At 38.6% G+C, this 1,153,433-nt stretch overlaps 2 protein-coding genes and 1 long non-coding RNA gene across 10 annotated transcripts; 2 read left to right on the forward strand and 1 right to left on the reverse strand.

Annotated features, from left to right (window-relative positions):
• Positions 1-177,086: 177,086 nt before the first annotated feature.
• RBMS3 (RNA binding motif single stranded interacting protein 3) lies at positions 177,087-879,355 on the forward strand. Of its 8 annotated transcripts, none has more exons than XM_042955148.1 (15): positions 177,087-177,663; positions 321,657-321,829; positions 377,898-377,956; positions 462,739-462,830; positions 615,395-615,552; positions 630,300-630,379; positions 732,564-732,670; positions 752,663-752,709; positions 766,564-766,660; positions 768,905-768,955; positions 811,925-812,035; positions 819,599-819,646; positions 860,779-860,859; positions 863,979-864,106; positions 879,195-879,355. In XM_042955148.1, exons 1-15 carry the CDS (start codon positions 177,589-177,591, stop codon positions 879,199-879,201), a joined length of 1,314 nt encoding a protein of 437 aa, XP_042811082.1. In that variant the 5' UTR covers positions 177,087-177,588; the 3' UTR covers positions 879,202-879,355. The 8 variants fall into 8 exon arrangements, with proteins under 8 accessions (XP_042811082.1, XP_042811084.1, XP_042811086.1 ...); XM_042955150.1 differs by having other exon boundaries at positions 321,660-321,829; XM_042955152.1 differs by lacking the exon at positions 819,599-819,646.
• A 12,429-nt stretch (positions 879,356-891,784) lies between these two features.
• On the reverse strand, positions 891,785-892,984 carry BMP15 (bone morphogenetic protein 15). The gene is given in 8 exon segments (XM_042954385.1): positions 891,785-892,116; positions 892,119-892,207; positions 892,209-892,267; positions 892,270-892,318; positions 892,320-892,460; positions 892,462-892,499; positions 892,501-892,831; positions 892,833-892,984. Coding segments are annotated over 8 exon segments (1,191 nt in total).
• A 211,254-nt stretch (positions 892,985-1,104,238) lies between these two features.
• LOC122230125 lies at positions 1,104,239-1,125,786 on the forward strand. The gene is made up of 3 exons (XR_006207292.1): positions 1,104,239-1,104,323; positions 1,107,647-1,107,864; positions 1,125,718-1,125,786. It is a non-coding gene; the product is annotated as an uncharacterized LOC122230125 (long non-coding RNA).
• The last annotated feature ends 27,647 nt before the right edge of the window (positions 1,125,787-1,153,433 follow it).

Below are 1,153,433 nucleotides of genomic sequence, written 5' to 3' on the forward strand. Positions count from 1 at the left end.
ACAGCAATGACTAAAATGTTAAAACAAAATAAAATAAAACACACCGTCCTAAGGGAGAGTTTAAGGAACTTGCCCAAAGTTACACAGTTCCAAAATGATAGTGCTGGGATTTGAATTAGCCATCTGACTTACAGCCCATGCTATTAACTACTAAGTTTGGGTGCCTTCTTAATTTTTTAAATTAATGGATTAGAGCAATTTTAGGTTGACAGATAAAATTGAACAAAAAGTATAGAGATTTCTAATATACTCTCCCTCCACCCCATCAAAAAAAAAGAAAAAAAAAGATTGTTGATTTTTGATGGAGAAAACAATGGAAAATGAATCTAACAGTAGCGTACCTAATGTATTTCCCTTCTCCTTTCTCTGTAATTGCATTACGGTAGAGGTAACTGAAAATGTTCCTAGTCCTAAATTATTCATTTATTCTTTCGAGAGATAATTCTAGAACCTCTTCCATGTATTATACTCAAACAGAGTGATGAATACACTGACACTGTTCCTGCCCTTATGGAGTTTATGGTAGAGTGTGAGCCCTGACATAAATAATATCAAAAATGAGTATATAAGATTACCAAAGACAGAGACTTCACAAGAAACATGGCAGACATTTTTTTGACTGGGAATTTATACAAGCCTTGTGTGAGGCCATAATACTTAAATGACACCTAAAGGGTGAATAAAAGTTTCTCTCACAGAGAAGAAGAGAGGGTGAGGGAAGGAGATCAAAATGCAGGGTTACTGACAAGGCAAAGAATTGGGAGCTTTCAAATATGAAGGAGCTGGGTTGGTAAAGGAAATGGAAAATGGCCAGAGAGATAGGAGAAAAGCCAGGGTACTTTGTTGTCAAAGTAGTCAAGAGAAAGTATAGTCATGTCAGGTCAAGTGAGTTTAAGATTTTTAAAAAAAGGCTATTAATTGGAGGCTGTTTGTTAGCATTTTTGATATCAGCATTAACAAAAGGTTTATTTTAAATGATTTAAAATTGTTTTCAAGTGCATGTTTTCTTATCAAGAGCAATGTTCTTAGGTTTGAAGTACTGTACTGCCTTTGAAGGAAGTTGGTTACTTAACAGAAGGTGAGAAAACAGTAATAGTGTGTACAGATAATGTGATGAGCAGCGTGTGTAGAAGAAGAGAGAACAGTAGCTAGAAAGAGAGGTGGCATGGAGGGTGTTGTTTTTTCAGTCTGACACCAATTGGAGCAAGTTAAAATGTTGATTTCAGAGAACTAGGAAAGAGGGCAGTGGGGAGGGAGAAGGAGAGGCTGAAAATGCAATTAGGAGGGGAAAACTGAGGTGGCAGAAAGGAAGAATCTGGGCACCCATAGAGGGATTGGCCTTTGTTAGCAGGAGCCTCACTTCCTTCAAAGTTATTGGAAAGAAAAAAGGAAAAGAAGAGTAAGGATTTAGTCAGTAGCTTTGACAGCAATATTAATAGTATTTAAGAAGTATGAGGCAAGAAATTAGTGTGGAGATGGGGAAGAAGGCAGTGAATGGTGGTTATGGAGTGTGAGAGAGATAACTTCTTAGAAAAATGATGTTAAGTTTGCCAAGTAGTGTTGAGTAACCACCTGAACTGGTGACCAAGAATTTATAGTGATGTCAGCAAGTTGGAATCTAATTTCGGTGGACCTAGACATAAAATGATAAAGCTTATATAAGCTTTCTCTCTCAAATTACTTGGTCTCCAGTTGAGACTGATAGTGTTTCTGCAGACCTCTTCTGTTTGGTATGCCATCTTCTCTCTCATGTGACTTCCATTTTCTGGTCCAAGATGGTATTCCATTTCAACCAGCAGGAAGGGGGAAAGGGACAAAAAGGCTACATCCATCCATTCCCCCTTTAAACTTACTGTTAGAGAGAATGGACTGATTGAACTAATGACTTTGGAGACTGAGCAGTTTCAAGTGTTGGAAGTCCAGGATCTCACTGTGGGGATGCAGTGGCTGAGGCGATAGGAGGAAAACAGTCACTGGAGATGAGAAAGTCAAGAATCAAAGGAGCCATATTAGATGGGTCATTTACATGGACTCCGATATCTAGATGGATGGCAGAAATGGAGGAATAAAGACAAAGAGAGAACCCAGGACCCTCACGTCTTTGAGGAATAGAGGAGAAACCATGAAGACAGTAGAAAGCCACAGGGGAATTGGGAGCAATTAGAAGTTACTGAATGTAACAATCATGTATGGGCTCTAAACTACATAAGGATGCAAATGAAGGTAGGAATGGCCTGATGGCTGGAAAGAAAGATGAAATATTAATGGATTGAGGATGTTAGATGGGGATAGTAGATCAAATGATTGAGAAAATAGGAAACGTCACAAAAGAAGCTTGGTTTTTATTAGAAAGAGATGGAATATGATTGTTATCCAACAAGACACCCAGGAATAATTTTCTTCATGTCAGCACACCTTGAGACTTGTCAACTTTCACAATATTTTTCTAAGATACACATGTGTAATAACGGGTGCCTGGGTGGCTCAGTCAGTTAAGCATCTGACTTTGGCTCAGGTCATGATCTGGCAGTTTGTGAGTTCAAGCCCCACATCAGGCTCTGTACTGACAGGTCAGAGCCTGGAGCCTGCTTCAGATTCTGTGTCTTCCTCTCTCTCTCTCTCTCTCTCTCTCCCCTGCTTGCTCATAGTCTCTCTCTCTCTCTCTCCCCCATTCTCTCAAAAATGATAAATAAACATTAAAAAAAGTATAACAAAACATTTTGGGATTTTTTTTATCATCTGTGTTAATAAATCTGTGTTGACGCTTGAGTTAACACAGATTTGAACTGTGCTGGTCTGCTTACACATTAATTTTTCTTATATATACAGTTTAGTGCTGGAAATGTATTTTCTCTTTCTTAATAACGTTCTTTTCTCTAGCTTTATTGTAAGAATACAATATATAATGCATATAAGATACAAAATATGTGTTAATCGACTATGTTATTGGTAAGGCTTCCAGTCAACAGTAGGCTATTAATAATAAAGTTTTGGGGAAGCTGGAAGTTATAGATGAATTTTAGACTGAGGGTAGGAAGTTGGCACCTATAACCCCTGTGTTGATTAAGCGTCAACTGTATTGTTGGCTGCCCAAACATAACAAAATTTAATTTTTTTTTTTACATCTTTATGATATATATCCTAATCATGTTGTTTTTTGGTCTTTACAGTTTCAAATATCTAAATCTTGCTCTGGTTATCCTCACAAATATGGCTTTGATTTTACTTCACTGCTTTATTTAAGTTATAAAATAAGGCATGTACATAGTATAAAAATATTTCAACAACACAAAGTTAAAAAATTAAAAGCCAAAAAGTTTTCCTCTGTTGAATTTCTACTTCTACTGTCACTCCTTAGAGACCATTGTCTTTATTTTTTATTCAAGTATAATGAACATACAGGATTATGTTAGTTTCAGGTGTACAATATGATTCAATAATTGTTTACGTTTCTCAGTGTTCATCAAGTTAAGTGTACTCTTAATCCACTTCACCTCTTTCACCCTACCGACCTCCCCTCAGGTAACCACCAGTTCTCTGTATTTAAGCCTCTTTTTCTGTTTGTCTTATTTTTTCTTTGTTCATTTGTTTCCTAAATACTACACATGAGTGAAATCATATGGTATTTGTCTTTCTCTGACTGACGTTTTCCACTTAGCATTACACCTTCTTGTTTCATCCATGTTGCAGATGGCAAGATTCCATTCTTTATGTGACTAATATCCCATTGTATTTGTTATCCATTCATTTATTAATGGACAATTGGGTTGTTTGCATTTCTTGGCTATTTTAAATAACACCGCAAGACACCGCAACACCGTGGTCTTGAAGTATTTCCAGAGCCTTCTTGGTGGTTAGTCCAGTCATTTAAAATAAATGTATTAATTCATATGCTTTTGGTATTTTTTTTTTTTAGCAAAGTATAATTGATACACATTGACTTACTGTGTTTGTAGAGTATTATGTACTGAAAGTTTGTGTCTTCCAAAAATTCATATGTTGAAGGTCGAAGTGGGGCCTTTGGGAGGTAATTGAGTTTAGATGAAGTCATGAGGGTAGTCTCTCCACGATCGGATTTGTGCCTTGTAAGAAGACGAAAAGACACTAGAACATCCTGTGTTATGTGAGGGTGCACTGAGAAGGCAGCTTTCCTCAAGCCAGGAAAAAAGACCAAGAACTGCATCTGCTGGCACCTTGATCTTGAATCTCCCAGCCTCCAGAATTGTGAGAAACTTCTGTTGTTTATGTCACCCAGTATATGATGTTTTGTCATAGCATCTTAAACTGATAAAGACATATAGTTTCTGTTGACTGCCTGACAAGAAAAATTAGGAATGTTAGCAATTTTAATTCTGATATCCTCCCCTACTCCTACTTTCTGTTTTTATTAATATTATTTTAACAATTGTACTTAATATACTTAGCTCTCTATTAACAACTGTACTTAATATACTTAACCCAGTGTTTCTTTATCCTACACTCTGGACTGTCCTACTAAGTAATATAAAGAAGTATTGTAAGGAAGTGTCTCCCTGTCCTGTCTTTTCTCCTCCCCCCCCCCCCCTTTCTCCTCCTCCTCCTCCTCTTTCTACCAATCTTAACATGTCAGAACTACATCTTTTACATCTCATTTTATGATCATAATTAATTCTTCAATGTTTACCCTTAGTTGATATAAAACTTTGAAAATTTTATACATAGAATTTTAAACATTCTGATTATATTAATATTATTAATTTTAGGATAAAAAATAAAAAAAAGTTTGATCTCAAGAGGATGTGTCAAATGCATATTCTTCATTCTTATACATGACTGGTTACACAAGATGACACCCCATATTTGCTCCATATTTAGAACATGACTTGAAAGGTTTTTTTGCCTAGTTTCTGATAGTCTTGCTATTGTAGTTGATGGAGAACACATAGCTTCATCTTACTATCACATCCATGGAGTGGAGGCTCTTCCTGAAGACATTCTTTACCCAAACCCCCACATGCCTCCTGACTGCCATTCTTTGATTCTTTATCGTTGTTGTTATTTTTCACTTTACTTCTAAAGTTGTTCCATTGTGTCTAAGATGCCATGATTTCTCTCTGTTGGATTCCTCTTCTGGCTGAAAGAGATTTTCAAGTTTGTTTATTTTTGTTTTGCTTTTGTTTTTAGAAAGAATTCTTCCATGTCACTTTTAATTGATGCTTATTATCGTTCTGTTTTTTTCCTAATATGAAATGTTGATGATGAGAAAGAATGTTGATGCCATTTTGGTTCTTATTCTTTTACAGCTGACATGCTTTCTTTTGGGGATGATTTAAAATACTCTTTCAGTGGAGTGCCGAAATATCATCAAAATCTGTATGCCTGAAATTTTTTCATCAGTTCTGAAGACTTGAGATAAATTTTCTTCTATTTGATTATTTTCTCCCTTTATTGTCCTTGTTCTCTTATCTTTGGTTTTTAGATTAGGTTTGGACATTCTATATCTATCCCCTATGTATCTTAACATTCCTCTAATATTTCCCATTTGTTTATCCTTTGGACCATGATCTAGGGATTTTCCTTGAATTTATATGTACTTACTATAAATATGTCCTATATCTGTTCGCATTCTGTTATTAGTCTCTTTAGTCTACATTTTATTTTGCAACCATTTTATTCATTTCCTGGATCTCTTTCTTGCTGTCTAATTGATCGTTTTTTACAGTGCTTGTCTTATTACAGATGGTTCGTTCTTCAAATTTCGAAGAGGAAAATAAATAGTGTTTTTAAAAAAGCATTAGAAAGCACATTATATCTGTACCCTGTGGGTGCATGCTTCTCTCGTCCACTTTGATCTCCCTCTTTGAAGGTGGGAATTTTCCTCCAATACCAAGTGAACCTTGGTTGACTATTCATATTTACCAATGAAGAACTATATTGACGGTGTGCTATGTGGCCCGCATTTCTTTAGTGGTTGTCAAGCAAAGTCTCCTACTCTTAGAAGGCTGAATCTGTGTAGGGGTAAGAACCTGTCCTGGTACAGAGTTTGCTTTAGGGGTATGTGGACAGGAAGCCTATAGCCAGGCTCAGGGCTACCACTGGCACCAAGCTAAAGAACATTTCATTTCAAGGTTTTATTTGCTGGAATTCTTAGGTGAAGAACACAGAATCCACTTCAGTTAGTTTAATTTAGAAGGGATTTATTAAGAGATATTAAATAACTCAGCTAATTGTTGAAGAGAGTTGGAGGGTCAGTTTCTAGGAGAAACCCTTAGAAACAAACAAACAAACAAACAAACAATTGGAAGAACCTCACTGAAGGAAGCCTAATTGGGGAACAGCTGTCACCTGCACTGTAGAGCCCAAATTCACGCCCTATGCCCAACTCGCTTCTTTGTGTAGTCACGCCCAAATCGGAGTCTTGTACAGATACAACTGATTGGGGAACTAGTCACATATCTACATTCTAGTTGCAATGTAGGGTAGAGAATAAGGGCTTTAAAAATTGTACCCCGGGAAGCAGTATTCACAATATAGGGGACCATGAAAAGTAGAGAAAGTGCTTGAGAGATTCCGAGCAGTCATAAATGTCCAATATCCCCTACATGGGGAAACATCCCATCTCCCGATCCAGCTGCCTTTCCTTTTCTACCCCAGTGGTCCAGTGACATTATACTTGTTTTATATCTCTCTCTAGTCCTAACATACACGCTAATGGACCCTTGAGAGATGAATCTTTCTTATAAGAAAGACCTACTTGAGGCTTAAAAAGGGATTTATTGGTGCAGCCAGCTGAACAGAATAGGACATTGAAGGGGGAGACTAACCCTAGCCGTGCATAGTAAGTCCTTTTTTTTTTTTTTTTTAAATCTTCATTCATTTTTGAGAGAGACAGAGTATGAGCAGGGGAGGAGCAGAGAGAGAGGGAGACACAGAATCTGAAGCAGGCTCTGGGCCCTGAGCCATCAGCACAGAGCCCGACGCAGGGCTTGAACCCACAAACCGGGAAATCATGACCTGAGCCGAAGTTGGACGCTCAAGCGACTGAGCCACCCAGATGCCCCCCCATAATAAGTCCTTTAAGTAATTATTCTAATTCCTGCTCCAAGTTTGCTTGCACTCCCTCTATCTGCTGGGCCTCTGGGGGACTCCACCAGGAAGCATTGTGCCTACCTCCACTGCAGGCTCTTTTGTCTCTTAGCTAGTCTAACTTTTACATCACTAAGACCCATCTAACTGCTGTCTTGCAGAAATTTGTCGAAGTTTCTGGCTTGCTGATTACATACTTCCTCTTTCTCTGCTATTATGGGTGGATTATTCTTGCGTATCTCTACTAACATTTCACTAGGACTTTGGAAGGAATTGGAGGTAAATGTGGGGGGTTTAGACAACTATTTTTTACAAACTTTAGTCCATATTTTAGAAAAAGAAAAAGTCTCATAGCCAGTACTCTGTCTTCTTTCCCATGTTTCCCCTCTATATTGTCTACCTAGGTGTTGGTAGAGTTTTTCTGTAAAGAGTCCATAGTGAATATTTCAGGAATTATTAGCTCTATGGTATAGATTACAACTTCTCAAACCTGTGATTATAGTGTAAATGCAGCCATAGACAAAACATTAAGAAATAGGCACAGCCGTATTCCAGTAAAACTTTATTTTCAAAAAAAGATGTGGCCAATAGACCATAGCTTGCCTACCCCTCTTCCACGTGAAAGGTCCTGACAGTTTCAGTGTTGGACAAGAAATGAAGTATTCGAGGATGCACCTGTCTTTCTTATTGGATTAATCCAGTTAAACCAATTAACTGCCTAAAATTCACATCGTCCATAGATATTTAAGGTATGTTAGCTGGAAAAAAAATGTAGCTTTAAGAATATATCATTCTACCCACAAAATACTTTGTTTTACTGTTTTCTTATGCCGGTGAATGACGTAATTTCCAGCAGACTTCTTTGTGACATTGCTGTTTGCAATATGAATGCAGCATTTTAAAAGACTCTTTTTTTTTTTTTGGCGTCTAGCACCCTGATATCACAAATAGTTTCCTCAGAAATTAACATATTTACATGTAGAGGAGAAGAAAGGGTACGTCTCCAAAATGAACACGAGGAGCCCAGCACTGTAAGGTTGCACGCACACCTGGGAAATTAGCATATGAGGGGGCACAGCAGCAAAACACTATTCACTATTGTTTTCACCTGACTTTAAACTTCACTGGGAAACCTACTAAAGTTTGGAGGCAGGAGAAGGGCAGACATGTGGAGAGTAGCTATAATGTAAAGTGTTTTGAAGTTTAAATAGATCAGAAAGTTGCTGAAAACCTCTTTTCCCCACACTTTTACTAAGGTGGATTTGTGGACAGAAGCAGATTATATTTCCCTCTTTCATTTAATCTGTGCAATGCTTCAACACCAATAAAAATCCCTTTAACTTAGATGTTCAGCTTGACATTTGTATAAGCAAACCGAAGAGAGAAAATTTAGCTGTGAGGTTGTGTTGGAAAGAGGAGTGAACCTTAGGGGGTTAGGGCGTTAATCCTCCAGGTGAGGGAAAATGTTCCCGTTCAGCAGAACAGATTCTCTTGCTTTGTCAGTTGCTTGTCTTGCTGTGGACACCGAGGGTGCTCTTTGGGAGCTGCTTTTGAATGAGAAGTCTGTGCTCCTCACTTCCTAGGCAGCGTCACCCCCATGCTTTGCACTGGGACTTTCACCTGCACCCCCCTCTTGAACATCACTAACTTCCTAACCGGCAACTTCAATGGACTGGACTTTATCTTTTTTTTGATGAACAAGTGGCTTGTGATCTTTTCCTTTATGAACTCGAATATTTCTTAAACCCTTCTGTTTCTGGTTTTCTTCATAAATCTTTCCTTACCCTAGCAATTAGAATACTTGTCCTATGCTTCTGTCCTTAAATATAAGAGGTTTTGGGGTGCCTGGGTGGCTCAGTCGGTTAAGCGACCAACTTCGGATCAGGTCACAATCTCGCAGTTCTTGGGTTCGAGTTCTGTGTTGACAGCTTGGAGCCTAGAGCCTGCTTCGCATTTTGTGTCTCCCTCTGTCTCTCTGCCCCTTCCCTGCTCACACTTTGTCTCTGTCTCTCAAAAATAAAGAAAATGTTAAAACTTTTTTTTTTTAAACATAAGAGTTTTTACCAAAATTTAGTGCCCTGATAATAGTGAGAGACTATATTGCGTAGTGATTCTGAGCATTGATACCCAAGCGAGATGGTGTGGCTTCAGATCCCAGCTTGGGCATTTACGAGCTAACGATCGTGAGCAAATCCCTTAACCCCAACGTACCTCAGTTTTTTTCATCTTTAGAATGAAGCCAGTTATAATATTTACCTCAATGGATTTATGTAGATTTACTGAGGAAAAACTGTGTAATGGGGCACCTGGGTGGCTCGGTTGAGCGTCCAACTTCGGCTCAGGTCATGATCTCATGGTTGGTGAGTTAAAGCCCCATTTTGGGCTCACTGTTGTCAGCACAGAGCCTGCTACAGATCCTCTGTTCCCTTCTCTCTCTGCCCCTCCCCCTGCTGATGTGCATGTGCCTGCTTTGTCTCTCCAAAATAGAACAAAACTGCATAATGTGGTGTTTCTAATACTATAACATATGTACCATCAAATGGGAATCTTGATGAAATGTAGATTCTGATTCAGTCATTTCACATGGCACCAGAAAGTTTGTATTTCTTTTTTTTTTTTTAATGATTTTATTTAATTAGAGAGTGTGCCCAAGTGGGGGAGGGGCAGAAAGAGAAGGAGAGAGAGAGAATCCCAAGCGAGCTCCTCGCTGTCCAGCTGGGAGCCCAGCACGGGGCTAGATCCCAGGAATCGTGACATCATGACCTGAGCCAAAATGAAGAGTGGGAGGTTTAACTTACTGAGCCACCAAGACGCCCCCAGAAAGTTTGTATTTCTGACAGACTCCCAGGTGATATAGGTGTGGCTGGTTTGCAGACACATCTGAGTAGTAAGGGGAAGAAATGCTTAAAACCAAGTCTGACACTATAGAAATGTTGCTATCATCATTGTCTTCAGTATCACATTCCTCTTACTTGGAAACGTTATCTCTGGGTCTCTCTCTCCCTCTGTGTTTCTCTCTCTTTTAATCTCATTTATGGCCTTCATCCTATAAGAATGAAAGCTTTGTAAGTGCAGAGATCTTATTCACCTTATTAGATCTACAAGTCCAGTAAATATTTGTTGGAGAAAAAGAAGCAAAGGAGGGAAAGAAGGACAGTAGAATAATATTCCATGTGAATAACTCAGCGGTTATCCCCAGATCTGACTTCTTTCCAGAATTCCACTGCCACACTACTGACTCTGTTACATGCCTCCATCTGGAAGTGCCCCAGGCCCCTCTTATTCAGTCCTTAACCAAATTTACTGATTATTCATTCCAGTTTTCTCCTTCCATCCCTCTTTTCTCCAAATACATGACTCTGGTATATTTTCTGTTTCTCTTTATGGTGCTTCCACATTTTAAACATTTCTTTTGTTACTGCCATTTTCTCTAAAAGGAGAGTCCTGAGCCCATCTCTACCTGTCACAGCAGTAGATACTCTTGATGGCTCATTGCACACCCCTCCTCCCTCAAGGAACCTTCCAGGGGGCCCCAATAGATGTATACTCTCCACCAATCATACTGCAGATGGTTCCTTTTTTATGGCCCAAATCTAATTGTATAATAGGCCATACACGTAACCCCACTTTAGTCACGCACGTACTGCTTTTATGATTCTTGACATATCCCCATACTATCTTGATTATTATGGTCACATTTAGTTCTCTAAATGTTCTTTTTATATCATCCAGTCATTGATTCATAAATGAAATATTTCCTATTCTCTCTCAGAAGATACTAATATTTTTGAAGTTGTTTCCTCTGTGCCTCATCTCTGTTTTGTCCCGATTGTTTTTCTGTTTTCGTTGTTGTTTTGTGTATTTTTGTGTTGTTTTGTTTTTGTTTGTTTCCAAAACATCTGATTATCCTTTTCTGTCTGTTCAAACTTAACGATGTGGTACCAAACGTGGTTGGAAATTCTTACACGCAGATGATAACTTTCAAATGTGGGTTGGCCGGGCGTCTTTATTAGGGAACCCCAGGATCATTACATTTAGCCAGGTTGGTCAAAATCACCAAGGAAGAATTTTCCAGTCTTTTGTAATCTTATCATTCATATGTAAGCCTTCACTTATTCCCTGTTTTTCTAAAGTATCTCTGCCTTTATCTTTGCCCTACAGCTCATAGACATGTTCATTCGTTTTTCTTTCTTTCTTTCTTTCTTTCTTTCTTTCTTTCTTTCATTCATTCATTCATTCATTCATTCATTCATTCATTTTTGGACCTGAATCCTCCTGTCTTTTGCAGAGGTGTGTCCTTAGCAGTTGCCTGGCTATGTAAAGTATAAGAAAGAATCTGGACATCAAAGTTCTTTTTGAGCAAAGTTGCAATGCAATCTTCAGGTGTTGTTTTTTTTTTTTTTCCACTGTCTCTTCCCCTGCTAGAAGTTTCTATACTACCAACTCCTGATCTGTGTGAGTTCTGTGGTGAAGAGTGAGTTGTTCCTTAGCTTCCTCAGTGTGCTGCCACCAGACTCAGCTTCCCAGGACTGAGTACACAAGCTTTGCCTAGTCTTTCCGATTTCGAATCCTCAGTTATGTTGCTATTGCTCTTTCTTCTCTTCCTTCATCCTTGGAGATTTGTTCTTGTAAAACATCTATTTGCCATCATTTTATTGGAGATTTAGGATGGAGCGCATCTAAGTGAACTTGTCTGATCCCCCCCCCCCCGCGACGTTTTTAAAAAACTTATATTCCTACTTTCACTTTATCTTAAGCGATATTTATGAAATTATGGTTTTTCTGAGCAGTTTTTTTCTTATGCACTGCAAATAAATGCGCAACATGTTTTTCATTGCTTACACAATGTCTAAGGTTATTTTATGAACTTTTAAGCATAACATTTTGAGAAGTACTTTGCAGTATTACTAAGCATGTAGGTGACGGTCCTTAGACATTTGGTGACTTGAAGAATTAACAGTCCCTGGGCATTCTTTAGAAGAATTGTTTTTAATAGTGTATTACACAAAATGTGTTCTTGTGTGAAGGGTGTGTGTGTGTGTGTATGTGTGTGTGTGTGTGTGTGTTTGTGTGTGTGTGTGTGTGTATGTGTTTAGCAGCTGATCACTCAGCCACTTAATGGAAGCAACACTACAGATTGTCTGTGTACCCCCAGGAACAATTCCCCACTGCTGAGTTACCATATCACTCAGCAGGGTTGAGACCCTGGCAGTGGTGTAAGTATTATCATTATTTTCCAGAATATTACCATCTGCTCATTTGATCCATTAACCTCCTATTGTACCTCATAAAAGAAACGTCCAGCTATGGAAGCAGATAGACTATAGAACTAAGCAAGGGAAAATATGTTTGACGCACACTTTGCTTTGGGAAAGGGGGTCAATACTTCTCTTATTTTCTTTCTCTTTCCTAAATTCATTAACTTTCCCAGAGGGAGATGTAGATTATCCACATAAATGAAATGATCCTGGTCTAGTTTGTTTATTTATTGCTGGTAGCAGGTTAAGAGAAATCAATTAACCTTTAAAATTGTCATTTCTTTGTGTCCACCCAGGGCAGAAGAAATAACTGAGCTCATAGCTGGTTAAATTCATGTACAGTTTCTCTCATCTCCCGCAGCCACACAAGTTGGCTTTTTTAGCCAATCACTGTAGTACCTTGATATTATGTAATTTCTACATTGATCATATTAATATGAGGTTGTAAAGTCTGAAAACTTAGGTGACTTGGTGGTTTTACCTGAATTATTTATGCAGGTACTTTAGTCCCCCTCATTTAATAGTAATAGTAATACTCTTACAATATATGCTATATTGTAGACATCGTTTTGAGAACTATGTATAGTAACTGATTTAATCCTTTTGAAGTAGATATTATTTCACTTAACTAGAGCATTAAATAACTTTCCCAGTCACATAGCTAGTAAGCAGTAGGACAAGGGTGAAACCATGCCCACTGGCTCCAGAGCCAGCCTTTCAGCATCGCACTGTACCACCACCTTAACTCCTAAGATAATGTAGGTCCATCTTGACTGCAGTAGTGAATGTCCTTGACTAAGGAGTGAACAGAAGTATTTTGACCTGAAGTTATGCTTATGATAAAGATGTATAGGAGTACAGGGTCTACAAAAGGTACTCATTATAAGCCCATTGCTTTTCCTTATTAAATTATGACTTCTGTTAGTTTATTAATTTTAATTGTGTTTAAATCTGACCTAAAATTAAGATAATGTGAGTTTAGCAGACTTCTAAAGAAGTCATTAAATTAACAAATAAAATTTAAGTGATGTGAATTCTGAACTCTTAAATTTTTGAAAAGTTGTAAAGAGCAAGCAAAATAAAAGCCTCTTACATGTAAAGTGGACCACTATGAAGATTAAAAATGGAGCTTTGAACCTGATAAAGTATATTTACAAAAAACTTCCAAAATCATCACTTGATTGTGAAAAACTTCTCTTTAAGATCAGATATAAGGCAAGGATCTTTTCTCCCACCACTTTTCAACATTATATTGGAAATTCTAGCTAATCCGATAAAACACGTAAAGAAAATAAAAAAGAATATAGATTGAAAAGGAAAAAGAGAACTGTCTATGCTCACAGATGACATGATCATCCATGTAGAAAACCTGAAAGAACCAGCAGCAAGAACTGGAAATAATAAGCAATGATAGCCAGGTTACAGGATATAAGGTTAATATACAAAGTCAACCACTTTCCTTAATATATACTACCAATTAAAAAGTGGGGTTTGAAATTAAACACACATTACACGTATATTTGTTCTTCCCCAAATGAAATAGTTAGGTATAAATCTAACAAAATATGTACAAGGAAAACAACAAAACTTTAACCAAAGAAATTGAGGAACTAATCAATGGAGACCTATTTCAAGGTCATGGATAGGAAGACTCAATATTGTCACAAGGTCTGTTCTTCCCAACTTATTTATTGATTATAATCAATATAATCTTAGTCAAAATCCAGCAAGTTATTTTGTGGATATCAACAAACTGATTCTGAAATTTATGGAGAGGCAAAAGACCCACAAAAGCCTGCACGGTATTAAAGGAAAAAACAAAACAAAAACACCAATGTTAGAGGAGAGATACTACCCAAATTCAAGATTTACTATGAGACTGCAGTAATCAAGATAGTACATTGGCAAAATAAAAGAGAATACATCAGTGCAACAGAATAGCCCAGAAATAAACCTGCATAAATAAAGCCAAATGGATCTTCAACAAAGGAGCAAACACAATACAATGGAACAAAAATAGTATTTTCAATAATTGGTGTTGGAACAACTGGACCAATGACATGCAAAAAAAAAAAAAGTGAATATAGACACTTTATACCCTTCACAAAAATCATCTCAAAATAGATCATAGACTGAAATCTAAAATGCAAGACTGTAAACTTCCTAGGAAACAACTTAGAAAAACTGGATGATCTAGGTTGTGGCAATGCCTTTTGACATATGAAAGGCACAGTCTTTTTTATTAAAAAAAAATTTTTTTTTAATGTTTATTTTTGAGAGAGAGAGAGAGCATGAACGGTTGAGGGTCAGAGAGAGAGAGACACAGAATCTGAAACAGGCTCCAGGCTCTGAGCTGTCAGCACAGAGCCCGACGTGGGGCTTGAACTCACGGACCACGAGATCATGACCTGAGCCGAAGTTGGCCACCTAACCGACTGAGCCACCCAGGCGCCCCAGAAAGGCACAGTCTTTGAAAGAAAGAATTAATAAGATAGACTTTATTAAAATTAAAAAATTCTCTGCAAAAAACAAGGTCAGGAGAGTAAGACAAGCCACAGACTGGAAGAAAATATTCCAAAAAACATCTGATAAAGGACTATTATCTAAAATATACAAAGAACTCTTAAAATTAACAAGAAAAACCACTGCTTCTATTAGGCCAAAGACCTTAACAGGCACCTCACCGTAGAAGATATACAGATGACAAATAAGCATATGTAAATATGTCCCATATCTTACGTCATCAGGTAAATGAACATTAAAGAAACAGATATCACTGTACATCTATTAGAATGGGCAAAAGTCAGAATACTGACAACACCAAGTGGTAGTGAGGGTACAGAGGAACAAGAACTCTTATTCTTTGCTGGTAGAATTCAAAATGATACAATCATTTTGGAAGATGGGTTGGCAGTTTTTTATAAAGCAAAACATACTTTTACCATGAATCCAACAGTCACGTTCCTTGACACTTACCCAAAGATTTGTAAACTATGTCCATGTAAAAACCTGCACATGGGTGTTTCTAGCAGTTTTGTTTGTAATTGTCAAAACTTGGAAGCAACCAAGATGTCCTCAGTAGGTGAGTGTATAAAAAAACTGTGGTGTATGCAGACTGTGGAATATTATTTAGCACTAAAAAGAAATTAGCTATTAAGTCATGAGAGACCTGGAAGTAATTGAATACGTATTACTAAAAGAAAGAAGCCAGTCTGAGAAGTCTACATGACATTCTGGGAAAGATAAAACTATGGAGACAGTAAAAGGATCAATGGTTGCCAGGGTTCAGAATAGGAGAGGAATTAATAGGCAGAGCATAGAGGATTTTTAGGGCAGTGAATATACCCTTTATGATACTATAATGATAGATACATGCCCTTATACATTTGTCCAAACATGTAGAATGTACAACACCAAGAATGAACCCTAATGTAAACTATGGACTTTGGGTGATTATGATGTGTTGATGTGGGTTTATCGATTGTAACAAATATACTGTTCTGGTGGGAGATGTTGATAATAGGGGAGGGCCATGTGTAGGGGCAGGAGGCACATGGGAGATCTCTGTACCTTCCCCATAGTTTTGCTGTGAACCTAATACTGGTCTAAAAAAGAAATAAGTCATGAAAAATGGAACTTTATGTTCCATGCTTATAATTTAATTTTCCATTGTTAAATTTATTGTCTAAGTTCTTTAAATACATGGTTGTTTCCAAATGTATAAGTTCGTTGAATATGCCACTACATTAGTAAAAATTATGAAAGTCAGTGACCCTCACTTATATACCCCTTTGGGAGGTAAAGCCCTCAGCAGAAAATAAAAGGCAATTACAAAATAAAATTGATGCATTCCTTTTCATCCACCTCTATTTCTGTGACTTTTTTTTTTTAATATTGTATTTTCTATACTTTTGTAACTTCATTACCACCTTGTTCCCAAAACTGTCCCCATTATCTGAGTTAAATTAGTTCTGTTATTTCATAGCTCGTTGATGAGGTAATCTCCTTTTTATTCTTGACAAAGGACTGTTTTACATCTTTATTTGGCCTCAGAGCTGAAACTATTCTCATAGAGAATTAAAAATGGGGTTTGAATAGGAAGCTAAAATGGCTTGATGTATATGTTCGAATGACTCAACATAGAAATGTTGAAATAATCTAGTCGGCCAATTTTCTAAAAAAAAAATCATGACTTTAAGGCTTTAGAAAGAAAGAAATAAGGAAAGATAATATAGGCTTTTCCCTCACAGTCAAATAGTATTATCATTTTAAGGATAGTTCATGTGAAAATTTTACATGAATATAACTTAAAATGTTGAAAGAATAAGTGCTAAATATAGACTAATATACCGATAACATGGATAACTCCATGTATATGAAATATCTACATATCTACATGAAAATATATTTATACATATTTTTAAATCTATACACATATACTTAGGTTCACATTGTAGTAGATTTGACTTTAATAAATCTAGACTATATCTGGTGACTCTGTTTCTCTAAGACTGGTCTTCAGATTACCTTTCTTTGTCTAGATGTATCTTTTTGACATAAGATCAGATTAGTATTTAATATGAGACAAATGTGCTTAACATTAAAACAACTTATTCTTACACTATTTCATGTCAAGGCGGACCATGGAAGAGGCTTGGTAAAGTATACTAGAGAAACAGTGAGCTTACTGAATTAGTAAGTATCTTGGTGTTCCAAGGTATAGGGAAATTATATCAGTGTCCCCAGAAACCTCAGGTGTTTTCAAACCAAAGGAATTTAATACAGGTAATGGTTACAAAAGTGGGGGAAGTACGGGAGCAAAGACAGAAGTATCTCAGAGTTTAATTACTAATGCCACTGTTCAATACACTTATGTGTGGAAGAGAAGAAGGAACAGTGTCCCCTGGAATTTGTAGAGCCAGCTGGAGCATCTACTGAGGCCATCGTTGCTAATGTGCAAGTCATTTCTTCCTTCATTCTGCAGGAAGGCTGCACTCCCACTGCATTGCCAGTTATCTATATATACCTATATCTATAGATCTATATTTATATCTATTTAATTTTGTTTCCTAATTGTTCATTGCTAGTGTAGAGTTTTGCAAGAAAACTTGATTTTTCAGTCTTTGGTTTACTTCTTAGGATAGAGGGGTGATTTCCAGTTTTCCAGAACTGGAAACTGGAAGTCAAAGATGCTCATTTCTCTTTAAATTATTATTGTGGAATTTTTTTAAATTTCAGGATGGATTTTTTTTTCCCCAGAAAGATGTTTTACTTGTCTCTGTCATTTTCCTGGAAGCACTGAGAGTTTCTGACCAGTTAACCATTATGAGCGAGGGTATACTCTTCAGCTTCTAAATTGTATATAGTATCTCCTATTACCTGTCTCACTGAGAGAAGGCCCTGGATTTTGTCTTCTGTAGATGGTCAGATTCATAGTTTGGAAAAATTCTCATAAGGTATGGACCAGATGTCTTAGTTCAGGCTGCTATAACAAAAATACCATAAATTGGGTGGCCTAAATAACAGAATTTTACTTCTTAAAGTTTGGGAGGCATGGAAGACAAGGATCAAGGTTCTGGCCAATCCAGTTCCTGTTGAGAGCCCTCTTCCTGGTTGGCAGATGGACACCTTCTTGCTGTACCCCCTTATGGCTAAGAGATATCATCTCTTTTGGGTTACTTCTTATAAAGGCACTAATCCCATTCATAAGGGCTTCACTCTCATGACCTGCCTCCAAAAGTCTCCATCCCCAAATACCATCTCACTGAGGATTGAGTTTCAATGTATGAATTCTGGGGGGACCCAGACATAAAGTCCACGGCACAAGATTAAACTTTGCTTCTAACCTCAGTGTGGTATTACTTACTTTATTGGCAGATCATCAATGCATTCAAGAACATGTTAGCACCATGTTATCAAATGTTTTTAATTGTTTTCACTAGGGTGTACTTTGTGCCAATGTTGGAAGATAGAATGCATAACAGTAAAATGGTTCATAACAGTTGAAGTTAGGAAAGAATCTAAATTTCAACCAACCGACAGTGGGACCAATAAATAGGCAAATTCTAAGACATCCATCCTGGCTCACAAGATACTCAACAGCTTTTCAAACAATTTGTTAGTATCCATGTATACTGTAATGTAAAATTGTTTTGCATTTTTTGAGACAAGGCAGAATAACATGAGCGAGATAACACAGACAGACACAGATTATATACATAATATAAATAGCTTAATATTCTGCATGGATGCATTTAAATGGTTACCACCAACTCCATGAAGAGAGGATGGGGAGGTCACTATTGGAATTGAGAATTGAAAAACGAGTTATACTTGTTAATATGTAGATAGACATCTTCTGAAATGTTTACATTTTTAGGAAGTAAATGTTCATGTATGAAATTTTTAAAAATTTTCAGGAAGCTTGATAAAAGATAGGCTCATTACTATTACATTCTTTATGAATGAATTTAGTCTTCTGAATATAATGGCATTTATTTTGTGATACCTATTGATACCTTTATTAATTTAAAAAGATTTTGCTGAAGCAAAAAGCTCTGTAAAAGTCATTTATAGGGGGGCCTGGGTGGCTCAGTCGGTTGAGCGTCTGACTTCGTCTCAGGTCATGATCTTGCGGTTCATGGATTCAAGCTCCACATCGGGCTCTGTGCTGACAGCTCAGAGCCTGGAGCTTGCTTTGGATTCTGTGTCTCCCTCTCTCTTTCTCTTTAAAAGAGAAAACTCTTTTAAATCAAGCTTTGATTTAAAAGAGTTTTATATGTATGTATATATCTTTTATATATATGTGTATATATGTATATATCTTTTATATATATGTATATATATGTGTGTGTATGTATATGTATATAGTCTATTCGTCACCTTGATCTGGCATTGTTTGAATCATCAAGTACATTTTGTGAATTCCATCTTCTTCACTGCTGGAATTTATGTTCTATTAGGGCTAACTCTATTAAATATGATATCCTAGATTTGTGCTTTGAATAAGTTTAATTTTAATTCATAGCTAGAGCTTTCTTCTGGAGACACGTGTAAGATTTGTTAAAAATAAATTGCCAAATATCACATTTCAGAAAAAAAGTTTTATTTCTGTCATAGTAGTTTGTGATAACTACTTTAGCAGTCTTGAAGATAATTTGATTTCTCAAATATTTTAGTGATTTTATTTAAGGCAGTAATTACATCAGTAATGATCTTGAGGAGGCCCAAATTTTTCTCTAACACCTTCATGGTATACTTTTCACTATTTGAATTATTGGCCTGGAAGATAAATATGAGAAGCTATTTAAGGATTTTTGCTTAATCGGTTGTCATGAGGACTGCCTGCTAAAATAAAATGTGCATATCAGAACGATAACTCTGTAGCCCCAGTCTGCAGAAAATACATTCAAAATGTTATCGTATTCATGGTCATTTTTGTTTGCAAATGAAATAACCACTTTAATGTCTGGAACAAATACAACTGGAAACTCTCACATTATAAACCTCACATCACTATGGCCCAATGTAAAGCACTACTCCAGTGGCTTCCTTTTTACCACTGGTAGTGTGATAAATGATATTTGAAGCATATTGAGGTGCTTGCCAGCCAGCAAGGGAGGTATTCAAAGAGAAAGCAGCACGAATAAAGGCTTCACGGTCTGAAAGCAGATAGCTCCAAATGCTACAAGTGAGGCTGGTATATGGCTGGAGCCTAGGGTGCTAGAAGCAGGAGAATCATATGCCTGAAGAAGGAAGTAGGAGTGAGGTCACACCATGTAGGACTGTTTATACCCCTTCATGATTTACTAGATAGGTTGATAAAGACAGGGAGATGAATAGATGGATAGAGGTATATAGATGAAAAGGTATGACTGTATGTTGTAGATCACATAAAATTATATATATAATATAATAGTACCCTCATTTTGACTTAAGAAAATTTAATAGCTTTGCATATATGAAATTATTTGTGCATTTCCACATGTAATCACATTTATCAACTCCTTTTGCTTGTTAGATGCCTCACATCTCTACATTTGAAAACCATATGAACTACTACAGCATTGTTTGCCAGAACAAGACGGAAGTTCCACAAAATCCCTGTCAGTTCAGAAAACACTTGAATGAATTTCTAATGAGGATTTGGGTTATTAATTAGGCACGTTCACTAACATTTATTAAGGAGACATGATAACAGGCCTACCAGTTTAAACTCATCTTTCTGACCTCATCCTTCATTTATTCTTGTGCATACCCATTAGGGTCCTGCAAAATTAATCTGATGGACCAAATCATTAAGTGTTAATTATGCGGCATGTATTATCAGTGATGCAGAAATGTAAAGGTACGAGAGCTGCTGCCCTTGAGATAGTTTAGAAGTTTTAAACAAGTTAAAACCTCTGTATTCTGTGATGTCAGAACGGATGTTCTGACACAGATGTCAGAAGAGTGTTGTTAATGGGCAAAGACACTTATCAGAATGCTTTTCGTCCATATCTAGTATGCATCTTGGAATCTAAACACAGGCCGAGTCCCTCACGTATGCTCATTTTGGACAGTGCCCTGATCTGTGTGTCATATACATTGTCCTGTTATTCCAAATGGGTGTTCTTCCTTTTATAAATGCCGTATAGCGTTGTTCAGGAACTAGTGTTTCTTTGCAGAAGGTTTAAAAGGAGGGAAATATCTCTTTCATAGGCATTCTGCAAAAAAATGCAGCAAAGCCTCTCCACCCTAAAGCCCTTCCTTATTCTGTTTTCATTGGCTCTTCCCAGTTCCACATTTTTCAGTGTTTTTATAGGTCAAGGATGAGGGGAGAGAGTCTTTCCTTTTAACTGGCTTCTATTTTGTGTGCCCTTAGTAATACATGATTATATTTTACTCAGGCTAAATATTGTTTATATTATTAGTGATTGCTGTTTTGATCCCTTAGGACACCATTGTTGCTCTTTTTGTTCAGAATAACAAAGCCTAGAGATCAGTTTTGCTAATAATACTTGGAGTATCTTGTGATACATTATTGTGTTATGATTGATATATAATTTAATATGTAAACACTATATATTATTACATATTAATCTATAAATCCTGAGAATGTCAGAGAAATGTGCTATTGTGAATAGCTTAATTTGAGGGTTACTTTATTTCACTGATTCTAAGGTGCATGTCTTCACATTCTAACCTCTCTGAAATTGGACTGAGCCTTAAAAACCATGACCCCCTGCGATCTCTCTTTGTCAGGCCATTCCTTGGCATAATGGGTATTGCCTGCTCAAGCACATACTTGGTTGGGATCCGTAGTGACACGTCTATATTACTTGAGCTCTCAGTGTTTGATTCTGCACACACTGTCTGAGGAGGACCAATTGAGCATCTGAATTCTGCTTGTTGCCTTAAAACTTTCTAATAACACCTTCTGTTAAGATTTAGAAAGAGTCAGCACCACAACTGGCAGACTCGGTGTCAGAATCTTGGACGAAAAGCTCAGAGACACTAGTGGAACACTGTCTTAAGAAAACCTGCATCACTAACCCTCTTGTCAGTTTGGATAATGAGATCTGTGCAGAAACATGGGCAGCAACATCTCTGAGTTGAAAAGCGATACAGAAAATTCAGACTCGGGGTGTGATAGAATATTACGAGGCCTTTTAGTTCACTTACATTTTCCTTTTTATGATAGCATAAGAGTGATAGAGTTAAAATTGTATCTTAGTAAATCTAACGGACCTCTTTCAACAAGTATAAAGATTCCAAATGATAATAAAACCTTGCACTATTTTTAATTGGCAGCTTTTTAACTCTTTTCATATAATTTATAAAATGTGTATCATGCAATTATTGGCACCTTAGAATTGATGGAGAACTGCAATTGGCTTCTTTTCCATAGTAAGTATAGCAGATATTATTAAAACTTTTTTTATTAGGTTTTTTTGTGGGATCATCTTTATAAAGGTCATTTCAGACTGTGCATGTTGCCTATTAAGTTATAAAAATTATAGAACATAGGACTATATACAATGCAACATTAAGGCCCAAAATTTTTCTTTTTACATCCCTAATATTAGCTTTTATTTTGGGGGAGGGACTGACGTTTACTTGCAGGGGAAAACTCAACTAATGCAAAAACCTTCATTTATATAAGTTTTATTTTAATCAGAATCTTAGCATTTTATTTTTGCTACATACTTCATAAACCCAGAAACCTACCACAGACCATATGTGACCTAATACTCTTGTGATCTCCTTTAACAATTTATAGGAAATTCACGGGTCCTGAGAAAAACAATTTAATGGAGATCAATAGGTGACATCTAATATCTAAGTTTTCCTACCTTAACATTTCATTCCCATAAACCTTTTTGTTACTTAAACCAGCAATGGGAAAAATACCTTTCGATGAAAGCCTTGGTATGATAATTTATTATATGCATTTTAAAATGTATTTCGTCACAATAGAGAAGAGAAAATGTAGATACCAGGCCCAAGTATAATAATACTTTCTCTGTTTACAATTAATGATTTTAGTTGACTAAAATTTAATTTAGTTTACCAGAGTATCTGTTTTCCTAGATTTCAGAAATTAAGCAGCTTACTGAGACTTAACAAACGCAGTTTTTCTTTAAAATATTAGAAACGTGGGGGCGCCTGGGTGGCTCAGTTGGTTAAGTGTCCGACTTCGGCTCAGGTCACGATCTCGCGGTATGTGAGTTCGAGCCCCGCATCAGGCTCTGTGCTGACTGCTCAGAGCCTGGAGCCCGTTTCAGATTCTGTGTCTCCTTCTCTCTCTGACCCTCCCCCGTTCATGCTCTGTCTCTCTCTGTCTCAAAAATAAATAAATGTTAAAAAAAAATTTTTTTAAATATTAGAAACGTGGGAGGGATTCCAGCACTGTTTCCATTATCTAGATAATTAGGAAGCACTTTGTACAGACAACTCTTAGCATTGATCTCACCATAGACTTATTATTTACAGGCAAGGCTACTGACTGAACCTAACCATGTGCCTTTTGGCAACAGGGATCTTTTGTTCCATCTTTAATATTTAATAAATATTCCATATTATCCAAATATTATCCAATATATCCAAATATATTATCCAAATATATCCAAATAAATATTCCATATTATCCACATATTCCATAATATTTAATAAATGTTCCATCTTTAATATTTGTTCCATCTTTAAATCCATACTACCTAGTGCCTTGTCTAGCTCATGGCTGATTGTAAGTGCTCAATAAAGTATAGCAAATGGAAAATAAGCTATATGAGGTTAAGGACCTAATCTGCCTTGTTTTGTTTTGTTTTGTTTTTGTCCAGTAGGTGCCTAGGAAACATCTTAACAAATCAGTGAGGAGAAAAGATTATTGAACGTTCTCTGAAATTATGAGCCATTTTGAAGCTAATGACAGCATAGAAAAGAAACACTTTTGGCTGTATTTGTGTACCTGACCTTTGAGAAACCGCCAAGTCACCCCTACTGTCACAGACCTCCCTCCCTTCAAAGCCCTCCTGTCCTGTTCAGCTGCAGACAAGAGCTGGCTGACAGGAAGGAAGGCATGCCTCCCTGACCCTGCTCCCACAGACTCCCCGGCCAGCTGCAGGCCTGGGACAATCAGGTTTTCAGTACATCTGCCAAGAAGGTTCATTTGCCTTAAATGAATATTTATATACATATCATTAAAAAGGTTCTAATTCAATGTTTCCTAATTGTTTCTCTCTGACCGAGTCCACTCTGAGGTTAGGATTGCAGGTTATGAAACGAAAAGCACTTTTTTTTTGGTCGGGTGTTCATATCCTTAAGTCTGACTACACATTTGACACTTGCTATTGAGAACCGTGTCTTTGGCTGCAGATGAATATAGCTGAAATTTTACCTAGAATTATGAGTTCAAGAGCTGAATATAAATTGTGTCTCCATGATATCGGTGATGTCAGAGACGTGGCTGTCTTCACTTGGAGCAAGATGGTGTTTTATCGAGGGTAAAATTTATTTTTAAAACTTCAGCCCCTGACTCCACACTCTGGTACTTCTATAATTTTGTCTCTTTTATAAGTGATTCCATGACTTACCCCCTGCCTTTTGCACATGTTTTTCTCTCTTTTCAAGCCCTCAGATCTTTCTTTCATCCCTATAGCTCAACAGTGTGAATTTTAAAATAATTTCTATTCCAAAGGTTTGGGGAGGTGATTATTTTAAGAAAGAAGAGGCTTAGAAAATTAAGCACTTCCAGGGAACACCGCTATGTAAAATAACAAAAGTTGAGACTTCTAAAAAAAATACCTTCTTTTCAGTAATCTCTGGGTGGCAATCTCCTGTCAGTAACATGACTAGAGTCAGTTATTCTAACAGATGTTTCTGTAGATTATTGCCAGTGAGAAAGCATTCCCTCTTTTCAGTTGATACCTCAGATAGCAACATGCATTATAAGAACAGAATAAACAGGATTTATCTTAAGCAACAATTGAAAAGAGACAGGGTTGAAACAAAAGGAAAAAAAAATGAGAAAAACTCATTGACAGCTAAATTGCTCACTTTCATTATTTCTCTCTCTCTGTCTCTCCCTTTTCCTCTTTAAAGACCGATAGAACTATAGAAAAACACTCAAATGTGAAATTTAGAAAGTCAAAACTGAAGAGGTTTTTGTGAGGCACAAAAAAGGGCAAGTGGCTGGGGTGGGGGTGCGGGGTAAGGGGAAGATGGTACCCAAATGGGACCCTCCCAGAATGATGGCAGCTGGTGAAATTAAACATTTAGGTGGAGGAAGCGAGGAAAAGTCATTTATAATTTGAGCACCGGTTGCACTAGTCAATAAAGTCAATATTTTAACCTAGGTTTAATTCTCACAACTTTATAAACTAGACATTATTATGTTCACTCTTACAGGTGAGGAAATTTAGACTCAATAGTTAAGTAGTTCATCCAAGATGTTACAGTTTGTAAGCACCATTAATGAACTGGGAACTCAAGTCTGTTACTCCAAACAGAAGACAACGAAGAATGTTGGCCAATAGCTAAGGAATCTGTAAGGCTGAAGTATCAAACAAGGAACATAAAGATAATAATGATGGGAATGATAACGTACGGAAGTAAGAGCTCGGTATATGTGCGGCTGAAGCGAGCACCGGAAGTAAGAGCTTGGAATAGAGACGAAGGGTTGGACAGAACGTGAGCTTGGGTTTGATTGCAAAAATGGGAAGCCAAATACATGCTTTTAGGTACTTTTATATACTTCAACATTTCAAACGTTTCCACTCTTGTTGAATAGTGGGAAAATTATTTTTTAAATTAAAAATTTATCTACTTTCCAATGTGCTGACTTTGTAAGGTTCATCTGAGTAACATATTGATTTGAAGGAAGACCTCTAGGGCCCATGAATTGGAGGGTGAGGTCGGACACTCTCTCCATGGGTGTTTGGACACCTGTATTCAGAGCTTAACTGTCACAAATCACTTTAGCTCTTGAGAGCTTTGATGCATTATTTATAGTAGAGGCAGTTGGACAAAATGGAATTTTCTTTTTCCATTAGTACTCTGGTTCTGTGATCCTTGATCAATGGTACACAATTAAAATCCTTGTGTGATTGTATCCGTCAGTATTATTTTTCAATTCTTTTCATTCTTCTCTAATTTATCAAGTTATGAGATTTTTGTTGTTGGGTTTTGCTTCCTTACAGACTCATTTTTTAAGTTTTTAAACAATATGTTGTACAGAAGCTGTGCATTATTGATTTGTGCCTTAAACAGTGTTTAATCTCCATGTGCCTTTGTTTACTCATCTTTTAAGTGGGGATAATGAAGTAACAATGTGTACCTCTTAGATTTGATAGGTCATTGGGATAGTTTAAAGCTCTTAATGTACTATTTGTCACATGGTAAATTCTCAATAAATGACAGCCCCTCTTACTTTTCTAAACTAAATATCGATTACTTGCTTTTCAGAGCCTGCAGGCTATCTCCCCAGAAATTAAATGCAGCGTTACCTATTTCATTTTATGGAGAAGTCCTACTCCTTTCCATAGCTTTTCAAATTGTGGCTTCAGAAATTACACTTCAGAATATCTCATTTCTTTCATATGAATAAACATTTTTATTTTAGTTGTATTCTGAGTCAGCCATTACTCTAGTAAATCTAGTGCTAGTTTAAAGAAAGGTTAATGATGCACGATATTCCTGACTGACTATAGGTAACATTTTGTAGTTATTTACTTAAAGGTACTTTCTCATAATAATGTTAAGTTGACAAAAGCACTAAAGTCACCGTATTAATATCCTCGACTGCTTCAGTTTTGCTCACAGCCATCTTTGCATTGCTGCTGAATAGGTTTCGCACACAAATTGTGTCTGTACAGGACAAAAGAATGTACTATTTTCAAAAGTAATGTTCATAAGAATCACCCAAGGAGCATGGTAACAATTTTGATTTTTTGGCCCTGGACCCCCCCAGAAATTCTGATTCCATGGGTATGTAATGCGGTTCAACAATCTCATGATCGATGAGCACCCCACTGGTACCACCCATCACACATTCGTTGCTGTAAAGTAGAGACCAATTTAGAACCTTAATTTGGATTTCACACATAGTAGCTACTCAATGGATTCTTGAATGCATGGATCAATTAGTGAACAAGTGACTGTATCATCTTATGAATGTACACTCTATATCATCAATTCATGGTTTATAAATGTTCCTATTGAAAATATATATTTATTTATTTTGAGAGAGAGAGAGAGAGAGAGAACATGTGCAAGTGGAGAGGGGCAGAGAGAGAGGGAGAAAGAAAGTTGCAAGCAGAGAATCCCACTGCAGGGGCTCCTGAGATCATGAAATTCGGCTCCTGAGCCGAAATCAAGAGTCAGATGCTTAACTGACTTAACTGAGCCACCCAGGTGCCCCTATAAATGTTCCTTTTTACTACTGGTAGGTACGGAAGTAGAGATCTATTTGTTTTTAAGGGACTGTACTTGGATTAATGGGGCCTATATATCACACATGGTTGTTCCTGATTGATGTAGACCTGAATTCCTGAGATTTAGCATTTTCTCTTTCTTGCGCAACATTAAATCATAGCTATATGCAGCAAATTCGACATTAAATAATTCCTTTATCATGTCATAATAATTTCTCCTCTTCCCATTGTTCCTTCTTGTATTTTTGCCATCAATTTTTAAGAATACTAGCCACACCCTGTTCACCACTCCACACAATTTAATAATCACATTGCATTTTACTAGAAAGAATTTGTAACAAGAAAAGGATGAGTGAAACTTGCATTCATTTACATTTTTTATTCCAAGTTCATAGGTTTGGCCTTGAATGGTTTAATTATATTATACTAATTTTGCTATACCTTGGGGTCAGTAGCTAATAATGAGGAGATAAGTTGGTGGAGGCCAGAATTGAGATTATTAGAAATATACATCAAACTATAAGGAATCTGTTGAAAGGACTCAACCCCAAATTATGAAATGTAGAAGTTGGTTAAAAATAAAGGGAGGAGTATATCATTCTTACTATTTATAAGCAAAAGTTCTATCTTGAGTTCTATTGTAGAAATTATTTTTCTTTTAAGTAATTGTTAGAAAATTTGAGGGAAGTTAAAAAATGCATAACAAAGCAATAGCACATTATTCACAATCCCATTGCTTAGTTGTAACAACAATGAATCCTTTGGTGTAATATCTGTTATTTTCAGAAATTTAAGTGTATATAAAGCATATGTTTTACACCTGCTTTTCCCACTAAGTATTCCAAGTTTTCATTTCCATTAGAATTGTTAGAAAGCATTATAGTTGCTGCATATTACTCTGTCCTATAAATGTACCAAACTTTATTTATTTTGACTTTATTGTCATATATTTAGGTTAACTTTTCCTAATACAAAGACAGATATTCACATGAATTATTGGATGTGCGTCCAATTATTTAATTAAAAAAGTTCAAAGAAGTGGAATTTCTGGGTTATATTAACTAATTGATCTGCACAAAACTTTTATCTATTTATATCCTTCCCAGAATTGTTTGAAACCACCCATCCTCCCATAGTATCATCAACTTAGGACAGATGCAAAATTGTATCTCGTTGATTCATTTTCCTTTTTTCTGTTTGATTAGTAATAAGGTTGGAATAAATGCAAGCTTTAATGTCCCCTTCTATATATAAATATATATATATATATATTTTTTTTTTTCATTAGTTGGGAAGGGGTTAGGGAGAAAAAAATAACTTTAATGGAAACATCTACCCCATGTAAGCTTTCCATAGAGTTTAAAAATGACCAGATCAACAATGGGATTGCTGAAAAATGTGAGAGGTTCAAAAGCAATTATCACCTTACCTCATGATATTGATCAGAGAGTACTGAGAAAAACAAGAAATTATGAAGGCAAAAATGAGTCTGTCCAGTAAATATCTTAAAAGTTCAATTTATTTGAGACCACCAAAAATCAGACTACAACAGATAAGACCATGGGTTTGAGAATCCTGTTGTGAGTTGAAATTCCCACTCTGCCATTTGTTTAGTTGGCTGGTTTTGACCAAATTATGTTTCTTCACCATAAAGTGAGAGTAACAGGGCTGTTTCATAGAATTGCAGTGAACATGAAATAAAATTTTAAAATTCATATCCCAACTCTGAAAAGAAAAGGCACTTAAAAAAAAAAAAGAGCAGTACTGTGACTGCTCTTATTCTTATGCAGGGCAGCTTGACATGTGACCTTTGTGAGCCTACCTGCCAGGGTTGGGAAAACTCTGTGAACTTATTCCTCTAAAAACACCCCTGCTCCCACCTCAGCAACCCAGCACCAGCCATTAGTACCTGAAATTCTTCCTTAAGAGATTTGCCCTCTTAACTTAAATATTTTATATTTTAGGTTAGAAAAATCTAGAAAGACCTAGAAAAATCTAGCAAGATGTATATACTATTATAGTTGAGTGTGAATTAGTTGATAGGATTTTGAGTGCAGCTTTTAATAAGAGAAACTTGAGAGTTCTGCATGCCTGAGGGGGGCAGTGGAAAATTATATGTTGGGGTATCCCTGATTTGGAAAAGTGACAACCTATTGACAGTAATGTATGTATAAGAATAGTTAGGAAAGAAACTTACTGTATTCAAGTACAGAATCTATCAGTTAAGAGCTGAGTACAGTGAGTGTATTTAGTAAATGGTTTACAGAGAGAAATGTACATTGTGTTGTGTATTCATTTGGTAGAAATGAAATGCGTTCTTTAATTCACTGAATTCAGGAGAGTAGATAACGTGTGAAAACAGACAAGATAACTGGAGTGAGGCAGGAATACCAATGGAGCTCAAGATAATGAATCAGAGGTATTGGCGGCATCTGGACTTGTTCATTTCCTATCATTGGTCCTGAAACTCCCTCTTGATAATGTTATTTTAATAATAAGAGCTACATGGAAGCACATATTGGGTGGCAACCAACATGTGGTCTGGGAAACACTGAAAGGCAATTGTATTATAGGCCAAGGGTGAGACAAGCAGTATGTGAATCTGGCTTGCGATAAAATACGTTTTTATGAGACAGCAAGATCCAGAACTTCTTGGGGATGTTGAAAACAAGTTGTTCCTACCTTTTTTATGGTCAAAGTCAATGAAAATAAATTAGTCAGATGTACTGTGTCTCCACCGTGTTTCACCTGCTTTACTGCAGGGTACCACTCAGAATCTCTGAAAAAGGAGGCACAGAGACACAGGTTTGTGTTTTTGGTCATGTCATATCCTGTTTCAATAACTGTTTCCCATTAACTTGCCACCACCATGGAAGTGGTGACATGCCCAATAAGGTTGGGATTTTCAGAAATGGAGACCACAGTAAGGATTCCTCCAGAAGGATGGTGGAAACTTTCTGTCACTCTGGCCAGCCACCCTGTAGGGTCCATTTTACTCTCACAGGAGTACCTTGTTCTACAATTGCCGAAATTGAACTTAGAAGATTGTATTTGGTGACTATTCAAATACCTAATTAGACTCACTGCCTCTTTTTGTAATAGGAAGTTGGGGAAAATAGAAATAGCAAGTAAGAAACGGTGCTTTGAGGAATCAGGTCACAATTTGATCCTCTGTAAGACTGATCGTAGTCTAGCTGCCTTCTTTTTTGCAATGAATAATTATGACCCAAATACCGTTATTCTGATTTCTTCCTGCACTGATAACTTTTAGAGGTCTCAAACTAAAATCTCAAGATTTGTTATTAGTGAGAAAGCTTAGTCGTAAAACTTAGCCACCTCTTGATTACCCAAGAACTCATTATCGTGCTTTCTTAGTGGTTTTTTCCAACCCTCTGTTTCTCCCCAGTCCCTCAGACTGCTTGCCTCAAGCTATTTCATTCCTGATTTGCACTTTCTCTAGAAGATGGATCTGTAGAGAAATTGAATTCAAATGATTCATTTTTATTGCTTATAGAGGGAAAGTTGATAGGAAGGAAGTTGAAATGACAGAAATGAGATTTTAAATCTCTTGTATAGATTTCATTTATTCTATCCATGTTTATTGATTGTCTACTGTGTAATAGGTACAGTAGGGAATAGAGACAGCATAAAGCTTGGCCCCTGCCCTCCAAATTTTGAGATTTTAATCTCAGAAAAGAGAAGTGCTATATACAAATTGTGCTTTTGTAAACCCCTCATTGAGTAAGGCTGGTATAAATAAACATATACACATTTAAAAAGAGCCTCACTGCTAGGAAGTTACGAGCATCGTGTAGATAGCATAGAAAATAAGTGGTGGAAAAATTCAGTTTAGAGAGTGGCAAGTTTAGAGGGTATATTTGATCAGGGCGAAATGTATTGAAGAGCTGACATTTGTCATAAGTTAGATTTGTAAGAACATAATACCTGTGGTTCTTTGAAGTTCTGAAAGTATTATATATTGATTATATGAAATTGGAAAGTACAGAAAAGCATACGGAGAAAAAATAAAAATTACTCATAATACCACCACCTTGTGAGATGCCCATTGCTGGCTGTTGGCGGTATATTATTGTAAGATTTCTATCCCTTTTATGAGTGAGGATGTTTGTATTGGTGTTGTGTTAGTCAAGGTCCTGATGGGAAACAGATGGCATGGTCAAATTATATGGGTGGGTAAACATAGAGGAAGCACAGGGGTGGTGCAGTAACCTGGGGCTAGTAATAGTGAAGGAGCTGTTACTAACTCCAGGCCTGTTAATGAAGGGATAAAGGGAGGCTGCAATTACTGGAACCTGGAAGGAGAGAGAATAGAGAAAAACTTCCTACCTTGAGAGCAGCGCTGTCCTTCATTCAAGACACTTAGCCAGCTCCAGTAACTTCACAGGGAGAGAATCTAGAAAATAAACACCCTGATCTCCTTTCCCCCCCATGTGTCAGATATTGGGCCAGAGCTGCCTACTGGTTGAACCCAATTGGAAGTAGAGATCAAAAGGGCCCGCTGAACGGTGCATACAAACCAGTTTTCTGGCACAAAGAGCAGCATAGAGAGGATCGCGAGTAAATCTGGACGGGCCGATCAGCATATCTTCCAAAATTGGATCAATCTGTACATACTGTTTTATAACCTGTACATTGTGACTGTTATTGGCATGGACATGAATACATTGAAAATTCAGCTGTTTCCAATTCTTCCACTATTAATATTGCTACAATATGTGTGTTCTTGTTTGTTTATTTAGCTCCATGCATACATCTTTATCTTCTTAAGATTAATCCCAGGAAATGGGGTTGTTAAGTCAAAGGATATGTTTATGTTCAAGAGTTTTGGTGTATATTTCAAAATTATCTTTCCAAAAGACCATAGCAATGTCTGATCTCTAATAGTAATGTCTCATAGCAATGTCTAAATCTCTAATGGTTAAGGTTTTTGTAGATAGAGATGGATGGACATTCATAGATGGAAAATTTAGAAGGCTGTCCAAGTGAGCACTATGAAAATGGAATGAGACTGAAAAGGCACATGTTGTATTCAGCAATGGATAGCTCATCCTACTTGACCTGAATAGAATTAGTAACAGGGTGTAATTGTCTGTTCATACTCATAGTGTTGGAAAGCCTCAGTTACTGAGATGCCCCGGAACTATTAGAGAAGGCAGCCATGATCAGCAGAGCTTCAGGAGTAGCATCCTGGATATCTCCAAGTAGGTTTAAGATTGATACTGGTAAAATGGGGACAAGCTTAAACTCAAAGTACAGAAGATTACCTGATAGAATCATACTCAGCGAATGCAAGGCAGCTTATTAGCACAAGAGAAAAAGCCTAGGGGGCTATTTGACCAATTGTGGTTCAAATTGCTTTTCTTTTATTTATCAGCTGTGTGACTTTGTTGAAACAACATAGTTTTTGGTTTGAGGGTTATAGACTTCTGTTGCAAGTACTTAGCACAGATCCAGTATATGGAGGAGCTTGGTGACTGGTCACTACTAAGGCATGAGTCAAGGAGAATAGTGATTGTGTCTTGTAGTCTCTTTTGTTTGACATTGGCCCAGTTGGTGGGAGAAGGGCAATACATTGACAGACCAGTATTGAAGGCATTGAACAACATTCTTCTTAATGTATAACAAACTGGATAGAGGTATTCAGCTAGGAAAATAAAAAAAAAAAATAGATCATTAATGCAAATTTACAGAGAAGTATAATTTTTCAAATTTAAACTTGATTCCATACTTTTAAAAAATGATTTGGAATCTGTGACCACGTATTTACCTTTGAGTACTAGGAGAGGAATACCACTCACATGTTAGCAACAAATCTCTCAAATATTCCACTGTGAATTAGTGTGTGTTTTTTATTATGCCTGTCCAGATTCCATGTACTAATTTTAGGGTAAAATTAGCACATTTTCCCTCCGAAAGGCTTCAGTTTTTCAGTTTATGAGATTTACATGGACCTCAAAGAGGGAGATTGGTAATTCAGGCCTGACTATTCTGAGCCCAGGACTTCCCTAACCTCAGTGATTAGTTCAGTGGTTATGTGACCCAGGTCAGTCCAATCATAGTGAAACCTGGGATTTTATGGAGCTTTTGCTAAGAGTTTTTTCTCCTTTGGATTTAGGTTTGTAAGGGTAAAATACTGAAGCTACTGATAGCTATCTTGCCGTCATGAGGTTGCTTGATGGAGAAGCCTAAATATGGATATGGACTTCAGTGAACTGAGTTGAGAGATGGAGAGATAAACCAGCTTGTATCACTCCCTGAGACCATGGATCAAACTGTGCCTGAGGTTAGATTTCCTCTTGGACTCTACATTTACAAGAGACAATAATTTCTCTTTTCTCTGTCAGTTAGTTTTGGGGTTTTCTCTCATATGCAGCTAAAATAGAACTGGCTAACATGTACACTTGGTTCAGAAGTTTATTTTTCATGGAATGTGAGGTCATGGTTAGGATCTCAATTCTTCCCAGTTCCCATGATGGGACAAAAAATTAAATTTCATGCTATCCAACAGGGTTTGAGAACTAATAAGCTAAAACATGCTGGAGGTCATGTCTTTTATGCAATAGACACTTCAGCCAAAAGTCCTCCTGTCGCAACATATACACACACATAGCAAACACGTGAGGAATCTGGTGGAATCTGTCCATTTCATCAAAATAGAATCTTCTGAGAGGAGGGAAACATACACTTGTTGGGCTTTTTTATTTTTTTTTTTCCTTTCAAAGTCAGGATTGTCTGGCTCAGTGTACAATAAATCATTTGTATCTCTCTCTGTAGTCTCCTCATTCAGGATAAAAGCGACACATATAACTGCCAGCCCCAGTCCACTCACTGCAGACTGATTTCCTTGCTGCTTTCATCTCAGCAGTTGCTAATGTCACAAATAGGCAGGCTTTGAAGTCAGAGCGAGGGGACAGGAGCAGCACCATTCCTCCCCCATCATACAGCAACCAGACAACATCTTCGGAAACTGCGGTTTCAGTGTCAAATCCAGCTTGGAAGCTCTTGCTTGAGGCAGTAGGGGTAATCCCTGACAAGCAACATCTAAGACCATCTTGTTCCTCTTTCCCTTAGTCCCAGGTGTGAGTGGAAACCTTGTCCCTGGGTATTCTTAGAACGAAGCCCAAGAGAATCTGGACTCTTGGAGACGTGCCGCCCTTGTGCTGGGATTATCAGTGCATCCCCTTGGTGTGGCTTTAGGGTTTGAAGAAAGGCAGAAACTAAATGGTGCTCGAACTAGAGAAGCAAGGAGGACACCTTGGTTTTGGTCTTCCTTCGTGTTCTTTTTTTTTTTTTTTTTTTTTTTGAAAGTAGAGAGAGGGTTGCGGGGAGATAGAGACGGGGAGAGGAAATCCCAAGCAGGCTCCATGCCGGGCGTGGATCCCTACCTCACAACTGTGAGCTCATAACCTGAGCCAAGATCAAGAGTCAGGTGCTTAACTGATTGAGCCACCCAGGCACCCCCTTCCCTTGAGTTCTTTTTCCTTTTATGTCACACTTTAGACATTGGGTATGAGCAGACATTTGAGTGACATGTGGGTTGCTTGAACTCTGGGTAAAGCGCTTGTACATGGATCCTGCATTTTTGTTTGTTTCCTCTACACTGGATGCTGGGAGGAAACCCAAAACCACTGGCGTGGGGTAAGGAGAGGGAAGCAGAGGCCTAAGAAATGAATTACCATAGGCCTTCCCCTACCTCTCTCAGTCCTATTTTTCTGTGCTTTAAAGAGCATTCCATCTTGGAGTAGGAAATGTGGAGAATTTCCTTTAAAAGTGCCATTGTCCCCCCACACTGAGGACTCCACTGCATGACCTCTCACCCCATAGTTCATGATCTTCCTCCTTTGCTCCCTTGCTACAGCTGTGTGTTTAAAGTTTCCATCTCCCTCTCTTGCTTCTCTGTTTCTCTCATTCTGTCCTTCAGCTGTTCAAGCTTACCTCCAAACAGCTTTATATAATCCCTTTCCTCCCTTCTCTGTTCCTCCATATATTTACTTCTCGCTTCCCTCTTTATTTTTTTTTTTTTATTTTTTATTTTTTTTAAAGACTGAGGCCATTCTTGTGCAGGCCTTCTGTATTTTTTTTTTTAAATTTTTTTTTCAACGTTTTTAATTTTATTTTTGGGACAGAGAGAGACAGAGCATGAATGGGGGAGGGGCAGAGAGAGAGGGAGACACAGAATCGGAAACAGGCTCCAGGCTCCGAGCCATCAGCCCAGAGCCTGACGCGGGGCTCGAACTCACGGACAGCCCAGAGCCTGACGCGGGGCTCGAACTCACGGACCGCGAGATCGTGACCTGGCTGAAGTCGGACGCTTAACCGACTGCACCACCCAGGCGCCCCTCGCTTCCCTCTTTAGAAGCCTTTGCTTTCTGAGTGCCTTCTGAGTCCTGAGGCTCTGGGCAAAGCTTGCCCCGGGTGCCTGTAAAGTTTCTTCGAGGAAAAGCCTTGGAAACTTTAATGGGACAGTAACATTCCAATCTCGACATGAATGGTTGACAATCCCCAGTTCTCCCTGGCATGAGATTTTTCCAGAATCTGGTCCATCATGCATGCACGCCAGAACTTGGGATTTCCATATGTGATATTAGAGCTCTGGGCAGTCTGTTTGCCTATGCAAGCAAATCTGAACCTTGGTTTCTCATGATTATTGAAAAAAAAAAAAATCCCATGACTTTCTCTCTGTCTCTCTTATTTTATTTTTTAACTTTTATTCTAATGCATCACTTGGAGTTGCTCACATTTTGACAAATAAATATCAAGGCACTGGCAGTATATTTATTTCACAGTGGTTAAGATGATAGGCACCACAGTTATATGCAGCATCCATTCCTTCTGCCACAGAGGCTCATATTTACTCTTTGTGCCTTTTTAAAATATGCAGATGTCATTTAAAGTTTATTTGCATATTCATGAAAAAGTTATTTCCCTTCCTATCTCCTAATTCCCAACATGGCTAGATATGATTTGAGAATTTCTTTCAGTCCTGGGGAGCATGGGCGGCTCAGTCAGTTGAGCATCTGACTCTTGATTTCGGCTCAGGTCATAATCTCACAGGTCGTGAGATTGAGCCCCATGTCAGGCTCCATGCTGATAGCGCAGAACCTGTTTGGGATTCTCTTTTTCCCTCTCTCTCTGCCTCAACCCCTCTCATGCTCTCTCTCTCAAAATGAGTAAATAAATAAACTTAAAAGAACAAAAAACCAGCATTTCTCACAGTCCTGGGGAGGGTCTGGTCAGTTTGTTACGGTAAGTAGTAATCAGGGAAAGACACTGTTAGGAACAGAAACTCCAGTGTAGAGAATGCTGCCAGGCAGCCTTCTGGAATGTGACACCACACATCATGCCCTGATGCTGGTGGTGGTATGACATAATGGGGGAGGGTGAGATGCCAATCCCAGCCCTGCCAACTTCCAGCTCCAAGATCCTTAGAAGGTTCCTGATAGAATCGGAACCTCAGTTCTTCATCTGTAAAAAAATCATCTAGGGAACAATGTTATCTTGCAGATTTGTTGATGGGATGTGATAAAATAATGTTTGTAAAATACCCAACATGTTTGTATTTAGACGACATGAAATTCTATACCAGACAGGGTTTTAAATGCTCTGCAAATACTTACTCCTCCGTCCCTCATAAAAATCTTGTGAGACAGCCCTACGTTTATTATCATCCCCATTTTCCAGAGGAGGAAAAATGAGCTGCCGAAAAGTTAACTGACTTGGTCAGGGTCACACACGGCTAGTGAGGGAACTGGGATTCCAACCTCAGCATCTGTCATCAAAGCCCTGCCCCTAGCCACAGGGTGGCACTTTCCACACAACATGTTACTCCATGAACAACAGCACTCATTCCTGTCTACTGCCCATTATGTTCTCATGATTCTTTGGCATATCTATGAGTCTCGTGATGTGGACATGGCTACTTTACCTGTAACGTGACTGCCTTAACATCCCTTAACATTTGGCTTCTTCTGTGAATGCTACTATGTTCTTAACTGCCTCTTTGCCCATGACCCCACCACTCATCTACAGTGAATGTTCCCCAGTCCTCCAACAACTTTCTGCCCTGCCGAGTCACCGCGTATTTTATAATGCATTTATAATGCAACACGTATAAGGTTCATCTTTAAGGCACTTTTCCCCAAATTTACAAGGCTTAAATAGAACTCAGTAAATTACTAGAGCATAAGTTATAGCCCATATGAAATGCAGCCCACATCACATATAGGCGAAGTTGTGTTTTGTTTTACATGTCCTATTTTCCACAGCTATACTCTTCACCTGATCTGTAAATGACCTAATTTACGGTGAAATGTTTCCATGGCTTGGTAGTGAAGGCAGGTAACTCTACTCTGCCCTGCCTGCTGCTGGATGCTAGTCTTCCTAACCTCACTCAGTTACCCCAGTGTCCATTTTGGAACACAAAATGGTAGGTAAATTCACCTGCTAGCGTATAGTGTCAGATACGTTTTTGAAAAATGGAATGAGAATCTCAGTCTCTCTGGAGTTGGCTAGAGGCCCCACCACTCCCTTTTTTTTTTTTTTCCCTTACTCTCTGCCACTAGATGCTGCTTACAGGTTGCCACCTTGGCCCTGCAGTCACCAGAGTTGATGATGAATGCTTCGGCATTTCATTTCTAGATATCTAGAGGTAACTCAGATTAAGGATCTACACCAGCAATAGCTTCAAGAGTCCTCTATTTTTTTAATGTTTGTTTATTTTTTTTGAGAGAGAGAGAGACAGAGAGCGAGCGAACATGAGCGGGAGAGAGAGGGAGACACAGAATCCAAAGCAGGCTCCTGGCTCTGCGCTGTCAGCGAAAAGTCCGGCGTGGGGCTTGAACTCGTGAACCGTGAGATGATGACCTGAGCCGAAGTTGGATGCTTAACCAACTGAGCCGTGTAGGTGCCCCAAGAATCCCCTGTTAAATGTTGCTCTCTTTGTGCTTTAGAATAGGTCGTGCACACACTCCCTCTTAAGCATTACATTAATTTCTGTTACTTCCAGAGTGTGACGTAGGGTATTTTTGTAGAAGCACCCCTGTTTTTTCCTTCGGTCTGTTTACTGCATCTATGGGGAAGCTGGCCAAGTGCCCCATTTTGGGGCTTTGGCTGAGCCCTGACGCATGAAACTTATATAAAATAAGTTGGTAGTCTAGCACCAGCCTCACCATGTTCAGCTCTCCTGGGGAATGTATGTAAATTGCAAAAAGAAACTGGAGCTGCACACTAATGTTAGAATTCTGGCTATGAATCCTGACAAAGAGTGGCCTATAAGGCTTAGTCATTATCTGGTATCTAACCTGACATATGCCACACATTTTCAAGAGGTCCCTCCTCAATAAATACACCGTGTTCTCAGCTGACTGGACATTGTGGCTAGTAAAGACGTTTCACCCTAGTGCCCAAAAGACGGGTCTTTAATGGCCGCCACTTCTGTTTCAAGCTGCAGACAGTAGGGGTAGATAGAAGTACACATCTGAAAGACATCTGATGGTTTTCCTCCCACACCAGACGCTTCACTGCTGGAATAGGGCCAGATCAGAGCTGTCTGGATTCTTTGTGAGCCTGCCCCAAACTAACATATTTATTATCAAGGAGGAAAACTTGCCTGATGTTAGATTGCTGATGTTTTCCACGCAGTGTTTTCTTGCAAGAAAGTGATTGAAATGATGGTGGTGAGGAAGGTAACTTTTTCAAGGGCAAAGTCCTGAACATATCCTTGCAGATTGGGAAAACTGGCTATTTGCTTGTTACTCCATTTTCATAAGATGTATGATGCATCTAAAAAGAGAAACCGTGACAATATATGAGGGGCCAATGGTATTGTGTCCAGGGTTGGCAGGTTCTTACTGCATGTGTTCTATTTTTTGGGTTATAAAGATGGGGATTTATTTATAAATGATTATTTGGCCCGATGCTTATAAAATGTCTGCATTCTGTTGGTACAACACACAAATCTTTTGTGGTGGTTTTGAGAAAACCCCAGACTTTTCAAGTCTGGGAACAGATGGAGCTCTAAATTCAACTGCATTTCACAACCGGGGCATGTGTTACTATCTGCCAGTCTGTTTTCACTTTATGTGAGATGTCTTCTCTCTAGTTAGCAGAGTTATTACACTTCTTTGGGTATCCAAGCCTTTGAAATGGATGTGCTGTATGCTTACAGAATTCAGGGAAACTCAGACCTAGTTATGCCCTTTAATAGTTGTTGGTAATTCTTAATACTTTGGGAAAGTATAACCATTTAAATATGTTTTATGGAATGGGCTCTGTAGCATTTTGGTCACGAGGTATTAATATGCATAAGTCTACAAGAACTGCAAGTCAAATGCTTTGAAAACCTCAAGATAACATTCATTTAAATTTAAAAATTTCCCATTCCCCCGTAGCCGGCTAACCTTCACTAAATAACTAGTTGGTTGGTACTTGTGCTACAATATAGATATTGTGTGTGTTTAACAGCCTTCACTGGTTTTCATGAATTCCTCAGCTTTTGTTTGTGTAGTTATTTATGCTAAACGTTCACAGAGCAGTCTCATAGTAAGGAATTTAAAATCGCCTACCATTTAAAGAGAAAATGAATATTCTTTCTCTCCTTCCCTTCTTTTCCTTCCCTCTTTCTCCTTTCCTTTGGTCTTTCCCTGTTTTGTGTTGTTGTTATTGTTGTTGTTTTCTTCCCCCCACTTCCCTCAAGTGATAGAAATAATAGGGGCTAAATTTCATGAAAGCAAAGGTTGATTATGCACCACAGAGCATAAAATTGTTGCGCCGCAATTTCTCACATGCTGAGTTTGCTACATCAAACCTAAAGTTACCAATGTTAAATAAAGAGTTAAATTATTTAACTTCAAATTATTCAGCTCAATTAAAAGACTTATTGCATATGCTTCCTATAGCAGTGACACTTACTACATGTAAAATGATTCAACTTATCTATACACAATTAACTAAGAATGTTCTTCGAATGTATCTTTTCTATGAGACTATGCTTCTTATTAACTAGTCCTCAGATATTGACTGGATAAAGGAATCATTCTTTGAGATGGTACTTTGTAGGTGGAACACCATTGTAAATAATTACTAACATAAAATAAAATTGGGGATATTCCTCCCTGGGTGTATCAGAACCAATAGGGAAGGTAGTATTTGCAATAGCTACATGTTGGTGTAATGCTTTGGTATGTTCAAGGTCTTGATGAGCTTGTTGCATTTCACATTCTCAGAATTACAATCTCAGAATCAAGCTTTCTAAATTGTGTCATTATGTCTCTGTGTTTCTTTCCACTGCCTATGGAACACTCTGAAGTGCCAGCTGCGATCTGGAATAGCTTTGTGTGTGTGTTTGTTTTCATTGAATTTGTAGCACTAAGAGTTGAGGGACCTAGGTAGAATCTTAGCCTTTAGCCATTGGCCGAATAAATACTCCTCTCCATGTAATTTTATTTCACAGGACTTAGATGAACTGGATGCTTTGTATCTTTTCTTGAATAGACTGGGTCATGACAAAACTTGACTGTATTGTTGGTAGCTAATTACACAGAAGTCTTATAGAAGGTACTAATTAAGCGTAATGTAAAAATGTTCATGTTCAGAGATGGCAGACTAAGAGTTAGGTTATTGAAGTGGGTCTTTGGTGGCTTTCTTCTATTTGTATGAAAGGACAACAGAGATGGCTTTAGACCTGTGGTTGTCATAGTGGGATCCCTGGGCCGGCAGCAGGAGCATCACCTAGGAACTTGGTAGAAAAGCAAATTAAGGGGCCCTTCCCTGAATGATTTTAATGGGAGAGGGACAAGTGTTTGAGGTCTTCATGCAAGTCGGACTTGAGTAACCCGTAAATAGTAAATTACAAGTTGCCATTTCGTTCATCTACTCAGCAGGTTGTCTGGGATGGAAGAAATCTTATCAAGTAGTATCTCTGCTGTTCGCTGGGTATGGAAGGACTATATGTCCATGTAGACATCTAGTTGGAGATAATCCTACTTTCAAAGAGTCTTGAGCTTTTGAAATAATTGACTCAAGATTTAATCTCGTTCTTCGTCTGGAAGTTTATCCTATGGCTTAATTAAGTGAAACCATTCTCTTATCCTGTTTTTAGAGCATTAAAAAAAAAAAAAAAAAAAAGGAAAGTAACAGTGTAACGTCCTCTTCCTTTTCTTTGGAATTTGGAAAATGTTTTTTATTTGTAAAAAAATTTTTTTCTGATGTTTATTTATTTTTGAGACAGAGAGAGACAGAGCATGAATGGGGGAGGGTCAGAGAGAGAGGGAGACACAGAATCCGAAGCCGGCTCCAGGCTCTGAGCTGTCAGCACAGAGCCCGACGCAGGGCTTGAACTCACGGACCGTGAGATCATGACCTGAGCGGAAGTCGGACGCTTAACCGACCAAGCCACCCAGGCACCCCGGAAAATGTTTTTTAAAGAGGTTATTTGCCTTTTATACTTCATACTTCTTCATGTAATTCAGTTTTCTCAGTTTATTCTTTCAGGACTTGTTTCCCTACACACATAACTATATAAGCATTAACCTAGTTCTCCGATTGGAAACGTGTTGAAGCAGAGTCTCCCTTTTGCATGGGGATAGAAAATGACAGTCCTTTGGGTACAAAATTAGTTTCTCTTAATCCTCCCCCAAGGTGTACCACTTTGTGCTCCAACTTGTATGGCCTGTAAACCTTGAGGAATTTTATTGTCTTTGAACATCATCCAGCAGATCTCCTCTAATTAATTTAATCCCTACAGACATATGCTTGTTGATCGGTATAAATCGAGGCCAAAAATATCAGTACTGTTTGAAAAGCGCTGCTTCTGACAAGAAGAATCTTGATCTGAGTTGTTTAGAGCTCATGCAGCAAAGTTACTTGGGAGACGTTTACCCCATCCCACCCCTATTTTATGGGGACAACCAGCAGACACCGTAATCTTCACTGTATGTGCTCATCCCTCTCCTTTCCTTCTCCAACTGCTATTGAAAATTACTAACATTTTTTGGGCACCTGGGTGGCTCAATCGGTTAAGTGTCCAACTTCGGCTCAGGTCATGATCTCAAGGTCTGTGAGTTCGAGTCCCATATCGGACTCCCTGCTGACAACTGAGAGCCTGGAGCCTGCTTCGGATTCTGTGTATCGCTCTCTCTCGGCCCTTCCCCTGTCCACACATTCTCTCTCTCTCTCTCTCTCAAAAAGAAATACTCTCAAAAAGAAATAAACATAAAATTTTTTTTGAAGAAAATTAACATTTTTAGATTTGCAGGAATAGCCTTAGAATAATCAGAAGTCCAAGTATCGAAGAGGTCACTTAATATAGCTTATTTACTTAAGCCAATTTTTTAAAAAGTTTGTATTATGTATGTATGTCATCTCTGCTCCCAACATGGGGCTCGAATTCACGACTCTAAGAGTTATACTGTCCTCCAACTGACCAGCCAGGTGCCACAAGTCCATTTTTTTCCCTAAAGGATAGAATGGATGAATGTCTTTTTTCGTTTTTGTTTTTTCCAGGACTTGAAGACTTCAAGAACCAATTGTCTTTCTAGGTAACTCAGATCCATGTGAACAAAATGCTTTGCCAGAAAAGTCTCCCTAATGCATAAGCTCAGTGCCTTTTATTATAGGTCATGATCATTGTCTCTGCTTTGCTTTCCTTAAGCCTCAAAGGCTAGTAGTAAATTGCCCCATGGTTTTATTCTCTCGTCAGTGAATTATCCTGATTTATTTAATGTTTTTCCATTTAGTTTCTAAATTTCTTCATTACTCTTATTTCTTTCTTAATTCTTTCTAAACTTGATTATGTAAACCACACTTAGTATTTTTTAGTAGGATCAGGACAATGCTGATCTGAGTGGATAAATGGATTATCTGGTGATTCTTGGGTATATTTTTATTCTTATACCCCAGAGTCATACTACAAAATCATAGACTACTGTGATGCCTTTATTCCTTCGTCCCATGTACTTGCATGTAGATTTAGATATAGCCTCTCTTATTCTGACCTATTTTACATGTTGGTAGACAAATGGAAAAACCTCTTATTGGTTGTTTTTAGCAGTATAGAATTCGAAGTTACAGTGTGCACACATAATGCTTTTCTCAGGCCAGTTATATCTGAGGTTGATAAATCTTTTCTTTGAAGGGCCAGATAGTAAAAATTTTAGGCTCCGTGGGCCATAAGGTCTCTGTTACAACTACTCAGCTCTGCTGTTCTAGCATGAAAGAAGCCACAGACAGTAGACAAGTGAATGGGCCTGGTGGTACTCCACTAAAATTTTAGTATGAACAGCAGTGATACTTGAATTCATATTATTTTCACGTCAGAGAATATTACTATTCTTTTTATTTTTTTCCCAACATTAAAAAAAAAATGTTTCCAAAACACCTTTTTAGCTTGTGAGTAGTGTAAAAACAGGCAGCCCTCTGGATTTGGTCCTCAAGCTGTATGTGGTTTGCTGACCCCTGAGTTATATGAAAAGGAGGTTTAGTGAGGTACTGAAAATATTTATTAAGCTGCAACATAGCTCTTTGTCCCAGAGTAGTTGTTTTGGTCCCTTGAGTCTATATTTGCTGCTGCAGTTTTTTATGAATCAGATTAATTTCCACTGTTTTCTAATATTTTTTCTGGTCTGAGTTTAATGCCACTACACTGCTCTCGTCCTGTTCAAATACCTGGCAGGTGTTCAAATGATGTTGAGTGAGTGAATGAATGAGAACAGAGGTGGGGGGAGAGGAAGAAAGAGAGACTGCCCAAAATAGAGACAGTTTTATAATTGGTAAAGAGGAAAAATAACTACAAGTAAGCTCTTTGAAAGAAGGGATCATCTATTTGCTCCCATCTCAGGACTTCTGTATTTGCAAGAAAGAAAAAAAAAATTGAACTGAATGTAATTTTGTTGCACCCCTCCTTTTCCTTTGGTACTGTCTCAGATTTGAGGGCAAGTTTCAATTTTGTGGCCATTTTAGCATACAAACACCTATGCTATTAAAAATATATACGTGTATTTGGGTCATCTGGTTGGCTCAGTCTGTTAAGTGTCTGACTTTGGCTCAGGTCATGATCTCACGGTTCGTGATTTTGAGCCACGCATCAGGCTCTGTGCTGACAGCTCAGAGTCTGGAGCCTGCTTTGGATTCTGTGTCTCCTTCCCTCTCTGCTCCTCCCCAACTTGTGCTCTGTCTCTCAAAACAAACAAACAAACAAACAAACAAACAAAAAAACATTAAAAACATTTTTTAAATATATATAAGTATATTTCAGATATATACTATCTAGTATAATTTTGGGGCCATATTGGAATACAAACACCTATGCTATTAAAATAAATACATGTTTATTTTATTATACATATATTATATATATTAAAATATATATATATTTAGATATATACTATCTAGTGTAATGAGGTTATATTCTTATATGTGGCTGATTCACTCAGTCAGTAAGAATCTTATTTTAGGGGCACCTGGGTGCCTCAGTAGGTTAGGCATCCAACCCTTGGTTTCAGCTCAGGTCATGATCTCATGGTTTGTGGTTTGAGCCCCGCATCAGGCTCTGTGCTGACAGTGCAGAGCCTGCCTGTGATTCTCATTCTCTCTCTCTCTCTCTCTCTCTCCCCCCACCCCGTCTCTGCCTCTCCCCTGCTCATGTTGTCTTTGTCTCTCTCAAAATAAATAAATAAAAACTTAGAAAAAAAAAAAGAATCTTACTTTAAGTAAAATGAGGTTATTGGATTTACCAATGGATTCAAATTTACCATGGATCAACTTCTTCAACAGCAATAGACCTAATATTGAAATGTGAACAGCAGCCATGCAAATGCTTACTCTTGGTAAGATCAGGGAAAGAATGTGAGTGAATCTAAATAAGTCCTTCCCTATAGTTGAGCTATCATAGAAGTGAAGGACAGCACACTTAGAAAAAATAGTATGATTTACTCAGTCTCATATGGGGTTAAAAATCCATCCTACTCAATAAAAATCCTCTTTTTTGTGAATTAACCTTTTTTAAACACTGTCTCATTGCACCTGTACTTATACTTTTCTAGATATTTATATAAACTTCCCTGGTCTTTTTGACTTTGGAAGAACAGTCCTATTTTGAAGGCCATAATAATACGTATCCTTGTGTTTTCTGTGGCTTCACCCCTTTAAGTATATACAGAGCAATACATTGGAAATGTTTCCTTAAACAAGAAAGAACATAGAAAACCCACCAGTTCAGCAATGCCTAGGGTGTTTTGTATTTCATAGAATGTGACCATTTGGTTGTTAAAGAGTAAGAGAAATATCCAATCCATATCCATTAGAACAACCCAATGAACTGCATTTCCAAGGGCTTGACTTGGTCCAGTTAAATGAGAGACAAGGCAGCTCTCCATCAGATGAGCCAGTTAAGACCACGGCTTTTATTCCATGTGGAGGGAAATTTCATTGGGAAGAGAACAGGTTTATCATTCCAGCACTTTTAAACTATGCTGTTTGGAATTGTAGTTCCATAAAATGGAACCAAATAAAGAGTTTTATGGTGGAAGTCCTTTAGGAAACCCTATGGGATACAGTGTACCGCTAGAGATCCATAGGGCTCATTAGCATATTAAGGGCTCTACCAGTCCTGCAGGAGATAGATGACATTGGGTAGCTGCTTGCTGGTCCTTGGCTGTCCACTGTAGTGCACTTTATAAGGCTAAAAAGAAGTAGCACTTTGTTAACCTAATATGTTACTTTACCCCCAGACTTTGAGATGTGGAAAATTCCCCAAGAAGATAAGATCAAAGTTAAAGAATGTTTTACCTTTTTAAAATACCCTTTCTCTGCTTAGAGATGAAAAACTGTATTATTTCTGACTTTGACTATGATCTTATATATTCTAAACTTGAATTTTTTTAAGGCTTTTGAGGAACTGGCAGTGGCATGCGAAATAAAATATCGTCCCTCCAAATGTTTTGAGAAGGGCCAAAATGTCTCCATTTAACTGGGTCACCTCTGAGATAGGATCATTAATCTACAGCCTTACTTATGCAACACCCAGTGGGAACTCCAGTTATATTAAGGGGTGTTGCGGAAATAGTAAAAAGAAAATTAATTTTTGTTTGCTTCCATTTATAGGATGAATCCATGCTACTTAGCAAGAACACTTCTTGAAATAATAGAGTATGGCAACTCTCAAAAGATGATGGATCCTGGGACTAGTACAGGGTTTCTCGACCTCAGCACTATTGACATTTTAGGGCAGACAGGCCCTTTGTTGTGTTGGGGCTGTCGTGTGCGTGGTGGGGTATTCAGCAACATCCCTTGCTACAGTCTACTCAATGCCAGCAGCATTCCCCATCCCCTTTCTGGTAGTGGCTATCACAGATGTCTTTAGGCATGGCCAAATGTCCCCTTGGAGGCAAACTCATCCCCAGTTGAGAAGCACTGGCTGACGGCTTCGCTGTGGGCCCCTCTGTTAGGTTATTACCTGATTGCTTTTTTATTTCTACAGGCTTTATGAGCTGGGCCTTAAATCCTCCTAGCACCTGATTGATTTATCTGGAAGTGAACTCCAAATACAACTTGTGAGTCATGAGCTTCCTGCTCATGTTCTTGCCACATTGTTTTAAAAATAAGTTCATATTTGGGGGCGCCTGAATAGCTCAGTCAGTTAAGCGTCTAGCTCTTGATATCGGCTCAGGTTCATGATCTCACGGTTCCTGGGTTTGAGCCCCACATTGGGCTGTGTACTGACAGCGCGGATCCTGCTTGGGATTCTCTCTTTCCCTCTCTCTCTCTCGCTCTCGCTCTTGCTCTCGCTCTCTGCCCCTCCCTTGCTCGTGCTCACTCTCTCTTTCTCAAGATAAACTTAAAGTATTTTTAAAATAAATTCATATTTGGTTGAGACCTTTCTCATTCTTATAAAATGTATATTGTGTATAAGGCCTCAGTTTCTGCTCTTCCTAGGGGAGAGCTTGAAATAAGAACGATTTAGATGCCATCACTTCTAATATAGTAATTAAATTATAGGAAAATGCCTTCTAGAATTTTAGATGGATAAGACCAATGGGATGAAATATGAAAAGCATTTTTGAGAAGTGTCTGAATTCTTTGTTTAAATATGTGATTTTATAAGTAAATATTTATTTGGGTGAAAAGAAACAAATAGAATTCACTTTTTTCAAAAAGCTAATTCTTGGTCAGACTAAGGAAAACTGGTCTCTAAGCACACGAGGAGTAGTGACAAATAAGATATTTTTAACACTGAACTTTTCACCCCAGATTCTTGGGCCCGCATCTTTATTTTAACTGAAAGGGATTCAGATAATTTAAAAAAATAAATAAAAAATGTGGACCAGCAGGAACAAGTTATAAAGTTAATGTTGTGAATCTCTGAACTTGGAGAGATCATGTGTATGTTCCTGAATTGCTTGCAAGGCACTCCTTCAATGTAATTTTTAAGAATTTATCAAATTGCTGTTATATTAATAATGACATATATAGTATTTAAATTACCTTTGTCCATATTTTGACATTTTACTCTCTTCCTCTCCTGGTTATTTCCACCTTTCAACTTTATCTCATATTATTCAGATCAGCACACGACGAGAATGGAACTATTCACAAATAACTGCACTGGGCAAGCATTGTTTTTTCACATAAACATGTGCTTGTGCACACAGAAGATAAAGAAAAACAGAAAGAAGGGAAGGGAGAGAGAATCTCCTTTAAGGAGTTGCTAAAAGTATTTGCAACTGCAAGTATAGCTTTTAGTACAGTCTTTTTACAGTTCAGTCTATGAGAACATAGTAAAAAAAAAAAAAAAGGAAACGAGAACACTAAGCTTTAAGGGGAAAAGTTGCAAGAAACCAAAGTCTACTGCCCTTAATGAAGCCAGACATTGGAATGATGTGTGGTGAGAAACTCTTGGTTTTCTGCAAACTTGGGTGGTAGGAGCATGGAAACTCTTTCTTCCTTTTGCAGGAGAAGCTGTACAATGCCAAGCATAGCTGGTCTCTGGGTAGGAGGCATACAAAGTGTGGGCACATGGCACCCATCACTTGGGATTTGATTCCTCTTCTGAATCATCAGGACTAGCCCAAGGATGATACAGTGAAGAGTCACAGGTCTTGAGAAGCAGACCCATATTTTATCATTCATTCACTCTGAGACCTCGGGCATCTCTTTTTGTTGACTCGATGTTGTGTAAAATGCTGTGGGAAGTACAAAGATGCTCAGCTCATAGTTCCTGTTCTTTAGGAGCTTTTAATCCATTAAGCCCTCTGGTATAAAAAGTCAACAAAGAGCCATCTCTTCTTGAAAGCTGTGTTCAGGTGAATATTTATTCCTCTTTGCATTTAGAGCTTTCGGTCTTACTAATGTTCAGGCAGAGAACAAAGAATGATGAAAAGCATTATTCTAATGCATATCTTTAATTCATTTATTTTGTGCACCTGCTTCCTAGTTAGGGAGGAAATTATTAATGACAGGATTACAATTTATAAACCTTTTCTTAGGTTTTAATGTATTATTTTGAAATGATCTGAGAAAATTATGTTCAATATATTAAAATGATCTGTTGAATATATATTCAGCATATTGAAATCTCTTCTCCTCTACTAAACTATTAACTTATCAAGGGCAGAGTATATGCCGTATTCATATTTGGAACCATAGTGTCCTCACATATGGTAGGAAATTAGCAAAGGCTGAACTGAACAGGGCTTAAGAAATGTGATGTGTGATCCTAAGATCAGGAGAATGCATGATGATAATTGCTTGTGATTTTAAAATGTCAGGTTAAATAAGTTTATAAAAAATCACATCCCCACTGTCTAAGAGGTGACCAAGGTGGCTCTTAGGAGATTATCTAAGAAGTTAGCTTTCTAGGATTGCAAAGGAATAAGTATTATTTTTCCCTTGAACAGTTCTTTTTGTGCCTGGAGAGAATAGGGTTGGCTTGCCCACTCATCTTTGATTCTGGCATGCAAGAGAATATCCATATATACAGAGGACCTCAGTGTTCTTATTTATTTGTTTGTTTTTACCTGATCTTATCTCCAAAAGGATAGGAGTTGGAAAAACTCCAGTAAGAATTACATACCTAGTCACCATGCTGGCCCGAGTCTTCTGGTCCCCTTGCCTGGTCTTTTCTTAAGAAATCATATCCTGAGCTGGTTTCCAACCCCAGTTGCTAACAACATGTCAGGTAAATAATAAATGAGGCAACATATGCATTTCTTATGTGCCATGGAAGGCTTGCTCTGAGTAAATAAGAAAGCATTCAGAGGATAGTGAGAGGTTATGAAGGATTGTTTCCATCAAGCTTTCCAGCCCATCTGGTCTATAACAGATTTCACCCAAGCAATTTCTTTTGTCACCAGGAATTGTTCTTCCTCACCCCTGGGTGGGAGGAATCGTGAGAGTAAAATGTGATTTCTACCAGTAGGTTCGGAAAATGCTGACAAATGGCAGGAAATTCAAGGAGACGGAATCAAAAACACGATTACTCTTTAAGCGTTGCATTGTATTGCTTAAAAACTTTCTTCCGTTTGTGCCTCTTCGGATGAAGCAGACTGTAAAAGATTTCACTTGACTAAATTCTGCAATTTCTCACACTTTGAATTCTCCATTTCACCTCCTTAATACTATATATGTTTGTGTAGGTGGTTAATTAATATATTTAAGTGCAATGAAGCCACATGTAGCTTAATTCAACTAAATAATTGAACTTTGTTTATAATAAGGATATTTTTCTAAAGCAGGGGCCAGCAATTTTGTCTCTAAAGGGTCAAGTAGGAAATATTTTTGGTTGTGTGCATCTCTCTTGTCTAATATACATGATAATACGAAAACGAACAGACATGGTGTGTTCCAATAAACCTTTACTTACAAAAACAGGTAGCAGGCTGAATGTGGCCCACAGGCCTGCACTTTACTGACCCTTGTCCAACAAAATGCGCAGTGGGAAGGAAGCCAACTGTCTAGACAGCACCCAGCAATCTTTGTGTAAACACGTTTATAAGCAAGTTCAGCTTAAAGAAATATTTAAATTCCTTGAGCACTAGATCTTTTTTGTTCCCCCAGGCCACATATGAATCAATTGTCATTACCAAATAAGAAAATAATGTCTTTGTCACCATGAAACACTGCCCCCCCCCCCCCCCCCCATTATTCCCCTTAGCATCTCTCTCTTTTGCTCAACTGCTTGGTGATAAACCTTACTGGTGAGAAGGGCCAGAGATTTACTGCCAGAATGACTTAGCATCCTCAAACCCCTGCCTTGCAGCTCTTGAGAAAGCTTCCAAGCTCAGCTGGCCGCCTGGGCTGGCGCTCTGTTACTGTGGGTTAGAGTGGGTATCACATTTCTAATGGATTAGCTGACTACTGGGAATGCAGAAAGGGTTTTGAAGTCTCTTAACTTCTAAATGCAGCACATAAATGGAGTTCTATGAATATTTAATTTGAGTGCAAGACCTGAAGTTCTTTGCAATTAGTTTAACTGTTGCTTTCAAGAGGGAGAGAGGGAGGGAGGGAGGGAGGGAGAGAGAGAGAGAGGGAGGGAGGGAGGGAGGGAGGGAATATCCTTAGCATTTTAGGATTCACAGTGCCCTCTTTGTTTCCTTTAGTTTGGAACTTTGTGTGAGCTGGGTCATGGCCACTTTTGTAAGACGTTCAGACTCCATTCCTTTATTGGGTACATCTAGTGCATGTCTTCTCTCGGCTGTTAGGAAATAGCTGGAGTTTTCAAGTACGATATCTCTTACATCTTCCATTAGCAATCGTCTTGGTGGATCTCAGCACAACCCAGGGAGTCAGGCTTGCTTAATGGACTGGCAGCGTCTGCTACAGATTTCAGCTGCTTACCTTTCCAATGAGATGAGCAGCTTATTAGAAGAACAATTTGGCTTGAAAACCCAGTTGATTTCCTTGTGTCCTTTGATACAGAAATGCTAGAAAAATGTGCCGGTAGGTAGCAGGCTCTCAAAAAATGCTTGACCAAATCAATTCCAAGGTCCTAATCTTAGTTCTTTCTCTAACAGTATATTTTTAAGTAGGACTAAATCTTTCTGAGTGTTTCCTCATTTATGGCACAGGAGAATTTCATAAGGTGATTTTAGGTTCCTTGTGGCTCTTAATTTGGATACTTCTCTGAGCTCACCAATTTGCTAGGTACCAAAATGCTTGTAAATTATTATAACTCACTGACCTCTAGAAAGTATATCATTAATTAGGAAAGAAACAGAAACACATAAAATAGGAAAAATAAAATGCATTATATAATCAAGAATGACTAATTTTGTTTTCAGAAGAGATTTATTCACTGTGAATGAATGTGGGAAGAGCTGATGGAAAAAGGAGAATCCAAGGCGGGGGGTGCGGGTCACTCATAGAGAAATCAGGCTGTTAAAAAAAAGGGAAAGGAGAAATTTCCAGGAGAGTCATTAAGATACAGAAACCAGGAAAGAAAATGGTGTCTACCAAGGAAGATGGGAGATTTGATAATCCCAAATTTAACCCTTTGTTGACACTGGAATTGCTATGCCATGGACATGCTCTTTTCTTCTTTAGTGACTCTTTTCTCCTTCCTTTTGTCTCGTATCTCCTTTATTTTGAAGTGTACATGGTAGACGTATCCTTCAGATTATTGTCGTCACCAAATCTTCTTGAGACCAACTAGGTGCGTGAACTCAGGCTTTAATCTGTTGCTTGCTTTGACCATTGCAGGAGTTTCTATTTATTTATTCGTTTGTTTGCTTATTTTCATTTACTTTTTAAAATTTATATCCAAGTTAGCATATAGTGCAACAATGATTTCAGGAGTAGATTCCTTAATGCCCCTTACCCATTTAGCCCATTCCCCCTCCCACACCCCCTCTGGTAACCCTCAGTTTGTTCTCCATATTTATGAGTCTCTTATGTTTTATCCCCCTCCCTGTTTTTATATTTTTGCTTCCCTTTCCTTGTGTTCATTTGTTCTGTGTCTCAAAGTCCTCATATGAGTGAAGTCATATGATATTTGTCTTTCTCTAATTTTGCTTAGTATAATACCCTCTAGTTCCATCCATGTAGTTGCAAATGGCAAGATCTCATTCTTTTTGATTGCTGAGTAATACTCCATTGTGTGTGTGTGTGTATATACATATATATATATATATATATATATATATACATATATATATACATATATATGTATATACACACTACATCTTCTTTATCCATTCATTCATTGATGGACATTTGGGCTCTTTCCATACTTTGGTTATTGTTGCTAGTGCTGCTATAAACATTGGGATGCATGTGCCCCTTCGAAACAGCATACCTGTATCCCTTGGATAGATACCTAGTAGTGCAATTGCTGGGTCATAGGGTAGTTCTATTTTCAATTTTTAGAGGAACCTCCATACTGTTTTCCAGAGTGGCTGCACCAGTTTGCATTCCCACCGGCAGTTATTGAAGGAGTTTCTTAACTGGGCTCTCCAACTTCAGCTCAGCTGTCTTCCATCTTTCTACATCACCAGGCCAGAGAACATTTCCAATGCAAGTCTCACCGTGTCACTGCAGTTGCTTCCCGACATCTGAGGACACTGGGCAGGCACTTTTCATTAGTATTACCAGCCCTTCAAACTTGGCTCCAGCTACCTACTCAGGTCCCCATGGCTCCCTCTTCCTTGTCCATCAGTAAAGGCTGGTTTCTCCCAGTTTCCTAAACCCTCGTGATTGATCCCCACACAGTCAACAAAGCCTATAGCATTTCTTCCCTTATTTCCTCCTCTCCCCAACAGAGTTAATTATTCCCAGTCTGGGCCACTTTTTCTACCTTACTTATTCGGTAATATTCTATTCATCACACACTGGTATTATTTAGTTGCAACAGCTAGATGGTAATTCCATAAGAGAGAAATGTAAACCTTTTCATTTTTGAATTTCAGGTACCCCACACAATCTTTGACACATAGCAGGTATACAATGAAGGTTGAATAAATCTCCAGCCTTCTACACTGAGGTAGAGTTTGAGAAAGAACCTCAATTCTTTATAAATTAAAGCTTCCTATATTTTCACAAAGTCTTGGCCTGGCTTTACTGATCTATCATGCCAGTTGGCTTTCCATCTCATTTCAATCTCATTTCGAGCGTACATTTTTTTCTCTTGTCTATCTGCTAATGTCTGTCTAGCTCCATTATTAGTCTTATGAATAAATGTTGTAATGTATTCAACAAATGATGTCTTAACAATTTTCTGCAATTTGTACCATCACCATCTGCTATCTTATGGTGGTAGATTCTGGAAAATATTGTGGGTTGCCATTTGTGGGAGAGTTTTTATGGATCAAAGCAAAGCTGTACTTCTCTTTCATAATGTACTCGCCACACAACAGGACAACATAAGATCTTCCATGGCAACATCTGTAGAGAAATGAATCCTTTTGTGTGTGGAAACATCTGTTTCCCACGTATCTCTAAATGGTTAGGGCATGTATTTCCTAGTATCTTTGTTTGTTTACCACAAATAAATCCATTTTTCAAAGGACAGTTGAAGATACGTGAATATACCATTTATATCTGCACTCCCCATACACTTTAAACGTGAATAGATACTAAAGGCACTTTGCCTCCATGATTTATTCCAAGTTATGCCCATTTGCGGCACTTCGATAAGAGTTTGATATCAATAAAATGCATATTTCACCTCTTGACTATTTTTATTTTAAATTATTTTATTTCAGGGCTCCTGGGTGGCTCAGTCGGGTTGGTTAAGCCTCCCAACTCTTGATTTCGGCCCAGGTTGTCATCTTGTAGTTTGTGACATCGAGCCCTGCATCGGGCTCTGTGCTGATAAGAGAGCCTGCTTGGGATTCATTCTGTCTCTCCCTCCCTCTCCCTGCCTCTCTTTCTCCCCCTCTCTGCTCCTACCCTGCTTGCTCTCTATCTCCCTCTCAATAAATAAATAAATAAAAATAAACTTATAAAAATGAATAATTTTATTTCACTTAACTTTTTAGTTACTTGCTTTTAGTTGTACAAGCAATCATAATCGCAATGACTAGATCCTCACGTGTACCTTCATCTCCAACTTGGTCCAGGTCCCCAGACATCATCAGTATCAGTTACCACTTTGGTGTGTATGCTTTCAAGACCTTTCGCTAAGAATTTATGTAGATGCAGATATATAGGCATATACACATTCGTAAGTGTTTTCCTAATATATACATATATTATGTGTGTATATATAGTGCTTTTAACAATATATCAGTAAATACAGATTTATAGGATTCCCTTTAAAAGTACTGCATAGTAGGGGCACCTGGGTGGCTCAGTCAGTTAAGCATCTGACTTCGGCTCAGGTCATGATCTCACAGTTCGTGGGTTTGAGCCCTGTGTCAGGATGTGTGCTGACGGCTTGGAGCTTGGAGCCTGTTTCAGATTCTGTGTCTCCCTCCCTCTCTACACCTCCCTGCTTGTACTATGTCTCTCTCTCTCTCAAAATAAATAACGTGTGTGTGTGTGCGCGTGCACGTACACACACACACTGCTTGGTATTCCATCGTATTTTTTTTAATGTTTGTTTATTTTTCGGAGGCGGGGAGAGAGAGAGAGAGAGCATGCGCACGAGGGTCCACATGTGCAGGGCAATGGCAGAGAGAGGGGGACAGAGGATCTGAAGTGGGCTCTGTGCTGACGACAATGAGCCTGATGTGGGGCTTGAACTCACAAACTGGGAGATCTTGACCTGAGCTGAAGTTGGTCGCTTCAACCTACTGAGCCACCCAGGCACCCCTCCATAGTATGTTTAATGGAGACCTCTGACAGAGAGTGACAGAACTCCTCTATCTGTGGCTTAAACCATATAGACATCTGCTATTTCACTTAGAAGAAAACTAAAGGTAGGTATTCCTAGGGTTGCATTAAAAGGTCAGCAATATTATTCAGGGGCACAGGTTCTTTTATCTTTCTTTAAAAAAAATTTTTTTTAAATGATTATTTTTGAGAGAGACAGAGTTTGATTGGGGGAGAGGCAGAGAGAGGAGACACAGGATCTGAAGTAGGCTGCAGGCTCCAAGCTGTGAGCACAGAGCCCACTGTGGGGCTTGAACTCAAGAGCTGTGAGATCTTGACCTGAGCCAAAGCTGGCACTCAACCGACTGAGCCACCCAGGCTCCCCTTTTTATCTTCCTTAACCATCCTCACACATCAGCCTCGTTCCTTATACATTTTGTCTACTTCTGTCTAGGCATCTGTTCATATAAAAGAGTAAGAGGGCTAGGACAAAATAGCTTTCCTTTTTATCAGAGGCCTCGTACCCTCAGCAAACGTCCCACCACATCTTAGCCACCAGCACTGGGTCACGTCCACACCAGCTGCAAAGGGAGGATGGGAACATGAGTGTCCAGCAAAGGGGAGCCGGATGGTTATCACAGCTTAGATTTTTAATGATCTCTCGTTCAGACTTCACATATCACTGCAAATAAAACTGTTCTGGTTATAAGGAAGAAGAAAGGGACGGCTGATGGATGGGCAGCTAACACAGTCTGCTGTAGAATGTAATTATTTAATTTTCCATGTTCATTAACATTTAGATGATATCTAATCTTTGCTATTAAAAATAGTTCTGCAGTCAAAATTATTGTACATGCTTCCTGTTCATTTGTGGGTTTGTTTCTCTTATGGAAATATAATGGAAAGAAATTGATGCCATAGAATATGAAATATTTTAATTTAAACTGCCAAACTGTTCTCTGAAATGGATGTAACATTTTAAACTCCTCCCAGCAATGTACGGCAATATCTGTTTCACATACCAAACTAGACTTACTAAGTGATGATTGTCCAAGTCCCCTTCCTTGTTCTTAGTGGCTCCCAGTAGGTGAGGGTGGGCCACGATTCATTTCTGCGTAGGTATTTTCTCGTTTGTCCAATATGTGGGAGTCACTGATTGGTTTCTGCATTTCTGCAGAGCTGTAGATTTGGTGTTTCCTTGGGAGGTGAATTCAGGAGACTTCCACGTCCTCATCTCAGACCAGAACTCAAAAAGAATTTTCAGTCATGGAGGCTGAGTGCTAGCAGCCAACACTTAAGGATTGTTCTTACTTTGGATGCAGAGGCCAATTCTTCAACTTTATTTTCTTAAAGTTTTGTGTTTACACACAAAATTTAGTTCTTTAATCCATGAGGTTTTGGGGGTGTATGTGTATTTAATGGAAAGTATAATCCTATTTTAATTGTTTTTCACAACAATATAGACAATTGTCTTTAGACTAGTTGTTCAATACTAAATTATTTTCTCCAGGATTTGAAATACCATCTGTGTCATAATCTCGATTATTATGCACACATAGGCTTTTTCAAGTTCCTCTGTTCCTGTATAATCTATTTACCTACTTTTGTGTCTATATCATATAATTTTTAAAAATTGGTCACCCTTTACACTATCATCTTACATTTCTAGGAGAAGTGTCCACTCATTGTTTTTTTCTAATATTGTTTGAATATTCTTCTATTTTTTTCTCTTCTATTTATTATCAGTTTGTTAAGATCTATTTAAAGTATCTTAGTTTTGTCTTATAAACTCATTGCATACTTGCTGATGGATTTATTGCTTGGGATTTTCTTTTTTCTTTCTTTTTTATTTTGTATTGTGATTAGATTCTTTTTCTGAGTAAGTTTTCTAATCAGATATAGTGAATATAGATTCACCATCAAGGAAACTATTAATTTATGCAATTTGATTCTGAATCCATCCACCTTGCTAAAATCTCTTCATATGCCTATAATTTTAAAATTAACCCCTATGGAGATGGGCATGTTATCTTGACATAAAGACAGTTTTTTTTTTAATTTATGACCTTTTTTCTTATGTTAATGGATTAGTTAGCGTATCAAGTCTACTAATGAACAAGTAGCAGAATCATTATCTAGTTGCTAAATAAAATAGGATCATTTCTAATATTTAACCATAATATATGACATTTCTTTTAGTGTTATAATAGATATCACTATTAGGCAAAGTACGTTTCCTATGAATTGTAATTTGTTGAGAGTTTTCACTGATAAAAATGCTACATTGTTATTCAGCTATTGATGTAATGCTAATAACAAACAACGACAATAACAAAAACTAACTAACAATCATTGAGTTCTTTATGCCGGATGCTGTTCCGGGTGCTATACATTCTTTCATTCATTTCCTGAACAACCATTTACTTGTGGAGAAACTGTGACACAAAATGGTCATATGACTTGCTCAAAGTCACGCAATTGGTAAGTAGCAATAGATAGATTGTGATGGGCTCATTCAGTTATTCTGAAACCTCTATTTTATCTTGATGTGCTCAAGATAGAACAGAAAGAGTATAGCTGGATTAATTTGTTTACAGGTACTTTAGTAATTTTGAGTTCATGTTTGTAAGTGAGTTAGATTTCAGCTGCCTATCCAACCAACCTGTATAAATATTCTGGGTAGTTTTCTTTTTTCTTCTATCTTTTGTTGGATTATGTATATCTATGAATATAATCGTATGTGTGAGAGATAGATGACATGTTTATTAAAAGTGTGACACCTGGGGTCTCGGGGCTCAGTCATTTAAGTGTCTGACTTCGGCTCAGGTTATTATCTCACCATTTGTGGGCTTGAGTCCTGTATCGGGCTCTGTGCTGACAACTCAGAGCCTGGAGCATGCTTCGGATTCTGTGTCTCCCTCTCTCTCTGCCTTGAAATTAAATAAACATTAAAAAAAATTTAAAAAAAAAAGTGTGACAACCCACCCCTAAATCTATTTGGATCTAGTGACACTTTTAGAGGTAGAGATTATCTTCCTTCCATTTTCCTTTGTGAGCCAATAATAGTAGACATAATATATAATACCTATTTCCCAATAATATATGGACTTAAACATAACTTTTCTTTCCTTCCTTTTCTTACCTTTCTTTTATTTCCTATTCAAATCATTCTCCATTTCTTGCTAGTTACTTGCTCCCTTCTCCACCACCTGCCAATGTTGGTTTCTTTGTGCTTTTTTTTTTTTTTTTTTTTTTTGGTCAAGTTGATTTCTTTTACCTTCTTTCTTTTTTTGAAAGATCTTAATTTCACATGTGTATTTTTCCTTCTGTATTTTACTGAGCTTTATAGAAACTGACTTCCAGTTTCATTAAATTCTAGTTTTTATTGGTTGTGTGAGTCATAATTTTCATTAAGTCTTTCATTCTATTCTATTTAATTTTATTTCATTGATTTTTGGAGGAGAGGAGGGAGATGTTTTTGTGTTAATTTCCACTTTCTTTCCATTGTGACCCCTGAGAATGATTTATAGGATCTCTTCTTTTTGGTATTTTAAGACATAGTCCATTTTAGTCAATGAATTATACGACTTATAAGAAAATCTATATTCTAGTTTTAGGGCGCCAAGTATTATAGATGTGTGTGTGTATATATATGTGTTTTTTAGTCTGGTTTCTTATTATATTTAAATTCTCTATAGCATTGCAATTTTTTTGATCTATTTGATCTGTCAGGTACTTAAAAAGACAAGTTAAATTTTCTAACGCTAGCTGTACATTTGTCTACTTTTCCTTGCACTGTCTTTTTGCTTTTAAAAATTCATTTTAGTTATACTGTATGCTTGAGGTTTTTAAGGTTTCATCTTTGGGGTGAATTATTCCCTAATATATATGAAATATCCGTTTTTCCCCTTTTATTGGTTTTAACCTTGAATTCCCTCTCTGCATTGATTCCCAGGGTGTACGTTCTTCTATTTTTTGAATTTTAAGTGTCATTCTAGCTGCTGACTTTTCAAAAATATTTAATGACTTATAGAGGGTGTCCCCCTTTTAAAAAATTATGGCAAAATACACATAACATTTACTATATTATCCATAAGTGTACAGTTCAGGGGTATTAAATATGTTCATGTTATTGCGATTAGCTTATTTCTTCTAGTGTGTTGTCAAGGTACATTTGTATCACAGGATATGTCAGACTTCCCTTACTTTTTAAGGCCAAATAATATTTCGTTGTATGTATAAACCACATTTTACTTATTCATTCATCTGTCAATAGATACTTGGCTGTTTCCACATTTTAGCTATTCTGAGTAATGCAGGATGAATGTGCACATATTTCTTTGAGATTGTGTTTTCAGTGATTTTGAGTATGTACCCAAATGTGGAATTGCTGTATCATTTGGTGATTCTATTTTTAATTTTCTGAGGAACCACCATACTGTTTTCCATAGCACTATACCATTTTACATTCCCAACAACAGTGTATAAGTGTTTTAATTTCTTTTTTGATTAAAAAATTTTTTTTAATGTTTTATTTATTTTTGAGAGGGAGAGAGAGAGAAAAAGCAGGGAGAGGGACACACAGAGAGAGGGAGACACAGAATCCGAAGACAGGCTCCAGGCTCTGAGCTAGCTGTCAGCACATTGCCTGACATGGGGCTCAAACCCACAAACCGCGACATCATGACCTGAGCTGAAGTCGGACGCTTAACCGACTGAGCCACCCAGGCACCCTGTTTTAATTTCTTTATATCCTCGTCAGCAATTATTTTCTGTTTGTTTTTGTTGTTTTTTTAATTCATTTTTAATTTTTTTTTACATTTATTTATTTTGGAGAGACAGAGAGCACAAGTCGGGGAGAGGCAGAGAGAGAGGGAGACACAGAATCCAAAGCAGGCTCCAGGCTCTGAGCTGTCAGCACACAGCCCAATGTAGGGCATGAACTCATGAACTTCAAGATCATGACCTGAGCTGAAGTCGGACACGTAACCGACTGAGCCACCCAGGTGCCCTTGTGTGTGTGTGTGTGTGTGTGTGTGTGTGTGTGTGTGTGTGTGTTTTCTTTAATAGCAGTCATAATGTGTATGAAATAGTATCTTCTCATAGTTTTAATTTGCATTTCAGTTGGGAGTTCATTTTGGTTCTTGAGATTTCCTAGGAGTCCTTTGGCATATGCAGCATTTGCTTCCTGGCACCTGCTTTAGAGATAATAGGCGAGTCTTCTTGCTGAGAAGGGTACACTTCATCTTATTTCCAAGGGCAGTGGGAGACGAGGGAAGACGCTAAAAAGGGTAATGGGACAAGAACCAATGCCTTGGGAAGGGGCCCTTCCACTCTTTCAGTGCCATCAGACACTAGGTTCCCCTTTGCCTTTTTTTCGAAGCAAGCATCCACCCTCTTCAAATACAAAGTTTCCTTCCTTCATTCAATAAATATTCAGTAAGAGCCCATTATGTTGTAGACACTGTTTTAGGAGGTAGTGAACAACATTGATAAAGTCCATGGCTTCGTGGAGCTTATATTCTAGTGAAGAGAAATAGATAATAAATAAAGAGAAAAAGTAAATATATAATATGCCTGTTGGAGATCAGTGCTTTGAAGAAAATGAAAAGATAGTATTTGCTCTCCATTTCTGTCTAGCAAATTACCACTAACCTAACAACTTGAAATAGGACAAATTTATCCCACAGTTTCCTTTGGTCAGGAATCCCGCATGGCATACCTAGCTTTTCTGCTTGGGGTCTCACATGGTTGAATCAAGATGGCTCCCAGGGCTGCTACCACGTCTAAGTTGTGGGGTCTTCGTATAAGCCCATTAAGATGATTGGATGAATTTAGCTCCTTGGATTTATAGGACTAAGATCCCTTTTTAAGTCTAGTGTCTAACAATAGGCTGTTCTTAGCTCCTAGAAGCCACCCAGCTTTTCCTGCCACGTGATCCTGTTCACAAGATGGCAGTTGTTCCCTCAATATCAGCAACATCAGCAGGATCAGCAGGTCCTCCTGCTGTGAAGCTCTGACTTTCTCTATCTGGGACCTGTGGACCCAGATTTAAAGGACTCGAGTGATTAGGTCAGGCCTACCCAGATAATCTTCCTTTGGTAAAATCAACTGTGCCATATAACATTACCTAATTAGGGATAAAAAAATCCATTTTCACAGTTCTGGGAACTATGCAAGGCATGTGAACCAGGAGGTGGGGATCTTGAAGACCATCTTAGAATTCTGCCTACCACATAGGATGAGGGAGGGGATAAACATTCCAGGAGAGGGATGAGCACGGTGCCATTTTATATAGGATGGTTGGGGTAGCATCTCTGGCAAGTGACATTTAAACACACCTATGAGATTTGGTGGGCGGGGGTGGGGGGGTGGGGAGAAGTTTTTTCCAGGATGAAGGAATAACAGGTACCAAGTCTCTGGGGAATGAGCATGCCAGGTGTGTGTTAGTGACAGCGGGGAGGCACAGAAGCAGGGTGATTAAAGGGTTGAATGGGAAGAAAGATCAGTGGTGGACGTTCAGGTCCAGGTAGGGCCTTAAAAGCCCTAACAACAGCTGTGGTGATTACCCCCAAACTGTTGTTTCTTTGTGTAAAATCACAAGTTAAAATGAAGAATTAAAAAAAAAACAACAATACCTATGAAGTTGAAATGCATTTAGAAAAACATATGTGAACACCAAACCTGAGTGCTGGTTGCTGGTGGATCGGAATGATTGAGCTCATAGTTGTTGTTGGAAGTGCAGATCAAGTAGGCGTGGGCAGTGAGGAAGTACACAAGCTCAGAGTTTCAAAAGTATTCACAAAAATTGTCTATGTTCCTGTGTGAAGCTTCTAGAGGGAATAAAATTGTCTGGAGATTTACACAATAATATTCACGTTAGTGATATTTTCAGTGAGACTAAAATATATGCCACTTAATTTAAAGACTTTTATTTTTAACTTAAGTGTGAAGGACTTGCCTAATCTTAACCATGATATGCTGAAGATATAATATTACAGATATATATATTAATTTATGGATTTTATCCTACAAAGTTGGGACTTCCAATGTGACAGGAAATGTGATGTTAGCTTCTTTAATGGAGCCACAGGGTTCCTTTTATGCCTACAAAACCCAAACTGCTGTATTTATGCAGGCATCCCAAAGACGAAGAAAAAAAAAAAAAAGTGAAATCTCCAAAGTCCATTTAGCAAATCAAGGCTTTTGCCTGAAAGGGTTACTGAGGTGCAAGTTGCAAACCCTTTTGCAGCATTGGCAGTTTCTGACTGTGGAAATACAGATAATCCCCATCCATCTTTCCTAGTCACCACGGCAACTTTAAAAGTAAGGTGCTGAATTTCCAGGTGTTTCTCAGACACTTACCTGGATGTCTCAGAGCTGCTTCAAGATCTGACAACTCCTCTTTTTCTTAGAGCTTCTTTTCTGCTAAACCCCCTCCTTGCCGACAGAGACCCCATCTGCTACATGCTTAGTGACAGGCATCACTGAAACTCCTCTTTCGATTCTATTCCAACATTTAGACAATAGCTAATTTCTTTCTGAAGCAGCTTGCCACCACTAAAGCTCCTCACTCAAGCTCCCATTTTCCCTCCTGTTAATATCTGCAACCTCCAGGCAGGTATTCTAGACTTTCATTGACTTGGCTTCCATTGGCCTTTGCTGTGCTTGCAGAGGGAATGACCTTTAGGCCAGATACCTTCCTCATCGCGTCAGTAGACATTATAGGGATTGCCAATGAGAACGGATTAGTGAGAGGTCAGAGCATTAGAAAACAATGGCTCCTCGACAGGCTTCTCAAGAGTCTCAGTTGTTTCACAGACAGCAGCTTGTTCCCTCACACAGTGTGTCCTCAAAGGGAAACAGGACATTCAAGGGCCCCTTTCCCATAAATTGTCTTTTATGTCTCTTTCTCTCGTTTATTTCAAGTATTTTGGGGTTTTTGTTTTGTTTTTTTTTTGGGGGGGGAGCGGGAGAGAGGAACCCTTTTGTTACTTCTGCTTCTGAGATTTATCCATTGAGTAGAGGGCAGTGTAGCAAAGATGATGAAGAACATGTGTTTGGGGGTTGGAAGTGTCTTTGTTTTGAAACTTAGTTTTCACCATTTACTTGTTCCGGCCCCAGAGTCCTCAGTGATGACTTCACACATCGTTGTTGTGGAGATGAATTAAATAATGTGCACAAAGTTCTGGGCAATGATGGGTGTTGTCTCTGGATCTCTCTCTCATTCACTCTGTGTATATGTATGTGGTATTTGTAACACACACATACACACGCACAAATTAAACTGTGTTTCTCTGAAAGGTTACTTGAACCTTTCCCTGATAATCTTCTTTAAAAAAAAAAAATTAGGGGCTCCTGCGTGGCTCGGCCAGTTAAGTGTCTGCCTTCGGCTCAGGTCATGATCTCACAGTTCGTGGGTTCAAGCCCCGAATCAGGCTGTGTGCTGACAGCTCAGAGCCTGGAGCCTGCTTCAGATTCTGTGTCTCCCTCGGTCTCTGTCCCTTCCCCACTTGTGCTGTCTCTCTTCTCTGTGTCAAAATAAATAAATAACATTAAAAAAATTTTTTTAAGTGTTTATTTTTTTGAGAGAGAGAGAGCACAAGCAGAAAGGGGCAGAGAGAGCGCGTGCGCAAGAGAAAATCCTAAGCAGGCCCCTTGCTACCAGTGCAGAGCCCGATGCAGGGCTTGATCTCACAACTTTGAGACCATGGCCTGAGCCAAAATCAAGTGTCGGATGCTTATCCTACTGAGCCACTGAGGCACCCCTCCCTGATACTCTTCTAAGAAGCTACTCATTCCTCCCTTATTCTAGGAAGCTACATAGACTACTGAGCACACTCTTGCTAGATTATGTCTAAAGGAAGAGAAGAGATGAAGAAAACTGCTCTGATGTACAGCTCTAGGTGAATCATACCTATTTTATAATCACAAAGAAATGTCTATCTGCACATATACAATGTATTATGTATTTACACATATATAGGATTTTACATGTATACACCTGAATCCTTTAAGCACATTTCTCATATTTGTGAATGTTACCACTAGAGTGAATTGGATTAGTGGCAGCATTGGAGAAAAAGAAACAGAAACTTAGAAAGTTCTTTGTTTAGGATTATAGAGTGAGATATGGTTGCAGAACACTTGTAAAAAGATGATTATCCTCCATTAGTGATATTTCCTTAAAGGTGAATTTGCTAGTTCGTATTAACTAACCAGCATTCTCTTCTGTCCCTGCATTAATCTTCTCAAGCTACCATAGCAATAGTATATCATAGACAGGGTGACTTAAAACAAAAGGAATTTATTTCCAACAGTCTTACAGACTGAGAAGTCCAAGATCAAGGTGCGGGCCAATTCACTTCCCTGGGGAGGCTGCTCTTTGTGGCTTTTAAATGGCTGCCTTACAGTTTCCTTACATGATGGAGAGAGTAAGAGGAAGTAAGCTCTCTGGTGTCACTTATAAGGATTACAATACCATCATGAGGGCCCACCTCATGATCTCATCTATCTAATCACCTCCCAAAGGCCTCATCTCCAAAAACTACCACGTTGGAGATTAGGGCCTCAAAAATTTGAATTTGGGAAATGGGGATAATGCAATCCATAATAGTCCCATACTTGAAAATAGACGTTTCCCTATATATGACCTCAGGTCTTTCTTCTTAGCCTTCTGATTCTTTTTATTTACTTATTTATCTTTTTCCTTGGTGCCTTGGGAATACCGTCTTTTAAAATAATTTCAGCTATTTTGCTTTTGTCTTGGAGCATGGTCAAAAATATGCTTTGCTAGCCTGTAATTCTCTAACTCTATATTTAGAGCCATTCATCTTTGTTTCTGTTGGATAATTCCAACTGGATATTCTGTAGGTATATGGAACAAAATACTGATATGTTAATTTTTCTACCCAAACACGTTTTTCTTTTTCCCCATCAGTCTCATCAATGTGCAGATTCATCATCTTGGTGAGCTTTTCCTCCCTTGGAATTTCAAAATTGATTGTTTTCTATAATCATATAAAGAAATACATAAATTGATTCAAAGCCTTTCCTTTCAGTGTTTAATGTAATAGCATTTTGGTAGTTGTTTGGGAAAGTACAAAGGTTTAAAAAAAAATTCACAGTCTAGAACAGGGTTCAGTAAAGTATGTCAAGCCATATCCAGCTCACCGTTTATCTCTGCAAATGAAATTTTATTGTGACTTAGTTATACCCATTGTTTTACATACTATCTATGGCTGCTTTTACCCTACCCAGAGTTTTCTAATTGCTACTAAAATTTCATGGCCCACAAATCTAAAATATGTATGATTTGTCCCTTTACCAGAGAAAGTTTGCCAACCCCTGATTTAAAAGACTGAAATGTGTGTGTGTGTGCATGTGGGTGGGTGTGTGTCTGTGTGTGAGAGATAGGGTAGGCTATAAATATATACATAAACACATATTCTAACACTTTTATTATATTTGTTTTTTTTTTTTAATTTAATGTTTCTTTTTTAGGGAGAGAGAGAGAGAGAGCGCGTGCGTGGGAGGGGGGAAGGGCAGAGAGAGGGCGACACAGAATCTGAAGCAGGCTCCACACTCTGAGCTGTCAACATAGAGCCCAACATGGGGCTCAAACTCACAAACCGTGAGATCATGACCTGAGCCGAAATCAGTGCCCCCTAAAACTTTGAAATTTAGATAGACCTGCCTCCCACAGATAAACATAAGTTCCAAAGTGATGTGATAACAAGGATTAGGGAGCAATTATCTGCTCAAGGAGTACACGTTAGGTAAGACTTCACAGAGTACCTCAAATTTCAGTAGAACGTTTGAAAGTGATTTTGATAACAAGAGCTGAGCAGGGGCAGTTCTTTCAATAATGATTTATTGAGTATCTGTTGATACATTCAAATGGATGGAAAGTTTACTCAGGGTGACAGTCTGTCACTTCCTTGTGCTTTCTGCAGGACCTGGCATGATGCCTTGCCTACATTAACAATAAATACCTGTGATTTAATTAGCTGATGGAATAGTGCGTAACAAATACCTGTTAACATCCTATAGTATAAACCAACAATGTTAAGGAGACATAACTTCTGGCAGTATTTTTTGGAGAGGATGCATTGGAGGGGTATTGTAAATGAAATTGTGTGCTTGGTAGGACAATTCTTGAGTAATGATTACCATTAAAATAATAATAATAAACAAAAAACAAACCAAGATTCATTTGTGACTCTAGCCTTCTCTGAGTCCTTGTCCAGTTTTGCTTTGTTTTGTTGTTTTTCAATCTGTGTTGATTTTCATGGAGTGCATTGTTTGCTTTAGAATGAAAACTCCCATCATCTGTGTCCCTTGAAGTAGGAACTCAGTAAAAGGTACTATATTAGAATGAGCTTGATGCCAAGGGCAAACTATTCCTGGTCCTTTGCCGTACTTTGCAGCATGGAAGCAGTAATCTTAGAGAATTTTCCACTAATAAGCCATTCCTTACATCTTAGGCCAATGGGAATTAATTTTTTAGATACTGGGCTTAATTGAATTAGCTCATCACCTAAAGCTTATACCAATAGCTTTGGCGAAAGCCTTAAGCTTTTTGCTGCCTCAACTCAGTTCACTTGCATGGTTTTAGTTACTGATAGACTTCTAAGTCTCCACCCTAGAACTTTCTGGTGAACTCTAGACCCATGGTTCTCTACGCTGTAGACACATAGATATCTCAACATCATCATGTTCAGAATTGAATTTATGACCTTTGAACATGATCTTTGACCCTACTTCCCTAGGATGATCACCTTAGTTTGCTCCCTGAGTATCATCTGTATCATCTCTCACCTGGGAATCACCTGTGATTCTTCACACCTGTCCCCCACTACTCATCTCAAAAAGTCCTAATTACAGCCTCTACTAAATATATCTCATGTCCACCTTGATTCAGGCCACTGTCGCCTGTTGTCTGCACCTGCTGAATGCCCTTCCTAATCCAGCCCCACCCTTTGGTCTGACTCTACCCCCATCCAGTTTCCATAGACCCCAGACAATTTGCTTTTAAATGCAAATCCAATCATTCACCCATCTTAGTAAGATATTTCACTAGTTACCCTTTGTTCTTGGGTCAAAAGTTAAACTCCTAAGAGTGCCTAGGTGGCTCAGTCAGTTGAGCATGTGGCTCTTGATTTCGGCTCAGGTCCTGATGGTTCATGAGTTCAAGCCCTGCAATGGGCTCCTTGCAGACAGTGCAAAGTCTGCTTGGGATTCTGTCTGTCTGTCTTTCTCTCTCTCTGTCACTCCTCTGTTGCTGCTTTCTCTCTCTTTCTCTCTCTCTCTCTCAAAATAAACAAAATAAATTTTAAATGTTAAAATTAAACTCCTAAAATCCTTCTGGACTTGTGCCTTCCCTCTCTAGGATCTTTCTTTCTTTTCTTTTTTTTTTTTTTTTTCCTTTTCCAGATCCTGGAGCCTTTCCCCAGAACAGCCTCAGGGCATGCTGTTCTTTCTCTTAACTCCTGACCCACTGAACTTCCCACATTAACCCTGCTCTTTCTTGCTTTAAACCTTCACACAGTCAGTGCCATTGTTTCACTACCTCCATCTTTTCATCTGAACAGTCCTCTCTATCTTTCAGATACTATTTTATTTTATTTTTTTAAGGTTTTTTTTTTTTGTTGTTGTTGTTGTTGTTTTTATATTTTAGAGACAGAGACAGAGCATGAGTAAAGGAGAGGCAGAGAGACAAAATCTGAAGCAGGCTCCAGGCTCTGAGCTGACAGCAGAGAGCCCGACGTGGGGCTGGAACTCAGGAACTGTGAGATCATGACCTGAGCCAAAGTCGGACGCTTAATCAACTGACCCACCCAGGTGTCCCCAGATGCTATTTTCAATATCACTTCTTACAGTTCACACCCAGCAGTACACACACCTTCTCTTACATCCTCTTCTGTTGCCACATTATTGTTGGGACCCCTGTGGGATATTTTCTTCGTTTTCACTGCCCACTTCCTCCATTAAAACAATTCTATCACTGTTTGCATGTTTATGCAAATATTTGTCTCCCTTGCTAATTATTCATTTCTAGTGATTTCTTTCTCATGGTTGTAGTCCCAGCCTCTACACAATACTTGGCCCATTGTAGGCCTTCATTAAATAAGTGTTTAATGAGTGAATGGATGGATGATTCATGTGGAACATCTGTAGGGTGCTAGCCATGGTAGAGATAAGATGATTAGCTTCTGCCCCAGCGTCACTCATGCTCTAGCATTGAAATTCCTCTTAAAACAGATGAACTCGCTTACCTCTTGACGTGTAAGCTATTAAAAGACTTGTAAGAATCGTTTTCCATTTATCTTATTGTCATTTTTATAGGCTAATTTCGTTTTGGGGCATCAGCCCATTCCAGTCGCAGTCACTGTGGGGCCGTGGGACTGTCCCCCAGAGATGTTCTTTGTGACTTTAACTTCCGGCACACTCAGGCAGAAGTAATACTGCTGTTGGGCTCATTGAATGTGCACTGAGCCAGGAATTAGTTGTAAAGTGACTTTTAGTGTGGAGAAGAAAAATAAGTATTGGAATCAATTATTCAGTTATGAAGAAATTAGCCTTTGCTAGGTGGATTTTTCTATTTTGTTTTGTTTTGTTTAGTTTTGTTTTGTTTTGATCTCACTGTGTTATGGAACCTGATCTGGATCACTGGGCAGAAGAACCAAGCAGCACTCGGAGATCTCTGAAGGCAGGAGGCTTATTTCACACCGGCAGGCTCAGAGGACATCACTCTCCTGAGGTCTGAGTCCTTAGCGCAAGTATGGGGACACTTTCTAGTCTGTTACTTCTGCATTAGTGGTAATTTGGCGCGCAGCAAGCAGGGTAGGAAGAAGAACCCAGAAGGGGAGTCTTCGGGTGGGGACTGGAATCTCCCTATCAGTCCTGTCAGCCATCTTATAATTTTTCCCTATCGTTCCCTCCTTCGATACCCCTTTAAACAGATCTAGGCTGTATTAGAGGGCATCATCTTCATTTATTATGGGCTGTTTCTTTCAGTTCCCTGACTTTGGTTGTGACTATTCCTGACTGGTTTACACAGTAACAGCATTCTTCTCCGAGGAAGATGCAGGTTCCCCCTTTCTCGGCAGTGAGGAGGTAGAGTGCCCCTCTGTTCTGGAGGGCAACTCCTGCCAGGAAGCTCAGTCCCACAGAAGAGCCGGTGCCTCCTATGCCAGTCCCTATCCCCGTGGCTGTTTCTGCCCCTGGGAGGATGGGTAGCAACACTGCTGTTTTGCCTGGGCCTTAGGGCTGAAGGTTTACAAATGGGCCCAGATTAGAGGCAACCAATACCAACAAAACATCCTACGCATAAGAGTAAGGTGAGTGTGAACAGGAACCTCTCAGTTTCCCCAGCTATTTGGGGCAGCCTCTGCCAATCCGATGGCAAGGAGTTAAGTTATCAGATGGGCAGTTCCTCAAGCTTCTGCCTTGTGTAGAGTAGCCAGCTTCTGGGGTGTGGCTGGGCAGGGCTGAAGATCCTAAGAATCTAGGACTCTCCGGAAGGTCCATTGGAGTGGGTTCGTCGCACTTGGGTCAGTCTTCCAAGTCTGGGGCTCCTCAGGATTGGCCCTCTTGACTCTGGAGTGGTGGTCCCATGGAGTGATGTCTGTGACCTTGAGGGCATCAGGGGTGGGCAGAATAATGGTAGGAGGCCCAGTCCGGTGTTTTGAGAGGGTCTTGTTTCCAGTCTTTGACCCAGACTGAGTCTCCTGGTGAGAAGGGGTGTATGGGGATGCTAAAGAGAATGGGGCCCTCTCTATTGTTGTGACTCGGTTAGGATGGCCCCTAAAGCTTGAGGTTGTTCTCTTATTCCCTTATGTCCTATCTGGTGTAGGTTCCCTGGGAGACTCCCTAGACATGGAGGGGGCCTCCCATATATTAGTTTAAAAGGGGAGAAACCTTGAGTTCCTCGTGTGCAACGGACACACAGGAGGGCCAGGGGCATCGGGTCTGGCCACGGGAGGTTTGTTACCTGACATAACTTGGCTAAGATTCCCTTGAGGGTGCGATTCATCTGCTCTATTTTCCCTGAACTTTGAGGCTGGTAAGCAGTGTGAAGCTTAATAGCGTTTTTTGAGGAGGGCCTCTAATGCAGTTTTTCCTAGATGGACACATTGATGGTATTCGCCGACTAGTGCCGCTGAGACAAAGATGCGCCCGTCTAGCGGTTTCCACCAGACTTCTTTGGTCTGGGTGGCCCCCTCAATTTTAGCCCATTTATTTTCTTCTTTAGTATATTTTGGTAGAGGGGTCTCCATTAGGGGTGTCAGGGCTATACTAAGGGAGGGAACATTGTCTGCCTCCCAGTTGGCTGCTACTTACCCGCCATGCGAATTCCTGGTGCTTTAGGGTTGTCTCCTTTTTGGCGTCCTTTGCAGTGTAGAACTGCAACTTTTTTGGGGGACCAGATGACCTCGAGGAGTTTTAGTATTTTTTCCTTATTTTTGATGGCTTTTCCTTCTGCAGTGAGGAGACCCCTGTCCTTGTATATTGCCCCATGTAGGTACACAGTGGCAAAGGCGTACTAGGAGTCCGTGTAGGTGTTGCCTCGCTTGTCTTTGCTAATGCTGAGGGCTTGGATTAAGGCATGTAATTCAACCCGTTGTGCTGACCATCCCACAGGTAGGACATTGGCCTCTAGGACTTCATCTGTGGTTGTCACTGCATATCCTGCCTTTTGAACGCCCTCTGTAATGAAACTGCTACCATCACTGAACAAGGTGTGGTCTGGGTTCTATGGGGCCTGGTCATGCAGATCTGGGTGGCTTAGGAATACTTCATTGGTTACCTCAGAACAGTCATGATCTGGTCCCTTTCTCAGAAGGCAGGAAAGTTGTAGGGTTCAGCATCTACACTGTTTCAAGAGTAACCTGTGGATTCTCACAGAGGAGCCTCTGGTGTTGAGCTAGCCGAGAGTTGAGCTAGCTAGAGAGGAAGCAGTGTCTTTGAGTGTTCATGAGAGACATGACAGCATGAGGGCCGTTGACATTTAGTTCTTGTCCCAGGGTGAGTTCATTTGCCTCCTTAAAGAGCAGAACTGTGGCCGCTAGTGCCCTAAGGCACAGGGGCCATCCTGCCACCTCTGGGTCCAGCCTCTTTGACAGGTATGCTACTGGCCATTGCCAAGGACCAGCTGTCTGTGTGAGAACCCCGAGGATGACCTTTTACTTCTCATGCAGAAAGAGATTAGAAGGCTTTTCTATATACAGCAGGCCAAGGGCTGTGCCTGCCTCAAGGCAGCCTTTATCTCTAAGAAGACTGCTTCAGCCTCCTCTGTCTAGACAAGGGGTTCTGGACAGGGCCCTACCGAGAGATTATAGAGGGGTCTTGCTATTGCTGAGAATCCAGGAATCCAGATTTGGCAGAATCCCACAGCCCCCAGGAATCTTCGTAGCCCCCTATTTCTTTGGGGCTGGGGTGGAGAGGTGATGACCTTCTTTCTCTCTGGCCCTCATGCTCTTTTTCCTTGGGTGAGGAGGAAGCCTAAGTATTGGGCTTGATGTTGGCAGATCTGTGCCTTTCTCCATGAGACGCGACACCCTGAGTCCGGAAGGAGTTGGAGGACGGCCCTTGTGCCCTCTGTACAATTGTCTCGGATGTTGCTGGCAAGGAGGAGGTCATCCACATACTGGAGAAGGGTGCTGTGTGTGGCCTCCCTTGGAAAGCCAGTGAGTTCTCTGGCCAGTCCCTCCCCAAAGATGGTACGCCAGTTTTTAAACCCCTGTGGGAGGTGCGTCCAAGTCACTTGCATCTGATGCCCTGTATCTAGTTTGGTCCATTCAAAGGCAAAGAAGGGTTGGCTCTGGAGGGCCAAACGGAGGCAGAAGAAGGCATCCTTTAAGTCTAGGCAGGTAAGCCAGCTGGCAGAGCCTAGGGTCTGGCTGAGGAGGGTGTATGGGTTTGGGCCCACCGGGTGCAAGGAGACAGTCATTTTGTTGATAGCTCATAGGTCTTGAACTGGTTGGTACCCTCCTCGCAGCTTCTTGACTGGCAAGAGCAGGGTGTTCCAGGGTGATTGGCATTCAACCAGAATGCCAACTTCTTGGATGCCTGCCCTTGCTTCTTGTGGGAGGGGGTATTGCCGCTGTCTCTGCAATTGAGCCCCTGGGATTAAGTCTACAATGACAGGGGCCCGGTTGTGGACAAGTCTCGGCTGGGGGGGGTGGGCATTGTGCTTGGCCCATACGGTGGAGAAGGCAGTCCTGAATTCAGGTGGGCCGCTCAGTTGGGCCGGGGTGCAGAATAGCCACCATTCTTCCTCTCTTGGTGTAGTGATTGCCATTATAAGGGGGCCTGATTCTTCTTGTCTTGAATCCAGTCGGAGGTGGGTGCATCCCCCTGGCTCAAAGGTTATTTGGGCCCCCAGCTTTGAGTGTATATCCCAGACGAGGAGAGAGATAGGGCTCCCAGATATGTAGAGGAACTCATACCGCATGGTGTGGCCCCCCAAGTTCACATTGACAGGTTTGGCAGAAGGGTTGTTGCATTGCCCATTTCCCTGTGGTCCCAAGGATGGTTGTGGTCTTCTCGCTAAAGGGGGCCACGGGGGAAGGTGACCACAGAATGTTCAGCCCCAGTGTCGACCATAGAAGTCATAGTTTGGCCCCCTACTTTCATTTTGACCGTGGGCTCATGGGGGCCAAGAAGAAGTGGTCCCGGTCGCCCTCAATCTGAATCTTTTTCTGTTAGGCCCCTGAGGTCTTTTCCGCAGAGTTCTTCTGCATATCAACTGGGTTTCTGGGACTTTCCCTGATTGGGACATTCATTCTTCCAATCCCCTTTCTCCTTGCAGTAGGTGCATTGATCCCTTGCTAAGGCGGTTCTGGGCTCCCCCCCTTTTTTTGGCTGGAGCTCCTCTGTCCTTTTGTCATCTTTTTCCTTCAGAGCAGTGGTGAGGAGGCTGACCTTTTTTCTCATCTTTTTCTCAGCTTCCCTCTCAGCAGTGACCTCCCTGTTCATGTAGACCTTGTTAGCAACCTCGATTAACTGGGTGATGAAACCCTCAAATTTTTGGAGCTTCCTTCTGATATCTGGGGGTCTTGGGCCACAAAAGAGGTGTTTACCATCTGTTGGCTTTCTTGTGCCTTGGGATCAAATGGGGTATAAATGCGGTAGGCCTCGCATAGCCTCTCATGATAATCCCCGGCGGATTCCCCTTGCTGCTGGGTGATTGAGGATACCTTGGTCATATTCATGGGCTTTTTAGCCCCTGCTCGGATCCACCAGAGGAGAGCCTCTTAGTACCGGTGGATGTGGACTTGTTGTCTGTAGTGAAGTCCTATGTAGGACATTCTGAAAGAGGGACTCCATTAAGTCTATCGTTGCCTGTGGTTTTTCAGAATATGATGGTGTGTTATGTTTCTAATTGAGGAGATGAGTAGTGGAGAAGGGCTGGTAATATATCTGCCAAGTCCAGAGGTGGTGGGGAGACCGAAGGTGGCGAGTATTGGAACGAGGGTGGGGTGGGGGGTTGGTGTTGATGGTCTCTGGGGAGCATATGGCAGGGGCAAGATTGGTTCTTCCTTTGGATCACTGGCGAGAATTTGTGGAGGTTGGGACTTCTGTTGACCTTCCTTGGGCCACTTTGTTGAGGCAAATAAGACCCTAGCCTGTCCCTGTTCATTGCACCTAAGTCACAACCAAGGGGGAGGGGGTTGGGCAATCCCTAACCAAGAGTCCATATATGGGAACTGATCAGGGTGACCTGGGTCTCTGCTGACATAATGCCTGACACAGAGGAACATGGGACATCTAAGGTTCCCTCCAAGGGCCATCCTACACCAAAAGTGAGCCACTCCAAGTCTCATAGCGTCCTTAACTTGTGGGGGTCATCTTAATTCCATAGTGTCCCCAAAACTCCTTTTTTGAAGTTCTTGATCATAGTTTTGAGAACTGTGGGTTTGCTCTGTCTGACCCCATAATGTTCCCATGAGATGGAGTCGCAAAGACAGAGGGGTAGGGATGCCCCTCTAATGAGGAGACCAGTCAGATGCCTGTCTGGCCATGTCCCAAAAGAACTTAGCTTAGCTGTAGCGGTCTCAGTTTTATGACTTAATGATTGGCAACTATTCCAATACCGCCACAGACTGTATGCCATTCGCCATGGAATTGCAGACGGGCCCACTCATACTCTATGGGCTTTTGGGGACCTTTAAAGGTGCCCGCCTGTGGAGCCGCACATTCAGTCCCAACTGGAGGACCAGGTTGGCCTGCACATTCACTCACACACTCAGACCAGAGGTTAATACATTCCCTCCCTGGGAATCCCTTCCTGCGAGACCTCTAAAAGGTCTCTGGGAGGTGATCAGGGTCCCCCTTCCTCCCCAACAGGTGAGTCTGACTGGGTCAGGGACCCCGGGCCTTACTATTATCTGACGTCAGGCCCAGATCCTCACCTACAAAGTCTGGAGTCCAGCGGGAACAGCGGATCGGGGCCAGCCTGAGGCGACTGAGTGGGAGACTGCCAAGTATCAGGCAGGGCGCACCTTCTCTGTTGTGATTCCTCATTCCTTCATGGCCTCACCATTTTCCCAAATCGGTGTCAACAATGGGCCAGTGTGGTTGGTTTCCTGGTCAGGGAACTAAATATGTTATGGAGCCTGGTCTGGATCACCCGGTGGAAGAACGAAGCAGCACTCGGAGATCTTGGAAGGCATGTTTATTTCACACCAACGGGCTCAGAGGATATCACTCTCCAGAGGTCTGAGCCCTGAGCACAAGTAAGGGGGACAATTTCTAGTCTGTTACTTCCACATTAGTAGTAATTTGGCATGCAGCAAGTGGGGTGGGAAGAATAATCCAGAAGGGGAGTCTTTGGGTGGGGACTGGAATCTCCCTATCAGTCCTGCCATCTTAGAACATAATTTTTCCCTATCAATTTAGGAAGAAAGAGAGGAAGGCTAAAAGGAAGGGAGGGAAGGAGGAAATGAGAGAAAGGGGAAATAAAAAGGGAGAGAGGGAAGGAAAGAAGGCTTTTAGGGGTAACTGGTGGCCCAGTCAGCTAAACATCTGACTTTGATTTCAGCTCAGGTCATGACCTCACGGTTCATCAGATCGAGCCCTGTGTTCAGGGCTCCATGTTGACAGTGTGGAGCCTGCTTGGGATTCTCTGTCTCCCTCTCTGTCTCTGCCCCTCCCCAACTCACCCTCTCCCTCTCCCTCCATCTCTCTCTCTCAAGTAAATAAATAAACTTAAAAAAAAGAAGTCTTTTATAAATTCTAGTCCCTAAGGTTATGTATTTTTATTGTTTTTTTAAACAAATAACTAGTAGCATTTTAATTCCGTAATAATTAGTGGTAACATCTATCTAGTCATGGCTTGGTCTTTCTGGTGACCCACCCCAATCCAGGGGTTCTCCAAGAGTTGCCTCTTAGAGAACAAAATATCCAGCCATCACCCAGGAAATCCCTAGAGAAGGAGGAGTTCTGTCTCAGGAACCAAGGTCAAAGAGCAAATATCAGGACAAAAGATGCACCTGGTTCTCTAATCATTATGAAATTACAAGGGTTTTATGGGATCTGTGCTAGGAACCAGGGACAGAAACCAAGGTATATATTTTCCATTATTTCATATCCCACCCCAAATCTCTGGCCACAGACTCCTCACAGCATGCTCAAAAGATAGTGGCATGTGGTCAGAATTGCATGTAGTCATTAATAATTCATCCAGTTCATCATCACCTGATAGGAAGAGTGTCTCCGTGCGCAAGGCCACTCGGGGTTCCATTTGGCCTTGTCGGGTTCCCCAAGGCAGGAGTGGTCTCAGCAAACCCATGGCCTCACCCTTTCAGGCATCTGTTACCATTGAGCTGAGACAATACTATCTCTTGCTCTCAGCCTCCTTCCACATGTGAACGTAATCTTGGATTTCCCTCTTGGCACAGGCACTTATTCGCTCTTACCTAAGCTACTGCTCCCTTCTGCTCGGCATTTTTACGCAAACGGTTCCACCTTTGGGAGGCACTTCGGGTTCCTAGGTTCCGTGCTGGTCTAGATTGCAGGCAATGCTGGTCTGGTGCTGAGTCTAGCAGCAGTCCGCTCCTGGGCAGAGCGTGTAAGTTGGCAAAGGTGCAGGACTCGTGGGCTATTTTTGCCACCAGGCAACACAGCCGCCTTCGCCGTCGACTCCAGCTGTGCCAGGTGGGGTAAAGGCACATCCTGTTCCATCAGGCCCTTAGAAATTGCGACACAAATGTTTAAAACATTTATTTGCTTTGGGGAGAGCGCAAGCAGGGGAGGCGCACAGGGAGGAGGACAGTGAATCTGAAGAGGGTCGTGCACGGACAGTCTGAGGGCAGTGAGCCCGACGTGGGGCTCGAACTCACAAACCGGGAAGTCACGACCTGAGCCGAAGTCAGACGCTCAACCGAGGGAGACACCCAAGTGCCCCCTGACATAAATGTTTAAAAACATAGTAACAACGGCCGGCTTAGGAACCAGTCCTGTCTCTGGCATCTACAGCTGCAGCCCAGTCCTGTGGCCACTCCCATCAGGCACGGGGGGGGGAAATAAAAGTTGAGGTGATCTGGGGAAGAAAGAAGGGAAAAAAAAAATAAAATCATTATCCCAGCAATCTCTCCTCTTAGCAAGAACTACATGGCATTGCCAGTCACCCTGAGGGTATGGGAACTTCCCAAAGGTAAAAAGCTGGGAGAGAGCAGACTTAGCTGATGTCCTGTGACTTACCTGATTCCTTTCCTCAATTCCTTTCCTCACTTCCTTTTCTCCTGCTTTCCTCCGTGAAAGCAGCGGGGAGGATGTGAAATTGCCTCTCCGTGTCCGTTCATGCCAGGAACCCTGCTTCCAACCTCCAAAGGACTGAGTCCTTGGAATAATCAGTCCTTAATAGCGGTCAGGGCTTTTTCTTACTCTCGGCCAGTAGAGGTTCACTAGTCACCGAGTGGAGGTTCCTGGTGTCTAGGAGAACGTCTGACCTGTGGGGATGGGTCTGGTGACTCCCGGGTCTAATCAGATGTCAGGGAGCGGAGGAGTCGCCTGGTCTGACCTGCTGCTCTCAGGACAGCCTTCAGCTGGGGCTGGGATCCCACCAGAGCGGCAAGAGCCCTCAAATGTGTCTGCAGAGGATACAGAATGTTCTGTCACATTCCATCCTTTGAAGTTTCGAAGCCAGACAATAACAATAGAATGAAGTGCCAGAAAGCACCCTGTTCTGTGATCATTTTATAAAAAGGGCCTCTGGTAAGCAGAGCAAATCACTCAGATACTTTATATTTACAAGTCATGGAAGAGGCGATGTTGGAAAAATAAAGACGGTCCCCGTGTCAGGGAAGCAACAATAACAACACCAGAAACGCCTCGTTTTCCTCAGAGACAAGCAAATCTGTGGAGACAGAGGGAGAGACTCATCTTTGAGGAATGTTACAAAAGATAATCCGTCAGAGAAGAGAAAACTTTTTTCTGTTCCTGGGGTGGGTGGGGTGGGGGAAGGGGTGTGAAGACTTAGAAGTTGCTACCCAATTGCTTGTGTAGCCTCCTTCCTTTTGAGTGTCACAATTTAGATCCATTTAAAAGGATTTATTTGAAAGGAGCTTCTTATACCATAGGGGCAGTTTCTCCCTCTCTCTCTCTCCCAGCCTTTGTAAATGAACAAAGTAGCCACTTGTCCCCACACGGGGTGCAAAGAGAGGCTTGGTGTGGGTTTTACTGTCCATTCAGGCTCTGTTTTCAGCTGGCTGTAAGTGAAATCTTTAGAAACCTCACAGCGGGAATCCTTTGCTTGGGGCAGGGGCTGGGAGGGAACTTTGAAAAACCTATTGAAACTCGGAGAGCCTTTGGGTAGAAACTGTTCTTTTTAGACTTCCTCAGGGGCAGTGCAGGGAAATAAACACACACAGGAAGTCATTTAGCCTCTCTGTGAACTTCATGTTGACATTTGCTTACTAAAAAGTTCATCTTGGGTCCTTAAGAAATGTATGTATGTGTATGGATATATAGGAGTTTGTATGTATGCACACATACGTATATGTGTGCATGAACTTTTTTCTCATTCTCTCTTAGTTCAATGTTGGTGACGTGATGCTAAAAATAAAATGAACAATTGGGGGAAGAAAAGAATTACAAAAAATATAGGTGTGGATCCCATTTCTAGCCCTGTTTTAGGAGTCGAAGCTAGATATAGGTTTTAAATATATATATTTTAGGGTTTTTTTAATGTTTATTTTTGAGAGAGAAACAGAGCATGAGTGGGGGAGGGGCAGAGAGAGAGGGAAACAGAATCTGAAGCAGCTCCAGGCTCTGAGCTGTCGGCACAGAGCCTGACAGGTGGCCTGAACCCACGAACCGTGAGATCATGACCTGAGCCAAAGCCGGACGCTCAACCGACTGAGCCACCCAGGCGCCCCTGTAGCTTATATTTCTGAGTAAGTTTTTAACAGTTTGCCGATCGCCATCTCTCACACATACTTTGTCATGTTCTCTGCTAACTGGTTGACCCCAAATACCTTTTTTTATGTGTAATACTTGGTTCATGCTTTTTATGTTTACTTATATGATGCCTGCTATGGAATCTTCAGTGAAGTGTCACTGAATCCCTAATATCAACCGGAAATGCTGAGTTAAAAAGGCAAAGGAGAAGAACAATAAGTACACTTTACGGGTGAAAATGAAGGTACAGGGACAGAGAGAAAGAATACTGATGTCTAAAAAGTGAGGATTTTGTTGTTAGGAAGGGAAATCCATTCCAACGAGTGAAGACAAATGGGGAGTCCCTGGCATGTTTTACAAGATTTCCATGAAACATGGTACAGGCCTGAAGCCCTTGGCCTCTCTCCGCATCCAAATCACATGGTCTCAAACCTACTTCTTTCTGCACATCTGTTCCTTCCACGTCCCACAGTCAGTGGCCATTTAATTGCAAGTTCTTCTCAAGATCGCCTAAGCAGGAAGGAGGGATTTAATATCTGGATATGGTAATATCTTATGGAACTCAGGATCAGGAGTACAGCCAAGTGTTGCAAGAGACTAGAGCCAAAAACTACAAAAGTCATCCAGAACTGAAATATTTCTTTCATCTCCTTTAAGCAAGAGTGTCACTTACCTCTCGTCTCTGTTACTATGCGTAGGTTCTTTTTCTCCCCTGCCCCCCTCACTCACCCTCAGACAGGCTTTGTTTGTTTCTACATTCACACAACCAAACCCCATTTCTTCCTTTACATCACTTCCCAGTTCACATGTCCAGTGGAGATTTATAAGTCATTGAATTTCAAAATTATTCATTATAAAGAACAGAAGTTCTCCTTGAGATAACCATAGCAGTACTTTTAGGTTACCATTGGAACATACTTAAAGAAATTTCAATCTAAATTTATTGACTGTATCTCTAGAATTACCTTATAATTTCTTCCTGCTGAGGAGGCCATCCACTAATGGACACAGAGCAACTTTGAAAGGAGGCGTATGTGGGCAGTTGGAGTGGGCTCTCGTGTCATCACTGATTATTGAACTTAAGTTACCTTTAGAGCATTACCATGTGATGATTTTACCAACAGAGAGAGGTGTTTTTGCAGAATAGTGAGTGGTGCGCCTGCCCGCATCTCACAACAGCTTTGTGTTCTTTTGGATCGTTGACTTTATATATTTACGTCAACTTTTACCTATAATGGTTTCTGTCTTAATCTCTGTTTCAGAGTGGTGTATGTGCTTCACTCCTAAGCCTTATTTCTTGGAGAGGACAATTTATTAATCACGTAATCAACCATAGTTCTGTATCCTTTCAATCTTCACTTCTTAGCTTTGTATCTTTATTAGCTGTGTGTCTTTAGGCAAGTTGCCTGAACTCTGTGTGCCCCTCTTTCTTCAGCAAAAGGTGGATAATAACGCCTCGGCCATTGGCTTATGCTGAGGATTCAGAGAGACTGTGTATAAAACACACATAGCCTCAAGTGCTCTATAAACATTGCTGCAGTGGTTACTACCATTGTGCTTTACTTTCAGAGAGGTGGACAGGTGGCTGCAGAGGCTGCCACTGGTCACCACATCACATTCTCCCAACCCCATGTCTGGCTCATCTTTGATTTCAACTCAAACCCAGCGGTGATGGAGAGTTTTTATCCACCAAGCACTGACAGCATCCCACCTGAATTTACCTGTGGGTCTCTCCACTCTCTGCCCCAGGCCCTCCTTTGATGCCAAGAGAGTTTATTCTCTCATGTCCAAACATAGCTTGAAAGGGCTGGGCATGATCATTTCCTGGAGGGCCACCCTTACTGAGTGTGGGACAGAAGCGAGTCTACCAGTATTCTAGCCTCTCAGCTTTCAGTGGTTGATTCTGGGTGACATTTTGAACACTTCTCAGAGGTCTCAGCAGAATCCACTGCTTTTTACTTTATAGCATAGATCCCAAGAGCGTACACTTAATAGTTTGTCCTCGTTTTTTGAGCCCGTCTCACTGTTCCTCTCCTCCTGAATTTGGTAATTATCACCCCCCGCCCCAAACCAAACCAAACCAAACCAAACCAAACCAAACCAAACCAGTCCTTCCTTGCCTTACAATCTGTTTTAGAGATCATCCAAACTAAGATGGTGTAAGGGTAGAATAGCTGTGAACAGGACCCTCCCTGGATCTGAATCCACTCAACTTCTTAGTAGTTCTGTATTCTTACATTTTTGAATTATCTCATTTTTTTCTGCATCATTTTATTTGCCTATAAAATGTAGGTGAGAACAGTAGCTACCTTATAGTGTTGTTATGAGTACACATGAGTTGTCAGAGTGTAAATATAAAACATTTAGAGCAGTGTCTGATAAGTAGTAAATTGCATATAAATGCATTATCTTAATATCCCCTTGTAGGACACATTCAGTTGTGTCCAGAAATCTTAGTACTAGCCGTTCCCTTCTTCCTCATTGCGTTTCTTTCTTTTCTTTTCTTTTCTTTTTTTTCCTCTGAGTGCAGCTTCCTTCTGCCCCTCCCTTTATCTTCCTTTTGTTTGCTAGTGCTGACTGAGTAGAGAGAACAGCAAGTGTTCCCTGGAGCTTTGTAATTTCTGGAAACATGTAAGAGGGCCCTTCTTTTGTGCTGTGCTCCATTTTTTCTTGCTCCAACAGCCCTGACCCCTGATCTATTGGCAGACACCAGATGATGCTGCCAGCTCTTGGTTATTCAGAGGTTCTTTATCCAGACTCTTTGCTCTTCTCTCTGGCTGCCTGCCTTTTGGCTGTTAGATACTCCCTGGCATTGCTCTCACAGAGTACACCAAGAAGGGGAAAGAGAGCGAACTCAGACGAGCCAATTATGGGGTCTAGAAAATTAGGACTTTTAGATCACGGGACTTCATGTGTAGCCTCCATATCCATGGGAAATTCAGAATCAGCCTTTTGCAGTGGCAGTGTATTTTTCTTTGAGATGGAAGTAAGGCATAAAATGCACACGTCTCAAGGGTTCAGTTTGATGAGTTTTGCTAAATGTATGCATTCATGTAATGACCACCCAAAATCAGATGGCTAACATTTCCATTACCCTAGAAGATTACATTATTCCCCTTTCTAATCAATCCCCTTTCACTCCCCCAGCAACCACTTTCTGATTTCTATTATTATATGTTTTCCTCAGCTTGCACTTCCTATAAATGAAATCATACATGCCTGTTCTTCTATTCCTGGTCTTTTTTTATTTGGCACAATCTGGAGATTCATCCATGTAGTTGTGTATATCAGACATTTGTTCTATTTTATTGCTGAGTAGTATTCCATTATATGAGTGTACTTTTTTTTTTTTTTTTTTTTTTTAACCATTCTCCTGTTGATAGATATTTCAATAGGTTTCAGATTGGGACTATTATGAACAAGACTGCTGTGTACATTCTTATAAAGGTATTTTGTATAAATCTATTTTCATCCGGGGTATATAACTAGGGATAGAATTGCTGGGTCATAAGTAGAAATATGCTTACTTTTTAAAAATGTTTAATTTTTGAGAGAGAGAGTGCACATGGGGGACAGGCAGAGAGAGGCGGGGACACAGGCCCCAAGTGGGCCCTGTGCCGACAGCATAGAACCTGATGTGGAGCTCAGACTCAAGAGCCATGAGATATGGCCTGAGCTGATGGACGCTAAACCAACTGAGCCACCCAGGTGCTCCTAGAGGTATGCTTAATTTTCTATGAAACTACCAAAACAGAGGCCATTCCATTTTAACCTGACAACGTTTCATTTCCTCAATAACCTTACCAACATTTAGTGTTTTCAGTGGTTTTAGTTTTAGCCATTTGCCTGGGTATAAACTGGTACCTTATTTATATTTTCCTGATGACTCCTGATTTTGAGCACCTCTTCACTGTGCTCACCAGCCATCCCAATATCTTCTTTTGTGTGTTTTTCTTTCAAGTCCTTAATGGTAGTGTAATTAAGCCAATTTGACCAATATTTTTGAGCCCCTGCTATCAGTCATGCGAAAGGAAAATGCAAATGTCTGGGGTTTTATAGCAGATGCAAAGAATTTCAAGGAGTTATCTACCTAGCATGAATGCTATTGAGGCTCTGTCCATACTTTCTTGGCACTTACTTTCTCAGAGCATTTCCACAATCTCATGGGACTCTCTACATGAGAACTTCCTTTTGGCTTGTGTGTAGGGCAGGCCAGGTATGCTGGGTGATAATGCTCCCCGGAACAGCCCTTAGCCAACGATGAATGGCAATCAAAGGTTAAGTACTCCAGCTTCCTTCCCCTTTCAGTAAGATAACTCTGAAACGTAGCCTACACTGTCTCCCAATGCCTCCCACTGGAACAGAATTCTTAACAGTAAAGACTGATTCAATGATGCAAATGGATTGTCACATTTCCTATTCTCCTACTGATTTTCTCTAGAATCACTTCCCAAATGAATTACTTACACTCAAGTTCTTGCATTGTGATCTCCTTCCGAAGAAACACAATCAACACACCTATCCCCAAAGATGTATGTTGGGACGTATGAACTGTCATATGAGAGACAAATTAGGGTATTTGGTGAATTATACTGATGAAGTCATGACATTCATTTTCTGGGTACCACACAAATCAAAGAGCTAGATGAATATGGCAGAAAATCAGTAATGTCAGTGCCCTTTAGAAGCAAAAGTCCCTATGGGTTGGTGGCCAAGGGTTGAAATAGGTTTTTCAGAAAAGGTGGAGTCTGCTAGGGTCATGTGAACTGAAAGAAGGGGAGGCCATTCTAGGAAGGAGATAGGTGTGACAGACACACACATGTTGTTTGAAGTAGCAATCTATCCAGAGCTTGAGATTATATAGAAAGGAGCAAAAAATAAACCTCACATTGTTGGCTAGGATCAAATTAGAAAGAATGTGCAATGGGACTAGGAATTTTGGATTTCGTCTTATAGGGCATGGAGAACCGCTGACCATTTTCCATGAGGGAGTAACACCATAAAATCAGGTTTCTGGGAAAACTAATCTAGTATCATTGTAGAGGGTTAAATGAAACTTAAGGTAAAAGGTTATTGTAGTTTTAGTGACTCTGATATAAACTGATAAAATCCTAGAACTCTTATTTGTAATAGGAATGGAAAGGACAACATCAATTCAAGACCTACTGAAGAGATTCAATAGAATTGGGTGGCAATGATAATGGGCTGGAGGACAAATAAATGAGTCACAGTCCTTCTAAAGGGTGAAAGCAGTTGGTTTCAAAATAATGCCATAATATTCACAGAAATAAAGAACTTGTGGGGTGGTGAAATTTTAGAATAAAATAATAAATTCATTTAATTTTATACACAGTAATTTAAACTTTGGTTCCATTTGTGGTGATTGATAGTTATACATACATATCCAGAAGATATTTTAAGATTTGGGACTAGGATTTGGGAGAGAGTTTATACTATTAAATTACATCAGAGAGTCGTCTTCTAAGAAGTAATACTTAAAGCTTTGACCATGAATAAGATCACAAAGGAGAAAAGTTAATAGAATGAATAGCACAGAACTGAAAATTACCCCCTGGCCAAAAGAAAAAAAAAAAAAAAAAAACAACCCACCAAAAACCAAAAAACCTAATTTAGGGAGAGCAAATAGAAAGATAAGGAATCAGGTGAGACAGGAAGGTACAGTCAGAAGGGTCAAGGAGTCAAAGGAAAAGATGATTGCAGTGATCAGGAGATTAACACTATTAGAGCCTTCCAAGGTCAAGGAAGATGAAGACTCCTTGAGCTGCCAAAAAGGCAGTATTCATGATCTTGACCTCATTAGACTCTCAACCAGGTTGGAGAGCTGAAATTTACATATAGAGGGAACAATACAAAACAACATAATCACATGCTAATGTGTGTGAGCCACACTGTGAGGGTTGTGTGAGAGCCAGAAGGCAAGGACAGTAAGCTAGAGGCATCTACAATGGAACCAAGTACAAGCTGTAACTTGAGTGTGAGTTTTGTAAAGGAGGGAGAACAAAGGATTTGCAGGAGGAAGACCACCATGGATAAAATCCTTGAACAGAGACAGATGTTATGTTGGACCATAATTAAACTAAGAGATGAGAGTATTTATAAACTTATGTATACACAATTTCCAAGAATTTTAAGGTCCCTGAGCTGATCTTAATGTGAAAACAGGTAACGGAACTGACCATATTTAGCCTTGAAGGAGTTACCCATACAATCAACTAAGCTAGTCAGAGTGATTAATGTTAGTGACCATAGATGCAGAGCAGAAACCAAGACACCTTTGGGTCCAAAGGTAGTTTTGTAGGTGAGTTCATGTAGTCTTTGAAGGGTAGTATATATCATATAAATAACATATTTTCTTTTTTTTTTAATTTTTAAAAGTTTATTTATTATTGAGAGGCAGAGCATGAGTGGGGGAGGGGCAGAGAGAGACGGAGACACAGAATCCAAAGCAGGCTCCAGGCTCTGAGCTGTCAGCACAGAGCCCGATGCGGGGCCCAAACTCACGAGGTGCGAGATTGTGACCTGAGCCGAAGTCGGACGCTTAACCAACTGAGCCACCCAGGTGCCCCTAAATAACATGTTTTCTAATGCAAATACAGAGTGTTCATACTTAAGACCACATAAGAAAATCCTAATTTTATAGCAGTCCGTTATTGCTTCCCCAACAGGTTTTTACCCCAAGGAGGTATACAGCAGTGTATAAACATTGCATTGCTGTACCTGTACATCTCATTGAACTATTGAACACCTGGATAGTGTACATGGTCAGGCTGAGAAAGAGAGTGGAGACAGATAGTCAAATAAACTTGTCTACCTCAACAAGGGTACATTCTCCAGGTTTGGGTTTAAATATTTTAAATTGTTTACCAGTAAATCATTGCTTTCAGTTTTCTTTTCACTTTCCAGATATCTTGAGGCTCTTGTGAAACAGCCCTGCCTAGTGCCTTCCAGTTGCCAAGGTCTTTCCTTTCTTTCAGTTACTCCAAGATGCCCAAACTTGTCTTCAGAAAAGTCATTCCTCTAAGTCTCTAGTGGTATCGAAATCCAGCCTAATGGGAAAACACAATTGCGGATAGAAGTTTCTTCCCACTAGGTTTCCTGAATATAATGGCAATGAGATTAGCACATTTTCCCAGTGATTGAGTTGGCATGTGCCCATGGATTTATAAATAGAATTTAGTGCACAAGTTACTTTGCTACTGGGGTAACTAGCTATGGCAATTTGATGATAGAAAGCGTTCTGTGAAAAGAAACTACTGTATCCCTTATATGCTCTGGTAGTTTGAGGACAAAGAAAGAAGATACAAGTGTGTTTTGTGTTCAGTTCATTGTACCCTATATATAATTATGAGAAACCACATATATTTAACATTTGGCATTTTGATGGAAAGTTTCCTATTTCTGTGTTTTTAATTACATTGATATGGCTGGTTGGGGGCAAATGACAATTTCAAGTCCTTCATTTTCCTGCCTTTAGGTAGTGCAGTGGTGACATGTTGGAATATTGTGCATATTTGTGCTGATGCCTCCCACAGGAAAGTGATAGATTCGTGGCATTTGAAGACCATTTAGAGTTAGGGACCAATATGTCTCCATCCAGTCCTCGTCAACCAAGATTTTTGTTTACTGCATTTGGGTAAGGTGAGCAGTGAATTTCTAAGGTGAATGCTGTGATAAAAGGACATTTATGTAATTGACAGTGTCCTTGCTGCCATTGCCGCTAAAACACATCTCGTTGCTGACCGATGGAGCTGCATGTCGCCACGAGGGGAAAAAATCCTGTTTTCGCTAATCCAGTTAAAATTCGTGATCCAGTTAAAATTAACAGTGAGAAAATACTTGTATCCTAGTCAGAACAATATGTAATGCCTCCTCTTAAGAATTCAGCCATTTCCTGGGGCGCCTGGGTGGCGCAGTCGGTTGAGCGTCCGACTTCAGCCAGGTCACGATCTCGCCGTCCGTGAGTTCGAGCCCCGCGTCGGGCTCTGGGCTGATGGCTCGGAGCCTGGAGCCTGTTTCCGATTCTGTGTCTCCCTCTCTCTCTGCTCCTCCCCCGTTCATGCTCTGTCTCTCTCTGTCCCAAAATAAATAAAAAACGTTGAAAAAAAAAAAAAAGAATTCAGCCATTTCCTGAGGCACCTGGGTGGCTCAGTTGGTTAAGCATCTGACTTCAGCACAGGTGGTGGTCTGTGAGTTCGAGCCCCGCGTCAGGCTTTGTGCTGACAGCTCGGGGCCTGGAGCCTGCTTTGGATTCCATGTCTTCCTCTCTCTCTGTTTTTCCCCCACTTGCGCGCGTGTGCGCTCTCTCTCACTCTCGCTCTCTCTCAAAAGTAAAGATTAACAGATAAATAAATAATTCAGCCATTTCCTTAACCAGTGGAGACCTGTGCTGCGGTCATACCAGAGTGCATGCCGCTATATATAGTAGACTTGGGTTCTATGCAGAGCTGTCTTTACATTGCCTTTCTTTCTTCTTGATAGTCTAGCTCCACGGTGAGAGCCTATCAAACTAGTAAGTCACGCGTGACCATGAGCCCTGGCTTCAGCTCTCAGTGGAACAGCAGCCAACCAGCCTGGAATACATACTCCTTTCCAAGAGCAAGCTTGCACTATCAGTCCCATGCCAGCTACACCTATTGTACTGGACACCCTGCTGTAAGTACCCCGTTTTTCTGTGTTTAGCAAATTGGATGCTTTATGCAGGTACATTTGGAACCCAGACTTGGTATCTGGCTATTAATTGGGCAATTTCTCCAATGCTGTGACCCTTGTAAGGCAAGAATATGCTGCTGTTGAGTAAGAGATGAACAACAGAGAACATCTTAAGTTCAAATGACATGTGTTTGAATGATGCTGGCTGAACTTTGATGTTGCATTTAAAGGTATTTCTAGGTGAAATAGGTTGGCAGACCTTTTGGAGTGCGTTGGTGTGGAGGCTGAATATATGTATGACACTGGATTTGTTTTCTGGCTTCCTTCTGGCTGTTGCCTATGACTTTAGTTGGCTGATTTTGCACTGGGAGAGGATGTCTTTCAAAATGGCCTGGAGGAGTCACTGGCGTCTGTATGTCCCCACTTCTGTCAATGGCCTTGTTGATATGGTTTAAATAGGTATGAACATAGAGATATAAATCCATCAGTAGAGTAATTCCCAGTTACTGCTACACAGAATCTGAGCTGGTTGGCATAGATGACTCAAAGGGCAGGATGGATAAGCCTTTAGCGGGGAGGAGTAAACTCATGGGATTTGAGACCCTTTTAGAATAAGGTACCTGTTTCTGCCATTGTGTTTTCCTGCAGCTCAATCCAGTCCTCATAAACTAAGATTTTTGTTATCACAAATTATAGTTGTGTAACTGGAAGAGATTATGAGGCATGTGATAAGTGAACCTCTGTTTACTGCTAAAAATTCCAACATAAGACTTGAGTAGTGAGAGACCTTCAGAAGGGAGTCACGTATGCTTCTCATAGTAGCCCCTTTCCTTGTCAGTAACTAGAGGTGCGGTTTCTCCAGCCATCCCAAAGGGCCGCCGTAGACGCCTGCTCTTGGGCTATCCTTTTGGCATTTCAAGGTTATGGAATTATAGAGTGTCCTGAGCTTCAAAATGAGAGAATGTATCTTAAATATCGTGTCATAAAGTCACTTTAAAGAAGATTCAAAGAATCTACTCAAAATGTAAATTGGTATAACTTTGTTAAAAGGTGATTTGGAAATAACGATCAAAATTTAAATTGCATATACCTTTGACTCAGTAATTAAACTTTTGGCACTTGATTGGACATGTACAAGGATGTATGTGCAAGGACAATGTAGCAACATTTTTGAAATTACATGGAAAAGGGACCTAAATAACCCTCATTAACTTTCAACAAAAATGTATTTAACATTATCAGGCATTTATTATATTTTGGCATCCTCCTAGGTGAAGGAGGCCCAGGAGTGAACAAAACCAAGTCTTGCTGTCCAGGAGCTTCCATCCTAGGAAACCGAGAAGCTAGCAATTACCTAAGTAAACATATGAATAAATAAAAATAAGCAAACAAATGAGAAAAAAATGTACAGTGCTGTTAGATGCTACACAAAGGCTCAGAATTGGTTGAAATGATGAAAGAATGACTGAATGCTTACATGAGCTGTATAGTCAGCCATGTCCTGAGTTGGGAGGACAGGTTTTATCGGTGATCTGAATAAAAAAGAGACAGAGCTATGCAGAGTTCAGGAGGAAGAGCATTCCAGGCTGAGGGGGCAGTATGAAGGTCCTGAGGCGGGAATAAGCCTGAATGTTCATTGTATACACAGAGGGAACACCGGTGTTTCTGGAGCTTAGCTGAAATAGAACGAGATAAAGTTAGAAAGAAAGACAGGGGTGAGAGCTGGTAGTACTTTGTTATCCAGAGTAACGAGTTTGTATTTTATTTAAGTACACTGGGCCATTGGAGTATGTTAAGCAAGGAAATTATATGACATAATTTAATTGTTTTAGGACTCCCTCAGGCCTCTGGGTGAAGAAATCCTGATAGAGGAACAAGAAGGAAATCCAGGAGTCAAATTACGAGAGTATTTTACACACATACACGCACACACACACACATGCACATGCACATTGTGCATATACGTATGTGGTTACTTCTGTAGAATACAATTGAAGTTCTGCGGTAAGAGGAAGATTAGCTTTTTCATGTATATCCTTTAGTCTATTTTATGTTCAAAATATATGCAACATGGTTTTTATTATGAAAGCACAATAAAAATAGTTATGAAATATGTTTTTCATAATAAAAAACAAGTTGCATATATTTGGCAATAAAATTTCCTTTGGTAACCAGTTCCACGTCTAAAACATCTCATTATCTTTTCAGTCATTATTTGTCAAGCCAGATTATGACAAACATATTTTAATGAAATATTTCAAGTCATGTTCATATTGGCCTCAAGGTCATGTAAAGGTAGCTGATATTTATTGAGCACTTAATATTTTCTAAGCTCCATACTAAGCACCTTTATAGGTATTATATAGGTATATATATTCAAAATGGCCCTAGGTGGTAGGTACTATTATTGTTATTTCAAAGATTAATGAAGTGAAGCTCAGAAAATCGAGAACCTTGCTCAGAGTTGTACACCTAGTAGTGGGACCTGAGAGTCAAACGTTGGCCGTTTAGCCTCCAACAAGTAGTCTTATCCACTGCATTAAATACAATATATTTATACTCCTTGCCATTGAGTCCCTTTGTCTTTATTCACATGCTGAGGACAGTGATTTTACCCCTGATAGAGCTCTTTGTAATTATTTAATTTTAAATGTACATGTTGCTCCTCAGAGAAGTACTTGTATGTATAAAACTCGATTTCAGTGCTGGGGGTAGGAATAACGAATAGTGCTGTCCTATCTTGGAAACCATTAGGATAATTACAGGATGTCTAGGTATTTTTTGTGCTTTAAAATCCAGAAGCTGATACTTTCTTTTGTCATCCTGCTGAGAGTAAAGTGTGGAAAGTAGAAGGAAAAGACTAGAAAATTCTTTAAAAAAAAATAGTCATGGGTGTTGTACTTCTTAATTTTAAGGCCTACTTGACATTCTTCCATTATTCCAACATTTAAACTTTTCCTTCAAATTTTCCTCCCATGCCTGATCAGATAGCATTAAACTCTTGACTCCAGGACCAGGCCCATTTAGCTCTCCTACCATCTTGGAAAAGGAATCGTATCCTTTGAAAATGAACCAGAAGTTGTGTACAGGTTCACCAAAAGCTGGGTTATACTGACAACATCCAGAGATGTTGGCCACCTTGTAATTTTCACTAAGGTCCCTATTGCAAGCCAAATAACCAGAGAAATATTTTGGGATCCAAAATGTGAGAGTAGATTCCATAGTTGACATGCAGCCATAAGATCCACAGAGGTTTTGTGGTTAAAACCACAAAAACATTTCTTGTCTGAATAGATTGCCAGTGATTTTCTTGAGTCATAAAATTTAGTAGCCTTTAATGAAGCTATAAATGCTCAGCCTGCCTCGTGAGATTCTGGCCCTTTCTTCTGAGTTACTAGTTTGAGGATTTCTGGGCTCCTAACCCATTTCCTGGGGCTAAAGGAAGTCAGCCAGTGTGTTGTTTGTGTAGTCAATAGATATGACTCAAGGAGCTCCCTTTCTCTCTCCCTTTCTCTTCCCTGCTACTGAGGAATGCTGATACCTTCCTGGTTAGTTAACTCGAAATTGGCAACCTATAGAATTTTAGAAAACATTCGGCCTCTCCCTGACCAAGTAAGGATTTTCTCAGAGCCCTGTGATACATCACTGTATTAGTTTCCTATGGCTGCTGAAACGAATCACCACAATCTTGGGGGGCTTAATACTCATTTACTCTTCTGCAGTCTGGAGTTTGGAACTGGGTGAAATCAAGATGTTGAAGGAGCTTCTAGTTGAGAATTTGTTTCTTGCCTTTTCCAGCTTCTAGAGATACCTCCCTTGCATACTTTGGCTCATGGGCCCTTCTTTCATCTTGAAGGTCACCAGCAAAACATCTTCAAATCTAATTCTGCCTTTTCTTCACACTGTCCTCTCTACCTGTACCCACCTCTCTCTCTGCCTCTCTTACAAGAACACTGTGGTTCCATTTAAGGACCTGCCCACATAGTCCAGGAGCATCTCCATACCTAAAGATCCCTAACTTGATGACATTTGCTGAGTTCCTTTTGCCATATAAAGTAACACTCACAGGTTCCTGGGATTAGGCTGTGGACATCTGGGTGGACTGTTGTTCAGCCTACCACAGTCATAATACAGTGTCAAATGGCTAATTTCTTAACCATTAGGTAATTATTTAGAGTTTCCAGAAATGGATGAACCTTCTCACTAAGGGAAATCATGTCAGAAGGGTTTTTTTTTTTTGTTTTTTTTTGTGACAAAGGACAGAAATGGATACCCTATAGCAATTCAGAATTAGTCACATTCACTAACATGTTTGATTTTTCTGAAATCCACTGTTTTTCCCCTTCCAAAATGAGGTGATAAGTATCCCCTTGAGAACCCCTCCAATACATATGTTAAAAGAAAATGTGAATACAAGGTTATTAAACCTCTACTCGTGTTTAACCCACTGCTCTAGTAAATGAAGAAACCACATCCAGGCATCTAGGATGGTCTCTTCAACATGGGATATAAAATGGTAAAATGCAATGTTCAAAATATTCCAGCAGTGCAGCAGTATAACTGATAATATAAGTCAAATATTATATGTATCATACTCTTTATTGTCTAAGGAAACGAATGATATATCATGTGAATTTCTTACCTAGTCATATTACTTGTAATATGTTTCATTCATAAAATCATTCTAATAACTTCCCAGTAGTATACTTACTGATGTGCTGCTTTTGATCTTTCATTTGATACTTTTGTCAGCAGCTAAATGATAATTCTGTTTGCTTCCTTGACTTGATGTAGGGAATCACATCACATTTCCCACAACGTGTGAATCCTTAGCCATGAAGTAATCATGTGAATCACAAAAGAAGGGGACTCATTGGGCTGCCTTGTGTACTAGTTGTCTACTCCCCCTGCATTTGCTCCCCACTTGGGCCTTTTTCTTCTCACCTGAAATGATATTATCATGTGGGTAATTCCACAGAGACGGAGAGAGGGACGGAGGAAGTGGGAAAAGAGGAAAAGTAGATGGCAGTGATCTGATATCCACTACTGAGGTCAGGAGCCTGCGTATTGGTTTCTTTTTCTCTGATGAGGAGACACAACATGCCGCTACACCCTCCTTGAGGCGAAGCAGGAGACCACTTGGGCCAACCACCAGCCAGTGACCAGGTAGAGCCCGGTTCATACTGGAGACAAAGCAGAAAGGGCTAAAGAAAAGCAGAGCGGAAGAACCTAAAAAAGTAGTAGGAGTATGCTCAGAGGTTGATGCTGCCTGGAGGTAGTGGAAGCTTCTAGATCCTGTCTCTCTTTCACGAAAAGAGTGGTCAGGTAAAGGAAGAAGGGTGTGCAGCCTGGTGCAAGACAGAGGGTGGAGACACAGCACCGTCCTGCTAGAGGACTCTCTTTTTTAGTCATTGAATAGGTTTCCAGGAGATTCCCTTCCTGGAAACTTGTTTACGAAGCACAGGGCCAACTCTCTTTCTTCATAAGGTAAATTGTTAAATAAAACACAGGTCTCACAAACCTGTCAGAGGGGACATTATCCCACAGTGAAGGCGTTTGCTGTCTATATCCATGACAACTGTGTGTCCATGGCTGTCAGTAACCCTACTATCAGCTTCTGGACCCAGACCCTACTTCTCCCCATGGGGAATGACAAACGTTTCTTTTGGAAGCTTAAAGAAGACATTGGGAGAAGTTGCAAGTCTCATTTCTGCTATATAAGGATATTTATGCCTCCGTGCTGCCCACCAACTTTGGAAATAAATAGCAAGTCCTCTGTAAGAGATTCCCGAGCTCCGTGTCCAGTAGCCATGCCACCAGGTTGTCTTGGAATCACAGTTTACTTGTGTGTGGTTTTTGAAATGAAACACAAATGCTCAGATTTGGATTATTGATTATTTTTGTTGGTTATTCCAATTACTGTTCCTCTGTTGAATAATGTGTATGGCAGGGTTTCAATAGTTTAGCGACTGGTATGGCTGGATGCTAGCTTAATAATAGATCTATACAAACTTTTGGGGCTATGGAAAACTTTTCAAAGAGTACAGAAAATGGATAATTATCAGTGAGATAATGACCAGATATTCAGCTTCCAGGAATACTCTTTTGTAAACTGATTTGCCTGATAGCTTCCTAGTGTTCTCATAGCGAGGGTCATCATATATCCCCATTTTCCTGGTTTATGCTTTTTTTTTTTTTTTTTAAATTTTTTTTTTTCAACGTTTTTTATTTATTTTTGGGACAGAGAGAGACAGAGCATGAACGGGGGAGGGGCAGAGAGAGAGGGAGACACAGAATCGGAAACAGGCTCCAGGCTCCGAGCCATCAGCCCAGAGCCCGACGCGGGGCTCGAACTCACGGACGGCGAGATCGTGACCTGGCTGAAGTCGGACGCTTAACCGACTGCGCCACCCAGGCGCCCCTATGCTTATTTTTTAGAGTAGTTAATAGTGTCCTTTTCATTGTCAAAAATGGTCAGGATTGGAAAATACATTATATGGTCTCCGTACCATAGCGCTTTACAAAAGAAAGTATATTTCTTGCACATAAATCTTATTTTGGTCTGTTGCTTCGAGGTATAAAAACTTCCCAGGGGGGGCACCAACAAAGGAGACACCTCATGTAATGATTAATCAGGCACCATAAACCATGGGGCGTCCAGTCTTTCCAAGCTGTACATATATCTCTGTGCTGAGAGAAAAGAATAGTGTATCATGGTCTGGAACTTACATCCTTTGTCATTATTTAAACTCATAATAAAACTTTTAGATAACCAGAGATGGGAAAGAGGGTATGTGATTTTTCAAAATTGTTATAGGAATATGTGAACAGTTTGAAGTTTACTACTCGATAGTATTTTTTTCCTAAACTTTTTTTTTGTGGGGGGGGGGGTCTGCTTATAGTGAAAGAAGCTTCCCACAGCTCAGAACTCCGGTTGCCCCAATTCTTGCTCAGATTCTCCAAAGGCCAGAAGATTATGTATCTCTGCACATCTGTATCTCTTTCACATTATGTCAGTTCTAAGGCTATCACTCATCTCTACCCCACCATGTACACACACACCATTTCCTATAAGACTACATATACAAAGCAGATAATAACATTACCGTTTTGAAGTTGGGTTAAGGAATATTATTGCTTGGGATTCTTTTGCTGCAGAAACCATAATATCCAACGAGCAATAGCTTCAAAAAGGTAGGTGAATGTTAACTGTCTTGATAAAAAGTCTAAGTGTAGAGGTGCACATTTCTATTTGCCAATATGGCTGCAGTAATTTCTGCAGTGTGACGTTGCTGTTCTCCCACCCTCTTCTTTCAGTCGGCCTAATTTTGTGACTCACTTCAATCCCATGTAAATATGGTGGAAGGGGTGCTGCAGCACCTTGCAGATCAAGGTCAGAAAAGCTCATGTAGCTTCTATCTGGCTCTTTTGAAGAGCTTAGTTTCTGAATGCTGTCAGAACACTACCTTTCTGAACCCGGCTACCATGTGGTGAGGAGACCCAACCACAATGGAGAGGCTTTGTGGAGGTACTCTGGTCAATAGTCTCGGCTGAGCCCAGCTTTTGAGTCTTCTCAGCCCCCCTGCCTGAATTGTCAGTGAAGAAGCTTCCGGATGACTCTACTCTCTAGCTGCTTGAGGTACTTCCAGGTATTTGTGCCTTCCCATCTAAACCATGGGAAACAAACTGTGTTCTGTCCAAATTCCTGACCCTCAGAACCATAAGCATAGGAAATGGTTGTGGTATTAAGTCACTAAACCTGGGATAGTTTCTTACTAAGCAGTGGTAACTGGAACAGTAGGTATTTCCAAGTTTGATGCTGCTATAGATCAGCATTGTCAGGGAGATAGGCTCTGTCTTTTCTCTTTAAAGTAGGAACATGATAAGGTACTTCCTGAGGTCATTGTGAAAAGTTAATGAGATAATGCATATAAAGCTGTTTAGCACAAGTTTATCCTTTATAAATCAGTTAATAGATAGAAGCTATATTAAAATAGGAAAAAATGGGGCACCCAGATGGTTCAGTCTTTTGAGCACCTGACTTCGACTCAGGCCATGATCTCACAGTTTGTGAGTTCGAGCCCCGCGTTGGGCTCTATACTGACAGCTCAGAGCCTGGAGCCTGCTTCAAATTCTGTGTCTCCCCTCCCCCCCCGCCCCCCCCCCCCAGTCTCTTTCTCTCTCAAAAAGAAATAAACATTAAAAAAATATTTTTAAATAGGAAAAAAATCAATTTTTATTTGTATCATTAGAAAAGGCTTACAGACAGACTCCCAATTTGCACTATTTGGAATGGATTTTTATTTTAGACCCTGGGACTCAAGATTCAAATTATTGAAAGCCCCTCAGGTACATGAAGACTTATTTATGTCTCCCTGGAAATTTCAACTTTGCTCTGTACTTCGCTGTTAAGCATGTATGCTTTAGTGGACCAAGACTGATAAGACATTACAAGTTTGCCCAGAGTTGGTCATTTGTAGTGAAGCCTAAGATCACAGTGTTTGTTTCATGTGGTTTTTCTCCCCAAAGGCAATGTTTCCATATAAAATGGAGTATACTGTTCTGCTTCTCTCTCCTCACCTTTATTTTTCGCGCATGGTTGGAAGAGCTGGAGTTTCCTCTGGCACATTTCATGTGGTTCCTAGCCATGATGGTCTCTTTCCTGTTTTCTGATAGTCCCTTGCCTCGTCTCAATAATGCATGACTTGACATTACTTAATTCTAAGTATCCAGAACAGGTGTTTTGGGGAATAGATTCCACCATCCATCCCGGCTTAGTCCATACCTCTTGCATAGAAATTCGGGTTTTGTAACATATGCTTGGAGCTGCAGTCAGGATCTCCCTCTGCTCAGTCCTAACCCTGACCGCTCTTGTAAGCTTGACTTGTAAAAATCCTCTGACTCGATAATTTTTAAAAATTAACATGAAAATTGATTAAATGCACCATAACATTTAATTTTAAAATCATTGATAAAATATTACCTTATAGAAATAAATTATTTTCAAAGACTTTAGTAGGCAGCACGAGATCTTGCCACATTTACAGTTTGGTTATAACCACTGGGGTGAAATTAACCTTTCTTTAAACAAGGAATCTGATATATGAGAAGTAAGTGCTTAGAGGGGATGAGCGTGGAAGGAAGTGGCATCATTGGTGCAAAAGACACACAAGAAGAAAAGGTTTTGGCTTATTTTCGGTGCTGTTCCAAGTGCTAAGGCTGAACAAAAATTACCAGATTTGTCTTTTATCTGTTATCTATGTCAGTGAAGACTCCTAAACATAAACTTATTGAGTCTTTGGCGGGGGAGGGGGGAGGCAAAAATATGCTTCCGTTGTAATGAATCCCTTTTGAAAAGAAAAAAAAAAGTTTTAAGCTGATAACCAAAAATGCTTCTGATGAGGTCCCCTCACCATTTTACGGAAGGCAAATTTTATCAATCACTTTTTGAAGGGACTTTCAATGCTGCCTCCTAATGCCAAGCTTTGCGGTGACTGCAGGCAGTGACCTTGGTTGACATCAGGGTACCTGCTTGGCTCACCGGGGCGGCTCCATAATCATTGGTGCGCAAAGACCCATTAAGGCTGGGGCTTTTCCTTGCAATTACAGAATTAGTGTGCCTTCTTTTGGGATAAACATTCAAACTTCTTTAAAAATTTTTTTTAATGTTTTATTTTATTTTTGAGAGAGAGAGAGAGAGAGAGAGAGAGAGAGAGAGAAAGAGAAAGTGCGAGTAGGGGAGGGGCAGAGAGCGAGGGAGAAACAATTCCAAGCAGGCTCCAGGCTCTGAGCTGTCAGCACAGAGCCCATTACGGGGCTTGAACCCAGAAGACATAAGATCATGACCTGAGTGGAAGTAGGACGCTCAATCGACTGAGCCACCAGCATCCCTAAACATCCAAACTTTTTGAATACACATTAAAGTGAAAGTTCCAGTTTCCTTCTTTCCTAGGCTCAGAGAGTAGCCGTTTATCCTTCCAGATACTTTTTGGTGGTGGATGCTTACTGTCCTTCAGTAGCTCTTCAGCTTAGATGTGTATGTAAATACAAACAGTAGGGAAATAATAACAAAAAATTCTAACAAAATATGCACCTTTGGACACAACATGTAGCTTTAGAAACAGGACTTTACAGATAGTTTTGCAGCTCCCACATGTCCTTTAATATGAGTCTCCTTCTCAACTCCCTGAGGGAACCATAATCCAGGATTTCATGTTTAGCATTTCCTTGCTTTTCTTCATAGCTTTGCCATATATAGGTACTTAAACATCATCAAAATGAAAAACACACTATATGTATTTTGGAAATTTGTATTTTGGTTTTGTTCAACATTGTGTTTTTGAGATGCATCCCTTGTAGTGTGATTAGCTGTAGTTCATTAAGTTTTACTGTTGTATTGTGAAATTTGAGCGTACCACAGTTGATTTATCCATTTTAGGGTTGATGACTTTGGGGCTGTTTCTTGTTTTTGCTACAATGAGCAAAGCTGCTGAGTTCCTGATGCCCGGGACACATGTTGCTTATGGCCAGGAGTGGAATGACTGGGTGGTATGGTGTGGTGTATTCAAGTTGTCTAGGCAATGCTGGGTTGTGGTTGTAGCGCAACTTATGGTTGACCAGAAGTGTCTCTTATTTCCACTTCTGCAGAATGCCTGTCCTACCTTCTCTTCATTTCTCTTGTAAGATATTTGTCTTTTCCTTTATTATTTATAGAGTTGCTTTATATAGCCAGTTAAAGATTTTTGCAGCTCTGCCTTGTTTCTTACATTTCATATTTTCTTGATTTCTTTTGATGAAAAATACTCCTTTAAAAAGGTTTTTAGGGGTATCTGTGTGGCTCAGTCAGTTAAGCATCTGTCTTCAGCTCAGGTCATGGTCTCGTGACGGTTCATGGGTTCGAGCCCTGCGCCAGGCTCTGTGCCTGGAGCCTGCTTCAGATTCTGTGTCTCCCCCTCCGCCCCTCCCCCACTCACACGCTGTCTCTTGCAAAAGTCAATAAACATTAAGTTTTTAAATTTTTTTTTAAAATTCAAGTATAATTAATATACAGAGTTATATTAGTTTTAGGTGTGCAATATAGCGATTCAATAATTCTATACATTACTCAGTGCTCATCATGGAGAAGTGTATTCTTTAGTCCCTCTCCTCTATTTCACCTATCCCTCTGCCCCCTCCTATAACCATGTTTGTTCTCTGTAGTTAAGAGGCTGTCTCTTTTTTTCCTTTGTTCATTTGCTTTATTTCTTAAATTCCACTTATGGCTGAAATCATATGGTATTAGTCTTTCTCTGACTCATTTCACTTAGCATAATCCCTGTAGATCCATTCATGTTGCTGCAAATGGCAACATTTCATTCTCTTTTATAGCTGAGTAAGATTCTGTTGTGTGTGTGTGTGTGTGTGTGTGTGTGTGTGTGTGTGTGTATTACACACCACAACTTTATCCATTAATTTATTGATGGATACTTTGGTTGTTTCCATAATTTGGCTATTGTAAACAATGTTGCAATAAACATGGCAGTGCATGTGTCTTTTCAAATTAGTGTTTTCATATTTGTTTGGTAAATACCCAGTAGTGGAAATATTGGATCAGATGGTAATTCCATTTTTAATTTTTTGAGGAAGCTGCCTACTGTTTTCCAGAGTGGCTGCACCAGTTTGCATTCCCACCAGCAGTGCACTAGGGTTCCTTTCTCCGTAGGTCCTCACCAACACTTGTTACTTCCTGTGTTTTTGATTTCAGCCATTCTGATAGGTACAAGGTAATATCTCATTGTGGTTTTGATTTGCATTTCCCTAATGACTAGTGATGTTGAGTGTCTTTTCATTGTCTGTTGTGTCCATCTGTATGTCTTCTTTGGAGAAATGTTGGATGAACAGTATCTTAATAGGAACGTAGCAAAAGTAATCAGTCTTTTTTTTTTAATGGATAGTGCTTTTTGCGTGTTGATAAATTTCTTCTTTTACCACAAGGCTGTGGCTTCCCCAGAAGGATTATGGCCGTGTCTCTTCTTTTCTGTCCCTTTCTTGTACGACTAAAACAAAGAGGACTTTTTTTTTCGTTTTTTTTTTCTTTTTATAAGAAACTTACCCTCAATAATTCTTTTAAGATTTTTTGCAATGGAAATTTGAGCATGATTAAGAGGGGTTATACATTCGATGTGGGATATTGCCATGTATCCCATCTATCTTCCTGTTCCTCTCTTCTTTGTCTGCATGACCTATGGAGCCACCAAGAAGTTCTCTGGGAAAGAATAATGCCTAATTTATTCAGGTCCCTTTGGGACTTCAGATTCTACCCCAGCCAAGTGTATCAAGGAATTTCTTTGGAACGAATACAATGTTACCCCTGAAAGAATCTGGTTGAGGCCAAAGAATTTGGTTGAGGCCAAGTGGAAGTCCATTATGCTCACTCTTGTGGAACTTCCTTTTATTCACTTTGCAATGTATCATGAGCATCCCATCCTCACTAGAAATACGGAAATCTATCTTCCTTTTATGTACTGCATAAAATATAATAATATGGCTTTATAATGAAGAATGTAACTCTTCCCTTATTGAGGACTATTTAGATAATCTCCAATTATTCTTTATTATAATGATAGAATACATATGTGTACAATGTGTATATATATGTGTGTGTGTTTCTGTGTACATATGTATATATATCCTTATATATTGGTGAGATTGTGTTTTTAGTACTGTTTCAGGAAAACACAATTGTTCGACTAGTGATATTTTATCTAAAAAGATAACAATAGTTGCAAGGTTGCCCTCCTGCCAATGTTGATAAAGGTATGTTCTACCACAGTCCAGTCTATATTGGATACTATCAGCCATTTAGATTTTTGTTAACCTGGGTGCAAATGGTATCTGTTGCTTTAATTTGTATTTCTCTCATCACTGCTGAAGCCAACAATCTCCTCAAGTGTTTATGAACAATTTATAATTTTTTTTAAGAATTAACACCTTCCTTGAATAAAAGTAGAATGAAAATATAAAGCAGTGTAACTGAAGAAGTGTTTGCCATTTCACTGCATTGCATTTCATCATAAAAGCGATAAACTTACGTTCATATCAGCTGAAGATGGATATTTTTGTGTCGATTTGTACTTAACCTGAAATAATCACAAACATAACCATGCTAAAAATGAATGGATTTGTCTGGGTTTGTTGCCTGAAATCTTTTAGATTTGGTGTTTTAAAGTAAGAAGAGATTTTCAAAACATTTTCCCCAGTGTTATATTTTCTGATCCATTACATGTTAGACAGTCTTAATTCAACAGATGTAAACTAGACAAAATAAAATACAACAAAATGCTTATTAGTTTATGATGGCAAAAATTCTTTTAACAGCTGTTATATATTTAGGATTCTAATCCCAATTCCAGAGAACAGGCATTTAGCAAAAATACGCTTAAATGTTAGTGACAGAATGTTAAAAAAAAATCATAAGTGGAACCCAAGAAACTTAGAAAATTCAGGATAAGAAGGAACATTTGGGATGGTGCATTGGCACCTCCACTCTGCTGGGAGTATTCCATTTGTGAACCTGGGTGATGTGGGTGCAGGTGTATGTGTGTATACACACACACACACACACACACACACACACACACACACAGTATTTCTTAAAAATTAAAACCTCTGTACTTGCCTCTTTCTAATACTCCAGTTATAAAGGATTACTGCCCTAAAGCTTAATAATCACATCTGAGGGGTTCAAATGCCACGATATTTGGCAGTGACTCAATGCAGGGATTATGGAGCCAGTTCACCAACTCTGAATGGCCTGGGTGCCTGTATTCCACCTGCAGAGGCAAACACTCCACTGGATGGCAATTGCTAGAATCCTTTGAGCCCATACGGTACTACAAATAATGAAAGTTCTTAAAGGCATCTGCAGAAAAGGATGAAAACAGAGATGGTACACGACTCAAGAAATCTACTCAAAACCACTCTTGTGAAACACTTTTTAACGTAATTGATGGTTCTCCTTGATTTTTAGTTTGCCTGCCTTCTAATATAGAGCTGAATTCACAGTCGTCGTCTTCTTAAATCGAGATGATGAGTCCCTTTAAATCTCCCAAAAGGTGATGTTATCAAGGCCTAAGGGTATGATGGACTTCATGCGGTCACATACTTGGACATGTGGCTCATTTTGAAAGGTCGTAGATTGAAGGCTAATAATTGTCATTTGGGGATTTAAAAATTAAGATGCATAGGAATGTTTTATGAAGCAGTCTCTTCAGGATGTGAAGCGCGCTGTCTTATTTAAACAAATACAACTTTGTGTTGGCCAAGCTTTTTTCCTAACAGACGTGCATAAGAATATAACCTTGGTCGGCGGGGGGGGCATAGTTAACGGCACATCCTGGGACCTGACATCGGCTTTGGTTTCACCCCCAGGTAGTGGGGGTTCCCTGTGGTTGTACTGCATTTGAGGAGCGCTCAACACTGTTACCAGTGGCAGTTAACATTTATGGCACAATTCATTTAGGGTTTTATGAGTCCTTCATATTCCCTTTACGATCCCAAACAGGAAATGTCAGTGCAGGGAATGAGTAACACTGTACACCACAATCACTTTATTTTCTCTTTCTGTTAATATTCACGAAAACTTCTGCGCCCGGGAGGTGTCATTTCCTCAACCTCTAACAATATGTACACCTTGGAGATCTTCAAGCAACATCTGAATAGAATTGCTTCCCACAGAGAATGATTTCTTCTTCAACCTACTTTGAGCGAATATAGTTTAGCGACAGAGACTTGATATAGGAGGGTACATAATGCCATTAATTTAAATATTGTGCTATTTAGCCAATATTTATTACATATTTATTGAGTACCTACTGCCTTTGCCAGCATAGTCAGCTATAATAAAATACTATAGACTGGTTTAAACAACAGAAATTTGTTACAGCTCTGGAGGCCGGAAGTCTGATACCAGGGTGCCAGCGTGGTGGGGTTCTGTGTGCTCACATGGCCTTTCCTCAGTGCCTTCTCAGGGAGGGAGAGAAGGAGAGTGGGTGGGCAGACATCTCTTTTCCTCCCCCCACTCCTTTTTTTTTTTTTTTTCAGAAAAAAATTTTTAAATATTTGTTTTGAGAGAGAGAGAGAGAGTTAAGGTGTGTGCAAGTGGGGGAGGGGCAGAGAGAAAGAGAGAGACAGAGAATCCCAAGCAGGCTCCATGCTGTCAGCACAGAGCCTGATGTGGGGCTTGATCCCACGAACCATGAGATCATGACCTGACCTGAGGAAGAGTCAGACACTTAACTGACTGAGCCACCCAAACACCTCTCTTCCTCTTGTTATAAGGACATGAATCCCATCATAAAGGTCCTACCCTCATGACTTAATTACCTAATTACTTCCCTAACTCCCCATCGCCAAATACCATCACTTTGGGGACTAGGGATTTAATGTAGGAATTTCTGAGGGGACTCAGAAATTCATTTCTTAACACCTACTATGTGTCAGGCAGTTTTCCATGTCCTGTAGTATGTTTGCTGAGGTATTCCTATGGCTGGTTACTGTAACAAAGAAATGCCCAAATCTCAGTGGCTAAAGGACAGAGAAACTGTTTTCTTACTCATGTGAAGCTTTTCCAAGCTGATTAGAGTTCTAGTTTCATTATACCTCCCAACTTTGCAAGATGCTAGAGCCTTGGAGCCATCTCCAGGATCTTCTTCATCCAACCTGGAAGACAGGAGGAAAGAATAGAGAATGACAATTGGGAGGTCTTTGGGGTTCCAACCTCGAAGGGGCTCACATCACTGCCACCACATTCCATTAACTGGGACTCAGCCATGTGGTCGTGCTGTTGCAAGGAATGCTGGGAAATGTGGCCATGATTCTTGGAAAAGAGAAAACATGTTTGGTGAGCATGAAGCCAGCCTCTCCCAAGTGTGCTGCAGTACTAGACAAGACAGATGAAGTATCCATTCTGCTAGAGAATCATGGACAACGCTCATGAAAACAGACATATTAATAAAAATTAGAGGTAGTGATGGGTGCAGTAGAGAAAACTAAGGCAAATGGGATTCAAGGTGAATAGCAGAGGGAAGGGGGCTCTTCTAAGGAACATGAGGAGAGAAAGAATCTTCTTTTGAGATGAAAGTCCATTGAGACCTGAATGAAGGAAAAGAGTCAGCTATGCAAAGATCTAGGAAACAAACAAAAAAAGATTTCCAGAAAGAGAGCAAAAACCAGGGTCAGAACAGGTTTAGCATGTTCAGAGCTCAGGACAAAGGCGAGTGTGGCTCAAGCTTATGGACTGAGATTGGGAGTGGGATGGGTGAAGAGAGTGGAGAGAGGAGAGTACCTTAGGCGGGTCCTGGATGTCTTTCCTTATTTAATGTACAGAGGTTTCAGATAAGCATTTTGGATACGTAATCTCATCTATCCTTTCAACAAATCTGGGAAATGAATATAATTTTTTCCTTAAAAGAAATGAGGAAATGAACTCTCAAGGAGTTCAAGTAACTTTTACAGGATCCTGTAGCTTTTGAAAATCAGGGTCAGATTTACACCTGAGTCTGACTCCACAGGCATACTTTTAATCAAGTTCTTCGTTGATACTGAGAACTTATTTTCTACTGAATGCATGAAATGATGCAAAAAGATGTACTCTGCCATCTTCAAATTTCTGACAACTCGAAAACTTTGAGACTGTCCCAAAGCCAATGTGTATTTCATAAAGAAACATTCAAATATTTTCCACTTAAGTTTTCTAGAATAAATGTACTTTGCTCTTATACTAAGAATTTTAGTCACAGTTATTGTTGTCAATTACGAAATTATTGTGATGTAAGGAAACTTGTGAAAATTAATGCAGATCATTTCCTACAGAAATACTGCTCTCAAATACTCCACTCTGCTGAAATGTATAGCAACCATATTCCACATTTAACACATGGCATTATTCAGTACACCTATTGGTAACCATTGCCTTTTTGTTCTAACATCTAGACTTCTATTTTTAGAGTTTATATTTGTTCAATGTGCCCCTACCTTAAGTTTAGCCATTTTATTTGGATTTTAATCTGAAGCATAGATTAATAGTTGAAATTGCGGGGCGCCTGGGTGGCTCAGTTGCTTAAGCCTCCGACTTCGGCTCAGGTCATGATCTTACGGTTTGTGGGTTCGAGCCCTGCATCAGGCTCTGTGCTGACAGCTCAGAGCCTGGAACCTGCTTTGGATTCTGTGTGTGTGTCTCTCTCTGCTCCTCCCTCGCTCGTGCTCTCTCTCTCTCTCAAAAACAAACAAACATTAAAAGAAAATAGGTGAAATCACTGCCACTCTGTGTTTCCCTGAAAACCTAGACCACTGGAAATCCTCAACCAATTAAGGATGGAAGATAGCATAGAATTCTGTTCTAACCCTATTGTTCACTTTTCTTTCAATGCCTTCCTTTTCCTTTCATTTTCTTTTTTACTCATGGCATCTTTTGTCTGTCTAAAGAGGACAGAGATAAGTTCATTCTCAAACCCTGGGGTATAAAAGTAATTCTACCTGAGGCATGTGGGGAAGAGTTGTGCACTGATTCACGTTCCATAAATGATGTGGGATTGCCAAAGAACAAGGAACCCTGCAGTGTGTTGCTGTGTGTGGAAAATTTCTACTGTGGAAACTTGGTAGAATTTTGAAATTGTCACATGACATGTACACCTCAGGATAGAAAGTCTCCCTTCTCTTCCTGTTTCTTTTACTCATGTGTGAAAAATTCAAAAGATTAGGAAAAAAGGTTTTGTTTAATTTCATTAAGGATAGGGAAAACTCTAATTATTTTCATGGGAGATTCAACAGATGTAAATACTCCATATGGCTGAAAGAAGTTGAGTAATATTTTAAGAAGAAAACTAAAGGCATTAAGACCACATAATCTCTGCTGATACCCCACTATCCTCTCTGTAGCATCCTCCTTTCTTACTTTCTCTTGTAAGGATGACAGTGTACAATGAGCTGAGACTATAGTGTCAGAAGACCTAAATGTGTGTCTGTCCTTGCCATTTATTTGTTGGCTGCCTCTGGGCAAATCATTTATAAATGCTGACTCGGGGCGGGGTGGGGGGGTGTCTGGATGGCTCAGTTGGTTCAATGTCCCACTTTGGCTCGGGTCAAGACCTCGTGGTTTGTGGGTTTGAGCCTCATGTTGGGCTCTGTGCTGACAGCTTAGAGACTGGGGCCTGCTTCAGATTCTTTGTCTCCCTCTCTCTTTGTCCCTCCCCCACTCATGCTCTGTCTCTCTCTCGATAATAAATAAACATTAAAAAAAATTAAAGAAGAGGTTAAAAAAATGCTGTCTTGGTATTCTTGCATGCAAAGTATGATAACAGGTGAAATCACTTAGTAAATATTCCCATTATATTAATGGGAAAACATTAATATTCTTAGAATCCAATCTTTATGATTCAACCTAGTATCCTGACTGTAAAGGTTCCCTCGTTCTCTTTGTGAATGTCCTTTCTATTCTTTCTTTTTTTTTTTTAAGTTTTTTTTAACGTTTATTCATTTTTGAGAGAGAGAGAGAGAGACAGACAGAGCATGAGTGGGGGGGCAGAGAGTGAGGGAGACACAGAATCCCAAGCAGGCTCCAGGCTCTGAGCAGTCAGCACAGAACCTGATGAGGAGTCTGAACTCATGGACCTTAAGACCATGACCTGAGCTGAAGTCAGACGCTTAACTGACTGAGCCACCCAGGCGCCCCTAATGTCCCTTCTGTTCTGAGTTCTCCATCACGCCTGGGCCATCCTAGGTTCTACACTGTCTCTCGTTTTGCTTCATTCAAAATTCTCCCTATAACTCTTCTACAATCAAGGGAGCACCTTCAAGTGTAGACCGAATCAGAGCTACATTCATTCGTGCATTCTTGGATCATGCAGCTACTCCCATCCTTCCTCCTCCATCTCTGTCATTACTCTTCCATTCTCCCCGGGCCTGTTCATCCCCACTGTTGTTCCCTTCTTCCAGACAGTGCATTCTTAATTATATCACATTTTGATTCATTATAGCAAGAGCTGAGATCAGTTACTGATGTTTGTTACGATGAGGAGAAGGAAGTGGAGGTGGGAGCATCCCTTTGTTTTCCTCTTAGAGATTAAATTTAGTAAATTACCCAAAACCTTATTAAAATAAAAAGTTGAAGAAATGAATTTAAAAAGGAAAATACCCCCCCTCCCCCAAATCAGAGTGCTGTCTTACCAATATTCACATTATTAAGGATAAAAAGCCTCAACTTCAATGCTTTGTTCTTTTAACAACTAGTTCAATGTTTGTGAACAAAAAGGCGATTCTGTGTTTGGGGGATGCGGACGGGAAGCTTAGTTTAAGCTACCTTGGACACATTAGATTTCCTCTGCTCTCCTAACAGCCTGTTGTCCATTATGACACCCCTCTGATGTGTCTCCCTCATTGCAGTATATACTGTATCGGCAGGAACCACGGGGCCAGTATGTTGAGCCCTGCATTCTCAGCAGCTACACAGAAGGTATTCAATATGTGGTTGCTACGCAGGAAGTTTTCAGTATATACCTGCTGCCTGAGTGTTGACTGAAAAATGAAAAGTTCCCTGGGATAGTTTGTCCAACTTTTCAAGGTGGGGAAACAAAGTTTGACATCTGCAGATCATAAACACGATGGGAGAGAATGTCAGATACTCAACAGAAGCTGACAGTGCATTGAGGAGTGGAATTTAGAAGTGATGTTATTTCAGAAATAAAACTTTATGAATCTTGCATATAGCTAAATGACAACCTGGCTTTTCATTTACACAATAGAAATGAATATTAAAGTATTCATAAAGACCAGTAGAGAAATAAAAAGTTATCCTGATGGCGTGAAGTTTTAAATGCAAAGAATGAATATATTTTATAGACTTATCTCAGCGTGTAACAGAGTTTGATGAATACAATGTAGACCATGGGTACAGAATTCATTTATGTAGAATCTTAGGACACAGCCCATTTACAATTCTTGAAATACATTTAGCTCGTGTTTAATAAAATCTCTAAAACTTTACAATTTTCCTTTGTGGCTCTGTCTTTCCATTTTCTCTCAATTTGTACAAGACAGGCTACTTCTAGTGTTGGGTGTAACTTTGAGAGAAATTTTGTTGTTCATTAAATTGTTTGGAGAAATGTTTCAATTCTAGGAAGTACTTCCTTCCATAATCTTTTCAAATTAGAGAACCAGTTTCTGCCCTCATGAAGGCAACAAAACTCCCACTTAAGCTAACACTATAGATTAAAATATTGATTATAAAAATCCCTGTGAATGTGGAATCTTCAACTTAAATGCTTATTAATTATAAAGTCAGTCTCTTCATCTGCGACAAATTAGTTTGAATCATATTGCGATTGCTTTTCAGAAAATCCTCTCTTTTTTTTTTCTCTATCACAAGTCTAGTATTTCAGAGAAACACAATGTGTGACTTAGTAAGGAAGCTCTCCTGGGATGTCCTGCTATATGAAGTTATAATGATGGCCTTTTATCACGTCTAGCCATAAACACCTTTGGTTGAGTTCAAGGCTGGCTTCATTCTGAATTCAAGTATAGAAATGGTTTTGTTATTTGAGTATTGCTCAAATACGCAAACCTATCTATTGGAACAAAATTTTATCGGTAACCTGAATAAAAACGACAATGATTACACCTTCCAGAATACCTTTTTCAATGTTTTGCCAATTTTCTTTAGCTAATCTGGTGTTAGACCTTTGAGAGTTCAAGGCAGAATCCGTTAATGTTCAAAAAGAACATAGATCTTGCTCAACTTATGATGAGGTTACATCTCAATTAACCCATCGTAAATTGAAAATATTTTAAGTCGAAAATGCGTTTAATGCATCTAACCTCCTGAACACCGCAGCTTAGCCCAGCCTACCTGAAACGTGCTCAAAACACTTATGTTAACCTATAGTTTGGCAAAATCATCTTACACAAAGCCTGTTTTATAATAAAGTGTTAAGTATTTCATGCAATTAATTAATAGTGCAGAAAGTGAAAACCAGAGGGTATGTGTACCGGAGGGTTGTAGGCATATCTGGTTGTTTATCCTCATGATCCTGTGGCTGACCGGGAACTGTGGCTGCACCACACAAGCATCAGAGGGGATCCATCGCACGGCTCCAGTCTGGGAAAGATACAAATTCTACTGAATGGCATCATGTTTGCACAACATAAAATAAAACACTTGTAAGTTGAACCATCATAAGACAGGGACCACCTGAAATGTGAAAGATTGCTAGAGAGAAAGGATTAACATGAAAAGATGTGAATAACTGAGCAACTCATTTTCTAATACTTCTTTTTGTTCCGGAATTTATCTGGAACATTATGTGATAGAGATAAGGAGGTTCCTGAACTTGGCTCTCTTTGAGGAGTTTCATTGATAGTGGGTTGATTGTATTTCTTTAAGATGAGAATCTTAAGTGTTTTTTGAAAATGCTAAAATGGTGTAGATGTCTACTTGCCCATGAAATTCACATGATTAAATATAACAAGGGTTTTTTCCTCCACAGAGTAAATAACCTCCTTCCCATGTGTATATTGATATAAACTCTCAGTGCATTTGTTTTATGATTTAGCACAGATGGTTTCTCCCTTGTTTGGGGCTGAAAAATGGATTTCCTTTTGGCTTCCCTGGAGTTCTTTTTCTTTGATGGTTAGAGAGTAGGTGTTAGCTTTTCCTGAAAATCACGCATAAAGAAAACTATTGCTATGCCTTTAATTTTTTTTATTTGTGTATATTTCAAAAAGAAATGCACCATAGTTGTATCTGTTGTTAACAGACATTAGAATTTATGTTCTCATGATAAGAACAATTCCCAAAGAGCCAAAGAAAGCCAGCAATTTTAAGAAAAATCACACGAAAACCTATTATATTAAAACAGGTGCTTGGCATTTATTGCACTGTTTATTTCACATATTTTGTTAGTGTCAGTATAAACTTCAAAAGCATATTATTTTATCTGTTTATCATGTTTAGATAGAGATAATAAAATTAAGCAGAATAAGTAGGCTGTAATCTGAAGATCTTTAGCAATATGATGAAGATTTAAATAATTCTTTCTTTTTTTTTTCTAAGCTATTCATAATTGCTAAATATGTTTCTAGGTCTGTATCATTTAGTCGGGCATAAATAGTTGGTATTTTCGAAACTATTTAAAGTCGTTACTTCGTAATTAGTAAAACAATACCGTCAAGTACATAGCGTTATGTTCTATAGCATCATAGATACCAAGATACAGGAGGTTGAAGTGGCTGGTCCGAGATGATTCAGGATTTGGGGGAAGGGAATTAAGTAAATATTAGTTCATTTTGTGTGTGTGTGTGTGTGTGTGTGTGTGTGTGTGTGTGTGTGTGTATGGGCGGGGGGTGACAGGTGGGCAGCAATTCTGGGTTTTGAGGCATGCACTTGAGCAGATCTCCTCATTTTTATATTGTATCTTTCCAAATGGGAGCATTCTCTCCTTGGGCACATTGTGTCTGAGGTGAACCTTATGATAATAGCAGGAGCACAGCTAACATTTCTTGAGTGCTAATTATGTTTGGCAGTGGACAAAACTCTTTCAACATTACTTCATTTAATTCTATTAATTACCTGTGAGACAGAGGCTGTGGTAATCATCCTATAGATGAGGAAACTTAGGTTTAAAGACTAGAAACCGACCCAGTGTCAGGAAGCTGATAGATATTACAAGCAAGATCAGATGTTATGCTTTTCATGAGAATAATTTGGCTGAACAGGAAAACCAGAGCAAACGCCATCATTAATCAGGATATTGTAAAGCCCTGTTCTAGTTCTTCAAATTACACTTGGACAAATATAATTAGGCTTCAAAAGTAACTGATCAGATTAACATCCTACATTATAATTTAATCGTTTTGAGTTTTGGTATTGTTGTAAGCACCGATTTGTTTTAAAAAAATATGGGGCCTCACAAATCAGCAAATTAGTGGTTCTGGTTTGGTAATCGTTTATCTACCAATGTGAGCTAAGCAAACAAAAAAATCTGACTTTTGTATATGGATTGTGGCCAATCTCTTTTCTTCCTGGTGCTGTTGGGTTTACAGATGTCCTCTTCTTAGGTCATGGGCTAATTTTCCTTCATGCTTCCGCACCTGTTCCTATTAATCCTTCCTACCCTACTCACCACCAGCTCCTATTCTTTCCTTTTTCATATGTTCATTGTCCCTAAAGAGCCTTGCACATCTTTAACGATTCCAAACACAACTGGTGAGTGATTGGGGCAGAGTCTATGGAGTCAGTAAGAATTTTAAAACTAACTTTAGAAATGCTGTATTTAAGTGGCAGTGGTGAGTGAGTTGTTATAAATGAAAAGCCCTCCTGCAGATTAAAAGTAAATCAATATATGCTAACTGATCAGATGTCTGTATTCTTCATGCAGCTTTGTCAACCGCCTTTGTCCTTTGTGTCTGCTGACATCTTCCATACATTTGCTGCTCACGTATCTGAGACTGTCTCCACCACCTTAAAATTTTGGCTTTGCCATACCTCTGCCCATTTTATTGAGCAAAACAGCTTTGCAAAGAAATGCCATCCATCAACAGAAACAAATGAAATTTTTCTGTGCCTACTACAGTGGGACTTGCTTTCCCCACAAGTTGCTCATAAGGCACACATACTGTCCTTTCCAAGTTGAGTTGAATTTTATTTGCATTTACTCTGCCACAAGTGAACTCTATCAGATTTTAAAATCAAAGGCCCCAAACGGACTCCCTGTGTAAGTATATTAAAAAATAAAATGCAATGCTTCAAAATGAGGATAGTGAAAAAAACAGGGTTAGTGTACTTGATAATTATTGAATTGACAGCCTCCATTGGTTTTATTTGGAGTTGGCAGGGACAGGGGCCCAAGAAGTCAGATTTCTTCATTCACAGAAGAGCTCACTGCCCTGGAATTTTGTTTTACCCTTCCTATTGTTTCCTTCCTTGTGAACATTCCCACTACCCGCATGTAAACTAATGGATTGATCTGCGTGTAATTACACATAATGGTTATAAAGTTGGAAATACAAGACGTTAACCAAACGCTAATTGGTCAAAATATGCTGATTCCTTGAAAAGTCAGTGTTGCTGAGAGATTGTTGTTCTCATCATCTACCCATCCTTTAAATGTTTCCTACAAATTTCTCACCTTCCCCACTCCCAGATGACTAGTATATATTCCAGTATTTTTTTTTAAAGCAAGATTTCCATTGTTCTTAAAATACTGCGTAAATAAAGAGAACCTGGAAAGCTCATGGAACTATAAGGTCATGATCTATGTAGGAGATGATATAGTATAGAAATTAAAGATTTCCCCCATTTGGGGTTCTAAGATACTTAAACTGTTCTTACTGATACATATAATAAAATACTGTTAACTACATAAATAGTAGATATTTTGAATAAAATCAATGCGCTTCTCACTAAACCACACCTGCCTTTTAAGAAGTGATTAGCCATTGACATTTTTGATTGACAGAATGTAGGCAAGCCATTACTATCATCGCAATAGGCACATGACGGAATACTTGCAGTTTTTCTGTCTTGCAGATATCATCACTCATCACAGATGGCTGTATCTACCATCATTTCCTCTTTATTCATGAATAGAAAAGTGGCTAAAAGCCATTATTTTATTTCATTCATTCAATAAACACTTGCATTCTTTGTAAGATATTAGGTTGTAGAAATAAATAAAACACAGTCCCCACCACTAGGAATTCACATTCTAATATTGGAGCAAAGTGTATTAAAAAAAAGGGGGCGCCTGGGTGGCTCGGTTGGGTGTCCGACTTCGGCACAGGTCATGATCTCACAGTTCGTGGGTTAGAACCCCACATTGAGCTCTGTGCTGACAGCTCAGAATCTGGAGCCTGCTTCGGATTCTGTGTCTCCCTCTCCCACTCGTGCTCTCTCTCTGTCTCTCTCTCTCTCTCGCTCGCTCTCTCAAAATGAAACATACATTAAAAACATTTTAAAAATAAAAACAGCAACACTCAGTACAATATCATAGCTGATAGAAAAGAAGTATGTCAATGGTACAATGGAAACTCCAGGGAGAATGTGGTCCATTTTTCTGGGATGAAGATGGTAGGAAGGCAATGGGCGTCTGCAAGCAAAGATCTACCTGAACTTGATTGCCCATGTCCAAGCATTGTGAGAACCTAAAGATTACCTTAGACTGTTTGCTAACAAATTTCAAATTTTTTTCATTATTACAAGTAACTCCCTTCTTGCACAGATTGTTTCATCCCATGTCATGTTTTTATTTCACTCTGTATCACGTTTCATCATATGTTTCTCCTCATAGGAGAATCTCAGCTCCATCATTAATTTCCTAACAAATGTGTAATTGTACTGTTTCTCTGACCTTGAGTAAGTTCACCGAGTATCTTGGGACTCTACAGGGGGGATAACAGATTTTGCAGTCTCCCACCAATTTCCTAGCTTGCACCATTCTTTTTTCCTACACCCCTGGCATCAAAGAAATGTCACTCCTGGCTCTCTGCAGAGTAATCAAATATTTTCTTTAAGTTTATTTATTTTGAGGAAGGGAGAGAGAGAGAGAGAGAGACAGAGACAGAGACAGAGACAGAGAGAGACAATGAATCCCAAGCAGGCTCCATGCTGTCAGTGCAGACCCCAATGTGGGGCTCGATCTCACAGATTGTGAGATCATGAGCTGAGCAGAAATCAAGAGTCAGATGCTTACCTGTCTGAGCCACCCAGGCTCCCCAATATATATATATTTTTTTAAAATCTGGCAGCAGCCTCCATTCATTCCTCCTCAACCAACTTGCGTAGCCCGACTGGGCTTTTAAGAAAATTTTCTTAGCAAAGGCTGTTCTCTGTCAAGCGGGAATCGTCATACCACATGCTAAGAGACTGGAATTTGTGAAACACAAGGAAAGCGTCGCTGAGATGATGAGAACTTGGCGGAAGGAATGATGACCTTGAGCCATTTCTAAATAAATAAGATTAGGTGCTGCTTATGGAGTGTCAGGCTCTGTTTTAAACATGTTAAGGATGGTAGCTCATCGCATTTAGCAGCAAATCTAGTGATGGCACTAGTACTGTTCAGATTTCACTGAAAGCGTGAAGAGGTTAAGTGTAGAGAGGTAAAGTCAGTTGACCAAAGTTCCACAGGCAAAAAATAGTGACTAGGACTCAATCCCACAGGGTCACTCAAACCTGTGCCCTTTTGTGTTTTTTTAACTTTATTTATTTTGCAAGAGAGTATGTATTTGTCCATGCGTGGGCCCCAGAGGGGCAGAGAGACGGGCAGAGAAAATCCCAAGCAGGCTCCACGTTCAGCACAGAGCCCTCTGTGGGGCTTGATCCCACGACCCTGGGATCATTAGCTGAGCCGAAATCAAGGGTCAGATGCTCAACGGACTGAGCCACCCAGGCGTCCCAAGCCTGTGCTCTTAAAGATTCTCCGGTAGAGGTGCCCAGGTGGATTAGTCAGTTAAGTGTCTGACCTAGGCTCAGGTCATGATCTCATGGAGTTCCAGACCCGCGTTGGTCTCTGTGCTGACAGCTCGGAGCCTGGAGCCTGCTTCAGATTCTTTGTCTCCCTCTCTCTCTGCCCCTACCCTGCTCACACTCTGTCTCTCTTTCAAAAATAAATAAACAATAAAAAAAAAAAGATTCTACTGTATTATACAGAAGTGGGTAATGAACAACGTGTTGAGTCCGCGGGGCATTCTAGGTATATGGGATACAAGTTTGAAAGTTGTAACAGACACCTAATATGATAGCAATTTAAGCAATTTATGAATCTATTCCATCACCTAAAATGTCAAGGGATAACTCAGAAGTTGGTGTGTCACATCTCACAGCCATTGGCTAGCACTTAGTCCCATGGCAGCATTTTCCTGCAAAAGAGAGGCTGAAAAGTCAGATTTTTATATTGATGGCCACGCGTCCACAAAATTCCAATACATTGTGAAAAGAAAAGATAGGAGGGACAACCAGCAACCTGTGCTGGTGTATAAATCACCTTCTCATAAATCTGAGAATTTATCCTCAAATTCTTTCAAAGTCCATTCCTTCTCTAAATTGTTTACGTTAGACTGGAGTTACAAAAGAACTTTGATAGTTGTCAGATACAGCAGGTGCATCCTTATTAGGCCTCTGAAGAACATGCACATGTGGAATCACTGCGGTAAAATCTTTAATGATGTGTCGGCATCTTTTTTTTATTGAAAACAATATTACAAGAAAGCAGATGTACCCACAGCGCTCACATGTATCACCTCATTCTGTGACAACAACTAGCCTGCGATTTCGCTCAAGTCAGGGATAGAAGCACAGGATGGCACGTTTTCTGAGGGAAGTTAAAACATAGACCAGAGGGTTGACGACCTGATCATCCCGACAGGAAATCGTCGGCCTTTCAATACTGATGGGAAACTAGTAGTTCATCCCTTTCCATTGGCTTCTGATCCCAGAGTTATCGAGTAAATAGTCTGAAGACGTTAAAAAAAAAAGTCATCAAGGGTTCCATTTGACACTGTAGGAGAGGCATTGCCTTGATAAAGCGTGTGTCACTAGTTGAATGCTGGATCCAGAGCTGTATTGATACTGTGTTCATTTACCAAGGTCAGATATATTGAGGAGCTGAACATATGGCAACAGTGAATCCCCTGATTGCTTCAAAAATGAATATAGGGTTCGTGGATGGTGCTAGATAAGAAAGCATCTTCTCATGTACTATATCCCAGACCTTATATCTAACCTCTTTTCCTCTGTGTATCTTCCATTCTGGATAGGGGAGAAGAAAAATACATGAATGCATGCATACGTGTATACATACCTAAGAAACCAATAAAATTAAATATTAGAATAGATTTAGTAAATATTAAATAATATTTTAAAGAAAATATTTTAAAAATCTCAACAAATAGGTAATAAAGGTTTGATACGTCACATGGTGGTGGTGCATGCTAAGAAAAATATCGTAGGGTAAGGGTTACAGAGAAGTGACATGGGGATGTTCACAGTGAGTGCTCAGGAAAGGCCCTTGAGTGAGAGGACTTTTCAGTAGAGACTAACTACATTGAAATTGAAGAGTAGATCAAGTGGAGATCCCAGACGTGCAGTGGCTCTGCGCTGGGATGGTGCTCAGGTGTTCTGGGAACATTGAGCATAGTCTGATGGTGGGAGAGGGGTAAGAGATGAGGTCTGCTATGTTTCTGGGGAACAGATCTGGTAGAGACCAACAAGCCAGGGTAAAGGCTTTGCGTTTCATTTGGGGTAAGGCTGTTGATGTCTGTAACTTCCTCTGTAACTTCTGTCTTTAAGAACTAAGCTGGATTGGAGCGGGCAGGGATCCTACAACAATCTATTTCCAGTTGCTTTCACTCTACCATGCCACAAGCCAAACCCGACCTGTTATCCTCAAACTTTTCATAAGAACTTCCCTTGAAGCCTTAAATCTATATTGAGCAGCGGGAGGCAATGCAACAGGAGTAGGCACTCTCTAAATTACTTGGTCACACGACTTGTTTCTTCCTTCAGGGCCTGCTCCAGATCATCAAGTGGACAGTATCTGTGGGAGCCCAATGGCAACTTAGGATTTCTTTCTCAGAAAGAGAATCGTTATCTGTAGAATAGGATAAACCTTTGCTGTGAAACCTTAGAGTAGAAGTCTACACTGTTATTGTTCTATTGAAGGTTACCAGCAGATCTATGAAACACACAGACTGGCTATAAGCACTGTAAACCCCACTGGACTTGCCAGGACATAAGTCTCCAAAGGCAGAGCACCTTTCACTGCAGCAGAAGCTACCCTTGTCCTGTGCCCCACTCAAAATTAGAAACCTTAAAGTTATCCTTTAAATGGTATGGAGCAGCACCCTGAAATGAGATACGTTTTGCCTGGAAATTGCAGACACCAAAGTATTATGTTCCTTTCTTAATTCTAGGTAGTGCTAGTTGCTGCATTTTGTCTTCCACTTTGGAAGAAGTATCTCAGACCGTTGGAGTCCCAGAAAGCTCACAGACGTAGTGGTTCTCTCATTTCTGTGTTTTTGTTCCTACGCTCTGGCATTTATTCATGTGTCTTAGGAAGGCTTCTAAGCTTCTTGCTACTTTCTGTTCTCCAGGTCCAATCAGCATGTTGCCATCCATATAGTGGACCAGTGAGGTGATCTATAGACTTTTCAGACAAATGAGGTCTATCCCTATGGACTAGATTGTGAGAGAGGGAAACAGAGCTGGTATAGCTCTAATGCAAGACAGTGACAGCATTGTGTGGTCCCTGCCAGTTGAAAAGTTAATAACCACTTAGGACAACAATAGTATTTAAAATCATGAGGCTGGATAAGTTCACTGAGCATGTAAGTGTAGAAAGAGAGGAGAAGTTTAACAGGAAAAGAGGTCTGCTGAATGAACCTAGGGTCTCTCTAATGTTTAGAAATCAGAAAAATGAGGCTAAGACCAATCAGAATGACCAAGAAGAAATGTCCAAGGAGCTAGGATGAAAACCAGGAAAGACTGATAACCCAGAATTCAGGTGAAGAAAGTTACAAACAAAGGTATTCATAGATCTGTAAATTTTACTGAAAGTTTGGGGCAAATAAGGCTTGAAAATTGAATGTCATATTTAGTAACATGAGGGGTTTTTGGTGGCTTGAAAAGAGCTTTTTCAGTGGTGTGGGGAACAGGGGCCATAAAGCCTGATTGGAATGGATTCAAGGGACAATGGAAGAGGGAAAATGAAGAGGGCAAACATAGAAAGGTCTTTCAATGGTGTTATTGTAAAGATAATGAAAGAAATTAGTGTAAACCAGAGGTAGTTAATACAGCATGCTTGTGTGCTAAAGGAAATGATCTAAGAGAAATGGGGGAAAAATGTTTCAGGAAAGAGGGGAAACAATGACATGAATAAAGAGTGATGCAAGAATTAGACGAGGGTTCTATAGTTAGAACCCAAAGGTGATCTGCAGTCAGGACTTCTAAAAGGGAGGAAGGGGGTTAACAGTTTGGACTTAGTATATTTGGTTATTCTTCTAGAGCTGGGCTCAGAATGGTTCTCCTTTTCCTTAGCCTTACACACACACACACACACACACACACACACCATGTAGACACAAATACATTAGCACTGAAGCATGGAAAACTTGAAGGCCAGGTGGAGATTCTCATAAATATTCATCAGAACATCATATTGGTGTTTCCTGGCATTCTGTCCTCAAATATCACTGTTATGTTTTATAACCAAATATTTTTATCATTAGATTTCAAATTATCTCAGGACCCAGAGGAGCCTCTGTGCAATTTTAAAATAACAATGTATATTTCATGATTTAGCAAGATAAATACAAAATCATTTAAAAACACAGATGCTCTGGGCGACTTGTAGGGACTGTGGCTGTAACATTATCAAGTTAGGAAGAAGAACATCTTGTGTTTGTATGTTACAGGGTCAGACATTTTTGACCTGGAATCATATATATGCTTTACCTATATTTTTGACATTAGGGTTGGGCAAACATTTTTGGAAAGGGACAGGTAGTAAAGATTTTAGGTTTGTGGCCAATATGGCCTCTGCCACAATGACTCCATTCTGCCTTTGCAATGCAGAAACAGCCATGGGTGTGTTCCAGTAAAACTTTATTTACAGAAACAGGTGGAAGGTAATATTTGACCTGCAGGCTCTGGTTTTCCCATCACTGTTTTACATAAATTTGGAAAATAAAAATCTATTTATGTGGCCGTGGTTCTCCAAGCCATTCCAGTATTCAACAGAAAAGAGCTGCCCAATATAGTGTCCTGACATGTTTTGGCCTGTCATGGTTAGCCCTCCAAAGAACCCTATGCAGCCTTGTGAATTGTTGGCTTTTTTTTGTGTATACCTAAGTTGCCTGGCTCATTAAAATATGATTAGGAAGAAGGCAGTTCTTTAAAAAAAAAATCTCATTATAAAGAAGAAGGAGGACTCCTCCCAAATTAACTAGGGGCTATGGCATTTAGCTGGGATAAAATGTCCCATACCATACAGATGCAGTATTTCCAAGGATTTTCATTTCTATTTTTTTTAAGTGGAAATAAATAAGTTAACTCCTAAAATGCTTAGTTTGCTTGACCTGGTCAAAATTAAGTATTTTCATATTGTAAAAATTACATTCCTGTCAATCATACTGTTGCTGACATTCCTACTTTTGATAAATACATCTCAGTATTGTCTTGGCACTATTTTAAGGTCTAACCAATGAACAGCAATTCATCTTGACAGGAAGAACTTGACTATCTAGAATGTCTCCCTTGTCTATTTATAAATTACAGTGTAAGAGAAATGTCCACTTGCAGTGGATGTTAACTGTTCTTTTTCTGCAGCATCCATTCCTTCCCCTTCCCGCACTTTGGACGACTACCCCGTCATTACTTTTGCCTGTGTATTTCAGGTAGACTTGATCCCATTCCTTGTCGTCATAGTTGGCAGGACGCCCAGGTCAGGCTGACCAGAACTCGGCACAACGCAGAAGTAGGCGTAGAGCATAAACAGAACCAGGCAGTCTTGAGTGCAGGCGTTTTCAGGACTTTTCCTTGAGCCCCTGACAAAGGGGCATTTCTTTTTGCTCCGGGTGGCTCATAAAGTAGAATGTGATCCAAGAGCCTTTGGCAGACATCTTGCCTCTGTGAGAGTTGAACGTGTCGGAGAGGGAGATGCTTCAGAAGGAAGCAGAGCTGAAAGACAGAGATCATGATGATTTTGTTTCAACTCCCATTTAATGTCACAGTCATAAGAGCCAATGATCCCCTTTTGCCCAGCCAGTTTCAGTTACATGGTGTCTTCCTAGCAATTTGTTCACCACTATTTGGGCTGGTCATTGTGACAAGCACCTGCTATAATATCTTGATTTCACGCCACAGTAAATCTCTGAGGTGGGCTTTACAATTGCCATTTTACAAATGAAGAAGCCAAGGTGATATAATATCATAGAGCCTCTGTTCCTCCATTTATGAAACAAGTCACCCAGCATTCAAAATGAGGTCTTTAGGCCATTAAAGCTCTTAACATCCACCCTCCCCTCTCTCCCAAGGGAAGATGGCATGGCAGGAGGGACAGACTCTTGTTTTTTCCTCCATCTTCTTCAGCCTGTGCCACTTACTGCTTTGCTTTGAAAACCAATCTATTCCCTGGCAGGAGAACATGCCAGAAACATAAGAATGTCAAAACTAAAAGCAAATGTAAGTAATGGAATTGAGTAACCTATAAATTATTATATCCTATATCTGTATCTACTTTATAGTTGACCATATTAATGTGCCATTTTCTTATATGAAGAAGTGAATTCCTCCAGTCACTGGTAAGACAGCATAGCCTGGTGGATAAAAACATATTTTTCAGGTTAAGTGTAAGTCAGGCTTCTTAGACTTAAATCGCAGATCTGTTATTTACTAGCTGTGTGACCTTGGCAAAATTATATGCCACTCTGTGTCTCAGTTTTTTCATTTGTTAAAAAAAAAAAAAAAGGAATATATATATATATATATTATATATGCACGCATAATGTCTCGTAATTTTTGTGCAAATTAAATATGTTCACATATGCAGAATGCTTAGAACTGAATCTGAGAAAATACTCTCTCAGCCAATGTTGGCTATTTTTATTATAATCACTGATAATTTTAGTAGAGTCTGCCACATTCTCTCAGAGGTTTTTGGTTTGGGGTTATTTTTGTAGTACTACAATTAGAATAGAGTTTAAGTTTTCTCATTCTTTAGCATATGTGGCCTTGTTAGGTTAGCATGAAGATCTTATCAAGCAAATGGGTCCAGATGCCTAGTATTCCTCCCTCTCTCCCTTCTTCCCTTCCTCTCTCCTTTCTTTCTTTCTTTCTCCCCCCACCCTTTAAAGAGGTTGATGGGGCTAGGGTTGGCTAGAATACTTGGATAAGCTGGATTTTTACTATAGTAATAAATATTCCTGAAACCTCAGTGGCTTCATGCAAAAAAAGATTTATTTATTGCTAGTACTACTTTTCTTAATTGGCAGTGAACAGTGTTCTAAATAATATCTCAGGGAATTAAGCTAATAGAAGGTCTCCCATTATAACATGGTATCAGTGTTCAGAGCAACAGGAGAGAGAGCTCTGATTATTTCCTTTTCTTTTCATATTTCTGTATTTTCCAAAACTAAACATTTTAGAAAAAGTTTTTAGTGAAAATCAAATAATCTTATTTTGAAAAGAAATAAGCCTCAATTATAGCAAACTGTGACTCAAACCAAACCAGGATAAAACAAAACAAAACAAAACAAAACAAAACAAAACAAAACAAAACAAAACAAAACCAGAAACCCTCACAATGCCTAAGGAAGAAAGGAACTTATTTAACTCATGTTAATTTAGAAGCAAAATTATTTCTTCTTTACAATAACTGCAGTCCTTTTATTTCATAGTTGAGCACGGAAGTCAAGAAATTGAGTAGCAATTTTTAAAAATCATATAGTACAATTATATTGTGGCTAAAATGTTGAGTTTATTGATGATTTAAATAAACCTAGAGGTGATAAAATGTCCCTGATCACTAATAATATATAAATAGATGAAATAATGGTAGCCTGTCATACCAGTAAAATTAAAATTTAGTAACACATAAATACTTGTGAACTTAAGAAATTTTTGAAAGTGTCATTTCCCTCATCAAAGGTGGTAAAATGATGCAAAATAATGAGATCTTTAATGCTGTTTCATTTTTAATAATGCTTGGTGGCCATTAAGAATTATTTTTAATTCAGCAATAATCCCTTCTCCCATTATTTTCACTAAGCACTTCCTGGCTTGTGGAAGAATATATTATCCTTACTTCCACTCAAATAACTGCCATTAATTTTAGTGAGAGTTTTTGCTAAGAATGGAAAATGAATGGGAAAACAGCTGTGAAGAATGAACAAACTCTTGATCTTTTCCCCTTAAGAATATTAATTGTACATCTGAGCAGATAGTTTATTAATTTTATATCATTCTTAGAATGCCAAAGACATAAGTCTTTGAATTTCTCCTTTCACTTTCTTTATGACAGAAGCTTAACTATTGACTAATATTTGTGACTTCAAGTTTAGTTGTTAAGGGTATTTTTCTTTCTTCTTTAAAGTCCAATTTTTATTATAGTTATTCATGTTCTTAGCTAATCCAGTATTTCTAAAAAGAAAATGAGGGAAAATAGCAGGTGCCTGCTCTGTCCTTGCTTCCTGCCTCCACAGACCACTACTTGGAAGTCTTCCTGTGGTTTCCTTGAATCTTTATCTCAACAGCTCTCAATAATGTGACCATCTTTCTATATCTTGATATTTTTGATTTTGGATATTATCCACCATTTTTCCACTAGAGACATTGACGCTTCAACTCCGTTTCTCACACTCCCATTCATATCCACATCTTCTCTAATAGAGCAATATTTTAACATTTAGTTATATGAATATTAAGTGTTCATATTATTATAGCACATCTGAGCAATTTTTTGTACTAAAATTGTACTTTCTTTTTTGTATGATTTTTTATGTACTCTGAAGTTAGTAAAGCTTCTGTTGCTGTTTGGGTAGGTCCCCTGTCCTGATTTGCCTAGTGGCTCTCTAGACCAATACAGAACTGGCTTCCTCTGATCTCCTTGCACACTAGTCTTTTGGATCCCCTTCCTCTCTCTTCTGCATTGGATCCACGGCCTTATGTCTCCAGTTTGGCTTTCTGTTTGTTCTCTCATTGTGGTGGTGTATATTTTCCAATCGTTTCCCATAAAGGACTATGGGGGACGTTAATGTGGCTTCATTTTTTGTTCACATTTGGTTGACAGTTTGGTTGGATATAGAATTCCAAGCTAGAAATCATTTTTCTTAGAATATTGAGTGCATTTCTCCATTGTTTCCTACCTTTGAGTGTTGATGTTCAGAAATCAGATGACATTGCATTCCCAATGCTGCATACACATCTGAAATTCTACGGTGATGTGGTTTGGTGTGGATGTTCTTCATCCATTTATCTAGGGACCCGGTAAGCTTTCTTTAATTGAGAAAATCATATTTTCATTCTGGGAAATTTCTTGAATATATTTTGATAAATTTCTAAGTAGAGCCTTGTGGGCCTTGATAAAGAATTTGATTTTATTTTGGTTGCAGGAGGAAGCAGTCGGAAAAGCCACAGGGAGTGATGTGATAGAGCAAGTTCATAAGTCAAACCCATCATATTAATAATGTTTTATGTAATATCTGAATATTAAAAGCTTTTTTCATAAATTCATCATAGTAAAACAATACACCAAAAATTAAAATTTAATTTTTAAGTAATTATCACATTATCATGGTTCAAAATCAAGACAATATATGAAGGTATATTGTGATGCCATACTCCTGTCTTTTTCTCCTGTTGCCCATTTTTTAACATCTAACATAAAGTGATCCCTTTTTGTTATTTGTGTGTGCCGTGTCTTTTATGCAAAGATAGGCAGATAAGAGTAAGTATTCTCATTTTCCATCATTTTTATGCAAACTGTGCATAAAAGTTCACCTTACTTTTAAAAACTTGTCTTTAAAATCTTTATATGTTAGAGAGTTTCTCCTTTTACACTACTGCCTGGTATTCCATTGTCTATATAGAATAATCTATTTGCCCAGCCCGCTGTTAGTGGACATCATATTTATTTGCAAATATTTGCTATGAATAAGGAATGATCGGATACGTATGCCCTTTTGAGGTGTGCAAGTATTCATAAAAGGTAACTGTCCAAGACTGAACTTGTTAGGTCAAAAGGTTAATGTGTATGTAATTTGGATGGATGTAGGCTACTTTTTTAAAGTGTGGTCTAATTTATCAATTAAGACTTTGGGTTCTAGAATCAAACTGACATGGGTTCAAATCTCAGCTTCACCAGTGCTACCTGTGTAAAAGGAGCAGTTCACCTACCTCACAGTGCCCTAGCTAGAGCTGTTTCTATTAATGGGGGTTAGAATCCAGTGTCAAGTGAATTAAGGACATGGATATTGAACATGAAGCCAACTGTTGTGGAAAGTTTGTCTATTAAATGAAAGAGAATATGAAGAGTTTGGGATAATGAATTAAGGGACTCTTTCAAAGTGGGAGAGACATGAACATATTTAAATTTTGATGGGCATGATCGGTTGAGAAAAATTTGGACCCACAGAAGAAAGGAAGCACACAAGTTCCTGGGGAGGAAGAGGAAGACAGGAATGGAAGAAATAACTGGGCTCCCTGAGCTTAAATGACAGGAAGGCCCCCTCTACAGTAACATGAGGGATTTTGCAGGTCAAAGAAAAAGGAAGCCGTACCATTTATAGTTTATTAGAAGGTAGCTGAGGTCTTTTCCCTCTTTCACTTTGACTTTTTTCACTAAAGTAGAAGGCCAAGTCATCTTCTCAGATTAAGGGGGAAAGGAAGAGTGAGACGGTTAGAAGTTGGATCTTTGAGAAGAATAGAAAAGATTGAAGTTGTGGCTGCAGATAATGGAAAAGTTGACTTGACCAAAGAAATGGACTATGATTGCCAGCCAGTGCTGTGCTTGCATTTGAGTTCGGTCATCATAAATTTATAGTGGAACCCAACTGTCTTTCTGTGGGACTTTGCCTGAGCTCAGCTACTCAGGGGTGTGTGTGTGTGTGTGTGTGTGTGTGTGTGTGTGTGTGTATACCACATGTAAATGTACATATGGAGGTTTTTTGCTTAGTTTTCTAGATGCAAGGGTGTGGCGTGGAGGGTTATGGCTTGCCATGTGCATTAAAATTTTTTTTAATGTTTATTTTTGAAGGAGAGAGAGACAGAGTGTGAGTGGGGGAGGGGCAGAGAGAGAGGGAGACACAGAATCCAAAGCAGGCTCCAGGCTCTGAGCTGTCAGCACAGAGTCCGACGTGGGGCTCAGACTCATGAACCATGAGATCATGACCTGAGCTGAAGTAAGACACTTAACTGACTGAAGCACCCAGGCACCCTGCCATGTGCATTTTTTTTTTAATTTTTTTTTTTAATGTTTATTTATTTTTGAGACAGAGAGAGACAGAGCATGAACGGGGGAGGGTCAGAGAGAGAGGGAGACACAGAATCTGAAGCAGGCTCCAGGCTCTGAGCTGTCAGCACAGAACCCGACGCGGGGCTTGAACTCACATACTGTGAGATCGTGACCTGAGCTGAAGTTGGAGGCTTAACCGACAGAGCCACCCAGGTGCCCCATGTGCATTTTTAAAATAATGAACTATGAGATCGAGGTGAATAAAAAATGAAGAAAACAATGGCTTGGGAAAAAGTACAGGGTTCAGTAGGATGGCAGTAGTTTAATAAACAAATAGGAATGAGAAATTAGAAATAATAGTTGTTTTCAGTATTAAATAATACAGCAGACACAAATCGTTTAGTGCCATCCCTAGAACATAGTTAGTGCTCAGTAAATGTTAGGTGCTGTGATCATTGTGAATCGAATTGTATTCTACATTTATCCAACCTAAAGCTTGTCTTTGAGTCCAAAGAGTACACGAATCTTTAAACAGAAAAAGTAGAAGAGAGAGCCTTGGAGCAGGCGGCTTATTTCAAAGGTGTAAAATCAATCCACTTTTTTAATCTGACAAGCCAACGGGGCAGTTCATTTTTGTTTTCCTTATTTCTATTGCAAACACGTTGCACCAGCTTTGAGAGTGATAAAAGTACACGACAAATGAAATTTGACCTGGTCAAATCGAGCATTTCTGTGATAGCTTTCAGAAGCTGCCACAAATTGGATATCTGATTTAAAGAAGGCATCATTCCCTTCCTCTCACCTCCTCATCTTTGATGAGGTTGGGTTGTGGGATTGGACACAGGAAAGGTGGAAGAGGGTGAACACATCTAGGTCATTTGATGTTACCAGAACCGGAATATGTATTGATCCGTTTTGGTTACTTAATCCTCTTGTAATTCTGTTATTCTAATACAATGAGCCTGTGAGTCTCCAAGAGCAAGCTGTTTTGCTAGGGGTTCTCTTGTTTACTGAAGAGTAGATGGAGGGAGTGGGAGAGCAAATATACACAGCTGAATTCAAACAACGAAAATAACACAATGGAAATCATCTAATTTATTATCTATATGAATGTGGAAGCATGGGAGAGAACAGAATTTTTAGTAGTCCTGGATGAAAGATTAAAATAATTCAGAGTGATTTGTTGCAAACTCTGTGACAGGTCAGCACATTTGAATCTCATTTGAATTCAACAACGATCATAAGATGAGGTATAAGCAGAATATCTTTGGTTTGTTTTGCGTGCATTTTACTGGCAATGTGAAAAATAAAACTCTTTAGCGGTGCATAGGTACAGAGCTGAAACCAGACTGCTGTTAGGTGCTCCAAGCTTGCCAGCGGACGTATTTATCTTCTCTCTTTGTTCCTTTCTTATTTTGTTTGTTTTGTGTTTCTTATTGTCTCTCTACCCCTTTAGAGAGCATGACCTACGTCTGTTTGGCTCCAGTTCCTAGAATAGTCCCTGGAATATATTATTAGGTGCTCAGTAGACGTTAGTCAAATGGATTAATGAATGAATAATGAAGTAATGTCGAAATTGCACTTTTACCATATACATAAATTCTTTTCTTTCAAGAAAACATTTGATTGAAACCATGCATAAGAATTTAATATTTTTAAATCACCTGCACAGAGGATCACTTTGAGGAGATCTAGTGAGTATCAGAGGATGTGAACTGCTTTTGGTTATATAAAATGTCTATCGTATGAGCCGGGGCTGACTAACATAATGTCATGTCCCAAAGGAAGTTACGGTTTGCTTGATCAGTGTGTAGGGTGACACTTTGTTGGAAATGTCTTCAAGTGAAAGAATTTGGAAGAAAAAAAAACTCCAACATCTGTCCAGAGAAGCCTTCCACTAATTGAATATGAACCGACAAAACACCAGGGTTTTTTTTTTTCTTTAAATATAGAACTCATGGCAAATTGTGATTTTAGACATCATGGTTATACAATATGCAAGTTGCTTCAAGAGCATTTATAAATAGTGTGGCTTAGAAAGAGGAGCCTCTTGGTATTTTTTCCTTACACTTTCCTTTCTTTTTCCAGTGAGCTCTTAATGTTAAATATGACATCCTTGTTTCCTGTTACGAGAAGCAAATATATTCCTGGATCTTGTTTTTTTGCTTATTTATGAATATAACATTTATATTACACATAGAGCATAATTCTTTCTGTATGACTCCTTTGAAAACTGAGTAATCCATGCTTATAAATGACTTGGAAAATCCAATAAAAATAGGAGAGGATTGCAGGATAATGGTTACCTTTCAAGCAGAGATGAAGCTTTTCGATTACACAGAGTTGCCTTTCTCTGTTTAAGAATACTTTGTCCTTTATCCTTGTACCTCATCTTCTGTTTGCGGTGATCCTGTATATAATGAGGTGTGGCATGCACAGTGTCAGAGAAGGGTTCAGATAAGGAAAAGAGCATGATCAGATAGCTCTTGTCTAACATACAGTCTTTCTCTCCATTACCCTTATCTTCTTTACTATACTTCCCTTACTATACCTTCTCCAGTTTCAAAACCAGTGTGCAACTATGGAGTTCTTAGACAGCAATAATATGTTTTATCAGCGAGATTCACAGACAGTAGTTCATTATCTGTTCGTGTGTAATCCATACATTAAAGAACAGAAGAGTTTTCATTGAATTATCTAAATAAATTTCCAAGATTTAGAATAAATTGATTTGTAGGGACATTTGCCTCCTTATCTTACTTTAGGTCACGTTCAAAGTCTTACTATGACTTGTATTTATATCTCTTTTTTCATTTTTCCAAACTCCCTAGCATTTGCTTCCTAAATTTTACTCCTAGAATTGCTCAATTATTTTAATAATAGTACTTTGTTATTTAGGAGAATAATTTTCCTAGTAGATTTGTTGTGTCCCTGTGTTGAACACATTCATGGAAGGGCTAGATTTGAAGATGAATAATTATTAGTTATTGTATTAAGGTCACTTACATACAGTAGGAATCATATTTTTAAAGTTTTTAAATGTTTGTATATTTTTAAGAGAGACAAAGTACAAGTGGGGGAGGGGCAGAGACAGGGGGAGACACAGAATCCAAAGCAGGCTCCAGGCTCTGAGCTATCAGCACAGAGTCTGACATGTGGCTGGAACCCATGAACCGTGAGATCATGACCCGAGCCGAAGTTGGATGCTTAACTAACTGAGCCACCCATGTGCCCCTAAGAGTCATCTTTTTATTTTACAGTTTGGTGAGTTTTGACAAAAATAGAGTCATATAATCATCACCACCTCCAAATTCTCCATGTTCGTCTGTACTCAAACCTTCTTCCCACTTCCTGTCCCTGGTAGGATTGTTTCTTTTGTGTTTACAGTTTTGTCTTCTACAGAATTTTATATAAGTGAAATGATACCATATGTGGGATTTTATATATGGATTTTTTCACTTACCATAATGAATTTGAAATTTATCCTTTTTATTGCATATATCAGTGGTTCATTTCTTTTCATGGCTGACTACTATTCTATAGTGTGGATATACCACAGTTTCCCAGCAAAGGGCCCTTTGGGTTGTTGCCAGTTTTTTGCAACTCTGAGTAAGGCTGCTATAAAAATGTTTGTACAGTTGTTGTTGTTTTTAATGTAAACCGAATCCCTTATGTAAATGCCTAGGAACAGGATTGCTAGATTATATGGCTAAAAGTATATTTGACTTTATAAGAAACTGCCAGCTTTCCATAGTAACTGTAGCATTCAGCATTGTCACCAGTAATGTGCTCCGCTTCCTCACCAACAATTAATATTGTTATTTGTCTTTTATTTCTCTTCCTTTCTTTCTTTCCTTCTTTCCCCTTCCTTCCTTCCTTCCTACCTCCCTCCTTCCCTCTCCCCCTCCCCCTTCCTTCCTTTCCTTCTCTTCCTTTACTTCATTTCTTTCTTTTCTTTTCTTCTTTTTTCTCTCTCTTTCTCTTTCTCTCTCTCTCTCTCTCTCTCTCTCTCTCACTCTAACAATGTATAATGGTATTATTGTGGGGTTTTTCACATTAATGTTTCCCTAATGACAAATGATACTGAAAAGCTATTCAGGAGCTTATTCGTATGCTAATGCCATCTATATATGTCTTTGGTGAAGTGTCTGTCCAAAATTGTTTTTATATTATTTATATATTGTAAAAGTTTTAAAACTCTTTATATATTCCACATGTAGGTCCTTTAGCACATATGTGATTTATGAATATTTTCTCTCAAATTATGAATTGTCTTTTCATTCTTTTAACCTTGTCTTTCAAAAAATAGTTTTTTAAAGCAATTTTTAATTTTTTTAAGTTTATTTGTTCTGAAAGAGAGAGAGCACAAGTCAGGAAGGGTCAGAGAGAGAGAATCCCAAGCAGGCTCCACACTGTCAGCAAAGATCCTGATGCAGGGGTCAAACTCCTGAACCATGAGATCATGACCTGAGCTGAAACCAAGAGTTGGACGCTTAACCATTTGAGCCACTGAAGCGCCCCTAGTTGTTAATTTTGGTGAAGACCATTCATGATTTTTTTCTTTTATGTGTTGTGCTTTTGGTGTTGTATCTAAGCAATTTTGTCACAAGAATTATCTCCCATGTACTTATTTTTATATTTATTGCTGTTTTATTGAGGTATATTTGACAAAATTTATAAATATTTAAGGTGCACAATTTGATTATTTGTTATACATGTGCCAACTTTGTAGACTGAGGTTTTACATTTGCAGTTAATTTTTGTATAGAGTCCAAAGTAAGGGTCAAGGTTCTTTTTTTGCTTGTGTATGTACCATTTTTTGAAAAGACTATCCTTTCTCCATTTATTTGCCTTTAACCTTAGTCCAAAATCAATTGACCCATGTATATGTGGCTCTATTTCTGGACTCTTTATTATGCTTTATTTATGTATATGTTTTTCCTTTATCCAATACTACATTATCTTGATTGTTGTAACTTTATAGTAGGTCTTGAAATCTGTAGCATGATTCATCCAACTTTGTTTCTCTTTTTCAAAATTGTTTTTTTTAAGTTCCTTTGCATTTTCATATACATTTTAGATCCAGCTTGTTGATTTCTACTTTAAAATCCCGATGAAATTTTAATTCAATTTATATTGAACTAGATCAGTATGGAATAAAATGTCAGCTTCATAATATTGAATCTGATAATGCACAAACATGGTATGCCATTCTATTTAGGTCATCTTTGACTTTTTTATTAGTGTTTTTTTTTTTTTAACTTATCACTTATTATGGCCTCAGTTTTCTTTTCTTGGCATTACATTTTTGGAATACCAATATCACAGAAATATATATATGGTTTTCTAAGATTAAATGACAGTAGATAACATGGATCAGTTTCTTTTGAGGAAAAAATCTCAGTAGATAGTGAGATTTTTGAGGCTACTGATGATCCTTTCACTCTCTTACCCCTTTCTAGTGTTTAATATGTGAAATATCTCAGTCTCCAGAAAATTCCACTAGTTGATAATATGCTCTGATGTAGAAAGTAGAAAGTGATCTGGGTGAATCTCATATCATGTTCCAAGCATATAGGAAGTAAGGTCTGGGAAAAGTTGCGGTGTGAAATCTGATGGATTCTTCCTCTCAGGCGTTTCATTTGAAAAAATTACAAATTTTTTTTAATTACATTACAAATTAGTTCTTTTATGAAAAAAGGGACAATTTCACTTTATTTCCAAGGAGCATAAGAAGTATATCTTCATATCTTCTTTAATAGCTTTCCACGTATTCCAGAGTCATGATGTAGTCATTGACATGTGGCTATTTCAGAAGGGGGCCCTTGAGGTCAAAGAAGTAAACCTTCTTGCTTGCTAAAAATTAATTTTGAAGTCCATTATTCTATAATTATTTCCCCCATTTTATTTAGTAGTGGAGTCAAAACCAGAGAAATTACAATTCTGGATGTTGCCATGAAATTTATTTCAAATATCTAATCAAGCCTGAGTTTGAAGAATTACCTGAAAATGATATACTTTATTAAAGCTGAATGATATATTTCATTTCAAAAGTTCTGAAGCATGCTCTGTGACTCATTACACATTTTACCTCTTTCCTCCATCTGAATAGAGAGAATTAGTTATCTAATACTTTAACCTGCCTAGATCATGCCGCAGCAACAAACCCACACACTCAGTGGCTAAACACACAAGGCTTGACATGGCTTATCATAGCTCCTATGCAGATTCAAACTCACCCATTCTTACACTGTTACACCTTAACAACCGAAATCATAAACAAATACTTACCAAGGAATCATGTGAAAAGACATTTCTAATAATTGTCATCATTCTCTTTTGTAAAAATTATTGGTGACTATTACCTCTTACCAGATTTCAATTAAAAAAAAAAAAAAGCGGAAATAAAGGAACTTACACCTGAAACCTATCTGATGCTTATTACAGCTCTCTCATTTCACAGATGAAAAAATTAAAGCCTGGATGAAATAACTTGCCCAAAACCTCACAACTAGTAAGCAGAACCATAACGAATCCCATGCCTCTTGGTCCAGAGTTCTTGCCCTTCAATATTCCTTGAGTGTTTAATACATTATATTTAAAAATTAAACCTAATTTCCTGAGTAAGAATGAATTAAATGTATTGTGTAATCCGTGTCAGTAGTGTTTTTCGCTCTTCCTTGCCTGCTACTTCTTGTCAATGATCCCTCAGTTTATCTGACTCTTTTTGGGGGTTACTGTAAAATATTGATCTAAAACGCAATAGAAGGTATATTATTGGAATCACTCAGGAAGGCTTATCAGCACGACATTAAGACTTGACAGCAAATATGTGTAAAAAATCGTAATTGTTATATTCCCGTTCTGTGTGGCCTCCTGCAAACACTACCATAACAACAGAGACTGTTATTTGGTGATTATATATGCATCAATTTAAATTCTATCAATTTATATCGTGAGTGTTTTTGACTCTTCCTGGAAAACTGCCTACAAATTTTATGTATCTTCTTCCTGGGTCTTCTACAATAGCCATCACCAAACTTTTTCCCTTGAAGCAGGAATGCCATGAGATTTTTAATAGGATTTTTATGGAAAATATGGGTCTGTGATCAATTAAATTTGAAAAAGAATTAGATTAAGTAGAAAATGTAATCTTTACAGAGGGCTTCTGCAAGCCTTTAATTGTCTAAAAGTCTAGCAGGCTGCATGTATTCTAGGGACTTGGAATATGCAGTAACAGAGTGGTTTCAGATGTCATGGTGTTTATACACTGGTTGGGAGAGATGGGCTTCAAAAAATAAAGTAAGAAGTAAAATATATGTTGAATTGGAAAGGGGCAGGTGCCGAGAAAAAAGAAAAGTAGGATAAAGAAAGGAGATTGGGCAAGGACGGAGGATGAAGGAGGGCGGATGTTGACGGGTAAACCTTCATTGAGGATGGGGCTTGTTGAGAATGTGATGATCAGGTTTTAGGGGCAGTCAGGATCATGAGCACAGAGGGGAAGAACATTCTGGGCAGAAACAGCCAATGAAAGGCACTGATCTAGGAGTGTGAGGAGTATTTGAAAAACAACAAGAGACCTTGTGGCTGAAGGGAATGTGAAGGCAATTTGAAGAGTGAGTGAGGCAGAGAGAAATGGTTATGGTCAGAGAGGTCACTGGGTGGGGCATATATGCCATCAGGAAGACTCTGGCTTTACTTTGAATGCAATAGGAAAACAGTTGACTTTAAACTAAAAGTTGTATAATGTGACTCTATCTTAGAAAGGCCATTGTGACTGCTTTTGGAGAATGGATTTTAGGGGAACATGGGTAGAAACAGGGATACTATTTGAGGTTCATGTAGCAATTTAGGTGGAAGGAAAGTTGGATCAAACTAATGCATTAGCGGTACAGGCAGGGTAAGTGGGCAGATATTGGATATTTTTGATGATAGATGTGACAAGATTTATTGCTATATTGGATGTGATATGTGGAAGAAATTATTGAAGATTACTTCAAAGTATATGACCTAAGAAGCTGGAAATGTCGAGTCATCGTTTATAGTAATGGAGAAGACCGGGTTTGGAGCAAGTTGTGGGGTAAAGGCCAGGGGTTCAGTGTTAGAGCTGTTAAGTTGGAGGTGACTGTTAGACAACTGAATGGAATTTCCAGGAACACAAATGGAGATGGAGGTAAGATCTTGAACCAGCCTGTCTGCCTGTTCAACATACTGGCTGGCTGTATTATTTTGAAAATACTATTCTACCTCTTTGTGCTTATTATTATTATTATTATTATTATTATTTTAAGTTAATGTATTTTTGAGAGAGAGAGACAGAGCATGCAAGCAGGGGAGGGGCAGAGAGAGAATCCCAAGCAGGCTCCACACTGTCAGCACGGAGTCTGATATGGGGCTCGAACTCACAAACCATGATATCATGACCTGAGCTGAAACGAAGAGTTGGATGCTTAACCGACAGAGCTACCCAGGTGCCCCAATCTCTTTGTGCTTCTAATTCCAGTCTTTAAAATGATGATAATAATAGTATCTACCTCCACATATATACAATGGAATATTACTTGGCAATCAAAAATAATGAAATCTTGCTATTTGCAACAACGTGGATGGAACTAGAGTGTTTTATGCTAAGGGAAATAAGTCAGAGATAGACAAATATCATATGATTTCACTCATGTATGGAATTTAAGAAACAAAGCAGAGGAACATAGGGGAAGGGAAGGAAAAATAAGACAAAAACAGAGAGAGAGAGACAAACCATAAGAGACTCTTAAATACAGAGAACAAACTGAGCATTGCTGATGTGGTGTTGGGTGGGAGATGGGCTAAATGGGTGATGGTCATTAAGGAGGGCACTTGTTGGGATGAGCACTGGGCATTATATGTAAGTGATGAATCACTAAATTCTGTTCCTGAAATCATTATTACACTATGTGTGTGTATACACACACATACACATACAAACACATAAAACCAAGTATATTAATCACTAAATACTTATAGCTGTTCCCACCATTGTCATTTAAGTCTGGAATTGAGGGGAGGTCTGGGCAGTAAATGAAAAATTTAGAAGTCATCAACTTACAGATATTATTTAAAGCCATAGGACTGAGTCCTATCTCGTGTGGATATAGATATTGTAAATTGTACATGCTTCATTTTCCTAACTTCCTTGTCCAGGGTTTCTTCCTCTTAAAGCAGTTTTTCCTATCAAATATTTTATGGAAAAATGTATTGAAAGGCCCTGAATGGATGCTCAGTGAAAACTTTTGAGTTAGAAAAGAATACCTCAAAAATATCAGGAACAAATATTATAATTTGCCCTAAGAAAGTCAGTTAAGTATCTCTTGGAAAAAAAGACCAGAGGTCTCTGGGTCAGGGAGCAAAGGCAGTGGAAACAAATCATGGACTCATAGTAGAGGATATACATAGCTGCTCAGCAGATATACCATTTTTTTCATTGTTCCTGTCTATCACAGATGCATGTGGGATACACAGCCACAGTAATACAGTCTCCAACAGATGGGAAACTATGCAAATGAGTTTGTTTTATCAGCAGTTATAAGCAGTTCTCTTACTGGTCACTGGCCAGATGCCTCAATTTTTTTTGGGTGGGGTTGGTGGGAGAAAATTAAAGGCAGCAGCTCTGTTGTGCAATCCATATACCTTCTTGAGCTATTTCCTTCCTTGTCAAACTTTTCCAGCCGGCCATTTCTAGAGTCTCCCGAGTTTTCCCTGGGCACAAGAAATTGTGTTCTTGATGAATAGCGATATAACTGACCCATAGTGAGGAAGTCATAGCTTGAATCGTTTCTCTGGACTTGATAGATGGATTTGTAGTGGTCCTTTCATGTGTTCACAGCTGTTCTTACTTGTGGCCAGAGACTAGAATTAACAGAGGGTTGGCTTGAGCTAAGGGTTTGGCCACTGACCATGGCCCAAATTGAAATTGACTGACTCCTGTGAGGCTCCATCAAGCCCCCATATTCTTGTCAGAATGATGTTCTAACCAGCCTCATGCAGTGCCGGGATAGCAATGATTTTTGTGGAATCCAGGATTTTCCGTAAGAGTGCTTATCAAATTGGTAAGAGATAATGAACTCTACAATCATTTCATAGACTCTCTACAGATGCAAATTTTAAGATATTACTATTTTTTCTTCTCTACATATTTTTTCCTATATATTATGTCGCCTCTCAGAGAATGCTATGACATTCTGCTTATTATCCCATTTTCCTGATGAGGCAACCAGACACCCTCAGAGGATTACAATATTTCATAGGGTCGTGGCTAGGCAAAGATTGGATTGACATGTTTCCACAGCTCTCCTACCTCAAAGCCCTTGCTCTTTTGTCGGTGTTTGTAACAACTCCTGTAACCTGCTATTTCAAGTCAGGGGCCCAGAAATATGGCCCTCGGTCAAATTAGAGTATTTCATTACTGATTTTTGATGACTGTTACGTTACTCACAGATATGACACGAACCATCTCTGGACAGCATTCTCCCATTAGATGGATTTTCCCACTTGGAGGTGTCTGGCTGGTGTTTTCCAGTATCTGCTCTAAAACAGTCCTTATTTTTACAGGAGTCCCTGAGGCTTTTTCTTCATATGCCCCTTCTGTTAGGAAATCAGTGTGTTGTGTCTATTCTGTCCTGTTAGGAAGCTGGGAAGACAGGAGCTACAGATTTAAGTTTGGGGGCCTTTCATCATTGAGGGCTGTCTTTGTGAAATGATATTTGGCTTTGATTCTTTTACACACACATGCATCCACACATGTATCTATGCATAAATACAGGTGTGTGTTTGTGTGTGTGTATGTGTGTGTAATGGACAAAAAAATTTTTTTCCCTTTCCCTTCTCTGGCTGGTCTGCTAATAGAATGAACATGATACAGATTAATAGCAGAAAATCAAATGAAATTTCGTACCTATGAGGGGCCCAAGGATATGAGGCTCCAGGGCAAGTCAGGCAATTGGGGCTTATATACCATCCTGAACTAAGGAATGAGGCAGGGGCCTGGGTCTTCAAAAGGGAGGAGGATAATTCAGTGGTCTATAAGAAGAGTAGCTATTTAGTAATTAGAAGTTTGCCCTGCCATGCAGATAGGTCTTTCAGATAAAAAGTTACCTCTGGTAATAGATTTTATTCTGGTCCCGGCCCCCTGTATAAATTCTTTTAGGTAGTTAAGGGAGAGGTAAAACTGTTTCCACAGTCAGCTGGGTCCTGATTGCCTTCGGCTCGTAATAATCCACGTGCCAAAGTAGCATATTTTGGGGTGGCGTATTCAGCTCCCTTTCATATGTATTTCATTTTATGTGTATATAAGCACAACCTTATATATATCTACAACTTGATGAATTTTTAAATGTTACTACCCCCCCGTACCAAGATATTGAACATTTCCATCTTCTCCGTGAAGCTCCCCCATCCCTTTTCTAGTCCAGAACAGACCCCCTCATATTATATATATATATATTATACATATGTATATGTATACATATTATAATGTATAATACATATTATGTCTAATGTATATATATATGTATATGTGTGTATACACAGACACACACACACACACACACTTACAGTTAACCATGCGTCTTCTATCCATAGGTTAGTTTTCTCTGCTCTTAAACTTCATGGAGGTGGAATCAGATGGAATGCATTCCTCATAGTCTGACTTCTTTAACGCAGTATGTTTTTGAGGTCATCCATGTTCTTTTTTCATTTAGTATTTGTTTTTCATTTTCATAACTTTGCAGTAGTATTCATTGCCTGGATGTCTTCCAAACTGTCTATCTGTTTTCTTCTGTTGACAGATCCTGGGATTAAGGCTTCTAAGAGCATTCTTGTCATAATCTTTGTATGCACACAGGGTTTATTCTTCTTGAGTATGTACCTGTGAATGGGATTGTTGAGTCATGGGGTCAGGCTTATATTTTCAAAAAGCAATTTGGAATGCCGTTCAGAGTGAAGGACGGCAAATCAAACGATTAAAATGAAGGTAAATAGTACTTCTGATTGGAGAACAAGGTATTGGGGGTACTCAGCCTGGAAGATTTGGCTAAGAGGTGATTTCCTAAGTCTCTTTAAGTATAAAAGGGTAATTTTAAGGAAGAAAAGAACACACTATCAATTTATACAAAGTACAAGATGAGAGAAAATGGGATTAAATTTCAACAAAAGAGTGCTTAGGCAGAGTATTATCATAATTAACATAGAAATAGGTTATCGTCCCCAGGGTGTCTTCAAACGTAGTGTTTTCTCCTTGGGTAAAAGGTAGATAAGTATGGAAGCAAACTTTTCTTGCTATCTCAGGAGTCCTTCTTAGGCTTGATTTGTCTTCTGGAACATCCGATGTTCTTGCTTATGTGTAGGGTGACTACATTTTTCTGTTGTTGAAGCTAGAATAGTTTAGTACAAATGCTAAACTGGATGATATGCCAGGACAAAGGCTTAAATCTGGAGCCTCAGAGGAAAATTGGAGTATATGGTAGGGCTATATATGATCAGCATTTTTGGGCAAACCAGACATCTGGACACATTTGACAAAAGTAAAGCTTGTGAGGAATTTTGCTTCCAGTATGACAGAGAAACTCCTATTAGACCAAGCTTTCTCTAGATAACAAATATAAACTCTGGGCAAAATATAAAGAACAACTAACTGAAAGCATTGAAGAGAGACCAAAGCAGGGAGATTCTGGAGGGGAGTCCACAGTTTGAGGACAGAAATGGTTCCGGGTGAATTTTTTATTTTCATGCCTTCTAGATTGAGCATAAGGTGTAGTATGCACCGTAGTGAGTACCTAAAACTCCCCCAATTATCTTTTGTTTCTTTTTGGGACAGAACTATGAGAAATAAGGGAGATGATTCCTTTTCAGAAAGACCAAATAAAAGCTGTGCTGTCTAATTAACAATAGATACAATACAACCTATTGGAGATATGTATGACCCCCTCCCCTCCCTGACAACAGTGGAGTCCCAAACCCTTAGACCTTTCACTTCCTGGTTCTTCTGCCCCTCTCCATTTCTTGGGCTTATTTTCACAGCCTTTGCAATGAGCATGAGGGGGAAGAACAAAAGGAGGAGGGACTGAAAGTCTCCGAGTTAACGCAAAGGGATGGACATTTGTTCCAGTCAGACCACTCTTTGCCTTACATGAACGTAGGCGAGTCCAGGTAAGGCTGTAACCTCTGTAGTGCTCAGCCAATGAAGAGCCAGGGATGGGGCTTGTGTGCTAGGATATAAATTGTCTGCTGTGACTGCCCCATCAGACACACTGTGTGCCTCTCCTTGCAAGAACATTAATTAAAGCCTTGTGTCACTGTGCTCCGAATCTCTGTGACCCTCCTTCGACTGAGTCATTGGACTTATTTCTAACAGAGCCTTATAACCCTCCACTTTCATTTGCTCCTGTAACACTTGTAAATCCAGATCTTAGCCTCTTTTTATTTTATTATTATTTTTTTTAATCTGGCTACAATAACATGAACAGTAAACAGATATGCCCGGTGTTTTTAGGCTGAGCCAGAGCCACCGTTCACATACGTGATACCATTGTAAGAATTAGAAAATACCACCCTTCTTGGGGAAAGCAGCCTTCCTGGAGAATTCTTGGCAGGAACACTACGAAAAGATGTTCAAGATCAGCATAGCACAACTTCCCAGCACAACTTCCCAGATGTGCTGGGCATCATCTGGTTGGCACTAAGGTGTTGCTGTCCAGGGGCCCTTGTGCTGAGAAGTCACTGCCCCGTGCCAAGGCACATGGCTTTGTGAGCAGAATGTGGCCTGACTTTTAGCCACAACCTGCCCATTGTGTGGAGGACAATCTACATGGATGCAAATGACAGCCTTGTGCCAACTTGTGCTTTCATAGCTAAGGAAATTTCCTTTTCAGTTGATACCCTTGGGCTTCCTTACTTTCAAAGGGCCATTCTTGGACCGTTGTTTGTGTTTTTTTCTTGGGGCTTTCTGGACTGAGAGGAACATTGTAACTCAAAACTCTAACTGATGTCAAAGTTAGCTTTCAAGGGGTATAAAAGTTTGAAAGCACATTCCAAAGGTTACATGTGTATAGCTTTTTTCAGAGTACAGTTCGAAGTCCTAAGGCTATTTCTGATGATCCAATTAGTCATTATCATTTTGGAAAATGATTTTACCAAAATTCCGCTACTGAAAAACCCTTTTGTTTTATCTGGAAACGTAGCTAATTTTCTGTGTCTGTGTTCTTTGTCATAACATGTTGAGGTTGTACTGTCGTAATTTTGAGGATAGTTATTTTCTGTTTGGTCATGGGGACCCATGTCAGAGTTTCACTTTGGCTGATCTTTTGAGATTTGCGACTTCTGCAAATTGTCACAAACTTAATGGTTGAAAACAACACAAATTTATTCTTTTACAGTTTTGTGAGGTCAGAAGTCTGATAAGTGTCTAACCAGGTTAAAAGAGAAAAGTTGGGAGGTTTGCATTCTTTCCTGGAGGCTCCATTTCCTTATTTGAGTTTCTGGCAGAATTTAGTTCCTTGCAATTGTGGGTCTGAAGTCCCTATTTTCTTGTTGACCATCAGCTGAGAGCTCTTCCCACTTTGAGAGATCTTCACATTCCTTGGCTCTTATTTATTTCTCTTGTTCCATCTTCAAAGCCAGCAATGCCCAGACGACTTGTTCTCAATTTATATATCTCTGATTCCTTTTTCTTCTTCATGCGATTAGACTGGGTCCATCTGGATCATCTAGTATAATCTTCCCATCTCCAGGTGCTTAACCTTGATCACATCTGCAAATGTGTTCCCTTGTCATGTAATGTGACGTAGTCACAGGTTCCTAAAGTCAGGATCTGGACATGTTTGGGGGCCATTATTTGCCTACCACAACCTTCAGACATTCAGCTTTAATTACATTCTTAGATTAATTTATTTAATAAACATTAAATGAATCCTTAGTTTGCAAAAGAAAGAGATTAATGGACTATGACTGTGCTGCTTAAGTATACTAATCACCATAGAAATCAGACTCTTAGTCACAGATGCACGCTGAAGTCATCATCCATGGAAATTTACCTGGCCAATTCCTTAAAAATAGACATAATGACTTTCATTGCTGGATTCGCAATGCCAGGCTTCTATGTAGCATGTAAAAAGTACTCAGCAAGTATTGCTGAACTCATTAATTTAAAAAAAAGAAAAATCTTAAGGAGCGTCTGGGTGGCTCAGTCGGTTAAGTGTCCGACTTTGGCTCAGGTCGTGATCTCATGGTTTATGAGTTCGAGCCCCGCGTCGGCCTCTGGGCTGCCAACGCGGAGCCCACTTCAGGTCTTCTATCTCCTTCTCTCTCTGCCCCTCCCCCGCTTGTTCTCATTCTCTCTCAAAAATAAAGAAACATTAAAAAACTTAAAAAAAAAATCTTAAGCATCTACCTAATGCCTGGCCTAGATGCTTAATAAACATTAGTGAATGAAACAAGGGAACCATACCTTGTGGAGCTTCCATTTTAGTGGGCCAACGGGTATTTTAGCAGGGCACTTTGGTTGTATTGCGAATGATTAAATAAGCACACAGATGAATGAGGTTGAGTAATGAAATTGGCAACAGGTTATCAGAGATTTTGAAGGCCACGTTAGAGTGTCTGACTTTTTTTTTTTTCCCATAGGTAGTGAGGAAACAAGGAAGGTTCTTAAGCAGAGGTGGATTGGCAAGATGTATTTCTTAGAAACACCTAATGGTAGAGGATGGATTATGGGATTGGAAGTAAACAATGACTTGCCAAAGGCTTGAACCCAAACAGTGATAGTTAGAATATTCTGACAGCAAGAGGGCTCGTCGAGCAATATCTATAAGACCAAAATCTGGAGAAGGGAAAAAGTTAGGAAAACGGGCCTCGTATGTGAGAGGCTGGTCACCACAAAGGACATACGTTTATAATCTACTTGAATATAGGCGTGGTTACTGTCTTTAAATTAGACACTTGCTTAATGGGAAACATTTACTTCCTTTTCTCATATTAAAATGTACATACACAGAGACACCTCAGAGTAAAATATTTTAGCATTTTGTACCATGCTCCTAACATGACTGATAACGTATTTAACATCTGTCAAACATATAGTTTCCTTCAATATTCAAACGAGGAATTTAAACAATTACTCTTTTTGAAAGCAATAGAATTTATGTGCAGAACCATCAGAACTGAAAGCCTGACATCTGAAATTTAGCAGTTGAACTGCAACCAAGAACACATCAGAGGTGACCTACATAAAGAAACTTAGTACGAATGATTCCTCCTTTGGGGAATCTACTTTTGTTCTTTCTTGTTCAACTGGGGAGAGAAAAAAATCCTGTCTATAAAAATGCTGAGAAAGGAACTAAGATGGAGAATTGTTTTAGAGGGCCCATTTGCATTGTGTCAGTGAGATTTTCCTACGGTTAGGTGTTAGAATTGACTCCTTCCATCTGAATATGTTTCTTTCTTTGATGGCTTTTCTGTGATGGCTTTCTTGGGACTCTCAGGCCACTGTCCTGTGGGTGTGAAACCATTGATCAGGAAATACTCCAGCAACAGAAAGGATGTGGAGGCATCCAGAACATCCAGTGGAATCATTGAAATAGCAACCTTTCTCCAGTTCCCTCCACTGACAGTTCAAAATCTTTTTATACTTAGCACAAAATTCATCGGAAACCACAAGGTAGGAAACGACCACCTTTGACCTTATATTTGCTGAGATAAACATATACACATAGACTCAGACATATCAGTAAAATCCCAACACAGCCCTGTAAGTGGGGTCCAAAACTTCAGAAGCACAGAATGTTTACTCATATTAATGATAGCTTAATGAAATACTTGAGGTGAACTAGCTCAGCCAGTTGACAGAATTTTAGGGTCTAAGAGGCAGTTGCCAATAGTCTTATGTCCAAATTAACGTTATTGCAAGATATGAGATGGGAGGTTTTTTGCTGTTTTCTGTATAAGGGTACCCCACCCCCCGACACAGGTTAAGAAATAAATGTATAGAAAGCAGTCTAAGTATTGTTTTGAAAATTAAAGATGTGTTGGATAGAGATCCTCTCTACCCAGAACCTTGTGCAATGGGCTATGAGAAAAACAGTTCTGTAAACTTTCCAATTATGGGGATGTGAAATCTTAGAGCTGGAAAGGGGTTAGTACAACCCCTTCATTTATAGAGGCATAAAGAGTACCAGAGAATTTTCCAAATTCATAGAAGTAGATAGTTTCAGAACCAAATTAGAACCCAAACATCTTGTCTTTTCCTGAAAGATATCCACTCCATGTTCTTGTATTTTTTTTCAATTGTTATTAATATTTAAAAGGGGCTAAAAGGAGTGGAATTCAGTAACTTAAAGTTCAGAATGAAGGGAAATTCAGGAATGTATTAATTTTTCTCTCTGTCTTTGTCTCTTATTCTCTCATGCTGTCATTCTATTATGTCACTCTGGGGAGTTTTATTCAAATGTTCTGCATACCTGGGTTTTATCCTTCTTGAATATCAAAACCCCTGGCCTTTTGCTTATCAAATGAGATATTGTGATAACTGGAGAGCCAATATTTTAAAGAATTAGAGATCCTTGAGGGAAAATTCTGATATTTTAAAATTAAATACTTAATATTTTATAAACATTTTATCTCTTCACTGATCTTAATGCTTTAAGGAATATAAACAGTCAAAATAAGCAAAATCAAAGGACTCTCAAGCAGATAATTTCCTAACATTGAAAGGTTAGGAAACTTGAAGTACAAGGGTCAATGTTTTTTCTTTGCCTAAAGGCTGTTATTGTTGCATTCATCAGGAGGTAATACTCTGGGCATGCTAGAAAGTGATATAAAAAACAAACAAACAAACAAACAAACTGATTGCACTAAGAAAATATTTATTCATCTCATTTATCTATTCCAAGGCTTTCACTTTTACCACTGTTTAGAAGGCATAGTTCCTGCAGAAGTTGAGGATGATTAAAGAAATGAAGTAATGTGACAGATTGGAGGAACTTTGAGGCTCAATGCAGTGTGTTTAAAGAAACTTTGTTGAAATAGTTCTTGCTATTATTTCCAGATCAAAAAGTTAAGGGCTAAACAGAATTTAGGGCACTTAAGGATAAGAGCCTTATCTTATTCAATCCCACTTCCTCTCAGGATTTTTACATTGACCACTCAGTGGTTACTATTATCCTCCACAGTAAATGATGTATAGTTCCGTTGCAGTAATTGCAAAGAATTGTGTATCTACTATTCTGGCCAATTTTTCCATTGCCCTCAATTATATAGACCAATTTTCTATAGACCTTCTTCACCATAAATCAATCAGTGTCTTTGGATTGAAGTACACAGTGCTGAGACTTTAAATGAACTTAATAATACCAACCAGCCATCAAGGATTGCTTACATGGGTTAAAAATTATCGGAAAGAATTTTACAGAGAGAGCTATGAAAAATTCCTTAAAAGTAACACTTACAATCATTATATAACTTCATTGTAACTTATATTGAGATTTTTAACCACAGTGTTATATTTCCAATTCTCATTGGAATGCATTATTTTTTTCCATAAGGTATTATAGGTTATTATTTTATTTATTTTACCCACATTTATTTATTTAAAAATTCTTTTATTTCCCATAAGGTAATTTTATTTATTTTTATTATTTATTTTTTATTATTTTCCCTTAAGGTATTATAGTTGAAAGGAAGAAAAATCTTCTTTTCCCATTTTCCCTTCATTTATGAGAAAAACAAAGTGTTTGTTTATGCTAATTTGTTTCTTCATCTGTTCCCATTCCTTTTCATGATTATAATCAAGGAAAAGTATGATGACTTTACAAGTCTGAAGTGTGAACCTTCAAAACTTGGCTGGAAAGTACATGTATTTTAGAGTAACGTTGGTAATGATTCCAATGGCAAATTGGCATATGTTAACTTTGAGAATTAATTTTGAGAATTAAATTTGAGGATTTAACCTTTAAAGAAACCTTAAACCTTTCTTTTTTTTTTATTAAAAATTTTTTTTAATTTTTATTTTTTTAATTTTTTTTTTTTTTTATTTTGTGACAGAGAGAGACAGAGCATGCGTAGGGGAGGGGCAGAGAGAGAGGGAGACACAGAATCCAAAGCAGGCTCCAGGCTCTGAGCTGTCAGCACAGAGCCCGACGCAGGGCTCGAACTCACAGACCTTGAGATCACGGCCTGAGCCAAAGTTGGACGCTTAACCGACTGAACCACCCAGGCGCCCCTAGAGAACCTTTCTGAATCTTTATTACATGTATGAAAAAGCAAGGTTTTTCCTGAGGATTAATTGTGAAGACAAGGGGAAGACTATCCAGTATATTGTTGGCATAGATATTTGCATAAATTTTCTTTCATGGAATTAGCCTGTGGCACTTATTCCAAGCAAATTATTGGCATAATGCATGGAGGAACTCACTTTCGGTGATCATTTATAGATCTGCATATCATCTTCTACTCATACTATGTTCTAACTTTTCTCCCAAGAGTTACTGCTAATAGAAACTAGCTACAGCTGCTTGTTTAAGATGGGTGACACACATATGGCCTTCTTTCACTATTGCTGTTGCTACTTTTCCTCTATTTCCAGAGAGCCATCCACCTTTACGAGGGTGGACATTTTTATGCACATTCTATACAGTGGCTGTTCTCATATTTTAAATAGCAAAGAGAAATTTCTCTAATGAGTTGGATAAGGATTGTAACAGGTGGTAAGGGCTATTAAAACTGTATTGGTTGGGGCGCCTGGGTGGCTCAATTGGTTAAGCGTCTGACTTTGGCTCAGGTCATGGTCTCACGGTTCTTGGGTTTGATCCCCACATCGGGCTCTGTGCTGACAGCTCAGAGCCTGGAGCCTGCTTCCGATTCTGTGTCTCCCTCTGTCTCTGCCCCTCCCCCGCTTGCACTCTGTCTCTCAAAAATAAAGAAATATTAAAAAACAAAAACAAAAAGAATGGTACTCATTAAAACCAAAAAGTCACCATCCTAACCCAGTGATCAAACTTATCTGACCCATAATTGGACCATAATAGCATGTGTCTCCTGGCTGATGAACTAAGAAGGGCACGATATCATCTCTGTAGTGATCCCACCGAGTAAAGTTTGTCTTTAATGTTGGTAAAAGAGACAAATTTCCACTGAGGGACATTTTAGCAGGATTGAACTGTTTAAAAAAGTCAAGATCATGAAACAAACAACAACAACAACAACAAAACAAAAAGATTGAGTTTTTTTTTAGATTAAAAAGACAACAGAGACATGAGAACTGAATGATTCTTTATTGGATACCAGATTTTGGTGGGGGGGGTGCTATAAGGGGCATAAGAAACAATTTGTGGTGGGGGGGAACATTTGGGGAAATGTGAATAGGACTTACATGTTAGATAATAGTATAACATTAAAGTCAAAATCTTGGAAGTGAAAATAGGCTAGCTCTACAGGAGAACATCCTGGTTCTTTGCAGATATGTCTTGAAGAATCAAGAGGGAAAGTGTCCAATCTGCCACTTTCTTTTAAATGTTTCAGCAAAACTATGTGTATATATGTACATATGTGGGGCTACATAGAGAGAAAGCATTATAAGTAGCTGTAGCAAAATATTGAAACCAGTGAATAGGGGTAAAGGAACATATGGGTGTTCATAGCATTGTCCTTGTACAATTTTCAAAGGTTTGAAAATTTTCAAAATGAAATGTTGGGGAATGAAACCAATACCTTGTTTATGTTATATATGAATATTTCCCAAGAGAAGAAACTTAACTAGAGTAAGTTGACAAAAATATGATCAAGAATGATTTTGGTTTAAGGATCCATCCAGTTGCTCAACCAAAAAAATCACGGTTATCCTTCATTCTTCGGTCTTAGCCTTACCCGCTCACATTCTGTTCAACGATCCCATAAGCTCTCCCTTCTGACAGCGGTTACATTGCCTCCCTCTCTCCTGCTACCGCCCTAGCCTGACCTCCACCATGATAGGTGCTCTGGCAATAGAGAAGACTCATCTCGAAGCCTTCACCCCTGCCCTCCCATAATCCACTCCCACAAAAGCCGTCATAGTAATTTTCTAAAACTGTAAATGAAATCATGCTCCCTACCCCTGCTTGAAACTCCCTAATGGCTTCCAAACCCACTTAGAAAAATACAATTCAAACTCCTACCTCCATGACGGGTTTTCTACCTCCATCTTTGACTTCTGCTTATTCTCCTGAGCTTTTCTTCCCTTGCCTGTGTGTTGCTCAACCATTCCAAACTCCTTCCAGCTCGTTTCTCTGTCTCTGCCTAGAGTGCTCCTTTCCCCTCTGTGACATAGCTGCTCCCTTCTTGTCCCTCACGTCTCAGCTCGACTGGTGCCTCCTCAGTCAGGCTTTCTGTAACTCTCCAGGCTAAAGTTGTACTCCGTCTCTCACCTTCACATCATCTACCTTGCATTCTCTGCATTTCTCTTGCCATTATCTGTTATTTTACATTTTAGTTTATTGCCCATCTTCTTGAAACTTAGGGAGCTTCATGAGAACAAACATGCTGTTTGCCTCATTTGCTGCTGTACCTCTAGCAATTCAGATGGTGCTTGCTGCATGTAGGTACTCAACAAATGTTGAATGAACTAAAGGAAAATTAATAGTCTATAAATTGCTGCTGAGCCCTGTCAGTGAGAGGCCGGCCAGAAGCACAGAATCCATGCTAATTATTTGTTAAAAAGGAGCTTGTTGCAGGGAATTGTGTAGAGAGGTGACAAAAGAACTAGAAGCCAAACAGGGCTCTGTGAGATTATCAATGACAGGAAGCTATCGTCAATGCTAGCATGGAGGTGAATGGAAAATGTTATGTAGCTAGAGCCCCAGAGAAGTGGCAGCTTGTAGAAGCTGAAACTACAGAGAAGCTAGTTGCTGATGGAGAAGCCTCCAAAAGCAGAGAAGAAGGAGGGAATGACTTACATCGTCTTTCTCCCTGCTATCCAGCCTCTGGCCAGATGGAACCCAGGCAGAAGCTAGCAGACCCAGGAGCTCGGGAAACACAATCTGTGCACCAGTCACCTCTCTAGTGGGGGTGCGGGTTGCGAGGATGGACACGAGGGTGAACTGAGCAGGAACCTACCTGGACAGGAACCTCTGATTGAACGAGAGAAATGAAAACGCATTCTGAAGCATTTGTTCTTCACCGTTGCAGCTCTGGTTGTATTTAGGGGAACAGAAACACTTGAGGGTACCCAAAATATCTGGTAGCAGGAAAAAGAATTAGTGTATTATGCTTTTTTTCCAGATGAAATTGACCCCTTGTTTTAATTTTTTAGCTATTTCAACTCTCTGGAGGTTAAGAAAAATCACAGTTACACCATCATTGTCATCATCATCATCTTCATTATTTTAACATTTTGAAACTTAAACTTTATAACAAAAGAATTTTTCAGTTTATTTATTTATTTTGAGAGACAGAGATAGCGTGAGTGGGGAAGGAACAGAGAGAGAGAGGGAGTGAGAGAATCCCAAGCAGGCTCTGCGCTGTCAGCACGGAGCCTGACACAGGGCTTGAACCAACAAAGCCATGAGATCATGACCTGAGCCAAACCCAAAAGTCAGACACTTAACAGACTGAGCCACCCAGGTGCCCCATTATTACTATCTTTTTTACGTAGGCTCCATACTTAGCATGGAGCCCAGTGTGCAGCTTGAAGTCCCTACCCTGAGATCAAGCCCTGAGGTGAGATCAAGAGTTGGACGCTTAACTGACTGAGCCACCCAGGCACCACAAATCAGAGTTACCTTATTATTAAATCATGTAAATAATACATTTTTATTAATTTATAATTTTTTTAACATTTATTTGTTTTTGACACAGAGAGAGAGAGAGAGCACATGTGCAAGTAGGAGAGGGCCAGAAAGGGGGAGACAGGATCCAAAGCAGGCTCTGTGCAATGAACACAGAGCCTGACACAGGGCTCGAATCCACTGACTGTGAGATCGTGACCTGAGCTGAAATCAAGAGTCGGCCACTTAGCTGACTGAGCCACCCAGGAACCCCATAAAACATGGAAATAACATATTTTAAATCCTATGTTTCCCGACTTGGAGGATACCAAGTAGTGTTCTGGCCCACATCTTTCTAAATTTTAAGTAAAGTCACTATTAGGAAGTAAAAGTCACCAAATAAGGCTTAATCATGAATTGCATTGATCCCAATCCAATTGAACTCTGGAATTTTTTTTTTAAATTTATATTTAAAATTGGCTTATGTTTATTTGTATTTTGAGAGAGAGAGAAAAACTGAGTGTGAGCAGGGGAGGGGCAGAGAGAGGGAGACACAGAATCCCAAGCAGGCTCCAGGCTCTGAGCTGTCAGCACAGAGCCCGACGCGGGGCTTGAACTCTACAAACCACGAGATCATGACCTGTGCTGAAGTCAGATGCTTAACTGACTGAACAACCCAGACACCCCACTCTGGAGTTTGTTATAATTTGCAGAGACAGAAGTCAGCAACTGAAGGAGGTCATGTGGATCCTGTCAATTCTATGTACTTGAATCCACTGGCCCAACTGTGAGACTGTAAAAGGATTAGTTAGCCAGCTTGTGGACCTCCAGCTCTTTCTAGTGGTTTCACACCAGTTTTCCTCTTCCTACTCTTCCTCTGCATGCCTATCCCCCCATTTCTACCTGCTCACTTTAGATGCCAGAGGAAATTAGAAGGGCAATATTTCATTACATCCACATGCCATTTTTTCAGAAGCCACCCTGTCCCTCTCCAATATCATACATGAAAGAAAGCCCCAAACAGAAAACATCCCACATAGCAACTGTCCTGCCGGAAGGTACACTTCTACAAATTGAAAATAAACGAGTTTATATTTTGATACCCTGTGATGTGACACAGAGCAGCCATAGATTCTGCCCAGGGTTCTAATCCCCCTAAGCTCATTCAGTAAGGGAAGAGGGCAGTCAGAGGAGGCACCGTTAAAAGGGTACATTAATGTACTTTTAAAAGTAATGGGTTGGACGTATAAATCATGGGAGGAATGTAGTACAAAATAGTGAATGAAATATTTATACATTCCACTGAAGCTTAGCGTATGTTCCGGAGGGAGATGTCCTAGAGAGATGGGTCTTCCCCTTTGTTCTGAATCAGTTTTTCCAATTGCTCTGACACAGCTGTTGGCTTCACAATCATTCTGAAGTTGATTAGATCAGAAGGCAAAGGCTTCCCTGCCCAGCATGACCAATGACAGACATCAAGGCCGTGGGTATTCCGGGCTTGTAGTCTGTATATTGAAGTTGTTTTTTGGCGTTCTGCAGGTCTCCAAGTGGTTCTCTAAATTTTCATGCTGCTGTATTTATGTGTCATTTGTAACTGAAACAGTGCGGCATAATGTGCCGTGCATACACTTGCATAAAATCTACCAATCGGGTTTGAAAATGGCTGTCAGATTTATGGAGCACAGCTATAATTACATTCATACAAATGTTCAGCTAAAAGCAGAAATGGAACCTTATTACCTTTGTTTTGCTTGTTTTAATAAAACAAAACACTTGAATTTAACTCTAAGCAAGTAAATTGTTACCTACTGAGAAATTCTTTGGTTGCTGTTGGAGTGATTTAGTGTTTCTAAAACATATGGGGTAGGTGAGCCTCAGTGCAGGTTAGTTTCTGTCTGAAGGTCAGAGGAGTTTATAAAAACTGCTAAAAATGAGAAGAGATATATTACAACGTGCTTTTTTTTTTTTTCAACGTTTTTTTATTTATTTTTGGGACAGAGAGAGACAGAGCATGAACGGGGGAGGGGCAGAGAGAGAGGGAGACACAGAATCGGAAACAGGCTCCAGGCTCCGAGCCATCAGCCCAGAGCCTGATGCGGGGCTCGATCGTGACCTGGCTGAAGTCGGAGGCTTAACCGACTGTGCCACCCAGGCGCCCCTACAACGTGCTTTTCAATCACTGTTTTATTTAATGCTCACAAAAAGACTCAGAGTATGTTTTTCACTATCCATTCTATACATGCACAGATGGAGGCGTTCAGAAGTCTTCCCCAGCCTTTAGCACGTGTTCTGATCCCAGGCCCATCTGACAACAAAGTCAGAGAGAGGGTAGCGTTTTAGTGAAGTGTTATCCTTCTTTTCAAAGAATTCTCCCAAGTACTGGTCTCTGGGTCACTGTGACCACGGGCATGGCCTGGGATGGTTTGGGGTCTCTTGGATATGTAACAACCCATGGCTCTTTGCCGGCAACAACATTGCTTCCCCTTGCCTTTTGCGAGTCTCGTTGCCAGCTTGGCTCCCTAAAAGCTTTATGTTGCCAAAGGTACCTGGTCTCTAAACACAGGATCTAAAGCCAATGTCATTTTAACTATGTCGTCAGGAATAGTCAGCTGAATTATTGAGTCATACAGCTGTAGAGTTGGACATGACCTTATAGTCCATCTGATGTAACCTCTTATTCTCCAGGTGAGGAGGCTGGCCTCTGGAGAATGCAGGAATTGCCTAGGCCAAGTAGGGAGGGGCAGTCTGAATGAGAAACCACATACATTAATTCCCAGTCCTGAACTCTTTCAACCATACTGTATTAGCACACACCATATACTTTGCCTTGGCGATAAGTAGATAGTTTCCTCTTGATACTATATTATGCTATGTTGATACTATACTATAGAAGTAAATATCTAGTAGCTGGGATTTAATACATGATAAGATTTTGGTTTTTTGATCCTTACAGAAAAGAGCCGTTTTTTCATTTATTACCTTAAAATCCATATCTGAAAATTATTTATAATCTCATCAAAGAGAGAAGCAGAAAATGAAACCATTATCTTAGAATATCTAACAATAAAGATATGCTTATAGGAGGCCAAGACGAGTCTTACTGCTTTTCATTCTCTGCTCTTTCAAATGTTACCTCTTTATAGGAATTTTGGCTATGTATCTGGGGGCTGATTCTACATGCACAATGCCTTTAAGCTAATGTAATTGCAACAACAACAAAAAATGGGGAGTGGGCACTGAAAGGGGATATCATCTCTTAGATATTGACGTTTCAAATAGCAGCATTTTCTTTACAAGTGTAGATCTTACCCCTTAATGCATTCTGCGCATCTGACATTGGATTTCTTTTATAGCTCTGAAAAAACTCAATTTAGAACCAAAAAAAGATGACTTTAGAAAACACACCATTTTTTTTTTTTTTTTTCCTGAGGATGCTCAGAGACAGCACCTACACACGTTTTGTAGTTTACGGAAGCATTCGGACTGAATATGATGATATGTATGAATCTTTTTCATGTGCCGGGAGAAATAATCGGACAATTATGTAAATGCCTGAATGTATGTGGCTGCTGTATTATTTTCAGTTTTGAAAAACTGGCTATTCATATTGTTTTCTACAAAGGAAAAGGTTGTTTCAGATAAGTAATATGTCTAAAACACTTTTAAAAAATGGTGCTGTTTCTGTGTTTGGAAATACTTAAAGTGGGGTTTGGGGAAAGTAATGATTATTTCAAGGGACTGAATTTTAAAGAAGGAGCCAGAATACGAAATATCATGCAAACTAGATTCAGTCTTCCAATACTGTTCTCTGGAGATTAGGTTTGGAGAAGTGAATGGAGAGAGAGTGTGTGGAACATTTCCTCCAATTTGTAATATTGAATCAGGCCCATTTTAAACTGTGCTAATTTATTCTTCATTGAACCATGGAGATTAATTAATCCTTTGTTTTGCTGGATTAATGAGTAATCAATATGCCAAAGGGGGGAAAAAAAAGAGAATGATTTCTTCTCAAGGAACAAAGCATTCAGGTAACCACGTCATTTTATCTCTTATGTTTACAAAGCAAACCACAAGTTAGATAAAATGTGTGGCATTCAAGAAGATTTGAGCCCTTTCTCTTTTTAAACTAAGGTGTCCTGGGTTCCTGTGTTTCAGATGGATACAGGCCAGTGGGACACATGTGCTAAGATAACTGGTGCACTGTGCGTGTGTTTTGGTGGCCTCTGCTCTTCTCAAAACATTTAAGTCAGTTTCTACAGTTCTTTGACACAAAGACAAGAAGGTCACCTCCCCTGAAAGTCCCTTCCTAACCACAAAAACTAAATTTAACTACCCTCTGTCACTACCAAATGGTTAGTGGAAAGGGTGGTCCCTCTCCACCAACTCACCTAACTTATTTTCTTCATAGTTCTCATGGATATCTGAAATTGTCAATTTAGTCCAGTTATTTACCTGCTTCTTGACCATTGCGGTCACCCATACCCAGATATAAAATTGAAGATTTTGACAGTTCTGCTTACCAATGTTATCTTTGAGTCCACCTAGGAGCCTTGAACATTACCACCAAGCAATAAATATCTATTCAATGAATGCATAAGTTTGCAATGGTACGAACTTGACCTGAAGGAGCTTCTCTGAGAGAGACAGAATAAACGTAGGGATTGGGGAGGAGAACTTGGTGCTCTAAGTGGCTAAACACCAAAGTGAGCTGTCCTGAGAATGTCATGGCACCTTGGGAACCTGTCCCTGGTCTCCAGAATAACATGGGCCTACGTTTCCATGGGCCAGGAGCTACCCTGGTAAGAGTTCCATAGAGGTTTTGGTCTCTTCTCTGCCTATGTAATCTAAGCATACTTGCATATAGTCTAGGGGTGGGATGGCAAATTGGTGCTATGTGTGGGATGGAGGGAGGCATGTCTGGAAGGGATGCTTCTCTGAACAGTGAGAATAATCCTGGTATGATTTAGGATCTCCTGCCACCCTGTTCCCATTTGGCAGATTAATAATAGATACCAGGACATACTCTGTGGGATAGTGCATTGTTGATTTTGTAGGAATTCATCTGTAATCAGAAGCCCGGCCCTCCTATAGGTAGATCATCTTTAATAAAAATTCGGAAATACAGAGGGATTTCCCCAGGGAAGAATTAGCATACCACCACCACCATGAATAAATAAATAAGTTAACAAATAAATAGGAAGGAAGGAAGGAAGGAAGAAAAGAAAAGGAAGGAAGAAAGAAAAGGAAGGAAGAAGGATGGATGGATGGGTAGATAGATAGATAGATGCTAGGCAGGCAAAAACACAGATAGCCACTACAGTAAGTGAGCTAATCCCATCAGTGTCCCATATTTTGTTTTTTAGAAGTATGGGAAATAGTCACTCATACTAATCACATCACCTTGAACAATGATAAAAGAATAAACTTAGATTAAATCTTAGTGTTGATTAGGGCACAATGCAGCCAGTACGTTATAAAGAAATATTAATTGATGGTGACACGGTAGGAAAGTGGAAGGAAATTAATATTTGGAAAGAGCCAAGTGTTATGCTAATTGCTTCGCAGGAGACTCTCTTTTAATATTCATGATGATTATAGGAGGACAGCATTTTAAACTTAGCTTGCTGATAGGGAAACTGAGGATCTGAAAGATTAAGCAACTGTTTTTCAAGGTCACATACTTAATGGCATACAAATATAACAATGTGGTACAAGTGTTGTATCACTGTCAATACAATTCCAAGGAAAACAACACGTAATTGTTAGTCTGCCTCGCTGATGTGATGTTGCTGTTGTCACGGGTAATTACTACATAACTCCTCTCTGTTGGACCATCATGTTATTTTGAGACCTAATAAAATATAAGCATCTCTTCTTTTTGCCAGTATTGTTAGGATTATGAATATTATCACTGAATAGTGTTCTCTGTTTTGTTTGTTTGTTTATGTTTTTTTGGTTTTTTTGCTAAAGATTCTCAGTTGCCAATTTTTGTTTGAAACCAGCCATATTGTTTTTAACCCTTTTATTTTAGGTCAGGTTTCCTAAAAGCAGACCTTGAGGGAGAGATTTGTGTTTAAGTGATGTATTGTAAGAGTGCTTTTCAGGAGGCAAATGGAACAAACAAGTAAGTAAAGGAAGTGAGGGAAGCAGAATAGGGAAGGGAGAGAAGTCAAGCAGTAATGTGCTCTCAGGTGAAAGCACTCAGCTCTGTCCTGACCTTCAGGGACTCTGGAGCGTAAGTCGTATTAAAATATTTCTCCCTGAGAGTGGGGACTGTGGGTACTTACTGGAGACAGGGTAACTGTGAGCCTCTAGCAGATGATATGCATAGGAGCTGGGGGATGTGTGGACCAGCTCTGGATATGTCTACTCCCATTCAATTCAGGAGTGAAAGAATTCCCAGGCACACCCTTGTGGTCAAAAGGACAGTATCTTTGCTCCCTTTTCCAACTGTGCTTGCAAGAAAAGTTACTAACAAAACTTTCTAACAGGAGGCTACAGCTCACAGCTGAGACTGCTAATTTTTGGCAAGAGGCACGTGTCACTGGAGACCTAAGACGATGCTTCACCATTGGCTGGACTTGGACCTGGTTTCTTAACTGCAGTGGCATAATGGCCTATCCTAGAGAAGAGTAGAATAGCGTCAATGCCAAGCAGCTATGATTCGTGGTTGTACTTAGCACGCCTATAGTTAAATGATGAAATCTTGTAAGGGAAAAATGACACCTTTTTTGTTTTTTTCGTTTACGAATCTAGCTAAACGTTCGTATCTTACTTTTATGGTTTAGGTAGATAGCTTTTGTTTATGTCTCTATTTCCCTTTTCCTTATCTGCCTCTCTTGAATTGAGTTTTGTGAACTGATACACTTTTGTGGTTTAACAAACAACAGGCTGTTCAAAATTATTTTAGTGGGCTAACACTGAGGCATTTCTAAGCGTGAGGACTTTTAAGATGGTATAAATAAGCATTTTCTACTTTATCCTACTTTCAAAGAATAGCCAGTTTGCCTTTATTTTATTTTTACCAAATAAATATTACAGCGTCCCCTCCTACCCACCCCCCCCCCCCACCTTTCCCTTGCCTAGATCATTGTCTTAGTTAAGACCCTTGTCACTTCTTCCCTGGGATATTGTAATGGATTGCTGTGTGCCTGTCAAAAGCATGATGGTGATTTACAGAGAAATCAAAGAACACAAGTCCCTTTAATATAAGGAAAAGATGCACGATATCAACTGTATGGGAATGGTTTTACAGAGGGAGATTCAGAAACATTCAGGAGACAATCTTTTCTTCACCGAGGGACCTGTTGCTGGTAACAGGGCCTGACCCATGAGTGAGACTTTACTCTTGCCTTTCTCACATGGTGTTCAGTACCTTCTGATGTATCCTGAATGGTGTACGGGGTCTGTCTGTGTGCCTGCTCACCTACTAAGTGCAAGAAACGGAACGACCCCAACACATATCTGCGTGCTTACGACTAGACTTAATTACAAATCAGTTCCTCTAGATCCTGCCCCCTCCTAGTGTCCAGAGTTTCTGGCACCTTAACTCTCCGAACTTTCTTCCTGCAGATCCGTTCCTATATGCTCTCTATATTGCTGCTAGAATCTTCTTTGTTAAACTCAATGTTTATGTCTTTTGGTACCTTTTGAGTTTTTTCTTGTGCTTTATTTACATAAACTTTTTGAAACAATTAATTAAAAAATTTTAAAGAAACTTAACCATGTCATTTTCCTACTTAATGTTTCTCTGGTTCTCCATTGTGTAATTGATCATGAATTGTATATAATTCTATGTGTGTGTAATGTATATATGTACATTACACATATATGCAGTGTGCCAGTTTGCAGCTTATACCCTGTATACCACACTACTTGCGGATTTGTGAACACAACATGCTTTCTCAGACCTCTGTTAACACATGGCATTTTCTCTCTGGTTCAGCCTCCTCCCCCCCACCCCCTTGTCTACCTGAGGAAATCTCAGCCACCTTCATGTCTTCGTGATTGAATCCAAATCTTACCCTCTCAATGTAGCTTTCAGTGAATTCCCAGGCATTGGTATTCACTCTTTCTTCTATATTTCTATAGCACCTTTCATATATGTGCATTTTGCTAATTTGTGATTGTTTATTTACATATCTGTTTCCCCTCTGAGACCTTGAGGGCAGACCTGTAAATACGTAAGTATGGTTCCCCAAGGTTCAACTGGTTGCTTTCATTTGGTTATGCTGGCCAAATGCCTCGTTGAAACTAGTAGGAATGCCACACCTTGCCGAAACCTGAGGAAATATACTCTTAGGAAGGGTTGTCTACAAGAAGAACTTGTGATTCTTGTGTAAGTGATTTATTGAAGGAGTGCTCTCATGAAAAAAAACCTTTAAGGGAGTCAAGGAAGCTGAGTAGGACAAGGGAGAAGTTAGATAAGGGTGTGCTTTTAGAAGTCCAGCTTAGCCTTGTCCGAGGGGGAAAATTTAGAACAGGAGCATTGCCTGCCTTTAGGCAAAGGAGCCAAACTTTTCTACCACTGGTCAGGAGCCACCCCCCAGGGAGGCAAGTAGTTGTAAACTCCCAGGCTACTCTGGGTGAGGTGGGTCCTGTAGGCTAAGGGCATACCTGGAGAAAAGATGAGGGCATGGGAACATGCTTGGTAAAGGAGATCAGCAGGGGCAGGAGCAGCATCTGCTATACATACTCAGATATTTCATGTCAAAGAAGGCAGTTATTATCATTTGTTGAGAGGTTTTTACCCCCGCCTCCCTCCCCCACAGCAAAGTGCTAAGTACCTCGTGTGTGAGGATAGTGGTCTATCCTGGAGTATGTTTAACCAACTTTCAGCCAGGAATAGTATCATACAATAAATCTAGTTAGTGAGCCAAGAAAACACTGTCTATTCCTATATTTCATTGAATTCAAGAAGCAATGGTTACCAGACACATCATCATTTTATGTTCTATTACTCTAACCAGGAAAGAGAACAAAATGCTTCCTATTAAACTATAATGCAGTACTTTCTTATCGTCCATTATATGACACAGCCTGCTCTCAGAGATGTGGAAATGTAAATTGAAAAAAAAAAAAGTTTGCATGAAATTTGGAAATTTGTAAATATTGACGGCCAAATGACAAGTAGAAGGAAGTTTATATCTAGAATTTTATAATATTGGATGAGGAATCAGTTTAATTTCTTGGAAAACAATTCTATAATGGACTATTTAAAATGATTATTACTAACTTTATTATAGTACATACAAGTGTCTGTAAGAATTATATGTGCTTGCAAATTGATCATAGGGATGGACTTTTGACGGAATCTTTTGAAGTTTTTGAAACTTACATCTAGTGGAGGGCAGCTCTGTGATGTTCTCCTACACAGTCATGTGTCCTGAGAAAAGATGAATTACATTTATCAATAGTTACTCAATGACTACTATGATTTGCCAGAATGGCTTATACAGTATTGGAGATAGAGTTATCTTGTGCATATTTTAAAAATCTGCAGCATGAGACATAAAACCAGTGAGGCTATTGATAGTTTCACCAGATGTTTTAATAAATGGGGCCACCCGTGTACTTTTGTATGACACACAATCTTTGATCCCTACCCATTGTTTCCCTGGCCTCTTTCACATTTCTAGAGGTAAAAAGCCAAGGACAACACCGTTAATTCCATAAAAACAAGAGTTTTGGTTGGTATAATGGCCATTCTATTACAGATTGGTGTTTTTTTTTTAATTTTCCAATATGAGTATGAACGTTAAGTATTAATTATAATATTAGTGTGAACATTATAAATATTAACAATGAAACATGTTTTAAGTGAACATTCTTTGAGCAACAGCCAAATGAAATGAAACAGTCATACTCGTTATGATTTGGTTCAGTTAGTTAATTGAAATATGAGAGATTTCTTTATTTAGTCTGTGTTAAAAAAGGGCTTATTGCCTTAGCCAGCTAGTTGCTATTACCAAAATTAAAAACTATATAAATTATATAAAGCTATCCACAGAGGCTAGCGTAAAAATGACTGCCCCTGCTGAGGACAAAATGATGTCTTTGGTTGAATTGCCAGCTACAAAATAACAGCAAGAGATTAAATTATTTTCTGGACCATTATTAAAGGATTAAAGGTAGGTCTCAAATCTCTGTTGACCAGATTCATTTTCTCCTCGCTGGTTGGTATGTCTTTGCTCGATTTTGAGTTGTTTATTACAGAGGAAATTGCTGCAATGTTAAATAAAGCTAAGAGTGGCAAAGAGTGAAACTCATTTATTGTTTTTGTTGGTTGGATTGGTTTTATCTACCATTTGCAGAGAGTCATCTTTGAGATATTTACAAATGATCAAATTTTAAAGGGTTAATACCTAACTCATTTTAAAGATACTTAAGAGCAGATTTAAAGATAGGTTGAAATTCACTTATAATCATCAGCATTTTTAGAGTTGTAAGCCTGGGTCTTCAGAACTTTCCGTGTGTGAGTGTAGGAGGATTGGGAACCGAGAAAAAGTTTCATCATAGAGTTTGTCCTTAGATATAAGCTTCAATTTTTCTCCTAAGAAACAAGATCTTAAAAGAAAGCCCAAAGGATAACCTTTTAAGAGAATGTGAGAGCGTCTCTCTGTTGGACCATTCGACTTGGCCCATGATGGAATTGTATCATAGAAAAATTGAATAGCTTCAGATGTAATGAAATTGGGTCATCTCCTACCATCGTAACTGATCAGAAACTGCACCAAAATCAGTGGGAGTGGGGAAAACCCATGGAAATGACTACAGAGCTTAGATATGTTTTACTGGATGTTTGATTCAACAATAGTTTAAACAGATATCGTTCTTTAGTTGTTCTTTAGTTTGAGTCCAGAAGAAATTGATTTTCCAGCCTAAGAACAAGAGAAATGAAGTAAGCACAATTATATATTTTTGTTTTTAATATTTTTTTCCGATTTTAAAAATAATAGGGAAGAGGCACCTAGGTGGTTCAGGAGGTTAAGTGTCTAACTTTGGTTCAGGTTATGATCTCACGGTTTGTGAGTTCTAGTCCCACGTCGGGCTCTGTGCTGACAGCTCAGAGCCCGGAGCCTGCTTCAGATTCTGTGTCTCCCTCTCTTTCTTCCCCCTCCCTGGCATGTGCTCTGTCTCTCTCTCCTTCAATAATAAATAAAAATTAAAAAAAAAAATAGGGAAATTAGAAGTCATTTATAGAAGAAAATACAAATCACTTTTATTTCTACTCTCCTGTGATTCATTCATCCAGTAGTAGGTGGTAAGTGCCAGCCTTGTTCTCAGAACTGAGGTGATAGCAGTAACTACCATAGACACCTCCACCCTCATGGAGCAGACAGTCTCAGAGCAGGAGAGAGACAATGAAATAAAGTGGGGTCTTCACATTGCACACAGCGTCAGAGGGGATGATTCACATTCAATTTTATGAGACTTTTATGCCCCCCCAACTGTGCAGTGTGGCCCGAAGAAGAAGGGGAATTAGGGAATTTTGGCGACAGCAGGGGGAGGAGGCAGGTGTTTGGGGCCTTGGCTGGGCTGCTTGTGAAGGAGAACATTAAAGACTTGAAGACGGTGGTACAGAAAGGAAGAGTGTTCTGGGCAGCAGGAACAGCCTATGCAAAGAGAGGAGAATGTTTGGCAAGTCTGAAAACTGGAAAAACATGATCTTACTAGTGTCGGTACAAGGACAATAGCAGGAGAAACCTGTAAAGTAATAGAGAGAGACTTATGGAATGGGCGTGATATGCAACCTTTGAAGAGTTTTGAGCCGAGAAATCTGACTCCCATTTTTGAAAGCTTACTTTCAGCTGCTGTGTAGAGAATAGACTATGAGAATGGAAGCCAGGAGCTTATTAGGAGCCTAGTGCAGTAATCCAGGTGAAAAATGATGGTGTTTCTGACCAGGGTGTTAGCAGTGGTGAATAGTGTGTAGGTTCTGGATATATTTGGAATAAATGGCCAATTAAATTTCTTTTCCCATAACATATAAAATAGAAGGAAGAATAAAATTAACTTCTATTTTTCCTTGTTACCATTATGGAGTATATCTTTCTATACTTTTGTATGGATTTATGTGTGTGCTGTACATGTATTTTGAGGTTATAAACCGCTATCACCTGCTAGTGTATGCATTCTTTCATTTACTGCAGCATATATCATGACATAAGGATATTCTACTTAATTCTTAAATATTAGTTGAGAGTATGATATTTAAGCCAAATTTATGTAGCATTCCACAAATAGAATATATTACCCGATACACAGATTTGAGAATCGGGCTGGTTCTCTCAGAGATCGGGTGGTAGCCTGCAGATTTGAGGGACCGGCTTATGTTTGCTACACTTTCATCTTGCCACTGCAGAGACCCTTGGCTTGGGAGATTCGCCGAAGGGTTTGGTCCCCAAGTTTGGTGAGGAAGCCAAGACTTAGCTGGTCAGAGCTCTGTTCTTGGCCAGACAAGGGTACCGCACCTCTTTCTCAAAATTGTCCTCATCCCCCTCCTACACTGACTGGGCTATGCTCACCTAACACAGGCCTAGGTAGGCTGCTCCTGAAGGTTTCCCCTGTCTCATCGTTGTCCCCGAGATGCCAGTGGGGTCCAGATATGCACTCCCACCACTGTCTCTGCACCGACAGTGAGTGTTAACTAGGCTGTGCTGGCATGTCTTTAATGTTTATCTCAGATAGGTTGTTGTCTCACTTCCCTGTGACTCGTGTGGTTGCCTCCCTTTCAATCTGATATATTTACCACCACAACGACCAGAAATCACAACTGTTCTCTGGTACATATGTATGGTTTCCAGTGTGTCCTTTTCTGAACTCGAATATAGACTTTTTCATAGTTTCACGTGGGTGATTATGTCCACGAATTCATATCACCCTTTTAACCTGAAAGTCTCTGAAACTGTGTGTGTGTGTGTGTGTGTGTGTGTGTGTGTGTGTGTGTGTACTACAGCATCAAATGGAAGCTCCAAGTCATAAGGTAATTTACTTCTTTTTTAAAAAATTAAAAAAATATATTTATTTTTGAGAGAGAGCGAGCGAGCATGAGGGGGAGAGGGGTAGAGACAGAGGGAGACACAGATTGTGAAGCAGGCTCTAGGCTCTGAGCTGTCAGCACAGAGCCTGATGCGGGGCTTGAACTCATGAACTGTGAGATCACGACCTGAGCTGAAGTCAGATGCCTAACCAACTGAGCCACCCAGGCTCCCTGGTAATTTACTCCTCAAGTTACAATGGATAAATATATTGCCTTATTTCCTCTGGCTTTGAGATATGTTTTTATGACCATTTCTGGCATGCAAAATAAATTTTAATCAGAATTGAAACACATTTTGTTAATTAGACAGTATTGCAAGTTATATGATGTGTCTTACTACTCCAAGTTGGGACTTGCCTTTTATTTCATATTAGAAAGATAGATACTGTTCAGATTTCAAGACCTATATAACTCATCCTGCAAAATGAAGACCTTGCCTAGAGGAAAGTAGGACATCACTGGTAGATGATAGAGAAAGATGCCTACACAGGATTAGGTCCCACTTGACTTCTGCTGTGATGCAGGTTAAGCAAGAGGAGAATGACCATCTAAATTTGCCATTGCCAAAGCTTCCATCTAGTCATCCATTCATTCCACACAGGGAATGCCTGTGTTTTTTAAGGCATTGTTCTAGGCTCAGAGGAATTTACAGCGAATAAAACATCAATTCTAGCCTCGAGGAGTTCACTGTCTGCTTCGGAGGAAGACAGCAAACACATACATACCATGTCAGGTGGTTTTCAAAGGCCAACTATGTAGAAAGTAGGGTAATAGGATAAAGAATGAAGTGAAGGTGCCACGTTATATAGATGATCAAGGAAAACCTCTTTGATAAGGTGGCACGTGTGCAGAGAGCTCTAGGAAGCCAGGAAGCAAGTCCTGTGGCTATCTAGAGGAAGTTTGTTTCAGGTAGACGGAAGTAACTTGCAAGGCTCCCAGGTGTGAGTACGCTGGCCTCCTAGAGGGACGGCAAGGAGGCCATTGTGGATGTAACAGAGAGAGCAGATCATGGTGGCATGAGGGAGGTGGGAGTAGGATCACAGTGCGTCTTGAATCCTTTCTTGCCTGCCGTGCTACCATTATTCCTTTGTTCTTACAAATCTTGAAGATGTTCATATCTTCCAGAACTGTCTTTTAGAACAGAAATGCCCCCAAGGAGAGCAAGACCTTAAGCTCATTATCATTGTTATGTTAATTTTCCAGTGAACTTCTTGGAAGATTCAGGGATAGCCAGCAAAAATTTGATTAAAAAGGAGTGTCTAGGTGGTGAATTAAGGAGAGACAATGTTATCAGGGAAAAGAATGTGATAATACAGGTTGAGAGATAACAAGACACTTTTAATTTATATGGAAGACAATTCTGTCTTGCCTCCCCAAATTAATCCCCATTTAAATCTCCCCTTCTTTACAGGAGGACTCCAGTTCTAGTCTAGGGTACACACTCCATTCTCCAGCTAAATGCTGCCATTTGCTTGGAGCCAATGATCTTTCCTCTAGGCTCAGAGGGAGGTGTGTGTTCTGTAGTCTAAGCCAATCATTACAGTTCTCTCGCCCCTATCAGTGAACAAGTTAAGACAATGCACGTGACTCATTTTGTCCAGTGAAACACGAGGAGCAGACTGTTGGGGACAGGAGCTCCTAATAAGATTTCTTACATTTTTAAAAGGCACCAGAGGAAAAACAAGCTACTTGAGGATCCTGGGGGGGGTGATGATAATGTGGCCCAAACTGTTGTAGTCATCTTGTGACCAAGAGGATAGATATCAACACACTGAAGATGGCTTGCCATGGGTACATGCATGACCCAGGCACTACCCACTGATGGGTATCTGCCTCTTGCTGTAGAAGGGAATTCCAGAATCCACACCAAAAGGGGAGAAATCTCAAAACATATTAGATATACTATACATATGAATTATATATGACATATGACAAATATCAAAACAACCTACACATCCATCAGTAGAGAAATAGAAAATATTATAATTACATATTATGCCCCCATTAGGTAGTGTGTTCAAAGAAAATGCTCACAATATGTTGTCAGATGAAAGAAGTGCACAAAAATAACAATATTTTACCCAGATCTCACATACATGAACAGAAGGAAATATATACTCATTATTCATAGAGAAGAAGCTAGAAGCAAATAAAGTAAATACTAAAAGCAGTTACCTCTGTGTAATAAGATTAGATAGGGCTAGATATGTTAATTTTTGTAATGTAATTTTTTATACTCTTGTTCGTATACAGTTTTTCATTTCAACATTTTATAATGAAAAAGTCTTTACAGTCAGATTAAAAAATCATTAATTTTATGGAACTCAAAGGACGATCCATACACCCCATGGGCCTTCTGTAATACAACTTGTAAAGTATTGTAGTCCTTTCCATGGACTGAGAGACTCTGGTCCCTCAGTCTACCTTTGCCTCACTCTGGCTATGTCAGGCTCTGACCTCAGTTTGACCTTATGGAAGCCAGAGGTCTAAACACTAGTATCTTAAAAACTGGTGAGAATTCCCTGCAGTCCATTTGTCCGCTGCATTTCTCTGTCTGGTGTGGCCAACAGGGTAGCCCTCCAGTGAGTATGAGATGGTCAACTCAGAGGTGGCCTGGCCCTCTTCTGTGGCAATCTACCCTTGGCTTCATGAAGTGCATAGTCATCACATGTTGGATCCCAGGCTTCATCAAGGTCCACTCTTCGTTTAGGACACCACCCACTGATGATCTACCCTAAACAAGGAGGACGAAGGCAGGAGCAACTGCAAATATGTTTTTTTCCCGAGGGCCAAGACAGCATAAGACTTAAGCATGCAGATGGCTTTGCCAAGATTTCTGCACTACACAAATTAGGATTCAAGTCAGCTTGAGTCATACAGAGGCTTCGGGCCTCTAAGCTAATTTATGGTGACCTGCAGAGGCTAAAATGAGGCAGAATCTGGACTGTCCTACTAATTATGAGACTCTGGGAATGGCTCCTGAGTCATTGGTAAGGTAGTATATTTAGAGCTGAAATGCTTAGTATTTTAGAATATACATCTCGTCACTATCTTTGTTCTCCTTTCTCCTGGCTTAAGTATAACATGTAATCTGTTAGCCAAAATATATTAAGGTGGTCTTGGTGTATGGCTTATCCATCCTATGAGAGGGAAAGAAAATAAATGGTGGAGGAATAGGTCCTCTGTATGTTTCTCTGTGGATAGTCTGGTGGTGTGGCTGTCAGTATGGTGATGTCCTACGTCATTAGAGTTTGGGTCCCCCCAAATTCAGAGCCTGAGGCAAGGGTGCAGATAGTTTGTTTGAGATGTAATTCCCTGAAGCAGGAGTGGGGCAGGGTGAGAGGGGATGGAGAAAAGTCCATTATAATAGTACGTTATCAAGGTCACTGCTAAAAAGATTGCAGAAAAAGGAAAAAAAAAAAAAAAAGCTGAGGTTGAGCAATGGGGTTCAGTTTTACGGAGGTGTCCTGAGATGGTATGGCGTGCTTCCAGAATTGTCTGTTTGAAGCTTGGAGGCAGGAGCATTTCTCTACTAGCTCCTGTTTTCCACTGATTGGGTGTTGCCTCGGTGTACTCACCCCGAACCTTCAGCATGTGCTTGCTCAGCAGTCCACCACGTCCAATAGCCGGCGTTTGCAAGGTGAGCCTGTGCTTGCCCGCAACTGTTCCCTAGAGCAGAGGTGGCCTAAGGAATGAGACTTTGGGCCACTAGCGTTCCTGGGTTACCTTGAAAAAATACACATTGACTTGCAGCGCTTAGAAATAGCATTTTGGGGCTCAGAGCTTAAGACTAATTAGATTTGACCTATGTAGTCTGTATATTATTTATTAAGCACCTATTATGTCCTGGGTGCTGAGGAAACAGAAATGGATAGCGATAAGCTCCTTACAGTTAAATGTATTACCTACTCAAATGAGGTATGCATAGAACGCCTAATGTGGTGGTTTTGTGGGGCAAGTTGTTTTAGTCTGAACTGAAAAGGACTCCCCAGGAGGAGGGTAAGAGTTGGGGTACACACACACACACACCTATACATACGTGTACGGATGTGTGCATATACCCATGCGCCCATGTGTGTGTATAAAATCCTTTCAGAAGAGGAATGGTTGTCTGCTTTTATGTGAATTATTCCTCCTTATTGGTAACATTCAAATGTAGAAGCATTGTAAGATTCACAGAGTGCAAAATGATCACACAATAGACTGGTTTTAGGGCAAGTGTATTTTCTTCTCGATTCATATTTATGCTTTGGATGCTTTCATATTTTTCGGTTTCATGGAAGTTACGTTCATTGAAAAAATAAAAAGCATCCATGAGGCTTGTTCCTACATTAGAATTTGTATTCGGCTGAAGAAAACCTTTGCACCTGCCACTAAAATGCATCCACTTCTGGGGTGGAATGCACCAGCTGTCCCCCAGCCTCCGACGGCACGCCAGGCAGTTCAGGACCGAGAATGAGGCATCATATCCCAGGCAGATTAAACTGGTGGGGAAATTTCAAGTCGACAGAATGCAATTACCCAAATTGAAATTAGGCCAGGGGCATATCAGGAGGCCCTTCCCATCTGTTGGGGAAAAGGATCACTAGATATTTAACAAGGGCAAGTGGTCAGGATCTTAGTTCTAGGAGTCGTTGAAAAGGCAGGCACTTAAAAAAAATGCTAAGGGAAAACAGTACCTGGTATAAAAATCATATTCCTTCACTGGAAAATAAATAACATTAGGCCTTGAGAAGATCAGCCTTTTCCTGCTCTGGGAGGAAAGAAATGTTTATGGATGAGGAGATTAAATATTTCTACACCAGCTTCTCTTAGCAAGGACGTGGTATGTAATGGACAATTGGTTATCCTGGATTTGACAAAAAGAGATTTCCCAGACCAAACATAGTGAATCCAATACATTCATCCCTCGTCAGAATGGATAGATCCTCCCATTATGACCTTATGGAATAATGCTGTATGATTTTCCTAGGGGCCTTGATACAACATTGTTTCTTTACCAAGAAACTAAGGTAATTTTTAAAGTTTTCAGCAAAAATAAATAAGCTGGATTTGGACAGCAGCCTTTACCAGCTACTGTCATGGTGACTACATTGTTAGAACCATGGGATCCATAGGTCCACGTTAGCACAGTGGTCCCTGCCTGTTTCCCTGTCCCTGGTAACATGTGTACCTTTCTTCCAAGATGGAAAAGAAGATAGTTTTAATCTCCAGACCAATATGAACCCAGGAATCGGCGCAAGCTCCCCATCCCTTCGTCAGAGATGAGGCATGGGCACTTCACACCAGATCGTGGTTGGAATGGGAGTCCATTTACACTGAGAAACAGACTGACTTCCCTACATTCCTTTCAATACTTTGTCCTCTTTTAGAGACCGAGAGAACTCAATGTTTTCAGCCTAAGGGAGGGAAAAGAGAGAGGTATCTCTGGGCCAGATGTCTCCTTTTCCAACTGCTGCTTTTTGGGGATGTGCTGTCCCGGGGTTCCTGTGGGCCATTCCTCCAAGCAAGGCATCGGAGAGTCTTCTCTGTACCCTCCCTGCGAGGGACTGTTTGATGCCATGCAGGCAATCCTGACGAGCTCTCAATTCTCTTTCCCACTGGATGTGGAGACAAAGAAAAAGAGATGAGCTGGTAAGGGGTCTTATTCAGCATTATTATTTTTTTTCCCTTCGTTGGAGTGGTTCCCTTTTTCTTTAATTATTTTGGGGAGAGCACAAGTGGGGGAGGGGCAATGAGAGGGGACAGAGATCCTAAGCGGGCTCTGTGCTGGCAGGGTGACAGCAGTGAGCCGATATGGGGCTCGAACTCATGAACTGCCAGATCATGCCCTGAGCCGAAGTTGGACACTCAACAGTCCTGGAGTAGTTGATTTTTAACTCCTTTGCTTGAAGAGGCAACATGCTTGGGAATGTATGACCACTGCTGGAGGGGGTGAGGCAGGGCTAACTGACAAATTTAGCACAGCTGTCTGCTGCAGGGAGAGGGAGGAAGCTACGGGCAGTCCATCTACACACTGAATTCCTTGCAGCCTCTCTGCCCCTCCCCACTGCACACACACATAAGGCCACCATGTATCTGTCATTGTGTCAGTTAAGGTAGGAGATCAGGAGTCCAAAAGTCCAGTAGCTTCACACTGATTTCCCCTGCCCTGCAATACCAAACCTTTCTGGAAGGTCTCCTTAGAAGAGCTCAGTCTGACCAGTGGCCCAACCTACCCATAAATGAGCACTGTTCTGAACCAGAAAGGGGTATAAGCATTTGATTGTCCTTGCTAAATTCTGACCTGAGCTTTACTATTTTTTTTTTTAAATAATTGGCCAGAACTGATTTCTTGTTTTTTTTTTTTTTTCTTTCTTGATAATTTGTGAGTAACAAAGTTTATCTCTCACAGAGGAAAACAGAGAAGTTATTAGTTAATGTTGATCCAGAGCTCTGCAAATGTTAAGACTTGACATTATTATTTAGAGGTTTAGCTTGTACTAATTACCTCTTCGTTTTACTAGCCCTATATAACAAGCTACCTTCTGCACATTTTATGTGAAAGGCAGTTTTCTGAAAGGAAGAAAGTTGTTGGAGCAGGGAATGAAATAGGTGCTAAGTTTTATTTCCCACTAAATAATTCTCCTCAAGGTGGGTAAACTTTCAGTAGTTAAATTGCTAAAAATGAAGATTCTACACCACAAGAACAAATCTCCAAGAGACAATTATTTGTCTGTGTTCTTAGCATTTATGAGTCTCAGTAAACAGTCAGTACGTTTATGTTCCCCCCATTACCTTTGGTCATAAACTTCCTTAAAGAAAAACGAATAATTATGTTTCCTGACTGCATCATGAGCATAAACATTCAGGATCCTGAACCCCCCCTGGGTGGGATGGATGGTGCATCTAGACTTCTAGGGATTGAGCTGTTTTTGAGGCGCTGGCCAAAGTGTCAGGCTAACCGTATGGCCGCGATTTAGTGTTGTTCACAGAGATGTCATCTCTAGAAGGCAAATCATAATTTGTGGGGCTATTTTTGGAATTGGGGCCTCCCAGCCTGCAGCTGCCGGGAATGGCTGGGAGTTGCACAAAGCCCCTGGCTGAAGCGTGTCGAGCTTGTGCTGTTGGCCTGAACCTTGCCATCCACTCCAGGGGCCAGCCAGTGCAACCCCGTAGCCAAAAAGGCACAGTCTCATCTTAGTTCAACAAGTGCGTCCTGGCGTCAGAGTCAGAAAGGGACCTTAAATGACCTCATTACAACCTGCATTTTACACATGGGGCTCTGGCTGGGGAATCCATGTGGCCAGGGTCAGTCAACAACCAACAAGCCTCATGTGTCCTGGCTTTCAGCTTGGTGCTCTTAAATATTGCCTTTGGGGTCAGGGAGGCTGACTGTAGGTTAGAGGGTAAGCAATAGACAATGAAAAGAGAATGAGTTAGGAACACAAGAAGAGTAAATTTGAGGGAATTACGTTTTTCCTTTGTAGTTCATGTGAGTTTCATTATTCCTTGTATCGCAATCAGAAAACACATCAGTGCAACTTTTCCACCACTAGAAATGTGCAAATGGAAATGAAAGGAAATAAGACAACTCTATATTTTCTAGATCAGCACTTTTCAAACTCTCTGTCATGAAACACAGGTTTTTGTTTATTTCTAATTGACCTTAGCTGATATTTCTGGACTATACGATAGAAATTGCTAGAAAAATGAAGTACAAAAAAACAGACCCTCAAAATACATGTCCAAACTTTTATTATTTGGAAACGAGACAGAAAATTCTTCTGACAAATGACTGTAAAGTGGCTGGACACTTATTTTTGAATCCTGTACTCGCTGGTCCTGGACACCGGAGTGCTGGCACATCAGCACTTCCTAGACTTTGGGGAGCGCTGTCCTTGATCTCCTTTTCCCTTGTATTTCGCACATTTGTCTGGTTCTCTAGGTTGGAACTTTCTGGTGTCAGGGATGGGATCTGGGCGTCTGTCATTCTTGGCAGGTATTTTATTGGGCTGAATAATAACTTAAGAAAAAAATGTAAATGATCCCTCATGTTAAAAAAGAAAAAGAAACAACAACAAGTTTGCTATTATAACAAAACCAGAGATACTGGAATAGTGTTTGGATTCCTATCAGGGACACGGCTGTGATCTAAGTCTCCTAAGAGGAGACGTCATTTGGGGACATTTTTTTATTTACCTGGTTTGAGTGTAAAAAGGATTGAAAATATTAAACATTGTCAGTTGCCATTAAATTTGAACTCTCTACCACTTTTTGTGTCTTCTGAAAGGCCTCTAAACCTTCTCAGTGCATCAATTAAGATTAAGTTTGCCAGCTTTAGTAAAGAAAGATACATAACACCCAGGTAAATTTGAATCTCAGACAAGCCATGAGTACTTTTTACAGGTATGGCCCAAATATTTCATGGGACATACCATGTGCAATATTTGGGACATACTTGTATTAAAATATATTCATGACTTGTCTGGAATTCAAGTTTAAATGGGTATCTTGTATTTAACTGGTAATTCTTTTTCTAAAATCATTTAAAATTTTTAAAAAAATGTTTATTTATTTATTTTTATTTTGAGAGAGAGAGAGAGAGCTAGATTTTTATTTTGAGAGAGAGAGCAAGGGAGGGGCAGACAGGGCGAAGGAGAGAGAGAATCCCAAGTAGGCTCTGCACTGTCAGCCCGGAGCCCCCTGTGGGGATCAAACTCATGAACTGTAAGATGATGCCCTGTGCCGAAATTAAGAGCCAAATGCTTAAATGAATGAGCTACTTAGGAGCCCTTAAAATTTTTAATTGAAGTGTAGTTAACATACAATATTTCAGATGTACAACATAGTGATTCTATTTAGTGTTAGCCTTTGGCCTGGACTTCTGCAGATGTTTCCAGAGAGAAGAATCAGCCCAGCCAATCAAATCTGGCCGTATTGACCTGACTTGCTTAGCTATTGGCAGCTGGCAGCTGGATGGTCAATACAAGGTAATGGTATTCCTTTTAGAAAAAAAAAAAAAAATGTGTTTCTCCTGTGACAAAGCAGCTACTCCTCTCTCCCTACGTTGAGGCTTTTAGTTGGCATTTTCCAAAGCTCTGGTCTAATGCTGACACAAGTCATGACAGAAGGTGTCCTTGTAAGAAGGCCATAAGAATCCACCAGCTACATCAGGACAGAATTGGCTCAGTGGGCTGCAAATAGTGGAATTCTTTGCATCGAAATAGATAGGGAGGCATAGTGATAGACAAAAAAACAATAATAAAATTAAAAATCCTTGTGCCTATAGCATATTATAGGCAAGATGACAGAGATTGTTTACAAATAAATTTATGAGGAACTGAGAAATACGAAGGCAGAATTTATTGATGTTAAAAAAATTAAGTTGGGGGTGCCTGGGTGGCTCAGTCAGTTAATTTCAGCTCAGGTCATGATCATGTGCATTTCAGCTCAGGTCATGATCATGTGCATTTTATTCGCCTGTGGTATTCCTCAGGGTTCTCCAAAAAAACCACAACCATTAAGTATATCTCTATGTAGAGAGAGTTTTACCCAGTGATTCATCTCTTACGTATAACACCCAGTGCCCATCCAAAAAAGCGCCCTCCTTAATGCCCATCACCCATATAACCCATTCTCCCACCCACCTCACTTCCAGCAACCCTTAGCTTGCTGTCTATATTTAAGAGTCTCTTGTGGTTTGCCTCCCTCTCCTTTTTTATCTTGTTTTTCCTTCCCTTCCCCTATGTTCATCTGTTGAGTTTCTCAAATTCCACATATGAGTGAAATCATATGATCTCTTTCTCTGACTGACTTCATTTTAATACCATCTAGTTCTGTCTACATGGGCAAATGGCAAAATTTCATTATTTTTCTTCATCAAGTAGTATTCTATTATATACACATACATATACATACATACACACCACAACTTCTTTATCCGTTCATCAGTTAACGGACATTTGGACTCTTTCCATAATTTGGCTGTTGTTGATAGTGCTGCTGTAAACATTGGGGTGCACGTGCCCCTTCGAATGGGCAGTTTTGTATCCTTTGGATAAATTCCTAGTCAGTGCAATTGCTGGGTCATAGGGTAGTTCTATTCTTAATTTTTTGAGGAACCTCCATACTGTTTTCCAGAGTGGCTACACCAGTTTGCATTCCCACCAATAGTGTAAGAGGGTTTCACTTTTCGACATCCTCGCCAACATCTGTTGTTTCCCAAGTTGTTAATTTAGCCATTCTGACAGGTGTGAGGTGGTATCTCATTGTGGTTTTGATTTGTATTTCCCTGATGAAGAGCGATGTTGAGCATCTTCTCATGTGTTTGTTAGCCATCTGGATATCTTCTTTTGAAAACTATCTATTCATGTCTTCTGCCAGTTTCTTCACCGAATTATTTGTTTTTTGGGTGTTGAGTTTGGTAAGGTCTTTATAGATTTTGGATACTGACTCTTTATCTGAAATGTCATGTGCAAATGTCGTCTCCCATTCCATCGGTTGCCTTTTAGTTTTGTTTTTTTTTTTTTTTTTTTTGATTGTCTCCTTCACTGTGCAGAAGCTTTTTATCTTGTTGAGGTCCAAAGTCTACTGATTTAAATGTTAACCACATTGAAAAAATACCTCACCACAATATCTAGACTTGTGTTTGACCAAACGACCGGGCACTATATTCTAGCCAAGTTGACACATACAATTAACCATCACGTCTGTGGTTCAAATAGAGTTTATGCTATTTCATAGAAGTCCATGCTCTTTCTTTCCAGTTTTCTCTCTGTTCTGCACCATCTGTTTCTATGAAGACACGCTGACTTATTTAGGACTTTTATATATACTGTGAGTTTTCTGTTGTAAACACAAAGATTATCTTAGCCAGTTTTAGAATAAAATGTTTCAGATCTCCATCAAGTGATGCTGAGGAAAAAGCTGGGTTTGGTCTTTATACAGACTTGGGTTAGGGATGTTCCTTTACCATATTATCATTGGATGCCTTGGATAGAATAGGTAAAACGTTTCCTTCTCAATTTGCTCAACTATAAAGTATGGAAAATTATACCCACTTTCCAGGTACTTGTGAGTTTTAACTGAGGGGGCATTCATAAACTTCTGGCACAGCGTCTAGTATATAGTAGACCATCTATATTTTATCTCATTTTTCTCCTTGTCCTTCTTCTTTTCGTAAGTAGTGTTTCTTAACCCACTGCCCACGCCTTATATTCCATGCAGAAAACCCTTCCCCTCCTCTGAACATTCAGTAGTTAGGTTTATAGCAGTTCTCTTTCCAGAAAACTTAACACATTTTTTACATTTGAGTGTATGTCTTCTTTCCCCTTCTATTTCATAAAGTATTGCACTTTCACCACTGACAGATAAATGAGATTATTTTAGATGAAAATTTTTTTCATTTACCTAACAAATATTTATTAAATGTGTATTAAATCCCAAAGCCTGTTCTGGGTGCTGGGGAATAAAACAGTGAACATGACAGGTAAATTCCTTGCCCTTGGGACCTTAAATATTAATAGAGGGGATCCTCAAAGAAGGAAATCAACAAATATAGAATCCAAGGGTAGGCTAAGTGATGCTGTGGTAAGTCACCAAATCTCATTAGCATAATTCCAACAAAGGTTTATTTCTTGCTCATAACAAGTCAGTGGCTGGTCCAGGTGACCATTCAAGGCAACTGTTCTAAGCCTTCCAAGATGCTTCCTCCATATAAACACATGCTTCCATCAGGAAAGAGTGGGCTGATGAATCCAACAGTAGCAGTTAAAAGTTCATACACATGTCACTTCTGCTTCAGATTTTATTGGCCATAGCAGGTCACATGGTCATGCCTAATTTCAATGAAGTGGGGAAGTGTGAGTCTTGGTGATCCTAGTGGTAAAGGAGAAACCTATGTGACTACCACAGTATTAAGGGCTATGAAAAGCATGTGTAAAGAGAGAGAGGCGTGTTAAGTATTTTTAAAAAGATAATAAAAGCAAAATAGATATGAGTTTTCATGTATATCTCTCATTGTTTAGAATTATAATAAAGAATGTACTTCAAAAAATTGGGTCAAGTTAATATTTGATAACTATTGTTAGAAATAGGTATTCAGATATGAGGAAAAACATTTAGGTCATTTCTGACTGGCTGATTTTTCGTAGATACTGAGATAATAAATCTACCTGAAGACAAGGGTGATAATTTTTATATTGGTATTCTTGGTTATTTAGGCACCTAGTAGATGCTTAAGCAAAACTGTTGCTTTAAATAATGTCCATTGTTTTAAATTATTCTTGCTTCTCTACAGGATTGTCTTGAAATATAGCCCATTATAATTTTGTCCTGAAGCTTGAAATTTTCTTCCAAGGCCAATTTTTATTGTCTTTATCTCCACTAAAATTTTACATTTAATTATGGTTCAGATTTGGACCACAAATGGTTGAATCACTAGTCGTCTCTTTCTTCTGGGTTGTTTCAAGTATGTTCTTAAAGAATGGATAAGTATTTGATAGGAGAAAAGATAATTGTATCACTCCTGTCGGAGTTTGTAATCTACCATTTTATCTTTTTTTTTTTTTTTTAAACTTACTTTTATCTTTAATAGGCTGTTGGCATCTGTTGTGTTGGAAAGGGATTTCCCAAATTTGAATAAAGAGAGCAAGAAATACCAAGTTGTGCTTTTGTTTGTTTTAGTTTATTCGAGTTCATGAATGTCTTGTAGATAGGGTAGTATATGGCTTTCAAAGGTAGTGTAATAATAATGATAATAATTATTATTTGCTTATCTCTCTACTGTTCTTTTTTTCTGCTTTTGACTAAGTCTTTGTCATTTAAAAAACAAATCAGCCAAAGAGAGGACCCATTTATTCTTTGAGTGGATAGGTCAGAGCAACCAGAAGAGAGTCTCCCATCTCTACCCAGTTGACCCTCATTCCAGGACCATCATTTCTCTAACTCCGGATTGTATGTCTGAGATGTTGTCTCTATCCTATTAACCAAGAACTTGTCTTAAGTGAGTGTCTCTCCAGTCTGTATTATGAATCATGTGAATTTGTAAGAGTCCATGCTCTTTGATGTGGTTTACTGCTCTTGGATTTGTACAAAATTTGTTAGTTGGCAAATGGGACACAGCTGGCTTCTGATTTAGAGAGTGCCTTAAATTAGTTACCTCCTACCTTAACTTGATCATTTAAATGGAAAGCACTACTGCTCCAACAGAGCAGACATGATATAAAAACTATTTCTGACATGAGTATCTTGCTTCCCCGATTGTGATTGCTACTGGTGTCTCTAACGGAAAAAATAAAAAAATAAAACACAGGTTTTGCAATTCTCACAAGTGGTAAACTGTCTTTGCATTATTTAAGAAAAGCTTTAAATGTTCAGTGAATGTGCTTAGACTAATGATAGTTGATGCCCAGGACATAGCAATAATCCAATGAAATACAATAGCATTTTGGAAAGTGGCAAATTGTGTAGAAATTGCAGATATCATCAACACATGCTGGGAACTTTACATGTAATAAGTGAGCTATAGCTTGGGCTGAGGAGTTACTTATTTGGCCTTTCATTTGCAAGTAAGTCACCAATCCTTCCCCTCCAAGGCATAGGTAGGCCAGTTATTAATAAAAGAATACTGATATCCTTTGTTCATAGTGGTAAAATTGCCAGAAGCAATTGAGGATCCTGATCTTGTAAGTCTTAGGATTTGGAGGAACCTCACTAAGTCATTTGGAGGACAGCATTCTATAGTTGAAGATGACTAGCTCTACAATCCGAATATTTGCATAGAGTACTGACTGTACTATTAACTCACTAATTTAGCTTTCTTCACTAAGTGCCCACTAAGACTTACGTGATCTGGCCCAGGGTATCTCTCCAGTCTTCTTTGATAATCTTTACTCCTTGCTTGCTCCATTTCAGCCTCTGTGCCATTTCTTACACATTTTAAAGACATGTTCTTGCTGCCAGGCTTTCTGTACTTACTGTTATCTCTGTCTGGAATGATCTTCCAGATACAGGCTGACATTTATTGAGCAGACCCAGTATGTTTCAAGGTGTTACCAATGCATGGCATGTTAATCTGGGTGAATTCTCATGATAGCTGTATGAAGTGTGTGGTGTGACGTTGAATGGATGAGAAAAGGAGGCAGAGTGATTCTGTCAGAGGCAGAACTGGAACCAAGGCAGTTTGGGTGGGAGCCCAGGCCCTCATAAAAAGAGCTCTCTTGGTACACAACACCCAGGGTGTGGTTCCCACCCTTCCTTTAACCTCAGAGCTCTTTCTTGGTGAGCATTTCCTGACTATCCTATTTAAATTTTTTTATGATTATGTTTGTTTATTTTGAGAGAGACAGACAGAGACAGAGACAGAGTGCGGGCAGGGGAGGGGCAAAAAGAGAGGGACACACAGAATCTGAAGCAGGCTCCAGGCTCTGAACTTTCAGCTAGAGCCCAACATGGGGCCCAAACCCACAAGTTGTGAGATCATGACCTGAGCTGAAGTCGGTCGCTCAACTGACTGGGCCACCCATGTGACCCCTGACTTTCCATTTAAAGAGGAATCCCTATGGGGCGCCTGGGTGGCGCAGTCGGTTAAGCGTCCGACTTCAGCCAGGTCACGATCTCGCGGTCCGTGAGTTCGAGCCCCGCGTCGGGCTCTGGGCTGATGGCTCGGAGCCTGGAGCCTGTTTCTGATTCTGTGTCTCCCTCTCTCTCTGCCCCTCCCCCGTTCATGCTCTGTCTCTCTCTGTCCCAAAAATAAATTAAAAAAAACGTTGAAAAAGAAAAAAAAAATTAAAAAAAAAAGAGGAATCCCTATAAAGGAAGAAAGGAGGGAAGGACGGATGGAAGGAAGGAAGGAAGGATCCCTGTGACTCTGTTTCTCTTTACTCAACTGTATATTTCTCAACAGCACTGCATATTACCTGATTTATATTGCCTGTTTGCTTGCTTATCACTTTATCTCCCTCACTAGAATATATATTCTATGAGGGCTGGGCATTGTTCTGATCTGTGTTATCACTCTATCCCCTGCATCTAGAAATTTACTGAAATGTACTGGAAGAAGTGTGTGAGTTGGGTTAGAATTTTTATTGTATTTAAGATATCTTATTTTTCAAACATTTGCAGAGCACCCTGTTTGTGCTAGATTCCATGGCAGTTTTTGGAAATATGAAGGTGAATGAGATTGATGGGACCTTGTACTTTCCTGCTTTTCCTGAGGCTTTAAGGGCATCATAGAAGAAACAAACATGCAATTAACAGGCAGTTGCCAGGCTAAGCATTCTATTAGGGCAAACGTAAGGTGCAGCAGGGAAGTGAGGGTTCAGGTAAAGCTACTCTGAAGGGCTGATACGCATGCTGAGAGCTGAAGGATGGAGATGCAAGACCACCCTAGGGCAGAGCAGATAACAGAAGGCCCTGAGAGAGCACATTCTGGTTCAAAAGCAGTTCACTATGACTGTGAGGGGCAGAGCTGACTATCCGAGTCTGGAGAATAAAGTTGAGTTTTCAAGTGCCTTGAAAACTATTCCAAGGAGTCAGGGCTTTGTTGTCTGAGCAATGAGATGTCCCTGAATGGTTTTTAAATCAATGTAATTTTGATTTCGTATCTGATTTAGTTTATAGCCTTCAGCCAGGTAAGTTGGCAGTATTTCCACTTTCTGGATGGGGTGAGTGAGGCCTGAATAACACGTTTAAATGTTGGTGGAGTTGATTTAATTCTCTCAGTGACAGTGCTATCAGGACTCCTAACACATCTTCCCACCCTCTCTCCTTTTTTTCTGGTTGTTGTTATTGGCAAAAGTCAAACATAAAGCTACCCACCATTCTTCTCTTTCTCCAAGGAACGTCCATCTACTCACACAGCTTCCAATAACCAGACCCCTGAGTGGAAGCCAGTGACCTCAAGGGTGGCGGGACTTGTATGTGGATGGACACCATATTGCGCATTGGGCTAGAATTCTCTGTTCTTCACTAAGAAGCTGGATTTATACCAGGAACCTCTTATCTGAAAAGGCGACTCTGGACTGGGGAGAACAGAGCTGGTTTGACAAAGTAGAGAGGCTCTCAATATTGGTCTGCCCACGCTTTGGGCATGTGTGAGCACTCACAGCAAAACACAGCTGGCATGTCTAATTTTAGCCTTGTCTGCCTCGAAAAGAGACCCTTAAAGGAAATATATTTTCTCTGAAACAATTTGTATTATTAATGTAATAGCTGATAGACCTGTCAGAATACTGCTTATTATTGGTGGGGAAAAACTCTGCCAAGTAAGTATGATTTTGTGTGTGTGTGTGATGTTATCAGTAAAGTGATTAATGCATTCATGAATCAAAATAATTATAAAGAGATAGACAGTGAGAAAACCAGTGATTTTATTTATAAAGACACCCGTCAGCCTAGTGGGATACCTCTTTTGATGCTTACAAAATGGATGTAAGACTAAGAGTGACCGTTTCTGCTCTAGTAAGTCGGTCACTGTGATCGAACAGTAGTCCCAGAGTAGACTCTACAATTTCTTCGCTACTTTTCATTCTCCATGTCCTCCGAGAAGAGTTTCTGAACCGGGTCTCAGATTCATCTGGCTTTATATGTTAACAGGTTTTGAAAGCATCTGAGACACCCTGTTTCCATTTTCACCAGCAAGGGTTGTCCCTCTGCCTTTATTTATTATTATTTTTTTCTTTCTCTTCCTTTCTCCTTTCGTCTTCCCTCCCATGGTCTTCTGTGTTTTGTTTAGCAGGGTAGCATACCTTGCAACTTGGCAAGAAAAAAAAGAAAAGAAGGCAGCTCTTGTGGGTGTGGGGGGGGGGGGTAGATGAAGGGAAGGATAAGAAATAATCCACCGCCTGCATTTGAGTTCCCCGGGTTCAGTTCCAGCGGCAGCCAGCTGGCTGCAAAAATTGCTTTGCTATTCGAGATAGCCAGCAGAGGGAATCGGAACTTTGCTTGCAGCAGGGGTTGAAGCAGCCTTTTTTTTTTTTTTTTTTTTTTTTTTTCTTGGAGGAAATACTGCAGCCTTCTGGACTGCGTACGCTGCTCCCTGGAGAGGCTCTCTCGGTTCCACCCACCGGCTGGAAGGAGGGGAAGTGAATGAAAGGACAGGACAAGCCCCGAACACCATGTCACTCTGGGAGGGAGACAGCAGCAACTAAGCTGTACGAGGCTTTTTTTTTTTTTTTTTTCCTTTTTCTTTTTCCCTTTCTTTTTCTTTCTTTTTTTTTTTCTTTTTTCTGTTTCTTCTTTCTTTCTCTTTCTCTTTCTTTTTTTTTTTTTTTTTTTTTTCTTTTTCTTTAAGGTGGGGAAAGAGACAAACAGGAGACAGGAAGCTGATCTGCAAGGATTCGGAGTTGTGCTAAAAGGACTTTGATTTTTTTTTTCTCTCTCTCTCTTTACAAACGCTGGCAATTGACATCACTACAGACAGCCTGGTAGAGAACAAACTGCCTCATCCCAAGTGGACCCTGGCAGCTGGGGGAAGGAAGGCAAGATCTGGGGAGGCTGTGTCTGTTGGTCTTTTTTCCTACCGATACCCCTCCTTTTTTTTTTTTTTTTTTTTTTTTTTTTTTTTTTTTTTTTGGTGTGTTTCTTTTTTAAATTCTTGCTGTGTTGGAACTAGCGAGTGGTGGAAGACGAGGGATTTCTGAAGCCTCATCAGTCATCGAGACTGTCAGGAATAGTGGTTTAAGAGGAAGCTCGGCCTGGGGCACTATACCCTGTCATCCAGTTCCCTGCCTCGGAGATAAAGATTCCAGCTACATGGGCAAACGCCTGGATCAGCCACAAATGTACCCCCAGTACACTTACTACTATCCTCACTATCTCCAAACCAAGGTATGGCTCGACCCACAGTCTGGCAATCAGTGTGGTATCCTTCTGCACTTGGGATGGGAAATAGACAGGCATGTGAATTATTATTTACCTCCCCTTCCCCATCACCTCTTCCTGCTTCTTTGAAATTAGTAACATACCAAGGGAGTTAATGAGGCAGAGGAGAATATAAGAAGAAAGCAAGCCCGGGATTGTGGCTTTCTCTTTTAGGAGAGATAATAGTTTCGCTCGTGTTCTTTTGTTGTTATTTGGCAACATGAAAATGTTCCTGATATCCGTAGTAAAGTCCTTTGCAGATGGACAGGGTTGTTAGAAAGGAGATCGTAACAGTGATTATCAGGCACAAGAATACAATTTCAGGGGCTTTTCTGGTGAGCTGTTCTTTGTTTGTGGCTCTAAAAGGGTTTTTCCCACTGGATAGGACACGCCAGGGTGGGGGCAACTCAAACTTTTAATCGCTGAGTATAAAATGAAAGAAGGGTGTGGGAAGGTATAGTACAGCTGACTAAAGTCCTTTAGAGTTTGTTTGGGTGTGTTTTGTGTGTGTGTGTGTGTGGTGTGTTTTATTTGCCTTACATATTTTATTTTATATCGAGGATGAGCAAGATGCTAGAGACTGAATTTTGGAGCTTTACCATAGGTGTTCTTTACTTTTAGAAGCTCTGTTTTTCTGTGCTGGCTGCCATCAGGAGGCCTGGGTCTTGAAACGGGATGCAATGTAACTGATGATAATTGGACGTGAATTGGTTAAATACTTGAATCTTTATGTGTGTGCTCAAATGATCATTACGGGGCCAGTGGCAAGCCCACGTAACGAAGCAGTGGGCAGTGCCAGCCGTGAACTTTATCCTGCACTTCAGACATGAAAGACTCTCAGGTGTGAAATCACTGCTCCAATTTGTCAATTAAATTGGACTTGACTGGGGTGGGGGGGATGTTGGTGTAGTTACCACTTTGAACGCGTGGGTTTATTTCTATATGGATGATATTATTTTGTATTGCATTAGCCAGACTCCGCTGTCTTCTTAATAAATAAATATGCCGAGAGTGAACAAGGCGTGCCTGAGTGATCTGTGCTGTCACTAGGACTCGATGATGTGATTAGTGTTTGGTAATTCATGCTGTAGTTAGCTCTTATTTATTCTGTCTCATCAAACAATGCCTATTTGTAAACCAGACCAGGCAGCAGACTTTCAGAATTACATTAAAAATTGTTGCTTTTTTCCTTTCTTTTTCAATCGCTCTATGACTCGCCCTGCCCCTCCAAGGTCGACTCACATTGCTTTTTGCCTTTGTGAGCATTTAGTTTGTGCTGCTGCTGCTTAAATAGACCAGCCCTCCTGCTCCAGTGCCTTGAGATTTAACTCTTTAGGGGATTGGGTAGAGAATGTCGCCTGCCTTCCTTAAGGAAATGGCAAAGCAAGGACAAGTTAAAAAAAAGAAAGGAAATTTATAGTCATTTCTCATCCCCCAAAGAAACAAAAACAACAAACTCAAGGGTTCCATGAAAAATATCGGACATTCCATCCCTTTTACTCATTTGGCTAAATTTTTCCAAATGTTTCAAAATTCATGCTTTCTTTTTGGGTCTTTTTTTTTTTTTTTTCTATGAAGTATATTCAGAAAAGAAACTTCAGATAAAAATGAATGGAATAATGAAATAATTGCTTTCCTGCTTGAGATTTCTTTTAACTTATTACCATCAGGAAATAATGTGCGTATTAAGGACAGGATGCTAGATGAGCTACACTGATGGGAAGTCTGTGTGTGTGTGTGTGTGTCTGTGTGTGTGTGTGTGTGTGTGTGTGTGTTTGAGAGAGAGAGAGAAGGAGGGAGCGAAGGAGAGAGAGAGATTGGGATGAAGAGGAAAAGTGAAGTGACAGAAAAGAAGAGAGCCTAAAAAATATAGAGGGAATTAAAAACAATCTGTTTTGGGGTCCTGTGTAGTTTAGTGTTGTGTAGACAGGCAGCATCTGGATCTTGTTACTTTCAAGCTAGTCAAAGCCATCAACTTCTGGAACATTTTTAAAGAAGCTAGATCCATTAGGTGACCTGAGCTGATATTTGGGTAATCAGATCAGGGTGGTAGGGAATATAAGATCAGCTCCTTTGGCTATCCTGGTAGTTCATATTGATTATTATGTTGTAAAATTTCGACAGTGCTGTGAAGTTGTCGAATGCTGTTACGGTGGCTCTGAAATGACAGACATTAATAACATTCCTGGAAGCTGAAGATGTGAAAACGTGCCCTGGTTTGAAACGTGGGCGCACAGGGGAGGGGAAGAAGGGTCAATCATATTTTCAAATGTGGGGGCTTCCTGACAGCATGAACACTATGTAATAAAGTACCATCATGCCCCCGTGTAACATGAACACAACTAGGTTATTTCAGTATCATTTTTTTGGCTTGTTTTATGCTTATATCTTAAAATTTAATCTATAATACTTTTGAAGGAAATACATGCTGCTCATGTTTATTTGGTAAGCCCAGGTGGAATTCAGATTCTACTGTCCTTCCAGCCTTGGGTTATAGTTATAATCCATTTTTGAAATCATAGCTGTTTAAAATGATGCTGGTATATAAAGAATACTCATGGTTGATAAAAATAGAATTCTGTGGTTGACAATAAAAGTCATGTTCTGGTGACATCATAATTTAAGCTGTTGTCTAAATTCAGGTGTTTTCAACTAATCAACAAAAGCTGTTTACTGACATCATTTTGGGTTGGAGAATCTTTATGGGATCGTTACAGAACTGAAAGGTTCACTATTTATTGTATTCATTCAGAAAGTGCAAAATACTGAACCTTTTCTTTTACTTCAGTGTGTATATTGGATACAGCTGCTGTTTTATTATGATAAAACAAAATGAAAGTAGGATTTTTAAGTAAATGGAAATGTTTCTGTTTCCTCAAATGCAATTAAAGTTTTAGAAAAACTTGGGACGCTTCCCTGCCTTCTCTGCTCCTCTTATTTCCGATCAAATTAGAACCAATCCATTAACTTTGTTGCTTAAAAATAAAATATAATAATAATAGTAAGACATTTATGCTTTTCTCCCTTTGAATAATTTTCTAAATGCTTAAAACAATAGATTAGAAAAATGTACCTGTGAGTTAAATGAAAACCAGTGGCTGACTGGTGGCTAGCTATGCCTTGCAGCAGTGTTGTTCCAGAATGCTTACTCTCCAAGACCTCACGTTCAAAGTTGTCATTTGTCAATTTTCTTTTGGCCATTTTTCTTTTCCTCTCAAAAGAACCAATTTCAAAAAGTAACGTTGGTTTTGGTTAAGCAGTAAAGAAGAAATCTTGGTGACATGTTGTAATATTTATATAAGAGACATAACTGGATTAAAAAAAATCTTCATCAAAACAAATTTGCTGTTTGAAGGCCACCCAGAATAATAAGCAAATTTTAGAGAACGGGGACCAAAAAAGGGTTCATGAGCTTAATGATAATGTCTATAATGATGTTTGACTGAGTTGTAACCTAATATTTCTCAGGAATTTTGTTCTAGCCCATTCAAAGTAGCTAACCTGTTGCTTTTGCATTGTGAGAGCCAGGGTGAATTTCAATCTGAATTTGAGGTACTTTGGGGCGGTTTCTTGGCAAAACAGCTTAGTCAAACTAGGAGAAGTAAAAAGAGTGAAACATGGTCACAGCCTGGCGAACTAATATTTTGCAGCTGAGAAATAGGTATTTCTCTCATAAATGATGCTTCGAAAACTTGGGTCATCCTTCCAAAACTTTAAACTTCGTCCAGGCGCCCACAGCAAGCTTGTCCTTCCTTCTGTTTCCTTCCCCTGACCAGGTCACGACATCTCTATCAATCCAGGGCACGGTTTCTACTCACGCCGCTTTTCTATCAGCCCACTGCTTTTCCTTCTTTGGCCGTCCACTTCCCCTGAAGATCTTACAGAAATGGGTTCAGACTGTGGGACCCTATAGGGTTTTTCTGGCTGGTGGTATTCAGATTGTATTCAGAGCATGGTGTGAAGTTGGGGTCAGGTGTAAGGAGTAATTCATCAACTGCACACCGATTTCAGGCTGAGTTTCTAACCATCTGCAGCCTGGACAGCTGCCCATCTCTCAGAGTCTAGCTAGAGCCCAACTGATTGTGCCATAGAAAGAGCAAACACTTGAAACACAAAGGACTAAAGAGGAGGTGAAGGAAGAGAGAGGCTCCTAGGGGCAGAGGATATTCTCAAAGATGTAAACGTACAAATCCTTCAAAAGCAAAACAGAACAACCCCTTAACATACTTCTTGCACATGAAAATGTAGAAAATCTTGCAGAGGGAGGGAATGAGTTTAGAATTTCCTTAGTACTTCCTGCCTCAGATTTGCATTGATAGCCAGAGTTGGTAACTTGCCAGTTTTAAAACAGCCTTGAAAACTCCCAAGTTCTGTTTTCCTTTGAAAGCCTGAAACATACAAAACTGGTTTTCTAAAAATCTTCCAGCAAGAGAATTTTTAGGTACAACTCCAAATATTTCTTTTGCTTCAAGGGGGGGTAAGGTGATAATATGCAACTGTGATAAATCTTGTCTCTCTTTAGAATGTATACAATTTTAATTGGTTTTAAGTAAGAGAAAAATAGTTATAGGGGGTCACTTTCCCTTTCTAGTTGTTTTGTTTTCTTTACTCCCCCCCCCATTTTTATTATCATTGGGTTTGTCTTTTCTATAATATAGTCATTGTTTCACTAAGTTGAGTGCCTACTTAGATGGAGGAAATATGTAAAAAGTTCATGTGTTTTCTTTCTTCAGAATCATGCCAAATTCAAAGGAAACATGTAAATTTGTTCTAACCGTATCTTTGTAATGCAGTTTGCTCTTGCTTTCTCTCAATAATAGAATTAAAACTCAACATTATTTCTATGAAGTAATTAAATCTATTAGAGGGTTGGAGGTAGGGGTGATTTGCAGGGAGGGAGGCAAAAGAAGGGAAGGAGGATGTAAGTTCATCTCAGGTCTTTCTGGCTCCAGGAATTCTGGAAAGCTTCATTTTTTGCACTAATATGATTTTTACACAATCCTTTTTGACATTATCAGTCTTTTTGGCAGAGAGAGGGCTCCGTCACAATTATGCCCATGCCAAATTCTAAGAAAACCAGTCTTTTCCTTTAAGAGAAAATCTTTTTAGTGTCGGACTTCTTATTCAGAGTAAATGGTTGATGTTTATCCAAAATTGGCTTCGAGTACTACATTAAAATTGTGTTTTGTAACAGTCTCATAAGCCACAGCTGTATGTGATTAAATAGTGTAATATCAAAAGCATGTGAGAATAGACTTTTTTATGCTATAGCTTTTGCACAGCAAGAGAGCAGATGAAACTACCAGGGCAACAGTGTACTTGTGTGTCGTAATACCTGTGTCGAGGATACGCGATGCTGGTCTTTGCAGTAGTGGGAAAAATGCTAGAACTGCCTTGGACAGGATTGAAACATACACTTTCTGAAGATGGAGACAGACATATGATACCAGTTTTTAAATATAGAGTGCCATTTAATTGGAAAACCCATATTTACTGAAGGGTCTGTAACCAGTGCCATTGGAAGGGGCATCATGACTCCCAAGGAGCACCACATTCAAAGAGCCAAAGCGAAATTTCTCGTTTCTGTTTTGAAACCGTCAACTGTTTTTCTCCTGCTTTTTTTTGTTTTTATTTTTGTTTGTTTGTTTGTTTTTTGTTTTTTGGTTTTTTTTGTTTTGTTTTTTGCTACTTTAATCTGTGGAACTATTGTAAGAAAATTTTCAGGCTGTTTATCCCTAAAGATGGGTAACAAGGACCAGTAACTTAGAAAGAGCAAAATAGGCAACAGTGTGATTCTTTTTTTAAGATATTTGAAAATAGGATATTTGGTTTTCGATGCATATTGCTCTTCTGTGGCCTGTGTGAAAAAGAGCATAATTACACAAAGAGACACAACTTTTGGGTCTGTTTTTTATGGGATGTTTTACTTCAGAGTTTTTGGAAAAAAAAACAAAAACAAAAACTATTCATGAAAATGATAATCGTGAGTTTATTAGAGTTGTAAATCTATAGGATACTAATACTAATAAAAGATTTATTAGTAAGTCATTGTTTTCAGGTCCTTGAAAAAGTGTATAGGGGTGCCCGTTTTTCAGATTTCAGACACTAGAAAGCAACTTGGAAAAGGAAAAAAAAAGAAGGGTTGAGAGAGGTAACTTGGATTCTGTTTGGTTTTGTTTTTTATGTTGATATATATAGGCTGAGAATTTGTTCACATTTTAAATTTTTGTTTTTTTTTCATATAGATTTATCGGTCAGGAAGTATATACCATGTGGAATCAGCTATACGGATAAAGTTTTGTAATTCAGAACATCGATGTCTAATGGGTAACAAATTTCAAGAATATGGATAATAAATGATAAGACATGGATTCTGGTTTTGTTTTGTTTTTGGAGGGAGGGAATTCTCTGAATTGTGTGTCAACGAGTTGGTTTCTAGGTCAGGTTCTCTAAGATCTCTTCCAGGCTTAGCATTTGTGACTCTCACTTTTGAGATAAATGAGCCTGCTTTGATGCATTCGTGGTACTGGGAGATGACCTTGGTTTTGTGCCATTGGTGAGTTTTTGTTCAGCCCCCCATTGCTTTCTCCAGAGCAGATCAAATGCTGCTTTGCCGACTTTGGTGATTTGACGAATTTAACTGTCTGCATCCTTTGCCACATCTAAACCCAGTGCACCCAGAGAAACACATCCATCACCTGGGAGTGGGCGGAGAGCAATTCCCAGGGGTGGGACAGAATGACAGGCATCATTTTATCATGGCCGTTGCCGTCTTTGTTGTGGTGGTTAAAGTTTTCTCCTTTGGGTAAAATTAGAGCTTGTCCAAAGCCTCGATGGTGACAGTGTGATGCTTTACTTTTCCTCATTTAACTTCCTCTCTGCAGGTTGTATAAGAACTGAATGGTTAGGCATATGTTTGGCCTAACCAGTTGGGGTAATGAAGGCAGTAGGACTGCCTCATTAAAGTCCTGACACCCCTAGTTTTATGAATGAAACCAGGAGCTAGTGTCAATGTGGAAATGACAAATCGATAGATGAAACACTATTTTGACTGGAGTTTGCAAATCCTTGAAATCCCCGAATTTCTGAATAGTACCCTTTAAAGCATGGGAAATAAATACTATAGTAACTATAGTGTATGGTATTATATGAGGAAAGGAATAACATCTTTAGGACACAGAAGCAAGACCGTTATCCTTTCCTCTTTTTCTTGCCAGATACCCTTCTTATTCTCAAAGAAGTCCCTGTTAGATGCATTCATGAAAGTTTGTAGAACCTTGAATTTTGTTTTTATGAGTGATAACCAAATAGAAAAAATAGACTTGAATGCATATATAGTCAAGCCAACCCTTATAACGTCCTGTCCTGTTGTGTGGAAAGTAAGGCACAATGGAAGAAACAAACAAATCTTACTATATTCTAAATGTCAGTAGTAATGGTTTGGGGTACTGATTTTTAATTTGTTCCAGAATTAGCTTTCCTATCATTATATTGTACTGTTAAGAAATTGTCGTACATCACACTTTATATGCTAGATACGATCTTTTGGTTATTTCAGTCTTAGCTGATAGTTTTCAAGCTGAATATGGATCATGCATAGAATTTAAGGAGGATTTTTGAGAAGTCTTTCTATTTTTATCTCATGTACTGCTGTCTATTTATCTTACTCATATTGCTGATTGATGATGATTTAATGAAAAGGAAAATGGAAAACAGAATGCTAACTATCTGGGTTTCTGGAACTGGTTAAGATACCTTGAAGGCTTTTCTTACGTATGTGAGTCATAGTTGAAACTATTATCAGTGTCTTGTAAACTCTCAGTTGCCCCTTTTAAAACTTACCACTCACACAAACTGGACAGTGGCACCCTGAATACCACTTATGCTAAGCTAACTTAACACTCAAGCAAATATACTTTTATACTCCCAAGTAGTTTCGAGTAGATGAAGTATTTGAAGGATTGTGTACAACGCTTGGAATAAAATTTCAGAGATTGTTTTCTAGTGTATCATACAAAAAACCATACGATATACCTGTGATGTTTACTTTCTTCTCAGGAGATGAGAAAAACACAGTTTTTTGTTTGTTTGTTTGTTTGTTTGTTTGTTTTTTAACTTGGCGCTAGTCTCTTGAAGGGTTGTGACGGCTCCTGAATTATCCTTGGTCTTGGCTTTCAGCCCCTAGGCCTCTTGTCTGTTGCTGTCCGTGACAATTGAACCATTAGAAATTAAGATATTGTGTTTCAATTTAAGGCAAGGAATTCTGAAAATAATAAAATTCTGATGTTCTTTTTAAAATTTATTCCAAAAGATTAACCACTGCCTTCAAACTTCCTTATTTATCTGTTAGGACAACTTGATTTCATCATAACAATGGCGAGTTTTCCCTTCCCGCCTTATTCTTGTTTTCGTGTTTAACTTCGTTAATAGGCTGGAAAAAGATAAAGGAAAAAAATCAGAAGGGATAGGTCAATGACCATGGAAGAATTTCTCTCCAAGTTTAGTGGCTTCCTTTAACAATGGGAAAGGTGAAAGGTCATTTTAAAACTCTCATATTTTCTGGACAGTCCTAGAAGCCACCATCTCACAAACTTAACAGACATATTAAAGGGCATTAATATTCCCCATCAAAATAGATTTCTTTTGTTTTTTGCAATAAAATATTTAAAGAGTTTTTATAATTTTGCTGCCCAAACTCAAGTGCAAGTAAATAGATTTATCTCGCCTGCGAAATTGCGGCTGGCATCTGGCATACAGGAGTATGCATCTAACATACAGATTTTCTTGAGTACAAAGATTATCAAAGGAATAAGTGGAACCATGAATAGAGTTGACAGTGACTTGTATGTTGTTGATATGTAAACAAATGTTTATTACTTTGGTTTCATAGTTTTCTTTTTAGTTTGGAGGTGATGCATTTTTTTCATCTTGTCAGTGTTTTTGTGGGTCCCTACAGTGGTCAGAAAGCCTGAAAAGCTGGCCATGTCTCTACCTATCGTGACCTTTTGGCATTTAAGATATCTCTGTATTTTAGTAATCCCAAATTTCCGGGGCGGGACACGTGGTAGAACAGCACAGTGTATCGGAAAATGTCATTAACATTCTTTGGCTAAAATATGTCAAAAGTAGACACATTGGATTGACCTTTGGCAGCAAAGACAGCCGAGAGTTCCAGATCTGGGTGCCAGGTTCACAGAAGTTTTTTCATTGTGCAATTGGTGGAATTGTTTACCAATTGGAAAGAAATAGAGCTTGGATGTAACAGGTGTTTCCCTGGGCTTCCAGCTTAAGGGTACAGGCAGGAGGCAAATCAATGGCATAATATGTACTTTATGGCATAATCTTTCTAAATTCTTCTGTCTGGAAATTGGGTCATGGTTTTGCTGTGTGTATTAAAACTTCCACCTCCTCCTGTTTCTCAGGGCCATAGTTGTTCTCTTGGTGTGCAAAGGTCCCTCTTAGCCCTATGGAATCCATGTACTTTTTACAGAACATATGTATCTACATGTGTGCACCCTCCAACCAGATCTATCATTACTTGCACTGGTGTTGGGCACACTGAAGATACTTCAGCCCTGAGCCTCACGTGATAGCTTCCTCCATATTCATTCTTGTCCCAGTGATACAAGACAGTCAGGATCCCAGGCCCAGGGCATGATCATTTTCTCCCAACTTGAGAAGGATTTTTTTTTTCTTTCTCTAACTTCACACATACACTCATACCTAAAAATTCATTCCCTTCCCCAATCTTCCAGGGAGAATTCTCACAATCACCTGATGTTTGGATTTTCTACCTAATTACTCAATTTTTCTTCCCAGCTCTCTGGCTAGATCTCACTGAATTTCATTAGCAGATTCAAGGAATCAGTTTTGATTTAGCTCTCTCACATATAACACACTCACACACTTCTGGAAACTTTAAGGATTATTTCAATGGTTCTGATTTTTCACTGAGGCTGAATGACCAGGGGGGAATGTGGAGAGGCAAAGTGGTCTCAAGGTGACATATATGTGTTCTTTCCATATCTTTTTTTTCTTTTCTGCTAGTTGGTAGTAAAAAAGAGACAAGTCTCACTGAAGTACAGGTAACTGATAATTTCCATTTCTTTCAAAAGAACTCTATCTTCCCATGATCTGAGGTATACTGATAATATATTATACAAGTTACATACCCACCCTCTTTTTCCTGTTATTTTTGATAGCATCTTTTAGAAATCTTATTGATCAATTGATTCTAATTTTCCCCCCAAATAATTTCTTAATAATTGTTTATACTGTGGGATTTCTAATGATCTTCAAAGCTTTCAGTGATGAGGCTGTCAATAGTATGGTGGAAAAAAAATGACAGTTCTGAAATTTTAATTTAACTAGTGATTTATGAGAAGCCCCAAGACAGAGAAAACAAAGAAAAGAAGAAACAGAAATTAGAAAAGCTAAGATCTTATTCTACGTTTCAAATTTCTGGAATTTGACCATATGTTTTCCTTTCCAAAAGCAAACAATAAGAACTCTTTGGCAAGGAAAATACAGTTTACAAATCAAAGAACCATCGTTAGGGAAAACTGTAATGTGAAGATAGAACTTGATATGGAAGAGTCATATAGTTGAGGCTTTTGGTGTCTTGTAGAAAAAAAAAAAAATCAATGCTTATGAGGGCAAACTTAGTGCTTTGTTTGGGTTTTGCATGTGGAGGCATTCAGTAACCTCCAAGCACTTGCTTTATTTGTTCTGACTTCCCATCACTAGTTCTCAGAACCTGGATAAAAGCTTTATTAATGTTTTTGATTGGAAACAGGAGTATTTTTCAGAAAGTCTTTGGAATCAAAATTTAACACATATTTAGGCATTTCTATATATAAAATGTTCCTCTGACATCCATCCATACTTGAAAATACAATCATGAGTGAAGCTCCTAATATACATTGTTCAGTGTGGAAAGGATCTGGCTTTGAGAGGAGGAGAAACAGCATAAATGGTAAAACCAGAAAACTTGTATTGGCATGAGGACCACACAGTGCAAAGTACTCACCAGACAGGAGTGCTGTTTGTGGGCCATGAATGACCCAGAGATCCACAGAGGAGTTGAACTGAGAATGTGTGTGCAATCACACTTCCATGCTCTATACTCTCAGCACATGCATATGTTAGAATCCTGGGTCCTGGTGAAAAGAGAGTCTGGGTTTCAACATGGTCACTGAGGGGTTTAGGGCAATCGAGGTCCAAGAAAGATTAGCTATTCTTGTTACTCATAGGCCATCTTTTCTGCCAAGTTCATTTGCCTCACATCCCCATCCCTGTTCCATTTAGGGTGGCTGTCTGACGTGACCTTGCTTGCACGTTAAGTCATCTACGTTTCCCTGACTTTCCCAGACTGTCCCTCCTGGGGAACTAATTCTTTTCTTTCTGTACCACAGCTTCTTTCCCACTTGCCCATTCCTGCTCAGGTTCCTCCTCCTATCTCAGGTTTTCAGCTATGAATTTATTTCCCTTCTTAGCCTCCTTGCCTTTAGCTGCTAAACTTCTATATCCTCCTTCCTGTTCTCTTAGCTTCCTGTCCCTCTTACCGTTTTTAGTTCTTGATTCCCCCACCTCATTTCTTTGCAAGGTAGAATGGGAATGGGTTTTGACTTTCTTCCTTCTGTGCTTGGTCATGAATTTATTTTTGGCGTTTTGAATACACCTGTACTCCTCATATCTGTGTCAGGATTAGTCTTGAACCCCCGTGGACTAGGGCCATGGGGTCTTCATCTGTGAGTGTCCTGCAGTGGCCAATAGAGTGCCACTGAGTGCATAATGCAGTGCAGACTGAGTGCATAATGAAAGGTTTTCAGAATGTGTTAATCTATGTCTTGTGAATTAGTCCATTGCTGAAAACCAGAGTTGCTCTTTATCTCAGTGACGCTTTGTGTCAAAGGCATTTTGCGTATCAGAAGTAAGTCTTGTTAAAGCATCTTTCTTGACATATACAAATTGATGCAATCTCTCCCTGCCTCACCTGCCTCACCCCCACCCCACAAAACAAGTGGGCCACCAGGCTAGGCACCCTAGGACTGTTGGCTGGAGTTGGTTTACATTTCTAGCTCATGGGACACACTATGATAGCAGAGGTGAGCTAAGCCAGAAACTGCAATAGAAAAAGAAAAGAAGAAAAAAGGAAAGGAGAAGGGAGGGGGGAGAAGAAGGAAAAAGAAAGAAAGAAAGAAAGAAAGAAAGAAAGAAAGAAAGAAAGGAGGGGGGAGAAGAAGAATTAAAAAAAAAAAAAAAAGCACAGGAAAACTGCCACAGCGTTGCATTCCAAGATGCTGGCAAGAGCATCCGAGTATGTGCCAATGCAGGGAGGGGCCGAGTGGATTTCAAAGGCAGTCTGAGTAGCTAGTATTTGGAACTTGGGGATGAGAGTAAGCAAGTAGGTCAGGACTAAATGGTAGTGATGGTGGTTTGGAGGGAGTAAGAGAGGCCATTCCTGAGCAGTTGCCAAAAATATCAGCTTGTGTGTGCGGCTTCCTCTCTTGGGTTGGCAGAAAGTTGGACATATGAGGAGGTGAACTTAGCTCAAGGGGATAGGAGATGGATGGAGTGTTATGCCCTTCTCCTTCTTTGCCCGCTTTACCATTCGGGGGATCTTGAGTCTATTAGCCATACATCATCTATCCATGCCACGTAACGGTCCACAACAATGCTGACATGGATTTTTTTTCACTCAAAACTTGAAAAGACCACTTTGAAGATCAGACGAGAATGCCAAAATTCCTACTTTGGAAAGAGGACTCTATATACCTTCCCTATACAATTAACTAAGGAGGCATAAAGATATGTCTAAAGTAATGATAGATGATATAAGATAGGATTTTGATGAAAACTTCAAAGCCTTTCTCACCAAGGAATGTATGAGAACAGTAACCTAGTTGTGGTTAAGGGAACAAACTGTGTTTTTGGTTTGGACGCCTCTTGATTTTTCCTAGTTGCCCTGATTCTCTTCTGTTTGTTATGTGTTTTTTTTCTTTTTTCTTGCGTCAAGTTTCTTATTACCATTTTCGCAAAATATAGTTTCTATATATGTAATTCCTCCACACCTGGTAAATTTTTCTTTTGCAAGGTAATCCTACTCATTTCATCTAATGAAACCATTCAAAATGTCAAATGAATGTTAGTAATCTCTTTCAGCACAACACATCATTCTGTCAGAACTCTCAGACATAACCAATATTGATAAGAAAATCCCACGGGTCCTTCTATGGCATTCTTTATGTCCGTGCAAACATACAATCATATCTGTGATACATGAGATGATACCTAACAGGTTATTTTGCTTCTTTTCTGAGTGAATTGCATACTTTGTGACATATTCACCGACTCATTAGACATACATCTGTTTTTTTTTTTTTTTTTTGCACCACATATTATGCATGCGATACTCATTGATGGGCGTGATTTTTTTTTTTTTTTGCCACTGTTTTGTCATTATGAAGAATGCTATAGTATATGTACAAGGTACTCATTTAAATTTTGAAGATCGAATCAATGATCTTCTGAAGCGGGTTTGCTTCCCTTTGAACACTCCCTTTCAACACTAAAAAAATGTCTTGATGAGTTTCCTCTTATACAAGGATTACCCTCTCTGCTTGGATTCCTGAACCAAAGACCCTGCATTCTGCAAGACCAGCCTGCCCCTTTGTGTTTTGGTGATAAGGGTTATAATCTCCTTTTGGTGGGAAGACGGTCTTCCTGACTGAGGTCTGAGCTGGAAGGGAATGTCTCACTGTTGGGCAGAAGCAGAAATGTCTTATTTTCCTGTGACACCGGAATTGGGATCCCAACAGGTGCCTGGGATCAGCAGGGTTACCATTTCAGTGCTTCTCAGCCATTGTTTTTTTGTGGGCTGTCCTTGTGTTTCAGGCTAATTTTCTTTGCCGCCTCATATTCTAAGTTGAAGGAACAACCGCAGACAACAACAGCTTTAAGCAGCCCAAATCTTCCTATTTGATTGGATCCCACTGAGGCATTTTTGTCCTAGAGTAAATATTTTGCCCAAGGGTTTGGGCATCAGGATTTTTCTTTTTGCATTATTATCTTGGGAACACTGCAAACTGTATTTTGTGATAGCCCTTATGTGTTGGACTTGTTTGGTGCTACTTGACCATAGGGGAAATGTCATGGTACGTTAATTGAGCTGGAAAAAGTGACTGTGGAAAATCTAATCAATCTAGGTGAAATCTGATTTTATTTTATTTTCCCCTGTACTTGTCCTGTTTCTTACTTCCAGTATCAATTTTAATTAAAGTCAAAATATGGCAAAAGAAAGAATAAAACAAAAGTTCACCTATAGAAGATGCTATGCTGGACTTATCTAGAAATACTTACTGACCAAAATCTGTCTAGAAGTCAGTGGACCATACAGCTTCACCATTTGTGTTTTCCACCAGAAAAGTTAGATCAAGGGCACATATTTCTAATACTTAATTCTCTTCCACATACTCACATTTCATAGAACTAAGTACACCTTTCAGAGTTTGATGGCCAAGTTTCATGTACTTCTTTGGAAACTTGGAGTTTTCCTAAACATGAAAAAAGTCATGCTAGGATGACTTTTTTCTTTTACTTTGATGTATGCGAGGTGGGATAGGGAGCTTATGGTTCAGTATACCAGAGCCAATTTAGCATTTTCCCATTTTACAAATAGAATTCTCAGCATTTTTCACCATGCTTGAAAATCAACAGTGTACCATACTTCATATAGATTAGTGCAAGTAGAGCATTTTTTAAAGTCTAGAAAAAGAATTTAATGATCAGAAATGACAGCAGCACTTTGGTCAGGTGAAAAGACTAAGTTCTGGAAGGCCAGTGCTTTTATTCTCGAACTTGTTTTAATGCCATTTCCCCAGGGTTTCCTTACCTTTTCACATTTCAGTTTCCTGCCATTTCTTCCCATCACAGGAATATTTAGTTATTTGATAAGATGTCTTGACGATCAATATTAGACTACTAGTAATGTGTTTCAGTGTTCTGGAAAGAATGCCAATATATTAACGTATTATGAAGATGGTAAAATATAAATAAGAACCATTAACTCCAAGCGATTGTTATTAGTGATAATGATAAGGAGAGGGTGACTGAAAGGCCCAGAATTGACTTGATGCATGAGGATAATGGAGGACGAATCCTTGCGATAGCTCAGATCAATGCTATTCATTGAAACATTTCTTTGCACTTCCATTGTGTTTCTCTGGCATCCATCTCTGCAATCAGCTGGATTGAAATCATGTAGAGAGCTCCGCTTCCAATATTTCTCAGACTTCTTACATGAATTTTTCTTTTTTTATTGTTGTTTTATTTTGGAAAGCAATGCAAGCCTGTCTCGGCGCTCTGTAGAAAACTCACCCTGCAGTCTGAGATGAATCTATCGGGGAATTGTCTGGTTTACGTCGCTGTATTTCACAATACTTGCACTTTCCTCATTTAAGTTCCCAGGACGCCTTTTGTCCCCTAAAGTAACTAAATTAGAGGAGGGAATGGGGTGTTATTTTCTGACAGCCAGCTTTTATAGTGTCAGCTCTTGCTTCCCTAGAGCTAAGCCTCATGTTTAAAAATGCTTTCGGTGAGGTCAGCACTGGTTCTGGGTGTGGCATTGGGTTTTATCTAGATAACTGTCAAGAGTATTCATTGGGGAATGGAAGGACTGAGTTTTGTTTTACTTTCTCCAGCCGACATTGAATTTTCAAATATCTTTCAAACTTTTTCACGTGTAGCATTACTAAACTTAAAGATTACCCCTGTGTTAATCTTCTTCTAACTCCAATGGCCACGCTTACCATGCTCTTCATGCTCAAAAACCAAGGGCCATCTCAAAGGTCTTCAAGCTCTGTGACCCTCAATCCTTGTTTGGCATACAGTAAGTGCTCAATAAGTAATATCAATTAACTACATGGAAGTCGCTGCTCCGTTTCCTAAACTCTAATAACACTGATAGACACTCTCTGGAGCTTAAACCATTTTTTTCTTGCCTTCAGTATATCTCACTAGCTACCAGAGAAAATAATTCTGGTAGGACCTTTCTGGTCCTACCACAATGATTTTCACATAGTCAGTGCTACTCGGTATTTACTGAGGAAAGAACAGATGGCTTCACTCTCTAAACACCCTTTAGGGGCGCCTGGGTGGCGCAGTCGGTTGAGCATCCATCCGACTTCAGCTCAGGTCACGATCTCGCAGTTCGTGAGTTCGAGCCCCGCGTCGGGCTCTGGGCTGATGGCTCAGAGCCTGGAGCCTGCTTCCGATTCTGTGTCTCCCTCCCTCTCTGCCCGTCCCCCGTTCATGCTTTGTCTCTCTCTGTCTCAAAAATAAATAAACATTAAAAAAAATTAAAAAAAAAATACCCTTTAACTGATTTTATCATTTTCAGGAAAGTATAATGAAACCTACTCCATACTTATCTATGTTTCTCTTACAGTTTTCTTTTTTTACTTTTTAATTTCAGAATAGCATTTCACTTTCAGTTCCAAAGGCACTGACATAAAACTAGGGAAAAAATATAAAAGTGAAATTCTCCTCAAGGTGTTTGGCTTTTTTTTTTTCTTCTGTAAAGTATTTGCTTGCTTCTTACTTATTCACATGTTTACTTTCATGTCAACATTGACTTAGGCAAAAAACCAGAGTATATTTGTACATTTGAGTACAAATGTAACTGAGTACATTTGCTTTCTCCTATACCTTTGTGTATTTTCCGTCTGAAGGAGTTTTGTAAAAGAGGGAAATAAGATTTTCCAGTGTGCGTTGTTGAATGACAATATCTTGCAGTCCAGTTCTGTGTTCATTTGTTTCATATCCTAGAGTTATTAAGAATGGATTTGGAACTTGGAATTTCAGAATGGGAAATAAAATATATCAATGCATCATGTTCATGGAGCTATTTCTTGGGTTGGTCCTGTATAGGGTGGTCTGGACAAGACAGAACGAGGTTATAATGTTATTCTTGCTCTTCAGAAGTTAATTTATTTGAGGAAACAGAGGAGACACATGGCACAGAGGGAAAAATTAAATGCTAAATTGTGTGACATTGACTCACAGTGAAAAGAAAAGATGAGAGCTGTTTGGGCAGGAAGAGCCATGAAGGAAGAAGAGAGTCTTGGGTCAGTCTTGAAGTAGACAGAGGAATTGGACGTATGGCATATTGGTTAAAGTTGGGGAAGGATGGGAGGGATTCCTGCTAGAATAAGGTAGGAACGTAACACAGGCATGCTGTTGGAATTGAGGGGAGACAGGATAGTGGGCAGACAGACTTAGCTGGAACAGAGAGTTTGAGAGGGAACAGTTAAGATAGCCAGAGTATAGCCTTACAGAAAGGCCTTAAGAGGTCAGGAAAGAAAAAAAGGGAATAATTATTTAATCATTGTACAGGGAGTGGTTTCATACACTTCATTCCAAAGGCATAAACCTTAAGTGAAAATAATGACAGATTGGAACTTCATTTTTGTTTTTAGGAGATTCCTGCATTTTGACTAGAGAAGTATTTACACATTTTCAACGAGAAAAAACCCTATCATAATGTACAATAATGAGCAAATAAATACTCTTGTAGAAAAAGGTTTGCTGCATTACATTGCAAAGGTTTGACTCTCTAAATATAAAATATGCTCCTACTAGTTACTGAATAAGAAAAAAAAAAAAAAAAAGGAAAGAACTCCCATAATAAAAGGGATAAAAATTCGTAAGTGAAGAAATAGAACTAGCTATCAAACATTCAAAAGTATGTCACTAATGATCAAAGATATGAGGGTTAAAATTACAGTGAGATATTATTTTCACCAGCTAGATTTTTTAAAAGTTAAATATATTCTAACAACCAGGGTAGATAGAGGTATAGGGAGGCAGCCATTCCCACACACTGTCATAATTAGGGAAATAGTAACAGATAAGGAGAGTTTAGGCCTCAGTTTGGCATAATGGATCAAAGGCCTTAAATATGTACATGCCCTATTATACAGCAAGTCTAATTACAGAAATGCCTGCTCAAAGTATATATGCACAAAGGTGCTTATTACAGGGATGCTTTTAATAGAGAAGATTGTAAGCAATCTAAATGTCCATCAATAGGGAGTGCATTCCATAAACGGTGTTATGTCTTTACAAAGAACCACTATGCAGCCATGGAATCAATGAATATGGATATATTGACTAGAGGAAATGACATATTGTTAGGTATTAAAAACTATAAAAGTGTTATAATATGGTTCCAAACCTATCTTTAAAATCTGTGTGTACATATGTGTGCATGTGTAGGTTTGTGTCTGTGTTTATTTGTTCCTAGAAACAACAAGGGAAAGGGTTTTTCTGGATTTTTAGAGTTATAAGCATTTTTATTAAAAAATTTTTTTTATAAAGGTAGTTCTGTATTTTTTAAAGTGTTTATTTTTGAGAGAGAGACAGAACATGAGTTGGGTGGGGGTGGGGGGCAGAGAGAGAGGGAGACACAGAATCTGAAGCAGGCTCCAGGCTCTGAGCTGTCAGCACGGAGCCCAACACGGGGCTTGAACCCATGAACCATGAGATCATGACCTGAGCCAAAGGCAGATGCTTAATCAACTGAGCCACCCAGGTTAGAAGCATTTTTAAATGCTTTTGAATATGAACCGATGATCATTGCAAGTAATTAACACTAGAAATTCAGTTGTTTCCAAGAAGTAATAATAATGTATTAAGAGGAAACCAAGCCAACAAGTAAGGATCTTGATGCAGTTAGTAGAAGAAAGCCACGGAAAACTGTTTAATTGAGAGGGAACCAATGTAAAGGAGCTGGGAATGCTTTGAATTGATTACTAGTATTTTGCAAGATGCCGTGCAGCAGGAAGGTTTCATTTAGGAAGTCGAGCTAACCCAGAGTGGGCATAGACAGGAAAGCAGAGAACAACAGGGACCAGAGAAAGGCCAGTGTGGTGTAGGTGGCATTAAGACCGGAGAAAGGTGTCTGAGAATCCTCTGAAGATAAGGATGATGATCTTGTTTCAAATATGATACCTTTGAGGTGACAGTGGGACACCCCTATGAAGATGTGCTTTAGGCAAGGAGAAAGAAGTAAAGCAAGATATGAATCCTATGGCAAACACATTTAAGTGTCATCTACATGAAGGTGACATTTGGAGTGGTAAGTGTGGATGAGGCCCCCAGAGTGAGGACAAAGCATCAGTTGTGGAGGGGGCTGACAGAGAGAGAGCTGTGTTCTCCCATCCTGTCTGTGCCCTGTGTTTCCTACTTACGGTTTAAGACCATCTTCAGCATGATGGGGCTCTTTCAAGTGTGAAGAAAAGAATTAGTTGCTAGCAAGAGTATTTGACTGACAAAGCTCAGAGAGTTTATAGTACTGGGCTCACAGAAACTTAACCTATCTTGAGGTCTGAAGTTGTCTTTTCCAGGTGTCATTTTATCCTTTCATGTAATTGCCCTGTGCCACACACTTCCTGTTTTGTCCCAGTGACCCTTTTATGTGGTCCCATTTTTGCAAAGATTTACTTAGAAAGAGTGAGACTGTTGGATATGTTTCATTTGTTTCTGTGCTTGTTTCTACAATTGATTTCCATTTATGTATGTATGTATGTATGTATGTATGTATGTATGTATGTTTATTTGTTTGACCAATTGATTATTTAATATGGGGTTTCTTCCCTGAGCTGTATTTTAGGGCGCTGGTTCTCAAATGTTAGCATGCTTACGTTTAGTAAGTATAGCAGACTTGCTTAGCAAGTCTGGAGGACTTGTTAAGACACTGATTTATGTTGTCTTCTTTTGTTTGTTTGGTTTTTGTTTGTATTGTTTTGAGGTTCTGACTCAATAGGTTTGGGGTGGGGCCCAAGAAATATTTCTTATGATCTCCACAGGAATGCTGATACGACCCATCTGCAAAGCACAGGTTAAATAATACTGTTCTAGGAAACATGACTTTAAGGCCGTTTTCATTTTCCATGAGGCTCTTTACACAAAGACGCATCCAACTACATCACCAAGTACTCCATTGAAATTTAGTGATGGTGGCTTTTTTGATTATTGCTGTCTACTACATAGCCATTTATCTAGATTTTAATTTGCGTGTAATTTAAATAATTAAAATTGTTTTTGTGGCTTACCTCTCTTGAGACTGGTGTCGGACTTTCATGATAGTGGTGGGAAAAGACTTCAAGGGGAACAGAGTGTGTTGTCCCCGGATCGTGGCAAAAAGAGAAATTAGCTTGCCTTAGGAGACTGAAAATTCACTGATTTTAACGGTACATGCTGAAAAACAATATATTCCATGAGTATATGAATAGCTAGTTTAACTGGTGATTTTTCAAGTGCTCTAAAGAAAGAATGTGTAAAATAAAAGAAAGAAAAAGGAAGGAAGAAAGGAAGGAAAGAGAGAAAAGAAGTATCAGATGTGAGCTCCCCTGTCCAAGGGAGAGGAACTTTGAATCCTGAAAAACAAACTTGGTTGCCAGTAGACAAGGGATCTCTTGCTACGTGATTGGGATTCTTCATCATACCTCATGCTGGTCTGGAGACTCCTTTTTTCTGTCCATTTCCCCCCTTTTTTTAATTGGTATTTTTATTAGCAAACTTCTTGTATTTTTATTTCTGCAAAATGTGAACATGTTAATCATAAGACTATCTGTTGTCTATTGATAAATTAGCCTTCTCGTGTATCCTTATGTGGGTTGGTTAGGTAGAGTCTCTTTCCAGGATACTGGTCATGTCCCTGTGTGCTGAGAAAGCCCAGTTCTTGAATCTGCAGAGCTGGGGGAACAACACGGACCACCATAAACCCACCAAGAGAGTCAAATGGTGGGTCCTGTAAACAGCCAATGTCCCTGCCTAAATGGAGACACATCTGCTTTTCTGAGCATTTTACCTGCTGTTCATTTGCTCATTCACTAGGAAACAGAACTAGAGAATTGTATAGAACCGAAAGGAACTTTGAAGTCATCAGGGCCAGACCTTTCATTGTGAAGTTGAGGCCATAACCTTCCATTGGAATCAGACTGTCTCTTGAACCTGGCAATTGACATGATTCAAAAGGCTAGGTTCACTGTTCAGAAATATTTCACAGCCTGGTGGGGTGTTTCTCCTTTGTGATCTTAGTCTGAAGTGTGGTGCTTGCCCCTGGGTTCAGGTGCTAATGTTAGAGTGAGGATCCATCAAGCCTTAACCTCTAGGACCCTTTCTTAGTTCAATTTAAGAAATGTATATCTGCATTATAAAACCTGTCTGTTTTGCTTAACTTTAAAAGTGAACTTCCCTTTCACTGAATTTCTCTTTTTAACCTTTGTAGCACAGGATGACACCTGGTGATAAAAACCTCAAAGAGTAAATCCTGTTGACGTGAATATATTCTTAAGAACATATCAGAGGGAAAATATGTATCAGAGCACTAAATAAGGTTGAATAGATTGTGGACCTATTGCATGGGAGCCATACATTTGAAAACATACACTCGGATATTCATTAATTAACAAAAGGGAATCAAGAAAGTTTTTATTCCTTTTCATAGGGAACTCTCAACATTTGTTTGCTTTTATGTATTGTCTGATATAATGGGAAAAATGATTATAAAAACTTGACTCTAATAATTTACTGTCATTTTTGGGGTTTAGTTATTTCTTCTCTGAAAGAGTTGGTTGCAAGAGTTAGGGAAAAATGTATGCAACTTGCCTGATATACAGGGCTTGGTATATACTTGAGTATTGACAGTGAATCTTAAGGAGTATGTTATAAATTAAACTGATATTTAGAATGGATGGTAAGAGTGTAAGCAAAGATGAATTTAAAACAAATCAATGGTAGGGGCGCCTGGGTGGCGCAGTCGGTTAAGCGTCCGACTTCAGCCAGGTCACGATCTCGCGGTCCGTGAGTTCGAGCCCCGCGTCAGGCTCTGTGCTGACAGCTCGGAGCCTGGAGCCTGTTTCCGATTCTGTGTCTCCCTCTCTCTCTGCCCCTCCCCCGTTCATGCTCTGTCTCTCTCTGTCCCAAAAATAAATAAAAAAACGTTGAAAAAAAAAAAATTAAAACAAATCAATGGTTACCAGAGGGGAGGTGATGGGGGAATGGGTGAAATGGATGATTGGGATTATCATGATGAACACTGAGTAATGTATAGAATCACTGAAACACTATATTGTATGCCTGAAACACTGTGTGTTAACCGTACTGGAATTAAAATTAAAAAAAAAAAAAACAAACAACTTTTTTATAACTAGGAGAATATGTCTGGATTCCCCACTTTTTAGCCGTGCCTCTGCCTTCTTCAACTTTTTGCAGTTGGAGCCGATGAGATCACAATCCGGTAGTCAAAGGTCTACCCCAATCTTGAGAAATGTAAGAGGGCTATTACAGCTCTAGCTCACGACTTGGAAGATCCCAGAAATAAATTAGCCATCCAAGTACGAGTTGTGGAAATCTGATTATGAGCACTGGCAATGCCCTGGCACTCCCTGCAAGGCCACCTCTAGACGGCCATGTTGCTCCCAAGTCTTTGTAGATCTTGCCCCTTACCCCTGCTCACCAACTAGTCATTTGCCCTGCCCAACATTACTGGTCCCTGGGCACTCTCTGCTGTTTCATGGTAAGGTCCTGGATCCTTAGCAATGTCCGTATCCATCCTCTTCCTCCTAACTGAAATCTAATCTTCTGCTATAGCCCAGTAACCTGAAACCCTCCCTTACCTCACTCCCCAACTTCCCACATCTGCCTTTTCACTGACTTATCTGTCTTGGTTTTCCCACTATCTTAATGCACATCCTCAGTGGCTGCTTCTTGAAACATCATCTCAACTCACCCTTTACAGACTGCCCTTATTACACACCACCCACTTGGCCCCTGCCCAACACTATGACCTCATCTCCACCACTCTCCCTCTCACCCTCTCATATTCCAGCCACAATGGCCTTCTTTCTATTGTTCCAACATGCCAAGACCTTGGCAAGAGCTGTTGCCTTTGCCTCGATCCGCCCCTCTCATCCTGCCCAATCTTACCATGAATGGTTTCTTCTTATTTTTCAGATCCCAGCTTAAATATGTTTGCTGCCCACTCAGTTGAAAAGCATCCCCCAGTGGAGTTCCATTGCTTCACCTTGTTTTACTTCCCTGCAATTCACAGAGCTCTTAACATTACTGGATAGAGATAAATAAATAAATATCTACATCTCTGTATTTACACATCTAGATATAGAGATATAGATATTTATATAGTGTTCTTTCTTATTTGTTTACTATCTGACTTTTCTCTTAAAATGTAGTGATACAAGAACAGTGACCTGGCCTATCTTGTTCTCTGCTGTATCCCCAGAACACAGAACAATGCTTGGCACATAGTAGGTGCTCAATAAATATTTGTTGAGTGAGTAACAAGCTGCCTCTCAGGATTATTTCTGTATCTGGCTCTGTTCTCCCAGTTTCTGCGCCAGATTATATGCCAAGATCATGCTTCCTTTGTTTCTGATAACAACAGCATACCCTTACCTCACATACATGGGCCAGCTTCACCCACTTTTTTTCACCAGGAAGACATTGGTAATTGCTAGCTATGCCTGCCACAGCCTTGAAATCCTCATAGTTTTACAGGAAGCACCAGCAGTTTAGCTGAGCATGAGATCAAACAGTATGTTCACCTTTGATCCTTAAAGTTGTCTCTGGATTTCCATTCTACCAGTGGATGGGTGGGACCTGAAATGAATTACCCATGTTCTCTTTAAGTAAAGTGGTTTTTCAAAAGAAATTGTTTGGGGGAAATTTTGCACTTCATTTTAAAAGCATCTGAAGGAATTTATCAAAACAGTAACACGTAGAGATCCAGAGTTCAGGTCCCGCTGGAGCTCAGTAGTCAGAGCAGTCAGAAGGAAGCATGAACCTCAACCAAACAGGGAGCTTTCCTCAGTTGTTCAAAAGACACACGATGAAGCAATGACACACACACATACGCACCCTCTCCCCTGCCCATACATTGTTTGACACTTATTTCTTGGCTCTTCTCTTAGACCTTTACAAAGCTCCGCTTTGAAGTTTGCATGGCGTGGATATCTGATTTTGCCAGTCCAGCAAACATTCTCCCTCGCCTTCATAATTGCACCCCAGTGCTTATTGGAAAAGCAATCTCCTGTTGGGGTATGGTTTTGGTTCAGTTGCTTATCAAAGGGCATTCATTGTCCTTCATTGAGTCTTAGTCATTTTGTCGCCCGTACAGTACATAGTCAAGGGGGGAAAGCAAGAGGCCACATTTTAGTTTGATTTGTTAAATGAAGGAAAAAAGCAACATACAATTGTGAGTAAACTCAGTTAGAAAAACATATTTACGGTTACATTTGTAAACCCTGTTTAAAATGCCTGCTGGTTCTGCCTTTACTCTTTCCATCTCATTCATCAGACAGGCAGCCTTGACACATCCTCTCCTTTCTATCTTCACTCCCTTCCTCTTCCCAGATGACCCCAACTGCATTAGTATCCTTTCTACAACTGGTCAGAGAAATGACCAATGCATTGTGGGTTATCTGAGGAAATCAGAAGTGGAGGAATGGAGGAAGGTCAAGCTTTCTCCGGCATAAATATTTTTACATCATGTAGAAGCAATTATCATTACATACGTATTAGTCATATTTTGAGTAATTCATGTACAGCTGGTGTGACAACCAGTAGGCATGGGATTCTCTATTTATAAAGTAGGGCCTACATCTTCGCGTGCTAGGGTGGTGGTGGTCTATATCGGGAGAAGGTTTTCTGGAGGTCAGGTCTTTGCTGGGAATGAGCAAGGAAACCCAAGAGGATTTAGGTGACTCATCATAGTGCACTATGTGTGATTCCTTGGGACTCTGATATTCAGTGCAAAGTTGAAGCGTAAGCAGAACAGATAAGAAACCACATGTGTGCTAAACAAGTAGACAGTGGCTCTTTGGTTTTGGGATTTTAAGACGACTGAACGAGGAGCATGCCCTCTATGGGGAAGAAGAGTATTACAATAATCCAGTAGTTTCATTCTACTGATGTAGAGGAAAGAAGCTTTTGTAAATTAATTGTTTGTCTGTAATTTCTGGGAGTATAGAAAAAGAATACAAATCAACAATTGGTTGATGAGTACTCTTATTATTCACATAATATATTTACTGTTACAGATTCAATACACTCTGTTAGATGACTAAATCAATAAGTGAATGGATAAGTCATTAAGTGCATAAATAGGTAAATTATGTGAATCAAGAAAATTGCAACTCACACTTTGCCTTTGACTTCAATTTTCTCAAAATTTATCAGATCCTTTGCTGTTTTAAAAATGTAAGCCTATATACAGGAAACCCAAGTTTTTGTGTGAAAGCACTTTTCTAAAACTATAAAGTCATATAAAACTTTTTTTTTTACAGTTGTGAGACTGTATGTTCTAGCAACTGGAATGAATATTTAAAACTGATAAATGTTGAGTTCATCTCCTGATAGAATTCTAACTTGTAATAGATAATTGGAGAAGTGTTTGAATTCATGGTGCCTTTATTTCACCTGTGATGTTAGGGAAAATTCCATTTTACACATTTGTGTTCACTCCTTGCCATGTACCAAGCACTCTGCTAAGTCGAAAAGGCTGGCTTATTGGAGGAGAAGAGTTCTTTTCCCATTGCATTTCTAGAGTCTATCTTAATGTCTGATACATAGAAAGCACTCAGTCAACACTGAATGAATAAAGGGGAAGAATTACTAAATAAGACATCAGTATATAATTTAGGAAGGGATTTAAGACAGGAGTATATTATGTAGGATCTGTTTAGCCCTACCGTAGGTACAGAAACCCACCAGGTCCAGAGAGTAGTGAGTCTGTCCGTCTGGAAGCATTGGTGAAATCTTCACGGAGGGCATGTTATTTGAGATGTATTTTAAAGAATGTATGGAATTGCGTGGCAATGTCTGAAGGCATGGTTTCGTCAGAAGTCTGCAGTTGAAAAGTATGCACTAGAGAGAAGTAGAACATAGTGGTGGAAAATAGGGAGGAGAAAAATGAGAAAGTTTGGTCAGGAATCTAGAACAGCTTGAATGCCTTGGTAACGACTGTGGTATGTTTTCATGAAGATCATGAGCTATAATCTTTTCTTCCATGTAGATGATAAAATTGGACAGTGGTTTTGAACAGTTAATTTTAGTATTGATTAGGGTAGAGATACTAAAGACAGAGCTGGGAAGCAGGAGGAGGTCAGGTCTGAGGTTATAGAAGTAACCGAGGTAACACATCATGAACTTCTGGGTTTGGGAAATTTTACCGAAAGTAAAGAATATTGTAGAGGTAGCATTAGCAGAAACTGGGTGGTAGTTCGATTAATGAGGCTAAGGACGGAGAGGTTTCGAAGGTGTGTCCAATGCTTCATTCTGCGATAACACTGAAGATGGGACATCCTCACCTGAAAGAGGAAGTAAAAGTTGCGGGAACGTGACAGTGAGTTACATTTTGAAATTGAATTTGGAAGTGTTTGTTGGTCTGTAGCTGCCTATACGTCTCTTGGAGATTTGTATAGGGGATCACAATAAAGATCTGGAATAAAGATTCAGATTTAATGATATCAAAACCAACAAAACCAGAAAATACTAGCACTTTTTTGAGGGTTTTGTACTGTACTGTACTGACTCATTAAATCTCTACCACAGCCTTATAAGGTAGGTACTGTGGGTATCATTGTTTTGCTAGTATTTGGGAATGATCAGCATCACTTTTAGAAGAAAGACACAAGATTAGAATGGAAATTGTAGAGATAGAAAAAAAAAATCAGGGACAGAATCCTAGGGAATATTAAGGAGACAGTGAAGGAACAAGAATTGGTCAGAGGTATGGAAGAAACAGAAATGAGTATTATGATAGCAAAGGGAATATGAAATATCAAAACCAGAGAAGTATTTAGTGATTTTATGCACTGGAAAGACTTTAAGGTATTTGAAGTCCAAGAAAAAAAATGCATGGCTCTTAGGAACTTGAGGTCATTGTTGACCTTCAGGAAAATAGTTTCAGATGGAGGGCAGGTGAAGCAGGGTTTGGAAATGTAGTGGGAGCTGAGGAACCGGAGGCACTGGTATGGGCCACTCTTTCTAGAAGTTTGAGGTTGAAAATTAGGAGGAGATGGGCAGATACTAATGTGGAATAACATAACTGAGGGAAGGTGATTTTGAAGTAGGGAGGCTTGAGTGTATATGTGGTCTCAGTTCAAGGAAGAGGCAGCAGTGAAGGATTGGAGTTGTTAGGAGGTGGGCAAGGGAAGCCATAAACATATATCCTGGGTTCAGGTGGCAGATACTGAACAGATCAAGGGCACAGGTGAGACAATTGGCCTTAGAAAACCTAATCCATAACCGTTTCTTCCTACAAGAAAGGAGGAAAAAAAGGGCAGATGAGGACAAAGATAAATTTTGCATTGGGATGAAGTGGAAATGGATCATGTCTGAAAACTTTAATCTCAATAAAGTAGGTCATCTTCTGTGAGCGAGCCAGGGGGGCCTGGGAGAGGTCACATCTGGAGAGGCAAGGCAAATTTTTCTTCCTAGTAGAACTTCATGCTTTATAGTTCCAATAATTAAGGAATTTTGAAACCGAGGAAACTATTACTAAATGCACAGGAAACGCATGCAGTGGAATTGGATGCTTTCCACTGAAATTCTCAAATGCCCTCAACTCCAAGATTTTAAGCTTCTGTATTTTTCTCAAAGCCTTTGATTTTTCATGAAATTCTAAAGATGATGGTGAAGAATGAAAGGCCTATAAACCATATTTGTGTGTGAACTTTTAACATTAAGATTTATTTGTTTGTTTTGTGGGAAGATTTTCTCTTCCTGGGAACATGAAACAAAGGAAAGCTAGGAGTCATTCCCCCCAGCCACACCTTCCCTCATTGTTATTAGGCTAAAGCTGGAGGGAAAATCACTCAAGATGGACTCCTTGGGGTAAATGGATGTAAGGAAATCTTACCTGTCTTGTAGCACTTGGAGGAACAGCATCTGGCATATTTATTTACGTTTATGGCTCTGAAGGTCATGTGTTATTCTGTTTTTCTTATGTACATTAACTAGTGTTTTCTCTCCACTGAGTTTTTGTCGTTAGATAAAGAGTGAGGCAAAGCAAAGCAAACTGAAACAAAACATAAAACCTTTTAGTTTCCACTAGGCCAACTCCCAGCGAGTCCAAATCAGTGTCTGACGTCCTATATCCACAGTGCCATTGTGTTATCACTCCCGAGCGCTGCCTTTTCTGTGGTCCAAGATATAGTCATTCCTTTTCTGTTTTTTTTTCTTTTGTTTTAAATCTTTATTCTTGAGAGAGAGAGAGAGAGAGAGAGAGAGCGAGCAAGCAAGCACAAACAGGGGAGGGCCAGAGAAAGAGGGGAACAGAGGATCTGAAATGGGCTCTGCACTAACAGCAGAGAGCCGGATGAGGGGCTTGAACTCGTGAACTGTGAGATCATGACCTAAGCCAAAGTTGGAGGCTTACCCGATTAAGGTCCCCGGGCGCCCCCATTCCTTTTCACATTATATCCCTGATTCCTAGGTTAATGGGCTTCTGGGCATGGCGCTGGTTGATGAACAGAGCTAATAAGCAAAGCTAGACATTATCTTTTATATGCAAACAGATTGGAGGTTGTTGTTAGGTTCTCTTATTATCTGTAGAGATCTGTGGCAGGAGAATGTCATTCTCCCATTTTCTAATATGTCTCTCTTCTCTTAATTTAAATGGAGATCTCTGATCAGTCTGGGTTTGAAGAATGTAATAACAGTTTCTGTAGACTGCTTTATGCTCCATAGCCAGGCATCAAGGAAGGAAGGACACAGGACAGAAAAGTGGGCTGAGGTCTGATTGTAATGGACACTGACTGCTAGATCGGGGAATAAGTACTTGCTATTCCAAATGTGCATCTCCTATTATGATAGACTAACCACCAAAGGAAGTTGGTGTCATGCCAGGAGATATGTGGAACCAGAGAATAAATATGGCATACATGCCTGGGGTGGCCATTTAATTCACGTGTTTGGGGAAAGTTTGGGATTCACAGTTGTAGACCATTGGCAGCCACTATAGAGCAATAAACATGGAAACACTGCAATCAAACATACATTTGGGGAGATTTGCTTAATCATGGCATATACATCTGGCTGGCAGAAGGCATGAATAGAGGAAACAGGAGGGCTTGAATTGGATGAGAGGTTTCTAAAGTGTGTTCCACAATATACTTGTGCTGTGAGGTGTACTTTGAAAAAGGAAGGACTCTCTGATCAAGTCAGTTTGGGAAAAACTGTGTTGTTTATCTACATTGTGGAGAACCCAGTGCCCATTGCTATACTTGGGTCTTTAAGAAAATCTGAAGGTAGGAAACCTGTTTAAATTTGATGAACCCTCCATTTCCCAAACTTTGTGACCACATAGTCTTCTGCAGAATAATACCTCCACTGTTATATTCTTAATTATAAGGCAATTATCAGGAATTTAAAATCCAAAACAGCCAGTTATCTTTCCCCGCCTCCCCCTCCAGAATTCTATTTCTTTGGTTGAATGTAAGCTAAAGTAATTAACTTATATTTAGGAGCCAAAAAACTTTTTTTAAAAAATATTTTTAAGAGTAAGTGTTCTATTTTTAAAAACTTGAACTGCTTTCAGCTTAACATAGACATAGAGACATAAAAGGAATGACCAGGGGAAGGCAAATTCAAATTTCAACAATTTGAAAATCGAGAATTGATGAGAGCTCAATTCATTAGTGGAATGGTGGTGGCCCTAGGAGATGACCACAAATTCAAATCACTGGTTTTTCCTCATTCTTTTCTATCCTGTTCTCTAATTCTTTCTCTCTGCCTTTGTGTCTATCTTTTCTCTTTCCCTGTATATTTCCACATCTCTCTTTCTGTCCCTCCATCTCCGTCAACCCCTTTCTCTCTTTTCCTTTTTCCCTTCTCTCTCCTTCTTTATCTTTCCCCCCCACCAGCATATCTACAAGCACAGGGTTGACTTCCCATAAACTAGGCGTGCATTTGCTGTGACTCCCTGTATTGACCTTTTGCCGAACTGCTATTCCCTGGAAACCATGGACACTTTAAATAATCCCCAAATCTCTTGCTTTTGATCTACTCTGTCTCTTGGTTGTTGTGGGTTCACTTCTGCTTTTTCCCTTAACCTCACTATTCCTCCCATGCCATTCTCATCTACCCCGTGGTTCCAGGACAGACGCATGGGAGGGATGAGAGAATACGCCCTGGTTCTAACCCTTTGGCAAGTAATCGCTGCATTTCTCAATGCCGACCTGGAAGGCATTTTCTTACCATCTGTGGATGGTATAATTAATTACTTTTTTGAAGGAATGTTCAACATTTCTTATCTCACTTTTCATGCACATCATTTTTCAAACCTTGGAATGATGAGCTGGCATTTCAAGTAAGGGTGGTCCCACAAATCAAACGCAGTATGACTCTGGTTTCAGTTCTTTGTTGAAACATCTGGTCTTGTTTAGTGCACAATAAGACAGAGGTAGGAAACACATAAAAGCCCTCCCTGCCCTCAGCCCTGATGTCTTTCTCTTTCTGCCATGGTGTTATGAAACCGCTGCCTCCAGTAGATGAATGAAGTTAATTCCACAACAGCTAGATTGGCCAAGACTCGTTTTCATGTCCATGCGCATGAAAGCTCTGGGTGGCCAGCTTTTCCAAATTCCAGTCTGGGACTCCTGCCTTGAACATGGAAAGTTGAGGAACAGGTCACTGGTGTCTGTGATGACAAGATTTACTTTCAACAGTGTCACGTTAAATGTCATGGCATTAATAAGGATGATGTGAACCACTGCCACCTCTCAAATTTGCTAGCCACATGCAATACTTTTCTCTCCTCAGGAATCCTAAAGCCCCTTCACAGGAATAATATTCAACAGCTTATGGTACATAAACTTCAGGTCGACGATATTTTGTTAAAACGGTATGATGCCTGCTGGAAAAATAGCTTTCGTCTCTAGAGCAGGCAGTGCGTCCTAAGCAGGTGATAGGTTTATAGATGGATAGCATGCTTAATGTAAGTCCAATCTCTTTCGAATGCCAGCCTCACATCTTGGCCCTGTTCCCTCCTGGAGTTTATTTGTTGACAGCTTTTGGCAAGGGGAGAATTCAGGATGAGTAAAGAGTAGTCAGGACAACCTAAAGGGATTACCCTTGAACAAATACGTGGAAATCACTTTGCTGTTACTTTTTATCATCGTCTTGCTGCTTGGTCATTGGGAAATTCTCTTCCTTTGGTTTTGTCTGTTTTGTACTGTTGTAGCAGTGGCCCCGTGGGGGTCACAGTAGAGACAGATGCAGTCATAGTGATAATAACCAGCATTATATGTATTGGCTACTTAGTGCTAGACTCTGTTCTAGGTATTTTATATATTAACTCAGTCTTCATAGTTGCTTGATGGTAAAATCCCATGATACTGTATACTACAGATTCAGTAGTATATAGTATGACTGGTAGTTGTTTCCAGGATCCTTGGAACTCTCAGCCAGGCAGCTAACTCTGGTCATTTCATTAATCTCACAATAATCCATTCTCATATTTTATGGGATTGAGTATTCAGATCCTATTTAAAATGATATGACAAGGGTTTACTATGCTATTAGTATCCTCCTTTTACAAATGACGAGATTGAGATACAGAGAGTATAAGTAGCTTTTCCAAGATCCCAGAGCTAGAAGGCAGGAGACTTAGGGAGTTAATGTGGTTCTGGAGTCCATGATTTCTACCACTCCGCTTATAGGATGAGGTTCGTGAAAGGTGTCTAGAGGATAAAGTTGTTTCTTAAGAGTCTGGAGACCAGAGCCCTGACCTTGGTTCAGTTACCACACTGTGTTTCAGCACTGCATTCTGCTTTCTCCCCCAGGGTGCGTAGAGGTGGGGGGGGGGAGCAGGGACCAGACATGGTATCCTCAAAGCCTGCCGGGAAGTTGCTTGTCAGGGACCTCAACTTTAAATTCACATCCAACTTTTATTTCAAAATGAGTTTTATTATTTTAACCCTAACTTCATGTATCAAACATGATTTTTTTCTGAATTAGACTTGTTCTTTCCTACAGTGCCACTAATAATAAAAGCTGTACACTTTTGCGTGGTCAGGTGATGCTAGTAGCTAGCATATGAAATCAGTAAGAAATATGCCAGAAGAGCAATGGATCCTCTATCTCATTTGACTCTGGGGAATCCAGGATTGGGAAAAATTCTCAGTGCCTGCAATCACAAAGAGAAAGCTTGAATATTTATAGTCTGAAGCTTTGAGGCTGAGGAGCGTGACCATTCCTGGTCTAATCATAGCTCTTGCTGGAATCAAACTTGAAATTTGACTTGAGCAAGAAAACATATAAATTAATCTCTGTTTATACTATTGAAAAGCAATGTGGCATTATTTGTCAATTAACTTAATGTGTTCATACGCCTTCATCTAATTGACCTGTATCTAGAGAGGTATATGTTCAGAGATGTTCTTGTAGTGTTGTCGATCTGTCTTACGAAAGAGTAATATCCTGGCTGAAAAGAAATCAAACAGAAATATATAGAATAAAACATCAAAATGCTCCTCACTCCAACTCTACTACCCAAAGGTAGTATTTAACTATCCTTTTTATTCCCCATATTTTTTGAAATATAATGGACAAAAGTATTTATTTACAGTGTACAAAATGAATTCTTGATAGACCTTGTGAAATGATTACCACAATCAAGCTAATTAACATATTCACCACCTCACATTGTTATAATTGTGTGTAAGTGGTGTGTGTGTGTGTGTGTGTGTGTGTGTGTGTGTGTGTGTGTGTTCGTGGTGAGAATATTTAAGATATTATTCTCTCAGCAAATTTTAAATACACACAATATTTTAATCAACACAATATTGATTTAATATTGTAAACAACACAATATCGTTAACTGTCGTTGCCATGCTGTACACGAGATCCCCAGAACTTATTCATCCTGCATAATCAAAACTTTATACCTTTTGATTAACATCTTCTTACTTGCCCCACCTCCCAGCCCTAGAAACCACCATTCTTCTCTCTGATTCTATGAATTTGACTTTTTTAGATTCCACTTATAGGTGAGATCATAAAATGATTTCTCTCTATTTTTTTTTTTTTTTTTGAGAGGGAGTATGTGTGTGAGAGCTGGGGAGGGGCAGGGGGAGAGGAAAAAGAATCCTAAGCAAGCTCTAAACCCTGCATGGAGCCCATTAAGGGGCTCAGTCCCATGACCCTGAGATCATAACCTGAGCCAAAATCAAGAGTGAGATGCTTAACTGACTGAGTTACCCAGGTGCCCCTGATACATCTTTCAAATAAATATTTGACTACTTCAAGTGGCATGATGTCTTCCAGGGTCATCTATGTTGCTGCAAATGACTGAATTACCTTCTTTTTAAAGTCTCAGTAATATTTCTTTGTGTATATGTATACATACATATATATATGTATTTATGTGTGTGTGTGTGTGTGTGTGTGTGTATACACACACACACACACACACACACACACAATATTTTCTTTGTCCATTCCTATGTTTATGGTCACTTGGAAATATCATGGCTATTGTGAATAATTCTGCAATGGACATGGGACTGCAGATGGAATGAATAAGTCATGGGACTAAAAGGTACAGCATACGGCATATAATTATTAATATCGTGATAGTGTTGTATGGTGACAGGTGGTGACTGCATTTGCAGTAAGCATAGTATAACATATACATATAGACAGGTTAAATCACTGTATTGTACACCTGAATGCAACATTGAGTATCAGCTATACCCCAAAAAATTAAAAAGGATATCAAGTTGATCAATTGATCAATTGATTAATTATATACCCAGAAGTGGGATTGTTGAATCATATGGGAATTCTATTTTTAATTTTTTGAGTAGCCTCTATGTTTTCCATAGTGGCTATACTAATTTGTATTCCCACCAACAGTGTACTAGAGTTCCCTCTTATCCACATCCTCACCAACATGGGTTATCTTGAGGTGTGATATCTCGCTGTGGTTTTGATTTGCCTTTCTCTGATGATTAATAATGTTGAGTATTTTTTATATACCTTTGGTCATTTGTGTGTCTTCTTTGATAAATATCTATTCAGATCCTTTGCCTATTTTTTAATCAGGTTACTTGCTATTGGAGTTGTTTGAGTTTCTTACATATTTTGCATATTAACTATCAGATATGTGATTTGCAAACATTTTCTCCCATTCCATAGGCTGCCTCTTCACCTTGTTCCTTTCTTTGCTGTGCAAAAGCTAAAAGTTTGATGAAATCCCAGTCTTCTACTTTTGTTCTTGTGCAGATGCCTTTTGGATTATATCCAAAAAAATCCTTGCCCGGATTAATGTCAAGCTCTCTATATTTTCTACTAGTAGCTTCACAATTTTCTTACATTTAAGTTTTAAATCCATTTTTAGTTGACCTGTGTATATCTTGTGAGATAAGGGTCTATTTTCCATTTTCTCCAGCACCATTTATTGAGGAGACTGTCCTTTCCTCATTGTATGCTCTTGGTACCTTTGTCAAAGATCAATTGATCATAAATGGGTGAATTTGTTTCTGGGATCTCAATTCTGTGCCATTTGCCTTGGTGTCTGCTTTTACGATAGAACCATGGTGTTTTGGTTACTATAGCTTTGTAATATATTTTGAAATCAGGTAGTGTGATGCCTCCAGCTTTGTTCTTTTCGCTCAAGATGGCTTTGGCTGTTGTGGATTGTTTACGGTCAACCATTCTTAACACTTCAGTATGTACTTCTAAACTTCATCATCATCATCATATATACTTCTCCCTTTCACATGTACGCACACACATACGCACACACACACACACATTGAGTTACATATATATACAAAAGTACGATGTTTAAGAGAACTGTGGTAAGGCCATAGATACTGCTCAATAGCTTACTTTTTCTACCCTATATTATCAATATCCTTTTCTTATAAGAACATGTGAATCTACATAACTATATTCTCAAATTTACAGTATTGTCGAATCATGATGTATTGTTAGGCATTAAACTTGGTGAATAAAAAGATTGTTTCCAATTTTGATTATACAAACACATTGCAGTGAACACACTGGTCACTGTATTTTGCTGAATGTGTAGGAGCATGTCCACGGAATCAAATTTTAGGGGTAGAATTGCTGAGTCAAAGGGACACTTACGTTTCTGTAGATCAACATAAATGCATTCCCCTCCCCCCTCTTTCTGTCATACTTTCCCACAGTGTGTGAGGGTCCTTTAGGTTCATTTTGATGTTCTTTTTCTAGTTTATTGAGATGAATGCTATATCTTTATGTTATTATTTATGAGAAATTGATTTTAAATATAAATTTTCCTTTGAAGACTCTGTTGGCTGCATCTCATAGGTTTTGATATGTAAAACCAGGAGTGATATTCACAATATTTAAGAACTGGTGACAAGCCCTCAGAAATGGTGCTGTGACCACTGACTTTAGTCATAAAAACTGGCGTGGCTGTGCTGGTATGAATGAGCTGGATACCAGAAATGTGACTTCCATTAGAATTTACTTCCTGCAGCTCATCGTGTAATCAAGCTGTACAACCTGATGTTTTCTAACTGTGGCAGTATATCTTGTATGTATGTCTTTCACCTAACTCTTTTTTTATTTGAGATTGCTACTCTCAGTGATTCTGTCGGTCAAAATCCTCACCCCTAATTCAAAGTTCATCTCAAATGACACCTCACTGGTAAAGAAATAAGTAATCCTTGAGGTTCCTGGGCGGCTCAGTCAGTTAAACATCTGACCCTTGATCTAAGCTCAGGTCTTGATCTCAGGGTTGTGAGTTCAAATCTCGTGCTGGGCTCTGTACTGGGTTTGGAGCATACTGAGAAAGAGAGAGAGAGGGAGAGAGAGAAAGAGGGAGAGAGAGGGGGAGGGAAGAAGGAAACAAAAGAATAATCTTTTTATGAACTGCCTTGTCATTTTATCTTAACTTATAATGGTGGTTATTATCACCTTCACCAGGGATCACCTTTCCTGTAAAGGAGTAGATAAAATGTTGGATTTGATGGACGTAGACTTTCGGCTATACTCAGTTCTGCTCTGGTACTGTAAAGGCAGCCAGAGATAATACCTAAACAAATGGCCGCAGCGGTGTCCTGATACAATTACCTTTTTAAACATAGGTGATCAGCCCCTGGGCCGTATTTTACTGACCACTGTATTTTGAGTCACATGATTTAATAGCTATTATGAACTTTAAAAATCTTCTCTTCTGCACTTTATGCTTCTTGGAAATGAGGCTTGCATGTGACTTAAGCTTTAATTCCTTTGACCCAAGAGATACATGTTGAATGAATGAAAAATACTAATACCATTATTACCTGTAAAAATTTTAGTGGTCCAAATATGAATAATAAATACCGGATATATTCACACACCAAAACAAAATTTAAGACTAATTTGGTGTACACATTTATACTTTGATCACTCCCTGGCTCATGTGCCCTATTTAGTTGATTCTTTGAAATTCATTCATTTTTTTTCCACAATGGTTTTTAGAGATAAAAAGAGTAGAAAAAACTCAGTACAAGATGAGAAAATTCTAGATAGAAATATGATAGGTCAAAAAGAAAGCCTATCCAGTTTGAGTACTGTGACATTTATTCTTGTCTAAAAAAGGTTTATGGGGGCTCCTAGGTGGCTCAGTCAGTTAAGCATCAGACTTTGGCTTAGGTCATGATGTCACGGTCTGGGAGTTTGAGCCCCATGACAAACTGACAGCTCAGAGCCTGGAGCCAGCTTTGGATTCTGTGTCTCCCTCTCTCTCTGCCCCTCCCCCACTCTCTCTTGCTCTCTCTCTCTCTCTCTCTCTCTTTCTCAGAAAAAAATAAACATTCAAAAAAAGATATTAAAAAGGTTTATGTGAAGAGTGCCTGGGTGGCTCAGTTGTTTAAGTGTCAGGCTCTTGATTTTAGCTCAGGTCATGATGTCGTGTTCATGAGATGGAGCCCTACCCTGGGCTCTGTACTGACAGCATGGAGTCTGCTTGGGATTCGCTCTCCCTCTCTCCCTGCCCCTCCTCTGCTCATGTGCGCTCTCTCAAAAGTAAAGAAATAAACTTTAAAACAATCTTTCAAATAAAAAGGTTTATCTGAGTTGCTAATTTGCTTTTGGCCCCCAAAACTAAGCTATCATAGCTCTGAACAATGATGTATTCAGAAAGCAAGCACAATCTGGTGAAGGAAATCTGTAAATTGTGTTACCCTTATATTTCATTGTGTTTCCTGAATCTCTTTTGTAGATCTGTAGTAGCATGATGAGTTTTATTCAGTCTCTTTCTCTGGTTTTAGGCTTTATCTGAACCTAAGAGCTGTAAATCATCTATAGTTGAAAATCCCACTCATTTTATCCTTGGCATGATAGGCTAAGAGATGCATAATGAATTTGCAACCATTCAGAAGCCATAGGGCCAAAACATATACAAACTGTTGTTAATTACAAAGAAGAGACAAGAATCAGTAAATATCTAGAATACACTCCGCCCCCCAGACAGACACATGAAAATAAAGATAACTAAACATGATGATTCAGGAATAGAACAAATTATACAATGTGAAAGGGATTACATATTTGCAATCTAAAGATTTGAGAAGGAATCCTTCTCCCTACTGACTATAAAAGGTCAAGGAACAGTGGTGTCACATCACTTAAACTACATAGTTCATCTTCCAGAGGTAGCAGAGGAATGTTGTACTCACCTTTAGTTTTCTTCGTACAAGACTATACTTGTTCCATCCACTCATGGAAAGAACAGCTTGTCTTATTACCCTCCAGTGGAAATGAGTTATGAGCCTTTTATCTGGAGTTTACAGGACAGCTTTAACCTCTTTATAGTTGAATTTCCGTGATGAATGCAATATCCAATTTCATCTTAGTTAATTTTTTTTCAAGAATTCCTTTTCCTGTTCTGATTTGTAGGTTCATACAAGATAATAATGGGACAGATCAAATTACCCCATTTGGGATCCTGTTAAACCCTTTTCTATTGTCCAGCAGGCCTTCAGTATTAATTTCCTGTTTTTTCTCTTGTTCATGTCAATCCAACTAGAAAAATCAGGCCTTTGTGACGTTCATAACGATTTTGTACCTTTACTACATTTCAAAGAAAAGTTTGCCTTTTTTGCAGTACCCATCTTAAAATAAGCCCTCATGGTTTAATTTAGCTAACTTTTTCTTAGGCTTATAAAATAGATGGTCAGGAATCTTGTGAACTAGGGATACAGGAGCTGAGTTCACTTGGACATGAGTTACAAGTTGAAACGCTGTCACACAAAGGTGCCAAAAGCCCTACCCCGGATACTGTAAGCAGTAGTAACACAGAGAGGGAAACATATTGCATAAGAGAAAAGTGGTCGGCCTTATGCATCAACTGGCTGATATCTTACTTTTTTAAAGACCTCAAAGTGCACGGTGGTCATTGTTTTAACTCATCAAATGCAAGAACTCTTTTCCATGAAATATGCTATCCCCTGACACTGATTAACAATTAGTTCTGAGTGATTACTTTTGGATGATCAGATAGAGTTTGTGATTTGCCCAGAGTCACAACTGATGTAGGCAGTCATGGGGTAACTGCTGTCTTTTGGCATTTCATTAATTCCTTCACACATTTATCATTTATTGAGCACGAACCATGGGCCAGGTCTTGTGCGACGTGCCAGGGATACAAAGTTGAGTGAGACAAGATCTCAAACCTCCAGAGGCTTATAGTAAGTAATAAATATGCAAATCAATGATTACATTACATTTTTATCAGTGCTATAATAGAAGCATGAACAGAATGCTGGGAGAGCATAAGGGCATCAAAATCAGATTCAGGGAAAATCCCCTGGAGGAAGCCATATTTAGACTGAATTTTGACGAACAAGCGGGATTACTAGTTAAAGAAGCAATGAGAACATTGTAACCTGTGAAAAGTCCAGGAGTCGTGAAGCATCACCAGGTATTTTGAGTAATGACAAATATTTCAGCATGGCTTGAAGGCAGCTGAGGGGTAGGTGGTAGGTGTTGAAGTTAAGGGTAGAACCAGAGGCCAGATCCCAAAAGGTTGAGATGCTAAGCTGAGAATGTGACACCATAGCGGGGAACTAAGTGGTGTAGGTTAAGGGAAGGATTCACCCTGCCCATCCAGAGCATCCTGGCATCATGCTGACCCCATGGCATACAGACACAAAACTCTTCCTTCATTTGGGGCATTTGATGGCGTTGGGGAAATGACCTTCAATGTAAAGGCAGGCTTTCTCCCTAAATATAATTCATATACCAACTGGTAAGAGAATATCTTATTTTTTATCTCATTTCAATTGTATTTCCCCTCTTGAGTTCTGGGAGCCTGCTCAGCCTGCCTAGTTCTTAGGAACAACTTTGTTTTCGTCTATACTAGTTCAGTTCTGTATGAAAAGAGGTAGAGATGCTGTCAGGGAGGTGGAGGAGGTGATGACTCAGCCAGTACACATCCTCTCCCCATCAAAACCCTGTGCTCTTAAACCTCCTGCACTAATATTCTGACAAGCACGTTGGGGGGGGGGGGGGGGCGGGCGGGGAACACATGTGTTTTGAGATTCTGGAGACTCGGGTTTTAAACCTGGTACTGACCAGAACAGTCTTTGAGATTGGACCCAAGTCAGCCAGACTTTCTGAACTTGAGTCTCTCCTCTGTAAAAGGAGGTAACAAACTTACTTCATCAAGACCTTTCCTATACGTCCATGGATTGGGATTATGCTTTCTCACGTGAGACCTCCAGTCGTCTATCTAGATCACATTTGTACAAGATGCTGGGATCCTTTCAGATGAGACCACAGTTGATTGGGTGAGAAGGGGCAGAGTTTCTACAAAACAGGAGGATTTTATAAGTTGAGTTCTCTGAAAGGTTCAGAATGCCTGGTCTTATTTTAACTCTTAAAAGCCAAACTCCTTGCAGTTGGTCTCAGGGACTTTCATAAAACAAAACAAAACAAAACAAAACATTCTTTCCAAAGGTGAAAGGAGCCATTCATTGTTTAATAAACTGGATAATCTTCCTTCTTAGAAACATTCTAAGGTGTATAAATGGAGGCATTTAGGCTGTCACAGAGAGAAAAATGCAGATAGACCATGCATCACTGGGAGATGCTTAATCCCTAGAAATAATAATCAAAGAGAATTTTATTCACTTATAGAGAAATATTTTTAAAGGAAGCATTTGCTAGCAGATTGATTTTCTATTTTATGTTAGCTGCTTATTAGCAATGCCATGGCTTTGCTATTCAGGCAGATCAGTGTTCCCAGAAAGGCATTGGAGAAAGGATATTGTTTTTAGTTATGAATTAAGAGTTAGAATAAATGCAGTTTTTATTTTCAAAGCTACTGAGAGATACTGGAATGCCAAATGAAAATACCCTTTCACAGAAAGGTGAGGTAAATAGAATGTGGCATATTGAAAAGAATAGACTTTGAAGTTAGGAAGGATAGAATATGGATCTTGTCTCCAGTGGTTTTTATTTTTAAGATCTTGGGAAAGTCTTTGAGCTTTGTCTTTTGCCCTGCAGTGCCAGGAAATTTGGAGGAATAGATGGAGTTAGTATTGAAAGTACTTAGCCAACTCAGATGCCAAATGATGGGGCAGGAATCTGAAGACAGAATTCCCTAAAGCTTTTCCTTCATTTACAACCTAAGAAGCCTCCATATAGTCCCTTTGCATTAAGGTTTATTGTACCAGACAAATGTTTCCCAAACTTTTATTATGTAATAGTCCTTTTCACTGAAATATTTAACCCTTAGAACTTCCTTAGGAATTAAAAGTAATTATTTTTACATTATTGCCTTGTGCGTAAGAAAATGAAATAACATTTACGGTAGTATTCATTACTGTTTCCTATTTGACAAATGATTTACCCTGTCTGTTTACTGCAAAGTTAACTTTGTAAGAATCATATGTGGGAAAAATATGAGAATATAATAATGATTTGACCACAAGAAGATTTCAGATTACAGTGTGCTTTGTGTAGCTAAATTCTATAATTTTTATATGTTATTTCTTTTGTCGGTGTTTATTTATTTATTTTGAGAGGGAGGGGCAGACAGAGAGGAGGGAGAAAATCTCAAGCGGGCTTCGCACTGTCAGTGTGGAGCCTGACTTGGGGCTTGATCCCATGAACCGTGAGATCATGACCTGAGCTGAAATCAAGAGTCAGATGCTTAACCAATGGAGCCACCCAGGCCTCCCTCCAAAGTTGTTTCTAAGTGCTGAGATAAGGTGTTAATTTCAGGTTGTGAGCTTTCTCTGGTTGTTACATGTTGCTGGCATGTGTAGGTTTTTATCCCTTATAAGTGAAGACCTAATTGGAAATAGGTCAACGTGTATTTTTTTTTCTCCTTACAATTGACTATGAAATGCTAGAATAGTCTTGATGTATTATGTAAGATGAACGCAAATTGTATTTCAACATCAGTGTTCCATATGCTTCCTGCCTTTTAACTCGCGCTCCATCACAAATACACATAATCAGTTACATGACTCAAAATGAAAGCAGTTTATACAGTTATGAAGGTCAAAACAACCAAGCTGGCTAGAGGTGTTCAGTTTAGGGCTACACCCAATGGAGCCCGAATTATTTGTCCCTCCTTTTCTAGACACTGTGCCCCTTTATTCAGTAATACTTAGTGGTTCTAAGCGTTTACCTATTAAGAAGAAAAACTGCTTAATACATTGGTTTATTTGCATTTTATTGATTTTTAGAAATTAGACATTATAAAGGATTCCAATAGTGGTGTTAATGACAAGAATGCCCAGGAACGCATGATGAATAAGTGGGAAAATAATTAACAGTGACTTCTGTAGGCACTATGGTTAGAGTTTTATAGAATTCTCTACAGGATACCCCTCTGTGAAGTGTTCTCTGTTCTTTTCTATTTTTCTTCCTTCCTTTCCTTTTTTTGTAACTCCTTCCTTTTATGGGTCAACCAAAATTTACTATATCTCCACCAAGAAGTAGACACCATAACAAAGCCCAAAGGATATGAGAAGTTAGAAGGTTTATAATCTACTGAAAATGTGTTCTATTTCTTTGCTTTTTTTAAATAAAGAAGTTTTCTTTATTTACATATAAATATGTGAATTCTAATTAAGCTACCCTCACTTTGGATGCTTTAAAATAGTGTAATATTCTGGAACTTTTATCACTTAATGTGTCATAGACATGCTTCAGAAGTTCATTCTTCAACGTTCAAATAGATCTGGTCAATCTAAGGAGTTCACTTTGTGAACAGAAAATCTGAGTCTTGCTGTTCTTGACTGCAATTCTCTTAAACTACCCAGTTGATATAAATTCAGTTGCCATGCTAATAATTTTTCATGTGTGTAAAAAAGCAATGGCCGCGTCCCAGATGCTGTTTTCTCTATTTCAGGAAATAAATAAGAAACCGCCACTATATGCAAAAGATTTGTAGACAGCTCCTTGAAGTTAATTTCTGTGAGCATTAGTAAGTACTTAAACCCCAAACCACAGAGAGGGTTTAGAAATGATTGCAATAAGCTCTTTAGCTACTTACGTTAAATAGAGTAGCACCCCTATGCCATAGGCTGAATAGAGTAGAGAATTTGTGGGGTTACCTACAACTCTGGAGCAGCCCATTGTTTGAAGATTGTGTTTTTGATGTTTCTTGCTAGAAGTCATCCGTTTGCTTAATAGATGTTAGTTGAGTGCATCCAGTGTGCCAAGAACTGGACTTGGCATCACCATGGAGAACGTCATACTCTAGTCTTATCCTTTAGCACCAAGCAGAAGTTGGTGCTGTTAATGTCAAGAGCAAGTCAAGAAAGAATGAGGCTCCGGCAGAATGTCACTTGTGAAATCTCCATTTTTGGGGGTGCTGCCCTGATAGCAGATGTTTCATGTGTGTTGGGGATTATCATGACAATAGAAGAATGGTTTATGTCTAAATTATTTTTATTCTAAATAAAAACAGAAATATACCTCAGTTTCTTTTTTTCCATACTAAGTTGATTTTTGTAATAGGAGCACATAATATAATAGAATTTGCAATAACAGAATCATCTACAATTACCATAGGGAATAGAAAGCTGTACGCCAGGTCATATTTTTCCTTTAATCTTTTGAATTTGGAGACAGAGCACTGTTGATAATTTGGCCAACTTGTGACTGGAGTAAGTGGAAGTTGGGAAATGCTGAGATTTGTCTTCTAATATATTACTTGTATTATCCTGATCTTTACATGACTTGAAATGCACGTTTAGCTCCAGCATGTGGAGTAAAATTAACGATAGAAAGAAACAGAGTCAGAGGCCATATGTAACATGTCTGTTGCGTTCTTGGACCCTTTCTTTCTCCCTTCTCTTCTGAAGTGTGTGCCCCTTCTTTGACGGATGAGTTACACGTGAAAGTTTACAAATCACCTATTTAGCATCTCTTAATATCATCCGACTGCTTTTTTTTTTTTTTTTTTTTTTTATCATATCCCCCATGACTTCCATTTAAGCCTAGCAACAACTTCAGGCACAAAATGAGCTTTTTCAGGCAGTATGCAGTTGTAGGCTTTTTTTGGAAAACACTATCAAAGCCAATAAAATAGCACACCCAGTCAGGCATTTCCCTTGTTGAAACAGGGTTCTGAAATGGGGCCCGTTTCCTTGGATTTGCCTACTCTGTGTGAAAATAATTTCACTGCAAGATAAATCACTCTCCTTCTCAATACTTAGAGATTTATTTTCTTAATTTTTGTTTTAATTTTTAACTCTGGACTTTATTAAGAGGGCAAAGAAACCCGCTGAAGTGGGAATAACATAGATTTTACTATGTGATGGACTTCAGTGCACTTCTAAAAGTAAGTCATGAACACTGACTTCAGCCTTTCATCTTCCTCAGGTGGGAGCCAGTTGGAACCATCAGTCAGTGTGTTCGAACAGGGAGGCACAGCATTTTGGTCCGGTCGGGATTCTTCTTTACTTCTTGGATCCCATGTGTGTCCCTTTTCAACTTGCAGTTGCTCTTGAGAGCTTCTTAGAGTTAAGGCTTTGTAACTATTTATAGATGATGCACAGTTTTGACTAATACTGTTTACATTTGCCTCAAGCACCAGGGCTTTGTACGCATTTGGTTCTTTTTCCGCATTTGGTTCTTTTTCAAAACACGTGGCTTCTTCCCTCTGTGTCTCACGTGCTGAATAACCTGGAATGGCCACGTCCTGGGCTCTGTGCAGAGATGCCTGCTGTATTTTTAGCCTCGGAACTTCTTTCTTCTGTGTTGCTGTAGTGGATAGGATTGTTTGGACAGGAAGAGTCACTTCCTTGTTATGTACTGCCAGCATTGTAGAGCTCCCTGAGTTTCCCACGTGCCCTCTCTTTAGCCACCCCCCACCCCTGCACTACGGTCTAATCACTTCCCTTCTACTGTCTCAGAGAGGTCAAGAGGTTTTCCCTCTCTTCATTCTTTTCTTCTTTTTCCTCGTTTCTTACTCCTTCCTTCTTTTCCTCTGTCCTAGTCTGCCTGCCTGCTTTCTTCTCATTATCCCCTTCTTTTTCTTTTCTCACTTTTTAAGAATCTGTTCTGAGTTTTCTTCTATTTTCATTTCTTTTCTGTTATAACAACTGGATCTCAGCTTGGGGAGTGGCTGGGTGGGTGGGTTTTAGCCCACACATCTAATTGCACACAGGTGAAAGGACACATGCCAGTGACGGTGGATTGTATCATTGCTGGTTGCAACAGCAGGTTGTGAACCACTCACACGTCCATCAGTGGGGACATGCTGAAGAAACCATGGCATGTCCATATAATGGAACACAGTGCAGCTACAGAAAATAATTTGGAAGCACTTGATGTATTAATCTGGAAATATCTCCAAGACGTTTTGTCAAGTGAAAAGCAAAGTGCAGAACAGTTTGTACTTTATATTTCCTTTTGGGGAGAAAAATGGGTTGGTGGTGGTGGGGTGGTAAGTTTCTATTTTTTGCTTTTTAATTGTAACTAGTAAATAAACAAAGAAATTTGTGTAGGAAACACAGGAAGTTGCTCATGAGTGTCAGGGGGCGGATGGCCTGAGAAATAGTGAGAGAAGATTTCAGTGCTGTCCCTTTTCAGATTTATTAAATTTTAAAAATATGTTAATATATTATCCATGCAAAAAATTAAATATGATAATATCATCCTCAAAAGTCAAACTCAGAGTCAATGAAGGAAAACCACTGATCCATTAAGTGCTAAAAAAAAAAAAAAAAAAAAAAGAGAAAGAAAGAAAAGAAAAAAGAAAGAAAGAACAAAGAATTGACACAACTGCTATAATTTATCCAAAATCATGGGTGTCCTTCTCACGTATTAGTTGCTTATGGTTTGAGCCATGTAAAAGTTTCATTTTCATGAACAAAAAACATTGACTGTTGGCAATTTCATGTATTTCAGTAGAATGTTTACCTTCGTTAAAGCATTGAAACTCCAATACCAGTTTGCCTGAGCTCTTAGGCCCTTAAAGTATTATTACCTTCCTCTTCTGTGCTGTTGAAACCCTCGGAGTCTGCTTTCATTCATTCTCCTGGGCCACCTTGGTGACAAGATGTGAGGTGTGACAATTCTATTCCTGAATTACCTTTCCATCCAAGCTTTATTACCTTTGCACATAGCTGTAGATGAAGCCCTCATAATCTGCTCCTGGGATTATAGTATTGTTTTGAGAAGTCACTCTGAATTCCAGGCTTTCCTTCTGGGTCTAACGTCCTCATTGCTACCAAATTTATCTTTCTACAAGGCCGTTTGGATCATGTTACTCCTGGGTAAGTTCATCCTGTAGTAGCCGGGGTTCTCCAGAGAAACAGAACCAATTAGCACCAAAGAACTGTTATTCATCACTTTGGAGTGCTTTTTAGAGGGTGAGAGAATGCACTATCAGTCCCTGCATCTTAGCTGTTGGGTGTTTTCCTTTTTCTTTTATCAATAAATGATTATTCACGATCAAAGAAGAGAAGAAAATGGCATCATTTAGCAGTGTGCTAACTTAGTGGGACCTACTCTGGTTTGGTCTATTATAGCATCAGTATGTCTTACTAATGGCCACATACAGAGCAGTTCCCTTCAACTCTTTTCAGAGTGCCCCTCCATTCAAGCAATGTAGCACTCTCCAGTGGTTTAGTCATACTGTAAAATCTTTGGCTATTGTCCATTAGTTTTAGAAAATGAGCAAATTTTCCATTGAAACCAGGGGTCTATGACAGTGGGCATGACTTTGAAGGTTGACATGAAAAGTCTTTAGGAAAGATGAAATGGTGATTATTTGTTGGAAGTGCTAGGTCTCTATTTACCATAGTTGTGTGTATACGCTGAAATGAAAAAGCTTACGAGGATAAACAACACAAATATATTTAGTATTATGCAATTCCTTTTAAATTCCACCCTTCCTCACCACCCAGTTCTTTATCCCAGAATTAGGGTTGATCTGTTGCTTTCCACAGGCCCCGTGCAACAGTTAAAAGACTTAAGAGCTCTGGAATGTATCCTTCTTTTCCCAGCCTCTAGGTAAGTGTATTGGCAGCTAATGCCTCATGGCCTAAAAAGTATTCTCTCCTTTCTTCACTATGTTAGCTTCTGTTTATCTTTCTAATCTCACTTTAGCCCTCCCTTCTTCATACAAGCCTTTCCTGATCTCCTTGGCTGGGTCAGCTCCCCACCTTCCGGGAAGGTGCTCAGACATTGCTTCCTTGTCACAATTTCAAGTGAATTCACATTTCTTTACATGGTTATTTGCTTAGTCTGCATTTCTCAGCGATACAAAAGCCCGTCCAGCTGATGACAGTCTTCAACTCACTACTGTATCATCAATTCCTAATATAATGTTTTAGACATAAGAGCAACTGAATACATGTTTTTGAAAAATGTGAGACTATTCAGATCCACAAATATTCATTTTGGCCTATAGTTTAGCATTCTGGGTATCTTTATTAAATGTGTACTAGGTTATGATTTTATCAATTTTCTGAAATTCAAATCAATATTATTTCATTATTCTGAAAAGTAAATTATTCACTGCCAGTATGTGGGTAACATAAGTGGTTTTGGTTTCTAATTCCTTAAGCTATTATATATATTTTCCATTTAAATTCAGTTAAGATTTCTCTAGGTTTTTGAAGAGAATGCTTTCTGGTTTCAAGACCATAGCCACGCCCACATCTTCAGGAACCATATACGAGTGTAAGCATATGGGCTTAAAATGTATATTCGATTCTCCAGAGCTCATGTATAATTAAAATTTGGACAGCCAGGTGTTTGAGAGGTTCCAGTAATTTATGGTGTTTCTCTAATATCAGAATGAAAAATTTAAAAATCATGGCAGATTCTATAGTCAACATGTGTCCAATGTATATACAGTGAAAACCACAGAATTAGTACCCCAGCAAGAGGATTTATTAAAATAAACCAGAAGAAATAATGTATTCAGAGTTGGATCACAGAATAGCATCATAGCAAACTGGACAAGGTTTAGAGAAATTTCTTTTCCTGTGCCCTGCCCTTGTCCAGAGGCCACTGCACCTTATTGACTAGGCAGATTTATTATTGTCTCAATTCACTAATTCAAGGAAATTAAGTGTTTCAGTGTGCCATGTCCTGAGCAGGCATAATTCCTAATTAACCACAGACACAGCATCTGAGTAATGAGTTGGTCGTCTACTCTCTCATGGAAATTTAAAAAATTTGTTTCTGACCTAAGGAAACCATGGCTAGATCTGGAAAAATTGAACCCCTTGTCACATTCACAGGATACTTTAAAAATGTCTTCATTCTTCCATCTTCTAGAACAATTCACCCTATGTAACTGTTCTAATCTTTGTGAGATTCATCATCCTCGATGGCATCCCTAGACACTATCATCAGAATATAGGCTAGGCAGTCAGAGCTAAAAGTCTGCACATCATAGACATCAGGCAGTGTTTGAACAAAGCACAGACTCAACACTTAACAACTGTTGCTTATTCAGGCCCGTAATACCTGAAGTTCAAGTATATCACTATGTGGTATTTTGGTCTCTATTTCTCCACTGCAAAAATCTGCCTTCCTGGTTTCTCATTGCCCTGTTTTCAGAGTGGGCGTTTGTTTATAGGTGCCGGTGTGGCTTATAATTCCAGTTATGTTTGTCACTCAGTAGCTTCTGCGTTCAACCACTCTTGTGCTGGATACACTTTGGAATAAGTAATACTTAATAAGTAATATTTTAAACTAAACCGCTTTATCTAATTTATGAAATCATTTGGGCTGGAAGGAGACCTACAGTGAAACACTAGTGCATCCACTTTTCTAGAATGGTGGGATAGATTGTTATTGTCTATAAAATCCATTCTGGGTGGGTATCTATTCTCAGCCTTCATTATCTCCAGTGATAGCAATTCCACAGCCTCCCTTGGCAGCCTTCCCTATTGCTGAACTAGCCTTGCTTATTAATCCTATAATAATACCTTATGTTCTCTAAATATTGAAGCAGCGCCTAAGTTTCCCCTGCTAACTCATTCTCCCCTGCCCACCCTGTGAAACGCTTGTGGAGGAGGAATAATTATGTAAGCACACAGCACCAAATGATGTGTTGTTCAGCCTTGTCCTGAGGCATTCCGCAAGGGGCTTGTTAGGATGGACGTTGTCAGTCCATAGAAAATTAAGCTATTAAATCTGCAGCACCAGTGTGGTGATTGAATTGCTTGTGCCACTGGGATGAAATTGCTTTGCAGACATATGAATTTCGCATCCAATAGAAGAATCTCTTCCTACGTGCTCTAATTGTAACATTTTAGATTAATGCAATGATTCGGGGGCTATCTTGGCATGTTTTCACTACTGTTGCAACAAGGGTGTTGGATGGATCTGGCCTAGGAGGCTGTGGTCCAGGAGTTGACCCGGAAGAAAACTGGGCATGCTGATTGGATAAGGAGCATCCTCACCCATTTTTCATTGGTCTGTGCACTACGCATTGTTGGCACTGTACCCATATCTCCTTGACGTCCTTTTACCATTCCTGAGCACCCATTACCCAGTCTCTAGATGCTTTGCTTGTGCTGGCCAGAACTTGGGACTCTCTTCAGAAGATTGCTTTTGGGCAGTGGGAGAGCTGAGGTGCCTAGGAGTTCATGTCTTCTCTGATGTGTGTTGAAAGCCCAGCTCTTTGGCTTTAGGTTGAGATGAACTTAAACATGCGTCTTGTAGTCTGTAGTTCCCCGGTGGGATCAAACTGAAGCTACCTCCTTAGTGCTTCACTAGAAAAAGTATTCTTGCTTGGCCTTTCCCCCTTCCCTGTTACGCCCCCACCACCAAGCCCTTACCAGTTTATCCTGGGAGCACTTTGATATATCTTGCCCATCCTCATCTTGGACTTGGCTTGTAAGGAATCAGACTCCAGGCATCAGTCCTTCTTCTGTGACCTACCCAGAATGTGGTAGTCAGACTCCTCAGCCTCATGTGGTTAAATGTCCATTAGATGCTTTTCTCATGATAAACCTAAGTTTTGTTCCAAGATTGAAAGGGGCTTTTCCATAATATTGCTTTGAGTTTTCTGAAATCACAAAGCTTACTTTGGGTAGTCAAACCCCAAGTGGCTCCCATCTATCTATCTATCTATCTATCTATCTATCTATCTATCTATCTATCTGCCTATCTATCTGCCTATCTGTCTAATCTATCTATTGTGTTTTCCTCAAGTGCTACATCACTTTTGTGTTTCTTCTGGAATCAGCTTATTGTTCATTAGAACACAGGCTCGGTATTGTGTTCTTGCTCCAATTACAGAATCTGTCTCTCCAAGTAGACTGTGAATTCTTTGGGTATGACCTGGTTATCAGAACCCCTGACAAGCCACTTGCATGGTGTCTTCTTCTCCAGAGCTGTCTAAGCAAGCCCCAGGCTTGCTGCCTCCTGATAAAAGGACCTAAGTACATCTATGTTTGTGGTGGAGTATTTATGGTCAGTTTGCTTTGATTAGCCACTTTTCTTTTTCAGTTTATTCAACTCAGTTCCTGAAATACTGATTTATCTCTTGTAAGCCCAATAAAATTTATATCCCCAAAACAGTAACTGACCAGAATGTCAGAATAATCATGGACCAGTGGCAAAGGAGAAAGAAAGCGATGCGTTTGGGGATAAAACAAGAACGAGTCATGATCACCCTCTCAACTCCTTTTGCTTTTTCCCCTGGGTCTTTATCCACAAATGGAACATATTTTCTCGTCTTTTGTGGGTATGTGTCTCTCAAATACTTTGGGAATATTAACTGAGTAACTGATTTTATCTTAGAAGTGAATATCTTCCTAAGAATGAAAGCTGACCTGAATGTAATGTTGAATTAGCCTTAGGGGCACCAAGGACAGCTTGCCTGGTCATGAATGTGGTCATGAATGTTCCAGAAGCTATTACTGAAATCAGAAGAACATACTCATTGTGGTGTCCATGTCTTCTTCCATTCTAACTGCTTTAAATGAACATCTGAAACATCCAGTTACACTCTGTGTGCATATGCCTTGCATACAGTTGGTGCTCCATAATTTTTTTTCCAATTAATAGTGAATAAAGAAAACAAGGATCAGACAAATATGGTACCTTATTTTTTGTGAGTACAAAAACCTATTTTCCACATACATAATTGATAACACTGAAAAATAAATCGGGAAGTTGTATTTATGTTGCATGTTCCTGCAATCATTAGCAGGCTGACTTTGAAATGAGAACTCCAAGTATAATTAAATAATGACATTGTTCTAAGATGATGTCATACCCTGATAGACTAGCATATGATTTTGCTTGTTATTAATTTCTTAGCTCCTCTCTAAAATATAGACAATTTTTATAACAGTAAATAAATATCAAAACATTTTAGTAACAGGAGACCCTAACCTTTTACCAAATGACCAGTACTTTTTAAAAAAAAATATTTTCTTTAATATTTATTTATTTGAGAGAGAGAGAGAGAGAGAGAGAGAGAGAGAAAGGGCAAGCAGTGAAGGGGCAGAAAGAGAGGGAGGGAGAGAATTCCAAGCAAGCTCAGTGCTGTCAGTGTAGAGCCCCATGCGGGACTTGAACTCACTAGCTGTGAGATCATGACCTGAGCCAAAATCAAGAGACAGATGCTTAGCCAACTGAGCCACCCAGGTACCCCACCGTGTATTTTATTTTTCAGTTTGTTATCCTCTTAAATTTGTATATGTGTGTGAGTATATAATCTATATGTATAGCAGGGGTGCCTGGGTGGCTTGGTCTGTTGAGCATCTGACTTCGGCTCAGGTCATGATCTCACAACTCTGTGAGTTCGAGCCCTGCATCAGCTCTTTGCTGCCAGCTCCGAGCCTGGAACCTGCTTCAGATTCTGTGTCTGCCTCTCTTTCTCTCTGCCCCTCCCTCACTCACACTCTCTTTCAAATATAAATAAACACATTAAGGGGCGCCTGGGTGGCGCAGTCGGTTAAGCGTCCGACTTCAGCCAGGTCACGATCTCGCGGTCCGTGAGTTCGAGCCCCGCGTCAGGCTCTGGGCTGATGGCTCGGAGCCTGGAGCCTGTTTCCGATTCTGTGTCTCCCTCTCTCTCTGCCCCTCCCCCGTTCATGCTCTGTCTCTCTCTGTCCCAAAAATAAATAAAAAACGTTGAAAAAAAAAATTAAAAAAAAAAATAAACACATTAAAATTTTTTTAATCTATATGTACAGTAATGTTTGCATATACTACTTTTATATCTGAGAGAAATGAAGGCAACAGTCTTGGCAAACTCTAAAACTGGAAGACGGTGTATCTTTAAATCGGTTGTCTGTCCCTTTCGTGGAATGACACTACCTGGTTGGTAGATCATTTCCTTTATTCTTTCGCCCGAAGGTGAGATAGTCAGTGGCCATTGACATCTAGGACTCATTTAAGGTTTTCTACCCAATTAAGAAGCAGTGACAATAGAACACAGTGTCAGCACATGTAATATTCATTGGGGGTAAGTGACTTAAAGAAGTCAGAGGGCGACATAGAAAAGATTCATTAAAAAACAATTCTGTTACATGCACTCATTCTTTCTCAACACAAGGAGGGCAATCAAAACAGAACAAAACTACTTTCAATCTACTGGAAAATTTAACTCTTAAATTTGTAATGAAGCTACACTTAAAGCAGTTGACCGATAGTCCCTGTCCTCTGTTTGCAATTTCCCTGGCAAATGGGGTGGGTGAATCTTAAAATCTTCAACAAAGAGTGATTCTCGTGACTAAGTCCAGTGTCCCTCACATAGCTGTTGAATAAGAACAGAGAAGCAAAGTAGTCTTTGTTATTTTAGTGTGATTAGGCTATGATCTTTGATATAACTGACAGCTCTTCATAGGGTAGTCTGACAACCCTATTTAGTTTTCCTTTACATGAGGAAAACTTCCCTTTATCCAGTGGAGCTGGGAAATATGGCAAAAGAGCAGCGAAGAGCTCAGTGCTTCTGTAATCAGAGAGACCTGGATCTGTATCTACAAGCCCCATGACCTTGAGCAAATTGTGCACTTCTGTGCATTATTCTCATTTGTGCAATGGGACTATATTAGAGAGTTATTGTGAGAATGAAAATAAGAACAATTATATTGAAAATGCCTAAGTCCATAGTCCGGGCATGGCATACAAATACATAGGACAGGACACCTAGTAAGTGTCCCTTCACAGTGTCCTCATTACTAATACTAATAGTAGAGTCCTTGTTGTCCCATCCTTTTGTTTTTGTTAGGATAATTATTATCCAGGCTTTTCACAATTCCTGTTTGCAATGCAAATATAATTTAGTGGCTTTCATTCATTCCGAGATTGAAAGTAATGATGTCTTCAAGCTCACATGAGAAAATCAGGAGGCTGGTCTGCTTGGATTGCTTTCTGTTCCTAATTTTGATTAAATATTTTCTTAAAGTCATCTTTTGCATTATTTAACAGTTTTTTTTTTTATCCGTCATATGAGAAAGTTTGTGACGACTCTCATGTCTCTATATTTTTAAGAAAGAAAGAGCGGCCTGTTTTTTATATCCACTTTAATAGTGTTTTGCTTTTGTTTTTGTTATTGGTTCTGTTTTTTTGTTTTTTTTTGTTTTTTTGTTTTTTTTTTTGCAGCTGTGAGGCAGTGGATGATAAATCAAAAACTAATATTTCCAGCTATCTCAAAAAATAAAAGTCTGTGACAGACTAAATATGGGCTAAATGAGGCTTAGGGATGATTTGTTCTAATTAGATATAAGGTAAATGTTCCTGCAATTGTGACTCTTATTAAAGTCGGAACATGTGGTTGTTCGAGCTTTTCCCGCATTGCCCTTTTAAACAATCATTTGAAAATATTTTGGGTCTGCTGTCGCTGAGACAATATGGCTTGGCAGTATATTGGTAACTTAATAAGCTCACCGCGTTTGTCATGCAAAAACTGTTCTTTATATGCAAGGCTGTCAGACAGATTGAGTATATAATTCTTCTTCGCATGAAATAATATGATAAAACTCCTGTATCAAATTGAATGCTGTACTAGCGTTTGGAATCTTTCATGCATAGGTTGGAATTGTTTTACAATGGAAGCATTGTTTCATGACAAATACTCTTTCTTTTTGTAACATTCATCAGTTACGTTTTAATAGCAAGCATCATCCTCCTGACTATAGGTCTGCCTTTTCTTGCTGTTAATAAACTAGAAAATAAGTCTGCTTCTCAGTTATGTTTGACATTTTTTTTTAATGGTTAACTGCTACAATTAGACTACTCGATCAGGGTTGTAGATGCTTGCATTCTTCCCACAAAAGCCTCACCTATCTGATTTTGCCAGTTTTTGTGATAGAGCAGAATAGGTTTACCTCCTTTTGGTAATCATATTTTGATTTAACCTCCAATGATAATTACTAATATGACGTTTTAAGGCTCGGCTCACCACACAGGAGAATCGCATGTGGTATGTACCCATATAATGCATGTTGGCCCGAGCAGGGGGAGAATCAGTTAGCAGGTATTGTGGAGGGAGCCCGTGTAGCAAATTCGAGAAGGTCTGGCTTTTGCATTTTGTTCAGCGGTGGACATCCTCAAAAAAACTGGCCCACCCATGTCAGTTTCAAGGGGCTAGAAGGGAGAGAAATTGCTAGAAATATGCACGCAGCAAATGTGCTTAAAGCCGCTCTTTGCCAAGCAAGTTCCTGTTACAGAGTGGCCCCGTGCCAAACTTCTTCCAAGCACTCCACTGCTACTTAATGTATTTGGTATGTGGGAGAAACTCGTAACTCTGGGACTGCCCATTCATTGTACAACGTCTGTCACGTCTGAAGTGTGAGCATTCCAAAGGCAGAGCCATGCAGCTACCCAACTCAGAGCTCCACAGGGAGGTGCATTTTCCTGGGGGAAGGCTTTAAATAGAGTCAAAAGAGACCAAAAAGTACATTCGTGAAATTTGTGAAGACTTCTCCCTCTCCCTCCTCCCCTTCCCCCTCTCCCTTTCTCCCTCCGACCCCCTCTCTGCTCTCTCTCTGCTCCTTCCTCCCTTCCTTCTCCCCTCTCTTCCTCACCCCTTCTCTCTCCCTCTCCCTCTCTTCCTCCCCTCATTGCTTTCAACTCCTCCCTCCCTTCCTCCTTGCCTCCTCTTGCCTGCCCTTTTGATTTTGTTTTTTATTCTGTTTTATTTTTGAAGGGAGCTCTGTTCTAAATGTATTAAAATTATTATAAAATATTCATGGAGGTTCTTAGGCCTGGGCTTGGCTAACCTTGATTTTTCAGCTGATCAGCCTTTCTGGTTTTTCTTAACAAAGGAAAACCAGATCTTTTGCATCCCGTAACTTCATAGCGAAGCCTTCATCTGGAATGAATTCGGCGTCTTTAACAAATATGTGTTCTCTATTCAAAAACCATCTAAAAATAGTGCTCAAACAAGGAAGAAAAAATATTTTGACATTTTCTTCATGTTTGGTGCAGTAAGCACAGTTTGAAACAGGCTTTCTGTTAATTTTCTCAGGCTTAAGAGTCGATATACTTTTGTGTGCATGTGCAGCCTGTTTTGCTGAAGGATGCTTTCGGATCCAAAATATAATATAGCACTTGTGTTTGTTAGCAAGGCACCACCCTTTTCAAAAGTCAACCTTCACGTCAAACTCAAATACAAAAATCCAAATGAAGTGGGCGATCAAGGTCTGCTGACACATGTCAATGCTGATTTTGCTTATGCAGTTTTATGGGAAGAAACACACAGCCAGCCTGTGAGGTCATGTTCACAGCCTGAAGTGCAACCAGGCCTGGATGGCAAGGACTTTAGTCCCAGACCAGAGGACTGCCTTCTAGGAAGAGCTGAGCCCTTCTAAGAAGTATAACCACTCCTATAACTTACTAAACAACAACTGCCCAACTGTTGGGCTTCACGGGAGTAACTTTATATGCATCTTCCCATTTAGTCCTAAAAAGAAGTTATAAGTCACTGTATGCTGGGAAAACTGAAGCTCAGAAAGTTTAGCAAAATGCAGAAGGTGAACTTGGCTGATAAATACTAGCAAAGATACTGCAACCCAGGCCTGGAAGTATCTACTTGGCCTCTGTGTGTGTTCACTCTTAGCAGAGGAAAAGGCAGCACAATCTTGATCTTTTTGGCCAAATCTATAGTTGAATAATTAGAAAAAAATTAAGCTAAGATCCTGTGTACCTTCTTCCTTTTCCTAGCCTTCTAACACTATTTGCTGTTTTAAAGCATAGAGTTTTAGAAGACCTGAAATTGTGTTTTTGAAAACTGCTGTAATTTTATTGTTACATTCTTAAAATTGTAAAGTTGCTAGACATTTACAGAGGTGTTTATATATTAATGAAGACGTTGCTATCACAGTATTAACAGCCGTCTAGCATATTATCCTAGGAATAGCGGATAAAAAATAGGTGGAAACAGTCTCCCAGCTGATCAAAACTATTTTTCCTATTAGGGAAATGGTCACTTGTGTGGCCCAAGTGATCTATAGTCCTTAGGAATATGCTAGAGAACATTATGTTTTAGATTTGTGTGTGTGTTCTGATGCTGTATGCAGCTGCATGGAACCAAGCGCTGATGTAATGGTAAAACCACCTTGTAAATCTAAGGCACAAACACAAAGCAACCTCACAATACTGTGTGTCTCTAACAGTGCTTTGTGTTTCCAGGATCGTAGTTAAGGGGCATATTTTGCAAGGTGGATCTTTTCTAAATTACATTTATGATACAAAATAGTACCTGATCAGTCCCTTTAGGAAAGAACTAGCTATTTGAAAGACAGCTCCACGGTCTGCCCGATGACCTACTTTAGAATGGTACACGTGGAAGGAACTTAGGTCTTGTATTTTGGCCTCCCCGTTTTTGAGATGAGAAAAGCGAGGCCCCCCAGTATTCGGTAATAGGCTCAAGCCCTAGGGCCACTTAAAGGTGGAAGGAGCTGGGAACAAAACCTATAGGTCAAAACCTAAGGTCCTTCCACCTTATATCTGCCTAGTGATTGGCCCTCTGGAAGCTTTTTGAATAAGCTTTACCTCTATTTTATCTTTGGTTTCCATTCATTTTTATATGCCAGCTAAAATACAGAATCTCAACCCAGCATCTTAAATATCATAAATGAGTCTTAGAATGGATTTTATGCTTCATCTGTGAATTTTAGAAAAGCAAACAAAATTTTTCATATTTTACAGACTGGCACCACGTGAGGCCCAAAAAAAGAGTAATTGGCAGTCGAACACTGCAGCCTCGGTAAACTAGAGAAGAGTCTCTTCTAGAAAGGTTTAGAGTAGTGGTTCTTAAGGTGAAGTCCCCAGCCTGGTCGCTTCAGCATTATCTGGGAACATGTGAGAGAAGCAAATTCTCAGACTCTCATACCTAGGGAATCAGAAACCGTCAGTGAGGCCTAGCAACCTGTGTTTTCAAAGCTCTCCAGCTAATTCTGACGTACACTAATATTTAAAAGGTGCTGGTTTCTTGGGGCACCTGCATGGCTCAGTTGGTTAAGCTCCGACTTCCTCTCGGGTCATGATCTCACAGTGTGTGAGTTTGAGTCCTGTGTCGGGCTCTGTGCTGACAGCTCAGAGTCTGGAGCCTGCTTCCGATTCTGTGTCTCCCTCTCTCTCTGTCCCTCCTTCACTCACACTGTCTCTCTCTGTCTCTCCCCCCCGCCTCTCAAAAATAAACATTAAAAAAAAAAAGTCGCTGGTTTCTTGAGTGTTCAACTCTTGATTTTGGCTCAGGTCATAATCTCGCGGTTCATGAGATTGAGCCCCATGTTGGGCTCTGTACTGGATTTGGAGCCTGCTTGAGAGTCTCTCTCCCTCTCTCCCTGTGTCCCTCCTCCACTTGTGTTCTCGCTCTCTTTCTCTCTATATATAAAATAAAATAAATAAAATAAAATAAAATAAAATAAAATAAAATAAAATAACTTTTTGGTTTCCTTATGTAGAATATACTATTACAAGATACAGCCAGCCTGCTTGCCTGGTATTCTTCCTTCCTCCCTTATTACATAGATAGCTTAGATTTTTGTTTTTGCATACTTAATGCACTTTAAATATATAGTCATTAAATAACCACTGTATCAACCATTAGTCTACACTTCCAGTGTAGTTCACAGCCGACTTTGTCACCTCTTTGTGGATCAGCAGCCTAACATTATCAATTTAGATACGACTCTCGGAGAGTGTTTTCCTTGCTTAATTTCGAATGCTTGCCTCCCCTGCTTGTCTCTGCCACAATTACTACTAATTGGCATCTTTGTTGGCACGCCCCACTGAGAGGTCAGCCATTGGAGGTTGGAAGCCTCCTCCATCCTTTCACTCTGGTTGTTCTCTCCCTGCCTATGATCCCTCCTGGGCAGGAGTGTGGAACAGGATGAGTTCGTTGGGGGAGCCTGCTTTCATAGCCCCTGCCATAATTCTTCCAGAGATAAGTAGGGGGGCCTCATTCCTCAAGCTCTAGACCTGAACTCCCTTTTCACCAACACTAAATTCACGTCATTATCCTTGTCTGGCTGAAGAAAGACTAAGACAAAGGGCATTTGCAAATGGAAAAATCTTGGGGGCAAGGGCTTTGGAGTATGCCTAATAAGAGATCACTTGTTGTCTCTGTCAGTGTTTCCTGTGTGATGTGAGTGCCTGGAAGTTGCTTGCAGGTCGTCACAGATGCAGAATTTCTGATCTGCGTTTCTGATCTTTGGTTGTCCAAAAATGGCTGGAGAACGCTATGTTGCAGAGCCGTGAATCATGATTATTAAGCAATGGGAGAGGGGAGCTTCATAGCTGTTATTTAACTCTTAGCCTCACCATGAAATAGATGATAGGCCTCAAGTAAACCTTAGCACTTTTTAAAAAAGAACAGGATAATGTCAGGAAAGGCACATCTTTCTACTGTGGTGGTTGGGGGTGGGGGCAGCAATGGTATTAAATAAACAATTGCCTCCCAGCTACAGTTCCAAGAATTCTAGAAAAAGCCTCTATCTAAAATAATATGTTCCTGACAAATCATAGATGCCAAAAATTCCTTTTACAGTGAGGGGGAGAAATGAATAAATTAGAGGAAGACCTAAAGCAGAAATGCCTTGAGAAAGTATGAACTGTTGACTTAGAATCACAGAATAGTACAGAGCTCTGATTTCACATTATGCTGAGTGGGAGGGAGGGTGAGACACACATTTTGTGGCTTGCTGGGAAGAGGAAAATAAGAGCACCTAAGAAGATGACCACCGAGGCACGAGATGGTGCAGAGAGATGAGACAGGGCTGGACATAGACGTTATCTTGCATCTTTGCTGAGGACACGTCTTTACTGACAGATTTCTTCTGTCAGAGCAGTGTTTCTCCACGTGATGGGCCTCATCCTTAGAGGAACGTCAACCGCATGTAGGAACAGATTTCACAGAGTTTATCTGTCTTCCCCCAGGACTGGTTACATAATTTCAAGGGTGCAGTGCAAAATGATGACGTGAGACCTCTTGTTCAGAAATTGCTAAGAATTTCTAGGGGCACCTGAGTGGCTCAGTCCGTTGAGCGTCTGACTCTTCATTTCAGCTAAGGTCACGATTTCACAGTTTTGTGGGCTTGAGCCCTGCGTTGGGCTCTGTGCTGACAGCACGGGGACTGCTCTGGATTCTCTCCCTTTCTCTCTCTCTGCCCCTCACCTACTCACACCGTCTCTCTCAAAATAAATAAAGAAACTTAATAAAAAAAGAAATTGCTAAGAATTTCTAGATGGCAGAAGCAGACAGTGCAACCAAAGGGGGCATCTTTTATAAGTAAGGAGCCTCATGCATAAGCCTCAAGCCCATGAAGGCTGCCTTCCCCTTACTAATTTTTCCAAAATATGCCCCCCCCCCTTTTTTTTTTGACTGCTGTGCCTCACCACTGGAGTGCTGTCTTATGACAGAATGAGATTTTTCAACATCATGTATTCCAATTCTCTCTTGATTTAAAAGGCAGTTTTGAGAATGGAAAAAATACCTTCTCTCTTGGCCAAAGAAATTGAAAGTTGAATGTGTCTCAAAATCTGACTCTTCTTTGTATTCATTCTTTCTGACATTAACTCCTAAGTTTGTACTAGTGAGATTTGGCAAAATGCCAATTTTTTTCTTCTGTTCAAAAGTCAATGTTTTGGGAAGAAAGGCATACCTTTTGCCTGAATCTATCATATCGAAGACAAAGCTGATCTTATCACAAAATCTCCTAAAACCAACTCTTCTTTTTAGGACATGTCAACTATCTCCCATTTCCTTTATGTGCTTTGTTTTTTGTTTTTTTGTTTTTGTTTTTGTTTTCCTTAATGAGATAATTGTATCAGTGTTTTAAGTGGCATAACAGAAATAATAGCAAATGAAATACATTTTGTGTTTTTGGTCATCTTGTATTATCGATGTCTTTTCAACAAAATAGAGTAGATGAATCATTTTTGAATAGGTGAAAAGCTATCCTTATTTGATGTTTTTAAATCATATTCTTGTTTTTATTTGATCATATTCTTCTATGTTTTATTATTTTGCCATCTGTGAGATATCATTGTCATAAGTGCCCTGCTACTCTTGCAGTGAATAGAAGAGGTCACCACTAGCAATAATCCTTTGGCTCATTAGGGGAAAATAAATAAACAAACAAACAGAATGATAGTGCTTTTGTACACAGGCATGTTTAAAGTAAATAAATAAGCAGTGAAATATTTCACTTTTGATATAAGTCATTAAGTTTAGAACTAGTAATTTCATAAAAGAAATACCAGAGAATGAAAATGTTTCACATGTTCTCTCATTTGCTTTTCAACAGCTCTTTAAAGAAGCTATTATTAACATTTTTTCAAAGAAAGAGATTCCATGAAATTGTTATGTTGCCCATTTTCACTCATTGGAGTGTTTGAATGAAGGTCTGTATTGATTCTAAAATACATACTCTTTTCCATACCACTCTAGCATCCCAAGTAAAACATTTTGAAGTTTTCTAAGTGTTTCTATTCTATTATCCCTTTAAGTCCCTCCTCTTTTATATTTAGTAAGCCATGCAATAAACGCCCAGGTTGGCCAAGTTCAAGGAGGTGAAGTGACTTGCCCGAGCTTGCTCAGTTCTTCAGGAATCCGTCAGAGACTAGAATGTTGCAAACATGACCCTAGCTTTGTTATGGCCCTGGATGATGAAAGCTCTACTTGCCTCCCCCTCCTGTTACTACCCTTAAGTAACTAGCAGAATACATCCATCTTAAGTAGTTTATAATTCTGTATAAGTCTCTACCTATTTAATGTATATACAATTAGTGTTTTTTCAACTCCCACCATCTAAAATAATTACTACCCTCAAACAAGGAAGTAAACTAAAGTAGAACTCAGCTCTTCATTGTAGGGACCATGACAAAAACAGCTAACTGAATTTCATTTAATTGGATTAAAACCAAAGAGATATTTCTGTCCCCCTACCTCATTTCTCTGTAACTTCAACCGTCTTGTTTAACCTTCATAAAATATCATGTGTTTGGTTAGATAGAATTCTTGGGATTACAGTTAGGGTAGCTGGTGATTCTTAAGAACTTTAAAGTAATAATAATTTCTGGTGTGATAGAGAGATACATTTTCACAGTAATAAAATGAGAAGAGACTGTGCTGAATTCTGAGTCATTTTCAAGAATGGAGGCTTCAAATGTGAACAGAAAATAGATGCTTGGCTTCTTTGCCAGCTGACTTAGTGGCTTATCCCCATGACTTAGGGGATTTGAGACCTAGTTCTCTCTACCACTCACAGGTATAGTGAGAAGCTGACCATTGTAAAATCAACTTTGTAAGCAATTTCCAATGGATAGAAAATGGTGAATCTTTTATTGGTGTCAGTATATTTTTAGATTTATTTTTGGATTTGGAATGTGCAAAAAAAAATTCACTTACTTGTGCCTTATCCATTGTTGTTAGTCTGTGCTTCAGTTTCATTCCTATTCGTATAAAGTATTGAAAGTTAGAAATCATTGGAAAAAAGTATCTTTGAAAGTATATCTTTAAAGATCACCGTGCGATAAATAGCTAACTTAAGATTTATATCACAAAAACACAATGGATTGATGAGCTATGTGCCTGAGATATTACCAAACGTGTGAGCAATTTATTTCCATAGTTGTCAAAAATATGATAACCTTGAACCTTACATTCTACTCTTATTTTGGCCAACTGCGTAGATAAGTGTATGTTAAAATTTGTAAATTGTGGGGGCACCTGGGTTGCTCAGACGGTTAAGTGTTTGACTCTTGATTTCGGCTCAGGTCATGATCCAAGGGTCGTGGGATTGAGGCTCACATAGGGCTCTGTCCATGCTGGGCGTGGAGAGTGCTTGGGTCTCTCTCTCTCTGCCTCTTCCCAGCTCACTTGCTCTCTCTCTCCTAAAAATAAACAAACAAAAAAATTGCAAATTGTGACTCAATCAGGCACTTTTTACACACTGTAGAAATAGTTTATGCATTTGAGGAACAGTTGGAGATCCCCCACAAGCTCCTTCTCACTGTAAATTTCTAATATAAGAAGCCTGAGTTTGTAAGGTAAAGAAAGTGTTGGAAACTCAGTAAAAAGTTTTGTTGGGCTAATTGACTTGTGGAAAAGTTGATTTACTGGCTTGTGTTAAAGTGGAGACTTGAGATTTTAATCAGATGAATGTTATGTATTACATGTTTATGCTATTTTAAAAGCTGGGCTGTTAGGGAAGAATTTTAGTGCAACTGGTTTCTCATGTAGTTGCTATTCAGGAGAACAATTTCTGAAATGGTGAAAAGTTTGCATCTGTAGATGTAACTAGATTCATTCGTATGCTTGCATCCATATTTTTTTTATCTGGTCAAGTAACACATAAACACAACTTACGAATATGCAGTGAGTCCGATAGAGGTTATGATTTTGGTCTGACCGAACTGTCTTTTGGAAATGAACATAAAAGATGTGTTTTGAGGCTTCTTTTTCTCCTAAAATGTAGTCAGTTTTCTACAGAAACCATGTGTTTCCTGCTGAAGTCTAGTCACAGGAATACTGATAAATGTTGCTAAGCTTAAATAAACCACGTTCATTGACAAAGAAGAACAATGCAATTTAAAATCTTCAGTGTTGTAGTCTCAGTGAGTGAGTTTAGGAACTTGTAAAATAAATTTAGTACACGAAAGTTTCTTTTACCTCTCTAATATTTTATAGTTTCTCTTAAGTGGATGACTAGTATTTTCCTCTTTTTTATGAAAGAATTTTTCTTTCGTACACTGTATCAAGTCAGAGAAAAAGCTTTCCTCCCTTCAAAAACAGATGCTGATTTTTTTTTCTCCCCCATTGGAATATCACTTACCTCTTGGTAGGGATGTTGGTGAATTGAAAGCAGCAGAGAAGGCTGGTACTAACTCATTGTTCCTCAAAAACACCTCTATTTTTAATGGTTCTTTCACAAAACAAAGAATTAGTTATAGTGGTATAAATTTAACTTTTCTCCCGCCTCGGATCCTTAGGTCACAGCTGGTAAGTGCCAGAGCCTAGATTTTAAGTGAGACCATCCTTCCCATTCCCTCCTTTACTATAATACCTAGCAGAACGGGCCTGCACACAGGTCCTTTTGTCTCCAGTGTTTTTGTTGTTTACTACAATGATGCACTTACTCAGAACAGTACTGCAACCATACATAAGCTATGCCCCCACTTCACAGACAAGGGCATGGGGAGTGTGCAGTTAAACGTACTTGCCTAAGGTCATGCAGTGATGGGTGGAAAACCTGCAACGTGAACCCAGGTCTCTTCCTATCCAAATCTGTTATTGCCAGTACTGATCTCAGACAGAAGTAATCACGTTTTCTTTCTTCCGTCCTCTTTTCCTCTGCCTCTTCCTTTTGTCCTTCCTCTTTCCCTTCTTTTCTCCTTCGCTCTCTTTCATTTGTTCTTTGTTCCTTCCTTCCATTAGAGCGAAGAAACCGAATGCCCTCATATTTGTAAATGGAAGCGTTTTCGTTTCATTTTTACCATCCATTATTTTTGAAGGCATGCTGGGAACCAGGTACTGTGCTAGGCCCCATGGAGTGCTAAATAGCTTTGAATACTGTCACAACACACTGTGGTCTGTAGTGCTTTATCACACAATAGCAATTGTTTGATTCCTAGAAAATACAACAGACACTTTCTCCTAAAAACTTAGATTTCCCTTAACTAAACAGGGCAAACTGAAATTGTCCTTGGTTCTGTTTCAGTTCAGCAATTCTGAGACTCCTTTTGGGAACTGCTGGTAGAGAGCAAGTTCCCAATCATAGCTACTATTTTTAGTTTCATAAGGACTATTGTGTCTATAAATGGTATTCCCTTTGTTGAGGCTAATGTCTTAAATGCAGTCCAAAATCAATTAGCTATTATGTGTGACCAGGCTACCCATTAGAAAGGTAACATTTCTCTTTTGTATATGCTGCCTGTATTTGGCACCTAAACCACAGGGTATGCAAATTGAGATGGTGATTGTTGCTTCTCTGGAAGTCACTTTAGCCAACAATTTTCGTGCATGTGTTTCCCTTTTTCTCCTCCCCAAAAAAGGCTAATTTAAATTCGTCAACATTTAATCACAGAGGAAATGAATACAATAGATTATTTTGCAATCTCTCCTTAAAGGACTTCTCCAGAAAACGCAGACACCCTCAGTGGCTGCTGTCTCTGAAGTCCTGGCTCAGCACCTGCAGATTTTTCTTCGGGAGTTTCAACTCCAACAAGTCTTTTCTCAAAGGGCACTAAGATGGTTAATTATCAAATGTTGAATTTCAACCATCCTGCAAACACCACTTAGCCAAGTGTGATGGCAGCAATATTTGTCTTGTTAAAGACCCTGAAGTTAAATTACAGCTGTACTATTCTCCTTCAAGGCCAACTTGTTAGTTATGGTGGAAGTGAGCTATTGCCTGGGGTCTCCTCATTCATCTGGACTTCCTTTATTATTTTAAATGATCTCATGAACGAATGGGCTGCAATTTGCATGCTTTGTCCAGTGAATTCTACCTGACAGTCTTGTCTATAATTTTCCTTTTGAGAGGAACAGAAAGACGGAGAATGAATAAATCGTCTCGTGAAAACGCACGGTTTTATCTACTCTGTCGCAGAAATGCTATAGATTTACATTTTCTTGAGTGAGGAATGTTTGGCAACAGGAAGTCTTATAGTCTAACATTTTTGAAGGAAGGCTCTTTCTGTCTAGCTTTTTGGCCTTCAGTTATGCTTTCCCTAAAACCTGGATTTCTCCTATTGCTTTTATGGGGATTCCTCTGAACGACATCAAATGCCTCCCTCCATAGGAATCCCTTTCATACGAGACAGCTCTTTTCATCTGTGTGTTTTACTTGACTTGCATGTGGTTTTCTCATCCAAATGTAAAGCTCCTCATGCTCTAATGCAACTTAGTTGTCTCCTTGAAAATGCATATCATCAGACTTACGCGTGGGCCTGACATTTTAAGGGACAGGCTGACAATCCATGGCCAGAGAGGAGACCATTAAGGAAAGAGGTTTGATTGAAGTTCTGACACAGATGTTGATGGCATAGTTAAAATGATTAATTTGGAGTAAGAAAAGTGTTTCAAACTAATTAGAAGAAATGGTTTGGTCGTACCCTCAGACCATACACACAGCCAGGGGAAGCCAGCTTTTTGTTATAGAAGATGGAAAAGTGAAGGTGTCAGTTAAAATTGGGTCATTCTTTTATAGAAAGGTTAGTACAGAGTTGAAAACTATGAGTTACATTTATATTGATGGTTTTTCTGTAAATCTTTAGGCCTCTTACCTACACCTATTTTGCAAATTTGCTGAGTGGGATTATGGGCACAGCCATGTTTCAGAAACAAATTTGTGCACACCTGGAGTTTCCCATATTTAAAAAAAAATTTTTTTTACATTTATTTATTTTTGAGAGAATGAGAGCACGAGTAGGGGAGGGGCAGAGAGAGAAGGAAACACAGAATCTGAAGCAGGCTCCAGGCTCTGAGCAAACTGTCAGCACAGAGCCCAACACGGGGCTCGAACCCAGGAACCTTAAGATCATGACCTGAGCCCATGTTGCACACTCAACTGACTGAGCACCCCCAGCTGCCCCAAGAAGTTTCCCATATTAGTGTAAATTAATTCTCAATCCAAAGGACCGCGTATTTACTTGCTTGTTGCTACTTTAGGGGAACACAAGCACATAGAAACACCAGCAGAAGACCTAACACATAGTAGGGGCTCAATATTTGTGTGTGTGCTGAAGCAGCTAAATGATGCTTTTGAACATGGCAAAAAGATAAGACCGTGACGTTTTGTTTCCAGTCTGTGCTTCGGTTTCGTTGACCATTTCTGATGTCCTGTGAATTCTAGGAAAGGCAATCAAATCTTACAGGTCCAGAGCATCTGAATTATCATGGATCAGTCAGATTTAAGATTATTTACAAACCTCGGCAGGGGCATATTTTCGGGCCTTTCTGTATAGACAACTTGGTTAAAATTTTCCTTAGCTTCTAGAAAAGCGAATATTTGATATTGTAGAGTTGGCACTCTTAGTGTATAAAGAAAACATTTTGTATAAGCATTCCTTTGGCCTGCAGACCTCACATCTCAATAGCTGTTGACTGTAACTTTCTAACTAAGAGTATACGAAAAAGAAGTTCTTGCCATATTTCAGATTTTCCTTCTCTTTGTGTTCCATAAAGCCTAGTGTTAGATTTTCAGTTAATGCCTTCAGCTACATGTAAAAGGAGTTTCACCAAGAATGTTGGGAATTCCGTTGGTGCCCAAAAGGAAATATGAGGACTCTGGAGGGTGATGAGAGAGATGGAAAATGGGGAAGCCATAAACATCATGCCAATTCCTGCAATTTACTTCATTTTCTTTTTAAAATAAAATCTGGAATTCTTTCAGATTTTTTTTTATGAAGCAGAAGTTAACTTTCTAGCACTTTCAAGTATAATGTCCTTCAAGTTAGTGTCCTTCAAGTGACAGATATGGGTATGTAAGTGCACTCACTCTAGGCCTGTAATTTTTAGATACTTAATAAATAGATTCCATTTGTGGCATGCAGGATGCAAACTAAAATTGATAGGGAAAAGGTAGTCTAGGAACATGTTTGTTTTAATTTAATAAAACTAAACACACTTGTAATCCTTTTAAATTATAGTCTATCTTGTATATTCTTGATAATTAAAGTTATCTATGGTGTGTGTGTGTGTGTGTGTGTGTGTGTGTGTGTGTGTTCGTTCATGAAAGAGAAAAAATGGCCTCATGGGAAGAATGGCATTTTGACGAATCACAGGAAATAGTAAATTATGTGGATTCCACACAGTTCCCAAGGCTGTGACAAAGATTTTACCTCCGAAATTCATGAACCAAGTCCAAAGCTAGGGTGGATGGAATTACAATTCAAATGGTTTACTTTGGGAAGAGTACAGGGTGGGGACAGAATTAAATTTTCAGTTTATTTCTCCAGACGTTCTGATAGCCACCCTCAAGAAGGAGAGGATACAAACGTTTGTGATAAATTTCTAGCCATGTAAAGCACAGAAACATTTATTTAAGATGATGCTGGCCTTATGAAAGTTAGTGATCATGATAACTTACTCAAAACATTTTAGGAAAAAAAACACACAACTGCACCGGGTAAGATTGACAGTAAATGTGAAATGTAATGAACTAAAACAACAATATGTGAGTGTTCCGGATTTGTGCATACTCGTGGTACCGTGAGTTGCAGGGTCTCTTTATAAACAAAGTTTTGGGTTTTTTTTCCCCCTCAGTATTCTTGTTTTCCTCTTATTTGAAGTCTTTCAGTTGCCTTGTCAATTAAGCTAATTAAGGCTGAAACTAATTCCCCAAAGGGAATATTGAACTACAATACTTCAGGCAAAATCATTTCCAAGACTTTTAATCTAGTCAAGAAATATTAATAATATGCAAGTGGGGTGATGCATGAAAGGAATGCTATAAAATGCTGCATTGTTCCTGGTGCATATAGTCAGACAAAACACTGCATTTACTGTCTCAGAAAATGAAAGTTAATTTATGCAGTTCATCAACAGGCTTTATTATAGCAGCGCATATTTGTGGTAGACCTAAGGCCGTGGGAACTTTACACTCTTGACTCCACTCCTTTACGAAAAAAAAAAGTCAAATCAAATCGCTCTTTATTTTTCAAAAGAGGTACAAAACAATAATGGACATATAGTTTTATAGTTTCAGCTTTCATTAATAAGTAGCAATTGGCAAAAACGAAAAATCTTAAACTCTCGGAGCTCCAATATCCTCCTAATTGAGGTCCCAGGGATGCAGGATTGACTTTAAGTAGCAAATGGAGGCTGGTTTCAGACATGAGAATGTGCAGTTTCCATCCAATAATCAATCTTTAATAAAAATGCAGATTAACATTAAGTCGCAGCCCTTCCTCTAGCTCCAGTCTACCGCAGAATGCACTCTTGAAGTAGGGAGAGAAACGTGGTGTACCTGGAGTTCACCTCCTCCCTTGTGGCATGCAGGATGCAAACTAGGAGTTCACCTCCTCCCTCAGCCTGTGGACTCTCATTTCTGACTCTGCCCTCCTGTCAAAATGAGAGAGGGGGAAGAGGAGAGGTGAGAAAAGGAAGGGGAGGGGGTCTTAATTGATCTCTGCCTCCAGGTGGCCTTCCATTCTCTTACCAACTCTCTTTCTTATTTGAGTACGTTCTTTGTGTCTTCAGAGGCTTCTGCTATGAATGTTGGAAAGCATGACTGTGACATTAAGGATACATTCTTCTCCTGCTGTCTTCTCCTTCCTTTGCCCCCAAGGGGTGCAGTCTGTAAAATCTCTTAAGAGTCTCATTAGTCTCCCAGTAGCCCTCCTGGTCAGGAGACACATAGGCTTCAGCCTGCCTCTCAATTTGTCTTCTCTGTAACTGTCATCTTGTCCAGGGAAGACGCTCATCCTGGGTTTTAACGAAGTCAGTGTACGGGTCAGTCCCAATGTACCCACACTCTCGCTCTGTGCCCAGAGCAGCTCATCAGCTGTGCACTGTGTCCTCTGAAGTTCCTGAGTAGTACCAAGCAGTCTATTTGGCCCTGCTGTCTCAGAGGGAGCACACTGAGCTCTTGAGGGGTGCTTCTCAAGCTCGTCTCTCTTTACCTGAGTTGAGGGGGAAGCACAGAACAACGTTCTCCAAACCCATCTTTGCCATAAGTCCTTCTTCCATGTCTGCTTCCTTGGCCAGCACCATTTTTAAACCCTCAATGTACAACTGAGGCCAGCTGGCCAGCTTTCTGTCAAGCTATCTGACATTTTTCAAATGCCTTGAATGAGCCTTATGACCTACTTAGCTCTCTACTATCCATTGTATCCTGCTATTTCTGTTCAAAAAATCGAATTTAACGTACTGTTACAAATGATTTAAATTCTAATAACCTTCAGAACTTTATATTATTCCATTCTCTTTGTGAATCTACCCAGTGAATTCCTATTTATTTCTATGATTCTAGCTGTTCATTTTAAATATTTTTAAAAGTAAGGGGATTTAAAACCAATTGTCATTATAAAACTGTGGCTAAGAATGAAGGGATGAATATTCTTATTAGTTAATACAGTTGCTTATTTATTTTTATAAATTGAACCATCCATTAAGTTAGGATTGGTTCACTTCAGAGACGGCCAATTTATTCACAAATGTTTCTAGGTCTGGATACATGTACATGGAACAGAAAATTCTATAGGTAAATTTAAATGAATTTATTTCATATAAAATAAATGAAAACAATTCTATCTTCAAATGTCTTCATTTGACGAAATTCCCCTATCTTATGAATGTAAGGTATTGTAGTAGATGGTACAGGGCCCATAAGAAGGGGTAGAACTTAAACCCTCTGATCCTAGGACAAAGTTTATGGTCTCCTCTAGGATGAAACTTATTATCACATATGCAGAGTAGTTTAGTTTCTTTTGGATGATTATTGATTATTTGGAGAAATAACTTGAAACACAATAACTAGTATGTTTTTTGTTTAATATTATGGAATATAATATATAAATATATATTTATAATTATATGTACATAATTATATTTATAATATATAAAGAGGAACAATAATGGGCCATGATCCATGTGAATATGATGCCTTTTGAAAAACAAAACAGCAAATAAGATAAAACATAACCAAAATACATGTGCATGTTGAGGCCATTGTAGTATGGAAAGCTAGGAAAGGAAAGTGAAAACATCTTTGATCTTACATCCTGTTTCCTTTTTCCAAATCTGTCTACTTTTAACGGTTCTTGCCTGTTCTCCCCTGGAATATTATATACATGTTTATATTTACATTTTTTATATAAAGTTATCATCATAGATATGCAGATACCACCTTACTTGAATTCTTTCCTCTTTGCCATACATCTTTACCTTTCTTTACCTTTTTCTTACAGGTATATCCCATTATTTTTAATAGCAATAGTGTATTTTTTATTGTTGAGATAGGATATAAGATTATAATGATGATATGACATGATATGTAGTCAGTCATACTACTACATACATAAAAGCTGGGTGCTTTTATTGCTATTAGAAGCAATGATTGATGAACATTATTATGCATGTATCTTTATGAACCTAAGGATAAATACCTAAGAGTTTTAATACCAGATTAAAAGAACCCTGAGTTTTGTTGTTTGTAGAGATAGCCAAGTTGCCCATGAGAAATGATGCACACATTTATACTTTAACCAGTATTTGAGTCTGTGTTTTCTCATAACCTCGCTAGTATTTTGACTGCTGAACTTCCAGATATTTTGCCAATCTGAACTATGAAATATATGACCTCATTTTTTTGTTATATATTTCTTTCATTATGAAGGAGGTGAAATTACAGTTATCCATCATGTGTGTATTTTTTCTAGAATCTTATTGTTCTTCACAGATTTTTTGTTTTGGATTCTACATCTTCTATTGACCTTCTTGAGTTCTTTGTAAATTAAGGAAATAACATCAGTATCTGAATAGCATTGTATACACTCTCCCAATTTGTTTTAAGCATCATGATTTTATGACATTTTTGCCAAACAGAACTTTAAAATATTTGTGTAGTAAAATATTAACATTTTTTTTTTCTTCTGAGCCTTCTAGGTTTTTACGATCTTCTTAAAACCAAGATTGTGAATAAATTTAGCCCACCTTCTAGGCTTTTTACATTTACTTTTGTATTTAAGGGTAAGGGGTAAGATACATATATACATACAATTCCATATGTATGATATGTATACACATTCTTGTGCAAATATGTAATTTTAAAAAGTATATATAATTTAAAAAATATAATCAGCTGGCCTATAGTCCCAAGATGAATTATTGCATAATTCTTGTTTCTGCAGTGATTTGAAATGTAGTTGTATCATGGATTTAGTTTCCATATGTTTTGGTTATATTCCTGAATTTTTCTAATTTTATTCCATATACTATAAATCCATTTCTTCTTCCTCCAAAATACATTTTAGTAATTATCATTTTGTAATTAGTTATGCACCACTTAGGGCTATTCTCCCATCTTTAATCTTTATTTCCAAAAATTTTCTTCAAGTCTTTTTGTCTTTTTTTAAAGATGAACACTTTGTCCATTTTCATAGACATACACACATTATTTTATGGGTATTTTTATTGACTGCATTGTATTTATAGATTAATTTTGGACAATTTGACCTTTTTATACTATCATGTGTTCCTTTTACAGTGCATAGCCTATCTATTTATTCACCAAAATATGCTTTGTGTGTGATAGAATTTTAAATTTTTTTCACATAGCAATATGAGTTTCTTAGATTTATATCAAATATTTAATATTTTTGCTTACTAGTAGAAATTATTTTCTTTCTTCATATATTTTCTACATTGAAGCGATAATTTTATGTATCGCTCCCCTACAGAATTATCTTAGTGTTCCTAATATATTTTAACATTGATTGTCTTAGATTTTTATGATAAATGTCTCCTGATATTGTTTTTATAACATTATCTTTCTCTTATCTGATTACATGATATAATACCTTCAGAGCAGTATAAAATTATAGCACATTCTTGTTACATTCTTTTTTTTTAATGTTTATTTGAGAGAGGGAGAGAGCACGCATGGCACTCACAGAGAAGAGGTAGAGAAGAGGGAGTGAGAATCTCAAGCAGGCTCTGTGCTGTCAGCATGGAGCTCAACATGGGACTCCATCTCACGACCTTGAGATCATGACCTGACCCCAAATCAAGAGTCGATACTTAACTGACTGAGCTTCCTAGATACCCCTTATTCTTATATTCTTGATTGTAGTGTGAGCAATTCTTGTTTCCCTGTTAACAATGATGATGGCATTTGACTCGGGCTGTGTGTGTGTGTGTGTGTGTGTGTGTGTGTGTGTGGTGTACTGGTATACAGGAAGTAGATATTTATAGTATTGAGGTTCTTTTAGTATCATCAATATTGGAATTGAATTATGTGCCTTTTTATATATTAAGAAGTATAGATACAGAAAATCATTTATTTCTTAAATGGCCATCAGCTTCTTTCTTTGCTTGAATGCAGCTGGGCATTTCTGCTCCTTCCTTCACTTACTATAATTAGGTTTGTGGGAAGGAAAATTTTGAAATCATGCTTCATTCTGCCATTTGAAACCAGAAGTCCTGGTGGGAATGTTTTAATTATTCATCATGGAATTTCTGTATAGCAAATCAAACAGAGTTATGTATTTTTCTCTTGATGATTTTGGTAATGGGATTCTAATATATCACAACTTAAGAAACCCAAAACAGCCAATAGTGTTTTAAAACAACATAATTAATGATTGCTTGGAAGTTTCTACCAAAGGGCATGTAGACTTCTAGGAGATAAAATTATAAACCAGGAAAGAGAGAGAACAACTCTTATAATTTAATACCTATTCAGTTTATTATTAGCCAAATCTCATTGATAGACCTATGCAGCATTATTTTAGGTGTGAACCAAAAATCCTTTAGAAATAGGTGATTTCTTCATCTGACTCTGTGGCATTGGAAATCACATTAGGCAGTGCGTACACCGATTAGCATTCGGTCCAGATGCATCACCAGCAATTCTAATCTCCAGTAAGAGTGAGAGGGAGTTTCATTTGCTTTTTGTTTGTTTCTTTGTTTTGTTTGTGTTACTGATTTTTACCTAATGGCAAATTTTCTTACACAATTATTCTTAAAATTGCTCTTACAATTTGTTGACTAACCATTGTCATTTTCCACTTTTCTTGATGTTATTATCCAGACTATAGAATTAGGAAATTCTAAAAAAATTAGGAAATACCCACCCATTGAAACATTTGCTTCTTCTCTTTAATTCTACATAGTTGTGGGTAAATATATATATACTTATACATATATGTGTGTATATATGTGTGTGTGTGTGTGTGTGTTAATTTCCACAAGTATTTTATGCCCACAAAAATTCATGCCATAATAAAATTTTGTTCATTTGTGGTATGAACTCTGGCTCTCAAAGCAGACCGTATCCTTGTTTTTCATGTTCACACAGATCTTTTTATCTCTTTCTGTGTCTTTGTCTCTGTGTGTTTTTCTGTTCCTACTTGGTCTTTCTCTATCTATATTTATGTCTCTATCATCTGTATCTATATCATCTATACCTATATCTATACACAGAGTCAAGCTTTTAGGGACTTGTATAGAGGTAACACAAAAGGGACCGATAATGCTACTTGAACAGTGTCTGGCTCTGTATTCAGGATGCATTCATTGTCATCATCAGGATACTGACAGAGCGGGCACTGACCAAGAGGACGCACTCTTGCCTGGATCGTGCTTATTTAGGCAATGCCGGTGGTGGCCAATTATGCTTCCCTTTGGCGGCCACATGTCTCTCTGTTACTTGCATAGCACTTACTCTCTGTCAGACTGTGTTCCGTGAAGTTTAAAAATATCACCTTACTTAACTTACTTACTTACTTACTTAACTTAACTTACAAAACTTTATGAAATAGACCCTTATCATCCATTCCATTTGCAGATGGAAACTGGAGGCACAAGGCATTTAAGCAACTTGTCCAAGGCTGTGCTTGTAAGTGCAAACCAGGATTTGAACCAGGCAGTGTGGTTCCAGGGCCTGTACTGTCTTCCGCAATGGTTCCATCTCATTCTTCACCTCTGTGTTGTAATCACTCATTTAATGGCAGGGGCTCCTGCCAGACTGCATATGTTCTGAATAAAGAGCCATGCTGATCTTGTCTACCTTTCTATTCCCAGTGATATAAAATGCCTGGCATGGAACAGGGGATACATATGGTTGTTGTTGTTGTTGTTGTTGTTGTTGTTGTTGTTGTTTTAAATTAAAGTAAAATTTTGTCTCTATAATACTTTTCTTATGCCTCCCTAATACATAAGCTTCATAATAAACTTTGAGAATATGAAGAAGTTTGGTTAAGGAAAAGCAATACAGAAAAACAGCCTTGTGTTTCATATGGAACACTGCTCAGTTCACAGTTGTCATCAGTGCATTTTAGAATTTCTTAATAACGTGGAGCTTCCTAACACCCCACTCACTCATTCAGCCAAACAAGATAACTCTTACGGGGGGGTGGGGAGCTCTAGCCATCACTGATTACACTTGTCTAATTAGGAAACTTGAGTGCATGTTTGTCATATCCCAGAAACAAAAAAAGAAAACACTACTCATCATAGCAACATTTGGATAAATGGCAATTCCTTTGTTTTCCCAAAGAAAAAAAATCTTGATGGAAATTAACGTTGAAGGATAATTTACATTAAACAAAAAAGCACAAATCTTAAGTGTACAGTTCAATGACTTTTGATAAATAACTACCCAAAGATACCCATAACTACCACTTCAGCCAAGATATAGAACAGTTCTAAACTGTCAGAAATTTCCCATATCTTCCCCTGTCTTTAGCCAGTGACCCCACTCTTACCCTGCAACAAGCACTGTGATGATATCTATCACAAAAGCTTAGTTTTACTGTCCTCGAACTTCATATGAACCTGCTAAAGGCAGAAGTTACTAGAAAGAACTGTGATCACAATTACTTTTTTTTTGTAAGGTCCACCAGTTGGCGACCTGGTAGGTACATCATCCAGAGTCCTGATGAATTAAGACCAGTGCAAGTTGAATTCACAAGTGAAGGAGTGTTACAGACATGTGAGGGTGTTTCAAGATTATTCTTGAGAAACAGGTCTCACACCAACAGTTTCTCCCAGCTCTGTTGCATTGTCTCTTTCTCTTGAATGACTACTGTGTGCTATGGTTTCATAACCCTCTCCATTAAGTAGTGCTGGGAAAATAGTTTTACTCTAGGTTTTGTTGTCCCAGTGGCAGATTCTGTGGCACCCAGCTGTCAAGCAATTAGATCATAATAATCCTTCAAGAGAATATTTTCTTAAGGGAGTTTATTGGGCCAGTGAACTCTCTGAAGAAATAATAGTATCTTTTAGTTTCAGAATGCTTGGTTAACCTCCTTCCACTTGTCAAGACTAGCCAGAATGTGACTGTAGTAACTTTCATTGTATTAAATAAGCATGCATGATTGTCCTGAGTATTGTTGCTGCATGTACATAGTAAAATAGCATGGCCACTGTAATTGTTAAGTGAATTAACCTTTCTCAAGGATGATGGCTCTTTAAAACCTTGGTAATTTGTGCATATTCATGTGATCAGTTTCAAGTTTACATAATGAATAAGGCTTATTGGGAAAGGTGTGTGTGTGTGTGTGTGTGTGTGTGTGTGTGTGTGTGTGTGAGTATGTACATGCGTTTAGATACCTAAGACCTTCAATGTGATAAGAAACTCCATTTTTATCACCTGTAAATAGGGAGTTAATCATAGCACTTACTGCATTAAGCTGCTGGGAGGACTAAATAATATATTCAAGAAATGTTGACTGTTATTTGGTTTGAAAATTTATTTTAAAAGGTTGGCTTTACATTGGGTGCAGCCTTTGCAAAATCTTATACATGAGTATTTACATATAAATGCCCAGTTTCAAAAGGAGGAAAAAAAAAACAGTGGGTATAGTCATAATTTTATCCCATATGGTTATTTACAAAATGCTGCAGCTTACTTTCTATATTAAACCATTTATATACTGTGCTGTGCAAACGGGGTACAGTATTTAAGTGTAAGTGTGACTCTATCTGTGCTATAATACTGACTTTAGAATTTACTCCCAGATAAGGAGCAACTCCATTATACTGCAGTTCTTTAGTCCTTTGGGTAGAGCTCCATTTGGGATGTCAGTCTCATCATCAATATTTTTTGAGATCCTACTGTGTACAAAGTCATAAGTAAATGATTCCTTTGAGTCGCATAGAAACTTGTTCTCACTCTCACCTGTCCTTAAAGCTGTCTTGGCCTGGATACAAATCTGTTCCAAACTTCTGATAGTGGCTTCAGCATCCAATTCTGATTTATGCCTTTACCCTCTAGGCCTTTTTGATTGAACTTGACCTGTCCTTCTGCTCTAGCCTTAACCTAGGGAGTACTTCACTGTAATCCCTGAGACAACGTACTGCTTAATTCAGAAGGAGTGTGATACAACATGTTTAATTCATAATACATTTGTTCAGAAATAAATCTAGGAATAATTAGAAATAGATGATTCTTTATTTGGTTTGTTACTTTGTGGACCAGTATCTTCATTCCAAATAATCACAAAAATATTAACAAGACCTGATAACTATTTAATATAATATAAATAGAAGTTCTCTAACTCAGGGATTGTAAAACATCAAAGTGTAAAAAGGGTGATTGAAGCTTCTCTATTTAATGAAACTGTTCACGTACTATCACAAAATTAAGTTCCAGTTGAAAAACAACGAGAAATCTTTTTTGTTGTTGTTACCAAGTGTATGAAAAAATAAGATCCATATCACCTAATGTGGGAAATGTTGAGCAGATATGGTTACTCTCATATACTATTAAATCTATTTCAGAAAAGCTTTTTTGGATGATCATTTGGAAATACCCATCAAAAATTTAAATTTACATATCTTAGGTTCAGCATTTCTGTTAGGATTTATGTCCACGTGTACAAAATGATGTACAAACAGGGATTGTAGGCATGTTGGAAACCACTAAATGTCCAAACTGGAGGGGAATGGTTAAATGTGATACAGCTACATATATGATATTTAAAAATCTCAGGCACATCATTGAGTGACAAAGAAACCCTGAAAAACAATATATATACAATGATCATGTTATTATATAAAAGATTAGATTGATGGGTATATGCCCACAAACATTTTCAGCCACATAGAAGCTTTGGCAATAACTTGGAGAAGAAGTAGGATTCGGGAGAGCATGATAAAATAGAGAAGGACAAACTTTGAGGGATCTATTTGTCGCAGACCTAGTTACATATTGTAACTAAGCAGCCCTTTCCAGTCATACCTAGGAGTTTTCATGCCTCAATAGCAAACTACTAAGAAGCATTTAGTGAAAACAAACCAAAATATTTTAATTGGAGCTTGCTGGCCAAAATTGGCTTCATTTGAGGCGAATATATGTGTAGGTAGCTAGCAGCAAAACACCATGGATAGTATCTGTCTTGAGCCTTTTTCACATGCTTTATATTTTCCCATCTATGAAAGGATGCTCTGGAAACAGCCATGAGAGTCCTTCAGGAATAGCCCAATCTCTGCAGCCTTATTAGATGCACAGACGTGTGTCTCCTGGTGAGAGTCTCATGCTGTGAAAGTCATTAGAATAATAAATTAAACTTCTCTGTACGCAGGCTTTCTAAGCTTCAGGTGCATATTCCTTTTATGCTTTTTCCATTTTCTTGTAGCTTGAAGTGTTGGGATTGTCGACCTATTCCTTCCTCCAAAGTTTTGCCAGCATAATGAGTTCATGGAGTCACTGATGCCTAAAATAATTTGTGGAGTTTGGATTGCAATAGCTCTACACAGTCCTACTTATTCTCAATTTCTAAGAGCTCAGTGAAAAGATAAGACCTAATTAATGAAAATAGACTTCACGAGGGCTAAAATGGAAGATCACATAAAATACTTTTTGATATTTTGTATTAGAATCTGACTCCAGCTTCCATTAATACCAATATCAAGATCATCTAACAGCGCCTATTTATATGTATGGAAATAATTGCATTAAATTACAATTTTCAAGCAGAGAGATTTTGGAAAAGGCTTTGGCCATACCAAATGAAACAATATTTGTGAGGAAGGCTTTAGAAAACAGTAATATGTAAACTTGCTATTGAGCTCTTTTTTTTTTTTTTTTTTTAAATAAAGTCATCAAAAAGATTTAGGAAAGGCATATTGTTGTGTATATTGCTTTAAAGATTTTAAGAAGTTGATATTCAGTTTATTTATTTATTTTTAAATTTTTTTTTAATGTTTATTTATTTTTGAGACAGAGAGAGACAGAGCATGAACGGGGGAGGGTCAGAGAGAGAGGGAGACACAGAATCTGAAACAGGCTCCAGGCTCTGAGCTGTCAGCACAGAGCCCGACGCAGGGCTCGAACTCACGGACCGTGAGATCATGACCTGTGTCGAAGTCGGCCGCTTAACCGACTGAACCATCCAGGCGCCCCTGATATTCAGTTTAGAAATTTAACATAATAAAGCATTTTCCTATTATTCAAATATTATTAGATTGGGTGAATCCCCCTCTTTGTATTAAAGGAAAAAACAAAACAAAACACAATACTTAAAAGTGGTGATAAACATGTAGATCTTCAAAAATAATCCTGGCCTAAATTAGAGAAAGAATATTACACCTAAAGGCAATAAATATGAAACAAAAAGTCATAGTATTTCTTTGTGTTCAGTTTCTTTATATGCTGTTTCCTTCTCGCCTGTACCTTTAGAAAAGATATTGTATATCTTACCTACCTCTCTCTGCCTTTCCTTTATTTCTCCATAGGATGCCGTGTCTATTGCCATGGGCTTCCTTTCAAATCTTTCTCCTTCACATCTGTCTTTACATATATGGACCATCTACTGTATTTTATCTGTTCCTGAATTGAGCGGAACCCAGAACAAATAAAAAACAAACTCAACAAATTAGCTGCTAAATTTCCTACTCATTAGTTCCCTGTATTTTTTTCTAAACTTCGTGAACCCATCATTTCCCTAGACTTTTCTCCAGTTCTTGAATGCTGTCTCCTTCATTTTTGCCAGTTGTGGATGGGTTCTTATCAGATGATAATTTTAGGACAGAGGATAGGAAATAAGAGTTGTGAACCACCAATTGGTTCAGTTTTAAGAACATTCTGCACTGTAGTTTGCATCTAAATTTGGGACAGATGAAATTTGGGACATTTTACTCTGTAAAAATGTTGGTGAAGTTAGCTTTATTTCCTTAAATATGAAAATCATTTAAAAATAAGGTTATTTAGGTGACAAATTTATTATCATTGCCATGAAGGCATTACCTGATCACATAGATCTATATTGATCTATGTGAGAAATAGTAAGCAAAAACAAAACAAAAACCCCTTGGGATTCTAATGAAAGATGTCCTCAAATTTTGTTTCTGAACTCAATGGGAGGAAATTGAGTATTTTGGGGGACAAAAATTTTCTAAACACCCCATAGCAAACCAACTATTTTGACACAAATAAAATTAGACTCCTCTGCGTTCTTTTATCTTTTATGCAGCTGAGCTCTGTCACTTTTTGATGGTATCTTTGCCATTATTTCCTTATCTACAACTTTAAAAATAAAAACAGAAGTCAGATTTTACTAGAAAAGCATTTTGATCCTTGATCAAGTAATCAAAACAATTCTGAAGGTTAATTGGCAACCCAGATATTCAACAGTGGGAGAAATATTGTACAGAAAATAAAATGGTACTTGAAACACATGAAAAATCTAAAAGAGAAAAAGACTATAAATTTGTATATATCTTGTGGCAACAATTGTGTAAACATTATTTCTGAGTTGAATGTGTGATCCTTACGAGTCTTCGCCATACTTTAAAAACTTGATGTGGTATTTCATTTTATGAATAAACTTATAATGTAAATTCAAAGGAAGAGTGATATTTATCTGATCAATAATTACAATAGGTAAATGATTTTATATTACTGTAATAAGATATGAAGCAGTCTGTTAGTTTACATCTATATGATGAAATACAAGATCTCACTAAAATGTAGGTGCAAGAAAGCCATTTAGCAACCTGAGAAACAGTTGTGATGTGTTAAGAAAACGATATACAATGTGTACGTGTGTGTGAAAGAGAGAAAGGAGAGAGAAGAGAGAGGAGAGAAAAACATGTCAAGTGATGTGGAAAGGGAGTGCATCAAAATATTAACACTGCTAGAATAAGATCATGTATTTATGTTTTATAAAATTTCCTATATTGCAGATATTCTGTTATTAACATGTATTATCTTTATACTCAGGGAAAATGCTATTTAATTTACCAATAAGTAAAGCATAGGAAAACTTAAAGTATACACATTTTTTTTTAATGTGGTTGTATTTGCTTGATAGGAATATAACTGCCTTTTGTTTCTTTCTGACTTCCTAGGTTTTCCTTTTTTTTTTTTTTCCTATAAAGAACATATATGTCTCTTAGAAGGAAAGATATGGTTATTTTTGTAAAGGCAAACAATCGTCCTCCATTCTTAATCAAATATTTTTTTGTGAAATGAGAAAAATTGAAGACAGTCAAACACTTTCTCTACAACCAGATTATTACTAACCGGCAAGGACAATAATGCACTTTATTATGCTTTCTTCCTCTGTTCCAAGTCAATAAGTGAAAAAAAAATTGAGGATGATATGGAAACCCATAAAACACATAAAATAACGATCAAGATGTCAACTTTGATGAAAATAAGAGACTCAGTGCTGCATCTTTCTTTTGGATTTGGAGCTTGCATAAGAGAATTGCAAAATGTCTCTTTTTAAGAATCAGTTTAGTATTTATTTTGATTTTAGCCAGTGTAGTTAAGATACAGTGCTGTATTCACTTCAGGTATACAATATACTGATTCAACAGTTTCATACATTGCTGAGTGCTCATCAAGACAAATGTACTCCTGATTGCCCTCACCTAGCTCACCCCGAAATGTTTATATATAGATGTGGGACTTTTCTGTGCCATCCATTTAGTTAACTTTATTGAGAGAGGAAGGTTTCAGCCTGAACTACCTTGCCACTAAAAGGTACGCAGGAGCCTAACATGGTATCATTTGGTGAAAAAGACCACCTAGGTCTGTGTATGGGTGTGTGGAGTGATACCAGTTAACTCTGTGGACTAGCAGACTCTATTATTAGTAGTTGGCCTGTTTACCCAGAAGGATGGAAGTGCTATTGTTGAAATGCGGAACGCTAACAGTAGAGCAGGTTGATTTATGTTCTTTGGAGTTACAGCTGGGGAGCACATTTATTATTACTTTATCCCCATTGCCTGGTACAATGCCTGGCACTTCAGAGGAGCTTACTAAATACTTGTGGAATGAATTCCTGAAATCTGAAAGTTGCGGTCTGAGCTATCATTCACATCACTACTGAAAAATGGAAGTTTAGGAGATGCTGTTAATGAAAATGAAAGTTTCATTTTAAGTTTAAATTTCTTGAATCTGCGACATCTCCAATTTGTATTAGTTTTTTTTTTTCAATTTCACAAACGTTCTAAGCCACTGTCCCTAACCCATATTATCCCTCCTTAATAAACACGCACATGTACACATGTGTGCATACACACACATACTGGTTGAAGGTAGGGAGGGGAGAGGGAGCAATAAAGAAAAAGGTTGGGTTAATTAACGGAACTGTTGAAATTTCCTTGGTGATGGCTGGGGTAACATCAAGGAAGGTGGCCATAGAGGGGCAACTGGTAGAAGAGAGCCCCCGAATCCAGAACTTAGTGACAAGAAAGAGACAAATATGGGGGGGGGGGGGCTAGTATGGAATGGATTATTGGACCTGGGAACAAATGTAGCTGAAATTCTTCTTTGTGTTCAAGAAAGTGGTCCCCAAATGGTGACAGTGAGGACTGTAAAGGCAGCCCTTCCTATCGCATTTCACAATTTCAACCCTGATTTATAGAGATAACTTGTTTTCAGTAAAAAAGCAGCTTGTCTGAAATTTCAGTTCCAAACCTCCAAGGCTCTGGCTTAATTAATCTGAAGATACAATGAAGACACGAGCTCCAGCTTTTTTTTCTCGGATGTCATTTTCTTGAAGCCTAAAATTATGTCTCTCTAACAAATAGCCCAGAGAAATGACTTTGTGGTTTTCCTTTCATACATTCAGGGATGACGGATAGACAAGACTTATGACATGTGGTCCTGGGAAGTCTTTTTAAAATTGACTCGTCTACAGACGTAAAGAACTTGAAAAGCCAAGTTGTCTACTATTTCCTCTATTACCTTCCTGATGGACTTTTCTCAAGAGAGGGCAAGTAGATTATGGCATCATTTGTGGATTTCAACTGGTCTTTGTTGAGCCTATGAACCTGTTTTGTGTGGAGTCATAATTAACCCTGCATCTCATGTCTTCACTTACAATTTACATGATGAACACTTATCAAAAGTGCTGTTCAGGTTGGACATTCATTTTCAGGTCCAATAACCTGCTTTACGATTCCTGTCTTTTGGTAGACATATTGCTTTTGATAACCGGTTGGGCTTTTAATTTCCATATTTTAGTTCTCTTTGGACTCAACTATACATTCGCCTTGAATTTTAGTACTTGGCTTTTAAGGCATGTTCAAACGCGATCCTTCCTATTGGTTAATGGTGATATAAACCTGGCCCTTCCACTCATGCGAGCCCTAGATTCAGACTGTCTAATAAATCACCAGAGGAGGAATAATTAAAAGCTTCTTTCAGTTCTATTATTAAATCACCAAGGATGCCTGGACCCTGCTTCTAGATGTGCTATAATTTATACTATTAGTGTGGATTGTTTGGTTTTCTAAAAATAATAAATGACCCAGTGAATAGCATTTGGCCAGAGGCATACAAGAAACAATCCATAGTATATAGATTTGTTCAATGGCATTTAAAAGACCTTGATTAGAATTCAGTCTGGGCGGGAGTGATGAGAATGTTGTTTACTGATGGCTGTTTGAAGTCGTCCTACATGGCAGAGGCTGGAGGGATTCACAAATAGAAACATTTCTTACCTCCAGTGGCTGGATCCAGCTGTCAGGAGAAGCTGACATTTTAAAAGAGAGGTATACAAATGTCTGAATGCCATAATTGCTGATACCATTTTCATGTTTTTGTTTTTTTTGTACCTTTGTTTGCTCAGAGCTCTAGCAAGGAGCTAAATCGGCATTCTCCAGATGCCGTGTCCTTACAGTTCTTTGAGAAAACGCTGGTGTTTTGTATGTGGAGTGGGAATGCTCTTCTCTCATAGAATGGTTCACCTACACCTGTGTTCCTGTCAACCAACCTAAGAATGGTTTCAACATACTTAGTGTTTTAGGGTTGGGAGGGTTTACTTGGATGACTCAGGGGAGGGGGCTTGTAGACTGGCAGGAAAGGCAGGTACAGGTGATGAGTTTACATAGTTCATCTTTCAAATGGAAACAGAGACATTTGATTGGTTTTTCCAATGGGTGGGGGCATTCACTGGTGTTGAGAGAGCAGAAATGTGTGTGTAATAACGCCAGGCGAGTTTATTCACCAAGATGGGATTTGAATATCTATCTGAAAAATTATGTTGGAAACACATACATGCTTCTTGAGGGAGCAAATACATGGTCATTGCTTTGAGGGAACTGAGTGATAGATAGCATGCACAAATAACCATATTAAAACACGATAGTGATGTTACCAGCTGTTTGTGTGAACGTGCGCACAAATGTGTGAATGCATATGAGAGAGAGAGAGTGAGAGAGCACGAGAGGGGATGGGACAAATAATTTTATCACACTGGATTCAAGGAAGGCTTTGCATCTAATCTAGTTCTTGCAGAAAAGGTCCAGAATGAAGCTAGAGATAGTACTCGGGAGGTGAGAGGCAGTCAAGCCAGCAAATTTGACTAAACCATAGCTTGCAGACCTAGGCGATGTTTTGATCAGTTCTAAGTACAAAAAGATCATTTTGAATTACTTTTTCATAGCTTCAGCCCCTTTAAAAGATTCCTTGCTTCCTTCCTCACTTATTAATCCTTTCAACTTGTTGTAAGTAACAAACCTGTGTCGATGTTCTCTTAGGTGTGAGGGATTAACAGATCACCATTCTAGATCACAGAGTGAAAACCACAGCCAAAATACATATAGTGAGGAGTAGGGAGACCATAGAAATACACACAGTCTTCCAGTGACTACCACTAACATACAGATACAGTTGTATTATAGTTAATTGTGAACATTTACCAAAACATTGCTTTTACTTTGGGAGAAAAAATTAAATATTTTTCTTTGTAAGAAAGGAGCTTTATGAATTATTGACTGTATTTGTTTGTAATAAGTTAGCTAAAGTATCAGTGTGGAATCCTTCTGATCAAGAAGACAGTATCTAGTGAACAATCAAACAGGAAGTTGGAAACTATTGTAAGAAAATAAAATAAAATATGGCTTTGTGGACATCTCTAATTCCTGATGTCTTCATGAACTGATAAGCAATGAAATAATCCTATTTGTTTTTTTAATTGCAATGTTTTTTAAGTATTGGATTTCTGTGTCTCATTCTCAATTTTACTGTCGTTCCTCTAATACTAAATGTCTCTGACGGACCAAGCACATCTTTCTTTTGGGTTGGGAAAAGAGAAACCATTAATTGAGATGTCTGCTCTGCCTGGAATTATCATTGCAAAAAAACAAAGACAAAAAAGATTTGTATTCAAGTTTACCTATCTATAAAATAGAAATGGCTACAGAACCTATCTCACAGCCTTATTGTGATGTTTCAGTGAGGAAAAAAAATGCACTTAAAGTCATTAGAACAGTGCCCAAAATATACTAAGTGCTCAATTATGTTAGCTCTTTCTATTTCACGTTTATACCTTAGTAAACCTAAATATAAATTTTAAAAATTAGTGAGACTAATACCAAGGCATTGGCATACGTAACTGTCTCTGAATTCTTAATTTCATAGAGCAGGATGCTTGGAATTACTTTGTGGATCGGCGTATGGGGTTTCTCATATTAGAGATCCTGTCTGGAAGCCACATGCATGTGGTGGTGATGTCATGGCCCCCTTGTGTGTTAATCTTGAATTCCTCCTGACAGTTTGGTTCCAGAACCCAATGATCATATGCAGTCCAACGAATTCTCAGCACGATTACTTTGGGTAGGATCAGCTTCTGAAAGCGTGGGGAAAATAGAGGGAGTACAATGTTGGGTCATGCCAAGCATCATCCTCCCCCTAAAAGAAATTCTGGCTTCCCAATATTACCAGCTGGGTATTCTCCCCAACCTCCTGGCTGCACATATGTGATGAATAATTGTGATTTACTAAAAGAAAGTGAATGGTAATGGAACAAATTGAAGCAATTAACTAAAAGATGTAAAAGGGAAACAAGAGTCAGACTTGGCCCCCAGACTTTGTGGGAAGGAAACCCTTGGTGTTGGTTAAAGAAATGGTAATGATCACTTTCTCTGTTTGCAGACTGTTATCAGTGGTTAAGGTCCTTATGATTTGCGCTAGAGACTGGGAAGGAATGCTAACATATGAAACCAAGCAAAGAAGTGGCAAGTAATTGAGCCTTGAGGGATCCTTTTGGAAAGCGGGCTCGTCATTTAGGGGAATGCACTTTGATATTCATCTAGCTGGTTTCTGAGTGCCTGTTTGCAGGAAATGAAATTCTAGGCTTTGCTGTTTGAAAAGGGTAGAATAGGGGTGGGTAGTGTTCTCAGAAGTAATCAAAGCCTTTTTAGCATTAAAAATGACTGTGGAATGTTTGGGGCTGGAGGCACAATGATGCAAATCAAATGGTATATTAGTTTCTTGCCTAGGGAATGTGGAAGACAAAAATTCTGCTTTTGGGTGGGCGGTCAGCATTGGAGCATTGGACACAAGGCACAGGGGCAAAGAACCTAGAATGCTGTGCACGTTTGCTGGGAAACAGGGTCTGTTGCTGGATGGGACACCAATGGGTGTGCAGGGAAGGGAGAATATATGAGTCTCGGGGCTCTAACTACTTTGACTTCCCTCCATTTGATAGCGATAGGGTGTAAACATTTGAGTGTAACAACCAATCCAAAGTGGCAGAAGTTAACAAGAACAAGATACCAAGTTGTGGAGGTGGGTCGTTCACCGTCTACATAAATAGCCCTTTGGTAAATGTGAGTTGCTTTCTAATGAGAATCCCTCTGTTAAGTTGTAGATTGTGATATCCTATAGATAATTCCAACTGGCTTGTGAGAGCCGGTTTGAAAAATTTCCAGGAATTTTTGAAGCTGGATTTTAAACACAGGCATTATTAAAAATGGTCTTGTAGAAACCTGTAATTAAATGAATTATATTTTAAAACACGGAAATACTCAAAATTTACAGCTTCATTTTACTGTTTTGCTGTTACCTATGCTCTTGAAGTTACTTGTATGTTTTGTATTCTGTGATGTGACCTTGGTAGCTCGAAACTGGTTTCCCAGTCACCACTTGGACTGCCCGTACTCCCATCCACATGTAAAACGGCAGCAGTTGCGGTAACCTTGAAGGTTTCACAGGACCAGTTAAAAAGGCACAAGGTGTTAAATCAAGACTTACACCCTATCGCTACACCCTGCACCCTATGTGCTAAAATCAGTCTGTTTACCTATTCTCCACTGGCTTCTTTCTCAGTGCCTTCATTTCTTGGTGGTTAATGAACAACTCCTGCTCTAGCAGCAGACCTCTGCCAAAGCCAGAGGACCTCGGGGCACCACTACTCGTCAGTTGTGCTGAACATGGACGTGAACAGGAACATGAATAGAAGCAAAGGTTGATTTAATCGGTCTGGGGTGAAGCCTGGGCATTGGGAGCTTTTAAGGCTCTCCACTGATACTAATATGGAGGCAAGGTTGCAAGCTACAGGTCCAGGAAAAGCTAAGATTTACTTTTGCTTTCCACCTCCCTGTCAGTAGCCTCTTCCTGTTGTTACCTGGCTTCCTGCATGACTCACCTGTATTTACTTTCTTAGCTATTCCTCCCTCACCTCCTGTTGACTGCCCAGCTTCAGGGTTGCGTAATCCTCAGAGGCAAGCAGAACAGAGAGGGACTCTTTCCCAATAGTTTCAGTAGAGGCCCCAGGAGGAGTGTCACTGACCTGGCTTGGAGCATGTGTGTTCCATGTGTTCACCTCACAACCAACCAATCACGGCAGCTGGGGCGGGCACCCCCCTGCCCTGCACCAGAGTCAACTCCGCCAAGACAGGTGTGGAGCAAAATGACCTATGGTCACTCCACTGGGTTAAGTGTTCATTTTCGGAATCGTATGTGTTAACGGCTTCGCTCTAATCATCAGCAAGAGAGCGGAGGTATTCCTAAATGTGGTACCAGAGTATTTAAAGTCTGGTCTTTCGGCAAGTAACTTACTACGTTAAAAGCGACTCTCCCTATATGTATTTTTGATTAGTGCTTTATAGATTGATCCCATTTTAAATATTATAACCCCAGTACACAGAAGTCCTGATTTTCCTTTTGGGGCGTGGGTTGCCAGGGAAAGCCAAAAGTTATAGTGGAGAGATCCCTGAGATTTTATCTCTAATCTGCCTCTAACTAGCTTTGCAGCTTTGGACAAGTCCCTTAACATTTCTTTCTCAGCTGACGTGTCTATGAAATAGAGATTAAAGTACCTGTCTGTCTATCTCACAGGGGTATTGTGAGGATTAAGTGAGATAATGTTGATGAGATAATTTTGAAAAGTGTATCAACCTTCAGCTGTAAAGTATTGTTTATACTTTACTGATTAGGCAAGGGGCACTCGCTGTTACAAAGAAAGGTGATAAACATGCAAATGCATATGTTCAGATGATTATTTTTAAGGTAAGTAAGTTTTCTCCTGATATATATTCTTTTTACTTGCGGATCTTATTTGGTTGTAGCTTCTGTCTTTGTAAAAGCAAAATTTAAATAAAACTCTTCAATGACTTTTTTCTAATCTCATTTTTCGCCGTTAAGCAGGACATCAACATTAAAACAGAAAGAGAAAATGTGCAAAATCAAAACGCATTTACGTAGCAATGTATAAAATTCATTTTCCAAATTAGCTCATTTGGGATTTAGAATAAGATCTTTCATTTGATTTTATGATTTCTTTCAAACAGGTTTGGTGGCTCAGCTTTCTCTTACCTCCAGAGTATCCCCTCCATCTTGTCTACCTACAGACTTCTCTGCAGGTTCAATCTCACATTTATAGCCTTCTGTGAATGCACCAGGCTAAAATTCCTTCTTCTGTTCCCTGTGTTTCCCTCTGTGTTTCCCGAACATCACACACACACACACACACACACACACACACACACACACACACGTACAAACATGGTCCCTCACAATAGCACATGACATATTTTGTAAGAGTTATTTGTTCATTACTTCATTTTCCAGTTTTTAAGAGCAGTGGCCCAGTGTCTCATTCTGTCCCCTTGCACCTGAGAGTCGCGATAGGTACCTGTAATGCAGTAAATGCTCGATGAATGACTGAACCAGAGAAATGTGTTTTTGAAGGTGGAGAAGAGAGTGACGTGGAAAAATGATAAAAAGAAGATTATTAGATTTTATTTTGGACTCATAGAGAAATGTACTTCATTGATTCAACACGTATTTATTGAATATTGACTGCTTGCCAGGTGTCAAGCTGGATATGGCATTCAGCAGTAAAGACCGTTGCCATTGTTAGACTACACTGAGGTAGACACACGACACGTAAATAAATAACTTCAGCATGAGAGGGACTTCGTGCAGTGTAGTCAAGGGAGGGCACTATGAAGAGACGAGCTTTCATTCAGACCAGGAGAAATAGAAAGAATTAGTTTTACAGAATCCAGAGAAGGGCACTTCTCATAGAGAGATAGATCAAAAGGGTCTGAGGACCTGAAAGGAGAGCAGAGGGGCGGGTATTTACATACTGGGTAAGAGGCCCCATATAAGTAGTGGGTGTAATATCACGCGGGGCCATTCAGCAAAGCTACAGACTGTTGAATACTGGGAATCAGCTGGGTTTTTGGTAGAGGAATGACACCCGTGCGTGTGTGTGTGTGTGTGTGTAGAATTAATTTCAACAATATCTTGTACTTACGCTTTTGAAAACATGCTAGCTCATCAGAACTGTGGTTTATACTGACAAATGACAAGGAATGCTGACATTTTCTGTTACACGTTGCTCTACACATTTTGATGTGTAGGTATACAGGCTGCAAAGCTAGCTGGGTTCTGGCTTAAAATGGCCTCATTAAAATAAAATCTAATACAGTGGTTACGTTGTGCTTGGTATTGTTCTAGTAGCTTTGCATATTTTAACTCATTTTAATTCTCACAACAACCCGATAGAGTAAGTATTGTTTTTGTCACCATTTCACAGATGAGGAAACTGAGGCACAGAGGAGTGAAGTAAATCGCCCAGGTCACACACATTAGTAAGTAAGCAATGGAGCTGAGATTAAGTCAGGCCATTGGGACTCCCAATCCCATCGTCTCCACCGTGTGATGCCAGGCAGTGAACTGCTTCTCACTGGTATGCAATAAATACAGAAACTGAGAACAAGTCGGTCATGTCAGTGGTCATGTCTCATTGAACAAAGTACAGACCCGTTTGAGTGTTGTGAAAGTGGGGTGGAATTGCATGCGATCCGAGCCGTGTATGAGCCGTGAACTGTAGGACCACACACCGACCCATGATGGATTGGGAGGGAGACGGTCCTTCACCTCAGATAGTGCCAAAAGCACAGCCCTGAACCATATGCTGTGCTTCCAGAGATGACACAAGGTAGTAAATCTCCTCTCCCTTGTCTCTTGATATTCCACATGATACATCATATGCACAAAGTGTCATTTGTCATTTGCCTTGTGTCTTACGTCTTGGGCCTGTGAAGGAAGTAAGTGTGAGAGAAAGGTCCATAAGGGGAAGAGGTCATCTGACCTTCTGCTCTCTGCTAACACTGCCAAGTAGCCCTTTGGGTTCCATAGTATGACGGTCACTTTCCTGCTGCCATCTTGCGACACCTCTGGACATTGTGAGTCTATGGGAGAAGCAAGGTTGGATAAGTGTAAATACCTACCAACTTCATGTCTGGTCAAGTGGGCTAGAAGACTTGAACATGGTGTCAGTTGGACCATTGGTATGCACTGCCTTTCTCTCTCTACGAAGACAGTAACTGAGTCTTCTAGCCACAACCTACCAGTGTGGAGAAATGGGATTGTTAATGAGGTTTGAATGGATTCTCATCATGTCACCTCCATGGGGTAGGGGACAGGGAGATGTGTTATTTTGAAAAAATTATGAAAGGAACTGAAGTAATGTTTTTGTTCTTTTTTTAATTTTATGTAGCAAATCAGTGCCAGCAGCACTTTGTCCAGAAGGCTTTATCTTTTAATCCAATATAACCCTTAAATCATATCTCTCTCCCTTGTTCTAACTGGAGAGATGTATCTTGTTCCTCGGCAGTTGACTTTCTTTGGACCACGTATCAGACATGTGGTACCTGGGTGGGAGTGATGTGTCCATTTTTGTCTTGGTTGTTGTTATCAAGTCACCTCATGTGTTTGGTATTCTGCGTGGGCTCTGAGACCAGATTCCTCTCCCTTTCTTAAACAAAACAGTGTCCACGGTCCAAGCAAGAGAAACCTCCCTCCCCCGCCCTCTCTCTCTCTCTTTCTCTCTTTCCTTCCCTCCCTCCCTTCTTCCCAATGGAGAATCAGAAAAATTTCTCATAAAAAAACCATAAGTGAATATTGTTACTAGATGAGCATTCCCTTTCAATTTTGGATGAAATCAGAGCCCTGATAAAGACATTCCGAAGGCTTACAATACTCCAAAAGTTGAGATGATTCCACATACTAGTTGCACACAGAAGGAAAATGTGGAATTTTTGGAAGATATTTCGTTTTCATGTTGTTGTAGTCAAAACAATGAAAATTTCTTTTCAAATAAACTACCAGCTTATTCCAATAGAAGACATTTGTTTTCAGTAGTTTGTTTCATGGTCAGTAAATAGGGATACAGAAGTAATTGCTCTACAATGACACGAATGGTCTCACCCATATAACCACGTATGTGTAAAAGTCTGAATTTGCATTTTATTTCTTCCTCAATACTACTTCCTGCACCTTCATGGTTGCAAGTTGTCTTTTGCTGCTTCACCTAAATACCTCAGTTAAGAAGTTTGCCCCCTGTGTATGGTAGAAGAGAAGGTATTCTCTGAAGTGTTCAAAATTCTTCTGTTAACTCTTAGGAGCACTGAAATTCAAACGACTTTTATTGGATGACTGCTGTGGTCATTGAGGTTCTAGAAATAATACACTGTTTTGCCTTGAGAAGGTAGTACTTAAATTACAACGGACCTACTGAAATATCTTTGTAATTTTACTGTTGACTCTATATATGTGGTAATTCAGGACTTTTTCCCATCTCTACCCCCTTTCTATACTACCACCATTTAAACAAACTATCACAAAAGCATTCTTTACAATTTTAATATAGAGTCTAGATAGAAAGCATTTTGTTATTTTTCTCATCCCTTTTACTAACTCTATGTAATTAAGCTAAGAAAATCTGTGTTTGATCAATGAAAAAACCCCAGAAACAACTATACATACACAATCATCCAAACACATTATTAGTGACCCAACTGATTAGAAAACAAAACAAAATGGAGGAAACCTGTCATCTTAAGTAAGGTATAAGGTGTGTTTGTCAAGGGGAATGGCTTAGTGAAGTATGTCTTTGCTTCTAATCATGCCTTGCAGGCCCCGTGAGCAATCTTCAGGGCTAAAATGTCATAGATGATATATTCTGTCAGAATGTCAATACATTTTGGGGTGTCTGGGTGGCTCTGTAGGTTAAGCGTCCAACTCTTGATATCAGCTCAGGTCATGATCGCACAAACCATGAGATCAAGCCCTGCGTTGGGCTCTGTGCTAATAGCACAAATCATGCTTGGGATTCTCTCTCTCCTCTCTCTCTTGCTTGCTCTCATGTGTGCACATATGTGCGCTCTCTCTCTCTCTCAAGAAAGCACTAAAAGATGCAATCATATTAAAAACTAGCAATGCGTTTTATTTTTAGGATGCTACCTACAACGGGAAGCTAATCTCCGCCCAGATAGGTTTTACCGCTTTTGTTCCACAAAAAAAGTAAATTTGTGTTTTAGTTTCAGTTTTGTGCGTATCAGTAACAATTGAAACATAAGTGGAAGTATTACTTTTCCGGGAATAGGCCAGGCTTTTCTCACAGCTGGTGGTTTTGTGTGGAAATAGCTACAGTGTGTAAGCTGCCCTGCTCTGGTCTTTCTCTGATTCTGGATGCACATCTTTGGCCCTCCGTGTTTGTGCGTACCACTTCACCCTAGAAGATGGGGGGAAAAAAGCCATAGAAAGTTATTCCCATAACATGATCTTTCTTCTATGACACTTGTAAATTGATTTGCCGAGAAAGGTCCCTCTCAGCCTACAGACGTGTTTTTAAAATCAAGGCAGACAGCTAGTTAAATTTATTGTGATTCAGACTCAACCTGTTATGTGCAGATATGCACTTAAGAGTCAAGGGGTGGGATGATATTGTTAGTATAAAATATCTAAATCCGTACTACACCCTGAGCTCCTTTAGGTTGGTTGTCTTAATCAGCTTTATTATGTGGCGTCTAGACCAATATCTGGGAGTGGATCATAGTAGCCAAGAATCTGTGTGATCAGGCATCAGACTACCCAAGTTCAAGTCTTCACCATGTTACTTACTAACTGTATGATCCTGGGGACATAATATGTGGGAAATATCATTACTTACCTTTTAGACTTGCTGGAAGGATCGCATAAGATAAATGCATGTTTCTTAGTCCACAGTGAAAGACTAACACATGTTAACTATTTTGAAACCCACCAGACTTTGAAGTAAACTGTCACCCTGAGATGGTTGGTAACTATAAAATTACAATGGAGAAGTATCTACGTGCAAAGAGGGAATTCTCACTTGGCTTGAAAAGTAAAAACACATCCACCAAAACAGATAAGCCAGAAAGACTCCAGACATATTGAATAAGATGTGACAGGATTTGAAGGAAGGTAGGGTAGTAAAAGAGAGCCCCACGACTACTGCTTTCTGGTCCAGAACTTTTTATTGAACGTCCCGTCTCAATAAGTGGGGAGAGAACCTTTGCTACCAAGGACGATAATTTGATGCTTTCACCTGTGAATATAGGAAGTGCGAGTCTGTGTTGGTGTCCGAGTCTAAATGAGAAAGTCTGAAAAGAGACTTGAGCATTCCAGGGATTTAGAGCTGGAAAACCAATAGGCAGTTTCCTTCCTCCCCCGACCACTGGACAGAAAGCATCCTTACTCCCAGGGGCCCCTGACATTCTTCCGTGTTGTGTGCAGGGAGGAGAGAAATGCTTTTTAGTTGGCTCAGATTACCTTGTTCTGGTTAAATGAAAAAGTATTAGCGTACGTTCCTTGTCACCACAATTCCAGCTGTCCAAGTCAGTGCTCTTGAAGCGGAGAAAAATGATCTTATGACTCCTGAGGTTAAAAAAAAAAAAAAAAGAAAGAAAAAGAAAAAAAGCTGAAAGCAACGTATTGGAAAACAAACCTCCCCAGCTCTGACACTCTGCTTCCTGTGTCCTGTATGTGACAGGGAGGGAAAGAGGTGAAGTCTAAATAGTAAATACTCTTAAGTGAGTGGTTAGATCAGCATTGGCTGGTGGTATATAGTGCTTGCCATCCAGGAAGACAGTGATCAGAAGACATGCTCCTTTTGGAGACAAATAAGCTAGTTGTTGTTGTTGTTGTTGTTGTTGTGTTGTTTTTTGTTTTTTTGTTTTTTTGTTTTTTTTTTTTGGTAGTGTGTTATCCCTGAACACATGTTCGAATGACCACAGTTGTTTTTAATGCCCAGCAGAACTTCAGGGCTAATCCCATTACCGCAAGCCGCCCAAGACTGTCTGGTTAACACTCAGATCCTGGCTTTGTCCTCTGGAACTCAGAGTCATATACAATATTGCTTTTATCCTCAAGCTTTTCTTTCTTTCTTTCTTTCTTTCTTTCTTTCTTTCTTTCTTTCTTTCCTTCCTTCCTTCCTTCCTTCCTTCCTTCTGTTTCCTTTGTTTCTTTTCTTTCCTTCCAAGACAGAGCATGATCAGAGAGAGGTGTTGGGGGGCGGGGGGGAGGATGGAATCTTAAGCAGTCTCCATGTTCAGCAAGACTCAGGACTCCATCTCATGACCATGAGGTCATGACCTGAGCCAAAATCAAGAGTCAGAAGCTTAACTGACTGAACCACCCAGGCGCCCCTCCTCAAACTTTTCTTGAACTCTTAATTTCCCTTTCTCGCTCAAATTCAAACTTGAATATCTCAGAAGACACTGCTTCCCCAAGCCACTTCAAATTGGGGAGCAGCCCCCACTGGTGCCCAGGCACCTTCCTTGCTGCCATTTTCAGATCACTCTTGCTCCCTGTACTGTAGAAACCTCATTTTTGAGTCAATCAGATCTTCAAACCATATCCCCCACTACTCTCCATACCTCTCCATTCTTTAGTTACTACCCTTCATTTCCAGATCACTCACTGGATCCCCTATGAGCCCTGTTATAGTCTTGATGATTTTAGTACTTGGCTTCTCAGTTCCTTGCCATATTGTCCTCCAACAATTTCCTTCTTTATTCTACCTTAGCTACCCATTCAATGGCCATATCCTGGACCTTATCATTACCAGTTACTAAAACCCCCCCATAAGGCAAATTTCAGGGGTCCTTGTCATGGGTCCTTTCTTCCTGTTTTCCAACTCATAACTTTGGGTATTCTGATTCCAACACTTTTTTTTTTTTTTCAGATTTCATTAGGAACTATGAGTCATTGCATTTTTCATCTTTTCTTTTGCTTTCTTTTTCTTGTTGCTTATTCTCTTCATGTCCCCACATCCATCCATGCTGTGCTTAGCTTTCATGGAAAACCATTCTTACTCTTTTGCATACTTACATAAACATCCTTGTCCCACTTTCCCTCCTTTGAACTAAGCTAATAAAATCCTAATCCTCTCTCTCATTCTCTCTCTCTCTCTGTTTTAACCTGTGCATGCGCATGCGCGTGTACACACACACACACACACACACACACACACACACACACACACAACTGAACCTGCTGGAGAAAAGATACTCTACCATGCTGACTGGTCTCACTTTACATTCATGACCACTCACTGTCACCTCAAGTGAGCCTTTAGTGCTGCTACGTAACCTATTAGATTTCCCTGGTCTCTTGCTCCCCAGCTTGTACATTGTCTCTCCTCTCTCCTCCATATTTACCCAGCTGATAACTTTGCTTGCTCTTTGAAAACAGAAGCGAACAAAAGAAAACTTTAAAAATGCTGTGACCACAATATCCTCCAATGGAGTTATATTCTGGTCACCGCACAAACATGCTATAATGTTTCTCATCCTGAGAGGAAAGAAAAAAGGGGAAAGCTCTTGACTTCCATTTCCTTTGAGTGACTGCCTGATCTCTGCCCCATTTGAAAACAAAACTGCCTACTGCATCAGCTTATCACTGTTTCCACTTGCCCTCTTCCTGCTCTGGTGAAGGCACCCCCCATGTTTACATCCCTACGACCCCAACAGAACACATCCTGTCAGTGTTGCCAATGATCTCCTGTTGCCCAGTCTGATGGACCATTCCCATTTCTCATTTTACTTTTAATTCTTGGCAACATTTGACACACACGGTCAGCTCTTCTTTCTTAAAACTAGGATTGTGAGGCACAGTTCTTTCTGTGCCCCTGCTAGCCCTCCAGCTGCCTCTTCTCGATTGCCCTGGCTGGTTTGCCTTATTTCAGTCTTAGCAGACCCCAGAGCTCAGTCCTGGGATCTCTGGGTATCGTTACCTCCACTCACTTCCTTATTACGCTCATCAAAATCCACATCTTTAAATATCCTCTGTATCTTGCTTATTCCAAAGTTTATATTGCTAAGCTTGACCTCTCAACTAACCTCCAGGCTTTCTAAGGAAATGGAAAACTAGCATTTTAGATACAAAATAGGAGTTCCAGAGTTAACATGTTCAAAACAAGTCATTATTTTCCCCTCAAACTTGCTTTGCCTTCAGTCCTTAACATCCCAATAATGGGCAACTCTGTCCTTCTAGTTGACTCAGGTAGAACCTTGATTCCTTTTTTGTATTTTTCCCCCCTCACATGTTATATACAATTAATCAGCAAATACCTGTGGCTCTCCTTAACCATTTCTCACCATTTCCACCTCTAAAATCCCAGTTCAAACCAAAGTAATCCCTTGCCTATATTATTATACTACTAATTAGTATAATTACTAATAAGTATAAGTATACTAATTAGTATAATTACTAATAAGTAGTAATAATTTCCATTATTATACTACTAAAACATTTTTTTTTAATGTTTATCTTTGAGTGAGAAAGAGAGACAGAGTGCGAGCAGGGGAGGGGCAGAGAGAGGGAGACACAGAATCCGAAGCAGGCTCCAGGCTTGAGCTGTCAGCACAGAGCCTGATGCGGGGCTCGAACCCACGAACCGTGAGATCATGACCTGAGCCAAAGTCGGACACTTAACCAACAGAGCCACCTAGGCACCCCATTATAATACCTTTTAAACTAATACCTTGCTTATATCTCTGCCTCCCTATGGCCTGTTCTCGCTGCACCCAGAGTAAACCTTTAAAAATATATATCAGTTAATGTAATTTTTCTGCTTCAAGCTTTTTGAAAGTTTCTCGTCTCTTTCAAAGTAAAAGCAAAAGTTTTTATAAACATCTATGAAGTCCTACTACTTTTCTGCCTTGCCTTCTTCTGTCTTAACTAATTCACCCTAGCCACACCATACTCCTTGTGCTAAGAGGACCATGATCACACCCTCTTGCCACCACACCCCCAGTTATCTGTTTATTCCTTCAGGTCTCTGATGGAATGTTACCCCATTGGAGAGAACTTCTACAACCAAACTATACCATATATGCATACATATACACATATACTTACATATTTATATATATATATATGCACACATACTTATATGTGTATATGTATGTGTATATATTTCAAATATATATAAGGTATATATGTGTATAATAGTATATACACTACCTTTCTCTCTACTCCTAACTTTCCATATACCTTATTCTGTTAGGTAGGTAGGTAGGCAGCTAAATAGATAATTTATTATCTGATTCTTGGCAATAGCATATAAGCTTCAAGAAGGAGCACACTTACATGCTTTGTTCATTGCTGGATTTTAGCACCTAAAAGAACACATGGCACATAGCAGGTGCACAATAAATATTTGTTGAATGAATAGCAAGTATTTGAGCTCAGATTTGACTATTTGTCTTTTTCATTACTGCGATATTTAACCCTGGTTTGCTTTTGAGGAAGGCCAATTAAAGAAATACCATAAGTAGAGAATTCAAGCATTGAGTAAACAGCATTTTGTGTCCCCTGCTCCTCCCCCGTCTGTGGGGTGGCAAAAATTGTCTACCGCAACAAGATATCACTTTGTCCCTACAGAAAAAGCATATGGACTAAAGGTCTCCTTCTCTTTAATGCAGACTCATCTTTAGGCAGTTCCCACAGTCCTGGCCTGAGCATTTGAGAGCGCTTGGGTAGAGGGGATAGCACTTAATGAAAAATTAAATCCTCTCTTGATTATTATTATTGTTGTTTATTTAAGGGTGTCATTTAATTGAACCCTTTTGGAGGATTCTCCTACCTCAGGAACAATAGTAAAGTGATAATAACAGAATCACTTTGACTCTCCCTGTAGACCGAAAAAAAAAAAAAATTGCTGAAAGATCCAGCTCTCACTGTCTGTCCTTGCCCTCTGATTGCCCAGGTATGTTCCCCGGCCATGGGTCCTCATTTCCCTTCCTTACCATTAACGTGGATTTTTAATTTTTGTGTTAAAACAGCATACTTTTGAGATCTCTGCAACAGTGATCCCAATCCCTGATAAGTTTACAAATTCAATAAGAAAGAAATCAGTGTGGGGAAGGTGACTCTTTGGCTACAGAGCTGCACTTGGCTCTGCATTTGCTGCCTGTGCACTGGTGTTTAAGTACCTGAATGAGCGCTTTGTCCTATTGACTGAACTGCTGAGGGACGCACACAGCCCTCCAAACATCCTCAGGCATAATTTATTTATGGACTAGGTGCCCGTAAGTATATTCTGACTCCTTGGCCAGATTACCAGGCGTGGCAGTCCCCCTCACTACCTTGATTCAGCATCTTCAGTCTACTCAGTATGTGAGTTTTACATCGAATTGGGTAGTGATAGAGAAGCTTAGCATATGTGTCTTTCTTGGTTCTAAAGTTCTCTACAGTGACAGACACTGGTGAGGACTAGAGAAGTGGGTCCCAAATAAAACAGGAACGATAATCCCCGGCCTTTTTGTGTGGTTGCAGTCTCCATGCCTGTCTACTGAATGAAGATTGTGGTTTTGTTTGGTTTCCTGCTGTTTTGGGGCCACACCATGGGGAGGTTGAGTCCTTACTTTTAAAGGCTCCAAAAAAAGAGAGGTTAGAGTGGGAGAGAGCCAAAGCATAAGAGACTCTTAGAAACTGAGAACAAACTGAGCGTTGATGGGGGGTGGGAGGGAGGGGAGGGTGGTGATGGGCATTGAGGAGGGCATCTTTTGGGATGAGCACTGGGTGTTGTATGGAAACCAATTTGACAATAAATTTCATATATTAAAAAAATAAATAAGTAAATAAAGTCTCCAGAACTGAGTCATGGAAATGGGGGTGGGAGTTTGAGTCTGATCCTGGCAGAAGAAGGAGGTAGACAATTGCTATGGAGAATGCCTGGCACACTGTCTTTATGGAGACAGTGTGTTTGCAATGGCTTTGGTAGGTCTTACTGGGCACTGGGAGTGCTCTTGGAGATGGACAGATCATAAAGGACTCCTATAAGAATGGTCCCTTGGTACCACCCCTGCTGAAAACTAAAGTTTGGATTTATGTTTGCAAGGCTTTATATCAGATTCTGTTCTGAATAAGTAATAAAGCCATGGAGATTTCAGAAATTCTTTTGAAAATTGAAGATTGCAAAAATCCCTTTGCTCCCACTTCTCCAGCCTTGCTTGATAGCTTGGGGATTTCCAAATTCCGAATGGAATGTCATTCTTCTAAAATAAATAGATTTGGGAAATCTGGTTTTTACACAATATTTCCCAAAATATGTTCTGTTGCCACATATTTAAAGAATTGTTTTGTGATTAAAAAAAAAAAAAAATCAGTCAAATAAGCGAGGCAGAGACCTCGTCTGGTAATGTATTTTATTAACTCGAAGATGGTATTTATTGTAATAGAGACAATATTGATTGTAAAATTATCAACACATATGCCATGATTGAATTAATGGAAGCATCTCCATATTAAAGGTGTTTTCATACGGGTGAAAAAGTCATGCCTTTGAACGTATAGAGTACAACTTACACAACCTTTTTGGGGAGTAAGGGTATATTAGTATGTCATAGGTTCTCAAAGGTACTTCAATAAAAATCTCTGCTGAAATCCCTTTAAATCAGAATTTCCTAAACCTTCTGATTAACCTTCTGAGTTTCTGTCATGCCATCCAACCTCATAATATTTATTAAAACTTCTTTGGATTATAACTGGTAGAACATTATTATTCAGTACAAGTATGGCAAAGGCAGGTGATCTATTGAAAGATCAGAAGAAATGGGGAGAGACACAGACACAAAAGCTATTATTGCTGTTGATATCATGTTAGCTGTGGCCATAGGACTTTTCTTGGAATGCTGTTTAAGTCCGATGTCAGTGAGTGACCCAAATTATATTTGTGAACATTCTATGGGAAGGGCTTGGGGAGGGAGAGTTAGGGTCCTTGGAAAAAGATGTTCACTTCAACTTTACATTCCCTGCTTTCTTAGTTATAAAGTGGGATGAACAAAATAGGGTGATTGAGGACCCTTAGAGCAGAAATGTTCAGTGACTTATCAGTGTCAGACTGTTAGAGTCTGTTGTTTCTGGGAATTGTAAACGAGAGAACTTCTATGAAGTTATCTCCTTAAGGAAATTACATTTTGTGGAAGACGTATTTGAAATAAGAGAATAATAGTAAGAAGCGGGGAGAAATATATGTCAAGTGTACAATATGTTCTATACATAACATAGAATTCTATGTCACATAGAATTCTAAATTACATATAGAATATATAGGTATAACATATACACATGGAAAATTATTTTTTTTAATAAAACTATCTACAGAAATGTAAAGTAATGGCATTGTGCTACCCATTGACAGTTAAATGAGAAGAATAGCTATGGGACTGATGTTTAGCATAATGAATGAGTTACAACTGTGATAAATGGGGTTGAATTAAGAAAATAAAGAGAAAAATAAAGAAAAGATTAAGTGGACTATAATCTTTGACATAATCAGATAGAAATGTGTATTACCATATCAGAAGTTATCTTGTTTTTGGTTAATTTTCTATTTCAAGTAGTTGGAAAGTATCAATCATGAAAGTAGATTTTGTGTCTTTCATCCTTGTATCGCACTTCTTATGTTAGTGCCTGGATTATAGGAGTCAGCCAATAAATATTTACAAGGTATTTGCAAAGTGAATTTATGAATAAGTTAAATGTAATTTAATCACATTTACTACTCATTATAATTTAATAATGTATCCTCCTTAAAGCTTTTAAATCTTGCCTAGTAGATGATATTCTTCTGAGTCATCTATTAAAATTACAGATAACAAAACACTGTAAACAACAAACCATGACACCACAGTGGGAGTAAGGTTACATAATGTTAGTTGCCTCGGTGTGATCAGTCATTACCGCGCGTCTGGATGACAAGGGTAGCAGGAGAGAATCTGCTCGAACCTTTACCGAAGTCGAAAAATGTCATGCCCGGCATCACTTGACTGCAGTTGACTGTCACACAGTTGCAAAATGGCAGTGTCTGCAGAGAAACCGTAAAGGAACTTTCTCTTTTCCATATTATAATTGCTGTTCCAAAGCAAAGGGTCTAATGCACTCTGCTGACTTTTTTCCCCTCCTTTTTTTGAAGGAGCCATTATTTCCACAGATTTCTTTAACAATGAGTAAACTTTTGCTGGTTTATGTGTGAAAACGACATCACAGAGGTGAAACTACATCTTTGAAGCACAGTTCTCAGATGGGCATGAAACAGTCCAGCATCCCGAGGATATGAGTCACTTTTTTTTTTTTATCATGACACTTTGAACTGTAAGCTTCCAATATATACATTTATGTGAAAATACGTATAAGGGGATGTATTAAGCTCCCTGTCACTTTGCATCTAATGCTGCCTCAGAAGAGGTGAACCTTTTCAAATATTTCACTTGAAAAATTTCTTTCCTTTGTATAAACCTGAAAGTTGATTTAAAATTTAGCATTTTTTCAGTGACAATGCTCAAAAACAATCTGGTTGTATGTTTTGTTTTGTTTTTTGGTAATGTTGATATATTTTTATCTAACTCTTAGCAGAAACGAATCTTTTCCATGGTTTATAATATACCGTGTGGACATATGCACAGGCATATCCTATCTCTCTGTGTAGTCATTCACTCAGCATTACAGAGACCTAGTTTGTGACCCAGAAGCTGTTGGATTCTGAGAATTAAAAGGTGCTTGGGACTACCTTCAAGGAACTCATGATCTAGGATATGACACCAATATGTAAATAAATAGACTATAATGTGATATAGACAAGGAGTGGGCCTGTTGAAATTACTATGGGTGAAACAGCAGAGAAAGTTGAAGGATTGAAGAGTTCAGGTAGAGTTGGTTTAAGAGGTATATATTTCACATTTCACGCATGTACACAAGTATACACACAAAAAAGTAAATTAATTATGGAATGGAAAACATAGGATAAGGAGGAAATAAGAAGGGTTGCTGGATGATGAGCTACCCAGACACTCCGTTAATACTATCATATTTAACAAGACCAGTAGAGAACAAAAACATCAATGCTATTGACTCTATTCAAGTGTAAGTCAGATCATGTGACTTCTACACCCCAAACCCTTTGATGACTGCCTGTAGGCCTCGCCTTGTCCTCTGAGGCCCTTCATGATCATGTCCCCACCTCTTGTCTCTTTGACTTCATCTCCTGTTACTTTTCAGTGGCCGCCTTGCTGATCCTCAGACATGGCCTTACTTCAGTTCTTTTGCACTGGCTATTCCGTCTGTCTGAAATGCTCTCCCCTTAGAGAACCACACCTCCTTCAAGGTTTTGTTCAGATGTTACCTTTTTAATCAAGTCTACTCAGACCACCCTGTTATAACTTACAAACTGCCCCTCCCACCTCTGCTCTCAATCCCCCTCTCCCATCTTCAGTATTCTCTGTCCAGTTGTATGTAGAGCTGGGGGTCTGCCTGTAAAGAATGCACAATTCTTTCAAATCCTCAGTGCTCTTTTCTAATTCAAATGTGAAAAGTATCAGGATCCAGTTATCCTAGAGCCCCACTCCTCTCTATGGTTGGTCACATTCTACCATAATTTTCCCTAGCCACCCTTGGAACTGTTCCATACCAGGCTTCTGGAATTAGTTATTGCTCATATATTAGCAATAAATACATAAATGTGGATCTGAGTGTATGTGAGTGAGTGAGTGAGTGTGTGTGTGTGTGTGAGAGAGAGAGAGAGAGAGAGAGAGAGAGAGAGAGAGAGGTTTTTGTATAAAGGCATGTAGGATATGGGAAAAACACTGAGTCAGAAGTCACAAACACTTAGGGTCAAATCCTCATCTGTAAAATGGGGGTAATACCTGTTTTACCTAATTCTCAGCATTCTCATTAGGTGAAAATAAGTTAACTTATGCCAAAGTGCCCTTAAAACTAGAAAGTGCTGTGACATTTCCCATTGTTGTAACAACCAGGAACATATAAATGCATGTTTATATTTAATAACACCTTATATTTTTATAAAATATTCTACTTTCAAATGTACATTCATGTGCCATTTTCATTTTCTAAAAAAATCATTGATATTATTTTAACGTTAAAACATAGATTCTGACATCAGTGACTTGTCTGTGATCAAATTCCTACTAAATGATTCCTGCACTGTGTTTTTTTTTTACATAAATAATGAGACAAGTAATGGAGTCAACATGGAGGGAAATGAGAATGAGAAAATCATCATATTGAGATCAAAGTAAAGAAGTATCAAGAGATGCTAAATCTAGGGAAGAAATTTTGATGCGTGATTATGATTTTTCATAGATTATTTGTTGTAAGCTAAAAAACACCACCACCAACAACATAGTAACTATACAATGGAAAAATCAGCCAACACATTGGCTGGATGATCAACATGGCCAATGAGGGCAAAGTGGACATCACGTACCTGTGGATGTGATACCCTGAGAAGGACACAATATCACGCACGTATGTTCCAGCCAGGAATGATGTATTAGCTGAAATTAATCACAAGAAAACATCAGATGAATCCAAAATAAAGATCACTTTTAAAACAAAACAAAGCAACTGTCTTTCAAAATTGTCAATGTCATGAATGACAAAAAGAAAAAAATAAAAAGGCCAAAGTAAAGTTCCAAGTTAAAGGAGGTGAAAGAGGACAGTTAAATGCACAGCTACAGGTTCCTGTACCGTGGGAAAATGCTCTGCATGCCATGTGGTCAAACAGCAGCATCAGAATACTGGCTCTGGATGAAAGTACTATATTGGTGTGGGATTTAGTATGCTGTAGTCATATAGGAGAATGCCCTATTCTTAAAGTCACACAGAAGGTTTTAGGGGCAATTTATCCTGCGATGATTGAGAAAAAAAAATGTTTTAAGACAGATAAATAGATGGACAGATAGAGGCAGAGAGAATAGCCATTTTAAAGCAAACAGGAAAAAATGTAACCGATAAAGCTCAGGAAAGGATAAGGGTATTTGTGGATACTCTTTGTACTATTTTTGCTCCCTTTCTGTGTTTGGAAGTACTGTATTTCCAAATAAGATAGTAAAAAAAAAATAATAAGGGAGCTCTAGATTACCATTTAGTGTGGTAGTTGAGACTTCTTGACTCTTCCGAAAGAGTTTATTTTCTTTGCTAAATGCCTAACTTACAATCAGGCAGGGACTTAGTCTCTTGGGAAGGTAAGATGTTTTGTGCATAAAAATAGCAATACGGAGGTGTTTGATATGTTAATATTTCACTGCGTTTTCATTTTTTATTATTTATTAATGAAATGCAGTTGTCTTTGAAGCCTGCTGAGTGTTTAATAATGAAATTGTGCAAAGTTCATTTTCAAATGTCTGGGCCCCATATGTGTTAGAAACACAAATTCAATATGCACTTCAAATCACTTTATAAGGGGAGGAATACAGAGTTAACCAACTGATTCTTTTTAAATGCATGTTTATATACACAATTGCCAGATTGACTTGGCATGTTATGCGTTTGTGTGTTGGATGCAAAGTGCCCATTTACTAAGCTTTTGCTTGTATGGTCTTAGAAGCTGCTTAAGTGCTCAGAGTATAGCACTCTTTCAGAAAAATGTCCATGGTTTACAGTTGAATGTATTCACTTTTAAAGACTGATGACATTGTTTTCTTAATATGCCAAGGCTCTTTTCTGTAAATTAGAGTAAATCTCTAATTTGTGAGGATGCCACCATAAAAGTTGGCCTTGATCTTAAATGGTAACTGTGTTGAAGGTTCTCCGCCACATTTCCCATCTATAGGCCATGGGTACAGTGCAGTAGTTGGCCTCGGCTACTTTGGAATGAGGGAGTAACATGAACTTTCGTCCTCAAGAGAAACAAGAGATCACTGAAGACAGCCATGCTCAAACTCTTCTCCATTACTTGTCTCCCTTTTCCTCTCCTTTCTCCACCCTTGTTACCCCCCCTCTGCCCTCACCCACCTCTTTGAGATCTTTTCTTCCAAGCTTTTCTCCACTTTAGCCACAAGAGAGCTAGAAGCATGCAATCCCATAGCTACAGGGTCGTGCTGTGGGTTGAGTGACAGAATAAATAGTTGAAATGCTTCCCTGATGGCCAAGTGCTCAAACTGTGGTGAGGAAGGAGGATGTGGGAGAGACTGTTTTTAAATCTCCCCATGGCCTTGGGGGGAATTGTATACATCGGTTCTCTTAGTTCCCTTAGTGAGAGTAGAGAGTCTTTAGACATAATGGACCTGAGTTTAAATCCCTTCTTCACCACTTACCAGCTGGGTTAAGCATCGTAAGTCAACCTCTCTGAACCAGAGACCCCTCATCCATCAAATGGAGGTAAAGACAATCCCAACTCTGAGGATTTGTTGATTAGAATGAGATTACACAGGTTAAACAACCCCTACAATGACTAGCATGCTGTCCCATGTGATATTAATGTTGTTTTAGTCAGAAATGTTACTTGCTTCATTTCAGTCACTGGGGGGGAGGGGGTTCATTCTCCAACTGCAAGATAGTTTTTCATGAGCTCTTTTGCATTAGGAAGCAGGTGGACAGGATTTGTGTGCAGGAGCTCCCGGACGAGTGAGGCTAGTCTCGCTAGTCTCCAGAAGTAGCCAGTGAGGTCCCCTTGAGCCAGGCCTCATCAACTGCACTCCTTAGAACCGTGTTCTAGCCATCACTCTAAATAAGATCATCTTTTAGCTGATAATAACCAGATCTTGGGTTGGCAAAAGCCAGAATTATTATTTTTTTATTTGAAAATTCTTCTGAATTTGAGATGAAAAGATCTTCCTCAGAGCTTTCCTGTTGGCAGAATTCCAGCCAAAACACATGGTCCTTGCCCATCATGACAGTTTGTGACTAGGACTTCTGGCAATGCTGTCAGGATGGGTAAGTGGTAAAATAGTGTTCTGAGTGCTTAAAAGCCCCCTATCTTCCCAGAATGCCATGTGCTGCTAGTGTCAAGTGACCGGAGAAATGTTTACATGGCATGAATAAAACCAAGAACTGTGAATCTTCACCGGTCTATTTTTTTATGGTGCGTTGACATGCAGGAGGACACTTATAAAGGAGAGAATGTGATTTAGGCTCTGGGAACTCAGCTTTGAAGTGGACGGCTTCGGTGTTTTTGTTACGATTTTCTGCTGTACATCTGGGAAATGTTTGCTGAGAGTATGATTCACTTTGTAGCTCTCCTCAGAAAGGCGTTTCCGTTCCCTGGGCTCCCAGCCTGCCAGTCTAGGCAGTGTTCCTGGCTGAATGCCAACTTGGAAAATCATTTCTTCCTATATCAAGCCTCCTCTCTTCTTCTAGTCTGGCCTCGTCCCCTTTCCTTGTCCTCAAAACGATTAACTTCCTTTCTTAAATTACAGGGTTGTAATCACTTGGAACAAATAAACAGAGCCCAAATCTCAAACAGCTGTAGTCTTACATTCTCCACCCCACCCCCCGCCCTCTCTCCACACACACACACACACACACACACTATATATATATATATATATATATATATATATATATATATATATATATATGCACACACACACACATTAGATATACATTATGGTATACACATAAACATGTATATATACACATCATCTACATATATTTCCATCTCACAGGTTCATATCAGTAATAATTTTCTAGTAAAGCACTTGCATTTGAAAGTGGTTTTAACAAAAATCTGTTTCTTGCATTTGTTTGCTTAGGTACAGTTTAACTGAACATCTCGACTAAGAAATAAAATCTCTTAGATATGAGTAAAAGAAAATCTGTCAGAGGCTTTACAAATTGAGGTTTATTTATCTTTTATTAAAAAAAGAAGGCTAAGAGAAGCACTCTTGGAGTGAGTAGATGCTCAAAAGTTTGAGACACCCATAACATGTTGGCTTTAGCCACATGGTCTCAAAATAGCTGCAGAAACTCCAGGCATCATGCCCTGATTACATCAGTGTCCTGCATCCTGCCCATGGTCAAGGCCTCACTGAAGCCAAAGGGAAAGGAACAAAATCCAATTATGTGAGCCAGCTGACTCTATTACCTTGATTAGAAAAGTTAGATTTTTTTTCCCAAATACTCAGACAGCCAATTTGCAATTATGTCTGGTTGGCCAGAACTGTCCCAAAGCCACTCCTAACTACAAGGCTGCTAGGCAGGGAGAGAAGTAGGATGAAGGATGGTGACTGAATCAGCTAACCAACTGTCTTTGCCACATCGCACAAGAAAAGAGTGAGGAAAAATAATGTATGTATATAATATATATTATATATGAATATATATTATATACACATAGAATAATAATTGGGTTGGATAGTTTATAAAGGGGGAAAGAGTCTGAGGGTTGAACACTATGTAAGTTGTTGTGTTCAGGTTTGAGAGAAATAGAACAAAAGTATAGCGCAAGTTTTTGTGAATGTGGAATCAGAAAGGTTGTTGCACCAAGAAGAATGTTCAGCTACAGCAATAAATAATAATTTTTAATATTTGTTTTCCATCCCTTCTAGGGAGAAAAGCTTGATAAGCTACTAAGGCAATCGAATGTTGTCTTTATTTAATTTTGATGTAAATAGTTGAATTGAGTTCAAGGAATCCTTAGGTGCTATCAACTAAGTTCAAAGCCCTGTGCTTGATGTCATGGGAATTCTGACATAAGCTACAACATGGGTGAATCTTGAAGATATTATGCTAAGTGAAATAAAATAGATGCAAAAAGACAAATATTGGGGTACCTGGGTGGCTCAGTTGGTTGAGCATCTGATTTTTATTTTTGCTTCAGGTCATGATCTCATGGTTCCCAAAATCGAGCCCATATTGGGCTCCATGCTGACAGCACAGAGCCTCCTTGGGATTTTCTGTCTCCCTGTCTCTCTGCCCCTCCCCTGCTCATGCTTGCTCATGCCCTCTCTCTCTTTCTCTCTCTCTCTCAAAAATAAATAAACATTTTTTAAAAATACAAATATATGATTCTATTTATATAAGGTACCTATAGTAATCAAGTTTACAGATACTATCAGTAGAATACTGGTTACCAGGGGCTGGCAGGAAGGGGAATGAGGATTAATTGTATAATGGGTATGGAATTCCTGCTTGGGATCATGAAAAAGTTCTGGGATGAATGGCAGTGATAGTTGGATTGCAATGTGAATGTATTTAAGGCCAAAAAGTTGTACACTTAAAAATAGTTAGAATGGTAGGAGGTGCCTGTGTGGCTCCGTTGGTCGAGCTTCCAACTCTTGATTTCACCTCAGGCCGTGGTCTCCTGGTCCACAGGATCGAGCCCCATGTCAGGCTCTGTGTTTACAGCACGGAGCCTACTTGGAATTCTCTTTCTCCCTCTCTCTCTGCCCCTCCCCTGCTCACACATGCTCTCTGTCTCTCTTAAAAGAAATAAACATTTTAAAAAAATTGTTAAAAGGACACATTTTATGTCATGTGTATTTAGCCACCAAAAAAATTAAGCAAAAAAATCCGTAATAAGCAAACTAAAAGCAAAGCATCTGCCGTAAAAGGGCTTACGATTGAGTGGCAATTGGGAAAAGTACACTAGTTGATTTTAGACAAGGTGGAGCATAATCAGTAGCCCCAAATGGAACAAGCGTGTATCGGGATGAACAAGCTGAAGGCCCATATTTGCTCAGCCAGACTAGGGAATTATTCTCCATTCATGTAGGTTGTTTTTCTAATTTAAGACGGGTCTTGGCGAATGTGTGCAAGTTTTACAGAGGGAAGCGGTGAGGGTGATGGTGAGAAATAAGAGGAGGAAGATCCTGAAATCCTAAGGGAGAAGAAGGCTCCAATGAATCCTAAGGCTCCATTGCCTGGACCATGGAGTACAGACCATAAATACGAGAGTAGTGTACTGGGAAATTTAGAGAATCGGTGAATCCCAAGGTAAGAAAAGATCTATGCAATTCATTGTATAGTTGGAGACCACTGAAGGTTTGGGAATGAGATATTGATTTAATCAGGATTGCTCTTAACTCAGAGAAGAAGCAGGGCAAATAGAACGAGGGAATGAGAGTGAGCTATGTTTGCAACTCTTGATCTCAACTGATGAGTAACTTGATCTTAGCTTTTGATGAGTAGATTAGTGTTGTTGGGCAGCTTTTCATGTTCTTGAGGGCTAGTTGCATGTCTTCTTTGGAAAATATGTGTTTTCAAGTCCTTTACCCGTTTTTAATTTTTTGTTGTTGTTATTGAGCTATATGAGTTCCTTATATATTTTGGATAGTAATCCTTATCTGATACGTGGTTTAAAAATATTTTTGGCCCATTACTTACATTGCCTCTTCATTTTGTTGACTTTTTTCTTTGTTTTTCTATATAGAAGCTTTTTAGTTTGATGTAGTCCACTTGTTTTTCTTTTTGTTGCCTGTGCCTCTGGTGTCATATCCAGAAAATTATTCCCAAGTATCAAGGAAGATTTTTCCCCGTGTTTTCTTATAGGAGTTTAGAATTTAAGGTCTTACATTTAAGTCTTTAACTCATTTTGAGTTAATTTTTTGTGAGTAGTACAAGATGAAGGTCTAATTTCATTCTTTTGCATGTGAATATCTAGTTTTCCAGCACCATTTATTGAAAAGACAGTCTCTTTTCCATTGAGTACGCTTAACTCCCTTATCAAATATTAGTCAACCATACATGCATGGATTTATTTCTGGGATCTTTATTCTGTTTCATTATCCATGTCTCTCTTTTAATGTATGATACTGTTTTGTTTTTGTTTTTAGGTTTTCTTTATTTATTTTTGAAAGACACAGAGGAAGAGACAGACAGAGAGAATCCCAAGCAGGCTCCACACTCAGTACAGAGTCCAACATGGGGCTCAATCTCACCACTGTGAGATCCTGACCTGAGCCAAAATCAAGAGTTGGACACTTAACTGACTGAGCCATCCAGGCTCCTTGGTACCATATTGTTTTGATTGGTATAGCTTGAAGTATAGTTAGAAATCAGGAAATGTGATGCCTTCAGCTTTGTTCTTTCTCAAGATTGATTTGGCCCTTCAGGGTATTTCACGGTTACACACACAAATTATAGGATTGTGTGTGTGTGTGTGTGTGTGTGTGTGTGTGTGTGTGTGTGTATACACATATATACGTATATATGTATATACATATATGTATGTATATGTTATATGCATATACAATGTTATATGTGTGTGTGTATATATATGTGTGTGTGTGTGTGTGTGTGTGTATATATATGTTTCTGTAAAACATACCTTTGTAATTTTGATAGTGATAGCAATGACTGCAGATGTTTTTGGGTAGTATGGGTATTTTATGAATATTAATTCTTCCAACTCAGGAACATGAGCTGTCTTTCCATTTATTTTTGTCAACTTTTTTTCATCAATGTCAGTATTCAGTGTAGAGATCTGTCACCTCCTTGGTTAAATTCATCCTTAAGTATTTTATTGTTTGCAATGTGATTGTCAATGGAACTGTTTTCTTTATTCCTCTTTCAGCTCTTTCCTCGTTAGTGTGCAGAAGTGCAACTGCTGTTTGTACGTTAATTTGTATCTTGCAACTCTACTGAATTTGTTCATTAGTTCTAACAGTTCGCCATTTCTTTATGCTGTAGAAGGTAAATGTTACCAGTATTTGAAGCATTTCATGAATTACAGTTAAGGAACCTGAAATCAATAAGGCACTGCCAAAAATAATGACAGGATCTATAATGGAAGGCTAATTAAGAAAAATAAAGTTAAATGAAAACGTAAGTGAATACATGAAATACAAAAATGCTTGTAGCAGTCTCATTCATAATTTCCAAAGCTCAGAAGCAATTAAGATGTCTTTTGGTAGGTGAATGAATAAGTAAACTGTGATGCATCCAGACAGTGAATATTCAGTGTTAAGAATAAATGAGTTATCAAGTCATGAAAAAACTTGGGGGAAACTTAAATGTATATTAACAAGTGATAGAAGCCAAGCTGAAAAGCCAATTATGCGATATGATTCCGATTATATGATATTTTGGAAAAGGAAAACTAAGAAGGCAGTAAAAAGATCGGTGGTTTCCAGTAGGGAGGAAGGGATGAACACAGAATATAGGAATGTAGGTGGAATACAGATGATTTTTTAGGGCAGTGAAACTCTTGTGTATGACACTGCAGTGGTGGATATACATCATTATACATTTGTCAAAATCCACATGTACCACACCAAGAGTGAACTCAAATGTAGACGATGGGCTTTAGGAGATAATGACATGTCAGTGTAGTTCATTGATTGTAACAAACCGCTGTGGTGCAGGATATTGATAGCGGTGGAGGTTGTGGGTGTGCATGGGCAGGAGCTAAGTGGGAATTACCTGCACTTTCTGCCCAGTTTTGCAATGAACCTAAAATGCTCTAAAAATAAAACCTGTTGTGAACAATAGACTGAATTAGATATAAATAAATAGAAGTTTCCAGAAATAGCTGTCACTCATTGTCAAAAACAGCCCATGTAAATTATAATTAAGAATTTTATGTTCCATCATTTAACATGGTATGAATATAGTTTAGTAAGATTCCATCAGATCATTGATAAATGAAGTTAGAAACTAGTATGTCTATCTCTCCAAAAGAAAAATGCAATCTGAGTAGCGTGTCCTACATTGATTGTATTTACCTTTTCAGTCTAAAGTTTGTGAGAAGGGTGGGGGGTTTCAGAACAATGCACCTTTTCTTCATGAGAAGATATTTGATGCCTTCGTTGGTGCAGAGCTGTAGGAAGGAATATCGCTTTTGTTTACTACTGCTTATTTAAACCCCGAGCAAGTTTTAAGGAGAAAAGATACGGCAAGATGATGTGGCTTTTCATTTAAATAGCGGTAATGACTTGGGTGTCATAAAGGGACACAGATCTGTAGACTGGCATCAGTGTGAAGTTCTGAATGAAGATTAGGGATTGAAGTCTGCCTTCCTTTCAAATACTGCTTATACCTCAAATGAACTTGCATTTACTTTTCCTTGAACTTTGTTAAACAGAGAAGCTTCCTTAAGCGAAAAACCTTAGTACTAAGGTTTTATCATTGTTCGTGTTCACACAGCCGCTACGTGGTCTTGGCGTGATGGTTAATTTTTTTAAACGGGAAAAGGGAAATTACCTCTGAGAAATACAGCTTTGAACAGGTTGCCCCAGAGTAAAGCATTTTAAACGTCAAGGACATTAGCAAAGCTGCCTATACTGTAATTTACATAACAGCACAGACACCAAGCTGCTGTGTATTAGTCGTTGAGACACGTGCATTACTGTTAATTTCAGTTTATTTTATGCCACAGGGTTGACTTTTGCACTGGCAATAGCAACAACAACAACAAAAGCCTATAGTAATATATAGATATACGTGTGAAAAAAATAGTAAACTTCTTTCCCTCAGGTTAAGAGAGAGGGATGTAGGAAAAATTACTCTAATGAATGAAGAGAGAGCTCATCTGGAATAGCTAACAGAATTCAAGGTCATACTGAAGACTTCACAGAACCACATATTAAGCCAAACATACAAATAGCTCAATCACCTATCCTTGAAATCAGTCAGAATATTTCAAGAGGTTGTGTCTTATTTATTTTTCTGTTCCCTGCAGAGAGTTTGTGTTCAGTAAGTGTTCGTTGAATGAACACATTAAGCAGTGATGTAGGTTTCTACAACACAACCAAAAATGTGAGTAACATCATATAGTAGTTTTGAGATGTGCTTTGACTGTCTTTTTTATTTTCGAATAGCGGTGGCAGTGAGTTAGCGATATCGATCTTCTCAGATCTTGTAAATGTTTTCTGCTTTGATTTCACAGTATTCTAGAGTAGAATCATAATTGGCCGAAGAGCTGAAGATTTTGGAGAGACCTTCTGTATACCTTGTACTGACTTCAACAATGTAACCTCTTTACTGATTTGGGACTGGGATTAGATTTTATGTTTTTCAAGAGGAAGGACAGACCTCTGTATGAAGTTTTCATTTTGTGGCCCAGAACTTTACACCAGAGAATATTCAAGCTGGGTCCATAAAGAATTCAGACTGAGGGCTGTGGTGATGACCTAGAGTTTCCTGGCACAAAGTAACTCAGCAGATCAAACACAGGGAGACCAAAGACACTAGAAGATCATATGTGAGCCAAAATGCTGTTTATTTACTGTGCATTTAATCTGTACAAGGCCCTGAGCAATGACAGAAAGTGTAAGAGGCTTCTCTAATGTTTTAAGATAGGGGGATAAAAGGGAGAGGCGATTGAGCTGTTGGTGATAAATCAATCAGATATGACCTGTTCCCAAGTTGAATAAAAGATTGCAAAGTTAGAAATTCAAAGAAGCAAGCATGCGTGTCCACTTTCCTGTAGTTCTAAGAACTGCAGCTGTATTCAGATATATTTCCTTGTCCTGGCGGGAAAGTGTCTGGCCATGCCTCAACTAAGGTTTAGGAGGTGAGGTCAAAAAAAATTAAATAAATAAATGCGCATGACCTTGATGGGTGCCTTTCTTTTCCCAAAAGATACTGGTCTCCTATTTATGATCTGCTCGTTTTCAGCAAAATATGTGGAGCGTACTGTCACTTTGAGTTGAGGTGAGGCTTAAGGGGGCAATATCGTGCAGTACCCAAACCAGATCTGGATTTAGGTAGATGGATCCGAGCTACTCAGGTAGCCACCTTTACTGGCTTCCCATCGCCTTGGTTACCTGAGGCAGGAGAGACTAATCTAGGATTTACAAATCCTTCCTTATAAGGACTGCATCTCTAACCTGAGTCCCAAGGCATTGTGGGCCTCACAGGGAAGGGCAGATTTGAAGAGGTGATGGGATTTCTGGAAGGGCATTTCAGGGTTGTTGAAAGCTCTGTTTTAAGGCAGTGGGATGGTCGGTGTAAATTCTCTGGAAGGCCAATGAAGTAGATGTGAAAATGAACTACAACTGAAGTTAAGGAAAAACCATCATTTTTCGTTTTCCCTTTTTCTATCGGTGTGTCAAAATCTCATCACAGATATGAGATTAAAGATTTTTATTAATAGGGAAACAAGTTTTTAGCCTTGCCCCTAAGTTGGGAAAATGATAAATAATAAAAAAAAAAAATTAAAGTATAAAAATCTGTCCCTGAGATAGTGCTATGTAGTTCCCAAAATGCTCAGTGACTTTTCCTTTCCCTGTGAAACTTCTTGGTAATAGAAATGTGAATTCACTTTTTGTTTCTTTTCTACTGACCTAAATCTGTGTCTGATATGACATTCTCCCCAACTGGATTATGCAGTGCTGTCATAGATGAGGTCAGGGTGAAGAACATGAAGGTGTAGCTGAGAGACCAATACCCTGGGGTTAAGAGGGGCAATTCCCAGCAATGCTTCTCAGCCACTCTTAGACGGAGATCGGTCCCTTGCAGACTGATAACGTTTGTCTAGTATAAAATTAGACAGTTGGATATGGGGGCAGTGTCAGACTGGCCTAAAAATGTTTAAGTTCCAGGGCGCCCAGGTGGCTCAGTCCGTTAAGCATCCGACTTAGGCTCGGGTCAGGATCTCACAGCTTGTGAGTTCAAGCCCCGCTTTGGGCTCTGTGCTGACAGCTCACAGCCTGGAGGCTGCTTGGATTCTGTTTCCCGCTCTCTGCCCCTCCCCCGCTTGTGCTCTCTCTCGAAAATAAATAAACTTCAAAAAAAATTTTTTTAAATGATTAAGTTCCTTTCCCAATTTCTGCAGTTGACCTTGTGGTTGACCGGTCACAGTTTGCAGATTGACCCCCAGTACGCAGACCATACTGAGTAACCCTGATTTAGAGCACTCTGTTGTTCTTTTGGAGGATGGTGATTTTACCTCTTGGACATTCTTTGCCCCACTGATAAAAGAAAGTGGGGACATATCAGATTGCTGAAATTCTATGCTCGCAACCTTATTTTGATAATATTTTCTTTTTAAAACTTAGGAGACCTTTGTCAAATGTACAGTCCACCATCTGAAATGATCTGTGTTAGGCTCCACTTCTATAGATGAGTGAAGGCCATATTTTATCTGAGGGTTTACAGGCCATAGTTTTGCAAAGTTGTCACATAATTGCAGCACTATTTTCAGAGTAGTGACATGTCTTTAACAGCTACTGTAAAGAAGGATGTCACTGCCTGGGTAGCTCTAGACATTCTGGTGATTCCCCCCACTCCCAATCCCTGTGCCCCTTGTGGCCCCAAGTGCTCTAGGTGGTACCGTGATGATGGGTTGTCAGGCCAACCATGAGTGATAAATCTTCAATTTGTTTCGCTAACAGAGCTATGCGTATTGAGTACAAATAGGCCAGTTCTGAAGATGTCAAAATACTTGCAAAGTAGATACGTTAGCTTTCTCTTCTGCCCCCCATACTTGTAGTGAAAAAATATATGCCCACCAGATGGCAACAAAAATGTAACTGCAAAAGTTGTTAAATATTGTGGTCTTGGATATCTGTTTGACTGTGGAATGGTTGTAATGCTAGACGACTCCCCATTCCCTTACCCTCTCTGAATGTTAATGAATGATAATAAAAGTAGAAATGGAAGAAGCATTTATCTAGAGTTACAAGTCACAATAACCATGGGTAAATGATTGTGCTTAGTCATTTTGTGCCTGGGGTTTATGTTTCAAGAACGTGTTTTAAATTCTAGGACCAAAATGCAGGTCGTCATGGATTTTAGAAAGTTATTCTCAAAAGAAAGTTAGATCTTAATGGGAAAGTCAGTGTTCTTCATGAATAAGTTATTTGGAAGCCCCCATGCTGTTTCTAAGAATTCAAGATTGTCAGAAGTTTCCCTGAGAAGACAGATACTGCGGAGAACCAAACCATTGTTTATATCCTTGGACGCTAACTTCCAGACTTCATGCATGATCCTGTGCCTATGTTAAAAAAAAAAAAAATCACAGAAAATTTATTTGCCAGGTCATGCTTTGAAGAATTCCTCATTCTTAAGTGACTTTAAGAAAATGTTTCCAGCCCAAACATCTGAATTCATAAATACTCTTGTCTGCTTTTTAAGAATTAATTTTATGGCAAATCAGGCAGGACACATCATTTTCATAGTAATCATCATTGTGCTATGTACTATTTTGTAAGTACCTTTTGCCACACATGTGGTCATAAGGTTTCTTGGGTAAGGTGGAGTATGTACTAATTTGAGTAATGAGTTCCACATGCGCACACTCGCACACGCACACACACACACACACACACACATACACACACACACACACACTTGCTGAAACACATCTTGCTCAGCTCAGTCTGCAAATTGTCTGGTTTTTGTTCAAGTATTTGCTTCGTCTGTCACCTACAACAGTGGGGAAAATTCAGCTGTTTGGGCTCTATTTGCAGTCATTCAAGTGCACCTGGTGACCTAGTATTAATTTGGACAATAGACTGTTGTTTTGACTTTCTGACTAGCCAGTATTGGGAAAAGGTGAAGATATTGCACGACTTTTGAACTATTTGCCATCTTGAAAGAGGTGTATTAGATAGATTAAAACAGTCCTTGAATATCAGCCACAAAAATTCCAACTGTACACAGACACGAAATTTCCCATGCTGTATATCCTTGTTAGTTGTTGAATAAAAAATACAAAAAGTAATTTCTAGACTATCTTCCGGAGAGATGCAAATAAACACCCAGACTATGTTTAACAAACCTTCAAGTTATACTGTCAGTCATTCTGATGTTTGCCTAGAGGCAAATTAAAGTAGTTATCTTTGGTGCCTTTCTGAAGGAGACATTCTTTCTGCATTGTGATCTCCTCTTGGTGTGCTAAACAGTTGTGGCTCACAGTTATGTTATCTCCAAATTCATTCTGTTGAGCCTGACCTTAAGATAATGTAAAAAAGCAATTAGTTTTAAACAGTAGGAGTGCCATCAGTGTGAAAGAAACAAATTACACGATGGGGTGATATTTTCAGTGATTTTTAAGGAGATTATTATAAAAAATGAAATCTGTGCTAAAAGCTGTGATTGTAATCTTTAAAACTGACACAGAGCAATGTATTCTTTTCAAACCATGAGACTTTTGAAATGACAGCCCAAAGCCCCTTTCTGTGTCCTAATAAAAGGTGGTCTGGCTCATTAAGTCACATCACAATTCCCTCCGAATAACCAAGCCAAACATTACTTGTTCTTGATTTGTTAAATTCTACCCCCTTGCCTTGTCATTCAATATTTCGACAAATATTTATCGTACACATGTCATGAGCCAGCACTGGGCTTGGCATTAGCAACTATTGTTTTTAGCCCTCAACTAGACCCTCAACCGTGTTGAGAAAATCCTATCTGTGCGTACACACACACCCACACACACTGTTGTAGCTTAATAATCTTGTCTTATGCACCAGAATTTTAACTTTTCATTGACTGTCTACTTTCTGTTGGGCAGTAGACAGTAGACAGTGTCTAATTTCTATAGTAATTCTAGTAATTCATTCTCATCCTTTGAAACTCCACTTCTTTTCATTTAAGTAGTGGAGTTATAGCTAAAATGAGCAGAATTTTTGAATAACAAAAATCAGATTTGCTGTCATTATTATAATCCTTTATCTATAGCCAGGCTTCTTTTGGCAAGGAAGAAAGGACTTAACATTCTAAGTTCGATCACCATTTTAAAATCATCTTTATGAAACATGGACGCATGCTGGTCTGATGCGCAGTGTCTTGAAGTTGAAGCTCTCACATGCAAAAACCGCCTGGTACATTTTGTAGAACTGATGTAGATTTTAATGCAGTCCAATAATAAATTTATAAACAAGTACAATACCAATGATAACCATGACTCATAATCACCATACACTTGATACGAGAAACCTTTTCAAGTGGTTTGCCTCCACTGAATTCACTCAGCCATCACAACAGCCCTAGGAAGCCTGGTATAGTAGTTACCCTCACTTTTCAGGCTTGGAAACTGAGGCTCAGAGATGTTCAATAACTTCCCCTCAAGGTGCTCACAGGACCTTGAGGAAACACGTATGCAAACCTCAGCAGTTTCCAGGACCTTCGTTCTTTATCGTTGTGCTTTGTGGCAGAAGATTAGGGGCAATTTTGCTCATCAATATACTCATCCTAATTTGATTAAAATATGCATAGTCAAAGCATCTTAGTATAGACAGATACAATATACTTACTATAATTTGATCGAGTTTTGCAGCACTGAAGAATCTTAATATGGGTAGATGCAATATACTTACCTAAATGTGATTAAGTTATGTAGAATCAAAGAATCTACAAAGATACTTTTAGGGTCCAACCATTTAGCCAGGCACTTAAACATTCCAACAAACCTTCTTTGTCTTCACCCTAGAAATGCTTGAGTTCGACTTGGGCATCTCACTGGCTTCTGTGGTTGAAATGGCCCACTTGAGTCCTATTTCTGTGGCTGAAACAGCCTTCCTTGCAGTTATTAACACAGATCAGTGTCCCCCAAGCCGATGTGGACCAATCAACATAATGAAGTTACGTTGTTTGGATTCTGTGCAGGTGTGTTTGTATAAACATTCTAAATCAGGCGATAAGAGGACAATTCACATTATTAATGGAAAGAAGAGACATTGAAGAACTTGGAGGAAAGCAGTCCTTCTTGCTGACTTTTTGAATGCTGAGTAAATGAAAGGTTTCTGTTTAGTAACTATTGCAATTACAGACTTGTTCTGACTTAAGTTGGTCTTTGAGTTTTCTCTCTGTGATACCTTCCTATCCCAACAGAGTTTCTGATATAATGTTTTGACTCTTTTAATACAACTCTCATAGTAATTAGCTCACCTGGTCAGAATTTGGTTCAAGTAACAAGAAGACCCTGGGTTTATTTCTGCTATGGGTCAAAGCAGTGTGTTTATGGAAAGAATACAGAGTCTGGAGCCACCCTGCCTGTACTGTGCGACCAGCTCTGCCACATGCCAACTATGCATTTAATCTTCTCTATGCCTCTGTTTTCTCACCTGTAAAATGTTTGCAACAGTGTGTGACACACCACACACACTATAAAAGTGATGGTTTCGGAAAAAACCTCCCAAGCTTAAGAAGCAAGCATAACCTTATTCTTGGTCCTTAATTGGTACAGAGTGAACATTTGATAATGGTATTTAAATTACCCCATGACCTTAGCAGTCTTATATGTGTAAATAGGTACAGGTCTCTGGCTCTCTGATATCATCATAATACATTATATTTTTATTTCTTTTCTTTCTGAATCGTGCAATGAATTTATAAGAGCAGATCCTAGCTCTTGAAAAGCATTCATCGCCTCATATCGTGTAATCGCTGTACTAAACAATCATGTGTGTGTGTGTTTTTCTTATTCTTCTTCAGGATATACACAATGCAGAGTTGAAAAATCTTCATCAAAGTGCTCGGCTATGATGAGGCTGAGCTAGAAGACTTTTTTAACAAAGAATGTTTTTTTTTTGTTTTTGTTTTTAACATGGTAGCTTTATGTTAGACCATGGCGGCCACCTAAAACCCTTCTTCTAAGGGTATAGTGTCATATAATTGGTTTATTATTGCAGTCAGGTTACTACCAAGCTTTATTCTAATCCCACTACAGAATGAAATAGAGTCTTGGAGCGGGAAGGAAGTTTGTGGTCATCTGGTTTACCTTGTTCATAGTCTAGAGGAGAAAACAGCCTTTGGCAGATTCAGTGTCATATAGCAAGTTAGTTAGCTGTCCATCAGTATCTCCTCACATGACTGTTGCAGTTTTTAAAGTGACTATTTCACTTAACTATTTCTGCATAACAAGTCGCAATAGATAACCAAGTGGCTAAAATAATCATGATTAATCATTTATTTATTTAACTGTTGGCTTACTGAATAATGTCATGATTCTCTCCACTGACCTAGCAGACCTTCTGCTCTACATGGTACCAGCTACATTCACTTGTCCAGCTCCACTTATGCGAGAGCTTTGTGGGGGCAGCTCAGTTGGGGCACATCAGTTCTCCTCTATGTGGCCTCTTTCTCCCTATGGTGTCTAATCCTGCAGGGCCTCTCCAGCTAGTCTCTCAGTCTTGTAGGACATTCTGTGACTGAAATTGCACGTTTCAATCCTAACGCTTAGCACAGTCTTATTTACGTTGGGTACAGGTTATCGTCCTAAAGCTCACCTGGATAAATCAACTTCAAGAAATTATGCTGTTGAGATTATTTCCTTACAGCACGGTGGCTGGGTTCCAAGAAGGAGCATCTCAAGAAAATGAGCCCCAGTGTACAAGTGGTCATCAATATCCGCTTGTTGCAAACTTGTGGATATCTGTCGGTCAAAGCAAGTCTTACAGCAAATTTGGAGCCAATAAAGGAGGGCACTGTAATGGAGTATAAATTACAGAAGCTGTGGCTCATTTGGAGCTACCAATGTGCCTGCCTACCAAAGTGGCAGGTAATTTATGTGGTCAAGGTCAAAGGGGCAGGTTGCAAGAGCATGATATATTTGACACTTAATGCATTGCTACTTTAATTAATTAATTAGCTTCAGGATTCAATGCACAGCCATTGGTGGGTTGTAGGATTAGGGGACAGGTGAAATTTTCCAGAATATGATGAGCGGCAGGAATGTTTACATTGGCTTTGGCAGCCACTGTTTTCTTCATTGCAGATAGTGAGATTGTGATAGAGGCAGGCAGCTGTCAACATTTCAACATTTAAATCTTTAACCATAAGACCAGAATCAAGCCAATATTTTTAATGTACATGTAATGAAAATTGAATGCATGTGAATGCTATTTTGGGTGTGATTCACCAATACAAAGAGCAGGACTCCAGTATTAATCTCTTATTGGGATGAAAATTATTCCAGTTTGTACCTATGCTGAACTGCTGTAGACTGTAACTCAGAAGGAAAAAGGAAAACGAAAAAAACCCAAAAATCAACAGTGCTGCCATTAAACTACAGGCTTCTTAACAGATATCACCTATCAGCCCGAACAAACAAATGCAAGCATGTATTGGTCATGAAGCTGTATCCTCTGTAAGGTTGCTCTTAGCCTCTCTTAAGTCCTTGACACACACCTGTGTCACTGACAGCCAGTATGCAAATTGCTTCAAAGCTCCATTAGGATGATCTAGGCAAGGGAAGCCCATCTGTCAGTTCTGTGACACTTTCCCTCTTGGATTCTCATGTGGGAATATGTCCTTGAGACACCCAGATGGATGAATTTGTGCCAGTGTCTGGTACCACTAACCTTGGAGGAAATTGTCACTTCTGCTTCTTTTATTGACGTTAATATTTGATCTCTACTTCCCTGTGCTCCCAAAGAATAAAATGTTAAGACTACCATTCAAATAGTTGGTAAAACTTTCATTATCAATAAAAGGTTATTTTTTAAACACAGAAGACGGAACATGACGACGAGCCCACTGTTGGGGAAATTATGGTATTCACTGGGTGTTTTTCAATACTGTGTGTGTGGTCTGGTCTTCTCGGGAGAGAATGTACAGTTTTAAATTAGCTGGAGCTTGTCAGCTGTTGCTGATAGCTGCTGGAAAGTTTTGGAAAAGACCGTGGCATGGTGTTGTTTTAGCAGGCCTGCCTATTAAGGGCCTTTGTTGGAAATAGCTTCGTGATTCCTATCCCCTCCTTCTTTTTAAAAGAAGACAACACAACAAATGCATGCAAGTAATTGGGAATGGAAGTCCAACCTCCGTTTCTTTGACAGTTTTGAGAGTAGATTCAAGTCTCTTGCCCATCACAGGTTGAAACCCCTAAGGGGAAAGTTAGAAGTGGCAGCAACAGAATCTGAAGAGCAGCCATTCCTTGATAATGATATCTGTTCATCAAAAACAGATTTCTTTCATCCCTCTGGTCTACCAGAAAGATCTACTTCTCTTTCTTTTAGATGAAAGTAAGGTGGCATAAAAGTAGTGAATATCCCAATACACGTGAAAAGCAAACACTAAGGAACAGAAAATGTTCATAGAAATGTGCAATAAATTATGATCTAGAACCAGAAGGATAAAGCATTTCTTCTTTTGAAAAATTCTCAAGTCTGTGGCAAACAACGTATGTAGGTATATGAAAGGTTTTCGACAGGATGGAGCTGATGTTTATGATCCTTTTGACACTTGAAGGATTCACCATTTTATCAGATAGACCCTGTTTTCTATTTTTTAGGAGAGGGTCCAAAAGACGTACTGTTGTCATTGACAGGACTTCCAGACTAGTCATTATTTGCTAATAGTGTTTTGTTAAAAGTCTGAGAAGAGCATCTTGCCAGAGAGAGAGTAAAACTTTTTATGCCCAACGGTATTTGGAAGAGCAAGATAATTATACCCTTGTCCACAGCAGATGCTCTGTTCTTTGCTTTGGCAGTTTCCCTGTTCAGTGTGCAAATAATTTTCTCTACTAGAGTTGGTGGCTATTTGCTACAAATATATTTCTTTTCCAGCAAAGAATGGATCCTTTCCATCACCATTCGCAAATAGCAACTGAATTGATTGGAATTTTTATTGTTTCAAAGACACAAATCTGATCTGAAGCAAAAAGAAATGCCTATGCGTGTTCCATAGCCATCAAAGAAAGTGATACTAAGAAACAAATTATTTACTGAAATAGTTGGGCAACTATTTGGTAGCAGTTATTGCATACCCTGATGAAAATCAAGATTAAAAAAATTTTAAGTCTCAAAGTTGATTGGCAAATAAAAATTGAAGCCAAATATATATAAACTTAGTTTATAATAGACAAGACCTTTATTTACATGTATTTGCAAAAATCTTATAATCACTCTTCACTTCTGTATTTCGGTAGCATGCAAAATTTACTTTGTACATGTATAGGAGACCTGAAATATGAAATATAGGAGACACTTGCATTAGTTTTGATAGACATATATGACTGTCCTGTGTTTGAAAAAAAGTAAGTGTGTTCTCCTTAGCTAGTGATGAGCAAATATATTTCCATAAGCCATCAGGCTTACCTCTTTTGGGGGAGCCCAGCTGCTGTGGCTGTGTCTGTAAGCAGCAGGCTAGCAGATAGTTGGCAGAGAGCTACAGAAGGAGAAAAGAGGAGTTGTATTTTTCATAGCTCCCTTTTTCTGTTCTCAGTGCAGGATCTCATGAGTGGAAAGGCAAGTATAACCTCTCCTCAAGTTGCCATGTTTTCACAACCACATAATGCAACACACATTTATCTACTAAAACTAAGAATATAATTAGGGGTTCAATTTCTGGATTATCCCTGGATCTCTCAAGAATAATCATTGTTGACAAGATACTTACGGTAACATTCAACATCCAGCAAATTATTAAGTACCAAATGAAAGACTTGTCGTAAGTATATATGTAAGTGCTGAGGATCAGAGGGGGTGCCTCTTTGCACACCCTGTCCTCAACTCTCCAGCATGCCAGGGGTGGAAACAGCTACTGAAGGATGAAATATTACACAAAATATTTATCATCAGCAGAGGCATGAGGAAAATGTCCCCTAGAGCCTTGAGCAGGGAGGAGATAAATCTGCCTGTGATAAAGGTTTCTCAGAGGAGGTGAAATTTGAGTCAGAATAAATAGGTTTTGCTACTGGGAAACCAGGAGGAGGGCATACCATATAGTGCAACAGCATAGATCAGGACGCAATAGATTCCTTTTTGTGTGAAATGCCCTTATCAGAACATTCTCAAATCCCACTATTAGGTTAGATTGCAGGGAAGAGGCTCAGTGGCCTGTCTGAACATTGACATGATTTCTCTCCTCTTGTTGGAGAATGAGTTGCTGCCGAAAAATCAGGAGAAATCCAGTCGAGTCTTGGAAAGAGTACCAGTAGGAAGTGTGTTCATATCCTAATAAAGATTTACAGACTCAAATATTTCTAAGTAGCGTTTTGTTTGTATGCAGTCACACTGGTGTCACCTGCGATATCAAAGGCGGTAGTGGGAATAGCAGTACAGTAGGACTCTAGGGAAATGCAGGGTTCATTGAGGTTAGCGGTAAGTTTTATTGAGATGGTACTTGGAAGGACTTCCAGATCATTTTTATCTTGGGTCCTCGGTGTCAGAGTTTCATCTCCGCTTCCTGATGAAGGCAATTGGGTGTGCAAGGCCCATTCTTGGGACTTAATCACTGCATAAAATGCCGCACCCCCGGTTATAAATAACTGAGGGGATCCTGTGTAAAGTTGGGCACTTCCTTCCCATTAGAATAATCAATGCGTGCATCAGGGACATGGTCCTTTTCCCTCCGTTCCCCTCATTTAACCTTGGTCCTCACAGGCAGCTATGTTGTCCTTTCTTCTGTAATTACACGCAGCTAGACTATCTATACGTCCACACCTTTCCCCCTTTGGGAATGGACATCCATACACCCCATATGAAGAACCAACTTTGGGACATTCTTTTCTCTTTGTTGATAATTCTTTAAAGGTTTTAAGGTGAGCTACTTTTGACTGGCAGACTTGGTCCCTTCCTCATCATTGTTGAAACGTCCCTGTGCTCTTTGGGTTTATCCTGTGACTGGCCCCATCCGATAATGGGGTTTTTGCAAAAAAGAACACAGACTGGACTGTAAGCAAGTACAGAGGCACTACCTGGTTAAGCCAGGCTTACAAAATAGTAGGGAGAAATATATCCTTCCTACGAGATAGACCACAGTCAAAGGGCCACCCACTTTCCCCACGGTCGTGTGAATCGCTGACTCTGCTTCTTACGCACTTTGCATTCTCTAGGTATTACCACCAAGGTCTGCTGCGGGAGCAAAAATGAGTTAGAACTGAAAACAAAGAAACATCATTCTTCCTCAAATAATGTAATTACTCAGAAATGCTTTTTGGCGAACCGTAGCTTCTAGCATCTTCCATCTTCTTGCTATTTATCCATACTCTGGATTACCTCATTCATTAGTTCTGACAAGTGACTGTATTTGTACCATTGCCTGACAGATGTGTTACATGTTTCAGCCTTAAAATATTCGACTCTGAGTTCAGTGCTGCATACTTGGGAGATGATGTTAAATCAGCCTTGGCGACGCACTACTGTCATCATGCCAAATAACTCAGGGGAAAAATGATAAGGGTATAAAGAGATCAATAAGGCAAGGGAATCCGTGCTTTCAAAAGTAAGGCAAAATATGAGAAAGATGATCAGTCAAGCATCGGGGTGTAAATAAAGCAAGCATATGCCATGTTTGAGACACCCTTACGCTACAGAGAGCCATTATTCTGTGAGCAGTAAATTTCTCTTACGTTTGCCTAACTCCTTTAATATAGGTCATTCTAAAATACAGCCATAAAACTCACTGGCACATTGATCAGTCTGCATTGCTCTTCCTTCCCTCCTAATAGAATAAAATGAGGGGACGGCTGATGAATGCTGAGGAGGACAATTCCCAGGCCATTTAGATGTAAGCGGTCACACTGGAGCATTCTCCTGCTTAATGAAGATGTGTATAGCTGGCAACTTTGTAAATGTAAATTATGCAAATATATATCTACCCTTGGAGATGATATTCCTCAACAGGGCTCTCATAAGTGCCCAGTTGTGTTGGAATTTTTGGTGAAAAACAAGCAAGCTGTAGAAATTGGCAATTTGGAAATGAAATTCTTTATTGACTAATAGGTACTCAGATGTGCAGAGAGCAATAGTTTCTCTTTTCAGCAAAAAGCATCACATCATTTTAAATTTGCAAAAATAAAGTGATATGGTTTGCAAACACAAGACAGGAAAATTTGTGAACATTTGGAAAGACAAATTTATATTTTTGTGTGCTAACGGTCAAGGAGACTTTGTGAAAATGACCTAGAGCCCTTGGATGTCAGTCTAAGGAAGTGATCTTTAGACTATGAAGAGCCTTTCAGGATTTTCCTTTTGTTTTTTTTTTTGTTTTTGTTTTTAACATGGGGATGAAGTGTGAAGATTAATTTTTATTTTAGGAAGATAAAGCTACGGCTTGCATGCAGGATAGATCAGAGTATTTGGAATATGGGAACAGGAAACACAATTTCGAGATTGCTACATTAGTCCGTATGTGAAGTGAAGTGCTCCCAGACAAGAATAGAAACAGTGGAATGAATGGAAAAGACAGATGCGTGAGACACTGAGAAGGAAGCATAAGCAGGACTTGGTGCCTGAATGAGACAGAGCCATGAAAATAAAAAAACAGATGTATCCAGATGTTAAGTCACCAATACATAATTGATCTGTGAAAAATGACAGCTAAATTCAAGTTGAACATGCAAGGCATAATGTACGGGGAAATGTCCATGCCGAGACCTGGGGCATGGGGCAACACTTGATGGTGTTCGTCAGCTCAGTGAGGCATCGGGAAAAGTGTCCAGAAAAGGATACCGGGGTACGTGGACTACAAGTAGGCAGAAAGAATAGCAAGTGGAAAAGCATGGGTGCAGATGATCATAGAAGGTACTTGCCTGTGAAAATGGGAAATCACCTGTTGGGATAGGGTAGAGGTGGGGGCGTGGCTGGAAAGGTGGGCTAAGGAGTCAAAGGCGGTAGGTTTGTCTGGAAGCTGATTAAATTTCAACTTGAGGGATCCTCCTTTCCTCCAGCCTTTCAGTGATTCTCTATCTAACTTTGTATCTTTATCTTGTAGTCTTCTGCTTAAAAATGGCCAGTGACCCACCATCCAAATTGTATAACTTTAACCCCCACAAAAGCCACGTTCCTCCATTGCCTAACAATGTGTTCACATGGTGAGACAGGTTTGGGAATTTTGAGAGAGAAAGCTATTTTAGTCACAGCTGGTTAAGACCCTTGTCCTTTTCCACTTTGGCTTCCCCATTTGCACTTTCCCTTTTGTCAGCCGGTGGTGGAAGATGCATGGAGTCTGGATCTAATGAGATACATGTTTGTATTGTCACTAGCTGTTTTGTGGTAAGAATGGTTTCCACGAAAGCTCAGGCTGCCCGCTGTACTGATGACCCGGGCATTGTGGCAGGAACATGCTGTCACAAGGTCCTATGGTGATAGGCGTGTGGCCTCTCGTGCCCAACACTGGAAGAATATGGGAAGTAGGAGAAAAAAGATTTACAAGATCTAAAGCAAAAGACAAGTCTATGCAAAATTCTTCCTGATTTTTAGTCCCCAAATTCCTATCTTAACAATTTAGAAACCATTACCATTAATGAGTTGGAAAACTGAAAAGTGTCCTAAGTTATCAGTAAAAAAATACATTTCTATCAAGCACTAGAGGGCACACAGAATTTTTCACTCTCTCTACAGAAAATATAATGAAACTGCTGTCATATGATGAGGCAATCAAAGAGTATGGAGGCAAAAATAAAGAGGGAAAGTTTTTTTGAAGTGTGTTGGGAAGTTAATATTGTTATTTTCAGCATCTTTTTGATATTTGTGTTATCAGCTTTTAAAATTGGTGACTTCTTGCCACTTCTCTTTTCATTCTCAATTTTTTTTTTAACGTTTATTTATTTTTGAGACAGAGAGAGACAGAGCATGAATGGGGGAGGGTCAGAGAGAGGGAAACACAGAATCCGAAACAGGCTCCAGGCTCTGAGCTGTCAGCACAGAGCCCGACGCGGGGCTCGAACTCATGGACCGCGAGATCATGACCTGAGCCGAAGTCGGCCGCTTAACCGACTCAGCCACCCAGGCGCCCTCTTTTCATTCTAAATAAATATTCAGTTTTATATCTATTTTATATTCATAAATTTTATTCTTTTTTTAATGAAGTCCTCAAATTGTGTAAGTTTTGCAAAACCTTGCAAAACCTGGATCTGTCCCTATGCTGGAGGGCAGATGTTAATTTTCATGAAGTCCATGATCGTAACCTCTGGCCTCGCATGGCCTCATGCAGATCATGTTGGACTTAAGCCTCAGATGCAGTCTGAATGTTTGTGTCCCATGAGAAACTCGTGTGGTGAAATCCTAATGCACAAGGTGATAGTACTGAGGGGGGTGTTGCGTTGGGAGATGCTCAGATCTTGAGGGTGGAACCCTTCTGAAAGAGATCAGTACTTTTATAAAAGAGACCAACCACATAGAGCCTCCTTGTCCCTTTCGGTATGTGAGGATACAATGAGAAATCTGGGGACTGGAAGAGTACTCTCACCTGACCGTGCTGGCACCCTGATCTTGGACTTGCAGCCTCCACAACTGTGCAATAATATAAAATTCTCTTGTTATAAGCCACCCGGTCTGTAGTGTACTTTGTTCTAGGAGCCCCAACAGACTAAGAAAGCATCTGTTACTGTCAACTTTCGTGGTGTTCAGACTTTTTATCTTCAATCATTTAGCTCTATGATATTCTAATTCTCCAGTTATTGTAATTAGGGAATATCTTTGTGGCTTATATATTAGTGGACTATCTTAGTATTCTGTCATCAAGAATCCTTCTTAGACCTGAAACCAATGTACCATTGTATATCAATCAAATGTTAATTAAAAATAAAAAACGAAAAGAATGTTCAATTTTCTGCATAGCATAGAATTTGAGAAATATGTTGAAGTAGAACTTGAAGACTGGTTCAGATCCGAGATCTGTGGTTCAAGCCCAAACACAGTAGACTATATACCAAAGTCAGGAAGATGTCAACATGTAACATTCCATTTGGAAAATTTCAGGAATTATAATGAGTTTCATTGAGAAAAATATTTTCAGAAGTACACAAAAGACCTAGAATTACTGCTTGTGGAGAGGAGTTGACTGTCAGATATCAATATTTCATCGCCAGCAAAACAAATATTTAATAATTATTTTTATTCAGTTTTATAAAGGAACATATAAGATGTGTTCTAGTTCACAGGAAGAACCCTCACTGAAATTTAAGTTTATATAATGAACACACTTGGATTGTCAGTGAAAATTTCCTAATTTTCCCAATTTCTCCATGTCTTCAATAACTAATAATCGGGAAGATTAGGTAGGGATACGATTTTGGGATATTGATTGGTCACAAGAACTGATGTATCAGCTACAGACATAATCTTTTTATTTGATTCATAAACAAGTCATATCTTTATTTGACCTGCCGGAGAGTAATAAGGAGCTGAAAGCAAATGGAACTCATTGACTCATGCCATTTCCAGCCTTCTAATCAAGTGAAAACAAGTGCCAAACATGTGTTGTTGTTGTTTGGTCATTATCTCTGTCTTCACACAAGATCGAAGGTTGTGTCCACAATAGAAACATTGACCAAGATTAGAGATGTGTCTGTCTGTCTCAGATTACCAACAGATGACGCTAACTGGCCTTGCCAAAAGCCTTGATACTGATTTAAATTAATGACTAGTGGAATGCAAATAAATAAAAGGAAAGTGCCTTTGCACGTAACTTAGCCAGCCTCAGAGCACATAGACAGTCAACACTGTAGAATATTATAATCCTCGAAACAGTGCTTCTGGGCAGGTGTGGGTGTGCTAGGGGTGGGATCTCATGTTTCTTTATGCTCACACTGGGAGCCAGTGGGTATTAAGGAGTTCTGCCACTGTGGGGTAGCCTACATTTTGGGAATCTTGACCTTCCTCTGTTGAAATCAGAACATAACACCAATGGATGCCTGTTTTCACTGGATAAATAATATCCCCGCTCCAAAAAATGAGTTTACTGGTAAAGCATAAGTCACAATGCTGGTACAAAAAGTTCCATGTTATCAGTCCCTTTTCTCATTTTTATCTCTATTAGTACTGATTTCTGAAAACCACAAGAAAAAGCAATCAAATTAATTCCATTTATTAGCTTGGAAAACTCTGGGTGCAAAATTTGACCATTCCACAACTCTATTTATTCTGATACTTAATCACTCTGAGTAATAAAATCTGTTGGTTTTTTTTTTTTTTTTTGTTTGTTTTTTTTTTGTTTTTTTTTTACCTATTATGAAGAACATAGCTTACAGTAAAAGAAAGTGACATTCTCATAAGAATTAGCATTGGACCCAGGTACTCTTTTCTCTTACACTTAAATTTTTTTTAATGTTTATTTTTGAGAGAGAGAGAGAGAGAGAGAGAGAGAGAGCATGAGCAAGTGAGGGAGGGGAAGAGAGAGAGAGGGAGACCCAGAATTCGAAGCAGACTCCAGGCTCTGAACTGTCAGCACAGAGCCCAAAGTGGGTTCAAACTCATGAACCATATCACGACCTGAGCCAAAGACGGGCGCCTAGCCAACTGAACTACCCAGGTGCCCCTTTCATATTTAATAGACGTAAATATAGACCACATTTTTGTGCATACCAAGTTTCTGTATCTTTGCTTTCTATCTTTCAATTATTTGTGCTGAGAACTTGATGCTACTGCCATCTGCCTCATTATTCCTCTGATTTTGTTTCTTAAGGAGTTTATGGAGTAATTGTCACTGGATATTTTCTTTTAAACCATTTCTCATATTTCGTTTCATATGTTACTGTTGAGTTTACACGATGAATTCTAAGTTCTGTTTTACACATGTTGGAGTATGGATTAAATTTGTATTAGTTATCAAAAATAAGAAGTTTTTGGTCTTTCTTTGGTATAATATAACTTTAATTAGATCCTTCCTTTAGGTCAAAATCTTGGATGGAAATTTATTTTTATTATTATTATTATCATCATCATCATCATCATCATCATCATCTTAAATTTATTCTCAAATTAGCTAACATACAGTGTAGTCTTGGCTTCAGGAGTAGATTCCAGTGATTCATCATTTACATACAATATCCAGTGCTCATCCCAACAAGTGCCCTCCTTAATGCCTATCATCTGTTTCCCCCACTCCCCAACATGATCAACCCTCAGTTTGTTCTCTGTATTTAAGAGTCTCTTATGGTTTGCCTCCCTCTCTGTTTTTGTCGTATTTATCTTACCCTTCCCCTATGATCGTCTGTTAAGTTTCTCAAATTCCACATTTGAGTGAAATCATTATATGTGCCTTTCTCTAACTGACTTATTTCACTTAGCATAATACCCTCCAGTTCCACTGGATGGAAATTCTTAAAGCCAGCAGCTTTAGGAAGTCTATGTATAGAAAAAAAATTGTTTTTTCTCCATTTCCAAATCTATAAGGAGCTGCAATGCTAGGCTTTTGCTACATTGTGCATGTTTTATAAACTTGAACAATTTGTTTCCCCATTATCAGCTGAAATTTTGGGTTCTATTTGATGTTTAAGTAGAGTGATGGCATATTTATTTTTAAATCATATACATATATATGACATTTATATGTTAGTAAAACTTTTGATATGATGATTTCACGGAGACAGCTTTTATCATTACTAGTTAATGCTATGCTTTTTGCTTTGATGAGGATGCATAGTTTAGTTTCTTACATGTTTCTGTTGTGATTCTAGTAAAGATATGATCAAATCCATGTTGTTAATGTTCTGCCTCAAAGAGTTTAGAGTAGACCCGGAGTGTTTGTACCTCAAGGAATGACGACATAAAGATACTTTCTTTTTAAGAAGTTCTTTATTGGCTAATGAACGAAAAGGTTCTCTTTGAGTCCTATTTTTCCTTCAAGAAGTTCTTCTGTTTCCTTTACTGTTCTTCCATTAGATCATGGAGATTTCCTAAAGCAGTCCACACATTCTGCCCACATACTCCCTCCCACATGGTGTTTGTTCTCTGGTCCTAGCAGCTGCGACAGAGACATCAGGAAATTTGTTTTCTGTTTTCCCAGGGCATTCTTAGCTTCTTTACTACTCAGGCAAAGAAACTCTTTCCTTTGTTTATGTCTTCTGGGATGTTGGGAGCATTAAATAATATTTCAACTAAGGTCACATCCATTTTGTGATGCAGTAGGGTGCTTGAGGTGGCTGGTGTGAGAGACGCTCACTAAATTCTCAGAAATGTTGTGAGCTGGTTGTTGAACTGTTAGTAGGTTAAAATCAGCCCCTGTAGGAGTAGTCACATGACAAAGATCAGCAAAGTTATACATCAGAGCTTTGGATTTTGTTTTTTCCTCAGAGAACTGGAATATCAGCACTAATTCCAAGAGAGTTTTCTGTTTTGATCCCCCACCCCAGCCAATTTGCTCTACTGAATAGAACAAACTCTTGAGTCTTCTCTTGAGGAAGCAGAGGAATGGTCTCTCCTAGAAAACTCTTTTAGTGGTTATACTTTAGAAGAGGCTTTCCTGTCTGTTTGCTAAAGTATACATAACATTTTCCAGACCGAAACAAAACAAAATAATTTTCTGGAATATTGGAGATGTGTAGTAAATACCTCGGAATATATACATGTATGACTAGCCCATTTTTATTCTATAGACTATTTGTTTCAGTTACCCTAGGGCACATATCATACAACTTATTAGAAATCAGGGAGGTAATTAAACTTAAATAAGGGGTTCAAGTAATTGTTTACCTACAAAATATCCTTGCAGGGCAACAATTTTTAAAAATCTGATTATTTTTAGAGTTAGAAGCTATGAAATTAGTATAGTTTATTTTCTGTATGTAAAAGTCGATTCAGTTAAGCACATGGACATTTAGTAGTCAGCGTGTTATTTCACTGATATAAGCTGGTTCCACTGGCAATCACATATGTCTTATTTTAATAAGTACTTTCACAATCTGTAGTTATTTTCCTAGAATTTGTTTAGGCTAAGAATGACTTCCCTTGTGAAAGTTTGTTTGTCTTAAAAAGTTCTTCTATTAGTCTTCTCATCAGTTTATCTGAAGGCAATCAGTATCAGTAGCTCAAATAGTACTAACTGAGCCTAATATCTCATGGAAGAATGGCATTTCTTGATTTTTCAACCCAGAGAGTTGCAGTTTGACAAGCATCGATGGACTTTTTACTTTGGAGTGCAAGATTTTACACTAGGCAAACCAGAGTTTGCTAGGTCATTCAGTAGACCAACCAAAATTTCCTCTTCTTCAAAAAAGCATTATTGTTCATGATAACAATGGTTATTGTAAAGTGCTTTAGAATTTATATAATTATAATTGTAAGCGCCCTTAGAGAGCTTATTGTGTGCCTGGCTTTATTCTCAGTGCTTTATACATAAGCATTCATTTGAAATGTCTAACAGTCTTCTGAGGTAGTTATTATCCCTAGTTTCACAGATGAGGAGACTGAGGCAGAAGTGTTTAGGGAACTTGGCCAAGGCCATATGGAGAAAAAAATAGTAAAGCAGGATTTGACCCTGGGTGGGATGGCTTCAGAATTTATGCTCTTAGTCACTATGCAGTAATAATACTTCCTTCTTCTTCTTGGGCCTTTGGAGAGTGTAGTAATCACGGGCAGATGCCCTCTATTTGCCGGTCTCTGAACTTTCAGTCACTTATTTAAAAAGAATAAGAGTAATTTGGAGAAGGAAAAGCAGTACTGTCTTATTATGGATACTTCATTTCCTTGATTACGGAAACTATCACCAGGCAAAATGAATCTCCAGTAATCACAAAACAAAGAGGATGCACTAGAAATTGGATATGTCTATATAATTTTTTAACATTCTCTAAGGTACATGGCAGACTGACTTAAAATATACTGGAAAAGGGAGTCTTCATACAGGTTACAAATAGAAGTTTGAATGTATAAACATCTCATGCGTTTCTGATTTGAAAATTATAATAAATTAGTTAACAATATAAAATGCCTAATATTCATTTATTATAGGATCACTTTCGGTGAACTTGAGCACTAATTTATTCTCATAGTTATCATCTCATAGCCCCAAACACAATAAATGTTGAAATTATATTCCCAGAAAATTATCTGTGCAAGTGCTCCTTCCAGTTTTTATAATGAAGCAATTATTTTGCTTGTATTAATTGCTGTTGCATTTTTGATCTGTGTCCCAACATTGTCTTCTCGAGGAAATTACTGTGTTTTATAGTCCAAATTTCTTAGATTTAGGACTTTTGAGGCATAGGTTCTGTTTACACTTAATTTTGCTACATCAATAAAATATGAATGCATTGGCTAATAAAACAACATAACTATTTTATGTCATGGAATATAGGTTATTGTTTATGAATTTGCTGAATTGCCTCTGTAGTTCACTGTAAGAAAGCATTCTCCTCCCCCCCCCCCCCCCCCCCGCGTTGGTTCAGTTTAGAGAGAAATAAGATTGGTAGCATAGCATACTGTGTGGTTAGTAAGGGTGCTATTCTTTTAGGATATGTAGGTAAAGTAGATGATGTATTAAAAATGCAGAACTTCCTCCCAAGCACGAAGCTTGAATCCCAAAGACAGAGACATTGATTCTCTAACAGCAATTTATCTCTGTTGCTTCTCTTCCTTGAGATTAAGAAATTTTATAATACAGATGAAACTTTGGTTTTGATTAAAAACAAATGAACCACATCTTGTTCTTCCCACACATTATATTTTACTTTCTGGGAATATCTTTTAATAATTTCTACTTTTGGTCAAGGAAGCTATCAGTTGATAGATTTTATATGCCAAAATCAAGACCCACTCCTGAAGGAGAAAAAACTTAAATATGTTCTCTACTGAAAGGAGATTAATCGCACTTAAAAAAAAAAACCAAACACCTCTGAATAGCAGCACAGAAATCATGACCATTATTTTGCTCAGCACATTTAGGTACTGTAGATGTACAGTATAGTCTGGGGAGATGATGCCTGGTAACTGTAAGAATGAGGTACCTCAGATCTGTGCAATTGAACTTTATGCGATGATGTTCTGTCTTCCTGTCCAATATAGTAGCTAGTAGCCACATGTCTTTTTTTTTTATTTTTTAATGTTTATTTATGTATTTTGAGAACAAGAGAATATGTAAGCATGGGGAGGGGCAGAGAGAGAGGAAAGAGAGAATCCCAGGCAGGTTCCACGCTGATGTTGGGCTCACCTCATGAGAGGTGAGATCCTGACCTCAGCTGAAATCAGGAGTTGGACGCTTAACCAACCCAGCCACCCAGGTGCCCCAGTAGCTACGTGTTTTTGAACACTTAAAATATGGTTAATATTACTGAGGAACTGACGTTTTAAAATTTTAATTAATTCATATCAATTATATTTAAATTTAAATAGTTATGTGGGACAGGTGGCTACCATATTGGATTGCACATATTTAGAGTTAAATCTGGAATCAACCGGAGTAAGACTGACTTACTTCAGGCCCTGAATTTGTCACGGAGTAGCTGAACAACCTTTAAAGGTCATTGAAACTCTGTATTCTCATCTTCAATATGGGGGTAGCCATATACATACCTCCAAAAGTATAAATCAATTAATATAAAGTTCTTAGAACAATGCCTCATGTATATTATATATTCATTATACATCAGTCATTGCTATTCTTGTTAAATATTTTATAACTTTCTGTGGATATTTAATTATATAGAAACGAAGAAGAGGGGTAAATGAAATAGGTCTAAAATAATAACAGGAAAATGCTACAAAATGGGGTGGAACTTCAGGTGACTCTAGATGAATATGTGAGATTTAGATACATAGAAAATAATCATAAATGACCATATGTTCTAAGTGTCTTTGGACGGTCTCAATTGATTCCTTGTGTCCTGATATAATTATCAACATCTCCCTATTTTGCTCTCCAAAGTACCCCAGTTTATAAGATACATTTTAGAGTCACCCTAGGATAAGGTATAAGAATGCAGACTAGGCATTCTAAGTGAAGGGAGGAAGACAAAATAAGGCATAGATTCAGATAGGAGCATGGTGTGGCAAGGAAGGTGAGTGAGCCCTGGGAAATCGAGGAAAACAGGGTGAGATAGGGACTAGAGAGATATTTTGGAAGTAGTAGGGAAGCCTCAATAAAGGAATAAGGGTTTACTGCACTTGTTCTTTATCCTATTATTGAGTTGCTCTTAAGTCAACATGGATTTACTTTCAGAAAAAGTGAATTCTGATTTAATTGGACAGAATCATTTAGTGTATCAAAAGAGCCTTAATGCCATTTGACGTTCCGGATGGCCTTCCATCATTGATAGTAATTATTGCTACACATGGTTTGAAACAAAATGCTTCATTTCTATCACCCATTAGCTACTAGTAACCAACCCGGTAATATGATTGGTTTATATGGAAAGTGGTCAAGTGGAATGAGCAGAAATGGTTCATTATATCTGTTTTCATTGACTGAAGAAGAAAATTTTGAGAGTGTTCATTTAGTCGCAATAAAGTACGAGGTCCACCTATCTTGCAGTGGTGCCCTTTAAGTTGTATGAATTGTGCTTCTCTGTTTTGGATAGCATACATGATACAGCTAGGACAACTAATTGTTGGCGATATTACTGATCGTAGTTTTAGGGAAACATTATTGGATTATGAAGCATAGAATATTGCAAAAAACTAAGAAAATAGTCAAAATAGAGATTATGGGGAAAAACTAAATGAAAAAATTAAGTAAACATGTAAGGCACAAGAATGTGACCCGAGTGTAATTGTTGGACTGTAAGATCTCTGACTGCATTAGGAATTGAGTTGCTGACCATTGGCTATCCTAGAGATCTCCACAAGCAGTTATGACCTGTTTTGGATTTCCAGTCTTGTCCTGCTGATTCTAGCCCATTACAAAAGGAAGTGTTAGAGTTGATCTCGGAGACATTCCTGGGACAAACAGAACAGAGGCCCCATCCAGGGTTTACAGTCACTTTTGATATTTCTGGGGAATTCTAACCATTACTATTTGTGGTATAGATGCCATTGTAATCTCCACCTTGGGTACCAATCATGGCTTATTTTATTTATTTATTTTTTTGCATGAGGAATCAATCCTTATTAATACTGGAATCATGAGCTGTTTGGGATTATTTTCTAAGTGTAGACTTGAACTTTTACATGAATGGTGTAAGTAGCCCAAATTTTGAGCTATATTTTGAGCTAAATTTTGAATATATTTTAATTTTGTTTATTTTTCCTTAAAGAGATCACGAGTTGGCCAAATTAAAAGATGGATAAGAGCAAAGACCAGATGTCACTGGCATTTGGAGAACTGAGCAATCTTTATAAAAGGCCAGTGGCATCATTTATAGCAGCCACTCTTCTCTAGCTTGTAAATTTGTTAATGAAATTGGTTTATAGGTGCTTGTAATGAACAATAACTAGTTTACTTGTGTTTGCAAGTACCATGAATTTTAAAATGTCATTTAATATTTAAACCTCTGAATGGAATTCAATGACTTTAGATTAATCCTATTTGTAAATAGCACAGAGCGATGTGTGATTATGCAATCTGCTGAGGTTTTTAAAAACTAATATTTACAGCAAAAGTGAATCTCATCCTAACAGAATTTTAATAATACCTCAGTAGTGATTTGGAAATACCTTGAAACTAATTAGCCTTTCAATCCACAATGATTGTTTCATCAGTGCTTAGTTATTACTTTTTGGTTCTTGATGAAAATGACAAACCACAGTTCTGGTGACATAGTTTCATCTCAAGAATAGTGGCTCCCATACTTAAAAAATCAATGATTGACTCTGGTAGCACCCCTTAAAGGTAAATTACTCCAAGTAGGATTGAGAGAGTAGTGTTTCTTTTAAGGATCTGCCTCATGATGGTGCTGATGAAAATGATAAGATCAACAAGTATTTATTGAGTATTGACTCTGTGTCAGGCACGATGCTAAATATTTTATGTGTAATTTATATATTAAAGCCTCACAACAGTCTTAGGTGAGATCATCGAAATTCCTGTTTTACCCATGACTAGAGGTTTAAGTGCCTAGTTAGGGGTAGAGCAGGATTCTCGGAGGGCAATGTGGAGCTCTTAAACACCACACCGCCACTGTTGACAGTGGCTATTGCCAAAAACTGTTAACAGAGAATATGCAAATGATTGCCTTTTGTGAGGAGTCTTGTCCTTTATTGCTCATTTCCATGTCTGATCCGTGGGTAGGAAAAGAGAAGTGGGGCAGGTTTTCACCAAACTCTGTTATGAGAGGTGGAATTGGAACCATTTTTTTCTATAATTGTATTCTAGACCAATGGAGGGGCAATTGTCCAGCATAAAACCGCAAAGCGTCAATATATGTGGTTCATGAAACCATGGCTAAAATCGCGTGTCTTGCCTTCTATATTAATTTAGCTGCATTGATTATTGCTTGCATAGACAATACGCACATCCTCATTTAAGGCTATGATAGGCACTCCAGTGACTGCTGCAATTCTTGCCGTGTCTACTTGCTCGTATTGTGTTCCCACTAGAGGAGAGGTGTGCAGAAGCAAGGTTATGTAGAAATTATACTGTCTGGGAGAGGAATTCAATAGCCTGCAGCAGTGTTAATCCACCGAGCAATGGATTGCATGTGTACATGCAGGCTAAATAATGTATGATTTAAGACAGGAATGTGGTTTGTATTCATTTTTGGATAGTAAAAGGCTTGGCATGTCGGTCCCATGGGAGACTTTATCCAGGGCTTTACCCTTGAGTGGATAAAAGAGTACAAATTCTGTTGCACTGGAGATGAATAAAAACAAATTGGGGAGACCATCAGCAGAACAGACTGCTGTGTGAGGGAGTCCAAGGCTACTCCAAAAAACCACCAGACCAACTGCTTCAGGATCCTGCCAGCAACCAGATGCCGGGAATAGAATTGACTGCAGTTTGGCATCAAGGCCCTGTGATTCCCAGCCAACGGGAATTGCATGCAAAAAATATTTTAAATTCTCTTTGTAAAAGAGTTATGTTTTCAATAAGAGGAAGAAGCATGTTTCAGACTTCATCTGCTGCAAATGAAATGCGGCGTACCAATGTCTTAGTTACGGAGGGCAGAGGCACACAGAGATGAGTGCCGTATATACTTGGGGATAAGAAGTTGAACTTGGGTCAGTAGATGTGGTTTTTCAATGCAGTAGGTTGTAGGCCATTGAGTTATTATTATTATTCCATTTCCGGGTCCTGTGCTGGTATTTGTTTTTCAAGGAGAGGGGCTGGATCTGTTTAAGGCAGTGATTGCCAACCAGGCACACTTTTACCCTCATAGAGGACATTTGACAATACCTGGAAACATTTTGGGTAGCCACACCCTGGGGGGAGGGTAGTACACCTGCCATCTAGTAGCAAAGGACAGGGGTGCTGTTCAATATCCTACAATGCACAATATAGCCCCACGACGAGGAATTACCTCGTTCAAAATGTCAGCAGTGACCCTGGCTTAAGATGGTCTGGCTGGTGTGTGTATATTACATCCCTGCCTTCAGACATGTTCAGCTAATATGTTCCATACTGTATAAAAGATGATTTTTAATGATTTACTTTACCCTCTTGAAATGTGAACAGCATTTATTGAACGTATCAAACACTTTCTGTTAAAATAAAATTGGGGAAAAAAAAAGAGAAAACAAATAAAACTACAACTCCTATCCCTCTCCAGTTTACCTCCAAAATATGTAGGGGTCAAAAGCACAACCAACCTCCATCCAAACCTATATACACAAATCACACATTTTAGAAGAATGTAGGAGGACCCGGTTGATTCACTTTTCAAACTTGAAAAATGAGGCATATTAACAAAGCACACTAAATGAATCAGCTGTTGTAGGATGACTTGCAAGCCAGTTCATTTTCCTGTTATCAAATAACATCCCCTGAATCTTGACCAAGGAACCCATTTGTTTGATGTTATTTGAAAAACTCATCACCTTGTTTGCTTCTGATGGTCACTTCCCCTTTGACATTAAATTTTAAGATGGACTTCATTTAAATTCTGATAGAGGAAAGGCCTTATTAACCTCCATTTTGACTAGATGCTGTTTACCATCCTTGTTCGATTTCTCCTCCGTATACTTGGATGCAGGAGAGCTTTTGTTCGTGCCTTCTTCCAAAGCTGACGGCAAAAAAGCCGTTTGTGTTGGTGCCCATGTCATCAATAGGTGAAGTTCTGTTGTGCTGGTGGGGGCTGCATGGCCCCTGGAGTCCAACTTTCTAGGGTCAAAGTGGGGCTCCCACTGTGTGACCTTGAGAAGGTCATCTGTCCATTTTGCACTTTGGTTTTCTCATTTATGTTTGAGAAGAATATGGTTTGCCTCATTGGGCAGTTATATACGATGCCTATTAGGAAGCACGCAACGAATGTTACCTATAATTATTAGAATCGTTATCTTCTAAAATGGATGTCAAGTCATTTGGTTTAGCTGCCCAAAGAAAACACTGGTACTGATCCACTGATGTAGTAGCCCCAACATGTGGTTTAGAGATTTTCAACCCCCATCCCGTGATACCTAACAGACCCTCCCAGCAGACCGTGGTCCCAACAGACCATGAATAAACACACCTGAGGAAAATCTGCGTATTTGCCAAGCGAGTGCAGGTTCAAGAGAAATCCTACCTCCCTCCTCCATCAGAGTGCCATCTGAAGGTCCTCTTCTGAAAATCTGTCGTCTTCACTGGTTCTAACCAAGCTGACGCTGCAAATTCACAGCAGCTCCCTGCCCTGCTACGGCACCGTGTAGCAGTGTTCAGTAACCCTGGACTGTAAGTCCTCACCACTCCTAAATAGGATTTATAAAGTATGACTTTGAGCAATATAGCAAAGTCCATTTTATCTCAGGGAAAATAAATTCTTTTTTTTTTACTAACATTTAAACATTTCTTCCTGGGTGCCTCAAAATGATTTAAAAGCTAATCAATGATAAAACCCCAAATCCATTTGAAGACAAAGAATTGAGGAAGGAATCAGAGCCACTTTTAATTAGGAAAGTGGTTGCTGTGACCCATTCACCTCTAACGATTATTGCTCCTTTTTTTTTTTTTTTTTTTTTTTTTTTTTTTGTAAAGATGCTGTGTGGTCATTTGTCTTTGGTACCAGGGCACACAACATTGCTTTTGCTTTTCACAAATTAATTCATTTAGGCCTGTGCATTTGTCAGACGTTCCGGGAGACTTCTGCCAATGTTTTGTTGATTAAAAGATGTGTGTTTGCAAAGTGGGAGGAGAGGAGGGAATTTATAATTCTTAAAACCAAAGGATGATTTACAGCGCAAACCACTACCTGAATCATTCAGTATATCATCAGCAGATAAATGAAATATTAAGGAGTAGTGAAAATGTAGGCATTCCGTCTTAAAATCTCTGGATTGATTGGTTCAGTAACACTGAGAAAGTCTACCTCTTTCAGCAGAACTTCTAAAAAAATTTTTTTTAATGTTTATTTATTTTTGAGAAGAGAGAGACAGAGCATGAACGGGGGAGGGTCAGAGAGAGGGAGACACAGAATCTGAAGCAGGTTCCAGGCTCCGAGCTGTCAGCACAGAGCCTGACGCAGGGCTCGAACTCACGGACGGTGAGATCATGACCTGAGCTGAAGGTGGATGCTTAACTGACAGAGCCACCCAGGCGCCCCTCAGCAGAACTTCTAGAATTCACAAACAAGAATATGACACAGATAACCCCTTTTGATTGTGTATTTTTTTTCAAAGGGCCTTTGAAATACATCATTTCTCCACAACAGGCTGGTGTTTGGATCTCTATTTGTAAATTACATACCTCATTTCCATGCATACAAGTAACCTATAGTCGTCCCAGCTTTGATTTGCTTTTGACTGTTTCATTTTTTTTTTTCCTAGTAAATACATTGGGCGCTTTGGAGGGCACATTTATTGTTTTAAGCACCATGCAATTTACTAAATGATATTCTGGCTATGGAGGGTGGGGGGGGGTGGACAATTAAGTAAATACATATTGACCATCCTACAGATGAAAATTTCTTATTTGATCATTCAGGGACTCAGTCTGAGCTGGTCCGTCAGATCTATGATACATAAAGCTGAAGATGTGATTTTATTTTGGCTCCCTGATAGTTTTAAAAGCTATGCCATGGGGAAAACTGCTTTTAACAAAGCCTCATTTTAAAAGAAGCCTGAGTACAGAATGGAATTCAAAGAATTTGGAGAGAGGGGAGGTGAAAGTGGTAACAAACAGCTTTTAAAAAGCCCTTCGAAATTTAAGAAAATAAAGCACATGCGGGAAGTGAAAGATAAATCTCATCTGTCCCATTGGGAGGTACAGGGACCAGGGCATTACTTTAGCAGGGATGTGTTAAAACCTACTAAGTGCAGGGCGTGTAAAGAGATAGAGCTTAAGTGTTATGGGGTGTCCACGGAGCGAAATGGATTTCTTAGGTCAAGGCAGACTAGTTTTTCATGCCAGCCAAGAAACTTCATGCAGCTTTATGCAGATATTAAATTCCAAAAGGCAATGGATGTATGTCATTTTTTTCAAACATTGGGAACAGAAAGTATTCTGTGTAATTTGTTGTAAAATCCCACATTAAAAATGTTGGTAGCAGATTAAGTAATACCTAATGTTTACTTGAAATGTTTGTTTCAAAGAAGGAGGCTCTGGGTTCTGTCCCCCCCACCGCCGCCATTCCTTAAAGGAACTGCCCAGTATACTCAAGACCAGTGTGCCTTTGCATTTGACTGTCTGTCTTATTCTTCCTCCACTTTCCTCCCTAAGAGGAAAGCATGAGCCAGATGGTGGATATGGTGGATCCACAAGGTGGACCAGATCCCGACCTAGGAGGCAGTGAGAATTCAGAGAAAAGGATGCTTCTAGAAACTTGTCCAAAAATTTGGTAGCTGACTGTATTTTGAGATTTAGAATGAAAGAACAAGTGAAGCTGACCCCAAGGCTTCTAGCATGGGGGCTAGATGAATGTCAGTAACACCAGAGAGAAATGGGGTCAATTGTGCTGGGTGTCTGGGGTGGGGACTTGGGCGGTGAGAGAGCAGAGATAATGAGTTTTATTTGACATGTTGTAGCTAAGAGGCATTGTCTTGTAGCCACTTGGAAATATGGACTGGGGCAAATCTGATCATTCTGAAAAGTGTAACACTGAGTATTATAGCAAGAAACAAGGCTGGTGCCGCTAAAACTTGGCCTTTTTCGCCTGGGTGGCGCAGTCGGTTAAGCGTCCGACTTCAGCCAGGTCACGATCTCGCGGTCCGTGAGTTCGAGCCCCGCGTCAGGCTCTGGGCTGATGGCTCGGAGCCTGGAGCCTGTTTCCGATTCTGTGTCTCCCTCTCTCTCTGCCCCTCCCCCGTTCATGCTCTGTCTCTCTCTGTCCCAAAAATAAATAAAAAAAAACGTTGAAAAAAAAAATTTTAAAACTTGGCCTTTTATCACTGTGGACTAAGTGCTGTGTTCATTCAATTTGTACTGTATATGTTGTAGACTAAGTATTTCTTAAGCATCTACTTGCCATCTGTTAAATACACACCTTCACCCCTGATAGAACAGCTAATGTGTCTTCAGGTTAACACTCAGGCCAAAATCTCCCCACTGGAATCTTAATAGGTGTTACCTTTAGGTAACATTCTAGGTTACGACTGAGAATATCTGGGATAGTTATATAGCCTAATGTTACTGGCAAGACAGATATGAGCTACAAATGTTATCATTATTGTTACTCTTGCATTTTTGTTTTTGCTAACATTTATTTTGCACTTTCTAATTTCCAGGAACCATTTTGTTTACATTAGCTCATTGAATTTATGTAGAGACCCTGTGACATACTATTGAGAGTAGTATTTTAATCCTCCTCATATTAATGAGAATGTTGAGTCTTAGAGAGGTGAAGGCACCATCTAAAGGTCACACAGCCAGTAAGAGACACAGCAGGAGTGCAAACTCAGTCTGTGTAATTTAAGAACTTGTGAAGATAGGCCCATTTGACAAAGAAATGAAGTATATAATGAGCACCGTGTCCACTAATTCTGGCACGTATATTCATGTTGTATATTCTCAGTTGCTAGGGATCATTTTATCATTTTATTTTGTTATAAAATAGTTTGACAAGTTAGAGCAGTGATTTTCTACCGGGGGAGAGCAGTGGTTGTTTCCCCGGGGACACTTGGCAGTGTGTGGAGAAATTTTGGTTGTCACAACTAGGGGATGGCTGCTACTAGAATCTGGTGGGTAAAGGACAAGGTTACTGCTACCACCCTACAGTGAACAATGTGGGACGTACAGTGTAATGAACAAAAGGCCCCACAGCAAAGAATCATCCCAAGTTGTCAGTAGTTCCTGGATTGAGACCCTCGACTAGAGTAACCTAAAGGGGATCTTGACTGCATCGAGAGAATGGCGGCTCAGTATCGCAAAACACAGGACGTTCGCCATGAAGAAGCAGATTTGGGAGTGGTAGAAAGAGATGAGGTCCGTTCATCCGTCCGTTTGGCCCTTCCTAGATTCGCTATTCATAGAGTGATTCCTGTGTGTCAGGAATTGTATTGGAGAGTGATGGGGAGGACAACAATATGAGGCAGTTTTTTGTTTGTTTGGTTTCGGTTTGGTGTTTTGGAGAGGAGGGGACAAGGAGTGGAGACAAAGCAAAGACGTGTGGCTCGTTAAAGGTGAGCTAGGGGCAGAGCTTTGGTGCCAAGAGCAAACTACGTTCTTCTCGTGGGGAGGGAGGTAACGTGTGACTTTACACCTCTAAGGAAAATCACAGGGGACTGATTCAGAAGCCATATGCCACTGTCAGGAGCACCTGGGAACTTCTTTCTGCCCCGTTTAGGGCTAACTTATGCCGACCCAAGTGCAGGACCAGAGTGGGGGGAATGATGTTCTCAGAAGCGTACAGGGTAGTGATATAAAAATGTGTGTGCATGTGTGGATCAGAGAGGCCGAGAAGCCGGCATTGCTTTCGAGCTGCGCTGCTGGCCTGTGAATAGGTGCTGGCTTTGTTTTTCCAGTAACAGCCTTTTCTGTTTCCAGCAGTCCTATGCATCAGCTCCCCACCCCATGGCACCTCCCAGCCCCAGCACAAACAGCAGCAGCAACAACAGCAGCAGCAACAGCAGCGGGGAACAGTTGAGTAAAACCAACCTGTACATTCGAGGCCTTCCTCCAGGCACCACTGACCAGGACCTAATCAAGCTGTGCCAACCGTAAGTGCCCTCTGCTCTCCGCGCCGTTCCTCTCCTCCGCGCTGGCTCACGTGGGCTCAGTCCACACAGGACTCGGTATTGCACGCGGTACACCCCTTTATTGGTGCCTCAGTGAGGTAGACTCCACTGTACAAATGGGACTGGAGTTTGAGATCTAAGTCCAGCTGACCTTAGCGAATGGAGTTTGTGTTCTTTCCGTTAGGGGCGGGGTGGAGGTCCCTGAGCAGACGTACCTGGGAGTGCTGGCCCATATGCATGTACTGACCGAAAAGATGACGAGCAAGCAGACCCCATGTGGCTGGTGGGATCAGTAACGAATCTCAGAAAGGTAGCTGCTTTTGGGGGTGGAAGTATTAGCGAAGGCAATCTTGAAAATTTAGAGACAGTTGCTTTCGGGATGGTTACCTCCTCCTGTGTTGCAAAGCTTTTCTGGCCAGTTCTCGGTAAATAGAAGTTCAGCCAGGACCAGGTAATTGGGGAATTATAAAACTAGAACTTTGGTTTCCTTGAAAACATCCACTTCCACATCCAGTGAAGCTATTTCCCACCAAGGCCAAGAACGATACTCACCAAGTAGTTTTGGATTTGCTAGGAAATGTGGTAGTGACGAACATGCCCTTCCAAAGCGTTTTTGTTAATCTATTATCTACGAACATTTAGGTTATTAACAGTCTTACTTCTGTGCCAATAGAATACACATATTTACGTGTGCCCTCCAAATAAAATTAATAAGGGATACTGAATTACAACTCATGGACCTGTATTTGTAGATTGCTGTATGATTATTTTTCAAGTAATATCAGTACAGCTGTTGGTCATTTGAGCGTGCCTTAGCTGGGTATTTTTAAATTTGGGAAACTGTTACTCAATTCTTCTTTTTCTCTTTTGCAATGCTTTTACAAGAAGGTTGAGAGGATATTTATTTTGTAAATTTTCCAACCTCTAAAATATTGGAAGAGGAAAACAAAGCAGACAGTATTTATTTGTCTTTGTTCTGGATCTGAAGGTTGGGAACAAATAGCAAAACACCAGGAAGTGGCTGATAAACCAAAACACAAATACATAACTGGATAATCAATTGGCAAAGCAATATGTAGATTACAGTGGGAGAGCCGTTTTGCTGTTGACTACCTCCATTTGGGACGGGGTGGAGCAAAACTTTGACACATAAATATTTAAAGGGAGTTGTGTAAGCAAAACGAATGTGCTAGGGCTAAGACATAGAAATGTAGGTTAGGCTTTGATCAGTAAAAGGTTGGGGTGGAGAATTGGAAGGTAAATAATTCAACTTTTTCCTGTTGTTAGAAACATCTAAACTATTTTGAAGAGTAAGGACTCTGTAAATGCGAAAGATTGTGGTCTTTATGTTAAAACCTTCAGAAGTATCTCTTAAAGGATGCTGATAGGAAAACAGCTATTATCTTTGACTCTTATTGGGATCTCATTTACAAAAAGAATATTGATGGATTTAAGGAAGATTTTTTTCTCATTGCTCCCTATCACTCAAAGAGTTTAGTGAAGCACAGATAGATAAAGATAAAGATTCCCTAGGCCTGGGGTGGAGACTAAAAATAAGCATTTCTAACAGTCTCTCGGCATTGTTGATGCTGCTTACTTTTTTTTTTTCTTCTTTAAAATTTTAACGTTTATTCATTTATGAGAGACAGAGAGAGACAGAACATGAGCAGGGAAGGGGCTGAGAGAGGGAGACACAGAATCTGAAACAGGCTCCAGGCTCTGAGCCCCAACGCGGGGCTCAAACCCTTGAACGGCGAGATCCTGACCTGAGCCGAAGTCGGACGCTCAACCGACTGAGCCACCCAGGTGCCCCATATGCTGCTTACTTTTGAGAAGCACTTCCGAACATACCACTGATGTAGCATTATACTACAGATGTCTATGTCAGTGTCCACATTTGATAGAATGTTGCCAGAAATAGATAAATGGAAGTGTTACCTAAAAACCAGTATTGGTGGTTTTGGTGTTGTTGTTTTCAAGTTTATTTATTTTGGGAGAGAGAGGGGGAGCATGTGAGCGGAGTAGGAACGGAAAGAGAGGGAAAGAGCATCCCAAGCAGGCACAGAACCGGATGTGGGGCTCAGACACACAAACCATGAGATCATGACCTGAGCTGAAATCAAGAGTCGGATGCTCAACCCGCTGAGCCACCTGGGTGCCCCAGCCTGCATTGGTGTTTTGAACTCAGGAAAGAGATTTAGTGACACAGAGAGGTTATTTTTGAGGAAAGAAGTTGTGTTAATGTTCTTACGTGCATGTGAGAAATTTAGAGAAGGCTAAGAGCACAGAGGGTACTGGTTACTTGTTCATGTTAGTTTTTGCTGGGTAATAAGATTGGACCCATGCTGTTGTTATTATAAACGTGTCTGTGGGTTCTACAGTGACTGAAGTGGTCTGGACCTGGAGTTTATTGCTCGGATTATTTTTCCTAGAGAATTTTGAGGAACTGATGTGATCAAGCCACATAATACAATGGGAATAGCTGTGCACCAAGAGATCAGGTTTTCAGCCCTGGTTCTGCCATCAGCTGAGGGTGTGGCTTTGGACCCATGGCTTGTTTTCACCCTAATGTTGGTTTCCCTTATGTATAAAATAATGGGTTTCCACTTGATAATGCTTTAAGCTTCTTTCATGCTAAAATTCTGATATTTCGTTGAGATCCTCATTATTATTTAGTGGTACAATGTGCTCCTGGATACTTCTCTCTCTCTCACTAATCCCCTTTTATAGTTTTGGCAGGGTCACAGCCCGAGTCGATTCAGCTGTATCGGTATGGCCTGATGTGTAGGGACACCTGTGGTAAGAGATCCATGCAGGTCACTTGTAAAATCCCTTTTCCTCTCTTGTAGAGTTGGTCTCTCGCATTGGCCATTAGTATTTCTTTTTTAATATACACATGTATTAAATTTTTTTTTAATCTTTATTTTTATACTTTTGAGAGAGAGACAGAGTGTGAGCAGGGGAGGAGCAGAGAGAGAGGGAGACACAGAATCTGAAGCAGGCTCTAGATCCTGAGTTGTCAGCACAGAGCCCGTCATGGGGCTCGAACACACGAACTGTGAGATCATGACCTGAGCCGAAGTCGGACGTTCAACCGACTGAGCCACCCAGGCGCCCCCCCCCCCTTTTTTTTTTTTTTTTAATATTTTTAATGTTTATTTATTTTTGAGAGACAGAGAGCCTGAGTGGGGGAGGAGCAGAAAGAAAGGGAAACACAGAATCTGAAGCAGGCTTCAGGCTCTGAGCTGTCAGCACAGAGCCTAACCCGGGGCTTGAACCATGATATCATGACCTGAGCCGATGCTGGATGCTTAACTGACTGAGCCACCCAGGTGTCCCAGTCATTAGTATTTTTTTTAATTATTTTTTAAAAATTTATTTTATTTGAGAGAGAGAGAGAGAGGCAGTGGGGGGAGGACAAAGAGAGAGAGAAGGAGGGAGAAAATCTCAAGCAGGCTCTGAACTACCAGCTTGGAGCCTGATGCAGGGCTCGATCCCACAAAATGTGAGATGATGACCTGAGCCGAAACCAAGAGTTGGATGCTCAACCCACTGAGTCACCCAGGCATCCAGTCATTGGTACTTTATGTTAGCACTCTTCTAAAGATTCAGATCATTTTATGTTCCTATTACTCATCCCAACACTTTAAAATGATTTCACCTACAAATAGATAATATTCACTTATTTACATGAATTTGCCATGAAGATCAGTTTTCCATGTTTATTATTATGAAAGTGGAAGTACTTTTAGAGTTTTTTCCTTATAATATAGGAAATGCAATATTTGTTAATATCTATAGTAATAAAAGAATAGATAAAACAGAGATATACCAAAAATGAGCATAGATATAGTGAATTATCTGGTATCAGAGTACAGCATCCATATTAATACTGACGAGCAGCAAAAAAAATAGTATTAAAGAAAAGAAATTACATTACATCTCAATGTATAATCTGAGAGCAAATTCCTATTATGGGATTCCATTCACATACATCATCAAAGCTCCTATGTTCGGATCACAAGTAAAATCAAAGAAAAGAAGACGAGACTGCAAAATGATTTCGCTACATGGGAACTCTCTAGTTATGTTTCATTTAAAAACTTTTTTTTTAATGTTTTTTATTTATTTTTGAGACAGAGAGAGACAGAGCATGAACGGGGGAGGAGCAGAGAGAGAGGGAGACACAGAATCGGAAGCAGGCTCCAGGCTCTGAGTCATCAGCCCAGAGCCCGACGCGGGGCTTGAACTCACGGACCGCGAGATCGTGACCTGAGCCGAAGCCGGACGCCCAACCGACTGAGCCACCCAGGCGCCCCTAAAATTTTTTTTTAACATTTAGTCATTTTTGAGAGACAGAGTGACAGAGCATGACTGGGGGAGGGACAGAGAGAGAGACAGAGACACAGAATCTGAAGGAGGCTCTAGGCTCTGAGCTGTCAGCACAGAGCCTGCCAAGGGGCACGAACACACGGACTGCGAGATCATGACCTGATCCGAAGTCAGACGCTCCACTGACTGAGCCACCCAGGCGCCCCTCTAGTTGTTTTAAATGAATACATTGCATTGTGTGTCTTATAGGAGATACTATAGTTAAAGGCTGTAATGTCTTTATCTTAAGAAATCTCAAAGAACTCTATTGTGTTCTCAATCAAGAAATAGTTACAGAGCACCTGTGCTGCATGCCAGATACTGTGCTAAAGATTCAGTGGTGGGTACATTTAGACAAAGGCCTTGCTTTAGCAGAGCTTATATTTTACTAGGGAAAAGAGACATCAATTAAATAAGCCTATATTTGATATAAAATTGCAACCATAAATTCAAGAAAAGAGAGGAGCATGGAACCAAGAGTGTTTGTCACATGGGATCTGTCCTAGTTATGGCAGTGAGCAAAGGACTCTCCAAGGAAGTGACCATTGAGGTAAGATCAGAAGGAGGAATAGGTTTTACTAGATGAGGAAAGAAGATAAGAGCATTCCAGGAGAAAGAGCCTCATGTCTGTAGAACCAACGGGTAGAGGGAGCATGGCAAGAAAAAGGGCTGAAGAAAAAAAGCCCGTGGAGTTAGAGAGGGGGAGGCCGAGTATAGGGCAAAAGGAGCTGGAAATGTGGAAATATGGGATAAGGTGATTTCTTTCTGGATCATGTTAGGAAATTTGTTTTATATGAAGAGCAAAGGAAGGAAACATTGAACTGTCATAAACAGGAAGGTGACTTAGATTTTTGTTTCAAAAAACTGCCAAGTACAGAGTGGAAAGAAGGCATCTCATGAGATCAGGGGATGATCGTAGTAGGAATAGTTGGAACGCAAGGTGGAAGAATGATTTATAGTCAGAGAAGAAAGTGTGAGAATCAGTAATGGTGACGGTAGAACAGTTACGTGTGGTGAAAGATGCCTGTTTTCGTATGCATTTACTTTTCTGTTAAAAAACAAGGACTTGAGAGTCAATTAATCAAATGAACTCTGAAAGAAACAGTGAAGTGGCACAGAAGACCCACATCCATGACTTTCAGCTAATCTCTTTTGCTTACCTAGTCATGAATGTATCATCAACATACTATTAAGCATTTAAGGGCTGCAGTAGTAAGAGCACTAAAGGCAAATATAATGGCAACCAAAAACTTCTATTAATTATGCAATTATATTCATGGGATGGATTATCTGTTGGAGATCATGTGTGGAATACTTGGATTATATGCCCTTTTCGCTTATTTCAGGAGGAGGAGATGGAAATAGGTAGAGTTGGCTTAGGAGACTGAGGAAGTGAGCAAGTGAGCAAGAGAGAGCATCACAACTTTTGGACCAAATAAAATTTTGGTGATATAATCATTTTTGCATTTTAAGCTGTACTTCCTCTCTCAAAAAATTGGCACCTTCTATGATACAATTGTAAACAATGCCCTTGAAACACAGTGAAATTGTTCTTAAAAAAAAATAAAACCACATATTTAACGTAATAAAGAGAATTTTAAATGGGAAAAAAATCATGATGTATTTATATTTTCCACTTATACAATATCTTTAATCATCCTCAAGACTCAGAAATTTTGATCAATGCATTGCCCGATTTTTGATCAATGGCTGTCCATCGCCCCCACCTCTACATCATTAACTGATCTGTTAATGACAACACTGTGCGCATATCGAATGAATTGTTCTTGTGTTATAAAGTGAGCCTGCTCTTGGTAAGGCCACTAGAATGAAGGGAAAGGAGGGAAACTCTTGGTTAGGCGCGCATGTATTTCTAATCATCACCAGAAGACCAGGGAGTCCGCTTTCCTGCCCTTCATTTTTCTCTGTAAACGTTCTCTTTGCTAAAGCTATGACACCCTCGCATTGCTCCCTTTACAATGAAGCTGTAAATGTCACTTTAGCATTTAACCAGAGAGCGGAAATGCCCGGAATGAAAAGCCAGGAGAACAAAGTGGGAGTGTTGGAGCTCAAGAGCTGAGGGTCTGCCCAAGCTAATCTCCCTGACTTTCACCCAGCCCTGTTGGATGTCTCGTTACGGTGTGTGCGGAAAACGCTGAACAGTTAGAGCAGACTCCAGTGTCGTCCGGGCTCCGGGTGCAGAGTCCATTATACATGGTGTCAGACAGTTTTGACAAATGCACCGACACAATCAAACCTTTTATCAATTTGAAAGTAACCTTGTCACAGAAATCTGTCAAACTGTGCAGATACAACTAAAGGAAAACAATCATCATGCACTTCAGAGTAACGGAGTAAATAAGAAAAATGTGAGTGGACATTTTTTTTTTAGTCCTTTCTTACCGTGTCAATGAAGATTTAAAAGTTCCCTCTAATAAGACCCAAGGAAATTTATTAGTAGCTTTCTCCTGAAAGCCAGACTCAAATTACGCAGCTGCTTTTGAGGCGTCGTAAATCTGTACGGTGGCAGGTGTGAGTAGGAAGTGAATTTCAGGATCTTTGAACCCTCCGTTGTGTAATTTAAATGAGAGAGTGCCTTTAAGGTCCAAAGTATGTCTGAATTGACTCGGCATAGATCTGAAACTTAGCTGCATATAGGAATTCAGGTTTATGTACAGTTATATTTGCCAACTATGCTTTCTGAACCAGACATAGGATTGGGTTTGTAATTAAGAGACAATTATCATTAATAAGCAATTGTTTCCATATAGACGACATTTACTGTGTACTACATACACACTGTGCATTTTTAATATTACCTCATTTAATGCTCAAAATAGCTTTGTGAAGTGAGAGCAATAATTACCGAGTAATACTTGAGTCAACTCAGGCTCAAAATGGTTAGGAGCCTTATTGTCCAAATTTACAGAGCCACCAGCATTCAAACCCAGCTCTTCCTCGTCACCACGTAAACATTCATTTGATGCGAACGAGGGTGGCATAAGTCTCCAGTTCTCACATCCATGGCTGCCCGTGAGTATCCCTGGAGGAGCTTTAGAAAAAATACTACCGCCTGGATCTCACCCTCAGGGATTCTGATTTAATTCATGACACTAAGATTAGATACTTAGATTTAGATAGTCCGCTTAGATACTGAGATTTTTAAAAGTCTGTTCAGGTAGGGGCACCTGGGTGGCTCAGTCAATTAAGCGTCTGACTCTTGATTTCAGCACAGGTCATAATAACCTCATGGCTCATGAGTTTGAGCCCCACTCCTGAGCTGGTGGTGTGGGGTCTACTTGGGATTCTTTCCCTTTCTCCCTCTCTTTCTGCCCCTCCCATGCTCTTGGGCACTCGCTCTCTATCAAAATACATAAATAGACATTAAAAAAATTTAAAAGTCTGCTCAGGTAATTCTACAATGTAGCAAAGTTTGGAAACCCCTGGAGTAAATCATGCTAATAAAAAGAATATACTTTAATCTTCTATTTTAATTCCCTTACTCTGACTTGCATAGATTCTAGAAATTTCATAGGAGCCACCAATTTTTTTTTTTCATTTAACTAGAAGACTTAAAAATAAGTTTTGTTAAGATCATTTTGGAGCGAATTGGATTTTCCAATTAAAAAATGAGATTTTTTTTTTGTTTTGTTTTAGATTTATGCATGGAAAGTCAAGCCCTGAAATGGGGATCTATGAGCACTTTAAAGAATGTCCTTGGAGGGGGGCACTTGGGTGGCTCAGTCAGTTGAGTGACTGGCTTTTGATTTTGGCTCAGGTCCTGATCCCAAGGTTGTGGGCTCGAACCCCACGTTGAGCTCTGTCAGTGCTGAGCATGGAGCCTGCTTAAGATTCTCTCTCTCTCCCTCTGTCCCCCTCCCCTCACTGGCGCTGTCTCTTTCTGAAGCAAAAAATAAAATAAATAAAATAAGAATGTCCTTGGAAGGACGTCCCTTTCCTTCTTCACACGATTTTTATTGTCAAACGTTTCTTTAACATTCCATTTTTTAATAACATTTGCATTTAACTGATGATTAAGGAACTCTTCCTCTTTTGACTCATTAGCTTCTATATATTTACATTTTTCTTGATGACTGTAGTCTATATGTTATAGAACATATCTAGTAAATCTTACAGCATTTTGGGGGCATCCTGGAAATTATGGTCCCACTGATTCATTGACCATTTTTCATTATTTTTTTATTACTATTTTATTTTTTATTACTTTGGATGAAGAAGATTCTGCTGAATGTCCATGATTCTTCTAAAATATTTATTTAAATAGCTGATATCTGATAATACTTTTTCCTATTTATCCTGGAAACAGGGGAAATAAAAACAAGAATGAAACCATTGAGAGCACCAGTTAACATAGGTTACTTTGTTGGTATCAGCACCAAAAAGCTGGGGATGGGGAAAGGTATGATTAACTCCTTCTGGGTGGCCAAGTAATGGCCTGGAGCTCTGGGAGAATTAGAATTCGAGGCAGATATCGTGATAAGTGCCTGAAATTCTGAGGGACTTGGAATTTAAGGGCAGGACTTTGGCAAGCTCAGGTGGCATCTAGGTTTTCAGTTTGCCCATTGCTATTCTAATTGCCAAGTATGGCTGACTTTTTTTTACTCCTTATTTGATTTCTCTGTTATTTAACTCTGTTTACCTCTCTTTTATTTGTGAAATGGTCTTCCTCCTTGGCTATCATATTCCTCTTTCTTGGGTCTCCTCTTATCTTTTGGAGATTCTTCTTTCCAAATTCTCTTCATCTGTCTTACTCTTAAATGCTTTTCTGTTTTTCAGAGATTGGACCCCCTCTTTTCTTGTTTTAAAAAGTCTACTTAAATAACTTCAGCTATTCTGATGATTATGAAATCTACATCTCCAGCCCATGGATTCTTCTCTTAGTCCTACATCCATATCTCATTATTCCTGAAAGATTCCAAGTTTGTATTACAAGAGCTGTCAAACTCATTGTCCAAAGATGATTATTCTTAGACTTGTTCCTTCTTCAGTATTCCCTTTCTCTGTGAATGGCACCACCATCCACCCAGTCGTTTAGATTTTTAAAAAAAAGACAAAGAGAAAAAGATCTTAAAGTTACTCATTTCTCCAACCTAGAAATAGTTGCCAAAATACAGAGATTTCAATTGCTTGGTATTTATGACATCCAACACCTCTTCTGCTTCACTACTGCCAAGGCTTATTTACTCATTAGCCCAAAGGTATTTATTGAATGCCATCTATGTGCCAGGCACTGCAGATAACTTAAGGACTGGTGAAACATTTGCATAGAGCTTACATTGTGATGGAGAGAATAATAAATGAATAATTAGGGGCGCCTGGGTGACTCAGTTAAGGTATCTAACTCTGCCTCAGGTCATGATCTCAAGGTTTGTGAGTTCGAGCCCTGTTTCAGGCTCTGTGCTGACAGCTCAGAGACTGGAGGCTGCTTCAGATTGTGTGTCTCCCTCTCTCTCTGCCCACTCCCCGCTCCGCCCCACTTGCAATATCCCCTTCTCAAACATGAATAAACATTAAAAAAATAAAAAATAAATAGATTAACTAAAGAAGAAAACATTAGAATATACCATGAAAAGAAGGTTGAAATGCCATGAAAAGGAGATTGTAAGTAATGACTGGGAGGTTATTATAGACTGGGTAATGTCTTTAAGATGAACTCTCAATTTCAAGAAGGAGCCAGGCATATGATATTTAGAAGGAAGGGCATTACAGATAGATTTAAGCTTGTACAAAAGTCCCAAGGTGGAAATGAGCTTGGTGTATTCAGGGAACATTAAGATCATAATAGCAAAAGAACAATGATGAAGGGAGGTTAAGGATGGTAAGATGAAGCAAAAAAGGTACACCAGGGCTAAATCAGTAAGATTTTCTCAGCAGAGTGTGGAAATTGGATTTTGTCTTAATTTATTATTAGTATTATTATTGTTATTGTTATTGTTATTATTATTTTGCAAAGTTATTCTGGCTACTCTGTAAAGAATGGATTTTATGGGCTTATGAGGGAAGAGGCCAGCAAATAAGCAAGGAGGTCATTGTGGAAGTTCAAGCAGGAGACAGGGATGGCTTGGAGTAGAATCATTGTGATGGAGGAGGTTAGAAGTGATGGGTTCGGGATATATTCTGGAGATGATTCTGATAGAAGTTTCTGATTATAGAAGTTACTGATATGGCAGGGTGGTTAGAGGAAGAGAAATTAGGAATAATTCCTCAAGTTTTGGCTTTCACATCTAAAAACAAAAAGGTACAGGGCCATTTCATAAAATGGGGAGGATTGTGGAAGGAACAATTTTGGGTGAATAGAAGTCAAGAGTTCCCAATCTTGTTATTTTTGAGATCTTGTTAGACAAAAAAGAAAAAAAAAAGAAAACAAAAGAAAAATGAGATACAAGTGGGCAGTTTGATAGATGACTAGTTTTCAAAGCAGAGGTTAGAGTAAGAAATGCAGACTGGGAGTCATAAGCATTATAAGTGGCATTTAAACATATACTAATGTTAACCATATAGTGCCTAATATGTGCTAAACATTATTCTAAGTAGGTTACATGTAAATACTTTATATTACATGTGTTAAATCACTTATCCGTCATGACAACCCCCATTTTATAGGTGAGAAGCCAATGACACAAAGAAGTTAAGTGACTTTCCCAGTGTTACTCGGCTGCTAGTTGGCAAGTTCAGGATTTAAATAAAGGAGTTTGGTTTAATAGTTCTTCTCTTAACCTGGATTCATACACAGGGCATGTCCACAGCAAAAAAAATGGTCATACAACTCAATATTCTGAGATTCTGAGGGGGGAGAAACCACAAAAAGAGTTTATAAAACAATAAGCAATGATACCAAGGAAAACCAGGAAAGCAGGAGAGTGTGATCTAGAAACTGGGGAAAGAAAGTATTTCAAGAATGCAGAACGATCAAGGCTCTTGAATACTATTGAGACGTTAAAAATGTACCCACAGAGAAGTCACATTGGATTTGGCAACATCGAGGCATTGGCAAGCTTGAGCAGGGTGGTCTTTGTTGGGGAGTTAAAGATGAAAGCTACTTGGTGGGCCTTTCTCCAGGGTCATTACCTGACAATCCTTCCAAATAACAATGCCTTTTACTCCTTCGTGCCCAAACTATACCTAAATAGTCATCTTGTGATTTATTCTATCTGCTTCTCACTCTCTTTCTCTCTCCTTCTTCCTCCTTTCCTGATTGTATTGGACTTATATTATGAAACTTGTTCTAAGGTAGACTTTAAGTTCATGGTGAAAGACAGAGAAAGCAGCGTTCCCCTCAGATACTGCATTCCAAATTGTTCCACCAGAGTGAAAGAAGAAAGGTTTCCAATAACAAGCTCTTTTATTGTCTGGATCCCAAGGAGAGTTTTGGAGGGAAGCCTCAGGATAACTTGAGTCACATGCATTTAAGGAACCAAATAAGGATCAATACTGTGCTTACTCACTCAATAGTGCTGCTGAGGCAGGAAATAACCATTTATTCTTGCCTCAGCCACCAGGTTCCAGCTGTCAAGCAGATCACAGTGTGCCACTGACTGCTAACTCCATACCTAATGCAAAGTAATCTGGGCTCACTGAATGGTGTTTGCTGTTTGCTGATTTTTTTTTTTCTTTTTGGCTCTGGAGTCTTTCTGCAGGTTTCTTTTTGCAACCCATGACTTTTGGGGGCACAATATTAGAGGGTCTTGATGAAAAACACGCAAAGCATATCTGTGTATTTGTCACATTTAAAAGTGACGGCGAGTCATTTGAAAATTGGTAATAGTATGGTCTGTATATGTCATTTAATCATATGATTGCAAGTAAGTGATCATTACAAGTTATTCTTAGAAAGAGCATTTGAAAAAAAAAAACTTTTTTCTTTTTACCCGTTATCATATTCATTACGTCTCTAGCATTGTGGTGTCTTCTTGATGAACGAGTATATGACATCATAAATATGCCCCTAAATTTTTTGTGAGTAGATTTGTTGTTTTAGTTTTTCAATCAACATTATTGAGAAATAACATTAAATACATTCATTTTACGTGCAGGATTCGATGAGTTTTGGCAAATATATGCACCGATGTAGTTGCCACACTGGTCATGATGTAAAATATTTCCATTATCCCAAAAGCTTTGAAAAATATAAACATATGCTACACAATTCACAACTTGAAATCACTAAGAAAGCAAAGAGGTAGCATCATACCATGAGAGTAACAGAGAATTTTGAATCAGCTGTGGGTTCTAGTTAGCCTTTTATTAGGTGTGAAAGTTTGGTCAAATCATTTAGCCCATTTGAGTCTATTAGTGACTGATACATATCGAACCCTTAATAAATGCTAGTTGTTATTCACTTATACAGTGAGAAAAAAATTGTGTCGTTCATATTTATATGTATTAGGGCTAAATTAAGTGGAGCTCACTTGTAATTTTAAGGAGTCTGTATCCAAACAAAGCACCTATTTTAGTTTTCACATTATTCCTGTCTTATTTATCTCTATGTAACAGTGAATCCTTTTATTATCATGTAGTATTTTGTATTATCATTGCTATTCATTGTTTAGTGGTGTATTTATACTATAAACATTCACAATATAAGGATAAATATATACCATTTAAGATCTAAATGGTGAAAATTAAAGTATACTGCAAAACAGATTTTAAAACACATAGTTGTAGTGCATAATAATATATTTTAAAAAATAAAATGGAAAGTTTCAATTCAAATTGATGCCAAACATTTTAGCTTTTGAATGTAATGAAGTGGTTTAAAACATATTTGATTATCTCAGTCAATGTGTCTATATGAATGGTATTCTGATATCACTTAGACTTAATTGCTGAAAATCAACAAGTTGAATTTGGTGTAGCTTGAATCAGTTCTTATCAACTAAATTTTCTTACAAATTATATATTTAAAAAGTCTTTCCTCAGTGCTTCCATTAAATAATTTTTAAATATTGTTTTTCGTTTACTAACAACCTCTATTTATTTAAATATCCACACTAAATTTAGAATCAGGGAGATAGATGCTTAAATGATATCAATTACTGAACCATTCTTACATGTCAAACTTGATGTAGGTTGACTTCTTTCTCAGAAAATACAGAAAGCCTGTTATTTTAGTTGTCTGTCTAAGTAGCTTTGTTCTCTTTACATGATTGTGAGGAACCACTCAGGGTTCAAGTCTCAAATCTGTCATTTATTAGGTATGTGTCTTAGGAGAAGTTACACTACTTCTCTGTTCCTCGGTTTCTCTTTCTATAAGATGGATCTAACGGTGGCACCTCCCTTTTAGCATTGTGGAGAGAATTGGGTGAGGTAATACACAGAAAGCATTAAAATAAAGCCTAGTACAGAAAAGGCACTCAGTGAGTGCTAGCCATATGAGAACTTTCCCAATATAAACTGAAATCAATTTTGCTCCCAGAATGTGGACATTTGTGTAAAGCTGGTGGTCATTTTGTTGAAATGATTTCCAGCTCTGTACTAAAATTTTATATATCAACATACTCGCCCACGTTTTTTGGGTGGGTTTGTTTGTTTTTTCCAGTTCTGGTGTTGTGTGGTTCCTTACTTCTAGACTTTACCTATGTAAACTCAATTGCCTTCATTACTCAGGATACAGACCTTTGTTTTGGTAATTGCTGTCCTCTCCACAAGAGTTTTCGAAGGCATCGAGCCTGACATTGATTCCTTACCTGCAAAATGGAGCCTTGCTGATTCTTGCACAGGAATCTTGGGAAAACTACCAAGTTTAAGATAAAGAGCTGACCTGTTTTACTGATTAATGTTTTGACATTACTGGGCAAGCCAGAGGTGTAATCTATAGATGATCTGCATGTCTCAACATAAAAGGATGCCACAGTCACGCAGTGACCTCTGCGATCGCTACACTTACCTGTGTGCTTTATTAGATAAAGTGTCCTTATGGTACTGTCATGACCACAAACCAGACAAAGGCTGTAAGCGTTTCAAGCAAGAACTAGAAACAAGGTTATCAGGGAACTATAAAAGGCTTCCCTAATCTCAAAATTGAAAAGAGGAGTCATCTCGCACTTATTATGAATGGCACCTCTGAGACAGGGAAAGGAAGCATATTTCCTGGGAATGCTTTCGTGTCAGGATCATTTTGTCTGAGTGGAAAGGGATTTGCTGAGGGCCTTCACATAGTCAGTGCTTAGTTCTCGGCCTCTGGATGTGACTCTGTTTTCTCGAACTCTAAAGCAAAAGGGTCGTATTTATTAGGTTACAACTTCACGCTAATTCTGTGGAAGATGAATGCATTCGCATTCATGGCATATCTGAATTCCAGTGAAAAGAGCAACCATTATAGTGAGAGCTGACATTTGTGAGTGTTCCATACCAGATATTGTTAACGAGCACTTTGTAGGTAGAGTGACTAGCTGTTTGTGGCTTGTCCAGGACTTTCTCAGTTTCAGCATGAAAGTCCCACATCCTGGGAACCCCTCAGTTCCAGGAAAATCAAACTGCTGTGTGCAAGTATTCAATTTAATCACCAGCCTCTTCCATCTCCAATGAGCTACTGTTATTGTCTTCTGCAGCAAAGGGCACTGAAGCACAGAGACATAAGGTCATCTGAAGCTCTTGTGTAACTACTGGCATATCCTACAAGTGACCAAATGGGAAGTGAGACCTGGACCGTAGAGCCTACTCTCTCCCTCTTTGTCTTGTATCACTATTGGAATAAACACATCATCGTAGAACCAGACCCCTTTTCTCAAAACATGCTCTAGAACTTGGGTGTCAGTCCAATGCCTACGGATGTAGGGAGAGGAGGAAAATTATTTCCACACCATTTCTTAGTGACACCAAAACATTGCCAACTTTAGTCTCAGAAATGCCTGTCAGTGGGCTTGAAGGAATGACTTTCAGAGCCGCTGCAGCAAAATTAATTAATGACTTGGAAAAATCTGCCAAAGCAACATACCTGTAATGTACAACTGGTGCAGCACTTTGCATAATAGTTATTTAAATAGTGTCGAGTGTCTCATTTGGAGGGAAACACGTCAGCAAATGCAGTTTGTTTGTGTTAGTATCCTTTCTCCGTTTTTATTTTATTTTCATTATTATTTTTTTTTTGAGAGAGAGACAATGGGAGGGCAAGTGGGGGAGGGAGACAGAGGGAGAGAGAGAATCTTAAGCAGGTTCTCTGCTCTGCATAGAGCCCGACACAGGGCTTAATCCCACAGCACTGAGATCATGACCTGAGCCAAAATCCAGAGTCGGATGCTCACCCGACTGAGCCACGTGGACACCCCTTCGTTTTTAAATAAAGTATGAAAAACTCTTCAGACAAGTTATGATAAAGTATCTGAACGTATAAAAATGTGTTTCAAATGGAAGTTACTGTTTCCTGATTGTCAGTGATATAAATGCTGTTTAATATAGTTTTGTACCTTCCAACTCTCGCTGTGGAAATGCCAAGTGTTCTAGGTAGAATCATATAATTCCCAGACTTTCAGATTTAGAAAAGCAGTTAAATAACAAATAGAGGAGGATTGGTCTACAAGGTATTAACAGCTTTGAATTTTATTTATTTATTTTTTATGTTTTTATTTTATTTTTGAGAGAGAGAGAGAGAGAGAGACAGAGTGTCAGTGGGGGAAGGGCACAGAGAGAGGGAGACAGAGGATCTGAAGCAGGCTCCAGGCTCTGAGCTGTTGGCAAAGAACCTGATGAGGGGCTCGAACTCATGGACTATGGGATCATGACCTGAGCAGAAGTTGGACGCTTAATCGGCTGGGCCACCCAGGCACCCCTGATCTTATCAAACAGTGAACGATATGAAACAAAAGGCCTGCTTCCTGTTATTTACTGGCACGTAGACCTAATGGCATGCATTTAGTATCACTAGCACATGCTTTTCAGAAGTTCATTTTAATACTAAAAGGGCCGATGTCTTAGTATAAGGCAAGAGAGTTAAACTTTATGGCAACATAGCTCAAAAATAGGTGTTCTATTGCAGAAAACTTCTGACTATATCTTGCATCGCATGCACCTGTTTTTTGGTACCAGTGTGACAGTTTGAGAGGCTACGCTCAGTGCAACATGACACAGGATTCGGGTTTCTGATGTGCTCCATTTCATTTTTTTTTTTTTACCACAGTCATTGTAGAATTCCAATTTCACATCCCTGTGTTGACAGAAGTGCTAGTAGCTTATGTCATGCTATTTCCCTCAATTGAGAGTTTTCTCGGCAAACTGAGAGAAGCTGGGGAAGCACAGCCCCCCAGACAGGGCCAAAAAGAAAAAAGCTGCTGCAAGCTTAGTGTCTGCCCAGCATGCCCAAGGGAGGAGATTCTCAACTCAAGGGTGCTTACCCTTCTCCTCGGGTCCCAAATGGCCCACAAGGAATGGTCGAGAACATATTTGAAAGGCATGAATTTGGTCCAGATAAACATTGCCAAGAATTGGCCATTAGTGCAGCAGCTGGGAATTGGGAGACCGGAAGTCTCTCTCTTCCATGCTGTCACCAAAGAGCTCCATGGCTTAGCAAGTTCCTTTATCTGCCTGAGCCTCAGTTGCCCCTCTGGCGTTATGACCTCCAGACTCCTTCTGTTATAAAACACATAATGGTTTGATTTCCATTTTTCTGAGAGCCCTGCTTTCTGCTAATGAACAGTATGTACCAAAGCATTAATCGGTCTTTACTTAGTAAGTAGATTTGTCTTTTCGAGTATGACATTCAATTTTACCTGGATTTTAATGACAGTGTTTTCACCTAAATTCAAAATCCTATGTTGCCTTTGTGCACAAGACTGCTTGGTATTAATACTAATTGTTAAAACAGGGAAATTGCTTCAAATATATTACTCATCTTCTGTTCCCAATGCCTCATTCATAGAGGTAATTTTAGAACTTGGTGAAAGATAGATGCCCTAAGCCTAAACCATGGTGACAAATAGGAAACAAATATAAAAAAATCAAATTAAAAAATGATATGGAAAACATGTACTTAATATATATGGAAAAAATGGTGGGGCAAATTGGAAATGTGGCTAATTTTCCAAATCCAGTAGGCATCAACACATATCTCCCCACACACACATAAACACACTGCACTATATGCTTATTAACATTTTATATTGGGAGACTGTAATTTCCTTGGGAGTGGGAAGGTATCTTCTTCACCATTGTTTCCCTAACATTTAGCTCGATTCCTGACACATGTCAAGTGGCTTCTAAGAATTTGTGGCATGAAGTGTTCACTGTTGGGACAAATTTCCAGGTACTGTGAATGAATACTCCTTACATCCTAACCTCGTATAATTTTCACCTCTTAAGACAGAATTGGAAGACATTGCATTCTATAGAATCAAACTTCAGAATAGCTAATTTGTGTTAATACTCATTTGAATATTAACACTGTAAGACTGACCTTCTCATAACTGCAAAATGCTGAGCCAGGCAGTTGGAGGGGTGTAGCTGATGGCAAAGAAGGTGAAACAAAGAAGTTCTTATAGGATATTGTCTTAGGTACTTGCAAAAATCAGTGCTAGCTCCCCTCTTTGGATTTTTTAAAAATAACAGCAACAACAACAAAGCAATAAAGGACATCAGAAGAGAGTGGACAGACAAAAGACCAGTCATGTTGTTGCAACATATCCTATGTGAATGTTGTGAGAGAATCATGATATGACTCACAAGTGTGGAAGTACAATTTGCTTGATCCCCTTGAAAAAGGGGGGAAAATCATCAACTGCATAGTGTTATGAGACATATATTTGGGCCAACAAAGACAAATTAGACCATGAGTTTTTTAGAGAACATATTTTCTGAATCCAGGTGTGCTTATGTTTACAGGATGTCAAGTTGTACTTTATGCATGGCGTCAGGCAGACTCGGGGATTTTCTTCTGCAAGGTGCTAATAGCCGTTGACCGTGATTTGCACAATATTTAGTTCCCTAATGGAAAGTGTCCCTCCTACTTAAATTTCAACTAACTTACCTCTCTGTTGTCTATCTCGCGGGCAACAGCCCTCAGCGGTATGTGGATCAGTCCAAAACAGACAAAGCTTAGATATGCTTTCCTGCAATCTGGACCAATGCAAAGAAAATAACATTAGATAGGCTGGTGGCTTATTAGCTGCCTCCTATATTTAGAGCCCTTGACATTGGCTCTAATTATGGGCATCCTCATAGAGTTTATTCTGTTACCTAGAATCAACAATTTCTATAAAATCTATGCCAAAGATCAGATTTCTTACAACAGCTGGAAAAAGGGAGCTCTATGATTCCAAATGTCAACATGCTGAACAATTAAGTTTTCTGACCCTGAGAGTGCCCATCAGCCAGTATTAGTAACACAATGGGTGAGTAAACTCCAAATGTTGTTCCATATATTTTGTGTAAAAATTGAAACCAGTCCAGGAGAGCTGGAGAGAAGAAACAGGCTATTGAGCCAAAGGAATTAGTCATCATTTATGTGTCACCACATTCTATGACCTTTGTTTGTTTGACTTTCCAATAAAGATTTAGGTTGTAGTTTACAAAAACAGGTAGTAAACATGCAGTGAAATGGAGAGAAAAATGCATTGGCACTTCTTGAGGGAGTAGCTCAAATCAAGCATTTTATATTAAACAGAAGAAGTCTAAAGGTAGAGCTGGGTTCTTTTTTTTTTAATATTTTATTATTTATTTTTGAGACAGAGAGAGACAGAGCATGAACAGGGGAGGGGCAGAGAGAGAGGGAGACACAGAATCTGAAACAGGCTCCAGGCTCTGAGCTGTCAGCACAGAGCCCGACGCGGGGCTTGAACTCACGGACCGTGAGATCATGACCTGAGCCGAAGTTGGACACTTAACCGACAGAGCCACCCAGGCACCCCTAGAGCTGGGTTCTTAATCAAGGTTCTCAGGAGCTGCTAACATGGATGCAAAATTTTGAAACTAAGCTTGAATGCTCATTTTTTTTCTTGTTGAACTTTATATAGTCCGAAAATGTTTTTAAACATTGGTACAAGCATACCTCGTTTTATCTTGCTTCACTTTGGGGCACCTGGGTGGCTCACCCATATAAGGCAGCAAATTTAGTGGATAAATGTCATGTGTGTTCTGACTGCTCCGCCCACTGCTCATTCCCCTGTTTCTTTCCCTTTCCTTGGGTCTCTCTAATCCCCGAGACACAACAATATTGAAATTACGCTCATTAATAACGCTATGGTGGCCTTCAAGTGTTCAAGTGAAAGGGAGAATCACTTGTCTCTCGCTTTAAATCAAAGCTAGCAAGCGATTCAGCTTAGTGAGGAAAGCAAGTTGAAAGCCGAGACAGGTAAAAGTTGGGCCTCCTGCACCTCACAATTAGCCAAGTTGTGAATGCAAAGGAAAAGTTCTTGAAGGAAATTCAAAGTGCTACTCCAGCGAACACGCAAATAATAAGAAAACAAAATAGCCTTCTGCCTGATAAGGAGAAAGTCTCAGTGGTCTAGATAGAAGATCAAACCAGCCATAACATTATCCCCTAAGCCAAAGCCTAATCTAGAGCAAGGTGCTCACTCTCTTCAATACTTTGTTGGTTGAGAGAGGTGAGGAAGCCTCAGAAGAAAAATGTGAAGCTAGGAGAGGGTGGTGTATAAGGTGTAAGGAAGGAAGCTGTCTCCATGGCAAGAAAATGCAAGGGGAAAGAGTAAGTGCTGATGTAGAAGCTGCAGCAAGTGATCCAGAAGGTCTAGCTCGGATCATTCATGAAGATGGCTGCGTTAGACAACAGATTTTCAGTGTGGAGGACACAGCCTTATCTTGGACCATTGGACCTAGCATTATCTAGGACTTTTTTAGCTGCAGAGGAGAAGTCAATGACTAGCTTCAAAGCTTCAAAGGACAGTCTCATTAGGGACTAATACAGCTGGTGGCTTTAAGGGAAAGCCAGTGCTCCTTGGCCATTCTGAAAATCCTGGTGCCTTTAAGAATGATGCTGAATCTCCTTTGCCTGTTCTCTAGAAATGGAACAACACAGTCTGGATGACAGCATATCTGTTTTTGACATGGTTTGCTGAATATTTTAAGCCCACTGTTGAGACCTACTGCTCAGAAAAAATGGCTCCTTTCAAAATAGTACTGCTTATTGACAGTACATCTGGTCACCAAAGAACTCTGATGGAGATGTACAGTAAGATGATGTCGTTTAAATGCCTGCTAACATGACATGTATTCTGCAGCCCATGGCTCATGGAGTAATTTCAACTTTCAAGTCCTATTATTTAAGAAATACGTTTCGTAAGACAGCAGGTGCCGTAGATAGTGATTCCTCTGACAGATCTGGGCAAAGTAACTTGAAAACCTTCCAGAAAAGATTCACCATGTTAGATGACGTTAAGAACATTTGCGATTCATGGGAAGAAGTCAAAATATCAACATTAACAAGAGTTTGGAAGAAGCCAATTCCAGCCAGTACGAATGACTTTAAGGGCAGGAGAAGTCACTGCAGATGTGGTGGAAACAGCAAGAGAATCAGAATTAGAAGTGGAGCCTGAAGATGAGGACTGAATGGCTGCAATCTGATGATACAATATGAAAGCATAAGAAGTCCTTCTCATGGATGAGCAGAGAAAGTGGTTTCTTGACATGGAAACTGCTCCTGGTGAAGATGCTGTGAAGATTGTTGAAATGACAACAGAGGATTTAGAAGAGTACATAAACCTAGTTGACAAAGCAGCAGCAGAGTTTGAGACCAATGACTCCGAATTTGACGGAAGTTCTACTGTTGGTGAAATACTGTCAAACAGTACCACATGCTACAGAGAAATCATTCCTGAAAGGAATGCAACAAACTTCACTGATGTCTTATTTTTAGAAATTGCTACAGTCTCCCAGCCTTCAGCAACCGCCACTCCGATCAGTCTGTAGCCCTCAACACTGGGGCCAGACCCTCCACCGGCATAAAGATTGTGCCAGCTGAAAGCTCAGATGATGACGGCAGCATTTTTTAGTGATCCTTTTTTTAAAATTTAAGGTGCGTACATTGGTTTTAGACTTAATGGTGTTGCACGCTTCGTACACTACAGTATGGTGTAAACATAACTTCTATATACACCGGGAAACCAAAAAATCCATTTGACTCACTTAATTGTGATCTTCATTTTATTGCAGTGTTCTGAGACCAAGCCTGCAATGTCTCCTAGGTATGCCTGTATACGTTTTAAAGGATTCCCGGATATGCAGCAACTCAGTACGTGCAATTTTGCTATTAACGTGTTTATAGATGGGAGAAAATCCTCATAATCATGGCGTTTACACTGAACGCTCTTGGAATCCCTACTGCTTCTCTTGCTTGCTTATCCTCAGGGATAAGGGCAGCTGTTTTAGGGACAGAACATTTAGCTAATCTCAAATGTTTTACTTTTAACTCATTTGGAAGAGAAATGTTAGTATGTGGCATTTGCTTTTCAGCCATTTTCTCTGGAATGCTCTCGCTCCACTCGGGCAAGGAAAACTCAGACGGAAACCTTCACAGGAAGTAGATACCATTGGAATGGATTTTAGGCAGGGAAGTGCTCTGTATCTCTGGGTTGGCACAGCCTGGTGAAAACTATTGAACTGTAGCATTTCCGTCGTGGTGCCAGCTCGATGGCTAGACGCCAAGATTGCTCTTTGGCAACAAGCAGCCAGACAAGCAGCTGGTTATTGCCGTGAATCTGAGCAGCGTGCCTAGGGCCTTGACTCTGGTGCCAGATCCTCCAACCCAGTTAGCGACTGAACCCTGGAGGCTCGTTCTGGCTCCGTTCCCTCCGCGCCTCACGATGGGCTTTGCCCTGGCAAGAGTGATCTCCAGCAGATTGTCCCGCCTGGGTCCTGAGCTATGGTGTCTGGCTGGAGTGGGATGCTTATAGACCACCTAAAGCTGAAGGAACACTTGGCAGCTGTGACCGTCTCGGCGGGGGCACTGGCCGGGGCATGCTTTCACTGGAGGCTGGCTGGAAGACAGCAGAATCAATAGGAGCTGCTGGCATTCCACTCAAGCCAGGGGCGAAGAAGTGACAGCCTCCTGGCGTCTGCCTTTGGCCCCGCTGGCATCTATTTTGTGCTGTCCTTTGTGAAAATCGCGAAGACTGAGGGGCCTGGTGAGCAAACTTGTCAAGAGGAAACAGGCGGGAGGAGGTGAGAGGGAGGAGAAACTGGCCCAGGAGATATAGCCATAATCAACGAGTATAATAACATTAGCAATGGGTGAGCAGGGTCGTACTAAATATTCTCTGCGTTTCCAAAGTGGGAAAAAAAAAATCCCTTCCTTGGGCTTTTTCACTCTCTTCTTCTGCCAGAACTTCTGGACCTTGAGAATAGTTTGATGTTAGGCTATTGGACAGCAGAGAGCACAGCTTTTCAAGAGGCCCCGTCTCCCGGTAGGTGTTCCCCTCCTGGGGTCTGGCACCATCTGCAAGTTTGCTGCAGCTGCTGATGAATTTCAACTGAGTTAGCAGGAGTTGGGCGCAGCGTATTTGGAAAGCACTCATCCTTCTTCTTTTGTTGTGATGGGAGTGGGGAGAAGGGACTCTGGCAAGATCATTTTCCCACTGTTCTCTAACAGACACCATGATGCAGTTTGCAGCGCTGTGCCCTCCATGTTGAGTCCCTGGAAGTTGGAGAGCTATTCAGAACGGTTCAAAATGAAGTCTGAAAATTTGAACATAGCCATCGGGTAATTCTCAGCATCTTTCAAAGGATGCCTGTGATTTCTCCCGGGGAAAGTTGAAGTATACTACAATGGTGGATCTATTAAAAATATTGGCACAGAGGAACAAGGACTCCGCTGTGTTTAATTGCTGGGATTCCCGCCTCACCACACAGGACAAGTACCAACAGGATACTTTCTATGAAGCTTGTTCTTTTATTCCTAACATGTGATCACTTTCTGGAATCAGGTGTATGATTAGCATGTATATCGCTTAATGTAGATGAAGTAAATAGAATAGGACATAGTGCCAGTGTTCTACTGTGACTCTGAATTTTTTTCCCCTTTTGTTTTTATTTTTTTATCAGGTCCACTGACTTTTTTTTTTTCCTTATTTGGTCTTTTATCCAAAAACCAATGTTGTTGAAACTCACCATGTCCCACGGTCCTCAGGGCTGTGTGGTTCACAGGCGAAGTAATAAGCTCATGTACCTAGTATAAAGGAGAAATCTGTTACTAGTTTAACTAATGAATGTTTAACTCAAAAAATAATTTCATAATAATAGATATAATGGCGTTTCTTATTGAGAGACCCATTTCAGTCGTCAAAATAACACATTGTCGGTTGGGCATTTTGGTTCGCGATGTCACAATTGGATAATTTGTGTTGGAACCTTCATTCTCCCCATCGCCTTCCTAATCTATCTGCTGAACTCCCCTCACACCTAAGAAACCAGCTCAAATACAGTGCATCATGCATTCCATATCCTTTCCCCAATTATCACAAAATTATTTGTCACAGCGTGCGTCTGTATCCCTACTTCACCTTGTTTAGGCGTTGATTATCACATTTACCACCCTGTGTTCTAGTTCGTGTATAGCTAGTCATCTCTCCTGCTAGATTCTGAAGGGAGCACTCAGAAGGGAGAACTATTTCTTTTCTGTATTTGTATGTATTTTTAATTTCAGTGACATTAAATTATACAGTGAAGTGAAATTATCACCATTTACAGCAAGAATTTTTTTTTTAAGTTTCCAGATGCGAAAGTATTGTTGATTCTTGTTATTTGTGGTAGTTATTTCCATAAAGTCACTGTGAGCACCAAATTAGCAAATATTTAACCATTGCTCCTAATACAGAGTTACGTTTCTGTAAAAATCTGATCACAACATTTTCATCATCGACCTATCAATACATAGCCTTGTTTTATGTAGGTTTCTGTTTAAAGACACCTATTTAATACATAACATCATTCATGAAAACATTGAGCTCATGGGCAATAGCACTATAACTCATGCCTGAATAAAGGTTTTCCAACACACAGTTTTTTTCTACAAGACACTGTCAAGAATCCAGAAATAGCAAAATTAAACCACCAGATCAGTGAAACCGTATTTAGTAGGACTTTATTATGCATATAAGAATAGTTCACGAACTGGGAGCTTTCAAATTCGAAACTGATATGAAGCTCAGAAGCATGACATTATAGGATGGCTTATAAAGTGAAAATGAGGAAGTCATTTAACCTTTACAGTGATTGGTTAATACGGTGGGGGTTTCCAGACGGCAGGGGATTGGTTACAAGTGATTATCTTACACCATTTTTAGGAAGATGGCTTAAGTTTCTTTTATGATTATCAGAGGCATTTTCAAGAAGTAACCTACGTTACACTCATTTTCATGAAATAAGCTAGCTTTAGTTTTGCTTACATGGCTCAAATGGTTTTGTCTGCTTTGGGGGATTTTCAAGCCTGGCTTCCAATTTTATTTTATTTTAACAGCACATTGTAGCCTTCTTGCACTTAGGGACACTACAGAACACTTCAGTGCTACGCTTGGGGGTCATTGTAAATGGCAAAAAAAAAAGTGGTACTAAATAGACTGCCAAAAGGACCCTTGTTTACAGTATGACAGCTGAAACAAGAAGGCAGAACATAGCCTTGTTCAACGTCAGCTGAGAACATGCATTTTCACCTCATTGCACATATTCGTCAATGACCACAAAATCTGTACAAGTGTTGATTTGGAGGCCTCCCCTCATTTTTAAAAAAAATTTCAATGTTTATTATCTTAAAATTTTTTCAATGTTTATTCAGTTTTGAGAGACAGAGACAGTGTTTGAGTGGGGGAGGGGCAGAGAGAGAGGGAAACACAGACTCCAAAGCAGGCTCTGGGCTGTCAGCCCAGAGCCCTATGTGGGGCTCGAACTCATGAACTGTGAGATCATGACCTGAGCCAATGTCCGACGCTTAATGGACTGAGCCACCCAGGTGCCCCAGTCCGAAATAAATTTCAGTGAGTGGGTAAATTCACAAATACAGAATCTATGAATAATGAGGATCAACTATATGTGTATCATGAATATTTAATATTATAGTCACCATTTTGTTTAATTCAAATTGGGTGTGTGGTAGGGTATATTTAGAAAAAAATAGTTTCTGTGGAGTGTTTTATAAGTAGTGATTAGGAATTTTTATTTGAAGTAGATCTTATTTTAAAATTATGTGGCAGCCAAAGCACTCCATATTTATCTTGAGTGTTTAATTCGGAAAAGAAAGATGAGACCATTTTCACAAAAAATGCATTTTCCAGAAGATACTCCACACCCCCTATAATTTGCTCTAATACAGAAGTTAATGCAATATTAACTAAAAATAAAGTATTGGATGCATAAAGGCACATCCTGAGCACAACTGTCTGCACAATAGATTTTCAGTAGCAGCAATGAGCTTGACTCAGAATAGAATATAGATATTCATGTATTATTGATGCTAATTCACTCTGGGGAACTCCCCTGTGCAATTTATCCAATCCTCTGCGTACCACTGGATATAGTACATGCATCTTTTTATTCATCCTATGTGGGATTATGAACAGTACCAGAAGGATGCATTCATTAAGATTCATAGGAATGTAATGACCATTTTCCCACTAATAGATTTTTTCTAATAGAAAAAAAATAGGTGTTGTACTTCCGAGACATTACTCAAACATGTGTGCATGCATGAGTATTTGAGAAAACTCAGAAAAAAAATTAAGCTCTTGCATCTTTAAGTATTTTCAATTAAAAAACCAAGCGTTTGTGTGTGGAAAGTGATAGAAGAAATAGGTGGCAAGGCAAATGTCCTGCCATAGCCCTAAAAATACAGGAGTAAAGGGAGGCCTAGCACAGGAGTTTAGCAAGTGTATGTTGGTGAAATGGGTGAAGGGGCTCAAAAGGCAAAAACCCGCAGTTATAGATCATAGGGATGTAATGTGCAGCATGGTGACTATAATTAATCATATTGTATTGCCTATTTGAAACTTGCTAAGAGAGTAGAGCTTGAGAGTTCTCACAAGAGTTGTCACAACTGCCTAGGTGGTTCAGTTGGTTGAGAATCTGCCTCCTGATTTCAACTCAAGTCACGAGCTCATGGTCTTGGGATCGAGCCCTGCGTTGGGTTCTGTGCCCAGAGTGTGGAGCCTGCTTGGGATTCTTTCTCTCCTCTTCTCTCTCTGCCCCTCCCTTGCTCATGCTCTCTCTCTTTCTCTCTCTCTCTCTCTCTCTCAAAAATAAATAAACCTTTATTTCAAAAAATTAAAAAATTTCTCACAAGAAAAAGAAAACAAGTATATAAACAACTCTTATACAAGAGTGACAGAGACAGAATATTGTGGTAAAGATGTAATCAGATGAGTAGACCTGGGAAATATCTTTTTTTTTTTATTTTTTAAAAAATTTTTAATTAAAAATTTTTTAAATCTTTTTTTATTTTTGACAGAGAGAGAGAGAGAGAGAGAGCAAGTGGGGGAGGAAGAGGGAGACACAGAATCCAAAGTAGGCTTCAGGCTCCCAGCTGTCAGCACAGAGCCGGATGTGGGGCTTGAACTCACAAGCTGTGAGATCATGACCTGAGCTGCAGTCGGTCACTTAACCGACTGAGCCACCCAGGCACCCCCTGGAAAATACCTTTCGAGATGGCCTCGTGTTACGATGAGGCAGCGCTGTGAATGGGCCTTCGCAGGGCACCCATAAGGCCACACTGCAGCCCAGGTTCACTCGTGGGTGCAGCATACGGCGTATGTTGGCATAGAGGTAGATCGACTCACTCAAACCAGATGGAGACATGCTTAACTCTTCATCTTTTTCCACCTCCACATCCAGTCAGTTGCCAAGCCCTGTCATGTCCACCTCCTGCATTTCTCCTCAGTTTGTCCGTCCTCTGTCCTTCATCCTCCCTACTACTGTGTTCACCAGGGTCCTGCTGTCTCTTACTGAACAGACCTCTTGATTGTTCCCTGTGCCTTTAACAAAGACCCTTTAGTCTGTACTCCACATTGCAGTTACTATTAGCTTCATGTCACGTGACCCAGATAATGTCACCTGTAAGCCAAGAGCCCTTCAAGTAGTCCTACTGTCCTTGTATGTCTTAAAGACCACTCAGCATCAACTAGATTCTCCATTTTCTTCTCCAGCCTTACTCTTAGCACCTGTCACCGTGCACTCACTATTTTAACATTAATAAACTTACCTCACTATAATTGCCATGCCATCTTTTGCCTCCAGACTTTTATATCTGCTGCTACTTCTGCCTGGAATACTCTCCCTACCCCCTCACCTTCCTACCTAGGTGAGCTCTACCCACCTGTTCAGGTACCAGTGTACATCACAGTTTGCCTAAAAAGACCTTCCTGATTCCTCTCAGATTAGACAAGATGGCTTTCTGAATTTTTGGATAGGATCCTATACTTAGTCCTTAACTAATTAACCCATATTGTATTACAATTAAATCTTTAAAAAATTTTTTAAGTTTATTTATTTTTAATTTTTTAATGTTTTTATTTATTTTTGAGAGAAAGAGAGAGGCAGAGAGAGAGGAAGACACAGAATCTGAAGCAGGCTCCAGGCTCTGAGCTGTCAGCATAGCGCCTGATGCAAGGCTCAAAGTCACGAACTGTGAGATCATGACCTGAGCTGAAGTTGGTCGCTTAATTGACTGAGCCACCCAGGTACCTCCAAAGCTTGCTTATTTATTTTGAGAGAGTCAGAGACATCATGACTGTGGGAGGGGCACAGACAGGGGGAGAGAGAGAATCCCGAGCAAGGTCTGTGCTACCAGCACAGAGCCTGATGCGGGCTTGAACCCATGAAACCCTGAGATCATGACCTGAGCTAAAACCAAGAGCTGGACGCTTAACCTACTAAGCCACCCAGGCACCTCTACAATTACATATTTAAATTATTGCCCTCCCCTCCAACTAGACTGTAAGCTCCTTTCATGCAAAGACTGTATCTTATTTTCCACTCTGTACTTGCCATATAAATCGAATGGATTCACGAACAGGCACACTGGGTTGTGGAGATTGCCGGGATGTGTAGGTGGAGCTCACAAGTCATTTGTTCCCACAGACCAATGAGTTATTCACAGCCTGTTATGTGCCGGCCACTTTCCAAAGTCCGTTGATAAACACACATCATCTTTTCTTCATTATCTTTAATAAGTAAATTGACAAAGTTGGGTTGCTTGGCTTAAACTTCACCACCGTCCCTCCCCACATGCTTTTACGGTTTAATTACATACCATATCACGCAATACTATTAGCCATGAGAACACTTCTCATCAGGAGTGCCATCAGGCAGAGCTTGTTTAGCATTTGAAGACTTGATTTGTAGTCTCTTTTTGTCCTACTACCAGCTGAACAATTACATGAACATGTAATGTTCACCTAAAAAAAAAGTAAGGACTAGCATTATTTGTTACCTATCTGTTTAGGATGCCGTAAAGGCAAATTATATTCTTATAAACTGTCCTCTGCTTCCTGGGCACAGCGCTTATCATCATGAGAGATGTTCATTCATTCAGTCTTTAACTAATTCAGCAAGTTTCTGCTGATTGCCAGGTATGTTTAAGCTGCTGTGATAGGTGCTGGGAATAAAAAGTGATTAGAGCAACCATCCAGGCCATGAAGACTGTAGAGGTGAGAGGGGAGCCAAAGGGAAGGGCATAATCACAGCAGTGTGCTAACTGCGAAGTGTACCGTTTCTAACTTCAGACATGTCTGCCTTAGGTGCATTTCATTTCTGTCATGCAGGCCCTTTGAGTAAGTGCAGTAGAAAAAATTTAGATCAGAAATGTGTTCATGCAAAGCAAGAATCCAGAATTGAAAGAACCATGGAATCACAGGGTTCGAGTGGGCATTAAAACACATTTAAGTAAAAAGGATTTTCTAAAGCTTGAGTTCCATCTGAAACCCAACTGCCAAGTGGTCCATAGCTTAGCTTGAGCATTTCTAATGAGATGAACTCACTGCCTCATGATATATATCATGTCACTGTTGATCAACCCTCATTGTTTATGAGGTGTTTTCTTGTAACAAATCAAAATACATTTGCCATACAGCACAAAACTAATTCTTCTTTAGGATAACAGCCTCGCAAATGCGACAAGGTAATTGTCAGTGCCCTTGGGTCTTTTCTCCCGGCCAAATAAAATCAGTACACTATTGGTAGAAGTCTGTACACTGTCCCAAAGTCTTTTCTGGATATACACAATAGAATAGTATTTTCCAATGTGCTAGTTACAATCAAGGGATTCTGAGATCAGTCAGATGGGTAACAATTAGAATAGAATAGAACAGAATAGAATATAATAGAATACAACGTATCAGAGTGTTTTACACATAGTAACCATTTTATTTCCTGAAAGGTTTATCGCAGGTGTGTGTTCATGTATTTGTATATCTGTATTTCTGCATATACTGAACCCAGATTAAAACGATTTCCTAATATGAATCATAATAAATAAAATGAAATATAAATGATATATCCCCACAGGAGACTTCACATACCTTAAGTAAATGCTTCTTTGTGTGTTTAATAATCACCTGGAGAATTTCTTAAAAAGATTGTTATGTCCCATTTTTTTTTTCCTGCCCCTTCCCCAGATTCTGATTCAGAAAGTCTGGGGTAGGAGAAATTGCCTCACAAATTTAATATGAATTGAATTTAAAAGACGTTTCTTTGTTTTGAGGGGGAGGGACAGAGAGAGAGGTAGAGAGAGAATCTGTGCTGTTAGCAGAGCTTGATCCCACGAACTGTGAGTTCAAAAAATCAAGTTAACTGATTGAGCTCCCTGATATGAATTACATTAAATTTTTTTCATGTTTATTTATTTATTTTGAGAGAGAGAGAAAGAGAGAGAGAGAGAGAATACCCAAGCAGGCTCCACACTGTCAGCACAGAGCTTAATGCGGGACTTGATCTCACGAACTGTGAGATCATGACCTAAGCTGAAATCAAGAGCCGGGTTCAGCCACCCAAGACTCCCATGAATTGCAGCTTTAATGGGCCCCTGAATTCTGCCACTGCTGATCTATGGAGCCCACTCTGAGGTACCACTGCCCTAGGTGACACTTGAATGACTTAAATAAGAACTGAGAGAGGAGCTGGGTATCCATCTACATAGTAAACGTTTGGTGATGCTTACTGTAGTTAGTGATGCTTAATTCCTTTTATATTTTTAACTCAAACTAAATGCAAATAGAAAGTTTTAATCGTTTCTACTCACCACATGGGAGACAGTTGGTGAACTGGGCATAGTGCTGGAAGGGGAGATCAGGGTTAGAGACATAAACTTTATAAGGACTTACAGAAACACTATGTGATTCCCAGGAGTTAACTCATTTATATTGGTTGACCTCTGAGGGCACCTGGCCCACCTTAGTTTCCTAACACCTGCTCCCTGAATGGACCTGTCAACCAGTGAAAGACAAAACTGCAAGCTGTGAAATAAAATATGTGCATTTATTTGGGATCCTAGGGATTGCAATCCTGGAGACATAGATTTGACTAACCTAAAAAAAAAAAAAGTGCTCCAGAGAGAGACAGAAGGTTAGAATTTTTGTAGAGGGAGGAGGGGATTCGCATAAATTGCTTGAAGAAAAGGTGATTGGTGCTGGTATGGCTACAGTTACACTGGTCTGTATGTAATTGGTTGCTAGGGCTAATGTCAGGCAGAAAGTCCGTTTATGTCCTAATAGCAGATGCTTTGGCTTTTAGCTGAGAGCAGCAAAAATTCCAAGAATTTGAGACAGACGATGTGCCTCAGTCCCACCTCCTCAATGTCCTCATAGCTCCATTTTAAATAACTCTCTTAGCAGTGGTCATTCTGTTTTATTCTCCCTGTTATTGCTTAATTCATCTGGGAGAGGACTTATCCTCAGTAGTCTCATCTTTCTTTTATGATCTCGCCATCAGTTCAATCCAACTTCTCCAGTCCAAAGTTGATTTTCCCTAACCGAGAACCCCAATGCAAAATAGTCCAGAAATGGTGCTTCCTATCGATCATTTCCAATGGGACTCCTGAAGTTTCCGGCAGATGTCCTATCTTGATGTTCTCATTGTATTGCTGTTGTTTCTCTGTAACATCCAGTTCTCTCTTCTTCCTTTCATGGACTTCTTGTTTTAACTGAGAGTCATCCGAGGGCTCCTTTATTTTTTTATTTTTTATATTAAATATAATTTATTGTCAAATTGGTTTCCATACAATACCCGGTGCTCATCCCAACAGGTGCCCTCCACTCCTTTATAGAACACTTTCATTGTATATTATGCTTGATGTTTGTAGGGATTCCCCAACCCTCTGAAAGCTGTCTCTGCTTTCAGAGAGGGATGCTTGGCCATCACATCCATTCCTTTCTCTCTCTTCTCATCTTCCTTCCTGAAATCCAAAGCCTCATTCGGCTTTACCTTTCCAGATCTTCAGCAACCTTCCCATGCCATAGTCCCTCTCTCCAGGACACGCTTATTATGCAGACAGGAACACCAATGACAACAACAACAAAATGACATCCCTAGTTTCACAGAGTTTCAAAGTGTTAAGAAGCTATTACAATTGCAGAAACAAGCTTTGATACACAAGGATTCGGAAAGCATACACCTCAGTTCTATTGCAACGTTGTGCAGGAGGAGCTTTTGAGATCATGTATATAGAAGTAGGAAGTGTTGCTCTATGCTGTGAAATATTTGTGAATCCTTAATATTTGGAGTTGTGACAACAGGAAGCTTCAATATAAAAGGGAGTCTAGGCTTTTGATTTCAGATCTGCCACATATTAGCCTTGTGAATTTTGGGCAAATTAAATTTCGAAGTATCTATTTCTTTCTCTTGAAAACGGAGTGATAATATATTATGAGACTGGATGATTAAAGTGCATGATAAAATATAAAGGATTACACTCCAGGAAGATTCTGTCCTAATTACCACTGTTAATCTTATTTCTGAATTACAGCTTCATTTGTTCAGTTAAATCCCATTTCTCTACAGATCCTGTCTCAGTGGTGTTCACATCAACTTTAGATTGTGTGCCTCCTTTTGGGAGAAGTTGTCTTCAAACTATGCTATTTATTCATTTAATCTTGTTAATTCCAAATACTTACTGATAAATCTCTGGTTACTTTTGTGCTCATACAGTATCATATATCACCTCCTAGTTGGGTGGTATATCCTATTCTCATTTACTTCTGTCGCCCATTCATTAAGCTTTCTGGGCAGTCTAGACGCAATTATTGGCAGATGCCTGTCTTTAGCTATAGATCTGCTACATCTCACTTTTCTTGGTTGCTTCTTAAATGTCATTTCTGGGATAATGCCACTTGTTCTGCTTTCCCCAGCATCACCCAGCCCTTAGGATGGATATAACACCTACTTCATCCCTGTTTCTCTTAATTTAGCAGTATCAGTAAAGGTACTTTTTGATGCTGTGCCAAAATGTATAATCATAGATTGCTACCACAGTTAGGTTGTTGAGAATGATAAATCCATAAGCTAGAAGGATGGATTTACCAATGAGAGCTCTTTGATTATTGCTTTTGCGTAGAAACACAAAATGACTTCAGAAAACTAAGATTGGAATTTCAAAGTTAACCTTTTTTTTCCCCCGACAGCTACAGATTTTTAGATATAGACTCAAGAAATTTTTAGTAAGTGCTTATTATGTGACTGGTGCTGTGTTAGGTGTTGAGGTATCAAAGGACACCAGTGTAGATACGATGGTGTCCCTGTGAATCTTTAAGTCTAATGAAGGAGGGGACACGAAGCTACTAGAAACAATGGAGGAAAAGCACAGGGTATCCTGAGAGTTCACTTAAGCTGAAGTGGCGAGCGTGGGGAACCTCAGAGAAGGGCCTCCCTGACAGAGTGAATTTCTGAATTATATTTCTGAATTACAGAAACTCCCCCTCTAGGTCACAAGAGCTGGGACACTTAGTGTTAGTCCAGGGTAACGTGAGTGGAAGTGGACACCCTCATTACTTAGAAATTCTCTGTGGTTGGCATTGAAGACTCGATGTACTTCATCCACTTTTATTCCGTATCACCCAAAATGTTATTTTATTTGCACACTGCATTATGCCATCTTGTGGAAGTTAGGCAAGCAAAGTAAATAGAGTGTTCGGTTGCTGTAAGTATTCTTAAGGGACAAGATGCTGCCCCACCTTACATTCCACATGTGAAAGTACATTGCAGAATTGATAGCCAGCCAGGTCCCCTCATTGACCAGTGAAACGTTTTCTACATAATGCGTAATTGAGGTCTTTGAGACCCTCAAAAGTCTATAGTGATCTTATTGCTTCTTGGACACTTACAGCCCTTAAATAACTTGTGTGAAAATGGACCACAACTGAGGAGGAAAGCAGCCTGATCACTCCCCTGGGCTCTAAGAATTTCTAACATATAAAGATATAAAGAAAGATGAAGAAAACTGAGTAAGTCTATGGTTATAGTCAGGATGGGACACAGGAGGTGAGGCCCTGAATGGGTGAAAAACAATGGACAGGTCTCTAACCCCCCTTCTAAGGTGGGTGAGTGGTCAACTGCAAGATGTTTGTTTTGGTTCAAGCTGTCAGAAGAACAGTTTGCTCAAGATAGTAGAGTTCAGGCTGAAGGTCGCTCTCCTCTGCTTCCCAGCACCTCCCACCCTCTCCTTTAAAATAACAAAATTGTTGGGGCAGCTGGGTGGTTCAGTTGTTTAAGCATCTGAATTTGGCTCAGGTCATGATCTCGCAGTTTGTGAGTTTGAGCCCCGCATCAGGCTCTGTGCTGATAGCTCAGAGCCTGGCACCTGCTTTGGATTCTGTGTCTCCCTCCCTATCTACTCTTTCCCCACTTGCTCTCTATCTGTCTGTCTGTCTCTCTTAAAAATAAATAAACATTTAAAAAAATAAAAAAATAACAAAATTGAGTTTGAAGAAGACCAGATAATCATCCTGACTAGGGTGTCCAATGAATTGTTGGAGGCCATGGTCACCCCTCAACAGAACTAGAAGCAATCTAAAGCCAGGACCTTTGTCATGAAGCTTCTTTGTGTGTGTCTGTCTTCTATGGCCCCCATTAATGACTACCAGTTTTTTATGACTACTAGGTCCACAGGCTGTTGATGAACATCACCGGTGGAATGTTATTCATTGGGCAGAAAATGAATATGTACATCCCTGAGATGGAGCTTAAGTGCCACTTCCTCTGGGAAGCCTGTGACACTTGTCTCCCTCAGTTCATCCCCAGCCCATTACTAGCTCCCAGCATAGATAACACCCATGCCTGCCCTGTTGCATGACGATATGTCATTCCGTGCACTTCAGTCTTAACCACGTGTGTACCACTAACGCAACATTGGGCTGATTTACTTTTGTGTCTGTGATCCTGAGTTAGTTGGTAAGCACTTTGGAGATAGAGCTCAAGTCTGATTCATTTCTGTATTCCAGGACAATGATTGGAACATAGAAGAAGTCAGATATATAGTTATGAAAGCACAGATAAATAGTAAATGATAAACATGATGATGATAAACACTTTCATTTACCTATCTAGCATAATTTCCATTCTCTACAGGATACATGGCGATCACACAAAGGGCTTTAGAGATAGGGAGTGGAAAATACAAAGCCAGCCATTTCTTTTTCCTGCTTTCTGAAAAGTCACAGTAGAAGTCACGTGAATATAAGACATAAATGTCAGCAAGTGGGTTTGTTGGTGACAACCATGCCAGCTTCTTGGTATGACGCTTGACAATTAGTAGTTTGGCAATACATTTTAATAACTGTTTCTAACATGCAAGTGTATACTTAGAGATGGGAACACTATAGCATTTAAATAATTAATAATAAATAATTAACCTGTTCCTCCAGAGAAATGGCTTCTATTATCCCTGGCCTGTTAGGTGGTCTCCATTTATCTTTTTAAAAGGCTTTATGATTTGGGATCAACATAGTGGAGAATGTGCATATCCTTTGAATCTTTTTTCCTGCATAGTTAGTGAGCCCCTCGAGCCTGGAGGCCTTTCAAAATATACACTTTGTATTTATAGGCTCAGGCATCTATATAGTGATAAATCTCTTTCATTGGAATATTTTATGTAAAGTTTGAAAAAAATGTGTTTTCAAAGACAGAGTCATTGCTATTCAGAGTACTTATTTTTCCAAAGCAACTAGCTCATATTACTGACCTTTAATTTTTTTAATTTATTTTTTTTACGTTATTGACTTTCTAACCTTTCTTTAAGTATTCTTTCAGCCATACAGATTTTGAAATCGCGTGAAGGGTAGTTTACATATATGCTTTGTTATTTTGTTTCTAAAATTCATCCCAATTTGGATCCGCGCATATTATGGCAAAATTGCCTAGGAGAAAAAGAGTTGGTCTTTCTGGTTTGCCCTGGGCCGTCTAAACAGCTGTGTAAGCAGCAGGTCCTGGAAACACTGGGCTCACGACTTTTGGATATAATTCAGGGATCAGCGTGACTTCACCACAGGACCTCACTCACTGCCTGTAACTGTTCCTTTGTGGTCATTCTGGAAGTCAAAATTCAATATGAATGCCTCTTGAGAAATACTTCTAATGAACTATAAAAATCAGTAGTCTGAAGAGAAAGCCATTTCTGATACACTGATTATACTCATTTCTGCACACCAATGCCAATTAAGGACTGTAGATATGTCATAAGAAGGAGACACAACACTATTATTGCAACCACAGCTGAATTATGGCAGCTGACGGGACACATACCTGGAAGTTGGTGATTTCTCTTGAAAAGCAGAGGTCAGCCTCCACATCTCACATTCTCCTTTCAGTGCCCCTTCCATGAACTCTCCAGAACACTTTAATTTTAAATAATTGTTTGATTTCACCAACCTAGTAATTATTTGATTATCCTTTTTTTTTTTGACCTCCTTTTGGAAGATTAAATATTTAAGGCTCTCTTTTTTTTTTTTTAGATCATTCATTTGCACAGTTTTTGAATTCTATTGAAATAAAATTGCTCTTAATGAAACATCTGAAAACATGCACAAACAGTGAATAAGCAGAGTTCTCTAGAATAATGATGCTATTGTTAAGTGATTGAATACTTGGGAGATTAATATCATGGTGTACTGGCATGTTGGTTAAATCTAGCCGTAATTTAACAGTAAAACCTACTTAAGAAAGCAGGAGGCTGAACGACTTGTCAGACACAAGGCACACACATGGAGCTCAGCACAATAACAAATTAAAGCACTGTTTATATATAGACATGGTTGGTCTTTTTTTTTTTTTTTCTTAATGTGTGATTTAGGTAACAATTGCACTGTAATTTTAACTCTCTGTGCAGTTTGAATGTTTGCTTAATTGTTTTATTGCCATTGTATTTACTGATACTACTATAGGATGCCAGAGAAATTTGGCTCAATGTCCCTAAGCCTTTACTTACCTAAGACTGGCGTTGATTTAGACTTGATAACACATATCCCATTTCCACTAGATTCCTCTGAAATTGTTTGACCAAAGGCCATGGGTACATTTTAGGCCAAGTGAAAATGTATAGTTAAATTTCTGAAGAGTTCTCACATTCTTGAAGTCGGGCTTTTCTTTCCCCTGCATGTAGTACAGAATTCCCCAGATGAGACCCAAGTGCCTGTTACTTAAATTCTGGCATACCGTGCACCATCTGCACGTGTTGGCTATAGACCGCGAGAACGTATCAGCTGAAAGCTGTACACAGTCTTGCGAAAGAAGAGGGAAGCAGGAGCTTCCCATAAAGTTCCAACCTATCTTTGAGCTAGTTAACATTGGCAAATGCAGAGTTTGATCAACTTGAGATTTATCTGGGCTCTGAATACGAAGTTAATTTCTTGTAGCTCTTAGTTTCAACAAAAACGTATGGAATCGCATGCCGTGTGTGGGGGCGGGGGTCGCAAAACAGTGGGTTTATGACAGTGATGTGCATAGGAGATCCCTGGGGATCTTGCTAACATGTAGATTCTAAATCAGTAGTTCTGGGGTAGGGCTTCAAATTCTGCATTTTTAGGAAACTCCAAGGTGATGAGTCTGTGCTCCATAGGCTGCACTTTGAATAGCAAGGTCATAAAGCATGAGATCTAACCATGTAACATCTTTTGAGGTGGAAAAGTTGGGCTTAAAAAAATACACACAGATATGATACTATTAACTTAAGGAACTGACAGTTTATTAGGAATTTTGTCAGGGTAGAGGAATCAATAATGTTTAATTTCTTTGCCTTTTGACTAAACTTGAGCCTTTCAAGGAATGCTGTTAGTACTTTCAGCTGTCTTTTGCTTCACATTAACGTAGTGTCGTGTGTGTATAATACAGAGATGTATACGACAGTGGGAGTGACTTGAAGGTCATGAAAGAGCCCGTAAATCGGACTGCTTTTGTTGATTTTGTGGTTTTACAGTGAATTGATGGGTTTGCCAGCAGTTTACATGCTACATTGTTGATGTTCTCCAAATTTTCCATCCTTCGAAAAGGAAGGATAAACCCGAAGCTCTTCAGGTCCTCTGACTCTTGTGGTGGCATATCCCCCAGAAGGCTTGTGGCTTGATAGAACATAAGCTTGTTTAGATAACCGTACACAATACCCATATGTTCCCTCCGGGAAGGCTCAACTTTTTATATAGACATTACACTTGGGGAAACATCGTGTGATGTTCACCTAATCTGGAATAAGTTAAGTGGCTGATCCTGAGTACTCAGTGCAATACAATAACTTTGTAGGACTTGGTTTTGGGCTTTCCTGTGTAGACAGAACTATAATAGCTTACGTAGTATTTGAGAAATGACTTGAAATAAGAGAAACATTTACTTCAGCTCTTAATTTTGTCTCTATGGCAACACCAGGAAACACAGTTTTATTTTGACTGTTGAATGCTTACTATTTGAGTTATTTCAATTATTTATTTAGTTTATTTCATATGGAGTCCGTTTTCTGGGCTAGAACCATTTTCTCCAGACCTAATGTAAATTGCCTTAGAATGACCCAAATCTTATGTGGACAGAACCTTCTAAGGAACAAGTATTTGGAAACATGGATGCTCCCTAGATCATGTTATTTTCAGTTGCTATTCTAGCCTGTATATATTTAAAGTTACACATACATACAGACAGTTCCGAGATTCTGCTTCAAAGCGTGGTGAATTATAGGGACATAATAGGATATAACATTAGAAACATTACCTCTCCCAAAAAATAATACCATGTATTGGAACTAATTCATGACTCAGTAAAGTTACAGCATATTGATTCTCACAAAAAGTGGAAAAGGTATGCCTGGAAATTTTGCCTAATTTACATTTGCCCATCAAGTTTCATTAATGCATTGTTTAGTAACCCGTAAAATTTGGAAATCTTACAAAGAGTGATAATATTTTCTCACTTGTTTAGGAAATGTTACAGAAGTCTACACCATTAAATGTTGGTAAGATTGTGAAGAAACTACTGTTCTGGTGATACACACTTTTGGGAAACAACATCCATTCTGCATGTCACTGCAATCCCCCTCCTGAGCATAGAGCCTCACAAAACTGCTGCATGTTCGCACCAGGAAATAGATGTGAAACCACTAATAACAGCAGTGTTTTTAATGGCAAACATAAAAAGATGTGTATAGATAAGCCTAAGCGAAAATGGACAGGGCCTCTGATAAACAAATTATTACTTATTTATTCAAAGGAACACTGTAACCTAGTGAAAACAAAAGAATCACAGTCCCTTGCAACAACATATTTAAATTAATAATTTAAAATGTTAAGTGAGAAAAAGAAAGGAAAATGTTGGGGCACCTGGGAGCCTCAGTCGATTAAGCATCGACTTCAGCTCAGATCAGTTCATGGGTTCGAGCCCCGCGTCAGGCTCTGTGCTGACAGCTCAGAGCCTGGAGCCTGCTTCAGATTCTATGTCTGTCTATCTGTCTGTCGGTCTGTCTGTCTCTCTCTCTCTCTCTCTCTCCCTCCCTCTCTCCCCTCCCTCTCTCTCAAAGAAAAAAAAAAAAAGAAAATGTTAGGTGAAAATAAGCAAGTTGAAGTAACATATGTGAACCATGATTCATTTAAGTAAAGTTCTAACATGAACAAAACTAAATGATATACATGATATGTGTATGTTAAAACAATAGAGAAAAGCAAGGGATATTTTATCACAGAATATACAGTAGGGATATCTATGAAGGAAAGTGTAGAAAATGGGGCTAGAGAGAGGCAAGCAAGATTTTTCACAATTACAACTAATGATTTCTTAAAAAAAAAATTTTAAGTTTATGTTTTGACAGAGACGGAGACAGCGTGAGCAGCGGGGAGGATAGAGAGGGAGAAAAGAGGATCTCAAGCAGGCTCTACGCTGTCAGTGCAGAGCCCAACATGGAACTTGAACTCACAAAACCATGAGATCATGACCTGAGCAGAAACTGAGAGTCAGACACTTAATCAACTGAACCACCCTGGTCCCCCTAATAATTAATTTCTTAAATATACAATGGAATATTAGTGATCAAAAAGAATGAAATCTTGCCATTTGCAACAACATGGATGGAACTAGATCATATTGTGCTAAGGAAAATAAGTCAGAGAAAGACACATGTGATTTCACTCATGTGCAATTTGAGAAACAAAGCAGATGAACATAGGGGAAGGGAAGCAAAAATAATATACAAACAGAGAGGGAAACCAACCTTAAGGGACTTTTAAATATAGAGAACAAACTGAGGGTTGCTGATGGGGATGGGGTTGGGTCGGGAGATGGGCTAAATGGGCGATGGGCATTAAGGAGGGCCCTTGTTAGGATGAGCGCTCGGTGTTAAATGTAAGTGATAAATCATTAAATTCTATTCCTGAAATCGTTATTACACACATGTTAACTAACTTGGATTTAAATTAAAAATGAACAAATAAATGAGATAATAATTAATTTCTTAATCCCATGATTTATATTCATCTAAAAAACATTTACATCTTTTACGTGTTATAAATCTTTCACATATCTTTCACATATTCAATATTCATTCATATACTTATTAATATATTTACCTAAGTTAACGTATAACATAACATATATGTTATGTGTTTCATATAACCAATCAATTTATATAATCTTATACTCGGCACTAAGACTTTTAAGGACTTTCTATATGATTTTTAAGAATAAACAATGTATTTAACATAAAAATCCTTTCACTACTGTTAGAAAATGTTAACCACATCAGCCACACACAAACAAGCAGGCATGTTTACATGTTATAAATCATCTTTCACATATTCAATATTCATTCATATACTTATTAATATATTTACCTAAGTTAACATATAACATAACATATACATATATATGTATATACATATGTATATATATACATATGTATATACATATGTATATACATATATATACATATATATGTTATGCATAACATATAACAATCACATATATAATTTTAGATGATATATAATTATAATATATATTATATATATATAACATATATAATTATTATAGTTATTATAATTATATATATTATTATATAATATATATATTTATATATTATATATAATTTACTTTTAATTTGAATTATAATAAACTCAGTATTATGAACTGTAACAAATGTAACACAAAGCAAGACGGTATATGGATATAAACACTAAAATCTAAAAAAAAGTAATCCATGACTAACCACAAAATTTTTTTTTATATAATGTTTATTTTTTTATTTTTGAGAGAGAGAGAGACAGAGCACAGGTAGGGGAGGGGCATAGAGGGAGGGAGACAACAGAATCCGAAGCAGGCTTTAGGCTCCAAGCTGTCAGCACAGAACCTGACTGCGGGGCTTTAACTCACGAACTGTGAGATCATGACCCGAGCTGAAGTCCGACGCTTAACCAGCTGAGCCACCCAGGCTCTCCCAAACTTAAATCTTTGAGTACAATATGGAAAATGATGTCGAAAATGATGTGTATTTTCAGTTTTTAAAATGTCTGCTTGTTTTTTTAAAATGTAATTTGTAGTAAATTCTTCAAAATACTCAGCTGCCATGTAATAGGAATTTGAAGTTCCACAGTGTCAAAGATTCCTCTGCATCTTTCAAAGACATGTGACTTATGTGCAGTGAATGAACTCTCAGTGTATCACCAACTTTAAATAGAAATAGTACTGATATCTCAAACAAGATTACATCCTTCTATGTGACCTCGCTGTTGAGGCTGCGTACGTGACCCCTCTATACACACACGTACGCAAAACACAGTTCTCTGTGCTTTCTAATGCTATTTTTTGGAGAAACATGCAATTTCTAGGAGGGAACAGTGAATGTTAGCTCAAAAGATACCTGTAGCAATACTAATTCTCCAATAGCCGATAGACGTTTTCGTTAGTAGCTGTCAGCTGCCCACACCTTCATTTTTTCAAAGTTTCTCATTATGCGAACATACATTGGAATGATGATACTTATACTTGAAACAAAACCAAGAGAGTAGAAATGCGGTAAATGAGCTGTCACCTTTACATTCCTGAGGGTATTCTTTGGTACTTGGTAACTATTCACTAAAGAAATAAGATAATTAATGGATGAGTTGGTGATAATAAAGATTCCTTTTTAAGTATGTAAATGACAAACCAGTGAGGATCACCACTAGTTTTCATGCCTGCTTGTTTGTGTGTGGCTGATGTGGTTAACATTTTCTAACAGTAGTGAAAGGATTTTTATGTTAAATACATTGTTTATTCTTAAAAATCATATAGAAAGTCCTTAAAAGTCTTAGTGCCGAGTATAAGATTATATAAGTCGATTGGTTATATGAAACACATAAATCAGAACAAATGTATATAGAAAAGGATATTAACAAATAGAGTGTGTGTTGAAATAATGAATAATTTCCATCTTCCTATTTTTTTCCTACATTTTCCAAATCTGACTTTATGAGATATATTCCCTCTAAAATGGAGAAAATAATCAAGTTATTAAAAAATGTCAGTACTCAGGTGAGGTGTGGGCTGAAGACTATTAATAGAATTTCAGGTTTACGGGCGTGAAATGTGGCTTTTCATTACATTTAGTGTTAAGAAAAGTGGAACCAATTATATTCTCATGCATATGAAAAATACATGCCATCTAAATGTATCGACTTTTACTTTGGCTTACCAGTAGTTAACTTTAAGACAAGTGAACAGGCGGCCACCTCCTGAGCAGAATATATCACATCTTGTCTGTATATATACATCTAGGTGAATTCTTATTATGTAATACACATCTGTAACCATTGCTCATATGACGAATAGCTGATTTTTTCTTGTGTTTTCCCTTTAGCCCACGACCTTCTCAAGTGCCATAGGTGTGTTCTTTCTCATGCAAAACATTTCCCCAGTGGAATGAAAGGCAGGCACTCAGGGCTGTGTGTCTGTGTACATTTGCAGTAAGAGTGAGAAGGGTTACGACAAATGAACCAGAAGTCACTGAATTAAACAAAGTTTGCCATCTACTCACTTTCTTAATTATGTTTTTTTGGAATTTATAACATCAGTCTGAATTTTCTGACCGTTAAATAATTGAGAGACTGATCATCACCCAGCAAGTACTGTTTTTGAATATCTACTGCAAGCTTTTCACTAAGATAAAAGGCTTAGCATGCATTCTTTTATTATGTCTTCCCACTTACCTGATGTGCTAGTTAGATGTATATTACATATAATTTAAAAAGTGCTATGGATAATACAGAGAATCTATAAGGCACATAATCCTCTCATAGGTAATTGGACAGCACCACTGATTTATGTTATCAATTATTTGAATATCCATTGGACAGTGGGCTTCCTGCTATTGATCCCCAAAGTCTGAATCTTGGAGAGTGACAGAGCCGCTTAGTCCAATATACTTCTCACAACTTAATGCAGAGATGGATGTGTTGACAAAAAAAAGAAAAGAAAAGAAAAGGCTGTGTTCCTATCCACTTGGGTATTTTGTTTGATAAGTGTTTAGAATTAAGGATAAGAGAATTACTTGAAAGTTGGGCTTGATTCTCATCTTTTCTGCTTTGTGTATTTGTGAGCTTTAAAAAAAATTACCTTCCTGGCCCCACTTCTTTCTACATTGTATGGTTTTGTCCATTTTTCCCATTGTGAGTTCTGATTTTTTTTTAAATGACGCAGTGGCAATCTTGTATTACTTAATCACAGAAATGCATTTTTGAAAGTGATGAAGCTCAGAAAGATTCCACAGACAGCTCAAGACTATTATTCTTCTACAGACAAATCTCCCTGGGAACTGCTATGGAGTCCCCTGTATTAGGCACTTCCTCATTCCAAGAGTAAAAACTGTGTATCCATTAAAACCTTACCGCAGCTGCTGTACTATATGAAATTTGTCTCTCAGTATTTTATGTCACTTTCTTCTTCGGGTCTCTTTGTAGATTTCAAATAATATAGTGCCATAAAACACTTTACAGTAAAGACTTTAAAACTAGGTCTTAGTTTGGCTCCTGAGTGATGTTACAGCCCACTCTCTTTTTGAATGAGAGGCAGTGAATGTGCTGAACACGAGATATAAAACGTGATGTAGCATCATCAGTTGGATATATACTTTGCTACGTTGTAAGTGGGAGATATATCTCTGCCCAGATAAACTTGATTCCCATTGCCATCCTGACTGTCTTATCTGATGTTGGATCTGCAGTATTCAGTCATTTGTTCACTCATCTACCAAACACTTAGTGAGTGAGTTCTGTGTGTAAGGCCAGGGATAGAAAATGAGTAAGACCTATTATCTACCCATGAGTAACTCAGCCTCGATATCAGGACAGGATGAGTTAGAGTGTAGAACAATACGATGCATTTTGTATTTTTGTCATCAACACAATTGCTGATAGAGTGCACTGGCTAATATGGATATGCTCAATGTCTGTTGGATTATAACCAAAATTGAAATTATCTGTTTGGGGAAGAGAGAATAAGCATAAGAAAGATGTCACACAAGTTACGATGAGGAGGGTGAGGGTAGTGACACAGAAAATCTAAGAGGGAATTAGAATGAAGCTAAGTGACGATGGCAGGATTGGGAATTACTACTTTAATAGCAATCAGCACCATCACAAAATTTCTCTGAGACCCTGATTACATTCTTTGGTACCAGGGGATACCGTGGAAACCAAGAGTGTGCTCTCAACAGCTCAACTCCACTGCTTCTGAAATATGGCCCTCAAAATGGTTACCTATGCTGCACATCTGATACGGTTTTCTCTTATACTATTGAGGGCATAGATAATGCCAGAATTTTCAGAATCTGTGGTTCGATATCTTTCCCAAACAGCAAAATTTTGCTGTGATGCTGTTTTTCATTGTGCATTCAGTTGATACTAGATTCACAGTCCTACTAGAACATTCTACATGCTGTGAAGTCACAAGCTTCTTTAAGGAATAGGTTTCTTTAGAAATGAGTTTTAACAACCAATGATGAATGTCCAGCTATACTATTTCCAGTGAATGTGGGTCGTTCTTCCGCCATTCAGGGGACTAATCATGTCCAACATCTGCAAAAGACTTAAAAATCTTTTTGTGGCCCTTTGGCGGGCCAGAGGACCGACTTGTATCCAGGCTTGTTCATTATGTATTGATGACAGTGCGATATCAAGGAAAGAGTAAGGGTTTTATAGCCAAATGCACCTGAACTTAAATGTAATCAGTATAATTCAATAGCTTTGTTTGCTTGAGCAAGTAGCTTAATACATCTACCTTCTCTTTTCATCTTCAAAAAATCAGAATACTGATATTGACTTCTTAGGTAGTTGTGAGAATTCGGAATAAAATAGCTAATATATTCTGTGTAGTGGCTGGCATGTGGCAGGTGCTCAACTGATGGTAGAAACATATGTGTTTGTGTATAAGTGTAGTCCCATCATTCATTGGTGTTTCTGATGTAGAAAAACACTGGCAGGTCCGTAAAAGTGACTTAAAAATCAACAGATTTTTCAGAGAGGATCATTATGCATCAAGCTCTACACTGGGTATTTTGAAGACGATCAGAGAAGCCTGACCCCTGAAAAATCAAGGTCTGGTTAAAGAGACAATCTCATAGAGAACAAGAAGATTATGTCACACAACAGTAAAATAATAGTAATAATAAATAATGGTGGAGATGATGATGATGATGATGATGATGATGATGATGATGATGTGATTATATACTGGCTGTGAGCACAACTATTCAGATTGGGAAAAACAGCCAGTAGACCAGAAAGTCAGAACGTGCAGTTTACCCTTGAAGGGCCTATGTTATCCAGAGAGAGGAGAGGCTGGAAGACATTGGTGCCAACATCACAAAGTGACGGTCTTCAGGTTCAAGTCTATCTACAAGAGCGGTTCTATTTGGCTTTCACAATGTTTCTACAAAAACGCTGAGACTTAAACTTTGAAAAATTTTGCTAGAAAATCCAGGTTTCTTTCAAAAAAAAATCAGGAAGCTTAGCAGCATCAGGATCATACTCCTTCATGGTAACAATGGCTGCAGATGAAAAACAGATGCTCCTTCATCCTGGGCTGGAGATCTCCAGTTCTCTGTAATCTCTACCCTGTGAACAGTTTGCTACCTCGCTTGCTTCTTCCCTAGAAATGTTTTCAGAGTAGGGAGAAAACAGAATATGTTGTGTCATTTGAGATGACCATTTAACACCCAACGGGGAAAATCAAATGGCTCTAATTGGAGAGTCTCTGCTGAGGTTTCAGTGGTAAGACATTCAAATTCTTGTGCCTGATGGCACACAATTCCAGAGAAGCTGAATTGGAAACTCTGAGGTTGGGGCCCAGAGTTATAAGAAGCCATACAGACTATTCTGATGCATGCTATTTTTGAGAATTACCAGCGTAGCATATACTGTAGCACCAAAATACAAGTAGGCTGAGGGGTAAGCATGAGGTACACCCACTTTTAGGAACCTGGAGTGGGAGAAGGAGAAAGTGAAGAAGGTCAATCAAGGGATAACTGTCTGCAAGAAAGGAAGATAAGAACCAAGTCAATGTAATGCATTGGACCCAAGAAACGAGTATTTCAAGAGGAAGGTATTTAAGAGGGCTAAATTATATCCGCCCCTCCCCCACAAAAAAGCTAAATGATAGTGAGAGGTCAAGGATGATGATAACAGTAATTTTATTTATTAAGAAGTTACTAGTTAATTTTTAAAGTTCTGTCTCAGTAGATAAAAGCCAGTATTTAGGAGTGAAGTAAAAAAAAAAAAATTAGATAATTAACAGAAAGAGGTAGCATGAGCAGAGCAATCATTTCAGAAAAGTCTGGCAAGAAATGCAAAGAGAGAAACCGGATTATAGCCTGTATGTAGAAGGAGAGGATCTGCAAATGTTCAAGGGAAGGCAGAGGGGAAAGAGCCTTGGCTCTGGAAGAAGGTTAAGTTTCAGATAAACATAGGTGATATATAGGGAAACAGGCCAGAGAAAGGTGTGGCAGGGATGAATGGGAGTTGGAGGAGAGAACAGGAGGAGTGAGGCTATCTTGAGAGAGGATAGGAAGCACTGGAACTGAGAGACAGCAGATTGAAGTGTTGGCAGACTGTGTGCTCTGACATCAGGCTGCCTGGGATTTGATTCTGCTTTTGCTGCTTCCTAGTCATGTCACCTTGGAGAAGTTACTTAGGTGTCTCCGTCTCTGTGTCCTCATCTATAAACCATAGGTAGTGGTAGAGTCTATCTCATGAGGCTGTCGTGATGATTGACAAGAGTGGATATATCTAAAGAGCTCAGAACAGGGGCTGACCCATTGAAGGTGCTACAGAAATGAGTGTCAACCAGATAGAACACATCAGGATGAAAATCAGAGAGGTTTTATTTATTTATTTATTTATTTATTTATTTATTTAATTTATTTATTTAAAAAAATTTTTTTAACGTTTATTTATTTTTGAGACAGAGAGAGACAGAGCATGAGCAGGGGAGGGGCAGAGAGAGAGAGAGACACAGAATCTGAAACAGGCTCCAGGCTCCCAGCTGTCAGCACAGAGCCCGACGCGGGGCTCGAACTCACATACCGCGAGATCGTGACCTGAGCCGAAGTCTGACGCCCAACCGACTGAGCCACCCAGGTGCCCCAAGAGAGGTTTTAAAGGGGAACGCCCAAATTCCTGACAAGACGGCTTTTGTTCTGATAAAGGAGGTATTTAAAATCTCAAATCTAAAAACCACGTAGAGAAGACCTTGCGACTTGGATTGAGTTCTTGAAGACAAAATAGCACAAGGAGTGGAGTACTGTTCACAGTCAACTGCACATGAACAAACTAGGAGCTAACAGCAGTGACAAGCAGGGAATGCCAAGGTTAAGGGGTGGTAGACTAAGTACAGTGGTGGGAAGGTTAGAAGGCAAAGCCTTTGAGGAGGTAATGGAGGCAGCATTGACACGGTTGGGACTGGAGTGTGGGTGAAGCAAGTCATTAGGTATTGCCAGAAGGAGAATGAGCAAGTGAAGAAGAAATTGTGAATTGACTCAGAATATAAATGACAAGCCATGTGAATGCTAACACATGTGCTTCCTAAGGGGGCTTCAGCAAGCATTTAACCTGACCATGTTGGCTTTATCAAAGAGTCAAGAGAGAGTATCCAAGGGGCACCTGGATGGCTCCGTCAGTACAGCATGTGACTCTTGATTACAGGGTCCTGAATTTGTGCCCCACATGTGGCATAGAGTTCCCTTGAATCAACAACAAAAGTGCACAAAACACCCAGAGAGATGTTATCCAAGGTATCGTTTTTATGCTATACAGTAAGTATGTAGGTAACAAAGCAGAAAGCAGGATTTAGTAAGGGAACAGAAGGAATGTCAACATGCACACCTAGTACTAGGAATGTTAATACTACTTTATTTCATCTTTACAGTCACTATTAAAAGCAGATATTAGTGATTGTGTTATACAGATCAGGAAAACTGAGGGGCAGAACCACTGAGCAATTTTTTCCACATCATATGGGTGGTGGAGTTCATATTCAAGTCCGTATTAATTAGACAAAAGCCCATTGTCTTTCCACATTAGCAGACCAAATGTTAAAGGATGTTAAACATTCTGAAATGTGCTATGATCGGTTGCAGAAAGTACCCAAAAGATGTCATTTCCATCCTGCTTGCATGGAAACCACTTTTTCACAAGTTTTCACCAAGAAGGTAGGGTATATACCCTAAATATTTAATGTAAATATGTCATCTGAAGCATTGCGCAAGAGTTACTAACTCTAAGAACCAGGAGCTTAATGATTTTGTTTTGTTTTATTTTAGAATTTGAAAGTATTCATTGTTGGTCTGGTATATCTTTTCTGGGTTTACAACCATTTGTAATTAATGAGCAAAAGCACTAAACAGTTCTAATCATTATCTGCCAGTTCTCTTACTAAATTAGCACTGTAATTCAATCAAACTACTGATTAGCCACTAGTTATTTTAGGTGAAGGAAGAGAGTTAACATAGACATTTCCCATGTGTTTTCTTTGGACCTTCTTTCTAAAAAGTACCTGAAAAAATTCCAAATATGTGTGTGTGTGTGTGTGTGTGTGTGTGTGTGTGTGTGTGTATGTGTGTGTGTGTATTATATGTATGTATACATGTGTATATATACATATATATGTATTATACGTATATATACATGTGTGTATATATATATTACATATATATGTATATAAGCAAAAACTCTGAAAAAATTTTGTTCTGTCTTTTAAACATGGGCTATCATTTTATCAAAAGCAAATGTTTGCAGTTTTGAAAGTCGTTTTCCATGTCTGCAGAAAGCTCCCTTAGTCTCTGGAGTCTTGCAGAGAATAAACCACACGTGCTTTGCTGTTAGTGTGCCATTCTCTTGAAGTGGTGGTTTTCAAAAGACTGTCTAGTTGTATTGGCGTCACCTGGCGTCACCTGGGATTGTTAGAAATGCAGATTCTTTAGACCCATCTTGTACCTACTGAATCAGTGTTTTGGGGAGTAGTGCCAGCAGTGTCTGTGTTAATAAGCCCTCCAAGAAACTCTGGTGCATGTTAACCTTCCTTTAGGACCATTGTGTTAGAGTCGGTCAGATTGTAAATGTAGTGTTGTAGCCATAGAATTTTGGTGAAACTGTTTGTAGTGTGAAAATAGTAATTTACTAAATAATACACTGATGTAGAAATTAAAACTCTTTTTTAGAATTGCTTTTATTATCCCTAAAAAGTATAAAAAGCTTGATTGCCAAAGCATTGCCCTTTCTTTACACACTTCCTCCTCTGAGAAGTTTTCTTCAGTTTTCCCAGCTAGGAAGTCTTATTTTGTGTTCTTTGTAATGTGTTATTCTCAAGTTATTAGTTAATAAATGACGTTTTAGTTTGCACAATGGACTTGTGAAATCTCCTTGGTATAGATCCATGATTCAAGCAGGAATTTTATTATCTCTGGGTTGGGGAAGGGAGGGGAGGAGAAGAATGCCCAGACTACAAGGCCAAGAACCGGGTTCTAGATTATTAGTTCCCTGCACTAGCTGATGCTGGGATACTTCTTGGCCTCTGTTATCCACACCTATGTTGGGTGACAAAGAGTTTGGAAGTGTTAGGGCTTGGAGGGACCAACTACAAAATCATTGAGCAAAGGATTTTGAAGGAGTAGAGTGGTCTAAATATTCTCATTTCAATCCGTTTCCAAAGCTTTCCAGGGTTTGGAGAAGACACTATTATATAAATTTTCTGGGGCTACCGTAACAAAATACTACACACTGCGTGGCTTAAATGACAGAAATTTGTTTTCTCAATTCTGGAAGTGAAAAGTAGGAGATCCAGATGTTGGTGGGTTGTTTCTTTCAAGACTCTCTCCTTTGGCTTACCAATGGCCATCTTTTCCCTTTGTCCTCACTTGGTCTCCCCTTTGTGCCTATCTTTGTCCTAATCTCTGAGGATACCAGTCATAGGATACCCAAATGACCTTGCTTGGCCTTAATTATATCTTTAAAGGCTCTCTGTCTAAATACGGGTTACATTCTGTGGTACTGGGGGTTAAGACTTCAACACATGAGTTTTGAGGGGACATAGTTCAGCCTAACTCAGTTATTGCTGGCATTGGCCTCTCGATGGTAGATTGAACTTTCTAAGGCTTCAGAATATTATTGAGTTGTGGACTTCTTTTGTAGATGAGACCTGGTTGACGTGGCCCATCAAATGCATAGCCCCACCACATTCCTCCTGGATCCCTAAAGCCATAGATATACTCCATTAGCATCCCTAAATACCAAATAATGAATGAACCATCAAGAAATAGACAAACAGCCACATTTTCTGAAAGGATAATGTTTCATCCATTAAATAAATGCAGTACCTTTTTCGAGTCTGGTATCAATACAGAAGGCATGTGAAAAATGAGTTAGCTGGGAGTTAATTGACTGTGGAGACTCTATTTTCAGTCTTTGCCTGTATTTTTTTGAATTAATATACACAGTGGGTGATTCAGCAAAAGGATTTAAAAATAAATTCTTTATAGAAAGATCCCACCAATTTGATGTCTTCATAATGCACGAAGAGTAGACCCATAATAGCTCTATTTTCTTTTCAACTTTGGAAAATAAAAAATGCTATTCGTTCAAATTAGGGTTGCCTGTGGAATAATCAAGTGTATCAACAAATACTTTGACCCAAATGCTGTTTAAGAATAAGAGTGGATGCCAGAAAGAATTGAGTATTCTTTAAAAAATTAAATGTAAAACTTGAGTTGACAAGCTATAGTAAAAGTGAGTTAATAGACAACACATACATAAATACATAACACTCAGTTATGAATACATAAAATACAATCAGTGGACAGTTACTGTGGAATGACTGCTGTTTTACAGAGTCCTCTTAGAATAGAAAGAACATGTTCCTTGGGACATGGCTGGATTTGGAGAATGTGTGGGCACTCTCGATACCTGTTGAATATGCAGATATTATTGTATGGAGTCACATATCTTATGTCCAAAAGCATCCTAGCACCGTGAATTAGGGGCTTCACACATTGGCCAAGAGAAGACACTGAATGTGCTCACTTCGTTTATGTGCTTCCCTCAAGAAGTTGAACCCCCTGGAGGAAGTTGACTGTGGATAATCTTGTATCTCTTCTAGCTGTATGAAATGAAAGCATGGAAAAATGGATCGGATTTGTCTGAAAGCTTCTGGAGCCAGAAGGCACATGGTGTCAGTGCTCAGCTGTCTATTTCCAGGGATCTTCTTGAAATAGCCTCTTTCTAGAGATATAATTCCTTTATATTTTAAAATATAATTTATATTTAAAAAATAACTTAATTTTACAAATTACAATTTTTATAATAATTCTAGGTAAATAATATTTTTCTCTGTATATCAGATTCTGCTTTCTACTCAGGGATGTCATAAAGACTTTATGAATACTAACAGTCTTCTCTAAACCCAAAGAAGAGGAAGAGTAAATAAATGAAATAATTTACTTTTGGAAATACCTTTTGCCGCAGACGTAGGTCTTTTTCTTCAGAGTGTGTAAAAATGTATCATTAGTCTATACAGCAGTTTTTACTGTAGTCCATTAGTTACTTTGACAAAAGATCAGGAAGAAAAGTTGAATAGAATTCTTCACAGGTATAGTACATTGGTGGCTTTTCTGTTTACGGTGGTTTGGGTCTTAAAAAAAAATGTCTACACTTTATTTACCTCCATCAGATGTTGACTTTGCAGAGCATGGAGAATACAGCAGCAGTCATGCGGAAAGTACCTGTTTGTCATCGTGAGAGTTCAAACACGAACTGGAACCAATGGCCCATTAAATACCTTCTCTTGTTGTTTAAAGCATATCCCAGCTTTGTGAAATAATTGTTAATGCAGAATACTGTAACTGAGCCAAGGAATTACATTCCTTTAGCTCTATTCAGGTTAGTGGCTGAGTCAGATATGCTCAGTTGTGTCCTATTGTTTCGAGATTTGGCACTATTGAAAGCCTCGCCTGGAGCGTAATTAGGAATAGGGAAATCAAGAAATAGCGTAATTTGCTTTTTGATGTGTATGTGTGTGTGTGAGTGAGTGACTTTGCGTTTACAGTAATATTATAATGCATACTGGGACATAAAATTTCGTTTTAGGAAAATGTTGCTTTAGGGGTGCCAGGGCGGCTCATTTGGTTAAGCGTCTGACTTCGTCATGACTCAAGTCATGATCTCGCAGTTTGTGAGTTCAAGCCCCACATCGGGCTCTGTGCTGACAGCTCAGAGCCTGGAGCCTGCTTCAGATTCTGTGTCTCCCACTCTCTCTCTGCCCCTCCCCTCCTGACACACACTCTCTCAAAAATAAACATTAATTTTTTTTTTTAATACTCACAGATGCTTTCCATGAGAAATAATTTCTTTTTCTTCTCCTTCTTGGTTGTAAAAAAAAGATAGCTGTTTTTTTTTGTTTTTTTTTGTTTTTTTTTTTTACATATTCTACATTTAATGAAGGAAAAGAAAGACATCCAAGTAATATTGTTATACTAGGACAGTATGCACACCATAGGCTAAAAGTCCCATTGGGAGATGTAATTCACTATGAGATACAGTAATTTTTAATTTCCTTTTTAAAAGAGAGAGCTAAATTTTAATTTGGAAGATACTTTATATATAAAATTTTCAGGAGTAGCTTTAGAAACCAATTAAGAAGTATTTTTGTCTTAAGGGTTTGTGTGCCTGATGTGAGATGGTTATAAATGTTCTAAATTCTTTTTCTTCCTCTGGTTTTTACTTCTTCCATACTGTATTAATGGTGCTTTGTGTGGAAACAAAGTTTCAGCAAATGTTCCCTTTCTTCTCCCTTTTTGTTTTCTACACAAAGATACGTGTAATCTTGCAAATGTTTGCTTGCCCGAATAGCCTAAGTTTAGCGAGCATTACTGTCATTAGTAGGTGCAGTTATAGATACCTTGAACCCTTGTGGACTGAAAGACAGTTCAAATATGACACTATTTTACTGGTTATTTTCCCAAAAGAGAAATTCTTGGGCTGAAATACAACTTGAAGGAGAGACTGTGTTGGTTGGTGGTTGGGGGTTGGGGAGAGGGTGGTCGGTTGGGAGATGAGGAGTTTTGGAGGAAGCGGGCTTGCATAATAATAGGCGTGGGGTGCCTGGGTGACTCAGTCAGTTAAGTACCTGACTCTTGATCTCAGCTCAGGTCACGATCTCATGGTTTGTGAGATCGAGCCCCGAGTCGGGCTCTGCGCTGACGGTGTGGAGCCTGCTTGGGATTCTTTCTTTCCCTCTCTGCACTTCACTTGCTCTCTTTCTCTCTCTCTCTCTTTCTCTCTCAAAATAAATAAATAAACTTTAAAAAACATAATAGACTTGAAGTAATAGACATTTCAGGAATACATACCAAACACACAAAAGCTTTAAACCTGTAGGGGTATTTGTATGGTTAAGTACAGTGAGAACATAGTAATGTCATCCCTAACGTTAAAAATAACAATATAAAGGGTAAATGTAAATTACCTTTTTAGTAAATAATTTTACCTGCCAAATTTCTTAGTGTAAGATTTTGACAGTCTACGTAGTAATGTTTTAAGCTGTCATTTGGGACAGAATTTTAACCCCTTCCATTTCTTATCAACATCAGAGAATGCCAAGGAATAGAGACATTTTTATGTAGCAGATAACAGGGAGGAAATAATTGCAAGAAAAGCTAATATTTAATGAGTACTTATCCTGTGCCAGCCACTGTTATCCTTATTTAAGTAAACCTTACCTAACCCTGAAAACAACCCTAGATACTATTGTAATCATTTTATATATTTATACGTAGATGTACATAATTTTACATAATAGTCTAAATGAATGTGTAAATAAATGGATTTATAGAATTATAGAGAAATGATACAAAGCACACCTAAGGCTTACTTAGCCAATCAGATATACCCAGGCTGGACTGAGATGTGAGCCTTGGCGGTTTGTCGCCACAACATATTAACCACTGTTGCCTTGGAGTCTAATACCCGGATTCTCAAAAACATGAAGGTTGATTAAACTAGAAAAGTCGATATATGTAGCTTCTCTATTTTGGAGGCAGATGATATAATAGTTAAGCACTGTACCCATTTTAAGAATCCCATATTCAGTTCCCTCCCTTTCACAAATTATGTGATTTTGATCAAATTACTGATTTTGTAGACTATACTTTCTATATCTACCAAATAGTAGTAGATACTCTCAGCCATGCTGTCTTTGATTTAGTTAACTAGAGAGTTATAGTTGTAATGGTGTAGAAAATGCAGTGGTAGCTGAAATGTCAGGATTATGATGACAGAATCTATTCAGTTCATTATTGGACAGCTTCATGCCAGTCTGGCTGACTTTAACCATGAGCATGGAAGTGACTGGTGGGAATTATCTCAGACCCCTTCATCTAAGTATATTCTAGTTCCTATTATGACCTGTTAATAGGTTGGCTCCTATTGGAATGATTTTCAAAGCTATCAGCGGTATTGCTTTCATAATGAAATTAATTCTGTAAATTTCTAGAGGACCCTCAATTCATCCTTGGTCAAAACATCTGGGGGAAAGAAAAGAGGCAAAGACATTTCTAGTACAATGACATTATCAACACTAGAATATTAATAAATAACCACCAAAATACTGCAAAGAGTTAATGACCTAATAAGAGGGGATTATAAATGCAAAAGAAACAGTGGTGAGGGGGAACCTAGTTTATTACTCCATGGGATATTTACTGTTTGTCATATATTCTCACACTTGCTTAGGAACACAGAATTACAAGAAAACTTGCCAAATATTTTGTGACATGGCTGAAATCTTGAACATGAAAATGAGTAGTTAGTAAACTTGTTGCTTAAATTTGCATTATAATTTCTCCATGTTAGTATGATTGTTGACAAGCATCCTTCATAGAATCCTAAAGAAAGACAGGCTTTTAGAAGCCATCTTCTTTGGTTCTATCATTTATGCCTCAGGAAACAGGCTTAAAGAGATTGAATTTCATTCTCCATATTAACCACCTTTTAAAAAATGAAACCTAAACTAGGTCTTCTGCAAGAGATGATAGGATAATGGATATGCTTATATGTATTTCTGGTAGAAACTTCATTGTTGTATGAAGTACCATTGGATTACCTGTATCATTCATTTGTTTATAGCAAACATTTATTGAGCTCCTATTACATATGGTGGCAGGTATTGAGAATTCAAAATTCAGTCTTTAATCTCAACTCACACTATATATGTTTAGTAACAAAAAAAAAATCCTATTTATCTTAGGAGCACTGCTAGAAACTCTTAATCTTTCAATTTAACCCTCTCCCAAATCCTGAAAGGGAAGTATTACAATTCTCATTTTTACAGATGAAAAAAAAACAAAAAACAGTTTGGAGAAGTTGTGTTAAACTGCTCAGTGTTACAACGCTAGGTGAGTGCCAGAGCTGGATGTAAGCCCTGTTCAAGCTGGGGCCAAGGTCTGTGCTTTTCTGCAGCAATCCACAGTGTGATTTACTTTGATCACAATCACATACAACCCCCTTTCAGCCACCTATGACAGGCTGACAGGTTTATTTTTGAAGGCTCAACCCAGTGATTACGTAGGGAAGCACATTCTCAAGTTATAAAGGAGAACTGGTGAAAAGTGATCATCCAGGTGTGAAATGGGAGTACAGTGCTTGTTTTCTTGGTTTATTCCTGCTCAATTGTGTGTGCACCGACGTTCTTTAAGGTATTTTAAGCGTCTTCATTGGGCTATAATAACGTGGAATTTCTCTCTCTCTCTCTCTCTCTTTGTCAGGTATGGAAAAATTGTATCCACAAAGGCAATTCTGGACAAAAACACAAATCAGTGCAAAGGTATGTGTAAGGGCATCTATACCCTGGGCTCTTGCCTAGCCTGTTCCATCGATGTCTCCTTTAAGGCAGAAGTCCAGATACCAGCTGCGCAATGATCACGATGTACAGAATATGGCAAACCTCTTTAATAATGCCAAGGCTTTGATGAGTTGTATTTCTAGTAACATTGTTCATTAATTTTTTTCATTAACAAACAAAATGAAAATCACAAATCAGAACAAGTATCAAATTGCTTCAGCGTAAAACTAAATTACCTCTTAACAACTTGGGGTTGTCTGGTTTGAATGATATCATCAGTGATGCAAATTGATTTCCTATATAAAAATGAGGAACTCTGGGGAGAACTTCCCCATGCAAAGCACGTTTTAATTTATCTGTTCCTTAAAGCTTTAGTGACACTGGTTGACTAGGAATGAATTTACTGATGGGCCCATTGTGTCTAAGCTTCTGCTGTCAGCATCTCTTGGGATCTGAGTTGGTATCTTATTAAGGCTTTTTTTCCCCCCTGCAAACATTTCTGAAGTTATTTGACTATATCTGTGACTCATGTCTCCTCATGTCTGGGAATCCCATACTCTTTCATGAGTTGCATTTTATATTATTTGTGAAATCTGTATGGTCTCTCTCACATGACTCAGTTCTTACTAGGAAATTGGAATGCTTCTTGTAACATATGTTATTTGTTGTTCCTGTAATCCAGTCTTTCTTATAATACCAGAAGTATGGTAGAGCCACGATCATTCTAAACACTGCCCCTATTTCACATACAGATATAATGTGCATATGTTTTAGGAATAGGCACTCATACACTGAAGATATTTCCCAGCCTATCTGGGTGACAGTATTCAGGTTCTATTCAGCAATTAAAAAGCAAACAAACAAACAGCATTCCACGTCTCCCGTAAAGTCACAAATGTGCTAGGTGCTTAGGTACTACAAGACAAAAAATAATAAGATATAGTTTCTGTCATCTAATAGTTCAATTTGAAAAGGAAACCAAAAAGAAAACGAAGAAACGAATCGTAACATACTTATTAGAGTGAGTGTATCAGCCTAAAGTAACTGAAAGTATAACAGAGGTATCTGTAATGGAGATATACATAAAAAACTGTGAGAGGAGGAGGTGGAGATTCCTTTTGGGGGAATAAAGTTTATAAAGGCAAGTCAGAATGGATGGGCATGGGAAAGGTCTGTGTTTGAGAGAAAGAGTTTCAGAATGTAATTGAGCAGACCCATAACTAGAATGGAAACTCCTAACACCCCTATCCACATTTTCTTGTAACTACTTATTTAATTCTTTTTCCCTCATTCTCTGTCTCTTCCTCCAAGGAAACTTAAACTCAATGAAGACAGGACCTGTGTAATCTAGAAAGCTTATCTTCAAAGTGAGGTGCTGTAGAGCAATGCTAAACTCTCAACTGGGGATGCTAGAAGGAAATGTTAGAATATGTCTCTCTTTGTTTTTCTATCAACTTTCTCTGTGTGGTGTAGAACATATTAGTTAATTTTACAAGTGCATATGTTTTACACATATAAATATGTAAATTTTGGGTTTGCTGATACAAAATATTTTTATTCATTGTGATATGCATTTAAAAAGTAGTTTGGGGACTCCTGGTCTCATAATAAGCACTAATAAATACAGAAGGAGATGAAGGAGGGAGGGAAGTAGGGAGGGAAAGAGGGAGGGAAGTAGGGAGGAAAAGGGGAGAGAAAGGAAGGAAGGAAGAGGGGGACCATGGAACCACCTGGGAAGATCATTTAATAAAAGGGCAGCTAAAGATGACTTCATGGGAGGGCAGAGGGCTATTAGACCTTTTGCCTTGAGGGTGGTGTGAAAAAGGTGGAGTTAATATATGGTCATTATACATAATATGGATAGAGGTCTCCAGTTGCCTTTTCTGGCCTCAGCATTTGGAGTCTGTGGGTTAACAGTAGGGATTCTGAATTACAACCTTCATCAAGCACGTGGAGGTGGGTATCCTAAAAGTTAAGCACTCATGGTCAGAAAGATACTACTGTCACTTTCATGTTTAAGGAAAAATACTATTTTAATGGTATTCTGAGTCCTATTTAGAGTATTCCTTTCTGGCCCTTGAAATGGTCACCTGGATAAACTACATGCAGTTGGGAAGAGGCAGCAATTATATTTATGGAAAATTATTTATAGTTGTTAATGATAACGTGGGAGAACATTTCTGAGGTTGGGAGGAAGATGTGACGTCGTTGAGCAGTTCAGAGAACTGAATAAATGAGATGTTGAAACAACCATCTAAATATTTATTGAAATCGCCAAGAATTGAAGCAGGCATAGTTTTGGGGAAAGTAAACCAGAAGGTGTGAGCAATGATACTGGGCATCTGTAGACCATTGTGAAAATGAAGATTCACTGGTTATAAAATTTTGTGATGAAGGATTCTAAACTGGAGATGTAGGTAGGAGGGAAACCAGATGGCCATAGGAGCAAGGAGGACTCCTCACTATAGTCCACTGGGAGAATAGGTATTAGAAGGAAAAAGAAAAGTCGAGAGGGCTACAAAGGAGCAGTGTCCTCAGGGTGAGTTAGGAAACAATTGGGAGCGTGCAAATGAAAGTAATGATAGCTTATATGCACTCAGGAAGCTGAGGTCATTTCACGCAGGCCATCCAGTGCTGCTTCCTGTGTGCCTGGTTCACCCGTCTTTACTGGTATCATCTGAAATTGGTAGAGTCTTTTTTTTTTTTAATTTTTTTTTAACGTTTATTTATTTTTGAGACAGAGAGAGACAGAGCATGAATGGGGGAGGGTCAGAGAGAGGGAGACACAGAATCTGAAACAGGCTCCAGGCTCTGAGCTGTCAGCACAGAGCCCGACGCGGGGCTCGAACCCACGGACCGCGAGATCATGACCTGAGCCGAAGTCGGACGCTTAACTGACTGAGCCACCCTGGCGCCCCGGTAGAGTCTTTTTTAAAAAGTCAGTGTTGAAAGAACAATAAAGGGAATATTATTGATACTAGTAATTACAAGGAGACTGTTGTCCCACATATTGTATTCAAACAGATTTTTAAAGAATGTATAAATATGCACGTGCTTGGCCCTCTTTCATTCTCTATCTTGGGACAAATATAGGCAACCTCCCAATTCTAGCTTATGGAGCACATACAACTTATCCAAGCATTACAATGATAGGAAAGAAGACTTAAACTATGTCAGATTATGAACATATTGATTATAGGAAGTTACATGAATATGGAGGAATACAAAATAATGTGTAAAATAAATATGGAGCTAAGTAAATATTTGAGACCTAAGTATTCCTTATCTTTATGTCTGTGGGGAAGCCAGGGCCTGCTTTGAACACCGCCTCTCCCCTTAGTAGCTGTGCCACCTGTGGTAAATGACTCAACTTTGCTGGGTGCCTCAATTCCCAATCTATAAAATGATGATAATAATAGGGCCTGAGTTGATGATTAAATGAGGTATACATGGATAGCACTCAACAATACCTGGTGTCAGCTGTGGTATGAAATACTAGAAATAGTAAAAAAAAAATGTCTTAAGGTGGTGGGAATATGGGTGATAGATTATTATTTTATGTTTCTCCAAATTTGTTGCCTTTTCAGGCAAAACAAACAAAACAAACAAAAAACAACTCTTGGAAACAATGATCTGGTTTCAGTTATATATATTTGATAGTTCTTTTTGTGAATTACTAGTAGCCTACGATTATATGTTTCTTTGTTTTTTGTAAAATAATGTCAGATAATAATAGCAATGGATTGGGAGAGAATGCTATGGTTTTTGTTTTTGTTTTTGTTTTTGTTTTTCATAATGGGCAGAAATTGAGTTCTTCTTGACCATGGCTTTCTCAAGGAAGGAGATGGAAAGGATGAGGTGGCTTTTTCAAACAAAATCACTGACAGCATGGAGCTTGTCATTAGAGAATGCAAATTGGATTTGGTCTTCTCTGAGACACTTCCTTCCGAATCATTTGCAACTTTGCCTCCAGACTAAGGCTATGCAATTAAAACCAAATATTAGGAAGACAGGATTTATTTATTTTTGCTTTTAAAGATATGATATGAGTTCAATTTTTCACGAGCTGTTACACAAGCAGCATATTTACATGCAAGTTAGTATTTAGTGGGGTGTGAGGAAGTAAATGCCCCAGTCTCCTTGGAGATGAAAAGAAAAAGCATCCAAATGAACCTTGATGTATTAGCCCAATGTTAGATGCTTACCCTATCTTAGTATCTGAAAGAAAGGCTTTTGTTCCCTACTTGTATCCTACTCACACCCTGAAGTTACAAAACAGTAGGCAGGCCCAGAGAATCGTGCTTACTCTCTATTCCAGAAGGGGTCAAGGAGAACCCTTTCAACATAACCTCTCGTTTTCAAGATTGTTCTTTCTTGGGTGGTGGCTGTGGCAGCTTTCATTCTGTAAAATATGGCAACATAAAACACAACAGTCACCGTCAGGCCAAAATGACCAGAAATTGCTGAACAAAGCAGGCAACAGCTCCAGATGGAGAGTAATGAAAAGCAGACCACAGTTCATTCAGATACTCAAATGCAAGGACCAAATAAGAGCTATTGTACAAGTCACAGAGATTTGCGGAGCTTTGTTTGTTTGTTTATTTGTTTGTTTGTTTTTCTGTTTTCCTCCCTGTGTTTCCCTCCGGGTCAAGTATATTTGCTAATTTAAAAAGTCAGGGAAAATTAAATGAAGGAAGCCATTGAAAACATGGTGTAAATCTTCAATGAATTTACTTGTCTCTGCCTTTTCCTGCTTTTTAAGTTTGGTTTCCTCTGAACCCCTCCCCACACCATTTTTCTGACAGGCTATGTGTTCAGAGCAGAGGGAATGAGTAATGGATATTCCATAGAAAGTTTCCAGGCCTAATAGCCATAGGATATAAGTGTAGTTAGCCTGTGCCAAGCACACCAACTTCTAAGAGTTTGAAATACTCCCTTCTGCCTTTGTTGTCACAAGCTGGTTGAATTATGTTTATGGAAGCTTATGTTGCCTTTAACATTTCATTGGGCCCTTAAAATCAAAGTTGAAGACAAGTATCTAAAAGTTCTGAACTCACCCATGGAGGACATCATTCATTCTTTATTAAATGGAATCATAAATTGTTATTTTTTGTGTAAGAAAAATAATTCTGCATGCTCTGCTAATTTTATAGAGAGGGATAGAACCGTCTTAAATGGTTTCAAGGAGGGGTGTGAATGAATCCATTTGGCAGTTCAAGATTCATGGCTGTGTTACACATTAAAAAAAACACATTTCTATGTAACTAATAAGTATAAGGCCATATTCTTGGACAGATTTGGAAATATTCAATTTATTTATCATTTACTTATTCACTGGCAGGGAGTTTTTACATAGCAAGTGAGGGAAGTATGGATTTCTGTATTAAATCCGATGAACCTGGAGAAAGGAGGAGATATTATATATTGTCATATTTTTGTGTAAAGTCATTTTAGGGTATGAGGCGGCCTCTGCCTATGGACATGCACCTGGGTAGAAGGTATATGTGTAAGTGGAACTATTTGCTTTCCAGAAAATAGCGTACCTACCCTGGGCTTGTCCACATAGAAACAAACAAGTAAAGGAAGAAACTAAACACTATGGAAAGCCTCATTTCTAGTACCTGTTATCTCCACAAATCAGTGCAAACTAAAATAAATGTTCTGTGAAATTTATGAGACTAAGGAATTACATTTTGAGAGGAATAGGCACCTCCCCTAGGTGGGCTCACAGTCTACTGAGCAGGAAGCCCATGAAGCAAAATGACTTGAAAAACACATTTATTCAATTTTCAAATAATAGGATTAGGTTACAAAAAAAAAAAAAAAAAGACAAAATCAGCTGTATTTAGACAACTGAATTTCCCTTTGGAAAATGAAATGTGTGATATTTCCCTGAGCTGCTTTTGTGACGTTTAATTTATTCCAGTATTAATTTTACTACCAATCACAGGTAATCTATATATAAACATATATTGGTATTGACAATATATATAAACATTCATTTGGTATTGATGGTGACTTTTATTTTCATTTCAGAAAAGGTTGGTTTGTGTAGAAACTTTACTAACTTCAGTCAGTACCTCAAGTTTACTTAGAATCACCCTGTAGGTACATTTTACGTGACATTTTCGTCCTGGACCTCTTTTGAGAAAATCCTCATTTTTATAGTGTTACAGCCATAGTTTGGAAAGAATAACTTCTTTGAAGGTAAATGGTCTCCATTTGTTGTCTCTAGCTCATGTAGACAACAAAAGTAAAGATGTTTTCTCCTATTAAAAATAATCCTTCCAATCCTGTCATTTTCAATTCAACAGGTTAAATATTTTAGAGAGTTCTTTATTATTATTATTATTATTATTATTATTATTATTATTGTTATTCTGTGTAAGAAGTCTTTGAAATAATGTAAAGAAAAATATATATTTATCTTATATTTGGGAGTCATACAACTACACGTTTCTTCAAAGGTCTTTTATAGCTATCTATTTACTCAGCATTTGCTTGTAATCACTGTTAATATACATAGTAGGCAAAAGTAAAACTACCCACAGATACTAGATACAGTGGGTAATCCTGCTGTTTTAAGTATAAAATTATTTTTGGCAGCATTTAATACTATAACCTACTTTCCTAATTTTTTGCACATGCAGAAATGACATTATTGGCAAAAAAAAAGTAACATTTTTTTGTGAAGTTTAAAATGGCTTCAGTGTAAAATGGTGCAGTCCTATTGCTTCCTCCCATAGCCTGAACTTGACTTTTACTAATCCATACTTTTTAACTTAACAGAAATCCTTTTGTTCAGATATTCTATTTGCTTTCCTGCTTCTGTGTTTCATTCCCTATGTTTAGAAATCGACTTTTGTTAATAACATAAAATACTCTCTCTTTTTTTTTTTTACCTCTGCTAGTCTGTGTCAGTTATTTCTTCCTCAGTTAACCTTCTCAAGAAGTCCTCAGCAGACTCTTTGCCTCCTACTTAAACACTTTACAATACTATCACCTCCAAGCAAAATCTGGAGTCAAAGATCTTATGCAATCTAATCACTCTTGTTTTTACAATTATAGTCTAGATTATAAAACTCCTCAGGGTTCTCACAGGACTTATTTTCTGTTGCTAAGTTATTGAGGAAATAGTACAGTTCAGAGTAGTTACTTAGATTCCAGAGACTTTCTCTTTGAGAGCCTTTGATGTTGCATCAATGGAAAGAATAAACATGGAGGGGTATATGTTCTATAGTTCTGAAAGAAAAAAAAAAACAGGGGTACCAAAGGCATACCCATACACAAATTTCCTAGAGTTACTCTTTAAAATTAAGCATTTTAACTGAGAATATTTATTTTGTGAGGTGGAATTATCTCTTATTTGAATTTCTGTTTTCATTCAATGATTTCCTAAGGATATGGAAAATAAAAAATGGTAATATATTTTAAATAATGTGCAAAATATAATCTATAATGGAAAATATATGTGTTTGTCCAGTTTATTAAAATAAATGTAAGCCTGTAATACCGTATAAATAAATATAGGATTTCAAAATACGTAGGTCTTCCAAAAGAAACCCCACTTAGTTCTTGAGGGATTTTCCAAATATATTTCCAAAGGTATATACTGAGAAAATCTCCAAGTAGTAATTTTAGTTCTCATGGACAAGTTACATAACATTTCTAAACATCCGTTTCCTCAGTTGTCAAATGAAGTTACCTTACAATGAAAAAAGTATTTTTCACAGTTATGGGGAACCATGTTTGTAATGGATCTGGTACATCAGGTAAGTTTTCTTGTGGCTTTGGACTTGGATTTCTTCTCATTGAACCATACTGTCCAGAGCTGCTACATATCTTACATAATTTAATGCCATTCTGAGTACCTTTAAAATGTTCAAGGAATGTGTATTTTGTGAATTAACACATATTTATTGAGCCTGGCTTTGTTCATAGCAGAAAGTGTGTTCATAGCAGAAAGTGTAAGTACTTAAAGGATGTTTCTTTCATACATTTTGGTAGTGGCTATATGATAGTCCTTAGGATTTTTCAAGGCCTACAAACCGTATGTCTTTGAGGACAAACACATTCTGACACAGTAGCAGGTGGTGGAATTCATTCTGAGTTGAATAGGTTCTGAAAAAAAACCCTGAAAAAAATAGGTTCTTTATTTACCCTTTGTTATGTTGTTCACTCCATCATGTTACAAGTTCAGAGGTAAAGAAAAAGAAAGCCTAAAGATTCTTGCTTTCTTAGTTTTGAAGTCACAGTGAAGGCATATTTAATTTAGGGTAAGGTTAATCATCATCTGACTTGGTCCTTGTCACTGTTCTTATTGACTCATTGGTTATTCATGTTGCTATTAAAATAGCTATTTTTTCTCTCTCCTTTAGTAAAGAAATGAGAACCCTGGGGTATGAAAGAGAAAAACTTATGCATATGGCTAAAAAAAAATCCTAAAACTCTAAAAACGCAAATTGAATTTGAAAGATGAATGTATCATTTATTACGGTTCTGCGAGTGGCTCTAAGTCAGCTCAAATGTCTCTTTATCTGTAAAATGTTGGTGATACAATGTCTCTACTTCATAGGATCATTTTAAACACTGGCGTCTTTTCCTCCCGTGCTGTGGAATGAGGGAAAAGGCCGGGTCTGCGTTTAATTTGAACTACTTCTCTTAGGAAAAGGGCAGCTCATTTTAATTACTAGACATCCAGGTAGACCTATTGGCCATTCAGCTTACATCAGCCCTTTGGAAGAAACCTGTGTTCACGAAGCATCTTTGGAATACCTCCCTATGATACTGACAAAGATACAGTTTCTCTCAAGAAGAAATAATAAGATGTTGCTGATATCACAGCTGTTTACATTCTCAGGGCTTGTCCACTATGTGAAAAGCAGGAGCTGAAACAAAAGATTTGAGGGAAGCAATGTTAAAGAACATACTGAGCTTTGGGCTTAAGGATGATGTGGAAAATAACCACATTTGAGACTGTACTGAAGTCGCGTGATAAAATTCCAAGAGAAACATACTCTGAGGCACCTTGGAATTTATGTCTTTGGGGTACTTCTATTACAATAGATAAGTGAAGTGGAATATACCTTATCATTGAAGGAATGAATGAAAGGAAAAATGTTTTTCTCAAAAAGGGAATTTTGTGAGGTGAATTTAGAGGCTTTTTAAAACAATACTATTAAAAAGTTTCTCAAGGGATTTCATGAGGTATTTTTGAGTGACAAGGGGTTAAGGATCGGAAAATCTTTAATTTCATATATCACATTTAAAGAAATTATGGCTAATTCTGTATATTTTCATTAAAAACAGATGATGAAATCGCTACTGATTTGACTAGAGGAAACTTTTTCCATTTTATTATTATTTTTTTAAATATTAATTTTTGAGATGCGGGAGGGGCAGAGAGAGAGGGAGACCAAGGATTCAAAGTGGGCTCTGTGCTGACAGCAGAGAGCCTGACCCCGGGCTCAAACTCATGAATCGTGAGATCAGGAGCTGAGCCAAAGTTAGACGCTTAACTGACTGAGCCATCCAGGTGCCCTTAATTTTATTTTTCAAAATAAAAAGTGTATATATTCATTTGACACTATGATGATTTGACCTATATGTAGTAAACCAATTACTATGTCAAGCTAATTAACATATCATCTCCTCACATAGTAATTTTGTGTGTGTGTGTGAAGACATCATCTGAAGTCTACTTACAAATTTTCCAATATTCAGTACTGTATTAACTATGATCATTATGCTGTACATTAGATCTCTAGACACATTCTTCCTACACAGCAGCCGCTTTGTACCCTTAGACAAACATCTCCCATTTCCCCCAATGTTTTGTCTCTGATAATCGCTCTCTGCCCCTAAATATTTGGCGTTTTTAGATTCCTCATACAAGTGAGATCATTGTTTTCTTTGCTTTTTCTTTGTGTGGCTAGCTTATTTCATTCAGCATAATGTCCTCCAGATTCATCTATGTTGTTACAAATGGCAAGATGTCTTCTATTTTTAAGGCTGAATAATATTCCATTGTATTTATATACTACAATTTCTTTATTCATTTGTTGATGAACACTTAAGGTATTTTTCATATTTTGGCTATTGTGAATAATGCCGCAATGAACATGGGTTGCAGTTGTCTCTTTGAGGTGCTGGTTTCATAACCTTTGGACACATACCCAGAAGAGGGATTGCTAGATCATACAATAGCTCTGTTTTTAGTTTTTGAAGAACCTCCACGCTACTTTTCGTAATGGCTGTACTAAATTACATTTCCCCCCAAAACATATAGGGGTTCCTTTTAGCTACATCCTCATAGGCATTCGTTATATCTTATCTTTTTGATACAGCCGTTCTGACAGGTGTGAGGTGATATCTCATTGTGGTTTTGGCTTGTATTGCTGTGATGGTTAGTGATGCTGAGCATCTTTTCATATACTTGTTGACCATTTGTGTGTCTTCTTTGGAAAAAAAATTTTCAGATCCTTTGCCCATTTTTTAATAGGGTTCTTTGTTTCTGAGTTGAATGAGTTTGTTAAATATTTGGGCTATTAACCCCTTATCAGATAAATGGTTTGCAAATTTTTTCCTGACTAAAGAAAACCTTAAGAAGCCAAAATTTCTCGTATGAAACTCTATTTCAACGTCTAATCATTGTTTTGAATCAAATGAGAATAACTCCAGGTGAAATGGATATACACCCATACATGTTATTATATATTAATGTATTTACTTATATATTTATTATATATACATAGTTACACATGAATGTCCTTACATCTGTGTGTTTGTGTGTGTGGAGACGGAGGCAAAATATTTAAGAGATACTTACATCCCTAAGAGAATTTTAAAAACCGTTATCTAAAGATTTGCCATAAAGTGTAAATTTAATAAAATGTAATTTCACTTAAAGAAGCTTGAAGTGAAATCACTATACTGGTATGTAACTAAGCATCCACTATGTTACATAAACCAAAGAAGTCCTAGGGAAGCCGTTATGCCTTAGATAGTGGTCAGGTTCTTTGTGGTTTTTCTCTACTGTGGGAGGATAATGTAAGACAAGTCATACTGAGTTAGCTTTGCATATGCAATTATCAAATAAAAGGTTTGATATCAAGTTCAGGCATTGATAAAGTATGTATAGACTTGAAATCTGTGTAAAAAAATAATATTTATACTTTGTATCATTGTATTGCCACCAATTGTGAACTATTCATGTCAACTATTAATACAACTGAATATTTTTTAACGTTTATTTATTTATTGTGAGAGAGAGAGAGAGCGAGCACGCGCACAAGCAGGGAAGGGACAGAGAGAAGGAGAAAAGGAATCCCAAGCAGGCTTCATGACATCAGCACAGAGCCTGATGTTGGACTCAAACTCACAAGATCTCTGAGCCGAGATCGAGAGTCAGTTGTTGAACCAACTGAGCCACCCAGGCACCCCTATTACAACTGGATATATCTTATTTATATTCCATGTCGTTCCGTTCAGCCCATCATTCTTCTATGTCTTCCCCAAGTTTCTAGACGAGAGCCAATTCTTCGACCCTGTTCTTGTTAAGGAAATTTTCTTTAAAGTATACAGAGTATAGCTTTCCAGATAAGGTGATTTCAGTTTACAAGGGACCTTTTGTAGACAATAAAAAACCAGTGTGGTACATGAGCTGGGAGAAATACAGACCTGTGGAAAACCAGAACATAGTTTATCATTCTGGGGAGGAAGCCTTTTAGTACCTGTGTTACACTGTAGCCTTTTGTAGCATCAAAGGCTATCAGGCCTATCAGCCTTAGCCCACATTTTAATCTTTCCCATCTGCATTCCCTTAAGCAATGGAAGTAAACTCCTCAACCTATTTTCCACCAACCTAGTGACCAGCCAATCAATCAGCGAACCAAATAAACACACCAAAGAACCAAGACAAAGCAAAACAATGCAAAAAAAGCATTCTAAAAGTAAGGGTCAGGAATGGTGTCTTTGATTTGTTTGCCCAGGAGAAAAGACCTGCTTACTTACCACAGTGAGCTGGGGGGATGAGTTGATGATGAGCTTTAGGGTCCTCAGAAATATGGTAAGCAGTGGTTATGGGGGCAGAAGATACATGTATACTAATATGCTGTGCAACTCAAATGGTCAAATTTGAGTCAAATGGTAGTTGAGCAGACTGGAGTCTGTAAGTCTCTTTGAACATTCCTATCATTCATTGAAAGAGTAAATTTGTCTAAAGGAATGTTGTTCAGCTATGACGCTGCTTCAGAATATTTAGATGTGAATCCTTTCTTACATTTAGTAGAAGCTAAAGCACTGTTAATTGTCTTAAAACCAGCTCCCCTCACTCACTCATGTACCTGCTGGGGCCCCTGAAGGCATGCACGTCTTCAAGTTTCAACAGCATATGCCTCCTTGCATGGGTATCAAATAACTCCAAGAATTATTGCTGTGCCCATTGAGCTGATGAGGAAGCACACCTGGAGATGCTGAAGAACTTTCCCAGCGTTCTACAGCCTTGAAATACAAGTTGGTCAAAGTCTCGCCCTCCAGTATTTGCTCTCCCTACTTTCAAATAATCCCCATAAGTAAGACTCCAGTACATGGTCCTGGATGTTATCAATGACAGGTAGACACAGGGACAATGTTTTGATTTCGTGTAAAGGTGGACAGTTTGAAAAAAAAACAAAAAGCGAAAACAAAACACGCAACATCTTTTACCCATCCAGTTCGATCCCACTGTACACAGTACTGACTGGGGCTTTCGCTCTGTTTTGTCACTAACAATAGCTATAAAAGAGTGTGCGGACCGTGCCTTGAAAGCACGGGCGTCTTTTGAAAATAGTTTGATCGTTTTGTTTCATTCCATTTTTTTTTTTTATTTTGAGTATGGCTTTCTGTTAACTTCAGTTTTGCACTTAAGTTATATTGACAAATGTCTAGCCTTTTTACCTGTGTTAACTTTCAAGTGAGCAGCAGTTTAATCAGTTTTAAGTGGGAAAAGATCACAGGATCATGGGCGGTGGGAGGAAGACAAAGTGTGGTTGATAATCCCCCTTCCTCTCGGGGTTCAGAATGAGCCGTGTGCTTCCTTGAGGAGCCTGTGTGGTAGAGTTTCACAGCAAATGCTCTCTTTCATCATATTTAAGTTCTGTTTGGCTTGCCTCCTGTGTTTGCTCATGAGGATAAGGTTAAGACCTCTGAAGAGTCTACTCCATCCCAATTACTTACGCAGCCTCCCCTCTCTCCTTTAAATAGTTTGCACTTAGCTGTGGACAGTGTTTTGGGGTCATTATCTCCTTGATGGATGAACCCAGGGACAAACAACTAATTTCTTATTTGGATTCTAAAAGGTTGATCAAAAAGGCTTTGAATGTTTTGCAGTTATCCACAAACCAGATCTTGCTGCAAAACACACACATGCCTGTGTCAGTTTTTCCTTTTTCAATCTGGTTTTTCTCAAAAGGTTCTTCCCCCAGCCACATAGTTTTCTATTGTCCCAAGTCGCCTTAAAGCTTCTGACTCCAACCCAAAGGTTGCCTGGTCTTTCATTCCCTTGTGTTTTAAAGAAACTTGAAGCATCTGTGTTTAGTTTCATGAACAGCACTATTTAGGCACATGCTTTACTCCCTTGACTTCACTCTAGAATCCCTTGCCCAAGTGTTGACTTGGAATTGTTACAATGTTTAGACTCTGACTCCCATTTCTTTCTTGCCTAGTCCCTGAGAATTATGTGTCTCAGGCGTGATGTTCTACTTCCAGATGCTGATCTTATAACTAAGTCCTCATTACTGGGACCATTGAGAGAATTATTTTACTTCTCCAGCAGCGTCATCTGCATTTGGTCTGTTTTCATTGATGGGATTTTTGTAGGATGTAGTGGAACAGCAAGGCAGCCATTTTATATTTGTAATCAAAATTAAGTGACTCTTAGGACACAAGTATGTTTTGTTGGATTTCTTTTCAATCTGAAGTTTGTTATCAATAGGCGGCTATGAATTCCTTATGCAATGGAAACTAGAACATCCTTTAGGGCTTGGCATCCATGTTCCTCCATGGTTACCACTTTGCTTTGACATTGCCAGCTCCTTGAGTTTTTTGGACAAACAATGGGAAAGGCACGTAAAGCTTTCTCATTCAGATTTAACTCGAGAGGCAAAACGTTACCTGAAGCTCTGTGTGTGGCAAATGGTTTCATCTGGGCTTTGTTCTCTAAACAATTTGTAGATGGTTGTGTTCAGAATTCCCAGCCCTCATTAGCCGACTGCACACATGTGGAAACACAGAGGCTATGACCTTCAGATACACTCCAGAAGTACAAACTTGGTCTCTAAGTTTAGAGAGGAAATGCTTCCCTCTCTTTAGCCAGAAACTAGACTGATGTTTTATCCAGGCCACACATACGTCGGCGCTGTCCCAGCCAGCAGGGAAAAAAATGACCTCCTGGGTAAGATGTGCGTCACTAAGACTTACTGTGTCCTTGGTTCAGGGAGCAGAAGCCCACTTAAAGTGCACAGAACCTTAGGATCTTTTTAAGCCATAGAACACGAACCCAAACAAAGTGGAAGTTATTGATAATTGGTGAAATTATTGATCATTTGCCCATGAGAATTCAACCAAGAAAAAAAATTAATTTAGAGGGGCAGTGGAGATGCCTCTTTTTTATTAGATTCATTTAAAAGCAAACGTGTGTTTTTTTTTTTATGACTACATTTCAAGAGTCACTAACCTTCCCAACCCTTTGAGCAAACAAACTTAATCGTATCATTTTTTTATCAAAGAAATACTATTTTGAGCGTGCAGTATGATGTTAATTGGGAAAAAGAAAAGAAGAAAAATCTATGTATGTTCTGGTAACAATTAGGTCAAAACATGATGTCTGACCACTACTGAAGATATTTTTGCTTGATAGATATAATTATTGGTGACATTTATGTCTTCTCTGGACTTTGACTTTCTCAAGGGAGTAAACACACTTCACTATATCTACAAAACCAAGGCCTAACAAATCATAAGGGCTAGTTAGTATTTCTCAATCCATTAAAGGATAACAAAATCAATCAATCAATAAATAAAAGTAAATTACAAAATTGTATTTAATACCTGAATAGAATTCTATAAAAACAGTGCATTCAGAAAGCTAAGGACTTGAAGGAATTATGGAACTATGATTATAGATTACATATGATTATATATTGATTTCTGAATCCCCATATTTAAAAGAGGAATTGTGCTGTCTACAAAAATGAGCAGTGTCAGCATAATTTAACAGTATTGAAATGCAAAAGAAAAAAATACTCATTGATTTAAAAATGAGAAAACTTAAAGATGTACATCTTCACTAAAATTCAGTCACGTGTGTCAATTTTGAGGTCTGTATCATTTGCAATGAGATGACAAACTGATAAAACCTCTAATTACCTATCATAGAATAAAGGCCTTTCATGATCTGGCCTGTCCTCTAGTCTCTAACACAAAGGCTAGTATGGTTTTTGGATGATGTGAGCCCTGGGACTGCTGGAACATTCACATTGTAGTCCTTGTGAGCAGAACTCCTGTAGATGTACAGTGACCAACTGTACATGTGGCCACACTGATGGCCCCGGTCAGTTCTCATCTCTTTCTACATGTCCAGCCGTACCGGTTTACATGCCCCATGTAAAGGCACTGAGGCACCTACTCCCTTTGCTTGAAACATCATCCACCACCACCCCTCCCCCATCTAATAATACAGCCTGGCATTTATTGAGCACGTACATGTGCAGAAATTATGCTAAGAGCTTTAGAAGCACTATGGCAGTGTTCTTTCAAACAGTTATAATTATCTCCCCATTTTATAGACGTGAGAGACGAGAAAGTTGTCTCAGTCCCCACAACTATAAAATAGCAAATAGGGGATATGGATTCAGGTTTGCTTTGTGCTAGAGCCTGGCCACTTAATGTCTCGTATGTCCTCCTTCTCCTGTGCCATTTCTGTGCTCTTCCTTGACTTGTAAGACTGAGCTGATAAACACTTAGTCTTCAGAGCCGTCTTCCCGCCCCTGCCCAAGCTGACTCAAGTAATCTTTCTCCGTATCCCTTAATAACACTCTTTGTTCTCCAAAACATTCCAGCCAGCACTTAACAAACTGGATATGACCATTGATTTTTCTTTTTCATGTTCCTTTTAGGTCATGGGCCTATCAAGAGCAAGAATTATATACTTCCTGGGGTGCCTGGGTGGCTCAGTCAGTTAAGCATCCGACTCTGTCTCAGGTCATGATCTTGCGGTTGGGGTGTTCGAGCTCCTCGTTGGGCTCTGTGCTGATGGCCTGGAGCCTAGAGCCTGCTTCGGATTCTGTGTCCCTCTCTCTGCCCCTTCCCCCCCCCCGCCTCCCCTGAGAAATAAACATTTTAAAAAAATTATATAGTTCTTCAGGGAAAAAAAATAAAGGGGTGCCTGGGTGGTTCAGTCAATTAAGCATCTGACTCTTGATTTTGACTTCGGTCACGATCTCATGGTCGTGAGATGAGTGTGGAGCTTGCTTGGGATTCTCCCCCTCCCCCCACTCTTGTGGGTGCCTGTGTTCTTTCTCTCTTAAAAAAAAAGGGGAAAACAGTTAAAGACTATATCTTGTTCATTCCTGGTTCACTTATGCTTAGCACATGCTTGAAACCTGAAATAGTTATCCAGGGAATGTCTGGAAGAATAAAATAACGAATGGCTTAACCACATCTTAGGTTCTCACTACATGGATGTAGTCCCAGGAAAGCATCATGTATGTGATTTGGGTTGTGATTAGAAACTGGGACAAATTGTAGCCATTTATCAAACAGCTGCAGTAAGCAGGAGCTCTTGGTAAGAACATTTGGACTCGGTACTCTGGCAGATTCATTGCCTTTTTTCAACAGTGCTTAATCATGTCCCTTACCTGGTTCAAACCTGTCTGTGACTTGTTATTCCATTCTCTATTAAGTCTGAATTCCTCAGTATGGGTTTAAAGAACCTCCATAATGTGGATCAACCCACAGTATTGTTCATTTTGTTTCAACAGTTACCTTTAATGCCAAGCAGGTCAGTGACTTTCTCTCCAATACATCATGCTTACACCACCCAGAGGTCTTTACTCAATCCATCCCCTCACCCCAGAATACCCTCTGTATTCTTTCCTGAAAAATTATTAGCAGACACCATGCATTTCTCTTGTTTAGAACCACGAGACACTGAGCTCCCACTATGTTCCAGGATTTATTCTATGTATTTCATAAACATTTTATTAGGAAAAAAATTAGAGGTTCCTTTTGGTTAATGACAAAGGAGAAAGTCAAGAGAGACAGAGAGTTGATTAAAGTCAAAAATTGGTTTCTAAAAATAAGTTTGACTGTCAAATTTAACAGTGATTCAAATAATGCATTGTTGTGTGTGAACAGAAGACAGCAGAAAATTAGTTCTGTGCTTGGGTATTTTGCGTGACTGTCATATTTAGTGTTATAGCGTATGTGAAAAACAGTTTTTACTGAGAACTGGTGCCTCTGTGAGTCTCTGTGTTTGGTCTACTGACTATCCCATGTCAAAAGACTTTGACACTATATTTAGCCCGACACTTTGCTAATGTCTGCTGTTGGTTATAAAGGGAAACATGGAAAAAGAGTTTGAATCGGTAGGCAAAAAAAGTAGAAATTATGGGCCCTGCTCATAAGACCATCATATATAAAGAATAACACCCAGTTTGCCCTTACTTGGAGAATATTGCTCAATCATTTCACCGTTTATAAGAATAATAACAAAATGGGATTTTCATATTATGACTTAAAAGTTGAGGGGTCCCACTGTGTCTTAGGAAAGAATAAAAACACATGTGTCACAAGACTAACTGAAAACAGAAATTTCATATCTGTTCATGTTCAGAGTCACTTTGCTGACACTGTGCTCCTGAGTTTGGAATTCCTTGGAGAGCAGAAGTTGGAAAGTAAAAGGTGAACTTTTCCAGTAACATTTGGTTTAAATTTATATGCAATTAAAATTCTTATGTTATGGTAGTAATATTTTTCTTTTTTCTTTTTTTTTTTGGTTTCAGAAACATTGGATGTTTCTGATAGAGTTAGCAAAGGCTTCCCTTTTCATATAATTTCTAACTGTTCATTCAGATTGATTAAAAATAAAAGGCAAGAGAAAGAAGAAAATGGGAAAATCCACCTCATGGAAGGATTGTCTTCCCTATCTCTCCACAGATAGTCCTCAGGATTATTTAAGAAGTGGAGGACTGCTTTGCCATTGTTATATTACGCTGGTTAATAAATAAATGTACCACATATGTCCAAGTTTGGGATATGAGCATTTGAGAAGGGTTGATAAAAGCAATTTATTCTTTAGCTGCAGTATGTGGTGGGTTGTAATAAGAAGAATTTTGATTCACCTGGCATTGCAGTTGGAATTAAATCATTATCTAGAGACTGTAATAATGCATGAGTCCTTCTTAAATTTAATCATTAAAATCTGTAAGCCTCTCCACAAGTATTCCTGGAATAAGTAACCTCGACAGTCTTAAAACTTGAAGATTTGATCTCAAGATATAGATATACTTCTGTTTATTTACGTTTCCACTTATATTTGTCCCAGGCTGCTGTAAAGTCCCTTTTCACCAAGAAACTGATCCAAAGAGTTGAGAATTAATACCAAGGACCTTGCCGGGAAAATAAAAACAAGAACAAAGTAAACCAAACAAAAGCAGTGGTGGGGACAGCCAAAATACTTCCTGTTCCTTGTAGATTGATCTTGGACAAACACTGTCTAATATTTCAAATTCTGTGGCATGTGAGCCATATTGTGGGTGCTGGGTCTCCAGCTTTGGCATTTAGAATACATATATATGTGTGTGTGTGTGTGTGTGTGTGTGTGTATATATATTTTATATATATATATATATATATATATATATATATATATATTCACACACATGTGTATATAAATATATATATATACACACACACACACATACATGAGCAGAGGAGTATTCTGACAATCCGTCTTTTCTTTATAATCTTTGCAGCAGTTCCAAAAGTCCTTAGCTGGAGGATATATTTGGAAAGTGCTGCTTTTCTGCTCTCAACACATTCAGGTAACCATTCCAAAGCTGCTAAGGTTCCACTTGAGAGGTAACTTGCTATTACCATTTGTGCTGTGTGTCATAAATGGGCCCTATTATTTTCGCCGAGACCCCTCAGCAGCAGTTCCAAAGGAGCGACTCGAGATTTGATTATACAGGTCTCTCTCCTGAACACATCCTTTCACATTTGACATTTACACTGGTTGCGGATTTTTATGTAACTCATTAGAGAGCAGTCTGAACCTTAAAAAGGCGTTAGTCTTCCTAGAACCCTCTGGCAAAGCAAAGTCTTTTATTGAACTTAAATGTTTTGAGTTGAGACCTGTACTTGTCTGATTGGAAAGTGTTTCAGGGAACAGATTTTCTTATTTTTCTAAGCTAGGCTGCAGGAATTGAGCTGGAGATATCACTGACCGAAAGGATTTTTTTTCCCTCAAAGAGCTAAGAACCAAAGGAAATGACTCCAATGTTTAAAATCCTTTTATTTCCTCTGTGGACGATATCTGTGCAGCTGAGACGAACCATTCCAGTTGGCCCCCACCCAGACTTTATGGGAACTGAGATTAGGAAGTTGTATGGTCAAAATAGTCATTGTACAAATTGCTTCCAGTCTAAAAACCTCAAAGTTCTTGACGAAGCCATGATTTCTTGCCACATTTTATTTTTTCACATGGGTGACTGGCCTGGCATTCATTAATTACCCTGCCAGGATTTCTTTGGTTCTTTTGGTAACTTCTATATATTTTTCTTCCTTTTCTTTTGGGAGAAGGAGGCAGAGTTTGTGGGCGAAGAATGCAGGGTGCCTGTAAAACTTCTCTTTGTGAGACACCACCTATTTTGCCCCTTTTCATTGCCTTCCATTTGAAATACAATCTCACAGTCAAGTGTATAAAAATGCTTTCTTCCTTTCCTAATTTCATTCCATACTTTTCTTCTTTCCTTGCTTTTCCATATTTGAGAAAAATAAAATGCTTGGATGTGGCTTCAAAATCCAACACCCGTAACTTTCTTTGACACCATCATGCTCTTTCCCTGGGGGGAAAAGAATGGTATTCGTCATTCTAAAATATTATATGCCCTCAGCTACCTTCCTTAGCCTTTAGGATTTTATTCATCTGTGTATTTCTGGTGCCTAACATGGTGCCCGCCATGTCTGGAAGCTCTAAATGATTGAATGAAGCAGGCAAGAATGGGCAGCACGTCATAGTGGTGGGGTACACACAATGGGGAGGAGAGTGATTATTACACTCTTGAAAAATTCCAGGATTGTTCTCGGTATTAAAAACTGTTGAAAGAGTAGGAATAGACACAATTCTGTGTTCTACTACAAATGTTTTTCCCTGTATCGTATCTGCTTTGTGGGAAGTCATGCAAGCTGGAGGCTCTGTTGCTGTGATTAACTTTATTCTATACCAACCTAAAGTCACTCATAGTTTTGTGGAGGTGGTTGCTCCTCTATCTTCATGGTTTTCTTTTCACAAGTCTTGGATTTGATGGGAATGCGTAATAGTCTTCTAATTTAGCATATACAGCACGTTAACACGAACCTTAGTGTCCTGACGTTTACACAGAATGGGATTTATGCATAATACTTGTTCACTGTACAGTAATTTGATTTGATCCAACATTCGTCAAATACCTATTTCTGATAGAACCCATGTTTGGCACTAGGGATAAGAAATAGGGAAGGTGAGTGTGTGTGTGTGTGTGTCCACACACACACATACTAAAACTATATTTGATTTTATATATAATATGTAAATATATATTTGCTTTCATATACAATATTACCTTTATATGTAGTGTTATATATATATAAACTAAAACCTTATTTTTATACCTATAACTGAAAGATACCATGAGCTTAATATCTAATATTAATATCTAATGACAAGTGAGCACTTTATGCATGTCAAATCTCCTTCTAATGACTCCACACGTCTTAACTCATTTAACCCTCCCAGCGACTCTACGAGGTAGGTGTCAAGGTTCCTGGCATTTCACAGATGAGGATACCCCTTGAGATCATTCAGTCTCTAACTTACAGAGCCTGTGTCATGTAGTGCCACAATGTATGCTTTTAACTGTTAAGTTTGGAAAAAGCACAGAGGAATGTTTCAGAGAGGAGGTGATACTTGAGCTTGACTCTAAAGGATGAATGGAACTTTATGTAGCAGAGATGGCAAGAAAAAAAGATTTCCCTAGAAGAGGAGAGGGCATGACAGAGGCAGAAAGCTGTAGACATGCATGGCATTTTCTGGGCCTGCGTGTATGGGAACGGTAAGCCATACAGCCTGAAATGCAAGCTCAGGTGTTATTGTGAAGTTTCTTGAATAAAAGCCAGAGTAAAGAGCATATTACAAAGCCAATGGGAATCAAGGAGAGATTCATAGGCGGACGAGAATAATGCAGTCGGAGCTATGTTTTGAAAAGTCACTTCTATCACGGGAAATTGGGAATGACAGAGGAGTAGGAAAGCGATGTGGGCGAAGAGGATGAGCCCTTTACTTTGCATTCCTCTGTTAGCATAACAGCTAAAAATGCTGAGCAGTGACTGAGAGCATTTTTCCTTGTAGCATACAGAGACTGAAGGGAGGTAGTTAAGCCAATATGGCAACTCCATCATTTAGGGACTCAGAACTCACCTGTCCTTAGTGTGTGCCTTTTATCTTCATGCCTTCTTCTGCCTGTGGTTTCAGATGGCTGCTCCAAGTTAACGTTACATTTGCATTCCAGGCAGGAAGAATGCAAGGAGGCTAAGGGGCAAAAGACGAGTGGTAGTTGAATGTGGCCTTGTTCAAGAGTGTTCCACTCATATATCATTGGCCCTAAACTGTAACACAGTCATGGGTTCATGATACTCAGGTGAGGCTGGAAATTGCAGTTTTCATAGCTGGGCGCATTGCCAACCATCACTAAAATAGAGTGCTGGTAGGAAGAGAATTCTGTCAAAGTAGATATTGCAGCTGTCTGTATGAGAGTTTAAGAGGACATGGACAGAGGGCTTTGTGAGTAGAAAAGGTAAAGTGGAGACACAGGTTAAAAATGAGAATCGGGAAGGCCTGGGCACCAATCAGATGAGGTGGGCTGGGAGAGGGCAGGGATCAATGAAGACTGTAGTTTTCGACTTTGGCAATTGGGTCGCTGATGGTGGTTTCAAATGAGATGGGGAATAAAGGCAAGTCATTTTGATGGACAAAATAATGCATCTGATTCAGGATATACTGAGTTTGGCATACCATTAGGACATCCTGTTAAAACAAAATGGTAAGTTGGTATAATAGACCTAAAGGTCAGAAGATGATAATATGAGGGTCAGGATCATCTAAACCACAGAAGCTGGTTAAATCACTGAAGGAAAAAATATGGGGTGGCACATAGCAGAAGACTAAGGAGAGGGAGTGTTTAAGGGCAAGCAGAAAACCCAGAAGAATGGACAGGACAGGACGTCCTAAAAGGTAAAGGTGTAGCATTTTTAAAAAGAAACAGTTGATGGTGTTAAGTAACTTAACAAGACTCAAGACTACAGAGGAGACACCGGGTTAGCAATTAGATCACTGTTCATGTTCAGTAGTTGTTGAAAAACTGAACATACTGACACATGTACTTCTTACCTTTGTGTGTATGTTGATTTCATATTCTTGCTGGGACCAGCTGCGTTAAGAGAAGAGGTTACACAGAAGTCAGAGCACTTCTAAAATCTACTAAAAAACAAAAATGGTATTTGAGGATAAGACACCTCAAGGGAACATTGACACATACCATGAGTAAAGCTCTCAGTGAAAACATTGAATCTTATGCTTTAGTTCTTGTTTCTGAGAATCCTTCTACATGGCCTTGTTTTGTTTTCTTTTGTTTTGTTTTAAATATCCATTCTTGTAGCTTTTGCAAAACTGTAACTTACAGAGCATCTGGGAGTAAGTAAAAGGGTAGGAAAAAAGCCTGTTGTACATTAGTAACAGCACGTTGCAGTGCCTACATTTTAAAAATAGTGCTTGCCTCTCTTCTCTCTCTGAGAACAGGGCTTTCATTCATGCACCCTCAAGTGTATATTTGATGACCATTATGCATCTGACACTTACCAGGCATAGACCATTGGGTGAGGCTGGCTCCAACACTCTCAAGGACTCAGGCAGATTCCTTGTGGTTCATTTTGGAGAAATACTAAGGACATATCCAGGTTTCCTATGTGGACCCACTGCCACTTAGAAGTGAATTTTAAAAACAGAACAACTCTTTTATGAGTTGTCGTCATGGTATTGGGCTGATGTCATAGATCTCCTAGATATCTAACTGCTGTGTCCATTCCTTAGTTTAGGCTATACATTAGCCAGTTCCATGCATGAACACATACAAATAATGAAAATACCTCAGGAAAAACACAAAAGGTTTCCATTGTTAATAAATGTGTATGGGTATCTCTTCTTGACCTCTTCCATTGTAAAAGAAGGCCATTATTAAAGATGCATCCTTAACAGAAGAAAATATGAAAACATTTATAGTTTTCAGGGTAAATTAGCAACTCTCTTTTCACCCTGGTGGGAAATGTCTAAATTTAAGTGACCATTTTCATCTTGTCGACACACTTCAACACTTGTGTTTGTTCATCTTTCAAAATTGGTAAGATTTGGTAAGCTTGTTCACAGTTTGCAATTTGCTGAAGGCTGGAGTCCACTTATCCACTGTGTATGATAAGGTGGGAACGATGACATTTTAATTGTGTCTCGACAAATAAAGTATTCAGTTCTCCCATAAAGATTTTATTATGTTCACAAAAACAGCAGATAACAAACGGAAAATGGTAGTGATGCCTATGTTAGCAAGGCTGCTGAGGGACTGCAGTACAGAGATGGGAAGGGAGCAGTGGGCTTACATATATGTCTGTGTCCCCCCACCCTCCCCCCCCCGCCAAATAATAGCCTGAACTGTGTTTCAATAAAATTGTCACACCTCCCATTGATAGTTGCAATGTAAATTGGTACAATTCCTCTAGGAAGCAATTTGTCCATATGTTGCAAGGCTCCACAGATATTTTACCTTGGCCTTTACACTGCTGGGGATAAATCTTGGAACAGAAACTAATCCAAGAGAAGAAGTATTACTATATGTGAGAAATGATGAGGGCAGAATCAGGGAGGGGCTATGTGAATAAAGAAGATTTAAGAGATTCAAGAAGTGTGAGGTAGGTTTGACCAAGTCCGGTGATGGCAAGGATGGGTAGAGGATAGGAAGGTAGAGAAGTGGGAGTCTGGAATGACCTCCAGGTTTCTGTCCTGGACACCTGTCTTGGCTCACTCGTTTTGAAGCAAAAGGAACAAAGAGAAGAACAATATTAGAAAGGCTCCCCAGTTTTGCATTGAGGGCTGTTGAATTTCAGAGATCTAGTGTCAGAGAAAAGATGTTGAGTAGGCAAAAATACACAGATTTTTTTGTGTTTTTTTTCAAATGCGTAGATGTGAAAGTCATAAGTGAATACTGGGAAGCAGCCTCCCCAAAAAAGAAATTTAAAGGAAATATTTTTTATGGAATGGAATACTAGCATACCGTAATGATGGTGAGGACATTTGCATCTTGGGAAAATTCTCATGATATAATATTAAGTAATAAATGAGAATAAATGCATTTCTGCAATGATGATACTTACATGCACAAGGAAAGAGACTGGAGGAAGACAACAAAAAGGAAACTATTCTAATTTGAGTGGGCCGTAGGACGATGAGAACTTTTTCTTTGGTTTACTGTGAACACTAATGTTACATTTTTTTTATTAAAAAAAATTTTTTTTTACATTTATTTATTTTTGAGAAACAGAGTGAGACAAAGTGCAAGCAGGGGAGGGGCAGAGAGAGAAGGAGACACAGAATCTGAAGCAGGCTCCAGGCTCTGAGCTGTCAGCACAGAGCCCCATGCGGGGCTCGAACCGCAAGATCATGACCTGAGCCGAAGTCAGGTATTCAACGAACTGAGCCACCTAGGTGACCACGAACACTATTGTTACTGTGTTTGTGCCACATAAATAATTTGAAAGCACATATACATGTTTAATCTAAGCACCACGATAGAATTCTGAAATTGAGGAATGTTCTTAGAAACTATTGATTTTTAAACCTTTTTATATAATAAAATATTAGATGAACATGTATCTGAAACAAATAAAAATGGAGCACCATAATTTGAAGACTTGGTGAAGAATCTATATGCCTCTTGCTTCCCCTCAAGAACTTCTAGGTAAGGGCCACAGTTTGAAAATGACTGAGTATTATGTCATTCTCCTCAGATGACAGAGTGAATCAACAGAACTCCAGTCTGGTTCGACTGTCAGGCTGGCTGTTTTTTGGCTGCTTGAATCCTATCTGCCGATTTCCTCCTTTGCTCTCAAACTTCCTGTCAACTAGATCAGATAGGGTAGCTTGGACGGCTGAAATCTCAAACTGGCACCCAAATTTTTCCTCCAAAATACATTCAAATTGCTGTCTTGATATAATAATGGAAGTTTTACAACGGCATTGTAAAGTATGGTCATTGTTTTTATCTCAGGATAACTTTTTCTGTGATTTATTGAGCTTGTGGTCAAAATCTTTACCTTTCTGTTCTGATTAGAAGTTATCAGATAAAACACAAGCGCTCTGATTAAATTCAAACTTCAAATGAATAACATAGATTTTTAGTACAAGTATGCTCCGTGTAAGTGTTTTTTAGTATAAAAATGTTCAATATAACTGGACAACCTTTCCCCCCCCCCCCCCCCCCCTAAATTTGGCCACCTAGTCCCAATATGAAGATGGCACTTTCATTCTGTGGCCACCTAGTCATGATCTAGACCTAGTGAAGTAACCTTAAGTTAAGTGTATCTTCTGAGTGCTTGAAATATGGGAGTATAAAATAGATGTGAGTATAAAATGCACACCAGGTTTTGTAATAAAAAATAATGCGAAACATCTCATTAACAATTTTAATATCAACTACATGTTAAAATGATAATATTTTGGATAAATTGGTTTAAAGAAAATATATCAAAGTGATTTCACCTGTTTCTTTTACAGTTCTTAATGTGGCTGCTAGAAAATTTTAAATTACATTTGTGGCATGAACTGTGTTTCCGTTGGACAGTACTGATTTTCCACACCTAGGGAAATCCTAATTTTTATCTGCTTTATCTTGCAGAAGATATTTCCAAGGAGGCAAATAAATACCATTAGCACAGAAGGCTGAATAAAAGTTGTAAAGATTTATGCAAAACAAACTTAGGCAACCTACGCCGAGAAAAACTAGAGTGTATCTTTATGTCGGTCAAAGTAGTAGTTTAATTTGATAAACACTTCTGGGAGGATTAGTTCTTCCAGTTCAGAGAATACGTACGTACTGTGCACAGAGTAACATGAACGGTATATTATGCTTTATTGTTATTTCTCAGCAAAACACACTAAGTGCTAATTTCTTTGTGATTGCAAAACGCATGTACTCTGTCCTTTTGTATTTCCATCAGAACTCATTGGTGTTTAATTTTGTTCAGTGAGGTTAAAGAATCTTATGTCATAGACCTCTAAATTGGGAAGGAATCACAATGTATTACCTGCTAAGGTCAAGGTTCATATCAAAACTAATCTTAACTGTTTCGTCTGCCTGCAGTGCACTTTCCCCAGGGAGGCTCTGGGGTCTCTCCTGACTATGTTCAGGTCTCTCCTCAAATGTCATCTCTTCAAGAGGCCATCCCGTGACATTATTATCTAACATAACAGTCTGTCACTTTCTCACTCTTACCCCACTTTATTATTTTTGTAACATTGGCATTCTATTTTATTTTGTTGTACTTAAATTTTTAAATTGTTTCAAGTAGCACATATCAATTTTTCATCTTTGCAACTAGCAGATAGCTACATGATGCCAAAATTGTTCACTGTAGCAGCCTCAGAAGCTAGAATAGTGCCTAATTCACAGGTAGATGTTGTAATCCTATGCCTTTCCGATATTTTTTAGTGTATTTCTTTCTTATTGTTTCTTGTTACTTAATTATTTGTCGGAATCTGAAAATTCGAGTTTTGATTGGTCTTTTCCCTCTTTGGAAGTCAGCAAAACATAGCTCCTAGATCTCTGCTCGTTCACTTCTTCATAGTGGTCTCCTGCCCTGAGTCCGGCATGTGCTAGGTTCTGGAAATACAGCAGTAATCTGTCTAGCCAGAGCTCCGGCTCTCAGCAAGCTTGCATTCCTATGAACAATCTCCCTCTTCATGGTTTTAAGCTTCCTTATTGAACTGAACTGCCAGAACATTGAGTCCATGATGTGTAGACATGTGCTGACAAATTTCTTTGCTGTTTTTAATGGAATAAAAAAATGTGGGACTCTTGCTTTGTTCTGAGCCCCATTCTCAGCTCCTTCTGTAGATTAACTCATTTATCCTCACTGTAACACTAGTGCTATTATTATCCCCACGTTTCAGATGAGGGAACTCATCTGATGAGGTGAGGAGAGGCACATGATCAGTAAAGGACTGAGCCAGAGTCTAAGTGAGATAAGCTACAATCAGAAGTGACAGAATCAGAACTTAAGTCCAGATAGGCTAGCCCCAGAACCTTCTAACAACCCAGATACATAAGGCTGATGCAGCCAACCTTGTGTACTTACCAAATATACCTCGTGTTGATCTCTTTGATGAAAGTTTAAGGTCATGAGTTATTTCACCTAGTTTGGGCGTGTAGTCAGTTTGGAATGTTTTTTATCTCCATCTTCACACAACCTAGTCTTACCCGTTTCATAAGACTCAACATGTTAGAAAATCAAGGTCCCGTTAAGAAAAAGTAAATACCTCTAGGCAGTACCTACAGAGGGATTATTTGCATACAAATGGAACAACTCAGATGCTCAACACAGCCTAGAAGGGCAACCCAGAGTTTAGGGTATTCTTTTCCCCTGTTATCACGTCCAATTCCAGCACACGGGAGCTCAGCCTCCTGGACCACACCCAGCAAGTGGCAGAAAGAGGATTTGAACTTGTTTCTGTCTAGCCACAAAGCCTATACAGGTTTCAGTGAAACTCAGTGGTTTACAACATGAAAGCATACAGACGTAAAGGAAACGTGGCTGCTCCTTACAGTGAGTAAGGGGTGGTGATGCTCCTTTAAAATGCACACGGTATACACTGATTTCACAAAACATTTTGGACTGCGAGATATGAGCGGTTCCCTTTAAATGCTTCAGGATGGCCTCATGTGACCACAGAGAGTAGAAGAAAATATCTGAAGAATGAATTTCTTTCAGGGAGCCAAATATTAATAAACATGTATTGTAAATGTACTTAACAAGCACATTTAGTTAAGGAATTCATTCATATTCCCTTCTTGCATTCTTGTTTTTCCTCTTGTTGGGTTTTTGTGTATGTGTTTTGGGGACTGTGACTTTAAAAAATATTTTTAAAAAGCCCACAGTTAGTCCGTGAGCGCATTTTTATTCTGGCTCTGGCCGCAAGGACGGAGCTGGACGAGGCTCTATATCAAAATAAAATCCAGAGAGGCATTCCTAAACTTGGACCTTTTGTCCACATTCACTTCCTGTTGACCGAGTGACAGCCTTTCAGCTGGCCCCTGGTCAAGCTATTCGCACAGAATAGGGAGCAGTGTTCTCAAGGGCAGCAAAATCTTGCAGCTGATTAAAAGTAGCAGGAGATGCAACCAAAATGCCAATTCTCTCTTCCTTTTTGGGTTTGCTTGAGTCCAAAGGTCAAAAGGAAGACAGAACAGCTCAGTGTATTGGTGTGCAATTCCACTCCCACTATGGCTCGATGATACAACATATCCTGATCCTTGTCTCATCAAAGGAGTTCCTCAGTCTTCAATCTTTGTCCCTTAAACACTGGCTTGTGTGAACATGCTATTAGCTGGCAGGGTCCAATTTCAGTATTAGCGGTGACATTTGGTTTCAAGCTCCTCACACTTGTCTATGCTGGGTATGAATCAGGAACGGCTGCCAGTTTTCTTTGAGGGCATTTTAGTATCATTATCCCAGTGCTTATGCTATTATCTCTCAAGTGTTGTTTTCCAGCTATTTTCCGCCGCTAAAAAGACAGGGCGGTTTAGTTATTTTATCAATGAAATTTGAGCATGCGGTGTAGCTAACTCTTGACTTGTGGTTTTCTTTATTTCACGGCCTGGCTGAGGAAATGCTCCTATTTCCGGTGGGTCGACACCTCAAGGATCATCGGGTCCCTCACTAGTCAAAGTGTCTTCCAGGGAGGAGTGGTGTGGGCATCAGCTGGGAGCTTGTTAGAAATACTCAATCTTAGGCCCCACCTCAGACCTTATAGAAGGAATCTGCATTTTAAAGAGACCCCCAGTGGGTTTCATGTGCAAATTAAAGTTGGAAAAGCAGTGATCTGGCCCAGACCCACTGCTAGGAATGCACCTTCTGACCAGTCCTGAGGAAGGTTTTCCAACCAGCCTCTTAAATATTTTCAGCAGTAGCCATGTCACTTTCGCAAGACTTGTTGGACAGCTGAACTTGGCCTTCTTGTAATTTTCACACTTAGACTTTTTTTTTTTAGAGCAAACAGAATAGGTGTGACTTGACCTTTCTGATGTTTGACGGAGCTAACGTATTCCCCATCCCATCCTCTTCCTCCCTCCCTCCACTTCTCTGTTTTTCTGTCTCTCTCATTCTCTCCCTTTCATTCCTCCTGCTTGTCCCTCTTTTATTCTTCTCTCTGGTCATGCTAAGTAGATTTTTCTACCATTCTTCCTCTTGCCTGGTTTCCAAATTTTTCAACAATAACGATTACTATTTTACTAATGGGCTCTAGGTTGCCGGGGTCCTCTTAACAGGTGATGTCCAAAATGGAATAAAATACATATAATAGTACTTTAAATGTATCAATAAGTACATTTTTATCATACCTGTTTGTAGAGAAGTGCAGGGCATTTTTTTTACCTGTAGAACAAAGGGAGAACTTTTGCTGCTGACCAGCTGACCTGGAAGGATTTGAAGGCCAGGTGATCCAGTGACTGACATGGTTGTTTCTCAAATGGTATCAGTAGGAAAATTAAAAAAAAAAAAAAAAAAAAAAAGATGGGGGAAGTAGGTGTTTAAATGAGAACTCCGCTAGGTAATACCAAAGCCACAATACTAAAAGGCACAATTACGCTCTTTGCTTCCATCAACCATACTCCTAACTTGAGTGGAAAACAAATCCTAGGGTAAGTATAAAATGCTTATGAAAATTAAACCTGTAAAATTATCATGAAAATGCTATTTGAGGGGTGCCTGGGGAGCTCAGTCGGTTAAGCGTCTGACTTTGGCTCAGGTCATGATCTCACGGTTTGTGGGTTCGGGCCCTGCGTCAGGCTCTGTGCTGACAGCTCGGAGCCTGGAACCTGCTTCAGATTCTGTGTCTCCCTCACTCTCTGCCCCTCCCCTGCTCACGCTCTGACTGTCTCTCTCTGTCTCAAAAATAAATAAGCATTAAAAAATTAAAAAAAAATAAGAAAATTCCATTTGATAACGTTCCTTGAGGTCAGGGATGGTCTGAGTGATCAGCCTCTTCCATATATTGGCATCTGAATCATGTATGTTACTGTGGTTGGTACAAATCTATCAAAGCCCTTTTAAACAAGTCCTAAAGTTGGATTTAGAGCACTGTTTTCAGATCTAGTATGTTGCGCTGACAGGTGAATTAAGTGGCAGACTCAGGGAGCACTTGACCTGAACTCTGATATTTGCAGTGAATCTAGGTTTGAAATTTTGCCCAGCCCAATCAGTACCACCCAGGAAACTGGGGGATTGATGTTCAGTGTGCACAGGATCACAATTTCCACTTAAAAGTCTACATCCATCTAGAACCCTAGGATTTTAGCACCTTTCTTAACTGTTGGTTCTTATTTGGCAAAATGTTACTCAAAGAAATAACAATCATTGACCGTTATTTTGATTTAACATAAAGACATTACCTGATTTGTGACTAGAACTTCCCCATAGAAATATCAAGTATGATCTTCCTGTTAAATTTTCAGTGTCTTTCTTCTTCCTCCCTCCCTTTCCTCCCCTCTCCTCTCCTCTCCGCCCCTGCCCCTTCCCCTTCCCTTCGCGGGCACGCACGCTCTCTCTCTCTCTCTCTTCAAACACTCAAGCACCGTTGCTTGTTTTCACAATCATTACTGCAAATCGGTATAAATAAATCAGGACAAGTAATTAAGAAATATTAACCATTTCTGAAACTTTCAAAAATTCAAATACATTTCACACGTATCTTTCTTTTAAATGTTATATATGGTACTCTATATCCTAAAAATTTATACCAACTACAGTAACACACATTATTCAAGTATTTATGGTATTAAGGGGTTGGTCATTTAGACTTCCCCTAACCTCAAGATCATTATCAATAGCATTTTTGTAATCATCATACACTTGTGATTTTCAGAAACGTTTCATGCTGACCCTAAGATTTGTTTTCCAATTCAAGTGTTTTTGGTTTGGAGACACAAAACCACCCTATGATGGAGGGCCATACTGAAAATGTCTGACAACTTTGGAAAATTGCTCTTCAGAGAGAGTTTTGGTGGTAAGGTAGTCATTTGCCCTCATGTTGTTTTTGAGAAAATTAAAAAAAAAAAAGAATCTGGAATTAAGTTGCTACTCACAGTTTAGAATTGATGATGAGAGTGGAAAAACATGAGCTCATGAGACTCTGTAGATTGATCTAAGGCACTTCCTTACACCAGTGAATATATGCTCTGGGATAGAAAACTTTGAAGCCATATCACGACTGGTGCCTTTCTTTCACAGGATCTAATCTTCCAAATAATGACTATGCTGGAAATAACACACGTATAAGCTATGACTGTGTGAGTGAAGAGCAATGGAGAGATGCCAAATTTTAGGAAGAAAGGAGGAAACAGATGACCACTAATTTGCATACATTTAATTTTTTATTAAGTCACAACTTTATTTATTTTTTTTGAAGATGCAAGAAACCATGGAAGTGCATCTTATTATTTTAGCTGCCTTGTTAATATGAATCCAAAAAAGAACTTTTCTTTTATGAAGAGAACATCAACAGGAGTCAGGAATATATGCAGAGTGTAGTATACTTCCCATACACCTTTTCTTTTTTTTTTTTTTTTAATTTAAAATACAGCATATAGTGACCTATTTTCTTTGTTTCTATTTTATTTTATTTTATTTTGGTATTGCCTTTTATTCTCTTATTTATTTATTTATTTATTTATTTTTATTTATTTTATTTTTTATTTAAAAAAAATTTTAATGTTTATTTTTGACACAGAGTGAGACAGAGCATGAATGGGGGGAGGGGCAGAGAGAGAGGGAGACACAGAATCAGAAGCAGGCTCCAGGTTCTGAGCTGTCAACACAGAGCCTGATGTGGGGCTCGAACTCACGGACTGCGAGATCACGACCTGAGCCGAAGTCGGACGCTTAACCAACTGAGCCACCCAGGCGCCCCTACTTTATTTTATTTTTATTTTTTAATATTGTTTATTGTCAAATTGGCTTACATACAACATCCATTGCTCATCCCAATAAGTGCCTGCTTTTTCTCAATGTTCATATAATGCATTTTAATGGGGAACATTAGTTGAACATCATGATTATTATACATGCGGGTGACTCAGTGAGGTCTAAGGATGAATTCCCTAAATGTATTTCATAAAAAAAAATGGAAATGTTTTTATTTTATTTTATTTTATTTTATCTTATTTTATTTTATTTTATTTTATTTTATTTTAGGACTAGAAGCACAATGATAAATACTGTCATTGTGAAGTTATGAGAATTTGTGAGTAAATGAAATCCATGACGGTGTATATAGCATTCCATTAACCCTTCACGAATGCAGATGGGTATTTATGAAGAAAGAAAAGCGAATATCTGAAAAAGAACTTACACACTAGGTGAATGGAGAACTGAATTCAGTTACTGATACTCTATGTAGGGTAGAGGGTATGTTTTTTTTTTTCTTCATTCCAACATCTTTATTGGCTTCCAGTATTTCCTTACCCTCTGCTAAAGCTCCCCTTGCCCTACATGCTCTTAAAATTTGATTTTTCTTCTTAACTCTCCAAATCTTTCTTTCCTCAGAGTTCATGGATTCCAAGCTAACCTTATTGTGTTCCCAGATGCAGTGTCTTTCCCCTCTTCGGCCATTTGTTCTGCAAAAATAAATGCAAATCCTTGTCTTCTATAAAATTTACCGTAAATATTTGTGTAGAATTTAATCAACAAAATTGACTCTGAGAAAAGCTAAAATAGAACATCATAATCTTTCTAGAAGAATCAAATAATGTAGAGCAAATTAAAAATTATAAAATTTTCATCCCCCAAATTTGGATGTATTGAAGTAATAACCACAAAAGAATATTCACAGTGATAAAATGTTTTATGGAATACATGTATATGTGTGTGTGTGTGTGTGTGTGTGTATATATACATATATATATATATTATAAAATTTGCATGAAAAATAACTTACCCAGTAAATATTTTCAGTAATGTTAAAATTAAAATATTTTGATCCTATTCATAGAAAATTGATAGTTTTGAAATATTATGAAATAATTTGGCTAGATACAGATGATTTTGGGAAATGCTTTATGAAAATTCTTTAATGATCTGATCTCAATGAATGTGTTCATAATCCTAAAATAAAAGTGTCTTGTTAGTCCAAAAAATGGAATCTAAATAGATCAGAATATTTCTTTTTTTTACTCTGTAGAGCTTAATAGTTTACTTTTCCTAGGGTTCTTTATATGCTTGCAGAACACAAAGTTTAAATTTTGAGAACTAAAAAAACAAACAAAAAATTTAACCATGCCATCCCATTGAGGGAAGGTATCGCATATTTTGTCACCATCCCTTGTCTCCATGCAGTCTACAAAACAGCAACATCAGCATCATCTAAGACTCTGTCCAGAAATATAAAATCTCAATCCCAAATCTAATCTACAGACTCAGAATTTGCATTTTAACAAGATCCCTATGTGACTGTATACCTATTACAATTTGAGAAGCTCTAATCCGTTCTTACACTGCAGAAGATAGGCTTCCAGCATGAGCTGACCTGGATTGTTTTCATCTCACTTTATTTAAAGTACAGACGGCACAGTGATACTACCCACCTTTATGCTTGCACAAAGGGATACGTTTTTTTGTTCCTCATTTGTTCTATTTTCCACTTCATTTATGAGGAGACATAAATAATGTAATTTGAAAAGAAAACCTTGTGATCTGTTTCAGAGCTGAATTTTGTAGCGAGGATATTTATAGAATAAGAGACACTAATGTTCCACATGTCTGCTGTTGCGGCTTCTGATGTGTTTGTTGCTAATAAGCGCCCTTCCCTTGGTGTTTGGGCATCTCAAGCGTTCTTGCTGAGGCAGCAAGGAAAAGGTAATTCTCTGTTTGTGCAGCATGTTGTCCTGGTAATGAATACGATGCTAATCCTCTGTCTCTCTCAGCATTTATCAAATTTGAACACAAACTTTAAGAACAAAAATAGAACTTGGACCACTAGAGTCTGAACTACACTTGGCTAGCTCATTTGGAGATCACTGTATACTGCTTTTGGTCACGTAGCAATTCCCTAGTATTTTCCCTCTTTTTCCATTACTTGTACATTGTCCTGGAAGCCTGGTCAACTATTTTGGTCTTCAGTCTGTTTACTCCGTTCCTGGGAATAACAGAAAGAGTGCCATTTTGAGTCTTAGGAAACTGGAATTAGCATAGTATCGATTGATAGTTCAGGTATTCGCTTTTTCCTTCTCTCTCATTATTGATGATTATTTTTTGATTTTGAAGTACTAACTTTCAGCTTTCATGTTCCTTATCTACAAAATGAAAATTAGACTGAAAGGCTATATATGCATGTGTGTGTATATACATATACTTCCACAGATCTATTATTACCCAATGCTCTTTCTAGGACAAAAGTCCCTTGAACTACCAGGATTCAATAGAGATGCCTTACGTGCCATTCTGAGTCTGGGGGATCTATGTGAGTGGAGGTCCAGACTTCCTGCTTCCCAGCACTGGAGCCCCTGCGCCTATTGTACGTACTATGGATCTTCATGAAATTTAGATTGAGAAAAATTCCCAAGCTCTTAAGAAATCAGCGTGAGACCTGATTCTCAAAGAAATTAAAATAACTGATAGTGCAAAGCACACCAAAATCACTCTCACGGCACGTAATAAAGCACATGTGTGTGTATGCCCTTCTAATTCTCACTGTGTGCAGTGACAAAAATCAGAGACGCTTGGATCCTAAAATATATTTTGCATGGACTGAGCCACTGGATGCCTATGCAACTTTGCTTTCTGAATTTTAGGATTTCTATTTATCCTTCATTTGAAAAATTACTACCTCAGAGGCTTGTGGCGATTACTTTTCTCTCGGGTACCTTTTTCTTATTTTGAGTTTTTAAAGGGTTCTGTTTTATACCAATCAATCATGAAGTCATCACAAGCCAGAAGCATTTAGGCCCGTATGGTTGGATTACATATCCTCTTGTCAGTTTCATTTTAATGCAGCTATTTTTAACTCCTTTTATATATTAAATACCCCTTTTGCAGTTTACACTTATGCTCACTTCTTGCTATGGAGATTAAGAAAATCTGTTTCTGATCTGTTCATTCTGCCGAGCATCAAATGTCCTGTGATTAAAAAGCCTAGCAAATATTTACCAAGTGTTTCTTGACCAACATTATGGGTCATTCCTTAAGTTATTCCTAAATGTGTTATATTTTCATGTTCATTTTATTGATGGAAATGTAAATGCAAGCATAATGAAGCACCAGGGCTCCAATTAAGAAATGAGTCCAGGCTGATGTTCTTGGAACTTGATGAGTTTAGTTCCTTATTTATCCCACTACGTTATGCTTCATCTACACATAGTATCACCTGCACCTGTAGCTGCAGCAAATGTTTCTAAAGGACATAGTTGTCTTTGTTTTCGGCATTTTGGGGGAAAAGGCCATGTCCCAGCAACATGCTAATAAGCAAGCCTTCACCAACAAGCACATTCTACTTTGAAATTCAGTCAGTTCTTTTTTTTTAATGCTTTTTTTTTTTTTTTTTTTAATTTTGAAAGGGGGTGGGTGAGAGGCAGAGAGAGAGGGGGATCTGAAGCGGGCTCCATGATGAGATCCCAGTGCGGGGCTCGAACTCATGAACCACGAGATCATGACCTGAGCTGAAGTATGTCATTCAACTCACTGAGCCACTCAGGCGCCCCCATGAAATTCTTATTTTTTTTTAAGTTTTTTTTTTTATGTTTTTATTTTATTTTTGATAGAGTGTGAGTGGGGGAGGGACAGAGAGAGGGAGATAGAATCCAAAGTAGGCTCCAGGCTCTGAACTGTCAGCATAGAGCCTGACATGGGGCTTGAACTCAATGGAGTACAAGATCATGACCTGAGCTGAAGTCACTTGCCCAACCGACTGGGCCACCCAGGTGCCCCAGAAACTCCTATTATGCTTAAACAAGAAATCTGAAGTTTCTTCACAGAGAAAGGAGGGGCTGGCTAGATGCCTGTGCCTCCAAAATTCGGCAACTAAGAAATAGTTTTTCCTTCACATTTGCCTTGTAAGTGAAGCGAGGCCACACGTTTACTTCATTGTTTAAATAAATATTTCTTTGTGTAATTATATACAAATTCATACTCTGTAATAAGGAGGAAAACAAAAAAATACCTTTCTTATAGACATGTCAGCGGTGGGGGATAGTCCACATCTGTTGAATGTAAGAAAAGGTTCTCTAGAGATTCTCTGCACCTCAAATTGGCATTATGAGATTTAAAATGGCCAATTTCAGGGGCGCCTGGGTGGCTCAGTCAGTTGGGCGTCTGACTCTTGAATTCAGCTTAGGTCACTGTCTCACAGTTTGTGGGATTGAGGGCCCGTATAGGGCTCTGCACTGACAGAACAGAGCCTGCTTGGGATACTTTCTCTGCCCCTTCCTGTTCGTGGTCTCTGTGTCTTTCAAGATAAATATCTAAACTAAACTAAAACAAAGTAAAGTGGCCAGTTTCAGATTTGTAGATTTTGTTGGAATTGTTTAACCTCTGGGATCATGAAGATATTTAGCAGATATTTCTGGATGGTGTCATATTAATTATACTTTAAACTAGCCTTGATTATCCATCAACATTTGAGTATGGTTCCACAGCTATTAGCAGCAAAGCTGATATATTATCCACTCGTGTCATCAGGCAAAGTTGGTCAAGAATTATAACTGTAACACAATAACTAGTTTAAAGCTATTTGATGAGAGGGACGACTGATTAAATGAAAGCATTTGAAGAAAAGAAAGCTCAGCACAAATTGAGAAACAGAACTCCAGTCAATATGATCATTTATGTTAGCTGCTGGGTTTATGGTAACCACCAAACTAAATATCAAAGGTGATTTTTATTCCTATGAATGAAACTGGCTGCATATAATGAGACAAATTAGTGCACAACTTGTGAGGTAATTTATCTAGTGGTTCTCTATTAAGGACATTCCATTGTCAAAGGGGTTCATAGGGTTTTGATCATTTCCCATAGGGGTTTTGAGAGCAATTCTGAATTAAAGCAGCAAAACACTTCGTCTTTATATAGCAAAGACATGTGTGTGCCTGTGATGGTGACGACTCAATCATGATAGATTTTAGAAATGCCATTTAACGATTATTTTGATCTTGACAATTTGCATGAGATTGTAAATGCATCCTTCTATAATTTCATTTGATAAATTGTAAGATCACTTCCAGTAAAAGTTTTCCATTACATGCCACTGTCAAAATTCTTTGACTTTGGTTAAAAAGGGGCTAATTGTCATCTCCAGTTAAGTTTATTTTGCCCTTCGGATAAGCAGTTCTCCTGATTAACGTTTTCTACTCTTTGGAGGTCTCTGAACGTTCAGGATAATGGAGGTTCATCATATCCAGAGTCATCAGAGCAAAATTCTGGCCTATATCACAGTCCCTTCTACAGACTTCCCCTTGATACTCTAGTCATTAAGAATTTGTGAGACCCATAAAACAGATGTGTTTATGGTAACCACCATAGATTAGATGTGATTAGATTAGATTAGATGTGATTAGATTAGATGTAACCACCACTTATTAGATGTGTATCTAATAAGGCATTTAAATATGAGATCAATGGTTGATGTCATTGCTCTCTTTTTATTGCTAATAAATCGCAGTTGAATTTCAACTGATCAAGAAGTATTCAGCACAGTGGGTTTGGACTGCATGACGCATGTCACAGGCTGATTTAAAATTCAAGCAAGGATCCTATGAGAATTAGTTTCCTCTTACTAGCAAAGCGATCTACTTCTCGTCTATAAATAGTCTCTTGGTTTGATGCGCCAGTAACATTTGATTATGTACATTTGAAAATAAGCAACAAAGAGGTGTCCTGATAGTCTCGAAGTACACTAATCTTATACCTCTTTAACTCTCATCTGAAGCTTTGAAACTTTACAGAATTAGCTAGACATATATAGTCTTGCCAAGGAATGATCTCTGAACTTCTAAACAAGGAGAAGTAAAAAGGCCTGGAAAGTTAGCCTGGTGGATAGTCTCAAATCTCTTTCTGATTTGTGTTACTTTCCCAAATAGAGACCATCTGATAAAGGCAATGCCAAGAATCTCTTGGTGGAGATGCATGTTCCACACATACACAGCATGCGCCAAGCATCCCTTTATGGTATTGCTGAGTAATTATTAAGATTGCTTCTCTTTACCTTCCTCATCATTTGCAATACTTGTATCTGTTTTGTTGTAGTTATGCGTTCTGTTCCGTTGGTTACTGATTTGGAACATATGCTATTGTAACTGTGCCGCGATCTCTGTCATATTTCACCACCATAACCTTGCAAGAGCTCAGGAAGACTTGGAGACATGTCAGAAGAGCTTACCGACCTCATATGTTAGCCACGCCGCACAGCAGTCCTGCAGAAATGAGCTGCAAATCCCAAGCAGCATATTGAGTGTGTGATTTATTTGTTCTCTGGGCAGGTCAATTAATTATTTCACTGTAACACCACCCTAAATTGTAAATAGAAAGAGAGAGAAAATGAATTGTCACATTCTGTGCCTGTCTCTCCTACCACTTAGGATGACAAAAGCAGTTTCTCCCAGAATGCAGGTGATAACCAGAAATAGGCAGGTTGGGCTGGACCTAAAACTGTTGGTCAGTGTATCTCAGAGATATAGTTTAAAATGACTTTCAAGATAGTGTACTAATACTTTCACAAACTGTTGGTTCTTGAGGGGGTATTTGTCCTTGTCGGTTTGGGCTGCTATAACAAAAATCCCATAGACCGGGTGGCTTAAACCACGAACATTTATGTCTCATGTCTCTGGAAGCTGGGAAACTCAAGATCAGGGTGCAGGCAGATTTGGTGTCTGGGGAGGGCCCTCTTTCGCAGGCAGCTGTCTTCTGGTTAATCCTCTAATGGCAGAGAGACCTTGCCCATCTCTTTCTCTACTTGTAAGGACAGTGATTCCCATTATGAGGACCCCGCCCTTATGACCTCATCTAAACCTAATTATCTCCCAAAGGCCCTGTTTCCTAAAACCATCCCATAGGGAGTTAGGGATTTGACTTATGAATTTTAGGAGAACCCAAACATGTAATCCATAATACTACAAGGTGAGGAAAAGGAAAATAAAAATTGTTATTTTATATTTACTATAATGTGTGCTTTCTTTCTTGCCAACACAAGGAATGGGAGCTTTCAAAAATTTCCAAATATATTTTTTCCAGTTAGATTTTGATTGGTTATTGTATCAATAAAGGAAAGCGTATTTCTAGATATTTTGCTGAAGGGGAATGGGATAAGAAATAAGAAAGACAAACCCAGCACATGGGGGAATGTGGCTAAAAGATCATTTTTCTAGTAAAAAGGTGAAGCATGTAAGTTACTTATCACTGAATTGCTACTCCCATTACAACTTTTGCAGATAATTTCTCTTTTTTCCAATTTGAAAATATATTTATGTTAGCAGAATGGGCTGCAGACATGATTTTAGAATTTGAAATGGCTTGTTTGGGACCCTAACTTTGGCCCCAAATTCTCTTGAGTAGATGAGATACTCTTAGTTGGAGAAGAGTAGTATTTTAATAGAAAGACATTCTAATTTTCAAATCTGCCACCGTGGCAATAACGATTTCAAATCCGTCTATGCTGGCAAATACCATGGACTCCTAAGAAGTTACCCAAACACCTTAAATGGAATTGCTTGGATGAAAGTTGTTTCAAGAAAGGCTTGTGCTGTCTTCATAAGAACCACTTAGGATCCATGAGGATAGAACCATCCATGAGGATGAAAACAAATTCTGTCTCTTGATAGTCTGAGTTTGAATTGTCTTCGTTCCTCCTCACATTGTTAAGTCATGACTGACTATTAACACATTGTACTGGCAAGGTTTCCAGTCTTTCTGTGGGGTATGTGCACATGCGTGTGTGTGTGTAACCAAGTTTTACAACTGTTGGATATCAGAGGGCAAATCTGTGATACTTGGGAAGTAGCCTGTACCCATCATATTGACCTTATGTATATGCTTTCAATGTAATGTATGATTCACGTTGTTGGGCAGTTCATCACATATCAGAGAAAAACACTATAGACTTAAATTGGATTTTACTTGAGGAACATTGAATAAAGATAAATGTGGATGCACAGATAATCAACTAAATACCAGAGGGTTTATGTTGCCATCACATACATAAACACATTTATAAACTGTTTCAGCCTTTGTACAATTTATTAAAACCTGGATTTTCCCACAGAAGAGTTGAGGCAACTTTCCAAAACATTGGCTTTACAATGAATACAATACTAGAAAACCACCAGCATTGACAGCAAGTTGAAGGAAATATATACTATTATTGAATGCCCAGCTTCCTGGTAACCCGAACAAAAAAGGAACATAAATAAGAAACATCTCTATCCTTATTACAACTGAGGAAGTTGCTCAGGAGAGGCCAAAGTGTTTCCTGGCAGAAAATTCTGAAATATGTGTTCTTTATTTAATAAGAGTGGCTTAGAAGCCAGTGTGTTTGAATTTGGTCCTGAAAAACAGTACTAGGGGTAGATTTATGTTTCCACATTACAGGCTTTGGATTTTTTCAGTATTAACATTACAAATGCCATCCTATTATAAAGAGTGGGTAATAAGCAGCCAGCGGTCACTTTGGTTGACTTCGTCCTTATGGTCAGTAAAGGCAGCTGCTGTCTGGGATGCAGGTAGTACTATGTCAAGCCAACCTGGATTCATACCCAGCTGTGTGTCCTTGGTTATGTTCTGTGACCTCCATGACTATCAAGGTTTTTATTATTATTCTTATTTACAAAATAAGAATGCTAAATTACAAGGTTATTGAGATTACATGAGAAAATATATTTATTTTTTATTTATTTTTTAATTTTTAAAATGTTTATTTTTGAGAGAGAGAGAGAGAGAGTAGATTTAGGGTCAGAGCGAGAGAGAGAGAGAGGGAGTCCCAAAATCCAAAGCAGGCTCCAGGCTCTGAGCTGTCAGCCCAGAGCCCCGTGTGGGGCTTGAACTCACCAACCGCAAGATCATGACCTGAGCCGAAGTCGGACGCTCAACTGACTGAGCCACCCACCCGGGCGCCCCAGACAAAATATATTTAAAATAGCTAAGATCATCACAGTACCATCTCAAACATTGATGCTAAAGATGAAAGCAACATTTTCCTCGCTTTTTATGCTTCCTTTCCCACCAGTCACAAATTTTAGGTTACATAATAGAGGAATAAGATACACAAATGAATGAATGGAATATTCACAGAAATTATGACAGAAATCTGGACTCCTGATTCAGGTAGTTCCACTTCGCAGCCAATACTGTAGTTACTTGGGAACTTGGAGGAAATGAGTCATAATGGATACGGGGGTTTCCAAAGCTGAGGGTCTACCCTTTTGAAAACAAAACATGCTATTGTTTCTTAAAACATAAAAGTACCTATTCATGATGAAAATCTTTATTGGATTGTACCCTTTCTTGCCTATTTAAGGTGACTGTGCCACATAAAAATAACTCTTTTAGCAAGTTAGGATGTGAGACTTCATTCTATTTTAATGCAGTGTTAACTCTGGGGCTTTCTGTGGCCCCTAGAATGTTTGTCCTACACAAGTAGACTCAGCCCCCTGTGCATTTGGAATTGTGAGTCACACTGTTCCTTTTTCTAACCCTGTGGCATCTTTAGCTTCTTTTAATTTGTTACATCTAATGTGCTCAGGAATTTAAAAGATCAGATAACCAAGCTAATTTTTACCTGTGAGTAAAATAAGAATAAATACAATCTGGTCGTCTAGGTATCAAGTACCTGGGTTGGTTTTTATACATGAACTCTGTGCCTTGTCTTTAGTTCCTTGGAGCTCCTTTTGACTTAATTGCTGGTTTTCACTGTGTTCTGTAAAGGTGAAATGTTATTCTATTTTCTCCAAGCGTTATTAAAGACTGCCAAGATATTGGGGGTGCCCCACATGCACAAAGTTCAGAGTCATTAAAATTCTCAAATACTTGAATATTCAGTTATAGTCATTAAAAGACAATCACAGGTTTTTTGTCTTTTTTTTCCCCTCCAAGTTTACTTTGGAATTATTCACAAGAGGTAACTGTTTCTTCCTTAAACGAGTTCGAGGGAAGGAAATTTTCATCTTCTTCCCTGGAGGGTTGGTCAAAGGTTTAACAACACTCATCTTTCAAGTGCTCTTCTGCGTCTCACCTAGATATCTCTTTATTAATAGTCTGTCCCTTTCTTTGGGTTTCATTCACAGTGAAAATGAAAGACATTTTGAAAACTGCCCCTTGGAGCACCTGGGTGGTTCAGTCAGTTAAGCGTCCGACTTCGGCTCAGGTCATGATCTCGTGGTTCACGGGTTCGATCCCTGCATCGGGCTCTGAGCTGATGGCTCAGAGCCTGGAGCCTGCTTCAGATTCTGTGTCTCTCTCTCTCTTTGCCCCTCACCTGCTCGTGCTCACTCTCTGTCTCGAAAATAAAGATAAACATTAATTTTTTCTTTAAAAAAAACCTGTCCCTAAATTGTTTTAAATTAACTACAAAATATCTTTATGTTTTAGCTTTCAGTTCAACTAAATCGTCCTTAACATCTTGCTTTTGTCTCTACTTCCTAGTATATTATAAAGGGGCTATTTTTATATCCCATCTATTCCTTAGAGATAAAGTGACTTGAAACAAGAATAAATGCTTCCCATATACAAAGTGCAGGGAAAATATAAATCTTGTATTTTTCTCTGGTATGTATAACCGCAGAAACTTTCTTGCTTTAATTTGGTTATGTGTCACCTTTATTGAAGCCTCCATTAGGCAGTTAATTTACTTTCTTTTCATTTGCCTCCACTCTATAAGACTCTGTACAACATTTGTTAACAATCAGTAGTTGCACCTAATCTTTCTGTTGTGTTTGTGACATACTGAGTAGTATCTAGAATGCCTCTACCAGTTCTCCTCCTAGCTCACATTTACCCGTGCTCTTAATCTGTGTTGCCCTCTGGGAGCAAGGCTTTATATACATGATCTCAGTGTAGCTCTGTCCTAGCTCTCCAACATAGATAATGATCCCCACTTTACAGATGAGAAAACCAAGGCTGGAGAAGTTAAGTTACTCGCCTTAATTAGCAAGTAGAACCGTGACCCGGAATTGTACCCTGGCAGGTTGGATTTACCTCCTCATGCCAGTACTCTGAATGGTGGCACTGACACGTGGCCATGGGCCTGGGCTGATGCCCGGGAGCAGAAAACTTCCGTGCAGACCCCTAATATTTCTTTCAGAAGGAGTAGAGATGCCGCCTTGGGCTCATCTCCATTTGACATAGGGATCAATTTCCTCACAATCTGTGAAGTTTCTCAGACGTGTTTCCCTACTCTACCAAATTGCATTATTACTCTCATGCAAATGCTTGCAACTCATCTTCACTCAATTGCCTGCGCTTACACATGATCTCAGCGAAATGAGCTGAGAAACAGAAAACTGCACAGCCATTGTGAGGCTTTCAGGGACATGAACATGGCCTAGCCGGGTTTACCCCTGGTGCCACCTCTAACTGCCTTAGGTGGATGGGCCTAAATTGCATGCTCTTAAGCACCGAATGAATATAAAATAAGGCTCTAAGTACCAACTATTTGTGAAAAACTCTCAAAAATGTATTCCAAGCTCAGATCTCTCTCCAAAGTACAGTCTCACGTACCCAACCGCCTGTCACTTATTCTAACAAGTAGGTGGTATTCTTTGCCCCGAATCAGGAATTAACACCCCCAGTTTTTAAATGGCAAGAGAGATGACAGTTTCTCCCTGTTAACTACCCTGTTCCCTCTAATAAGTGTTGAGCCATTTCTAGGTTGGCTGACAGTTGTAAAGTTTGAATAATTCTCCATTCCTGTTATTTTAGCATCCCCCTGGGGCATCTATGGCAAAGACAAGCTTCTTTTCTTGCTTTTTGTAAAAAAGATCAGAGAATCTCTTAAGTAATCTATAAAACACTGTTCCCTCTCCTTGGTAAAGGTAAAATTTAATAGTCCATATGAGTTTTCAGAAGCAATAAAAATATTTTAAAATGACTTAAGTTTAAGAGAAATGATAATGCCTCAGTATGTTCACTGTGTGAAAGAACCTTCTGAACAGTGTCCCATCTTTGAAGGAGGGAAAATTTCCAGAGGGGAGAGCCCACCACAAGGGGGAAAGGCAACAAACAGATTGAAAACCATGTTTCTCCTTGATCTCTGAGAGGCCTGTTTGTCAAGTTCTGGATCAGACGTGAGTGTTATTATTCAAAGATAAACCCGAGTCCTGCTGCACATACTGGGCAAAGGTTTACATTTTCTGAACTTAACTGGAGGGAACAACAGAAAACAAAACTGAAACAAGAAAAAGTGGCTAATAAAAACCACAGTATTAGAATCGTTTAGATTGTTTTGTTGGGAAAATGTTTGGAAAAGAAATCGCATATGATATGACAATTTGTGTTTACCAAATAAATAAAAGGACCCCTAATCAGTTAGTTAATTCTCTGCCTTGTCACAGTAAATGTTGCAATATACTACTTAAGATGTGTTCTGTAATGCGCTTTTTAAAGAAACTGTAAGATACTCATTTTTCAGACTCTTCTGTATTTTCTAGAGAAGTAGTAATACTTTTTAAAATAGAAAATATACATAGTTATTAAAACAAGTGAGATATAATTGTTGGGATAACTTGTGGAAAAATATCAACTTTTATAATGTTAAAAAATGTCAAATTCACCATCCTATTGATACTTAATAGCTTATTTTTGATGATCATTATGAAAACAGTGAATACTTTTTATAAGATATATATATACATAATATGCTAATATATATATTAATGGTATAATACACATATTAATGGTATATTTATATAAATGGTATAATATATATATAAATGGTATAATATATATAAATGGTATAATATATATATATATATACATATATTTTTAATGGTATATATACCATCGTGTATGTGTATATATATAATATGCTAAGAGAGTTATCAGCCAAGTTACCATTGTAGCCCTAACACAGTGTGCCAAGGAGGAAGAAAAAAATCAATGAAATGCTGTCTTACACTGTAACTTAATATTCCAACCAGACTGTAAAAGGCAGGAGGTTAAAGATCATTAATTCAGTATTATTTTTGTCAGAGCTTCAAATCACATAAAGTAGTGGAAAGCAGAAAATGTACTGGAAAGAAAAGAAAATAGAGGAAAATAGAGGAACGGTAAGATCTTGGAGGTCATGTATTAATTCATTAGAAACTTTATAAATTTTCTTTCACTAATGATGAAATAGAGTTGCTTCACGCTGTCTTGAAAAATCTAACAAGTTTGAGGGGTGCCTGGGTGGCTCAGTCGGTTGAGCATAGGACTTTGGCTCAGGTCATGATCTCACAGTTGGTGGGTTCGAGCTCCGCATCAGGCTCTGTGCTGACCGCTTGCTCAGAGCCTGGAGCCTGCTTCAGATTCTGTATCTCCTTCCCTCTCTTCCCTTCCCCTGCTCACGCTTTGTCTCACTCTGTTTCTCAAAAATAAATAAATGTAAAAAAAAATTTAAAAAAAAGGAAAAATCTAACAAGTTTGCGTTTTCAGAAAAACTCCCTTGAATGTTCTTATCTCACAAGTTTTTCTTTTCTTTTTTGAACCATTTGGATGTAGTAGAAAGATCGCTTAAGTGGGAGTCCAAGCACCTGAGTTGATCACAGCAGTAATTATATTCCATTACTTCCCTCAGGCATACTCTGTGAATTTCCATTGTCCAGAAAACAGAGATATTAGGCTAAGTTTTCACAATTTTGTGTAAGATTGACAGTGCTCTCCTATTACCAAAAATCCCACTGACGAGAATATTTTTATGTTAGAGAAAAGGAGGAAAATAGTGTGTATCTGTGTGTATGTGTCTGTGTATGTGTTTGATGATAGCCCATCATGGCAAAACAATGGTCTATATCAGTGGTTGGTAAACATTTTCTATAAAGGGCCTGTTTTGTGGTCTATACTGATGCATATGCCTGTGTTCCAATAAAATTTCCATTTACAAAAGCAGGCAGTGGGTGGGATTTGATCCATGGCTGTAGTTTGCTGACCTCTGATTATATGTACTGGTGGTTTGTTAACTGATACAACCCTTTGGGGGGCAATTTTTAGGCCATATCAAAAGACTTTATGAAAGTCCTTGGCCTTTGACACTGAATTCTCACTTCTGGTAATTTATCCTAAGGGAATATTTGGAAAAATCTATAAATATATTATCTTCAAGGATATTTATTGTAACTTGTATATGATAGCATAAAAGAGGCAACAGATTATAAGTCTTTCAATAGGAAATAAACTATATGTTCATTATAGTTTGTCCATAGAGTAAGATACTACAGTGAGATATTAACCACTAAAATGATATCATGTGTTTCTTTGTACTGACATGGTATGATATCCATAATACCTTGCTAATTGGAAAACAAAGAAACTATAAAACATTAAGTATGATGTGATTCTGTACTTGATGCTATCTTTAAATAACGAGAATAGAAGTAATTTCATTTTCTTAGTACTCTCTGATGTTTTTGCATTTTAGCGTATTGCTTTCATGATCAGAATAAAAACAGCAAAGGTGTTACAATTTGTAAAAAAAAAAAAAGTGTAATACAAAAAAGATTATTCAATTATGATGGACTAGACTTCTAATAAAATCTTAAAATATTGTATATCCTTATAAATCCTCTAATGTAATCAGTTTAGTTTTTATAGGGGAGATTCAAACTCTCAGAAGCTCAAAGAAATAGGCATTGCAGCTGATTTGAAGATATCCATAGCTGTCCATACTCACTTATAAAGGAGTAGCTTCCTGTATTTAACATTATAATCCAGGCTTATCTTTGCTTGTCCGAAAAAACACCAAAACTTCTTCTTGTCTCTGGATACCATTATGATCACTGCCAATCAAGAGGGTTTTTTTGTTTTGTTTTGTGTTTTTGTTTGTTGTTTTTGTCTTTCTTGGAGAAGGATGTATTTTACAAGTTTGCTGTATAATATTCTAAGATAACTTATGAATTGAGTTTTTGGGGATAGAGAGGAGCTTGGAAGTCCAAATCCCCAGATCTGTGGTCCTCCCTAGTTTTTCTATTTAAGCTATAAAATTATATTCTCATTATGAACACTTTTTATCACTGCATTCTGTCTGTCCAAAATGTCAGTTTTCCTAAGGAGAGCTTTGTCCCATAGGTAGCAACGAATTCTACCAGAATAAAACACACTGACAGAAAACATTAGCAACTTTTTAGAAAAGGTTTTATTTGGTGCTTAGCATTTTGCTGGAACCCCTTGGTGGCATATACATGTATATGTTCATTTAATGCCATGCCAATCCTAAAAGGTACTCTTATTATTCGTTATCATTCATTTACGGACAAAGTAGTTGAGGCATAGAAAGATCAAGTGCACTCACTGCCAAAGGGTTCACTGCTAGTGTGGGGCAGAGCTAGGATTCGAACTCAGAAAGATTGTGATCTAATCATCTCGCCCTGCTGCCTCACTGGACTTGCTATGTAGCCTCCCCAGCTGTCTGACACTACGTTATGAGAAAAGCATGCCCGAACAATGGTAAAGACGCAGTATGCAAAACAATCCGCCCTGTACAACTTCTCGTGTGTACCTCCATCAGTCAGTCACTCAGACAGACAAACTGATGTGCCTACCTTCCATTTCAGGAAGGAAAAAAATGGCTTTTTGAAAGGCTGAACTAACTTTTTACAAAACGTAAATATGTATCTGGGCCAGCGGCACAATGGTAGTGACTTCAGGTAGATGTGGTTTCGCTAGTCCTGAATGGCATCAGGCTGGGGTACAGGCAGGGCTCTCTGCTTAGATAACAGGAAATAAATGTTTCTTTCACTGGAGTACACTCTTTCTCCATGGAACTGAGGGTGTCCTAGGAGACTTTGACACCTCTTTCCTACCTGAATCAGAGATAATTGATGATAACAAGTTTATAATTTCAGAGGGTACTGCCTGTATCTAGAAATCTTAGAAAATGCCTTCAAATAATAACAAAGTATATTTGTTTAGATGTCATTACCTCATTAAATTTTATCTTTATTAGTGCCCTACCCCATTTACATTTTGCACAGAATTTTCCCTTCTTCATCTTCATTGCCATTCAGAAAGTCATTCAGTTACTGTGGGTGACGGTTTATATTTCCCTATTGATCAGTAATGGTAATGACTTGCTGCTTTTCATTTTCAACAAGATTCTGAGCAGTCGGTCTATCATTCTTCTCCCATAAGTCATTTGAAATAACAGTTGAAATATAAATAGTATCATCCCCTCATATTATAAAATCCATTAGCAAAGAAAGAAATATAAAACTGTCTACTCCTGATATACATATATATAAAATTATCATTATTGCTGAGTTTTGGTTTTTTAATTTTTATTTATTTATTTTTGAGAGAGAGAGAGAGAGAGAGAGCATGAGTGGGGGAATGGACAGAGAGGGTGACACAGAATCCAAAGCAGGCTCCAGGTTCTGAGTTGTCAGCCCAGAGCCTGATGCAGGGCTCGAACCCACAAACCACAAGATCATGGCCTGAGCCGAAGTCGGTTACTTAACTGACTGAGCCACCCAAGTGCCCCCCCCCTTTTTTTTAAATTCAGAGTTCCGCTGGCCACAAATACAAGACACAAAAATGACCAATTTAAAAAGAATAATTGAAAATAATATACATTTTCAAGAAAATACTTGGCATTTATTTGAGTCTGAACCCTTGCAGAGAGTAGTTAATACCGATCTGCTAGAGTAGAGTCAGTCCCATTTGACTCATGGTTGTTAGATAAGATTGTTTGATGACTGAATTTTTTCCTCAAGAAAGAGATCCAGTAATAAAAAGTTAATGAAGGGAAAAAAAGAAGAGGTTCTTATAAGTTTTTCAAAACTTTATAAGAAAAAGGAAAAACTGTGTCACGTCAGACAAGGGTCATCTGTCCGCTTCTAAAGTTGCCATCTGGTATCAGAACTACAAGTACTCCAGTGCACGTAACTACCCCTTGCCCCCTGTCGGCATCTTATTCCCCATTCTGTAACCACTCTAGAAAGGAAAAAATCCTCCTAGTTTACTAAGCAAATTATTTACATGAGGTTGGCGCCAGCGAGAACCAGAAAAGACAGTAGCCAAGCTCTAGAACATCGGATGTTTATGGATATGGAAGGTCTTGGCCGATGATTATTATTTTCATAGCAAACCTCTCATACATGAAAGCCGCTGGATGAGAGTCAAAGTCATTTCATATTTGAGCAAGTTCTTCCTGTTGGATATAAATTGCCAAAGGAGTGATTAGGGAAACAAAGATGTGTACGTGGGGCAAAACTTCCCTTTTTCTTCCTGCTTCTGTTCTGTTTTCTTTCCATCCCATCCGCTCCTCGACTGCAGCATCTGTATGAATACTCACATTTCTTTTTTTTTTTTTTTCATTTTCTGTTTTCCTCCTCCTCACTTTTTCCTTGTTCTTCCTTTCCCACAGCTAAAATTTGCACCTCTTGGTGGCTCTCAGTGGGATCTGGCAGATACAAGATTTAGGGAGAAGGAATATATTGGTCCTTGGTTTTAGAGAAGAAGCAACGTAGAGCAAAAGGAAGATTTGGCCTGGTTACTTTAGGTTCACAGAGAAAAAGAGAATGCCATTGGATTGATTTTTACAAACATCCACCAGGAAAAATATTTCAAAACAGTCAAAAAATATTTCAAGTTAGCAGTAATGAATGAGATGTTTACCAAGCCTGGTACCTGTATTAGGCCACGGAGAAAAAAAGTCCAATATATGATTCTTGGATTTTAGGTACTAAAATCATGTCTCTAGCTTTATTGGCCCAACAACCAAGTTCTCTGACAGCATTCGTATTACATCCTACTCTCTTATCCTGTTGCTTATTCTGTACTGGTGCTTGTGCTATCTTATCCATTGGCGTGCACACACACACACACACACACACACACACACGCACACACACATGCACACGCACACACAAATAGCAAAGCTCTGGTGGTGTCTGTACCCTAAATATTCACTGCTTCCCAAACACATCGGAGTCAAATAAAAACATCTCCCTTACCAGTTGAGCTTTCTAATATCTAGTCTCATACCCCCTTTCAAACTTTATGTTCTACTGGTGCTGTATTATTAGTCAGGAGAGCCTAGGATTTGTAGCAATGACATTTACATCCCTAATCTTGGTGCAGTTAAGCTTGGAGACCATTAATTTCCCACCAACATGGTCTGAGGCAGATCAGCAGACCCTCTCTTTCACCTAGTAAATCAGAGATCAAGCGTCCCTCAACTTCGTGATGTTGTATTTCATCAGGTTGCCAGATTTCGCATAAAAGAGAGAATGCTCAGTTAAATTTGAATTTCAGCTAGATACTTTTCTTTGGATAAGGATGTCCCAGACAATACTTGGCACATAGTTACAGTAAAAAAGTATTTGATTTTAATCTGAAGTTCAATGTTTAAAACAAATTAGTATAATATAGTATGTGTTTTCAATATGCGAATAGTATAGTAATATAATCTGCCATATAATGTATAATACTTTTGTATAATAAATACGATACTGGTATAAAGTGGGTAGTATTATAGTATAATAGCATCATAATTTTGTATAATAATAATTCTTACAATAAGTATATCCCATACGATATTGGGGACATGCTTCCATTAAAAATTGTTTGCTGTCTTTCTGAAATTTGACTTTAAATGGGAGTCCTATATTTTATCTGGAAGCCCTACACATTTCAGCAAGTGTCTTCCAAGGTGACAGCAGCCAAGAGGGGGAAATAATGGGAAGGTAATACTGGCACTTTATCTTCTTTGGCCTGGAAGCAATATATATCACTGCTGCTCATAGTCTATTGGCCAGAACAGGTCACATGGCATCAGTCTGACTGCAGTGGACACTGGGAATTAAGGATAGCTCATGGATAATTGGTGACCGCTAAAGGTCAACATTCCATTCACCCAATGATACTTGTACATTAGTAAAGGGAAGAGAGTGATTACCTAGCAGCAGAAAGGTCTGGAAGGGCTGTGTGCATTTAAAGGAAGAAACAAGCTCTTCTACTAGATGTGGCATGTTGGGAATGGAATCTAAACTAAAACTTGAATACACAGGCTGAGGGAAAGTGAACGGGCATTTCATGGGCAAATGGTATAAATACTACATTGGAGATAAGAAAGCAAGAGATCATTCTGCTGATAACACTTTGATTGTAATATAAATCTCTCAAGGTTTGTTCATCATCTCTACTGTTCTCTTATTAAAAAGAGGACTTAATTTTAGATTGACACTTGATATGCTATGAAGATGATTAGAAACCTTGGGAGAAAGAGCATCATGCATTATAGGTAAATTTGTCAAGAGTGATAATTTATAGCCTGCAAAAGTAGATGGCAAATCCCCATATTATATTAATAGTTTATGCTACCAGCTGTAAGAAAAATGGGGGTGGTCTTATCAGATTTAGGAAATCCAAAGTTTCTGGAACTTTTGGATATATACCTTAAAAATCATGAAGATATCACTAATCATTAGGGAAATGCAAATCAAAACCACAACGTTGGTATCTCTTCATGCCAGTCAGAGTGGCTATTATCAAAAAAGATAAGAAATAGAAAGTGTTGGCAAGGAAAATGGAGCAAAAGTGCACTCTTGGTGGGAATGTAAATTGTTGCAGCCACTGTGGAAAACAGTAGGGAATTTCCTCAAAAAATTAAAAATAGAAGTACCATATGATCCCATAATTCCGCTACTGGGTATTTATCAAAGAATATGAAAATTCTAATTTGAAAAGATACATTCACCCCTATGTTTATTACAGCATTATTTACAGTAGCCTAGATATGGAAGCAACCCAAGTGTCCATTGAAAGACAAATGGATAAAGATGTGATAGATAGATAGATCACATCTTTATCATATATATGTATACGTATATGTATGTATGTATATGTATATGTATGTATATATGTATGTGTATGCATACGTATACGTGTGTGTGTGTGTGTGTGTATATATATATATACGTATATATATATATATGTGTGTATATATATACGTATATATATATATATGTATATGTATATATATGGGATATGGCTGAACCATAAGAATGATATCTTGCCATTTCCAACAACATGGATGGACCTGAAGGGTATTAAGTGAAATACGATACAGAAAAACAAATATCATATAATTTCACTTAAATGTGGGTTCTAAAAACAAATGATCAAACAAACAGATAAGACAGAAAGAGTCTTAAATACAGAGAACCACCTTCTGGTGGTTGCCAGAAGGGTGGTTGATTTTAAAAAAAATTGCAGATGTGCCTGGCTAACTCAGTTGGTTAAGTGGCTGACTTTGGCTCAGATCATGGTATCAGGGCTTGAAGGCTCGTGAGTTCGAGCCCTGTGTTGGACTCTTTGCTGACAGCTCAGAGCCTGGAGCCTGCTTCCAATTCTGTGTCTCCCTGTCTCTCTGTCCCTCCTCTGCTCATGTTCTGTCTCTCTGTCTCTGTCTCTCTCTCAAAAATAAGTATTAAAAAAACAAAATTTTTTTAAAATTACAAAGATAGTATAGGGATAAAGAAAATAACCAGTCTTAATTATATTTAATTTTTTACCTTGTATATTTGTCGTGAATTCAGTAATTTGTAAGCAGTGAGTTTCTTCGGAGGGGATAAATCTAGTTGTTACTGAATCACGTGAGGGATAATAGGAGACAACTTGGAAGAGAAAGAAAAGCACCTTTTACTTTGCAAAAAATTAAAAAGTAACCCAACAATTTCAATCTGAAGAAGCATACAAATCTATTTCTTTTCTAGAAACATTCAGCAAATACGAATAGAAAAGGAATTCTCATCACAGACGTCTTGAAAGATATACATACCACTGTAAAAATAGGCTTCTTGCTCCTGGAAAAGAAAGACAGAAAGCTTTTGGTTCTCATTCACTACTTCAGATCCAGTACCTGCTGCACCTGCTGACCCAACTGTCATTTGATTTAATGAGATATATGTGCAGTATCTACAAATAAAACATTGTTCAGGCCCTTAAATGCTTAAAAAAGGAAACACTACCTGGCAATTTTTCTGTTATCCTTGGATGCCAAACTATGGTTATATTTCAGGGGCTAATTGACGGCATTCTGAATATTGAAATTGAAAATGAAAATCTTGACACAGCCCAGCATGGCTTCGGGTAGTGAAAGGAATGTTTACTCTTGTGAGGGTTGGTGGACAAGTCTGGTCAGAACATCACAAGGAAAACATATTTCTGTGCTTGGGACCATGTTATCTCCATGTTTCACATTCCTGCCCTTTTTGGAGGCTGTAGTTATTATTTCAAAGTCTCAAGAGGTTTGCTGTAAGATCTGAATTGCTACACTCGCCCTTTCTGAGTAGGCAGCCATAGTCAAGGCAGGCATTTACCAAAAAGAAAAAAAGGACATTTTTTAAAAATACTCTTTGTAATCTAGAATCTTCCCTCCAGGATGACTCTGAAAATGGCCTTGTCTTCTTTTCACCTGATTTTGGCAATCTCTGAAGCGTGCACAGGAATCATTTTATTTCTCTTTAAAACACAATGAGAATGAAGTTAGTTGGTGATGAGAGGCAACAATCACCATCTTTAAGCAAACAGCGAATAGCAGTAGTGTTATCCTAATGGTTTTTCTTTGAGTCACTTATTGCCCACAATTTTTATTGGATATCATCTGAAGAAAAGGGGAAAAAAATCACAGTGCTTTACTACCTCAGAACTGAAGAGTTTTGCTTATGTCTAGGTAGTCAGGATACCAAATGGGAATGTGAAATCTGAGTGTTCTCTTTGCGTGTTATTTCTTGGGGCACTGCACTCTGGAGAGAAACAGCACATGGCAGTTACACACCCTTGAGTCCCAAACCTTGTTCTACCACTAACTAGTGGTGTCACCTCAGGTAGGTTAAGTCACTGTCTAGGGCTTAGGTTTTCAACCGCAGAAAAGACTGATGAGGGAACAGTATCAGCCTCATAGGGTTATGATGAACATTGAGCATATTAATATCTGTGAAATGCTTGGTACCCGCTGTGCTTTCACACGTAAGTTCTTAGAAAATATGAAAGAAACATTGATTTTATTTACAAATTACCAAAGAATACCTCACAGAACCCATTTTTTCCTATATCTGATTATTTTCAACGTTCTAGGTTTTAGACAGAATTACTTATAACATTTTATTTTTTATTTAATTTTTTTTTGAGAGAGAGAGAGAGAGAGAGAGCGAGTGAGCAGGGAAGGGGCAGAGTGAGAGGGAGACACAGAATCCAACGCAGGCTCCAGGATCTGAGCGGTCAGCACAGAACCCAACACGGTGCTCAGAACTACAAACTGTGAGATCGTGAGCTGAGCCAAAGTCGAATGCTCAACCAAGTGGGTCACCCAGGCGCCCCAGAATTAATTACAAAAAAGTTGCCTTAGGTCACGTTTTCTGGAAAGAGGCTATGAGGTGGAGATTTGTGGGCAGAAGTTCATTGGGGAGTACCCTTGGTGTCAACAGTAGTAGGGAGCGAAGGAAGGAGGAACGAGCAGAAGGAGAAGCTGGGTTGTTACCAGACCTTGATGACACCTTGATCTCCTGGGAAGCTCTCGAGTTGGAATGGTTTTCCAGGTTGTCTCAGTTTGGGGAGAGGGGACCAGGCCTTTTTACATCCTTTCACACTGAGGAGTCTGAATGCAGGCTGCTGCTCTGGTGGGGGTGGCGGTATGACCTTGGGCCAGGGGTGGCTGTTTTGGGCTCCGGGTGCTGCCTAGAGGTGGACTCATCTGGCAGCCGGCCGCCACGAACATCAGTGAGGGACGTGAGCCCCTCAGTCCTGAAGGGGACATCTAGTGGCCCATCACTACAACTAACATGTGTACATAGACACTAGTAACATTTTCAGCTGTTCCGGTGTCTTAATGTGCTTTAATATAGATATTCCGTGCTCAGATGGAAAACAACGTAGAGCAATTTTCTTAGAATATCAAGTGAACTGGTCAACACAATGAAAAAGAACATTATCCCCCCAGGCACTTGCCTCCTCATGGCCTGAAAAATCCACCATGTGGATTTTGACGTTTCAGCTTGTCATCCCATTATACTGTACATACAGCCTCTGAGTCTGTGGGTTTGTAATGCTTGAACATTTTATCATTATCTTAACCTCCTACCAAGCCTAGCTCGTTATGAGTTTTTGTTTTGTTTTGTTTTCATTTCCAAGGCATAACTGTCATTATAAGAAAACTAAAGGGGGTTTTAAATGTACATCTCATTATTGCATGCTAAGGTGTCAATTGTAGTTTTTCTAATTGCTTTATTATCCTTCTTAATATGCAGATGTATTTGCCATAGACACATTTATGGTACATATATGTTTTTCGTTATTTTTTGTTTAACTTGGCGTTATATCCTAAACATTTTCAGGTGGCTACTAACTTTCACAATTATAATTTTAATAGAAACACAAGATTGCGGTGAGTTGCTCTATTCTACATTGCTTAACCATTCTCTTATTATTGGACTTTCAACCTGTTTCCAGGTTTTCCCTATCAAATCATATTATAAATTTTAAAACTCTGAACTCAGAAAATCAATTCAGTAAACAGTAGCAGTCAGTGCTGGCTCATATTAGAGTAAAGGGCATATGTAACAGTGATAATACTCAATCTGTGCCTCAGTAGAAGTGAGGCACAGTCATATAAATGAGTGGCCACATAATAAAACGTGGCCAGTGATATGGTAGAGCTGAGACAGGAGTGATTATTTCTAACTGTGTAGGAGGGAAAGATTCATAGAGGAGGAAGATTTTAAGCCAGGCTTTGCAAGGTGAGTAAAATTTATACAAGGGAAAATGATGATCAGAGAATTTTGAGCCAAAAGAAAAGGGGATGTAGAAGTAATTACAGACATAAGAAACCATGAGTCATCTGCTACAGTGGCTTATAGGAGATGAAGAGGTGATGGAAAAGATAATTTAGAGTCATATTTTCCACGAGTTTGGCATCCATATTGAAGAGTTTGAATTCTTCTGTAAGTAAAAAGGTGCTTTTGAACAGAAGAATACCATCATTATGTTAGTGCTTCAGAAGAAGTCGTTGGCATTAACATGAAAAATGTATTGGTTGGAGAGATAGACAGGGGACTTGTGCTCTAGTTAGAAACATACTGCACTGGTTTAGGGAAAATTTATTAAGTTATTATTTCATTTCTTTGTTCTTTCCTTCATTTCTTCTTAATTCATGTATATGCAATCACCCGGCAGGGTGTTAGGCCTGGGGCTATTAAAGATTAAGATCTATTTAAAATTATCCATCTATCCAACAAATACAAATCGGAGCCTGCTTTAGGCAAGATGGGCGAATCGGTGCTGAGTTCCTCCCAATCTGCGCTTTTGACTTCCCAGTCTGGTTGTGAATAAAGTATAGCGTTTGGTGATTACAAGTCAATGCGTCTGCACTCCATGTAGAACAATTAAGTTCCCACCAAGTGACATTCCACAGAGGAGACTAGACAGACCCTCCAAGTGACTTTTTATCTCAAACCTTGAAAAGACAGTGAGTGGGTCAGCACCATCTTCTTATGTTTTCTTCCTCTATCTATAAACAGAGCAGCAAAATCCAGACCTGGAACTCCAAACCTAGATGAAATACCTAGGCCAAGTTGTCTGTCTCTTTGGGGATCAGGAGGAATTAGAACACTTTGGAACATTTTGCATTCATTTACTGAGTCTATTGAAACATCCCCACTTGTATGAGCAATCAAGGGCTTTTAGATGCCCCTCTGCATTTTAACGCTATTTTTCTCAGTCTAGGGAGGGATGCGATGCCCACTCCCATTGCCTCCTCTCTTGGATTGCATTTACCCTTGTCCTCACTCAGGCATACAATAGGACACCAGGCTGTTGTTACTGTACCACTTAGATTCCAGACTTATGGATGAGTCACTGCTCTAAAAACATGCTTTGTTTAAAAGAACAAGACATATTTTCTAAAATCTTTTTCAGAAGTAATGTAATAATAGTAATTCTTACACACTAGCTATTACAGCTAAACCAAGTACTCGATAAACAATAAGAACCGTAAAACCGGATTACATTTGAAATACATCACTGGTAGGTGCACCTGGGTGGCTCAGTCAGTTAAGCATCCGACTTCGGCTCAGGTCATGATCTCGCGGTCCGTGAGTTCGAGCCCCGCGTCGGGCTCTGTGCTGACAGCTCAGAGCCTGGAACCTGCATCAGATTCTGTGTCTCCCTCTCTCTCTGCCCTTCCCCTGCTCATGGGCTGTCTCTCAAGCATAAATAAATGTTAAAAAGAAATATATCACTTGTGAAAACATGTTTTAGTTTGAAGACATATGGAAAGTGATTGGCTACATTAGGAATTTTGGAGGGTGAGTTTTATTATTCTGCCACAATCAGAAGTAGTCTGTCCACTACTATAAACTTACGTAAAGAATAAGCTTATGACCGGGTAAATGTTTTCTGCTTTTAGAGGACAAAATTATACCTGAGAACCATTTTTTAATCAATACACTGTTACTTGATAGTTTGCGGCAGGAGTTAACAACTTTTCCGTCGGTGTAATTAGCTTTCACTGCCTCTGGAGGTGGGGGTGGGGGGGTAGAGGTAAGGGAGTAAACAGTAATAAGCAAGGTGTTTAGACGGACACTGTCAAGTTCTCTGCACAGAAGCCCTTGCCTTTCTTTTATCTGTTCTCACACCTCTCCCCAGGGGGATGCTTATTTCCAACTGCTAGTATCTGGGACTCTTCTTCCAGGGACTGCCCTCAGCTACAATGCTACTTTGCGTACAGGTGCAGAGAGCCAAAGTGCTGCTCCCTTCCGCCAGATACCCAGTGACCCTTTGCTGCCTGAATATGAAAACCCAATTCACGTGCTTGGGTTGGGACAACTCTGAGGTGTGACATACATTCCCTATCCATCTGCAAAGTTAGGCTGAAGCTCTTCTTCATGAAACTTTGTCTAAAATCATACCCTTGATGTGCTTCTTCTCTGCTGCCTGCTTCTGTAATTCCAAAACAGGTTGTTCTGGGAGCATTTGTTTAATAAATGACTTTCATATAAGTACTTGTCCTGAAGTGTACTTCTAGGGAAGCCAAAAATAGTGTTGTTGCATGAAGTATCTCTTTCCTGTAGTCAACTTTTTAAAGATATATTCTGGGTTAATAAATTTTCTATCTGTGCAAATATGCCCTGAGAGGGATAAGCATAATGAAACAGAACATTCCCAAGAACCTGAAATGGCGTACGGTTCTGGTAAATAAGATTTATAGGAATAGCAAAACCAGGCTACCTGTGCAGCTCTTGCGTTTGAAGGTACCCAAGGCACTGTGATCATTTCTGCCAACCTCGTTATTTCTATACACAAGGAACAATCACAGTTCAAAGATGTAAAAAGACCTGCTGAGCCCAAGCCCTGTCTGGAAGTCTAGTTCCCTTAAGTAAGATGCTATCTGTAGGAAGATGGAAAGGGAGACATAGGGAGAAGACATACGAGGAACTGCAGATTTTACTGTGTTTGCTTGGTTCAGAGACTCCATAAACAACAGAGAGGTGAAAGTACTGACCTCTGCCCAGGACAGCCACACAAACTGTTAGACATTGGGGTTGTCCAGCTACAATCCACGTATAGACCTGACTGGATTTGTAACCCAGTTAGTTAAAGAATCATTGTGAACCAAGGGAAATTCACTAACTCTGCTTATCAATACAAGCTCTGGGTAATTTGCTTCTTGTTTTGGGTAAGTAGGGAAAAGAAAGTAACCCACAACAGCCATCCCATCACAAAATGAAGGGGAATAATATCGTGAGGACAAGAGGAAGAGCAGACCTTTGGACGCTATTTATAACGGGAACCAGAAAAAATTTAGAAGACTATTTGTCATACTTAATCTGATTTAAGAAGACATTGCCTTTGGTAAACAGGAAAAGAAAGCCACAAAATAGAATAAGCTGAGATGAAGGGGCAACAGGATGAAATGAAAAGAGGACAGGATGTGAGGCCAAGGCAACAAGCTAGGATGAAATGGGAGCTGGGTGAGATAAAGGACAGACGCACAGAGACAAGAACAAGAATTGCAGAATTAAAATCACATTGGAGCCAGCCCCTCTGTGCGCGCGCGTGCACACACACACACACGCACGCGCGCGCACCCTAATAGCACAAAGAAAAACACAAGAAAGTGATATCAAAGGAAATGACAGATATACAGGACAAATGAAAGAGATACAATAAACAATTGTAAGTGTTTTGGAAGGACACTAGATTATTTGGAACAAAGATAATAATGAAAGACACAAGTGAAGAACCTTTCTCCAAATCTGGGGGTTTGAGAGAAAAGGGAGGGCAAAGATGGCAGGCGTCTGCCATGATCTAGGCAAAACTATTCAAAGGAGAATGAGACACATATCCTGATTTTATATATATATAGATAGATAGATAGATAGATAGATAGATAGATAGATATATTTTTTTTTAATTATAAAGAAAAAGGATGACAAGCATCCTGGAAGAAATATCCAAGTTATCTCTAAAAGGATTGGTATTGGGGCGCCTGGGTGGCTCAGTCGTTTAAGCGTCCGACTTCAGCTCAGGTCACGATCTTGCGGTCCGTGGGTTCGAGCCCCGCGTGGGGCTCTGGGCTGATGGCCCAGAGCCTGGAGCCTGCTTCTGATTCTGTGTCTTCCTCTCTCTCTGCCCCTCCCCCGTTCATGCTCTGTCTCTCTCTCTCTCTGTCTCAAAAATAAATAAACGTTAAAAAAAATTTAAAAAAATAAATAAAAGGATTGGTATTAATTGGGCATCATAGAATTATTGGCATCACAAAAGTCCAAAGGATGGTGAAGCAAATGTAGAAAAGCTATTGTTTAATTCATTATTTAACAGATATAAGCTCCTACTATGTGTCTAGCATGTTAGACACTGAGTGTATAACAGTGTGAATTTTTATAAACTGAAATGAACTGCGTATAGACATAAAAATGATGATCCCGACTAGATGCAAAGACTGACATAAAGGTATAATAATCCAAATTATTTATATGAGGGGCTCTTCCCATGGAGTTTCTGGTTCAGTAGGTCTGGGATGGGTCCTGATAATTTGCTAAGTGATGCTGATGTGGCTGGTCTAGGAACCACACATTCAGAACCCCTGTTTTATATTAACTAATATTCGGGAAGGAAAATAACACAATTGTTCATCTATAGTGGAATGATTACATAGCTGTATCTACTGAAATAATATTTTTGAGAGTTATTATAGTGCTATCGAAAAATCCTGATATTTCAGTACTGCACAGATTAGTCCTCACATAAGACTTTATGTACCATGTTCTTTATAAGAAGAATTATGCTTAAAAAGAGAGACAGCGATGTCAAATAAACCATGACAGGAAGTCCAAAAATAATTATAGTGATTATCTCTAGACCATATCCTTAATAGTTAATTTTTAAAATTTTCATCTTTATAACTTACAGTATTTTCCTTTTAAATTGTTTTAATGCTTGTTTATTTTTGAGAGAGAGAGAGCACGTGCACACAAGTGGGGGAGGTGCAGAGAGAAAGGGGGGTGGGGCAGAGGACCTGAAGTGGGCTCTGTGCTGGCCCACGTTGGGGTTAAACTCACCAACTGCGAGATCATGATCTGAGCGGAAGCTGGACGAAGCCGACTGAGCCACCCAGGTGCCCTGAACTTTCTGTATTTTCTAAATGAGCATGCGGTAGTTAATTAATATTAATTAATAATTAATTGAGGAAAAGGAAAATAATTTCTCCTGAATACCTAGTTCAAATGTTGCATCTTCAGTGCAGTTCCTGTCAATTCCCCCATTCTGTTGAGCCAAATGCCATCTGTGAATTCTTCTGTCAATATACCATGGAAGCTTTCATCACATCCATCATTTGTTAAAATCTGGTGATTCACATTAGCATTTTAAAGGCTCTGAAAAGTCTCAATGTTAAATATTCCTCATTACATTATTTTCCAAACTTACGTGTCCATAGAACTTTGCAGAAAATCCAGAATAAGGAGCCCATACAATTGTGTCAGCTACTTTTTGACACTTATTGAATGAATGAATGAATGAATGCAACCAATAAATCAATGAATCATTGGCTCATACATACTGAATACTTACTTATTAATACTTTCCTGTTGGTGAACCTAAACTAAGGGTTTCCTTCACAAAGGCCATTAGCATCTTTATTTATATGTAGTTATACTTCTCATTCCTTAAGTATTCCTGAGCAAACTTTAAAAGTGCCAACTAGGGGCGCCTGGGTGGCTCAGTCGGTTGAGCGTCCAACTTCGGCTCAGGTCATGATCTCGCAGTCCGTGAGTTCGAGCCCCGCGTGGGGCTCTGTGCTGACAGCTCAGAACCTGGAGCCTGTTTCGGATTCTGTGTCTCCCTCTCTCTCTCTGACCCTCTCCCATTCATGCTCTGTCTCTCTCTGTCTCAAAAATAAATAAACGTTAAAAAATTAAAAAAAAAATAAAAGTGCCTACTAAGGGAGATGCTTGAGTGACTCAGTCGATGGAGTGCTTGCCTCTAGATTTCGACTCAGGTCATGGAAACGAACCCTGTGGTTGGGCCCTGTGTTGGGCTGTGGAGCCTGCTTGGGATTCTCTCTCTTCTTGCTCGCAAAAAGAAGTACCTACTGGGAGAAAGGCACTTGGTGATGTGTACAGGTATTTTATTTTACAGGGTCAGATCTCAGCCCGGTATTAATTCACCACTTCCTCATTTATTTCAGCCTTCAAAAAGATTTAAGTCACTTTTCATAGATGACTGTATAGCTAAGAGTGAGAATTTCGTTCAGTGTGGGTGAAAACTGACAATGAAAGAACCCAAGCATCCTCTCACAGAAACATACAAATACCAGATGGAGTTTCCTGCTTTTTGAAAGTTGATGACACTGCATTTCCAAACAAATATTATATGCCAAAAGGAAGAGCCCATCTGGAATTTTATAATTAATTATTTTCTCTGCCAAAGAATCTTTTTTTTCTTTTTCCTACTGTAAGGCTCCCTTCCATCCCATTCCTACATTAGATCATAGAATTTCTCATGAGTCTTGATTTTCAACTATATGAGCTATACAAAAATATGCAAAAATAATTGGAAATACTTGATAACTTCACAATGAAAATAGTATGGAACAGCAAGCTTCCCAGCACACATACATACATCACCAAGATGAAACATGAAATAAAATCTCTGAAATAAGGAAGAAATCATTAATAGAATTTAAATTCGTTATCTTCATGTGAAGATTGTAAAATGCATATATAGCAAGCGCCCCAAAATAGTTTGTTTAGGAACATATAGTAGAATTAAAAGGTGCTATGATTTTGAAAGGGAAGGCCCCTGATGGTGACTGGAATTAAAGATGGTCATTTGATTATATCACCTATGTTTTTAAAATGTCTTAATGAGTGCAAGCATTTCCTTCACAATGAGTTCATGAAAACCAAATATTTTAATATGGAATGCTATGTTTCAAAAAATCAGAATACTTTAGGGACCCCTGGGTGGCTCAGTTGGTTAAGCGTCTCTCTCTCTTTTTTTATAAATTATTTATTTTTTAATTTATATCCAAGTTAATTAGCATGTAGTGCAACAATGATTTCAGGAGTAGATTCCTTGATGCCCCTTACCCATTTGGCCCATCCCCCCTCCCACCACCCCTTCAGCAACTCTCTGTTTTCCATATTTAAGAGTCTCTTATGTTTTGTCCCCCTTCCTCTTTTTATATTGGTTTTGCTTCTCTTCCCTTATGTTCACTCTGTTTTGTATCTTAAAGTCCTCATATGAGTGAAGTCATATGATATTTGTCTTTCACTGACTAATTTCGCTTAGTGTAGTACCCTCTAGTTCCATCCATGTAGCTGCAAATGGCAAGATTTCATTCTTATTGATTGCTGAGTAATACTCCATTGTATGTGTGTGTGTGTGTATATATATATGTATACATATATACACACATATACCCCACATCTTTTTTTATTACTTTATCACTTTATTTTTTTTATTTTTTTAAGTATAATTTATTGTCAAATTGGTTTACATACAACACCTGGTGCTTATTCCAACAAGTGCCCTCCTCCATGCCCATCATCCACTTTCCCCTCTCCCCCACCCACCAACAACCCTCAGTCTGTTCTCAGTCCTTAAGAGTCTCTTATGGTTTGCCTCCCTCCCTCTCTGTAACTTTTTTCCCCCTTCCCCTTCCCCATGGGCTTCTGTTAAGTTTCTCAAGATCCACATATGAGTGAAAACATATGGTACGTGTCTTTCTCTGTCTAACTTATTTCACTTAGCATACCCTCCATTTCCATCCAAGTCACTGCGAATGGCCAGATTTCATTCTTTCTCATTGCCAAGTAGTTTTCCATTGTATATATAAACCACATCTTATTTATCCATTTGTCTGTTGATGGACATTTAGGCTCTTTCCATCATTTGGCTATTGTTGAAAATGCTGCTATAAACATGGGGGTACATGTGCCCCTATGCATCAGCACTCCTGTGTCCCTTGGGTAAATTCCTAGCAGTGCTATTGCTGGGTCATAGGGTAGTTCTATTTTTAATTTTTTGAGGGAACTCCACAATGTTTTCCAGAGTGACTGCACCTGTTTGCATTCCCACCAGCAGTGCAAGTGGGTTCCTGTTTCTCCACATCCTCGCCATACTCTACGGTCTCTGGATTTGTTCATTTTAGCCACTTAACTGGCGTGAGGTGTGGTTTTGATTTGTATTTCCCTGATGATGATTTACGTTGAACATCTTTTCATGCGTCTGTTGCCATCTGGATGTCTTCTTTGGAAAAGTGTCTATTCGTGTCTTCTGACCATATCTTCATTGGATTATTTGTTTTTCGGGTGCGGAGTTTGGTGAGTTCTTTATAGATTTTAGATACTAGCCCTTTATCCAATATGTCATTTGCAAATATCTTTTCCCATTCCGTCAGTTGCCTTTTAGTTTTGTTGATTGTTTCCTTTGAAGTGCAGAAGCTTTTTATCTTGGTGAGGTCCCAGTAGTTCATTTTTGCTTTTAATTCCCTTGCCTTTGGAGATGTGTCAAGTAAGAAACTGCTGCGGCTGAGGTCACAGAGGTTTTTTCCTGCTTTCTCCTCTAGGTTTTGATGGTTTCCTGTCTCACATTCAGGTCCTTCATCCATTTTGAGTTTGTTTTTGTGAATGGGGTAAGAAAGTGGTCTAGTTTCATCCTTCTGCATGTTACTGTCCAGTTCTCCCAGCACCGTTTGTTAAAGAGACTTTTTTCCATTGGATACTCTTTCCTGCTTTGTCAAAGATTAGTTGGCCATACATTTGTGGGTCCAATTCTGGGGTCTCTATTCTATTCCATTGGTCTGCGTGTCTGTTTTTGTGCCAATACCTTACTGTCTTGATGATTACAGCTTTGTCGAACAGGCTAAAGTCTGGGATTGTGATACCTCCCACTTTGGTTTTCTTCTTCAATATTACTTTGGCTATTCAGAGTCTTGTGGTTCCATACAGATTTTAGGATTATTTGTTCTAGCTTTGAGAAAAATGCTAGTGCAATTTTGATTGGGATTGCATTGAATGTGTAGATTTCTTTGGGTAGCATTGACATTTTAACAATATTTATTCTTCCAATCCTTGAGCATGGAATATTTTCCCGCTTCTTTGTATCTTCTTCAATTTCCTTCATAAGCTTTCTATAGTTTTCAGCATACAGATCTTTTATGTCTTTGGTTACATTTATTCCTAGGTATTTTATGGCTTGGTGCAGTTGTGAATGGGACCAGTTTCTTTATTTCTCTTTTTATTGCTTCATTATTCATGTATAAAAATGCAACTGATTTCTGTACATTAATTTTGTACCCTGTGACTTTGCTGAATTCATGTATCACTTCTAGCAGACTTTAGGTGGAGTCTGTCAAGTTTTCCATGTAGGGTATCATGTCATCTCTGAAAAGTGAAAGTTTGACTTCATCTTTGCCAATTTAGATGCCTTTGATTTCATTTTGTTGTCTGATTGCTGATGCTAGGACTTCCAACACTATGTTAAACAACAGTGGTGAGAGTATACCACGTCTTCTTTATCCATTCATCCATTGATGGACATTTGGGCTCCTTCCATACTTTGGCTATTGTTGCTAGTGCTGCTATAAACATTGGGGTGCACGTGCCCCTTCAAAACGGCATACCCGTATCCCTTGGGTAAATACCTCATAGTGCAATTGCTGGGTCGTAGGGTAGTTCTATTTTTAATTTTTTGAGGAACCTCCACACTCTTTTCCAGAGTGACTGTACCAGTTTGCATTGCCACCAGCAGTGCCAAAGAGATCCTCTTTCTCCTACGTGTCTGACTCTTGAGTTCACCTCAGGTCATGATCTAATGGTTCCTCAGATCAAGCCCTATGTTGGGCTCTGCACTGACAGCAGGGAGCCTGCTTGGGACTCTCTCTCTCTCCCTGTATCTCTGCCCCTCCCCTGCTAGTGCTCTTTCTCTCTTTCAAAATATATAAACTTAACAAAAATAAAAAATACTTTAAAAACATTCCTATTTTCCTTTGATAAACAGAAAATGAAACATAGCCCCATTAGGTTTACACTGTAGATGAATCTTTTAGTGACTTAGAAGAGAATAGAATTTAATTAACCATGGCTGTTTATTCATCGTATAGAAACACTGGTTTGATCCTTTGAAGTCACATAAGCAGCATTTATTTGGGGACACTCTTTTTTGTAATGGCTAAAGTAACTAAAAGTATGGTTTTTAATCAAAAGTTATCTGAGGTCTTTACTGACAAGAAATAATAATAAAACTGTTTATTTTACACTATAGCACTTAACAGTGTTCCAGACACTGTCTTAAGTGATTTACATGCATTAAATCGTTTAATCATTGCAATCTGCTATGAATTATTCCCATTTTCCAATGAGGACATGGAGATATGGAGACTAAGTACCAGGATTTGACACCAAACCATTTGGCGTGAGTTCAAGTGCGTAACCGAACTGCTCTGCTAGTTGTTTCTCTGTGACATATATTTGGACATGAAGTTGAAATCCACATACACATATTCCTAGAAAACAGCCTGGCCCAGTGTATGGGGAAGATAGTGTATTATTCAGTGACAACGGAGAGAAGCCTGTGTAAATTTTTTTTTTCCTTGACTATGATTCCATTATCTTGTAACTCTCAGGTTTCAGAGCTGCGAGTGTTAGATTATCAGAAATCCAGCTTTGGGGGGTGCCTGGGTGGCTCAGTCGGTTAAGCATCTGACTTCGGCTCAGGTCGTGATCTCACGGCTCATGAGTTCAAGCTCTGCATTGGGGTCTGTGCTGACGGCTTAGAGCCTGGAGCCTGCTTCGGATTATGTGACTCCCTTTCTCTCTGCCCCTCCTGCACTCGTGCTCTCTCTGTCCCTCTCCCTCTTTCTCTCTCAAAAATAAATGAATGTTAAAAAAATAGAGAAATCCAGCTTTGGGTCTAATTTTTGTTTGTTTGCACTGGCCAGGAGTCCTCCAGGCAAGAAATGGAAGTAAGTGGGGGTAGATGGGCACTGTGGCAAACTGATGCAATTTTGACCAGACCAAAATTAGCATCTCCTACTCGGTGACAGTCAGCTGTTTTCACATGGACCCATTGCCACCCAATCTTGTGATTGTTAAACAGAGGCTGAGATCATGTTCTTATCTGAAGTTTCTCAAATTTGAATTGAGTTAAATAATTTCAAACATTAAATCAATTGCAATGAAATCTATCTATCTATATATAGATATAGATATAGGTATATAGATATATAGTTAAAACAGTGTAACCTAAAGAGATAACATCTCTGGGCTGACTCTATTACGTGGGCCATTGGTCTGTAAGGAAGAAGCCATGATAGCTTCAGTACAGAGTGACCTGTGTAATGTGATGACTTACCACCTACGGGGGATGTTCCAGAAGCTCACCTTAACCACTTGCTCTCTTTCTGTCCACACAACCAAGGAACTATTTCTTTTCCCTCCAACTCACCTTATACTACTTGGCATAAGCTTTCTTTGGGTATAGACTCCGAGTATACTGTTAGATGTGTTGAAGATCTACCTTTGGTTTTATTTCCTTACGAGGAGGGTCTGTTGTTATTACCATTTTACTTTCTCCATAGATCGTACGTTGTGCACATATCACAGCTTGGCTTAGTCCTCTTCTGACCCATTATCATCCATCATGAGTGTGTGTCACCTTTGAGCAAAACACCAAATCAGTCACTAGGGAAAATCATCTTATTCTACAAATATGGTTCCTTCGGGGGAAGCCACTCTTCAGAGATCAACCACCCACCTAGATGGTTTCTTTGTGTATTGGGCTTAAAAATGTAACTTAAAGGACTGAAGGACAAATACATGTCTGGAAGAAAAGCCTTTTTAAAAGGGGTGTGTGTGGGCTGGGGCGGGGGGAGGTAGAAGAAACAAAGTCAAGGTGTTGATAAGGTTATTGATTCACGGTTTGATCCAAGACAGGTAGTGCAGGACCAGGTCTCTTGTGATACTGACCTGTGAGATGATATAGAAACCCCTAGGAAAGGAGATAATCATAGGGGCTCCTGGGTGGCTCAGTTGGTTGAGCGTCTTTGGCTCTGTTTATGATCTTGCAGTTTGTGAGTTCAAGCCCCACATCAGGCTCTGTGCTGACAGCTCAGAGCCTGGAGCCTGCTTTGGATTCTTTGTCTCCCTCTCTCTCTGCCCCTTCCCTGCTTGCACTCTGTCTTTTTATCTCTCAAAAATAAATAAACATTAAAATTTTTTTAAAAAAAGGAAAAGAAAAGGAGATCATTGTAGAGGACTGCTTTTTCTACCCATAATCTCTGGTATCTCCTATTCCCAAGAACACTCCTCCTAGACTGGTGACAGTCCTGGGTCTGTCCCTCACCCTTTTAAAGGCCATTCATTAATTCATTCATTCAACCAGTAGTTTTTGATCATTGTTACATTTTAGGCAGTGTTGCAGGTGGTGAGAACCCAGAGTGAACCAACACCTATCTGAACTCTCAGCCAGGATATATCAGTATGGAAGTTCTTACATCTTTGTTCCTTGTTAACACAGGAGGAGCCTCTAGCCCTAAGTACCAGCTGTATACCTTGACAAAGCTGACTCAATTCATGGTGTGTTACAATGGGAACATTTCAGTGGACACTAGACTGCCTCGTATTCAAAACTGGAGTAAGGGTACCTAACTTACAAAGCTACTATGAGATCTCAATGATATAAAGTGTGAAAAAATTTAGTGCACAGCGTAGAATATGATGCTTTTGTTTTTAGTACTATGCAAATTATTTATATTGATATTTTGGATAATGGACTATTCTGTCTACTTTAAGCCAGAACTTTGAAAGCACCTTACAGAAACTTGCCAGGAAAATTGCTGAACTACTATTCTGCACCCCCGCCTTCTTTTTCAGGATGGAAATCATCCTGTTGTAATGATGCGTCAGCTTAAGGCTTGTCAGCTTCTGGAAAGACAATGCCATCAGCTTGGGCCTAGATACAGGTCACCTCTATCATTTCCCAGAAAGGAATATCTTTAAAAAAAATCAATCTCAAAATATCTGGTGTTACTGAAAGTCTGCTGCTTTCTTCCTAGAAGAGGATGCTTTGGGTATCAGGATTTTCCCTGAATCTTATGATGATGATGATGACGATTATGATTATTATTATTTTCATCCTTTCCTTCTTCATAAGGAAAAAAAAAAGCAAACTCTCTTAGGCCAATCTTTTTTTTTTTTCAATGTGTATTTCAACCCCAGGAGGAATTCCAAGCTTCCTGTTCATCAGCAGAAGATACTAATATAAAATGAAGAAGATGGAAATTTATTCTCCCCTCACCAGCAGTTTGGGGAATGAAACTTAAATTATATGTCAAAACATTTATTTTCTTGTATGTGGTATTTGGTAAATGGCTAAAAGACCCTAGGGGAGAGTGAACGGAGAGCTTTCAGAAGGGTATAGAAAATGAGTTATTAGTGTGGTATTCCTGTGTCAGAAAAAAACAAAACAAAACACTGGCTTGTGTCACTGTTTGTGAATCCTTGTGTGGTTGAAAACATTTCCAAGGTCAAGTTTCTAAACGTATGACTTGAAAACAGTGATTTCGCTACTCTTCCAATTACCCTGTTCCACTAAAGAGTCCTGGCACTCTCTCGACTGCACTCCTTTGTGAACATAGTTGATCTTGGATTTTTCTGTCGCTTTTGGATGAGCCATCAGCTCCCCTAATTTTTTTTTTCTTTTGCTGAGCAATATTGTTCCCGAGCTCTTTTGTTAAGTCACAATAAACTAGACAAGCAACCAGCAGGCCCTTGACACAAAGTCATTTATTGATCTGAAAACCGTACTGTGCCAACCTCACCTTAAAACCCTGTAGAATACAACTCCAATTCCTCAAAAACAGCCAAAGCATTAACACCCAAACACTCGCCATCCTTGTTTTCGGTGCGCATTTGACGTGGTGACAAAAGAGAATCCTGCCTTATTAAGGTAACAATTACTAATTTTTTGGTTATGGTGACCTTTTACATCCAACATCTTGCAGGTCTCTCTGGAAGTTAAATACTTTGCCTCCTTGTCCCCCTCACAAGTGCATAAACACAAATCAGGCCAGTGTTGCGACGGTAGGGTTGGTGTTGCAAATTTACAAAACTCTGTCTTGCTCCTTAAATTGTGTCATAATGAAAGGGCATTTTAGGAGAAGAGGGGTGAAGAACTGTTTGTCAAAAAGACTTGTGTGAGTTGGGGTGCCTGGGTGGCTCAGTAGCTTAAGTGTCCAACTTCGGCCAGGTCGTGATCTCGTGGTTCATGAGTTCCAGCCCCGGGGATCCTGCTTCAGATTCTGTGTCCCCCTCTGTTTCTGCACCCCGCCCCACACTTGCCTTCTGTCTCTCTCTTTCCGTCTCAAAAATAAACAAACTTTAAAAAATTTTTTAAAAAGAGTTATGTGAGTTACAATGCGTAAAGTTTTGTATGTGAGTGGATAAAAGCAGAAGTTTTTGTTATGAATTTACTCATTCACTCACTCTTTCAGTGTCTAATATGAGCCATAAAGTGTCACCTGTCCAGTGCTCATCTGTCCAGTTCTGAGCAAAATCATTCAGTTCTATATTATCTTGGTACTGACAGTCCGTTGGGATAAAACACAATCATCTTATAAACAAATGAATTAACCTACAGATTGTGCCCAGTACAATGAAGGATATTAGGAACATCTATTGATAGAGACTAATGGAGGGGAGAGAGAATCCAGCTTCTATACAGTCTGGAAGATGGTCAGATATCCCAGTACGATGAAACAGCAGGTACAACAGTCCTGAGGCAGCGTAGCTGGAGTATAGTGAGGGAGCAGGAGGGTCACATGAGCTTTGATATAAAATTGTTCAAAAGTTCTACATAATACATGGTCCGGTCATGTTATCTGTCCCTTATTATTTCACACATCTCCTTATAAATTGCTCTTTGGTCTCTATTCGATGTCCTTGCTAAGTTCTCAAACTTACCCTTTACCTGCCTTTAAGTCTTTGCTCAAAGTAGGATGCCATTTCCCTTTCATCATCATGCTAAGCAAAAAAACAAAAACAGAAAAAAAAGAGGAAAATGTTTCCATTTGTATGAGATTCTAGAAAAAACAGATGCATCCATAAAATTCATCAGGAAGCAGATGAGTGGTTGCTGGGGCCTAGGAGCTGCGGGGGGAGGTGACCCTAAAGGGGCATGAGGGGCTCTGGGGGTGGGAATAAAGGGGTTCCATATCTTGATTGTTATTCTACAGTGACTATATTTGCAAAATTCATCAAACAGGGCACTGAAATGGGCATTTATTATGTGTACATTATACTTCAATAAAGTTGATTAAAAAGTTATAAAGTAAGGGAAAAAAAAGAACGTTTTTTAAGAAGTTCAAATTTGTCTTCTCCGTCATCTCTCCCTGACTCAGATATAAGCTTTCCTTCTACCATCACGTTATGCGCTATAGGTTTTGGTGCTTGTGACAAGCACACCATGTACAGCCTTTAATGAGCATCTCAGTGTTAGGCTGGCTGTTTCTCCTTGGGCTCACATATTCCCTTAGGAGAGAATCTGTGTCTCATTTGTCTTTTTCTCCCCCCCTCCCCCCACCCCAAAGCATCTACTTCACTCAGGACTCATAAAAGGACCTCACTGAGCACTTGTTAAATCAATAGCACTATTTTCATATTTACATCCTGCCTGGTGCCCGAAAAGGATGAACAGGAAACAACATTGATTTCCAGAGGTTGATGAATGAATGGAGACTTCTTGGCACTGGAGCCCACATCCTGGCTCCATGTGTAAAAATTGGGGGCAAAATGGGTTTTCGACCTACCTCCTTCACACCTATACTTGCTTATTGATTTAGTGAAATGCTTGTGATAGTTTCTCTGTTCTCCAATAGGAAAGTGCTGTACAGACCCTCTCTGCATTTTCCTTCTTAATGGTCCATCATTTCTCTGTAGAGAGGCCAGCGGTAGAATCAGTGTTGGCAAGCCGCAAAGAAGTGGACACGACAGTGTAATAGGAAGGCAGCTATTATGTCCCATTATTACCTCGAGTGAAGGAAAATCGAAGGAGCATAGTGGTCTATCGCATAACTGCCACTCTTGGGCTCTTATAGGGAAAGCTCTGTAAATCAGCCCTCCTGTGCAGATTCTCGAGAAGCCTTTTCTCCCCTTCCCGCATCCCCTCTCCCTATGCAATTTTGCGTGTTCTCAACTGGCCGGTTCCCTGGAATATTAGCTTTTCAAAATATGACACAGAAGTTCACCAATTCCTTCCAACTCATAACACTTTAAAATTGCAACTCCAAATTATTTCTGTAAAAATAGCTGATTTTTATGACTCCTAGGGGATTTCTTATTTTAATCTGAAACCTTCAGAAATGGTTCAGTTTTGTGGAAATGATGGGGGAATGTCTGCTCTTAGCAGTTTTTGTGTTCAAGGGCAAATCAACCTCTGTGCTTGCTAACTCTAATTTTCCAAGGGTTATGAGACTTTAATTTGATTCTTTATCCAGTGTGCATAAAATGTTCACTGGAATTTGCATAATACATTTATTGTATAATCACTCTTCACATTGGCTACCTGCTTCCTCAAATGAACATTGCTTTTTTAAGGGGATATATTAATGTAGGGCCAATTTGAACTTTGTAACTAAACAGAATTAGGTCTATCTCTGAAGGACAAACATAAAGGAGAGAGAGAGAGAAGGAGGGCATGTACTTGTTCTGAAATTGGCTATTAAATAAAAATAGCCCCGATCCTGCATTTCCAAATATTAATTTTGCAAATACAAGCAAGGAAAAGACTGCTGTCTTTAAAAACATTGAGATTTATTACGTGAAGAAGGGAATACACTTGTCTGGCTTGGCTCTTAGAATGCAGTTAAGGCAGTGGATTACATCAGGGTGCCTGGTTTCAGCACAATCTAAGAAGGTGAGGGAGTTGGAGAGAGAGAGGATGCCTTAGGCACTAGGCCAGGAGCTTTGAATTCATTCATTGCCCAGAGCCAATATATAATTAAGGCAATATTATTATTACCCCTAATTTTGGTTTAGTGTTCTGTGCCTTTGGACTCCTTGCTCTCAAACCAGAAGAGATAAGATTTGAACCTAGACTGTATGATGCTGGCATAATTGTCCTTCAGTCACACCGAACAGTTCTCTCTGTTAAATACAGTTGTCCAGTGTTAGCCACCTTGGGGACTGTGTTTTTCTTAACATCAGCACTGTCCAGTGGAGCCTGAAGAGCGCTTGGCACAGGACTGTACAGATATTGGCAGACCAGATAGAGGTTGGAAGAGATGACTTGAAGATCCCCATCTTCCCTGTAATTTTACAAGGAGAGGAGGTGCAGTCCAGACCTGAGGAGTGGCCGGTTGGAGACTAGGGTGTCTCAGTCTTTAATGTGCATATAATCACCTGGAGATCTTGTCAAAATGTAGAGGCTGATTGAGTAGATCGGCAGTGGGCAAACGACGCTGAATTTCCGCCAGCTCTCAAGTGATGTCATTGCTGCCCGTCCACAGACCACAGGTAGAGTAAGAAAAGCCTTTGTGATCTCCACTTACAGTGCCATTTCCCTAGTGAACCAGGTCCTGACCTTAGTTAGGACATTGTACTTAACCATCCAGGTCGCATTTCTCTAAAGTTCATTTAACCACCATGTCCTAGGATCATTGAAATCCCATTGTCTTTAGGCAGCTACAACTCTTCAAGCGAGTTCTGTCTCTAAGAGAGGAGACCTGAGTTGTAAGTTATGGATCACCAGCTATGAAAGGGACACAGAAGAGTTGGTACCATCAGTCAGAATACCAGTTTTCATATTACAGTAAAATTTCCTGGGGGAAAACATATCTTTCATTGTTGAGAAAAAAAAAAAACTCACTTTCAACTTCTAAATAAATGAGCAATCATGAGTATAATGGCTTGACCATTCAAATTCTTGGCATCCTTTCTGAATCACAGATCTGAAATTGTGCCTCATAAGGTACCGATGTATTTCCAAAATTCCTTTGAGATGAGTCCAGCCTAATTGCGATGAGAAGGAAAGTGGGCTTCCTACTCCTGTGTTTCGGGAGGGCATTGTTTGAATTTGATTTACCTGGCTTCTGGTATCTTTGGTTTGCAGTGCATTTAGTGCATTCTTTGAAGTAACTTTCAAAGAAACAAAAAACGCAGGAAAAGTCACTAACGACTAGGAGGCTTTAAGAGTATCGCGTATTCTGATTTTATTAATTTTAAAAATCTTTCAAGATGTTGGCATAAAATCAGTTTTGCAAATCAGTTGGCTAAGGCATTATGTAAAGCTCAGAAATCTTTAAGAAAGAGCTAGGCAATTGGATGCTGAAAATAATAGATTAACGGGATCATAACAATCCATATATATTGACCAGGAAAGGTAGCCACATGCATTAGTAAGAGGGAAAAAAAAAAGGCAGATTATAAAACTGCATAATCTGATACCACTTGGGTTAAAAATAAAGAAAAAAAGTAAATGGACAGTTTGTTTATTTTTGAGCTGTGGCGTCATGGCTAATTTCTTTCCATATTGACTGAAATTTCCTCAATAAAATTATATAACTTTTAAAATTAGAAGAAAATAACACTACTATTTATTTATTTTTTTTTTTTTTGCGGGGGGAATGGACAGTTGGGGAGCCATTTACAAAATCTTAACTACAAATATTTTTCATTTCATGATTTTTGATAGCAAGAATAATTTTTATTACCCTATAAATCCCTAAGTGCTTCTAATGCATATAATAGTAAGAGCTCAAGAATTATTTTTGGTGGCTATTTCAAGTTAGAACATCAGAAGGAATCATAAGAAAGTTTCTCAGGAAGGTAGACCATAGCACTAAGGTCTAGGCAGAAAGGGATTTACATTTATTTCAATGAATACTATTTTGTTTGGCTTGATTTTTATTTTTTATTTATTTATTTATTTATTTATTTATTTATTTATTTCCCCATGCATTCTGTTACTCTCATTTATATATATATACCTAAGTCTCTTTATTTTTAAAATTTGAATACAAAACTAGAATTGTAATTTGTTACATCAGGTGGGATGAAAAGAAGTAATTTGAGGTCTAACAGGATGTAAAAGACACCATTTCTCATAGTGATAGGGACAGTACTTATGGACATTTACTTAAAATATTTGGAATAAAGCCTATAACCACATGACTGAAGACTGCATCCAGTAAAATATGGGTATAAATTAGAAAATGCATGACTTTTGTTAAACAGAAGCTTCCTGAGGGTTTCAAAGTGAGTTTTGTCAAAGGTTTGGGAGGAGGAAATCATACATGGAGCCTTTCCCAGGAAAGTAAGAATGGTTAAAGGAACACCGGGCTTTGTGCAGAAATTTACATGAAATGACAAGTTGGTGGAGTGAATATCTAGATGTCGAGTGTAACAAAAACAGACTTGTAGATAATACATGTTTATCTTAAAGACAGTTGACCTGTATATAGGGTTCACTTACTCTTCCTTCCTTTTTGCACTAAGCTACCTAATACATCTTTCTGGATGGTTCTGCTACAATATCTGTCCTCTAAAGATGAATGGCTGTGGGTCACGTGATGTCTCTGTTGTAGAAGGATGTAAAAGACTACCCACATGCTTCTTAGGACATTAGCTGGAGCCATTGAAAGTGTGCATTGAAACACCTCAGGGTTGCGGGTTGGGGGCATGGGATTGTCCTCCCATGGATTCTCCGACAGTCATCTCTGCTCTTCTGATGGAGGAATAGTCTATAGTTCCACATGTCTATAGGACCAGAGCAAGGAGAGGGAGGGCAGGATGGGCACTCAGGAATGAAATCATAGTTAGTTTTGGCTATCCTACTGTGCACTGGGATTGTAGAGCTATAATTAGAGTGTTCAGTTACAGCTTGCTTCCATCATAGTTACAAACTCAGTGGAATTATTTTACCAGTACCCTGGCTGGCTCCCGCAGCTATACTGCAATACACATTTGTACCTCCCGCTGTTGTTGACCGCAGAGACACATAGGACCAATGGTTCAGACAAGATGTGTATTTTCTGTGTATCCTTGAACACTGCCTCTTAGCAAAGGAAGACTTTGCAAGATGATTCACAGAGGTTAATCTGCCCATTTGCAGCCAAGCAGACTGCTTCCTTAATCTCTGCAATATTATAATAAAATAATGGTTGGTCTAGTCGAAGACCTTGGCAAATCAGTGAGTTTCTTTAATCTTAATAAAGCATAGCGATCTCTTTAAGCCCATAAATGATGATCCTGATCTTAATTTTGACTTTATTCAGTATAAAGAAGCAATTTCTCTTGTTTAAAAATCAATTGAATGGGGTGAGTTGGGAAGTGAGTTTTGGGATTTGAATTTGTGTTTGGTTTAATAAGACTTTTTGTGCAACATAAATGGGATGAGAAAGTGTCCCATTTTTAAGTGGCATACTACTAAGTACTTTGCTCCCTAAATTTGTCAGTCTTCATAATTGTTCTATTCTGCTGGGAAAGGCCATGTGGGACCTAATTTCTTTTCCCGGTGCTCCCTTTTATCATTTGTGCACAAAATGTACTGAGCTTGCCCCCACCTGGAAGAAATATTTGCCATGTTCGAATACTAGCATTTTTCTTTCACTTTTTATGTGGTGCCAATCCCTCTCCATAATTCATTTGTATTTAACTTAATTCATTTCTGCTGTGCACAAAAATGCCCAACAGAGAGGTAGAATAATACATACATAGATAAATTTAGAATGTGGGTAATTTTACCATCATGCAACTCATTGAAGGACTTTGGGCGTGTTGAATCAGGCATTGAGCTCCAAGAGCAGAATTGTAGATGCAAAACCACGTATACTATATTGAAGGAAAACATGGCATTTTTCATTTGCTCACCTAACATAACCCTCTGTGTGTAAGAAGACTCTCTATGATATTTAAATTTCCTTATCTACCCGACTAGACCGTTGAACTGCCTGAGGGGAGGGACCTCATTAGAGTGTCTTCGTTTTCTCTGCAGCATCTAGCGAGCTATCTCTCTTGCACATAGTAGACGTTTAGTAAATTAAGTAACAGGAAAGTCACATCATGATTCAAAAATGTTCCTCATAACGGTAAATCCTGCTCCAAACACTGATGTCTCATTTTGGTGTTTCTGGCACTGGGATATCAGAATGTTTAGGGAATTAAGCTCAAACATCAGGGGAATGTAGTGAAGCAATCTGTTTACTGTATAAAGGACACCATTTCCCTTCTTATTTACCTCTATTTGCTAAATATCTGAGGGCCACAGCCCTTTGCAGAGAAAGTGCACATCGTGCTTTTTTTTCTGTGTAAAAATCATTCCAAATTACTTTCTGAAGATGTTTCAAAGCATAGGTGATTTCAGATTTTGATGACTTAGATTTTCTTTCCCTCAAAATAAGCATTCTTGTTGCTGGCTTTTGCATTCTAGCAGGGCTTATCTTTTGCCTTTGTTTTCACACATCTGAGTTTGGCCAAATGGCTATTATGATTCCTCCATAGAACCCTTGCTTCATTATACAATTGCTGCAAAGAAGATACTGAAGTAATGACCGGGGTCTCTGGTTAGTTTGGTATCATAAGTATACAAGTCGTCAAGAATTCATCACTGCTACCCTGCTACCCTTCTCTGATCACATAACGCAGAGACTTAGGAAGCACAATAAAAGGAAAGGCATTCAGCCATCACTCAACATTTTACAGATGCAGGAGCACTCAGCAGAAATGCAGAGGCAAGGAGGTAGCCTAGACTCCACGGGACCTGTAGGAAGCCTGCAAAGCATTCCTCCCTTCCTGCTGCTCACCTTCCCTACCTGAGGCTCAGGTTTTCTGCTCTGAGCTCAGACACGACAGCTGCAGATTATTGTTAAGTCTAAACAGAAGGAGGGGGAATTTATGGGAGGGCAACTCTTAAACATTTTCACTGTCAAATTTGAGTAGGACTTCACTTGAACGTGTAATGCCTAGACACGTTCCTAGACTCTTACTCCGTTTACAAACCGCATTTGACTCGCAGCTGGATCATCTCTGAAAGACGTTGGGTGTTACATGCAGCCATCTGTGTCTCAAGTGGGCTTTCATGACAGCCATTCTGAAGAGGAAGGGCAATGCAAACGTTGCGAAATGTGGCGTAGGGTTCACCCTGAGAGCAAATCTCCCTCAGCTGGCGAGATGCCACCGTGGGTCCGAACCAGGAGTTCTGGTTTGAACATTGCCCTCCCCCTACCCTAGAAAGTACAATCCTGGTGTTGGTAGATAGGTAAGCAGTTGCAGTAGAAACTTCAAAGAGCCGGCAGCACCGGAGAAGTACAAATAGGCTGTTGAAGATGGTCCAGAGGCTTTTAACACCGTTCAGATGGGTTGCCACACAGCGGTCTGGTTGAATGGCAAAGGTCACAGAGAAGTCGCCTACAAATGCCCTGAAGGAAATGAAACCGGAGCCCTCTGGGCCAATCCGTTGTTCTAGAACTCAGTCACAATTTCTAAGAGTGTGCATAAACATTTTTTTTTCTTTTTTTTCTCTTATGTCACCGGGCTTGCAGAGCGATAAAAATAGTAAAACTTTTAAATTAACACACCAAGTTTAAAGCATTTCAGGAAAGCATTGATTCTATCTGCCAATGGAATGAGTGCGTTTGGCGAGTGACCTAATTAGTATGGAGCTGGTTCTTTCTCACTGCTCTGCTTCCTGCTAATTGCAGAACTGCTGGCCTTCTCCCCCCCGACAAGGAAGAAAAACAAGCACAGGGGTGTGTGGAGAAAACAGCCACGTTCAGCTTTAATTCATTTGAACCTGTTGCCAAGCTTAATTATGTAATTGAGGGAGCGAGACTGGTCTACTTGCAGCCGCTTGGGCTGGAGTTTCCGATGGTGACCATTCACCAGTGTTTCCTCGAGGATGTGAGCGGTTACCGCACAGCGTTATTAGCTGGAGCTGATCTCCTCACCCTGCCCCTCTCCAGATGTAGGTGCAGGGGTCCCAGGCTTGATGACTTGCCAGTAAGGAAAGCAAATTGAAACCCAGTTGAAGTTGCTTTCTTTTGTAGGAAATGCGTCATGATTCTCTAGGAGCAACTTTGCGTTTGATTTTGTTCTTCTGGTCGCACGGAGTAGGTGCCGTCAGGAGTGCGATGCGTATTTCTACAGTCGGAGTGTTTTCCGGGATTGCTTGAGACATTTTTACCTCTGAACTTTTCATTTTAGTTCGTTAAATTGAGTAGGTATGTGTGGAAAACACATAGCTCAGTGAAGTATTTCCTATCTGGTGGCTTATTGTGTCACGGGATCTGGGCACCCCTATTGTCGTGGACTCTTCTGTAGAGGAGGTGTTTTTTTACAAAGACACCACTGTGTCTCCTTGTGGGCAAGATGGCTCTACAAACACATTCTTCTAAAAGTTCACTCATTCCCTCCCTGATTCAGAGAAAGCTCAGGTGTCTCATACCCTCACAGAGATTTCTCCTGTTTAGATTGGAGCTGAGTCCCGGAGATCAGCATTGTGATTTTGTCATATCGTGTGTAATGTGTTGGGCTGGAAGGAAGGGGAGGAAGCTAGAGGAGAAGCCACGCTGGAACCGAGGTGCAGAGTCCTGAAAACCACGGCTGCCTGGCTGGGTGGGAGCATGGCCGAGCCAGACTGGGACCACTTGGCATTATATTGTTCTTTATAGTCAAAATGTATCAATAGACATTTCAATCGGTTAATTCCCCCTGTAGTCCGTGAAGTGTTAGCATCTTTTACACATGCTTTTAATTCACTTTAACAAATATTTATGAAGCACACGCTATGTGTTAAGTACAGTCCCAATGACTGGCTACGTATAATAAATAACAACGATTAACCAAGAGTGATCTTTTTTATTTCTTCCTTCAAGTTGCAATGAGTAAAGGGAAGGATCCCTCTTTTATTTAATGTTTATTGATTTCTTTTGAGAGAGAGAGAGAGTGAGCAGAGGAGGAGCAAAGAGAGACAGAGACAGAGGATCTCCAGCAGGCTCTGCACTGCCAGTACAGAGCCCATCATGGGGCTCGAACTCACAAACCATGAGACCATGACCTGAGCCGAAACCAAGAGTTGGACCTGAGCCACCCAGGTGCCCCAAAGATCCCTCTTTTAGTAAAGGCAGCACTTCACATATGTTCTAGATTCTCTCACTCCATCACTTTCCAGGAACATTATTCTATAAATTATCCTCTTGCCCTCCGGAAGTTTCGATCTTTTGCTTTCTGTTTGATCATTTCTATCCCGATTTGAAATTGCCAAGAACAGTCCCATAGTGGGTGCGACAAATAAGTATTTGTTGAATGCCTTGAATGAATACTCTGTAGTTCCCTGGCTTCCCACTAAAATCAGCTGAGGAACACACATATACACGTACACACATGCACCATTGTGTGTGTATATGTGTGTGTGTGTGTGTGTGTGTATAAACACCTGGGCCATATTACCAAAGATATTGATTTACTTTCCTGGGGGTGAGAAATGGACACTAGTATTTTTTTTTTTTAATCTCTCAAGGTGATTCTAGTGTGCAGCTAAGGTTAAAAGCCTTGGTATCTCCTATCTTAAACCAAAACAGCTCGTTTGACATTGTATCACCCTCTCGCTGACCATCTCTTAATTCTCCTTCCTAGCAAGATAACAAGGAGACCTGCAAACACTCTCTCCCCCTCTCCCGCTTTGCTGTTATTCTTTAACTACCCAACAGGCTTCAGTCCCTACCACTTGCCTGAAGCAAATCACGATCATGACACCCACGTTCCTAAGCACACTGGACATTTGCAAGCCCTCATCTTGCTTACACCGTCAGTGACACATGACAGCTGATTTCTCTCTTCTTCTTGGAACAGCTTCTTCCCTTGGCCTTGAGACATCCTCTTCCCTTTTCATTCCCTTCTCCCTCTCTGATTCTCCTTTGCAATCTCTTGTTCCCACCTGACACCTAAATGCCGAAGTTGTTCAAGCTCCAAACTCGGGTCCTTGGTTTCTACTTACGCTAGGCGTTTTTGTCTCTTTCCGTCTCTATAAATCACATCTTTATGCTGTTGACCTCCCAATTTGTATCCCCAATCCTGTCCTCTTTTCTGAGCACTAGCCTAATATATCCAACTGCTCTCTGACATTTTTACTTAGATGTCTCACAGACATTTCTGACTCAACCGATATTGTAATTTTCCCTCCCCCCTGTTGGATGCTCTTCCAGGCCCCCCACTTCAGTAAATCACATCTCCACCCACCCAGTGGCTTATGCCAAAAAAATCAGTAGTAATCCTTGTCGTCTATATCTCCCCTACTTCCAACCCGGCCAAGCTATCATCAAGTCCTGCTAATTCTGCCTCCAAAATATAACTCAAATCATCCATTTCATCCCCTCCGTTTTATCGCCAGCCGCCATTTGTCTGGGTTGCTGTAATAGCCCCTAACTCTTCTCCCGATGACACTCTTGCTGTCCACCTTCCCCACAACAACTCGATCTTCAGCCAGGATATTTTAAGAAATGCAAATCATTTTGTGCCACTGCTTCCCTAAGACTTTCAATAATGAACACTCAGTAGTCAGATTCTGTATTATATGCTTTCATTTCTTTCAAGACAGTTCTGCCGTTTGGTAATTGTAGATTCATTTGTGTGGCTATTTGTTTCCTGTTCATCTCTCAACTCTAAAAATGCACAAGGGTGAGAAGTAGGACCATTCTTTTTAACTGCTGTGTTCATGTGTCTGGCAAAGTGCCTGAAATAGAATTTCGTTTTTTAATTAAAAATTTTAACTTTATTTATTTATTTTGACATAGGTAAATAGAGAGAGAGAGAGAGAGAGAGAGAGAGAGAGAGAGAGCCTATGAGCAGGGGAGGGGCAGAGAGAGAAAAGAGAGAAAGAATCTCTTGAGCTTTCAAATTTTGAGATATTCTTAGGGCAGCTGACATTACAGTTAGGCTAAAGCCCCAGACTCTATACTGTTAGCACAGAGCCCAATGTCGGGCTTGACCCCATGAACCGTGAGATTATGACCTGAGCTGACATCAAGAGTCAGATGCCCAACCCACTGAGCCACCCAGGCACCCCAGAATTTCATTATTGAATGAAAGAATGAGCATGTGAATCGATAAGGACAACTGACCAAAGCATGTAGTGGAAGGGGGTGCCTTGTCAAATTTCACTTAGCCCGTTCTACTGGAAATTCAACCATTAATAAATGTACGGAGTAAATGAACTGCATTGAATCCACTTGTGGAACTGCTTTGTTCTGTGTCCTAACTTCAAAATCAAGGAATTTTCAAGAATTGTGTCCTCTTCCCGGTAGGCTTCAGGGGCTACTCTAAAGAATGTGAAAAGTGGGGTTATAAAGTAGTTCATTGTGTGGTGCATTTGGGAAGGGCTTATGATGACTTCACTTCAAATCCTGGACCTGGCAATGAGGCAGCTTGAAATTAGTGGGTATTTGTGCCGTTTGGCTTGAGCCTCTGTTTCTTCATGTATCATGAATAGGCACGAGGCCAGTGATACATGAAGTTATCATTTCACCAGTTATCAACATGTCAACCACCCAGCACGACACATTGATACATAAGAGATAATATCTACACTTTAGTTTTACCTTCTGCTCCCCTGACCCTACTTCTTGACTTAATTTGTTCTTTTCTCCCCCTTTCTCTTTCTGCTTTTATTTTCCCCTATCTGACTCATCTTAGTGGGTGGCAAGACTCCTATTACTCACATAGTTTGAATTTTGTGGGAAGAGAAGAATTAGCAGTACTTACAGAGCGGGCTTCCCTTTGGACTAGAAACACAAACTTCGCAGCTTCTCTGCCCAGCTTTTCAAGAGCATTTTATGGTACACTGCTGTGTAACAAGTTCATTTTAGGATACCATGCTGGGAGGGAGAAAAAGAAGCAGGGATTCGAGGGGAGAAAATTAAAAAGTTAATTAAAAGAAACAACTTGGTAATTGAATTCCCTTGCGCTCTTCTTTGGTGATGGCGGGGTGGGTCCCAGAGCATGGTTACTAGGCTTGCTCACCTCCAGACTTCTGGGGAACAAGCATGAGAGTGCAGAGCAAATCCGTGACTGACAGATAAGAGGATACATATGATGGGCTTGTTAGACATGCCAGGTACAGCTGCCCTCATACTCATGCTTGAGCTTTCTAATTTTGAGATGTTCTTAGGGCAGCTGACATTACAGTTAGGCTAAAGCCCCAGACTAATATCAGCTAGTTTATGGTCCTACAGAATCGCCTTTCCATTGATTCTGTTTCATTGATTCTAGCTATTCCCCTGGCCTCACTCTGTATATGCACTTACACAGGCACAAGGGCAGAGAACAGTAGAGGGAACTCCTGTGCCTTTTTCAGATTATACTTCAGTAACAAATAAGTGACACCGGTCACTGTTTAAATTATTTTTAAAGAAGCTTGAGGGGCTCCTGGGTGGCTCAGTCGGTTAAGCGTCCAACTTCGGCCAGGTCATGATCTCATGGTTCATGAGTTCGAGCCCCACATTGGGTTCTGTGCTGACAGCTCAGAGCCCTGGAGCCTGCTTCCGATTCTGTGTCTCCCTCTCTCTCTGCCCTCCCCCAATCATGCTCTGTCTCTCTCTCAAAAAATGAATAAACATTAAAAAATATTTTTAAAAAAGAAGCTTGACTATTTAATTATTCAATCACACATCACTTAAGAGTGAAAAAGTCTTAGTTAAGATGTCATCGAGGGGCACCTGGGTGGCTCAGTTAAGTGTCTGACTCTTAATTTGGGCTCAGGTCATGATCTTGCAGTTTGTGGGTTCAAGCCTCACATCAGACTCTGTGCTGACAGTGTGGAGCCTGCTTGGGATTCTCTCTCTCCCTTTCTCTCTCTGTCCCTCCCCCACTTGCTTGTTCTCTCTCTTTCTCAAAATAAATAAATTTAAATAAAAAGATGTTGTCATCAAGTGAGACAAGGTTCTGTGGTGAGTTAGCATGGGCTTACGTATCAGCTGGAACTGGGTTGAGACCCTAACTCGCATTCACAACCTTCATTCATTCACACAGTCAACATACATTTATTATATAAAATGTCTACTGGGTGCCAGGCATTGTAGAGGTTGTGAGTAATCACTTGAATAAACTGATCTATCGAGGCTTTTTATTAACATGAGCTTTTTTGAGGTGTTGAAAATTTACTTCAGACATAGACTTTTCTATCGTTTTCAGCATTTTGTGCTCCTCATCCTTGCCGCAAATTCATTGAAAAGGGTCATGGTTAAATAATGTATTACCTTACTCGTCCGATTAGCCCAAATCAGATGGCTGACTGCATACCCAATCTCCAGAAAATAAGAGACTTACAATTTTACATTTAATGGTATTGTGGTATCTCTCCTGACATATGAAGGCCAATGGCTTGAGAGCCTTTCTGGTTATTCCAGAAGTTACGAATGAAAGTGTGGCCACAAACACACCGTCCCCCTGTATGATAGAGATGCAGTACTAACAAGGGGTATTGTACTTTCACAGGGTACGGTTTTGTGGATTTTGACAGTCCTGCAGCCGCACAGAAAGCAGTAGCGTCTCTCAAGGCAAATGGCGTGCAGGCACAGATGGCCAAGGTAAGATTGGCGTTTAGATTTTGTTTTCTTTTGTGATCGTCTATTTCTCCACGGCTGTGAGCTGAATCAGAACTGGAGTTTGCAATGATTCGAATTACATTTAGTTGTTAGGGAAGGCAAGGCGCCTTATAATAGGTTTGGTTTGGAAAATCCTGGCTGGTTTATTTCATTGTTTCTTTGTGTATACTTATTAATATGCTCTTTTGTTATGGTGACCTCATTAGCACATTAAGGGCACTTGTAAAGTGCTCTGTTTTGCCTGAAAAAGGAAGCGCGCGCGCGTGCGTGCGTGCGTGTGTGTGTGTGTCTAGGGCTTTCATCAGTGAAGAGTTTGGGAGTAGTATAATTCTCAGCAAGTTGTCATTGGTAAACTGTGCTAAAAAATTATTTACTGTTATGTTGGGGACAGCTGATGGCTGAATCATGAGATTATCTGGTCTATGCAAGGAAATGAGTTCAGTTAAAGCATACATTGTCTGGGGGGGGGGGGGTGCCTGGGCGGCTCAGTTGGTTGAGCCTCCAATTGGCTCTGGTCATGATCTCACGGTTCCTGAGTTTGAGCCCCGCATGGGACTATGTGCTCACAGCTCAGAGCCTGGAGCCTGCTTCAGATTGTGTCTCCCTCTCTCTCTCTGCCCTCCCCTGCTTGCATTCTTTCTCTCAAAAATAAACATTTTTTTAAAAAGCATACATTGTCTGTATTGTTAGAATTTCACTTTGACCTTTATGTATAGCTTTACTAGATAATAATTTCCTAGATATTAATAAATTTCAATACACATTCGTTGTTTTGTAAAACAGTAGTCTGGAGCTTTCTCTCTGGAATCATAATGCATGTTTATACTCAAGAAAATAAATACGATCATTTTAAATAGTTTTGAATTCTAATTGCAGTGGTGATTACAAGAATATTATACATGTATGTTAAAATGTCATAGAACTATACACGCATATCGATGTCAGTTTTCTGGTTTTGATATTTTGCTGTAATTATGTAAGATAAACTTGGAGGGAACTGGGTAAAGAGTGAATGGGATCTCCATATAATATCTTTACACTTTGATGTAAATCTATGATTATTTTCAAATAAAAAGTTTAAGAAAATTATTTATAGCATATAGATGCTTGTTACGTATTTGCTTCCAATTAATGGTAATTTTGGATTTATTCACATGCACCTAAAATTTTTAAATAATTTTTTGATTACTGCTATTGAATTAATTTGTCTCTGGATTTTCAAAAGTCAGCTAAAAAAAACCAACAGATCATGAAATTCAGACCTAATGCATTTGGGCCACATTCATGTATGGGGCCAATTCATGTAGTTACCATTAACCATCCCCATAAGACCAAGTCATCAAATTTTCGCTCCTATGATCTTGTTATGACTGCTAACATCCCCTTATAATATTTTTCAGTTTCAACCTGAGATAACCAGAGGTAGGGTATATGGTTTTCTTTGTCTTCAGATATCTTTTAGTATGCTGATAACACTCATATCTGTTAATCTTTGGTTGTAGGTCACTTTCCACATAGATTATGTTGGTGGACTCATAGCCCTCTTACAACACATTAGTTGTTTTTCAAGGCTATATAAATTGGAATTTGAATTCTTTCTGCTGTGTAATGTATTCCTCATCAAGAGTGTGCCTGGAGCTTCCAATTTGCTCATGAACTAAGATGGATGAAATCAATATTTGTAATTAATAAGGGAAATATATGCATGTCTTGGTTTAAGGGGTACTTGGCAAAGAGTTAAGTTACCTGGCAACTTAAGCAAGCAATCTAATACACAGGAAACAAGTGGTAAAATATAGTTGCTGGAGACAGGCAGATAGACTGAAAGGCAACTGACAAGAAAATCATTATAAAAATGCTTATGAAGAAAATGTTATTGGAGTATCTTTGATTTATTTTGTTGATGGACTAACAAGTTTTGGAAATGTTGTGGGAAAAATATATATAAATATATGTGTAGTGTTACTTGTTGGATAAAAATCCCTATCCTCTTGCACAACAGGCAAAGAAAGTTGGCATTGATTTTATAATTACTGAAGAGCCATCATGGCTATTTTCCCTTTGTTTCTGAGCATTCTGGTACACAAGGAATCTCTGTCTCTATCTCACTCTCTCTTACACATATGTACACCAATCACTGACCTCTTACCTAAATAGGAGGCTATCAAAGGGAATATATTTTAAAGAGCTTCTAAAAAGTTATTCATTATAGCCAGCGTTTTTACCCTCAACCTGTCCCCAATGTTCACTGTACAATGTTCAATGTAAGGAGATTCCAATCAGAAGGCTTAAAAACACTTATTTTATTTCTGGAGTTGCTGAAAGATTTCTCCCTTATCAATTATGCTGTCTGTGGAGTAAATTCTTATTCCTCTATTTTTCTCTCAGACTTTGAATCTAAAGCCCAGAGCCTTAGATCCACATCTGCGTACTAGAAAACTTTCAGCAGTAAATGGCTCTGTAATTTAACTACCCAGAAGCAAATAAATAGCCTCCCTTTGACAATGAAATGGAACAAGCTTGACCACCTGTATTAGCAGATTTCTCACTGAGCTATTGGATTTCATGGCCTTTTTTTTTCCCTTTGTCCTGGTGATAACTATAATTTATTATCATATAAACCTGCAGTCCGCAGGGTGTGTGAAACTTGCACTATATTTTTTGCCATTTAAGTATCTACTGAATCGCCTCCTGCATCCTTGTTCCTATCAATATCCTACCATGCAGGTTGTGGTGCTACATTTTAAAGACTCTAGGATTTTAAAGCAAAAAGGCTACAAATAATCTAGGTTCCCAGTAGCAACCTGGAGTGTTCACAAAGCTGTCCAAGGGAATCGCTCTAGCTAACTTATTCCAGTGTGTGCATATGAAAAATTCAACTGATTTGTCAACTAAGAAGAATCAAACAATAAATCATCCAGTAAGTGGTAATTGATTAATAATGTATAGCCATTAACACAAACTAACATTTTCTGTATACTTGCTGTTCTGTCAAAAAGAGTTTTTAGGGATCAAAGAAAATGTTCCTTTGAAGAGAGCAGATTTAGAATATTCTAGTAATACATAGTGGTTGAGTGTAGGTTAGGAGAGAGATAAACTTGGCCTTGAATTTTGGCTCTGATACCACCTGAATGTGTGGCCTTGGCTAAATAATTTAAATATCTCTGAAACTCTCTAATAATAATACTTAACATTATTGAACTAAGGATGCCTGTCAGAATTAATTAAAAAAATACACAAAGAATTTAGCATAGTGCTTAGATTACACTAAGAATTCAATAAATGTTAATTATTCAATGAATGTTGTTATTCATTAAATTCAAATTTGTTACTGAACCTTCTATGAATTCTAATGTTTGCTTTAAGTGGTATGTCATTATAAAACAGTTTTTTGAGAAATAAAATAAATAACATCAGCAAACATTTTTATTACCTGCTAAGTATCAGGCACTGTGCTAGGTGTTGGAGAATCAAGTTGAATAAAACTTCTTTCTTATTCTGGATTTTTAACATTTAGTCCTTCTCCTGGGATTGCTACTGGATTGCCCTGGATTAAGGATATTGGCTGTTACTGTTCTTGCCAACTTCAGTGTATTTAGAAGAAAATCATAGGCCAAGGAATGTGTCTCTCTAAGCGTAAAAAGAGCTGAGAAACAAAAACATCTAAGAATAGCTTAACCTTGTAGGTGTTTATTTTCTTATTAATAAGAAGGCCATAGATAGGCAATGAAGAGCAAATGCATTGGGGTGCCCTCAAGGATCAAGGATGTTTATTTTTGAGACAGAGAGAGAGAGAGAGAAGTCCCAAGCAGGCTCCACATTGCCCGCATGGAGCCCAATGCAGGGCTTGAACCCATGAACCCATGAGATCATGACCTGAGCTGAAATTAGATGCTTAAGCAATTGAGCTACCAGGCACCCCTGCATATGTTGTTTCTAAAGCCCAGATATGCTATCCATCTTAACCAGGAAAAACAAAAGAATCTGAAACTGATGGATCATTCTGACTGATTTGGTCCTTTTAAAAGCTTTCCCAGAATCCTAACTTAGGAACTTGTGTTTACATCATAATGGCCCACACTGAGTCATATGGTTTCTCCTTAGCTGCAAAAGAGCCTAGGATTATGAATAATTTAGCTTTGTTGCCTCTAGTAGAGAAAATTAAGAATAGTTCATCTTTTTGGCTGTCCAACATCCATTACACCATTCTTCCCATTTATACATTTTGGGTAGCATGCGTTCATTCCTTCCTCAAAGGAGCATACCTCAAAGCCTCATCCTATAATCACATCTGGTGATGCCGTCATCCCCAACAGGCTCAGACACGGCTGCCTCTCCTGGTTTAGCACTCATAAGCTTAAAAGACAGGTTATCTATCCCATCTTCCACAGCATACAACAATAGAGAAAAAATAGGATACATGAAACTAAAGGAAGACCACTGTTTGGGAACAGAGAGAATGGGTAACCAGCTGCAATTGCTGATTACTGGGGGCAGGAATAGAATTCTAGCTTTGCAGTGCAGTAAGTTCACTGGTTAGCCAGTCTTATAATCCCTGTCTGCCTTCTAGAGAGATCTTTCTTGTCCATTATTCCTCCTGGTGTCACCGAGGCCTCACTAGAGGGCTATACGGCTCTAGAAACTGAGTTTTCCTGGACATAAATTTGGAGATTCTGGAATGGCTCTACATATTGAACAGTCAACAATTATTACCAGCCAAACCTTGAGTTATCTCAAGTTTAGCAGGGCTCTTTCTTATTTTCTATCTATCAATTTCAAACTCAAGTAAACAGAGCACATCTCTTTCTAAATGAATAGCCCACAGAGAAGGAGTCGCCCCTTCCTCAGGCCCCTTAAAAAAAGGTTTTATCAGGTCTGCTCTTAGCACTGCCATTCCAATTACCAAAGGTGATTCCCATCACTGTGGGATATGTAGAATAAATCAAAGCTAAGTGATTACAAAAGAGACCAAGTGTCCAAGAGGATGTTAAGCATATCAGGGATAGTATTTAAATCCCATGTCAACTATGGCAGAGAACTAGATTGGAACCAGAGGAAAGGAATTCTCTCCTATAAATCAATGACCTTAATAGTAGTTCTCTTTAAGGAAAAAAATTAAAATTAACGAAATTTTATTCATTTGACATCCAGAGAGATAAAAATTAAAAAATCAATATAGGAAAATGATTCTGTAAATTCAAATATGTATATGCATAAAATTAGTTGAAAATATATTACCCCTGTGGTTATTACATAACCCTAACAGTTATATTCTAATAGGAGAATTTTAGTTAATGGAAGAAGGCCTGCTTTATAGAATATTCTAGAAAAAAAATTTCAAGTTTGACTGCTAGCCTCATGATGTGGCTCGTTATCAACCAAAGCTACTCTTATGAAAGCACAGGCACATGCCAGACTCCTGTCATCAAAGGCCCTGTTAAGAGCCTCTGCTTTTACCATCTCTAGGTATATGAGAGTAAGCAGGTTATTTGATGTCCATGGGTCCCTACAGTGGGTTCAGGCCTACACATAATTCAGCCAAACGAGGAAGCTTCTCAAAACTTCTTATGTGGGAAGGAGAGAGTCATTGTTTAAAGGCAAGTTCAGTAGCCAATAGGGTTGATGTTGCTTCCTGAGACCGTGTGGGAAAGTCGATCAATACATTACATAATGATGGGCAAGTGCTGTCTGGGAATGCTAGTATCCCAAGAATAATGTCCAGGCATTTTTGTTTTGTTTGTTTTTTCAACAAAATCAGGGGATCAGAGAAGTCTATATACTATCATTTGTCCATATCCCAAAACGTTTCTCGGGGTGATAAGGGATATAGCCTATAATTTAGGTAGAAATATCTTTAATTCTCTTAGTTTTTCAGTGCATTTATGTTGAACACCTACTATGTACCAAGGCTGTTCTACATACTAAAGGTATAGCATTGAACCAACATTTTATGAAGATCACATTCTTCTGGTAGAAGGCAGAAAATAAACAAAGAGCTCCAATAGATTAGAAAGAAGTGGTTCTATGACCATCAAAAGAGGTTAAGGATACTAAATATATAGGAGATGAGGATGGTGGTTGAAGGTTGGGTCAAGACGCATTTTGAGTAGAGTGGTCAGGGAAAATCTCTCTGATGAGGTGGTATCTGAAGAGAGATCAAAAAGAAAGGAAGAGAGCAAATTATAGTATAATCTCATAACAAGAGATTTTTATGAAAAAATTTTCTATAGTGGGGCACCTGGGTGGCTCAGTCGGTTGAGCGCTGACTTTGGCTCAGGTCACGATCTCGCGGTCCGTGAGTTCGAGCCCCACATCAGGCCCCTGTGCTGACAGCTCAGAGCCCGGAGCCTGTTTCAGATTCTGTGTCTCCCTCTCTCTGACCCTCCCCCATTCATGCTCTGTCTCTCTCTGTCTCAAAAATAAATGAACGTTAAAAAAAAATTAAAAAAAAATTTTTCTATAGTAATTCAAAATAAAGCAGACTTTTCAGTGAGCTGGCATGTTTGGGCTTTGTTATCTCTATCCCACACTTCTTAATAATGGAAGAGTTGGATATATCACCATTACTTCCTCCTTTATTTGTTTTGTGGGAGTCTCTGGTTTCAATCTGTAATAATGGTGCATTTCTCAGAAGTTATTTTCCATGAGAACCAAATTCTAATTGAGTCTGTACGTATTTCCTTCCAATACTTCGTCACGTCATGTGGTTCTGTTGTGCTGGTGGATATAAAGATATGACAAGATACCCTACACCACTGTTATGAAATGTTCTTTAAATAACTGTAATTCCAAAGAATGGCAGCCCAATGTTGGTTTTAACACAGTTCATTACTCTTGGATGACTGATGCCATGTAATGAACACCTTGCTCTGTGTCATTTCCTAAAATGAATCTTTGTGTCACATGCTCTTGTGAAAGACATTTCCAACAGAAGAACATCTGTAACAAACACTGAGTATTATTTTCCTCATGATGGAGATTTTTGAACTTGCCAGTGAAGGAAATACTAGCGGTTGGTCTTTTACATGTCTGTAAAATATTTGTGAGTGTCTGCTTTGTTGGCTATGACGACTTGGCTCCTTTTTTTTTTTTTTTTTTTAATCCTAATGCTGAATGCAGAGATACAAAACCCAATATTGAAATTGTCAGGGTTGATCTTAATCCTATTTGTTAATTATTTAAAGTTTTTGAGGTAGAATCCTCTGAAGTTAAATATTTGTATTAGCTTCTACAAAACGATTTACATAATCAGGTTGTGGGTGCTACCCAGTGCTTCTGCAAAGACTCCACTGTATTTTCTTTGGTGAAATGGTGGGTTTGTGCTCTAATAGAATTTCCTTCTTTCCTAGGATTTGACAAAAACCAAAATCAATGAAAAAATTTACCTTAATTTGGGTTGTAAATCGAGGTCTGTACCAGGCGTCCAGATACGATTTTACTGCAGGGTATCTGTGGACTACAAGTTCTCCTCAATTTGCAAGAATATCAACTCTTGTCCTACCTCTGAACAGAGTGTATCCACAGGCTGATCACAATCCATGGCTCATTTCTTGATATACTGTTTAGAAGTAATAATGAACAATCTCCTTTCATGGCTTTAGTCATTTGTTCTTAAATTTGGATGGAAAAGATCCTGTCTCTGGTCAGCATTGGTGTGGATTGAAGGGACCTAATTAAAAGCATCACCTTGTCCCCATGTAGATTCTGATCCCATTGAAAAAAATAAATGAACATCAAAATTAAAAAAAACAAACAACTATTGATTCAATTACTGAAAGGACTGTATTAGGAAACTGTGGCTTAGGTATATGAGAAAAATGAGTCTTCAAATAGTGAATGCCAAAATTAGATGTATCCCATCTAGTTACAGCAAGTGCTGGAGAAGTATGGGCTTCCCTGCAAAGGGATAAAGGTGGGTTATGGCAGTAGACCTAGAAGAATATAGTCAATGTGTTGTCTGTTGGATCATGAGAATGGAGGGAGAAGATGAGTCACCCTTGCTAAGTTCTTGCTCTTGAACTCACCGTTCAGGTAAATCATTACTCCTCCCATCTGGGAGTATTAAGTAAGTGAACAAGTAAGAAAAAGGCCAGGAGTGTTACACCATTCTCCTACCACATGAAAATACCTTGAGAAGGGATGGAAGCTTTCCCGGCTAGCTGACTCTAATAGCTTTCTCTATCTTATTTTGTAGCGTACCTTAAAGAAAATTACTGCATGAATTTGAATGTTAGGAATACATGTTATATATTTATTCTTAGTGGTTTAACATCCTAGCGTGGAGAAACCCCCTCAGTACTGACAGACGTGACCTACCTTGTTTCTGCATTTACCACTGGCGTGCTGTGGGACTGTCTGCGAGGCCTTTAACTGTGTCTATTCTAAAAGAGGCAAGGAAACAGACAACACGTATGGGGTAAAGGAAATTGCATTTCTTTCCTTTTCTTTGAAGCATAGTTGACATGCGACGTTAAACCAGCTTCAGGTGTACAATATAGTGACTGGACAACTCTTTATATCATGCTGTGCTCACCGCACACGTAGCTACCATCTGTCACCATACAGCACTGTTATAATACCGTTGATATAATCATATTCTCCACACTAAACCTTTCCTGTGCATGAATTATTCATTCCATAACTAGAAGCCTGTACCTCCCACTCCCCTTCATCCATTTTGCCCAACCCTCCAGCCCTAATCCCCTCTGTCAACCACCGGTTTGTTCTCTGTATTTATGGGTCTGCTTTTTTGGTTTGTGTTGTTTCTGATTTTACATATAAGTGAAATCATATGGTATTTGTCTTTCTCCGTCGCACTTATTTCACTTAGAGTAATACCCTCTACCTGCTGCTAGTAAGTAAGATAAGTGTTTTTATACTTATTGTACTATTTAATCCTTACTAGGATCCTGTGAAGTAGATATTATTATCTCCATTTTACAGATGAAGAAACAAGGGATGGCCCAAGTTCACAATGGTAGTCAATGGTGATGCTAGATTTGAACCCAAACCTATTGGGTTCCAAAGATTTGTTCTATCAAAGAAAATTGTAAAGCTGCTAATGTTTCTCTCTAGTCTAGTGGTGCTTGGCTATTCGATTTCTTTTTATCCCCCAGCTTTATTGAGATACAAGTGATATGAAGCCCTGTGTCAGTTTAAGGTGTAAAATGTTTTGGCTTCATACGTTCATATATTGCAAAATGATTATCAATCATTAGTAGGATTAGTTAACGCCACTATAACCTCACATAATTACCATTTCTTTTTTGTGGTGAAGACATTTGAGATCTACCTTCTGAGAGACTTCCAAGGATGTCATGCAGTATTATTAACTAGAATCACCAGGCCCTGCATTAGATTCCCAGAACTTACTTATCTTATAGGTGGTATTCTGTATCTTTTGACCAACGTTTGGAGGCATTTCCCCCAACCTCCAGTCTTTGGCAACCATTATGTTGTGTTTTTGTGAATTCAGCTTTTTAAGATTCCACATATAAATGATATCGTATTGTGTTTGTCTTTCTTCATCTGAACTTATTTTGCTTAGCAAAATGCACTCAAGTTCTATACTTGTCACAAATGGCAGGATTTCCTTTCTCCTCGCAGCAGAATAATCTTCCATTTTATATATACACCATATCTCTTTTGTCCATTCATTCATACATGGACACATAGGTTGTTTTTATACCTTTGCTATTGTACATGCTGCAATTGACATGGAAGGGAAGCTATCTCTTCTCATCCTGCCTTCATTAGCTTTGAATATATATCCAGAAATGGGATTGCGGGATCATATATGGTAGTTCTATTGTTTTACTATTTTGAAGAAACTCTATACTATTTTAAGTAGTGGCTGCACCAATTTACAGTCCCACCAACAGTGCCCAAGGGTTTTCTCCACATCCTTGCCAACACTTGTTATTATTTGTCTATTTGATGATAGCTGTTTTAACATGTGAGGCATGTTAACGTTTGTGAGGCAATATTTCATGAGGTTTTGATCTGCATTTTCCAGATGATTAGTGATGTCAAGCATCTTTTCATGGACCTACTGGCCATTTTAACGTTCTCTTTGGAAAAACATGTTTATTCAGTTCTTCTGTCCATTTTTTAAATAAAGTGGTTTTTTTTTTTTCTTTTACTCTTGAGTCACATGAGGTGCTTATATATTTTGGATATTAACCCCTTATTATAAAGAGGGCTGTTACAACCCATATATCCATTTTTGAGTCTTATGGTTTCTGGATTTATGTTTAAGTCTTTAATCCATTTCAAGTGAATTTTGATGAGTGGCATAATATAGGTTTCCAATTTCATTCTTCTGCATGTGAGTATCCAATATTCCCAACACTATTTATTGAAGAGAAGGTACTTTCTCCAATGAGCATTCTTGGATCCTTGTCAAAGATTATCAGACTGTAAATGCTAGTGTTTATTTGTGGGCTCTAGAATTTATTTCACTGGTGTATGTGTTTATTTTGATGTGAGTACTATACTGTCTGATAACCATAGCTTTGTAATATAGTTAAAATCGGAAAGTATGATTCCTCCAGATTTGTGTTTCTTTCTCAAGATTATTTTGACTACTCAGTGTCTTTTGTGGTTCCATATGATTATTGGATTTTTTTCTATTTTTGTGAAAAATACCATTGGAATTTTGATGGGGATTGCATTGAATTTATTGATGGCTTTGGGTAGTATGGATATTTTAACATTAATTATTTCGGTTTGTAAGCATGGGATAGTAGTTTTTCATTTATTTGTGTCTTCAATTTCTTTCATCAAAGTTGTAGCTCTCAGTGTCTACAGATCTTTCATTTTGGGGGTTAAATTTATTACTAAGTATTGTATTCCTTTTGATGCTGCTCTGAATGGGATTGTTTCCCTTACTTATTTTTCAGAAAATTCATTGTTAGTGCATAGAAAAGCCAATTTCTGTATGTTGATTTTGTATCCCACCTACTTTACTGAAAGTGTTTTAGTTTGAAAGCTTTTCAGTGGAATCCTTAGGATTTTCTATACATAGGATCATGTCATCTGTAAACAGAGACAGCTTTACTTATTTTTTTCCAGTTTAGATGCCTTTTATTTCGTTTTCTTGCCTAATTACTGACTAGAAATTCCAGTATTTATGTTGAATAAAACTTGTGAGAATTGGCATCCTTGTCTTGTTCCTGATATTAGAGGAAAAGTCCTCAGCATTTCACCATTAAATATGATGTTAACTGTGAACTTATCATTTATTTATGGCCTTTATTATGTTGAGGAATATTCCTTCTATATCCATGTTGTTTAGAGTTTATATTATAAAAGAATGCTGTTTTGTCAAATGCTTTCTCTGCAACTGTTGAAATGATGGTGTGAATTTTTCATTCCATTATTGTGGCGTATTACATTTACGATTCTTACATACCAAAGATAAATCCCCCTTGATTATGGCGTATGATTCTTTTAATGTGCTGTTCAGTTTGGTTTGCTAGCATTTTATTGAGAATTTTTACATCCATGTGTATCGGGGTTATTGGCCTATAGTTTTCTTTCTCTTACATAATTCATACTGGGTTTGGTATCAGAGTAATGCTGCCTTAGTAAAGAGTTTGGGGGTGTTCCTGTCTCTTTAAATTTTTGGAAGAGTTGAGAAGGTTAGGGCGTATTCTTTAAGTGTTTGATAGAATTCACCAGGGGAACCATATGGCTCTGGGCTTTTCTGTGTTGGGACATTTTTGATTACTGATTCAGTTTCCTTACTTGTTACTGGTCTGTTCATATTTTCTTTTTTCTTTTTATTTCTCTTTTCTTTCTTTCTTTCTTTTTTTTTTTTTTTTTTTTTTGATTCAGTCTTGGCAGATTGGTTGTTTCTAGGAATTTATCCACTTATTCTAGGTTACCCAGTTTGTTGGCATATAATTGTTCACAGTAGTATCTTATGTTTTTTTGTGTTTCTGTGATATCAAGTGTGATGTGCCCTCTTTCATTTCTTATTTTATTTATTGGGTCATTTTTTTTCATAGATAAAGGTTTGTCAATCTTGTTTATATATTTCTTAAAACGCTGGCTCCTAGTACTGTTGATATTTTTTGTTGCTTTTCTGGTCTCTATTTCATCTATATGCCTTGGTTTTTGTTGTTGCTGTTGTTGTTTTTTCTTTTCTTGGATTGACTCAGGTTTATTTTGTTGTTATTGTTCTAGTTCCCTGAGGTGTAAAGTTAGGTTGTTTATTTGAGATTTTTCTTTTTTCTTAATGTAGGCATTTATATAAACTTCTTAGAACTGTTTTTGCTGCATCCAATAGGTTTTGGTATGTTGTATCTCCTTTTTTTGTTGCAAGATATGTGTGTGGATATTTTAACATTAATTATTTCTGTTTATAAGCATGAGATATTTTTTCATTTATTTGTGTTTTTTTTCAATTTCTTTCATCAAAATTGTGTGTGTGTGTGTGTATGGTTTTATATATATACATATATATGTATATATATGGTTATATATATGGTTATATATATGCATTTATATATATGGTTATACATATATATACGATTATATATATATATGGTTATATATATACATTTATAGAGAGAAAGAAAGAGGGAGGGAGGGAGAGAGAGAGATGTAGATAGATAGATAGATATGTTTTATTTCCTTTTTGATTTCTCTTTTGACCTATTGATAGTTCAGGAGTATGTTGTTTAATCTCCACACATTTGTGAATTTTCCAGTTTTCCTCCTGTTAATTGATTTTTATTTTCATAACATTATGGTTGGAAAAGATACTTAGTATTATTTCAAACTTCTTAAATTTTCTTAGGTGTATTTTGTAACCTGTCATATGATCTATCCTGGAGAATGTTCTGTATGTTCTTAAGAACGATATGTATATTGCTGCTATTGTGTAGAGTATTCTGTATATGTCTATTAGGTCCTTTGGATCTAAGGTATATTTTAAATCAGAAGTTTCGTTATTGATTATCTGTCCAGATGATCTATCCGGTGTTGAAAGTAGAATAATGAAGTTCCCTACTATTATTGTATTGTTGTATCTACTTGATGAACTGATGCCTTTATCATTATACAATGACCTTGTCTCAATTAACAGTTTCTCTTGTTGCCATTTCTAATTTAAAGTTTATTTTGTCTGATGTAAGTATAGATGTCCCTGCTCACCTTTTATTTCCACTTGCATTGAATATCTTTTTCATACTTCACTTTCAGCTTATGTGTGTTCTTAAAACTGAAATGAATCCCTTATAGTCAGCTTATAGCTGGCTCTCGATTTTAATCCATTCAGCCATGTTATGCCTTTTGATTGGAAAATTTGACCCATTTACATTTAAAATAATTATTGATAACATATGGACTTAACTAATATCATCTTCATTGTTTTCTGGCTGTTGTATACTTCTCATATTCCTTTCTTCCTCTCTTGCTGCCTTTCCTTGATGATCATCTGCAGTGGTACACTCTGATTATCTTCTCTTTATCTTTTGTGTTTGTACTTTGTTTTGTAGTTACCATGAAGCTTACATAAAACATCTCATAGATATGATAGTCTATTTTACACTGATAACAACTTAATTTTGATTGCATATAAAAACTCTTTTACTTCCCTCCTTTTATACTTTTGGTGTCACAATTTACCTCTTTTGATACTGTGTATTCACTAAAAAATTATTATATTTGTATTTATATTACAATTATTTTTAATTATTGTGTTTTTTAACCTTTAAAGAGTTAAGTGGTTAACACACCACCATATTACAATATTAAAGTATTCTGAATTTGATGGTATACTTAAGTTTACCAGTGTCTTGTCTACCATATTTCACTTACCAGTGAAAGTAACATGCTTTCATGTTGCTAATTAGTGTCCTTTCATTTCAGGTTGAATAACTCCTTTTAGCATTTCTTAATGCATGTCTAATGGCGATGAACTACCTCAAGCTTATGTTGTCTGGGAAAGTTTTAATCTCTCATTTCTGAAAGAAAATTTTATCAGAAAAAAAATATTCTTGGTTGGCTTTTTTTTTCTGCCCTGCACTTTAAATATATCATCTCACTTTCTCCTGGCCTGTAAGGTTTAAGCTAAGACATCCACTGATAATCGCATGGAGGATCCCTTATAAGTTACAAGCTTTTGTTTCTACCTGCTTTTAAGGTTCTCATTGTCTCTGATTTTAGACAGTTTCATTATAATATGTCTTAGAGAAGATCACTTTAAATTACATTTGTTTGGGGCCCAAGAGCTTCCTGAACTTGTATCCAAATCTCTCCTCAAATTTGGGAAGACCTCAGTCATTATTTAAATTAGCTCTCTGCCCCTTTCTCCCTCTCTTCTCCTTCTGGAACTGCAATAATTTGCATATTGTTTCTTTGATGGTCTTCTATTGTTCATAAATGCTCCCTCACTGTTTAAAAAAATTTATTATTACTATTTTTTGATGTTGTTTTTCTCTTTCAACTGGATAATCTCAAAGTCCTGTCTTCTACTTTATATATTCTTTCTTCTACTTGATCCATTCTGCTCTTGGTATTCTCTATTGAATTTTTCACTTCATTCATTGTTTTCTGTATGTCCAGAATTTCTGTGTCGTTTGTGTTTAATGATTTATATCTCTTTGTAAACTTCTCATTTTGTTCAGTTATTGTTTTCCTGATTTTGTTGAATTGTCTTTTTGTGTGTGTTTGTTTTGTGTCTTTCTGTGTGTTTTTTTTAATGTTTTATTTATTTGTGAGAGAGAAAGCATGAGTGGGGGAGAGGAAGAGGGAGGGGGACAGAGGATCCAAAGCAGGTTCTGTGTTGACAGCCATGAGCTTGATGTGGGGCTTGAACTCATGAACTGTAAGGTCACGACCTGAGCTGAAGTCAAAGCTCAGCTGACTGAACCATACAGGTGCCCCATCATTTTGTTTATAGCTCATTGAGCTTCTTTAAAACAGCTATTTTGAATTCTTTATCAGGTAAATTGTAGATCTTCATATCTTTAGGGTTAGATCTTGGAAGACTATTGTAATCCTTTGGTGGTGTCATGTTTCCTTGATTTTTATGTTCCTTGAATTTGGAGTGGCAATCATCTCCTCTAGTCTTTACTGACTGACCTGATGAAATACCTTTTATTAGCCCTGCTAGGGATTCTGAGGCTTCCTTAGACTTTCTCTGAATATGCCTGCTCCATGCTTCTTGTTCCCTCTTGTGGCAGAATTCTTAAGCTTGTATGCCTTTTCTGGAAACTACAACACACCAACCTAGGTGCTGACAGACTCCTTTTTGGTTTCTCAAGAGTGTAGGTGAAACCCAAGTTTGTGGTGTCTTCTTGGCCCACAGATTTGGGTTTGGCTTTCTCTGTGTGCTCAGTAGCTGTCTACCCAAACTCACTCTCACCACCATCAGGAACACACAGATGGTGTGTGTGTGTGTGTGTGTGTGTGTGTGTGTGTGTGTGTGTTAGAGTTCCTGATTTATATTGTAGGAACTTAATAAATCATTGTTGAATGAATGAATAATCAGTATAGGTTATTGTAACAATTCACTTCTGATAAACTGTTGTGATTGCAAACTAACTTTTGCTGAGGGATATTTCTTTAACTGAGTCCTAACCAGTTATCTGGGAGAATGTAATCCCTGAGCCTACCAAAAATGGCTGAAGGTAATCATTCCAACTACTGATGGGGAATGGTGGTGCTGGTGGCACTGGTAATGGGACAAGATGGACATCTTTGTTTCTTGAGAAAACATACATCAGGGATTGGAAAATGAAAATCAGTAACTCCTACATTGTAGAAGCCTTAAATGAAGTGGGTATACATTGCATATGTGTACATACATCCATATATACCCACTAAGCATATATCTTTTTAAAAGATGATTACTTATCACAAGTAGCTATGATTTTTCCATGCAGTTACTCAATAAATACAAAAAATGTTTTACAGCTCCACGGCATATCTGTCTTTTGTTTAAAAATGGAGCCTAAAGCTAAACAATAACGTAATTGAATGATAGGTCTTTGTGATCTCTGGCTTTCTGTGTATCCTGTATTTATTACATTATGATTTGTATCACTTAGACATTTATGGGAACTATTCACAAATGCATTTCACTGGAAGAAAAAATGGAAATTCAAGTGCTGTGAGTTAGGCATCATGTTCAGCTTGATGGTCCTTTCCACCTGCAGGACACACATTTTACCCACTATTTGAATTATTCAACCACACCATGGCATTCAGAGTCCCTTGGCCAGAACAGTGGGAGTTGACATTCCAACCTATGCAAGCAAAGCTATCTACTCCTTTTCCATGTTAAGAGGTATTCCAAACAAAAAGAATATTCAACTTCAGAAAAATGATCAAATTCAAAATAAATATAGACTTCCTTTTCCTATTGAAATTCTTTTTTTTAACATCTCTGGAAAAATGACTTAAGCAATTTTGCACATTTCAATAAAGGAGATAAACTTGGATGAAGCTATACTAAGATTCATTTTCTTATATTAATAACATTTAGCCTTTTTTCTTGCACTGATGAAAGATTTTAAACTTTTATGATCTATGTGGAAATTATATTCATATGTCAAACATAAACTGTCTTTCCTGGTGTTCACATTTAAGGTAACTAAACAGAACTGGTTGATAAGTCCAGTGCAAAGTAAAATTTAGATTAAGATATTTTCTTTCTTTAAAAAAAATTTAATGTTTATTTATTTTGAGAGAGAAAGCAAGCATGGGAGGAGAAGAGAGAGAGAAGGAAAGAGAGAATCTGCAGCAGGCTCTGTGCTCTCAGTGCAGAGCCCAATGTGGGGCTTGATCTCACACGTCATGAGATCACGACCTGAGCTGATATCAAGAGTCATGCTTAACCAACTGAGCAACGCAGGAACCTCTAGACTAAGATATTTTATAATTCAAAGGTAAATTGCTGGTAAAGTGATAGACATCACTGAAATCCTTATCAGTCAAAAATTAATTTGCGTGCTGCTAGGAATACAGCCACTCATGCATCCTTAGGGATCTGGCTTCAGAAGCAGCCCTAATCAGAAATGTAGGAAATATCACCCCTTTTTAAGGATACAATATCAAATAAAGTAAGAGTTTATTCTGTTAGGGAAGACTTTGAATTGGATACGGCACACAAAAATCTCTACGTATTCTAAACTCCCAGGAAATAAACTACTGATTTATGAAAGTATGATTTCCTGATTCCAACCCCCCAGATAACTTTGAGTGGCTCAAGACTGCAGTGCGGAAAGTTACTGCAGAGGTGGTGGAAATAGCAAGAGGCCTAGAATTAGAAGTGGAGCCTGAAGATGGGACTGAATGGCTGCAATCTCATTCACAAAACTTGAATGGATGAGTTGTTTTTTATGGATGAACTCAACGGTGGTTTCTTGAAATGACAACAAAGGATTTGGAATATCACATAAATTTAATTGATAAGGCAGTGGCAGGATTTGAGAGGATTGCTTCCAATTTTGAAAGACATTCTAGTATGGGTGCAATGCAATCAAACAGCATCACATACTACAGAGAAATTATTCATGAAAGCAAGAGTAAATTGATGCGGCAAACTTTATTTTTTAAGAAAGTGCCACAGCCACCCTAACGTTCAGCAACCACCATCCAAATCAGCCAGCAGCCATCAACATGGAGGCAAGTCCCTTCCCTGGCAAAAAGCCTCGCTGGAAGCTCAGATGATGGTTAGCATTTTTTAGTAATAAAGTAATTTTTAATTAAGGTGTGTACATTGCTTTTGTTTTTAGGCTAATGCTATTGTACACTTAATAGACTACAGAATAGTGTGAATTTAACTTTTACATACTCTGGGAAATCAAAAAAAATCAGTTGACTTGCTTGATTTCACTATTCACTTTGCTGAAGTGGTCTGGAACCAAACCTGCAATATCTGAGCTGTTCATGTGTTTGTGATCAGCTTCTCTGGAGGATGCAAGGATGCTGTAAAAGAAGTCAAATCTACAAGGAGGGAACAAATTTGAGCATATTTAGTAAGATAAAATCCAGAAACATTAAGACGAGAAGAACAGTAAACAGTGAACTGAGGAAATATTACGAAGAAAAACTAGCACATTGCAGAACTAAATTCTAGATCGGTGATACTTCGGGGCAGAAGTGACACCATAGAAAATCAAGTCAGTGTCTTGAGAACTGATTAATGAAGCTCTCTCAACTTGCAGGGGAGAAAAGAGTCAAATTATAGAGAGAGAGAATATGCTATTCATGCAGGCTAGAGAATAAAGATCCAACATAACAGCTGATATATCATCCAGAAGAAGAAATAAGGGTAGCTGAGATGGAAGCAATAACCAAATATGTAAACTGAAGCCACTCTCCAGAGCTGGTATGTTCCTTCATGGAAGTTGAACGTATTCCATGAAAGTTTGACCAAATTCCAAGCAAAAAGAAAAGACATATATTTAAGGATGTTTTGGCATAATTTAAACAGCTAAAATTAAAAATAAAAATGTATGGGGGCACCTGGGTGGCTCAGTCGGTTAAGCGTCCAACCTGGACTCAGGTCATGATCTCACAGTTCAAGAGTTTGAGCCACGCAACAGGCTCTGTGCTGACAGCTCAGAGCCTGGAGCCTGCTTCCATTTCTGTGTCTCCCGCCTTCTCTGCTCCTCCCCCACTCACACTCTGTCTCTGTCTCTAGAATACATAATTCTGTCTCTCTTTTTCAAGAATACATGAACATAAAAAGTGATAATAACAAAATAAATTTCAAAAATGTATAGACATCTATAAAGCAGGGGGGAAAACACTTGGTTAACTGAAAAGGAAATAAAAATTAGCTCTCTTCACATATTTACCATAGGGTTAAAAGTCAAAAGACAATGGATAATGGTTACTCATTGTTGAAGGTATGACCACAAAATTGTATATTCATACTTTTGAATGAAGCCACAGAAAGACTATCTAGTTGAAGTGCAAAAGGCTGATATCTTCATGTATACACACACACACACATCACTCAGAAAATATACTAAAACCCAAATATAATATATGTTATATAATAAATAAGAAAAGATACAAGCAAATAAGTCACAGATGAAGAAATACACAGGACCAATAACATTATAAATTATCATAAATATTACTAGTAATTAAAGAAATGTAAGCAAAATATATCATTTTTACTATGAAATTTGTACTAATTAAAACAAAAATATAATATTTCAGTAAAGTTCCAAATTGCTGAAATGTGAATTTGAGTTTTCCAGAAATTACTTTGTTGAGTTTAAATTATGAACTTCTTTCTAGATACTTAGCTTTAAAAAATCCAGCATGCAGACTGAGGCCATTTAAGCATAAATTTTAAGTGTGAAAAATTTGAATGATATCAAGTAGGAAAGAATAATCCTGGTAGACATAGGTTTTATAGAGTAGTAGTTTGATAGGTTATGACAAATCCACTGAAATGGTGTTTCCTGAAGCATATTTAATCTTAAGAGAAAAACAGTTATAGTATAGTACCAACTGGCAAACCAGGTAGAAAATTATCATTAATATTACCCTATGTTTGCATAGAAAAACATACCCAAAAAAAAGGGAAATAAACTAAAATTTTATCCATGGTTATTTCTAGATAGACAATACAGTGATTTTTATTTTCTTCAGTAAGCACACCTGTGTCTTCCAGTTCTCTAGAAAGAACAATGATTATTTTGTAATAAAAAATGACAATATCTAACAAAAAATATACAACAAACGTTATTTCTAAAGAATTCACCTAGCTGAGTATTCAGGGAACATGTCCTGGTTAATGGATTGTCAGAGCATGAATAATGATGAGAACTCTCTTGATCAAAAAGCAAATGAAATTAATCTTCTTTAATGAGGGACTCATTGCGACAATTGAGCCTGCCTTAATAGCATAATGTAATTAATGTAACATATATATGCATTTGACACAGTTATATGTCACATATAGCAAATGCATGTAAATATGTAAATATACATAAACATATGAAGATTATCATTGCACAATGCTGTGTTTTTGAACTAGAAAATATTTACCTAGAAAATATCATTCTGATGTTTGCATGACAGAATTTAACTATGATAGGAAAATAATTGCTTGTAGTGATTCAACATGATAAAAGTATGTTATGACATGTTTGAAATTATGAAATTGCTCCCCCTCTCCTGTAATATAGCCAGTCAACTATTAAGTTCTAAAGGGATGTCCATGATTAAATGAACGACATCGTTTGTCAAAGTTTGAAGGTCATTGAACAGTCTCTATTTAGAGACAGATTTTTGTTCTAGAAGGGAACATAAAGAGAATCCAAAAATATTTGGAGTGGCGAAATGATATGCCAAGGACAAATAGTGAAGTCTCTGTATGAATGCTGAAAGTTAAGAACAGCTCTTCACCTAAATAGCATATTGTCAGTAGCGCTCACGATAGTAAACACAGACTACCTCCTTATTAGACTGTTCAGATGTTTCACTGTGCAAATAATTTCTAATTGTAAATAAATTAGTAATGGTATCCTGTCCATGAAAGAAGTCAGTGATTCAAGTACTGACAGCGAAAAGTAATGATGCTCTGGTCACTTGTTTGATTCAGACTCTTGGTCTTTTTTGTCCGATAGTTCACCTTTTAATTTTTGTTTAATGTCTTGAGGTCACCAAGATAAAATAGAGGGAGAGGTGGTGGTGACATAGCAGGGAAGTTCTGAGCAGCGTTAAGATGTATAAGGCGTATTCCTTCCCCAACTTGGAAATTCTACTTAGTCAAAGAGCAATACTTGTAGACCAGGAAGGAAAGGAAGCACAATGGTTATGCATTTGGACACACTTTGTGTTGTAAGGAAATCCCTAAATGCTTTGTGGGAGTTTCCTGGTAACTCGTTCTGTTCCATAGTACTCACTCTGGAGCCAAACACATTCCCAAAATTTTAATAAAGAGTTTCACCCTCATAATTACACTAGTAGACTGTTGGCTTTTCTTTTTTACACATTTCCCTTCACTTGAACTTTCTGGCCTTTTCTCATATGTACTTGACAATAGAACTACAGATAGAATGTTAGTATATCTTAGATGAAGGAAATGGTCCATGGATTAATGTTTGAAATGTGCAATCTTGGCAATCAAGACTTACCTCAGCATTTGCTGGGACACAGGAAACCAGCTAACGGCTGATAATGTCCAGGAAATTAGTAACTCATACATATGGTAAATGCTCCATTCCTGGCCAAATGATTTGTGTAACTGATGGCAGGGTTCTCTCAGGGACTGTTAGCACAGTGCAATAGTAGTACGGCTTTATTAACCGGACTATGTGCTAATCCATGTTGTTTCCTAACTGATGAATTTAACCATACTATACAATACAATGGAAAACTGTATACCCAGAAGATGAAAATGTTCAAGGCACCAATATTCTATACTACAAAAAGATAGTTTTATGTTAACAATATCATCACATATCTTAGTTAGAATTCTGTATAATGAATTGTGAATAGCATTTAGTTGTAAGAAAGATATGAAATCAGATGCCAGTTTGCTTCATGTCCTCCTGCTATCTGTTAATTTTGTCAGTGATGGTGTTGACTATTTAAAATCCATTGCTTGCATCACTGGTTTTCTACAGAGCATCAGCCAGCTGTGTGCTATTGTGCTTTCACATGCTGCCTCATTTACTTTCTCCGCTCTTCTCCTGCCCCCCTTTCAAAGTTAGCTTTCACATATCCCTCAAGCTGGAATTCAGGTGTCAGCTCCTCAGGGAAATCTTAATGACTTCCCAGTCTAGGTCATCTGCTCTTTCTATATGTTCTTATAGAATCTTGTATAACTTCATAGAATCGTTCACAATCTGTAATTCAAATTTTATATGGTAGGCGATTGTGGATACAGTCCCTCTCCTACTCTAGAGAAGAAGATTCCTAAGTGCAAAGACTATAATAGTTCTTCCCACTCTTGTGTACCTTCTGAACTAAGTACAGCATCTGTCCAGCAGGTATCAGGGAATAATAAATATTTGCTGAGTGACAGAACTCTAGATGGTGGTTATCATTTTCCCAGGTTTGTAAATGAAAACAAAACAAAACAAAACAAAACTGAAACTCAAAAAGTTTAACCTAATTAAAGTCATACAGCCAAATGATGTCAGGATCCCATCTCATATCTGACTCTAAAACCATTACTGTATTTGAATTCTTTTCATTGAGTAAGGTAATGAAAGTATTCCAATACTTAGTTTTCCTTTTAACAAAACTGAACTTTACTAAACAGTGACTGTTTCTCTGTACTATCTTTCAGTGCAGTGGCTCTTAACCAGAGGCCATCTTTACCCCCAATGGACCACTGGGAAATGTCTGAAAACATTTTTGCCACTCCTGGAAGGGGTGCTACTGGCATCTACTGGCAGCCTATGAGGCATGAAAGAGCCCTCCCTCACTACATTGGCCAGTTCAGTTACCTACCTTTTTTTCTTCATTAATTTGCTCAACAAATAGGCGTAGAGTGCCTTACGTGTGGAGAACCGACAGTAAATAAAACACAATTCCAGGTGAAAGTAAACTTACGGTATATAGGGAGGCACATATAAGTACGTAAGTATAGTCATCGAGAGGTATACACACACAGTGCAGGCAAAATACATTTTATCTGGGATGCTCGGGAATCCTTTCCCGGAGGAAGTGGCATCTAAATTCACATTTGAAGGATGATTTAGAGCAGTGGTTCTCAGCTTCAATTTCTGGACACATTTTTGGTCGTCACAGTTGTGGTTGCTACTAGTATCTGGTGAGTAGGTATAGGCCAGGAATGCTGCTAAGCAGCCTACATTGCATGGAAGATCTCCCAAACCCCCACCCCTCGCTATCCACACACATACAACGAGGAATTACCTGGTTCAGAGTGTCAATCATGTTGAGGTTGGCAAACCCTTATTTAGAATGATAATGCCAGGCTATCATAGTGTCATCACTGCATTTTTAAAATCCCACTTGATTTCATGGTCCTCAGTTAGTTTTCTGATCGTAGTTGGCAATAAAATAGTACCTATCCATCCACCTATCTACTATTTATCTACGATATTTCACCTTATTAAATGACAGTGAACTATATGGTTATGTACTGGAAACAAATTAACATTTTAATACATTTAATGACATGTCATAGTTAACAATAATAATGTGTCATACCTCCTTCCTTTTGAGTTTCTATCACAGTTCAGTCTTAAACCTCTTCAGCACTTCCATTGTTCACTGTAGTCCTATGACCATGTTCTCCATGGGGCCAGAGTCTATCCCTGATTCATCTCCATACTTCCCTGAGAGTTTTGCTCATGGTGGGCCATCACATTTTTGTTGGACGACTCCAAGAAAGTTAATTTTCTTGCAAAGGCTGAACAATTAAGTCTGCTGAAAAGCAGAAACCAACTGATTAAAATACTTATTACACTGCAGTACCTGCAAATGGATCCAAATAATCAATTTTGATCGCTAAAAATTCCTTCCATTAGAGTTCTGAAATCATGTATGATTAAGATTTTTCTGGATAATTTGTTATGAATGTTAGGATTTTCCCAGAAAATTCCTGTCTATGTTTTTAAGATCTGTCTCAGTAGTTAGAGATCATTAGTTTTCCCTCAGGGGTAGATCACTAGAGGAGTCAAAATCGGATTGGCATTTGTGTACCAGCCTGTCTTTCAAAAGGATAGAAAATAATGATAAATTAAAATTCAAGTGCTTTCAGATATCTTTTGGCATATTGGTGAGGCTGAAATACTCTCCCAAAATAAAGCAAAACAAACCTCGTAAAGACCTTCTTTCCCTTTTAGTTTCACGTGGGTGACTTGATTCTGAGGTCTTTTCCCTCAGTGTATACATTACAACTTCCCTATTATAGTTTTTATAATTTGCATTGAAGATTATGGTTCTATTTCTTCTCTAAATATTTTTAGCATAACATTTAGATTCTGCTTATATTTTCTTATAAATTGTTTATCCTCATTTACTTTTCCTTCTTTAAAATGCAATTTGAAAAACAAGTTGTAAATTAAATGGAACACCTGTGCAGAGTACAAATCTTTAAGCTGAAGGGGAAAAAAATGAAAAGTACTACAAATGTTTAATTATTGATGACATTAACCTGACCTGATAGTAAAAAGGTCAATGCACAAGCTTAAGGATGCAGTGTTTAAATAGAGACAAGACTCCATTCCCAGATTGTTGCACATTTCAATCTGTGGAATAATAGTGTGTACTTTTACAGGAATTTCTTTGTCTTTTCCAGAATTCTAAATGAGGTGAATTCCTAAAAGCTCTATGTTACTCTTAAAACCAATGATTCCACATCAGACTGTGGATTGAGAAACCCCCTATGTACTTCAATGTATTTCATGAAAGACCCTTATAGAAGAGGAAATTGGATTGAGGCTGGATGCAGATAACAAGGGTTAGCCAAGAAGAATATGGAGAGAGTAAAAATGGAAGATGATCTAATGTGGACTCACAAGTTGATGAACTAGTGAGACTACAACATGAGTGTCTGTCTTGGAAGTTCAGATGCTACAGGGGGAAAAAAACCAGTGCAGCTTTTTGATCCTTTTTCAATATTCTCCCTAATTCTATTTTCATGGGTGGGCATAATGTGCAACGTCCAGTGTATGGGCATCGATGATACATGTCTTTTTACTCTACGACTGTTAACATGCTCATTGCACTTCCAAAGATTTCATAATAACTAGTTAGGAGCTGATCTGTTTTGCAGTTTAGGTAAGTTGTATGGTCTTGCTGTTTGCCCCGCTTTCTCGTTTTGCTAGGACATAAAACAAGGCAGGTTTCATTTTTGCTGCTTGGCAGTGTTTAGGTATCTTAGGAGTTAAGATACCAGCTTTGGTGAAAAGTTTACAAGGTTCAGGTTTAAAAGTTTATAGGTGAGGAGGAATTTTGTTAAATCATGCACCAGTACTATGAGGTTATGGGTTATCTTCCTCCGTCATCTTTGGGTTGTGTAATGATAAATTAGAACAGGAATGACTGCCCTTTCTCCTACTTTTTGTTCAAAATGAACTCAGTGGTGTTCCGGCACTCCTTTTGGGTGGTCATGTATTGATGGTTAAAGACCATACTGTCGGGACCTGATTCACAACGAGGTATAGCTAGGCAAATGGATGTGGATCAGGACCAGGCTTACAAGCTGATAGAATTCTGGCCAGGTCATCTGCACACCAAAGGAGTTCTCCAGGGTGTTTGAGTGAGTTTAACTTCTTTTGGACAACAGTATAAATCTTCCTAGATCCCAGAGGATTTCAGTAACAGGTAGAATCTTGCATCAGACCTGGAGTTGGAGATGGTTTGATCATATCATAGGAATCTGTTCGTAGACTATTGAAGTACGAAGCATCTATGAAAAGCCGCCATGTGTATTTTTTTTATAATAACTACGGTTGATTTTATGAGCAGAACATATGACTGTATTTTATGTATGCAATCTAACATCATAACCAGGCATAAGCGGACATGAGAAAAACCAGCAGCCAGATTAAACATTCACATCTGTTTCTGAGTTTTTCTGTACTATTCCTTTTCTATTTGTTTATTCATTCTTTCATCTTCTAGAGCTCACTTGCAGACAAATGTTGCCAGTGCCAATGTTTAAGGAAAATACGTGGGGGGAAAGCATTCTGTCCATCAATGTACAATTTTTTTCTTTAAATTGGGAAAGAAAAATCTCCACTGTATTAATTTAGAGCAGAACTCATTCAAAAGTAACACAACTTTTCTATAATATACAATCCAAGCAAGAGGCAAATCATGCAAGATAAATTAGTAAAATAATTTGAAAGGGAAAAGAAAAAATTTTTTTCACAGCTTGACTCAACATAAATGGACTATTAAAGTCTATGTGCTAAGATGTGTTGGAAAATGGCAAACATCTGTTTGGGATTCCAAAATTGCTGTATTGGATATATTTCCAAGATACTGTAAATTTTTTTTTGTCAACTCAGTACAAATTTTCTATATTTATGAGTAGAAAGAGGTAAATGATAAACTAGTAATTTTTAAAATTTAATTTAATTTTGAAGTCACCTTCTATTTGCCTTAAAATTGGAAAAAATGGATTGCCTATTTTTACTGTTCTGGACTTTGAAGTTTGTTTTTTTGTTTTTTTCCAAGCACATTTACTAGATAGAAAATTTAAGCATTTTACCTTTTTACTTCACTTTCAGAAAATCCATGTCTTACTCCTCTTTTCCACATTATTCTTTGCCTGAAGTTATCAATCACATCATATGAAAACTGAAATCTGTAACAATTAATTGTTTTGAATATGTTACTTATAAGTTTTAGTTTATTATTCACATATTAATGTCTTGCTGCTGGTTTTATAGAAAAGATAAGCTCTGTGGAAAAATATAGCCATATACATATTTTTTTATATTTTTACCCTTATTATACAATATTTTTAAAATATACAAAAGCAGAGAAAATGGCAAACATAGCACAAGGAACCTCAACACGTCTATAACCTAACTTCAGCTTTTACTTACTGCCAATCTCATTTCAACCAAGCCCTTTCTCAATTTTCTCATACCACTAGAACACATCCCAGACATCACATCATATTACCTGTAAATATTTAACCATTTACTTCTAACAACTGAGAATTTATATATATCCATGAAATGGCCATCCAGACTGAGGTTATTTTTTAGGAGATTTCTAATATTTGTGGGAACATTTTCGTAAGTTTGATAGAGTACCCCCAGTTAAACTCAAATTTAAGTCTTTTCTATCAAATAGTTGAAAGTTATCTAGCAAAAAAAGCCTTAAAGACTAAGAGTAAAATTTCTCATAGGAGATTAAAGGATAAGGCAGGATACATTTCTTCTTACATTCTTAGTTCGATTGTTTCCGAGTTATATGCTGCTCAAAGTCAAGACGACACAATTTTGCGGAAAACTTCTCAAGCTATTCTCCTTGGGTTAGGTGTTTTGCTTCTGTTATGCTATTGTTTGGACGACAAGAATGTCGTCTTCCGCTTATGCGCGTCACTCAGCTAAGTTGCACACATTTTTGGATGTCTACATAAACTGTGAAGCTGCTGAGGCTACGAGAAGAATGTGGTCAAGGCAAGAACAGGCATCTGAAGACAGTCACCAGAACTGATGAGGGAAGCACTGCTTAACTGACACTTTAACCAGAAGTAAAAGGCAACAGATCCAAGCATTCCCCAAGTCACCATAGAAATCCAGTGTGCTTAGTGGCAAATTCTGTGTGTGTGTCTATGTCTTTGTTCCTAGTTTCTTGTTGGTGGGGGAGAATGTTAGAATCAGCCAGGAGTCTTCTCGTCTAATAGAATGCTTGCTTTATGTATTCTTTGTAAGTTTCATTCATATTCTTTTTATGCAGCATTCACTGAAGAGTGTTGGCATAACAGAGTGCTTGCATCTCAAACTATGTTTGGATGGATGACTAGGGTTGTATGCAAGGGTGACAGTCACAATATTGAATTGCCAGAAAGCATTGTCACTGACCAGTGAGTCCAGACCCCAACCAAAGCGCTAGAGAGGACCTCCCAGATGCCCTCTTACCTGTACCAGCTTTTAGGAGTCTGGGTACACTTGGCAGGGATGGGGTATGGTGGTTCAGTCACAAACTATTGTTCAAGAAGTATGGAAGCATTTCGGTATGTTAACAACCATTGCAACCATTCACAAACCATGCCAGTACCCATCAGTGGAAAACCCACGGCATTTCACATCTCACTTTCTGCAGACCCTGGCATAAAAGGGGCCTGATGTTGCTCCTGTAGCTAGCAAAAGACCTGGCACATAGTAGATGATGAATAAGTATTTATTGAGTTAATGGGTGACTGAATGAATGAGATGTGTAGAAGGAATGCTGTGCTTTTAAATTTTTTATTAAGCCATGGTAATTCAGATTCTGAAAATAATATGTCAGCATCAGTATGTGAAAAGTTTTTTTCAAATCAGATGTGACAGGACATAAGCACAAAAAAGGTAAACAAATTGTTCTCAAAACCTTGCATATGTCTAAGGATTATTCATGCATATTTGCTCAGAGGTGCACATGGAGCTTTTCTCTTTACTCGACCTCATCTATTTGCATGTTTGCAGCTCTAAAAATTTGGCTTTTTTCAAATCATAAGTAGACATGTTAATTTAAAAAATTCAAACTTACTTTGAATCAAAGCCCATTCTAAAGTTATTTTTAAAAACATTATTTTAAATATTTTCTAGATGATTTATTTTCTTTATCTGAGGACAGCCACCAAGGTGGATATGGAATATTAACTGACGAAAGCAGATACAAGACACATGTGGACCCTATCATTAATACATGTACAGTCTGGAATGAATATGACAGATTAATGCATAAACATCAGCTAGAGAACAGGGGCAGAGTAATAGAAGGCTAAATGCCCACAAGAAATACATTTTATACAGCAGTCACCACAATTTTTCATGTTCTTTCTGAAGTCCAGGCTTATGTATAAAATTCGTTCTCCCACCTACCCTTACCCTCCGTGGTGAAGTAACGCAAAACTGTTTTTCAGATCTCTGCATAGATGACACTTCTTTCAGGACCGCTTTGAGGGACATTGCCTCCACTTGTGTTCAGTTGTATGTCCTGTCCTTGAGTCTTCTCAGCCTTCTATGATTATCCTGTCAAATGACAGCCTCTTTTCTTCTGGTCTCTCCATGATGTTAGCCCCATGTTTGGTATATGAAGGCTCAAGAAATATATCGTGACTCATAACATAAATAATAGATTGTCAGTCTATTAATGAACTTGGAAAAATTATTTGGCCTTCCTTAAATTTCCTAAAAAATGCTACCTGCTCCTACTTTTGCAGAGCACAGCTACGGATAGAGCAGGACATCATATTTTGGGAGGAGAAATTATTCTGTAAATGAGTCAAGGATTCTGGTGGAATTCTACACACATATTTCTTAAACTATACAAGAACAAATGTTTCTACACACATATTTTCTACCCCACATCCCTAACCTTTTTGCTTTTCTTTGGGGAAAAAAATCCCATCACGCTTTTGATATATTTAATAGGAATTGTCAAGTCTTTGGTCCAAACATGTTTTATTTCCTGAGTAATGAGATACTTCCGTTTGTGGTAGGACGTCTTGTCCTGCCCCAAATGAGATATGCCAACCAAACATGAATTGGAATGCCAAACATTATGTCTTCTGTGTTTGTCAGCTTTGTGATCTATTTCTGAAAATCCAAACACAGTGCAGTGACATATTTTACTATTTGTGAACTTTACCTTCTGTTAATATGATTGAAGCAACTGGAAATGGAAATTGTCAGGGCAATTTAACAAAGAAGCCCTGTAAAACTTATTACAGTCCAGGTAGTAAAAATCCGTTTAGAAGGCATATTCTTCAAACCTGAGTTTTATTTGGTAAAACACGTTAGTGCCTGACCTTTTCAGAAACATACCAAAAAGGAGTCATTTAGAGGTCTCTGTCTTAAATTATAAACAGCAGCCTGATCAAATTCGGCTGTATTTTGCTCACAGTACATGACAGACTGTATGAGTGCACGAAACAGACTGCTAAATGACTGGTTATTTGGATGAGTTTGATGTGTATTTTATGAAATTGCATTCTCTACAAAGCAGTAAAAAGTCAATCATAGGTACCAGAAGAACCCCACTATTGAGCAAATCAAACAATCTTTATAAGTTTGTAATCCAAGTTAATCTTTTCAACAGCTAAAACTAGAGGGCAGAAGCTCTCATAGGCAACTTCAAATTTCTGCAGTTCAGGCTTCAGGGCAGAAGACCAGAAGTTTTGCACATATTGCACATTAAAAAATATTTTTAGGGAGTATATTTTCATATACAAAATTAAAAGTTCCATCAGTTATGAAACATAAAGTAAGCCCTCCTTCCTCATCCTTACCCAGAGGTGATCACTGTCAACAGCATCCATGTATATATCCAGACATTTTCTGTGCCTATCCAAACACAGGTGTACCTTTCCCAGCATGCACACCTGAGACATAGGACATTTCAGGGGTTATCGGTGCAACGTCTGGAGTCTAATTCCGGGGCCCCACATACCAGCTGTGTGACCTTAAACATGTTACTGACCCTTTCTACTCCTCAATTTCCTCATTCCCTCCTTTGTATTATAAAAATGGTTATAATACCTATGTTTTAGGGTTGCTATGAGGATTCACTGGTATTTTAAGCTTAGAAGAGCACCTATCTTATTGAAGAAGCATGTGAAATTAACCATTGATTATTTTTGTTATTATGAATAATAACAACGTCTATTTAAATCTCAAAAGTGTATAAATAGGTGCATATGTTTTTTTTCATATTTATGAAATATACACCTGTAGATACTGGTCTGCAACTTTTTTGGGCATATATCTCGGACACATTGTCATATTAGTATACATAAATATTTGTTTGAAATCACTGTGTATAATTCTATATCATGGATATACCATAACTAATCTATAAGTTCTCTATTGATGATTATATTTTTTCCAGTCTTGTGATATAATAATAATGTTATAATGGCATCTTTGTGTATGATTGTGTTCTTGTAATACTATACCTATAGGATAAATGCATAGAAGCGGATCCATGGGCATATGTATTAAAAATATTGGTAGTTTATCATAATACATAAAACAAAATTTTTGCCACATATTTCTTTTCACCCAAATATGGAAGGTGGGTGAAATATCCCATGTAAGGTGGGATATTTTGAAGACTTTTTAGGGCCTGATCTTTGGGGGAAAAAAAAGAAACTATGAAAGGGACCCAAATAGCAGAAGCTACACTGGAATTCACAAAATTGGTTTAATTGGTAGCATGTGATTGCTTTTAATTTTTTGACCAGTAGTCACATACCATAAACCAAGGCTGAAGTGAAGAATGCCATTTCCAAACGTACAATTTCACTGAAATCTAAAAAAAAAAAAAAAAAAAAAAAAAAAAAACAAACAAAAAAAAAAACTATTGCAAACAACTTTTGTAATCATAATATATTATTTTAAAATTTATAGTAAAGTGATCAGGTTAGTTTTATAACATAGTTACTACAATTGATAGGGAATTTGACTCGTCAGCTTTAACTTCATATTCTCTTCTTCTCACCTTGTTAGCACCAACACTAACAACACTCACACTCACCGGGTGTGAGACATATGTAATCACACTGGGCCTGATGCTTAGTAGCGCCCCATGCATGATTAATACCCTGTTGTCTCCATCTTGAAAGTTTTAACAATTTTTGAACAAGGGGCCTTTTATATTAATTTTGCACTGGGCCCCACAGGTCATATAGCAAGCCCTAGTCAGCAACAATTAAATTTCCTATCAATTAGACTGGGTCTGTTGAAATATCATCAGTGTATTTGTTTATTTGTTTATGTGTTGGGAAATGCTCCATGGTTGTGCTCATGCCTTATTTCTGAAAAGATGGCATAATTTAAATGTCTATACTGGATATCAGCAAAAGTGAGTCAGCCAAATGTTTGCTACAAAGCTCTGAGAAAATAACTATGAATGAGGCTTTGATATAGATCTATTTCAAAGTGATCTTTTTTTTCCTGAATAATAAAAATGCTTTGCATTTATTTGAATGAATATTCTATAAGGCTCTGGCAGAATATCACTATGCTCAGACAAAATTATTTCCCCATGTAAAGTATTAGGTCAAATGGGAAGTTGCTCATTCTGTGAGATGATATGTACTTTAGAGATCTAATTGTCTAATAATCGCAGTTTAAAAATAAAACTGAATCTCAGGGAAATTTAATAATTGTACCCAATGGCATTGAACATTAATAACCAACTTTGACCTTGAACTGAGTCAGTTTTGCCACCTTCTTCTCCAGTCCAGATTTTCCTTCCACATTTTGATAAATGGTTCTAATTAGAGGCAATTGCCACCATAATATTCCATGACTGGATTGTCCTACCTGATATGGGAATCAAAAGCAATTAAAGATGGATTTTCCAAACAGCTGTGGAAGATGAGAGCTGCTCAGATCTTGGGATTAGATCACTTTGCTTCAAAGTCTAAGTCTGAAGCCTGTGACCTTGAGACTTTAAGAGCCTCCATGAGCTTGACTTTCTTGACAGTAAAATGAGGATAATAATAAAATCTATGTCATAGAAATTTTTCAAGATTAAATGAGATTGTGGTGCCTGGGTGGCTCAGTTGCCTAAGTATCTGACTCTTGATCTCAGCTCAGGTCATGATCTCATGGTTTGTGGGATCGAACCCCACATCAGACTGCTCTGACAGCATGGAACCTGCTTAGGATTCTCTCTCTCCTCTCTCTCTGTCCCATCCCCTCCTTCTCTCCCTCTCTCTCTCTCTCTTTCTCTGTCTCAAAATAAGCAAATATTAAAAAAAAGATTAAATGAGATTATCTATATGAAAGACCTGGACCATCATTGGCAACAACAACAAAAACTACAATTTAAAACAAACCTTGGGACACCTGGGTGGCTCAGTTGGTTGAGCGTCAGACTTCGGCTCAGATCCTGATCTTGCAGTTCGTGGGTTCGAGCCCCACATCAGGCTCTGTGCTGACAGCTCAGAGCCTGGAGCCTGGTTTGGATTCTGTGGCTCCCTCTCTCTCTCCTCCTCTCCCACTCATGATCTTTGTCTCTCTCTCAAAAATCAATAAACATTAAAAAATTAAAAAATAAATTAAAAAATAAACTAAAAAATGATGTGTGGCATAGATGGCTTTTCATACATATCAATGATAGAATGCAGTAGGGCAAGATATATTTTAAATCAAGTTTTATGTCTTAAATAATGTATCTGATAAGCCTAAGGTAAGCAGAAATGAAAATATTAACTAAATTATAGATTTATGATTTTATCATGATGTATACATAATGTGCACACATCTGTATTAACAAAGTCCAAATATTATAAAAAATAATATTAAATTAACTTAATTTTAAATTAAAGCTTTACATCTACATCAAGATATTTGAGGTGCCTGGGTGGCTCAAGTGTGTTAGGCATTAAACTCTTGATTTCAGCTCCGGTCATGATCTCACGGTGGTAAGATTGAGCCCCATGTCAGAGTCTATTTAAGATTGTCTCTCCCTCTCCTTCTACCCCTCCCCAGCTCTCTCTGTCTCTTTATCTCAAAACAAATAAAATAAAATAAAACAAAAAAATAATTAACATATTGGACATTTTTAGGATAAGTATAATATATGAACTTTCTTACACCAAATATTATATTGGATGAACAGAATGTCAGCCTTGAGTTGCCGGACCAAGAGCCTATGTTTCAGGGCCACAGCATTTTTTAAGGATTTATTTTTATTACAGTTAAAGATATTATAGATCATTTATTCCCAGATCTTCATTTATAAGGGAGAAAACTGAGGCCCGGAGTGATTGATTGTTCAAGTGTTTAATGGTGGGTCACACATGGAGTTAATAACAAGTTTTATCCAAACCCTAGGTGTTGTTGTAAATTAGATATATTGAGGACATATACAGCTCGTTGCCATCTTCAGCAGCAAACACAGAGTTCTGTCATTCTAAAATCTATTTCCTAGGTGACCCAGAGATAGTCAACAGAAAGTGGCTAACTCCTGGAACAACAGTCAATTTTTATTTTCTCTTATCAATTCCTCAGGTACATGAAGAGTCTGTCTTGTATCTTTATGTTTTGCTTATTTTAATGATAAAAAGCTCTAGAATGATAGAAGTTAACCGTAATTTTCACAATGGGCCATAAGTAGTTTCTTTGTGGATTTTCAGATTGGGGGTTTAAGGAACTGAAGCAACTTTGGGGAAAACGGGCTTGAGCGCTTGGAGCTGAGGTTTCTCCTGTGTGAACATGGTGAGGAGACAAGACAGCGCAAAGAGAAGATGAGAGGTGGTTGAGGGGGACAGGGGGTGTAGAAAAATCAAGCCAGTTATCATCTCTTCCAGTTTTCTTTCCGAAAGTCAACTTTATTGAGGTATCATTTATGCACAACAAATCCATTGGAATCCATTGAAAATATACAAATCGATGCATTCTGATAGGTGCATACAACTGTGAGGCCACCTCCAGAGTCAGGGTACTGGCCACCTCTGTCTCCCCGACATGTGTCCTTGTGCTCTTCCATAGCTGCTCCCTCCCTGCAGCACATTCACACTTGATGATGTCTTTCCTCATTCCAAAATAAGCTTATCTGCTATGTTTCCCTTGAGATTGTTAAAATCAGTATACTTGTTCTCTGTATTCCTGGGGAAATAGAATAGATTTTACAGTTAACTGGCCACGTTCCTGTAATAATTAGAAACGATTGGGGTGTCTGGGTGGCTCAGTCAGTTAAGCATCCAACTTTGGCTCAGGTCATGATCTCACAATTCCTGGGTTCAAGCCCTGCGTCAGGCTCTGTGCTGACAGCTCACAGCCTGGAGCCTGCTTCAGATTCTGTCTCCCTCTCTCTCTGCCCCTCGCCCCCCACACACACACTCACTCTCTCCCTCTCTCTCTCTCAAAAAATGAATAAACATTAAAAAAGTAATAATTAGAAACAATTACATAGAAGAGACAATATTTAAAATTTAGATTGTGTAATAGTAAAGCCAAAAGACCAGACCAATCCAAGCCCAAACAAAACAAAACAAAAACCCTAGGTTTATCATTCAAAATCCAGGCTGATAGATGGAGAAAATATAGAGGTGGAGAAGTTTCAGAAAGTTTCGGTTTTTAAAAACATTAACTCCTAGATGGATCCCTGCACGTTTGTCAGGCGCAAAAATCACTTTTATTCTCACTGCAATACATGTTAGAGGCAGCAAGGTCACTAGATGGGTGGAGAGTTGGATAGATGGCTCATTGAAGGAAGATAGGAAGGTGAGTGAGGAAGACCACATTAAGGTCACTCGCTGGTAATCCTTCCAAAAATCGGAGGACTAGAAGAGAAAGAATGTTCCTGCAAGACTCCACTGCCCGCGAGAGCTCGGGCTTAATGTTGGAGATGACCCAGCCCTGACACTAGTGTTGTGGTCTCTCAACCTTGTTGAACTTTGTTGTTGTGATTTATAAAAGGGGGATGATATGGTCAATATTACAAAGTTGATTTAATAATTAGATGTGATCATGTATGTGAAGTTAGAAGATGTCAGACACAAAAAAGGGATGTGGACTATGATCTCACTTACATGAAGCCAAAAATTGTTAAAACTAAGCTATAGGAGTGAAAATCAGAATAGGTGCTACCTTTAGGTGTAGAGGTAATCACGGGGAAAGAGTACAGCGGTTTCTGGGTTACCAATTACATTCTAATGTCTTACCTGAGGTAGTCATAAGTGGGGATGGATGGATGTATATGTGGGTATATATATCCGCTCCTTAAATAATGCAAGCCATTTGTTATAAAAAGCAGGGAGCATATATTTGTATTTTCTTGTATGATGCTGTAAACATCTTAACAAGTTTTTGTGGGTTTTTGCCTCTTTAAAGTTATTTTATTTAATTTATTAATTTTTTTAGAGAGCACGCAAGTTGGGGAGAGGGGCAGACGGAGAGAGAAAGACTCTCAAGCAAGCTTCATGCTCAGCATGGAGTCTAGTGCGGAGCTCAGTCCCGCAGCCCTGGGATCATGACATGAGCCAAAATCAAGAGTCCGAAGCTCAGTGAACCAAGCCACCCAGGCACCTGTTTTGTTTTGTTTTGTTTTGTAAATATACTGGCCACCTGTTTGGTGATGGGAAATGGGAGACAGGAGTGGGAGGCTTTCCACAGAACACCTCCTAATACGTCTTGAATTTTTGAAGCATGTGAATCTTTTAGCTATTTGGGAAATTAAATATATTCTTTAAAAATACCACAGAGCCAAGCCCAAATTCCTCTACCCTGTCATTTCTTAATAGTCCTGGTCTTTTGTGATCAGCAGTTGGATGATGGCATAATGATGAGATGTCTAAGATATTCTAGTCCAAAAGAGTCAACTTTTAGACAGATAAAGACTTATTTTCATGTGACGCATAATACGAAAAATATTTTCATTTCTAGGGATTTCTATCAGGAATGTCCAATAACGTAACAAGCATTTTTAAATACCACAATAATTTTAGCAAATACCTATCATTGCAGACTATGGCAAGCAGCTGGATGATGCTTTAATTTGTTTGTTTGTTTGTTTGTTTGTTTTCCTGTGAGAAGAAAAATGCACATATAAATATTTTTTATTATATTTAAAAAATGATAGGGAGGGGCACCTGCCTGGCTTGGTAAAGTGTGGAACTCATGATCTTGGGGTTGTGAGTTTGAGCCCTGCCTTGGGTCCAGAGATAACCTAAAAATAAAATCTTAAAAAAAAAAAAAAAGGAAGAACAGGAAAAAATAAAAGAAACTCCTTCAGTAAACTATGATGTGCTTATTAGGATTAAGGAGAGTTGTAGATTGCTTAAATCACAATGTTAGATATGGTATTTGTAGGGTTTTGATGGGGAGGGCCATGCACTTAGTTCTTTTGGACTTTGTTCGTGTTGTTAGAGGCATGAGCCTGGGAGATGCTTATAAAGACCAGGTGGGCAGTGTGGCAGTGGAGAAAGCAGTGGATAGAAGGAACCTACTTTCTGCTGACCTTGGGACAGTCTCTTGTCTCACCAGGCCTTAGTATATCCATCTATACAATGGGCACATTGCTCTAGTTAACCTTTGACAGTTATCAAATGCAATTCACTTGATTCAGTGAACACTCCAACATTTCCATGATGAAGGATTTCTTAATAGGGAGTTTTTGCTCCCGGACTGTATTATTAACTAATAATACTGTATTATAACTGTATTATTAACTGTATTATTCACATACCACCTGTTAATAATACTGTATTATAATAATACTGTATTATAATAATACTAATAATACTGTATTATAACTGTATTATTAACTGTATTATTAACATACCACCTGTAACAAACCCCTTTGGATAGGATCTAAGTTATACCCAACTTAAATTAAGTTGCTGAATGTGGTACGTTCCAATACAGTGAAGTGTTTTTGCCGGCAAGGCTATTTATTCTTGCCTTCCTGGTATTATCTGTTGAATATTTCAAGCTCTCAAGAAATTGTGGTATGTTGAGTTGTATTTACTCAAAGTCTATGAACTTGTTCTTAGAAAATGAAAATTGGCTGGATGCAAATAAACTTTTTGAACTCTGAGAAAATTTTACTATAAATAAAAATAAGGGTAAATAACGGTGAAGAGAGATTTAACAGTTTCAGAAAACAAATGGAAAAATTGGAAAATACCACTTAATAATGCATTTAATGATGTACTCTTTGGCCACCATGACATTTTGTCTTCTAAACTGGGCCCTTGAGTAGTTAGATTTGCATATCATCATTCATATTTTTATGGGCATCCATGTACATGCCCCTTACTAGTATTTCTAGGGTATTAGAACACATTTTTCATGGACTCAGGGTTACATATTCCATGTTATTGACTATTTTCCAACGACTTCTTTGTATGATTTTTGAAAAAGTCTTAGCTTTCAGTACTGGTGATCTTTCACATGTTCGAGTTTATGTTTGGCATCTCATTTTTCATTGCAGCCAGCTATCAGTCGCCAGTCACCTTAAATCATATCTAAAATAATTTCAGGTAAAGCTCATATGACATAGGGTGTTAACTGAGGTGGATTGTTTACAGTATAAATGCCGTAAAAAAATCAATTAATAACAAAATATCTATAAGTATCTTATCTTTGCATAATTTCCATGTCTACATTTAAAACAATGGGGCTTAATTAAAATTTTATCTTTAACAAATTTCTAAGTTATCTTTGGCATTCTTTCAACGACTTTCATTTAGGGAGGAAGAGGATGCTTAATTAACTTTTTTCTTAGAGATGTTAGTTAATAAGTCATCCTAGGAGCCAGACCCTGGCTGCTTGGATTGCTTTTTTCAGTAATCTAAGGTAACTGGTTTGCTCTTTTTAAAAAGGTCATTGGGGCGCCTGGGTGGCTCAGCTGGTTAAGTGACCAGCTCTTGATTTTGGCTCAGGTCATGATCTCATGGTTCATGAGTTCGAGCCCTGCATGGGCCTCTGCTTTGATGGCGCTGCTTGGGATTCTCTGTCTCCCTCTCTCAATGCCCCTCCCTCTCTTTCTCTCAAAAATAAGTAAATAAACTTAAAAAAAATTAAAAAGGTCATCATTTCAGGGAATTAAATTGGGTGTGTTTACTCACAATTGAAATACTGTGGTGAGGGGCGCCAAGGTGGCTCAATCAGTTAAGTGTCCAACTTCGGTTTGGATCATGATCTCACAATTTGTGGGTTCGAGCCCCACATTGGGCTCTGTGCTGACAGCTTGGAGCCTGCTTTGGATTCTGTCTCTCTCTCTCTGTCTCTCTCTGTCTCTCTCTGCCCCTCCCCTGCTCATTTTCTATCTCTCTCCCCAAAATAAATAAAACATTAAAAAAAGAATTTGAAAAAAGAGAAATACTTTGGTGAACAAATTTTATTATTTTTAAAATTGTGGTAAAACACACATCAATTATTTTTATATCTCAATATGTTTATCAAGTCCCAAAAATTTAATATTGCTTATTTTTTTATTCCAATTTCTTTTTTTTAAATACAATTTATTGTCAAATTGGCTAACATACACTGTATACAGTGTGCTCTTGGTTTTGGGGGTAGATTCCCGTGGTTCATTACTTACATACAACACCCACTTCTCATCCCGACAAGTGCCCTCCTCAATGCCCATCACCCATTTCCCCCTCTCCTCCACCCTCCCTCCCCATCAACCCTCAGTTTGTTCTCTGTATTTAAGAGTCTCTTATTTCCTTTTCTGTTTGTTTTGTTTGAGTGCTCTCCTTTTTTATTTCTTCAATAGTATAAATGTTATTTTCAACTCTGCCATTCTCTTTGTTAATGGAGATACAGGTTAATGATAGATGAATGGTTAAAAACAAAATACATGTGCACCTGGGTGGCTCAGTTGGTAAAGCATCCAACTTTGGCTCAGGTCCGTGAATTTGAGCCCCGAGCCAGGCTCTGTGCTGACAGCTCAGAGCCTGGAGCCTACTTCGGATTCTGTGTCTCCCTCTCTCTCTCTGCCCCTTCCCCATTTCCACTCTGTCTCTTTGTCTCTCAAAAATAAGTGAATAAACATCAAAAAAAATAAGAACAAAAAACAAAATTACATCTATAAAATGAAATATTATGAAGTTGTTATAAATGCAAAATTTCACACGTGTAATTTACATAAAAATAGAACATAAAGTATATATACAGCATGAGCCCCATAATGTAATAAAGTATATCACACACATATATCCTTGCATGTGCATGTATGTGTACATGGATTTCAAATGCTGGAAGAATGTATATGAAAATTTGACCTGTGATTCTATCAGGTTCACTTCTTACATTTCTTATTTTTCCAATTTTCCACATTAACTGGGTATTATTTTACAAGTTAAAAATTATTAAAATTATTTTTAAATTAAAAAAAATAAATGAATATAGTAGAGGAAATAAGAGGCTCAATGGTATCAGACCTCAGTATGGAAATATCTGCCATGACTACCTATGTAATTCAGGCACTGACACTAGTAAGACTTTCAGGTTGGCCTTAGAAACAAGAGGCCAAGGGGCTTCTCCAGGACGATGCAAAAACTCAAGAGGTCATTCTATAACCTAAGGAGTACGTTCCGGTTACGCAATTATCCGGAACTCAGGTTATAAACATAGTGAATACCAGTTTTTCCCAGTAGAGAATTTAGTTTTACCTGACTCATAACGAGTGAGACTGGCATGGTAATTTCCTGGAGTCCAGTGATTTTATTTTATTTTATTTTATTTTATTTTATTTTATTTTATTTTATTTTATTTTAGTATAATTTATTGTCAAATTTGTTTCCATACAACACCCAGTGAGCACTGGGTGCTCCAACAGGTGTCCTCCTCACTGCCCATCACCCACTTTCCCCCTCCCCCACCCTCCATCAACCCTCAGTTTGTCCTCAGTATTAAGAGTCTCTTATGGTTTGCTTCCCTCCCTCTCTGTAAGTTTTTTTCCCCTTCCTCTCCCCCATGGTCTTCTGTTAAGTTTCTCAGGATCCACATATGAGTGAACGCATATGGTATTTCTCTTTCTCTGCCTGACTTATTTCACTTAAGATAACATTCTCCAGTTCCATCCACATTGCTACAAAAGGCCATATTTCATTCTTTCTCATTGCCAAGTAGTATTCCATTGTATATAGAAACCACAACTTCTTTATCCATTTGTCAGTCGATGAGACATTTAGGCTCTTTCCATCATTTGGCTATTGTTGAAAGTGCTGCTATAAACATTGGGGTACAAGTGCCCCTATGCATCAGCACTCCTGTATCCCTTGGGTAAATTCCTAGCAGTGCTATTGCTGGGTCATAGGGTAGATCTATTTTTAATTTTTTGAGGAAACTCCACACTGTTTTCCAGAGCAGTTGCACCAGTTTACATTCCTTCCAACAGCGCAAGAGGGTTCCCGTTTCTCCACTTCCTCTCCAGCGTCTATAGTCTCCTTATTTGTTCATTTTTAATATTGTTTATTTTTAAGCATGCTGCTGTCACATTCAGGGGACCCATAACTGTTATGGGCTGCTGGAAAATGCAAGCCCATGTGGGAATTAAGCCAGTATAGCTCTCTGAAACTCTTGTCCTTATTTTGCTAAGTCTTAATGGGGTTATTTATTCATGTCTCTGCTCCAAATGACTGCTTCTTTATGTTTCTATTGGGTGAATTAGAACATGCTAATTCCACTTATTTAAATGTAGCTGATATAATAAATAGTGGAGTAGAAATTTAAACTCCTACCTACTCCAAAAACATGGGGAAGGTGGGATAGAAACATAAATCTATAGGTACTCATGCAATTATAAATGTTGAACTTTAGAAAACTGTATCCATTTCAGAAGGATGCTTAGGGATCTGTAGGTAAGGTGGGGTTGGAACATGGGCTCTTGACTGTCATGAACTCTGTGGATTCAATCTGATGTCCTTTAAGTCATCAATAGAATGATAAACACCTACAAAAAGTAGGTGTGTATCTATAGTATTTTTTATTAAACCCTTAAGTAAAAGTGACTAGCGTTTTACCTCCGTTAATTGGGAGGACAAATTATAACCCTTTGGAGAAGTCTCCTGACAACTTCATACTGAAAATCATATTTGGTTTGGTCAAAATTAAGGTTGCCTGGTTCAAGCATTCTACTTTGTCAAGGCAGTAACGTATAAGTGTTATGCCATTTTTACAAGAAAAAGAAAATCTCTCAGATAAGAGAGGAAATCCTGATTGAAAAGACATCACATACTTGTGAAAAATAGAAAACGTACTTTATGGAGTCAGCTCAAATCCTGAAGCTGGGATGCCTGATCTAGCCTGGGATCTGCCATAGTAAAATCTGCATGCATTTACAGAACACCTATCTTGTGCCAGGCACTGAGCAAGTTTCTAGAGATGAAATAAAAACAAAGATTTGGCTTTATGTTCTTTATTTATCAGACCATAGTTCCTTAGTTTATGATACAAAAGAAACTGATGCTCTCTAAACTCTTCTAGCTCTGATAGTCTGTGGAAAAATCAATAAATATATTCATTTATTCTTTCTATAAATATTTATTGTGATTTAGGAACCATGCAGAAGGTATTGGTGATTGGGTGAACAAGACAGGTAATGTCTCTGTTTTTATGGGGCTAATATCTGGGGAAACAGAACCTGAAAAAAAAAGAAGAATACAATATAATTTTAGAGAGTAATAATTCAGTGAAGTAAGAGCAGCACATAGGATAATGTGATCATGCCTGGGAGAGCAGTGTGTATTATCAGAATAGAGCTGGAAGGCAAGGTGATGTTTTTGAGACTGTGCATGTGCAATTAGCTTTTTCCAATATGAATCTAAATATAGTTCATAAAACAAATGAATCAAGAGATCTTGGGAGACAGCTTTAAAAATTGGACTCACAAATCCAGTATCCAGTAGAACAATCAACTACCAGATGACATGTACAATGAAATTAACCTATTAACCTTCCTGCCCCACACAGTGGAATGGAAGCATCCAAGGTATAAAAGTTTAGCAAGTGCCTAGGGGGGAACCTAAAGCTTATATAAATAATAAATGCCATCAAAGTATTATTATTCATGGAAAATCAATGGGTAGTGATGTAAAACACAGATGATAGAGCAAGAACAGCCACATTTATTTTCCAGCTCTGCCACTTATTGTGGAAACTTTGGCAAGTTACTTCATTTCTCTGGACCTCGGTGTCCACATCTGTGGACAAAAATGGAGTTAAAAAAATAGTCCCTACTTTATAAAGTTCCTGTTAGGATTCATGGGATAATCTACTATTCTAGGAATTCTGAGTTTTGTTAATAAACTATTTTAACATAACTAATTTTAGGCTGGTCATAATGTAATAAAAACACCACCATTAAATATGCACTGAACATTATGATAATGAATAAACATCATAAAAAACAGTTCTCCTTCTCCCTCCTTTTGTCTATGACTCTTTGTGTTACACTAGTCACTTTTTAAAGGGCTACACTGAAAGCACATGAATTGTACTTGAAGGAAACAGTGAAGACTTCAGCTAGAAGGAAAATAACCCAAATGCCCTTCGTCACTGTTTTGGAAAGTGAAATGCCTCCTTCACAATAGATGTCAATGGACTGATAGACTTGTGGCTGGATGACAATGGACCATAGGATATGAATGAAGATCAAGTTTTACAGGCTGTTACTGCAACATTTTCTCAAATTATCTGCTGGAATGAATAGATAAGTTTATGTGATATGTCCGGTAAATTAATTTTGTAGAGTGTAGTTCACTTAAATTATGAAACAAAGCAGTCAGTGTGGCTATTATTGTAGGCTGTTTTGTTTTAATCCTCGAGTCCCGGAAGATACATCACTGTCTAACTTTTTTCTCTGTGACCCCACATTTTAAAAAAGCTTCCAGAGTGTACCCCAAGTTACTTATAAACATGCTCAACTGAACATGTATGATGAGCCACAGTTAAACTTCGGCCACAATGTGTATAGTAATCATTTCAGATGATGGTTTCCAGGAAGCATTTTTAAACTATTTTAAATAGGACTACAAACAATCTATTCACAATTTTATTCCTTAGGTCAGTGATAGAGAAATCTAATCCCCTCTAAATTAAAAAAAAAAAAAAAATTAGTAGTATAAAGTAAGGCTATAAAGAGTTAAATACCTTTGCTTATCCCCTTCACATTTGGGCTAGAAATCCTGAAAATATTGAAAATTCACTTTTGAATATCCTGAAAATAGGGCCTATGAACATCTATTAGTCTTTAATTAACCAGAGTTTCTTTCTCTTCCTCTTCCTGTGTTGTAGCATTATCTTCTGTACTCTTTCTCTGATTACTGGGCAGAGAGGGAGATAAGAGTAAAGGACAATATACGAAGTTGAGAGTCCCAAAGAGCTACAGTCATTTTTTTTTAAGTTTATTTATGTATTGTAAGAGAGAGAGAGAGAGCAAGTGAGCACAAGCACGAGCAGGGGAAGGGCAAAGACAGACAGACAGAGAGAGAGAGAGAGAGAGAGAGAGAGAGAGAGAGAGAGAGAATCCCAAACAGGCTCCATGCTGTCAGCACAGAGCTCCATCCCATGAACTCTGAGATCATGGCCTGAGCTGAAATCAAGAGTTTGTTGCTCAACCAAGTGAGCCACCCAAGTGCCCCAAGCTAGAGTCCATTTTTGTTTCTAATAGTTATGTACCCCTTATCTTCATTTAAAAACTTAAAAGAATACATAGAGCTAATATATAAGCATAAATACATATCAACATATTCTTCTGATGCCTGAAGAATGTTCGGTGTATGATATTTTTTTAGGGAAAGTGATATATCTCTTGATCCTATCGGGTTTTCCCTTGGCTTTGACTATTGACTACAAATGATTTACATTTCTCAGCATTGAAGGCCAACTCTGACACTACTAAACACAGTTGTTTTGTTTACATCTCTGTGGTGTTGGTGTAACAAGACCCCGCGGAGCCATGGAATCAACTTAAAGCAAGCTTGAGCAAAACCTTTCATCCTTGGGAAAGACGGTTTGATAAGACATCTTTTCTTGGTGAAGCCTTTGTAGATCCACCATTCATCAGCTTCGACAGCTTTCTGTGATCTATGGCCAATAATCCCTGCTTAATTGACAAAGTGTAAACTCTTCCAGAATGGCAAATATGTTGTCCAGGTGTTAAGAAGGTCAATAAACCAGTTCATTTGTTGATATATAAGACAGTCATCCTGGGCATATGTGCCCCCCGCACCCTCTCTGAAGTCATTGGGAAAAGAGCACTTTGGGAATATTCACCTAATTACAGATTTGAGTGATAAAAAATAACAAAAAGCCCTTCAAAATATAATAAGATGTGCGTATTGCATGGCTACATAGGCCTGGATATTTGATGTAAGAGGAAATAATGGCAACTTTCTTGATCTGGAAACAAAATTGAATATCTTTGTGTGCTACATTGTCACGTAGGGTGAACAGCTTTGCCATTAGCTACTTATTGGATCTTGGACAAATCAGCTGATGTCTGTGAGTTCCAAGGGTCATTGGTAAAATGGGAAGACTAATTTTGGTCCACCCCCTTATCAAAAATTAGTGTGTGATTCCAAGGAGAAAAAATGTGAGAGAGAAACTTTTGCTTTAGGGTAGAAAACTATGAATTTTAACAAAAAGGGATCAGACTCTCTCCATTCTCTTAATTAGCTCTTCTAGCCCACGGAAGATACAATTTGAGGATGAGTTGTTGCAGGTGACCTACATCTGAAACATTAGAAAATAACTATTTATCCCAAGTAGTGGCCAAGCAGATTCATTGTTAGACCATGAATAGTATTTTGACCACTCTCTTTTGCTAATCATTGAACAATACAGTGGGAATATATAAACGTTGTAATAGTAACATCAATTTGAGGAATAAAAAATACAAAGTATCTACAGTATCAGTAGATTTGGATGCAAATGCCAATGTTTAGTAAATATCACCAAGTGTGGTAGAGTGAGTAAACCAATTTTACGGCACTGAGATTAAGGGATTAAACCTTGGAGCCAGAGAAAGCATTCCTGAGCACCAGTTATTGTCTCTCCTGTATGTTTGTCTGCAGATAATGATTTATCTTGTTTGCTTATTTACATAATTACTAGTTAGAAATTGTGTCTTACTCACCACTGGTCCTCACATAGTAGAGTTCAGAAACAAAGCAGAACCTAGAACTCGCCCTTGCTTCAGAGGGATGTTGAGGGAGTAATGGATATTTTATAAGCGAGAACTCCCAGCATAGCTCAACTGTAGTTGGGTTAATGAATGCTCAGCAGTGTTGCTGAAATGGAGAGACTGCCTCAGCTGTTCCATGAGTCCATGTTTTTTGTCAAGACAATAGTAAAACAAGGGTTCAGTCGACAGTTAATGTCAGTGCAACTGAAACATTTTTCCCCAGAGAAAGGAAGTGATAGAGACTTTCCTCCCATGGAACTGGATATGCCAGTGATTCTCTCCTCAAACTAGTGGTCTCTACCCACCCTTCGTAATGGATCTCAGTGATAGTAAACTTGAGAGAGGTACGTGGGCTCTCTAGAGACCTGGAACTTGTCATACCCCAACCATCAGAGGGTAAGCAAGAGTTTAATTTTTTTCAATATTTATTTTTGAAAGACAGAGACAGAGCGTGAGTGGGGAAAGGGCAGAGAGAGAGGGAGACACAGAGTCCGAAGCAGGCTCCAGGCTCTGAGCTGTCAGCACAGAGCCCGACACAGGGCTCGAACCCACAAACCATGAGATCGTGACATGAGCCAAAGTCGGACGTTTAACTAATTGAGCCACCCAGACGCCCCAACCAAGAGTTGAAACAAGTACATTACCAACCACCTTTCCCTCAACTTTCCTTATTTAAAAGATTTAAAAGGTCTGAATAATCTTTTTATTTAATTTAATATAAATTATTGTATATCACAAGGAAAGAAAAAACATTACCTTTTAAGATGGCAGCATGATCTTATAGTATAGAATATTCTCATATAGGTCTTTTAGATTACCTAAATGGTTTTTTTTTAATATATGAAATTTATTGTCAAATTGGTTTCCATACAACACCCAGTGCTCATCCCAAAAGGTGCCCTCCTCAATACCCATCACCCACCCTTCCCTCTCTCCCATCCCCCATCAACCCTCAGTTTGTTCTCAGTTTTTTTCAGAGTCTCTTATGCTTTGGCTCTCTCCCACTCTAATCTCTTTTTTTTCCTTCCCCTCCCCCATGGGTTCCTGTTAAGTTTCTCAGGAACCACATAAGAGTGAACACATATGGTATCTGTCTTTCTCTGTATGGCTTATTTCACTTAGTATCACACTCTCCAGTTCCATCCACGTTGCTACAAAGGGCCATATTTCGTTCTTTCTCATTGCCACGTAGTACTTCATTGTGTATATAAACCACAATTTCTTTATCCATTCATCCGTTGATGGACATTTAGGCTCTTTCCATAATTTGGCTATTGTTGAGAGTGCTGCTATAAACATTGGGGTACAATTGCCTCTATGCATCAGTACTCCTGTATCCCTTGGGTAAATTCCTAGCAGTGCTATTGCTGGGTCATAGGGTAGGTCTATTTTTAATTTTTTGAGGAACCTCCACACTGTTTTCCAGAGTGGCTGCACCAGTTTGCATTCCCACCAAGAGTGCAAGAGGGTTCCCGTTTCTCGACATCCTCTCCAGCATCTATAGTCTCCTGATTTGTTCATTTTGGCCACTCTGACTGGCGTGAGGTGATAGCTGAGTGTGATTTTGATTTGTATTTCCCTGATGAGCGACGTTGAGCATCTGATGCAAAAATTCTCAATAAGATACTAGCAAATCGAATTCAACAGCATATAAAAAGAATTATTCACCATGATCAAGCGGGATTCATTCCTGGGATGCAGGGCTGGTTCAACATTCGCAAATCAATCAACGTTATACATCACATTAATAAAAGAAAAGATAAGAACCATATGATCCTGTCAATCGATGCAGAAAAAGCATTTGACAAAATTCAGCATCCTTTCTTAATAAAAACCCTCGAGAAAGTCGGGATAGAAGGAACATACTTAAACATCATAAAAGCCATTTATGAAAAGCCCACAGCTAACATCATCCTCAATGGGGAAAAACTGAGAGCTTTTCCCCTGAGATCAGGAACACAACAGGGGTGTCCACTCTCACCTGAATGATTTTTGAAATCATTTGTACACATTTACACAAAAAAAAATATATAAGTAAATTAAACTGTTGAAGTAATCCTAAACAGTGTTTCAAAATGAGAATCTGATTCTGAATAACCTTATGATTAAGAATTGTCATACTCCAGGGGCACCTGGGTGGCTCAGTTGCTTAAGCATCTGACTTTGGCCAAAGTGACTTTTGTCATGATCTCGTGGTCCATGAGTTTGAACCCCAATTGGCCTCTCTGCTATCAGTACAGAACCTGCTTCAGATCCTCTGTGCTCCTCTCTCTGCCCCTCCTCTGCTCATGCTTTCTTTCTTTCTTTCAAAATAAATAAATAAATAAATACATACATAAATAAATAAATAAATAAAATTATTTATTATAAATTATTTATAATTTATATTTATATAAATTTTATTTATATTTATATGTATTATAAATTATTTATAATTTATTATAATAAATAAATAAATAAATAAAAAGAATTGTCATACTCCATGTTTTTCCCCAAACATAAGGCTCCTGTGTGCCATCAAGGATGTTGGTGATGTACATTCCTTAGAAGGATTCTCTGCTGATGTCTCTGACATTTTCTTCTACGTCACCCACACTGGGTGTTTTGAGGCTCATATGCATGCAATGATGGCTTTGTCCTGATTGTACCTGGCTGGCAGCTACTGTAAGGAGCATTAATTTCAGAGCCATTGACATGTGGAGGGAAAATGTGCATTTTAGAATAGATGAAATAAGTAATTCACACCTTCATGATGTGAACTGTCTTCTTTCTTCTACTTTAAAGGCTTGAAAAAATTCAGAGTGGAAAGTACATAGATTTCACAGCCAGGCAGAGTTGAGTTCATATTCCTTTATCGACCAGCTGTTATAATGAGGGTAAAGTATTTAACTCCTCTGAGATTCAGTCTCCTCATCTGTAACACGTCTTAAAGGATTAACGGGGATAATGAATACAAACAAACGTCCGTGCTCTAAGCCGTGGTACAAAAAAATTTTTTTCTTATTTTTTGTCAGACAAAAGTCTAAACTGGTGTTCTATGCATCTGAATACTTTATATGTGACAGTTCCACATGGAGGCTGCTAGCTAAAATTGATAAAGTTGTTATGTTTTAATGATGAGTGGGTTAGTTTTGAAGATGATGGGTACCATCAAATAGCTAGGTTTTGAATATATTTTAGCTAACTAAGAACCTATCCACGGTTGTGTTGTCGACTTTCGTTTTTTATTCCTCCTATCAAGAATTTGGTTTTTGGCTAAAGTCAAATGGTCTATCAGCAGTAAGTCAAAGAATGGGTTTTATTCTTTCCCCTATACCCCCTTTCAGTCCAACTTTTAAACAAATGTTAAGTCAGAGACTAAATCATGGCTTAAAATGCAGTTGCCCTGTTAAGGCTTTTATCTGTTTTAGACTAACACGCATCTTCCACTGTAAGCATAACAAGACTTCCACCTCCAGTACAAGTCTTGAAACTTCAAACCAAAGGATTAGCATTCTCATTCCTGGTGTTGATTCTGTATTAAACTCATAGTAAGTCGCAGGAAATCATCATTTTTTCATTTTATGAAACAGAAAAAGATAGGAAGGCAGAAACTAAAAGCAGTATATAGCTTCTCCCAGGGAGTGACTGAAACTTGGAGGTCACTGGTGACGTTCGGTATTATTCTTTTTCTTTTTGATTTCTGTTGCCTCTTAACCTTGCAAACTTCTGATAGATCTGGAAAAGGAATCTCATTTCCCATGGAGCAAGAAACAGGTTCTAGCCCCTTTTACCAAATGTAAAGTAGGGCTTCCCCTGAGTGCTGTTTAGTTTTGTTTTCCCTTGTCTCCTAGAATAGAATTCCCTTGTAAAGATCCTAATAGCTCCTGTTCAAATTGGGAGAATTTTGCAGAAGTTGAGTTTATCACCACTGATTCGTATGCATATTATGCTGTTATAAATTTTTATCATTCCAAAAACAGACAATGAGCAGTCCAGAAGCAAGAGCTGGGTACAGATTTATTGCCAGTTGCCCCAGTGCCTAGTACAGTGCCTGTCTTGTACAGAGCATTCATTGAATTCTTGTTCACTGTCATGCAAATTAGTAAGAATAGGAGGGAAAAAGGAAGAGCAAAGAAATAGGCTAATCAGAGAATATTGCTGAATTCTTTCTGAATCATACCAATAGAACAAAGCTCCTGGCTTAATCATATGTACACCATCACCTATGTTTATGGTCAGAAATATGATTCTTGAGCCCCAGTCAGACCCACTGAATCCAAATCTTCAAGATCTAGTCTTGGAAATCTATACTTCTAATTATCACTCTTGATGATTCTTAATGCTCAGACAATTAAAAAAAAATACTGCAGGACAGTAGTACTTTTACAAAAGCTTTTACAAAAATACTGGGCAACAAAATGAATGCAGAGGAACTTTTCTTGTTTTTGGCTTTGTTCCAAAACCCATCATTTTACTCTTCTTCCAGAGTTCTCTAACACCTCCCATTGGGCAGGGAAAAAATTAAATTTTATCCTGACTTCATGACTTAATAGTCTCCAGTGCTCAGGAAACTGAGTATTTTTTAAGGTGTTAAGTTGGCATTGATTGAGAAAAGGACTGACTCAGAAAGTCCCAAACTTTTTCAATCTCTACTAATTGTATTCTACCTATTGTTGTAGAGATAATAAATAATAAGTTATTTTAAAATGAATATATATGATCATATAAAAAACAGAGCGTTTTTTAAGGTCTTAACTTTTTTCCAGTGCAGTATGATAAAGCGATGCATAATAAGCTTCCCAAGTTCTATTTGTGCACATTTTCTGTCTCTAGACATAAAATTTGGTCCTGCCATTTCATGTCTGTGTCTCTTTGTTATTAGGGTTGCATCAGATAAAGCATTGTAAATAGTAAACATTACTGACTGACCTGATAGCTCAATCCCAGAGGAAATAAGAGGTTCAAATTCCCATGTAAGATTGTGGTTAACATTTGTAGGAATGCAAGGAGAGATTTTTCTTCAGTAGTTTTAGAATGTTATTACTTTTTTTTCAGTAAGGCATGTTGATACATGATAGGTCAAACACCAGAATCCCACTAGAACAAAAGTTGACCATAACCAAAATAATCACACCAGTCTAGTATCACTAATAGATTATTGATTCGCTTATAATGAGATCTTCTGCAATGAATAGCCCAGTCTAAGCATGTTTTTTCTGAGTCCTTGTAAATCACTATTTGTCCATCTGAAAACCTATTTTGTTCTGTTTGCAGAGCACCTTTCTCTTGCTAATGATCTGTGCAAATTAAACAGTAAAGGCGAGGAGAGGCAAGGTTAACTTTTCAAAACTTCTTTACTCTGGGCGAATGGTAAGCAAGAAGCAATTATCCTCTGACTCTCCTCCCTCCCCATTCCAACATTCCTCCAGCCCCCCTCACCTCCAAAAATACTTCTCAGCCACAGAGAAGAGCAACAAATGCATGCATGTGCATGCACACACTACCCAAAAGAGCAAAAGGGTGGGGAGGAAAGTTTGTTCATTACACCTCCTTGCAAAGGAATCGTAATGAGATGAGATGCTTTCTTAATCTTGTACAGACTGGTGTCTGCTGTATTTCTCTGTAAAGCCAGTTCATTCAGTTCAGAGCCTGGGCATATGCTTTGACAACACTCTTCCTTCTGTGATTTCAGTAAAGTAGATTCCACATGAAACTGACAATCCAAAGAGGTAACAACTGTCCCAAGGCTATTAACCATTTAAATAGCCAGTGTGAGAAAGAAAAAGTATATATCTATATCTATCTATCTATCTATCTATCTATCTATCTATGTGTGTACACACACACACACACACACATATATATATATATATATATACATATATATATATATATATATATATATATATATATATATATATATATGTTGTTCTGCCTTAACTTATATATAAGTTTTTTGTTTTCTTGTTTGCCAAGTTCTTAAATAGTCTTGGTGGAAAAAGAGACTATACGAAATGGTAAAAGAGTGTTTCCATCTGAATATACTTTAGAGTTACTTAAGATTTAGTGGTTGATACAGACAAGGGTTTGTTTTTTGTGTTTTTTTTTTCTTTTAGCTGGCATACTAGAAGGTTTTCAAATTCTATCTTTCATTTCAAAACTAAGCGCTGCTAAACACTTGGGCACATACATATCTTGGGATTGGGAATTCTATTCTTCCCTTGTTTAGAGCAGCTAGTGTTTTGGGTGATAATTATAAAGAGGATTTGGTGGTGGCTTTGAAAATGCTCAGTGTTGTAAATAGCATTTTTCTATCCAAAACCAGAGGGAAATGACTAAGTGGGTCTTTGCACATTTTAGAGACATTGTAAGGTAACTTCTCTGAAATGAGATTTAGGAATGTATAAAACTTAACAAGCAAAGAATGGATTTTTATGTGCATTCTTCCCAACATTGAATTTAAGAGGTTTTTCTCTGGACAGTACAAGAGCAAGGCCGTGCATATTCCTTTTCTGCTTATTTCCCAACACTTTGTACAGTTTTCTAATGACACTTTTTATTTTCTTCTGAATAAATGGTATAACTGCTTTCATTTTTATCCCAATGAGATTTACTGTGTGCTGAAAGCAATTCGGTAAAGATCTCCAAATGAATTGTGTACTGTATTTCTATAAATCATATCTGAACACGTTCCAGGGAAATAAGTTACAGGTTTTCCGCATACTCATCCTGCTGAAGCGTGATCTCTGCCTCTGCCTCTTTTGTCAAATTCATATCCTTTTATCCATAGCTATTGTCTTAGTCCATTTAGGCTGCTATAACAAAAGACCACAGACTGGGTAGCTTATAAACAGTAGGAATTTAGTTCTCACCGTTCTGGAGGCTGGGAATTCCATGACCAAGGCACCAGCATGGTTCCATTCTGGTGAGGGTCCTCCTCCTGGGTCATAGACAGGGCCTTCTCACAGTGTCCTCATGAGCTGGAAGCTTCTCGGAAACTCTGTGAGGTCTCTTTCATAAAAGCACTGATCTCATCCATGAAAATCCACCCTTGTGACCTAAGTACCTCCTAAAAGCCTCATCTCCTCATACTGTCACATCAGACATTAGGGTGTCAACATACACATTTGGCAAGGGGACACAGACAGTTCATACCACAGCAGCTTCTTTTAGCCCCCTGTATCAATACTCAGAAAAAGTGAATAGATATCTGAAAATTTGGACATTCGAGAGGGAAGAAATAAAAGAGTCAGCCTTCTACTTGAAACTTTTGGTCAAATTTAGAAATACACCTTGACACTCCAGTTCTCTACTTAACCTACAGATAACCTTATCAAGGGAGTTATTTGTACAAAGGATAAAAGCATAATAGCAGGGAAAATAAATAGAGTAAGCATAAGGCATTTTTCCATATCTTCCCTAGATAACAGCGCTAGAGTTTGGATGGGCTTGTTCTTGTCATTCATCCAACTGAAACTGTAAACTTCACCATCTGCTTTTAAATTGAGAACTTTGTACAAGAGCATCATGAGTCGGGGGTGGGGGGGATTGAGGCTACCACATTATTTTTATGTAATATAATATTACTGTTTCCTTTTTGGTGTCTTGTATTTTGGAGTCCAAAATCAAAATTAGTGCTAAATACAAGTTTGCTGTCTTGGGCATCTAAATACCATCTTCTTATCCTGTTATTCCCATTCAGTGTTGTAAATGACCCAAGGACATTTTTCCCCCCAGAATTGTTTTTTCTTGAGTAGTTTGGCCAATATCCAAAACCTGACTGTGACCTGAAAACTTCCTTGAGCCATAGACCCCTACCCAGAGAGCAAGCAGAGGGAGAATTCTTAATCTTCTCGAGATCCCAGGAGTAAGGGAGAGAGATTAGCTCACAGATGAACACCCAGAATCCCTGTTTTATTGCTGGAATCAGACGAAGAAATCCAACATGTACTTTTGGCTGATTTCCTAGCTGGATTGAGACTGGACACAATGGTTTTCTGAATCCACATTTGTTGAATATTAATAGATCTGGGTATGCAAAGACTTCATTTGATAGTCTCAGTAATTTCACTCTTTTCCAAGAGCATTGGGCAATACAGAGACAACTAACCCGCAGTATCTCATGAAGAAATTTTACAGCCATGTGTTAACACCTGTAGTATTAATGGCTTCCTCTGATAAAGGAAAGTATTTCTATCGACACGGTAACTGAAATGCTCTACTGGACAGTGAATGGTCACCAGCAGTATTATAGCATTGCACTAGGCATTGTGGGTAATACCAAAGAGGGAGAAAGAGACATTCTTTCCTTGATGCTGCTTCCCTTTGAGGTGGATGTTTCTACTGGGCATTTGGGCATTATAGCACTTTGTCCCACTCTTGGAATTGCCTTAATATGCAGAGATATATTATGTGAAGTTACCTGTGTTAATATGGACCCATTTCTCATCTAGAGAAGAGATCATGGATTGTTTTCATAAGCCAAATTCCCCTTCTTTTTCTGCAGGTTAGTGACCCAGCAGATGCTGTGGGTGCTCCTCTAGACACTAAAGGCAGCTTTCTGCAAACACGTGGCTCTCTCTACTTGCAGGCTTTTCTCTGGAACATAGCTCTTAGCCACTAATAAAGGGAAAACAGATAATTAAATAGGTGCCCCTTTTTGGGGATGGTTCTCAGGGATGTGTTCGACACCACATCTCAGAGCTTCCTGGTTTCCCACAGTGAAGAATCACTTGATAATATACTCTATTCACTTCCTTTTCTTCTCTGATTTACTACCCTACCTCCTTTAGGTGTTTCCTAGTGTCATCTGGCCAATAATCTACTTGTACTGAAATCCTTATCTTGAAGTCTGTTTCTGTGGTAGTCCCAACTGAGAAAATAATCTTTTCTAATACAACCTCTTCATTTAGGTTGAAAAGAAAATAAGCATTCTTCCAAAACATCACCATTTCCCTTCCCTTGCTGAATATTCAATTTGTCACTAATATTTGTACGTTGAGTTCCACCTTAGTTCTGGTCTTCTTCTACTTCGGCCTAGATTACTTTAGTAGCATTCTAACCAGACTTTTTTTTTTTAATCTTTTTTTTTTTAATGTTGATTTATTTTTGAGAGAGACAGAGCATGAGCAGGGAGGGGCAGAGAGAGAGACACACAGAATCTGAAGCAGGCTCCAGGCTCTGAGCCGTCAGCACAGAGCCTGACGTGGGCTTTGAACTCACAAACCATGAGATCATGACCTGAACCAAAGTCAGATGCTTAACTGGCTGAGCCACCCAGGTGCCTCTAAAGACTCTCTACCTCTAGGTTATGTACTTTTTAATTTATTTTTTTAAGCTTATTTATTTTCAGACAGAGATTGTACATATAAGTGGGGGAGGGGCAGAGAGAAAGGGAGAAAGAGAGAATCCCAAGCACGCCTTTCACTGTCAGTGTGGAGCCCGAGGTGGGACTAGAACTCATGAACGATGAGATTGTGACCTGAGCAGAAACGAAGAGTCAGATGTTTAACCATCTGAGCCACCCAGGCGCCCCTAGGTTATGTACTTTTTAGATAATCTTATCAACCACTGCCAGACAAATTTTACTACTCATCTGCTGGTTCCAGGGTTTTAGCATTTGAGAATCTTCAGAGGTGGCTGCCTGGGTGGCTCATTTGGTTGACCGTATGATCTTGATTTTGTCTCAGGTCATGATGCCAGGGTTGTGGGGTCGAGCCCTACATTGGACTCTGCTCTGAGTGTGGAGCCTGCTTAAGATTTTCTCTCTCTCTCCCCCTCTGTCTCTCTCCCTAACTCGCTTGCTCGCTGTCTCTCAAATAAATAAATAAATAAATAAATAAATAAATAAATACCTTCAGAAGTTCCTACACTCACTATGGTATTGATATCATCTAGATTCACGGTTTAAAATATCTATGCTATTGACTCCTAGTAATTGTATTTTCATATTAAGCCTTTCTCTCAAATTCCACTCTTTTAGATATCACTACCTATTCGACATCTGCACATGGGTGCCTATTAGACATTTCAGATATAAAATGTCAAAGCAGGACCCCAGTCTCCCCCTACACACCTGCTCTTTCTGCACCCTTCCCCATTTCCGTTGATAGCAGCTACACTCTCCCAGTTGCTTAGACGTAAAACTTTAGAGACAGCTTCATTCATCTCCCCGCCCCCCCTCACAATCCACCCCAATCCATTAGGAAATCCTCATGTGCCTAACTTCAAACTGTATTCGAGCATCTAACTACTTCTCACCCTCTGCACAGGTAAAATTCTGGCATGAGCCGGTATCGTATTTGACCAGGATTGCTATGCCTCCTGGTTTTTCTGTTCCTTGTCCTGCCTTCTTACATCTATTCCCAATAAGGATGACAGAGCTCCTTGAAGACTCTTGGGTCAGATCATGGCCCTCTCCTGCAGAAAGCCACACAGTGGATCCCTGTCTCACTCAGGGCAAAAGCTGGCATCTTTGCAATCTCCTTTACAGGCTGACGTGAAGAGTTCTACATATCACTCTGACCCTTATCTTCTCCTACTTTCCCCTCTCTCACTTCCCTACAGCCACATTAATTAGTTACTTCATTAATGCATTCATTCACTCAACAAATATTTCTAAGCATTTGGTTCTGTGTCAGCCATGTTCTGGGCATTGGGGATACATACATAACAAGATACATGTGGTTCTTGTCTTCGTAAAGCTTAGGTTTAGTAGCTTTTAAAGTGCGGTGATTTTAAGGTGTAATTCTAATCAGTTATACACCTCAGGTTTCTTCTGCAAGATGTTGTGTCTCAAACCCCCTCCCTGTGCCCCAGACAGGAAAAAAAGAAGAAAGCAAGGAAAAAACAACACCTATAGCTAGAAAGAAAAACTCTCCAAAAAAAAGCCAGAATCTGTTGGGTCCTGTTTGGTCAGCGTCACTCAGCCACCCTAGCTGCAAGGGATGCTGGGAAATGCAAGTTTTTAGGAGACTTTGTTGCTGCCATGAAAAAAATCAGGTGTTTCCCACACTCCCCACCCTTTGGTCAGTTAAGAAGAAAGAAAGCGAGAATGTACACTATATAGATAAATACCAGTTTCTACCATGGCTGCTGTAAAATTACCTGTGGTTTCCACTGAGTCTAGGTCCTGCCCACTTCTGAGTATTTTAATCAGAAAAGCATTACTGAACTTACTTGTTTTTATATTAGAATAAGGGCTATTTATTACCATCAGCTCAGGAAATGACCCAGTGTGGCCTTGTAAGACAGAATTAATTTGCAGTGACTCCAGCTGAAAGTTGGCTGCCTTTTAACTTAATAACTTGAGAACTGTCAGTATCCTTTGAAGTTAATGATAGTTGTAAAGTGCAAATAAAAATTTTCCGAAAGGAAATCAAACTCACTAAGACTGGTAAATGAATGCTCTGTCGCTACAACTATTACTGTGTGCGTGAGGGGGTGGGGTGTTAGGGAGTGGGACCGAGTTTAGAATTGCATTGTTATTTTGTCTTGTTTTGTTTTGGCTTTTGGATTATGAAATACCCAACAAGTTTCCCCCTTGGAAATGAAATGTGAAGCATTTAATAGGCTTCTGGTTGGCGGGTCGAGTATTTGAAGCAAAGAGATTCGGTGTGAGCATTTGTGTTGGAGATGCTTAAAATGTGAGTGTCACCTCTAGTGTAAACGTATTTGCACAGCAGGACCTCAGGAGGTAAATGAATTCACAGTTACTTCAGTCTTTTCTGCCAGAAGAGGCGATTTTCTGAATAGGTATATGGATCCCCATTTTAATTAGCTTTTATTTTCTTTAATGAGTAAAGTAACTGGATGAACCAAGCATAAAAGATTTGTCAGTATAGAAATAGCAGCAAACTATTTGTCCAAGTTCTGTTGAAGTAGCAGACGGGTCATTTCAGGGAGTCAACAGGCAATTTATCACCTACGTGTGAAATGCAACCATTTCGAACTTCAGCCCCAGGTTGTTAGCCTCATGGAAACTCCTACTAAAGCTGGGGAAACTTTCTCCCGCAGGAGCATCCTGGCCTTTCATTTCAATGATGCCACTCAAAGTTTGTTTCAGCAGGAAGCAGCGCTTTTGATTTTTTTTTTTCATGTTGCTCATTTGTGGGTTTATTTCTACTTAATTTGCTGATCCGAAGAGATGCCAGATTGACATCCCTGGGGACTGCAGTTTCCTGTTGGCTCCTGTGCAAGTGAAGGCTGGGCAAACAGGAGCTCTGTGCTGGCTGGATTTCTTGGTGATTTTACGTTTCCAGAGGCAGAAACTTAAAACCCTCCTGGAACCTCGGTTGATCTCTGCCCACCACCAGCCCCCAAAGACACAACGATCAAGTTAATTTCATTAAGGTTGGGTTAGGAGCAATGAAAGGGTTCTTTCTCATTATGCCTTTCTCAAATGTAACCTTTTCAGAACTCCAATGTTTTCTATAATTCAGCATTTAAATAATTACCTGGTTTAGGGGCACCTGGGTGGCTCGGTTGGTTGGGTTTGAGCCCCATGTCAGGTTCTGTGCTGAGAGCTCAGAGCCTGGAGCCTGCTTCAGATTCTGTCTCCCTGTCTCTCTCTGCCCCTCCCCTACTTGCATACTGTCTGTCTGTCTCTCTCTCTCTCTCTCTCTCTCTCTCTCTCTCAAAAATAAATAAATGTTACAGGGCACCCAGGTGGCTCAGTCGGTTGAGCATTTGACTTCAGCTCAGGTCATGATCTCATGGTTTGTGAGTTCGAGCCCCACGTCAGGCTCTGTGCTCCTAGCTCAGAGCCTGGAGCCTGCTTAGAATTCTGTGTGTCTCCCTCTCTCTCTCTGCCCTGCCCCGACTCCCACTCTATCTCTCTCTGTCTTGGGGATAAACATTAATTGGAAAAAAATTTTTAAATGTTAAAAAAAAATAAAAATTACCTGGTTATAAGAGATAATGTGCTTAGTAAAAATTCTCCTCTTGGAGATTCTGTTCATGAACACCTGGGTGATGCCCTGGGTTTTGTACTTCTAACAAAAATGTCAGGTTGTTCTTATCACCAGGCAAGTTAAGGAAGCTCTCCTCCTGTAGAAGTGGGAAGCAGGAAGGATCTCAGACTAGCTCAGTATTCTCTTTTTCGTTTCTCGTTTCTTCATTATGGAGCATTTATTACCGGGATGTATTCATGAAACATTTAGTACACCAATAACAATATGGATGCTACAGCAGACCACTTCTCTCTCCATAAAATGGAAGTAATAGCTTTCACAGCAATAAAAAACAAAAACAGGGGCACCTGGGTGGCTCAGTCCATTAAGTGTCTGACTCTTGTCGGTCAGGTTGGGATCTCACGGTTTGTGAGTTTGAGCCCTGTATCGAGCTCTGCACTGACAGTATGGAGACTATTTGGGATATTCTCTCTCTCTCTCTCTCTCTCTCTCTCTCTCTCTCTCTCTCTCTCTTTCTCTCCTTCTCTCCTTCTCTCCCTCTCTCTACCCCTCTCCCTCTCAAAAAAAATGTAAAAACCATATTTATTTATTTAGTTTAGGTAACCATAAATATTCAAAGACCCCTAAGAAGCCACCGGTGGGTAGTTAGGGCCCATCTTCTTTATGCATTGCCACTAGCAAAACAAAAACACAAAACAAAAATAAAACACAGGTATCCATCTTTTATTGAATGTTCATACCATTCAGAGGAGTCATGGATTGTGAAAGGATACCCTGTCTAAGAGAACTAGGTTTATTTTGCTAGGACACGTAGGTAAAGGGACACATGAATATGCTAAGCAGTTTGGGCATGTTCTTAGAAAGCACCAGAAGATAAAGTCACCACCCTCAACTCCCAGCAGACAAAAGATATCAGAGTCTAAGCATAATTTTAATATGACTGCCAACAAAATGTTTCTGAGTTTCATAGTAGTAATTTTCTGCCTGTTGTAACTGTCTTGGAAAACTTGCCAAGACAAGATCAGGGGGCCTATGATGCTTCTAGAGTAAGACCGTGTATTAAAATTCAATCCAACAGTAGATGACGAGTCTATCGCATAGTAGGTGATGGATATATATTTAAAAATCATTAATCTACCAAAACTGTAACTCATAACTTTTGATACTCTGATATTATCCTGAGAATTTCATTTAATCTCCCTGGATCATGTGGCTTACAAGATTTTCTTTTGCAGCTGCAAAATTACCTGATAGTTTATCTGTCATCATCTTCTCGTACCCAGCACATCTCAGAAGCTGTTGATGGGTGTCTCATAGTCACTATTAGAGTATATTTCCCAATTCTTGTCTCATCCTGGATCAACTAAAAGATAGCATCAATCCTTAAATATTCAATTGCCTTTCAAGTGAATGATTTGTAAAGCATTTGAAGTCTGCAAAGATCTGCACAGAAAAGAGACAGGCCAATATTGTCTGTAGTTTCTTCTACTCTAAAATTTCTTCCTAGACATTTCTTGACAAAAAAAAAAAAAAAAAAAAGGTAGGAAATGGTTAAAACGTACTACTGTTTAGACATTACCAAATTAGTTTATGTTGAGCCAAATTAGAGTAGACTATTTGGTTGTTTGTTCCTCATGTTGCAAATGAATCCAGAGTTTGTTGCTTACCAGATTTTACTCCAAACTTAGAAATTTTCTTAATGTATATCAGTGTAAAAAAAAAAAATCACATTTTTTAATTTGAGAAATTTGAAAACACTTTCAGATTCCTTTGTCTGCTAAGAAATATGAATCACGTCAACCCCTGCCCCAAGAGCTAACCCTCCCTCATTGTCTTTTATTTTGAAGGCTCACAGATATCCTGAAAGTTAATTATTCCAGTTGGTCTGTAAAGTAAAGATGCAAAAATGCCACTGTAAGAAACAGTCAAACTAGGGGAAAGAGGACTGAGTGGCATTTGGGGAATGCTTAGATAGTCCACCTCAGCAGAATTTCTAAAAGATTTAACTTATCTGGGCATGAAAGGCTACAGAATTCAATATTATTTATCTACTTTTATAAAAAGTTGGAAATGACCTTCATATATAAGAGAAAGGAAATGGTCATGTACAGGAAAGATCATTTGGAGATATTTCTGTAGTAAAAAGTACAGATTCCTAGATTTTATCCCAGACCTATCCAATAAAAATTTCCACGGGGAAGTTTCTGGAAATTGTGTATATATTTTTTATAAATACCCCTGGTGATTCTTATCATTCTGCAAACTTTGGAAACATCTCAGTATTACATCACTAATGTAAGATTTTATTTAACTGTTATAGTCTGCTTCTAAAGAATTTATAATAAGGAAATATTCACCATGAAATACTTAATGACACATAAACAGAATATAAAACTATATAGACAGTGTTATCAGAAAGCATTACGGAGGAAATAAAAGCATCATTTATAAAAGCTGCCCTTAGAAGTCCTCCTTTCATTTAGGAAAATACTTGGATGTAAGAGGGAAGGCCAAGTGACTGCTTGAGAGGAGGACGAGCATGAGCATGAGACAAAGCAAAATCGAAAAGATTGCAGGGAAGTGCCTCAGGTATCCCTTTGGGCAAGGAAAGGTACATTTAAAAGGAAAAGGAAGGGAGAGTGAGCAAGAGACTAAGGCTGTAGGGTCAGGTGATTTAACTATTGGGTGAGGTATTCCAGATGGTGAGGGTAAGCAAGACACATAGGCCAGGGATGTCCACTATTAAAAGTTAAACCCTATGCTGTACAGCACAGCCCTGAACCGCCACGTAATCCCCTCCCATGCCCTAACCTTCAGTGCGCATGCTCAAGAGGACTCAAGAGAAAAGGCACCGGTACATTCCATGGGCATGCTGATGTGAGCCAAGAGAAGAGAACCTTGGCAGATCAGAATGACGCAGTATAACAGATGCAAACGTGTAGCCATCTGTTATGTGCACAAATGCAAGAGTGACACCAGAAATCTAGAGGATCTGGGTGGTCCCATGCAGGTGACACTTTGGCCTAAAGAATGAATGGCAGGAGGCAAAAAAGGTTATCTCGGTATGTTGAGATTAAAAGTGATTTATGTCTTGTTTTGCTGCTTTCCTTCATTGGGCATATATTACCTATAGAACAAAGGGGAAACAATGATTAAACTTTGGAAAAATAAGGATAATTTTCAGGTGTTTGTCAACAAAGAAATTCTAAATTTGGTAGAAATTAAGCCAAAGCTAATACTCAGTTTAAAATACTACAGTACATGGGGTGCCTGGGTGGCTCAGTTAGTTAAGCGGCTGACTTGGGCTCAGGTCATGATCTCACAAAGGCTTGTGAATTTGTGAGTTCGTGAGTTCGAGCCGGGTGTCGGGCTCTTTGCTGACACCTCAGAGCCTGGACCTGCTTCCGATTCTGTGTCACCCTCTCTCTCTGTGCCCCTCCTCTGCTCATGCTCTCTTTGTCTCTCTCTCAAAAATAAATAAACATTAATTTTTTTTGTTTGTTTTAAAAATACTACAGTACCAAGAGCTATGTTATACTACTTAACATTTTAGAAAGCCCTTTATCGGTCAATCATAATTACAACCAAATCCCTAGGTTCTACACAAAATAATTTACACTGAACTATTGGATCGTGTATAGATTCCATGGGTTCAAAGTTGGGAAAAACATTTTAATGATTTTATATTCATCTGTACTATTCTTTTTGCTATCAATCATACAGTGACTCATGGCTTCTTTCCTCTTTTAAAGATGACGTTTTCCCTCATAAAAAAATAATACTTACGAAGCAGTATTGTATTTAGCCCAAAACATACAGTTTCTGTTGTCAGATAAAGTGTGTCTGAAGCCCACTTCTGCCCCTTACTGCTGTGTAACCTTGAGTAAGTTATAGTCTCTCTCTGCAGTATGTTTATCCATCTGTAAATGGGAATAATGATGCTTTCTATTCCATAAGGCTTTGTGAGGATTACACGAGTTAATGCATGTAAAGGGCTTAGCATAATCTGTACCCAATTTTACAAACTACATTAACTATGATTAGTATTTGTTCATAATAGAAACTTCTGGAAAAATAAAAAAGCATTAAGAAGGAAATAAATAACATATAAATGTTTGCATCAAAGGCTAGAGGTACTATCATTTTGGTTACTTTTCATCTTTCTTTGTTTAAACAAAAAATACCGAAGAAGATTCTCTTATACGTATTGCATTATAATCAAATGATTAAACTTTATATAAACTAAATAATTTCTGTTATTAAATGTTCTTCCAAAGCATCACTTCCAGAGACCACATGCTTTTCCATTTATGAGGAAGCATCATACATCATTTAAATGTTTATTTGTTTATTTTTGAAAGAGAAAGAATGAGCACGAGCTAGGGGAGGGGCAAAGAGAGAGGAGAGAGAATTCCGAGCAGGTTCCACTCTCTGTGCAGAGCCTGACATGGGCCTCAATCCCACAAATTACCTGAGGCAAAATCAGGAGTCGGATGCTTAACCCACTGAGCCACCCAGGCCCCCTGCTTTTTTAATGTTTATTTATTTTTAAGAGAGGGAGAGAGAGAGGGAGGGAGGGAGAAATGATACCATATTGTTGCATAGGCTGTTTCCAAATCATTTGTATTTAAAGAAAGCTTCACTGCCTATTCTTATAACTAAATATTTGTGCATATTTATAATTATTCCCTTAGAATCAATGTTTACAATGGGAATTGCTGAACCAAATGGTATATTTTTATTATGTGTTTAATACATGTTTATTATGTATTACTAAAGTCCTTCCAGAAAGTTTGTGCCAATCATCACTTCTAATAGTAAATGAAATGTTCTCTGTAAACAATAGGTACATTCTCTTTTTTTGCCAAAAATAACAACAATGGCTTTTAATGCTTTTGCTTATATTTTATTGAGATTGAAAAAATTGGCTATTTTTTCGTGTATATTACATAAGTATTTGAATGTTTTAAAGATTTTTTTTTTTTACTTCTTAAATTGTCACATTCACTGAAGTGACACTTACTGAGTCCCTACTACTGCAGGTAGGCACATTGCCTGGGGTGAGGAGTATACAGATAAGGAAAGCTAAATTCGATGATATCTAAGCAGGATGAAGGCCACTGAAATTTGCTTGGTTCCTCTGGGGCCCTTGACGATGCACATTAAGCTTTAGAAGACAGGGGATCCCTCCTGTAGCTGTCCTTCTCCCAAGTAAAATGGACTCAAAAAAAGCAAGGAGGTCTGACAAGTCCCACCCAGAGGGAACTGATATTTCTCGAATATTTCAAAGAGATAAAGAACTCCACTTTCCCTTATTAAAAACCATAAGTGCTTTCATGTGTTGAGTATGCAAACAGTGACAGGCTCACTCTCTTTTACATCTGTGTTTCTCAACCTTCAGTCTTTTTTACATTTGCAATTTTTGCATATCTGCATGCTATTTTCCCTTAAATTGAGCTCCTATGTTTATTTTCTCAAGTTATGTTTCAAACGAAACTTTCTATCGTAGTTGGAAAATCACTCATATTTGCCACATATAAATGTAATAAAAACATATGCTTTTAGGTGTGCCACCTAAAAGCATCACATCCCACCCCCCTCCTCACATCTCCCACCAGAGACAGGGTATCACATCTGGGGAAGCATCACTCACAACCTAGCTTCCCTAACAGATAAGACACAGTCACTCGGGACAGCAGGACAAGACTGGAGGAACTCTGTAAAAACCTGGGGCTTTTGTGCTTTCTCCTGTTAGTATCTTCCTTCTGATTCTCTTCTGTCTCCTTCCCAGGAGTAACTGGGGAGACAACCATTACAGTAAAGAGGGTGTGTGTGCTTGTCAAGGAGGGGAAGAGAGAAGAGCTTCAGAGGTTCAACTACTGCTCCGAGATGGGACTCAACATATCTTATTTAACTTCATTGGAACAGTAAAGGGCTAGAGACTCAGAGCATTAAAACGGAACCACACGCTTTGCTCTCTGGGCAATTCAAGGCTGATTTTCCATCAGTAGATCCCAAAGACGGTGATTTCCATTTACCAATGCAGATGAAGCCTGTCTGTCCAGGCTTCGTCTGGTAGCATTTTCTTAATTAAATATAATGACAATTTGAATAAACTCTGAAGTCCATTGAACATTTCTCATGTTTTATTATTGAGAAAAAATAGGCACTTTGGTTTCTTTGAACATTTAAAAAGCCCTCACTGTGTCAGCCTCTGTTTGTTATTGTGGGACATGACAGTTATCTGACGAGAACCAGCCAGATTTAATCTGACAGCCACAGTCAGGGAAGAGTGCTACCAATCTAATTATCCAGTAATCTAGTCAGAATGAGAGTAATTCTAGGCCTTTCTCAGGCAGCTAATCACATTTCCTGTGCATTAGCAGCCACACACTGGGAGCTTTTAGGAGCAAGGTTTTTGGTCTGCATGAGTTTGGGGAGCTTCATGTTGGTGTGATTTCTTTGTTGACCTCCCCCAAAGTGGGTTCTTCAGGGTTCTTTTTCTCCCTCCTTCCTTCCTGGCTTTCCTTTCATTACGAAGATGGTCTAAGTGCAGCTTCAAGTTCTAAGTTTGACAAGCTTGTGAACTTCCTTTCGGAATGCAGCAGCAGCAGAAGGGGGTTGAATTCTTGGATCCATTTGCTTATTTTCTCAGGCAGGAAGAAATTAAAGAACGCTACACAGTCGTTGGGGTGGGGGGGGCATGAAAAAGTTACCTTTCTACAACGAAAGCACTGTTTTTTTTGTGAACTATTTTGTGTGTCATTTCTCTATCGTGATAGAGGTTTTAGAGAGAAAAGGCAAGAGAAAAAAGACAGTTAACTGATATTCAGTCAGTGGTACCGAATGTCAAACTGTAGGCAATATTGATCACACAACCTTTTCATAATCACAATTTTAATAGGAAATACAAAGATTGAAAAAAAGAGGAGAAAAAAGGTACATCTAATGAACAAGAGAGAATGTGGCCGCATGTTAATTAATACTCTGCCATTTTCTTTCTCTGAAAACCTCCATTTAGGGTAATTTCATATTATTTCTACAAATCAAAATGTTTTTCAAGTTCATTGGTTTCTGACAGGCCCAAATTGAGGCATCTCTGAAAAATCGTTATACTTATACCAGGCATTTTTTTTCTTCTAGTCCTATGTTTTGGACATTCCTCCAACTTTGCATAATCACTGCTTGGCCAGTTGGAATCCAAATATTTGAATCTAACAGAGGGAAGCTCCAGTCACCAGTAGGTTTATCACGTATCGTAATTTCTCCCAAAGTTTTCTGTGATGAATGGGCTCCCCAAGTAGCCTCTAGCCACGGTAACGTAACACATGAGGTGTCACACCATAAAAAAAAAAAAGAGGAAACGTGAGTGCTGTGTTAAATTGTTGCATTGCAATCTCGAACAGGTTTCAACCACCGTTTGCACTCTCTCCGATGAAACTTCCCGTGGACTTTAAAATGTTTTTATTCCTGTGGTTGTGGGAGTTGTACACCCCCTAGGGGCTGTATCGTCGGGGTATGCCTCTCAGTACACAAGGAGACCGCTGCTGCATCGCTGAGTATATGTGGGCCTGGGGTCGGAAGTATGTGAGCCTGGAGGCTGGGGTGTCTGGGGTGGGGCCTGCAGACTGATTTCAGAGTCACTGTTGCTTTTCCTAATTATGTTTGTCCCCTCATGTGTTCCAGGTTCGGGTTCCACAGAAACTATTGATATGAGTTAATCTGAGTAGTTCAATAAGACTATAAATAAACCCTAGTTTTAGACTGTTGCGAGCTGTATAGTTGTTGGACTCTCAAGGACGGATGAAAGTATAGAGTTTCATCTGAAGTGTAATCCGTGGGGCATTTCTTCCGTGCTTCCGTGAGCTCGAATGTGTACTTCAATCCAGGTGAAGTGTATTCTCTAGATCACTAATTGAAATGTTTACCAAAGAGCAATTACATCTAAACATGTCAATAGGACATCACCTTATTTAACAACTTTCATCTGAGAACGTGAAAACATTTATGGGAAATTAATGCCACGGCGGCTAATCCCAACAGAAAGGTTGCTTAACCACAGCTCACTTCTTACAGAATCAAGATGAGGAGAAAAAAAAAAAAAAAAAAAAGAATGATGTTATAGTGATGTCTTGTAATGGTCCCAGCATCTCTTAGTAGATAATTGGCAGAAATAAAAAGAACATCTTACATTTCTCAAGGCTGTTTCTCAATGCAAGTTAAAATGATTCAGGAATGCAGGAGACACACAAAGGAGGCTGCATATTAAGAGCTTATCTGAGCAGTGAAACCTCTAGGTATTTGCAAACGTGGCACTCTTTTTTCTGCTTTAAACCCTAGATCTTGAATTACGCAAGCGATTGTGACCTGCAAATCAGTATACACTGTTGATTCTTCTGTTCAAATTAATACCTGCTGAATGAGTTGAGCTTTGTAAAAGTTCAGCTTTGTGTCTTATTCATTCTTTGCCAGGGTTTCTGATGCTGTCCAAGGAATGTCCCAGGACAAAAGGGTCTTTATATAAAGAACAATAATAAATTCCATTATTGCCATATATGAATTATCAGCCTGTCCTCAATCAAGTTCGTTTCTGCACAAAGAGTTCTTTCGACTTTGAACTTTGGTTAAATCACAGTGAGACAATGATTCCAAGTGTTGACCCATTGAGGGGATCTTCCATTTTACTGTACCATTTTAATACTATTTATTTCCTATCACCTTTGATTTGGTTTCTCTTTTTAAAAAGTCGACTAATGTAACATGTTTTAGTTTGGAGACAGTCTGCTTCAGGCTTCTGATCATTTTTCTTTATTACACAATTGAAAATGTCTAAGGGGATATTTGATGTTTTGCAACATGGATGGCATGTCTTCCATATTGGCATCGTTCAGTATCTTTGATAATACTAAGAGTATTGGCAGTTTGGATGAGTTATTATTGGCCACTATCCAAACCTTCCTCTAATCCTAATATAGTGGTTTAAATGTATACTGTCTGTTTACACGATCCTTTGTCATGGCCTAAAATTTGGATATTCTCGCAAAGTCCTACATTAGCTCTGACCTATTTCTGCAGTCTTGTTGGGCATGCATTGGAATTTTATAAAAGTACTTGATGTTTCCTTAAATCTGTGCTGCCCAGTAGAGGAACCATTTGCCACATGTACCTGTTTAAACTGAAACTTAAATGAACTCATTAGCAAAATTAAAAATTCAGTTTCTTACTTGCACAAATAACATTTCAAGTGCTCGATAGCTACATGTAAATGGTGGCTTCCAGATTGGAGAGTGCAGGTATAGAATATTTCTGTCACTTCAGGACGTACTGGTGGATAGTGCTTCCTTGAATACTTGATAAACTGGCAAAGGAGAGTATCTACATTGACTCAGTGGCAGAGAGCAATCATGGCCATACAGTCCCAGGCTCAATACCAGAAACACCAAAGTCAATAAAAGTGGCTGAGACTCTCAGAAGGTACACACTTGTAATTGCCCCCGTCATGAGTTCTTATTGCAATTAAGTGAAATCATTGCAGTGTTCGTTGTATTAAATTCTTTAAAAGGAACAGGGCAAACAGCCACTTGAAAGTTCTTTTTATTTCACAGCTCTTAACATGTCACCTAATGACTCTTACAAATGTGTCCACTTCTAACTACTGGTTAAAGTTTCTTAGCAATTATTCTGTTTTCCTTTCATATGAAGCCATGTCTACACCATACCAGGTAAGAGCTCATTATTCCCCCTCCTTTTCCCTTCCTGTGATTACAGCTTTCTCTTCCCTTCGTTTCTCTTCCTTTCCCTTCCCTTTTCTTTCCCTTTCCCTGTTCCTGCAATTCTGTCTTAATGATATTGTCCAAGGGAGGGAAGAGAGGAGAGTTAAATGCCTTTTTTAAGTTTAAGTGCCTTTTGAAAAAAAACTTTTCTAATATTTATTTATTTTTGAGGGAGAGAGAGACAGAACGTGAGTGGGGAAGGGGCAGAGAGAGAGAGAGAGAGAGAGAGAGACCCAGAATCTGAAGCAGGCTCCAGGCTCAGAGTTGTCAGCCCAGAGCCCAATGGGGAGCTCGAACTCACAAGCTGTGAGATCATGACCTGAGCCAAAGTCAGACGTTCAACCAACTACACCCCCCAGGTGCCCCTAAATGTGCCTTTTAAACTAGATATTCTGTTTTTGGAATCTCCCACTTGGTTAGGGTTCAGTGGAAGACACTTTGGGGCAGGTCAGCTATCTCTTGCACTTCTTTTCCTCCTTGTGAATGTGTGTATGTACATGTGTAGGATTTGGGGCGGGGAGGCAGGAGTGCAAATATCAGGTTCTGAAGCATCCTTCCTCTCTTTTCTATCAAGTTCAGGAACCTGAATGTCCATGAGGGTGTGGTGGCCCTTGCCAAGAAGTGTTCTAGCTCTCCGTGTTCTCTTTGAAAGCTAGGACTCATCAGACTTCAAAAGAACACTTGTCTAAGGTTCAAAGTTTTCCTATGAGACAATCACAAGGAGGAAGACTGAATGTTCCATTCTCAGGTTTCTAAATGGGGGGTGGGGGGGGCTTCAGAATAACCAAATGTGTTGGAATAATTTAGTGTGGAAACAAATGCAGGAAACTCACTAGTGTCTTTAAAAGTGTAGAATTTTCAAGAACTTGGGGTGATTAGGTGCATATTTGACTCCTCTCCAGCTGTGTATTCCGAGCAGGAGGTGACCTGTTTCAAAAACATGCTTTGACAAACCTGAAATGTAAGATTTGGCAATTTCATAGCACTCTGATATACAGGTAAATAATTTTTTTAAACTGAACTATTGCCATAATTTTTCAACAATTATCCAGTCTCTTAAAATATATGTTATTAGATATATTTCTTAAATCCCCAAATCTCTTGTGAATGTCCTGCTGCTTACATTTCCTGTCTTGTCTGCTACCTTTCTCCACAAACACTGTACATGTTAGCAATGTTTAACCTACCGCACTTCCCAGAGCGAGCCGTGCACGTGCTTTCTCTATAACCAGAATGCACTCCCATCCATCAACTGTTTTGAAAACTTGGACTCATCATTCAACTTTGCCCACTTGTTCCATTTGCAGTGAAGTTCTGCCACCCCCACATTAGCTATCTACCACTACATAGCAAATTCCCCCAATACTTAGTAGCTTAAAATAACCTTTGTTATCTCACAGTCTTGTTAAGTCTGGAATCCGGGAGTGGCTAAGGTTCTTGAAGCTTTTAAAATACCTTGCAATAAGAGAAAGCAGTTCTGTAGCATTCCTAGCTTTTCCCTAAACATCTCAAGATGTCTGGGTTTTTCTTTGTTTGTTTGTTTTTGTTTTTTGTTTTGTTTTGTGTTGTTTTTCTTGTAAGAAAGCTTACTCCTAGTCACTTCAATGTATTAACATGCTTGGAAGAATCTCAGAAAAACCAACAAGGCTTCCATGTTACCCTTACATCCTTCTCTTATTTTTCAATTGCATAAGAGACTAATTCATGTCACTGAAACACCCAGTACAGAAGAGGTGTCTCTTTCTTCCCAACTTTAGGGAAATCTCCTAGGAAACGATGCAACTTCACCCCCTGTTGTGAGATGTAGAAGGTGCCCTTGGGTCTTTGGGTCTAACTTACATGATGACTTTGTGCTCGTCCCCAGCTTTAGAGCCGATTGTGATTTTAGATAAACATAACTTGTTTGGTCCAAGGCTCTCATGATCTGTTAGTCTGTTACTCATTCCCTCCTTCCTTTCTTATAAACACTACGTGTTGCCATGTTTTTTTCCTTACTTTTAAGTAAATTAATTTTTAATTTTATTTATTTTTTGACATTCTATTCACATGGCAATAAATGTGAAGACATGTCTCTTTCTCACTCCTGACTATCATTAAGACTATCTCCCTCCTGGGGCACCTGGGTGGCTCAGTCGGTTAAGCATCCCACTTCAGCTCAGGTCAGATCTCATGGTTCATGGGTTCAAACCCCATGTCAGGCTCTGTGCTGACAGCTCAGGGGCTGGAGCCTGCTTCAGATTCTGTGTCTCCCTCTCTCTCTGCCCCTCCCCCACTTGTACTCTGTCTCTCTCAAAAGTAAATAAACCTTCAAAAAAAAAATAGGGCTGCCTGGGTGGCTTAGTCGGTTGGGTGTTCGACTTCATCTCTGGTCATGATCTCATCGTTCCCAAGTTCCGGCCCCGTGTTGGTCTCTGTGCTGACAGCTGGGAGCCTGGAGCCTGGAGCCTGTTTCAGATTCTGTGTCGCCATCTCTGTCTCTGCCCCACCCCTACTCGTGCTCTGTCTCTCTCTCAAGAGTGAGTAGACATTAAAAAAATAATAAACAAACAAATAAATAAAAAGACCACATCCCTCCTGAAGTGCAGATAGTCTTGCCGTGTGGCTTCTCCCATTCAGAGTTGCCCAAATGTCATGTGAATTTATCAGTACATTTCTGACTGTGCCATCCAATTGTAACAGGGGACATTTTTTAACTCCTACAAGCACATTCTTAGCATCAGTTTGGCTAACTGGGCAAGGTAGGTGAGTAGAGTAAGTGTAAGATTTGTGGCCTGTGAAGTTGTGTATAACTTGGATTCTTACAAGTTGTGAGGAAAAGAAATTGTCGTGAGTGATGGGTGTGTATTATAAGCATATATGGGAACTGAGGAAGTGTAATGAACCTTCTTGGCAGCTGCAGAGTCATGCTGGGTCTCAGAGGCTCCCATTCTGAAGCGGGGTTTTTTAATTTATTTTCGTTGTTTTGGTTTGGTTTTTGTTTGCTTCTGAACCGGAAGCTAGTCATTTTTTAAACTTTATTTGTAATCAATTAATTGTTATCAATTCAAGTATAATTAACATCGCAGTCTGAAATGTTTATGAAACTGGAGGGGTGGAAAGGGCACACTGTCATTCATGATAGAAGGATAAGTCCACGCACTGTATTTTCTTCCACCAAAAAGCGATTTTTGACTGCCTTTTTGTGTGTATTCAGATACTCCTAAAAGATAAATTTGAGTGTGTCAGTCAAGATCCAACGTGGAAATCCTCGGAGCGGTCTGTCACCAAACCTATGATTTTGCCCGTGGATGCCACGGACTCCACCTTGAACTCTAGCACTGTCGTCAAGGTGGTAGAGACACATGACACAAGACCAGCACTCCTGTTCAGAAAGGCCGTTTCCCCTTGGCCACTCCCGTCAGAGTGGATTTGTGGTCGGCAAGACAGTCATGTAAGCTTTGCACGGATTAGTCAGAGGAGAGTGGTTTACATTGTATTTAGGTTCGCCTCCTTACATGCATTCTATTTGATTTTATTTTGAAGGCATTGTCTGAAAGTTAAAAAGGACCAACGGTTTTCTCCTTTTGCTAATAGGAAAGCAAACACCCAGAAAAGTTAGTGTATTTGAACTTTTCTAGAAGAAGTCTAGTCAATATTTGCAACCCCAGTACGTCAACCACACCCTTGCCTTTTCTGCTTGAAATGAGAGTTCCATTATGGCAGGCAAAGTGTCAATTATATGTAGTGTTTGATAAGGTATTTTCCCAGTGGACAAATGAATCGAATTAGACAAGGCAACTTGATTACTGGGTAAGAAACTGCTTAAGTTCTTAGAAGGCGGCATGAAAGTTGCCTTTCAGATATGTTCCCTAGAAGTGTCCATTTTATTAAATCTATATTCTTGTGAGATTTTCTAATCCTTCACTAAATCTAGTGGTCTTAACTGCATTTCAGATATTTATTAAACATCATGTTGTGTTTAGGAATGATAGTTTATTCACCGGGGTATAAACACAATTTATTTTGCAGAACCTGAAATCTTGATGTGGTTCTACACGCCAGGATAAATCCCACTACCTTGTTGTTGATTTCTTTTGATATTGCCTTTTAAAAACCCAAATCAATTTATTACAGTATCAAACCAATAGGCTCCCAACCTGTCACATGAAAGGCTACAAAACTCACTTCGTAACAAGCTCTTTGGCACAGAAACAAATGCTTCCCCTGCCTCAGAGACTACTGATTCGAGGGCACAAAAAATCAGACTAGGACTCTTGCATAGGCCTCCAACTGGCTTGAGAAGACTGATACATGAAAGACACGATGGATGTGTTACCTACATATCATGAGTGTCTAATTTTCATGATTAAAAAATCGGGGAAAACTTGAAAACATACTCAACACAGTTTCAAAAGAAAACAGTTTGCTTTATTGTGGAGTGAGAACTAGAGGTGTTGAAGGTGATTGTTATTCTTTAAACAAGGTGGAAAGGTAGGTTTTGGCACAACTGAAGAAAGCTTTCCAAAATCACATGTCGTGATAACTGTAAAGTTGAAGTTTCACCTATGATTTACACATGAAAAATCAGAAATTAAGCAGAAAATTCACTTTGATTTGTATTAGCTTTCAAAATTAATAAAACACACATATACAAGTGCACATATACAAACATTGATACAAATTTTGTTTGAAAGTTGGTTAGTTTTTGACCACTGTCAGTCCTAAAATGGCAATCTTCTGAATAATCCTAAATAAGGACCTTTTTCACCCAGTCCTGCAGTGATGTAATCCCTATTGACTACTTAGCTTCTCCCTTTCAAAGAAAAGAGCTGAATGATTATAGCAATGACAGGTGGAGTTGTTGGTAGCTTAGTAAAATCTCATTCAACTCAAGCCTAGATACGAGTTACCATGTCTCATATCATGATTTTGAATACGTTCTAAGAATAAGCACTATAATTTCACTTAGAGTACTTATTTAGGATTTTTCAAAAGTAGATGATAATTTTTGATCTCTTTTTTAAGTCAACTTAAAAACTTACTCTAGCATACTCTTGCCCAACCATACACAAATAAGAAATTACATTCTCTTCTTTTAGTTTGGATCATCACTGGCCATAAAATTCTGGAGACAGTAGAAAATTTCCCTTTTTTATGATGACAGTGGTCAGAAGATGCCAGATCTTTGATCCCAAACAGTTGCAAAGTGTAGAAATTGCAAGTGTTTCCAAATTCCAACATCTTCCTAAAACATCCGAAACACACAAAGACAAATGCTGTCATAACTTCCTCAGCAGCAATGTCATCGTATCTGGCTTTTATAAATACATATTCCTGTATTAGTAAAAAAGTTCTACCAAACTGTAAATTTTCCACAACATCATATCCTTGTAGGGAGTTGGGAGAGGGAATAAAGAGAAAGACAAAAACCCACATAAATGCCAATTATTTAAGATATCACCAGGGTGGTCATCAAAATATATGGTGACGAAAATATATGGTCATCAAAATATATGGAATTCAGATAAACAGAGGATTAGATAAGAAAACCAACGAAATTTCTGTGCCTACTTCAGCCATTTAATATTTAATCACAAATCAGTGGTTTTAGGTTCCCCTACTAGAGACCTTACAATTTACATGCTTGACATGCATGTAAAAAAGAGTTCCCTAAGAGGCTGTGGCAGAATTTTATTACTCATATAGGTAGAATACGAGACAAAATAATTTCGCAAAGAAAGTTCTTTGGGGATGTTGTCTAGATCAACTGATGAAAAAAAACAAGTGGTTCATGGTGTTTGAATAGGCAAGATATTTGGAATTTTGTTTCTTAAATATCTCTCGGGTCTGTTTTAAGACAGAAGCCCTCTGAAATTCAGAGATTCCCAGGGAACAAACCACATGTTCTCTTGTGAATTTGTGAACTCTAAGGAAATGCAGACTTCACGGTATTAATTTTCTCCTCTTGAGGCTGACCTCTAAATTGCAAAGCCTATTGTCTTTGGACCAAACATACATGAAGGTTAGAAGAGAGAGTTTGTAGAAGCAAGGAAACGGATAGCAGCAGGATTTAGGTAGGTGGACATGTGGACCGGAAATCAACTTCTACATTCAAATTCCATAGGAAGGGGTAGATTAAGAAGATGTAAAATATTTGGAGATATTGGTTGGGAAAGATTTATTATTTGGAAAAAGAAGAAGAAAAGCGCTCATGAGGAATAACTTGTTACAGTTTGCTTAGAAATCTTTGTGATAGTGGCAAAGATTTCGATCCATATAAACCTAGTGTTCAATTCCAGATGTGTTGCTCATTACCTGCATTCTAAGTGGTATGTCCTCCTTTGAAAAATGGGGATAAGCGCATGCACGTTGTATGGTTATTTTGAGGGCTACAGGTATTGAGTAGCAAATTTTTTTTAAATTTTATATAGGGAGAGAGCATGTGACAGAAGGAGAGGGGCAGAGGGAGAGACAGGGAAAGAATCGTAAGCAGGCTCCATGTTCAGTGTGGAGTCCAATGTGGGGCTCCATCCCAGGACCCTGGGATCATGACCTGAGCTGAGTGAGAATGTATATTTGTGGGTTTCTAGGTGGCCATTGTACACAGACCTTAATTAACATAATCATCTCTCGCAGGCATAACACTTTCATTGTGGTATTGGCCCCATGTCAGTTACGGGTACATTTTTTCACCGATAAGCACTGCAGCTACTCCTTAAACCACCGATAGCAAACACCACAGTATATCTCTTGTAATCATCCAGTCACGTTCTGCTTTTCATGACTTTGCCCCAGTCAAGTTTCTTGACCCCAATACCATGCTTGGGAACATCTAATGTTTTCCACAGAATAACAGTTGTTCAGTTCTCAACTCCAAGGTTGGCTTGGTCAAGCCACAATTTTAGGGTCTTCATAAAACTTGTTATAACTCACTCATTCAGCACATGTTTACTCTTCTGAGATCATGAATTTGTAAGGTTGTGTTGTCTCGCCTCCCTTCTGAGTGGCCTTCCTCCCTGCATTGCATCTCTGTGAGACGGGAGTTTGGCAGTGGGTCATTTTGCAGGTGCCACTTAGCTAATGGCTCTGCCCCACCCCTCATTTTAACAGCTGCCGTTGTAGACACAATACTGAAAAGAAAGTATAAGAAAGACGGACAGGAAAGACACTGTGTATAATCGCAATTCTGATTCTTTTAAACCCATCGTTTTTGTGATAAAACTAGGAGGTAGCAAGGGAGGAATTTGGTGATGGAAGAATCTAGATTTCTAACTCTTCAGTGATGTATAGGAAATATAGAGCCACAGGCTCATATACCTTCAGGGTCACCAGAGATTATTGGCAACAAGGTTGTCATGTGGACACTGTAGCAAATTAGAGAGTGTACCCTGGAGGGTAGGGGGACACCACTACTTAGGTGAAGATGTAAGCTCTTCTGAGATGTGGGGACATGGGCTATGTGTGACCACATATGATTTTCTAAGAGAAGCTGAAATAAGCAGATTGCGGTGTGTGTGTGTGTGTGTGTGTGTGTGTGTGTGTGTGTGTGTGTGACATGTAAACATTAGCACCTATTTTGTAAGGTAGTACTGGCCAGAACCTGGCCTCATAGACCATGTGGCCTCAGAAGATTAGGGTGCTGCCTCTAGATCCATATACTTTTCTTCATGTGGCAATTAAACCGCAGCCCTTTTGTTCTATTCCATAGCCTTTTCCTCACACTCTTTCTTCCTCAGTGTCTTCATCTGTGAAATAGGGATAAGAGCATTTGTTATTCTGCCTCTGAAAGATCAAGGATCATGGCGCATGTGAAGATTAATGAGGTCATTTGGTTAAGTGCCTCTTGCTGGGTGGAAGAAGGATGGCTGATGAATACTAATAGCACTTGAATCATGTGAGCTTTCATGGAAAGAGAGTTGGACCATTTAGCTCCCCGTCTGCAGGGAGTTAGAAAGAGGGAACCAGGGAGGGAGAAGTTGAAAGTATTTCTTCATGACTGTCTCCTGTGGTGAACTGTGAAGGGGCGTTGGGAATGCTGAGACTTTGTCTGCATGATACTATAGACTCAGTATGCAACGTAATTTGAAAGAGAGCAAACCCCTCACTGTGCAAGTTTGTGAATTTTTATCTTTTGGAGAAGGGTGAGCAGGTGTGGATGGGAAATAGCAGGTGAGCTGAAGGCTGTGGCTCACAACCCACTTTTATACTCTAATCCAATTGTCTTTTTACCACTGGACTGTCACACACCTAGTATGTTAGGGTAGACTAACCACTGAAACGTACCCAACATTATTATATTAACCCAATAGCAGTGCATTTCTTTCTCACATACTTGGTTGGTGAGTGGCATTTCACATAATAATTCAGAAAACCAGGCCTCTTCCATGCTATGGCTCCCTCACCCTCTGGGCCTCCCCATCAGCTGGTAAATGGGCTAAGAATGTAGTGAATTACATTTGGAAGATCACTGGGAGCCAAGCCTGGAAGTAACACATACCATTTTGGCTCCCGTTCCCTTGGCTAGACCACAGTCACGCTGCCACACAAGAGCGGCTGGGAAATGTAGTCAAGTCTGCCGCACGAAGAGAAAGTCATTTTGATCAGCCAGTAGTCACTGCCAAGCCTGACATTTGTCCTTTCATTTTATCATCTGCTACATATATGGTTGATTTCTTTTACACAAAACGCTGAAGATAATGTGATTCCCTTTCATTCTGTTGCATCTCTGCAGCTAGCATGTTAGCTTCTTGGTTTTCTGGCAAACATTTTGTACGCTGTTTTGAAGGTTTTGTTTTGCTTGGTCTTTCTGTTCCTTCTGTATACTAAATACATCATTCTCCATGTTACTGCTTTGAAGGGGGATTTTTTTTCTCCATTGAGTGTTGAGAGTGTTTAAGTTTGAATACCTCTGTTGTCAGTAAGAACTGACAGTGACTATGATTTCCTTAGCTATGGCTTCTGTGGTGGAAGTTTTTGATGCCTGAGTAGAAATCCAAAAATACGCTTATTTTTATTTTTTTTTTATTCTGAAACTGTCATGGGGAGAGGTGGGTTGTCTCTGGAGTGATGTAAAAATAAAATGATTAAGTATTGTGAAATTATACAGTGACTTTGATTAGTGTAGGCAGTCAATACTAATCAATGCACACAAAACAATACAAATGATCTTCCTGTTTTAGCACAACATTTTATAAGGTGTGACTGTTAATGGTTGATAAATGATAATGGAAAAGATGCTTGCATATCCACCCAAGCAGGTGCTTGTCACGGGGATTGGCAATCTATGCAAAGCATAGGCTTAATTAACCTTTGACAGAGCTTCTGTTCAAAAATCCATGAAAATGGAGAGCTTCAAGATACTAAAATGTAAATAAGTGACAAAAAATACCCTATAGTAATTATCTATCTACATGCAATAGAGTGTAATGGCTAAGAGTTCTGTAGACAGACCGCCCAGACTTAAATCCTAGGCACACCAACTCTTGTCTGTGACTCTCAACAAGTAAATTCTGAAACTCCATTTCCTCTTCTGTAAAAAGAAGACAATAACAGAAATAGAACTCATGATGTTATGAGGATCGATAAGATGATGCTTGGGAAGAGTTTATGACAATCCATGGCAAGTCCAAAGCACTTGATAAGCCACAGAGAAGACAGGCATCTTCTTACAGAGAAAAATGGTTTAAAAAACAATGCTTAAAATGCTATGATAAAAGCAGTCTCCTGAATACCATGTTAGCATGGAGATTCTGGTCCTTTAGGTCTGTCATGGAGCCTGAGAGTGTGCATTTCTTAAAGTTTCTAGATTATATTGGTTTTGCTGGTCCATGGAACACATTTTGAATATAAAAGAGCTAAGCTTTATAGTTGTATACTTATCTAAGTCTGGATTATCAGTTGTTTATAAATATGGTCATTTGATTCATGGCAGGTGATGAGAAAGAGCTCCTCATAATGCAAAATATCTGACAAGCTTCCATAAGTGATGATGAGCCAAGACAGGATATTGACCCAGATGTGTAAAGAACAAAAGAAGTAATCCAAAGTTTCATTCGTGTCCTATTTTGTGTCCTGTGCTGTTGTTCTTTGTGTCCTAGGCCGGTGTGCCTAGAATTCAAATCGGGGTTGTCTGTTCATAGAGCTCTTAGCCACTACACTCTACTGCCTATGGAAAGAAATTTATTACAGAATATTTTTTGTCCCTTATTTATGTTTTACTATCTTGAAACTTTCCATTTGTGTGCATTTTTAAATAGGATCTTTGTCAAAGGCTAATTAGCTCTATGAATGGGTATGGGCCAGGAATGTGGTCTTAAGGGCCAATGATACAAGGTTGATATGCTTCAATATTAATGAGATTTTTTGATATTCTGCTTTATTTGCTGTTTTTGTTTTATTTTGTTTTCTTGTTTTTAACATGATGTCTTTGAGCCATGTCTTTGTCTGCCATGATTGTTCTGGCATTATTATTTCTTTACTATGCTGAAGAGAAAAGTAGAAATTGAAATGGAAGACAGTAACTGGCTTTTAAGTTGTCTAGCCTTTTTTGGCTAACGTTTCTGGTAAAGCTTGTTGCATCTCTTTTTCAGAGCAGTGTCTGGGGATTCCTTCCAGATTACTTAATTTAGGTCACTACTGTTTCCATTAGTAGCATCCTTATTTTCTCCCGAATTGTCCACATAGCAACGTATTGTCCAGTTTAATGCATGTCATTGTGAAGAGTTATCTATTATTCAGATTTTGAATCCTTTAATTTTTGTTGATCATCTTTTTATATATTCCGTTTTTCTTCTCCCCCTTCAAAATAAACCTATCTTTGTTTTAATGGAGTTTTAAGGCTGTGTTAAGCTTTTGGCTGCTGCTGCCAATGGCCTGCTATTGGACTTGAAGACACAGGATTGGTTCCCATCTTTCCCTTTGTTCTCCTTGCGTGTGTCCTGATAAATGTCCATGATGAATGGTACAGTGCTTGTGACCCAGAGAGGTGGTTGAGGGAGCTTCCACAGTTTAGGACCCCAGAACCCCCACCTTACCAAAATCTCAGCCCCTACTTATCACAATGTACCATAGCCACTGTCTACCCTCAATGCACATATTATTGGAGAAAAGAAAGGAATATGATAAATGTGATCATAATTAGTCATATATATATATGTACATACATATATATATATGTACATATATATATATATATGGAGTCATGACACATTTATTTTTTTTGAGAGAGAACACAAGCAGGGGTAAAGGGCAGAGGGAGAAAGAGAAGCTTTTTGTTTTGTTTTGTTAAGTTTGTTTGTTTGTTTGTTTATTTATTTATTTATTTATTTTGAAAGAGACAGAGACAGCATGAGCGGGAGAAGGGGAGAGAGAGAGGGAGAGACCGAGAATCCCAAGCAGGCTCTGCACTGTCAGCACAGAGTCCGATGCGGGGCTCGAACTCACAAACCGTGAGGTCATGACCTGAGCTCATCCAGAGTCAGACACTTAACCAACTGATCTACCCAGGAGCCGAGAGAGAGAGAAATAGAGAGAGAGAGAGAGAGAGAGAGAATGAGAGAATCTTAAGCAGGCTCCACACTCAGTGAAGAACCCAGCGTGGGGCTCAATCCCAAGACCCTGGGATCATGACCTGAGGTGAAATCAAGTGTCAAATGCTCAACTGACAGAGGCACCCAGGCACCTCAGGAATCATGACACTTTTAGAATTGAAAGCATTGAAGGAGCGTATTTATGCAATTTGCCATCTCCTAGTGTATTCAACAAAAGTGCCAATTTATATTACCTATTTCTAAGCACTGTAAAGAAAGGAATGTGAAAATTAACTGACAATAAATAAAAAGGGTTTTTTTTTTCTAGAAAAACGGGCAGTGCCTTATATGTGTTAACCAGCCCATTTCCAATGTATATGGTAGAGGAAACCCAGATTCCTGTGGTTAAAAAAAAAAAAAATCTGACTGTGAAAAACAAGCAAGCATTCGTAAAGTGACCAAAAGTTAATAATGAAGCCAAGCTGTCAATGCAAACTGCAGACACACAAAATGCCAGCACTACAGGGAAATGAGGATCAGAAGTGGATGCTTCGCACCCCAAGGTGCTTTGGCAATACTAATTGTTTGATGGCTCTGCCTATCTCCAAACAAGTGTAACCTTTGATTTCTACCCTTGTGATTCTTCTCACTCCTTTAACTGCCCCTCTAGAGGTTTCTTCTCCATGGGAACTCAAGTATAAAAGACAGAAATAAAAGGGAGTGATCCACCAATGGGTTGATCATAGAAAGCTTGTGCTGGACTATCTTTAAATGTTATTTATTAATATAAATGATATAAAACATCTGGCCCTTCCAAGAATATCTTTAGCTGTGAATATAAATCTGAGCTGGTTTTGATAAATGTCTGGGATTTTTGTTGGCATAAGTTTGTTATCTACCAAGATGGAAGACAGAGAAGTCCTTGGAGGCAGAGGTTCCTGCCTGATGGATCGTTTTTTGGGAGACAAAAGCTGTGCCTCATTTTCTTTAACTGCCTTGGTCATACAATGCCTCTCATAGAGTAGGTACTCAAAAATCGTGTGTTGAATTAATGTTGTCTCTCCACACTTCCCCCGTGTGACTTACAATGTAATAAACAAAGAACGAATTAGGATTTTAAATCACCCGCATGAACATTTCAAGAGAGAGAGATTTAATTCTGTCATATCCTATGAAATACACGAATGGCCAAAAACTCCTAAAATTCCTTAGTAGCCAATGTTAACATATCTAACAATTGTAAGTGGTAGTAGTAAACATTATCAGTAATACCATTTCAGAGTACATGAAGAAAGAATAATTTTCTATGGTTTTGGTTATCAAAGTAACATGAAGACATATTTGTGGCCTTTAATGAAGTTTTTTTTTTCTGACTCTCCTAATAATTTGATAACATTCTGCCAAAAGGGACAAAAAAGTCTTTCAGGAGGCTGGAATAGCACAATATATACAACAGCACTGAGGAGTCAGTTAATGAGCTAAAGACTGGATAGTCACCAGGGGCAGTTTTTGGAGATAAAAGCTCCAATAGCCTCAGGAGATCTCTACTGATCTAACAACTCCTGTGATTAGGCTGACCACACCATGGCATCAGTGGGAAGCTCCTCAGAATCTATTATGATCTGTGATATCCATAGGTTCTTTCTTTTTTTAAAACAATCATGTTTAAGGTAAAGAGATTGATAAAGTTTTGGTTGGCTCATATGCTCCTTGGAAGCAAGTCTTTGTTGGTTTATGGCTATGTTCCCAGTGCCACTTCTTCAGTATCTGGAGGAGCAGGAGCTCCATAAATATTTTGGGTGAATGAATGGATTAATTACTCAACTGGATGATTTCTGTGGATTCAATTTCCAAATTTTTATAAAAATTTTAAAGTAAAATCTGTGAAAAGTTTTCTACTAAATACTGCAATTGGGTTGATCTATAAGTAAGTATGAGCCCTCTTGAAAATGGTGAAATTATCTAGTACTCTGACCATGAATTTCACTAATTTTAAGACCGGAAGAGAATGATATCTCTTATTTCCATCCAGAAATATGATATTTGAGGGAATTGGATGCCAAGTGTATTTGTTCATCAAGGTTACTCTTAGCCTGCATATACTTCTATGACTTGTCATTGTTTTTCAAAGTTAAGACAATGGTTCTTTTTAAATACGTTAGCCCAATGAAAGTGGAATGATAAAGCATTACTCAGGAACATAGAATTGAATCTAGAAAATCTCACTTAACCAAACATCAACTTGATAATAGCCTCAGATCAGAAGAAAATAGTTTGTTTCTTTGGAGCCATAGATGTTAGAAGATACTTAAATACTTTGAAGCCCAGTTGTACATGTGGATTGAAGCATCGTTTAGAGCACGTTTAGGTTAATGTTATTTCTGAACACCAAACAGGAAAGAGTTCATACAGGCCACCTTTACAATCATTGTGGATTTCTGCACAATGCACAAATCCACTGGGGGGAGAAAAAAAGGAAAAAAGGAATGAAGGTGCTTATTTGAGCCGGCTAGAGGAAAAAGAAAGGAATAGTATTTAAAGCCCACCTGTGAGTAGGAAGAGTACAAGTAATGGTGCAGAATAATGCTTTGTGGAAGTCACCTGTCTGTAGGTAATACCAGCTAAAGAAATGCTTACAATAACTAGTGAAGACCCTAGTAACCAGAATAAGACATTCCTAGTCTGTTAGAAACCAGCTCTTACCAGATTTCTGGTAGGATAAATAACAGGAGCTAAATATTTAGCTAATCTGTGTATGAAAGGATTGGTGGATCAAACCTTTTCTTTCCTATTTTATTGGTATTTTATGAACACAATGCCACTGGAGAACAAATAAATTCTACATCACCCCAGAAGACAATAGAACCCATTATATATCAATGACTTGTCATAACTGAGTTGTCATTTTTTTTTTCTTTGTAAGACATTGGTATATTTTAAAAGTAAAATAGTTTACACATTTTAGCCTTAGTTAGATTTAATGATCCTAACATTTTACACGAAAGAAATATTTCAACAATTTAGGATTCTTTTTTCTCCTCTCCACCCCAATTTCTGTCCCTCCCAGGTTAAAATAGTCAGTTTGTCAGGAATGATATCCTGAACGTAAACATTCTGATAGTAGCCTCTTCTTTGCAAACAGAGCGGATGGCAGTATAAACAGTTGATCTAAATAAGTAAGCACTAAGTTCTCTGTTCTTCTTTGTGGTTTTATGACTTACTCATAACCCATTTCATTTTGAGAACAACTTGTTGGTCACCAGTTAAAAGCAGTTTGATCTTTTTCATTTCAAATGTTTTAAATGCTCAAAAAAGAAAAAAAAAGTATTAATTATTCACTCATATCTGGTACTGTGGTAGGGATTCTATATGAAAGTTTCCAACTGTGCAGTACAGATAAAGTTTCTAATCTTAATTAAATACCAGTGCTATTATCTGAAAGTACCAGTTCATATCTAATGTTTAATAAGATTCCCTTCAATGGCTCCACATCTCACTCAGAGTAGGAGCCAGACTTTAGAATAATCAACAAGGCCTTAGAATATTTATTGCTGGTCTATAGTTAACCCTCTTCTCACCTCTGCTACCCTTTTCCCTGCAAACTCTGTTACACTCATTCTGGATTCTCTGCTGTTTTGGGAGCTCCACAGGCATACTCGTGTATCAGAGCACAGGCACATGGCATTTCCTCTTCCTGGACCAGTAATTCTCCCAAATTTTCATTTGCCTCCTTATCTCTTTAACGTGTTAGTTCAAATGTCACCTTCTCAAAAGGAGTTTCCTGAATACCCTATTGAAAATTATATCACCTCTAGTTCAGTACTTCCTATCCTCACCTTGTCTTTGTTGTGTTAGATCTCCACGTTATTTTTCCTCATAGTGCTTACAATATATTAAATCATTCAATTTTTTTAATTGTTTATTTCTACCCGCTAGAATGAAACTTCACTGAGGGAAGGGATCTTTGTGATTGTCACCACTATAAGCCCAGGGCACAGAACCACCCCTGGCACCTAGTGGGTATTCAATATGTGTTTGATGAGTGAATAAATGCATACTTACTGCATTTTGTATTTTCACAGGTCTCTTGAACATTTTCACTATGTCAGTAGAAATGTGTGTTTTGGGGTTCTAGAACATGGCATGGCAAATAGGGAACAGAGGAAAGGTTGACTCCTTTTTATACTTGAATGAAAATGAATGGAACACAATTGAGAATGATTATGTAAAGTCAGTTCTATCTTTTAATCATTCTCCCTATTAGTTGAATATTAATATAATTGAACATATGTCATTTGCCTCGCTGACATTATTCCATAACTTTTTTTTACTAATAACTATATAAGGCTGCCAAGAGAACATTTTTCATTCAAGTTGCTTACTTCGTATGGAAATAGTTTTAATATTTAGCATCATTGTACAAATAGGAATTAGACCATCATAAATATTAATTATTAGCCCTCAAACCATTTTTTAGCTTTGCAATTCAATCATTTATCTAAGCCCTACTGATCTGTTCAATTTAATGATCTACTAAGATCAGGGATTATCCTGCTAGCGCTGAACAGGGCAAATAAGAATGCAAAAAAGTTTTACAGCCCTATCTTGTACTCAGTAAGCCAGTTGTTGAAATTATCTGGATGTGTAAATTAATATTTAGCCAAATATTTTTTCCGTCTCAACAAAACTTGGGTAATAATGTGCTTGTTCCCTCTCTCCCAAAGAAATTGGAAAGATAACAGGTGGAAAACATTGGTGATGAATGAATGAGGTCTGGCTTTCCGTATGTGATGGAATATACTTTTGAAAACTAAAGCTCTCTACCTACTATCAGGCTGACACTGACCTAGGTTGGAAAATACCTATTTTTCTTTGGTAAGAATCCATCATTTGGTCATATTTAACCTGCAGAGATTTTATAATCTATCCCATAAGTTTTGAACACAGGGACCCTAGACCAACAGCATCAGTATTTTTTGTGAACTTGTTTGAAATGTAAATTCTTGGCCCCATCTCAGACTTCGGAATTAAGGTGACTTTGATGCAAATAGTTAAGAAATGATGATTGAAGCACCTGGGTGACTCAGTTCCTTAAGCGTCTGACTCGATTTCAGCTCAGGTCATGATCTCAAGTCGTGAGATCTTGCCCAAGTTGGACTCTGTCCTGGATGTGGAGCCTGCTTGAGATTCTCTCTCTCCCCTCTGCCCCTTCCCTCATAGTGTGTGTGTGCTCGCGCTCTCTCTCTCTCTCTCTCTCTCTCTCTCTCTCTCTGTCTCTCTCAAAACAAAACAAAAGCAAAAAACCAAAAAAAGATTGATCCTATTCCAGTAAATAGGCATAGAGCCAATATTTCATATAATGCACTATATGTTGTTGGGGGGTGGACAATAATGTGAAATACACATTTTCTGTCATAGAAGAAATTATGCTGAAGATACTAACTGTCAAGATTCTGAAGGAAAGCCTTTTGCAGTGACACTCTACTAGCACACATTAACATTAATTATGAACATCTCCAGCATTGACATGGTCCTTCTCTGGTCTTTGGGTTTTTTTTTTTTTTTTATCTGCAGAATTCTGTACACTCATATTTGTCAATTTAAATTTGTAAGATAAAAGGTAAAAAAAAAGTGTAAATTAAATATAAATCTTCAGCGATCCTCTAAGGATAGCAAATCATATTCATGAAAAATTGTAACATGAAGCAAAACAAGTGTTTTCTTTTTAAATCACATCCATATAGATTTTGACTTAGGAAATAGGACGAGGAGTAACCTATCAGAGTAAGGGTAGAAGATGTCCCGCAAGATGTTTCCTTTGTTGTTTTGGAGCTATGGAGTTAACCACCTATTCTGTGTCTTTGATGTCATTCTCATTATTAACCATAATGTTTGATATCGTATCAGTCAGAATAGAGACAGAAAAAAAAACAAACCACTCTAGGTATTTCAGACTAAGGATCTTTAATACAAGAACTCTTTACAAAAAAAAAAAAGTTAAAAAAAAAAACTTAAAAGGACTTAAGGAAGAAAGGAAAGAAGATGAAGTAACTGAGCAACAAACTGCTATTACCCCTTCGGCAGGCCAGATAAAACTTAGGAGGTGGTGTCAGCAGGTCACAGGGGCACACTTACCTCTAGCATTGCTGTAAGACTCTGCTCCAGTTGAAACTGCTGCCGTTCCTGCTGCAAGAGCAGCCAGATGCACCTGCTGGCCCAGGCTGGCCCTGCCATTTCAGGCAGTAGTCCCTGAGGTAGTAGCTGAATGGGAGCTGTTGAAGGTTGCTGCAACCTATAGTTGGCCACTGATGCTGGTGACACCCACAGAAGCCATGAGACATAAAGAATTTTTGCTTCCTCGTATATTCCAGGCTCCCACTAGTTCTTGGCATTGGCAGACCTAACCAGAAGTCAGCTGGGAAATCCAGGAAATGTCATTTTCAGGGTCCTAGCACCTGGGATGCAGATGAATACACAGTGAAGCTGAAAGAAAAGGGGCAAATGACCCACACGGGCAGGAGGACACATCTTAAAACAGAATGTCAGAGTTTAAGTGATCCTTGGCATTCTACCTGTGATTTTTTTTTTCTTTTTCAATATTCTTCAGCTATGGAACTGAAGTTTTGAAAGGAAGGAAGTTCGTTATAAAGTAACGGCAAAGCAGTGGCAGGAAATGATGTTGGAAGATTAAATCCCTACCTCTATTGGGTACTGTTGGGATACTGTTGTGCCCCATCTACTTCCCCTGTGCCAGGTTAATCACTCCTCCCTACTTGCTGGGAGTGTTGGTTGCTACTGGCTCACAACTACCCTGATCTCCTGACAATTTCCCTGGGCTGAAAGGAGTTGTCTCACACACTCAGGGAGAGGTGCTGAGGTGATGGGTTGATATGGAAGTATGAAAGGCCATCCCCATTGTCTCAAGCCCATGGTGAGGAATGTGCTGCAGAGCCCTCCTCAGAGGAGACCAAGGCTGGGCTTCACCTGAGACCACATCTTTGCTCAGTGCTTCCCAATTCTCTCTCATGCTTCCTTTTCCTTGCATCACCCTTGGTAAACCATATGTACTTGGATATCTGTCTTAGGCTCTGCTTCTGGGGACACCAACCTATGACACTACACTTTTTTCACGCCTTAATATTGAGCCTCACATGAGTTGCCTCACTGTACTGTTGACAAAATTTGGTCACAGAAAGCCATCTATCTAAGTGCCTTGTCCAAGATCAGATTGCTTGTTGGGAATAAACCTAGCGTTCTGACCCTAGAGTCACTCTAGTGACTGACCCTAGTAGTCACTGTTAGTAAACTCAGCAAAATAAAGGAAATTCAGGACCACTTTTACTGTCTTTGTAATTCCCTTAGAACCTACTAAAATGGGAGTCCAGAGTAGCCAGCAGATAAAAATTAACAGTTTGAGAACAGAGATCTCACTGGAGTATTAGATTAATGACTCCCAGACCATTATGAGGGCTCTGTGGGTGATTTGTTAAGCCTTGACATGATTCTACATTCTTTCCTCATCCCACTTTCTTCCTCCTTTTTTATTTCCTTCCCATACTCAGTGCTCGTGTTTTTGTTTTTATTTTTGAAACCACCCATGCCCAAGGAAAAGGACTGGCTTCTTACTGAAGCTGACTGAACACATCAGTATCCGCCCAGCATTGTTTCACTTAGACTCTAGTGGCAAGTGCCCTTTCATAGAATCATGCTTAGCTGTCTTTCTGAAGACATTCTGCCTTGATGTTCTTTGCCAAACTTCAAATTACAGTGTTTTATATAAGGCTATTTAGCCTGCCATTTGGCATTATTTGGGGGTATTTTTTTTCCTGCCAGTTTCTGATCTCTTTAATGCAGAATGACTGCAAAGTCATGCTTTGTAATTGTTGATTGGTCTCTGGTACTGTTTGAAAATGTTCATAAACAGGAAATAATATTTAATACATTTCCAACTGTATAAGAGGCAGAAAAGGACCTTATTATGGGGTGAATTGTGTCCCCTTGGGATTCAAATGTTGAGACCCAAGTTCCCTAGTACCACAGGTTGTGACCTTCTTTGAGAATAGGGTTGTATCAGATGTAATTAGGTTAAGATGAGGTCGTACTGGGATAGGACAGACCCCTAATCCACTGAGTGATATCTGTATATAAAGGGGGAGTTTGGAGACAACAATGCACACAAAACACCATGTGAAAATAAGGTGGGGTTTTCTTTTTCCTCTTCTGGGGTCATTGTCTAGTGGCATTCAGAATGGTTCAGCACGTGGGGTGCCTTAAGTGTACAACTTCGGCTCAAGTCATGATCTCACAGTTCATGGGTTCAAGCCTCATGTGGGGCTCTGTGCTGACTACTCAAAGCCTGGAACCTGCTTCAGATTCAGTGTCTCCCTCTCTCTCTGCCCCTCCCTCACTTCTTCTCTGCTTCTCTCTCTCAAAAATAAAATAAACATTTAAAAAATTGTTTTAGAAAGGTCCAGCACTTGATATATGGCTGTCCTACAATAGGTTATCCTGAACCCCTAGTAATAGAATTGTTTACTTTTATACCAAAAAAGTTGGGAAAACACCAAAATCTACATGTGGCATGTGCCCAGGCCAACTTCAGATAGTTTGGTCCATGAGACCTAAAGCTCCTCTGAGTTTATATAAAATGAAAAAAAAAAAAAAAGTCAATGGGGCCTTTGGTGGTTCCGTGTGTACTAAGTATATCTGTGACAGGATCAAGCATGCTTTCTGCATTGAGGAACATGAAATTGTTGTGAAAGTGTTGATGACACAAGCACAGAGTCATAATGCTAAATTTAAAACTTAAAGTTTTTTGAGTAATAAAAATAAAAAAAATTAAAAGACTAAATAAAGAAAAAAGAAGACACAGGCACCTATTGGGGTGCTACTTCTGCACCCGAAGGCATGCCAAAGCTTCCCAGAAAACACCAGAGGTAGGGGAGAGTGAGGGAACAGATTCCTACTCACTGCTTCCAGAAAAAGCCAACCCTTCTGACACTTTGATCTAGGACTTGTAGCCGCCATAACGGAGAGACGATGAACTTCTGTTATTTAAGTCATACAGTTTGTGGTAGTCATTACGATAGCCCTAGAAATCAGGCCTGGATCCATGTCTAGTCTTGGCAATAATATAAACGGAACCCCCTTTATTGAATGCTGTTTAGTAAAGTTCTACTCAAAGATGCTGTTTTTCAATAGAACATCACCATTTTACGTATCCGGCTTTTAAAGGCCTACTTTGTTTTACTTTTTTTGTATTGTGATGCATCTCGTTGTTGTTTTTTGTTGCTATTCTTGCATGTTCTGATTACTTGGAAAGTGTTGAGTCTATTTTACGTCTTCTACAGGTTGCTTTTAAAAATTAAAATATAGGTACGTGTATAATTTAGACAGCTATTAAAAATAAAGAAACTTAGCAAACTTATTGCCCCCCCCATTCCCTCTCATCTCCAGTTTCCAAATTCAATTATTTATATTACTGTTTTTACTTCCAACTTTGTAATATTTACATTTTATTATAAAACCATCATAACCCAAATCATTCAGGATTAGTAGTTCTGCATTCAAATAAAATCAGTATTCATTTTCAGTAGTTTTATATAATGGCTTAATGGCTATGTAGTTCTTGAATTCACAATTTTATTTATATCACAGTTTTCTGACCTCCATAGACTTGTAGTTTATAGAGAAACCATCATGAGTGTTATAGTCTAATGTCTGTACACATTTCAGAATCTCTATTTTTTTTTTACATTTATTCATGAATGATAATTATACTGGTATAAATTTGTAAGTCATTTTCTCCCTTCAAATGTCATTGCACTGAAGTGTTTTGTTTTGTTTTTTTGCTTTGCTTTTTTTTTTTTTTTCCTTCCTTGGTGTTAGTGTCGCTACATTAATCTGATTTTCTACCTGATTGCTAAATTTCTTTTTCAGGATGGATGTCTCAAAAGTTCTTTTCCTATCCCTGACATCCAAATGCCATCACTTCGTTTGCATTTTTCCTAAAATGTGGTATTCCATTCTGATTTATGTTTATGAAAGTTATTTTGTTACTATTATTATTATTATCATATTAGAAATGTTGAATTAACTCTTTGAGTGTTTTTGTTTGCGGTGGTTTTCCTGAAGCTCAACCACTATATCTGTGGCTTGTTTTCAGGAGTATGCATTCTACTTCTCATTCCAAATTTCTCTGCATTTGGCAGGTATATGTCAACATTTGTCGTCTAGAGTTGTAGTGTTTTCTCAGTTTTATTATAGATACACTCAGCTTCCCAGATTTTTTTATTCTTTATTTTATTGGGTTTTCTAGAAAACATGCCCTTTTCCACAGGCAATCTAAGACAGTTTTCTTGAAAACTAGATACAACAAAGGATAATCTGATAAGACATGTTGCACTTTTGAGGTTAGTGTGGTGTAATAAGAAAAACCCCACAGTGGGGCTTGGGCCGAATTTGAACTACCGCTCTGTCACATCATGTCTGGGGTTTTTTTTAGTTTTTTTTTTTTTCCTGCCGTAGCATCTTTGCCATAGACATCTTTGCCGCAAGCATTTTGACCGTGTAACTAATTGGCTGTAAGGCAATTTTGTCATAAAGATAAAATAATGAAAAATAAAAGAAGGACATTAAAAAGGACATAATGAAACATTAAAAAAAATTAATGAAATTGCCATAAGGCAATTTTGCGTCAAAGATAAAATAATGAAAAATAAAAGAGGGACATTAAAAAGGACATAATGAAACATAAAAAAAATAATAAAATTAATTATTAATCCCTTCCTTCATTAAGAGAGGTATCAGTTTTCCAAATACTGGGATGCATACTGGTAACAGCTTTGTGTCGCACTGTGAAAGCCTTCCACACTGTCGTTCTTGGCATATCGTCACATGTGCATTGAAAGACGTCCCAAAGATCTATAGAAACTGTGAAAGAAATGCTAATTCTATAACACCTTTATAACCGAGCTTTGGTCTCATTGTGACTTTTGGTCTCATGGTAATATGATAGTTTCACTGTTATGCTATTAACGAATACAACATAGTATGCAATATAGGCTTGCAACTCTCTTATTTCATGCTTCCAGTAAGTTTTATCACAATATTTTCTATTGTGTTGAATACATAGTTGTTATCATCTACCATTTTAAAACTGCCACACCTGCCTGTCACTGCATAGATCATCATGAGGTCTAGCTAAGATTTATATAATATAAAACTGAGGATTTTGTCAGTGTAGAAATGAAACCAAACTGACAACTAGTAGCTTCAAAACCTTCACTCTGTCAAAGGTGGTCGATTCGTCAATGGAGAAATGAAACCAAGCTATCAACCAGTTAGTTTATCTTTTATGGCAGAATTATCTTCTGGCCCATTAGTTATGTGACAAAAATGTCTGTGACAAAAATATTCGCAGCAAAGGTGTCCATGACCAGGATGGTTATGGCAAAACCACCTGGAACCCAGTCACAAACCAGCTAGCTCTGTGACCCGTTAGAGTACCAAAAGTGTGAATCTCAGTTTCTTTACAAATTTGTAGCAAGAATTAAATAAATAACCTAGCCAGAGCTGTAAGTAAGTTACATGCAAACCATAAATAGAAGTGCTACCTACTGTCATTTTATTTATTTAGAAGCATCCATAGAGCTAAAGTACAATTAATGTATACAGGATTATAATCTGGCAGCAATCCTGCCCCTATGCTCAGCTCTGGTGAAGCCAGTGTTAAGGGTTTTCTGCCCCCTCCCCCATTCTTCAACCCTCTCAACACATGATTCATTGCAACTTTGGTTGATAGAAAATATTCTATTGGATTGGGGATGGTGGGAGAGAGGTAAAGACAAAGGGTTTAAAAAATACTTCACATAGGAACTTGGCTTTCAAGTACTTACATGCACTCAATTTTGAGAGAATTTAAAGGAGATTTATAATATCATTAGGGGTTAGGAAGCAGACCTTATACCAAACACTAAGGAAGCTGATAGGATTTTGCTTGGAGAAGAAAAGTCAGAGGGGAGATTTAGTACTCTACTACTTGTGATACAGATGAGATTAATAACCAGCTGAGATTCTTTGTCTCTAGTGATTATAGGGCAAAGAAAATTGGCTTTAGTTGTATCAGAATAATCTCCAGACAGTGAAAGGAGGGTTGGACTTCCTTATAGGGTGGGGCCATCCACTTGTGATATTCAGGGACTAGGAAAGGCTACTTGTTCCCCTACTCTGTCAATGCTTCCCATTATCTCAGGGATTGATGCTGTAATTTCCATGATTAAAATGTTATTGTTTCGATTAGGAAACAAAGTATTCTGTCATCCATGAGGTAATACAACAATGAAAAGAGAATGAGTTAGCTGATAGTTTCCTAAAAAAAGTTTTGATTGACATTGGGTAAAGGATTGACAGGATATGGGGTTCTTCAAGGGGCAAGGAGTTAACATTACCTCAGCAGGGAAAGAGTACAGTATGTGCAGTCTGGGGGCCCATGTATCTCTCCATTGTACTGAAATCCAACCCTCAGTAGGAGCTGTAAACCACTAACTGATTATTACTTCATCCGATGAAGTCACATTTCTGGATATCTTTAAAAGCTGGACAAATGATTTATGGGTATCTTATGTTATTTCCTGAACTTTACAAGAACCATTTAATTGTGCTTGCACAAATTAAAAATGTTGGAAAAGTGTTGCTCCAAATGGTCCCAACATCACCTGACAGCTTTTTAAAAATGCAAATTTGGAGGGATGCTGGGAATATGGCAGAATAGGAGGTCCCTAAGCTCACCTCATCCCAGGTCCCCTGCATACAACTAGATAACACCCACATCGATGTAGATAACTCAGAAAAGGACCGGAAGACTGGCAGAACAACTTCCACAATAAAGGTAGAGAAGAGGACACATCGAAGAGGGTAGGAAGGATAGAGATGCGGTGGGGAGCTAAACAGACCTTGAGCAGTCCTTGGGAGGGAGGGAGCCACAGAGCTGAGAAGGGCCAGAAACAGTCACACCAGGGCATAAGCACAGGGAAGATAGATTCTCATAGCATTTGGCTTTGAAAACTAGATGGGCCAAATTTCATGAACTCTTTTACCCACTGGGAAGTAAAGCCTGGAATTTTATTTTATTTTACTTTTTTTTGTTTTATTTTTAAGTGTATTTATTTATTTATTGAGAGAGAGAGAGAGAGAGAACAAGTGGGGGAGGGGTAGAGAGAGAGGGAGAGAGAATCCCAAGCAGGCTTCCTGCTGTCAGCACAGAGCCTGACGTGGGGCTCGATCCCATGACCTGAGCTGAAATCATGAGTTAGACTCCTAACTGAATGAACCACCCGGTGTCCCCAAAGCCTGGAATTTTAAACACCAGCAGGGCTTGGTTCTGAGAGAACATGGAGGGCAAGTGGAAGCTGAGTCCCCGCCCTTAAAGAGACAGCACAACAAACAGCCCATGGACATAAAATACTGGAAGATGTAGTTTGAAAAACGTCTGAAGCATATGGGAGGGAGAGTAGTTCACTCATCTCAGAGCTTGTCCCTGAGGGACAGATTTCACTGGGAGACTCCTCCAGGAACAAAAGCGCTTGCAGGCTCCATTTCCCTCACTATTCCCCAGCATAAACACAGTGACATCTGCCAGAACCAGCACAGCACCAAAGCTCCCTGTCTAACTTGTTTACACCAAGCCCCAAGTTACCCCACCATGCTTTGGTAGATCTGTCCATTCCAATCCTGTTTGCCTCAGTCTCTGCCCTGTGGGCTGGCCCCCTAGAAGACGTGTAAATCTTGACAACATCCCATCTCCCGATCCATGTGCTTTGTGGTGATTTGGTCCCAATGGCAGCAGTGGAGGCGGGCCTCCTACCACAGAAGATGACACACGTTGTTAAAATTATATACCCTACCCTGCCCAAGTAAGCTTTGCAGATCCATCCCAGCGGCCCCAGTCCCAGGGACAGTTGTAATTCTCACTTCCAGGCAGACCAGTGTGCACCTTGTTAAAACTGCATACTCCATCCCCACTGGCATGGGCCCAGTGGCAGCAACATGTCCCCTTTCACCTGTGTGCAGACCTTACAGGCACTGTGCTTTGCAACCCCTCCAATATGCCCTTGGCTAGAGCCCATTCAAACCAAGGCCACAAGCTTGGCTGTGTGCAAGCAGCCCTGAGAGGGGCCAGCACCACTCCAAAGTGACTTATGTCCTAGAGTGACTAGAAGATAACCACACCCACCAGTCAGACTCTGGCCCCAGCAGTGGAATGGAGACAGGCAGTTAGTCTGATTGCACCCCCCCTCCCAACCAGTGAAAGATTCTCAGGGCATAACACAGGGAAAACACCCTGCAGTTTAGTGCTACTGCGTCTCTGGTGAACACCGGGTCTGACTCAACTCAAGCTCAAGGTAGCCTCAGGGTGGTCTACTAATATGACAGGAAACAAAAACTGCCCACAACAGGCAAAGAAAGAGAGCCATTGCAGACAAATTGACTGAAGGAAAAAGTGGCCGACACATAACAGCAGGGTCCATGCAATGCACATAGGAGACACCCTTGAAACATCAGGTTCTGGTGAACAGGGGACACTGTACTGCACTACAGGTAGGACTTCTTCATAAGGGCATTACTTTCAAGAGCATACTTTCAAGAGACATAGCTGAATTTCCTAACACATAGAAACAGACACAGAGAGTTAGGCAAAATGAAGAGACAGAGGAACATATCCCAAAGGAAAGAACAGGAAAAAGCCACAGGAACAGACCTAAGCAAAGCAGAGATAAGTAACATACTTGATAGAGAATTTAAAGTAATGATCATAAAGATACTCACTAAACTTGAGAAAAGAGTGGAGGACATCAGTGAGATGATTAACAAAGAGATAAAAAATAATCAAAGATGAAGAACACAATAAATGAAATGAAAAACACACTAGATGGAATAAATGGGCAAAAGGAAGCATAATGAATTAGTGGCCTAGAGAACAGAGTAATAATGGAAACTAATCAAGCTGAGCAGGTTACAGGGGAAAAAAAAACAGATTTGCAAAATGAGAATAGACCTAGAGAACTCAGTGACTCCATGAAACATAGTAACATTCACATTAGAAACATAATAACATTCACATTATAGGGATCTCAGAAGAAGAGAAAGAAAAGAGGGCAGAAAATTTATCTGAAGAAACAATAGCTGAAAACTTTTCTAATCTGGGAAAGGAAACAGATATGCAGATCTAGCAGACACAGAGTTCCCCCAAGAAATGCAATCCAAGGAGGTCCACATCAAGACACATAGCAATTAAAACGGCAAAAAATATGTGATATTTATTTAAAGTGATAAAGAATTTTAAAAGCAGCAAGAGAGAGGAAGACAATTACATACATGGGAAACCTCATAAGGCTATCAGTCAATTTTTCAACAGAAACTTTGCAGGCCAGAAGACTGAAAGGAAGAACAAAGTCTGTAACCCTGGATAGAATACTCTATCCATCAAGACTGTCATTCAGAATAGAAGGAGAGATAAAGAGTTTCCCAGACAAACAAAAGTCAAAGGAGTTCGTGACCACTAAACTACCCCTCTAAGGAATGTTAAAGGGGACTTTGAGTGGAAAGGGAAGACCATAAGTAAGGATAAGAAAAGTAGGAAGCACAAAGGCCCTGAAAATAAGTATACCTATAAAAACTCAGTCAAGGGACACACACACACACACACACACACACACACACACGGATGAAAATATGATACCATACGCCCAAAATGTGAGGGGCAGGGGAAAAGAATGAGTTCAAACTTAAGAGACCATTAACTTAATATAGCCTGTTATAGAAAGAAGATACTATATAAAGATCTAATGGTAACCACAAATCAAAAATCAGTAACGGATATGTAAAAAAAAAAAAAAAAAAAAAGAGGAAGGACTCCAAATATATCACTAAAGAAAGCCAGCAATCTGTGAGAGAAGAGAGTAAGAGAAGAAAGGAACAGAAAAGAACTACTAAAACAACCACAAAACAAGAAACAAAATGGCAATAAATACATACCTATCAACTATTACTTCAAACATAAATGGACTAAATGTACCTATCAAAAGACATACTGTGATAGAATGGATTAAAAAGCAAGACCCATCTGTGTGCTGCCTACAAAAAACTCACTTCAGACCAAAAGAAAACTGCAGTTTGAAACTGAGGGGATGGAGAAATATGTATCATGCAAATGGATGTGAAAATAAAGTCTATATTGGACAAAATAGACTTTAAAACAGAGACTGTAACGAGACAAAGAAGGACACTATATAATGATAAAGAGGACAATCCAACAAGAAAATATAACAATTGTAAATATTTTGTACCCAACAAAGAAGCACTCAAATGCATAAAACCATTAATAAGAGACATAAAGGAAATAATCAACTAATACAATAATAATAGGGGACTTTAAGACCCCACTTACATTGATGGACAGACTGATTTTCAGCAGTGAAACTGAGTCAGTAATCAAAAAACTCCCCAACAAACAAAAGTCCAGGACCAGAGGCTTCACAGGTGAATTCTACCAAACATTTAAAGAAGAGTTAGCACCTATTCTTCTCAAACTTTTCCAAAAAATACAAGAGGAAGGAAAACTTCAAATATGAAGCCAGCATTCCCCAGGGACCAAAACCAAATAAAGACACCACAAAAAGAGAGAACTACAGGCCAATACATATGATGAATATAGATGCAAAACTCCTTGACAAAATATTAGCAACCCAAATTCAACAATACATTAAAAAATTCTCACTATGATCAAGTGGAACGTATTCCTGGTGCTTCTGTATTCACAAATCAATCAATGTGATACATCCCATCAATTAGAGAAAGAATAAAAACCATATGATCATTTCAATAAATTCAGAAAAAGCATTTGACAAAATACAGGATCCATTCATGATAAAAGCCTTCAACAAAGTGGGTTTAGAAGGAACATACTTCAACATACTAAAGAACTTATTCAAAAAGAAAAACAGCCCCACAGCTGACATCATACTCAATGGAGAACTGAGAGCTTTTCCCCTAAGGTCAGGAATAAGACAAGGATCTCCACTCTCACCATTTTTATTCAACATAGTAGTGGAAATCCTAACCACAGCAATAAGACAACAGAAAAGAGTAAAAAGCATCCAAATTAGTAAGGAAGAAGTAAAACTTTTATTATTTTCAGATGACAGGATACTATATATAGAAAATTCTAAAGACTCCACCAAGAAACTATTAGAACTGATAAATGAATTCTGTAAGGTCACAGGATTCAAAATTAATGTACAGAAATCTATTGGCAGTGAAACAGCAGAAAGAAAAATTAAGAAAACAATCCCATTTACAATTGCATCAAAAATAATAAAATACCTAGGAATAATCTTAAACAAAGAGGTGAAAGACCTGTACTCTGAAAACTATAAAACATTGATGAAAGAATTTGAAGATGACACAAAGAAATGGAAAGATATTCCATGCTCATGTACTGGAAGAAGAAATATCGTTATGTCTGTATCATCCAAAGTGATCTACATATTTAATGCAATACCCATGAAAATACCAACAGCATTTTTCACAGAGCTAGAACAAATATCCTAAAATATGTATGGAACCACAAAATACTCTCAATCACCAAAGCAATCTTGAAAAAGAAAAACAAAACCAGAGGTATCATAATTCCAATCTTCAAATTATATTACAAGCCTGTAGTAATCAGAACAGTATGGTACTAGGGTGCCTGGGTGGCTCAGTCGGTTAAGCATCTAACTTCAGCTCAGGTCATGATCTCACAGTTTGTATGTTCAAGCCCTACATCGGGCTCTGTGCTCACAGCTTAGAGCCTGCATCTCAGAGCCTAGAGCCTATTTTAGATTTTGTGACTCCCTCTCTGTCTCTGCCCCTCCCCCACTCATGCTCTGTCTCTGTCTCTCAAAAAATAAATGAACATTAAAAAAAGAAAAAAACCAGTATGATACTGGCATAAAAATAGACACAAGGATCAACAGAACAGAATACAAAGTCAGCAAGTAAACTGACAATGTTATGGTCAATTGATCTTTGACAAAGGAAACAAGAATATGCAATGGAAAAAAAGATAGTCCCTATAACAAATGATGTTGGGAAAATTGGACAGCTACATGCAAAAGAATGAAACTGTACCACCTTCTTATACCATACACAAAAATAAACTCAAAATGAATGAAGAATCTAACTGTACCATAAAAATCCTAGAAGAGAGCAAAGGCAGTAATTTCTCTGACATCAGCCCTGGCAAAATCTTTCTAAATATGTTTCCTGAGGCAAGGGAACCAAAAGCAAAAATGAACTATTGGGACTACATCAAAATAAAAAGCTTGTGCACAGTGAAGGAAACAACCAACAAAAGTAAAAGATAACCTGCTTGAGAGAAGATATTTGCAAATGACGTATCCAATAAAGGACTAATATCCAAAATATGTAGAGAACGGATGCAATTCACCACTAAAAAAGCCAAATGATTGAATTTAAAATGGGCAGAAGATATAAACAGACATTTCTCCAAAGAAGACAGCCAGATGGCCAATAGACCCATGAAAAGATGTTCAACATCACTTAGCATCAGGGAAATGCAAATCACAACTCCAATGAGATATCACCTCACATCTGTCAGAATGGCTAAAAAAAAAAAAAACAAACTCAGGAAACAATAAGTGTTGGTAAGGATGTGGAGAAAAAGGAAACCTCACTCACTGTTGGTGGTAATGCAAACTGGTGTGGCCACTGTGGAAATCACTATGGAGGTTCTTCAAAAAGTTAAAAATAGAAATGCCCTTTGATCCAGTAATCACTCGACTATATATTATGAAAGAATATGAAAACACTAATTCAAAGGGATATTTGCACCCCTACCTTTATTGCAACACTACTTACAATAGCCAAGTTATGGAAGTATCCCAAGTGTTCATCCATAAATGAATGGATAAAGATGTGGTATGTAGATACAACAGAATATTACTCCGCCATTAAAAAAGAATGAAATCTCGCCATTTGCAATAACATGGATGGAGCTAGAGGGTATTATTATGCTAAGCAAAGTAACTCAGTTAGAGAAAGACAAATACCATATGATTTCACTCATGTGTAGAACTTAAGAAGCAAAACAAAGAAAAAAGGCAAAGAGACGGATTCTTAGTTATAGAGAACAAACAGATGGTTATCAGAAGGAAGGTGGGTGGGGGATGAGCAAAATAGGCAAAAAAGATGAAGAGTATACTTATCTTGATGAGCACTGGAATTATTGAATCACTACATTGTATACCTGAAACTAATATAATGTTGTATATTAACTATACCTTAATTAAAGAAGCAAAGAAAAGAAATGCAAATTAATGGGTACCACCCAAACCAGCTCAATCAGTCTCTGGGGAGTTGAGTCCGAGAATTCAGCATTTTAACAAGCCCTCTGGGTGGTTTTTATGCATAATGAAGTTTGAGAACCACTGATTTTAATTGCTCAAAAACAATCAAAAGCAACTGGTTAAGAACATGCAGGAGATTCTTGGACTTACTTTCTGCCTCTTAGCAACTTATGCTTATATGCAAACAACTTAAAAGCAGGATAAAATATTTGTTTCTTCAGTTTTTCTATTTGCCAGCTAACCTCTTCATAGTATTTATTAGAGTCCATTTTGGCATACAATAGATTTGCCAAGATCGTGATTAAGAAGCTCATTCCAGTGTATTTAAAATGTTGAAATGGAAACAATCTGGAGATGTAATTGCCAAAATTTAATCAAGGATTTAATTTATAGCTCAGACTGGCCAAATGGATTTTCCCATTTTTCAGTTCATTGTTTGCACAAGGAAATTAAAAAGTATGGAATCACAAGCTGAGCAGTGACCCCTCGAAGTGTATTGCGGTGTGCTCACTGATGCTCGTTTGCCGTATTGTATCATCCCGATCCTTGGGACTTCGAGTTCCCAAAGCCAGATCAGAGCAAGTAAGGGGAAAGAAAGATCACAGTGTGTGTGTGTGTGTGTGTGTGTGTGTGTGTGTGTGTGTGTGTGTGTGTAGGTGTGTATATGTGTGTGTGTATATCTATGTATATCTATATATATCTATATATCTATATCTATCTATGTATATATATATTTGGTTGTGTTATAAATTATTGCCAGGGCATGTTAGCTCTCACATTGCTATGAGAATTAATAGAGTAGGTTAAATATTGTGTTCTTAATTCTGTTTGTTAAAAAATGCCCTTGTTTCAACATGCCATGTCCAGCTGCTCTTAAACCACTAAAGAAGTATAACTGAAAATTTCGTTGCCTCCTCCATTCTACCAGTGGTCATAGGTTTTATACTGAGCTCTCTGAACTTGTTTTACAAAAACCCAAGGTTTGAATACTTTGTGCCACGCAATATCCATCATTTCGAATCTGAAATCCCCAGTGCAGATTTGACAGAGCAGTGGTTTATCAGCCGTGGTTTGCCAAGTCAGCATAAATGTCTGTGTGCTCTGGGGCAAAAAAGAAAAGGACAAATAAAGTCAGTGATGTTCTAATCAAGGTGGGCGAGTGTGTGTATGTGTTTCTAATTTTGTAGTGTTTTTATTATTTATTTTTGAAAGAGAGACAGAGCGTGAGCGGAGGAGGGGCAGAAAGAGAGGGAGACCCTGAATCCGAAGCAGGCTCCAAGCTCAGAGCTGTCAGCACAAAGCCCGACGTGGGGCTCAGACTCACAAACTGTGAGATCATGACCTGAGCCGAAGTTGAACATTTAACGGACGGAGTCACCCACGTGCCCCCAAGTGTGTTTTTATATGTACATTTGAATGACGCTTTGCCTAGCAGAAGTGCTGTATTAAGATTCATGGTGTGGACCACTTCTCCTGTTCTGGATGTGGTGAGGATAGTGGAGTCTGAGGAAAATGTTAGGTCTTTTTCTCTCCTGGCTAGAGTTGCATAGGTGCCTCCCAGCGCTTCTTTGTGAAGTAGAATAATCAAGACGTTTCAGTAACAAGTCGTTTCACTTCATTGAACTATGTCTTACTTGTAGTCAAAAAGAAACAGGTGAAAGGACAGCTGGGTCTCGAGCATTTCACAACAAGATTAGGAATATGTTGTAGTTTTCCCCAACACTTTATTATCAAAATTTTCACACATGCAGAAAATGGAGAGGAGTTTACAATGAATTCGCTATCTAGATTCCACAATTACTCTTTCACTATACTTGCTTTATTAATACCCTTTGCTCTATCCATTCATTAATCCATCATTTTTTTCAATAAGACATCAGTTGCAGACATCAGTGTGTTTCACTTCTAAGCACTCAACACGCATGTCATTAACTGTAGTTCATTGTATTTCTTCTTTTGGGACGAAACTTCCATACGATGAAATACACAAATCTTAAGTACACCATTCCGTGAGCTTTGCCAAATGTATCCGCCTGTAACCCAGAGCCCAGATAGAGCATTGCCATCACACTAAAATTAATTAATGTGCATATGTCTGAAAGAATGTGTACATACTGCTAGACCTGATCCTTTTCTTAATTTAATAGTCAGGGTCCCCTGGGTTCCACATGGTAACTGAGGGGGCTGACATGTTTATCTTCTCTCTACCCACTTGCTTAATGAAAATGACATGCTGCTCAGTCTAATTGCCATCTCACATACCCTGCACTTAGCTCATGATTTCTTAAAATTTCTAATGCTTCCTCACAGTTAGTAGAAGAAGACAAGGATACATGGGAGTGGAAGTTAACCAGCTTCCCTCAAGACCACCTCCAATAAAAGTAAATAGACTCATGCTGATTGATCCACAGCTTCTGCCATGCTTACTGATCTTAAGGAAGAATGTCCAGATGCTAGAAGGCAATTAGATGCTGTTTTTCAAACCAGCTCTAGTTCATTGATAATGGCTGATGGTTGCTGGGAGTGCTGTGTCAAGAAGGATCCTGAAGCTATGCCTATACTGAGTGGGAAGGTACTGCAATTACTTACCGATGTCCGCCACAGGTAGAAGCTGGAGCCGGAAAGTAACCTCAGGAATATCATTCCTTTTATATGCTAGATTTGAGTCTGCCCCTGAACTATTCCATGTAGTCACCCAAAAACTCTTCTAGATTGAACCCGGCACTGAAAAGGATAGAAGGACACTGAGGACCACTCCAAAATGTTTCTGTCCGAGTTCATATTTGTATCTTATTAAAATAATTAGTGTTCCTTTGCCAACAGTCCTAATCACAAAAGGGATGACTAGATGGGGTTTAAAAATTCCTGGTGGGGGAAAAAAGAATCAAAGAGACGGAGAAAAAGAGAGAGAGAGAAAGAGGTAGAAATTGATGTATTCTACCATACTAAGAATGCAAATGTGTCACTATTTGCCTTAAGGCTGATACACTCCACGAATTACTCTTCCTCTTGCAAAGTGTAAAAGTCTAAGTAGTTGAATATTTGAATCACTGCCGCTGTGGGATAATAACACCCAGTTCAACTTTACTGCTTTTCTCTAAGAAGCAAAGAGATACTGGGTCAGTCAAGATTATTCTTAGCATGTGGGGGCAGGACGGAGGGGTGAAGAATCAAGCTTTGCTTTCATCTTTTTACTAGCCGGCTTTATTTATAACACTTCGGCAGATGTCAAGACGATTTGTTTTGTTCCTCGTAGCCTCTGTGTGATCTGTCTCTTCACTGCAGTGTTCCCCAAGTGTGAGTTGCTTGGCTCAGGATCATTTTCAAAGACTCAATTTTCAAAGCAAATACACCCACAAGTCAGTAGTATTTTCGAAAACAAAGGTTATCACATTTTTCCAAGGGGGATATACGAGAGAAAGGAGGATGCTGAGAATAGAGCGTGAGTTTATTTCACATGGCAGGCCTCATAAAGATTGCATCCATAAATGTGCTGCAAATTGAACAGCCGCGGCGGGGAAGAAATGGTGGGGGAGGCCTCAGATGAGAGCAAAGCTAAAGGAATAACTTCAGGGAAGTGTGAAGTTGAAGGGCACATGCCTGTAGGGTATGTTTTCTCACCAAGTCTCACATTAACTCCTGACCAGAAATACACAGGGGGAAACACACGCATACTCCACCTCCTTGACGGGAGAAAATTTTTATTTCATCGGGATTCCTGAGGAATGTTGCTGCTGATAAGGCTACAGAAAATATTTCTGGGAGTGCGTTTTCAGAACTTGGGAACAGAGACAGTCTGTCTGAACCCAGCTCAACTTTTCTTTCTTATCACTTTTTAAAAGCATGTTATCTTTAAGAGCCAAATTAACATTTCATGATATGGCCTCTCAGCAGCTGATACTTGGGCATCCCAGGGCTGGACAGGAATGACTAAGCAGTTTTATAGAATGACCGTCACCTGAGTGGCTGGCTTGACAGTTTGGGTGTCAATCGTATCGAGGCTGTTTGTTCCTGTCTAGATTTATGCAGCTCTCAGAGAAGAGAACTACCTGTTCCAGGGAAAGTGTGAATAGTGTAATAAAACGAGACACAAAGTATATTCTTGTGAGACGCCAATTAATTAGTCACACGATGTGTTAAAGGTATGGTGCCTTCTCTATTTTGAATATTGCATCACACAGAATTTTCTCAGTGCATTAAAATATACACCTAATGACATCCTGGACAGCAATTTTAATAGTATGAGGCTGTGCTGGGTGGTCGGTCCCTCATTCAAAACTCAAAAATAAAATAAATGCCATACTCACTCCTCGAAGGTGAGTCCTAATATTTACATTTTGCCTTTTGATGCATTTCTCTGGTATTCTTGACACCGAAGAATTTCAAATGCCATATGATAATGCACTTTAATGATTTAAAATAGGTGAGGTTTTCAGAAGCATACAGATCTGTGAACTGAAGTATATACATGTATTTCTCTAGGTAGCTATATGATAAGAAGTTTTACTGTGTGGTTATAGTATTCATAGAATCAATAAAACTAGCCGTGGTTGGTAAAAGATCACTTCTAGTGGATTTATTTTACTATGTATAGAATTACATCTGGAGAGTAAGAAGGACTGTTTTTCACGGAATGAGTTGTTTTGTTAGTTTTTTCTTTGCTAGAGAAAGGCAATTTTGAGCAAAAGTTTTCCTCATCAGTGCTGGGATGTTATATTTCACATATAATTGCATCCTTCTATTTCTTTTATCATAGAGTAGCATTTTTTTAACATTATGTATTATCCCAAATTCAAATGCCATTATCCTGCATTGCTTCTGACATCAGAGAATATTTTTAAATCTTTAAAAATCTAAGTATGTACAACTATGGACCAAAATTCAAACAGTTAAAACTTAAAGTTCATTTTTATACACATACACACACACACACACACACGCGCGCGCACACGCACACACTGTAAGGTGAGCAAGCTTGTCTTGTGTACTTTAAGGGGTAATACTTCCTTATCTTCTTACTGTCTGTGTTTCTTGGTAAACCCCAACAGAATTCTCTTAGGTTTATTTTGTGTATTTTATTTTCTTAGATTTCAATTTTCCCTTTATTGTGTATAACTTTCTTTAGATTTCACTAGTCACAAGAGTGAAAACAAGAGTGTTTCTGGGTTTTTTGTTTTTTGTTTTTCCATTTATGCATTCACTATGTTACTCAGGCCACTGCTTCACCTCTATTCCAAGTCCCATCTTCTTTGTCCCATAGGAATCCATTCAAGCAAAAACTAAGCTTGTTTGTTTGTTTGTTTGTTTTTCCATTTGATTTTTAAAAGAAAAATAAAGCAGTTGCAACTGTTCTTTAGCCACTACTTGGCACAGATAGGTAAGTGCTGGTTGTCTCCCTCCCTTAGCTGTGGAGATGGACAGAGAAGTAGATATATCAAAAGGTGTATACATCTTTTGAGAAAGAAATCATTTGCACAAACAATAGACATGAACCACAGAACTTGATCTTGAACTAGGAGGAATGATGGCCAGGAAATAATTGCTTGTTTAAGGAACTTTCTTTAAAGGCCTCTATGCATCATTTCAGGACCTGTATAGGTCTTACCGACATCTTCACTATGACAGGAACTCCAATGACCTTTCCTGGAAGCCTTCTGTGAGCGCCCCCTGTCACGGTTACCCCACCCCACCCTCACCATCTGCATCACTACCGGTGCCATCATCAATGGCAGCTGGATCAATCAACAAGACTTCTAAAGTGGGTTTCCCTCTGATGAACTTTACCAGCATTCGTTCCAAAGGAGTTTAGGGGGCCCAGGTTGGAATGGTTTGGCATCGCCGTCCCTTTCCAGGGCCTCATTTGGAGGTAGAGGCAAGCACTCTGCCCGGGCAAGCACATTTGACCTCAGACAGGCAGCACCGAAAAGTGATTGTGAACTGGCACTTAGTACATATTCAGGAAGGTTCCATCCCAAGCCTTTCTCCGGCTACTTAGGCAGATGGCGGAGATTTTCTTTTTTCCTTGAGCTCTCACTTGCTCCATCGTGACTATATCTCTATTCCCTTAAAGAGCACATTTTAATCTAATTGTGTATTCCCAATGAAACGTCATCTCCTGGAGTCCGTCTATATCAAGAACTGTTGCATTCCATCTTTGCAAGTTCAAGGAGTCTGCGAAGAGGCTGGTATATCCATTGTTGGATAGAATAATACGAACAGCTCTAATATTTTAAGTAAAAATGAATTTACAAGGAAGGATAGAAAATAAATATAAGAACCAATGATTGTTACATGTGTACGTGTACATTCCTTTACACAGCTCCAAACTCCAAAGTAATAGGGAGTAACTTTAGACAACTTAATTTTTAAATGTTTATTGTCTTATTTTCCCTTCAATTTCTGTGTGCAACAGTATTTTGGGGTGTGGGGGAAACATTCATTCTTGCATTTAAGGACTAGAGGCCTACTATCCTTACGAGGGGCCATTATCTTTCTTTCTCTGACATAAAATGGCAGGCAGTGGTTAAGTGTCTACACAATATATACAAATATATATATCATTGGTTTTATTTTGCATTCAGAGTAGTTCCAGGAAAGAATGAGGTCATCCATTTTGAAAGTGCAGCATATTTTGTGAATTTTCACTATGCGTGGCTTCTTTTTGAGTCAGATTTTTTCTTCCTTTCTTTTTCAGGTCTCACGTACACCCTTATACAGAATCTTGTAAATTGTGTCAATTGAGAACACATTTACAGATAGTAGAAGTGGTTTTAAAAGCCACCAAACATAAAGGGATTTTTCTAAGTTCCCGGAACAGCTAGCTTTCTGTTTAATCCGGTCCCTTCAGAATCTGTCTTGTGACCTGGATATTTAAAGCCATATAATCATCTGCAAATAATCAAAAGGCTAGAACCTTCAAAGAGTTCAGTCATAGGCAACATGTATCATGTTATTTAGTTAGTTTTGACAAAGTCATCTAGGCATTTGAACACTGTTATCTGCAGGATTTCTTTTTCCTCCGACATAAAGACATTTAGTTCAGAACTCAAGAGCAAAGAATGTGTTTCATTTTTGACATGAGGTGTCTTAATTTCATCCCCATTTTATTTCATTATACAGGCACTGAGCTAATTATTTTTTGTTACATCAATGATAACTGATAATTAGATACAAGGCTTTGGTGTTATGCTATGTTGGCAAACATGGGAAAATGTTTCTTCTTTTTAAATGTAAAACATTTATTGTAAAAGTATTGATTGGAGGAAAAATATTTGGGGCCATACAACTTTACATTCCCAGTCTAGAGGCTGCTGGGAAAATACCACTATTTTTACAGTGGTAATTTGCTAAAAATAAGTTGTGAAAGATAATCAAGGGTATGCTGCCTATTTAATTGTGGTGACAGCTAGCTTTGAAAGGATTATTAGCCCCATGAACTGAAGTTGAGTATGTGGGATGTAGAGTAATGTATACACACATTAGAATGTCTCCAGGGGCGCCTGGATGGTTCAGCTGGTTGAGCCTCTGACTCTTGATTTTGGCTCAGGTCGTGATCTCATGATCCTGAGATGGAGCCACTAGTCGGCCTCCATGCTGAGCATGGAGGATGGCTAGGATCCTTTCTGTCTCTTCCTCTGCCCCTTTCCTGTTTGCTCTCTCTCTCTCTCTCTCTCTCTCTCTCTCTCTCTCTCTCTATCTCCCTCCCTCTGTCTCTGTCTCTGTTTCTCTCTCTCCCTCAAATTAAAAAAAAAAAAAAAAAAGGAATACATCCAGATTAAGGTGTTTTAGTATTTTCTTGCCAGAAGGGATAATAGTCACATTATTATTTAATGGTACTTGAGGAAACTTCATGGAGTAGATAGAATAATTACTATCAGTTTAATGGAACATTCAGAAGAATTTTGTTTTCACTTAGATTCACACTTACTACATGGTGCTTTTCTCAGAGCAAGGGTCATCTTTCTATTTGACAAGATAGATTCTTCAGCTCTCTTTCACCTCCTATTATACATAGGTAGTACCATATTCTCAATTAACGCATGGTCTTCCAATGATTTCAGGCGCATTTGTTTCATTTCTCCATTTTCTTGAGGATAAAGGGATCATTTGCTTCTTCAGTGGTTCCCTAAAATTCTTATTGCAAGGTGAAGGGCATAATGCATTCTTATTGATAAGAGCTCTTTTGTCAGTTTAGAAGAGGACAAACAAGGGGATACTTTCCTGTCCACAAATTAGAATGCTTTTAAAGGCTGCATACATTCCCACCTATATCTTTTGGAACAGTATGGTTCCCCACAATTTTAATTTAACTTTTAGTTTGATATATTAAAGATGTTGTATGTTGATTAATGGAGATGGTCAAGTCAGGAACAGAAAGTCACAGGATGTTTCCTGATGGAGATTTACAGAGATATTTGCTGTGAAAAGGGAAATCAGAGAACCAGGAATTTGTGGAGAGATCATGATTCAGGCATTGTGTGGGACAGTCTCATAGCTCTGTTATCTATGAACTCTGTACTAAAGTTCATAGAGCTAATCTTTGTTTTAATTATGTTGGTTTCCTGCCTCCCTTAGAGTTTGTGAATTTGGTTCAAGTACTGTTTCTGTGTGTTTTTTTTAAAGGATGGATTGCTTTATAAATTTAAACTTACTTTTAGAATGCCTGTTGGTTATTTTTCTTGCCTTAAAATAAATCAAACTGCCTAATTTTAAGAGGATCTACATCTTGTCTCTGTCATTGCTTCTATGTTCTCCAGGCCTATAGAGAAGGATTTAGGTGGAAATGTTTTAGGATTCTTTTTTCTTTATAATGTTTTTAAAATACACAAGTTAACTTTTGAGAAAATGTAGCCTGAAGCTTAATTCTTGACCCGTACATTTTGAATATTTAAAACCAGACTAATAAGAAAATAAAAGAGTCGATATTCTCAAGGAGTTAATTTTACTCATATGACAAGAGTTGATGGTTTGTAGGCTTTACAACATTTCATTAGGGGAATTTTATGAGGGAAGCCAGGTGGAACATATACATATTTTATCCTAAGCTGGCAAAGTGGATCCCTCAATAGAGTTTGTTTATATGTACTGGTTAACTTGAATGCTTACCTTGAGGGGAAGCAGTAGGCAAATGATTTTATTTTCTGGGTTATTAGACCAAGAAAGAGGCAGAAAATAACTTTTATTACAGAGCAATCTTTGTCTTTGCAGCCTCATTTTACATCATGATGAGAATCTCTTGAAAGGGAGGTGCTATAAAATGACTGCTTCTTTGATAACCTAGCCACTGCCCGCCCCCCCCCCCCCCGACCTGGGAGTGAGGCACATTGCTTAAGATACTGATATTCCAGTGCACTTTGGGAGTGTGAGTTCTATTCTTTGCATCTCTTATGACCCATAGAATGGTATAACTAATACTTGTAAGATGTTGATAGAGATGATCGAGAGAAAGTAAAATGCCATACATATGTTTTGTTTTGTTTCAGTTTTACTTTCATAACTGATTCAAATTGTCCTTCACCTCCCGGGAATCTTGAATCAATTGATTTTTGTATGTGTGCTCTCTTTGAAATTGGTTATATATTCGATGGTTTTAGTTTTTTTTAATTTTTTTAATGTTTATTTTTGAGAAAAAGAAAGAGACAAAGCCTATGGGGGAAGGGACAGAGAGAGACACACACACAGAATCTGAAGCAGGCTCCAGGCTCTGAGCTGTCAGTGCAGAACCCAAAGCGGGGCTTCAATCTGTGAACCACAAGATCATGACCTGAGCCAGAGTCAGATGCTTAACTGACTAAGCCACCCAGGAGCCCCTGAAATCGGCTATATATTGTCATGCTCAGTTTTGACAATATTAAAGTGCTGAATGATTTCTGTACTCACATCACCAAAAGAGTTTTGATAGTAACTGCCACTATTTAGCGCTGTACTGAAGAGGAACTTGAGAAGACCGGAGTCCTCCCTCTTTCCAGTTCTGTACTTTCCATACTGGTATTTCCATGCCATGCCACACACTCAATACCAGCTTGATATTTTGTTTTTCTAAACAGTTTGACCTTTGCCCCCTGTTCTTAAACTCCTACATTTACTTTTCTGCCCTTTTGCTAAAGTTTTTATAGTTGGACTTGTTTTAACACGGGAACACTGAGTAGATAAGAGTGTTCTTCTAGATATTTTCTATGTCACTATAGGTCATTAAATGAAAAATCCCTTTGTGTATCAATCCAGAAGAATAGGAATATTTTTTGTAATTTCATAATTAGCATCTATTTTAAAAGGTTTTTATATTCTCCACCTGCAACGTTTGGCAAAGTTTATATATGCGTACAGGTTTAGGTACCAGAAGAGATGATCTACCAGAGGGAGTCCTATTATCTTGTAGTTTGAAAGGCAAGTTCAACTGTACAGAATCACAGGCAGGAAGAGATAGTACACAAATATGCCAGTCATGTTTTGATATCACAGTCTTGTATTGACACTTCCATCAAAATGTAGGGAATCCAGCATTAATCTTGAGGGATAAGTTCCTGTAAGTATTTTGCAGAGCAAAAGTTTTCTTTTGTATTTATAGACCATTCTAGGCCACAAAAGCACCAAGAAGAAAATGGACCAAATGGTTAGAGCTCTGTACCTCCTCCCAAAATACCTGCCCTTGATCTGAGGTATAATTTTCTCATCTGATAAGATTGACCCAAAATATGGCTCAAAAATGACCTGTCTGCTCTCCTATTAAGAAATAATAGTGTGTGCTCATGTTACTTCTCTTCTCATGACTTGTTTGTCGGTTTCTGGCAACACTAATCAAGTGGTTCTTTACAATAGCCAATCATTTGTTTAGTGGATTCTTCATTTCCACTCATCTAAGGAAGAAAAGTCAAGAAGTCCCACAGAAATACCTCAGAGGAAAAAAACGAAACCAAACAAGATGGCTTAATTCTTGACACTTGTGATTTATTGAGTCTCTTTTCATCTGTCGTGTAAGAAGTATACACACCAGGTTAATTTTTATTTTTGATCTGGTTTCTCTGCAAAGACTCAGACTCCTGCCCTAGAGTTAAATCTAATGGAAACGACACTTGTTGAAAGCAAATGGCATGTTTTTATCTATAGAAACCGTCTTTCTCTCCAACAAAAACAATGTGGATTTCCTACTAGCAGTCTCTGGATAGCTGTTAGAAGTTGGTAGCAATCAAATAAATTAAAAACAACAACAACAACAAAAAGCATTGTATTTATGTGTGGCCCTTCATTATATTATTTAAAATGCCATATGTCCCATTTTAAATTTATTTTGCATATCTAACCATTCAGCCCCACTTGCTAAGACTTTAAAACGCATAATCTTTAGCATTCTGGTACTACTTGTCAATGTTCATTGTCTGGCGCCTTGTTTGCAATGAAGTGTAACAGTAAGCATTTAAAGCTTTAATGAGTTGAATGTGAGTATGCTTGAGTGTCCTGACTGGTTGACATTAAAAATGGAAAGCAGAACAAGAGAAATGTACCAGAATCACCTCAATATATTCTTTTAACCTCGACACTAAGAGAACTTATTTGATAGCCCAATGAATAACTGACTATATTCTTAGATGTTATTCAATGTGATCATAGCTTTTTTTCAGACCTCACCTCAATGGCAAAACAGAAGGAGAGAAGATGGTATGTGATAGTGTCATTTCTCTGATCCTCTAGATAGATCGCCTAATAATATTAATGCAAAGTACGTGCAAATGCAAATAAGCTGTATTGCTTCTGCATAACAGTAATTAATATGCTGGTAACTCCATAGGGTTTGAATGTTAAGATGGGTCTTTGACAAAAAAGACAACATAGTATAACATTGGAAATAATTATGCTCTCTCTTTTTTAGGATAAGTGATTAGTGTTCAGTTTCAGTACTTATATTTGCTTTATAAAAGCTGTATTGTGCTCATTTTTGTTTTGACATGGAAGGATGCTTTACAAGATCATTTCATTCAATATAGTTTAAGTCACTGACTAGACATCATGATTCACATGCATATTTCCATAAGCATATACTGCAACTCATTGTGCTTAATGACTAAAAGCACTTCTGCAAAATCACCTTGAGACTGAAGTGATGTTCTGCTGAGATGCTTTTCCTACATGACAGATCAACGTGGTATCTGATATGATAAAGATACAAGGCCCTTCTTTTCTTTTCCCCCCAAATTTAGAATGAATTAAAGACAACCACTCACCAGAAAACATTCATTTAGGATGCATTTTTGTGATGTTACATGCTAACCAAGGCAAATTTAGACTAATATATAGATCTTAGGTTCATGATTATAATTTTCTCTGCATGTTTAGAAAGATATTTTAAGGTAATGCACTGCCTGAGGAATAATGACATTTACTAATTGCGTGTGTACATACACATGTGAATGCCTTGATGGGGATATCTATTTGTGTGTAGCTTTCTAGAAATGAGTACCAGTGTTAGCTATTTGACATGAGATACTGCAATTATTAGAAGTGATCTACAGAGAAAAGTCTAATCGCATTGTGTTTCAAAAGCATATCCTGGAGTATTTAGATCAAAAAAGAATTTTCAGTCAATTCATTAACATACCCCAAATGGTTGAATCCTTGTTCCTTCATCTATGATCGGGTTTTGTATAAATGCAGGTATAGTATATATACAGTTTTGGGAAGACAAGTGCCTATAATGGAAAGGGAAATCTCTGATTACCACTGTTGATCTGTGAGAATAAAATAATTTAAAAACATTTTATAAGGCTGACTCAGTTCCTTATTAAAAAGTTATTACTGTAGAACTAGTTAGAAGTACTCTGTTCTGGGGCATCTGGGTGGCTCAGTTGGTTCAGCGTCTGACTCTTGATTTCCAGTCCGGTCATAATCTCACAGTCTGTGGGTTTGAGACCCCGTGTGCCACATCGGGCTCTGCACTGACAGTACGGAGCCTGCTTTGGATTCTCTCCTTTTCTCTCTGTCTGCCCCTCCCACACTCATTCTCTCATTCTCTCATTCTCTCTCTCTCTGTCTCTCAATAAACAAACAAACAAACTTAAAAAAAAAGAAGTATTCTCTCTTGGGTTAATTAGATTAGCAAAGGCTAAAAATTAGTCTGCAAATCTTTACACAAATTCAAGTGGCCACAGTACTTTCCCACTTGTGTTTTTAAATTCTAATTAATTCGGGTGGTTTCTGAATTTCTAGGTTATACAAGATTGGCTTAAAGTTAGCGTTCAGTTATGTTCCAAACTCATTCTCTATGGAAGTCACCATCCTAGATGTTGTGGCTACTGAGGAATGAGCAAATAAAAACCAGAAACAACTGTTCCTGCCCAGTCCACCCCCCTGAATTTAAAAATCTAGCAAAGTGAAAAAGACACGTACAAAGCAATGACAAGAAAATAAGGCAGATGACTTTATATCAGGTAACAATTGTTGGGCACAGAGTATATGGAAGAACTTTCCTGGTGTGATTATCCGTAACCCACGTATGCCTGCTATTACTCACTGCTGCTTCAGGCCTTTGGGAAGCTTTCAGTGCCCACTGTGACTCCCACTGCCTCTTCACACATCTTTTCATTTTGAGAGCAACTTTGGCAGTGGTTTATGTTTGAGACAATACCCGTGCTCAGAGGACACCAATGATTCCAGCTTCCTGTTTGTGTTTTCCTATTACTCCTACCAAAGTGGGATTCGTGCATATTAGGATCTCATGGCACAGGAGGAATGAATCCTTACTCTCGTTGTACAAAAGTTTAATATCAAAAAACATAAATAAGACAGGCTTGTAAAAGACAAGATAACATAGCTTCAGGTCTGAGCCAGATGATCTTTAACTTACCAAAAAAATAAAAGTTAGTTGTACCTACTTAATGTGGGCGTGGGGTGCCTGGGTGGCTCAGTGGGTTAGGCTTCTGATTCTTGATTTCGTTGCAGATCATGATCTCACGGTTCAGGGGATTGAGCCCTGAGTTGGGCTCTGCACTGACAGTGTGGAGCCTGCTTGGGATTCTCTCTCTACCTCTCTCTCTGTCCACCCCTGCTTGTGCACTCTCTCGCTCTCTCTCTCAAAATAAATAAACTTAAAAAAAAAAAAGAGAAAGAACGTGAGCAATTGGCTGGACACAGAGTAGGAATTTCATAAATGTAAGTTCTCTTCTAATTTCTTAGAATGTGGTGTCAGTTATGCTAATCCTAATGTTTATTGAGGAAGGGGCATGTCACTCCATATATAGAGTGTACGCCTCATTATTATTTTGACTCGAGATGTTAGCTCCTTTCTTCAAGAGTGTTTATTCTGCTGGATTCCCTTTCTTGCCTTCTTCTTTCTTCCCCAGTGCAATATTTTAAGACTCTCAGACAGTCCTCAGGTAACAATTTCATGTGAAAAACTAACAGTAATGAAGTATCACAGTCTTTCCAGGAAGTTATGAAATCACTAACTTTTACTGACAGATAATGAATTTTCTTTTTATTGTTAGGAAATTGTATGTAGGCAGCACTGGAGAACAAACTCTGCTTTGTATACATTGCCAACTCTTGCTTAATTTAGTTTCACAAACAGTCCCAAACATAGTTTCCCCCCCAAAATATAAACCAGTTCCCACAGCAAAAGTTTTACTAATTTTCAATTTGAGTTTTATTTCTTTCCCATCCTTCTGTTGACCGAGCTGGTCAGACTAAGCAGCAAGACGGTGATGGGACAAAAGAGAGCACCCAGGGGTCTCTGGCTACTGTGTGCTTCCTAAACCAAGACCTATCTCTAGGATTTCCATTTTCTGTCTTCCTACTTGCTTTAGATGAAGATCCTCAAGGCACTGACATTTAAGATATTCTTTCTGTCCTCTGTGAAACAACACCCTAGGGTCTTGATGTACAGCAGTGATGGATGGGGACACTTGGTTATGGAAGTTTGCAGATAGCCACCTTGAGCAGTCTCGGCTTCTCAGGCTAGTTCTGGCCCTTACTAGCTGTGCAGCCTTGTGTGAGTCAGGCTTTCAGCTTTGTCGTCTTTAAAACGAGGACTACAGTAGTACCTGTCTCATAGGTAAAATACATGCACGTAGTTACCAGAAGAGAACATAGTAAGCGCTATATGAATGATAGCTGCCATTATCATTGCAAGCTAATTAATTGAGATCATTTAAACTACTCAGCAATTAAGTTTCATTGCCGAAAGGCCCTTGAGAAGCAATGCCACACACTATTTGAGAACCGGGAAGGAGAGATCTTTTGTTATATCAGCCACACTGCATCCCAGGTGACTGCTGGCCTCTCCTTCCTGAGCAAAGGCCACAAGAAGATGGAAAGCTAGGTGTGTATATAAAATCACATCATTTCTAATACTTGAGGATTGATGGTATTTACTGCATTGACTTGGGCGTCCCGAGAAGCAGACACTGAGGTAAAGATTCAAGATTAAGTAGTTTATTTGGGATGTGAAGGAAACACCAGTAGTGGAGTTGTGGGGGTGGGGGATGGGCAAGGAAGAGGACCTCAATCAGCCAAGTACCATGTAGGTGACTGGAGCGCAGTCCCAGTAGGGCAACTCTGTGAACCAAAAGCAGGACGCACACCTCTGAGTTAGTACGTCCGAGGGGCAAGGAAACTAGGGTATTTATCCATTAACCCCTGACTGTCAGTACTTAGTGGCCACCCATATTGGTTTGTTAGTTTTCCAGCACTCTCGGTTGCTAGCGCAGGACAAGGTAGCTCTGGCCAGCCAAGGAAGTCCTTATAGAAGGAAATGCTGCTCCTGTGTCCCCTGTGGTGGAAAGGAGGAGGGAATATAAATGGGCACCCAAGCACATGTTTTAACTACTTACAGAGTACTATTGGTATGACTTTTGGGAGGTTTTAATGAGATCCCTCTTACACATATAACCCTGAGGATATAATGGGTTTACGTTGCAATTTGATGTAGAAACATACTTAGTTTTGGTAAACAAAAGCTATAATGCGCCTATGGCATGTTAGACATCTACACCATCAATCCTTGCACATTTGCTTCTTAATGAGCACACCGCATAGCTACCTCTCTGTTTTGCCCCCCATGCTTGTTGAGCTCTCTGAAACTTTGGGGGAGCATGACCAGAACTTCACCCTGATTCCCTTTCTTTGCATTCCTTTATCTACCCATCAGAACTACTTTGCATATCAATATGTTATCCATGAACTGCCAGGGCAGGGTTTATTTTAACCTATTATTCTGCTTCACAAAGAATGAAACTTATTATACGAAAACTTAGATAACTACTCTGCTACCTGATCTGCTTAGTAGCGCATTCACTTGCAGATTCTGCCAGCTTTTGTCTTTTTCTTACATTGCTGATAATTGTTACTCTTCTGACATGTTCCATGTACACCTCGGTCTTAATAACGAAGGGGGAAAAGCAACACAGAAATATTCATACCTGGTGCTTCATTTTATGTGGGCTCCCTGAAGGGACAGGCTTGTGACTGTGCCTACATTCCTAGGAAATTAATGTTCCTTCTTCAGACTCCTGTTTTTCTATTTATAGCCACAGGGCTTCAGTTTTATAAGTGTCCAGAAAGTTCTGAGTAATGCATAGAATTCTACATACACAGCAAATGCAACCTTGGCAAAATGTAATCCCTGGTGAGAGAGGAAAATAGAGAATCAACAATCCGTTGCTTTTATTAGAATAATAAAACTGGAACAGTTTGTGTCTGAAAGTGCTGTAAACCAGATTCTTTTTCATGTAAATTCTATAGCCAGGATATAATGGACACTGTCATGAATTTGGTAAGTAGAAAATTATAATATTTGGAGAAAACTTGACTTCTCCTGGGTACAATGTTTTCCGTTGTTTACTTATTCAAATGTGCCTATTTTTATGGATCCTTGGTGAAGATGTGGGCTTAAGTGAAACAGTTTCACGTGAGCATGAAGAGAATTTGTGTGTCTCTAACAACACATTAAATAAAAATAAGTACAATCATTTTCTAATACCATCTCTCAAGTCTTCCCATTCATGTTTTTCAAAATATTAAAAATTTGAGAAGAACTCCATGTGGACTCTAGTATATCTAATATTTATTAAGGAAGGGCCATTCTATTCAATACACAGAGCCTACTCTTAATTATTGTCTTGACAGCTTGCATGTAATTACACATTTTTGTTGCAACAAAGTTGTATAGAATTAACATCACCATATTAAAGAATATCATAAAACATCTATCTATCTTCAAATGCTACTATATTTGGCTTAAGCAAAATAAGAATGGTGGTGTTGGACTTTGTATTTAATGGGATGGAGCCGGATATAATGTAATGAAATGACCTTGACATACCTATAAATGAACAAACCAAAAGAACAACTCCATTGTTCACAGGAATGAATGCGACTCTTTGAATCTCCATTAGTCCCTGGTTCTATAGCTACACTGTCTGTACTCTGGTAGTTTTTTGAGGAAAGATTAAGGATTCAAAATTGTTTAAACCTGTCTCTCTTTCTCCCTCTCTCTCTTCTTTCCACCCATTGCCATAGTATGGGTAATTCACATTTCTCTTCATTATAGTGTCTTCTAAGGCTTCGGAATCATGTCATTCCTCATGCAGCAACAAAGAGAAAAATATCTCACTTTCAACAAATTTGATTTGAAACTGGCAATTATATAAGGTAATGCTTAAAAAGTAGACCCTAGAGAAGGACCTAGGTGATTATTTAAGAACTAAGGTTTGTGACAGCATGGACATTTGCTCTAAACTGTATTCAACATACTCATTATCCCAATCCTAATGAGGCCTTTACGTCTTATTTCAGAAGCAGTTTGCTAAGGCAAGTGTGTCATAGAAGAAACTAAGGTTTGGGTTTGTTTTCATATCTTAGACTAGTAGATCAAGTAACACAGAATCTCATTTTTTAACTTTCTTTTTATTTTTTTATATTTATAGGCAAAAATTAAGTTCTGATTTTAATTGATTTAATTTGTATGCTGATATTAATCTTTTAAAAATATGTCCATTAGCCATTTCAAATCTGAGAGTTATAGATCCACATGCTTTACTCAGTTTTCTATTGGTTTTTAAGTGTTTTCCATTTTTATTATAAAAATGTTAGACATTGCAAAGGTGGAGAGTATAGTGTAATGCAGACCTTTGCTCCTGTCACCCAATTAATATTTACTTATGGCCAATCTTGTTTCACTTATAATTCCATTCCTTTTCTTTCCAGATCATTGTGAAGCAAATTGTAAATATATTATAGCATCTGTAAATATTTCTGCATGCATTTTTAAAATATATAAGCCCTTGGGGCACCTAGGTGGCTTAGTTAGTTAAGTGGCTGACTCTTGATTTCAGCTCAGGTCATGATCTCACGGTTCAGGAGATCGAGCCCTGCATCAGACTCTGCACTGTCAGTGTGGAGCCTGTTTGGGATTCTCTCTCTCTCTCTCTCTCTCTCTCTCTCTTTCTCTCTCTCTCAAAATAAATACATAAACATTTTTTATAAAAGCCCTTAAAAATAGCCCAATGCCAACATTAAAACTTAATACTCCATTACTATCATTAAATGTTCAGTATTCATAATTTCTCTCAAAAGTTTCAAACACGTTTTGGAATCAGGATGTAAATAGTGTGTACACATGTGATTAGATGAAATATCTCTTAAATCTTGTTTGATTTATAGGTCATCTCTTCATCTCTTCCCCTGCACCGAACTATTTTCTTTTAAATATATACAAAAGAAACCAAGTTACTTGTCCTATAGATTTTGCTACAGTATGAATTTTGTTATAGCATCCCCATGGTGTCATTTTATATGCTCCTAAGACCCTATGATCCTTGTGAATTGATATATAAAGTTTGAGGTTGGGAAAGATTACTTTGTAAGTAGTGGAATGCACTTCCATCAAGAGGGATGTAATGTTTGGTTTGTCTCATTTCTCTTTGTATGTGATGCACCAACCTTTGAGGATTATTGTCAGGATCTACTAATCCATTAGGAATGGCAAAATGGCGATATTCTAATTCTGTTATTCCTTTCTCATTTATTAGACAGGATAATTGTGGAAAAAGAAACTACCACTTTTCAAGTGTTCAGTGACCCTGTAACACAGTTTATGTAAAAGGCAGGATACATGTTTAAGTCTTTTCTTTTATAGTCAAATGCAGTAATTTTGGAAAGGGCACCAGTAAAGTTCTTTTCGTTATGTTTTGTTGTATCTTGCTTTGAAGATCATTACGAATTCATGGAAATAAATATATTTGCTGTGTTTTCACCCACTGAAGTTATATCTTTTACTGACACTTAAATTGTGTCACTTGAGGAGCCCCTTGGAAGCCTCTTCATATGGGTTCCTGAGTCATTCTCTTGGTCTGCTCTGGCTCCCATAACAAATACCATAGATTGGGTGGCTTAAATAACAAATTTATTTCTCACAGTTCTAGAGGCTGGAAGCTCTGAGATCTGGATGCTGGCATGGCTGGCTTCTGGTAAGAGCCCTCTTTCTGGCTTGCAGAAGATCATCTTTCCTGGTACATTTTCACATGGAGAAAGAGAGAAAAAAATACAAGCTCTCTGGCGTTTTTTTCTCTGAGGACACTGATCTCATCATGAAGGCCCCACCCTCAGAATCTTAGCTGAAACTAATTATCTCCCAAATACCCCAACTCCAACTACCATCACAATGGGGGTGAGGGCTCCAACTTAGGAATTTTGAGGACACAGTTCAGTGCATGGCAGTCTTTTTGACACAATCCTGCTGTTCTTGGTTTCTTTGCTTCCAGGTCGGGCAAGATATGCTGAGCTGATTTTATACTTTTCCTAATTTGGCCTTAGAGTCAGCTAATTTTTCAAAGATCTCTGTTTTGTTCTTTTTTGTTTTGTTGTTTTGTTATTAAGTGGGAAATGGTAATTAAAACGCAAAATCTGGGCACTGAATGTGCTCACTGCTTTTGGTTTGGTCATTGTTTTAATGGGCAGAAACAGGATTTTTTTTTTCCCCAAGATAAAATACATCATGATTTCATAAACACATTTCCACTTCAAATTCAGGACTATTTGTGTGTGTGTGTGTGTGTGTGTGTGTGTGTGTGTGTGTGTGTGTGTGTGTTTAACCTCACTGAGCTTGTGTCTATATCCCTTTTCTAAAAATCTTGGCTTTTATTTATTTTTATTTTTTATGTTTGTTTATTATTTTTGACAGACAGAATCAGAGTGCGAGTGAGGGAGGAGGAGAGAGAGAGGGAGACACAGAATCTGAAGCAGGGTCTAAGCTCTGAGCTGTCAGCACAGAGCCCCACGCAGGCCTTAAACCCATGAGCCGCAAGATCATGACTGAGCCAAAGTCTGACGCTTAACCGGCTGAGCCAACCAGGTGTCCCTAAAAATTTTAGTTTTTAAGGACATTATCAGCTTCTTTCTCTTTTGCAAAATGAATATTAGAATAACAACAAAATCTTACTACCCACAGTATGATACTGAAAGTTTAAAATATTTTTGCAGTCCTTTGTTTATTTCCCTTAAGGTATATCCCAATTGAGATTTGTAGCAAGATTACTGTCTATTCAAATCAGTTTGTATGGATCTTCTCTGTGTGCATATGACACTAACTGTATCCTCCTTGGATTTGTTTATTTTACTTTCATTTGTGTGTGTGTGTGTGTGTGTGATGGCTTTATTTAATTTTTATGATAATTATGTAAAATGATAATATGGTTCCAAAGTAAAATTTATAAAACACAGTATATTCAAGTAACTCTTATTTGTATCCCTTTCCTCTCCACCCCCTTCCTTCCTTCCATACATAAATATAATTTTAAATTACAGCTTATCCTTTATTTTTTTTATTATAGGCAAAAATAATGTGTGTGTATTTCCACTCCATCCCCATTTTTGTAAAAGACAAATGATAGCATAGTATTCATAGTTGTCTCCATCTAGCTTTCTTCACATAACAATATGTCCTGGCACTCCCTTTACAATAGCACATGTAAACAACCCCCATTCATTTTTGTCAGATGCATAGATTTCCATTTTGTGAATATATCACAGTTTCATAAGTAAGTTCAAAATAGATGGACAATTGACTTGTTTCCAGCTGTTTGTTATGAAAATACTGCTCTAAGGAAGAGCCTTTAGCATACACAAAGAATTTTTCTGTAAGTGACTTTTGATTCCGATGCACCACCAGTTCCTAACGGCTAAACTTCAGAATGTGCAAAGATGGAGATAAAAATAACCGATAAGTAACCCAAAGGTGATTACCTTGGGGTAATCACTGAATAAAGGTTAATCACTATGAACCTCTTTCCTTCCAGTTTTCGTTCTGTTTGCACAAACCTGCAACCCTAAAAGCAGAGATTGTTGTAAAGATGTCGACTCCTGTAGCCTCCTTTCAGCTAGCATTGTGGTTTAAGTATTACCTGTTTTCAAAAACATTCTCAATGAACATCATCTTGATGCCTGCATAATGTTGTCAGATTATAATTAACAACTTCTCTATACTGTATAGACACATTACGCTTTCTGACACATATTGATACACTGCCAATAAGGAAAGGTGTTGTGATTTGTAATGTAAACAGCACTCCATGTATGCCGATGCTATCCGTGCACGAGACCTCCTTCTGATGATGATTTGGTGGATCTGGGGCAGGACCTGAGACTCTGCATTCCTGACAGACGCCCAAGTGAGCCATTGCTGCTGGTGCCTGCATAGTACAGTTCTTCAAAAAGCACTTATGTAAGGGATGATCATGGCCCAGTATTGTATTTTACTTCCTGTGAGGTCGAACAAGGGGGCTGGACTTAGCATGAGTACTTACATGCTACACACCGGACCAGGTGGCCTCTTGATATCCTCTCTCCCCTCTGAGCCCTTTGATCCAAGGGACAGTTTTTTCTAACATTTCAGTATCTGCCCTTAGGTCTATTTTAGGTGGGTTACAGTTAAACTTCAAAATGTAGAGGATCATTGTTGTGATAAGCTAGGGAGTAATATCTCAGTGAAGGCAGCAACGGTAAGAGCTTCTTCCTCATTTTACCCCATGTGCTGTTGAATCAACACCAAACTGTGATGTGTTTGAAGCTCTTCCAGTGATGTAGGTCATGTGAAAGACCTGATGAGGCTCCAGAATTTCCCTGGAATACATGTTTCCTTCATCCTTTGCAGGGCTTATGTACCCATTTTTTTTTTTTCATTATGCAGATACTTGGTTGGCTGGCTCTAAGAGTATAGTGATGAATAGCAAATTATACCTGTTTTCAAGGGTCTTAGAGTTTAGGAGGTTATACAGGGAAGATAATTATAATTATAGAACTTTATGTGTGGTAAATACTATAGTAAGTTACAAGTAGGCACAGAGGAAGGAATCATAACACAATATTTTAGGACTGTGTTCCAGGAAAATTGAAGACAAAGGTATAAATTAGCCAAGGGAAAAAAGAGAGGGGGTTCTGGAAGGAGGGTATATTCTGCAGGAAGATTTAGAGATTCAAGAGAGAAAGAAGAAAAACAAAAAGGCAAATTGAGGAACTGTAAGTAATCTGTCCTGAGGATACAGGGAGAGGTCATGAGTTGTGTATGTGTGTGTGAGTGTGTGTGTGTGTGTGTGTGTGTGTGTGTGTGTGCTGAGGACAGGGACCATTTTACTGTAGAGAAGGGTGAAGAAGTTAGAGAGATACGTAGGTCATGATCTCACTGTTCGTGAGTTCAAGCCCCACATCAGGCTCTGTGCTGACAGCTCAGAGCCTGGAGCCTGCCTCAGATTCTGTGTCTCCTTCTCTCTCTGCCCCTCCCCGGATTGTGCCCGCTCGCTTGCTCTCTCTCTCTCTCAAAAATAAATATGAAAGAAAGTTTATTTTAAGTTAAAATTTTAAGTAGGGAATGTCACCCCCCTAAAAACAAAAACCAAACAACCTAAAACCCCACTTACTGTAACTCAAGAGAATGAATTGCTCAGTAACACACCTGAAGGTTGACAAGACTGATGTAGCCCCCTAGGGAGGCTAATAATGACTCATGTTTATGAATGTGTCGGTGCTAGATTTAACTCTCAAACCACTCCTTTAGGTGTATGTCTTTATTATAATCGCCCTCATTTACACTTACCAACACTAGGCCAAAAGCATGGTTGAACTACACTTCTGCAGCCTAGAACTTGGCAGTTGTAGAAACACAACCTGAACTCCGGTAGTTTGCTTCCAGCATCCATTTCGGGCTGTACCGCCTTCCTCACGGAAAGGCACAATGCATCTATATTTCTTTCCTGGGCGCACCGATACAATGAAAAGTTCTATATATGCCAATACATTCCTGGAACATACAGACGTATTTTATTTTATTTTATTTTATTTTATTTTATTTTATTTTATTATTTATTTTATTTTATACATTGAAACAGAGGCAAAAATTAAGTGAATATTTAAAATTTATACAGACCTTTCAGAATAAGATTGGGCATCTGGAATCTTGACTCTCAGTCTGATAACTCTAACCTAATAAGGTGAGTTTTTACCGATTGTGTAGTGATTGACTTGCTAGAAATGGAATAATGAAGAACACTTTGCTATAACATGGCGCTTGCTACCAGAGCAGAACTGTAAGCCAGCCACTTGTGTGAATATTCTGGGCTCTACAGAAATATTAGCATACTTCCTACACATAACGCTTTCCAGGTTATGTTCAGATGCACCTCTTAAATTACATGTCTTAAGAAGTGTCTGGCATCTTTTCTCCTCAAAATGTTTGCTATATATGGTGTTTTTTACACTTTCACCCACCTTTGTGTTGAGTCCTTGCCCCCTACTGAATTAAAAGAATATGTGCAGATATTTCTAAAATGGCAATAATGCCCATTTTACAGGATTATTTTGAGAGAACACATATGAAGTGATTGGCGCCTGGTCAGCATTCAACCAATTTTAGATCAGTAAATTTTGTTTTCTTCCTTGGCACCATAGTTGCATTATCATTATTTAGAAGTTCTGAGATTACTTTCCAAATTGTTGTGTTGGTTACAAGCTTTCTGATTGAGACAATGAAAAATGTTAGATCCGAGTGGAGAATTGGGATTTTTGACAGGATTAAAAAAAAAAAAAAAGTAACATTCCAGTCTACTCTGTCTGTACCCAAGAGTTCGCAGAGTTTACCCATAAAGATGAATTTTTGTTTTTATAGAAGAGGCCAACAGGACATTCATTAGCTATGACCATTGCTTGACAATGTTAGAGCTGAATTCCAAATGTGTGAAGTTAGCAAGACCCTTGTCACATGACGACTGGCTATATTAAAAGGTGACCCTATGGTTTTCCAAGGGGACATGCTTCTTTGTGTCAGTTCCCTTGTGTTTGTTACTACACAGTGGGTTTCAGCTAGAAAGGGGCTAATTGACTCACCAGATGAAGAAATAGCTTCTTCAGTCATGTCCAGAGTGAATGGCAATCCCAATACACTGGAGGGTAAGGAGTTGAAAGACTTCCTAGCACCTCGATTCATGCATGTCTCATTTAAATCTAGTATTTTGCATGAAGCTTAAAAAGTAATTTTCATGCAAAAACAAGTAAATGAGTAAGTCCCCCCACTTTTCCTTTGGATCAGGACACAGTCCTTAAAAGTGGCACATTATGCAAATGAAGTTCATATTAGTCTCCCTTTCTGCTCTTGTAACATGACAAATCACATTTTGTAGGAGCTCTTCTTTTTCTTTGAGGCCAGAGAAGTCCCTCCAGAGCATAAGAGAGCCTTTAAGTACAGCCCTTAAGCACAAAGAGTGAAACCATGAAATTGCACATGGTAATTATTTAAAAATGGGACTTAGGGGCGCCTGGGTGGCTCAGTCGGTTAAGTGCCCGACTTCTGCTCAGGTCATGATCTCACAGTTCGTGAGTTCGAGCCTCACAGTGGACTCTGTGCTGACAGCTCAGAGCCTGGAGCCTGCTTTGCATTCTGTGTCTCTGTCTCTCTCTGGCCCTCCCCTGCTCACACTCTGTCTCTCTCTCTCTGAAAAATAAATAAACATTAAAAAAAATAATTAAAAAATAAAATAAATAAATAAAAATGGGATTTAATTAATGCAAAAATTTACCAGAGTTTATTTTTTCTTGTTGTGAATAATTAGAGTTCATTTGTTTTACCCTTTACATTTTCTTCAGTCATTACCTACATGGAATCAAACCTAAGCCAACCTTAATTCACAGAGAAGTATAATCACATCACAAGGTTATGGTGAGGACGGAGATTCAGGTATTAGTGTTACTATTCAGATTTGAGAATTAGGATGATTCTCACTGCACACAGTTTATGTTACTATTCATGGAAGGAATTATGCTAATTTCAGGTTTGTTTACTGCCTGAAAACAAGAGAATAAGGGGTACTGGCTGAGTTTTCCCTCATTCTTCAACAAAGCAGCAGGTGGACCAGCACGGGCTCTACATTCCCTTCCGTGACTGTCATTCACATCAAGCCGGTTCTAGCAATTGTCAGCCATTGAAGCTCCAAGGACATGATGTCACCCGCTGAAGCCTTCCAGTCTGTTGTGACAGAATAATTGGTCCCTGGTACAATGGAAGCATATGCTGTTGATTGCAAGAATTCTTCCACTTGATGTCAGGAAGAGAAATCATAAACACTTACTAATCCACAGTATGCCTAAAATTGTCATGAAAACCCCTCTCACAGAGACTTTCATCCTGACATTTATAATTACTTGCTTTCTATAGCATAACCCCAATATTCTGTTTTTCGGCATCAATACTTACGGTTCCCCCACCTCTAGTAAAGTCTCTGAAAAGACTGAAGTATCTATCCTGATTTGCTGTGTTCTGGAAGAAGTGCTGTGATATTGTCATGACATTAACCAAGAGTGACACATAATGAAGACTTCCAGGTCTGAGCAGCTCAGTTGCCACGCCTCATTGTTTATCCCACAGGCAGCACTGGGGTGAAGGGGAGCTGCCTCCAAAAGACATCTCCATGGATGTCTGAGTGAAGCTTAGATTCAGGATCTGGCAGAGCTCACACAGTATGAAAACACGTACCCCACTACACCACTCTCCCACCAGAGACTCTTCATGCAGAACAACCAGTGACATCTTGAAACACTTCCAGATCTTCAGGGATGGAGCCATGAATGGAAAGAATGCTCACAAAGTCAATCACCATCATTTAAATGTTCTGTATCTAACAGAGAGATGCTTTAGCAACACCAACGCGGCTCATGTATTTTTCCCTAAAAGCTTTACATATAGGACATTTTTGTTATTGCTTTTCCATATCATCCTAAGAACAGAAGACGGTGATAGGAAAACTGAAATCCCAGAGTTACCTCGTATCTATTTTCTTGGATCAGATAGCTTGCCACTTATCTGTTCTTGAAAGAATTCTGAGACCTCGGAGAGGGCACCATTGCATCTCTGTGAGATGGCAAATAAATGGTGAGAGGCATGTTGCATAAAACTCAAGTAAGGCATATGGTAGGAATTGTCTCTTCCTTCATATGGTTAAAGCATCCAGGAGACATGAAAGAATTGCTTAGAATTAATGTCTTTCATGAAAGGTAGCCTTTTCGCATCTGGAAAATGTTGTTCTGTATTAATGTTTCTGTTCACAAATAACCATAAAATATAACGTTTTATCACAGATACTTGAAACAAATTATGGCAATGCCTGCAGTTTCTCTTTTAAAGATTACTATTGTGAGAAATGAAGAAAGCTGTGTGAAATAAGCCAGAGTTAACTATTGTGCCCAGGTAGATTTTGCTGATTGAGTTAATAAACACGTTCATCCTCATAGCTAAAACATTTAGATGTAATATCAGGGATTAATAATGACATTTTCCATATTTTTTTTAAATCAAAGGTCTTTTCCTAATTTTAATTTTTTAATCAGGTCTTTCCTGGACCTGTTCGCTTTAGAAATACAGTCCAGTGTTAAAATGGCTTTTCATAAGTATAACAATGAGCTAATTATCACTGTCTTCAACATAAAAACAAAAGAAACATCTAACAAGAAAAACCTGTAAATTGGTATTTTGGGGGGGGAAAAGCTGACTTTTTCCCCTATTTTTTCCCATATGAAAAAGTATCCCTTGATTTTTCTTTGTCTATTCTTCAGACTCACGTAAGGCCAAACTAGACACAATTCGTGTTTACAGAAATCAAAGACACTTTTCTTTTCTGGTCCCCTGCCATTTCTCTCCGCATTGGGACAATTTCTTACTGTGTTTCTTGCCAAACAGAGGGAGCAATGGAAAGCTGTCAAGTGCCAGTAAGCGCATTTGAGAGAGGACAGGTCAAGGTTTTTCATTTTAGAAATCCTACGAAATACAGAACAGCTTAGAGCCATATGCTGTGATGCTTCCAGGACACTTTTATTGTGGTGTGTGTTATTGTTAAGTTCCATTGAACATCCAGTGATTGGCCCAGCCTGTGGGATGGCCCTCTAGTGTGACAGTGTCAGACGTTCCTGGTGGCAGGCTTGATATGGGCTGATTGCTCCTTCCATTCAGAGAGCATCATGCCTTTTACAGTAAAGGGAAGAACAAAGCCCCTCCTGACTGACAGCAATGTATGCTGCTTTTGTTTTTAATTCTTTAACACTTGACAGTCTTAGATGGTACTTTATACAAGGAGGTCAATTTCCAAAGCGCCCTTTCTTTAGAATTCAAGAGGCGAGAGGATAAATTGAATATGACCTTCGGTAGTGATTATCTCTTCTTTTCATTTAGATATCAAATGGAAAGTTTGGAAGCCTGCTGATTATGTTATTGAATAGTCACCGACCTAAGTCTTGAGACATAAAAGTAGCCACTACTTCGGAGGCATGGCTAGTTTGGGTTCTAAATGTAGGCAAGAATATTAAGAATTTACTCAAATTGTTGACTGCAATAGGTATTCTAGTAGAGAAGAATAAAATAATAAGTAGGGTAATCCCTACAGAGTTGCAATCAGATTTTATGGGAAATAAATAACTTTCCTTGCTAATGCAATAAAAGCTGTGCAAATTTAATTTCTTGTTCATCGTCATTATCTAGATTTGATATTCCCACTGAGATGTCAAGGGAAGTCTCAGGGGATTGGGATGATTCTAGCAGTAACCACCGTTGCATCAGCGATGGGATGGGCTGGATACACGCCACTCACCTCTCATGAGAAGCTAAGAATTATGGGTGGGATCCCCTACACTTGTTTCTTCTAAATTTATCAGCAATCATAATAAGAGAGCTAACTAACCTTGGAGGTATGTAAGGATATGATGACACCGGACATGCCACCCAAATGCCCCTTTAGTGAAGAACTTAATGCACCAACCACTGGGAGTACTGTTGATAGATAACCTTCAGGTGTCAGCTCCGGTGCAGGGGGCCACTTGGCCCGAGGTCATGCCTTTCTTGGGGTGGACCACCACCAAAGGCTGATCAGTATTGTGGTGTTAATGCCTGACCGCCGTGGCCCAAATCAGAACAACTAAGGGCTATTTTAGCTCTGGAGCTCCCACGGGGCCAACTGAGGTAAGGCATGCATCATGGCTCAATTTCTCCTTCTGTCCACTTGGGCCTCGTTGCATTCCCTTTTCCAGGTAACAATCCCAGAGCCTTTCCTTAATACACAAGATGCTTTCTGCACTCCATGTCAGGGTCAGCTTCCCTAGGGATCCAAGATGCAGCCAACATGCAGCTAGACACATCCAGGATTCTTTACTGGATTATTTGCAGTTACAATGGCCAGTGATCTTACAGGACTGTAATCCTGTTTTGTGTTTGATAAGTCTTGTTAGCAATGCAGCCAACTTCACAGCTAATATTAAAAAGATAGAAAGGTTATGTGAATGAGTTGAAGGAAGGGCCCCAAGCCTGTATCTTTACATCTGCAATCAGTTGTCAGCTCTTACACAATTGGGGAAAATCAAAAGACTATATTCTGTGTAGGGAGATGTATGTTGGCTTTAGCGTATGCACAAGTTTTATTGTTCAATTTTTGTTTTTATTTTATACAGTATTTTTTAATATAATTATTGTGAGAGAGAGAGAGAGAGAGGAGAGAAGAGAGAAGAGAGAGAGAGAGATAGCAAGCAGGCTCTGCACTGTCAGTGTGGAACCTGACACGGGCCTCGAACTCATGAACGGTGGGATCATGACTTGAACTGAAATCTAGACTCAGATGCTTAATCGACTGAGCCACCCAAGCGCCCCATACTTTATACAGTTTTTGAGTTATGTGCATAGTCCTATGAATTTTTTCCTTAAAAAAAAACTTCTACCCTTTTGATTTAAGATTTTAAAGAATTATTGCCTTCATTATCAGTACTCACTGATGCTGCCAATTCAATTATCTGCAATGGAGGGCAGTGGTGGCCAAGAAAAACTAAAACAATGAATTATCCAGCATCATTTATGTTTTTTCCTAAGTACTTTTTTCCTACATTTGAATACAAATGCCTCATATAATGCACATTTAAAAATATAACTTTTAAATAAACTGCCTGTGGATAATTGAAAAGAAGACTATATTTACATTTGATTCTTTCTCTAAGAAAGCTGTAATCATATATAATCATCAAGATAAAATAGTATCTTCCATAAAAGTCATATTTTTGGTATTTTATCAGTCACAAAGAAGACTGAAAAGCAGTCGAGTGAATGTGGAGTCAATTGAGTGAAGGGAGAGTTAAAAGACACTTGGGGGAAAATGAGTTGCCATTTCTCACATTGCATTTATAATTTCCTTAGCAATTGCGAGTAAAATAGAAGAGGATGATTCATGTGAGAAATTGACATTACCTATTCCAACTTGTTTGTTACATGTATGAAAATTTTCAACGAAGCAATTTTGATTTTAAAAGCTTACCCATTTGCTATTGGAAGTTTTATTTCTTTGCCTTTTCAGACTTAGGAATAAAAAGGACTCAGACTTTATGAATTTGCTTGGACTTTTCTCTTTTCTCATTGAAGGGAGATATTCATTAGGGAAGCTAAATTTAAACATTCTCTTTCTGCCTCAGTCGGTAGTAAATAATCGTATCTTCGTGATAGTAAGAGCTACGTTTCATTGCATGTATCTTTTTTTCCTTCCTTCCTTCCTTCCTTCCTTCCTTCCTTCCTTCCTTCCTTCCCTCCTTCCTTCCTTTTGAGAGCACGTATGTGTGCCAGCAGGGGAGGGGCAGAAAGAGAGGCGGAGAGAAAATCCCAAGCAGGCTCCACGTGGTCAATGCAGAGCCCGACCAGGGCCATGAGATCATGACCTGAGCTGATATCAAGAGCCGGCACTTAACCTACTGTGCTACCCGGGCACCCCACATATATTTTTTGGCCAGGCCCTATACTAGTGATTCAAATATATTTTCTCCTTGTTTCTCCAGAAGTCTTGTGAAGAAGTTCACGTTAAACCTATGAGAAGCTAAGGCTCAGAAAATCTAAGTAAGTCACCAAAGGTCACACAGTAGAAAGTAGTGTACCTACAATTCAAGGTCAGGCAGCCTGCCTCTGACATCTGTACTCTTTTCAAAATGCTGAGCAGTAGTGGATGGCTGCTCTGTGTCATCAAAAGGAATAAAATTCAGCTTCAAGTGACAATGTAGTGTGTTAGCTCTTCATGCAGTTTAACTTCCATCCTAGGCACGTCACTGTTTTTTGGTTTTTTGGGGTCTTTTTGGAACCTCTGAAACTGAGTTTAAGGAGTTACTGTTCTCCTTGGAGACTTCTAAGTAGTATCAGGCTGCCCCCTTCATATTTTTTATTACTTGGCCGTGAATGTAATGATATGCTTTATGGGAATGCTTCCATTTCTCTCTTTTTCAACGTGAAGAATTGTTTATATAATAGCCATTATAATATATGCTAAGGGAAATTACTTCATTCATCAAAAAATAGTTGAGAACCTACTAGGTGTTAGACACTGTGCCAGGCATTGAATATAAAATAGTAAAGAAAACAGACATTGTATCTATTTTCATGGTGTTTATTTTCTTGTGGGAAGAGAGGCAAGCAATATGAGTTCTAGGGAATGATTTATTATAATTTGCTTTAATGAATTTATCCATGAGCTGCTAACCTTCTTAACCTGAGGACATTCTGAAATAAAAGGGATTTACTTCTTCTAAAGAAAACATTTTTCCTTATCTCTGCCTTGAAAATAATAAAATGTTATTTAAAAAAATGCATGGGTCAACATAAAGTGGTATCTAAAAAAGCAGGATTTGAAGCATGCATTTGCCTATTAACATGACCCAGAAGAACTTTCCATTGTTATAAGTAGCAGTGATTATTATATGTGCTTTATATGGTTTTTAAAGTGTTCTAAAACATGTAAATGATTATTTTCTTTTTTTTTTATTTCCAATCTTTTTTTTCCCCCAAATGTTGTATTCAGTATGTTTAACCCAATTGATACAGCTAAATACACAAAGATGTTAAGCCCTAAGCTTTTCCATGACCGTTCCCAAATATTGGGTCATTCTTCTCAACACATTAGCTCGGATAGCAGCCAGTTCCACAAAGAACTAATCCTCATTATAACCCTGTCCAAAGCTTAGTGTCATCTTCCTATTTATTGGAGCTGGATTAGATTCATGACCCCCACCTCTACCAATTTAACATGTAATTTTGGCCAATTGTTGAACACATCTCTTAGACTTTCCTGGAAATGATTTTCTCCACATTTGTTGGCACTCTAAGCAGTCCTGAATATATTTGGGAAGAGACTTTCGATGTTTTGTGTCTGTGGATTTGGCCTGAATGTGGATAACTGGGTTGCATTCCTGGTTTTGAAGGAGCCTGAAGCATGGCCCAAGAGGTTGCCTGATGAATACAGTCATGGAATTTGGAACTGGACGAGACCTTAGAGACCACCTAATCCAACCATTTCAAGCAGATGCAGAAACTCCAGAGCCAAAAGGGGTCAAATGACTAACCCAGGGTCGCAGAATGAGCTGGAGGCAAAAGCCAGGCCGGAATCCAGTTCTCTCCTCCAAGGGTGACCCTCTTCCCATGGCTCCGTACAAGGCTCTAACCTCTGGCGTGCCTCACTCTTAGTCTAATAAATAGGATGGATGATTGTAAACTTTGGACAGGTTTAAATTGAGGATCGGGGCACCTGGGTGCCTCCGTTGGTTGAGTGTCAGACTTCAGCTCAGGTCATGATCTCACGGTTTGTGAGTTTGAGCCCCGCCTCTGGCTCTGTGCTGACAGCTCAGAGCCTAGAGCCTGCTTTGGATTCTGCGTCCCCTTTTCTCTGCCCCTCCCCCACTTGTGCTCTGTCTCTCTCTGTCTCTCAAAAATAAATAAATGTAAAAAAAATTTTTTAATGAGGATTAACTATTGCCTTTTGTGATTGTGTGGCTCAACCCTAGTAAGGAAAGTAATCAGGCAAACCAAGTGTATTATTTATCAATGCAAAAGTAAATACTAGCATAACTACTAAAGGAGTAAAAAATTCCTCTATCTTTGGGTGGCTTGTGAACAAGGGCACTATATTCTTGCTGTTCCTTTTCTCCTCTGTATGTGCTTAACTATGATACAATATTTTTTCCCTCACAGTAAAGCCTACAGCTTAGAGGATCAGAAACTTCCCCCTTAATTTGTTTTTTGTGGCTCATTATCTAGGAGAAGGCTATTTTCTGTTTTTTACAAAGGGAGATTTAAAGTCATCCCTAACTTTTTTATGATGGTGTGATTTTGGCAACAGTGAAACTTATAACCTTCCTCGTGACAGATTGCTATTACAAATATCTATTAGATAATACTGAGTATTGAGCTTTTATTAAATATTGTGATTCAAGCAAATCCCCTTGTACCACAGATTACATATTTTTCTGGTAAAATCTGTAGAAAAGTTATCAATTGCATGGCATTTCTTCTTCCCGTCTCTTTCATTAATGTTCACATCCAGGCCTTGGTAGAATCTTTTCACCCTCTCCTGGCTCAGGTGTCTGCCTACTGACCCCATATAAGTGTTATTAAAACCCTTAAGAGATATTATAATAAGGTCCTTCACACTGAAGAGAAATATAAGATGTACTGTGCCATTCTCCTAGGCTCCCTGGTATATCAGTCCTAGAGTGAAAAAAGAGACTGATGCAAACCTACAGGCAGCCTAGTCCCTAGAGGACTTGTTTTTTCCTGATTCTGTGAGTATACCACATACTTAGATGGCCACATCCTATGCTGCCTCCTCTCGAGAGGAGACTAACTCTGCAAAAGAGATGTATACCATTGAGAAAGTGAGAATAATCATCATACTTGTATCTTGTTTAGATTTCTGACATAGGAAAATTCTCTAGTCCTTGCCCCTCCACTTCACTTTCTCTTTAAATCTGCTAGAGGGGTGCCCAGGCAGCTAAGTCAGTTAAGTGTCCAGCTCTTGATTTCAGCTTCGATCATGGTCTCACAGTTCACAAGATCGAGCCCCACATTGGGCTCTGCACTGACTGCAGGGAGCCTGCTTGGGAATCAATCAATCTCTCTCTCTCTCTCTCTCTTTTGTTCTCTCTCTCTCTAAGAAAACAAACAAACAAACAAACAAACAAACAAATCAAATGCTAGGAAAAAAACATGAGAAAGGGCTCCCTCCCCTAATGCATGCTCACACACCGTATCCTTGCTTCCTCTAAGCATTTACACTGTCTTTAGAGCAGTGAAACCAGCTCCAAAACTTTGCTAAAAATCAATTCTTTTTTTCAAAAAATATTTATTGAGCACCTACTATGTGTCAAGATCTTTTATAGGAGCCAGGGCCACATGAATGAATAAAGCAAATATATATATATATATATATATATATATATATATATATATATATATATATATGTATATATATATATATATACATATACATATATACACATACGTATATATATATACATACGTATATATATATATCCTACTCCATGAGGCTTATACTATCCTAGGAGAGAAAGATAACAAAATAAGAAAAATATGGTAAGTCGTATTGTTCTAGAGGAAAATATGGCATGTAAAGGGAGTGAGGTAAAGATATCTGTGTGCAATTCTAAATAAAATACTAAGGGGTGGCCTCTCTGAGGTGACATTTTTACAAAGATCTGAAGGAAGTGAAGGAGAGAGCCAGGCAATACTCTGGGAGCAAGATGATTCTAAGCAGAGGAAACCTCAAGTGTAGAAGTCCTAAGGCAGAAAAATTCCTTGAGTGTTTGAGGAATATCAGGGAAGCCTGAATGGCTAAAGTAGAGTGAGTGAGAGGCAGAAGAAATGGTAGACTAGGGCTTCTAGGTCATTTTATGGACATTTGCTTTTATTCTGAGATGGAAACCCTTGAGATTTTGAGCAGAGAATTTATATGACCGAATGTACAGCTTAGCAAGGATTACTCAATCTATGGAACTGCTGAGTTGAGATTAACTATATAGGTGGGCAAGGGTGGAGGCACGGAGACCAGTTAGGAGGTGATTGTAATAACCCGGCACAGAGACGACAGTGGACTGGACCAGTGGGCAGCAGTAAAGGTGGGAAGAAGACGTTGAATTCTGAATGATTTTGAAAGTAGAATTAATAGGGGTCAGTGATGGAATGCAAAAGATAAAAGAAGGAAGAGTCAAGGATAACTTCCAAGTTTTGTGACCTGAGCCTTAGAAGAGTTAGCATTACAAAGTGAGGAGGGCTGGGAAGCAGTGAGCTGGGGCAGGAGTGAGTTGTATGTCTCAAGCCTGTGAGACATCCAAATGGAAATGTTCAGTAGGTGGTTGGGGATAGGAGTCTAGAGATGAAAGGAAAGGACAGGAGTGGAGATGGACTTTGGGTTGGATTTTAAACTCATGAGATTTGGTAAGATAACCTTGGTAGGGATAGCACGTAGGGGAGGGAACACAAGGTATAGCTGAGAATGGATATTCAGCTCTCTTCTTCCTAGAAGCACAAAGATGAAGTATATTTAGCAGGTTACTTTATCTTACTTTTTTTTCCATTCAACATGTCAGGTAGGATTAGGTCATAGAAAGTAATTTTAGGTATTTTGGCACGCACATGCACGCACACATGCACACAAGCACTCAGGTAATAGCTCTGAAGAAATGGGGGCATAATTGAATAGGCTCTTTTTTGAAACTTAGCCCATGATAAATATAGCAGAAGTTACAGCCTTAAGGCAAATCTTTCTTCCTTGGGCGAGGTTTGTTTATTTAGGTAGGTGTTCTGTATATTTTCTATGTTAGAAAGTACAAGGGGATCTTGTGTCGTTTCATCAGATAGATAATAGCGAATTGTTTTAATCTTTTTTTTTTTTTTTTGGAAAACAATTAAAAGTCATAACTTCTTGAAGATAATTCCATTCTTCCGTGTCTCTCACCCCCACCCACACTACATCTGCCCAATTAGTGGTTTTGTTTGAAATGCTGGTTTTCAAGAGCATTTTCCAGAAGGTGATTTCCCTGTCCTTTGTGAATTGTAAAATAATGGCCTCCGGTCAAGCATTTATTTCTTTAAGGAAACTGTGTGAAATCCAGGGGCTGGGTGAGCTGCCCATATATGTCAAACACTGTGCTCACGGGTATTTCATAAATGTCCTCACCTGTCTCACCCAGCAGCTCCGTGATATTGGTAGAATGAGCTGCATTTATGGCTGAGACAGATGAAATTCAGAGAGACTGGGCAACTGGTCAAGTAGTAAACTGAGTGTTTCTAACTCAACTCCCCTGTTTTCTCTGTAGGCCATACTGTGTTTCCTCGCAGCTCTACTTTCCACACTTTTCCAAAATTTCTACCTATAGCATAAGCCGTGTAGATCATCCTAAAATTATGCGTCTTCCTGCTGTTACTTTGCTGAAATCAGTGCTCATTGTCTTCCAATCATGTGACTAAGACACATTTCTGTACTGCGCTGTGATGGCACCATCTTCCCTTGGAGAAGCCCCTTGTACATTCTGTGTGCAAATTCCTTACTCATCATTGCCTGCTGAGTGGCTGTTTCTGTCACCGGCCTTTGTTTTACAGACTTGTTAACTGAGAAGCGAAAAACCAGTCTCAAGGTCAAAGGTAAAACCATGATCTCAGCTCTCTAGTAACAAATCATTTCTTTTGCAGGTATACTACCTGCTGGGGCATTGTAAGTGTTCGATGAAGGAATTGTTCAATTTACTGCATCGGACGCCTTATCCTATTTGTGCATGTTTCTTCGATGTAGGCTCATTTCCCCTGCACAAATCCCAAACCAGTCTGAATACCCTTTGATGCTTTTTCATCTTTTGTTCTGGCTTATAATTCCTATGAAGTAAAATAAATGCATCCATATACTACTTACATGCATACATACATACATACATACATACATACATAAAAATAAGGATCTTGAAATATAATGTTTGAATTTCAATGGCTCTAAGAACAGAAGTCTTAAGTGCCCCTCAAATTCAGCAAATAGGTTGCCAAAGATTAGAAAGATGGGTCATGCTGATAGAGTAGACGTGTGAGGAAATGAAACTTGAATACAGTTGGCAGAGGTATAAATTGATACAAACTTGGGGGGATTACCTAAAACATATTAAATCTGTATTCCCTTTAATTATTCGACTTCTGGAAGCGTATCCTCTAGACATCCTCACACAGCTACCAGAATAAAGATATCCGGACGGAGATAACTGGGTCAACATATTTGATTATTGCATTGTTCTTGAAAAGCAAAGGAGTCATCCATGGCTTTCTGAAAACAAACAAGAGAGAAATTCAGTTCTGAATTTATATTAAGTTTGTTATTTTGGTAATGTGACAAATCTTATCCTTTCTATATTAAAAAATTCGAAACCATAGATAAGTAAGAAAGAAGGAAAAAGCAAGTGTGTTATTGATGCCCCCTCTCAGAGATAACCATTATTAAAAAGTTGATGTTTTCTTCTGGTTCTTTTCTGTGCAAATGTGTGATGTGCCAACACATTTTTTTTTGTTTTTTGCCTGCTTTCCCCATATAACTTTATGACATTGATATTTTCTTTTATCAAAGCTTTCTGTGAGAATCATTTTTAATAACCACAAGATCCTCCATTTTATGGAAATGTAGTAAATTAAGCTTTCCCATTTTGTAGGATATTTAGGGTTTTTTTCTAGTTTTGCTTTTAAGTACTATTCTGTGATGGTAGCAGGCCAAAAAAGTAGGTATGTGTTTCCTTTTCATTAATTTCTTTGTTCCACATGTCCTAGTAGCTTCTGGTTTGCTGAAGTTTTGTTAATAAAATACGGATCAGTATCTCCTAATCTGTTTCTCTCGTGGCAAGTCATGTTTATGGCTGGTATAGTAAGCCAAGAAGTGATTATCAATATATGTGTATCTCACGCATATAATTTTTTTCTTTTCATTTCAGCCATAGCACTTGATTTTAAGGCACATGTTTTTGGATATTTTGAGCTGGCACAAGTTATGTGATTGGTGGTAATCTGCTATCGGTCTAGAGCTTTGACTCCAGAGTCCCAGGTCTTGTTTGAATCTTAACTCTGGTCACGGTGTGATTTTAGATCAGTCCTTTACCCGCACATAGTGTCCATTTTTTCATCTTTAAAGTAGTGATGACAATAATACCCACTGTGACTGCTAAATATAAGTGTTAGAGATAATGCAAGGCATGGTGCTCAACACAAAGGAAGAGCTTAATAGAGTGTAGTCATCCTTAGTATTGTTACTCAGTGCACATCATTCACACTGCTCTTTTGATATTATAGTTGTGGTTTAGTTTGGTTTTTGACATACGCTTGTTCACTTCCAGTCAATATTCTTTTCCTTTGTCATGCATTGTACGAAGCTTACGCCTTCATTTCTGTAAGAATCACATTCTCACTTCTCCTTTGTCTTCTGCCCTCCTCCCCACCCCATGTATTCCTCAAATGTGAATTTTAAATTACTAGCATTAAAATGAAAATTATGACAAAATCATGAGATCCAGCTTTTGGGATCTATCTGGGTTGGTGTCTTTTAAATTAGAACTACTACATGGCTGATTTTTGAAAAATATTTTCATATTTCTGGAGAAGTTAGCACCATTCTTGAATGTGTATGGTAATGTGGCCATTGACCCATTAAGACTACACAAAAATGTGGGGCTTGAACTGTTACAGTGCTCTCACTCACCTCATGAACAATAACCTTGAGAATTGGTAATTCTAGTGCAGACTTCAAAAGTGAAGGAAGAGAGGCAGAAAAATGATTTCACTGCATGGCAAATTGATAATAACCTGATTAGATCTCTTCATTATACACTGTCTTTTCAGGATCCTTGATTTTGAAATTTGGCACAGACACTTTGTATTTTTCAGGGTAAAAAATTCATAAAAATGATGAAGAACTACTCTTTCTGAAGGAACCCATTGTCGTTATTACTCAGATTCTCTTGGGAAAGGAAAGCCACAGAGGGACAGTCAAAAATGACAGCTCTTAGTATATAATTTTATATGCACTGGATTTTGTTATCTGTCTTTTGTACAGGCCCCTTCCTGATGTTTTCCATTTTTCCCTTTTTCTTAAGTTTAGCAAAATAGCATCCAATGTAAAATAATAGTAATCATAATGCTACAGAAATGTCAATGTGAGCCCCTTATAAATTTACCCATAGAGACCAACATCATTTTTCTAGATAAGTCTCCTCATCTTTCCCCGTGCATAGACATGCATTTGTCTGTATGCTTGTGTCTGTAACATATCTGTGTTATATGCACTTTTAAAAAATATTTTTAAGTTTATTTATTTATTTTGAGAGACACAGAGACAGTGTGAGTGGGGAAGGGACAGAGAAAGAGAGGGAGAGAGAGAGAGAGAGAGGGAGAAAGAGAGGGAGAGAGAGAATCCCAAGCAGGCTCCAGGCAGCCAGTGCAGAGCCCGACACAGGGCTTGAACTCATGAAACCATGAGATCATGACCTGAACCAAAGGGAAGAGTCTGATATTCAACCGACTGAGCCTCCCAAATGCCCCTGTATTATATACACTTTAAACATAGCATTAGTTTCCTTCCTCCTGAGCAGATTCTGAGACAAGGATTTGATTAGTTTACTTGGGAAGTGATCCAGAAAATAGAAGTAAAGGAATGAAGAATATGAGTTGGAGATGGGAGAAAAGTCCAAAAGGGATGTTCTAATAAACAGACTTTGGTGATTGGAGCTCCTTTTCGCTGGAGAACTCTGAGGAGCCATGTAGAATGCACATCAGATGAGGAGGCTGAAGCTTTTATTGTTCAACTTCCATACCCCATTGGTTGGAATTTGTCCCCAGGCTGTGAACTACCCTGCACCTTGGGCTATGCCTGTGTGCACTGAGCAGCCTTCTGCAGCTTTGGAAAAGGCAGAGTGGCAAGACCCCCAGCACCTGCTTGTCATGAGACTGGCAGTGGTGCCTGTGAACGTCCAGGTGGATGTGTTGTAGTCAGATGGGCCGAGGGGATGTGCTGTGGAGCCCTATGACCATAGAGCATCACCTACAATCCTGCCCTGCATACTGTTCTTTAGCTAGCTTTGTTAAAAAAAATCAGCAAGGTACCTTGGATACATTTCCAAGTCGGTTCATGCCCACGGTACTTTGTTATTTTCAATGGCAGCTTTTCTCACTGAATATTAGAGTAGGCTAGATGATCATTTGAGTGAGAACAATGCCAGTATTTGTCTTCATTTTACTGTGTGAATCTAGAGGTTTGCTAAATAATCCTCCCTAAATCCAAGAGTGATTTAACTTCTATAACAGTGCCTCTCAAACTCTTATGTACACATGAATCACCTGCAGATCTTGTTAAAATACAGATCTGCTTTAGCAGGTCGGGGGTAGCACCTGACTTTCTCCATTTCTAACCACCAACGGTTGCTGATGCACAAGCCATGCTTTGACTACAAGGTTCCACAACTAAATAATTTGAAGGGAACTTGTGCATTGTGAAAATATTCCTTATAAGAGTCTGGAAAATTTTCATAAAGACAGACATATTCAATCAGCAGCTGGGAGAATCTTAATTTCCAGCTCCAGACTTGATTTGGGAGCTTGGGCAAGTCTTCTCTGTCCTCCGAGAAAATCTTGGGCATGGATATCATTCAGATGCCTTGGATTCTAAAGTAATATTTTATGATCGGATGTGTGCATTCCTTTGCTTGCAAGGAAAATATGTTTCCTGTCTTCTTAGTTCTATAAATGTGCTTGGCCATGCTAGCCTATAAAATTGGATTTAGGAGATTCCAGGTTTCTTGGGTGTTTATATTTGTACATCATCACTACTCTTGAAACTAAGTAGATATCTAAACTTAAAGTATCCAAGAGAGTTCTAGATTTCTTTCTTCAGATTTGGCTCTCCATGTCTTCTTCCACAACAAATAGTAATTTTGCGGGTGAAGATGCAAATCTCAAAACCCTGAGATAATCCTTGAATCTTCCTTTCTCATATTCCTCATATTGCAGCCATGCAGAAGTACATAGAATTGACCTTAAAAACAGATTTTGTTTAAACCACCTACTTTACCATCATCTCCACTGCTGTATCCATAATCACTCTCCTGATCTATTGCAAAAGCTTCCCACCTAATGGGAACCCTACCCTATTTCGTAGTTCTCCATTTTCTTCCAGATTTATTTTTTCAACAAATCAGGTCATGTTTTCCCCACCCCACTCCCACCTTAACTTCTTCAGTGCTTTCCCACTACACATAAGAACATGATCCCAGCTCCCATCATGCAGCTCGGCATGGCCTACAGTGCCCAACTGATGGCCCCAACATACCTTCACATTGTCCTTTCATGCCTCTACCTACTCAGTGTGTCCCATCCACTGGCCTGTTTCCTTGACCTCATGAAGAGGAAGCTCTTTCCTGCCTCAGGAACTTGGCTTTTCCACCTGCCTGGAACATGTTTTGAATTCTATGGATTTTGTAATGTTTTCCTTTCAGTTAATTTGAAATTCATCAATCCTTTCTCTGTGTAAATCTGATCATATTTAACCATCGTCAGTCATAATCTGGCACTTTTTAAAATGCTCACAATAAAATGGAAATGGGAAAAAAAAACATAAAAGGAAGCTGTGATTTCTGTTCTCTTGCCCATTTTCTACCTGTCTTCTTTGATTTCTGATTTGCTGTATGCTAAATAAGGTAGTTTTCACAGAATAGCTAATAAATTAAATACCTTTACCTGTAAATAGGTACATTTTTATTTAGTGCTTTCTTTAATATAGGATTCTAAAATTGATGGTTACATGCCTCCTCAAGTGCTTAATTTTATTTTGTTTCTCATTTACTTGAGAAGAAAATATAGCCAGGCAACCAGTGAATGTGTCTGGTAGCTTAAGAGGAGGAGAAGATATAGATATTAACATCTATAATACTAACATCTATAAAGTGTCCTTGTAACCCACACCCTCACCTTAACTCTATGGTAGCAGTATCCTCCTTTTAAATGGTGAGGAGACAAAGGCTTAAGGAAGTGAACTCACTAGTCCAGAACTACAGGATGTGTGTATGAATGTGTATATATGCTTCCCTGTAGCTAATATGCAAGTAATACATCTGGATCTGAAACCAGATTGGCCCCGGAAATCCCTGGTGGCTTTTCTTTGTATTGGCATCTTTCTCAACAAAGTCCATGGAAGTGATTCTTAAGGATTCATGAGTTCCCTATGAGAATTTGCAAACTTGGGGATTTCCATCCTATGACTCTAAGTTTAAAAGGTTATGAAAGCATATTTGAGATCATCTGGCTGACCAGTTGATGTCACTGCCTGTGTCTGTATTTATGTCTATAATCACATTGTGCCAAAGAGGCCTACTGTCATTGTCTGGGACTGATGAGGAAAGAACCAGGCAGATGTAATCAGTAAATGATGCTTTCAAGCCACATGAAAGCTGTTAGCCTGGCAAGCTAAGCCCAGATGAAGATTTTATAGTAATGCAAATACAAGGAAGTGGTGAAGGATCACAATGTCACATGGCAAAAAGAACATAGACCATGAATTTCAAAAATATTTGATGCGCAGCAGTCAAAAACATATTCACGTTGCAAGGAACATCATCCGTGATACTCAATTAATGTTTTAATTAAATTGTATTGGTTATGCAACTTTGCGTTTATGCAATTTTAAAGTGTATTTGGTTTACTAGTTGCGTACGAGCTACAAACAGAGGCATTTTTACCTCATTAATTAAGCATTTGCATATATTTGAGTTCACTTTAATGAAAACAACCAAGTCAAAGCTGGAAGTCTACTGTGTATATTTATATAAAACATATAATATCTACTAACATAGAGTGATAGATATCTAATAATGGTATATATATGTGCATGTATATACACACACGTGTTTATGTATACATATTTTTGTGTATATACATACATATTTTATGTATACATACATAATTGTATACATATACATACATATTGTGTATACACACACACACACACATATGTGTATATGTATACATTTTTTTTTCTCTTTAGAGGGGTTGATACCAGGATGCTCAACCTTGGCCAGACAGATATTTTCTTTCACAGATAACTCTTTGTTGTAAGCGGCTTTCCTGTATGTTGTGGGATACCAAGAGCAGCCCCCTCACTATGGTTGTGACAAAAAAAAAATGTTTCCAGATATTGCCAAATGTCTCCTGGGGGCAAAATTGCCCTCAGATGCCTCACTAATCTGTGCATCATTCAAATTGAGTGACCACTGACTCACCCCATGTTGTGTGTGAAATTACAAGTTACTCTCAAAATCATCAGTTTCGTGTATATGAAGGAGGAAATAATCCTGATACTGCATATATAGGCTACATAATGAGGAAAAAATCTGTCAGGGTCTTAGGAAGCATGGTGGTGTTGGAGAAGAATTATGTCTATACTTAAAAGTGAATTCATCTCACTCTCCTTTTATGCACTGTTTTTTTCTAGATTCCTGGGATCTAGTTTGAGTCTCCACCTTTATTGTCTCTGTTCAAACACCCAAGCAGATATATTACTAAAACTCTTAGCAGAGACCATGAGCTAAAAGTATGCTAATGAGCTGGACAAATGGACACTGTCCAAGGTGTTGAGTATGGTAATCACCTTGTATCAAGGGACACAGATGCTGAATTCCATGTTTTTTGTTCTTTCTGTCTTGAGGGAGTAAGTCTGAATGCAAGACAAAGAATGTGTGCTGCCTTATGTTTCTTTTATAAGGTGAAGTACTTAAGATGAATATTTATTTTGGGGGGCTTTTAGCTATCAGGAGTAATGGCTTGTTTATTTTATTTTTGCAGTTGTTTTAACTTCTATTTTCAAATAATTTCAAGCTTACAAAAAGCTGCAGAAATAGTATCATCTCTTATCCAGATTTTCCATATACTAAACATCTCTCACATTTACTTTTATCATTTTCTCCATAAATATATACATATTATTCTCATTATTCTAAAATACTTGAGAGTAATTACAGACATCATGCCCCATTATGCATAAATACTTTAACTGTATTTTCTAATAACAAGGGCACGCTTACAGAGTAAAATGATCAAAATCAGGAAATTAACATTGATACACTAAAAAGGTCTAATCAATAGACGTTAGTCAATTCTCACTAATGTCCTTTATAGTAAACACACATTTTACAGGGGTGGGATCCAGGATCAATTGTTACATTTACATACTGTGTCTCTTTAGTGTCTTTAATGTAGAATAGTTCCTTAGTCTTTCTTCGTCTTGACATTTTGAAGATTGCAGACCAGTTATTGTATAGAATGTCCCTCAACTTGGGTCTGTCTGATGTTTTCCAATGGGTAGAGTCCGGGCATGCATTGGTGGAATGAATGCCACAGTGAGTGCCTTCTAGTGCATCATATGAGGAGGCACGTGGTGTTCACTTCTCCCATTTTGGTGATGCTACTTTGATCATTTAAAGTAATGGCTACTAAGTACCTCCATGGAAAAGTTACTATTTTCCCCTTGTAATTAATAAATATTTGGTGGGGGGAGTCTCTGAGATTAGGGGGAAATTCTTTGAGATTATGTCCATTTCTTCCTTCTCATCAAACTTTCACTCACATCTTTTGCCAAACACTGATCGTTGATCATTCTTAGATCAGTCAGTTATTATTACTATGACTGCCGAGTGGTGATTTTGCAATTCCAACATCCCTTCTACATTTATTAGTTTCCATTCTACTTAAAGGATCCCTCATTAGTCATTCACTTATATAAGCAGAGACTCATCGATTCTTATTTTATGAGTTAAATCATTACTAACATTTTGTATATTTATGCTCAAATGCTTTGAATAGAGCGCTAATGAAGGTAAATGATGGCTATAAGCTAACTGCTCTTTTCTCTCCTCTTAATGTAGCATGTTAGCTCATTTTCCAGTCCTATTCAAGTATTAGGGTAATCCAGCAGGAGCTGCTGTTGTCTCGAAGGCTGGGCACCAGTTCTGCCTCAGTGATTCATTGAAGTGGAGCTGGAGGAGTGCAAGCCACTCTTTCCTAGGAAGCCAGGAGCTTTTTATTGTTCTTAACTGTGCTGAGAATGCCAATGACTCTAAAGCTGGGAAGAAAAGACTCTTAATGAGTTTCAGTATTTTAATGTACTGCAGGTTCCCAATTGTATGAATTTAAGAAGCTTAGCAATTTGGTATCTTCTGAATAATAGCATTTATTTTATACTCTAAATACTCCCAGGGAAGTCTGAATAACATTCCAGCTTCTTTGGTGTAATAGCTTTGGTGGGCTAATTGACTTGAACAGTGGAATTGCTCCCTAAAAAAAAAAAAAAAAAAAAAAAAAAAAAAAGAAAGAAAAAAAGCCATACGATTTTGATTAATGAGCCTCGTAATAAATCATTAATCTTTTTAGCTCATAAATGATGGGAGCATTGTTCTGTTCACCCTTCCCCACCATGATATATTTCTAGATTCTCGTGCTGATACAGTAGCCACATTTTAAGGATCTCCCCTTCGGTTGGACATACCCACCTCCACATAATTTAATGTCTAGTAAGTTTGCACCTGTGAGGAATGCAGAGGGACAGGTTCTAAATAGTAATAATTGTTCTTTTATATACATGATTTACATTTAGTTAGTGACTGTCCTCTTGCCATGTCCTAAATTTCTTTATTTTTAATTTAATCGTAATTATAGAAAGAATAATGAGTTACTGAGTTTCCCCTACGTAGCTGGCACTGTACTAAATTTTTAGTGTCATGTATCCTTAAATTCTTGGGGTGCCCGTGTGGCTCAGTTGGTTGAGTGTCCAACTCCTGATTTCGGCTCAGCTCATGATCTCAAGATTCGTGAGATCAAGCCCTCGCGCCGGGCTCTGCGCTGACACTGTGGAGGCTGCTTGGGATTCTCTCTCTCTTCCCCTCTCTCTCTGCCCCTCCCTTGCTCATGCTGTCTCTCTCTCTCTCTCTCTCTCTCTCATTCTCTCTCTAAAAACAAATAAATAAACTTTAATAGATCAATAAATAAGGAAATATTTGATACTATTTTACCATAAAATAGTAATAATATGAATCCTATCTAACAGCAAATAATTTATATAATATGATAGTAATGTTAATCCCTTGTAGCAATGAATATTATAGTATAGGTGTGCCCCATGCAATATGTGTGAATACTTATACTAAAAAAGTTATTTGTAATTTATCAGAAATTCACCTTTAACAGGGTGTCCTTATTTTATCAGGCCTCCCTAAAATTTCCTAGACATGGTGTTAGCCACGCAAGCACTCTTGCACAGTTCTAAGAGTGACCGCTTGTGTTGTGCTCTGGGGCTGTCATCTACATGGAATGCAATGAGAATGGTTGCCCTCGAGTGGAACTCTACATCCCTGGGATCTTTACATCTCAGAGATACGTGCGTGTATATTTCACGTGTTCATGTGAGCCTCAGCAAATCTAAGCTGCCACGTCCTAGGCAGAAGATACAAAATGGTTTGCCCTGCTCTCTATTTATATGTGTTGTGGCAGATATTCCAGAAGAAAGTAACAGGATAACATGGTAAACGTATAGCTATGTTCACACCATTACCATGCTTCCGGTTGTTTGAAAGAGGATCATCGTCACTGTCAACAAATAAAGCGACGACTTTTTGTCCCAGAGTTCACAACAGGCTGATAAAATAGACATCCCAGAGAACCCATTCAGAGAGGTGGATTGGACTCTGAGAAAACGCCATGCGATTTGTTTACAATATTGAGTAGTTCTCTATAGTTTGGTTTCCTGTTCTCATTTCTGACTGTCAGGACCCAGAGTACAAAACCATACATATTTGTGATACCGTAATATATTACAATAAAACTATAGAGAGATCTCAATATTGTAATATGTTAATTTAGCATTTTCTCACAGGAGAAACCATCACGTCAGGGCTGATAACGGGCGGTACTGAGCTCGAGTTCATGAGGTGCATGTGGAGGGAGAAGTCAAGGAAAGCCAGGAATCCAATCTGGCCACCTGTTCCAGGACCACAGGTAATTCAAATTCAGTCATAAAGACTCGAGAGGCTCATTTAATCATTCTCTGCTCATCTCAACTCGAGGCTGCTCAATTGATCTAGAAATAAAAGCCTTAAAGAGTAGCGCAAATGACCAGCGGCGCAGGCTGTCTTAAGCACCTGGCATGGTTTCAGTCAGGCCTCTGTCGAGTTTGTTTTCCAGAATTAAACCCTCCAGCTGAACTTGAGGACATGAACTCCAGTTGCCAATGCTATGCTTGCATTAAATCTGAAATAATTAAGTGCTTCTTTTAAAACATGTGTTCCTTATAGAAACTGTTCTTATTGATTCTTATTTTAGGGAAATTGTCGTTATTGGTGCCTTGGGAGGAAAAACTGATATGCCTCATCCTCCTCCAACTCCATCACCATGGGAAACTAGGGGAAGAGAAATCACCCTTTCTCTTCTAGTGGAGGGAGAAGGTGATTGAAAACACAGGGTGACCCCCTTCACCACTTAGCAAACAGGACAGGGTTTATTAGCCACCATGTAGGGGTGAAAGCCTACTTCTTGGAAGACCTTCTTTACTTTTTCCTTTGTTCTTTAATGTGTTACCTCAGATGTAGGATTCTGGAGCACTTATCTTAGGGAAAGGCGGTGCCTCTCTCAAAGGCCATGGCTCTGTGAGTAAGGAGTACAGAAGTCCTAGTGTGAAGGTCAGAGCTGACCATGTGTCCTTATGGTTTCGTAGCAATACAGATTTAACACAATTAACCCATTGTATTAGAGTTCTTCAGAGAAATAGAACCAATAGGAGAGATACATATTTATAACATATACATATATGTTGTATGTATGTATTTATTATATGGAATCTACTCACATGATTATGGAGGCTGACAAGCCCCAAGGTCTACAGTCATCAAGCAGGAGGCTCCAGGAGAGCTGATGGGTATATAGTTCCAGTGTGAAGGCCACCAGGCTTGAGACCTAGGAAGAACCATCATGTCAATTTGAGCCTGAAGGCAGGAAAATTAAATGGTCCTAGCTTGAAGGCCCTCAGATGGGAGGAGTACTCTCTTAACTCAGGAGTTCAGTCTTTTTGTTCTGTTCAGGTCTTCAGCTTAGGGGATGAGACCTGCCCACATGAGAAGGCCAGTCTGCTTTACCCAGTCAACGAATTCCAATGTTAAACTCACCCAGAAAACATCCTCACAGATACATCCAGAATAATGTTTGACCAAACCATCTGCGCCCCCCGTGGCACAGGGAAGTTGGCATGTGAAATAACCAGGAGATACATGTATGGTACTGAAGCAAATATGGCCAGAACTGTAGGCTTCCTCCAGGCCTTGTCTAGAGGTGCCACAACTCCAACAGCCATGCACCAAACGTGTTGAGAATATTACTAGACAACTTTATACAAAGTTAGTGGTAAACTAGTTCCAAAACCTCTGATGCCTTTAGGCCGGTTGTTTACATGGGAGGCTCTGACTCCTTGCTTCTGTTTCAGGGTGAGAGAAAACAGTTTATGTTATTAACTTTTAAATTGCTACAACATTTAAAATAGACTATTCCATTAAAAAAACAATTTCTCCTTCGTCTCCCCATTGATTTTCCTTTCTATTATAGGGGAGACCCATTGAATTGCAGTATTTATAGGCAATCCTCAGACTTGGTGTAGTCTAGTAGAAAGAGTATCAGATCAAGAGTCAGAAAGTACCACTTATGATGTTGTTTATTTGCCTACTAAGCCATGTGACCTTGGTCACCCTTCCCAGATATCAGAACCAGTTTTCTCATTTGTAGAAAGGAGGTGATAACTCTTGCTTGCCTCTCCTACCTCCTGGGATTATTACAAAGGGCCACATGAAATAAAATGACCCTGAACCACTTTGAATACTGTGAAACTCTGCTCTCTGTAAGGTAATATATTATTATCTTCAGTCTGTATGAACATCCCTCCCAACATATTTTTAAAGTATTATATTGTCACATGTTTGCTTTAAAGTTATTTCAAACTTCCTCAGGATATTTCTGGATGTTCTGTCACCCCTGCTTCAGATAATTCATCTTGAGACATGTTTGTGTAATTGTTCAAAAATGACTATAAATCGGTAACACACAATTTTGTGATTAAAAATAGGACTTGACAGTATACAAAGTAAACAAAAAGTAATAACCATAGGGTATTATATTGTGATGGAAAAAAAAGGAACATAGTCCCCTAAAACACTGTTACTTAAAGTTTGGTCCACAAAATGGTACTGCTCACAATGAAATAAGTAACAGAAATTGTAAGTCAGCATTTAAAACCTTATGTAACAATTTCACATCAATACAACATTTAATTCAAATGTAATTTTGGTCTATCAAATGTAATAATAAAAAGCAGCTTTATTTTGCATACCTTTCAACTTTATTTTATTTTCTGTTAACGTATTTTCATTGTATTTTACAAATACTGCTCCATCACAGATTGAAAATAAAAACAGTCTTCATCCCAGATGGCTTAATAAACATTGTTCTAAAGTCTCTAATGCTAAAGCTGTTTCCTAAATATTTAAATAGTTTCATCAAGTCTGAGTGTTATCAGATTAAGTTTTGAAGTCTTGTTCTACTAACTACCTTTTTCAGAATCATGTGTATGTAATAGCCATCACGTGTATCCAAAAACAGCTCTAGATACTGTTGGTTTACAAGCTCCTTTGGAGCTTCCAAGGTGTATTCTGAAACTGGTCCCAGTACTCAGAGGATGGGGAGAGATGGAAGGAAAGAGTCAAGTCAGGTAGGTAAGTGGCAGGTTTCATGAGTAAAAGGAACTTGCATACAAGGCTTACCTTGGGCAGTGATGAAATGATTAGATCTCTCTACCCACTTGCCAAATCTGAAAAGTTTATATGAAAGCCTTAACTGGGTTCAGTCACGCATACCATCCAGATGGTCTCATCCTCACATCATTATCTCAAGGCTATGTCCTTGGAGCAGCCTCTGGGAGTGGAGAAAGCAAGGGGAGTCCACATTCCAAGGACAGGGGAGGGGGTGAGGAGCCTCCAACTGCCCACGTGCAACTAATGGATCAACCAGTGATCACATTTTTTCTTCACAGTGATTTTCCCCAACAGATGTAACCTTTGATCTAGATAAGGGCGACCATTATTATCCTCCATTTGTATTCATTTCCCTTAGCCACCTTGAAATGCTCTGAAACTCTGAAGTTGTCTTACTGTTAAAGAGCCAATGAGTGCCAATAAATCTTATTTTGGCCATTTACATATACAAAAAAATGCAAGAAAAAGGAAGTCATTTCAGGAAAAAATGAATTATTTACATATTCTCGAGTGAAATGACAGGTCTCTGCTTTCATTCATAATGGAGAGGATACTTTGCTGTTTCACAATCTCATGACAAAATTAAATGAATTTAATAATAAATAATAATACTTTAATTTAATCATTATTAAATAATAATTTAATTTAATAATAAAATCAATTTAATAATAAATCAAGAAATCCTTGCATGAAAAGGTGTAGAAGCAGGCCAAAAATGGGGAGTTACTTTTGGTGACCTGGTCAATTCAGTGTAATACGTGTGTGAATTGTAGTCATATACTTTTACAAATGAGTTTACATGGCAGAATATTCATTCTGTGAGTGTGTAAAAAATACCGACCAATGCCATGAACTTTTTTTCTTTTTTGATAGTCTTAATTCTATAGCAAAAGTTAATTGATGAATAAGCAACAATGAATAAAATAGGGAATTCAGAGGTATTAACTCTTGCCTATACTAATAATTCCTTTGAACTACAACCTGCTATCTGTTATTCATTGTTTCTTAAGAGAAAAGGCAGTGTCATGAATTGGTAAGGACATCACGCCAGGTAAAAAGGACCAGGGTTCTATTTCTAGCCTGTTGCTAGCTGGGTGGACTTGAGTGAGTTATAACTGCTCCTTTAGCTTTTTTTTTTTTTTTTTTTTGCCATTTATGAAATGATCAGATTGAAGAATATGGAATATGTCCCCTAAGGTCAATTCTCGAACTAAATGATCATGCAAATTTAAGTTAAAAAGTTAAAAAAAAATTTTTTTTCTTGAAGTTGTTTTAGATTGCAATTCTCACCTGAGAATTTTTTTCTGAAAAGTTAAAAGTCAGGTGCTCTTTAGTAGTTCGTAGTGCCAAAGAAGCTTTTGAAAGTTGCCATCAATTTACATAAACCTGATACATAGATAACATTAAAAGTAAAAATAGGAGTGCACGTATTACTCTAAAATTCATTTTATGCAGAAGTTAAATTCTATTGTCAAGTCAACAAATATATTCAAGACTAATACTGAATTTCAAAGGACAGAATTACTTAATAAATAACACTGCCCAACATTATATTCTTCCTGTGAATACAAATTAAGGAGTTAGCCTTGCTGTTTGAATTTGGATTCAGAAAATAGCTTACTGACCACCCCCTTATGAACTAAGCTCTGCGTGATTATCCCACATGATTTTGAGAAGCTTCATTGCATTCTGCACTTGGAGAATTTGGAAATGAAATTGCATCAGGATAAACTAATACGTTCTTGCCTAGAGAAAATGAAAAGGTCTGTACAGTACCCTGGGATAGTGGATTGGCTGGCTGTGGTTATTTAGCCTCATCGATGACAAAGGGGTGCAGAATACTGGGCAAATTCTAACCTATTCATGGGACTACCGTGTGCCCCCTCTGAGAAATTCAGGGTTAATGTCGGAACTCTCAATCTGTGGGACATGTCTCTTTAATGAACTTAAGCAAATCTAGGTGTGTGGGGTCCAGAAAGTGCATCATAAGAAAATTATTCTTTTTGGAATTCTGTCTCAATTTTGACTCTTCCCAGAACAAAAAGAATCCATCTGCTGTTAGCATGCTTGTCACTCCTGTCTTAATTACGAATCTCATTTGTAACAGAAAAAGTCAATCACGAGAGTCAATGCCTTTTGCAAACAAACAGCATCTAGCTATAATTTAATAACACTGATTTGTTTCCTGTTCTTACAGTAATTTATTTATGCCAGGTAATACCAGATTTTTAGTTTGGTAGCAACATAAATTACTTTTTAAATGAACTTATTTAAGGCCAAAGGTATGTTGGTTTAAAGAAAGCAAATAAAAAAATATACATGGCTGCCAAAGATTTCTCAGGTAATATGCAGGTGATTGAGGCTTGGGAAACACTGGGCTAGTGAGAAACACACTGAGCTGGAAGATAGGAAACCGGTTGCTAAATCTAATTCCAACCCTGTCACTAATTATCAGATTGTCCTTGGGCAAGATGATGAATCTTCATGGCTCCGTTTCTTCATTATCCAATGAATATAATGATATTTGCCAAGCTACCTTTGGAGTGATAATATAAAGATTAAAATTAAATGGTGGGTAGTGAAATAGTTTAAACATTGTATGTGCATAAGATTCTTTATTAACGTATCTGACACACGACTTTTTATTTTCTTTTTTCTTTCCACCACCCCAGCAAAGCAAACAACCAACCAAAAAACAAACATAATCATGACCATTTAGGAATGAATAACAGATAATATCATCTCTGTTTCTCTCTAGGATCACGCTAGTGTGTGTGTGTCTGTGTGTGTGTGTGTGCGTGTTAGAGAGAGAGGGAGAGGAAGAGAAAGAGACTGACTACAGCTGCATAGTTTCTGCATTGACACTATTCCTAAATATTGAAGCTGTGTTGTCTTTTTTCTGATTGATTCTATGTTTATGTTTACCATTTTCCATGGTGATACAAAAGCTTGGAAACTAAACTATGTTTTAAAAAATTAACCTAATGATAGAACTTATTAATCTGAAAGCTTAATAAAAATATTATGACCTGTATGAATATTTAGTGCAGTTAAAAACAGTAGCTTAGGTGGCTTCAATAAGTTAAATGTCCAACTCGTGATTTCGGCTCAAGTCCTGATCCCAGGGTCGTGGGAAAAATCGCCACATCGGCTCCATGCTGAGCGTGGAACGTGCTTAAGATTCTCTCTCTCTGCCCCTTTCCCCTGCTCACACTCTCTCTGTCTCTCAAATAAAACAAAAAACAAGACTAAAAACAATAGTTTTGTTTTATACCAAAACTGGTTTTCTGACTTGAAACAATACTTGGAATCTTGTTCATTGTATTTTTTTCATCATGCTTAAAACCTCACATATTCTACAGAATATGGTATCTCTTCACAAAAGATGTTTTATGATTACATAATGTCATTTCCTATAGATTTTGGATTTTTTTTCTAATGTAATCTCACTTATCCTTGAAGTTAAGGCTGTTGCTTTGGTTAAAATGTAACGGTGCACTTAAATATATGATATATTTTGATATTAATGGTTATAATATGGCAGGTTTCCAGTTGTTTTATCTTGAAACGTATATACAATTATATTCCAACATTAATTCAGTGTGTGAAATAGAGAGCGTCCATACACATGGAGATCGTGCTAGCAATTGTTTGGGTTCTCATTCTATTAAGGAAACTTATTTAGCACTATTGCTGTTGGATTAGAAAATGATAGACATCATTATCTCATTCATATATAAATATTCATGTATGGTGTAGAATAGCATTTTCCAGACTTGAGCAGTCATCAGAATCACCTGGAGGGCTTGTCAAAACACAGATTGCTTGTCCCACCCTCAAAGTTTCTAATTCCGTAGTTCTGGGGTAAGCCCTGAGGATTTTCATGTTTAGCAAATTCCACAATGATGCTGAGGCTGATGTGACTCCCCTCCTCCCACAGCCATGGGTCTAGTGGAAGGCAGCTGAACAGTGAAGCCTATGGACTTTGGTGATAGCCCCACATTTCAGCCCTGGCTTTGATACTTACCAGCTGTGTAACTTGGACAAGTTAGGGGTCAATTTTGTCATCTGCAGAATGGTAGCAATCATATTTATTGTTGATTCAAATAATGCACATTAACTGTGAATAACAATGCTTAGCCCTGTTGTAAGCACTCACTGAGTGCAACATTAGTAACTAGTGGTGATGGTGGTTGACCCAGGGGTAGTAACAATGGTAGTTAGTGGTAATCAAAGAGAATACACATTTCCTGAGTTCATTTGCAAGAAAAGTTTGTTTTTCGTTTCTAAGGAGGCTGAATAGAAAGCTTGGTTTTCATTTATGACATTGTTTCTATAAGAAACACTCCACGGGAAGGGAATTCATGAAAAAGAGGTAGCACCCTTAGAAAACGAACATTCAAGAGTGTGTTGGAGATTGGAATCTATATCGCCGTTCATGCAAAAGTTTAGCCATTTGTGGAATACGTTTTTCAATATTCAGAACTTAATGCGTTTGTTTCTTCCCCTTAGCAACAAGAGCAAGACCCAACAAACCTATACATCTCAAATCTCCCCATTTCTATGGATGAGCAGGAGCTTGAGAACATGCTGAAACCCTTTGGACATGTCATTTCCACAAGAATACTAAGAGATGCTAATGGAGTCAGCAGAGGCGTTGGCTTTGCCAGGTAAAACACTTGTTACGTGTGTGTGTGTTACTTGTCTTTCCTCATGATTCCCTTTTAATTCCGTTCCTTTCTAGCATAAGGCCCACAGTAATAGAACGTTTTTACCCCTTCCCCCCTCTCCAGAAAAAGTAGCTTTTCAAACCGACTCTGTATCTTGGCCTCGCTCCAAAGAATTTCATTGTAATTATAAATATGTTGTGCTTGCTAAAATATGTACATCGAATGGTTATATGTGTCTTGGGTCATAATGATATGCATACCCAATTCCCAGTTCTCTCTATGCCTGTAGATTAGCAAAATCAGATGCTGCCAATTTCTGCTAGTGGTAATAAATGCCCAGTACCCCAAAGCTAAAGAGCCCATGTGGTGAACAAAGCATCCAAATGCTTTTGCATTGATTTCCAAAGAATTAGACGATAGAATTTCTCAGTCAAGAGAAGGAAGAGAAGAAAGAATTTGAGAAACAGGAATTGTTGGAAAGTCCCAAGGAACCCAGAAAAATAAGGGGGGGTCAGGAGGGCATTTGCATTTAAGAGGCCCTAGCTGTGTGGTTTTGATGTTTTACACAGCACAGAAGAAAGAATATTGTACTTTTTTCATTGTCGGAAAAGGAAAAGTAGTTTTCATCTTAACTTTAAGGGAATGTTTACAAAAGAAGATCTCAGCCAGGAATAGAGTTAAAATGGTTGTACCTGCTGTGCTTTCATGAAAAACAAAGCTCAAGAAACCTCAGAGAGAAAGAAACTGCTTAACAACAAAGAATGAGAGTAAGAGCTGTGTCTCCATGGCTTGGTGTGTTTATGGGTCTCCAGCTGACTTCACATGGATGAGTGGATGGATGTTCGTGTCATCTGGAAGTCAGCCCATTGTAGACAGGTGTGTCCCTTTATAACGAACCCTGCCATTATGTGGAACGCCATTGCAAACCAACTTTTATTAACCCACTTTGAAAGATAACAAATTGGAAATTAACTGTGAACTGATGTCTAACTTGACTTCGTAGAAGTCATGGACCATGCGTTAAAGTTCTGATTCCCCACCACGTTCTAGTAGACTGGTAGATATACAAGATGCATGATGATTTGAAGACAAGGAAGCAGAGGGAAGAAAATCTCCTTGACTTGATTGTATCCTTGCGGCATTCACTTTTTCCAGATCGTTCGTAACTGTTCCTTTGCGTCATCTAGGCAGAGCTAATCACATTGCCTGGGGCTCTGAATTTTGCCAGTGCAATGAATCTTGAATAGTGTATAAGCTCCTATGGTGACTTTTTTTTTTTTTTTTTTTTTTTTTTTTTTAACAAGGGGCTTTTGGTACAGAGTGTATTATTTGCAAGGGCTGCCATAAAGCATACAAGAGACTGGGTGGGTTAAACAACACAAATTTATTTTCTCACAGTTCTAGAAGCCAGAGAAGTCTAAGATCATTGTGCCGGCAGGTTTGGCTGAGACCTCTCGCTTTGTCATAGATGACCTTGTTGTCCCTTTGTCTTCACATGGTCTTCCCTCTGTGTCTACGTATTAATCTCTTTTTTTTAAAAGGACATCAGTCAGATTGGATGAGGAGCCACCCTTACGAGGTCCTATCTCCATATCCAGTAACATTATGAGCTATTGGGCGCTAGGACTTCAACATAGGAATTGGTTCAGGGGGAGGCACAGTTCAGCGTATAAGCCAGAGATTGGGCTGATCATTTCTCTCACTTTTGTCTTTCCTATATGCTTTCAGTTTGCTTACAGTGAAGAGTATTCTTCTTAGTGCAGAAGCCAGTAATGTACATTGTAAGAGGCAAAACTATAATCATAGTATATGGCGTCATAAAAGAGTAAAAACCTGTAAAGTTTTGTTTTCTTTAGGAACTGAGGAAAAGTGGGAATTTTAAATTGTTCTGTTATGCCCGCTTTGAAGGCAGCTTTCCTCTTTTGGGGCATTTTGCATAGAGAGGTTCTAAATGATTCTTTAAAATACAGATATGAACATGTCAGGGGCCTCCATATGGCCTCCATATATCCCTCCATATGGCCTGAGCGATTGGATTTCCCAGCCTTGCCGACATCATTCCTGACATCATTATCCATGACATCACTCAACTTCCTGGCCTTCTCTCTTCCTGCCCTGTATGCTGGGCACAAGAAACCCTTCTTGACTGTTACACTTGTCGTGACTCTTACCCTGGCTTCTGCGTATTTATCCTCCAGAGACTGGCTTAAATGTCTTTTCTTCAAAGAACCCTTTACTGACCTCTAACTCCAGCCTCCAAAGTTAGATGGTCATGTCACAGCTCCTGTCAGAGTTGTGTTCCCAAATAAAATTTATCAAAACCATAATAAATTCACTATTTAATTTGTATCTTCACCCACTGGATTCAACATTTGCGTAAATCATATTTCCTTTTCACTGTTGGAAGGGGTGGATGGGTGGAGGGTGGTTAGCGTAATTACCTTTCTATGGAGTTCCCCAATGACTAAACCCCAAGCAGTAGCATTTTAAAACTTTAAGCTTTGAATATGAATTATCAGTCACACTCCAATACTGAGACTCAGGTCTCCACACTCTAAATCATGGTATTTTCTAGTTTCAGAAAGTTAGCACATGAACTGAAAAGGAAAACATAGGTTCAAATCAAGGCAGTGATTTCTTATTCCTAAGAAATCAAAAGAAACTATGGCCCTGCCTCTTTTGTAAGAAGCCAGAAAACTGATGAAGGATCAGTATTTCATTCTCCGTGTGTCTTAGACTTGAAATCCCAAGGTGCAGGATCCCACATAATTTACCTAATTTGAATACGTGAGAAAATAATCTTAGCTATATCATAGGTAAGTGAGTCTGACCAAATTCCTCTTTCCTCACACTTGGACATTTGCTCTGCATTTTCTCAAATCACTGTGGCTACTGCCTTAATAAGCACGATCATTCACAAATTAACTCTTGCACAAGTGTTCCTTCTTTTATTCATTTATTGTTTTTTTATTATATGTGTGTGTGTGTATTTTATTTTATTTTATTTTTTAGAGAGAACATGAGTTGGGGAGAGGGACAGAGGGAGAGAGAGAGACAGGGGGAGAGAGAGAGAGAGAGAGAGAGAGAGAGAGAGAGAGAGAGAGAATCTTAAGCAGACTCCATGTTCAGCACGGAGTCTGATACAGGGCTCTATCTCACAACCCTGGGATCATGACCTGAGTCGAAATCAAGAGACTCCCCTCCTCCTTTTTAAATATCCCTTTTTTTCTGGCCACCATTTCTCATTTGGAGCTCTGTCTCTGAACCACAAAACAGAGATGACTTGAGTGACTGTTTTCTCATTTCTTCCCAGGATAGTGCACAGTGAGAGAACTTAATGGATTATATTGCAATGGATGCCTTGGGACAGTGGTTCTCTAAGTTTAGTTTCCAGGACGGAAACCTCAGCATTGCTTGAGAAATTATTAGAAATGCAATTTGGGGGCCCTACTGAATCAGCAATGAGCAGGGCTGGTTGGGGTTTGACAATCGATGTTTTAGGTGACTCTCGTGCTCTCTAAACTTGGAAGAGCATAGCCTTAGGGCATTAGGACTGGTTCTCAAATCTTCTGGAAGGCCTGCGAAATCTCAAACTGCTGGACTTCATTCTTCTGATGGAGTTGATTCCTGTTGATACGTCTATCACACTGCAGCACTTTCTCACATGTACTAGTCATGAACCCACCTCCCTCCCTGTTCTTCAAGGGTAGGGACCATGTTGTGTTCTTCTTCATGCCTGTCCCAGCACCTAGAATGTTGTCTGACACATAATTGATCTTCAGTGAATTTTTGATGATAAACAAATGGGATCACTTCAAGTGTTTTGTTTTTGTTTTTTGTTTGTTTTTGACTATAAGGGTTTGCAGGGAGGTAGCATTTGATGATAATAAGCCACTTCTGAGATGGGTGTCTTGGAATTTTAGAGCAAACTACAGTCAGATCAGCTCAACTGTTATTGATTTACAAATTGTTTCTTCTAAAAGTTCACAGTGCCACAGGCACTATTAAAAGAAAATGCTTATTTGATTGGAAGAACAGTAGTCATGTAATTGTGCCTGGTAAATTGGATGTATCTCTTGAATTTATGACTCTCTCAATTTACATAACCTGAATAAATTTTTTCAGAAGGCTTCATTTTGAGTATTACCAGTGGTCACTTCTGACCACCAGATGTGGTCCTTGTTTCATGTGCAAGAGATCCTAAAATTCTTTAACTAGAAAGCTCCCCCCCCCCACCATTATTATTTTACTTGCAAGCTATACATTAATCTGCTTTGATAACCATCTCTTCAAAGTAAAGGTAGTATCTTCATTTTATATTTAAAACACTGAACTTCAAAGCATAGATTTGAATGCCAGTAGGGTGCACAGACAGCACAATTATAGCCTTTTCAAAGTTCCAGAAGCATGAGATATATGTCTGAAATTACAGACATTTTATTTTATTTTTTATGTTTCTTTATATTTGTGGGGTTTTTTTGTTTTCTTTTTTTTTTTTTTCTACTCTCTTGTAACTTAAAACAATTTTGCAAGATCCACCGCCCTCTAGGCAACATTTTATAGCCAAGTCATAAACCTCTAAAAACAGCAGTTTATGGTGGGAATGCTGACAGTCAGACAAGTCAGACCCACTGCTGCAGAGCTCACGGGTGCCAACAGACTACCTTGCCTTCCAGGGTGAGGATCAGCACATAAATCAGCCTGAGGCTAGAGGGACATGACTGTGTGTTCACGTTATGCATTTCCCATTCCCAGAAACATGAGACCATTTGTCTAACAAAAATCACATTGAGAGAGTGTTATGTGAGGCCGGTGAAGAATGACCCAAAGTGCAGAAGGGATGGGGGGTAAACATTCACAATTAATCCGGCTTCAACATCTGGGAACATAGAACCTCTTTAAGAAATGCATTTACTGTCCCCTGGTGAGCTAAAGAGCGTGAGACTGCTGAGCACAGAGACCTTTGTATTTTGCAGTATTTTTCACCCCTCCTCAGTACTCTTAATTTGATTCTCATGGAGTTTTGTTTGAATGACTTTTAACATATGGGCAGCCAGCCCTGTGTTCTGCCCCCTCCATACTGAACGAACAAGTTTTCCAATTAAATAATTTCAGTTCTTTCTTTTCATGAAGTAAAAAAATAAATAAATAATTGTGGTTATAGGCAGACAGATGCCAGCCTGATCATTAAAAACCAGAATTATTAAATATCAGGCTCCAAATATTCTTTCTGTGTTTTTTCTTAGTGTTGAATATTGTAGCAATTTTATTGATTTACCTTTTACTCCCTGATACTTCTTGTTCCCTATCTGCTCCCACCTCCTGAAATATGAGGAACTTTGATTCAGAGTAAGCATAATGAAAAGATGGGAATGTAAAAGATCACAAAGCAAATACCAATGCTTCTTTTGTAGGCAAATATATGATCCTGTAAAATGACCATCAAGCTTATCTCATTGTGTTTTCATTGTTAACTATGTGTTTTGATCATATCTACCTTGAGTCCATCTTTGTGTTAAAACTTCCCCCCTTGCTGTTTTGGCAATAGTTCTGCCATTACTACCTCAAACCTGTATGGAACAAGGACATCAAATGTGAGCTGAGAAAATCTCTAAAGTGTGAATCTAGTGATTAGTGATCTCCAAACCACAGGTGTGTTTGCACAAAAAGAGGTTACGGTGTTTGCCGAGATTGAAGAGAATAAAAGTTGTTACTTCTTGCAGTAGCTTTATTTTTTGTTTGTTACTTTTTATACCTTTATTTTATTTATTTTGAGAGAGAGAGAGAGAGAGACAGAGAGAGAGCATGGGAGGGCCAGAGAGGGAGAGAGAGAGAGAGAGAGAGAGAGAGAGAGAGAGAGAGAGAGAGAGAGAGAATCCCAAGCAGACTCCGCACTGGCAGTACGGAGCCCAATCTCAGGAACCCTGAGATCATGACCTGAGCAGAAATCAAGAATCAGATGTTTAACCTACAGAGCCACCCAAGTGCTCTAATTCCTTTCAGTAATTTTAATTCTTCACCTAATTGCCAGCAAATGTGATCCACTGGAGAGTAAACTCCTGGTCCATCCTTCAGCTTCTTGATCTTTGTTCTCGTCTTATGTTTTTCTTCATTTATATCCATTGTACCCATTGTCTGTACTGTACTGTTTGTACCCATTGTCTCTTTGTCTTCATTCACCATCAGTAAATCATGATCATGACTGGAGATAGTCATGCAGAACATTCTGCTGCTTTCTTTTCCATGTTTTCAGAGCCCTGGATTTCAAGACCCAAACCAACCAACCAACCAACCAACCAGTCAACCAACCAAATGAACAAGCAAATAAATAAAATTGCATCAAATCATCTATAATTTTGAAATCTCCTGGACTCAACTCATGGCTTTATAAAAATTTAGAGGAGGGAAAACATATACTCTATTATTTTATCATTATGAAACGAAATGACTGGATCCCAAAGATCATCCTCTGTGGGATGAGAGGAGAGTTATGAATATTGTTTACTCATGTAAAACTAAAATTGTAGAACTTTGTTACATTGAAGTTGGAAGCAGTAACCATTGCTGCTCCCCTACAGCATATAAACTGAGATACAGATGATAAGGAACCAGCGTAAGAGGCTCTTGGTAAGGTTGGATAGGGAATCCTGTCAAAGGGGAAAGGCAATCAGAGATCTGAGGTAGGGCCAAGTTTGGCATGTTTAAGAAACAGAAAAAAGGCAAAGCTACTATTTCATAGAGGAGAGAAAAGAAATATAACAGATAATAATATCTAGGAATCAAATGTGCCTGCAGCTCAAAGAGATTGATTAAAAGTGATAATGAATTCCAGTGGCATTTAGTGGTAGGATTTTTCTAGATCTGAACATACTATACGTATCAATTCCTCATTTATCTCAGTTTTAAGGTTTTTAATTTAATTTTCTTTCATTTCTTTATCTAAACTTCTTTTGAAAACATTAACCTATGGGTAAAAGACAGATTTAGGTTATGGTGTCAACCGGATGTTGGCAGATAATCTAAGAAACAAGCAGTTCCCAGACTGAGTGTAAAAGAAACCTTTTTTTTTTTTTTCTCTCCCCCTTCCATTTTTCTTGAAACACAGAGCCTCCAGGATGATTTTGTTCCTCGAGCGTTGATAGTTTTATGGCATAGCCATCAGCATGCTGGCTGCACACAGAATTTCACCCCAAATGATTCATCTAAAGAGACTAGAATGAAGCAGTATTTACAAAAGTGTGGGGAGAAGGCAGGGATCTGACAAAGGATGTTGAGAAACCCAGGGATGACCAGAAGGAAGCTCTTACTACCCTGAGACAGCTGAAGGCAGGTACAGGAGTGCTCCCAGGGCCAGCAAGACCCAGAGCCCTGGAGAAGGGGCTGCCTGGAGCAGCTGGAAACTGGGAGAGATGCAGTCCCGGCCAGAGAGATAGTGCCAAAGCAAAGAGAGAATAGGGAGGAGCTGGCCAGACTTCTCTCTACTCCTACCAGGCCCCCAGTGGCTGAACCCCATGAAAAGCTATCACATAAAAGAGCTAAGACAATACTGTTCATAGATGGATCACTTCTTCGAGGCATAGAGCAGAGAAGATATAAAGAGGGGCAAACAGAAAACTCATGGATAAATTAACTATTTTTCTTTCCCCTGGACTTCACTAATGAAAAAAAAAAAAAAGCAAAGAAAAAGTAGTCAACGATAACTAAGCATCTGCTACTTTACCTCAACATTGGCAGTTGATAGAGGTTGGTAGGATTGATGGCAAATTGGCTCTGTTTAAAGAAAGTAGCTGTTCAGGGTGACTGGGTGGCTGAGTCAGTTAAGAGTCCGACTTCAGCTCAGGTCATGACCGTGGTTTATGAGTTTGAGCCCTGTGTGAGGCTGTGTGCTGACAGCTCAGAGCCTGGAGCCTACTTGGGATTCTGTGTCTCCCCCTCTCTCTGCCCCTCCCTTGCTCACACTCTTTCTTTCTCTCTCAAAAATAATAATAAACACTAAAGTTTAAAAAAAAAGAAAGCAGCTATTCAACTTTAGTTCATGGTTGCCATGATGTCTTTTTTTTCAAACCAAACATGTGGCTTTTTCTAATAACACATACATGTTGTTTTTCCATACCATTTCTCCAATTATCTGACACCAACTGGGTGTCCAACAATTGAACTGAATTCAGTTCTAACACTAACTCTGTAGAGTTATCATCAGAACTCATGGGTTAAAGGTTCAGTCCCACAAGACTGTCCCCACTTCAGACCCCAGCCCCAAATAGCAAGAGCTACTCACATTTCTATCAAGCCAACTATATAGTCATGGGTTCCCTTGACCCCCTCAGATTTGATGATTCACTAGAACAACCACAGAACTCATGAAAACACTTTACTTATGTTTGAACTCTGTTGTTTAGTAGTTATTATGGAGGTTTTATTGCATGGGCATGGTTGATTCATTTACTGGCCATTAATGATTGAGCTCAATCTCTAACCCCTCTCCCAACCCCTGAGGTGGTGAGTGGGGCTGAAGTCTCCAAACCTCCAATCATTTGGTCTTTGCGGTGATCAGCCCCATTCTGGATCTATCTAGGGGTCCCATCTTGAGTCATCTCATTAACGTAAACTCAGGTATAGCCAAAAGGGCCTCATTATAAGTAACAAAGGACATTGCTATCACCACCGGTTTAGGAGTTCTATGTCAGAAACCAGGGGCAAAGTCTAAATTTATTTTTATTGTACCTTAGTTGCCACTGCAGAAAACATGGAATAGATCATCTTACCTTTCAAGAGGAATCAGGAATCCAGATTTCCGTGTGAAGTCTCCCAGTCGTTAAATGTTGACAACCATTTCAGAATCTTTAGAACTTTTCTGAAGTCCAGACAAAACATCCAGTTTGGGACATTGACAAACAGCTCTAGAACAGTCATTTTCAGCCCTGGCTACACACTGGAATCACCTGGGTGACTTTGAAAAATATGTCCCTGGACTTCATGCCAAAGCAATTAAGTTAGAATCTCCTGGGCTTGGGCCCAGAATTGATATTTTTAAAAATAGTTTGGTAATAATTATAATGTACAGTCATTTTTGTTTATTTTTGTTAAAGTTTATTTATTTATTTTGAGGGAGGGTGCTGAGAGAGAGAGAGGGAGAGAGAGAAACCCAAGCAGGCTCTGTGCTGCCAGTCCCAATTGTGGCGCTCAAACCCATGAATCATGAGATCGTGACCTGAACCAAAATCAAGAGTTAGTCACCTAACCAATGGAGTCACCCAGACACCCCTACAGTCATTTTTATTTATTTATTTATTTTAAGTTTATTTATTTATTTTGAGAGAGACAGAGATAGCACTAATGGGGAGGTGGGGGGGCACATAGAGGGAGAGAGAGTCCCAAGCAGGCTCTGTGCTACCAACACAGAGCCCGAGGTGGGGCTTGAACCCACGAAACTGCCAAATCATGACCTGGGCCGAAAGCAAGAGTCGGATGCCTAACTGAGCCACCCAGGTGCCCCCCTACAGTCATTTTTAAGTAAATATTTTATTTTGGAATAAGTTTAATTTAACAGAAAAGTTATAAAAGTAATAAAGAGTTCCCATATACACCACACCCATTTCCCCCCATTGTTGACACCTTACATTAATTACCATGGTACATATGTCAAAATTAAGAAACTGACATTGGTACATTACTACTAACTAAACTCCAGACTTATTTGGATTTCACTAATATTTCCACTGACATCCTTTTTCTGTCCTAGAATCCAGTCCAGGGTACCATTTTTGTATGTAGTTGTCATGCCTGATCACTCAGCTGAGGTTTGTGACAATATCAGACTTTCCTTGTTTTTCCTAGGTAGTACTAGCCAGGTATTCTGGGGAATGTCTCCAGATCTGGGTTTATCTGATGTTTTTCTCATGATAGTATCCATACTATGTATAGATTTTTGGAAAGATTCCCAAAGATGTGAAGTGCCCTTCTTGTGACATCAGATCACAGGCCAGTTAGTAGAGGTTGAATGGAATGGAGGTAGCAAGGTCTTTCCAGCATCAGGACGCATTAAAGTAGACAAGTATGGGAAATCAGGAAGGATGATGGGAGGCCAGCAATGGAGCTCCACGTCTCCCAGGTAAGCCATCTGAACTGAGAGTCAAGAGACAAAGATTCTGTTTCAGGCTCATCCACTGACTACTCTTTAGACAAGGCAACTGGTAGTAGTTTCTTCATCTGTACAATTTAGAAGTTGATATCCGTGGCTCTTTCTAGTCCTGAAATTGTGTGATTCTAAAACTCTGGAGTGGGTTTTAATTGGTCAAATATTATCCATAGTTTCGTATCCTAAGAGGAATGTGTTTTAATGCTGAGTAAGACATCACCCAAATGCCTGGGTGTCGGCAAAGGACAATGGGAGGAGGCCACTCTGCTTTGTTTTTAAGCATTTATGACACTTGCATCCTAAGAATGTCAAGCACCTGGCAGGTAGAGCACAGATTGCACAAACTAGAGCACACATTGCAAAAACGAAGAAGAAAATTCAGCTTGTTCACTCAGTCTTTGTTCCTGGGACTCAACTGTTGTTCTTTCCATTACAATAGACGAAGCAGTAAGTGATGTAATTTATTTTTGAAATCTCAGAAAGAGTGCACATTTTAGTACTTTTAAAAAATCTGTTGATATTGACCCTTTGCGCAACTCCAACCGGATTTAGATGGATGACTGGCTTGTAATGTTGGATATTCTAAGTTGCCAATAATTTGTACAGAGCCTGTGATTGCAAAACCACAAAAATTTCACAATAGCGGAAACCTCTAATTAACCAAAATAAATGACGGGGTGGATTTGTTTTAAATATATGGTTAATAATGCTTATTGCTTCAAGATCATAAACTGAGAGATGCTCTGTTGAGGTGAGATAGATGGGCTGCAGATGATTTTGCAAAGTTCTCTTCCACCTTGGTGTGTTAAGTCTGACCCAGAACGTTCTACTAATACTGGATCAAGCTCTCCTCTGATGTAATTTGCCTGTGGGAATTGTATTGGCTGTGAAACTGGTTCCCCTTAGTAGCTGTTGTAAAAAAAAAAAAAAAAAAGGATTTTTTTTTAATCACAATTCTGCGATTTGTTTTGAATGACACTGAAGCCAGGTTCCTAGGCACTGAGACAAGAAAGAATGTCAAACGGGACCTTTAATGTGTATTTATATTTAAACATCAGACCTAACAGAAAACCCTGAAGCTTTATACAATGATTGGAGCCTTGTAAGAACCTAATTAATGTATCTTCGGGTGAATGGTTGGCCTGGCACGCGAGCTGTCCTGAGGTACTCAAGGGGGTTCAGGTACCGCCTGGGAAGAATAGATGTGGTTGTAGTGATTCAGTGGCCTGTCTGAAAGCGACGTGTAAAGGCAGCTTTGTCTGGCATGCCGCCTTTTCAAACTCACTTCATAATGCTAGTGTCAGTTTCAACTGAAGCGTGGGCCAGATTGCAGATAGCTTGAGCTGGCATTTCAAAGTGGCTAATTGTGAACTTGAGAAGAGAATGGACACATTCTTCCAAAGGTGGCTATTCAAATGCGGTATCTTCCCCCCTAGAGCTCGAGCCTCACTTTTGTTCTGTTCCCACATAAAATGCAAGAGGAACACTGAGCCTTTCCCTTGATAGCTCCTCTATCTGCACCTTTGCTGGGACTGCTTTGCCTTGTTAAAATGTGCCCCGTGTATTAAAATGAAATTGTCACTGCTGGGTGGTGCAGCATAACATGGTTTGACACTAAGCGCCGGCAGCTACAGAAAACAGACTTTTATTGCATTTATTCTTTCAGAGACGAGAGTCTCTAAAGGCTCACTGCAGACATTCACTTAGTTAAATCTGAATGAAGCCAAAGTGAACAATCTACGCCGCTGTCTTTGTGTTACCAGAAACAGCCCCCATCCGGCTTGATATGGCTGTAAAATAGTCTTAAGAAAAGATGATCATACTTAGAATCCAAAAGGGAAGACTTGAGGCTTTCAATCCAGAGCAAAAATATTTTAGGGGGGTAGAGTGGGTGAGCCACCTGATTTTCTACTTTGGCTTCCTCTGTATTTCCTAAAACACATTAAATAGAATTAACAAGCCTGTGCACACACACACACACACACCCCAATCTAGTTTAGTCTTCATTTAGAATTCCATGTCATTTTAAGACAAAGAGAAAGGATTTGATTTGTAGGACTCATGCAACCAAGCTTTAGATTCTAACTGCCTTTTATCTAGATGAGTATCCAGAGATAAATTGAGCAGGGAGGGGGCTCTAGGGTATAAGCTTTTCATTCTGTAGCTCTCCTGGAATAAAAATTCCATAAAGTAACATCTGTAGTAATTAAGGGCTTACATTTCCTCTCCCATTCATGTCTCTGGTAGGAGGGAAGGTTATTGTTCCTAAGAGACAATAGATAGTAGATCCTGTGGGAAGATAGAGCAAAATTAGAATTCTTTTGTTCCTAGAAATGGAAGTTTCCTACTTCCAAAATAATAATAATAATAATGATAACAATAACAAGTTGGAAGATTTACTGTAAAAGATTCCACCAAAAGAAAACCTTGAAGGAGTTAGGAAAATTGTACTTAGCTATTCCTAAATATTTGGAATGGAGAAAGATTCATCTTGTTTTCCTAACCCCAAATATCATCTGATTTGGGGAAGTTGTGATTAAGCAGTAAATAAAATGCTCTCTTTGTTTTTATTTTTATTTATGAAAATTGTAGATTATTAAGCTTAAAGAGTCATAAAATTGATTCATTCTTCAGATGTTCTATAAAATCACGCCTATGTGGAACCATTGGACCATTTGATAAATGAATAATAACCTATTTGTTTCCTGCACTTTCTAATGAGTCAGATTGGTTTCCTGTACTTTCTTGTCATACCATGACCAGCTACATAATTTGTAGGACCCAGGGAAAGATAAAAATGCAGGACCCCTAATTAGAAAGTCACTAAGAATTTCAAGATGGTGCCAGCAGAGTTTTAAACCAAGTATAGGCTTCTTCTAAATTTTTGGCTCTGTCGTTCTGTACTCATCTCATACCTGGGAAGTCATTGTTGCTTGGTAGGTAGAGATTTGCCATGTGTATCAATACAGAAAAATGTGCCTCCATCCCATGCCTCATAGGAATGTATGTCAGAAAAGATCTTTTTTTTTTTTTAATTTTGAATCGGAAAATAATTATAGCCCCCCATTGGAACATGCTCCTGATACTATCTAGAATTCTTTAACCTGAAAATTCAGATGTTCTGTCTGCATCTCTGAGCTTATCTCTGAGAGTTTGGTGTCCTCACACCCCTGGAACCTTCCACTCAGGCACAGTGTTCTGTTTACCTCACCTCCTCTAAAAGGACGCAGGGTCAGGTGAGCCCCCTGCCCTCATGACTTCTCTAAGGGCCCTTTTGGCGTTCTGTGCCCACTTCTCAGTGTTTCCCTGGTTTCTGGAATTCCTCTCACGTTTGAATTCCTGTAACTATAATAATTGTATAACTTATTTGGCATTTGCTTGTATATTTTTTTCCTTATCTTGTTTCCTCTGCGTGTAATATGCTCCTGAAAACACACAGAAAATTTAGGGGTAGGAAAGTTTTATAACTTGAGCTAAAGGGCTCCATTTGAAGAAAGCTCATATGAATAATAGCATAAAATCCAAAATTATACTTTGCCTTTTAGACAAATTTCACACATTTCATACACATCTTTCATATGTGTGTGATCTGCTTTTCAAATTTGTATTTGCCTCTAGTGTACTGTTTGGGGGATTTAATTTGCTTTAATCAGAACCAGCCCTTTAATTTTTATCTTCCCCATCCACTGTCATAAAATAATAAAGCCCAACTATAGTTAATTATTTAGAAAATGTTGCCAATCCGAGTCTACTTAGGATAGGGCAACCCTGCCAATATTGACATTAGGATGTTGATAGAGTTCAAAATGCTCATTCATTAGCTTGCAAGTGAGATGGCAAAATTTGGCCCCAGAAACCTAGTTTAGGGATAGTGAGATCTAGTAGGAGAAAATAGAGGATTTTCCAAAATTCAAAATGAAGGAAGTTCAGGACCTGAAGTTTACGTGTTTATGTTCTCCTCTCACATTCCGGGCACCTAATGATTCCCTTTTGTACCTTCACCCAGTGCATTTTCAATAAAAGCGTCAGAGATGCTGATTTTACCACCGTATTAATCATCGCTCTACACTGCAGGCGGTGGAAATACAGCACATGTCGTCAACTCGTTTTGTGGAGTCCTCAGCACAATTGCTTAGTAGCTGCAGTTCAGCTTCGGTGTTAGACAAGCCTTAGTTAAAATCTCAACTCTGCCCCTTATTGGCAAGGTAGTTCATCTGTGTAAGCCTCGGAGCCTTCTCTGTGAAGAACCAAAAGACCTACCTTTCAGGTTTGCTAACTCAGACATTCCATAGATATTTACAGCACTTTCAATTGTCAGACGGTGTTCTGTGGGTTACATAAGATACTGCCTCAGTATTACCTCTGGGAGAGAACTCTGCACAGAGCCATCCACCGAGGCAACTTTCAGTGCAGTAAATCATAGTCTCAGCAATGGCGAGTTTGTGATACTCTGTCACCTAATCATGGCGGTCATGGTGACCCTTCCGGTAGAATCCTCAAATCAAGCTTTTCCACGGCTTGCCTATTTTCCTTTTCATTTTTATGTACTCTTCTGGAACATGCACAACTGTATGAAAGTACATGATCTCCTGTTTACCTCTTTTTCCAGAATGGAGTCTACTGAAAAATGTGAAGTGGTAATTCAACATTTTAATGGAAAATATCTGAAAACACCACCAGGCATCCCAGGTAAGAAATACCATTAAGTAATCATGCAATTGTGTCTAGGCTTATTGTTATTGTTAGAAGGAGTACATGGTAAAGCCCTTGGTTGGTCACTGGAAAGGAAAGGTTGCTTTGGTAACTGTGTGTTTTTTAATAGTATGTAGCAACTCCTCTTCTCAAAACTACCAAAGCCTTCTTGGTGTTTCTTCTCTGGCCTTTCTTTGGAATCTCTGCTGATGATTGCCTACAGTGAATTAGGAGAAAAACACAGCAAATCATAGTGTAAAATGCACTTCAAGTGAAGGCAGTTTGGGACTCCTGTCATTCATGTGGGTATCTTGATTTCTATTTTATAATGTATCTCAACAGTGATAGTCACCGTGGAGTACACAGACTGATGCCAGTATCCAGACATTTCCTACCAGTTCATCACAAGAAGGGTAGAGAAAGGGAGAGTAAGCATTTAGAAACTTTTGTAACAATTTGACATTGCCATGAAATCTGAATGCATAATCTCATATTTAAAAACATATCAAGTTACTGACATTTTGAATTTTTTTTTTAATTGTCCCTTCATCAGAGGTAGTTTGAGAAGCACCAATCTTGACTCTGCCAGGGCATTTCACATTGGCCATGGCAAAATTCTTAAGCTTTTATGTACATCGTAAGATGATATAAATTTATGCTTTAAAAGATTACACTCAGCATAAAGAATTGAATACATCCTATGTGTTAGGACTTAAGCTAGCAATGCCTCAACCTGATATTAATCAGCCAGCAGTATATATGGCAAGTGTTTAATAACAAGTAAGTAAATTTAAAAATATATCTTACTCATGCATAAAAATATTAGAGATTGAACATAGGGATAAAAAGAAAGAATTATAATAAGTAGATAAAGAAATGTCTGAATAATGCATATTGGTCTATTGGTTTGCTCTTTTGTTTTTGGTGATTCTCAGGGGGGAAATGTGACCTCTTCAGTCTTATAATAGTTTCCTTTTGATTTTTTTATGCTGGGCTTCTGTAATGTTTGCTATGTAATGTATTCACTATTTAAAACCCATGGTTAGAGAGTTCAGGGGTTGAACATTTCAGTTCCTTAAAATGTATCGAGGTTACACGGAAGAGGAAATCTGAACAAAAAGAGAAATATTTTTGTAGAGGGATGCGAGTCAGGGTTCGTTTGGGGAGGGTGTTGGGAAAGGAGAAAGGCCCTTCAGACACTCACTTAGATAATCTGGAAAATCCAAAGTCGCATCTCCTGGTTAATCAGAGAGTGCACACACAGCTAGCTAAGCCTGTGGCTCGATCTGGTTAGCTTCCATGCATAACGTTCCCTTGAGAACCAACTGCATTATGATCCAATTGGAGACATATGGTGTTGTTAAGAAAAGAGTTAGCAGTTTTCATCTCAGCATGTAAGCTGCCCTTGCATTTGAGGAGAAATACTTTCTTTTTTTTCCTTTTAGCATAAAAGGCAATTTAAGACACTACTCAGACCCATCATTGAATAAAGGGGTTGCATTGTTAGCAGATTCTCCCCTTATTTATCCACTTTACCCAACAGATGCCTATCTATAAGGAGGCATTTAAACTAAGTATGAATTAGATGGTTATATAAAATTAAGAATAAGCAAATTATGTAGAAATTATTGTTGACTCAAGTTTTATCACATCTCAGGGTTTTTTTTTGTTTTTTAGATTTCTTCATTTTCAGAAAAAGACATTGAAATCCTTCTTGACTTGATTGATTTGAAACTGTATTATTTGGTTTTCCCCATAGAACATAGCTGACTAATAGAATTTAATGATACAGACAAAGAAAGTCACTATAAATCCCCCAATGTCTGGGCATCCTTCCTGAATACGCAGGCTGTGATATCAACCTGTCTAATATCATAGCTACACCCAATGGAAACATTGTGAATAGCAAGAACTTGGTTATGAGTTTCTCACTCACTTTTATCTCATGGGAACACAAGAGGCAAAATAATTGTGCTCAGTTATAAAACTCTTAAAGATACAAGTTTATGCTTCTGAGATTTGTACTCCATGTAATAGAATTAGATATATGACATTAATCATCATTAGTACTTGAATTTCATTATTTATGCATTGGGAGTCAAACAAAGTTTAATAAAAGTTTCAAACACTAACAGAAGATACTTCATCTTTCGTATTTAAGTTTGATATGGAATAAAATAAGACATAATGCAAAATGTGGGTATTAAGTCCAGGAGTAAAATGCCCTCATTGGGTCATTTATTAAGTCAAACTCGGTAAAATCAAACATGAGTGTATGCTGTTTGCCTTTATTGGTCCTCACTGCTTATTTGTTGTGGATGATTGAAGTGTTATTTTCAAAAACTCATATCTTCATCCAATTTTCTATTCCATCTTGAAGACTGCAAGTGGGATGTCACTATGAACCCTGATATCAAATTGGAAATGATTCCTTTGATATTGTCAAAAGAAATGACCACTTGCCTAACTTTTTAAATCCTAACATAGCTTTAGAGAGACTGTCCTTGCTTGTGGGTGTACTAATTAAAACCACCTATAAGTGATCTGACCCACCTGCAACTAAAGTAGAATTCACAAAATTAGAAAAATCTCAGTGTTCTACATTATCAAGATTTGGTATCTTTGAATTTAAAAGTTTGTGGTTTTATGGAACCCACATTGATGATTTCAATGTAAGGCTTTAAGGATGTGTGATTGATGGCCCCACAATGATCCAATAATCACCTGAGATTCTCAGGCCCTAAGAAAGCTATAGAAAGGATTGCATGTTAAGTCAATCATCCTATACTAGACCCCTGCTTTTATCTTACTGTAAACAAATAGAAAACAATTGGTACCAAATTTGTATTCTTTACTTCTCTGTTTAGGAATGACTTGGGGAAATGTCTACATGTCACTGGGCAAATACTGTGCCATATTGGTTTCTGTTACCCTTGACGATGATTTCTCTTAAAGGAGATACAAAGTTAATCATTTTCCTGAGATGATCCTCTAGTTTCCAAATCCCCTACTGGGTCATTTCTATAAGAGATTAAGAAACAAATCCAATTCAACCCAAAACTCTGGCATTGCTCTGACTTTCAAATTCTAAAAACATTAGGGATATTCGCAAGGACATATAACATTGACCACATTTATGTTGCTGCTTCCATTTTGATTTGTCAGTCTAGAAACAGTTTATTCATTAACTATGATTTATGATAGTATTTAATTTTGATTCCTGCTGACAGATTATGTGAGTTGGAAGGAAACTGCAGTTATCTTCTTTTGGGTCATGCTTTCTCTCTCTGGGCTCCTCCGTTTTGTTCATAAAAAGATCTAATTTAAATGAATACATCACGGATCGTTGATGCATATGAGAGCCTTCAACCAGTTCTGTTCACTTTGGATTATGACATTGTCTCCAGATTTTGGTTACCTGGATCAATGAAGCAAACTATGCATGCCAAAAATCAAGTTATTTAAATTCTGGTATATACAGTACAGGAAATTAACAAAGATCACGTGGCTGCATTGCTACTAGCGGGTAGGAAGGAGAGGCCAGCGTCGATCATGTAGCCATCTGCAGAAAGTGAGCATCTAGTATTTTTTCCTTCCCCTAGAGGGAAAAGAAAACACAGTGTTCCATAAATGTTGCATGTCCTACATATCGATCTTGATGTTTTCTGGACAAAATGAAGGATCATTAGTTGCTTGCCTGCCTAACCCCAGACGTTTCTTTGTCCCATAATGAATTGCATAGCAACATTGTGCAGGCCCAAAGCATTTCATTTTCAAACCTCTGGCAAAAGCAAAGGGTAAGTTCCCAGACACTTCAGGGATCTGTAGGGCACAAACTTGAAAGATTCACTTCCAAAGAGCCCCCGGAGCAGAGTGATGCACCATGTGGAAAGGCTTCCACATGTAAGGACATGTATTGATGAATGGAACACGCAGGCTAGTTTGTAGAAAAATAAATCATGTTTTGCTCTCAAACTAGACTTTTGCCTGTAAGCACATGTTCCTATCAGTGGAGCAGCCTTTGCAGAAGAAAATGGAATAATCCACTTTTGGTATGATTTTCTTACTCTTTACATGATCATTTCTAGCCCCAATTGAACTTCAAGAAGTAGGGAAAGGTAGAGAGAGAGCTCACCATATTTTGAGATGTTTTTAATTGTAACAAAGCTTGTGACCAGCAGAAATTTAGACAACCACATGAATGACAGAGGAATCGTATTTTTCTAATAAATAAAAGTGCCTTATGGATGCTCTGACATAAATTTTACTATTTTGTGTTTATGTAAATGAAAAATGTGTATGTTTGTGGATGTATATGTATGTTTCAAGGGAGCATGTGAGGAAAAATACTTAAGGTCTGGTTAATTGTTTTTTAAAGAACATGAAAATAAATGCCATTTGTTTACATTTAAAATTTCCCCAAAGTAAAATCTTAGCAATGTATTTAAGTGAAATTTATATTCACCTAAAGACGTGATACAAAATTCTGAATAGTTGAGCAATAGTATACACATTTTGATCAGAGGATGTTGCAGACCCTTACGATCAGTGTTTCCTCAGTGATACCAGTCTCTTAAGCACCAATGTAACAAATATGGTAGTTGTGTAAAAGGCAAAAAATAGAAAAGTATTGTGGTATCCACTTTAGCAAAAATATATTTTTATGGTTTTACTTGGTTGAAGCATTGCCTACCTCTGAGCTTTTCATCTTTGTGAAACCAAAACATCATTGGCATGATAAACTGTGCAAATACTGCAATCCCCAACTGGGTGTCAGTTTAGATTTCTCATTAATAAGAGGATGTTTGCCATATTCAGAAGCTACTTTCTGGGAAGCCTCTCATTTATAATGTTAGGGATACCTTCTTGATTATTTCTAGGTACCAAATACATAGTTGCCTCAGGATGAAACACTGTTGGAGTATTATTAGTGAACTTTGCAGAGTAGCCTGACCATGACATCGTCAGTAGAGTCTTAGAATCTGTATGAATTCTTTGATGTAGACTTGGTCAATCATTTCTCAACCTTCCTATGGAGCCACATTTGATACTGTGAAAGTTTGAGTTGGTTACTGATTAGATAAGGGAGAAAGTAAGCAAAGATGATTAAATTGCTAAATGTGGGAAATGAGAAGCCTGACAGGGAAGGTAAAGGGTTCATCTTCAGAAGGTTAGAAAGGATTGCAATGGCTAGTGTGCCCCATGCTCACCTCTTCCCCCCCATGTGATTACAGCTGCAAATGAAGCGGGCAGCCTCTGTTCACCCTGGAAGCATTCCATCTCGAGCGTCTACTGAATCTCTCCATCTTTCTACCTCAGGGCAATATCTATAAAAGCTCACCCAACGCAGCATAGGTTTTCTGCAAACTTTGGGAGAGTTTTCACTTCTGGGGACAACCCTCAATTAATGAGCTATGGGAGTCAGTGATTAAGATCGAGCCTCTCATCCTTTGGAGGGACTATTCTGAGTCACATTCTGCGAGATTCCTTAGGGGGTTGTCCACAGTGGTAACACAAGCTCAGTGAGACGTCTTTTATTGGCTTTTCATTCTTCTCTGCCTTTCTTTTCCCTTTGTATTATATCTTCTTCCTGGCGTCAGCTCCCAATTAAACTACAACCCTGTCCCAAGCTCTGATTTGGGAAAAGTCAAATTAAGGTAGGTGTTCCCAGAATTGTGATGGGGAACTGTATTTTGATTTAAAATTTCTGACCATTGGGGTACCTGGGTGACCCAGTTGGTTAAGCATCCGACTCTTGGTTTCAGGTCAGGATCTCACAGTACATGAGTTTGAGCCCTACATTGGGGCTCTGTGCTGACAGCTTGGAACCTGCTTGGGATTTCTCTCTCTCCCTCTCTCTGCCCCTGACCCACTTGCTCTCTTTGCCTCCATAAAAAAACAAAAACAAAAAACAAACAAATTAAAAAAAAAAAAATTCTGACCGTAGAAGAAAGTAGACAGGCTAAAGTGGTAAAGGGAATTCGATAGACAAAATACGTTGTTTTAGTGACTTTTTTTTTAACAGCAGCACTTATGTACCACATACTTAGGATGATAAGATGAATAGTAGTAGATACATGGTACTCCGGGATTCAGTTAAACAAGAGAAGGATGGAAGAAGGTGAGGACAAAATGCCACCAGTGACACAGTGACATGGCTGACCTTAAAATAACTGAGGATGGGAAGAGGTGGATGGTGGCTGAAATTGTGGAGACAATGGAAGACTAGACAACAGTCAAAATGCCAGCAAAGTGGAGGTGGGATGCAAGCATAGAAAATTAGGGCCACAGAGAAAGGAACCTGCAAGGTTTGGGTCCTGGATGAATGTGGAGTGGTAGGCATTGATAATGAGGTCCAGTGTGAGGATGGCTGTAGCTGGCGTAAGGGAAACAGAGATGTCTTTAGCTGGACAATTGGAGGTTTCAGATTAGAATGTTGGAAGTCTTCAGCAACACTGGAGATCCCCTTACTTAACTTTCCTTGACTTTCTCTGAAGTTCTAATCTGCCCTGGAGCAGGTGGGAAAGTGTGAGCAGTGCTGAGGTAATTTTTTGTCTATTTATTTCATTCTGAGTTGGTTACACTGGGGTTTGTTGTTGTTGTTGTTCGTTTTTGTTTTTCTATTTTTGCTGCTTCAAGAGCTATTGCTCAACTCAGTGTAGATTCTTGGTAAATGTTCTTTGGTGTTGATGTACAATTCCATGAATTGAATGACCCTCACGCTTGTATTCATTTTGACGAACTTCCTGAGGGTGTAGGGTTGATACACAGCTTCTGTGCATCATCAAACTTGGAGGAAAACATTGAGATAAATCTTCGAATCTTGTCTTAATTGTTAGCAAAGTTTTCTGTGACACATGTATATCGAAATATACAGAGAGAATACTAAATATTCATGAGAAAAGGAAGCTTACTTGGAAAAAGACTCTAGTCACTTTTTGAAAAGCCTTTTCTTTTTTTTTTTCCAAGACTGCTTTTTAAGGTATTATCTTGACAGTCTAAATGTTTTTTCTTTGAAGAACTCATTGACTCTTGGACAGCACAATGATTAATTCTGTGTTCTCACATGGCAAATGGTCCTGCCTAACTTATACTGAAGTTAGGTCTAGTTCTGAACTTCGTGCCACTGGATCTAGTTAAGCACTATTCCCATGCTGTCCTTTTGTTGCCTTTTTCTTTTTTCTCTTTTTCACATAAAAAAAAGTGAATATCTTGAGAATAAACAGACAATCTTATTCTATGCTGACATAATGTTGCTTTTCCCTGCCCAGAGGAAGTACGACATTGGCTTATTAGTCCTACTATAATGCAATATTGAAAAATCTATTGTGTTTAATCAGTACAATATGGTCAATATGCTTTGCTGGCCATGTATTTTCCATAATTACGTATAAGCACCAAAAGTGCTAGCAGAGTGTGTCTGAAGTTGCCACTTGGCTCCAGAATCTGATTTTTTAAAGCAACTGTAATTTCATGGAATAGAGAGGAAGAATGAAGAGGTTTTCTATGCATCTCCAGAGTCACAAACCATCTCCATCTCTTATTTCTAAAATAATCCATTCAGGTCTTCCAAATTTCTGAACTAAAGATTTCACAGTAAAAACTTAAAAAATAAATTGCAAAACCTAAATTTTATTTCAACGATGATGTTGGGCTTTGCCTTTTGTCAGCATCACTAATGAGCGTTAAACCATTTAGTGTCTGTCCGAATGAGTTCTATTAGCAAGCAGAAGGGTTGAGTGGCCTACGGCCAATTAAGACACAAGCCATAGAAATGAAGCTCTGAATAATTAAGTGCATTTCTAAATCTAGAATCTCATTTAATAGGATTGATTTCAAAGTGCATTTTAGCCAAATTTGGATAAATGGATGGTATCCTGAATTAAATACTTGCCACTCTGTCCCAGTAACCGTCAAGAAGCCTACCATGCACACAGCTCATTATTTATGACCTAATATTTACAATGAAAAGTCTGCAAAATTTAAGAAAATGCTTTAAGAGGAATATACATGAAGACATTCATTAGGCAAGATCTGAACCAGCCATCATTTGTTTACCTTACAACTATTTTCTCTGATTTCTTACCTCTTTAAGCCTGGGAATGATGAATCAATTCATTTATTATTATTTTAGTTATTTTTCAGTACAGTAAAAAACCCCTTCATAGGAAACTGGCATGCTTGTGATCATTTTTTTTAAGACTTCATATATTTCAAAGGCACATCTGTCCCATTAGATTATACATTTTTCTAAGAAAGGACTTTGATGTTTATCTTTCCCTTTACCCTTAAACAATTAGCCTATCAAGTCTTTCAATGCAAGGATTGCACCTTGCTATTTATGTTTCAAGCGTCTAACCAATGCCTGTCACAGAAGAGTACTAATAAGTATTTGTTAAATAAGTAAATAACTGCTTGGGGTAGACAAAATAATGCTCCCTCTCCCCCAAATATCTCTGTTTATTCCTCACTACCTGTTAATACGTTAGGTTCCATGGCAAAGAAGAATTAAGGCTGCATTTGGAATTAAGCTTGCTGATAAACTGACCTTAAAGCAGGGAAATTATTCTGTATTATTTAAGGTGGACCCTATATAATGACAAGGGTCCTTAAGAACGGCAGTGAGAGGCAGAAGAAGGGATCAGAGTCATGTGGTCTGAGAAGGCCCTGACCCACCATTGGTGGCCTTGAAGATGGAAATGTGGGCAGTCTCTGGAAGCTGAAACAGGCAAGGAATTGGATTCTCCCCTAAAGCTTCCATAGAGGGACTCAGCCCTATTCACATCCTGATTGCAGCCCAGTGGGGTCTGTGTAGGACTTGTGACCTACAGAACTCTAAGATAGTAAATTTGTGTTGTTTTATGCCCCTAAGTTTTTTGTTAGTTTGCTACTGCAACTGAAAACTAATACACTAATGCAGAAGTTCTTTCAACTGAATATCACCACACTCTTTCTAAATTACATTACTAAACAGCCTCTGGAGAACTTTCTTAGTTTCTCCTATTTTTCATCTTCTTTGAATCATTTGGGTTGTGTGTATGTTAAACAGAGGGGGAAAAATCTATCTTGTTAATTATTTTGACTTTACAGTTTCTTTGTACTTTCTCATCAGGATATATAAAATGGATGACTGTTGGACATCTTAAAAGAGAGTCTTTGGGGGTGGGTGCTTAGATCTCAGAGCACATTATTTTTGACTCAAAGAAATCACGTGTTAATTCACACTATCTGGTTCCATAAAATATGCCAAGAAAACTATACCACTTGTAAATCTAAATTCATGCAAATGTGTATCTCTTAGGTTTCAACCTTAATACTTGCTTTCAATTGTTCCTACTATTGAAGGATTTTTTTAAATGTTTATTTACCTTTGAGAGAGTGAGAGACAGAGTGTGAACAAGGGACCGGCAGAGAGAGAGAGGGAGGCACAGAATCCAAGCAGGCTCCAGGCTCTGAGCTGTCAGCACAGAGCCCGACGTGGGGCTTGAACCCATGAACCACAAGATCACGACCCGAGCTGAAGTCAGATGCCTAACCACCTGAGCCACCCAGGCACCCCATGCTATTGAAATATTATTATGGCTTAGAAGAGATCATAGAGGTTGTATAGCAGATATCAGCTGTAAGTTTTAGATGATTATATCTAAAGCATAGATGATGTTCCTACTCCCAACTTACTGCCCACAAAATAAAGGGTATCCTGAAGCTCTTAATTCTTGAGTCCCATCTGAAAACTTAGTTTGGAGACACAAATAAAAATCTAGGGAGGTAACTGGATTCTTATTATCAGTTAACAAAGATACATAGATAATTCTTACTACTTAAGGTGTTAAAAAAAACTTTCAGTGACTTTACAAAAAATGTATTTCTCAGCTAAAGGTGTACTGCAACCCTGAAGCAGGTCAGGAGGCTGTTAGTGTGAAAACATAGCCTTTTCCTCGTGAACTGAGAGTGGGACTTATTTGGGACCAGAAGTTTTATTAAACAGCTACACTAGTTGAGTCACTGAAATGCCCGAAAGTAAATAGAATCCACAGTCGAAGTTAATTTCTTGCTGTTTGTTATTAGAGCAGGTGTTAGCACTCCCAGGGTGCTTGCCTGATGGCCTTCAGCCAGCACCCTATTGTCCTTGTAGGTAGACTGGCTTTTGGTTGCAGCAGCCTATCTGCCTATCAAAAAGAGAGTCAGAAGTGCCTAGGAAGTTACATTCCCGTGGTTAGGCAGCCCTTAAACAATGTGTGACTGGTGTTGGGGTATCTATACCCCGGTTCTTTTGCTCCTGGTGAGAACACCAGAGTATGACATACACTATCTCCAAAGTCTCCTTGGCTTTCTGGAAGATGAATGCACTAGACACACTCCAAGTGAGATAGCAGTTATTGATGGGTAACAGGCTTCTCTGGGAAAAGCATGGACAGGTTGACTACTGATGAAACATTTGCAAGGGTAGATAGAATTGCAATCCCATGTCCTGTGAGTGAGTAGACCACTGGTTGGTAGGATGGCTTGGCTAATCGTATGTCTTGATAAAGGTCCATTCAAAAGAATCAAAATTGTACCAGTATATAAGATAATGAGGTTTTCATACAAAAGCTCTTAAAGTACACAAGCATTAAAGCCAAATATTGAAACTAACCTATTTTATGTGCAGTCACTTTAAGATGACATGGTTGGTTTGAGCCAAACAGTGGTTCAGACTATGGGGTTCCTGAGATCCTTACTGGTGGTCTGCAAGGTCAAAATATTTCCATAATCCTGACACATTATTTCCCTTTTCACTCGGATTCTTTCATGAGTATAGAGTGGAGTTTCCTAGAAGTTACGTGATGTGTGATATGATTGAATGAAGAAGCAGATATGAGAGTTCAGCTGTCTTCTATTAAACCTGACATTACAGGGATTTGCAAAAATATGAACCCAGTCAACACTTATTTTTATTTCATTTTTGATTTTTTAAAAATAAAAATGTGTCACCTATCATATGGTGGGTTTATTGCTATTTTAACTAGATTTTTAAAATGGCAAATATCAATAGATATAACCTGTGTCAACAGAAGCTCTTTGAGGTCCGCAGTAATTTTTAAGAGCGTAAGGAGGTCCTGAGACAAAAACAAATAAACAAACAGACACAACTTTGATTGCCACGGATATAAAGCAGAAATTCAGAATCAAGCCCTTTTATCTTCTCGGAATTAGAAAAGATTAAGGAAAATAACCAGGGTAAAGGTGAAGTTTAAAATGTCCTCTCATCTTGGGGCGACTGCATGGCTCAGTCGGTTGAGCGTCTGACTTCAGCTCAGGTCATGATCTCGCAGCTTGTGAGTTTGAGTCCCGCGTTAGGCTGTGTGCTGACAGCTCTGAGCCTGGAGCCTGCTTCGGATTCTGGGTCTCCCTCTGTCTCTACCCCTCCCTCCCCTGCTTGCACTCTGTCTCTCTCTCTCTCTCTCTCTCTCTCAAAGTAAATAAACATTAAAAAAATTTTTTTAAATAAATAAAATGTCCTCTCATCTTTCTGAACTTACTTTGCAAACCTGGATGTGTTCTAGACAGCTGTTTTAAGTGGAGGAATTAAAAAATAATGATTTACACTACTGGTTTTATTTTGTTTTGTTTTTAAGTTTATTTATTTATTTTGAGACAAAGAGAGAGCGCCTGCAAGAGGGAGATCAGTGCTGAGCCCTGACGTGATCTCACGCCACAGGAGATCATGACCTGAGCCGAAATCAAGTCAATAGCTTAACCAACTTAGTCACCCAGGTGCCCCTACACTACTGTTTTCTGAAAACAAGCATGCGGATTACTTGAACTGTGGTGAATGTTTGTTTCGGTGGGGGTCTTTTGAGATACAGAGTCATTGGTTATTCTTCTGAACACTTACATGACCATCTTATTAGCAAAGAGTGTGTAGTTTGACAGACTATGTGAATGTTTTATTGAAACTGTGTATACGCAGCATGTGTGTTACGCTGAGATTGCGGAAGTGTAACTGTAATTTGTGAGTGGTGTGTGAGTCTACCAGAATTTAGGAAGAGTTTAAGGCTAATGTCTAAGAGCCACAAGGCTAACCACAGATAGGACATGGGAGCTCTCATCATAAGAGCTGTTCTGTGTCATTTCTTTTGCTCACTGCTAATTTCATTCAGCGCTCATCTCATGGCTGGACCGCACCACGGAGTTCTGTGTGGGATGCATCTCGGATATAGGCTTCCAGGTTTGCTAGTTGTAATAAGTAATAATACTAATATAGTAATAGTTATGATACTGTGAACACTAACATGTAACTTATTGAACACTATGTACTATTAGCGTTCACAGAAAGTCTTAATTTGTTTTTCAGAAATGATAAAGTCTCTGATTAGGTAGTCCCTAGATCATGATTTCTGTAATCTTAACCTAGTACGAAAGACCTCTAAGAAAAGCGCCCTCTAGACATCCTTCATAACTTGTTATGATTTTAAGCCAACATATCCATGTAATAGATGACAAAATTTAAGGTAAAATTTCTCCTGTGATTGGTTTTGAAAAGACATAATTTGATATTTGCTTATACCCCTCGACAGCCTCTTCATTTCTCTCAACTCAAGGAAAGTGTTTTACGTCTTTGCTGGGTCTATACACTGTTAAAGAACAACCCCCATCCAGCTTGGGCTTTGCTTTCTATGAGAGCCTCATGGCCGGGATACTCTTCTTCCTCTGAATTTAAGTGGTGAGAGAACGTGTACCATCGAGAATACCATCTTGTCCTATGGAGACTGATGGGTTTGGTTAGAGTTTGGCTCTCTTTACCTGTTGACCTGGAGCAAGTTATGTAGCCTTTTGTCAAGTTCCTCGTGGAACCTACTGTTTGCATTCGATGTTTATAGTGCCTCCTTTACAAAAGTGTTACCAGGATTAACTTTGTAAAGCTCTACAGAAGTTCTGGCAGGAAGTGGGAGACATTACTGCTGTTAGTAGCACCTGTTAGCATCATGAAAATCAATTCATCAAAATCTATTCTCTAGGCTGGAAATAACATTTAAATGTGGAAGTCTATGAACGATAGTCATGGATGGGCATTACCTGGTACATGGACTATATAAAGTATACCTCCCTTTTTGCTAGGTAAAGACCACCCTCAAGTCTTACACCATTTGCCCACAGCTGCCATATTTCAGCCTCGAATGGGATCCATTTAATGAAAAATGTCCAGCTTGGAGCTCCATAGTTTTCTGGGATGACTGGAAAGAATATAGTATAGCAACAGATATATACTTACTTGAAATTTGCTCTAGTGACTCCCAGATCCATAAACACTTGTCACACTTCTGATAGGACCAACATGGTCTTGTTAACGCAGAGAGTCTTTACTTTAGGTAAAAGGACTGCAAAAACATGTATAATCACAAACCTCTTATAATGATTTCTTGGTATATCTTTGTACCTCCAGTTTACAGGGCCTAGAATTTCCTTTCTCTCCCCTCATTTCCCAAAGAAATCCTGCTAACCACTGAATATAATTTTCATGCAGATTTTCCTAATTTCTAACCCTCCCAACTCCTCACCCCCACTCTTAACTCTCAGGACATCACATCAAATTGCTTTCTCCTACAGTAGTTGTCCATTTGTGATATGTAGTCTTTTATGGAAGTCACTGTATACTTACCTTGCCCCACTGGATGGCAGAATTATGCTTTTTTTAATCCCTGTGTCTCTTCCGATGCCTGGCATTTGAACATAGGAGATGCTTAACAGAGACACTGAATTGAATTAAAAAAAAAAGTTGAGCTCATGATTCCAGTGTGATTTCTTAATACTATCTTAATTGTCTCCTAATAAGGCATTCAATTAGTAAATGCTTGTAAAATGAATGCAGAAATCGTCAAATATGATGACTCCGTATAGAAATATTTTTACATTTCTTCCTCTTCGTAAATTGGAAAACACTTAAATGTCAAAAGCTTTCTTTGGGGATGGAAGACAGTGTTCAAAAGCACAAGAATCCTTTTCTTTCTCCTCAAGATTAAATTCTCTTTCCATTCTACCTCTTATTTTCCATTGCTCCTGTCTCCAGAATTTCAAACAAACAAAAAACAACAAACAAAACAAACAAGCAAAAACAAAAACAAAAAAAGCAATAGCCTCTGGAAATTAAAAGAAACATTAAGAATATAAAATAAGTGGGTGGAATACCAACTATCCTGTTGGTTGTTACAATTAATTCTATAGCTGGCAATTCGACCTATTTTTTTTTTTTTTCTGAATAAGATCATTGCAGAAAATAGCTGTAGTTTTTTAAAGGTCTCTTTTTCTAAAGCTTGCAGGTTGTGTCCTTGTAGCGGATGGGGGCTCTAGTGCCCGTGCCATGAACAGAATGGATTCATTAACCTTTATATTGATTTGAATTGTCGTTCGAATAAATATTTATACCTGTTTTCCCTGAGGGCTTAATGAAGTCCTTTATCAATAGCACCAAGAGTTTCTCCCCTTGACCTTTGTCATCCATTCGTTCAGAAAATTTTCATCAAGCTGTTTTGTTTGCATTGTTAATCTCTTCCTGCCTTTGTCAGGTTTGGCACAGAAAAATATTCATCCTGGATTCCGTAGAATTATTTTACACTATTTGGACTTCTGCAGAGAAGATCAATTCTGTCTTTGAATTTCCTGTTTTAACTTCAAGACTGAAGCATTTCCAGTTTCTCCATATTTGTCTTTCTGCTTTTCGTCTGCCTGTGGAGTATTTCTCTTGTTATTCTTTATACATGATTACTTCAGTTTCAATTTTTGCCACCAAAGTCTCCTAAAAGACAGAAGAGGTGTTAGATAATGCTAGGGTGGTAAATGTTTTGCAGGACACATGCATCAAATTTGCAGTTTGTGTATCAAATCGACACCTTGTACACCTTAAAATTATACAACATTGTATGTCCAATATGCCTCTATAAAGCTTGAAGGAACAAAAGATAGAGTTAGAGCCAGAGAATATCTTTGTTCAGCTGTCTCCACGTCTTAGCAATGAACATTTTTAGTGCCGGGAGAAAAGACAAGGGTTATTATATGCCAAACATGGTGTTCAGTGTCGTGTGTATTATTCTATTTCATCCTCAAAGTGCCCTTAGGGAAAGCACACTGCTCCATTCTAGATGAGGAGGCTGGCACTTACAGAATTCATGTAAATTGCCCAGACACAGACCCGGTAAGTGGGCTCATTGATCCCAGGATGTAGTTCTGCCACTTACTAGGTGTGTGACCTTGGGCAAATTACTCAACCCCTCTGTGCCTCAATTTCCTCATTGGTAAAATGGAAGTAATCATAGTTCCTTTCTGTACTATTGTTGTGAGGTGACTGTGGATTAAATAAATTAGACTAAATAGAACTCTTGTCATGTGCCTAATAAGTACTAAGAGCTATTTAGGTTACACTTATTTACTTATTGGTTATACTGAATCGTAATGTCTTTTCTAGTTTTCTTGAGTGGGGGGGGGAAGTATTATAGGAGAAGAGATCAGCAAGAAATCCAGTAGCTCTTCCAGTCATGTTTTTCCCCTCCATTCCCAAATGGGGGGCCAGGTTTCCTCCTTATTTGCGAAACAGAATGAATATTACTATTCTGTATTGAGTTAAATGTTTCATTCCTTTAGTCTATTCAGAGCCTTCTTCCTGGAGACTCAGTTGCTTACTTTCATACTCATTCTGGTTTTTAGAAGAGTGGAAATATTTGGCTATCAACTTCAGCAAGCCATGCATTTGGTTTCTATATTAGAGTTTGATAAGTGGTTCTTTTGTTGTAAAGAAAAGGTAACCTATTTGTAGAAACTTCCTTTGGAGAAACAATCTTTCTTCAAAACCTAAGCTGTAGAATTTTTTTTTTTTCTGGTTTGAGCTGTATATAAGTGTTAATAGCTGGGTCCAGAAGAAAAGGCACATTATTAAGAAGCTTCAGTGAGAAGAATTACAGACTCTTTGGTTTTTCTCCTTCTATATGCTATCCTTTCACTGGATGGGCCAAAGGAGCCATGGAAACTAAGTGGAACCTGATCATGTTTTTTATTCCTTTCATTCCTGAGATACTGGAGAGAAAATGTCTTGCTATCATTACTGTTTTTTTTTTTTTTAGGCTGAGAAGTACCACTTAGAAAAACAATTATCACAGGTACCTAATTCAGACAACTTTCATCACAGGTACCTAATTCAGACAACTGAATAGAATTCCTCCTGTGGTTACAAAGAGGCTGCAAATCTCAGTCATGAAAGAAAGTAATATCTACTGGGGTGAAAACAATCCTAGCAATCCTAGATTAAGGCTAAAAAAAATCAAATCTTAATGACATGGTAGAAAAATCCATATAGTTCAATGATTTGAAGACACAGAAAACGTAGAATACTTGAGAGCCTAGTTTACCTTGTGGCAATTCAATATCCTTTACACTAGTAGACATGTGATTTTTTTCTTCATTCCATTAAGCACATATTTTTAATTTGAGTGTGGACTAGACATAGGAATATATTTTCAGGGATAAGCACACAGTGGAAGGGGTGTCATAAAGATGCCAAGGACTGGAAGTAAAAAGAGGGAATGATCAATGTCACCTAGAGGAGAAGCATCAATAAATATTCTAGAGGACATCAAAAGATAGAGGTTGGAAGATCCTCACTAAGCAGAACCAAGCTGATGCTTTTGGAAATTCTTGATACTATAAAAATTCCAATCAATATGTTTGAGTTTAAATTGATCAGAGCTAATTAGTGCTGGTTAAAATCAGGTGCAGATGACCAGACCGGATCTTGATGAGCCCTTTGAATTGAACAGAACTAGGTGAAGCTGGTTTGGTTTCGTTGGGTATGATTTTAAACTACTCGGGGGTAAGTTCTATCCAGTTGAGATTTTTAAAAAATAACAATGAATTTGATCTAAACCTATTGTTGTAATGAAGCGCATTCTATATTTGGTATATTAAGCATCTGTCTATCACATTTCGCCTGCAAGTTTTTTCCTGGGGCTTACTGTTTGACTTTTACTTCCATTTTTTTTTTTTTTTTTACCAATAATAGTTTATTTTTTATGAGAAATCATGTTTTCCATTGTGCCTTTTTTTTTTTTAAATCAATTTATGGGGCGTCTGGGCGGCTCAGTTGGTTACGCATCCAACTTCAGCTTCTAAGCTTGTGGGTTCAAGCCCCGTCTTGGGCTCTGTGCTGACAGCTCCGAGCCTGGAGCCTGCTTCGGATTCTGTCTCCCTCTCTCTCTGCCCCTCCCCACTCACATTCTGTCTCTCTCTCTCAAAAACAAACATTTGAAAAATCACTTTAAATGTAAGAGATTTCATTAACACTCACTAATGTAACTCTTTCCCTACATTTAGCTCATTAGCACATTTGGTATCAAATAAGTATCTAAATGGATTATTTAATCGGGTATCCCAACAGCCCTTAGAAAAGAATCCATTTCTTTCATACTATTTTATATCACCTTTTTTCTATATTAACTAGTTTAATTACCTGTGATATGAGTGCTTGCTTTACAGAACAGTCATACAAATACATGTATCCAGTCATTATAAAATACATATTTTTTTAAGATTATTTATTTTTGACAGAGACAGAGACAGTGCCAGCAGGGCAGGGGCAGAAAGAGGGAGAGAGCGAGAATCGCAAGCAGGCTCTGCACTGCCGGCACAGAGCCCAATATGGGGCTCGAACTCACAAACAGTGAGATCGAACCTGAGCCAAAATCAAGAGTCAGGCGCTTAAGCGACTGAGCCACCGACGCATCCCTATAAAATATTTTATCTCACAAAACAAGTCCCTGCTCTAGCTTTTACTTTCAAATGATTATTATTTAATTTTTAGCTATTCCTTTTTTCTGTTTTCCAGATCTACTTTACAGTTATTTTGCCAGCTTTCTATAAAACGTAAATGCTCTATTATTAGGGCACCGTATCAAGATCCAGGATAGGTCCTAAAACTCCCCTGTGCTGCCCCTTTGCTATGGAACCGTCCCTTCTCCTCTTCACCTTTGAAAACCACAGCTTTGTTTTCGATTCCTATAGTTTTACCTTTTGCAGACTGTTCTCTAAATGGAATCGTATCGTGTATAGGCTTCGGAAACAGCCTTCCTTCACTAACGATAAGGCATTTAAAATGCACGCATGTTGTTGAATCTGTCATTCGCTCATTGTTTTTTGTTGTTGAGTGGTTCACTGAATTGTGGTACTTTGTATGTTGTTTATTCTCCAGTTGAAGAGCATTTGGGTTGTGATGAGTTTCTGGAAACTGAATACGATAAAGTACCCATCTATAATGCCAAATCAGTGTGGGGTTTTTTTGTTTGTTTTGTTTCGTTTTGTTTGTGGTTTTGTTTTGTTTTATGTTGGTGACATTAATTAGGAGTGGACCCTGAATTTTATCTGCGTCAGGTAATCATCATCTGATCCTTGACTTGCTTGCTGTCTTTTATGTAATTATATTTAAAATATGAAGCCATTTATGCTACTGAGAAACTTAAAATGTCATTGTGACTAATTCTCTAATGTACATTTGGTTTGTTTTATATTTTGAGTTGGTAGTATGTACAAACAGTTACAAAATGCAAACGCTTCACGGTGAAAAGTAGTTTCTCCTTTTTCTGTGGCCCAGCCACCCTAGTTTCCTCCCCCAGAAGAATGTGTGTTGCATTTCCTATGTTCCCAGAGATGGTTCCTGAATCCCAAACATACATTTATGTTTTCACTCCATTGGTGGCAAGTATACATTTCTTCTAAACCTTGACTTTCTTCACTTAACAGTGTACCTTGGAGTTCATTCTTAACAGTACAAGGAAAACCATCTTGCCATTTTTGATGGCTGTATAGTATTCTATTTTATAGATGTGGAATACTTTTTATAAACATAGTCCAAGTTCCTAGGTTATGGATATCTATGCTGTTTCCAAGCCTTTACTATTACAAATAGCACAAAAGAAGAAAATTTATGTTTGTGCCTATTTTCACATAGATGCAAGCCTAACTACAGGAAAAACATGTCAAGCAGACTTGCTAGGTAGAATAATGCATGCTTGCTTATTGAATTTTGATAAATTTTGCCTAACTGCTCCTCCTATCGGTGTCCTAAGTAACACTTACACCAGCCAGTATAAGAAGTCATCTCCTGACTTTGGCCAACACAATGACTCTGAATCTTTTTCCTACCAATATAATAGGTGAAGATTTACCGTGTTTTAATCAAAATAGCAATAAATGTGAACTAAAGTTGAACGTGTCTTCATGTCTTTACAGCTTTGAGATTTTCTTGTTTTAAACTCTTGTTCCTGTCATTTGCCCATATTTCAACCTGACTGGTAGCCTTTTTCTTATTTATTTGTAGGTACTTTATTGCATTAAAGAAAGTTGGTGTTTGTCAAATCACTTATCTTTTGCCTTCATTCATGGTGGGCTTTTATTTTGGAATGTCCCATTTTTTTCAAAGTTACACACACACACACACACACACACACACACATGCATGCACGCACACACACACATATATTTTAAATAATGCTCATTCTAAAATATTAAAATGCCATTTTTTCTCTACAATTTTTAAAAAGCTAACCTTGAAATCATCTAGAATTTATTTCAGCTTAAATTGTAAGATGGAGAAGCCAGCTTTATTTTCCTTTATTTCCTTATGGTTAGGCAGCTGTTCCAACACCACTTATTGAATAATACATTTTTTTTCTAATTGAATTCAAATGCTACATTTTTCATCTACTAAATAACCATGTGATATTTTTAAATTTCCTTGTTTTTTCAACTGTTTTTATTCATCTACCTGTCAAATCATATGCTAACTTAGAACTTTAATAATGAGTATTTTATATGATATTTTAATATGGAAGAGCTAGCCTCACCACCACCCTGGCATTTCTCTGACATTTCTCTTCTTTTTAATAACACACCGGGGGGAGGGGGGTGCATGCGTGCATGTGTGTTTTGTTTGTTTTTACCCACCTATTTTTTCATAATAACTTTAGAATTTATGTTTTACCTACTCCTCAGAAATGTATGGTCATTTTATGATTTGTTCATTTATAATTTTAAATGAGACAAACCCATTGTTTTCAAGAGGAGACTTTCAACTTTGAGTGCTTGTTACCGAAACTATGACACCATCTGGCACCCACTTCAAATGACAGTCACATGTTCCAGAGTGGTTTCAAATGGAACTTAAGTCACTTCCAGTCTGTGGCCAATGCTATCCATTTTCTACCTCTCCCAAGACAGACTCCTAATGGCACAAGGTGTTACAATGTCTTATAACTTTGAATATTTACAGGTGGCCTGGCTCAGAAAAACGAACCATGTTGAGATTGTTTTCTGTTTTGTGAACACATTTTTACTGAAATCAATAGCTCTCTCCTACATTGACACACAGAAGGTATTTCTTGCCCAGCATTTCAAATACAATTTAAAGAATTCATTCTAAAAACAAATGATTGAAGAAGAGCCGTGTATGAAAGTTGAAGCATTGTACCAAAACAAATGGTAATTAGGCTATAAAGGCTAAATCTCATATTTAAAGAATGAAAACACTTGCATGGCACAACTTCATTTTGCGAAGGGTCTTTTGTTAAGTAGGGTAGGCCGTCATGAGGACCCCGTTGCATAGTTCCCCTTAGTGTATGTAGATGGGATGTATTAATGTGTTTTGTGGATTTGGACTCTGACTTTCCAGAGAGCATGATTCAGTCATGAGTAATCTGTAACCCACGCTCCTTGTAGAGTCATTAGAAAATCCTGCCTTGATTATTTTCCATTGAATATCAAAGCTCTCAGAAGTATGCTGCTGGGAATGAGCCTACACAGATGTAGGAGATTCTCCAAAATGACCCAGGCTTGGATTCCCTCCTCCTCTGTTTCTCTGGTACTGTGATTTACCAAGTGTTCTACAGGAAGATGAAGCATTCAGGAGAATTACTTAATTTTCAAAAGGACTGCTTTTTTTTATGCCTGCCCCATTTTCTTGCTTTTTGAATCATTTACAGAGATTTTAAAGTTGAAAATACTGAGATTTTTTTATAGCCTAAATAGTAAAACATATTTACTTTGATATTGAGTGAAATTTCCCAAATTGCATGATCTTTGAAATACAGATTTGATTTCCATTTACTTTTCAAAGCTTTTCATTCTTTTTGGTAATGTCCCCTGAGACCTTGCCCTCCACAGACCCTTTCTGTTTGTTTTGCTTGGGTTCCTCCCCTGCCCTGAGCCTTAGACCTGTTGGGAGACAGGGAAGAAAATCAGAGCAAACCCTCACACCCCAGCTCCTGATAGAATGTACATCCTATTCCTCTGTACCAGCGTGTTTGTGAAATCCTGCTTTTAGAAGTCCTTTTATTTATTTATTTTGTAAAAAGCCTCTCATATACAAGTGGGGTGAATAGGTGAATAACATTGATTCCTTTCAAAGAAAGCTGTTATGTAAATGCCACCCTAGTAGAATTTCATTTCCATTTCCTGCATTGATCTCACATCTTAAAGCCTTGAAGTCAATTCTATTTTTTATGTATTGCTGTTTTAACAGAAATTCCGTGTTACAAAATGAAAGTGACCGACCAAAGATGTTGGAATGCTGCTTAAAAACCTCTTATCTATCATCTTTGGAGATTCAAGATGTCATTTAAAAAAACCCTAACAAACAAATGATAAAAAGAACAAATGGCTGTGTACATAGGTGACATCATTACCTGAATAGCTTCTCAGTAGTTGTTTTGTTTTTTTGTTGTTGTTGTTTCTTTTTTCCCCCCCTAGAAAATCCATTTTTCGAAGATGGCTTTGAGCTAGGCCCGGTGTATAAAGAATAGATTTTACTGCTCATCATTAAGAGTGGAGAATTTTCTTACTTAGAGATTGTGCATTAAGTGACTAAAACTCTACTCCTATCTGAAACTCCATCTGTCAGCCAAGACAGATTCTTCTCCTCTCTTAAGACATCCTAGTGTTGCCCACTCAAGCTTATTTGTGGGTATCCTAGTAAAGATTTCCTCAAACAAAAGCAGTGACAGATAGGAAAATGTATTTTGCATTTATATCGCATTATCTTGGGCACATAAATTGGAAACTTGAATGGGCAATAGCATATGATAAGTATGCCTACACTGAATCATTACTAATCTATTTTTTCACTAAAATGACCAGATGCTCTTGTATAAAGATAATAATAAATCTCAATCTCCAAATGTGTCTTAAATCCTAGTGTAGTTTATTAAACATACTCAGTTGACTAGAACACCAATGAGCTCTACCTTTTAATCAATTTATTAAAATAAAAAAATAGATGCATAGATTCATTGTTACATAATCATTGTTGTTTATCACAGAATGCTATGATTTTTCTTTTGTGCCTCTGGTATTCTGTCTAAAAATGCAGAGGGTTAAAGAGGAGAGAAAAGTAACTGAAGATCCAAACCAAGGTTCCTGGCTTCAGTCCATGAGTATTATTTATTTTTCTCAGTCTCAGGTCCACTTGTCAAAAAATAAGTAATCCAAACTATACTTCAGTTTCTAAGAAAGGAGTTCATATATGTGACTTCTTATTCCTCATACTTCATATGAAGTCCTTCATTTGAAATGTAGGGTTCTTCATGCTTTTGCTTTGTCCCTGACACCCAGTTTCCTAGCCTTGCCCTCTACTGTCATGTGCACATATTTTTGGCTATTCTGGAAAGAAGTCAACATGAGCTAAACTCTGGAACCAGACTGCCTGGATCAGAATCCCATCTCTACAACCTACTACTGTATGAACTTTGGAAAACATAACCTCTCTGTGACTTAGTTTCCTCCTCCATATAATGAGAACAATGATAGCACCTACCTCATAGGATTATTAAGTTAAATGAGGATATATATGTAAAGCCCTTAATATAGAATCATATTTATTAAGTAAGGACTCAATAAATATCTGGTGTCGTAATAATATTTATCCTAATCCTCATCACAGATAGAGGCCAATATTATTTATTCACCGCCACCTTGCTTCAGCACCTCCTAAATTCTGCCATTAAGATTTTTGGAGTGAGAGATAGCTATCCTTATTAGCAGCCCTGATTACATTCTAAAGTAGGCAAGACAATTTTAAAAAAAGGGGAATCGCTTGGGTGGTTCAGTCAGTTGAGCGTCTGTCTCTTGATTTCAACTCAGGTCATGATCCCAGGGTCGTGGGATCAAGCCCTGCATTGGGGTCTGCGCTGAGCCTGGAGCCTGCTTAACATTCTCTCCCCCTCTGTCCCTCTCCCCCACTCATACTCTCACTCTTTAAAAAATTAAAACAAAAAAAAAGGAAGGAAGTATTTTGGGAAATCACTTGAGTGAAACTCTCTGTCCATGCTGGACTTTATGCTTTTCCTCAGCAAATAATCAGATGTAGCGCAAGGAACTAGAAACATAGCGGCGAAAAAAATAGTTGTGGTTCCTGAATTCAGAAAGGTTACTGTCTGGATGGGAGACAGTCAATAATCAAATAACCCCCAAATGTGTAATTATACATTTTAAATAAGTCTATAAAGGAAAAGAACAGAATACAATTAGTGAGAATATGATAGAACCTATTTTAGTTATCAAAAAAGGCTTTCTAGAGTTGACTATTTAATTCAAGACCTGAAATGGACATTGACAGGTGAAGAGTGGGAGGGAGAGGGCATTACAGGCACAAGGAACCCACGTACAAAGTGCCTCAGGCAGGAGAGGGGAGGTGTTTGAGCACTGCAACCCTGGTGCACAGGGAGCGAGAGAGCTGGGCCGTGTCTTGGGCTGAGTCAGAGCATTGGGCCTTAGGACCCTATTGATGACCAGGAGTAGATTCTAAGTGCACTGGAAGTTTAAGCAGGGGAGTGAGATAGGACAATCTCTATCTTTATAAGATTGCGTTGGTTCATGTCTTGAAACTGGATTCTAAACAACTGAGTGGAAACAGGGTGACCATTAGAGGCTGCTGCTGTGCACAGTAAAGAGCTAATGGTGGCCTGGGGGGCAGTGGAGACAGACATATCCCAAATCGTATTTACATATTGTTAATTACATTTACAATTACATTTTGGAGGTAGAAGAGGCAGGACCTGGTGAGAGATTGCATATTAGTTTTGGGGGAAACGAAGGTGTTCAGAGTGAATCTCAGGCGACTCTCTGATTAATGAGGTAAGTAATATTACAGATTTTACTGAACATTATAGATGCAAATAGCTGGTATCATCATCTATTAAGGAAGAAAAAAAATGGAAAATGCTTTCAAAGTAGCCGAAGAGTCTCATGTATATTTCTGACTGAGAGTCACTGTAGACACCCTGAAGATTCAATAAAAGGATCATAGGAAGAACCAGTAAAATACCCGCATCTGGCCAAGCGCTTAGTGAAAACTTAAGTCTCCTGATCAGACTTAGGCTTGTGGCTCACCTCTTTGATACGCTACAGAGAAGGGTCTGTGAGTGTCAGAGGCCCTCGTTCACAGTTTTTGTTTGCTTGTTTGTCTGCGGCTTGGTGGAACCACTCCACTTCCCTGGCAGAGATGAAAATGCTTCATTTGTCGGGAGCACAGTTAATAAACGTGACTGTGCTTCACTGTTGGCTTCATCGCTCTGCTGATTTACACGTAGATCGGACATAAGGGAGGAAAACATCAGCCTGCACGTTGCTGTTTGAGGACTGACTGTTTTCTTCCCCTTTGTCTAGACACATGCATGCGCATACTTCTCTCATTTGTCCAGCAAATACTTTTTGGAGCCCCTTGTCGGCGCCAGGCACTGTGCTAAGCCCCAGTGGTGGTGCCACGTGCTCACTTGAACCCTCTGTTTATATGACATTCTCCAAGGGAATTTCACACAACCTGTAAAATTTTCTCTTAAGAAAAGCTTCTCTGCCACATGGAAGGTAAATTATTTCTTAAATCCCTTAAAGATGCTCTTTTAAAAAATTGCAAAAGAATTACCTGGAGAAAACATTTTCATTTTCAAATGATGAGGGAATGTAGGAAAGGATTAAAGAAAGCAATTATTTTGCCTTATTTTGGTTGAGAATGTGTGTGTGCATGCAAAGGGTGATGCAAAGGGAAAACGCAGGGTCTCTCAATAATTTATGGCCATCTCCAAGGATGATGATGAAGCGCCATGTGTGGAAGAACTCTCTGGAAACTGATAATAAATAAATAAGTAAATAAATAGATAGATAGATAGATAGATAGATAGATAAATAAATAGTATACACACTCTCCAAGCACTCCTTAGGGGGGTAAGGCTAGAGTTATGGGTGTTCTCTCAATGGGTGTGTATTAAACATTTATCTGAAACAGGAATCAGTTTACCAAAATGTTTCTGGCAGCCCTAATGAACCTCATCTGTGGGCTCTTGGTCTGTAACTCCAGCACTGACTCTTAAGCAAGAGTCTCTGACGACAGATAAAATGGACCTCTGTGGAAAGCTTATGCTCCTTTCTAAATAAAGGGTTGGTTCTAGTTTTGAGGAAGGCCTGCATGAGTTTGAACCTGGCTGCAACTCTGCTTGTGTTTCCTCTTCTTTAATTGGAAACCAACCCAAACAGGCAACATACTTACTGTCAAGAGCTTGAACAAGCACAGACTCAATAATGTTGCCTCGGTTTTGTGTGGTCCTAGTTCGTGACTCAGAAGGTAGGTACTGGCATTCAACCATGGATTCAGACCATGGTACCAACACACACACAGCTGTGTGACCCTGGGCAAAGTAGCTTTTTTGCATCAAGGGAATAATAGTGCCTACTCCAGAAGTTTCTCTTAGAAATCCAACGAGCTATTGATACGTAAAACCCATTGTTCCTGGCTCTTACAACATATGCACAATATATACTTAAAGACCAATTAAATAGTGTGTTCATAACTACGAATAAGCACAGGTGAGCTACTGCTTAAATGGTGGCTATAGGAACTCAGTATATTGTGAGTTTATCTTATCTTCATATATTATCTTCAGCATGCTCAGAGGCTGTAATAGGTCTCTTGTGGTAGAAAACCCACTTTGGCCTGCTATACGTGAGCATCGTTGCATGTTTCCCATCCCCCTTTGGCAGGAACTGTTGCTCACTACAATAAAATAGAGAAAGGTGGAAGAAAACAGAACTGACATTGACAAAACACTAATTACGCCAAGCACTTTTCTAAGTGCTTATGGAACATTATGTCTTGTCCCTGCAAAAATCTACACCTTAATTTCTGCCATTTCTCATTAAGCTGAATTTCAGAGTATTGGAAACATTTGCCTCAATCACATAATGAGTGGCCAGGCCAGGATTTGATAGCAGCTAAGATCTGACTTCAGAATCAGTCTGGGCAAATGAAATAGGAAAATATGGAAGAAAAATACTTTGTTCTCTTTGGTCATTTGCTCTTTAGTTAAAAAGTATCATTATACCCCCAGCAACTTCCAAGTTTAACAAAAACACATTCGCGTTTACTTAGTCACAAATAAAATAGAATATATGGATAAATGGAGCCAAAGCAAAGCATATTAAAGAGTAATAACAGGAGGGATATTAAACTGCCTTCAAAGCATGGAGATGATGTTTAGATCAAGATCTGAAATGAACTGTAATTGAGCTTCCTGGAAGCAAAAGCAAAAACAAACAAACAAACAAACAAACCCAGTGAGTTTAGAATTTAATTTGGCCTAGAATGTTAGCTTTTGTGGGCAGTGGTTGGGGAAGGCAAGACTCTTTGTCAGTTTTTTTTTTTTTCATTGCTGCATATTAATCGTCTGATAATTGGCAAATGATTTAGTATGTGTTGAATTAATCATTAAATTAGTGACTAAATAAGAAAAGAGCATGTCACATTTACAGTTTCTAAGAAAGTAATTGTAGATGGCATTCATTTCTCTAAACTGCATCTTCTCTCATTTAAGATGGATATGATGTCTTAACTTTAGAGATGTATTCTATTCTTTTTAAATTTTTTTAATGTTTATTCATTTTGAGAGAAAGAACACAGACCCCAATGCGGTGCTCGAACTCATTAACTGTGAGATCATGACCTGAGCTGAAGTCGGAGACTTAACCGACTAGCCACCTAGGCGCTCCTAGACATGTGTTCTATTTTGAAGCACCTACTACAAATAATTTTGGTTCATTAAACATGCAGTAAACTCCAACTCCTTGAGTTGTAAAGAAGTGAGTCAAGTCCCTTCAATCAAACTGATTTGTCAGTTGAGAACCATGAGCTCATTGAATTCTATGAGGCTTACTTAGTCTGAGGAATGTGATTACAAGCTAGGTCAAAGATGTGTGGTCACTTTTTGGTCCTTCACAGCGAATGTAGAATTTTATTCAACCCTCCAATGTTGTTGACAGACCACTCCTACTGAGGTAACTCCTTTTAGCTGTCCCTTAGCCCTTTCTATGAAACAGCATCATATGATCTGGCCATTGATCATTGATGCAAATGGATTTTCTGGCACAGGACTTTGTAACAATTTGAGGCCACAAGTGAATCACGAGCCTAGAGCTGAGCCTAGAGAGCACTGCCTTTTTCTAAAGAGATTCTTTGACTGCCCTGAAACCCTTCAGTTTGGGAGATTCATTATGTGATTATGTGTGTGTGTGTGTACATGGCCATGTGCCTGGTATGCAGCCACCCACATGAGATAATGAGCAAGGAGTAGAACAAAACAACATCGCTAAAGGGGATGAAGCAAAAAGAATCTATTAAATTCATTGTTTTTTCCAAAGGGCTCCCTTTAAAAATCATACACGTTATGCCAGCACAATTCTGTCTTCCATTCTCAACTTGTGAATGCTATTAATTTGAGGCTGTAGGTTGTTTGTTGACATTTTTAATTTTGTTATTATTGGACTCCATTGAATTCGCTCGACTGCACGTGTGTTATCACAGAGAATATTTCTTTACTTGCCTCTTCCATCATTTGAGTTGTTGTCTTGATGGGGCTGAGAAAAGGGCAGAAGAGGCGTAGTGAACAAAATAGCATTTGCTGGTACTTCTGTCTTTTGCCATGATTGTAAATGCTTGTCAACAATCCAGGAGTTCCTGGGAGGGAGGGGAATTAAAGAAGATAAAATGAGCGTGTGAGCTCTCACAGAAAGTGGGAGCCTGGATCCCCCTGAAATTCATACTCTATCTTGGAAGCACATCAGAGGCATCTCTGTAAACCTTAAAGCTGAGTACTCATTTAAAATATGTCTTTGATGGGACAAGAGGGAAAGGGGCAAGAGACCAGGTTCTAGCTCCAGATCCTTCAGCCCCATCATGGAAATAAATTTAAGTTTCTCAACACACATACAAAAAAAAAAATAAAAATAAAATAAAATAATAAAATAAAATAAAATAAATATGTCTTTGAGGACACCTGGGTGGCTCAGCTGGTTAAGCATCTGACTCTTGATCTCAGCTCAGGTCTTGATCTCAGGGTCATGAGTTCAAGCCCCTCATTGGGCTCCACACTGGGCGTGAAGCCTACTTTAAAAAAAATAATAAAATAAAATACATGTTTTTATTTTTCTGGCTGACTGCATACATGACAGGAAGATAAAATAGTGCATCTTATTTTTTTCTTATGTCATTGTCAACATACAATTTCATATCTGGTTGGGTTTCTTACTAATTAGTTCCCATCTCCTGCACAGGAGCAGCAATTCTATGAGATCAAGAAAACTTTTCAGTTTTATTTGCTGTTATATCTCTAACCTTAAACTGTATGGCTGGTAGAAGCTTAACAAATGTTTGCTGAATTAAGTAATAGATAAATGGTAGTGGAATTAGATTCTCATCCATGACACATCATTAGGAAGTTACATAATCTTATGTACATTTCTTGACGTCTTCTGGACTCATCTTTTTCCTTTGTAAACTGGGAGAGAGGAGGGTAATGGAGACAGAGATATGACCTGTGAAAGCTCATTATAATCCTGCATTATAATCCATTATAATCCATTCTGCCTTACTGCTTCACTGAGTAATTGATTCAATAGAAATTAATAGAGTTCTATAGAAAATAATTAAATTATGTTTAGCATCTACTACATGCCACCCTAATTTGAATAAAACACAGTTCCTATACTAGTCAATTCCAGAGGGGTGGGAAATTTATATAACAAATAGACCATGATACTAAAAGAAAGATGACGAATGTACTATGGTAATCTTAGGAAGTCTTCACATATAAATGTTATATAAACTGTTTCTTAAAGGGTAAGTGACAGTTTTCTAGGTTAAGAAGGGGGAAAGATTGGAGAAGATTATTCCATTAGGAGGGAGCATGAAATTATGAAATGGCATGTGAGATTGACGAGTGGGGGAAATTTTAACAAGGCTGGAGCGTTGACTATCTGTGGTGGGAAAATTGGAGAGGCAAGATGGGGATCAGATGTGAGGGACTGTGCACATTAAAGAGTTCAGATTTTATCTCTAGGGCATAATCATCTAGTACAATACTACCTATTACCTTGCTTTTGATAGAAGAAGAAAATCTACAAAAGTTACAGTGATTTGGCTAAGGCCATACAGCTAGACTATGAGTAAAATCTTTTGACCCTAATAAATGTTTCTGTTGTGCCATGCTTTATCCCCATCCCATTTGACTAGTTTCATAAACGGATTGTTGAAAATTTGAAGAACATCTAAACTTGCAGGGCTAAATAGTTCATGCTGCTTAAATCTTCTGCAAGGTCTTAGAATATGTGTGTCTAAAAAGAGAGCTGTCAAACAGGGTGTTTATTGCTGGCAGAGAGGCAACATTTGGTGCAAATGAAAATTTTCAAAATAAATCTGGTTATTTGTCCAGAAAGGCGTATGAGGAATCTAAGTAGAATTTTAGATTTTATATCTCATTTGGAGGTACAAGAAGAAGAAAAAAAAGAGAGAAGGCGGGAGCGAGGAAGTAAGGAATGGAAGGAGGAAGGGAGAGGTGTCAACATTGTCATCAATTTTGTCTCCTGGTGCATTGGCAACAAAAATTCCATAACATATACAGACATGAAAGATGAAGTAGTTACCTGAAATTTAAGATGTACTGACATTGGCTTGCTGCCTACATATTATACTTTTTACTAAGCCTTAAGAGAAACTTAAAAAGGTTTAGTTTTATAGAACCCTCACCTTAGCTTATTTAAAATTAAGCAACACAGAGGGCATAGAGATGCAAACTGGTGTCTGTGCTATAATAACCAAGTGCTGTCAAATGAGTACCATCAAATATTGTAGCAACAGTGGAATTCTTTGAAACTCTGTGGAGGTGAGTAGTTCATCATCTGGGTCTTTGAAACCATCATCTGTTAAATACAGGTTTTCGGTAAGACATCAGTTGTAATGATGTGTATCCTCTGTTTTGTTTTCTTCTCTTTTTCTAAGCATGTTGGATGGTATGATTCTTAAAGTTGGAGATTTTGTTATTATCTGTATCTGTAACTTCTTTAAGTATTTTGCAAATATTTCAGACTCTTTTTTTCTTAAGAAATGCCTTTGATTTACCAATGAGGGAAGCCAATCTCCATTAAGGAAATAATGGTGAATGCCTTTCAATGATCTATAAAGGGAGTTGACTTAATGCTAAACTATGTTCCAACATGAGAAGATCACTGAGGGAATTTCAAACACAGACGGTTGAAGCCATTCTAATCTGTAATCCTCTGTCTTCCTCAACCATATAACCAGCTTCAAAACTGTCAAGACTCTTAACTTTTTTCTGAGTTATTTGAGAGCATATGCTTGAATTTTCCACATTTCAAAATTTGTCTTTAAATGCACAATGGGTACTCATATATCTACACTTAATAAATATTCCCTGCAACTTTCTTAGCACATCACGACAAACTATGTTAATACTATCCTACTTAATGCCACTGGCACATCGGGAAAAATCGGAAAGGAAAGAACTCTTTTTCTCCAAGTCAATTTAAAACCTCCTTATTCATTTTAAATATTTCATTGCATTAATTTTTCAAAGCAACAAAACAAACATTCATCAAGTGAAACTAAGCATGACCCCCCTCAGATGGGTACATCTGTTGCTTTCCTGCTGTGTCCTTGAATAATTCATTTTAATACATTTAAAGTATACACTTGATTAAAATGAGCTACACTCGTTTACATATGAAATTTACATTGATGGAAAGCAAAATAAAAGCTGTTAGAAAGCTGACCCTGGAATTTTGTTACTGTCTGTGCTTTATTACTAGCTGCGTCTCTACGCCAATGGGCCCGTTGAGAGCTCTCGTTACATCACCGACTATGTGGACAGTGTTAGCCAGGATGGTTTAAAACCTTTTCCCCACAGCCTGTGTTCCTCATGTACACTTGTAACCATATTTGTAGTCACTGCATGTCCCTTTTAGTTCCCTCTGCTCACATCATATAATAGATGCACCAGGTATACTGAATGACATCTAGGAATCAAAGCCAACACAGAGAATACTAATGAGTTATAACTTCTCAAAAATTAATCAATGTGAGCTCATCCCATGCAGTGCAGGAAAAAATCTCCAGTTTTATTCACTCCCTATGCTTTTGAACTCTGTTAACTGATGATCTAAATGGTTTTGGAGGAAGAGATAATATTTTTCACCATTATAGCATTGTCTCCCTCCCCATCCATGTGGTAATGTGTTAAGCTTAGAAATGTTAAGACGAGGAAAGGAAGGGACAGAAACAATTTAGCAGTTGAAGACACTCTGTTGAGGCTTCTCTTTCAAGGAACTTGCTTTTGAAGGAGAGCAGAGTATGTGGCCCCCGTATATGCCACTTTGGCATGTGAATTATTTTCAGGTGAAGGCAATCAAGACCCAGCAGATTCACGAAAAGCTTCTCTTTCTCTTTACTACCTAAAAGAACTTAGATAAGGGACCTGACTCAGAGAGAGGGCTATTATCAGAGATAACTTTAACCTGAATGACCTCCCTGTATGACAGGGCAAACATCTAATCACCAGTCATCTGCTCTTCTTATGGTCCTGCAAATTATCCTTCTCCTGTTTGAAGCCCCTGGTCCCTATCCCATTCCTTAGCTCAGGCTGGCATAGAAGCTTCAGTTGCCAGACTGGTCTTTGGGTTTGCATATTCTTAAGATGCCCTGTGCACACATAATTATATTTCATTCTCTCTTGTTCAATTATCCTATGTGGCTTTGATTACTAGACCAGCCAAAGAATCAAGAAGGGTAGAAGGAGAATTTTTCTTCCCCAACAATTTCTCTAATATTTTTTTTTATTAAACACACACACACACACACACACACACACACACACACACACAAGTGGGGAGTGGCAAATACAGTTTCAGTGATACAGAATCAAAGGAATAAAATAATTTATGAGACGTTTCTACAGAAAATCTTATCTCATTATTTGTCAATCACCCATATCCCTATTTATGTGAAAAAAATCTCTACAGCGTAAGATCATCAGATCTCAAGGGTTATAAACAAGAAGTATACTATAATACATGCTTTTATATTCATAAGTAATTATGATAACATAATTTTAAAACTGCAATATTAGTTTTTTGAGGAGCCAGAACAGTTTATGTATGTTTAATATTGTCTATTTTTAAGTAAAAGTAAAGTTAAATTATAAAAAAAAAATGTTTTAGTGGTGACCAGTAGACATTTTATGGAAATTATACTTGGGGAGTGTACACATTTTTCCACATCACAATACTTTAATCTATTACAGGGCTTGTCAAGAGAAGAATGCTCTGGAATTGCCCACCTAATATCTCCCTATTTATTTACTCACCTGTTTGATCCCTTTCCCCCACCTCACCTATAACCAAAATAAATGTGGTGTTATAGTCTTAATATTGAAAAAACTTGTATAAATAGTAAGCCTGTTAATGAAGGATAACATTATTTTTTTGAAACCAAATCAAGAACCAAACCTACAGTGTATCTTACATGAAAACAGCAATGGAGCTCAGTGTCCAAATAATTTTAAGAACCCATTGTGGCTCATTTGCACTGTATACACCATGCTTGAAGGACTGTGGCTCTTCATCTCAACCTCCTGGGCTTTTGTTTTAGTTTGCTTTCTTTGTGTTTAGGATTGAAATTAGATAATGACTGTGAAGATGCTTCACAAAAAGTTCAACAGTATTGCATAAATGTAAAGAATTATCTTTAATGGCAGGATAGAGTTCTGTGCCTCCACCCACTGCTCACCAAGGTGGTAGGTGAATGGTTTCTATTGAGAGGAAGTTTGTGGGCAAGAATGTTGAAGGTGAAAGCTGTAGTTGATAGGAACATCCATCACCTTAATGTACTCTTTACAGATCGCAAACTGATGGGCTGTAGTGTTTCTTAGAATAGATCCAGGAAATGTATTTCATCAGTACGTTGACACAATTTCATATATATGACAATCTCAAACTACAGAGAAATTGCAACAACAGAGAACATATTTTTAAGTCATTTGAGAGTCCGTTGCTGCCATAGTATATCTTCAAGATGTGGTGATTATTGTATTATTATCAAATGAGTAATGTTAAGAGTAGAATCACATTTAGGTGCGCCTGGATGGCTCAGTCGGTTAAGCATCCGACTTCGGCCTAGTTCATGATCTCGCTGTTCCCGAGCTCAAGCCCCACATCGAGCTCTGCGCTGATGGCCCAGAGCCTAGAGCCTATTTCAGATTCTGTGTCTCCCTCTCTCTCTCTCTGCTCCTCCCACACTTGTACTCTGTCTCTCTCTCTCTCAAAAATAAATAAACATTAAAAAAATTTTAGAGTAGAATCACATTTAATTTGTCAATATTTGCACTAAGGAGTGAACAGTAAGTTATTTAATCTCTATATGCATTTATTTCCCTAAACTACTTGTGATTTTTTTTTTTTACAAAAGCATGCAAGAATCATTAGGGACCACCTAATCCAAATCTATCATCACAGATAAGGAAACTCATGCCTGGTTAATTCATTTGCCTTGGACTACCAGGTTGCATGTAAATTACTTTATGTTACATTTAAGAAATCCTGGTCTTTTTAATCACTGGTCTTAAAGAAAAGCAAGACTACAATTTTTTCTGTGTCTTTTCTTTTCAAAAATATTTAGTGGTGTTCATGTTTGGTGTAAAACTAATTGAGAAGAAAATTCTGACAGGAAAGATACATACATAGATGTCAATCTTGAAGCCACTTTTAGAATCTGTTTTTGACTTGAGCCAGGAAATTAACAGAGAAAAACAGGGTCACAAAACAGGCCCAAATAATTTATAATTAGTTTCCCAGTACATAGACTTATATTCTCTTTGGGTTAATGTTTTTTTGAATATATGCCAAGTAATTCAAAGATAACCCAGAGCTTACTAATGGTAAAATAGAAGGCTGTTTGTGTTTTAAGATCAATCACAGAAACTCTCCAAATTAGATAAGCCATATGCCAGTAATTGAGATTCAACTCTACTGTTATTACTCTTAAGAAATAGTAAAACTTTGGGGCGCCTGGGTGGCTCAGTCAGTTAAGCATCTGGCTCTTGATTTCGGCTCAGGTCATGATCTCACAGTTGTGAGATCGAGCCCCGCATCAGGCTCCGTGATAAGCGTGGAGCCTGCTTGGAATTCTCTGTCTCTCTGGTCCTCACCTGCTCTCTCTCTGTCTCTTTCAAAATAAATTAAAAAAAAATTAAAAAAAAAGAAATAGTAAAACTTTGGATACAATGGCTGTACTTCTAACACTCTGACCTTTATGTTTTTAATAATGCTTCATTTTCTTAATATTTATGTCTAGAATCTAAAGATAGGCCATTTTTCTTTCTTGGAAGTTCCCTATTTCTGATTTCTTTCCTGTAGAAAAGTCAGTTCTCTTTATTTTTTAAAGTTTATTTATTGATTTGAGAGAGAGACAGACAGAGACAGAGAGTGTGAGCAGAGAGAGAGGGAGAGAAAGAATCCTCAGCAGGCTCCACACTGTCAGTGTGGAGTCCCATGTGGGGCTGGAACTCACAGCCGTGAGATCACAACCTGAGCCGAAATCAAAAGTCAGAGGCTTAACTGACTGAGCCACCCAGGCGCCCCTGTTCTCTTTCAGAGCATGGAATGAAACCTCTGGTTGCTTTATGCCTTAAAGAAATGACAAAACGAATCTGTGATGTTCTTCTTCCAATATACAAATGAAGATGCCAGATGTGTTGTCTAGTCTAATTAATAACATATCTTACTACAGTGTACCATGCTGTCTTGGGAAAGACCGGTGTGTGTGGTATGTGGTGTGTGTGTGTGTGTGTGCGCGCGTGCGCGCGTGTGATGTCAGTGGTGTTTGTGTATGGGTGTGGTGCTTGTGTGTGTGGTGTATGTGTGTGTATGTGGTATATTTGTGGTGTTTGTGTGTATGCATAGTGTGTGTGTGTGTGTGTGTGTGTGTGTGTGTGTGTGTGTGATGTTTGTGGCAGATTCTGCTGAAATTTCCAGGGATACATACTGAATTGTATTGATTCTCTATTCTGAAGCTGCTGGTAGTGTTAAGCCCTTTTTGTTTACTATCTGTTCTGTGACTGGATTATTAGATTCTTAAGTACATTAACAACCGGCAAATACAAAGAGATTCTTGCTGCCTCACATATATTCTAAGTCGGCTGAAAGTTTTCTCCCTTTCAGTTTAACTGCCCTCCAGTACCTGTTTTCAGCACTAATTTGTCTTCTAAATGTATGAGGAGTAGGAATGACTTTGAGAAGTAGCCTGTTCTTTTTCATTCCCGAGCATAATATATTTTTAAAAACCAGAGCTTTGATCCTAGTGTCGTATTTCTCTTCTCAAACAGAGAACTGGAAACGTACAGACAGAATCAGAACCCTCCAACAAAGAACCCAAGGAAAGAAATAGCACCATATTTTAAAAGAACAGAATTCATTTTTTCATTTATTTCCTGTCATTCTGCTATCACCTTGTCCCTGTGCAAGTTTTTCAAACCCGGCAAATGACGAAACGCCTCACCCATGTGCTGTCCTCTTGATGATCTAAGTTAGGGCAAAAGAACAGACAGAGGTGGGCTAATGTGAAAGATAATCCAAAAGTCACACACAGAAGTCTGTTTTAGAATGTATGATGTTTTGTGGAAAGAGATAACTTGCAAATTTAGGATTATTGTGCATTTCCTATTGACCATACCAGCTGGCAGATCTTTTGTGAATAATGAAGGAAGACAGCCCAATTTTTAAACCTGCTTCGCTAATTCTCACACTTGGTCAGAGACCTAACACAGAGTCCACAAAGAAATGTCACATATTATGGAGCAAGAAAGACTAGAGGAATCATGAGAACTTCACTTTCTTCACCAGGCCTCTTTATAGAATCCAGCTTAGTCTATCATGGACTGTTAATAATTACGACAAGGTAATGTCAGATTTCTGGACCAGAGTATATTCTCTCTTACTTTATTCAGGCACATCATGAATTCTGTTTCTTTTAGCACCTACTGATCTTTCTGCGATGAGTTCTGAATGTTGATCAAGGAGCTATGCTTTTTAATGCTATTGCATTTTCCAAATTAAGTATTTACCAGTGAGTTTCTGTAAAGCATTTGGATTCTTTTGCAATGCAATTGAAGTGGATTTTTTTTTTCAATTTTATACATATCTGAATCTTGAACATCTGTACTCACTTTCGAATGTCAAAATTCATCAATTTTGACTATATGCATTATTAAGCTGTAAATCGAGTGTGTGTGAAAATATATGCTTTAATTTGCAAATGGACAATTAAGCAGGAAAACTTGTAGAAGCAGAGAAATGAATGGCATGTTTTACTTCCTTAAGAGGACAGCGTTATATAGAGTGTCCAAAGGGGTGTGTGTGTGTGTGTGTGTGTGTGTGTGTGTGTGTGTGTGGTGGTGGTGGGGAGTGTTACAAGCATCTGTAATAAAATAGTAAAAACATAAACCTGTCAGCATCAGGATTGCTTTCTCATATCACAACATGACAAAAATGTCACTGCCTCACTGACTAAGCCACTGTCTTTTTCTGCTCTGCATAAATCTGGCTTGTAAGCATTCCCAAATCCTTTCCAGAATGAGGCAGGGATTCTAATTCATTAATAAACAAAACTAAATGAAATAAAATATTTTATATGATCTCTGCCAGACATAAAATCTTATTGGAGGATGATTTTGCACTGCTGTATTAAAATTTAAAACTTGTATAACCTATTGACCCTACAATCTTCTATATAGGGCTCTGTCCTACAGAAATAATAGCATATATGCATACAGATATTTGTACAAAGAGATTCTTGCAACATTGTTAGCAATATAAAAACCTGGTATTACAACTCAAATGTCTTTCAATTCAAAAAGTGATTTTTAAATGTTTTTCTTTAAACTTAGCAATGAAGTACTATGCAGGCAACTAGAAGAAAAAAAGAATGAAATAGCAAATGTGACAACTTGGAAAGATGGTCTACTGCATGTTGTTAATGGGAAGCAAGGAGACCGTAGATCTCTAGATGTAGCTCAGTCTCACCATAGAAATAAAATACCATATGAACGTGTGCGCACGTATGTCTGTGCATGCGTGTGTGTGTGTGTGTGTGTGTGTGTGTGTGTGTGTGTGTATGAGCTATCTAAATATATTGGTTTCTAGGGGCACCTGGGTGACACAGTCAGTTAAGCATCCAGCTTTGGCTCAGGTCACGATCTCACGGTTCATGAGTTCGAGCCCTGCATTGGGCTCTGTGCTGACAGCTCAGAGTTTGGAGCCTGCTTCAGATTCTGTGTCTTGCTCTCTCTCTGCCCCTCCCCTGCTCATGCTCTGTCTCTCTGTGTCTCTCAAAAATAAATAAACATTTAAAAATATTTTAATATATTGGTTTCTCAATATGTTATATGGGAAAAATAATAATTTCCCATTTTGAAATTCTGTTCCTTTTCTTCCTCTCCCCTACATTTTCATTCTCATATTTGGTTTTTGTTTATCTAAAACCAAATGCAGTTTTTCCAAATTAGTGCCACCAAAGTTTGAGTCAAAGCTGTTATACCCCACATATCATGATTGTATTTTAAAATATGGATGGTTTCAATATCCCAACACTGGTTTATTGTAGAACATAGGAATGCATGGTTTGTATCACTTGACTTTTTCCCCCCCTTTAAAGCACAATTAACAGGACACCACTTGGTTATCACCACACTTCGGGATCTTCTGTGGCAAGTCAGGGCCATTTTTTGTTCATTCTTTTTGCTAGCTATCTTAGCAGATAATGTTCATATTTTAATACCTCTGTGGATGAGTATCAAAGCCCCATAACTTCCTCGGCCTTCCTCCTTCCTGCTATTTGCTCACCGACCTTTTACAAATTTAATTATTTATACCCAATTTGGTTTCTTCTCTCTTTCTTTTTGCCTGCTAATGTATCTAATGTAGAATTGATATTGTCAACCATGCAGTGGAATGTGCTCCAGGAAATCACTTGCCTTCTAAAGCCAGTGACAAATGAAAAGGAAAATGCCAAAGGATTTCGCAATTTGAAACACAGGGGATGAAATAAGAATGCATTGCTGAACTTATGGTGTAACACATTCATTTCCCTCCTACAGGGAAGAATTTTTCACAACATCTGGAGCAGGTCTCCTTACCAGCTATTCAGTAAAGCACCCAAGCATAAGACTGATTCCCTAATCCTGCATCACTGTAAGAATGGGTTAAATAAGTTAATATCCGATCAACCCCACTGCTTATAATAAGACATCACAGTGCAGCTTATCCTATTGCCTGTTTGTCACTTAGACCTGTTCTGCCATTTTGAGGAGAATTAAATCATAAAGGGAGAAAAGAATATAAAAAGCCCGAGAAATGGGGAAGCTTAGTAGACGACAGTAGCAATTCTGGTATTTTAATGAAGTTAAGACTCTTATTTAAAAAGGTATATTAACAATTCCTCCTGAATTCTGTTCAATCAAAAACATTAATTAAATTGTCATGAGGAAATGTTGATCACAAATGTGATTTGTTACAGCGAGAGAAAAGAACCTCAATGTGGATTCCTGTTAGTTTTCCTTATCTGTGGAGTGATTCAAAGACCTAGCTAGTGATTTACTTTTATTTATTGATTTACTTTTATTTCCTGACAGTCATAAACCTGCAGAAGATAAAGTAAAACTTAAGGGTCACAAGGTAGTCATTTGTCACTATCTCAGTCTTCAAAAGTTGAGACTAAGGAAGGAAGGAGAAGGAAAGAAAGGAAGAAAGAAGGAAAGAGGAGAGAAAAGAAAACAGAAAAGCCAAAACTTTGTTGGCAAACCATTGAAAGAAATGAGAGGGGTGCCTGGGTGACCCAGTCGGTTAAGCATCCGACTCTTGATTTTAGCTCAGGTCCTGATCTCATGGTTTGTGAGTTTGAGCCCCTTGTCAGGCTCCGCGCTGTTAGCGTGGAACCTGCTTGGGATTCTCTCTCTGCCCCAGCCTGCTCACTCGCTCTCACTCGCTCACTCTCTCTCTTTCTCTGTCTCCCTCTTCCTCCCTTCAAAAATAAATAAGTAAACTTAAAAAAAAAAGAAAGAAATGAAAAATTCACCTAAAAATTCTTCCCTAAAAATTCAGTTACTGTTCAGAAATTTACTCCCTTCATTTCATCATGATATGGATCATGGGAAGTATAACTTAGGTATAACTATTTTTTCACATGATTTTGTTCTTGTTTTCTCCACAAAAAGATATGAATATGATGATAGCACTGATTTATCAGAAGTCTTTAAATTTCCATTTCTATACTCTAACTTCAATGAGTTTCACCCTCTTTTCCCCAAATTGGAAATGAACAGAGGAATCAATGTTTAAAGGGTATATCAAACAATATTAAATGTAAGGTTTTGGAAAATATTAAAGAAATTCATACTTAAATTTTTTTAAATATGGATTTGGTTCTTTGTCATCTAAGAATCTATTCTCATTTTTTCTTAAGTTTATGTATTTATCTTCAGACAGGAGAGCAGGAGCAGGGGAGGGGAAGAGAGAGAGGGAGAGAGGGAGTCCCATGCAGGCTCCACGCTGTCAGTGCAGAGCCCAACGTGGGATTTGATCTCAGGAACCGCAAGATCATGACCTCAGCTGCAGTCAAGAGTCAGATGCTTAACTGACTGAGTCACCCAGCTGCCTCACTTCTCGTTATTTTAGTGTTATTGTTCTATCAGTAATAATAATTGTAAAAATTCCTAGACACATTCCGTGCATCTATGTTTTGTGTGTTGTAGGAGCTTACCATTTGTACATGTGCATGTATGCATAACTTTTTATTTGAGGATAAGACAGTAAATCATTGATTTATTGCTAGTAATGGGTCTTTGACTATGTCAATACCTATGGCCAATTTTCACTACTGAAGTTAAAAGTTTATCTCCTGTGTCACTGATTAAGATTTTGTTTTGTTTTGTTTTTCATAAAAGGCACTGGGAAGCAGCTAATTTCAGAGCTGACATCTTTTGTTTTTCTGAGAGTGTTCCTAACTTGTCACGTATTTTTTAGGGACTAGGACAATATCCACTTTCCGGACAGTCCTCTTTAAGGTTTGATGATTGTAATGATTAGTAAAATACTGCTATTTCCTGTGAAAACACCATTGCTAAGCTGAAATGCTTTCTAGTAAATGAAGAAAAGAGCTTTCATCCTAGGAATTTTGGAGGGAGAAAAAAAGTGCATCAGCAACATCTGTTTAAAATAATGATTCTCTCCCTGCTCCCACCCCCATGTTGGTTTTGAAGTGTTTCTTCCATTGGTTAGACATTTTCAGGTTCTGTTTATTTCATTTTACTATGGTGTTAACATAATGTATTAAGGGATTTCCTTGTGTTCTTATTCAGGAAATATTTTAAATTTCTTTATCAGAGTCAATAGGCCGTTATGGTTAGAGATGTAAAGTAATAGCATAGTTCCTAGATTATAATGTACACTAAGCCAATAGAAATTATTCTTTTCATCCTGATGGTAATTAACATAATGTTCCCTTATAAAGATACTAATCTTGGCAAGGTGATTTGGATGAATAAGTCAAAAGATGTGAGTGTCTGGGTGGCTGAGTCGGTTAAGGGCTAGGGCTGAGTCGGTGACTTCGGCTAGGGTCATGATCTCACGGTTTGCGAGTTTGAGCCCCACAATGGACTCTGCTGTCAGCACAAAGCCTGCTTGGGATCCTCTGCCCCCCTGTCTCTCTGCCCCTCCCCCACTCGTGTTCTTGCTCTCTCTCTCAAAAATAAATAAACATTTAAAAAGAGAGAGAGATGTGGTAAGCAAGGTCTAAATTGAGGTAGGTAATCTTTTTGCTCTAATGTTCTCTGTATCTTCAGTTAAAATTATTGTATTTCTAATTTAATATTAAACTTTTTCTGGGTTTTCTTGGTGTTGCCTAGGAAGCATTATATACTTACATGTCATAGCAGGTTATTTCTGCTTTAGTAAGTGGTTGAAATATTCAAACTATCTTGCAACTGTTTCGCATTTCACAAATCTCCTTCCGGGTGAAATTTCAGACAAATATATAAACACATGGGTATATACGTATGTGTGTATATGTGTGTGTGTTTGTAAGTTTTTTTTCTCAAATAAGACAATAATAAGGATTAAAGTAAGCAAATGAGTATTTCTCTTATCATTCTTGAAACTTTTTTCATCCCAAATAACAGATTCATAATATACTGATACTTATTTTTTATTACTTTTAATTTTTATAACATGTTAATTATTTTAGAAACCAGTAGAAAATACACCTAAGTATTAAGTTCTCCCTATTGAAGTGTATTTCTTACTTTTTGGTTGTGTATATTTTTCCAAACTCATTTCTTTAATAATGTACATTTTTGCCATATGTACACACATACGCATATATATATATGCATTTGTCCTCAATTTTTTGCTTAGGTTAAATTTATCAGTCATTCTTTATTTTTAATATATTTTATATTATAACTGAGAGCCAGATACCAGTTCAAAATGTAGTAAATATTTTACAACCAACTCTGAAAAACTTTATTCATGTTATTAAAAATATTTATATAAGATTCTTTGCACAGCAGCCCAAAAAATGCATGAGTTAGGACATCTTTCAAGAAAGTATCGGTCCCTCCGAAAACCGTGTTATGCTATACAAAGATTCAAAGTTGGTATCTTATTTTCCATATTTTGTGGAGTTTCTAGTGAACCATACGAACTTAGAAGTAACTAATACTAGTTTAAGAAGGCAGATATTTAATACATACATAGTTCTTCGTTATGTGCTCCTTGCTGCAGAAGATAGTTTCACAATGAGTATTCCTTGAAAAACCCAAGTGGCTTTTTGGAAAGTAAGTATGCCTAGTTAAAGCAAGATGAGATTAGGCCCTTGGCAATGAGTTGGTTCTAACATTGTAGTTTTAAAAAGTTTTCACATTACAGTTATAAAATTTATCTTTCATTTACATAATTCTCACTGTAAGAAATTGAATAATCAGGACTATATGGAGTAAATTATATGTCCAAACATTTTTCTATGCCTTATTAAGCACATATAGATTTAAACTGTAAAGGGAATTACATTATATAAATATTTTGAGCAACTTATTTTTGGTTGACAATATGTAAGATAGATCCAACTCATTCTTTTGAATGGTTTCATAGTATTCATTTGCATGGATACATATAATTTACTTGGCAATCTCCCTATTTTTACTATAATAAAAATAATAAAAAATTATATTTTAAAAACTTCCATTTATTGAGAACCTAAGTTATTTATATGTATATCATTTATACCCTATAGCACCCTTAAAATTGGAAATAATACTTCAAAGAATATCTTTACATGAACATGATTTTATATATATATATATATATATATATATATATATACACACACACACACACACACATACACACATATATATTTATTCTGATCACTAGAATTACAGAGTCATAGAGTAAACGCATTTAACATATAGATTATGCTCATTTGTCTCTCCAATTTATAGAAAATTTAAAATTGGAATATTTAATTTCAGAAGTGTTCATGATTTTGTAGATAAACATAGAGATGAATTTTTCAGGATCTTTCCATCATTAGAAATTCCTTCCAAAAGAACCTGTTAGCTTTGATGCTTCCCAAATGAACTAAAGTAACCTAAAATAACTTCTTGAGACCAGATGCACTTGAGAGTATGGTCCAATGTTATTCATAACCTTAAAAGCTCTTTTTGTCTTTTTTCATTGCTCTTATTATTTACGTGCTCCCAGAAAATATCTTTATTTTATTTTATTTTTATTTTTATTTTAATTTTTATTTTTTTAGATTTTAAAAGCACTGGTTGAATCTCTGTTTGGAAAAAAGACATCATGAGCAGTAGTATAGTAATCAACTATTGTATTGGTACTAAAGTCCAGGCACAGTTGATTAGATGCCTGTTCATCTCCATTTCCCAACCCCCAGCAGTTTGCTTGGGGGGAGGGGGGTGCATTTTGTCTCATCTCCAACTGCAGCCTAAGCTTAGAGCAGATTTAATTGTCACATTACTTTACTTAAATGCAGGAACAAACATCCACCTGGTCACATAAGGTAATTCCTGATTGCAAAGCCCTCTCTTTCCCACGCATATCCAAACCCTGAGATTACCTGCTTCAGCTACTTTGCAACTACTCTTAATTGTAATCTGTTTTCAGTATTAAACACTCCCAACCATGGTCATATTTTCCTTTTCTTCCTCCTCTTTCTCCGTAGGAAAAAATACACTGTTATGTATAAGAGTGTAGATTTGGATGCCTGGGCGGCTCAGTCGGTTAAACCTCGGAATCTTGATTTCGGCTCAGGTCATGATCTCGTAGTTTGTGGGATTGAGCCCCACATTGGGCTCTGTGCTGACAGTGCAGAGCCTGCTTGGGATTCTCTCCCTCCCTTTCTCTCTGCTTCTCTATCCTTCATGAGTGCATGTGCGCTCTCAAAAAAAGAAAAAAAAAAGGGTACCGACTGAAGCAACATCTGGTGAAAAGTTGAAGGCAATTAATTTAATCCCTCAAAGCCTGAGTTTGTTATAAAGGGGTTAGAATGAACACTAAAGAGTATTGTGAGCTTTAAATTGGATAGTGCATTAGCTATTACTGTGGCTATTACTGGTTTCCTGCCATAACTCAGTAGAAGTGAATTTTTAACCATGTCATAGTCCATGTGATCAGGGTACAAGGTAAATGCCCACTTTCAGGAATCCAGGCCTTTTCCATTTGATGTCTTACTCGTTTTTAGGGCCTCTCAGTCCTTTGCTGGATCCTCTTCTTTCCAGTTTGCAGGCAAAGAAATAGAGAGAGCATGGAACATTGTCTAAGGTGCAAACCCAAAGGTCATGCACATCCTCCCTCACACATTTCGTTGGACAGAAATCCATCATATGACCCAATCTTCTTAACGCAGAAGAGCAGGGAAATGTAATCTGTTTGTATGCCCAGGAGGAAGAGAACACAGATGTTGGTGAACATTTCAGCAAGCCTCTGCTGTCATTATCACTTGGATATAAAATCAACATATTTTTGTTAATTGGCACAACCTCTAAGCATTCCTTTGACGGTTGTTTGCTTTGTTGAAGTTTAACAAAGCCAAATCCAGAAATCAAAGGGTCTTGCAGTGATTGGAAACAATTTAATACAAAGATGTTGTTACAAATGCTTAAAATTTATAGCGCTTCGTATTTTTACCAAAAAAAATGAACATTTAAAAATAGTTATTTTTTATACCCAAAAATCTTTCATGAGCCATAATAATTGACACAGAGTACATGAGTCACGTTTGGCCCCAGTTCGCACCTAAATTAATATACAGATTAAAGAACTGGTAAGTGGAAAATAAATCAGATATCAAAAATCCCTGTTTAGTTATCTTTATTTTACTCTTTATTTTTAATTAAAATGTGTTGCATTTCTAAATTTTTAAAAAGTGTATTTTGAAGACAGAAACTGAATTTAGTAATTGTGTGTTCTCTTAAATTGTTATTGCTTCTGATCGAATCTGAAAGTAGAAGTCACCATGCATCTGGGAAAGAAAACATCAGAAACAGGAAATGCTTTTGGTCAGCATACCTTAATATAGAAAAGTAGGTTTATTAATACAATTTCGTCTTCCATTTTGGAAGATGACTTTCCTAGGGAGAAATATGTCTATATGGGCCAATGGGGAAAGAGAATAGACCAACTGAAATAATTTTTGAAAAGAAATAGAATATTAAAATAAACAGAGTCATCGTAGATGCGATAAACTACTTCAGTACTGCTCTTGAAGCCAATATGTTATTGAACCACCCACACAACCATCCATCGATTCCTTATTTCATCCATGTAGTGAGTATTTAGGTTAGATCTTGTTACAGAAAGTTTTCCTTAATATTAGGTTCAGTGTTCTAGCAGTTTTTGATTTAGGTTTATGTATACAGAGATATGTAAATGGATATAAATAATGAGAAAGATATAATTCAATCAGTGAAACATTAGATGTTGTATTGTCTTATAATGAAAAGCTTATTTGAAATGCAAGTTTTGTTATTTTTCGTGAAAAAACATAGCTTGGGGCAGTAACTAGTCAATTACCTCCCAGGAAAGTTGTATCAATCTTGTCTTCTGCCAACTATATGCAGTAGGATTTTTCTATCTTTTCTCTAAGTTACCAGTCTAAAAGTTTTGGTCACTTAGTGGGTAAAATATAATCCTAATTGTAATTTTCTTGTAACTGTGAGGTTGTGTATTTTTTTCATATCCTTTGTTCACATGTGCCTTTTTTCTGTGATTTTTCTCTTACTAAAACTTATTGATTTTTCCAGGTGACCTTTGATACCACTTAAACGCTGCTGATGGCATTTCTCAGTAATCCAGGCTTTCATTTTGATATCAACCATGCACTTATAAAAGTTTTGTTGTTAATGGTAATCTGTAAACATAGATGCTTTGACAAATGCGAATAAAATTCAATTTACTTGATTTTCTACACAAAGATTGCATTGGGATAAGCAAAACACTATTTATTAGGCTACAGTCAATCAACCATACCATAAATATTGATTAACTTCTTCAGAAATCCAAACCTGATTAGTAAATAATTATCAGTATGCCTCTTATTTACTTGGCATCCTCTGAAAACATGATAGGCTTCCTTATTTGGCGTCATGCGGAGTAAGCCTAAATTAGTTATTTTTAATCTAACAGTTCAGAAAATCATATTTTCTCCATACTAGTTACCTTTGCCTTCCTCAAAAGCATGAGTGTTGAGTTTTACTATCTAAAACTTACATAACTGGAATGTAATGTAGTGGAGTTTAAATTAAAATTTTGTTAAGTAATTCTGAAGAAATAAATTTCAAAGCAGGCAATTTTAGTAAAATAAAAAAGGAAATACATTCCATTGTCACTCAACACGATAAAAAAAAAAAAAAGATATCAGAGATTTGTACCCTGTTCCTGGATTGACAGTGTTAAGTCAAACATCACTTGTTCTAGTCCTGTTTCTTTCTCCAGGGACAACTGCCCTCTCGCCTAATGGAGCGAGCATTTTGCCCTCATCGATTATCTTCCGTTACCACATCCCTAGAGTCTTACTAAAGGCTCACTAGTACATATTTTAGGCTCTGTGGGCCATAAATAGTCTGCTGTACCTTCTCAACTCTTTCCATCAACAAAGTGTAAATGAATGGAGGTAGCTGTGTTCCAGTAAAACTTTATCTTACGCAGAGGTATCAGCCCAGATTTGGCCCATAGGCCAACTGTGGCCAACTCTTGATACATAGTATTAGCCGGTGTGTTTCTTAAAATTTTGTAATAGCATCAAAATATATTTTGGCATGTTCTTACTCTGAATATCAAGGTTTTGAGATTTATATTTGTACATGTCAATCTCATTCGTTCATTTAACATGGAACGTAAAATTGTTTATCTTGTCTTTTAATGATGGGTATTTATTTGTTTGCAGTTTTCCACTGTTTCAGCAAAGCGGCAGTGATCATTCTTTATCTTCTTTCCCTGTGTATATGTGCAAAAGATGCCCAAAGGTACTGCAGTGTTATTCAGAATACTTATCAGACTCTGTGTATCTAAGTTAGCAGCTCAAAAGACATGTGCTAGTAGATGAAAATCAGGGATAGCTTAAATCTCAGTGAACTTTTCTGGTGAATCTGGACAGCATCAAAGGGTTGAGGCTATTCTCTTTTTCCCCAACCCCTCATATTAAATATTAGATAATGAAACTGGTGAATTGAAACACTGTGATTGATATATTTAATTTTTATATTATCAGAACACAGAGGATTTTTTGAGGGGGATGGGGCAGAGAGAGAGAGAGAGAGAGAGAGAATCTTAAATGGGCTCCATGCCCAGAGTGGCATGCCTGATGTGGGGCTCAATCTTACTGCCTCACTATTGTGAGATCATGACCTGTGCCAAAATCAAGAGGCTGATGCTTAACTAACTGAGCTACCCAGGCATCCCAGGCTTTATTTTTAAAGGTAGAAATCTGAATTATTTCTGGCTGAAAAACACAGACCTTTCCTGCCAAGGACTTTGATAATTTCCGTGATAATTTCTGCAGTGGTTCAATCAAGTACCATTTTATGTTTGCTTAATTTTATGTTTCCTCTTGTGTTCAAGCCAGCTAACTGAAAAGATAGCATTTATTCAAGATTCATAAAAACAGAATACAAGTTTTCTTTTTTGACCTAAGACTCTTCTGTCACCAGTTAGGTTTTGATCTGCAAGATTATATCCTTTGAGTTCTTTGCCTGTAATTCAGATAAACTACCACTGGATAGACAATGGAAGTGATACTTTCTGAAATAATGCACATGATACTACAAAATTCCAGGAGTATAAGAGAATACACACAAAAAAGTAACGCTTGGGGCATCTGGGTGGCTCAGTCTATTAAGTGTCCAGCTGTTGACTTCAACTCAGGTCACGATTTCACAGTTTGTGAGTTCGAGCCCCACATCAGACTCTGTGCTGGCAATGCGGGAGCGTGCTTAGGATTCTCAATCTCTCCCTCTCTCTCTGTTCCTCCCCCGCTTGTGTGTTCTGTTTCTCTCTCTCTCAAAATAAATAAATCAACTTTAAAAAAAAAGGAATTCTCCCTTGACTACTTCTCTCATGAGATTCTTCAGCCCTTTTCCAGGGACATCCAGCACTAGACCAATTGTGTTTTGTGATTGGAATAGATTGGCTTCCTGCAGAAGTACACATGAAACACACATGTTCATGTCTTCCCTTATCATTTCTCTACCAAAATAAAATGCATTATCCCAACAACCAAAGTATATTGTTACTTTTGATCATAGATAGGTATTTTCAGAGAAAGTTGTTATGAAACACAAGCATCTAGGCACAACTTGATTTTTCTCTCATTTTCTAAAATTTTGCTTAGATTATTAAAAGTTTATTGATTCGTTATCTATAACATTTTCTAAAATTTTGCTTAGATTATAAAAAGTTTATCGATTTGTTATCTATAACTTTTACTATTTTCAATGGGTCCTAGAATTTTGTGTTTGTATATGTACTATATAACCATGAATTCATATGTAAGCTCTAAGTCTCCTGGTATTTCAATCTGTTTTTCAGGTTTGTTTCTATACCTAGAAATGGTCTACAAAGCTTTTGGAAAGTAATCAGTGTTTTTACATGACCCCAACACATGCCAAAACAATAGTTACTCAATGCCTAAGTACATACGGCAAAGCCAACACAAAGACTTATAAATAAGGGACATAAATTTAAGCATCATTTCCGTTTACAACTGGGTGACGTTTTCATTATTACATGATAAGCAAACTATCTGTAAGAGGCTACAACTTTTTTTTATATATTGTGGAGCCAGGATATCAGGATAGCTTTCTACAGAATTATTCTCTGGAAAGTGGAGAACAACTTCAAGAGAAGATCTGAACAATAAGAACATTTTATATTTTTGAGACACTGAAAAGCAGGCTGACAACTAAGTCTAATTCTGAGATTTTTGACATCAGAGCCATAGAAGAAAAAATAACGGGGAGTGTTTGCATTTATCATTAAGTTCTTGCTTTATTTTTCGTTCTCGTTGCTTCTGGCCACATCAGACTATTGGTAGAAAGTGTACCTTTTTTTTATTGTTCTTTGGAAATAGAAACCTGAAATAAGTAATCAAGAATAGACTATGGCTGGCTGTGCTTCTCAAAACTCAACTGTTACTTGGCTCCTAGGGAACATTATTTCCCCATTACATGTTCATTCATGAGTCATTAATTCAAACTCAAATATATGACTGTCATTTTACAAGCTATGCAAGGGAGATAATCCTTAAGTCACCGGGCTTAAGGCTTTCTTGTGTGCATTTTATCAGGCCAGTAGGTGCCCTTCTCTTTTGCACATTTGCTTAGACACACTTCATTCATCAGAAGATTCTGTGCCATTTGCCACTTCCAAGTCCGAGTATGTGACTGCAAGTATTAGAGAGTTTTATTCCTCCCTTCCTTCAGACTAGTGAATGCCTAATTTTAAACAAACTATTTCTGCCAGTTTCTCGGTTTAATCCCTGTTGCCATGATTAAGTAGTCCAAAACATTCTTCAATGACGTCTGAGGCTTTGGAATTTAAAAGTAAATTGCTTCGGGGAAAAACAAATCAAACTTGCATTTCAGACCTACAGAAAGTGCATTAAAACATATTACGCTGCACTTTCTTGGTGGAATAAATTGAGAGTCGCAGTAATGTTTCTTCTAGCAATGTCAGATTCTGAGACACTTCGATTAATTTTGGCTTTAGATTGAGTTTCTCTCCAACACTCCACTCTCTATTTGATGTGTCTACATTTTTCATTGTATCCAATGGCAATTTATGCCATAAATTATTGGCTTTGGATCCAAAAACTCAGAGTAGAAAGGTGAGGCAATATACTAAAAAGAGTGCATGGAGACGATATGGATTTGATTTGATTTCCCATTACTGATTTGCTATGTGACGTTGGGAACACTGTGCTACCTTAGCGGGCCTTCATTTGTACCACCCTTCCTGTCCATCTGTGATGGTGTCATGGCTGTTGTATTACCTGTGAGGTATCTTCTGGTGTAAGATGATGGGGTTGGTGGTAAGAAATACTCTAAACCCCTCCAGTGGCACCTAGGTACCTTGCATGCCCTGTTTGAAAAAGTGAAAAAGAACAGCTTAGTACAGTGTGGTTTTGGGGGGAATCCATTGCATTTTGTTGCTTAAATCAAGAAATTAAATACCTCACTTTTTCTAGCAACAAAGAGGAAATTAGTATTTACTTTTTAATTTACATTAAAAGTTATGTTGCAGGGGCACTGGGGTGGCTTAGTCGGTTAAGCATCTGATTCGTGATTTCAGCTCAGGTCATGATCTCACAGTCATGAGATCGAGCCCTAGCTGGGCTCTGCACTGAGCAGGGAGACTTCTTAAGATTCTTGCCTTCTCCTTCTGTTCCCCTGCTGCTTGCATATGGTCTCTCTAAAAACAAAAAAAGTTGCAGTTTAAATTTTAAAGTTTATTGTACTAAAGTATAACATATTTACAGAAAACTGTGCATATTATAAATAGCTTGATAAATTTTCACAAGCTGAATATAGCAACACCCACAAGAAGCAATATATTACCAGTCCCCAAAATGACCCCTCATGATCTCTCCTTGTCACCACCCTTCCACCCCCTAAGGATAACTATTATCCTAACTTTTAACACAGACTAGCTTTATCTGTTTTTGTGCATTATATAAGTGGGATCTTATAATCTGAACTCTTTTATATCTGATGTTTTACTCAAAGATGTTGGTAAGATTCACCCATACTATTCCCTGTAGATATAGATTATCCATTATCATTGTTGCATAGGACCCTTTAGGGTGAATATGTCATAATTTTTCCATTCTAATGTTGCCAGGCACTTAGACAGTTTCCAACTTTTGCCCATTACTGACAATGCCACTATGAACATTCTAGCATGCCACGCTATAGACTTTTCTACAATGATAGAAATATTCAGTATCTGTACTGTCTGATATGGTAGCGCTAGCCCCATTTAGCTACTGGACTCTTGAAATGTGGTTAGTGGGACTGAGGAAGTAAGCTTTTAATTTTAGCAAATTTTAATCAATTTAAATTTTTTTTTAAAAAATTTTTTTTAACGTTTATTTATTTTTGAGACAGAGAGAGACAGAGCATGAACGGGGGAGGGTCAGAGAGAGGGAGACACAGAATCTGAAGCAGGCTCCAGGCTCTGAGCCATCAGCCCAGAGCCCGACGCGGGGCTCGAACTCATGGACCGCGAGATCGTGACCTGAGCCGAAGTCGGACGCTTAACCGACTGAGCCACCCAGGCGCCCCTAATCAATTTAAATTTAAATAGTCACATTTGGACAGTGGCTACCATATTGGATACCACAGTTCTAGAACATATCACTAGGTGAACATGTGTACTCATTTCTATTGGGAATTATTTCTGTTATACCTAGGAATAGAATTGCTTGGTACAGAGTATGCATGTGCTTAGCTTTTAGTAGATATTGCAAGCAGTTTTCTACCAGTTGTGTTTAGTTGGCTTATTTACATTCCCATCAGTGTTTGTGAGTTCTAGTTTTTCCACATCCTAGATAATACTTGGTATGGTCTGTTAAAAAAATGTTAACCATTAATGGCTTGAGTTTTATAGGTGTCTCCCTACTCATCCCACTCCCATTCTTGGCTCCTTCCAATCTAGTCTTCACAAAAGAGTCAGATTTTTTCAAAAGTACAAATTAGGTAAGAGTAACTCTTTGCTTTAAGTCTGTTACCAACTTTCCATGGTCTTTCCAACAAAAGCCAGGATCTCATCAAAGTAATATGACTTTGGTCACTATTCCAGTATCACCACCTTCTACCCTCCCCCAAGCCCATTACATTATACAACTCTCCGTGGTTCATTCAACAAGCCAGCTTCTCTTTTTGCCTTTTTAACTTTGTACTTTCATGGCTACTGTCTGGAAAGTTCTTCTTCATTCCCCTTTCTCAGCCTTTCCTGGTTTTACCTTGTGTGCCATTCACATGAGCACCAATCTTCTCTCTTGTTTCTCATGGTTTAATGTCACCCCTTTAGTGATACCTGCTCTACCCATCTATACACCCTCACCTTTAATGTTCTAACAGTTTATTTGCTTTCTCTCTTTTTCAAATATCATCACTACTTATAGTCATTCATTTGGCTATTTGTTTACTTACCTTACCCGTATCTCTCTCTCACAAAACTAGGTTATAAATTTAAAGATTGTAAGGACATGTTTCTTCTGTTCATGACTCTGGCAGGGAAAATAATGTTCCCCCCCCAAAGATATCCAAGTCCCAATACCCAAAACCTACAAAGATGTGATGAGGGAAGGTTAAAGTTGCTAATCAACTGACCTTAAATAGGGAAATTATCCTAGATTACCTGTGTCAGTTCAATGTAATTACAAGGATTCTGGTAAAAGTGGAAGAGGAAGACAAAAGGAAAAATCAGAGTGAAATGCAATGAGAAGGACTTGACCCACTGATGACAGTTTTGACAATGGAGGAATGGGGACATGAGCCAAGGAATGTGAGCGGCCTTAACAAAGCAAAAAAAAAAAAAAAAAAAGGGCAAGGAGTTGTGTTCTCTCTTAAAGCCTTCAGGAAGAATAGAGCCCTGATGACACCCTGATTTTAGTCCAGTGAGACCCATATCAGACTTCTAACCTGCAGAACTATAAGATGATTAATTTGTGTTTTAAGCTACCACATTTGTGGGAATTTGTTACACCAAGAGAAAACTAATACCATACCTAACTAGAATATCCCAAGTCAAAAGTAAAAAAAAAATGACATGGGAGTTATATATGAAATGAGGGAGAGAGCCTGTTAGATTGGATGAACAGAGAAGTTTTCATGAAGGAGATGTATTTGATGTGGCATGGAAAGATGAGCTGGATTTAGTCTTGTAGAGATACATGGCAAGATCCTTTCAAGCCAGAGATACAGTGTGTACAGTAATTGGACAGTCATACCAATGCAATGTTAAAAGGAGTGATGACTATAGGAGACTCATGACTTGTGATAGTTGAACTTACAACCAGCGTCTTAATCAATATTTTTGCAAATTAAGGTATCTGTAGTAATAACTAAAATTCACCATTATAGCCTCTATCTCTGAGGTTGACACCATCACTATGACAAGTAGGTTAGGGTCTTAATGGCCAAATTGATAACAAGATGCAAGAAGAGCATTCAGTTTTTCAAAAATTCCAAGAGCATTGTGATAATGATTAGCAGACTAAGAACATGTAAATGAACATAAGAAACATTTGATGTGTACTATGTGTAAGAGACATGGGACTTTTTAAGCATTCTGTTATTTAATCCTCAGAATTCCTTAAAACAGATACTATTCTTAGTGTTGTCTATAAAGTAATGATGGTACTTACTCCTGGAATAGTTACGTAAATGTCCTAACGTCTTGCAAGTGGTAGCTGGTGGAGCTGGGATTTGAACTAATGCTACATGATTTTGGAAGGCAAGTTCTTAAGTAGTTAATAGGTATGTAAAACAAGCAGAAATGAGTAATGGTGTACCTTAGCTTAGTTTAGAAAGCAATTTGAAAAAAATAGAAATATCATTACAATCCAGTAAGTAATTCCATTACTGGGTGTTTACCCAGGAAACCAAAAACACTAATTGGAAAGGACATATGCATCCCTATATTTACTGCAGCATATTTACAATAGCCAAGATACAGAAGCAACCCAGTGTCCATTGGTAGATGAATGGATAAAGAAGATGTGAGATATATAAATTATCCTATACATATCATTTACATTATATATCATAATTTATATTATATATAATATATTTACATATAACTTATATTTATATATTGTATAATTTGTATTATATTTAGTATATTTTATATATACTATATATGTGTGTATATATATGTGTATCTATATCTATATCTATATATGTGTGTATATACCTATATATATGTGTGTGTGTGTGTGTATATATATATATATTCGTGTGTCTATCTGTCTAGATATCTATCTATAGATATCTATCTATAGATATAGATATATATATCTGTATATCTATATATCTGTGTATATCTGTATACATAGATATCTAGATAGATAGATAGACAGACATATCTATGTATATAGATAGGTAGATAGATAGATAGATAGATAGATAGAAATAACCCAGCCATAAAAAAAAGAATGAGGAAGAGAATGAAAGTTTGTCACTTATGACAACATGAATGGCTCCAGAGGGTATTATGCTAAGTGAAATAAGTCAGTTAGAGAAACACAAATGCCATATGATTTCACTTATATGTGGGAACTATAAAAAGAAACAAATAAATTAAAAAGTGGAATCAGACCTATAAGTACAGAGAACAAATGGGAGTTTTCTAGAGGGCGGGGAGGTGGAGGGATGGGTGAAATAGATAAAGAAGATTAAGAGGTACAAACTTCCATTATAAAATAAGGCACGAGGATGAAAGGTACAGCCTATGGAAGAGTCCATAGTAGTTTGATAGCATTGTAATAGCATGGTGACTACATGCTATGCAGCTACACTCGTGATGGTACGACTCGTAGTGGTAGCTACACTCGTGATGAGCACAGCATAAAGAGTTATCAGATGACCATGTTGTACACTTGAAACTAGTGTGACATTGTGTTACAACTATGTTCAACTATGTTCAACTCTACTGTGATAAAAACAAACAAATAATGATAAAGTAGTTGGAAGACTCTGGAGCAATGAAGAATGTCTTAGCTCATCTTTCAACTGACCAAAATTAATAAAGTGTTAAGTTTCTATTTCTTTGGATTCTATTTGAAGAAAAAATCCTAGTAATGGAAACAGACAACTCCTTTAGCTCAGGATAAAAGATGAAACAGAGAAAATGGATTGTGCTTCCGGTACTTTCTCCTCATCTTGCCAAAGGAGCCTTTCTCAGATCTACCAATCAGACTTCCCAATTTTACGTTAGCCCCACAACCCTGTGAGTTCGTTTTGTGGTTTCGAACTTGATCAACATTTTCATCCTCAGAGGCCAATTTAAGATCTGAAGACAGCTTGCTTTAATGGATAAATTAGAGGGAGCTTAGCAAGAGTTCTACATTTTACAGAAGAAGAAACGGGATCTGGAGGAGTGAAATCATTTCCCAGGTTGTCCACTTACCATTACAGTCTGCTAAATGCTGGACTCACTGTGAAAATTAGGCATGGGGTTGTCCACAGAGCCTTACATTGATTTCCTCCTCTTCAGAACAAGCCAGAGAACTCACAAATCAGCTAGGAATAATTCTTTTTCTATATGATTTTTTTTTCAGTACCCCTATGAGGGACTGTAAGAGGACCTAACAAAGTCCTTACAGACCCTGTTGGTTGCCTTCGAATTGCTTGTATTATTTTTTAAATATTCATGATACTTTAATAATGATGTTAACGAGAATCTCCACAAAAATAAATTTTACGTTCATTTATATGAACAAAACAATTATATGTTCAAAAACAATTCAAATAACTTTTGGTATCAACTAGAAATAGTAAAAGCATCATACAAAATAACTAATAAGTCATCTGTAATTTAACTATTTTCAAATGGAAATTAAGTTGAAAATTGTATTAATAATTAACTGAGTACTAGGTATTATAAATCACAAATGTATAATTCTAAGTAAAAATTACTATAACCCATCGGTAAAGACATTAACAAACTCTAAGCTAAAATAAGAAGCAGTACTCTTAAAAGGAGTGAAATCAGGGACACCTGAATGGTTCAGTTGGTCACGTGTCCAACTCTTGATTTCAGCTCAGGTCATGATCTTATTATAGTGAGATCAAGTCACACATCGGGCTGTGTGCTGGGCATGGGGCCTACTTAAGATTCTCTCTCCCTCTCTCTGCCCCTCCCCCTTTTGTACTCATTCTCTCTAAAAATTCAAGTAATGAGATCAATTAGCACAAATGAAAAATCAAAAAGTGACATCATAATACATTTTTCTTACTTTAACTTACTGAGTAAACACTTCATAAATTAAAGGAATTGTCAATTTGTTAATGTATTTTACCTTGAAGATATTCATTATTTCAACTAAGGTTTACTTTTACCGTATGCACTAAATGAATATTTTTTTTTATAAGAGCCTACCGACATACATCATGGGGGAAACTGTCTTTCCTTGTTTGCCGCATAGAATTTGTATTTACAAGAGTTCTATTAGTTAAAAAGTTTTAAAATCTCATGTTAAAACATTGTTTTCATTTCTATAATTTTAGATATTCCAGAAATGGGGAAAAGGGGGGGAAACTTACATTTTAGATCCCAAATCAAGTTTTCTCAAATTTAAAAACATTTATTCACTGATTTTATTAAGAAAGTAGCAATTTTATAATGCCCTAGAATTACTTTTCACAGCAGAGAACTACCTTCCCCAGAAATTTCTTGGAGATTCTTCCTTCTCCTAAGGGAAGGCAACAGCCAATGGTTAACTGACATTGGGTACCAAAAAAAAAAAAAAAAGACCAGCCCTCTTGGTATAAGGGATGACTGGGTAGTGCTATTCATACTCCTTAGCTTCCCAAGAGATCAGGCTGAGGCTAAACTCACACCTGGGATAGCATCCTTGTTCAGCTTCTCCCCCTGCTCTATTCTGCTTCCCTCATTTCCTTACAGGTTTCACTTGCTCTGCTCCTAGAAAACCCACCTAAATTAATGTCACATTTCTATAATGTTCCTGTATGACTTCCAGATAAAACATGTTTGAGAAGGACCTCATTTCTTTCACTTGCTCTAGAGAAAGTGTATCTATAAATGCTGCTGTATCTATAAATGCTGCTGTATCTATAAATGTCACTCTTCTCTAGATATAGCACATTCCAGAAAGACAATACTATAGGGAAGAGGAAAAAACCAAAGGAGCTGTAGAAGAAACCATTATGGAATCTACTGTGGCATCCGGGTATCTGAAGATGTTGAATTAATGGAGAGAAACTGGATCAAAGTTCTCCTAACTCCTGGACCAGCCCTTTTTACTCAGCTTACTCATTGCCTCTTTGTACATTACTAGTAGGATTTAGTGTGATTCTCTGGATGGCTCTGAGTAAAATTGTTTACATGGAATCAAAAAAGAAAGTGTATTACTGACCTGCCACCAGGCTAATGGAACCGGGTTATAGGAAAACAGTAAAATCTGCTCAGGAAGCACTGGTCCAAATCAGAGATTGAAATTTTTTACAATCAATACTATGCTTCAGAAACATGGCTTTTTCTTCAAGGAGGTACATTGGCCAGACTAAAAGGGAAAAAATGCAGTCTCTCTTGAAAGAATGGATAAATGAATAAGTGAGTGACCAGCTGGCTGGATGAATGAATGAATGAGTGACAGAATGAATGATTGAATGGACTTGCCACAGGGTCCTTGAGAAGTAAGTTCTTTGTTCTTGTCTGTTTTTCAGTTATAAAAAGGCATTAATAAAAATCTACCTAAACAACATAGAGGAGAAAGCCAACGTAATATTTCTTTCTCTTTACTCTCGTTTTTTTTTTTCTCACCCTTTTCATGATAATACCAGAATGTATTAGTTATTTTGGGGTATTCATTAAGGAAAATATTATGCTGGGACTCTGTCTCTTCCCAAGATACTTACTAACTTCTGGTGAAGTGATTCATAGCAGTTTCTTCAAAGGGAAGATTTCTATTCCTTGAGAAACACGGTATCATGAAAATTTAGGGAGTATGAGAAGGAAACTTTTTCAGTGTCTAAGACACATGTTTGAGATACACATTTTATTTAAAAAATGGTATCACTTGAAAGTGTTTTTGCTTCTTTAAGCTTATAGCTAGAACAATGAAAAATGCACCTGTATATGAGGTTTTAACACTATATTTGAAATAGTTGACTAGCATACCTAAGAAATCAGGGGTCAAAATAATTTATTACTTTTGGATGAGATATTGCAAAATTAATTGAAGGTTAATTAATTGACAGAATGCTTATCACTTTGTCATTTGTCTAAACTTCATACCAGTGAGGTTAATTACAGTTGTCTTTGGAAAACCGTAAGTGGTGGGAAATTCTGAACATGGACCCTGTTTTTGAGTCCCCACCTATATCTATTGTTATATTTAGAAGAGACAGGTCTACTCCACTGTTGTTTGATTCTTAAAATTTCCCAGTGCTTTTATCATATTGCCTCTGGTATGTCACAGGCTTTTTTTTTACCCTATAATTTTTGAATTGATGCCTTCAAAAGATAGGCAGGTAAATGACAAGACCAACTGACTCTGAAATATCACTAAGGTAAAATGGCTTAAAAAGAAAGTAATGAAAGTATTTAGATAAAATTTTAGAACATAAAAGAAAATGATCTCAATTAAAAGATACATTGTATTATGGGGGTACCTGGGTAGCTCAGTTGGTCAAGCCTCTGACTCTTAATTTTGACTCCGGTCATAATCTTTCGGTTTGTGAATTTGAGCCCCTCGTGAAGCTCCTTGCCAACAGTGCAGAGCCTGCTTGGGATTCTCTGTCTCTCTCTCTCTCGCTCACTTGCTCTTGCTCTCTGTCTCAAAAATAAGCAAGCAAACAAACATTTAAGATGCAGTATATTATGGTACTTCTTTATATACCCCTCAGTTTAAATTTTTTAATGTTTATTTATATTTGAGAGAGAGCAACAAAGCATGAGTGGGGGAGGAGCAGAGAGACAGAGACAGAATCTGAAGCAGGCTCCAGGCTCTGAGCCATCAGCACAGAGCCCGATGCAGGGCTCAAACTCACGAGCAGTGAGATCATGACCTGAGCCCAAGTCGGACACTCGCTCAACCGACCAAGCTACCCAGGCACCACCTTCTAAGTTTAAATTAATGTGGAATGTCTTATAGAAAAATGATACACACATGGAATTATGTTGAGGTGGTAATGACAGGATAAGTCGGAACAGAATTGACAAGGATGCATGTACAACATTGTTAGACACAACAGCATAGTTTGCATGAGTTTTACTGGCAAGCAAGGTCTGAGGAAACACAGCCAGACCTTCTAATGTGAACCCTCAAGGAGGCTTTCAATTCATTTAGGCTGTTATTTTGTTCCTTGTCACTATGATGAAACACCCAGATTTCAGTGGCCTACTCCCTTGGCAAATAATAATATAAATATAAAAAATATATATCTTATTCTCACCTTTCTATTTATCTCTAAATTGGTTCACCGCTTTAGGAGTTCTACCATTTACATCCCTGAAAAACAATGAGAATGAGTCAAAATGGACAGCCATTCAAGAAAAGAATGCTTGGGGATATTGTACTGATTCTCAGAGTATATTCTAAGAATAGCAGGTGCTGTGGAAATGTATTGATAGGAGAATGAACAGGGTGAGAAAATAGAAAATAATGCAAGTGTGTTAGGTGCACTAGCCTAATTGAATTTCAGAAAAGCCCAGATGATAACAAAAAACATTCTGTGTGAAATTAATCACACATTCTTTGATGTGAATTTTTGTTTCCTTGGTTCATCAACAATTTGTAGATATCTCTTTAAATACGAACACAGCATTCTCTTCTTTAAATTAGGATGCTTCTGTCCTGTTTGGTTTCTGAACTAGTTTTTTTTTTTTGGAATTTGTTATGTATGCTTACAAAATTGCAAACTAATTTCCAAGTTTGCCCATATACAGCTTTCCCCATCAGTAGTAGATATGCTGGTTTCCACTTTAACCAGGGATAGATTTTCTGATGCTGAAATTAGTGTGAAGTTATTCTAATAGAAAAGGAAGGAGTTGGTATATTTCTCCTTGGAACACTTCCATGGTTGTCCATTGTGTGGCTCACTTATACTTACTTTGCTATTTATCTGAGGGTGCAGTTACTTTCATTCACTGAGATTTGTTTCTCTCTATAATGCAATAGGGCTACAAGGATTAGAAGCTGGTGGAAGAAAAGTGGTAAATGATAAAGTGTCATAAAACATGTCGTTCTTCAGGCATACCAAACCAGGCTACTTATCTTTACCAAGTTGTTTGATTGTAACAAAACTGCAAAGAGAAGCAAGGGGAAAGTTGAGTGGTCTAAGAATCACAGAGTTTGGAATTAGAATAGACCTCCAGTATACCCAGCTGCATTCCAACAAGTAAAGAATTGTATTTATTCATGATAGGTTAAGTGCCTGACCTCAAATCATACTTTTGTGGTCAATGAGGTCATGTGGTCATGAGAGCTAGAAATAGTTCCTCTTTCTTCAGTGTTAGAGAACCTTCCATAATGTCACAGATATGGAGCTCTCCTGGACTTTCCTTTGAAGATTCTTGTACATGCTATTTGAATTTGAACTGCCATTAGTCAAGGTCAGCAGAATAATTTGTAGTGAAAGCAATAGAGCGAATGTAACCTGTGGATTCAGTGATTCTTTCAAGGTCATATGACTGTCAAGATAGTACTCTCAGTCTGTGGTCAATGGCTTTCTTGTGATAATTATTGTCTTGCTTTCTCATGCCAATATATTACTTGAATAAATACCCCGGAATCATAGAAGTTTTGAATCTTCAGGGTTATTATGTTTTATCTCATCTTTCCCCTTTATTTCATAAATATGCATGCTGACACCCTGGAATGTGAAAAGGTTCTCTAGATCACATATCTCCTTTGTGACTGAGTCAGGGCTGGGGCTCTGAATCGGGACTTACATTCAGAGACTTTGTCTTAATGCCATACCATGTTACCTCTTTTAGACCAACTGGGGTAAAATTTTAGAACCAGGGCCACAGGTGACATATTATTTGAATATCATACTAGAACTTGCACATAGTGGAAACAAAGAAACATAATGAATGGATCCAAACTCAGCCTATTCACCAGGTAACTACAAGTTAGTCAGCAAGTTCGCAGACTGGAAGAAGGAGACCGAGAAGAGGATAGGAAAAGGCATATGGAAATGGAATAACCAGGTTCTGCCTCTGTTAAATCTTTTGTGTCATCATAAATGCTTTGCCTGATGGTAACCTCACAGCATCCAGAAACTGTGAGTCATTTCTTTCCTTTCCCCTTGCTTTTACCCTTGACTTTTTAGGAGTAGTTCAATTCTGAATACTTCTTAACAGTTCAGCTGCCAACCCAAATCTCTTGACCACATTCTTCCAGAAATCACTTTCCAGTCATATGAAATTTCACTGTCCTCATACCCCAAGGAGCTTTGACTTGCTGCTCTCCCATAGACCCTTCTTTCCTTCTGAAGGCTCTTTCCCTGTCCCCTCTCTAGTTATATTACCATTATTATTTATTTTGTTTTAATGTAATAACATCATTTGATTGTATTTGGTGAGACCTCATATATATATTGCTAGGTTGATATGCATGGTTAGTTACCCTTCTGAAAGGTGTTTAGCACTAAGTAACTCCTAACAAAGGGAAAAAACATATATTAAGTGCATTGTCTTCTATTACTCTTTTCCAAGCCCTAAGTGTGCAAGAGGACAGGACGTACATCTTTCCTTCAAATAGATTACAGTATTGTCTCCAACATGACCTAGTTCCTTAAATAAGAAATGTATACTTAAAAATTATGTAACATTCAAAGAGTTAAACTTATGAATTTCACACTTCTCTAGACAAGCCTTAAGAAAGAATGATCTCTGGCAGATCACAGACCAGCAAAGGTAACAGATGTTGCACTGGAAACTGCACAGTCCAGAGGAGAAAAATTAATTTGTGAAAAAGTAACTTTTTTTCCCCTGTGCATGTTTTTAATAGCCTTAGCAAAGCAGAATGGAAATATTTGCATTCTCTGCAATCAGTTTACATGCTCAAGCATTTGTTTTTCTTCCCATCCTAAACATAATTGTCTGTTCGGTAATAACTCACATAGTGGGAAGAAGGGTCAAGAAATGCTGTGTGTTTTTGGCATCAGCCTGCTGTTAGCAAGCAAGTGCTGTAGTCCACGGTGCTCATTTGGAGTTTTGTTTCTCATTTCTTAATGCACAACTTGCTGAACATCCTGCTAAGATAAAACAGATAGGTTTCCCATCTCTCAGCTGGAATTTCCTCTCCCTGAGCCATCTGACTCAAACCCACCGTCTCACTTCTCCAGAGCTGTGAACCCAACAGTCTCCTTTTTATCTTCACTATATTTTGGAACATTGTGAAGATCGCCAAAGCAGAGTGGGAGTAAAGACAGGAGGGAAAAAAAGGAGCCGTTTTAAGCAAGCATTGAGCGTGTTACATTTTTTCTTTTCAATATTTGTCATCTGCTTAGAGTTGATACTGATAGAAGCTTACACTTTGGTAAAGCAGCTGTGTTGAAAGCAATTTACAACAGATTAAAAAAAAATTTTCCATTGCGTCCCCTATTTCAATATCAGACTTTAAGATGTCAGGGATATTCTAATAGTGATATATCGGGACAGATAGTAGCTACACTTGTGATGAACGGGGCATAATGTATAAACTTGTCAAATCACTAAGTTGTACACCTGAAACTAATGTAACATTGTGTGTCAGCTATACTAAAAAAAAAAAAAAAAAAAAAAAAAAAGAGGAAAAAAAGAAAGAAAGAAAGAAAAAAAGAAAAAGATGGAATGTGAGTGTGAGAATGATTTCCAAAAACCTCATAGCAGAGGACAGACAAACTGGAAGGAAACACAAAGAAGAAACTGCCTCCACTAAATGAGATTTTCTGTTCACACTGCATTCCAGCCCCATTTCTCATGCTCAGATCACTAGCATATCTGGTTAGAACTTGCAGAATAACATGGAGCTTCCTGTCTCTTTGTCCCTCTTTACTACTTTAGTCAAGGGAATTAATAAAAAATTAAAAAAAAAAAATGTCGCTTCATTTTTGAACTGCTTGTGAAAGCCTCCGTATTTCAGTTAAGTAGAAGTCTATTTTGTTACCAAGCCATACTCTTCCTTTGGGCTACATTTATATATGCAGATCAACTCATTATATACTGTAGATATTTTTAGTGGGTGACAATCTTTTTTCTCTCCTTGTTTCTTCTCTCTTGAGGCATTTTTGGAAAAGTTTTGCTGGGGGCAACTTAAAAGGATTATTTTTCTGTATTAAAAACTTTAAGTTTTAACAGTTTGACTAAATGAAATGGTGCTCGTGAAGTGGCAAAGGTTTAATTCAAGAATGGAACATTTTGGTTTTTAGATAGATTTTTTTTTTCCTGGGGCAGATATCAAGCAGACAGCCCCTTTAATCCCATCTGCAGCTCTTCTTTGATCATATGCATTGCTTCTAACACTTATCCCACAAATAAATTCAACAAAGTACAAGTAATGGCAGTAAAGAGACAGGGCAGGCTGTTACCAGCACTGAAAAACAAAAGAGAGATATTTCAAAACACAATTCCTTTTGATTGTGGTCAATGGACCACTTTGTTCATAAAGCTTTGACAAAATATAATACATAGAGTGGCTGTGTATATAATATACACACAGGTCCCGAAAGCCCCCTCGAGAATTTCTGTTGATGAGAATTTTAGTACTTAACTGAAAATTATGGCTTTTGGACTCTTTCATTTTTATTTCTGGTGAACACATCAAATACAAAAGCAACTTGTTTAGCTAACACATTGCATTTCAGTCTTTTTGCCACTTGTGTATTCATTTCCAACAATGTTTGCAATACCATTTGATCTTAAACACCCAACATGAAATAGAGGCACAGGGAGCTGGAATATTACCTCAATAAATGTAGACAAGCAAGAATTAAATTGACCTTCAACTTCAGATTTCTCTGTCCTTCCTTAGAGTAGGGATATACAGAGGTGCTAAGTTGATTTATGTTAACTTAAAGCTGTTTCACTAAAGCAATGACCTTGTACCAATAAATGTTTAAGTATCTAGTTCTTCAGGGATTGGTGAAAAAAACACTGTTCTTAAAATAACACAGATCTTCTGTGAAAGCTTTTGACTGCCAGAGAATTTGCTCAGAGTGCATTTTAAACAACCTTCATATATAAGGAAACTAAAACATGGCTACCATAGGCTTTTTACTTTAATCTTTAGTTACAGGTTGAATGGTGCCAAAGATGAATGAAAAAAAGGAAACACTAGAGAGCAAGATATGTCTCTTTGTTCATAATATGCTGATGAAATCCTCCATATGGGGACTGAGTAGAAGTTAAGGGTTTGGATTTCAGTCCTTGCCTTTTTTTTTTTAATGTTTATTTATTTCTGAGAGAGAGAGAGAGAGACAGAGTATGAATGGGGGAGGGGCAGAGAGAGGGGTGGGGGGGGACACAGAATCCGAAGCAGGCCCCAGGCTCTGAGCTGTCAGCACAGAACCAGACGTGGAGCTCGAACTCACAGACCGCGAGGTCATGACCTGAGCCAAAGCTGGATGCTCAACCGACTGAGCCACCCAGGCGCCCCTCAGTCCTTGTCTTCTTAAAGTTAACTTCTTAAAGTTACCTTGGACACCATTCCTCTTGGTGGAATCTCTCTGTACCTCGGTTTTCGTAGATACACAACAAAGGTAGACAAAAAAATAATGTGCAAGTTCTTTTCAAGCTCTGAAAATTCTGGATTTACATCTCAAAATTATTTTTACATAATCCATAATTCAAGAAACACATACAATAAGATCTTTAATACAGGCAATTTTAAACCCTAGATAAGGATTATAAATATATGAATAATCTTAGGTATTAGGTATAATTAATTATCATATTCTCTAAAAACTTGCTGACATGGAATGTAGAATAAATATTTGAAATCCTTCAAATATTTTTACTGAGAAACAACAAAAATGTTGAAAATCTGTTAGAGGAATTCTCTCCCTTCAAAATTTTATATAAGATCCTGATTTACCAAAGGATGCCTGAATATCTGCCTCTTGCTTTTCTAGAGGGTAGATTGATACAGAGTCTTTAAAGAGCAGTAACACTTTTTTGATTCACCTTGAGAGTACACATTCGCCTTAATTAACAAATTAATAAATTAAGGTGGGAGAATTGGTAATGGAGGATGTAGTATTTCATATATGATAAGCGTTATTCCAAATCAGCTCTGGTGGGATGGTGAAGCACTAGCTCAGTAGTTAAGATTCTGCCGTTGCAGATTTCCAGGGCTGAACTTACTGGTGCCATTTAAAACCTGGTAGGTCAGGAATTCCATATTCTAGGCTAAGTGCTACCTCTTTCCTAGTGGCCTTCCCTGAAGTCTTATTCTTGAAGTGGTCAATACCTGAAGTGAAATATTTATTCCCTGCCCCCCTTGCCATGTTGTCCAGCCTCTTATTCCACCGGACTTTGTTCTGCATTTTCCATGCATCCCTGTATCCACTGCTTCATAATCACCGAAGACTCTATACCCTCAGACTTCATACAGAGAATTTCTGCTACCACCTACCAGCATTAAATTTAGTCTCTCCCCCAAAGATACGACTTTATCTCCAACCTTGCTGTGCTCTCTTTATTCTCGCTGGGATGGTGGCTTTCATGCTCATTTTTGGCTTGTAGATTATTGCTCCTTCTCCTATTTGTGAATACTATTTTTTTGTTTGCTTTTTTTTCTGAGGCTCTTGAAAGCCCTCAAGACAAGTGTCTCTACTTATCATCTACTGGGCTTCAAATAATTTGTTCTGTCACTGAAGATTTTTGGCATCTGGATAACTTTTCATTTCTAACCCAGTTCCTGCCATTACTTCAGATGTTTTCAACAACCATTATATTGAACTGTTCTGTGTTGAGTTGATGTGGTCACTGCTCAGAGCATGGCCTCTCAATTTCTTTACTTCATTATCTACAATAATATCCTTTTCAATTTCTCTTCAGCCATTCACCCTCAGCATTAAACTCAAGACTATACAACCTCATGAAAGTGCTCTTCTTCCAAAATCAAGAAATCTCATCCTACTGTCATCCTGCTCTCACAACCTTCCACTTTCCATGATGGTTGTTCAATTAATGACCTTTCTGCAGCCCCTTGGGCCTGTCCAGTCCATTGACCATCCTCCCTTTTCTTTGTCCCACCCACTAGCTTTGACTTGTCATCCTTTGTGGCCCTAGGGTATCTGATTAAATCCTGATCTTGGATGGACTCAACTGCCTGCTTTCTTTGTGTCTCCACATAAACCATGGACAAAGGAAATCACGAGAGAAAAGTGGATTGCAACGCTATGATCACCAACCTCAGCTGTGTCTCTGGATTTCCTCAAAAATCTTACTAGGTTCACTGGTTAACTCATTTTTGAATTCTCTATGGCTGTTGCAAATTACCTTCATCCTTCTGAAATTGCCACCACCCTACCTCTCCAGACACTCAGCAGATCACATTCACTTTCACTTAATTTAGCAGGTGGCAGTCATTCAGTGGGAACTCTGTCAACCTGCCGCTATCAAACCTACAAATCTATCATCAGAACGCAGCTTGTCTCCTTCCCTCCCATTAAAACTGAAGATGTGTCTCTCCTTTATGATTCTATTTTCCTGTGCCTTGGAATCCACCTTTCCCTATTCTTTATAAATTTCATTAATGAATATCCTTTTTACCACCTGTAGCTTTACTCTCTCTATTTTGGATCTTTCTCATCAGCATCTATATAGGATCAATTTTCTCAATTAAAAGCAAAGCAGGACAATACAAAAAAGAAACAAACACATCCCTAAGTCTCATTTTACTTTATCTACCACATCTCTTAATAGCATACTTCTTGAGAGTGGTGAAGAAACTCCAGAAACTCCTGTGCATGCATCAGCCATCTTGTCTGCCTTCCACCCCCACCAGTTCACTGTGACAGCTCCTGTCAATGTCACTAATGATCTCATGCCACCAAATTCATTGCTCATTTTCTGGTTTTCATTTTACTCACTGGCATCCAAACCCATTGTCCATTCCCTCCTTCATTCCTAAGTCTCTGTAACCACATTATTTTTTTCACCCTACAAATCATGGCACCCTTCAAGGTAGACCTTAAAACCATGTTTTTTCTTGTCATACACTCTTTCTCTAGGCAACTGAATCTACAATAAGGCTTGAATATCCATATAATACTCTCACATTTTTTGTCTCCACTTCAGCTTTGAGCTTCAAATGTGTACAGCTTATTGAATATCTCCTCTTAGATCAAATTAAAACAGAAATAACTATCCTCCTTCCTCCCCAACATGTCCTCTAGTTGCCCTTAATTTATTTTCCACACTGGAACCAGACTAATCTGTTTTAAAAACAAATATCATTCTGATTCCTCAATACTTAGATACTTAAAAATCCTTAAAGGGTTTCTAAATATTTGGTTGTAACACCCAAATCCTTACCAGAGTATAGAAGTGTCATCACTTCTCACTCATCACTTTCTACCTCATTTCCCATTCATTCAATCATGATGGCCATTTTCCTTCCCTTTTAATGTTCAACGTTTCCTTTTTCGTCATAACTTTGTATGTGTTGATCCATTGGCCTAAAACCCTCTTCCCCTTTTCTTTATCCTCTTAACTTCTGCTCAGACTTCAGAGCTCAGCTCAAACTCCCATCCTCATGGAAGCCTTTCTGAGGGTTCTCAGCCCACATGATTTCATTAGCATTGGAGAACACTTTTTGAAAAATATCACAAACTCAACAAAATGAAAACTGGTGTAATTAATTATTCTGTGGGTCTTACCTGTTAGAATGCAATCTCCACTAGGGCAGGGACCATGTCTGTCTTGATCACCTTTATATTCCTCATACCCAGAAGGATTTTTTTTTAATTCCTAATGGATGATCATCAAATTTATTTTTAACAGAATGAGTAGTTTTGTATCTAAATCTCTGTATTTATTAACAGTTATCTTCTTAATACCCTTTAGTTGCAGTGCAAAATATCTTGAATTAGGGAAAAAAATCCATTTTTAAGTTCAAACTTTGGTCTGTGATTATGAGTTGAGTATGACTTTAAATGGCTTATTTTATTGTATGGTTCACCTTTCCTTTTTGTTTTCTATAATATTCCCTTGTGTTTTTCTATCACTTTGTACACCAGAAATAATGGAGTGGAAATTAATATCATGGCCTTTTATAACTGTATTAAGAAACATAGATTTATTGAGGGAGTTGTATGTCTCTCTATTCAGTACCATGTTAAATACGTAAAATTAAAATGTCATTTTTTTTTCTTGGACACTTACAGATGCACTGTTTAATCTGCTTTATGGAGTATAGCAAGCATTACTAGATTTGATATAAGCTTAACATCTTTAGTTCTGTGTTTACCAATAAGTTTAGGCAGGTTACTTAATAGCTCCCATCCTGTTTCTGTATCTGTAAAATGGGGCATACACCACTTAGAATAATTGATTGCCCCCAAATGTCTTCTACTTCCTCTGCTCACTCACTACATTTTTTTCTTTATTAATATTAATGATCTCGTGAGACCTTGCTTTAAAATAATTCAATGAATATATTCTTCAAAATGGTGAAGCGGGGACTAATAGAAAAATAGAGAAACATAATGATGGAATATTTATCTTTACTCATCTTCAGTTAGTGTTAAAACTGACTGGTGATTACAACCAAAATGGTATTGTAGATATGAAGTCTATTGATGGACTTCACTGTAAAGAAAATTAGCAGATTGATGAAAAGTTCAAGCTCTGGAGGCAGACAGACCCTGTTCCCGCTAAGCACAAGAGCTTGTGTAACCAAAGTCTCTAAAAGTTTGAGTCTCAGCTGTACAATGGAGGTAATGCTAAGCTATTCCTCATAAGATGTTGGTAAAGACAAAATGAGATAATGCACATAATGCCTTTAACACCATACTTGGCATATGGAAGTGTTTAGTAAGTGCTGTCAGTAAGCTGTGAGAGAGATAGGGGTGGGGGGTGCAGGGAAGACTTGTATATTTTCGCCTAAATACAAATTATTTCTTTAACACCAAGCTGATCGCTAGGTGGTAAATCTATTAATTATATTAACTTATATATAAGAAGAAGAAATAACCTATTCTGTCTGACCTCAAAAAGTTGCCTGGTCTTTGTCCTTCCATTAATTTTTAGATGATCTTGCCATGTAGTAAGGCAGAAGCAAGAGAAATCACTTTGTAAGTCTAGTCTCTGCTTTGATGCCTAACCCTTAAACGATGCTGTCCTCCAATGATGGTGTCTGTTACACTGAAAGATTGAGCCAATCATCATTAATGAAAAAAGCTTTAGTAATTTTTTGTCTTGACACTATAATGATAGTTCTAATACAAGTGATTCTTCTCCACAATCAGCAATTATGAGTCTGTTGAATGGAAGCTGTAGTCTAGTGAACATAGAGTAATATTTTTTGTTAACTTTTTCTATTGTTGTCTATTAATATTAATCCATTATAGTTACTGTGGTTTTATTGTGGATTATTTGTATTATGTCATGGGTGTTTGAATTTAATTTCCTGCTTTCCTTCTTCATACCTTAATTATAAATGGTATACATTTGGAACATTAAACCCTGATTATTATTTTATTCACCAAAACTTGTCAAACTTCCCAAGGTTTTTAGCCCTGCGTCCTTCTTACACACAGGTACAGATCAATATCTGAATCAAAGTTGGATGAAATGTTGTACCCCTGGTTTGATAGCCGCTGCTCATGCATTTAATTAATCCCACTAATGAGTGGTATCTTTGTTCCAAGAAAGAAAATAAAATTGCCATAATGGAGATCTCTGCTTCCACAGCTTATGAGGTCAAGATAGAGGTCAAAATAGAAATAGTTATTTAATTTCTTTGTTATCAGAATCATCTCTGGATCTTTTGTCAACAAAGCAATGAACATTTGGTTTTAAGGAAATATGAAATCTAAAGCCATGATGATAATGACCTGAGCCACCAAAAAGCAAATTTGTAATTTTGTGACTGAGAAATATGATGTGACTCATTGGTTTTGTGTCTCAATGGCCATATGTTTCTGCTGGGTATATCTGGTGAGCCATTTTCTTTTAAATTATGTTCTTTTGCATTCCTTCGTTTTGCAAGAGGTCTTTCAAGTTATAAACACAAGAAAATACTACAGAGCTTTGATGAAGGCATCGCTTCCCATGGGTTTTTCTGTAATGTGAGAGGTGCCAAATTATCATTTTCTAAGCTTATGTAGGAGAGTAGGCTTTTGATAGCCCTCAGTCTAATCCTTCATTCTCAGTACTTAAATCTTAAAATGGCCACTCTGTAAAAAGAGTTCTAATACTCTCTACTACAAATTTATCCATTATCCATTAATAACATCTTGATTACGCTGAGCCCACTTGACTCTTAAGAAATAATACATTCTTTAATATTTTATTGATTTTGGCCCCACCTGAATAGGACATTTCAAACGTATGTGCTAAAATGGAAAACTGTAAAATAGGCTAAAATGGAAAACTGTAAAATAGGTCTAATTGAAATTGATGAGAACACGAAACCTATTACATTGTAAACTTTCGCTTAACTTTTTTGAAGTATTTTGATTTATTTTATGCCGTAAGCCATATTTTTATCTAACCAAACCATTTTATCTGATTGTTTCATTCATGTATTTGTATTATTTCTTTATCTTTTGCATTATTTGAGGGAGTAGTTATGATTCATCTAAGGTCCATAATTAGAACTGGTTGATACGATTCTTATGTCTCTTTTAATCTATAGGCTTCCCTTTCATCTCTTTTTCTTCTTTTCCTTGCATTTATTTTAATTGAAAAGCTAGTTATTTGTCCTGTAGAGTTGCCCATAGTTTGGATTTTGCTGACTAAATCCCTGTGGTAGTGTTGTGTTTGTTTGGTTATTTTTTTTAATTTACTTCAATCCAAGTTAGTTAACATGTAATGTAATAATGGTTTCAGGAGTAGAATTTAGTGATTCATCACTTACATATAACACCCAGTGCTCATCCCAACAAGTGCCCTCCTTAATGCCCATCACCCATTTGGCCCATCCCGCCACCCACCTCCCCTCCAGTAACCCTCAGTTTGTTCTCTGTATTTAAGAGTCTCTTATGGTTTGCCTCCCTCTCTCTTTTTATCTTATTTTTCCTTCCCTTCCCCTATGTTCATCTGTTTTGTTTCTTATTTTTTTACTGTTTATTTGTGAGAGAGATAGAGACAGAGTGCAAGGCGGGGGGAGGGCAGAGAGAGAGGGAGACACGGATCCAAAGCAGGCTCCAGGCTCTGAGCTGTCAGCACAGAGCTGGAAGTGGAGCTCGAACCCACAAACTGTGAGATCATAACCTGAGCTGAAGTCAGACGCTTAACCGACTGAGCCACCCAGGTGTCCCATCTATTTTGTTGCTTAAATTCCACATATGAGTGAAATCATATGGTATTTATCTTTCTCTGATTGGTTTATTTCGCTTAGCATAATACACTCTAGTTCCATCCACGTTGTTGCAAATGGCAGGATTTCATTCCTTTTCATTGCTGAGTAGTATTTCGTTGTGTGTGTGTGTGTGTGTGTGTGTGTGTGTGTGTGTGTGTGTGTGTGTATACACATACACACGCACACATATACACACCACATCTTCTTTATCCATTCGTCAGTCAATGGACATGGACATTTGGGCTGTTTCCATAATTTGCCCATTGTTGATAGTGCTGCTATAAACGTTGGGGTGCATGTGCCCCTTTGAATCAGCATTTTTGTCTTCTCTAGACAAACACCTAGCAGTGCAATTGCTGGGTCATAAGGTAACACTATTCTTAATTTTTTGAGGAAATTCCATACCCTTTTCCAGAGTGGCTGTATCAGTTTGAATTCCCACCAGCAGTGCAAAAGGGTTCCCCATTCTCCACATTCTCGCCAACATCTGTTGTTGCCTGAGTTGTTACTTTTAGCCATTCTGACAGGTGTGAGGTGGTGTCTCATCAAGGTTTTTTTATTTGTATTTTCCTGATGATGAGTGATGTTGAGCATCTTTGACTCTTAAGTAATAATGCATTCTTTAATATTTTGTTGATTTTGACCCCACCTGAATGTATCTGTCTGTTAGCCATCTGGATGTCTTCTTTGGGAAAATGTCTATTCATGTCTTCTGACCATGTTTTCACTGGATTATTTGTTTTTTTGGGTGTTGAGTGTGAGAAGTTATTTAGAGATTTTGGATGCTGACCATTTATCCAGTATGTCATTTGCAAATATCTTCTCCCATTCCACTGGTTGCCTTTCAGTTTTGTTGATTGTTTCCTTTGCTGTGCAGAAAGAAGCTTTTTATCTTGATGAGATCCCAATATTTCATTTTTGCTTTTGTTTCCCTTGCCTCTAGAGACATTCATAGTAAGATGCTGCATCCGAAGTCAAAGAGGTTTTTGCCTGTATTCTCCTGTAGGATTTTGATGGTTTTCTGTCTCACATTTAGTTCTTTCATACATTTTGAGTTTCTTTTTGTATACAGTGTTAGAAAGTGGTCCAGGTTCATTCTTCTGCATGTTGCTTTGCAGTTTTCCCAGCACCACTTGCTGAAGAATCTGTCTTTTTTCTTTTCTTTTTTTTAAGGTTATTTATTTATTTTGAGAAAGTGAGAGAGTGAAAGCAGGGGAAGGAGAGGGAGGGAGGGAGGGGCAGAGAGAAAGAGAGAGAGAGAGAGAATGAGTGAATCTCAAGCAGGCTCCACACTCAGCACAGAGTCCAAAGTGGGGCTCGATTCCATGAACCATGAGATCATGACCTGAGCTGAAATCAAGAGTCCAGACACTTAACCAACTGAGTCACCCAGGCACCCTGAGTCTGTCTTTTTTCCCATGGATATTCTTTCCTACTCTGTCGATGATTAGTTGGCCATACATTTGCGGGTACATTTCTGGATTCTCTATTCTGTTCCATTGATCTATGTGTCTGTTTTTTTTCCAGTACCATACTGTTTTGATGATTATAGCTTTGTAGTATAGCTTGAAGTCTGGAATTGTGATGCCTCCAGCTTTGGTTTTCTTTTCTAACATTACTTTGGTTCAGGGTCTTTTCTGGCTCCATACAAATTTTAGAATGGCTTGTTCTAGCTCTGTGAAGAATGCTGATGTTATTTTGATAGGGATTGCATTGAATATGTAGATTGCTTTGGGTAGTATTGACATTTTAACCATATTTGTTCTTCCAATCCATGAGCATGGAATTCTTTTTATATTTCTTTTTTTCTTCAATTTCTTTCATAAGCTTTCTATAGTTTTCAGAGTACAGATCTTTAATCTCTTTGGTTAGGTTTATTCCTAGGTATTTTATGGTTTTTGGTGCAGTTGTAAATGGGATGGATTCCTTGATTTCTTTCTGCTGCTTCATTATTGGTGTATAGAAATACAACCTTGATATTATATCCTGTGACTTTGCTGAATTCATGGATCCGTTCTAGCAATTTTTGGGTGGAGTCTTCTGGGTTTTCCATGTAGAGTATCATGTAACTAAGCCATTTTGATGCACCTTAACATTGGAGGATTGTAAATGCTGAATATCTCCTGACTCTGATAAAGCCAATTATTTAGTTCAGATTGACAATTTATTAGTCTTGGTCTTATGCAGTAATAAAATCAATTGACCAGAAGGACTGAATACATATATAATTATCTATTAGTCTCAAGTTTATATTTCTCTTGTCAACTAGAATGTTTCTGTTTGGTATAACAATCTAACAAAACCAGGGTCATAAATTCTGTGAGATTGGGTTCCCACTGGGTAGCTTTCAGAATACAGGTATAACCAAAGATGAGAAGAGTGTTTGAAATTCACTAGTTTATGTTAATTACCATTCTTATAATGGCTGCCAGGGGTACAGCTTTTATTGGAATTATCTTTTGTAAGCCCTCTTCATTAAAGGGTAAGGTCTTACTAAAGTGAATAATTATCCTTCATTCCAGGACTACAGTGTCAGCTGTAATGAGTAGATTTGTTAATACTTCCTTCCAGGTAGCCCAAGTTCTTCATCTGTAGCCATTAATTTGGTGACAGCCAATAATTATTGTAACTGGCCCCTGATGCTGAAATGCACAGATGGCTTTCTTCCTGTGTGGTGCAGGGAACATTTTTAAATTTCTGAGAGGTTTCTGTCATTCCCCAAAGAATTTCCTGACAGCAGTGACATTTGGGCTAATCATTTATTCTCTGTTACAAGGCCTCCCTGCAGTGACTCTCAGAGTCAGGAAAGCTTCTGTGGTCTTAGAGCCACCAACATCTGCTGCCAATATTCTCCTTGATGTGCCCCAGCTTCTCTTTCAAAAAAATAGAACTCCCTTCATTCATAGAACCCCTTTTAGGTTATTATCCTAGAAATAATATCAAACTCTTATAAAATGTCATAGGAGTATATTTCTACAAATTATTAATGAGGAAACATTTTGAGATATAATTGGAATAACATTGAAAATTTTAATAAAATGTAACCTGAAAAGTAATAAAAATAAACTCATTTTTATTTCATAAATAATTCAATTATCATTGGATAATTCTCAGAAGGAATACAACAAAATGATAACCGTCATTGGTCTCAACAGTAGTTACAGAATTCTTGGTGTCCACTATAAAATAATTGATAATTACAAAAAATTATTTAAAAAGTAAAGTGAATGTTGTATAGATAAACAATAAACACAAAGAAAAATAATGAAAAAAGAATATTTTCAAAGATTTTACTATATAATATTACTGTAATAATTTCATCTATGACAGTCATACCACTTACTGTTACCATTCCATATACTTCCAAAATTATGTAGGAATACTTTCACTTCTATGTCACTTCCATTCTTGTGTGCGCACATGTGTTCTTCTTATTTATATCCTCTCCTTTTTTCTTCCTCCTATATAACTGTATTTCTATATATGAAGCCGTAAGAGAAAGAGTAGATTTGAGATCTCTGTTGAGAAACAGTGAATTGGCCTAGGTTAGTGGTTCAAACAACCACAACAAAAAATCAGTAAGGATAGAATTGTTGTACATCTTTGAAAATCTCATTGATATTTGGTCTAATAAAGCACACCTGAATTTTTATATCTTCTGCATTTGCCATATCACACAATATGTAGCTCCTAAAACATCTACACTGTGCTGTTGAGAATGAAAATTAAGAAGAAGAGTGAGAAAATACCAATATCCTAGTTTTATTATGAAATAGTTTTGACCTTGTGAACTCCTCAAAAGATCTCTGAAACACAGACGGCACTTTGAGAACTGCTAACCTAGGATAGCTGTATTTTATTTTTGTAGCTGTATAGTATTCTGTTTTACTGAATGTGCTTTATTGATATAAACTGCCCTGCAAATGAATATTTGTATTGCTCTGGGGTTTCCTTTTCTTATAAGAAAGCTCTGCATGCTAACCAGATTCAGCCTTGGTTTGTTGTATGCCTCCTATTTTTCCCAATCAATGCATTCACAATTTTTAATAGACCTTTCTCAGTCTGATGATCTGAAATTCCAGTACTGTCCAAATTTTATAGACTATACCCCTCACCCATGGCTTTTAATATTTTGGGAGCTTCTAGTAGTAACATTAATTAAGCACTCCTTTTTCTCTGTCTCCAGTGATTAGAAATCCTCAATATAATGCATTTCAATGTAGAAATCTTTAAAGACTACTCTGTGGTTTTGCAAAGATCATCAAGAAATTATGTTTTGTGTGATTAGCATAATGTATCAAAATAGATGAATTCCCAAAGTATAATAATTCCTGAAATTGTCCTGAGGCAAAATTTGTTCTACTGTCTTAAGTGTGTCCATTTTCTTGTTAGGAAAAAGAGACACAATCTGAAATCCAGCTCTAATTTTCCCTGAGGGATAGAAGAGAAGACCTTAGTAATTACTTGTCTTTTTCATCCAACCACTTAGTGTCTTCTTTTCTTATTTTTGCCAATGAATGCAAAAGTGAAGATCTTCATAAGGAGAAAATGTTCTCTTAAAATGGCGGTTCTTAGACCTTCAGTCATACTTTTACCTTTGACCCATTCTTTGCAGTATTTTGCATCTTTTCTCAGTAACAAAATGTTTTAAAACTTTTTGAACTTATTGTTTTGAATTAGCCTATTTCTGTGCACTGTCCGTATTATGTCATTATCGAGTACATCCTGGGACTAAATTTAATATAAAATATATATATATATATATATACTTTTTTTTGCATTTTGAGGGAACCTAATGGACAAAACCTTTTTTGAAGACTTGTCAAAAAATAAAAATAAAAAAAAAGACTTGTCATTGAAGCTTTGTTAAGTATATGACTTATTTCTTAATATTAACTCTGAACAGCCAAACATAGGCCATAAGCATTTGGATAGATGACCAGTGTAGCTAATTTAGGTTCACTATTTTAGAGTTTGTCTACCATGTACCAGACCTTATGGGATATGATTTAATGGCTCAGGTAGATATTTGGTGAATGAATAAATAATAATAATTGCTATTATTATCATTATTATTGCTAATCACTATTATGTCAATATTTGCAAGTCCTTTATCTTTTTTGCCTTGTCTTTCATTTCTTTCCCTCTGTGACAGGCTGAATAACAACACCCCAGAGATATCTATCCCAATCCCAGAACCTATAAATGTATTATCTTCCATGGTAAAGAGACTTTGCAGATGTGACTAAGTTAAATCTCTTGAAATGGGAAGCTTATCCTGGATTTTTCTGATGGGCTCAATGTAATCATAAGGGTTCTTATAAGAGGGAGGAGAGGAGCGCCTGGGTGGCTCAGTCGGACTTAAATGTCCGACTTCCACTCAGGTCCTGATCTCACGGTTTGTGGGTTCCAGCCCCTCTTTGGGCTCTGTGCGGACAGCTCAAAGCCTGGAGCCTGCTTCGGATTCTGTCTGTCTGTCTGTCTGTCTCTCTCTCTCTCTCTCTCCCCCTCCCCCAGTGACACTCTGTCTCTCTTTCTCTCTCAAAAATAAAAGTAAACATTAAAGAGGGAGACAGAGGATCAGAGTGTCAGGAAATGAGACAACAGAAGCAAGAGACTGGAATAGGGGCTGCAGCCAAGGAATACAGAGCTTCCAGAAGCTGAGAAGTCAAGGAAACATGCTTCCATGAAGCCTCCAGAGGGAACAGAGTTCTGCCGACACCTTGATTTTAGAGGTCTGACCTCCCAAATGTAAGAGAATAAACTTGTATTGTTTGCCACTGAGTTTGTGCAAATTTGTTACAGCAGCAATAAGAATGTAAGACATTCTTTTTACTTCCACTTCTGTATGCTGTGACACTAGATGTTGCCTCTAGAATCAAGCACCCAAGGGTAGTGCTTAGAACTTAGACTGGATCGTATACGGAATTCGCATTTTTTGAAAAAATTTTTTAACGTTTATTTATTTTTGAGAGATAGGGAGAGTCAGAACATGAATGGGGGAGAGGCTGAGAAAGAGGGAGACACAGAATCTGAAACAGACTCCAGGCTCTGAGCTGTGAGAACAGAGCCCAACACGGGGCTCAAACCCATGAACCACAAGATCATCACCTAAGCTGAAGTTGGACACTTAACTGACTGAGCCACCCAGGTGCCCCTGGACTTCACATTTAAGTTCAACCCTTCTTTTGCTAGAGCAGATAGGCTTCTATAGTATATACAAAAAACAGCTGACAGGCATCCCTGTCTTTGTCATATAAATCTAAATACATTCAAAGGAAAGTATGCTCCCAATTTTCAACAAGTTGCTCTCAAACCTTGTACTTAACCCCTCTTTATTGGAAAATAATATTAAATTTAGTTTAATATTTAAGTATACAGGGTCTTGAACATAACCATGCAGGACCCCAGTGGTTTTTATGTTACCAGCATAGGTATGATCTTAAAACACTGAAATTATTGAAATACTGTTTGTAGGTTTATGTTTAGCTTATATGTATTTATTCCAGAAGCTACTGAGGTGTATTTCATTGTTCACAATTTATAACTAAAATCCTTTTGCTATAACATACAAATAATTTAGCAAACCCATGGACATTGACTAAGGTTTTGTTTTTGTCCTTCATTAATGGAAAGCAAATTACATCTGCCATTGTTTATCTTATGCATCTTAGAATAGAAAGAACCAAATGTTAAAGATTGGTCTCAATTAGCCTGTTCACAGAAAGTTAATTTATACCTTTGAAGGGTGGGGGGAAATATGGGCTAAAATACCTCCTTTATTGGTATTTTATTATTGGAATGGCTGCATTCCTCCTTTAGTCCGTATTAAAAATATGTGGTTTTACATTTTCCACTCTATGGAATTCTGTATATATGAGGAAGAATTCGAATAGATATAGTACAGAGTCCTTGCTTATGTAAATATTGTTCTAACTGTAAAATAACTGACCATTTTTACTGATATAGGCTGAGAAGACTCTTTGCATTGCTTTGCCTATAATTGGTTCCCAAGGGGACTCGCACAACCCATGGTTTCAGATAAAATGGAGAACAATGAAGGAGTTAAAAATTATAAAGCAATTAAAATGGGGCTAGTCAATAAAACCTCACAATCAGTTATTAGAGGGTTGTATGTAAGATGTTAGGGAACATAGAGTACAGAAATGAAATATTGCTGTCAACTAATGAGTAATTTGGTCATATTTCTTGGTACTTTTAGTTGTTTTTTAACCTAAACTTTTTCTAGGAAGTTATGCAGAATAAGGCAATATGATTAATATTACCATTCAATAATTTTAAGTTTGTTTATTTCTTTATTTTGAAAGAGAGTTGAAAGAGTGTGTGTGTGTGTGTGTGTGTGTGTGTGTGCGCACACAGGGTGGGGAGGGGTGGAGAGAGAGGGAGACAGTGAATCCCAAGCAGGCTCGATCTCATGAACTATGAGATCAAGAACCTGAGCTGCAATCAAGAGCTGGTTGCTAGGGGTGCCTGGATGACTCAGTCGGTTAAGCTCCCGACATCAGTTCAGGTCCTGATCTCACGGTTTGTGGGTTCAAGCCCTACAGTGGGCTCTGTGCTGACAGCTCAGAGCCTGGAGCCTGCTCCGGATTCTGTGTCTTCCTCTCTCTCTCTGCCCCTCCCCTGCTCATGCTCTATCTCTCTGTCTGAAAAATAAATAATAAAACATTAAAAAAAAAAGAGTCAGATGCTTAACCTGACTAAGCCACCCAGGCACCCCTACCATTCAGTACTTTTAAACCATTTCTCTGGAGAAATAAATTCCACTAAAGTGTCTGAGTATAATCTTCACTGGAAGGTTCAGACTTGGGATTCAAATAGTCTGGCATTTTCATCCACTCACTAATTATGTGATTTTCAGTGACTTACTTGTCACTGAGACTTATTTATTCAATCAGGAAAATTAAGGTAAATCATTGTACTTCATTGAAGTGTTTTAGGAATTAAATGAGATATTGTATCTGAATTGGTCCAGATAGGATGTATGATATAGTGCTACTAAATATATTCTCAAATAGTGGCTTAACTCCCAAGAAGTGTTATCCCCTGTTCTTTTTATTTTTTTTAATGTTTTTATTTATTTTTGAGACAGAGAGAGACAGAGCATGAGCAGGGGAGAGTCAGAGAGAGAGGGAGACAGAATCCGAAACAGGCTCCAGGCTCTGAGCTGTGAGCACAGAGCCAGACGCGGGGCTCGAACTCACGAACCGCGAGATCATGACCTGAGCCGAAGTCGGACGCTTAACCGACTGAGCCACCCAGGCTACCCCCCTGTTAATCTTATAAAGTTAGGTTGTTGGGAGCTCTGTTGCACACAGTCGCTGAGAGAGTGTGAGTGACTCTGGGACACATGACATCCAAGGATGTGATGACACAGGATCAAAGATGAGAAAGGCATACCATCCCTGAAGGTTTGGCTCAAAAATGACCTATGTCACTTACTGTTTATTAGTTTATAGGCCAGGGAGACATGGAAACGTTGAAATCCTGGGAATGTGGATATTTGAAACATGGTCTACAGCATCTAAAATGCTTAGCAAGATGCCTGGCACATAATTTAAAAAGTTCAACAAATGTTAGTGATTGCCTTTGATTTCACCATTGTCAGCATAATAATTATTTTAGAGTTACTACAGTTTATAGTTAAGGATCCATTACTAACTCTATGACTTTGGGCAAGCTTTTAAAATTCTCTTAGGGGCATCTAGATGGCTCAGTCAGTTAAGCATCCGACTCTTGATTTTAGCTTAGGTCATGATCTCACGGTTCCTGGTTTCGAGCCCCACATCAGGCTCCATGCTGGCAGGGTGGAGCCTGCTTGGGATTCTCTCTCCCTCCCCCTCTCTCTCTCTGCCCCTCTGCTCCTCTCAATAAATAAATAAACTTAAAAAAAAAGTCTCTTAACTTCTGTTTCTTCCACTGTAAAATGGGTTCACCTCATGAGACTGTTAAAAGTTCTAAATGAAATGTTATAAGGGCCACCATGCGGTACGTCCTGCCTTTTGTTGTTACTATGCATTTTTCCCCTTTGTTTTGTCTATCAATTAATTGAAACCAATTAAATACCTGTATATATATACTTTTAATGTAATGGTGATAATATTTCTTGATTCTTTCTGGCATTTATAAACTACTAAAATATTGGTTTTTCCATTTGTGGCAGATATATACAATCATTAATCATTCATTCAGTGGGTGTTTATCAAGAATCCACTATATTAAAAAAAAGAAGAAGAAGAAAGAGTCCACTATAGGCTCGAGCCTAGGGATAAACAGCAAACAGAATAGGCAAGTTCTTTACTTTGATGAAGTTTGGATTCTGGGACAAGGAAGAGGGAAACAGGCAATAATCAAGCAAATATAAATGAACTGTGTAATTCAAATCATAATTCCTATGGATGTATTAAAATAGGAAGCTACAGTAAAGATTGGTGAATATTTCATTTTTTCTGGTCAGTAGTGGCCTCTCTGAAGAAGCAGCATTTCAGCTGAGATTCAAATGGCACAAACATATTTGGGGGGAAGATCCTTCCTGGCAGAATTGTAAGTACGAAGTCCCCAAGCAAGAGCTACCTGTATTCTTTCACTTGTAACTAAAGCAAAGTGGGCAATAGTCAGAGTGGTTAGAAATGAGGCCATACTGACAAGTAGGGACATTTGCCTATGAAGAGTTTGATTCTTTTTTTCTAAGTTTGATGAGAAACTAGCAGAGGTTTTCAAGCAGGAGAGGGACACGACCTGATTTCTGCTTTAGAAAGGACACTGACTTGTTCATGGAAAATCAGAGATGTGAAGGGTGACATTCTAGACCTGTAACGTTTGATATGCCTCTTAGATGTCTGACTGGCTTTCATTTATATGCAGATCTTTTGCCCTTTCAAATAATGTAACAGTATTAATTTAGGATTGTATTTATTTCTGAATTTGTTATGAATGCAATTCAGTAATGGAATGAATCAGTATCTTTCCCTTACTGTGCCTGCCCTGTTGCGAGAAAGTTTAGAGCTTACTTTGAAAGCTCCTACGTGTTCTCTAAGGAAACATTTGACAGAACTTATAAAAATAGACTTATCGATCCACACAAATAAATTTTACTATAGGGTCAAAAACAGAATTTTTTTTTTCAATGGAGGATTCTTCCAGGGTTCAAATGAATCAACTAGTCAGGAAGCAGGAGTAGCATTTACTTACAATAGGCTCGTATAGCTTTCTTATCTGAAAAAGAACTATGTCAGGTGTTTTCTTCTCCCCCTAGGTTGGAATTTTGAGTCAATTAAGTAGTGTGTTGTAGTTTACCACTTCCATGCCCAACTGATGTAATACCCAGGAAAAAAATGAGAGATACAAGAGGCCATATTGTATGACATGCATGGTTACAAGCAGCATAGGGTAAATACATTTGTCATTTCAGGGAAGTTCTTACCTGACACAATCTTGGGAAAGCCTGTTTGGGAGAGATAAATGGATGAAGCCATGTAAGATGATGAATTAAGCCTTCTTTTTATCTTTTCAATCATGTTCAATAAAATAGTTTCTATTGAGCAGGAGGACCTTCTCTGATCAAGATACAATGTTGTAGAAGATGCACACTGTGTGGAGAAATAGTCTGATTCATCTTTATTGATATGTAATGCTGGCAAGTTCAGAATCTTTCTTTGTGCTTACTACTTATGACTTTGTATCTCAGGGTCAGAGTTCCAATCTCAGCACACAAGGCCTCGCTTTTGGCAGCTGATGGCCTGTTATTATCGGCAGAGATTAAAATTACCCTGGGCCAAAGTTTACAATTTTCTATATTAAGTCTTGGACCGGTTCCATAATGGTAGTAAAGTGAGGTGTCAGTGACTCATTTAAAATTCTTTTTCTCAGGAAGCAGTCGGACTAGTAATTCTGTTAAGTTCAGTAAATGGGATAAATCTGGACCACTTTAGTTTTGTGTTTTAAATAAAACACTGTAAATCCACAAGGTGGGATGTGGCTTTCCTCCTCACGTTTTGTAAAGTGCCAGGACACCTGTTCTCAATACAGACTAGAGCCAACTCCTTGTTTCTTTTTCCTTGATGTCTCCCTGTGTCTGTGATGAAGGGGCTAAATGTATTGTTTCTCAGTTGCTGATGATCATTCAAGAAGAGAGAGAAGGACAGCTCACAGAAGTCCATCCCTCCAACGACATCTATGTAAGGTCTACACAGCAGTCAGGGCACATGGACAAGCCATCAGAATGCATTCACAGCATCTTTCTCCAATATGCCATAGTCGCTTTGTTCAAATGTTTAGATTTTATGAACTATGCCATTTGGCATTGTTCTAGCGCTGCCTTACTCTATTATAGCTCATATATATTTTTTAATGCTTTATTTATTTTTGAGAGAGAGTCAGAGTATAAGCAGGGGAGGGGCAGAGTGAGAAGGAGACACAGAATCTAAAGGAGGCTCCAGAATCTGAGCTGTCAGCCCAGAGCCCAAATAGGGGCTCAAACTGATGAACCGTGAGATCATGACCTGAACCGGAGTTGGACACTTAACCATCTGAGTCATCCAGGTGCCCGTGTTATAACTCATATTTAATGGCAGCCCAGAGGTATCTATTCTGTGTTTTCTTTTATTTGAAAATTATGCATAGAGTTATAATGGGATTTAGATTTTGATCAGGGGTAGGTTCCCCAACAAGTGTTGAACTTAGAAAGTCCAACAAGGAAGTCCAAGGAAAGTCCAGGGACCTAAAAAAATGATCTTGGGCTTTTATGGAAAAGCCTTTATATATTCCGTGAATTGGCTAAAAAAAAAAAAAAAAAACACTATGGCCAAAAAATGGGGGCTGGAGGGAGGAATGTTAGATAAAACCATATTGGTATACAATGAGTAACTGTGACACTGGGTGAAGGGAACACGGGGATTCACGATACTATTCTCTCCACTGCTGTGTGTGTTTGAAAATTTTCATAAAAGGAAGTTATTTTGAAAATAAATAAATAAATGACAATAGGCATATAGGGATGATTGAGCAGTTTGGAAGGATTTTTGGTTTTTTGTTTTTGTTTTTGTTTGTTTGTTTTTTGCCAGGGGGATGGTTTAGGGAGTTTAGGGAGTTTCGTGTCATTGAAAAGTCAGGCTTAGGAATGTAAGAGAACAATCTAAAACCTAAGTGGTGATTAAGGGAAAGAAATACTGCAATTCTAGGACACTTTTCAATTTCACATTGCAAGTGATGGAATGTACTCCTGGGAGTATAATTGGAACCATTTTTATTTGATCAGAAAATCACAGAAGATACTTTTGTGATGGCTAATGTATTTGCAGCCTTTTACGGACGTCCAATATTTTTTCCTCTAAGACAGAATGAGATAGATAAGAAATATACTCCAATCTCTTCCTTTATTTAGATAGTCTTTCATACATAAACATGCACACCCACCACACACACACACATACACACACACACTTCCTAGAATCCCTTCACCCCAGCCAGTAAAGGAATGTATGCTTGTGTACATTTCACATTGAAAAACAGGTGGCTTAAGGGATTGTTTTATCAAAGCCTTTGGGTTCATCAGGTGATGCTGCAAATTCCCTTTCAAATTCATATGTGTATATATGTAACTGTGCTGTTAGTAAAGAAATGGGGAAAGTCCAGTAACAATAAAAGAGCAAAACCAACAGAGATCCTACATTTTTATATATTTTAAACAGGAAACAATTTATACTGCATTTCCACTGATGACCATTGTAATAATAATGCTAAGTTAGAGTGAATCCCACCTATTTCATAATAAAAAAATTCTTAATTCCATTTAATTTAAGGATCTAGAGGTTGCAGCTCAGACACTGAAGGGATTAGCATTAGACATACCAATTATGTTGGGGATAAAAAAAATATGAGTTCCTGACTATTTGCAGCCTTTATTCCTCCTTTGCTTCCCAGACAATATTTTATATATCTGTCTTGTGTTGTTCTGATAAAGGTAATGCATAGGCAGAGCTGCAAATTTGGAAGGATTGGAAGGACCTGGGCCAGACTAGCAACATTCCCTTTCAGGACAATACTGACAAGAAATAAGATTAGATCCTAGATGATCTAGGTGAAGGGGGAGTGCAAAAAGACAGGAGTCTGTGAAGACTGAGAAAGTCCTGGGGAAGATGGGATATTCATAAAAAGTGGGAAAAAAAGGGAGAAAAGGACTTGTTAATGAGATCTTTTTGCTATTTTCTTGACTTGAACTGCTTTTTAATATTTCTTAATTGTTGGTCTTTGCACTTGACTCCATGCAGAGACTGGACCATAAAAGAGTCTGGCTTTGTTATTGCTACATAGTCATTCACAAATTAAATGTTTGACCCATTTTTCTTGGTTAATGTTCACTGAAGGTACAAGAATGAATGTCGACAGAGGAACTATCTTCTCATCTTTCCACTCCCATCCTCCGTACCATTGTAACTCTGGTTCCTTTGAGATTATATTATTGCTACTTTTCTCCTTTGAGACTAACTAAAGGAAATTTCTATCCTGCTCCCCATTGTCTCTAGAGAATTGGGAGTCAGATGTAATAAGAGTGACTTTCATTGATTCTTAGAGTGAAGGGTCTTAGATAGCCCCTCCTTCAGCACTGTCATTTAAAAATGAAAACATTTATTCCATAGTGGGATTTCCAAAGAAATAAAACCCAACTATTTAGGTTTGGCAATGGAAATATCTCCACTTAACTAGGGACAACTCGACCTTGAGACTTGATTTTCATCTCATGAGATGCTTCTCATGAGGCTCCCTTGCTATCATCCTGCTAACTTCTAATGATGGCAGATCCCCTTTTACTCTGTCTGGCACAAAAGGGGTCTTAGCTCTCAGGTTTCCGCCCATTCCCCTCCCCTTTCCTGACTTGGACCCCACACTTCATTGCCATTCTCCCAAAAAGCCAAATGCACACACTAACCTTAGGGCATTTGTACTTCTGCCCCTTTTCCTGGAACACTATTCTTCCACATGTCTCCAAAGCCTGCTCCTTCCTTTCATTCAGGTCTTTGTCTAGACCTTTACAGATTACTGTATCTAAAATACCATTCCCTCTCCTGTCACTTGCTGCCCCTTACATCGCCTTCACTATTTCTTCTCAGCACTTTGTACTAATGAAGTCATATTTATAAAGTATCTTATGTGATGGCTGTCCCTCTTTACTACAGTAGAATTTCTGTGACAGTAAGGACTTCATTTTATTCACTGGTCTAATTCTGCAGGATCTAGAATAATGCCTGGTACATCATACGTGCTCAATCAATGAGTATTGAATGAATGAATATTCTTAATGTTCTTCCCTCACTGTTGAGAAAAAAAAAACTGTAAGTCATTCAGGATTGTGATAATTATGATAAGTAAGGGGGAGGTGATAATGCACTGAAGCATTTAGCACAATGTCAAGGATATAAAACATTTCCTTTCAAAATTAGCGTCCATATAATTCACTTTACAAACGTTCATTTGTTCTTTAGAACTTACAGTTTACATCAAATCTCAAACTGCTATTTTCTTTTTACTTTCATATCTGCCAATTGGGAGAATATTCGGATATATCGGTTCTCCTATTTGGAAAAATGGAGTGTTCCCCACTCCTGACCATCTAAAACCAGTCTTCTCAGAACCAGCTTCCCATTTGAGAAACCAGGTGGTTGATTTTATATATGAATATTCTGCTTTAGAATATTCCCATGTGAACAGCCACACGATTGATTCTAGATAGAAGCCCCCTTCAGAAGACTTCCTCTCTACTCCTCTGAAGGCCTAGGGTATCAGCCAAACAACACTATAGTGTGATCTGCCCAATACCCCAAATCCAAGTCCAAAGCAATTTCCTAGATCTAGCAAGAGGATTATTTCATTTCATTCTCATAGAGAAAGGAAGACAGATGTTGGCTTCATGTTAGCTAACTGTCTTTAAGAGCATCTGAAATGGAAAAAGTAAAGAATGGTAGTACTTTGTCCTTTATATCTTCTGGCAAATTTGACAGGGTCTCTCATGGGCTTTGTCTACAAGAGTGAAACAAAGCAGAGTGTTTTATCGTAATGTAGCATATTGAAGTCTTTCACAATTCGACCCTGGTAAAACAGATCATAATCCATATAAAAAGAAAGCTCTCCTTCTTACCACTTTAGGTTTTATAAAGTCTAAAATAGAACCTTTGAACTCTCATCACTACTGAAATTCATCACTGTGATGCCTCTAGAGTTTCAGGTCTATTTTCACTTGACTGTACTATTTCGGGGAGGGGGGGCAGTGGGCAAAAGAAAGGTATGGATATCTCCAGGATAATGGCTCTAAAAGTAACACTTTTTATGTGTGCCCCAACAATATTAATAACACCTACCATTTATTTTGTCTGCTTCCTAGTTCATGAAAGCTATTCCTCTGCCTGTCTTACCTAATGGTCATATAATTACTCCCAATCTTTTATTGATTCAACAAATATTTACTATATGCTACTATATCCCAGGTTTGAGGTTAAGTGCTGAACAGGAAGTCATGCAATCGCATGAGTCACGGGTAGCCACAATTAATAAGTAAGTTCCAGAAGTTTTAAGTAGCTGCTCCAAGATTTTACAATGAATAAATGGTAAAATTGAGAGATACAAGTAAAAGCCATTATCAGCAAAAGGATCCTATGAATAATCCCTTCACCTGTCCTCAGTTTGTGAAAACTATTATCAGGTATGACTTTTTCTCTTTCAGGAAATCTTTTATATATTCCTAGTTGGTGACTTCTACATGTTTATACCTAATCATCATGCCCAGCAAATACACACTGTGTATAATGCAAAATATTTACTTCTTTGATTATGATTATCTTTAGGTAAAAATGAACATATTACCAAACTGCAATTACTTAAAGTATGTCCAACAAGTGACTAGCCAAATTTGTAGTGAACTTTAGGCAATAGGGAAAAGCTTTCCAGTGCCTACTTGAGAAAAGAAAGCCTTTACAGACTTATTAAACATTAAATGCATTATCATTTGGAGTGCCTGGGTGGCTCAGCCAGTTAAGCGTCCAACTTTGGCTCAGGTCACGATCTTGCAGTCTGTGGGTTCAAGACCCACGTCGGGGTCTGTGCTGACAGCTCAGAGCCTAGAGCCTGCTTTGGATTCTGTCTCTCCCTCTTTCTCTGCCCCTCCCCAACTCATGCTCTGTCTCTCTCTCTCTCTCTCTCTCTCTCTCTCAAAATAAATAAACGTTTAAAAAAATTTTAAATGCATTATCAGGAAATTCAGAGACTCTCTTTATGTAGAAATATTTTAAAATTGTCTTACTAAAATTGTCTCTGTGTGTAATCTGCTGTCTTCCAGGAATTGCATCATGCTTTTGGAATATAAAGATGAATGAAGTAGAAATCCTACCCCCAAAAGGCCTTACAATTAGTAGAGAAAGACATATAAACATGAGTAAGCTGAGGTGTCTTACACATGCCAAATGAGATGTCTATATGGTAAATGCGTAAAGGAAGAGATCGGAATTGACTTGTGATTTGTTTATTACTTGCTTAATGTGCGCTTTGCCCTCAGAATGAAAAGTCATTAAGGGCTAGAACTGTGTCCATTTTTTTCACTGCTTAAATCTTTCATGGTTTGCACAAGACATGATATGTAGCACTGATTCCAATTCATTTTGAATGAATTTCAGGCAAGGGTGAATGAGTAAACTGAATGAATGTATTAAACAATTAGTGGTAAGTTTTCTCTATGGGAACTTGGGGGATGGGAAAAGAGGTCAGGAAAGCTTCTGTGAGAGTGATTAAGTGGGAAAAGAGTGCACATCCAGACAGAAGGAGCAGCATAAGCAAATCTGGAAGCATGTGAAAGGTCTCAACCTTTTTTGGAGCAGTGATGTGAGTGCAAATGGAGATGTGTGTGTTTAGGTGATGAAGCTGGATGGTGTTTCGTGCTGGAGAGCTTGGACTTTATTGGGTAGGTGGACCTGTGGGGAATTGACATGATAAAGATTGCATTTTAGAAAGATCTGTAAGCAGTTCATATAAAATACCTTTAGTTTTCAATCCCAGTAGAAGAATTGGTACCTATCTAAGAAAAATGAACTTAGGACAGTTACCCAACCTTCCCCTGGGGTAGTCTTGCCCTAAGCAGTTTTATCTGTTTGTTTCTATAACAAGAACAAACAGATATTCCATTTTAGAACCATTTGTATGCATTGTTTTTACAGTAAACTCCTCCATAGGCGGGGTTGCCACAGTGTGTATTTATTTTTTTATGACTTCTGAGATTGACTGATCCATAGAAGTTTATAGCACATGTGGTCTTTAACACCTTTTTGAAAAACTCAGTTTCTTATATCTGGATTAAATTTATTGACTATTGATTAGTGACTTAGTCATGAAAGCACTCCTCAAATTATCACAATTTTCGTACCTTGAATGACTCCTTAGAAACAGCTCAGTCTCAAGCCATTGCCCTTATAAATCCTTCACCTACTGAAGGTGAGGTTTTCTTCCCAGCTGATGCCTCCAGCCTTGTTAACTGATACCTACAGTGTAACATACAGCTTTCACTTTGAAACTGGATTATATTTATTTCTACTAATGCAGTTCATTGCATTTGGGAATTCTCTCCGTCTCTAGCACCGGAAATATATGCTTAGGAACAGCATGTGGGAAATTGAGATATATTTTCTTGACCTGAGTTGGAGTTCAGTTTGTGGGTGCATAAGCCTTTCCTTCCTTGGTTGGGGGACCTTAAGTGGTTACAAGGAAGAATCCTGATGGTTTTCATTATCAGATTCTTCCCTACCTTTCTCCTTCCATTTGTTTTTTCCTAGGGCAGTTGTCCTGAGTTCTACAAGAAATTGGAATTACACCTGGGATTAGGACTTGGAATTCTTTGTTTGTTTGTTTGTTTGTTTGTTTTATTTTTTATTTTTTTTCCAGTAGGCAGGCTGGTTGTACTTAAATATGAAAATTTTGGGACTCTATGCTCTCTTAAAAGAGAAAAAGGTTGTGCCCTCACTCTCCAATCCTTTAAAATTTTATTAATGTCAGGAAGCTTAAAAAGTTATTTTGTCTGTCTGCATTTATTTAATAATTTTATCAACAGATAATGAAATGTGTATTATCCTCAGACTATTTGTGAGACCACTGGGGTGGATTCTAAGCAAAGGACCCAGCTCTTGACTTCCATCAAATCAAATTCTCATAATAATGGAAAGAGCATGGGGCTCCTGGGTGGCTCAGTCAGTTAAGCGTCCGACTTTGGCTCAGGTCATGATCTCACGGTCCGTGAGTTTGAGCTTCGCTTTGGGCTCTGTGCTGACAGCTCAGAGCCTGGAGCCTGCTTCGGATTCTGTGTCTCCCTCTCTCTCTGACCCTCCCCCATTCATGCTCTGTCTCTCTCTGTCTCAAAAATAAATAAACATTAAAAAAAATTTTTTTTTAAATAGTGGAAAGAGCATGGACATGCATTGTGGAAATTTAATGAGATTTAGTGGGTTCCCTATTGATGGACATTTATAAGTTATGGTGCATGATAATTATGTTATAATACTGAGAAGCATTTCACAAGGGTTATATGTGCTAATATGGAAAACTCTTCATACGCAAGGTACACAAACAATAAAACCAACACACTGAGCAATAGTGCCCTCTTTGGAATTGGAAAACAAAACAAAAACAAACAAACAAAAAAGCCAGAGCTAGACAAGTGGATTAATAAATATATATTTATGCATTTTCCTGGAAGAAATTATTTTTAACAAAAAAGGAGTAGGGGAGTTGGGAAGAGGTCTTGAGCTTTTTTTTTTTTAATATTTTTAATGTTTATTTATTTTTGAGACAGAGAGAGACAGAGCATGAACGGGGGAGGGTCAGAGAGAGAGGGAGACACAGAATCTGAAACAGGCTCCAGGCTCTGAGCTGTCAGCACAGAGCCTGACGCAGGGCCCGAACTCACGAACCGCGAGATCATGACCGGAGCCGAAGTGGGAGGCCCAACCGACTGAGCCACCCAGGCGCCCCGGTCTTGAGCTTTTTTATTTTTAAGCTTTGTACAGTTTGAATTTACTACTTTATAATGTTTCTTCTATTTACGTGTTTATTCATTTTAAATATCAAAGAGGTATCTGCACCATAAGATTATAGCTGTATTTTTCCTTCTTTGTACCTCTTTCCAAAAGTGCCATATTACACTGAGTATATAATAATATTATATACAGTATGCAGAGTCAAGTGTAGGACTGTCGAAGTATGGAAATAGGAGCAAGACCAGATATGGCCCATCTTGGACAATACATAAGATTCTCTTATTTTTATTTTTTTTAATGTTTATTTATTATTAAAAGTCAGAGAGAGTCAGAGCAGGGGAGGGGCAGAGGGAGTGGGAGACACAGAATCTGAAGCAGGCTCCAGGTTCTGAGCTGTCAGCACGGAGCCCGACGTGGGGCTCGAACCCAACAAACTGTGAGATCATGGCCTGAGCCGAAGTTGGACGCTTAACCGACTGAGCCACCCAGGCGCCCCAAGATTCTCTTATTTTGAAAGACTCTTTATCTCAGAAACCTTTCCCTTAATGGTTTGCCTGCCAGCATAGAGGTTCCCCCCCAATCGGTAGTTGGGTATGTAAGTCAGTTGTAGGTAAGCAAGTTGATGCTTTTTTGGAAGTGCTGATCCTTTTTACTTTCTTGGTGTCAAAACATCGTGTTCATTCAGCACAGATAATGTTTTAGTCATATTCCTTATAAAATGAACCAAATTTAACATTCAGTGTATAATCTGTGTCACATCTACATGAGACATTAACTTTCTCATTTAATTTATCGCCCTTATGGGGTTTGGTTTTTCTCCTAAAAATAATCCCTTCCTATATGAAAAGGATTATCAGAGAATTGTTACAAACACAGAAAAAGATGGTATTTTAATACTTAAAACAGAGAGGTGAGCTTGAAATAATTACTTAGGCCATAATATAGCCTATCAAAAAGTGATTTTCTCTATCTTATATCTAGGCAAACAGTGATTCTCTGCTTTTATTATCACCATGGGGCATTTCCCGTTTCTGTACGGCCATTGTGCATAGTAGAGAATTATATTTGAAACTAATATAAGCATTAATCCATTACTGAAAGGTAAAATTGGGAATGTACCTGCAAATCACACTTTATTGAAGATTTATGAACTTTTTATGTATTTCCATCCTTGGGTTTCTATTTCTGTGCTCATTTTGGCCTAAATGATAGTAGAAAGATGTGTCTGACACTTGTAAATATAACCCATGTGATTTGTTTATTCTGTTAAAAACAAACTGCCATTAAAATGGCAGTATAAATCATCTTAGGAGATCTCCTTGGTTGCCTAGTGTTCAGTTGTAACTATAGCCTGTGGGCAGAGAACCACTGTAATAATATCCTAATGAATATTCAGTCTTTTTGCTCCATCCCCAAATTATGAAGTTAATCACAAGAGCTGCCTGAAACTCATTTCCGTTTACTTCCGATGGTAAGGCAGGTAGAAAGTAAGCAGTCGAAGAATGGTTGATTAGAAACCCAGAGAACACGATTCTGGGTGTGACTTTGTCACCAGCTACACAAATTAGCTGACAATTCATTAAACTGTCACTTGCCTTATTGGTAAAATAAAAGGTTTGAATTAAATAAATTTTAAGATCAGTTGACAGAGACTCTATCTCTCTATATATTATATATGTGTGTGCATATATATATATACACACACACGTATACATATATATATATACGTACATATACGTATATATGTATACATATACGTATATACACACATATATACGTATATGTATATATACGTATATATGTATACATATACGTATATACACACATATATACGTATATGTATATATGTATACATATACGTATATACACACATATATACGTATATGTATATATATGTATACATATACGTATATATGTATATACACATATATATGTATATACGTACATGTGTATACATGTATATGCCTTCCAGGATAAAAGTTTATTGCAACTAAGAACTCTCCAGTTAAAAAAAAAAGAACTACCCAAATAACTACAATTAACTTACTATAGTACACAAAACATAATTAAATGGTAAACAAGATGTTAGAAGTCAAAAGGAAATGTAACCAAATAGCCCACACTGCCATAGGTCTAAAGCTTTCTAACTCCAAAATATAATAATTATGTGTTGTAAACTTGAAGTAGTGTTTGCCATGTAAATTGTAGTTTAAATTTGGTATTGCTCACTCTACATCTAGAATGATGATATAGATGTATATAAATACGTATAGAAATAGAGATACATACCTACATATATAGAAAGTCTATCATGTATAGGGCCTATGTGGAAGAGAAAGTGACAAATCTTTTGCAGGCAAATCAGAGGACATTTTTCGTGAAACTTTCCTGGATATTGCAGCAAGTATTTTGGAATTAGTCATGAAAGATAAGGACATGGGTTTTAACATAGAGCTGTTTAGAAACACACTTATATCTATCATTTTTACATCATTATTCTTTATTCCAAATCATTACAGACTAATCATGCTTTTTGCCACCTGGAAGGAAATGAGGGTTGCTGCTCAGGTATAAGATAGCAGGAAGCTTAAGGGTTGTGGAGAGTTAAGGCAAATGCTGTAAGGAGTTCATATTTATTGTTGTCAGGCTGCCATGTTACAACTTAGGGTCTATATGGTCCCACGGGTTCTAAAAGTATTTCAGCTAAATCCTATCATTGTGTCCATCTCATTCATTCATATTTTCATTCACTAGACATTTAATAAAAGCCTGTTTTTAGCCAGACTAGATAACACCTGGTGTTAGTCCTTCATGTGCTCATTCATGATCTGGCAATCAGCCTTGGGGGGGGGGGCATGCATGTGACATGTGAAACTGTGGGGTATTGGATGTGATTTCTCAGCTAGAGGACATTCTATAGTGCTAGAGAGTGATATCTACTTTATGCTTTCAAAATAACCTATCCATATTCCTATTATAGTCTCCACTGCAAGCTGCTAGAAGTTTCCTTTTCTTGTCTTTCTTCCCCTCTAGATTGTGACTACTTTGTCAGGGCAAAGTCGAAGGTATTGCTACACATACGGATGCTGAATAGATTTGAGGTTGTGTTTTGTTTTGGTTTTTGGTTTTGTTTTTTTTTAATGAATGAATTTGATAAAAATGTTTCTAAGTTCAACCTTCTCCAATTGGTATCATTTTTGAATTCTTTAGCATGAAACAGCTTTTTAATGTACAAGTCAATCTGAATATCACAGAAATAAGTTTTTTTATTGAAAACAAATCCATGTCCACCAATTAAAAAAATTCCTAGAGTAAAATTTTAAACTTTAACTTAGTTATAGAATTCTTCTTTTTTTTTTTTTTTTGGTTATTTTATCTCATTCTCCCACTCAATCCGAGATTTTGTAAGCTTACCTCCAAAAATTGCTTCTCTTGTCATTAGCTTTTTTTCTACTCAGCTCCTCCTACCCTTCCTTTTTATTTTTCCTGAAGTAAAATTTATAATTTATCTGAGTGAGGAATTTTTAGATTTAATATTTAAACCACCAGACCTGTGAGCTATGGTAACAAGAGAGATTTTAAGAAACCATCACCACAATCCAATATAAATACCTGAAGAGTTGAAATAAATTGAATGCTAAAAATTGAAAATGTTCATTTCTCGAAGGGGCAACAGGAATTCTACTATTGGTATATAGAAGCTACAAGGTATATCAATATCTACTTGTAAAATATGATGTTAGAAAACATTCTTAGTGAATCGTAAAAATGAAGGCTTGATAAGCTTTCATTATTTGTTTTTTTTCCCCAGCTCCTGGTTTCACTGTTCTGTTCTATTGGTTTTTTGGTCTCTGTATCATTTATTGCTGCCCTCATCTTTATCGTTTCCTTCCTTCTACTGGCTTTGCGTTTTATTTGTACTTCCTTTACTAGCACCGGTGTAAGATTAGTATGTTTATTTGAACTTTCTCTTGCTTCTTGAGGTAGACCTGTATTGCTATAAACTTCTCTCTTAGAACCACTTTTGCTGAGTCCCAAGGATCTTAGACCATTGTATGTGTGTTTATTTGTATTTCTCTCCATGCATTTTTAAATTGTCTTCATTTCTTCTTTGTTGACCATTCATTGTTTAGTAGCATGCTGTTTAGCCTCCATGTATTTGTTCTTCCAGACTTTTTCTTGTGATTGATTTCTACTTTCACACTATTGTGGTCAAAAAGGTTGCATGATATAATTTCAGCCTTTTTCAATTTTTTCAGACTTGTTTTGTGGCCTAACTTGTGATCTATTCCGGATAATGTTTCACGTACATTTCACCACTAAACCAGCCTTACAAGAAACTTAAAAGGGAAATTGGTGGGGAAAAAAGGCCATAATCAGGAATAAGAACATTGTGAAAGGAAAGAATTTCACAGGTAAATGAAAACATATAATAAAAGTAGTAGATTAATCATTTATAAAACCAGTATGGAGGTTAAAGCACAAAAACAGAAAAATCAATTATATCTACAAAAATGAGTCAAATGAGTCACAAAATAAAAGGCTGTAAAGTAAGACATCATATACCTAAAACGTGGGTGTCAGAAGTAAAAACTTAGTGCCTTTAGAATGGGTTCAAGCTTAAGCTTGATACAGACTACTTAATCTAGACTACTACATGCATAAGATATTATATATGAACCTAACGGTAGCCACAAATCAAAAGCCTGTAATACATAAAAAAATAAAAAGGAATCCAAGCATAACGTTCAAGAAGGCTATCAAACCACAAGGGAAGAGAAGAATCAAGTATGTTAAGTTTCAGATAAAAATCACAGAACTTTTATATTAATTTTGTTAGACAAAATATGTGGTGTTGTTTTTGTTTGTTTGCTTAAAACAGCAAATCCTGTAAGCCCCATAAGATTATCTTATCGGTTTATGCATTGGTTGTTTCATGTTTAATACAAACTTTGGATGACTAGAAATACTCCACTAAGCAAACAAACAGTAATTACTCCTTCATAATTACTGTGCAACTTTATCGCCATGCATTGTTATAATTATATTTTAAATACTCCCCATTTTCATGATAGACCATAATGTCTTCTAGCACATTACAATCTGTGGCTTATAACTGCCTCTCACTTCCACAAAGGCCTCTTCTTCATTTAGTCTGTATTTTAACTACTGTGAAAAGAGACTAAACAAAATTAATTGGTAGTATAATAGCGCAATAAGGAAATTGTATATAGAAATAAATTGTATTTAGCGCAATAAGGAAATTGTATATAGAAATAAATAATATATCTGTGCTACTGAAGTCATCTCATTAATCAAAGGATTCATGTTTAACATTTAAGACGCATTCCTTCTTCCTTACAAAGTCAGTCCCGATCAAATCACTGCTTCCCAAACTGAAGTATGCAGAGGAATCACCTGGGGATCTGGTTCAAATGCAGATTTTGATTCAGTGGGTCTTGGGAAGGGTCAAAGAATCTGCATTTCTAACAAGCTCTCAAGTACTGATCCCATTGCTGCTGGTACTTGGACCACACTTTGAGTAGCATCACTTTCAAGTATTATGTGTACCTATGTGCAAAATGCTGTCAACAGTATACACACGTGCGTGCATGCACACACATATGCATGTAGAAACTTCCCCCCAACCTTTGCTATAACCCCTTTCAACCTCAAGCCTGGAAATTAATTATTACTGTTAAAAGACTTAACACAAACAGAAACCACATTCAATTTATGAAAGCCTGCCAAGTAAGCAGTAGGTAATTTCTCTCTGAATTGAGATGAGGTAGAGTCACGGAAGGCTTTCTGCAGAACTTGACATAGGAGCTACATTCTAAAGGTTGATTAGTAGTTTGCCAGATGGAGGGTGTGTATTTGGGAAACTGGGAAAGGAAATTCCAGGCAGGGGGAAAGGCATTCAGAGGTGAGGGAACTTTAAACCACAGGAGTGGGAGGAGTCTAGCAAAAGATAAGATCAAGGGTATAAATTCTTCTCTTCTAGTAGAGGAGTTTGGATTTTATCTTGCAGGTATTTAGAAATCACCAAGAACTAGATGATAATATAAATCTTTTTTTTTTTTTTTTTTTTTTTTCCTGAGAGAGTGAGCTTGAGAGAGAGAGAAGGAGCTTGTGTCTGCTCAGGAGGAGAGGAGGGGATCAGAGGGAGAGGGAAAGAATCTTAAGCAGGCTCCATGCTCAGCAGGGACCCAATTCAGGGCTCAATCCCAGGACCCTGGGATCATGACCTCAGCCAAAATCAAGAGTCAGACCCTCAACTGACTGTGTTACCCAGGTGCCCCAGAAAATGATCTTAATTCATCTAATTCAGTATTTTCTCTTACACTCTCAGTGAAATCCACTCCCACCACCTCCCTGGGAAACTAAATTCAAGGATAATATTAGGGCTATTTCATCCTTTTTTAATGACACATTTGAAAATTTATTTCTGGGATTTTACTTTTTTAATTCATTTAATAAACTTGGGACCCTGTCTGCTTTCCCATCATAATCCCCTTCAAATCAATAAAGTAATAGCAGATGTTTCAACTTCACAATGTCAAGAAACATAAATAGGTCATTACTAACATCCATAATGAAACAGCTTATGAAGATCCTCAAATACCAGGGTGGCTAAGATTTGAAGCCTCTGAGACACTGTAAAACACAACTCACAAAGACATCTAAGTTGAAAGGTAAAGTCTTATCCTATAGCTTTTGAAATTTTCCTCAGTGTTAAAAATAATTGTTTTGGGGCCCCTGGGTGGCTCAGTCGGTTATGCCTCTGACTCTTGATTTTGGCTCAGGTCATGACCTCACGTTTCGGAAGGTCGATCCCCAGGTCAGGCTCTGTGCTGGTCATGGAGCCTGCTTCAGATTCTCTGCTTTCCCTCTACTCATCTCCATTCACACACGCTCAGTCTCTTCCTACCCCCCCCCCCCATTCTCTCTCTCTAAGATAAAAAATATACATATTGTTTTGAAAGTTCTCTTTTCAATAATGAAAATCTTCAAGGTAGGTTTAGAACCCAGAATCTTAAATTCTAAGTATAATTGATCCTCAGCAAGCTAGAATATTGTTGCTTGGTAAAATTTCTTTCAAGGATCCTTCTGTAAAATTTCTTTATGCCAGTAGGTAGAAGAAATCCTAAGGTTAATCATTCGTTCAGAGCCTTTTGTTTTCCTGCCAATGCTGCCCTGCTAATTCCATAGCTCCCAAGGTTTCACAAAAAAAGATCTTGAAATATGTATGTGCATGTGCATGCATATGTGTGTGTATACATGCCAAAGAGACACATTTTGAGGTGGCAAATTTTTCTTTTTTTAATTTTTAATTTTTTTAAAGTGTACTTATTTATTTTGAGAGAGAAAGAAACCATGTGTGGGAGGGGCACAGAGAGAGAGAGAATCCCAAGCAGGCTCTGCACAGTCACACAGAACCTGACACGGAGGCTCAAACTCATATACTGTGAGATCATGACCTGAGCCCAAATCAAAAGTCAGATGTTTAACTGACTGAGCCACCTGGCACCCCTGGACAGCAAATTTTTTCTTGCCTACAGTGTGTAACAGCATGGTATTTATCCTAATAGCAAAATACAGATTTGATGGATTTAAACTGTCAATAGATCTCCTGCAAATGAATAACAAAAAAATAGTAAAAACAAACAAACACACACAAAAAAAAAACCACAACAGAAAAAGGAACAGGGAGCATTCAGTGTAGGCAATTGCATATAAACACACGTAAGAGAACATGACTTGTATCACGTTAAAGGGATAATGGGAACCAAACTTCGGTGATGACTCAGGAGAGGAACCTGGGCTGTAGTGGCCAGATGATCCAGAGACAAGCTGCAGTCAGCAAGAACCATTTTGGAAATGCAGATCCTCTCAATGAGCAAATCTTTTCGATGTTCTTGGAGGTCAGTTGCAAGTTCTGTGGCCAAACCACCAAGGAGTTAAAAGTGGGACAGAGCTGGTGAACAATAAGCCTAGTTGATTAAACACTCTACACTCAGACTCTGCCAAGTAACCAGGTTTCGTAGCTGATGCACGGACAGTGGCTGATGAAGATGCTAAGCAATAGTGAGAGTTGTAGCGAATGTGGATTTAATAGTCATTTATGTACCATATACTAGTTTAAGCCCTTTTCACACATTAATTTATTTAATCTTCACAGCTGTCTGAGGTAGGGAACATTATTACCCTCAAAGAATTTAAAAAGTGCCTGGTGTCTTATAGCTGGTAAGTCAGGAAGCCAGGAAGCAGACCGCTACCCCTAACACTGAAATGCACGCAAACTAAGTGTTAAAGCAGAAACACGAACGACCTCAAGAGAAGTTGTTATCATATTCTAGACTATTAGAACCAGTATATTATGTACACTAAAAGAATCCATTTTAGGAGAAGATAAAGAGAAACCTGCTTCAGATGGTAGAAAGTATGACTCATGAAAGTTATTATCCCAAGAACCATAAAAGGTAGAATCAACAATTTTTATAGCAGGAAATTTAAGGTATTTCTTACTTGTCTTTTGTGAGAAATCTGTAGTATTGCCAGTGATAAACTCATGTGTCAGCATGACCAGCCATTTGAATGGATGAACATACCTTGAAATTTTAAAATGACAAAAGAAAAAATACCCTATAGTGAGGAATGAATATATATACACATATGCTTTTGGAGTATCACAGGAAATTTTCTTTAGCACAGAATTTTAGGGTCTTTTATTGCATTTAGTCTTTTAGTCCTTCATCTGGAGAAAGAATTTAAATACTTCAATGTGATGGCAGCAACTTTCTGCAGAAGTTTTAGGACTCACCCTTTCCTTTGTGTGATTTTGGTAGCTTCACCGAAGTCACCAATGTTGGAGGCTCCTAAAAGCAGACAGCTGGGAACCACTTGTGCTTGGTGAGGAATGACACTGGTTGCGTTGTGAGCCAGGAGGGGTTACGTATTCTATGCTTCCTCTGTAGGACAAGCAAAACATTTTGTTTTTCATTTCGCCTGGCCAATTGTGACTTTCTGTCTACTTGAGTCATTTTCTTCAATATTGATTAATAGAATTCTGCTGCTAATAAACTAAAGGATTGAGTAAATACTACTGCCACTTAAAGCCAAAGGATTTTCAAATATTTTTTTGTAGATACCCACTCATTTCTTTTTCCATTATTGATTTTGGAGACAGTTGAAAGTCTCGTGAATCCCTTAATTTTTTTTTTTTCTGCTTCATCCAGATTAGTAAATGCAAGCAACCTAGGTGGAGTAGAAATGGGGAGGAATGGATGTTGGGGAAAATGGTATCAGTTATCTATTAAGATTATAACATATCAGGGGCGCCTGGGTGGCTCAGTCGGTTGGGCGGCCGACTTCGGCTCAGGTCATGATCTCGCGGTCTGTGAGTTTGAGCCCCGTGTCAGGCTCTGTGCTGACAGCTCAGAGCCTGGAGCCTGTTCCAGATTCTGTGTCTCCCTCTCTCTGACCCTCCCCCGTTCATGCTTTGTCTCTCTCTGTCTCAAAAATAAATAAACGTTAAAAAAAATTAAAAAAAGAAAGATTATAACATATCAATTGCAAAATTTTAGTGACAGGAAACAGTAAAGATTTATTTCGCTTACATATTTGTGGGATGGCCTTACTGACCTCACCTTGGTTTATACATTTTTCTGTGGTCACCTGCATGTTATCTGTGTACGTCTGCTGATTTTAGATGAGCTTACGCACATGTCCGGGTGGTGGTCATTGGATGATCTACTTTGGCTTTGGCTCTGATGGTAGGGATGACTCATCTACAGTCGTACCTCATCCTGCAGCAGACCAGGCTGGGCATATTCACGTAGCTATGCAGAAAAGTAAAAGAAGCAAACCTCAATGCTTAAAAACATTTCAATCCTCTGCTTGTGTCTCATTTGCTAACATTTCATTGTCTAGAGAAATTCACATGGGGTCAGACCAAGAGTCAGACGACTCGATGACACTACATTGTCAAAGGCAAGAATACAAGGAGAGATAAAGAATTAGCATAATGCAGGGGAAGAAAAATAATTTTCCTTCTACTTTTCTAGGTTCTTGACTGGGACCCCCCCCCATAATAAAGACATGTTAATATTAACAGGAGAAAAACAAATAGAAGTTTAATAACTTGTATATCTCTTGCATGGAGATATCCAGGAAAACCTTGTAACTCTCTGAAATGGTCCAAGTCACCATCTTAAATATCATCTTTAGCTAAAGACAAAAGATGTTGGGGAAGGGGTAATGAGACCAGTAATGGGAGGTTACCAGAAAAAGCACAGTAAACAAGGGTAAGGTTGTTACACGGATTTAAGGCCTCGCTTCTCCACTGATAAGTTTCTTGAGATCTAGAATACTCTTTTCTTCCAGATACAAAGAGGGAGACACTGTTACAAATGGAGATTTCCCTTATAAATGTAAACATCTCTTAAAAAAGGGTAACTTCTAGTCAGTTTTCAGAGCTTTTCCTCTATCTGCTGTTTCTTAAAAATAATCAGCCTGAGCTAATCCTTATGCCAAAGAGGCATATTTTTTGGACGGTATATTCTGCTCCCCTTCAAACATTAAACAATTACATTTTAGAAGAACACATTTTCCCAGTGGGTTGGAAGAGGAAAGGTCCATTTTAGTTTTCAGACTGTAAACTTACAAATTAGTATATGGTTTATCCAAGCAAATGAAGAAACAACAACAAAAATCCTCCCAGCCATGTTAATGCATTGGCCACGTTTTTTAGGGCAATATGGATTTATTTTATTCATTCAGTTTTAAAAATATTTGTGCTAATAATCAGCAATTTTTCTAGTCAAGTAAGGATGTGGAGAGAACATGAATTCTCAAAGAATAAGTTTCTTCCTGTTGTGTTTTATAAAATTGTCAAATAAGTGTACTTAAGTCACCAAGGATCACCACATTTCCCCCCAGGCCGGGATTCATTTGTTAGGGCCATATCCTTTGTCTAGATTTTATCATGTGGGCTCATTTAATATTTAAGTAATTGTTCTCCCTGAGACACTGACTAGTTTTCACTGGGAAATTGGAGTGAAAGAGGTTCAACGGACAATCAACTTCTAGCCTTTTTGAAATTGCAGGGATTAATGAGAAAAAAACTAATTTGGTTGCAATTAGCAAAATAGCTCCCATTTTAGAAGGAAACTCCTAAGGATCTTTTTCCAAAATAGAATCCTACAGTTTCTACTGTGAAAACATGGCAACTTTGAGGAGAAATATTTATCTTCACACAAATACTGGTTATGAATAAGTTTCTAATGTTAAAAAGCAAAATGAGACAGTGCATTTTAAAGCTCTTATTGGCTTTATTCAAGGATTCGTGGATCAGGCAGCATCCCATCAGGCAGGTAGAAAGGAACTCTGAGGAGCTGTGCAAATTGGAGGCTTCTATAGGCAGAAGGGAGTGTGAACAAAAGTATTGGCAAAAAAATGGATTGGTTATGGCAAAGTCACTTTTCTACACAGGATGGCCCGGGTTCTATCAGGTAAATTACCTCAACAGTGCTGATCAGGTGACTCCTGACTGACTGGTTTAAACTTCCATTTCTGGGAGAGCCAAAACTTTAATTAAGTTAGGTTTTGGTCTGGTGACATGAAACTTCACATAAGTGACTCCATTTTGGACCCGTTGTCTGGTTTTTAGCATTAACATAACTGGAAGGAGTTGACATTCGCCTCTTTACTTCTAAGGCAGGTTCACTTTCTGCTTCAACTGATTATTTTTTCAACAATATTTTTTGTTTTCTTTTATGGTCTGCCAGTGCTCTTTCGAAGCCCAGTTAGATAGAATAACAGCCAACATAATAGAGACTAAAAGGGGGCCAAATATCTCTCCAGAAGCAAGACAACTTCAAAGATACGCATTACAAAGCACTACTGTGACTCAAATAATCACTTGTTTTTAAGGGGGATTTGCTAATGTAGAATTGGTTTCTTATCTTTCCAGCCCCTAGTGAGCCTTTACTGTGCAAATTCGCTGATGGAGGACAAAAGAAGCGACAGAATCAAAGCAAATACACCCAGAATGGAAGGCCTTGGCCCAGGGAAGGAGAGGTGAGTGAGTACTGACTGACTTTTGCTCAGTAATATAGCCCCATGCTTTCCTCAAAATGGCGGCAAGACAGACATTTGGGGCCCTGATGAAATCAGGTCTCTTAGAAAACCAAATCTCTTCGAAGAGGGCAAATGAGTAGGCCTATATTAATGTGCTCAGGATAAAATTACTTGAGCAGGAATGTAGGAATTCAAAATTGACCTCAGTTCTGTACTACAATAAGTCCTCTGTCTTTCACCAAACCTTAACCTGATACATACTCGCTGAAAGACTTATCCACAAAGAGTTGATCCATAATCGTATAGTACCTAAAAAATATTTTCAGTGAAATCAGTAATGAGCGTTGAATGTTTATGTACTTGGAAAAAACTAAAAATTTCGATTTATTTTATTGGGATCTACCATTGCACATATATGTGTTTTATATATTTTTCCATATGCTCATAAATGTGTTGATACGTATTTTACATAAGTATATATCAACATAAGATATGACATTTTCATTTTTTATATTGAAATAACATTTTAAATTGAAAGAAAAGTTGATATACACAGGGTTTTGTTTTTCACAACAAAAAGAAAGGCATTTAACAGTTAATGATCCACTTACCCTCTTAACACAAAACAGGAGAAAAGCAAGCGTAAGCATCCAGTGACACTTGAGAATGAATTCCTTTTGCTTATTTTTGCTGTAAGAAGACAAGGAAAAGGTATCTGGGCTTCTAAGAAGTGTTTTATTCTCTGTGAAAAGGAATGGAGTTTTTTGAATGACTTGAATAAATGCTATTTTGTACCAAGGCCATACTTTCAACAGAAGAGCTTTATTTTGTATTTCTATTCAAAGCACCCACTTCATCTATTTCTCATTTAGGAGCCATCCCACTTGATGCAGCATTTTACACTTTCAGTACTGGGACTGACGGAAAAGAGAGTGGGGTTTTCCTCAGCAAAACGTTTAGCCATTTTTTTTTTACTAAGACTGTCGTGTGTTTTGAGTTTTTCCACACAGGTCTCAAAACCCCTCTTAAAGTATAAATTGTGTTCAAGTATTGTATAATCTATAACTCTTTATTTTAAGACATGAAAAAGAGAATCATCATCAAACACCTGAAACTAATGAAAAAGGAAAGAGTTTCAATATCCCAACTTTAGAAAGGCAGTCTGTGTTATGTTCAAAAAAGGAAGAGGAAAGGGAATGACCCTTGTGTTTTCAGGGTTGGGTTAGTGATCAGCAGTTAGCTCCATCGCCCCCAGAAGAGAGCTGATTTCTGATAGTATTCATTATGACATCCATCCCATACCAAACATCTGTAGTCTACAACGACTCATTTGATCTTTTAAATTTTTATTGAATCTAACACCCACTGATGAGAGAGATTTCAGGATCGCAGACCATAACCAAGAAGCCTTGACGGTCAGTCAGATAAGCTGGGATGACTGAAAGCTCAGTTCCTGTCTCCGTAAGGTCCTGTCTTATCGCATCCACAAAATAGATGCCAGTTGCATGCAGCAAGACACCCCCCTCTTACACATTTCTCAAGATCAAGCCAGTCAACATAAAAGAAATGTAGACTGCAAGCTGCCACTTTGCTACTGTAGACGAATCTAGAGCTTTGGGTTTAGATCTTGGTAAAGACCAAGTGTGCTATTGCCACAGAAGCATTGTGGTGTCAACGTTAGCAACCAGAGCATCTTGTAATTTACTTGTAGGTTTTAAACATATATCCCTAATCTCTGTTGTCAAAAGCTGCTTTTTAAGAGTTATACCTTTTGATGTTGAACTGTGAAAATCAAAGGAGCTTAATTAAATTTACCTGTGACCAATAAAAATGTATTCCAAGTATGTAGATACATTCAGAAGAAAGAACTTAGGAAAAGAAAGGGCATGCACTAAAAATATGCTTATCACATATTTTGGTTTTGAGATAAGCATATTAATGTTTACACCTCGATTGTGGTTTTAGGTGTAGATACTCTAAGGATGTTGGATAACTTTGTGTCCCTATCATTTTATATACATATAGATGATATAGATACAGATATGGATATAGATGTATATAGATATATTTGCTTCTATTTCTGCTTGCATTATACTTGCTAAATTGTATTAGCATGGTTGATAAAGTTTGACATAATGTAGTTCATTCCTATGTAAGCAATATTCAGTGAACTTTTATATACCAGGAAATTTTAATTACCGTATTTCATTGTTTCCAAGACCCATGTTCTTGTTGTTGTTTTTCCACATTTTAACACTTCTGAAATTGGTTCTCCTCTTATAATCAATGGCATTATGAGAAGACAAGTTGCATTTGCTCTCGTTAGTCATCTGGGAGCACTATCTACATTCTCTGCCGGTCTTTGACCCCTCTGACTTCATGAATTGAAACTCTAACCCAAGCAAGGACTCTGGGTCAGATTCTTAGGAGAGATTTTCTCTGGGCCCTTCCTTCATCCAGTATTAAGGTTGAGACATAATCTTTCCTTGAAGTCCATTCTTTTTTTTTTTTTTTTTTTTTTTAATAGCCCCTTGGCATACCAATTTGATGAAGAGATCATTTGGGGGTGTTTGTTTTTGCTTGTTTTTTGTTGCAGTTATTGTTTTTAGATGAGATGATGGTAAACCTTTCATTGTTGCCCTAGATAAAATGAAAGATGATAATTTCAATTCCAGTGCTTCAGCATTTGGGATAGTAGCACAGATTGAGGCTCATGTTTTCTCTGCCTCTCTTGAAAGTCAGGTAAAAAAACGATAGTGTGAAAAGGATTTCTCCTAAAATGTTTAAGCATCTTACAAGTACCTAAAGCATGACAACTGATAAGCTAATTAAAATTTTAATGGCTTGTGTAAAGCTGTTTTCTTCTGAGTGGCATTTTCATAACAGTTCTCTTAGCATGGTGAAATGCACTTCTTTATCAAAAAAAATCTAGTAATGAAAACTTTACACACATAAATTAGTGTAAATTAGCAAGGTTTTGAAATACAAATATATGCTGCTGGACATGTTTTTGCATAAGTGGAATACACAGGGATATTTTAAAGTTCTTAATTAATCTCTCAAGTGACAAGCAAAACTCTGAGCAGAATGCTCAGGGATTGGGGCTATTAGGCCTCTCTTAGTGCTCTACAAATCTTATCATTTTATTTCTTCATATAGCTATTTACAAACTCTTTGGTCTTAGTATCCCTTCATACTCTTAAAAATGATTGTTTATTAGTTCATTAAAAAAGAATAAACCATCCCTTGTTAACAAAAATATTATATCTTTCAAAGTCAGTTTTTTTGAGAATAATGGCACTCTTTTACCTTTTTGCAAATCACTTTACTGTCTAGGTTGCTAAAAGATGACCAGATTTGCATATCTGCATCAGCATCCAACCTGTTGCCATAGTTTGTTTGATTTAATCATATGAAAAAAAATCCAGCTTCATACAGACACGTCATTGAAAAAGGGAGAACCTGTGGATCTCCTAAAAATATCTCACCAAACCCTCAAGTGTCCTTAGGCCACACTTTGAGAACCACCGTCCCAGAGAACCTTGAGCCAGGGACAGGGCTCATATTCAACTTCCATATACCAGAAGGGCCATGCTGCTTGTTAAAATAGTAAAACATATTTGTTTCATTTGGTAAATAACCACCGGCACTAGTCCATCAGTACAGCCCCTCCACCCCTTCCACTTTGGTGGCTCCTCAGGACGTCTTACCATCTCACAAGAATGGGGTGCTACCTGGCACTGCAGGAGTTCCCCAGGATCCTACCCCAGCATTTATATTCTGATTGGCCGGTGCTTACAACATAATGGTGGCGAAATGTTTTTAATGTCACCCCTAGCTCAGAAATGGTCTCACTGTATCATCAGTATGACTTTCATGACATTCATAAGCTAGATAGCCCATTACATCTGAAGGCATATTCTTTACTTCAGGCAAAATGTTTCCCAAAATTGATCGTGTTAGTGTTCTCCCAAGTGATTGGACTGGAATCAGGAATGCTGCATATCAGTCCAAAAATACATCAGGAGTCATTGGAATAAAAGACATAGCATAAAGAATACAGTCACTTGTTCTGTAATAGGGTTGTATGGTGACAGATGGGAACTGTATGTGTGGTGAGCACAGCATAACGTATAGACTTGTCAAATCACTACTTTGTACACCTGAAACTGATACAACAGTGTGTGTCCACTCTAGACAAATAAAAAAATTAAAAAACAAACAAATGAACAAACAACAACAACAAATACACATATCAGGAACACGAAGAAGAATTCCTGTTGCTTCTTCCTATGTTTCCAAAGAATGCTTTTCCAATGATTACCAAAAAGCCCGCAGATTTGTTTGGAATCTATGCCCAAATAATAAGTACAACTGATCAGAAACATTCAGCTATGTGGTAAAGATGACTGGCTGAAATCAAAGATGATGGATGCTTCTACAACAATGATGAGAGTCAGTCAAACCTTGAAATTACTTTATGTTGACATTTGTTGTGACTAGCCTCTGGGTCTCCTTCAGAATTTTCAAATGCAAGTGAACATTAACTGTCAGATCATGGAAGACGGTGCTGTTTCACCAAATTGTCATGTTGGGACATTATCCTTAAGTACGCAAATACCATAAACAAACTATTTCTCACTGGCTTTGAAGCTCTAATCTAGCTTTCGTAAGATCTTCACAAGTCCTATAGTAATTGAGTCACTAAACGCCATCGATAACAATTGCTTCAGGAATTGCACTTCAAAGAAATAATATTTTGGCTATGGACACAAACAAGAGACCCAGCAATTGAACAAAGAAGTGACCCCACAAGGTATTCAAAAGTCCAGTGGAAAAACGCCAAGATTTTTATTATGAAAACTAAAACAAATAAAATGGTGTTTCTTGCTTTTATCTGATCTACAGTTCTCTGCTAGAGTCAATTTCAAAGCAATGAGCAGTAACAAATAATCTCTCTCTATGTGATCCTCTGAAGATATTTTTCCTTACTGGGGAAACATTTTAGGAGATTGTCTTCACGGTCTAGATATGGAGATGAACTAACGGAGCTAATATAGTCTTGTTAACAATCAGCACCCAGGTTCCCAGGAATAGTTGGCAGGTTATGTTGAAGAGAAAATCAAGTAAGCTTTTGGGGGATGCATTCTCGGAATACTAAGGTTTGGAAATTCTTACCTATTCCCAAGGAAAGAAACAAATTTTAGATAAGGCATGATGATGTATTATATCTCGAAGACGTTTTATTTGAGGGCATTTTTAATTGCCCAAGACACAAGCCTCTGGGTATATGAATACAGTACATGCACTTCATAATACCAAGGGGATGGGTGCCATTCACACAAACCAAATGTAAATTGCGCTCCTTATTGTAGTGCAATGCTACTGGCTCTGCCTGGACGTGTTCATTTCAAAGCCTTTAAGAGATGGAATAAACTGACAGAGTATGCTTTAATTAGATCTCATTAAGGCACTTACAAAATCCACTATGAGTGAGCTGAAAGCTCAAGTTACCAGTTTTACCACAGCCAACAGTAAGCCAAGTGATTTGTTACGACCTATAACCCAGATAATAGGTTGTCTATTTTCAGACCTGAAATCAACTTGTTTTCAGTGATGGATGAAAACTTCTCCTGTGCTGTAAAGTTTTATAGCTCTTGTCCATTTAGAACTACTATTAATAAAAATTCTCTTCAGTGCCAGTAAGTGAATGAAAGCCTGCAAAGGTCATGTGGGAGAAATGGGGTTTCTCGTGCTGTTATGAAGTCCATAGCCAAGTACAGGTATAGTTGATGAACCTGATTCCAAACGTCCGGCCTCCTCCTCATTGTGCCACAAGGCATGAGGAGTAATTATTCATTCCGACTAAATCCATTTATGATTGACACAAAGATGTCTTTTTAGATTTCTGAGTAGACAGATACCCGTAATCAATAACAAAATAGTTCCATCCTAGATTCTCATTCAGATAAACATTTTCCTTGAGGGTATGTCCTGATTTTTATGTTTGCTTTTGTTTTTATTTTTCTGAGAGAAAATTAATACATGCAGAGTTGGCGTCATAATTCTGGATTTCCACTGTGTCTCCATCACCATAATCATCAGTACTCTTGTTGTCAAAAAGCATTTGTTCCTTCCATGACTGATACTTTGTGCTGTGTCCCAAGGACATAATGAAGTGTAGGGAGTGACCCTTGCCCTGGATGTATATTAGAAATATACATATACCGTGAGAACCCTTCTGTCTCCTCCTGTTTCCTATTTCCTTTCTTACTTTCTCAGTATAGGACTACCTCTTGCAGAAATGTTCTTTTTAAGAGAATTCTGTTTGAAATACATTTTTTAAAGTAATATTGGAGAAGAAACAGCTTAAACAAAAAGCATTCAGTCCGTAAACAAGCACTTACTGAGCATCCCCTATGTGGGAGGCACAAGACAGGAGATAATGGACATGACATAAACATACAGACAGATTCTCCACCCCCTGGGAACCTAAAACAGCAAAGATCTTCTCTGTAGAGTAGGCAGTTAAAGGTTGGATAGAATATAACTTATATCGTGGAACTAAAATCACTGATGATAACTGGCTATTAACCTACGCAACAGTGAAAGAAAACCAAAGCCAAAATAAAAATAATAAAACTGACAAATGCAGCAAACACAAGAACTGCAGCTCAGACTTGTCCCGTTACTAACCATTAACTGATTGATTGCTTGTTTGTTTTTCAGGGTAGGTAACGGAGAAACTGATTTATATGCATTGACAAGCCAGAAAATCATCCCAGAGTTGAAAATTTCACCTTGTTACTTGTCCAGTAGAGTCCCCTCTGCCCTTGGGTACTGAGTTGGCACAGAGAGAATAATATTTAGAGGAGCAACTTGAGCTTGGGTGGGATAGGATACATCTTGAATCCTTCTCTAGTACTCTACTAACTATTGACAATCATAGTTCCTTCTGAAATTTAAGGAAGCACATGTGTCAGCATCTGTGATGTGCACAATACTGTTGGCTTTTCTTCACATTTTATCAGACACTCCAGTAGTTAGGGAGGAAACTCTAGCATTTCCATCACAGATCCACAGCTTTTAAGCTGAGGGACAAACTTGGGAAAGTTTTATCGTTTTTCTGCTTCAGTCTCCTCATCAGTAGAATGAGAATGGTTAAAAGTGTATATTTAGTGATTGGAAGGATTAAATGAGGTGCCGAGGATAAAGCACTGATCACAGTTCCTGGAAAACTATAATCACTCTAGTATTAGCTATTATAACTATCATAATATCATCAACACAAGTCAGGGCGTTTTAATCTGAAAGCCAGCTTTGCTATGTGTTTCTTATGACTCAAATGCTTAATTCCTTGGTGTCCAATTTTATGTCATGTCTCTTTTATTTTCCAAGTGGGAATTCTTTTTAATGATACAACATTTATTTGAAAAGACATCTGCTACCAATATCATTTTTCCAGCTGAATTTTTCACTTATTTAATAAAGTATATTATAAAGCAAGTAGAAATTAATTTATTTTTACTTTGACCCAGATTTTATTAAGGTTTTTATAAGATCACATTCCAAATCATCATCTGCATTCCAAGCATTATTTAGCACTGAGGCATTAGATGGTTTTCAAATTTGTAGCCACTTTTCTCTTGAAGGTCGTGTGATCATAAAAGCCAAGGGCTGGCAAGGAAAGAGAAGGATGGAGAAGATGAAAGAAAAAGAAAAAAAGAATATTGAAAGAAAACATGAACTATAGCTAGATACCAAGGAAAAGATGGAGCCACTATTGAGATCTGATGAATTACATGGTTAGTGTTTTTAAAGAGAAAGAAAATGAATTATTAACCTACCTATTCCGGCAAGTAATGGCAATTAGTTTTGAATGCAAAAAGTGCTCACACAACCTCTGTGGCTATGAAAAATACTCCTCATGATCAAGTACTTTCAAACATTCTTCAAAGCAGTTATCTTTGACAGAAGCAGCATCCTGATGGGAATGCTGGATTTAACAAATAATTGGGAAATAAGAATTTTCTTGCATATTCTATGGCTCCCTAGTGCTGAATGTCAGTAATCTATTGCCCAATAATCTATTGAATGCCCTAATCTATTTCAAGAGTAATGTTACCAATTTTTTTGTGTGTAAGGAATTGTTAGAATCCTTCTAAGTTAATACTAATGCCATTTATGAAATTTCCTTTTGTTTACTGAAAGACTCAGACTCGTGAAATTATCATTTAAAAAAGATACGGTGGATCTTCATTATTCATGGGTTCCCTGTATGCAAACTTAACGTACTTGCTACAATTTGTTTATAACCCAGAATCAACATTCATGGTGGCTTCATGGTCATTTGTGCAGAGCAGTAAAATGTTTGAGTCGCCTGGGGATTAAAGAGTATACTTACCATGAAGAGCACTGTGTAAGGTATTGAATTGTACACTTAGAACTAATATAACACTGTGTATTAACTGAACTGGAATTCAATTTAAAAAAAACTTAAAAAAAAAAGTCTGAGTCACCAAATATCCATACTCTCAAGATTGAGCAAGGCAGGCTCTTGTGTCAACCTATAACACTATAAACACGTGTCCTTTCCTTGGTTTATGTAGGGCCACATTTTTCCATGTTTGTGCTTTTCACTGGTGATTTCACTGTTTAAAATGCCCCCAACTATAGTGCTGACATGATGCCTTGTGTTCCTAAGTGCAAGGAATCTATGCTGTGCCTTGTGGAGACAATATGAAAAGAAAATGGAGATCAGCTTTGCGCAAGCATGACTTATAGTGCTTTGGCTTTGAGTTCATTGTTGATGAATCAAAAATATATAATAAGGTGTCTTTAGCCAGAAACACAGCTAAAGCAATGTTGTGCATTAATTAGTTGGTGAAAATGTTGTGATCAGAACCTAACCCTGAATTTCTTCTAGGAGCAATGAGTCAATATTCCTAATTCAGTGTTCATGGTGACTTTAGAGAATATAATTGCTGCTAATAACAAGAATTGTGTCTTGTTTTCTGATTGTTATTACTGAGTGGGAGCCAGCTACTGGTCAAGTCTGTATCTCTTCCATTGATATAAAAAACCAATGTCCATGGGTATCAAAAATAATGTACTGATTCATGCAACCAACTGTCTTTATGTAAAAAGTTGTGTTTGAGTCAATTATCAATTGTTATGGATCTAAAGACAACAGTTTTTACTCTTTACTCTTTACTCAACCAAAAATGCAAAACTTTCTAAGGAATTTGGAAAAGCTCTGGTCCTATTTTCATGAGTTTAATGAGTCTATGAGCGACCAGTTGGCTTGGAATCACTTTATCAAGATCACTAAACATTGGACCCAGTGTAAAAATTCATATATCTTCCTTAGCAGTACAAAGTCATCCGCCTAACACATTGAATTATTTCTACTATCACTTATAACATTCTTATTTACCCACCTATCTGCATATGAGAGAAAAAGCTATATTGGCCCTTGACTTTAGAAACCCCAGTGGGTCACATTGATATGGACAATATTTGATGTTCAAAGACACAAAGATGGCTATGGAAGTAATAACAAACAAGCTGCATAAAATCTGGAGAGAAGAGATTATCCCTATGGTTACCATTTATAAGGAACATTCAAAAGGAATATTTTGTTGAGTTTATGAAAGCATTTGGCTATCACTAGCTGTTACCAATGCTACTTAAACCACATGCTTTGAGGCATTCTTAGCAGTGATGAAGACAAAAATGCACCTTAACCATGTGGCCCTCTTGCCTTCAGTTGGATCTGTTTGGAACAGTGCACCCTGCACACCAACTCTTTGATCAGTCACCAGTCAACACCCTTCTTATTAAATATCTGAAGAACCTGACAAGGCCCAGAAATATATCATTTCTACTAGCTTTGGAGCCATATTGACTGTAATTTAATTTTACAGTACTGAACATTAGAAAATTTATGTCTCAGAGATATGGAATTGAAGTGTTGCCCCAATACACCATTAGAAATTAAAAAAAAATACTTTAAAGGCAATAGTTTATCTAAAGAATTATTTCAAAACTTAGCAGTAAAAGGGTGTAGATCCATGTTATCTTTGACCATATTCCATGAAGGGGGAAGAATTATCTATACAGTTCATGATTTCCCTTGGGTATAACAACATGCTTGGCATTTAGTTGTCCAATTGTTTTCTTTAATGGGACTTTGGAAGAAATTAAGATGTATGTAACAACATTGCCAGGTTTTGAAAATAGTTCTTTTAACCTTGAACTGAAGAAGAGACTTTACATATGTGATCTTAAAAAAAGTGATTGGCTCTTACGATGCATTACAACACTTGCGATTGACTTTGTTAGCCAGCCCATCAAATGTAGTCTTATTTATTTCATGTGCTTTACTGGCAATTTAGAGAGCAGGCTCAAGGTGAATGACACTTGTAATCTCAAAAAAATCTTCCCATTGGCCCAAGAACTTGAATTCGCAGTAGTTTAGCTTATAGACTTTCTAACTCAGGTAAGTGTTCTTATTTTAAAACTGCTGGGTTCGTATTTTCTAACCTGTGATCACTAAAGATAAAAAGTAAATCTTGAAAATTCCTATAATAGTGTAATTTTGGATATGATGTGTCTGATGATGAGCTCCAATCATCTGCCCTAGTCTCCATTCTCAAAGAAGAGTAGGGGAAAGCATACTTATGTTCTAGGGGAGAAAGTAGGGATATGGGGTTTAGGAGGGGCTGAACAATGGAAAAATTATATCAAGCAATTATAAGGGGAAAGACTGATGGTTGATCTCCATGTTCTCTGATACCTTTGACCCAGTCTCCATGGCAACTAAGTGGGGCCTCAGCCAACTAGGGAGTTTCTGGAGTTGTTGGTGCTGTCCTGGCAATTCCAGCCTGCCATAAGACTCAGAATTATCCCCATCGAAATTTAAACCACAGCTTACAACCTCCACATACCATCAAACTGCAGCAGGGACCTGGGAGAATATGGATCAACTAGCCGGATACCTAGAACTCCCACCTATTCAGCTTCACAGACCCACCCTGGTAGCAACCTCAGCATTTTATATTTTTCATCCTACTTAGTATGTTATAGTGAGGTTTACCAGTATATACACTCCATCACCGACTCTAAGATACCATCAATTAAAGATGAAATATTATTTTAAATGTCACTAAAAAGAGAAGTTGCCAAACTCAAATGCCATCAATTATCATGCAAGCCCCAATTTTCACAGACTTTAAAATGTGAAGTGCGCGCACACACACACACACACACACACACACACACACACACACACTGTGTTTTGGAATCTATAAAGTCAGCCATTTAGATTGAAATAAAATCAGAAGTGTCTACATAAAATATGGTAGTGTTCTCTTGTGTATTTTATGATTATCAATAAAGGCTTAATTTAACTTTGGGAATGACAAACTCAGACTAGAGCTTTGAGAACTTGAGCTAGCCACATCATACCTTTTCTTCTCTTTCTCCTTTGACGATGCTTTCTTTGTGCAGCCATTGGCTTTTCCAGTCATCCAGGCTTAATTCTGTCTGCATCTTTTTGGCCTGTCCTTCTTCATTGCTATAAAAGGGAGAAATTCTCTGCCTGACTAGGATGCTTTAGCTGAAGCCAAAAAGGAGAAATACTGTGATGACATAGTGTATAAACAACAGCATGACTCCCCCTGATGTTCTTTTCCCAAACAAAGAGAGGTGAATTTTCTCTATTCTCTGCCTATTTTTCTAGTTTTTTTTTAAGTGATAAATCCCTTGCATTTCATTTGCATGATTCCTGACAAACCCCTGAAGATATCAAGATGATTTTTCATAATCGTCTCCCTACTACTCTTGGTCAGTAACTTGGATAAGAGGGGCCTCCAGGTTTTCTGGCTGCCTCTAATTGTCCTGGGTTCTTATTCATGATTTGGTTCCGGTACACTGGCTTCCCTGCTGAATTGGGACGGTCGCTTAAAAATCCCTCTGCGTCCCCCATGTCTACTCACCAGTCAAGGACTGAGACATGTTCTTTATCAAAAGAGCATCTTCACAGCACAACAGTGTGGCTGAGGGGAGTTGCAAGCAGAGGAAGGAGAGGATGTCTCTGCCAACACACAAACAAGAAATGATAACTTGATAAGAGACACTGACCATACATTAAACGTACTAATTTAACTAGGCAATAAATTCTGGAATTCAGTATAGACACTTGAGTTTGAGACCAAGATTCCGAAATCACCGGGACATAAATCATACTTGGGATCTGAAAGTGAATGTCATTACTGTACAGAAGGAAAGAAGAGGGGGGCCAGCCCTGGCCCTGAGCACCAGCAGGCACCACAAAGGGGTGGACCGAGTAACATCAAAGGAGAAATTGCTCTCTGACAAGTCAGAAGAAAAGCAGGCTCACAGAATTGCAAGGGATGTTGAAAGAAGAGGAAAATCACTGGTCAAATGATGCATACTAACCAAATAGATTTAGAATAAATATCTCCCTTAGATTCAGAAATTGTGAAACTTAGGAGTATTGTATGAGCCACTGCACAGGTTGGTAGGCATGTTTTACAGAACAATTAACAAGGACGTTTCTGTCTGATCTCAGGACCAGACTATATCTCTCTTTGGGAGATTAGGTAGTGTCCTGTCTACAGTCTCTTTTGTCCCTCATCTTCTCTTTAGCAGAGGGACTGGCTGCACATAGTCCAGGGAACATGCCTTGAGCAGGCGAGAGCAGACACCTGCTTTATATGGTTGACTGCCTGTGCCAGGGGAAACGCACCATTCAGTAATCACCTGACCACACCAGAGCCAATGCTGGCAAAGCCCTACCACTTGCCCTATTTTCTCACATTCCTTTTCAGTAGGTGCTACAACATTCTGCCTGCAAATTTGCCCTGAACATACATATTGTTTCCTAGGATTAGTTCCTTTTTTTTTTTTTTTTAAACAGGAAAGAGGTTTAAAATCATTTCTTTTCTTTTTTTTTTTAACGTTTATTTATTTTTGAGACAGAGAGAGAGACGGAGCATGAACGGGGGAGGGACAGAGAGAGAGGGAGACACAGAATCAGAAGCAGGCTGCAGGCTCTGAGCCATCGGCCCAGAGCCCGACGAGGGGCTCGAACTCACGGAGTGTAAGATCGTGACCTGAGCTGAAGTCGGACGCTTAACCGACTGAGCCACCCAGGCGCCCCTAAAATCCTTTCTTGAGGCACATGGGTGGCTCAGTCAGTTAACTGTCCGACTTCGGCTCAGGTCATGATCTCTCGGTTTGTGGGTTCGAGTCCTGTGTCAGGCTCTGTGCTGACAGCTCAGAGCCTGGAGCCTGCTTCAGATTCTGTGTCTTCCTCTCTCTCTGCCCCCCTCCCTGCTCAGACTCCATCTCTCTCTCTCTCTCTCTCTCAAAAATAAATAACATTAAAACATTTTTAAAAAAATCATTTTTTTAGCCAAAAACTGTACTTGGTTATGACCATGTTGTGGTTTCCTGGTGATTTTTATCGGTTCCTCTGAATATCTTGGACATCCACACTTCTGCTATCGCATATGAAATCCTCAGTTTCTCAGCCAGTATGGCCATTTGTAATTATGAATTCTTATAGCTTCCAACACTAGGATCAGTGTATGATTAACCCTGAATTGTCAGTATTTATTCTTGACCTCCTTCCCATTCTCACATTGATCCTTCTGGCTGTAGCAACTCCCATTTGATCCCAGACCGTCTGTATTCTACTGACCTAGCAAAGCTAAATGCTTCCTGACATTTTTGGGCTTACTCGTAAGTCAGGCCTCTAATCTGTATGGTTTTTGTAAATGATATGCCTTTTTTCTTCCTGAATTTAAAAATTAAAAACAATTCACAGAACAGTTCATATAATATACTTCTTTAAGATACTTCCCATTATAAAGTAATTCTAATTATATATAGCTTACAAAAGAGTCAGAAAAAAATACAGGAAAGAAAAAAAATTATGGTTATACCACTCCAGTATTTTGGCATTTAATATTATTGAAATTAATTTCTAGTCAGAGATATTTTTTTAATTTTTTAAAAATTTTTGACCCATATGATACACATAATTTTGTATCATGATTTCTTCGCTAAGGGACATGTTTCTAAAGAGAAATATTGGTAAGTAAATATAAACAAAGTTAAGTGAGGTTTCACTACAATAGCAGAACCCCAAATTTTATAACACATTATAATTTTCAAACCCTTTCACACACATAACTTTTTAAGCCACCTTACTTTACTTTTGGAATTTTTAACAATAACCCACTGACGGTTATAAATATTGTTAACATTGATTGCGAGAAATACACTCTTCAAAGATAATATCCAGGGGCGCCTGGGTAGCTCACTCGGTTGAGCGTCCACCTTTGGCTCAGGTCATGATCTCACGGTTTGTGAGTTGGGGCCCCGGGTTGGGTTCTGTGCTGACAGTTCAGAGCCTGGAGTCTGCTTCAGATTCTGTGTCTCCCTCTCTCTGCCCCTCCTGTGCTCACGCTCTCCCTCCCTCTCTCCTTCAAAGGTAAATAAACATTAAAAAAAATAATATCCAGAAAATTACGTTATCCTTTTCTTATTTGGCTTCCTGAACTTATCTTGTGCTAATTCAGTACACAATATTTGCTAAAATATACAATATGTACTTATTTATTATTACTTATTATAGTATTTACTTATGTATATACTACAGTGTTGCCTTATATCTGATCATAGAAAGTTGGAAATTCTTGTGACTATTCATTTTTACCCATACAATTATGATGCATCATTTGTCAAGACAGAATTTAGAAAAAAAGAGAAATGTTATGCTAACACATTGATGTTTCCATTTTCCAGTAATTACAGTGTATGTCTATCCATATGAAGTTTGTTGCCTCAAATTTTTTGGTCCCCATTTACATGACAATATAAAAATAGTTTCAGGGGTACCTGGGTGGCTTGGTCAGTTAGGCGTCTGACCTCGGCTCAGGTCTTGATCTCAGGGTCCGTGAGTCTGAGCCCTGCTTAGGGCTCTGTGCTGACTGCTCAGAGGCTAGAGCCTGCTTCGGATTCTGTGTCTCCCTCTCTCTCTGCCCCTCCCCCACTCATGTTCTGTCTCTCTCTGTCTCAAAAATAAATAAACGTTAATAAATGTAAAAAGTAGTTTCAAAAATGATAAAATCAGTTCTATCAGCCTGTCTTCTCATTAGCTTTGTTATAGTCCATGATCCTCTGCTCCTCGGAAAGACCAAGCATTACAGTCCAAAAATCTTTCTGAAGTGTTAATGCCTACTCCCTACTGAGACTAGGGAGCCCATAGCCCATAGCAGTATTTCCATGATTATTACCTCTTCATTTAACTTGTTAATCATTTAAAGTTATAAAAATCAAATATCTAGCTCCTAAGTCAAACTGATATGTCTTCATGAAATCCCTATATTTATTGAAAATAATTAGATACCTTAATTCAGCAAACTCCATTTTAAAATTTCTTCTAAACTGTTTAGCTCTTATAGTATAGATTCTGCCGGGGTGACTAGAAATATCCTATTATGGTTGAAATACTAAGCAAAAACTCAGCTGCTGCTGGAAAATGACAAAAATGCCCCCTTTCGTTTAAATAAATTGCAAACACTTCCAATGCACAACTTATGTAAACTCGAAAAATGGAAAATATTTGTGCATCTCGTAAGCTCTTTCGAAACAGAGAGACAGGATTAAACATCACTTCCCTCCATATGTGGTGTGACATTTTTGTTTTGTTCCAAGTTACTTTTTGTGTGACTCTGGAGTTTGTAAACATGCCATAAAATTTGGTAATTACATAATGATGATTTCATGGTTCTTCACTTAGTGTAAAGGTGGCTAGACAGGGCAGCAAAATTGATTTTCTTTTGTACCTTTGTGGAAAGAAACAAAAGGAAATTGAATGCAAAATCTGCATTAAGACTATATTAGAATTATAACTCAACAATCTGTTACACATGAAATGAAAACCAGGTGCAGCCAAGTATTAGTTATTGTGCTATGATATTCAGCCAGTGGGCTACGTTCACACAACCCCCTGTTTAACCCATGCCTTGTTTTGTTACCCATAATGTCCCAAATGTATATGACCTGAAACTATCTCTTGTCTCCTCTTGCCGAAGGTGCTCAGAGACATGACTGTCCCTAGGCAAAATCATGAAGTAGGTGAATCTTGTGTTCATTCCCTACCCTCTTGCAATGACAGTCGCACTTGAGATCCTCTCCACCTGCCTGTCCCCGAGTACCTACTCCAGTTGCTTATTGCTCTGGATTTACCCTCTGTTTTCCAGGGGTTTCATGCTGTTTCTTGGGATTGGACAATCCCTCTTTGATTGTGTAATTGCCCTGCTCAAAAAATATCCCATGCCTCCCTAAGAGGAGCCAGGCAATCAAGGTTCTCCTTCCTTTTCTTTTGACTCTGAATTCCCACTACCCCACCCCCCACCACAATGTTCTACTGCAGATGAATCACCCACCTTGCCCTTTTTATTTCTTTGTCTTTTCCTGCTATTCCTTTTGTCTGAGCCGGCCTCCATCTCTCATCTCCATCTATGGAAATCCTAATCGTCTTTCAAGGCTCCACTCATCTCTACATCTTCCACATGCTTTCCCTGGTCACCCCCAGCCTCTCTCCTCTATCCCTCACCCATCCATACCACTCAGATGGCTCTCACCACGTGTTGCTTTGTTTTATAATATTCATGTATGTGTCTTGTCTCCAGGCACTGTGCTGGATACTTTACAAATGTAATCTCATTTCAATTTCACAACAATCTGATGAGGTAGGTATTAACCATTTAACAGCTGAGGAAACTGAGGTTGAAACATGTTAAATAATTTGCCCAAGGTCACACTGCCAGAAATAACAGAGCTAAGACTTGAACCTAGGTCCAAAATATATATTCTTTCCACAAAACCATATTGCCATCTATTCAGTTCTTTTCCATCCTCTGAAAGATGGATGGAGGTTTCAGATGTAGGTAGAGGCCAACTTAGGCTTCCTGATTATCAAATTGATATTCAACAAAAAGGTAGAGTTTATTGATAATTACTGTGTTCCTAGTTGGGGCTGATTTGTTAACTATAACCCACAAGAAATTCAAGTAGTAGGTGAGAGAAAAAATCCTTACCTAATGTTGTCAGGACAAATAAACATGGCATGAGAAGAGAATGTTCAAGATAATTGGTCATTCAAGAAATGATAAATAGCATTGGTCTCCGAGCACTATTGGAAAATAAGTCCAAGGAAAAGGGGAAAACATGAGGTTGACTAGGAAAGGCATCCTATAAGTCCCCTAGGATTTAAACAGTCTCAGGTGGTTAGGAGGCTGAAGGTATTATTTCATCTTAAACTCACAAACTAGCAATATCTCTATGGAGTATAAAGCCCATTCTTTTCATTCTGCCTCTGGTGTAACATCTTGAATAAGTTAGGGGAAAGAAGGTTAGTGTTTCTAAGAAAGAGTTCTATGCCCAATGGGCAATTTATACAACTGCCCTCTCCAGGATCTAGAACCATGGAGTATCAGCTGCACCCCAGATAGGCCCGTTCTGGGGAGTCTTCAGCCTGGACCCAGCCTCCTGTCTGTCACATGGCATAGGCCCCATCTTGGGAAAATTTTAGACTTAGGATCTGTTTTTGACACCACGACCTTTGTTTCTCCCAAGGGGGAGAAAGCCTATCTTTATCTCTGCTCTGTTACTCTCTTCTTATTTTCCAATCCCCTACCTTGTCCTAATATCAGTTGCATGTTTCTTTAACATGAGTGAGACAGTTATCATTACACATGCATTCTCAGTGCACCTCTGTTAACTTCTGAAAGTCATCTCAACTTTGCTTGCAAACTCTGTTTCCATTTCTGTGTGCTCCCAGTATGCCAGTCCCATTCGTATACAGCTCTACACTTTTGTTCTTTATACCAATCTTAATAACAATTTTAAAGTTGGGAAAAATAATGCATGTAATCTAAGCTTGACTATAGCAGAGCATACTGAACTTCAGACCCTATCTTGGAAAGCCTGAGAATTTCCATTTCAGTTATGTGCTAAATCTGAGGAATTCAATGAGCCCAGTAGGAAAACTACCTTCACCCACACTGGAAAAAATTCAAGCACAAAACTCCTCTCTCTTTTCTCTAAAGTTTTTATGATTTTTCTTGTCTTCTACTAAAGTCCTCAAAGTTCATTCATTTTTTTCTTTTTATTTTGCGATGATTATAGATTCATGGGATGTTGCAAAAGAAATGTACAAGGAGGCCCTGTGTACCCTTCATCCCATTTCTCCCAATGGTTATATATTATATAATTATAGTGTACTATCAAAGCCAGGGAATTGACATTGGTCTAATTTACTTTCAAATTAAAAAAAAAAAAAAAAAAGCTAACCTGATAACAACCTAGTCCGTTTTCCTTCCACATTCTGTTTATACTCACAAGCAGTAAACAGACAGTATTGGAAAACACAAGGTGGTATGATAGGGGTGTCTGGGTGGCTCATTTGGTTAAATGTCCGACTTTGGCTCAGGTCAAGGTCATGATCTCATGGCTAGTGGGTTTGAGCCCTGCGTCAGGCTCCGTGCCGACAGCTCAGAGCCTGGAGCCTACTTCGGATTCTGTGTCTCCCTCTCTGTCTCTCTCTGTCCCTCCCCCACTCACGCTCTGTCTCTCAAAAATAAATAAAACATTAAAAAAATTTTAAGTTCAAAAATAAAGCTGACATGACCAGACGTGCACAGAAAAAGTTCTCCCACATTGCTAGAGATGATCGTCAGGTCTCATGCAGACCCTCAGTCAGTGTCATAGGTAGTGGAAGGCAGCCTGCATCAGAAGACATGGGCTACAATCTAATTCTCCCTCTAAATAAATATGTGACCTTTAGCAAATCACTTGACCTCTCCAAGCTTCAGGGTCTCCATCGATAAAATGGAGAAGCTATTTCTCCCACCTACTCCGTAGGGTTTTCATGAGGATCAGATGTGATATGTGTATGAAGAAAGGAGGTAGAAAAAAAAAAAGAAAGGAAAGGAGGTAGGCTGTGAATTAGCAGTCATGAAGTTTATTATTCTTTTCTGAAACTACTGCCAGTTACTGAAGTTTAGTTTTTCAAAGGTGAGTGTATTCTTAGAAGTACACTTAGGACGAAAGCAGCTCCTGATTAACTACAAGGCCTAAAATTTCCCTCATGTGTAAATGACCTTGCCTTTCTACCGTTCTTAGTAGGACAGGCACTGGCAGTACATCGGACAAGCACACGGCCACTTATTACCTACACACCCCTGAGGCATACCACCTATTTTATTTTATTTTATTTAAAAAAAATTTTTTTTAACGTTTATTTATTTTTGAGACAGAGAGAGAGCATGAACGGGGGAAGGTCAGAGAGAGGGAGGCACAGAATCTGAAACAGGCTCCAGGCTCTGAGCTGTCAGCCCAGAGCCCGACGCGGGGCTCGAACTCACGCAAGATCACACGAGATCATGACCTGAGCCGCAGTCGGCCGCTTAACCGACTGAGCCACCCAGGCACCCCATACCACGTATTTTAAAATAAATGTTTCTTAACATTTCCTTCTAAAAGGGCGAATGCATTTTAAGTAGCTTTTACTTTTATCCTGACCACAGGATTTATTCTTCCTTTTTTTTTTCATCCACGAGATGTACAATAGGTGCTCTTGACAATAGTGAGAAATCATGAGGATACCAGATTAGACAGAGGATGGTTTATGAAGTAGATACGGAAATCATCCAAACTGCATTGTTCCTTGGTTTGTCTGGATGTATAATATAAACTCCTAACTCGCTGGTGGATTCTGATGTGTGGGGAGTAAAAATGCTAGTCTTGGCAGTAAGAATGGAAAAATGTATAGGATAAAATAAACTTAAATCACGGAAAGTAAAGATAAAAGTATTTGTGTGGACTGAATGTTTTGGGCACCGAGATAAAAGTGTTAAGATTTGATTTCTCCCCTTTCCTCCCTGTATACAGGCTGGCATGGCTCTGACCTATGACCCCACAGCTGCCATACAGAATGGGTAAGTAGACCACATTTTCTCTATTTTAATTGCTAAGGTATCTTTGATCTCTGAAATCAGTACTGAAGAAAAATGTTCAAAACTGTCTTTCTTTTGTTTTAAATCTTTAACGAGAAAGTGTACACCAAACATGTCTCACCACTGTAACGGACAGAGTCAAGTTAGTGACTTGGTGATTGTGTCTTTGCTCTTCATTTGAATAAGCATCTAGAAATTTTGTAGCCTCTTACTTAGAATAAGTCACAGAGTCTAGGATTCCTCCTTTGAAAAATAAAACTTAAACTACATGATCTGACCTCTCAAAAATTCTGTAATTCTGAGTATCTTTGGTTGAACTCACTTTCCAATATCTTCTCTTTGCGTTGGCTGTCCTGCAGTTGACAATAATTATTCTTTGGTTGGTTGGTTATTTTTATTTTCACAGCCTTCTATCTTGGATTTCTCCATGGCTTTCAGTTTTCTGTCTTACAGTCTCATTAAATAATCAGAATGAAGACCTCATTTAAGATCAGTGTAGAGGATAAAAGAATGCAAACTTTTTTCTATTTGGTCAGCTGCCTCGAATGAAAATCTATGGGATGTTGAAAGGATTTAAATATCTTCTGTTCTGATAGTTATTCATTTAAGCAATTATTTATTCATTCATTCAGTAAACATCCAGTGGGTATGCCAAGCAGAGTGCTCTGCTCTCCAGACTTAAAAGACAGTATCTGAGACAGGGCCTTTGCCTCAAGGAACTCATAGTCTACCCTCCCATAAAAGAGTAAACATGGATGGTAGGCTAAGGGAGGACTCTAGTCCTTTCTCTCTTGTTGATTAAAACTCCTCTCTAGGAGTGAAATTTAAGGGTTTATCCAATAAGCATTTTCTTATTTCCAATAAGGCACCATAAGCTTGGTGAGTAGAAAGAAGAAATAGAGAAGAACGTCCTCAAGAATCATATTGTATATTTGCGAAAATAAAATAGTTAACTCAAAAGGTACAGAACAAGGCCTTATATGCTAAGTGATGGTGACAGAAAACAGGTGTTTTAATGGAAGGAAATAACACGTATTAAACACATACCATGCACCAAGTAGTTTATATTTGTAACTTAACATGCATTGTTTCAGAGTCAAATGCATGTAAAAATATGTGGCGTGACAGTAGAAATGTATATACATAAATGGAAAATAGAAATAATAATTGAATGAATATGTTCACTAACCAGATTCAACAAGTGCTAATATTTTGCATACTATATACGTACATATGTTTCCATCTGTAATATTTAGCCATATATCTATTATATGAATAATTGAATAATATGAATAATGAATAATACGAATATATGAATAATAATTATATGTATAATGAATAATATTATTATATAATAGTAATTGAATATGTTCACTAACCAGATTCAACAGGTGCTAATATTTTGCATACTATATGTTCCCATCTGTAACATTTAGCCATACATCTATTATAAAGTCCTTCTTACTCAAAGCTCTTTGTGAAGGATTAGATATACAGCAGTGACTTAGGCCTGGACCGGAGTGGAGGATGACACTCCCCTCTGCATCACTTCAGTCAATGGTCTTTCCGGTGCATAATTTAAAATCTGACTGTCTTCTCTAAAGACATAATTTTCCAAGTATTCTTGCTGATTTATCAGAAACCTAAAGAGAAAACTAAAGGTATTTCAGTTCCTAATCTGAGCAGCCAAAGGGGAGCTTTGGGGAGTGCCATGTTAGAGGCTGTGAGGACACAATAGTACACAGTGAACATCTGTCCCTCCTGCAGGACTTTTTCCTCACATTTCAAGCCACTGCCCATGTGCCATAATGATTGCAGGTACATCTGTCCACCTTAATCACCCTCTCTATGACATATCTTTATCTGTACCTTATATTAACTGCAACACGGTATCCTTCGCATGATTGGAAGAGTTGCAAAAATGGCTCACCCTTTTTCGCTGCCCACTTAAGTGTTTCCAACAGTGAATATTTCCCTCATGAAACACATTTTAGTTAAGATGCTGAGGATACCCATCTTCCCGATTTTATCGTCTGATCTACTCTCATTGATAAAGAACCATATGCCATCAATTAGTCTTTTTCTTCAATCCCTTCATGTCCACTGAATATTCCTTTCAGCCTATAGAAATGCTCAAGTCTTGGGGCGCCTGAGTGGCTCAGTCGGATGAGCGTCCGACTTCGGCTCAGGTCATGATCTCATGGCTTGTGAGTTTGAGCCCTGCATCAGGCTCTGTGCTGACAGCTCGGAGCCTGCAGCCTGCTTCAGATTCTGTGTCTCCCTCTCTCTCTGCCCCAACCCACTCACATTCTGTCTCTGTCTCTCTCAAAAATAAACAAACATCCAAAAAAAAATTTTTTTTAAAGAAATGCTCAAGTCTTTTCCACCTGTAGGGGGAGTAGAAGCAAAACCATTCTTTCATACCAATGACATCACTTCTAGTGACCTCGCTAATTTAGCCTTCTCTTCACTGCTAAACAACTTCAGTTGTCTGTATGCAGGATCTTCCCATATTCTTTTCTTTTTTTTTATGTTTATTTCTTTTTGAGGGGGCAGGGGAGGAGCAGAAAGAGAGAGACTGAAGTGGGCTCCCTGCTGACAGCAGAGAGCCCAATGCGGGACTCGAACTCACGAACCATGAGATCATGACCTTAGCTGAAGTTGGAGTCTTAACCAAATGAGCCACCCAGCCGCCCCCTTCCCGTATTTTTTTTCAAATGCCTATTAAATTATGAAGTCTCGTTTCAAACTTGACTGGGATTTCCCTTGCTAATGCTCCCAGTGATGTCCAAATGTGTCTGTTGTGACTGACACCCTTTTAGTTCTTCTATCATTTGAAACCTCACTCCACTCAACTCGTTGTTGGTACCATTTATACCTTTTTGGCAATTTCTTATCTCATGGGCCCCACAGCTCCATTCCCTGCTGATCCTGCTTGCTCTGTACTCCTTTCTACTCCCTTGGCCTCTCCTGATTCTTCCTCTTTTGCCCACTTTTACTAATCTTTCTCAGGATGCTGTCTTTTTCCTCTTTGATCTCATCCATTCCTCTTCCTTTGGGGACCTTAAAACACGCAAGCTGACACTTAAAGTTTGTAAGGAGATGCAGGGCACTATCACCTGTGTTTCTAACTGCTTATTAGGTAATATTACTCTTGGATATCTTTGTCTATCCCAAACTGAGATCATTAACTTTATCAGTGCTTCCTAATACAAGCCAAACAAATTCAAATGACAACCAAATATGAAATTTACTTGTTCTTTTTTTTTAATAATTCACTTTAAGAATTTCTTAAGTGTATTTATTTATTTTGAGAGAAAGTAAGCATGAGTGGGGAGAGGCAGAGAGAGAGAGGGAGAGATAGCATCAAAAGTAGGCTTTGCACACTGTCAGTGTGGAGCCCGACATGGGGCTCTATCTCATGAACCGTAAGTTCATGACCTGAGCTGAAATCAAGAGTCCACAGCTTAACCGGCTGAACCACTCAGGCACCCCATTCGTAATTCACTTTAAAGCCATTTAGGCCATCAACTCCAGTTTCTGGGTTCTCTCTTTTATAATATTCTTAATGATAAAATTGGTCACTAAGACTTAATTCAATTTACCTTTGAACTATATCTTTACCCCAGCACTTTCTCCTTGCCACTGGTTGGGTTTATTCGATCATCCTCCCTACCTGTACTAACCTTTTACCTGTCTCTAGTATAGCTCTCCTGTAAAACATTTTCATATTGTTTTTTGAATATTTAAAAAAAATCAAAATGTAGGGGCAGCTGAGTCACTTAGTTGGTTAAGCTTCCAAGTCTTGGTTTTGGCTCAGGTCATGATCTCACAATTTTGTGAGTTTGAGCCCCGCATTGGGCTCTGCACTGACAGTGTGGAGCCCACTTCAGATTCTCTCTCTCCCTCTCTCTCTGTCCTACCCTGCTTGGTCAGTCTCTCCCTCTCTCTCTTTCTCTCTTTCTCAAAATAAATAAACTTTATTTATTTATTTATTTTTAAGCAACAGGCAAAATTTATTAAAATCTAAGATTAGAAAGGAAGAATAGTAGGAAAGCTCTCTTTACAGAGAGGGGCATTCAAAAGTGAGTGCTCCATAAATAAAAAAAGCTTTAACAAATAAGTAAGTAAAAACAAACAATAAAAATGTAATTACAGCAATCACCTCCCTGCCTGGTTTAAAGCATTAGGCAGAGTTTAAACTATAGAACAAAACTCAGACTTCCAAGAATGGCACTGAAAAATCCACAAAACAAAAACAAAAACAAAAACAAATCCGTGATTTGGTTCCTGAAAATCATGTGAACCTTCTGTGAACCTTCCAGGACATTCCATGTTACTTTACACTTTTGTGTCTTGTTGCTCATGGAATTATATCTGCCCCCAAGAGAATAGTGATTTCCTTTCTTCCTTCCTTCCTTCTTTCCTTCCACCCTTCCTTCCTTCCTTCCTTCCTCTCTTTCTTTCCTTCTTTTTTTTCAATACTACTTTCCCTTAAAAGGCACAGTCAAATGATTCCAGGTAGAACTACTTACACGATTAGTCATAAGAGAAGCCGTATAAGCAGTGTTAAGAGAGCACCCTCCAGAATCAGGCTGTTGATATGCACATCCAAACTCTGTCATTCACCAGACATGGGCAAGTTGTTTGTGCTTTAGTTTGCTCCTCTGTGAAATGGAGAAGACAGTAAGGCTTTGTAAGGATTAAAGGAAGTCTGTATGGTACACTGTAATCATCAGTGTAAATATTGATGTTATTGTTGCACTATATTTCATATTACCATGGTATGTTTGCAGTCTTTTTTTACCGTGTAGCCATTGACACAGTATGTATTTCCCTGCTGGACTATTAACTCAGTGAAGGCGAGTTGCATGCTTTGTTCATCTTTATAGACTGTTTAAACCCAGTAGTGTGCTAAATCAGAAATAGGAAATGTAACCAATGACATCTGCTTGGCCCCAGCAAATCGGTGTTAGAGAAGCCATTCCCCTTTTCAGCACCAACTTACTCTGTCCCCATGTAACACTTTAATCTGATTCTCTTTAAGTATCAGCCTCTCGTTTCACCCAAAGTTTGCAAACCGCCCATGAATTTATCACATCTTGAGTTAAGAATGGAGTTTTAGAAGGCTTAGACTGCCCATTGTGTTGTTGGTAACAAGAAGACATAAATTTTATATGATGAAATGGAAAGAATAGGAAAATTGTAGTAAATTAAACTTACTCATTTGATACTTCTTCATATAGAGGACTTTTAAAGTGTTTTGTTCATCTTTGGTTTTATTGCCTTATGGGATGACATTTTAATAATACGGAATACTAGAACAATAATTTCTAAGCATGTAAGATGTCAAGATAACCACAAGTGTGTTCCCAGCCTACCATCCTTTGAGTTAAGCATTAACATGTGCATCTTGGAGGTGTGGAAGTTGATTTAGAAAACTTACTCGGCGCATTAAGGGATCCAACATGAATGTCCAGGATAGAGTAGGCCACTCTCTATTCACATTTCTGTATCCGATCATGCTGGCAGCCTAACTCAGAGAGCCGTCACTTTACAGATAGAGAAATGTCTACTGCTGTAGGAAGGAAACTGGTCTCATTTTACATAAGACAATCAGTATCTAGAGATACAGTTGTAACGGACTCTAATCCAGTTAACATTCTTAAACGTTGCTTAATGCTTACTCAGTTTAATTCAACATTTTTTTCTTTTGAATGTCTTTCTATTAGACTGTTTAAAATCATTTTAGTGATGCAAATTTGAAAAGGAAAAATTTTATATTATAGCAGAGACAAGATACAATACAAATAATGCTGTGATAGAAGCCCAAGGTACTATGAGATTTATGTATAAACTTTTATTTCTATAAAATCTTTCTGAAAGAATAAGAAATAGTGGCAGTAATTCTCTGTCACAAGAAATAGTGACAGTAATTCTCTGGGTGGGGGGCACTGAGGTACTACAACATAGGAGACAGAGAGAGATACTTATTTTTCACTGTTTATATTTTTATATTCTTTTCAAAAAGAAAAATAAAATTAATGTCATAGAACCACAAGGAAGAGGCATTTGTGTTCTAATGAGGTAATAGGAAGGCTTATTGATGGAACATTGACATGAGCGTTTCCTCTTCGAGATGTCCCATGTCATAGCTAAGGAACGTATTTTATGATCCTGTGTTTTTCCATACAAAGGGAAATTGTACTCACTGTACTAAGCCTTAGAGTTTTCTGAGTATGTGGCTGGGTTGTAGGCAGTAGCTTAAATTGTGTTGAGAGTCAAATATGTTCTGAATTCCATAACCTCTGCATTAATACAGCAACATGACATTGAACTAAATGCTCCACGTTGAGCTCAAGTTTAGCTAATGAAGAACAAACGTGTAAATAGCAACCATGGTGACTCTACCCTGTTTGAATTTAGACGGTAGAAAATGTCAGTTCTGTCACCTGCTTGAATCTATCCAAATTATCACTTAAAAAAAAATTAGTTCAATGTCTCATCTGTCAAAGGCTTTGAAGTTTATAGGGAAGAAATGTCTGGATCACAATGGAAAAATGAAATCTGAGTACTTTTTACTCCAGGCTCACTTACAAGAACAAAATTACCTATTCTTCTTTCAGAGCCGTCTGGCATAACTCTACAGTTTGTTATTACTACTGCCCTATTGCTTTTTTAGCAGTCCAATCTGAAATTCCATCACTTTCAAGTAGGAGTGGGGGAGGTGGGAAATAATCACTCCCCATATTCAAAATCCCATCTTTCCAGTGCCCTTTTCAGTAAGAGCCGCCGTGTAGAAGACCTCTCGGATTGTTTTATTTGAATAAAATGTATTCTTGGGAGAGACTTGGGGGAAAAAAAATGTTTTCTATAGCATTGGTTTGCCAGCTGTTGTATATGGGCATTTGATATTAAGTGATACCGAAACCTTATCTTATTACACTAGGAAAGGAATCTGATGTGAAGGATATGGTGGTATTACAATAAAAATGGCCAATAACGTATTAATCTTGCGCGATAGTGTTACCCTGAGGATAGTGTTCGTGGTTCTGACTCTAACAATATTGCCTGCGGACATGAAAGACGAGCCGGTGCTGTTTATTTCAGTGTGCAAATAGGATTTTGTGTGGGTTTCTACAGTAAAAAAACACTCTACCCTGGGGTTATTGATATATTCATGTTATTTTTATTGTCAGTAAAATAAGATTTCACCATATTACTACTGACGGCCAAATCCCTGAAGATGACTTTCCTGCAGGCAAGATAATGTCCTATTAGTGACCTAGACTTGCATGTTCTGAACTTCTGGAGCCCACTTGCTTTAAATGCCAGAGAACCAAGTAACTCTTCGCGTTCCTTAAAAATATAAAGTTTTGCAAAGGCCAGCTTAGCGTTCTATAGATAGATCACACTTAGTTAACTCTCTTAGCCACTGTGGCATTTGGTATTTTGTTCATATGACATCTCTCCAGAAGTGACTGGTTATTCCTAAGGCTAGGTTTCTCATCCTCAACACTGTGACATTTTGGACCGGATAATTTTTAGTGTGGGAGCTGCCCTGTGCATTGTAAGATATTTAGCAACCCAGACCTTTATCTACTAGATGCCAGTAGCAGCCGACCCACACGCTTGTGACAACCAGACCTGTCTCTAGATCCTGCCACCAAATGTTCCCTGAGGAGGAAAATTATTTCTAGTGTAGAACCACTGGACAAAGTGTGAAAGGAACACTCGTCATACACATAATGCCATGTGCATTTGGGGGAAAGATATCTCTATCTATCTATCTATCTATCTATCTTAAATGAGTAAACTTTTCCCAGGAAAACCATTTAAGAATTAATTCCCAAGGCATAATACATATATTATGGGATATAAAAACATGAAGTTACAGGGGTGCCTTGGTGGCTCAGTCGGTTAAGCGTCTGACTTCGGCTCAGGTCATGATCTCACGGTCCGTGGGTTCGAGCCCCGCGTCGGGCTCTGTGCTGACCGCTCAGAGCCTGGAGCCTGTTTCGGATTCTGTGTCTCCCTCTCTCTGACCCTCCCCCGTTCGTCCTCTGTCTCTCTCTGTCTCAAAAATAAACGTTAAAAAAAATTAAAAAAAATACTTTAAAAAAAAAACACAAAGTTACATATTTAGACTTAACTTCGCTTTGTTATTATGGCTAAAATATTCTGTCAGTCGTCTCCTTCATGCTCCCCAGTAAGATAACACCTGTGCCTGGAGCATCTATTTGGATGTTGCTGTTGTTGTTGTTGTTGTTGTTGTTGTTGTTGTTTTCTTTCATTTTCTTTCTTTCTTTCTTTTTTAATGTCACAGGGAAGTGTTTTCAAACCCTAATAGATACATGGCAGGGACTAAGAAGAGGTGAAGAGACTGGGAACTCATCCTGCACTTCTCTCACAGAGCTTGGCTCTGTGCATTTTCTTTAGATATGGCACCTCTAAGCCGCCAGTGTGATAGCAGACTCTCTTAGGGTTTCCTGTCAATTCATCCGGTTTATGTTTGGTCTTGGGAAGAGCTCATTTCAGAATATCAGAATTAGGGGATCAACACGGTGTGTTGAGTCTCTTCTGCCCAGTACATTTTCCATTCTAAGTGACTCTCCGACTTGAGTGGCAGGATTTGGAACTTGCTGGGAAGCATGAACTATAATTCTTGTTTGATGGATAGGATTAGAGCAGATAGAACAAAATGCATTAAATTTCCCCCCAAGGGTTCCCTTTGTAAGTATCAGTTTACTTGGCTGTTTTCTTTAGGTTTTTGCTCTCTGTTCTCCCCATAAAATCCCCCGTAAACTCTACCTGCCAATCCACTTCTCGTTGCCGTCATATTTAATACTTCAATTGGTACATTTTATAAAATAAGCCAGCCACACTCAAATGCGATGCACGATTCACTCCATTGGTGGAAGAGGCTGACACTGGGTTTCGGACAGAAATTAAACCACTGCATGGTGAGTGAGAAACAAATGTTTGTAGAGCGATCATGGAGTAGTCATGGGTGGAGTGAGGTCATCATGGGCCCCGAATAAAGAATAGGTCCTTTGGTTCACTTCCTCATAAATCAGATCTGTCAAGGATAAGACCTAAAGGGGATTTTTAAATGCAATTCATGATTTTTGTAAAAAAGGACTTGTTTTCCCTAGTTACTAACACTATCCATGCTTAGAAAGCAAGTATTGATTAAGCCTCCACTGAGCATTTACTAATATGTGATGTTGGCTGCTCTTTGGGCTCTCACCCCTCAGCTTCCTATGGTTTCAGGGACCTATCTTCTATGCTCCTGCCATCTTGGTATTGGCCAAGTATTGGTATTGGCCGGTACTGTAATCACTACTTACTTCCCTAAGCTTCTCTGTATTCATTTATTCATTCATTCATTCATTCCAGCTATGGTTCTTTTTTTTAACTTTTTTTCAATGTTTCTTTATTTATTTTTTTGAGAGACAAACAGCACCCGAGCAGGGGAGGGGCAGAGAGAGAGGGAGACACAGAATTCGAAGCTGTCAGCACAGAGCCTGACACAGGGCTCGAACTCACAAACCATGAGATCATGACCTGAGCTGAAGTCGGAGGTTTAACCACCTGAGCCACCCAGGCACCCTAACCTATGGTTCTTAAGTATCTCTTATGCCCCAGGCTCTCTTCTAGGCAACAAAGCCAGTATGTCCTCAACTTTGTCAAAGCTGACATCCTAGAGGGACAAATAGTCAATAAGTACCTTGTGTTAGCTCAACTACCATCACAAAATACCATCACTTAGGTGGCATTAAACCACAAAAAATAAGTTTCTTACTGTTCTGGAGGCTAGAAGTCTAAGATCAAGTTCAGGCTGATTAGATTTCTGGTGAAGACTTTCTTCCTGGCTTGTAGATGGCTGCCTTCTCACTGTGTCCTCACCTGGCCTTTCCTCCATGCTCGCTTGTGGAGAGAGAGAGAGCAAGTTCTTTGGTGTCTCTTCATATAAGGACACTAGTCCTATTGGATCAGGCCCCACGCTGTTGACCCCATTTAACTTACTTTCTTCCAAAGTGGTTCCATCTCCAAATATAGACACACTGAAATTTAGAACTTCAACATATGCATTTTGGAGGGACACAGGCATTCGGTCTCTAACATACCTAAATAAATTTTTAGAAATCACTACTTTGGATGGTGATAAGCGTGATGGAGAAAAAAAGTAAATTACAGGACAAGAATAGAGAGTAATTAGGTTGGAGATGGTGGTTGCTACTTTAGCTACTACAGGCCTCTCTGAAGATGGGAAAGTTGAGTGAGACCGATACTGAGAAAGAGGTAGCCTTAGGGAAACTTCTGGAAATGAACATTGCAGGTAGAGGGAATTATAAGTTTAATGGCCCAAGATGGAGGTGAGAATAACAGAATCATGTGACAGAAGGTCAGTGTGGCTGGAACCTAGCTGGCTGGTTTAGAGGGTAGGAGAAAAGTACTAGAGAGATAGGTGTTTGCCTGTTTGTACTAGCCCATACTAGGAATTCAGATTTTGTTTTCATTGCAATGAAAAGCCATTGGAAGATTTTAGGCTGATTAATGTACAGATAAGATACAATTTAAGTGGCTAAATGGAGAAACTCTAAGGAATGTTTTAGAATCTTACCGATCTTTGGTACACATTGTAAATGCTCACTAATTTTTTTTTTTGAAGTGAAAGGATGGTTGTTTACGTACACATTCATTGACTTTTTTTAGAAGTCAGGTTTATTAGTATAATCTACATAGAGTATATAGTCACTATAGTGTACAGTTCGGTGAGTTCTTTTCTCTCAAATGTTTATTTGTTTATTTATTTTGAGAAGGGGAGAGCAGGGGAGAGGCAGAGGGAGAGGGAGAGAGAATCCCAAGCCGACGGCATGCTGTCAGCACAGAGCCTGACACAGGGCTCGAACCCACAAACTATAAAATTATGACATGAGCCGAAATCAGGAATCAGATGCTTAACCAACTGAGCCACCCAGCGTCCCCAGTTCTATGAGTTCTGACAAGCATAAAATTGTAGAACCACCAGACAATCAAGACAGAGCAGTCACATCATTTCCCAAAATTCCCTCATGCATTTTTATAGTTAGTTCCATCCCCCAAGCTTAGCCTTTGACCTGCCTCCATTGATCTATTTTCTTTTTTTATAGTTTTGCATTTTTCATGTTGTAGTATAAATGAAATTATGAAATATAGAGTCTTTTGAATCTTCTTTCATTTAGCATAATTGGCTTAAGATTCATCATGTTAAATGTATTGGTAATTCTTTCCTTATTGGTTAATAGTGTCCACTGGACAGATGTACTAGAATTTGTTTATCAATTCGGTTGAAAGATACTTGGCTTGTTTCCAATTTTTGGCAAGTGTCAGTAAAGCTGCTATAAACATGTGCGTTAGGGTTTTTGTATAAACGTAAATTTTCATTTATCTTGAGTTAATATCTACCACTGGGATTATTGTTATAAGGTATGTGGATGTTTAACTTTATAAGGAAATTGACAACCTGGTTTCCAAAATGACTATACCATTCTGCATTTCTACCAGCAACGAATGAAAATTCCACTTTCTCTAAATCCTTGTCAGCATAGGATTTTCTTTTCTTTCTTTTTGTGCCTTTTTTTTTTTTTTTGCCATTCTAATACATATGCAGTCTATATAATTTTTTTTTTAATTGCACAACTTAAACTTCGATGTCTGGTGGGTATGGATAGTAAGGATATAATATGTAACACAGTAATTTTTTTCGGCTGCAATTTTTTAACCAAAAGAACATGACCTTCCTTAGAATCCCTGTCGAGAGCTGGATAAAGTAAATTTAAGACTGTAGTCCCCCAATCCTTGCTTGAAGACTTTTATAGAATCTAAGATTAAAGAATGTACTCCTTGAGTCCTGGAAGCCTTGAAATCCAGCTCGCCCTTCAATAGGGGGCTTATAGAATGCTTCTTTAGAATGGTAACCCGTAACAGTCTCTATTCAAAATATCAGTGACCTCTGAGGGATGATGAAGCTTTTGATTCCAAAACTCCAACCTCAGTTATGCTATTTAAAAAAAAAATCAAAAGTAGTAGTTGATTTTTGCTAAGAGTACAGCAAAGTAAAATGATTCTATTACCCCTGAGACCCATTTTCCCAATCTATCCTCACATCAGTGAAATAATCCATCAAAGACAACCTGGCCTTTTTCATTCTGTGGCTGGCCCTCTGGCCTTTCACTTACCAGTGAGACAGGAAGGAAGGAACATGATTTGAAAAATCTGCTGACGAATTTAAGCATTAGGTAACTTGTGAACTCTAGGGTACAGAGTGAGCAGAGATGGGTGTATCACTGATTTAAGTATCTAGAAGCTTCTCTTTGAAAGATCTATAGAAGGATCATCCCTCCTCTGGTTTGTGAAGCCCTGATCTCGCCCAGCACCATTTTATAATTGTTTGACAGAGGGCCCCGAAAGACTCGACACTCAGTGCTTTTTTTACAGTCTACAGGACTGTAGGACTGGGTTATATCCCAGAGGTCTAGAATCTCCACCAATGCCTTGATTGAATCCAGAAAATATTCCTGTCCCCAGCTAGACACAACCCACACATCGTTCACCTTCTTCTCTTTTCAGGGAGAAAATATTTAGCTCTGTTTCTGCATGAGTGCATGGACTTCTGCCTAGCACAAATTATGTAGAACTCTCTAGGAGCTGACCCTCTTTCTTGAATGAAGAGATAGATGCAATTTGTGTACACATAACATTGGCCAGCTTTATAAAGCTTGGTGCTATCATTTTGCTTTTCTCTCAAAGAGCCTTACAATGGCATTTCCTTAAAAATAAAAAAAAAAAAGTAAAAAGAAAAAAGGAAATAAAAACAAACTAAAAAGAGGCCCATGGCTTTTCTCCCCCTGTTGGTGAAACATACTATTACCCTCACCTGGCGTAAGAGATTTTGTGCAGCCCATCTTATTTTATTTTATTTTATTGTATTTTATTGTATTTTATTTTATTTTATTTTTTAATTTTATTATTTTTTAATATGAAATTTATTGTCAAATTGGTTTCCATACAACACCCAGTGCTCATCCCAACAGGTGCCCTCCTCAGTGCCCATCACCCACCCTCCCCTCCCTCCCAGCCCCCATCAGCCCTCAGTTTATTCTGTCTTTAAGAGTCTCTTGTGGTTTGCCTCCCTCCCTAACTTTTTTTTTCCTTCCCCTCCCCCATGGTCTTCCGTCAAGTTTCTCAAGATCCACGTAAGAGTGAAAACATATGGTATCTGTCTTTCTCTGTGTGACTTGTTTCACTTAGCATCACACTCTCCATTTCCATCCACGTTGCTACAAAAGGCCATACTTCATTCTTTCTCATTGCCACGTAGTATTCCATTGTGTATATAAACTACAGTTTCTTAATCCATTCATCAGTTGGTGGACATTTAGGCTCTTCCCATCATTTGGCTAGTGTTGAAAGCGCTGCTATAAACATTGGGGTACAAGTGCCCCTATGCATCAGCACTCCTGTATCCCTTGGGTAAATTCCTAGCAGTGCTATTGCTGGGTCACAGGGTACATCTATTTTTAATTTTTTGAGGAACCTCCACACTGTTTTCCAGAGCGGCTTGTGCAGCCCGTTTTAGAAGATGAGTCCAATCTGTCATTTTGTTCAGAATGATTTATTTCTCTTAGTGGAATCAAACAGTGTAAATCTCCCGGATGCTCCTGTTCGCAGCTGGTGGAAAAACACGAGGGTGGAACTCTGTGTTTCCCAGAGGCGCTGGGTAGCATTTGACCGGCACCCAGGCATTGCAGCAGCTTTATGAATCTTCTTTTTGTTGTTTTCTGTTTGCAGATTTTATTCTTCACCGTACAGTATTGCAACCAACCGCATGATTCCACAGACATCTCTCACGCCATTCATTGCTGCTTCCCCTGTCTCCACATACCAGGTATGTCCGATTTACCTGCACCTGAGGGAGCGTCTCTCTTGCCAGTAGACGGTATAAAGGCGAAAGGGGCACAGCACAAGTTTTCTTCCAATAGCCTTCAGACATTTCAGTCCGACCTTAAAGTAATAATCCTCAAGGTGTCGCCTACACTTTGAAGGGCTTGTTTGCATCTGTTTCGCTGAAGAATAAGGTCCACTGTGCTCTTCATTCTTCCTGCTGAGTTTTTATGATTAGGCTCCTTTCCAGCCAACACGAGTGCAGCCTTCTTGCCACTGAGAACTTACTTTGTTGGTTGTCTGCTATTTGGGTTGTCTGTTCCCTGTTGTGTCTTTTCTACAAGCACACGTCTGGCATTCCCCTCCCTCACTCCAGGATATTTTACCGTTGTCATCTCATTTTGTCACAGTTGTCCTGTGCGTCCATGCAAAGCCACGTGGACAGCTGTTAAATCGTTTTCCCCGAGAAAGAGGGAGGACCATCAAAGTGGTAAAAAGTTATTCCTACCTCCTGCTTTGACTTCATCCTCAGTCCCAAACAGGTCAAAAGAGACCTCACGGGTTCCACAGGTTGAAGAACAAACAAACAAACAAAAATCCAAGATTCAGTGTGTGTCCTAAAGCAGATGTTACAGCGAGTTAATTCTAAGTACACAGGTGGATCAAAAGAGTCAAACTTCTCCCTCCATAAATAACTCCTTGTCTTATTCCCTTAAGTCACGAATGTGCTATTACTCCCAGCTTCTCTTTGCCTCACGTGGTTCTTCAGACAATTCTTCTAATTCTAATTAGACAGTGCCTATAGATGCCACCTGTGGGGGGTATCTAGTGTCACCTTTTCAAACTTTGGAGAGAGAAAGAGTGCGAGAGAGTATACGTGTGTGCACGCGTGTGTTTGTATTTTGCAGACGGCGGGGGTGGAGGTTTCACAAAGGGTAAAACTGTCATGTTGCTGACTGCTACCAATTCAGTGAAGTTTCACCTTATTCAACCATTACATACTTCATTTCAGGGGGTCCCAGCTCTCAGAGCATCAGACTTGAGACTATATACATTTTTCCTTAACTGATTCCCCCTGAAGCAGATGATTTTCATTCTTTTCCTGCGCTTAGAATCCTGATCCATGTCGCTGGGTGAATGGAATAGACGTGCATGTGAATTGCACTGGAGGGTCTCAGAATGGATGATTTCTTAATTGCTTTTCCTCGGGACCCATGAGGCTACGTGCAGGTGCTGTTCAGTTTTTGTTCTTCCTGCAGGGCCCGCCTGGTTGTAATGTGTGTTTTTGTGTGGTTTTTTTTTCTTTTTTTTTTTTTAACCCATTTTTTCTAATCCTGGCCTATGTTTCAGCCAAGACCACCCACTGAGCCCCAGTGTAGAGCACTTTGGTGACATGAATAAAATATCCACAGAAAAGTGATTTCACTTGGGAGGGCTCATAAGTGGAATTTAACTCTAGCTCCTTTTTTCTGAAAAAGGGAATCAGAGCACTTTCCTATGTTGTTGATTCTCGCCTTTCACCACTTTTTTTTTTAAAACCTGAAGTGCATTGGCGCTTTTGTTAGTGTGAGTGTATTGAAAACAAAGTCCTACAGGGTTCTCCATGTGACCATCAGCCCGTGTAAGCTGACTTTCTCATTTGGCTGACAAGGCACATTTCAGAACAGTTGGTTGGCTCAGATTCTCATTTTGATTTGCCATACCAATTGCCGTGAAAGAAAAAAAAGATCACAAACTTGCTTAACTTGGGTTTAACCCAAAGCATTCCCCCCAAATTTCTGGCTGATCTCTTCTAATTCTTACCCCAACTTTTACCACTTAGATTTATTTCCAAGATGGGATCACTTGAGAATTTGAAATTAGAATGGATGAAAGAAAAAGAGGAAGGTTTAGCTGTCAACTCTTTGTTACTGGCTCAATAGCCCTGGGAGTTGACCCCTGAGTAGGAGGTCTCTGAGGCTTCCTAAGACTCTAGCCTCCACCACCAACCTCAAAATCTGCTCCAAGGCCCAGCCTGGTCCACATGGGCACCGCAGCCAGCTCCTATGAAGTAGGAGTTTGCTTTCTATTTTACTATGTTTTGGTAATCAGGTCCAAGAATTTCCTTTCTCTCCTCAGTTCTGAGCACTAATTAGCTGTAAAATCAGATGGACTCCACTTTCTTATGACCTAGTGTGACTCCACTGAACACAAGAACCAAGTTCTCTCTGTGATTGCTTTGTGCTAATAAATGCTGTTTGATGCATAGGTCCAGAGTACTTCATGGATGCCTCATCCGCCATACGTTATGCAACCAACAGTAAGTGTTCTCAGTCACCTGAGGCTAAATATTTCTCTTATCCGAGTGCAAGCTTTTGTAACGCGTACAAGCTTTGGGGTAAAGCTTTTGTTAGATTTCATACCTCTTTCAGGCAGCCATATTTTCCAGATGAAAAGCTGTTCCTGAAATTCTACAAAAGCATGTACAATAGATAGATAGTAGAGTTAGAGAGAGAGATGAGAGAAAGAAAAAGAGAGACAGAGATGACAGAGACAGAGAGAGAGAAAGACAGACAGAGAGAGAACAAACTTGATTAGAGGAAATAGTCAACCTCCTAAGCTGATGTCTGCCATTTGTCATGAATGGGGAATTTCTACTTCACACAGGAATTCTGAACTCTGGACAATTAAATCCATTATTGGGGGAAAGCCTTTCTGTTTTCCTTCTCTTGGTATGCTTTGTTCTCTTTGGATGCTGTTTGATATGCTTTGGGGGCAATTTTTGGTATCATGGCCAAGGGTTCACTCAAAGCAATATATTTGAAATATGAAGAAAGCTGTCTACTAATAGATGGAGATATAGAGATAGAAAGCAAGGCTGCTAGATATATATTTTTAATATTAACTAACTAGAGCCATTCTCTTCTTCTTTAGTGGAAAAATCTCTTCTAAAAATATTCAAACTCTATTTTCTACTTGCTATATTTCCCATTTTGTGGCACAATATTACATCAGTCCCATGGGAAAATATTACATATTTCATTCAAATCTAGACTGAAGGCTAATGATTCCATTTATCTTTGTCTCAGTCTTCCAGGTTTTCTAGCTGTGTCAAAGTACAATAGAGCGATTTCAGTAGCAATATATTCATGAGAATGGATAGAGCACGAGACAGGAAGTTGTGTGACAAGGTCTGTGGTGAATATCCTTTGGGGGCATGCTCACACCTGTGCCTCTGTTTCCTTTTCTGTCACTATATTAACAGGGCTATTGGAAGGATCAAGTGAGAGCATATGTGAAAATAGCTTTTAAAATACAATATGCTATGTATTGTTATTGCCGTTATCCTTCCTAGTACAGAATGTATTCGTTGTACAGAGACAAAGCAGTGCAACATTTTAACCCATTTCAAAGGTAACTGTAAACAAAGTAGCACACATTAAAGATCAGGGAACTAAATCCGCAGGCATCCATTTCTTTGACCCAAAGGATCATAGCACCTGGTTTTCATATCTGAGCTTTGCCCATTTTTTAAAAATAAAAAACATTCCATGTTGCTCCTAATGTTTTGATAGTTTGTGTTTTATTTAAAGAATAAAATCTATATAGCTTAATACAGCAGAACTTTAGACCATATTTTGCAAATCCCTCTATTTACTCTTATCTACACACCTTGGGGGCTTCCTGAGTTCATCTGGTCTATGTTCTATAAATCATACCGTACAATGGATCCAGGCTGCACTTTCATATCCAATTCATGCGATAAAATTCAGTATACGCTGCCAAACCAATGTATAGCATAGGTTGGGCCAATACAGGAAACGGGAAGAAGTTCTGCCAAGTTCTAAAGTGGAGACTTTCTAGAAGGAAACAACTACCTTCTAACAAGTAATATGTTCATCTAGAAGGTGCTAATGCTAGCTTAGTCCTCACACCGAGGTGAAGGATCATCTCATCGTGACCAAAAGGAATGCACATCTGGCAGAAATCTAAATATTTTTCCAGATGTCAAAATATATAAGGTTCTACCAGAACTTCTAGAACTATAAGTAGAAGGGAAGGTGTTTGTATGTGGCTTTATTTCCACTGTCTGTCACTCAGGACCTCAGCAAAATTTTTCTTCCCCTCGCCCTCCATCCCAACATGGCTTCAGCCCCATTTTTGGAGGTATTATTTCTCATACATCTTCCTCCAGAAATAGCTGTGTGTGTGTGTGTGTGTGTGTGTGTGTGTGTGTGTGTGTGTGTGAATTTATCCCCTTAGATATTTCTCGTTATGGCTACCGCTCACTGATGTCTCATCAGTTCCCATAAGTAGACAGTGCATCATGTTTGTGTTTAGGTCACTTGGTTTAAAATACAGTGTTTGTGACCAGGGAAGATTCTTGGAAAAAGGAGTGCCTGGGCCACCCACCACTTTGTTGCCTTTAACATGGAAAAATTGGCTAAGCAGTGTCATGGAAACAGAGTTTGTGCCAGCATTCTTTTCCCAGTAGCAGTCTTACCAGTTGTCTATATTGCATAAATAACCGTACCCAACTAGTCTTAGTCTCATCATCAAAATGGGGGTTAAATTAATCACTGAATGATACTTAAATACAAAAATACTGAAACAATCTAAAGCAGATAAACCAAATACCTAGATCTTGAATGAATGAACGTATGAACGAATGAATGAACGAACGAATGAACGACTTGATGATTAACAGCATGAGTTCTTGGTTAGGGTCTTTGAGATAGGAAACTTTTCTCTGTTATGGAACTCTGGTCAATAAAACTTTCTTAGCCATAGTTGCCTCATCTGTAACATAGACATGCTGATGCCTAAATAATTATGTATTGTGTTCATTAAAGGAAATAATGAATTAAAGCTCCTAAATTGTGTCTAGCAAATAGCAAACACTCAGCAAATTATTATTATTATTATTATTATTATTATTATTATTACTTAGTTATAGGAGGAAGAAAGGTAGAGGAAGAAAGTTGAGAATAAGCAATAATCACCTGTTTCTACTACATTTTTACTATTTATTTAACTTACTTTGCTAATGAGTTTTTGAAGATAGCCTCTATGGCTACAAATAAATTGCTTGGATTGGTACTTATTTCATTTACTTACTAAACCATTTAATACTTAATACTAAGAAAAAAGGCCTGATAGGTACGCCCTTTATGTCAGTAACTAGAACCTACTTTACAAATAAATTCAAGGCGTCAATATCTACATGTCGCAAATATGTTGCCCATAATTATGATTTGCTTGCAACTTTTCTCCTTGCTCATGTTTTCTCTTCTGCCATTTTGAGAAAATCTCATGTATAAGCTCAAAGCGTAAGCACGTTTCTCCTGCTCACTGTGAATGCACACGGACTCCTAAATGGAGCCTAACGCCTGAATTGTCTTTCAGGCTTGACTCAAAGGACTCCAAAGATTTCAACCAGGCTTGTATCCAAAGAGACTTCAGGAAAGTCTTAAAAGTAGAACACCGTGCCTCTGGTCTTTATCAGGATGAATGGTTAAAATGGGAGAAGGGGGAGGAGACAGGTGATGGTTAGTAAGAGAGAAATAAAATGATGGAAAGGAGAAAAAGGAGTAGGCAAGGGCCAAGAGAAGAACAAAAAGCATAAGCATAAAACTGAAGTGTGCCATTTTAGTTTGTTTCCTTAGAGATTTAATTTGCTAAGTTGTGTGTATTGTACTTCTTTGTAGATTGGGAAAGAGATTCTGAGAGGACTTTCCCTCTTAAGGAAAAGGGGAAAGAAGTTTCCTTGACTGTGTTATAACCATCCTTCTGGTGTTTGTGCAAGAAAACAGTTCTCTGTCAGTGGATGCTGGGACCTTATCGGGTCCCCTGGAAAGTTGTCAAACCCCACTTAGGACAGCAAGAGCATTTCTGTTCGCACTTTGTCATTGTTCCCGGAACAGACTCGGGAGAAAGCACTGTTAGACGAGATTAGGAATTCACTTTTTGCTGTAAAGAAGTAAAAATGCTGACTTTGTCAGTGCAATCACTTATTCATTGCTGCTTCTCAGTGCAGAGCTCTGTACTGTACTCTGAAACTCCCCATCTCACTGACAGAATTTTAATAGATGATGGATTGCACCAAATATCTACTCTGCATAGCGTCATGTTACATCGGAATCTTATATGAATGCACAATTGAAATTCCTGTGTTGCAACACATTGGATATTTTGTTAAATCTGTGCTGACAAGGAGAAAAGATGATAGTTCCCAAGAAGAAGCATAGTCCTGTTCCCTTAAATTATATTTAGGCTCATTTGAATCATAAATCTTCTGTTCTTCATATAGTTAGCATTATTTTCTCTCAAGGAGAAAGGTCAGCTTTCATTTTTACTTAATTACAAATTGGTTATCTAATTACAGCATTCTTAGAAATGCAAGATGCCCTATTGAATCATTGGATGATTTGTGGCCATGCATGGCTAAATTATGACTTTTATGATTAATAAACCTAAAGTTTATAGCTGAATAGGGAATATAAACTTTCCCTCTGCAACAAGGCTGTTCAAGAAATCTCCAGAACATTTGATTTGGTCATCCCTTACCAGCAAACAGACTAGGCCTAAGACTTAATGTTAGAGGTTGTATCCTATAAATCTGTAGCTGTGTTTTCTATAAAAGGATATCACCTAATGTGGAAAGAATATCTAAATCCATTGAATTCTGTTCAGAAAGCTGAGCTGAGCAAAAATCCTAAATCTCATAGCTTCATTAGTAAAGTAAAAAGTCAAAATGCTTTTGCTGTCAAAGGAATTAACTTGGTAAGTGCATATATACAGGCCAAATCTTTTTTAACTACATAGCAAAATCGAAACAACAGTGACTCTAACCCATCTATACCATTTCTCCTGGAAGAGAATTCAAACTGAATGAGAATAAGCTTAGGAGGGGTAACTTGTTTTGAGTGTCACCTCCTTTTAAATATAGTGCTGGGCTAAAGTGACTATGAATAAAACCATTTCCACAGAAAGTCTCTTAGTGTAACTACTGTTAAAAAAAAAAAGCAGTGCTGGCTTTGCAATGTTAAATTTAACTTCAAAATTCTACAATAAGTTTTCAAAAATAAAGAAAAATCCGTTAAACAATGAAATTCTGGGCTCATAAATTATAGCTGCATAGAGCATAAAAGACGTTCCACTTAGGACCCCTTCACTCATCAGCTCTATTCTCCAGAAAGAAACCTAGGATAAACTTCCATGTCACCATCCAGTCAATTTTTATGCATACGAAAATCTATATGTACTTGTGCATAAATGTATATGTATTGTTAACATCTATACTAGATTACTCTACAAATATGTTATTGCAACTTGCATTCTTTTTCCCCAATAACAGAATGTCCTGGATGTCATTGCATGAGTCACATATAAATCTATGTCAGTTTTTTAAACACTTCATAATATGCCATTATATAAATGCACCAAAAGGCATTTTTAACCAATTTCCCATTCACTGTTCTTTAAGTTGCTTCTCATACTAGCTCATAAGCACAAGACTGTAATATTGAGCACTTGTGAGAAAATATCTGCAGGATAGATTGCTGGTACACAAAGTATGTGTGTGTTAAGATTGGATATACATTATTGTCAGATTGGCACGCCAAGTGAGAGTGTTTATTTCTCCGTGGCCCCAATTAACACTGGGCATTCTCGGATTTCAGATACTTTGTTGATGTGATAAATAATGAACAGTATCTTTCTGATGTTTTATTATTATTTCTCTGAGTCCTAGTGGAGTGGAGTTGCTTTTCATGTCTTTATTGACTAATTTTTCTTTCTTCTCTGAACTCCACGTCCTTCATTTGCTTTTGCTTATTTCTCTTTTGGGGTATTGATCTCTCTCTTTTTTAACGTTTATTGATTTTTGAGAGATGGAGAGAGACAGAGCATGAGCAGGAGAGGGGCAGAGAGAGAGGGACACACAGAATCCAAAGCAGGCTCCAGGCTCCGAGCTGTCAGCACAGAGCCCGACGCGGGGCTTGAACTCATGAACTGCGAGATCATGACCTGAGCCAAAGTCGGATGCTCAACTGACTGAGCCACCCAGGCTCCCCCTCTTTTTATTTTTAAAAGGTCTTATTGCAGTTAGTCAGTTAATGTTGTTATAGATAATTTAGAGGGGCACCTGGGTGGCTCAGTCAGTTAAACATCCGACTTCGGCTCAGGTCATGACCTCGCATGTCATGAGTTCAAGCCCCGCGTCGGGCTCTGTGCTGACAGCTCGGAGCCTGGAGCCTGCTTTGGATTCTGTGTCTCCCTCTCTCTCTGACCCTTCCCTACTTGTGCTCTGTCTCTCTCTGTCTCTCAAAAAATAAATACATGTAAAAAAACTATATATAGATAGATAATTTAGATATTTTCTGTTTACTGTTAATTTTTTTGGTGTCATCATGCAGAACTTTAGTATTATGTGTCTAGAATTTATTAGTTTTTCCTTTAGGAGCAATACTCACCAAAGTTTTCCTGTAAAGATCCAAACAACAAATATTTTCAGTTTTGTGAGCTGTATGCTCTCTTTCTCTATGGTTATAGAGTGAAAGCAGCCACAGACGATACATAAATGAATTGGCATGGCTGAGTTTCAGGAAACTTTATTTACAGAAACAGGTTCTGTATGAACATTTGGTTCATAGATTGTGTTTTTCCAGCCCCTACCGTATAGCATCTAGACTCCCACATGAAATACCTTATTCAATATGAGATTTAAAACACCATAAGTTAAAAATAAATAAAACACCATATGTTTTTGTTTATGTTTTTTTTTACATTTTGATTTATTTTTGAGAGAGACAGAGTGAGTGGAGCAGGGGCAGAGAGAGAGGGAGACACAGAATCTGAAGCAGGCTCCAGGCTCTGAGCTGTCAGCACAGAGCCAGACGTGGGGCTAGAACTCAGGAACTGTGAGATCATGATCTGAGCTGAAGTCAGATGCTCAACCGACTGAGCCACCCAGGCACCCTGTTTAGTGTTTTTGTGTTGTTGCTTTTGTTTTTTTGAGTTTAATAACTTTTTAAAAATTGAGATATTATTAACATATAACATCGTATCACCATATGTCTTATTGTGTGTACAGTAAATTCTGTTTTCAAGTTTTATTACTTTTGGAGTTTATTTTGTAATATGGTATGAGATTATTGTCCAGCTTTCTTCCCTAAATGGGTAACCAATTGTCATAACAACTTCTGCCATATAAATCATCTGTATTTTATCCACTGATATAAGATTTTATTCCAATTTTTATCATACGATAAATCTATGTCTTTGGTGTATTTCTGGACTCAGTCCTATTCTGTTGATTTATTTTCTGACCATTACTCTAGTATTTGAACTATCACTTTATAGCACCATATACACCTGGCATGACTTAATCCCCAACATTTTTGTTGTTGTTGTTTCTCAAGAATTTCTCTTGCTATTTTTTTACATTTTCAGATTAACTTTACTAGCAGTCGGTCAACTTAAAGAATTCCACTATAATTTTGATTGAGATAACTTTGAATTAATATATTAAATAATAGGAAATCTAAAAATATGACATATTTACACTGAATTTTTCTAAGAAAAAAATATGTCTTTCCTTTTATTCAAAATTTTTCTCCCCCCCCCCAGCTATTGAGGTATAATTGACTAATAAAATTGAAATACTTAAAGTATGTGTTGTTGTGATTTGATATACATTGTGGAAGGACTCCCACCATCTTGGTAATTAGCATATCCATTATCTCACATATTTATCTTTTGTGTATGTATGAGAGAAAGAGAGCATTTTAGTTCTATTCTCTTGGCAAATTCAATTATGTAATACAGTGTTATTAACTAAAAGTCATCATATACTTAGATACTCAGACTTTATTCATCTTATAACTAAAAGTTTGTACCCTTTTACCAGCCTCTTCCTGTTTTCCCCAACCCCCAATCTCTGGCAAACATTTTTTTTCTCATATGTTTCTATGAGTTTAGGTTGATTGATTGATTGATTGATTGATTGATGTATTTATTCATTTTAGATTTCACATATAAGTGATACTGTGCGGTGTATTTGTCTTTCTCTGCCACTCTTATTTCACTTAGTATAATGCCCTCGAGCTCCATCCATGTTGTCACAAATAGCGGGATTTCCTTCTTTCTTCCGGATGAATAATATTCCACTGTATGTGTATACAACATCTTTATCCATTCATCCACAGACAGACCCTCGGATTGCTTCCAGATCTTGGCTATTATGAATAATACTGAAATGGAAATGGACGTGAATATATCTTTTGGGGATCCTGTTTTCATTTTCTTGAATATATACCCAGAAGTGGGATATCTGGATCATATTTAATTCTGTTTTTTTTTTTTTTTTATTTTTTGGAGAAATCTTCAAACTGTTCTCAGTGGTGGCTACATCAATTTATATTCCCACCAGCAGGCGACAAGGGTTTCCTTTCTTTACATCCTCACCAACGCTTGTTATCTTTTGTCTTTTTCATAATAGTCATTTTGACAGGTGTGAGGTGATATCTCATTATGGTTTTGATTTGCATTTCCCTGATGATTAAAGATGTTGAGCACCTTTTCATGTGCCTGTTGGGCATTTGTATTCTTCTGTGGAAAAACGTCCATTCAGTCCCTCTACCCATTTTAAAAATCGAATTGTTTGGTTTTTCACTATTGAGATGTATGAGTTTTTATATGTTTTGGATATTACATGTTTGGATATAGGATTTGTAAATATTTTTCCCCATTATATAAGTTGCCTTTTCATTTTGTTGTTAGTTTCCTTTATTGTGCGAAGGGTTTTAGTTAGATAGAGTCCCACTTGTTTATTTTTGCTTTCTTGCCTCTATTTTGGTGTCAAATCCAGAAAGTCATTTCTAAAGCCAAGGTCAAAGAGCTTACCTCTTATGTTTTTACCTAGGAGTTTTACAGTTTCAGGTTATTTCAAGTCTTTAATCCAATTCTGGTTGATGTTTGTGTATGGTGAAAGATAGCGATCCAGTTTAATTTTTTTGAATGTGGCTGTCCAGTTTTCACAACACTATTTATTAAAGACTTTTCCCCATTGTATATTCTTGGCAACTTTGTTGGAATTGATTGACTATATATTCACAGGTTTATTTCTACGTTCTCTATTCTGTTCTCTTGATCTTTGTGTCTGTTTTTATGCCAGTTCAATACTGTTTTAATTACTATAGCTTTGTAATATAGTGCGAAATCAGAAAGTAAATCTTTTCTCAAGATTACTTTGGCTATTCAGGGTCCTTTGTGGTTCCATACAAATTTGGGGATTATTTGCTCTATTTCTATTAAAAAATGGAACTTTGATAGGGATTGTATTGAATGAGTAGATTGCTTTTGGTAGTATGGACATTTTAACAATACTAATTCTTCCAGTTCATGATCATGGAATATCATGCTATATATTTGTGTCTCCTTCAATTTATTTCATCCCTGGTTAAATTTTTCCCAGGTAAAATTATTATTTTTGATGAAGTTGTAAATGGAATTGTTTTCTTAATTTCTATTTCTCATAGTTTGTTGTTAGTGTATAGGAATGCAAGTGATATTTGTATGTTGATTTTGTATACTGCCATTTTACTGAATTTATTTATTATTCCTAACAGTTTTTGGTAGAGTTATTAGGGTTTTCTGTATATACTATCATGCCATCATCAAATAAAGAGTTTTACAGCTTCCTTTCCAATTCAGAAGACTTTTATTTTTCTTGCCTAATTGCTGTAGCTAGGACTTTCAGTACTATGTTGAATAAAAGTGACAAGAGTGAACATCCTTGTCTTACTCCTGATCTTAGAGGGAAAGCTTCCAGCTTTTCACTGTTAAATATCATTTTAGCTGTGGGCTTCTTATATGTGACCTTTATTATGTTGAGGTATATTTCCTGTATACCTAGTTGGTTGAAAGTTTGATCACGAATGGATGCGAAATTTTGTCAAATAGTTTTTCTGCGTCTGTTGAGATGATCATATGATTTTGATCCTTATTTTGTTAACATGATATATCTCATTGATTTGCAGATATTGAGCCATCCTTGTGTTTGCCTCCCTGAAATAAATCCCACCAGATCATGGTATATGATCGTTTTAATGTATTGTTAGATTTGGCTAATACCTTGTTGGGAATCTTTGAATCTCTGTTCGTTGGGGATATGGCCTGTATTTTCTTTTCTTGTAATGTCCTTGTCTGGTATGGTATCAGGGAAATGCTGGCTTTGTAACATGAGTTTGGAAGTGTTCCTTCCTCTCCTCTCTTTTGGAAGTGTTTGGAAAAGATTGGTATTAATTCTTTTTTAAATGTGTGGTAGAATTCACCAGTGAAGCCATGTGGTCCTGGGCTTTTGTGTGTTGGGAGGCTTTTGATTACTGATTCATTATCCTCACTGATAATTGGTCTATTCAGATTTTCTACTTCTTCATGATTCAGTCTTGATAGGATGAATGTTTCTAGGAACTTATCATTTCTTTTAGGTTGTCCAATTATTTTTTGGTGTGTAATTGATCATAGCAGTCTCTTATGATCCTTTGTATTTGTAGAGTATCATTGTAATGTCTCCCCTTTCCTTTCTGATTTTATTTGTTTGAGTCCTCTCTTTTTCTTGGTAAATCTAGCGAAAGGTTTGTCTACTTTGTTTATCTTTTCAGAAATCCAGCTCTTTGTTTCATTGATGTTTTCTGTTATCTTTTTAGTCTATATTTCATTTATTTCTGCTCTGATTTTTGTTATTTTCTTCCTTCTTCAAACTTTAGGCTTTGTGCTTTTTCTACTTCCTTGAGGTGCAAAGGTAGGTTTATTCTAGCTCTTTCTTTTTTCTTAGTGTAGCGATTTACCTGTTTGAAATTGCTCCTTAGAACTAACTACTTTTACTTCATCTCATAAGCTTTGCTCTGTTGTATTTCCGTTTTCATTTGTCTCAAAATAATTTTTTTTCTCTGTTGATTTCTTCTTTGACTCATTTTTTTTAGTAGCATGTTGTTTAATCAAGAAATATTTCATGTCTTTTGAGTCTCTTAATAGAGTAGTAAATTTTCCTCCATACATGCTGTTTACATTTCTCATATGTTTTATTTGGCATTTTAATACTTTTGTTACTATAGTTATGAAAATTTTAAATTGTATTTTTGTATTTTTCACTTTGGTGTATAGAAATATAACATATTTTTGCATACTAATATTGTTAATTTAAATTAAAAACATCTCAGTTATTCAAAAGCATTGTTGAAATTTAGAACATATGCATGAGTCAAAATTAGAATATAAAAACACCAATATTCTCTTACCCAGAGATTATTCCAGTTAATATTTAATGTGTATTTTTCCAGGCCTCTGGCTGTATCTATATTTATATCTATTTATACATCTAATCTACACATGCACACACACACACACACACACACACACGTATGTGTTATCTTTCACTAAAATAAGATCACACAATACATGCTATTTTTAAACTATAATTTTCAGCTAAGAATCTCCACTTTCTTATGTCAGTAATTTTTTTCTCTTTTCTGATTAAATTTTCTCAAAAATCCAAAACATACATTTATAAAGCTAGATTACCTAAATAATTAATTACCGCATATAATATCTGGTTATCGTATCCTTTAGTATATTTTAATCTAGCAGTTATTTTCTCTTGTGCTTCTGCTTAGCTATTTTACAGACTACCCCACCTTGGAGACATGTCTACTTGAATCTTCATGATGTTATCTATCCCCTTAATCTGCCCCGTATATGAAATGATTTTATTTCCAACTATTTTTCTGACGTTTTCAATTACTTCCAGTAGACAATTTCATTGATTCTTGGGTTTCCCAGGCCATCAAAATAATTTTACTTTCCACCTCATTTCAAGTATTTATGTTTCACAATCCTTTTCTTTGCCCAGTTGTATTACAGTGTATTCTTTGAGTGATTCTTTTTCAATTGAATCAATGGTCTTTTGAGAAAATATTGAGTTTATAAAATTATTTTATCAATTTTATTTATTTATTTTATATATTATATAAAAAATAATTGTATTTATTAGATAATTAGATACATTATTTATTAGATATAATTATATTATTAAAAATAAATAATTGTATTTATTATATTTTATATTAATAAAATATATTTATAATTAATTATATTTTAACTGATTTCGGTAAATGTTTTATAAGGTGGAACCATTCTACAAATAAACTTCTTTTGGTCATGATAAAGACTTCTTAAAACCATATACCTCAATTATATTTATTAACATTTTATTTATGATTTAGACATCAGTCTTTATTAATGAAAGAAACTATTAAGTGCTATTATCTTTTAGGTGTACTATTTTTGTCAGATTTGAATATCACAATTATAAGGGATTTATAAAAATAATTTAGAAATATTCCATTTCTCTAAATTCTGGAACAGTTTTAAATATAATTATGCATAGCTATTTTTAAAGATTTAAAAAAAGACAAATGTGAAGCTATCTTGGGTTTTGGTAAGAGAAACATTTATTCAACCAACCCAATTAAAAATAATGTATTAATCCTATCAGATATGTTCTCAGAAGACTAAAACTATAATGCACTATGGCTTATGAACAGCATGAATAATCATGAAGTGCTGTATCAGATTGTTACATAGTTGATAGCTTCTAAGTGATCAAAACAATTATATTTTGCAATGGCATGATCTTAATCAATTGGCATTGTTAGTTACTCCATGACCAGTTGTTGATCTTTTAGGACATATGTTAAATATTATGCAAATTAAAAATAATCAATCATCAACTGTGTAATAACAACTTTTGCTTATTATGTTGCTGATCAGTAACTTGGAATTTTTAAGAATATTTGGAAACGAGGGAGGAAGAAAAGAAATAATCCATCCTAAGATATACAACCTAATTGTGGATATTAAAACATAGAGGGAGACAAACTATAAGAGACTCTTTAATACAGAGAACAAACTGAGGGTTCATGTCAGGGTGGGGAAGAGGGGAAAATGGATAATGAGCATTCAGGAGGGCACTTGTTGGGATGAGCACTGGGTGTTGTATGTAAGCAATGAATCATGGGAATCTACTCCCGAAGCCAAGAATACACTGTATGCGCTGTATGTTAGCTAATTTGACAATACATTATTTTAAAAAAATAATAAAAATCTGTAGCAGAGAAGTTATTAAGTTTACCAATTATATAACACTGACCATGACAGTTAAGGACAGGGAAGAACAAAGACATAAACGTGAGTTTAAAGGATGGGTGGTGTTTATGGTGTTAAAGGAAAAGAAAGATGACATTTCAGGTGAAAATAACACACAAAAATATTGGGGATTGTGTTTCAAGTTATTCCAAGGAGCCAAGGGGCAAATAGCCTGCATTAAGTGACAGGTTTGTGTTACGGAATAAGGGAAAGATTTTATTGGAAAGGTAAATTGTGATCTATTGAAGACCAACTTTTTATTATTCAGTCTGGCACATTTTACTACACATTTTTTTTTAAATCAGTTTGATGGTCCTAATGCTATTGTCTGGAATTTAGGTTTACTTTGGATAAAGGCTAAATTATGTCACTGAGGTATGTTAAAAAGTCATAATTTCCAGTGAATAGATGGACCAGTCATGAATGGGAAAATATTTAATTGTTTTTTGTTTTTTTTTTTGCATTATGAAGATGTCATTATACACAGTCGCTGTGCATAAAGTCATTTTCTATCCATAGAAATAATTTTGGAAGTAATGGTCATCTGTCAAGTAGAGGTTCTGAAAGCTTCTTGGAGAAAACATTGCCTGGTCAATATCCCTGCCTCCTATGCACAGGAGTGGCTAGAATAACCCATAAACACGGCATTGTTTTTCACAATCCAGATGTGTACATGTGACCTGTCTTTTGGCATGTGGTTTGATATTATTTTACTGTGGACCTTTAAAAGGAGAGAATAGTTTGTGGAATAATGTGTTACTTTTTTAGAACTGCAGGCACAGCATTCTGAACATAAGACTGACACAGCTGCTAAGAGAAAAAGTTTCAATCGTGCATGACCCCCAATGTGTCCTCAGATAGTACTTAGAATTTCTCCATCACTGCATCATCGGGACATCAAAACTTGCCAGTCCCTTTGTAAGACTATTGACAACATGACATCCTTAATAGCTATTTAGCGTATTAAATATACTTAAATAGAAACACAATGTTAAATATCTAATCTAGTGAAGTCTTATTTTCTATGGATTATCTCTAGAGAAAGCAAGCACACAGCCAAAATAAAATCCATGTCAGACTAGATAACAGCAAGTTACCAGGGCAACACAATCATAGAGAGATAGGGTAAATCATTTATTTTATAAATGTTGCCAGGGCAACAGAAACTACTTATGAAATCACTGAAGGATTGAGGATAAGGGCACAGATAGTCTCTGGAACTATTTGTTCTTTCAGAACACATTGGAATAATGCCCATTCATACCTAAAACCTTCACAGTATTTGAAATATGTAGATACTCGTTAAGTAAATGGTCATGAATAGGTTCAAATATTGAGAGATTTGTAAATAGCAAAAGATATTATTCACTGTTTCTTGCCTCTCAGAATGTTATTGGGACACTATTTTGCTTTAAAGGTTAACCTTAGCTATGACCTAAGAAGCTAGTTATTTCTACCTCAGTGCTATGGTTATAATTCAGGGTCATGGTTAACACAGTTGATGAGCTTAGATTTTGTTAGGCAACCAATTAGAGTGTACCAGAGTTGGGCGGTGGGGGGGGGGGAGGGGGGGAGGATTTTGTGTGTGTGTGTGTGTATACACACACACACACACACACACACACACACAATTTAATCAGGTGTGCTTTGGAAAGGGAAAACATTATTTTAACTTTAGTAACAAATGTCAAAATTATACAATTTAGAGTAATATTTTTCAAACTACTAACACAAATACCAGTAAAGGGCCTTCAGAGTTTTTTCCTTCTGCTTAAGAGGAATATTTACCAAAGTTAGGACTTATTTTATGTTTTATATCCCTGTTTTAATATAATTTGCTTCCCCCTTGATCAAAGTCCTGTTAGAAAACATATATTTATAATGTATTTAGCTACAGGTAGCAGTGAATGTATGTGTAAATTATAAAAATATTTAAAAAGTAGGGAATTATTCATTGTGTCAGGGAGTAGAGAATAGGGACAGACTTCTCAGAGGAGGTAACTCCTGAATTTGGTTTTGAAGAATAAAGGAGTTTTTCAGTCAGACAAGTGTTGGGTGTCAGGCAAGATGGGTGTTCTAAGCAAAGCAAACATTAGCTTTCAGCCAGGTCTTTGGTCTGTACACCAGGTGTTACATCTGGTGAGCATCTGAGAGTGCAAGGTATTTCCATAAGTTACCAAGTGCCTGTAATGCTGCACCTGCCCTAAGCATGGCATCCATATGCCCTTCAATAGTATGCCACAGAAGGTGTCACTTAATCATGAATTAGAGCTGTTCAACATGGTGCCTTCTAGAGAACTGCCAACATCTAGCACCCGATGTATCCCTTCACAAACTCTACTCAGAATTGAGTGAAATATTCGGGGCATGTTTTTTGAAGGTTTTACAAAAGTTCTAGTTAGTTAATATACACTGTAATATTGGCTTCAGGTGTACAATATAGTGATTCAACTCTTCATACGTCACCCAGTGCTCATTATGGCAAGTGTGCTCCTTAATCCCCATCACCTATTTCAGCCATCCTCCCACCCACCTCCTCTCTGGTAACCATCAGTTTGTTCTCTACAGTTAAGGGTCTGTTTCTTGATTTATCTCTCTCTCTCTCTCTCTCTCTCTCTCTCTCTCCCTCTCCCTCTTTTCCCCTTTTCACTTTGGTTTTATTTCTTAAATTCCACATATGAGTGAAATCATACAGTATCTGTCTTTCTCTGATTGACTTATTTCACTTAGCATTATATTCTGTAGCTCCATCCAGGTTGTTGCAAATGACAAGATTTCATTCTTTTTAATGACTAATATTTAATTGTATATACACACACATATATACATAAACTACATACACACACACACATATTCATACATCTTCTAATCCATTCATCAGTTGATGTACACTTGGGCTATTCCCATAATTTGGCTATTGTAGATAGTGCTGCTATAAATATTAGGGTACATCTGTCCCTTTGAATTAGTAGTTTTGTATTGTTTGGGTAAATACCTACTAGCGCAATTGCTGGATCATAGGGTAGTCCTATTTTTAACTTTTTGTGGAAACTCCATATTTTTTTCCAGAGTGGCTGCACCAGTTTGTATCCCCACCCACAATGCAAGAGGATTCTCCTTTCTCCACATACTTACCAACACCTCTTGATGCTTATGTTGTTGATTTTAGCCATCCTGAAAGATTTGAGGTGATATCTCATTGTGGTTTTGATTTCCCTGACGGTTAGTGATGTTGAGCATCTTTTCCTGTGTCTGCTGGCCATCTGTATGTCTTCTTTGGAAAAATGTCTATTCGTGTCTTCTGCCCGTTTTTAACTGGATTATTCATTTTTTTTGGATGTTGAGTTTTTTAAGTTCTTTATATATTTTGGATCCTTATCCTTAATCAGATATATCTTTGCAAATATCTTCTCCCATTCTGAAGGTTGCCTTTTAGTTTTGTTGATTGTTTTCTTCGCTGTGCAGAAGTTTTCATTTTGATGAAGTCCCAATAGTTTTTTCTTTGTTTTGAAGTCCAAGTAGTTTATTTTTGCTTTTGTTTCCCTTGCCTCAAGAGACATATCTAGAAAGAACTTGCTGTGTCCAATGTCAAAGAGGTTACTGCCTGTGTTCTCTTCTAGGAGTTTTATGGCTTCAGGTCTCACATTTAGGTCTTTAATCCATTTTGATTTTATCTTTGTGTTTGGTGTAAAAAAAGTGGTCCAGTTTCATTCTTTTGCATGTTGCTGTCCAATACCATTTGTTGAAGAGACTGTCTTTTTCCATTGAATGTTCTTTCCTGCTTTGCCAGAGATTAATTGACTGTATAGTTGTGGGTTCATTTCTGGGTTTTTAATATCACTGGCATGTCATAAAATAATCATTACAATCTCTGCACTGGGTTAACTTAAGCCCAGTTCTCTGACTACCCTGACTGGAAGTGGAATCCCCATCTTCCAAGAGCCCCAAGAATGATTATTGTCTTATCACTTGACTTCATTTAAATGCTTCATTAAATGCTTCATTTTTAGTCCATTCAAACAATAAAGAGGGCTGACACTCTAAGAAAAAATACCAGAATTCTCTTATATGTCTATATGCCTCTTTTTTTTTTACTACAATGGAAATCACTGTGGAAGGCATTTTCCAATGATATCATCTTAGAATAGGACATTTAAAAGTTTCTTCTTTGGGAATAATTTTAAGAGATAATTCATTAATAATACAAGACAAACAAGTTAATCTGGTTATATTCAAATCATAAGCAGATAAATAGATGGATGTGGGTAGGTCGATGATGGATGGATGGATAGATGGATAGATGTGTGGATAGATGGATGGATAGATGGATGGATGGATGGTTGGATGGCTGGCTGGATGGATAGATGATAGATAGATAGATAGATAGATAGATAGAGATAGATAGATATCTTATCCTGGGGCATATGACTAATTCCTCCTCAACTAGAGTATAATTTTATTATTTGAGATCATAGCATGTATAATTCATAATATCTCTCCCTTTTTACTTCTTGCATAGAATGCCTACTAAATAAATATTTCTTGGGGCACCTGGGTGGCTCAGTCGGTTAAGCATGTGACTCTTGATTTTGGCTCAGGTCATAATCTCATGATTTGTGAGATCGAGCCCCACATTGGGCTCTGGAACCTGCTTGGGATTCTCTCTTTCTCTCTCAAAATAAATAAACTTAAAAATTTTATAAATATTTGTTGATAGGCTACACTTCATTGCATTGGCACATCTTGAGACACTGCAAGCATGCATGGGTTGTTAGACAAGGACGCTGACAAAGGTTTCTAAAGAAAGCAAAAGTGTGCATTTTCTTTTAACCCAATCCCAGCATTTAAGGGAAACTGATGCTGATGTCAAATTTGTCTTTGTATATTTGATCATTAAATCTTGGCATTGACCATCAATAGGTTTGTTAAAAACAACTTAAGAAAATTTCTCTTGCATTCATAATGCAGAATCTGATTTGCTTTTTAGTTGCAGATTTACTAATATGAGCTTATGCAACTGTGTTTTTCACCAGGTATATTTGTTTCCTCATCTCTGCTCTCACCCACTTTTGAGGAAGCCTGAAAAGGGTTGGCGAGTTCTTGAATGCCCCTAATGAAGTTCCAGAATGCAGTGTTTGTGATATGTTAATGCTGTTATTGGCCATGGTTGATCAATATAGGCAAAGGTAGTGAAGGTTATTCTGCCTGTCTTTTCTCCATCCTCTTTTCCTTGTTAAAAAGATGAAAAATCAGATCTACTTGTTAGAACCCTTGTTTTACCATGACGTAGGAAAACACTCTTCATGGAGAGAATAAAAGAAGAAATTTAGAAACTTGTACAGTTTGAGATCTGAACACGTTCAATTCTTCTACCTTCCTCTGTGACCTAATTTTCTCCCACCAGTTCTTTTTTTTGTTTGTTTTTAAATATTGATATTCATTGGAATAAAAAAGAGATATACACCTCTTCAGGCCCTAGGAGAATGAGAAATAAGGATTTGTACCTTGCCCACTGTTTGAAAACAGCTGAGGTTTCTTACGATTTAAAGACAACTAAAAAACACAGTTCAATTAAAGAAGGAACAAATGTTCGCAGAGCAGAGGAAATAGATTTGTTAAATGCTTAGGCTGTCTATGGGTAGTTTACTACAGTGGAATATGGAAATTGTGTCCTGAGTTTTTAGAAGCCAAGCCCAAAATGGTTAAAAAGAAAAAAAATATTATATGTTTCATTCTCTGATAGAAGGAAGTATCAGATGGCTAGGAGAGGTTTTTGTTTTTGTTTTCATTTTTGTTTTTTGGCTACTGCTGCTATATACTAAGGAAAAAATTATAATATGTTATTGCCATTCCTAAAGTCTTATTAGATAGCAGTTACACATGCAGAGGGAGACATTTTTTTCTTGTAGTCATTTCTTTTCTTAACTCTCAATAAAAACCAAACGAATGTTAACTTTTAATTTTTGTAATGAAATGCCTAGAGTAGCTAAATTAATATTCTTCAAATACGTAAGTTTCTTTTTAAAAATTTTTTAATATTTATTTAGTTTTGAGAGAGAGAGACAGACGTGAGTAGGGGAGGGGCAGAGAGAGGGAGACACAGAAACTGAAGCAGGCTCCAGGCTCTGAGCTGTCAGCACACAGCCTGACATGGGGCTCAAACTCACAGACTGTGAGATCATGACCTGAGCCGACGTTGGACTCTTAACCTACAGAGCCACCCAGGAGCTCCAGATACGTACGTTTCTAATGATCTAGCTTGATATAACAATGCCACTTAGTAAATCCGGTTGGTTAGCATTTAGCTTGTTTGGCCTTTCAAATTTCCTCAGTCTCAGCCAAGATTTTATACCATCTGACCTACAGTATTATCTAGATAAAGTCTGTTGTACCTCTTTATTGAAGGGGGCTGCAAGATTATCCTCAGCCTGTGCCAGAAGTCTCAAGAATGTCTTTCAGAAAAGCCTAAACATGTAATCAGTTGAATGTCTATTGTCCGGTGCCTTTGGAGGGCTTGATGGGCAAACTTGACCTAAAATATTGGTGATAGTTGTGAGACTAACTGGCCTTCATCACTCAGTGGCCCACGAAGTATTCATGATTGTTAGCAATACTAGGGTCGCACCTGTTGCCAAGAGGAGTCAGGTGTAGAATGTACTTCTTGGTAGTAAACTGAACCAATAGATTAGCATTATTTTATACGGACTATGAGAATTTTGAATAATATCTGCATATATCAATCTGGTTTTAGATACAGCCAATACCAAACCATTATATCTTTCAGTAATTACTCAACACATTCAGCTGGGAGGACCATGTCCTCAACGGGGAAGAGAAAATGTACCTTCCTGCTGATGTTGGAAGGAAGACATACAAGGATCTCAGTTGCTATCACACTGCTTATGCATAATATCATGAATTAAAAACTTACACGGTGCTTGTCCCTTTTCACATCACTTAACATGAGTATAACTTCATTGCACAAAATAGAAGCTAGGAACAAGCTGGGAAACCTGTCAAGAAAAAGGATTAATCCTTAACCACGTGAAAAAGAATACTATTCTTGTTTTTTTAGTTTTTAATTCTCATTTAGCACAGAGGAAATCAGCCTAATTACCAACTTGAGTTCTAAACAATAATCTTAAAACTTCTATACCAAAGAGACCTTTTATCAAAGGGTTGTCCTTAAGGAGTTTTTAATCAATACACTTTAGAACCGGTCCTGCATAACAATGGTGTGTATTAAAAATCAATTCTTATTTTCCTATAAAGATGTTTATTTCCTGAGGCTTGTAGCTCAAGTAGTTTTAATTAATACTAAAAAGTCATCATGATGCTAAAGTTTGTGTTATATGCTACGTGTATAAATCCTTAGATTCTACTGGCATGCTCCAAAATCATTTTTAACTTTTTGAAATACATGTATGGAGTTTATTTCAAGGAATAGTTTATATTTTACATTGCATGGACAGGTGCATGTATGTATGTAGCTTGGATGGGTACCACGTACATATTTCTGTGCACATGGGCTGATCTCCACTATAGATACTGTTTAGCCCAAACACTGATCTATACTTATAATACACATAAATGTTTATATGAGGACGTTCAAAGTTGCATTTCTACAATACTGAAGGAAAGAAAAGAGGGCTGAACACGGTTGAGATTCATGGTATACATTAGAACAAAAGGAGAAGGACTAAAGCGTATGAAGGGGATGAAATAGAACAATTGAGCAAGAGGAAGAGAAAGGATATGGAGGATGCATGGATCAAATCTGACACTAGGACACTGTAGTCTCGAAGGCTAGATAGAAGGTGGTGTCCTTAAACGGAATTAGTATGTGTAAGAGAAGGAATAGGTTCAATATCCGGTACATGCAATTTCTGCTGGGCATGTTGATTTTGTGGAGCCAGATAGAGATTTTCAGTATATAGCTTGAAATACAGTTTGGCATACAGCAGTGGCAGTGATAGACTTCAGAGCCATCATTCCCATTGGAGAGAATAAATAGGCTTCTAGCAATCCATTTACTTTTAACTGGTAATTACCATGCTTGATCTATGCAATAGCTCTCAAACTTAGGAATAGGGAATAATATGCATATGACGACATTATATTAAAGTGTGCTAATCTTACATACACTAAATCAAGTGCTTGCCTATGCCCCTTGCAAGCAAGATTATTTAGCAACCTAATTATACTTCTGCTTACACCTATAATTTCCAGGCTAATTATGTATTATATTACATAAGCCTTTTTGAATCAACTAAAGTATATGCACCTGATTTTTCCATTTAGGGAACTGACTACAGTAATAAATTGGAAAATAGAGATAGATACTTTAAATTCGAAGAAATCATAAAGGTCATTTAATCTAACTCCCACTAAAGTTTAGGGGTTGATATAAAGATTTGAAAAACCATCATATATATTCATGCAAAACCGTTTCATTTCACTTCTGCATAACATTTGGGAAAGATATTTTTTAATGAAATCACCTTTCCTCTGTAGCCACCAATCCAGGGTGAGGAAGAACAAGAAAATTTGAAAAGCACAGCAGCAACCACCCCTGCCTGGTACAAACAAATGAAGGAAGCAGTTAGCTCCTTGGTCAAGCCTATAAGAACACCCAAGGAGGCTTGTGTATATTTAGATTTATTTATCTCATTGTTAGTCATTGTGAATATAAGAACTCTATAAACCCTAAACCATTACCACCGGAGGGTTCCCACCACTTACATAGAATAGGGTGGGCTCTTCATAGTCCTACAATGTTTTGTTTTGTTTTGTTGTGTTGTGTTTCTTTTGCTGTACCGACAGGAATAGATTATTTCAGCCTTTACTGATTATCCTATCCTTGGCACTGGAGGTTTTCAGCTGTATTTTTCTCTAATGTTATGGTTGATGCTAGTAAGAAGAACCACTTTTACTGACCATAAAAGTATGAGTTCAGAGTGACTGAAAGATTCCAGTGTTTCAAATGGCCCACTTGAAAAAGCTACATAGAGGGAATATAAGAGGTAAATTACTGAAGAACACATTATTTTCCTGTGGCGTTCTCCCATGGCCTGAGGATTTTATACATGCTGTTTCTTAGGGTTTTCTCCCCTTCCTTTTTGATGTTTCAAAGAGCAGAAAGTTTAAAATAAGTTTCTTAAGAAATCCTACCAGTAGGTCCATATCTCTAGACAAGTATTAACAGATTGAATTGTGGCTCAAACATTTACCTTTCTTTTATGTCTTTTTCTAAAAAAAAAAAAGTTTCATTGAAATTGATGAGAATGATGATTCAGTGGCAGTCAATCCACAAAAGGGCCCTTTAGTGGAATATTATCTATAATACAACAGGATCAAATGTCTCAAATATAAACCTTCAATCTGCACCATCTAATTACTGATATCTGAGCCAGTACCCAAGAATGCTTCAAGTTTTTCTTTTTTGATTCTAACAACAACAACAGCAACAACAAAACAAGAGACTCTTCTTAATTCTGTACCTGGAGCAAATTTCTAATGCAAGAGCATGTAGCTTCAGTTTTTTTTTTCTCTTGTGATGGACTAGAATGTGTTCCCAGTGTTTTATGATTCTGATTTGCCATGGTTCACCAAGGCTGCCCTGTTAGTAGCAATCACCCTTGCTTGTGAAGTTATGTAGACAATCCCACGTAAATCAGAATGGCCCGATCATTTGATCATGTCCATTTCTATTACACATGGCGAGGCATATGATGAGAAATGTTCTGGCTGGCACAATTTCTTCTTACAACTGTCCTAGAAAATGAAATAAATTGTTACAGCATTGATTTCCCAGCAGAGTCAAAATTATGCAATAAGAAAAGTCCTTCTATTTTTACTTATATTCGTCTACTCTCTGATCTTTCTCTCCTTCTCTCTCCATTTACTTTTGGTCTTATATAGATCAAATTCACTTGATGATTACTCAATCTCGCCATACTTTTGTTTAAGGTGAATCTTTGCTTCTTGATTTTATGAAGCTTAATAAACTCCAGTGAATATCCATTAGAGAACACATACTGTGTGTTTTGTTTCATTTTGAATAATTAAACTTCCTCAAAAATCATGGTTTTGAACTATCTGAAAGTCATTGGATGTTCCTTATATTGCTTTCATTAGAAAACATACTTATTGGTTGTTCAAGAGAAGCATATTTGTCCTAAAATAGGCTTTTCTTTATCACTTAAGTCTGACCAAAATTGTGATAGGACATTACAAGTATAAATGATTCAGAGTGTGTAGGTTATATTTCCATAAAAATGTATGTGCATTTGAAATTTAAAGAAATTCCTTAGAGAAAAATGTATTTTAAATTTTACTAATCCCAAGAGAGTGAAAAATCCTCCAAAGAGAAATTCAAGAGCTTTAAATTACAATTATTGTGTAAGTAATTGACTTCTGGAATATTTCTAATAGAATCAAGAATACTTCCATTGCCTGTACCTTGGAAGAATGATAGCAATGAAAAGGTAGATATTCCTCATCCAGTCTTTCCTTTTGAAACACTAAAATTATCAGCTTAAATTTTTTTATTTATTGTTGAGGGGAGGAGGAGCAGAGAGAGAGAGAAAGACACAGAATCTGAAGAGGCTCCAGGCTCTGACCTGTCAGCACAGAGCCTGACATGGGGCTCAAATTCAAGAGCTGTGAGATCATGACCTGAGCCAAACTTGGACGCTCAACCAAGTGAACCGCCCAGGTGCCCCTAAACATATCAGCTTTTAAGACAGTAAACTTATTGCAAAACTGAAACAAGAATCATTTCTTAATTCATTCATTAAATAGACATTTATCAGATATTTGCCATCCGATCCGCTATGTGCCAGATACTATTTGGGGAATACAAAAGTAAAAATAGTATTGGTTCCTTCCCTTATGGAACTTACATTCCAGTAGCCTGGAAATTAATAAAATAATAGAGAAGATGTTTAACAAGAAGCATGTTAAATATGTAAGGCCGGATTTTGATAAAATTTTCAAGAAGTTATCATTTGTCTAGGCATCCCAGCCTTTATTACCAACATCCTCTCCCACCTTTCCTTAATACTTTTACTTCAAGATACTTAGATACTCCAAAAGCTCATTCTTTTCGTCTTTTGCTTTTTTATTTGAACAATATTTATAGAGAATATTATAGAAATCCCACTATGTGGTAGACACTGTATGCTGTTTCATGTTCAAGCATACAGTGCAGAATGAACAGGTGTAGTCCCTGCCCCCATGGAACTTACAGTACATTGGGGAAGAAAGAGATAAATCAATTAAGTAAGTATATTAAGGGATATGAAAATAAACTTGTCATAAATTCGATTAAAAAAAGGTTCACGGGAATCTGGTTGCGTACATCCATGGGCTCTGACTTAGGATGACGTTATGTGTGTGTGTGCGCATGCACACGTGTCTAGTGGGAGCCTGGAGAAGAACCATGGGAAACAATAAACCACCTTCCAGTCCAACTAAACTAATACAGTGTGTGCTGTGCTTTTCTCAAAACCTCTTCTGAAGAAGTGTATTGGGTCACCAGTATCTTAGTGTGGATGAGGTTGTAAATGGGCTTGAGTATGAGCATTTTTTTCTATTACTACGTAATGAAACATTTGTCAACTTTGTAGAGAATTCCAGGCATCAGTAAGCAGGTGCTTTGGTATTTGGAGTTCCAGTTTTCTGTCTCTGGAATAATGCTCTGCTGTTCAGGTTATGTAGGAGTCCTTTGCTCTGGCTTCTTATGAGGCTCTCTGTAGTTATATATGCTCTCGTGAAAGTTAAACCTGAATGTTATAGAATAATGTTTTTTATGGATGAGGGCAGTGAGGCTCAGAGAGGTTAATTGACTTTTCTAATATCACACATGTTGGTGGCAGAGCAGGGACAGGTATGTTTTAATCCAGTTAACACCAATTCCATTTCATTATATCTGGTTTGATTCTTCATTAAATTTTTATATTTCAGGTTACATAATTTAACCCAGAGCATATCAAGTTGACAGATTAATAAAAAATTATGATTGTGTCCTCATGTATGTAGAATACAAATATTAGTAAGTTATCTATGGCCATCAATGCTGATTAGATTAGTCTAAGGAGTAAGATATTTTTAATCTTTTAGCAACCCCATCATTATATTTTAAGTAGAAAGGAGTTTGTATGATTAAGTTAAAAGCTTTGATTTTGACAGGCGCATTTATCCAAAGAGTACCATAATTTAATTAGTTTTGGCTCAAAACTATGTAATGCTGGATGATATGTCTGAGTTATATATACCCTATTTTTAATCTGCATAATCATTAGAAATGGTCCATATCATTATTATAAATATTGTAGAGATATTTGAGGTAATCAATTTAATGACACTTTTGTATTTCAAACAGGTTAGCTTAGATAATGCACGTAATGCATAACTGTGAGAATATGCCATAAAAGCACAATACGAAAAATGTATCATTGTGTTTCCTTTAAGTCTATGGTAGCTAGAGCATTGTCTCAAACTATATGCTAAAATCCTTTGTAATTTTTTCACATATAAGATAGCTTATTATTGAGGCATTCAAGTAATTTGAGCATTGTATAATAATTTTGATTTAATTTTGTTTTGAAGACCAGACTCTTACTTTATTCAAAACCCCATATATTAATTCAAAAAGATGAAAGAATTCTGTATTACACCCAACCTAAAAAAAAAATAAATAAAAAAAATAAACCCAAACTAAATAGTTTCTTTTAAAGTAATATTTCATCATTCCCTTATATTAGATGGTATCTAATTAGTAAAATAAAAAGTCATTAAAAAAATAAAACCAACAAAGATAATCCCTTATTTTCCCTTTCATAAAGGTTCATATTTAAAAAAAATAAAATAAAAAAAGTAATTACTAATAAAGATGGACTATTTCCTACTTGTTATTTAAGGTTCTTTTTTAAATTGTTTTTCCACTCACACTCTTTCTCTCTCAAAAAATAAACATTTTTTTAAAATTGTTTTTTAATGTTTATTTATTTTGAGAGAGAGAGAGCACACGCAGGGGAGGGACGGGGGGGGGGGGGGTGGAGAGAGAATCCCAAGCAGGCTCTGTGCCTCCAGTGCAGAGCCCCATGTGGGGCTCGATCTCATGAACCATGAGATCATGACCTGAACTGAAATGGAGTCAGATGCTTAACTGACTGAGCCACCTAGGTGCCTTTAAATTAAGTTTTTAAACTACCTAGGAGGTTTTTGTTTAAAAACCTTCATTAATGAATAGAACTGAGAAGAATTTGTCAAACACCGATATTTTAATATTTTGCAAACAAATTCAGCGGGTTTCACTGACCTTCTTCTGAACTTGCTAAAGGTGAAAGACAAGGGTGGGTACCAGTCTACTCCTCGTGGGTGATACAGTCAGTATTGGATTTGCATGGGTGATTGCAGCCGCTCTTCTAAGAAGAGGTAAAATGTCAGCCGTAGGTAAAATAAGGGATCAGAGGAAGATCGAATTCGTCAGAGATGACAAAGGAGGAATGAAGTTTTCATGTGGGGAAAATGCAGCTGTCAGTACTGCAGAATCTCTGATTTGGTTCCTGCAAACTGCTGCAGCTACTTTCTGCACAGGTGAATGTAACACCTGCTTCATGCAGCTTGTGGCGTTCATAATTGCCACAGGTGCTGATCCCACCTATAATTTGCAACTATCCCTTTATATCATTATTTAATTCCCTCTTAGTACTTGCAATTGAAATAAGCAGATATTTTGTACAATTTTATTTTAATGCGTTGGATGCCTCTATGAAGCAAACTTAGGGAATCCCCCCCAGAATAGATTCAGGTGCCAGAAATTCTAGGTAGCTGCAGGCTACATCTCTCTAAAATAGGGCTGCTGGCTACCTAAAATTAAAGTCATTGCTAGAGACAGCTGCACCTGCTTCTTTAAGCTCTGTAAATCATCAACTTTTCTGCCACATTCACAAATCTTGTTTCCTTATTTTCCACCCTGCATTTTCCACATCATCTCCCTGCCTCTCCCCACTCATAGATTCTAAGGGAAAAATCATGGACAAATTTGGCTGATTTGCAGTGATTTTAGAGTGTTAGCCCCAGAATTCCTCAGAAAGCCTGGTTGTTCCATTATTGACCTAAGTTGTTTTTGACATACCTATGTGAAAAATGTCCACCACCCCTGGAGGTCCGATTCATGAATTAGGTCATGCATGTCAGGAATAAGAAGCAAGATCCCCAATGACTTGCCAAAAAAAGGCTTAGGCGTTCAACTCAAACCAGATCAAAATAGATAAATTGGACAGAAAACATTTTTTTGGACTGTCATTCACCTTTGCTGATAAGTTTGGGAATTCGAAATGGGGTTGCATATTTCTTACTCCTGTGTGTCTGAGGAGACTCCTTTGTACTTTGGCTTTTGAAAATTTTGTGGCATAGGTTGACAAAGATGATTACCGTTCTTCACAATCGAGGCATCAATACGATGCCAAATTCAGCATTGCGTTTTGTTGTTTTCAGAAACCATGGTAAATTAAAAATAGTTCTCTGTCTTTCCTGGAATTCTTTTCTGAAATTCTTGCACACTACCTTCTTGCATACTACCTTTATCCCCAAAATATTTAAAAAAGATCATTTTATACCCATCTCAGTTAACAGTATAGCATACCAAGTATTATGGGGTGAAACCATGATTTCCTCTATGGCATTCTTAGAACACAATTTTTGTTTCTTTACTTATTTTTAAATATTTATTATTTTTGAGAGAGAGCGAGAATGAGAATGAGAGGGGGAAGGGCAGAGAGAGATAGGGACAGAGGATCCAAAGTGGGCTCTGTGTTGACAGCAAGCCCGATGCAGGACTTGAACCCAGGAAGCGTGAGATCGTGACCTGAGCCGAAGTCTGAGGCTCAACCAACTGAACCACCCAGAGGCCCCTACAATTTTTATTTTTAACTTTGATAATTGATTTCCTGATGTATAATGTCCCCCAGTGAATATATGTGAAAAGAAATGGTTGTTTTAAAAAGCACAGAAAGTATTAGAAACCAATGAAGTTTCACTGTTTTTACCGAAGTTAGAATATTGTACCCTGTGTCAAAATCATTTTTTTTAAGTTAGGCCTTCTCCAAAGAACACTGGATATTACTATTTGTTAGGTCTATCCTATGAGGAAACCATGGAATTGTATGTAATTTGATTCTTTTCTTTCTTTTTTTAATCTAACAAAATAGTATAGTCGGAATAGGTAGCCACTTAAAATGTGTGGTTTAGCTGTTTGCTCTCCTGTTGCCATGCAAATACTCAAAACTGTCAAGTGAGTGGTTGTTCTGGGCTGCAGGCAAAATGCTTAGGAGGATGACATGACAAAGTAGCACCAGTCAGTTCCCAGGTGGGTTGACAACTGGCATTAAGGAAAGAGCTGAGGCTGGCAGGAGCTGTCTCCGTAAGTGAGCTGAGATTGACAACAGAAATGAACACATTTCGGCCGGCTGTTCTTCTAGACGTGAGCCCTCCATCCCTTGAGACTTTAGGACTCTGGGCCTCTAAAGGGATTGTTGATCCTGATAACTAAGATAACAATTGAGCCATGTTTAGACACAATCTAATGTGTGTCCTACTCTACAATTCTCCCTCATATTTCAGGACTATTGCCTTCTCACATTCTCTTCTTCAACCTACTGTTTGATCTCAGACTGTGCCCCGGGGGACCCGCTTGCCTTCCTGCTGCAGGGAAACATCCAGACTTGTTTAACCTACAAAACGCCTTATTACAAGTCGCTGGCCCCACGTAGGATTCCAGGCGTTGAGTGTTAGCAACCAGCCAGCCAAAATTTTAGATCAAATGAAAACAGAAATTGACGTGGTATCACCAATGATGTTTCCTTCTCTGGGAAATGTTAATGTCTTTGATCACCTTGTCTAAATTATGTTTTGGAAACCCATTTTTTTAAATATAGCTCATTAAAGTCATTTACTAAACTCCAAGTTTCGTTCTTACAGGACAAAATATAATAGATGCTCCGTAGGTATTAGTGAATGGATAAATTAATGAATATTCTTGATCCTAAACTCGGAACACGCCAAATATCCCTGAGAAGGCTCTCCCATCGCATTGTGACATATATACTGTAATTTAAGCAGCCTTTTCAATATTAGAAAGTGATGTAATTCTTAGTAGTAAAAGTTTTACTTCAGTTTCTAGCAAACCAAGATAGATTTTTTAATCTCTGTTCCTAAAATATGTTCTCCTATCAGGGTACAGTGTCACCACAGAGCAAGTCAAGTTAATTGTCTCTGCGTTTTAGAAATGTGTTAAGAGTCCCTTCACAGTGTTTCCAAGAGCTGGATGAGGTGGTGGTGTAAACATTTCCTCGTGGGAACTTTACACAGTCAAAAGAAACGAAATGATTGACAAATGCATCCCTCAGCTAATTGAAGTGGTTCTGGGCTGACCAGATGTTTTCAGCTGAATCATGGCCACAGATGCTATTGCTTCCTTATTCCTTAATCTGGGGATTACCCTGATTGGCTAGCTTGGTGACATTTGAGTGTTTCCAATAAGCTTGTCTCTCTTTTGTTCCGGTACGTCGTAAAGAGCTCTTGTCTGAAGCGATTTGCCCTGGAAGTGTTTTCAAGGAAGTTATCGGGGTTGTTTGTTTTTCCTGTTCTTGGATGTGGTCTCTGGTGAGGTCAGAAGAATGGAATGGCTGTTGCCACAGATGACACAGGAGCTATTTCCACAGCTGGCTGCAGAGTGGGCAGTCCCTTGCAGGGAGGTAGATGATATAAAACATCTGTCACAATGAGAATAAGCAAAAACAATGTCCCTTTGAAGATTGCCTTTTAATGATGAGGTGGGGGTTCTGTTTCCACAAGGGGAATGAAGGATGGAGTTGGCGGCAGGCAGATGGCTTCGGGCTTGCTCTTGCGTGAAATAAAGCAAAAAGTGTATGTTGAAACCCTCTGATGCTAGTCAAACTGGCTGATTTTGCTGAACGTTCATTTCCCTGCCGATTGCACATATAATCAATGAGAGAGGGAAGGGAGGGCTGGAAGAAAAGGGTGGGACAAAAACTAGGAGAGAAAGCGGATTCTGAATATTTTTCTCTTGAGTAACTTGAATACAATAGTATAATTTCCGCTGGTGGTTGAAAGTTCAGAAAAAGCATTTTGAGCCCAGTTTACTTTAAACTTTTTTTTCAATGTTTTATTTTACTTTTGGCAGAGAGAGAGAGACAGAGCATGAGTGGGGATGGGGCAGAGTGGGAGGGAGACACAGGATCCGAAACAGGCTCCAGGCTCTGAGCTGTCAACGTAGAGCCCGCCGTGGGGCTCGAACTCACAGACCGCGAGATCAAGACCTGAGCCGAAGTCGGACGCTCAACCGACTGAACCACCCAGGCATCCCGAAGTTTACTTTAATGTGTTTGCAACCCCGTGTTATTTTTTATTGAAGTTTTGAAAGCTACTATAAAAATGGTATGTCATTAAGGGCATAGGATGACAAACACTTCAAAATTTGAATTCCAGTTAGCAGACAGAAAGTCCTATTTGTTTTCCTTCCAGGAATGGAAGAAAATAATAAAATCATCTGAGTGAACTCTTTTTAATAGAATATTAGTTTCTCATCACATCTACCTTTAAAAATAAATTTGGGGGCGCCTGTGTGGCTCAGTCGGTTAGCATCTGACTCTTGATTTCGACTTAGGTTGTGATCTCACGGTTCATGGAATTGAGCCCTGTGTGGGGCTCGGCAAAGATGATGCAGAACCAGCTTGGGATTCTCTCTTTCTCTCTCTCTGCCCCTCCCTTGCTGGTCTCTCTCTCTCTCTCTCTCTCTCAAATTAAATAAAAATGAAAATAAATTTCAAATAATGAAATTAGCATATATTTTATCGCACAAATATGCCATAGAAAGAGAAATCTGACAATAGATTGATCTGATAGCAAAGAAATGCTATTAGCAGACAATAAACTTCTAGAGCTCCTGTTCTATGAGGAAATCAGGTACTGCTACCTCTGTTAACCCCGAACCACACTGCTCTGCTCTGGTGAAAAATGGCCAACATTTCTGGGACCCATGCAATCATGATACCCCTGTACCACCTGGCCAGCAAAATGGGTGCCACATGCCCCCCACCCCCCCACCCCTTCTCTTACAAATCTAAGTCTTTGCAGGTGCTTCTAATTAGAAGTCACATATCTATATGTAACAGATGAGAAATGTAGGGTGTTTTTCCCCCAAGTCTAGGTTGAAAAAGCAGGATACACTTTGTGGGAGACTACGAACATGTGGAGGGAATGTTAAAAAATAAATGTCTACAGCATGCCCTGACTGAGGGAGGTACACCACGGGAAGTAATTGGATTAATCCTCATGAGACATGGTGAAGCATTCGACTCAGCCAGTAGCACTTGAAAGGGAGGAATAGAAACTTAGAGATATTTATGATAGAGCAGTGACAAGACTCACTACTGGTTTGTTATGCATGATGAGGGAGGAAAAGGCAAGGATGGCCTGGACTTTTCTTTATTTTTTCAAGGATCAAACGGAAGAGAAAGAACATGCTGGGGGAATCGAAAAAGAGAAAATATTCAGGATGGGTCACGGTTGTTTTGAGATGCTTGTGATTCTAGATTTAGTGAGCTGTTGGAAATTTGATTCAGGAATTCAGGAAGAGGGGCAAGACAACAAAGAGATTTTAAAAGCTTTTATTTTGGGGGCGCCTGGGCGGCTCAGTCGGTTAAGCGTCCGACTTCGGCTCAGGTCACGATCTCGCGGTCCATGAGTTCGAGCCCCGAGTCGGGCTCTGTGCTGACAGCTCAGAGCCTGGAGCCTGTTTCAGATTCTGTGTCTCCCTCTCTCTCTCTCTGTCCCTCCTCTGCTCACACGCTGTCTCTCTCTCTCAAAAATAAAAGTAATGATAAAATTTTTAAAAAACTTTAGTTTTTAACTAATTTTAAAAACTTTGATTTTACACTGACTGGCATTTTTTGTTAATTCCATCAGGGCCTGGCAAATAACAGTATTTTGGAATTTTATTTCTGATACCTTATTAACACTTTATATTTATGGCATGTGTGAATATTTAGATGTTGACTCTTTATACTTTACAAGGCCTATAGCATCTCATTTAACACTTGACTGTAATAGCCATTATTCCAAACTCATTGGTGAAGCAGAAGATATCATTTGGGAAGAATAGAGGTTTCAATGTGACGGTTGCCTTGAAAACATGTCATAGGAAATGAAAGGAAATTTTTTTTTTGTATGGGAGATTTTATGGAGAAAAGGAGAAGCCGTGTGGAGACTATTGAGGAACTGAAACTAAATGTTACCGGCTGTTCTGTGGTTATAACAAGGAGGCGTATTAATGTTGCCAACATTATTTGAAGCTACTTGACCCTCAAATGTGCACTGAAAAAGGATTTAACAAACTGATTAAGAAACAAACCAAAAATCTCTCCAGAAATATAAATCTCTCACAGAAATTTAAAAAAAAAAAAAAATAGAGCAAAGCTTCTCAAAAGTTTACCATGGATATGACTCACCTAAGGATCTGATGGAAATTCAGATTCTGATTCAGTGGGGTGGGTGGGGCCAGACCTGAGAGTCCGCATTAAACTCCCAGATGATCCTACCTGATCGCAGACTATGCTTTGAGGAAGAACATACTAGAGAATTTAAGACCAGTATTTTGCAGGTGCTGTTAATTAGCAGAAGTCATTCAACAGAAAAATCCAAAATTACTGACATAGCATTACTGTTTAGGAGAAGTGGCCATAAAATCTAAGTGGAATAAAGGACGTAACTAAGTTTCTGGCACAAAGTCCACAAGAAATAGGACACTGGAGAATAGAAACACAAAGCTGTTTTTCATCTCATCTACTGGACAACTTTATGTTTTTAACTAACGTCCTGCAGGCCAGAGAATGTATCTTGGTTGGATGCTAATATGTAAATTTTACCTTAGATATGGCCATTCCACTAGGTCATATTTTATCTCAGAATTATATTACAAAACATTCCATCACAGGATATATACCGACTTGGACACGTGTCAGTGACAATAGTTCTAATAGCAAGTGTACTTTAAAGGGAGTAAATTAGGTTTTTAATAGGGTCATGACTTTATCCTCATATCCTTAGGTCTGGTTGCGTTGCCAGCTCTAACCAGGCAAATTCCTAAAAATGTCTTAAAGGAGAAAACAAATAGCCCAGAAATGTCCTCTGAGGGACCACAACATAAAGTACATTTTGTAGCAAATTGCAGGACGAGGAATCGCTATTCTCCTAGTAATGACAAAAATCAAAGTGCCTTGTGACATTTTTAGGCAATTTGCACTATAAAAAATGGCCATAAGTAAGATAACAGGCAACTTTTCCTCTTGATCACTCCTGTGGTTTGAGAAATGATTTCCCAGGCCCACTCACCAATAGGATCCTACAAGACCTTGACAATGATTTGCAACCAGCTTTTATTTTTTTATTGTTTTTTTTTTGTTTGTTTGTTTTTGGCCTGTTTGTCAGTAAGGAGAAGATTTTAATGAGAAGCTTTATGACAGCTCCCGGTCCTGAGTGCTAGTTAAAGCGAGGTAAACATTTTACCGGACAAAAGATCCTGCCCATAAATATTCAGACATCTGCTGGGAACCCTATTTGCTTTATCATTTGGAAGAAGACTGGCCTGGAATACTGCTTCTGACGGGCATCTTAAACTCTCTGCATTTGAAAATCTACGTGGAGGTATACAAAGTGATTGGTGTACAAGTGAATAAAGCATTTCTTCTCTTATCCCATCACAAGGTCTGACAAGAATCTTGGGCAGATATATGGCTCTTAAAACAGTTTGTGGCACAGGAAAGCCCTAAGAAAAGAGCTTACACTGCACTGGTGGCTGTGTGCCTTGGCTGCGATATATAAAAGAAACTTTGTAGCATTGATTCAGGTACATAGAATTCTTCCAAAGGATGGAAATCGAGTGGTGAACTCCAACATTAAATTTCCCTGGGTAGTGTGTGGCTTTTAGAACCTGGGAATTCTCATACTCGATGACAAGAACATCAAGGTGGCAGTGGTCAGACGGGGACATTTTAAAGGAAAGCGTGGATGGGTGGATTTTTAAGGACCATCCAGTTTCCAATCAAGACGGTGCTTCTGTTTTGGGCATCCTCTTGTCCAATTTGAGCATGGAGTAGCGGTTACTGTTTTGCATCCCTTCAAAGACGTGGGAGCCTTGGCTAATAAAAAAGTGCCATTCGCTCATTTAGTCTTTCGGCTCCATGACAACCTGTTTCGTGATCTCCACGGTGCCAGGCTTTGGAACCACTCGAAAATACATAAAACATCATGAACGGCACAGTTAAAACAACCCAGAGGAGAAATAAAGTATGATCGTGGTCAAGGCATGTGCCAAAAGTTGTGAAAGAAGAGAGGAACAAATGGCCAACAACCTGGGTCAGACGCAAGAGATGTTCCCTAGAATGTAGCATTTGGTAAGAATCTTAGAGCATGCACGCAAAGCTGCTGTTAGTGCCCAGGACTTCGGGCAAAGACACCAAGGGTGAGCAAGCAAGATGGGTCAGAGGAAGATGAGTAGTTCAGTGTGGGGAGGGGAGAGGCTTCATGTGGATAGTCTTGGGGAACTAGACAGGAAATGTAAATTGGAAGCCATGTGATCTTTACAGAGTGGATGTACTAGGGCAAAAAGGACGTCCTGGACCTACCTAGATGAGCCTTCGTTTGGGCTCAGATAATGTGGAAACAGAGTGGGGGGCACGTTCGCATGGGTGACCCTATTGTCCATTCAGCCTAAATGGCTTCTGTATAGGAAAAGAGGAATGGGAAATATTTTGTTTCCATCACCGAATTGCCCTATTTCCTCCTTCCCTTTTGTTACACGTTAACTTACAATCGCCATTGGCTTAACAGTACCAGTGTCCTCCACATGCAACATTCCTACTGTGAAATAGTATTTTTCAAGATGCTAACTCAGGTATAAAAATGTGAGCTAGGCTGTACTTTAGTAGAAAAGGCGGTTTGACATGATTTTCCCCATATCACCCGTGGAACACCAACCAACAACAACAAAAAAATCAGTTCTGCTTATCTTTAAAGGGATATGCATTTTTGTTGTTGTTGTTACCATTGTTAACATAGGAAAATGGTTAAGAGCTGTCCTCCATATGTCTAATATAATTTTCTACTATGTAATATATTTGGTGAGCAGATATGGGGGGGGTTCTTTGTATCTTAAAAAGTAGTAAAGATGGTGAAATATATTATAATTAATAATATTATTGGTAAATATGATATCTTTGTGGTCTTTAATTTTTTCTTCTCACATCTCTTTATTTTATTTATTTTTTTATTGGAGAGAGAGAGAGAGCAAGCAGGGGAGGGGGCAGAGGGAGAGAGAGAGAATCCCAAGCAGGCTCTGTGCTCAAGTGCAGAGCCCAACTTGGGACTCAATCTCATGACCCTGGAATGATGACCTGAGCCAAAATCACGAGTCAGATGCTCAACCAACTGAGCCACCCAGGCACCCCATTTTTTCCCCTCAAGTCTCTTGAAACTAATTTTGGACCTGGATGTCTGTGTGAGGAAGGCATATAACCACAGGAGCCCTTCATAGTGAAGACGAATGGTTTAGATTGTACCATTAGTTTTTCCACAAAGATAATGTGGTTTTGTCATGTCTATACCACATCTCTGTGATCATGGATTTGTATGGCACACGTGTTTGTATGTGGTACATGCCCCCTAGCTGAGAGCCACGCACTGATTAGGTGATTGGAATAGAAGGTTGATGAATGCCAATCCACCCATTGCTGCTGAAATCATAAGAAACTCACCTAAGAGACCCCAGGATCCTTCTATGCACACTTAACGTTTCCATTGGCTCAGCGACTATGATCTCTTTAAGTAAGACATCTGAAAGGAAAAGAATATGATAGCCCACCTGCATTATGAAATGCCTTTTATAATTTTAGCCAGGTGTAAATCTTCAATGACGAAGGAACTAATTGTTCTATTTCACAGTCAGCAAAACCACTTGACATCAGGGCCCAAAGTCTTCAAATTTTCAACTTTCTCTCAATAATGTAGCATATTTAAAAGCCATCTTGCTCTATTAGAATTCTAAAGAAGCTTGTTGAAAACATCAAAAGTCACTGCTGAACAAATTTCTTTAGTTTAAGCGTAAAACTCTAAAGAATTCAGTAAAGCATTGTTGAGAATTCTAATTATCTATATACCTGCTTCGGTAAGAAATACTTCAATGTGACATATTTATATTCTCATTCAGAATGACACTATTGTATAAATAGGTACTTAACCAATAATTGAAACCATTATTCACAGTTGAATAGGCATGGTATATAATTAGGATTCTTTTAAAGGGGACTCAATTGTAAAAAACTAATTTGGTTTTTGGTGTCTTTTAATCCTACATATTAAAAAAAAACACTTCCAATTAATGGTAACTGAGTCAAAAAGCAACATGAAATTAAGAATATTTAAGAGTAGAAAAAAATCTATCTTTACAGTGAATAGATATTCTCTCATTACAAAACCTATGTACACAACTCTTTTAAATTGACTACAGAGCAATGTAAAATGCCCTACTTCCAAATATGATACCTCTAGCCCACAGCTACACATCTCTAGGAAGCAGTCCAACTATTATGCCAATTGAATTGAGTCTAACTTAGGAAAGAGAAACTCAGCTCTTGTTAGCCATATTTCCAAAATAAATAGTAGCATAAATTTGAACTCGAAAATACTCATATAGCCATTGAAAGTCACATAATAGTCTTGCCTCCTTTCATTGGTGAATTATAGGATTTGGGCAATCGATTTAGATGTCTGATCTTTAAGAAATTGGTTTATATCATAAATAAAATCTCAGCATAAAATCTAAAGTTTGCTGTTAGTGGTAGAAAGCAGAAAGTGGATTAATACTCTTTTTCTAATTACTGCAGTTTCACAACTTCCTCATTTTGTATGCATGGTGTGTGTGTGTGTGTGTGTGTGTGTGTGTGTGTGTGTGTGTGTATAAAAGCATTCACATACATACATACATACATACACATTTATACCAAGGTCTCTAAATCTCAACACTAAAGATGTTTCCAGCTGGCTAATCCTTTGCTGTGGAGAGCTGTCCTGCATGTTGTAGGATGTGACTTCAGTGGCCTCTCTACCCACTAGGTATCAATACTACCCTTCCCCAAGGTGACAACCAAAAATATCTCCCAACATTGCCAAATGTCCCTTCCAGACAATGTAAAATTTCCTTTTGTTGAGAACCACTGGTATATTCACATACAAAGATACGTTTTATTTTAAAAATTCCTATTAATATGCTATGGTGACATTGGTAGAACCTTTTACAAGTTAATTTCAGATCTCATCTTTAAGGAAATGGTGGTTGATGATATTAACAAACGCACATATCGGTGAGGCAGACCATCATTTTAAAACTGAACTGCCCCTTGTGAGAACAGGTTTTCTCCAAATCTTTGGATGGCCCCATTTTGATGAGAAATCTCAAGGTAGTGTTTTAAGTATGCTTTGATTTAGAGTTCTGCTCTTCTATCATTCTTCCAACCACTATTTCTGAAGCAGGCATCATATGCTTCAAACTGTAGACAGCAATAAGATAGTGGTGAACAGGCAGATGTGATGTAGGCCCTTTAGTATGACCAATCTAAATAAAAAAAATCAGTAAATGTTAGCTATTTTTAATTCAACTGAACGAGTGGTGCTGATATATAATATTAATACATGAAAACTGTTTTGAGTACCTAGAGCTTGCAATTCTTATTTATAAGGATGATAAAAGGTATGTAAACATGACCCTTGCCCCTTAGATGGAAAATATTAAGAGAATAATAACAAAAAGGAAGCGCTTCAGTGCTAAAATGGGGTCCTGGGGCAGCATGGCTTTTGGCTTAACCATGGTTATTCGCCATTTTTCCATACCTCCAACATTTGTCAGAGGTCACTTGCAAATGCTTTCACGGTTGAAGTCCTGTCCACCAGCTTCACCACAGCTTTTTGGGTTTCAGACATAATTGTTTGAAAAGTCAGACTGCTCCCTCCAAGCCAGTTGAAATTTATCAAGATAGTTGAGGATTAATGAGTGTTCTAAAGATGGAGGCCTTTCCTGCTCCCTTTTTGTTTTCTTTATGCAGCAGCCTTTCTTAAACCATGCCAAGCACCTGCCGAAAGAAAGAAAGAGAGAAAGAAAGGAAGGAAGGAAGGAAGAAAGAAAATAATAAAAAGAAACAATAACAAGAAAAACATGACAACATAAACAGATGAAAATATTAAATATCTGTACATATGCTATAAGGAATGTTGGGGTGCCTGGGGGGCTCATTCAGTTGAGTATCCGACTTCGGCTCAGGTCATGGTGTCACCATTTGTGAGTTCAAGCCCCGCGTCGGGCTCTGTGCTGACAGCTAGGAGCCTAGAGCCTGTTTCAGATTCTGTGTCTCCCTCTCTTTCTGCCCCTCCCCCACTCGTGTTCTGTCTCTGTCTCTCTCAAAAATGAATAAACACTAAAAAATAAATAAAAAAAGGAATGTCGCACACCAACATTGCAGGACACTGCAGGTGGGTAGCTTTTCCCCCGAGTTAAATGATATACCTTCATGCTATTTATATTATGAAATTATTGTTGCTCACCAGTTTCCTTGTGGGCTCGTATTATTCTCCGCACTCCGTTTTACATGTGCTGAAATAGGGTTGGTGGACACAGAATTGACTGCATGTTTATTCTAGAAATATTGGAAACTGACAGGGAAGCAGAAAATATACAGATGAGAAAGAAGATAAGTGACCTTAAACCATGGTTTTTAAAGTCATGTTGAAGGATTACTATTAAAAAGCCTTAGAGTTTTGCATAAGTCACCATAGGAAAAGAGTGTGCAATGGACCACCAACAGTTCGACCTAAGGCTTCTAGACATGAGAAAGAGAAAAAAAGAGAGTGGTATTTCTTTTCTTTCCTTTTCTTTTTTGTCACTTACATGATTCGAATAGTTTTCTTACCTTTTACATTATTACGGTTTCGAACTCAAGGTTTACTAAGGTTCCAAATAGGGTAAATTCTCAAATATGCTACAGCGTAAGCCACACTGGTCAAATGGAGACGTGCCAGGTCATCAGGATTAGACTTGAATTATTCAGACAGTGGCCCCATTGCAGCTCATCAAAAATTCGGGCTTGACCTTTTTGCATTTTTAATTAAGATGTAATGTTATTATGGCTATAATCATGCCCTATCACAACATTGGTATCAAGCAAATAATCGGGTAACAGTATAAATAAAATAAAACCACGTGTCTATACCTAAGACATTGTATCTATGGCATTGGCCTATACGGTAGTAGTTTATAGGCAAGAGCACACTTCTCAAACTTCAGGGGACACCAGAAGCCACTGGAAAGCTTGTGGAAACACAGATTTCAAGACCCGAAAGCTCAGAGATCCTAATTCCAATTCTCGGTCTGCTCGTGCTGCCAGGCCACGGATCACCCTTGACGTGGCACTGGTCTAGAACACTAACACTCACGGGTGTATTCATAGAGGTAACTCTTCTCCTTGCCCTCTGTGTTCTGCCCTGAGTATAGCCCACTGTGTGTGCTCTTGAGTGGGGAGAGCTTGCACATGTTTCCCCTGATTTCACACCGATCCTGTAATTCAGTTGAGAAATTCAAATACTCATGAACTCTCCAAGACTTAACATTCCTTAAACTATTGGCGGAAGGTTCACAACACAGATGCTTTTCTGGCCTCAGTTCAGATACGTTTACTCTACATCAATGACCTTTGGGAACTTTGTCCGAAATACTGCTGAAATTGTTTATTTCAGAACTAGGGCGACCAGATCCGCCCCACATCTCTTGAGTGTGAACAGCTTTGTTTTTGCAGAGACAGTGGCTACAATAGACCAGACATTCCCATCAGCTGTTTGGTCATTGTGCTTTTTAGTGGAATTATAGCATGTTACAGTATTTTTCTCTGCAGCTTAAACATTGAACAAGCCCAGACATCCGGAGATGCTAAAATGAAAAATCTGTTTCCTCTTGCTTTGCCATTTGCCAAGTGAACTCTGTCAGATAGCACATTCTATACATTTGGAGTAAACGAAATTACTCTTAATGTGTTGGCAACATCTGTCACAAAACCCTCTTCAATCTATGGCTTAAATGCATTGGATAAGAATGGATGTGACAGTATATTCCATGAGGCACAGTTACGGTTGGGGGCACTAGCTTTGCCTTAAGAAACATAAGGGTTTTTTGTTCTTTTTTCTTTCTCTCTTCCTTGTTTTGTTTTGTTTTCTTTTGTTTAATGCCCTGCACAACACAGAGGAGATTCTGTAATCTTTGATGAGCAAAGTGGCTGACAAACACCTGTCTTGATTATAGATAACCTGTACTTCAAACCCTCTAAGTTGTTTGTCCCCAGTAAAGTCTCTCCAAGGGGTTCCTGTCTACTACTTATGATTTACCCACTGATTGTAAATTTCTTTCATCCCTTGAAACTATTAAGGAATCTATGTTCTTAATAATTTGCAGGAATCCTTTCTTCATTGAACATGTTTCCTGAATATGAACAAGAATGCATGTTCACACATGTCCTTCCCCAAGAATCCTTATTTTATTGTTCATTTATTTGCAATAAATGGCCTGGTTAGGAAAGGAATGTTTCCCTTAATTGTTTTCCACTTTATGCCTACTGCTGCTATGTACAATTCCAAATTATGAGAAATCTCTTCCTACTCTTCCCTTTGATTGTCAGTTTCTGGTTTGTCCACAGAAGCAACACTCACTCTGTGTCATCTGTAATCAAATGAGTCCCCAAACACTTGACGAGAAAGGATTCTGAGGAGTCCAGACAATCCTTCCTAAATTAATTCCAAATGCAGGCAGTTCAGTCCTTCTATTCTTTTCATGCATGGATTTTGATTCCTCTGTCATATGCTCACATATCTCATTTGCATACTGCCTCCCAAACAAAGACTAAAGTCTACCTCTTGCCCCACTGGAGAATGAGGTCGCCTCTAGGGCACAGAGAAGGAAGTTTTTCCGCCAAACACAATTTGTTCTTTATCTCTGACTTATGATGAACAATCCTTTATGTAGCTACAGCAAGCTGATGACAATTGAGGGGTGTCTGGGATGGTGGCAGTTTAGCTGCTGGAACTTCTAGGGGCAATGTTCTAAGAAGGTAGTCTAAGTTTCAAGTTCGGGAACAGTATTGAAGTCTTGCACCTGCTAAGGATTAGAATGTTGTGAAAAATGCCACTTCTTGCTTGAAAAACAATGCTTTAGGACTTTGTCTTTGCTCTGAGGTTTTTCTATAGTTTATCCCTAAGTGATTTAAGAAGGAGCAGGTTCTTCTTAAAGTGTTTACTGCTGGTCTAGCACAACAAATACCAGAAATAAGGGCCAGAATTTTTGTTGTTGTTGTTTTCTAAGGAAAAAGTAAGCTGGTTTTGTTTAAAGAAATTCAGGCAGCAGGAAGAAAAAGAAAAATTAAGTAAAAGCTTATCTTATTATGTCTCTTAATTCAAGAAGCGTACCAATGAATGACAGTTCATGGATGCACCAAGACAAAACAACAAAAATGAACAGGATGTGTATTTATAAGCTACAGACCTATAAAATAACATATTTTTTTCTGATTGATGCTAGCTCGTGTGCACATGTCCTTGTAAATGATGTTGGCTCTGAAAAGCAAGCATTTCCAACTATTTGGCTCAATTTCTGTCCTCCCTCCATATTAACGAAGGGGAGCCCCTAAAGGAAGGATGAGTGAGAACCTGATCTTTTAACAGATACAGTCAGGAAATTAGATTTGGATAATAAATACCATGAGGAATTGATCATCCTGAGGAAACGTTCTAAGAAACATTTGCTTGTGGGTAATTTGGGAACTGAGATCCTGCCATCCACATGAATCTGTCCTCGTTTTCGTTCTTCAAAATGTTCACTTATATGGGGGGAAAACGTCACATAGTGAGAAAAATGTTTACAGAAAAAAAAATAGCATTCAGATACATAATCATTTTATTACCACTAGGTATTTAAATGAGTTGCCGTACCATGAGCTTCTATCTGTATTACCATCTTTAAAATACAGCTTTGAAATCCCAAAGATTCTATGCAGCCCTAGGTTTTCAATTAAAAAAAATATATTGTTTTGTTCTCCAGGCTAGTCAATTAAGGTAGAATAAAGTAGGATGAAGAAAGAAAAGGGCTTGTCCTTTGCTCTACTATCTACGTGCAACTTTGTATATGAACAGAAGTGTTTAAAAATGTCGGTTACTTTTTGCATTCCCAACAGTTATAAGAAATCAAAAAGCATATTCTAGAAGTAGGCCTTTCCTAACACCTTATGAAAAGCTTGACCTTTTTTTTTCCACTAATATTTTAGCAGCCTTGCATTTGACCAGCATTTAACAGAGTTCAGTATTCTGTCTTGTTTCAAAAGCACAGATAGAAAGTAGGTCAAAGATTAGGAGGAAAAAACATGGAAAACAGTAGGTCTAATTTTTATATCATTTATGTTAGATTTTAATCTGTCTTTCAAAGAGAACCAGTCAAGAGACTCATCTGAGCCAGCATTATTCTCCTGGTAGTAGATTGTATAGAGGTGATCAATAATTAACCTTATAAATCATGGATAAAGGCATCAGCCAAAAGTTACTCTTATTCAGTATCAAGAGAAACTAGGTAACCTCCATAGTATTAATATTTTTCAGTTAGAGAAGTTTGTATTTAGAACAATGAAAGAAGATACATATGGTATCTTGTAACATTCTATATTCAGTGTTAGAATTGTAAATGATAAATATTTTAGACACATATAGATGTGAGGAAAAGGAGGTCAGTAGTGCTGTCTATTTAGACAAGCACAAACTGGCATGGGTGGATGTAAAAATCATACATGCTTGAGCTTAGCTTTTTTCATTAAAAAGCAAGCGCACTTGATGTTGAGACAGTTCGCTGTGTTCATTTTTTTTTAAGTTTTCTTCCTTGTGGAACCTGTTTTCAGATGGACATTGTGTGTGCTTGTAGGGTGCTGTGATTACGCCGACAATGGACCATCCTATGTCAATGCAGGCAGCAAACATGATGGGCCCCCTGACACAACAGATGAATCATCTTTCATTGGGCACAACAGGAACGGTGAGTGGAAGAGTTGGTTTTGTTTTGTTTTCTTGGACTTCTTCAATAAGACGCAATGCTGTCTGTTGTTACTGGCATTATCGGTAACACTGGCTCTGTGCCGTTGACTAACACACATTTCAGGTTCCATTATGAATAAGCTGCCTTGTGCATGCGTATTCAGCATAGGGACACATTTATTCATGTTGACAAGGCTGAAGTTTCCACTGTGTGGCATTGAAATTTGAGTTACTTCTTGTTCATATGACACAGTGTACCAGGCATAATGTCTGTCTGTGGAAAGGTGTCTCTGTGTAATGCACCTGCAAATCTAGAACTTGTAACATAATACACTTGAGCCTGGTTTTCTTTTCCCAGATGCTTACCACTTCAGCTAATGTATCATCCCCCGGTCATTCATAAGTCAGGGGCCAACCTTGACTATGACTAATACATAGAGCTTGTTAATTTACTTTCAGTGTTTAAATCAATGAAAAGTAATTGAGAACCTGACATGATTCAGCTCTTTTCATCTTTGTTTTGAATATGTAGACATACATGATGTTGAAAAAAAGGAACGGATTCTAATGTTCTTGATCTTTTTTAATAGGTTGGGATATTTTTGACTACCCATTATTTTCCTTAGGGAACTAAAGTATATAAAAAAATGCAAAAATGCTTATTACAGCCTTGATTTATATCAACCAGGCATTTGAAATAATAAACAAAATTTTATTTGATTTTTAAAAATCTGTTCAAAGGCTACTCCCCGAATGGCGAAGAGGGAAAATGTCTAATACAACCTGGAATACTACAATTTGGTTAAATATCATTTTAGGTAATAATGGAAAACATCAAAGTCAATCTCTCATGTGACACTATTGGTTTATTTTTTACAAACGTTAGTGCAGATAATTTTTTCATTTTTTAAAGATGTAGAAATTTTTTTAATCTTTTTTTTTTTTTTTTTTTTGTCATTGAGGCAGCTTAATTATTATAGAAAGAGCACTGGACCAGGATTTGGGAGTACTGAATTCAAACCTTGATTGAGCACTGTTCTTTCACTCTGTCTTTGGGGAAATAATCTCTTCAGTCTCGATTTCCCTCTCCATCTGGCTAAAGTACTGAGCATAGTGCTATACGGGGGCTCTTTGACTTATGTGCCTCGGTGACTTTAAGTCCATATCTTCTAGTCACCACTTCTGTGATTCTTCTCAGTTATGCTAGCCTCATCTCCAAATATCTATGTACACTGGCCGTATTTGGGAAATGGCACCTTAAAGCAATGGCTTCCTTGTCACATAGATGCGTTGACTCATAGGCTTTTTGGGATGTGAGAAGTTTCTGACATGTCCACTGAGCCCACAAAAATTTGCTCTAAATAGGAAGAAAGTCCATATACCTAAAGGAAAGAGTCACATTGTTTCAATAAAGACATTCAGTTTTATTAGCGTAAACAAAGTACCTATCTTGAAGACTTCAGCTGCTGAACTTCTAAAAAGCAGTTGATGAGACTTGCCTGTCTGAAGGCAGTCGTTGGATCAAATAATTTCTCAGGTCTCTGACCTAGGCTTTCAAATGTCATGTCTGAGACTACATTTAACTCTACATTGTCGTACAGCTAATTTTCATCAGGGAGATATTTTTTAGTAAGGTGTAAGTGTTATTTGTACTCACTTGGCTCATTTATTAACAAAGCAATTTCCAAGTTTATTGGGAGAAACTGAAGTTTATCATGTCCGCCCTGTTGACTTCCTTTCATATCAGCCTTCCTCTCCTTGAAAGCATAAATTCTGAACAAGTGAAGTAATGCACTCTTACTATATTGAACGACAGTCTAGGGTCTGGTAAAAGAGTGAATTATAACACAAAGTACACAAACACTGTATAAACCCTACTCATTTGAATTAAAAGCAAAACCAGCTGAGTTGCTGAAGTTCAAATTTGCCAACTAGAAAAAATATAAGAGCTATGTTAATTGAGAATATGACTGAATCCTTTAGAGAGTTGAAAAATAAGCTAAAATATGTAGAATAGATTCAGAATTACAATAGTTGCTGATTCAATAACATATATTAAGTATGATTCGTATTTGAGCATTTTCAACAAGAACACATTCACATGAGGTCATAATTTTTGCCCAGCTAGTAATAGCCAAATTACTTAATAATAATATATACTCCCTCCCTTTCTTCGAGAGCAGAAGTTTTAAGCAGGTGGCTTATTTTGAACACTACATTTCTTCTAGTTTTGTTTTTTATTTCGTTCTTTTCCCCCTTCACATTTATACTAAATCATGCTTAGGTACATCATAAACTTTGTGTAAACAGATATTTTGTCAAGGGTTAAAATTCCATAAGGCTCTGGAAAAGCAGAGAGAAAATATTACTATTCTGTTGATGTTTAGTGTCCAGAATACTGTTATACTCTTTTCTCAAACTATCAGTCTTATACTTGGATAGGCTGTCATAGATTCCTTTCATCTGAATTTTTGATTGGCATTTGTAGTGGATATTATGCAATTGAAATTGATTCTTTTTTTTTTTTTAATTGGTTCTTTTAGTCAAATTTCTCCACCTTACTGCATCTTTTCAATTGTTTTATCTACTGCTCGGAAGGTAGGCTGGTGTTACGGAAAGAACAGTGGGCATTGGAGGTAAACTTGAGTTCAAAGCCTGGCTGTGCCCCTTATTAGCTATGCATGTTAGGTTTCTTAACCTCTCTGAACTTTTATTTCCTCTTTCGTCAAGGGGGAAAATAATATTTACATCACAGTGGTGTTGTGAGCATTAAGTGGGATGATATATGTAATATACCTAATACAGTGTGACACCCACTAGATGCCTATCAAATGAGCTGCCCTTACCCCCACTATCTCCGGTGGCTTCATAACGTGGGAATTTAGTCCAGGTCACCAGAAGGGGGTAGAACACCACCAAGGCCATAGAACAACTCTCTGGCCTGCTCTATTTCATTTGGCACCAGTTAATGTCTTTCGAGTTTCTATTCCTTAGCTTCTAATTCTTTCAGGGTTGTAAACCCAAAAGTCCAGAGAAACCAACTAGGTCGCATGAATGAATAAAGTTGACTAAGTTCAAGCAAGAAACCCTAGAAATATATAATCAAATTTGGTCTACACTTATTCTTGTCACAGCCATAGTCATGCAATATAAATACACATTATATTGAAGAGTATATTTTAAATTAGAGATATTTTCATGCGATGATAACATCATCTCTGCCTGAGTATTAGAGGAGTCAGTCGTAGGGAGAGGGGGTACCTTGGCAGCCTGGGACACAGATGCCTTGTCTAAAAGGGCAGCCCCAGCTCAACTCTAGACAGTTATTGCTACATGGACATAAGGACCGAAGGTGGCCTCACCTTCCAGTTTTTTAAGATTAAGCTAAGTATCTGCATTTTAACAGAAAACCTCCCTATATTTGAATATCAGACCAGTTTGTCCTAAGTCCTCTTAGTTTGTGACTTCTGCCCACTGTTTTCCTCATTCTCTCTGACGTCTCTGGCCATTGCTTCTTCTTTTCTTTCACAAGATGCTGAGCCAGGGTTTCATTTTTAACTTCTCATTCAAACATGATTTCCTTAAGCAAGCTCATCCACTTTCTTGGTTTTGAACTCTGCCTTCTATGCTGAAAATCCCTAAATCTGAGTCCTCAATGCTAACCTCATCTTAGACTTTTAAAATCATTTAACCAACAACTTGCTAAATATCTCCATGTAAATCTCCTTCTGACATCTCAAAGTCGGTACAACCCAAACTAATTTCATGAGTTTCCCTGAACTTCCTTTCCACTGACCCTCTTCCTTTTATGGGTTTCTGCTCCTTATTCCTTCTCAAGCTAATCCCGTGACCCAGGCAGTCAAACTCTGCACTTAGGACTCAGTCTAGGTTCTTTCCTTTTCCCTCACCACCGTTTACAACTTTTAAAGATCCACCAATTCTGTCCCATAGACGTTTGTCAAATACATCCGCTCCCCCACATTTGTGGAGTCTCTACCTCCCTAGTTTGCTCCAATCCATTTTCTACCATGTTGCCACAAGCAATCTAAGATTATCTGACCAATGTTTCTGTCCTACCTGTAACTTTTCAGAGTCTTTCAGATGTTCTGAGCTCACTGAAACTCTGCAAAACGAGGTGTGAGCAGTAACGACTCAAGATAAAGATAGGAACCTCAGTGGCAGAAGCAGAGAGAGATCCAGTGAATAATCCAAAGTAGGCAGGGATCAGGGTTGATGGAAATTGGAGCTAGATTAGAAATTTCCATTTCTAGAATGGGAGCCTTAGGCCATAGGTCATGTTCCACTTTTCTCTCTGAGATCCCTGAGGTAAAGAAGTATATTAAGCCAAAGCCTCTTTTTTTACCTTCATAAAATTAGATATATTTGACTCCCCCATCACCCCCAATTTTAAAACGGATACCATGTAGTTTATTTAACTTATCTCTACCATTTGCCACCTCAAATGGCTCTCTACCCATTTTTAAGCTAGACAGAATCTGCAGGCCTTTAAAGAAACGAATTGTATGCAAGCAGTATAACTTTTATCCAAGGCTCTGATGACCTTGAAGAATTTTCTAGCTTTTCTGCTTTTGTTTATTTTTTGTCACAGGATTCCCTCTATAGAACCAAAGCACTGTTATCCATAATTTCTTATCAGTCTATTGTAAACTTTCGCAGAAACCTCTGGGGATTGTACTGTGTTATGAGAACCTCCAAATTGCATGACAATCTTGTTTTACAAGTTTCTTATCTCCTTTTCGTTTGTTCAGTTGGTGGTCACCAGTGGCTTCCAATGTCACCAGAATCTATTCAGAGAAATAAAAAGTTTTTGTTCTGCAGGCTCCTTATCTGCAGTTGTGTTTGTGCTCTCCAAACCACTGGTGATTTGTGAGGTCACTGGTTTCCCATGGTGTCACCATAGCCACTCACAAAGATAATCTTCTAATTGTAGTCCATTATTCACCATAGTTCTCTACATTTTTCAGTCACACCATTTCATTCTTACTGCTGTCAAATTCTAATGGTCTCAGGTGAAAATCCTGAATTATTCATTTTGCTTAGAGATTGTCTTTCTTTAAGTACTAGCTATGAACATGAGTATTAAGGCTGACAGTGATAAAAAGCAACACACGCTATTAAGTGGGCTCAGAATTAGGAAATAGTATTATAAATTCATAAGTGGTAGTGAGTATACTTGCCGGGAAAGTATCGATTAATTAAAAAATGGTCAGATACAAGAAAGAAAATACAGATAAAAGGAAGTGGTTTTAAAAATTTGTTTTAGTCTTAGCCTATGATAGATGAACTCTAATGGTAGTCTTAGAAACAATAAATACGCGTTCAGTGAAGGTCAAATATTGTGAAAGTTTATTTGCAAATATTAAGCTTTTACTATTTAAAAAAGATGGATTCTGAATTCAAATACATTAGCAACAGAATACAAAAGCCCCAATAGATAAAATGCCAAATAACATGAATAGGGTAATGAAGGAAGAAACAGGATGCCAAAAAGCATATGAAAAAAATAGTAACTAAAGACACAGTGAGTTAATCAAACATTCAAATGGACCCATACACATAACCCGTTAAATGATGTTACCAAGATAAAACATATTGCTGATGAAGGTGTGAGGAAATGAACATTCTCAATCACTGATGGTGTGATGATAGAAATCTAAATTTGTAAAAGTGTCTGTTGAACAGCAAAGTGGACAGTCAAGACACCTCAAAACAGCTCTGCCGACTCACCACATAGTCACAGCTTTGAGAAGGTATTCTATGGAAGTATTCTAAAATAACAGAAAAGCCTTTAGACCTAAGAAATATCTGGCCCAGTGTTCTTTATAATGTCTAAGAAGTAGAATGATTAAATAAATCATAATCCATCCATGAACCAGAATGTGAGGCAGCATGAAGTTATAGGAGTTTAAGATGGGAAAAGGATTATTTATAATCTTAAGTCCAAGAGCAGGATGTAAATTTTCACGTGTGGAGTATCAACTACGAACAAAATATTTATGAAATAAGGCTGTAAGAAATACAAAATAAGTGTGGCTATTTCTGGATAATGGGATTAGAGATCACTTCTATTTTAATCATTTTACTTTTCTACATTCTCCAAGTATTCAACAATGAGCATGATTTACTTTTATGATTTATTTTTAAATGTTAAAAACATATTCTTGGGAAAGGACTAGTGACATGGTCTTTAAATCAACTTTTTTTAGTTTGTAGTAATAATGTGTGATTACAGTTTTTTTTAAGGTATTAGGAAATACTACCACTATGAATAAAATATTTGAAGGCCCTTTCGATATGATTCTACTTATTCCAGATTTGGAGATTATTATGATCAACTCACATTCACATGCCTGTTTTGAGACACAAAGTAACTCATGCCCAAGGTTTATTTGCATTTGAATCTTTGATCCATGTTGGATTTTGCTGGTCCAAAGTGCCTTGCAATGTCCAAGTTTTATTGTATCTTCTCACATGCCATTTGCTTTTGAAAGGGGGATTATCATCATCCTTTTGTGGCAAGGAGATAAAATGGAGAAAGATAGGAAAATAAAGTTTGAGGTTTTAGTTTTTAAAAATGCAATGAATACTGGTTATGTGAATAGAATAAGGGTCACACAAGAGCATGTATTTTATTTAATCATGTTTTAGAAGTTTATTTGAATATGAGCACTACCTGATCCCTTTTACACAGTTTACCTCTCTAAGGGGAGTTGGGGCCGTTTTTAGAAGGGGGGCCTTGGGCCATAAGCCATGTCCCACTTACCGTTTTTAAGATCCTTGGTTTAAAGAATTGTGTTAAGCCAAAGTTTCATCTTCAAAACACAGATGTATTTGGCTTCATATAACCTGAAAGTCTGACATGGATGCGATGTAGTTTAAGTGAACCTTTCCCTACTATTTGCCACTTCCAATGCTATGACACTTTGGAAAAAGATGGCAATCATCTGTTGAATGGACTCTTTTCTATTTATCTCTGCTCTCACAATTCCAGCACACGAAGCTCCTTGGCCTTGTCCAACAGCCACTGGTATCAGAGCCAGAGCTGAGTGATTACTAACAAAATCCTAGTCTCAAAGTGCATCAGTCTCCATAGAGTGTGGGAGTCTACAAATTTCTCATTTATCTCTTTTAAAATTTCAGTTCTTTTGTTCTCCTGAACTTCGTTTCACATTGTGCTCTGGGCCCCTTCCAGATGGGCTCCTTTGTAGAACATTTGTGTCAACCAGAGAGGGTAAAAATGCCACATTGATTTCCCAATGGAGGGGCCCAAATGATGACTGAGGAAGCTGACAGCATTCTAGGATAGCATGTACTGCTCTGGCAGGTCACAACGGGGCCTAACAACAGGTACCATGTGACAGTACTGGGGACCATTGTATCAACTATAAACTAGGGATCATAGTCCCTAGTTGAGTGTTTCAAGGCAGGGGGCTTAGGCAATCATATGACATACAGTGGGCACTTCCACGTTTTAGAGCTAAGATTCTATTTTATTTTCTTTTGTACTTCATTGCATTCTCTCTCATGCTCTTTTCATTCAAAGATTCAGTCCCAAGACAGGATTATGATACTCCACCAGCTGTTGTGTCAGGTAGGAAAATTCTAATTCCTTTAAGATTTGATTGGAGGGGAGAGATGGAGGTTGCCTGGTTTTCTCCAAAACTCTTTAAAGCAGTGATTCTCAATAGGGCTGGGTACAGGGAATTTAAATTTTAGCTCTGGGATTGAGAGTGGGGTAGTTTATGTGGTTCAGAAAAAAGTACCTTTACTATTCCAATCCAGTTTTGTATATGGAAAATAAGTATGTTGTTTTTAAAATAAAAAGTAAAAGCTCAAAGATATTTGGTCTGTGAAGAATACACAGAAAATAGAGTCTATGTTCTGTGTATCAGTGATTCTGTTAGAAGGGTTCGTCACAATTTCTGGGAAGTGGGGAAAGGATATTCATGTTTATCAAAAGAGGGCACAGCTTAATAAAAAATAGTTTGAGAAGCACTGCTTTAGAGACCAGAATTCTGCTGAAATCAGAAAGTCATTCCATTTTGCTTGCTCGGCACCCAGCAAAGTGTCTGACACATAGTAGGTGCTTAATATAATTGTTTGTTGAATGAATCAAAAGTTCCAGTTTGTTCCAAAAATGGTATTTTGGATATTGAAAGAGAATCTGCCAATGTTGCATCCATACAACAAAGTGGCAGAGGTTGATTTGAGAATGCATTAGCATCTTGAGGATTTTAATTAGCAATATTTAAATTGTTTCATAAAATTCGGTGGTGCAGTTTGTAAGAGGGTATATGTATATGAAGAGGTTGGTTTTTTGTTTTGAACTGTACAGATTCCTCCTCTGTGCTTTTGCCTTAATTTTGAATTTTGGTTTCTTGCAAAGAGGAAAATGGGCATAATTTTTCATTTTTGTTTATTTTTTTAACTAAATGAAATACTGGCAGCCTGAGGAGATTTGAACTCTTTGATCCTTTGATGTGTTAGATGATGAGGACATAAAATCTAAACCAAGAAGGGCATTGGTGTGGCAGAGCAAGAGACGAAGGCCAGAAATAGAACGAAAGAGCCCAAAGGGCAGTGAAGTCTGGCAACTGAACAGTGGTTTTCAAGCAGAGAACACTGTGTTCTTGACCACCTGGTTTGCCTGACCCAGAATCTGAAGGGTAATCCATTTCTCATGTCTTGTGGACTTGTTTAATTATGCTCATGGCTGAATACTCCTCTTAGAAATCCAATGGAGAAACAACGAGTTAGCTTTCAGCTGTAAAGTCACTTTGCTTCTCTTGAAGATCTCTACAACTTGTCATTAATTAAAATATCACTTATCTTTCCCAAAGTGTATTACCTGTCATATCTTAATGTGCCTATTTCATTTAGGATATGGGATCCCTGAGAAGATACTTTGTTCAATGCATACAGTCTTTATTTATTTAACATGTGGCTTCCACTCTTGATAATTCTCTAATATTCATCTTGGTGAAAGACACAAATTGGAACTTCCTTCAATTAAGTTTCCTGATTTCACTTTCAAGAACTAAATGAACAACAACAACAAAAAGGAAACATCAAGAGCGCTTCCTAGGTATCAGCCATCGGTCAGGCTCTTACACAGATCAATTGAGGCAGGACACCCGGCTGCTTGGAGCTCCCACGTGACTCCATAGACAAGTACCACTGAAAGTTCTTCAGCAGAGAAATAACTTGATCAAAGTAGTGCTTGGAGAAACTTCATCTGGCAATTTTGTGTGTGCCTAAGGAACAGAAAAACAATAACAGAATAGTTAGCAAAGCCAAATATGATATCATTAGAATAAAAAAAAATGACATTTCAGCTGTAGAGCATGAAGGAAGAGACTAATATAGACGTAATAGAAAATAATAACATGGGGAGTGAGGAGTGTTACAGTCACTTCCCCCTTACAAGTTTGGAGTGGTGGTTTGACATTTTACCAATTTGCATGGATATCTTTGGCATCTTTGGTCTACAGCTAAATAAAAAGAGACTTACCTTCCAAGAGTTTGTCAGTTATCCGGTGGGCATAACTTGAATGACTTTTGAAAAATAGTGTATCCTTTGTCCAACCATTGACCAAACCAGTCACATAAAACAGAGGTGTTGTAACAATTTCCTCTCATATCTCCCAATATGCCCATTTTGGACAATTCAAATAATAATTGGTTCTTTGGCAGGTGCCAGAGCTGACTCAACTGCCATAATGTATCTGAGTTCAAGGCATCTGCTTCGTGATCTACAGAGACATAACCCAACCTAATATCATTTAGTCAACTGAGTATCAAACACTTATTGAACACCTTCTGAGTGCTAGACACTACACTTGGATACAAAGATGACTAGAAAATGGACCAATGGTAAAAAAAAAAAAAAAAATCATGGTCTAATTTAATATTGCTGTTATGGTGGTTGTCATTGCTTGTGATGTTTCAATGTGTAAAGTATGAAGGAGCCAAAATCTAGAATCTAAAAAGAAGATCAGGAATAAGGTGAATTCTGAGCTGGATTGGGAAGGGCAAATAGGACTTGAGCAGTTGAACAACAGTGAGAAAGGCACACAAAGGGAACAGGACAGGATATGTAAAGTCTTGGAGACAAAAATGTGTAGGGTGATTTGCTGGTAGTCAGTTACCTGGAATTTTGGGGATGAAATAGGCTAGGTCAGGGTAAATCTGATTTTAGGCAAGGACTCTTTTTGAGTCACAGGTCACCTTGTTCTTTTATTTATTCAAATAATATTTACCGGGAGCATACTATGTGGCCATCATTGTGGTGGGGGCTAGGGATACAGCTTCCTTCTAAGAACCTAGGGTTGAATTAGGAATTTAGGTACAAACAGATGAGTACAATACAGTGTCAAAATTGTTTCTATATAGACAAATATGTTTAAGTTTGTAAATTCTTCAATAAGGTGCCTGGGTTAAAAATCTACATATGTCACTAGTTGTAGAACCTTGTGAAAATTACTTCTCTGTAGCTTATATCACTTATCTGAAGAAATGACAACAATTACCTCATAAGGTTATTGTGAACATTACAGATGTTAAGACACATAGCCCACTGAGAACAGATGCTGGCATAAAATAAGTGTTCAAATGTTATTAGCAACAAGTATATGAATCATTCTTGTTACAAGGTATTGTGGTGGCACAAAGAGAAACATCAACATACAGTAGAGAATTCAGGAAAAGGAGAAGAAACCTCTAAGTGGAGACATAAGAATACGTGGGGATTATCCAAGTAAAAAATAAGTTGGAGAAGAAAAGCTTCAGACCAAGGGGGCAGCATATACAAAGGCTCATGGTTAGCAGGGGATGGCAAATTCAAGGAACTAGAGATGGTCCGTTGGGGCAGAGACACAAAGAGAGATGGGGAATAGAGAATACAAGCCTGGAGAAATAAGATGGGAGCAAAATCAACAGATATGGTTACTTGAGCTGTATCCTGATGGCAATAAATACTAAAAGGTGTTAAGTTGGAGACTGACATGACCACCTAGATACAGTGTGGTGAATGCATTGAAGAGACACAAAACTAGAAAAGGGGATCAGAACTCAAGAACCCAAGTATGAAATTGTGGAAATGAGAATGGATTGTTAACAAACTTGTGACATATTAACTGACTGGCTGTCACAATAGAAGGATAGACAAGAGTTGAGGTAGTTCCTTAAGTTCCTGGCAACTCAATGGCCTGAGGTGTCATTTGCTGAGATCTGAACCAGAGGACAGATGATCAAGTTTTGCAGGAAAGAAGCCAAGTTCAATGTAGTACATGTTGAGCTTGAGAGGTCTAGGAGGCATCCAAATGGAAATAATCAATGAATATTTGGATATGTGTGTCTGGAGCTTAGAAGACAGCTCTTAGCTAGAGATGATTTTTAAAGTTAACCATGGAATTAAGTCACGTCACCCAGAGAATGTGCTTAGAATGAAGAGAAGTAGGCAGATCCTTGAAAATACAAAGCCTGCAGAAAAAAGGAGCCTAAAATAAAGATTGGGAAAGACAACTACAGACACAGAAGGAAAACCAAGATTATAAGGTTTCAAACGAAGCCAAAGCAAGTTGAAAGTTTTTCAAGAGAGGACTGTGCAGTAAGATGAGTCCTTAAAAGAAGTCATTGGATGTAGTTACATACAGAGCACTAGTCAATTTAATGGGGTGGTGTTAAGGGGAAGGGCAGAGATAGTGAATATCCTTAAAGGAAGTAGATGTAGCAAGTGCCAGAAACTTAACAGATTTGGCTTTGAAAAAGAGTAGAGAAGATAAAACCAAACAAATGGAGAATGGAATTGATTGATGTACTGATTTTTTAAGATTTTTTCAGGTGGGAAATATTTGGTCATGACAGAAAGAAGCCAGGAAAGCATTCTAAAGTTCGAAGATGTAATTCATAAAAGGCAGGAGTGATAGAACTAGGTCAATGAGGAAGGCAGACATCTCTTGTCGGAATGTGGAAGGGCAGGAGGAAGGCATGATGTTTGTACCTATAAGTCTGTAAAAGTAGGAATAGGAAATCAAATGACTTTTCATGAGATAAATACTATTAGGATGTGAAGTATTAAGTGACATCTTCTGAGAGCAGGTGGGAAATGGCATGGGAAAGGATCTAAGAGAAGAGAGATTTGGAAAACTGTGGAGTAAGAAAGCCAATTACCAACACATACAAAGTTTGAGGGGCAGTACTGGAAGTTCATCAGAAGCTAAAGATTATGGATTTTTGTGATGCCAATCTGTGAGGATGTTTGATTTTCCACTGTGGTGATCAGTAGCCAGGAAGGCAGACAGGTGGATTAATCCAGGGCTAAGGTTTTACTGACTGCAGTGAGAAAAAGGCCAATATGTGCTGACAATATTGGGAAGAGAGTGATTGAGTGACAAACCGCAGTTTCCCAGATCAATAGAAAGAGAATAGAGGGCTGTATGGGGTGGGCGAGAGGGAGAAACAGGGAAGATGGATTTCAGATTACAGATAATGAACTGTTTCTCAGCAAAGTCAAGGTCATGAGAGCAAGTGGCCAAAAGGTGGAAATGAGGTGAAGGTGACAGAGTTAAAGAAATCAAGTAGTAGGAACAGAAGAGGCCACTTTTGAAGTAGGTACTTTTGTATGCCTGAAATTTTTTTGTTTGTTTTTTGATACTAATAAGATGTGGGCCCATCACTGAAAGAATTGGTAGAACATTTCTGGAACACATTACAAAAACCCTAAGGACTTTTCCCCTCAGAATTTTAAAGAATGAAGTTCTTTCCAGAACACTTGGAATACAGACCTAATTAAAGGGAGAAGAGTATATTGGATCAGTGTTCTTCAGGGCATGATTTGTGTATCACTATGATGCTTCACATGATTTTAGGAGTGCAGGGACTCAAACTTGATATTTTCACTCCAGCAGCTGTATGGTTACTTCAATGTGAATTTGAATAATGTAGAATAAGTCCATCAAACACATAGCTCAAGGGATGCTTTGCTGAGGAAAAGTTTAAGGTAAACAGTTAAAATGTGAATACATTTTTTTAAGTTTATTTATTTTGAGAGAGAGAGAGAGAGAAAGAAAGAAAGAAAGAGTGGGGAAGGGGCAGAGAGAGGGAGAGAATCTCAAGCAGGCTCTGCACAGAGCCCAAGGCAGAGTTCGAACTCAGCAACCATGAGACCATGACCTGAGCTGAGACCAAGAGTTGAACACTTAATCGACCGAGCCACCCAGGAGCCCTGTGAATACATACATAAATAAGTAAACCAACAGTAATTCAGGAAGAACAGGGGTACGGCAAGTGTGGCGATATCTAAGAGAAGTAGCTACCGTTTGGGAAATGGAGTCCTAGATTTCCTTCATAGGAGGCACCGTTCCTTGTCCAAGTCTCTGCTCCACCTTACTGAGCTCATTTCAAGGACTGAAGACAGAAGGCTGGAACTACCCTATATATTTTCACGCAGAATCACAGGAACCTGTTCTCTTGGTAGTGTTTCTTTTCCTTAATGATTGTAACCTCTTAAAAAGATCCTCCTCTTTTAGGCAAATTTGAATGAAAAAATGGAGAATACAGCATCATTTTTTTCTAGGCACCGTTGGATTTTAGGAGGAACATAGGAAAACTCCTATTTGTTGTCAAATTTCTATTCCAGTTGCTCTGATCTGAATTTTTCTGAAGGACATCATCAAGAAATCAAGCAAAAGACTGCTATGGACAGAGAACTGAAGTAGAAACAAAATCCATTCTTCTTTTCTTTTTTTTTTGTTTTTTATTTTTATGTTTATTTATTTTTGAGATAGAGAGAGAGCAAGCATGGGAGGGGCAGAGAGAGAGAAAGAGAGAGAGAAAGAGAGAGAGAAAGAGAGAGAGAAAGAGAGAGAGAATATGAATCCCAAGCTGGCTGCATGCTGTCAGCGCAGAGCCCGACGTGGGGCTTGAACAAAGGAACTGTCAGATCATGACCTGAGCCGAAATCAAGAGTAAGACACTTAACCAACTGAGCCACCCAGGGGCCCCTCCATTCTTCTTTTCTAAAAACCTTAGAGTTCAAAATTTGAACTTGTGTTTGGGAAAAATGAAAAAAATAAAAAAGAAGCCAAAAATGCAAAGGAATGCATCAATTATGGAACATATATTCATTTCCTGTCTTATCTTTTCTACATACCAGCTAAAATAGGTTGAGAATAGTCAGTGTTATCAGGCAACTTCACAATGAAGTTTCACAGAAAAAGCATATGTAAATCACAATATAGTTACACTCAGCAGTCAAATATGAAGTCCTTAAGAGTCAGGTTTCTGGACAGGGAATCATGCTCTAAGAATGAAGTCCTTTTCAGGGGTGCCTGGGTGGCTCAGTCGGTTAGGTGTCTGACTTCAGCTCAGTGCATAATCTCGTGGTACATGAGTTCGAGCCCCGTGCTGGTGGGCTGTGTGCTGACAGCTCAGAGCCTAGAGCCTGGAGCCTGCTTTGGATTCTGTGTGTGTGTCTCTCTCAGCCCCTCCCCTGCTCCTGCTCTCTCTGTATCTCTCAAGAATAAATAAACAGTTAAAAAAATTTTTAAAAAAAGTGAAGTCCTTCCCAGGGATACTTGTCCAGATTAAGGACATATTCATTGCTAAAACAGCATACAGCTTTGTTGCACAGTTTTCGCTAGCCAATAGCATCACTTTGCATTGGAGAGCCTCATTAGTTTGGAATTGGTGATGCTGTCTCCCAAAGGTTTGGTTGAAGCCTATCTATATACTGCCTCTTCTTGGGTGGGAATCACTTTAATTTTTTTAATTCCACTATTATTATTGGGAGGGGGGTGGGAATCATTTTCTAAAACTAGCCCATAATTAGGGGCAGGGACATGTCCAAGCCCCTTCAGAGAACAAAACACCATTTGTTCTCTGAACAAAATTTGTTTTCGTGGCTACCACGAGCTAATTACAAATGATTTCCATCTCTTAATTAAAAATTAGGTCCATTAGTACCTCCAATTAGCAACAATTAGCCATTAAATTGTATTTACTGTAAAAGACCTGACACAGAGTTATGTGTTCCTACAAGCCATGCATGAAAATCAGTTTCATTTCTTTGCTCAAATACTGCACATCTATTTTAATTACAAAATTGCATTTGTTTAAATGTACTAATTGCTCGTTTCTTTTCAATAAATTCTAATAAGACTTTGTTCTACTTATTATTCACTCGTTCAGCTAATATTTACTGAGCTCCTATAGCGCTACAAGGAAGCAAGGCTAGATGGCATAAAATAGAAATGTACCCATTGCCTTCAAAGAACATAGAATCTAACGACAGAGCCCGGGGTTGGAAAGACTTGTCGTATAGCACAGCATGCCACAGACACCATAAAAGCAGTTTGCAGAACATATTTTGGATGAGTAATTGACAAACAGGCATGTGCATGCTGCACCGCGTTCCTGCTAGTGCATTTATATTGTTCACTACATTACAACCATAAAGCCTTAGAGACTTTTCCTGTGGGGCCACAATTTTTATTGCTTTATTCAAGTAACTGATAACTAAAGGGAGCTTAAGCAAATAGACTATTCTGATGTATAAACATCACTAATTTAACCCAGTTTTGGGGGGGAATGGGTACGGAGGTAGTTGGGGTAGAAGGTTGCAAAGTTTTATGCCTTATTTTCTGATCCAACAAGTTTTTTTTTGTTTTTTTTTTTTCTGTAAAGGTCCATACTACAAATATTTTAGGCTTTGATGGCCATACAGTGTATCATAACTACTCTACTCTGCCATAGGGGTGGAAACAGCCACAGACTATGTGTAAATGGATGAACATGGCTATATCCCAATAAAGCTTTATTTATAAAAACAGGCAATAAGCTGGATTTGGCCTATGGACTATGTAGTTTGCCCATTCCTGCTCTGATCAATTTGTTTTTGTAAGTATTCCAAATTGAATGCTATGACTGACATCACAATAAGCACAAAGGACATTTCATTTTAAAATTGGCATTTTTTGTGGTTTTTTTTTTTAATTTCATGAAAGGCACATGAAACATCAGAAAGGCAGAGATAGGAGAGGTTGAGATAAAGACTGAGAGCGACATTTCTTAGTATTTTAGTGTGTACAACATAGTTTGTGGTACTGAAGTATTAAAACTATAAGGACCTTTTATATTTTTCACATACTCATCATATATTGGTTTCCTGGGACTTATTTGTACCAGCAATGGAGGATTATCAAACAGGAAAATTAAATATATATCCTGTGTAATATCCTCTTGACAGCCTTAGAATTCTATGCTTCTAGAAATTTATAGAGAAGGTAAGAGATCTGTCATCCCAACAGATTTGTAGTAAAAAAAAAAATGTATTTTACATCTTTGTCACCCCACCGAGGCTGGAATTCTCATGGCTGCTGTGGTTGATTGGTGTCCACTGAAGTCATTCTTGACCTATCAGCACTAGCTAGTTAATCCTGTTTCCCCCTGGGTAACCACTTCCCCGAGTACCGTGTTCAGCTTTGCTCTCAGGGAAGCTTTCCTGGGTTTGTGCGAAGATTTAACACTGCATAGGGCAGACCTGGGAGGGCTGGAGATAGGACTGACCTTCTGTGGCAGGGGCAGAGAACATTCCACTTGGTCATGCTGCACACACGTGGCATGCGAAGGCAGAATCCAAAATGCTATCTCCTTTCGACAGAATCCTCCTTGAGGGGCAGCGATGGGCTCAGTGCACACCCAACCGCAGCTCTTAGTGTCACTTAGTACTCCAGTCAGCTACAGAGGCGATACTCTGCAATGGCAGCAGAGGAAGAGAGCATTTGCAAGGCAAGGATCAATTTTAAAGGAAGCTAATTGCGTGTGCAGGAATCAGCACATCCGGTACATGTAATCAACAGCGTAAAGTGGGCAAGCGAGGTTCCTGCCAGAGAATCCAGCCCTGAATCGACTGTGATTCAGCACTTGCCGGAGGCAGGCTTGAGACATCTGATACTGGACAGACACGGCCTGACAGGCGTGCTAACATTTCTCCAGACTCGGTGTTAAATTAGTTTATCAGAAAGCAAAATACCTGAACCGTATGATTGCACATCCCTATAGAAATGCTTTCTCAGAGTTAAAATGTGATGTTTAACCTCTTCTTTCTGAGAAGGGTGACACATGACACAGACACTTAATATCACTAGCTTTCTGGAGACACTACAGTGGAAGTAATTGTCCATTATTTTACCAAATGTTCCTTATATAAAGAAGTACATGATGAATTGCTGCTTGAGTTCAGTGCCTCGGCAAGTATCTCTCTCCAGATGAACACACATCCTTCTTTTAACTCACATTCCAAAACACATGACTTAATCTATTTCCCTTTTGGCCTTAGCCATCAGGGCAGTTCGAGTCAGATAAAGTATATTCCAAATGTTCCCGGTGGCGTGTTCTCTCTTTTTTTAGTACTTGTTTATTTTTGAGAGAGAGAGAGAGAGAGAGAGAGAGAGAGAACGAACACAAGCAGGGAAGGGGCAGAGAGAGAGACAGAATCCGAAGCAGACTCCAGACTCTGAGCTGTCAGCACAGAGCCTGATGCGGGGCTCAAACTCACCATGAGATCACGACCTGAGCCGAAGTGAGACACTCAACTGACTGAGCCACCCAGGTGCCCCAAGCATGTTCTCTTGATTGCTCTCAACTCTTCATTGATTACTGGTGTTTTTAATTGTGCTTTTTAATATAGTGCTTCATTATTTAAACCCTTCCCAGATTTGACTTGGAAATACAAAAGCTCTAACGTTTATGGTTAAAAAAATGAAAAAATACTAATGGGCTCAGGGAAGTTTGTGTGCTATAGTCTTAGTGGCAAGATAAAATGAAAGATGATTGTGATTATGTGTTCCTCTGATCTAAAAATTGGCCAGGAGGCCCTGCCTTCATTCATTCACACCCATGCAACTCTGAATAGGAAAAAGTGTGGCATAATAATGAGAAGTGGCTTTCAGAACCAAGAAGGTGTATGTGATTCCTGGTCCAACTATTTAATAATTATTTCACAATAACAGCTACTTAAATTTTCTGAAGCTTAACTCTTCCTCTCCTTAAGTACAGATAGCGCATTAAACTCCTATGAGGATTAATTGAGATCATGATCTAAAGTACTCACTACCTACCTGGGTCATAATAGATATCAAGTAATTGAAGCTTCCTTTCCTCTTCCTTTCCCTGCCTTCAGAGAAGTATGTTAGGCTTTTTGAAGCATCACTTACCTTACATTTGCCATAAGAGACTGAACCAAAGCTGTTGTAAAATAGAGATTCCAAACCCAATATCTAACAATAGAAGAAATATTAAAGGGGTTTATCTCTCTTCCCTATGATCTGAACTATTATTAGTTGAATCAATACAATAAATAAAATTTAAGGCTTTTTTTAACATCCTGAAAAAATAATATTTATAAAGTGAAAAAGGTGACAGAATTGAACAACCATTAAGGATTTTGAGTCCTAAACATGCACGTGAAACTAAAAGAGTGCATTAAATGATTATCATATATGTTTTTAATTTTTTCCTAAGCTTTGTGAAATATTGCTTTAAAACTTGTATCATCTGCAGGGCACCTGGGTGGCTCAGTCGGTTGGACATCCGACTTTGGCTCAGGTCATGATCTCACAGTTTGTGAGTTCGAGCCTCACATCGGGCTCTGTGCTGACAGCTCACAGCCTGGAGCTTTCTTCGGGTTCTGTGTCTCCCTCTCTCTCTGCCCCACCTGGCTCACACTCTGTGTCTCTCTCTCTCTCTCTCTCTCTCACAAGTAAATAAACAATAAAAATTTTTTTTTAAACTTGTATCATTTGCTAAAATTTTAATAGCACAGTCTTTCAATAGATATAATACTGGGGAGCTATTTTATAGACCAGGAAAACATGAATGGATTCCTATAAAGATGATGCCAGTGATGACTGTAATGATATGGGCTGCAGGGGTAGCGGTAGTGACCTCTACAATTTTCCCTACTTCTATTCATTAGATCTCAACACCGTGGCATTTATGATGGAACTGAGAGAACACATATTTCTCGATTAAAGTGGCGTGGAATTTTTGAGCGATTCTGTAGTCTCAAGTCAGTCTTAATTGTTTGTGTGAATTCATTCTCCACCGACCAGGAGTATCTCTGCAACCACTTGACTGCTGCTTTTAACACTTTCCATATTGAAATCGCATTTCAAATGATATATTGTAGCCCTTGCATGCAGCACTTGAAACAACCTAAAACCTTCTCAGTTTATTTAATGGGAAAAATCCAGTCTCTTGTGGTTTCTGGAATTGAGAAAATATGTTTGACGTTGGGGCCATATATAATGGACTTTAATTACATGTGGATATTAAGTCTAACTTCCATAAATTATGTATGTTATATATATAAATATAAAATTATGCATGAAAATGCATGTGCCTATGCCTTTAAAAATGTACATTTAAAGCAAAATCTCCTAGTTTTGGAGGCAATTTGTTTGCCCAGGCTGCAGATCACAAAATATTTATTCCTGCCAAAATCATGGTGGTGATTTTTCAAAGTCCCATTTGTCACCCAAGATATTGCTTACACATCCTGCTTTTCTACCACTAACTTGTATTCATTTTGATAATGTGGAACATATCACAACAAGTATATTATTTCTTATCAGTCCAGTCCTTTTTTACTTGTCTGAACTGTGCACTTTGGTACACTATGATTTAGCTTTGATACAATATTGATTGGAAAGCCATCAGCTATCTGATCTAGCTACTACATATCAAAAACTATAGCCACTTCCCATCAAGTTTCCTTAAAAATGGAAAACAAGAAGTTGAAAAGATTTTAAACCAACGGTGCCCTTTAATTTACATGCGATGGACATATTTCAGCTGGCAACCAAACCGAGTTGGATTCAGGGTAATGGATTGCAGGCCACTAAAAGGCATAAATTTAATTACTTTATGTGCCTGCCTGCATCCAGCAGGCTGCCCAAGAGACTTAGGTCTGGGAAAGCATAGGACTCCAGATTCAGGAAATGGGAATTTCATTCCTAATTGAGCAGTTACTTCAGCAAATCCAATATGTGGAGTTAGTTTAAAAAAATCATTGAGATTTTTGAGATATTTGTTCTGGAAAATTAAAGCCTACTAGCCAAAGAAGACCAGAGACCAACTAGAGTCAAATTAGATTTACTAACTTGAAAAATGGGGGAGAAGTTGTAGGTGAACTGTGGAGGATGTCAGACGAGGGAGTTTGGAGGGGCTTAAAAGATTCGAGCTTGTACAATATGATTTGGGGAAGGGCTTCGTGAAGTGACAGTTTATTCTGCAGTGGGTGCTATCATGAAGCAGGGGCAAGTGAATGCTTGGGGGTCTTAGTAAGTATTGTCTATTAAGGGAGAGGAACAAAGAAAGCTGGAGTTGCCATTGGTAATGATGCAGTAGTCACACACATTAGACAGAAAAAGGAGGTGTTTAATTATTTTTAGGTTTGCAAAATGCCCTTGCCTCCATCTTTTATCCCCCAGTTATCAACTGTTCTTGTCTGATAATTGTTGATAATCCTCAAAAATTGTTTAATTGGGAATACTATGACCTTGCTAATAGCTACCAGCTAATTAAAGATCATTTGAAAGATTTCCATAAATTCTTTCCTTATCTAAAGGGCAATTATAATGTTGCCTGACAAAAATAGAACATTCAATGGCCTTGATAAAATGTAAATACAAACATGAGAAAGGTCAAAATGTGTTTTGTTTATCATAAGCATTGAGTGTATATGGAATGTACTGCTAATATAAAAATGAATCTATGTACATGAAGAATACCTTATGTTCAAGGTGCTGTGCTAAGTACTTAACGTGGATTGATGTGTTACATTTGATTGTCACAACCATCCAGTAAGGAAGTTTCTGTGTCCTCTACAAAATGCTTCTTCACAAGCTCAGCTGGACCCCCACTCATATTTATCCTCCTTCAGCTGTTTTAAACTTTGCAACCCTCTCAAGTTCCAAACAGTCTTGCCATTTATGCTCAGAATATGGCTACCTTCTCCTTTATGAGATGATGGATACAATATTTGATCTGATCCCCCACAGATGTAGTTCAAATGTCTGTTTCTTCATTCTCCCTCTCTTCCTGTCCTCCTGTATTTTGTCAAGTCATAGCCTTGTCTTTGCCAATGTTAACCCTTCCTTCTACGGTGTTGTTTTTGTGTCTTATCCTCTGACGTTCTTACAGCAGTGATCCCACACTCACGTTCTTCAACATATACTTATCCATTGGTGATATTTCCTCTGCTCAAACAAAAACAAAAACAAAAACAAAACGGTGTAGGTCCTTTCTATCTTGTTTCCCAGGGTGCTGGTCTTAGGGCACTTTGCTTTTCCTCTCTTCTGAGTGAAGTCATCTACCTCCTCAGCTTTAACTGTCACGTAGATGGCCTCCAAATCTCTACTGTTCATCCCATCCTCTGAGTTCTGTGCCCTTGTTTCTAGATACCTCCCAAAAGTTTCCCCTTCCACTTACACCACCCTTTGCTGGCCCACTGAAGCCCAGACTCCATATTCACAATTCAAGACTCATAATCTTTCCTCCCAGTCTACTTTCTCCCACAGACTTCCCTAGGGTTCGAACAAACCATTATCAGTATTATTTCTCCAAGACAAGATTTTCAACATTGAGTGTATCTATGAGTTTAGGATTGCTATGGTCTTTGATGGTGGCTTGGAGTACAGCTCCTCCTTTTGGGTGAGAACCATATGATTTAATACTGAACTGAGCTTGGAGTAGAATAGAAAATCTCTTATAAACTGGCAAGACATTTTTCTTCCAAGCAATTGCACTTCAAACCTCGGAGACATTTTGGCTCACTCTTCCCTACATGCAAAGAAAAAGACTTTCATTTTTCTTATAAATTTCACAATATACTTGGAATCTGCCATCCCATTCTATTCTATTACCCCAGCGCAGGTTGGGTCATTGTTACCTTCTAATTTTATTACTGTAATGTCAATAGCTGGCCTCTCCCTTTCTTATTCAGCCTTCACATAAATGCCTGAATAAACTTTGAGATTAACATTTTTATTTTAACTTGATCTGCAAGGATGTGATCTTAAGGTAACAACTGAGAGTTCCTTAGTAAATACTGATCCCTACTCTATTCTTTCACTGTCAGGGAGAAGGTACAGATTAGATCTCGGAGTCTAAAGGCAACTTTTCTAATACCAACACTCAAACTTGCATACTAGTACACACCAGAAATGTTACACTACTCAAAGCAGTGTCACTACTCAAAGATGGCTTACAGAGATTGTTCTACAGGGACCTGGGCGTTAAAACTGTGTCATACTGTATAACCACAGTGTGATGATTGCTCATTGATCTCTTTGTGAGTGCAGACCTAAAATTTTTCTGAGAAGAATCTTATCTTTCCTGCAGCTACCCTCCAAATAGTGGGAAGTTTATTTTTGATGGAGTGAGTGGGTTTTCTTAAATTCTTAGCCTCTTCAATTTGACTCTATCTGTCCAGTGCCAAGTTCAGCATTGGGGCTTATGTGTTACCAACAGCAAAGAAAGCTATATTGCAAGTCCTTGTCAAAAAGTACAATAATTCATGGGGCGCCTGGGTGGCTCAGTCGGCTGAGCGTCCGACTTCAGCTCAGGTCACGATCTTGCGGTCTGTGAGTTCGAGCCCTGCGTCGGGCTCTGGGCTGATGGCCTGGAGCCTGCTTCCAATTCTGTGTCTCCCTCTCTCTCTGCCCCTCCCCCGTTCCTGCTCTGTCTCTCTCTGTCTCAAAAATAAATAAATAAATAAAAAATTAAAAAAAAAAATACAATAATTCCAAAGTCACTGACGCTCATACCTTTCAGAACTTTGGCTAAAAGAACGTAATATGTTTGGAGGACTATCTGGATAATCTGCAGTATATCCATTCTCCTTAGTTATTCTAAATTATAACCCTAGATTAAGCTGAAGAAGTTGTTTTACTTGGAATTCTGTGTCCCAGTGACCCCCTGAAAAATAGCTTTTTCTCAAGTATGCATTGGCACAATGCCATTAACTTCCATTTGAAGGACACTATAATAACAGCCCTTGGAAATTTTCTTTGATTACTTTAAAGTTTTTGCTCCTTAAACTACACAGTATCTGCTCTTTTCTGACCCATGGGAGAAATTTCTCTCTTGCCTCCATACTGGGAATTATTCGTCTATGAATCTGATTTATTTTCTTACCTAATAGACATGGCGAATCATGTAATCCATTGCTAACTAACTCTGATGAATTTTAATGGTACATATTTTATTAGCTCTGTTCACTTCATCTTACTTTTTTCCCTTCGTCTCATTTTTCTCACTTATTTGGAACTACAACATTTTATACAATTTTGGAAGCCACCTGAAATCCTTTTGGGGAGCAAGATGAGCTATAATTACATAAATGAGTGGAGACTCCTAATGCATCCAATTCTGAGTCACGAGCCACAACTCAAAGTTTGCAAGAATTAAGGACGACCCGTCAACTTTGTGTTCAAGGCCTGCCACAGTAGAATCCTCAAGCTACCCTTCCAGTGCTTTTCCTGCAGTGTCCCTCCATAATTCTGTTCTTTCACTGGTCATAAGTGTTTGTGGGATGTGTTTGGCTGTGGGCACTTTCTTGCTTGCTTGGCCTGTGCTGACATTCTACCTGGAACTTCACCTCTGCCATACCTGCAGTTTCTGCTACTCATGTCTTCCTCATCTTTAACAGTGTTTCTGCCATGCATCTTCTCCCAGTTTTCATGGCCAGGTATGATGTCACTTTATTTTGAAACCTCAAAGTCCTCTGTTCGCACCTGTTGTGTTCCACCTGACAGCATAGACATTTGTACATTCCTCGACACTTCTCCACCCCCATCTTTAGACTGCAGGTCCCTGGAGGTTTGGTGTTCAAGAGCTGTGCTATTCCCATTATCTCTATTTTTTCTAAAGCTCAAATTTTTGATGAAAGTAAAAATCTTTAAATGAGGCCTCACGCTCAAGTATAGGCTTCAGTGTTGACTTTTACTCCAAATAAATGTGGAAGACAAAATGTGAAGGCCATACATTTTGAATTTTCTTGCTTGAATTTTCTCTAATAGGCCTAAAATTTTGGACAATTTTTTTCCCCAGAAAGTTACTCTAATTAACTGTCATGTCTTGACAGGATTAGCATGACATCCATCTGACTGGTCTTGCTGATTCAAGCCTTACCCCACCCCAATCCATTCTCTCTACAAACACCAGCGCCATCTTTCAAAAACTGTTTCACATCCTTCCACAGCCTTCAAAACATCCTCTTCAGTCCTTAACCCATGCTACATCCTTCATGATCCCCATGTCTATTCTCCACACTCATCTCTCACTACTTCTGTGTTCCAATTATAATTACTTTCAGTTTCCAGGATGGACCAAGCCTCCAGGGTCTTTGCCTAAGTGAAAATATAACTACGAGCTATCCCTTCTGTCTAGATGCCTAATGCTTTTCCCTCTACTCTTCAATTTGCTAATTTGGGCTTATTTTCAGGGATTGTCTCAGAGGGTTTTTTTTTTTTTCTCTTGGATGTGTCCTTCATCCTTCTATCTTGTCTTACAGGTGGCACTTTCTCTTCTTCTTTTAGGTACTGCAGAGTATCTTCATCATAACGTTTAACACACTGAATCATCATTTTCTGATTAATTATCTTTCTTTCCCTCTAGAGTCAGACTATAAAGTCTTTTAGAGCAGAGACTACTCATATTTGCCTTATTTCCCCATTACCCAGCAGCATCTGGGTAGTGTTTAATAAATATTTGTTGACTGAACAAATGATGGTCACATGTAATAATGCTGATTTGGTAGACACACCTATATAATCCTAACCTTAACTTCAAAAAAAATAAAATAGTAAAACAGACTCAGAATTCCCCCCAAATTTTGGAAATTTGAATTAACAACTAAGCGTAGAAAGCTTTCTGAATGGGATAGAAAAATCTCATGAATAAGAAGGTGGGAGAAAAAGTGAAAAGATTTGGAGGTAATAGGATTTTTGGGAAAGGAGCCTTAATGAAATAATTTAAAATGTTAGTTGAAACCCACAGTGTGATTGTTAGAAATATGACTGCCCTTCAGCAATGCTGAAGATTGCTGGAAGATTTCATTTTGTTAATTGTTTTCCCTAGATAGCCATCATATTCATTTATCTTTCTAACATCATTATAATTGATTCCCCAGAGTCACCTTCTGAAAGTACTTTCAGACCCTTTTTGTTGCCCAGATCCCTCACATGCACACCACTGCAAACACAGTGGTCCCAATGACATAGCATCTTTGCTGTGTGTGTGTGTGTGTGTGTGTGTGTGTGTGTGTGTGTGTGTGTGTGCGCGCGCGCATGTTAATTCTTCAATGGCCTGTGTCATACGTTTTGCAGATTGCCTAGAAGACATGCATGCAGGTGCCCCACGCTGATTGTGACTGGTAATCAGGGCAAGAATGGCCTTTAGCTCTTTTTTATTAATGCAATGGAAAAACACCATACCCAATCCATTAGTGGTGCACTATTATATTAAGAGCTTACTGAAGAAAGGCAGCCAGCCACTGGACACAGGGCTCGTTTCCCTTAAATAGGATTTTCATCCATGATCAAACAAGGCACCCTTTTATCTAGCAGGAAAGTTTGTGCTGTCTCCCTGTCTCTCTTTCTCATTTTATTTTGTCCTAATTTATCCTAGCAGTCCATAAGGAACTTAACTAATGTTTTCTAAATGACACTGAAAATTCTTGCAGACTAACAATGTACATAGGGATTAAATATCAAATTGTCTTTTGAAAACTTTTCTCTTTGATTTTTTCTATCTGTGGATTTTAGTTGCTTGAATTTCTTACTCTCAAAGAGATGTTTTTCCTCTTGGTTTTTCTCGTTATAAAACTGGCTATAAATGTAAAATAAGCAGCCATTCTGTTTGGGTTTATTTTTTATTATTATTCTTTTAGCATTCATGCAGATAAAACTCCCCTGTTATTTTCGTTCCTTTAGGAAATTATGTTTGTTTGATGGCCTTGAACTTGGCTAGTTTAGGCAAGATTTGAGGGTTTGTTTGTTTTTTTAATCCCTTAAACTCAATTGAATTATTTGGCCCCTAGCTTATACCGTAAGGTATCTGTTTGCATTAAAGCTCACACCACTGGCATTTATACTTATCACCCAAGCTATTTAGACATCAGGTTCATTTGAAGAACTAATGCCATGTGAGGCTAAAATACATAAGCGTGTACAAGGCCTAGTTTCTAAAATACCTTTCTGTAGTAATCTCATCAAGAGGGGAATGCAGCCACTCAGCCACGGCACAGCAAATCAATTGCATAGACCTTTTTCTATATTCACTAATTTGTGTGTTAAAAATGAGCATTGGGGAACCTGGGTGGCTCAGCTAGTTAAGCATCTGACTTCGGTTCAGGTGATGATCTCACCATCCGTGAATTCAAGCCCCGAGTCAGGCTCTGTGCTGACAGCTCAGAGCCTTGAGTCTGCTTCGGATTCTGTGTCTCCCTCTCTCTCTGCCCCTTCCCTGCTTGTTCTCTGTTTCTCTCTCCCTCTCTTAAAAATAAAATAAAAACATAGGGGCACCTGGGTGGCTCAGTCAGTTAAGTGTCCAACTTCGGCTCAGGTCATGATCTCACAATTCATGAGTTCGAGCATGCATTGGGCTCTGCCTCAGATTCTGTGTCTCCCTCTCTCTCTGCCTCTTCCCTGCTCATGCTCTGTCTCTCTGTCTCTATCTCAAAAATAAACATTAAAAAATAAAAAACAATATAAAAACAAAAACATTTAAAAAAATTTAAAAATAAATAAAAAATGAGTGTTAAAGTAAGTAATACAACCCAAGTGCTCTTGTCAAAGCATGGAGAAGTGCAGTTTTTGTGTTCATTTCTGCAGTGAGCTCCCGTCATCACTTTTCCTTACCGTGGTCCACTGTCGGTGACGACACAGAAGGAGAAGACATGAGAAGATGACAGTACAACACAAGTACCTCATCCAGTGCTAGTGCGGGGCACTAGGTTCACTGAAGGAATGAACCTAGCTTTGAGGAAGATCGGCATTTAGAGCCCCGTCCTTCATGTGCTCTCTCTCTCTGTGGCCTCCCTGGAGCTGCCTTTTGATCTGTAAATGAAGATAATGATAATACCCCACAGGGAGATACGGTGTGAGCTCGGTGAGAAATTCCGACAGTCATAACAGGCCTTCAGTCTACTAACTTTCTAGGATTCCAAATTTATGACTTCACGTTTTCAGTTCTCTGCCATGGGTTCTCAAGGTGTGGCCCTAGACCAGCGGCTTCAGCACCTCCTAAGAACGTGTGAAAACACAATGCTCAGGCCTAGTCGCATCTCTTACAAGCTGTCCAGGTGACAGTGATGCTCACTCAAGACTGAGAACCACTCCGAGCCAGTCAGCCAACCACAGGCAGGCGAAGGGGGGGAAGGATGGACTAATGAAGACAATGGAGGGAGTGAAACTGCTGGTGGAAAGAAAAGGAGAACGTTAATTTCCTCCATTGTTCGAGTTCTTTTCTTCCAGAATCCTATTATACATTGTTGTTGCCTTGTACAATTTCCTTCCTTCTGCGTGACATTTAAAAAAAAAAAAAGCAGAAAACCCCCCATAATTTGGCATGGAATGGAATATGAGTATGGTGGGTCCCTTTGAGGAGAACCCGAGAAATCCCTATGTGAGTTTCTGCAGTATACGCAAACTGTCAGGATTCATAGCGTATGAGGATAGGGTAAGGAGATCCTAGGAAAACGAAATAAAACGAATTGGCACAGTGCGCACATCCACTACGGCACGGTGGTTATGTGGTTACTTCAGGAAGGTCGTAGGAATGTTAAGCCTCTGTGTGTTTGTGTTTTTTTTAAGTTTATTCATTTTCAGAGAGGGAGAGTAGGGGAGGGGCAGAGAGAGGGGGGGAGAGAATCCCAAGCAGGCTCCATGCTGTCAGCGCAGAGCCCGGTGTGGGGCTTGATCTCATGAACCATGAGATCAAGACCTGAGCTGAAACCAAGAGTCTGATGCTTACAACTGAGCCACTCAGGTGCCCCTTAAAGCTCTATTGTGAAAAGACCAAGACTCATATGCATTATATATGCATATATAATGCATGCATATATGCAATTATACCCTGTCAACAAGCATCTGCCTCACTACCACATTCTTTTGAGCCTCTAGTAATTAGAACAGTGAATAAATTGGCCCTTTTTATTTTCCACTGGTGTCAGATACGGCTAAAAGGATTACACCGTACTTGGATATTAATGCTCTTTTGTAACTGGCAACATTTAATCCTGATTATTTACTGTTTGTATTTCTAAAATATGAAAAAGTAAAAACAGAGCTTTCAACTGTGTCCCCAATTTCACACCCAGGTTGACCTTCATGGTCTATAGACTCACTATGACTCACTACAAATGAAGACAGTTGGACTTTTCTCTCCTCCTGTCCATGAATCCCCACACCCTCTTTTTGCCAGTGCTACAGAATGAATTCTGTGTACAATTGGGAAGAATATGTTTTACCTACATCTCGTGCCTTTACAATTATTTTCAATTCCTTTGGGGATACACACACACACACACACACACACACACACACACACACACACGTATATATACATATATATGTATATATATGTGTACACATGTGCACATATACACATGTATATATACATACACATACACACACATATATGTTTCTGTTTTACTTTCCTGTTTTTAATGCAAGATAAAAATCCAAGGAAGAATGATAGAAATCCAGAGTACAAAACTTGAATGTATCACTTAAACTCGATTAGTCTTTGGTCATTATGTGAAATATAGATTTCCTTATGGAACATATTTAAGCATAATTTCCCAAACAGCTCCTAGGATAGCAGATCTAAAATTTTGTAGGATATTAGAATCATCAGGGGAGCTTTAAATATCCAAACACCCAGGCCATGCTCCTGGCTATCTGTAGGTGGGATCTAGGCACCAGTATCTTGTTAAAGCTGCCCAGACAATTCCAATGTAAAGCCAAGCTTAAAAACCAGAGTCCTTGAGAATGCATCTTAGGCTCATGAAATGTTAATGTACTTTAAAAAAAAAAAAAGAAAAAAAGAAAGTTCTAAGATTCTACACATTTAGGAAATGTCGCAAACTGTATTTGTCTTCCTAAAGATGTTTACAGATTCACAATGAATATTTGCCCATTTAACACTGATAAGTCCTGCAGGGGCAGGGCGGGGGGGTGGGGTGTGGTGCGGGGAGAATGGTAGATGTAAAGAAGCAAAAAAGGAAAGGAGAGAAAACGACCCTCCCCCCACACCATGAAAAAACAAAATGTCTATATAATTGGTTTATTCCCTCATTTTTTAAACTTGTTTACTCAGAGATAACTTTGCATATGGAACACCTGTAAAAAATCCTTTGGAACACTCCTTTGGTGGAATATAATTTGGAAGACACTGAATAAAAGGAATCCACGGTGAAGGCTTTTCTTGCGAAGTTTATTAAAGACCAGATTACATCCAGCTCTGCTTCACTCCCATGTAGCATTTTATATTTAAAAGAACCTGTTGAGATGGCCAACAGACATATGAAAAGATGCTCACCATCATTCATCATCAGGGAGATGCAAATCAAAAGTACAATGAGATATCACCTCACAACTGTCAACATGGCTAAAATCAACAACACAAGAAACAGCAGGTTTGGTGAAGATATGGAGAAAAAGGAACCCTCTTGCACTGTTGGTGGGAATACATACTGATGAAGCCACTCTGGAAAACAGTATGGAGATTCCTCCAAAAGTTAAAAACAAAACTACCTATGATCCAGCAATCACACTACTGGATATTTACCCAAAGAATACAAGAGCACTAGTCCAAGGAATACATGCACCCCTATGTTTATAGCAGCATTATTTACAATACTTAAGATATGGAGGCAGCCCAAGTGTCCATCAGTTGATGAATGGATAAAGAATACATGGTATATAGACACAATGGAATATTACTCAGCCATAAAAAAGAATGAAATCTTGCCATTTGCAATGACATGGATGGAGCTAAAGAGTATAATGCTAAGTGAAGTAAGTCAGTCACAGAAAGACAAATCCCATGTGATTTCACTCATATGAGGAATTTAAGAAACAAACAAAAACAAGCAAAGGGGAAAAGAGAGAGAAAGGCAAACCAGGAAACAGACTCTTAACTATAGAGAGCAAACTAATGGCTACCAGAGGGAGGTGGGTGTGGGGACTGGGTGAAATAGGTGATGGGGATTAAGGAGAGAACTTGTTGTGATGAGCACCAGGTGAAGTATGGAAAGTTGAATCACTATACTATACACCTGAGAGTAATATTACGTTGTATGTTAGCTAACTGAAACTAAAATAAAAACTTCAGAAAGGAAAAAAAAATTAAGTATTGAGGGTAACATTAGAGTTCAGAAATTACACACGTTATCTGCTAGGAATAGGATACCTAGGTCACAAGCAATATGTAAGATTTAGTTTAGGCAAATCAGTCTCCCAAGGTTACTAGAACAAATGGGGGCGCCTGGGTGGCTCAGTCGGTTGAGCCACCGACTTCGGCTCAGGTCATGATCTCATGGTCTGTGAGTTCAAGCCCCACGTCGGGCTCTGTGCCGACAGCTCGGAGCCTGGAGCCTGTTTCGGATTCTGTGTCTCCCTCTCTCTCTGACCCTCCCCCATTCATGCTCTGTCTCTCTCTGTCTCAAAAAAATAAAACTAAATAGAACGTTAATAGAACAAATGATCAGTCATATCTAGAGTGGTTACTGGGTATTACTAAATACCTAGTTATGGGAAGGTATGGAGTATCCAGTCAGGCAGCAAAGCTGAGTGATACGATAGCAGAAGAAGTTCCAGGATACAATAGCCCTAAGATTTAGTGGCATTTGCAGAATCAGTACAAATCACACTCCGCTTTATGTTCTCCTCTGCTAAGCTTTTCTAAGAACTGTCTCAGAACTTTTTTGGATCTCTGGGGCCTATCCAATCTAGTAGACGAGTCTTACAATTCTTTGTGTCATCAAAACCGACCTGAGCCCATTTCTCAGGATTCCCTCACCTCCTTCCAGAAGGCCTATTATACAGTAAAATACTAATTTCTGAATGTGTTAACATTTAACCCCAGTACTGGAATGTCAGGCCCTGTGGCGGATTGTTTCCACATTAAGCTGCAACCAGATGCAGAATGGTGGTGGCCATTTTCCCATATGAGCTTCCTCAGAGATCTGAGAAAATTCCACTAACTAGAGTCTCCTAATTAGGAAATGTTCTTGAGGTGCTGTAAATAGTAATGAAAATATTTCAAGTAATTAGGCAAACTGAATGTGGTTACACAGCCGGTGTCACAGAAGGTTCCCTCAGCAACCTTTATTGACAGGATAAGAAAGGATAAAATGCCTAACAGGCAAGGTAGCAGGGAGACCTCTTATTCTGGCCTGCTGTTGTTTTTGTCAGTGCTATCTGAACTGATAATGTTGTGTTTTTTAACTCATTTTCTCTTTTGCCTAATTTCCTCTTTTAAATTCATAAGACCTCCCCAACCACAGGAATACTTAAACATTCAGCTCACAACGGTTTAATTTAATGGCTCAAATGATGTCACTAAAGAGCTGTTTCCTTTCCACGTAGCTGCACATCATCTACATTCCACAGCCTTGCATCTGGCAAACCCAGCCCCTTTCCCCTGTCATGGTGTCAGAGTGGCTGTCCCAGCGATGACCGCACATAATCACACTGTCCTCTGCCAGGGAAAAGAAAAGGTCATTTCTAGAAGTCTCAACAACAACAACAAAAACCCCACACACAAGAATGTTTTCCTTCACCGGAAACTCCAGTAAACATCTTCTGTAGTCTCATTGGCTCTGTAAGTTTACTCTCATTCAGGGATCAGAATTCACTTGCTGGGGAGTTGACCACATTCTAACTACATGGTTGGGAAAGGGGGACATAAGGATTCTCAAAGGAAATATGGGTTACTATTGAGAAGTGGGAATGGATGCTGAGTGGGTATGAAAAAAAATGATCACTGCACTTTCCTTCTTGTCATTGTTCATATGATACTCTCTAGAATCTGTAGTTGTCATATCTTGTGATCTCGAGTCACAGATTAGTCATTGATCCCTCCTTTTAAATTTCTCTTCTTGTTTTGTAAATATCCTCTGGATAAGAATTAAGGGTCATTTTAAAGAAATTCAAACCTGTATATTTTTATTTTCCGTAAGTGGGCATGAAATTCATTAAGGAGGAGGTTGCGTAAGCATAGTTGCCTCTCATAAATATTTTTGAATGAATGTGGGAAACGCAATTCCTTGGGTCAAAGGAAAGAGAAAAACAGGCCCAAAATTCTAGAAACATCTGTAGTTAATGTTCTAGGAAAATAGTGCCCATAGTGGCCTGTGAGTTAATGAAAGAGTGTCCCCAGGCCCTAAATAGAAACTAAAGTCTTCTAGGATAAAGAAATCAAGAACAGATGAACTAAGTGGGACCAGGCCAAGGCAAGTCAGGAGATAAAAATGAAGAGTAGTGTGATATCTATATTGATTTTTCTTTCTATTTTACTTTTGGTTGCCTTACTTTCTCTATACCACCACCTAAGAAAGTGCACTTCTGGTCCTTTTGTTTATTTTCTTTCTATATCCATTAGTTTTCTTTTGGAACTGCTTCTTACCTTCTCTGTCCATGATCAAACCCCTTCTTATTTTTCCAGTGGATCAGAAAATATTAAAACTGAGGGTAACTTTTCCGCCTTTTCAGGTTGAGTATATTCAATTTGAACTTCTTTAAGAATGTTATTCAGATGTTACTGAGTCCCCCAATATTTTGAAATCAGATATGATTGGCTGGAACCCCAAATTCTATACCCTTTGGAAGTACACAGCTTTCTGAAAGAGGTAAACTTTTCTAGGGCATTATAGGCACCTCTGTCTGCTCTCTCTCTATGCTGTATTGCATTGATTCAGATGTGAATTTACCCCCTTTCCAGTTTTCACACAGAATCCTACTCAGAAAAACATTAGTGAACACTTGGGCATGTTCAGTAATGGACACATGATGGGCATTAAATGATGGGCTTGTACAGATGCATCCCTGTGCTTGAAATGCCCTTTTGCTACCTCCTCACGGGGGGATTTCACCAGCTTTTCCCCTCTATGTGCTTAGGCTCATGTTGCTCAAGGGCATCTCTCCCCACCTCCACCCCCACTCCTACCCCTACCTCATTTCCTCTGGCTCATCCAGGTTTCCTCTTTCTCCCTATTTCTCAAAAAATGTAAGTTCTTCCCACTTCCCCTCTTTATAACTATCTTTTCATGTAGGGTAAGTGTCTGTCACCCATGCCTTTAGGGCTCTGTGCCCAACCCAGGTATTTCAATGTAATTTCTATGAGAAAATAAATGAGCATTTACTGCCTAAGCTTATTTCTGATCCTATTAAGATAAAGAAAGTTTTGTCATGATAATACCAACAAAAATAAAATCAATAATAATAACAGATCGTATCTATTAGGTTCTTCGTAGGTACCCAGCCCTATGCTAGGGTCCTTGTATGCATTATTTCATTAATATTTATATAAAAAAAACCTTTAAGGAATGAATGTTTGATTCTATTTTACAAGAAAACTGAGATTTATAGTAGATAAAAGCTTAGCTCTTTCTTAAATATCATGCTAAACCACATAGACATATTTTCCCAGTTTTATTGATTGTTACAATTCTACAGAGACTTCAAATTTCTTGCATATTGCCTTGAAAATCTTAAATGAAAAATTACTTCTAAATCCCTATCGCTAAATAGGTAACAATTATTTTGAAAAAAGATATATTGATACTTATGTAATCTTATATTCATGCTCAAATGGAGAGATCCTTTGGCAATAGGTATCAACAACTGTACCTAAAAATGAGGTTTCCATTTTTTTATTCCTGAATACATGCATATTTACCATGAACATCATTATCTTTATCATTCTTCTGCTAAATTTGAAGCCTAGTGGTAATTTACTTTTTAGATGCTCCTCAAACTAATACGGTAAACTATGAATCAACCCCCAAATCAATTTATTGTCAAACATCTAGATGCCAGCAAGTAAAACAAACAACACATTCATAAAATAAAGATATTTCTTATGTACTAAATTAGAGTACCAAAAATACTGTATCAATGTGTTAATATGCCCCAACACATAATAATTAACTTACTCAAAACAATAAAAACAGCAAAAACAAAGAACAAGAAACAGAACCAGAAGAAATGAACTCCAGTTTTGCTGTTAGATTATTTTATGAATGGAAGGTTTGGCTATCTTTCAGAGAAGCTTTTCTGATCAACACCAATTATAAGGAGAGTTATTATCAGTAATAATAACTATTTCTATCCCTTAAGAAAGTGTGAAAGCACTCATGAGTAAAGAATAATATGATGATGGTCTCTGAAAAGCATTTTTCAAGATTCATTTTGTATAGTTCCATGCAGGGAACAGTTGCTAATGCTTAGACTGAACCTGAATTCAAATGTACAGTCTTTTCTTTCAACTCTCTAGAGTGGATGGCCTCTAGTAATGAGTAGGTTGGAAAAAAAAGAACAAAGAATGTTTATATATCCAACAGATAACAGTTTTATCATGACTTACAGACATTTATATATCAGGTGGTGAAACCATCTGAGATCTCACCTAGCCAGGCTGGAACCTGGAGGTGAGCAAATGCCAATAAGTTTCTCACTCTCTCTTTCATCTCTGGAATCACCATCCTAATTCAGTCTGCTGGGGCTTCTGCCTTCATAGTCTTTATTCTCAAGATACTCCATACTGCTTGCCCAATGGACCACCTTTTTACTGCTGACCTCCAGTGCTATTTTTTCCTCAGTGTCTTTCTGGAAGTGCTTTATAAAACCCAAAGATAAATTCCTATATGTCCTCATGCTCCTCACAAAAAATTATTTCTTCTGCATGTCTCACCTACAATCTGTTTTGTCCTAAGCATATGTCTTTCCTCAACAACACTCTTGGATAGAGACTTCACTTTTTCCTGTGACCAATGGAGCTGGAAGGAGGTGTTAGCAGTCTTTTACATCACTGTTGCCTCTTGTACATGGTGTGCAAATTCCTTCTTTTAATGACAACACCCACAGGATGTTAGTCTTTTCCCCTTCTTTTTGCTATCCTTTGTTGATCTCCTTGCCAACACCCACACGTTAAGCATGGCCTTTTGTCATCTGTCTCCTCTTGCCTCCAACTCCTGTCTCATTATTATCATAGTGTCAACATCCCTTAACCTGCTTGATTCCAATGACCTTTACCTTATGCAACTCCAGTCACCAATGTCAAAGGCCACACACTGTGGACTAACCATAATGGCTTCCCCTCTGAAATCTTAAAGGCTTCATACTTGTTAATCAGCATTTCCTTCTTGCATCTCTCTTTTTCTGTTGCAGCCATCAACCTTCCCTATTCCATTTCTTTCCTTCTCCAGGCAAGAAACCATTGTGTATCACTTCAACTGTTCTCTTGCCATCACCCTCACTACCATCAATAATAATAATAATGATAATGATAATAATAATGGGACTTGGATTTTTTTTCCTCTATCCTGAGTCATCTCTCTCCCTAATTCTCCATTGAAACAATTCCTAATAGTCACCTTTCGACCTATTGCAATGAAAAGATTCCATTCGCTTGCCCTTCTGTTCACAAGCATGCTGACCTTATTCTCCCTGAGTTTCTGGTATTCTCCTTGAAAAATCCAATGGTTTTCTATTCATGTGCCAAATTCCTACTGAATGTGTTTGAGGTGTTTTCACTCAGGCTTGAAGTGATCCTTGCAGTTTGGATTCCTGAGTGCCCCTGGCCTTTTCTTACAGTTTGGGGTTTCCAGCATGTGAAGGCTCTAATCAAGAGTCTCCACAAATATTGAGTACTTTCTATTAAAGAATTTTGGTAGGTCTTAGGAAAGCCTCATCTCTACCCTGAATAATAATTTTCATTACCTTTGTTTTATGCCATAATGTGCTTGCAAAGAAATGCCAGACTTGAAGACACATGATAAGCACATTTTGTCTACTATTTAATTTATGGCATAGACACTGTGTTAGGGTTCTGTATGGAGACAAAACCATGAGGAGATAGGTAGGTAGGTAGGTAGGTAGGTAGACAGAAGATAGATAGATAGATAGATAGATAGATAGATAGATAGATGATAAATAGATAGGATACAGAGGTAGACAGACAGATAGATAAATACATTAAGAGTTAACTTATTACAGGAATTGGCTTACATACTTGTGGAGGCCAAGAAGTCACAGTCTGCATCCGCAGGCTGAAGAACCAAGAAAGGTGGTGATATAGTTCAGTCTAAATCTGAATCAGGGGAGCCAATGGTGTAAGTCTCTGAGTCAAAAACCCCCCAGAGAACCAAGAGCTCCCATGTCTGAGGGAAGGAGAATGGATTTCTCAGCTTAAGGAGAGTGAGAGAGCATTCACCCTTCCTCTACTTCCCCCCCCCCCCCATTCAAGCCCTTAGGGAATTGGCTGATGTTCACCCACTTTGGCAAGGTAATCTTCCTTACTGAGATTACCAATTCAAATGTTAATTAATCATCACAGGCATCAAGAGGATTAGGATTTCTGTGCTCTTCCATGGACAACTGTATGGCTCATGTGGGTTATACAGCTTGAGTTTTTCATCCAGAGTGCTGAATTATTCATCCATTTTTGCAATAGCTCATTCATTTAATACTTTCATATTAAGTGCCAACCATGATGAATCAGGCACGGTGCCTCCAGGAGCTTCCACAGTTTGACCGCCAAGAGCTATAGCAGAAGTACAGATAAAGAGCTGTTGGGCATCAGGAGAGAGAGTTATCACTTCCAAATCAGGGATGGAAGCAAGGCTTCATATAGGAATTTAGCATCCGGACTCAGTTTGAGAAACAGGTTTTGGATGTGTCATTAATGGATACAAAGAGGTTAGAACACAGCGAAAAGCAAAAGCACAGAGGAAGGAAGTTACCAGAGGAGTACTCGTCACCGTGAGCAGGCAGATATGGGTAAAGCAGAATGTGAGATGATGTGGGTCACTGTGATTATAAGAACTCAGTGAGAGTGGGTTGCAATTCATGCCGAAATCATATTCTTTGTCTCTCCCCTGTTTGACAGTTGTCATCAAACAAACTGTTCATATTTTGAGGTGAGGAGTAGAATCTGGACTTTGCCACCAGAAGGTCTATTTCCCTCCAGTCCTCCTACCTTTTGCACTTGGCTCTTTAATTTGAACTCTTCACATCCTTGAAGAAAAGAATGGTAATATCTGTAGCCTGGCAGAAACTCCTCCTGTTGTTTTTGTATTGCCAAAGTTAAATATGCTCACATGGATAGAGCAGTACCATGTAAATCTGTTTGTTTTTGCCTAAATATGAACAGTTCCTAGAAGAACTTTTCTCAGATAGTTTCACACCTTATTTGTGCAGTTTCCTATTCACTGTTGCTTTTTCTTCTTTCCTCCTTATTTAGAATGTTGTTCTCTCTTTCCTTTCTTTCCCCCTTCCTCCCTGCTCACCTTCATTTGCTCCCCATCCATATGGATCAATCTCTAATCTGAATATTCTAACTAGCTGGATAGGTCAAGTTCCATCTCTGAAGGTCTCTTCCCTGAAAACCAAACACAATAAAAAAAAAGAACCTGTTTGTTGACTCTTTTAGAGACTGGATTCTTTCAAAGGATATTGAGGGGCACTCTCAACCTTTCCTCTTGTTGTGTCTACTCTGGTCCATTGGGATGGTTGGCATTCACAATGTGTGGGCCTAAGATGGTTGAGAGGAAATGTTTTATGTACAAATAGAATTTACAGTGTGTGTGGCACCCTGGATCAGTTCCCTTCCTTCAACGTGTCTTTACTTAGCCCAAATTAATGCTTTAGTCACAGCCTTCAACAGGAAACAACAGAGTTTCCATTGAGGACTTCTTAGTTCACTTGTCTCTCTTCTTGACAAAGTCTTTCAGTTCTTTCATTTTCAAAGTGGAAAAATAAATATTTAAAAAATTTAAAAACCTTGTTTCCTAGAGAAATGATTAAATGAGTCTGGAGAAGCCGAGGACCTTAGTTGTTGGGCTTTGTGTTCCTATAAGTTTATGAAAGAACCATCTAGATAATAGATCGGGTCATTTGTTAAAAGTGGTTTTTTCTTGATTCTTTCAAATATAGAGATTGATTTAAATAAACGTTGATTTGAGTGCAATAGCTTCTCTCATTTGAAAAGGTCACTACTTTACAGAGAGTTCTAATTCTTTACCATCAGTAAACCATACTATATGCAAAAACAATAGAATGTTAAGAAACAACAAGGCAAGTATAACCAGACAGGAGATTCAAACACAAAGTGAAAGACTAAGAAGGAAGCAGTAATAATACAAGAGATCAACTTGCAAGGATTTGAGTAGCTTTTCTATTCCAGGGTACTGTGGTGAATGTAAGATTGGCAGTAATGAATACATAAAAATTAAATAGCTTCCTATATATAAGATGATAAAATACAAGTAAACTACCCAGGACTTGCAATGGGTTAGTAGCAAAATCTTTTTCTTCTAGGTTTTGTCAGGTCCTATGACCCAATGCATGTTGTAACCCTATAATATAAGCTCACTTAAAACTTGTCATATAAAAGGGGCTCAGTAAAATTTTATTGAATGTCGCTAATAAGTAATTAAGCATATATATCATTAAATTTTTTTAAAGAATTTCTATCATTGGAATTTTATAATAGAGCACCTCAACCTCTCATTTCCTGAATTCCTCATTTCTACTGATCTTTTTTTCTACCCTTATCCTAGAATTTGTTATTAGGAATCACCGCACCAACTCAAAATCTCAATTTGGAATAATAGCTCAATTTCAAACAGAAATTCTCTGACTACCACCTCTTTCCTTCTATGACTACTTGAACAACCCTTATTGCAATAATTCTTTGACACCATTAAGCTTGCCTACCTGCTTATTGCCTGCCGCTTAGTATCAATTTTCTCCTTCATTTGCTCACATCCACACCTAGCTTAGATCTCATAGAACATTGCAATCCCTTTCTTTCGTGTGTCCTCACCTCCCCTGGTCACTCTTTCTCCATTGTCCTCTCCTGGTGATACTTGGATCCTGCTTGCATCCAATTCTCATTCTGCTCCATTCCTGTGAGCAGCTGAATATGGCAAGAGTAAAGCAAGCCACCGATGCTGCTGAGTTTCACATTAATTTTATGAGCACACAACTTAAATGGGCCCTCGGCACTCCCCGAAATCTTCCTGCATGTGCACGGTCCATTTGTTCTCACTGGCCGAGACGACCATGTCATACCTTCTCCCAAACCTACTGCCTCTCACAAGCACCTCACATCTTTGCCTCAAAATGGAAACAACGGCAAAAAAACTTAAGTACCTTACAAATCTCCCAAACTTCTTGTGTCTGAATCCATTCAATCATGTCTGTTTAAATGGGTAAGTCGTCCTTGCTCTCCCCTAAGATCAACCTTTCCTTTTCTCTGTTGGTTCTTATTGTAAACTCCTTTATAGAAGCATAAAATATGTTCAGAAGAATGCACACTTCCTAAGTTTACAGATCAATAAGTTTTAGAAAGTGTAAATTGGTGGATATTCAGGTATCTACTACCTAGATCAAGATATAAAAGGTCCTGTTATTAGAGAAGCCTCTTCTGTGTCCCTACCCTTTTATTTTCTCCACAGAGGTACCCACAACCCTGACGTCTATCAGCATAGATTTGTTTTGATTTTTTGAACTTTAAATACAGTCACACGGTATGAAGCTTTTTATGTTGGCCTTTTTCGAAATTCAAAATTATATCTGTGAGATTCATCCATATTTGCAGAGCGAGGTTTTTTTTTTCATTGTTTATATTATCATACAATATAAATATATTACAATTTATTAATTCTACTGTTGATGGACATTTAGGTTATTTCTAGCTTGGAGCCATTATAAATGATGCTGCTCCAAATAGTTGGCACAGGGGCGCCTGGGTGGCTCAGTCGGTTAAGCGTCCGACTTCGGCTCAGGTCACGATCTCGCGGTCCGTGAGTTCGAGCCCCGCGTCGGGCTCTGGGCTGATGGCTCAGAGCCTGGAGGCTGCTTCCGATTCTGTGTCTCCCTCTCTCTCTGCCCCTCCCCCATTCATGATCTGTCTCTCTCTGTCTCAAAAATAAATAAACATCAAATAGTTGGCACATATCTCTTAGTATACATTGGAAAGAATTTCTATTGTGCACATGCCTATGAGTGAGATTGCTTGTTCAGAGATTCTGTCAGCATTCTGCCAGATTCACAGAGTGGGTGTACCAATTTATACTCCTACCAGCAGTGTGTGAGAGTTCCAGTTATCTACATTCTCTCCAACACTTGCTTTTGTCAGTCTTTTTCATTCTTGCCATCCTGATAGGAGCATAGTGTCATATCATAATACTTTTAGCTTGCATTTTCCTGATGACCGGTGAATGAGGTTATGTATGCATATGCATACTGGCCATTTGGAATTTAGATATTCTCTTTACTGAAGTGTCTGAGTGACTATATGATTTTTTGTTGTTTTGTTTTTTTAGTTGAACTTTTTATTGAGATAATTGTAGATTCACATGCAATTGTAAGAAATAAGAGAGAGAGATCCCTTGTACAAGTGCCTCAATTTCCTCAATGGTAATATTTTACAAAACCGTAGTAAAATATCACTAGCAGGATATTGACATTGATACAATCCACATATTTCATCCAGATTCCCCCAGTTTTACTTATCTTGTGTGTATATTCTCTATACAATGTTTACCTATATAATTTTTTTAGCTGCCACCACAGTCAATGGATATTGAACAATTTCGGTATCACAAGAATCTTCCTGTTGAACTTTTATAACTTTTATAACTATGCCATCTTATCCTCCTATCCCCACGTCTAATCCTTGGCAACCACTAATTTGTTCTCCATTTCTAAAATTTTATCATATAGAAAATGTTATATACATGGAATCACAGTATCTAATCTTTTGGAATTTTTTTTTTCTTGCTCACCATAATTCCCTGGAGATTCATCTAAGTTATTGTGTATATTAATAGTTATTCAAACTCAGTTTTTAAAATTTTGTGTTCTGTCTTCTTATTGATTGTGGATTTAAATATGTATGTATATATATATATATATATATATATATATATATATATATATATACACACACACACACACACACACATTCTATGTATAAGCTTTGTCAGACATATGTATTACAAATATTTTTGCTCTGTTTTTGGATAATTCGCAGTTTTTAGTTTTAATGAAGCCCAATTATCAATAGTTTTTTATTTTCAGTTCTTTTTCAGTCATGTTTAAGAAATCTTTGCTATTCTCAATATCATGAAGGCTTCCTGCTATTTTCTTTAGAAAACTATATTTAAAAACCTTATATTTATACCTTTGATCTATCTCATGTGGTGTGAGGTAAGGATCAGGGATCATTTTTTCCTATAGAGATATCCAGCTGATTCAGCAGCATGTATTGAAAAGACCATTCTTGCTGAAATTGCATTATGGTGACATTCTTTCTATCCATGTATCCATACCACAATATCTTAATTACCATCACTTTTTAGCAAATCTTGATGTCTGAATTCATCTTTCATCTTTGTTTTCCTCAAGATCGTATTGGATAGTCTGGGTTTTTGCTTTTCCATAAAAATTTTAAAGTGAATTATTGACTTCTACCAGGAATGTTCTTGGATTTCAACTGGAATTATACTGAATTTATAGATTCTTTTCAGGAGCATTAACACTGTAACAATATTGAGTCTTCTAATTCATGCATGTGATGTATATCTCTTCATTTACTTAAGTCTTATTTAATTCCTGTCATCAATGCTTTCTCGTCTTCAGTATAGAAGTTTTCATGCCTTTTCTCAAAGTTATATCTAGATATTTGATTTTTTTAAAAAAAATTTTTATCTTTATTTATTTTTGAGAGAGAGACAGCGTGTGAGCAGGGGAGGAGCAGAGAGAGAGGGAGACACAGAATGCAAAGCAGGCTCCAGGCTCCGAGCTGTCAGCACAGAGCCTGACGTGGGGATCAAAATCACAAACTGTGAGATCATGACCTGAGCCAAAGTCGGACACTCAACCGACTGAGCTACCCAGGCGCCCCTAGATATTTGATTTTTTAATGCTCTCTATATATGTATCATTTTAGATTTCAATTTTAACTTCTGGTATATAGAAATAATTTTTATTGACATATATCCAGCAACCTTGCTAAACTTCATTAATTATAATAATTATTTTTTAAATAAGCAAATAAAACAAATATTTTTAAAAACTTGAGGGGGTGGAAAGAATTCATGATGCCTATATAGAATTGTTTCAAGTTCAAATTTTAAGACACAGTTTCTTAATCAGCTACATTTGCATAGTACCATATCTTATTTGTATTACTACCTTGGTGATCTTGTGCACAGATCTAATGGGCTTAAATGGGCTAAAACCTAATGGGCTTTGGATTTTTCTAACACATTCATGAAAATCCCATTCTCTGCAAAATGAAGGCCTCTTAGCCTGTGTGATTATATGGGAAGGACTACTTCTCACTGTTGTGCAGGGGGTGAGGTTTCGTAAATTTCCAAGACGAGAACAACCTCTAAGTCTCTTCCTTGTTACTCTCTTTGCTATGTGCCACAAAAAACAGCACCACCCCAGACTACAATGATGACAGTCTCTATTTTTCATTGAATAGTTTAATGCACACCTCTCTCTGGATTATGTTTAGCACTGCTCTGGGAACTGGGTGAGATAATATAGATTACATACTCCTAAGAATTCTGGGCTTCCATTTTTATCAAGCCATCCACTGGCCATCTTTCCCCCTTGAGTGCTTTTACTCCTAGTAAATGAAGTATATGTTGCTATCTGTATTCACCTCCACCTACACTTCAGGGACAATTATTTAATTTTACACAACTGTCTGTTATTTCTACCTTATAAATTAATACTAACATAAAACATTATGAAAGCACCCATTATTATTCTTCTGGATGAGGATCCACGTCATTCTCCAGAATGACTTCTCCAAAAGTAGAAATAATATAGGAGGAATGCACAGCGGGAGTCCATGTAGGAGTCCAGACTTTTCATGCCCTAAGTGGGCACTCTTTCTCCAGCTTTCCTTCTCTCTATGGATGCTCTTTCATTCATTGAGTAGCATGGAGACTTAGAAGATATTCTTAGATTTTCACTCCAGGCAGCTATTTCTACTTAGTCAAAGCAAGCATGTGAAATGATACCAACTTGCCACCCTGGGTCCAGGTATTCTCCCCAGCTCTGAGATGATAGAATTTTACAAATCTAAGAAACATGGCCCTCGCACTGCAGAATACCTCTATGTGAGGTAACACCGTGCATCTCCCCCAGCCACTTAGCCAACCCAGGTTGTTTCCTATAGCCTGAAGCTTTTTAGAAGAAACTTTACGGTAAATGACCTTGAAAGTAATTCATACTGCATTCTGCTAGCATTACCTACCATGATACTGCTTTCTTTTGCTCAGCTTCCTTTCTGAGACACATTTCTGCAACTTTCCCGTATCCTTATTGACTTTCCAGGTTTGATAGTACCTGGACAACTCCCCTTTCTGAAATTTGTTAAGCAGCTTTAAGAATTTTATAGCAAGGAATAGAAGCACCAATTTAAAATCTAAGCAGTGTAAAGACAACTCCAAATGAACAAGTGTGATAAATTATTTTAGGAAATTTCAAAAATTCAAATGTAGGAAATCCCTTGCTCTACAAATCATGAAATGAAAATTTCCTCACGGGAAATACATAAACATATTTGTTTTGCTTTGGTGGGGGAAAAGAAAGTAAATCCAGAACTGAAAATTTGGAGTTTTGTTTCCTCGGAAATAATCAATGATTCTACAGTAACAGAAACAGTTTGTTCTAACTTAAATAGGCAAAAACACAATTCCTCTCCAATTTCACCATTTTTTTTCCTCTCTTTGTATGACTATCTTGGTGATGCAGTGTCTAGACTTCTTGGAACAAGTAATGGAGTCTGGAATTTATTCTGTGGGTTTGAAAATGGCTATTCAGGTCTCCTTCAAGCTTACGTGTGAAAATCCACTGCTTTTAGATTTAGAATATATAAAAAGAATCAAGCTGTTTACCAAGAAAATAAAATCTCTCCATTAATTTCTAAACTTTGAGTTGCTACCAACAAGGAAATATTGTATGGACTTATCCATTTTACCCATATCATCTCATTGGAATGTGGTTCCCATCCCCCATTGTATAAAAAAATGCAAAATAATTTGTAGTCGTGAAAGAATGGTTGCAGGTATTTTCTAGCTTTTGAGACATACCAATAAAAGACATTAGCCTGAAGGATATGCATCCATTCTTGTTATGGTTTTAATAAGTAATCCATGGGAATTTATCAAGTCAAAAGGGCAGATTTTTTTATATCACAGGGCATTCTGTTAGTTTTTTGTCATTTGTTAGCTGGATAAAGTAGAGGAAGTCTCTGAGGCATCCAGATCTAAACAGTGTTTGTGCAGCCTAGATTATTAAGTCTGACTGTAGTTGATCTATGCTCTTAAGGAAATCAAACTGTGCTTGCCGAGAAAGTTCAGAGTTATTTGTCACCAATTACCTAAAGCTGAGAGTTGATCTTACACACAGCTGTAGCCATTTCCTGTAAGAATTTGCTCCTAATTTTACAAAGCTGTCACTTCTTGAGGTTTCACCCTAGAAATACATGTCTACTACTGAAGAGTTTTATTGCAAAAGTTTATCCAGAAACAATAGTCTTATGGGGGATAAAACTCCACAGTATTGACTTGTTTAGAGTAAGCCTATCCCTAATTTCCAAACAATGTTCTCAAGCTCTATTGTCTTTTATGTGATCAAAAAAAAAAAAAACAAAAAACAAAAAACAAGGCAACCAGAAAGATTTTTTTTTTCATTAAAAGATACAAAACACACTGAACCGAGCTGATGTCATTTATACTACAAAATCTCTCTTGGTTCTGTTCAGAGAAGCAGCATAAATGTAAGTTAAATTATGAAATAAGTTAAACATACAGAGTAGCCCTCCTGGAAGGAAACTAGGTATTCTGAGTATAAAGTAAAATAAATTAAATGGCAATAAAAATATTAACCAAAGGCATATTATTCCATGTTTCTTAATTGGATCTCCAGTTTCTATATGCCATTAACAACAACAACAAAACCAACTTGAATATGGGAACAATCAAAAGGAGACTCTTAGGACATTATTTACTTAATTTCAAAAGTAAAGAAGTAGACAAGTATCTCAATCATGGGTCAGAAGCCTGAGCTTTATTCCCATTATGTGGGGTCTTCGCTTCTCAGTCTAAGCTAAGATCATGGGTGAAGCATGCTGCCTAGCTCACAGCAGTGTTCTAAAGACAAGAAGAGTATGAATTTGTGTCCTCAGCAGTTCAGTTTGGGCCATGTTAACAACTTCACTGAATAAAATGGGAGTTGTGAAAATATACTAATTCAGTTCTACTGGACAAAACACGGATTAGGTTTTGAATTACTGAGTTATTTGAAGAAGCTTAGCTAAGAATCACATAAAATGCTTTTCATTAACTATGCTGCCTGAAAATTCTAGTTTGACAAGAGTGAACCCATGAGCTAGAAAACTAGTAAGCATTGCTCCAAATGACCCAGGCCATGCCCCTATTTCTAGCTCACAGAAATGGCTCCTGAGGGCTACAGACAGTGGAGCAGGGACAGATCAAAGTAGTCCTATAGGTAAGTGCTAGTGATGTCCTATTTTCATGGAAAGGATACACTTTCATGTATTAGGCCCATTTGCAAAGTTTAGAACCACTAACTTTGCAAGAGCAAATACCTAATCAGTGAGGTATTCTTTTACTAGTGTATTACAAATCTTGGAAAACCATCACCAGAAGGTAGAACATGAGCCTCCATAGGATCAGCTCTGGTCTTACAAAAATTCATAGTTGGCAAAAATATATTCTCCCTTGCTACAAATCTAAGACTTCTGAGATTCAATTAAAGAAGGATCTTTTCAAAGTATGTGCCTTAGAGCACTAGTTCTTTTTTTTTTTTTAATGTTTACTTATTTTTGAGAGAGAGAGAGAGGGAGACAGAGAGAGAGAGAGAATGAATGAATGAATGAATGAGCGAGCGGGTGAGGGGCAAAGAGAGAGGGAGTCACAGAATCCGAAGCAGGATCCAGGCTCTGAGCTGCCAGCACAGAGCTGGACATGGGGCTCGAACCTGCATGGGGCTCAAACCCACGAACCATGAGATCATGAGCTGAGCTGAAGTCGGACACTTAACTGACTGAGCCACCCAGGCGCCCCTTAGAGCACTAGTTCTAAGCAAAATTAACAGGTGGCTACCAGGAGGGAGGGAGGGAGGGAGGGAGGGAGGGAGGGAGGGAGGGAGGGAGGAAGGAAGGTTGGTTTAATCAGCTTTAAATAGGCTGCTCTAAAACTTGATTTCTCGAAGTTTTTATTCTACATCAATATCACAAAAGAAGACACATTCTCCAGCATTGCCAAAATGCACTGGAAAACAGAAAGCTGTTTTCTCAGTTGAGCTAGCATTCAAAAATAATAAAGAGAATGCTCAGTTAAAAGACTTTATTAACCTATATAAGCAAACCATCTATCTGAAATGGCCAATGAACTGTTATTCCCAAAATACATCCTAGAGCAGTTTTGTTGGCAAGGCAGATACCTGCCATAAGGCTCTAGATGTGGAATAATGTTTGCTGAAATGTAACTCCAGAGTTCTATGCTTATTTGAAAAATTGATAACCATCGGATACCTGGATGCTTATATCTGCTTAAAGACACAAGGACAATGATGAGCAGAGTTGGCTCAAGTGTGTGTTTAAAGGTTATATAAATGTATTATGGGGATGGTGAAATTAATATCTACAATGAGCTCAGAATTATTAACAGCTAAGGGAAGGGCATGCAAGATTCATAACTGGAAACAGAAGGCTTTCTTCTTGTATCTTTTTCTTCAGCCATTGAACAATTATTTATTCAACATCAGGCATGATGTGGTTTGTTGGAAGATACAGAGATGTGAAGTTTGGCCCATCCATTTAAGGAGATGACAGTCTGAACAATTTCAATAGAAAAGTAATGGAAGCTGTGAGAACACAGAGGATAGGGTATAGGAATCTCTGGTGATTTTCAAGTATGAAGCTAAATTAGTAATATCTCTAGGCCTTTCAAATAGTTGCTCTTGGTCTAAGTTACAAGGTTGTTTTGCATAGATACGAATTGAACTTAGTTGTTATTAGTGTTACACAGTTATCAGTTGCTACATATGGATTACAGAGAACAGTTGGTTTGTTTGATCTAGGGTTGTTTCATTAAGGCTGTCTCTATTTTTATTTTTAGCAAATAGACACAGTAGGATGGTTTTGAGTTTAAGATGGAGATACATTTATTCCAAAGTTGCTTAATTGCTATCATTCTCCATGAATATTAAACAACAACAACTGATGAGCTCATCTCCATTCAGATATTTCCCTTGATTCAGAAGCATCATGTCGCTTAGATACGAAAGTACCAAGATACACACAAAATGTAGTAATTTAGGTTTTACATATTTATGCATAGCATTCATCTTTGAACTCAGCAGATTTAGAAGAATAAAGGGTCGGAGGCTTGCAATTTTCCATAAAAATCATTTCTCTAACCTTCATGAATGGAGAAAACTTGTCTTCAGTAGATGATTCTGGTTCTGATGTTTTGTGATGTTGGTCAAGTTTAGAAGCTCCATAATACAATTGACTCCATAGAAAATTCTATTTTCAGAGAGTAGAATGTTGAATTTGCAAAGGATATGTGTATTAGAAATGCAAATATGGAATTTTTGCTCATGTAGGTGAGCAAGTTATCTTCTTGGGGCTCCTTTTATGAAATGAAAAAATGCAGGTTATTCCCAATGCATGTTTTACTGATACTACAACTTAGGGAGAATTGGTTTGATTGTGTCATTGTCCATCCAAGTGAGGAACATTTGGCTAATTCAAGGAGTTGAAAAGGAAATACTGACAGTGACACAATAATGGAATGGGGGAAGGACATCAAGTAGACTTTGCCAGAATCTGTAATACTATGTCATTTGTACCTAAAAAAGGTGATATGAAAATGACAAAGTGAGAACATGTGCCAAATCTAAATATTGCTACACTCATAGTTCTTGCATTATTCCTCTATTTTTATTTTTCTTTTAGTTAGAAAAGAAATGTTTGCTAACAATATGATGATTCATTCATTCAACAAATGATTTGTTGAGAGCCTACTATGTGATAGGTGCTAGCAATAAAATGAGAAGAAGACAAAAACAGACATCATCCCTGCCCTTATGGAACGTATGTTTGAGATGTGATAATGAAATGTTGGGATCTAATGTAGAACGTTTTAGAACATAAAATGAGGGAAGGGGGATGATGCTGTGGGCTGCTGTTGGTACTTAATCAGTAAGCAAAGGCCATTCTATGCTGATAGAAACTGCCTCATTTTTTATCGAAATAGAGTTTAATGGTGCACTGCCTGTGGGCCACACATGTAAAACAGTTTCATGTGATAATCTACTTTTCTTGCCGGTTGCAATCTCAAGTTCACCTGCATTTTTCTTTGATTCCCTCTAGTATATGACTGCTGCGGCTCCTATGCAAGGGACCTACATTCCCCAGTACACGCCTGTGCCTCCGACAGCTGTTTCTATTGAAGTAAGTCTGTCTCTGTCTTCTAGAAAGACGTAGGGATGATAAATCTTAGCCATGTATACTGTGGTCCCCTATAACCCAAGCAATCCTGACATGTGGTTTTGTGCTGCTCTAAAATTTGAAATTGCAAGCTCACTATATGAAGTACTCGAACATGCTTATGTTTTGCTTTGCACGCGAAATTATCTGATTTGCTATAGAGAGTTAAGAAGGGAGTATCATTTGTATATTTGAAGTTCAGAGACCAGATCACTACCCCCTCAGATGTTAACCACAAATACTCATAAATAGGGAAGAGAAAAAAAAGTTGACAACTATTTCAATGAGTTTGCTAGTGCCTTGTTACTCAGAGTGGTCCCCAGACCAACATCATCATTGGCATCACCAGGGAGCTTGTTAGAAATGCAAAGTCTGAAGACACCACCAAGACTTACTGAATCAGAATTTGCATTTTAACAAGATCCCTTGGGAATCTACGTTCACATTAGTGCACTGGTTCTCAAACTTTCCTGCTTATTATTTTCTGCAATTGTTTAGAGAGCTTTAAAAAATATTTACGCCTGGGTCCTATCCCCAGATTCTGATTTATTTGTCTGCCATATTGACTGGATGTCAGGATTTTTCTTTAAATATCAGGTGATTCCAATATGTATCAAGGATTAACAACCACCGCTTTAGTGAATGAACCTTGGCAGCCTTGTAACTTCCTATAGATTAAAAAATAAAAATAAAAAAGTTGCACCATTCTTACTGTTCTGAATACCTCAAATGCTGAAGTCATCTTGTCTTTGGGACTTTGGACTCAAAGGGAAGCTTTGTCCCTTTTCTTCTCTCTTTCCATTGGGTTGAATCCAATAACATGTTGAGTACATGTTATTTTACTCAACAGAGCCAGCAAGCTACATAGAAAGGGAGGGAGCATACAGCTATGGAGCTAGTGGTAAAAAACTTAGACATGTATATTTCTCTCTAGTTCTAGCCATTATTGTCTCTTGCCCCTCATCCTCATCTCCTGATGACATTTGCCATTATGGTCACAGTGCATTGCTTCTCTGGAAGTCCATGCTATTGCTGGGACTTCTCTAGAGTCCATGCTTTTGCTACTCCATGAGTTGGCCAGAAACTAGGGTGTCAGCACCCCTCCACATGGAAGTCTACCGTGACATTTTCAACCTCTGGAGCGACAGAGTTTGGGAAAATCTTTGCAGGATTGGATTTTACAAAACATTTGACATATTTGTTTTGGGGTGTGACAGATGTTTACTAGTACCAAAGTTTGGGAAATACAGAAGTTTAAGAGGACACCATCGTGTAATTTAGGAAACCAGGGAGGTCCAATTTTGAATCTTTTATGTGCTCTAGACCTGTGGGCCCCAAAGAATGTGTCAGTATTAAACAGGTTTTAACTGGCTTTTCAGAATTTCAAAAGACTGTGATTAAAATACGTGTGGGTTTTTGTTTGTTTGTTTGGGTTTTAGGGTTTTTTTTGCTATATTTGGCCATCAAAAAGCATCTAGGTCATCAATTAATGAATCTAGATACTTTAGGCACTTTGAGCATGTTTGCATTTCTCTTTGTCTACATTGACATATGGATATGTTTATCTACAGAATTGGAGCATTTTGATGACTATAAAATAATGGGACACATCTGACAGTGTGACTTATTGGAAACAGTCTAATTATAGTTCAAGAAGAAGTTTATCATTACAAAAAGTCTTTCAGGGCACCTGCCTGGCTCAGTAGATGCAGCATGCAACTCAATCTCAGGGTCATGAGTTCAAGCCCCACACCGGGCATAGAGATTACCAAACAAAACAAAACAAAACAAAAACAAAAAAACAACCTTTCATTAAGAAAAATGCAGGTACATTGCTTTGAATTTGTGCTTATAAGTTAAAGAACTATTTATTCTCTATGTAAAACACTGAAAATTTACCAACATCCACACAAATAAATACTTATGGGAGGTTCAGAAAAATGTATAATACCAAATAGTATATTAGGGAAAAAGAGATTGAGGTAATATAGGGAGAATTTTTAGATTCTAAGGAACAATTTTAGGGACGTTTAGTGAGGGACAGAGAGTTGGTCAAGAATGTTTGAAAGCTGACATCCCTGCAGGTGTCCAAGGCTATGAGTACAACCAAGAGAATGTTTTCAGAGAGATGCCCTTCCTACCATGTATCAAATAAAACCACCTGTGCCTCTCTCAGAATCAGACATCTGATCAACTTCTTCTTGGCATCTGTGACAAATGAGAGGGTGAGGGTAGTAGCAAATCAAAATTAAGGATATTTTTGTGTTTGTTTTCTGAAACCTCAAAATGAATTCTAGTTCATGTTCTCGAAAACAAAACAAAATAAATCAAATTGCTGAAAGGAAAGCCCACTTAACAGTATTGCTTTGAAAGAATTCCAAGCTTTTTTGCAGGTTTTTTTGTTGTTGTTGTTGGGTGGTCTGTTTGGTTCACAGTCCACTGTTTTGCCAGATCATAGAAACCTGACACACCGCACTACTCCAGGGAAATGTTTGAATATATAAGTTTTTATAGGAATCCTGCATGAATTTTTGATGAATAAATTATTATTTAGTGCAGCTATCTGCAACCAGGTTTAAAAGTTCTAAGTATGAGGGAGCCTGGGTGGCTCGGTCTGTTAAGCGTCTGACTCTTGATTTCTTCAGGTCATAATCTTAGTTTAGTGAGCTAGAGCCCGGCGTTGGGCTCCATGCTGGCAACAGAAAGCCTGCCTAGGATTCTCTCTCTCTCTCCCTTTTTCTCTGCCACTTCCCCCTCACACACACTCTCTCTCTCTCCCTCATAATAAATAAATAAAAACTTAAAAAAAAAAACAGTTCTAAGTATGGTGAAGGTGATTTTCTGACGATTCAACTGCTCTAGGCACTTCTGAAAGCAAAACTTCTTGGTGACAGATTGGAGTGAATTTCTCAGCTCTTATCAAAATGTGCTGTGGTTTTCCTTTGAGTACTTCTTGTGGCTTCATTTGGCTGAGTGCAATTCCATTCAAGCCAAATAGAAGAAGGATATTCCCTATTGTCCATCTGGAAAAAGGCCCTTTGCTAAAGCCAGTAAGGCTTTTGTGTTCTTATTTGCCTCCTTAGGGTGTTGTTGCTGATACCTCTCCCCAGACAGTGGCACCTTCATCCCAGGACACCAGTGGTCAGCAGCAACAGATAGCAGTGGACACATCCAACGAACATGCACCTGCATATTCTTACCAACAGTCTAAGTAAGTTCGGGCTACGCTAAACTCTTTCCCTCAAGATCAAGCATCTTGACATCATTCTCTCGTGTTGTGGCAATACAGACCATCCCAAAATTAGTGACAAGCATGTATTTAGTTCATGATTATGTGAGTTGGCAATCTGAGCTGGTCTCAGGTGGGTGATTCTTCTGGTCTTGACTAGAATTGCTCAAGCACCTGGGGACAGCTGATGGTCATTTTCACAGTTCTGCTTCTGGGTGTTGTCTGTTGGTTGAATAGTGGAAGCAACTGCATCATGACCAGCACTTTTCAGTCTGTTTGTGATGTATTTACTACTGCCCCATAGCCCAAATCAAGTCACATGGCCAAGCCCAGAGTTAATGTAAGAGTTCACCTCCAAGCCTTAAATACAGAAAGGGGCATTAAAAAAAAATCTACCATACATATTTTGGAAAAACTCCAATATTCCCCCCCTGAAACTAGATAGTGAGCCTGTATTCTTAAATGAAGACAATAACACTCCCTTTGCAGAGTTGCCTTGAACACCCAGCAAAGCACTTCATGAAAAGGGGTACTGTAAAATATAAAACAACGTAGAGACCTGTTCAGGAATTAAATGACAAAATAAAAATCATGTATCAAAATTACTCTTGCAAATCTTTAAATCACTTGTAAAGTACAGTTGGCTTTGTGTTGACTAATTATGTAGACTAAAACTTGAGAGGTTTGAAACCAAAGGAATTAACAAAAATTCAGTCTATATATAGATGTCTTGCTATGCAAACTATTCTAATTGGTAGGTAACAGTCAAAGCCCTGGTGGATAGAGAATTCCTAAGAGCTCCTTCCTGTCTGCAGAGTGTTGCTCCCATTTCTTGATCATTCCTCTTTGATCTCAATATGCAGATATTTGTTTGTTGTTGAAAGATTAATCATGGTAATGGAGTCTTCCACACCTAGTTTAGCTTCTAAAGGCAGTCCTCCAAATTAAATGTGCTCATAATGGGACTTAACTTTTACTATTATTATTATTACTATCACATAACAACTTTCAGGAAAGATTCATAAGAATAAAGCAGTTTGTGTTTTGTTTTTTGTTTTTATTTAAATTCACCTATAGCCTACATGAATCACTTTAACACACACTGAACAACATGCTGGTCTCTGGTCGTCTGTTCCAAGCATACTGAAATATTTTCATTCTGTTCAGAGGGTAATAATATGTGAGAAAGGAGTGGAGAATGTGTGGAAGCACAATGAGAGACACTGGTGGGAATGAGAGCTAATGTATTTGCCAGAAACACTTGGAGAGTAGGTGAAGCTTGCTTTTGCTGTTTCAGAGCATACTGAGGAAACTAGTGATCCTAGACCCTTCTTCCTAACAATTTAGTGCTCTTTGCATACATAAAAGAGATTCTTGGGGTGCCCGGGTGGCTCAGTCAGTTAAGCGTCCAACTTCAGCTCAGATCATGACCTCATGGTTTGTGAGGTCGAGCCCCCATCTAGCTTTGTGCTGACAGCTCTACTGTTACTCCCTCTCTCTCAAAAATAAATAAATTTAAATAAATAAATAAAAAGATTCTTTCATTCGCCAAGTCAACAACTATTGAAATAGTACCTCCTATGTGACAGACAGAATTCCAGACACCAGGGACTGAAAGAGGCAGGTGCCTTCCCTACTGGCTTGGAGTTTCCTTCCTGCTAGAAGTAGACTCACAGTAGACCAATCATCAAACAATCAGAATTGCAAAGCAAATATTTAAAAAAGATTCTTGTGAGGAGCCAAGATGCTGGAGGAGCATGGAAGTTTTTTTGTGTGTCTCGCATCCATGAAATACAGCCAGATCAACACTATCCTGCACTATCCTGGATCAACCATCCTGCACACCTAGAAAACTGATTTGAGGATTAACACAACCATCTGCACAAGCAGAACCACAGAATTCAGCAGGGGCATGGTGCAGAGAGGTAAAATGGGGGAGAAAGAAGCCATGGAGGGCAGGGACCTGTTTTTGCCTTTGGAGAGCGGACCGAGATGGGGGGGGGGTGGGGTGGGGGGGGAGTATGGGGAGAGCACCACACACCCCCAAAGCAGCTGGAGAGAAAGTGGAAAGCTGGAAACAGCTTCAGGGACTGAACTAAAAATGAGAAAGGGGAAAGGAGAGGATTTAAATTCCCTAAGACACTATAAACAGGGGGAGCACAGAGACTGAAATTCTACAGCTCATTATCTGGTGGAGTTCTGGTGAGAAAGGCGAATTCCCAGGAGCAGTGTCAAGACTGGGGTCTTCGGGCCACAGGGAGAGGCGGTTCCCCTGCTGGGAGGACTCCCTACAGGCAAAGGCCGCAGTGGACCCGGGATAATGGTCACATTCGCTGGTGCTGGAACAAGGTCGTTAGGGGTGAAGCCTAGAGCCAGATATCAGTTGTGATTTGCCATAATCCCTGAAATACTGCTCCTAAACCATCATGTGAACTTTTTCTGGGGCAGGATGGCACCCAGCCACAGTCTCTGGGTGTCAGCAACAGCACGGTCCCACCAACCTTCCTGGGTGCTGCCAGCACCCAGCCATTGCTTGGTGAAACCCTCCCGTAGAGGGGCAGACTGGTCAAAACTGCAGTCCCTCAGAAATAAGGGGTCAGGAAAAATAGCCGCATCCAAAATAAAACTCAGGAGGGAGGTGCTGCCTGGGGTTGGTCACAGACAGTGTAAAAGCGGGGAGTGGACGGAAGCCGAAGACAAAGGACGGGTCCGCGATTGCTGGTCAGGGAGAACGATACTAGAGACTGGGTAGCTGGATGATGCTATTTTCACCACTCCCGCGTATGCAACATACACACTTACAAACACCACAACAATCCACCCCAGTAAGCTAAGCAGCGCCATCTAGTGAGAAACGGAGCCATTACACCAAGCCCCACCCAACTGGGCCAACCTCCCTCTTCAGGAACAAAAATCTCTCATTCTGCTTAGTTTACAGACTATAAAGCACTTCATAATTTGACTTCTAGGGGAAACCTAATTTCAAACGTGTTTCAGTCTCTTCACTGGTCCATCTATTCAATTTTCTTTCTTTTTTCTTTTTCGTTTCTTTTTCTTGAATACGGAAGGAGAAAAATTATTTTTATTCTCAATCTTTATTAAAAAATGTTCTTTGATTTTTTTCTGCTGTATTTTTTACATTTCTGTAAATTTTTTCAAACTCTGTTTTACTTCCAACATTTCATTTTATTCTATTTCAGGGTATTCATTTTTTCAAATTTTCAAGTGATTGCTTTTTTTTTTTTACTTTCCCCTTTTTTCTCTAATCCACAAGCCCCTTTCAGCACCCAGACCAAAGCACATCTAGGACCTAGCATCATTTATTTGATTTTGTGTGTGTGTTTGTGTTGTCTTTAATTTTTTAATTTTAATTTTTTAACTGTAATTCTTTTAATTGTAATTTTTTTAACTCATTAATTCCTTTTCTCCCTTCAAAATGATGAAACAAAGTAATTCACCCCAAAAGAAAGAGCAGGAAGAATGACAGCCAGGGACTTAACCAACACAGATACAAGCAAGATGTCTGAACCAGAATTTAGACTCACGATAATAGTAATACTAGCTGGAGCCGAAAATAGATTTGAATCCCTTTCTGTGGAGATAAAAGAAGTAAAAACTAGTCAGGATAAAATAAAAAATGCTATAACTGAGATGCAAATCAAATGGATGCCACAGCAGCAAGAAGGGATGTGGCAGAGCAGAGAATCAGCAATATAGAGGACAAACTTATGAAGGATAATGAAGCAGAAAAAGAGGGAGACTAAGGCAAAAGAGCACGATTTAAGAAATTAGAGAAATCAGTGACCCATTAAAAAGGAACAACATCAGAATTCCAGAAATCCCAGAAGTCCCAGAAGATGGAGAGAGAGAAATAGGGGTAGAAGGGTTATGTGAGCAAATCATAGTGGAAAGCTTCCTAACCTGGGGAAAGACACAGACATCAAAATCCAGGAAGCACAGAGAACTCCTATTAGATTCAAACAAAACCGACCATCAACAAGGCATATCATAGTCAAATTCACAAAATACTCAGGCAAGGAAAGAATCATGAAAGCAGCAGGGGAAAAGGTCTTTCACCTACAAGGGAAGACAGATCAGGTTAGCAGCAGAACTATCCAGAGAAACTCAGGAAGCCAGAAAGGAGTGGCAGGATATATTCAATGTGCTGAATCAGAAAAATATGCAGCCAAGAATTTTTTATCCAGCAAGGATGTCATTCAAAGTAGAATTTTTTATACAGCAAGGATGTCATTCAAATTAAAGGAGTTTGTGACCACTAAACCAGTCCTGCAAGAAATTTTAAGGAGGACTCTCTGAGGGGAGAAAATATGAAAATGCATGCACACATACATACCTACATACATACCAAAAGCAACAAACACTAAAAAGGATCAGAGACACCAACAGAAACTCCAACTCTACAAGCAACATAATGGCAATAAATTCATATCTTTCAGTACATACTCTAAATGTCAATGGACTCTATGCTCCAATCAAAAGATATAGGGTAACAGAATGGATGAGAAAAAAGATCCATCTTTATGCTGTTTACAAGAGACCAACTTTAGACCTAAAGACACCTTCAGATTGTAAGTAAGGGGATGGAAAACCATCTATCATGCTAATTGTCGACAAAAGAAAGCTGGAGTAGCCATACTTATATGAGACAATCTAGACTTTCAAATAAAGACTGGAACAAGAGATGAAGAAGGGCATTATATCGTAATTAAGTGGTCTATCCACCAAGAAGACCTAACAATGGTAAACATTTATGTTCCAAATGTGGATCACCCAAATTTGTAAATCAATTAATCACAACCATAAAGAAACTCACTGATGATAACACCATAATAGTAGGGGACTTCAACACCACTTTCAGCAATATAAAGATCATCTAATCAGAAAATCAATAAGGAACAATGGCTGTGAATGACACAGGACCAAATGGACCTAACAGATATATTCAAAACATTTCATCCTAAAGCCATGGAATATACATTCTTCTCTAGTGCACATGGAACATTCTCCAGAATACACCACATACTGGGATACATATCAGCCCTCAACAGGTACAAAAATATTGAGATAATACCGTGCCTATTGTCAGACCACAATGCTATGAAACTCGAAATCAACCACAAGAAAAAATTTGGAAAGGTAACAAATACTTGGAGACTAAAGGCCATCCTACTAAAGAATGAATGGGCTAACCAGGAAATTAAAGAAGAAATTAAAAGTACATAGAAGTCAATGAAAATGATAGCACCACAGCCCAAAACCTCTGGGATGCAGGAAACGTGGTCAGAAGAGGAAAGTATATAGCAATCCAGGCCTTCCTAAAGAAGGAAGAAAGGTCTCACATACACAACCTAACTTTACACCTTAAAGAACTGGAAGAAGAACAACAAATAAAACCCAAAACCAGCAGAAGACAGGAAATAATAAAGATTAGAGAAGAAACCAATCTATTGAAAGCCAAAAACAAACAAACAAACAGTAAAACAGATCAATGAAACCAGAAGCTGGTTCTTTGAAAGAATTAACAAAATGGATAAACCACTAGCCAGTTTGATCAAAAAGAAAAAGCAAAGGACCCAAATAAATAAAATCAAGAATGAAAGAGGACAGATCACAACCAACACAGCAGAAATAAAAATAAGAGAATATTATGAGCAACTGTACAGCAATAAAATGGGCAATCTGGAAGAAATGGATGCATTCCTAGAAACATATACACTACCAAAACTCAAAGAGGAAGAAATAGAAAATTTGAACAGACCCGTAACCAGTAAAGAAATTGACTTAGTAATGAAAAATCTCCCAAAACACAAGAGTCCAGGGCCAGATGGCTTTCCAGGGGGAATTCTACCAAACATTTAAGGAAGAGTTAACACCTAGTCTCTCGAAGCTATTCCAAAGAATAGAAATGGAAGGAAAACTTCCAAACTCTTTCTATGAAGCCAGCATTACCTTGATTCCAAACCAAAGACCTCACTAAAAAGGAGAATTATAGACCAATTTCCCTGATGAAATGGATGCAAAAATCCTCAACAAGATATTAACCAACTGGATCCAACAATACATTAAAAAAATTATTCACCATGACCAAATGGGATTTATACCTGGGATGCAGGGTGGTTCAATATCAGGAAAACAATCAAAGTGATTCATCACATCAATAAACAAAAGGATAAGAACCATATGATCCTCTCAATAGATGCAGAGAAAACATTTGACAAAATAGAGCATCCTTTCTTGATAAAAACCCTCAGGAAAGTAGTGGTAGAAGGATCATACCTTGAGAACATAAAAGCCATTTATAAAAGACCCAACGCTAATCTCATCCTCAATGGGGAAGCACTGAGAGCTTTCCCCCTAAGGTCAGGAACAAGACAGGAATGTCCACCCTCACCACTATTATTCAACATAGGATTGGAAGTCTTAGCCTCAGCAGTCAGACAACACAAAGAAATAAAACACAAATCAGCCAGAAGAAGGTCAAACCTTCACTCTTTGTAGATGGCAAGATACTCTATATGGAAAACCCAAAAGATTCCACCAAAAAACTGCTAGAACTGATTCATGAATTCAACAAAGTTGCAGGATATAAAATCAATGCACAGAAATTGGTTGCATTTCTATATACCAACAATGAAGCAACAGAAAGAGAAGTCAAGGAATTGGTCCCATTTACACTTGCACCAAAACCCATAAAATACCTAGGAATAAATCTAGCCAAAGAGGTGAAAAATCTATACACTGAAAACTATAGGAAACTTATGAAAGAAATGGAAGAAGACACACTCAAAAAAAGGAAAAATATTCATTCTTCTGGATAGGAAGAACAAATATTATTAAAATGTCAATACTACCCAAAGCAATCTACATATTCAATGCAATATCTATGAAAATAACACCACCATTCTTCACAGAGCTAGAACAAACAATCCTAAAATTTGTATGGGACCAGAAAAGACCCCGAATAGACAGAGCAATCTTAAAAAAAAAAAAAAAAAACCAAAGCAGGAGTCATCACAATCCCAGACTTCAAGCTGTTTTACAAAGCTGTAATCATCAAGACAGTATGGTACTGGCAGTAAAACAGACACAGAGATTAATGGAACAGAATAGAGAACCCAGAAATGGACCCACAAACGTATGGCCAACTAATCTTTGACAAAGCAGGGAAGACTATCCAATGGAATAAAGGCAGTCACTTCAGCAAGTGGTGCTGGGAAAACTGGACAGCAACATGCAGAAGAATGAACCTGGGCCACTTTCTTACACCATACACAAAAATAAACTCAAAATGGATGAAAGACCTCAATGTAAGATAGGAAGCCATCAAAATCCTCGAGGAGAAAGCAGGCAAAAACCTCTGTGAATTTGGCCACAGCAACTTCTCACTCAACACTTCTCTGGAGGCAAGGGAAACAAAAGCAAAAATGAACTATTGGGACCTCATCAAAATAAAAAGCTTCTGCAGAGCAAAGGAAACAGTCAGAAAAACTAAAAGGCAACCGATGGAATGGGAGAAGATATTTGCAAATGACATATCAGATAAAGGGTTAGTATCCAAGATCTATAAAGAACTCATGAAACTCAACACCCAAAAAACAAATAATCCCATGAAGAAATGGGCAAAAGACATGAATAGACACTTCTCCAAAGAAGACGTCCAGATGGCCAACTGACATATGAAAAAATGCTCAACATCATCAAGGAAATACAGTTCAAAACCACAATGAGATACCACCTCACACCTGTCAGAATGGCTAAGATTAACCACTCAGGCAACATCAGATGTTGGTGAGGATGCGGAAAAAGGGAAACTCTTTTGCACTGCTGGTGGGAATGCAAACTGGTGGAGCCACTCTGGAAAACAGTATGGAGGTTCCTCAAAAAATTAAAAAATAGAACTACCCTACGACCCAGCAATTGCACTACAGGCATTTATCCACGGGATACAGGTGTGCCGTTTCGAAGGGACACATGCACCCCCATGTTTATAGCAGCACTATCAACAATAGCCAAAGTATGGAAAGAACCCAAATGTCCATGGATGGATGAACAGATAAAGAAGATGTGGTATATATATACAATGGAGTATTACTCGGCAATCAAAAAGAATGAAATCTTGCCATTTGCAACTAGGTGGATGGACTAGAGGATATTATGCTAAGCAAAATCAGTCAGAGAAAGACAAATATCATATGACTTTTCTCATACGAGGCCTTTAAGACACAGAACAGATGAACACAAGGGAAGGGAAGCAAAAATGATACAAAAACAGGGAGGGGGACAAAACATGAGAGACTCTTCAATATGGAGAAGAAACAGAGGGTTACTGGAGGGGTTGTGGGAGGGGAGATGGGCTAAATGGGTAAGGGGCATTAAGGAATCTACTCCTGAAATCATTGTTGCAGTAAATGCTAACTAACTTGGATGTAAATTAAAAAAATAAAATATAAATAAAAATGTTTAAAAAAAGTTTTTAAAAGATTCTTGTGATAGAAAGTGACAGGATAAATAGGTAAGACATAGTATCTGGCAAGGCCTCTCACAGAGGCCTGGATCCGAAAGATAATTACAAGTTAATCTTGGAGAGATTTGAGGAAAAAACTTTGTAGGCATTAAAAACAGGAAGTCCACAGGTCCAGAGTGGGACCTGCAAGTGGTATGTGGTGAATTTGAGGGAACTGTAGGAGACAGATTCAAACAGGCAGTTGTATAGAGCCTTTATTACTTGTATACTTGACTTTGTGGAGAGGAATCATTCTCAGTTTTATTCGAAGAGAGCCATGGAAGTTTTAGAAGGCATTATGAGAAAGAATGCCAGCAACTGAGCTTTATTTCAAGGAGTCTACTAACCAACGGAGTCTGAGTATGGAGGGATGTGTTTCAAGGATGGCTTTCAGGATACAAATTTCCCCCTTCTTGTCCTTCTTGGAACAACTTCTTTTCCCTGCCTGCTTCAGTCAGCTTCAGCTGCCTCCACTTACAGCCCACAATGGGATGTTCTCTTCTTTCTCAGGGTTGTCCTACCTTTCGTGACCGCTGTGTGGTACAGTGAGGAAGGGAATGCTCTGCCTGACCCAGAGAGGACAGATGCCCGTGAGAGTCTCCACACACACCTTCACGCTTGGAGTATCCAGCATCATGCCAGTGTCTATGCTAGGGGATGGGATCCCTGCCCTCCAGAGTTTATCATCTAGTATGAGATTTAGGCATACACATAGGCAGGATATGTATGCTTCAAGGAAGAAAATGAACAGGGCTCTTTAAAAATAAAAATACCCTAGTGGGGTGCCTGGGCGGCTCAGTCGGTTATGCGTCCCAGCTCTGGGTTTCAGCTCTGGTCATGATCTCATGGTTCAGGAGTGCAAGCCCTGCGTCAGGATCCACTGCCGACAGCACAGAGCCCCCGCTTGGGATTCTCGCTCTTCCCCTGTCTCTGCCACGCTCCCACTCACTTTCTCTGTCTCTCTCAAAAAAATACATCAAATTAAAAAAAAATAAAATAAATACTGTAGTAATAGGAGAATGCCTTTAATTTTTCTCAACTGGGTGAGCTTTGGTGGAGGTGGTGGCAACTGGAATGGGGTCTTACAGACAGTCAAGCAGTGTTCCGGGTGTAGTAAAGGCTTGGCCAAAGTCCAGAGGTGGGAAAGCTCAGAGTGCTTCTTTGAGAAGTGGATTCAGAATAAGACAGTGGTGTAAAAAGCAGATTGGACCCAGATTCTAATATCAGATGCCAGACTGAGGTGCTTGGACGCCATGTCGTCTGTCCTACAAGTGCTCCTCCAACTAAGGTGGACAGTGGATTTGGAAGCAATGGAAACAGTCCTATTATTGCAATGATCCAGACAAGAGGAAACAAAGGTTTGAGTAAGACTGTGGCAAGTGTGTAATGGGGTTGGGGGTGGGGGTGAGTTTGGGAGGGGATAGACTGAAGCAACTGGAAAAGGGAAAACAGGGCTTTACAATGCCAAACACAACTATAGAGTTATTGATGCTACTAACAGAGGTACATGAGATAAAAACCAAAGAGAGCCTGAATTGTAGAGAAAGACAAGGAATTTAACTATCCTTAGAGTGAGTCAACTCAAACAAGCCTTATTCCTTGAAATATCAGAGGAAGTCTGAGGCTGACCAGGTAAAGTGTTGTGTCTAAACATTTTTAAAACTACCCCACGCCATGGTTATGTCCTTGACCCATGGATTCTTATGGCTGAGAATGCTGAGCTTTCCACAGATAATAAGTGCCAAAGAAAGAAACCTTCCACAGGTGTCCTTACAGCGGTAAACGTCATGGTAAAGGAGTCCTCATTCGAAGGAATTTTCTTTTGCACTCATGCAGGAACGTATGTTCCAGGATGGTCCACAGAGTGCGTTTGTTGCAACATGCCAGACATGAAAGCACCCCGAAATGTGGAACATTTCAAATGTGTGACATGGGAAAACTGCTTGCATCGCCTTGTGGACATTTCTTTAAGCCTGGAGAAAAATTTTAACAGGTCCTGTTTACATTCTCAACTTCCTGTCTCTGACCTGCTAAATAGTGCCAGGAACTTTTTTGACTTGAAATAACAACAATAAAATATTGAATGAAAACAAAAATTATTAACAATTAACAAGAATATTGTTATTATTCTAAGTCAAATAGATTGACAAGCTAGTCTGAAATTTTAAAAAAGGAAGAAATTAATGCGATTCTATCCAAGTTTTTATCAGTTTCAGCCAAGGGAACCTGACCTGTGTTATGGTAAGACATGAGATTCTATAGAACCATTCAAGGAAGACACTGGGAATGGAGGTAAGCATGTGGGTCATGTAAACACCTGGGTTCTATTACTTATATAACCTTCACTGGGAAGAGTTCGAGGGATGCAAGAGTACCCACAGAGACATCTATCAAGGAAGCATTCAGAAGAAAGCAGGCACAAACAAGTTAATATGGCTTGCTCTGTGTACTTGATAAAGGCCCAGCTCTGTTCTTTGTAAGTAATAGAAACATACTTAACATGAAAAATGCTCTCAGATTAGATCTGACCATTTTTAGAGGCAGGACTAGAGCCTCACTGTGTCTTCCATCTAGAGTGGAGGTGATCTCTAAAATATTTTAGCCAACCCACGTTATCTCGAATACTCTGGATTTCACAAATGGCAGCTTATATCCAGCATCACTGCACTACTTAACATGCCACTACTTTCTTCAGGCAACCCATTTCTAATGATCATGATGCTCATTGAGATAGGACAGTTTAAAGTACTCACGCAAACAAACCTCTGGCCTTCCTCATTAAATGATAGCTGACCTCCTGTGGGGTGTGAAATTCTGACCAGGGTTAGCCTAGTGTCCTTGAAAAGTAACCTAACCCGCCATAACATCTAGGCTAAAGGTGTTTTTTTTAAAGTAAATTACAGACATCACAACAGGAGGTTGCAGGAGGAAAGTTTGAGAAGTAGAATGATGTGGATATGAATAAAAAAGTTATATTTAGGATCTGTCAGTAAATATTTTAATATTCCAAATTACACTTTTCAAGCTAAAAAAAAAAACATTTCTACACATGTTGTACTCATGTTTTGTTTTGTTTTGTTTTTTTCTTGTTAAAAGAGGCTCTTTGGGGCTCTTATCTGCAGACATGATACCTGTGGTTTATTTTGGAAGTTCTGTGGAAATTCCAATTCCTGTCCAAGTTTTCATCAGATTTTCTTTGTGCTATTTAAGAAATCTTATAAATGACTAAGGCTTGAAAAGTATGTGTCTTCAAGCAAAGTTAAATTCTAATATGTAAAGTCTTTCCCACCTGCTTGTTGTCGCTCAACCCTTCTGAGCCTCCTTGTCCTCTTCTTTAGAGAGGTTAGATCAGTGTTCTCCAAAGAGTATAAATTAGGTTTCTAGTGCTGAGGGAGGATTTACCACCATTCCCAGGAGTTGGGGGTGGGGTGGTGCTCACAAGGAATGTTGGGAAGCACCCTCTAACCTAAGTGAAATGCTTTCTTAATTGCAGTTCTCTTCAAAGCCATACAGATGCTAATGACCATGATCTCCTAGAGGGCCAGATAAATCAAATGTCTCACTTCCTGTAAGATTAGAGAAGAGGCTGCACTTCCTACTTGGGAATTCTGAGTTTTTTTCACACATCTTAAATTATTAAAGAACTAAACAGAATGTTGTCAACATGATGATTATTTTGATACTAATTTAAAAGATTGCATTCTTCCAAAAACAAGTTTGTTTTGATATTGAATACCCTTCTTTGTTGGTGCTTTACCCATAAATTTAGTTTACCTATGGGTAATCCAGTTAGTGGGAGCATACTTTGCAGTTTTCCCCAGACTCTGGACCACGGAATCGTTCTTTTCACATGGCGTCCCATGAAACTAATCTGTCAGGAATGACCCTGGGGGCCACTGCATCATTAGATGATCCCTAAGACATTTTCCACCTCTAAAATTTAGAATTCTAAGATTATGGTTTGCTACTTCCCAATCTATTCACTCTGCTTTCTTTGGGGGTGGGAGGTCAGGGAAGGATGAGAAGTTTCAAAATGACTCTATGATCTTAAATTTAGCCAAACTCTAGTCTTCCAGCATTCACATTGACCTTAGAAGGCCCTCATCTCAACGTCAGTATGGCTGGTTCTTTTATTCTTCAAGTTGCTCAGATTAACTGAACTGTCATGAACATCAGTTCCCTACACATTGTCAGTATATCAGTAGTGTGCAAATTATGTCCTTGATTACCATTCTTACATGCCCTTTAAGCTTGTAAATAATAATATATTCTATTTGCACAGCACTTTACAGTTTGCAAATGATTTTCCTACTCATTGTCATTACATAAATTTCTCTGTATAAATTGCAACCCATGTTATTTCTAAAAGAGCCTCACCATCCAACTTAAAATGTTATTGTTGCTAATGTTCACAACCTTGGAAATTTAGAAGCCTTCTATTTTTGTGGATATCAGTGCAATACAAAAACATTATGTAAATGCGCACTTTCACACCTCATCTAGGGCAGAGAAGGTGGCCAGGAGTGAATTCGGTTCTATTAAATAGCAAACACCTTTTCCCTTCCAACTTCAGCTAGCAACCACAAAAATGCAAAGGACAACTATTTATTTCTCAGCATTTGTTTTCATGTAACAATGAGACTACTTTGTGGGAGGAGCTATTGAAAACATTTGTGTAAGATCATAAAACTTGAAAGTAACTATGGCCTAGTTCATAAAAATGGATGCTTCAAGGCCAGTGCACATGACATACCTGAGCAGTGTGGGTGTTCTATGTCATATAGTCCAGACACTGTTCTGTTACAGAGATTCATGGTGAAGTAGGCATTTTCTGCTAAATGCCTAACAATACTAGAGTGGAAGGTGGGCATGAGAGCAAAGAACCGACCCAAAAAACAAACAAAACACAAAACCAAACCAAAAAAAATAAAAAGTTTTGTTCCCAGAAAAGTCTTGTCCCAGATCATCCTAGTCTAATCGTCATATAGCTCAAGACATCGTTAAGGGCATTTTGTGAATTTGAATACAGCCCACTTGCTCGGAGCAAATACAGCCCTGTGCCACACTACACAGCTTGGGGAACAGACCGTGGGTGGGAATTTAGCCCCCACAACCTACCCCACCCCCCCAGCCATCCATCTTGTATAATGAATAACTTGTAAAACCTTAGCAACCCTATGTTTTCTAAGTTAAGCAACTGGGTATCAGAAGAACCTGCAAAGCACTGAGAAGGGACTTTGTCTAAATGAAAACTAAAACTATCTAGAACTGTAGATAGTTTTAAAAACCATTTTATAGCATGCCCCCTGAAATTAATTAACAAAACTCTAATCTGTGGGTGGGAGAACTAAGTGTAAGGGTCAACCCACTGGAAGACCAGACCTGCAGTGTAGACGGGGCTGAAGCAGAGGTAATTATTTGGGCTGGGCTTGGCAAAGTGGCATATAGTAAAAAGGGTATTTCTCTAGTTAACCACCTATTATGTACGTACTATCTGTCAGATTCCTGGACAGTAAAAAGTAGAAATAGAATATCGTCCCTGTTTTCAAGAATTAAACACCTTTTTTTTTTTTAAGTTTATTTTAAAGAGGGAGAGAGCAAGCGTGGCAGGGGTGGCGGGGGGGGGGGGCATAGAAAGAAGGGGCAGAGAATCAAAGCAGTATTTGTGCTGACAGAAGAGAGCCCAATGTGGGGATGCAGATCTCAAACTCACAAGCTGTGAGGTCATGACCTGAGCCAGAGTCGGACACTTAACCTACTGAGCCACCCAAGTGCCCCCTCAAGAGGCACTTGATGAGATAGCTGAGCAAGGAAGAAGAGGAGAAGAGGGAAAGTGGACAAAATCCATTACCTCCTAACTGTCTTATTTATTGGGCCAATAAGGCTATGTGAATATAGTTGGAGAATCCCAGAGAATAACACACAATCCAATGCTATATCTTGGGTACAGAGTAGGGGCTCACATATTTGTTGACAGAATTTGTGATGAATCCAATGAGACTTTTTTTTTTTAATGTTTATTTTTTGAGAGACAGAGCATGAGCGGGGGAGGGGCAGAGAGCGAGGGAGTCACAGATTCCAAAGCAGGCTCCACGCTCTGATCTGTCAGCACAGAGCCTGAGGCAGGGCTCGAACTCATGAACCTTGAGCCGAACTTGGATGCTTAACCGACTGAGCCACCCAGGCGCTCCCCAGTGAGAGTTTTAAAGGGACAGAATTAAAGAGTTTCTGGGGTCCCTACAACATAAGCCAGGCGTATGTTCTTCTGCACATGGAGAGTATCACTTATCTGGGTATATTTGTAATACTTTATACTTTAAATTGAAAGGTATTCTTCATCTCTTAGCCTTGATATTTAATATGAACAAACTCTCTGGCTCAAATATCTATTTGTATGACAGTGGCAGGATTTAAAACCTGTACAATTTTCTGGATATTGAAAAAGCATGGTATCTTTTAAAGAGATCTCACTGGAAAAGAGCACACGCAAGGTGATTTCAAAGATGCTTTGTTATAATGACCACTCTTACTCAATTGTTTCTACAGACCATAAACAAGACTGAAGAATGTTCGTCTGAAACTTTGCCTTGAATGAAGAAACTTCGTTGAACAGGAAGTTGGCTTCCAGTTTGCACAGGCGTCGATGGAATGCTTTTTTTTTTTTTAATTTTCTACTTTACCCAGTGAAAACAAAGTGTTTTTATGTGCTGTGCAAATGGTTCCTTCATGTGGTCTGACGGTTTATTTTTGCCATTTTTTTAATTAAAGGAAAAAATTCCAGAAGAGGAAACAAAAACCAACAACAAAACAAAACATGGAAGGTTGACATTTTATCTGGAAGAACATTTGAATTCAGAACTTACCAGAAGATGTAGATAGATTTTTTTTTTTTTTATAAACAGAAAATCAGATGTCAAGAGGTGGGCAAAGCAGAAATGGAAACAAATTGTCTTCCTCTGTAATTAAGCTACTTTTCCTTTTCTCCTTTTTGTTTAAATCTAGTGGCTTGGTTTTTTATTTTATTTTTTTCTTAGAAATATTTAGGTAAGATTTATCTTGAATCTTAATTGCCTTAATTTTAAGGACGTCAAAGGCTCTCGAGGCAAGCTGTCAACGTCTTGTTAAAAAAAATTTCAAGAAAGAATTGAAATATTGTGCCGGCTTTAACTGGTACAGAAGTTTAAGACTATGAGTTTTTAGGGTGAAAAAAAACTGTACAGTTTAAAAGAAAATGTTTTTCTTCATTTGAAGAAAATTTGTTGATAAAAGAAACCATGGCAACTGCAAGAATTGGGAAAATGCTGGGACTTTTCATGAACTTTGTCTTAAGTGTTGAATCATTCTAGAAGGCTAAAACATTTTACGGTAAAGTTATTAATGTTGGTTTAAAAACAACTGCATTAGAAATAATGCGTGTTTGGGGGGCAGAATGCAGATTTTTTTAATTTACAAAGCGTGATCGCTAGCAAAAGCATTAGTGCTTTTTATCTGCAGTCTTTTTTATGAGCTTTACAAAGTTTTTAGTCAGCTTTGCTTGTCACATTGCAAAACCTAGCTTAAGAGCATTAAAAAAAAACTTAAGTAGATAGGAGCTTATGGTCAAAAAGTGCAAAAAAACAAAAAAACAAAAAAACAAAAAAAGCAATAGATAGAGAAATTGTTGACAATTTCTGTAGTCTTTCCTAGTTGTGATCAAATTCAGCCTATGGATGGCCTATTTTATACCAAAGATGAAGTGGCACCCTATTGCAGTCCAGAAGATAGAGGTTGTTTTCCTTTTCTTCTCTTTTCTTTTTAAAATTTTATTTGACCTACATGGCCGGACCAGTTCTTACTTTGTTGTTTGTTTAAACTACCTTCCACTGGTGTTTTACATACTGCAAAACAAAACAAAAAGGGGTTTTGTTTGTTTTTTTCCTTTTAGTATGCATTTGTTGATAATACGCAGACGCTTGCACCTGCTGTGTTCAGCGGTTTGAGCATGAAGAGTTCTGGATACCAACTGACAGAGCCAAATGGCTGTATATTCATTCCATGAGCTTTTTTGGTTCCTTACTAGCTCTCTTGAGTCATGACACCTGTATTGATGGCCACCAGTAAGCTGAGACACTTGATTAACAGGTTGAAATTCCTTTACGTGAACACTCAACTAAAGATACTTCCCGAACTGGTCTGAAAGTCACTTGTCAAAAAAGCTTAGTGATATTCTGTGAAGTGATGAGTGGTCTCCTGAAAAGGTCTCACTGTATTTGTAATTATAGTCTTCCTTCTCAAGTCCAACACCTCTAGGTTTTATCTTCTCACCTCAGTCTTTGTTATCATTTGCCATGAACAGCCACCTTGATTCTGCAATTGGGGAGGGGATATCTTCTTTTTGCCTCCTTTCATTGTATTCCCATACCCTGGTGTTGTCAGAAGAAGGACAAATATAGACCTTTTTTATTTCAATTTAACTCTCTGAGGCAAGTAGGACCAATAAGATTGAGGGTTCTATTAGTGGAATATAGGTAAGCTTTTAAAATGCTAGTTGACAATCAAGAAATTGTATAATTTATATTAATAAGAACCAAAAGAGTTGGGTTTGATCAATCATTAAAGCCAAAGGAGATATATTTGCATTGAAGATGATGCAAAACTTTGCCTAAAATGAATTGAGTTAACAAACATCTTGGCATATTTGACTCATGGAACCCATGTTCAACCTGTTATAGTTTTACCTGAGATTAAGACCAATGGAACTTTGTTAACTGAACCATGCACTAGAATTGCTTCCCGAATGGATCATTAGAATCAAATAGGTGAAAGTCTTTTCACAAATTAAGTCAAGAGAACCTGTCTTAGTCCAGAAAGAGGAGGGAAATGCATTAAGTGCACTGTAAAAGAAAACAGGGTAGGCTTTTAAAGATGAAAAAAGCTTTAAAAGGCAAATCATATCCCCGTTAGGTCAATATCAGTAATGAGTTTGGCTTGTATGACATTGTCAATATTCCACTACTTATGATCTGTTAACAGAGGCCTCGTGCTGAAATGGGCCCGTTTCTCTTATTTGAAACCCCATGAATTAGAAGCTTGAGTCTAGGGAGTGACTCCCTATCTTTGCAGTCAAATTAGAGGCAAAAATGTATCCAAGAAAATGTAGCATGTGCTACAGAGAAATTCCATCTGGTGACACCCATCCTTGATGGTTTTCCATGCTTTAGAGAGAATCCTAGATTTATACTTTCTTCTGTTCCATCCTTCAGCTTCTCATGTATTTCAAGGGTGGCACTTAAGTTTTACCTTTGAGAAGTGGGCCCCTGAGTTACAGGGGGTAAAAGCGAACATGTGTAGCAACTGTGTTTTTTTGTTTCTCTTTTTCAGTCTCTGAACTCTTTGTATAAATAAGGATTATCCTGGGCATAATTCATTTGAATATGAAACCAACATGCTTTCTTTTGTTTCTGTAAAAAACAAAAAAACAAAAAAAAAAAAAAAACAAAAAAAAAAAACCTTAATGTGATACAAAGAAAGTCTCATTTACGCAATCAACAATGAGGCTAAGAGGTAGCTACCATGTGGCTGATGAATGTGCCTAGGTAACTTCCTGTTTCTATTCAAAACTACTGCTTTATTTATACATTAAGAAACATTTTTTTCAACTATGAAATTTCAATGATCTCAATTTTTTTAAGCCACTTCAGGCACAAGGAGATTACCTGTCATTTTATGTCCATGTGTGTTTTATGTTTGGATTTTTTGTATCATGCCATTCTAGGAAATATCTTATTTCAAACCAAAAAGAAAAAAAAAAAAGAAGAAGGAAAAATGACACATGTTCAAATTTGCATCTGTCATCCTACCTATAATTGTTTTTAAGAGTCAAGTCTGGGGGAATAAAAAAAAAAGCATCAACAGGTAAGCAGCATTATATTCTATGAAAAATAAAACAAACCTAAATATGTGTTCAATACATGCAGACATCAGAATCCTAATTTCATCAGCAATCTATATTGTGATTTTAATCCTATTTAGGACTCTATTTTTTTTTTTTAAGCGTTCTAGCTCATCAGATTCCCAAACATTTATTCAGATACTACATTTTTCCTTTCAACTTAATTGCCAAGACTTCTAAACATCAGGAAACAAACCAAAGCCACAGTCCAAATGGGATAAATGTTATCTTACCCAAACTCTAGTTACATGGTCAGGGGAGCAGTGGGTTTTCTTTTAATAATGATAAGGTCTTGTCAGGGAGACAGATTATGCATAGTGATTCAATACACGGCCATGTCTTCTGAAGACGTCTTAGACCCTATGTAACCTAAAAGTAACGGGAGCAGGTGCTGGTGACTGTCCAAGACTGGCACGTCTTGATTATTGCAAGTGACATAATATTCTCAAAACAAAAATCATCTACCTGACTTCAGTCTGGCCAGGGTTAGTTTGTCTCCTTGTCTCCATGCTTCACTTGAATCAATTCTTCCTGTGACTTTAACAGATCTGCCACATTCGACAGCATATAAGACTCACTTCCACCCATTCTAGTGAAAAACCCCATGGTATTAAAAGCACTCATGTTAGAGATGGAAGGCTGAGAGCAGAAGAAGGTTGGATGGAGCAGGAAGTTCACTGTCAATGCAGAATACATCAACCCCTCGCAAAACTGCGTTACAATCATTTCAATTCATACGTGACAAAAAAATAATAGATTTTTTCCTAAAAAAAAATTTATTTGAATATTTTGGATGTCTATATATACCTATATGTCTTTTACAGCAGCCTAAACTCCCCATTAATGAAGAGTAAGCTTTGATTTAAATAGCACTTTTTCAGTCTTCATGACTCTGAAGTTTCAATGGCCTGTCTAGACAGATTACAATGTTAGTAGGAAACTAAAAATACATTTGACAATTCAGTCTCATTCTTAATTTGCATGTAGAAGCCACTACAGATGAGCTGATCAGCAGAGAGAAATTCTTAAGTGAGTTTCAGCGATACGTGTTTTTAGATTGTTATAAAATCAAATAAAGGGTAATATTTATGTACACGTATAAGCAACATTCAGCACATTTGAGGAGTCACACTTCATAACAAAGTTTAAACATGTCACACAGAGAGCCTTGATCTGCATTATCTTGTCCACAGTAGGGAGTGAAGGATGAGATTTTGTTTTTTTGTACCGTTGTGGCTGGCATCCTTCAGAATTTTGAGCTCACAGAGATGGATGGCATATCACTCCAATCTGAGGGACTAACGGAATTCAAACAGGCTCGTTGACTCTGTACACAGTACCCTTCCTATGGCAGAATGATAAAGGGATTTCAGGAATGAATCAGTTACACATGACATCCACTGTGGCACTGGAAGACAGTGGCGTCTAACTCAAATTAATGTTTCTTACCCAATATTCTTAAATATGAAATCAGTCCCTTAATTCAAGCACACTTGGTCACAGCTGTCCTTTGTGGCCTGTACAGAGTTCAGGAAAGTACAAAGCTAAACACAAGACTCGTGTGCGGCCCCAGGACCTTTTCTGATATAACAGGGGAGCTCACACCAGATTGGCGGCTTCTTTTTACCTTTGGTGTCATCCCCGCACATAGGCTCCCCGTCACGCACACAAAAAGGGTGGATAGCTTCTCAGTAGTCCTTTCTTTGTATTGCTGAAAGGGAAAACGAACATTCTAAGAAAAGCTTCTTCCACTCAGGAAGCTCTGATGCTGGAGGAGAGGTGAGATCGAGCTTGGAGTCTGTGGAAAGAACCTCAAGGCCACTGAGTCACACTTCTCTTCCACTTTATTCACTGCAGTTAGTTACCTTCCCTGATAACTGAGACTTGCAGAAATACAATCACTCTCAATTTTAGAAGGGCTGCATACCCTGTAGCTGGGTTCTGTCTTCTCAACTATTAAGGTCTTGGGCTCTCTTTCCTTTTATTACCATTTTACCCTCCAGGTGGAAGAGAAACATTTGGAAATCAAATTCAAATCAGTCTGTTTCTTTGTTAAGTATTGATTTACTGAAGGAGTTTAAAATCATCGGTAAAACCATCAGTGTGCTATAGACCGTGGAGTTTTATTATCCGTAAGTCTCTTTTCCATCCACCACAAATAATTGAGAGTTGGCTGTATTGTTGCAAATGCAAAGGGGGAAAAAAAAAACTGTAGCAAAGTATTTAGCTTCTCTCAAAAGAAAGCTGTTTTGGTTTCGTTCACTATTGAAATTTTAACCAGATGAAAAGGTCAACTCCAAATTGAGTTATGAGAATACAATAGCATCTCTTGGTTAAATATACACTCATCCCTATTTTAAATCTTTGGCAAAAAAAAAAAAAAAAAAGGAATCATTCTGTTATTTTTTTTTTTTTTTTTTTTTTTTTTTGCATCACTGTATTAAGGCTGAATGATCTTGACACTCCAGTGGATTTTTTTCTGATCATTTCAAATTTAAGTAGTGTCCAAAGTGTAACTTTAGTGTTATGCTTTGTATTAATCCTCTGGTCTTAGATTATTGAGAAAGATGCTCTGTCCTCCTCCCCAAAATGTTTCATTTCCTCATATATGGAAAAATGAGTTATTTCATACTTTTCAGGAACTATAAAAACTATTTCAAAGAGACGCTTGAAAAAGTTTTCTCCATTCTGGAAATTAATTCTTCCATTGATTTGAAAAGAAGTGGAATATAATTGGAACCTTAATTTAAAAAAATACATGTAAAAGTGTACTTGCTATAAAATACCCAGTTTCTTTAAAAAATATGGGACACAGCTTCTTTTAAAACCCTTGTTTTAGGCCATATTTGACTTCATGGAATTTCTGAAACATCATTCAATTCTGACTTTATTTAAGAGCATTTTGTACTGCTGTCTCTGTCATGGAAAGTTCTGTAATTCTATGGTGTTTCCGGTTTTATTTTTAATTTTTTCATCTGTACCACAGTCAAATTAGCTACCATTTCCCCCATTCCTTGGGCTTTCTGTAGATCAGTGGATGTTAGGTTTAAACTTCTGTTTTCTTTGATGAAGCTTTCAATAAAAAATGAAAATAAAATCAATCAAGAAGACTGTTGTGTTTTTCTTCACTGTTCCAGAGATGGGTTACAGTAAGGACTGTTGAGAGGGAGCAGTCTCAACTGGGGATTCTGCTGGATTCCAGCAGAATGCCTAAAACAAAACATCCCTGGTAACAAAAAAAGTGAAAGAGGAAGGAGCATTCTATTCATGCGAGGGACTGAGAAAATCCCTACTCAGGGGCTTGGCCGGGGCGGGGGGACCATTTAGGTCTTCCTAACCTCACACACTTTTCCTACTCTCTGCTTTAGAGATAGTCCAGTTCTTACCTCCAAACATTCTTGCCATCTGCCAACTACCTGGTGCATTTTTTGTCCAGGCCAGGAGATACAGAGTTATACATAATAAATTCCTTTTGACATCTGCGGTTTGTATCCCTACAATGATTAAATCCAGGTCCATCAAGATCAAAAGTGTCCAGGGGAACCTGGGTGGCTCAGTCAGTTAAGCATCTGTAAGCATCTGACTTCAGCCCAGGTCATGATCTCATGGTTCATGAGTTCGAGCCCTGTGTCTGGCTCTTCGCTGACAGCTTGGAGCCTGGAGCCTGCTTCGGATTCTATGTCTCCCTCTCTTTCTCTGCCCCTCCCCCACTTGTGCTCGCTCGCTCTCTCTCAAAAATAAATAAACATTAAAAAAAAATAGGGGCACCTGGGGGGGCTCAGTCAGTTAAGCGGCCGACTTCAGCTCAGGTCATGATTTCACCCTTGGCGAGTTAGAGCCCCGCATCGGGCTGTGTGCTGACAGCTTGGAGCCTGCAGCCTGCTTCAGATTCTGCTTCAGATTCTTCTCTCTCTCTCTTCCTCCCCTGCTCACACTCTGTCTCTCAAAAATTAATAAAGATTAAAAAAAATTCTTTAAAAAAAATTCTTTTTTAAAAAGTGTCCATTTCTCACGTGATGGAGAACACTGGTGAGCAAATAGCAGAAACTATACTTCTGTGGCCCAGAATCATCTAAGCTAACCTATTCAAGGGCCACAAATATTGCGTGCTGTAATACGTATCTGCTGTTGTTCGAGAATACTTAATTCTACAGAACACAAGGAAACAAGGGAGTTAAATGAAATTCATATAATGTGTTAAACACAGCAAATGAAGTAAACATAAAATAGACTTTAAGACATAAAATAAGTAAGGTATGTGAGCACGAACAAAAATAGAAATGGAAAGATCAAGGAAACACTATATATTTATGATGCACTAAATATACATGAAGTACCATGTATTCATGATACACTAAATATACATAAGAAATATGAGGCACTCAATATTTTTGAGGTCTTAATTTAGTCACCCTCAGGCACAGATAGCAGCCTATCAGGCTAATCGGTGAATTTCAATTACCTGCCCTTGCTTCTTTCAGATGGAGCCTGTTTCACTAGCTTCTTCCTTCTGTGGCCTGCCTTGCAACATACAATCAGTGGAGAAGGATGATGTAGTGGAGGGAGAGGTGGGATATATGAACACTGCAGAACTCTTTTATTTAATGTTTATTTATTTATTTTGAGAGAGACAGAGCACAAGCAAGGGAGGAGCAGAGAGACAGGGAGAGAATCCCAAGCTGTCTCGATGCTGTCAGCACAAAGCCCGACTCGGGGCTCGATCCTACAGAGTACAAACTCATGACCTGAGCCAAAACCAAGAGTCGGACGCTTAACTGACTGACCCACCCAGGTGCCCCTGAACATTGCAGAACTTTTAACTCTGTGGCCTTCCACTCCTCTTGAACCCTATCCTCAATGAGTTAACCTTACCCGTGGCTTTCCTCTTGCTTCTTGCCATGGGTTTTTAATGGATTTAATAAGCCCTTGCCTTCAGCATTTGACCTGTGAACCTTTCTGTTCTGTGACCTCTAGTATAACTTGCATGACAATGTACACGAAGGGTCCTACTGCATCAAGGTCATTTCCCACACGACATCTTCATACTTTATACTCTAAGCATCCAAGAGAGGATATGGAAAAAGCTAATGAACCAGTGTCAGGATCTAAGAATGTATTGCATATATACTTTTCCCTGTATGAGTAGCAGTTCATGTTGTACTTCTTGGCAGAAGAAGAAGCTGGAAGAGAAACCTACAAAAATGGAATTATTGGAGAGTATAAGAAAATAAGAATGGAATGAAGCCCTTTAAATTAATTTTACTTATGTCCCATCAGAGTTCTTTTTAGAGCATCATTCTTTTTTTTTTTTTTTAATTTATTTTATTTTTATTTATTTTGAGAGAGAGTGTGCATGCAGGGGAGGGGCAGAGAGAGAGAGGGAGAGACAATCTGCACTGTCAGAGCAGAGCCCTAGGTGGGGCTCGAACTCACAAATGGTCAGATCATGAGCAGAGTCAAAGTCAAGAGTCTGACAATTAAATGACTGAGCCACCCAGGTGGCCCTCAATGGTTCCTTTTTGTTTTTTGTTTGTTTTTTAGGAATGACAGATTTTGAAAAAGATAATAATACCAGCACCACTACCTGTATGCACAAAATGTTCACTTCAAATTGCAGGATATTTGGGAACTTCCTGAAAAGTATGCTGAAGAATCCTTGGTTTCAAAACATAAAGATAAGAGGAAAAAAAGACCAGAGAGTGAAGAAACAGGCTACATTTATAATGGTGTCCCTGGTGCATTAAATAACCATGATTTTTTTTTACCTCATATCTATGTATTTTATAGTTTACAAATTATAAACTTTATAACTTATTCTAAGAAGTGAGTGTTCCTCCAATTCTCAACAGTTTCAATAAAACTGACATTCTATAGTGCTTTTTTGTAAAGGGATGCCGAGAAAGATAATTCTTTTCTCTGATTTCCAAAGTTAGTGAAGTGAAAAGTAATATAGCTCAAACTTAATCTCAGAAGATGGGTTATGTTTGGATTTTCAGTCAGCGAAAATTATTCACAATAATGATGAAAAAGTCTTCCATATATCAAAAGGCTATCTTTTCATTTAAATCCTCAGAAATGGGGGGAGCTGCCTACCGTCTCAAGAATTTTCTCCTACCCTTAGGACGTTGCAGGTTACTCTTGTGATAAAGCAGTCACCAGGTGGCACTGTGGAATTAGTCTCCAGTGGATTCCACACCCACATCCCAGACCCCTCATTCCTAACAGAACCAATGACATGAGGTATGGCTGTAAGAGCAAGAGTCCCCATCACTGAACCTTTGTTCTGTGCCAGGATCTGTGCCACACGCCCCACATACTTGAGGTCACACAACCCTCACAAGACTGCTCTGCAGTAGGTGCTGCCACTGCCTCCATTTTCCAGATGAGGCTTAGAACGTTAGACGATCTAACCATGGACTTACATCTAGGAAGGGCTAGAGTATGCTTTTAAAAACAGATCCAGGGGGCCTGGGTGGCTCAGTCAGTTGTGTCCAACTTTTGGTTTCGGTTCAGGTCATGATCTCGTGGTTTGTGGGTTCCAGCCCCACATCAGACTCTGTGCTGACAGCATAGAGCCTGCTTGTGATTCTCTCCCTCTCTCTCTCTCTCTCTCTCTGCCCCTCCCCCACTTGCACACATGTGTTCTTTCTCTCAAAATAAATACATAAATGTTAAAAAAAATTAAAACAGATCCAAACTCTTAACCCCTGAGTTCTAAGGTCTCCTCTTCTACAATGACTTTGGGAAATGCCAATGTGAGAGGTAATTTTCTTCCCATTTTTTTTTTCAAATGTTTATCTTACATGGCCTGGTATTTTGTCATTTCTGTGGAAGAGGACATTGGGCATTCATTCTAATCACTTCGGTCACAGAAACCCAACACAATTCACATTTTCCATCCCAGAAATAACTTGCTGTTTCAATCATTTCTGTGATTTGTTCTGGAAAGAAAGGATCTAGCTACCAAATAGATAGGCATAACTTTTCATGGATTCATTCATTTAACTGTCCCTGGCACATGGACACTCCATAAATATTTTAATGATAAATAGAAAAGACATGGTTCTTGTCTACAAGGATGTCACATTCTAGTAGGTTGTGGTTTATGACAACATTTTAGCATGAAATAAGATCAGGGAATTATTTGAGCATTACACTTCATCTTCCCATGGCTTGATGCAAAGTAGACAGAAAACTTCCTGATCTGAACGCAGTCATACCTTCTCCCATCCACACACATGGAAGGTCTTCTAACACCCTTGCTGTTGCCTCTCCCCTAATTTGGTTCCTCAGTAGAGTGGCCAAAAATTTTACTGTTACCCTTTCCCCAAATCATCTGGGCCATTCAACTCTTTTCACATCAAGGAGAATGGAATCTGCCATTCTGAGCTGCTTATAAATCTAGTAGCATCTATTATTTATGACCACTGATCTTTCCACAATCATGCAAGACAGGTGCTGCCTCTTTCTTTCTTTCTTTCTTTCTTTCTTTCTTTCTTTCAAGAGCAAGTGGGGGAGAGGGGCAGAAGGTGAGGGAGGGAGAGGGAGAGAGAATCTCAAGCAGACTCCATGCTCTGCATGGAACCCAATGTGGGACTCATTCCCATGACCCTGGGATCATGACCTGAGCCAAAATCAACAGTCAGATGCTGAACCAACTGAGCCACCAGGTGCCTTGGTCCTGCCACATTTTAAACCTAAGGGAATTGGGGCTTTGAAAAGTTATATGACTTGGCCGTGTTTTCCTAATATAGATAGGATCCAAGCTCAGAATCAGCTATATACAAAGCCAAAGATTTGCCTCTTATATCATGCTGGGTCCACTGATATGACCTGAAAAGATACATTATTGATCCAAAATAACTTTACTATTACCTGGCCTTTGACCAATATAATTTTATTCTTACAGGTACATTGCGAAATATTGGGGAAAGTGCTGGACAAGCAGTGAAAAGATCTTGGATCCTCACTTTAGGCATACCCTCTGCTAAACATTTTTTCCTTTCTAAAATTCAACTTCTTTATCTATCAAAATGTATACCTTTGCTCTAGGTTTTTTGTTTGTGAACAACAAAATGATTTATGTGCAACACGGCCCAGTCTCCCTCACTTCACACTAGTACAGTAGAGAAGAGCTACCCTGCAAATACCCATTCCATTCAGGGCAGAACTCCATGCATCCCAAGACAGCAGACCCATCTCCCTCAGAGACCCATGCCCAGAGCCGAGCTGAACGCACAAACAGACCGGTCACAACCATCCAGCTTCCCATCTGCAGTCTTCTATCCTCTCCACCTTCAGTCAGGCCACCTCCCAGCCTCTAAGCCACCAGGGAACTTCCTTCGTGAGGTGATTAACCCCACACAGGTATCACATAAAACAAGAGATTACTCTGTGGAATTTGCTGTTGTATAGAAACTTTTAAATGACTCCCCGCTACACACACATAACCCTGATTGCAATGACCACTCTTCCTCTGTTCATAGATGTGGCGGTTTTGAAGTGAAGGCCCCCCAGCTCCACACTCATTTCCTTATGCCCTTATTGAAGGCTCCTGTCCTCATTCAAGATAGGAAGGAATCTGCATACTTCCTCAGGCTAAGAGGCTGAGAGGAAGAGCCCTGATAGCTTAGGAAAAAATTTCCTTCCTCTGTTGCCCTAAAAGATGTTTCTGGGGATCTTTGCCAAAAAGTTTTTTGGTTCATTCCAGAAAAGTTGTTTTAGAGTTGGAGGACAGCCAAGCACAGAGGCAGACAGCCTTTCTGATTAGGTACTAAGTTTGAGGCTACAGGATGCACAGAAAAGGAGGATAAAATCCCAAGTTGCCCTCTTCATCAGCTCTGCTAGCAAGCCTCAGAAGATGGATGCTAAGAAGATCCCACCTTCCCCAAGCTTTGGTGGGACAATTCCTAAAATTCTGCTATCACGGATTGGTCGCTTTTGGCAAAGTCACAATGAAAGAGACAAGAAAATAGAAAGGGCATTTCCAAAGAAACACTTTACCTCTGAGTAGGGCCAGAACGTACTGATGCTTGGTATCAGAACTGTTTTTTTTTTTTTTTTTTAAATAAAATGAGGAGCTCATAAATGGGGGGAAAGACTTAAGACAACAATTAAGACAAGGAACAGAACCCACAGATTGGACAGAGAATCACTGTGGTGCTAACGTTGATATTTGTTTATGGAGATACCCTTCTCCAGTTTCTCAGGAACCCTGGGCTAGCTGCACCATGCTGTCAGTTGCGTGTGCAGTCATATCCTCGTTCTCCTTCTTCAAGAAACTCCCATTTGCCTCCATCAGAAGGATGCTAATGGGAACATACTCACAAGGGACACAGGAGGGGTGAGGGACACGCTGGTCTACCTGCTCATTAACACGGTTCTGGTTGATGGCATGATTGGTACAATTGAGACTACAACCTAGTAGTACCTGAGGGCAGGTTCCCTTACAGGAGTTTGGGGTGTAGAGATGGGGAGCAATGATCCAGTGACTGCAGCCCAGCTGGCGGAAACTGATGTGGAAAGGGTTGGGGGACCCTGGTTAGTTTCAGGTCCTTCATGTTCCAGGGAAGGGCCAGGAAGCTCAGGCATGACACTACCTGCTTTCCAGATCCTCTGCAAGAGGAATGTCCCTTTCCATGAACTCCTCCAAGCCTCTGGGGAAGTTTGGCCTTCTAGGCACTTTTTGTGAGTGCTATTGAAATAAAGTAACAAGAAGGCCATGTCACTGGAGCTCAGGAACCTCACTACCTTTTGGCTGCTGACACAGGAAGTAGAGTTGTAGAACTCAGCACTACTTGTGACTCCAGAGCCTTTGCCACATGGGTTGTGTGATACGTGTCTCTCTCCAGCTTTGGTGGTCAGGGAAACCTGACCTATGAGGAACATCTTCCTGAAGAAGGAAAATGGTTGGTTGGGCTGGCTCTCCTGGAGCAAAAGCTCCGCGTGGCAGAAGAGGTGGAAGGAAGCTAAGTGGTGTAGATGGCGGGAAGCCATGGTGCTTCTGAATAGTTAGTATGGTTTGGCCTCAGGAAAGCTCAGGGTCTGCACCCCAGAGGCTTCTGAAATGCCTTCCTGCACGGCCGAGGGCCTTACCAGGCTCACAATGATGGCCCAGTTGTGCAGTTCTCCAGAGTGTCCCAGCATGTCAGCTGAACGCCGGTACAACTCCAGCATGTAACACAAGGGACATCCTAGGACCAGTAGCTTCCTCTGCTGCTTGCCAGGGGCTTGTTCTAATAGCTTCCCAACAAGGGAAGATAGGTGCTTCAGCCAAGAGGGCAATAGAAGGCTTCCTTACCTTTACCATTTAAACCCTCTGTTCCATAAAAAGCACCGGTCCCCAAAGAAGCCATCTACGGATGCTGGGGAGGCCCACCTTGAAAGGCTTGGTGTTCAGCCACATGCTCCATCCCCAGCCCAAAGGATGTCACTCTGGCCCTTTCCTTCATATCCGTAACCACATCCTGGCTCCACCACCACAAAAGATAGGGCAAGGAAGGAAAAAAAAGTGGGCAAGCAAGCCCCATGTCCCTTCCTCTGGGAGGATCTCCAATGGAAGTCTCTTCCAATGGATCACCAATGGAAGTCTCCTCATTTGGCCTCTTTGCATCGAAACAAACACAAATAGCAGGTGAGACAAGGCAGCATGCCTCTCCTGCTCTACTAAGCTGAGTAAGATAGTACTTACTCAGAGGCTGAGGTAATTTAAAGAGAGGAACCCATTCCAGGACCCGCTCCCTAGACTTAGCCCCTAGAATGGAGGAAAAAAAAAAAAAAGAAAAGAAAATGATTTTTGTTTGTTCTTTATTGTTTTCCCCCACAGGAGAGCTGGGTATGGATGGAACTTATGGCAGAGGCTTTTTTCTTTCCCCCAGCCAACACCGTGAAGGACAAAGGACACTTTATCAAGAGACCCCTTCATCTTCCCAGGTGGAGTTCAGGGAGGAAAAGCATTCAAGAAGGTACAAATCCCATTACATCTGCAGTTCCAACAGGGCCACACTCTCGCTGTAGCCCACGGGGTCTTTAGCAACTCATTTTGAAGGCTTAACTGAATCTCATTATGGGGCTTCTGTGGTATACTGGGCTGAACCAAATACCACTCCATCCCCAAAAAGGTGTTTAACTCCTCTCCCCCAGAACCTACGAATGTGACATTATTGGGAAACAGCATCTCTAATGTATTCAAGTTAAGATGAGTTCATACTGGGTTATGTTAAATTCTAAATCCATTATCACTGATACCTTTCTAAGAAAAGGGGCATTTAGACACAGAGGCGCACACAAGGGAAGACAGTCACTTGAGGACAGAAGCAGCAATTGAAAAGACAAAGCTACAAGCCAAGAGATGCTGAGGATTACCGCAAGCCACCAGAAGCTGGGAGAGAGGTGTGGAACAGATTCTTCTGTAGAAACTCGGAGGAGCATGGCCCTGCGGACACCCTGATTTCAGATTTCCAACCTCCAAACCATGAGAAAATTAATTTCTATTGTTTGCAATTCTTGGTTACAGCAGCTTTAGGAAACGAAACATCCAGAGAATCTGCTCTAAGCAAACAGATGGTTGTTTGCTGGTTTCCTTAATAGGTACCTGTTATCCCAGATTTTACTTTAGTGGGTTGTCCCGTGACTTCAGTTTTCTGAGGGTTTCAAGAAGAGTCATGGATCCTCAGCCTTTTCAACATTGTCAATGATGTATGTGGGGGAGCTTTCCAGCTCTCTACATGTCTGAGCTGAAACTGGAATCCTCAATTATGTTCACTCATAATTTCAAAACCTTACACAAAGTTTCTTAAATGAGACATTGTACTTACTCCAAGGCTAATTGGGAAGAGGCAAAAAGAGAAGACTTTTGGCTTCTCTAAGCGGTAATTTCTGTTTCCCAACTGATTTCCAATCTTTTGAACCCACTCCCCTCAAAAAAAAAAAAAAAAACACACACACACACACACACAAAACCAAAAAACACAAATCACAAAAAGAAAAGGTGGTACAAGAACAAAGAGCTCTATACTGTCCCACTCTCCATTGTCTGGTATGGGTGTTGAAGAAATCAGCCATCTCCTGTGGGCAAGACTATTGTGGGAAGACCTGTGCCAATATTTCTAATGGGAATAGCCCACCTTGAGACAATTTTCTTGCTAAATCTACTTACTGCATTGGGGAGTCATCATGGCAGGGAAAGCAAAGCAAAAAACCAGAAGTCTATTGACGACTGAAGGTTCTTTCCAGCTGTAATTGGGACACACTATCCAGCTCTCCATTCTAAGAGATCCTGCTATAACCAAGGACTTGTACCTAAAATTTCAGAAATATTTTCCTCTCCAAGACTTGACATTTTTAGGTGTTCTCTCATATTCAGTTAGGTTATTACAAAAGTAAGGTTGTCTCATACACTCTGATGAATTAAAATGAACTTCAATTTGGGGCATCAGGGTGACTCAGTCGGTTGAGCATCCAACTCTTGATTTTGGCTCAGGTCATGATCTCACTGTTTGGGAGATCTAAACCTCACGTGGGGCTCTGCACTGGCAGCACAGAGCCTGCTTGGGATTCTCTCTCGCCCTCTCTCTCTCTGCCCCTTCCTCACTCATGCCTTCACTCTCTCTCAAAATAAACATTAAAAAAAAAATTTTTAAATAAACTTTAGCTTAATCATCTTCACACACAGCCACCCATATTCACAAACAAGATGTCTACTATGCTTCTAAAAAAGAAATGGACCTAAACACATTGAGTAATAAAACCAGGCTGTCATCTGGTGAGAAGCCCCCCTATGTCCCTCTCAACCACAGCAGCAGAGGTAGAGACAGCAGTTAACAGCGCAGGCTTTCAGGTCACACGACCTGTATTTGAGCCTCAGATTTCCACAATTAAGTTTTGAAAATCTTGCTCTTCTCATCTGTAAAATGAGTAAAATGATAGTACCCATCTCATGGATTTTATGAAGGTGAAATGAATTAATGCATGTTAAACCTTTAGAAGTGTGACTGGTACGTAGTAAGTACTCAGCAAGCATTGGATGCTATTGTTTTCCTGCAGCTTGGCTGTGTGTCTATCTTCCTCATGTAAAAATCTGTCTGCCGCAGTCCTGAGTTCTCCTCCCTGCCCGCTCAGATCTGGCTCTGTATTAGACACTGGCCTATGCGGGATGCTTGCCACACACAGCTGAAACAGGGTGTCTTCTCTGTCGATACTTCTCACTGTCTCGTTTAGGGAGTTGGATGCAGTCTCGGCTGCTATAAACAAGTCTGCTTTGTGAATGAGTTTCTTATTTGCTTCCTTTTACTTCTGCCTATATTTAGTTATTTCATAAAACTTCTCTGGTCTGTTGCCTTGCTGTCTCTGCATCTTTGGCACGGTCAATTTGGATTTTTGTTGATTCATTTGAATGTTTTTCCTCATCTTTCTGATTGTTCATAATTATTATAGAAAATTCTGGAAAATGCAAACTGATTTATAGAAGACAATAAATACCTACCATAAATTTCACAGTGGAAAATTTATTTTCTTGGACTCATTGTTATATGCAATTTAAAACACTTTGCAATTTTGTATAATTTCTTTAAAAAAAATTTTTTTAATGTTTATTTTTGAGAGACAGAGAGAGACAGAGACAGAGACAGAGTGTGAGTGGGGAGGGGCAGAGAGAGAGAGGGAGACACAGAATCCGAAGCAGGCTCCAGGCTCCGAGCTGTCAGCACAGAGCCAGACGTGGGGCTAGAACTCAGGAACCGTGAGATCATGACCTGAGCTGAAGTCGGATGCTCAACTGACTGAGCCATCCAGGCACCTCTATAATTTCTTTCACTTATTTTACCAGCACTGTCACTATATTACTTTTAATTGCACCATTTTAAACATTGAATTAAATTTCCTTAGGAGACATATTATAATCTACCAATGGTTTTAATTAGTAAAACTAGGAAAATATGATAAACCCTGGTATTGAGCAATGATGGGCAATTTACTTTTTGAGAAGCGGAATTTTAAAGTATTTCGGTAAAAAAGTCAGCTTACCCAGAACACCGCCTCATGTTATTTACTTTAAGCTGCTTACATTTATTGGCCATTGCACTCAGACTCTGGTTGAAGATTTCAGGCTCAAAAAGAAAAAAATAATACTTGAGATGATGCATGGTAAGCTATACTTAGGTTTCTTTTTTCTTTATTTCATTTTGATTACAATTTTATTTTAAGTGTGAGACGAACAGGTAAAATTGAATTTCAAGGGGTTCTGATTTTGATCTCCAACAGTAATTTTAAATTAATGAAAGATGGTTACTATTTAGTAAATAAGACGCAGAAAACATGTGGTATAGCACAAGCTGAGTTGCAAAAAGAAAAATCTGGTGTGTGTGTGCATATATGTGTTTTCATATATGTTTATTATTTTGCTTTTGCATTCATGCACACTCATACCCACACCCACAGGGATACAATGTCTCTGAAAATATTCACAAGAAACTCATCACTGGTTTATTCTACAGGAGAAAACTAGTTTTCTTTTTCTCTTTTTTCTTCTTTAAGAGAGAGAGGGCACAAATGAGCGAGGAGGGGCAGAGAGAGGAGTGAGAGAGAAGGGGAGAAAGAGAAACGTGGTTCATGTTCACCCTAAGCTGGCCTTGAACTCACCCAAAGCAGGGTTCAAGTTCACGAACTGTGAGATAATGTCCTGAGCCAAAGTCTTGATGCTTAAATGACAGCCACCCAGGTGCCCCAAGAAAATTAGTTTCCTAAGGAGACTTTTTATTATGTAGCCTTATATTTTTTACATTTTTATTTTGTGAATATGTTACTTCTTAAAAACCACATACAAAATAAACACTAATGAAAAGTGTTAAAGAATAAGAAAGAGCTGGGGCGCCTGGGTGGCTCAGTCGGTTGAGCGTCCGACTTCAGCTCAGGTCATGATCTGACAGTTCCTGAGTTCTAGCCCCACGTCTGGCTCTGTGCTGACAGCTCAGAGCCTGGAGCCTGCTTTGGATTCTGTGTCTCCCTCTCTCTCTGACCCTTGGCTTCTCATGCTCTGTCTCTCCCTCTCTCAAAAATAAATAAGCATTAAAAATATTTTAAATTAAAAGAAAATAATAAAGAGCTGAGTATTCTTGACAAAAATATGCATCTACGTTTTCAACTCTCTAGTACTCTGCAATAAAATAGTCAAACGGCCAAAAGAGAAGCATTATTTAGGGCTTTTAATTTTACGATTATCAAACACCTCTTTAACATTTGGTAATGCCCTCTCAGAAAATGTTTTCAAGGACAAAAAAACAGGCATATTGGGGAAAACTATCAAATTTTTAAATTAAAAGAATTGCTACAGTAATGTAAGAGGATCTTCATTAAATACCATAAATAAGATTTAATGGCATGTCTAACGACTTCTGGAATTTTAAATTGTCTGCAACAATCGTAGTGTGGGGTATGGAATTATTTTCAACTTCTATTGGTGACACAGTACTCCCAACAGTACTGTGGTTTGTTGCTTAAAATCATAATTGAAGAAAATGTTAAATTTCTGTTGGATGTTAGTAAAAAGAAAGAAAGAAATTTACCACTCACATTCAGACTCCCAAAATAGTATCCCTAGATTCTCTTGGAGGAGGGTATGTTGAGAATCCTTGTTGTTGGAAAAAAGTAATAACTTTGGATCAACCCATTGAATAAAACATAGTGTAAAGGTTATGATGGGGCGGTAAGCCAGTATGAGGGGATCCAAAGACTTTCTACAGAAGTTATGTCTGAGCTATATCTTAAAGGACAAGCAGGAATATGCCAAGTGAGGGGTGCATGGATGGCTCAGTTGGTTGAGCATTAGACTCTTTTGTGAGCTCAGGTCATGATCTCAATGTTGTGGGATGGAGCCCCGTGTTGGGCTCCTGCTTGAGAGTCAGTCAGTCTCTCTCTCTCTCTCTCTCTCTCTCTCTCTCCCTCTGGCCCCTCCCCCCCCAAATGTGCCAGGTGAGTAAGGAAAGGAAAGAATGCGTCAGAGATGGAATGATGTGAGCAACAGCAGAAGAATGTGGAAGCCTGTGGGATTGCAACACACAGGGAACTCTCCCTCAAGTGCAGAATCAAGAGAGAATAGGGGGAGATGAGATTGGAGAGGAAGGAGAGACTATGCATTGGAGAATCCTGTGAGCATTGCTGAAGAGCTTAGATTTTATTTGGTAGCAATGGGGACTGCTGAGGTACTGAAGGGATGTTACATCGTATGATTTGTGTTTTCTATTGAGCACTCTGGCTGCATCATAGCAGATGGATTTGAGTTGGTCGGAGACCAGAGAAGAGGTGGTCTGAGCAAACATAATTAGTAATGATATAAGAATGCTCTTTTAGAATGAGGACAAAGAATAGTGGTAAGAAATATGTGATATGCGTAGTAGGTTGGGCCACTGTTTCCTAACTTTGTGCTCTCTCTTGTTTGGAAGGACACACCTTCTATCAAGAGATGGAACAAAACTATTTTATACTGCTATGGTGGGTTTGTGTAAAAGCCAGACTGCAAGTAGGCTGACTAGTAACTTTGAAAAGGAAATCTTACTTTGGTCAGAAATGTATCCTTAAACTAGTAATGATATCCATGTATCTCAACCACAAGCTGGTCTTAACGCAATGGAGTAGCATATTTAATGTAAAATCGTTTCCTAATTAATGGAATAGCATATAAAATGGAGATTTGTTTCCTCCATTAAAGTGCATTTATAATTTTTTAAACAAAATGTTATGGATTACTTTAAAACCCTATATATGAAATAAAATCTGTCTTCAGGCTCTTACATACCTAATATCGAATTCTTAAAACAATCGTAAAGGTAGAAGTAGCAGATGAATTCACATTCGAACTCTGACTTTAAATTTGGCATCAAATTCCATCATTCCTTCAGCTACATTACATCATATTGGTAATGGCTACGAAGTGGAATTTCAATTATGTGTGAGTAGGGTTCCATGTCTGAGTATCTCATGAGCCCATTTGATCTATGAGAATCACTTTGGAGATTATTGAAGGCAGACAAGAGCCTCTTGGCAGTAACTATCTTTTATTGCATCTGTTAAGCAGAAATTTAGGTAATCTAGTATCAAAGCATGCCAAAACGTGTTTCTAGCTCTGTTTTAAGCCTTATTATGCTTTGCCTAAAGGTTTAAAAATATTATGTTCCAGCAACACTGGATTTAATTGAAAGCTCCCTAATAAAAGAATTCAGTCAGAAGCAATTTGTAAAAGTTGCTGAGACTGTGGTGTTTGCATTTATAAGTGCCGAACTTCTGACAGAGTTTCGAGTAGAGAGCAAAGAGTAGAAAAGCCAAGAATAGGAAAAGAAACATCTCCACTCTCTTTCATAATAATTTTGTGCTATGGTATGCATTTTTTTGGTCATGACCTACCATGCAATGACCAAAAATGCTAGAATATAGATATATGATGATGTTAACCCTTTTTGCCTTTTTTTAGAATGTCGATGTATTATTTTAAAAAATCCATCCATTACAATTTCCCGAGATCTACTTAAGAGAACATTTTCTGGGGTGCCTGGGTGGCTCAGTCAGTTAAGTGGCTCAGCTCAGGTCATGATCTCACCCTTTACGAGTTCGAGCCCCGCGTCAGTTCTGTGCTGACAACTCAGAGCCTGGAGCCTGCTTCGGATTCTGCGTCTCCCTCTCTTTCTGCCCCTCTCCTGCTCACACTCTGTCTCTTTCTCTCAAAAATAAACACTAAAAAATTTTTTAAAAAATAACATTTTCTATTCTATTTAGTTCTTCATACAAGTATTTCTTAGAGTATCTGTAGTAAAGAACCAGTTTTTCAGCCTAAAAAAATTTCTTAGGGGCGCCTGGGTGGCTCAGTCAGTTAAGTGTCAGACTCTTGATCGGAGCCTGTTTGGGATTCTCTCTCTTTCTCCCTCTCTCTCTGCCCTTCCCCTGCTCATGCTGTCTCTGTCTCTGTGAAAATAAATAAATACATAAATAAATAATTTTTAAATAAAATACATTACAATGTCAAATTGCTATAAAAGTCTTAACTGCCTATTCTCAGTTTTTGAACTTATCTCATGATAGTCATAAATAGCCCATCGACTGATACATGTTCCCTAGACCACACTTTGAGTTGCCTTATGTTGCAACGTCATTTTTTAATATTTTTAACAGTTTATATAACCCATCCCATTGTTTATATGTATAGAAATCCATTCTCCTTGTCACTTCTGCCTTATTTCCTTCTAATTGGGTTTAGGCAGGGGCAAGTTTTGTAAAGGCAAAAGTCCAGGGACCAGTTATCACAAGTGGACTCTCCAACTGGAGGTGGGCAACGTATAGAATTTAGTCAGTAGAAGTGAAATGAGTGCAATGCAGAAATTTGGACAAAGTGTGAAAGCCAACAAGTACTTTTTGAGAGGCAAAAGAAAAAGAAGAAACTAGCAAAACAGTGGAATAATTTCCCTCTTTGAGTTCAGAAATGAGAAGGGTCAAGGACATAATTAGACTATGACCAGAGGGAGTCTGTCCCATAACAGGTTTCTATCAGACCATTATTTTCCGAACTGGGACACATGTAACACTGGTAGTAAGCAATGATAAGTATGCTTTTATTTTTATTATTTTTGAATATTTGTAATATTAGAAAAAGCAAAGTAAGTTATCAAAATTCTGATATCATGGTATCACTTAGGATAAGTCTAAGTAGTAAAAGAGTTGAAAAAAATAATATTTGTATAGATGTTATGCAAACACAACTGTGGAAATCACTCAACTGGGGGAGCTTTGGATTCAATACAGTTTAAACTCCTACTCAGAATAAAAATTCTATGTATTTTCAGCAATTACTTTGGAGTATAATATACTTCATAGAAGAAGTCTGCGCTCTGAGAAAATGGGTAGAAACACAGAAGACAAAAAGTGGTTTGATTACTAAGGCTGTGAAAGAAACCACTTTAAAAATTAGTGACCTAAAACAGCTGCTTTATGATGCTCATTGATCATAGTCATGAGGGTCAAGAATTCCACCTGCGAGTAACCAACATGACTTGTCTCTGCTTTCTCATTGACTGATGTCCTAGCTGGGGAAGCACCTGGACTGAGAGAATCTGAAGACCAGGAATCGCTAAGAGATCTTGATACATGTGAAATATACCCACTATGGTTCGGTATGTCCAGATTGGCTGAGGGGGAGGGGAGTGGCCTGAGATGGAGGTCAATGCTGCTGGTCCCAGGACTATACCTTGGGGTGCTAACGCAGGAACACACAATGTATTTTGGGTTCTCATTCATGAGAAGAATTTCAAAAATAACCCTAATTATAATCAGCTTTATATGTAATGTTTCTCTACACACAAACTGCTTCAAATATTTTCTATCAGTCAATTCAAATCAAATAAGTTTATGATCAAATAGAAACTCTTTCCAGCTTTTTACTACAAACACAAAGATTGGTACTGAGAGAGATCATAAGGAGATGTGAGATAAATGAAATTAATGAGAAATGACACAATTATTATAGTGTTTACCAAATATTTGATTACTTCATTTGAATTTTTAGTTTTGAGTTTGCAAGTCTCAGGTTCTTGAGGTATGTCTTTTCCATACACTCTGGCTGGCACATTCTTAATCTCGAATCAGAGACAAACAACATTCAGGGCAGTCAACCACACACAAACATGCACACATTGAAGTTAAATTTACTCTGTGCCAGTGGCATCCTCAAGTGTGTGTGAAGAAACCATTCCAGACATTTCTATCAGAGTCCCAGCCCTTTGCTAATTTTTGGGCTCTGAGCAGAAAGGAAAAGGCACCAGTATGTAATTAGAGAAATCTATGATTTACACATTAACGAGCAAGGAAATACAACCCACAGAGGGGAGAATGAAATTGTGGCCAGCTAATAAGTGTACTTATTAAGGCTAAAGAAACAACCTATGAAGCAAATCTAAGCCTTTCCCAAACAGTGCAGGGCAATTATAGTTGGCATAATTTCCACAGGGAAAATGCAGCTTTAGAAACCTAAAGCACTGAGACATGGGAGGAAGAGAGTCAGCTGAAGTTACAAGTAAAACATTTCTCAGATAGATCACAGATAAGGGGAAGGATAATGGTGAGAAAAGGGAGACACGAAGGCCATAGGGAAAAGGAGAAAAACGAAATATGCTTTTTAAACTTCAGCCTTCATTCTGGAAGATGATGGGAAAATTTAAATTTCAAAGTCATCCACAAGAACTTGGAGAATAACCTTGATGGAAAATTTCTAGCAGGACTACAGAGACCTTTAATGCCAAAAATCAAAAGAAGCAGATGAACAGTCCCTTGAAGAATTTATTCCTCTCCTGATGGTAACTTTGTTAACACTGACTCTTTTACTGAAATGATGAAACAAATATTATTTCTGCCTTTGAAAAGTTTCCATGGAGTAGAAAGTCTACACACACATATATGCACACATGCCGGCAGTCATGGATGCAAGTTCAGAAAAATTCTGGGTCTTTTTCTCATTAAGAGCTTTGGGTTCAGATCTCAGATACTCTACTTACAAGAAGAGTGACCTTGGGCAAGATATACTTCACTGATTTGAACACTGGTTATTTGTCTTTAAAAGGGAAATGATAGTATGTATAAGCTAAGATTGTTCGAAGAATTAAATATGAGGGTATCCAACTCATAAATATATACTAGTTTCCATTTGAATTAAAGCATGCTGCAGAAGGCCAAGGTTAAGGATAATGTCTGGGACATTCAGGACAGGCTATCTGCTTTCCTCTCTTACTATCCTTCACTTACTTGCAACATTATTGGGCAAATCACAATAATGAATACAATTCCTGGCCTCGGTCAGCTCACAGTAGAGCAGAAGAAACAGAATTGTAAACCATTTCAGTGCAGTGTGATAAGTTCTGTATCAAGGTGAGTCCAAGCTATTGGAAGAAAATCAAAAATGATTTTATTATTTATGGGCACAGAAATACAATGTTAAAACTGATGCTGGTAGAACTATCAGAAAGGGTTTCTTGGAAACAGTTGCAATCAAGGTAACTTTGGAACCTCCAAAGGGACCTGTTCCCGTTCATGGTCCTATCCCCAGTTTCTAGCACAATGCCTAGTATGTACTGGAAGGTTAATAAGGAATACATGAAAAAGGTGGAGGGCAAAGATAAGAGAGTAGATTGAGTTCTCTAGATCAATGGTTATCAATCATGGATGAGCATTAGAATGACCATAGGAAATTCTAACACCATACTTCTGGCACGGGATGCAGAACAATACGTTTCTTATAAATCTCCACAAAGAGTGTTATGTATATTTGTGTACGTTATTATTCAAAAAGGAGGACTGCATGTGTTGAGGCTGAGCAACACAAGATGACTTCTCACCGACAGATTATTAAGAAAAAAGCAAAAAACAGCCTGAGAGGTCGTAGGTACAGCTGTTGCCAGAACAAAACAAAAGAAGTTCTTCTCCACCACTTACAAGGAAGTGTGGGACTTCTCTTTGTGTTTTTAAATTCCAGTTAGTTAATGTACAGGGTCATGTGTGCAATCTAATGACTCAACACTTCCATAAAACACCCAGTGCTCATCACAACTTAATCCCCATCACCTGTTTAACCCATCCTCCCAACCACCTCCCTTCTGGTAACCATCAGTTTGTTCTCTAGAGGTAAGAGTCTGTTTCTTGGTTTGCCTCTCTCTTTGTATACTCTTGGCTCACTTGTTTTGTTTCCTAAGTTTCACATATGAGTGAAATCATATGGTATTTATCTTTCTCTGACTGACTTATTTCACTTAGCATAATACTCTCTAGCTCCATCCATGTTGTTTCAAATGGCAAAATTTCATAATTTTTTATGGCTGAGAAACAGTCCATTGTATCTTTATCCATTTGTCCATCAATGGACACTTGGGTTGTTTCCATAATTTGGCTGTTATAGGTAATGCTGCTACAAACATTGGGGTGCATGTATCCCTTTTAGTATTCTTGTATTCTTTGGGTAAATACCCAGTAGTGAAGTTGCTGGGTGCAGGATAGTTCTATTTTTAACTTTTGAGGAACCTCCATCCTATTTCCCAGAGTGGCTGTTCCAGTTTGCATTCCCATCAAGAGTGCACAAGTGTTCCTTTTTCTCCACATCCTCACCAACACCTGCTGTTTCTTGTGTTGTAGATTTTAGCCATTCCGACAGGTGTAAAGTGATATCTCGTAGTTTTGATTTGCATTTTCCTGATAATAAATGATGTTGAGCATCTTTTCATGTGTCTGTTGGTCATCCATATGTCTTCTTTGGAAAAATACACATTTTTATTGGATTGTTCCCTTTTATGGGTGTGGAGTTTTACAAGTTCTTTACATTTGTTGGATACTAAGGAAGGGTGGAACTTTCTGATAGATGACTATCCTAGTTTAGGTCCCCTACCCCACCCCAAAACCCAGTCTGCAGCAAAGTCTTACAGGTAGTTCATTGGAGGCTGATTCTAGGAAGCAGGATCTAGGAACCAGTACAAGTACAATAAAGAAGGAAAGAAAGATTGTGCTGTTGAGTTGGGCCACCAGCTCAACTCAGGGCCACCATGGGCCACTCCATCTAAGCAGATATTTTGAGGAGCACTTAACTTGAGGAGTTGAATTTCATTTGGAACTATGCTGAAGACAACGGTGAACTCAGAGGTAAGGTGGAGAGGGTGGGGTGGAGGTACACGAGAGAAATCTGGTATATTTAACTTTGCAATTCCTCTCAATGAACTATTTAAACTTTTTCTTACTTATTTGCAGCATACATTTAAAATTATCACCCTCCAATCAGAGCATCTCACTTATTCCTTTGGTTGATGCATGTTCCATTTAACCTATCGTTCAAGAGTCTGATGCAATCACTGGCTGGTCTTTTTGGAAAGTATAGACTTTAGTATAATTTCCTTCTTTACACAGTAGTTAAGTTTAAAACATTCTTTATCAACGTTCTATTACTCTTTTGACATCACATGGAAAACGAGAAAAAAACAGACAAATTTGACACGGTAAAAATTTTAAAACTTTGTGAAAACAAAGACACTATTATCAACAGAGGAAAGGCAATCCACAGAATGTGAGAAAATATTTGCAAATTATGTATCTGGTGAGCGATAAACCTCTAAACTGCATACAAAACTCCTAAAACTCCGCAACAATAAAACAGTGCTTTAACATGGAAAGGACATGAACAGACATTTCTTCAAAGAAGATCTACAAATGGCCAATAAGCAGGTGAAAATATGCTCAACATCACTAATCGTTAGGGAAATGCAAATCAAAACTGTAATGACACATAACCTCACACCCATTAGGATAACTACTCTAACAAAATCGGAAGATTACAAATGTTGGCAAAGATGCAGAGAAATAGAAACCCTTAGGAGGAGCCAAGACGGTGGGACAGCATGGAAGGTTTTTTTTTGGCGTCTCGCATCCATGAAATACAGCCAGATCAACACTAACCCATCCTACAAACCTAGAAAACTGACTGAGGATTAACAACAATCTGCACCACCTGAACCACAGAACTCAGCAGGTACGCGGCGCAGAGAGGTGAACTGGGGGGGAGAGAAGCTGCTGAGGGCAGGGAGCTGTTTTGCTTGCAGAGAGAGGATGGATTTGGGGGGGGGGGGGGAGTACTCGAAAAGCACCCCCCCCCCACAGCAGCCGGAGAGAAAGTGGAAAAGTGGAGACGACCGCAGGGCCTGAACAAAACAAGGAGAAAGGAGAAAGGAGAGGGTTTCAATTCCATTAAGACTCTATAAACAGGGGGAGCAGAGTCTGAAACTCTGCAGCTCGTTACCTGGTGGAGCTCTGGCGAGAAAGGCGAATCCCCAGGAGCAGAGTCAAGTCCGGGGTCTTCGGGCCACACGGGGAGAGGCGGTTGCCCTGCTGGGAGGACTCCCCACAGGCAAAGGTGCCAGTGGACCCCGGAGAACAACGACATTCGCTGCTGCTGGAACAAGGTCGCTGGGGATGAAGCCTGGCGCCGGACGTGTGTTGTGATTTTCCATAATCCCTGAAACGCTGCTGCTACGCTATCTCGCGAACTTGTCCTGGGGCGGGTTGGCACCCGGCCGCAGTCTCTGGGCACCTGCAGCAGCACGGTTTCCGTGAACCAACGTTCCTGGGTGTGGCCGGCAAGGCCACGGCTTGGTGAAACCCTCCCGCAGAGGGGCGGAGCGGGTCAAAGCAGCAGTCCCTCAGAAATAAGGGGTTGGGAAACAAAGCCACATCTGAGATAAAACTCAGGAGGGAGGTGCTGCCTGGGGCTTGGTCACGGACAGCATAAAAGCGGGGAATGGATGGAAGCCGAAGACAAAGGACGGGTCCGCGATTGCTGGTCCGGGAGCACTAGAGACTGAGTAAGTGGAGGACGCCATTTTTACAGTTCCTGCGCGTGCGCCTACACACCTACAAGCACCACAACAATCCATCCCAGGAAGCTAAGCAGCGCCACCTAGTGGGGAACGGAGCCCTTACACTAAGCCCCGCCCAACTGGGCCAACCTCCCTCATCAGGAACACAAGTCTCTCCACCTGCTTAGTTTATGGACTATAAAGCACTTGACAGTTTGACTTCTAGGGGAAAAGAAAGGAATTTCAGTCGTACTTCAGTCTGTTCGCTGGTCCAGCTATTCAATTTTCTTTTTCTCTCTTTTTTGTTTCTTTTCATTTTCTTGAATACAGAAAAAGAATTTATTTTATTTTCAATTTTTATTAAAAATATTTTTAATTTTTTCCTACTGTATCTTTTACTTTTGTGTAAATTTTTTCAAACTCAATTTTACTTCCATCATTTCATTTTATTGTATTTCACTGTTTTCATTTTTTCAAATTTTCAAATGATTTCCTTTTTTTTCCTTCTTTCTTTTTCCTTTTTTCTCTAATCTGTCAAGCCCCTTTCAACACCCAGACCAAGACACACCTAGGATCTAGCATCATTTATTTGATTTTGTATGTGAGTGTGTGTTTTTATTTTTTTAATTTTAATTTAATTTTAATTTTTTAAATTTTAATTTTTTTACCTCATTAATTCCTTTTCTCCCTTCAAAATGATGAAATGAAGAAATTCACCCCAAATGAAAGAGCAGGAAGAAACAACAGCCAGGGACTTAACCAACACAGATACAAGCAAGATCTCTGAACCAGAGTTTAGAATCACGATAATAGGAATATTGGCTGGAGAAATAGATTTGATTGGCTGGAAAATAGATTTGAATCCCTTTCAGTGGAGATAAAAGAAGTAAAAATTACTCAGGATGGAATAAAAAATGTTATAACTGAGCTGCAATCTTGAATGGTTGCCACGGTGGCAAGGAGGGATGTGCCAGAGCAGAGAATCAGCAATACAGAGGACAAACTTATGGAGAATAATGAAACAGGAAAAAAGAGGGAGACTAAGGCAAAAGAGCATGATTTAAGAATTAGAGAAATCAGGAGTCATTAAAAGACACAACATCAGAACTACAGGGGTCCCAGAAGATGAAAACAAAGAAAAAAAGGTAGAAAGGTTATGTGAGGAAATGATAGCAGAAAACTTTCCTAACCTGGGGAAAGACACAGACATCAAAATCCAGGATGCACAGAGGACTCCTGTTAGATTCAACCAAAACCGACTATCAACAAGGCATATCATAGTCAAACTCACAAAATACTCAGGCAAGGAAAGAATCATGAAAGCAGCAAGGGAAAGAAAGTCTTTCACTTACAAGGGAAGACAGATCAGGTTAGCAGCAGACATATCCAACAGACACTTGGCAGGCCAGAAAGGAGTGTCAGGATATATTCAATGTGTTGAATCAGAAAAATATGCAGCCAAGAATTCTTTATCCAGCAAGGCTGTCATTCAAAATAGAAGGAGAGATAAAAAGTTTCCCAGACAAACAAAAATTAAAGCAGTTTGTGACCACTAAACCAGTCCTTCAAGAAATTTTAAGGAGGACTCTCTGAGGGGAGAAAAGATGAAAAAAAACCAAAACAAATAAATAAAGACCAAAAGCAACAAAGACTAGAAAGGACAAGAGAACACCACCAGAAACTCCAACTCTACAAGCAGCATAATGGCAATAAATTCATATCTTTCAGTACTCACTCTAAAAGTCAATGGATGGAATGCTCCAATCAAAAGACAGTGGGTAACAGAATGGATAAGAAAACAAGATCCATCTATATGCTGTTCACAAGAGACCCACTTTAGACCTAAAGACACCTTCAGATTGAAAGTAAGTGGATGGAGAACCATCTATCATGCTAATGGTCAACAAAAGAAAGCCATACTTATATCAGACAAGCTAGACTTTAAAATAAAGACTGTAACAAGAGTGAAGAAGGGCATTATATCATAATTAAGGGATCTCCACCAAGAAGACTTAACAATTATAAACATTTATGCTCCAAATGTGGAACACCCAAATTTGTAAATCAATTAATCACAAACATAAAGAAACTCATTGATAATAATACCAAAACAGCAGGGGACTTCAACACCCCACTTACAACAATAGACAGATCATCTAATCACAAAATCAATAAGGAAACAATAACTTTGAATGACACAGGACCACATGGGCTTAACATATATTCAGAACATTTCATCCTAAGGCAGAGGAATATACATTCTTCTCCAGTGCACATGGAACATTTTCCAGAATAGACCACATACTGGGACACATATCAGCCCTCAACAAGTACAAAAAGATCAAGATCATACAGTGCCTATTGCCAGATCACAATGCTATAAAACTCGAAATCAACCACAAGAGAAAATTTGGAAAGGTAACAAATACTTGGAGACTAAAGGCCATCCTACTAAAGAATGAATGGGCTAACCAGGAAGTTAAAGAAGAAATTAAAAAGTACATAGAAGTCAATGAAAATGATAGCACCACAATCCAAAACCTCTGGGATGCAGCAAACGTGGTCAGAAGAGGAAAGTATATAGCAATCCAGGCCTTCCTAAAGAAGGAAGAAAGGTCTCAGATACACAACCTAACTTTACACCTTAAAGAACTGGAAGAAGAACAACAAATAAAACCCCAAACCAGCAGAGGACAGGAAATAATAAAGATTAGAGAAGAAACCAATCTATTGAAAGCCAAAAACAAACAAACAAACAGTAAAACAGATCAATGAAACCAGAAGCTGGTTCTTTGAAAGAATTAACAAAATGGATAAACCACTAGCCAGTTTGATCAAAAAGAAAAAGGAAAGGACCCAAATAAATAAAACCAAGACTGAAAGAGGACCAATCACAACTAACACAGCAGAAATAAAAATAATAATAAGAGAATATTATGAGCAACTGTACAGAAATAAAATGGGCAACTGGAAGAAATGGATGCATTCCTAGAAACATATACACTACCAAAACTCAAAGAGGAAGAAATAGAAAATTTGAACAGACCCGTAACCAGTAAAGAAATTGACTTAGTAATGAAAAATCTCCCAAAAAACAAGAGTCCAGGGCCAGATGGCTTTCCAGGGGGAATTCTACCAAACGTTTAAGGAAGAGTTAACACCTAGTCTCTCTAAGCTGTTCTAAAGAATAGAAATGGAAGGAAAACTTCCAAACTCTTTCTATGAAGCCACCATCACCTTGATTCCAAAACCAGACAAAGACCCCACTAAAAAGGAGAACTATAGGCCAATTTCCCTGATGAAATGGATGCAAAAATCCTCAACAAGATATTAACCAACCGGATCCAACAATACATTAAAAAAAATTATTCACCACAACCAAGTGGGATTTATACGTGGGATGCAGGTCTGGTTCAATGTCGGTAAAACAATCAAAGTGATTCATCACATCAATTAAAGAAAGGACAAGAACCATATGATCTTCTCTATAGATGCAGAGAAAACAAGTGACAAAATAGAGCATCCTTTCTTGACAAAAACCCTCAGGAAAGTAGGGGTAGAAGGATCATACCTGGAGATCATAAAACCCATATATGAAACACCCACCGCTAATATCATTCTCAATGGGGAAAAACTGAGAGCTTTCCCCCAAGGTCAGGAACAAGACAGGGATGTCCAGTCTTGCCACTGTTATTCAACATAGTATTGGAAGTCTTAGCCTCAGCAATCAGAGAACACAAATAAAGAGGCATCCAACTCGGCCAGGAGGAGCTCAAACTTTCACTCTTCGCAGATGACATGATACTCTATATGGAAAACCCAAAAGATTCCACCAAAAATACTTCTAGAACCAATTCATGAATTCAGCAAAAGTTGCAGGATATAAACATCAATGCACAGAAATCCATTGCATTCCTATACACCAGCAATGAAGCAACAGAAAGAGAAATCAAGGAATCGGTCCCATTTACAACTGCACCAAAACCCATAAAATACCTAGGAATAAATCTAACCAAAGAGGTGAAAAATCTATACAGTGAAAACTATAGGAAGCTGATGAAAGAAACTGAAGAAGACACACACACAAAAAAATGGAAAAATACTCCATGTTCCTGGATAGGAAGAACAAGTATTGTTAAAATGTCAATACTACTCTAAGTAATCTACATATTCAATGTAATCCCTATCAATATAACACCTGAATTCTTCACAGAGCTAGAACAAACAATCCTACAATTTGTATGGGACCAGAAAAGACCCCGAATAGACAAAGCAATCTTGAAAAAAAGAAAAAAAAAAAAACAAACAAAAAAAAACAAAGCAGGAGTCATCACAATCCCGGACTTCAAGCTGTTTTACAAAGCTATAATCATCAAGACAGTATGGTACTGACACACAGATCAATGGAACAGAATAGAGAACCCAGAAATGGACCCACAAACGTATGGCCAGCTAATCTTTGACAAAGCAGGAAAGAATACCCAATGGGATAAAGGTAGTCCCTTCAGCAAGTGGTGCTGGGAAAACTGGACAGCGACATGCAGAGGAATGAACGTGGGCCACTTTCTTACACCATACACAAAAATAAACTCAAAATGGATCAAAGACCTCAATGTAAGACAGGAAGCCATCAAAATCCTCGAGGAGAAAGCAGGCAAAAACCTCTTCGACCTTGGCTGCAGCAACTTCTTACTCAACATATCTCCAGAGGCAAGGGAAACAAAAGCAAAAATGAACTATTGGGACCTCATCAAAATAAAATGCTTCTGCACAGTGAAGGAAACAATCAGCAAAACTAAAAGGCAACCGACAGAATGGGAGAAGATATTTACGAATGACATATCAGATAAAGGGTTAGTAACCAAACTCTATAAAGAACTTATCAAACTCAACACCCCAAAAACAAATAATCCCATGAAGAAATGGGCAAAAGACATGAATAGACACTTCTCCAAAGACATCCAGATGGCCAACCGACACATGAAAAAATGTTCAACATCACTCATCATCAGGGAAATACACATCAAAACCACAATGAGATACCACCTCACACCTGTCAGAATGGCTAAGATTAACCACTCAGGCAACATCAGATGTTGGTGAGGATGTGGAGAAAGAGGGTCTCTTTTGCACTGCTGGTGGGAATGCAAACTGGTGCAGCCACTCTGGAAAACAGTACGGAGGTTCCTCAAAAAATGAAAAATAGAACTACCCTATGACCCAGGATTACACTACTAAGTATTTATCCAAGGGGTACAGGGATGCTGTTTTGAAGGGGCACATGCACCCCAATGTTTATAGCAGCACTATCAACAATGGCCAAAGTATGCTAAGAGCCCAAATGTCCACCGATGGATGAATGGATAAAGAGGATTGGTATATATATATATATATATATATATATATATATATATATACACAATGGAGTATTACTCAGCAATCAAAAAGAATGAAATCTTGCCCTTTGCAACTACATGGATGGAACTAGAGGGTATTATGCAAAGCGAATTGAGTCAGTCACAGAAAGACAAATATCATATGACTTCATTCATATGAAGACTTTAAGACACAGAACAGATGAACACAAGGGAAGAGAAGCAAAAATAACATAAAAATTGGGAGGGGGAAAAACAGAAGAGACTCTTAAATATGGAGAACAAACAGAGGGTTACTGGAGATGTTGTGGGAGGGGGGGTGGGCTAAATGGATAAGAGGCATTAAGGAATCTACTCCTGAAATCATTGTTGTACTATGTGCTAACTAACTTGAATGTAAATCAAAAGAGAGAGAGAGAGAGAGAGAGAGAGAGAGAGAGACAGGGAGAAAGAAAGAAAGAAAGAAAGAAAGAAAGAAAGAAAGAAAGAAAGAAAGAAAGAAATTGGAACTCTTTGTTCCAATTGTTGGTGGGAATGTAAAATGGTGCAGCCTCTATGAAAACAGTATGGTATATCCTCAAAAACTATAATGAAGTTATCACATGATCCAGAAATCCATTTCTGAGTATATGCCCAAAATTGTTGAAAGTGGAGTCTCAAAGATGTATACCCATGTTTGTAGCAATATTATTCACAAGAGCTAAAACATGGAAGCAATCCAAGCGTCCATTAACAAATGAATGGATGGGTGTTGACACATGGATGTGGATGGTAGTGAATGTATTTAATATTACTGAACTATACACTTATAAATGGGTAAGAGGGTAAATTTTATGTTATGCATGTTTTACCACAATAACATTTATTCTAAAAAAGTAAAACGTGGTGGGAACAGGATGGAAGAATAGCAAATAATTGCCATTTGTTCTGATGAAGTAGATATAACACAAACTATAAAAAGGAAGGAAAAAATGAACAAATGTGTTGACTGCTGAATGGGTAATATGTGGGAGACAAGGGATATTATTTAAATTTTATAAACCAAATAGTAGGTTTTGTAATTCTCCTTTGTTTCTGTAAAACCTTTCATTTATAAGCTTGTTTTCTTCTTTCCCTTTCCCATTATGCATCCAAGGGAGGACTTTCCCCATGTAAATAGCTCTCTCTCAGAAACAGTGCTTTGCCCAGACTGACACTTTTAATCCTTTCCATTTGATCCACCATATATTAGTTATGTATCTCTGGATAATAAATTACCCAAACCTAATGGCTTAAGATCACAAACATTTATTATATTACAGTTCCTGGGGGTCAGGAATTCAACAGTGGCTTAAGTGGGTTAATCACTATGACCTGTAGGCTCACTACCACAGGACGATCCTCGTCCAAGCTCATTACTGTAGCTGGTGGCAGAAGACTTCTGTCCCTCTCTGAGTGTTAGATGGAGGGCTCACTGTGTTGGCTGCTTCACTGGGATGCTTGAGTGTCCTCACAACATGGCAGCTGGCTTCCCCAGAGTGACCTGAGAGACAAACAGGAAGAAAGAGACAGACAGAGGATAGGATGTTGTCTTCTTTCACCATCATTAGTGTCCCAGTGCCCTCTGTTCTTTTCTTTGTACTTCTGTTTGACTATTCACCCCTGTGTGGGCTCCTGAGTTTCTTACATGTAAATTGAAGATTCTAATTTTCTTTTACCTCCTGTGATATTGTAAGCATGGGATATATATAGGGATATATATATATATATATATTTCTTTTCTGGATGATCTGTATGGATCTGTTGGCAGTAAGGTAGAAAACATGTATTCAGACAGCAGTATACTAATGTGTAAATAATTAATGTGTAAAATGTGTAATGTGTAAAATAATTAATAAATTGATACAAAGCCAAAGGTTAACTTATTGAATGAAATTACACTGGTCATCCATTACAGAGACTGGATTTTCATGACCATATGATAGGACTTTTGTTTCTAGAGAAAATAAAGACCAATATTATAATCAAAGTATTCCTGGGTGAGAATAGATGCATAAAAGTTGAACCAATGATAATATTTGTAAGTTTAGCGGCATAAGATCTCCATGTGTGACCAGGGCTCTGCCATTGCCATGATGGTTGCCTGGCGGGGTGGGTTTGTACACAAGGTAAAATCAATACCCTGTTCAGTGAGTGAGCCCTTATCTTCAGACCTCTCATCATCATATTATACTATTTCAAAACACTCTCACACTGGTTGAAAATATGATAGTCTTTTCATGTATACACACCATGAAATCAATAATGAGATAGAGTGGCATGTCTGTAAGCGTGTGTACCTAAACTTGAGGCAGAGGCTCATGCACACCTTCCTGTTCAAAGACAATCAAGCCTGTATACTTATTGACAGAAACACTGGCAGCTTGAGGAGTGCTCAAACTTTAGTATCAGACCCGGGTGCTCTATCCCACGGTGGATTCTCTGTTGAGAGACCTGGCCCAAGATGCTTTACTTCTCTGAGACTGCCGTTATCTGTCCAGAGCCTTAAGACAATTGTATGTAACCTTTCTCTCCGTTAGCACATTCTCTGATTAACACTTTTGTTTTGTAGGCAATAGCTTTTTATACTATTTATTTCAAATCTTTCCAAGTGTGTTTGGCCAAACTCCTTTATTATTGTCACACTCTCAAAGGCATACTTTGCATTTCTGAGGTAACTCAGGTTGTCATATTCTGTTGAATCCTTTCTGATCACGTTCAAAGATTTTGAAAAGTAGATAATTTTCTCTTAAGCTAGGAAGCATAAAGGAATATGTTTTTTTTTTTTTCAACTGTGTTTCAAGGGTGTCCTTCTGTAAAGGGAAATGGCTGACTTTTGGTGAAGAAATTAGTATTCTAATTTTCTAAAGTATGTCTTCGTGAAAGAAAGAAAGAAAGAAAGAAAGAAAGAAAGAAAGAAAGAAAGACAAAGAAAGAAAGAAACAGAAAGAAAGAAAGAGAAAGAAAGAAAGAAAGGAAGGAAGGAAGGAAGGAAGGAAGGATCTATTTATTAACACAGCCTAAACCTACAATCATTGTGAAAATGGGAAAATATGTTGTAAATCAAGACTGCAAACTTTGATAGATCATCCTTTGTTGTTGTCATTGTTTCATTTGCTTAATTGTACATCATCATTTCCTATGGTTCCATTTAATTAGGCATGGTTTTATTGGCAGAAAATTTTGGATTATTTGGTTAAAGCACCAAACAAATCATAAGACTAAATTGTTAAAGACTACTTTTCAAATTATCGTATTGGGAATTATGGGAAATTATTTTGATGTAATAAAAAAATGAGAACATCTCAAAAATCGATCCACAGAAGTCTCAAATTCTAGACAAACGAAGATAGAAAAAGAAAAGAGTATCAAAAGTAAGAGACTTTCTGGCCATTAAGAAAAGAAACAAAAGCTGTTGGCTTTTCACCTCCTGGCAGTCTTTCAAATCATAGGACAGGGTTGCGTAAACTGAGTGCAGACTTTTAAAACACACTTTAAAGAATTAGAGGGCATGATATTGATTTCTTTCCACCAGAGGGCACCATAGACTACAATCCAGCAACCGTGCTTGAGGGCCTGGGTACATAGACACAATAATCTAAAGCAGCTATTTGTAGGTTTTATATTTTTGTACCAAGGATAGGTTTCTAAGATCAATAAATGGGCATTATTGATTTTTCAATACGGTACGATTTATAGTAGAGACGCTAATTTGACTCTATACCCTTCTGACATTTTACCCTCCAGATGGGGGAAAATATGAAAACATAGGCAAAATCTTACGTTTATACATGTACTTCCATAAGGTTATTTATTTCGAAATTGGCTCTTAGAAAACTTTTTGCCACAGGAACCCCATGATGAAGTCCACCAACAGTTTCGCCTGTTGGGATTCATCCTGGACAAGTATTTGGAATTGTGGGTTCTGTGAAACTATCATAGGTTCTAATTTCTAAGGAAGCTGCAAGGAAGTAAGGCCCTGACTCCCTGGACGTTTCTCTAGTTCTAGCATTTATACATATCCATTCACTTCCAACCCAGTAGCGCACTGACAAATCTCTGCCTTGTTCAGTAAAGATGGTACCCCTGCTTGCCATGTATTGAAAATCCAGGCTTTGCCCTGAGTCTCTGACAGCCAAATGCTTCAGTTTGCTTCAAATGCCGGGCCTGGAAAGACAGATTTACTTGTACTCCTTTTGTACTCCGAGGGGCAAATTTTATGAGCTGAAAGCTTGCTTTCAGGCTCCTGTGAGTGTTCAACAAGCCAAAGTGCGTGTGAAGTATAACCCCCAGGGCTGCCTTCTACTGGCTGATGAGGACTGAAATAGTGCGTTTGAAAATGAAGCGCCATTTGAAATTCATGGGCTGGCAGGGATCACAGCTGATCATAATTTCTCATGTGAAAATGTGATTTCCCTCCCCCTGTTACTTCTTGTTAGGCCATTGAGGAGTATTAACTGTGTCTCCCAGCCTGTGACAAAGGACTTCTGTGGTGGTGATGCTGGGAGAAAAAATTAAAAGTAACAAAGGCATCAGGTTTCCAGACTCTGACTTTTTACGCTTAGCAAGGGATGGCTTTCAGGCTTAGGGAACAATGAACCCTATATGGGGAAAAAGCCACATGCTTCTAAACTGTGTAAGCCACGCCCCGATTTTAATATAGTTTCCGCAATCACTTGGGATAATCCCATGAGCTTGTGACTGACAAGTGTCTCATAGAGTTAATATGGCTTTACAGCTGGGTGGGCATCTGAGGCCTAAAGCACATACCCATCTTCCCTAGGACTCTAGATAGTGATTATAATCCTTTCTATTCTCACATATCAATTAAGGAAATACTAAGTCATTTCCATATGTAACTAATAGACATTCCACATGACATGAATTATTTTGTTAGCGAATGTAACTTTTCTCTTGGGTCCCCTCCCCCCCAATATCATGTTTTCCTTGTTCTAATCTTGTCCGATCCTAGACAGTTTTATGTCCTCTGCAAAGCCTAAATCCTCCCCCTGTGGAATTTAACCATGAGAATTCATGACTGCCACCTGTCAGAGCAATTTAATGGGAAACGTGAATTCTCAAACTGGGGGCTCCCTTTCAACATAAATAGTAAGGAAGATGGATAAGTTGTAACTGATCATGTAAAGCCCTTGACATGGATTTCCAGTCTGAGTAAAGCAGTATACGCTTTTGCTTTGGGATCGTAGCAACAGAGTGTGGTTGCATTGATCAGAATCGATTTGACAATTAAGTATTTCTGACGAATAAAAATAGGACATGAAATAGTTGCTGAATAAAAATACAGTGGTCTTCAACACTTATGCTCCCCTTCCCTTGTTGCTGTCTCTCTCCCTCCCTTTTAAGGAATCGAAAGAAGCATTTGTTATCTGTACTTCTCACTTCCCATTTCCTCCACGACCCCCAACTGTTGCTTTCTGCCTGCAAGCTTTGACTGAAACTGCTTGTGGTAAAGTAATCTATGACTTCCTGATTGCCAAGGTCGATAGAAGCCATAACGTCCTTCTTTGATTTGCCAGCTGTAAGGTCTGGCATCATAGACCGCCTGTCTTCACTCACATGATTTTCGCTTGTTGTTTATAACTCCATCTCTCTGACCATTTTCTCTCTGCCCCTTTCCTCTTCCTCTGCCTCCACTTACACATTGTCTTGAGTTTCATTTTTATCCTTTCTTCCTCAATCTATACACCTCCTATGTGTCCTCATTGGAGTCCAACTACTATTTATATAATAATTTTGTAGTCTTTTCTCTGGTTCAGACTTCTGAGATTCAAACTCATCTTTCTGCCTCCTGAATTTTCCCACCCAGAGGTCAGAGTAGAGACAATGCTAGGTGTCCACAAAACTGTTGCTTTCTTTTTTGTATTTTACTGGGCACATATTTGTGAGCCTTCCTTGTAGTTATCTGGGGCCATGTGACAGACTTATGGCCAATGGAGTATGGGTAGAATTGACACTGGTCACTTCCATTTCTGGTCCCTAGGATGCCCTGCATGATCTCCTATGCTCTTTCTCTTCTCTGACACTGGAAGATGATAGTGGCACAGAGAACAGCCTGGAACATTCATACCCCATTTTTCAGGAAAGAGTAAGAAGTTGTGTTAGACCATCGAGAACTGGGTTGTTGGTTACAGCAGTTAGATTGTTGGGATTGTTATGGTATAACGAAGGACTCAATATCTCCAGAACAAAGCTCATCTTGTTCCACCTACACTTCCTTATCTCAGTGAATGGGACCCAACTTGCCCAAACCAGAAACTTTAAAGACTCTCAAAGCTTATCCTCCAACCTTATTTCCACATCCAGTCTCTCACCAAGCCATGTGAATTTGAGCTTTTTAACATTTCCATGGAGACTCTCTAGGTCAGACCCTTGTAGTTTCTGGCATGCACAATTCCAGTGGTCTCCTGATCATTCTCTGCTGGTAGTCTCCTCTCCTTTCCTTCCCAGTCTGCTGGAAGTCCTTTGCAGGATGAACTTGTTCTTCATAATTACTGTTGACCCTTGAGCCAGATGGGTTTGAACTGGGTGGGTCCACTTATACATAGATTTTTTTTAGTACAGTACTATAAATGTATTTTCTCTTCCTTATGATTTTCTTAAAAACATTTTCTTTTCTCTATCTTGCTTTATCGTAAGAATACAATATATGATACATATAACATACTAAATACATGTTAATCAACTTTTTATGGGTTAGGCTTTCAGTCAACAGTAAGCTATTAACAGTTCAGTTGTGGGAGATTCAAAAGTTCTACACAGATTTTTGACAAAAATCTGTCAAAATTAATTAAGGGCACAGGGGTCAGTGCCCTTAACCCGTGTGTTGTTCAAGGGTCAACCATATATCATTTTAATCCTAAAAATCAATAGCACCAATTTTCCTCTAAGAAAGGGACTATGTATGTGTTTTAGAAATTTTGGAAACTCAGAAAAGTGTTAATCAGAATATAAATGCCACTTATAATTTTGTTGCCCTAATACAAACACTGCTCCCATGGCTTCCTATGTTATTTTTATGTTGATTATATATAAATAGTATTTTTAATTTAATTTTCATTTTTAATCAAAGTATTAAAAAGAAATAAATGCTTTTCAAGTTGTTTAGTGATTTATATAATTGTTGTTCTTCATATTTCTAAATGACATGCTTGTACTGTTATTCCTTGATTTTTAAAATTTTATGTTATCTGCTCACTTTGTACTGTTGAAAAGGAAGATTACAAACCTTCTACTTGACATAAAATTAGGCCACTCTTTTTGGTTAAATCAATAATGGTATTTACATTATTACTACTCTGTAAATATTATTCAAAGTTGATCTTCAAAAAGTATACTAATCATATTTCTTTTCTTTTGTATATATATATAATGTTTATTTATTTTTGAGAGATAGGGACAGAGCATGAGCGGGTAAGGGGCAGAGGGAGAGATGAAGACACAGAATCTGAAGCAGGCTCTAGGCTCTGAGTTGTCAGCACAGAGCCTGACACAGGGCTTGAATTCATGGACCATGAGATCATGACCTGAGCCAAAGTCGTACACTTAACCAACTGAGCCACCCAGGCCCCCTTATATTTCTTTTCTTATTCAAGTTTTTTCCTTTTTCTGAAGTTTAATAAAAACTTCTATTTATTGACTTTTCATCTTTTTATATATCTATCACAAATTTATTTCTACATCCTCAAAGAATCAAATATTCTTTTCACTATAAAGAAATGCATTAGACATTCAATTAGGTACATTTGGGGGCACTTTTCTTTTTAAAGCCCTCCATATTCATGTACCAATCTTGACTATTTGTTTTTAGTATCTGAAATATTTAAACAATGCTTAAAATCAATAAAAAGAAGAGAAAAATGGGAAAATTGTTAAAAGTCTATTCATAAAAGAGAAAGACCATCAAACATGTTGAAAACGTGCTCCATTTAATAGGTACTGGAAAAATTAAAAAGCTTGATGATTCTAAGTTTATTAAAAAGCTGCCTTGGTATAAACTTTTGAGACGGTGTATCAGAATCTAGTGAAGTTACAGACATGACCTAAAACACAACAATTCATTAGAGGTTATATGCCCTAAAGTAACTCTTACTCTTATGTATGAGCAGATGTATACACTTACGCATTTGGCAGCATTGTTCTTAGTGACTCTTAATGAGAATAGTTGTCATGTCCAACAATAGGACAATGGACGAATAAACTACGGTGTGGAATTCTATTTCATGCAATGGAATGCAGTGCTGCAATGATATTAATGAAGTACATGTCTACATGGATGAATCTCACATAAGAAACGATAAAACGTCAGTTTCAATACAGCAATTATCCCTGTGAGAAGTGTTGGGAGGTAATGCGAATAGGAATACACAGAGGACTTTAACTGTAGTAGCATTTTCTTTTGGATTAACATAGTGAGTGCATTATATCATACATACTTCTTTATCTGAAATATTCCATAATACGTGGAAAAAACTGAAGTCAGGTAAGTCATAGGAGAACATATTTGGTGTGATTTTTGAGTATGTAGAAATTGGCTGATTTCATTGGTTGTAGGGTCCTCAATGAATGATTCTCCAGGAAAAAGATAAAAAAATTAATAATAATGTCATTTGACAGAACAGAAGGAAAAGAGCTAATCACTTGATTTTCTTCTTTCTCTCTAAACTTCTCTTAAAACTCAAGGTGCTGTGTTTGGATGGTATTTGGGGACCAAGTCTCCTGGCTTGGTCTGTGGCTATTGGTCAGTCTCATTTTGCCTGGAGGGAACTTCATGCCTGAAAGCACGTGAAACTGCAATTAAATAGCTGATAGAAAAGTGACCTTTTAATATGTCAGTCTGTCGTTATAACTGGGAAACACCTTCAGAAAGATTCAGACTTCTGTAATTCTAAATCTTGCGGATTTGTGTGGAAATGTTGAAAGCTTTCCCAGATTTGCACCCGCTTTAAAGCTGTAGGAGTTTGGCTTGCTAATTAGGGTAAGGTACTCTGCCAGTAATGTTTACTAACAGAATTTCTAACTCAGTCCTGATACTTCCGCATATGTTTCTTTTTGGAATGGACACGTCTCTGCATTGGATTGTCAATATTTTCCATTGTAATGATCAGGGAACTGCAACAGGCACAGGAGATAATAGGTACTGCATCAAGCATCAGATCCCATCACAGTCTAGGGATTGCTTCCTGTTACTCTGTCCACCATTAAAAGGAATTATACAAAGTTCTGCAGTGAAGGCAATGGACTGAACATGAGGTATCGAAATCACTCCCAGCTTTACTAACTTACTGTCTAGTGGTGCAGTAAGTAACTCTGGATCTCTCAGCTACGTGTAGTAAAATGTTAAAATATTTACAGCACTCACAAGGGTATAGTAAGGCTTACTAAATGTTTAGAAATTCCGACTAATAAGCTGCCTTTCTTCTAAAGCATTCAAGATACTAAAACTAATTAGGTGCTATCTAATTATTAAGTGCTAGATGATGAATGTTTTTCCTGAGGTTTGAAATTCTGGGGAAGAAATTGTGAGGCATAATTATCGTTGGCAGTGAATAGTATACGTGATAAATAGCATGAAAAAAACTTCAAGTTATTACTGTAGACGATTTTAGCTATTTCACTGGCAGGACTAGAAGAAGGTACTGTCTAAATTGAAAGGGAGAACCAACATACAGACATATTAAGATATCTGAACTTTCAGACTGGACCTCAGGGTGGACCCTCGGGATGTCATGTGCGCTGAGAAAAAGAAGAATGGTAAGTTTCCTTATGAACTAATTTGTATCTAGACAAGCCATTTTCCATGAATCTGCCCTAGAAACATTCTCATGACTCAGGAAGATATATACATTCTGCCCTTCGGTAGAGAAATGAATGGCTACAGATTTGGAAGAGAATGAAACACTTCATTCATGATTTCTTGGACTATTATTACCTAAAGTCCGAAGACAGGGTCGGGACGTTGAAGCAACAGTCTAGAGTGCTTTCTCTACAAAAACTTCATTGGTATTTTATTTCAGCTCTCAGCCTGATCGTGTTGGCACCCACCCCCTCCCAAAGACTGAGTTTTGTTTTAGGGAGAGATTTTCCATTTCTTATGTACAGGTGGGTTACACAACAGCCTACATTATCAATTATAGGGAATAACTTAATAGCACTAGAAAAAAATTACATTTCGATGATTGACTATAACTGCTAGGTAAACAAAAGAATTGTTATCCTTTAACGTATAAAGTACTTTAGAAAGAGTTTTCATTTTCTGCTGGTTCCAGTCAGAGACCAAAGTCCATTTTTTATAGAAATTTTACCAGATATAGGTTTATTTGTCTGTTTCAAAATGTCTTCTGTGTGCTAAGAACGATCTATGGCTCTTCAAGTCTTAGGTTCATTTCTTAAAGTTTTTAGAAGTAGAAAATCTAGAAACCTTGAAGTCTTGCTTGAGACCTGTATTATTTTGATTCTAAATGAATAAGAGTCAATTTTACGTAGCTTAAGCTCAAAGGGAGGGATGTATTTGGTTTAAAAACCAAGCCGTAGGCAGGGAAAGAATGCCACTGAGCTCAGAAACATCTGGAATGCCAAAAGGACTTCCCCTCTGCCTCTCATGTTTGCTATTCTTTGAGTTCCAATTTCATTCTCTTTTCTTTTACGCCACTGCTAGAGCTGTGTGGACTGTTGTTGTCTTTCATTTCTAATTTTAAAAAATCAGGAGGAAAGGCTTTGCTAACGATTGGGGGTGGGGGTGAGAGGAGTAAGGACACCTGACACTCCTATGAGAATTGGTTGGTTGTAGCACACAGAAGAGCACACCAAATAAGATGGGTGCTGTTCTCAGAAGAAATCGGGTTTGGAGCCAACAAAACAAGGGATGTCCGCAGAGAAATACCATTGAATCCTTCAACATTTGCAGTTTACAGTTTGAGAAAACAGAGTTAAAGTGGGGGAGTGATTTGTCCAAGGTCATGCAGTTCCTAAGTGAAAGAACTGTAACTTGAGCCTGCACTTCCTGCCTACCTGCCCCTTCTCTTGTCTAAGGTATCAGCCTGTGGTTTAACCTCCTGGCTGGCTGCATAAAGCTTGGTGTATTTCAGATGACACTGATATCTGTAACATTCCTTGGGAGGGCACATGGAAGTTCTATGTTGTCTCAGGTTTGGGGATGGCCTCAAAGAGCCTGTGAGCAAGGCTAGTGAGTCATTCCCAGAGTCAATGTTTATTTTTTGACCACCTTCTCTAAGACATGGACTGTGTTAGGCTTTTGAATTACAGAGAAAAATAAAAGGAAATTGTATAACTAATTAAATAATTATAAAACATTAAATATGCAAAATGGAAAACCACATGATGCTATGAGAGTATACAGAAAGATATAAAATAGGATTGTGCCATTATGAAACTTTTCCTTGTGGACGACCCTGAGATTCTTTTTTTTTTTTTTTAAATTTTTTTTTAACGTTTATTTTTGAGACAGAGAGAGACAGAGCATGAATGGGGGAGGGTCAGAGAGAGAGGGAGACACAGAATCCGAAACAGGCTCCAGGCTCTGAGCGGTCAGCACAGATCCCGACGCGGGGCTTGAACTCACGGACCAGGAGATCATGACCTGAGCTGAAGTCAGACCCTTAACCGACTGAGCCACCCAGGCGCCCCGAGATTCTTTAACTATACGAGAAATTGGTTGGTTCTAAGAGTTGGCTTCTAAATGCGGATAAATACTCTTGGTTTTCTTTCTGAAAGTCATCTAGTTTTGGAACTCGTACTCTGAATTGAAGGGTGTAAGACGTGAATTCAAATCAGAGGAAATACAATAGCATCATTAAGTACCAATTAATGTCCGTTTTTGTATCAGTTACTTATTGCCATGTAACAAATTAATTCAGTGTCTTAAAACAACACATGCATCTGCTAGTTAGTGGGGGTTTTGCTGATTTACACTGGGCTTGACTGTGCAGGTGTATTTCAAGCTAAGAATTCAGCTGGGCTTGGCTCCTTTCTGCCACTTGCTTCAGTCAGCAACATGTGTATTCACTTTGGGGCCCAGCTGAAAAGACAGCAGTCACATAGGGGAACCACCTCTGATGACAAATGTGGAGGTATGAGAAAACAAGCCCAATCATGCAAGCACGGTTCATGCTTTTGACTGTGACATGTTTGCTGGCATCCTATTGGCTGAAAAAAGTTACATGGCCAAGTCCAAAGTCAAAAGGTGGAGAACATTCCTCTCATGGAAATGGTGGTTGGGGAGGGGGTGGTGAATAGATCTATGCAATCCAATCTACCAGGTTCCATAGATGAAATAATCTTTTTATTTATTTTTAATTTTTATTTTTTAATTTGTAAAAAATTTAAATCCAAGTTAGCTAACATATAGTGTAATAATGTTCTCAGGAATAGAATTTAGTGATTCATCACTTACATATAACACCCAGTGCTCATCCCAACAAGTGTCCTCCTTAATGCCCATCACCCATGTAGCCCATCCTCCCCCCCAACACCCCTCCAACAACCTTCAGTTTGTTCTGTTACAGTTTGCCTTTCTCTCTGTTATCTTATTTTTGCTTTCCTTCCCCTATGTCCATCTCTTTTGTTTCTTAAATTCAACATATGAGTGAAGTCATATGAATGTATCTTTTTAAAAAGTGTATAGAAAAAGTGTATTCCTGGGTGATTCTGGAGGAGACGCATAAAATATTGTGAAAAAGTGCTGACTTTTAAGAGTGGTGAATACGTATTTTTGCCACCAAAGAGAATCAATGGTTTTCTTTTTAAAAATTTATTTTCCTATATACCAGACTTCTACTGAATCTACTATTATTAATTTCATGTTAGCCAAGTACATTAGTCAGGGCTTTCCAGGGAATAGAACCAATAGGATATAGACAGATATACAGAAAGAGATTTATTACAAGAAATTTGGCTCATGCAATTATGGAGGATGAGAAATCCCACAATCTGCTGTCTGCAGGGCAGACAGAACTGGAGGCCCAGAAAAGCCAGTGGTGTGGGTGCAGTATAAATTCAAAGGCCAGAGAACTGGGGGAGCCAATGGTATAATTCCCAGTCAGAGTCTGAAGGCCCAAGAATGGGAGTTCTAATGACCCAAAGCAGGAGAAGGTGAATGTTCTAACTCGGGCAGAGAGTCACTTTGCCCTCCTTTTGCCTTTTTGTTCTATCTGGGTTTTCAGTGGACTGGGTGATGCTCACCCACATTGGTGAGGTGGGTCCAGCAAAACCCTCGCAGACACACCCAGAAATAATGTTTTACCAGCTATGTGGACATCCGTAGCCCTGTCAAGTTAATGCCTGAATTAGCCATCACACCAAGCGGTCTTCTGATTTTATGATTTGTCTTTCATTGTATTTGGAGGGTAAAGACAGTAAGTTTATCACAGTTTTTTCCTTTTTCAAATCTTGGGTTCTGAGTTAAGTTAGTGATTATCCTCAGTTGGGTCACATCATTACCATTAGTCCATGTAAGTTTATATATTATATATATATATATATATAAAACTTTTATAATGTGTGTATTTAACCTTTTCTCTCTAATCCTCACAAAGCAGTCTTATTGCTTCCCTTATCCACTTTTGGTAATGATTCTGAATCTTTAAGTGTGTATCTTTCTGTTTGTGTGTGTTCTTCCTAATTATGTATTGACAGTTTTGTGTTATTGAGTTTTTATTTTTATTTATTTTGTAATGTTTATTTATTTTGAGAGAGAGAGCATACGCGCGAGTGGGAAAAGGGCAGAGAGAGGGAGAGAGAGAGACTCCAGCAGGCTCCACTCACTGTGGAGCCTATCTTGGGGCTCAAGCTCACGACCATGAGATCATGACCTGAGCCAAAATCGAGAGTCTGATGCTCAACCAACTGAGCCACCCAGGCGCCCCATGTTACCGTGTTTTTAAATTACGTAAATAGTATTGTGTTATAGATCTCATTTTATTTCTTCTTTTTGAACTCAACACTTCTCCAATAACACCCATTCACGTTACTGTGCACACCTACTATTCATTGTTTTTCATTGCTGTTTAATTTTGGGGGGTTTGTATCTTCCACATTTTCCCATTCTCCCAAAGATGGAGACTCAAATTGCTTCTAGATCCTCATGACTATCAATAACCCTAAAAGGAAAATTCTTCCACAAATCTCCTTATGTACTTGTAAGAAATATTCCTTGAGATATTGTATCAGCTGTGATAGGCCAGCTTGTGCTGCAGTAACAGACAATCTCACAATTTCAGTGGTTTAACGTAACAAAAGTTCATTTCTCACACATGCTAACGATACAACACAGGTCTCAGCATACGGGATATGCTCATGGTAGTCACTCACAGATTCAGGTTGATAGAGACTCCATATTGGCATATTGCTTTCTGTTACCCCTGGAACATTGGGAAGAGAGCATTCATCAGAAGTGATATGCCTCATATCTACTTACATTCATTAACCAAAGCAAATCTCATGGCTACACTAACCTTCAAAGCTGGAGGAGAAAGTAAGTGCGACGGTACTATGCTTGGAAGGTTGCAAGCCAGGAATATTTGATTAATAGCACAGAGTTCCACAAACATGTGCCCAGGATTGGAATTTCTAGATGATAGGATATACATACATTTTTGGCCTTACTGATGCCAGGTTGCATTCCATAATGGCTGCACCCATCCGCATTTCCAGCAGCAGTGTGGGAGAGGTTCACATCCTCCTCACCAATGCTCAGCACCATTCAGGTTTCTAATTCTTCTAGGTGCAAAGCTGTACCTCACTATTGTTTGATTTTCATTTATCCAATTAAAAATTATTTGGAATATGACTCCATATGCTTAATTTTGGAAGTCCTTTCTATGAAACTATGTATTTATCTGATAAACTGCCTTTTGCCTATTTTCTCCTTGTTTTTCTATCTTCTTACAAATTTGTATGAGTTTCCTTTATATTCTAGATGTTAATATTTTGGCGGTTTAAAAATTGCAAATTATTTTTTCCATTCTGTCACTTACCCTATTACCTTTATCCATGATCTCATGTTTCGAATGGTAATTCTTCATTTTGATGTCATTTTCATTTGTCCCTTCCTTTTCTTTTTTTCCTTATGTGTTATGCTTCAGAATTACCTCCCTATAGTTTACAATAATATTTTTCTAAATTTTCTTCTATAGAGTGTCTAGATTTGTTTTTCACATTTAGGTCTTTCATCTACCTAGAATCAAATTTTATACAGACTGGTATATGGGGAAAAGTTTTTTTATATTCCGATTTTCAGAGAGTTTTTCCAGTAATCTACACTTCCCTCGTTGATTCGGTGGTGCATCTTTACCGTATATTAAATTTCCACATGTATATGTGCCTACCTTTTTACTCACTTCTCTTTTCTCTCTCTCATTTAAGATTACTTAGTGATTACTGGGTACCTATTCTGCCATGTAAATTTTGGAGTGAATTTATTAAGTTTCTGAAAAATAGAAATAAATGTCAAAGGTATTGAATTAAATTTGTAGGTTGATATAAGTATAATTGACATTCTTATAATATTAAGTTGTCTTATCTAAGGCTAAAAACTGTCTCCCCCCACCAGAAATTCCAACTGTATTTCATGCACTTTGTTAGAGATTTACATTTTTCTCTATGGAAGTGTTGTTTGCTGAGTTTTTATTTCAATTTTGTGTGAGCATGGCAACGTGCTAAGACTTATTCCATTTAATAAAAGAATAACTCCTGTTTTTTATGTTTGAAGGCAGATAATATTTCTGTAAATAATGGCAATTTTATTTCTTTTGCACCAAACTTCATTGCTCTTATTATTCTCTTTCTCTCTTTGTACAGTTGGCCAGGACTTTCAGAATCATGTTAAGCATTAATTGTGCAATAGTGATGGTGGGCATACTGCTCCCATTTCCAGTCTTACAGTTATTTTTTTTAAGTTTATGTTATTACTTATTTTGAGAGCGTGCATGAGAGAGTAGGGGAGGAGCATAGAGATAGGAAGAAAGAGAAGATCATGACCTGAACCGAAATCAAGAGTAGGTCGCATAACCTACTGAGCCACCCACGAGCCCCTCTCATTCCCATTCTTCAGGGGGATGTATTTAAGGTCTCCTGCTAAGAGTAGTGTATGCTATAAAATTTTCATGTGATCTTTGATCTTTGTGAAGTGAAAAGGTTCCCTTCAAACATTAAACAGCTGAGGATTTTTTTTTTTAAGTCTAAGTTCTGAAATTTATCAAGTGCCTTTTCTGAATCACATGAGCCTCATTTTTTAAGGTTTTTAGTCTATTGTATGGTAAATTAAGTAATATATTTTCTAGTTTTAACCCATCTTTGTGTTCTTGGGATATGCCATACCTGGCCATCAGAAGTACATTGTTGGATACAGTTAGCTAAAAGTCAAATTCCTTACAATGACTACAAGCGTCTATGGTACAGCTCATCGTCGCCCCACGCCAAGTATCTCTGACTTCATTTTCTTCTTCTGTCCTCATGCACTTTTTTTATTCCAGGCATTCTGGCCTTCCTTCTGACCCTAGACCCATCAGCCATATTCCCACCCAAGCGCCTTTGCAATTGTAGTTCCTTCTGTCTACAAGGGTCTTCCTTCAGACACACATGCCTTCACCAACTTTATCCAACGCTCTGTCTTCTCGTGACACCCGCCTGACATTCCTATTTAACATTGCCACATACCCACTCAGCATTCTCTACCCCCTCTCTTTGCTGTATTTTACTATTAGCTATGTTTTTTTTTTAATTTTCTATATTCTTGATGCTCTGGCATTTGTGATATCATTGACTTGGATTAAGGCTGTCTCTCCTCCATCTAGCTTCAGAGAGAGAACAAGGCGCTCACCCAAATACATCTTGCATGTACAAACTAACGGATCCAGAACCCACACCTCTAACCATCACCTTTATCAAACTCTTGCAGATCAAGCCAATATTTCTCCTGCCATAAATCAACCTGGATCAGGTACCAGACTAGAGATAGTATCTCTGCCCAAAAGCCCACAGAAAGTATTCAAACCAGCCAGTCTTATATTTTCTATCCTGGTCTGTCTTGCTTTTCCCCCAGAAACCCCTATAAAGACCTCTCTCTGCCTTCCTGTCCTTTTTGCCTCTTGATTGCCCTTGGTGCCCCCCGCCCCCCGCCATGTGGCCCAGCATGACATGCCATGCCTCCTTTTTTTAAGAATCTATGAGTATAAACTTATTTATTCATGACAATCATTCCCACATGCATATCTTACCATACCTGATGAAAGCAAATCTTGGATACAAATTTTAGAACATTTATTTCTTGTTTCTTATCACTTAGTATATAATATATTATACAGTTTATTTATATTGTTTATTACAAGTCTTTCCCAACTAAAATGCAAGTTCCATTAGGCAGGAATTTATTTTGCTTGCGTTTCCCCACTTCTATATCTCCATTATCTAAAACAGTTCCTAGCAAATACCAGACCCTCAATAAATATTTATGAACTAAATGAATGAAACATTAACAAGTAGAATGAATCTGTACTTTTCCTCTCTTGTACTGGTTCCAAAACCAGATAAAGAAAATGAGAAGCAGTCAATGTTGGCATTTTGATATATATTCTATCACTCAATTTATGCATTTTTTATTTACAGTTGACTTCGTGTTCTCATTTGATGACAACTGTTTGAATGTTTGTTTAGTAGCTGCCTAGATTGTACCAGACACTACGCCAGGTACCCGGCAGGCAAGACTGACGTGAATCAATGCTACTCATTCTTGTCTACAGACAGTTTTCAGTCTTCCATCTATTGATCTTCTGCTTAATATTATGTTATGGGCATTTCCTCTTGTTATGAAAACAAGTCTCCCATGAAAATTAATTTTAATGGCTATGGAACAGAGGACTTAAAACAATTTTTCACTCATTACATTGAGTCAGCTGACTCGCTTTGCTTATAGACACATGTTTAAATGAGTTGCCAGTCATTTAAGTTCAACACTTTAACATTATATAATTCAGACTTCCAGTTGTTCCAGAAAAACAGGAAATTCTAGGAAAGGGAGCCAATGTCCTCTAATTGATACTTGCAGCTAAGTGGCAACATCCAATTTAGACTGGGTATTGGCTTGTCAATAGGGTTTTCTTTTATCTGCCTGCCTGCTTCACTCACTTACATGAGTGGCCTCTGCTTATTTTGAATTTGTGACTTCTGGGTAGAATATTGCCTTTCATGGATGGACCATAATTTTCTTAGCTGTTTCCCAAAGTTATTGCTAAATGTTCACTGTTGTAAGCAATGAATAAATCTCTATCTGTAAGTCAGATTCTTTCCCAAGGGCAAATCCCTAATAAGAAAATTACTAAATCAGAGAGTAGGGATGTTTTAATTGATTTTCAAAAAAAGTATACAATTTTCTACTTCTAGTTAAGTACAAGGATGCATGTCTCAATAATGATCTACTGAAGCTGCATTTTAGAATGTTTTACTCTTTACTAATTTAATAAGCAAACATTGTATTTTAATTTGAATTTTTTTGACTACCCCTGAGATTATACGGTTTCTATATTTTATTGGCAGTCATGCAGTGCTATTTGCTTTTATTTTAATTTGCCATACATTCATATTTGGTATAAGCTCTTTCTAGATTATTTATGTAATGATTCCTTTGCCGTATTTGCTGTAAATATTTATTTTTTGTTTTAAAATTTTATCTGTTTTCTTTGATAAGTAGAAGTTATTTACTTTTAATATTTAAATCAAAAGATACTTTCATTTTTTATTTCCTCTATCATCTTTAAGTTGACTGTATTTTTTCTTCTATGGAGATGAATGAAATAATACATAATAAATACATAATAAGACATTATATAGTAATACATTATAAGTCTTAAATGATACATAATAAGACATATGTCTTATGATTGAATTTAAACACTACTCTTTTTTACCTTGGAGTTCATTTTGATGCAAGGTGAGAACTTAAATTTTTTTTGTGGTTGTCATCAATTTCTACTGTTTTATTTTTTTTATTAACATCAAGTCAATATTCTGAAAAATATCTACAAAATAATTCTCCTCTTTCTCACTTATTTGTTTACCTGGCTTACTGTGTTCTAAATTATAATATGCATTAGAGTGGGTAACTAAGTGATATGCGTTGCTTCATGAATGTGCGTCCACACTCTTACGGCATTTCATTATTAAAACTTCATAGTAAACCTATGGAGACAGCAAAAAAGATCATTGGTTGCCAAGGTCTGAGGGCAGGGGAGGGATGAGCAGTTAAAGCACAGAAGGGTTTTAGGGCAGTGGAAACACTCTGTGATACTGTAATGGTGGATACATGTCATCACACACTTGTCCAAACCCATAGACTGTGAACTTTGGGTGATTGTAATGAGTCAATGGAGGTTCATCAGTTGTAAGAAATGTGCCATTCTGTGCAGGATGAGGATACTAGGGGAGGTTGTGTGTCGGGGGGAGCAGGGAGCATATGGAAAATCTGTGTACCAACCCCTCAATTTTGTTGTGAACCAAAAACTGCCTTCCCCAAATAAAGTCTCCATAAAAAAAAAAAATGCTTTGTACTCTTCTTTAGCAGCCAAATCCTGCTTAACACCAATCCTTATGATTTCATTTTTTTAAACATAGCCATTCTTATTTTTAAAACGTTTTTCTCTAGAGGAAATGTAGTATTATAATTATGATAAATATTGATAAAACTAAAAGTTGCTTTTTTGAAAAGTAAACAAAAGCAATGAACTCTTATCTAGAATACCTAAAAACAAAAGCAAACAACAACAAAAAGAGAGAAAAGACAAAATCAGAAACAGAAGAGAAAGCATTATAGCAGATGCCACAGAAATAAAAAAAAGACTATAAGAGAATATTTTGAACAAATATATGCCAAGAAACTGGAAACCTAAAGAAAATGGATAAATTCTTAGAAGCATATACATTACCAACATTGCATCAAAGAGAAATAGAAAGCCTGAATATACACCAGTGATTTCGTTTTGGTTACAATTACCAGGAAAATGTTGAAAATATTAATGATATTATACATTTTTACCCTGATTCTGGTTTTAATGGAAATATCCCCAGTTTTTTACCTTCAAGTATAATATTGCCTACTGATTTGCCAATATTTTCATCAAGTTAATGAATATCCTTCTCTTTCTAGTTTATTAATTATCTCTGCATGGAATTAGAGTTAAATTTAAACTACTGTCTTTTCTACCATCTACGAAGACAGTTATATTTTAAAACGTATACTTGTTAATTATATATTATATTATTAAGTTTTAAATAATAAATATATCTTTTGCATTTCTGAGTTCAGGATGAATTGTTCCTTTTGTGTTTTTGAATTTTGTTTACCACTTTTAAAGATATTTATATTCATAAATGAGATTACATAAATTCTTTCTTTTTGCCTTATGTTTATCAGTTTTATGCTTAAATCACAACTCTACTTGTCATCTCCCTCTTTCTGTCAGAGATGGCCTCATTGAGGAGGTAACATTTAAGCAAAGATACGAAGGAGGTGAGTGAATTAGCCATGAAGCTATTTGGGAAAAGCGTTAAAGACAGAAGGACCAGCTGGTGCAAAGCCCTAAGTTAATATCCTTCAATGTGCCAAGCAGGCATTGGATCCAGGGATCTGAAGAGGAATAAAACATCAACCTTGCTCTCGAGTCTAGCAATGAAAATATATAGATTGTTCTGTCATAGTAACAAACTACCACGGGAGAGAGAAACACACAATGCTTTAGGAGGACATAGAAATTAGAAAGCCTTCTGACCCAGTCTGGAGACATCTGAAAAGAACTGCTAAAGACATTACTTCACATTGTAGGCTGAGTTGGACTTACTTAAGATCTCAGCAAGCAAGATCCATGTGAGAATAAAATGCATTTAGCATGGAGTATAATGTAAATAGTAGAAGAGTGTGGTAATGAGAATTGGGATAAGAAAGCCAGGAAGGGCCAAATCAAGTTGTGCCAAGTTTGTTTTCTCTATCTGCCATCAAGAAGCTATTTAAGTGCTTGACCGCATCTTGTGTTAGAAGAGTGACTGGCTGTCATGTGTAAATGATGCTGAGCTTGGATGAAACAAACCTGAAAGCAAGGTGTTCAGTTAGGGTTCTGTTGGTCATCCAAGCCAAGACTGAGACAGACTGAACAATGTCAGAAAGAGGACAGGGTGGGTGAATCTGTAAGCTATTCAGTAGCTAAAGTGAGCAGGCACTGGTGAATGACTGGATGGAGAAGGCAGTGATGGCTTGGAATCCTACATTTCTGACAATTCCTACATTTCTGGCTTCTGTGATTGGGTGTAAGATGATTGTATTCCACCAGGATGGCTTCCCTCCCAGATAAGGAATGCTTGGAAAGGAGCAGTTTGCGGATATGATAAAGAAAATAAGCACATCCATTAAAGACTTAATATCAAATGAAAGAAGGGCACTGGATTCAAGCTCCCAAATGGGCTGTGTGTGTGTGTGTGTGTGTGTGTGTGTGTGTAGATGAGCTTTAATTCCTTTCCTCCAAAAGTAGTATACATTTTCATAATACATAAGATCCGAGAGCCTTTTTTATTTTGTATTTGACACCTAATATATGTATACGTGTTTGTAATAAATTCTAAATATTCCAGAGGGCTTGTCTCTTAATTGAATTTCCTGAGGCATAACTCACTGCCAAGAGGTGCTAATAATCTGATAATTTCAGAACTTTAATGCTAGAAATATTGGTGAGAGCCACTGAATAACTTCTTAAAGACTCTATTAGTCATATTTCTCTTTTAACTTTTACTGGAATAGGAATTTCTTTCATTATCCCTCTGTCACCCGCACACAAACCTCCCTGTTTTAGGAAGCCTTCAACAATGACCTTTTGATGTGTTATCATTCAAAGGACAAACTTATCATATCTAAAAGTACCACCTCAATCATGTTGCTTCTAGTAGGAAGAAACTTGCCCCTGATTTTTGAGGGAAGGTTAAATGAAGCCAGAAGGCTCCTGTGTTCTATCTCATTGACCTCTCCCTCAGGCTGTTCTTTGAATCCTCCCACTGGGTTGAATCAGTGCTTCTCATTATGTGTGCCCTCAGATGTGAAAGAACCAGCAGCGGCTTTCAAGCAGGGAAAAGTCGGGGTGAAGCTGCTGTTCAGCATCATGGGGGACAGGCTGCCTAGGAAGGGGTGGTGAGGCTGAGCCTGCGGGGACTCTGGGCACCCAAGGCAGAGCATGGCCCCCCCAGGGGAAGAGATGATCCTGAGGACAATAGAGGATGGGGTCAATGTGACAGAAGAATGGCAGGAATGTAAAGGCGGGATGTAATCATGGAGGCAGCTATTCTGAGCACAGTTCTGAGAACTCAAAGCTCTGACAAAAATTCAAACGGAGCCACTCTTGGATATCTGCAAATATCTAGGAAAATTTGAACATGGTTTGGTTTATTTGATTTGAAAATTGGTTAAATGCTGGAAGGGAGCTTCCTGGTGGAAAATGTCCAGCAGTTGTGTTAATCAAGTCAAGGTCACAGGCCCATTCCAATGGATTTTTGTGTTGTTGGTGTCATTGTAGCATTATTTCCTTCTGGGTGACTTTTGGTGCACCTGCTGATGTAAAAACCAACTCTGAAATCATACCACCACATGAAAATTCGGATAGGAATGATAGTTTCCACTTACAGAGAATTCCTGTCTGTCAGTTACTGATTAATCCTCAGAAGAACACTATAAGGTGGGTATAGTTACAACAATTCGCAAATTGGAAATTTGAGCTGATGAGGAATGAAGGAGTTATCCAAGTATTATATATACTACTTTACAATAAAATACTGGAGCTAGGATTTATTGTCTGGCTATACTTATTCTTTGATTTGTCCCCCTACTCCCTACATTTCTAAAGGACAAGTTCAGGTGATTTTAAACCTTTGTGATGAAACACAAAAAAACCTGGGAACATCAAAGTCCAGCCATGCTCAGAACTTCTGCCTACAATGCTGACAACCTGTATGAGACTTTTCAGATAGATCAACAGGCCATAAAAAATACAGCTGAAACAACTTGGCAGACAAATTCATTTTGGGGTCAGAAATGCATGTCAAGGTTTATATATGAAAGCCAACATTTTTAAAGCTTGTGGATAGATAGATCCAAATAGTATGGCAACTTGAAAAATCATATGATTAAATCTTTAGATCTACACTGGAAAGTTCAAGTGAATATTAAAGTGGAAGAGTGGAGGTATTCTATCCACCCTGAAATTGAGAAAAATGGTCCCAGCCCCAGAGCTCAAACTTCAAGGAATTTCTACAAAAAAACCACAGATCAGGACCAGACCAAGATACATGCTAACACTGGGCAGGGTAGTAAGTTGGTGTCCCTTTAAACCCCTATTTTTCATACATGGGAAGCATTTATTAATATATGATATTAATAATATGAGGGATTGATATGAAGGATTGCCTTGGCAGAGGAGGGCTATTTGGGACCAATGTGGGGTCATAGTCTCCCCAACTTCCAATGTGTACATCTCACTCAGCAATTAAAAGGACTCACCCCTCTCCCCTACAGAAACTGTTAGTAATAATCTACTGTTACATTAGCAGGTTCCTTTTAGACTGAACACTTCAAGCAGCTTATCGACATGTTCCTCTTAACCATTCAGAGTTTTTCTTTCCTGCTGTACCCATCTGCCTCTGTGCAGCTGTGTTAATATTTTTACCACATTTCTGGTGAACGATACTCTTTCCCTAAGGGAAGTATTGATAAATACAGGATTTTTTTTTTTCATGCATAAGGGAGGAAAACTTTTCCTTTCTTCCCTTCTAGGTTCTTTGGCTGGTCTTATAGATAGTGAAATTGACACAAAACAGATTAACACGGGGAAAACAAATTTTAATTTAATTCGTGCAGGATCCCCAAAGATATGATGTGGAAACTCCAAAGATTGAGATGCCCCAACACTCAGTCAGGCAATTAAGGTTTTTGTGCCATCCTGAGCTAAGGAGAAGGGGGTTTGTGGGGTCTGGAGCCTCAAAGGGGAAGGGAGCAATTCACAGGAAGATGGGAAGAGCAAATGCTTGGTAAACAAATGCTTGGCACGCCACTCAGAGACAACGGGGCACAGAGAAGAAATTGAAGAATCAGGCTGTGCCAGCAAAACCCAGTTTACCATACCTAGCAGGTACTCTGTGGCTCTCTCTGGTTGATAGTTCTCTTCCTGGACTAGGCTCTCTTTCTAAATTTTAGGCAGTTAAGGGAGAGGCAAAAGCTCCTTGGGCCCTATTGTCTTCAGCTCGAAATAATCTGCACATCGAAGTGGAGCATTCTGGAGCAGCCTGTCCTGCACCTCATCACTGGTTTCTAGGGATATTTTTGCTCCACAATGATGCACCTCTGGCTAACTGTTGAGACTGGCGACCTCTTAATCCACTTCAGATCCAAAGGGCGCTAATTTGAAAGAAAAAACAATTGATGTCTCACCATGCTGCTTGTAGATGCTAAGTAATGGGAAGAATAGTCAGCCAAAGGCTCTCATTGCCTTCCCTAATTTAAAGCTTGCTGAGAAGTGCAGGAGAGTATGAACAGAAGGAGGAGGAGGAGGAGAGGGAGGAGGAGGAGGGGGAGGGGGAGGAGGGGGAGGGGGAGGAGGGGGAGGGGGAGGAGGAGGAGGAAAGAGGCACATTTCAATTTCATTTATGCCCGGGAACAGGTTGCCAGTGCCTCAAGGCTAGAGGAAGCTGGGACCTAGAATGGCAAACACTCTGTACCTGCATATGGTGCCAAAGGAGGGGCCAAGGCTGCCTCCAGGAAAAAGCAGCTCTCCAGGGAAAGGGGGTTGCCCTGCCTGCCCGCTTGCCTCAGGGTTGCCAATAATATACAAAGAAAAGTTTTCTGCAGAGATATCAAATTCCCTACTCCAAGCCAAAACAAGTCAAACAAACAAATGAAAGGAAAAATACCTCTCCACTCCCTTCTTCTACATTCTGGCTGCACAACCCAAACGAAGTCCAGCAAAAATAAACTTTCCCTTCTTCCTCCATATTTACAGAATGAGTGAACAAATGGCCCCCATCAGTTATCACCTTTTATAAAACTCATCTCTAATCCCACTGCTGGGGAAAGAAACCTCTTACTGTAAGAATGAACACACAGAAGAACAGGTCAGACATTTAAAAAACTATGCTTAAATTAGTATGTAATTTGATTAATTATACTTAATTAATGAATATAGTGAGTCAAAGCAAATTTTCTACTACTATAAAGAAGTACTGTAAGAAAAATTAGACAAACTAGAGAAAAATCTCCAATTGATATGCTCATCAAAAGTCAGTAGATGTGATATTGATGAAACCCTAACACAAAAAGGAAAAAACTGGTTATAAAAGGTTCATGGTTATAATGGTTATAAGAATGTGACTGACAAATTAAGAAATATAATGAAGGCAATCAAAAGCATATTGGAATGCTTAGAAACTTGCATCGGGGAAGGGAAAAGCAGCATAATACCACATCTCTAACTTATGGCAAGAAAGCGAGGCTATAGTTGTTACTCGTGCTCTTCACTAAATATTAATAATTCTCTGCTCAGGTTTCTAGATAAAACCAAGAACACCCAGTTAAACTTAAATTTCAGTTAAAACAGCCAATTTTAAAAACTATAAACATGTCTGAAATATTGCATGGGGGCATGCTTATACTAAAAATGATTGATTTGTACGAAAATCCAATTTAACTGGGCATCCTATATTTGTATTTGTTAATTTCTGGCAACTCTACTCTCCATCTTTAGGGACTGATAGAACTCTATTTCCCTACCTCCTGAAGAAGTTTGCATCCACCCACGTTACTTGCTGTGGCCTGCAAAATGACTCGGGAAGGGTTTCGAGTCACTGAACACTGAAGGGATTGAGCCAGTGAGCAATCTGACAGAGTGAAAGCCCCAGTCAACCCACCGTTGACTTTATCTTGAGGGGGAATAAACCTTTGTGGATTTAAACCACTAAGAGCTGGGGATTATTTGTTACTGTAGCATGATCCAGCCTATCATAACTAGACAGATCATGACTGAATACATAAGTAAAGATTACAGTTGGGAAAAATAGGTATGCATGTATTTAATATTGCAAACACACTTCCACTCACAACTTACTGACCAAAAATAGTCATAGGCACCACTCAAGACTAACGGGAGGTACAATCCTACTATGTGCACTTGGAGGTGGGGAAAACCAGTAATGTGGTGAACAATATTAATATATCTACACAGAGAAAGATAGAGTCAGAAAGGAAACAGAAAAAAAAAATCTCTAAGTGAAAAGATTTAAAAATTTGGTAGCAATCGTAAAAGTAAATACAAATTGTCCAAATATTCACAAATATATATTGATAAAAGAATAAATAACATTTAAAAACAAAAGACAAAAACTACCTTCGGTATGCAAGAATATTTTGAAAGTATGGCCAACATTACTGGTGGCTAGCCAAAATCCATTGTTCTCTCCATTACGAGAAACTTGATTTTACTTATTTATTAATTTTGGGGGTGTCGGAAGGCAACATGTACTTCTAGTTTTACTTCCTATCTTCCTTTTCAGACAAGAGTTGCCATGTGCCATAGCTCTGACCAATAGGAAGCTAGTGGAAGTCACAGGTGGTATTGGGAGACTGGAGGGGTGTGTGTTGGGGAAGGCTGGAGGGGGCATGTGGGGAGGGGGAGACTGGAAAGGCATGTGTGGGAGGCTAGAGAAGTATGTGTTAGGGGAGACTGGAGGGATGTGGGGGTGGCTAGAGAAGTATGTGTTGGGGAGACTGGAGGGGTGTGTGGAGGGGGAGGCTGGAGGGGTGTGGGGGGAAGGCTGGAGGATGGGTTCAAGGAAAATGGAGCAAGCTCAGCAGGCACAGGCTTTTTGCTTTTGCCCTTTCCCCTCTTCATACCTGGCGCACTTTCCCAATGCTCGAGATGGCACAGACATTTGTGACAATAGGGAAGTAAGCAAGAGATCAAAAGCCCTGAGCTAAGGATAGATGAATGGAAAGAAAGGAGCCTGGATGTAGACTTCTCTTTATAAGAGAAAAATAAAAGTTTTTTTTTACTAAAGGCACTGTATGATGGATAGTCTTTTAAATGAAGCCAAATATAATCCTTAACAGATACACAGATCAAAAAGAAATGTATTTTTTTAAGATTTTATTTTTAAGTAATCTCTACACCCAATGTGGGACTCGTGGGACCCGAACTTATAACCTGGAGATCAAGAGTCGCATGCTCTAAGACTGAGACAGCCAGATGTCCCAGAAAGAAATGCACTTAAAACACCAAATTAAAATGGGCGAAGTGTATCAACAGGCATCTTTGCTTTCACAGAGGCAAATTAAAATTTATAATAAAATGAGAAAATATATTGATAGAGAGTCTTAGGGAATCACAGTTATGCCTTGCTGGTGGGAGTATAATCTGGTTCAGGGCTGGTGGAGATTGTTTTAGGGAGTACACAGGAAGCTTTTTACAATGTGCTTAAGTTTATGACAAGCAATTCCATTTCTAGATATTTATCCTATGGAAATGCTCAGGATAGGTGTGAAGAGAATGTTCTGAAAAGCTTCACTATAGAAATGAAAATCTGAATACCACTGGCCAAATTAAAAGTCTGTTAAATCCATCAACATCATTTTATCAATGTAAATTTATTATAGAATCTTATACATGAATGTATAAACTAGAGTTGCAATTACCATCACTGAATTAACATACAAAAGTCCATGATATATATGGTTTATATCATTGATAACACACACATGTGCATATATTTAATTTTTATGGAACACAATGGTTCCATAGGCATCTTCTTTTTTTTAATTAAACATGATACCCTGCCATTTTAGGACATTCGCCTTTACCATATTCTTTCTTACCAACTTCCTAGAATTCCTTATCGTCTTTTATGCAGAGTTTTTTACAGTGGTTCATAGTCTTACTTAATCTGCCTTTTTCTTTGTGCTTGTTTCCTTTGCTTTTAAGTTTACTTCCTCCTCTTCACCCTGAGGTCAGCTTTAAACCCATGTTTCATTATTTTCAGAATAGTTTAGTTTTGTATCCCTAATTCTTTCACACTTCTAAAATAAGAATATGGCGGAGGGTAAAAAATTAAGCTAGCTTTCTTTCTTTTTTTCCTATTAGCATATTAACCACTTTTCCTTGCATAGCCCACTGAATGAAATCTGTCTGTACAAATCTTTGTAAGGGCACTTATTAAATTGGCCATAGAAACCAGAAATCTGAGTAAAGTAATATAGCCTCTCAATGTCTCTCCTGGGGGACTTCAGACATATATATCAGTGGTAAGGGTCCCTCCATCACATTTGTAAGATAAAAGCATCCCTTGTTTGTTTGTTTGTTTTCTTTCTACCCATCAATGTCACATGTGATAGAACACTAAATAGCTGCATTTGACTACAACTGGCAGAACAAGATAAAGGGTGGCTTATTCGAACAGATCAAATTGTGGTAAGATTGCCTGTTTCCCCAGTAACTACCTTTCTCAACTCCCTGCTAAAGCTGAAGTGATACTGTAGAAGGGGGGGGTGGAAAATCAGAAAAGAAAGAACAAGGCAAGGTAAACTAAGGGAAAAAAAAATAGGATGCCTTTGATCTTTGAAAAGGTTAAGTGCCTTTGGGATCAGAGAACTACAGGGCCAAGTCTTGAGAAACAGCCAGCTGCCACTTGTTTGACCAACTGGACTATTCCAGGTATATTCAGGACTCTCTGTACATTATTCAGAAAATATTCTCCATTGAAATGTGGTGGTATTCTCGTTTTCATTTTCCTGTTCACTTCTAGCCTCATGACTCAACTTTCGACTCGTATGTAGCTGCAATTCTCCCTCTGGCTGCAGAGGTCACCCACGCAAGCCTGAGGTGACCCCAGGAGATACCATTTAGAAGTCTTCTTTCTAACTGAGAGGACTGTCTTAGTGCCAGTAAGCCCGGCATGTAGGTGTGAGGGAGGAGATGTCTTTGAAGTGGCTGAAAGGTCATTTCTCCCCAGACAAGGCTTTCTGAAATTATAGCCTGGGAGAAAAATGGCTGCGTGCCAAATCTAATACATGTTCCAACTCATGGTGCAGCCTCAGAGGTCCAGAAGATAGGAAGAAAAAATAAAATAAATGTACCTTTGTCAACTTTTCTTCTTTTTCCCTTTTGTCTTATTATTTTATTCTACTTGGGGTATTCTACTTCAGTTATCTCGGGAACTGAAAAGGCGTCTTAGAGCTGACCAGCAAGGAAATGTGGATACATAGCAGTGCCATTTTTGACTTGGGTTTATGGATTTTGCTAACTTCAAGTTTAAATCATTAAATTTTACATAACCGAAGTAATAACCAACACAACTGTATTTGTGGGGTTCAAGCAGTGTTCAGTGCATTTAAAGCCATTAAATTTTAGTTCTACTGATATTTTCTATGGCACTACCATGTGACCAGTTACGGTACCTGGAGGAACAAAGAATAAATAAGACATGATTCTTACCTTCTCAAGTATTTCAATCTGGTAGTTTAAGGGGAAAATGTTAAGTTGAGTGTTATATGGGTTAATTAAATATGAATGTTCCTGTTGTTTCAGAGTATCCACTAAGGGCCCCAAACTAAGACTATTAGGGGCTAAGCAACCTCATATTAAGTAAGGTACAAGATTGTATCTGTAGAATTTATAAATTCGGGAAGTCAGTGGCTCAGTTGGTTAAGCATCCAACATTAGCTCATGTCATGCATGATTTCACAGTCTCTGAGTTCGAGCCCCACATCAGGCTGTCTGCTGTCAATGCCGGGTCTGCTTTGGATCCTCTGTCTCCCACTCTCTGCACCTCCCCCCTCTCTCTTGCTCTCTCTCAAAAATAAATAAACATTAAAAAAAAGAAGATAAATGTACATTTACCCTATGACCCAGTAATTATTCTTCTAGTTATTATTCAAAAGAAGTATAAACCTATGCCCATACAAAGACTTGTACACAAGTGTGTATAACAGCTTTATTCATGGTAGCTAAAAGCTGAAAATAATGCAAATTTCCATCAACATGTGAATGGATAGACAAAGTATGGTATATCTATAAATGGATCGCTACTCAGTAATAAAAAATGAACAAACTACTAAAACATGCAAGAATACATAAATGGTTCACGGAAACATTGTGTTAAGGGAAAGAAGACAAACACAAAGGAATATATACATTCTATGACTCCAGGTATATGATTCTAGAACAGGTAAAAACTAACCAATAATGACAGAAAAGCAGATTAGTGCTTGCCTGGGGATAGATGGGTTGGGGTTTAATTGTCAAGAGGTATGAGGGAACGTTTTTAAGTGTGAAAATATTCTTTGCCTCTGACTATGGTGGTGGTTACAGGTTGGTTCCTATACTCTTCAAATGGGTACATTTTATTATATGTAAAATAGACTTTAATAAAGTTACATTTTTTTAAGAGCCAGTTATACCAATATTAGTTCTCCCAATAAGTATAAAAAAGACTAAGAATTCAGTAGAGATTTGAGAAAGGTAGAAGAGTTCTTCAGAGAGGGAGAATGTTTTAGAGGTAAGGGAGGAGAGGTGTTCATTCACCATAAGTGGTCAGGGACTTCGAATGAACCCGTCAGATAACCTGACATATATTCCCTAGAAACTGTGGAATAAAATGGCTGGTACCTTATGACTAAAACATCTCAATCTGACAAGAAAAATAGAGTGTTTTCCTGAGCTGTGGAATGAAGAGACCGGAGTGCTCTGAGAAGGGTTTGCACTTCCAAAATGCAAGGATGTGTGTTTGCATCCTGAAGGCCAGGATCAAGGTCAAGGATGTGTGTTTGCATCCTGAAGGCCAGATGTAGGCCCAGAAGGGAGCTAGATGTGCGTGGTCTTAAAAATAGCTCTATCCATCAGGACCTGTGAGAGGATTGGGCCACAGGAAGTCAGTGGCTGGGGTAAGGGACAGTATTAAGTAGTTATCTTGAAAACGCTGCTGTCAGTGGAATGTTTTGTAAGCTTTAAGAGTCTGTAAGAACCCACAAAAATGCCTTACAAATAAGCAAGGTTTGTTTCAAAGGGAGTTGATTTTTCTCAGAAGGCACTAGAGTATAAAGTGTGCTTCACAAGTAAGGTGCATCTGTCCCTTATCTTTCCTTCCACCAACTGGCCAACCACTGAAGGAGCCAGGAGCGGTAAAATATAGGAGAGAGAAGAAGAGAGGAGCAAGCTAGAAAGTTGAGACCCACTCTCTACTATGAGGCCTAGACCAGAGGGTGGGGTAGTTTTAAATGTAGTAAGAAATTGCAACTTTGACATGAGGGGGCACTGGAATTTTTAATGACTTAAAAAATAAACTTAATAAAATTAATAATAATAATCACTGGAATAGCTCATGAAATTCAGCCAGCCCCTGCCTACAGTGTTTGGAAAACAAGAGTTCACAGAGTAGCGTGAATGGGACAGTGGTGAAAAAACAAAAGCAATTGCTTTCCAGTTGTATCTTCAGGATCCTGATCATTGACTGAAACCGGTTAAAATAAAAACTTCACTATAATATTAAAAACAATTACTTCTGGGAATAAATGTCATCTGACTAGCTTTCTCCGTGCTATCTCTCCCAAGTATTATAAAAAATACTTGCGGGGCCTGGGTGGCTCAGTCGGTTAAATGTCCGACTTTGGCTCAGGTCATGATCTCACAGTTTGTGGGTTTGAACTCCATGTGGGGCTCTGTGCTGACAGCTCAGAGCCTGGAGCCTGCTTCAGACTGTGTCTCCCTCTCTCTCTGCCCCTCCACGGCTCTTGCTTTGTCTCTCTCTCTCTCTCAAAAGTAAATAAACATTAAAAAAATACTCATGTGGCAGGTATAAGTCTTCCGTTCACAAACATAAACTATTTTGTGTATGCAAGCCCAAATCTGCTCAATGCGCACTTTCATGATAATTATGGAGGCTCAATGTTGCCAATTCAGTGTATTGGGGAAGGGATACAAGGGACCTCAAAGAATTTGAGGAAGCTATCCAAGAAGGTAAAGATCTTAGATACTGAGGAATGAGACAAAGGTGGACCAAATTCTGCCCTTGATCTCCACTACAGTAGGACGGCATCTGCTGCTGCTACACTGAAGCACATCGTGGCTTTTGGTTGCATGGTCCATACAGGCGAAGTTCACTCTCAGTTTCACTTTTTTTTTTAAAGTTTACTTATTTATTTTGAGAGAGAGAGAGAGAGAGGGCATGCAAGCAGGGGAGGGGCAGAGAGAGACTCTCATGCAGCCTCTGAGCTGTCAGTGCAGAGCCCCACGTGGTGCTCAATCTCACGAAACTCAAGATCACGACCTGAGCCTAAATCAACAGACCCTTAACTGACTGAGCCACCCGCACGGCCCTCAGCTTAACTTCCAATATAGACAGTTACACCAAACAGATAAATGGCTATGACAGGAACTTTCTCTTGACCTTGCATTATTAATATGTTAGGAAGTCCCATTAAGTCAGATGATGATGTACATAAAAATGATTTTGAACTACGAAGCACTGTATTTTGATCTGGTAGATAATCATTACCCTGAATCATGTTTTGCTACCAAGAATAAAAATGAAATCCTGATCCTTCTTATATTTTTATTTTCAGAGATTTATTTTAGTTCTACAAAGATTACCTCACACACACACACACACACACACACACACACACACACACGTGGAAATTCTTTTTCCGAAATTGGAAAATGAGCCAAACCTGCAGGACCTCCCTCTGGCCTTTCAAAATAGTAGCTGTTGGCCAAATGTTACCTCCATCATCCTCTCCCTCCTCCCCCTACCTGGCCCAGAACACACTGGTGCCAAAGACTGATTCCTATGGCTCCTAACAGGTCTGGCCAACCCAGGACTCCAGCTGAAGTGAATAGTGGAACAGTTAGCCTTCGCACATGACATTTCCTCCTGCCAGCTGTAAACAGCTAGTCAAGGTGAGCAGGACAGGCTGACTTTAGGAGAGACAGTGACATCAGTATGCCAATAGTTCCCTCCTTCCCTCTCTCTCTCTCTCTTTGTTTCTCTTTTCTTTCTTTCTCAGTTCGAGTGTATGCGTGTGTGTGTGAAAAATAGATAGCCAGCAGCAGCTCCGTGAGCTGGGAAAATGACTCTGGCCGAGAAAAAGGAAACAAGGGCAAGGATCTCTACGTCTCATATGAATATGAGATATACGTATTCAGTGTGTGTACAGTATGTGTATATTACATTTTATATTATAATAATAGTCATTTTTATACTTAATTTTGTTATTCATACAGTAATATGATTTGCCTATTAAGGTTGTTAAATTGTATGAGTATATAAATTTATATTTAAATTATAAATCAATTTATAATTTAAAGATATATATATAACATATAAAATGACTATATGTTATAAAGTAAATGCATACTTACTAAAATATACTAAATAGTAAAAACATGGACGATTATAGCAACTACGACGTCTGGACCAATAGTAGCAGTGTCTATAAATAACAGCTATTTTGAATTCAGCTAATTTTCCTGCTAAGAGATTTACATACATTATTTCATGTAATCCTTACAATAATCCTATGAAGGACTAGCATTTTCCTCATTTACATAGCTGGAGAAACCAACCTTTAGAGATGTGAGGTAACTTGGTCAAGGTCACTCAATATGTAAGTGGTAAATGTTGGATTAAAACACAAATCTTCTTAACTCCAAAATCCTCTGCTCTTATCGCCAAAGGAGGTCAAATCCTTCAGTGGAACCATCCCTTACTACTTGTCTGCCATTTTCTTCTCACGTTAGGAAAGGCAAATTTATTTTTGGTCATTTGACTAGATGGATTTTCTAAAGTCACAAGAAGGAAAATACCACTCGCCAGAGTAAATAGAGATCAAGAAACCCCCAAACTTCATTCTTTTCAAGAAATTAAGTCCACATTGAGCAATGTAGTCAAATATTTTTGCCTGATACAATCTTTTCTGGGCATCAATGACAAGAAAGCATTTTGAAGGACAAAAAAAGTGGCAGACCATTCACAAAAACTCTTGGGCTATTGGTGTTATTTACCCTTCCAAGGAATACCAATATACACAGAGCATCTCAAGGATTTAACCACTCAGAGCCATCCGAATCCAGGAATGGTAACTACACATGTTTCAAATGGCCAATTAAGGATGAAAAGACACAAATACCTGTTTTATTAGAATGCCAAATATATTCTTTTGCTTATTTTAAGAAATAAGATAAAATCATAAGGTGATATTTCAATAGATGTTCCCATACTTTTGCCCATTTTCTATTGGTTCGTTTAGTCCTGTCCATTTCAGAGAGTCATTTATAAATTCTTCTATATAGCATGTTTGCCCCAAATCTATTATTTGTTTACTGTTTTTTAAAATAATATCTCCCTTGATAGACAAAAGAGTTAAATATTTTTTGCCTAAAACATCTATTATATGCTTTAATATCATTTGTGGGTTCTTGTTTAAAATGATCTCAATGTGAAATTGTTACTACTTTGATTTTTCTTCTAAATATTGATTACTGGGGTATCTTGGGTGGCTCAGTTGCTTAAGTGTCTGACTCCTGATTTCGGCTCAGGTCCTGATCTCACAGTTCTTGGGATCAAGCCCCACGTCAGGCTCCACACTGACAGTACAGAGCCTGATCGGGATTCTCTCTCTCTGCCCATCCCCTGCTCACAATATCTCTCTAAAAATAAATAAACAGTAAAAATGTTGATTACTTAATTTTTTATGTATTCAATGATTTAATTCATCTGAGATTTATTTTGCATGCAATATACAAGAGAGGACCAACTAATATTGTCCAAGATGCATTGTGAGGTGTGTCAGCACTAATTATGAAACATTATCTTCTCAATGAATTGCTATGCCACTTTCAGTATATATCAATGACTGGAGTTCCTTTTTGATCTTTTCTATTATTTTATGTTTTTGAATTTATTCAATATTATGTTACACAGGTTCATTTAATCAGGGCAGATTTGTTGTACGTTCTGACAGTTGACATAGCAAATTTTCTGTCACAATTGTTTTGAATTCTTTCTTTAGTTATTCCTAGGCCTTCGTTCTATATAAATTTTAAAATTATTTTCCTAATTAACAATAACCTTTGGGGATTCTAATTGCAGTTGAATCACACTTACATATTAACTATGGAAGATTGACACTTCTATGACATTTTTACTGACAATTTTTGTTCTACAAAAATCTGAAATATATTCCTATTTTTTCCAAACCTCTGTGTCCTTTAACAATATTTATAGTTTTCGTTATATATATATCTTTCTCCATTCTTGTTACATTTATTACTAAATGTTTTTCTCTTAGGAATATATTTATAATATATAACATTAAAATTAACACATAATATATATTACAATATATAATATAATAAAATAAAATTGATAATTAATTTACAATTAAATATGTTTATAGTTTATGGAAACAAATGAAGGCCAGCTTATATTTTTTATTACATATGTCCTGTTCCACTTTTATTAAATTTATTCCTACATATTTTGCTTTTTTGTATGTTCCTCTCATAATGACTTATTTTAATTTCTAGATACTTGTTGTTGGTTTTTGAATATTTCTCTTATATTAGGCAAACTTACCACATTCTCTTAACAATTCTCATTCATTTCCTTTACACAGTAAAAAATATAATTTTTTCAATTTTAATACCAGTTGCTTATATTCTTCTCTCCTTAGATCTTCTAAGACAATAATGAATATCAATGGGGACAAGAACATACCTATCTAGTTCTTGATCTTAATTTAAATAATTTTACTCTTTTTGTATTTTTGCTTTTACCTAAATAGCCTTTATAAAATACAGTTTTCTTCCTAGCTTATCTTATCTCTTTCTTAGGTTTGCTGTTAAATTTTATTAAAGGTGTTTTAATATATTTTGATTTGATCATATGAGTTTCTCATTTAATTTATGGATTTGGGGTTATTAAATTCTTTTTGCATTCCTGTTAAAAAAAATCTGCTTGGCCAGAGTATATTATATACTTTATATATTAGTGAATTCTATATGCTGAAATCTTATTTAGAATTTTTTTTATCTATAGGTGGAACCACATGAAATTGCTAATTTTGTAGCTCAAAAATAGTCAAAAATCAGCAATTACATAAATAAAATCTAATATGTTCATACATGAGATTGGTCTATCATTTTCTTTTTTGTGTGAATATAGCTAAAATTACTCAGATTTCAGAAAATAAGGAGTTATCTTTTATAGTAATTTTAAAGTAATAATACTCTTACTTTATTTTATATTTTTAATAGATTTTTGAATAGGTAATGAATAGTATGGAGTATTCACAACATACCAAGTTTGAAACATAAAAATTAACTTGTTTTTACCCCTGAGCAAGCACTATTATAGGTTTCTTTTATTTATTTATTTTTTTTCTGCAAGAGATAATTATATAAACATAAATGAAAGAGACACTTTACTCTTTGGCACTTTAATTTTCCCACTTAACAATACTACTTGTGGGGTGCCTGGGTGACTCAGTCAGTTTATCTGCTGACTCTTGATTTTGGCTCAGGTCATGATCTCATGGTTCATGTGATCTAGTGCCTGCATCAGGCTCCGCATTGACAGTATGGAGGCTGCTTGGAATTCTCTCTCCATCTCTCTCTGCCCTTCCTGTACTCACATTCTCTCTCTCTCTCCCTCTCAAAATAAATACATAAACTTTAAAAAAGTAAAAAAAAAAAAACCCAACACTATTTCTTGTATATAGAATGTCTTTATTCATTTTAGTACCTGCAAAACATTTCAATATACTGGTGTAGCAAAATTATTTTGGCTCGCCTTATAATGCCAGAAATTTGTGTTGTTTCATAACTCTTGTTGTTGCTACAATGTAGTATTTAATACCTTTGCCCAAATAGCATTTTTTACATGTCAGAGAATATTTGAAAGATAAATTCCTAGAAGTGGAATCAGCATATCAAAGTACCTAGGCATTTCACATATGGAATAGCTAGTTATTAGTGGATCCTGGGTTAGGAATCAGATCCCCAGATTTCTCTACAGTGGTATTTCAAACGTGAAAAATAGATTCTTCCTTGATGAATTAGGATCTTGCTTGGGACAAGAAATCAAGGCTAGGATTTCTTTGAGGTTGGGAAAAGATCCCTCTTAAGGCAAACTCTCCCCCTCCACCCTTGGTCCTCTGAATATACCAGTGAGGTGAGAAACAGGGTAGAAGTTCTGACCAATGACCAGTAGATTAAGGCTGGGGTGTTGTGGGGGTGCACTGAGGAAGGTCTAGTTATCTTCAGGTATCAAAACTTAGAAACTTGTTAAAAGGGGTTAGCTGTTCCATGCAGTTGAGTGGTTTGTGCCTCATAGAACAATCACCTTTGGAGTAGTCAAGTCAGGATGGTGGAGCATAGGAAAATAAGTTGATAATTGAAGGTTTTCCTGAAATCAGATCTAATAATAGAATAAACAGGAGATGTTTTTTTATGTTTGTTTTCTTATTTTTACCTTTCTCTCATATCTTTTCCCTTAAATCGCTCTTGGTATTTCAGTTCTAAGTGTGAATATTTAGTTGGAATTTTTCCAATGAGACCAGAGCCATCTTGCTTTAGAAGACCAGTGTTTTTTTTTTTTTTTTCTTTCGTGTTAGTCCTTAATGTAAGCAAAGATATTTTGCTTCTGCTCTGTCATGGCTTCTCTTACTAGGTTGACCTACTTTGTGCCAATAGCCAGAAGATGTTCTTTTTCCTTCTTCTTCCTCTGTTTTTCTCCAGCAGTGCAGCAATGGTCTTAATGTGCTATTGTGTTTTAATAGTCAATTTGGCTGACTATTAAAATAAAATAGTAGACTGTAAAACTACTGCATAGATGAACACCCTCCAAGTGGTAGATCTCAAGGAAATGGTGTTCTTTTTAAGGGATGACAGAGGGCACAAAATTTGATAGGGGAGGAGAGGTACTCTGACAGTCCTGTCATCACCCTAAATTTTAGTTTATTTACCTTTCATGCTGATTTCTGTTTGTTTGCTGAGATACTTGTTTCACATGTTATGGACAAATTACTGATACTTATTAAAATATAAAGAAGACTTTATTCAAGGCTATTGTGATGGGGTATTGCAATAGAGGAGAAAGATGGGGTTCAAGTCCGAACACAACAAAGACAGCCAGGCATTTATAGCCAAGAAGTACAGTAAAGAGTCAGGGTCTGGAAAATTGCTAAGAGAAGATGCCAAGCGTTAGGAAGATTCTTGCTAAACTGATGTAACATGATTCTTGTGAAAGACAGATCAAGGACTTGGAAATCAAAGGCAGAAGTTGGAGTTGTGATAAAGAACTTGATCAAATATCAAGGTTGATCAGATATCAAGGATGGGAGATGTCTTAGCAGGGTTCCTTGTGCTGGAGAGGTTTAGAATACTCCACCAAAATATTGCTAGAACTGATTCATGAATTCAGTAAAGTCGCAGGATATAAAATCAATGTATAGAAATCTATTTCATTTTTATACATCAATAATGAAGCAGCAGAAAGAGAAATCAAGGAATTGACCCCATTTGCAATTGCACCAAAAACAATAAAATACATAGGAATAACCCTAACCAAAGAGGTAAAAGATATGTACTCCGAAAACTACAGAAACTTACGAAAGTAATTGTAGAGGACACAAAAAATGGGAAAACATTCCATGCTCATGGATTGGAAGAACAAACACTGTTAAAATGTTTACACTATCCAAAGCAATCCATGCATTTAATGCAATCCCTGTCAAAATACCACCAGCATTTTTCATAAGCGTAGAATAAACAATCCTAAAATTTGTATGGAACCAATATTAAAAAAAAAAAAAATTCCTTCACATCCGTCATTTCTCCCAAGTGGTAATTTTAGGCCTGTAAGAACTCTCAGGGTAAAATGCTTGAGCAAGATATGTCCAATGGAGTAATGCAACAATAGTGTTAGGGAAACAGCTTACATCCTGAGAAGAGAATGGGCTTTTGGTCTCCTATAAATCATATCATTTAGGCTGCTGCCTCGTATGTGAATTTACTAACTTGACCCTGACCCAAGGTTCTTGGAAGCTTTATCTCAGAAAAGATTAGGCAGTTGGAAACCTCCAGGAAGATCATTTTATACCTGCATCCTTGCTCTTTTTCTTTAAAATTCTGGCCCAGGTCATGGTGAATAATTTTATTAATGTATTGTTTGATCCGGTTGGCTAATATCTTGTTGATGATTTTTGCATCCATGTTCATCAGGGAAATTTGTCGATAGTTCTCCTTTTTAGTGGGGTCTGATGCAGGGCTTGTTCAATATCCACAAAACAATTAACATGATTCATCACATCAATAAAAGAAAGGACAAGAACCACATGATCCTCTCAATAGATGCAGAGAAAGCATTTGACAAAATACAGCAACCTTTCTTGATAAAAACCCTCAAGAAAGTAGGGATAGAAGGATCATACCTCAAGATCATAAAAGCCATATATGAAAGACTCAGCACTAATATCATCCTCAATGGGGAAAAACTGAGAGATTTCCCCCTAAGGTCAGGAACAAGACAGGGATGTCCACTCTTGCCAGTGTTATTCAACATAGTATTGGAAGTCTTAGCCTCTGCAATCAGACAACACAAAGAAATAAAAGGCATCCAAGTCGGCCAGGAGGAGGTCAAACTTTCACTCTTCACAGATGACATGATACTCGATATGGAAAACCCAAAAGATTCCACCAAAAAACTGCTAGAACTGATCCATGAATTCAGCAAAGTTTCAGGATATAAAATCAATGCACAGAAAGTGGTTGCATTCCTATACACCAACAATGAAGCAACAGAAAGAGAAATCGAGGAATCGGTCCCATTTACAGTTGCACCAAAACACATAAAATACCTAGGAGTGAATCTAACCAAAGAGGTGAAAAATCTGTACACTGAAAATTATAGAAAGCTTGTGAAAGAAATTGAAGAAGACACAAAGAAATGGAAAAAGATTCCATGCTTCTGGATACGAAGAACAAATATTGTTAAAATGTCAATACTACCCAAAGCAATCTCCATATTCAATGCAATCCCTATCAAAGTAACACCAGCATTCTTCACAGAGCTAGAACAAATAATCCTAAAATTTATATGGAACCAGAAAAGACCCCGAAAAGAATCTTGAAAAAGAAAACCAAAGCAGGAGTCATCACAATCCCAGACTTCAAGCTATACTACAAAGCAGTAATCATCAAGACAGTATGGTACTGGCACAAGAACAGACACTCAGATCAATGGAATAGAATAGGGAACCCAGAAATGGACCCACAAATGTATGGCCAACTAATCTTTGACAAAGCAGGAAAGAATATCCAATGGAATAAAGGCAGTCTCTTCAGCAAGGGGTGCTGGGAAAACTGGACAGCGACATGCAGAAGAATGAACCTGGACCACTTTCTTACACCATACACAAAAATAAACTCAAAATGGATCAAAGACCTCAATGTAAGACAGGAAGCCATCAAAATCCTCGAGGAGAAAGCAGGCAAAAACCTCTTTGACCTTGGCCGCAGCAACTTCTTACTCAACACGTATCCGGAGGCAAGGGAAACAAAAGCAAAAATGAACTACTGGGACCTCATCAAAATAAAAAGCTTCTGCACAGCGAAGGAAACAATCAGCAAAACTAAAAGGCAACCGATGGAATGGGAGAAGATATTTGCAAATGACATATCAGATAAAGTGTTAGTATCCAAAATCTACAAAGAACTCATGAAACTCAACACCCAAAACACAAAGAATCCAGTGAAGAAATGGGCAAAAGACATGAATAGACACTTCTCCAAAGAAGACATCCAGATGGCCAACTGACACATGAAAAGATGCTCAACATCACTCATCAGCAGGGAAATACGGATCGAAACCACGATGAGATACCACCTCACACCTGTCAGAATGGCTACCATTAACAACTCAGGCAACAACAGATGTTGGCGAGGATGTGGAGAGAGAGGATCTCTTTTGCATTGTTGGTGGTAATGCAAACTGGTGGAGCCACTCTGGAAAACAGTATGGAGGTTCCTCAAAAAATTAAAAAATAGAACTACCCTACGACCCAGCAATTGCACTACTAGGCATTTATCCACGGGATACAGGTGTGCTGTTTCAAAGGGACACATGCACCCCCATGTTTATAGCAGCACTATCAACAATAGCCAAAGTATGGAAAGAGCCCAAATGTCCATCAACAGATGAATGGATAAAGAAGATGTGGTGTATATATACAATGGAGTATTACTCGGCAATCAAAAAGAACGAAATCTTGTCATTTGCAACTACGTGGATAGAACTGGGCGGTATTATGCTAAGTGAAATTAGTCAGAGAAAGACAAAAATCATATGACTTCACTCATATGAGGACTTTAAGAGACAAAACAGATGAACATAAGGGAAGGGAAACAAAAATAATATAAAAACAGGGAGGGGGACAAAACAGAAGAGACTCATAAATATGGAGAACAAACAGAGGGTTGCTGGAGGGGTTGGGGGAGGAGGGATGGGCTAAATGAGTAAGGGACATTAAGGAATCTACTCCTGAAATCATTGCTTCACTATATGCTGACTAATTTGGATGTAAATTTTAAAAAATAAAAAATAAAGTTAAAAAAAAAAAAGAACTTCCAGGAGGATGGATTCAGTGATGCGATCACAAAAAAAAAGAAAAAGAAACAAATAAAATTTTGGCCCAGGTAATACCGTATCAAGAGCTAATGAAAATAAAGAACCTGGGAAGTTCTAGACAAGTTCACACTTGCTAACTCCGAAATTAACTGGCTAGCTTTTTTTTGGGGGGGGGGGGGCGGAGAATATTTTTCTGAGTTTTAATCTGCAGTCTCTCAAGTCTAAATTTCATTGTGATGCAAGGGGTTGCATTGAGTAAATCTATAAGCCAGGCTCTAAAACAGAAGCTCTCATAGAGCTTATGTATGTGAAGTCATATTAATTTATGTAGAGCTATGTTTATTTATGCTCAGTGAATAAATGCTAACTATAAATCTCAAAAAAGGTTCGAGCCATGAGGAGCAGCTTTGGATGTGTTCACAGTTTACATCCTAAGAATATGCCCTTCTTTTAGAGACTGAAAATGTTCAGATTTGCTGTGCCTGTGCCTCTCTGCACAACCCACTTTCCATGAATAGTTCTCGGACAACTATGGTCCCCTTGAGATTAGAGAACATGAAAGTTCAACACAAAGTTCAACACCACACTGGAAATGTCAGTCCTAGAGTTGGAGTCAGGAAGAGAACTTGAAAGCAACCATGGAAGATTCCACCAGCTGATGGTGACACCCCCAAAGCCCCTGTGGGCTGGAGAGAATTCCCACTGTCTGCTTAAAGCACACCGTTGCTTCCTCACCCCACCGCAGAAAGAGTCAACTCTGCACAGTGATGAAATGCTAACAGGCTAATGGGATTTGTAAACTGAAGAGAAAGGATATGGCTTCTCCTATACAAAGTGCTACCCATGTGCTCCTGAGAGACTTAGCAGTTAGCAGTCAGCAGTTGCCAGAGAGGGCGCTTTCAGGCTGTGCTCCATTTCCTTTAATCACAGTAAGATGAAAACCGCAGAAGACAAAGAGTAGAGGGTAAGTCCAAACCTTCCCCTTGGCTTCTATTTCCTACTAAATAGCCATAGATTAGTGGTTCTGCCTCCAACACTTGGCTTCAAGGAGGGAACTCTTCAGTTCTCAATGTGGTCTTAAAGCCCAGGGCTGGCACTTGCCACTTACTGATTGGAAATACATACCATGCGACTGTGCCCAAAGCAGACCACAGAGCCCCTCTAGATCCCTATTCCAGCCAAGGGCGAGCCTGTTTCTGATAGAAATTGCAGGGATTGCCCTGAAATGCAATTATAACTCCCTTTTCTGTATTCAAATATTCTTCCCTACTTTATCAAAAAGTTCAAACAAATAACACTATACAGACTTTAAGCAGGATATTTGCTGATGTTATACAATTTCCTTCAGGAAATAATGCAGCGTCTGTTTAAAAAAAAAAAAAAATAGCACAACGGCAATGATATAACTCACTCTGAGAATAAAGAAGAAAACTCTGAATCCCATTTGTTGACGTGAGATAGAAAAAAATCACCCGAGGGTCCCAGATGCCTCAAGCCCCTCCTATGGGAACCCTCCTAAATCTTCCAGAAAAAAAAAAAAAAATTACCAATTCTATTATGAGGAGAAAATACAGAAAACAGTAACCTAACAGATTAATGAAATAAAAGTTTAAGACCTGTGAGGAATGCTAAATGATTTTGTAATTTTTAAGCTTCCTCTTCCCTCTCAGGTCTAAAATGTCCTTAAGAAGAGATCTACGTATATAAAAAGGTGATTTCAGAATTGAAGGAAACCAGTTCAAAAAAAATTTTTTTTAATGTTTATTTTTGAGAGAGACAGAGACAGAATGTGAGTGGGTTGGGGCAGAGAGAAAGGGAGACACAGAATCGGAAGCAGGCTCCAGGCTCCGAGCCGTCAGCACAGAGCCAGATGCGGGGCTCAAGCTCGCAGAGCTGTGAGATTATGACCTGAGCCGAAGTCAGACGCTCAACCAACTGAGCCACGCAGGCACCTCTGAAGGAAATCAGTCAAAAAAGAGGAGGAGCCTTTGAGGGTAAGCGGTCTGAGGACACTCCAGACTTCCTTTCAGTAAAATGGATGGTGAAGAAACAGCATAGGTGGACACAGCAAGGGATTGGATTCGGTTACTTCTAGTGGCAGCAGTTACTATATAAACCGTTTTTGGTTCTGACTTTCCTTCTGCAACAAATGTAGCTACTCTCTTCTATCTCTAGTGTAATGGACCCAAACATACCCTACTCCTTCTCCAGGGACTGGCGCATAAATGATGATGACATAAAGTCTGAAACAACACTTCCTGCGGCCATCTGATTGGTCTTAAAATTGAGTAAGGGAGCAAATGAGGTATGTCCTGTCTGTAGGGTGCGGGGTACTTGTTGAGGCGGGGCATCTCCAAGGGCTCAAGGGTATGAAAGAGTGGCAGATCAAGTTTCATCTTGATTCGGGGTCCAGACTCTCCTTTTTTTTTTTTTTTTTTTTAAATAAGGTTGTTTGTTTATTTAAAGGGAGAGCGCGCATGAGTGTGTGTATGGAGGAGGGACAGAGAGAGACAAAGAGACAAGGGAGAATCCCAAGCAGGCTCCACACCCAGAGCCCCACCTGGGGCTCCATCTCATGACCACAAGATCACAACCTGAGGTGATATTGCGAATCGGTTGCTCAACCAACGGAGCCACCCGGGTGCCCCTCCTTCGATTTTTTAGACCCCCAATCCTGCTACATCTTTCTCAAACAATTTAATTGGATTGCCACTAATTGAAGACTTCCTATTTGACACGTTACAGACCTTGTTTATAGATTGTCTTGAGATGTAGGGACCTCTTAGCATTGTAACTTCCCTGTTGCTGACCCCTAAGCTGTCCTAGGAAATGTCCTAGACCTTTCTCTAGACAACTATCTTCATGGGGCTTTCAAATTTCTGAGAGGATTAGGTATCTTCTTGCAAAGGAAAAAATCCCATGCTTCAACATGGGGTGGTTTTTCAACACTTTTTGTCATTAATAGAGAGAAAATGGGTCTTTTTTCCCCCCAAAATTAATTTACTAATTTAATTAACATATCCATCAACGTTCAAACATCAATCAAATGGTTCAAATAAAAAACATTAATAAGGGGCGCTTGGGTGGCTCAGTCGGTTAAGCGGCCATCTTCGGCCCAGGTCATGCTCTTGTGGTCCGTGAGTTCGAGCCCCGCGTCGGGCTCTGTGCTGACAGCTCGGAGCCTGGAGCCTGTTTCAGATTCTGTGTCTCCCTCTCTCTGACCCTCCCCCGTTCATGCTTTGTCTCTCTCTGTCTCAAAAATAAATAAACGCTAAAAAAAAGAAAAAAAATTAAAAAAAAAAACATTAACGAAAGGACCACTTTCAAAAGTGTGGACTGGGGTACAAACAATAAAAAAAATAATAAAGCAATGATATGACAATCATAATAAAGGCTGTTGCCACCACTAGGATTGAGGAAAAAAAAGGATAAAAGACAGTATTACCAGGACCCAGTGAGTGTGGGCACCATGGAGGAGCCATGGAAAAAGGCAGAGAAGAACAGAGAGTGGACATGGGCTAGGCAGTACAGGGAGGATTAGAAAGTAACCAGCACAGGGGGGCCTGGGTGGCTCAGTCGGTGAAGCGTCCGTCTTCGGCTCAGGTCACGATCTCACGGTTTGTGGGTTTGAGCCCCACATCAGGCTCTGTGCTGACAGCTCGGAGCCTGGACCCTGCTTCTGATTCCGTCTCTCCCTCTCTCTCTGCCCCTCCCCTGCTCATGCTGTCTCTCTGTCTCTCAAAAATAAATAAATGTAAAAAAAAAAAAATTTTTTTTTTTTTTAAAAGAAAGTAACCAGCACAACCAGCTAACTCAACAACAGCAAAAAAATCTAACCGGACAGTGACAACCTGCTACAGTTCTTTTCCCTCTTGTCTGAAGCGTATTTTCTCTTTTGTGTTTAAATTTCGGTGAATTTACATCAGCAAAGTTCAACAATTATATGTTTGGTGAGTACTCTTTTACATGCAAGACTTGGCACCAGGCTTTGCAATATAGTGTTTCCATCATCAGAGAGTCTGTTGTCAATGGATAGAAGCAAAGAACACATTGTTGTTTACAAAATGTTGATGGTTTTATGTTCCTTAAAATGAATGCAAGATCTATGGAGGTTTAAACAAGAGGGAAAATCCCATTTGCTTGATAGGGATGCAGATAATCTCAATGGATAAATAGGGATTTTAAAAGACTTTTTGATGTGTTGGCATGATTCTGAGAGGCAGGGTATGGACTAATAGGACATTCCTAAAAGAGGTAAGAGAAAAGCAGAAATATGTAAGCCAATTTTGGGAAACAGTGAATGACCTCAAGTCCAAAGACGAGTAGGTGATAAGCCTAAGAGATTGGCTTTGACTAGATCATGGAAAGTAGAGAAACCAAGATAGTGATTTTGGAAAGAAAGATAATGGTAGGAAAAATTAATGAAATTTGTTTTATCTGAGTCTTGAGTTGTCCTGACCATTTCTATTTCACACTATAAAAGAAATCAAGCAGATCTAAGTCTATACTAATTCCAGAAAGCAAGAACCATGAGCAAAAAATATAGAAGGCATATTCAGACCAGTATGAAGAAACATTTTCTAACCAGCCTTCCAAATGCAATAGGTGCCTCGAAAATAGGATTTGGAATGTTCGAAGCAGAAGAAGCCAATCACATATAAAGACTGATGCAGAGCTCTTTCCTTAGCTCAAAAAATTGAAGAGATAGCCTTTGGGATTCCTTCCAACATTGCATTTCTGTCAGAGAACAAGATACAAATTATATAGTAGTGAAATTTTAAAATCTGAATATTTTATAGCCCTAATGGATGATAAATCAGAGAAAAGAAGCATAAAGAATATTTATATATTTGCTTCTTACTGAAGAAAGTTTAGGAGTGAGTGTAAGTTGAAGGGCACAGAGTCCTGAGAAAAGAAAGTGGCATCTTAAACAAGAAAACCTGAGTAAGAATCTTTTTCTCTCTTCACTTATACTTTTGGTGAGGCTGAAACAGATAATATGTCTGAGCCTCCTTTGTCTCCTATGTAAGGCAAGATTACAATCACATTCTCACAGGCTTTGGGGAGGAATGAAAAGAAGTGATATATGTACATTTTCTGCTACGTAATAGTTACATAATAAATGTTAGTTTGCATGTGTTAAATTTTAAAGATGTTTGGACACAAATTTTCTATGTTAAATCATATAGCAAAACTGCAAATTTAATAAGAAAGGGTTTATTTATTTTATTGAATGATATTTATTTATTTTATGAATGATAGGAATACTTATTCATTTTATGAATGATAGGAATGCTTGTAAAAGTAAAATTAAACATTTAGGAATATTTTTGGTTAAAAGAAGTGATACTGTGCAATAAATTGAGACTATGCCAAATCAAAAATACGTACCTATTTTAAACAGCTTGCAAAATACAACTGGTTCAGTCTATCACACCTTCTTAGTGTCTCAATGATGAAAAACCTACTTAACATCTTCACCTGGTTAAGAGTTGAAATCTGCTAATTAACTCCGGTAATTAAGACTTCCAATGTTTGCTAAGAAAGGGGACCTATTGTACCTGTGCTCCTGACATTTCAAATAGCAGCTCTGTAGCTCTTTCGAGTTTCAAGAAAGAGAATTTTTATTTTAATGAGTGGATTTTGAAAACTCAGGAAAATATGCCCAAGCTAATGCATAAGTACAGGAGAATGCAACCAATTTTTATTTTGCATTTTTCCCTGAAATAGAAGTCACAAATGAATCAGTTAGCCAGGCAATCAATCAAACAAATAAGCAAGCAAAAAACAAGTAATACAACTGAAGAAAGTAAAATTCAAATTTTTCCAATGTTCAAGTCTAAGCTTTTATTGCCAATATTGTTCCTGGAATTTTATTTTTTTTCATGTTTATTTATTTATTTCGAAAGAGAGAGGGAAAGAGAGAGAGTGCACACACACAAACAGGGGAGAGACAGAGAGAGAGGGAGAGATAGAATCCCAAGCAGGTTCTGTGCTGTCAGCACAGAGCGCGATGTGGGGCTCAAACTCACAAACCATGAGATCATGACCTGAGTCGAAATCAAAAGTCGGATGCTCAACAGATCAAGCCACCTGGGCGCCACCAGAGCATTTTGAAACTCCACTTATGATCTCAGATATAGCAGCATTTTTTCCACAATTAATTTCCAGCCCGCTCTTGTTTGAGGCAATATATTTAGGTAAATAGAACATGGGACTAAAATTTGCAACTCTTTTATTCTCCACATCTAATCATTCACCAGGATTGGTCATTTCTTTCCCATAAATGACACTGAATTGGCCACCACTGCTACTGCCTTCCTACAGGCTCTCATTTCTGACCATTGCTACTCATTGACTCCACAGAGGACATCTTTAAAATTGCTACTTACTGGCTCCGCAGGGGACATCTTTAAAATTTAGATATGGCCATATCGCTACAAGACTGCTTAAAAAGATAGCTTTGATGATTCCAACTTTTTAAAGTTTAGAGCATAGCAAAGAGACCCTTCATGATTGGACTTTATCAGTTGCGTGAGTGCCCACAGCCTTGCATGAGTTCCACACCACAGGCACATAATCAGAGCTATTTCACACTGTTTATGTACTCTTTATCGTTACACGTTGTCGTTTGCCTCTCTGCCTTTACACATGCCATTCTCTGTGCATCATTCTCACACCCACCATCCCTGGCTAGCTCCTATTATCCCAGGACTCAATTTAGACATCACTTCCTGTGGGAAACCTTCCTAGAATTCTCTAGATTTGATTTCATGGTTTTTACCTGCATTGTAGCTGTTTTCTACTTGCCTACTTTACCCTTGAATTGCATTCCTAGGAGGTTCATCTTGGCCTCCACGTTTCTACCCCTCGTGCTCATTACAAATCAGTCATACAATAAATGGTTGTTGAATGAATTATTTCTTCATCCATAAAATAATCTCCTTTGTCTATGGAATAATATATTTGAAGATGCTCCTACCGCCAGTAATATTTGTTGTTATTGTTGGTGTTTGCGACAGATTTCATTTTCTGCAAATTAGTAAAATATTTATTCCTTGGTGCTTAAACTTTTCTTTTTTCAAGTGTAAGATTGAACTGCATAAGCCATGTCTGTTTCAGTGGAAAAGTTAGAATTAAGGTATTCAATGTTATAAAATACAATTCTGACCTTTAAAGTTTTGCTGAAGAGTGTTTCTATGGTTAGGATAGAAACATTCCTTTTTTTTATTTTATACTAGTGCAAATTATGAATCCGTGTTTTTTACATTTTAGATCTTTTGTTTATATGCTGGATGAAGAGACAGTCAACATTTTTTTCCACCTTATTATATTTATTTCACACATTTTTGGCTGTTCTCTCTCTTGCTTGTGTTATGCCATATTCTATTTTCTAAAAATGTTTTCTGTTTGCAACATTTATTCAAACTCTAATTAAATTAATGTTTTCCCTTTACAAAAAATTTCTGTAATATTTCTGATCCAATCTACACTACCATAATTTTGCCATTTTACCCCAAAAAAGGTTAGAGTGTATATTCCCTTCTCTTGAATTAAGTGCATTTTTTTGGTGGTCTCAGTGAATAGAATGAGGCACAGATGATGGCATTTAAATCTGAACCTCGCTTATAGAATGTGATACAACTTTTGTCTGCCTCATTTTCTTGGGGTGGGATTTAGAATTCAGCCACCATAATATGAGGAAGCACAGGCCACATGGGGAGGAAAATTTAAAGACATGCTAAAACCCCATCCTTCAGCTTGATGGCTAGCATCAACTTGTCAGCTCTCTTGGGATCTGATTCCCCAATTTCTAGTCAAGACACTCCAGCTAATAACACATAGACCAGGGATGAGCTTTTTCCACAGTGACCTACTCCAATTAAAGATTTGTGAGCAAAATAAGTGATTGCTATTGCCTTGAATCACTGTTTGGAGTGGTTTGCTACACAGCAATGGATAGCCAAAAAATTGTTATAAATCAAAATAATAAGCAGTCCTGAAGAACGATCTGGTCAATACGGGATAAGCTTGAAATACAAATAATACATGAAAACCTTAGAAAGGTCAAATTCTAAACAATATCTTCAAAGGTCCTTGCTGGGAAATAGGTTTTTTTAATGGGGTATTTTGTCACTTAAATATACATAAAACATCTATTTCTTTCTTAAACTTGGATAAAAGTCCACACATTCCAAAAGCAAAAACTAAGAAGATATATAAATTGGCCTACCTGGGGCTCTGCCTAGCTCTGCACATGGCCCAGGAGATAAAAAGTGTAAACCTCTCAGTTGTCTCAGAAGCAGCTGAGTTATTGCCATGGGAATATTTTGGTCATCTGAGAATACCTATGTGATATTTGATCCTGCCCTTTGGTGAATCTCTTCGGGGTCAGCAAACGATGGCTTGCAGGTCACATTTAGGTCATTGCCGGTTTCAGTAAAAAAACTTGTACCAGAACACCCATTCGTTTACTTTTGGCCATGGCTGCTTTCACACTAAAACAATGATGTTGCTTTATTATGATATAGGCCATACAGCCTACAAAGTGAGAATATTTACTATCTCACCCGTCACAGAAAAAGTTTGCTGACTTCTGTCTCAGGTGAGTGGTTTGGGAGCTGTATGGAGGTCAGGCAGCTAGTTTGGTCTGAGGAGAACTCATTTCCATCATATCCCAAATTCTGCCTCAGAAAAATTCACACTTCTGGTGAGTCCTGTGGTGAGTTGTTTCCTGTCCCCAGGACTGAGGGACAGAGATGAAGGTCAGGAGAAGGCAGAAAAGGCAGGATATATAGGCCTGGATGTCAGAAGGGTCTGATTTAACGGGCAAGCTAGGAAGGGATTGACGTATCCAGAATGTGAATCAGAAATTTTGTGGCTGCAAGTGACAAACTCCCAACTTCAATACCTAGGGCATGTACCTGGATGTAAGTCCATCTGGAACCAGAGAGGCTCAAATAATTGCACAAGCACTCTGTTTTCCTGCTATATCTCCTTTTCTTAGAGCTGGCATTATTTTCAGAATCCCCCCAGGCAGTTCTCAATTTATGTTGTCCTTCCCCCCACTCATGCCCCTCTGTTTGTTCTCCATATTTAGGAGTCTGTTTTTTGGTTCGTTGTTTGCTTGCTCATTTGTTTTCTTATTTAGATTCTACATATCAGTGAAATCATATTTGTCTTCCTCTGTCTGACTTATTTTACCAAGAATAGTACCCTCGTGCTCCGTCCATGTTGTTGCAGGTAGCAAGGCCTCATTCTTTTTTTTATGACTGAGTAATATTCCACTGTATATATACCACATCTTTACCCATTCATCTCCCAGTGGACTCTTGAATTGCTTCCATTCTTTTTTCTTCAATTAAAAAAAAACACCTTGCATTATCCTGGTTTTATCAATCCAATGAGAGATGAGAAAATTTCACGAATATCTTGGGGGGAAGGGGAGGGGTTCTTCATTTCGTCCAGCTTGGATCACATGTTTATCACTAATTACTCAGGCCAAGAGGATGAAACCCTCTGACTGGCTAGGTCTTAGCCATGTCCAGCCTTTGATCTTAATCAAACTAATTAGGAATGAAGAAGGGCATTCCACTAAAGACATATGGGGCAAATATTTTCTTTTTTTTTAAATATATTTATCACATCTGTTCATTGGTTGTAGCTGAAGGCTGCCCAATCAATAGAGAATGCCTTGTTAAAATTGAATTTCAGCAACAAATACAAAACATTTGTACTATGGATATGTCCCAAATATTATATGAGACATACTTATACCAGAAAAAGTGCTTATTAGTTACCCAAATTAAATTTAAATGCATATCTTATATATTCATTTGCTGTATTTTTATTTCCTATATTTCATTGGCAATGCTATAACCACTTTAGATTTTTCTTCATTGATACTGACCTAATTTAGGGAGTTCTAGATTGAGCTCACAAGATTCTTTTGATGATTAATGAAGGTAATGGTGGCAAAACACTTAATAAGTTTTAATGTACTATAGAACTATAAGAAATTAGTAGTTTTTCTGAGTTGGATTCCCAGGATTTATTTCAACCTTGGTGCTATTGGAAAGTAATCATGTACCATAATCACATAATTCTAAACTGGAAGGCACTTCTTCTCTTTGACAATTAAGTAGATGAATAGAATTAAGCTTACATATATGATTTAAAATAATCATAGCTGAAATGATTGTACCTTAGAGTCAATAAAACACATTTCTTGAAGACACACATAGATCTTCTCTCCATAATTCCAGGGCAAGAGGTGCCTGGGTGGCTCAGTCAGTTGAGTGTCTGACTCTTGATTTCAGCTCAGGTCATGATCCCAGGGTTGTGGGATTAAGCCCCCATGGGGTTCTGCCATGAGTGTGGAGCCTGCTTGGGATTCTCTCTCTCAATCTCTCTCTCTCTCTCTCTCTCTCTCTCTCTCTCTCTCTCTCTGCCCCTCTTCCCTGCTCACACACACCCTCTCTCTCAAATTAAAAAAAAAATTTAGGGGTGCCTGGGTGGCTAAGTCGGTTGAGCATCCAACTTCGGCTCAGGTCGTGATCTCACATTCAGTGAGTTCAAGCCTTGTGTTGAGCTCTGTGCTGACAGCTGGGACCCTGGAGCCTGCTTCGGATTCTGTGTGTGTGTGTCTCTCTCTCTGCCCCTCCCCTGCTCACACTCTGTCTCTCTCTCTCTCAAACATAAACAAACATTAAAAAAAAGTTAAAAATTTTTAAATGATAATAATTCCAGAGAGAATCAAATGCAATATTGACTACTACAAATTATAGTGAATCTTAGCCTCTGTCTCAACTTATTTCCAAGAGATTTGGCCCATAATTCTGGTTTGGAGTTTTTAAAGTCTGCCTCTATTCCCTACTGCCAAGTTTTAATTACTTCCTGCAGGGGGATCCTTCTTTTCTTGGTCCCTGAGATTATTCAGAAGAGAGACATCTGCTTCCTGCTAAACTAAAATGCCACTTCCAGCCACAAAGTTTTTTTTCTCTCATTTTATTCACCAACCGGTGAAGAACCAGGTCTATTTTCTTTGGGGGGGGGGGGGGGCGGAAATAGTCATCTGCTCTACCACTGAAGCAATTAAAGGCCTTTACCTAGCTTCACTAATCCCCAAGTGGACTCTTTTCTTTATTCTCTTAGAAAAGTGGAAGGTTTAATCTGCATATAATGGCCAAGGTTAATTAAATAAAACCTCATGGCCAGATTTCCCTGGAAAGCTGAAAAAATGGTATCTTTTCCAGCCTGGATCAGTTGAAGAAGTAAAGCGATGGACTCTATTGCAATAGAATTACTAATTAAACTCAAAATACACTACTTGAACCCCAACATTGTATGCAGACATGACAAAGAACTGAGTTCTGCACAGGCAATTAGGAAACAGGGCACTACATAATGTGTTAATTCTTTCAGAAGTACAATCAGTGCCAGAAAATTAGAAAAGGAGAGGCGAGCATGGGATAGAGTCATAAAGCAGAATTCAGAGAGCTTTGGGGGAAGGAACTGAAGTCCCCTCTCTAATGACTTTGGCCGATGACTGTGGGCAAGTCATTTAAAACCCTATGTGTTGGTCTCCTTATCGCTAGATGAGTGTGAAGTGATGGGCGCAAGTTTCTTGCAAAGTAAGAGCTACACAGTCTTGATAGCTCTTTGAAAACTGCCTAGTACCCAGCAGATCTGAGTTCTGGATTAGACACTGTTCTCCATCTCTGTTTGCTTTCGATTCTTTCTTCTCTGTCAAAGACTTTCTTCAAATGGTTGATAGTCATTCTTCCTTAAGAGCCAGGCACTAAAAAGCTGTTTGGAAGCATTGAGTACAGACATGGTTTTCAAAATAAAGTGATTGCTTTGGATCAGCTTTTGGCTGAGAGACATTCAAAGGTCAGTCTGAAGGTCTTTATTCAGGGACCTTTCTCGTTTTCCAGATGGTGCTACCAGTTCCTGCTCGAGTGGCATATGCCTAGCAGCTTGTAATGTGGCCTCAGAACACTTACTACTCATGTTCTTATGAACATGCAAGTGTTCTGGTCCATGTCCATTCTCCATTTTCCCACATGTCCCAACTCCGGAACATCTTTAGTTCAACTGCTCCAGAGAATCAATGTGGAGTCTCTTTTGAGGGAGGAGGAGGGTAATAACCTGGCTGATTGGGGTCAGAAAAGGATCTAAGGTTATAAATGATTTATATAATGTCTTAACCAATGATTTCATCCAGTTTGGATTGATGCACAGCCTACTCTTACACATGGGAAATATAATTGCTCCCCCCCCCCATAGTTACCATTTTAAGAAAATTGTGTTCTAGATTCTTATAGTTGCACATCATTTTTATAATTTTAGTACGGGGAGGCAAGAGGAAGAGGGATTTCCAATATCTGTGGAAAATGAAGAGAATAATCACAAATTAGCTGAAAACACTTGTAGAAATTTGAAGAGCATATTTACTTTAGGGTAGAATCCAAGTAGATACGCTCTCAAAATCCTTTTTTTTTTTTCATAGAAAGACACCTCTTTATTGCTGTCTTTTACTTGGCTCAAATATGTGTTATGGTGGTTTTATTTGTCTGTACAATATTTGACATTCTTCCAATTAAGAAGTGGAGTGTAGGGACGCCTGGGTGGCTCAGTCGGTTAAGCGGCCGACTTCAGCTCAGGTCATGATCTCGCGGTCCGTGAGTTCAATCCCCGTGTCAGGCTCTGTGCTGGGCTCTGTGCTGACAGCTCGGAGCCTGGAGCCTGTTTCAGATTCTGTGTTTCCCTCTCTCTCTGCCCCTCCCCCGTTCATGCCCTGTTTCTCTCTGTCTCAAAAATAAATAAAAACGTTAAAAAAAAAAATTTAAACTGAAAGCCAGTAAAGATTTGTAGTTGAAGATTGGATGTGTTTTTAATGAAATATCCGCATTTATGTCACCATGATATGCATTCCTAATGATCAGGTCACTTACTCACCATCGTATTCACACATTGTTGTGTTGTTTTGTTTTGCAGCAGTAAGATGGGATTTGCAATGATTTAATGACAAGTTCCAGGGCTCAGCAGATTTAATGACCAATAAATAGGAATGGCAATACAGTGTGACAGGTACAATCTCAAACTACAAAATTAGATGTGCAAAGAGCGATATTTTATTTTTCTCCCACTCAATTTAATTTTCCTTTGAGCACCCATTCTGCCCTACACATGGTGGTGGAAAGTTCATCACAGTTCGTTTGTGGTTTCCCCTATCTGGGATTGTATCTGATGTCTGGATTACTTAAAATATTGGGAGAATAATTTGTTCCTTTATGTCATCTGTGGTTGATAGACCTTGTCCCTCACTTTTGGAAGATGACATCACTGCATAAAATGCAGTGATCTTAAACTTTAGTGGACATCAGAATCACCTGGATTGCTGGGCTTCACCCACAGAGCTTCTGATTTAATAGATGTGGTAAGGGAAAAAAGATTTGAGAATTTGCCTATCTAACAGGGTTCCTAAGAATGTTGATGTTGATGATCCTAGACCACACTTTGAGGACCACTGACCTCAATATGAAAAATGTCAGATTTGCCTTTTTTTTTTAATTTGAGAGGGAGAGAAAGAGCATGCTCGAGTGGGGGTGGGGCAGAGGGAGAGGAAGCTAAAAGCAAAGTGTTATGTTGTGAATTCAATCCAATGTGGAAATTGTATGTGCCTACTTTATGAAGAGCCTAACTTGTCTTAGGAAAAATCTCCACCACAAGAAACTCCATTGCTCTGTATCAAACACTAGCAAAATGAGAAAGGTGATTCCAGGAGGATATCCAGGAAAGGAGTAAGTACATTTCAGGATTTTAGCTTTAATGTACCTTAGGTCATTCATTCATTCATTCATTCATTCATTTGCTAGTTTCAGAAGCTATCAAACAAATCAATAAAGTTTCATGTGGATAGAGAGAAAAGCTTTGTTCCCCCTTTATCTCCCTACTTACTCACAGAATGGATTATCACATGCCCCATATGGCATTAAGAAAAAATAGAGGTTTTGCCGATGATTTGAACAAATGAAATCTATCTCATCTTTCTCTCCTGAATCTGAAGCAACCACCATCACATGTGCCCTATCATTTTGCTTTGTGTCTGCAAATTGGATACAAATCATGAACAATCTACGTAAAAATATAGATGGAGGATAGATAGATATATAGATAGATATGTAGATGTAGATATATAGATTTTTTATTAAAATTTTTAAAATATTTATTTACTTTTGAGAGAGAGAGAGAGACAGCGTGTGAGTGGGGGTGGGGCAGAGAGACAGGGAGACACAGAATCTGAAGCAGGCTCTAGGCTCTGAGCTGTCAGCACAGAACCCGATGTGGGGCTTGAACCCATGAACTGCAAGATCATAACCTGAGCCGAAGTCGGTCCCTTAACTGACTGAGTTACCCAGGGTTCCCTAGATTTTTTAACTCTGATTCTTTGGGGGTGGTGAACACTGGCCACCCCATCTGTCTGTGAGTGCTTTCTCTCTCTTTCATTCTTTGCAGTCCATGAGTTGCATATTTTATGATTCCATTCTGCACACCCAACCCCCTTATATTTATTGAGGTTTCTGTGGAATCTATTAGGCCTACATGTGTGATTTATTGGTTTGAAATGTACTCTATTTTAAGGTGTTCTATTTGGGAGACAAATCAAAGAAAGAGGAACAAATACTATAATTGATCATGAAAATTGACAAAGTGTAATTTTGAAATAAAGAACAAGACCCTGCCTTGGACACACACACACACCCACACACACACACACACACACACACACAGTGTGCATATGCACACACACAGACACACACACACACACACACACACACACACACGGGTTAGAGTTCCTTGGTGCTCAGTTTTATGTCCTCTTCCTACTCTATTTGGTCTTACTGCTAAACCTGGTGACTGACGTGTCATAAGATTTGATTACAGAAAAGATCACAGAATGGCATCCATGTGTTCCAGAGGCAAACTTATTAATGAAGCAGAGCTCTGGTTTTGCAGTCACATACTTGGGTTAAAATTCTGGCTATGCCACATGCAAACTATGTAAACTTGGGCAAGTCACATAGGTTAGCCTTGTGACTTACCTTCTCTTTGCTTCAATAAGACGGCGTGATGGGAATGACGATTCTTGTCTCCCAGATATGGACCTCGGTAATGTATATAAAACACTTAGCACAATATCTGCACAAATACTTAACAAATCATAGTTGCTGTTACTCTGCGTGCTCTGTTGCCTTTTCTGTCCGGCCGTGTTTTGTCTCCAAAGAGATTAAAATCTCCTTTTCCTGGCCACTAGGTGGAGAAAGCAAGCCTTCTATAGTAATTGAATTAAACACAATGCCAAATCATCCTGACCTAAATAGTACAGACATGTAAGGGGGAGACAATTTTTTTCTTTTTTTTTCTTCCTCTTTTGCAGAACTTCATAAGGCATGAACAGAGAATCTGGAGAGATGTTTGGGGAATTCCTGAGGAAGTCACAATGAAAGTGTTGGACTTTTGGTGTGATTCTGCCTTCAGGCACTGGATTTCACTTAAGGATGGTCTTAGGCAAATTACGAAGAAGTTCACAGCTTTCCAGCACCTTCCTATCCTCCATGCCCTAATAATCTCTTTTCACTTGCATTTCAAACAAGCACCTGTCCAGTGTTCTTTTCTTTCTTAAGATTCCTGGAGACATTTGCATTTTAAAACGAATTTCCTTGACAGGTTACCTTTCTTTAATCTATTGTATACTAGTAATGAGAATCCATTGTACTTACTGAGAGCTGCAGTGAGGATCATTTAGTTAATACATTTGAAATCACTTGTGAACTTTAGTTCTATACAAATAAAAAAATTCTACTCATATTGGAGATAGAAATTCTACCTTGAAGGAAAAAAAGATGAGAAAGTCAAAAGATTCTTGAGAAGAAAGTCCGAGTTGCAAGGGGAAGAAGTGATATGAAAGCATATGGTTGAAACCCTGCTGTTAAAGAGCTCTAGGTCCGGGGGGGGGGGGGGGGGCGGGTAAGAGGAAAGGCGTCTATATTTATGGAGATTTACATGCATTTCAAAGTATTGCTGAAGATCATCCACATTCATCCCCGTATCCACCCGATACTGAGTCTACAGGAATTTCTAGGCAAAGCCATTGTAGCCTCTTGCTGCATAGGCTCAGGCACTGAGGCAAGATTCATATTTCTTGGCTTATGTTCCTTGTCTTCTCCACTTGTTCTGAAAGCCTTCTCACTTGTTTCCACTCCTACATTTACCCTCTCAGCGTTGACCCTTCGGATGATCTACTATTTACAATGTTAACCCATTCTGGTCATTCGCATCTCCCTAAGAACGATCTCATCATCTCCAAAAACTGCAGTGACTACCCACCTCCTTGACTCAACTTTTAATAATCCTTACTATTCCGGCAAGAAACACATGATTGCCTTGTATATATAAGGATGCTCAGGGCAGGAAGCACCCGAAGATTTTTCATTTTTTAAAATGTTTTACTTATTTGCTCTGTGTGTATGAGTGAGAAAGTGAGGGAGAGAGAAAAAAAAAAGAGGGAGAGGGGAGAGGGCCAGGGAGAGAAGGAGAGAGAAAATCCCAAGCAGGCTCCACATAGTCAAGCGCAGAGCCCAATGTGGGGCTTGAACTCATGAACTGTGAGGTCAGGACCTGAGCCAAAATCAAGTGTCGGATGCTTAACAGACTGAACCACCCAGGTGCCCCAAGAATTTTCATTTTCATCCATATTTTCACTTCTGGTAAAAATTTTTCTATTTTCTATAATGGAAAATAACCAAGTTGCATACCAAGCTTCCAGTCTGTAATCCATGTAACTGTAGTGCAGAAATAAAAGCCAAACCAAAAAAAACAAACAAACAAACAAAAAAAACACCAAAAACCCGAAAACAAAAAACTAATGTCTTAAACTTTTTTTTAAACAGCAGTCTCATTGCCTTTCCACTAGTGCTCTTTATTGGTACTTTTGTTGTTCTTTCGATTTTCCTATGCGATCTAAGGAGGAAAAAGACTAGGGAGAAATTTTAGTTTAATGTTCAGTAAATTTCCACTCTAGGACCTGCACAAAAGTTCCCAAAGGCAGCCAAGAGCATAGCTGGAGCCCTGGAATGATATTCCATTTAAATGTGATTTGAAATAGCACACTATTTCCACTAAATTTACTTTTTTTTTTTTTTTTTTTTTTTTTTTTTTTTTTTTTTTTTAAATTTATTTATTTTTGGGACAGAGAGAGACAGAGCATGAACGGGGGAGGGGCAGAGAGAGAGGGAGACACAGAACCAGAAACAGGCTCCAGGCTCCGAGCCATCAGCCCAGAGCCTGACGCGGGGCTCGAACTCACGGACCGCGCGAGATCGTGACCTGGCTGAAGTCGGACGCTTAACCGACTGCGCCACCCAGGCGCCCCTCCACTAAATTTACTTTTAATGCATCTCATAGAATGATCATTTTTGCATAACACACACACACACATACATACACGAAAGCATCTAGGGCCTAAAATATAAGATATTAATATAAATTCCATAGTTTTTCCTTATAAGGTTTTCTTGTTCTCAATTTATAGTGTCAGTTTGCAATCATTATGTTCTGTATGCATGAAACATTCACATATCATATCAAGTATCTTATGAAGGGCTTCCCCCGAAACAGATTCTGAGGCGAACAGATTCTGTTCAGATTTGGACATAAGCATTTTGTCAGAATTACAAGTGACATGGGTGGATGAGGGGAAAAGAGATACAGAGAAGGAAAGCAGACAATAAAGGCTATGTTAGAAAGCTGGCTCCCATGTGGACAACTGGGGCTTAATCTTGTGGACGGTCTCTGGAAATGATGCAAAATGTAATCCTCAGTTGTTATCTGGTGCATTTTTGCCCCCAGAGCTGTCAGTCATTGATTGGTCAAGGACTTCCAACGGAAGGGGCGTATAAATTCTCAGCTCTTCCTATCAGATTTACACGCGGGCCAAGTGGATTTACAGCAGTTCACCAACAAAAATGCAGGTGTGGGCCATTGCAAGACAGACTGCCAAGAACAGAAATGATAAGGCGGTCGAAAATAAAAGGGGTGGAACATTGATGTGTCTGTTATCCCAACCTGAGGCAAAACATTGCCTCATGTATCACACTCCATTCTCGTGCCTACATTTGTATCAAATCCCCAAACTAAACCACACATAGTCAATTCTATCTCAATAAAGCTGGGAAAAAATTAATACAGAATGTTCTCTCTCCAAAAATCTCCAGACCCACACATACGGTTTCATTGGAGAATTCTACAAAACACTGTAAAGGGAACGAATAACAGTTTTGCAAAATCTCCTCCAGAAAATAGAAGGAAACAGTTCCCAATGCATTTTATGAGGCCATTATTATGCTAATACCAAAATCAGACGCAGAAGGTTCAGAGACAACTACAGGCCAACATATCTCAAGAACTTAGATTTTAAAATTTCTTAACAAAAAGTTATTAAACTAAATCTAATAGTGCAGTCAAATTCTCCTCCCCTGAGCTATACCCCCTTTATCTAATAATGAATAAAAGTTATACACCATTACCAGGTGGCATGCAAAACTGGCTCAACATTTGAAAATCGGGGTGCCTGGGTGGCTCAGTTGGTTAAGCGGCTGACTTTGGCTCAGGTCATGATCTCACAGTTTGTGGGTTCGAGCCCCGCATCAGGCTCTGTGCTTACAGCTGGAAGCCTGGAGCCTGTTTCGGATTCTGTGTCTCCCTCTCTCTTTGCCCCTTCCCCACTCCTGCTCTGTCTCTCTGTCTTTCTCTCAAAATTAAATAAATATTTAAAAAATTTAAAAAAAAGAAAATCAATCAATGTACAGGCTAAGGAGAAAAATCATATAATCATATCAGTCGGTACATAAAAAGCATGTGACAAAATCAAACATTGATTCATGATAAAAACTCTCAGCAAGTTAGTAAGGGAAGAAATTATCTCAACTTGACAGAAAATATCTACAAAACCCCTATAGTTAACATCGGATTTGATAGTCAAAGACTGCTTTCGCCTAAGCACAGACACCAGGCAATGATATCTGTTCTCATAATTTGTTAAATATAGTATTGGAAGTTCTACCCACTGCAATAAGGAAAGAAAAAAATTTTAAAAGCATAAAGACTGAAAAGGAAGAGGTAAATCTGTCTGTTTCCAGACGATATGATGATCTACACAGAAAATTCCAAGAAAGCTACAACCCCCAAACCTGAGAACTAACAAGTGGGATCAGTAAACTTGCCAAATAGAAGAGCAACACACAAAGATTAATCATTCTATATACTAACAACGGAGTGCAGAACTTGAAATGAAAACACAATACAATTATAATTGTTCTAATACTTAAGCGTGTCCTAAAATAGGTCTAGATACTGTATGCTGAAAATTGCAAATTTCTGTTGAAGAAAAGAGCATTCGTGTTCATAGACTGGAAGGTTCAACATATTAACGATGTCAATTCCCCAAACTGATCTATAGGCTTAGTGCAATTCCTTCCAAATCCTAGCAAGAGATAGTTAAGATTATTGCCAAATTTACACAGAAAGGAATAGATCCTAGAATATCTAAAACATTCTTGACAAAGAATAAGGTGGGACTTACTGTACAGCTACAGTAATCCAGAGTATGTGGTACTGGTGGAGGAATAGACACCTAGATCAATAGAACAGAATAGACAAAACATAAAAGGCCACAACAAAAGCGTCCAATTGATTTTTAAACGTAAGCGAAAGAGGGGCGCCTGGGTAGCTCAATCGCTTAAGCGTCCGACTTTGGCTCAGGTTTTGGCTCAGGTCATGATCTCACCGTTTGTGGATTCGAGCCCCGCATCGAATTCTGTGCTGACAGTTCAGAGTCTGGAACCTGCTTCGGATTCTGTGTTTCCCTCTCTCTCTGCCCTTCCCCCTTTCACGCTCTGTCTGTCTCTCTCTCTCAAATACATAAAAAAAAATTTTTTTAAATAAATGAAAATGAAAGAAATTAATTGGAAGCAGAATAGCTTTTAGTTGGGAGAGTTAAAAAAATGATTTCTCCATTTTATCTTGTGTAACTAAAGCATGTCACTTTCCTGTCTCTTGACAACATCTGATTCCATTCCATTTCCTTTGAGAAGCATGATAGAGTCATGGGTGACAGTACAGTCTGCGGAGTTCAAATACGTGGGTGTGCATTTGACTCTTCCACATATCACCTCTGTGACTCTGAGCATATAACTCTTCCTCAGTTTTCTAATCCATGAATGGGAATAATAATAACATCTCTGATCGCAAAGGACAGTCAGAAGGATTATGTCAGTCAACCTGAAAGCTTGTAGAATAGTCCTCACTACATGGAAAGAACACTATAAGCATTAGCTGCTTTCTAATATCTAATTTTTAATATTTTCTTACATTATTCATTAGGAAGATGTTTCCCAAACCCATATGTTAAAGATCTATTGATTGAAAAACATAAGAATGCCGCTTTTTGATCACTTGCACACACAAGGAGGTGATGAAACACAGGTGCATGCTTTTGGAATTTTTTTTTTTCCAAGGGAAGCTGCTTCCAATACCATTTTGCCCATGAAATAACATATTTGGCTTATTGGAAGAAAACAATAGGCATCCGTCTGAGATCTCAGCTTGTTACAAAGGGCAGAATTGGTTTGCAGCAGAAATCAGAGTGGAGATATAAAGTGAATAAAAGATTAAATATAGATAATACAATTATGCACTAGGATGAGAATAATACCAACAACAATAGTGCCTTAGAGTACAGATTTTTCCCATTCATATTAGAATTCATTTCTAAAGCTCATAATGCAAGACATGTAGCCCCCAAATTAAATATTTCTTTCCTGGTTCTGAGAAACAGTGTTTTTAAACTAGGAATTTTCTTGAAATAAACTGTTCTTTTCAGCATCCAGCAAAAGCCAGGAGAAAATGTAATTTATTTTCATCACATGGTCACTTTCAAATTATTCTTCAGTCGATACATTTAAGAGTTTTATTTTTCATTTCCTTTGGCATCTATTCAAACTGTATGCCTTGATTTTATACATACTCTAAAAGTTAAAGTTAAATTTCTATTTGTATTTTGCATAATCAACCTAATGCTTAATCCTTTGTGGTCTTTTTGGCATTTCTGTAGTATTTCCTTAAAATGCTGATCGATTTCAAAATTATCTTTGATTGTTTTCCAACTTATAAATTTACTCTACTCACCTATACTGTTATAATTGCTAGATAACAACAAGACTATTTTGTCTTTTTTTTTTTTTTTTTAATTTGTTCTTCTAGATAAGTGATCTCGGCTTCTCCCAGACACTTTAGAACTGGCATTGTATTAACACTAACTGGGGTGCCTGGGTGGCTCAGTCGGTTAAGCATCCCACTCTCGATTTCAATTCAGCTCATGATCTCATGGTTCTGAGATCCACCCTCCATTGGGCTCTGCTCTGGGCACGGAGGCTGCTTGAGATTATCTCTCCCTCTCTCTCAGCCTTGTCCTGCTTGTGTTCTCTCTCTCTCAAAGCAAAACAAAACAACAGTTATTAACTAGTTTGTTGAGTCTCGTTGCTATTGCAATTCCAAGACTAAGGTAGCTTTTCTCTTGTTAATTTGGTACCATCACCACTACTCTCTAGGTGTAGGAACTGTATTTCCTGGACTCTTCTTCAATTTATGGTCTCATGTTGGTGTTTGCTGGTGAAAGGAACTCTTGTCTGATTTGAAAAGTGGAAGGAAAGCTGAAGGCATTTTTGGAGGCGGGTATAGCCAGATATGTACGGAGATGCAATTCATAACAGCTTCCGGGTGAGCTCCAGAATATGAGCCACTTTCAACTAAAGAAAACGGTAGGAGCTTCTCAGTGATTCTCAAGAAAAATGTTGAGGAATTACCAAATGTGGTGCTTCAGTCTGAGATTTTCAGTGTCAATTTCTCTGATAGCTCCCCTGTCCTTTCTGAGTAGTTTTGCTGACTCTCATACTTCTCACTACCACATGAACCCCTGTTATGCCTGGAATGCATAGTCATTCTTGTTTTCTTGACTGAAACCTTACTGAGATTTGAATGTAACATCCCAAATATATCCACGAGTCCTCATCAAGTAATCCAAGTGAGATCATTAAAAAATATTGTCTGCCTTATGGTACTTGCCATGCTGGTCTTCTCTTAATGTTACCATATGACTTCCAAGGTTTCCAGCGCCCATGAGGATGCTCCTGAATCCCAGTGATGCCCATACAAAGTTTGCCATCTCCAGATTGCTCCAAACTTCTGAGGATGACATCTTGAGGACCTCTTAGGTGCCAAAGCTGAATAGTAATCCATGTAGAAGTAGGAGAACGCCACTGTTCCTCCTTTTAATGTCAAATGTCAACATTTAAACATCAAATGAAACATCAACATATAAGCATTGTCTGTGCCCAGCGTTTCACAAAGTCACTTATGATAATATCACCTTTGACTTCTGTCTGCTGTTCATCACTTTTTTGGACTCAACATGTATAGAGACACCATATTGTATTCTTAGCCTTCTCTCTTTAGCAGACTCCCCACCTTGATTCTTTTACTCTTGAAAGCCCCCATGTATGGTGCCATTAGTCAGCTCAGCCACATAAGTTGCCTAGCATTGGGCAGAACTTCAGCTAACGTAGTGACTTCACTAAGTGAATATAGATTATTAATTATTTTGAATTCAGTGTTTAGAAAATTCAGGAGCGGTAGTAAAAAGAAAGCTGAAACCTGCCTCTTGGGAAGAGCATAATGGTAAGGCTAGAAACTTAGAGCAGACTGCCAAGGCTTATATGTCACTTAAACCACTTACTCCCTGTGTGTCTTGGATAAGTTACTTAACATCTCTGTGTTTATCTGTGAAATGCATAGAGTAACAGTATTCATATAATAGGGTTGTTATGAGAACTATTCATATAATAGTGCTTGTGTTCAAACTAAGTAACTTTGGCAAAATCCCTTTGCATGACTTTGTTTCAGGATCCTCAGTGGAAGTTGTATTAGCCCTTCTAACTCTAATATTTCATGGATCTGTGTGTACTTTCTCTGTCAATTAGGGCTATGATCAAATTGGAAAACAACAACAACAAGAAGCCAGACTGATTTTACCCATGGCCATGGCAAGCTGTATTGAAACCACTAACCCCGTCACTGAACTGCATGCTGGGCAGTAAATTTTGAGAGTAGATATTAAATAATGGGGGGACAAAAAGAAAAGAAAATACTTTCTCAGTTAAAAACGTCCTCTAGAACTACGTGGTGTAAAAACTGATCACTGAAAATCATCAAACCTTTCCTACCATCATTCCAAGTAGAACCTATGAATTTACCCTCTAACCAACTCCCAGGTGATGCAAATGCTACAGGTTCCTGGATCACAAGTTCAGTATCGCTGCCTTAGACTATTTGCTTGGATTCTTATCTGTCAAGGAGAATGACATCAAACAACGCCTTACACACACAGGTGGAGGATATTGGTCTTCGTTGGTTGATCATAAACAAAATTCATAGCATTGTCTTTGTGAAAATACATGGGAGAAATTTTTACTGAATCTTGAATGGGATGTGGAATTTCAAAGAATGGAAGAAGGGATGATAAAGGAGAAGTGGTGGAATAAAGAGTACCTCAGACTCACTGAAGGGGAGAACACAGGCGTGGAAGCATGGCGGAAATCAGCTGTTGGTCCTGGTTGACAGAGTGGAGCATGCTTGTATTCACACAGCCTACTACTTATTTTCCACACTAATTGTGTGCTAGTCAGAGAATCACTTCCATAGCCATGTTCCACATTTATAAACAGAAAGAGAATTTCCATTATTTAAAGATTTAGGTTTTACTTTTAGCCTTAATTTTAAACATGGATTATCATACTGGGAGTTCCAAAGACAAACCATTCCTGTCTTCTTCTTAATTTCATGCAGAGTCGCTCATAAACATGAGGGGCAAGCACCATTGTTTAATATTCAATTTCAAGAGCATCACCCTGGTTATAAAGTATGTCATCATCTGGGAAGCTTTCTTCTGTCTTCAACATTCAATAACACAAATACATTTTTGTTACTATTACTATAAAAATGTATGTGGATGGTAATGCATTGAGGTCTCAGTTTATTTTTGTTCACCTCACAAATTCCTTTTTTTGTGTGTGTTCCAAGGCACTTTTGTAGTCGACCTAGGTTACCCACTGTGAACTTAGGACAAAGGCTAAAAAGTACTCAGTTATTGAGACACAAACTACTGGCTGAAATGAAAAACAAAAATTTGGATGCAAGTTTGCTTAGAAAAATTACTTTCTCTCAGAGGTGAGTGAAAAATGACCTGGGTTTGAGAAGGCGGGTGGGGGTTGGGGTAGGGAAGAGGGATACATGGAGAGGAAAGCATGACACAGACACTTCCAGAGCAAGCACTGACCATTGCCAAGAGGCTTTAGTAGCTAAGTGACCTCTAAATTGTCCTCCATATTGCCTTCCTGTGAAAATGCCAATCACAATCAGTAGGTCTCATGTGTCAATAATTCAATTTGGAATGATTCTACCAGTCTCAGTCTTTTTCATTCCAGTCTTTTTCCAGTCCAGAACAGAAGTAAGCACCCCTCAATGGAGGATGTGTATACTAGATATTTCCTATTTGCCCCTCCAGATCCAATCTTCAACCTTCTTCATCTTGATGCTTGTCCACGGAGGCTGACATGAAAGGTGCATGCACAATGGCTCCTTTGACTTCTGTTTCTTCATTGGGTATGCAGGTAACAGCAGAAAATCAGAGAGTGTTCAGGTGTGTATTCCTGTGTGTTTTAGTAGAGTGGCTGGGGGTATCTACTAAACATCACATCTCTGGTTAACATCCTGTCTTAGTCCATTAGGGCCTCTATAACATTATACCATAGACTGGGTGGCCTATAAACAACAGAAATTTACTTCTCACAGCTCTGGTGGATAGGAAGTCCAAGATTGAGGCACTGGCAGATTCCATGTCTGGTGATATCCCACTTCCTGGTTCATAGATGGCCATCTATGTGTCCTCACATGGCAGGAGAGGGTAGGGAGCTCTCTAGAGTCTCTTTTAAAGGACACTAATCCCATTCATGATGGCTCAAACCTCATGATTTAATAAACTCCTGAAAGTTTCACCTCAAAACATAATCACATTAAGGGCAAGATTTCAACATATAAATTCGAGGGGATCCGCATACTCAGTCCATACTCTCTCTATGGTCTGAAAACATCTTTCTCTTTCTCCTTTTGGTAATGGCTTTCCACTGTCACTAGTTTTGGGGAAACTGCAAGATTCCCTCCTTGTTTCTTTTTACCCTATATACACGTTTGACTAATACTATTAGGGATTTAGGATTCTTTAAAGGGGATGGTAGTATCAACAGATAGTCTCTCCCATGATCAAGATGGAAATAGTCCCTTGCAGTTTGACAGCCCTGAGTCAGTGGAGACAATAGTTGGGCAAGACCTTGATTTATTTACAGTTCATTAGATGGACACATTTCTTCAGAATAAAATATACGCAAAGCATTTTCTAGGCTTATAGGTATAGGGAATATTGAGGATGGATGGAATTTTAAAAACCATAGTATGTTTCTAAAGGCCTTGAAATTTAGAGGAGGATAAGTATGCATGCACAGAACGATGTCTGTATGGCACAATGCAAGGAATGAATCTAGCAGAATGGGACTGTTGCACCAGGAAAGGACAGGTACACTGCTGAATATGCACCAAATCTAAGATACCAAACAGGACAACAGTTACATATTAGGTTCTATTTAAACATCCCACCCTCCAGATGCTATTGGTGGTGTTTAATGGGTCTTTCCACAGGCAGTGAACTGTGGAACAGAGCAAACAGAAGTGACATTTCTTAGTTTCATTCCTGGAGGGTGGCTGATGGGAACCCTTTTACAAAGGTTGGGGAAAAAACAGCATCGAGTTTCTGGACTACTTGCAGAAAAAGGAGAGACGAAAGAGAGACAGAACCCAAGAGCACCTGCTAGTTTTTTTTTTTTTTTAATATGGAATTTATTGTCAAATTGGTTTCCATTCAACACCTAGTGCACATCCCAACAGGTGCCCTCCTCAGTGCCCATCACCCACCCTCCCCTCCCTCCCACCCCCCATCAACCCTCAGTTTGTTCTCAGTTTTTAAGAGTCTCTTATGCTTTGGCTCCCTCCCTCTCTAACTTTTTTTCCCCCTTCCTCTCCCCCATGGTCTTCCGTCAAGTTTCTCAGGATCCGCATAAGAGTGAAAACATATGGTATCTGTCTTTCTCTGTTTGACTTATTTCACTTAGCATAACACTCTCCAGTTCCATCCACGTTGCTACAAAAGGCCATATTTCATTCTTTCTTATTGCCATGTAGTATTCCTCTGTGTATCTAAACCACAATTTCTTTATCCATTCATCAGTTGATGGACATTTAGGTTCTTTCCATAATTTGCCTATTGTTGAAAGTGCTGCTGTAAACATTGGGGTACAAGTGCCCCTATGCATCAGCACTCCTGTATCCCTTGGGTAGATTCCTAACAGTGCTATTGCTGGGTCATAGGGCAGATCTATGTTAAATTTTTTGAGGAACCTCCACACTGTTTTCCAGAGCAGCTGCACCAGTTTGCATTCCCACCAACAGAGCAAGAGGGTTCCTGTTTTCTCCACATCCTATGAATATCAACCCCAATTACTACAGAGCTCCTTTCCTAAAGGAAGAACATAAAAACTAGTCGAGGTGAGGTGTTACAACAATAAAAAAAATTTTTGAACTGTTCAAATTCCCTCTTTCTTAAAATTTCTCCAGTATCTCACTCCCCTCACCTCAGACTTGATCTAATCTTTATTTTCACCCTCGTTCTCATCAGTGCCCCGGGTTGAATAAGTTTACTTCTTTCTTCTAAAGCTAACCCAGTCCTCTTGTTCTCACTGTATCAGGTACCTTTTATCCTCAGTATATTCTTTTTCATCTATAACATATCCCATTCTCTCCTATAATAGAAAGACTATTCTCTCAACTCCCCCCAACATCATCCCATAATCCCAACTCGCTTAACAATTATTTCCTGACACTTCCTATGTTCCAGACGCTGTCAGAGACACAGGAGACACAGAGAGAAAGACACTATAAATAAAAAAGAATGAATAAGAAAATTTCAGAAGATGAAAGCATCCCGAAATGCTCTGAGGAGGTGACATTTGGGCTGATGCCCAAGTGAAGAAAAGGGATTAGTCCTGCAGAATTCTTGAGGAAGAATCTTCTAAGCAAAACAGATCTGTGTACATGTACAGAGACATACACCTGCATATACACATGTATTTTTACCTACATAAGGAAAGATAAATTTCATTTGACTTCATTTCCTAACACTGCCTATTAAAGGACTTCCTTTTCAGTGCCCATTGCTGGGGTACTATGTTTCCATGGTAATTTGACATAAGACAGAGACTAGTCTGGCTTATATCGTTTTAGAATTATCTGATTTTATGTTGCCCAGAGGGAGCCTGTGGGAGCTGGAATAATGCATGTCCTTGGCCAGCCTCCAAATGGGCACTCTAGACAAGGTTAAAAGGGAAATTAAAATCTTCCCTGACCCCCAAATTTACAATCTCTTGCCAACTCCATCTCCCTAACTCCTCACTACTGTTGAAAACTTACACTGTTGAATGGGAAAGTAGAAGCCTTTACGAGAAAAATCAACCTGATAGTCTAAACTTGCTCTTAACTCTGCTATTCCTGGAAAATACCCTCATGTTCTCGCCTCTTGAGCTCTTGCATCTTGTGATATGTACCCTAGAAGCACTGAAACCTCGAGCTATTTCATCACCTTGGCAGGAATGGTGTTCCTTGAGTCTTCCACCTTCTTTCACGTCCTGGTTCAATAGATCAGATGTTATTTTTAAATGCGTTGGTCTTACCTTTCAACCAAATGAAAGGTGAAGTCAATTATTCTAAGGCCAAAAAAAAAAAAAAATGTGTTTCAGGAAAATGAAGGAGGGCATCGGTTGCCAAGAAATATGAACTAGAATAGCTTGGACTTTTGATCTCTGCCTGCTGATTAAGCCGGAAGCCCCAAATAGACTCTCTTAACACCATCTGTGACCTCCTCAATCCCTTAGCTTTTTCCTTCTATTCAAGTCATGTTACTCAAATTTTCTCTTTGAAAGTCACTAGTGGCAAATGACCTTTCAGTTAGCAATGCCCAATGGTCATTTAACAATCTCATCTTCAACCTTCCAACAGTATTTGATGTTGTCAACTACCCCCAGCTACCTGCAGTTCTACTTCACTTCATGCAGCAAATGGTGTTATTCTGTTTGTCCCTTTATCTCCCAGAATCCTCCTGTTAAGTCTCATTCACTGATTTGTCTACTATACCCCATTAATTTGAGGGAGCGCCTTTTCCTCGTTGTGTTTCACCATCAGTGATGTCAAATATCATCTCAATGAGAACAGCCCCAAAGTCTAAATCTGTACCCTTAACCACTCATGACTCAGCATTGCATTGTCAATAGTTTTCTGGTATTTCCTTCAAGGTATTTCTACTAGCACCTTGTCCATTTCTAGCTCCCATATGGCCATCAGCCTGGACAAAACCACCAATGTCCTTCTAAAACAAGTGTCCTGGCTTTAGTCTCATATTTCCACCCTTAGGTTTCAATGACCACCTCCCTCCCCTCCTCACTTCCTTGCATTCTGTTTGATTGCCTCCATGCTTTAGCATATGCTTCTGTTTGATGTGACTTCTTCCCCTCCTCTCTTTTCCTAGAATTCTGGTTACTGGTCTTATTCTCTTTTCTTTAGGTGAGCAGTGGCATGGTAAGTTTTGTTTTTTTTTTTTTTTTAAGATTCTATTGTTAAGTAATTTCTATACTCAATGTGGGGCTCAAACTCATAATCCTGAGATCAAGAGTTGAACAATTCACTGACTGACCCAGCCACGCACCCCACATGGTAAGTCTTTTGGTTAATATTTCCAATTGGCTCAACTCCTTTCACCACCCTAATGAAAAACTCTGTCCTGTTTAACAGAACCTGGACTTTAATTAACATGTTAAAGTCAGGTTTATTATCTTCATCTCAAACTTAGATGTATTTCTGTATTTCTCATTTTCTTCATGGAATCAATATTTCCCTGTCTCAAGAGCAAAATTCAGTTCATCGTTGACTGCTCCCTTAACTCTCTACCTCTTAGAAGCATTCAGTCAGCCAATTTCTGTTATTTCCCTTTCTAACTTCTGATCCCTAACCTCACTTCCAACCATGAAAATCCCTAAGTATTAATCCTCTATACCACTTATTCTGGTACAGACTTCTTGATAACTATAGCCAGAATTTGGTTTATTCTAATTGCAAATATATATCATTAGTTGCATTTTAGCTGCTTAGAAGATAGCCAGATAATTAGGTTTTTGAGGTAAAAAAGAAATATGAATTTATATGTATTCTTTTCTCTCTTCAATATTGTTTGCTTATGAAATAGTAACTCTGCAAGAAGTTATAAACTGATTTAAGTGGTATTCTGCCACTTTGGGTATGTTGGGCTTCGGCTGCACAAAACATGGGCCTCTGTTGCTATGTTAAGCAGAAAGTGGTTAATCAAAAGAATGAGGTGAATAAAAAATTGGTAGAAGAGCTTGTGTCTTAGGCTGTGCCACGAATGCCTTTCAGAGAAACACTGTGGAATTAGTTCACTAGGGGAACTGTAACCTCAATCAGGAAGTCACTAATGGAAATGTGAGCTCCAAAAACAAACCAGTTTGATCAGATTCCAGGGACCATGAAGCCCCTGCCATGTCTCTAGAGCTAACTCATGCGTACTAGATATTTACTTGGGGAAAACATATACTTTGCCTCTTGGCACCTATAAAGACATTGAACCATAATGCTGTGACAAAAAAAAATATTTCAACCATGTATATGCCTCATTTTTATGTTCCAAGTCTCACAAAAGTGAGTCTTATTGGTCGAACCTAAAGATATGGAATTCTAGTAAGAAAAAAGCAGAGAAATGTAATTATTAGCTAGTTATGCTCTGGAGTACACTGAAGCATACTAAAAAGAGAGAAAGACTCTCGTTAAAAGCCAATCCATCATAAAGATAGTATGGCGGTTCTTCAAAAAATTAAAAATAGAGTTACCATATGATCTCATAATTCCACTACTGGGTATTTAGAAACGAAAATGAAAACACTAATTCAAAAAGATAGATGCATCCCTATGTTTATTACAACATTATTTATAATAGCCAAGATATGGAAGCAAACTTAGTATGTATGTGTGTGTATAAATATATATAAATATAAATATAAATATAAATATAAATATAAATATAAATATAAATATAAATATAAATATATATAATGGAATAGAATTCAGTCATAGCAAATAAAATTTTGCCATTTGCCACAATATGGATGAACCTAGAGGGTTTTATGCTAAGTGAAATAAGTCAAACAGAGAAAGACAAGTACCATATGATTTCATTCATATGAGGAACTTAAGAAACAAAACAAAAAAAGAAAAAATAGACAAACAAGAAAAGACTCTTAACTGTAGAGAACAAACTGGTGGTTGCTATAGGGGAGGGGGGTGAAGGATGGGTGAAAGAGATAAAGGGGATTAAGAGTACAGTTATTGTGATGAGAACCAGGTGATGTATAGAATTGTTAAATCATTTTTTGTACACTTGAAACTATTATAACACGGTACGTTAATTATACTTTTATAAATAAATTAATAGCAAGTCAATCTATCACAGCCATGGCAAGCATTCTGGAGGACATTTTTTTTCCTGATTGCAAAATTAACACAATCTTATTATTGAAAATGGTAAACTGGGAAAAGCATAATAATGGAGAAAAAAATTTAAATCTCCAATTAGTACAATTAGAGAAAATTACTAGAAGATTGTATAATTAATCATAATTCTATAATTATTAGAAAATTGTAATGTATATTTTTCCATGAATAAGTTTCTCAAAACTTTGTCATTAAGGGATCTTACATTCATTTGTTGTTTTTGAGACCTTTGCCATTTGAGAATTTCTGTTACGATTGGAAAATGATTTTGGTGCCCCTTTGCAATCAATGTATATTGTATTTCAAAATGTCATTAAAAAAAAGTTCAATTTTTAATTGACTTGGAACTTCCAGATAGGAGTCAGAACAACAATAACCCAATGCTCATCAACTTCTTAAAATTTCCACAATGGATTTAATTCATAACCTAACACTTTTCTTTACTTTTAACTTTGCTTTGCAAAGTGCTACAAACCACAAAAAAATATTAAATGATCTAAAGAGTATCATACATTTTTAATTAGCATATGTAATAAATAGATAACATGTGATATATTAAAAAATTAATATAAGAAAATCTCTTGCCTAAAGGAGAATTGGTCGGGATTTTTAAAATAAAATTCTATAAGTAAAGTTCAAGAATTTCATCATAATCAAATCCTATCTCCTGATATTTTGATTGATATTCCAAAATTGCTGCGAATATTTGTGAAAACAAATGTTCCTATTTCACCAGTACAAACTCCAAGAAAAAGAATATATTTGAAGACATTAGCATGAGTAAATATCTCCAGGGAATCAAGTCTCAAACTGATTCTGCCACAATCAATGCGAAAAACCTGATCTATAATTAAAAGGAGTTGAAACAATGAAACACATTCATCAGTTGGTTGTACCACAGGTCTAAAGCGGTTGGCTGGGGGAGGTGGGCTGAGAAAGCAAAGAATATAATACTAGCTTTCTCAGACTATCTTCCCATTCTTTTTCAGAAATTGAATTGCTTGCCACTGGGATACTCAAACACTACTTGATTGCTCAGGGTAGAGGTGTTATGGACTGAACTGTGCCCCCAAACCTGCAAATTCATATGTTGACACTCTAACTCTTGGGATCCCAGAATGTGACCATATTTGGGGATAGGACCTTTAAAGACATAATTGAGTTAAAGTGAGGTGGTTAGCATGGGCTCTAATCCAATCTAACTGGTGTCCTTATAGGAACAGGAGATTAGGACACAAAGAGAAACATGAGGGATACTAATGCACAGACAAAGGCCAAGCGAGGACACAGCAAAAATGTGCCCATCTGCAAACTAAGGAGAGAGGCTTTTGAAGAAATTAGGCATGCCAACACCTTCACTTTAGTCTTATCTCCAGGCCTATGACAAATAAATGTCGTTGAAGCCATCTATTCTGCGCTATTTTGTTAGGCAGCCCTCGCAGTCTAATACAGGGAGAAAAAAAGTAAAAACTCACAATTTAAACACATAAATTTGATTCTTCTTTTGGTGTAGAAAAGTTCTTTTCAAATGGAGGCAATTTTGCTCCTGCTAGGGGACAATGGGCAATTCTGGAGACGTTTTGATTGTCACATTTGAAGGGGGTGGTGGTTTTCTACTGACATACAGTGGATAGAGGCTATGGATGCTGCTACCCACAATGTACAGAACAGTCCCCTGCTTCCATAATAAGGACGTATCCTGCCTGAGATGTCAATAATGCTGAGGTTTAGAAACCTTTCTGTAATGGCACAAACTTATGACAGGTTCGTGATTTGGGAATGAGGAGTTTAACTATTTTCTTGCTTGTTGAACCTGCAAACTAATTTCTGCAACAGTTAGCTATCTTGTGTCAGATACTTTGAACAGTTAGATACAGGATGCTTTCGTAATGATCTCCATCAGGCCACTTGGCCCTACCTGTGATGAACACACTAGACTGAGAACTGTCCATTTTACAATTAGCAGAATGGAAACATTTCTGCCATTTCTGTTCTCACAAAACATAGAAAACGGAAACTAATTCCATATGTCAGATGTGTCCCCCTTTAAAGATGAATGACAAATAGACCCATTCTTTTCACCCGTTATTTACTGGACATAAACTTATTAAACCAATTAATCATTGAAGCAAATTAAAAAATGCTTTCTTTAGTGGCAAGGAATACTGAAACTGAGTTAGAACAGTTTTTTTAAGACAAAGATTATGCAGCTGCTTGAAGCTTAATTTCTATCACTTATGTCATCTGATGTTATTTTCCTGTTCTCTTCCTCCTTTACCTTTATCTGTATTTGTTCACCAAGAAGAGCAAGAAAGGAAATGATGTTCAAACTTGAAAAGCTTAATTAACACACGGATGCTTTGCTCCCTCCTTAGGTGAAGTTGGACCTTTGCTTCTGAGGCAGGCAGGGAACCAACAGATGGAAACAAGCATTTTCTCTAATTGAAGCTAGAAGACAGAGGCAGCCAGCGCTGAAATCGCCATGTCTCATCTGCTTCCAATTTACCAAATTGGGTCTTAACTGGGGACACGGCATCATTTGGCCAACCTCTCTCTGAAATTCAGCTGAACACAGTATAAACCCTGAAACTTTTGAGGTCTGGAATGACCACTGACTTGATTTAGTAGTGGAAATGGGGGCTATGATAGCTGCTTGTCTCAGGCTCCATTTTCTTTCCCACTGTTATGAAATTAGTTTTAAGGAGGTAAGGATGAAATGTTATAATTACAAAAGAAAAATTGTTCTCAACCTGAAGTAGGTAGAAGTATGTGAGCTAATATGATTTACTGTCTTCCTCTGGGGAATAATTAGTATTCAGATAAAATATTTAAGTCAATTTCTGATAGAATTTAATAAGATTACGATTTCTTCTGGGGAGTTAGTTACTGATTCACACAGTAAACTATTAGTCAGCAGTTTTAAATTCTTTAGACATTTCTTTACTACCTCTTTTGTTTTCCATACAAATGAGAAATTTAACTTTGTATGCTTAGAATCTATTCTTTTGCAACAAATTTGAAATAAAACTTTAATCCTTGCTTATTATTAATATTTCTTAGAAATTTTTATTATAGTATTCCACCTCAACAGAAGGGGACCATCCTCCTATAAGTTGGAAAGAAAGGGCCATGAGCTTTAATGACTTAGCAAACATGTGACAGTATTACAAAAGAGACTCAGATTTCCACTTATAGCCATGGTGAACTAACTGATAACAAACTTGGTCTGTTACCATAAATAACTAGAAAATTTAGGGTGGGGGAAGAAGGCAAATCATTGTCTTTCAGATATTGGCAGACAGGCAATACAGACTGTGATTCTTGAATAAAGTAAAGAAACAATGTGAAACCAATGATTATCATGGCTCTGTGATTAGACATACTTTCTGGACAATGGTGTAGGAAATGGTGAATCCAAATAGAGCATGCAAATCTTACTGAATTGAGAAGGCAGAGATTAGAGTTAGCAGAAACTGAGGCAATTAAAACTTTTGCGACAGAGTGCATAAGAGAGTGAATTATGCAGAAAACGAGCTCCAGAAATTGGCAATAGTGGTCTCCTTATGTCTGTGGCTGAATACCCAAATGTGTATGCCTGAGGCAAGACTCCCCAAAGCTGGACCAGAAAAAGGGATCTGTAAGGTAAATAATCTCTAGAATTCTTTTAAGAACATAAGGACAAAAGAACAAAGAAAAATAAACAGAGCCTAAGTGACCTGTAAGACACCAACAAGTGTACCAACATGTGCAAAATATGAGTCCTATAAGATGAAGAGAGAAAGTAACAAAAAGAATGTGTAGAGATATAATGACTAAAAATCCCCAAATCTGATGAGAAACATTCATCTGTACAAGCAAGATGCTCAATGAATGTGCAATAAGATAAATTAAAGGAGACTGACATCTAGAAACATCATAATAAACTATTATAAGACAAGAACAAATAGAGAATCTTAAAAGCTGCAAGAGAGAAGCAACACATCACACACAAGGGATTTTCAATGAGATTAATAATTGACTTCTCATCAGAAATCATGGATGCAAAAATGCAGTGGGATGCATATTCAAAGCATTGAAAAGACTGTCAATCAAGAATTCTATATCCAGCAAAACTATCCCGCAAATAAATGAAGGAGAAATTAACACATTCTCAAATCAATGTAAACAATGTATTCATCACTAGTAGACCTGGCCTATAAAAAATATTAAGGAAAGTTTTTCAGGTTGAGATAAAAGGACACTAGACAATAATTTGAATCCACGCCAATTAAACAAGAATACAAGTAAAGGTAAATATATAGGTAAATATAAAATACCAACATGAATATATTTTTGTTTGTAACTTTTTTGATTCTCCTATTTTATTTAAAAACACAACTGCATAAAGCAATAATTATGAAACTGTGTTGATGGGCCTAAAATATATTATTTGTATGGCAATAATAGCACAAAGAAGGTAAAGAAATGAAAATATATTCAAGCAAAAAAATTTATATACTATTGAAAGTAAGTTAGTATTAATTAAAACTAAATTTTTATAAGGTGCACATTGAGATCTTCAGGGTAACTATGAAGAAAAACTATTTAATTGAAAAGAAAACATAAACTGAAGAAAAAAATGAACAAAAAAGATGTAAGACATACCAAAAATAAATAGCAAAATGGCAAATGTAAACTTCAATACTCCAATCAAAAGGCACAAGTTGGCAGAATGGATTAAAATCAAAAGAAAACAACAGCAAAAACATGACCCAACTATGTGCTGTCTACAAAAGACACACTTTAGATTCAAAGACACAAATAAGTTAAAATTAAAGAACATAAAAATGATGTATCAAGCAAACAATATCCAAAAAATAGTCCAAAAAGTAGCTATAATAAAATCAGGAAAGTAGGCTTAAAGGAAACAATTGTTACTAGACACAAAGGACATTTAATAATGCTGAAGGGGTCACTGTATTAGAAAGACATAACAATTAGAAACACATATGCATCTTATAAGGGAGTCCCAAAATACAGGAAGCAAAAATTGACATAATTGAAGGTAGAAATAAACAAGTTAATAATAGGTAAAGAGTCCATTACCTCACTTTCAGTAATGAATAAAACAACTAGGTAGATGATCAATAAGGAAATAAAAGACTTGACAACACCTAACAGACATATATAGAACACTCCACCCACAATAACAGAATATTATTTCTTTTCCCACGCATATGAACATCCTCCTGTATAGACCATATGGTAGGCCACAACAGAAGTCTCAATAATTTTACAAGATTTGAAATTATACATTTGTTTTCCAACCATAGCAGAATGAAATTAAACATCACTAACAGAAAAAACTTAGGGAAATTCACAACTATGTGGAAATTAAACCATCCTCTTAAGTAACTAATGGGTGAAAAATATATTACAAGGAAAGTTAGAAGATACTTTAAGGTGAATGAAAACTAAATACAACATACCAAAACATATAGGAGGCAGGTAAAGCTCTGCTTAGAAGGAAAATTATATGTGCAAATACCTATATTAAAAACAAAAAAGAAGAAGGAGGAGGAAGAAGAGGGAGAGGAGTCATCATCATCTCAAATCAGTAACTTACACATTCACCTTAATATAAAAACAGAACACAGGAAACCCAAGCAAACAGGAAGAAGGAAATGTAATGATTATAGTGGAAATTAATGAAATAGAGAATAGGATATTAATGACCAAATTCAATGAAACTAAATATTGTATTTTTGAATAGATCTACAAAATTGACAAACCTTCAGCTACATTGGAAAAAAAAGAAAGAAGAAAGAAAGAAAGAAAGAAAGAAAGAAAGAAAGAAAGAAAGAGAGAGAGGGAGGGAGGGAGGGAGGGAGGGAGGGAGGGAGGGAGGAAGGAAGGAAGGAAGGAAGGAAGAAAGAAAGAAAAAGAAAGAAAGAAAAGAAAAGAAAAAAAGAAATACATTCTGAGCATTACTATTGATTTTACAGAAGTTCAAATAATTATAAAGGAATATTACAAACAATGATATGCTAACAAAATAAGTAGTCTAGGTGAATGGACATATTCAGAGAAAAAAACCACAAACCAGCAAAAGTGACCCAAGAAGAAAGAGGAAATCTGAATAGACCACAAAACATAAAGATACTGAGTTAGTAATTGAAACACACACCTCTGGGTGCCTGGGTGACTCAGTCGGTTAAGCATCAGACTCTCGATTTTGGCTCAGGTCATGATCTCACTGTTGTGAGATCCAGCCCCTTCAACACATCCAGCTCTGTGTTGACCAGGCTTTGTGCTGACTGGGCTCCGTGCTGAGCATGGAGCCTGTTTGAGATTTTGTTTCTCCCCCTGCCCTTCTTCTGATTGCACTGCACTCTCTCTCTCTCTCTCAAAAAACAAACACACACACAAACAAAAAACACAGAGCTAACTAATACAATGGTGAAAAACTGAATTCTTTTCCCTTAATATCAAAAAACAACATAAAATGTCCCCCAAGAACCAATTTTTTTTCCTTTGGTGGCAATATCTCTCCTGTTGAGACTGTATGCCTTTAAAGCTTCTAATTTACAACTTCTATTTTAATTTTAACAGCTAGCTCTGATTGAACAGTGTGCTAGGTGCTTTACGTTATCTTATTTAATCTTCAGTATCAATTTTATTTTACAGATAGATTTAGAGACTTATAATAGATTGCAAGCTGTAAAGTAAATTTAGATGAATTTGGAATATGGTTCTGCCATTTTCTCTGTGACCTTGTGGCAAGTGACTTAACTCCTCTGTGCCTCAGTTTCCTCTTTTGTAAAATGAGAATACCGATAGTATCTACTTCACAGGGTTGTTGAATGTAAGAGATACAAAACACTTGGAAATAGTGCTTGGAACACAGTAAGGCTTTATAGAAGTTGGCCATTATTGTAATTGTTGTAAGTCACATATGTAGCAAATAGTAAAGGCATGATTTGAAACCACACATGGTAGACATGGAGATGCATGGACCACGTCTCGCTTGGAGGAAGGACTTGCTTTCCCACTGAAGGGGACACGCTAAGCAAAAGCCTCTAGCTGACACCAAACTACAGGGTCTATCTCCGTTACAGAAAGTTTCCTACCCAAGGTCCCACAATTTCCAGCACATTCCCACATTCAGTGACTGAGTGACGTCGGGATACGAAAGTCTAGCCATTATGACCAGAGTATAATTCTGGTGGGTAATATTTATTGTTGAATTCCTTGCCTGGCTACCCAAGGCTCCACCCCACCTTCTTTACAGTTCAATTTCATCCTCTTCCCAATCCTACTTCTGCCCTCTTCCATTCATAGGGGTTGATCCCTAATAAATGTCTTGCTCCCCAAACCCTGCCCTATTTCTGCCTCCGGGCAATTCTACCTGTGGCACTACACTAACATAGCATTTAGAAACCATTCATGGAAAGAAATGAAATACCGTGACATTTAGGGTCATTTTTAAATGAATAGTAGGGGAGAACTAATAATATTTATTGAACTATCATTATATGCTATGCTAAGTGTTTTTATTTCACAATTAAAAAAAAAACTACAACAATAACTACTATCACATTCATAATTGGAGGCATAGAGTAGTTAAGTAGTTTGCCCAAAGTTCCCCAGCGAATACATATCCGGTCTGCAATATGAACCAAAGTCTATTTGCCTTCAAAGCTCATGACCATATCATATGTTATGCTGCATTTGAAGTAGCTCTTAATTAATACATAGTGAAGACATTTTAATGCAGTAAGTTAAATCGATAACATTTGTGTTAGTTGAGGTGCGAATATGCTCATAATAATCCCGATGATTGTTTTGAGACACTTTTCCAAAGACATTTTTTCCTGATAAAATCTTGAGGTTAAATACTATAGATTTTCCTGATTTTGGTATGATAGTGGTGTCAGGTGAGGAAAATTCTTTGGATTTTTTTTTTTTTGTCCCATAGGAATGTTTTTTGTTTGTTTGTTTGTTTTCTTTTCTTTTTTGAGAATCTTTATCATTCAGAAAAACTAAAAGAAAGCTTTCTGAGATCAGTTCTATGGTTTTGCAGTACTCCCAACCAGAAACAAAGACAATTATGCTGGTGAAAAAGGATGGTCACCTGAAATCGAAAAATACCACTCTTGCCACACTCCAGTGACTTTAATACTATTCATAATTGAAAGTCTTGTCTAAAAAGCAATTAGCCGGCCCTTGGTTAAGGGGCCATCCTTAGAGAACCACTCCCTGCTCCAGTCTTTTCTCCATAACCCATCTGGTTATGCTATTTCCTACTTCTTGCACCATCCCTACTTGAGACTCTGTAATAGATTTCCACTATTCTTTGACTAAAGAAATTTAATATGGCCCATAAGCCTGAACATAGTCTTGCATAAAAATAAATATTTGTTGAATAAATAAATGAGCAAATGAGCATGCATCTAGAGCTTTAGGAATATGTCTTACAATTATAATTTTGTGTTATTATTTTTGTATGTACCAACACCCAGCTATGGGATCATTGTTAAGGTGTTTTTATGGGCTATGGTGGTGTTTTTTGGCTAGAATGAAGCATGGAATTTCCCTGCTCTTGGAAACAAACAAGGAAGATGGAGAACACCTGGCTGGATTGCCCTTCAGAATTCTGCCATGTAGGATTAAGAAAAGCTCCTTTGGCATCACAGGATCACATAGCAATGGAAGATTCTGTGAGTGCAATAGATACAGTAACTATAGCTGGCCTCATATTTCTGGTTTTGACTTGGTAAGATTTATTCAGGTGATTTCAGTGATGAGGGGACCTAACTCTGCTTGTCCTCTGCTTCTTCCCCTCATCAAAGTGCTTGCCTAAATCAAAATTTAAAGATTTGCAATTCATCAAGATGATTCTATGAGTGCATCATAAATTGGGCAGATTAGATTTTGTATATCTTTAGCTCCACAAATCATCATTTATGAGTTTCACCGTTGGGTGCAGAGTGATAAGAGAAATGTGGGAAATATGGGGACCAGGGTGAGATCATTTCATTTGAATTAGACAAATGAGACCGTGCTGGAAAGAAACACCCAATGTCTCTGGACAAATTTATGAAGTCAAAACAAAAAATAATTACAGTGCAGAAATGGCTAGTGCTGGATGAACCTGCTTCATTCCTAATGTTGGTTGGCAGCTCTTCATCCTGATTATTCCATCTGGAGATAATTGTGTGATATCATCCATAAAATTAAATCATAAATCAACCCAACTAGTGAATAGGCCAGCAAGCTGCTGAGAAAGCCACACGTAGGGAGGTGAGACTTCTCATCTTAATGAGAGGTATGGGAGCGAAATTAAGAGAAGAAGACATGTAGAGGGTGACCCTCAGCATGTCCACAGCCTCACTTGCTTACAGCTGCCATCAAAGTCTATGCCTCAATAGTGCCAGAACAGCCAACATATTGCCTGCATTACCCACTTGCTGATGAGGAAAGAACGTTCTGTTCATGAAAGAAAACATGTATTGCTTTTTAAGGATTTCTGGTTTGACTTGTAAATGCCCAAAATGAAAGCACTTTATTTCCTTTTTTGATGAAATGTTAACAGTGATAGAAAGCTTGTAAATGCAATAAGAATCTTATACATGAGCATTTGGTCCAACATCTTCTCTCGGCTTAGCTTTTGGAGGTTTGAAGAGTACACACCGTGGTCTTTGTTAGTAAGTGAGCTGTGGTCAATTTGCGGGTTATATTTGGAAAGCATTTTTCAGAGGGCAAGGTATAGTTTTAAGGCAATTAAGTATGATGCATAAAAGTGTAAAATAATTAAGGGGCACGTTAATTGTATTACCGCATCAGCAAGTGGGTAATGCAGGCAATATGTTGGCTGTTCTGACCCTTTTGAGGCATGGACTTTGGTGGCAGCTGTCAGCAAGTGAGGCTGTGGACATGCTGAGGGTCACCCTCTACATATCTTCCTCTCTTAGTTTCACTCCCATACCTCTCATTGGTTAAGTGTCCACCTCTTGACTTTGGCTCAAGTCATGATCTCCTGGTTCATGAGTTTGAGCCCTGTGTCAGGCTCTGTGCTGACATTGCAGAGCCTGCTTGGGACTTTCTCTCCCCCTACCCTGATCTCTCTCTCTTTCTCTCTCTCTCTCACACACACACACAGACACACAGACACACACACAAATAAATAAATAAACTTTAAAAAAAGTAAAATAATTAAGATAAAGACAAAGGTATTGTTTAAATGGCTGCTGTTGATTTCCACAAGCACATGCTGGGGTCAGCAAGAGAGAGGGGTCAAGAGTCAAAGGTCATCCCAGACTCCCTAATAGCTCATGCTGGAGCAAATGGACTAAGGACATGTATTTCTTTCAGTTGAGTCATTTGAGATGATAAATCCCATTGGCTTTGGAGATTCCACTTGTGACCATAATAAATGCAAAATCCAGCTGTACATTGAGTCTCTGAATTTTCAAAGTGGTAATGGGAACAGATGTTGAGAGTCTGGAGGCTTGTGAACATCTGTGGTAGGAAGGTCACTGTGCCACTCAGCAGAGATGCAAGTAGAAAAACAATAATGAAGATAAATGCTTTCTTGTGTTTTTTTTTTCTTTTTTCCCCCCTCTAAATAATATTAGGACCAGCAGAGCAAGAAAAATCACCAGCTCTGAAAAATGCATCTTCTTTTGTTTCATTCTCAGTTGTGCTGAGTACATGTAATGAACATACATTGAAAGCTATATATTTGTAAGTGTAGGAGTCTAGCTGGTTTTAGACAGTTCTAAAGTGTGGCCAAATCAGAATATGAAAAATCTTCTTAGGAACAGATTCCATTTACCTCTCTTGAATTATTTTATTCTCTTCATCTCCTGCCTCCCAAGAATCTTTGTTGTCTGTTCTTCATTTTGGCAAAACCCAACCAGAAACCAGAAAACCACATGAACCAATTTTATGGTAATGAACATTAGAATTCCATTTTATCAGGTTGATCGTATTAGTCAGGAGTCTTTTCAGCTGCAAACCTCAGGAGCCCAACTCAAACTAGTCTAAAGAGAAGGAACGTATTGTCTTATGTAAATATATCTAGATATGTCTCGAGAGGCAGACTGATTCAGGCATGGCTGCATCCTTCAAGTCTCAAATAATCCTCTCCTTTCCCTCCCCTTCCTTTTCCCTCACCCCTCTCTCCTCTTCCTAACTATCTCCATTTTCATTTTCAACTATGGGTTCTACTTTTTGTTCCTCTGGTTTTGTTCTAAGTTAGTTATGGCCTTTCCATAAAAACAAAAAGCACTAAGTGGCTCCAGGCCTTAAGATCCATGATTTCCCAGAGGAAAAGAGTATATATTTCTCAGTCATCTCAGCAGACATAGTGCAAAGGAGTCACGGAGGGACATGGGGAATCATGGAAGATAAGGTTAACCGGACTGAATGTGTTGCAATTTCCTCATAACAGGAAGCTTTCTGAAATTTTAAAGCTGTAAAATGAAATGACTGGATCTTAATTTTAGAAAGATTGCCAGGTGGCAATGTGGAGAATGAGTTGGGATTGGAAGAAACCGGATTCTGGAAGAGGAGTGCAGGAAGCAGAAGGTGAAGGGTGAGGCAGAAGGACTAGAAAGGATAAAAAGCAGAGTCAAAAGTCCTTGGAGGAATACAGCTGAAGCAACTTAGCAACCAACTAAACGTGAACAAATGAAGATAAAGGGAAATTAAAGACAACATCAAAGTTTCCAGTATAGAAGACTGAGTGGATTTTATGGTCATTCACTGATAGGTGGAGACATCACCTAGCACTGAATTTGAAGGTGCTCCTTCTTTGTAGGTATTTAAAAGTAATTTTTCTCTCCCCCTGGGTAGAAATACCAACACATCTGATACTTCTTGCATTCCACTCATAGCAGAGAAATTATGCAACAGATTTTAGTCAACATTCAAGTTTGGAACTAGGATAATGTTTTTATCAATGGAGCCTTTATTCAATCCTTCAGGCTAATTCCATTAAAAGATATCAAATGTGTGAATATTCCTTCTCGGCTTTGAGTAACTCAGAATACTGATGTTATAAGTATTAGATTTTCCTCCAAATGGTGTGTACTATGATTGATTTTTTAATTGTTAGTTACTTATTATTAATAATTCCCGGGAGGAAGACATTTAGGAAGTATCTGATCTAGCCCACAGGTGATGCAGTGTGCAGTACCTAACATAGTAGGCAAGGAAGAAAAGTGGGACCAGTAAAACCTTATTGACAAAACCAGAGGGTGGCCAACTTTAGTTTGCCAATTTAATGTTTAAATATTGAGTCATATTATCTATTTTGATTACTGAGTTTTTGGTACTTCTTGTATATATGTAAGTATGTTTGTTTGTTTGTTTGTTTGTTTGTTTTGCATAAGACCCCTCCGTGGTCCCAATTTTGTTGGTTCTAGGCCAACAGGATTTTGTCCCAAATACAAGCTCAAGGTACTGTATTCGGGAGGGAAACTATATGCAGAAAGACTGAGAGCCAGAAGAGTTTATCCAACAGGTCATCAGTATAGAAGTCCAGATTTTGGGGGGAGGCAGACTTACTTGCAGAGGGTTAGAAGAAGCACCATTTGGAGGAGAAGTCTATTTGGAGACAACGTCTTTCAAACAAAGCCAGAGGTATGACTATTAGTTCTTTGGTAGGCTTCCTGGGCCAAGAATATGCTCTTGAATTTTCTGAAATGTGCTGAACAGGAAAAATAATTTATGAAATGTGATATTTTATTCTGAGCCTTGCTACTAAAAATGTGGTCTATGGATCAAGGGCATCAGGAGCAACTGTTTGCTTGTTAAAATGTAAGTTCTCAGGCCACATCCCTGGCCTACTACATAAAATCTGCATTTTAACAATATGTCCAGGTGGTTTGCTTACGCATTAAAGTGTAAGAAATAGCCTCCAAAGTGGAGTACAACTTTAAAATAATAAAATCTGGATTTATTTGTTTTATCTCACACTTTTACCACTTTAATATTATTTCTATATTATAAGATGTATTTATTATATTACTACAGTACTGCGTATCTACTGTTATTGGGGATATATTCACAAACTTGATTTTTTTTTCATCTACAGAAATATATGACCAAAAATTTTTGAGGACCACCACTTGGCAGATTTCAGCTCTGACATGAAAGTGCTTGGAGAGAGAAATAAAAGAGGAAAGAACAAAGCTTAGAGTATTCTAATCTTTTGGAGTGACCTTCAAGGTTAGTCTGTTATCCCAAGGTCATGATGACTAATTACTGCATCTATGAATTAGTTAAAATACTCATAGAGCCATCCAGGAAACTTCTTCATTTAAGTTATCCCCAAATGGTTTACTATTTTCCTTTAATACCTGATCCTGGAACACAAATTGGATTTGCAAATCAATGCCTAGAAAAGTTTCAAGTGATAAAGAACAAAGCCGATTCAGAATTTTGTGCAATCCTTTGTTAGACTGATAAAAGGAATCTTGGTTATTCATTTTTAATTGCTCTTTTTTTTGGGTAAACAATGAAATGCAAATGCTATGGTCATTAATGACTTGAGAGACGTTCCATCTTCTTGGAACAGTGAAATTCATGCAGAGAGGTATATCCCATTTCTGAGCCACATTCTCCTATGTAACAAGCAGTGCTTTGACAACCATCTAGGCCCAAAGTCAGTTTCTTGTGTTTTCTTGCCTACTTTATCTTCTATCTCTCCTTCTTTCTCTTTTCTGTCCTATTTGCCATGCATTTCAGGTTATAGGTGACTCACGTTACTAGAAATAAAAAAAAAAATCAGTCGCTGGCTCTTGGAAAGATATTAATAATAACATTTAACTTGAGAACTACTGAGGATTACATAAGCAGACATTTTCAAGTAATATTTAAATTTATTACTTTCATATATCTGAATGTGGCTTCAGGGGAAAATTCAAATGCCAAGTCCTAGGCCAAGCGATTTTCTTTTCAGCCTTTGTACTCAGACTGCTCAAGAATGCATGTTTATACTGCAAAGAAACCACATTTAGAAGATTGCCTCTGTTTTCCCTTCCAATTTACCATATTGTGCTTTACTCTTGCAGGATTCCATCTGGGTCTGCACATGAATCTTGTTTATGAATGCTTCCCTTTGGCTTTTCAATCACTGTTAGTAAGTCCCTTTGGCAGGCGTCCAGAATTGCCCCGACTCATATTAAATTCCAGTTTTTAGTGAATTATATTTCAGTGATTGTCGTTAGCACTCAAATGCTACAATTACGGAACTTTCTCCAAGAAAATTGAAAAATGAAAAAAAAAAATCGGCCTTTGAAAGTTAAAACGTGGGAGGCAGAGTGAGCACAGGATTTGGAAATCAAAATTGGTTGTTTAATAACCTTGGACAAGTTGCCTAATCTCTTTCAACATCATCAGTAAAATGGGAACACATTTACTTACTTTATAGGGCTACGGTGATTCTTAAATGAGATAAATAAAAGTAAAAAGTACTTACATGCTAGGAACATAGAAGCTACCTGCATGCTAACTGCTGATGTTCAAATCAACACATTATTTCTGAGCCAGATTTAAGAAGTCTTTCTGAATATAGCCCAACCGACCAATCAGCAATACCTAAGAAGAAGGTTATGTCAGGTAGAAGGGCATTCATCAGGCATGCAAGTATAGAAGAAATGTGAGTATCAAAAAAAAAAGCACTGGCAGTGAATTTCCTGGCATGATGGAATAGAAAGGGGGCCTTAATCAAATTCAGGTATTTCCGATTTCCCCCAAAGAGTTGATGCAATGAAGTATCATAAACTGATGCTCATTAGCATTTCAATATTTGAGATATTTAACTCAATAGTTTTCAGTCTTGTTTGCTCATTATGCTCACCTAGGAAGTTTGTAAAAAAAATAATTCCTCCTTCCCACCCACTACCTGGCAATTTTTGAGTTGATGGCTCTGGGGTAGGCCTAGGCATCTGTATTTTATAAAGTATTCCCAGGGCAGCTGGGGGGAGAGGCGCTAATCTAATCTTTCTTTTTCTAATGTGAAGCTGGCCAATCACCTCTTTGATTCCTGTGTGAGTCTTTGTCCACATCAACAGAATGGGATGACTAAAGAATTTTAAGTATTTACAGGGCCGTGGCTGAGATTTCCCATGATGAATCCCTAATGTGATGTTTGTGATTTGGTGCCCTGTGAAGTTTGACAACAAAAATAATGCGTGCCTATCATGCCAGAATAAATGTTACTGGTCCTTGTGATAGTTATAACTCTTACTCTGAGTGTGCAAATCACATTTCATGGGCCATAGTTTCCTATCTCTTATTTCATATGAGTCAATTCCTTGAGGTTTTGTCATTTCTAATAATAAAGACTCTCTTCCTCTTTGTTCTTTCCAGTCCCCTTCCTTTTCCTTTCCTTTTTATTCCTTCCTGAATAATTTAGTCTGAAAGCCATCAGAAGCAAACAAGCAAGATTGGCATCTTTGTGTGCAGGGAGTCACAGGGGCTCAGAGCAGGATGTCAGAGCCCAAGCATGACATTCACATAGGGTGAGGAGCAGGAGATGGCCCAACGGAGGTGTCTGAGCCTATGGAGAGGGAGGTGGAAGCCCACATGGGCAGGGGGGTGCCCAGGGTTGTGATGAAATAAGATAGTAGCAGAGTAGAAGTCAAATTATACGGACCAATGATGATCCTACTTCCAGAAGAGCTGAGGGATGCTTCATGAATGCTTGAAGAACTTAATAACTCTGGGCTTGTGGATAGAAAAAAATATCAAAATAATGTCCACATGAGCTATACTTTTAGCACTAAAAATAGCTGCTCTGCCAGTGTTTTCCTTATATCTCTATCTCGGTCCATGAAGTGAGCATATCTATTCATCCAGTTTGCTTTTATTAAGAGCTAACCATGTCATAGCTACTGTATTAGACTCCAGCTATACAGAGAAAAATGACTCAATTCCTCTTATTTGAGTTTTCCCAGAAGCAGTCCATAGGCAAGGACTTGGATGCAGGCGATCGTTGGCAGGTGACCTCAGGACGCACAAGTGGCAGAGCAGGGAAGGTGAGACAAGAACCCTGGAAAAGCCAGATGGGTGTGTATTTATGAACAGGTCATTGCTACAGGAAGCTGAGAGTCATTCCTACTGGGAATGCTTGAAAGAATCATGGAGAACATATCTCAGAGTTGTCCTAGTGAGGGACAGGGGAACTGGGGGTGCCATATTCTTTTGCCACAACAATACCTTCCCATTCTGTATGCTTTCCTTACAACGTGACCTTGAACCTCTTTCATTTAAGAACTTGGGTTAAAAAAAAAAAAAAAGAGCTTGGCTTTATGCTTCCTCCCCTCAAATGTGGGTGGACCTGTGATTTTGCTGGGAAGGGTGCTCTACAATTTCAGAGGCCATAAAGAGCCATACGGCTTCTTCCTGTTTCCCTTGGGATGCTCGTGCTCGTGTATCCACGTTGCGAGGAAGCCCAAACTAGCCCTCCCAGAGAAACTACATGGGGGCCACACATGCCAGTCAGAGCCAGTGAGGACCAAACCGTAGCCGGTACTAACTGCCACAAAAGTGAGTGAGCAAGCCTCCTGATGATTCTTACCCTCAGTCATTATCACCTGAGCTTTTGCATCTTCCCAAACGGGGCCCACATGTCATGGAGCAGAGACAAGATACCCTCCCTCTGCTTCTTCCAAATCCCTGACCCCCACCTTTGGTGAGCTCCCAGTTGATATCAACATTGTTGACTTGTTCTGAGTTCGGGTGGTTTCTCATGCAGAAGTAGATAACCAGACACTGGGGCATTTATCCATCAGTACCGGGCCCTTGCTGGTTGTGAAGTGTTAAGTCCCCGGCACATTGAGTCTGCCCCAAGTGGTGGAGCTATTGCCTCCAGCCTTGGAGAAAAGGACAGCATTTGGGCATTCAAAGTGGAAAGCTGTCCGAAGTACTTTTCCTGTCCTCTGCAGCTACAGGTGGGTGCTGAGGTGGACCGAGGACACAGGGGCAGAACAATGCCACATCTACCTCAGCTCCGGCCAGATTGCACACGGGACCAGATGAAAGATAAATAAGTAAACTGACAAGCTGAGATATGCTAAATCCAATGACAGAGTTAGCATAGGGCCCCCTGGCAGCTCCAAAGGAGAGTCTCTTGGCCCAGACCACAAGGTCTGAGGAAAGTTTTCCAGAAGAACAGTTAAAAGGAGTGCTTTAGGATGTGACAAGGAGAATTTGGTAACCTCTCCAATATGCCAAACTCCTTTGGAGAAAAACATTTACAAAGACATCTGTTTTCAGGATGGCATTATGTGAGCCTAGAAATGAAATCCTGGTAGGTTACAATTAAACATACGATCGCTATTGGCTTTCTTTTCTAAGAGAACAATGTGTCAACCTGTACAAAATTGATTTAATGACCTGGCTTATCTTTAAGACAGGGAGGGATACTTTTGCTGTTTTGGTGAGTAGTGAGTAAAGAGTACATGCTTTTTCATATTGAAATTCTGTAAATTCCTGCTTCTTTCAAAAAGGTATCATTTTCCAAAAATTGAAGATAGAGAAGCGGAAATAGAAACACGTCATTATCTTCTGGGTGTCCATCTGAATATGATGGCTTTGTTAAACATTGCTTTTTCTAGCTAAAATTCTGACCCCCATAATACCTAATTTTTCTGGAAAATTTCACAATATTTAATAAGCTCTTCTGTTTGCATACCGTCACATGAATACAGTTTCGAGTATCTTTAATTTCTTGACTCCAAGTAAATTTTTCATTAAAGTATAACATACAGAGAAGTATACAAATCATTTTGGCTTAATACCTTTTTCCAAATTGTACACACTCATGTAACCAATAACCACATCAATAAACAGAATGTAACCAGCACCCCGGAAACTCTTGAGCTCGCTTTTAGGTACTATTTCCCCAAAGGCAACTACTATCCTGATTTCTAACCATAGACTAGCATCCCCTGTTTTAAGCACTGTACAGGTGAAATCACACCATGGATATTGGTTTGGGTCTTCCTTTGCTCAACATTAATTTACTGAGATTCATACATTTTATATGTAGTTGTTTATTTTGATTGTTTGGTTTTCATTGACATTTGTTAAAGTGTTTTTCACTGGAAAAAAAACAAGAGGTACATAGTGATCATCTCACATCCTGACATTCTGCTCCCAAATGAGGAAAGCCTTTATTAGGAAGAAAAAAAGAATAATAAAAAAAAAAAAAACCCACAAACTTACTGAAGCTCACTGCATTACAGTTAGTGTTTCCTCCGGAAGTCTGGCAAGGACGTAGGAAAGGGAGTGTATTAGTCATTCAGAGAGTTTTGTCCTCAGATGTCCTAATGTTGTAGTTGAACAATTCCCATTGTAAGGTAGGATTAATGCTGTTATGCAGTCTCTGTGTTAAGCTAAAGTTTAAATTCAAAGTGCTACCAATGATACTTATTTGCTGGCATTATCATAGTTTGAGGTCATCACCTCTGTTAGGGCTGGGAACTTGGGGCCTAGGATGATGAAGGAAGTTTCTTCCTAGAATGAAACATGTCAGTGCCTTAAAAAGACGATGCAGAAAGATAACGTTAGTTTAGTGATTTTTACTAATACATTCTACCATACTGTGATAAAACTGCAGAAGCTTCATCTTCCTTGCTCACAAAATAGCGATATGCTGGTTGAACCTGCCTCTACAGGAAAAACAAACAATTTTAAAATGTGCAGACACTTGAAAGTCCAAAGGCAATCCCTCCAGGAAGTAGATTGCCTCAGGGGAAGTGGGCAACCATCTGCCAAAGAAGTGTAAGCAAGACTTATTTTAGGGGTGCTTGGGTAGCTCAGTCGGTTAAGTGTCAGACTTCTCTTCAGGTCATGATCTCACTGTTTGTGAGTTTGAGCCCCGCGTAGGCTCTGTACTGACAGCTCAGAGCCTGGAGCCTGCTTCAGTTTCTGTCTTCCACTCTCTCTGCCCCTCCCCCACCTGCTTGCACTCTCTCTTTCTCTCTCTCTCTCTCTCTCAAACATAAATAAATAATAAACATAAACATCAAAAAAATTTTAAAAGACCTTAATTTAATCACAGACTGAGTAAGGGCACAACCCTAGTAGCTCTGGCCACGTTTCATTATCTCCCTGTACTCCTAAATTCTTTGCAAAGAAAGCCCAGCTAACTGTGACTTCTGTATGTATCTGAAGTATAATAGTGTGTTCTGAAAAGCTAGAGTGCTCTTGGGCTGGTTTACTAAAGGGAGCCAGGAGACAAACAGCAGATTAAATTGCTCCTTTTTCATATTGGTCAAATTTCCCCTGCTGTATGGTTTTTAGTTTTTAGTGCCCTGTTGTAAGATGGTTATTAACAAAATTGAGTTGCTTTATGAATTATCAACCATGGTGGGGAAAGATCTTGGAGTGCCCAATAATTGTCCCTAAGATGTATTATGCACTTAGGACGTACCAGACATCTTCCAGGGATGATGGCATTTAAACCTCCCAATAACCTCTGAGGTGGTTACTAATTATTATGCCTATGTTTTCCCACACAAGGAACCAAGGCTTAGAGAAACTCACTCCCCCAAGGCTATAGCTGGAAAAGCCAGCTTTGATCAGTTGTCTGGTCAACTCTGTTGGTTAGAGTGTGGTGCTAATAACACCAAAATCACAGATTTGATCCCTGTATGGACCAGAAACTTATCTTTAAAAAAAAGAAAATAAAAGAAAAAAAAAGAAAAAAACAAAAACTTCACACTGAAAGAGCTGATTTTGAATCTTAAGTTGTCTGATTCGATGCTCATAAACACCAAACCACACAACCTCATGCACATAGTAGTGAAGGACCCTATGATTATAAAATGGATATCTGCCTCATAGCCTTCTTAAGCTATTTGATTTTTTTAATGTTTATTTATTTTTCAGAGAGAGAGAGACAGAGCGTGAGCAGGAGAGGGGTAGGCAGAGGGAGAGATAGAAACTGAAGCAGGCTCCAGGCTCTGAGCTGTCAGCACAGAGCCCAATGCCAGGTTCCAACCAACGAACTGTGAGGTCATGATCTGAGCCAGCCAAAGTTGGATGCTTAAGTGACTGAGCCACCCCGGAGCTATTTAAATGAGATGACCCATGTAAAGTGCAGACCAGAGGTCTTGACCACAGTAAAGCCCTCAACAAATGTTACCTGCTCTTATTAACAGAACAATGGTGAGAGAATGACTAACCTGGAGAATTTAGCGGGGATGTGGCCGTGGTCTTGGAACTAACATTCTTGTAGGTGGCTGTGTATAAGATGGCAGTCAGTCTGGTGGTTGGAAGGGCATTGTTTTAGAACCAGGGCACTGGAATTGGCAAATTACTTAACTACCTTGAATCTCTTTCTGTGCCTTTATGATGGAGACAATAATTGCTATCTTTCAGAATTTGTATGAAGCACATATAAAAAGAGCCCTAAAAATGTCTGGCACATAATGGAAACCTTGCAGAGGTTAATTTCCTTTTCAACAACTTCCATGTCTCCGGACTTGAGGATGGAATTGTGATCAACCAGAGGAAATTTAGATTTGGTCCCAAAACCATTATCTGAATGAGTTTCCGCAAGAGAAAGTTCTGGTTCATGGTGGAAGTTGACTAAGTATTTCAGATGAGGGACGGGCTGGGTGAACTCTTTGACCCCTAAATCTTTAACTATCACAGAACCAACAAAATACTTATACAGTCTTTGAGAAAGTGCCCTTGAAAACACTCGAGCCACAAGCAGTTTTTAGTAAATCTCAGGATCCAACAGCCTTGGTTACAGCAAGCAACAATTATAAGAAAATGCATCATAGACTCATACGTCCTGTTCATGGTTTGCTTCTGGCCATCTTCTTGGCTTAACTTTGTTTCCTCTCTAATTTGAGGGGCTGATGGTTTTAGTTTTCTTAGTCACAGCCATGTAGAATGATACTTTATTAAAGTAATTTTAAGACATTCTATAATTTTCATTTCTCCTTTTCAAACCAGGAGCTGGAGACTCTGCCTTTCCTTTCTTAGACGTTAGCCGAGCAAAAGGTAATGAAATGTGAAGGCACATGGGAAATAGTGGCATGGCTTTGAAGGTAATAAAAGAAAGAAGAAAGGTGTCTTCCAGTCTGGGAAGGGGTGAGATGGCACTGATCCTGTAAGCAGAGGAGACATACCCCCGCCCTCTGCTGGGAGCAGCCCTGGGGAGACAGTGAGGTCCCAGAGGGAGCTGCCTGATGGACAACCTGCAGAAGTGAGGTCTCTGAAATCAGCCAGTGGCACCATGAGTAGAAGCAGCAGTCAGCAGTCCTGGAGGAACAGAGCAAGCCCTGCCAATGGGCATCTCACTGTGAGTCAGCAAAACCCACTGACCCAGGACAGTGACTGGTAGGTCCCTTCCGCACTGCATTAAGACTCTAGGAATTCCTGAACTCTGATGGAGGGCAGCATCCCTAAGGGCTAAAAGCCAGCTTTCCATCAGCTTGATGACATCAGGGCTGAAGTCTGATTTAGGCTGATTGCTACAAAATAAGAAATTATGATGATGCCCAACATGCCTGACTGTGTAGCTACCAATTTCTACCTTCCACAAACATAAACCCATTTGAGAGTTTCCAGTCCAAAGTCATAGTATTTGGGTTTCCCATAAGGTTGAGAAAATGTTGCCACAGTAAGCCAGACAAAAGTGAAGACAGAGAGACCCTGAGAGATACTAAGCAATGGATCCAGCCAGGGTACCACCGTCAGTGGGGTCGAGGTGTGTGAAACCCGTAATTCTAGATTGCCTACCTCATAATTGCTCCCTCTCCAGATTTGAAAAATGCTGCCTTAATATGATACCCATTACTTCAAGCAAGGTTTTATTTCTGCTCATGGTATTTATGGAAACCTGGTGGAATGTGGCAATGCAGTGGAGCTCCCTGGTGCCTTTTAGAGCCCTGCCCACCCCCTACTCCCTACCCACCCCCACTCCAATGCTCAGCATCCACATCGCTTCTGCCTGGTTCTGAGAGCAGGGGGCTTAGAGAAAGCGATTCATGATTGAAAAGGACTTTAGAATCCTGAGATGAAAGTGCTTGGTGAGCCTGAAGTGCCGCTCCTTGAAGGATTACCTCTGTTTACGCTTTGGCTGCTACTTGGTCGTGTTTAAGGGAAAGGCTGATTTCAGAAATTGATCCCTTTACCCTTTGAGCGAACCAAAGTGGGCAGAATTGAAAAGGATTTGAGACTGCTGCTGGCGGCTTTGTTGTGGAGGCCTGTTATCACCCTGCATGGGGACAGTGTTCCAGGCTTGGCTGGCCTCGAGCAGCTAATGAAGGCTCCGGTAGTGTCACCTTAATCTCTTTCCTGCTACAGCCTGCACACTTGAAGGTGAGTTTGAGAGATGAGCTACTGAGAAAGGAGGAAAAGGGGCGGCTGTCCAACAGCACACTGTCCAACAGCCCCTTGGCCCTGCCTCTGTTCTGGCTGCATTCAAACCTGTGACAATGAGACAGCGGGTGTCCATACCATGGAGCTCTGACAGGATAGCAACCAGCTTAGGTTGGGTGGGGCTAGGGAGACACGATGGGGAGGAGAAATGGACTCCAGGAAGGTGCTCATGATCCTTGGTCACTGCAGGATGGCAGGCCCGTCTTCAGTCTTCATAAGCTGCAATGTCCATAGGGCTCCCTCTGCCTCGTTCTGCTGCCTTATTGCCACCCCTCACCTCACACAGACTTGCCTATCTTTGGCAGCCTTGCTTTTCTTGTAATTGTTATTTCTTTTTTGTAATGTCTCAGCGGACGTAGAGTTTGTTAGAGCTTGAAGGGATTTGAGCAATCATCTGTTCAAATTGCTCACTTCATAGAACGGGAATCAGGGAGTAAGTGACTCCCCAGCCTGATGGCAGAGCCAGGAACAAGGATTTGGATGTTCTGAGTCCTCTCTAGGGCTCCTAATAAACTCTCCTGCTCCTCCGTTCTTTCACCTCTTCACTCTTTCCCCCCAACAAAGATGTCACAGAGTAGGAAATCAGAGTTCTTTTCCTGACTGTTCCCAAACCACCATGTGACTTGCTGAACATCACCCAGTCTTAGACCTTCAGTGACTCCATCTTCCAAACGAAGGATCAAATTAAAGCATTTCAGGGACAGTGACAATTCCATGCGTTCACCAAATCCCACTCATTTTCCCTCTGGGCATATAGGAAGACGGCATTTTCCAGCTTCTGCTCTCTTGCTTCGGACCAGATGACTGAGTTTGGGCCAGGGCAGGGGTTGGCGGTAATGCAGTTCACCCAAGGCTCGGTCGGAATCCAGCCTCCTCCAAGCTCTCCATGCTCTCCATACCAAGGTGGAGAATGACAGCATGGAGTACTTTGCTCTTCCCCCCCGAGCACCAGGCCCTTCCTTCTCCACATCTAGGATGTTGGAACATGACATGAAAGCACCAAACCTTTGTTAATTTACTGAGAATCAGGGATCGTTAGTTACAGTAGTGAGTGTACCCTGACTAACCAAATCTCTCAGATCCCTTTCAGCCACAATGTGCTAAGGTTTTGCTTATTGTCGTTCGTTTATTTTATTTTCCTTCACTCAACAATTCTTACCACCTGCAATGTACCACAAACGGTGTCAAGATACAGTGCCTCATTTCTGTCAGAAGACTTATTGCCCCAAATCTGATTTAAACGTGATTGGGGGAAATTCCGTGTATAAGGCAAAACCTGCCTTTGATTTCTCAGACTTTCTTCCCACCACCGTGGTAAAGAGGACACTGGGAGGAACAGCTTTCAATTGCCACTATCCAGCACCATTTTAAGAAAGTCTCAAAGCAATTATTAAGTACCAGTGGGTAATGTTACAAAGGAATGGGAGGTAAAGGTGTTTCAAATTACGGGGCGAGTGGGGCCCAGCTGAAATGATTCAACGCTATCCACTCCAGGGGACTGGACTATGTGACCCCATTTAGAAATACCTGTATTGGGCCCTTTGAGTTCTTTGGAAAACATCTTTAAATCAGGCCCATGGACAAGTGCTATCTATCCTCATTAGAACTGTCAGTTCCCTACAGGCTGTGGTGTCCACTCCCACTCTCAAATTCTTTAGGTACATTTTTCTTCTCAGCATTGCAGCTGAGCACATCCATCTGGCCAGTGAAAGAATATAATAGGGCATATTTTCAGCATGACCAATTAGATGTGCAACTCCCATTAACAATAACAGGACTTACGCTCCAGATTCTTCCTCAATAAATCCGGCCTTTCCCCTTATGAGCAACAGATGGGTTTTCCACAATGGCTCATTACCTTCTGGCTCAGCTCAGCTGCCAGAAGTGAAATATAAAGTTATTTATGGATGGAGAAAGATGCATAAGTCACTGTGGATTATTTTCTGCCATCTTTTTTCGTTTATTTAGTTAGAGTTTTCTATCGCTCAAGATGAACACGTTAGAGAAAATGGTGGTATCCCCACTGGGAATGAAGATGGATGTCCCTTCAGCTTGGTTACTTTTTCTGATGGCCACAGATCTCTAGGGTGATGCTGGGTTTCCCACAAGAAATGGTAATTGGGATATTTCCATAGAGAAGATACCCATTCCTCAAAAGATTCTCTAGCCTCTGACAGGCCATCTCTGTGAAATTTGGTCAGCGAGGGCACAAGTCAGTGCCACTTAACTGCATGTGATACATTTGAGAAAAGAAAACAAATTGCTTCTTTAAGGAATGCCAATATATTTAGCATTTGACATCACAGCCAGATAGAGGTTATTCATCTGTCATTTGGGGGATAGGGGCAGGGAAATGGGCAAAAAAGACTGCCATGCTGGATGTTATATGGGAAAGCAACACAGTAAGAGGGTGAAAATGTGTGAAGAAAAAGGAAGGGGAGATGGAAAAGGAGTAAGAAAGTAGCACTGAGTGCCGTGTCCTCTGTGAATACCAAGCAGGCCATGCTATGTGAGCACATGATATGCCCCTTCTGTCCAGTTCTTCCTTGCTCAATTATGTACATGCCCCCTGCCTCAGTTTCCCCATATTAAGAATGAAAATACTAATAGGATATTGAAGGATTGATATGAAGAGCAAATGAATTAATATTTACAAAACACTTACGACAGTCCCTTCCATATAAAAGGTGTCTGTTTTTATATAAAGACACTCAAACTTGCAGTGAGCATTAATTGCTCAGTCTTCCCATGGGGTTTGATAGATTGCCAATTATAGGAACATTCTTGCCCCTCACACCACAGGAGATACATTATCAATCCAAGTTCTTCTTTTGAATTTTTCGAATGGGTACAAAGGAAAGATGGTCAGTCTCTTAAGGTTAATGCTGTGAGTTATGAATCCAGATACTAACAGAAGCCATGTGACCTGCTTTGTGGAGAAAGCTGGTTACCCATAGAAGAGATGAACCCAGTGCAGAGACAAGCAGAGACAAGAGATGCAAAGTTCTAAGCAGTGTTCCCATTCCGAGTTTTCTAAGTTTCTAAGACAGCCATGTCCATGCCCTTTCTGCAGTTTGTTTACATGAATTAAGATGCTCCCTTTCTGGGACAGGAGGAAGGGCACAACCAGTTCATATTAGGTTTATGTCACTCACAATAACAACAACAACAACAACAAAACAAAAGCAAAAACTAATTTTACTGGAAAAAGACCAACATTCACTAGAAAATATAACTCCCTGTGCCCCTACCCTCTTCCTCTCCAACTTGTGCTAGACAGAGAGAAAAAGAGAGAGAGAGAGACATCGATCGACCATGGGGTGTAAGGAAGGTAGAAGTAATTTTATTTTATTTTATTTATTTATTTTTTAAATGTTTATTTATTTTTGAGAGAGACAGAGACAGAATGTGAGTGGGTTAGGGGCAGAGAGAGAGGGAGACACAGAAGCAGAAGCAGGCTCCAGGCTCTGGGCTGTCAGCACAGAGCCCGACGCGGGGCTCGAACTCACGAGCTGTGAGATCATGACCTGAGCCGAAGTTGGACGCTCAACCGACTGAGCCACCCAGGCGCCCCAAGTAGAAGTAATTTTAAAAAGACACCTGAAGAAATGTAATCTTAGGTTACTTCTTAGTCTGAACAAGGCAAGTCACAGAATCACAGGGTGCCAGGGCTGAGCATTTCCTCTCAGATCTCATTCACATGGTATGATTGCAGACTTTGCCTAGACTTTACTGGACCCAGTGAAGCCATTTCTCCTGAAGTGATCGATATCTGTAATGATGAAGTTCTGCCTCATATTGAAGCAAATCAGACTTAATGATGTCTCCTCAGCATTCCTAGCCCTTCCTTCTAGAAAATTATCAGTTTCCTTCCTATTCATGTAAGAGGATTATAATATTTGAACAAGGTTTTTATTTCCTTGTAAGTCCTTTCTTCCTTGGGACCAACAGCCCTACCAGAAGCATTCCATTAGATATTACTGAGAGATAAACTTTAGGATATGAGACAGCCATCAGGGTTAGTGGAAAGAACGTTTGCTTAAGGTCAGACCAATACTGTGTTAAAGTGTTGCAAGGCTGATTGGAGTCTATCATGTGAAAAAAGAAAGAGAGAGAGAAAAGGGTAGGGAGGGAGGAAGGGAGGGAGGAAGGGAGAGAGGGAGAGGGAGAGGGAGAGGGAGAAGGAGAGGGAGAGGGAGAGGGAGAGGGAGAGGGAGAGGGAGAGGGAGAGGGAGAGGGAGAGGGAGAGGGAAAGAGAGAGAGAGAGAGAGAGAGAGAGAGAGAGAGAGAGAAATGATCATAGATCTCTGACGGTCTTTCACCAGAAAGAAGAGGTCATTGCACTGTTGTGATTTCAGATATTGGTTACCTGACTCTTGCACCTACTAAACTAGAAACTAATTGGTAATGCATAAATCCCACTTAATTTTTTCCCCTAGGTTCATTTCCTTTAGAATTGACAATAATTAAAACAGATATGCTAAATGGTACCTTGTGGTAGATAATTAGAGTTTTCATTTAAAATACTACATCCTGCAGGGAGTTTATGGAAACACTAAATACCTTCCCTTTACAACCATTTTAAATGAAAAGACAACCTTTACGAAACTTCAGTTCCCTGGAGCTGTGAAGGAGAAATTAAGCACTAGAACATAGAAGATGTCTCTTCCTTCTACATCAGGTTTTATGCCTCTGGTCCAAAAGGCTTGATTCTAGCTGGGATTTTATTCCTTCTTAGAAAGGAGAAGTGGAGGGGGGGCACCTGGGTGGCTCAGTCAGTTAAGTGTCCGACTCTTGATTTTGGCTCAGGTCATGATCTCACGGTTCATGAGTTCAAGCCCCATGTCAGGCTAATAGTGGGAGCCTGCTTGGGATTCTTTATCTCCCTTTTTCTCTCTCTGCCCCTCCCCTGCTTGCATTCTCTCTCTTCCCCTCTCTCAAAATAGATAAACTTTAAAAAAAAGAAAGGATAAGTAGTGAAACAATGATAGATTGTTTTTAAAAAAGAAAAAAAAAATACAATCAGTGAAACACACAGGCATGAGCTATAGCTATAAAAACAAAATGAAGGAAAAAAGAGACAGAACAAAAATCTACAGCACTTACTGCATTTCAAAGGGCTGACACGTTGTCCGTATAATATTGGCGGCTATGGGAAATACCACTGGACATTCTGGAAGTCCTAACAGGTTTTCAAAGGTCTCTGAAAGACTGAATAATTAGGGCATAGATAAATTTCTTTTGTCTTTATTTGAATAGCAATAGTAGCTGTGGAGTCCAGAGCACCAGGGAACATTGTACCTGGATCATATTGGCTTAATTCTTTTGTATCACTTAAGCCTTGGCACAAAAATGTTGCTCAAATTATAGTTAGATGCCATGGCATGTTAATTTAAATGGCTAAAAATCATAAAATCTGACTGTTAAGTCTTAGCAAGATGTGGAGCAACTGGAACGCTCATACAATCCTGGAGATGATAGAAAATGGGACAGCCACTTTGGGGAACAACTTGGCAGTTTCTTATCATGTAAACCTCCATATAACCCCATGATCCTACCCCTTGGTATTTACTCCAACTTAAGTGAAAATATACGTCCATATCAAAACTTCTATATGAATGTTTGTAGCGCTTTTATTCATAATCACTAAAACCGGAAATAACTCAACGTCCATCACTGGATGGATAAACTGGCATAACAACATAGGGGCATACAGCTCAGAAATAGGAAAGACAAATTACCGATGCATGCAACTATGTGGACTAACCTCAAATTCTTCATTCTAAGTAGAGAAGGACACAAAGTACAACTACTCTATGATTCTATTTATATGACAATCCGAAAAAGGCAAAATTATAGAGACAGAACAGATCGGTGATTAACATGGGCTGGGAGGGGCGGAGAGGATGGACTACCAAGAGGAATGAAACTTTTTGGGGGTGATGAAAATGTTGTATCTTGATGTGGTGGTGGTTTCATGCCAATATGCATCTTTCACAATTTATAGAATGGTATACCTAAAAACGGCAAATTATACTGCATAGAACTCGTATATTAATAACATTGCACTACACGATGAACCACACCAAAACTCGGGCTTAAAAAATACCACTTATTGTCAAGGCCCTGTGGGTTGGCAGTGTGGTTGTGGACCGTGGACTTGGCTGGACGCAGCCGTCTCAGCTTTTCTTGCTGGTGGTCTGTAGGTCTCAGTCCAAACAATAAGTTTCTCATCCCCCTTGAGCCTTCAGAATAGCTGGGGCATGTTGTTTTCGTGCTGATAGTAGGGGCACAACAGCAACTACAGAAGTTCCAAATATAGAAGAATATTTCAAGTTATTTGCTTTTATTCCATTTATTAAATTCCCCTTGGCAAAAGAATGTCAATGATTTAGCCCAAATTCAAGAGGCTGAGAAAGAAACACTTCCGGTGGGAAGAACTATGTAGCAAACGTGGGAATTAAGTGTTGGAACAATAATCCCATCTTTTGCAAAGCTCTTTATTGAACCACAATTTAGTAGTATGCCCCATGCTTCTATAAGGATAGTATTAAAAAAAGGTCCTATGAAGATAATGTTTGCTTTTTCTGCCTTATCACTGTTAAAGATGTGTTTTTTTTTTTTTAACTTACTCTATTTTCATTTTACTGAGGATCCTTTCTATCAATTCTTAGAATTTAGACCAGACATTTATACTGTGTTCTGAAAAAAAAATAGGGTCTGTTTTATTAGACATTAGACATCTATAATTCATCTTTTTTATTTATTTATTTTGAGAGAGAGAGGAAGCACCAGCAAGGGTGGGGGGGGGGCAGAAAGAAAGAGAGGGGGAGAGAGAGAATCCCAAGCAGGCTCTAGCACAGAGCCCCAATTCGGCCCCAATCTTCCAATCTCCAAGATCATGACCGGAGCCAAAATCAAGAGTTGGACACTTAACAGACTGAACCACCCAGGCTCCCCATCTCTAATTCATCTTGATTCCACTTCATGTTGGTAACGTCAATTTTAAAAATAAAAGTCAATTATTTTACTAGCAAAATGAGTTTATTCAGGAATAGCAGAGGGATGGCAATTTGGGACGAGCAAATTATGGCAAATCATAGGTGAGTCCAAAGAGACAAAGGAAAGGTCAGTTTTGGTTACATTTCAGGGGGAAATTTAGAAAGATTGTTTTGAACAAAAGTTCACTGGAGAAAAACAAAAGTTGGAGGTTATGATGGTTTTTCATTGCCTGCAAGTGGTGGTTAGTGGTTCCTGCAGGGGCTGGGAGAGATATTTCTGTTTCTTAAAAGCAAGAGATAACCAAAGGTGGGAGACATTACAATTCCAGACTTCAAGCTGTATTACAGAGCCATAATCATCAAGACAGTATGGTACTGGCACAAAAACAGATACATAGATCGATGGAACAAAATAGAGAACCCAGAAATGGACCCACAAATGTATGGCCAACTAAGCTTTGACAAAGCAGGAAAGAGTATCCAATGGACAAAAGACTATCTCTTCAGCAAATGGTGTTGGGAAAACAGCACAGCAACATGTAGAAAATGAACCTGGACCACTTTCTTACACCATACACAAAAATAAACTCAAAATGGAGGAAAGACCTAAATGCAAGACAAGAAACCATCAAAATCCTAGAGGAGAAAACAGGCAGCAAACTCTCACATCGGCTATAGCAACTTACTAGACTTGTCTCCAGGGGCAAGGGAAACAAAGCAAAAATGAACTATTGGGACCTCACCAAGATAAAATCTGCACAGTGAGGGAAACAATCAACAAAACTAAAAGGTAACCAATGGAATGGGAGAAGATATTTGCAAATTACACATCAGATAAAGGGTTAGTATCCAAAATCTATAAAGCACTAATCAAATTCAACACCACAAAATCAAATAATCCAGTTAAGAAATGAGCAAAAGTCATAAACAGACACTTTTCCAAAGAAGACATCCAGATGGCAACAGATGCATGAAAAGATGTTCAACGTCAATCATCATCAGGGAAATACAAATCAAAACCACACTGAGATACCACCCCACGCCAGTCAGAGTGTCTAAAATGAACAAATCCAGAGACCGTAGATTATGGCGAGGATGTGGAGAAACAGGAACCCACTTGCACTGCTGGTGGGAATGCAAACAGGTGCAGTCACTCTGGAAAACAGTGTGGAGTTCCCTCAAAAAATTAAAAATAGAACTACCCTATGACCCAGCAATAGCACTGCTAGGAATTTACACAAGGGATACAAAAATGCTGATTCTAAGGGGCACATGCACCCCAATGTTTATAGCAGTGCTATCAACAATAGCCAAATTATGGAAAGAGCCCAAATGTCCATCGACTGATGAATAGATAAAAAATTTATGGTGTGTATATATATATATATATATTATATATATACACATATATATGTATATATGTATTATATATATACATATATATGTATATATGTATTATATATATATATATTATATATATATACATATATATGTATATATGTATTATATATATATATTCAATACAATATTACTTGGTGATCAAAAAGAATGAAATCTTGCCATTTGCAACAACATGGATGGAACTAGAGTGTATTTTGCTAGGAGAAATAAGCCAATCAGGGAAAGACAAATATCGTATGATTTCACTCATATGTGGAATTTGAGAAACACAACAGATGAACATAGGGAAAAGGAAAGAAAAATAAGATTACAACAGAGAGGGAGGCAAACCATAAGAGACTCTTAACTACAGAGAATAAACTGAGGGTTACTGGAGAGGAGGTGGGTAGGCGGATGAGTTAAATGGGTGATGGGGATTGAAGAGGGCACTTGCTGAGATGAGCACTGGGTGTCATACATAAGTGATGAATCACTACATTCTATTCCTGAGACCCATGCTACGCTGAATGTTAAATAACTTGGATTTAAATAAATAAAAATAAGATAACATCTTACAAAATATCTCCCATAAATACAGGAAGGGAAAAAAAGGCAAGAGATGACATTGCTATGAGAAAAGTGTCCACCCTTGTCAAAGTAAGAATTTTCTTCTTCCTGCAGGACAGACAGGCAGGCTGCAGTGAGGGCTACGTGCACGAGAGCTCCCCCTTCAGGGCTTCCCGACTCCATCGTTATGAGGGTTCCTTTACCCATTTTCACAGTACCAAGCTCAAAGCTGATTGTATTGCTCGCTTGAGAGAGCCATGATGTTCTAGGTTTCTTGCATGTTTCTCCCCCCTCTGCAGGATTGTAAGCTCTTCATAAAATCTTTATATGTATCTGCCTTATTCTCTTTGTGCCTTTATTGCAAAATTCACAAATATTTTTTTTTGAAAATAGAGATACAGAAGGAGGAAAGATCATGAATAATGCAAAGAATAGTGGATAGGGAGGTAGAATATTTACAGTCTAATCATTTCCTTGGAATATACATGTGACCTTTGCAAATCTCTTGATCTCTCTATGCCTTGAGTTGCTACTTACACTATAAGGCTAATTGTGTCTGTCTTTATTTACTTTTCAACATGATGGAGAAAACATGTGAAATTGCAATGCATTTTTTGGGGGGCACAATTGACTCTTTGGTCATAAGCCATTTTTTTAAGTGAATATACAAGTGTGACTTTGGCCCTAGAGGAAGCCCATATTGTTCTATAAATGGAACAAAAGCCTCTCCTTGATTCTTCGCCATGGCTTTGTCTGCTGAGTGATTTAAGAGATTTGTAATAAGCAGGAGAAGGTACAGCTTCAGCTCACATGTGGTTTCAAATCTGTACAGAAGGATGGCAATCCTTCAGTTTCTGACAGTCATGAAATGAACTGGTGGTCTCAGGATGATTTTAAGTAGAAATCTTGCCATAGTCGCAATAAGGTCCTGTGGGATTTACTGTGTCAAAACCAAGGTTGAATGAAGTGCAGGGGATAAAGGAGCTTGACTGGCCATGGAAAGGTAGCATCGAGGTCACTGAGTCACTGAAATGGTATACACGGCAATCCTTAGGTGAGAATGTGGGGAGGTGGCTCCCAGATGAATAAAATTAGTTCCCTGACCTGCACGTACTCTCCCCCACACCCACAGTGCCACACAAGGCAAATGTCACAACTTCTTGGAGTCTCTTTTTTTCCCATGATAAGAAGCAAAAAAGCAAGAAGAAAGTGACTGAAATGGACAATTATTTAGCATTTATAGAGAAGTCTGAGCCATACAATGTATAATCTACATGAGCCCATAGTGCATGTTTGCTTTTATCGAAGTTTTAAGATCCCTGTGTTTTCAAGAAGCCTTAGTCAGTACAAAATTACCTAAAGCTCAGTGCAAAATTATACCTTAGGGTTCTGTTTTTCAAAGAGCACAACAGGTAGGAAAGTATCAATCTATCTGTGTCTGGTAATTTCAGTGTTAATTGACCAGCCGTCTCCCTTCACAGAGAGACGTATGTAAAAACATAAACCTGCATCAGAATCACCTAAACTGCATATCAAAAGTGCTATTTGGGGGCCTCCTGGGGACATCTTGACTTGGAATTTCAAAGGCCCAACCTGCAACTTTAATTTTAAACAGTCCCTCAGCTGATATTAAAAGACAACGGTGGAAGAACCATGATAAAGATGAGAACCATGAAAACCATGATTTAAACAGGAACTGCCCTAAGTCATGTTTCACAAACCTAGTTCTCATCTCCCAAGGTGCATTCGACTGCAAAATAAGCATGGAGCATCATCCCATTTTTCTTCTCTTTTAAAGTGGTCTAACTTGGTACCATTAAGAATGTCTACTTAAAAATATTCAATAGAATGCAATAGTAGCATGACTTTTTCAGATAAAACCAGAACCTGCAAAAATCATCTTTGCTTGTATGAAGCTATTTTCAGGTGTACTTTCAAGTTTCTTTTGCACTCCACACTTCCTTTAAAGGGCTTTGGGTGAGGGGCGCCTGGGTGGCTCTGTCGGTTAAGCATCCGACTTCAGCTCAGGTCACGATCTCATGGTCTTTGAGTTCAAGCCCCGCGTCGGGCTCTGGGCTGATGGCTCAGAGCCTGGACCCTGCTTCCGATTCTGTGTCCCTCTCTCTCTGCCCTTCCCCTGTTCATTCTCTGTCTCTCTCTGTCTCAAAAATAAATAAACGTTAAAAAATAAAATAAAAAAAAAATAAAGGGCTTTGGGTGGAAAGCTTGAAAGGCACAGGGAAAGATACTGAAGGAGAAGCTGTCAGGGTAACAACAATTCCTTGTACATGTATTTATTTACTCTACAGACATTTGTGGAGCACCCAGTACCTAGAAGGCACCCTGAAAATATGACATGAGGTCCTTACTTGAAAAGGCCATGAACAACAACTCTGATATGAAGTAAGCATGTGCTGTGGGGCCCATGGTAGAGAATGGGTCAGTTCTGGCTCTGGGACAGGAGTGGGGAGTTAGCGGATCAAGGCAGTCCTGCTGTTGGGCATCATGGGGGCTCAGCTGAAGGAACAGCATCCGTGCCAGGCTGTCAGAGAGGGAAAGGATCTGGAGCAGTAGGAATGGGAAGGATGCCTTGGAGCGAAAGAACAAACACGAGCAAAGAAAAAACGGGGGGCAAGCAACTTTATGAGGTGCCCTCCGCAAAGTTCCAGTCACCACAGTATTTCCAAGTGATCTTTTCGCATTTAAAAGTCATTTTATATTATTTTAAAAATAATCTAAAAACAGGGAGGGGGACAAAACAGAAGAGACTCATAAATACGGAGAACAGACTGAGGGTGGCTGGAGGGGTTGTGGGAGGGCGGATGGGCTGAATGGGTAAGGGGCGTTACGGAATCTACTCCTGAAATTATTGTTTCACTATATGCTAACTAATTTGGATGTAAATTTTAAAAAATAAAAAATAAAATAAAAAAAAAGTCATTTTAAGCGAAGCCCCCTCTTAAAATGCTGCCACTACCTTTTTGTCCTCCGGCTTTGTTATATTGTATGTATTTTATTTTAAACACTTAATCACAACTGGTGCCATATTAATTTGTTAGTTAATCTAATTAGGCATGGTTATTTACCAATTGAGGTACTTTCATCAGGGAAACAGACTTTCAAGGGGTGGGTGGTTAGGTTCGATTCAGAAACCTACTTTTTAGGGATTGCTGTTGTCGACTATCTCAGATCAATACCATGGAGGCTGGGGATTGTTAATTTGCTTAATGGATGTTAGAAATTATTTTTCATCAGTGAAAAAAACTGGTGTTCTAAATATGCAGACTGATTAAAAATGTTGCACAGGCACTTCTGACCTTGCAAATTATACTCTGAGGCCTACAGGTCTTGTAACATATGTCACCGCTTTTCCGGGAATTCTGTTGCCTGAACAGATCAAGGTTAGCTGAATTCCAGTATTGGAATGTCATTGACTGATTCCTTCACACAATAGAGCTTGTCTGAAGGCCTGAAACAATGGAGAACTGGGACTTCATAGAGCTTGTAAAACATCCGTGTGACCAGTTTTTTGTGCTGCCTTTTTAATAAATGGCTAACTGTTTGGCAGAATTGGGTTTCACACTTGCTATCTTTTTAACATGCCAATTGGTAATGGAATTGTAGGCACAAAACACACAAACAAAAAAACAAACAAACAAAAGGCAAAAATGAAAAAAGGCAAAATCCTACAGCCTTCCCCTGCTCTGACTCTTGGAGACTGACTATAAATATTTACCAAAAAAGAACTTAATAATTGTGAATAACTGAATAGGGCTGCATTAGCTCATAACAAGACCCTTCCTTCTCTGATTCAAATATTCCTTATCTATGCTCTCATAACTCCCTGTATGTACACCTGTAATATTTCACTGTGATTATGGGCTTACTCACCTGTCTCCTCCTCTTGACCATGAGTATCCTGATGAGGCAAAATGATCAGCCAGTTTCATAGGTGCACATGCGTTGGGTGCTTTTTGGTAAACAAGGTAGACAGCTAAAAGTATGAAATGGATGAGATTTAGCTACATCATATTCCCCATCTTCACTCATAATATTGTAATAGGCATATGGTTATTAACTGGAAATCTATTGATAAATACGTAATCCCCAAAATAAGCCACATAAATCATTCCAGTGGCTCACCTTTTAGTCTGTTTAGGTGTTCTAACCTTATGTGGGGAAGATTCAACTGAGGAAAACTGCCAATGTGTCAGACTCAGGGTGATGGTACCCTTTCAGTGGGCATCGGGCAACAAGAATCCTCCAATTTCACAGAACCGTGTAGAGATTAACTCTTGATATCATTCCTCAGTATAAAGGGTACACACATCACTCTACTCCCACATCTATTCACATAAGCCTGGGGAACAGTTCTCAACAGCCAAACCATAGATCCTGAACACTTTTAGTTTCACCAATGCAAACCAATTCCCAACATGTATCACAGCATCAAGGTACTAATTTCATGAATAGAAACTCATTGCTGATAGTCACCATGCTAATTGGAAAACCTTTGTTGTTGGTTGAGGTAAAGATAACAGATGTACTTTAATAAAAATGGTTTCTGATAATAGGCTATCAGATTAACAGCTTAGCTGAGCAACCCTGGAGTAAGAATTCTTTTTTTAATATTTTTTTAAGTTTAGTTATTTATTTTGAGAGAGAGAGAGAGAGAGAGAGAGAGAGAGAACACAAGCAGGGGTGGGGAAGAGAAACAGAGGAGAGAGGGAATCCCAAGCAGGCTCTGTACAGGCAGCGGCAGTTCAGAGCCTGACTTGAGGGCTTGAACCCACGACCTGAGCTGAAACCAAGAATCATATGCTTAACTGACTGAGCCACCCAGGTGCCCCCTGGAGTGAGCATTGTTGAGTAGAATGCATTCTGTACCTGGGTTGAAGCTTTATCCAACTAACATTCAGAGAATGTCATTCTTCTCATGCTAAACTATTTTAAAGACAATTATACATATCTTGAACCTGGCTACAGGGACCTCAGTTCATTGGACTTTATAACCCCAGGGCTTTGCACATTGTCACACAGTGGGTTGCCCATTCTCTAGTTGTTGAAATTAACTAACAAACAACTGCATGAAAAACAATGCGTGAATGAACCTGTGACACATTTTAATCCTTACCACCACACCCCAGTGGGACATTATCACCAGATTATAGATTAGAAAACTGACACCTAGAGAGGTTCAGAAAACTTCTCAAGGTCTATCCACTTACAAATAGAGGACCCGGTGTTCTAACCAAAGTCCATCTGCTACCAAAGTCCATATTCCTCCTATAGCACAGGTGTACCTCCCACGCGCACTGAGCTATGGGAGGAAGTCCATGGTGTATTTGACACAAGTAACAAGTTTGATTTGTTACAGCATTAGACCACGAGAATGATGAAGAAGATAATTTGGAAAAATGGATTTGATTTATCTGAGGACCATATGCTTTATTTTATAGGTAGGGAGTGGTTCATCAAAGATTTTTTTTCTATTTTTGGTAGAATAGTGACCTAATTCAAGCTATGCTTTAAAAAAATATGGATCTGGGAGTAGTTTGGGAAATAATTTGAAGTAGGAAAGAGGTAAAGAGAAGGAAGCCTAAGCAGAAAGCAAATAGCAAAGAGAATGAAAAAGGAATAGATGGGAGAGAAATAACTAAACCTAAAAAGACAGAGTGTAGTGACTTGTTGACTGGAGATGGAGGAAATTAGGGTAACTCACAATTAAGAGCCTGGGTTAGTGAACAAATTGAAAATGTAATAATGGTTCATATGGGTGCAAGCTGTCTTCTGGAAAAATAAGTTCCAGGTTCGATGCCAAGATAACTTTTTTTATTAATTTATGTCATCCTGCTCAGACCAAGTCATTTGTTCCTTTGTTGAGTGCTCATGGCTCCAATCTTCATAGCCCCGGGTTTAGCTGTCATCAAGAGAGATACACACCTCTTGTGACTCTCAAAAATATAATTTCCAAAATTTTTCTTAAAACCCACACAATTATACAAATAGATAAGGAACATGTGTCAAAGTTTTAACGAGGGAACCAGCAGGATGACAAAGCCAGTTCGAACGCAGATGAAAGGAAATGAATTCATGCGTTACTTCAAAAGAGAAAATAAATGTATAGTCATTGAATGAAAAAAACGTTCAAGTAATATTTATATGTTAAATACTAAGCTGATTAATGTCACACAACACAATAAAACAGCCTCTGTGGTTATCTTCTCTAATAGAAAAAAGTCATTTGCATTGCTATCAAGAAAACTCTTTTGCATACCTATGAGATAGAAATAATTTGCTTTCTTTTTTTTTTGAAATTAACATTTTTATAGAACTGTAATTTTGCAGTTGTAATATGTATATGCCCTAATTAATAGTATCAGTCAGCTACATTCTTCTGGAGAATCAGATGATCCTTAGGCAAGCTTAATGTCCTAGCATGACATTACAGGTCATAATAATCTTTCTGTTTTATTTCCAAACTTTGGATAATTTCTTCATGGGACACATGTTGTCTTCCCTCCCTACCATTCACATTTTTCTGAGAAATCCCCTTCCCCTGACTCTATCCTCGTTATTTCAGGACCGGTCACCTTGTTAGTGAGAGACCGTCCCACTCCCAGGTGGCTTCAGTCCAAGGCTGTGCAAGTGGCTCAGGAATGAGCTAGAAGGATGGGGATTCCTGTTTCTCAACTTTGCTTACTTCGCCCAAAATTTACCAAATTGAGTGAAATCATGTTAGGTATATTGATTTCAATTTGTCAACTTGCAATTGATAAAGCTGGATTTTTAGCAGTGATTGTAATAAAGATAAATTACACGAATAAATTGGATAGTCAATCTCCACTTTATTTTATACAGTCAAATATGAACATACAAATCAACATCTTTGTTTTTAAAAAGGTTTATATAAAATCATATATCTAATAAGGTGTTAATATCCAAAATATATAAAGAACTTATATAACTAAACATCAAAAAACCAAACAATTCAGTTAAAAAATGGGCAGAGGACCTGAATAGACATTTTTCCACAGAAGACATATGGATGACCAACAGACACATGAAAAGATGCTAAACCTCACTAATCACCAGGGAAATGCAAATCAAAATCACAATGAAATATCACCTTACACCTGTCAGAACGGCTAATATAAAAAAGACAAGAAATAACAAGTGTTGGTAAGGATGCAAAGGAAAAAAGGAACCCTTGTACACTGCTGGTGGGAGTGTAAATTGGTACAACCACTGTGGAAAACAGTATGGACGATTCTCTAAAAATCAAAAACAGAAATACCATATGATCCAATAATTCTACTACTGGGTATTTAACCAAAGAAAATATAGATGCTCATTCAAAAAGATATATTCTCCATGTTTATTGCAATATTATTTATAATAGCTAAGTTATGGAGGAAATCTAAGTGTCCAACAATAGACAAATGGATAAGGAAGATGTGGTATGTATACACACATTGGAATATATATAAACACACACACACACACACACACACACACACGAATATTATGCAGCCATAAAAAAAGACAGTATGGTACCATTTGTGACAACATGGATGGACCTACACAATATTATGCTAAGTGAAATAAGTTAGACAAAGACAAATACCATATGATTTCACTTCTTTGTGGAATCTAAAAAAACAAAACAAATGAATAAACAAAAGCAGAACCAGACCTATAAACCCAGAGAACAAACTGATGGTTGCCAAAGGGGAAGGTGTTGGTAGGGTGGGCAAAATAAGTGAAGGGAAGTGGGAGACACAGGCTTCCAACTATGGAATGGATACGTCATGGGAATAAAAGATACTACATAAGGAATATAGTTAATGGCATTGTAATAGTGTTGTATGGTGACAGATGACACCTGAACTTATGGTGAGCACATTATAATATACAGACTTGTCAAATCACTATGTTGTACACATGAAACTACTGTAACACTGTGTGTTAACTCAAACAAAACAGGTTTTCATCTAATGCCATATCATGAAAGACATTTTTATGTTGAGATTGTTTTACCTTTAACTTTTATCAACATATCTTGGTTTCTGTTTTTTTATATAAAGGTGTAAGGTGGTCAATAATATTTTCCTGAGACTCTCCTTTATTCCAAAATTATGTCCTACTTTCTTTCATGTTAACATACATTGTTGTGTGTGTGCAATGTAGATGTTTTTGTCTCTTATTTTCTCCTTAATGTTTTTACCACGTAAAAGACAAGTGGGCGACCCTGTGTCGGTTCCTTATTTGCTTCCTTGTTTGTTTGTTTGTTTGTTTGCTTGCTTGCTTGCTTGCTTGCTTGCTTAGGGATTAATTTTCTTATAAAAGCCAAGCCTGAATCATTCTAGAAAATCTCAGAAAGCAAAACCATGTTGATGTTGCCATAGTTCAGATTCTGGCTTCAAGCCTTGTAGTTTCAGAAATTACACCAAGTGTGAGTTAGTAGTTACTTCACTTGGGGTAGACTCGCATGAATCAAGATGAACCTGTAAAATGCAACAGTACACATACAACAAAAATATCAATTGATTAAATTAAAGTTTGGATTCTAACTGCAGAAGAGATGAGATAATTAAGTTCAGAACTGCTTCTCCCTGAACTTATACCCTCCTTGGTGCCAAATTACAACAGGGAGGGGCCAGTGAGCAAGTAAGTTTTTTGAACCACTTGAGGTTGGCTCCGGGATTCCAAGATTTGAATGGTTGATAACTTCTGGCAGCTCACCACTGGGAAGAAGATAGACATGTCAGGGAATCCTTTCTCTTGATGATGCTTGAGTGGATATTGCAAGTATTTATATCTATGCATCTTTTATTGGCCACCAGGGTAAAAAAAAAAAAAATCAAAAACAGAAACAAAGAATCTCTTTTTTTAACTGCTTTCTTTCCTTTTTAAAAAATTTTTAATGTTTATTTATTTTTGAGAGAGAGAGTGACAGAGTGTGAGTGGGGGAGGGGCAGAGAGAGAGGGAGACACAGAATCCAAAGCAGACTCCAGGCACTGAGTTGTCAGCACAGAGCCCAACACAGGGCTCGAAACCATGAACACAAGACCACCACCTGAGCCGATGTCAGACGCTCAACCAACTGAGCCACCCAGGTACCCCATATCTTTCTTTTCTGATGGATGTGATTAATACCTTCCATCAGAGTTCTCCTGGACTGAAAAACATTCTCCATTTTCAGGAAATCTTTACACATTTCTATTCTGACCCATAAAGATTGATGTAAAGGTTTTATTCTAAGATGATTATCTTTCTTTGATATCTTTTGGGTTTTTTGTTTGTTTTTGTGTTTTTAGGAAGCATTACTACTCCTGTCCACCTCCTACTACATGCAGAGTTACAGAGATTGACTGAAGGCTTATCAGATGTATAAAGATATTATCCCACGATGGGCCTTCAGTCTCTCTATATATCAAACTAAAACTACTCACTGCTATAGACTGGATGTTTATGTCCCCTCAAAACCCATATATTGAAGCCCTAATCCCCAGTGTGACGTTCTTTGGAGGGCGGGCCTTTGAGACGTCATTAGGTTTAGATGAGGTCATGTGGGTGGAGCCGCCTTGATGGGATCAGTGCCATAATAAGGGGGTGAAGAGACCAGAGCCCCTTCTCTTGAAGACTCCGCAAAGAAGAAATCCCTGTAAACCAAAAAGTGTGCTCCCATCACAACCTCATCATACCTGAATTCTAATCTGAGACTGAATGCCTCCAGAACCTTCAGAAATAAATTCTCTTGTTTAAGCCACCCAATGTATGTTAATTGTTATGGCAGCCCAAACGACTAAGACATTCCCACTGATACACTTTTCGGAGCTCTGCTACCTTGACACAACATTATTTTGGTGGGGGGTGGGAGGGAGGCTCTGGGTCTGTGTGTAAATGATATGTCCAGATTTTAATACTAATATTTTGCATTATGCCATCATTTGCTTAGCTCACATCACTTTGAAGAATTGTCTTTATCCCTAACGTATTCCTTCTCGGTGTATTAATTTTGAGTTTTAAAAATCTTACTTGAGTCCCTCTGGTTTTTCTTACCCAATAGTTATTTTTGTTCTGTGGCTACTTAAAAACACACAAAGAATAAATACAAAGTTCTTGACATTGCAAATACATATTTTTTCTCCCTTAGGAATTAGCTCAGTACCCAAATTAAAGCTAACATTTATGAGCTAACACCCTTACCTGTCTCTATCTTAGACAGTCCAAGTTGTAAACTTATGTGAATTATGAATAATAAAAGTAATTCCCTAACTTACAGTAAGTTAGACCATGTGAAATTGCAAAATTTCCACTAAAAATGTTTTGACCTATAAAAAAGAAAATTTCACATGGTTCAATCTGGTAGTTTTCATATATAACAATTCTTATAAGCAGTATTTCCCCAGAGCTCCTGAATTATTTATGAAGCCAATAAAAATGTTATGTGTTGGAGAAAAGGTGCAGCGAGGCCAGGTTGGGGGGGGGTGCTATCCTGAGTTTGAGGATTTTCCTCCTACTCCAGAGTCTGCATCATAGTCACAGAGCCGAAAAAGCCATACATCTCAGAAGCTGCTTGATATTGTGCTGTGGTATCTTTGAAAGATCCTTGATCAAGGCCCATGTACCCCTTGAAGTATCTATTAGAAAACAGATGCTCTCTGATTTCCGTCTGACTTTGTACACTTTACACAGGTAGTAAGTCTCTTCCCCAACTTCCTGTGAGCCCCTTCTTTACAATTCCTAAGGCTCCCGCTTCACCTTTAAAAAAATGATCTTCTGAATACCCACAATGCTTTGTTTCTCTAAAGCCCTCAGGGATTCTGGGGTTTTGATTGCTTCCCTCCACCAGCAATCCCTGTTTATTATTCATCAATAATGTGAGCGAGTTCTTTGCCAAATTGAATAATAGTTTTCCAATACTGGAAGAGTATTTACTCAGTTTTTGTGTTATTGATAATGAAAGAGCTACAGACATCCGTGTAGGCTTATCCTGCAATATCAGTATTTTCATTATGTTCTTAAATTTAGAACAGGGATTGAAAACTCTGGCCCTCTGGCCAATTCTCCCCCCATTCATTTTCGTCAGCAAATGTTTATTGGAATACAGTCATGTCCGTTCTTTTACATATTATCTATGTCTACATTTCTGCTACAACATCAGAGTTAACTGTGACTCAGGACATTTGACTCACAAAGTGGGAAATATTTACCATGTGGCTATTTACAGAAGAAGTTTGCCAACTTCTGGCCCAAAAGGACAGCAGGAAAAAAATAAATGGAAGGCTGGGGCCCATATTTTCAGTCAAAGAAAACAGGTCTTTCACAAAGCTGAGAAGCTGTTGTGAGAAAGATCTTAGAACACTTTCAGAACAACCACAAAGAAGGGTAAAACACCTTTGGTTGATCTGTATTTCCTGGAATTCCAAGAAATGTGGCAGACCATTTATCCTCATAGCAGATATTCAATATACTTCCTCTAGATGCTTATTAAAAAGAAATTTTCAATAGGAAGAGAGATTGAAGAGGAACCAAGCTAACCTTGAATGGGTACAGATGATCTCCTTGCCTATAATTTCATTACGTTAGCTTTTGAGCTTCACAGCATGCAAAGAATTGAGCAACTCTCAGAAACGGAAGCATAAAACAATGGCCAAGAGAGCGTCCCTCCCAAAATTTTGCCTTTCTTTTCTGAAACACAACGGCCTTAGGCTTCAAAGATAGCCGCAAGTCTACCACTTTTCCACAGTTCTTGTTCAATGTTTATAATTCCCAGAATAGAAAAAAAAAAAAAAAAAAAAAGGAGATCGCAAGAGCAAATGAGGGCATATGTGAGCTCCAGAAACAACAGACGTCTTAAAAAGATAAATGATATTATAAGAGAAAATTGGCAAGGTAATTCTCAAAATGCAAGCCCTTAATTACTTATTTCTTTTCTGGGTATCCAATCCAATTATTGCCGGAAACAGGAACAGAAAATTCTTCATGGTGTATTTAATACTATTACTATGTGGCAGACTGAATATGAGCAAACCCATATTGATACTGCTAATACACCAATCACAGTGGTAAACTAAAATGAGAAGCTCCCATCAAATCTCTCAAGATGTGTAAGGTGCACTTTGCTACGGGCGGATTCATTCAAGGTTAGCATCACCTACTATCATGTGTCTTACAATGACTCAATTCTCTGATTATTTTCCTGTTCTGGAAATGCTGCTAAAATGTAATTTGTTTTGATCCCAGAGTGTCATGCAATCTTGGCAAAGGCCTGGATTAATAAACACAAATGGAAACACTGGCACTGAAATCTTGCGACAAAGTCTCTATAAGACGGTCATATACATAATCTAGAAAAGGTGAATTTGTCGATGATTAATAAAATTAAAAAATATAAACATAAAGTTAAAAAATCCTTATGGAGAACTCCCAGAGCTCTGCCGTTATGTCCAAGGATCCTGAGGAATCCATTTGTGAATAATTAACAGACAATATTTTTTCAAATGCTTTTGACTTTAAAACCATGTAGTTTTGGAGCAGCCAGTGGCAACATACTTTGGAAGAAATAGCCTCGCCTGGAGTTTATATACTCAGGATACTAAGGGAAAGCCCTTCAATCTTAAGTCGAACCATCACCTTCACACAGTCCAAAACATTTTTAAACTTGGGAAATAAGAAACAGATCGCTGTACTCTGAGTCCTGAGAGGACCCATGGCGAAAGTGTCAGCCTATTGTAAAAGGAGTAGTTGTTTTGGTGATCTGTGCCCTGACTGGGGATTGACAGCTCAGAACGCTCTCAGGAGAGAGCCTGTTCTTAAGAAACTTTCAGACCAATTTTGCAGTCCTGGTAAGTGTGGATAAAGTGAAGTCCCTTTCAGCTCTTTAGGATTTTAGTGTGATTATATCTTTACATTTACAGAGCATTTTTTTCTCAAAAAGCCTTCAGGCATTTTATCAGCTGTGTGTGTGTGTGTGTGTGTGTGTGTGAGAGAGAGAGAGAGAGAGAGAGAGAGAGAGAGAGAGAAGGAGCTTTTGTAAAATGAGCTTTTTGTATTAGTCCTCTTGGGCTGCCATAACAAAATACCTCAGACCAGGTGGCTAAAATAACAGGAAAGTATTTTCTCAAAGTTTTAGAATCCTGAAGTACATGATCAAGGTACCAGCAGGGCTGGATTTTTCTGAAGCCTCTCTCCTTGACTTGCACATGGCTGCTCTCTTACATGATCATTCCTCTGTGAGCACACACTCCTTGGATCTCTTCCTCTTCTTAGAGGATGCCAATCCCATTGGATTAGGACCCATTCTTATGACTTCATTTAACCTTAATTACTTTTTAAAGGGTCTGTCTTCAAGTACAGTCACAATGGGGACTAGGGATATATGGATTTCTAGGGAACACAGTTCAATCCATAACAATACATGATCATCATAGATCATTCTAACAAAATATCAAAGTATGAAAAAGAGGAGATTAAAAGATTAAAAAATCATCTAACTCCCTATCGCTCAGAAATAAAAACTCTAGCCTTTAGGTGAGGGTCATTCTACCTATTTCTCCAATCATTTGGATGAATCACTGGTTTCATAGACTGTAAACAAGGGGAGTAGATTCCAATCTATGTAAATGGATTTATAGTATATAATTTACATTTTAATTAATAATTTGAATTTTTAGTGATGTTAAACTTTACCTTGCAATTGATTCTAAAGCAAGTGCATGACTCTCAACAATAGCCAAATTATGGAAAGAGCCTAAATGTCCATCAACTGATGAATGGATAAAGAAATTGTGCTTTATATACACAATGGAGTACTACGTGGCAATGAGAAAGAATGAAATATGGCCTTTGTAGCAACGTGGCTGGAACTGGAGAGTGTGATGCTAAGTGAAATAAGCCATACAGAGAAAGACAGATACCATATGTGTTCATTCTTATGTGGATCCTGAGAAACTTAACAGGAACCCATGGGGGAGGGGAAGGAAAAAAAAAAAAGATGTTAGAGTGGGAGAGAGCCAAAGCATAAGAGACTCTTAAAAAATGAGAACAAACTGAAGGCTGATGGGAGGTGGGAGGGAGGGGAGGGTGGGTGATGGGCATTGAAGAGGGCATCTTTTGGGATGAGCACTGGGTGTTGTATGGAAACCAATTTGACAATAAATTTCATATATTAAAAAAAAAATAACGTTCCGAGTCTTCCCATGATTAAAAAAAAAACAAAACTGAGAACAAACTGAGGGCTGATGGGGGTGGTAGGGAGGGGAGAATGAGTGATGGGTATTGAGGAGGGCACCTTTTGGAATGAGCACTGGGTGTTGTATGGAAACCAATTTGACAATAAATTTCATATATTGAAAAAATAAATAAATAAAGCAAGTGCGTGTAAGTTATTGTTTTTTCTAATGATTTTTACATTGCCCATACAGGATATTTATTTTCATGCATAAATGATGCCTCACTAATTCTTATGAACATCATACTTGAGGCTTTCTAAACTAGACTAGAGGAAAGAAAAAAAAAGGAGAAACTGTGTGTATGTCAAGTCATTTAAACCATCCAGTAGATGTAAAAGAAAGGGTGAAAAATTATGAAGCGTTTGTAGTTACTTGCAAGAGTCACTTCTGTCTGCTTTAAGAGTCTCTATAAGCTTATAAGTGGTGTCTTGTTTTGATTACTAAACCAAACACTATGTACGACGGCATCTAACATAGAACCATAATAGCCGATCATAGTGGAGACTCACTAAATGTTTGTTGAATTAGAACTACATCTTACTTAATCAGGACCACAAGTATTCTATTTTCTGAACAACTGTAGAAAAGAATGGCCACCTGTCTTCCCAGTTAGGCATTTTGTGTTGGCGTCCTATTGCACAACTTCTGCTCTGACGCCCCTAGGCGGTTGTCTAATGGAGCGGGTTTTTACAAAGATATTAAGTTCTATAGTCATCTATAAATTAAACTGCAATTACACTCTACTTAATGTAGCAGAAGATTATAAAAAAGATTATAAGGACAATTAAGACTTTGATGTCATTTTTGTATTTTTAAAATGTGTTTCTTTCTTTCTTGTCTTTTCAATGTGTTTCTATTTTAAATTCCTTACTACAAATGATGATGGGATTAAGCTCCCATAATTACTAATTCCTCTTCCAAACACTTAGTTTTTGTTATGTGCATGTGTGCACATATGTATTCTATTCTGATCATAATTTCCACTGCTTCTTAGATCCATTCTCTATGAATTTATTGTTCACCAACAGTCTTTTTGCTTTGTCTTCTGCATTTCCAACTTCATCAAAAACAAAATTCTCTTAGCTATTGGAAACTCACAAAGTACTTCTATTCCGTGAGGAATTTGTAAGTACTGCACGGCTATAGTTCTTGCATGTTTGAAAATGAATATGACCGAGGCGCCTGGGTGGCTCAGTCAGTGAAGCATCTGACTTCAGCTCAGGTCATGATCTCATGGTCTATGGGTTTGAGCCCCACACTGGGCTGTGTGCTGACAGCTCAGAGCCTGGAGCCTGCTTCGGATTCTGTGTCTCCCTCTCTCTCTCTGCCCCTCCCCCACTCACACTCTGTCTGTCTCTCTCAAAATAAAAAATAAATATTTAAAAAAATGAATATGACCTTTACAGTGACAACTTGATTGGACACAGCATTCGTGGGACACAGTTTTTTTTTCTCTAGGAATTCTATAGACCTCACTCCTGTATTCTGGCTTTGAATGTTGAAGTAGAAAGGTTTAAAGCCAGGCTAACATCTCCCCCTTTCTCTATCTGAACGCTTGAAGAACTCATTTTCAATAAATTTTGAAAGCTTAGCCAAGTTTGCTTGAATGTCAGTCACATTCAAATGGTGAATCCATTTTTTTCTTCTAAAAAAAACTTTTTTTTCAACTTGCAGGTCAAGTCCTCCTTTTCAAGGCATTTCTTTGAATGCCTTTCTGTCTCATTTATCATGCTTCTTACTTCACCAAGAACATTCAGGGGTAGTGATTTTCCTTACGCTCAATCAGTTCCTCCGTCTCCCACAATATTTTCTTTCTGGAATTGGTTTGATCATCCTGTCATTTCCTTTGTGAGTTTCTCAAGACTTTCTTTATGTTACTCTACTGTGAACCATGTTTGCTGTGTTTTGTTATGTTCAATTAATTTATTAGGTCTATAATGGAATCATTTTTCTTCTCAATTTGTGGCCTCAATTTTGCAATCTCCATTTTTATTTCATTCCATTGTTTTGTTACCTGTGTCTTTGTTGAATTCATGTTATTATTCCAAACCATAAAATACTCGTGAAAACTTACTTCTGTTTTTTGGACTTTTTTTTCTTCTAGAATGGTTTCTTCATCCATTTATTCCTTCTTTTCCTCTCTTTTTTCTCATTTTATTCCATTTTCCTGCTAAATATTTATACATTGCTACAAGACTACTCTTCATCTGATTCCTGTTTAACACAGGTTCTACTCTCCAGCTGTTTTGTTTTAATATAGCATGCTTGGATTTTCTTGGGCCTCCTTTATTCTCACCTTATGCAAGACATGTCCGTATTCCTCTGTAATCTACAATGTGAGGATGGAGTTTTAGGTTCGATTCATTTTTCACACCCTGAGATATGGGGTTAAGATAAGATCAACTGGAACTAGTCTCCTTTAATAAAAGTTACTAACTTTCTACCTTATAGCAGTGGTACTGGAAGTAAAAATATCTCTTATTTCCATGGTTGAGAGTTATCTTAAGATTCAGGTTATTCTACCAACTGATCATGGAGTTGCAGAGTCTGCACTTAAGTCAGAGTTCACTGTGGTTATCTGTTTTCTAATTCTATCCCATCTTTACTAGTACACATTTCTGCTTCTCCTGCCATTCCTCGGGCCACAATAGAAAAAATATAGGGATATCTCTTTATTTCCAACTTTGGGGCAACCTGGTACTTTTAAGGTTTGCTTGGCTCACTAGTACTATTTGGAGTGCAGGGTACAAACAACGCTGAATCATTTCAGAGTCTTCTCTTTCTTCCCTTGCCCGTGCTTTTTGGTATTTACAATATTGGGCTGTGACCATATTTGAATGTTTGCCTTCTCTTCGTTGATTGAAAATTTATTTTGACGTTCACATATCTCATTGGATAATATCAGGTGGCGGGCACTCAATTTCCCATCATTGCCTGAAAGCCCTCAACAGTCGGGCTTAATTCCTCTCTAATGCTTCTGAGTGATAGCTTTGTCGTCTTCATCAAACTTCCAGAAATGCTGGGTTTCACCGACTAATAATGAAACCTCGTTTGTAAAAAACAATATGTATGCAGGTAAAAAACTGGTTATAAAAACCGATTTTGGGTTAATAGTTGTTGCTATAACCTCTAACACAGGACTTGGAGAGTCTAAGGTGATTCTATTTATTGTTAGAGCAACAAACACGCTGGCAATTTAAGTGTAAGTGTATCAAAAGGCTCTAGAGGTGCTATCAGTGGGCATTTCCCTTTTCTGCAAATAGGAAAACAGACGCACAATTGCAGTATCTTGCTCAAGGTCAGACAGCTGTAGAGGCAGCATTTGAGCTCCTGTTAGCACTAGGATTGTATCTTTTACATGTTCCTTAGGCGAGATATATTAAACAAACAATCACCACACTTACCTCCCGACTGCTCAGAACCTGGGGCAGGGAACCTTGGCGAGGCTTCCTAGAAGCCCACCACCGACCCAGGCTGTGAATTTCCAACATCAAGTCATCGGTCTCCCCCGGATGATCAAACACTAGTGTGCACAGAGGTGTGGGCATTTCCCCCCACTTCTGTTAGTTAATAGATTCCTTTCTTTCACTGTGGAATTATACTGGCTTACAGACTGCCAAGTTTGTGTCTCTTAAAAAATTCAGCACATACTGTTAGTCATAAAAGTAGAAACCCAACTGATTCCTGCCCTTGTAAATTTTAAGAGCTGATTGAAAATGTCCAAAGAAATAGCTCTAAATGTTCAGCCGTATTGCATAGGGATGGAGTAAAGCAAGGGGGATGTTGGGGACCCTCCAACAAAGGAGGAAGACAAAAGAGTCTCTTCCCTTATTCCTTCTGAGCTGAGAAAACCCAGCATAACAGAATTGATGCCCTCTAGACACCTCATCCCACTCCACCCTCTCTTTGAAGTCATGATCCCAAACCCCATACTGCTTATGGGTATGTTTCACTCTCTGAGTATCACAGTATTTTTTTTAAATCACATGGATTGTTTCACTAATGAGAACTTAGATACGCTTCAGCCAGTATCCCTTCACTGGGGTAAGTAAACTTTGCAGATGTGATTAAGGATCTTGAGATGGGGTGATTATCCTGGATTACCATTGGGTCCCTATATAACTACCAGGGTCCCTATAAGGGAAAGAGGCAGCAGAATCAATCAAAGAGGTTCAGAGTCGGAGAAGGAGATGGGATGACAGAAGCGGAGGTCAGATGGAGAGATTTTATGATGCTACACTGCTGGCTTTGAGAATAGAGGAAGGGGGCAGGAGCCAAAGAACACAGACATTCTCTAGAAGCTGGAGAAGAAAAGGAAATTGATCCTCCCCTAGAGCATTAAGAAGGAATGCATCCTTCCAGACACATTTCAGAATTTTTACCTCCTGAACTGTAAGATAATAAACTGGTATTATATTAAGTAATTATTTTTATAGTAATTTGTTACAACAGCAATGGGAAACTCATACACATGCATAAATTCATGATTCAATTATTGATATGCTGATTTCAGAATAATAAAGCACACTGACCGTAGGAACCCTGAGGCCTGGTGCCTTACAATAAAATCCAGCGTCCCTTAGAACTTACAGGAAAGAGACCCTCACCTGTAATTAACTACGAAAGAAACAGTTTTGAAGGGATAAAAAACAAAACAAAACAAAACCTCTTTTGCTTCAGGTGCCTCCATTATGTTTCAAGAACTGGTAGAAAATAATTTTAAGGGACCCAAGAATGATTAATAACCATTTCCTGCCGGATTGTATGGAACAGATATGCTTCATCTCAAACTGCCACTCTTTGTACTTCTGCATGAGCAAATGCCCACTGAGCTTCTAAAGCTTTTGACTGAAGCATGACCCCAACAGAAAGCTTCTGTTTGTGCTTGTGTTTTTCCCTACTCAAGGGGGAAAACTGTCTGTTTTCAAGTACAGAGTTACCATCCATAAGCTAGAGAACATGATTTTATCATGCCATAGAGAAATAAAAGGCCTTTCTTTCCTCAAAGAGACCTCAAATGGCCTTTGCAAAGAATCCTAGGGAGTTCCTGTACATTTATCTCCCTTCCCCTAAAAAGGATTTATGACTAATGCCTACTGTTTTGGTGCTGCTGATTCCAACACCAGCTTCTCCATCCAACAGTCTCCAGGACTTGCCCTGTCTGAAAGGCACGTACTACTGATCTTGTTCTGACATTTCTGTCATTGAACATTTCCAATGGCTCCTTGCCCCCTGCATGAAACTCTTCTGACTGGCCCAGAAGCTTCTTCATTAACAGCCCCCTTTGGGCGACCTCATCATCTCCTCCTTTCGGGGAACTCCCTGTTTCTCCACCTCCTGCCTCTCACTACTGTGTTGTCAGTAGAACTAATAAGATTCCAGCTCCCTGACCACAGGGAATGACACTTGACTTAACTGGAAACATTTAGTACCTGCACATGCCCCTCATCACAATGATTAGCCACTGGCAATTTCTTCCCTAGGAATTCTAAACTGCTATGGTGCGCCTTTTCTTTCCTGGTCACCAGCTGAGCAAATAAGCCCCTTCTAGTTGCCAGATACTAGCTGGAAAAAGTCAATCTGCTTTGCACAGAAAGGCAATCTGCAGTAGTAGAAAATAGAACTGAGAAGCAAAGACAAGAGATAAGCGGGGTTAAGACACAGAGTCATTCCTGAGGCCAACTTGACGCCACCCTTCCAGTAGTTTAACTGAAGAAATGCTTTTCCTTATGCTAATTAGGACGGAGTGTTTGTCATTTACAAACAAGAGCCCTGGCATCCACTGGCCTCTTTTCACAAACCTCATTTTTTTGTGTGTTGTCTACACCATCCTTTGGCACTTATCTCTGCCCGGGCCCATTGCAGACTAACGGCTTTATTCCTAATTGGATTGTGTGATGTGAGAAAAGACAGCCTACCTTAAATTTAGCAAAACTGCTTATCATCATGGGAGGAAACTCAGGAAATACTTGGTGGTTGATGAATGGAAGAACTTCCTGAACAGATGTGTTACATGTTTATCGGATGGTATCAGATATTATTGGCTCCATTGGGTACATGTAAAAAGAACACAAGAGTTAGTAGATTCAAGTCTTGTTTCTTCCTCTTTGTGGACTTGTTTAAATTGTTTCACTTTTGTGACTTTCTTTCCTTATTATATTTTAAGTAGGGATGATAATGTATTGGTCATACTTTGGCTTGCACAGAAATCCAATGTAATTTGGACTAAGCAGGAGAGGACTTTACAGTCTCATCTAATTTAGAGTAGCAAAGTAAGTAGACCTTCAGACACAACTGGATATGGGTAAAAAATAATATCAGTCTCTCCATCTCTTGGCTCTAATTTTCCCCTATGATGCCTTCCTTATTCTTAGGTAGGTGTCCCCAAGTGGCAAAAGCCACAGATGTCACTTACCATAAAATCTGTCCCTGCTCTCTCACATGCGACTGCAAGGATCAGATATCTCTAAAAGCACTTTGTATTCAGAAATGACCATCTGAATATTAGTAATTATTATTATATTAAAACATCAAATTAGAAATGACAATGACTGCTCTCTAAAGCATCTTTGAACACTATAATCTGATTAGGATAGTGGAATCATACAGACTGAAACAAAAATTCCTTGGACCACATTTACTGCTTCAATCAGGATTTTAAACTCTCAGTGTACCTGGATGCCTACCCCATTGAATTTAAAAATATTTTCAGTCCTAGGAACTCTGCACCCTTAGAAACAACACATCAGTGAGGGGCTTGCCAATTCTAGTAAGCTGGTAACTGGTAAACTTGGTAACTGAAGGTCACCAAGATGAATCTAATTAGATAATGACATACGAACAATCAGAGCCAAGGCAGGAGAAAGGTTCTGGGTATTTTGCTTCCTAGACCACAGAGTTGGAGGATCACACAATTTTCTCCATCTCAGGCCAGTGACAAGGGCAATATAGCAAAACCAGGCTGATGCGGAGAAGCTCCCCCACCTAACCCCCCCGAGACAAGAGGATCAGGTAGGTGTGTAGGATATCTTTCATCAGTAGATAGAGCATCCTTTGAGTCTGATACAAAAATTGCAAACCTGTAATTTCTAGAGAAGAAACTTGAACCCAATACAATTCTCCATTCTTTCATGCCATTAAATCTTTGATAACTACCTAGTAGTAGTTTCAGTCTACCATTTTGGATAATTGAACTGATTTTTGGAATCCTGATTTCAGGGACCCTCTTCTGTTGACTTGTGTCTCCCCCATGGAAGTACACACACGGGGGCTTATTTGTTCTTGTCAGGGATGAAGGGGGTGTGTGAGTCATGTTTAGTCTTTGGGAAGTGTGGAAGAGGGGGAGGTGTTTCTGCTTGCTTTGTTATCGTACAGATTTTCTGTTTCTTCGAGGAATTTGTGAGTTTCAGGCTTTTCTGAAAAACACGGTGTTGCTATTACTATAGTGGGAACCATGTCATGCACAGATGGGCAGAGTATTGAGAAAAATGCGGAATGACCTGCTTAGGATGGTTTTACTGCCTTGAACTTCAGACAACCTAAACACAAATATGAAGCGACTTCATTATTCTCAAGAAAGCCCTTGCCCATTTCTTCCTCTGAAATGCTGCTGTTCCTGCCACTGCGAGCCACTTACTTTCATAACTTATGTTCAACACTCCACTTAAGATTTCTGTAATTCTAAAGGTCAAAAATTTCCCCTCCTTAGTGGCCCCTGGGAGCCAGAACCCAGTCAGTTCTTAGAGATTTCCATTTGGTTGGAGAACTGGCATTAGGTTAACTTACATCATGGTAAAAACAACACGTCCCTTTGTTGATGTGTGCTTGAAAAATTCTTACAAGTATCTATGGCAAATAAAATGCTTGTTTTGAAAGTTTAAATACTAGGAAATCTGTGAGGTTTTCCCAGGCCACTTCTTATCAAATCCATCTTAGTCTTAGTTGATAATAATGGGCATACAAATTCACAGTGTTATTAATAGCCCCATTGAAAGTAATCCCTGTTACTAAGCACACATCACATCTGCCTTTTTAACTGCGCCTATAACAATAGATATCAATATCACTGTCAGTAATAGCATCTTCTCACACAAAGAACAACCACCATCAGTTATTTATCTTTGTCACTTATTTGTTATGCATTTCAATTCCCCCATTAGTTCTCTTTGTCAGATTAATTATAAAGATCTCTTTCCGTTTTTCTTCCCCCCAGGCCTAGGACTGATCTCTGAATCCACAGATAATTCTTTCCAATTGTACCCTTTCCTGTTGGGGACAGAGGCCAGATGACTCCTAAGACTGGCCAGGAACGAGTCTTGCTGGCCTGAAAAGAATTGGAATTCTGCCAAAGCTTGCCCTTGCTCAGTACTTTGATGACAGTCCTTTGCCCCCAAACCTAGGTGGGCTCAGAGGGAGATGCTTGCTTTTCTCTAGTGTTTCTTATCCCTGGTGGAGTATTAGAAACACCTGGGGAGCTAAAGACACATCAACAAACAAGAATAACAATAGGAACACCACCCTGCCTAGGTAACATCCCAGATCAGCTAAGTCAGAATCTTGAGGACTGAGCCCATGACTACTGAAAACCACTAATCTACAGTTTCATACAATCACAACACACAGGACCCACTGCATTAGCAAATGTTGGATTGTCTATTGAGATGAGTCAGCAGAACAAACCTGTAAAGTTTCAGCATGACATACAAAAGCAGTAGTTTTCCAAACAAGGGATGCTTTTGCAGCAGACATTTGGTAATGTCTGAAGACATTTTTGATTGTCACAAGACGAGAAGAAGAAGCACCTGGCATCTAGTGGGTACAGGGCAGAAATGTTAAGCAGCCTACAATGCACAGAACAGCTTCCTGCAACAAAGAATTATCTGGCCCAAATTGCCAATAATGCTGAGGTTGAGAAAACCTGCTCTAAAAGAAGATGACCTTCTCCTTTGACCAGGACCCTGTCTGTCAGATCTACTGAACTGAAATTCAAAGCTCCCCAAAGGCCAAGGAGGCTTAGTACATTTCTTTTTAGAGTAATTAGTGAGTGACACTGCTGAGTTCTTTAAATCATCTTCATATTCTCATTCACTCTAAGGAGTTTTTAGCAAAGGTGGAGATGATACAGATTTATTTCAATCTGTTCTTCCGCTGGCTAACAGAAAATCGGTTTCTTCTCCAAACACCAATACAAAGACACTGAAACATCATTTGAGGGTTTTCAGACTTGTAATGGATCACATATTTTAAAATTTCCATCTCCCAGCAGTTTCAAAACCATCCCTCTTAACAACCTTCCCCTAAATAAATACTTCCTTAAAACAAAGTAGAAAGGAAACTGTATCAAATGAACAAACTACTCAGTTATCAACATGTATGTGTAAGTCATGATTTTAGGGTAAGAGAAACCTTATTGTCAAACTGATTCAGAGGTTGACATTTTCCAGGGTCTTACAGATAATGGCAGAGTTGGGACTAATATTGAATATCTCTTAACTATATACCCATTGCTCTTTACACTAGACAATCTATTTTATCAAATGTGAGTAATAACCAATGATCCAATTCAGTAATGTCAAGTTTAACCATTAGAAATTAATGGCTCTTTTGGGTTTTTCCCCAAATGGGACTAAGAATGTCATCTGTTTACCCAAGTAGCAGTTATATCTCAATGGGGAGAGACGGATGCATTAGATTTTGACAGCCTGATGTTGCAAATTGTATTATACAAAGATGGCTGCCACCAATATCCCATCCTATGTGTTCTTTTCAATGATAAGATCTATGTCTCCTCCCCTTCAACCTGGAAGACCTTCTCAAACGCTTTGTCTGATAGAGTATGGTGTAAGTGATGTGTGTGACTTCCAAGGTACTTCATAAAAATGCCATGCATTTCTGCCTTTTTGCTCTTGGATATTCATTCTTTCTTGGAACAGAGCCATCATACTATGAGGAAGCCAAACAACAACGTAAATGGACCACCTACAGGTCTCTCAGCCAAAACCCCTAGCTACTGTCATGATAGAAAGCCAGCATCAGCTGTCAGACATGTGAGTGAATGAACCTGCAGATAAGTCCAATCCCCAGGCATCAAATCTCTTCCAGCATTCAGGCTGTTCCAGCTGAGCTGATACCCCGAAGAACACAGACATGCAGTTTCTGCTGAGTCCTTCTCAAATTACCACTTTGTGAACAAAATAAATGATTATTGATGATTTTAAACCACTAAGTTTGGGTGCTTTGTTACTTAGTAGTAGTTGACTGTAACACCTGGCATCATTAAACTTTTGAATTCTACAACTAACTTCTTGTGATCATACTTGGTTCACACTAGATTTGCAATAATTATTATTTAATAATGATTTAATCTATTCCATGCTCACAAAGAAGTTCCAAATCTGGTTTGGCAACTAGTCAAACCCTATAACAATGCCAATTAATAAACTGGCATTCTGTATTTATTTATCAGTCTTTGTAAACAACTTAAATATGAATCAGCTCCTTAGAGATAACTCTACTGTCTATTGCTGAACAAATTGGACTTCTAAGTCTGAAAGGACCATTAACTGAATAGCACATTCATCACTGAAATAGATCCTAGCCTTTCAGTACTTAGTAGTGAAATAAGTCTCTCCTTTCATACCTGAACTTGACTGGATGATTTCAATCTCAACTTCAATTTTCTCCTTTTCCTCACATAATTTCATATCTAATGAATCACTATGTATGGATGAAGATGTGAAAAAATAAATAACTTTGACATGTCCTTAAAGACCATCCTGGGAGGCAGAGTCACAAACACTATTCGCCAGACCCCAGTTCTGTTTGTGAACCAGCCCAATCTCTTCATAATCAGGCATATGTTTTTATAGGAAGAAGCACCATTCTTTATGTTGGCTGTCCGCCATTAAAGCAGAATATGTGTCACATAAACTCACCAAGGAACTCCAGGCCAAGTGTTTTTGATTTATGAAGTCTTAGATGTGGTCTACAATGAGTTAATTACTCTTGGGAGCAAAATGCTATCTTATGGATGTAAGTGGTACTTAAGATTTATTGGTGCTAGTGAAATAACTCACAACAATATAAGATAATTTCTTCTAAGTCTGTGGTCTCTCAGAGTTGAGAAAGAATCCCTTTTCTGGGGAAATGGGGTTATAAATTGGCAATGGCTTCCTCAAGAAATAAAGTTTCTTGAAGCAAGAATTATTTTGAAATATAGAAATAGGATAAATGGAGAATAGGAAGGTAGGAGAAAAAAATGTGGGATGACAAGTTTAACCAGAAATAAAAACTCACTATTAATCTGAATTAAGACAACTTGATATCAGGGCAAGGAGGGACAAATAACAGACTAACAAAACAGAGAGCCCTGAAACAGACTAACCCATATAAGTTAACTGAATAAATGGCAGAAGTGACATTGCAGGTGATTGCGAAAAGGATAAAATGTTCATTAATTATGTTGAGACAATGAGATATCCAAAACAAACAAAAAAGAAATTGGGTTCATATCTCATACAATCAATTAATTAGTAGCAAAAAAATTAATTCCAAATGGGTTAACTACTAAAAAGTGAAAGGCAAATGTTAAACTTAGAGACAAAAATATAGATGAAAAAGTTTATGACCTCAAGGAAGAGGAAGATTTTATAAAAGGATACAAAATACATAAAATTGAAGGAAGATTGATGAATATAATTACATTAACATTGACAGCTTAATAAAACCCAAAAAAACAACAACCAAAAAAAAAAAAATCCCATAAATGACAAGGTGCAAGAAGATACTTAAACAAATAGAATTGACCAAGCTTTATAATTAAAAATATATTTTGGACCCTTAAAATCAGTAAAAGACAACTTATTCTAAAATAGGCAAAAGATCGAAACAAATATTTCACAGGAAAAATAACACATACAACCAATTTAAAAAAAAGGTGTTAAATTTTGTTTATGGTCAGAAAATGAAAAATTAAAATCAGAACAATACACCAAATTAAATCACTGGATTGGCAAGGAGTAAAGTCTAATTATACCAACTGCTGATAAGACAGTGATCCAACAGGAAGTATTGTACATTGGTGATGGAAATGTAAATGAGAAAATCACTTCGGAAAAATATTTAACATAATCTAGTGAATTTGAACATATGCAGTTCCTATAACCCCAGCAATTCTCCCTCCAGATTTAACTTAGACACACATTACAAAACGACATGTAAAAATACGATTTATAGCACTTTTTATGACAAAAAAGATGGAACCAGGCTAAATCTCTATAGACTTAATATGAATAAATACACTTATGGACTATTATAAAATCTTATGGACTATTATAAAGCAATGTAAATGGAGGAGCTACAGCTATATTTATCAATAAAAATGAATCTCAAATACATAATATTATATGAGAAAATACAGAAAAAATATAGCCACTATGATTTAATACTTTTAAAAATGTTTTAAAAAGGTGAAATGAAATGATATATTTTTTACAAGTACTCACATAAAAAGCTATGAAGAAAACATGAGAATGATTAATGGCATTCAGGATATTAATTTTCTCTAAAAGCAAAGAGTAGGAGGAACCAATCAAGTACAGATACCCAGGGATCCTCAAGGCTATGTTTTCTTAAGCTGGGTGATTGGATCACAGTGTCCATTTTATCATTATTGTTTAAATTGTACATACATGGTATATATAACCTTATCTAAGTGATATATTTCAAAATATAAACAACAAAGAAAGTAGGTATTATGCTATCCAATGGAAGGTTTCACATACGGACTTTCTGATGTCTTTGTAAACTGGGAAACTGGGCTGGGTTGATTAAATTTCGTTTCTGAGTGGCATTCAGATTAACTGCCCTGTGTTAACACATGAGGAGCTTGGTTCCTGTTACCAAGCTATAAATAGACAGGTAAAGGTTGTTTTGAGAGAACAACAATGCCCGAGATTTGCAAAATTTATTTTAAAAGGTGTTCCCTTGACCTTTAGCATAACTTTGTCCTAAACATTCCCCAGAGGAGAAGGTCCCCATCAAAGCCTTTCCAGACATTCGACGTGCTTGCCTACCCACCCTTTCACCTTGCTGGGCATGATCTCCCTCCTGGTTACTCATGCTCACCCTTCAACTTATTGTTTAATTGTTATTGCTATCCTTACTTTCTTTTCCTATTTTTAGATAGAATCAATTCTGAAAGACTATTTCCAGTTTTTTATTCAATCAACAAACAAAGACCTTCTGAAGCAACACCCACAATTCTTCTTTCAACGTATTAAGGTATCAAATATCATACCAGATCTTTGTCCCAGGAGCCACATTTGATGGGACTACATAAAACAGTCAAAAATAGTAAGAAAATACTGAACTGTAGGTACAATTGAAGTGCAAAAAAATAACTGGGGGCATCTGGGTGGCTCAGTCAGTTAAGCGTCTGACTTCGCCTCAGGTCATGATCTCATAGTTCATGAGTTTGAGCCCTGCTTTGGGTGAGCATGAGCACAGCTTTGGGTGAGCCCTGCTTCCCCCCCAACCCGTGCCCTTCATGGGATTCTCACTCCTTCTCTCTCCCTGCCACTTGCTTACTTGCACCCTCTCTCTCTCAAAAAAAAAAAAAAAAAAAAAAAAAAAAAAATATATATATATATATATATATATATATACACACACATATAACTTTTAAAGAACTTCATTGATGATAATTGATGCACAATAAATTACAAATATCTAATGTGTAAAATATGTACCACAATCAAGATAAGCGTTTGTGGGGCGCCTGGGTGGTTCTGTTGGTTAATCATCCAACTTCGGCTCAGGTCATGATCTCACAGTTTGCAGGGTTTGAGCTCGCATTGAGGTCTGTGCTGACAGCTGGGGACCAGGAGCCTGCTTTGGATTCTATGTCTCCCTCTCTATGCCCCTTCCCCACTCATGCTCTTTCTTTCTGTCTTTCAAAAATAAATACATGTTAAAAAAATGTAAAAGATAAGCATTGTGTCACCCCTGAAGTTCTCTCATGCTGCTTTATAATCTATCCCTCCTTTTTTCCCTCCCTAGGTACTCATGAACCTACTTAATTTGCATTCTCTGGAATTTTATATAGGTTAGTTTGCATTTTAAAGGATTTTATATAGATAGACTCACTGCCTTCTCTCTTTTGGGGGGAGAGAGTCTAGCTTCTTTTACTCAGCATAAAGATTTCGAAACCCAGCTGTATTGTTTCTGGGATTAAAACCTTTTTCCTTTTCTATTCGTGAGTAGAATTCCACTATATGGAAATCACAGTTTGCTTATCTTTTCAGAGAAGACATGATATGAATCCAAACTCTCCAGGCCTCAAAGTTTTAGAATGGCCAAGGGTCACATTTACAGTCATTATGCTGGTGAATCTGGCCTGTGCTTCTATTGATGCATAAAGTGACTCCAAATTCTACATCCCCCCCTTTCTAGCCACTCTGTCTTCAGACGGTGTCTTCGATGAACTCACGAACATTCCGTCTCAGTTAAACATCTTGCGCCCACTATCAGCTACTGGTGGTGGCTCACAGGCAGCTGCCCAGCATAGTTGCAGCACTAGAGGCCTGAAGATGCCCAGGCTGCATGACGCTTCCCTGTAGGTGGGGAAATATTATGGTCTGCTTGAGAATTTCTAAACCTAACCAACTTTCAGAGCTCTAAATAAACAGCCTCTTAAGTTGTTGTTGTCGTTTTTTTCTTTTCCTTATGTAGGTTGTAGGTATTAAATTCGAGGCCATACATTTCAGTTTACAAGAAACATAAAGTTATTTTTCTGTTGGTCTAATATTCTACAGCGGAAACCAATGTCTAATTGACTCACGTTGCACCTGACGACAGAAACTTAAATTTAGTCAACTCAGTGCTTTCACAATTAAATATTCTGTTCCACTCACCCTGCCCACTCTGTTCTTTTTCTTTTTTAAAAAAATTCTTTAATGTTTATTTACTTTTGAGAGAGAGAGGGAGAGAGAGAGACAGAGTGTGGGTGGAGGAGAGGCAGAGAGAGAGAGGGAGACGCAGAATCCGAAGCAGGCTCCAGGATCTGAGCTGTCAGCACAGAGCTGGACATGGGGCTCGAACTCATGAATCATGAGCTCATGACCTGAACCAAAGTTGGATGCTTAACTGAGTGAGCCACCCAGGTGCCCCCCCCTGTTTTCCTTTTTAACTTGGGTTTGCATCTGCTTTCCACAGGGCATGTGTGTGCACAACAGTTACAGTTTTGAGGACGGAGGCATCCAGTCTTCCATTGTCATCTGTGTTGATGCCCCAGAGATATGTATTTTCCCATATGGTCTCCAGCTTCCAGGGCTTGCCGCTCAACCTGCCCCCCTCACTGCACTGTCTGCGAGACCTCTTCTGGACCCACACTATCAGGGCCATCTCTTGTGCCATGGAAAACATGATTATCCTCTCTTCTCTGATGAGGCTGGCTGCCTCAGTAGGTTTTAGTGGGTCTGTCTCAGACCCGTCTGAGATGCAGCAAGAATATATTTCTTGTTTCCCATTTCTGAACCATGAAGGGATATGTATGGATAGCTGGAATACTGTCACTTTTCCGTATCCTCTCTTCTCTGTCAAGTCCCCATATTGTCTAAAAGTAATCTCTCCTGGAACAAAGGCTGAGGAGTGGTTGTCATGAGCTCAGGGAGTCTCTTCAGAGACCTGAAATTATTCTTCTCTGCTGATGAAGTCTTCGTTACTGTGTTCTGTGTGTCATGTGAAACTCCTTCTCCCCTTCCTACAGATTCTTGATCCTCATTCACATGGACCTCTGGTACACAGCCCTTCCCAGTTTGTCATATATACTCAGATGCATACACTTCCAGTGTTACCCTCCTCAAAATGTCATCAGAAATCTGCTAATAAAGTAAAACTATGCTTATTTGAATTTACTGGAGTTGGAGAGAACACCACCATGGTAGGATTTCAGAAGCAACTCAAGGGAAAGGTAAAAGTAGGATATTTGTAGCACCTCGGGTCTGGGCTTAGGTAGTCTAAGGTGGGCTTTTCAAGGTAGGTAATTGGCTAGAATTGGGTAAAATTAATGCTATAATAGTTCAAAACTGGCTGTCAGTCAGGCAATACCCTTGAAATATGTGTTGATAGGCACATTTTTGTTTGCTAAGCAAGCTGTTTGCTGAGGTGAGAAGACTGTTGTCTCTGATAAATTGATCTGTAGGAATTTCCTCAAGCAAACAGTGAAGTTATTTATTAGTTTACAGTTTTATCTTTCCTGGGCAAAGTTTTCCTGGAAAAAACCACTAAGTCATGTTGACATAGGTGATCAAAAGTCTTATGCAAGTGATATTGACACAGAAGTTCTCAGAGCTCACCACATAGACCCAAACTCAGACTCACCCTAAATAAAAAATTACTTTTGCAAGCTATACCCCTAAATGTTCCAGAAATTCAAGGAAATACCTCTGTGTAATGAAGTATCAGAGAATTATTTTTGGAGATGATATCTTAAAGCGATCCTTGACAAATGAGCAGAATATAGGAAAATGGACAAAAGCAACAAGACAATTGGCAAGGAAGAGAAGTACGAATGGGGGTATGAATGGTGACATTTGTGAAGAACAATAAAGGAGAAGAAGGTCTGTATTTGAGAGTGTAAGGTTTTTAGTTTTGGTGAATAGATTAAAGCCAGATTTTGATGAGCCTCAAATGTATAATTAAGGAGTCCTTAAACACCTATTTACATATTTGTCATTGGGGCTTCCCAAGAACCTCTAAGTTCACTGACTTCCTCTTACTTGCATGCTGTCAAACACCCCTCGGATCACAAGAAGAGAGTGCCATGTTGTGGGGTGGGGTGGGGATGACTCTTGCAGTATAATTAAGAAAAACAGGTGCCCCTGGAAGCCTGCATATTATTGTTGGGGTGCTTGGGTGGCTCAGTAAGTTAAGCATCAGACTCTTGATTTTAGCTCAGGTCATGATTTCGTGAGTTTAAGCCCCGCATCGGGCTCTGTGCTGACTGATGGCATGGATCCTGCTTGGGATTCTGTCTCCCTCTTTCTCTGCCCCTCCCCCACTTGCAATCTCTCTCTCAAAATAAAAAAAATATATACTTTAAAAAAAGAAAATAAAAACAGTAAGTCACTTAACACAGTCTCTTGTACACAAAAGGCATTCAGTAAATAATAGTTGATATTATTATTATTAGATTGTGGTCAGAGTGATGAGATTTTGGTGGAATTGTAAGGGACAGTTGAATCTTGTGAACACAAACAGAAGTGAAATAAGAAACACAATGTTATTAATAGCTGCATATGAACTTGGTGGGTCAATGGCAGGCTTTATGTCTAATGTCCCAGTTGGAGCATGAAGCTTAGGCCATTCTATGGGGAAAAAAAAAGAAAAGAAAAAGAAGAAAAGAAAAGAACAATAGGAAAACAGTAAGAAGAATTAAGTTTATCCACTCATATACATAGTATCAGAGAAGAGAGAATTAGTTTGCAAACCCTCCTAAGGAGAACCCTCACTGACATTTTTATCTATTGGACTTGAAGAGGAAATTAGGCAAAAGCAGCATGGAGCCTGAGTTCGCAGTGTTTTGTTTTTTGTTTGATTTGTTTGAAAGCACAGTGACTGCCCACTGGCAATCGTGATCCAATCTACCCTCATGCTCTGGGAAGAAGCTAAGAAAATGGCGGGCAGAGGCATGAAAAGAACACAGGACCCTGCTAAGTTCCCTGAGCCCTATGTTTTCCTATTTCCATCCTCTGTACAAATTTAATTTGGATGAGAATGTGGGTTTGGGTCTATATTGATATTTTCTAAGAGACCTAGGAATCCCTAATCCTGCCCTGTGTATCAACTTCCCCTCCAGGGGATTCCCAAAGGAGCTATAACCACAGTGAATGATATAAGAAGGGTAACCAAGTTTACTTTATCAATAGCTGTTTAAGAATCCAATACCTAGAATGGACAACCCCACATTAAAAAGCTGGATTGGTACATACAATTTAGGCTGAAGGTCGCCTCTTTTGAAATTTACATCCTGGGATGCTTGTGCTATTTGGATGGTCATACAGAGGTAGGAACTGAAATACAGAGAACAATATGGTCATGTCTACACTAAATATCTTGCTGAAAATTCCCTGCACACCGATATGCACCAGGTGGGATAAAGAGGAACCTGCACTTTCTCTGCAGGACCTATTTAGAGATATTTTCTTTTCCTGCTAGAAATCATGACCCCTTAACATCCCAAGTTCTGAACAGTTATGCTAGCAATTCTTCTCTCATTGCAAGGAACTAGGAAAGAGGAGAGCAGTGGAACTGGAGAAGAGGTTGACATGTCTTTTCTCCCTATCAGAGTTTTGGGCATTTGCTTAGAAAGGTGAAGGAGACCTTTGATTGAGAAGGTATTGAGCAAGCGTCTGGCATCGCCACACTTTAGATCATTCTTCCTTGTACTCTACCTGTTCAGCCCCAGGCTATTGATGTCATTACCCCAGTGAGCCAACGAGTTAAGGCCTGGGTGGAGGGACATTACTAGTGGCAGCATTTGACCTATATATCAGCACACTGTATGCATAGTTTTCAATGTATAACATAGTGCATAATAAGTATTTGTTGAGTAAAATGCATGAATACTAACCTGCATGTATTGCCTATTCTTTAAGAGCTTCTGAATTGTGAATTGCAAGGACTTGTTTTTATTTGCAGCCACATACCACCTGGGTCATCACTCATGGGATGCCCCCTTTCACTTCAATGCCACAAAAGCTAAAATCTCACTTTCCCAGCCTGCCTTGCTTCTAAGGGTAGCCCTATGACTCAGGGCTAATAAGAGCCTGCTGTCATGTTTTTGAAGAGGTTTTCCTCCACTAATACAAAGGACAGATGTAAGTCATGCTACCCCTCCCTCTTCTTCCTGCCTTGAATGCAGAACTCTGTCTACTACTTGGGCAGCCGTCTTATCTGAAGCCAAGACTGAGACAGTCACGAATGTCAGCACTGATACCTTTAAGCCACTAAACCAATACAGGGAACTGCCTACATCTATCCCTATCGCCACATGAGAAAAATAAATCCCTCATAGCTTAAGCTAATAGGAGATTTCAATTACGTGGAGCCATTAACATTCTTGACTCTTATAGAATATATCTGGTAAGGAAACAGAGGAATATCTTGAAACTACATCACCCCAGTGGAAATTCACATCTGAGTTGGAAAGTAATCACCATTCTTCTTTCTGCAATATAAACATTTATAATTCACATCTGCATGATACTTTCTCCAGGTGTTCAAGGCAGGGAAGATGAAGAGTAAGGCTGCTCTGGATTTTTACTTGTGAGTTCAGGAACAAATACAGAAAAATGATTCTCCATAGAGAAGAAAAGGCTGGGGTTCAAATTTCAAGTGTCTGACTTTCCTCTGTGCCCAGTGCCCCAAGCCATGAAGCTGGCTCACCACTCAGATTTCACAGGCCCAGATGTCTGATTTTGAAAACCTGCTTTGTTGCCACAACAGGGCTGTGCACTTTATTTCTTTTCCATATTTAAATTGGTATATGTGTCTTCATTAAGAACACAGCAGATTTACCAAGAAAGAAATCTATTAATGAAATGATGCATCTTAACGAGTTCTGGTTTAGCCTAAGACAGCTGGGCTTAATATTAAAAATTTTCCTATTCATCTAGGTCATTATGTTTCCAGGCTATGGTTCTATATTTGTGTCTGCTCACAAGCAAAGAGTACTAGCTTTGGAGTCCAACAAACTTGAAATTGAATCCTAGGTCTACCATTTATAGTTATACGAGGCACTAGCAGCTAGTATACTGATTACTCGTTAAGATCATAACTTTGGACAAGTAATTTTGTCTATTTAAATCTTAGCATTCTCAGCTGGAAAAAAATTACTAACACCTGTCATCAAGGTTGTGGTAAGAAGTGGAGAAATATACCTGACACATAATATCAGCTATTATCGTTATGAATTAGCACTTGGCAGATAAAATACTCTCTCTTTCTACGTTGCATTCTGCGGGAACTTTCCACCGGGTCGCTATCCTGGATGGATGGAAGAAGGAGAATAAATGGAACCACGGAGCCAGAGCTTCAGTCCATGCTCCTGACATTCCCAGGCAGCTGCTTAAGCCATTTTGACCAAGAGCAATTTAGAAAACAGACATATTCATCTGAGTGAAGATGATCTTTGTTACCCTCTGTCCAGAGACAAAGACGTTGGCAAGGCTGAAAGTCAGAGGTGGAGGGGAGGTCAGAACCAATCCCTTTTGGAAGTTGGGGCTACAAATCCAAAGGTAGCAAGTGAAAGCCCAGAAGTTCCCTCAAGAGGCCCTATTCTTAATGACAGAGAGGAAAAGCAGATGTGCACTCACCCTCCCTCCACACCACTCTCTGCTCCTCCATAGATTAAAAGCTGAAACAGCTGCCCTCTTGGTTAGTTTATTGATCTTGAATAAAGGAATTCTAGGCAAGTTCTGTATTTGGTACAACTTGTCCAAGAGATATAGAGTGTGTCATAAAAGGATGTCTGCCAGATTGTTTCACTGAATTATAAACCAAGCTGATTTTTTATTCTGACAACCACAGAATAAGAGTTTCCAAGGCTCGTAACTTCATAACCTATCTTAGTAAATATGAAATGCATGAGACAGGTAAATTACAAAGACATATTAGATAGATGATAGACAGATAGATAGATAGATAGATAGATAGATTTCAGTGAATGGGGAAATTGAGGCTTGGGGATTTGCCTGAGTCCAGAAATTACCCTGAACCCGCAGTTATTCTCCAGAGACTGCCTGGACTGGGGCCTAACATCAGTTATCATTTGGGATATGCTATTAAATAGTCATTGTTTCCTGGAGGTCACAAAGCATTTCTAGGTCTCCGCTTCCCCACCTGTAACATGAGTTCGCCTGGATTCAGTGTCACCAAGGATACTACCAGATCAAAATGTTAGGATTCTTTGATTAAAAATAGTAGTCTTGAGGGGCGCCTGGGTGGCTCAGTCGGTTAGGCGGCCGACTTCGGCTCAGGTCACGATCTCGCGGTCCGTGAGTTCGAGCCCCGCGTCGGGCTCTGTGCTGACAGCTCAGAGCCTGGAGCCTGTTTCAGATTCTGTGTCTCCCTCTCTCTCTGCCCCTCCCCTGTTCATGCTCTGTCTCTCTCTGTCTCAAAAATAAATAAACGTTAAAAAAAAAAAATTAAAAAAAAAATAGTCTTGAAAACTCAGCTGAATGGTAATACCTGAATAGTTGTGACACCTTCCCTGGTTACCATCATGACACGTATGGAATCATGCTGTAGGTTCCTGGACTGGAATACTACCTTTTCATGCACACAGATTTCTCTCTTTTAATATACACAAGCATCGTTAAGACTCAAACTTTTCTGGTAGTATATTCCTATGAGAATGTCTTCTCTACCATAGTCAGATTCATTTGCAAGCAGCTACCACATATTATTGATCCTGGGGGTTTATACACATTGGAGGCCTATTAGGCAATTTCACTGGACTCTTTGTATTTTGAATAGGAAAAAAATAAATACAGAGGAGCAGATATCCTATTGCCATAAACAATCAGGGAAGGCCGGGACCATGGAGTTCAGTTCCACGGACCCGCAGTGCCACCTGTTGGCTGCTGTGTTAATAATCACCACAGAGTCCTAAACTTTCCAGAGAGAAACAGAGCTGATTTCCAAAATTAAAAACAAGGGAGCAGGGTATCTGGAGATCAAATTGAAGTTAAACTCCCTTAGAGATGAAGAGTAAAAAATCACCCCTAGGAAGTTGATGGCACAACCTAATTCTGGATGGCCATGCGGTAACTGCCAATTCCCATTCACTTTGAAACACTAGAGGAAAAGGAAAAGAGAGAATGACAGGATTTCAGGACTGGACAAGTGTTTAAATAATAGCACAACCTCTCATTGCAGATATTAAGAAATCAAGATGCCAGGACATTATGCATTCCAGAGTTAATGAGCTTGGTAGTGTGGGTGTTAGGACTCTAACTCACTTATTCAGATGTTTAGTTCAGGTTCTTTCTGGATAACTTTTTATTGTCCTCTGCATTTTAAGAGATCTCACATTCTCTATTTTTAATAGAATGCTAGTGAGAACCAGAGGCAGTTCTCACAACATTACTTATTTAAATTCACACCATTAGGGAAGCAATTTCACTAATAACCCCTATTTCTAGCTGCCTATCAAAAACACTCACTAATTGTTCTGATGCTTACGGAATCAAAAATTGCCAAAGAACAACTTCTTTTCTTCTTCCTCATCCTTCTCATCAAGTCATTCATTTTCTTCCCATTTAGTTTATTTTGCCGAAGTAAGGCTGTGTTCCCTTGAGACCTCTGACCCCTAGGTTGTGCTTCTCCGAGATTCTAATTGCCCACTCGACACAACCAAGAGCAAATGCAGAGACAACTCCCAATCTGCTCTCCTATCTGATCACATCATTTGTACCTGTCAGAAGGGGATGGAAAAGTAAGTGAGAAATGGATGATCCCAACACAGACAAGGTGTGTTAGGGAACAAAGTTTAGTGAGCGGCACCCTCAGTGATCAAAGAAGACCACAAGAGTCCGGTCAGACACATAAACACCATCTGGGACAGAAGTAATGAAATGCCTTCGGGAATAAAAATTTTTAGAACTCTGTAGTTTTCTAACATGCAAGAAACTGACCTCCACTTATTTTTTTTTTTAATTTTTAAGGAAATTGTTCCTTAAAGGGAAATATTGGTTACTCTCCTCTCCTGAGTGTAGTGAAGAGAAACAGAACTTGGGAGATGAGGTCTTGCCTCCTAAGTGCCGGCACAGTGGTCTAAAGGACTTGATATTGGAAATCCCCAAAGTTGGATCCCCAATCTCATTCCCCATTCAGTCCACCACCCAAACTAGATGGCTGACAGGTGTCAATAACCCTCCCCCTCTTTTTACCTCTGTTAATTGCACCACTTCCAAAATATCTCTGAATCTGCTCTTCCCTCTCTAGTCCCACTATCACCCCTTAGCACAAGTGACATATTGCACTGCAACTGTCTCCTAGCTAATCTCTTTCCCATCACATCCATTTGCCACACTATCACCAGCTTTATCTACCTAAAATGCAAATCGAACCCTGCCATCTCTCTGCTTGAAACCACTGAGCAAGGACAAAGTCAAAGCTTCTCAGCAGGGTACATAAGTCTTCTCAATTTGGCTCAGATTTCTTTTTCAACTTTCTTTTCTGGCTCAACACCTCCAGTTCCCTTAAAAATCCAGCTCCTTTTTGCCACACACTTGTCTGACTTTGGCATCTTTGTGTGTACTTACCGTCAGTTCTATCCTGCTGTGTCCTTCGCTCCATCACCAGGAAAATTCTTACTCATTCAAGGGCCATTTCCATTAACTCTGTCCCTAAGGAGGTGTCTCTGAAGTTTTCAGGCAAGGAGTTTCTCTGCCCTATGTACTTATACTCTGCTTCCTTATTACTTATGTGTATTATAGCTTGAAGCTCATTGCATTGTAACTCTATGAAGAGTTTAGTCTTCCTTACATAGACCATGAGTTTCCTAATATAAGATCCTAATAGATTTTTTACAGTTCAAATTTTTATCATGTGTAAGTCCACAAATGTTCACTGAAGATTAAGCATGTTTCTATCACTGCTAAATACTAGAGATGCAAAGATTAGCTATGAAGGGTATCCATAGTGATCTCACTCAAGGTCTGTCTTTTCTGTGTCCAAAGTATACAATCAGAGAGCACAGAAGTTTGTGTGCTCTACTCTGGCTGCATCCCTCTGCAAAACGTTGATTTTCTCATATACCAAAATCAGTGGTGAAACATATTGTATGTATAGCTATTTCCAGTGCCCTAGTCATTGGATATAACAGATGACATCATCAACATGATCACCTTAATTGTCACGTGTATTGCTTCATTTTTTATGTGCATTTCTTTAAAAAGTTTGAATGCATTGCCCCATGTACTTGTTAGCTGTGTACTGCACACAAGGACATGACAGCCACTGAATTCTCACTACATGTTTATGGGAGGAGTAAACATTGGATAGGTATTTGGGTTAATAAATACGCTACTGGAATTATGGACGTGTGGAGGTGAGTGTACAAGAAGTCTGATATGTCTAGAGTGTGCAGGACAAAGTACCAAGTAGGAGAGTTTTACAGAGAGATCTCCAGAGATCTGCAAAGGCATCACCCCCTTGGGTCTTCAGCTGAGTATCGATTAGAAAATTTTTGTGAAGAATCCTCTACTCAAGGGGTGCCTGGGTGTCTCAGTGGGTTGAACATCTGACTTCAGCTCAGGTCATGGGCTCACGTTTGTGGGTTTGAGCCCCGCGTCGGGCCCTGTGCTGACAGCTCAGAGCCTGGAGCCTGCTTCTGCTTCTGTGTCTCCCTCTCTCTCTGCCCCTCCCCTGCTCATACTCTGTCTCCCTCTGTCTCTCAAAAAATAAAATAAAACGTTAATTTTTTTAAAAAAAGAATCCTCCACTCAACAGAATTAGAGGAAACAATACCCAGAGCTCTTCAAGAGCCAGGAATACTGTCTGTTACCACCAACCAGAGTAGAGAACCTCATAATTCACGAGGTATCAGGAATAATACTGAGAAGAGTTTTACCCCTCATTTCACCCACCAAAGCTTGAAAGTGAGGCCTAAATAGATCAAATTGTTTTTAAGAAACTTAACTACATCTGAGAACAAGTTCCAGAATATTTATCAAAATACAAAAATATCCCGCATCTAAAAGGCAAAATTTATAATGTCTGCATTCAGTCAACACTTGCCAAGTATGTACAGAAACAGAATAATACACCTAAAATGTGAAGAAAAATAAGTCAATTAAAATGATCCAGAATGTTCCAAATGACATGAATAATAACTAACAAAAAGAATATTAAAAGCATTATTATAAGTATAATCAATATGTTCAAGGAACTAGAGGAAAGATTTAATGTGTTAAGTAGAGACATGAGGATATATATTTTACAAAGACCCAAATCAAACTTCTAAAGATGAAAATTACATTAAGGACAAATTGGAAATTATAGAAGAAAAGATTAGTGAACACAAAAGCCTAGCAAGAGAAACTATCTAAAATTAAAAAAGGAAGAAACAAACAAACAAACAAAAGAATGAATAGAGTATTAGTGGGCCGTAGGACAACTTTAGCAGCCTAAGACACATGTAATTGTAGTTCACTGTGGGAAGGGAAACAGACAAAATATTTGAAGACATAGAGACTAAACATTTTCTAAATGTGACACAAATTATAAATCCACAGATACAAAAACTCAATGAACTCAAAGGGCAAAAAAAAAATATGAAGAAAACTGCAGCAAGGAATATCATAATTTATTTGCTTAAAGCCAGTGCAAAAGAGAAAATATTAAAAGTCACTATAAAACAAACAAACACAATATGCAGAGGTATAAGAGATATGGATGACAGCATATTTCTTGAAGACAATGCAAGATAGAAGAGAACATTGTTTTAGTAACATTTTTAAAAAATTTTTTTTAACGTTTATTTATTTTTGACACAGAGAGAGACAGAGCATGAACGGGGGAGGGACAGAGAGAGAGGGAGACACAGAATCGGAAGCAGGCTCCAGGCTCTGAGCCATCAATCAGCCCAGAGCCCTACGCGGGGCTCAAACTCACACACCGTGAGATGGTGACCTGAGCTGAAGTCGGACGCTTAACCGACTGAGCCACCCAGGCGCCCGTTAGTAACATTTTTTAAGTACCAAAAAAAAAAAAAAGTCAAACTTGAATTCTTAATCCACCAAAAATACCTTGCAAAAAATGAAAGTAAAATAAAGATTTTTTTCAATCACATCAAAGCTGAAAGAATTCATTTCTAACAGACCTAAATTATAAAAAATGCCAAAGGAAGTTCTTCAAGCAGAAGAAAAGTGATATTAGAAATATGGATCTATGCTGAAGAATACAAAAATAATAACTATGTAGGTAATATAAATTTTTGTCATTTAAATTTCTGTAAAAGAAAATTAATGGTTTTAAGCAAAATAATAATGCTTTACAAGGTTTATAATATTTGTAGAAGTAAAATTTCTGACAACAAGGGGCACTTGGGTGGCTTAGTCAGTTAAGAATCTGACTTTAGCTCAGGTCATGATCTCATAGCTCCTGAGTTTAAGCCCCGCATTGGGCTCTGTGCTGTCAGCTCAGAGCCTGGAGCCTGCTTCATATTCTGTGTCTCCCTCTCTGTCTACCCCTCTCCTGCTCATGCTCTGTGTCTCTCTTCCAGAAACATTTAAAAAAATTTTTTTTTTAAATTTCTGACAACAATAGCACAAAATTCAGGAGAGGAGAAATGAATACAAAAGGTTCTAGTACAAATGAAATGGTATTATTACTGAAAGATATTATTACTGAAGGGTAAGTTAAAGATGAAAATTATAAATCCTAAAGTAAACACTAAAATAACACAAGCTAAAAGCAATACACCAGAGATTAAATAGAATCATAATTAATCCAAAGAAAGGCAGATTATTTTAAAGTAATAAATAACAGGCAGGGGAAAAGAAAACAAATAGCAAGGTGGTATATTTTAGCATATCCATATCGATAATCACATTAAATAAAAATGGTCTAAATATCTCAGTTAAAGGTAGAGACTATCAGATCAGATATAAATCAAGACCCACTAGGCTGCCACTTTAACTGGAAGCTCACTTTAACTGGAAAGACACAGTAATTCTATAGTAAAAAGATGGGGGGAGGGGAGGGGATAAGACATGCTAACATTAATTAAAAGAAACAAGGAGAGGGGCGCCTGGGTGGCTCAGTCGGTTAAGCGTCCGACTTCGGCTCAGGTCATGATCTCACGGTTTGTGAGTTCGAGCCCCACATCGGGCTCTGTGCTGACAGCTCAGAGCCTCAACCTGCTGCAGATTCTGTGGCTCCCTCACTCTCTGCCCTTCCCCTGCTCATGCTCTGTCTCTGTCTCAAAAATAAATAAAACATTAAAAAATAAAATAAACCAGGAGAGAGCACATAAAGAGAAGATAATTCATCAAAAACATAAAAACCTTAGGTATTTATACAACTAATAACAAAGCTTCAAAATACGTAAAACGAAAACTGACAAAACTTCAAATAGAAGTAGGTAAATCTACAATTATAGTTTGACAGTTCAAAAACATTTTCCCGGTTAGTGATTAGTACAAGTCAAAAAATCAGTATGAGTGTGGATGTTAACAAAACTATCAACCATCATGACCTATTTGATATTTATAGATCTCTCCATCCTCAAAATCACAGAATACACACACTTTGTAAGTGCACATCAAATATTTAATGACAGACCATATTCTGGACCATGAAAAGAGTCTCAATGAATGTAAAACTATTCTACTCATATAGAGCATACTCTTTAAACACAATAGAATTAAATTAGAAGTAATAATAGAGGATTTCTAGAAAATCCTCAAATATTTTGAAACTAGAAAACACAATTTTTAAATAATCCATAAGTCAAATAAGAGATCAAAAATGAGGGGCACCTGGGTGACTCAGTTAGTTAAGCCGCTATCTTTAGCTCAGGTCATGATCTCACTGTTCAAGTTCGAGCCCCACATCAGCACAACTCTGTCAGCACAGAGCCTGCTTGAGTTCTGTGTCTCTCTCTCTCTCTCTTCCCATCATCCCACTCTGTCTCTCTCTCTCAAAAATAAACATTTAAAAAATTAAAAAAAGAGACATCAAAAATTAAATTAAAAGATAAACAAACTGAACAAAAATAAAAACAAGGCATTTCAAAATATGTGGGCTGCAATGAAGGCAGTAATAGAAATTTACAGCACTAAATTCCTATATTTGGCATTATGAAACTATCAAATCAATGATCTCATCTTCTACCTTAAGAAACTGTAATAATAATATAAAAATAGGTGCAAAGTAAGGAACAGAAAGGAAATAACAAGGAAGATATCACTAAAATAGAAAACAGAAAAAATAGTAGTAAAAATAGTAAATTAATAAAAAAAAATACTTTCTCTGAGAACATCAAAAATTGGTAAAATTTCTAGCCAAACTGATTAGGAAAACAAAGACAGAAACCATAATTTACCAGTATCACATATAAGAGAGGTAAATTTATAGATTCCAGAATTGTTAAAAAGGACAATAAAGGAATATTATAAACAATGTTATGCCAATACATTCAACAACTTGGATGAAATGGATGAATTCCTTGAAAAACACAAAGTACTATGCTCAATTAAGATGACATAATCTGAATAGTTCTGTATCTGTTAAGGGGTTGAACTTGTATTTAAAAACCTTCCCACAAAGAAAATTCCAGGCCCAGATGGCTTTACGGGAGAGTTCTTCAAAATATGCAAGGAAGAAATAGTATCAATTGTACACAAGTTTCTCCAGATAATTGGGGAATTGAGAATTCTTTCCAACTCATTTTATGAGGTAAGTAATATTACTCTGGTAATATTGTAATAACTCTTGTAATAAATAACTTGTAATAAATACATTACAAGAAAGTAAAAATATAGCCTAATAACATGCATTATCATAAATACAAAGATTGTTAACAATTTAACAAATCAAATTTAGCAACATAAAAAGTGTAATATATCACAGCTATGTAGGAAAGAATTTACCCTTGCCCAAAGAGAGATCTGGCCTCTACCCTTGACTCTTTAGTGATCATCTTTAAGCCCCTGGAATATACTACCTGATAAAAATGCCCTTGCTTACCTGGGGGCCTTGGGTCATGCCAAACAATCTGATGATATGATTTAGGGTGGAGGTTTTTGGTTATATGCTATTAAATCAACCTCTAGAGAGGCTGATGACTAAGGTCAGCCATTTGGGCAATTGATTATGTCTATGTGACAGAGCCCTAATAAAGAGTCTGGACACCAAGGCTGGGGTGAGCTTCCATAGTGGACAGTACTCCATGCATACTTCCGCACATTGTTGCTGGGAGAGTAGCGTTTTCCATTACTCCATTGCTAGACAGAACCTGGAAGATTCATGCTTGAAATTTTCCTGGACTGTGCCTTGTGTCTCTTCCCCTGGCCGATTTTAGTCTGCATCCTTTCTTTCTAACAAACCATAACCATGAATATAACAGCTTTCAGTGAGGTGTCCTTTTAGGGGGTTGTCTTGGAGCCCTCAGACTTGCAACTGATGTCAGAAATGAGGGTGGTCCTGTGGATAGTTTCTTAACTTTACAAAAACTAAATGTGGTTAATCCCAGGAATGTGAGATTGATTTGACACTTGAATGTAATTCACCATATTATCAGACTATGAAAGAAAAGTATGATCATTAGATCTACGAAGTGTATTCTCCAAGATTAAAATTCCATTATTGAAGAAAACAAAACAAAACAAAGAAACTAAGAATGGAAACGACACTCTTTAACTTGATAAAATCTGTGAAAAATACTTGATAAAATCTGTGAAAAACATCTGTGAAAAAGGTAACATCCCTTTCAGTAGCAGAATTGAATGCTTTCCCTCTACAGTCAGGAGCAAAGGATGCCTGCTCTCATCACTTCCATTTAACATTGTACTGCAGCTGTAGCCAGTGGGATAAGAGAGGAAAGAAGAAGAGGAAGATGAGGAAGAAAAATAAGACATCCAGATTAAAAAGAAAGGAACTGTCTGACTTGCAAGATAGCATGATCAACTATGTAGAAAATGTAATGAAACACACAAAATCACTATGAGAATTAATAGTGAATTCAGCAGTGTTGCTGGGTACAATACCAATATGAATAATGAACTCTATTTCTATAACAACAAATTGGATATTGAAATAAAAAAATGACTATTCCAAAAACACTAAAATATTAAGTACTAGGGAATACGTTTGGCAAAAAAATGTGCAACGCCTGTACACTAAAAACTATGAAAAATCACTGAGAGAAATTAACAGGGACTGAAGTAAATAGATAGATATGCCATGTTTGTGGATCAGAAGACATTGTCATTAAGATGTCAATTTTCCAAATTGATCTATAGACCTAATGTATTCTCAATCAAAATCATAATAAATATTTTTTGCTAGAAATTGACAAGCAACTTAATTTCAATTTTTGCTAGAAATTGATTCTAAAAACCATACAAAAATGTAAGTGACCTAGAATAGCAAAATAATATAACTCTGAAAAAGAAAAATAAATTTGGAGAAATTATATTACCTGACTCTCCAAGATATAAAATATATAATAATATATAATATATATATATAGTAATCAATACAATGTAAATTTTGTGTCAACATGGACAAATAAATTAATGGAACAGAATATGGAGACCAGAAATAAAATTATATATATATGGCCTATTGATTTTCATTGAAGTTACAAAGGAAATTAAACGGAGAAAACGATAGTGTTTTCAACAAATGTTACTGAAAAAACTGGATACCCATATGTAATAAATAAATAAATAAAACAAGACTTTGATCGATACCTTAAAATAAATATGGAAATTAACTCAAAATGGATCATAAGCATAGATGTGAAACTTAAAATTGTAAAACTTCCAGAAGAAAACAGAGAAGACTTTGTGACCTGAGTTAGGCAAAGATTTCTTAGACACACCAAAAACACGATCCGCTCATAAAAATTTAAATTAGACTTTATCAAAACTAAGAATTTCTAAACTTCAAAGGACACTGTGATGGTAATGAAAGAGAAACTGCATACTGAAATAGCATATTCACAAATCACATATCTAACAATGCACTGTAACCAGAATGTATAAATATGTCTCACAACTTAACAATAAAAACACAAAGAGGGAAGATGGCGGCGTAGGAGGACGCGGGGCTCACAGCGCGTCCTGCCGATCACTTAGATTCCACCTACACCTGCCTAAAGAACCCAGAAAACCGCCAGAGGATTAGCAGAAGGGAGTCTCCGGAGTCAAGCGCAGACTAGAGGCCCACGGAAGAGGGTAGGAAGGGCGGCGAGGCGGTGCGCGCTCCACGGACTGGCGGGAGGGAGCCGGGGCGGAGGGGCGGCTCGCCGGCCAAGCAGAGCCCCCGAGTCTGGCTGGCAAAAGCGGAGGGGCCGGACGGACTGTGTTCCGACAGCAAGCGCGACTTAGCGTCCGGGAGGTCATAAGTTAACAGCTCTGCTCGGAAAGCGGGAAGGCTGGAGGACAAAGGGAGGGAGAGCTGCTGAGCCCCCGGACGGCAGAGCTCAGCTTGGCGGGGAACAAAGGCGCCAGCGCCATCTCCCCCGCCCATCCCCCAGCCAAAATCCCAAAGGGAACCAGTTCCTGCCAGGGAACTTGCTCGCTCCGCGCAAACACCCAACTCTGTGCTTCTGCGGAGCCAAACCTCCTGCAGCCGATCTGACTCCCTCCCGCTGCCACAGGGCTCCTCCTGAAGTGGATCACCTAAGGAGAAGCGAGCTAAGCCTGCCCCTCCAGCCCCCGTGCACCTTGCCTACCCACCCCAGCTAATACGCCAGATCCCCAGCAACACAAGCCTGGCAGTGTGCAAGTAGCCCAGACGGGACACGCCACCCCACAGTGAATCCCGCCCCTAGGAGAGGGGAAGAGAAGGCACACACCAGTCTGACTGTGGCCCCAGCAGTGGGCTGGGGGCAGACATCGGGTCGGACTGTGGCCCCGCCCACTAACTCCAGTTATACACCACAGCACAGGGGAAGTGCACTGCAGGTCCTCACCACGCCAGGGACTCTCCAAAATGACCAAACGGAAGAATTCCCCTCAGAAGAATCTCCAGGAAATAACAACAGCTAATGAACTGATCAAAAAGGATTTAAATAATATAACAGAAAGTGAATTTAGAATAATAGTCATAAAATTAATCGCTGGGCTTGAAAACAGTATACAGGACAGCAGAGAATCTCTTGCCACAAAGATCGAGGGACTAAGGAACAGTCACGAGGAGTTGAAAAACGCTTTAAACGAATTGCAAAACAAAATGGAATCCACGATGGCTCGGGTTGAAGAGGCAGAGGAGAGAATAGGTGAACTAGAAGATAAAGTTATGGAGAAAGAGGAAGCTGAAAGAAAGAGAGATAAAAAAATCCAGGAGTATGAGGGGAAAATTAGAGAACTAAGTGATACACTAAAAAAAAATAATATACGCATAATTGGTATCCCAGAGGAGGAAGAGAGAGGGAAGGGTGCTGAAGGGGTACTTGAACAAATTATAGCTGAGAACTTCCCTGAACTGGGGAAGGAAAAAGGCATTGAAATCCAAGAGGCACAGAGAACTCCCTTCAGACGTAACTTGAATCGATCTTCTGCACGACATATCATAGTGAAACTGGCAAAATACAAGGATAAAGAGAAAATTCTGAAAGCAGCAAGGGATAAACGTGCCCTCACATATAAAGGGAGACCTATAAGACTCGTGACTGATCTCTCCTTTGAAACTTGGCAGGCCAGAAAGGCTTGGCACGATATCTACAGTGTGCTAAACAGAAAAAATATGCAGCCGAGAATCCTTTATCCAGCAAGTCTGTCATTTAGAATAGAAGGAGAGATAAAGGTCTTCCCAAACAAACAAAAACTGAAGGAATTTGTCACCACGAAACCAGCCCTACAAGAGATCCTAAGGGGGATCCTGTGAGACAAAGTACCAGAGACATCACTACAAACATAAAACATACAGACATCACAATGACTCTAAACCCATATCTCTCTATAATAACACTGAATGTAAATGGATTAAATGCGCCAACCAAAAGACATAGGGTATCAGAATGGATAAAAAAACAAGACCCATCTATTTGCTGTCTACAAGAGACTCATTTTAGATCTGAGGACACCTTTAGATTGAGAGTGAGGGGATGGAGAACTATTTATCATGCTCCTGGAAGCCAAAAGAAAGCTGGAGTAGCCATACTTATATCAGACAAACTAGACTTTAAATTAAAGGCTGTAACAAGAGATGAAGAAGGGCATTATATAATAATCACAGGGTCTATCCACCAGGAAGAGCTAACTATTATAAATGTCTATGCGCCAAATACCCGAGCCCCCAGATATATAAAACAATTACTCATAAACATAAGCAACCTTATTGATAAGAATGTGGTCATTGCAGGGGACTTTAACACCCCACTTACAGAAATGGATAGATCATCTAGACACACAGTCAATAAAGAAACAAGGGCCCTGAATGATACATTGGATCAGATGGACTTGACAGATATATTTAGAACTCTGCATCCCAAAGCAACAGAATATACTTTCTTCTCGAGTGCACATGGAACATTCTCCAAGATAGATCATATACTGGGTCACAAAACAGCCCTTCATAAGTTTACAAGAATTGAAATTATACCATGCATACTTTCAGACCACAAGGCTATGAAGCTTGAAATCAACCACAGGAAAAAGTCTGGAAAACCTCCAAAAGCATGGAGGTTAAAGAACACCCTACTAACGAATGAGTGGGTCAACCAGGCAATTAGAGAAGAAATTAAAACATATATGGAAACAAACGAAAATGAAAATACAACAATCCAAACGCTTTGGGAGGCAGCGAAGGCAGTCCTGAGAGGAAAATACATTGCAATCCAGGCCTATCTCAAGAAACAAGAAAAATCCCAAATACAAAATCTAACAGCACACCTAAAGGAAATAGAAGCAGAACAGCAAAGGCAGCCTAAACCCAGCAGAAGAAGAGAAATAATAAAGATCAGAGCAGAAATAAACAATATAGAATCTAAAAAAACTGTAGAGCAGATCAACGAAACCAAAAGCTGGTTTTTTGAAAAAATAAACAAAATTGACAAACCTCTAGCCAGGCTTCTCAAAAAGAAAAGGGAGATGACCCAAATAGATAAAATCATGAATGAAAATGGAATGATTACAACCAATCCCTCAGAGATACAAACAATTATCAGGGAATACTATGAAAACTTATATGCCAGCAAATTGGACAACCTGGAAGAAATGGACAAATTTCTAAACACCCACACTCTTCCAAAACTCAATCAGGAGGAAATAGAAAGCTTGAACAGACCCATAACCAGCGAAGAAATTGAATCGGTTATCAAAAATCTCCCAACAAATAAGAGTCCAGGACCAGATGGCTTCCCAGGGGAGTTCTACCAGACATTTAAAGCAGAGATAATACCTATCCTTCTCAAGCTATTCCAAGAAATAGAAAGGGAAGGAGAACTTCCAGACTCATTCTATGAAGCCAGTATTACTTTGATTCCTAAACCAGACAGAGACCCAGTAAAAAAAGAGAACTACAGGCCAATATCCCTGATGAATATGGATGCAAAAATTCTTAATAAGATACTAGCAAATCGAATTCAACAGCATATAAAAAGAATTATTCACCATGATCAAGTGGGATTCATTCCTGGGATGCAGGGCTGGTTCAACATTCGCAAATCGATCAACGTGATACATCACATTAACAAAAAAAAAGAGAAGAACCATATGATCCTGTCAATCGATGCAGAAAAGGCCTTTGACAAAATCCAGCACCCTTTCTTAATAAAAACCCTTGAGAAAGTCGGGATAGAAGGAACATACTTAAAGATCATAAAGGCCATTTATGAAAAGCCCACAGCTAACATCATCCTCAACGGGGAAAAACTGAGAGCTTTTTCCCTGAGATCAGGAACACGACAGGGATGCCCACTGTCACCGCTGCTGTTTAACATAGTGCTGGAAGTTCTAGCATCAACAATCAGACAACAAAAGGAAATCAAAGGCATCAAAATTGGCAAAGATGAAGTCAAGCTTTCGCTTTTTGCAGATGACATGATATTATACATGGAAAATCCGATAGACTCCACCAAAAGTCTGCTAGAACTGATACATGAATTCAGCAAAGTTGCAGGATACAAAATCAATGTGCAGAAATCAGTTGCATTCTTATACACTAACAATGAAGCAACAGAAAGACAAATGAAGAAACTGATCCCATTCACAATTGCACCAAGAAGCATAAAATACCTAGGAATAAATCTAACCAAAGATGTAAAAGATCTGTATGCTGAAAACTATAGAAAGCTTATGCAGGTAATTGAAGAAGATATAAAGAAATGGAAAGACATTCCCTGCTCATGGATTGGAAGAATAAATATTGTCAAAATGTCAATACTACCCAAAGCTATCTACACATTCAATGCAATCCCAATCAAAATTGCACCAGCATTCTTCTCGAAACTAGAACAAGCAATCCTAAAATTCATATGGAACCACAAAAGGCCCCGAATAGCCAAAGTAATTTTGAAGAAGAAGACCAAAGCAGGAGGCATCACAATCCCAGACTTTAGCCTCTACTACAAAGCTGTCATCATCAAGACAGTATGGTATTGGCATAAAAACAGACACATAGACCAATGGAATAGAAATAGAAACCCCAGAACTAGACCCACAAACGTATGGCCAACTCATCTTTGACAAAGCAGGAAAGAACATCCAATGGAAAAAAGACAGTCTCTTTAACAAATGGTGCTGGGAGAACTGGACAGCAACATGCAGAAGGTTGAAACTAGACCACTTTCTCACACCATTCACAAAAATAAACTCAAAATGGATAAAGGACCTGAATGTGAGACAGGAAACCATCAAAACCTTAGAGGAGAAAGCAGGAAAAGACCTCTCTGACCTCAGCCGTAGCAATCTCTTACTCGGCACATCCCCAAAGGCAAGGGAATTAAAAGCAAAAGTGAATTACTGGGACCTTATGAAGATAAAAAGCTTCTGCACAGCAAAGGAAACAACCAACAAAACTAAAAGGCAACCAACGGAATGGGAAAAGATATTTGCAAATGACACATCGGACAAAGGGCTAGTATCCAAAATCTATAAAGAGCTCATCAAACTCCACACCCGAAAAACAAATAACCCAGTGAAGAAATGGGCAGAAAACATGAATAGACACTTCTCTAAAGAAGACATCCGGATGGCCAACAGGCACATGAAAAGATGTTCAACGTCGCTCCTTATCAGGGAAATACAAATCAAAACCACACTCAGATACCACCTCACGCCAGTCAGAGTGGCCAAAATGAAGAAATCAGGAGACTATAGATGCTGGAGAGGATGTGGAGAAACAGGAACCCTCTTGCACTGTTGGTGGGAATGCAAATTGGTGCAGCCGCTCTGGAAAGCAGTGTGGAGGTTCCTCAGAAAATTAAAAATAGACCTACCCTATGACCCAGCAATAGCACTGCTAGGAATTTATCCAAGGGATACAGGAGTACTGATGCATAGGGGCACCTGTACCCCAATGTTTATAGCGGCACTCTCAACAATAGCCAAATTATGGAAAGAGCCTAAATGTCCATCAACTGATGAATGGATAAAGAAATTGTGGTTTATATACACAATGGAATACTACGTGGCAATGAGAAAAAATGAAATATGGCCTTTTGTAGCAACGTGGATGGAACTGGAGAGTGTGATGCTAAGTGAAATAAGCCATACAGAGAAAGACAGATACCATATGGTTTCACTCTTATGTGGATCCTGAGAAACATAACAGAAACCCATGGGGGAGGGGAAGGAAAAAAAAAAAAAAAAAAAAAAAAAAAAAAAAAAAAGAGGTTAGAGTGGGAGAGAGCCAAAGCATTAGAGACTGTTAAAAACTGAGAACAAACTGAGGGTTGATGGGGGGTGGGAGGGAGGGCAGGGTGGGAGGGAGGGCAGGGTGGGTGATGGGTATTGAGGAGGGCACCTTTTGGGATGAGCACTGGGTGTTGTATGGAAACCAATTTGACAGTAAATTTCATATATTAAAAAATAAAAAAAAAAAAAGGAAAAAAAAAAAAAAAAAAAAAAAACAAACACAAAGAGCCTAATAAAAAAATAGCCAATTTGAATGGACACTTCAGCTATATAAGCATATATAAATATACAGAGATATGCTCAACATCTTCGTTCATTAGAGAAATGCAAGTAAGACCATATGAGATACCACCCATCGATCAAAATGTCTACAGTCGAAAAAATGGATAATAGCAAATGTTGGTGAGGATGTAGGATGCCTGCAGTTCTCATACACTGCTGATAGAAATGTAAAAATGGTACCACTATTTAAGAAAATAGCTTGGAATGTTCTTAAGTTAAATATGTACCTACTATATAACCCAGCCATTCCACCTCTAGGTATTTATTCCTGAGAAATGAATGCTTAGTTTGTACACAAATGTTCATACTATTTTTACTTGAGTAGATGCAAGTTGGAAACCTAAACATCTATCAAGAGGTGAGTGGATAAAAAATTGTGATATATCTATACAATATACCGAAAGTCAATAAGAAAGGAATGCGGTGCTGATATTCAGCAACAAGGATGGATCTTTAATTATACTGAGTAAAAATAGCCAAACATAGCACATGTTGTAGGATCCCATTGATATTTCCCATTCTAGAAATGCCAAGTAATCTATAGTAACACAGAAGTGTTTACTATTAATAACCTCAGTTGTCTGAGGATGGGAAAGGGACAAGGAGGGCCAGAAGGGTAGGATTAGAAGTGGCAATGAGGAAGCCTACACTTTGTCTTGATTGTGTTGACAGTTTCATTAGTATGTACATATGTCATACACTTAAAAATTTGAGCAGTTTATTATGTCAACTACATCTCCACAATACTGTTAAATATTTTTAAAAAGTTTTTTAATGTTTATTTATTTTTGAGAGAGAGAAAGAGCACTAGCAGGGGAGGGGCAGAGAGAGAGACACACACACAGAATCCGAAGCAGTCTCCAGGCTCTGAGCTGTCAGCACAGAGCCCGACACAGGGCTCGAACTCAAGAGCTGCAAGATCATGACCTGAGCCGAAGTCGGACACTTAACTGACTGAGCCACCGAGGCGCCCCAAACATTTTTGAATAGGTCCAAAATGTTAGCATGTTGTAAGCACCATAAAACAAGTGACTATCCTTTGAGACAATCATAATAATAGAATTTCTGTCTTCTACCCAAAATAAGGTTTCGGTTATCAATTGGAACTTATGATATAAGCACATAGAACTACTGTGAGTAACCCAGAGATGGCTTCCTGTGGGTTCCCTGTTGCTGCGTGTCTCACTTTCTCAGACTGTAAACCACTGAAAGGTAGGGTCAGATGTTCAGTGCTCTGATTCTCCTGCATGCTTCCAGGACGCGTGGCTCTCCCCGACACGCATTACGTGTGCTTGTCTTTGGCTGCCTTTCTGGGAGATTCTCAGGTCTCTTTCATTCAAGAATTCAAGCACTAGACCCGTAGCTCATGACCTTTGTATACACTTTATTCCATTCTCATTTTCTCATGCTCCTTTTGTTGGGGAACGGATTTGGATCCTTCTCTCTGCTCCCTCTCTTTCCCCTTTGAACTTTCATCTTCAGATTTGTTGTGGGTTCCTTCATCTCTTTCCTGCTTCATCAGTCTCAACTTCTCTACTTCCTTCATCAAAACCTGCTGCTTCCTTCATGTCATGGTTAAGTACTTGTTTTCTTTTCTTTTCTTCCTTCAAGTTCATTTCAACAATAGAAATAAAAGTACTCCCATCATATATATATTTTTTTTTTCTTTGATGTAAATATAAAACAAAAATGAAGTTTTCCATAAGGTAATATCTACAAATTTATCTCTTAATTTCATACAATCCAATCAAAATCCCTAATGATTTACATGTGTGTAGTCACACTACATATTATATAGTAAATATCATCATACACTGCTGGTGGGAGAGAAAATTCACTAAACAACTTTGGAAAAAGCATTTCCAGGACTCAGCAAATTTGATAATCATGCACACATGCAACATAATCTATGCAGAAAATGGGCATGGCAATATTATTTGCAGTAGATCCCAATCAGGAAACAAAACAAATGCCCATTAACAATAGAATGGATATAATACTTGTGGCCTTTTTGTGCAATGTATTTCAGCTTTGGATATGAACAAGTACAAATAAATCTAATAAATGTAATGAAAAGAAGCAAGGCACAAAAGGATATTCGTAGCATGAATAGACTCATATAACTAAAAAACAGACAAAATTAAACTATATTGTTTGGGGATATATGTTAGGTGGTAAGTTATCATAAAAAGCAAGGAAGTAATTGATGTGCAATTCAAGATGGTGTTCACTTCAAAAAGAGAGTTGGGGAGTTGAGTTTGTTGGTTCCATGATACAGGTAATTTTCTGTTGATGATGGAATGGACATTCCATTTAGAAATTTGTTAAACTCTTCCTTTATGTTTTTTTTAGTATGTGTTTTATATTTCACAACAAAAAATGTAAAAACATCTCTTATGCTATACAGAATAGCCTGCTTATTTTTTTTTTTTTTTTTTAGCTTAGCAACTAATGGTGATTTTTATGTGCACTCACCAGCACTGGCTGTCAAATGTCTTTGCTAATTTGATAGGTAACTAATCTAATCTAATCTTCATGGACACCTTAAGATATTTAACCAATAGACGCTTCCCAATATTAGGTGCTCAACAAATAATTTTTAAATAAAAGAGTTATATCTAACTTATTTGAATTGGTATATGTCACTGAAAATTTGCTTTAGTACTCTTACTGTAAACTGGTATCATCACATCTTTCCTATGTATTCTGGCAAATGACCAGTATTATTACTCAGAGAATGACTCTTCTATATCACATTTGATCTTTGTATATGTTGTCTTTCTACTGCCTACTAAAAGATAAAGGTATATTCCCTTTGCTTGGTTGAGAACAGTCACTTTCTTTTTTTTTTTTTTTTTTTTTTAGGAAATAATATATTTTTTTTAATATATGAAATTTATTGTCAAATTGGTTTCCATACAACACCCAGCGCTCATCCCAAAAGGTGCCCTCCTCAATACCTATCACCCACCCTCCCCTCCCTCCCACCCCTCATCAACCCTCAGTTGAGAACAGTCACTTTCACATCGGATCTTTAGCTGATGACTTAGTTGCAATCACAGATTAAGCATCCCACTGGCAGTAGTCACCATGAGGCACAATTAGATCACACTACAATGAAATGTTTATAGCATACATATGTGTGCGCTCTCACATATATACTTGCATCATTAATAAGGACACCAGAACCTACCGATCATGGCGAAGACAATTTTACACACAACTAGATATACCTTCCACTCCTTTGCTTAGCAACCATGTTGGAAATGGATCTACTTGAATGGAGGAGAGATAATATGATGGATATTATGTATAAAATGAAATCTTGTTCTCAGATGATCTGTTATCTTTTTCCAAACACATGTTAACTCACGAAAACTTGGTGTGTGTGGGTGTGTATGTGTATGTGTATTATGTATGTATGTATGTATGTATGTATGTATGTATATGAAATTATTTTGGATTCCGAAAAAAAAACTGAGAAGATTTAACATTAACTTTCAACACTGAGTTTGTAATTTGTTTTAAAGTTTTCCCTAAGAAAATAAGAAAGGATCAGGTAGTATTGCACTGATGGATGGGATATGCTCCCAATATGATACCTGGACGGGGTAGTGCTCCTAATCTGATGAGTTGGAAAGTAAAAATGCAATAGCACGATCTAGTTTAGCAGTTGATATAATTTTAGCCACATGTCAAGATTTATTTTCTATCTCATGCCTAAGAACACAAACTTTATGAGCAAACATATTTTTCCATTTATAGGATCTTAGAATATCAAGCAATCTGGCTTTTACCAGGTTAAACAAGGTTCACAAAAATTTTATTACTTGCCAATCTAATTTATATTGATTTCTTAATAAATATTTGATATAAAAAGATTTCTCAGTTTTTATCTGTCTTGAACTCTCTGTAACCTCTACTGCCATTGCCACCTTTCTTGACTTACTTGGAGAATCTGATCTTCACTTCCTTGACATATTGTCTCTAGATTTTTTTCAGTAATTCTTACCATTCTGTCTTTTCTCCTCAGTCTCCTCTTCTATTTGTTCCTAACACATACTTCCTAGTTTTCTTTCTATAGTCCTTTATCTTTCAACCAGACACCATCTCCTATTCACTGCTGCAGCTTTAACTACCCCTAGTCAAATATCTTCACTCAACTCTTTCCTCCACTTGAAGCCTCTGGCGAACTCCTTATCAGCCCAGGCCCGCGTTCCTTCTTATTTTCCTTATTATCTACCCAGTCACCTAAGTCAAGACTCTGAAAGTCCTGCTCCATTCTCACTTGGATCCCATAAATCCAATTAATCTATAATATTTTTCAATTCCAGGTCAAAATACTTTTTTCAACTCTTCTTCACCTTACTACTTTTCCATTACTGCCATTGAGAGGCTTCTCATCACTCTTGACTAAACGGCTGGGAGTTTTCCTACCAAGCCCTTTGCCTTTAGGCTCATTCTGCTCCATGCCATCTCTCAAATCTGCACAGCATAAGTCTGATAACATGTCTCGTTTACCTGAAAATCTTTACTGAGTCTTTATCACCTACAAGGTAACGCCCAAACCACTTACTCTGGCCTACAGAGCTTTTCATGATCTTGCCTCCCTGTGTCTCCAGCTTTATCTCTTCACCCTTCCCACAACACACACTCACACACCCACTCACATACATACCATGCACACACACACACACACACACACACACACACACACACACACACATTATAGAGGTCACATTCTACTGGAGTATTTAGTATCCTCCTCATCTCTCCAGGCTTTTTCATGCTTCCATATTTCGCATGGGTTGCTAATATCTCTGTGCCTAAAATGTCCCTTTATCACTCATATCTATCTGAAAAACTTCCTTTAAGAATTCTTTACCCAAGGGCACCTGAGTGGCTCAGTCTATTAAGTGACCAACTCTTGACTTCAGCTCAGGTAATGATCTCATGGTTCGTGGAATTGAGCCCTGCTTTGGGCTCTGTGCTGTCAGCACAGAGCCAGCTTGGGATTCTCTCTCTCATTCTCTCTCTCTCTCTAAATATAAGTAAATACTCATTAAAAAAAAAAAAAAGAATTCTTTTCCCAACTACTAGGTAAAGTTAATCACTTGCTCTATGTTATAACAATGCCTGATACATGTTGCATATAACATGCTATACTGTGATTTATTTGCTACATATCTAATATGCTTAAATTTTTTCCCTTGAGAACAGGGATAATTTCTTAGTCATTTCTAGTGTTCAGACCATGGGATCTGCTTAAAATTATCTGTAACAGAGAGGTGAATGAATGAATACATTTATGAAGTAGATAAGGAAGACAGCAAACTAGGTGATTTATTTATATTATTTTGCTTAACCCTCACTAACCTTCAAGGTGTTATTAGAGTAGTACTTTAAGTAAGTTAGAAACATGAGTTGAAGGTTAGAGTAACATATGTGTGGCTGGGTTCAAAGCCACTTGTCAGCTGTATAACACTGGGTAAGTTACGTATTTACTTGGACTCTGGTTTTCTCATCTGCAAAATGAGAATAATTATATTACCTGTACTTAGGATATAGGTTAAATTGTTGTAAAAAGATACTCTAAAATATGACTTAAATGAGATGCATTCATTTACTTCCCATAGCATTCTTGAAGTGGACATTCCTGACTAATTGTGCTCCACATTCCCACCCACAACACAAGTTCCAACTTGTGATTCAGCCATCCCATTGGGTATTGCCTCTATCCATCCACATGGTGGAAACTGCATCAAGGTTATGTTGGTAAACATTCAAAGAAAAATAAAATTGTTTTAAGGAAGTGCTGTAGAATGTGCACCTATCAATTCAGCTCTCATTCCTTTGGAGGGAACTTACTCACATGGTCACCTATTTCTGCAAAACAGGCTGGGAAATGTAGCTCCTGTCTGGGTGGCCATAAACCCATTTAAAACTTTATTACTGGAGAAGAAGGAAGGAGAGATATCGGGTGGGCAGCTAGAAGTTCACTCCACTACATCATAATGCTGTTATGAAGATTTAAAATGAACATGTGTGAAATCATTTAAAATAGTGTCTGGCACATAGTGTGCCCTCTATAAATATTATCTATGAATATTATTACTTTTATAGCCAAGGAAATTGAGATTCAGGGAGGTTAAATAACTTGCCTTGAGGGCCCACACGGAGTAAGTGGCAGAGTAAGAATCTGAGCTCTGGTCAACCTGAGTGTAAATATTTCCAGCCTTCCTACTGCCTAAAATATGCTGCCCACTTAATGGAGTTTGGAAAGCCAGTGCTGTTTCTTGGACTGTAATTGCATTCATTTTAGTGAATGAATCCTCTGTGTTCTCTAAATACCTTATTAATGCCAATGGGCTCATGGAGACTCAAGGTTCTACCTTACTAATTGTCCCAGAAAACATTTTTAATATATCTGAATATGCAAAATATCCCCTAAATAAGATTATCAGAAGGGTTGGTAAAGGAATTATCTATACTCATTACAAGAAGGTTAGTAGTTTCCTGCCATATATATGTTCCGAGCACTTTATCTATTATACGCAATAGAGGAGTTAACAGGTTTATCTTGGCTTTGAGGAATTCCAATCCACTTCTAAGTTATTTAGCCAACATAGAGGATTGAATGGTGGCTCCCCAAAAGAGAGTCCATACCCTAGTCTCTGGAGCCTACAAGTATAGGTTCTGGAAAAAGGGTCTTTGCATATAAAATTAAGTTAAGGATTTCGAGATGAAGTCATCCTGGATTACCAAATGGGCCAAAACCCAATAAGTGTCCTAATGAGAGTCAGAAATAAAGAAGAAACAGAGGGGAAAAAACACGTAATAGAGAGGCAGAGTTTGGAGTGATGCAGCCATGAGCCACAGAATGCCTGGAGCCACCAGAAGCTAGAAGAGACAAAGAAGGGATTGTCCCCGAGGGCCCCAGAGGGGTGCCACACTGTTGACAACTTGATTTTGGACTTCTGGCCTCAAGAACTATGAGAGAATAAACCTTTGTTGTTTTAAGCCACCCAGTTTGTGGTCATTTGCTCTGATGGCTCTGGGAAACTGATACACCTAGTGTAGAAATTTAGCTGACAGCTTGTTAATAATGATCCGAAAATGAGGAGAAAGAGGCAAGGTACTGTGCTCTGACAACACCTTTTTTCTACCTCTAGATCCCAAAGAACAGGAAAGAGTGAACAAGTATGAGAGAAGAGGAAGGAAAGAGAAAGAGCACGGAAGCAAGAGGGGAAGGAGCTCTTGCGCTGGTGGGAAGGAGGTGGGTCACTCGGAGACCCAGAGAACCAGGCTCAGTGGGGGCTGAGCAGACAGGAGGCTGCTCAGGAGCCTCACCACGTGGCTCCAGGGTCAATTTTCAGGGCACTTTTTCATCCTCATAGTAATCCTCCATTGAGGCATATCGCCTTTGTCTGTCTCTCCTATAAGGCTTTCTTCCCTCCCGATCTATCTGTGTATCTGATCTATTTGTGTATTATTATAGATAATTCTTCCAGGAATAAGCTGAGCTTTCAACTTTTAAAACGTAATAAAACATATATTGAAGGGCTAACCCAGCTGGAGGGACCACCTATATAATCTATCCCTAGAGAGGACAAATCACTGGGGAAGTCATTGCATAAATGTCATGCCTGTGGTGTGGCCCCAGTAAAAGAGGATGCTCTCTGCTCATTTTCTGCCAGAGTTTGCCAACAATTCATGTTTTGTCAATAATTATTAAAATTACTAGCTCATATGACATTTCTCTAGCACTGTTAGCGTGATTGTGCTTTTACACCAATTGTTTGATTCTATCTTCACAGCAGCTCTTTGTGGTGAATGGGGTAGACATTATGATCCCTGTTTTTTCTTTTTTGATCCTGACTTTTTAAGTGAGAGATCTGGGCTTTTAGTGGCTTCCCTTAGGTCATTAAGATGACCATAGATGCAGCTATAATTAAAAATGTAAGACTGGTCATTGCTTTCTCCAATGTTACCATTCATCAACTTATTTATAAACCAGTATTACAGAATATCTACTATATTTAATGTATTGGAGAAGAAAAGGATAAGAGATGTAAGGTAGAATCCCTGACCTTAGAAACTTAGCCATTTCTCAGAAACTTAAGTATACAAAGGCCTACCTAACTTTTAAAGAAAAATGAAGTACATACAGCAAAGTTCTGTGATAATACCCCATAATAATAACAATTTTCACATGCTATAATTGGCGATCGGCCCTTTCTTTCCAAGTAGTAACTACACTCACATGTGAGGATAAGCAAAAGTGGACATAAGGAAGTTGGCAAAGCTGGCAGGGAAATGGTCTGGTAAGTACGGAAATGCAGGGGACCCCTGTTTCCCAAGTATTATTCTAGCTGAGAACAGGGAACTCCTGAGAGGGCAATTGCTGTCACTGTTCTGGATGTGCTAGTCGGCTGCCAGCCCCAGAATTGGCCCCATTGATATTTAAGCCAGAACAGACACCCAGGACCAGTATGAATTTCTGTTTTGAATTCGGAATCCTATTTAAACTCTTCCCACACCCAGGCAAATTCTGTCCTTTTTTTTTTTTTTTTTAACCACTTAAAAATCACTATGCAGTTCAAATAAGATATACGACAGATGAAAGAAAATTCAAATGTAAACAAAAGCTGCTGGATGGTTGAACTGCCCATATTAGAATAGCTTTAAAATTCTTTTCCAGTTAATGAATTTCCTAGTTAAAATCATTCAAAATATACTACATTTGAATTATTCATCTTGAAAATTTGATTTCAAGCCAAGTTTTCCCGTGTCTGCGTACTAGAGGCAGACAGATGTTTCTCACAGAGATGGTGGAATGTGATTGCTTTTTTCTCTTGTAGAATTTGTATCTAGATGTCAGGAAGTCAAAATAAATCCCATCAGTAAGATACACTTGGGAGCATTCCCACTATTTCATTTACTCTAAAGTTAGCAACACTGTCTCAATATTCCTTTAAGAAGTTGAACCTGTGTCCATTAATTCTTTTTCCACTCTGTCATAATAATTGTTTACATCCAGGCCACACACAAAAACCTCTTTAGAGTCTAAAAAAATAAAAGAAATGGGAGATGAACCAGGGTGTAAAACATAGGAAATAGTGGGCTTTTGGCTAGTTGGAGATCAAGTGTCCTATATAAGGCATTCAAATATTATATATAATATAAAATATAATATAATAATATATATATAATATATATAATATAAAGTATAATATAAAATATATAAAATATAAATATTTATATATTTATAATAATATATATATATATAAACCCCAACAATATTGTACTTAAAAAAAAAGGAAAAAGAAAAGTCTGCTAATCTGGTTGCTAATTTGCAACCCTTGGTTTACTTCTCCAGTTTGCAGGCTATACCAAATGACCTTCGATGCGCTGACTCTGTATTATTTGTATACCCAGAAATCAGCCTTGAACTTGGCAAGAACAGATGTTTAATAAATATCCAGTGAATGAATGAGGGGAAAGCAATAAATGAATGGATGATGGTTAAATCTTAAAAACAAGAAAAGTGTTCTGGGGAAAGAAAAGTAACTTTTACTGTGTTATTGCCATAAAAACTGATATTTGCTTATTTATTTATCACACTCAATTTTTACAAAACTCTTGTGAATGCATGAACATTTTCATTTGTCAACTGAGAACACTGATTCTCAGAGATAATGGGTGATAGGTCCAACAGCATAGAGTTATCAGTGACTGAAACTGGTTTCTTTGGGGCTTGAAAGCTCTCACATGCTCACTTTACTAAGTCAGAGTACCTTTCTGGACTAAAGCTAAAATGCCAAATACAGGTGACAGTTAACAAATCCAGAAGTTTGATTCTTTTGACTGACTGTCAATATTTTACTCCATGGCCAGAGTGTTTATGGCAGCACCGACCAAACTGGAAGCCTTATTTGCCTGGTTTTTTGGACTGTGTCAGTGGACTCAGCCTTGTGATGAAAATATTGTTGGAGAAGGTGAGGTGTGAGTGCAGTGCTACCAGTTAAATGCGGGCTGGATTTTGGAATGTGCCTCAGTACTCAGTGGCACACACCCTATCACTGATGCCAGATTTTCCATGTCTTTTTCTTTCGGCTCTTGGATATGTCTTGGCAAATTGTCAGTGCTCAAAAAGAGCATTTGGAAACTAAGAGGACACTCCAAGTGCAGTGATGAGGATTTAAGGAATCCACAATGGCACTCACAAAGGAAATTCTTCTGGTAGCTTTCGATGCTCTTCAGTTCTTTAGCAAAATGTCCTTTTTGTAACCTTTGAAAGACTTGGAGAAGTATTAAAATCAAAGACGCTTCCTTGATGTTGAAGAGGGACTTTTAAAATGCGTTTTTAGAATGGCAATGATGGACTTTTCCATTTACTCAAAGGAATATTCCAATGTCAAGTGGAAAGCTGGGAAGAGAAGTTAGGGCAGGCAGCAAACTCACTCTCTGCCTTTTTTTTTTTTTTTAATTTTTTTTTTCAACGTTTTTTATTTTTATTTTTGGGACAGAGAGAGACAGAGCATGAACGGGGGAGGGGCAGAGAGAGAGAGGGAGACACAGAATCGGAAGCAGGCTCCAGGCTCCGAGCCATCAGCCCAGAGCCTGACGCGGGGCTCGAACTCACGGACCGCGAGATCGTGACCTGGCTGAAGTCGGACGCTTAACCGACTGCGCCACCCAGGCGCCCCTACTCTCTGCCTTCTTGATAAGCTTGCCTGGTGCTGACCTGTCTCCCTCTCTCTCTGCCACTCCCTGCTCATTCTCTCATTCTCTCTCTCTCTCTCTCTCGAAAATAAATAAACATTTAAAATTTTTTAAAAAAGAAATACCAGGAGAGCATAACCGAGTCTTAGGCCATACTTGGTTACCTTATATCCCCAAGATATTCCATGAGACGGTTGGATCCCATACTGACTTTCTGTAGTGAGTACATTATACAGCATGGTTGCACAGAGCTTGGACTTTAGACCCTGCTTAGCCACTTAGGAGGTCTTTTATCTGGGCACATTTTTTATCTTCTCCGTCCCTTCAAATCTCCTTTTTGTCGGCAGACTCTTGCTCCCGCAGTACAGCTTGAAAATGTCATTATTCACTTTCCCAGCTTTCTTTGCACCTAGCACCCGAGCACGTCATTCAACCCACTGAAATCCTGTGGGCTCTGAGGGAAAGCCTGCTTACAGAGCTCTGAGATACACGGAAGGAAACTCTCCTGTTCTTTGCCAGTAACTGTAGCTATATGGTGATGCCAGGACCACAGCCATCTTGCAACTATGACAGACAAGGCTGAGAAAAAAGCAAATATACAGAGGATGGCATAATGAAGACATGGAAGGACGCTGGGTCCTCAATGGTATTTTTGAATCAGTGCACCGGCTCTGGCCCCTCCCTTCCTCCAGTCGGCTTCTGGTTCTCAGTCATCTATTATGACACAATAACCATTCTTAATGTCATGCCACTTTTAGCTAGGGCTTCTATAATTACACCTGAACGGATCATAACAGATACAATAATTATTTGTAAGGTTATTACGAGGGTTAGAGGAGAGAATTCATCTAAAATGCAGTACATTAAAATATAATGATTGACATATATAGATATAGATAATGGATAATATTTATAACAAAAAAGGATCCAGCCTGATCATTTCCCTCCTCCATGAATATTGGCTCTACTGTTTTCCTGACTTGGTTGCAACGCATCAGAATCATCTGTCTTAAGATTTCATGGAATTGTCATTATTAGAACTTGTGATATATGTCTATATCTATATCTATATCTATCTATCTATCTATACCTATGTATCTATGTATCTATGTATCTATATCTATATCTATATCTATATCTATATCTATATCTATATCTATCTATCAGGGCACAAATGGAGTAATGGAAACTCTTTTTGCTTCACTCCCATCCTACCTACTGACAAATTGGCAACAATTTTCAAATTACTTTGGACACCTTCCCAGGTGTCTCACATGTGCTTCCCCCAAAACTCTGACCTTCCTCGGTGTCAGCTGTGAGGACTTCAGCTGCCTGATAAGCAGCCTGGAACAACTGACATCACCCACATGCTATGATCACCTCCCTCTTGGTACTGACCCCCTCCACCTTCTTACCTCCACCAAGTACCTCTGGTGTTGTGAAAACACTCAACATGCTAGGGTGCTATGTGCTGCATTCCTGAGGGTGCTAAAGCCACGGCCTGTTTAGTGCAGAAACAGGGATCACATGTTTCTCCCTATTTTGTATCATTTTAGGCATGTGGATATGAAGGTAGTTTACCAGTGGCCCAACATCCTAAAGGAACTTTAATCAAAGTACATCTTAGACCTTTATATTTGTCCTCTCTCTGTCTGCTACCCTATCCATATTATCTCACTTTTCTAGACTTAAGTCTTTTTAGGTTTAGGCCTAGGAACACTTAGTAGAGGTAATTGTCATGCTTTATATGGAATATTCTCTTCATTTCTAGTGACTCAGTTTTGGCTGATGGGTCAAATTTATAGGCGTTTCTCTCTCTTTCTCTCTCAAATAATTTCTCAGAGGCAAATGGAATTTCAGAAGTCCTTCCAGACAAACTTCTAGGTATTTCTAGAATCATGTGAAACTCAACCATGACCAAAGCTTGGGTGTTTTTTGGGACCCTCCCTTCTTACCGCCCACTTGACCAACTACCTAGAATTCTCAAACAAGAAGAACACTCATATCTTTTCTTCCCACTTCTTATCACTGAGTAGGATACATTTTATCAACTCAGACTAAAGAGAGCATTACTTCTTCCCAAAACTTCAGAGTATTTTTACCTTTTTTCCTATACTGTTCTCTGCAAATGATAGTAAACTCTAAAGCCATGGTTCACCACCTTAATCCGATGCTTGCAAACCTAAGTGCCTGAAAGATCTTAAGAGTTGACCTGAATCTCTTACACTGAAGCACAAGATGAAATTCTTCTCATTGGATCCTCTGTGAAAACAGAGGCTGGGTGATCTACATTCCTCTCTAACCTAGCATCGCCATGTAAGCAAATTAAAAATTGTCAAGTCTGCTTTCCTTCAGTGTCAGTAATTCTAGATACATTAACAATTTTCTTCCCCTAGGTTTCCAATTTCCCAAGAAGTCTGTTGCACCACTTTGAATGGTGTTCCACTTCTCTTTTGCCTGTTCATCAGAAAAAGAAACTCCAATTACCTTGATCTTCCTTTCTAAGCCCTGCTTTCTAGTGCCTTCATGGTCATGATGCCACCCACTCTGTTTCTATTCTGTTCTCTCTAGTTATGCTCTTCATAAAATGGATTGCTAAAAATTTGCTGTCGGACTCTCTCATGGAGGGTCAACGGCAATAAAGGCAAACGTTATTTTCCTGGGGAGATGAGTAAGTAACAACTTAATAGTCACTCCTGTCCTCCAAACAGACAATAGTTCATCCCTCAGGAGAAAGCGTGGTGGGATATGCATACAGGTACCATTCTTTAAAAATGTATTGAGTAACAAAACTAGCACAGGGTCCATAGGCGTTCAAAGCCTTTGAGGTATTTGCAAAATCAGCCCCTCCCAGAGAAAACTCCTTAAAATAGTTGATTTGATAACATATTTCCTTTGTTGTCTAGGTGGCATTTTGTTACTGCCACACAGTAATTTCATTGGGACAATTAAGTGACACACTCTACAGAACTGGTTTGTGGAAATAAATAAACAGCAACAGAGAAGGAACGAAATAGCAACACCAGAAGAGCCTGGAGGAGAATATGTGAAGTGATGGGTTTGGCATGGGTCAACTAACCATGTAAAATCCAGATGTCTGCAGAGTAGCCAAGAAGATGAAGTTTCAAATCAAAACACTGTTTTACAAAATTTCTGAGCTTTTCTCCTGAGCTAAAGATGCGATAGGAAAGGGCGCTCCTTACTCAACTTTCTTTTCTTCTTTCTGTGAACTCTGGTTTAAAGAGTCAATACGCTGAGAAGGAAGAAGTTAAAGACAAAATAGACAATGACCTTTCAGAATGATGAGGGGCCTTAAATATGGAAATTCCATGAGCTGTCTCCACAGGAAGGGACATTTCTGACCGGCATTGGTAGTTAGGTTTCTTGGTCTCCAGTAAGTCCATCCCTCATCTCTGGGACCCTTTCTTATCTGTGACTATAGAGAAAAATATTGAGTAAAACCATTTAAGTAATAATCATCTGAGAAGATTCACTTCTCCAAAACTCTACATGCGTATTTACACATAGAGTCCAGCCACCTTTAGGGAAAGTAAATAATGTTTGAGGATCAAGTGAAATTTTTCTATCTAGTAACGTCAGGCAGAGAGTAAAAAATCACTGCTCAGGTGTCCTTTTACAGACAAACACTTCTACACCTTTTCATTATGTCAGCAATGACTCAGACTTTTATCTTATAAAGCTGTAGCCATGCCAACGTTTTGCATTCTATTTTGAGTTATATTTTTTTTCAGTTAGTTAAAAGAAATAAGGAGAGAAAACAAATTAGCTAAGTAATTAATCAACCATTTAACAGGCATTGATGCAGTGGCTCTTGTGTGCAAGGCACTGTGCTAGAATATGGGGATAAGAGGAATAAAACCCAAGCCAGGCGCTCTAGTGGCTCGGTTTACCGAAGTGGTCCTATAAGTGGAACAACCTGTGTGGCATTGTGATAAGAGATACAGGGCTATAAGACAAGGCCATGAGGAAATTTTTCCAAAACAAACAAGGGTTTTTTACCAAGCATCCCTTAACTTAGAGATATAGATATTTTTTTAGGCAGTTAAGGACATGGGTGACATTCCAGGCAAAGGGAACAGTCTAGACAAAGATATAAATGATCGTAGGAACATGTGGCATCTGGGGAACTGTGAGCAGTTTGGGTTGACTGGAGTTGTAGAACAGAAGAAATGGTAAGAAAGGTTGGATTACCAAGGGTCTTAGATGCCCATTAAGGGAGGGCCTTTAATTACTCATGGAGGCCATGGAGGACTATGAAAGATTTAAGCAGGGTTCTAGAACAATCAGAGAATGTAGCAGAGAGGACTTTAGGCTCACATGGACAGTGGCGGGACATGACGTTTGGGCTGAGGGGGTGGTAAAAAAGATTTGAGTTACTGAAGATATGGTTGAATAAAAGAAGGAGTTGATGATGATTCATGTTAATTCTTGAAAATGGCCACCCTTGCCCAGGCCATCCCTAACTTTCTGGGGTTTAATTCCATCTTGTTTTCAACTCTGAATCCACCCAATATTTTTTGCTTGAGGCAAATTGCTTCCACCTGTGAGACTAGACTGTTGAGTGAGTTCAGAAAGCATTAATGAACAACCAGAGAAATGAGATGTCCAGAGACTGGATTGGAAGAGAAGTCCCAGGGCCCCTTTTTCCAGGACTGCTGCATGAACAAATTAGTGATTAGCTGAGGCCAAAAGTGAGTGTAATTGTGAATGCTACATGGGGTGATTGGGTTGGATAGACCAGATGTTTCCCAATTTGCTTTGGGAAACCAAAGCCTTAGGGACAGGTTTAGAAAAAGCCACAGGGGACCACTAACCTGTGACAATGGTCGATTGCCTTGATAATGATCTTTCCTCTCCACAAATGTTTCCAATGATAGGAAATGTGGAAACATAAAGCCTATGTGCCTGATCAAGTCAATGCTTAGCTAAACGGAGAACAATACACAGAACATTTTTAAAGCCTCTATTGTGATCCTGTGACCTTCCTAAGGGTGGGGGAGGGATGTGGTTATCCAGTTGGATTAAAAAACCCTTTTTGCTACACAACTCCAGCCTTATATTCTTGTTGAAATTCCTCACCAGGAAAACCCACCAGACTACAGCCCCTTCCCATAGGAAGAGGGTGCTAACAATCCTCACGCTAATTATTGGAGCCAGAGGTACAGTTATTTGCTCAAAGCTTCTTACAGATATGTGCTCTTCTGGTTATGAAAAATGCTTGTAATCTGGCTAGCCAGTCAGAAAACACCATTTCTAAAATTTGATGACATAAACCTGTATCAGCTTTTACAAATATCATCTGTACCTTAGAACCAGGTGAGTGAAAGAGAAGAATGGTTAACCATTTTAAAAGAGAAAAAAATAAAGGTTGCTAAAACTTACCCTCACTACTCAGAGTGATCTACAGATCAGCAGATCAGCTTCACTAGGAGCTTAGAAATGCAAGTTCCTGGGCCCCATCTCAGGCCTGCTGAGTCAGAATCAGCATTTTAACAGGCTGATCCAGGTGACTCCCACACAGTCCACTGAAGAATCGCATGCGAGGTTCTGTATGGCACATATTGGGAGCAAAAGTAGCCAAATCGTCTTTTCCTTTTAGACTTCTAACTATATGGTTTTGGTTTCTGTCTTATTCTAAGGCAGAGGTATGTATGTATGTATATATGTGTTTACTTTTGAATTATTTGTAAGTATGCATGGACCTCTTCAGCAGTCTGGTAAAACCTATGAATTCTTCTGAAGAATAGCTTTTAAATAATAAAAATAAAACACAGATGATAAAGAAAACCAACTATACTGAGATACAATCATTAAAATGGTGGTAAGAGGAAAGGAGACGTGAATTCTACCAAACATTGTAAAAAGAACTAATACTAATCTTTCTCAAACTCGTCTGAGAAACAGAAGGTGAGGGAACACTCTCAAACTCATTTTACAAGGCCAGCTTTATTCTAATACCAAACTCAGACAAGAACACTCCAAAAAGAGAAAATTACAGGCCAAAAATGCTCAACAAAATACTAGCAAACTGAAGTCAACAGCATAGCAAAAGTTTCTTAAACCATGAACAGTGCGATTTATTCTAGGGATGATTCTATTCTAGGATAGTTCAACACATGCAAATCAATAAATGTAATACATTACATTTTAAAAATGAAGGGTAAGAATCATATGATCATCTTAGTAGATGCAGTAAAAGCATCTGACAAAATTCTACAAGTTTTCATGACAAAAACTCTCAACAAACTAGTTATAGAGGAAATGTACCTGAACATACCAAAGGCCACATATGGCAAGCCCACACCTATCATACTCAATGGTGAAACACTAAGTTTTCCCTGTAAGATCAGGAACAAAACAAGTGCCCACTCTTAGCACTTTTATTCAAAATAGTACTGGAAGTCCTAGCCAGACCAATTAGGCAAGAAAGATAAATAAAAGGCATCCAAATCAGAAAGGAACAAAACTGCCTCTCTTTGCAAATAACATGATATTATATAAGAAAACCCTAGAGGGGAGGAGCCAAGATGGCAGAATAGCATGGAAGTTTTTTGTGTCTCCTGTCCATGAAATACAGCCAGATCAACACTAAACCATCCTACACACCTAGAAAACTGACTGGAGGATTAACACAACAATCTGCACAACCTGAACCACAGAATGCAGTAGGTACGTGGCACAAGAGAGGTGAACTGGGGGAGAGAGAGAAGCTGCAAAGGGCAGGGAACCATTTTTGCTTGTGGAGAGAGAACGGAGATGGGGGTGGGGTGGGGGGAGAATATGGGAAAAGCACCCCCCCAAAAAAGTAGGTGGAGAGAAAGTAGAAAAGTGGAAACAGCCACAGGGACTGAACTAAAAATGGGGAAAGGGGAAAGGAGAAAGGAGAGGGTTTAAATTCCATTAAGACTCTATAAACAGGTGGAGCACAGAGTCTGAAGCTCCGCAGCTCGATACCTGGCAGTGCTCTGGTGAGAAGGGCGAATCCCCAGGAGCAGAGACTGAAGTCTTCAAAGTCCTCAGGCCACATGGGGAGAGGCCGCTTCCCTGTTGGGAGGACACCTTGTAGAGGTTGTGTGACCCCTCCCACAGGCAAAGTCTCCGGTGGACCCAGAGAAGAACCACATTAGCTGGTGCTGGAACAAGGTCACTGTGGGTGAAGCCAGGTGCCAGATGTGTGCTGTGACTTACTATAATCCCTGAAACTCTGCTCCTACACAATCACGTGAACTTGTTCTGGGGCGGGCTGGCACCCAGCAGCCGTCTCTGGCCATTGAAGCAGCATGGTCCCTCGAACGTTCCTGGGTGTGGCCAGCACCAGGCCATTGCTTGGTGAGACCCTCCCACAGAGGGTCTGAGCGGGTCAAAGCCGCAGTCCCTCAGAAGTGAGAGGTTGGGAAACACTGCCGCATCTGAGATAAAACTCAGGAGGGAGGTGCTGCTTGGGTCTCTGTCACGGACCTTGTAAAAGTGGGGAGTGGACAGAAGCTGAAAACAAAGGACAGGTGCGCAACTGCAGATGGGGAAGGACAGAGTTCCCATACTAGAGACTGGGAAGCTGGATGACACCATTTTCGCCACTCCCACGCATGCGCATACACACCTACAAGTGCCACAACAGTCCGCCCTAGTAAGCTAAGCAGCGCCATCTAGTGGAGAACGGAGCCATTACACCAAGTGCCGCGCAACTGGGCCAGCCTCACTCTTCAGGAACAGGAGTCTCTGCCTGCTTAGTTTATGGACTATTAACCTTCATACTTTGACTTCTAGGGCAAAACGAAGTTATTTAAGTCATATTTCAGTCTGTTAGCCGGCCCAACTATTCAATTTTCTTTCTTTTTTCTTTTTTTTTCCTTTTTTCTCTTTTTCATTTCTATTTCTTGAATACAGAAAGAGAAAAAAAATTTATTTTCAATTTTTATTAAAAATATTTTTCTTTAATGTTTTCTACTATAATTTTTACTTTTGTGTAAATTTCTTCAAATTCTATTTTACTTCCATCATTTTATTTTATTTTACTTCAGTGTATTCATTTTTTCAAATTTTCAAATGATTTCCTTGTTTCTTTTTTTCTTTACTTCCCCTTTTTTCTCTAACCTCTCAAGCCCCTTTCAACACCCAGACCAAAACACACCTAGGATCTGGCATCATTTATTCGATTTTGTTTGTGTATGTGTTTATTTTTAATTTTTAATTTTTAATATTTTTTTAATTTTAATTTTTTAATGTTAGTTAAAATATTTTTACCTCATTAATTCCTTTTCTCGCTTCAAAACGATGAAATGAAGGAATTCACCACAAAAGAAAGAGGAGGAAGAAACAACAGCCAGGGATTTAACCAACACAGATACAAGTAAGATGTCTGAACCAGAATTTAGAATCACGATAATAAGAATACTAGCTGGAGTCAAAAATAGATTAGAATCCCTTGCTGCAGAGATAAAAGAAGTAAAAGCTAGTCAGGATGAAATAAAAAATGCTATAACTGAGCTGCGATCTTGAATGGATGCCACAGTGGTAAGGATGCATGAGGCAGAACAGAGATTCAGTAATATAGAGGACAAACTTATGGAGAATAATGAAGCAGAAAAAAAGAGGGAGACTAAGGCAAAAGGGCATGATTTAAGAATTAGAGAAATCAGTGACTCATTAAAAAGGAACAACATCAGAATCATAGGGGTTGCAGAAGAGGAAGAGAGAGAAATAGGGGTAGAAGGGTTATTTGAGAAAATCAGAGCGGAAAACTTTCCTAACCTGGGGAAAGACACAGACATCAATATCCAGGAAGCACCGAGGACCTCCGTTAGATTCAACAAAAACCGACCATCAACAAGGCATATCATAGTCAAATTCACAAAATACTCAGGCAAGGAGAGAATCATAAAAGCAGCAAGGGAAAAAAAAAAGTCCTTAAAGAGCTGGAAAAAGAACAGCAAATAAACCCAAAACCAGCAGAAGTCAGGAAATGATAAAGATTAGAGCAGAAATCAATGCTATCAAAACAAACAAACAACAACAAAAAAAAACCGAACAGATCAATGAAACCAGAAGCTGGTTCTTTAAAAGAATTAACAAAATTGATAAACCACTAGCCAGTTTGATCAAAAAGAAAAAGGAAAGGACCCAAATAAATAAAATCAATAATGAAAGAGGAGAGATCACAACCAACACAGCAGAAATAAAAACAGTAATAAAAGAATATTATGAGCAATTATATGCCAATAAAATGGGCAATATGGAAGATATGGACAAATTCCTAGAAACATATACACTACCAAAATTGAAACAGGAAGAAATAGAAAATTTAACAGACCCACAAGCAGTAAGGAAATCGAATTAGTAACAAACAATCTCTCAAAACAAGAGTCCAGGGCCAGATGGCTTTCCAGGAGAATTCTACCAAACTTTTAAGGAAGAATTAACACCTATTCTCTTGAAGCTGTTCCAAAAAATAGAAATGGAAGAAAAACTTCCAAACTCATTCTATGGAGCCATTTTACCTTGATTCCGAAACCAGACAGAGACCCCACTAAAAAGGAGAACTATAGGCCAATTTCCCTGATGAACATGGATGCAGAAATCCTCAACAAGATATTAGCCAACCGGATACAACAATACATTAAAAAATTATGCAAATGACATACCGGACAAAGGGCTAGTATCCAAAATCTATAAAGAGCTCACCAAACTCCACACTCGAAAAACAAATAATCCAGTGAAGAAATGGGCAGAAAACATGAATAGACAATTCTCTAAAGAAGACATTCGGATGGCCAACAGGCACGTGAAAAGATGCTCAATGTCACTCCTCATCAGGGAAATACAAATCAAAACCACACTCAGATATCACCTCACGCCAGTCAGAGTGGCCAAAATGAACAAATCAGGAGACCATAGATGCTGGCGAGGATGTGGAGAAACGGGAACCCTCTTGCACTGTTGGTGGGAATGCAAATTGGTGCAGCCACTCTGGAAAACAGTGTGGAGGTTCCTCAGAAAATTAAAAATAGACCTACCCTATGACCCAGCAGTAGCACTGTTAGGAATTTACCCAAGGGATACAGGAGTACTGATGCATAGGGGCACTTGTACCCCAATGTTTATAGCAGCACTCTCAACAATAGCCAAATTATGGAAACAGCCTAAATGTCCATCAACTGATGAATGGATAAAGAAATTGTGGTTTATATACACAATGGAGTACTACATGGCAATGATAAAGAATGAAATATGGCCCTTTGTAGCAACGTGGATGGAACTGGAGAGTGTGATGCTAAGTAAAATAAGCCATACAGAGAAAGACAGATACCATATGTTTTCACTCTTATGTGGATCCTGAGAAACTTAACAGAAACCCATGGGGGAGGGGAAGGAAAAAAAAAAAAAAAAAGAGGTTAGAGTGGGAGAGAGCCACAGCATAAGAGACTCTTAAAAACTGAGAACAAACTGAAGGCTGATGAGGGGTGGGAAGGGGGGAGGGGGGGTGATGGGTATTGAGGAGGGCACCTTTTGGGATGAGCACTGGGTGTTGTATGGAAACCAATTTGACAATAAATTTCAAAAAAATAAAAATAAAACAATCAGTAGACTGGTTATCTTAAAAAAAAAATTATTCACCACGACCAAGTGGGATTTATACCTGGGATGCAGGGCTGGTTCAATATTCGCAAAACAATCAATGTGATTCATCACATCAATAAAAGAAAGGACAAGAACCATATGATCCTCTCAATAGATGCAGAGAAAGAATTTGACAAAATACAACATCCTTTCTTGATAAAAACCCTCAAGAAAGTAGGGATAGAAGTATTATACCTCAAGATCATAACAGACATATATGAAAGACCCAACACTAATGTCATCCTCAATGGGGAAAAACTGAGAGCTTTCCCCCTAGGTCAGGAACAAGACAGGGATATCCAGTCTTGCCACTGTTATTCAACATAGTATTGGATGTCTTAGCCTCAGCAATCAGACAACACAAAGAAATAAGAGGCATCCAGTTCAGCTAGGAGGAGGTCAAATTTTCACTCTTCACAAATGACATGATATTCTATATGGAAAACCCAAAGATTCCACCGAAAAACTGCCAGTACTGATTCATGAATTCAGCAATGTTGCAGGATATAAAATCAATGCACAGAAATCAGTTGCATTCCTATACACCAACAATGAAGCAACAGAAAGAGAAATCAAGGAATTGATCTCATGCACAACTGCACCAAAAACCATAAAATACCTAGGAATAAATCTAACTAAAGAGGTGAAAAATCTATACACTGAAAACTATAGAAAGCTCATGAAAGAAACTGAAGAAGACACACACACAAAAAAAGGAAAAATATTCCATGCTCCTGGATAGGAAGAACAAATATTGTTAAAATGTCAATACTACCCAAAGCACTCTACGTATTCAATTCAGCCCCTATGAAAATAACACCAGCATTCTTCACATAGCTAAAACAAACAATCCTACAATTTGTATAGAACCAGAAAAGACCCCGATAGCCAAAGCAATCTTGAAAAAGAAAACCAAAACAGAAGGCATCACAATCCTAGACTTTAAACTGTACTACAAAGCTGTATTCATCAAGACAGTATGGTACTGGCACAAGAACAGACACTCAGATCAATGGAACAGAATGGAGAACCCAGAAATGGACCCACAAATGTATGGCCAACTAATCTTTGACAAAGCAGGAAAGAATATCCAATGGAATAAAGGCAGTCACTTCAGCAAGGGGTGCTGGGAAAACTGGACAGCGACATGCAGAAGAATGAACCTGGACCACTTTCTTACACCGTACACAAAAATAAACTCAAAATGGATAAAAGACCTCAATGTAAGACAGGAAGCCATCAAAATCCTCGAGGAGAAAGCAGGCAAAAACCTCTTTGATCTTGGCCGCGGCAACTTCTTACTCAACATGTATCCAGAGGCAAGGGAAACAAAAGCAAAAATGAACTATTGGGACCTCATCAAAATAAAAAGCTTCTGCACTGCAAAGGAAACAATCAGCAAAACTAAAAGGCAACCAACAGAATGGAAGATATTTGCAAACGACAGATCAGATAAAGTGTTAGTATCCAAAATGTATAAAGAACTCATGAAACTCAACACCCAAAAACCAAATAATCCAATGAAGAAATGGGCAAAAGACATGAATAGACACTTCTCCAAGGAAGACATCCATATGGCCAACCGACAGACACATGAAAAAATGCTCAACATCACTCATCATCAGGGAAATACAAATCAAAACCACAATGAGATACCATCTCACACCTGTTAGACTGGCTAACATTAACAACTCAGGCAACAACAGACGTTGGCAAGGATGCAGAGAAAGAGAATCTCTTTTGCATTGCTGTTGGGAATGCAAACTGGTGCAGGCACTCTGGAAAACAGTATGGAGGTTCATCAAAAAACTAAAAATAGAACTACCCTATGACCCAGCAATTGCACTACTAGCCACTTATCCAAGGGAGACAGGTATGCTGTTTTAAAGGGGCACGTGAACCCCCATGTTTATAGCAGCACTATCAACGATAGCCATAGTATGGAAAGAGCCCAAATGTCCATCGATGGATGAATGGATAAAGAAGATGTGGTGTGTATATACAATGGAGTATTACTCGGCAATCAAAAAGAATGAAATCTTGTCATTTGCAACTACATGGATGGAACTAGAGGGTATTATGCTAGGCGAAATTAGTCAGTCAGAGAAAGACAAATATATTACTTCACTCATATGAGGGCTTTAACACACAGAACAGATGAACATAAAGAAGGGAAACAAAAATAATATAAAAACAGGAAGGGGACAAAACATAAGATACTTATAAATATGGAGAACAAACAGAGGGTTGCTGGAGGGGTTGTGGGAAGGGGGGAATGGGCTACATGGGTAAGGGGCATTAAGGAATCTGCTCCCGAAATCATTGTTGCACTATATGCTAACTAACTTGTATGTAAATTTTAAAAAGTTAAAAAAATTAAAAAAAAAACCAAAAGACTCCACACAAAAATGGCTGCACAATAAATATATAAAAATTATTTGCATTTCTATATATCAACAATAAACTATCAGAAATAGAAATTAAGACAATAACCCCATTTATAACAGCATCAAAAAAAGTATTTATGAATAAATTCAAGTAAGTTGAAAAATCTGCTCAGTGAAAACTTTAAGGCACTGAGGAAAAAATTGAGGAAGATACAAGTAAATGGAAAGATATTCTGTGTTCTTGGATTGGAAGAATTAATACTGTTTACATGTCCATACTACTCAAACAATCTATTGGCTCAATGCAATCCCTATCAAAATGGTATTTTTCACAAAAATAAATAATACTAAAATTTTATGGGGACACAAAATACTCCAACTAGCTAAAACAGTTTTGAGAAATAACAAAAATGGAAGCATTACCCTTTTGATTTCAAACTATATTACAAAAGTACAATCATCAAAACAGAAGGGTATTGGCACAAAAACAGACACATGGATCAATGGAACAGAAGAGAGAGCCTAGAAATAAACTGAGTCAATTTATGACAAAGGAGCCAAGAATACCCAATAGAAATAAGAGTATCATTAATAAATGTTGTTGGGAAAACTGGACAGCTGTATGCAAAAGAACGCTACTAAACTCTTACAAAATATAAACTCAGACAGCATTATGTTAAGTAAAATAAGTCAGACAGAGAATGTGAGGTACTTCATAGTATCCCTTACATGTAGAATCTTTCAGAAAAAACGTCTAGCCCATAGAAACAGAGTAGAACAATGGTTGCCAGGGGCTGAGGGGTGGGGGAAATAGGGAGAGCTTGATAAATGGGTACAAATGATCAGTTATAAGATGAACAAAGTATAAGGATCTAACGCATAACATGGTGACTAGAGTTAATAACCTATATTGTGTGGTTGAAATTTGCTGAGGGCGAATTTATTTATTTTTGTGAAGTTTATTTATCTTTTTATTTTTTTATTTTTTTATTTTTTTAATATGAAATTTATTGTCAAATTGGTTTCCATACAACACCCAATGCTCATCCCAAAAGACGCCCTCCTCAATACCCATCACCCACCCTCCCCTCCCTCTCACCCCCCATCTACCCTCAGTTTGTTCTCAGTTTTCAAGAGTCTCTTATGCTTTGGCTCCTTCCCTCTCTCTCTCTCTTTTTTTTTTCCTTCCCCTCCCCCATGGTCTTCTGTTAAGTTTCTCAGGATCCACATAAGAGTGAAAACATATGGTATCTGTCTTTCTCTGTATGACTTATTTCATTTAGAGAGTGTTATGCTGAGGGAAAATTTAAATGTTCTCTCTCTCTCTCTCTCTTTCTCTCTCTCTCTCTCTCTCTCTCTCTCTCACACACACACACACACACACACACAAGTAAATTTGTGAGATGGGGAATGTGTTAATTAATTTAGTTAATTAATCTAATTTCACAATATATACATATATCAAATCATCATGTTTTACACTTTAAATATCTTACAACTTTATTTGTCAATTATATCTTGGTAAAGCTGAGAGGGGGGAATGTGAAATATAGTAATATATATGTTTTATATTCATGCGTTGAATCATTAGATCGAGAGGCAGGGCTAATCCTCTCATAATATTGAAGTAGCGATAAATGTCATCTCTACTTGGGAATATCTGCAACAGTTATAATGTAATATAAAAATACCTGTGACAAAGTCATAGATACTGCAAATACTACTGTGACTTCTTAGCAGCACTCATAATTGAAGGAAGTACTATCAGTTTGAGATTAGCAAAAATTAAGAGATGATTTTTTCCAACCAAGTTAACAAACACCCCTGAATTCGATCTACAGGCCCCCAGTTGAGACCTGCTGTTCTAAGCGATTAATGCAGTGTCTATTATGTGATGTGTTGTAACGTGGTCTTGCTCTGAGGTGGGTAGAGACACACTGAGCGGGATCCATCCAGTCCCCTTCAAGGGCATGGCGGAGGGAGGGATAAGGGGGCCAGTGTCCTTTCATAGCTACTATTCTTTTGAGTGTCCGAGCCCCCCCACCCTCACTGAGGGCTTAGTGTTTTGAACCCTAAAATATTGTGCTGAGTTGGATGGAGAATTTGCAAGTCTTAAGTTTTCCTCATCAGATTTATTATTGCAAACATATATACATAAGTCACAGGAATATTTATAGGAAGGACTATATTTGTAGTTATCCCAGTTTAATATGTATTCATCTAGAATTTTAAAAATCTCGTCTGGGGTTTAGTTTGGCTAATTCAATTAATGGTGTTACTTCACAAACAAAACAAAACAAAACAAAGTATGTATAGTGAAGTCTTCATGAAAAACCAGCATAATAGTGGTCTCAAGAAAACTAAGGAAAATAAAGCAACCTGATGGCGTAGCAAACGTATTATCTGCTCAGTTATTAATTTTAAATAAAACACAATACAAGCAAACAAAAACAGAGCCTGACACTTAGTAAGGAGCCAATAAATATTTGACGAATGAATGAAGGTACCAGAAAAAAAAAAAAAAAAAAACAATTCAAAAGGGCTTTCCTTAATAACCACTACTCATTTTGATGTATCTACCCCTAAGTGGCTTGCAATGTTTTTGTTTTAAGAAGGAATTCATTACAATAAGTGAATGGAACACATCCTCAAGTTTATTTAAGTTGTAAAATTTAATAATTTTAGTACAAACAGATGGACCTGAGGGTCAGCAATAATCTGATATCATGTTCAGGAAGTGGCTTTAGCACTGTCACGTATAAAGATAATTTAAAACCAGCAAAGCATTCTCACTGTTAGTATCTAAGGAGTTCTGGGAAATGTGTCCATTTATTTCACAATCTAAAATAAACATATCCTAACAGCAAACTTTCAGTATCTCTGGACATAATTATCACCAGGCACCATTAGAACTAGCTTTATATTGTCTATGAATCCACATCTAGGAACTCAAAATTCACTTCACAAATCAGCCTTTCAAGCATCAGACCCTTAAAATACATCGCTTTTCACTGAGAATTGCTTATATTCATGATAGATGTTGAAAACGGACCAAAACAGGATAGAGGGCTCAAGCTTCAGTAGGCTACTAGTTGTTAACTTTGGGAGAGAGTCAAAGTTATACATGGATTTTTGACTGTGTGGAGGGGGCTGGTACTCCTGACTTGCATCGTTGAAGACTCAATTGTATACTGATTTTATTTAAATAAGTACTTTACTGTCATGTGCCAGGAAATTTCATTAATAATTTCATGAATTTGTGGTGCCTTAAATGAATGAAACTCCTTAGGCTTGTGCAGTGCACAGCCTGCACATAGATGCCTGCAGAATTCAAAGTCAGAGTCTTAAGAAGAAACTGGGCAATGATGACCACCACTAAATACAGCCTTAGATTCTTTTCCATACATGATTATTGATAACATCCATTCTCACTCTGAAAAGTTTACTGATTTTTGAAAAATAAATCATTGTGGATAACCTACCAAAGAGATATAAACATATGGAGGCAGGAGTTTTCAAATGTATAGGTGGACAGAAGGCTTACTGGTGTCAATGCTGTTGTTGCTCTTCCCATCCCCCACCCTCTGGCCATACATTTCAGTGTGATTTGCCCATGCTGGACATTTCATGCATGTATGATCGTACAATATGTGTCCTTTGGTAACTGGCTTTATTCACTTAACATGTTTTCAAGTTGCATCCATGTTGTAGCATGAATCAAAGCTTCCTTCCTTTTGATGGCTGAATGCTATCCTGTTGTACAGTTACACACTTTATCAGTTACCACTTTTTTGCTTTACTGATGTCTACTCTTTGGTTACTATGATTAATGTTGTCATGAACATTTGTGTCCAGGTTTTTCTGTGGATGTATGATCTCAATTCTCTTGGACACATACCTGAGGGTGGAAATATGGAAGCTTACGATAACTCTATGTTTAACTTTTAGAGGGGCCGCCCAAGTGTTTTCCAAAATGACTTTATCAATTTATATTCTCACCAACAAGGTATGAGCATGCCAATTTCTTCACATCCTCACCAACCCTTGTTATCGCCCATCTTTGTTATCACCATTATAATCATCTCACTGTGATTTTGATTTGCATTTCCCTAATGACTAATGCTGCTGACCATCTTTCCCTGTGTTTCTTGGCCATGTATATATTTTCCTTGGAGAAGCATCTATTCAAATCTTCTCCCCACTTTTCAATTGGGTCAGTTGTTCTTTTAATTGTTGAATTGTAAGTGTTATTTAGGTATTCTGGTCCAGTGTCCCTTCTTCCTTCTCCATGGGCTGTTTTTCTTTTTCTGTAGTCTACATTGTTTTCATCTCATTCTGTCTGGTCTGCAGTTCGTTAGCTCCTGGTTTATGGTCATTATTGAATGTATGGAACAACCTTAGTGTTTACATTTATATTTGCTCAAAGTTTATTTTAAATACATAGCTTTTGATTGATCAATATGCTTGTAAGGATGATTATGTCTTCAATACTCTTTGTCAAAGGCAGATGATCTTTTTTTTTAGTTTTTTTGATGTTTATTTATTTTTGAGAGAGAGAAAGAGACAGAGCATAAGCGGGGGAGGGTCAGAGAGAGGGAGACACAGAATCTGAAACAGGCTCCAGGCTCCGAGCTGTCAGCACAGAGCCCGACGCGGGGCTCGAACTCACGAACCGTGAGATCATGACCTGAGCTGAAGTTGGACGTTTAACCGACTGAGCCACCCAGGCGCCCCAGGCAGACAATCTTTTTAAATGTTCACCCTGATTTCAAATGTTGTCTGTTTACTGTTTATGCAACTCACTTGCTAAGTGGAATTCTCCACCTTGTGTCTATTATCTGCAGCAAAGAGGACACTTACTACCTGGCAGTAGAGAGTAGGAGAGTTACATAGGCTCTGTGGCAGGAAAAGTCACTTCCAGATCAACATCTGATTTGAAAATAAGTATCCTTCCGCAAAGAATTTTCTGTGCAACATGATTGCTATTCCTTCTTTACATGAAGCTCAGGGAAGAGTATCACCATTTCACTGCTTTGTGCCTCATAGCATAGCAGAAGTTTCAACTTCTTAGCTTGAAAGAAAAACTTCTCTGGCTCTCTTCCCTCCCCTGAATTAAATCCAAACCCTTTAGCCTAGGATTCATCTATTGCTGTTTCTCCAGTGCCTATCACACAGTAGGTACTCAGTAAAATATTTGCCAGATGAATTAATTCAAGGACTTTAATATGCATTCTAACTTCATTCCTTCTTAGAATCAGGCTATAATCCGAGTTCAGTGATTTTCCCTCTACTTCCTTCTCTCCATGTGTTTTCCATATTATTTTTCTTATGAAATTTCTTCTGTCTGAAATGTCCTGCCATGAGCCCTTTCTGCAGTGCTAATTGTTCCCATGCTACATGATGTATACCTCCATTATGACTGTCACCATAGGCTACCTTATATTCAAATTGTAAATACTATCACTTACATGCCATGAATCACACATCACTTATGAGGCATTTCAGATCCTCTACGTCTTCGTCCCCTGGTCCAGTCACTGCTGTGTAGACCAGCTCTGTGTGGTTTCAGACCTTCAGCAAGTAGGATCTTCCAGAGCCTCATCTTATACCCATGGTTAGCCCTCTCTCCTCCTGCACTGGGTTTTCCCTATAGATGCTCAGGCATTAAATACTTTAGGAATTTAGTTGGCTTTCACACATGCAAAATCCAGAAGGGTGAGCCACTTCAGGCCATATGGGGCAAAACTCACCAATGGAAGACAAAAATTCATAAATAAAATTTTCCATCCTTTCCTCAAGGAAAGATTGTCCTAAAAACTCTCATTCAGATGACCTCCCAAAAGACTCTCTTGTGAGATCAAGCAATGTTTCACATTTGATAGCAGGTAGAAAGCCAGCTTCATAACATTTTTTCCTCTTTCCAATGTCCCACTATGCCTTTCCCTCCTCTCCTTGAAATTTCATTTTCCAATAAAAATGCACATAAGCCATTGCCATAGGCTTTGATTTCTGGGAAACCCAGACTATGGCATAATATGTGCCAACTCTCAATGCTAGTAATAAAAAAAAAATGGAGAAAAGGTAGTTTCCACCCTGAATGATGTGACTGGGGAAAGGAAATATAAATTATTAACCATATTTAAGGGTACCCTGTGCAATAATTGGAATATGAACAATATACTAAGGGAACAAATGAGATGACATCAAATTTTGCTAGTAGGCATGGGTTTGAAAGATTCCATAAAGAAGATAACATTGAATTATGCTTCAGTGAATGAAAACCATTACGCCAGGTGGGTAAGTGAGGTGAGGAAAGGCAATTAAGACCAAGAAAGAGAGTAGCATGAAAGAAGGGAAAAGACGTAGAAAAGTACACTACAGACATTAGAGATTTAACTATGTTCGATTATGAGTTCTTTTCAAAAATGAACAGATATACAACTTGGTATAATGTATACTTTCTTTCATTCATTCACTAAAAATATTGCAAAGTGCCTGGCACTTAATACTTGCTCAATAAATTGCTATTGGTGGGGTCTGAGTTCTCAGCTAGCATTTATAAACAAAGAGTAACATGAATATCCAACTGTTGTTTGTTATCCAAAAACAGAGAGAAACCCATTGCTCTGTTGTTTTTACAGGGTTTTGGAATTGACAGTGAAAAAAAAAAAGTTGTACATGATTATAGCTGTGCAAAGGAGTCTCATAATGGCTGCTAGGAGCATTTATGTGCATAAAAACCTATCTATATTCAGTTTTTCTTCATATGCAGGCAGATGATTCTAATTCTCAGCATTAGGGGAAATGATCTGAAGGATATAGAAGGTCTCAGGGACAGAGGATGTGTAGAGACATAGAAATGTTTTGTGTTTATAGCTTACCACATCAGATCTTTTATAAATTTTGACTCTATTTTGGTTAACCTTCAATGAATAAAAGACGTATTATTTAAAAATCACTTCATCTAGGGGTGCCTGGGTGGCTGCCGGTTAAGTGTCCAGCTTCAGCTCAGGTCATGATCTCACAGTTCATGAGTTCGAGCCCCGCATCAGGCTCTGTGCTGACAGTTCAGAGCCTGGAGCCTGCTTTGGATCCTGTGTCTCCCTCTCTCTCTGCCCCTCCCCTGCTCATGCTCTGTATCTCGAAAATAAAATAAACATTAAAAAAAAAAATCACTTCATCTAACATTTGCAGGACACCTAACCATTTTTCAGAACTGTGTTCAATGATAGGACATGAAAAGCAAGTCAATTTATTCTCCTTTGCCAACACAGTAGGTTGGTTATGGCTACCTGGAGCCTTGGGATGAGGGTTTGCAAGCTAAACCGAAGCTCAGACTAAAAAAGTTCTGGGGTCGGTAAGTGACATGTGTTTCTGATGTGGATGTGTGTCATTTGCCTCCTGCCTTAGGAGTACAGGTTAAGGGACGATGCTGGCCTTCCCAGAACTCATAATGTAGTCATTACAGTTGTGGATTATAACCAATAGAGTGTAACAAAATGGCACTGGACTCTGGAACTGGGGGTGCCTCAATAATTCACACTTTGAAGGGCAAGCTTAAAGATATTTCAAGGAAAGCTATTTTTATCTATTTTGTATCTAGTGATTTCCTACAATATTACACTTAAAATTTTTTAGTGTTTATTTATTTTTGGGAGACAGAGACAGAGCATGAGCAGGGGAGGGGCAGAGAGAGAGGGAGACACAGAATGTGAAGCAGGCTCCAGGCTCTGAGCTGCCAGCACAGAGCCAGACGCGGGGCTCAAACTCACAGACTGCGAGATCATGACCTGAGCCGAAGTTGGACGCCTAACGAACTGAACCACCCAGGCACGCACCCTTCAAAATTACACTTAAGAAACATTGTTACAGAATGTAAAGTATGTGAAAAACATTGGCATAATCCAACTCTTCCCAAAAGTTATTTTCCAGAGTATGAATTTGTTCTCACATGGGCAGCCTCATAAATCTTGGTTTTCTTTTATGTGTTTGTATTTAACCTCTCTTAGGAGAATCTGAGCTCCCCAGAGACAAGGTCCACAACACCAGGTTCATTCCTTCCCTCACCACACATAGGAGAGTAGTATCGAATGAATTAACGAAGAGCTAAGGGAATCTAACTTCATTTGCCTCTAGCATGTAGTCAGTCAGCCTCAGCAGTTGAATCCCAGAGATTAGGATAAGTGGGGTGGTGAAAAAAAAAAAAAAAGTGAATTCTCTTTCAACCTCAAGGAAATCTCATGTTAGTATCCAGCAAAGTCCTTACCTGCTGCTCACTTGAACAGCAGCATTTTTTGCCAGAGGGCCATTCAAGAACAGAGAGAGTTAAATTGATTAAATTTCAGCTGCAGGGCCAATAAAATCATGGAATACTGTGGTTATACAGGGACAGCATAAGGCTTATTGAACTTGAACCACATGAGTAATTTAAAATGACAACAAAAGGCTCATTTTCCTTGACAGCAGGCAGAGGAACCATCTAGCCTGGCTTCTCGGTGTTCAGGTTCACTTTGCCAGGGTCACTCAAGCGGCTTCCTGCCCTTTGTTCTATGCAGAGACTGGTGGGCCATGTCATGCCTCCTGGTTGGGCGAGCAGGACACTTGCAAGTTAGACCACAGAGCTCTCAGCTCAAGAAAGGGCATAAACTTGGACATATCCCACAGACAGATGATTGCCTTTGGTTTGATTCCAAATGAGAATCAATGCGGCATGGCAGCTGATGGGAAGGGACTGCGCAAAGTAGAGATAAATTGATAAGATAACTACATAATTTTGTAGTCATTTGGCACTTGGCCGGGCCAGCAGGAGTCCCACAGTAAATTATGATTGTAAGACGGCCACTGGCTGGGAAGCATGGAAAAATTAGCATTTTCACCCAAGCTAAATGAAGGTCTTCCTTTTCTCCCGCCTCCTCCCCTCTTGTCTCCTCCCCTCCCCACCTCCACACGTAGCGTGACATTTTCACAACTATGTAGTACGGCCCGTGTGAAGAGACACCATTTCAAACCTGAAATGTTTTCCACAGTAGCCTCCCCTAGTGCATCAATCCTTAAAACCTCACAATGCAGGAATGTAGGTGTAAAAGAGAGGCATGTGATTTACTTTTTGAATTCCTAAAGCTTTGCCAAAAGGTGTAATAAAGTCAAAATTTATAAGGCTTTTAGGTTCAGCCGTAAAAAAAATAGACTCGGGCAAATTTTAAGTCTAACAATTTTTGCAAGTTGGTTGGCACTGAGTCAATCAATTCTTACTTTATAATCAGAGAGTTGCTAACCCCATCCAGTTAGGAAGACTTCGATGGAAATACCCATCTCCCAGTGAATGGGCAGAGTATTTCCCACAAATTAGATCCTCAGTTGATCAGTAGATGGAAAAGAGTAGACATATCCAGCTGCAAGAGTTTCTATAGGAGAGAGCTGAGCAAGATATGTATCTAAGGAAGTCTTTAGCAAGACAGGTTGTGTCAGGTTGGAAGAGTCAGTTACTAGCTTTGTTTCTTCTGCATTCTGCCTGTGGTGGCTTAGCAACGTGATTTTGCACTTCTTCCCATCACTTCCCTACTGTTTGATGTTAGGCTCAATCATGAAAGTTGATTTCGTGAATGGGATGCCAGTAGATTGAAGGCAAGTGGTGAACCATCATTGCCTGGAGGTTCACTCCAGTCCTGTGTGTTCTATTTCCCCATTTATCACCTTTGTCTCTTTCCAGTCTCCCTCGGTGGCTCCCACACTTTTGATTTCAAAATTAATCATCTATGTTCAGAATCCTACTGAGAGAAGTCCCTTCCTCACTTTAGCTCAGGAGTTCATGACAGGACTTGATTTTGTCATCCAGTTTCTGTAACTTCAGTAGAATCTGAGCAACATTTTGGGGCATTTTGTCACGTCTTCTAACACATACTTAAAAACACAGGCCTTAATGTTGAAGTGAAATTACTTTAAAGAAAAGAGTGTCCTGCAACACATCCTGTGGGATCTAAAGAAGGAAAACTTTTTCTTTAAAGGGCCAGATAGCAAATATTTTAGATTTTGCAGGCCCAGTGGTCTCTGTCATAACTCTTCAGCTCTGCCTCTGCTGAGCAAAAGCGACTATAAAGGATGCATGAATAAATGGGTGTGGGTATGTTTTAAAGTAAAAAAAAAAACAACAAAACAAACAGATAGTACACAACATTTTGCCAATGCCCGATTTAAAGCACAGCCCAGTACTTTTAAAATCCTTTAAAATTAATGTAAAACCTTTACATTTTAAATGTATACAAGAAAAGTTCTGCAAGAAAAAAAAATATGTGTTATAGCAACTATTGAGTCATTTCAAACTTCCGCTCATCTGACTGTAAGTTAAATTTTGCCTCACATTTCAAAACTGTTTTACTTTTAATGAATTAAAATTGTTATGATTGAGTGCAGGTTGCTATAGAAGAAAACTTGGGATCTTGGAGATTCATAAAGCAATTCATTTGTCCTAGTGATTGTGGCCTCATAAAAATAGAACATATTTTCACAGCCATCCAGTTTCAGATTTACCCATTTGTGAGTATTTATTTTGATGTTTTTGCTTGCTTGTTTGTTTTGTTTGAAAGCAAGCACATCCTTAAACACTAGATCTTTTCTTGGGGATTTATTTCAGTCTTCATTCCATGATGAAGATGGTAACTGGTTGCCATGGAGATGGTGACCCAAGCCCCACTGAGGTCTGTGATTTCTGGTGGAAAATGATCATCAAGAACAAACGAATTTTTTATAGCACTTTTAAATTTCAGAACTGACCTTTAAACTGACCCTATCATATTATCGCTGGGATTATCTAGTTATAATTACTTCTACTGGTCACGAAAAGTTGTTAGATATTAATACTACGGCTGAGCTGTACAGAACACAGAATTAGATACAGTCATAGGCCAGATCCCAAATTCAAACCACAGTTCTCTCTGGGGAGAAAGAGCTAGAAGAATGACTTCTCTAGGTTTGTGAATTTGGTTCACAAAGTTTGGAAGATAGAAAACAAAAATTTGAGGGTTTTTGCCTCCTGACATATCTGTACCAGTGATTTTCTGGGTAGACGGATAGAAAGGAAATTGAGTTGGTCATTGAAATTAGGTTCATGTATATCTGTACCAGTGATTTTCTGGATAGATGGATAGAAAGGAAATTGAGTTGGTCATTGAAATTAGGTTCAAGTCTTTGTTACAAAGTCTCATTAGACGAAGGTTGCCACATTAAGCAAATGAAAATACAGGATGCCCAGTTAAATTTTATTTCAGATAAACAATAAAGGCTTTTTTAGTATATGTATATCCCACATAATATTATGCTAAAAATTATTCACTGTTTATCAGAAATTAAAATTTTACTGGGCATCTTGTATTTTATCTGGCAACTCTTTCTTAGAGGAATCACATAATCTTTCCGAGGCTAGTATTTTCCTATTAGATTAATTTTTATCTAAATACTTTCTAGCTGTAATAGCATTTTTCCAGGCTAGAAAGGCTAACCACTCTAACAAGTGATCCCCACTTGTTAGCGGCTTAATACACCATGTGGTATCTTTTACTCATATCACATCCAGTGGGGTTCAGCAGGCTGCCTTCCCCATGGTGATTCAGGGACATAGGTTCCTTTGTTTTCTGACTTTGTCATTTTCAAAATATGGTCTCAATAAAACTAAGCAATGAAATACACCCCTCCCATTGGTGAGATCAAGTCATGGTTACCACCTAGACTCCCTCCCACACACACCTGCCCAACATCTTTATCAGTGACACTTGATTTGACCTCAAATAGCATCAGCATCACCAGGGAGCATTTTAATTATACAAATTCTTGGCCACCATCCTGACCTACTGAATCAAATTCTCAGAGTATAGTGCCTAGGAATTGCATTTTAAAAAGCCTTCTAGGTGATTCTTATGGAGTCTTTAAGAAGTAAACTTAGCGTCTTCCTTAACATAGTGTTTGTTGCGCACTTCTCTTTTCTCTTGCCCCTCTCAGTACCCACCACTGTAAACACTTGTAATTAGGGCGACGTGTTCTCTGACTCAGTCTCTTCCTATCTTCCAAACAGAAATTACCTTCTTCTGAGCCCCAACATGATATTAGCAGATATCCCCCCCCCCACCCCCCCAAAAAAACCAAGTCAATAACCAAGAATGATCTAGAGTGTTGTTCTTCAGGGAGTACTTGCTTTTTAACCATGTTTTGAAAAAATATATTCTGGGAAAGGAACTCTAAAGTAAGCCTGAAAACAACCCAAAATTCAGCACCCTACATCATTGACTATTAAGTAAAACCTTGAGTCACCCGCCAGTTTAATCGCTCATCTAGTGGGCATTTACTAAGTAGTCTGGGAAGAAAAGCACACAGTCACTCTTTCAAGTTATAAGAAATTCTTGCTTATTCCTACCATCTTTCTAGGGCCCATTTATTCTATTTACTTTTAAAATCATCTAGGTGAAAAATAAGTTTTCTTATTTCCGATGCTTCTGAAAAATGTCAATTCAGAAGCTGCTGAGCAAGATGAACTTTCCGTTCATTAAACAGGTTGATGTTCCTGGATTTTTTAGAGATGTGGCTTAAGGGGGATCAGGTCTGCACACTCCAAGAATGTCCTCAATCAAATTTGAGGACCGTACAGAGCAAGGCACACCTGAGCAGTCCTAGGAGGAAGGTGAACTATTTTCAGAAGCCTACCTCTCCCTATTGTGATCCTTCTGTCCACTTCCTATCTCTTCCACCCAAAAGCATGCCACACATTCACAGGTATCTAGGGTCCTTCTGTTTCATTCCAAATTACTCTCTGGAAAGTAACTAGAAATAACAATAGCTACTGTTATCACATTTAGTATACTCCAAGTGCTGAGTTAAGGGCTTTAGAAATGTTATTTCATTCAACCTTTGCAATGGTTAACGTGAGATAATTATTATTAGACTTATTTTAAAGAGTCTTAGGGAAGGTAAGAGAAATTTGTCCATGCTTATCCAGATTGCACACTCAAGTCTACTGAACTCAAAAGCCTGATTTGTTTGATCTCACAAATGCTGCCTCTGTGACATGCTATTTTGCTGCTTTTCCATGGGTTAACATAATTTATGATGACAGAATGGGTTTGCGCCACCTTGAAGGAACTTGGGCATTGATGAGCAGGTTGAGGTGATCTGATCTGAGGGCCATGGGAGCCTTCTGAGATCACACTATGGGTACTTGCCCTGACAGATGAAGGTAAGACTCACAGGTAAATGTTTGAAGAAGACAGAGACATTTTCCCTGACAAAATGAAACCAGCTTGTGAATCTTTTCTTCTTACAATTCAAGGCATATCTGAGAGACTATTAGAAACATCCCCTTGAGAAAGAAGGGATTCTTTGCATATAGGCAGGTGTTGTAACCAATCTAAATTCTACTGTTCTTTTTTTTTTTTTTTTCCAAATTCTACTGTATTTTAGAGGAAAAATGTCCCTCCCTTAAAAAGTCCCCAAATACTCCAGCACTGTATAGTTGTTGGGTATGAGTGAGTCTAAGCAGGTACGAGACACCTGGGCGTTAGTACACATGCTAGTTATAATTAGCACGTCAGACTACGGGGCACAAAGGTTAGACATCCAGAGGTTCAACTCCCAATTCTATAACTTACCGAGTATTTCTCTAAACCTTGGTTTCCTCATCTGCGTATGAAGAGAATACATTTTAGGGTTGCCCTGATAATTCATACCGGTAATTCATAAACGGGTGCCATGTTGCCCAATTAATGGTAGCTTTCAAGATTATAAGCACCAATATTGACAGAATCCAGACACCTATAAGACACTAAAAATTGCTTCTATAGACTCCTGGACCCAGAAAAGATGTACTGCTAAGCTATAGGTAATATTGTGATGTCAGCAGGCTAGCATGGAGACAATTACAGTAAGAATTATCAGCATTTTTGAACTTCACTACGTACCAAGTCCTGTGCTAAGTACCATCCATGTACAATATCTTATTTAAGCCTCATAATGACTCTATGAGCTACTGTTACCCCCATTTCACAGATGAAGAGGCTGAAGTACAGTAAGCTAATTACCCAAGATCACAAACTAGAATGAGGAGGAGCTAGGGTTTGAAAAACTCTGTGGATACACTCTTCCCTGATAAGCCTATAAGAGAAAATATTTGTAAAGCACTTGCTAGAGGTAGAGGTAATCTCTCTTTATTAATTTAAGGGAGATTGTTATTATTGCTTTAGTCTTAAGGTGGTTCCGTAGAATAAACACTGAATATGAGCTTGCATCACTGAGATACTTTCTTGTGAGTAAAAACTTGTTACCTGGACACTCAGAATAAAGTATGGCCTCATTTCCGTTAGTTATATCGGCTGTTGAAAGGTATTACTATGAAATCATTCCCACTCCATTTAAATGGGACGGACTGTAAACTGATGTGGTCTTATTGTCTCTATTTAGATGATATCCCAGTGTTTAGTCAGGGTTAGGAGGTGGATGGGGAAGGAGACGGGGTCGAAATGAGACCACTATCTAACAGATTAATCTATCCTTTACATTATCATACATGGGCAGCTGACGATGCACCAGGAAAGCCATCTGTGATGTAAATAGGTCAGGAGTGGACACAGTTTTTCACAAATCTGCTATTTACCTGAGAGAGGCATCTTTTGGGGTAGCCCAAAGGAATTCGCTTTCCCGCTTGGTTTGCCATGGAAGGGAAGGAAGACCTTACAAACACAGCCCTTGGGTTTGCTCAGCTGCGAGATTCCTATTAACCAAACAGAGGTTCACCTGGGCACACTGTGTGTTTGCACAGCCCACAGTGGCAGCTTTTCAAGACCCACCATCGTCTGGAAAGCCCATCAGAGTCCTGAGTCCATAATAAAGTAAACAGTGTGCGTGGCCATTACTGACTGCCAGGCTGTTTTTGTAGCGCAGCCTATGAGTGTCACCAGTTGAATTAAATCTCAACAAGACCAAACACGACGCGTGATAGTTAAAGGTGTTCTTGTACTTGTCGGCACACTAGCCGCTTCCCACAGGACGCCGTCTCCACCAAGCTATTACAAAGTGCACATGGAGGGAAACCCAGTCTCTGAATTTTACTGAGGAACTTTTCTCTACCAACCATATTTTCCCTTACGAGTTCAGATGGGAGTGCATGGTCGGATGGTATCCACAGCCAGCAACTATTTACACAGCCTGGCTTTTCAAAACCACTTGCCCATGGATTTTCCCAGTTGTTTGGAACAAGTAGCATCAGTAGGATCTCGTTTGGCTCATTGGAAAACTACTGCTCAACTGGATCAAGGTTTTGTAAAATTATTCATCTAGTGAGTGGTAGAAACAAGGGACCTACAGTTTTGTCTCTAGGCCCTATAATCTTTCCACTACTCACCTTTGTAGATGAGCCTTCAACATCTTTGTTACTCAAGGTGTGGGCCACAGAGCAGCAGTGTCCCCCTCAGCTGGATACTTGTTACAAAGAATCTCATGTCCTACTCGGACCTACTGGATCCAAACCCACATTTTTTTCAAAATAATTTTTTTTCCATGTTTATTTATTTTTGAGAGAGAGAGAGAGAGAGCAGGGGAGGGGCAGAGAGAGAGGGAGACACAGAATCAGAAGCAGACTCCAAGCTCCAAGCTTTCAGCACAGAGCCTTGACTCAGGGCTCAAACCCACGAACCATGAGATATGACCTGAGCCGAAGTCTGACGCTTAACCGACTGAGCCACCCAGGCGCCCCCAAACCCGCATTTTTAACAAGGTCTCCAGCTCACATAAAGTTTGAGGAACACTCTACTTCCAAGTCTAGCATCCCATTTCTCCAAGTGAACAATGCATTAACACACGTGGCATTTGAAATCATGTATGTTGAATACCAACGGGGTGGAGGGATCACGCCATTTATTAAGATATTATATGGGCCTAAGGTGATCTTCACTTGTTGAAATTACCATTTTTATGCAAATACAACTGTATCCACAACTGCCCATTTGCCACCTAAGCAAGGAAACAATGCTGTGTGTCTGTAACTGTTTGGGTAACAACGTCCCTATTCATCAGTGCAGTGTATTGTGGGGGTAAAGCCATTTGAAGCCTGAGCCAGATATTCCATTCGGGGCTTTCCAGTTGATGCAGACTTTTAAATTAAGTGTTCAATGCCAAGTCAGTGCTTGTGAAATTGCAGTCCTCCTGCCATACAGCGTGCTGCTTACCCATGGATTATATTTGATGTTCCTAAGACAAATTATCTATTGGAAATCAATGCTATGTCCAATAGCTTTGCTGATAACCACTTAAACGAGCTCAGATAAGTCATTTAAACGCCTTCCTTCTTCTCTCCTTGCCTGTAATGTGAGATCAGGCAATCTCTATGTATCTAACCCAAGTTTCAACACAGAATTGGAATTTTAAAAGTGGCCGAAGATTTAGGGAGTCTAGAAGAACAAAGTGAAATCACGGCCAAACAGTATCTTTCCCCACTGTGTTCTTTTGTGAGTGGAATCTCCTGAGCCCTTCATTAATTACACTTAAGGCAACTATTTCCTTTCTTAGCCCTAGCATGAAAAAGCTTCTACAAGCTCAGCAACACAGTGCAGCTCAGCCCCACAATGAAGCATGAGTGATGGAGTGCTAAGGAAGTTCTGAAGCTCTCCAAGGAACACACAGTATAATCACAGGGCCAGGTGCTGCTAAGTTAGGGCAGTGGCCTGAGCAGGAGCGTCTCGATAAAAACATCCTACAACAACAGGAACGTGGATCCTCAGAGACAGGTAAGTTTGCCACTAGTCTTTTTGTAATAGCATCCCTTTCAAAAACTCTAGGGGCGCCTGGGTGGCTCATTCGGTTAAGCATCCGACTTCAGGTCAGGTCATGATCTCGTGGTTCATGAGTTCAAGCCCCGCATCAAACTCTGTGCTGACAGCTCAGAGCCTGGAGCCTGCTTCTGAATCTGTGCCTCCCTCTCTCTGCCCCTCCCCCACTTGCATGTACTCTCTCTCTCTCTCTCTCTCTCGAATAAATAGCATTAAAAAAATAAAATAAACTCTAGAAGAAAGGCCCATTCTCAATTTTTAGGGTGGTCTAGGCCCTTTTATTCAGAGACCTCCCTTTCAGTTTCCTGCCCAAACATGGCCAGTTTGTGAATAGACATTTTAGACAAGACCCAGACTCCTGAGGTGACAGGGTGCCACCCGCTGGTGCTGGTGTCTGAGAGGTCACCTGCATCCTAACCTCAGATACCTGTCCCCTGGGATTGTTCAAAAAGGTGTGTATATGTGTGTGTAGCTATTAGGAATAGAACAAGTTTTAGAAAGAGAACACTCATCCCTAAAGTCTAGAAAACACCAGACTGGGTGAAGTCTAACAGTACTTATCACAGGGCCTAAAGTATTTCAAAGGATATGTCTCTAAGTTTTTATAGACATGATTTTGCTTCAGTTACTATGGTAAGTTCCGACTCTGCACTCATTTTAGTGGACAGGGGTGGGATGGCCTGATGGCCCCAAAATAGAGCAAGTGTGGCAAGAGACGAGGAAAGCCAGGGTTGGTACAGAAGCTTCAAGAAATGGAGGCAGGGTCCAAGGACCACAGACTGGCCATGTATCCTCAGGCCTTCCTGGGCCCTCCATTTCCCAGGTTAGGGGAGCCCTGGGACGATCTACCGAGAGTCCTTTCAGTGTATAGAGAGCCTTTAAGTCTGAATGAATAATGGTACAGTCATTTGCACAGAAGTCTCATGTGACTTTACCTGAATCCTAAATGTCAACCTCCCTCTGCTTTTTCATTTTTTTCCAGACACACAATCAATAAAAGAAATCATTTTAAATTACATGCCAGTCCACACACACACATGCATGTATGTGATACTGAACAAAAGTTTCATGAGCTACTCTCTTTCCTTATTACATGTGAAAATCTACCTGATTAGATTCTAGTTTGTTGTGAAGAACAAAGAAGTTAGCCTAATCTCGCATAGATTTGGGATAGAAGGGGGGGTTTTCTCCTGGGTGTCCCAGCTTATCTCCTTGTCCCCAAGGCATCCCCCTGCTCCTTCCTGCCATGGTCAGCCTATCTCCAAAGTCCTCTGCTGTCTCTCCTGCTGGTCTTGTTGGATACACTCAGAATCACTGAATGGCTTGAGGCAGAACTGCAGTCACTGTGCAGGTCTCATCAGAGAGATGATGTAGACAAACCCCTAGTCTCTTAGTTCTTTTGAGGTCCAGCCAGCAAAACAGATACCATACTGGTTACTTTAATGAAGAGAATGTAATATAAGGAGTTGGTTAAATGTGTACAGAGGACTAAAAAGTCAAAAAAGGGAAACTGAGGTAATACAGATATAATAACCATAGGAAGCAGCTGCCATGCCTAAGACAAGGGGGGGATAAAGGGAGGAAACTGGGCTATTGGAAGCTTGGGGCTCAGAGCCCTGAAAAGGGGGTGCTGTCGCCAGCACCAAGGCCTTCGGAGCTTGGACGAGGTCCCCTACGGAATCAGAGCACAGGTCTCCAAGGTGATAGCAGCAGCCAGCTGGTACTGATCTCTTTGGTAGGGGTGGAGTGTTTCCACCATAGCATTGGTTCAGGGAAAAAGGCAAGAATTGCAAATAGAGACTAACTGCTGCTCCTTAAGCCAACTGTTGCTGATGGTGAACCACTGCCCAGATGACACAGAGAAGAAGCAAACAGGAAGAATAAAGCCCTTCCTCCAGCCTTGAGGTCTCTCTGAATCCCTCTAGGACCCTATTGTCAGAGGCTAACAAGAAACTCACTGGCAAAGCAGAAATAAGTTCTCAGCCACAGTGCCATGGAAGAAAGGAGTGTACAAAGTTGAGAGATGATGGCTTTGTTCACCAGCACAGCCCTTCCTGCTTCCTTCCTTATCCCCACAGCACCACCACCCAGAACATATAAGGGTAGTAGATCTAAGAAAATGGGGTAACTAACAAGAACTAACGTATGGAGAACATTTACTGTTTACATTGAATTTGACAGTCCCCATAACTCAAGGAGAAATAATTCAGCAACAAGTAAAATGAAATCCTTCACCAGGCCCCCACTTATAATACCTAGCTCTGGAATGGAAGGCCAACCTTCAACTTTGTTCTTATAGAATGTTGCCTCTTAAAAACTTCTATCATGTGAAACTCAGCACTCAGAGAAAACCATTGCCTGCCACCAGGAAGCCTGGCCCTACAGTCTGTTTCCTTCCTTCCCCCACTCCCACCAGTATAATCTATAGATCACAAAGCTCCCCAGACCTCCGACAGTGTGGCTCTGAATGTCTGAGTTAAGTCTAGAATAGCACATGGGAGTGGGGCTTGAGGCAAGGGGGCCGCTGCAGAAGACAAAGCAAAGTGATCTTTGACACTCCAACTCAACAAACAGCTTTGCAAAGTCTTTCAGTCACGTGAAATAAAGATAAGTGTCCTCATTTTCCTGGTCAGTAAGCAGGTAGCCACACACACACACACACACACACACACACACACACCCCACATACATGTACACAATCATTGTTGGAGACAATAGAGTTTGGTTCAGTGGTTCTCAACCAGGGACAATTTTGTCTTCCAGGGCACATTGGCAATGTCCAGACATTTTTTATTATCTCAGTTGAGGGTAGGATGCTACTGACATCTAGAGTAGAGGCCAGGGATGCTGCAAGACATCCTACAATGCACACACAGGCCCAAACAACAAAGAATTATCCAGCCCTAAATGTCATTAGTGCTGGGGTGCAGAAACCCTAATCTAGACACATAATATAATTGACTCAACCAAGAATCCTTACCCACAACGAAACTAACATTTTATGTCACAGAGGAATGTGGGACTCCCAGCATAACAACACCAATCCTCTCTAAGGAAATGCCCCCCCCCCCCCCACTACTCAGGCTACCTCTGATCCCTTTTATAAGGTGAGATAGACAATCCCGTGTCTCCAGACTGGTTCTCGGGGAACTCCTTTGCATTCCTGCTTTGGTAATCTAACACCACACATAGAATGTGGGCATGTGCACATGTTCATACTCTGGTGCTATATACTCTTCAGAATAATGTGGGTTCCTCTCTGGAAATGTTCAAGAGACCACAGGAGCATCTATCAGGAAAGAAAGTAAGAAGAGTCTTTCATGGCCTAGAGAGTTCCCTCCAAATTCAGGAGTTTCTGATTGCATTCCCAAGACATCTACGAAACAAAATGTGCATGAGCCAGTGAGTGGGAAAACCAGTGGTCAGAGGCCACAGTCTTGGTTGACTCTTACCAGCACATGATGCTTCCTCAGTATAGGAGAACTTTGGGCTCTATAGCAGCAGCACGGTGCACCAAAGAGCAGGTTGAAGGCTTGGCAAGACTCAAAGAAGGGTCTTCTGCTAAGCCTGCCTGCCTTCTGGCAGTCCCAGCATTCCTGAATGTGCCCCTTATCCTTGCCAATATTTCCTGGGCATTAAATCAAGAACATTTTGAGAAGGTTTTGAGAAATAGCTTTGAAACCAGCCCTGGAGAAATCCAAAGTTGATGTCTCTCTGAATGTGACACATTCACATGAAGGTATCCACCTCCCTCTAGAGCAGGGCTATTATAGTGAAACCCTGTGAGCCAGTTAGAAATCAGGAGAATGTGGGGAGAAGAGGAGCCTGTGGCTAAATGTTTGCCCTATGCTGCTTTCTCCTATTTTATTTCTGTAGAAAAATAGTTGAGGTTGGTGTGTGTTTTGTATAGTTCATGTGGAATTCAGTAAAGAAGGAGAAAGAAATGCCGCATTTTAATATGTTCCTTACACAAATTATAAATTCTACTTTCTCTGCTTGTGCGGTGGGCAACCTATTAACATACGGTAGGGTGAATTACCTTTGGCTTAAAACACCTAAAGGCAATAAATTCAAGTTTCATCAGGTGACTCATAGGAAAGGCACGTTCCCCTTCACACTACTCCTTGGGTGTGCATCATCACCTGAAGAGCTTATTAACTCCCAGATTGCTCTGTTTCTCATTTAGTAGCTCTGGGTGTGGCCCAGGAATTTGCATTTCAGACAAGTTCCTAGAGGTGATGCCAACACTACTGGTCTGGGATCACTCTTTAAGAACCATTTTCCTCGACCATATGATCAGAGTTACTGTAAACCAAAGATTATTCATGTGACTCCCTCCTTATGAAACTCCCATGGGCTCCAGTAACTTATTGAGTAAAGTTCAGAATCTAGCCCAACTTTCAAGACCCTTTAAAATCAACCCATGTCCCACCACTCCTTTCTAAGCTCTACTTACACTGGCTTATGGGGTCTTTTCCATTCTCCGGAGTGTTGTGACATGTCAGTGTTGTGACTCTTCTCATGCAATGTCTTTTTCCTCCGTGCTTGCCTGAGCTGAGTCCCACAAATGCTTTAAGAAACGAGCCAAGGGGCGCCTGGGTGGCTCAGTCGGTTAAGCGTCCGATTTCGGCTCAGGTCACGATCTCGCGGTCCGCGAGTTCGAGCCCCACGTCGGGCTCTGGGCTGATGGCTCAGAGCCTGGAGCTTGCTTCCGATTCTGTGTCTCCCTCTCCCTCTCTCTCCCTCTCTCTCCCTCTCTCTCCCTCTCTCTCTGTGCCTCTCTCTGTCTCAAAAATAAACATTAAAAAAAAAAATTAAAAAAAAAAAAACAAAACAAGCCAAGCATCACCTCTCCCCCTACCAAGCAGAAACCCTGGTTTTGTCACAACCATCGCTCTACTCCCTTAGCAGTTTGCCCCTCACAACACGAACCTCTTCTCATTTCCTTTAAACACGCACACCTGCACTGATGCCACCTTCACGCAGGACAGTGTGTCAGGCACTACAGAGTCAACACAGCTATGTAAGGAAAGGAGAAAGGAGCTTGCTCTGCAGCTGGCAGAGTTCTCAGCCCAATAATTCAGGTGTGCAAGACATGTCACATTTCTGTATTTTTTTTTTACAGTTTTTAAAGTCTAATTAAAGTCCAACATCAAGCCTTTACTGAAATGGATAGGAAATATAAATGCAGACATTTTAGAGCCTTCCCCCTCTCTCAAGCCCTCACCACAATCCAGGAGGTTTATGTGGTGTCTGGACAGCAGGAGTAGGACTTCTAAGAGCCAGTTCCCAAATGCTCTGACATCCTCATTATCCAAGCCACTGTGGTGGATCTCTGCTTCCATGGCAGCTTTGAAACATGGGAATCATCACTGAGGCTGGAAACTTCCTGCCCGGGGTCCTGCCTCCCTGAAGTCTGTTTACCACCTTGTATAACTGCCAGTGTGGTTCATGAGTCACTGTTGCTCTTGGAGCCCCTAGCCCTCTTTCTGTTGAAAAACTTTCAGAAATAAGTACAGAGAGGATCTGCTTTCCTGTGTATTTTCCTATTGCTTACTTTATAAGCTCCCCCCAAGCAGTAAAGAACCGCCAGTCAGTAACTCCAGACTTATCTTCTACCAGATTTGCAACCCAGGTGGAGACCCTCCCAAGCAGGTTGCTCATTGGCTGACTTGAGTCATATGTTAACCCCTGAACCAATCATTGTCATTAAAGGGATTTGGTATCTTGGTGGACTCGCCCAGCCCTGGAGCCAGAGGTGGGGTCAGCCCCACACAAGCTTCCTGGTGGGCAATGGGGAACGTGCAGTTCCCCCAAAAGAAGGCATGGATTGTGTTAACAGGGGAAGGAAAGCTGGTCAGACAGAAACCATACAGTTCTACTACAGTGTGCCAGAACTCAAAGACTGATCAATTTATAAAATCTTGGCTAGCAAAATGATCACAAAGAAGATTCAGTGGCCTCCAGTTGCAGTGGGTGAAACTGATGCACAGAGAACTTGAAAATTTTTCCCAGAATTGCACAGTAAGTTAGAGGAAGAATGGTTCCACTTTTGGTTTTGGTTTTGGTTTTGGTTTTTCGTGCTCCCTACCTGTTCTAGGTCCTCCACTTTGGGGGACTTGCCTGAGCCTGTCTTACTTGCTCCAAAGGTCAGGACAGGGTTGTTTTCCCTCTCTACAATCCTGCATGTAACCTAATGTAATGATGCATTAGAACGTTAATTGGATATTTTTGGGTACTATTTGCATATACATGCTTGGATAGTCTTCTCCAAAAAGGTAGCCACTGAAAATAATTAATACAATGATGGACATTTCAAATGCTATTGGCCAAGAACTCTACTTCAAAGCAGGAAGTACTCTCAATCAGTATCATACACTGATTCATCGATTCAACCTCTGCATAGCATCTGTTCTTGTCAAGGAAGATATTGGCATCTTGAATAAGTGGAAAAACATTCATGAAACATTATCATGTAACAACTGTATTTAATGAAACAATATGTCTTACGTGATCTTGTTTATGCCAATATATATGAGCATGAGCTCAGAGCAGGAGATGTTTGGAAATATACTTTAAAATGTTGGGTACCTGGGTGGCTCAGTTGGTTCAGTGTCTGACTCACGGTTTGTGAGATCAAGCCCTGCCTCTGGCTCCATGCTGACACTGCAGAACCTGCTTGGGATTCTCTATCTCCCTCTCTTTCTCTGCCCCTACCCCACTTGCACATGTGCACATGCACTCTCTCTCTCTCTCAAAATAAATACACTTTTTTTAAAAAAAATAAAAATTAAAAATATATAAAAAGTTAATTTTTTAAGAAAATATAAAAATGTTTATATTTGAGTGTTGAGATTATGGTTTTTTTTTCTTTATATTTTTGGGTTTTTATTTCAGGAAATCTTATAATGAGCACATATTGCTAATACAATGTATGCACGATTTTCCTGAATTTTAAGACATCGTTGATTATAAGAGCACCATAAAGTTAACAGCTTCTTAGTTGAAAAAAAATCACTATTATTTTATTTCTATATATTATTTGTTATCTCAACCAAATGTATAACTTGTTCTTGAAGGAAATAATAAAAATGTAGGTTGTTTTTTTTTTTTTTTTTCATTAAAAGGGAGAAGTAATAATATGAGATCATACCTTGGTTAAAAGTTAATGGTCATTTTCTACACAATGTGGATGTGTCAACATTTTAAAATTTTAACTTTCAGATGGACATCTGCCATTAAAAATAAACGCAAATCACTTGCCAAAGTTATAAATCCACAGACACTGAAATAACCAAAAATGAGTATGTTTAAACACTGAAGTCTCTCAACAATGTTCATAGGCCAACCCAAATGCCAAGTACAAATAATGTGGCAAAAAATGACATCATCAGCTAATTTCCACTTCACTTCTTCATAACATACTCTCTGGTACTGCACATGGGAATTGCAAAGACTAATGACAAATCACTTTTAGTAGCCAAGGTCATCAACAAAGAATCTTAATGATATGTACAGAGACCCAAAATTTCCAAGTCGGATTGTGGGTGCCATAGTTTGGTTCCTCAGAAGCAGACGTGAAGCAAGAATTCAGTGTAAGTAGTTATCTGGGGGTTCCAGGGAGCCCTAGCAGGCACTTGGGGAAGTGAGAGAGGAAAGAAGTGGTTATTGAGCCATCCACCCATCACTTGGGCATCTGGAGCTTAATTCCATGAAGAAACATTGGGGAGTGGAGAACACATACCTTGGAATTACGTTCACTACAGAGGGTCATTGGTTGAGTGCTGGTCCTAGAAATTGCTAATTTTCTGACATTTCTGGCTTGCTACCTATGCCTCTGGCTAGAACAGTCTTCTGTGGTTTTGAGAAAATAAGCCCTCCCGCACAAAGATACAGACACTGATGAACTTTGATATGAGCAACCAGCTCGTATGAGGGATGTGGCGAGAGCACCGATGGTGCCACACCAGGTCTGCCTTAGCTCAGAGAATATGGCAAATTTCCTTCTCACCATTCATAAACATTTCTTACAACATTCATCTCTTGCCTTTCCATGTCCTTACTGCAATGGCCGTGTCGCTGCTAGTTTTCTGTGTTACAGTCGGTATCACGAACGCCTGGGAGCCACTTCTGGCTCAGAATCTCTTTGCAGCAGCTCTGGGCATGTTTGGATCTGTTGGTTTACAAACTGCCCCCTGTCCACAGAGGGCGGGGAGAGGTAGGAGAAAGAGGCCCCCCACTCCAGATTGGTAGGGAGCAGGTCTAAGAAGTCAGGGAACTTAGATGAGAGGCTTATCTTGAGTGGCCCAAGATGAGCAGATGTCTGTCCCCACTTCCAGAATCTTAAAAAGTTTATGTAGAGGCATTAACTGCACTCAGTCATGTGTCCCCTGCAGATAGTCTCAGTGCCACATTGCTCTCTCAAGGCTGTATCCTTGAAACAGCTCCCACCGTGGAAACAGTGGGCGGAATGTACATTCCAAGGACGGAGGAGGGGGTCAGGAGTCTCCGACTGCCCGGATCCGGCCTGCGGGTCACACAGAAGTCACGTCCTCTCCATGACCTCCAAAAGGATTGCACATTCTATTTTGACATTTTAAAAGTGAGTTTCTGCACTATTAATTTCTGATTGTTTAATAGAAGCTTCGCTGTCCTGAAGTTCATTCCCTTTTCTCTCTGAAATGGCCACATTAAGGTGTGTCGGACCCGTGTTATCGGGCAGCTGGAATTCTGAACCGTAGTCCACACGGTCCCATATTCTCACCAAGCCACAGTGGTCGAGCACGTAGGTACAGATAAGACCCGTCTTATGTGTGGCCACATAAGACCTGTCAGAACTGAAGATCCAGCAGTTGATAAGACTACCGTTAATTACCCCCTGAAATAAGAAGTAACTATCCTCCTGAGACAGAGAAACCAGCCTGGCTTTGCTACAAAGCTCATTGGCCATTTGAGGCAGAGAGGCAAAAGCAAACTTACTTTTCTTTTTGAAAAATGTTATTTGAGTCATTATCGCTACCTTCTAGCTCCAGACCCATAGTCTTTGATTGTCAAAATAGTTCACTATTACCGTATATACATACTCATCTGGATTTCAGGAATGCTAAAATATGAGAATTGTACATCTTCGAATAAAAAAAGGAGAAAACTTGGGGCTCCTGGGCAGCTCAGCTGGTTAAGCTTCTGGCTCTTGATTTCAGCTGAGGTCACGATCTCATGTTGCGCGAGATGGAGCCCTGAGTCAGGCTCTGCGCTCACAGCGCAGAGCCTGCTTGGGATGCCGTCTCTCTCTGTCCCTCTTCAGCTCACACGCTCTCTCCCACCAAATAAACATTTAAAAAAAAGAGAAAGCTTTGTGCAGAAAGAAAAATGCCTTTTTTTAAAATTTTTTTTGCACAGCGGACATCTTTTGGGAGAGAAGTTATCTTGATCTGGGACATACTTGGATAAGGCTGAGTGAAATGGGAGACAGAGTGTGATGTGGGTCTGGTCAGATACCAAGTCTGCAGGACTGGGATGGGGATGCTCTGTGTGATCACAGATGGAATCTGAACTCCAGAGCAATGCAGAAGGGAGGGACTGAGAAAGAATTCTGAGACACCCAAGAAGGAAAGACAGGAGAGAAGCTGCAACTTGGTGTGGCCAGCAAAATGCCACTAAGGAGGAATGATGCCTACTTACTCCTTGAAAAGCTGTTTTTGTTGCTGAAAAGCAAATCCCTACTCTGGTGTTACGCTTATGAATAGTTTGATGCATATGAATTCCTTTTAGAGATTAAAAAAAAATGAATCGAGCTTGAAGTCAAGTGGATGTGGACAGGCGGCGGAGAGAGTATATGAGATCCAAGGACATGGGAGGCAGCAGTAGCCCTGAGACTATCAATTCCACCTTTGGAGCCCAAAGCAGCGATGCAGTGAGGACTCTCTACCTGTACCTCCCTAACCCAGGGAACAGGAGCCAGTTGAGCCAGTTGTACCTAATATTAAAGGTTCAAGTGACCTTCCACTGAAATCTAACATCCCTGTGTGTGTGCGTCCTAATTACCCTATGTCTTAGAATGTCATGGTGAATCTCTTTTCTTTAAGAAAACTCTCATAAAAAAAAAACATACTATATATTGATGGCATTTAAAAATCAAGTCACACGTTATATAGTCCTATATGGTCAGGGTTATATTTTTGCCACTTTTCTTGAATTATCATACATCTACCTTTGGCTTTTATTATCTGACGTGAAGCCAACTCATTTGTCCATCAACACCACTGAGGAAACCAGATGGCAGGAAGAAGACGAGAGAAGACGGTAGTCTGTTTTAATTTTTTAAACTATTATGCCTTCTTTCTTACAAAATCTCATAACCTTGTCAATGTGAAGAGTGTAGAGAGACACCTAGATGCCAAATATGATTCCAGTTATGATGAAGATATTGTACTGCTAATGGACAATATTTATCTTTCATCTTAATTGTAAAAATATGAGTAGTGAAATGATACATTTCATAGCTTATATATGAAACCCCCTTATATATGAGGAGTGTCATTGCTTACTGAACTATTAATAACTCCTTGAGTTTTTAAAATTAAGTGAGTTATCTATGAAAAAGATTTAGCCTTATGTTAATGGAAACAAAGTGAATCGGTATGCATTTTATTGTATACCTTATGCTAATGTATTCATGTTTGAATTAATTGCTTGTGTTTTACAAAAGCACACTGTCCGTATAGAAGTATAGAGAAGTTTTTGGCATGCCACCTTGTTAACAGTGGTTAGCTAAGGATGGCGAACTTCTCTTTTTCTTACTTTCCTAATTTTGTTCTAGTTTACAGTAGGAGAAAACTGACTATTTGGGTTTTATCTTGGTTGTGTTCGTTTTATTTGGCGTGGCATACAAGAAAATGCCCTGTCATAAAATTCAAAAGATCTGTGATCTAGTCAATGCTGAGCAACTTAGCAGGTCACCTAAATTTTCTGTGCTGTGGTTTAATCTTCTTCAAAATAGGGAATGATCTTCTTAGCTTCTCATGGAAGAAAAGACAATGCCTAGCTTTTATTTTTTTCCCCACCCCTTATAACCCTATTGCCTAGCACTGAACCAAACCTGTGTTTAATAAATGCTTGATGTTTAATACATAAGAGTCAAATATAATAATCAAATAATATATAATTAATGTATACTATGTACTTAATAAAAATAATAATTAAAATGATATTAAAATACATGCTTGGTATTTAATATTTACTGGATGGCTGAATCAAGGAATGAGGCACGAACGAGTGTTTTGGATTATTCAACAATATGTCAAACAAAGGAATAATTATTATATAGCTAGTATTTAACTTCCCCAGTAACTGGATTGCCAGGAGAATCTTTAAAAGGTCAACACCCTATTGGCAAGAAAGGATGAATCCGCTCTTCTCTATTAGGCATGTAAGTCTTGACCTGGAAAATTCTAAAGATTTCTCAAACTTCAGTGCTTGAGGACAGAGCAAGACTGCTTTCCTTATTTGTTTATTACTTAAATATTGGTGTACAGATAATAATATTCATTATTTAAAATCTTTCTAATAAGCATAGGCATAAGAAAAAAAATAAAATCATCCATAATCCCACCATCCAAAGATAAATGTTGTAAAGATTTTGGTGTATCTCTGTAGGTGTATGTGCATGTGTGTGTGCACGCATGTGTGCACATGTGCAAAGAGGAGGAGTGGAGAGAGAGAAGAGAGAAAGGAAATATATTTGCCTGTATTCACATGTAATGTTTCTACTATGAAGACAGAATCACATCAGCTACACTCACGTTCACTTTAATTTTTCATCCAATATATCATAAGCATCTTTCCATATAAACACATTTATTTCTATCACATCATCCTTAATGATCACCCTATATGGATATATCTCATTATTACGTTGTATTTAACCAATTCTTTTTAATAGGTATTTTGTTTATTTCCCATTTCTTGCTGTGATAAGCAATCTAAGTTGAAAACCCTTGCCCATCCATCTGGGCCTTTGATTAACTATCAGACTCTCAAATCTCTTCTTTGCACATATTTCTGTCCTTAGGCAGAGGCTGTTGCCCGACGCTACAGGCAATCAGGGAATTCAACAGACCTCGTGGCAGATGGTCTTCTATGTGTCCATACGTGGGGGTCAAATGATATTTGACTAAACTGAATGGACAATTAAATATAGAATTAGATTGGCTTTTTCCTCTCATCTATTTTATTTACTATCAATCAATATGGATTAAACGATCGGTTCTCATGTTTTTAAGCTGGCTTTGCTTTCCCTATATCTTCCTTCTTTCCTTTCTCTGTATAAATTAGGAAATATATATGTAAAATAAATATACTGAATATAAATTATAAGTATATTGAATTATAAATATGTTAAATATATGGCATAGTCAGTAAAAGTATAAATAGATTAATTTACAAATATATATTTCAATTTTGAAAGCTCTTAAAAGTTCTCTACCAATTATGGAGTCAGTCATTTTGCATACATAACCTCTAGTAACTTTCCCAAGGTCACACAGCTAATAGTGGCAGAGCAGGAAATAAAACTCAGGATCCTAAGTCTGTTTGTTGTTGCTGTTGTTTTCAATTTTTTATTCAAATTGTGCTTAGTTGGGACACCTGGGTGGCTCAGTCAGTTAAGTGTCCCACTTTGGTTCAGGTCATGATCTCGGGTCCATGAGTTCGAGCCCCCCATCAGACTCTGTGCTGATAGCTCAGAGCCGGGAGCCTGCCTCAGATTCTGTGTCTCCTTTTCTCTGCCCCTCCCCCACTCATGCTCTATCTATCTCTGTCTCTCCAAAATAAATAACATCGTTGAGAAAAAATATTAAATTCTAGTTAGATAGCATAGAATGCAATGTTGGTTTCAGGAGTAGAATACAGTGATTCATCACTTACAGATAACACCCATGCTCATCATAACAAGTGCCCTCCTAATACCCATCCCCCATCTACCCCATCCCCCACCCACCTTCCTCCATCAACCCTCAGTTTGTTCTCTATCTCTAAGAATCTCTTATGGTTTGTTTCCCTCTCTCTCTCTCTCTTTCCTCCTTCCATATGTTCATCTGTTTTGTTGCTTAAATTCCACATATGAGAGATATCACATGGAGTTTGTCTTTCTCTGACTGGCATATTTTTCTCAGCATAATACACTGTAGCTCCACCTACATCCTTGCAAATGGCAAGATTTCATTCTTTTTGATGGCTGAGCAATATTCCATTGTGTATAGATACCACATCTTCTTTATCCATTCATCAGTCGGTGGACACGTGGGTTCTCTCCATAGTTTGGCTATTGTTGATAATGCTGCTATAAACATCAGGGTGCATGTACCCCTTCAAATCTGTATCTCTTCTAGATCATAGAGTAGTTCTGTTTTTAACTTTTTGAGGAACTTGCATTTTCAAAAGTAACAGTACTTGTTGGGGCACGTGGGTGGCTCAGCTGGTTAAGCGTCAGACTTCAGCTCAGGTCATAATCTCATGGTTCTTGGGTTCAAGTCCCACGTTGGACTCTATGCTGACAGCTCAGAGCCTGGAGCCCACTTCAGATTCTGTCTCCTTCTGTCTCTGCCCCTCCATCACTTGTGCTTTCTCACTTGCTCTCTCTCTCTCTCTCTCAAACAAAATAAATATACTTTAAATAAATAAACAAACAAATAAAAGTAACACTGCTTGTGCTACTATTAAGACGGGAGATGATGACAAAACTGTATGGAACTTCAGAACTAAGCTCAGTTTTTTATTTTGTGTGACAAAAAGTACATGAGTAGCCTTACAATAAGATCTTGCTTAATTGCAAATAGCCTTTGATGTCTGCAGTGTGTGTGTGTGAATTCCCTTCGTAGGGGAAAAAGAATTTAGTCACATAAAAGCCTTTGTAGTTTAAAACAGTGGGACTTACCATTTAAGGCTGATTCACATCCATCTTTACTCTGGAATGAGGCAACCAATTAACTATGTGGACCCAGAAACAACCTTGCTGCCAGGAGGGATTAAAGAATTTATGAATCACTTCTTGTATTCTTAAACAGGCTACCAAAACAAAACAAACAACAACAACAACAACAAACAAGTGACGAAGAAATAATGTTATGATTTTTAAATTGAAACGTTGAAACCAGTGGTTGAACAGAATCCCCTAGTGGGAAATGGGAGTAGTTGGTGGTTTATACTCTACTGCCATTCAAGAAAACTATGTAACCTTGGGATGAGATAACTTCATTCTTTCATTTCTCTAATTAAAAACAGTAGACTTTCTTATGTCCTTTTTTATCTTTACTTTCCAGGTACCAAATAATAGAATTCAACAGTGGCGGGAGCATAAGGGATATTCAATATATATTTTTGTGATTGAAGAATCAATTAATACATGACCACTATGCTCTAGACATTGTTTTATGTGCTGAGAATACAGCAGTGAAAAGAATAACAAAAATCCTTCCTCTTATTAAGCTTACTTAGATTCTAGTAAAGAAAAAAAAGGCAACAATAAATAAAAAGCAAAATGTATAGCATGTAAAATACCGATAAGGGCTTTAAAGAAAAGTAAAACTAGAAAGGGCAAGAAGTATATATGGAGAGTATGGATGATATTGAAATTTTATAGAGAGTTGTCAGAAAGCGCACATCTATTCGTAATACTTGTAGGACCCGGAGCAGGAATACCAATGGTGTCCACATGCTATATACTTAAGCATTCTAAAATTACCAATAACAATAACAAACTGTTAAGTAAAATATATTCCATCCTCTTACTCTGAAATGTGTATCATAATGACAAACTTGAAAATTATACATAAAGTTATGGCTTTTTTTGACAGATAGTTTCAAACATTTATTTTTTTTTAACGTTTATTTATTATTAAGAGACAGAGAGAGACAGAGCATGAGCGGGGGGGGGGGGGGTGCAGAGAAAGAGGGAGACACAGAATGTGAAACAGGCTCCAGGCTCTGAGCTGTCAGCACAGAGCCCAATGCAGGGCTCGAACTCACAAACCGCGAGATCATGGCCTGAGCCGAAGTCACACGCTTAACCCACTGAGCTACGCAGGCGCCCCTAGTTTCAAACATTTCTGAATTTAACTATCAATGTGTGTTTTTGTGTGTTGTATTGATGGGCCAGCCATGTTTTTTTTTTTTTTTTTAATTTTTTTTTTTTTTAACATTTATTTATTTTTGAGACTGAGAGAGACAGAGCATGAGCAGGGGAGGGTCAGAGAGAGAGGGAGACACAGAATCCAAAACAGGCTCCAGGCTCTGAGCTGTCAGCCCAGAACCCGACGCGGGGCTCGAACTCATGGACCGCGAGATCATGACCTGAGCCGAAGTCGGACGCCCAACCGACTGAGCCACCCAGGCGCCCCATGGCCAGCCATGTTTAAGTAAATGATAAAATAGAGTTATATGCAATTCATAACATTTGATATGTTTATTCCATGAAATTTATTATATTTTTCTTCATTTCAGCAAAATCTTTATGTAAATAATCACATTTTGATATAATTTTGTTTTAATCATCTACAGGATCAAAATAAAAAGTAATTGTATTCCAAATAAACAAATTTCAATATTATTTCATCAAAAAATTAAAGTAAAATAAATGTAAAACCTTCAAAAATGAAATTATTATACATATGATTTTAAACAGATTTTATTAAAAGTATATACTAATTTAACAAGCAAAATAGAATTACAATTCATGAATATTGATTTTACAATGAAATTTACTTAAATAACTTTTAAAAATGTCATCGAAAACATTGGGGTGCCTGGGTGGCTCAGTCGGTTAATTGTCTGACTTCGGCTCAGGTCATGAATGAGTCTGAGCCCTGCATCCAGCTCTGCATCCAGCCCTGCTGACAGCACAGATCCTGCATCAGAACCTCTGTTTCCTTCTCTCTCTGCCCCTCCCCAGCTCTCTCTCTCTCTCTCTCTCTCTCTCTCAGTCTCTCTAAATAAATAAGTAAATAAATAAATAAATAAAATAATAAAAAAAAAAACTAAAAAACGTCGTTAAGTACAGAACAAAATATTTTTAAATGTTTTTTTAAAAGTAAAAAATTCCTAATTCTAACATTCAGTATATGTCTAGTTTTTAGTGAAAACAAGTTTATCACATTTCATATATGTTTCACCTAAATCCACATACTTATAGACTTAAGAATAACGCAAATTCTTTAACATTATGAACTGTTCATCAACCACTAAGGGCAAATGTGAATACTATGCTGATTCATGAACCCTGTATCGTAACATAAAGAGAAACAAGGAAAAGGATTCCCAGCAGTATTAGGAAAGGATATTTCATCAAACAAGACAATATCCCTTCCATGCTATCTGAGAAGGATTTAACAAGCTGATTACATTATCTGTATCTTTCCCCAATATATTAATCATCTATCTGTTAGTACGTAACAAATTGCTTGAAAACTTAGCTACTCCAAACAACATTTTATTATCTCACCATTTCTGGGCATCAGGAATCTGGGTGTGGCTCAGCTGGATGCCTGTGGCTGAGGTCTTTCACAAGGTCTGGATGACAAAGGTGTTAGTCAGGAGGCACCTCCAGGTTCCCAGAGGGAGAGGAATTCTATTCCAAGCATACCACATGGCTGTTGGCAGGCCTCACGTTCAATCTGTCTATTGGCCAGAGACATCAGCTCTTGGCTATCGTGCATCTCTCCACAGGGCTGGTCACATGTCAGCTGCTTCCTCCCAAGAGGTAGAAACACCCCCACAGAAAAGTGTAATCCATTTTTCTTCTTAACGTATACTTTCTGAAGTGGTATCCCATCACTCTTGTCCTATCCTGGTTGTTAAAAGTTAGTCACCAAGTCCAGGCCACATTCAAGAGAAAGAAATTCCATAGGAACACAAATACCAAGGGCCTGGGACCGTTCGGGGGCCATTTGGAGGCTCTTAATCACACCCAGAATTTTTCACGGCTCTCAATCTCTACACATACGGAGGCTCCTACTGTTTGGAGGCCCTTTCAATGTAAAAGAACACACAATCACAAACACCAATTAGGAACAAAAATAAATATTTAGAATGAGAAGACAAATTACAACAACTTGTAAATCTAATAAAATGTGCAACTATAATGATGACAAAATCTAGAAAAATTAAATATTTGTATTAATTAACTGCCAGATACTCTTTCATACTTTTCCTTACATTTTTGACAGTAAAATCTTGGATCATTTCTTTTTATGACAGTAATTTTATTATATATCTTTTTATAGATAGTATAGAAAAATAATGTAGTCTTTCATCTGGCATGGTTAATCAAAATTTATTTATTTTTTATTTTTGATAGTTTGGCAAAGTTTTTCTCAACTTTACAACCTTTTATTGGCAAGGTCATCAAATTTTAGGATCAAATTTTTCATCATAAATCCACCTCTGTTCTTGACAAGGACATCAAATTTGAGAAAATATGTGTGATATTTCTTGTATGAGCTGTAAGCTATGGACGATTTTTCTTTATATAGACTAGTTTATAGTACTAGACATATTAAGCCTTGTTTCTGCTCCACTACCTACATATTTCTTTTAATGTTTATTTATTTTTGAGAGAGACAGAGAGAGAAAGAGAGAGAGAGGACAGGGAAGGGGCAGAGAGAGAGGGAGAATCAGAGTCTGAAGCAGTCTCCAGGCTCCAAGCTGTCAGCACAGAACCAATATGGTGCTTGAGCCCGTGAACAGCAAGATATTGACCTGAGCCAAAGTCAGACATTTAACCCACTGATCCACCTACCTATATATTTCTTGTGCCAGGTGCCATGAGATACCCTCAACTCATAATACAACCTCTGGAACCTGTATAACTGCGTGCCACAGCTCTGAGTAAGTTGGTTGAGTTGAAATGGGATTTTTCTAGAAGCCATTCCTATAATGGTACAACTATCAATAAATACACACCTATGTCAGCAAATCATGTAAATATGTATTACTATTTTAGCTGGAACCCTAATCTGCAGCCACTTGTTACAAGGAACAGTATGATGGAGATGCTGGCAGAGTGGAAAGAGAGAGTGGTCTAGTTTTAGTTGAAACAGAGCAGTTAGAGTCATGTTACAAAAACATGACTGTAAAGACATGGCCTTTACAAAACCTTTCCCATGGTTTTGGGAAAGTCTCAAAGTTTAAGCTTCATTAGTTTCATCATAAATCCACCTCTGTTCTTGACGAAAACAAGCTGGGTGGGGGGTGTGGGGTGGGGGGAAGAAATCCATATGGTACTATACAGAACAGATCTTTTAATTTTCAGAATTCAATAGAAATGAAGTTACTCTTGACTTAAAAATATAGTCATTGTGTGGCTCTATCTTTTCTGAGGGAAAGAACAAGGATATGGACCAGCCTGTCCCTTCCAGCTGCCTCCAGTTTCCATGATTCTGTGATTCTTTTTTTTTTTTTTTAATGTTTATTTATTTATTTTGAGAGAGAGAGCCTGTGCATGGGTGGGGGAGGGACAGAGAAAGACAGGGAGACAGAGAATCCCAAGCAGGCTCTGTGCTGTCAGTGCAGAGTCCAACGTGGGTCTCCATTTCACGAACCATGAGATCAAGACCTGAACTGAAATCAAGTGTCAGATGCTTAACTGCCTGAGCCACCCGGGCACCCTTGTGATTCTTTTTCTAGTACATTCGGCATCCGTAGTCCATCCAACATCTTTCAAAGTTATCCACTTGAAACAAGCAAGGTACAAATACTCAGAAGAGTGAAGGGGGCAGCTGGCTACAGTGCTAAAATCTAAATAACGCTCATGGTGCTGGCTCCAAGAGCAGGTGCCTCTGTTGGGAAAGTTGAAGCACCCACCCAGACTGGGGCCTCTGACACAGGGAAACTTCTGCATCACAAATTAGATTGGACTCAGTTTTACCTCTGAATCATGGCTAGGCTCAGTTCTTCCTGTTTAGTTTTACTCTCATTATTTGTCTCTGTTCAACCTGGCATTAATGGATTGTTTTCACTCAGACGGTACCATGCTCAAAAAATGAAGCGGTAACTCTAAGGGATAAAGAATTCACGCAACAACATCTGTCATTCTTTAATTAATTAGAGTGTCTCTAATAAGACTCAGAAGAAGGAATAATATCACATCTGAACATGATCACATTGTTTCTGCATGCTGACCTGCATCTAAAAGTTCTGGGCTTCCTGCTTCTCCATATGTTATAGAAATACAGGCAAATCAGAGCATGTCACAAATCTAATCCGTGTTAGATTATAGGAACCAAACCTGAAGACAGGCTTTGGAATTCCATTTTGCGAATAGTCAGTGGAGGGACTTTTGTTGTTCACAGAGGTCTCAGTAGAAACTGAAGCAAAGTAATTAGCTGTAGGTCAGGGAATTATTTCAATGTTTTGTAACATGATCATTTTTACTAAGTTCCAGATTAGCCTAAAACGTGGTAAATTCACGTCCAGACTTTTTGGGAACAGTCCTGCTTTCAAAGTTATTATTCCCCACCCCCACCCCTTAGAGAGGTTCATGTTTGTCCCATCACTGTGACCAAATCTTTGGTTTAGAAAATAGGAACATACAGAAGTTTGGCAAAAGAAAATGTGTGCTTTACTTCCTGAAACGGTTTTCTTAGTTGCTAAAGCGGCAAAGGCAGAAGGCGGAAAAGTTGACATCAGTTCTACGAATCGATAGGCAGTCCGTATATACCTGTGTGGTATGAGGATGAGGTTTCCTTATTAACAGTGAAATGCAGGAAGAATCTTGAAATCGGCTTTTAAGAAATTCCCTACAGGTCGAGCGCAATGTGCGAGTAACGTTCAGTACGGGTTGATTTCTGCTGCTACTTTTACTGGCAAACAATGGCCAACTGCCAAAGCATGGTCAACTCACACAGCTGTTTTCAATGATTCATTTCCCTTGATTTCCCAGCTGACCCATTGAGGAGGAGAACAGCAGGTTTCAGGCCCCAGTTGCTAGCCTCATGGCTGCTAGGAGCCCTCCCCCCTCCAACTGTGGGAGTATTTTAAAGGCTAAAGTGAGGGACAGTTGCCCTCCGGAACAAAGTCGTTTCCATGACTCAAGTGTAAGCACGCAAGAAAGGTCAAGAACAAACTGAAATGTTGATGTTATGGTGAGGTCCTCACCACGGCTCTGAATCATAACGTGCCTACCCCTCCAGCTTTCGGTCACACCACGCCCTGACTCCGGCCCAACGTTCCGACCATTCTAGCAGTTTCCAAAATACAGAAGGTTCTTTCAGCCATTGGTCCCATTGCTATTCCCACTGGCTGGAGTGCTCTTCCCTCCTTTTTGTTTGAGAACCTCCTCCCACTTGCAAGGTGCAACCCAAGTATTCCAGTCTCTTGAAGCTTCTCGTGACCCTTCCTAGGTAGGTTAGATCCTACATTCTTAGTGAGGGGATATTGCCCACAATGGGATGAAAATTCACTCTTGGTAGGAGAAAGATTCCTACTATTTTTTACGTACAAAGCACAGACGTATAGTACATAAACAGATACACAATTTATCTATGGTATGAAACTTTCATTCGGGGCAAACATTAGAAGAAAATCTCTCAAAACGCTCCTTAAGTGGGCATTAATGAACAAAATTTTGAGAAACTCTGGGTTACATGCTCCTTTGTTTCCCTTGTACATCCTTTTTAGCTTAAGTCATTGATTTTGACATAGCTTATGTCTCATCATTACTACGGCAGAAGCTGACTGCTAGCCCTTTTTGTAGAGCCCTCCTGCCTCCCGAGCAGTCACGATCACAAGGTGCGTGAGAGCTGGAACACTGCCTGGTGCTCCAAAGCCCCCTCACAACCAGGCACAGTGCTGCAACGTGGCAGATGCTATGAAGAGGTGGATTCAGCAGTTGTGACGAGACTGTGGCTTCTCAGTCCTGCTCACAATCCAGCGTGCTCTAGAAAGGAGGTTTCAATCCTTCTCTCCACACCAGCCAAAGAAGTGGTGACTGTAAGTTGAGCTTATAGTGTAGACGTGTCCTGTCGAAACATCTGATGTGTGCTTTGGCTCAGCCACTGTTTGACGTGCTCTATTTCTGAGAGGGATGGTGAATCCCGGGTAACCTGTGTCTCTGTCAAAAAAATTTTCACTGCAACATCAGTTGAATCAGAAGTACTGGGTACCGGTTTGCAGTCATATTTGCAGCTTTATATCATGACACAGAAATCTATGGCTGCTTTAAATTACTTAAAAGTCAGTATTGGAAAGCTCTCCTTGCAATGACTTGTACATATTATCCTTTAGTGTTATATAGCTCTTTTATCAATATCCCACATTAAAATGAGGATGAAGATAATGATGGAGGATAGCTAACACGATGCAGCTTGTACTATGTTCCAGCCATTTTGCTAAGTATTTTCCATCCATTGGCTCATTTAACTCTCCCATGGTTCTACGAGAACTGTATTGCTATTTCCTGATTTACAGATGAGGAAACTGACGCTTAAGGCAATTAAGCAATTAGTCCAAGGAATCACAGCTAGAGGGGGGGAAGCTGGAATTCAATCCTAGAAAAATCTACTACCAGAGCCTAAGCTTTTAAAAACGATACCAATTAAAAAAAAAAACTCTGTTTCAAAATTACATGAATGATGAAAAGATGTTCAATGTTGCTCCTTATCAGGGAAATACAAATCAAAACCACGCTCAGATACCACCTCACACCAGTCAGAGTGGCCAAAATGAAGAAATCAGGAGACTATAGATGCTGGAGAGGATGTGGAGAAACAGGAACCCTCTTGCACTGTTGGTGGGAATGCAAATTGGTGCAGCCGCTCTGGAAAGCAGTGTGGAGGTTCCTCAGAAAATTAAAAATAGACCTACCCTATGACCCAGCAATAGCACTGCTAGGAATTTATCCAAGGGATACAGGAGTACTGATGCATAGGGGCACCTGTACCCCAATGTTTATAGCGGCACTCTCAACAATAGCCAAAGTATGGAAAGAGCCTAAATGTCCATCAACTGATGAATGGATAAAGAAATTGTGGTTTATATACACAATGGAATACTACATGGCAATGAGAAAAAATGAAATATGGCCTTTTGTAGCAACATGGATGGAACTGGAGAGTGTGATGCTAAGTGAAATAAGCCATACAGAGAAAGACAGATACCATATGGTTTCACTCTTATGTGGATCCTGAGAAACATAACAGAAACCCATGGGGGAGGGGAAGGAAAAAAAAAAAAAAAAAAAAAAAAGAGGTTAGAGTGGGAGAGAGCCAAAGCATAAGAGACTGTTAAAAACTGAGAACAAACTGAGGGTTGATGGGGGTGGGAGGGAGGGCAGGGTGGGAGGGAGGGCAGGGTGGGTGATGGGTATTGAGGAGGGCACCTTTTGGGATGAGCACTGGGTGTTGTATGGAAACCAATTTGACAGAAATTTCATATATTAAAAAATAAATAAATAAATATTAAAAAAAAAATAAAATAAAATAAAATTAGGGAAAAAAAAAAAAAAAAAAAAAAAACAAAATTACATGAATGAAATGCTACCTTCTAAAAGCATCTAAATGATGGTGATGATGATGATTGCTGTTACCAAGATTAAATAGATGGACAGGGCATTTCAATGTGCAAAAGAAGATGAAATTCCGGCTTGGGATATGTGGATAACATTGCAGTTACAGGACGATCTATGGAAAATTGCCCATCCCCAACAGGAAGGAGTTGAAATAGATTCTAAGAAAAATATTGAGATATGTTGGAGAATTTGCATAATCAATTTTGTTGATAGAAAAGTATGAGTGTGTGTATTGGGGGGGAGGGGTTGGTGAGATAAGACAGAGAAGGAAAGAAGGGGGAGATAAAACTGAAAGACCAAGTTCTAATTCTTTGCTTTGAAGAGTCCCCCCTGCCACCCTCCCCACCCCAGTTGCTTGCGTACAGGAATATTTTTCAAAGTTGGCATTATAGTAGAACATGAGATCAGATCCTAAAAAATAAAAAGAAAGAAAAAGAAAACGTACACGTGGAAAGTGAGTGCATGGCTCAGAGGGAGTGAAATTAAAACAGACCTTCCCCCCCCCTTTTTTTAATTTTATTTAAGACCTTTCCCCTTTCGAAGAGACATCACCATTTCCAGCATTTCATCGGCCCCTTTGAAAGATTCAGCCACATTTTTCAGCCTTTCAAAGCAATATGGAGAGGGTGATATTCCTTAAACTTACACAGAATTATTATTATTTTTTTTAATAATGGAAGGCCTTAAAGCCACAAAACCATGAGATTATGACCTGAGCCGAAGTCAGATGCTTAACCTACTGAGCCACCCAGGTGCCCCTGCAACAAAAACTTTGAAAGTCGCTCTGTAAGATCTAGCTAAACAGATATTCCTCAAGAATGCCAGTTGGAAAGGATGATAGAGAGCTGTGAAGGACACAGAAAAAATATACCAAGGGTTACAAAGAAAAAAAATGATCACTTCATTAGCTATTTGTTTAATCAGTGGGCACTTTATCAAATATGCCATGTGCATTACATTGTGCAATCTTCTCAATAACATAGGATAGAAACATTTTAACCCCATTTTGCAGATGAGAAAACTGAGGTTCCAAGACGTTAAGTTTAATCATCTAGTAAGCACTTAGGCCAGGATTCCAGACCAGTCTGGGGCTCCAAATGCTTTCCATTTTATATGCTGATTCCCAGTGATATATAAGCCAGAATGTATAATTTAAATCAGTTTAAGCATATAAAGGGAATGTGTTGTTAATTTCACAAGCAAGTTATGAGAGAAGGAGTAAGAAGAACCAGTTCTAATGGATATATACACTGTGGGTAGCCCTATGCCTTCCCTCCCTCCATCCTTCCCTCCCTCTATCCTCCCACCTGTGCTCTCACCCCCATCTCTTGGCTATGTCTCAGTGAATGTTAGTTTCATTCCCTCCATCATCTTTTCCCACAACGGTGTAAGCCATAGGCACCTTACAACCACTTCACAAGGGAGATAGAAGCCTCCTCTGCCTTCTTTATGACAAACTATTTAAGAGAAAAACTGTCACTGTTTTGGTTCAGTTGCATATCCATTTCTGAAACAACAGAAGTACACCTGGAGGTGGTTACAATGACTGGCTCACACTAGGTCACGTGCCTACACATGTGACCATGGGTGTGCAGCTTGGGAATTGGAAATCCCTTGCAGAATCACAACCTTGGAAGAGAAGCAGCTACTCAAAAATGATAGAAATTGTTGTTTGGGGACAGATAAAACAACAATGACCACTCTCTAGGTAAGGAAAAACTCCAGACTTTGGAGGTGGGTAGAAATAAGATTTAACTCTATTCTGCTGCTTCCTTGAATGGATGACATTGAACTTTAGTCACAGTGTCAAGTGAGACACAAAGTAACAAATCGAAGAACTGTCAGTGCTAAATAACTAATTGCTAAATGAAAGAATGATAAAGTGCTAAGTAAATACAAGCTCCTAAAATTAATACAATTTTGCTCTGTAATGTAGAATTTCCCTATCAGGGCTTATGATTTCAGAACTCCCTCCCCACCCCTGCACTGTGGCCACTTTCCCCAGGCACTGTTTTCAAATAGATTCTAAGGTCCCAGAGAGCAAGGACAGTATTTTCTGCATCTTTTGTGTTCTCAGAACACCTCAAAAAAGACTAGGCATGGCCCTGTGTCAATAGAACTTTTTTAAAAAGTCCTTTTTAACTCGTCATTGAAAAGATTTACAGACTCATCACATTGGGAGTTCATACTCAGATTGAACATTGCTTGTGCTCTTAGGTGTTCTAGGTCCTGGGCAAAAAAAAAGCATTTCTGAGAATAGGTAGTCAGAGTGTTAATGTTCATTTTTATCTAAAATGTGCAGATGAGTGACATTTTATCAATTTTGTTGGCCTAAAGTTGCAAGGTTATGTTAAATCGTTTTCATATTCGATAATAGCGTTGCCTTAAAAATGAGGAATATTATGAATGTTAAGCCCTTGCAACTCGCTCTGCATTATGAATTCCCATTATTTAATTCTGTTTTTCTCATGATCATTCTTCATACATTTCCATGTATTAATTATGTTCACACTGATGTTAGGAAATAACCTCAGCCAAGCTCATTATATATGTTGATGGAAAAGCACTTAAATCTAAATGACAATTTACATTTACCTTTCTAAAATAGATTTGTAATGATGTTAAAGACTTTTCCCTAAATAGACACTGATTTTGAAATTCTAATTGAATTTTATATTTTGTCCCACAAAAAAAAATAAGCACATCATTATTTTGGCTGAAATCACTGGGTATCTTGCCCAATTATGCATGGCTCTGAAACGCGAGTTGCTATTTCTTGTCCTTTTCTCAACGGATTGAAAACTCTCTTCCACAAATGCCATGACGTGTGGGTGAGTCCTGAAGAGACAAAAGCAATCTAAGGATGATACCTAAGGCTTATCTGTATTGTGTGTGGACTAAGTTCAAGTGCTAAAGGTGCTAGAACATTAGTTTGGAGGTCAACGTTTATTTTGTATGATAATGGAAGGCATGAACCTCCTACCTTGCACTGCTGATCATGTCCAACAGGCCTGATTCCTTTTCTTCTGATTACTTTTCAGCGTTCAGTTACTCTAGAATACAATCTAAATTGCTAAAGGTTGCCCTGAAGGACCTGTGGATTCTAGCTTTGCCCGAACTCCGGGGCCCCATCTCCTGTCACTCTTCCCACATTCCTCCCATGCTCCTGCCACATTCTCCTTCCGTTGCTCTGATGAATGTACCATGCTTCCTGCTCCTTTATACAAAATGTGTTTGCGTATCTATTCCTCCTCCCTAGAATGTTCTCCTCTTCCTCTCCTTTACCTGGTGAACTCTCACTAGCTCCTAAGTTCCTGCCTAAATAGCATTTCCTCCTGAAATGCTTAGTATTAGACAGTTTTGTCTCAAGACTAGTGGGCACCAAGAATAAAGAGCAGAAGAGCAGGCACATGTGGATTCCTTAAATGCTAGTTGTGCCCTTTTCCCTCTGCTAGTTTTCCAGAGGACAAAGTCAAGGAAACAGGAACCGAAAAGGCAAGGGCTCCAAGGATGGAGGCTGTCACAGATGAGCCAACAAATCCAACAGCTTTCCTGAGCTACTCTGGGAGCAACACGAGGAAGGTGCTCGTGAACACACGGCAGGGAAGTGGTCCATGAAACTACTCCATCCAGGCAGATTATCAGTCCTGCCCATCTGTGGGGTCTCCCCACTCAGCTCTGAGCGCCGGGCTCCTTGCTGTTAGCGATGATGCCTCTGGGCACACTGTCAGCCCAACTTATGCTTAGCATTTTCAGCCAGTGCACTTGTCTGTCTTTAAATAGTTTACAGAAGTGAAGAGTGCGTGTGCATGTGTGGGTATATCCTAATGACTACAAACGTATTCCAATTTTATAATTTTCATATACAGTGTTCCACATTCACAAATGACATTTTCCTACTGCTTCTGAAACACAACTGCTGATATCCCCAAAGCCCGGTGAGGATATAAGAGAAGAGGAAGCCTCTACTGTATTGAAGACTGAACTCCATCTGCAACTTTCTACCTGCCACATCCCATACTTTCCCTATTGACAGTGTCCCGGTAATTAATCATTTAAAAAAAAAATATTCAATGTCTCCTCAGAACGGTGTGTATGGTAAATGTCTTTCTTGTTCATTGCTTGCTCAAAATTCAATTCATTCACTGAACATAGTAGATACTTAGTAAATATTTACTAAATGAGCAAATGGTAGACTCACATGGGGAGCAGGGAAGGCGAATGCAGGAGAAATTCTAATTTTGTGTTTCCATACAGTTCTGGGCCTCAATATCATGTGCTCCCGAAACACCTTACTTTCTTCTCTTGCTCCTCAACCCCAAGTGTGAATTTTAATTTCTTTATCATGTACTTATTATTTAAATGCTCTGTAACTGAAAGAATTAAGTCACTCATTTTTGTGACTGTGGAAGAACCACTTTAAATTATTCCAAGTTTTCAAATTTGGTTAAATCTTATTAACACCTATAGGGACAGAAGCTCTTTCAGAACAAGTGCTAAAATCTTTGCTGTCCTTGTTCACATCCAGGCCATCAAAGGTGATTGTGATTAATTATTTGCATATGCTTAAAGAGTCATTCCATATTCATTTCAAATAACACAATGGCCAGCAGATAGATTCTAGGTGCTTCTTTGAAATGCAGAGGAAAAAGTAAATGCTGCCGTGGGCTAGAAAAATCATTTGTAGTGACACATATGACCACGAAGGTCACTTAAGAGACCGCAGAGTGAATACTTGGGCTTCCTTTGGAGGTGAAAATGGAAAAGAAAAGCCTGGATTGAGCAAACAGCACATTACAGCAGGACTTCCGGTTAGCTGAAGACAGAGAGGGATGTTATGGGTAGGCTATTTTTGAGTTCAGCTAGCCTGAAAGTTAGAAAAGATAGTCAGTCTAAAACATCAAAATGAGTTGCCAAGAGATTCTAATAGAGGTCTAGAGAAGAAGTGGACAAGATGGGTGAACTCTGAGTGCCAGCCTTCGTTCCAGCTGACTGCTCCCTATTAGTAAAAGTGCTCCCTGTGAGTGGACAAGGAAGGATCCAGAGAGAGGCCAAGCAAGGGCTGCGGGTCAGCTCCCACTCTCCCTCTTGGGCGAGTGCCTTTGTGCAGTGCACAAACCATACAACTAACTATAAGCTGCAGCCCTGCTTCTGGTTTTAGCAAGATACAAAATAAATTGATGAACTTTGACGGGAAAGGTCCCTATTGGACTTTGATACTTTCTTTCTGTGTTTGTTTTCTTTTAATTAGCATGAGAGCCACTTCAACAGAATGGATAAAGACTTGGGCTTTGACATGAGTGAGAACTACAGGATAAAACCTGTATTTATCACCCAAGAATTCAGTGGCTTTCTACTCTCCTCTCAGCCTGGATCACTTCAACCACAATATCAAAATGATAGTGTCTTCATTAGTAGTTTGTTGTAAGGATTCAATAAAATGAGGTCCGTATTGTGCCTGGTACACTTTTTCGTACAGAGTAGGTGCTCCATAAATCACGTTACTGCTATATTGTTTAGTTTTTTGTTTGTTTTGTTTTGTTTTGTTTTATGGTAGGATTTAATAAGGAGCCTTGTTTAAAGGAAGGATGCTTATCTTGACCTGAGTAAAACCACATGGATTTCCTTGCTGCATGCAACTCTAACAATTGGTGGCAATATATCAACATGTCAAATTAATGAAGTTAAAACATTTTCTTGAATACTTAACTATGCACAAATAATAATGACAACTTAATGACTTGGAACTCTTGGCTGATCTTTGACAATACCAAAAGATATAACAAATTGTCCCTATTCATGAAGTGACCTAGATATCAACTGATCATAAAAATGCAAAATGCCCTCAGTCTAGGAAGGGATATAGACTATGCCCATAGCGATGTCCCCCTGACTTACACGAATGAGCCAATATTACAAGTGCACCTATTTAAACATGTATTTCATCGTATCTTCATTTTTTCCCCATGCAGTGAAGAAGTTTGTTTCACACACACACACACATGCGTGCACACACACACACACACACACTGCTTGTGTGAAGATGTCAGAGCACACAGAATGCAGAGGTGAGAGGGTGTGGGGCTGGTACGTTATACTGCAGCCCTAGCTTCACAAGCAGTTATGTTGCAGATGGATTTCAAAAAATAATTACATAAATCAAAGTCTATTTATTCTTCTGCATCGGTATTGATTTCACCTACACTTACCAAATTTATATTCTGCCTCTTCAACTGCCTGCCTCCTACTGCTTCTCACTTCCCTGGCCTAAGGGTACATACAGATCTGTAACCACAGATATGCTCAGCGTTCTTTGAAATAAGATGTCTCTGAGGTCCAAATACAAAGAAGCAGGAATTAGGCCCATTTTTTTCCTACCCTTATTTCTCATCAGACCCACTCCTGACATTCTTTGGTTTACATCTATGTTTTATTTGCATATGCTGGATAAGAAAATGATGGGTGCGTTATATTCAGTTCGCTGAGAATTGATAAATTACCTCGCTCTTGGCATGACATTTTAGACGATGCAAATTACATGGGAACTAAGATTTTAAGCAGCAACTTAACAAGCTAATATTAAAATGGTAGGAGATATCAATGGAGAGTGTCCAATTCAAAAAGAGAAAGAGAGGAAATAAGTAATAAAGGTGATAAAGGTTGACATTTGCACGAACCTTAGCAGAAAGTAAACAGGAATTCTGTGTACCGTTACTGATATCTTGCTGTTAGTCTGAAGTTAGTTCAAAATTTAAAAGTTTTAAAAGATAATGCCAGATAAGATTTTAAATAATGAAGACCCATGACCATTTAAGGATGGTGACTATTTAGTGTGAGTTTACAGAATGGGGGTAATTTATGAAACTCACAGGTAAAGTACACGGTATGAAGCCATTAGATAACATCCTACGCCAAAGCTGAAGTCATCTTTAAAGACTTTCAGCTCAGCTTAGGAAATCCTGGTTAAGATATAAATAACTTCGGGGGGCACCTACGTGGCTCAGTCAGTTAAGCATCTGACTCTTGATTTCCACTCAGGTCACGGTCTCACAGTTTGTGAGTTTGAGCCCCACATCAGACTCTGCACTGACAGAGTGAAGCCTGCTTTGGATTCTCTGCCTCCCTTTCTCTCTGCCTCTCCCTTGCTCACACTGTCTCGCTCTCAAAAAATAAATATACAGTAAAAACATTTTTTTTTAATCTAGATGATTTCAAAAATCCAACGCTAGTCTTCTAAGTCATCACCAGCAAAATAAAATAAGATGAAATACAAAATAAAATAAAATACGAAGGCTTTCAGTCATATTTTGCTTCGAACACAATTCCAGCCAATATTAAATATCCTTGCTTACCATTACCAAAGCATATACCAAAGAAAAGCAACCCAATTTGCGAGCCATACGCTGGCAACCTCATCCGTGTCAGACTTAGGATCAATGTTTTTTGGGTTTTGTTTTCTCTTCCAGTTACTGGGCCTTTTAGGTATCTCAGTGGTCTCTAGGAAACCCACCAGGCATCCACCACCAGCAGCACTGCTATCCATTCATACCTCTCCCGGGAGAACAAAGCCATCTGCACTGCAAACGTGGCATTGTACGCTAATGTGCTGGGGAAATGACTGTGCCCCTCTGCACAGTCTCTTAAATCCTTTACTCATTTCAACATCATGGCGTTTTATGGCTTCCCTCAAGAGACAACTCCAGCGATTCTCACGGTTTATCTAGGTTTCTGGAAAAACCTGTTTGAAAGTTGCCTTCCTACCCCATGTCCCCTGGCGGGAGGTTTACCGAGGAATGCATACTGCCTTTACATTTTTATTTCTGAGGAAAAACTGCTCACTAGACATTTGCTTTCCGTGTGGTTCCCCGAGAGAGACGCACACAAACAGGAAGCCTATAAAATAGAATAGGATAAATTGGGAGAGCAAGATAAACATGTACTTCAGCTCTGATATCCTGACCTATTTTTAAAAGCTAAGGAAAGAACAAGATCTGTTCTTCCTCCTAGAATTCTCTCAGTGCGGCAGTAATGTAGAACACAAAGTAGCCCTCGCTGTTCCTGGAAGGGAATTTCAGCTTTTTAAATTTCCAAAAGAAAGGACTGTCATTGCTCTTTACTTCTCAGCAGCTATCTCTTTTTGGTAGCACAGTGATAGCATCTGTTAGACCTTGGACTTGAGTACAAAAGTAAGGCCACTATTTTCCCAAGGTTCCTTAATTTTTGGAGTTTTCAAGTCAGAATGTTTTGGTTAAAAAAAATTTTTTTAAAAAAAGGACATTAGACTGTTCAAACTCTCTCCATTGCCTGCTTGTGTAGACTGGTCTCTTTTGGGAGACAGAAATTGGGAATCATTTGAAACATGATTTCATTCTCTTGAAGAGAATGCAATGTAATTTATTCCAAAGAACACATTTGATCAGGAACCTGTCAATTGCCATTAATTCCACACTACCCATGAACACTGGCAAGAGAGAGGACAGAGCCAGTGAGATTCCATGATCATCTGAATCCTTCATTTGCTCTTTTCTTCTTGCTGTCCATGTTCCTTCCTGCCATAGGGTCTTTGAGTATGCCGTTCCCTATTGCACACAATAACGAGTTCACCTTTTCATTATTTCTGTTCTTGTACCTGTATTTAAGTCTTACTGTTAAACCAAAGGATGGAATCAATAAAAGTGGCATTTACTAATTCAACAACTATTTATGTAGCCAACAATGGGCAGTACTTTTTTGACATTTGGAATATAGGAATGAATAAGACAAAGGCTTTACATCACCAAAGGAGACTGTGCATGACATCCTCAGACATGAAGTGTTTTCTAGCAGGGTCAGTGCTCTGACAGAGGCACAAGTGGAATGGAAAGTGACAGAACAGGGCGGCTAAGAACTGATGATCTGTAGCCAAGCTGCCTGAGTCTAGTGCTCTGTCACTTACTAGCTGTGTGACCTTGGACGAGTTATTTACCCTCTCTGGGCCTCAGCATCCTGGTCTGAAAAATGCAGTTAATGGCAATATTGTATCCACCTCGAAGGGTGGTTTGGATGATTAAATGAAGTAATATATGTAATGTGCTTAGGCAAGTACCTACATGTAGTAGGGTTTGTCTTATTACCAATGCCATAGGAGTTCAGAGGAATGGAAGACTAAACCTACGCAGACTTTTCAGGAAACCTAGCATTAGAACTTCACCGTTAAGAGCACACCGGTGTAGAAAGCATAGACTTCTCTTTCAATATCTTGACAACCCCAGAAGGCATTTCCAGGTTGCAGAGCACTGACTCATGAGAGCTATATGTAGGTTCTAAGTTTCAACCTAACACTCTTGGCTTTGAGTTCTTTTCCTTACTCTTTAAAGAAATCATTCTTTTCTATTTTGAACAAATGCCACAAAATCATCTCAGAATTCCTTCACGCGTGATCCTCACTTTGGAGAAAGTATTTGTAACCATAATTACCAAACGTATTTCAGCGTAACCCATCTGGAACATGTGTCCTAAATCTCCCTGACTGTACCTGGGCTTCCAAGTAAAGGAGGGTGATCTAACTGTGCTTGGGATGTTCTGAAAGAGGCCACATTCTCAAACTAACTGGAGACACTTGCTGAGAATGAAAGGTGTCTGGCTGGACTAATCTACCATTAATTATCATTTCCTCTGTATACTGAAGGATCTCAGACGGTGAACAAATACAAATAATTGTAAGTGACTTTTGGTCACATCCAACCACCTAAGAGTAATGCTTTGTGTATCAAAAAGAAGACAAACCTCAAATCGGTGAGTTCTTTTTTCCTGGACAGAGTCCGTGCCACATGATACCCGAAAGATTAAAATGAGAACATATTGAAGGTTGAAGCTACCTTAAATTTCTGTAGAATGTAAACATGACAAAATAAACTGAAAATTCCAAGTAGTTAAAGCGAACAAAAAATTAAGTTTACGTTGGGATCGGGGCACCTGGGTGGCGCAGTCGGTTAAGCGTCCGACTTCAGCCAGGTCACGATCTCACGGTCCGTGAGTTCGAGCCCCGCGTCAGGCTCTGGGCTGATGGCTCGGAGCCTGGAGCCTGTTTCCGATTCTGTGTCTCCCTCTCTCTCTGCCCCTCCCCCGTTCATGCTCTGTCTCTCTCTGTCCCAAAAATAAATAAAAAACGTTGAAAAAAAAAAATTAAAAAAAAAAAAAAAGTTTACGTTGGGATTTAAAGATCCTGAAACTATACGTATATTTTGTTTGGCATAAAAGGCAGCCTACATAACGGAGGAAATGTTATAAAGCAATCAGGCCTGGGGTGATCGAATGAATGTGAATGTGACGTATTGCCCTATAGAAAAATTCAAAATCAAAGCTGAATACCATACACTTTTTATATTCCCATCAACTGATAGCCCTTGCAATTATTTCTGTATGTTTATGAATTCTCCCAAACATCATTTAAAATGTTTAAAAAAGAATAATTAAAAGGTGGCTCTGAGGATGGCAGCATAGAAGTACATTAATTATTTTGTGATGGAAAAAAAAAAAGGAATTTGAGTTAGTATCATGTGAATGAAGACCTTTGACAAGGTAGGAAGTGGTCAATCCGGGATCTATTTATTTTTCTTTCACTCAGGAAGCATACTTTTTCTGGACCCACTATGTGGTAGGGTTTTATATGTGAGGTAGCTTTATTTTAGTCCCCAGGGAATGTGCCGGGAGGCAGATGACTAACAGGTAGACGTGACACAGCTTAGGAAATGCCAGGCTGGAGGCACTTATCAGGTGCCACGGGGACCTCGGAGGGGTCGAACTCAACTCAGGTGAGAAAGAAAGGTGGTCTGGAAAAGAATCCCAGAGAAGGCAATTCTGAACTCCCACTCAGCTTGAAGGAGGAAGCAGCACCAGCAGAGGGAAGGAGAGTCTTGGGAAAGGTCTCCAGGCATGAGGAAAAGCAAAGGAGCAAAGTCCCAGAGCAGTGATTCCAGGATACATTCAGGAAAGAAAAAATTACTTCTGCAGGAAGTGCAGTATGAGAATTCAGTATTAAATGCAGGGCTTGGCAAGGGGGTGGAATTAGAAATCTAGCCTGGGGCCAGGTCTTTAAAACTTTAAAAACTTAAGGAATGAGGGGCGCCTGGGTGGCTCAGCTGGTTAAGTGTCTGACTTCAGCTCAGGTCATGATCTCACGATTCAGGTGTTTGAGCCCTGCTTTGGGTTCTGTGCTGACAGCTCGGAGCCTGGAGCCTGCTTTGGACTCTGTGTCTCCCTCTCTCTCTACCCCTCCTCCACTCACAGTCTGTCTCTCTATTTCCTTTTTTTTTTTTTTAATTTTTTTTTAACGATTATTTTTATTTTTGAGACAGAGAGAGACAGAGTATGAATGGAGGAGGGGCAGAGAGAGAGGGAGACACAGAATCGGAAGCAGGCTCCATGCTCTGAGCCATCAGCCCAGAGCCCGACGCGGGGCTCGAACTCACGGACCGCGAGATCGTGACCTGAGCTGAAGTCGGACGCTTAACCGACTGAGCCACCCAGGTGCCCCTCTGTCTCTCTATTTCAAGAATAAACATCAAAAAAATTTTTTTAAATAAAAAAATTAAAACCTTAAGGAATGAATATTTCATCCTTCAGAGCAATGGGCTATGTGGAAGAACCAGGGGTAGAAATGATGGGATGAAATCGGAAAGCTACATCTGGCCACAGCGAGAAAAGATAGGGAGAACGGGACACAGAGATGAAAAACAGGAAGGCTTCTATTTTTTTAAACTTTAAAAGATTTTTTTTTACTTTGAAATGATCATATATACACAATAAGTGGCAAAAATAATACAGAAATCCCATATATCCTTAAACCAGCTTCCCCTAATGGTAGCAACTTACTTAACAATAATGCATTAACAAAACCAGGCAATTGACATTGCACAATACTATTGACCAGACAACAGACCTTACTCAAATTTTATCAGCTTTTTCATGTCTATAGTTTTATGAAACTTTTGTCGCATATATAGACTCCTACCACGGCCACCGCAATCAAGATCAAAGCTGAGTCAGTTTTTATAAAGACTTGAGCAAAGAAAAATGAAGAAAAGAGGAGAGATTAAAAAAAAAAAAAATCGCTGGAACATAAACTCTAATAGTTAAGAGTGTGGATTCTGGAGCCAGACTGCCTAAAGGCGACAACTTGCTCTAAACGCTTTCTAGCTCTGTGACTTGGGATGCTGTGTCTCAGTTCTCTTATCTGCAAAGTGAAGATAATCATAGTAATTTCTAGAAGTGTGGTGAGAAGTAAATAAGTTAATGTTTGCAACAAGCATAGAGGCCTAGTCAACATATAGTAAATGCTATCAATGTGTTATCCATTACTGGTAAGTAGAATCTAGAGATGGATGGGTTGTGGTGGTGAAGAAAAGATCAAGAAATCAGAATGTGGGCTTAGGTTACTTGGTAAAGGGCATTGATATCCAATGAGATAAAAGGATAGGTCTGGAAATGGTGGGGTCAGTAAAATTTGAGGTGCCTTTTAAAAAAATGTTTATTTTTTGGAGAGACAGGGAGGGGGGGCAGAGAGAAAGGGAGACAGAGGATCCGAAACAGGTTCATGCTGACAGCAGAGAACCTGATATGGGACTCGAACTCACGAACTGTGAGATCATGACCTGAGCCAAAGTCAAATGCTTAACCGATTGAGCCACCCAGGCGCCCCAGGTGCCTTTTTTTTTTTTTTTTATCAGTATTTGCAATGGAGTTGAGGTTTAGTATAATGTTTGTGTCAATTTGTATCCCCTATGAAGTGTAGTATGAAGATCATCTAGAAAGAAATATGCCTTTTGTTCTGTAAGAGGTGCTTTTTCTCTAGTCCACATAGCTGATTTGGTGTCTAACATAAGCATGATCACAAACAGGAGACTACACAGGATACAGAACATGATTTGGGAAACCACAAGCAGGCATGACTGAGGGAAATTTGGTCACCATTCTTTACTCTTAGCGTCTACATTATTGGCTGGTATTCTCAGGAGTCTCGATGCCATTCTTTATCTCCGCAGGTGATTCATGCTCCAAGAAGAGCAGTAAATGCCTCACTGCTCTCTTTCTGTAGATTTAGCTCCAGTTATTAATTTGGTTTCAGAAAGGACCATGGGAAGGTTGGACATAAAGTAGAATTCATCCCCCAGATGGCCTCTCTTTGATGTGCACACTGTGGAAGCCATCTATTTCTTCATCTATTTCTTCTTTGCTCTAGCCTCTGGTGGGAAATGGGCAATCAAAATACAGTACTGCATTGCCCTGCAGGCAGTGTTGGGTCCAGGGAGTGAGCAAGGGGCCAGGCCTTCTGGGAATTTAAATCACAAAGATATAAAAGGGGGATGGGTCAGCATCTCCTTCTGGGAGATCTCTAGAGAAAAGAATAGCCCCCTCCCCCCTTGGTCAAGGGTCCATTGGTCACTGGGTAACTATGAGATACCTCAGTCCCACTTTTACTATATCCTTTTCTCCTTTAGATAGCACTCTTTTTGGCTGCTTGCAACCAAAGAACCTTAATTTATAAATCACTGTTGGATGGGGCGCCTGGGTGGCTCAGTCGGTTAAGCGTCTGACTTCATCTCAGGTCACGATCTCGCGCTCCGTGAGTTCGAGCCCCGCATCGGGCTCTGAGCTGATGGCTCAGAGCCTGGAGCCTGCTTCCGATTCTGTGTCTCCCTCTCTCTCTGCCCCTTCCCCGCTCATGCTCTGTCTCTCTCTGTCTCAAAAATAAATAAAAACATTAAAAAAAAAATCACTGTTGGAAAGGCTGTGCTGTTGTTTGGGGAATAAAGTGATACAAACCTGGAGATCGTGCTATGACACTATAGGTCAGTATCACAAACATGCATAGATTTGACTCAGCAGTATCGCTTCTAGCAATCTGTACCAGAAAAAAATGTTCAGACCAGTTCAGAGAAACATATACAGAGGATGCTTATCAAAATAAAAACTGGAAACTAAACGTCTGAGAAAATGATCATTCACTGAAAAAGAATAGAATATAGCAATATAATTATACAACCATTAAAAATGCTGATGTATGTGGGGCGCCTGGGTGGCTAAGTCGGTTAAGCGTCCGACTTTGGCTTCGGTCATGATCTCACGGTTCGTGGGTTCGAACCCTGCTTTGGGCTCTGTGCCGATAGCTCAGGGCCTGGAGCCTGCTTTGGATTCTGTGTCTCCCTCTTTCTCTGCCCCTCCCTCACTCATGCTCTGTCTCTGTCTCTCAAAAATAAATAAACATTGAAAAAGATTTTTAAAAACATGCTGATATATGCATATACTAACTAGAAATTAACTCCACAAACATTCAGTAGAAAAAAACAGTATAAAATATATAGTATTGATCCAATTTTCAGAATGCAGCATGATTATATGTGAGTAGGTGTGCAAGCACGTGTGTGTGTAGCTGGAGAAAGAAGTTTGAAAGGATGTAGGTCACATTCCAAAAACTGGAGATTATTTCTGGGTGATGGGATCATGTCTTATTTTTATTTTCATCTTTATTTCATATTGTCTGTATAACCTCCCATGCATGTCATTTATAATCAGTATTGTTTTCTGAAGCAGGAAGTACCCTCTAACGCAGAAGTCCGTATGTATTTTCTTCTGCCATGTGGACATACTTTGCCCACAGTTGTTTTATAGTGAGGAAGACATTTGAATATATGATATGCTCGGATGTCTCGTATGGATTAAGAAGGTTGATCCCAAGGCTTTACATGTGTCGTAAGTCGAGAAATAGCGTGTGCATTGGTTTTCTTTGGTTGTTGGAACAGATTACCACAAATTTAGTGGCTTAAAACAGAAACTTATTCTTTCACAGTTTCAGAAGCCAGAGGTCCAAAATGACTACCGCTGGGTCGAATTCAAGGTGTCTGGAGACCTCCACTCCTTCCTAAAGTTCTGAAGGGGAATTCATATCTTGCCTCTTCCAGCTTCTGGGGGCTGCCAGCACGCCTTGGCCTAGGGCCACATCCCTGCTTCCAAGGTCCCACCACTTACTCCTGTTCTGTCTATAGTAATAATCTCCTTCCCTCTCTTATATAGATATTTGTGATTACATTTAGAGTCCACCGAGATAATCCAGAATACTCTCCCTTTCTCAAGATCATTAACTGAATCCCAGCTGCAAACACCCTTTTTCTGTATAAGGTAACATTTACAGATTTCAAGGATTAGAAGCTGAAAACTCAAGAACACATTTTTTAGCCTCCCACAATAGGCTATCTTAAAAATAAGAATCCCACCCTGCATTTGACAGGATTATTGATTACTATTAACCAAAATGAGATGCCGTTGCCACCACCATGCTGATATGCATATGGCCTAGGAGCTAGCCTAAAGGTTTAATGCAAGAGCACAGATCTGTTACCCAATTTACAAACCCAGTGCTTTCCATGTCCAAGAGAGGCTTCAGCCTCTTCCCTTTACTGAGGGAAGTATATTAAAAAATCAAGAAATCCCAAACAGCATCAGAAAAACTGGTATATAGTGCACATACCTCATGATCTATCTTCCTAAGAGGTTCTGGCAGGAACTCTGTGCTTTCAGAATTGACCATCCAGCTTTCGGACTGTCATCTTACTCACAAGCCTGTGCAATGAGCATTTTCATTTGGCTCATTCTGTGTCACCCATAGCCAAAGCTGTCATGCTGCCCTACCAGACCATACCCAACCCAGCTATTGTGCATCCCCAAGATGCCACATCTGTGTAGGATCTGGGCGATGAAGCCATAAACAGGTGAAATTGTGTCCAGGGAGTTCTAAATATAGAGCTGAATGAGTACTCCTGGGAAGTTAAGGATAAGCCAGACATAGGACAGATGGAGGCACAGAGTACAGTCGAGGTCTAGGCTGACCCAGAAACTAAGTTCAAATTAACAGAACCTGAGGCATTGGAGCAGAGCTGTCAGCTCAGGATGTGAGGATAAGAAGCAGAAGCCAGAACAAGTCCCCAGAGCTGGAGTATTGAACGCTACGTACTTTGTATCCATCACTGGGGCTCAGTGCTTTGTACTCATTCTATCGCTCAACCTTAAACAACCTTGCAACATACACATTACCATCTGCATATTACAGAAGATAAAACTGAGGCTTAGAGAGGTAAACTTTTGAAAGTCATCTTGGAACAGATACTAACCCATGAGTGGAAAGAGAGGCATTAGGGGTGCCAAGTTGGCTCCAATAACTAGAATACTCTTAACTCCTTTCGTTGGGCCTCCCTAAATTTATGTTCAAATTACCACCCGGTCATACAAAATGGGTGATAATTGGCCATCACATGGCTGGGAGAAAAGCAAATAAATGACAAATTAGCTAATTTTGTATCTGAGAATAGAAACGGGCTCTAATTGTGAGCGGTCTAGGTTTGTCCTGGCTCTTCGCCTCCATAGACACAAACTATACTTTCCAACTCCTAATCCAAAGGAATCCTATGCACCACTGCCCTGGGTTTTCCCTGCCAATAAAGCCGTAGACACTCCTCGGGTGTGTACCCTCCTCTATTTCTGTTTGATCTCCCCACGGCTCTACTCTCTTTTGTTTTTCTCAAGTTTCTGACTTGAAATGGTTCTCTCAGCCACACCAGCATCGAACCGCAGATAGGATTCTACTCTCTTCTCCTGGGCCTCAGGACCCCATGTTCAGCTCTGTCCTGTTGTAATCACCCAAACCAGTGACCTAGTCCTTCTTCAGGAAAGAAAGACTATCAGGAACTGGCATGGTAGAAGATAGCCATCACCTCTTTCCAAAGCAAATACTGTCTCCCCAGTACCACAGTCTGCTCCAACACGCAGAAATAGCCGCTCTTCTGTGTGGCTGGTGGAGAAAAGAAAAACTCATTTCTACAACCCTGCCGATGGACAGCCAAGGCAAGGGAGATAGATTCTAAAAGGTCATGTCTGAACTGAAACGGACTGAAGGCAAGAATGATTCTAAAACCCAGACAAGAGTACGGGACAAATAACAAATGACAGGTGGGTCTCGAGGCAGCACGTGAGATACAGACAGAAGGCTCTACGTGTGGTGTTTGAGGACAAGCCTATGCATGAGGATGGGGGGAGTTAAGGGCACTGTGCTGATCTAGAGAACGAGAAATCTAGGGCCAAGGCTAATGTTAACTTCTTCGGTGACTTCATTCTGAGGTCTGGAGTCTGAGGCACGAAGCAGCCGTTCTGCACGTCTCCTCCCTGCTGATCGTGTCTTCTTGGAGGTGAATGCAATAAGGTTACAGAAATTCTTTAGAGAAGCAGGCTTGCAGTCCAGGCAAGTGCATGATGAAGTAACACTTCCAGGAGGTGTATATTGCAGGCTTTTTGCCAATCCCTGAAGTATTTTAGCTACAGAACATTCATCGGGGCCACAAGAATGTCTCTGGCTAAGGGCCATTAAAATAAAAAACTTAGAATACCTGATCCTCTGAAGGATTTATTTAACAGGCAGAACAGTCTATTGGAAGGAGAGTAGACCCACTCAGAGCTACCTTTGGAAAATCCTTTTGCAGTGTCCTTGTTTCTAATCCGGCCAATGGAGACCATCACGTCCTGTTTTTTGTTTTTTGTTTTTTTTTTTTTATGTTTGTTGGCTTATGAAGAGCCTGCTAGCTCACTGACTGCATGTCTAGTGGATATAATTTTGACCAGCCTGTCTTCTCTCCTCCTTAACATAGCCTGAATGTTGACTTTTTGCCTTTTTAAGTCCAGACATTTTTTAAGATGCTGTCATGCCACTAGAGAAAGTCCAGAGGAAATCCCCCGGGGAGGTGTGTGTGTCCTCCAGTCAGAGAAGCAAAGCTGTCTCCTTGGAGCATTTGTCCTCTTTGATCGGCTGAGAACTTCTCTGTGGTCAGGAAGAGAGGGCAGAGGTCGCAGACCATAAGGCCCCTGCTATCTCCGAGTAGGAAAGGGAAATGGTATTCTATCAGAGATTTGGCTGAGAAGCCTCCAACCAAGTCAGGTCAATGACCACGGCTTTTTTATCCTCTAAACGCCTTCCTTCTTAATTCCCTTCCCTTCAAAGAAGACAAAAAAAGGTCTTATGTTTCTGCTTGCAATTTCAAATTTAAAAGAACACCTGGCCCTTCTGCTGAGGTCGATTCAGACATCTGGTGCAGCCATCAGGAAGCAGCACCAAGGGCTGGCGGGGCTCCAGCTCTTGTTCGCTTCTCAGCTTACTCCACATTTTCTAGGGTTAGCAGAGCATCCCTATGAGTAAAGAACAGTACGCACTTTCTTCACCCTTATGAAACGCTTACTATGGTTTCTGCAAATGGCAAGTGAAGGAATGAGTGCTTTAAAAAAGTATTCTATGTTCATAAGTTTTTTAGGTTCGACTCTCTAATACGGTAATATTGTGATGGCAGCATGGGTCACTTGGGGCCGCCACCGGTCTGCTTCAACCTCATAGGCACAGACACGAGTTCAGACAGACACTTTCATCCCTAGGTTTTTGTCACTTAAACGGAGGCTCTGAGCACTGAAAGGAATTCTGTTTGGAAGTATTTCTTGATTCTTTTCCCTTCTTGTTTTTCTAAGGTCAGAAGCAACCAGTAATTACAAGGAAAAAGAAAAAAGTCTCAGTTTCTGCTTAAGATGGAAATGATGGCTTCCTCAAATTCCTGTGACAGAGAACATACTTGTGAGATCAGCAGCCTGATGTGTGTTAGTGTTTCCGGGAGGTTGGAAGAGTGGAATAAACTCTCTCCAGAACAATATCCAGGTTCCTGCGATTTGAGAAAAAAAATGTTTATTATACAGCTTCTCATAGCAAGTTGAATTGTTATCTGTATTTCCATCTCGGTCCTCCCCATGGATGAAGAGACCCCAGAAGGCAGGACTGTGGGTTACTTGACTCATAGGTCAGAAAGTTGCACAGAGCCGAGGGTACGGCAGATGGCCACTAAAGTTGTTAAATAAACAAAAACAGAGGGAAGTTGAAGAAAATGTCTCTGGAAATGTCTCAAATGTACATGTTCTCTGGTAGGATGGAGGCAATTGGAATAACTTAAATCAGCAGTCAGCAACCTGAGAACCAAATCCAGTAGCTGTCTTTATTCTTAATACAGTTTTATTGGCACACGGCCATGCTCATTTGTTTACATAACGTCTATGGCCATTTTCACACCACAACAGCAGCCGAATGGTTGTGACAGGGACCAAAATATTTAATATCTGGTCCTTGATTTAAAAAAAAAAAAGTGCTAACCCTTGACTGATGTAAAAAAAAATGAATGCAGCACACAAATAAGGAAGCAAGAAGAAATTGCTGAATGCTTGTCACGCACTTAATGTTATTGCAAGATTTGCAATAGACACAACAAGATGCATCTTGTTTGCTTGGTTAAAGGACCAAGCACTTTAACCATTTGAGGGCATTGATTTTAGCAGCTGGGCCAGTGAAGAAGAGAAGGCATCATCCATGTATTGGAGTGAAATGGACCTCACTGAGATGGGACAGCTGGTAAATCAAAGAGGACGTGAGCAGAGGGGACCAAAGCAAACGCAAAGCTGGAAGTTACTTTGAAGAGAGCAATGATGGTAGCAACCAAAACAATGCAATCATCGTCCAATCTCTCCCGTTCTTATTTTCCTGAAAGAATACTGGGGAAGGCATTGCCTTCTGCATTCACTGTATAAAATTCGATAGTATGAAGTGCCACAGTATAAAGATTGGAACGATTTTCCTTGGATATTGAACGCAAATGTGATTTCAGAAGGCTGGAAAACTTGGTGACAGGTTACGGATATTTGATCTCTGCCGTATGTAGTTGTTATCTTTTTACACTTTATTGAGGACATACTGTGAAACAAAGGGTCATAATAAGTGCTTTATACATATTATTTAATTTGATTATAGTTTTGTGGGGGTAGCCTTATTATTTCTGTTGTATAGCATCAATATCTTCATAGAAACTTCTGAAGCCACACTGTGTATGAGTCAGGGTAGGCCAGGTTATGCTTCAGTAAAAAGCAATTCCCACATCTCAATGGCTTAACATGACACTTGTTTATTTCTTGTTTACGTTTCATGTTCACTGTAGGTTACTGGGGTCATTGTCTTCTTTAGTAGCTCAAGGAACCAAGCTGGCAGAAGGTATTTTGACCACCATGCACTGACAGAAGAGTATTACAGCATTTCCTATGCTATAATATTCTATAATGTCTATAATAGACATTTCCTATGCTATAATATGCTATAATAGTCTATAATATGCTTCCTCCAGAAGTGACACAAATCACCTTTACATCTCATTATCGGGATTGAAACCCACTTCTATCTGAGTCTATACCCATTATAATTCTACCAGCATTCATAATTATGCAATATGTTCATATTAATATAATAGTGTACCTCCTAGGTCTTTTTCACCCAAACTTTAAATTTACACAGGCATGGGTCAACATTTACTAGTTTAAGAAATATTTATCAATGCCTCCTATTAGCCATACACTATCTTAGCTATTAGGACTTACATTCTACCAGGGAGACAAAATAAACACATCAAACAGATGACTTAGTAAATCAAAGTTCGTAAAATATGAAGACACATGGTGATAGGTAAGGAGAAAGTAAGACCTGGAAGGTGGTAGAGAATGCTGGAGGCCAGGAACTGAGATGCTCCCCCACCCTACAGAGTCCTGGGCATTTAGGCCTGAGTATGCCACATGCACTGAGGATCCTGGAAATCTCATGCTGCTTGATGGAGACTGGTACAAGGGGTAGATCTGTATTATTTCTGGCGATCTGCAGTCCAATAAACGATCGGAGGCCACAAGTGGTAGAGAATCGCAAGGGGACCACCTAGTTTCCTTAGACCCCTTTCAGAAGGAGGTGAGGAAGTTGTAAGAGGTAGTTGTACAACAATATTAACAACATGGCCTCTTCTATGCCTCCTTAAATATAAAATAATTGTGAGGGGAAATATAAGGGTCCATAAAACAAGCCTTCAAGGGATATCCCAAAGAGAGAAGGAGGGGTCTGTTTGGCATTAAAAAAGTAGGAATAATAAATAAAAGATCTGTGCATGCGCCTTTGGCCTGTGTGTGTGTGAAGCTGATATACACCTGCTTGGGGCTTGGCTGGTAGAAGATTGCAATGTTTCTCATTTGTAATGAGTGACATGTTTATAATGAATTTTCTTAACCCAAATTTTGGTCCCTGTTTCCCTTCTCCTAAAATAACTCTTCCATTTGCTCCGTTCCACTACAATGCCCTCTGGCCCTTTCAGTAGGTCCCGTTGATATCTCATGAGGTGTTTTAAAACCAAATTATACTTCTTACATTCAGTAATGCCTTTCCCTTTTCCCCTGCAATTTTTCCAACTTGCTATCAATCTTCATGCTAAGGTTTCCAGCAAAGTGTGTGGATAAAGAATATCCCCTTTATAAGTGGCTTTTTCTATTAACCTGGCTCATCCCACCTTGTCAAAACACTTAGCTGTGAGATAGTAACTCCCTTAAAGTCCTGGCTCAGATTTCAATTTACCAGTGACCTTGGGTGGATGAATCACTTTGCCATTGTGACAAAGGAGGCTCTTTGGGGAATATAGGATTATTCATTTTCTGCTCAGCTGCAGAGTCAGAATTTGAGGATTTCTTAATATTTGAACAGTGCCCTGTAGTTGAAAAAAATGATATAAACATCCTATTTGATTACTTTGATAAGGTAAAGATACGGGGGGAGCTGGTGTCCAGCACACCCCGAGAGCTCAGGATTGCTTCCAAAGACCAGAGCACCATTATGGTTTCTCAGCTGCACCCTCATTCTTAAGCCAGCATCCCACCCTCATAGATTACCTCCCTCTCTCCCTACCCTCTCTCCCTACCCTCTCCCCCTACCCTCTCCAATCTACTGCACAAAGTATGAGTCATCTCTTACTGAAAGCTTACCATGTGCCAACCATTGTGCCATGTTGCATAAATAATCACAATTATTCACACCTCTAGATACCCATGGTTTCCATGACTTTTGCCACATGACTTTGTAGTTCCTGTCTTGGAGGCAGAATGCCCTTCCCCGCTGATATTGGGTTTGGTCATAGGCTTTGCTTTGATGGACAGAATATGGTGTAAGTAACATACCACTTTCAAGCATAGGTCTCAAGAAGCCCTGAGTATATGCACGTTATCTCTTTTTAAAAAACAATTAATGTTTATTTTTGAAGGAGAGAGAGACAGATTGTGGGGGGGGGGGTGGGCAGAGAGAGAGAGGGAGACACAGAATCTGAAGCAGCCTCCAGGCTCTGGGTGGTCAGCACAGAGCCCCACGCGGGGCTCAAACCCACAAACCGACAGATCCTGATCTGAGCGGAAGCCGGATGCTCAACCGACTGAGCCACCCAGGGGCCCCTATGCACGTAATCTCTTAAACTTCTGTCTCTGCTATGAGAACACGCCTGAGTCAACAATCTGGAAGATGAGAGGTATGTGGCCCACTTAACTGAATCACATTAACAGCCAGCCAACATCTGGTAAATCTCCTGGCTGGTGAATGAGGCCATCTAGACCAGCCAGCCTCCACCTGACGACAGAAATGTGTGTGAACCAATTGGCATCAACCAAACTGATAGAGGCAGCAGCAAGATCGAGCGGCCCACAGTCTCAAGAGAAATGAGAACTAGTTTTCATTTTATTCGGTGAGTGTTGGGATGTTGGTCATGCAAAGATAGCTAACTGGCAAGCATTTTATAAAGATTGGTTTATTTAACCCTCCTAATGATCTTACACAGTAGATTCTATTTTTTAGAAATAGAATACTATTCCCATTTTATAGAAGAGGAAACGGAGACTCAGAAAGTTTTAAGGTCACACAGCATTGAAATACAAGATTTAGGATTGCAAACCCAAATGTCTGGTAATTCAAACTCGGACATGTTTCGCCATAGATTCCTGTGGACATCCCTCTCCTTACTCTTTTGTTCTTGATCATTTTGGAAGGGAAGGGTTCAATTAGAACCAATTGAAATTT

Source organism: Panthera leo, chromosome C2, assembly GCF_018350215.1.
Source record: "Panthera leo isolate Ple1 chromosome C2, P.leo_Ple1_pat1.1, whole genome shotgun sequence".
Lineage (NCBI taxonomy): Eukaryota > Metazoa > Chordata > Mammalia > Carnivora > Felidae > Panthera > Panthera leo.

Bases quoted from the DNA above. Each gene is read 5' to 3' on its own strand.
- RBMS3 (XM_042955148.1), top strand. From the start codon at position 177,589: ATGGGCAAACGCCTGGATCAGCCACAAATGTACCCCCAGTACACTTAC. The intron at 732,671-752,662 runs GTGAGTGAGTAC...CCCTGTATACAG, and splicing joins CTTGGCCCAGGGAAGGAGAG to GCTGGCATGGCTCTGACCTA. The intron at 752,710-766,563 runs GTAAGTAGACCA...TTCTGTTTGCAG, and splicing joins ACAGCTGCCATACAGAATGG to ATTTTATTCTTCACCGTACA.